This window comes from Orussus abietinus, unplaced genomic scaffold (genome assembly GCF_000612105.2).
Source record: "Orussus abietinus isolate OABI.00-Male unplaced genomic scaffold, Oabi_2.0 scaffold5, whole genome shotgun sequence".
NCBI classification, from domain to species: domain Eukaryota; kingdom Metazoa; phylum Arthropoda; class Insecta; order Hymenoptera; family Orussidae; genus Orussus; species Orussus abietinus.
In genome coordinates this window covers 223,211-1,364,942 of record NW_019394929.1, presented here as the reverse complement: position 1 = coordinate 1,364,942, position 1,141,732 = coordinate 223,211, and the positions used below count along the sequence as shown (strand labels likewise).

At 48.6% G+C, this 1,141,732-nt stretch overlaps 47 protein-coding genes and 4 long non-coding RNA genes across 121 annotated transcripts; 24 read left to right on the top strand and 27 right to left on the bottom strand.

The window, feature by feature from the left end:
* Positions 1 to 68: 68 nt before the first annotated feature.
* On the bottom strand, positions 69 to 2,960 carry LOC105701390 (methionine aminopeptidase 1). The gene is made up of 6 exons (XM_012428109.2): positions 2,766 to 2,960; positions 1,999 to 2,050; positions 1,700 to 1,938; positions 1,403 to 1,625; positions 1,036 to 1,311; positions 69 to 960 (listed from the first exon to the last, which is right to left on the bottom strand). Exons 1-6 carry the CDS (start codon positions 2,874 to 2,876, stop codon positions 728 to 730), a joined length of 1,134 nt encoding a protein of 377 aa, XP_012283532.1. The 5' UTR covers positions 2,877 to 2,960; the 3' UTR covers positions 69 to 727.
* Positions 2,961 to 6,406: 3,446 nt separating this feature from the next.
* On the top strand, positions 6,407 to 40,071 carry LOC105701214 (bone morphogenetic protein 1). Its single transcript, XM_012427766.1, has 15 exons — positions 6,407 to 7,216; positions 24,588 to 24,740; positions 24,870 to 25,053; positions 25,875 to 26,123; positions 33,247 to 33,660; positions 34,088 to 34,266; positions 34,982 to 35,212; positions 35,287 to 35,511; positions 35,787 to 36,254; positions 36,334 to 36,456; positions 36,560 to 36,878; positions 36,967 to 37,258; positions 37,356 to 37,569; positions 37,927 to 38,177; positions 38,271 to 40,071. The coding sequence occupies exons 1-15, from the start codon at positions 6,952 to 6,954 to the stop codon at positions 38,433 to 38,435; spliced, it is 3,732 nt and encodes a 1,243-aa protein (XP_012283189.1). The 5' UTR covers positions 6,407 to 6,951; the 3' UTR covers positions 38,436 to 40,071.
* Positions 40,072 to 40,254: 183 nt separating this feature from the next.
* On the bottom strand, positions 40,255 to 64,715 carry LOC105701215 (protein draper). Of its 4 annotated transcripts, XM_012427767.2 has the most exons (18): positions 64,570 to 64,715; positions 48,991 to 49,296; positions 48,605 to 48,731; positions 48,217 to 48,385; positions 47,865 to 48,111; positions 47,411 to 47,531; positions 47,193 to 47,330; positions 46,940 to 47,119; positions 46,510 to 46,837; positions 46,141 to 46,248; positions 45,498 to 45,662; positions 44,168 to 44,374; positions 43,184 to 43,339; positions 42,680 to 42,856; positions 42,496 to 42,606; positions 42,215 to 42,424; positions 41,961 to 42,140; positions 40,255 to 41,889 (listed from the first exon to the last, which is right to left on the bottom strand). In XM_012427767.2, exons 2-18 carry the CDS (start codon positions 49,110 to 49,112, stop codon positions 41,594 to 41,596), a joined length of 3,042 nt encoding a protein of 1,013 aa, XP_012283190.1. In that variant the 5' UTR covers positions 49,113 to 49,296; positions 64,570 to 64,715; the 3' UTR covers positions 40,255 to 41,593. The 4 variants fall into 4 exon arrangements, with proteins under 4 accessions (XP_012283190.1, XP_012283192.1, XP_023289268.1 ...); XM_012427769.2 differs by lacking the exon at positions 44,168 to 44,374; XM_023433500.1 differs by lacking the exon at positions 64,570 to 64,715 and having other exon boundaries at positions 48,991 to 49,334.
* A 136-nt stretch (positions 64,716 to 64,851) lies between these two features.
* Positions 64,852 to 67,335, top strand: LOC105701217 (cleavage stimulation factor subunit 2). Its single transcript, XM_012427771.2, has 7 exons — positions 64,852 to 65,221; positions 65,308 to 65,386; positions 65,454 to 66,025; positions 66,093 to 66,264; positions 66,444 to 66,541; positions 66,617 to 66,831; positions 67,047 to 67,335. The coding sequence occupies exons 1-7, from the start codon at positions 65,161 to 65,163 to the stop codon at positions 67,164 to 67,166; spliced, it is 1,317 nt and encodes a 438-aa protein (XP_012283194.1). The 5' UTR covers positions 64,852 to 65,160; the 3' UTR covers positions 67,167 to 67,335.
* Positions 67,336 to 67,370: 35 nt separating this feature from the next.
* LOC105701213 (RING finger protein 17) lies at positions 67,371 to 210,243 on the bottom strand. Of its 3 annotated transcripts, none has more exons than XM_012427763.2 (27): positions 209,922 to 210,243; positions 209,211 to 209,483; positions 209,055 to 209,137; positions 208,774 to 208,977; positions 208,613 to 208,693; positions 73,896 to 74,117; positions 73,429 to 73,556; positions 73,203 to 73,348; positions 72,981 to 73,073; positions 72,618 to 72,770; positions 72,251 to 72,530; positions 71,933 to 72,092; positions 71,751 to 71,864; positions 71,563 to 71,665; positions 71,313 to 71,485; positions 70,983 to 71,209; positions 70,267 to 70,885; positions 70,035 to 70,180; positions 69,601 to 69,947; positions 69,354 to 69,529; positions 69,153 to 69,272; positions 68,952 to 69,062; positions 68,291 to 68,869; positions 68,122 to 68,215; positions 67,915 to 68,047; positions 67,594 to 67,753; positions 67,371 to 67,524 (listed from the first exon to the last, which is right to left on the bottom strand). In XM_012427763.2, exons 1-27 carry the CDS (start codon positions 210,028 to 210,030, stop codon positions 67,405 to 67,407), a joined length of 5,154 nt encoding a protein of 1,717 aa, XP_012283186.1. In that variant the 5' UTR covers positions 210,031 to 210,243; the 3' UTR covers positions 67,371 to 67,404. The 3 variants fall into 3 exon arrangements, with proteins under 3 accessions (XP_012283186.1, XP_012283187.1, XP_012283188.1); XM_012427764.2 differs by having other exon boundaries at positions 69,159 to 69,272; XM_012427765.2 differs by lacking the exon at positions 209,922 to 210,243 and adding an exon at positions 209,701 to 209,909.
* On the top strand, positions 75,387 to 120,359 carry LOC105701218. The gene is made up of 3 exons (XM_012427772.2): positions 75,387 to 75,636; positions 113,029 to 113,211; positions 119,300 to 120,359. Exons 1-3 carry the CDS (start codon positions 75,579 to 75,581, stop codon positions 119,644 to 119,646), a joined length of 588 nt encoding a protein of 195 aa, XP_012283195.1. The 5' UTR covers positions 75,387 to 75,578; the 3' UTR covers positions 119,647 to 120,359.
* Positions 210,244 to 210,668: 425 nt separating the features above from the next.
* Positions 210,669 to 216,010, top strand: LOC105701399. Of its 6 annotated transcripts, none has more exons than XR_002762298.1 (4): positions 210,669 to 210,784; positions 211,605 to 213,580; positions 213,674 to 213,807; positions 215,117 to 216,010. It is a non-coding gene; the product is annotated as an uncharacterized LOC105701399 (long non-coding RNA). The 6 variants fall into 6 exon arrangements; XR_001104217.2 differs by lacking the exon at positions 210,669 to 210,784 and adding an exon at positions 211,214 to 211,535; XR_001104218.2 differs by lacking the exon at positions 210,669 to 210,784 and having other exon boundaries at positions 211,214 to 211,766; positions 211,928 to 213,580.
* A 10-nt stretch (positions 216,011 to 216,020) lies between these two features.
* On the top strand, positions 216,021 to 217,764 carry LOC105701400. Of its 2 annotated transcripts, none has more exons than XR_001104221.1 (5): positions 216,021 to 216,269; positions 216,355 to 216,649; positions 217,047 to 217,181; positions 217,335 to 217,443; positions 217,537 to 217,764. It is a non-coding gene; the product is annotated as an uncharacterized LOC105701400 (long non-coding RNA). The 2 variants fall into 2 exon arrangements; XR_001104220.1 differs by having other exon boundaries at positions 217,254 to 217,443.
* A 14,582-nt stretch (positions 217,765 to 232,346) lies between these two features.
* LOC105701219 (sex determination protein fruitless) lies at positions 232,347 to 264,259 on the top strand. Of its 8 annotated transcripts, XM_012427776.2 has the most exons (6): positions 232,351 to 232,785; positions 233,424 to 233,977; positions 235,358 to 235,534; positions 241,079 to 241,199; positions 248,048 to 248,285; positions 253,857 to 254,028. In XM_012427776.2, the coding sequence occupies exons 1-6, from the start codon at positions 232,674 to 232,676 to the stop codon at positions 253,888 to 253,890; spliced, it is 1,236 nt and encodes a 411-aa protein (XP_012283199.1). In that variant the 5' UTR covers positions 232,351 to 232,673; the 3' UTR covers positions 253,891 to 254,028. The 8 variants fall into 8 exon arrangements, with proteins under 8 accessions (XP_012283197.1, XP_012283196.1, XP_012283199.1 ...); XM_012427774.2 differs by lacking the exons at positions 248,048 to 248,285; positions 253,857 to 254,028 and adding an exon at positions 245,071 to 247,997 and having other exon boundaries at positions 232,347 to 232,785; XM_012427773.2 differs by lacking the exons at positions 248,048 to 248,285; positions 253,857 to 254,028 and adding an exon at positions 243,242 to 245,064 and having other exon boundaries at positions 232,347 to 232,785.
* Positions 264,260 to 272,623: 8,364 nt separating this feature from the next.
* On the top strand, positions 272,624 to 275,853 carry LOC105701187 (methylthioribose-1-phosphate isomerase). Its single transcript, XM_012427700.1, has 5 exons — positions 272,624 to 272,792; positions 274,019 to 274,254; positions 274,340 to 274,548; positions 274,717 to 274,925; positions 275,113 to 275,853. Exons 1-5 carry the CDS (start codon positions 272,661 to 272,663, stop codon positions 275,449 to 275,451), a joined length of 1,125 nt encoding a protein of 374 aa, XP_012283123.1. The 5' UTR covers positions 272,624 to 272,660; the 3' UTR covers positions 275,452 to 275,853.
* A 149-nt stretch (positions 275,854 to 276,002) lies between these two features.
* Positions 276,003 to 346,423, top strand: LOC105701186 (tropomodulin). Of its 11 annotated transcripts, XR_001104183.2 has the most exons (11): positions 276,569 to 277,120; positions 312,613 to 312,765; positions 312,939 to 313,106; positions 313,476 to 313,602; positions 313,726 to 313,946; positions 314,035 to 314,189; positions 314,318 to 314,414; positions 314,500 to 314,647; positions 318,202 to 318,286; positions 321,241 to 321,296; positions 326,714 to 329,354. XR_001104183.2 is itself a non-coding variant. In XM_012427696.2 (10 exons), exons 1-9 carry the CDS (start codon positions 276,989 to 276,991, stop codon positions 321,273 to 321,275), a joined length of 1,236 nt encoding a protein of 411 aa, XP_012283119.1. In that variant the 5' UTR covers positions 276,567 to 276,988; the 3' UTR covers positions 321,276 to 321,296; positions 326,714 to 329,354. The 11 variants fall into 11 exon arrangements, 10 of the variants coding, with proteins under 10 accessions (XP_012283113.1, XP_012283115.1, XP_012283116.1 ...); XM_012427696.2 differs by lacking the exon at positions 318,202 to 318,286 and having other exon boundaries at positions 276,567 to 277,120; XM_012427690.2 differs by lacking the exons at positions 318,202 to 318,286; positions 321,241 to 321,296; positions 326,714 to 329,354 and adding an exon at positions 346,100 to 346,423 and having other exon boundaries at positions 276,003 to 277,120.
* LOC105701188 (prosaposin) lies at positions 297,602 to 304,062 on the bottom strand. 2 transcript variants are annotated; one of them, XR_001104184.2, is made up of 5 exons: positions 303,987 to 304,062; positions 303,776 to 303,882; positions 298,134 to 303,678; positions 297,934 to 298,005; positions 297,602 to 297,856 (listed from the first exon to the last, which is right to left on the bottom strand). XR_001104184.2 is itself a non-coding variant. In XM_012427701.1 (3 exons), exons 1-3 carry the CDS (start codon positions 298,209 to 298,211, stop codon positions 297,818 to 297,820), a joined length of 189 nt encoding a protein of 62 aa, XP_012283124.1. In that variant the 5' UTR covers positions 298,212 to 298,265; the 3' UTR covers positions 297,602 to 297,817. The 2 variants fall into 2 exon arrangements, 1 of the variants encoding a protein (XP_012283124.1); XM_012427701.1 differs by lacking the exons at positions 303,776 to 303,882; positions 303,987 to 304,062 and having other exon boundaries at positions 298,134 to 298,265.
* Positions 346,424 to 380,164: 33,741 nt separating the features above from the next.
* Positions 380,165 to 598,771, top strand: LOC105701271 (fasciclin-1). 4 transcript variants are annotated; one of them, XM_012427891.2, is made up of 15 exons: positions 442,314 to 442,373; positions 493,989 to 494,051; positions 515,833 to 515,968; positions 535,577 to 535,776; positions 548,748 to 548,878; positions 550,861 to 550,957; positions 554,292 to 554,469; positions 554,546 to 554,706; positions 568,230 to 568,238; positions 581,897 to 582,139; positions 582,543 to 582,572; positions 584,977 to 585,191; positions 586,918 to 587,080; positions 587,181 to 587,325; positions 592,726 to 598,771. In XM_012427891.2, the coding sequence occupies exons 3-15, from the start codon at positions 515,965 to 515,967 to the stop codon at positions 592,914 to 592,916; spliced, it is 1,767 nt and encodes a 588-aa protein (XP_012283314.1). In that variant the 5' UTR covers positions 442,314 to 442,373; positions 493,989 to 494,051; positions 515,833 to 515,964; the 3' UTR covers positions 592,917 to 598,771. The 4 variants fall into 4 exon arrangements, with proteins under 4 accessions (XP_012283311.1, XP_012283312.1, XP_012283313.1 ...); XM_012427888.2 differs by lacking the exons at positions 442,314 to 442,373; positions 493,989 to 494,051 and adding an exon at positions 380,165 to 380,577; XM_012427889.2 differs by lacking the exons at positions 442,314 to 442,373; positions 493,989 to 494,051; positions 568,230 to 568,238 and adding an exon at positions 380,165 to 380,577.
* Positions 524,979 to 532,967, bottom strand: LOC105701270 (origin recognition complex subunit 3). 2 transcript variants are annotated; one of them, XM_012427885.2, is made up of 14 exons: positions 531,660 to 532,967; positions 530,920 to 531,051; positions 530,713 to 530,830; positions 530,484 to 530,641; positions 530,270 to 530,427; positions 530,084 to 530,192; positions 529,837 to 530,001; positions 529,538 to 529,729; positions 529,302 to 529,418; positions 528,917 to 529,201; positions 528,566 to 528,799; positions 528,207 to 528,326; positions 527,957 to 528,024; positions 524,979 to 527,870 (listed from the first exon to the last, which is right to left on the bottom strand). In XM_012427885.2, the coding sequence occupies exons 1-14, from the start codon at positions 531,912 to 531,914 to the stop codon at positions 527,777 to 527,779; spliced, it is 2,205 nt and encodes a 734-aa protein (XP_012283308.1). In that variant the 5' UTR covers positions 531,915 to 532,967; the 3' UTR covers positions 524,979 to 527,776. The 2 variants fall into 2 exon arrangements, with proteins under 2 accessions (XP_012283308.1, XP_012283310.1); XM_012427887.1 differs by lacking the exon at positions 531,660 to 532,967 and adding an exon at positions 531,476 to 531,608.
* A 477-nt stretch (positions 598,772 to 599,248) lies between the features above and the next one.
* On the top strand, positions 599,249 to 605,444 carry LOC105701395 (PHD finger protein 14). Of its 2 annotated transcripts, none has more exons than XM_012428115.1 (14): positions 599,249 to 599,469; positions 601,125 to 601,289; positions 601,365 to 601,607; positions 601,699 to 601,910; positions 602,030 to 602,184; positions 602,269 to 602,543; positions 602,688 to 603,143; positions 603,206 to 603,494; positions 603,630 to 603,858; positions 603,934 to 604,121; positions 604,200 to 604,338; positions 604,414 to 604,697; positions 604,811 to 604,919; positions 605,235 to 605,444. In XM_012428115.1, exons 1-14 carry the CDS (start codon positions 599,427 to 599,429, stop codon positions 605,253 to 605,255), a joined length of 2,808 nt encoding a protein of 935 aa, XP_012283538.1. In that variant the 5' UTR covers positions 599,249 to 599,426; the 3' UTR covers positions 605,256 to 605,444. The 2 variants fall into 2 exon arrangements, with proteins under 2 accessions (XP_012283538.1, XP_012283539.1); XM_012428116.1 differs by lacking the exon at positions 599,249 to 599,469 and adding an exon at positions 600,641 to 600,816.
* A 106-nt stretch (positions 605,445 to 605,550) lies between these two features.
* LOC105701143 (methionyl-tRNA formyltransferase, mitochondrial) lies at positions 605,551 to 607,478 on the bottom strand. 2 transcript variants are annotated; one of them, XM_012427592.2, is made up of 7 exons: positions 607,374 to 607,476; positions 607,150 to 607,253; positions 606,852 to 607,052; positions 606,591 to 606,713; positions 606,335 to 606,513; positions 606,062 to 606,256; positions 605,552 to 605,954 (listed from the first exon to the last, which is right to left on the bottom strand). In XM_012427592.2, exons 1-7 carry the CDS (start codon positions 607,374 to 607,376, stop codon positions 605,788 to 605,790), a joined length of 972 nt encoding a protein of 323 aa, XP_012283015.1. In that variant the 5' UTR covers positions 607,377 to 607,476; the 3' UTR covers positions 605,552 to 605,787. The 2 variants fall into 2 exon arrangements, with proteins under 2 accessions (XP_012283012.1, XP_012283015.1); XM_012427589.2 differs by having other exon boundaries at positions 605,551 to 605,954; positions 607,150 to 607,478.
* Positions 607,479 to 607,924: 446 nt separating this feature from the next.
* LOC105701111 lies at positions 607,925 to 646,966 on the top strand. Its single transcript, XM_012427554.1, has 6 exons — positions 607,925 to 608,213; positions 641,491 to 641,551; positions 643,568 to 643,639; positions 645,993 to 646,132; positions 646,242 to 646,390; positions 646,895 to 646,966. Exons 1-6 carry the CDS (start codon positions 608,090 to 608,092, stop codon positions 646,964 to 646,966), a joined length of 618 nt encoding a protein of 205 aa, XP_012282977.1. The 5' UTR covers positions 607,925 to 608,089.
* LOC105701380 (lethal(2)neighbour of Tid protein) lies at positions 624,285 to 626,805 on the bottom strand. Of its 3 annotated transcripts, none has more exons than XM_012428088.1 (2): positions 626,452 to 626,805; positions 624,285 to 626,393 (listed from the first exon to the last, which is right to left on the bottom strand). In XM_012428088.1, the coding sequence occupies exon 2, from the start codon at positions 625,927 to 625,929 to the stop codon at positions 624,619 to 624,621; it is 1,311 nt and encodes a 436-aa protein (XP_012283511.1). In that variant the 5' UTR covers positions 625,930 to 626,393; positions 626,452 to 626,805; the 3' UTR covers positions 624,285 to 624,618. The 3 variants fall into 3 exon arrangements, with proteins under 3 accessions (XP_012283511.1, XP_012283509.1, XP_012283510.1); XM_012428086.1 differs by having other exon boundaries at positions 624,285 to 626,373; XM_012428087.1 differs by having other exon boundaries at positions 624,285 to 626,370.
* Positions 646,967 to 647,895: 929 nt separating the features above from the next.
* LOC105701347 (geranylgeranyl pyrophosphate synthase) lies at positions 647,896 to 651,910 on the bottom strand. Of its 2 annotated transcripts, XM_012428022.2 has the most exons (8): positions 651,692 to 651,910; positions 650,273 to 650,427; positions 649,783 to 649,902; positions 649,571 to 649,715; positions 649,389 to 649,509; positions 649,172 to 649,311; positions 648,923 to 649,025; positions 647,896 to 648,836 (listed from the first exon to the last, which is right to left on the bottom strand). In XM_012428022.2, the coding sequence occupies exons 1-8, from the start codon at positions 651,749 to 651,751 to the stop codon at positions 648,574 to 648,576; spliced, it is 1,107 nt and encodes a 368-aa protein (XP_012283445.1). In that variant the 5' UTR covers positions 651,752 to 651,910; the 3' UTR covers positions 647,896 to 648,573. The 2 variants fall into 2 exon arrangements, with proteins under 2 accessions (XP_012283445.1, XP_012283446.1); XM_012428023.1 differs by lacking the exon at positions 649,783 to 649,902 and having other exon boundaries at positions 651,692 to 651,909.
* Positions 651,911 to 652,483: 573 nt separating this feature from the next.
* LOC105701346 (tyrosine kinase receptor Cad96Ca) lies at positions 652,484 to 667,288 on the bottom strand. The gene is made up of 8 exons (XM_012428020.2): positions 665,788 to 667,288; positions 657,207 to 657,463; positions 656,284 to 656,396; positions 655,285 to 655,687; positions 654,801 to 654,980; positions 654,366 to 654,716; positions 653,796 to 654,101; positions 652,484 to 653,652 (listed from the first exon to the last, which is right to left on the bottom strand). Exons 1-8 carry the CDS (start codon positions 665,840 to 665,842, stop codon positions 653,416 to 653,418), a joined length of 1,902 nt encoding a protein of 633 aa, XP_012283443.1. The 5' UTR covers positions 665,843 to 667,288; the 3' UTR covers positions 652,484 to 653,415.
* LOC105701350 lies at positions 654,653 to 655,989 on the top strand. Its single transcript, XR_002762300.1, has 5 exons — positions 654,653 to 654,743; positions 654,909 to 655,057; positions 655,316 to 655,448; positions 655,536 to 655,766; positions 655,844 to 655,989. It is a non-coding gene; the product is annotated as an uncharacterized LOC105701350 (long non-coding RNA).
* LOC105701349 lies at positions 658,108 to 660,409 on the top strand. The gene is made up of 2 exons (XM_012428024.1): positions 658,108 to 659,363; positions 660,300 to 660,409. The coding sequence occupies exons 1-2, from the start codon at positions 659,111 to 659,113 to the stop codon at positions 660,350 to 660,352; spliced, it is 306 nt and encodes a 101-aa protein (XP_012283447.1). The 5' UTR covers positions 658,108 to 659,110; the 3' UTR covers positions 660,353 to 660,409.
* A 1,073-nt stretch (positions 667,289 to 668,361) lies between the features above and the next one.
* Positions 668,362 to 670,495, top strand: LOC105701141. Of its 2 annotated transcripts, none has more exons than XM_012427587.1 (7): positions 668,362 to 668,440; positions 668,642 to 668,925; positions 669,109 to 669,262; positions 669,338 to 669,523; positions 669,622 to 669,790; positions 669,850 to 670,223; positions 670,303 to 670,495. In XM_012427587.1, the coding sequence occupies exons 1-7, from the start codon at positions 668,393 to 668,395 to the stop codon at positions 670,462 to 670,464; spliced, it is 1,377 nt and encodes a 458-aa protein (XP_012283010.1). In that variant the 5' UTR covers positions 668,362 to 668,392; the 3' UTR covers positions 670,465 to 670,495. The 2 variants fall into 2 exon arrangements, with proteins under 2 accessions (XP_012283010.1, XP_012283011.1); XM_012427588.1 differs by having other exon boundaries at positions 668,366 to 668,419.
* Positions 670,496 to 686,713: 16,218 nt separating this feature from the next.
* On the top strand, positions 686,714 to 689,308 carry LOC105701266 (major facilitator superfamily domain-containing protein 10). Its single transcript, XM_012427869.1, has 7 exons — positions 686,714 to 687,665; positions 687,737 to 687,999; positions 688,066 to 688,357; positions 688,443 to 688,663; positions 688,755 to 688,845; positions 688,925 to 689,062; positions 689,185 to 689,308. Exons 1-7 carry the CDS (start codon positions 687,422 to 687,424, stop codon positions 689,283 to 689,285), a joined length of 1,350 nt encoding a protein of 449 aa, XP_012283292.1. The 5' UTR covers positions 686,714 to 687,421; the 3' UTR covers positions 689,286 to 689,308.
* Positions 689,309 to 690,243: 935 nt separating this feature from the next.
* LOC105701263 (signal transducer and activator of transcription 5B) lies at positions 690,244 to 701,702 on the top strand. Of its 5 annotated transcripts, XM_012427865.2 has the most exons (11): positions 690,244 to 690,440; positions 692,634 to 692,787; positions 692,853 to 693,009; positions 693,082 to 693,431; positions 693,563 to 693,706; positions 693,796 to 694,264; positions 694,365 to 695,037; positions 695,136 to 695,291; positions 695,588 to 695,822; positions 697,646 to 697,820; positions 700,560 to 700,676. In XM_012427865.2, exons 2-10 carry the CDS (start codon positions 692,660 to 692,662, stop codon positions 697,818 to 697,820), a joined length of 2,487 nt encoding a protein of 828 aa, XP_012283288.1. In that variant the 5' UTR covers positions 690,244 to 690,440; positions 692,634 to 692,659; the 3' UTR covers positions 700,560 to 700,676. The 5 variants fall into 5 exon arrangements, with proteins under 5 accessions (XP_012283288.1, XP_012283289.1, XP_012283284.1 ...); XM_012427866.2 differs by lacking the exon at positions 697,646 to 697,820 and having other exon boundaries at positions 690,245 to 690,440; positions 700,560 to 701,702; XM_012427861.2 differs by lacking the exon at positions 700,560 to 700,676 and having other exon boundaries at positions 690,245 to 690,440; positions 697,646 to 700,385.
* Positions 701,703 to 701,939: 237 nt separating this feature from the next.
* LOC105701264 (stabilizer of axonemal microtubules 1) lies at positions 701,940 to 704,590 on the bottom strand. The gene is made up of 6 exons (XM_012427867.2): positions 704,348 to 704,590; positions 703,695 to 703,969; positions 703,275 to 703,595; positions 702,877 to 703,126; positions 702,536 to 702,807; positions 701,940 to 702,207 (listed from the first exon to the last, which is right to left on the bottom strand). The coding sequence occupies exons 1-6, from the start codon at positions 704,426 to 704,428 to the stop codon at positions 701,946 to 701,948; spliced, it is 1,461 nt and encodes a 486-aa protein (XP_012283290.1). The 5' UTR covers positions 704,429 to 704,590; the 3' UTR covers positions 701,940 to 701,945.
* A 514-nt stretch (positions 704,591 to 705,104) lies between these two features.
* Positions 705,105 to 708,336, bottom strand: LOC105701265 (phosphatidylinositol 4-kinase type 2-alpha). Its single transcript, XM_012427868.1, has 6 exons — positions 707,578 to 708,336; positions 707,392 to 707,510; positions 706,788 to 707,280; positions 706,332 to 706,597; positions 705,818 to 705,957; positions 705,105 to 705,744 (listed from the first exon to the last, which is right to left on the bottom strand). Exons 1-6 carry the CDS (start codon positions 707,867 to 707,869, stop codon positions 705,651 to 705,653), a joined length of 1,404 nt encoding a protein of 467 aa, XP_012283291.1. The 5' UTR covers positions 707,870 to 708,336; the 3' UTR covers positions 705,105 to 705,650.
* Positions 708,337 to 708,734: 398 nt separating this feature from the next.
* LOC105701355 (poly(U)-binding-splicing factor half pint) lies at positions 708,735 to 717,221 on the bottom strand. Of its 6 annotated transcripts, none has more exons than XM_012428034.2 (12): positions 717,054 to 717,220; positions 716,371 to 716,422; positions 715,857 to 716,037; positions 715,012 to 715,079; positions 713,930 to 713,995; positions 713,459 to 713,619; positions 712,567 to 712,625; positions 711,596 to 711,872; positions 710,426 to 710,912; positions 710,102 to 710,313; positions 709,603 to 710,014; positions 708,735 to 709,487 (listed from the first exon to the last, which is right to left on the bottom strand). In XM_012428034.2, exons 3-12 carry the CDS (start codon positions 715,868 to 715,870, stop codon positions 709,378 to 709,380), a joined length of 1,866 nt encoding a protein of 621 aa, XP_012283457.1. In that variant the 5' UTR covers positions 715,871 to 716,037; positions 716,371 to 716,422; positions 717,054 to 717,220; the 3' UTR covers positions 708,735 to 709,377. The 6 variants fall into 6 exon arrangements, with proteins under 6 accessions (XP_012283457.1, XP_012283460.1, XP_023289262.1 ...); XM_012428037.2 differs by having other exon boundaries at positions 711,659 to 711,872; positions 717,054 to 717,217; XM_023433494.1 differs by having other exon boundaries at positions 713,930 to 714,886; positions 714,956 to 716,037.
* Positions 717,222 to 717,683: 462 nt separating this feature from the next.
* Positions 717,684 to 724,968, top strand: LOC105701286 (polyadenylate-binding protein 2-B). Of its 4 annotated transcripts, none has more exons than XM_012427917.1 (9): positions 717,684 to 717,838; positions 718,030 to 718,080; positions 718,536 to 718,672; positions 719,147 to 719,261; positions 719,481 to 719,548; positions 719,667 to 719,908; positions 720,038 to 720,130; positions 720,583 to 720,653; positions 723,055 to 724,968. In XM_012427917.1, exons 3-8 carry the CDS (start codon positions 718,538 to 718,540, stop codon positions 720,614 to 720,616), a joined length of 687 nt encoding a protein of 228 aa, XP_012283340.1. In that variant the 5' UTR covers positions 717,684 to 717,838; positions 718,030 to 718,080; positions 718,536 to 718,537; the 3' UTR covers positions 720,617 to 720,653; positions 723,055 to 724,968. The 4 variants fall into 4 exon arrangements, with proteins under 4 accessions (XP_012283340.1, XP_012283341.1, XP_023289297.1 ...); XM_012427918.1 differs by having other exon boundaries at positions 721,800 to 724,968; XM_023433529.1 differs by having other exon boundaries at positions 720,583 to 724,968.
* A 920-nt stretch (positions 724,969 to 725,888) lies between these two features.
* Positions 725,889 to 737,178, top strand: LOC105701285. 4 transcript variants are annotated; one of them, XM_012427913.2, is made up of 12 exons: positions 725,889 to 726,438; positions 727,387 to 727,657; positions 729,169 to 730,737; positions 731,916 to 732,418; positions 732,891 to 733,085; positions 733,261 to 733,492; positions 733,644 to 733,751; positions 735,038 to 735,113; positions 735,742 to 735,901; positions 736,039 to 736,265; positions 736,436 to 736,567; positions 736,855 to 736,995. In XM_012427913.2, the coding sequence occupies exons 3-12, from the start codon at positions 729,287 to 729,289 to the stop codon at positions 736,993 to 736,995; spliced, it is 3,225 nt and encodes a 1,074-aa protein (XP_012283336.1). In that variant the 5' UTR covers positions 725,889 to 726,438; positions 727,387 to 727,657; positions 729,169 to 729,286. The 4 variants fall into 4 exon arrangements, with proteins under 4 accessions (XP_012283336.1, XP_012283337.1, XP_023289296.1 ...); XM_012427914.2 differs by having other exon boundaries at positions 725,889 to 727,421; XM_023433528.1 differs by having other exon boundaries at positions 725,889 to 727,657.
* A 642-nt stretch (positions 737,179 to 737,820) lies between these two features.
* On the top strand, positions 737,821 to 743,269 carry LOC105701233 (SH3 domain-containing kinase-binding protein 1). Its single transcript, XM_012427805.2, has 9 exons — positions 737,821 to 737,955; positions 738,320 to 738,513; positions 738,602 to 739,018; positions 739,381 to 739,585; positions 739,662 to 740,017; positions 740,092 to 740,193; positions 740,270 to 740,367; positions 740,463 to 740,646; positions 740,816 to 743,269. Exons 2-9 carry the CDS (start codon positions 738,355 to 738,357, stop codon positions 740,921 to 740,923), a joined length of 1,629 nt encoding a protein of 542 aa, XP_012283228.1. The 5' UTR covers positions 737,821 to 737,955; positions 738,320 to 738,354; the 3' UTR covers positions 740,924 to 743,269.
* LOC105701239 lies at positions 739,440 to 740,822 on the bottom strand. Its single transcript, XR_001104191.2, has 3 exons — positions 740,729 to 740,822; positions 740,367 to 740,636; positions 739,440 to 739,525 (listed from the first exon to the last, which is right to left on the bottom strand). It is a non-coding gene; the product is annotated as an uncharacterized LOC105701239 (long non-coding RNA).
* Positions 743,138 to 744,680, bottom strand: LOC105701235. Of its 2 annotated transcripts, XM_012427808.2 has the most exons (4): positions 744,217 to 744,680; positions 743,978 to 744,124; positions 743,681 to 743,908; positions 743,138 to 743,563 (listed from the first exon to the last, which is right to left on the bottom strand). In XM_012427808.2, the coding sequence occupies exons 1-4, from the start codon at positions 744,461 to 744,463 to the stop codon at positions 743,370 to 743,372; spliced, it is 816 nt and encodes a 271-aa protein (XP_012283231.1). In that variant the 5' UTR covers positions 744,464 to 744,680; the 3' UTR covers positions 743,138 to 743,369. The 2 variants fall into 2 exon arrangements, with proteins under 2 accessions (XP_012283231.1, XP_012283230.1); XM_012427807.2 differs by having other exon boundaries at positions 743,681 to 744,124.
* Positions 744,681 to 744,824: 144 nt separating this feature from the next.
* LOC105701236 (adenylate kinase isoenzyme 1) lies at positions 744,825 to 747,272 on the bottom strand. Of its 2 annotated transcripts, none has more exons than XM_012427809.2 (5): positions 747,139 to 747,272; positions 745,703 to 745,999; positions 745,505 to 745,627; positions 745,218 to 745,403; positions 744,825 to 745,141 (listed from the first exon to the last, which is right to left on the bottom strand). In XM_012427809.2, exons 2-5 carry the CDS (start codon positions 745,886 to 745,888, stop codon positions 745,067 to 745,069), a joined length of 570 nt encoding a protein of 189 aa, XP_012283232.1. In that variant the 5' UTR covers positions 745,889 to 745,999; positions 747,139 to 747,272; the 3' UTR covers positions 744,825 to 745,066. The 2 variants fall into 2 exon arrangements, with proteins under 2 accessions (XP_012283232.1, XP_012283233.1); XM_012427810.2 differs by lacking the exon at positions 747,139 to 747,272 and adding an exon at positions 746,084 to 746,223.
* On the bottom strand, positions 747,142 to 813,814 carry LOC105701232 (protein neuralized). 3 transcript variants are annotated; one of them, XM_012427804.1, is made up of 4 exons: positions 813,723 to 813,814; positions 755,162 to 755,328; positions 753,072 to 753,640; positions 747,142 to 752,942 (listed from the first exon to the last, which is right to left on the bottom strand). In XM_012427804.1, exons 1-4 carry the CDS (start codon positions 813,754 to 813,756, stop codon positions 751,811 to 751,813), a joined length of 1,902 nt encoding a protein of 633 aa, XP_012283227.1. In that variant the 5' UTR covers positions 813,757 to 813,814; the 3' UTR covers positions 747,142 to 751,810. The 3 variants fall into 3 exon arrangements, with proteins under 3 accessions (XP_012283227.1, XP_012283224.1, XP_012283226.1); XM_012427801.1 differs by lacking the exon at positions 813,723 to 813,814 and adding an exon at positions 783,607 to 783,956; XM_012427803.1 differs by lacking the exon at positions 813,723 to 813,814 and adding an exon at positions 783,607 to 783,956 and having other exon boundaries at positions 753,072 to 753,628.
* Positions 813,815 to 813,981: 167 nt separating this feature from the next.
* LOC105701238 lies at positions 813,982 to 816,776 on the top strand. The gene is made up of 6 exons (XM_012427814.2): positions 813,982 to 814,086; positions 814,436 to 814,825; positions 815,221 to 815,554; positions 815,805 to 815,981; positions 816,182 to 816,296; positions 816,367 to 816,776. The coding sequence occupies exons 3-6, from the start codon at positions 815,491 to 815,493 to the stop codon at positions 816,485 to 816,487; spliced, it is 477 nt and encodes a 158-aa protein (XP_012283237.1). The 5' UTR covers positions 813,982 to 814,086; positions 814,436 to 814,825; positions 815,221 to 815,490; the 3' UTR covers positions 816,488 to 816,776.
* An 825-nt stretch (positions 816,777 to 817,601) lies between these two features.
* On the top strand, positions 817,602 to 819,622 carry LOC105701237. Its single transcript, XM_012427813.1, has 2 exons — positions 817,602 to 817,961; positions 819,149 to 819,622. Exons 1-2 carry the CDS (start codon positions 817,617 to 817,619, stop codon positions 819,341 to 819,343), a joined length of 540 nt encoding a protein of 179 aa, XP_012283236.1. The 5' UTR covers positions 817,602 to 817,616; the 3' UTR covers positions 819,344 to 819,622.
* Positions 819,623 to 819,753: 131 nt separating this feature from the next.
* LOC105701234 (suppressor of fused homolog) lies at positions 819,754 to 824,099 on the bottom strand. The gene is made up of 7 exons (XM_012427806.2): positions 823,782 to 824,099; positions 822,628 to 822,720; positions 821,435 to 821,744; positions 821,112 to 821,347; positions 820,807 to 821,028; positions 820,509 to 820,716; positions 819,754 to 820,425 (listed from the first exon to the last, which is right to left on the bottom strand). The coding sequence occupies exons 1-7, from the start codon at positions 823,952 to 823,954 to the stop codon at positions 820,360 to 820,362; spliced, it is 1,308 nt and encodes a 435-aa protein (XP_012283229.1). The 5' UTR covers positions 823,955 to 824,099; the 3' UTR covers positions 819,754 to 820,359.
* A 775-nt stretch (positions 824,100 to 824,874) lies between these two features.
* Positions 824,875 to 827,553, bottom strand: LOC105701405 (abl interactor 2). Of its 2 annotated transcripts, none has more exons than XM_012428128.2 (6): positions 827,466 to 827,553; positions 826,319 to 826,985; positions 825,910 to 826,251; positions 825,533 to 825,790; positions 825,284 to 825,439; positions 824,875 to 825,161 (listed from the first exon to the last, which is right to left on the bottom strand). In XM_012428128.2, exons 2-6 carry the CDS (start codon positions 826,932 to 826,934, stop codon positions 825,079 to 825,081), a joined length of 1,455 nt encoding a protein of 484 aa, XP_012283551.1. In that variant the 5' UTR covers positions 826,935 to 826,985; positions 827,466 to 827,553; the 3' UTR covers positions 824,875 to 825,078. The 2 variants fall into 2 exon arrangements, with proteins under 2 accessions (XP_012283551.1, XP_012283553.1); XM_012428130.2 differs by lacking the exon at positions 827,466 to 827,553 and adding an exon at positions 827,055 to 827,431.
* A 161-nt stretch (positions 827,554 to 827,714) lies between these two features.
* LOC105701394 (ubiquitin thioesterase OTU1) lies at positions 827,715 to 830,137 on the top strand. The gene is made up of 3 exons (XM_012428114.1): positions 827,715 to 828,460; positions 828,549 to 828,865; positions 828,943 to 830,137. The coding sequence occupies exons 1-3, from the start codon at positions 828,067 to 828,069 to the stop codon at positions 829,159 to 829,161; spliced, it is 930 nt and encodes a 309-aa protein (XP_012283537.1). The 5' UTR covers positions 827,715 to 828,066; the 3' UTR covers positions 829,162 to 830,137.
* A 251-nt stretch (positions 830,138 to 830,388) lies between these two features.
* Positions 830,389 to 840,959, top strand: LOC105701328 (protein Lilipod). Its single transcript, XM_012427991.2, has 9 exons — positions 830,389 to 830,708; positions 836,682 to 836,946; positions 837,031 to 837,134; positions 837,236 to 837,362; positions 837,688 to 837,756; positions 837,841 to 837,970; positions 838,072 to 838,423; positions 838,648 to 838,879; positions 839,044 to 840,959. The coding sequence occupies exons 1-9, from the start codon at positions 830,649 to 830,651 to the stop codon at positions 839,280 to 839,282; spliced, it is 1,578 nt and encodes a 525-aa protein (XP_012283414.1). The 5' UTR covers positions 830,389 to 830,648; the 3' UTR covers positions 839,283 to 840,959.
* Positions 840,955 to 841,803, bottom strand: LOC105701329 (yrdC domain-containing protein, mitochondrial). The gene has a single exon (XM_012427992.1). It carries the CDS (start codon positions 841,774 to 841,776, stop codon positions 841,039 to 841,041), a length of 738 nt encoding a protein of 245 aa, XP_012283415.1. The 5' UTR covers positions 841,777 to 841,803; the 3' UTR covers positions 840,955 to 841,038.
* Positions 841,804 to 841,871: 68 nt separating this feature from the next.
* Positions 841,872 to 842,466, bottom strand: LOC105701331 (DNA-directed RNA polymerase III subunit RPC10). The gene is made up of 2 exons (XM_012427993.2): positions 842,375 to 842,466; positions 841,872 to 842,240 (listed from the first exon to the last, which is right to left on the bottom strand). The coding sequence occupies exon 2, from the start codon at positions 842,211 to 842,213 to the stop codon at positions 841,887 to 841,889; it is 327 nt and encodes a 108-aa protein (XP_012283416.1). The 5' UTR covers positions 842,214 to 842,240; positions 842,375 to 842,466; the 3' UTR covers positions 841,872 to 841,886.
* Positions 842,467 to 845,125: 2,659 nt separating this feature from the next.
* LOC105701108 (protein slit) lies at positions 845,126 to 958,132 on the bottom strand. Its single transcript, XM_012427553.2, has 30 exons — positions 957,810 to 958,132; positions 861,972 to 862,043; positions 861,411 to 861,554; positions 857,336 to 857,407; positions 856,517 to 856,588; positions 856,064 to 856,277; positions 855,347 to 855,510; positions 855,118 to 855,189; positions 854,940 to 855,011; positions 854,792 to 854,863; positions 854,084 to 854,227; positions 853,845 to 854,008; positions 852,078 to 852,228; positions 851,865 to 852,011; positions 851,562 to 851,633; positions 851,416 to 851,487; positions 851,142 to 851,305; positions 850,855 to 851,056; positions 850,705 to 850,776; positions 850,547 to 850,618; positions 850,403 to 850,474; positions 850,166 to 850,329; positions 849,768 to 849,987; positions 848,645 to 848,954; positions 848,163 to 848,376; positions 847,393 to 847,854; positions 847,105 to 847,317; positions 846,878 to 847,024; positions 846,662 to 846,801; positions 845,126 to 846,584 (listed from the first exon to the last, which is right to left on the bottom strand). Exons 1-30 carry the CDS (start codon positions 958,130 to 958,132, stop codon positions 846,498 to 846,500), a joined length of 4,566 nt encoding a protein of 1,521 aa, XP_012282976.1. The 3' UTR covers positions 845,126 to 846,497.
* A 13,645-nt stretch (positions 958,133 to 971,777) lies between these two features.
* Positions 971,778 to 984,421, bottom strand: LOC105701267 (protein unc-13 homolog 4B). 6 transcript variants are annotated; one of them, XM_012427872.2, is made up of 18 exons: positions 984,078 to 984,421; positions 981,296 to 981,557; positions 977,717 to 977,881; positions 976,702 to 976,880; positions 976,577 to 976,621; positions 976,338 to 976,497; positions 975,746 to 976,269; positions 975,511 to 975,663; positions 975,280 to 975,417; positions 975,014 to 975,205; positions 974,643 to 974,934; positions 974,179 to 974,543; positions 973,913 to 974,102; positions 973,533 to 973,839; positions 973,048 to 973,131; positions 972,656 to 972,779; positions 972,394 to 972,587; positions 971,778 to 972,329 (listed from the first exon to the last, which is right to left on the bottom strand). In XM_012427872.2, exons 1-18 carry the CDS (start codon positions 984,176 to 984,178, stop codon positions 972,235 to 972,237), a joined length of 3,570 nt encoding a protein of 1,189 aa, XP_012283295.1. In that variant the 5' UTR covers positions 984,179 to 984,421; the 3' UTR covers positions 971,778 to 972,234. The 6 variants fall into 6 exon arrangements, with proteins under 6 accessions (XP_012283295.1, XP_012283293.1, XP_012283296.1 ...); XM_012427870.1 differs by lacking the exon at positions 984,078 to 984,421 and adding an exon at positions 982,556 to 983,614; XM_012427873.1 differs by lacking the exons at positions 981,296 to 981,557; positions 984,078 to 984,421 and adding exons at positions 978,207 to 978,445; positions 980,473 to 980,677.
* Positions 984,422 to 985,144: 723 nt separating this feature from the next.
* On the bottom strand, positions 985,145 to 1,005,436 carry LOC105701269 (nascent polypeptide-associated complex subunit alpha, muscle-specific form). 6 transcript variants are annotated; one of them, XM_012427878.2, is made up of 10 exons: positions 998,016 to 998,377; positions 996,447 to 996,565; positions 993,007 to 995,131; positions 992,694 to 992,731; positions 992,420 to 992,630; positions 991,631 to 991,839; positions 991,382 to 991,570; positions 990,968 to 991,021; positions 990,637 to 990,798; positions 985,145 to 988,754 (listed from the first exon to the last, which is right to left on the bottom strand). In XM_012427878.2, exons 3-10 carry the CDS (start codon positions 995,108 to 995,110, stop codon positions 988,140 to 988,142), a joined length of 3,582 nt encoding a protein of 1,193 aa, XP_012283301.1. In that variant the 5' UTR covers positions 995,111 to 995,131; positions 996,447 to 996,565; positions 998,016 to 998,377; the 3' UTR covers positions 985,145 to 988,139. The 6 variants fall into 6 exon arrangements, with proteins under 6 accessions (XP_012283301.1, XP_012283302.1, XP_012283303.1 ...); XM_012427879.2 differs by having other exon boundaries at positions 991,382 to 991,567; XM_012427882.1 differs by lacking the exon at positions 985,145 to 988,754 and adding an exon at positions 989,229 to 990,205.
* A 652-nt stretch (positions 1,005,437 to 1,006,088) lies between these two features.
* On the bottom strand, positions 1,006,089 to 1,009,497 carry LOC105701387 (myosin light chain alkali). Of its 2 annotated transcripts, XM_012428103.2 has the most exons (6): positions 1,009,355 to 1,009,496; positions 1,009,250 to 1,009,277; positions 1,008,360 to 1,008,668; positions 1,008,165 to 1,008,251; positions 1,007,743 to 1,007,811; positions 1,006,089 to 1,006,862 (listed from the first exon to the last, which is right to left on the bottom strand). In XM_012428103.2, the coding sequence occupies exons 1-5, from the start codon at positions 1,009,355 to 1,009,357 to the stop codon at positions 1,007,786 to 1,007,788; spliced, it is 453 nt and encodes a 150-aa protein (XP_012283526.1). In that variant the 5' UTR covers positions 1,009,358 to 1,009,496; the 3' UTR covers positions 1,006,089 to 1,006,862; positions 1,007,743 to 1,007,785. The 2 variants fall into 2 exon arrangements, with proteins under 2 accessions (XP_012283526.1, XP_012283525.1); XM_012428102.2 differs by lacking the exon at positions 1,007,743 to 1,007,811 and having other exon boundaries at positions 1,009,355 to 1,009,497.
* Positions 1,009,498 to 1,015,876: 6,379 nt separating this feature from the next.
* LOC105701106 (protein unc-80 homolog) lies at positions 1,015,877 to 1,035,118 on the top strand. The gene is given in 51 exon segments (XM_023433515.1): positions 1,015,877 to 1,015,978; positions 1,016,060 to 1,016,108; positions 1,016,958 to 1,016,984; positions 1,017,690 to 1,017,710; positions 1,017,820 to 1,017,965; positions 1,018,063 to 1,018,222; positions 1,018,289 to 1,018,601; positions 1,018,669 to 1,018,805; positions 1,018,897 to 1,018,980; positions 1,019,078 to 1,019,155; positions 1,019,223 to 1,019,371; positions 1,019,430 to 1,019,699; positions 1,019,805 to 1,019,961; positions 1,020,018 to 1,020,242; positions 1,020,319 to 1,020,461; positions 1,021,413 to 1,021,442; positions 1,022,163 to 1,022,292; positions 1,022,376 to 1,022,567; positions 1,022,630 to 1,022,771; positions 1,022,864 to 1,023,280; positions 1,023,325 to 1,023,781; positions 1,023,847 to 1,023,970; positions 1,024,048 to 1,024,228; positions 1,024,311 to 1,024,467; positions 1,024,517 to 1,024,626; positions 1,024,697 to 1,024,887; positions 1,024,964 to 1,025,179; positions 1,025,250 to 1,025,385; positions 1,025,458 to 1,025,728; positions 1,025,784 to 1,026,064; positions 1,026,126 to 1,026,678; positions 1,026,745 to 1,026,934; positions 1,027,004 to 1,027,459; positions 1,027,519 to 1,027,708; positions 1,027,766 to 1,027,941; positions 1,028,011 to 1,028,259; positions 1,028,347 to 1,028,620; positions 1,028,693 to 1,028,997; positions 1,029,063 to 1,029,488; positions 1,029,565 to 1,029,783; positions 1,029,847 to 1,029,992; positions 1,030,078 to 1,030,405; positions 1,030,469 to 1,030,789; positions 1,030,854 to 1,031,115; positions 1,031,175 to 1,031,384; positions 1,031,458 to 1,031,808; positions 1,031,883 to 1,032,215; positions 1,032,298 to 1,032,387; positions 1,033,450 to 1,033,572; positions 1,034,180 to 1,034,356; positions 1,034,495 to 1,035,118. Coding segments are annotated over 51 exon segments (11,037 nt in total). The 5' UTR covers positions 1,015,877 to 1,015,892; the 3' UTR covers positions 1,035,073 to 1,035,118.
* A 99-nt stretch (positions 1,035,119 to 1,035,217) lies between these two features.
* LOC105701376 (carboxypeptidase Q) lies at positions 1,035,218 to 1,037,479 on the bottom strand. Its single transcript, XM_012428077.1, has 6 exons — positions 1,036,887 to 1,037,479; positions 1,036,663 to 1,036,813; positions 1,036,326 to 1,036,575; positions 1,035,957 to 1,036,197; positions 1,035,694 to 1,035,876; positions 1,035,218 to 1,035,614 (listed from the first exon to the last, which is right to left on the bottom strand). The coding sequence occupies exons 1-6, from the start codon at positions 1,037,246 to 1,037,248 to the stop codon at positions 1,035,344 to 1,035,346; spliced, it is 1,458 nt and encodes a 485-aa protein (XP_012283500.1). The 5' UTR covers positions 1,037,249 to 1,037,479; the 3' UTR covers positions 1,035,218 to 1,035,343.
* Positions 1,037,480 to 1,038,248: 769 nt separating this feature from the next.
* Positions 1,038,249 to 1,039,210, bottom strand: LOC105701148 (hypertrehalosaemic prohormone). Its single transcript, XM_012427596.2, has 3 exons — positions 1,039,069 to 1,039,210; positions 1,038,521 to 1,038,725; positions 1,038,249 to 1,038,394 (listed from the first exon to the last, which is right to left on the bottom strand). Coding segments are annotated over exons 1-3 (252 nt in total). The 5' UTR covers positions 1,039,071 to 1,039,210; the 3' UTR covers positions 1,038,249 to 1,038,349.
* An 842-nt stretch (positions 1,039,211 to 1,040,052) lies between these two features.
* LOC105701282 (DE-cadherin) lies at positions 1,040,053 to 1,133,735 on the bottom strand. Its single transcript, XM_012427905.1, has 13 exons — positions 1,133,352 to 1,133,735; positions 1,051,960 to 1,052,033; positions 1,050,586 to 1,050,727; positions 1,050,268 to 1,050,506; positions 1,049,293 to 1,049,481; positions 1,048,735 to 1,049,021; positions 1,048,314 to 1,048,587; positions 1,046,125 to 1,048,234; positions 1,045,805 to 1,046,028; positions 1,045,504 to 1,045,719; positions 1,045,066 to 1,045,405; positions 1,044,827 to 1,044,979; positions 1,040,053 to 1,044,257 (listed from the first exon to the last, which is right to left on the bottom strand). Exons 1-13 carry the CDS (start codon positions 1,133,449 to 1,133,451, stop codon positions 1,044,115 to 1,044,117), a joined length of 4,491 nt encoding a protein of 1,496 aa, XP_012283328.1. The 5' UTR covers positions 1,133,452 to 1,133,735; the 3' UTR covers positions 1,040,053 to 1,044,114.
* Between the last annotated feature and the right edge of the window lie 7,997 nt (positions 1,133,736 to 1,141,732).

Sequence of the window (1,141,732 nt, the reverse complement as noted above, 5' to 3'; positions counted from 1 at the left end):
ATCTACTCGCTCGCATATTTATTTCTCTCTAGAGATAGACTCGGTGATAGAGCGTCCGTATCTCATTGTTACGTTTTTAATTTATTTATTTATTGCCCCGCGTCAAGTCGACGAATGCTCGTCATATATGTACATACGCAACCGAACTGAAGCCTCACAATTGTTTGATCTCGCAATTCTACCCATCGTTCCTGCGAATTGCGAATAAGTATATACAAACGATTGGTGGACAAAGGCCCTGGCGTTTTTTTTCGAATACATACTTTTAATGCGATCGATCGATCCTGCTAAACATATGTATTTTTTGTTTACACTCGCAATAGTTTGAATAATCGTTAAAAGGCCAATTCTACTACATAAACGTTAGACTCGCCGGGATGTGGCACTAAAGCTTGGAGAAAAATGCATAATGATTTAAAAAATTCGCTCTGTAGGACACTAGAAACTGGTAGGCGGAAGGACTTGATACGATAAAAAATGTGTAAGGTATACGTCCTTTCAGGCTTTAGTGCTCGATCGCCCAGTTAAAAATTTAGAAAAAGCTTAAAATGAATCTTAGAATTGCATAGCCGGTTCTAAGACGTGCACCCATCGAGAAGTACGTCATCAAGGGGGAGACGCGTGTATGCAGAGTACGAATGTTTTGCAGAAAATATCACTCGGAGCTCCTGGTATGCTCGATTCTTGTTCATTCTCGACGGAAGCCAAACGGTTGACTCGGATGATACTACAATTTATCCATAAACCATGGCTTCCCGTCATTTGTGAGTCGCTTGGTAAGAATGTCGCACCCCGTTTCCGTGACTAAGAGGGTCTGCTCGAATTGTGCCGACCACTGGCCATCGGCAGTGACCGCGGTCCAATTATCGGGCCACATCTCGTCTTTCCAAGTACCCTGCGATATCATAGGCTCGATGGTGAAGCAGTGTCCTGGTTTCATCACACCCACTGCTTTGTTCTCTGTTGAATGAGGTGATTGATTGTTGAGGCTCCACTTTGTCATTGACAGATATTAATTAATCCAAGGACACTTACTGGCATAATGCGGCACATTCGGAGCAGTGTGGAAGAGACGATGTATTCCGTGGCCGCAATAACTACGCACGACGCTGAATCCATGGGCCTGAGCATGCTTCTGAATGATGTTACCGATTTCTCGATACTTTTCACCTGGACGTACTATGTCAATGGCTTTGGATAAGCATTCGTATGTCACTTCGACTAACTTCTTTATTTCAGGCTTCACATTTCCCACTAAAAAGGTCTCGTTCAGATCCCCATGAAAGCCGTTGTGGTACACCGTAACGTCAACTAGAGCGAACAAGGATGTTGCAGGAAAATATAATGAGTATTACATTTTTTTTCTGATTATATATCGCAAGAATTGAATATTGTATAATACCGTTGCAAATGTCACCGTCCTGTAATGGTCTGGTATCCGGTATCCCATGACAGATCACTTCGTTGACGGATGTGCAACAGCTGGCAGGGAACTGGTAGTAATTCAATGGCGATGGATAACAGTCTCTTTCGATACATGCTTCGTGAACAACTCTGTCTAACTCGGCAGTTGTGACGCCAACGTCACATGCACGTGCTGCTTCATCCAGGACTTCTCTTCCCAGCTAAATGAATTATTCGTGTTAGAAATTGGAGCGGAAAATTGTGGAAATAAATAGGTAGCGGAGGGTGCTCATACTTTGCACGCGACTCGCATTCCTTCAATTTCTTCATCGTCCAATACTTTGATCTGAGCAGATCCTCTGACGGCTTGTTCGCTGAGAGGTATTCCCAATGAGTGCAAGGCATAATCTGGACGGGCAATGGATGCTGGCACCTCTCGGGTAGGGTGTTTCCTAAAAGGACGTAATTTACCGGTGTAGTTGTACGACGACCAGGGATTGTATTCATCCGAAGATTTATTTCCATTCTCGCCCTCTAAAGTGGAAAAGAATTATTTAGCATTTTAATCCTATATATCTTGAATCAATTACTTACTCGCAAGTTGATGAAGTACTTTATGCGTCTTCCAACTCCCTTTAAAGCATTCCTGAAAGCAAGATTAAATTGGCAATATTAATCATTGGCAATTTGCGAGGTTACAGGAAAATCGTTATCACCCGAAAGGTTATCGCTTGGAACTTTGGCAATGTTCTCTCGAAGTAGATTAAACGACTGCTTGTTTACCACCCGATGAAAAACTAGCAATTATCAAGTAAAACGGTGACCAGCTCTCTCCGTGACAGATGCAGTTTGCTATCTGACAAAGACTATTTGCAGCTGTGCTCAAGGATTAAAGTTAAAAAACACGCGAAAAATGATGTGACCCCATTGGTGAATGGAAGCAAGGAATTCGTTCAAAGTCTTCGGCGAGAGCATGTGTGCAGTGTCTGGAAAGCTTCAGGGTGAAAGCGAAGGAGAAAATGTTTCTAATTAAATATCACCTGTCAAGACCTAATAAAGAAATTGAAATAAAGAATTCTCTATGAAACTTAAACAAACATTTCCGAAAAGAAAGTTGCAGAATGACGGGGACGGAAGAAGCGTGACTCGCAAAGTACAGTAAAATGAAGTTTCGCAAACAAGCATGATTACTGCATTTCCTGGATGATTAATGGAAATAATTCGTCCATTATGAATTTTCCGAATTCCTTGAGCGAATGATAATTGACTAGTGCCGAGTAAAGTCACGGTTTTAATGGATTTCCGTGCTAACGGACCTCGGAAGGCGAGGCACCGTCCTAACCTCAAAAGTGCAAACTCACTTGACTGCAGAAATAGGATCCCTGAATACCGATTTTCAGGCAGGTAGGACATTGTAAACTGGCAAACGAGCCGCAACCAGGAGTCTCGCATAAGCCCAAATTCCCGGACATGTTCCCGTAAAAAGCACTTTCGGTACCTCGCAACCCGGGAAATGAAACGGGAGAAGAGATCTAAATTGAGACGACCCTGTACTGCTTTATCCACGCCGATGATTCACTTCCAAGTTCCACCATTCACCGCGAGATGGCGCTGACCGCCAACTTTTAAACTTGACCCTGAATCGCGCCCAGAATTACAAAGAAGCTTCTAATGCCCCTTATTCGCGAAACCCACAATATATCCGAGTTTCAAAACCTTCGATAAGTAAGACTCCTAATTCAAGTAATTTGCAAAAATTGAAAAACCGATTTGCAGCCCCATGATCCGAGTTCACCGAAGATCATCTCAACCGCCGATCGGCATTTCGAACGTCCACATCATTCGTAATCATTTTCCTAGTATGGCCTGACCGATGCGCGATACGAAACCGTTTCTATTTTCAGTGTATCGAATCTGTTTACTCGTGTATAGAAAAATCGGCGTGACAAGAATACTGGGAAATGAGACGCTTCGATTCGATTACGAATAAGGTTTACTTTCCAATCACGTATCGAGTCCATCCACGGCAAACTGGAATGATCTGGTATGTTGAAAAAAGCGTTGCGGTTACAAAAAATGCCATGTTTCTGCATGTTAACACGTAAGCCGAGAACGGCAATTAATAGAAGGCGAGGTAATAATTAACTTAAACCTTTCAAGCCCACAGTTTTCATGGAAATTTGCTCTTAAGATCAAGATGTAAGCTTCAATGAAAGGCGGATAGGTTGTAACGGATAAAGTAGGAAATTCTAAATTAAGGAAAAATTTGTAACGTGCCAATGGCGTCTCCACTTTCTTGTTTAGGAACATCGTCTGCAGCTGCTTTACGTGACCGAGGGAAAAAGGCGAAACTGCTCCATTTCAAGGTTTATTTTCAATGAAAATTCCCCCGCAACCCCATAGAAATTAGTCAGCACCTTTCGGACGCGATTGACTCGCTCGAATGGTTTGCAAGGGTGAGTCGAAGTAAAAACTATTATCAGCTCTCAAGGATATGGTCGAGGGAGAGTCAATTCCATAAAGGGGTTTAGCACTGGGCTAATCAGCTTCATTATTCGGTTCTGCAGGAGAGTGGCGGCGCTGAATGGTTGTTAACGCTGATTAATTGCTCGTACGCAGCTCGCTTAACGAGTTCGAGTTTTTCCTCTCCCGCCACGAAGGACTCTGCCTTCGGTCGCTCTCACTGAGAACGCAGGCACAATTTGTACGCATTAGCAATGGCCTCGAGTTGGTGTTGGATGTGAACAAGCGACTGCTCGTCGAAAGGGTGCGTTTCACGTCGTCGCCCCGTGGAAGTTTCACCCCGTGAAACGCGTAACTGGGAAATTTTAATCAATGTCCGCCTGATGTATGGGGTGTACTCTCTGCGACAATTATTCTACGCCAACGGTACAGTATGGACGATCCAATTACTCCTAATTTGCACGTGCCAGCTCGCGTACGGTGAATCGCACTCTAAAAGAGCTTTCAGACGGATATTTATTTCGGTACATTTTTTCATTCTTTCAGGCGTTGCTTCAAGAAACAAGGACACTCGAGCTGCAGTTAAGGACGATGCGCACTTAAAAATGGAATCATGGGAACTTGGAAACACCGGAATCCTCGCTCGGTCTTGCACCAACGTTAGACCCTCTCCGAACTCGAATCTTTGGACCCTGTAATGGGTGCCACGTTACGGCAACCCCTGGAAAAGCCGTGATTTTAATTAATGTCGCTCACACGAGGACTCGCCCCTGCCTCGGTACAACTCCGAAGGAAATCCCTCGATCGCGCGAAAACTCCCTCCTAATAGGGCGACTTCAGCCCTGTTAATTATTTTGCGTCGAACCGTGATATTCGCGTTATGCAAGGGACTTTGCCTCGACTGAATGTGTAAGGGACACGTGAAACGCAGACTTCGAGGTAGAGACCCTGCAGAGTGATATTTACACTTTGAGCGATATTTATTTATAGATATTTTTAAGGGTTTTTAAACGTTAGTTGTACTCGATAAAGGGCGAGGCAGGCTTTAGTTTAAAATTCTACCCTCTCCCGGCCAATTTGCCGGACGTCGAGGAAAAGAATAATTCATTACAAAGCCCCGACTATGCAAAAAATTCACGTCGCTCCAGCAGTGAGTTTGCATTAACTTATCTCTCGTAAATCATTCCGCGGTTTAGACATCCAGGTAATGGACCTTTAAATCTGGTTAATGGTCTGTGTTACTTCCAGCGCTAACAAATCTTACGTGGCTTTGATATAACGAGAACGGCATTTGGCTCACGCCGGGGCAATATACCGATAGCAGTCCCTTCGAGAAACGTTAGAAATGCACCGCGGTCCGATAACATTCATCCTAAGAAATTATTGAAGTTCATTGATACTCGGTATTCAGTCCCACGCGAGACCCTTCCATCATAAACCGACCTATTCACGTTTCGAGCCGTCTCATTGAGCGAACGCAAAGAGGCCCTTCTTCTTGTTATCGGACACCGTATCCATTTCTAAAAAGCGTACAACGGCACTTTGTGGCGCCCATTTCGCACAATACGAGGCAACACTCCCATCGGACAGTCGAAGATATCGGGCATACGATAGTAATATCGAAGTCGGTAAAGAAATCCCGCGCGAGCATCATCGCGGAACATTTGCCCTGAAAAGTAATTACGGAGATCCGTTATCACCAATGTATATTTAACGTCCACGATTAAGTCGCGTTCACTAGCGAAGAATCAACTGGCAATTAGAACTTGCTACAGCTGCTTTCGGACAGTAATCCTTGATATTGTCCAGGATTTTAAAAGCAGATGTTTACCCGAGAACTTGTACTGTCCTTTGTTAAGAGGGCAAATGTCATCATTAGACGAGCCTTAATCGGACCGAAATCGCATACGTCGAGCATGCGATATTTAAAATCTCCCCCATCTCGTATATACATAAAATGACCCATAACTCTAAGAACTACTCAATGAACGGCCGAAAATTCAATATATCCTTAACATTCAATATAATTGTCCAATTCTGACAGTATCGCTTACCAACTCTACTCAAAGAAGTATGTGAAATAATTATCTCCTGCGATTATATACGATTCAAGCAACGATATGCAAGTCAAAACGTGGGCGGTATATATTTATTTCGGTCAGCTGATTTGTTTTCTCAGTCTGAGACAGAAAACCGCGCCACAGGATCTCCGGAAAACGGTTTTATAATTTGATCTTTAATTAAAAAAAGCTGTCCTAGAGTTTGATTCTTGAAGAAAACGGCCCCAGAATTTTATCCTTTAAAAGAAAGGATACAATTCGTTCGGTATATAAGCCGTTGCGGAGACGTCAACGGGAGGCATCCGCAACGTCCGCAGCAGCGTCCACGGGCCGACTCAAAAGTCCGCCTGAGCCTCGGCTCGCATATCGGCGGCCGATCGCGGAGCATCGGACCGCGGACGCCGGGGCGCAGCTTGCGGCACTCGCTCGGCGCGCCGGCTGGTCTCGGCAGTGTCTCGGGCACCCTCGTGCCGCGCGGAGCTGGCGCGTATCCGGTCCTCGCTGCGCGACGCTCGACCGTGCGCCACCCCTTCGGCGCAGCGCGCGCTTTCGAACCTCGAGCGAAGGGCCCCGCCAGCGAGGCCGCACTCGCCGGCCGAACTTTGCCCGGCGCGGGCGCGACTCCTCCGGCCGCGCGCGCGCTCTGTCCCGGGCCTCCCTCTCGGCGGTCCCCCAGAGGGCGCCGCGAGCACCCGAGGAAATCAGAGCGCGACCGCCGCCGAGTGACCGACGGACTCTCGGCTCGCTAATTGTACTCATTAGCGGTAATTAGGATTAAGTGCGCGCCGTGGGTGCAAGGCAGCGATTCCACGCACGGGCCTGCCTCGAATCGATAGAATTATCGCGCGGCGGAGATATATCAGGCCCGAGGAAAGTGGAACTCTCGCCGCGACAGGGACCCCCCCAGGGCCGGTCGCGTTAGCCCGCGCTCCTGCGGACTCGTGATTGGCCAAGGCCGACTCGCGAGGGCCGCGCGGATTTCGCGAGGGATTCCGAGGGAAGATTTCCCGCCGCGACCGATCGAATGAACTTTGCTCCACTCGGTGGAAGAGGTTATGAGTCAGGGCGAGATCCGGTCCGATTGGCCCATACCTGCGCCGAGATGAGGCTGCTCTCGATCGTCGCGCTGATCTGCCTCGGGTCGGGCTTTGGCCAGGCTCGAGTCATCGGGGATGGACCCTCGCCGAGCCCCAGGAAACACCGGCACAGGTTCACCGTCGAGGAACTGCTCACCAGCACGTTTCCACACGCCATTACCGGGGACCTCGATCTCGATGTCTGTAAAGCTGGTGAGGGATTCTTTTTTTTTTTCACATTTATTGCCGTCGATTTTCATTCGTACCTGTTCGTATTTTTCATTTTACGTTATTATCATATGCCGCATCCGGGGTTTACCACTAGACTGGGGCTTTGAGGGAGATGTATTTTAATAAGTATCGAATTTATCATTTTTTAACGATATGAGATTATAATACAAGTGGGACTCTTGGCTAATGTGGTTGGGCAAGGAAAATAAAAAGAGGCGGTCGAATCAGCTGATAAAAGGACGGAGGCAGTCCTTGGCGATACTCGCGGTAAGTGGAACGTGATTAAAGAACGATCGAGCAAAATCCATGCCGATATTGCTTGGTTTATATTTCCGATGCGGGAGAAATGTGGGGAAAGTGATATTAATTATTAGTGATATTATTGTACATAGGCGGCGGATCGTAGGGGGGGAGGCGCGCGTTATCATGGCTCGTAATGATATGCAAATCTCTGGGATAATGGGGCGAAGTTTTATTGTCAGGTTCGCCGTACCTTCCGCTTTTTGACACGATATCAACGGATAAACCTTTGCCCGGTAGCGTTACACGGCTTATGGAGCTTACCAGTGGTACTGGACGGTACATTGCACCCATTGTTCTCTGTACACGTCGGCGGAAAATACAGATCCACACACCAAACATTCGACGCCGTTGTCTCTTTCGCCGGAACTATCGGAAAAGTCTGAGCTGGATTCCTCGCGATTTTGCCTCCCATCTAAGGCTTATTTTATGTGCACTCTGACATGCACCAACCGCAGCCATTAATCGTAAAGATGTGAGGGGAATTTGCACGCCCGTGTCGCAACGAAGACGACGAAAACAAATATTTCACTCGCCCAATTAAATGGAGTTAATTCACCTGTGGAATTAAATCCCAGATGAATCGGCGTACCCGATAGCCCGGAAAAATTTTCGTCATTCAAACGAATGACTTCATTGTTCCGAGGTTATAATCGCTCGGATTCGCCCTCAATTTGCGCAGTGGAATATTCTCCGGCTGTGGGATGAAATTTCGTCGAAGTACGAAATTTCGTCGAAGTACGAAATTCCGACCGGCTGATTGTAATTATTTATGATTATGGGGACGGGATGAGTTGGACATGGTTCTGCATGGGTCGGGGGAGTATGATAAACTCGACTGGTGAGACAAAAAAATCGACGGGAGAAATTGACGGGAAAAATCCATTATCCTTGAAACTTCAACGAAGTGCCAGAATTTCGACCGCCCGATTGTAATTATTTATGTTTATGGGGATGAGATGGGTTGGACATGCTACTGCATGGGTCGGAGGAGTAAAATGGACTCGATTGGTGAAACGAAAAAATCGGTCCAGAGGGACCGACTCGGATAATCCATTATCCCGGAATAAATCCGAGGGCCGTCTTCTTCAGGGGGCGGAAGGGACCGTTCTGAAAGGAGCGATGCTCTATTCCTTTGCCGTCCCTTTTCCCTGGCGATCCCTTCCGCGATTAAGTAAAATTAAAAGGGACTCGTCCTTAAAGATCTTGAGAGGGGGGAAAAAGACGGAGGGTACTGGCTTTTATCGTGGTCGAGGGATAGACCGATTGCCAGAGGAAAGTACTCGAGATTCGAGGTATATACCTACGTAAGTATAGCACGCTATCCGAAGGCGGAAGCTCGAGTGGAGTCTCAGTCGAATAGTGCAGGAAGGCCGGACTTCCTTAAGTGGGCTTTGTTAGCCGTGACATGTAAAGTCACTCCAAGTCGGCCTTTTGACCCGTTCGAACATATCCGTGACGTATATGTGCCATGTGCGTCCATACCCTGACAGAAAAAACGTATTCCTTAGGTTTACATCGAGGTATTCACGCATTTCCGTATCAGTGACCTTATCCGTCCGTCCGTGTCAGTGTCAGTGCGCCGTCAGTGATCGGTACGGAATCGACGCCTCGATAAAAGTCCTTCTTTTCGGATATTAGACCCCCCCAAAATGTCGTTTTTAATTCCAGATTCGATCATTTTCTAATGGTACTCGACGTGACGGTCTGAAATTACTGGCAATGGTGATAAGGTACAATTTCACGAAGGAGATGGAAATATTGACGGCTTTGGAAAAATCCAATCGTGGTTCGCGAGGTGGGGCGAAGATTCAATCGATAAGTTCAATTAGTATTGTTCCGTTTCAGGGAGAGATCGATTGGCATGCTTATCGGCGGTTATCGACGGGAAGAATGTCGCTGCCGATAACGAGGAAGTGCGGTTGCACTTGTCGGTCGATCGTGATATGGAAAATCCGCGGAAAAGAGATAACAGGTTGGCGTCGTGACCGTTTCCGCGGAATGTTATATCGTCGTCTTCTGGATTTCCGTCGCGGGGATAGAAACGCATCGGCTACGATGAGGAAAGGGGATCCGACTCGCGGGGAGTTCGGGCAATTTAGATCGAGATCAAAAGCCATCGGATAACGTCCCGTGCACACACCACGGTGATGCCGACCGTGATCTCGATTCTTGCTGCAATCCCTCTCGGGCCGCTCCTCGTTCGTTAACCACCGCCGGATGATTCCCCGATGAGGGGTCCTACCCTGAATAACGTCAATGCTAATTGACTGTACCCGTGCCGAGGCACTTGCGACCTCCTAGCCGCGAGGATGTCTCGTGGATGAATTTTTCACCTCGTGAGCTCCTCGTTTAGAAAGGATCTTCTGTCGATTTAATTTTTTTTTCGCCAATTTTGGCGAAATTCATCTGAAATTCCGTCGTGGTTGTCCATGAATCTCTTCGAAATTTTCGGAGCCAAGGATAATGCTAGTGCATATTTATTAATGAATAACATCAATGCTAATTGACTGTACCCGTGCCGGTGCACTTGCAACCCCCTCATTGCGAGGATGCCTCGTGAATGAATTTTTTACCTTGTGAGTTTCCCTGGTTTACCTCACCTCGTTTAAAAGGGACCCTCTTCCGTCGACTTTAATAATAAGAATTCAATTCAATATCAAGTCTTCAATGTCAAATTTAATTAAAAATTCACTCACGACTGTCCACGAGATTCTTTCAAATATCCTGGGCTAAGGGTAATTGCAGATGCACTCTTATTCGATTTTTCTTGATGTCAGCTGTCATTCTATGAAAACTTATTAACGAATTTTTTTTTTTTGTTTAAAGACTCAGGTTAGGGGGTCCTCTCGTCTCCCGAATTTGACACGTATGTACACATACCCCGTTGACAGAATACACGCTTTCAGGACCGTGTTACGGGATACCACCGGAATTAACGTCGTTGAAGTCCTTGTCATCTCGACGAGTTCAAAGGGCCTGCGATACTCCATCATTAGTCTCGGTGGCTTAGAATCCTTACCCGCGGTATAATGCACTTCCTTTGCCGAGGCATTCTCAAAGCGAAGTTTTGCGCCGACATTAAGCGACATCCGCGCCCACTAATTGGCCATTCTAGGGGTGCATTCGGGGGTCTTCATCTTTAAAGTGCGTCCAAAGTGAGTGGAAACCTCTTGTATAAAATGAGGTGTCCAAAGGGGAGAAAAAAAAAAAAAATCGCACGATACGTATCATACTTCCTCATTTTTAATTTATCAATATGACCAACCTTACGATTACCATTACCCACCGTTATCTCGTTATATAATATTATCGTATATCATCTTATATCGTCCCATATCATATATTATCAGGGACCAGAGGATCGTTCCGGATGAATTTCTTCCCTGGACCATTATCCACCGTGATCTCGGGTTATATATTATTAATTATCTTATATCATCTCATATCGTCCTTTATCATCTTGTATTATCAGGGACGAGGTCGGAGGTAACAGGGGGGAGAAAATCGTTCCGGATGAATTTCTTCCCTGGACCATTAGCGTCGATGCCGAGTTCACGACCTGTTCCACGGAACTTCCTCGTTCCCGCAGGAATCCCCGGATCGCTGGGAGGGACTTTTAGCCGCGGTTAACGAGCAAAAAGCACGCGCACCTTGCGTTTACGCCTCTCGCCCCCCCGCAGCTCGTGAAAGGGTTGACCGCTCGGGAGCGCCCGGTCGCGTGCAATGCACCTCCTAGTGCATCCTGCACGCGACCGAGGCACGCCCTGCCTTTCTGGATCCGCGGGAAACTCGCCTTTCCGGATCTCACTTCTGACCGGGAAGATGTCGATCGGAGGAAATGACGTCAGAAGGGAGGGAAGAGGTACCTTTATCTCGAAGCTACCCCTCTGCTATGGCTATCGCTACCGCAGATACGCTGGACTCCGCGGTTGCGATAAATCAGCCTTATCGGCGGAAAGTTATGTCTCGTTTTGAGGAATTTCGAGAATTAGTCGTTACTCATTGCGATACCCAACGGGTCGGACGTGGGATTTCGGTTGGCATCGCCTCCTCGGCATTGATAGCGCCGAGATTAATCCCGAAAAGTCGGGAGATTGCGCCCCCCGGGGTTATTATTCTTCCGCGAAAAGCTCTGCCCTGGGATTGCGACAGCATTGGATAAGGGCAAACGAATTGGCGTAATCTTCCCGGGGAGGGAACTCGTGTACCGCGAGTGGGAAATTGTGGGAATTAAAATTGCGGAAACGCGAACGACGTGAGGCTTCATGCGGGGAGGGGAATTATTGTCGGAGAGGGGTGGACGGTTTATCGGGGCTGTTTAATCAGTTAAGCCGATTACCGGAGACTTTCCTTCGAAAGCTTAATCTTGCTTCGATTCTCGTCCTCGCGACCCTTGATCTAAATTTTGTTATCATTGTCCAAGAGTGACGTGTAATTTTTTGATATATTTGCTTCGCGACATTTCCTTCTAATCCTGCAATTTTGTAGTAAGAATCTCTGTTCAAGGATTCGTTACATGGACGTGCAATTTTTCTTCAGATGTTTTTTTTATCCCCTTCAACTCGGATTTGGTATATTAACGCGGATTTCCAGCGAGTGCAAGATGCTTTTATCCACGCAGCCGCCACTCAAGGGGGGATTGTTCGAGGCGGAGGAAACGAAGTTTACCTCTCTTTGATAAGTTCGCCGGTAAAAGCCGCTCTCGAAGTTTGCTCGGATTGTCTCGGGTGATTCCATAAATGAGTGAGAGGACGGCCGGAAGTGGCGATGGCCGAGGGGGCGAGCCAGACACCCGGAAAACCCTGTCCAGAAAAACGTAGACGAAGCAGTTCCCGTTCATCTTGTTTCGGTTTAACCCAGTTCCGATATTCCCCTTCCGAGTGTGGCATCGGCCAAGCTTCTTACCTAACTAGAATCCTCTCCTTTCGGGGAGGATACGCTTCGCCAATTATGTAAGGTCCCGTGCATACTTGACATCAAAACCCGGAAGAGAGCTTCCGCATTGCATCGACGTGGATGGCGCCTCCACCTGCTCGAATCCTTACGTAATCCCACTGGGAACTGCAGTGCAATTCTGTACCCAGCCTCCTGCATATACATAAATTCAGATTAATTATTACTATCCCCGGGAAGAGAAGGTGTCCCTCGTGTCTCCTGGAGAAAGATCTTTAATCTTTCGACGAAAGGGAAATGAAAACGTGAATCTTGGTAGCGATGGTCGAGGGACTTCAAAATTTCGATAACGCACGGCTGATTGGCCGATGCTGCATCATGCGACGAACTGCACTCGGCGGGGATGCAACGAGTGCACGGGACATCCTCGTCTGCACTTCCGTCCTCTAATCGGCGGCTGTAACTCGCCTCGAGTCCGCGATCTCGTTGAAGGTGTAACCACTAACGAGCGCTCCCTAATTGACGTAACCGAGCCACCTCGTTGATATTCCCGTAGTATTTCGTAACGAGAAATCCGAGCTTTCGCGGGGCCTTTCTCGGATCTCTTCGAGCTTGCGCGGACCCCTCGTTGCACCTCCTTACACCTTCTATTGCGCCCTACCCCGCCGTCCCGCACCTCCTCGCATTTACCCGTGATTACGGAAAAGGTGGTCCCGCACCCTTGCCTTCCTGCGATAATACCATAAACTCTTAACAGACAAAAGAAGAAGAAATTATCACGCAATAATTCGTTAAGGACTCTTAATCCCGAATAATCTAATTATCGGACAATTCGCGAATATCGTACACAGGTGTAAGTAACCTGCTCAAGGGGCCCTCGCAGAGTGGAGGAAAGTATCGAGATGCGCAACACGGTGGAAATTTGGATTTTTTATTATAAAATCGGAATGATAGTCGGGAGCATCGATAGTGATCATTTGAAAAGGGATTTTTTTTGGGGGGTAATTGTACTTATAGTGACTCATTAGTCGCGTTTCCTATACTGGGGTAGGAATTAGTAGCGGCCCCCGGTTTATTCCAAGGCAACCCTTTCTCGAGGGTGTCCCTCCACCCTTTTCCCACCTTCACCATCTCGGCCCTATCTCGTTCCGCCAGGCAGCCCTTCTCGGATTTTCGATTTTGCCTCCACCTCGCGAGGTTGCGAATGACGCGGTATCTCGTTTCGCTCGCGATCCCTCTGGCCTCTCCCTCGCACCCGCCCTGGCCGGCTCGGTCCTCTCTCTCTCCCTCTCTCTAGCTGGCCACCTTTGTAACGAGATACTTCGAGCCTTGACAATAGTAATAGAATGCCGGGAGGCACTCTCGCGCCCTAAGGTCAGCCGCGTTCTCGAAATTCACGCGGAGGGGGCGAGGTCGGATCGGCTTTCCGATCGAAGGGTGCGATTCGACCGGTCGTCCCCGAATGCAGGATTCGGCATTCCTCAGGGTCAGCAGGGGGTCCGTGTCCAGCCCACTGGGACGACGGGCTTCTAGGAGTTCACTTAGCCCGGCATTACTGCGCAAGACCGGCCAATCCCCAGAATTGAGCGCCATCACCTGGAGTCATGATCCCGGGCACGAGGGTGGCTCGAATTACCGCACCTGCTTAATCAATTGCAAGGTTTTCCCACCACGTCCAAGGGTAATTGTTATTAATATAGGAAGGATCGAGGATTTAGCAGAAAATTATACCGCGGGAAATTCGTAGCAACTGGGTTACCTTCAATCCAGAATTTCATTCATTTGATTCGTTTAATTCAAGTTAATTGGAGCGCACCTCGGCAGGGGTATCTCGGTTACTTCCTGTCCGTTACCAGGGGTCACTGTTATACCCCTGTTTATGACACCTGGTGGTAATCCTTCGGCTAACAAGGATAATCCTAATCCCCCTGCAAACTCGCCCTGGCGCTCGCAACTTCCATCCCGACCCGTGTGGTCTCGGAAGATTCCCCCGGGGAAAATGCGTCACCTGGAAAAAGCTTCGAAAAGGTCCCTGGATTAATTGCAGGAGAATTCCGGGAGTATTCCGAAAATTACTCAGTTTCGCCGTAGACCCTGCTAAGTGTCTCCTTAAATCCCATCCGAAGTGGCGCCGCGACCGCGTGTATATCATACATGATATATTCCGGGCTGATGGGCGTATATTAGCCGGCAATTTGTATGCGTGATATACGCGCTCCCACGCAGGTAAGTGTCGCGGGGGGATGAAAATTTCCCCTAATGTCCGCGTAATGTCGGAGCAATGTCGAGGTAATGCCGAAGCGATGTCGAAGGTAACGTCGGCACAATGTCTGATCGGGAAGAGGAGCGAGACGGAGGGCACTCTTCGGGGGGCTTTCGGCCCACCCTGACGTCGGAGGCCCTTAACCCTCCGAGGCTCGCGAGTCTTTATGAATTAAACAGAAATTAAGAGGGTCGGATCTGCCCTCTCGCCGTTCTCTGCGGGTGGCACTCTCGCCGCTGCACTTGGCACCGGTCCAGCGGTTCCCTCCGCATCCTCCGAGCCCGAATAATCGCCCTGGCAAGGCGCGCTTTAATTATTCTATCCCAATTCGCGTCGAACCGCCGATCCGTTCGACAGGGTTCGAGCCCCAATGGACCTGATTTTGTCCCCCCTTCGATATGCGAAAATAAAAAAAAAAAAAAAAATCGGGACATCGGGACGCGCTGGAAAATCCTAACAATGGAATTGTTTACTTGCCTTGAAAGATATACAAGTTAAAATTGGACCGACATGTCATGTTTGGTCATTTTTATTTGCTAATTTAGTGAGCACTTTTGAGTCTGGATTCGTTAGAAAAATCGAGGGTAGGATAATTTTTGGAAATTTCTCCCAGCCTTCCTTTAACGAATGTCAGATTATGGAGCTGAATATTCGAACTGAATTTTATGGTGTTAATTGCATGGTGACTTGGGTCTTGATTCGGTAGATAGAAGCGAATGTCTATTTCTTTCGATATTTGGAATTCTAGGCTTTGACGTTTTAGAAATCTGAAGAGTATGCCGCAAGCCGGAGATGTTGAGCTTTATTCGACTGATTGCTCGGCAAAGCTGTATATATCTGTACAGAAACGTGGTTTCAGGAGAGTTTCCTACCAAGGAGCTTCCAATTTCGAGGCAAAGGTCTGCACAAGAGTAGAAGATTTTAACGACCCGCCGTAAAAATGGAAACTCGCCGACCGAGAGCGATGGTCATCGACGATCACGAGGTTTCCTTTACTTAACGAGGAGTAAATCACTCTTATTGCTTCGTATCGGGTTCCATTCAATTCCCTTCGACAATGGAATCCGCAAACAACGCGCCGCTTGGTAATTCATTTTTAAAACTCGTCATTTTTTATTATTCCTTATAACGGGCGCGCGGGTAACACCGTCGGGAAATTTATGTAACCCTCCGTTGTGCAGGACAATGGGAAAAGTTGCGTTATTCGATATTTCCGAAACGGCCTGTCCGATCCGCGATATATATTTCCATCATCGTAAATACTTCGGAAAGTTCCGCGTAGGGCAACTTTCCACTAGGGGTGCATACATTTACCTAAGCCGAAACTTAGGACAGTTTCTCGGAACAATTATCCGGTATATCGCAGGAAGCTACAATTTCTCAAACGGGAAGTTAAATCGTAATTCCACGTCACTTGGACGAAACTCAAAAGTAACTCATCGTACCGTACATAACCATAGGAGGATCTAGGAAACGTCTCAACTTTCCCCAAAAAGCAATACAAACGTATCCATAACAAACAAATCAATCCTCCCGGACATACCCGAATGAAACTTCCACTCCACGTTTGACGAACTAGAAAAATTCAAGCGCAATAACGTGCTGCATTGTTTCGTTGGAAAAATCAAGGTAGACCTGGAAATGATCGAAATTTGTATATGCGAATTCAGGCACATGGGGGATTTATATAGAGGGTCAGGTAAAGGAACGATAATTCGTATGATGATTATCGGCGGCGATCGAAGTCGAGGAGAGCCAGGGGGTCCTCGATCGCTCTTCAGGGAGGAAACTCGAAGAGGGGCTCGTGCTCTGGCGACGACCTACATATTCTAACCACTGGCTCTCGTGTTGGTCGTCGCAGCCGAGCCGGAAGCGAGGTAAAGAGTCGAGAGAGAACAAAACGGGCCTGCGAGGAAGCGAAACGAAATGAAACGAAACACGAGTCCCTCTCTCTACGGTTCACTGCAGGGTCCCTAGGCTCTCTTGCGGGCGGTTTCCCTGGCTCTCTAACTTCTCTCCCTAACTCTCCGGGGCGGAACAATGGGGCTCGGTATAGTTATGAAAAATGCCCGGACGCGGCCGGACAAGGCCTCGGCCCGTCCTCCGGGTGACAAATCATTTCGATTCTCGGGACGGAAGTCAATTTTTCACCAGACCTGCCTCTCGGCACCTCGACCCTCCATCTAGGGGAGAACCACCTCGACGGGGAGCGAGAGAGCCAATTTGGCGAGGCCGGGTAGCGGCCTCGAATTCGTTTCGCGATGCGGCCCTCGAGTGTATCGCCGGCTCGGAAATTGCAGACGGGACACTGCGGGACGAGGGGAGAGAGTCCTGATAGACGATGTCAATGAAATTCTTCGAGACCGGGCAATCGGTCGATGACGCGTTCCCACCTCCTTGGACCCACTCCGATAACCCTGCAATCAACGCGCAGCCATCGGGCTGGATCATGCGAAGCTCGTTGGATCAGGAAGCAACGAATCCTCCGGGTCAGAGACGCATTTTTTGCCAATTCTGGACACTTTTGGGGGACTTTGAAAGTGCACATGGAACTAGGGAAATTAAGCGGAGAGGAGAGATCCGAGGAGTACCGTCATGCAGTGCCTCTTCAAAAGATGAGTACACGTCATGGAAAAATGAACCTTCCACGCGTAAGATGGATTTTTGCAGAATCGGTGGAGGAGATTCTAAATATCCAAATTGACGAACTGAAAGACGCACCCGAAGAGTCGAGAAGCATGGGAAAATTCCTAGGCAATATCTTCCCCTTAGGATCTGACCCCAAGACTACCCCAACAATTTGCGTCGTCCCCTCGTCCTAGGACCAGCTAGACCGTCCTTCGTAGCAACGAATTGCCGTACCTTTTCAACCCATGGACACGGCTCTAGTCGTGCATGCCAAATTCGATCTATGAAACGAACCGGAGGCGCGACGAATCGGTTAGAAGATGGAGCCCTAAGGAAGGGAAGAGCGGCAGAATCCGATTGAAAACAGCTGAACGTGATGCGGACGCGCTCTCGCTGGATTATTCGGGATCTCCACCTGGAGTTAGGCGAACGATCTCGAGCCACCCTAAAGAGACTGCCTCGAAGAGGGTCCATTCATCTCGGGCCCAGATTCGCTTCCTGAAGGTTCGTTCCAAGGACCTCCACGTACGAGGACCTCTATCCATGTAAACCACGAATATCTGCGACTACCGTCAAACTACAAAAAGAAAAATTCCAAACACCATTAACAATCACGTGAATGTTATCAGTAAGAATATCCGGTACCTATGCTATCGGGACAGGTATTTAAAAATTTAATTCACAAGTCAGCGAGGTAAAGTTTAAAGGATAAAGTAAACGGGGGAACTGATCGGGGTCCTTTATCATGAAATTCTGAATTAAGTCGATGCCCTTATCGCGGTATTTTCTTCCCATTGTCCGCGTTTGTTCGCGGCTAGGTACCCTTCGAATTTCGTCCTCGTTCTTGCGGAAGACCTCGCCGTCGCGGTTCAAACCGGGGAGCAAAAAGTTGCCCTCAGTGGAATAGGCAGGCGTTTAATCCGGCGCAACAGGGACTCTTGCCACGATACGAGAGGCTTCTCTCAATTCGAATCAATACGACACGCACCCCGCAGTCCCACATTACGCGGTACGTCCCTTCGTCGGGAACGACGTGCGAAACTTGTAACGTCGAGCACGACACCCCCTACGACGTGGAGATGGAAAAAAAACCCTGAAGAGCACCCAGAAGTAGAAACCCTGTCTACAGGTTTTCCCCTAAAGTGGGAATTTCATTTTCGAATTACCTGGCCGGAGGCAAATGGCGCCTCCACGTCGCGCTTTGCGTGGTCTTTTGTGTGTCTGCGTGTTATTTATTTATTTTTTTTTTTTCGGCACAAAGGATACGACATAACGCACTTCCTCGCGGCGCCTAAATGGGATATACGGCGGAAATGCAGTTTGCAAGTCCCTTGGGCACTACACCGGCGTTAGCAGCCTCCTAGGGAATTTCACTATAGAGGGAACCGTGCAAATCCTATGGATATCTAGGGGAAGTTATCCCACCGTCAGGGGAATACGGAGACCCGGGATAACTAATCAATTTGCCGTTTGATATGCACCCGTGACTCGTATTCTCAATTAATAAGACCTAGCATTAATCTCGCGTTTACGGAATTTCCGGTTGATGTATTTTCGAGGGATTTTGAGAGTTTCCGAATGTCAGGCCGTCGACCGTTTTCGACTGGTATTTTTATGGACGCATCCATTTGGAGCTCTCGATAGGTTCTGCGCATTCCGGTCTTTACGCACTTCGTGTACAGGATTAAATGGACAGAGCAGGAAGTGGGAGAAAAATCCCGGCCGAAGCTCCAAAGTGGGGAGCTCTTTTGAAAGCTGCTCTGAAAACGCAAGAGCTTTCCAGCTCGGGTCATTGGCTACGTCACATTTACCGACTGCAAACTGGAGATCCCCTTTCCTCCTTTTTAACCAGCTTCCAGTCGATCCAGGATGACGTTCACTCTGGATTTTACTTTTTTCTTCTCCCTCCCTTTGCGGTACCTCATACTGGGTAAATCCCTTTTTTAAGGTGCAAAGAGCCGTAATTGCGGCTACCCGAACGATATCTAGAAGTCCAGTCTAGGAAGCGCGGATTCGATGCAAACTCCTAATTGTTACATCTCGCCGCCAACTTTCGGTGATGAAAAATTTTCATTCCCTTCGCCAAAATTCCAGTTGCAAATTTTTCTTTTCTTCTTTTTTTCCTGAAAATGAACTGTTTAGTTACAGTAGCTCAACGGTTGGATCCAAGAAGTGCAGGTCCGATGCAGATACCTAATTGTTACATTTCTCCGTTCACCTTCCCCGATAAAAATTCCACGACCTCGACAGGTGATACCGCGAAGTGGCGGCGCAGGTCGACGTTACCGGAGAGAAGTTGGAGGGAAAAGGAAGAAAAAGATGTAAAATTTCCGCCCGACGATCCAAGGTGGGGACTTCCTTTCGAGGCAAACCACTCTGGAAATGAAAGAGCTCTTCAGCTCGATCCGGAGATTGGACACGTCCGGCCCTGCCGATTGGCTCTCGTCCACGATCTCGCGGTTATGCGAGAGAATAATTAACGTCGAAGATTGCGCGGAACGAAACGTACTTGCGGAGGTGCATGCACTGCTAGTGCGGTACGTGCGGGGAGACTCCGCCGGCTAATTGGGATATAAGAGAAAAGGGAAAATCGGAAGGCCGCCTTTTTATACTTTCGACTCGAGTCCGGACCCCTACGGACACATGGTCCCTAATGTCCGAGAATTTTAATTAAAAATCCATATGTGTGTAATTAAAACCCGCAGGCCGGTCTTGGCAGGCTCGACGCATATTAATAATCCCAATTTTTTCGAGGATAACCTATAAACATGTCCTGCTCCCGAATTAATTACACAGTGCATGTCGGTGTGTCCCTGACTCAGGATTTATTCCAAATCATCGGATATTCAATTATATTCTTATTGTATATTATGTATCAATGTGTACATGTTTTTATGAGTGCATTCCAGGAGGAGGTCGAATCGCACGTGGTCCCTCTTTTTGTGCAGAGGCCTACGTAGGAACGAATTAATAATTGAAAATTCATTAATATGCATTAAGAGTTAAAGATTAATCAATATATCGGCGCCTCCTTGTCTTCGAGATTCACTCGAAAATTGCCTGCTTCGATTATGTCATTATTGTGTGCTATGTATGTAGATAAACACGTTTTCCTGTGTACATTCCTGCACGCAAGGAAGAGATCAGATCGCACGTGGTCCCTCCACTTTTTCTCGGTCGGATGCTGCAAAGACCCGCGGAGAAGCGGAGAGGATCGGAGAGGGAGAATGCGTCTCGTTATCGGAAACGTGGCAGCTGTCGCTGATAGTGCAGCCGAGAAAAGAAGCCTCGCGAGACTGAACTGCCCTTGACTCGAGATATCGCGATCGAAGTCGATCGACGTTATTAAAAGAGCGGAGGAGGTCCACGTACGATTTCCGATTCCGATCTCGAAGTGCACTTTCGAAGCAGCCCGAATTTAATCTTGATACAGAGGCGAAAGTTCAAAATGTCGAACCACCGATGCACCTCTCGGGAAATTCCAATTAATGAAACGCAGGTTGGTAATTTCGACGACTGATGAACTTGATTTGAACGTAATAGAAAATGCCGCGGGGTTATTAAATGACATATTTACGGACACGGAGAGGAAAGCGCGAATCTCTATGGCGAGCAAATAGACGGGTAAACAGTGGCGTAAATGTCACGATATTGAATTCAATGAGTTGTATGGTGAAAAGTGCAGTGGCTTTGAAATCGATTACGGCATTTGGTGTCCCCTGTATCGAATGTTGAATTAACAACGCAGGACAGAGTGACGCGGTAAAGCCGCGCCGTTCAAAGGGGAGTTTCGTCGGTCCACGAAAGGCCTCGTTATTCAAATCAGGCGCCAGGTAATAAAGTAAATGACAAAACGGTAAAATAGGAAATTTCTAGGGCAGGCAAAAAGGGGAATTAATTCGACCACGCGGGGGAAATGACAATTAGGTAAATTAATACGAGGAACGTCCTCACTTTCGCGTAACTCACGATGGAACTCGATCCTATTGACCGGCAAGTTAATCCATTTTCCAAAAGACTCATATTCCAAGAGACATTCTCGGAAAGGTGGAAGGTGGACTCCACTTGGCAGCCTGAGGTCGAATTACATGACGACTTCTCCGCAACTCTTGTCGATACTCTAAGTAATTAATTTATTCCTAAGTATCGATACTCCCGACGAGTTTATATACATATATATATATTTTTTTGTTATCGTACCATTTTCCCACCTACTCCATAGTTTTTATACAGTTGATCGTTCCATATAAATTCGTGGATAGATATTTCTTTTTCATCGAATTTACACTCGAGATAATCACGGGCTTATATAAAATAATTGACTGAATTCTATGGTGCCTTTAACCACCCTTTTGTAATCACATGCAATTTCCACTCTGGAATGACTAAAATTGCCGAGCTGCGAGCCATTTCCAGGGTTTTATCGAAATTTCTTGCAGCTCCGACAAGGTTCCATCAGCAAGCTTCTTGCACCTTTCGGCATTCTTGCAGCCCTCGATCGAGGGCCAATTCCGTGGGGTGACACTCGGCAGGGGGGTGCCATTATCGGGGCGAAAAATGCACGGCGAAGTCAGGCCGAGAGAAGAAATCGCGTGAGACGCGATCGATCGAGGTCTCACGCGTGGATTCCCTCGAGGAAGCGTCGAAGAGTTTCCCTGCTGAATGGATTTCGAAAAGGGGTGGTTCGGTAGAAAGGGCGGCTAGGGTGGAAGGGTACCATTATGCGGTTTGTTAGGGCGGACCGCGCGCCACATGCATGTGCAACGACATCGGTGTGGCGATATCGATGAGGTATCGGTGTGGTATCGATGTGGCGACATCGGTGTGGTATCGATGTGGCGATATCGGTGTGGTATCGATGAGGCGATATCGAGGCGATGTCGGTGCACCGATACCGGGGATGCACCCTGACACTCCGCTCGTGTGGACACGGGAACACGTGCGAAAGCACACGCGAGCTTTGCGTGGTTTATGCGTCCCACATTTGCGAGCGAGCCGCAGCCAGGTACTATTAATTAACCAAAACAGATTATGGTCAGGGTGGGAGATTGTATACGGATCGTAGTAACGATGCAGGTGCATCGCACTGCAACATGCACCTCGCGGAAGGGCGTGTCGGCCCGCCGATAAATATGCCGAAGCGTGAACGGAAACGACTTTTTCCGGCCCGGGGGACGCGGGTTAATCAGCCGATTGGCCTGGACAAATTGTTGGGTCCAGTTTTGCCCACGGATGGAAAAATCCCGATTTCCCTGGAAAGTCAATCCCGAAACTAGTCCGCGACTTTCCGGCAGAACTTCCGAGGAATGGCTCGCCAAGTTTCCACCCTCGCTAAACTTTCGGGATATTCCTGGTGACTGGGCATGAATATTTTTGCGGATCGAGTAGCATTCGCATCCCGAGGATGCACTCTTCAAGGTACTCCTTATTGCTCCGGTTTGCACATGAAATTTATTTACAAGGAATTCCCAGATTCTCAACGGGGACTTGCATCCGTGGTTATCGTGATGGCTATTAGGAATATTTTTGAGAATTTAATGGAACTCTTCGAGGTACCTTTCTACCGGTCCAGTTTACGTTTATTAATTGATTATTTTTTTTAATTCCTGAATTTTTAACAGACGTTGGTTTGGATTTCTGGTCGTTATGAAGGCGCTGTTTGATAAGCCGTGGTATTAGCGGATTCATTTAGGAATCGTCGCTCTTCCTCGGTTTTCCATTCTTCTCGGGTGAGATCGGTTGTAATCTCTCAGCCTGGTTCGTGCACTTTCAAGAAACGACGTCGTCCCCTCTTTCTCTTTCTCCCGAGTTTCCCTGACTGGCTGAACGAGAGATAGTGGCCTGTTTACATCGGACAGCTATTCGAATATAAACTCCCATGGCCGATAAGGTTCGATGATTTATGGAAGGCTACGATAAGTCGGTGTCGGCTATGCTCCACTGGCGTAACTCCTCGCGAGAGGGCCGAAGAGCTTGCCAGGAAAAGTCGAGCGGAAACCAGATAGAGGGTGGTCCAGGGAAGATGAGATGCTGCGAAGAAAAGGGGTGGAAATCATCCAGCAAAACCGCCGACTTCGAGTAAACCGATCCAAAGTGCAGATTTTTCGTAAGCACTATCTGGAACCGATGCACCGATTCGTCATTCGATATCTTTTTCTCGATTTTTCCCAAACAATCAATCGAATAAAATCGATCGATCGGGAAATTTGAAACTCCCCGATCTCACAACAAAAAAAAAAGAAAAAGACATTGCTATGCCCGCCTTTAACTGGTCCCCCAAAAATAATTCCCTCGCTTCGTCTTCAGGAAATTCCGATATCACTTATCACAATTATTCCGCCACTTGTCGGAAAGAAAAAAAGTTCTCGCGTCACTTGTCAAGGAAATAACGAATCCCTGGAAAGTTGACGTCGTTTTAACGTTAATTTACGCACACCGTGCGTGAAGGGGATAATTATTTCAGAGGCAGTGGGTCGAGGAAAAATGTGGCCTATTTTTCTTTTTTTTTTTTTCACCGCGGAAAGATTTGCATGGAAATTAGAGGGAAATATGCGTCATGTGTCGGAGTCGTAAACTGGACCGTGGGCAAAGTTTGTACTTGAATAATTTCGTCAGGGGAATTCGGCCGGAGGAGGAGGAGCGGTTCTAACTGAATTAGGAGTTAGGTTATCTCTGGGGTTAAACACCGACTGCGAATAGAATTTCTATTAGGGATATGTTTCAAACAATCGCGGCTCGCGTGGTTTAAGTAAATCGGGGAAAATCATACGTTCGAGCTGGTTAAACAGTCCTGCAAATCTCGAATGCGCATCGAATTAAATCCCGCCGGCCAAGCACGCACGTTTCAGCCCTATGTATCCTATCCCCGCATTTTGCATCGCAATCAGCACACGGAATACCGACTTAATTAATTCCGATGCGTTTCTACGATTTTCACGTGAACGTGAGGTCGGTCATTGGATAAAGGCCCGATTAATTCCACTGGTATAAAAAGTGACGAATGTCCCCCGTAAATTCTCACGTGACTCTAAGGCGTTGAAGAAGGGCGATTTGGCGAGATTTATTAACAATGTTAATTAAAATTCAGGTTAATTCAGGTGTTACTTCCGAGCGGTTCGATGCGTCTTCAAAGACGCGAGTGAAATTAATAATTACAGGCAAACGAGGAATTATGATAATCGAAAGATTATGAGGAAACTGAGGAGGAGCGATGGGAGTATTAGGGTGTTCTGGATAAGTTGATGACACGTCGTGTGGATTTTTCAGGGGGATTCCTCGGGGACATCGCCCTGCCCAATATCGAGTACGAGACCGAGTGGCGGCAGCAGAAGTTAAATAAAAGCTACCTGGAAGAGCTGGAGAAGTACAGAGACGAGGTCATCAAAGAAGGACTACAGGTCGAAGAGGAGGGCTTAACCGGTGAGCTTTTTCCCGTAATCACTGAAGTCCTCCCGAAGAAGGGAGAGCGGATCAAGTCGACTCTTCTTGCTCGTCAAGCCCGAGTGGACTCATGGAAGGCCACTAATGGTAATCAATTGTGCCTCTTAGAGATCCTGCAGTTCAAGAACGAGCACTACCTGAACAATGGCCCTCGCAAGGAGGAGTCCTTGGGAGCTTTAGGGAAATCCGAGCCCGTAATCGTGGACCGGAATCAGTACAGCACGGTGGAGGAATCCCACCGGCCGAAACACGACGAACACCCCGAAATCGAGGACCGCGGCTTCGAGTTCAGGTAATCGCACGACCACCCCCTAGAATCTTATTCAAATAAATTGTTTGCTCGAGGCGCCTCCTCCGCGTATTTCAGAAATTTTCATAATCTCGCCAGGGGACGCTTCGGGGACGGTGCAGGATTTTTCATCTCGTCGTCGAGCTTTGAAACTGAAGTGCCGGTAAATTAAGCTCCGAGCGTAAGGGCGCGATGGGTCTCTTGTCAGCCTTATTGAAATTCCTATTCTGAATTCCTATGCCCGGGGGTTTTAATGGATTCCCGAAGCAGGAATTCCCGGAACATTTTCAATAACGTTGCGACTCCTCCCGAAACTCTTGGACGAGTCTTTTAGGCCCCGTGGACACGTGGGTATTATTCCGAAATTCCCATTTTGGAGTACCATGGATCGGATACGAAACGACGCAAATACCGGAGATCTCTGCATATCTTTTTATACACAAGGAACGTTATTCGCGTAATAGAGACATGGCGAAGTCAATTCTTGGAGATATTTTGTATACAGAGCCTGTGGGGCAAAATAAAAAAGATGAGCCAGAGATTTGAGAGGTCTCAAAGGGAAATGTCAGAATCGCCCTAAATCGTAGGAAGAAAAAAAAAAAAGAGTACTTGAAACAACATTGTTTAATTATGTATTATTTTCATTTCTTTGTCTATTTGAACGTTGGCCTGGAAACGTATGAAAATTCTTCATATTAAATATCAAAACTGGACGTTTCTTCTCGTTTTTCATTTCTGCGGCGAAAACACGCACCTGTGTGTCGGGCTTGAGAGCCTGGGAATGGTTTGCCGATAATTCTGAGGGTCTTCCTGGTTATTTTCAGGCTCGAGGCGTCGACCGCGAAGACCGCAAGGACGCGGCACTCCGATCGCCGAAGTGGCCACGGCCGTCGCGAGTCCGCCAATCATGGAGACAAGACGACCACGACTCCCCCAAATGATCCAAGATCCAGAGACGCCGATCATCGCGATCTCCAGACCGAGACCTCGACCGGGGACCCTTCCACCTCCGACCTCCAAACCACCGCGGAAACCAGGTCCAAGCGACGCCACCGGAGCCACCATAAATTAAGGTACTTTAAAGTGGCCCAACTACGCAATTAACGACAATTACCTCTCCACGCGACGCGTCGAGCCTACACACCTTTCATGATGCTCTTCAAGGTCTTCGAGGAAACGCCTGGCCTGAATTCCCCAATTTAGTGAACCCTCCGCTGGCAAGAAAACAAGAAATGTCATTGAACCGAAGAAATACTCGGTTGTCGGAAAAGTTATGACGCGTTTTCGTAACAGATGACACAGAAGAGATGCGTCATGACTTTTCCGATAACCCAATACTTCGTTAATTAAAGGAATAATTATTTCCCTGGAATTAAACTCCAGTAAATTGACGGGAACATTTCTTCGGGATTGTGAAAATTACCTCCAGTTTGAGTGGAGTCATTTTATTCTTCTTAATCGACACGGTATTCCTTTGGTGGAATTCGAGGTAATATCTCTTTGGTTCGATGAGTTATTCTTTTTTTTTTTTTTTCTGTAAGGGTACGTTCGTTTTATATCTTGTTATGCAATATTCTGTGAGCTTTTTCCATTTTTTTTTTTGGTTCGGGGAACTGTCTTTAAACGCCTCTCGGAGGTGAGTCGGAAAGGGGTCGACTTTAGTGGCGGGAATTTCGCAAATTGACCGCCATTTCCCTGACACCGGTCTCCGGGAAACGACGCCCGGGCAGGTCCTCAGGGCGGCATAAATGCATCGCGAAGATATCGCGAATTTGTCATCGAGTTTTTCCCGCTTAACCCAGTTCCTGACGGGTGATTAAATTCACCACGTGACTCGGTGGGCGCGCACCTACTCTGTCCCGTCGTCCTCTCGCACATCCTCTTTGCCAATAACAAAGCCCATCATCGTAAAGCGGGAAATGGGGCCCGATACTGCCGGTCGGAATTCGCGCGCATTTTCAGCCCTCCAACTGCCAATAACCTGTCAGCATCAATACCAAACGCTCGAGGAAGCGCGGTACCAGTCGACGAGCTCTCCGACACTTGCGAACACGGTGACGGTCTGGAAGAGCACGCTCGATTATGGAACTGCGTCCTCGACGGAGCCACTCGCCCGATAGCGACTTGGCTGCTCCTGCATCGATATACGATCGGTGCCACTAACTGGAAGTGGTTACCAGAACTGCGGAAATTTCGGAAACGCGTTTTACTTCACTGAATGTTCCATGAAGCTTCTACACTATTTTTGGAATTATGGAAATTACTCGTTCATCTCCAGAGAAAAAAATGATAAGTTGTATAGTTGCGACTCGGTTGATTTTGCATCGATGTACGATCATGATAAGATCGATACCACTAACTGGAAGTGGTTACCGGAACTGCGGAAATTTCGGAAACGCGTTTTACTTCACTGAATGCGCTATGAAGCTTGGACACTATTTTTGGAATTATGGAAATTGTTCGTCCCCAGAGAAAAGAATTATAAATTGTATAGTTGCAACTCGGTTGATTTTGCATCGATGTACGATTTGATAAAAACAATACCACTGATCGAAACTAATTTCAGCTTAACAAATAATAGTGAAGTCTGAACAAAATTGTAGGATTCAAAGGAAATGATTGAGCATTAATTTTCATGAGAAAAAAAGAAAATTGATAAGCTGTGGGATGAGATTTCATCCCGCGGATGCGGTAGCCGGGAATTTTTGCATTCGTTAATTTGTCATCACCCTGACCCGGTGTATCCATAGGACTATGCAATATGTATTATCCGCGTGCACTCGGGAATTCAATTTCGCCGCAATATTTGCACCTCACGTCGGTGGGTCCATTTTCGGGATCCTATTGATATCACGGTAAATCTCTTCAATTTGCATATATATGAAATATTGAGCTGCGGACATGGGCGATACTATTGACGTCTACTGGACGTCGGTGTCTAGGGTGAACGAACGTGGATTGCTGCGATTTTCCAGGATTTTTCGGACCAGATCGAACTTTCAGACGATCCGTAAAATATGTCCAAAGGGGCCATTAATCTTCTCATCGACGGATTTCCTCGCTCCATAAACGCCATTCATGTCAAAATTGTTTACCATACAATTTCAACCGATTGTCGCCATTAATCCTATCAGTCCCTGCCGCGAAAGGCGAAATATGCACTCGTATTTCTTTCATAAATTCCAAGTCAATTTCATCGTAATAAAAAATCTGGAAAAATGGAAAATAAGTCCTAAACCCAAGGGGAATGTGAAAGATTATGGTTTTTTAGACTCCCTGGGCGAGGTCAAATCTCCAGACAGGACATAAAACGCGTCTCGGTATGGCAGACTTCGGTGCATTGAACTTCATGATCGTCCATGAATCTCGTTGCCCTTTGTGCATTGTTTTCACTTGGAAGAGACATATCAGCAATTTTAATCACGCGTCGCATTTCAGAATAAAAAGGTCGGCGCAGGTTTTAACGCTATCGGGGGGCCCCTTCTTAAAGGATAATTTAATTCTTTACCCTGGAAATTCCGGAAGGACGAGTCGGCTTAATTAGTTTGTTCAGCGATGTCGATGCAGGAATAAAAGAGATCCCGCGTTTGGACTAAACGCGCTCTCTTGGTGGAGGGAAGGCCGCAATAAGTTTCTTGGAAGGGCTTCGCCCTTCAGACCTTCGCACACACCTCCCAACCTCCACGTCGGTTTAAGTGACGTCCTATAAAGTTTCAGGGAAAATAAAAAGACCTCCCTTTTTTGCGATAGGCACGACCGCTATCCCGTTACATCTTATGCCTGTTTAAGAGCGAACCTTTTGTGGCTCGAGTACTTCGCACCCTCGTTTCTGCTGACTTTTCCCGACTTTATCTGGGAGAAATAGCTACACTGACTTTTTTACGTGCTTTCATATCAAATTCCACCACGGCCTCCGGCTCGAGAGCACCGAGCCAATGAAATCCAGGATTTCATCGAAATCACTAAACGCCGGTTACCCATAAACTGAAAGACTCGATACCTCGTAATCTCCCTAATCTAGGAGAAAATCGTAAAACTTTACGTGAAATTAATTGAAATTCTCGAAACCACGCGTTTACGAGCACTACTCTTATTTTTACTTTCAGTCTTTATAGCATCTATTGCTGAAGAAATATATGACTGATGCTTTTTATTGCACGAGAAGTGCTTCTGGAATTTAAATGCTGGGTAAAAATAGAAATGGGAAAGAAGGAGCAGGTTTTGACTCCTCCAGGAGGTCAGATCTCCAGACGAGGCGTGAAACGCGTGTCGGTAAAGAAGGTCCCATTAATCTTCCTGTCATCGTCGACCGATCTCATCGGCCTTTAAGCCCTATTCACTCTGAAAAGGAGCGCTCTCGGGGGCGCGAACCTAACCTCTTTCTATCTATCTATCTCGAGGGAAGTGATTTATCGCGATCGGCCAACCCGTCGCTCCTCGTTCCAGCTCCCTCCCTTTCCCTCCTCTCGGAGGAATCCTCGGGAAAACCGCGTTAGCGATTTTCTTCCCCGTCCTCAAGGAGGTCAGCCCGAGCTCGCGGTTGCATTTTTCCGTTCCGCGGTTTTATCTCGTTCGTCATAAGATGCGCCTCCTCTGAGGATGCTGCAAAGGGACGATGCCGATGCGATACCTTAACAGGCCCTCCTTTTCACTTTTCTCGTAATGGCAAAACACAGACGCGAGGAAACGCACCTCTGAGATACGAGGCCATTTTACACGAGAAGTGTCAGCCGTTCCGACATCGTAACCGGTGCTGACTTCGCGTCCCATAAGAGCACCTTCCTCGGTTATTGAAAAATGATCTACAGGGAATGCAGGACTTCGATTCCCTTAGAAAACCGGAGCCATGGACAGAAAACATCTTTTTATACGACCCGTCGAATTAGAACATTTTGCATCGAACTCGAACACCCGACGTTCCTTCGCGAGATCGAATTGCAACGTTCATTTCTTCAGGAATTGAACAAATGACCGTGAAAAATGTTAAACCTTGAAAATCGTCCATAAACTGTAAATAGTTTTTAGCTGGAATCTCTTTGACGAGGCCGAATCGTTCGTATCGGATTATTTCGGATTAACTCGTAAACGCTCTAACGTTAAATATATAGAGAGATGCTGAAGCAGTCGGCAACAATTTTCCGGGATTTCAGGCAATTTCAGTCAATTGAGGGAATCTGCATCCGGGCTCTCCGATACGCCGAGGGCTCGAATGATATCAGTTCCTCGATATCGGGGCACCGTTCGAAAGTACCGAATTTGGGCGCAGATTTCTAGATGGATGCATTACGGTTCTATCGGTGCAACGCGATTTTTGGGGAATCCATGCAGACGCGTATCGGAAACGAGCGAAGAGTTGTCGAGGGTTGATTCGACTGGTTTGGAATTAATTCGAGGGGCGCAATTAATGTCCGTCAAGGGTAATGAAATAATCAATCCTTTCTAATGCGGTTAAAAAGTCTGATAGAATCGGTCAAATTCACGCCCACGTTTTAAAATTGATAAATTCGGGTTTTATCAGTGCTATGCAATTTTTGCGGAATCCATGCAGACGCGTATCGGAAACGAGGGTGGTCGAGGGTTGATTCGACTGGTTTGGAATTAATTCGAGGGGTGGAACTGACGCCCTTCAAGGGTAATAAAATAATCTAAAAATAATCCATGCTTTCTAGTCAGAAAATCATGAAATGTGAATCGGTAAAATTGAAGCACAAGTCTCTAGATGGATGCATTCGGGTTTTATCAGTGCTACGCAATTTTTTCGTAATCCAAGCAGAGGCGCATCGGAAACGAGGGTGCATTCGACTGGTTTGGGGTTAATTCGAGGGGTGCGAGTCGGGGTGCAACTAACGCCCGTCAAGGGTAATGGAATGATCTATGCGTCTCGACGCCCTATTGAAAATCGAACTTCGGGGTGTCGCATTTGTCGGGCTGCGATCGACGCCCGCGGGCATTTCGGTCATTTGCGAAATATGAATATGAGATTATTCCGCCTTATCGGTGCAACGCGATTTTTCCCGCATATCGGAAACGAGCGAAGGGTAGCCAGGAGTGCATTCGACTGGTACAGGGATGATTCGAGGGGTGCGATTCGGGGTGCAACTAACGCCCGTCAACAATAATGGAATGATCTATGCGTCTCGCCGGCGACCGATTGATAATCGAAATTCGGGCCATCGTGTTTGTCGAACCGCGATCGATTCCTGCGGACTTTATGGTCTTTCGTGAAATATGAACGAGGGATTATTTTTTTTTCTCACCTTTTCGGAGCCGAAACCGCGAGTGCATCCATTTCAACGCTCCAGGGATCGCGGTAACGAGGTTAGAAAGTCGCCGATTTTTCAGAGCCTGCATCGCGACAAGGGGGTGCGGATTTTTCTCTGATAGCGGAACGCTTCACGCCCTATATGCGCCTCATGTATTTATCGAGAGGAGAAACCATGGCCTGACTCGATGGACTTGTCTGGCGAAAGGCTGGAGAAATTAAAAAAAATTACGATTATAAGTCTTCCCAGAACGTAATTACGGTTTTTCCCTGCATACAATTTTTCACGTTTGCGTTCAAATAAAATGGTTCTCCCCCCAAAGTCCACATCAGGTATTATTTTCCAGCGCGGACTTCGCTCCGCATATTTTTTTTTTTAACGATAATGGAGCTTTAGGTATTAATTCCTGTTTTATTGAGATTATTTAATTGAAGATGGAAAAGAAGAGAATTCTAAGGAGAATCAATGATGCATTTAGTTCAGGGATTGTGAACGGATTTACAATGCAATGGAGGTAATAAAAGTGGCCGAGAGGAGATATTTGGGGGAGGAGGAAAACTGCAATAATTCTCTAGAGAACGTAATAATTGTCGCTGTACATTACACGTGATAATACATTCCGTGGGGTTGGTCGCGAGATTCAATTTCATTTTAGATATTCGAAGGTAAGGGAAAAGGATGACGGAGGGTGTTCCCGTAAGGGGTCGAGGAAAGTCCACGGGAATTGGAAAAAGGGATACGCGATGGAGAGGAAGTGAAGGAGAAAAAATTCGTCGCCTCCCGCGATCCTTTAATTAAATGTCGTAAATCGAGATTCGCAAGACCTTCCGCCATTAGGGGGAGAAAGATCATCTCGCAACTGCGGGATCATTTCTGATTTAGAGCTGAAAGCGCTCCTGCGAAACCGAGGAAGAAGGTCCTGGTCGTTTCATTTAATCACAGCTCCGCGCCGACTCGTGACGCACGCATCGCGGAACGCGTGCGGGAATTATTCCGCGAGTAATTATCAAGCGCCAGTGCTGCGGAAACCGCGGCGATAAAGTAATCGAGACGTGACACTCAAGGGACTCGTTGAAGAGAAATTCCCTCGAGGGGAGAGTCTACAAGTGTCGTCGAACCCTTCTCTGCATTTGACTCCTCTCAAGATTTCCACATACGAAAATTCTACTTTTCAAATAATAATTTAAACAATCACTTTCCTAATTTTTTTTCCAATTGTTCCATTCAATTTTTTTCAATCTCTGTTTTTCTTTTTTACAGATGGAGCATTCCTTTACACAGAATTGCAATTTTTCCCTCATGAAAAGGCCGACCCTTAAGCCGCCGTTTCTCTCCCAGCTAATTTCGCGATCTATCCACCTCCGGTCCACTCCTCGACCTTAAGCCCATAAACCTTGAAACGAGGCTCCCGTATCAGGCATTAAATTGATTACCACCGTAATTTCTGAACTTTACTGCGGTTGTTCATACCAGGCCGTTCAAACCCCCCATGTAATGGCCCGAGGTTGATGCGCGCACTTATAAAGGGAATTATGTACAGATAGCACCTGAAGCGTCGTCTTTAAAAGAGAAGAGGCTGAGATTACCATTTCCCATACTTTTCCCCATATAAATCATCCCTGATAAAACATGCCGATCATTTAATATCCGACTTCCGACCCCCGAATAATCCCGTGAATGATATTTCTCACTGGGCGAGGAACTGGAAAAGGTTTATCAGTAATTGTTATCTTTCAGATTCTCATCGAAACGTCAGCGTCGGCTTTATAAAAGAGGAGGCTGACATTTTCCATATTTTTTCATTTACATGTAAAAATTCCTAATAAAATGTCCCGATTATTGTATACCCGACTTTGACTCTCAGATTATCACGGGGTGGGTTTTCGCGTGTTGTGGTGGCCGAAAGGATTTATCAGTAATTTCTCTCTTCCAGATTCTCGTCGAAGCGTCAGCGTCGACGAAGACCGATGCAACGTCGCCGGAAGCCGGCGCAGCGGGCGAGGTCGAAGGAAACGACCTCCTCCTCCGAAGTGATTTCCACCCACGACAGACAGCTCCGGTCGATCGAGTTCTACAACGAGTACAAGCCGAAGTACCAGGTGAAGAGCCGGGGCACTTCAAAGCATTCCTTTGCGAGCAGGACCAGAAGAGCCGCGACGGCTCGCAAGGACAGAGTCTGGGACCACGGAGTGATCCCATACGAGATCGACGGAAACTTCTCCGGGGCTCACAAGGCGCTCTTCAAACAAGCCATGAGGCACTGGGAAAACTTCACGTGTGTGAAGTTCGTCGAAAGAGTGACCAGGGAACACCCGAACTACATCGTCTTCACCGAGAGGCCTTGCGGGTAAGAAACGGCCCAATATCACGGCTAATGGTGACTTATCCCCGAATGACGTCGCCGTTTATCACGTCAACTCAAAGAAGGAAATCGATTTCACTGGTTCCCGAGTGACTAGCCCCAGGATTTCGGTCTCTTAAGAAGGGCAAGACCTCGCCCAAAGATTTGCTCGTCACTAAATCCATACAACTCCGATCGCCAACCCCTGCGTGTTCCCTCGTTTTTGGATTTCTCTCCCAGATCTCACCCCACATTCCCCCCAGCGCTCAATTTGCAATTGTAAATAGCATTGCGCCAGAAATCAAGTCCCCTTCAGGAGGTAAGACCCTGACGGTGACGTGATCATGGCTTGCGACGAGTTTATGGTAGTCCTGGGTACAGTCTCGACACCATGGCGAGTTACAATGGGTATAATATGCGTACAAATTTCCAGGTGCTGCTCCTTCGTCGGTAAAAGGGGGAACGGTCCGCAGGCGATCAGCATCGGGAAGAATTGCGATAAATTCGGGATCGTCGTCCACGAGCTCGGCCACGTGGTAGGATTTTGGCACGAGCACACGCGACCCGATCGGGACCGACACGTTCAGATTGTTCGAGACAACATCATGGCTGGTGAGGGGAGATTTTTCCTAAAATTTTCCACAAGCGTCCTGTCGCGTAGAGACGTCTTGCGAGCGAAACGGCGAGGAGCTTATAAGCCGAGGTCGCCAAGTTCTCGGCAAGACGAGGCGAGTTAAGGTCTCAGACCTCGTCCATCAGAGGCTCGTGTGTTCACAAGTGCGGGGAGATTTATTGGCAGGGGATTCCATCGGATCGCGAGGGTGCAAGATGGATTCCCCGTAAGCCGTAGGGAGTCACGCGAGCGTTTCGCAAGCTCTGCAAGCCCTGCGTTAATTTCGGCAAACAGAGCCCTCCCTTTCCGTCCGCTCGTTTCCGTAACGCCGAGCGATTTTCGGTTAGATTAATGGAGCACTTCAGGGTCCCTCGCATAACGTATCGGACAATTCCTAACACAGCTCGCTCCCCGATATTTGCGCCGGGGATATCAGCTATTAATTAATGACCAGAGCCTGCGTTTGCTCGATCGGTGACTGAGCTTTGGCAAACTGGACCCGTCCTCTCTCTCTCTCTCCGTGTTTAAATTGACAAAGCGGTTTCGCATTCCGGGTCGCCGAACCTCGAAGGCCGGATGGACGAGAATCCGAGCTTGCACACCCGGAAACACTTGCGAATCGGCTTTGATAAGCTCCAGACCACCGTGATATGCGACGGTCGGGGGAAAAGCTTAATGTCACGCTTTACATTACTCCCTATGACTTTTCCACAGGCCAGGAGTACAACTTCAACAAGCTGACCGACGAGGAGGTGAACTCCCTGGGCCTGCCATATGATTACGACTCCATCATGCATTATGCTAAGAATACCTTCTCGAAAGGAACCTATCTCGACACTATTTTGCCGATGGAGAGCGATGGGAAGAAGCGCCCGGAAATCGGACAGAGGATCAAGCTCAGTCCTGGCGACATCGCGCAGACGAATCTCCTCTACAAGTGCAAGAGTAAGCTCGGGATTTCAATTCCAAGGGAGGGTCGCGTCGGCCATAAGTCACCCTGGGACCTTTCTACGTTTCAGAGTGCGGAAGAACTTTCCAAGAAAACAGCGGAAGTTTCGGCTCGCCAACGCATCCGAACACCTCGCCACTGGTCGATGGGGAGCACTGCGAGTGGAGGATAACCGCGACCCATGGGGAACGCATCGTCCTCAACATCACTTCCTTGGACATCTTCAAGAGCGACTACTGCTTCAGCGATTACCTGGAGATCCGCGACGGCTACTGGCAGAAGAGCCCAGTCCTCGGTAAACGTCTACACCTTGGATAGAAACGAGAGAAGGATTTTCGATGGATTTTTCAGACGCCCCTCGAGGTCGCACGAAAGTGCCACTCAACGAGTCAATCGTCTATGACACTATCAATGAAATTTCAATTTTCATATCTGTAGAACAGTTTCATGAAGTAGACCTCTTTGACGTCCCTTTCACATCCCCTTAAGATGTCGCGGAGGCAGGGATGAGTTTTCGGATCGTCTTTAAATGATTGATTGTCGTAATCAGAGAATCGTTTCTTGATCCAGGGCGCTTCTGCGGCAGTGGGAAAATTCATGACCCGGTCGTGTCGACCGGGAGTCGGATGTTGGTGACGTACGTCACCTCGGAGAACAAAAGAAGTTACCGCGGTTTCTCGGCGAATTACGAGGCCGTTTGTGGAGGCGACGTCGTGCTGGACGGCGTCGGTCACTTAGAGTCGCCTAACTACCCCGACGAGTACCAGATTAACAAAGAGTGCGTATGGCGGCTCTCGGTGCCCCAAGATTACCAAGTGGCCCTGAAGTTCCAGTCCTTCGAGATCGAGAACCACGACACCTGCGTCTACGACTACGTGGAGGTGCGCGATGGCCACAGTCCGGAGTCGCCTTTAATCGGAGTGTACTGCGGGTACAAAGCCCCTCCGGACATCCGGTCGACGGGGAACAAGCTTCTAGTGAAGTTCGTCAGCGATGGGTCCGTGCAGAAGGCGGGCTTCTCTGCGACATTCATGAAAGGTGAGGTAACAAACACAAAGCCAAACGAAGAATATCTCCAAGAGTACTTATCAAATCCACATTCGAATCCATCGCGTAGAATTCGACGAGTGTGCCCTGATCGATCATGGCTGCGAGCACGACTGCATCAACACCCTGGGAGGGTACGAATGCTCCTGCAAGATCGGCTTCGAGCTCCACTCCGATGGGAAGCATTGCGAAGGTGAGCTGGATATGCGTTATTACATGCCTTTGTTGTTCCTACTTCGCAATGGATACGGCATATTTCCTTTATATGCCAAGATATTAATTAATACTGGTTCCAGACGCTTGCGGGGGGGTCTACGATCTCAGCAACGGCACCATCACGAGTCCCTCTTTCCCGGAGACCTACCCCATGAACAAGAACTGCGTCTGGGAGATCATCGCCCCACCTCAGTACAGGATCACCCTCAACTTCACGCACTTCGACCTGGAAGGGAACAACGTCTTCCAAGAGGAGTGCGAGTACGACTCCGTGGAGGTGGCTAGCAAACTCGGCGACGACGTCCTCAGGAAGCATGGGATATTCTGCGGTTCCAGGCTTCCGCCGTTGCTCACATCCGAGGGGAACTCTATGCGGATAGCGTTTACCTCCGATAACAGGTAAGTCTCGTCAGGAGTATGCCGAGCGTCTATAGGAGGATCTGCAGGGTCTAATTGATCCAATTAACGAGCCCTCCCGATGTCCCAGCGTCCAGAAGTCAGGATTCGCCGCGGTATTCTTCACCGACATGGACGAGTGCGCCAACAATAACGGCGGGTGTCAACACGAGTGTCACAATACTCTGGGGTCCTACGAGTGCTCCTGCCACAATGGCTTCAAATTGCACGAAAACAGCCACGACTGCACCGAGGGTGGGTGCAAGTTCGAGATCACTGCTCCTCAGGGCACGATCACTTCCCCCAACTACCCGAACGATTATCCTGGGCGCAAGGACTGCGTGTGGCACTTCACCACCACACCTGGCCACCGTATAAAATTGGTAAGATGTGGCGTACACATTAAAAAAAAAAGAAGAAAAAAATAGAAAATATAATCAGTGCAAGTTTAACCTCGGTAATCGATTTCCCACCTCGCAGATGTTCACCGTCTTCGACATCGAGCCTCACCAAGAGTGCACCTACGACTACGTAGCGATTTATGACGGCGATTCGCCCGAAAGTCTCACCTTGGGCACCTTCTGCGGGAACAAACTTCCACATCCTATAAGCGCCACGGGGAACCAAATGTACATGGTCTTCAAGAGTGATAACACTATCCAGAGAAGAGGATTCCAGGCTACACACACTACGGGTGGGTGTGGACCATCGTTCACTTAAGTCTCTATTTAAGGGGATGGGAAAATGGCATCCGAGGAGTCACTCGTTTCTGAAACTTCTCTCCGAACTGGGTGTATCGAACGCCTCCAAACTTCGCAAGGTTCCGCCACCCGTGGAATTTGAATTTTATAAAAAAAAAACTCGCAAGAATATCTGCAGAGAAATTATTAAAAAAATGTATATTCATCGACGCCGCTTTCGCATCACCTTAAGTTCCTTATTAAGCTCATACGCGTAATGTCAACTTCTGGAAACGATTGGATACGTCGAAGCGTCCTAATCTGTAGGAGTCCATCTTATATGTTAAATAATCTGCACGTTTTTTGCTTAGCTTGCGGTGGGCATTTAATCGCCACCGACCGGGTGAAGCATTTGTACTCTCACGCCAAGTTCGGATACTACAATTACGATCACAAGACGGACTGCGACTGGTCGATCGAGGCTCCTATCGGGAAGAACGTCCACCTCTCGTTCCTCTCCTTCCAATTGGAGTACGAGACCGACTGCGGTTACGACTTCGTCGAAGTCTACAGCGGCCTCGACGCGTCCAGTCCAAGTTTCGGGAGATATTGCGGAAACTCGGTGAGAAGTCCCTTATAAATCCTAGATATCCCACACATCACGGTATTAATATCGAAAGAGGAGGAAATAAACATTACATTACTTTGCTTTCAGAACATCACGACGATAATATCGATAAGCGAGGCCCTGCTGATCAGGTTCCGAACGGACGACTCGATAACAAATAAAGGATTCGCGGCAGCCTACGTGGCCATAGACCGCCAGGACAGCGAAGAGATCCTGGAGGGAGGCGAGGAGGAGGAATACGGGAATCTCTGATCGATAATCCCCATCCCGAAGCCGAAATCCGCTCCCACCTCGATTTTTGCTCTTTAATCTCGACCGACATTTAGCTCTCAGCCGTGAGACCGGAACCTCGGCTAGGATAACTCTGGTACGGTGTTTTAGATAACCAGGACTACCCTTGGCCTTCCAGGACTCGCCTGGACCACGGTTTCGAGTCCTCGTCTTCGGAGGAGCCGCCGAAGAGCGAGGTCAGGGGTCAGACGGAGAGACATAGCTATCTGGCTAGATGATAACGAAATACTTAACCGTGAACGTTCGTTAGCGCCTATTGATCTAATCGATCCGATTTTCCTAGGTCCTACGCGTGCCATGTAATTTAGGTAGGACGTAACGTATTATATAATTCGGGCGCGATATCCAGTTTGCTCCTAAGATGAGTCGAGATCGTGGAAGTCGGATGCTGAGGCACGATAAGAGGATGATAAGAGCGATGATGAGTATCCAGTGAAAGGCGCCGGCAGATTATGGAACTGCGAAAATGGGGACTGGTCCGTTTAGCGTCTTAATCTTCATCACTGCCCACGGTCGAGGGCTCCACGTGCTTCGATCATTCCATAAGTCCACGTGGAGATCGATAGATCACGAAGACACGGTCGCGAGCACAGCTGCAACGTCAAAGTTCGATTGGATCGAGATCGATCGCTTAATCATTCTAAAGTCACGTGGGGGGATCGGTAGAAGAACTTGCTCGCTCGTTGCAGTAAGATCTATGTGCGATGGCGATCACAATTGCGATATCAAAAGTCAGACCAGAACCAGATCGTTCGCTCGATTATTCAGGAGGATGACGTGACGATCGGTGGAAACCTCGAGCTCGCTCGTCGCAAGATGATCCATGTGAGATCGCGATCACAATTGCAATGTCAAAGTACCGATCAGAGACGAGCCGCGAGGGTTAATTGTACATAGACAAACTTAGCCGTAGACTTCGACGTCGTAACGTTTTATAAGTAGGCGTAGGGTCGGTACCTCCGACAGTGTTGGAGGGTTCTCTTAATCGTTTCCTTTTTGTACTTTTCTCTCGTCCTGCCAGGAACCGAACGAATTAGAACGATGCGCGAGGGCTTTTCTCTCGTGCTCGAAAAAAAGAAAAAAAAAAAACAATAACCCGATCGCGACCCCAGGTTCATCCAAGTACGTATATCCATTGATGAACCCGCGGGCTCTGGTATTTATTTGACGACGCGGATGAATGTGTAAATACTACTATTACTTTAAGGATAAGCGCGGAAAGCTCACGAACGTATATAACAATGCAGGGGTTGGCAATAAGGAGGAATACGGTCGTTATCGGCGTTCGAGATATTTCAGTATCTCGGGATTAAAAAAAAAAAAAAACATGCCGCGAACACCGCGCTCGAAAGCTGTTACTGCGACCTGTTCTTGAGCCCTTAACATTATTAACAGCGAGCACTTGCATGTAAATGTAGATCGTCCGATTATTACATTACGTATACATATGCGTTTATGCATACATTTGTCCTCTGACATTTATATAATATTAATTATCGAAGCGATGGAAGAAGTCGGGGTAGCGCGGCGAGCAAGGACGCCGCAAGATGGCCGGCTAAATTTTCATCGATTAAATGGCGCAAAAGTTCCGTAAGAATTTCCATAGTGAATGTCTCATTCCTCTATCCTAGTTACGCGCTGATAGTAATTTTTATCATATGCAACGGGGCACTTATTTTTAACGCAAGTGCGAAGGTAAATTCCTGGGAGAGCGATATTTCTAAAGGAGTGATTTTTGTAAGTTCTTTTTTTTTTTTCTTTTTCGCAGAAGAAGTCAACGTTTCCGGCCGAACGCGTTCGCGTAGTAAAAGACAAGTGATTTTATTTCCGTTTGAAAATATAGAATACATGTATTTCTCTTTTCTGGGGTGTACACGATAAACGTAAAACGAGGGACGCAGGTACGTGTTACATGCCATTGCGTCCTTACTTCGTCAAGAGTCGTTTACGATCATTCGTCCTTTATCACAGGCAAAAGTCGCGCGTCTTTGCATTGACGATCTTCGCTTCGGAACACATCCTTTTATCTCTTAAAGCTCCTTGCACAGATTGCACGCCGTCCGAGGCTGAAAATCGGCGGATACTTTTTGATAACGATCGCTTCCCGATCTCCAAAAAGCACCGCCTCCTCTCGTTTTCAAGTGCTCGATTAGAAATGACATGGTTAAGTTTAAATACGTGGAGGATAATTATACGAGATACGTAGAAGAGAACCTGGTAAAGTAAAAAATATGAAGAGTATTGCGACAAGGAAACGAACGTGACTCTCCTCGGCCGTTCCTGCCGAAGACCTTCGCACTAAGCTCGCCGAAATTCTCATTATCGCTATTATTCCTTAATTCTATACAATGATTATTGCTTCGGCATAATCAACGAGTCGACGGTCCGTCTGATACTTTATCATTGGCAAATTTCACGACTCCTGATTGTTTAAAAAAATTAAATCCGGAATCAACATTTTCGCCCGTGACCACGCTAACTCGCGGAAGACCCTCGAGTACATATGTACAAGTATCGAAAAATATTTCAAGACACTAAGAATTTTTTATACTACTTCCAGCTATATATAGAATCCTATGTACAATTCAGGAAGGATCGACGGGAAGAAGTAGAAGATTGACGTGCCTACTCGAAAAATCGATGACCTAGGTCAATCGATGCGTGTAAAAAAAGGATATAACGGAACTGTGCGATGTAAACGGAGGAATTAGTATCGGCAGAATCGTGAAGTCGCCTTCGTTGGGTCACGTTATTCCGTTAAACGACATGGTCTCCCTAGAAACCCTCAAGCGAGAATCCTAATCATAAATAGAGTACAAAAAGTTGCTCTAATCTAGGGAACATCGATGGAACGGATCGACTACCTCGATCAAATCAATCAAACCAATCAAACGTCATTCACGGGACACGAACCAAAGAACGAGTGCTACGTTATTCTCTCTCTCCCTCTGTTTCACTCTCTGGGCGAAACTGAGTTAAGACTTGGAGCTGATCGCCGGCCGGTTCAATTTTCGTCAATTATCAACGTCCATGAACCATCAGCGTGAATTAAACCGTGGATCCCTCTTCGTCCAAGGACCCACGAAACTCTCTTTTACATCACGATTGTACAGCACGGTTTACACCCCGACTTCAGGGTCCTGGTCGCTGGATTTGCTAGGACCTCCACCGTCCTTTGGACCCAGGCCATTCGCCATCCTCTGGTATTGCGGCTTCCAAGCACTCTGGGGACGCGTGTAATCAAGATGATCATACTCCAGGTACGCGTTGTTCTGCTTGATCTCATCGTACAGGTGCTCCGTTTTCTTGGCGTCCGTTTCATCGATACTATGATACATGTTCACGTTGGGATTGCCCGAGTCGGCGTCCTTATTCTTCAGCGAAGCCGTGTGGTCGTACTTCAGGCCGTACGCACCTTGAAGAAGCCAAAACGATCAGCCACACGGTACGACTTTTACGTAAAATATTAATACGCAGAGTAGTTACCTTTGCAACTGTCCTCCTCGTCATCCGTCATGCCGTCAGGTGAGAATTTGGCCCTAACGTTGTTCACGTTTTTCGTGCCGAGATCATTCTTAATCTGGACGTTATTCAGTAGCGCCGTACCGTCATCGGACTTCGAGGTACCTTGATACGAGTACACCGGATTATCAAACTGATTGCGGTCTGGAGAAATACGTGAAATTAGTTGTACAGAGTATGCAAGGTGGGTTGATACGGTTCTTGGAGGTAGACCATACCTGGCGGCGTCACAGGTTCTGCTATGTACTGCACCTGGGCGATCTCCATCTTAAGATTAGCTACTCTCCTCCGGTGGTACATCCAGGCTGTCAGAGTTATGGCTATGACGATTATGGCAGCGAAAACTCCTGCCACCACGCTACCATATCCAGATTCCTCCTCCCTCTCCTGGACATTACGCGAAAACAGCTGTTCGTCACAGTTGGGCCCTGAAGAGAGGAATCGAAATTACCATCATTTACTCATTTCTAGTGCACTCGTTACACCTTTACACTCGTACCTGTGTACCCATGCCTGCAAATGCAGCCCTCGGCGGGGTGACACATGAAGAAGTCGTTCTTGCACTCGCAGGGCACCATGCAATGGTCCCCGTGGTACCCTTCCGGGCAAACTTGAAATGGGAAGAGGTAGGTATAATTTCATTGCCTTCGCCCTAGTTCATCAATTTATGAGAATGAACTTACTCTCCGTACAGTGCGTGCCCGTCCAGCCAGGTGCACAGCGACAATGTCCATCGTTGGGTCTGCACCTCCCACCGTTTTGGCACTTGCAATGTTGAGTGCAGTTCACCCCATAGGTACCATCAGGACATGGGGTTTGGCAGTGCTCGCCCCGCCATCCGGGTAGACATTGACAAATACCTGAAATTAATACCCCTTATCAATCCATCCCGTGCATAAACTTGGTAATGATTTAATTGACGAATCTCCTCCCAGTCCGATGATTAGAACCAATCATATCAAAGTGCAGGAACGAAACCCTGCCGTGCAGAATCTTGATTTGCTGCCTAAGCATTATCATCGTCATGTCACGTCTTAGAAACTCTGGGCAGGCAACGTGATCCTTCCTGATAAAAACTATCCGAGGTTCTCGCGGTGGGGAGAATATATGTAAACGAGACGTCTATTACATGTATAATATATGCGAGAAAAGTCGCGCTTTACCGGGATTACCTATAGTAGCCTTACCGGTAACGTGGTGACACTCGGCTCCGTTTTTGCAGTGACAATGATTAGCGCAATTCGAGCCGTACCGACCGGAAGGGCAGGGATGTTCACAGGTGAGTCCCAGGTATCCAGGTCGGCAGATGTACTTCCCGGTTACGTGGTCGCAGGTAACGTTTCCTGGATGGAATAGTTCACTGGTTTTAATTCCCGTCTCGGTTCTCCAGGTTCCTCGTCCATGTGCAAGCTGGAGCAGCGGAGGTAGAAAGAGATCGCGCAGCGGAGGAGAGATACGTCGCGTTTCCAAGGACGATAACCGGGTGCTCACGTAATTCCCACCGACAATCTCCAAGATCGTCTCTTGGAGTACCTCGCGTAAAATGAGCGCGAGATGGCTGTGGATTCTGCGGTACTTACTGGAACGGCGTCCGGATGATGGGATTCGATGACGAGCGACGTTAGAAGCAACTAATGAGACGTCTACCAGCAACTACTATGTTACGGCATTCCGATAGCAAACGATGTTAATGAGGAAGAAAGCATCCCAAGCTCTAGCGAGCCCCACGTGGACTCCCATCTACTCTGGAGAACATCTTCTATCAAGACGCAGCTGACCCAATACGTCAAAAGTATACATTAAATGGCAATAATCGGTGATCCGACATCGAAGGTGCGCAGATTTAACTGGCAATGAGACATCCCGGAAGTCGAGCAAAATTAAAAAAATTTTTTTTTAACCGAGACTTCACGAGAGAATTGATAAAGAACTGATCTCACAATGGCGGGGATTTTTTAACGCGACTGGATGCGTCTAATAATCATGATACCCGTGGAATCGCTTCTTAATCAATTCTTTCTCTTCTTAAACTCTGTATTGTAAGAAAAAATTCATACCATTTCATTTTGGAATTTGGAACTTAATTTTTTAAAGGACGTTCTCCAAAGCGACGGGACCCACGCGAAGGACCTTCACCGAAATGCAAAATGGCCTTCGGCGGAACTTCTTACCGTGCATCTTCTCCGGGCATTTTTCCTTGCAGTTAACTCCGTACCAGCCTTCTTTACAGGGCTGAGAGCAGTCTGGACCCTCCCAGCCTCTGGAGCACACGCAGCTTCCCGAGGTAGGGTCGCATGAACTATTGTTCATGCAGTTGCACTGAGAGTGGCAGTCATCGCCGTACAGGCCAGCCGGACATTGAGTCTCGCATCGAATCCCTGTTTCATGGTTAAATTCTGAGGTCTAAGCGGAAGCACGCTTAATCGAGTTAACCGGAGTTAATTCAAGCTCGAAATAGTCTCTTCGGCTGGGAGATGGGAAAAGTGTTAGAGACTCGAGTTCGGGTCTAACGATGGCTTGCTGGCATATTTCAGTATACTTTTAAGTAAACAATGGAAGGAACGGCAGCGCCAGAATAAGTTGATGAAATCATTTAATTAGAGATTAGTTAAATTAGGTTTCACCCATCTAACAAGCTGAGGTCGTCGCGGATCGACGACCGGATTTTCGAGTTTCCCATTTAGTCTGGATCCGAAGCGATGAATGGAAAGAAATGTGTCGACGATAACAGGGAAGCCACTACGTACTATGATGAACTAGGCTTTTGATGATAAAGTAATGATTTTCTGGAGAGCTCCCAGGGGGGTGCATCTGTCACCAGCTGCCTCCACTTTGGACCTCCACTTAGACCTTCCAGGGACTTTGGGTAACATTAGCCACCCATAAAAATAGATTCACAGGACTCTTAGTTTAGGAACTTTTAGGAGTCAATATGGAAATAAATCCGGAGTCTGTGGAGTTAGAAATTTAAGGAACGATCGCACCGCAAGCCTTATCCAAAGATCAAGACGAACCTTTGATAATCGAGCTAATGGACCCGCAATCTAAATTACTTGCCGAGGGCTACAAAGATGAGACCTAATCAGCAATCTGAATTATGCGCCGAGGATAATTAGGAAGGATCTTGCGATGAGATAAGGTGCGAAGGTCGGATGGAGGGATTTATGAAACCGTGTTGACGAAGGAGAGGATCTGCAATCTCAATTGTTTGCGAAGGACGGTAAGGAAGGATCTTATGGAACCATGTTGACAAAGGACGGAACCCGCAATCTGAATTATTTGCGAAGGACAGTAAGGAAGGATCTTACGATGAGATTAGACCCTGATATCGAAGGTCGGAAGGAGGGATTTATGAAACTAATTGTAAAGTGCAGCCTTTCAGGGGTTGCATGCGGACTTAAACGGCCAGCTGGGTTAATTCTGCAGCCTAGTCTCCGCATACTACCTCTGAAGCGTTAAGAAAAGGGTGCGGGGGTGATACCAATGGCCGTAAAGACGAACCTCGCCATTCGGGCTTGCAGATGCAGCGTCCAGTAGCCGGGTCGCAGTCGGCGCTGTTTTCCGGATGGCAATCGCAGACCTGCGTACACTCGTGTCCGAAGAATCCCCTTTTGCAACGATCCTGGCAGAACTCCCCGGTGAAACCAGCGGCGCACGTGCATGTGCCTACGCGTCACACAAGTGTTGCATGTCGTGTGCATAGTGCAAGTGCAACCGAGAAATATGGCCCCAGTGCTCGCCGAGCGAGATCGTACGAATGACCGAAGACCAAACTATTCTTCGCGTCGCGTCGCATGATGAGCAAACACTCGAGAAGTCGACGTCGCGATAGGAAGGAGAGAAAAAAAAAGAAAAGAAAAGAGCTCGCGGTAACAAAGAGCAAAGTCTGGACGCGATATCGTCGAATTATTTGACTTCGCGAGGAGTGTTTTGAAAAAGGAAACGAAGGCTCGAGTGTTTTGTAGAGTCTCACCTTACAAAACCTGACGCTTCCCAGAGCGGTATAGGAATTGAAAAGTACGCGTACTCTAAGATAAGGTAGACGGGAATTTCGGTCCAAAGATGTGGGAGTTGGTCCCCTCTACTCGCGAGTTACAATAATTCTCGTTCACCCGGGTGTTCGCGAGTAAGTGTTGCGTCTTACCATTCTGCGGATTGCAGGCGGCGTTGTTGTAACAGTTGCACTTATCTAGGCAGTCCTTTCCGTAAAATTTGTCCGCGCAGGGACGATCGCAGAGGACACCGGTCCATCCTACCAAAACGTCATAGACTCGTGAAGTCGAGGGAATTCTTACTTACCTATGGGAATCCGTCGAACGTGCGCGGTAAGATCGACGTTAAGAACGAGTACAAGACAGAGGAATCTGACACATCAAACGGGATAGATCTAACTACTGTACAGAGAGGAAAGAGAGCTGGTAAATGTGCAAATTCAAACAAACAAATTCTCCGCGGCGAGTCTCTCTTTCTGCTGCCACCGCGTTCTTGCGACTTGCTGGAAATGCCCACTCACCTGCGGTGCAATTGCAGTACCCGTTCTCGGGCGAGCAGGAGGCTCCGTTTTTGCAGGAACACCTCTGGGCGCAGTCTTCGCCGAAGGTATTTTTCGGGCAGAGCTCGTTACAGTCCTCACCTCTGTAACCGGCTGCGCAGATGCAGGTCCCATCAACCGGCGAGCACTGCGCGCTGTTCTTGCAGTTGCACTTGTATTGGCAGCCTTTGCCAAAGAAGTAGTAGGGACAGGTCCTGGCGCAAGTAGTTCCACCCCAACCGGCGTTGCAGATGCATTCTCCGGTCCATGGGTGGCAGAGCTCGGTGTTCTCCTTGTTGCATTCACAAACCTAGTTCGAGAGACTTTGTATAATATTTTCTTCTAGTACAACGATGCAGATGCGTGGTTAGATTACCTTTGCCTGATCTATTTCATCGACCGTTCGACTCACCTGCGTGCAATTCGGTCCCCACAGGCCATCGGGGCACATCCTCTCGTCGCAGTCCTTTCCAGTCCAGCCAGGACTACAATCGCAGGAACCGTCGTGGATCGAACACGTTGCGCCATTCTTGCAGGTGCAGTTGTTCGTGCATCCTACACCGTAAGTCCCCTCCAAGCAAGGCTTCAGACACTGCAGAAGAGGCGAGTATAAACTTTAGGACCTCATCTTACCCAATTTTGGGATAAAAACCTAAAAGTCTCACCGTCTCCCCACGGAAACCAGCTTTGCACTTGCACTGCCCGGTGATGTGGTCGCACATTCCGCCATTATAGCATTCGCATACTTGGGAGCAATTTTTACCCCAAAATCCGGTAGGGCAGCGATTGGCACAGACGGATCCCTGATTAATAATGGAAACTTTAGTTTAGCTAACGAGAACATAAAGACGATAATTTTCTCCAGGTACTTAAACTGTCCTACCATCCATCCGGGAGTACAGAAGCATTGTCCAGTGGTCGGACTGCAGGATCCTCCATTCTGGCACTGACATTCCGACTTGCACTCGTCTCCGTGCTTTCCCGCCGGACACAGGTCGTCGCACCTGCAATCAACAGCGATAACAATGCATAAAGGAGCTGCTAGCACATAACGCGTTACCTTGGCGGCGATACGAGTGTAGGAAAACTACCACATCACCTCTATTTACCCCAGGAAAGCACACGGTCATTACACAATTACGCCACAATTCTGCCAACGAGTTCCACCGGCGACATTTCTTGCTCATAAATATCGAGGTATCCGATGCGATTGGCGTGCCGTAATTATTTTTTTTTTTTTCTATTAACATTGTCGCCGGTAAAGACTACGGCGCTTTTTCATAAACAATGACCCCCTGGGTTGATCTTTCGTACTTATATTTTCATATGCAACTCACAGCGGTCCTGTGTAGCCCGGTGCACAGTGACATTCTCCAGAGATATGATGGCAACTTCCACCATTGCGACAACGGCACTCTTCGAGGCAGTTCTGTCCATACCGATCTGGAGAACACTCCTGGTCGCAGAATTCGCCCATCCAACCCCTGGTGCAGATGCATTTGCCGTCGAAGGGATCGCATCTGGCCCCGTTCCTGCACATGCACTCCCTCTCGCAGTCTCTTCCCCATTTGCCCAGTGGACACTCTAAAAATTTATTAAACTTTTTTATTTATATATATATTATAATCGCAAAGCATCGCAATTGGGGCTGCAAGTGTATTCGATATCTTTGCCAGTTGGAGAACTCACTGATATCGCAAGCAGGTCCACCATATCCAGACTCGCACTTGCACTCGTCAGGCGCAACGCAAGTTCCATGGCGACAATCTTCGGAGCAAACTGGTATACAACGCTCGTTGTCGTTTGTTTTTGTATATCCTTTGCAACATTCTGCCACGAGCCTGCCCTTCTCCACCGCCTGTAACGAACAAGCTCGATAAACCGCGAGGTACACCCTGGAGTAAAGCGTCATGCCTGTTTTCTGACGATGGCGACACCTGAACCAACGCTTTTTCCCGCGGCTCGTTAATTACGCGTCCAACTTATCCACGCAGCCGGAAAAAAAAAAAAAAAAAAAAGAACTCCGAAGACCTAGTTTGCCTCGGCAAGACTTACTAAATCGGCACGAGGGACCAACCTGCGTCTTGTACACGGTCTTGAAGGTGGTCTTGTACTTGGAACACTTCGGTGGGAAATTGAAGCACCAGGTGAACTCTCGCGTGATGTACGGCACTCGCTCGGAGATGTTAACTGTCACCATGTGTCTGGAAATTGCGAATTAATTTCTAATCATTTATGTAACCTCCATAACATACCGTAATTAAATCGGTCTGGAAAATACCAATGTTAAATTCAAGTGATACTTTCAAAGGCACGTGCTGAATGTTCGATGGCAATCGGGAAAAGCAATTAAAAAGGAGTCTTTTATTTATAGTATCATTTTATAATACCATGTCTTGCCTGGTAAAATTAAATTCCCTTTTTTTTTTTTTTCCAGTGTGCAAATTGTCACCGAATTCTTACGTTTCCTTCCGGTTGCAGATGTTAGGTCCTTCCAGATCTGCATCGGTGCCTCTCAAGATCGCCAAGGTTGCAACCACGAGCACCAGCCAAGAGCAGGCAACGTGCCAGACCCTGGAGGCCATCTTGCGTCTTCCAGTCACGCTCGGTACGGCCTCAGCTTGTATACCTCGAAGAAGAGCTCACTTCGACTGCATCTTTGATTCGATTTATTCGAGAAATGGCACTCCTTCGCACTGTTTCCTACCGGCGAAGGTGAAACTGCTTCACCAGGTTCCATGAGCGTCGGCTCTTCTCATCTTCCATTGCCTAGAAAAATAAAACAAGGTGTTTACTAAGTTTCCAATGTTAAAAAGAAGAAAAAAAAAAAAAGAAACTCGACGATACTAATTCAATGTCGATCGGTAAAGCCAAAAGTCCGTCGCGGTGATATCATTTAGTTATTTACACCGTATGCATTTTAATTCGTTTTTCAATTAGGGATGTGTACGTCATTTTGGAAAAATTTCAATTCGACCACGGTGCACCTCGTCGAGGAGGAAAAAAAAAAGAAACTCGACGATAGTAATTCAATGTCGATCGGTAAAGCCAAAACTCCGTCGCGATGATTTTATTTAGTTATTTACACCGTATGCATTTTAATTCGTTTTTCAATTAGGGAAGTGTACGTCATTTTGGAAAAATTCTAATTCGACCACGGTGCGCCACGTCGAGGAGGTTCGTGTCGGGTATGCCGAGCCGACGTAAATGATACGTCAGCAAACGACGACCTGGGGGACCAATAGAGAAGCAAGAAACGCAAATCTCGCCTTATCGCACGGAAGGCACCAACTGGTACCGAGGAGAAGGTGTTGGGTTCCTCGTAAGCGTTCCTCCACTGCGGGAACAAGTTTCCAATTAACATGGCCGAGATGGCGTCAGGGTCCTTTCAAGTTGACTTCGACGGGTTTCGAATGACTGTGGTCGGCAGAAAAGATCGCACTAATTGCGGGACTTTTGACACGGCGGGATATTCTGAGCCGCGCGGAAAAAAGCCAAAGCTCATTCGGCACGATTTAATATTTCCTGGTACTTAGCTTCGGCCTTTCTTGTATTTGCCTATGCAAATTGAGGTACACCATTACTGAGCTTGCTGTTACATCATGACAAGTAACGAGAAAATTCCTCCTAGAAATATGGATCTACGACTGCCCTTTCGATCAGCTGATTCCGAACAGTAGCTGTGTTGTACAAAAATTCGATTAATCAAAATCTGTCATTATCTGCGTTAAGCCTATGGAAAAAAAAAAAAAAAAAAAGAAACTCCCAAAGCAAGAGATCCTGTTAATATCCCTAATTACTGAGAAGGCCGATCTGCGACTGCACTATCAATCAGCTGATTTTGGGTAACGACCGTTTTTACGCGGAAATTACTACAATAGAGGTTGGTCATTCTTCGACTCGTGTAATTGGTAGATTATTAGCATGACCAATCCCATTCGTGACATTTCGTTGTCCGACAAGCTTGTAAAGATCGAACTAGGCCAACAAGTACAGGAACTATTTCGGACGTGCCTTCTCGAGGTGCCACCAAGTCGTTCGATGTGATTTCGAGGCCTCGAAATTCGGCGTAAGAAAATTGTTTAAAAGAGAAAAAAGAAAAAGTATGCCCAGATAGTTTGAGCTGGCGATACCGGAAGTGTCTCGTCGCAGCCTTCGACCGAGCCTCACGATCCATTGATCTGTCAATGAATCACGTGAGCACGTGTGCACCACGCGGGGAGGACTTTACGTTTTTACTCAGACTCGAGTCATGATTCACTCGAGTCATAACCAAACCGGGCATGCAAAGTGATTTTGAAACACGTGACAGGAAGCGTGCCGTTACACATTGCACACTCCGAGGAAAGAAATTGCTCGGCGATTCCCCGAAGTTGACTAGTTCCTCTTAAATACCCTCGTCCAAAACGAATTCTAAAGGAATATCGCACTAAGGAGAAAACAAATTATGTCACGGACTGCCATAACCTGAGGCTGGATGCAGTCGGAAAATCCGTCTCTAAAAGGCGGGATTATTTCGAGATTACGCGAGGTCGCCTAATTTAGCATTAAATCTAAAAGCTATTCCACATATAGAAGCACAAATGTCAATAGAGCCCTCTGTATTTAACGACTCAACGGGAAGTGAGATAAACTTGGGTACTGAAGACTTCGTAATAAAATAGTGCAATGCCATGGACGTCATTCCATGTGTCGATGATTGGTACCGTGTGATCGATATAATCGATGTACTTCCGTACCCTATTACCTTCTAGACCAAACCCATCATCGGTACAACTAGTACTCCGGAATTAGATCATGAAAACAAGGTCAGTGATCCCAATAGATAGGCACACTTATCCGCGTGTACAGAACTCATTACAGCAATGGCATACAGGATCACCGAGTCTTATAATAATACCTACATCAATTGGAGTTAATTATGAAATAATGTAATGTTCATAGGCGAGGTACCCCAGCGAAACGAAAAAAAGCCCTGAACTCACGGAGGATCGTTTCGCATGTTAATACCGTAATACCCCTTACTTCTGTTACTACAGTTGCGCGCCAAGAACATATGCACCATACCATTCCAATTCGCTCCAATTAACGCATTTCGCACTAAAACGCATTTCTAGGAACCCTGCAAACGGTTCTGGAAAATCCCGAAGCGTTATTGAGCCTCACGCAATGCGTGCCAGGGGACAGTTTAATTTTCTCTCCTTTTTTCGATTATACCATGTTTATTTATTTTTTATTTATTACTCTTCAGCTTCTTTTTTTTTTAATGACGCAAATTTACTAGTGCTCTTAAGGTACAGGGTACCTTAAGAGCGTCGTGATGCAGAGAGAGGAGAGAAGTAGAGTTCACGAATAGACGCTATAGGCATCTCGAGAGAATCCCACTCGAGGTTTATTTTGATCGGCTGTTTAGCGATTTGAGAGACGAGTTCTCCTCGGCCAGTTCTTCAGGGCCAGATAGAGAATCCGCAAACGCGAGCACAAGGCCCAGTTGGAAGTGAAGAAAACGAGCGATGTAGGCGGACCTGCTCGATGCCAGTTTTCCGCCATACATCCGAGCCTGTACTCTACTGACGGACTTCTACCCACGCACCGAAGCTTTCAACGAATCACGTACGATCCTCCTCACTGATATACATCCTAGACCCAGAGAATAGTACCATGCACCAGTTTCTCTGAAAAAATATTATCAATCGCTTCCAGAGTAGATTATGGAGAAAAAAGAAACAGTATCTGAGACTTGCCCAGAGAAGGACTCGAAACTGGAAATTTTCCTTCTTCTTGGTTTTTTTAATTAAATGCGTTTTGTTTGGCTAAAATGTTACGAGGAACGTTAAAATGCCTCTTACTGTACGGCTTTTTGTCCATCCTCGGTTTTTTATTCGGCCCCTGGTCCTGGGGTTATTAGAATGCGGAACACAACGGGGGAATGAATGCGGAACCGTAGTCTGCCACTTGAGAATTTCTCGGTAACATGCTGCTCGATTCGAGCTAACGTTCGGTCGGCGAGATGCAAGAGGACGATCTTGGATTTCAGATGAGCGAATCAAAATATGAAAGTGCTTCGGTCGTTGGTATGACGAGAGGACATTACGGTGGTTATTGAAGAGACCCATTTACGGGGGGAAATGGGAAGCCAATTGATTTGAAGTAGCCTCTTGCACGCTCGGGGGCAATGGACGTGTATTGGATTAGAACTCCTAGAGCAGCTGGAAATACTTGAAAGGTTCGCTCCGAAAGATTGACAGGTAAGAATAATTTTCTTCGCCATAATTACGTGACAAAGGATCGGGAAAGGATATCTGGAATATCCTTTACGTGGAGATTAAGGGTTGGCACGGATCATCGCCCAGTTCGTCATCGGCATACTAGTATGCCCACTCACGTGACTATTCAATACTTATTCATTCATGGTACCACTGTTAATTTACGTTCACTAATCCTTGAATAATAGACCCTATTTACGGTCCCTGTTTACCCTGGACTGCAGGCTCTTTTGTAAGTACGGTCATTAAGTGCGAGTTCCCTGAAATTTTCCCAGGAATCGAGGATCGCCGGTGACGAAAATGATTAAAGCTGTTGATAAAACTCGGTGGCCGACAATGAGTCATAATTGTCTATCTCATGGACGTGGACAGGATGAATACTGACAAGAGTACACGTGACAATAGAGAAGCTCCGTATACAGAGTCGCGAGTGTACCGATAAGCTCTCTCCTCCACTTTTTCGTCTCTCTTCCTCCTGTGGAAGATTCATCCTCCCCTCTCCCTCCTTTTTCCTTCTCTCTTCGGTCCTCTTCCATTACTCTCCCCCCTTTGCGCGCAAATTATGCGCACGTCCTCCACTCGCCTCTTCGTTCCTGATCAAGACCAACAATTACACATTCCACAAAGAGGATGGAGGAACACAAGAGAGTGTCATCGAATCATCATCTGATTTCCCTGCCACCATTTTCCTCGCGATTGCATCCACGTTGCTCTTCTCGTTCCCGTATTCCCTGTTTCTTTTATTTCCGCTGCAAGGTATGGCTCCTTTGCGCGGCATTGTTTCCGCCATTTTGCGGACGCGAAGAAGGTATTTTGTGCGGCATTACGTGAAATGGAAACCCGGGTAAGGACAATGGCACGTCTTTGCCGTGGGTTTGGCATTGTGTGGATCTGCATACAGGGCATCGGCTGAACAAGAAGCGCTTCTGAACACCTCGAAGAAGAGGTGCACCCCGAAGAGGCGAACCGGAGTGAAAGGATTCCGCCGAAGAGAATGCAGTTCACGGTACAACGGATTCGCCGCGATTTGGAAATCATTAATTAGACGGCGTAGGATTTTTTTTTAATTTTATTTTATTGCACTTTTCCCTAAGAAGTGTGCATGGAGAAATTGATTGCATCGAAGATCTGAATACGATAGATGTAATTGAACCTGGGATTCATATATTAGGTTGTGGGTATCTGCTGAAAATATTGCAGGCGGTTTTTACAGATTTCACCCTAGGTCTCGGGTTTCGGAACTCTTTACTGGGGTGTGAAAAAGAGTCCTGGGGTTCTTCGTGGACTAGCGTTGCCAGGGGGTGCAAAAACGGGCGAGAGGGTGCGAAAAGGTACCAGAGGGTAGGAGAACGACCCTTCGACTGGCAATCAGTCACCTCGCAGGGAGTTAATTCGTTTACGTAGAAAGACTCACAGGGGCGTACATACGCAAATGACTCACAGGATGTGCGGCTCAAATCGAGACGTAGTCACTCGAACCTCCCAAGTGCAGGATGTGCATTACTGTAACAAGATCGGACCCGACTGGAGACTATCAAATTCTCCCCAGCTGATACGCGATAGACCCAGGAACATTATCAATAGACTGGCTTTATCCTTTTCAAAATATTTGCCTGCCACATACCGCAACAAATAGTCTCCTCGAGTCAAAATCGTCAATAATCAATAAATCAATAATCAGCCGATCAATAAATGGCCCAGAAATTTTTTCAAAATGAATCCAGTGTACCCAAGCGAAAGAAAGATAGATCAACGAGTCTCTTCTGAATTCCCCGAATGACTAAAATTCGACAATGACTAAGAACGTAATTCAGCCCGATCGCGTTTGGGCATTGATCAATGAGAGTTCAAGACTCGGTAGCAGTTTGCACAAGTGTCGCAGCACCAGGCCGACAGTACAGGAGCCTCGTTCTTTCGCCAGGTAAAAATCGGAATAAAAAGCCCGGACTTTCATTACTTCCTTAATGCGTCATCAGCGATTACCTGGAACCACATTAATTATGGTAGCCGATCGGCGTATCGACGAGAAAATTCCGTCCGCGAGGTCTGTAACAATCGGCCTCGAAGGAGACTTTTCCGTAGAAGGGAATATCGGAAGCCTCGGCCATAACTCGCGAAGACGTACCAGATAACCGAGACCGCTACGGTGAGCGCACGATAATTGAAATGCATCGAAATGGGATGCACCCGGAAATGCAGGTGCGCGGTTCTCCACCTATGACCAAGGAAATCCGAAGCGGAATTTATTTCCTGGCTACGCACCGAACATATATCGCCTACTTTCCAGAGATTGTCGAGTTTACAGCTCGTGAGAGCTTCCGACGTTTCCGGCTTGGGAACGGCGCGAAAATAGTACGTGTAATGGGTAATCGTACAAAACGACATGGGAAGCGAGGTCTACTGTCACTTATCAGACCATTAGGTCGAACACTAAAATGAGTCGATTGGGAAAAGCGGCAAAATAAATTTAAAAGTGACGTTAGGTTTAACAGGCATGTGATGGTGACCATTAAGTTGTTATTTACTTCCGGCTAATTCTGTATAAAATTCGTAAATGTATGCTTCTTAAGTCATTTTCCTGTAATATTAATTCCTTGGAATTTTATTTTTGATGAAAAAGTTGGTGTCATCCGATTTCTTTTTCTGTTTTTTTTTTTTTTTTCGTTTGGGTAGATGCACTTCGATGCAACCGTTGGTGCACCGGGGTTTACTCCGGACTGGGAGGAATTCTGCCCCGGAGATGATTGGATTAAATGTGATTTGTCCCGAGAGGTGATGTATATTCCTCAAGTTACCCCAAGATCTGATTACTCCTTGCCATCTTTATCTCTCGTTGCAGTCCCGAGGGTATCAAGTACGAAGGCGAGCAGAATATCACTCGGCCATGACCAAACTGAATTAATGAAACTTCCGGCCAGCCGTGCGTCCAAAATGACACACGATCGTAAAACCTCTGCAGAAATGGTCGCTAAATGGAAAACCGTCTTGAGGCAAACACGCGACACCTACACTGCACCTGCATTAATAATGAATAATTCCTCTTAACAAGCAATCATAATTTGGCGACTGAGTATACATACAACGGAGACGGTAAAAATTAGGTATACACGGAATGAAAAAAGATATACCATAACAAGGAATAAATTTGAATTGACAAATGCCGGACTAAATGCCAAACGGACGTCACTATTTTTCGCACTTTGATATGTAAATATAAAGAAATTAAAAGGCATCGTTTGAAGGCCTCGATGCCAATGGAGTTCAACGTGTCTGGTGACGAGCATGCATTATTAATTTACATCCCAATCGTATTGTTAAATCCACTCCGAATAAAGAGGACGACATGACTCATACGCAGACTACACGTGTCGAATGTTTTACAGCTCGATAAAATACCATTCATACCGTGAGGTGCACATCACTCGAATTACCTGCGCACTGCGGGGAGAATTGTCATTTAATTGCTCATTAGGCATTTTCATATCAGTCATCCGATCAGAAAATTGGCCAATCCTCTGGGAAAGCTCGCTCGACCCGATGGTGATGTAAATTACAAAAAGTGGAATGAAAATAAAAAATATATAAAGACCATTTCCTGCCGCGCGGTGCATTCCATAAAGTGCAACCATTCCCGCGAGAGTGCCTCGCCGGATCCCAAATAATGAACGCTTCTCGTGCTCGTAATTCGAGAAACTCGCGGAGGATTTGACGAGCAATTGGCGCGGCCTGTGCGAATTTTACGTACGGAAATGTCGGACGATTTTACCCGGTAAAACCGAGTTCGCGGGCCGATTGCTTACGTAAGTAATGCACAGAGCACCAAGTCTGTCGGTGAAAGTCGTACTTGGTGCGTGGCGAACGTAAATCCGACTTCGACTTCGGCCGAGACTTACGCAAGGAAAATACCCGTACTCCTACAAGCATCCCAAAAGCAGCGAAAGAAAAAAATAATAATAAAAAACAAATAAAGATAAACGTACTTGGTGTGTGGCGAACGTAAATCCGACTTCGACTTCGGCCGAGACTTACGCAAGGAAAATACCCGTACTCCTACAAACATCCCAAAAGCAGTGAAAAAAAAAATAAAAAAAAAATAAAGATAAACGTGCCAAAAAATGTCGGACATTCAACTCCAGTTGCGTCAATGTTGGAGACCATGAAATGAAAACAATGACAAGACAATGACATGAAGAGGCGAGAAAAAGTGTTCGCGTCTTGCCTAACCGAAAAAGGTAACAGGGCGAATGATGCTTTAATGAAGAAATAATGTTAGAGTATGTTAACCTGAAGATTTCTCGCGGTGGAAAAAAAAAAAAAAAGTGGGTTAAGCGTTCCACTTATCGAGTTATCGCGATCCCAGAGCCCGCGACCCACGGTCGCATTTCAGGATATCTGCGAGGTCGGGATAAAAATTCGGGAAAAAGGGGAGGACGGGGATAATGGACGTCCTCGAATTCGTCGGAAACCCGGAGAGTCGTGCACAAAGCCTTTTCCAGCTTTTACTCCGACTGGGCGTGCAAATTGTAAGGAAGAAACAGAAGGAACGCGAGCGCGCTTTCGAGGGGTGGCCTTTTAAAAGGGAACGAAAAAAAAAAAAAATGGGGGTGAATAATTATCCGTGACCCTCGCAGCGTCATTATTCGGTGACCTCGAGCTTGTACAGCCGAGTCCGCAGCATCCGGCAGTGCGGTATCGATTTCGTCTATTTCGGTGCATATTCCGAGGGCCTGGATCGCGACCCGGAGGACACCTCTTCCGGAGGCGCCGCGATTCGCCAAAGAGGGACGACCTGATTCTCCGGTCTCGAAGAGATATGATGTATGCATATCGGGCTTCCTTTGTCCTCCCTGTCTCCCTGGTGCAGGAGTCCCCCAGTCCGACATAGACGCGACAATGCACAATGTGCATCTTGCATACAATATGCACCGACCAAGGCCGCATCACCCCCCGCGAGGAAATGGAACCACGAAGAGATGCCCACCCATTGTTGGAGCCTAAAGGAGCTTCGTAACATGCCGAACGATTTTCCTCTCGGGTATCTCTCCATCCCATGTATTAATAAAAAAAAAAAAAAAACAAACAAGAACGATAATAAAAAGGAAGGAAGGAAACAATTAATTCGACTTCGAGTGGGGGGCTGCACTCGTGAATGATTTCGAGCGGAGAAGCAACTATGCGCAATATGCAGCTTGCATATGATAAGCACCAAGTGCATATTATATGCAATTACAATTCATTATCCCTGTGGTGGAACCAAGAGGTGCCCACCCATTGTCCAAGCCCGAAACTGTTTCGTAATATGCCATTTCTCCATCCCATGTATTATGAAAGAAAAGGGATTACCATGGAAGAGAGCGAAGGGAAAATTAACCCGGCTTCGAGGGTAGTCGCACTGGGGAATAATTTCGAGCACGACGGTTACACCGCGGCATAAAGCCCCGCCTTGGACAATGCACCGCTAACCCGGTAAATTGTATCAACCCCGAGAACCGCGAGCTACCCTTTTAATTAACACGCCATTAATGAGCGCCCTTCGTAATCTCCCGGTCTCCTTTCAAGGCCCACTCGCATGAGCGGTGCGATTCATGAAGTCTTGCTCTAGCGCCGGTCGCTTCCCTTCCTACGGCGATCAGGCGATTCATTATTTTCCCTTCCTCTCTCTCTCTTAGTCTGAAAGAAAGCGGCAAAATGATAGCCGTTTGCGGTTCTCGAAACGCCACAATGCAACCGCGGCCCTTGTTCTCCTCTTCAGGCCCCGACTGCGCCGAGCGACAATCGACGTCTCGGTACGCCGCAATGGCGTAAGCCGAGTCGTAAAGTGCACGGCTACGAAAATACCTATGCAGGTAGGAAAGCGCGAGTTTGCGTGCTTTCAGATGCAAGGGTGCGTTAACTGCACGCGAGCTGCAGTTTTGCAGCGCGGGGCTGCATGTGACGAGGAGGGGCGAACATCTACCCCTCGCGTGTGAAGTCCTGACAATATCCAATTAAACGTTGAAAAAGCAACGGGATAAAGTGCGTCGATATCCACATTCACACCGAAATACTTGACTCTCTCAATAAAGACGTGAAAAAAAAATATATATATATATGCGTATTGCATACCTTGCACCTGTATGCAACGTTCGCGAATGGCGTGTGTCGCAACCACCCGTGCACACGCATTTTCAGAACTTGAAGCAACGACAGTTTCTCGATGCTTGCTTGGCATATGTACGTCGAGCGGCGTCGCCGAGGAAATTCCTGAACGTGCAGCTCGAAGTGCATCGTATGCACGTCCTTGGGAAACCCGAGTGCACTCCCAAGGCGAATGCGATACTGCTACCGGGAGGATTCATATGTGTCGTGTCGGGCTAAAGCGATGGAAACGTCGAGATTCGAGGAAAATCCGTCACGACACCGAGGTGCGAGCACGCGAGAATAATTACGCGTACTTGCAGGTAATCGATGCAAGCGTGGAAAAAGCTCGTCGCGACATATCGACCCCGAAAGAAGTGTAAAAACGTTTCGTTAAGTTGAGGCTCTTGTGGGAGGATTCTCATGAGATGCATCTCACGACTTCGTTAAGCCCCGACCTAGGACAATATTAGGAAGAGTCTCCCAGGACCGGCGGGAGTGACAAAAGAGTCGATGCACTCCTTCGGACGTCGACACTTTCGGTTTCTCCTCTCCCGGCCCTCCCTTTTAATGAATAGGTACACCTTTCACTCCTTAAGTACACGGCTAAGGTATTTTACTATCACCTTTTGGAATCCACCCGGCGCGTTCCATTGTACGCGTAGGAAAAATGATAAGTGCCGGGGAAACTGATTACATTATTGCAACTATTACCGGCACAACCGGGGGAAACTCGGGAATCACGAAACTCCCGCCGAGCCATGATAGTTTATCGTTAAATCCTGCGGAATTTTCTAATTAATAGTTCCTACCTTGCAATCACAGTTTTCATGACAATTAAAAACAATCAAACGTCAAGAAAGTCAGGTGGGAGGGATTGTTTAGACCGCAGGCTATAGCCACTCTCGAAATATCGAGTTTGTTGGGAAACCGTGAAAGCTCAAATCTCTACGTTCTATCGACCGATTCGAAAGTCACAACCACAGGAATCTTTCCTGGCATCTTTCATAACAATTTGCATTTAATTATGTGGTTTTCCCTGCATGCCTTATCGCTTCGACGGGTCGAAAGGCGAAACCAAAGGCTACCATTGAAATTCTAGAATTTCAATGTGAACCACTTTTTTCGACCACCAACGATTTAATCGTTAATCCAATACATCAAGAAATTAGTAAAGAATATTCGCTAAAATATTTATCCTAATTCCCGGTATTTCTATCATCGTTTCATTACAGCTGTATAACTCTGCTCGCAGTGCGAGCACTCGAAAGCGGTATGTACCAACTAGTAAGTTGATTACGCTTAATTGAAAGCAAACGAACCGTAATACTAGCCTCGATCAGCACTCCGTATCTCCAAATTTGAGCAATATTACCTCCACCACAAACATTAGATATCCGAACGATGTTAACTCGCGGAATGCGACTGCCAATTGAATTGAAACATACGATTCTGACAAGGCTCGGTACATTTCGATATTCTCAAACAGATCATGATAAATGCAATCGCGACGCAGCAGGACGCACAAAGTGGAAACAACATAGAAAAAAGGCACGTCCGTTTGCGGGCGATAAATGTCGATTAATAATCTTAACATTACGGAGAAATAATCAGCACGATATCGGTATCAGGATAAAATCGAGCACGATATCAGGATGAAATTCTATGAGACCGTGGGCGAATATCGAAATCTCTGATCGCATATCGAGTGGTTAAAGGGACGTTGAAAATAAAAGCCTGCATCCGTAGAGAGAGTGTTGGAGTTCCTATCAGAGAAAAAAAGTCCTGATTCCAGCTCGAGAAAAAATTCTCTCAGACCGTAGGCAAATTCAAAAGCCCTCGGTTGTCCACGAGTAATCAAAAGGACGTTCAGAGCGAATGCCAAGGTCCCTATCGGAGAAGAAAAATCAGGATAAACGTTTCATCAAAAATTCCCTCATACCATGAGAAAATTCGAAAATCTCCGGTTGAATGCCTGCGATCAAAAGAGCGTTGAAAGCGAAAGCCCCGGTGTCCCTAGGGCGAGTGCTAGGGTCCCTATTTGTGGTGTTTGTTCCCTCGTACCAGAATGGCAGACCAGCTCCTGTTGTTCGACGTATATGAACGGACCGACACAAGCGAGAGCTCGTAGGCTCATTGAACGAGAGACCGAGTTGAAACCATACGGGCAAGATGGCCTCTCCCCCTCTATTAAATATATTATCCGGCCGTGCGACGTCGCGTGTATTAATTTCCATCCAGTAACTTTTCCACGTGCATCAAAACCCGAGGGGCGAAGCGGACCTTGGAAGCCCGATCGAAAGACCCGACGAAGGGCGGTCTTGCTCTGGAAAAACTTAACTAGCAGTAGACGACGCTCGAATAAGCAAGCTAATCACTTCCCCAGAAGTCCCAGAGGGGAGATGGCCTTAACAATGATTGGACCACGAAGGTACCTATCTCGGACCTCTGATTTGATGATTTTCTGCGGTTATATAAATAATAAGGAAAACCAAAAAAAAAAGTAGAGAGAGAGAGAGAGAGAGAGTTCATTCTTGCGTCTTCCTATTTTATCTTTCTTGTTCATCCCGTACCGTAAGCCCTGACCAACCAATGATCGGCGATAACTTATCGCGTTGGCAAATAGATGCATAGGGTGGCAATAAATGGTCCAGCTCGAACAGCTGATTCGGGGACACCGTGTCAAGTTTCCGCGTTTCCGTGTTTCCAGCCTCTTGTCCTAGATTCCCAGACGAGGGTAACGGCGTGACCGAATAACGGAGTCCGCCTCTTGGGCGGCCTAAAAAGAGAACTCGAGAAAATCGTCCCTTCCCTCGGGATAAGGGGAACACTCGAGATTATCAGCGATGAGTAATACGATATCGGTCGGGCTAGTAAAGTGTGAAAAACGGGGATGAATCACTTCCGGCAGGATTGTCAAGCGTAAAGCCATTAGCCATTGACGTTGCGATCGCGAATCAACGGCCGATCGATTCGACGACGTGTTATCTCGGGTGACATTATCGGCTGCAGGAAGTGGCTTCACGAGCGTCGACCTCGGCCACGAGGATCTCGGGTAGAAGCGCATCGGATACCGCAAAGCGGCTCCTGAGAACAATGCCAGTCTTCCACAAAGGACAAACAATCGCGGAAAAGAAGAGAAAAAAAAAGTGGAGGAACGGGGAAGAGGATGTTTCCCGAACGACCGTGAGTGTCGGGCGAAGCGTAAAATTGTCGCAGGGACCTCGTTACTTTCCCCGTAATGAGGAAGAGAGCGTGGGTGACGATTTCGGAGCAGAAAAGTGCCTACCGTTGATTACTACTCGGAACGGGAAGTAAAGCTTAAATAATTCGAGCGCCACAAGTTCTTACTATTTCACTGCTAACATAGCTTTTATAAATACCAGGAAGACACATAACCGAAAGAAAAAATTCACTACGGGAGGAGAAATAAAATTAATTAATTCAAGCAACGCGTTATTTCCATATCTCCCTGCCTGAGTTAATTCCCATAACTATGAAAGAGGTCGCGCCTAAAAGAAAAATCTCGAAGTTTGTGGCGGTCTCGAAGAATTGATAGATGGAATAAACGCTTCGGGATGCACGGTTTAAAGTGCAGGACGATTCCCCGTCTCTTGGGAAAAAGTTGCAGGACTGCTTCGGCATCCTGGATAATCCGAGCAAGGCGGACCGTCGAGCGGTCGGTGCTTTTTTAGTGTGGATTCAGTTCGGATGCTGGACGTTGCTCCCAGAGCCCCTCGACAGGTTCCACGAGAAAAATGGAACCGGTAACAGTGGAGGGGTTCGCTTCCCTTTCACGGTTTTCCGAGGCAGAAGTCTCGTGCGAGCCTCCAAATCGACCGTGGAACAACTCGATTCAGATAATCGAGCCTCCGCATGCCCCGCAAGAGTGACAACGCTCTCACGTTAGACACGCACACGAGAACGCGCGTGGGCGGTCGCGTGATAACGGCGGAGACGTTTACGTTCCGTTATCTCCGGTACCCCGACAAAGTAAATTCCAATGGCCGAGAAAACCGAAGTACCTTATCTCCGCTCATTTTACATTTCCATAGATATTCCTCGAAATCCAATAAGCTAAATCGATCGCTGAGTAACACAGGCTTCGAGAGCCCCCTAAGTATCCGCCATTACGCCCCGTAATCGTTTAAAGACGAGCCAGCAATTAGAGTGCTACCTTGATAAACATTTTCAATAACATTGTACAGATTCTTCATTAACAATTGTTCCGCGGCCGGGCTCGAGGTCCTTGGAAGAACGCACGAGTACTAATTAACAGATAACTTTAAACTTATTTTATCTGACTCAGCTTGCCCGAAATTTCTCTATCGTACGTAACAAATGAACAATTTGCATAATCTACCGCTGAGGGTGAATTTGGGCCCAGAGTTTGATACTGGTATTAAAATGTGTTTTAAAACGCAATTACACGTATCAAGGCAGTGTCTGGTTAAAAGGTAGATACATGGGCACTTTCGTACAAAGCTCTAGGTTTATATGGAGGGATGATAGAGCAAGCTGTGTCCAGTATTTGGCTCTCAGTAACCGTTCTTATCCCCAGCTCGACACGTTACGGTTATGTCCAAGAGGCCGGGGAGATCTAGATCGCTTCACCGGACCGGGACGGAAACTCCGCGGCTACTTGAAAGTACTGAGGGAACAACACGGCAACGTGAAATGATGTAACGTAGCGTCGTCGCAGAAATTCTCATTCCGTCGCATCGGCTGGGCATAATGACCAGTGGCGGCCACTAAAGTAAAAGCTTCCTGTGAAGAGTCCGTCCCAAGCCGGGTGAATGGCGTTGACCGAACGCGAGTCGGTTGTCCCGTTACCGTTACATTGAGTCCTAAAGCAGCGAATGTAGTACACGCCTGAAGTAAAGAGACCCTGGACTTTTTAAAACGCACCTCACGATGATACTTATTTTTCTACTCACATGAAGGAAAGTGTGTGGACTCAAAAACGAGGAAAAACACCAGAGCTCATTTCACTGCAGGTTTCATTAATTAACCTGCAATGCAAAAACCTTTCGCAATTACTGCCGCCATAATTCAGACCGCGTAACGAGTCTCCGCGTGCAGTTTTATGTACAGTTACGTCACGTGAAGAATTAGGCGGATTTAGGCGCTCAGGATTTCCCTGATTGCACGTTGAAATTTTTGTTACCTAGTCCAGTTATTTTTTTCAATGGAGTGAAGGTTTTTGTTTCTGTGGGAATTAATGTATTTTTTAATGACATGGATAAGGTGCTTCTGTTTATCGTTTTTAAATAGTTCAGGACTTACGTGGAGCGCTTTCACTCTTTCAGGGTATATCGGGGTGATGTGTGCCTAAAGTTTTCCCAAGGTGTAAACAAATAGGTTAAGCTGCTGCAGGTCTAGCCACCGACGAGTATCTGGATATTAACTGAGCATTATGCGGCTGGATTTAATTGAGGTCACGGACGTAATCCGCGACGCCTGTAGAGCAGTAGGTTGGTAACGGAACGATGCGCGAGAAACGCGAGAAAATGCAAGAAGGAACCACTTGTTCCGACGCAGCGGAATGCTCGGTACACAGGGAGCGAGAAACCAGTTTCCGAGGAACTTTCGAAGGACATTACGGAGCAGTGCAGTGAGTGCGCGTATTTAGAGAACAGAGACGCTTCGACGCACTTACCTGACGCTAAGAAGAGACCGAGTTATCCAGGATTATCCATTTACATTGTTTTAGGAATTAACGAAGTACACTCTACAAGCCGAACGAGATGAAGTACGCGGCGTCTCGCACCTTCGACGCTCTCAACGCGGCGTCTCTTCTTGTACTGAACTGTACTGTACAGCACCGTACGCGGTGAAAGCGGTTCAAAGTTGCAGCAGGAGTATAGCGTGCCCACCTGCCGTTCGACTCTGCGCGCCGACGCCATCTGGCGGGACGCGCGGGAAGCGCCGACGATATGGAAGATATTTTAAGGTTATCTGAGGTTACTGAAGGAAAAGAGTTACCTTTGGTTGGAAAATTATCGAGAAGCACGTGCTGTGGGATATTTATCGAAAAGGCAGGAAGAGATGATACCAGAGATGATACTGTACCGATTATGAATTGTATAATAAGAAATGTATGATTTGAGAGTGATGTAGAGGGTAACATAGGGCAGCGCGCAACGGGTGTGCGATCTCTCGTGTAAGTTTTCCCGAGTGGTTTGTGCCGTCAAAATAAGCGGTTCGATATTTAAAAACCGCGTCAAACAAAACAGAAACAGGGCCAAAAATGAGTAATTCAACTATTTCCGATCAATCCCTGATGGACAAATCGATGCGGAGTGTCTTCGGTGAGTAATTTGGTAATTTGTAAAGCGGTTTTCATGTAGAAGGCATATAACCTCAAATCTGTATTCAAAAATTGGTCTATCTTCAGTGGGGAACATCCCTTACGAAGCGACGGAAGAAAACTTGAAGGATATCTTCAGCGAAGTTGGTCCTGTTCTCTCTTTCAAGTAAGATATGTGATATTTTTGTTAGTTTAGTACTTTATCTAACTTTAATTGTCAAATTGTATTGCAGGTTAGTGTTCGATCGTGAGACCGGGAAACCAAAGGGATATGGATTCTGTGAATATAAAGATCAAGAGACGGCACTTAGTGCCATGCGTAACTTGAATGGATATGAAATCGGTGGGCGAACGTTACGCGTTGACAATGCATGCACGGAGAAAAGCAGAATGGAGATGCAAAGCTTATTACAGGGGCAGAATACTGAAAACCCTTATGGCGAAGCGGTACAGGCTGATAAAGCACCAGAAGCGATAAGCAAGGCTGTTGCGTCTTTACCTCCTGAACAAATGTTTGAACTGATGAAACAAATGAAATTATGTGTTCAAAATAATCCCAACGAAGCCCGTCAAATGTTACTCCAAAACCCTCAATTGGCTTATGCATTACTTCAAGCACAAGTGGTAATGAGAATAGTCGATCCTCATACAGCAGTTAACATGCTGCATAAAGCTAATCCTATTCCTGGTGTGATAATGCCTTCTGACAAGCTGACATTGCATTCATCTGCACCAAGAATCGAAGAACCTTGGGCGGTACCTAGACCCGCACCTGTTGCCAATCCTCCTGCACCGATTTTTGCAGGTAATTATTATCTCTTGCCATAATTTATTTGCAATGTTATATATGCATTTTAATTTATTTGCTCTAGGTCAAGACGTTGATCTACGAACTCTGGATAGGCAGATGGATCCACGATTAGCTAGAATGGACCAAGATTTGCGTGCTCCTCCGCAAACCCAACCAGTTTTAGTCAATGCTCCACCTGTTATTCCTCCTATAGTTGATCCACGTGGAACCGCTGCTTTCAGTCTTGGTGACAGGTTAGAATTTGAAATACTTATACTATCGCAGAAATTTTGCTGCTCATAATTCAATACCGTTGACCTGTTTTGTGCAGCACTCTTCCTGGAGAAGGAGTTGAGAGGTGTTATAATTATGATCACAATATTACATTTTATTCATTTTTTATTTTAATATAATTTATATTTTTCTTATGTAGTTTCTGTCGCGATCCAAGGGGCGATAGATTTGGAAGGGAAGGACGAGATCCTCGAGATCCAAGGATGCCTGTTGATCCCAGAATATCCAAAACTAATCGTAAGTCATATATCCTTTTGAAATTCTTAATATATATTTGTTAAAAATTTGAAACTTCAATTCCGATTCTTGTAGCACCTGCACCAGTGTCTGCACCATCTACAACTGTACCTCGACCAGTTGCTGCACCTCCTCCCGTTGTACAGCCTGCTAGTGTAAGTACGGTAAATGCTGTACCTACGGGAGCTTCTGTATCCATTGCTACGTCAAGTAGCACTGCAACATCCAGACTCATGGCTGGCATGTCACCGGCTGGAAATATTCCTAGTGGTGCATCGGACCAAGAAAAGGTATGGCATGATTCATAAACATATTTACTTAACTTTCTTTGTCTTTTTTTTTTTTACAAAAACAAATATATTCGTACAAAGTTCTGTAAGAATAAAAATAGATTATAGATCTATTATATATATGCGCGGTTTATATTGAATTTAACGTTTATAAACAGTAATATCCTGTATCAGCTATAATTTGAGAAGTTGTTCATGTTTACATTCTGTTACAGGCTGCTCTGATTATGCAAGTGTTACAATTATCAGACGAACAAATTGCAATGCTGCCGCCAGAACAGAGACAGAGTATTCTGGTACTGAAGGAGCAGATTGCCAAAAGTACACAACGTTAATATAAGAATTTTAGCGAAAACATGAATAAGAAAATATTCAGTGATAACATAGGTCTTGATCGTCAAAATATAAAAAAAATACTATTTGTTTTATCCTATTCAACTTTAATACTAAACGCAAAATACTTTGATCATGTAACTGTTGTAAAAGTAAATCTTTCGCCCTGCTCACAGTCGCATCATATATTACACTACCTTCGTTTATCTTTATAGTTTCGTTTTATTTAGTATTTAAAATCTATTCCGCTTTGGTCGTTTTCAATTGGAACAGTCCTTCTTCAATCAACGTACCGTAAAGAAGCATCGTACGCTCTTCATCTGCATACAATTCCACATCTAATAAATCATCACAAGATTCCTAGAAAAGTAGAACAATTATTCCAGTTGCACTGGACTGAAATTATAGGAATAACTTTTAATTACTGACCTTAACTTTGGCCTTTACTGGGCCCTTATAAAAAATATCTGTCAACCGTTCCTTCAATTCAGGAGTTACTTGTTGCCCAGGACCTAAAGTAATACACCACAGTCGGCATTTTGCGCACATAACTGGAACTTTTTGCCATTCCTCTTTAAGGACGTGTATCCTGCAACAACAATGTGCACTTAAATATGCTTTCTTACTTTCTTGTTCCTTTTTCCTCGTTAGAACATGTTATTAGAATTTTCTTTGGGATGAAATAAACGGAATATATTTGAGCGCCACGATAAAAATAATACAGGCCTAATGATAAATTATAAAACGTACTCTTCTGGTAAATGGTATTCTTCGTTACCATAATCAACAAATTGCAACTTAATCTGCCCATCTTCTTCGACATTAACCACAATTCCTCGATACCAAGTGTCATCTTGCGTGAATTTCGCACAGCATGGAGTATCTGCCATTTGAAATCGAAATTATAATATAAGAATTCGATACGTAAGATAAAGAAACGCAATACTACGAACTTACTTGGCTCGAAAGTATTTAACAATGGCTGATCGACGGAATTCTTTTGCATGTCGATATGTATTTCTTCGAACTTCTCCACATAGGCCTCGAACATCTGAAATTCGATGAATTCTTCAATAAATTCTTCACTAACTATTCGATGCGAATTATAATTACGTCTCGTGTATACCTTTGAATGTTTGTTCTTCGAAAAGGATCCGAAAAAACCAGTCGGACTGAACACGAAGACTGGATCCAAGTCAAGATTAAAATTATTTGGTATACTCAGTCTTGCGTAAGGATAGGGATAATCGGAGGACTCGTTTTCAAGCGTGGATGTAACGAGTTGTTCCTCCATGCTAATTATATCCACCCAAGACATGTTTTCCATGTCCTTCTCTGTCTGATCGTCGTCCAAATGTTCTGCGCTTGCATCCTTTATGGAACTCGATGCCGCACTGACTATATCATTGTCTACATTGTCGTTTATATTCTCATCTTTACTCTCATCCACCAGAAACAGTTCTTCGTCCAAACTGGGTTCGAGAATTAAATTTTCACCATTCTCGGATTCTTCATCCGCCTTATCGTCTTTCACGAATCCCTCCACAATGACATCCGGGGTGTCCGTTGTAATTGTGTCGGATTCGGTAAGTACAGACGCTTCCGAACTCGAGTTTAAATTTCCTATCCGGACGTCCATGTTAAGCTCATTGAACAGATAACTTATTAAGTCTTGTTTCTTAGGTTGCAGCATCATTACGGAGACCTGATGGATATTAAAAATACAGTCACACTGGAGTACGTCATCTCGATTGAAGAATAACGCAATTAATGCCATCACTACTTACCACGAGATGTTCTGGCTTCCTTTCCAGTACTGTTATTAAACTCTCCTTGTCGACTAACAGTGCATGTATCTTATCCAAATCTTGAGTCAACCATTTATCATCCTCCGTGTTCTGCAAGATAAGTTAGAAACAAAATAAAAGGGCATTGTAACCAACCCAGCGCGTTTCAACTAAGCGACACGTAATTAGGGAAAGAATTACCGGTACCAGGCCGTAGATGACACATTTTGTACATTGTATCGGTAGATGCCCCATTATTACCCGTTTCTTCAAAGTACCAACGGCGCATTCTTCGATATTACCGTAATCCACGAATTGAACCTGCAACAAGGTACGTCTTAATTTACTGGTACCGACTTTTTTTTACCCACTTTGAAAATCGAGATGGTCCAACAGTCCCACCTGAATCATGTCGTTTGGAAGAACTTTTAGGACTTGAGCTCTGTACCACTTCTTGTTGCAGTGATACTGAGCAACGCAGATCTCACCTTCCTTCCAGACTTTGTCGTACGGCTTTATTTTCACGTTCTTATAATGTTCCTCCAGAGCTTCTTCTATCATCTTCAGTACGCTACCGTCTATAAGGTGAGACATTTACTACACGTACTCGGAAGCCGTAATTTAACTCTTGGAATAATTAGGAACATACTTTGCTCTTCGGAATGCAGGTGGAGGACGCAGTTGTGATCTAGATAGGTCGCTACGGCGACAAACCGATCATCCAAGATCGGTGCTGGCGGAATCCACGCAGCCAATTTCGGTGGCAGACTCTCATCTATCAGTGATGCACCTTCTGAATCGCTCAAGGTATCCGACTCCGAAAGGGATTCGCATTTCTTGCCCAATATCGCGAGGTCGTGTATCACATCAGCCATGTTTTCAAATTCCTGCTCCTTCAGGTGCCAATTTTCGGTAGTCTCGCCCTGGATTCGGTCGGCAAGACCCAATTGACGCCTCAGTTCAACGGCGAGCACCTTGTCCGTCTTCTCCATGTAACTGAACGGTTCGACGTATTTAATATTATTGTTTAACATTAGCGTCTAAGATCATATCCGTAGCGACATTTTTTATCAAGATACGTACTCTTTAATAGGTAGAGCGACGCCCGACTCGACGAGCATCCTGTTGACTGAATTGATTTCGATCTTGGTCGGCAGAAGAGGTCCATCTGTCCGGGCTTGTTTCACAAAGAGCTCTACAGGAATCGCATCGGCGTCCTCGGTCTCCGTCTATTCGGGGACATTAATAAGAGACGTTAACCACCCTGAGCACTCCAATTCCGAGGTCCTCGTTAGGGCTAACTTCGTGAACCTACCACTTTGGAGATAAAGAATTTGCAATTCTGATTCTCCTGGATGATGTCGCTCAGTTTTTCGCACGAGTGGGAGGTCCACGTATTCGAGCCTCCGCAGGGTAATATCCCAGCCAGTCTCACCTTGAAGAGGTACATCGGGATGTCGAGGAATTTCTTATGCAGAGGCTCGATGTTCTGCATGGACGTGGTATCGGTAATGCCCATGTCGTAAAAAAATACCACGATCTCCTTGGAAGACTTTATCTCCAGCAACTTGGCTCGACAATAAGCATTGTCCCTGGCGGAGTAAACCGCGTAAGCGGAATCCTTCTTGTACTCGTTTAGGCCGCTCGATTGATACGAATTGTAAAAGTCTTGCATCGCCTCCTTCATGATCTCGATCGATTGTTCGCGCGAGGCATCGGCTACGTAAATGCAATCCGGCGACTCCACTTGAGCAATTTTCACGCACAGTCTGAAGGGGTCTTGATCATCTCGGGATTTGGCTTTCTCGAGCTCGAGCTCGTCGTTACCATCCCAAGACACCATGGGTGTCGATAACGTTTGTAACAGCATTTTCTTCGGGTTCTTCTTCTTCCGGGGCTTTCTAGTTTCTTCCTGAACTACTGCAGTCACAGACCTGAAACATTGCGTTCATTATCCGTATTATATATAGTTATCGAAAAGCATTCAGGATATCATGAGACGGGATAGCACTTCTTTTTTTCTTTTTTTACCTAGACCCTGTACTTCGTGCCAGACCTTTATTGACGAGCATCGCATTAACATTCACGTCTTCCTCGATATAGATCGTGACGTTGTAAGTATCGTCTTTCTTTTCGAAAGGAAATATTTTAATCATGGATCTCTCCAGGCGGGATTTCAAAAATTCGATCGCAGCCGGAGGCCATTTCTCTTCGCTTTGAGATAACGGCCTGACGTCCATTAGGGCAACCTTTATAGCCTATTGATGATTAAATAATCAATAAAAAGAAGAAGAAGAAGAAAAAAAGAATTGTAGGTCGACGGAGAGAGGCCGATAATCAGTAATGAAAAAGATGGCTTGCCTGAGTGGTCATAGTCATGAACTTGTTGTGCAGTTTCCGTATTTCATCGTACTTATATACCTCTTTACGTCCATTATCTACGTAAAAAACCTCCACCATTCTCTCGCCAGGAGTATTGCAGATCTTCGCTCGAACCCACGAACCATCTGTGTCCTTCACGGCACAAGGCATACCTAAATAACATAGAAATTAAAGTATAAATAAAGATCGCTAATTACCACGGGAAAATGTTAACTCAGTCGAAACTCACCGATCTCGGGCATGTGAATTACGCTCTTGTCGTTGACACTTTTGGAGTAATGGGCAGTCATGTCGAGAATGAGCTTTTCAAGGTACTGCGCGTAGATGCCTTTCTTTAAGAGAAGCAGTTTATAATGAAGTAAGAGCGAGGATTTCGCCGTAGTTCTTGCACCGAATAAGAACGTAATTGTAACTTACTTTCTGCACGTATATACATTCCGGGGACTCGATTTCGATACAAAACACCGAACAGAATTTATTGAAGGAAATCTCCTCGCGGAAGAATTTCCGCACTGACTGGGGATTCGTTCTCTAAATGGATCAGCTGATTAATACGGATAGACATTTGGAAAATGTGCTTAATTCGAATATGGACGTACCAGTAGTTTCTGAGATGTGACGAAGCATCCATGTTCGAGGAAGATGAGACTATCGCGAACAGATACAGGGCAATCTCCATCTCTTGTGGGGTTTTTACAGAGATCCACGAAATACGCTTGCCCGATAATTTTTATGATATGCATCGTTACGCAGTCCTCCCTGTAAAAGGGAGACATTTAATCTATGAGACCATGTTCGGTCTATGACTAATAACTGGTAGATTAAATAGTAATAAGAACTGTTGCGTCGCGCGATGCGGTAATGATCGGTCGCGAGCAAAGAAAAAAAAAATAATAGGGGGATCTCGATTTATGTACCCCCTAATCATGTTCCACATGGACTTATTGGCATCCGGCCTCCACTTTCCCGCTTTCGGCACGATGTCATACAAGGAACATTTTATGGCCAAGAACGGCACTGTAGAGAATTGCGATGTGATGTATCGTAGTCTCGTAATAGGGATTTCACTCTCCACAAAACCGAAGTCCACATAAAACACCTCGTAACACTGCTTGCCCTCATCATTGGTGCTTATGGAGTTTATGCGACCACGGTACCACTTCTGATCCTCTAGACGCTGCACGACGAAGAGTTTGTCTGGAGAAAAAGGGAGATCCTTTTTGAAACGAGATCGCTGGCCGGTGTTTTTCTTAATAATTAAAGGACAAATTACGGGACACTCACGCTGAACAACTTCCGCAGGTTCGTTGGTGCTGCTGGATGCATAATTCTCCAGCATTGTCTGCAGATCTTCGCAAGTCTTGACCATGGACATCCTCTGAACGAAAAAGTTCGTCGGGTCGTTGATGTGCGTCACTCTGACACGTTCGGAACTCCCTTTAACGGGAAACGGATTAATTCACACCTCGGCGTACTTCGTATTGTTTTATCTAGTCGAGTCGGGATTTCAGTCTTCAGGGAAATTTCATTAAGAGCTTACAAGTGTCCGGAACAATCGACCGCTTGACAGGACTCCCAGAAGAGAGAACTCGTCGGGTGGATTTGGGTTCATCCTAATTTCCATATCGTTCGTTTGATTAATTTTACCTGCGAATATGTGGCCTCCGCTGCTGTCGGAACGACGTGAAGAGACCGACGGCGTTGGAGAACTTCTCCTTATTGATGAGATCTCCCAAATCCCTTCGACAGAAATAAATCACAGAATTAAGATCAGGCTTACGCGTCCCAAGAGTGACTTCTGGCAGTTTATTGTTTAGAATAAAAATTCTCCCTGGTATTAATGGCAAGCAGGTGCCGTTCATTCCGTACTTGGTATTTCTTCAATCTTCAGGGGCTCTAACTCGTAGTCTTGCGGCAGATGATCTTCGCGAAGGAGGTTAAAGTTGGACAACCTTGGTACTTCGATTTTGCAGTGATTCTCGATACTATCCACAACGCCTTTATCGACGTGAAATCTGGAAAAAAAATTTTTCACATATATTAACGGTTACCAATGAACCTTCGTTGACTTTTTTGCAAGAAGAAAGGTGCCTACACTATTTTCTCGTTTTCGGGAATCGGATCCTGGACAAGGTGACAAGGGATATCCATCAGATCCTCTAAACGCCTGATTACGTCCTTCAAGTTAACTTTGTCTAAACTCTCGTTTGCAGTGGCCGCCATCTGGGAAATGATAACATTATTCTAAATAAATGATCGTGCCCCGATACTCCTTAAGTTCTTGTAACAGATGTATGCCACTAGGGTATCAGAGCACATAGATTACTGGAACAAGAAAAACGGGTTTATATGAAAGAGCAGGTCTACAAATGTCTGTAGAGTTTACGCTAATTTTTCATGACGGCCCTCGTGCGGAGTTTCGTCATCTGTTAAGATCAGATTAACCAGAGATAATTATAAGTTACCAATCCTACAGTAATAGCGAAAAGTTCGCAAGAATTTCCTAAAATTAAGCGAGTCGGTGAATTGATTTTAAATCAATATAGTATCTTTTTTAAATACCCGAAGGCCCGCCAGCAGTTGTTCCTCTTGGATTTTGATCTGTCTTTCTATGTCCTCGAGGTTGCTCTTCAGGTTGGTCCGTTGATCGTATAGCTTATCGATCAGCTGTTTCTCGACATTTTGCAGGACTCCGTGCAGGTAAGTGAAGTGCTGATTGATCGATGCTTCGACGGCTTCGCTGTTTTGCAGCTGCTCGGGGAAGATCATGGTCTTCTTAAGTTTCTGCAACAGAGAAAGAAGTCACTCGATCAGTTACGCTGGTCCGGGTCACGTCTAGAAACTGTTAAATCAGATACAAGAGAATCCTCTCCAAGCCGAGCCAAGAATGGTTCTGCACATCGCGAGGATACATCCTGGTATAACTTTCAATTTCTATAAACCGAGGAAACGTATCGTTAGCACTGACGATACTTTCTCGATATATACCTAGACCTAGAAAAAGCCTCGCCTAGAATGCCAAACTCCGACCAAGCTTCGTCCAAACACACAATTAAGTGACATTTAGTCGATATTTGTAGGATGCGCTTACGTTAGGTGTTGCACATTTAAAGTCCACAGAATGTCGCTAGTACGGTCACAATCGCGTGTACACATCGACATGTTCTAATGGCAAAGGAGTACGATTTCCTAGCGTTTGGAGAATTACGCAACTCGGCATAGCAAAAGTACTTAAGCCATTAGTTCCGCCGATGAGCGTTTATATTTCTCGAAGGCAAGATCCCTAGGGATATAGGTGAGGCCTTCGCCAACGTTATCTAGTGGATTTTTATTTTTGGATTTTCCGACGTCAGGAAAATTCAGAGCCTCCCAAAACCTGAAAAATGCTAAAATGGTCACACTTTCGGAATTTGTTAATTTTTTCCAACATTCCTGGTTTTTGTAAAAAAACAATGGCACAAACGTGTCCATCACAGAAACATTCCAACAAGCCTGTTAATTGTCTTTGTGCATCAATTTGGATTTCAGGTTCCCACAGTCCTAGTGGAAAGGTTTCCTCCCCAAAAAAAGAAAAAAAAATTAATTCCTCCAGATCCCCGTTACCGCCACACCTCCATTGGTACTATCCACCAGTAACAGGTACCATTCTCCGATTGATATTAATACCCCACAATTTACATATTTTCTAGGCACGTCCCTAGCTCCAAAAACCATAGTCAGAGTTCAATGTGTGAAGTACCGAGAGTTCTACAAGGGTGAGGGAATTACGAGAGCGGAGAGTCTCATTACCCGCCTAAACGTGGAACTAAATGACATTTAGCCGGTCCTTGCATCGAGTCTCGGGCGGGATGCACCGAGGCCATAAACTTCGTTTAACAGCGTCTCGATTCTCGGGTGAGAGGTCTTTACTCGAACGAGGACACCTCCCGGTCGCGCGGACGATCCGCCACCATCCAGCGCGACCACGAAGAGAGACGACCGCGACCGGCAGATCGAGGCGCCGTGAACGGAGCCGGCCGATGCTCAGTCTTTCTTGTCGCGACGACCGGTAACCACGCGCTAGGTAGTCCGCGGCCCCGCCGAGCTCCCATTGGTCCGTTCCGTTGGACCGCGGCGCGCGATTGGCCCTTTCCGTTGGACCGCGGCGTCCGATTGGCCGGCGCGATGAAGCCGCCCGCTCTCCTGCACTAGCCAGGCCGCTTCGCCCACCAGGAAGTTCGGGGCCGCTGTTCGACTGCGGGAAAAATGCTGCTCCACTCGGTGCTACTCCTCGCGGGTGTGGAGATACTCCTGCCGTCCGCCGGTGAGTCCTTCTCTGAGATATTGAAAAATGAAAAAAAAAAAAATAAACCCACCCACGGCTTCACCCCGCGACCCGCCGGCGGAGGTTATGTAAACACCGAAGTGGACGGCGACTCTTTCCCCCGCGCCGCGCCGGTAAGTCGGAAATATTGTCTCCTGCCCCGGAGGCACGCACAAGTAATAAATGGGATGGCTCGAGGAATAAACGACGTTCCAATTATGCACGCTGAAAGAGGAGATAAATGAGAACGGCGGTTGACCATTTTTTAACGAGACGACTCTCCGAACTTCGGGGGAAATTAAACCGCCGTTCCCGGTTCCTCGCGATGTCCTGTCGACGTAGAGTGATATATTCTTGAAGTAGACTCGTTATAGCCCTGCACGAAGGGTACCACGTTATTATTGAAACTCGTACGCATTCTTATAGTTGATTGCTACGTACATAAACATCGTGTTTTCGTATTATCACAACTTTCGTTAGGGCGTTATTCTCTTGGTTAAACCACTGGCATTCAGAACGAGATAAAAATAATGGGAATAAGAAATAAAAAGAGTACTGAAATTAATTGCCACTAACCGCGCAAGGGTATCTGGGAATAGTTAAGAACGATCAACGATATTTTCAAATTTCACCTTCAACGTTCTTTTTTCATTTTTATATGGAAGGCTTATGTTTAAGGCAAGTTGAAGCGACGTAGATGTTGCGTAGAAAAAGTCGGCGTGATAGAGGGAAGCGTTCATACGTAGACGTACAAGAACTCGCAGCAAGACTCCTCACGATTCGAATGGTGAGAGTATTCTCTGAGGTAACGTGAAAGACGGGCTTAAAAACGGAATAATTATCGAGTATCAAGTCGAGCGAGGGCCGTGACGGCTTAACTCATCGCCGGTTTTAAAACTCGACGAAGAAGAAATTCGGGGGGGAATTTTTCTCAACTACTTCGACTAGGAATGTCTTTCTCTATGGAATAATTTATGGCGCGTCGGCCTCGCAGTAACAATGTTCCAATGAGCGGCGAGGGAATATGCGAGGTACGACTTCAATGGAGGCTAATAACCTGTAGGTAGGCAGCATCGGCATTTACGAGAGTACTGCTCCTCAAGAGGCGGGGTCGAGGATTAAGAAAAACATTTTTCTACGATAGCTCTTGGCCTCAGTTTCCGCCCTTGGCCACCTTTTCTCGGTGAAATCAGGCCGCGGCCATTATTCATAAGAAAGTTCCCCGAGTAAGTCGAGTATTTATGTCTTACTTCGTGCCCAGGTGTATGAACAATGTATGAACCGATATTTTATTCTCCAGTATCCGGTCCGAAAGTGATTAAGCCGGCGAAAGCGCGGCGGTTAAATTAAAATCATTAACGGTAAGATGAATGGTAACAGCCGAATGAACGCAGAAACGAGAGGACGTGAAAACTCGAGTGCAAGAAAATCTGGAGAAGGGAAAGAAAGGTGGAGGAAAAAGAATCCACTTCCTAATGTACAAATCGAGGTGGCAGAGGGAATTACTCCGTCACTTATGGCAGGACTAATGTCCGGCTTAGGAGATATGAAATATTTCTCCCGGTGACACGTACTAATCTTTGACGTGGCGGGTCCAGGGAAAGAGAGGGGCCTTGCGGGCACGGAGCGCCCATGTAAATAATTAAAATGAACGAGGCCTTACGGGCAAGGAGCGAGCACGGGAATAATGATAGCAATCGAGACGTTAACAACCTGCAGAAACGGCGTGGAGGAACGAAATCGGTCTCGGAAAGGAAAGGTAACGTGGAGAAGAAAGAGGCCCGATTCCACACGTGCGCGTAAGTCCCGGGGAGATATTTTTTCCATGAATCTAAATAATCGTTCTCCCATGTCGAGTCTACGGCAAGAGCGAGCTCTAAGGAACGCAGATGGATTATTGGAAAATAACACCGAGGAAAGAGATGCTGCAGAGACGCCGAAGAGACGCCGAAGAGACCCTGCGAGACGGAACCTGCTGGACAGATCGGCGATTGGAGTCGGTTTCGAGTTCTATGTAAAAGAGAAAGAAAGAAGGGAGAGAGCAGAGATCCAAATCCAGATTCCCAAGAAAATAGATTTCTCGCCCCGCGATTCGTCTCAATCGTACCGTGAGAACCTGCGCTCAGCGCGAGCCATGAAAGTGGAGACGACAAGGACGGATAAAGTCCCGGGAAATGTGTGAAATGTATGATAACCGGCGACACATCCACGGGGATTTTTCCGCCGATTCAGGGGAGCTACTCTATCCGTCGAGCCGACGAAATTCTACCGCAAGAACCGCGATTAGGCAAGCGACCTCGTTACGAGGAAGACTCGCCAAAGGAACTCCCAGGAGGGCAAACCGAGACAACGATATCGCATATCGTCGTTGTTTAGGCTGTAGGATCGTTTGCCCCTCTTTTCGGAGGCTGTATGTAGATTTATGTGAACGTATGAAGCTCCCCGGGGGGTCTGGAACGCGACATGCGTGTATGTCGGTCCTCTACGCGCGTTTATGTGTGTCGGGTGTGTAAGCACACGCAGCCTAGCAAAGCGTGTAACGCTGGAAGGAGGACTCCCGAAAGAGGCAGGGAAAATCGGGAGCACGAGAAAAGAAAGCAACTCGGGGAGAAATCTCGTTCCGGATCGATCCTTGTCGCGCGCCAGGTGATTCCTGGAGGAGGTCCTGTTTGCCTTGCAGGGAGTTTAAAGCCGGGCGAGAACGTCTACTGGGTGCTCGAGTGTCGACCCGAAGAGAGAGCTTCGAGTGCTAGCAGGCGAAGCTGGGGAAATACTCTCGATCCTTTCCCAGGAGGCGCCGAAAATCGGGACACCAAAGAGTCCTTTCGAGGCACTCGCCTAGCCCTTCCCGTTCCATATTTAATATATGTGTGTCATGAACTGTGACAATTTGAACTCACTCGAGTCAAAGAATTATTCTTCCAATTGACTAAATATTTCTTTGGTTCGATGAATTTATTTTTTAGGGGTAGGAAATTTCGTTCTTACGCGAGTCTTTTGGCCCGGGATTTCGCGAGGTTCCTGTTTACGCTGCAGGTCCATATTTAATATATCGGCATTGCGTTTGAATCCGTCGAAATACCCTTTGAGCGATGATAATTATGATTAATCGAAAATTCATCGTAAAAAAATCAAATAAACTGGAAAAACATCCAGCGGGAATATTGGGGAAGAGAGGAGCGTCCGAACTTGAGGGACGTGCCGGAAATAAGGACCGTGCTCTTGAAAGGACGAGGAAGAACAGGAAAGGAACGCAATGGGAGAGGATTCACGGAAGAAATCTCGTTCCCGGGCGATCCTTTTGGCCCACGATTTCACGAAGGTCCTGTTTACGTTGCAAAGAGTCCTGGCCGAGGGCTCGCTCCTGGACGAGCCGCAACGCACGGGACATTCTGGAGCACCCCCGGAAGTGGGTGCTTTGAGTGCGAGCCAGGGTGCAAAGTACACACAGATGTCCCGGGAAACCCCTTGACCCTACTTTATAAAGCACACATTTATAAAGTCGCAGACTAAAGTGGACTTACACGAAGTGGCGGTGAGGGCCACCTAAAGCCGATCAAGCCGAAGCCTTTAAGCCCCCGAGTACAGGCGCATTATTTGTCCCCCCCAAGTCCCGTAAAATCTTCTGAAACTTCGCTCTAAAGAGAAATTTACCCCAGGACCCTTACACACCTGGTATAAAAATCCCGGCCGGATAGATCCGCTCGACCCATTTTCAAATTAGTTCCACACCTCACCCTTAAAACCCCTTAAAATCAATTCAGGAGATAAATTAAGGGTAAGCCGCGCGTCCGGAAAATCCAAATCTTAGAAAAAATTTATATTTTCATCAGCAGGTGTGTGTGGACAAAATAGACACGCGTTGGAATGAAAAATAGGCAAGACGTGGAAAAGGTCCTTTTCGGATCGAGCTTCGCCGGGAATCTTCGATTCGGTTTGCGTAATTGGATGTTACAAATGCTTAGGTCCCCTGGTCCGGACATATGGAGCACCCAAATGTACTTCGCGAAGTGGGTGCTTCGAGCGTTTCGCTCGCGAGGAAATCCTCTTGACCTGGCCAGTCACCGTTTCGAAAAGTCGGTGTCCAGGGTGAACGAGGGGGCCACCCTGGCCGATCGAGCTTAAAGTCCTTCGCTTACTCTCTAAGTACGCCCTTGCTCTTTGCCGTCACGTTAAGTACACCCAAGTTCCTGCCGAGGCTCCTTTGAGAGGGCAAAAGGTCCCGGCTGCAGACGATAATTGACTTTGGAAAAATGAGAGGCAAAAGACGGGAGGGGACGAGGGGGGGAAGACATCTCCAACTCGACGAGTGTTTGTCGTAAGTTCGCCCTCTCGAACTCCCGACTCGCCTTCCGCTCGGTTTCCCCAAGACGGGAACGACACCTTCTCGTCCTGCTCCTTCCTCGAAATGTGGAGGTCCAGCGTGTCCTCGGCCATCGAAGGATGCTCATTAATACCGGGAATATTTCGCTCCTACGGGAATTCCGTGTAGCGTCTCATCTAAACTCTCTTGGAGTAATCATCCGAGTGAACCTATTTTCCTACGACCCCCATTACGCTTCTCTATCAACTATAAGTACGCCAAAAAAGAAAAAACAAAATTAGGCGTTATTAGGTAAATATAAGGGTTCGATCCTTTGAATAAAACCGCGATACTAACATTCCACCTAGAATTACACAGTGATTTCAATTCGTGCGAGTACCTACGTGCACGATTCTCGCTTCACTCGAGCGCTGAGTCGGTACTCCGAAATGCAGTGCAATTAATGATTGAATAAGTATTAATAATTTCGCGTGGAAATTCCTTTCACCGGTGCACCTGGTTAGATATGCATTTATCGGCCGAGGCAAGGTGCTCTCACCTGGTCTCATCCGGAGGTCTCCATCTCGTCCTAAGGACTGCCTTTCCTCTTCCAGTCGGCTTTCTCGACCTCGACGACGCCCTCGGGCCGCGACGTGGGGTGCGCGTCGAGGCGCAAATACCGTACCCGAACCCGAGAGACGTGACGTTTTTGCAAAGAGACGATTTACGGTGATTTACATGGAGAAGAAGAGACCACTTGTTCTACGAGATACTGCGGTGCCGCGGGCTGGGACATTCGTCAGACACAGCCGAATAAAGTGACGCCCTGTCGAAGCGACATGCGCGTTAAATTTCATTTAATTCCATTGTAAATATTTTTCCCCCGTAAAGTGGGCGTCACATCTGCCCCTTGAATTACCGTAGAAGTAGGAAGGTGTCCAGAGGTGGCTATTATATTTCTTTTTATAACAGTCTCCTCGTCACGTCGCCTGGCGTTCGAGTAGGTCCTCCGCCTTTACGCCACACATGGGAGTGACAAACTTGCTGAAAGTATACGTGCCGACTGTGAACAAAGGACTCGGTACAATGGACCGTACCTAGGTGGTGCAACTTTGGAAACGGCCCCGGAGTGATTTCCGCGCCCTGTAAAGGGTACGATTGAGTTTCCATGCCACGTTATCGCGCCCCTTCGTCTTTTCTCCTCTCTCCGCCATCTTTGGCGAGCATCGGGTGGAGAAGCGATCGAAGGCGATTTCCTAATGATCGAAGGCGATCTAACGATCGAAAGGGGATACAATCAGGAGATAGACCAAGATAATGGAGCAACTATTTATACAGGGCAGAAGAGAGATCCTACGCTGTCGCTTTTCCCACGTTCATTCCTTCATTTTTGGAAAGCCGCTGTGAAATTAGCCGTCGCTAAATCCCGATTGTTCCTAAAATCACCCGTGGCGGAGCCAATCGATCGGGCATCGATTTTCCCCGGCAGATGAGCTATGTAAACACCAGATTCTGAATTCCGAAATCGATTCCGCAAGCGTTTTCGCCGTCGACTCGGGAATTAGCGACGAGAGATCGAGTTCGACGACCCCCTCGTGTCCACTTTGCGGTGACAAAATTCGGGTTGACCAACGCCGTTAAATCGGAAGGTGTTAATTTCTCGGAAATTATCCCGAGGGAGTTCTCGATTAGACTTTCCCGAATGACTCGGGGAACGTACCTCCGATGTTTAAAAATCAACGGAGAGCGCACCTGTACCCTGGGTATGTCTCTTTCTCGGTATGGTGCGCACTTTCACTTAATCGTCGGCAAGTGACGACTAGATGACAATACTTGGCGTGGACGAGCCTCGCCGAGCCTTAGTGTCCACCGAAGAAGAAAATTGATCGATAAAAAGTGAAAGAAAATAATTGAAATAGTTTCGGAGAACTCCCGAATATTTGGATGACTTTTCCCCCTCAAGGAAGGATATCCCATTGTTAGAACCCTTTTCGAATAAATCCACGGCGCCTTTTTTTTTCTTTTTTAATAATTCCCCATCCTGCTATTCGACGCGACGATTTTTCACCGGGGAGCGAAAACGTCTAAATCGTAGCTGCGCTCCCGAGAGATTCGCCCCGTTTGTCGACAGACAGGTGCGACATGTACAGACGGCTCAAGGCAGAGCCAGGACCTCTAGAAAGGATCCCTGGGAAAGATCCTGCCGGAGGGGATCTCCAGGAGCCCGGAAAGAGAGATCGCGATCGTCGATACTCGATACTGGATGCTCCAGTCTAGTTTCTCCTCTTTTCCGGCCCGTGACTCTCCCCCTTCCCCTTGGTCCTTTTCCCGCGCCTTCCTCTTCTGTTCTCAATTTATCCGAGACCTTGTTTGTCCTGTAATTCAAGCGGAGGAGCTAAGCAAGGCGCCTTTAACGTCCTCGGGATGGAGCGTTAATTATACCGTGCAAACAGTCAAAGCATCGAACGCAGAACGACGTGTGTACGCGGGCTTAAGGCTGATCGAGAAATCGAGGAAACGTTGTTCCGCGAGGATATACCCGGGATATCCTCGACGAAGCCCCTCGCGAACGAGGATATCGCCGCGAGGATAACGAGCAAGGATGCGGCGTACGCCGACCGACAAGGAATCCCCGATAATTGGGAGATGCGCCGTTTTAGAGTCCCCAGACACGCTTAAAGTCCATTTCGCGCAGGATACAATGCGCCGATAGTCCTGAGAACCACTCGTCCTCGAGGATATCCTGGGAGGCTCTCGCAAAATATTTTCCAAAAAAATCCTGCAAGACCCCCCAAACGCTGGAACATCCTCAAAGGGAGGAATCCCCAACGAGAGTGACGACTCGCGGTTACACCGGAAACGCAACTCCGGGAACACGCCCTCGGACGGATTAATAAACAAAGGATCCGCCCTGAAACAGGAGTTTAACATAATACGCGCGTCGGAATATCTGGTTACGGTGCGTTTGGTGCCCTCCCCATTCGCAAAGTACGTCGCGTGTTTCCCAGGGTCCTCTTTGTGCTTTTGGACTGTCTCTGGCGCTCCGAAAAGATGTCCCCGGAAACAAGCGCTTTTCCGAAATGGAGAAAAAGTCCCGGCGAGAGGATCGAGCGAGGGGCAATTTTCTGAGGGAACTCCGGGGGAGGAAATCTTGGAGAGTCTTGGGGAACCGGATTTTATAAAATTATGAATAAATTTATTATTAATAGTAGAATCCATGGTTTGTCTTAAGGGGGAGGATTCGATCTCTGGGAAGGACTCAATCGGGATCTAGGTGTCGATCACCAACGAGTCCCGGGGCTGCGCTCTGCGGGGGGTCTCGCGGCCGCCGCCCCGTTCGCGGCTCGATATAATCGATAGGGAGTGGAGGCGTCCTTGTCGGGCGCGACCCCGGCCATTATGTTTCCCGCGGGGGAGGAACTTTTCTATTTCTCTGGCAGGCCGTTTAAGCCCGTCTTGCACGCGCCCTCGAGTGGCCGGAGCGTCGACACGAGAAAAGGACTTTGTTAGCCCGGGCCCTCCCTGGCGGACCCCCCGCGAGTCGCACCTACGTTGCCTCGTTTGACTCTCCGGCCGCCTCTCGATAAAGCTTTGAACTCTGAAGAGCGCCGACCGCCTCGCTTTGCCCCGCCAAAGGGGAAATATCGAAACGAAACGCGGCTGCCGAAGTCGCGCCGAATCGCGCCCAGACCCCCCGCGACGGTAATTGAGAATGCCCCCGTTTGTCGGGGGAATTTCGCGAGTCGACTTCGATTTGCCCCCGCGATGCTCGCTCCAAGACGGTTCCATTGTACCTGGTCACCTGAGGGTTGGGCGAAAACCCCGGAAGAAAATCCATTTTCCCCGTGTGAAAGCTAGACCCTCCTGGAATCGACGGCGGGCGTCGAGAGATTGCCGTTCCTAGATTTTGGAGATCAGCTGTTAAAATGTTCGTACGAGCAACTGCCTTTGTAATAAATATTTAATTATGATTTTTTATATCCGATGATTATGAATATAGGTGTGTCTAAAAGAAATGTAGATATCACGAGGTATCTGCCGAGGCTAATCTTCGTCCTCTAAGAAGGCTTGTTCAGTCGCTATTAATTGTTAATGGCGTACGTAGGATCTCAGCTGACAGTAATTATAGCCATATTTTGACCCGAACACGGCACCTTGTTAAGAGACGAAATACCGCCACTCACAGCGAACAAGAAGTCATCTCAAGACTCATGACCGCGCGCTTAATGGGCACGTGTTACCTGGTACTCTTCCTCTGTATGTAAATTCACCTAGCCAAGTACTTGTCAACGACGTGATGAAGTCTTGGCCAGCCTCGATTATTAGTTAATGGCTATTCGGGTAATCGGAATTCCTTGCGATCCCGAATTCTTCTCGATAACTTTCCTCGTCGATGTGGGAATTAAAGTATGGTAATAATTTTTCATAATTTTCATTATCGCGGCCAGTCACGGGTACGTAATGTTCCCGCTGAAATGTCCGTTCCGAAAAATAATCTCACCCACTCGTGTATTTATTCAGCCCATCCGAAGCAGAGTTTTTGCTCGCTGTACAAATCTATACACAAAGGTAAACGCCAGACGATACCGTAATAGAGCCGTGCGCAACCAGGGATAATTGAAGTGCATTCAAGCGAAAAAGCTACAGAGGGGAAAAAGCAAATTTATAAAATAGAATTTAATTGGGAACTGCGAAAAGGCATTGCGCCCATTTCTCGGAATTTTGAGAGTCGTTACGTGACGCCGGATAATTTCGACATCGACGCATCGATCGATCGTAATTATTTCCGATGATCGATTCTTTTAACCATTCAAATTCACCCTTAGAGATATGCGAATCGCGGTGCAAGTAACATCATCCCGAAATTCTCAGTCTTCCCAAAATGAGGCGACATGAGCACGAGTACGCGACAAATCATTAAAGATTTGAAAAACCGAAGTACCAGGCATTAAATTTGGAAAAACTCATTCCGCGGCCCATGGGAGCGTATTTATTCAATAAATGTTACATAGAGAACCCACTCGGTGTACGCGTCCATGTACAAAGGTAAATGCATACAGTACCACACAATAGGATCATGCGCAATCCGGTATAATTGAAGTGCGTTCAGATGAAAAGGCTACGGAGGGGAAAACGCGAATTTATAAATACAAGTTAATTGGTACGAAAAAAAGAAAGAATTGGCAACCGCGAAGAGAGACCGCGATCCCTTTGTCGGAATTTGGCATGAAATGGAGTTAGGATTTCTAAAAAAAGGAATGTCAATTTTGAGATACACAAAGAGCGTCCACTTCAGGAACTCTTCAAGAGCACTTTCGATCCTTTATCCCTCATTCGAAATTTCTGTTCCTTTGTCTAAATATTGAGTTGCAAGAGATCCTGTTAGGAATTAAATTGTCAGCGTTTGAAGGGTTGCAATTTTGAGGCATCTTTTTTAATCGACGGACATTTGTGAAACAGCGCTTCTTCGATCATTGCTTATTACTGGGACTATCGAAGTGACTGTACAGTGAAGGTACCGACTTAATGCTCGGTGCACCATCGTTCGCGCCTCCCCGATTTCTCCTTACCATATTGTCATGTCCGATCTCTCGGGGGTATGGCGCAAACTGGCGAACACCAGTGCGCCGGTACTCGCGTATCGCGTACACACTTCAACTACGTGAAACGTGTTCTCCGGGGCGTAATTATTATTCGAGCGAGTGCGCGCGACGTCTTCGGCACATCGAGGTGCTTTCTCAACAGCTGAGGCCCGCCTTGGAAAACTTCGGCTCCACGTTAGGACCGAGCCCTTTTCCTATAAAGTTCACATTGAACATTGTGAACCTAAGAGCGGCTCAATATTGAGCTGCGAATTAGTGAAATCGAGGAGAAAGTGGCGCGTGAAAAATCATTTATAAAACTGGAGCTGCGTATCATGTTTGAAAATTTTACCACGTGACTGTAAAGGCCCCGACACCCTCCGAATAAAAAATTCTTTTTTTTCTAGAAGATTTAAGAAACGTTTATATAAACATGTAAGAAGGAATGAAATTTCATGCCCGCGTGGGAAAATTTCAAACGATTCGATATATTCAGTGCGGAGATAATTTTCTTGAATGAGGCGCTTTGAACGCCACTTTCGTATCAACAAATACTGAGAAAATTAGTACGCATTTCTTCGAGAGAAAAATCATTAAGTTACGGTAAAGTGGTTTATTAATTAATTGCCCCTCCCTTCGCGTTCGAGGTCTTCAAAATCGTGAACGTCGAGTTCGAGAGAGGGACACTCCTTCATATTTCGAAAGAAGAATCGAAAGCTACGGAAAAAGCTCGGTCATTTATCCGGAGTCACGCCTCGTGAATTCCACCGTTCCTCCTGCCGACATCCGAGTTGAGCCCGATTTCCTCGATAATAAACCTCGACTGTATCGACCGATCGAATCCCGCCGACTCTCGGCGGACTTTTTCGCGAAACTCGAGGTATCGGTTCCCAGAAGAAACCACGCGGCGACGCTTCAAAAAGTTCCACTCTTCGGGGAGGCTTCGAATGCTCACTTTCAAACTTCCTCGTCGAATCCTTGCGAAATCCCCTTTCAAAAAAAAAAAAAAAAAAAGCGAAAGAAAAAAAATTGATTGAAAGGTTTTATCAATATTTTGACGTTTTGAGTGATCGATATTTTGACGTTGGGTCCAACAAATTTTTTTGGATCGCACATAATTTTTTTTGTTTAATCTTAAAATCAAACTTCAGGAACGTCATGCTCTTCTGCGGGCTGAAGTTTCAACTGATTATTCGGTGTACCCAAGTTGGACAAAGGGCTTATCAATATTTTCACACGTTTTGATATGAGTAGAATGGCCCTTTCGTTCCCTTTAATCGACCAAAATCGCGATGGGGGGGTCCAAAAAATCGATCTTCAGGGTCGTCTTCGGGCTCGAGGTCCTTGGCGTCGTTCCAGCGGCGCACCGCTTCTCCAACAACTCGAGGTATCTAGGTCTAGTTATGCGAAGGTATTTCAAAGTGGACGCCTCGCGGTGGCGTGCGAGCCGAGAGGATTGCGAGCGTTCGGTTAAATCGATGACTCATTTGAGAGCGGGCCGCTCTTACTTATTACTCGCTCGTTACTCACCGGGACTCTAGGTACTCGGTCCGGGTACGCGATACCCCGCGACCGGCCTCGTTTCCCGGATAAATCGCGACGATGGTCCCGTTCTCCGTCGACGAGAAATATACGCGAGTCCACTCCGAATCGCTCCCTCTCACGCATGCTAAGTGAGCTTGCGGTCGCCGCGGCCCGCCGAAAGCTCGCGCGCGTGTGACACACACCGCACGAGGAAAGCAGAACCTGCTCTCGGCAGGATTCGGACAGGTTAATTATCGCTCTCACCGTCTTGGCATTGTGGGAGCATATTCTTGCCCGGAATTAATCCCGCTGTTTTCCCGCGACCGTTAAATGCCGTAGAAAAATCGAGGAATGGAGTACAATGAAATAAAAGGAGTCGCGAAACAGAGCATATTAATACCGATAAACAGCGGTATGACTCCTTATTTCTTAATCCCCTAGTAAAAATAAAAATGCCTGCGGCCATTAAACGCCGTCAAAAAATGGCCTCGGTGACCCGAGACCCTGCTATTAATTTCACATGTTCGAAAATTAAAAAAACGCCCCGCGCTTCAAGGTGTATCGATTGACTTCGAAATTCAAGCTCTTGATTCAATATCTCGGCGTTTCAAGAATTTCCGAGGAAATCGAATTTAGCATCCAGGATCTTAAATTGATTTAATCCACCCTGGACTTTTTGATAAGGTCGTGATCATTAGATTCAGGGAATTTCTATCGTCGTCGTTTAATGTCACCGCCAGGATCGTCACCACGGCTCGAGGCAAATAGTCAGGATGGGTCAATTAAAAATATAATAAAAGGACATCTCGCCAGGTTTGCCGAGCCCTCGTGTCCTTGCTCCGGTTTCCCGGGGGAGGTGTACCCGAGGTTCCCATCAAAACCGATCCCTTAAAAAGCCGGGAGGCCGCTTCCTCGGCGTCGCGCGCCTCCCCTAGGATGTCTCGTTAAGGCTACACAATTAAATCCGGAATCGCATTATCCGTCGCGGCGCCGAGCAAACTTTCGCGAGTCGTCGTCGCCGTCGACGGCGGGTCGAGGATCGAGAAATCCGTCGCGACGCGACGAACTTCGGCTTTAAACGAGCCGGCACCGTCGAGCAAGGAGGAAGGTCGGAGGGGTCCTCTAATCTGGGATGGAAGTCGGCGCGATGGTTAATTGCGTTTACTAATCTCCCCGGAAACGATATACTCCGCGTAAATCTGGGTTAGGCGGCGCGGATGCGGAGAACAATGCGCGGGCGAGGCCCGTTTTCTCCCATCGAAAGTTAGTCCTTCCTTCCGGGTGTCGGCAGGAAGAATCGCGACCTGGACCCTCCAGAAGGAGAGGAGAAAGTTCGTCCAGGGGTCCTTGAGGGATCGAGGAGACTTCCAGGTCCTGGGACTCCTCGATGCCCGGTGGAGGTTCTCCGGCATCTCGGTACCTCATCCTCGTACGATCTGGCACTGATCTACCGGAATTAAATTTTTTTTTTCACCCAGCGCCAAATATTCATAACTTTTTATCTTCCATTATTTATTCCCGCACTTTATCCGCAAATGATTTATTACTCTCGCGATGCATTCCGCGCGGGTTCGCGTAAACTTGAAATGGAAAGGTACCCCGCTCTGTACGAGCGTTCCTGGAGATGACCTCCGGAAGATACGATCACGATTAAACCGTGAAAGTCGAGTCGACTAAACGGCAACAAGCCCGAAGTGAACGTACCTCGTGCGGCCTAATGGGGGGAAAGTTAATTATTTTTATTCGTAGGGTAAACAATTCCGAAATTGGCCATTTTCCCGGGGCCGAGTTGTAGGTTTTCCCCCGCGGGGTCGGGTGAAATCGTGTAATTAAAATGGAAAGCGTCCAGTCTAACGAGCCTGGTAGGAACTAACCACGGAAGTAGAGAAACGAGACGTAAATACCGCCCTCCACGCGTTCTTACACCCCATCAGAGGTGCACGTCGATCCGCAAAGGCGGCGACGTATCCAGCAACGCAATATGCATGGGAAATTCCTTATATTCTGAGCGCAGTGCAATACGTACGGTACGTATCGTATGCTTAGCACGACCCGAAGCCACCCCGCCCTATTTGCACGTATTTTTCCTTCGACTTCACCCTCCTCGGAGGACCGTAGTCCCAGATCATAATAAACCGCCCATCCATCCCCGTCTATCGTCATCTCGGTCCCCCTCCACCAAGAGGGGAACGGTGGACTCTCCTCTCTTCTTCCAGCCGAGGTACCTGAAATTGTTCGTACCTGAAATCCCGAGGCTCGGAACGACTCGAGGGGCAAAAAGGAACATCGAGGACGGCGCCTCGAATTATATTACTGAAACGCAACGGCGGATTTAATATCCAGATCCCGGCAGGGAGTCGAAGAAGAGCGGAGGAAATTTCCTTTTTCACCTCGCGCTTCCTCGTCCCCGTCCTCAGCCTCGTCCTCGACGTCTTCGCCATGGCGGTTCTCTCTCTCTCTCGTAGAAGCCGCGTTTTTATTAACTCGAGTGTCGGCACGTCCGCCTTCAAAAATTCTACCTCGTGGTTCGCCTTACCGCTAATTTCGTTGACCCTGCCGGCTCGACTGACTGACAGCGACTGACGCGCTCCGCCGCGGCGAACCCCCTCGACGGGTCGTCAGGTTCGTTCACACCCTGAAGAAGCCCACCGGAGGCAAAATGCCAATGAGATTTCTGAGGTGTTTGCCGCTCGTGACCGCCTACATGTGTGCTAGCTAAGGAGCGACCGAGGTACACGCTTCGGGTACTCGACGGTCTACGTACTCACGTGCGCACTGAGCGGCATCGACAAGCCTCGAGGCTCCTGATGGGACTCTTCTACGATATTTATTATCACGTACTCTTCACGGGGATAAAAGTGCACGCAAATTGCTGCAGGTAAAGGCCAGAAGGTAGGACTTTATGTAGGTACGCATGGGAGGTGCCCTTGGGTTATGATTATCTAATGAATTCATTCCTTGGATAATGGTGGCGGAGGATGAGATACTCTGCAAGATACTGGCCCATGGACATTTTGGAAATTGAACAGAAATTTTGGGCGGGTTTGATTTTTTTTTTTTTGAGACAGAGAAAGGGGTATGAAGGTCCTTATTGCGAATTTTAGATCTGCAAGCAGGAGAGTAGCCCCTTTGAATGATTATGGCGGAGCTTTATCAGGGGACCGATGTCAAAGAGTAAGGAGGCTGTCTGGGACTGTAACCGGCAAACCGGGTTAATATTCCGACTCGTTCCGTACCGTGCAAACAGAGGCAGGAGAGAAAGGAATGGAAGTCCTTTATTTCTCCGTCTTATTCGATTTGTATACAATGGAATGATATTGAAGATTAGACCGGTAGCTCAGGTGCGCCGGTACAGAATTCGGCAAGTAATCCCTTGCGTAACCAGGTCTTTCCGATAGGGAAATAAATCAGCGCGAGTTACGAAATCGAGGCATGCTCGGCCATTAGTGATCCTTTAGACTCGAGGAAAGCCTCGTAGATGCGACGAAAGCTCCTCGTTAAAGAACAAAGTGATATTAAAAGGCGCCCAGATCGCGATTATTGTTTCAACCGACATTAGAGCGCGTCCACACCCAGCGGACATTATGACACATTAGTCCATTCGGAGTGGCTCGAGCTTATCATCCCTTGATAACGATCGCACTACTCACCGGGCTGGCAAATTAAATCCGGTCAATTAAAACTAATTCCCATGCCGATTGCCCGATGGCAAAATTCGGCATTATGAGCCGTCGAATTATAAACGAGCAGGGGAGATTTTAAGCCTCTCTTTACCGATTTTCGAGTCCTAACGATAACCATTCTCCGCTGTAGATCATCGCAAAAATAATTTTCACGCGGGATAGGATTTTGTCGCCGCAATGCATATCTCTTTGAGTAAACCGATGTCTTATTTTCTTAATGTGTTTTCATTTATTCCTGCAATTTCTAGGATTTACGGCCTCTGTGCTAACATTTTCTATGTTCCACTTGGATGGGATGGAAAATATGTCGAACCATGTACGAGGACGACCGGTAGATCGATCGCGTCGATCTATCGAGGCCGATCGTAGATCGTTACGGTAGATTTCCTCATGATCTGCAAGCGTTACGAGCATTACTTGTCAAGTGTAACAGCGCATGTATCTCCCTGGATTCCAATCGAGGCCATGGTTCGGGTGACGACCATGACTCGCTGGTCCCGAGAGAGAGAGATAGTGCGATTTCTTAAGGAGGCCTATCCTAAAAGGGGCCTTTCGCAATCGGGCTTTTTGTCGAGGCCTCGAGCGATTGTCAAATCGCGAAGTATGCAGTTGCGCAACCGGAGACGCACCTTCAGCTGAGCGGAGGATTCGTGACTGAATTGTCAATGTATTATGATAACGAAATCGGTACGTCGTCTCGAGGCCCGAGGAACGTTTTGACACTAGTCCTATTTGTAAGTCATAACAAGGACTTCTGGCCGTAACTCATAACGAGGACTTGACGACGGTGAATAAAATCCCCGACTCCAAAAAATCGAAAAAGAGGTGATTCTAGTTCCCCGTCGTCACCTAAAATGACCGATCTTCCAAGAGATCACTCGTGAAGCGAGACTGCAGATTCCGAAGATCAGGAAAAGGAAAAAGTAATTCCCCATGATTTCTTTTAAGGTTCAACATTTTTTTTTTCGCGAGCAATTGTCATGTAGTGAGTCTGAAAATTCGAGAAATCGAGAACGAAGCAAGCCCCCGTGATTCTTATCTAGGTTTCTTATTTCTCTTTTTTCCTCGCAATTATGACCGAGCTTTTGTCGTTACATGGAAATCGTTACAGTCCTTTGGCACGATAATGGGGTCGTATCGGAAAGGTTGTCGGAGCATCCATCATCCAGGGCACTAATTGGCTCACTGGGCACCGATCGTTCGACTCGGCAATTTCCCGGGCTGGAAATCGAATGCTTTGTGTACTACTTAGAGTGTACAGAGAGCAAGAGCGCAGGAAAATCTCGTCCCGGGGAAGACGAGTTCGACAGCCCATCGGGGAGCTTGCGCGCTCGAGTTTATACCAAAAGGAGCTTTTTACCTAGACGGGAGGGAAAACTCCGGGGCGATGGTGTATGTAACCTGGAATTTCTTCGGGGAGGTTCAAAATCACGACCGGCGGGGGCGGCATCGGCGTGCTCGAGCGTATAAAAAGCTCTTAAGGTGAGCTCCTCCCCGGAAGAAAAGTTCCGAGGAAACGCTCCACCTAGCTCGCGTCTCCGGGAGGGCTGCGGGGAGTTTCACTCGCAATGCGCTCTTCTGATATTCCAGGGGCTCCGGCGATTAACGAGCACGGTATAAAATGCACCCTGGTTCCCCTCAGACCGTCTAGAGTGCCGTCCATCGGGGGCGAAAGGGACTCAAAAAGCAAAAATGTATAAAAAACGCGGAAGGTTCGAATAGGATGCGACGTCTCATATTAAATATTACCCACTATCATCTGACGGATAGAATTAAAACAAAAAATACATACAATTTCCGATCTTGAGGGTGAATTTTATACTTGTAATCGCATTTCCGAGGGAGCCTCGGAAAGGAACGAAGTTCTTCAGGGGCGAAACGGCATATCGCAGAGATAGGATGTTACTCCACATCGTCCGCTAATAAATCGGAAAAATAAAATTCAACGATTTTATCCTCGTGGACAAGCATCCGTCATCTTCAAACTTGAAAATTAAACGAGCGAAGAGGTCTAAGAAACGCGGTGCACCTATCCATTGCAGGTGATTCGTCCAAGAAGGTGTAGATTTTTCAGGGTAAGACGACTCTTCGGGTCCCTCTTCAGGGTCAATTTGCCATCCTGAGGGTGAATTTTTGGCCGGGCGAGCTCGTAGCCGTTCTCCCGAGGAAAGGTACGAGGTTCTCTTCAGGGGTGAAACGTCATATCCTGGAGAAAAAGAGGTCCGAGGTCGACGCAGGACAGCGCGCGGCTCGCTTTCTTCTCGTGCACGGTGCACTCGTCGCGCGGGAAAGGTTTTATTGTATTAACTGAAATTGCAACAGTGCCCGCGGAGGGGGAGGGAGGTTTTAGTAGCTCGCGCAGCAAACGTAGAGGTGTATGTACGTAGGAAGAGCGTACGTCGGGAGGGAGGGAGAGAGAGCCGACGAGAGGGCGCGGCCGAAGGGGGACGAAGAGAGAGAGATAAATGGGTAGATAGGTAAAGCGGAAACGGGACCGAGAGAGAGTTTCCGGAGCTTCGCCGAGCTTTTTCCAGAGACGAGAGTCGGATCAAGGAGGGCGGTACTAAAATCGAAATTGTCGGAGCCGCCGCCGCTTTAGCTTTATAGAGCCCCCCTTCCCTGCCCCCCTCCGCGGGTTACGACCCTGTCGCTCTTTTGCTCCCCGAGTCCGCGGTGACTTTTTTTCCCTCTTTCACCCCCTACCTTTCCGCCTCGGGTTCTTTTTTACATCGCGGCAAACTGGCCGGAAGCATCGGCCCTCGTTAATTGAAACTCGATTCGGGGCTGACCCTGAGGTCGGGGGCTGGAAAGCGCGGAATCGGTGCTTGCAAATATCCCTAGGAACCCAAACTATTTTTTAAGTTGGCTGTGAATGACTTTTTATTCACTTTTTCGATGCACCTTTATTTAGCAACTCGCGTATCGCGTGGAGTTACGAATTTCGGGAATTTTTCGCGGACCTCGATTTTGTACGAGGCTGCTAGTGAAGTTACTATCCTGATGCTCGTTAATTACGGCTCCTGGCCATTTGGCGAATTAATTTGCATACCCGAAAGATGGGAGGGAGGTCGTCCATCGGGCAGGGTGCGAGGACGGCGTCGCGACGCATCTCTCGAGACGGGTCTCTATCGACCGCCTTGACGCGGCCGATTCGATCAAAGATGGACGAGTCGCGACTTTCTAACGACGCGCGTCTCCGGCCGACTTTGAGAGGAAAGGTCAAGTAGACTTCCAAGGGGCCGGAGATTAAAAATCAAAATGTCCATTTTCCCGATCACCCGTCCCGCTCCTGTCGATGCCAGAGAACCGCGAGCGCTTTCCGCGGATTCTCCCCCCCAGCTATGCGGGAAAAACTCCTGTAAGAGGAGCTTCGATTACCCTTTACCACGCTTGCGGTAAAGGAGTCTTGTACCTGGAACGACAGGATAATGACCGTAACGTTTCTTTCTCCTGATATCGATTTTAGGACGGGGAGAAATCGACAGGGAAAAATCGACACACCCTCCGGTTACGGGAGAAACGAGTCCCTTTAGTTGGAAAAGTCATTTCCGCGGCCTCGGGAATGATCTGTATAAAATTTATATTAAATATACCTTGCACCTGGAGGTATTTTTATTAACGACGGGATGCAGCGGCGGCGTGAGAACTGTCACTGGTTTTCAGGGAAGTCGATGGATTTATTATTGGCACGCGGCAGGAAGTAGGCATTTTAAGTAACGAAAGCTTTTATCCATTGCCGGATAAGTAGGAGTCCGGAAAACCGTGCACCATGCAATTAGCGGAGTAGCAATTAATCCGTATTACATTTGCGGGAGTGGTGCGCTCATGACTGGCGTGCCTCGGCATGTAATGACGAGATTGCGGTCAGGACAGCATCGTAAGTTTTACGACAGTAATTGAACTGACCGCTGCCAACACTGGGTCCTGGATCGACAACGAACGTTGTTGCTTTAACGGCAAAACGGATTTAGAGGTCCTGATACGCGAGTGTCTATCATAATCGGACAAAATCACAGCAGAATCGAGACCGTCTAAGCAATGCCCTAATCCCCACGTTAACAAATACCCGCAATAAATGCAGATTTTTATACAGTCCCCAAGATCACGTGCAAGCTCGGGTGGATATTGTCCTCGTGTCGCAAATACCGCAGAGACTATTTTTTTTTTCCCCGGTAGAGAAACGCAGCCCACTTCACCCTTCTCTCCTTGCGGAAAAAACAGCCCCGTGTAATTGCAATGAACACAATTAAAAAGGCATAATGCAAGTGTCGCGCTCTCGAGTTGTCGAAGCTAATCGACCACAGAGCGCGGTTTCTTTGAAATCGAGGTATTCATTTGTCATTGGATTTTGCAACAATTCCGGACTCGCCAGCTGCTTTAGATAGGCGTTATTGCGTATTGTTATCGATGATGATTAAAAGTGCATCGTCGAATATGGCGGATTTTTTTAAGCGCGAGGGAAGATCTCGCCAATTTGCGACGAATGGGATCGAAGGTCCATCGCGATTGCTTTCGACGACCCCTTTAAGCTTTCTCCGTCCTGTCTCTCGATCTTGCAGGAACCGGGCCTCATGAATGAGTCCACACACGGATCTGCGACCACGGTCGCATCTTCGTATCCCTGATAGCGAATGCACAAGATTCAGTAAAGGGGTCAATGTCGCTCGCATTTCCTCTCGCTGTTATTCTCTCTTTGCACCAGAAGGCCTGCCGAAAGCGATACTTCCACAGCGATGAAATGTCCACGTCGAAAAACACTGCCGATTAAATTCTAATAAAAATCCGTCTTTTGTTAACACGTTTTCTTTTCTTTTCTTTTTTTTTACATCGCATCCCAGTGTAAAATACAATATTTCTTAATGCGCGAGCGAGTTTCTAATTTTCGTGACCCCGTTGTTAATTTTCTAAAATTGCGAAATTAAAAAGTTCCAACGTCGAGCGCACGTATTATAAATTCAGGATGCTAAGTGAAATGGCATTAATTTTATGTGGGTGTATTGCTGCTCCTTTTTTGTTTAATTATGCATGCCGTCTTGACCTTCTTTATCTATCGCGATTTTATTAGGACGATCGCAATTACGCATCGCTGCCGTCGAATTTCTTCGTTAATTAACGTTGTCTGCTCGTTGCGATACCAGCGTGCGAGTTTTCAGGTGATGCCTAATTAGAGCTGCTTTGATCGCGCTGGAAATGGATCTAGACCTTACAAGGAGGCATATCTCGTGGAGTCGGCTCATCCGTTTTATTGTTTTCATAACGTGTGTAAACGGTACAGTGAGTTAACCCGCTTTCGCCTCATCTCCATAACGAGGGGGACTCTTTTGCGCCACTTTGCTCGGAGCGATTTTTTGGCTCCTCGGAGTAAGATGCAATTCTCTCGGTACGAGAAGTAACGAGTAGTTTTGGGGATTTTAAGTACGACATTTATCTGTCCCCTTTTATCGAAACCCGTTCAAGTATGTTCTAAATATAAATGTTCCTTTGACGTCTCCTTACCCTAATCGGCAATTTACGTCGTTCAGTCTTCACGTCAACTTGCATTCTTGCATTTTTATTCCGACCTACTTAGAGCGACCCAAGAAAAAGCAGTCGACTAACCGATCCGTAGACAAGATCTCTATAGAGAATTAGACGTCTCGGTATTTTCCAATTCCGCAAACGACTGGAAAAACGAGCGACAGGCTCAAAGAGAAATTTCTTTATCCCGAGTACAGACACGCGATGCGCAAGATCCTTTCCAATAAGGCCATAAATCACGGCACTATTTATTATGTAACATCGAAGTTACATAATAAACATGACTAGCATGTCGTCAAGGAGCACCAAATGAAGCTCCAGTAAGCGTTTCGACGTAGACCATCCTGTGAATATTTATCTATCTTTTTTTTCTTTTTTTTTTTTAACGACGTCCCGTAATGAAAATTGTCGGTTCACCTCGCCGTACCTCCAAACAATTCTAATCAACGACTTTAAAAGTAGCAGTACCTTATTATCCAAATTTCTTTCAGCAGTGATAAAATTCGGGAAATTTGAGAGCCGTTAATCGGCGTCGATAAAACGTCTCGTTGATAGGACGGGCATTAAATCAAACGAGCATAGACATTATGCAGCGGAGATAGGAGCGAATCGCGATATCGTTTATCGGGGTCTCGGGCTTTCACTTTCGTACGCACGGGAGAAGTCGAGCCTTCGTCGCTAAAACCTGGGGAGAGCCGATTATGAGAGCCATAACCGGCTTGGGATATAAGCGGGATCATCGGGGGGATTATCCGGAGGTCGAATTTTCGGGGGCGGGCCAAAGGAGGCAAAAGAGCGAAAAGTTTTAAGGACGGCGCAACAGGTTAAGGCGGCCGTGGAATCGGCGAGCGGGGCTCGGCGAATATTTTCGCGTACGAGAAAGAGTTTGCGGAGGGAACGGGGGGAGGACAGGGGCCGGGAAACAAACGAGGGTGCGACCAGGGAGGGAACCGCTCGAGCGAGGAACGGCTCGCGTTTTCAACCCCTTTCCCGAATGCCGCCGGAATGCAATGGTAATGCCCGCTGGACGGGGCGGAGAGTCGTTTGCTGAATTCCCGGAAAAGGAGGGGAATAAATTATTTCGAGGGGGAGGTTCATCAGGGACCGACTTTGCCTCCTCCGCGGCGCTATACGGCGAAGGGGCGAACTACACGGCTAAGTGGCGCGGTATACGGCGAGGTGGCGCAGTCAACGGCCGACCGCCGAAGGGGTAACACGTCGCTCCTCAAGAAGCGACCCATCCTCGTCGATTTTCACCCCACCTGCGCTCTCCGGGGACGTAAATTAGAATAATTAGCCACGTATACGATGCGATAGAGAATGCGTGAATTTTTAAGATCTACGTACGTTATAAGAATTGTTGTATACCACATGTATGAATTAATAAAGAGCTGTGGAAGGAGGGTAGGATGTGGTGTTCTTGATTTCAATTTAAAAGCGTAGAATGTGAATCCATCATTTCTTGAGTTGGCTGTCGATAGTGCTCGTTTTGGCTGCTTCCTGTTATCGGTTTATCTGACTTTTGTACCCCGTTGATAAGGGGATCGGGGTTTTAATTCTATGCGAGGTTTTCCTATAAACGCGAGCACGCGCGGTTATGAAATTGATTTTTAAAGAATGTACATTCCGGAGGAGCGTGTAATGGCGGGCCATCGATTCCGGGATATCGTGGGATGTTCCAAAAATTGGACGTATCGACGAGACGTCAACCGGGCGAGCCAATGGCCGGCGGGTAAGCTTCTAATATGCAGAGTGCTTCGCACGCAGGAATTGGCCCGGCACTCGCGGCATCCCCCCAATGAACGGAATTAACCGGGATAACGCAATTAACTCTGACAACGCGAGAAAAACAAATGGGAAGTACCAATTTCTCTCGTCCCCTCTCGTCGACGCTACGTCAAAACCGGACATACCGGCGAGTCCTTCCCGATTAATTGAAAAACCAATTAATCACCCACGCCTAATTACAGGATCGCGTTTTAACGGCCGGAATTACAGGCCGGGTCGAGGATCTCACTTTGGGAATCATCGAGCACGCCCAATTGGAGGCGAGACTCGAAAGCGTAGTTTTTAGGGAACATCCGGAAACACGACCGAAAAATCCCCTCCTCTCTGAAAATGACCATTAATTCCCACCTTAATACTCGAAAAGACATGGGCTATTTTTACAATTATTTCACATGAGTAATCGGAAGTGAATATTTATCTCGATTAAATCATCCCCGGATTCCGCCCCCCTCGGGGACGTGATTTAAGCAAATATCCGGCCCGAGGAAGAGACTCGCGCCGCGCCGTATGAACTATGAAACTCAATTGCGGGAGTCGTGCAAACTTATATTTCCCTGTCAGCAGGACCGAGTGCTTTTTTACCACCGGTGGGAGCGCGAACGAGTGATCGGGGGTAAATGATATTTCACGGGGGGCGCGTCAACGCACGAGCTGTCGCGGATCCCTCGACGAGCTCGGTGACAAACGCCGAACGTAGCCATCGTTTTGATTATTGATTCGACGATTGGCAGTCGACGAGTGAATAGACGGCTGTCCGAGACTCGTTGCGGTGTCTCCGAGCCCGACCCTCGGTCTCTCTTTCTCGTCCTGTCCTGGTGTCCATCCCTCCTTCTCCCCCGTTCCATTGACACGAGAGTCAGGGGAAAACGACAAACCGCGTCCGGCGGTCCGTTTCCGCGCACCCTCGCACACCATGGATATGGGATTTCTGGATTTCGCCCACGCCCAACATTTCGGACATGCCGGGGAAAGAGACCGCAACCAACGCTAATCCAAAGTACAGAGTATCGCTTATATGGGGGGAGGGGGTTCTAGTGAATAATTGGAAAGGAGGGAAAGTAGAGGGAGGAGAACAGCGATAAGCCAACTGATAGGGTGACTCCATGACTTTGGATAAAAAATTGGAAATCAGTTTGGGGCGGCCGCCTTGGAAATTAATATTAACGCCAGGCTAATTGCGACTGGATTAATCAAGGTGCACCATTAGGTGCCATGGTGTCGTGTAATTCCGAGCCCAGCTGAGGCTACCTCGCTCAATGGTGACCTGATTGTCAATGCACGCGTAAGTTCGGCTCGGAGTTACAGAACTTGATTACGGATTAAATGGACTCGCGGTGTAACGAAGGATACCTGACTCGGATCGATTTTCAGCCTCCCACTCGATCTTCGAGTTGATTAACCCTTGTGTCGGGATACCTCGCTCCTTTCTACTTCCTGGTGGGTTAGATGGTACTTCTGAAACGAGGCGTCTCCTCGACCGGAGGTCTCGGCTTATCGGATATTGCTTCCAAGATACCACCCAGAAATCTGGACAGGAAAGGTACGAAACACTGGCCCGAAGACTAGGGACTCCGATTCTGCGTTCAAAGTGGACATGACACCTGGAACTGGCAACAAAGTCCAATTAAAGGGGAACAAAGGACCTCTCCAAGAAAAGTACGAGTGGTTACCTCGCGTGTACTTCGCATTGTCTCCTCCCGGCTATTCTCGCAATCAGCTGTTCGGACAAGTCGGTGCGAACCGCGGGGGACAAAACGCATGTGCATCGACGTGCAGCCGCAAGGATTGCAGGATTTGACGCGGAAAAAAGTCGTTTAATTTTGTCGAGTAAACGAAAGGATGGAAGGAATCGCGTTAATCCTTTGTGGAATGGGCCTGGAGATCGTTTTGCAAATTTCGAGCCCGACGAAGGACGTAGAGGGGTAGGAAACAGGACTTTGCAGTCGAAGCACTGTAGGCAGACTGCAAGTGCGGTTCAGGTGCATCCGGGAAAGGGATATCGCGACCCGAGGTCGGGGAAAGTGCGTGAAAGGACACTCGTGAAAGAGAAGTCGTAAAACCCCCGCGAAGAAAAGGAAGCAAAGGAGATCCCGCGGCGAGCCCCATGAATGATACCAATCGGGAACCCTCGCATGTATTATATATCGCATTGTTCCCTTTTGCTTTCTCTTCGATCCGCGGACGGAGCACTGCATCGGCGTAACCTGGGTCTACCTCCTCGACTAGTTGCGTCACGGGATTCGTTTAACGTTAACGCAAGAAATTGGGAAAAAATTCACACTACCAAAATGGTCGCGTGTAGTTGTTAATTATTTGGAGCCGGAAATCAGTCGAATATACCGATTTAGCTGTATCACCTGGATACGTGGAGTGCCACAGTGTTACATTTATCGTGAATTGATAATAAGCCAGATACGGACCCCAGTGGCGAATTTTAACGCCAATCTTGCCGGTCTTTGCCTTCTGCATAAATTATCTCCTCTCGTATTCCCGACTATCGCCGTTTTCTCGTCTAAATTAACGCTCGAATTGACATTTTGCCGCAGACGGTCGGACCGCTGGCAAGGACAACTATCATTTCACTACCATGATCGTAGAACCTTGTCGAGTCAACAGAGAACGGGTTTTGCGAGAAATCGGGAGATCTCTCGTGGAGACTTTTCTTGAACCGGATGGAAGCTGATCTCTGGGATTCGCAAGTACGAGCACTCGCAATTCTGATATACATTTGTAATCAGCTCCTAAAATGTACACGACTTAAAAAAAAATAAAAAAGGATACTTTACAAGAACTGTTTATTCCACCATTAAATAAAAAATTTCACTTCACAAATGGAGCACAATTTATCGCGCACTCATGCATCTGCAATAAACCCTGAATACATCCTTCGGTACAGGTGCGTTTCGCAGGACACATTCGGGAACTAATTCGCAGCGTTATGGCCGCATGTCGGCAGTCTGCCGAGGACTGCCAATGATCGTAATGGATCATCAGTTGGATCTGGGGATTTAGGGCTTTGGTCGTACCTTCGATTAGGTGCAATAATTGTTTACGCGAGATTTTCGTGGACAATACGCTTCCGACTGTTTGCCGAAGAGGACGCGAATCCTTCCTACGTGATCATTGATATGGATATCGATCATCGACCGTCACGAAGCGTATGCGAAGCGCAAACTGCACTTAGATGCACATCCGAGACGCGATAGATTTGGTAATCGGCATAGAATATATAATTGATCTCTTTCAGGTGAGATAACAGGGATGAAATTGAAGCAACACGCAAAGAGGATTTATTTCGCAGCGGGTTCGATACGCTTTCGATGTTTTTTAAGAAAATTAATGCAACGCGTGGTCTCGTTCCGCGCGTCCAAGGGAAGAGTCCATTTGTTTAGTATCATCAGACCGTAGAATCATTTCGAAATGTATCGACATTTTGCAATTTAATTAACCTCTGATAGGAGGCCGGGAGCCGACCTTGGTCGGTCTGGTTGCTTTCCCACGGCGAAACAACGCGATTTTCCGTGCAGTTATTTCCCCAAATATAAACAGCTTGGAAATATCCGATCAATCTGGGGAAAGATATGCTGATCTTTCTCGTGTCGATCTGCCTTCCGTGGGAATTTTTTTTTTCCTCCTCTGTGATTTTATCTTCACTCCTCGCGAGTGTTCGTTTCTCGATTTATTTAGTTAATTAGTTAAGCGATAATTCGCGAAGAAAGTGTAAATGAGTGATGTAAAATAATTTCTCGAATGGATTATAATTTTCTCTCGATGTTCCGTTGCTTAACTCAAATCGAAGAGGGAGTTATTTGGTGAGAAATAAAAGCTGAGGTTGAAGAGTTCTCTCTTGTCACTTTCAATGGCGCCTCTCAAATTTGACATTATTAGGCCCAGGTCTACTTTTAGCCTCGACATCCAAGTTACGCAAGAGCTTTCTCTTACTCGTCCAGATCTCGGTTAAGACAGCCTAGTAAATGAGATCTCGAGTCAACACTCGCGTGCTCATTCAATATCTTAGACGGATAATTGAATTCTTTAACGGAATTGATCCACCGCTTAGGCGAAGCCGGAACGACAATTGTTGAATAAAATATGAATCCCAAGCACGGAACGATCAGCTTCCACGTGTTGTGTTAAAAGGATTCAAATAGGGGAGCAACAGTTTGGCCATAGATATTCATGAAGATAATTTACAATGTAGGAACTCCCCCTTGAAACTGCTGTGCGGCGTTATCGCGAATGGATGTTGCGTTCAATTTCCAAAACAAAAAAAAAATCCCTCGAGTACCTCCCCTGTATGAAAATCCTTAAACCATGAAGTAAAATGATTTACTAAAAAGAAAATAAAATCCCGATAATTCCCTTTCCCACGTAAATTCTGCCCCATTCGCTTAATTTCAATATTAAACATCTGAATGATTTTATAAACAATCCAAAATGAATTTTCTTTCGAGGATTTATAATCACTTCTTTGTAAGATTCGTGGGGCCATATTTTCTTTTACAGAGCGGTCGTAGATGGATTAGCAGGGATTGCATGCCCCTCGTTATTAAACATACAAAATCATGTTACTCACGGTTCAAAAAAGGTCCATTCGCGAAATGTAATAGAAACTGGAGGCAAATCCTCGCAAAGCAGCGGCCGAGCCGCGCCGGGTGAAATAATCATACGTGCGGTGTTCCAGGGAGTCCTCGCATCCGTAGAAATGAACTTGTCGTTATCGAATTCGGTTCTGCCTAGGGGAAACAGAGAGCGAGAGAGAGGGCCGGAGGGGCTAGCCAGGGGGAAAGAGAGAGAGGGAACGAGAGCCAGAGGGAGCGGAACCCGAGCGGGTTTACTCCGGCTTGACGTTCTCGAAATCGCACGTACGTAAACCCGAGAGCGCAATAACGCTTTGCGCGCCCACACGGGCATTAGACTCCCTTTGTTATAAAGGGAAATTAACGGGCGATTAATCGGAAATCGCCACTCGTCGAAATCGTCCGGAACGGCCGGCCGTACGGTCAGGTGAGGCAGCCCCGCGGGGGCCAATGAGCGGCTCTGTTTGCGCTTGCAAATCGATCCGTGGACTCTGTCGTTCCGTCAGTGCCGGCCAATCCTGGACGGAATGAAAAATTCCCCAGGATTTCATCGAGGTCGATCCTATTGAACGTCCTTCGACCAGCGGAAGCGAGATCGCGGCCGAGCGTCCGCGGAATCCGGGCATAGGAACAGCGCGGAGCAGAATTTCCGCCCTCGACCATCGCCGGTGAAATTTTCTAAATAAATCCCTAAAGGAAAAAGAAATGACGAGGGTCCAGTTTCGTAATTTCAGCCAAGTCTTGGAATTAGAAACCGCAGAGGGAATCTGCGGAATCAATTCGATCGATCTCTGCCGGAGAAATCGCATCCCATACTCTTTCGATGGGTTTCCGATACCTACTAATGTCGATCCGACATCGCGACCTCTCGATCTCTCCGCGATCTTATAGACGCGTTTCTCGAATTCCGCGCAGAACCGCGGCGATCATCTTGCAATTTACGGATCGCGGAAACGCGGCGGCCCGGAAGCGGCAGCGGGCCGCCCTAATGAAACGCGCCGCGCGGAGTAATCGCAGGTTGTCGTAACGCCAAGGACCGAGCCCTTCTTCTCCGCTCAGCAATCCGTGGTGGAGGCCACGCGATTAACGCGCGGGAAAAACGCGCGGACACACCCAGCCGCGAGGCGGTCCCTTTGGCGGGCAGCGTTTCAAACGCCGCGCTTCGTCCGCGGAGATGTTTCACAAGACCATGAAACCAGAAGAAGAAAAAGAAAAGAGAGAAAAAATTCCGGATGGTCTTATTTCCTAATTCAACGAAAGATAATATTTTTTCGGGTAAGACGAGGTGAAAGTACAAATCTTCCCGAGTACGTCTCCACCTGGATCGCGGTCTCGTTTCAATTTAAAAACTTGAATTTCCGCGTTAACTCCATCGCGGAACAGTTTATAAGTCATCCGGCGTTTCCGCGAGTCCGCTCGCGGGGAACTTGTTCTTTATTCAATTAATGAGAGGCTGATAAAAAAAAAAAATAGGGACCAAGAGGGTGTAGGAAGTCGAGGTCCTTCCGGATTTCCGGGCGTCTCAATTTTCGGGCCGTTTTCCGGTGGCCGCGTCCAACGGACGCGGAATCGGAGCCGGTTCTCCGGTTCGATTTCGGTAACGCGAGCGACGGCACTCTCGACTGCCGGGGGGCACCTCGCATAATTCCGACGGACGGTATTAGGTCTCATTGTTATCGGGATTCGATCCCTCGGGAGGAAGGACCACGTGCCGCGAAACGGAATTCGGATCCGGCAGAAGGACCCGGCAAGGGGCGCAGGGATCGCGGCGGAAAGGACGGAAGGAAGGAAGAGAGGCCTCAAGGTGGAAATGACATTTGTATGCATTGCAGACCGTATTACACTATACGCCAACTCGATCTACCCTGGGACGGTTCCAGGGGTGGTTCCCACTGTTACCCCATGATTACTGTTTTCCTATGCCACCGAGTTCGCCACCCACCGCCCACCACCCACCATCCCCGCAAGCGACTCCAGTCGGCACCGAACGCCTCTGCCACCCTCTGCCACCCTCCCCGAGGCCGCGGCCGCCCTCCAACCCCCTCTGAGCTTTAGTCCCGATNCGCCCACCACCCACCGCCCGCCGCGACTCCTGGGGGCGAGGCCCGCCCCTAACCTAACCTAACTCCTCGGAAAACAAACCGCTTCCCTACCAATTACACGCGTCCGTTCGCGGAAACGACCGGAACCGAACGGAACCGGCCGAAGTCTCGCCTGACCGCGACCGAACCTGTCGACAATCGCGCCCCCCCTCCCAATGCAACCAGAAGTTGCTACTTCCGCAAGGATTATGCGGTGCGAATTCCAAACTACACTGTGGTTCCCTGCGGCTTCCTCGCGGAATTGCAGGAAACCATGCTTGTCGACGCCCGACCGAGCCGGACTTTTAGTGGGCTACCCTGAGAAGGAAATGCCTCTCGATACACGCTATGTTTAATGTTTTACACCCGGATTAGAAATTACACCTCCCCGGACAGTTTTTCGGTGAGGCCTTTTTACTCGGAATCTCGTGCCGCGATGGAAGTTACGGATCCGTTCCGCAAAGGACGGTGGACCGTTTCAAGAATCCACGATTCTCAGGTCTCTACCCGGTGAATATTCATTTTTTAATAATAAAGTACTTATTACGTGATAACGGGGTCGGTGTTTAGTAAAAGTACGTATTTTTGCTGAGTGTAATTAATATTTAATTACATCCCGTTCAGGGATACTGTCCAAGGTGGGGTTATGTTGAGAGTTTCTCAGGTGACGGCGCTCGCTCCTACGGTATGATTAGTTGGAATGGATTTCTTCGAGCGGTGCATGCGACTCGCGGGATCGGCGACAATGCAGCGAGCGATCGATCGCCGAGGTAATGTAATCGCAATCGAGCTACACGAGAGATAAAGCGTGATCGACAGTCCTACAAAAAAGAATTCCCTGATAGAAGTCACTGGGGCGCAAACGGTAAAAGTGGTCATTTCCAGGACACGGCCATTCCCGATCCAGTCGGAGCTGAACATCGCCGTGCGATTTCCTGGACTTAATCGGACCGTCCAACCATGGAAAAAGACGTATTACGAGGAGCGGATGTTTCCATTCACCATGGTCCGAAATACAAGGAAATTTACGCACGGACCGAGGCCACACCTATGTGTCGCTCGGAGCCATGTTACCGGTCGTCGCCGGCACTCGTTAAGGCGGTTTCTTTTCTTCTCCAGTTGGGCGCTACTTGCGTAATAATATATGCAAACTAGTGCCTGTAATGTGCACTCCACTTTGTAACTCTCGCAGCAATTAAGATCGGCCGTACGCTAATAACTCCCTGGAAGTAAAACTCTGAAACGATGATTTTTTCCTTGGACATCTGACCGAAAGCCGTGGGCTCTTTCCTGGAGAATTAAGACCAAGAAAAAAAGAAGAAAAAAAAAAAAAAGAAAATCGTTCAAGAGTTTAACAACGTCCGAATTAAATTAATTAATTATGCACTCGACTTGGCATCGAGTTTAAAGGGACGGTCCAAACCAGCGTTTCTCGATATGGTAGCAGCCTGAAACAGCGTTTATAAATGAGGATCAGGAGTATCGATTACCGTGCGATCGATAGGATCGCCGATCGCACCTTGTGGATCTTTCGCAACCGGTTGCGCAATTGTTGCAGCGGACTTGTCAATGGCTCGGTACATCCGTCTTCTGGCGAGACTCATTCAGTCGATTCGCCCCTTTTGGGAGAGCTCCCTGTAACTCGGGAAACGATCTCGATGTTAATCGAGGAGAGTAGCCGATCGTTACGAAGATGCCATTTTTTTAATGCTTTGTTGCTCCATGTGCGCGCGTCGAGATAGTTGCCCGGAATGGATGGATAAATTGCGAGGGTACCTCCGCACCTGTAACGATCTTTCGTGGGAGTGGCCGATCTCCAAATGGGACACCTCCGTAGCCGCGAAAAAAAAAGAAAAAAAAAATCCCAGGCCAAGTTACGCGAAGTCGTTCCTTATCAACTTATAATCAATTATTCTCGCAAACGGTGGATCTCGAAACGAGAATTCCGTATGACAGACAACAGCGGCGATCGGCAACGCTTCGCTGCGTTATTCGACCACGCGCTTCGGCGAGATCCCGCGAAATTAGGAAAGTTAGTTTAAAATCGCTTTAGGAAAGTCAATTCCACATTCGCGGCCAAATCATCGGACGCAACAATGGTTATATATCCGGGGCTGCATCGGACACTGGCTGAGGAGCATTATCAGGAAACGAGGGTCGGAAAAACCTTGGAATTTTGGAGGGGCGAAAATCAGGTGTTTCGAAAAACGTTTCCGGCGTGCAAATGAGAAATGCAAGAGTGCACCTCCACCAATTAGTCTCCCCGAAGGCGATTCGCACTCCGATCGCGACAATTCGCGGGGTCTACGTAACCGCCCCCTCCTCTTTGCCGCAAACCCATTAACTTTCCCGCCTTTCCCGGGATTTCTTTCCTCGGTTTTCCACCCACCTTGGCCGCTGTTTGTCCGTCGCGGCGTCATCCGACGCTCCTCCGGAACAATATCCTCGTCAGACCGCAGGACGAATTTCGAATCTCTCCATTCCGCCCGCGGCCTTTGTACGGCGTGTCGGATCTCTCCTAACGGAGATTAACGCTTATTTCCTCATCCATTCCTTCCCTCTCGAATTTCCTCCGCTCATAACGTCCCCGTTTATCCTCCGGAAAATCCGGAAGAAGACTAACCATTACTAGATACGAGGACTAAATTTCTCCCACCTTTCATCTCCATCCAAGGACCCTGAAATTTTAGCAGAAATGTGTGATAAAAAAGGATTTGCGGATAGATTAATCGACAGACGCGGAAATTGGGAGGAATTCTCAGGACTGGAGGCAGGATCTGCTCCTTTCTCCGGATCATGCCTGCGAAAATTGTTGGTACAAGCCTCTCGATGGTCCCGAGGTCCGGCCAGGATAATGGAGACTCGCCGCAGCCTTTTTCTGGGGCGCCGCTGCATTAATGGCCGCTCGGCAAAACTAATCTTTCGATTTAGCCTTTAGCAGATTTCGTTGAATGCCGTTCTTGCTCGGCCCTGCCGTAACCTCGGACCATGTTACGACCGAACACAGTGTTTCGTTTCACTTCCTCCACTTTTTGCCGTCCAAGTTTCCTGGCTCGGCTGGTATGGCGAGCATCCTTCGCGACGTAAATCAATTTATGCCCGAGGTGAATTACACGAAGACCCGAAAATTCAACCGTAGGTTCGTTTAAAGATGTAATGTTTCACCGAGTCACTAAACAGGGTTTATTAATATCTCTCGAGTCGCGACTAGTGATAAGAATCTGGATAGTCCCTTTCCGCCCTCTACTTCGCAGGAGCCCTGGAGAGTCCGTTCGCGATCGCCTTCGGAAATCCTCTGAAAGCCATATACGGGCCCGGGGAATGGCGAATATCGAATCGCGGCTCCGATCGATCCTTTTGTACTCCTTCCTCGAGATCCCGGCTGAGCACTTCCGGTCTAATCTCCAGAGGGACCCCGCCGGCCTCCCCACCGCCCTCCGCCCTTTTTCAAACGGAAACGCGATTCGAGAGAGTCCTCTCGCAGCTCTTTCTTGCACCCCCGGGGTTTCTCTCGAATCGGTAACCTGTTGCGCTCATGCGCGCAAAAATCCACCTACGAACACCGGAAGTAGGGGTGTCTTACGTCTCGTAGCTTACGTCCTGCCGAGTCGCCTTTTCTCTCGGCTTCCGCGACGCATTTTCCCTTCTTTTCCACATCCCGTTTATTCCGCAACAATTCCTTACATAATGAAATTAGAAATTAATTTATCACACGCTGAATATAATTATAAAAGCTATGGGGCAAAAATCGCCGGGGTAAAAATTAAATTCGACCGGAACCCGGCCCTACCGGAAGTACCTCCAGTCCATTTTAACGGGTCAGCTTTCCCTTAAAAATTCACAGGATACTTCCTTACCTCCTTCTTCCACGTCCTAAGTGCTCCCAAATCGGTGACCTGTTGCATCGCCTACGTCCATCCACGTCCGCGGTCGTTCCGCGGCTCGAGAAACGCACCCTGCGAATTCGCCATTTCCTTCTCGACGTCTGCGGCGACCGGCGTCACGTAGCCGTACTTATCAGTCCCCGTTATCACAGGATTTTCCAAATCCTTTCCCTCTAAGATGATCAACCCACTTCCCCATATAAAATTGACAAGGTTTCCTACATTAAATAAATAAAAAAAAATAAAAAGCGATCTAAAATTCCGTCGTTCAGCCAAGAGTCTCCTCACCCCTGAAAATCGATTTATCGACGATATCGATACCGCCATCCCGAATTCGGGTGTACCCGCGGACTCGTGTCGATCGTCAGAAACATATTATTCCATCGCAAACACGGAATATCCTATTTGATATCGGACGCGTGCATAATCGGCGACACGCGTGGATAAATACGAATTAGCAAATCGTATTTATCGGCGCTTTTTGCCTGTTCGTCCGCCCAGGGTGAGGAAGGGAGATAGAGAGGGGCAGTAAGAGAGGACGGGGTAGAGAGATGACGACGCGATACGCGCGTTCCCACGCGGAGGCTCGCGCGTGGCGCTAGCGCTCGCATAATTTTCCCTTTTTCCCGCGCGGCGTCTCTCCCTCTCTCTCTCTCGAGCCAAAAATTTCATGCGAACAGCGTCACCAGCAGCCGTTATTGAGCGTCCTCCCCGGAGATTTGCATGTCGCGAAACGCCCGCTAGCCGAGCTCGCGCTTTCGAGTATCGATCCTCCGCCAGGGAGGCCCCGACGCTCTTTCGCGAGTCCGAGCGCCCTCGACACCCCCCAAGGCTGGGAGGAAATAAATTTCCCTCGTACTCATTAAGGGATGATAATCTCCAAGAATCCTGCCAAACATACCCGAGGTCCCTCTCCATGCAACGATTCGAAAATCGGTCATTTTGAATAGATCCGAATGAATGAAATTTGATGCCTTCAAGGTAAATTCGAAAATTTGGAATTTCTTTCTTTTTTTCTAATTAGCTTCGCCATTTGTTAAATTAATTTCAGGATCCTTGTTAAAAGTGCAGTGGAAAAGTACTGTAGACATTTTTTAGACGGGGCGTGGGTCGTCTGTAATAATTGACTGAAAGGTCGGGCTTCGAGTAATAGGCTTTTCAATGAATTATTACAGGTGAATTATGAGAAGTGGAGAAATATTGTAAAGGACTTTTCGATGTCAATTTTAATGGGGATGGTCATGCGGAGATCGTGGATCGGGATTTATGGTGGTATTTGCTGCAATGACGAATTTGATAACGCGGTATTTAGAGGGGCGTGGGGAAGAATGGTCTCCGGATAGGAAAGAGCACTCTCGCCGGAGCGACGCCGACGCCGACGCCGACGCTCGTCGGGCGCAAATCGGCGATCGAGTCGTCGGGAGCCGCGGGGAAATCGTTGACCGTCTTTGCGACGGAGACTTCCCCTTTCCCGCTGAAAGGAAGACCTTTCAACGGCGACGGCGCAAAGAACGATCTCCGCCTTTGTGCCCAGGTATAACCTCTTTGCGCGGATGAAGCTCCGGGTATATTCTCGCCATGCCGACGAGTTTTCCCATCAAAGGAAACTAATTACGTAGGTACCTGTCTGCTTTACTTCGCAGGAGGTGCAAGACCGACCCGGCCGGCAAGGGAAAGGCGGAATCGGACGCGGTGATTCCGCGCGTCTTTCCCACCGAGGGCGGAAGCGAAGCGCGGGCGCGATAAGAGGATATCAGGGGAAGAACTGGACACCGTGGGCCGCTTGAATCCCCAAGAAAGACTGTATTTTATATTTAAAAATTAAAAAAAAAAAATCACTAAGAACCCGACATGTCTTCGGGACATCTTTCCTAGGGGGTGATAACTCCCGATGAATGCGAGAAGGTCCAGGGGGGTCGCGAAAGAGCAGTCGGAAAAACGGAGGGAAAGTACAGGGCAACGAGCTCACTCGACCGGCTCATGGGCGCAATTAACTCGGCGGGGTAATTTATTGATCTAACGAAGTACGGTGAATTAACATTCTCCGTACGTCGAGGAGTAATTAGGTTACGATTAATTAATTTCGTTCCCTTGACTCCCTTTAAACCCGGGCCATTTGGTCGCGTCCTTGTCGCGGAATAACCGCTCGGCAGTTTGCTTCGCGCGCGTTAAGTGTGACAATAAATTGTCTCTTGCGTCGAGTAATAATAGTTTGACGGTGACGCGAATCACGCGATTGGGCAATCGATCGAGAACGAAGGACGAAGGAAAATCTGTCGGGAAAATTCGCCCTCCGATCCGGCTCCCCGGTGCATTCGATGAAGTTGAAGTGCGATGGGGGTTGAGGAGTTGATTACCCTCTTCGTGAAGGGTCGGTCGCAGGAGGGGAAAAAAAAAAAAAAAGAATTTCCGAGGGAAAGTAGAGGGAGAGAAAGTAATTTTCGTTCGGCTGGTTCGCCATCTCTTCAAAATCTTCATCTCTGACCAGCTGATAATGCGGCTAATTTATTAACACCCTCGAATATAGAAAAAAAAAATCCCCCCTCGCGAGCTCCTTTCCTCAAATTCCTCCCTTCGGTAATTAGAACCGAATTCCATTAAAATGCTAATTTGTTGCCTCGTTAGGATATTTTCAATTCATAAAATAGTCACGGACTAATCGTCTCAGGCAATTTTGCGGCTAATTGGGCAATTAGCTTTATGGGTTCAATTTGAATGTCCATTTTCATAAGTCTCCGCGTTAGCACTTACTAAATTCCTGACCAGCGGATGAGATTCGTCGACATGTTTCGCAATTAACGTGAAAATTATCCCATTAGCTGCTTCGGAAAAGCTAAAAAACTTTGACTTAGCTCCTCGCCGAGAGGAAAGGAAATATGTATAAGACTCGTCCTCGTTTTTCCTAGATTTCGGATCCATTTAAGTCATTCCTGCAAATTAATCCGCTATTATTTCATACCTCGCAAGAATCTCAAAACGACTAGCTTTGCTTTGACAAGACCCTGTTCGTTTTCTTTAGAGAGATAGTTCTAATCAGGCCTGAAGAGAGACCGATTAATCGACCGCCTCCGAACAGAGAGATGTAAAAGGGACTAATTGATCCTCGTTGGCTCTCGGAGGGGTTAAAATCTCACTCCGACGAGTTGAATGGGATTGCAAGGCTTTGAGGATTGTCAAAAGGATTATTATTGCTGGCGAAAAACTGAGAGGGAGAAAGGGGAAATTACAGAGGGGGCAATCGTTCCGCGTAAATCACTCTACGCCCTCAATTTATCAATTTTAATACGCGATCCGAAAACCACGCATACACGATCTGGAAAAATGCACGTTAAATGCTGATTTTTTTTTTTTCTTCCCGTGAACTAGAAAATATTACAAATATTAGGAATATTGAGAAATATTATTGTAAGTCGGGATAAGCTTCGTTACAATGGACACTTCAAAGGACCGATCGATTCGCCGATCGAGGACGAAGGATGGGAAAGGTTCGATTTTGCGTCCCACACCACGAGGGGAAATGATTCACCTCATCGGGTTAGACGGGGTTGAAGGGCACCGAGGGTTGTGGAGGGACTTTTTTTTTTTCTTCCCGAAGGGAGTACCGCGATGACGCAAACTCGTTTCATCGTTGTGCGAGAGGCATTACTTTCAGGCGGCGTGGCAGCAGAACAAGGTGTCGAGGCGAGCGAACCCATTGGACCCTGAAAAGGTTCTCGTTGGTGGTTATATTAAGCGGTCCCTGGCTGGTATTAAGGAAAGGACTCCGCGGAGGGGAAAATTTTTCCCTTCAAAAGGCGTCCAAGAGCCCCTTAGGCGGGGATTTCGGCCGGATGTGAAACTCCACCCCGCTGAATATTTTCCGAACTGGACCCATCGGGCACCTCTTCGAACCATACAATATCAATCTCCGTTTAGTAAATCAACGCTACATGTACAAATGGGAATGAAAAAAACATGGATATTAATAACAGACTCGGCTTTGATATAATTCCAGAAATTAGGGAGGATCGAGATCGATCGTTGATCTTTTTTAGGGGGTAGAATTGTCGCGAGGGATTCGATTATCCGGGTAAAAAGAAGTGCCAATTCGATCGGTTAAATCCGCCATGCACCGGAGGTATCGGAAAGCCAGGTGAACCGGGGCATAAAAGTAACCCACGTGCCGAAATCACATCTCGATCGTCCCCTCGCAGGGAGGGCGCACATCTCGGGAGTTATAAACCCGATTCGCGGGGGGTCAATACGCATCAATCGAGAGTGCCTGGTGCACTCGATGCGCCTCTTCCCGGGCACAATATAAACGGGAAGGGGGCCCTAGTTCGAGGACGCCGGGGGTCCCCGACGTCCTCTCCCGGGAGGCAATCCCTATAAAGGCGGACGTTATTACCTCGAGAGCCGCCCCTTCGGGGTCATCCGGGAGCGACTAAAGCCCGGGATATGATTTTTGCAGAGGGCCTGGACGGCGGCGGCAAAGTGTCGAAGCGGGCGAAGCCTCTGGACCCTGAAGAGGACGATTACTACTACGACGAGGTGGACGAGAGGAACAATCCGACGAACGAGGCTCCCGTCGTGCCCCCGGGATTCCTGAGCCCGTCCGTGAGGGAGTACCTCGATCTCGGTAAATCGATACCCGGTACGTAAACAAGATCATCTCGGCTAAGTTCCCTTTGAGAGACCGGCGCACAGAGGAGAGGTGTGCGGAACCCGAGGAGCCTCTCCTCCTCGGCCGGCGTCTTCTCCCGAGGGAGCGTCGCTCCCTCGCGGCATTCTCCGGCGGCATGCCCTGACTCTTTTGAAATCGAGCGCCGACTCACCCCCAGGCGATATGCGGCTCTCTGCCCGCGAGTCAAATAAGAATTCGAGAACTCGAAAGAATGCCCCCCACGTGCGAGCGACACGCCGCTCCCGATATACACCCTGCAAGAGGATCCCGAGGGATTCCTAGACGCAACGTGACCACCGAGACCCACCTGCCGGCAGCCCGTAAACGATACACCTGGCGGGCACCGAACGCCCCTCTCAAAGGGGATGATAACGCACGAAAGTGATACCGCGCACCCTTTGCACCGGAGCGCGGCCGGTTTTGAGAAAACTTATCTGGATATCTTTTAGATGCATCGAAACGATTGGCATAAATCAGCTTTTTTTCAATATTATTTATGATTAACAATAAATTCGGTGATTTTTTTAAATATTCGTGGCGAAGGTTTTACGCTGGAGACGACGATCGATTTTTCAAAGGGGATGATAACGCGCATCCTTTGCACCAGAGTGGGCCCGGTTTCAAGAGAAATTATTTTGGGAAAATTTCTTTATCTTTTGGATGCGTTGGATAATAACGAAAATGATACTACGGATCTCTTGCAGAAAAGAGGTCTAGTCGGTTCCGGAAATGAACTGTAACGAGATATCTTTTACAGCAAAGCGATTTGAATAATTAATAGGACTCCTCCGATATCGCAATTAGCATTCATAATTGTTAATCATAAATTCGGGAATAATTTATTGCACGGATCGTGACCTTTTTTATTTTAATTTCCATTTGAAACAGCGGAAAATGAGCTTGCAGGATTAGGGGGGCGAGTATGTATATGATTGTAGAGATGGTCGAATAATCATGCCAAAAATGCGGTAGTGCCGAAACGGTGGATAATTAACGCTCGTGGGATTATATGAATAACGCGGGGACGTATTAGTAACGGTATTATTTCTCTGGGCAATGATTTGCATTCCGGGCACGTAATTACTTCGGCGACTGTGTCGCCCCTCTTTATTAAACCGACGACGAAAATTTGCATTTACAAAAGGAATCGCATTAATTGCTTGTTTGCGCGAGGACAATTCATGCGTGGTTATTGCTTCCGTGTTCATCGACGGGATGACTCCCCGGATGTTCATCGTCGTGTCTTTTGTGCACCCTCAGGGTGCAGTGGTACTGTCGAAGTCATATACTTCTTCCGATTAAAAAAATAAATAAATAAATAAATAAATAAAAATAAAAGGTAGAGGTGAATTTCTTATTTATTCCCGAGGATAAGACTCTGTAAGAGCCATTCAAGCGAGTGCCACGGAAAATCTGCAATATTACGCAGCCGGAGGCACAAACGACTCGGATGTAAGAGAAGAGCGAAAAGAAAGATAAAGGGAGATCCAAGAACCGAGATTTCGCCTTCCAGCTGTGAATATCGTTATCAGAAAACCGCCTTATCACAGCGCGAAACGAAGGACATCGCACAGGGCGAAAGAATGTACAATCAATTAAATATCAACCGATAAATATTAATACGCATCTCGCTATAAAGGTATTTCGTATTATTCATATTTTTATACAGTCTGGCCTGTTGGCCACGGCGATACAAATATTATTCCAGTCCATTTAACGCGGTCGGCCATGTTTTAGTACCATAAAGAGCCAGGATTGGAGAGTATTTATTTTTCGCTCCCTTTTCCGATTTTACCTACGCGCTGATTCGATTCAGGACGGTGTGCAAACGCTCGTGCAAACAGTTACTACCGTATACAGATTTAACTCTGTAGGGAGACAAGTGCGCATAGTTGTAGATTTCCGAATTCGTTATGCCTTCCACGTGCACCGCGAACAATTGGACGAGCCTCCTATTACCCGCGGACGATACCAAAATATCCCCTAAAAAGATCAGCCACCGAATTTCACCGACCGACGGAGTACTTTCTCTCAATTTCTAAATTCACCTGTACAAGCCTCATTAAAATCCTCGCCCCGATTGTCATCGTAACTCTTAATAAAAAGACGTATAAAATATTTCCCCCCGTACCGGAAGTTGCGGTTTACCCAGGCAGTAAAAATCCGCAAAGCAGGGTGTCCCGTCGCGGGGTATTTCGTTGCCCCCGATGCAAGGGGTGGTCTTCGAGCCCCGAAGAAGAGGCGAGATCGCAGGACACGCAAGGGGGTTCAAAGCGCCCCCCGTCGGAGGACCTCTCGCGCCATCGCCCCCTTGAGTGGGTTCGGATTCTTCGCCCCCGTCCCCGCCCCTCCAGGGGATGGTCCACGAGGGTGCGTGGTTTCTCGCGCCCTTGGAAATGGGCCGGAAATGGAGTCGACGAAGGAAGAGAATCGAAGAGGGGGCGAGTTAGCCGTCGGGGGGAGGGTGGGACGAGTGCGGCGTCGCCGAGGATGACGAGGACGACGCCGGTGGCGGCGGCGGCGGCGGCGACGAAGGGGATGCATTGAATCAATATGGCAGCGTAAACTTATCTCATTGACTTAACGGTTCTCAATCTCCCTCGAAGGGTCGCGCAGCTCGCGGCACCGGGTATAGGATAATGAAATACCGGGACCCGGATAACCCCTCCACCCCGGGAGCCCAGCCGGGCTCCGGGAGGGCACCCGAGGAGACTCCGGACCGGAGGATCCCTCTCTTCGATCCCACCCGGAACCTCGGCTTCCACCCCTCGCCTCTTGTCTCCCTCTGTCTCGCTCCACCCCGTGTTTCTCTGTATACGTATACATACGTATATCGGCCCGGGGTATATACGTATATCCGCGTATACACGGTTAAACCTAACCTCGTCTACGCGCTCGGCGGCTCGCCGTGGCACTAGCGCTCGTCCGTTCCGTGCGCTCGACTGATTTTATGATGATGGCTCGGCGGAAATGTAAAAGAGAGCTCGGGGCAGTCCCGGCCAGCTCGGTCCGGGCGCGGTCCTTCATTCGCCAAACATGAGGATAGATTTTCATGGGGCGATAGCTCGGACTCGACCCGAGGTCCGGCCAAGTTTCGCCCCCCACCGATACCGCCCGGCCGAGACGGCCGCCGCGGCCGACCGCCGCGACCGCGCCGCGAGGGGATTCCTGATTTGTTTTCCACCCTCGCTCGCCGCGGGCGCTCCGAGGAGACTCCCGGTGGCCGGTGATTGCCCCGAGGTTTGCCGACCGATTTCAGCCGGACCGATCGGAAAACGGGATGACGTCGACCGAGGGACTCCCCGGTCCCGGCTCGATCTCCGGCCCCAACCCTTCGACCCCTTCCCAGCAAAATAACCAAGAGACACTCCCCGCATCCCCCTAAAAAAGGCTTTTCCAAACCCACCCGCGATCAGACCCCTGCCAACACCCACGATAAAATCATCAAAACCATAACCCCCTACAACCCCGAAATCATTCCGAATCCCAATCTCCAACGATTCCACGGAGTAACAACCTAACCTAAATTCGATCCTGCACCCTTGAAATTCAGAAACCACCCTCTGACATATTCGATCATCTAGGTCTCACGGTGAAGTTAACATCCATCATATTTGGAGATAACCGCTGAAACCCGGCAAAGAAACGCGAGGTAGGCCCAGTAGCCAGGAGAAATCCCCAATTAAGCGTCCCCCCGGGCGCGGAAATTCCATTTCCACGCCTTTCCAAATTCGGCGAGATCACGGAACACCCCCATACGGAGACGAGACGCCCGGGAGCATCTCGTCGTCGTCGGGGCCCAGGCACGCATCGTGCCCGGGTGACAAGTTCCGAACTGCGGGGGAGCGCGACAGTGCGGAGGGTGCGGAGGGCACGCGCGTCCGCAGGTGCGCGAGCGTCGGGGGAGAGGGAGGAGGGGGAGCCGGGGGGCTGCGTGGGGGTTCGCACCCCCGCGACGGGAGCCGAGGTGCCGCGGCTGTCGCCCAATGAGATTCGCGCGCGGAGGCATCGCACCGGTGCAAAGTTGTTTAGACAGGCCTCCCCGGTCGGGGGGAGGGGTAGGCGGGGTACAGGGGTGGTTCGCGAGCACCCCGTTATAATTCGCGAGGCGCCCGAGAAGCTGCGATTCCGACGCCGCGCGTCGGCTCGGCTTTGTCTTCGCCGATTCCTCCGAAAGAGCGGATCGGAGAGGGCGCGACGAGAGGAGAGTTGGGGGTGGNGGGCAAGAGGGAGGGGATCGGTCCGCGGGGGGCACGGCGAGGATTTAACGGGACCGGATGATAATAATAAGAGCAATGACGGAGGGGAGGGGGCGATCGGGACAGAAGGGGTGGACAGAGAGGTGTCTATTATTGCTGCGAGTTGTTAAGAGCAGCGCGTACAGGGAGAGGAAAAGGGGGCGACGAGGGGGGGGAACGGGCACTAATTTGCGAAGGAGGTTCGGTCATTTATTTCGCTTTGAAAATCCGCGATCGAAAGGCCTTTTGTCGGGGCTTCCGCGCGCTTTAATTCCGTGAAGAGGTTCCCGAAAGGAAATTTTCGAGGGGCGGCAGGGGGAGGGGAGGGCGCCTCGGCGCGTCCGGGCGGACGGGCATCGCGGGCGGAAAGCGCACCTCAAAGAGGGCGTCCCTTTTCGTTCGCCGATGCCGGGCCTATAGTAACGGCAGGTCGCGCATAATTGATGCGTCTGTGGCCGACGCAAAGCCTGCCTTGGCAAACATCCGAGATGATTAACCCTTTGCGAGGTGAGATGTAATTACCTGTCGACTTATACGAGAGAGCGAGAGAGGGGGGGCCACCCACCCACCCCGTGCTATCTCGAGATAACGCGATCGCTAATTTCAAGTTCCGCGGGAACTTTGACTCCCTCGGCCTGACGCACGCGAGTACAGAGGGAACCTGACGTGGGGGGGCAGGGAACGGGACGCTCCATCAGGATGCAGGTCGCGGGATGCAAGACTTGGAAATCCAGGATATGGGGTAGGAGTCTAGAGACGGAAAATAAGGTCCTTCGGACATTTATTCCCGATTAGGGGCGACGCCCTGAGATGGGGTAAATCTGGGAAACCGACACTTGGATGCACACTATGTCTCTTTGGTTTATCTTCAATGGTTTTCTTTTTTTTTTTAATTTTTATTTGGAAGGTGATTTTTCCCAAGGGAGCGACACTTCCCGGTCTCGATGTTACTCCGTGATGCGCTCTTTGATCTAGATTCATATTAAAAAAAAATATGTGTGTGGAGATGAGAGGAGATGGCGCAGAATTCGTCTGGACCGTCTCGCGGAGGACGCGAAGACGCGGACTGCCCTGGCCTCGAAACCCATATTTCGAGATGAACGAAATGGAATGAATGGAGGAGAGGCGGTAAATCGCGGCATCGGAGATCCGCGAAAAAGAAAAGGAACGGTTCGCGATCGCTATCGCACTAATTCGAGAATCGAAAATGACTTCGCCCTTCGTTTTAAGAGAGCGCGCTTCAAGGCAGCGCCACTCGAGCAGGCGGTGGATCAATTTGCATTCAACCTGACCTCGTGTTAAAAAAGGTCCGGGCATATTTAAGTAAAAACCGAGTTTACCTGAAACGCCTCCCGGGGAGATGCGACAGACCCTGACCTCGAAACACAGATTCTAATTAGGCATGCGGACCATGAAGAAGGCAACCTTCCCATGCCTGAAATCTACATTATCAGTTTCAATGGGTGTGGAGTTTAAACGTCTTATTATTTTTTTTTTCTTTTTCCCCACTTTTGATAATTTAATACCGGTATCAGGGTTGATACCAAATCACGTGGATTTAACCGTGACTTAAATTACGGGATTTAAATCACCCCCGCTTTTCAATTTTATCAGGTGGAGTTTCGCGCCAAGTGCTAACACACGCATGCTATAATCTAGTCCACTTGTCATGTACGTGTACAGAGACTTCCTGGTTTAATAGGTGCGGTCCAACTGGACTCGGGCGCCTCGGAGGTTAGGAATCGAGCCAAGGAATCGACTCTACCGAGGCAGAGTCGATTAAGTTAAGGAAAACCTCTAAAACCGATCCCTCGTTCCAGGTCGACCGGGCACGGACTACCCGGTGCTGGGCAAAGTGCCCTACACGAACTTCTACTGCGACGACCAGCCCTACCCGGGGTTCTTCGCGGACGTGGAGACGCGGTGCCAGGGGTGGCACTACTGCGACATCGACGGTCGCCAGGCCACCTTCTTGTGCCCGAACGGGACGCAATTCAGCCAAGCAGTGTTCGTCTGCGACTGGTGGTTCAACGTTCGCTGCGAGCTCAGTCCGAAGCTCTACGCTATCAACAGTCGGCTCTATCAGCGACCGACGGAGAGCCCGACCAGGCCCCACCGGGTGATCACGAAGGAGTTGCTGGAGAACATCTTCGTGCGGAAGAAATGAGAGCCTCTGGCTCCGCAACCCCCTCCGAGGGCCCCATATCACCCTCGATAGCCCACCTTAACCCCCACGTTGCGACCACCCGTGGTCCTTAATCGCTGATGAGGTCGCGTCCGAAACGAGCGGACCGCCCCGGCCACGTTGACGGCGGAACCACCCCTCGAAAATAAGGAAGAGTTCCCCGGGACTCGAGGAGAACCGTTTCCTTTACGCTGATGCGGACCTACCCCTGCACCTGGGGTACGTGAGCACGCACCTAACCTCAAAACTCTTCTGGACGCCTTTTGCGTGCGGGTAGGATAAAGTACGCGGACCTTCTGCGAGGAATACCATAGGGATCCTGGTCCTTCGATGGACTTCACCATGGGAATCTGACTGGCCACGGGAAACGAGGCGATTTCGGGCGAGATTGAGGTTAGGTCTTGGTGATCTTGCTGATCTTGGCGCTCCGCGGGAATTACTTTACACTTGCGGCCGGGATTTGATTAGCCGACTATATGTAAATGAAGAATGACGTTTAGGTCGAGGGAAATTGTTTATAGGGTATCGATGTAATTATGGAGATGCGATATATCGGCAGTAGGAAGAAAATCTCGACCCTGTGGAGGGAAGATCGTTAGATCACTGCTCGACGATGGATCCTGGGACACGTCTCGTAACCGCCGTACCAAGGTCCGTATTAAGTTAATCGTTAGGCGAATAAAAAAGAAAAGGTATTCCGATGTAGATCCTCTTTGCTTTCCAATCCTTTAAGTTATATACCGATCTCCTTAGGTGTAAGGACTCAGTGCGGCGTGGCGTGAATTAATGCGGATTTATGGAAGGGTACTTTTGTAAAAGCAGAAGAGGAAGTCGAGACGAATGTTTTATGGAAATGTATGGACTGTTTTGATGTATTTTTATGGGGTTCGCAGGGGGTGGGAATTCTTGCTGTATGGAAAGGTGAGTCGCGGGGGGTCCGTTTCGAAAAATGATTGAAAAGGCGCTCGCCAAGTCGGAGGATCGACAAAGGGGACGAAGGGGAGGGACACCGGGAAATGCGCAAGGAATTCTCCTCGACGGAATTCCCGCCCGGTCTATGCGAAAACGTACGCCTCGAGGAGACGATATCGCTCGTCGTTAACGCCGTTCCGTTGCACTCTCATTGCTCTTCGCCTACCGACGACGATGAAGAAGCAACTCGGTAATTCCCACTTCGGAATTTCAGCGATGCTCCATAATATGCGCGGCTCACGTTCGCCGTGTGGATCTTAATAAAGACCTTATTTGATCGATAGAGAATTCAGAGGATCCACCGGGAATCGGTGCGCTCTATAAATTAGACCGAAAACCCCGGAAAATAAATCCTCCCGGCCGGAAGTGCACTTTTCGCCGAGGAAATCGCCCCTCTGAGTGAAATATTCACGAAATCTCGTATATCAGGATTCGACGGTAATTCGAAATGACGCACAGATAAAAAAGGAAAATTAGTTGACTGAAAGGAATACATATATAATTGCAAGAAACAGTGATTTCGCCAAGAAGAAAAATGATACCGTTGATTTAAATTTCCTTCGCTCAATCTGACGTTTCTTTGGACGCACTTGATGGCAGGATTTTCTTATCCAGGATATTTCTTTGAGTGAAGCTTTGTTTTAAATAAATCCTGGATCCTGTGATCTAGTTTGCTCAAAATATGTAATTGTGAAAGATATTCCCTTTCCGGGATTTATGAGAAAAAATTGTTGGAAAGTTATGGGTTGAACGTTACTTACGGGGGTGTAGCGATAAGGGAGGATCTACGGGAAATGTACGTGCAGGATCCTCGAATTTAAGACCGGGTCCTTTGGTCGAAAATGTGGAAACGTTTCGAAACAGCAGCCACCTCGACGCCCGCGGGCTCCACTCAAATTTCCGTCAGCCCTATCGGCCTTGTCAGCGATCTAGACCGACGGAAGAGGGAGCTTTTAAAAAGTTTAATTCCGAGATTAAAAAACTTCTCGAGCGACTATGCGGCAGCTGGCGACTCGTTTTACGTTCTCTCACTCCGGGTCTCGACGCGACTTCCCCTCGGTGGCCTTTTCCGGATTTCTCCGGGTCGAGCTCGTAACCCGGAGAAGAACTGAGAAAAAAATCCTCTCCTTTGACATTTAAACCGTTAAATGAATAACTTCGCTCGGAAGCGAGGTGATCGCCCAGGCACCCGGTGTCCGACAACCCCCACAGCCCGAGAAGCTCCTACCTCCACGAAATATTGGAGCACGAATTATAATATTCGCTCGATAATTCACGTGACCGATCAAAGTCATTTCTTGTCTGGGAGCGGAGATAAAATCACCCCTTCTTGTTCTTAGAAATTGAATCTCGTACCTCATTATGCATCGCCTGAAGTTTAAATCGAGCATCGAATAAAATCATCCCTTTCAGTTCTTAAAAATTGAGCCGCTTGCAAAATTATTATTTATCATTTGAATTTAAACCGAGTATCGAGTAAAATCATCCCTTGTTCTGAAAAATGGAACGGCGCGCAAAATTATTATTCATCGTTTGAATTTAAATCGAGCCTCGAGGAGGCTCGACAAAGGCGTGCTCGGAGATCCCATGGCTCGCGGAGCCATAAACAAAGTCGAAATCCTTTTCTCGTAGGAATTCTTCTAGACCCCCCGCAGCCCAGGAATCCCGCGGGTCCATCACCCGGGGGCACTCGGGATACCCTTCGATTTCAGGCGAAATCCCGAAAAATTCTGCCGGCGAGCTCTCCGGCATCCTCGAGCGCCTCAGGTGCCCATTGCTCGAGACCGACCTGGCCTTATCCGCGGCGTAAACGAAAACGTTTATCCAAAATAGCCATAAATTCTGATCGGTCGAGCGGACCGAGACGAGGGGAGGAGGATGACGAGGTTACCCAAGGGGGTCCGCGGGTGATAGAAGCGCCCGGGCGGAAAGGAGGGCGTAAGAATCCATCAGAAAACCGAGTAATCAGGTGGAGCCCGACTATTCGCAAACGGTACACTTCCGGGGATCCAATTTCGCGGTGAACCGGCGATTTTTCCCCGGTATCCGGCACCGCTGCGGTCATTTTTACCTCCGTCGCCTTATCATTCGCCGAGCAGGAGCAACGATAACGCGCCTAGGGCCGACCACGTGGGTGTCTCGAGTTTTTTTCTTTTCCTCACAAAAGAATCCTCGCGGTCCAGGGTGTAGCGAAAAAGAAACAGCGGATTAAGTAACGCGATTCCCTGGAGGTACCGGCTGATGGGTTATCGAGACTGATAACGACCCCAATATGACTCAGAATGATTAGGAATTATTTTCTCCTGACTTTCTTCAAGTTTTCAGGTCTTTTGGATTAGGACATTTCTTGGTGAGATGGTAGAGTGAAGGGCGTAAAAGAGTGGAACTCTTTTGATGAAGTGATAAGTGGGAAATTGGACGATAAGGAGAGGCCAGGATAGGATATCATCGCGAAAAGCGTTCTACGAGTTCGCGTTCTAGGAGGGACCGGTACTTTCGAATCGCCCTTTTTTAATCACTGCGCCGTACTTTTTCCCTTTTATCATTTGACATATTTTTCAGAACCGCATGGACGACCCCCGCGATGCCGGAGGCGCGGCCGCAATTCCGATTGCGCATCGGGAACCGGAAGGTCCAAGCTTTCTCGATTACACCGAGCCTCGTGGCTAGGCTGGTGATCATTGTTCGTGTTCCAGGAAAGTACGGGGCACAAAAAGCTGCGGTAACGGGGACCTCGGAAACGCAGAAGAACGCCGATAATGCCGGATAAGAGCGGAGACAGCTGCGGTAATCTCTGTAGCGGTGGGAATGCCCGAAGAGGCAGGAAAACAAATTATCAGTCCTGATTTAAAATCCCCACTCCTCTCACTCTATCAAAATACAAAGGCGCGTTTCGGTAAAAAAAAAAAAAAAAAGCGGAAATAGAAAAAAAATCCTCGAAGTAAATCCCCCGGAATCTGAAAATCCTGTCAAAGTCTCGTGCTCCGTTCGTCGCTCGGCATCTTTCCTTTCTTTGGCCTTACTTTCGAAAGGATGCAAGAAAAGCCGTCGCGGCGCCGATCATGGGTCGGAAAATTGAATGCTCTCCAATTCGCCCGGATTTAGAAGACCTCTCCCTCTCATACTATCGAAATACAAACGGCGGATCTTGGTTAAAGATAGCCAAAATAAAAGAAAAGCCCTCGAATGGATCCTCCAGGTCCCGAAGACCGCGTCCTCCGTTCGGCGCCTGCCATCCCGCGTTCGCCAGGATGCAGAGAAGGCGTCGCGGCGCCGATCCCGGGTCGGAAATCGGAAAATCGAATGCTCCCCAATTCGCCGTTTCCCGTGTCGAGGCCGGTCTGTCGTCGACAGGAACGTCGGGGGGGCGAATAAAGCGCGAAACGGAAGGTTCCCGACGCCGGGCGTCGGCATCCGCGAGGCTGGCCTCTCTCTGGAAATCGAAGCTCCGGAAAAGAGCAAGGCATCCCGACGCCCGGCGAATTTAATTGCCGGGTCGGCGAGCGAGTGCTCTCGCCGAGGAAAGGCGTTGCGGCCGTTCCGCAGCGCGGAGCAGGGACGGGGGGAAAGAGATAGTCCAGGAACCCGGTGACGAGGAGTGTCTGCTTTATCGGTCCTCGGCAAAGTTCGAAAGTAATCCGCTTAGTTGGCTGCAAGACCGACAGACAGCGACTCCGGACAGAGTTTGGCCAAGTAGGCTCGCGCTTCCTTACCGATCTTTCGGCGAAGGACCAGGACTTGGAAAGATCCGGAAGACTTGGAAAGATCCGGGAGCCTTCCAAGGATCGGGGACGCTGAAGGCAGCCCCATGTAAACTAGGAGTGAAGACTTAACCTCTCTTAATGGCCGGAGACTTGCTGTATAAAATGAACCCCTAAAAAGTCGACCTTAAGCTTCAAAGATTCATCCGGGACCGATATCGCGTTGCCGGACCCTGCTCTAATCTCTGGAACTAATCAAATGATGATAACCAAGAGAACGAGAGTCATCTCACCCTAGGGAAAAAAATTCATCGAACCGGAAAAATATTTCTTTGAGTGGCACCGACGAAATATAATAATCCTGATATGGTCAAATGACATTTTTCTCTCGGGGTGCCTGCAGAAAAGATCTCCGGATGGGCTTGGAAAGATTCAGGAGCACCAAAATGGCGTGACTAGGTGTTTCAGAAATATCGTCGTGGTATTTACTCTTGCATCGTGACAATTTTTTAGTACACTTTTTTTTTTTTAATCTTTAGGATATTATGTATTTTACTTGGGTGTTTAGTGGAACGTTACATCCGCGCGGGAATTTAACGGCCTATACGGTTAAATCCTGCAAATAGTCCAGACGATTCGGTCGCTGGGGGCCAACTTACATCCTCTTACGGGTCCTCGACGAGTCCGGCGAACTCGAGCCGTGCTACCGCCTCCGATAATCCTCGGCACTGATACGAGGTACGCGTGTGCGATAACGTGCGCGTAATCGCCCCCACGTCCGCGCGTATTCTCGGTTAGCGGATCTCGCGCTGGACCCATCCCATCTGATCTCGACTCGGTGAAAAACGTCATTCCGGGTCCATCGAGGTCCTCCGAAGCAGGATCCAAGGTACAAGAAAAATCCCTCGGGAATTTATATTCGACAATTTAAGCGCGCAAATGCTTACAAACGTCAATACAATAAATCTTGAAAATGTATAACACGTAAAAAAAAATAATAATAATAATACCAACGAAGCGGTACCATGGTAGTAAAATTACGAGTGAGATTTAAAACACTGCAACGACGAGGTGAATCCCGCGTCCACTTTTTTCAGTCACGGCCAATGAATATAGAACCGAATATGTTCCCCGCAAGGGTAGTAAATATTCGCCGCGGAATCGCCGGCGGAAAATATCGGCAAGCCGCCCTTCCGGTTGTTTTACCGGCTTCCTGTCGGAGGGGGCGAACTTTTCGAGAGGCTGCCCATTTCCCGCACCGCCCTGGATATGTCCTCCTCCAGAAGCGAATAACGAATAAAACGAGCGAGTGGCTCGTTCCGGGTATCCGCACATCCGTGCATCCGCATACTCGAGATGAAGAATGAAAAACATCCGAGACCCCCCCTTTCCGCGCCCTCGCGGGAAAACTTCTCGGATTAGTCCGGCGGTATTTTCCGCGACGCGCTCCGATCATCCCCAAACGATATCAGGGAAAGCGAGGGGAAAACGTTCGGGGTGGATCAATTTATCCGGAATTCCGGGCGTGATAAGCGACCGCGGGAGGTTTCTCCCATTTCGATCCCCTTCCCGTGCCCTTCCGAGCCCTTTGGATCCCCTTTCGGGGGCGGCGTTTCCGGGCGTTCGGCGGGCGAACTTTTCGGAATAATCCCGGTATTTTCCGGGGCGCGGCCCTCCCGCGGCAAAGCCCGGCGTGCAGGTACGAGTCGATGCAAAAAGTGTTCATAAACGTGGCTCGGGGGCGCGCGATGCGGCAGACAACGGTTAATCAATGGGGGCTTCAAGCGCACGCCCGCGCCCGGGATCTTTCCTGATGGACAGCAGCCGCGGGCACGGAAAACTAGCGAACAATTTGAACTCTGCCCAGTGGCACCCCCGCGGCCTGCCGGCCGCGCGGCCTCCGACCCCCCGCAAGTTTCGGCTTTGTTTATGCAAACGAAAATAATTCGTTGTGCAACGGATACGAAAATAACCGCGAGCCCGGCGCGGCCGGACGGCGGCCTCTCCCGATGAATCCGATCGAATCAATAGCGGATTCGTATCCGTTGGCGACCGGTTATAATCTGGACCTCTGTGTCCCGGCCACCCCCGCCGCCCACTCGTCACCCTTCCGCCTACACAAGAGACGCATCCTTGACGGACCCGCGAAATCGCGATCGATCCTCCGTCCTTCGACCCTCGACCGCCGGATCGAGACCCTCGCGAGTCCACGCACAGGATTCTCCCAAAGTGGTCCAAAGTACCACCCCGGTCGACTGCGTCCCTCGGATTATCGCGATTACGCCCTGGCTCCGGATAATTTGACGGAATGTTCCACGGGAATGAATTCCGGAGTACGGAGAGTAGTCCGGGGAATATTGGGGGAATTCCAGGTGGGTTGGATATCGCGCGATTCGTTTGGATAGGGACCTTTCGGGTGGGTGGTAAGTTTGTACCTAGGAGCGGAAATCTTGCGGCCTGGATAGTTATTAATGTCGCAGGGAAAACAGGTACTGAATAAAAATAAGGACTGCCAGTAAACGCGGGTAAATTACTGGCGAAATGCTGCGCCGATCGGCTCGACTCAAAGCTGTGAGTCGTACCTTTGCGGGATTGTATTTATGAGGGTAAACAGGGCAAAATGAAACGGAAATTAACGGGCAAATTTGAACGAATCGTCATGAGCCAGCATGGGAAATCCCGTATCAATCTCCGATAACGATGAGTCGTTCAAACATTTGCGCGATGATTTTTATCCACCGATAGTCCGTATAACGGAGTACCTTGTAATGGAAAAGAGAGCCTTAGCAATGGTCCTAATCCTCTAATTTCTTTTTTTCGTTACAAATATACAAATAAACAACGCAATCGCGGCTGGCCAAACATTTAGAGTCTCGTCAAACAACCCGGCAAAATCGACATAAACTCCATCCCAGGTATCGCATTGCTCTCAGGATAATTAATTTCCAGAAATTCGAAAAATAACCCGCCATGCCGCAGAAAATGAAAATATCGTAAAATTGTTTTTAAAAAATATATATATATATACATGGAGGATGAAAAATTTCGCGTGAACGGGCACGCGGAAGCGGCAATTCCGAGTCGATAAAATCGTTGCTCGGTCGGCCTCGGTATTTCGGGTCCAAGAGGAGATTCTGATCGTTAAAAAGCTGTAAAAAGAATTCCGTCCCTCTTCACACTTATTTGCTCATCCTCTGCATTCGTCCTTTCGCATCTTTCGCAACGTGGCCTCGCGACAAAAAAAAAAAGAAAGGAAGAAAAAGAAAAAAGTCAGCGACTCTGCTGGCCATTTTCAATGGGTCGCCGTTTTTTTCCCCTCTCTTTTTTGTTTCGTCCGTCCAGGAAATTTCGCGGCCGATCGCGTATTAATTTTTACCGGATAGCGGCGCTGTTAACCCTGGAGGTATTCCGCGCGGCGGACACGCACGAACATCGGAATTCGACGGGGCGAACACAAAATTTCAAATCGAATCCCCACTTTTCGCCGCCAACTGACCCTCGACGTCCTTGCAAAAACCGGGAGATCAAACGAAAAAGCCCCGCTATTTCTCTAAAATTGAAATCGGCTTAACTGGAATACGTAATCTCACAATCGATTTCCATAGAAAAATGGGACAAAGCCTTTTCATCCTAAGGATCGAACCTGTATATAAATCGTGACGTCCGATGGTAAATTAAAGAAATAAGCGATATGATTAAATCGACGAGCGAAAATGTTCGGCATATCGATTATCGGATCGTCAGGGAAACCTTTTATTGCCGTTGCGATCTCGTTTACTCGCGTTAAATCTTAATAGCCATTTCCCGTGGAAAGTATTAAGTGGCACATAAATCCTCGACTAACTTCTCGTGCGAAGCTCGAGCCTTATAGTTACGCACTTATCGAGTTGAAGCAAGAAAAAAAAGATAGAAGGAAAGGCCGTCTCAGAATTGGCGGAAGGATCGAGTTTCACGTATGACGAATTCCTAGCGAACGATCGGCGGAAACATGCAAATTGCCGTCTAAACTTTTAGTTGAATAATTTACCGCTCTCCCGCGGTCCTCCTACATGCGCGAAAACGTATTAACTGATATTCCTGGCTCGCCGGAAATTGTGTGGATTTCCTGTCGGATCGTTTCGTCGTAGACGGAGGTAAAAAGTACCGGGAGTTTCGCAACGTCCTTTCCGCAGGACTCGTGCGAGCGACCGGGCACCGCACAACGCGGATAATGACGATTCCGAAAACTCACCGATGGTCGAATGGATATTCGAAGGTCGGATTCCAACGATAGCCTTTCCTTACAACCAACGCGATTCATGTCTTACGAAATAGACAAGTAGTCTCACGGGATTAAAATAAATCCTAGGATCCTCCTCAAGGATGCGCCGAATCCTTGACGAGGCAGGACTCTCGGCTACCATAAAAAGTTAACCATGGTCACGAAAAGACATCTTACACCCATCGTTAATATAAAAGGACGTCGGGTAATAAATAATCACGTGAAGGATAAAAATTGCAGGCGAAGGGATAGACCTTGTACCCCGAATTAAATATCTGCACTCTGACATTTGATAAGCGAAAGAAAGGCTTTAAAAAATCTGACAAAATGTTAAGCAGCTTTTTTAAAATGGTTACAAGGATTTGTGACGACATCTCTGACGTTAACAGGATTTTTTAGCATGCCTAATTTTTTCGCAAGTGTTGTAGAAGGCGTCACTTCGGCGGAGACTTCGATGCCTGGGCGACAGGAAGTAAGCCTTGCCAAGCGTTGAAATTCCCACCCAGGCCGCCATTTTCGGGGAAAATCGGGTAAATCGGACCTTTCCTGATCAAGTTTAGATTTCCAGTTCCATTGGAAAGGCGCTTCTGCGGCCTTGGACAAAATGGCGACGACCTTGTGCCGCGAAGAAAACTTGAGGAAGTCGAGGAGAATCCAGTCAAGTGAGGAGAAAGCCGGTCGAGCGAGCCCCGGTAAAGATCGACGTACGAGTCGAGAGAATGGCTCTTTTTTATCAGAATCGTAGACTTATCTCGGTCAACCTGATTTCGAGGTGTTTCCTTCGAGTCCATAGATCGAGAGTCAATCCCCGAAACCGGTCAAGAGACTTACGTGGAGGACGCGTCCCGTGCGTGAACGGACTCGAGATTCACGCGAGAAAAGAAGGTAGTAGGTCGAGACCTACTTTCTCGGATGTTCGTGAAGCTGGCATTGCCACTTTGGCCGGATCCAATAAAATTTCTTGCAAAATTTACAGCTAATTTATTACTAATTTATTGCACAAGATTCGATTCTTCTCTTATTATTAGTTTAGTAAGTATTCATTTATTATTTGTTTAGTAAGTACTACTCTTATTATTAGTTTAGTAAGTATTAATTAGTAAGTACTAATAATAGGGGAAAAAAAAACAACCCCAGAACATGACCTCAGCCAAGTCTAAGTGCCTCCACCGTGAACGCGAGCGTCAAGTTCGCGCGACCCGGCGTCGCGACGCACACCGCAGGCAGGAAAATCCTTGACCACGGGCGTCTCGCGAGCAGACCGCAGCGAACGGTTCGTTTCGAGTTTCCGCAAGCGGCGGTTGCAGCGGAAACCCGGCGGACACGTAAATCAATGATATAAACGCAGGCTAGAGGGAGGGGAGGTGGCGCGGGGGAAGAGTCGGCGCGTACTCGCGCGAGTCGGCTCTTACTCGCTTTACTCGCTTTACTCGCTTTACTCGCAGCCGGCCGAACCGGCGCGGATCCTTTGGCGGAAAGGTCCAGTGGTCCAGAAAGCCGCGGGGGTGGGTCCCGCGGGACGCGACAGGCTCGTCCAGGACTCGCGGGTTCCCGCACCCACGAAGAGCCGAAAACTCGCTCGTCCTCCGGCGTCCCGATGCGATTAAGCCGCCGCGACGCCGGGTATTATTTCGTTACATTGCCCGCGCTACTTCCGGCAAAGGATTGTTTTATCGCAAACTTCCGCGCCGCCGGCCCCGTCTGTAACGTGCCGATACGTAGGCCGGTGCACGCGTCGTCGAGCGTCGAGCCAGCGTCGCGACGACGAGGCGACAGTCGACGATCGGCGAGAGAAAGCGAAGAGCGGAGGACCCAGAGGAAGATGACGATCCGGACTGAGGGGAAAATTAATTCTCCTCGATCATTAAGGAACCTCTTAAATATTTAAATCACTCGAGCATTCCAAACAATACTCGATAACGACGTAGGAAATTTCTTGATTTTCTCCCAAGGTGTTCACGCGTTCATAAAACTCCTGGACAATTTCCCCGGAATAATTCATCGAAAATCCCTTTTTCGCTCTCAGCGGCTGATGCACTTCTGTTAACCGTCGCGCATGGTTTTTTCGGTTCTCAATGAATGATTGCCGGTAAACTAAGCCCCGTGGAAAGAAAAGAAAGTTGTACGTGACTTTTCGACTCCATTTTCCCTGTATATTCCCTGCAGAGGAATAACGTGTAAACCGTGGGATTGTACTCCGTCACGCGTGTATATCTTGGCACAAGACAGTCGCCGGACCGCCCGAGTTTCCGCCCTGGCGTCCCTGGGGATTTCTTCCGAGGGCAGGTCGCCCGACCCGACGACCCGTCGGTTAATGCACATTTGATATTTCACCCTGTAATACTGTTTGCCATAGTCTGGGGGTGTACCTGGGTAAGCCGGGGGGCCGCGTCCACCGGCACGTAGCGCTTTAGCGCGGATCGAACGACTCGGGGCGGGATCGGAGGCAGGAGGCGGAAGGTCGCGCGGCGAGGAGGCGAGCGGTGCGGAAAACGCCAGACGCTCTTTCCGCGGATCAGGTACCGTGTACCGAGGCGCGTACGTGCCGAGCCCGAGGGACGCGTGTCCGATCACCCGGGCCCCGGGGTTTGCGGGAGAGCCGGGAAGAGCCTCTTCTCGCCGCGGAAGAACAAACCGAACGAGGAGAGGGTGCGGCCGAATCGCCTCTCCCGAGGGGGTCGAGATCGGACAGCCTCTCTGGGGAAGAGCGTGGCCAGGAGCGCTCGCGGATCCTCCTCTTCCCGCAAATGGACCTCTGTGAACCTGGACAGGCGCCGCGAGGGACGGCGGCAGGAGCTGACGAGATCTCGAGGAAGGAAAGGATTCTCCATCCCCGATAAATATTCCGCGCCTCCCCGAGCACTTGTCTTTCGTCTCGACCTCGATTTTCAAATCAGATCTGTACACCTCGGAGGATTTTTCAAACCTTAAGAAATAAGAACTCCATAAGGAATTACTCTTCTCCAGGACGATAAAAAGAAGAATGACCTCATTGCCGTAACCCGAGTTCCATTCAAGGCTGCAATATTCATTTCAAGCGACAACAAGTACCTTCGAGGGGGGACAATATTTTTTTGCCTTCAACTCCGACTTCATTCGGTTATTTAGAATGCACGTTTTCCTGGTGGAATTATTCCTGCAATATTTATCAGCGATGCAGTCCTTTGATAAAAATGCGAGTCTTTTTTTTTTATTTCCGTGGAAAAGCGGGAGTACTCGGTCTCAGTAAATTTCGGAAAATGGAACTTTTAGGTTGGGGACCGATATTGGTCGACATCGTGCGAGGTATAACATCTAGGTCCGCATGGCGGAGTAATATGCTTTAAGTACTATTTATATTTGCAGATATTTATATTTATGGAATTTTGAGAAACCGTGCAGTTGACCCTGGCGCCATTGACTCGAAGTAGCAATTCCCTTCCGGATCGGCCGCCCCGCCCTTCCCCTGTCCGGGCGAGTCTCCTCGGAACCCGGGAGCACCGGAGAGGGTCTCGTCACCATTGTCTCATCCTTCGGTCCTGGACCGTAAACTGAACCCGACGAGGCCGTTTGGAACCCCAATAAAACGGAGTAAGCACCCTTACGGTACCCAGCTCCGAGGACGTGCCCGACGGACCTAATTTCCCGGCGTCCTCCGAGCACCCGGCGACGTCGAATCCTTCCGGCAAGGAGGGAATTTATTCCCCGGAAATAAATATCCACCGTCGATTTCTACCCCAAATCTCGGAGTTCCAGTTCCACAGTTTCATAGTTCCCGAGCTTGCGAGAGAAAGTGAACGGGCAGGATCACAGGTGGAAATCCGAGAACCAGGCTCGATATGGAGAGAACAACTACACCCGATACACAGCTGGGCGCCTCCACCCCACATATCGACTTTGCGGTAGAAATTTTCGGGTGCAACGGCGCGATTGGGAAGATAGGGTGAGCCGAAACCGAGATATCGTTCCCCACCCTGGTATATCGGGATATCCTTCGGTGCAATATCGTGGAAGAGGCACCTGGATCCTCTCCCAAGGACCGGCACACCTCGTTCCGGGGTGGCTACCCGTTTATAAGTTGGCCTTTTCCTGTCTCCTGCCGGCGGGAGGTACCTGTCGCTCCTGGGGTGACGGGCGGTTAATTACGGACTCGACTCGGCCAGGTCGCAAACTCCCGGTGGGGTCGTCCCGTTCGGTCCAGACCCGGATGTGCAAGAAGCGACCCTCGAGATTATCGCGCCCCTCCCGCGTCCGCGCATTTGTAAATGAGGTCCTTGTCGAACTCCGCTACCCCAGCCGGACGCCAATCGGGCTAAGAGACCAGAAGAGGCCAATTTGCATGCGCGTCCACCCTGGATAAACGTCCCGGTATGTCCACGTAGAAATTGCGCCGATACAGCCGCGCGCAAATCGCGGTTTCCTCGACACCCTCGTAGGGGTGAATAAAGGCCTTCGGTATCGCGTCGGAAATTTCTACGAAATTTCTACCGGAAGTCGGAAACTTAAGCTGGGTGGAGGGTCTTCGAGTATATTCCCAAGAACGTCCAGCTTCTCGGGAATTGTTTCCAAAATTGCACAAAGTAGCCGCGAAGAAATTGGGATTACTCCTCGGTAGCTCCGTAGGGGTGAATAACGAAGACCTCCGTTTTTCTCGGGGATTTCTTCGAGAATTTGGACCGAAAGTTGAAAACAAACTGTCTAGATGGTCTTCGAGTATATTCTCGGAGCCGTCCGGTTTCTCGAGGACTCCTGTCACCCTGGAGATCCTCTTTCATGGTCCTTTCGAGGACGCTAAAGGATCATGTAACGCCCAGCGAGGGAAAGGGCCAAGCCGTCCGTTTCTTCTGGATAAACCGAACTGCTCCTCCCCCCCTGCTTCCAGTCGACAATGGATTTCTTCTCCACTCCCGTCCCCTGTAAAACCCGAAAATTTAAGGTGTTTTCGCCTTAGTCGACAAGTTACAGCGAGGCCGACCCCTTCAGGGTGGATTTAAACTTGCGTCGCCTGACCTAACCTAACCTCCCGGAAACCACGAGGATCCCCGACATAATCATCGTCTTTCCCAAGAACCGCAAATGATTCGAAATGTTCCTCTCGATATTTCCAACACGAGAGGACATTTTAATAAATTTATTTTACCAGAACAGACATTTAATTTAAAATGGGCTGATGACGGTCGACGCGACTTGCATTCTGGGACGGGAAAAATGAATATGAGGAAAGACACGTCCCGTTTGATAACTTCCATCAAATCTGCCCTTTTTTTTTTTTAGGGAATTGCAAATGATTGAAAATGTGTTTCTTGATATTTCCGGCGCTAGACAATATTTCAATTATTTTATTTCATCGGAATGGGGATTTCAGTTAGAATGGGATGATGACGGTCTTGCATTCTGGGACGGGGAAAATTAATATGAGGAAAGACACGTCCCGCTTGTCGCAGACTTTTGGAAGGTCGGAATATCGATGCACTCCCCGGAGTCCGTCGTCAGTCGCTGGACGATAGCCGTTTACGCATTTGCCGGATAAACAGGGAGTGCGAGCAAACACGGACGCGCGGTGCGTTGCCGCGTCACGAAATCCCACCGCACGCCGTGCATATTTAATCAGCAGGAATTATGGTTGCTCATGGACCAGTTTTGTGGAATAATTCGGTGCCGCGCGCTCCGCGAAGCGAGCACATCGCGACGAGAGAGTACTCGGTTCGCGGGGGGTCCTTGCGCGATCGTTAATTCCGCATCGGAAACGCGTGCACCGCGGAAGACGAGGGCCGACTCGCCCGCGGAAACGTCACGGAGATTTCGAGAATCCTCCTTTTGGCTTTCTCCCTGTTTCCCTCCCGATTCCGCGGGTTATCCGGCATCCCGCTTTCCCTCGTTTGTCTCTAATCGAGAATCGAGGCCCCTTTCCCTCCAGCGCATTTTTCCCCCGACCCCGGCCCCCAGGAATAATTACACCTTCGCGTATACCAGCAGGAAATGCTACGAAGTTTAATATCTCGATGTAAGACCCTTCGGCAAATCGATTAGTCTGGTGGCATCGCCGAATTTCTGGAACGCGAACTAGGACGCCATCACGGAGTGTCCTCGACTCCGAAATGTCGATATCAATTCCCTGATAACCTGATTTTCCCGTTTCCCCGAAATTTCTGGATTTATATCCAGCCATTTTGTGCCAACATACGCGTAAATTCGACGGAGGAATAATGATTTACGGTATGTAGAGGTGTACTTGAGATTAATTTCTCGGGGAATTGTTACGACCGGTCGGAATGAATTGCTTCAGTCGTAATTAATAGAGCGCACCGCATGAACTGAATTCTTGTCCGCCCTCAATGACCAGGCGTAAAACATCTCGTATGAAGAACAAGTGCGAAAGTGGACGTAAAAAAACGTTCGACTGGAATAACTCGAGCTCCTGTCACAGTAAACTGTTACGCGGTGTCGTAACCGCAGCCATTGAGTACGTTACTTCTTGCCCGATTCAAGTGCGCACTCGGTGCTTCCTACAGAGTGCCCGCGGTAACTCCAGGCACCTCAGTACTTACCTACAAGTGATTACATTAATAGGGGTCGTAAGTGCCCTCAGGCACTGGGTCTCTCTCCAAGGTATACCAGAAAATCCGCGATGTCGGCAAAAAAAGGTGGAAAAGTCGTTAACGAGCGTGCATATCCAGGTGATTACGTCGAAGAGTGATAACACAGGCAGTGGTATTTTTTTTCTTCCCGGGGGAATTTTTTCTTCACGCGAGAAAGTACTTCTGCAATTCTGTCCTCCCCCTCTCTGCGTTCTTTTATCCACTTTTTCTCCTCGCCTACCGATCGTTCCGCGGAAGGGAAGCGAGAGGTCGAAGAGAGCTCCTTTCTCTCTCCTCCGATTTCGCGTCGACTTTTTGCGCCTCCACCCGGTCTCCCGCTTTACGAGAGTTGCGCAACGACGGCGGCAAGGAGAGCAGTTTTCCCGCCGTGTAACGGCCGTCATTCCCGGCCGGAGAGAAGAAATCCCCGAGTGGGTGTAACAGGTCCCCGATTCCAGGGGGACCCCCGGGTGCTCCCCCGGGAACTCCACCCGGAGGCGCGAAAACGCTCGCCGTCGCGCCTCGACTAGGAAGAATGCTCTCGGTGCACAATTAACAGCACTTGCCGCGAGAACGCATTCCCTGAACTGCCAATTGCAGCCCGAGACAATGAGTTTTCCACGGAGTGTCCGGGTGCGGCGATTGTCCCTTAGACTGCAGAATTCCGAACTGAAAGCCTCTACGAGGACGTGGAAAAATCCCCGAGGCGTTATTACACCTGCCGAGGGCCTCCATGGACTGCACTTACTCCAAAAACCGACGATGAAAAATAGTATACGCACCTAGAGCGCACTTTTTCTTTTTTTACGCGAATCGGGTCCTTTTTACGTCGAAACGTCGAACGTCGTTCCCATTGAGGGATCGGGTCGGGGGTCTTTCTTTTTGCGGGGCAAAGCGCCGTTTTCGTCTCGAAGAAAGAGGGAACGAAAACGTCTCGCCGGGAAATATTCCAATTTCGGAGCCGCTTTTCCCAGGTCTCGGTCTCGCTCTGTCTGGTTTCGACGAGAGGGTCCCTCTCTCGCTCCCTCGCACCTAATCCCCGGGCCAACATGGCGGCAGCGCGCGACGTCTCGTTAGCCCCTCGATAAAGAGTCGGATGATAGCCGATTTCGAGCAGGCGGATTTCGCTCGAGGAGAGAGCCCACGGGAGAAACGTCCCGCTCGAGGGTGAAAAACGACGAGGTCCCGGAAGGCGAAGGCATCCCCGGCTCGCCCCAGTTTCGCCCCCGCCCGACTTTCCGCTGCAGCTGCAGCTGCGGACGGCATCTCGGCCACTCGATGCACTCCCACCGCGAGGACGCGGCCGAGTGTTTACTATGGAAAAACTTGCAGGATTTGTCCCGGGCTCGTGTAACTCCGAGAGATCCGGCGGAATAAGTGCCTGACAAAATGTCGGGCACGAAATGGCTGCCCTTTAACATCCCTTAATACCGAAAGAATGTCTCTGATAAAATATCGGGCACGATATGGCTGCCCTTTAACATCCCTTAATACCGAAATGTCATGTACCGAAAGAATAAGTGTCTGATAAAATACCGGGGAAAAAAAAGGCCGCTCTTTAAATTCCCTTAATCCCACATAAATGCAACCTTCCGCTGAGAGATAGAGTTCGGTCCGATGCAACGTCCTTTTTCCTTTGTTTTTTTTCCCTATCTCTTTATTTTGTATTAATAAAATCCAAAAGTTTTCCGAATTTTCTTCATTTCCGATACAATGTTAGGCCGGTGCCAGCAACAACGTGGTCGTACCTCATTTAATTTTAGTCCAGGCAAAGCCTTCATTAACCGCGATCATAGGCCGAACTGCAAGGTCCATCAAAGGTGGCGTAGGAGTTTAAAACACGCGTAATATCGGAAACCTCCGCGTTAATTTCCATGAACTATATAGTTTCATGCACAGGAGGATACAACTAACGCTTTTGCGGGTCCTTTAATACAACGCTTCAGCACTCATTAAGCCAGACCATTGTAATTCCCGGAATGCACCAGCAGGATCATGCACGATGCAGGACATACGAGTCGTTGTCGGATTGTTTGAAATTTGTTAATGTGAAATATTTACATTGCTTCAATCATCCTCCCACCATTCTTCCAGTTTACGTTAAACATTCATGCCACGTCCCGGTAAATGGCCGAAAATATTTACCTCGAAGCTGATACCGTTCGCGTTATCGATCCCATTTAAAAAACCTTCAAACGAAACGCGTAGAGTAAACTCAGGAACCGATCGAAAGGTTCAGCTTGCCGTAAAAGAATCCGCTTTCACGTTTTCACCGGGCAAAATGTTGCCGCAACGCGAAACCGACGCGAGACACGCGGATCACCTACGGGGGAAGCGCCCCAAGTTTTATGGAAAAAAAAAAAGAAGAAAAAAAAAGTGAGAGAGAGAATGGAAAGGAATTTAATACGGACATTCGCCTTGCAAATCTGCAGAGGATCCGCGAGTACCCCTGTCATTTTTAAAGGCGTGGTATCGTCTTGAAAAAGAGAAATATAAAATAAAAAGAGGATTAACGGTCGATCGCGAGCGGAGTATCCGCACGCTTGCGAAACTCCTCTTCGGGGGAAGGGAGGGAAAGGTAAAAGTAAAAATTCCTACGTGCTCCTCAGATCGCTGAGCACGATTCAGGAGGCGTTATGTACGTTATGTAGGTATAATACACGAGACTCGAGATGAAGGATCGACGTAACGAGCTCGCGAGTTCGACCGTGGCGTCCGCAATTGGCAAAGCTAAATTCGCGAAGAGGATCGTTTACCGGCCGAGAAGGCGGCCCTTAACCTCGTTGGCTGAATGAAAGGGCCTAATGGAGGGAAAAAGGCGAAGGCAGGAAACGCGAGAACCCGGAGGGTGGCACACTCGGTGTACTTGGTGTACTCGACGTACTCGCTGGGGCGGTTTTGTACGTGAAAATCTAAGAAGAGCGGGTGCCGCCTCGGAGAATGTATTGAATGCGCCAGTGCAAGCGTCGTTAAAATCCCACGTACACACCTGTACACAGAGGCACCTGAAGAGTATTTATCGCGGAATCCTTCGACCGAGCTGAATGCGCCACTTTTCGCGCGGTTCATTTCTCTCCCTCGTCTAATTAGAAATCCCCTCCCCCAGGATTTTTCTGGGGGAACTTCAATTTTGAGGTTAGGTTAGGGTACACGTCACGCGGTCGGCCGATCGAGGCGGAATCGAGAAACGAAAGCGGAGACAATTCCGGGCGCGGAATCCCGATACGAGCCGTTCATCACCCCGCCGTGGCCAGTTTGCCAACGATTATAAGTCCGCCAATTGGAGAAAGGAGGAAGGAAAGTTACTGCTTTAAGCTTGACCCGCGACCTTGCGCGATACCTGGGGAAAAATTGATCCCGCAAAATACCTCGTCATCCGCTCGCGAGTCACGTCAAGTAATCGCCGTTCGACGTTCACATTGTCATGGAAGCGCTGCAACTTGACAGAAGAAAAAAAAATGAAAATTAAATATGCGGCATAATTAAGATATTACATTTCAGAGTGACCTTTCCTCTCTATAAGGATTATCGATATTGGAACGTACGCCTGGATTGCGAAAATCGTATTCAAGGTTGCCTAGAAAAATACATTATGCGCGATTTCAAGGACTCGATAAGGTCCATTGGAGGTCTGGTGAATATCTTCCAGCGATATCTTCGTTCGTCGCTATCCATTCGCAGGTAACCAAAGAGGGTGGAGTCGCGAGGTCGCCTCCTCCGCGGATTATTAATTAATGTCGACGCCGGGCGTCGAGAGCGCAAGGTAGCTCGTCCCGACACACGGGGCCGCGTCCCATTTTGCGAGATTTCCCTCGAAAACTCACCAAGAGGAGCCATCAAAGTGCGTCCTGCGAGCCTCGGTCTGGCGAGCCTGCTCTTGTGTCGCCGGTCCAGCCCGGACTGACGGCCCGCTCCGTACTCGTCCGGCACTCGTTTCAGCAATTAAGGCGCATCCGCAGGCAAAAGCACGGAGCTTCGCCCGCTTTGAGACCGCCGAGACTCGCGAGGAGGCGATCGCGCAACCTCGATGGCCGGATGGCGACAAAAGCACGCTGGAGGAGTTCCAGGGTGCAACCGAATTACAAGGAAACAGAGGATTTCAAATTTGACCGCCACTCGTAGGACGTTTCACCGGTCCCCTTACCTTATCGAGTCCCAAACAAAGCCTACCGGTTATCACCTTGCTGGAGATTTCAAGAAAGATTTAAAAAAATTTATGCCTCTCAGAAATCCAACTTTACTAGGTTTTCTATGAAATTCGAAAGACGTCCTCTTGCACAATTCTGAACAGCGAGGTACTTCGGTGTCTTATCAAGGCCTAGAGTCCATGTCGCAAGTTACCTCGAGATCATGAAACTTTTGCATCTAATTGAAGTCAAGGATTCCTATGATTTATGGTCTTGGAAATTCCTTTTATTAGGGATCCTTATCATTTTGGATGTTATCGAGGTCTACAGGACTTAGATGTAGGGATTCGCGCACGACCGATCGACGCGATCGATCGGATTGCATCGCTTGTTGACACGATCGATCGAATTTCCCATCGCTTGTCGACCCGTCGCGGCAATCTGCGGAAGACCCGCGTGGCCTTCTACTTCTCTGGGAGACCGCCGGAGCGTGCATCGTGCGATGCAACTGCGGAGAGTGGCGCTTATAAGTGCACACATGCGGCATGATGTAACCCGTAACTAGATCCCGGATTTTTTCTGCTCTCCTCTCGTTACCTCGCGAGCACTCGAGCACGCTCGGGAGTTAGACCAGCGTGTAGAGATGCCGGTAGTGAGTAACCGTTTGCAATAACTCGGCTAGAAAGCGTCTTGACAGTTCGCCGTGCGAGGCCTCTTGCGGCCGATTGCGATTAATGGGTATTTCGAAAGACCAACCCCGAGATCGGACGACCCGATGGAATATTCACGATGGTTCGAACACTCGACATAGATTTTAATCCAGCCCGCAACCAATCAATTCCATAATCAACAAGCGATAATTGTGAATTATTGGAAATTGTAGGTAATGAGGATTTAAGAGTGCTCGGTATATTAGGAAATCGTGCCCCGTTAAAATATCAGGCTTAAGGAAAAATGAAGAATGCGTCCGTTTCCTTCCACCTCTTGATCCAAGTAATTAATTAGAATTCCCCGAGGAGCATGGATTACAATTACGTGATACCGCTTGCGCAAGCCTAACAATCTGAAAACACCGTCCAAAAGTGCGATCGCATTTCACTCGCGAGACTTTACGGTCATTACCTAATCTACAAGGCGTGACAGTTTAATCTTGGACTCTGAATAACCTATTAAAGGAAAAGCCTAATATATTCTCTTTTAAGGAAGAGAAAGTAGAGGAGGGTCGAGGCTCGCCTTGGATCCGAGCAATCATATCGTAACTTATGTAGTTTACGACACTATCACGTGCGACAGGGTTCTAGCCAAAAGAAATAAAAAATAAAAAGGAACGCTTAAACGATATTTCACCACTGGCCGAATACCTGTTGCAAAGCAAGCGCACCGGGCAAATATTGAGTACCCGAGGATTTTCGCACAGGTAATTCCCCATCACGGTCCGACAATTTCAATGTTGTCTTCCTCCCTTTTTTCCTTTTATACCAAGGCATTGAAATCCCGCATTAAAACCAGGTTATCCCGTGGTAATCAGAGCAGAGCAGGCGGTATCAAAGGATACAACCATTATTGCTCTCGTTAAGGGCATTCCGATTCAATTCGAGCTTCGGCTCTCCCGAGGTGGTAAGAAGAGGAGGCACCGTTCAAAGTAAAACCACCCCCTGGGGTCCGCGTAGGCTTGCAGTAATCGTTCGGCGCAATTCCGAGGTCTTTACAAGCCGATAAGGACGGATCTTCGAGGCGACCGCGAGGATTCGGGCCGAAAAGAGGTTTCTTCTCAGGTCCGCGAGTCGAAGACGCCTCGTCTCCGCGGTGCGGATCAATTAAACCGCAATTAAAGCGCCGCAGCGGGCGAGGCCCCCGGTCGCGAATTAATTTAAACGAGAGAGACCCTGAGTCCGCTAACGAAGACGTCCTCCAGGGGTTGCGCAAATATTTAGGCGAGCACCTCCCTTCGGCTCGTCGTCGGAGCCATGTTCCACTCGCATTAGGTAATTGCACCGAGGGGATGCGCGAGTCTCGAAGATTGCCTTCGATTCCTGCTCCCGAGGCGCAATTTTTTAAATCGCGCCCACCGAAGAGCCCCGCCAAGAATTGCCGGCAATTCGCCTAAGGGGTGCATTAGGCCGCGTTCGTTTCCAGCGGCTCTCGGAAGCGGGCCTATAAGAGTTCCCCCCAGGTGCCATTTTTATGCACGGCACCACGAGAGACGAATCTCCCTTCCGCGTGGCGGTCTCATGGACGATTCGGACCGCGAACGCGAGATATCGAGTCCGGCTCGTCGATAACCCGCCCAGGGGGTCGGGGGTGGAGGGTATATCTCCGGTCGTCCCGACGGCGACGAGGCTTAATTTTTGCGAACTGCACGTCGAAGTGCATTACGTCCGGGGCCGCGCCAGTGCAATTTCGTGCATCTGCCATTCAGACCTTAATACACTTTCCGCCGCTAAAACGTGTCGGTTGACATTTTATTGGCTCAATTAACGGACGCAAAAATCCGGCCGCGCGCTCTTACCCGTAAGGGATGCATGAGCCGCGGGGTGGGTGTTCGGGGGGAGGGGGTGGCGGGGGCGGGGGCGTGTCCGGAGCGGCCGACCGCGGGATCGATCCTGCAAATTAATATCTCGACTCGCCGGGCAGCGATAAATGCAGTATGTAATTGCGTCCTCGCGTAACTGCGCCCATTTTCTGTCCTTTTATTTTTTTTTTCCCCTCTCTCCCCCGGCCCCGTATTTACATATATATTCAATAAACGCGGGACCAGGGAAAAGATCTGCATTTTTCCGCCCCCACCCCGAGACTGCCGTCGATCATCGCATTACCGTTATTACCCGTCGCCCGCACGTCGCTCGCACCCTAAGAGCTCACGAGTCGACGAGAGGCGTCGCGGGGGGGCCGGGGGCGACCCACCCCCCGGAAATTTCGTTCGGATGGGCCGAGACGTCCCAAGGCTTGACGCGCCCCTCGACGAAAATGCGCGACCCCGACTCGCCGGAAAAAATTTCCCTCCCCCACCTCCCGGGGAGGGGGAAGACGACGCCCCTCGTCAGGGGTGCCTTCGTCGGCCCCGTCGTCTCGTCTCGCTTCTATCTTTTCTTCCGAGACGCCATATCGGAAACTGGACTCCGGCTCGCAACCCCCGAAATCCCCCACTGAGTGCCAGCTAGAGAGATTCTGGGAGAGTAAAGGGTTGAAAGGGGGTTGGGACTGGAAATCGAGCGGTGAGGGGAGGGAAAAAATTTGGAGGAAAATTGATAAGCAGGTGCTTTAGCGCTTTTATGAGTACTGTTGGGGAAATGGCGATAAGAGGGGTTGTGTGGGGGTTTGTTAAGAGGCGCCGAATTCTTTGCGGGGGAACGGACCGACCACTTAATCCTGGGGGTGGAGGGGGAGGACCCCCAATGGAGACAGGGGATGAAAGGGACAAAACGGCGAAAGGTTCGGGCCAAAAGGATGAGGAAAATCCAGGCGAGTCCGGAAGACAGGAAGGGGTGGAAAGGGGCACAGTGGCGCGGGCAAAACAACGGGAAAGTAATCTGTCTGATGATTAGCCCCGGCGATCGGACAATGCGACCCAATTTTTCCCCCGCGAGTCAATTACGAAACCGACGGCCGAGGCGACGCGGACGGGGGACAACGGCAAAAGGAGGAGGGAAGAAAAAGAGGAGCGCGGTCGGGAATAAAAAAGGGGATAAACAAATAAATAAACAAATCCGAGACGAGCCACCGGCCCTCCGCGGTACCGCCCGCCCGGCGTTGCGGAACGACCGTGGGTTCCGCGACGGGTCAAAGGCGAAATCGAATAACGCCCGGACGCCCTATCAAAAAGTCGAATAAAACCGGACGGGTATTACGATCGCATATTTAACGCATAAATAACGGGCGCCGATTTTGCGGGTCCTCCGCGGATAAAGGAGGGACGGTCGGGGGAAGAATCGACGGGAAAAAACCGGCGAGAGGTGGCGAAAATTGTCCCAACTCCCGCGACCCCCCGCGTATTTGGGACCCACCCACCCCACCCACCCCAACCCCTCCTATCGCCACCAATGGTATACCGAGCAAAGCGCCGACGAGTTTTAATTGAATTCGGCGGGGGCTTTTCGTAGGAACTCCGCCAGTTTTCGCGCTGCCGCGCGCGCCGACAGAGAAGTTTCACTCCTGCGACTGTAATGTTTATTGGGGTATCATTATGTCAGGGGGGGGCGACACGGCAGGGAACACCGGTAATTCAACTAAAACCACCCGAGCAACGATGCGTTGAAAATGAGCGAGCTAGAGGGAATGCCGCTTTGGGCATGACTAACGCGCCGCTGTGGTAACTTGAGCTCCGCACGGAAAACCGGGATACGTATCGGCGGCGAAAGTTTACCATGCTAAGTAGCATTATGCGCGACCTGCGCGGCAAAAATTTGAATATGGATGTTGCCAGGCGGTCCCTCCATACAGTCATTGCTTGAGCCGTTTAAATCGGCCGCGTCGAAAATTTGGCGATTTTTTTTCCCAATTTTTAGACACCTGGAAACTTTTTTACGCAGATATTTCAATTTTTTTTTTTTAGACCCTTGAGATATTTCATCGCCGAGTATGTCAACGTATGGAACAACTTAGGGAGTTTTTTTCTGATTTTTCAGATTAATGCGAAGTACTTTCTATGTAAAGTGTCTATGTCATGAACATTTCTCCGCGTTCTAGCGTGGCAGATGGATACATCTATGTGTCTATTAGACTCAGAGTCGTGATAACATTTCTCCACCCCTTAATTCTGCCTGAAGTGGAAATGCGATATCGACACGCGTTAGCCCAAAGCCGAGACAAAGAATTTCCCGTAAGTAAATTCCGCAATATCGTGATATAATATCCAGGTATTACCCAACGTCGTACATGAGGGATCATATCGCGTGTTCCCACGCCACTAGGTACGTCCTTACAATAGCAAAGTTCGCCAAGTGTATTTTCCTCCAGGAATAAAGATCAAGTGTGGTAACTTTTCCAAGGAGACGATACGGAACGCCTCGGTAATTCACCTTAATTAGGGCTAATTACGCATTAAATTTGTTTCACCCAGAGCGTTTACTCGGATCTTTTCGTTGGCGATAGGAGCGATGCGGTTATTAAGGTGCCCTAGGTCTCGGTTTTTCAGGGGAAAGCGTCGAGCCCTCGTGGACATTCTATTGTGCCAGGTCGATAATCGACATTCTACAATACTCCCCGGTAAGCCACTTCAAGTCGGCCCGTAATCGCTCTCGCATTTCACAACCTTCGTCGGCTCTCGTTGCACAATATCGCGACATCGAATGCAAAACGAGTGCCTCCGACGCCGTTCCCTTTATTGGCCAAAGTCGCCTAATGCTCGGTGCATACCCGAGCATTGGGAAATTCGCGCATCGTTAAATTCGTCACTGCCTAGCCGCGTACTCTATGCAATGCAGATCGCGAAAGTAGGTAATGCACGTCCAGTCAACTTTGCTACTTTGTCGTCAATTGTCATCGTCTTGGACCCCGTAGACGCCTTTGAGACCCGATGATCTTATCGATCGTTGCGGCAAGATCGACGCCCGGCGTCCTGCAGGGGGACTTTCTTAACCGATTACCCGTAGACGTCGGTCCGGGCGATTTCCCAATGGCGAAGTGTATCACCTGGCAACACGTTCGCCCAGTAGGCCCGGTTTTGTTAAATCCCGTTCACCGGACGACAACCGAGATCCAGGATGCGGAAACGACGGTGGGTTTCCAGTCGATATTGGTTGACGCAGTAATGTGGCACTAGACAGCTCTTAGCATAAAGGTATACAGGGTGCGACAGAATGCCTGCCTACGTTTCCACGTAGCTTTCTTGAAATCCCAATAAATGTCCTGTTCAATTATTGGAATTAACCTATTCGTGGGATGGTAGAGAGTAAAACCCCTCTTCTCCTTTTTTTACCCTATATTATTAATAAATAAACGCTTTCCTCCGTGTTATTTAATTTCAATATGTCTAACGAGCCATCCAGTGTCTGTGTAATATGTAATGATTACGTATTATCAATAATATGTAATAAAAAAAATCAACAGAGGTTCCGAATTTCGGGGAGACTACAGGTGCATCTCTTGGACGGGATGCAGGGGGTGAGACCGATCGCGGAATAAGACGAAACCCCATTGCGGAGAGTACCCGCGTTTGTGGCAACCCGATCGCACATTAATATCCAACAGTCAGCGCTCCAGTTTCCCGATTATCGCGATGGGAATCCTTCCTGCGCGGCGTCTCGACGGTCTTCCGGCATTAGCGAGCGGAAGACGCGGCGGAAGTCGTTACTCGGCCGAAGAAGAAATTTGCCGACGCGATACCGTCGACGGTGCCGTTTTACCCGGGACTAATCGAACTGTCTCGAAACTTAAGCGGTGCCGCTGCATCCCGCCGCGGCTCGGGGGCGGAAAGATTGAAATTCGGGGGGAGGGCGCGCGATTCAATTAAAATCGGAAATTCAACCGCGGTCGTCGTAAGTGCCGTAGAAATTCGATTCGCCGGGCATGCGGAAAATTTCCGACCGCGGAATCCATCGAGTGATCGAAATCGAAGGGCGGAAGAGAATCCTCGAGTGGTAAAAAAATCCAGCAAACGGTAAAAAAAGTAATGCCTACACCAAAGGGACGGTCCTAGTACCTTATTTTTTTTTTCACGTGAATCAATTCGTACGCGAAAAAAAAAATCCGTATGAACTCGAGCATCGAGTCCCTGGGATTAAGAAAAGGTGCGGGAGCAGCTTAAAAAAAAACAACTATGAACTGAAAAAAAAACCGCTCCTCTTCTCTTCGCTGCTATTTTTTTCAGTCATTCCGGAATCCAAATCACAGGCGTATCGAGTCCGCCGCAAAAGCGCAAGATTTTAATGCATGCACTCGGCTTGACTGCGAGTATCGCTTTGCGGTGCCGGGCGCGCATTACGCCGAATTACACCGAGAGTGGCCCGGGCCATTTTGCCGTTTTACTATTAACTTTGATACGTTTATAAAACGCGCGGGGGTAGCGGCGAGGCCGGGGCGAGAGGGATCCGACGCGACGTCCGGGGCGCAGTTTCCGAATTTCAAATTTAATAGCGCGGCATGCAGCTGCACCTGCGGAGTGCGTCCGGGCGCGGCTCGGGTGGGCAGCGCGCGCGAGAGGAAAGGGTTGAGTGGGAGGAAGTGGGTGGTGGGAGGTAGTGGGTGGGAGGCGGGTGGCGCCCGGGCCGGAGCAGGTACGGCGGGTGGTCGCGACCATAAATACAGGATCTCGTTGATTATATGAAGCCCCGTGTCAAACCCTGTCCCCACTCGCTCTTCCTGTCTCTCTCCCACCCTCGTCCCTCCCGCCCTCTCCGTCTCTCTCTCTCCCTCTTTCGCCCCCACCCTCCGACTGCAGCCCCGCTTTCGACTCACCCTGCTGAAACTCAACCCTCGTCGTGCAGGACGAGCGTCGAGCGTGCTTTCGCTTCCACCCTCTTGCACGTACAGTTTATCGGGTAACCCTTGACAAATCCTGGACTCCGTTGTGCGCCCCGACGACCAGTGCTCGCTTCGCGCGTCCACCCGGACTCCTCTACCCTTCGGATTTCTATTAATCTTTCGCCGGGCACGCTGATTGCGTCGCTTGTCGCGCCGCGAGGCCACAACCAAAACCCCGGCCATTCCTTTGGCCGGAATCAACCGATTATGCCCTAGCGCTCGACGAGGTCGGAAGGGTGCGGAAATGGAATCCATGAAAATTCAAACAAAAAAGAAAAAAAAATCCCCGCTCGAGAACAAGGGATGCACTCCCTCGAGACGTCGCACCGACGAGCCGTCGCGATGGGGCTGCGAAATTTCCTACACTTTTGCCGCGATTTTCCGGAATTTCTTTTTTTTTTTTTCTTTTTTTCTGTCAAACTTTCAACGCCGTCAACTCGACGGGAGATGTAGTGGCAATTTTATCCCACCCCGTCCTGGACGTTTCCGAGGAACGCATTAATCTGACCGACACAAATCATCAGGGTCTAGCTTGCGGGATATCGGCGCGGTCAATGCGCCGTGAAAATAGATAATCTTGGAAGCGGTCCTACCACCTGAATGGAACCACTTCATGCGGTTAAAATTGCATCGAGTCTGCAACACGTAGTCTCGGAGATAAACGCGCGAGGACGCCTCTTGTACCCCGGATTGCGGGGTATTTAAATGTAGGGACGTAACGATCGTCGCGAGTTCGACTGAAATGTATTTCCCATAAGTATCGGGAAGGGTTCATTTCTAATCCCGAAGTTTCCCTTCAAGGGGAAGCTTCCGGGCGGTGAATCATGGCGGCCCTTTTCGCAAGGCTTGGAAGCGAGAATTCCAAATGTTCATGAATCAAGCACCCGAAAAAATGGCCGAGGTAGCCTGGTAACAATATTTCACCGCGACCGCGAGAAAAATACCACCGAACGGTTCCTAACAGCTCGAACTTTTCTCGGGATTCGAATCGTAACTTTGTCCTCATAGAATATTAAAGGTCCTGGCCTCAAAGTTTGCGCGATGCTTCAACCGGTCCTCTGTTCTGAACCCGAACCATTGTAATCGCCGGCATAAATATCTTTTTATTAACCCACTGATCAAGAACCAGGGTCCTCTCCGGCTGCGCCACAACCTCGCTTTCAAGTCTAGAATTAAAAAAAAAAAATCCAAACAAAACTCCCGAGGGACGAATAAATGAATAAAAATCAATATTGATCGACACATTGATCCCTTCACCTTGTCATCCCGAGGCATCGCCTCCTGAGATGCACCACGTCTCATTATGTTCCATGTATTCCCAACTCCACGCCCGGGATAAAATTTCCAATAAATCACGGAGCGATCGATGCATTATTGAAAATCATCTCGGTAGGGTTAGTTCGCTAGAATCGATCGATTCCGCAGCAAAGCGTGCTTATTTTCGTTAGCGCCAGGTGGATTTGGGTCCTACTGTTAAACGTACCGGCGAATCTCGGTCGGATTTTTTTTTTCCTCTTTTTTTTTCCCTCTCTCTTGCTCGAGTCGACACTCGGAAGACAGAGTGTCGCGGTCATCCGGAATATTGATTTTGTTTCGCGGCGGATTTGACGGATCGGCAGTTGAAAGGTCCCCGTCATCCGGTCGACGAGGATGGATCGCGGTTTCAGCGGGCGCGAAAAAGCTCGGCGAATCATATCGGTAATTAGGGCGACGCGTCGTCGAGGTTATCGCACCGGCGTCGCGACGCCGAGTTTCGGCAGGGTTCCCGGGGTCCCTGAGGTTGGCACCGATTGACGCGTCATTTCTCGAGGTGCCACGTCAATTCCGTCAGAGCCCGTCGAGTGGGCGACAGGTCCAAGGGAAGCGCCGAAAAATAATCCGACGCCTGGCGCCGCCGTCGAAATGGGATATCACCCTTCGACGAATGGGCCGCTTTCACCGGGCGAAAGCTCGCGGAAATTGCAAGGGCGAAGGGACCCGGCAATTTTCCCCCGAAAAGTCGCGGGCTTCGAATCGCTTTATAGATTCCTCCCCGTAAATCGGGGGAATTTATGAGAATCGCTGGAAATAGAATCTCTCCCCTTGGGACGGAATTCTCGATTTTTATATTCGAGCGACTTGTCTCTTTGGATTTATTGGGCTACCTCGAAAGGGGTAGGAAAATCCACGGAGATAAAGGCCTACTTGCCGATACGGGAGTTAATAAATCCGGAACGATCATCGAGTTGTCTATTAGAATCCCCCGGTATTGCGTGCCGACCCCGACAATTGCACGGCCGATTAAAGGGACTTGACGAATGGACAAATTCCACGTTTAAACGCGTTACTGCACTCGTTGGGAACCGACGTTCCCGGATGCACCGTGTAAACGGATTAATGTACACGCAATGGATTATTTTCCATGTAACTGCGTGCCCCAAGCGGACTGCATTTACATTAATCGATAATCCCTTTCACCCGGTCTATTTATACAATCTGCCCGCTCGTATTTAACACCCTGCTTATCACAGCCGCTGTCAACTGCGCGTATCACCAGGTACGAACTGAAGATTATCCAGAGTGCGAGTCGAACGTTTCAGATGGGAAAATAATTCCTTCCGGCATTAAAGATGCCATATCGCAATAAATTCCGGCGAAATAAATCACGACTAAGAATAACGATATAAACGGAAAATCGGAACTTTGCCAAATTTCGGTTCTTCTTTTATTGAGATGTCGTTTCTTCCTTTTCCACGATTCCGAGCGTAAGCGAGGTCGACGTCGACGGAGTTCCTGACGGCTCCAACACCGGATCCCATTAACCAGTCATTAAAGAGACGAAAACGATTCGTCCCTCTCGTGCACCGGTCCCGGGATCTTCATAGGGAGTGTTTACAGTGCATAAGCTGACTTGCACCCCCCGATGCACCCTCGACCGGCCGAGAGAGAGATGCGCCCTCCCGCGCCCCTCTTTCGGTGTAAAGTGTGCGATTACACGGAATTGAGAGGGTAGGACGGAAAAGCGGCATGTCGGCAAGCAATTCCGCCCACCGGGGGCGCCGCCACCCCCCGGCACCTCGACGCGCCCCCTGCCCCATCCTCTTCGACGTTCCCCACCCCCACGCCCCGGCGTAACTCCGGTGCACCCCGACGACTCACCTACCCCCCGATAATTTGTTTTATCAGCAAGTAACGCGACACTTACTGCGTCGGGCTTGTTTACACGTAAACTGGCGTCTCTGCCGAGGGGTGGAGGGTGGAGAACTCGCGGAAACTTTCGAGCCACCCATCGACGTCCATTCTCTCTAACATGGTGAGAAAGGGCGCCACGAATTCGGAACGGCGAAGCCCCAACTTTGAGTTCGAATATCGACCTCGGGGTGGACCGGGATGCTGTCCTGGACCCGATGGGACTCGATCTGGACACGCATGATCGATCGCGGAAGTGCCCCGTTTAATTGGACCTCCTGTTAAGTTAGATTAAGTCCACCGGGGTGGGTAAATTCGCCAGGGTCGCCATTTTTAGGGGAAAAGCATGTAACCACCCTGAGAAATAAATTCCAATTAACCGAGAAATATTTCCTCTCGTAGTACCAATATCGAAAATACTTTGATGATCCAAAAAGTGACTGAAACTCGAATAAATAGAACGCGACGTTTCCTCGGAATGACGAGAATTTCTTTGAGTTCATTCGAATAAAATAATAATTCTTTGAATTAATTAAATGCTTCTTTGGTATTGATCAAAGAGATATTTCTTTGGCTTGGTGAATTTTAGTTTCTCAGGGTGGAGGAAATTAGATACATGAATTGTTATGTGTCGGGATGGGTTAGGAGGGCCGGGGGGCAAATATATCCGAATTGCCTGGATTTTTCGGAGTCGGGGATTTAAGAGGGGTGGGCGGAATGGGTGGGCGGATAAAGGTGGGATCAGCGGGACAATCGCTCTTCGCAGTCGAGCTTCCGGCCTCGATTGACCCTTTCGAGGTGCACGAGAGAAATGCAGCCGGTAGTCGAAATATTTTCAGAATGGATAGGGAAATCCCTTGGGGAGGGATGGACCTAGGGGACTAGAAATTGATCCGTTGTCACTTATCATATTTTTAATGCGGTGGAGGGTGTCTTCGTTGATCGGAAAAGGACTTCGGAAATCTCATTGTCGAAGCGTTAGTCACTTTGGGGGATTGAAGCGAGACGGAGGTCGGGCCCGACCAACCACAGGGAAGCCGCATTTAATCAGATGTATTGCCAAGGCTAAATTAAGCGCACTCTGAGTGCGTCTACCAAATTGTCGGGACTTTTCAGAGAACGAGGGATTCGAGAGGGGCTGGCCGGAGAGAGGTGTGGGCTGCTCATCGGGACAATCGCTCTTCGCGCGAGTCGAGCTTTCGGTCTCGATTAACCCTTTCCGGTAGTTGAATACACCTAAAACGGAATGCAGTCCTCGTTTGCAAAGTTCCGCGACCGTCCATTTGTTCGATTGTATTTTTCCCGACCACGACGCATTAAGCTAACGACGTCGAAAAATGGGAGCTGGTATTCCGCGTCGCGGGTGCATTTTCCAAAGTACATTGGAAATCGCGTTACGATTGCGCAATCGCGAGGAATTAATCCTGAAATATTAATTCTGAATTCCTTCGACCCTTAACCGCGGTTAACACCGACCGCGGGTGGAATCGCACATTTTTTCAAATCCGCGAATGCGGGAAACCGTGGCGGATTTGTCGCGCCGATTTCGGGGGGGGAAAAAAAAACAAAAAGTAAGTGCGAAAAGTACCTTTCGGGGAATAAAGCTCGGAATTCCGAAGCACCGAATACGGGGCTGAAAGCGGCAACATCCGTACAATGTTGACTCGCGGAGAGCAGGTTGAAACGCTTGAAAATTAGTCGGAATTAATCGTTTAGAGGGGGAAATAAAAAAACGCGGGTAAATCATCAAAGCAAAAGCCCCGCAAAAGGCTTTACGCGGTTTTTGCACCCACCCTCTCTGTAGAGGCATTCACGAGCGGAGAGCTCTCGATCTTCGCCGACCCTTTTTACTCGCGTCGGGTTAAACAAAATATGACTAACATCCGGCAAAGTCCGGGCGAAACATTCATCCCGCGGAATTGTTTTCTACCCGAAACCCCACCGAACTGACCGAATCGTAAAATATTTGCACCGTCGCGCGGCAAGAGGTAACGCGTATTTTATAACGCGGTTAGCCAAGTCGCGTGGTTTTTTGGGGAAAAAAAAAAATTATTTGGAAAAAGCGGGGCCAGCTGGCCATTTTAAATCGGAGAGAAATCGGGCCGAGACAGCCGCAGGGAGGGACATTTAATCAATCGTAGTGCCAAGGTTAGATTAATCGCCCCTGAGTGGGTATTCCCCAAACTACCAGGACTTGGACCCGAAGGTATCGAGAAAATCACCGAGAGACAATTTCATTTCAAGTGACAAAACCCTCCACTTCGGATTCAGTCCTTCACCCCTGAAGATCTACGCAAAACGGAGCGTGATTAAATTTTGATAACCCAGCGAACGCATTTTTACTCCAGCATTACCATTTCAGGCCGTAGGCACTCAGCTGATCACGTAGTAAAAAATGTAAGAAGCATTCCGCATTGCGCCCCAGGAAATATGTAAATACGAATCTCGAGCCGTGTACGCATATCCAGGATGCAGGAAATAAAAATCCGAAAATCGGGGCGAACAAGTTTACATGTTTTATAGATCTCGTTACGACGAAACGTCACTTGACATTCAGTCACAACCGATCCACCTCGAAGATATTGAGGCAGGTCGAGTATTTAATGAACACCGCGGAAGAATATAAAATGGCCTGGATGATATCAGTCCCCGTAAACGGAAAAGGGTTTAACTAAATTACCACCTTCACTTAGGGGAAGTCAGATCCGACGTCGCGAACTTCCCCAGCTTTTCCGTAAATTACGATGAAATAAATATTAAGCTCGCGGGGGGTCCTGAAAAATGCATAAAGTCCCGGGCTCGATGTGCATTTCTCCGGAGCTAAGGGACGGGGAAAGAAATTCGCCATTGGGAATTTCAGAGCGAAAGACGCTCGTCACTTCGGTCGGCCTCGACGGATACGACGGAGGGTCCGTCGAACGTCGCGACGCCGTCTACGTCGGGGCGAAAACGAAACTATCTCTCGACGTCTCGGCCGTATTGCGGCCGAGGTGACAGATCGTTATTGCGAATCCGCTGTCGGAGTCAATATACATATCCGGAGCGCGGGTCCGTTTCCGCGTCTCTCGGGCCAACTACCTGTGTCTCGGAACCTGTGATTAGAATCGCACTCCCGGCCAGTTTGCGCGCAACCGAAGCCAGGATATATCACGTAACGCCCGGAGTTCCCCGAGTTCCGGCGAGCGGCGAACTCGCGAGGCAAGACCGAGAAACCTAGTCGTGAGAAAGGTCGTGGGCGTGAGCGAGACCAGGACCTGGTTCCGTCCCAGAACCGGAACCGGAACCTTACAAAAAAAATCGAGAGGACAGGATCCGTCTATAGTATCAACGTTGGATAGTCTGTCAACATTAGACGGCCACATTCTTCGATAATAAAATAGGACGCATAATTAAGGTACAATTTTGACGCGGCCTCGTTTGTAAAGAAGGAAGTTTATAAAAAAAATATAATTAATTAGATATGGCCAGGAAGTCGCGACAAGGAGGTCCTGGTTGAATCCTAGGAACAATTTGACAAGGTTTCCCAGGGAGTTCTCCGCAAGGAACTCGAAAAGCGGAGGCAAAGTACAGGGGTTTACCCGAAGAGAGGTTTCGGTTAAACCAGGTAAATCCGGAGCCGACTCGAACCTTAATATCTCGCGGGTGAGGCAGGAAAGGTACGTCTCATTTTTAATATCCCTGGATTAAAAAATGATACAGATTCCGGTCTGCCGGTTCCTCCCCGGGGGGGAGGTCGGTTTTTGTCAAAGTAAATTCCGCCGAGTACGCGCCGGCCCGACAAAGCGGACATCCCTGGCGGTGGCTCGGGCTGTCGGGCGAAAAGGGGCGTCGCAGGACGTCGCGACGGCGATTCGCGCCGTGAAACCGGAGCGACGCGGTCCGCGGTCGAGCGGCGGGAAAAAGGCCGCAGCTGGAAGCGGTCCAAGACGGGACGTCGCGGTTAGGGGGTCTAAAAGAAGGACTTTCTCCCCGTCGCGACCCCGGCCAAGAACTTTCTCCGCCGATGTAACCCTTGACTCCCCTCGTTACGACGTCTCCGCGACTGACGGGAGGCCAGAAGAAGGGGGTCGCCGCGACGCCCGACGTCGGGGAGCAGCCCCCGCGAAAATCGCGGGCGTCGTCGAGCGCCCCCGTCATCGAGAAGAAGGCCGAAGCGACGCGGAAGCTAGGGAAAATTGGAGAGAGACGGAGGGAGGGAGGTAGAGAGAGAACTAGAAAGAAAACCAGAGAGAGAGAGAGAGAGGAGGTTTCCGCTCGGCCGGAGACCGAGGCCGGGCGCGCAAGAGAGGGAATTAGCGCGGGCGAAACGGGGGTGGAAAGGAGAGGGAATTAGCGCGGGAGGACCGAGGGGGCGCCCGCGTGGGTGCGCGTCGGAGGGAGGGAGAAAATAGGAGGGATAACAACGAGATAGAGAGAGAGAGAGAGAGAAAGCAACCCGCGGATGCCGATATTGAAAAACACCGCAGCTTTCGAGAAATCCGCGCAGGCAGCTGCACGGTCGTTTGCAAGAGCCAATCAAACCGTCATTTGTAATCAATTAAAAGCCAATAAACCCAGCGCTGATTGGACGGTAGGCGCGAGCGCCGGGAAAACGGGGACAATAATAGCGGGTTATTAGCGGCGGCGTAGGGTTTATTTTCTATGGGGAAAGAGCGGGGTAGGATCGCGGTTAAGCTCACCGCGGGGGTGGATAAGAGATTTCCTTTGGGCGAGGCCCCTCGACTCGCGGTGCACCGAGCGAGGGAGAAGTCGAGGAGTCGTCCCCGACACCTCGTTCCTACCCTCCATGAGAAAATCTGTCTCCTGCCCCCCTCCCTCACCGCGGGGCATTTTAAACGTCAAATCGCGATACCTCGAAATTAATCGGCAAACCACCCTCGGGGCGCACCGTATCCGCATCCGGGTCGGGTTTCGGAGGTTAGGGGGACCTTCGGACGGCTCGCCCGGGCGTCGCGGCGCCCGGCCCGGGGCCTCGCGCCAGTCCGCCCCGCGGGCGAGGGCGAGCGGCCGCCATTTCGCGGGCGGGTGGTGGGTGGGTGGCGCGCAGCCCCTGGGAGCTCATCGGCGCCACTCCCACCCGAGGCGGTTAAACGCCAAATTCAGAGACTCACCTCCGCGAATTTTACGTCACTCGATATATGCGGCCCGGGCTTATACAGCGGCAAGCCGGTAATTCCGGTGGCGGTGCAAGAGTTTCGCGCGAACCAACCGACCGACCAACCAACGAACCGACCCCTGCCGAACGCAGAGCCGGGGCGAGGGGATGGCGGCGGCCGCGAGTGCGAGCAAGAGGGCGCCACCGGCGCGGAGGGTGGAGCGAGAGAGAGGGAGCGGCGGCGTCGGACGCGGGGACGGAGAGGGACCGCCGTATAACCCGGCGAACGACGGAGGGCGGCGCCGAGTGAGAGAGGGATATCTTAAGAATTTCTAAACGCGGACGTAACTTCCGGCCGTTTCGAAGGAAATTCTAGTTTGATGGGCGCGCCACCCCCGACAGTACGTCCGTATATATATATATATATACCCCTACGTACGTACGTATATACACCCAAATATATGTACACACGCGGGAGGGCGTATCTCCGGTCGGCGAAGAGGACGTCTCCGCGACACCACCCCTTATTCCGAGAGCGGTATTCCTGTCACGACGCACCCGGGAATTATGGGGATACTTTTCGCCCCCACCCCCACTCTCTCACTCTCTCTCTCTCTCTTTCTCACGGGGTGGCTAATTTAACACCGCTTTGACGCCTCGGCCGATATTTCCTCACCGGGGGTTCTTAACCGACAAACGTGCCGACGTTATGGCGCATGGCCATCTTCCGCTCGAGACAATGGAGATCGATGATCGGTAATTGCGGCCGAATAAATCGTTTCATTCCCCTCCCCCACCCCGATACCCCGTTACGCGTGTAACCCGCAAAGGGGCCGATAATCGGAGCGTTCTGAATCGATTACACCGCCGCTGGTGGCCGCACTCGCGATCCAATACTCGCGATTACAGTACACTACGCGGAATCGTTGTCAAGGGTTACCGGATGGTTGTAGACGAACGATCGTCAATATTCGACCGCGGCCTGAAGTGGTGCCCCGATCGATCCCGGCTATGATTAGTGCTCTCGTAGATGACGAGTTTGCTCTCTGACGCTTTTAACGTAATGCCCGCCGGAGGCTCGGACCTCGAACTTATGGAATCCCGCAAGAGATACGCGTCCTTAATTATGGACGAATTTATGCGTAGGGATGTATGGACGATGTCTAAGCTCGAGCTGGAACAGCTGATTCGAGTTCATGGGTGGATCGAGGCGTCTTGTATGGGGCAAGACTCGCCCGCGGCGTCATATCGGTGGGGGTTGTTTAACACGAGGGAGGTGCACTACGTACACGTGGGAGGTAAATCCCTCGTGTCGGGACACTCGTTTCACATTCGAACCCGCGGGGACCCGCGCATATGATATCGGCTCGATATGGAGACCGAGGGATCGCCGAGCAGAGCTGTGCTCGGAAACGAATCCATGTTCGCGCAATGTTAGAATTAATTGCGCCCCTGTCGCAGGCACGACAGGCCACTTGCACATCGCCCGTCAAACAGTCCGGCCGATCCTGACGAAGCCATCCGACGAGGAGGGGACGTGTAAACGGGATCGGGACACGGGGCAATGTTACGTTTCCACCCTGCCGACTATTCTTACCCCCCGAGACCTGCGTCCGGACGCGGATACTGCATATCATTCCAGATGGACCGGTGAAACGTGCCCGAGAAGCCGATACCCCGTACCTAGGAATCCTTCGATTAAAGTTTCTACGGAGGTACTACGCAGAAAACTAAAACATACCTTTGAACTAGAACGACGTTAAGGTGGCGCGACACCCTGGAGACCAGTCGATTCGAACGAGACACTTTCGTCGACGGGCATCCCACTGGCTGAAACGTTATCACGTAACTCTCGTGAAGTCCTAACTGATACCCCGAAACGTCAAAAGTTCGATTAAAAAAAAAAATAAAAAAAACATGTTTGATTCAGCTTGCAGTTTTGGTAGAAAATTAAAACCATGGAAAAGCGTCAGGACGTTGGTTGGGAGTTTAGGAGCCGCGTGGTGAAATTTCAGTCAGGTGGAAACCCTTTGAAAAATGTCTTGGAGGGCTGGTATTGAGGGTTTTACGTATCGTCTTAAGGGCGGCGGGGGTGAAATACGGCAGTTTAAGTATCGGGAGGATCGTCGATTTAGCTCGGTAGGTGCTCGCCGTGGCGTAAAACGGCGTCCGTCGGGTCTCTCTCGTACCGAATATCCTTACAGGACGTCAACCCGCGGTCGAGGGAGGATCGCCTCGTTTAGGCTGGCATCCATGCGTGCGTGCCCACTCCCGATCCGAATGAATCATGATCAAGGAGTCGGAAGAGCCTGCGGTTTACGTGGCCATCCGTAATAACGCGATTGACGTTATTAACGGGCCAAGGGGCGAGTCCCATGCATGCCTTCGAGTATACGCGCTCCCGAAGAGGACTCGCCATCCCCGATGGATAACCTGGGCGCAGACAGGTGTCCGATACCGATCGCTCAGGGCGGGTTTCGAATGTCAATCGCCGCGATGAGGACGGCCAGATCATACGCGACGTAGCGTCCGCCCGGAGAGCCCCTACGATCCTAGACACGGGATCATCGAGAGACACCTTTGACGAGACGCCTCCGATATGTCCTCCGTATCCATACCCAGGAAATCCAGCCGACCACTCGACGGACGTTCCCTTATCGGAAGTAGATCGAGGACGAAAAGCTAAACTTCCGGCACAAAACGCACCGGTTGGCTGGGAAAACACCAGGAACCCCAACTTAGGTCGCGTCCCTCCACCTATGCAGACCTAACTCCTGAAATTCCCGACTAAAACGTTCTATATTTCTTACTCCCTCATACAGATCCTATTTGCTGGTAATTTTCTAACGACGATATACCGACGTCTGTAGGAAAATCGTCGAGTCTCAAGCCCTGTCCCCGCTGCGCAGACCTACGCCGAGAAACTAAAATATTCCCCGAACCAAAGAAATATTTGGTTAATTCTAATGGTAATTGTCTACCTCAAGTAAGGTCAAATAAATTGGCATAATTCCGGAAGGAACGTCGCATTCAATTTATCCGAAATATTCCTTGGATTTTCACAATGTTTCCTAGGTACTGTTCAAAGAATCGTTCCTCGGGTCGGAGGAAACGTTTTCCTCCGGCTTCATAAATTTGGAGCAAGGCGCACGTGCGCACTTTCTATGTCTCTTGTTCCTAGGTACGTATCGTATTTACTGATAACTTTCTACGGGAACGATATATTGGGGTTTCCAGGGATGTCGTTGAATTTTAAGGTAGAGCGTCGAACCTGACGCGGCATCAGGTCCGCAATCAGCGGCGTGGCGAATAAAGGCAATGAACGAGGACGTTAAGGCCGGTCTCATCCTCTGGAAGGATAAGGTCTCGATCGACCGGGCCGATTTCCGTCGCTTGTCCCGGGGAAAGTGGGGGTCGGAGGGGGGTGGCGAAATAAATCCGATAGAGCGGCACCTTCGCGTCCTATTCGCGCGGTGTAATCTCGCTTTTACGAGGCTCGTAACCCGAGCTGTCGGGGACGAAGAGGCCTCGGCGGGCGGGTCGCCGCAATTACGCGTGCACACATGCAGCTGCACTTTGCGAGAGAGGGGCCGAGATGGGCGCCCATCTGCCTATCGATCCCGGCCGGGATCGGCGAGGCGAGGTCCCCAGTCCCGAGGGCGGTCCTCGGAGGGCAGGATCCTCGGGATCGATCGCCGTCCGTTTCCGTTTGCCCCGCCGCCTCGGGGACCGGAAGGAAAAACGAGGCCGCGGCGGCCCCGGGACCAACGAGACCAGGAAGACTCGATTCGATTTCCCCGGTCGGCGGGATGAAGGACGCCCGCCCGGCGACGCGGCGATTAAATTAAAAACGTATACCCCGGCCGGGATTTAAATTTACAAGAGCCGCCCCGAGGAGGCGCCTCTTCGGCGCCTCCGCCGAAGAGGCCGCGGAATACCAATCGCGTTAAACAAACGCGAGACCTCGCTTAGATCGTCGCCCAGACGTCGCGGAATAAACTGATTTCCCCGTTTGTTCCGACGCGAGATTTACATCCGGACTCGCGGTCGCGGCTGGCTTGCCGACCTTTTTGCAGGCTCCGGTTCCGCGGCGGAAACCGCGGGTGCCAATAAGCGCGGCCTGCGGAGAAGAGGTCGTTACGCCGAATGACCGAGACCGAGCGGCGGGATTCTCAGGTTTTTCCGGGATCGACCTCCAAGGATCATCCGGAGCTCTTCCGGGATGATCGTTTATTAAGGAAGCGATTAAAAATATAAAAAAAATAGTATTCATTTAATCGGTTCGATTGACCGTGAATTTTGAATTTCCCTGTCCTAGGTCAGGTTCAGATTCTGGGCACCCTTGGAGGCCCCTTTTCCCTAGACTTTTTCCAGCGGCCTGTCGGGCGATTACCCGACCGGTAAGAGAGTGCGCAGGCTCCGTGATAATTCTTTATAACGGCTAATGGTCGGCCGAGGACGTGTCCAGGGCCAGTGGAAAAACGTTTGAGCGAAACGTGCCGATGAAAACTTAATGCCGCCCCGTAATTGCGCGTCGGCGTTAATGTGACATCAAAGGGAGGCACAAAAGGGCCGAGGGTTTCGGGAGGAAAACCGACTTTTCCACCCGGGTTGCCGCTCCTTCCGCCGGTCCTCGGGCCTCCCCCCGGCCCCCCTGACTTCCCTTTATCGGCTTCCCAGGTCTCGCTTCTGGTCTCACTCCTGGGAAGCAACGATTTGCGCGAGTGAAGGGCCGACGAGCGTGACGACGGGCTCGTGAAGCCAGAAGCGCCGCCGGGTCTCGATCGGTCGCGCTCGTGGCTGATATTCGCCCGGATTTCGCAAAGAGCGTCTCCCCTCCACCACCGTCGAGCGGGAAACGCGAGCGGCGAACGGGAGCAAGTGGGAAAAAAAAAATAAAAAAAATAAAAGGAAAGAAACCGCCGATAAAGCGGCTTAATCGGCCCGCGCGATGCAGCGCGGACGACGACTGCGTGGCCGGTGGAAGTCATTTGATATACTTAATTGCACGAACGCCGAGGGGCATGTGCGTAAGATTTCACGTGATAAATTAGTAGCGATTAGCCGCCGCGTGTACGAGAGTTACGCGCGAGCGAGATTTACGTCTTTACAGGAGAATCCGTGGGAAACGGGAAGAAGGAGGAATGCGGACTCGAGAGGAGATTTCAAAATTGGCGCCGATTTTATTTCCTATTTTTCTCTTTTATTTCTTATCAGGGGGTCATTAATGATAAATCGAGGTTTGGAGAACGAGGAAATCCAGGTATGTGAAACGATCTAGTAGGGATATGGGGAAGGTGAATTTTGGTCCATCGGATGCTGCGAGGAGCCTCCGGCGTCCTGGGGTTTCCCTGAGGTCTCCGGGCGACTTTAGGCCCCGGTCGATTTGCTCGGGGAATATCGATCTCTCGGAACACCGGCGATCGCGGAAGTCCGTTGCCCGAGAGATCGCCTCTCGGAGCTCGAGCTCGTCCTGGTGGAAGCGTCACTATAAATAGAGCTCGTTCTCCAAGCCGCGCCTCGGCTCGCCGCGTCCGGTGGATATATCGAAGGTAAGAGCGCAAAAGTACGGATCGAAAGTGCCGCCAGCGGCCGCACGCTCGTTTTCTACCGGCTATTAAACGAAATCCGCGCGTAGCGAGATATCCACGAGCGATTAAGTCGGGGCGAGGTCCGGGACTTCCTGTACGCTCCGGTAGCCTTCCAGGAATGCATCCTATGGTCACCTTCCTGGTGAATTTCCCTGACCCGCTCCGCGAATCGCTCTCCAGGGACTCGAGGCGAGATCGCCCATCGAGTTTATAAAAGTCAGGGAAAACGAGCACGGAGAGATGCGACATGACCAGACTCTGACGCAGGCGGAAGCGTTCGCCCTAACCACGGATTCGAACCCACCTCGGGATTACGCCCGTGGAAAAAGGCCGGTGTTTTCAGAGGAAACACCCCGCACCGGGCCGAAATGACTGCGTAACTTCCGCCGAGTCTCCACCGGGATTTAAATAAAATCCCCCGTGATTTTTTATTAGACTTGTTCCCTGCTCGAGACAAGGGACCGGTAAGTGCGGCGAGAGGGGATTAGCGTTATCCGTTTAGGTCGAACATTAATCGGTGATTAGATATTCGACACGTTTTGTCCAAATGCTCAACCCTAGGTTTTCATCCCATAGCTGGGGACTGTAAGGAAAGAAAAATTAATATAAACGGAACTACTCTCGGTACGGTACGATTCATTCCATTAAACACCGCGCGTCATCCGAGGTCGCGGCAGGAAAAGAACCGACCACTGGTCGACAATTGGAAAGAACCACGACGGAGCACTTTGGCTCGCATCCGGCGATCCTGGTGACCACTGTCTTGGCCTCGGCCTTTAGCGGAGGACACCCCGGACATCGAGACGGTGCCAAGATCAACTACAATGAGTTTCCGCCGGGGGAAAAGGCGGCTCGGTGGACGCGCCGTCCGACTCGGCGCGTCGCGTCGCCGTTGTCGCGGCGAGCATTGTGAAACCCGCCGAACAAAGGAGGCGAACTCAAGGAACAATGCGGCCAGATATTGCCCGGTCGTTCTTGCGCTCCCAGGGCGGGTGTGGCAACGCACCGATTCACACGGTGGCGACATCGGCCCTAGTCGCGCGAGTACGCGACGTACGCACTGTGCGTGTCGCCGTTTCCCAACTGCGACGAATGACGACCACGACGTGACCACGCGCGTGCCACTTTTCGGACACCAAGCCGGGATTTTTTAACCCGCTCCAAAATCGAGTACCACATTAAGTGTCATCCTGAAAATTGACATAGAATTTAGAAACGATGAAGAGAAAAAGAAGAAAAATTTTTTATCCAAGAAAAAATAGGGTGATGACTGGAAAGCGGCGTCAAGGAGTAGGTAGTATAAGGAACGTGTATCACTATCCTGAAAAGAAAATATCATTGAACCGAAGAAATAATTTTCGTATCCAAAGGAACAATTATTCGAAATTATGGCAATTCATTTGAGACGAATAATTATCCTTGGAATTAACGAAATATTACTTGGTATCATTCTGTCTGGTTCAATGAATATTTTTTCCTCGGGGTAATTATGCGCTATTCAAAATACGTAAATTCCGTACATATTTAAAATCTACATGGCTACACTGCAGGTTTGATACGGTGACTTCAATCGGTATGTAATGCTTGCAAATGCATGGATGTATGGATAAGTGAGTTGAGGTTTCGAATTTTCCGGCATTTTATCGGGAATTTTTTAGCCAGCTTGTAAACCTGATAACCGCGTGTATTAAATGCATCGCGGTTCATGAATATATTATGGTATCCATTTTTCTTTTTTACGGCGCGCGGAAACTCGAGAGAGTTAACGTTAAGAGACATTTGTCGAGGGATCATCCTCGCGTCCGCGATGTCGACGATTGCGTCTCCTCCGTGTCTGGGAAATCGCAGCTCGCGACACGCACCGCGACGTGCGCGCTATGCGAAGCCAAGAGACCTGCGTAAGACCTGCGTAAGACGTGCGTACGTGTTCGAATTACGTTATTGAAGAAGTTTCCCCGAGAGCGGGGGAACATTCCCAAGAAGCGACGTCGGGAGAGGAAATCCGGAAAACCGCTTTTCAGCGACGCGAGATCGCCGATTCCCTCCACCCGAGATAGGGTTCGCTGCTCCTGCATTTTTGCATCGTGTTTATTGCTCGTGTCATAAAGTAAAACGAAATTTAGGGAATTATTTCTCTTTAGGATCCGGAAATTTCTCCCCATGGAAGGTTTAGAGCGTTCGGACGCGAGGCAGACGTCGGGACGCCGGAGCGCAAGAACGCAACGACATAAGGATAAAGGCGAGAAAGGCCGGAGAGAAAAGGAGAAAGGAACGAAAAAAAAAAAAATGGAGAAAATGCCAGCTTTGGCCCGTAACCCCGAAATTCTCTCGGCGAGACGTGCCAACCGGGGTTTCTTGCTCCCTTCCCAGGAACGTTCGCAAACCGAATCGGGAACCGGCGATCGTCGTCGCGATTGTGCGGCGCACTTACGACGCTTCGCTCGGCGCCATTTTCCCGGAGAAACCGAGATCCCCTTTCGTCGATAGGTACGGGATCCCCGAGGAGAGAAATTGAAAGAAACCCTTCCGGAACTGGGAATATCACTCCCGAGGAGGAGGAACGATGTCGGGCCGAAGCACCTGCAGGGGGGTGGCATTGTAAACGTAACAGAGGAACGTCATCACGCGCCGAAGGAGTCACAAAGGAACCGGCGAGGACCGACAAAGAATCGATAAATATCGCGGAAGGTCGCTTATTATTCCGGTACTCTCCCGTGAGAGAATTTTCCCCGCAACTAATTGATGGCCCCTCGAATTTTCCCATAATTAATAGTTAACCCTTCGTTACATGAAACGGGCTAAGCTAAATCCCGGCAGTCGGGACATTGAAACCGCAGATCTGTCGCTAACCAGGTGTCGAACTTGACAGTCGATACGTTGCGATCGCGGTTACGAGGTTTCGTCACCGATCGACGAGATTCCCGTCCTGGCAACGCGAACCCGGAGGGGATTTCTCCTATGCCGGTCGGCCGAGGACCAGTCAGATGTCCGGCTCAGGAGAAACGGCCTTTCGCTTCCTCGGCATAGCCGGAAGATTTCCCTCCGCAAGACTCACGAGCTCGGGCCTCCCGACACGAGAAAATTTCCCCAGGTCGGTCATTGGCTGTCCGACCTCTCGCGCGAAACCTCGACCTTGTCCTTCCGATTCCTTCCCCGAGATGGCTCGCAATAAAAATCCATTTATTCGACCTAACGATCCCTAAAAGCGTGTCCTTAACAAGTGTCAGTACCACTTGTAGGATGATCCGATCATGACGGTACAAATTCATTGGACCCATCGCGAACAAGTCATCGCGTCCACAACCGGTCCCAAGTGACACCGAAAGTGTGGACGATCCAATCAGCTGGACGGAACATATGATGTAGCGGGATCTGGATCTCGATCTGGATCATCCGACCCCTTCCCTTGAGATGGTTCCCTCTAGAGATCGACGTGGTAAAGACCCAGGTATTCCAGCAAGTCTTTCCTGAAAATGCGCCTATTAACCATGATCCGCCATGTTGGCCGAAATTCTCCAAACCCACCTCGAACGAGTCATTACCGTCCTAACAGGTCCCAAACGACACCGAAAGTGTGAACCAAGATCCCATCAGCTCTAAACACTCTATATGACGTAACGGACCTCCTATACGAGTGCGACCTCGACCTCGACCTAGACCTTCCGGTTCCCTGCGCGGCCGATGCGTTCTCCAGCTTCGGCGGAGAACGCCGGCGGCGGTTCCGGAAGGCCCCGGCCGCACGACTTTCTCACGAGTGTGAGTGGGCCTTTCCTGGACGAGCACACTGCAAGCGTGCCCCCTACGAGTGGGTCCGTCCGTTCTTTCCTTTTCTCCCTCCACGTCGATGCAAAGCCAAAGCCAACGCTCCGGTCGTTCCGCTCCGGGTAGTAAGCCAGCGTCTCCCTTCGAAAAGCCTCAGTTTCCGTGTGGACTCCAGTTCGCGAGGTGATTCGGAAGTGCGTGACACAGGTGGCATCGTCATGCGACACTTAGGAATTAAAGTGGCGGTGTACATCGCGCTAGGTGAGTACCGATAAGAAATCCCACATCATCCATAATGATTCATGGGGAGGAGAATAAATTAAAAATATTATTGTTACATTTCAAACATCTCAAAAGATTCAGCCGAAAAAACCTAGATGATCCATGGCACCTCCGGGTGGCACTTGGCCGGGTAATTACGATTCGTTGGTACCAGGGGTTATATTCTGATGGTCGATATCGGCGAGCAGGATTTCGCTTGACCCGTTGAAGAGGTCTGGGGACCGATTCGATGCCCCAACAAGGAACGATTCCGGACACGTCGTTCTTCCCGGACTCGGTGTCAAACCCCGTGAAAAGATGGGCTCGTTGGAGAAACGTCGAGCCCATCTTCGAAGGGGTCGAAGTTCTCTCCCAAGGGAGAGAACCGGGTGGGGAAAGTTCCGCATTGAGATAGGTCGCGATCGGCCGCGCGTTAGGACTCCTCGGACGAGCCAGTCCCCTCGGCTGACGTCGGAGACGACCTCGTCCTCCGCACCTACGACCTAATCTAACCCGTCCGAGCGTGGCCGAGCAGAACACCAAGGGAAATCAACCGACCTCTGCTTTTATTTGCATAAAATGATGGGACCGAGTCGTCACGTTCGACGGTCAGAGGTCTTGGGGGGGTGCCGGATGCCCGCTGCGGACTGTCCACGGGGGTGGTCTCGCCGACGATCCGGTCGACCCCTGACCCCGTCCCCGAAGAAAGATAGACCCACCCCTCCTCTACAATCCAAGATAAACGAGACGAAGAATTCCCGATCGAGCACCGAAATCCTCAAAAATCATAACCGATACACGTCCTTGACTCCCAAGACCGCGGGAGAGATATAAAAAATATTAATTAAACGTGATTAAAAAAAAAGTTGAAATTAATTAAAAATACACTATTAAAATCCATTACTCTTGAATTATCCGACAAAGTACGGGGAAAAATTGAACGCTCGATTATGTGGCTGTGACGAGTGGTGATCCTCTTCGGGGTTCCTTAGGGTCGCGTTAACCCCGAGGATCGGTCTTTCGGGGTGTTAACGCGAAGATAAGCGAGCCGCGGTACTCCCGGCATAATTAATCGCGATTCGCACCCCCCCATTCATCTGTTTTCCCTTCTCGGTTGCGGCTTTGTGCCACTCCACTCGCGCGTGGCCTTCGCCTAGATCGGTCTACGTGTTCAGGCAAAGGTTGCGATCCACCGATCTCCGCAACAGCTGGCTACGCGATCGAGATATCGAGGTCTCGTGACCGCCCCGTATCGAGGCGTTCTACAAATCCAGTGAGACTTGTGCAACGGACAATGCTATACGGCGCAGTCACGAGTCGAAGGATAGGGAAACTTAACGAGAACCCCGGCAAATTCGCACGTCCTCCCGGAGGTCTATGCGCCGAATATCGATTCGCGAGTACAGTGTTTGAGGCACTCCCCGATATCTCGCGTCTCCACGCGACAATCCTCGATCGACCCATTCCGAAACTTTCGCCGGGATAGATAATGACTTCGACAGCTATTAAATAAGTTTAACAATTAAAATTACCCAGCATCACCGAGCGATCCTTCCCAATCATTATCAATTACGCCCGACAGTCCCCGAACGTTCATCATACTTTCTAATAATTCCCTCTCGGTAATTCCCGGCGACGAGGCCTTCCCACGCGAAAAGGCGACGTTAATCCGGGGTTAATGCAGGCTATCAACAGAGATCGTATAGAATTCGGGGAAACCGCCAAAGTTTACCCATACCCATGCGGAACGCGTTGACGCGTCCGCCATATTGAAATTGACGAAAATCCTGCGTCGTGATTCATTTGCGGGAGCTAAATAGACATTCGATAAAAATTCAGAATGGAATCGGGCCACCTGCGGAGTGATCGAATTACTTCGTTACTTCGGATATATCCTTCCGATGGGACGCTTCCTCCCGAACTGATAGTCCTTTTCTGCGGAGCCGATAAGGCGTACAGACGGACCACGAGAGGACAGTGGTCCGGCCGAATCCGGCGGAGAGAGAGCTCGTTCGATTCCGACCACGTCCCACGTCCGAAGCACACCTGCTCTCTCTCCTTCTCTCCGGTCCCCTCTTTCGCTCCCTCCTGGCCCCCTCCGAGGTGGGATCCATCCGCGAGCATACTTCCGTCCCCGCCATCCGTCCTGGACCCGTTCGGCGACCCATCGTCCGCGCCGGTCCACAATTCCCGATGCATGCCCCAGGATCCATCGGCCGTATAGATAGAGTCTACCCCACCTGATCACCATAAAAATTTCTATACACCGGCCCCCCGTCCTCGTAAATTGTATTACCCTGCCGAGTATTCCCGGAAGTGTCGGAGATGCCCCCGAGAAATTCCGCGGAACGACCTAATTCCGAGGGTACCCATCGCCTCCCGAGTACGCTCGTCACCTACCCGGAACCCTCGTCTTCGAGGTGAGGGAACCTGGGGGAGCCGCCCTACCTCGAGGACTCTTCAGGGTGTCTCCGGTCGGCGACGCTCTTCGAGCCGCTCCGGAAAATCCGGACGGATACCGAGCTTCGCGGCTGATCCTCGTTACGTCGAGCTTAAACTGCGCCCCCCCTTCTCCGTGCCATCTTCCGGGATGAAACCTTGTTCCCACGGGATCTAATTCCATTCCGCGGAGATCCGGTTTAACCTTAGAACGCGTTACCCGGGCGGACTCGACGCTCTGAACGCTGCTTTTCGATTTTGCCACCTACCTCATATCTCGAGGCTAAAATCGACATTTTCCCTCCGCTTCGAAACCCGCGTCGGTCCTGTTCCTCCGTTTGCGTCCTACTTTCGACCACGTCCTACTTACTAGGAATTAAGTCCTGCTTCGGGCCTAAGAACAGGAGAAATTGGAATATTCGTCACTCTACGCGTCTAACGTGGGACCGTAATTATAGTAGACGTTGCCTCTTCATCGGATAACCTGTAATCGAATTTAAGGCGCTGGTATATAAAAATCATGAGTAAGGTACACCTCCCTGGAGTAGTTAAAATTTCTTTTCCCTTTCTAATGGACCTACACATTTTTTTCCTTACACTTTCACTAAGGATTAGTGTCGGGGAGTGATCGCGGAGGAGTTCAAACTGTCCTGAGGGAATATTAGGGCAACGGACAAAACCAATAACGCGAAGGAGGTGATAAAGGAAAAGCACGCGGGGGGTCTGCGGCGTCTACCCTCGGCCGCCATATCGCGCCTTAATCGTTTTCCCTTTAAGCTCCTCAACGGGAGAGCCGCCGCGTGTCCTCGAAACGGGAAAATCGGGCCGGTGCTTCGAAAAGTTTAGTGCGACACGTGTCCGGCCAACATTTATCGGAGAGCGGGACGCGCGCGGCCGGCCGGTCCTCTCGGTGTTTTATTTCTACTCGGATTTATTTATTTTTTTTTCCCTTCTTTTTTCTCCTTTTTTTTCCCTATATTTTCGCGCAATGTCGAGGACGCCCTCGACACCGCGCCGGTGATGAAGTAGGAATCGGAACACGTGCGGCACGTTGCCATGCGGAAAACGCGGCTGCACTCGAGAAGAGTCGTCGACGACCGCGACATGCTGGGATAATGCCGAGTGAAGCATCGGGCGCGAGAGAGAGAGAGAGAGAGAGAGAGAGAGAGAGCGGCCATGATAACGCGCGGAGATGATAACGCGTCTCGCGACCGCGTACGCCCCTGCGAATCCGAAAGATGCGGAAGACACGTGCACATCGCGGCCGGAAAAAAGGAAAAGTGGGCAGTCTCCCAACGTCATCGATAAATATGAGAAAAAATCATCCCGCGCTGATAAGAGAGTTCACGAAGATTTTCCACAAACGGGGTATAAGTATGGAATTCTATCTGAAATTCCAGCGTATGGAAAATAGCACCCTTGGCACCCATAAAATTTCTTTTAGATAAACAAAAATGTATAAACGTAATTCTATGGTTATCGGGAGGTTCTTTAGTGCCTCCATGTTAAGGTGGATAAAATGTCGAACGATTCGATACACCCAGTCCGGAGAAGAGGTTTCATGGCGGAGGCCCCTCGGACGCAACTTTCATATCACCTTAACGTCAACGAAATCATTAAACTCGAGGTTTAATCAGTACTGGGCCTAATTTACGATCACCATTAAACAGGATTCATAAAAAGTGTAGTCGATATTACTTGTCTGCGAGGCCATGCTAAGTTGGGAATCGATCCATCGGCGTTCAGAGCAGAAAAGAAACGAATAGCCAGACCTCAGAATTCGAAACAAGGCTCCCGACCGCGGTGGAGACTAAACTAAACCGCTTTACTGTATCCTCGGCAAGAAAATTAAGTGGCGTAAAAAGGCCCCGCGCTAATTCCAGCGATTCCTTAAAGTGAACGCGAACGCACCGCACAGGCCGGTCTTTGCCGTCGTAAATATGGGAAATTATCAGGTTAGCAAGATTCAGGGAGGTTAATAATATTCCCGGGGGGGGGGTGCAAGATCAATCGATCCGCGTACTCGAGCCACGCTCCGGTAATTTAACGACGACGAGGCGAGGCGTGCCCAAAGTTTAATAGTTGCGGTCGAAAAATCGGGGTACCGAAAATTCACGACTTCCTCGATTCCGCGAAAGGCCGTTTCCGCTGTCGTTTTTCCGTCGACCTCGTCGCTCGGGTTCCAGGGAGGGACGAAATCACCCGGGTGATCCGTGAGAAACGTCATATCAGACGGCGTGGGGAGGAGGACCGGAGGCAATTTCCACGTCTTCGGGCAATCCGAAGAAGGGCCGAATATGCCGAGAGGTCGCATAATAATCGAATCGACTGCACCCCCGAAGAGGTGTCCTCGCTTCTGGGGTGGATCCGCGGAATTGGGGCTCGGAGGTTGGTCCGAGTTGATCCGGGCGTCCGCGTTAATCCGACAGTCATTGACAGGTCGGAGATTAAAGTCGAGGGTTAAACTCGCATAAATTAACACCCCCGAGAGCTGGGTATGCATTGATAACGCAATGACGAATGCCAGCCGGAAGATAAAGCCGGCCCGGTGATCGCGGATTTCCGAAGGCAATGAATCAAAAGAGACGACGAGGGGATGAAGAGCCCGACGAGGACAAGACTCGTCGTTTTGACTGACGGAATGAGAACCTAAGACCAGGAGGATCCCGATGTCCCAAAGCCACGTGGAATTCACCTGTCCGGGAGTTAAAAGAAATGTGAAAAATCTGTCCTAAACACCGAGTGCGTTGCTACCTCTCGTCCGAACAACAGGCGACGGAGATGGAAACTTTTCCTTTGCGTTTTAATTTTTCTATATTTTTTTCTCCTTTTTTTATTTTAATAACGCTCGTTCCGAGGCAGCGGAACGGGAAATAGGGAGGAGTGCCCGGGGGTGCGGGAAAAAGCGAAAAACTGAAAATCGGGCATTCCGCCGGGGAGAATTAATCGAGTGATTTGAAGCTTATCGGAGGAGTAGACTAATCTGGAGCCGGGCGCTGCAAAACGCGCCACGAGCTTAAGCTTAATGCGCCGTTCCGAAAAGCCCCTAACCCGTTTAGCCGCAGTGGCCGCTAAATAATTCCCGCGCTTTTTCGAAATCGGGAGGGGCAAAAAATTCATCAACAAGGGGGGGTCGGGCGAAAACCCGGGAAAATCGGCGCGTCGCTACGCTGGAGAGCGCAAGAGACAACAGCCGAGGGGAAAACAACTCAATGGCTCTCATCGAATCCGTCGAGGGAGCGAGCGGCTTAGCGGGTCGCCATTTTCGAAATCCGGCTCGGCTGAATTATTCCCGGGGGTTTTTCGAGGTCGCCGAAAATCGGGATCGTGAGAGCCGGATTAGAAGCTGCCTCGGAATCGGCTGAAACTGGAGTACCGGGAAACTAGATGCGACCAGGAGCAGTAGGAATCAATTCGCAAAAGGCATCCCAACAAATTATGCAGGAGACCCGCCGTCGTAAGTGTGTGTCCTCGATGCAATCATGACCCCCGATAAAAAAAAAAAAAGAAATAGAAAACGTCTCGACGTGCGCACTCGAGTCTATATCAGGTAACTCTCCGGCAAATTGAAAATAAGCCGCAATAAATCCCCGAAGCGAGTACCAGAAATTTCATTCGCACCCTATGCACGGAATTTCAAACGCTCGCGGGTGTACCTACGCACGTGCTTTTTAACGTTTCCCGCTGCTGTTTAAAAATTCCAATTAAAAAAAAAAAAAAAAAATTGAGAGAGAGAGAGAGAAAAATGAACCGCCACGAAATTCACGACGCACCAAGTACGTGCAATCGGAGTCCGATTATAATTCCGTTCCCTGGTAGGGTCCAGAATTTAGGCTGGTTTTTAGCTAAACGATTACGAGGCGGTGGTATTAATTATCGAGGAAGAGGTTACAGGCGGGCTTGCCCGTTGCAGTGATTGCGCGCGTTATGGTAACCGCGAGACTCGGAGGGCCTCTCTCCGCATGCGAGGGGCCGCGAATATATCGCGAGCGGGCGAGAGCGGAGGCACATAAGCGGGATTATGCATTCGGCCGATAATTAACTATGTATGGGGCGGAGCGGGCGGGCGATTAGCGGAGGCGCGGCGGCGGCGGGATTGGATCTAACGGTCGTGTGCGCAACAATGCTTTCGGAATTCCAACTATTTGCGAGGATTAAGCAACCAAGTATTTGGTTGGGAGCAGCCAGCTGGCGGTAGACCGAATTCAAACGGCAAGAGACGCCGCGGGCCGTGGCGGCCGCGCGATGCGGTGCGGTGCGGTGCGTGCGTGTGGTGACGCATGCGCGTGCCCGCCGGCGGGCGTGCGTCGGAAGGCCGATCCCGCACTCGGCGGTGCGTTTACACGCTCGGCTACGGTGTAAATCGCAAGGATACATTTGCACAGCGGTGGAGCAGTTTGACGGCCCGGCGCCGGGTGGAGGCTGCGGATCGGCCGCAATCGACTGCGAAAGCCACGAGGAAACCGAGCGGCGAGCCCGCCGGAATATCGGCCGCTTAATGCACCTCAATTGACCGCCCGAATCAAGGGCACCAACCGGAGAAAGATGCACTTACCGACTCGGCGAGCAATCCCTGGACTTACCTGGAAGGAAGAAGAAAAGTGCGTCAGTACAACGCTCGAGTAGAATATGGAGATGTTATTAGGACATGTCACTTGAGGGGGGATATCGAGAAGCATTCCCTTCACCACTCGCCAGATGAACCCCTGTATTTAGTTAAATAAATTACGAGGTAATGAGCAACGTATGATGCATCGAAGCGCCACGTTGCGGCAATCGGTCGTAAATCATAGATCACTCCGATCGGAATTTAATTCCTCCCAATTCCTAAGAGGCGTTTCAATCTCGCAAATCCTTTCACTGTAAGCGAGGTGTTACAGCGGCCTCCGGAAGCTAATCATCCGGTAGTTTACCGAGATCGGAGGGGTAGGAATAAATTCGACATGAATTACGACACGTTACGCTCAGGTGTGAATGTTTCTCTCGGTTGAAAGTGGTTTTCTTAATGGAGGAGCCGCGGTGAGAGGACGTTTTCCGACGGGGGAGAAATTTCCCAAAATTTTGGACAACTATTTTTGGTACCTTCGACGTGTACGCGTTATTTCATGACGGGTGTATTATCGGGAGGGAATAAAAAATAAATAAATAAATCAGCGCGATCCGGTGGAGTGATTAGGCTAATCGCAAGTGACCGATTTTCGTTCCTCCTTTTGATCCTTCCGCTCTCCTCGGGCTATCGATATCGTCTTTCCTCCTATCCTTTAGCGCGAATCGATCTCTCGAAAGTTCCCCGTAGCCGGGAGTTGGGAAACCGTGTTAACTCGTTTTTCTCGAAGGTCGACCGCCAATTTAGATCGATTACCGCGCGGGCTGTTCCGGTGGTCAACGCGCGAGGGCGATCGGCGTTTTTCCTGTTCCTCATCCTTCGGAGACGTCCCTTTTCCGGACAAACAGGCGACCCCATGGGGACGTAATCGCGTAACCACACAATTAAAAGGCACCCTTAGAACGTACCGAATCCTTCGTCCCGACCCAAGCACGATAAGACCCGTAAAAACGTTCCTTGCACCAAGGAACACGAACAAGGAGTAAAGGATAAATCCGGGAAATTTCTCACAGACAATAAACGACAACGGAAGAAGGATGACATTCATACATGAACATATTAGAAAGTACCCCGGAATAGTACGGTATATTGCGTTAATCCGTCGAATTACGAAGTACCTAGAGCAATTAAACTGATTACAGCGTGCGCGATACGCGTGTAATGAGGCGTTGAGAGCGGTGCTTTTTATTCCGTTGTTCCGTACGATTACGAAACTGCGGGATAGGAGGGGAAAAAAAATAAAAAATAAAAAATAGGAAAAAAGAGTGCCGAGTAACGCGATACACGAACGCGTCGCTGGGACCTAATACGAAAGCCTAAACTCGAGGAGTGATCTTTTTATATCCGGACTCCGAGCTGGAATTCGTCCGCGATTCTTAACGACTACGTTTTTCCCGGTCCCCCAGGAAACGCGGATTTCGTCCGCCTCGTCGGGACAAGCCGGTAGGGGATAAATGCCCGATAAAGTTTGGCGGGTGCCGAGGAGTGATCGACAAACAGCCTAAAAGCGGTCACCAGTCATCGTCGCGAGTGTCAATCGAGATGGCCACGAGTGCGCGACAGTCGCGTCGGTGAGGCGCGGGGATAGTGCTCGAGCCGGATGTGAGGGTGCGTCCGGGGAAAATTAAAATTAAAAATTAAAAAAGTACCGACTCGCCCCAGAGGGGCGAGTCCGAACCAATCCCCGAAAAACAAGAGGCGTCCCCGCGAAAGCGCGGGGTACCGTCCGCGTCGAAAACACGTCCGGCCGGCAATATGCGCGGCCAGGACCGTGCGGAACGGACGGAACGGGCGGTATGACGAACCGGATAGACCCAGGATGAACCTTTTCGGCGGGCACAGCCCGCCCCGTTGGGGGTTTTATTTGCCGAAAGTGACCGAACGCGACCCGCTGGCGGGCTAAGAGCGTTATTAGCGCCGGCATGCGTCGGAAACTTCATACGGCCATTTCAAAAACAGGAAAACCCGCCCCACCTGCGCGGCCACCTCGTTATGAAGATCTCCGAGCGAGTCGCGGCATGTAAAAGAAATAAAAAAATATATATACATGTATTCGCGCATCATGCATATACAATGAACGCGCGCGAACGTGGAAGTGTACATGAATAATAAATATATATATATTAAATATAGAGGAGAGAGTGTACTTTGTGCGGATCGTCCGGAGATCCCGCGGGCTGTAAATTACCTTTCCCGCGTGTACATGTCGCCTCTATCGCCAAGTTTCCGCACACACACTTTCCCGGACACACGCAGAGTGTCGGACCTCGCTCTGCGTGGCTCGCATTTTGGAAATTACGCATGCCTTTTCGTATCGAGTGCACATAAATCGTCCCCGATGCTCCCTGCACATGGGGCGCAACGACTAATTCGACGATTACGTGCCCGCAGGTGTAACCACCAGGGTGCATTAGCAAATTAGGCGAAAATCCCGTAATTACCTTTTCCGCCGTTCCGGGTTTTCTATTTCGAGGGCGAAGAGTCGAAGGGCTGTTCCCAATGCACGTCTCCGTGCATTGGTAAGGGATTATTACATGTATTTCTTTTCGTTGCTTTCACTCCTCTCCAAATGGGAAAAGTTACGGTCACGATAGGTTGTGTCATAGTTATACACTTCCAGCCGGAGTGTTTACCGCTCCGCAAACAGGGCACCGTGGACAGTCATTTTCCTCTCGGCTTCCGGACTGATAGAGTTATCGATGCAACGCGTGTAAAAACGGCGAAAAAAAAAAGGGGGAGAAAAAACACGTTTCAATGGTCGCTTATGAATAAAACATAACAATTGGAGCCGGCCGGCCGGCAGCGTTGCTTCCTACTTTCCAAAGTCCAGCGCCATCCCGATGTTCTTGCTCCGGCGCTTCTGACAATGAGAAAGTATCCGGTCGGTAAGATACGTCCTCCACTTCGGAATGAAATTCTCCGGGAATACGATGATCCGCGATGAGAACCCGACAAACAGGACCACAGGTCGGTATTCCAAGGATATTCGAAAAAAAGTAAGACCAGACTATGTCATCGGAAATGTTTTAAAAATGAAAAGGGGAGCGCAACCTCCCAACGAGTGCAAGGGAGTCCATGCTAAAAGAAAAGAAAAAAAAAAGGTAAAAGGAAACAATTTTCCGGGAAAATGTTTTCCTAGCGAAATCTCCCTAGAAATAAATAGAACCATGGGTTAATTAGTTTCCGCCGGTATATAAAAGTGGAAAGGATATAAAAAGATCCGCGGATCGCCCGGAGCCTTCGCGCTCCCTTTTGCGCGGCCGGCTGTTGCATCGAAATTCGTTTTACAGGGAAATGAAAGAAAAGAAGGTCCGTCCACGGCCGCACGTCCACCCGGAATCCGAAAACGCGGTTTTCGAGAGAACCCGCGGAAACGCGTCCTTTGCTAGCTCGTTATGAGAGTGCCGAGGACGAGCCGGGCCGCGCCGGGAGTAAATAAATGTCGGCGCGCGATTCAATATAAACTCTCATATCCCGCGCAATGTTCAGGAAGGCATAATATTTCGGATGAAGGATATCGCGTGTCATAAAGCCGGAGTCATCGTCGGGCGCGGACGCGGCCGCTGCAACGAGGGGAACGAGAGGAGCGCGGAACCGAGGGGCGGGAGAAGGACGGTGGAACGAATTCATAACTTTGTAGCATCGCGAATTTTACCGCGAATCGTAAAAATGCGATACTACGGGGACGGCGGCGCTGCCAATGGCCAATCACCGCCCGGAACCGGGGCGAGAACTGCACTTCCGGAAACCGACGGGGTCCTAGCCGTCCTGGGAATATTCACGGAGGGTCTTTGCATTTTAGGCGAACGCGGGCCGGCATGGCTTTTCCGCGCTTACCCAGAAAAAAAAAAAAAAATACCTGACTCCAAAATTCTTGACACATACATATCGTTGCCTGAAGCGTACATAATAGCAAGAAACAATTATCTCTTCCTTAAGAAAAATTTTTTTTTCTTAAGGAAGAGACGTAGCAAAGTATCAGGGAAACGTGGAATTTATCCATGAAGAATTGAGATGTAACGTGATAATAATTAATGGTAATTATTAATAACTGTGAATGCTACTTTTTTTGTAGTAACGAGATCGGATAGGATTAGTGTAAAGGACACTTCGCTCAGCGTTTCATGAAATGCTTCTTGGTCGATCGGGGAGGGTCTTGTCGGGCACTAAGTGGTCCGTATAAGGAGCAACGCAAATGGGGAGAAAACGAAATCCCCCTGATTGTTATACCCGGCCCAAAATAAACAGTCCCGTAAAAAGACAAGGCGATGCGCCGCACGTTTATGTATCGTTACGCATTTACGGGCATCGCCGCATTAATCCCCGCGGAACGGCGGGTTAATATTCCTCCGACCACTTCCTTTCTTTCGAATGTCATGAGCCGCCGCTTTAGAGCTTCCATAAAACCACCGCGGCGATTACAGCCGGCCCATGAAAGACTCCTGGGAGTTTATTTGCCGGCCATTATGGCGCATTACAGGGTTAAAAGGAATCCGCGAGGCTCCGGGTAGGTCTCGATACTTCCGAAAAAGAAGTCCCGAGGAATCTTCGGGCTCCCGGCATTCATCCGCGAGGCTTCCCCGCAAACGCTCTCGATGACTTCTCCAGAGACTCCGTGTGAAAGTAGTTCTCGCCCGGACCTTTTGATAAGAAAGTTACGGCGAAAAAAGACACCGCGATCGCGGAAATTACGCGGAAACGGACCGGAGAGAGATCTCACATTTCTCCGATTAATTCTCTATCCATGCGATAACGTATGATTACACGTGGTTACGCCTGATAACTCGAGTCCAGGCAGCCGATATCACCGTCTACTAATAAATCCAGCGAGATATCCAGTCCCCTCAATTCCCCTTAATTCCACCTAGGGATCCACTTTCCTGTAGAAATCTCCCTAGGTTCCCGAAAAGCCTCGAAATGGCGAGTCGGCAAATGGGATTCCAGATCTTCGGGAACGCTCGGCTCGCGTAACGACGTACCGTGGGTACACGCAAGAGCAACAGGTACGGAGCTCCCTAAATTCGCCTGGCCACCCATCCGGAAATCTCTCTCGTTTCGCCAACCTAACGACCCGTGAGCAGGCATGCCAATGTTTTCCGCGATAATCGAGGCGCGGAATCGCGACCAAACTCCGGCACCGGGTGCTCCTCGTCGGCGGCATCCGGCGGTCGAGGCCGATAAGTTCTGAGATATAACATAACCCCAAAGGATCCTCCTTGGAAACGGAAGAGGAAGAAGAGGTCCCTTTCCCGAGCCCAAGATTCCGCGAGCCAGATTATCCGGCCACTCTCTTAGCTTAACCCCTTCGATGTTAAAATCATACAAGAGACCGTTTCTTAACCGAGTCCCCCGCAGTCGTATCAAGGAAATCTTTGGTAACGGGGAAAGAGCGTGTCCGGGTACAATGTAATTTCGAAGGACAATGGGGTCCCGAGGTCGCCCAATGCAATTTCGGGCGCACAAAGAGGCGGCCATGTGTAAATGGATTAGCAAATAGAGAGGGAAATTTCGCGCTCGGTGTCACGGCGTTCCGGAAGACGTCGAAACCCGAAGCGCGTTTCCGGGACAGCAGAGCTTCGGGTCGCGCCGAAGAGGAGAAAAGACCCCCCGCGAGGGCAGAAAACATCTCTCGATCACCGGCTTCAGATCCTGGCCGAGAAAAAAAAATCATCGCCACTGACGGAATCCGACCAGGGATCGGCCCGTTAAAGTGAGAGTTCGCGGCGATTCCGCAGCGGCGGTGACGCAAGTCCGTGTTCGGCCAGGTGGACGGGAGAGCGCGTCGCCGTGAACCTGCTTTCACGTAGCCGCGCAATTACGTTAACATTGGGATCGCAGTACACGCCGATTACGCAAAAGCGGTGCGGCGATGCCTGGGATTTACATCGGAATAATGTTACAAGGACGAAACGCGCGGGCACGCGGAATGGAGGAGGAGGAACGAGATATTAATAAACACGTCGTCATATGCCCATCGCGCCGAATATCGGCGCCACCTCCACCTGGAGGTGTCCAGGAATTTCACGGCTACCGTGACCGTCCACCTGTCAAAACGCCCTCGGTCCATTGTGGAGCATAAACTCCGGGCCCAAAGTAATCACATACAAATCAAATTATCATAAAACAAATAAATTAATACCGAACGACGCCTCCCACCCTGAAGCATGGCTACCTGAGCCCGGAGCGACCTGGACGAGCCAAGCCAGGGGGTGATGTTAATCGCGCATCGGGCAGAGTCGGCAATCATCTAACTGATTTCGGGCAAAAGAGTGTAAGAGAAAAGTGATCACATATAAATAAAATTATCATATAACAAATCAAGTAAAACCGAACGACGCCTCCAACCCTGAAACATGGTCACCTGAGCCTGGAGCGACCTGGACGAGCCAAGCCAGGGGTTGATGTTAATCGCGCATCGGGCAGAGTCGGCAATCATCTAACTGATTTCGGGCAAAAGAGCGACCCCTAATCGAGCCCGGGCGGCGGTCTGTCATTGAGCGGTGGGCAGAGCCGCTGTCATTCGCGGTCAAAGTGTCCCGGCGATAGTCCAATAGACGGATGCCAAACGTTGAGTTTAGTTAATGATCCGTGGACGGGCGGGCGGATGAGGTCGACCCGACGTTGATAGGCCACGCACGATGGGGAAGAGAGTTGGCGAAAGAGAGAGAGAGAGGGGGGGGGCACCGATAAGGGAGGACACGAGGTCAGAGGGAGAGGTCGTCGAAACGGCGAGGACGAGTTTACAAGCGAGGGCTGTAAAGTGGTAACCGCAAACCGGGGGAGGGTGGCGGGGGTTAGCCATCGGGAACAGATTGCAACTCTCCGCCGTCACAACCAAACCCTCCCCCCGGTGCGCAATCCACGGGAAACCCGGGCCAGCCACCCCCTGCCCCCTTCCCGGTCCACCCACCCCCACTCGCCCCCGGCCGCACGCCTGACACCGCCGTCTGTTGCACCCCGACCGCCAAACGACCCTGCTTACCTCCGCCGGTGCAAAATACCTGACAACCCCATTGCCGTTCCCATTAACAGGTGTTGGGGCGCACAATTAACTCGGAATTCCGCGGTGTCTCGTCTCGGCCGATCGTTCCGGTCCCTCCGTTATACCCCCCGCGAGGCGCTCTCTTTTTACCCCAACCACGGAGCCACCCTAACGAGCGTCTTCCCCGGGGAAGCTCCCCGGGGGATCGAAGGTAGGCACCCTCCAAAACCATCAATTCTAGTTTCTCACCCTTATCGCCGAATCGTCGCGTTTCCACTTGGCAGTCCGAGTCTCTCGGTCTCTCGAGCTGGTCCATCTAGGACTATCCGCAGAAGAATCCGGGATCACTCGTCGCTCGAGTGGGCGTCGTTTCCCCCAGATACGAAAGATCCCGACCATCCCTAACTTAGGGGCGGGTTCCCCGTGAAAATATCTCCCGGCACTTGGGTACGGCGATCGATGCCGAGTAATTGCCAATACGGGAGATAACCGCGCATTTCCTTTGGCAAAACGGCCTGGCCAGGAGAATGCTTTGCAGCGGGGAGCATCGCCGAGCGCGTTCAACCAAACGGCCGGTGCATTCCTCTTAATCCATTCCCAGAGGGTTCCGGCTGCCGTGCGGCGAGTGCGAACGCACAGAGGGGCGCGAAGACGCTCAAAGAGGGATGGCCGGCTCGCCAAAGGGGCGACGAGGGCGTTTCAAAGCCGAATCCACACGACCACCGCTTACAGGGGTGCAGCTTCCACCCGAGGGACCTCCACCCCGAGTACCTGACCCACGGTAGGGTTGGAATCACCTCCACTGCATCGGCCCCGATCCGACGCACTCTCCCTCCCCATCGATACTCCATATCATCCCCGGTGAAAAATCAATCGCCGTTGGGTATCCGCCAATATTTACATCCCCAAACCAGGGCCTCTCCACGTGGTCCCAGGGGATCGCCTCCCATAACGGGGTGGACGGAAGGAGGTAAAACGGAGACCTTTGGGTAGGAGGTTGGAGCAGAGGGTATCTTTTTGCGCGAGGGGGGCACTCGGGATCCGGGGTTCCGACCGCGGGTTGGGGGAGGTCGCCCCTCCCGTAGGTGCCCATTCGCGAGCGCCCGACCCCCCCGGGGTCGGGCGCACACAGGTGCTTCGTTCCGGAACGAGCCACCCCCGTAGCGTTCGCCCCCACCGTATATACGAGCCGGAACTCAATCTGGACCGCAGCGGCAATTAAGTTTTACGATCGAGCATCGGGGATCCGTTTTGACATTAAGCGCCCGCCGTAAAGCCGGCGGGAGAAGGCGACCCGTTTTAACGGGTCTGCACCGAGGGGTGGTCGAAGACGCTCCCGGGACGTCGTACGGCGAGGGGCGCGTCGACGAGGGCGAAACGAAACGCCGAAAGGGGGTCGGAAGGGGGTGGAGGGAGATAAAAAGGCCGCGACCAGGGGGCGGGTCGAGGCCGCCGCGCAATTATACATAATGGGGTAGGCAGCTGGCACATAACCCCGGTGTTTACCTGTTGCTCGCTAAATCGCTCGCCGGAAGACTGCGGCTCGAGAGGCCTCGAGATGGAGGAGGTCAAAGCGCGCGCGGGCCGCGATTTGGCGCGGGGGCGACCCACCCTCCGGGGGAGAGGGGCGCGCCCGGGTGGAGGTTTTAATAAGCGCGCCGTCCCGGACGGGGGCAACGGGGCAAAGGACCGGGGCTAGATTATTACTGGGGGGGGGACGGAACGAGTTGAAGGTGGGAATGGCCTGGCAAGAGGGACTCGGAAAGAGACTCGATCGACGCCATTAATAATTCAGGAACGGTGAGGACGGGGGGGGGGGCGCCTCTGTCGTCGCGTCGCTCTCTCCCCTCCGCGATCCCCCTTTTATCCGAGACGGGAGACACGGCGTCCGAAGAAAAGGACGTTAAACGTCGGGGGGGTTGGATGTAAGGAAATCTTCCGTGAAGAGGCTCGCAGCAGCCGGGCTCGGGGGTGGCTTTTGTACACAGGGCGGCGAACGAGTCTCCCTCCCACCCCCCGCCGCCCCCTCTGACTGAAATTAGGAAACGTCCTCAAACGAGCGGATATAAATGTCAATTTCCCGGGACCCGGAGCAGTCGATTTCGTTCGCAAATACGGTGCGTGTCTGAAGGAGACCCCCCGCGAGGAACCTCCCCCTGCGATCCGGACCCACCGACGGCATCGACGATCGGGAAAATAATGCCCGGTTACAGGTGGAAAGTGGAGTGCAGTAGATCCGCAACCCTCCGGGTCGCTTTACAAGTTTGGAACTCGAGTTCGCGACCCACCGGCGGGTAGAAATAAAAGGAGGAAAGGAAGGGAAGCTCCGATAATCGAGGGTGGCCTCCCCAGGCCAGGTGGTCTGGCCGGAAGGAATGCTAAGAGGGGCGGCGCGAGGCGGAAGTCGAGGGAGGGCGCTCGGGGCCGCGGAATAGCGGAAGCTAGGGGCGGAAGCGGAGGCGCCACGCGGTTGGATTACAGTTTAACAGGATTCCCGGGCGGACAAGGACGAGCTCTCTACCTTCTCCCTCGTGCAACCTGTTACACTTAGCCCATATTTCAGCTGCCGAGCCGCCCGCGAGGGCGAGGCTCGCCCCGTCGCGTTATCCGTCGTCGCGGGGGAGAGTCCCGCCGCGGAGACGGGAGCGGAGGATAATCCCTACAAAGGGACCCAGGACCGAGAGGGCTGCGGCCCCGCCGAGCCCCGAAATTAATTGGCGGTCTCGACATCACCCCCCCCAACCCACCCACCCACTTCGTCGCGACCTGGAATTCGATTTTTCACGGACAAGTTCGCCGAACGGCAATACGTCCATTCCGATATGACTCCCCTCCCCCATCCGGGGGGACACGGGGGGCGAGATTAAAGAAGAGCGGAAACGCAGTCCAACGGAGATCGTTATTCGTAGCTGTCGAAGCGATCCAGAACGAGAGATAGGGAGGTGGGCAAGAGAGAGTCGTCTGAGGAAATATCCAAATTAGCAAAACTCCGGCGCGGAAAACGCGACGTTCGACGTCTCGCCGAGTGGGAGGGAAAGGGGGGGCGCGAGAGCAGGGAGGGCAGGAACGGAGGCGTCGGGACGGGGAAAATCAGGCGATGCGAATAATTGAAATTTTCCAGTGCGAGAACTTAACTTTTACCGACTGCGACCAGAGGTGGCAGTCGCAGGAGTCGCGCGGGAGCGGCTTCGCCGGTCGCGCCCGGGTGGGCGGAAAACGCCGCCCTGGCGGAGGGGGAAGAGGGGGCCCCGGGGGGAGGCTCCTTACACTCTGCTACGCAAACATCGCGACGACGTTTCAATACCGTGAGGAAAAGTTCACGAGCGATTTGACGTCGCGGAACGCTCCCGGCACTCCCGATAAGGAGGCCCTCCCCGCCTCGTCCCCGCGAGGGGGTGACGCCCCCCACTCGCCGCCCCCGCGTACCAGGACGCGGGGGAAACTCGCGATCTCTCCAAAGTTCGCCGATCGTCGGGAAGCCAGGGAAATTCGAGGAGTCGGTTCTCTCTCCCTCTCCCCTCGCTTTTTTCCCGGGCTCGCTTTGGCCTCCAGTTTCGACGTACGAGCGTTCTGGAAGAAGCGGAGACGAAAGAGGAGAGAACGAAGGGGGGAGGGAGGGGGAGAGAAACCGCCCGACATCCCCGCGATATCCATCCACCCGCGCGCCTCTCAGGAGGGGAGCGAAGGCCGCGAGGACCACCCCCCGCGAAACGAAAATCCACCCCCCGGAAATCGAGAGAGAGAGACGTTCATCGGCCATTTCAATTTCCCGCTTACCCTTTGCTCTCCCCTCGCCCTCTCCTTCCGACACTTTGGTTGGAGGGAGGAAAAAGAGGAACGAAAAGGCGCCGGGACGCTTTCCCGGCCAACTTTTCCGGGCCCCGACTTCTCGAGCTCGCGAATAAGGAAAGTTCGGGCTTTGTCGAAGTTCTGGGGAACGGTGACGGAGAGACAGCGGAGAAGGGCTTCCAGGGTGCTTCTCCGATCGGGGCAAAAAGCTCGGGGGCGGAGGGGCGCCGCGGGCTGCGAGGGTCCCGTTCGGATCCTGCAGGATATAATCCTTCCCCTCTCTCGGCCGATCGACCTCGGGATCGGACCCCACCCTCGGAATCGCTCGTAATCGACTTATCGGACCCTCGATGACCGCCAACTAATTGCACCTTGAGACTGCCATGTAACGCGGACCGAGCCTCGGCCGACATTAATCTTTGCCGAGACATCGTTATCAGGAAAATCCACGGGAAAAATGGGAAACGCCGTGTTTGACGATTCAGGAGGAAGGCCGACCGCTGGTGAATTAATTACGCCTCCAGGTGCATCTAAAATCGCGCCCGCGACTGCATCCGAGCGACGCAAGGAGGTAACCTCCCTCTCGCACTCTCCGACGACGACCGTTCCCCGGGTCTTCTAAAAATAACGAAGGTTCGAATTCCGAGGGGCCGCTAATTAACGGCATCCGACGAGGCCGGGGCATTATTAATTAATTGGCACCGGTGGAAGTTGGCGTCGGAACTGCAGGTGCCGATTCAACGGGCGACACGGCGTAGTTATGCATTCGGGTATTCGGCGGGGCCTCGCGGCTCTCAAAGTCCGATCGCGAGTTGTCCCGCGATCCGAAACCCAAGGCTTTGTCGGGGAGTTGCGTCCCCGGTTGCAGGATTCGACGACAGTCGAGCCCATAACGCTTCGGCGGGCTCGAAACCGCGAAACGAGGTGCACCTGTCTCGACGGGGAACTGCGTACCCCCCGATGCAGAAGTTCGGCGCGCGAAGGGCCCGATAAAGATCGATTTACCCGCCTCCGTTCCGTATCAGAGCATATGATACGATGCGACACTGATCCGGAACGCGTAAGTCGACCTTAAATTGCGATCGGCACTTCGTTTCGGACACCGTGAGACAACGTAAGTGCCGAGCGGAAGTGCACTTCAGCGACGACGACCTCCAAGATTTCGCCATAACCCCCCAGACCGCGGGCGTATTCAAAAAAGTTAAACCGCCAAAAAAGAAATCCCGTCCTATACCCTGCTAATTTCCCTCTCAGCAAGTACATCCCCCGATTACTGCACTTTGCATGGTAAACCGTTCCTCTGAAACCCCTCGTCGCGGATATAATCATTTTTACCCCCATTTATCGCCGGGCGTTGGATTTGCATACGGCCCCTTCCCGATCCTTCGAAAAAGAAGATAATTTCGCAGCCCCCCCCGTTTGGACCGATCTCGTGACGAGGCCGGAAACGGGAAATCTCGAGGCCCCTTCCTGCCGGCAAGTTTCCCTACGACGGCGCCTCCATTTAAGATGTACCCGAGTACTCCCTCTCCATGGATGGCATTTAAATTCCCGCCGGAACCTACGTACATTAATTCCTCCTGTTTAACAAATCGTAACCCTTCCTCGGTGTCCTCCTCCCGAGATCATCGCGGACTCTCTGTTATTGGGTTGTCAAGAAATATCATCCAAAATATGATTGATCCTCCAGGAAGAGTGGTGGTCGCGGGAAAATGGCACACCCGAGTTTCCAGACGGGGTATTAACGAGTTTTATACGGCTACGCGTAAGAGAGAGAGGCGGTACGTCCTTTTCAGATTTTACGGCCTTTCCGCGCGGCGGCAAATTCTTACGGGCAATTCATAGCGGACGAGGATATCCCGGGGCTAGAGGAAATATAAGCCATGAATTTCAGCAGAGCCTCTGGCCTCCGGGCACGTCGCAGGTGCGCCTCCTGTCCGGGGTCCAAACCGATCGCCAAGCCTTTCTTACTTCTCGGGTCCAACGGCAACCGTTCCACCGGTAGTTAGATCGACAGGAACGAAATTCCCGGCGACAAGAGGCGGGCCCACTAATCGCGTAGCGAATGGAAACCGAATTACGCTCCCCAGCGGGTATAAGCGCGTCTCCGTTATCCAGGAGGCAAACTCTGTAAGCGGGATCCGCGGAGGCACACATTTCTGATATTTACTTCGGGAACTACAGGAGTCAGTTCCGTATTTCCCTCCCAGCGTTCTCTCCTCGCGTCCCTGGTACCGACACATTGACAGGTACTCGTGCATCTACAAACGGCTAAAGTTTGGCAGGTCCCGCGAACGGATACATTCGGCGGTGTCCTGTCAATCCGTTTCCCCGCATGGGTAGCGCGAACCGCGTGCGAGGTAACGACGACAATAGATGAAAAGAGATGGGAGAAGACGTAAAGGCCCTTTCGATGCACCGGTTAAAAAACATATTCCATAGATTCGAGGGAGGTCCTCGTGGTTAAGACGGCTTTTCCGTATACCAAACGTGACGACTGGACACGAGAGACCAGCTCCGGAGACCGCGACGCTGAGAAGTTGGAACAGCGGAAGAAAGGAGAGAGAGGGAGAGGTGTCGTAAAACGAGGAGGATCCCCCTATCTCCGCACCCTGGGATGCAAGGCCAGCCTGGAAGCTGGACATGCACCGACCAGGGTCGTAAATTTTCCCCGGGTCAAACTTTGGGTGCTGATCGCGGACAAATCTCGCGTGTCCGTCCAGGATCAGGGACCCGGCGCCGACGACGTCGCCGTCGCCCCGGGACGCGGTCATATTGAAATATCGCGACTATTTTTCTAGTCGGGTTTTTGTAGATCATCACGGGTCGAAGCATAGTCCTAAACACCGATGACCCTATATGAACGACTCGAACCAGTCGCATGATTGCAATATAAGAGGGAAAAACCGTAACCCTGTCTTCTTCGCAACTACCCCTTAACGAGTCCCGGGGTCCAGAGGGTCGAATTTCCAAAATGGGTCCATCTTCGAGCAAGGACGAAGACCTTAGGACCGGATTGTCGAAACATGAGGTCATGTCAAAAAACCGCGACGATCCTTCCAATAGTTAGCCCCGCCAGGGCTCGATATCAGGGAGTCAACCAGGTCGCGTCTCTCGACCTCGATAAAGGTAAAAAATACCGCAGCCATTTCTTCTTTACAACTACCCCCTTAACGAATCCCGGAGACCAGAAACGTGAAATCCCGTCGAACGTCGAACTCCGAAAGTTGGCCCATTCTCGAGAGGAGGACGAGGTCGGACCTCCGGACCGGCTTCGGAGCTCGGCGTCGCTTAGAAGTTGAAACAGTGGAGGAAAGGCTCGAAGGGGGGATGGGGCGTCGTAAACCGGGGAGCATCTCGCTATCTCCGGGCCCGGGGATGCATGCCCAGCCAGGGGTCGTGAATTCCGGGCAGGTCGAAGGTTGGGTGCGGATCGCGAGCGAATCTCCCGCTCGCCAGGCCAGGGTTCAGGGCTCGGTATCGACGAGTCGAGCAGCGCTCCGCGGCGTCGCGGCGGGCGGCAAGGGACGGTCTCTGGGCGAGGGGGAGGTACTTTCGAGATTTTATAGCTTCTCCGCGAAAATACGTCTACGTTTTACGATTGCGCGCCCCGGATCCCGGCGCGAATTCGTCCTTAATGTCGCCGTAAGTGGAAAGTATCCGCTTACTAACAGGCTCCCGAGGGCGGATGGGGCGGACGCGATAAAACTAATTACGGAGCGGAACTATGCGTGCGGATGCACTCGAAGGGGGTAAACTCGTCCAGGTCGTGCGTGGAACCTAGCCGGAACGAGATGGAACGGGCTCGGAACGGTCCGGGATGAGCCCGGAACCCGAGCCTCGAGCTACGACCTTCCGGCAGCGCACTGGCAGAAGAGGAGAGAAGGGAGAGGCGGCAGTTACAAATTCGTCGGATATTATTAATTAGGTGCGCAATTATGCCGGGAAGAAGTTTCCTACGGGTCACGCCATCCCGTCTCTCTCTCGTTTTCCCCCGCCTCGCCATTTTATACCCCCGGCCCCGTTCCGCCCTGTCGGTCTGCCCCGCGCCTCGCGGAAACGCCGCAACATTCCGGCAGAGCCTGACGAATTAACTCCCAATCTGCCCGTAGGACTCCGGGGAAGAAAGGAGGAGAAGATCCCCAGGGAAGACCCGGGAGCCGCTGCATCTTCCCCGCCTCGCGGCGAACTGCGCCCCGGAAAGAAAGGCTCTAATTAAAAGGGGCCCTCAACGACCGTATCCGCCCTTGGAGACCCAAAGTCTCCTCTTACTTTTTTCTCTCTCCCGTCGTCTTTTCCGCATTTTCCCAGGATTTTCGACACCATCCCGGGGAGCCTGCAATTTCCCGGGACGGCTAAAACGCCCGCGAGATCCGCCCTCCCCGTATTCGGGGGGGTGGATTTTCGAAACGCCCCATCCCGCGGTCCGGTTCCGCCGCGACGCGACCGCGGAACCGGCGTTTCGCGGTGTCCGCGAGATCGCGCGGATAATGACGCGTCCATCCTGCGGAGGGTCGACTTCGACAGGGGGATGAAGACCGTCCTTATCGGGGCGCGATGAGTGCGCTTTACCGCGGAATCGGAAACAGCCCTTGTCGGTACGGGGGGGTAAATAAAACTGTTGCGCGCTCTCGGTGACGACACGCGAGATATATCCCGCAGCCGGGGACAAATAGCCGCGGATTCGCGGATCCGCGACCGAATGCAGCTGCGTTTCGTATTGACCGACGCGCGCGTAGCTCGACGAGGGGCACCGATTTGTGGGGAATAAAAATTGCGCTTGATTCATAAGCGCGGAACGTCCACTCGCGAGGACTGCTCTTCCTCTTCGCGAAGGAATGTTCTGTTTAACAAAAAAAAAAAAAATGTCTTCTATTTTTTTTCCATTGCCTACTTTGCCCGCTTCGAGAGTGCATTATTAGCCAGTTAACAGGTGCTACGCAGCTCATCATTAGCGCGACAGGTGAGAATCGCAGCGGCGTCGTTCAGGTCCAAATACCGAGCGCGGAGGAAAGTTCCGCTCCCGAAAGAGCGCGGAAAAGAAAGTCGGCGCGCGCGCGCCTCCGCCGTTGGCAGATAAATTTTTTCCCGCGCATTTCTCCGCGGGAGTATCCGAGTCATTCCGGAGAGGCATGCGGACGAGACGTGACGTCAAGGCGGGAGGGTAAAATATTCGGGGTTTTACCGGCCCGTTTGAAAAAGCCCATTCCGGAATCCTTTCGCCCGGCGCCGGTTTAAGGCTACTCCGGAGAGCCCGAAGGAACGATGGAAACGGCCGGGACGTCTTTCCCATGAATAATAACCCGTGCCCTATGCATCATACCGGGACGTTAGCTTCCCCCCCGAGGCCCCCAAGGACATAAATTTTGATCGATAAGTGTCTAAAAACCCGGAAAAAGGCGCCTCGACCGGCTGAGCGATCGCCGAACAAACCGCGAGTTGGGATTCGGCCTCGAGGTCGATATGATTCATTACGCGTAAATGATGGAACCCACTCAATCAATTTGCGACTGCCGAAATGCTCCGGATTCCACCGTATAATGCCAATTACCTTAATATTCATTAGTTGAGTAAATCTAATTGAACCTTAACCACTGCACGCGGCCGTGCCGCTTTGTATCCTTCGTTTATCGGAAATACTCGGTCCTAACAAGCGCCATAAAGCCGCGTGCCGTAACGATGGTAATCGCATACCGAGAGAAATTCATCCGTCCTGAAAAACTGGCAAAGACATTACGATAATATATATACATTACATATCGAAAGTTCGGTAACGCGATAACACGGGAAAAGTGGAAAACTACCGGGGAGCAGAATTTCCCGCAGTAAGCGGTTCACCGCACCGACGGTAACCTCCTAACAAGAGAAATTGACATGCTCTGAAAAGCGTGAGCGACTCCGCAAAGACATATTTTGAGTATACATGTGAAAAGTTGGGTACCGAAATTACACGGGGGAAGCGAGGAAACTCGGGTAAAGCAGAATTCTTATCCGGGAGAAGTATCAAACTTGAAACGGCGAATCACTGGAATTCGGGGGAGAGAGAAGCGTACCGATGTCCCTTGTTGCACTTAGGATGCAACGTGCGAGCGGTGCAACTGCACAATAAGAGCGAGAGAGCCTCTCCGAGGGGGGGAATTTCGAGTTCGCTCGAGTTTACCTCGCGAGTTGAATAGGATGGCCCGATAACAAGGGCGATATCATTCTCGGCGAGGCCGTGTAAGGGAGACTGTTAACGCGGTGCAGCGGTACCGAGGGGCTGCAAGCCCGGCGATGCACCTTGCAAAAGGAGCGAACGACCGGCAGGTGCAGCGATACCGGGCCGACTCGTGTCCGTCTCGCGCTGCATAATTGAATGAACCGCGACACGACGGTGGTCCGTGATAATGGAAACGGGGTTAAGGAATGGGCAAGAGCGGCGCGAACGCGACAGGTGCAGCTGTAATGGGAAGAAAAATGGCCGATTCAAGAGGCGCAACATAGGAGCGCCGAAGTGCGGCGAGAACGGTTAGCGGGGAAACATCTATAAAAGAGATACTCACGAGAAAGCCGTTTGGCCTGTAGACAATGTCTATAAGACCGTCGGAAGGATTACCATTTCCTGAAGAGGTGCATACGTCCGAACAAACGGCAGAAATCCTCCCGCAATTCACCGCCGAAGGCCATTATTCGATATCCCTCGTCTTTCCATTCCGAGAAATTATTTAATATTCCCGCGACGTACGAACTTTCCCTCCCGAACAATTCGCCCCGATAACCTCCCGAGGTGCAGCCCACATTTGGCACGTTATCCTCCGATTGCATTAACATTCTTGTAACTCGACCGCTCATAACGCGTTCCTCCATCTGTCCGCTAATAGACAAGTTTAATGAACCACCTGGCACGATTGTTCGGTACTCGCAGTTAGGAGGAATAATTACACCGGAGCATTGTGGAACTTCGGCGTGGTATGAAAAAGCTCGTCTAGACCGATGGAACTTATAATTGCCCTCTATTATTATATGTAACCATTGTGATCGACGGCACGACGCAACCGCGCATTCGCCGACTGGATCCTTCCATTTCGTCGATCCGATTACCCGAAAAACCGCTTATTAATGGAATAAGAAGAGAGAGAGAGAGAAAAAAAAAGACGTCATTACTTATTCCGAGCCATGGAACATCCAAAAACGAGGTAAGCCAACTCTAAAGGAGCCTAGAGGACGGTTCACCCAGTCAGGGATGCACCTTCGAAACTCGAGCGCCAACTTACAATGGCGAGGGGTTAACTTCGGCCAGAAGTGCGCCAACTAGTTTCCCTCGGATGTAGAGGGAGGAGAGAGGTAGAGGCGGAGGACATCGTAGCTCCGTTATTAAGAGGCGTTACGCATTGATTATTAATTGGGAGAGCGACAAGTAGCGGACGTTTTCGGGTAGGGCATGTTGCACGAGACGAGATCCCGAGTCCCGGTATTAGGCTAAGCTGATTAAAACGAGGAACTTGTTCACAGGGGGATAGGTGCCCAAGGGGGGGGTGGGTGCAGAACCAGGGATTCAGAGGGGAGGGTCGGGTAGAATCGATCGACCGATCGATCGATCGCCCCTTGAAACGCACGGAGCACCAACCATCCGGTGCCCCTTTGCTGACCCGGTCAACAATGACCGGAAATTCGCAGTTTCGTTTCCCCGGCGAGAGACAAACGCGAGGTGGAGTACCGGGGGGTGGATTCTGCAAGGGGATGAGTCCGTCTAAAGGGGGCGAGAGGCGAAGGGGTGTTCCGAAGGTAGGGAACCAGGTTCGTCACCCCTGGGGATCCGGGGGGTACGTAAGCAACCCTCGCGATATGGCGCGGCAAATGTACCGTGTCGAGTTCATGGAAATCGAGGTCTTCGAGTGACTAGGAGAGGAGGTAGAGGAAGAGGAGTCTCTCGACCGAGCTTTACGGGTTCGGTTATAGGGAGAACGACCGACAGGGGGACGGAGGAGGCGGCCAGGTATTCGGGGAATTTTTGATAGAGGCGTACCTAGGCGTACCTGCCGGGCGTGGGTACCCGTCTCGACGGAGGGATGGAAAGCCGAAGAATAGAATTATACGGGGAGTAGATGGGAGCAGGCAGTCCCGGCAGGCAAAATGGGGCTGAAAGGAGATTTCCGGTGACGTCGTAAGACCGCGGAATAGAATGTAACAGCTCGGCGGTGGCGGCGCCCCCTCCATCCTCGTCTGGGGGTAAATTTTAGTAAACTCCCCCCGCGACCTCGCGACGATCGATCGAGGGAGGGGGAGAGACACGAGATTTCGAGTGACGTCGTAAGGCTGAAAAATAAAATGTTACAGCCCGCCAGGAGAAGAGCCAGAGGCATTTGCGGCCGCACCTTCGCGAGGAGATTCGGCCCAGGACGGGGGTCCCGCTAAACGGCGACGACGTCCTTTCGATGGATTTTTCCGGTAGCGGGAGCGATCGAGTCAGGACCCCCCGAGGAAGACCTCGTCAACGAGGCCGATCCGAATCACTCCTGTCCCCAGACTTTCCTCCCGACTAGCGTCGCTCCTCGTCGATACTCCGCGTCGCGACTGGCCAAGAAATTCCCCCAAAAAATTCCCAAACGTCGTCTCCTGGATCTCCGTCTCCCCCCAACACCTCGTGTACTTCGTTCATCCCCCAAATGGAAAAGAAAAAAAAAATCCTGAAAAAAAAATAAACCTCGCGATACCCTATTAACCTACCTCATTAATCCTCTAGATCGAAATGAAGAAAACCAAAAAGAAAGAAAAAATAGATACTCCGCTCGTTATAGCTCGCACTTAAAAATCGAGAGCGCCCTGATGTCCTTCGCAAAATGGGGCCGAGAGAGGGAGAGACCTGGAAATACTTTCTAGAGCGAGCGGTCGTGGCGCAAAACGCATTTTGATTCCACTAATGAGGAACGGTTGATGCAGTGTAAGGTAAAAAAAAAAGAAAAAAAAATCCTTGCTTACGCGACGGTCTGAAAAGGAACGATACCTGCCCCGGTGAACTAGAATGCACCCTGCAGCAGGATTATTAACGTCAGGACGTTCTTTAACGGAACGTCGTGACCCGGTATCATCCCCCAGGAGCGCGACGGAAAAATCTGGCGAGTCCTGCCCGAAGGAAGAAAAATATAAAAACGAAAAGAAAAAAGGAGAAAGAAAAACCGCACACGTAGTTCGAGATCTCGGAAGACCCTCGCCGCGTCTCGGCGGGGAAAGTTAAACGACGTCGTTGATGGATTCCCCGACCGGTGGTTAAATCAAAGCGCGCGTCTCCTTGCGAAAAAACCTCATATCGGGGCGCATCCTCCCCGTATCCGAAGGAATCAAAGTCGCCAGGATACCCGGCGACTTTATTTTCCCCTCGTTGAGCGCCGAGGTTCGACATGCGACTCGATAAATCGACGGAATTCTCCTCTCCCGGGAGACCCGGTCGCGGTAGAAACAGCCATTCCGTCAAGTAGAAAGAGAGCGGCCATAACCACCGAAGAAGCCCAGTGTAACTCCTGAATATCGGGTATAAGTATCTCTAATATTGACCGTCTCGTCACGACATTTAACTTTCGTCGCACGTCGACGTTCGTTAAGGCGAAAGGATTCGCGTGCTCCTCCTGTATCCAGGAGAGTCCTGCTAATGTATAAAACGACACGTGATATTTCCATCGGGACCAGGAGGGAGGGTGGCACCGGAGGAAACGTCGAGTGTACAGCGCACGAGGCCGCGAAATTGCGGCTGGCAATTTTGATAAGGGAAAAATAAAAGTGCGGCCACGCTCGAGAGGGAATTTCGAGGCCCGGACAGGGATATCGTCAAACGGCAGGGGCCCCCGTCGATGGATTTTTCCCACTCTTTTCCTGGATTTACTCCGCCGCGATAAAATGAAAGCTCAGGAGCTTTCCCGGGAAACCCTTATACCGGGGTGTACTGTCGTACGAGAGATGAGAGAGCGAGATTGCAGCTTTCCGCCGCGTTTCGGAATGCAATTCGAGCAAATCACGGAATCATATGCCCTCCCTCGGAGGATGGCAAAGGAGAGTCTCGAAAACGTCCCAGGGACCGAGTCGAGCGCAGCGTCCCGTCGAGCGGGATACAAATAAATACCCCCAAACCCGAGATTACCGGCGATCGTCATAAACCGAGCAATTAGCGACGGATAAAAACTTGAACCTTTTCGAATTTCGAGCCGAAGAATTCCGGGGACATGTTTAGGGGAGCGCGGAAAGCGTCGATGCACGATCCCTCCCGATGACCGTCAGAGTCGCCGATCCAGTATTTCCGGACAATTTGGATACTTCCGAGCCATTCGTCGAAACTTACTGCCGGCAGGACACTCGGCCGTGATTGGTTTAAGAGGTGGAACCGTCCTTCCGGAGCGGTGGCGAGAAACGAGCCTGGAGATCAGGGAGGCATCGAGTGCATCGCGTCTGAGTGGACCCGTACCATTTGTCCTTACGCTACGTTGGCTCCGAGTCCGGCCATTCCGCAGGGCCGCGATTCCGCCGTAACCGGGTCTAAAAGTGCCACCTAATTTCGAGAAACCATCTCCCGGCGTTCCCTTCGCGAGATGGGCCTCCTGTGCATACAATTAAGTACGACTGCCGCCCCGGAACGCCTGGAGATTCCGAAAAAAAAAAAGGGAAAAAAAATTCTTAAAAATCATAAATCCTGGAAATCACGAAGGAAAAGAAGAATTGCGATTGTTCGAGCTACTACTTCGAACGCTGGATAGGGAGAGCGGTGCGAAACACTCAGCCTGACGTTTTGTTAACGACGGTAAACATTAATCATTAACAATGGTCCTTAACGCACGATTTTAAAGAAACTTAGCGATTAAGCGGAAGAGAATCGCAGGCTGCACCTGCACCGTCCTATGCAAGGGGGTGCACCTGTCACGGCACACCCGTGTCGGGGGGTGTGTAATTTCACGGGAAGACGCGAAATCCCGTTTCCGCCGAGCGTGAAGGATCCTGCGGGAGGGTCGCACCGCACCGTTCGCTCGCTCCCGCGCATGCGCACACTTATCGCACTTATCGGAGCGGCGAATTTCGCGCGCGCACCGCGAAAGTACCGTCTCGCGTACTTCGCCTCGCGCGTGGAGTACCTCGAGAGGGTGCATATCGGGGGGGTGGAGGGTGTATATGGAAATTATCGGAAGTGTCGCGCGGCTTAAACGGCACTCGCTCCCCTCCCCCTGGGGGGAGGTGGGCGGCAGGGGGCGAGAAAACGGTTCGGAGGTTTCGCTAGATATACGAGATGCTCGCCCGTTAATTACGCCACCTTCCGGCGGACTTTTTATTTCCTCGTTGGCGATCCTCGCGGGTTAAGTGCCGGCTCGAGAGTCAATATTCGACGTTACGCGCGGGTCGGCTCCTCCACCCCGAGACCGGGAAATCGCGTTTCACCCCGGCCGGTACTTCCCGCAAGGGGATGCTTAATCGAGTCGGTCCCTATTGGCTGGTTTCGATGCGACGTTTATCGAAGTCATGAAAATCCCCCCCCCCCTCCCCCGAGTCATGCAGGCAAATGTCACCTGTGCCTGGCAAGGTATGGATATCGCATGATTCCGCGTAAGGTGCACCTACACGCTGGGCGGGTGTACTCGGAATAAACATCCTGAGAGTGAACATCTTCCAGATCATTTGATTAAATTAGGTAGTTTGTCCAAGATGTGTATGTTCATTTTTTTTTTTCTTCCTCTCGTATGCCGCAAGGTACTCCGCTTCCCAGATGGCGATCTCACCTTTCCCGCGGAATTTCACCGCAATCATTCCAGAAGCGGCTTCAAGGCACCTAGTGCATCGGCCGCGGGTTAACGCGCGACTTTCCCCGCGAGCGAGTTATTAATTCGAGGCATGGTCAAAAAGGATCCTTAAAAAACATGACGGTAATCCTTGACGGCGCGAGACGGGATATCTCTCACCTAGGAGCATGATCCAATAAATACGCCTTTCCCCGTGGACCCACTCCCTGCCGTGTAAACTGCAGGGTTACATGTTATCACTTTAGCGCAGCCCGGTGTGACATGGTCAGGAAGTTGTCGCGAACTGGGACAGCGGCGGGAAATTTGCTAAACTGCCGGGCTAAGCGTATTAACCGCATCTCCGCTTTGATCATGCCCCGGACAAAATGAAGCGTCAATAGGTGGAGGTCTCGAATTTCGTCAGAGTCGGTGCGGAGCTGCAACTTCGGTCTCGTAAACATTTGGTAAAACTCCGGTGAGTTACGGTGAGAGTCCTCCCTCTCTGGCCCCCCTCGGAGGAAAAAGTCGCCCTTACAGGGAGAGTCGTCGATAAGGGTGACTCGATTTCCCAGGCGCGCGTTTATAAGGAGACGGTTCCCGACCTCGAGGTGGGAGGAAGGCTCCGCACGTAGGGAAACGGCGGATAAAAATCGCCCTGGAAGGGCGCCAATCCCGGAAGTATCGGCGGCAGTCGGTTTACAGGCGCGGAGGAGAACCCGCGAGCGAAACTTTCGATAGGGCAGAGGGCGAATTCCTCGAGAGGGCCACTAATTGCCATTACCGCCGCCTCCTCGTGGTAATTAGCGCCCACTCCCGTTGGGAGGAGAGAATCACCCGGGAAAGACGTACCGCAGCCCTTGCCTTCCTGGTGCACGAGTCGATGCCAAGATGGCGACCCCTCCCCTGGATCGCGTTGCCAAAAATGTATTGCACCGGCACGAGGTCGTCCCTACGAGGTGTCAAGACCATGGTCTCTTATCATGGTCTTATTGTCCGAACACCATCGACCGAAGCGATGTAAAAGGACGCTATCATGCGACCACCCAAATTCGGGTCTCTATCGTAGAAAATGAAGTACGATGGACACTGGCAAATACTTTTCAACGACCGAATTCGTTCGTTAGCGATCCCACTTGAAATTACTTAATTTCTCCCCGAGTGCGGCTAAATCCGCTGATAAAGAAAAATGTGAGTCGGTGTAAAGGAATGCAAGAAAAAAAAAAAAACAACCAAAGGAACATTAAATTAAACATGGCGAGTGGTCCAAGCGACGCGCGACCGACTCGGCCATTACGCGGAGTTTGCCACGGTCCATTAGCCCCGAACCGATCGATTTGCCGGCGACTTCCGGTTGCGGTAACTAGAAAGCGGAGGAGCCGCGCCGGGCGCATCGCCGCGACCAGCCGCGAGGAAACGAGATCGGCAACGCGTCTCGCGGATCGCGTCCACCGGTTGGCCACTTTTCTCACATCGGAGAAAGCGAGTCACGTTCCTCTGGCCGATGGGTCGCGATTATCATCGAGACTCCCTTCCGACCCTGATAATAAAAAAAAAAGCCTCATACCTCCGCTCGTCCATTACCACGGAGAGCTTTCGACTTTTCGATTTTGTCCCGGATCCGAGCAACCCCCCGCGAACCGATTGGCGAGGAAAAGGGTGCCTCGTCAAAACAAAGGGCACCCCCAAGAACACTAGTGACTCTCATTTTAACTCCAATCTCTGATATTCATAAAAAAGTTCATACCTCCCCTCCCCCGATACGCAATTTAACCACAATCGGGAATAGAACACCCCCTTCGAGTCCAGGACACCTCCACCGAAGATTCCCTCATCCACTTGTCGCGAACAGCATCGACGTCTTCCGAGGGCGAAACAACCCCCGCGAGCCAATTCGTACGAGCGAAAGGGTGCCTCACCGAAGAAAGGGTGGGTGCACCCCCGGGGGCGTCGGCGAGTCGCGGTTCAAAGGGGGTCGGGGCGTCGGTAAATCCGCGAGTTGACGGAGTGCTGAGGGGTAGGGTAGGAGAGGGAGGAAGGCGCGCTGAGGGTGGGTCGCGGGGAGGGTGCGTGGGCGGAAAGCGCGACTTCACGTGGAGTGTCGTTACGTGGCTCGTTTTCTGCTTTTAATTAGATCGCGCGCGAAATGCGACCCGGAAATTCTGCCGCGGAGAGGCCGCCCGCCCCACCGGCTGGTTGCGGGGCTCGTGCGTAAACCGAAAGCCGAGGTGTTAGCGGAAACCCACCCCCGCCCCCATCCCCATTCTCCGAGCGCCGTGTTTCTCTCTCTCCCTCCTTCGCACCGCCCCCGGCCGGGGTCTCTCTCCACCTACGCGCGACCTGCACCGCCCGACGCACCCCCGCAGAGAGAGAGAGAGAGAGGAAGATGGGATAAAGGGAGAGAAAAAGGGAGACCTTTTCCTCGCGCGTTTTTCAAAAGGGTCGATAGACTCCCCCGAGGCGCCCCCGGGTACTCTCTCGACTTCGAGGAGCGAGATGCGAGAGAGGGATGATTCGGTTGTTTACCCCCCATCCCCCCGTCCGGAATCGCACGCATGCGATCCCGAAAAAGTGGAGCAAGCGTTTCGCGAGCGAGTCGCCGGCGTCGCGACGCCGCGCGGGGCGCCGATTGAACCTCTCTTCTCCCCTTCCTCCTTTTTTTCCTTTCCTCTCATTCCGCAGAAACCGCGACGAGCCGACGCGGTTTCCGCGGGGAGCGATTAACGCCGCGCGAACCGCGAGGCCGTTATCACTGGTCCTCGCTTATCATCGGCGCAAGCAACGGGAGGGGTGTCGCGATTCCCACGACCCGACTAATGGCCGCAAAGACAGGGGGGGTGTTATTTCCCACCCCCCCGGAAGTGAACTCCGGGGTTACCGCGTTACCTCGAATCCGTTTACAGCGGAACGAGCCCGCGCGTAACTCCTCGGTGGATTTTACGGAACTAAGCGCGCCGGTTAATCCCGCCTGACGGAGGGGCGAGGAATGCATCGCGGGATCGCCAAGTTTAACAGAAGTCATAAACGAAGTTCCTCGTCGAGGCCGGGGTACATAAAAATGAGCGGCGAACGGGCACTTTTACAGCCACCGGCCGCGGCCCGTCTGCTCTTCCCCGAATGGCTGCCCGGTATATAAATTAGCCGGCGAGCTCTCTCGGCGGCCTAATTTTTCCCGCCCTCGGCGAAAGGGCTTAAACACTTGCACGTTCGGCTCGCCTACCCGACCACCACAGGTAAAACCCACCCAACCAATCGAGGCTCGAACTTAACTCGTTATCGCGCCACCGGGACCATCCTGAGATCCCCTTACCGGGCCACCACGACGGATATGATAACACCGGCGCGCTCCGATTTCCCCATACGTAAATACCTCACAGTAATCCCGAATCGTCCCTGCCACGTCTCGAGTTACGTCGTCCAGCTTCGGTTACCTCCAGCAACAACCAGCGACGGGAAGTCACCGAGGCCATCGGCGAGCAATTGTTAACCGACAAATAATCCCGACCCAGGTGACGCCGGACCTCGGGATAACGCTGCCCTTTGTTCTCGGCGAGCACTATCGGCCCGGCGTCTCCGGGCTAATGTATCGGCCAATTACCATCGAGTTACATTACGTTTACCCCGACGTGCAACTAAGTTAGTGGAGCAGTCCACGGAAATTTGGGGTTCCACGGGAGAGCAGGGCCTCCAGTCGAGAGAGGGTGGCGGCGCCGAGAGACGTGCGCGCGTTACGGGGAACGTGCGTAAAGAAGAGCGACGGAAACGAGGCCCCCGGGGGGGGGAGGGAAGGGGAGACAATTCCGAAAATCAAACAGTGCCGCCCGACTCCATTATTTTCCGAGGAGGGAGTTCGCAGGACCCGGTCGTCACGTACTCCCGCAGGACTTCGGAATTACGTAATCCCGGCGTCGCCGATCGACGGGGCTCGCGCCTTAATATTCCGCCGCCGGGAGAGATCCGGCATGGGGGGGGGACCCCCCGCGAATCGCCGCGCCGCCCTCCCCACGTGCAAGTCACGTAAAACGCGCGAGTTACATACAATTCGCGATAACAAACCCGGGGATTTAAAATTCCTCGGACGTACGCGGCCGCCATGAGACTCCGCGGCCCCGGGGGGTGGAAAAATCGGGGGAGAGGGGGGCGAAGGCGCCGGAAAGAGGGAGCGGGCCAGGGGTGAACGGGGGAGAGACGATTTTCACGTTTCCAGCGCCGCGACGCCGGACAGACCGGCCAGAGAGGCTGGGGGTGCGGATCCGCGACCCCCAAACTTTTCCGAGCGATCCCGATCTGGGTCGACCTTAACCCCCACCCCACCCCGATAATGAAATGAGTTACGTCGCCGGTTGAGAGGCGACCCCGAAAATCGATACCCCCTGGTGGAATCTGGGTCGGGATTGGAACCGCTTTCGGTCGCGAGATCCGCGCACACCGGGACTGGCATTTAGGGGTTGCGAGTCTCGAAGGAAGCGGTCGCGGTTTCCTAATCGGAATCGACCGCGGTCAGGTGCGACCCCGCGAGGCCGAGACCGTGATAAGAGGTTCGGGGTGCACCGTCGATCGAACCTAATGGGCACGAGGGCCGGAAGTCGGACGAAACACTGGCGGTCACGTTTCCGTTGGCCCCGTACGAGCTGAATTTCTCTAGTCCCCCTTGGGGGTCGATAAAGAGAGACGTCGAAAAATCCCGAGGAATTCCGCAGGAGTCCGGACATCGGCGCGAGGGTCGAGGCGATACGCGGAAAACTCGGCGGAATTGAATCCGCACGGATCGCTTAGAAATGAGAAATGGGAAATAATTAGGAAGGCGAGGGAGGGCCCTCGAAAATCGGGGCCAAGCCGGGGGACGCCCTTCGAGCTCGTCCCAATTCCGGGGTTCTGGCCGGGGATTTCTTTCCGAGTCGTAAATATCCGAGTAATTACACGTGCTAATTGCCGCTTTGCACGGCGAGAGTTCAGGGACGCGTACACACGGCCGTTCCCCGCCGTCCGTGTAATTAGACGCGTGGCCCGGCCGGTCGTGCGGTCGGCTGATGTTTGCGGAGACCAGGAAAGCGATCCTCGCGGCTTGGAGCTTTTAATCGCATAATTACGATCCACTTCCGGCGACGGGGCGATACGGCCCGTACAGAAGAATCCAATTAGCCGGCTGCGGGACGACCTTGCCGTCGTCGGCCGGAAGTCCCGTTCAAGTTCTCGAACGGAGGATCGATCGGCCATCGGGAAGCGTCAGGTACCCATCGGGTACTATCAGGTCCCGCGGAATATTATCAGGTATCGGCGCGTACCGTGAAGTATATTATCGGATATTATCAGGCATCCGTCGCGTGCTATCCGGGTATATCGTCGGATATTATCAAGGATCACAGAGTACCAAAGATCACCGAGGACCATCCGGTACCGCGGCTGTGGGAAGCTGGACCCTGGCACCCGAAAACCCCCTCTGACCACCCCCATCAAAACCCCAAACAACCCCATTGTCAGGCCCAGGAGACCCCTTCTCTTCGACACGGGGCGCAAAACTCGGAGACAGTAGAAACGCATCGATCCACGAAGCTGGGCTCTCTCGGTACTCCCGGAAACTCGGCATAACGCGCTGACGATAGAGAGAGGATTTACCCGGTGCCATCGGTGCAACCCAGACCGTGCTAAATAAACCCCTTGCATTTACCCCCTTGGCGTGCACTGAACAGGGACCGGAGAACTGCGGAAATTTTGGGATAACTTTTTCCTACGCGTTCAAAATCCACGGATGCACGCGCTAGACTTCAAGGGACTTCTCGAAGAGCGGGTCCTCGGTAAGCGCAATCAGCTGTCTTCAAAGTCGAGATTCGGGGAGACAAAGGGGAACTTCGCCCCGTGAATATCAGTGAAAAACGAAGTTCGCGGGGACGCGTCGAGCATCGAGAGAAGCGGAACAGAGAGGCGAAATAGTGTCTCCGGTATGTTCGATAAAAAGTATCCACGAAATATTCTATAAATATTTCCTACTAAATTTCGTAAATACTCCCTGGAGGTGGCACCGCGTAAACGCGGCGCCGTCGAACCGTAGGAAAATGCGGCGTTTATTAAGGGGAGCAAACCCTTTAGCCCGAAAATTAGTCATTTTTTAGGAATTTTTTTGATAGTGACAATATAATCCCATCATTTTAAGATTTCGACATATATTTTATTACAACTTTTAAGCGTTTAGAGACATTGCTGTTTTCTTTTTACACAAACAAAATGGCGGCGTCGGTCCTTTTGGATTTTTGTTTAAAGCAATAGCTTTCAGCCACTTGCACCAGCTATCACGCTAGTTCACGGTATGTGGTCCCGGCGCTCTCGACAATATGCAATAACTTCGTAAATATTTAATTTTTCCCTTTTCCCGTACATCCTCAATATATTACACTTTCGAAATATGTAACAAACAAAGAAATCGATTTTTTGAAAATTCGAAAGGGTTTGCTCCCCTTAATCCCGCAGCGAATGGAACGGCGCGGTTACTCCAGTGCGTACAAGGCAAAGAGCCGCAGCCATCGCGATGGACGGGGGATTAAAAAAATTCCGTCAACGTCGAACAGCGAAACGTCACCGGGGAAAAAGCTTCCCCTCGCACCCCTGCATTCACCCTAACGCGAATTCCGGACGGACACAAGCCCCATGTGCGAAGCGTTACTTCCCCCACCGTTTCAAATTTCCCGGGGGGAGAAAAATTGAAACATATCGGCGCTTAACGCGAGGTCCTTCGTCGCGATGCAACGAGGTGTCCGTACCTGCGGGAACCTTAAATCGGAAAAACCGATTCGTCCCAAATGACGAGTCGCAGGTGGAAATTTAACCCGACGAGTGGTTTTCATTGTGCGGCCCATAAAGCGTTATACTTCGAATAGGTCAATATGCGCCGTTGGTCGTTCCTGTCGACGCGGCGCTTTCCCTCGGGAAAATAATTAACGCACATCGATCCACTTAACGCGAGATGGGATAGGCCGAGAATCAGGTGTAACGCGTTTACACCGTTGGGTCTCCACAATCCCGGTGGCCTGGGGTAGGCTTTTACATCCACCGTAAACATCACGTGAAAAACCCCTTACAGACACCTCGCGTTACAGCATAATTAACCCTAGGCACACTAAGAACTGGCCAAACAAATCGTCGAAAACATGACGTCCATGTCCGGCGACGTAGGGTACATCTCGCTATTACGCCCACAGTAACTATTAAGTACACGTGCAAGTTTTCAGGTGACATCAAAGTGGAATAAAGCTATCCCCCGAACTGATTGCGCCGCACCACTTGACATTTTACCACCTAAATATGGAACCCCTGAGGTTCTTCTTGCCCGTGACATTTTTCTTTTTAACTCGTTTATAAACAATGGAATGTTTTTTCATCAAGATGGAATGTCACGAATGTAAGGATCCTTTCTTAGGGTCGCCAAATTCCCGGGGTGAAATGTCGAACAATTCGGTACGTGCTCTCAGGTCGGAGAAAAGTCTGGTAAACGATATCGTTATTTTTGCGTACGATTGCGATAATTGCCCGCTCTTGTCCTTTTCCTGATATGGGCGATCTCGTAATCGGGCCATCGCGTTCTGCCCGATATCTGAATTTCACGAGGCTAACAACGTCCCCCGTGTAACCGCGCTTTCGCGCCATTATGCCGTGTCTTCCCGGGCCGCGCGAAAAAAAAAGAAAGAAAAAAAAAAAAACGCGGCCGGTCTTTCGGCCCGTCGTTCCGCAGAAAGTTCCGGTTATTGCAATTAACATCCCGCCGAGAACGCGCCGTGCCTATTTGCTTTGGCGCGAACGCTCGACGAGCATTGTGCGGCCGTAACGCGGCGTACTTCGAAACGCTCATACAGGCCATTCACATTGTCCGACGCCGTGGTGCTTTCTCCCGTGAAAACAATTAAAACGAATCGATCCACTTAACGCACGAGATGCGATACGACGAATGCCAGCCGCGTAACGCATTTACGCCGCGAGATTTGCCCCGGCACTTTGGCCGTAATGCGCCCCTTCCGCCGTGGCGGCCCGCGTGCGATTTCCGCGCGATCGACACCCCAGGGTCTCTCTCAAAATTTACGGCCGCGTCGAGTCGCAAAACGCCAACCGCGCCTCGTAATTCTTGCGATCTCCCCGCCGAAAACGCCCGTTTCGAGCGACCAAATTCGGCGAATCGCAACGCCTCCCTATCTTTCTCTTTTTTTTTTTTTTTTTTTCTATGACTTAAGCTCCAGGCAGTAGGTTGGATTAACTTGTGCAAGTACTCCGCGGGTCGTACTCACGTACAGGATTTTTTGGAACGGACAGGTCCTTGACAGTAAAAAAAAAAAAAACAAAACAAAATGCAAGACCTCCCGCAACCTCGAAAACGTTAAGATCAGCCGATTTTCAAGATTTTCGGGATCGCAAGAAAAACCGCGGAATAAAGAAGAATCATGCAAGAAGGAAAAAAAAAAAATAAGACAATGCATCGAGGCTTGGTCCTTCGTCCCGACGAGCAGGGCACCCGGGATGGGTCCGAGTTGCATGTCCGGCGCGACAGAGCCCGAAAGGCGCGGAATTTATGTCAACGCGTGGACGCGCGAAACGTCCGGCGCACGTCTCGAGTGAAATTTCCCAATCAAGCCGGGCAGAAATTACCGGCGAGCGGTTAATTTATAGCCGATGGTGTATCGGACCGAAGGGCCGTCCGCGCGGATGAAACGTTAATAGCTCCGGCCGGTGTTATAGGTCGGGTCCTGAGGTCGGAGGCCGGACCGCCCGGCGGACGTATAGACAGGAGGACAATCGAGAGATTCGATTTCCGACCGGTCGAAACCGACCGGGGGATCTCGTTTCGCACGGCGGCGAGTAAAGTAACAAAGCACTTTATCCACGTCACGTGGCGCAAACCGGACGATCGCGGATGCGGAGGAAAAGAACAGCTCGCAAGTCCCGGAATAGAAATGTCGAGCCAGAACCGAAGGCATTTGCATACGCCAGATATATTTAACGCACACGGGCAAGATATAATGGCGGCGCAATAAATCCCCAAACCCACCGACGTATGGATAATCGGTGGAACTTCCACGTCGATAAAAAGAAAGAAAAAAAAAAAGAGATCGATAAAGGTGGGACAAGAGAGGTGGAATTTGTCATTTCAGGGGATCGCAAACCGCGGATTTCCGGATCAACGGGGGAACGGTCAATAGACAAATTGTTTCCAGCGGGTCGTTCTCGCACTCGGCGGGGGTATTATCATAAGGGATTGGGTTCGAAGCTAACACCGCCCGGGCGGACCCGAATCGCACCCGGGTGGCCGACATATCCGTCGAGGTCCCTGCCATTGGAGGGAGAGAGACGCCGCGACGGCCGACCGACGAGTGCGAGAGAGAGGATAGGAGCGACCGCGCGAGAGAGGCGCGACAAGACCGGGGGCAAGGGAGAGAATTCCCTGACTAACTACCCGCCCCCCCACCTATATAGCTCAAGAGTGCCTGCTTAATGGATTCAATTAAAAATTAATTCGATTCGAGTTTCCCTTCGATCTCACTCTCTCGGGGGCGAGAGGACAAGGTCTCGCCGGGAATAAAGAAGATTCCGGGCGAGCCGGGATGGAAAGCACGGTTACCTGTGCAGAAAAGACGGACCCGGGGAGCGTTCGTAAAGTGGAAAGAATATTATAATAATGTCCTAATGAGGATGGGACGCGGAAAATGCCGCGAGGACTCGGCCGGGTAATATCGTAAGCCCGCGGGAACGTAGGGAGGGAGGATCGACGCCGGAATTTCCTCTCTTCCGGAATAGGGTTGAACCTGCCGGAACCTAGGGAGGGCCGATCGAATTAAACGTCGCGAGAAAATCCGGAATACCGAAGAACCCCTACCGGTCCTCATCCCTCCTAGAGACTTCCCCAGAAATCCCCTAGACGAGGGAGACCGCGCCTCCACCGAGTGATTTTTCCCTCGCAACGGGGCCCCGACTCGGGCCGATTAAGCCGAGGCAAACGCGTTCCTCTTCGCACTTGTCAAAACGAGCGCTTCATTTCCCGGGCACTTTTCCGAGGCGCTCGAGGCCGCGGATAAGTGTGCATCGGCCTTAATATTCCCCGGAGATTCTCCGCGGGAGATACTCCGGGTCCAGGGGCGGGCGGGAGGGGACAGAGCGGCGGACGCTCCGGGTTCGGATTTTTCAATCACGTTCCGGACTGACAGGATTAATAAAGCGGAGCGCCGCGTAGTTTCTAGACTCATTTCATGCAGAATCGAATTGGATTTCCCGGGGCTGAGTATATGTAACCGGCATCCCTTTGATGTGCCGGCCGGGGCGCTGGCGCGCGGGCGAGAGCGCGAGCGCGAAGAGGCGGTCGCGGGCACACGGGCCCGCGCACACTTTGTTACAACGCGCTAAATAATCGGTTTATAAAAATTCATAGCGAGTGCAGCGAGGCGGCCGGCTTCATCCCGGGTCCGGGCACACGTTTGCGGTGACGATGTGACGAGCCGACGGACAGATGGGGCGCGGACGGAAAGGGGGTGGCCCGGGGTGGGAGCGAAAGAGGTACCGGGGAAAAGTGGAAAATGGAGGCGCGGGAGGGTGGGGCGTTTTTAGTGGTCGCACCACTCGAACATGCCAGCGCGAATATCCTGCGAGCGCACTCACACCCTCGTCCGGGCCGTCGTCGTCGCAAAGGGTGGACGACTCCCGAATATTTTCCTTTAATTTAATTTTCTCTTGGAAAAGTGCGCATCGCGCGGGGGCCCCGCGAGGCCGGCGAGCGGAAGCGGGTGCGGCCGAGCGAGCGCGGACGCGTCACCGTAAAACTGTGACGGTGTCCGGTGGCTTTTTGAGAGGGTTATTACGGAAATATTTCATTAGTGGCGCGGCGGGGGCATTTTTTTTCTTTTTTTTTCTACTCTTCTTTACTCCCCTTTTAATTCAAAAGCGCCGAGAGATCGCTCGCGATTCCAACATAGGGGGGCGCGAGAGAATCCATCGGGGAGGGTGGAGGGGTTAATCGGAGTTGTATTTGAGAACCGGCCATAACGCAGCCGGAATTCGAGGTGGGCCGCGTAAAAACGACAGGTGGCGGAAAAGGGAACCCCTTGACACCTTCGGAAATGTCGCCCCCCTCGAGGAAGAAATTACCGCCGAGCGAGACGAGATTTTTCGAGGGTACATTTCGCGACCGCCGCTCGCGATCGTTATGATTTCCTTCGAGGTCGCTTGCTCGGAAAGTTTTCCACATCCACGAGCGTTCTTTCTGTCACACCTGGAAAACATAAAGGGGGCCTAGAGGGAAGAGAGAACGTGAAACTAATACCCGAAACGGGTGCTCACACCTTCCATCGCGTTTCCTTCTAATGAACCGATGAAGAATTAAACATTCCCCGGTGTACTGAAAAGTTCCGAGATCTGTTGAAAAATTTCCCAGCTCCTCTCGGCCGGGGGAAATTCCTCGACGTTTCCAGGTTTCCTGGGTTTCTTCTGCGCGGGGGGGGGGGGGGGGAAAGTTTAATGAACCGGCCGTCTCACATTAAACGATTCGCCCCCGAACGCTCGCATAAAACGTGCACCGGGCGGTAAAGCGCACCTTTCGCGTCCTCGTTCTTCCCGAAGAACGGAAATTAACATTAAGGGATTAAAACGGAATATTCTCACTCTCCACCCTGCGCTTAATTCCAAAAGTAACGATATTTAACACGCAGTCTAACGTTTCGTTGCGCCTCCGTTGCAGCCCTGACAACGCTATACGGATCGACGAGGGCCACAGGAAACACCACCCAAGCGGCGTCGGAGGATGAAAAGGAAGCCTCGTCCTTGGTCGGGATGGGCCTCGAGGATTTCAAGGAGAGATACAGAAGACTCATCCCATACATGACGTTCTACGTCGCCAACAACTACGTGAACGGTCAGTCGCCTCAAGGTTTCAGTCTGGTGGTACCCGGAGACGCGCCCTTGCGGAGGCCGCAATACGTCCTCTCGAGGCCCGTCGACTCCAAGAAGAGTCCAAACTACAGGACGGGTTCCCAAAGTCAGGAGGAGAAATTCATCCCCTCGCTGCAGTACAACCCGACGGACCTGGGTACGGACAACGAGTACTTCACGCCGCTCCAGTACGGGGCGAAGCACGGCTACGAAAGTCATCCGGCTCCCCCGTATCGGCCTTTCCATAGACAAAGACCAGTTTACGCCCAGGTGACGACTGCTGGCAGCGTCCCAGAAAGTCAATATTTCACGACGGCCAGACCCCCGAGGCCGTACAACGGCCCAGCCCAGCCAGGAAGGGAGTACTTGCCGCGGAAACAGCCGATTAAAACGGGCGTTAACTATCAGGACTACGCCTCGGAGTACGTGGTCAGGCCCAACGGGAAGCACGCGATAAGCGTGGGAGACTTTAACTATCCGATAGACGACTTCGAGTCTTTCAGGTTCGTGGAGCCCACCAGGGTGCCGCAGCCATTCCGGCGTCCGACACCAGCGAGGCCCCCCCACGTCCTGCCACCTAATCTCAACCACCGGCTAAGCCACATTACGAAAAGCTTCCAGCTGACCAACCAGTTGCCGGAAGTGCTCAGCAAAGATAACATAGACAGCAGCATCAGGACCCTAGTCGAGATCCTCGATATCCTGAACAGCGCCAAGAAGACCGAACTTCCCAGACTACCATCGGCGGCGACGCACCTAAGGGTTCCCCCAAAACCCCCAACTTATGATAACTCGAAGGTGAAGTACGTCACCAGGCCGAAAGTAATAACTGAGACGCGGTACCAAGCGACGCCCACCCCTATCCTGGAGCCCGTTAAACCGATACCGTATAAACCGGGAGATATTAATTTGAGCAATACCAAATTGAACATTCCCCCGCCCACCGACTACGGCTCGGGTGCCCCGAAGGACAACAACGTGCAGTACTACGTACCCCTGGTCCAGGACATCGACGAGGAGATATTCGAACCTGTCAGGAAGCCCGATAAGAACGAGGACCCGACCGAGCATACCTACGAAATCACGGAGGATTTCGCCGATGACATACGCGACGACGAGCGGTTTACTTCACCCCCGACTACGAAAATGCCGGCTCGCAATTACCCGAAGCCCGACGGGGTCACCTCTCACGTACAGAGGATACCGCCAACTTCGCTCAAGTACGGGGCCACGAGAGGGAAGCCACATGTCGATTATCCGGCATACGCCAAGATCCCGGAGACGAAATTCAGTTGCAAGGAACAGAGGTACAAGGGATTCTTCGGAGACACGGATACGAGATGTCAAGTAAGTCGTCCTCGAGAACGCGAGTACTCCCGGATCCAGTCGAGAGAAATCCTCCCACTTACCGCCCGACTTTCGACCCGCCTCAAAATATTATCCTGCTCTGAATTATTTTGCTTCGATATTAATTAGCGTTGTCAAAGTCAGCGAATAAAAAAAAAACAACAACAATTAATAATTACTTCTTTTTCAGGTGTGGCACTATTGCGATCTTAATGGAGGGAAGTCTTCCTTTTTGTGCCCCAACGGCACAATTTTCAATCAAGCTGCCCTGACGTGCGACTGGTGGTTCAACGTCAAGTGCGAATCGACCACCCAACTCTACGTGTTGAACGAGAGACTGTACAAATACATTCTTCCGATAATGCCCAAGTTCCCCGAGGATTTCACCGGACCGGAAGTAGACCGATATTTGGAATTCAAGTTCAAGGAAATGGAGGCGAAATTGAAAGAGAAAAATTTAAAGAAGCAGGAAGAAGAGAAAAGTAAAGAAGAGGAAAACACGTTAGAAAGTGTAAACGACACGGAATAATTTAGGGCAATGTTAGAATTTTTTTAGGGATATCCAATTTTTGGTAAGTCTCGTTGTCGTTACAAGCTGATGATAAGGATCTTTCCCTAACTTGCCTTCAAGACTATTTAATGAGTTAAAACAATTTATGTGCAATCAGAGGATTTGTTGACCGTTTGCATTTGTACAACTTGTGCGGGTATGAAACGGCTGATGATATTCATAAGTATTCTTCTCTCCCCTCTAGTCATATTTGTATTGAATAGATATTTATGTGAGACTGTTTCCAGCCTATCCACTTTGGCGCTATTCGGTACCTTGACAGTTTACTATGAAGCTGGATTAACGGTCAAATTCTCTTTCACAGATATAGTACTTATGGTGAAGGGTAATCGTAGACGATAATAATTGTTTGTATTGTTAACGCAGTGAACGATTCATAACATAACTGTCTTGATGGACATCAGTCCCTTCCGACTGTATTCTAAATATTAAATTATTCATGGTTCAGACACGAGAGTATTCCTGTATATTAACGATGATCTTTTCGATGTACCACGTTTTAGATTGTTATAAAATTGTTCAATAAAAATATTTATTCATTTTTGTACAAAAAAAGCTCTTACCCCCATTCTACTATTATTTAATACCCAGCTTCAATGTATCTATACATTTTATAATTAATAACGTTCCTTACCTTTTGGGTCTGATGAACTCGCTGCAGATTCTCGGCTACCCTGTCGTACACCATGAAGAACTCTGACAGCAATTCATCGTTCTAGAAAAAATAGAATGGAAATATTACATTAACAATAACTGATAATAACATATGACAATTCTGTTTTATAACGAACCAACCTTAACTTTCTGCTGAACCATTTTATGTCCCTGATGACTTTGCAACATACAATGAGAACAACCGGCAATGTCACATTCTTCACAAAGATATTCCAACGCTTCTTTGTTATGTGCAGCGCAATAGCTTATCAAAGTAGTCGACATACTATTTGCTACCTCTGATAAAAATATCTTTCGATGATTTTGTAATGCCCTGCCATGAATCTGCAATGCAAACAATTTGCTCCACAAAATATTGAAACTAATTTAAAACAGTAACGTCACTAAATTATGCTACATACCTTAGAATAACATGCGTTACAGAATAGTACATTGCACTGCTGACATCGCATGGTTGCGGCTATTCCACACTCGGAACAATATCCTTGAACGAAAAGCAATAATTACTATACGAATACATTTAATCAGATCACGACTGAATTAAAAATTGGTTTTACCTTGCTCATTGAACGGTCGAAGCTTAGAGCCACCAGGCAGACAGAATGCTATATCTGGATCGTCTGCATGTGCTGGCCGTGTTTGACTGACATTGATTAATCCAAGTAGGTATATGTTTACCGGTAATTTGATTTTTAGGTCAAAATCCGGTGTCAATTCAGTCTTACACAATGCACAGGATCTACCAGGATTTAACCGTGCACAGCCTTCGCACGCTGCATGTCCACAAGGTAGTAACAACGGCACTTGATTTCCACGCACATTAGTAATATCTATAACAAATAAATCATAGTAATGAAAATACCTTTTCTACAATTACATCCTTTCCTTACATCTATCATAGTTCTGCAATCACAATCGTATAAGTCTATCGGAATCAATAAAGAAAGAAGCATCGAGTGATTCTAACCTCTGTCTCAAATTTACAAGCGTATCTAATCCTTTGTGAAACAAGCCAAAGCTGACCGACGCATCTATTATGATTATCACCTTGAATGTTTTCATTCACCAAAAGAATACGTCCTAACCCTATTGGCATTATTCATAATTTTCCGTACTTCAATCGAGACCAGAGGAATCGTAACCTCTTCGCATGAAGAAAGAGAGTCTTGCAAAGCATTCTTAAACCGCGATTAAAACGTAAAATCCTAAAATCCAGTCGAACAAATATGCCGGCCAAAACGTGCATACACTCGAAACAATGGAATTACCTTTGAGAAAGAACTGACGTTTACAATGAACACAGGAGATGTTTTTCAGCTTCGTATTCGGGAAATAAAACGACGGTGGCCCTTGCCTCTCGAATCGTTGAACGGACATTTTTCCTCTTAATTTAACAACAACGAACTCTATAAAACTACTCGCAAAAATATCGAACAACGCGCTACAAACACGTTCCAGCGTGATCCGAGACGTCTCTGTGGCCGCAACGCCATCTGGACAAGCCGGTTCAAAAAACTAACGGCGACCGCTGATTGGTCGAGCGCCTAGAGGCGCGATTCTCTGCCGTTTGTTTCTCGTTCTCTCGGCATCTACACATACTACGCGCATCTTTTCATACTCGTACCACGAAGAAAATAATATCCCCCAATAAAAGATATCACCTTACCGCCAGAAAATCATGCGATATATTTTGACCATATCACACACAATATGCGACACGTTAAGCCGAAAATATTAATTATTGCCCCAACCTTGACCCATGTGGTACTTCTAAACACGAGTCTAAATAGGCCTCGCCTCGTCATAAATGCGTCTGAAAATACGATTAAATGCAATACAATTGAGTGCAGGCACGGCCGTTTCAAAATAGTAAATACGTAAATGAAATCGAAATTATTCCCACAAAATAAAACGAGCCGCGCTTCATGGACACGTGCTGTCTGCTGCTTTATTTTTCTTCGGCGCGACGACATATATATATAGGATATGAATACGACCATATACCAGGCATGTATACGCATTCGATACACCGGGCCATTGTTACAAAAGCACCGTACGCCATCGAGTATTTCGACTATTCGAAGAGTTATCGTTTCGATATTAATTCACAGCAGCCGACGCCGCTATCGAGGTGATATTCTGTAACGTTCATAATCGTTTATACGACCCCCTATCGATATTTACGGCCCTCCGCGACTTTTCGGTCGTTGTTTGGGAAACACTATGGAATATATTCCCCTGTCCGAGTATTCCTCCTAAACGGGCTACAAATGGCGGAACATTCGATTTACTAAACGAAGGAGGTTTACTTTCGCGCGAGGACGGCCGACCTCCGTAATAAAGGTTACGACGTCGCCCGAACTAGACGGGCGGGGCGACGCCGGGATGGGGGGGAAATTTATCAAAAATATTCCCGGGGAATATGTGCCCTCGTAAAAGCGCCGATTTGGACGTGCGCGTATTGCGCGGCGGACCGCGGAGAGGGTAAACGGCACTCTGATTTGAAAGCTGTCATTTCGTTCGGGAACGGTTATTACTCCATTCTAAGGAACCTTTCGCGAGTGCACCGTCCTCGGGTTCGGGTCTTACGAAAAACCGAGACCGGGGATTACTCTTGTTCGTGTTTCGCCATTTCCTCTCCGACGTCAATCCCAGCACCGAGCGGTATCTCGCCCTCGAGACCGAGGGCACTGCTCCTTTCGGCTCCCTAGGGAATCCTGGATGTTAAACATCCTAAGAAGTCGATCCCATTGCTTCGAACAAAGGAGGGAACTGACGGAAGATTCGGTTTTTCGACCATTACCCATCCCGCCCTTTGGGTGTACCTAATTAACCGTTAATTTACGCCCCTGCACATTATCTACTTCTACACTTCTTTGACCGTATTATCAATGTTAACGATGAATGTAGTCGTAAGTCGCCGTTTTCCAAATCTGAAATTTTAATTCCAGCTCGCGATTGGTTGGGGATAGAATTATCATTTTACTGCCGAAGAATATGACTGATCCCTGCGGTCGGTGAGTCCCATTAAAGCAGTCCCATTTCCATTCACCTGGACGTGGGCAAAATAGTTTCCCATCTAGATGTTTCAATCTGCGGTTTAGCTGAAACTGGTACGGACCAACAATGTGCCAACATTGTGAAATTCAAGTGAACGGACATAACCGTGCTTTAATTCTGAATCTGTATATATATTTCCTGACGATTGCTGTCCGCTTAATCTGGAATACATAAGTCCGCGAGGGTAATTATTTCCTTCTGTTATCGAAATAAGGAATATTCAACCTCATTGGAAAACCTGTTCAATGGGAACGTTAACAAGATTAATAAATAATTTGGAGGATCGAGGGCATCCGTATTATTCGTCGAGCGACTCTTCTTCTTTCCAGGAGGAAATATGAAAATGAAAATTCACACGACCAAGCCTCGACGAAATTTACGTCACATGGAGCTTTACAAGCAACGGAATAAGATAACAAAATCCACGTGTCGTAATTGAACATTCCTTTAAATAGTCTCGTATTATCCAGAGTACGTTCTCCGTTACCTTGACCTTGCGTTATCTGCAGAGGTCCGATCTAACGGAATCACGGTTACATAATTATGACAGTCTGAATTACGATGCAGTTAGTCCCGTTTCATGATTCCTTTCCATGTAAACAAAAAAAAAGAGTTGTGCATAATCATCGCTCTTAATGCAAACACCACTTGCTGACTCTTCGCTTTTTGTATTTAATTTCCTTCGTCCAACAGCGAGTATTAAATTCTCCTGCTTAAAGCACTCCACTGGGCGAAACGTAAACTCGCTGGATTGGTTATTAAATAAAAAAAGATTCTATAATAAGAGGTCCTTCGTTCTCTGGTTATTTATGCTAGAACAAAATGAGCGATGACAACCTGTTCGTGAAATCCTCCCTCTTCGTCTCTCTATAAATCTCCATATCATACGTTTCTCGGCCACCGTTTTATCCTATTTTTTCTGCTTCTCTCTCCCTTTTTACAGATACGTAAAATCGTGCTCTTCGAAGTCTTAGGCCGGCTGCAATTTGCCAGACAAAAAGAGCAAGAAGAAAGGCCACCGGTAGCACCGGTCCTAATCAGTGGCTCCTCGGAAGATGCCTTCGGTATTCAGGCATCTCGCACCAACGTCGCCCGAGGTTATAGCATTATCGATTCTGGAGAAATCCTTCGCAACATCGACGTCCCATCCACGATGTTGGTTAGACCGAACCCTTTGCACCACTTTGTTTCCCGAAGCTCAAGAGAAAGAGTGGCTGGCTACAACGGAAAGCTCCTTTGAGCTAATTATGTGCCGTGGGAGAGCACTGGACCTCTCTAAGGGTCCAAGATAATAGATGTCTCGAAGGGAGCTATTTTGGACCACTTTGGAATTATCTTTTAACAACACAATCTTATCACGTTGCAGGAGATCGGCAAAAACTGAGCAGACACCAGGACCGTATTATCATAGGAAGTTGAATTACAGATCAAAGGATTTTAATCTCCACCATGCCCTGAATGTATATTAACAAACTCCCAAGAAAAATAACATAGTCCCAGGACGCCTTCCGTTCGGCTCTAGACTATGTGGCCAAAGACGTATTTCGGTGACTGGAATTACGTTTTTGCACCCTTCCTAATGGTATGAGACTATTATCTAATTAATGAAACCCATGGAATAAAATAAGGAACTCCAATTTAATGAACGGTATCAGCAATCGCGATGGCTTTTCCTAAGAATCCGTATCCAGGAAGCACCGAGACATTCACTTATCCGATCCAAAGTGTCCTTAGAGACAGCCTCGTGCAGGTTGTCTCGTTTAAATCGACACATAGCGCCTGTCCTAAGTAATATTCTAGATCCGGAAGAAGCATAAAAGAGCGTACTCAAGCATGAAGCTGCACGACGAGGTACTGGCTGTGCAAGGTAGGTGTGGCTGCCGGCACAAGAGTTCCCGAAGAAACGGGAACGTTCTAAAACTTCCAAAATTGCGTTTACTGTAACAGGACTCATTCCCAGGAAGACGGGCGAAGGAACGAGTTAACCTGCCGAAAAGACCCGCCGTCAAGGCAAGGATCTCTTCCAAGACGTCCATACCCGGAAAGCAACCTCCAGGATTAAATATTTCCAACCACATCACCACCTCGAGCCCGGTAACATTTCGCTCCCCTAACAACCTACATGCACCCTGAATATTATAAATCATCGATCGATCAGGTACTCGGGCGATCTCGAAGGACCCGTTCCCAGCGCTGTCCAGGAGTTAACCCGTCCTTGCAGGAGGCGCTGGCAGGCCGTTTCGCCTCGGTATGTAGGATGCGACTTGGGCAAGATTCCGCCTGCGGAAGTGGCGTAAAAGAATGCGCGAAGCGGCTCCGCTCCGCGAGGTAGGCGCGGCCGAGCCCGTTAGGACGCCGGCCGAGCGGACCGGTACCAGTTTCCTCTATCTCTAGTCTCCAGTAGAGACGCTCAGGACGGACCAGACCGTGGCTCGGTCGGTGAGCGGGGCGGGGGCGGCCTCTGGGAGAAGCGAGAGGCAAGGTCTAGGCTCGCCTCCTGTTCAAGGTCGCGAATCCCGGCTCCATCCCCACCTCGATTTCTCTAGCGCCCTTTGCGTCCCCTCGGCCTCTAGCTTCTCCCCGACGTCTCTCTCGGGCGGTGTGCAACATCGATTTACCCATAAAAATGCCCCGCTCTCTCTTTCTCGACTCCATCACTCCTCTATTACTTCCTTGCCCGGGCTCGCGGCGCACCTGCATTCGGAGGTCGGCTCGGCGTCGGAGGCGACGCGGCGCGTCGGCCCGACGATAGTGACAAATCTGGGGATAAGCGCCGCCACTTATATTCGCACTCCCGAGGCGATATCCCGCCTGTTTACACCGGGGCCAAGCGTCGCGTGCCCGCGTTCGAGAGCCCCGGAGCACCGGGCAAGAGCGAGGAAGAGAGAGAGACCGATACGGCCGCCCGGGTGGGAGACGGAGAGCGCCTGCGTCTGACGAGTGGAGGATCGAGAGGGAGCGAGCCGGCGCGAGCCCCGCACCGTCGGAGGGAGAGAGACGGATACAGGGAAGCGCCTGGCCGCGGGTTAAAGGAAAAAAGACGAGACAACCCTCGAGTACGTTTAGCGCGCGAGCTGCGAGGGAGAGGACTGCCGAGGAGCCGGTCGTTTAGCTCGCCCGACGTAAACGCTAAATCCACGCCGCTCCGCCCGGGCGGGCCCGGACTCTCTGCCCACTGCGATACATCGCCCCGCTTTCACCGGTCTATTTGTTCCTTATTCTCGGCGACAGCTTCCCTTTCCCGTTAGTGGACCGTGATTTCGTCTCTAACGGAGCCCCTCGGAGGGGATCTAAGGGATCAGGGACGCTGAACTATGAAACTACTTTTATTTTCCTTCGCTATTTGTATGTACCATTAAACTCGGGGATGATGTCCAGCCACTGAGTATTACATTGGTTTCAGGAGGGATCTCTGAGCGGCGCTAATTAGCCTTCGTGGGATATAGAAGGTCGTTTAATTGACCATCCGTATCCTGATCGCATGGCTGCAGGAGATGGAGGAGGCAAAAGAGAGAAGAGGATAATGAAATAACGACCGCGGTTCCGGAGCTGGGGCAAAAAGCTCGAGGAGAAACAATCGCGGAACTCGCGATGTAAAAATAGCGGATTTCGCGAAAGTAAAAGGTTAGCCGAGGGGAAGGAAGGGAGATCGAGGCAGGCTCGCTCGAAGACTGGGCACCGCGTTATAATCTGAACTGCTGCCGAGAGTCTCCCTGTAATCGCACATAGGCGTATGTACGCGTAGGTATACATACACCTATGTACCATCCTGGCTCGGTTCTAAATTCAATTCCGGTGACCTACATTAGGGGCTACGTGACAGGGTGGAAACTGCCGGGAAATTTCAGACGTGGGTAGTTCGATCGGAAAAGGGACGGGTAAACGCTGGTTTTCCGGCGGGGTTAAGATTGCGGGCTGGTCACTTCGACGTTAAGTAGGACTCGTGAATAATTCCCACCCGACCACGGCCATGGTCGTCCACCCGCCTGCCCGCCACCCCGCCAGAGAAAACTCGGCCTTTTCGGCTTTCACTGGCTCTCGTGAACTATCTCACGTGTTTATTTACGAGTCAAGTTGCTCCTCGGAGTGACGGAAAAACGTTCTTTAATAAAGACCCAGACGATGATACATAAGAAAAATGGCGAAGAAAATCTATCAGACGTAGGGATAGGACCCTTCATCTCGGCCAGGCTGTTTTTAATTCCTAATTAAGATATGTGTCGTAACTGTAGTTACTGAAAGATTTGAAACCTTAGCGGGAAAAATGTCAGATATGTTTATTAGAGGCGATGGAATTACAGGGATTACTAAAAAGGTGGACAGAATAATATCCGACGTAGATCATCCCTGCTTCTTGTCAAGGGGATGCTTGTTTTCTCATCCCGGGGACAACGATTTCATAATCAAGTAGAGGACTATGGTAATGCACGCTGTAATCGATACTATATGCGGCAGCTAATCGTCTGGCAAAACATGATAGTGGAGTCCGAGATTATTGATTTCGGGATTCCGTACCTCTGTGGTATCGGGGGTTATCGCCTGCCCCTTTGATAAAGGTGCGCGTAAATCCTCGTAATTGTCTCTCTTTCATATCGTTATGTATAAACATGTCCAGCACATTTTCCGTCATCTTGCCTCCAGGAAAACTCGACATTCGTCGAAGTCCCCTCGATCCCGACTTGCCTACTTCAAAGGCGAGGAGGAAAGCGAACCGTGCGTAAGAGAGGGACGACTGGTGACGAGAAAACTCGGACACGTTTGCGATCGGCGATCGAGCCACCTAGGCGTCACGGAGGGTGGCGAAGGGGAGGACGAACGGGATTGGGAGAACGCATCTTCCAAAATTGAGCGGGGGCACTCCGCCCCACCCTGGGGTCGGTACTTTGCTGAGCAAGAGCTTTGGAGAGGCGCCAGCCAAGCGGTCGAGCCGAAACCTGTAAGCTTGTTTTCACGATTCTCGCCCTCCTTTCTTCCGGTCGGTACAGCGTTATTCTATACAAGCAGCGGTGGCCACTTCCTTGGAAGTAAAGTGGTCAGTCGGAGCCAGGGCCCCCGCCACCCCCTCGCTGACCTGTCTTCGTCAAAGACCCGTTCTTACAGGGGCGGGAAGAAATCAGGAGCTTTCGCGCCGGAAGAAAAGGCGCCCCGTCGCGACGCTCTCTTCCGCCCCCCTTTTTTTACACGACGGCGGCCAAATTTCCCAACCTTTTTCCCGCCCACCGGGCGGTGCGATGCTCCTAACAAAACGGAAAATCGAATCCGACGCACTCGCGCCCTGTTCGCGTGCTCAAGTTAGGTGCGAAAATCGGTTAACCCTTTTCTTCTACTTCCAGCTTGAGATTGGATCGGTGAACGAGAAGGGCTCAATGGCTACATTGTCTCACGTTACCACGTGTCGAGTAAAGAGATTTAAGGTCCAGAGGATCTAAAAGACGAAAGGAAGTTATACATGTAATGGGAACTAAAAGGTACGTAGACCCTGGATTTTTTATTTCGGCCTCGTTAGAGTTGTAATTAAAAAATAGATTTACACGTTTTAGTCAGGGAACGGGGGTGCAGACCATTAGTAAGTTCTTACGTAAATTCTGCGGTTGAATCGCTGGATGTTCATGTATGCCTAGGTACGTGTCACGTATGCGATTCACATGTTAATGAGGATGGAAAAGGGAATTACAGAACAAGGGCGGTCATTGAAAGAGCTTCTCCAGGTACATCCCCTAAAGAGACTGGGTAATTACTATTCTGTATACCTCTACCAATGATCCATATCGAAAATGATAAAAAAACATTTGATTAACGTAAACCCCGTAACACTCATTCTAGACGCTGTTTCGAGGAAGCAGTCGCGAGTAAATTCTATATCTCTAACTCCTGGGCACAAAAACTCAATTACCAATTGCTTACCCGAAGCGGTCGGACCGACGTCCAGGAGCGTAGCTAACGCAATAACCTCAGGAATACAATCCAGGAGCCCTGACCAGCGCAAGGAAAAAGTTCGGAGAAGTCGGGGTCCGAAGAAACGGTTGCCGTCACGTTTCCGGCATCCGACCGTGCCCCTTCATCCCTCGTGGCACGGCGCCGAGTTCTCGGGCATCTTTTCACAAGCCGGACACCGTTGGAATCTTCGGATGGGAATTCAGTGGGCCCGGAGAATCGGAGCGATATATCGCGGCCGGGTGGGCGCCCCAGCGTGCAGCCCGTGGTGCGGCTAATATCGACAATTCGGCCTCGTTTATCACCACTTGTAGCTCCACCCGTGACCGGCCTCGGCATCCGCCCGGGCGGGCGGGCGGGCGCTCCACGTGGCGGTGCCGTCTCGCCCGCGCCCGACACGTGTGCGCCACCCCTTCGACCCCTTATTTTCAGTCCGCTTGCGCTGCCTCCTCGGAGGTATTCTCGCTCGGTTTGAGCCGGCCCGTAAGGTGGCAGGGTCGTTGGGACGGCGGGTAAGGTATAAGGTAGGCGCGAGTATGGCCACGTAGGTGTAAACCCAAGAATACCGCCCATGTAATCGTGCCCACTTGTTCAAAGATCTGGGTGCGCGGCCATGCGACTGCGCGCGTTTTCTTTGCCCGCGATCCCGACATCCGCCACCCTTTCGACTCGAGATTTTCGCCCGCCGCCCATCGACCCCGTCGGAAAAAACAATCCTCGAAAACGCAACCGAGCTTTAAGCTCGAGCCTCCAATTCGCCGGCACGTGTATACCTTTATGAGGGGCGACGATTCCAAAGGCGCGGGGCGGTAGAGGAAACGTAATCAATTCGACGTCGATATTTTATTCGATTTAGAAACGCGCGGCCCTTTTCATCGACTACCCGGGCCGTAAAAGAACCACCGGGGACATTAAACTCTGAAAAACTCGGGTGCCCGGCGCAGGTACGACTCGGACTTTGAGAGCTACTACGTAAAGGGCTAAGTTAGTTCTTCCCCGCTTCCGCGTCTTGAATTAAGCACCCGACGGCGCGGATTCGCGGAGCTTTTACCCGCACAGCCGGCGGGGGTGGAACCGACACGGCGTCGGTGCGCCGGCGACGGTGGTGTAAGTAATCGAGAGGGATCGAAGGGGAACCGGGAGGAGATAGAGAGGAAATTAACAACTCTGTTCCTTCTTTTTCACGTCAATTTTATTCCAGCCACCCCCGCCGTCACCCGGGCGGATCTCCCGTCGATTTTTGCCTCCCTTGAACCCCGGGTGGACCTTTGGCAAGGTGCACCCACCCAGGAGACGTGGTCGATAGCTTTCTCGCGTTTCCATGCGAACTGCCAGTCCATTTTCTTCGATTTCCCACTTTATCCGCACAAACGCCACCACGCGTACGCGACCGACGCGTGGCGTCTTGCCCGCCGGGGGCGAAAGACCCCGACCCACCACCCCCGATTTCCTTCCACGCCCTTTCACGGGCCGACGACGTCACGCGAATGACCCACTTCCGGCTTTGCTTAGTACTTGCCAAGCAACCGTTCATCCCTTGAGGGAGAAATAGTTTAGGTTTGCAGGGAAGCCTCCTGGGCAGATACCCAGAAATTTCACTCGAAATTTTTACCCCATAGTTTAGGGTTGCCGCTAACCGCGACTCGTCGGCCATTTTGAAGTGACGCCAAATACCTGGAACATAGCGCCCCTTATGAATTTATTGCTAAAGATACTTTTTAGACGAGTAACGTGCTACGCGATTATATATAACCGAGGCATCTTTGCTCTACGTTCGGAGTTATGGGCTCCATGTATATAATTTTATAATACCTGGCTGGCTGCATAATTTGATCTAGAGATTTTATACCGGAAATTGGAATGGCAGGACGGGGATATAAAATACTTCATTTGCACCGAAAACCGAGGTTCGTTCTCGAATGATTCCAGGCTCGTACAAACGCTAGTACAGTGCCAGTAGCGCATGGAAGTGCCCGCTGTACCCAGGAAGTGTAACCAGAGCAAACAGAATTACAGTTAATATCCCTCAATATTTATCTCCGTGTGCCCAGGGCGGTGAGCTTTTTCCGCAGAGACGAACCGAACAATCAGGGACTATTTGCCCGCTGCTTCCGAATTCATTAGTGCGCTTTTTTCGGGCCCGCTTCGCTTCGAAATGGAAGAAAAACAGGAAAGGCAAAGCGTTAAATACCGGTCCTGGCTTTGCAGCAGATAATCGTTGCTACGAGGGCTTCCATGGTGGTTTCCCCCCGTAGGATTTCCATTAATTCGAAAGGCCAAGTGCACGTTCAGATCCGGCCCCCGATTTGCGGATTAGACCCCGTCCTTTGGGGATTGCCGGGAGAAACGGGAAAGGCGCGAGAAAAAAGACACGGGAATACTACTTTAGAAGTTAGGACAACTCGGATTCACCCGTCCGCGTAAATACGTCGCGCACTGTTTTCAGTTTGATGCGACTGACCAAACGGAAACAACACGGCCCGTTTCGATATCGGTTCTCCAGTTATTGATCCCGGTGCCTTGAGTGGTTCCTTTTGCGGTTCCTCCTCTTTTTCCAATCCCTCTTGCGATTCCCGCGTAAACGCTGCGCCGTGCTGGGATCGGATCTCCCTTCTCCCTGATATCTGGGATTTTCCCTATTCCTGAACTTCTCGGGAAGGAAAATTTGAAAAGTGGAGCAGAATGAAAGAGTCCGCCGCGGTCGATTCCGAAGTCCCTGTCGAGGTCACTTTTACAATGCCACCCTTGCGGTTCCACCCTCGGAAAGCAGGGAGAACCTAGGCACGTCGCCTAAGAGTCCACTTTGGTATTATCCGATTTGGTGCACTCTTTCGAGATTCGCCCTGGAAGGAGGGGCGAGAACCCAAGTACCGATCCCGACATATCCCGGGGTGAATCGTCGCCTGGTGGATGGTCTCGTTCGCAGTTTTCTCCCCTGGGAGCCCTGAATTCGGAAGACCGGCCTCTCGACCCGGTCGGCGGTGTTTACGGCCACCGTTTACACCGCGTAAACTGCCCTCCTCGGCTCGTTCGTTCCGCTTCCGGAAAAAGTTCGGCTTTTCCCTGGCTCCGGTCTAGTGTCTCGCGATTAAGCGAGACGCGTCGGGATTAATTTAGTCCCAGTGCGGGGAGAGAAACCTACCCTTCAGCCCGCTTTACAGGGACTTACGGACTGTTAAACTCCCGAGTCTGCTGCTGACGGGTGTAGGTACTTGCCTGCTCGAGAAAGCTTCGCGAAGTTTATTAAAGCTCGACTCCCAAGGCCGAACGAAAGATCTCACCCCGAATATCCGTAGCATTGCAAGCCCTGGTTCGAGCCGAGGAAAAGGCCGCCACGGGCAACTGCTCGCTACTTCCTGTTTCCTATTGCTGGTCACTCGACAGCCCCATTACCTACCACTGCTACCTCGGCGATCGGTTTTCCGATACTTTTAGAAATATCTTCCATATATATATATATATATATTCTATGCAAAAGCGATTATTTGTGGGAGGTAAATGTGTCTTTTAATCGCAGGAACCGGAAGAAGCGATCTGCGTTTCTTGATCTACGCAGTGTCACGCGATCGCGAAGAACGGCACGGAGGAGGAGTGTCCTGGAAAATTCAGGAGTTCAACTTTGCCGCTGGATTCTGTGAGAATAATAAATCTGTTAGGTTCGCGTTGAAACTTCATTCCTTTACAGAAACAAGTACTTCCTTCTTTTCCGAGGAATTGTCTTCTAGGCTGACCCACTTGGCGAGCCGTACTTCCTATTAAGGACGATATGGGCGAATTCCAAACGTGGACTTTCGCATGGATGAGCAACGCAGCGTCGCCCCTCCCGACTTGGGCAGGAAATTATGTAAGTTCCTAGGAGTCTGTCGTAAAATTACAAATATCAATATTCCACGCTTGATGCCGCGTGCGGGAATATTATTATTCCCGAAGATCTTGTTTGCCCAGGAGGAAACTAAGCCGAGCTCGGAGCCTCGTGTTACTCGTCCCTTTTCACGAATTTATTTATTAAGGTCGTTTAATCACTTTTTAAATTTCACGGCATTACCGAGGACGATCGGGTTCAGAGGTTCGAACTTTTGATGAATTTCTGGGAAAGCTTGAAGTCATCGGAACAAGAACGATCCAGGATGGAACCGTTCTTTGGGGTTGTCCTCGCTGAAGCTGACCAGGTGCCCCCAACGAAACTCCGGTAAAATCTGGTGGAGGTTAACCCTTCGAAAATTTCCACCATCCATTTGCGAGGGTTGGTAAGTGCAAGAACATTACCCTCATTCCACAGAATCTGTCCTCACTGGGGAAAGAAGTGATTTACGTAGCGCCATGTTGCAGCCAAAGCTTCATCGAGTACTCCGGCAGGAACTTTACATTTATCTAATTTTTGTTGCTACGATTTCAGTGATGCCGTTATCATCATTTGATTTATAAAGCGAGACTCGGCGTAAACGCGGTTACTCGTATTTTCAGAGTGTCGGGTCGCGACACGCGAGAGGGTAGATTTAAAAAACCCGGATTACAACCTGTCGTACCTCTGAGATATTAAATGTTTACTGGAACCGTCGTTCCCCTCACCGTGACGACGGAAATAATAATTCCGTAGTTAGGAATTATAGGTATGGCAGATTTACAAAATTACGGCTACTCATTCGGACGGGGAGAGAAGACAAGTCGAATTAAAGTAGAAAGCGCCACTCCGACTCTTTACGGGTACAACACTGCGACTGTAACATTTACAGTGACAATATCCCGAAGTTTGTAATTTTTAAACGCCTCTTCGAAAATGCCATTTATGTTTACAATTGTTGCACACGAAGCAGACGAGGATACAAGGACGATCAACTTACAAACGAAATAAGAAGGCGCGGATTCAATAGCGATGTAATAAACAGGGTTGACGCATTCAGCGGCGGAGGGAACGATAGGCAGGATATTGCGGGAAGGCAAAAGAGTCATATTTTATTAGTACATTAATTAATTCATCAGCCGAAAGGGGTTAATAATTAATGCAAACTAAAAGCTGTTAAGCTTTTTATGCATCTCAAGTATTTCCCTCATTAAAGAAAGAGTACCGTACCGGGAGCAAGCCCGCGCTCATTTCTGCAGCAAACCAAAAGATCCCGGAGCCCACCCTCGGGAGGTTTGAACTGATAAAAAGATGAATTACTACATTCACGGACCCCTCTTACGTGATTTCCTCGAAATCTTCCGAGGTCCACCGGAGGACGGAAAAGCACTGGCACCCATAACCGTCCGAGAAACGTCCTACCCTGACAATCGGCACCTTTGACCGTACGCCAGCGGGAAGAAAGGGCGTTTTGTTAACCGATTTTTCGAGCTTTGTAGGAGCCGGTAATTGCCTGCATCATTAAATCCCTCATCCCAGGGCGCCTGATAACGAATCTAGCCGGCCGCCACCCTCGGTCGGACGCCCGTAATACGGAGCGCCGCCCGGGCGAGCTCCGTCAACCGGTTCGCCCCCGCCCGGGCAATGGCCGACCGAAAACCTCGTAAAACCCGGCAGAGTTCCACCCTCTCGAAATTCCCAGTAGCGGGCAGGGGCGCGCAGGGGCCAGCGTCGAGACGCTTCACCGGGGATCCGCGGAATCCGTCCTCGCCGGGAAGAAAACGACTTTACGACGCGCGCCGCGCTCGCCGACAACCCCCGACGGCGGGCCACCCCTACCCGCGCCCGTCCGCGCCCACTCGTCGGCGCTCGCAGCCCGCGACCGCCAGTAAACGTCATTCCCGGCTCCGCCACCCTCGCGATCGTCCTCCTACTCGGCGACGACGCCGCCGGAGGAGCGTCGCCGCCGCCACTGGCGGGCGGCGCGGACGCACCCCTCCGGCGCGGCCGGCGCCGCCAGGTAGCGCGCTCCCGAAACTCGCCCCCGATCGGCGCCGACCGGCGTCCCCAATCGGCACGTGACTCGGTCGCATCGAGGGTCGTCAAGTGCCCCCGAGCACCCTCGAGTGCCCCGGCCTACCCCGTTCCAATTCCGACAGGCTCATCTTCCTCCGCACCTCCCATCCGCCGATTTGTCCCGCCCGGAGATGCCGTTACGAGCTCGTTTGCCGATTTCGATTCCCGGGGAAGAGGGGGTAGGGATCGCACGGAAAGGCACCCGGTTGAATACGCTTGCGGTTCGTTGGAAAGAAATCTGGAGTATCGAGGGGAGAGGGAGCCGATTTTTGGATTAACCGATTTTCAAGACTCTCTGGGGGTCGGTCGAGGGTTCGTAGATCGACCGATCGCGGTCGATCGCCGCCGATCGCGACCGGTTGCCGCCGATTCCGGTCGGTCTCGCCCGGGACCGGGAGAGAAACCGCGCCGCGACCGGCGCCGGAAGTGGAGGGGCGCTCGGCGACTCCGGTCGCCTCGCGGGGACCTTTCAGGGGTGGCCCGCTCCGGCCGGGGTTGGAGCGGGTCGGGGGTGGCGATGCCGATCGTCGAGGCGGTGGAGGTGGTGAACATAAAATCCCTCGCACATGCCTGGTGCATTCATTAGGGGGGATGTGCCCGTGCAGCGTACACGTCCTCCTGCATCCACGCCACCCTCGGTGCCACCCCTCAGTCGCGCTCCGCGATCACCTCCGTACGTACCGGAGCCGCGAGCAGCTCCGAATGCACTCGCCGTCCGACGGCCGCACCGAGACCATCTCGTGATCGAGCACCGCGCTCTCGTTATCGCGTCCGGCCGACACTGTCCGCGAACTACCTTATCCGTTCCCATCCGGTCTTCGCGGTTCCCTTTCACCCTCGATCCTCTCTGTGACCGGTGGACGCGCGCGCCGACGTCGGCGCTTTTTCGAACGCTCCTCGGCCCGCGAATCGGAAGACCCGCGAGTGTCGCGAAACCGCGCGCGTCGCGGCGCGCCCCGCGACCGCGAGCGCCGGTCGCCGCCGGTTTCGCCGGTTTCGCTGCCGGTTTCGCCGCCTCGCCCTCACCAAGAGCGTCCTCCCGCCGAGCCGGCGGAGGACCAGCGACGCGCCCGAAGATAGAAGAGGACCAAAGCATCGAGAAGAGACCCGCTCAAGAAATTCGGGCCTCCGGAGCCGGGGCCCCCGGGATTTCGCGCGTTCATGAATTTTAGCCTACCAGGTAACGACAAGCCCGCCATTATTTTAGGCGCCGATCGAGCGCGATCGCCGCGGACTCCTTTCGCCGCGCCAAGTGACAAGAACTTCCGATCGGAATTTTTCAACCTCCTGGTACCTCGAGAGAGATATTACGTGTCGAACGATTTTCACAGTTCCAATAGTTTTGCCTTGCAAGCGGTTCGACGTGAAAAATCCTTTTCAGAGGACCGGAACTAGAAATCGGACCGTAGCTCCGACCCGGCACCGTTTCCGGTGCTCGTGGACCTCCGATATCGGTATCCCCGTCATTACCTCCAGGTTTCTTAGACCTGGTGGAATCGAAACCGAGTATCGAGTAGTGGATCAAAAGTCTGCCGGGGAACGGTTCTCCCGGAGATCTTTGGGATTTCCTCGTTCCAGGGAATTTTACCTCGCGGCGGTGTCCCTCGTCCCTGCAAAAGTGAGGGCCACTAGAGTGGCCATTTGCTCCAATTACGGAGCACTCCGCTATAAATGTCGCGGGCTCGAAATTGAAACCGATAAAAATAAAGGTGGAAAATAAGCGATCGGCAGGGCGGGGACTGGCCAGGGGTAATAATTCGGGATTCGACGAGGCGACGGTCCGTCATTCGACGTCGGTCCTCGACGGGTCGAGGGGTGGCCATGGCCGTCCTCGCGGGGGGTGGGACGGGCGGGGGCGGGAGATAGCTTTTCCCGGGCTTTTACGAGTCGCGATAGCGAGGACTTCCAGTCGACTCGGCGACGTAAAGGGAATTTAAACCCGGGCGGGCTCGGGCGCGGAAGGGCGGCTTGGGTGGCGGCGCCGCCCGGGGTGGCGCTTTCGGCCACTCTCCGCCCGGGCGCCTCCTCGGCGACTTCGCTTTGCCACGGCGCCCGACGGAGATTTGCCCTCGAATTTATTTGTTCTCGGTGGACTGCGGCGCTGCGTTTCGAAACGTGCCTGGCTCGATACTCGATACCTTGCCGCCGCTTTGTGGACCGTTCCCGCCCAAGCCCGAGACCGAACGACCGAGTAAAGGCTCGTTTTCGGGGAGTTACTCCTACCGTTTGAACCCCCCAAAGACAAAGCGACCCGGGTCCGCCTCCTGTTGCACGAGTGCACGCGAGGAGTGATTGGTCCAGCCCTCGAGCACGGCTAAGATCCACACAGCCCGAATCCAAGGGCCTCGATCGATCGCTGGAGTGGATCGATACACCTTGCTATCGAAAATTTAAAAAAAATCCAAGGGCCTCGATCGATCGCTGGATTGGATCGATACACCTTGCTATTGAAAATAAAAAGAAAATCGATTTCTAATTCGGCAAATTCGGCCCGGAAGGACGCTGTAACAATGGCTGGTCGAGCATGATCCCTGGGGCGACCTGTAATAATCCGCGGCCGGGGTACAAGGGGCGGCTCGAAATTAAATTCGACCTCGAACGTTTTCTCTCCTTTTTCCTGTGTTTTCATCCATCGGATACGAATTTGACACGCATTAGACGCATTGTCATGGTATCGCGTTGGTTGGAGCCCCGAGTAACCAGATCAATTTCGCACTTGGCTTGAAAGTGGATCAATGCCTGATTTTTTTAACCGAGCACGCAGAGTCCACAGGGGCGGGAGGGTCTCGATTTAAAGCGGATGATATCCACTTTAAAACCGCGCGAGGAACGGGAGGCAACATTTGAGTTTTGCGAAATAGAGCGGGAAGTTTGATTAACGGAGGATCGAGGGTTAATCCGAGCCGGGTAAAAATCCAACGGTGGAGAGTGAGAATTCGTTGAGGTAAATCGCCGCAGGTCAGGAGCCTCGTAGAACTGCAAATAGTCGGTGAAATCACCAGGAACGATGGAAATACCTGGAGTCTCCGAGATCCGAATCCCGAAAATCGGGATTAATGTCGTGGAAAGGTCCGAATTTTGGAAAATTAACCTCTCGCTGTTTTCCAATCGCTGAGTCCCTTCGGGAGCATTGGGGACGATTGCAGGCGAAAATCGCAGGTAAATGAGTTATCGCGGAAATAAAATCGGACCCGGTAGCGCGCATCATGGAAGATCGACCTAGAAGATCCAGGGGAGGATATTTGCGAACGGGGCGTCGTAAATCCGCGTCCCGACGCCTTCAAATGCCCCAGAGCGCCTCTAGAAACGAGCGAAGCGCGAAAACCACGGGCTATCGATCGATGACACTCTTTCGAGCCGAGTTGCTCCTGGTTACGTTGCTACTGCCAAGGTCGAGTCGCACGAGTAGTTCCTGTCAGAAGATCGGAAGATCCTCCTCGATCAGACTTATCGGCACGATTCGACCTTTCGAGCCAAGATTCGGTTCGGCAGCCTCGAGATCGATTGCCGGGGACGCCGGGAAATTCTGACTTGCCGGAAATTTCTTTACAACTTCCCCCGGATCGCGCGGGACTAATTTCGACATCTACTTCCTGGCCCAAAGAAGTCCTGGCACGTTCATAAGCAGTCCTTGAAATATCGACATTCCCGGGAAAATCTAAGCCATAAGCGCCAATCTTGCTCCTGGGGATGGAAATTGAATTCCCCCGACCTTGCAGTCGAAGAGCGACAGAGGAGGGATGCGACGAGGAAGTCCAAGGGTTTCAAGCCCGCCAAGAAGCGGGAAAAGAATAATTAGACGTTCGAAAGTTCGCGGTTCACCGCGCCCCGGGATTTCATTACGTGTACCTGGGAGGAATATAGTTTTTTTACGAGTTCATTCCGAATAGCAATACGACCTCGCGAAGACCGCGTCACTTTAACGACCGCGAGGGAAAGTTGGTGAAGTTTGCCATTTCTTTCCTTTTTTTTCTCTCTCTCTTTCCTTCTAAGTTGTTTTGCCCTGGCGCGAAGGGGCAGTTATCCTTGATTCGCTTGTTGCCGTAAAGAAGCTCCCTTCGAAACGCTGCTGATCCGCCGTCGGGAGAACCGCGGAGTAGCCGGATCCAGGATAGAATAGTTGAAGACCCTTTCTCCACGTTTCCGGATGTATTGTCTCGACGAAGGGTGAATCCTACGCTCTGTTTTTCCTTGACATTGCAAAAGTACCTTCGAGCAGCCTGGCCGATTAAATTTCGGAAAACATCCATCCGGCGATGTTTCAGGAAATTTCCCATTTTTCCCTCGGGATTTATATAGCGCTTTGGCGGCCTTTTGAAAATGCCGGCTGGCCGCCACATGAAAGGGACCGTTTCTGAATTTTCGAGAGCGAAACCCTTCCTTGACCGCGATATTTCAGCTCGGGGATCGCCAAGGGATAATGTAAATTTAAATTAGAGCCCATTATTCAGACTCGAGAACGTCTTCCCGAAGTCTGCCATTTTCATATACATCGTCCCTCCCCGATCGATGGTTAAGGGCTGGGAACCTCGGTGGGAGATCAAGATTGCGGAAAAAGATCTTGGCCAAGGTCTTGGCCGCGGAAAGTCATTTTCGATCCGGCGATAAGACCTCGCGTTCTACTAAACTTAATTGGGGCAATTTGCTGCCGATCATGTAATATCTGGCTCTATTTCTGACGCGCTATGGAGATCCTGTAAACTCGCGTTTTGGGATCGTTTCTTCCCGTTTGGCGGGAAATTATTTTTCTCGCGGTTCTTCTTCCTTTCGAAGAAAGTCTTCTCGACGGCGGGCTGGCAGTTATTCGTCCCCGAGATAGCCGAGGAGAAATTAAAAAGGACCTCGACGCTGAGCCACTATATTCGTTCTTGGCTCTGGACGGGTCTCTACATAATTATACACCGACGGCGGTACAAGTGGATTTACTTTGCTTCAGCGCTTATTTTTTCAAGGGAATGCGAACGGCGCTGCCCTGGCCCGGCTACGTAATGGGGAAGTTGAGGGAAATTTTCTGGAAAATTTGCGGACAGCCCGGATCTGATGAACCGGGGCGGCGGAAAGTTTAATGCACATCGCATTCGGAAGTCCGAGCAGGTGGAGCGTTTCGCCCCGTTTCGACGAGCCTTCGGGAAATTTCAAGCATTGTTTCCCCGGGTCGATCGATCGCCCATCGGAGGTTCGATCGGTCCTTCGGCTGATAAATGGGGCCAGCTAAATGGACCCAAAATTAAACCCCCGAATTCGAGGGATCACGGGGAACGGGATGCACCCTGACGGTCCCGACTAATTTTATGACAACATTCGGGGAGTGTAATACATTGCAATATTTATTCACCGTAACAAGTGGCAACTGGAGAATGAGTAATAAACGATGCCGTGTATACCTGGACTCCCCTTGTTGTCCCGGTGATATTTTATTCCCCGTCGAGGAAAATATTCCGCACTCGGGTGAAATTTCTCTTCCAGGTTGGCGTACGGACCAACGAGCCGCGCGAATGAGCTGTTTGGTTGCTTAAATAGTAATCACTTTGAATAAGTGAGATTTCATTTCATGCTGCAAATAGGTATTTGCAGGGCTCGGTTTTTATTTGATAACCGAACCGGCCATTTAATTACGACGCCGTTCAATAAATGATTTCTCCTTTCCGACGAGCGGATCGAACGGATCGTCCTTGCGGGAAAGCCGATCTTGCCGTGCACCGTTGTCCCGCACTTCCGCAATTGGGTAGGAAAAGGTCCCCGACATTTGGTTTTAAAAGCTCCCTCTCGGTACACGCCGAGGAGAGGTGAATAATTTCCTAAAATCGTCCCGAAGAAGGTCCAGGCGTAAAACGACGGAGAGTTCCCAAACTGGAGCATTACGCGGCCCAGGGGGAAATTTACATATTCCCCGTGAAAACCATCCTCGGGACGTAAAATGAAATCCCGCACCGTAGGCACCTTATCGTCCGCGGTCCTCGCAATTTTTCTTCGGAAAACGGTGCAACCGTCCTCCGGGAAGGCCGGCCCCTAATAGATTTCCCAAAACGCAGCTGCAGTCCGGTCGGCCGTCGAGGCAAAGTGCAGTTATCAGCGGCAGAAATCGTCCGGGTAATTACATGTAACGCGGCGTACACCGAGGGTACATACTCGTTGGGGAGTCCTTTGGCTCGGTTTTTCGAGAAATCCATTAAACCCAACGTTATGTCCGCCACTGCCGGGGAAACCTCCCTTTGGGGCCTGCTTTTGACGTCGACCGGTTGACTTTTGCCCAGTTTCCTCCTTCGATCCCATCGACTTGGGCCGGGGGAATTAATTCCGGAAGGCGGCCGCGATTTGCATGGATTACCGTTCATCGGGTGCGGGGAGTTCCGCGTAGCCGCGACTTCCGGCCAGCCGGGGTAATTTACGCGGAGTTTGCCGGGAAATCGGGTCGGGGGCGGTTTCCCTGGTTCCGGGTCGGCCGATCGGCCGCGGAATCGGAGGCTCCCCTTCCGGAACCCTTTCGCGACACGATCGGCCGAAAATTTGGGCCGCATGGGGCGCACCGCGCGTACCATTACTGTTACATTGCACGCGGGTAAGCCTCGGCCTCTGCGCGGAGGGAAAACCTCCGGCGGGAGGGGCGGGAAATACGGATGAAACAATTCCCGGGAATTCTTTTGTTTGCCGTCCGCCCGTGAATTATAACCAGGCACCCCGGTGCATGTTACGGCTGCATTTCCAGCCTCGGAGGGCTCAGCCGCCAGGACCTCTTTATTTATTATTCAAGCGTTTCCGCGGGAAAATCGATCGTCGATCCCCTAATGGGACGCGGTCTCTTGGGTTCACGAGTGTCACCAGCGAAGATATCTCCTCTGCAGGACCGCAGCTTCCGAAGATGCCCTCTCGATTTCGAGGACGAGCCGCGGGGTCCCTTCTGCAATTTGGGGGAACGAGGGGAAATGAATACCGGCGCGCATTCCGCGGGCAGAAAACTATTCACCGCGGAAAATCGACCAAATGTGACGGCGGAAAATGGTGAAAATGTGACGGCGGAAAATAGAGAAAATGTGACGGCGGAAAGTGGGACGCTGGCTGGACCGGCGACGCTCGCGATTAACCGATACGTTGAAGTGGTAAACGATGGTCGATTAGGAGGGGGTTTAGGTGGGAAATGTCGAGCCGGGAAAGTAGGAGGAAAAGGAAAACTCCCGTCGGACGGGGGAGAACCGGGAAATTCGGGAAGCTCCTGCGGGGCAATTGTTTCACCACGTGTAAGGAGATCACGAGCGAAAGTGCACGTTCCTTTTCTCAATGAGGAGAATCATGATATAGGCGGGTGAACTTTAGTCGGGCAGAGATGCTCAAAAGGTTATCCAGTGAAAATAAAATGAAATAAAGGTCCTACGAAGGATGAATAACTGGGTGGGAAGGCAGGTGCAAAAATATCATCCTCGTGGTCTAATCACGAGAAAGGAATATCGACGTGGAGAGGAGAGCCGCCATGAGTATAGTCTTGTGTGGTGAAAAACCATGCGAGAAAATGCTCCGTCGAAACGGAAGGATAATTAAATTATCGTAATAAACCTTGGATGCGCGAAACTGTAGGTCCTGCCGGGTTATTCGGTAACGGTGTGTCGCAGGAATATGAATGTATAATATTTACAGACCGAGTTCTAATATTTGTTCCACTTTTTTTACACCGTAGAATGGTTGAGGGCGCAATTTATCCCGTGACGAATATTGAAAAGGAAAAATCGAAAGTCAGAAAAAAAGTAGACATACTTTTGAGATTATATTTAACAAGGTAGAGACGAGTGAAATGTGCGAAATTGTATAGAACATTGTTCAAATATGCTCTACGATGACACGTACTCGTTGTCGAACATTCTGTATGAAATATTTCTTCGCTAATCGATATATGGATTTATGTTTATCTGTATGTGGGTTAAAAGTAGAACTACCTGGAGAGAGAGAATGAAAATTATTTTGGTTTGTTACATAACCCCAGTTTATATCTATGTGACAACGATCAATAAGTATAATGTTTAGAGTGATTAAAAAAGTCGACACGAATTTATGAACATATGTGGAACATTATGCAACAATACTCTGAAAAATAGTGTGAGGATGACGAGAGAAGGGAAATAAAAAAAAATGCTTGCAATTACTTGTCGGAAGGATGAATATGGAGAAAAAGTGTTTAATTAAGGAAATAAGAGAAATCCGTCCATATTTATCTACCAGAATATTGTCACAGTAAAAATGAGTATTAAAAAAAAAATCTACGATAATGTACAGAAGAACGTTTTTTATCGAATTGACTCTTTTAACTAACATGAATCGAAAATCCAAAAAAACATTGAATCGAGAAAACCCTTGCTGAGAAACCACAATATAATCATGAATTATCTTGATACATTTCTTTAAATATTTCTGTTTACAACGAAAAAATGCAAATCTCATTGAGACCAGAAAAGAGAAAACGTGTGAAAATGAAAAAAAAAAGAACTAAAAGAAAAACAAGCCCCAGTTCACTAAGAATAAACTGTGGAATCGATAAAATCAATACCGACGTCCACGACGCCTTTTAAAAAATTTTTCCACCTGGAGGAACGAATGCATCGGAATAATTTTCAAGTCGAGGAAGAGGTAGAAGGCGGGAAAAACCGAGAAAAAACGAGAATCGAACGGAATCCCTCGGAGGGCGATTCGAGGCGCCCTAACCTCCATCGTCGACGCAGTGCCCGTTTTAACCGTAAACCACGGCACAAATAATGGGTCGCCGTCGTCCAGTGAAAGATATATCCGTGGTGAAAGATTCGAAGAGTTTATTTACGCGCGTCCGCGCGTTCCCCGTCGCAAACGGAGTGAGTTCGAACGTCTCGTTCGCGTGGCCGCGAACGGCGCAGGAGCGTCGAGTACGCTCGAAAGTTAGGTTAGGTCTCCCGCAGCTCGGAGAAGACGGGAGTTTTCGGCTTGGCAGACGCCCGCGTCTTCCCTCGGAGGCTCGGCCACGTCTCGCGAAGAGAAACCTCCGTTTTCGTGGGAAGAAACGACGCCCTGGAAGAGAGGAAAGCGCGGTGGCCGCGCGGCGCGTTCTAGGAGATTTGAATTCGGGCGCCCTTCGCGCCGCGCGCTGCGGCAGATGCACGAAGGTCAAAAGTATTTTAAAAATAAGGCCGTAGGCATTGGCAGATCGGTATGGCAGTGGACGTTAAGGGTCGGGTGGCGTTGTAATGGCAAAAAGTTTGCGAAAGGTGAGTAATCGCTAGTAATATAAACAAACGGGTGGAATTGGCGGCGAGGTAGAGCGCGTCGGGCGTCCCTTCGGTGGGCTCGGTTTGGTTAGAGTGGAGAAACGGTCGGGCGAGTGCGTGGCGTCGGACACGGAGAAATAGTTTTGGCGAGCAGGCTCTCGCGCTAGGAGAGCACGGCCGACAATGGCGCCCAAGCCTCGCGAATATTGACGTAGCCGAAAACATTATCTCGGAATTTCGGGTATCGCCGTATACGTGGGTGGTAGGTACTGCGACGCAATTCGCGCTCTAACCTCGCCGCGATCGCCCGGGCAGCTTATCGTCCTAAAATTCGTCTCGCGGTCGCGCCTTCGCGGCCTTTGGTTATGCGAAAAAATGTTTTTGGCACGCGTAGTAGCGGTCCGTGAACCCTGAAGGGTTTTACAGTTATACTGCAATGTGGCACATTTGCAGAACCGTAGAGGACGGCGCGCGGGGCTAGAGTCGCGCGATAGTTTAACAAGATATATCCAGGTGGTGCGGAGCGTGCGCGAGAACCGCGTGCCGCGAGGATTAGGGTTAGCAAACCTTCGAGCCCAGGGTGGCCCGAGTACTCCAGACTAGGAATAGAGTTTTCTGAGCAACTAGTTTGCTTCCAGGGTTGGGATTGGAGATAGGCAAGATGGACCAACAGTATTGCCTTCGGTGGAACAATCATCCGGCCAACCTGACGGACGTTCTCAGCTCCCTCCTAGCAAGAGAGGCACTCTGCGACGTTACCCTGGCCTGCGTGGGCGAGACCTTCAAAGCGCACCAGACGATACTCTCGGCGTGCAGTCCATACTTTGAGAACATTTTTCTCCAGAATAAGCATCCTCATCCGATCATATTCCTCAAGGATGTCAACGATACCGAGATGAAGGCGCTGCTCCACTTTATGTACAAGGGAGAGGTTAACGTTAGTCAGCATCTACTTCCGATGTTCCTTAAAACGGCAGAGGCGCTACAGATCAGGGGTCTCACCGACAATAGTGTAAATAACAAGACCGAGGAGAAGAGTCCGTCGCCCGAGCCCGAAACGCAAACCGTCGCCAGGCACGCGGAGTCTCCCAACCACCAGCCTCATCGCGAAAAGAGGAAACGACAGCACTCCGGCAGCTACGACATTTCCTTGACCGGACCGCCCAGTGAACGATTCCTGTCAGATTCTCAGGTAAGCCGACTCCTGGAGCAAAGTCGGCAAGTAAACGAGGGACCTTTGTACTTTTTGTCGTCTTCGATTAAGCGAACGTAAAGAAAGACCAAAGCTGGGTAGATTTCTAGTGTATATTTTTGTTAAGCGCTTTTGGCAGCAGTGCCATGGAAACATATGTTTTTTTTGTGTGGTTTTTGGGCAAAAATAGAATATGTGTCATGTATGTAAATATTTTCTGCGCATCTTGGGCCAGACTCCTTTGTGATGTTGCAAAATGGATCCAATGAGCTTGGAATTTTCCATTTCCGTTCTCTCATAAAATATATGAGGAACTGTTTGTACGCAAAGGCTTCAGTATGTCGTATATATCTGATATCTGTTGCATTCCAGATGTAGGATTATACTAAAGGTGTGAATTACTCAAAAGTATTCTTTGAAAATGTGGGTAAACGTTTTTTTTTTTTTTAGAAATGTTAATTAATTCACATGCAAGGCAGTGTATTAAATATGTAGTGGAAAATCCATTTCTTTTCCGAGGTGTTAGTATTTTTATAGAGAAACAGTGCTTAAGGTTTATTGTGTAATTGCATTATTAGAATTCATCATTTTTATTTGTATAATCACTTAGAATGACCATTAACCTACGGTAAATATCTACATTTCTTATCTCGAGTCGTTAAGAGATTGTCCTTCGCTAATGTTTCACTACTGATTGTCCTTTGAACTTTCAAAACTTTCTCTTATTCCTTTTACTTATTCGACCCCATTTTGAAGAGGATTTCAGTCCTTTCGCGTACCTTATTTTGAAAGTTCCCATTCTGTAGGGTAATTCCTTCTACAAAACCATGAATATTGCTAATTTTTTTCTTCTATTTTTTTCTACATCATACTTTTTACGATATGGACGACTACTTTATTTATATATTTAGTCAAAATGGTTTTTATGATGGTGACAATATGTACAAATATTTTACATGTAGATACTATTTACACTCTTGATTATTCAGCTTATCAAATAAGTTCACTTGCAACCTTGGAATTTAGGCCAAAGGCAAGTATCTGCTTTGCAATTCACAGACCAACTGTTCTCGTGCCTTCTGCCGAACAGCTAGCAACTGAATTTATTAAAGGATCGTGAAATAACTTAACCGCTGGGTTCAAGGAAAGTTAATTTATATCATACTAAGGATCTTTTAAGCATATTATTATAAACCTTAAATACACAATGTTTATTGCATAGTGATAATTTATACGATTCTAAAAGTCATTACTGATATCGAAGAATTATGAAAGACGTTAGGGTAATTAACGTTATGTACGAATGCAGTTTCCAATCGTACAAATAATTTTTCTTATGATCGAATGGTATTAATAACTCTAAAATTTATTTTTTTCCAGGCGTCGTCCCAATGTAGTTACAAGTCGAGTCCTCCAGTGATTCCAAAGTTAAATAATGCATTGGGGAGTGACCTTGAAGAAGGCAGTCAACCAATATCTCTTTCATCTCAACCTCAGGCTCCTATAAAACAGGAATTAGACCACCACATGAGTGACTTGCATGACATCTCCCTCCCTGTAAGTAACTTTAATATATTTAGTCCTTGAAATATGCAATGCTTAATTACAGCAAATCTACAGTTAGCATAGAGGATGTAGCAAGTCAAAGGAAGATGTAATTCGATGCATTAGTTTTTTCTTATTCCATCAACTTCGGCAAAACAGGGTATAGCGCAGTATTTTATTTCTTAAATTTATTTATATTTGCTTACTCTGCTACATACATTTGTCAGAGTTAAAATTGCTACTGTAGTCAACCATTAAAATGACATGGAAATGAATTCTAAATTCTAAAGTCATTTAATTTCAACGCTACTTACAGTTTTTGAGTAATCACTGCTATCAGACGTGGCGTATGTACTTTACGTCGTAAACAAATTTTTGCAATTTACTTGCTTTTTTCGTGGAAGCACAGTACAAGTTGTTAATAAACTTTTTAAGGAATTTAACATGCATCTTAACTTTGCTGCATCCTAAGATATTACGAGTTCTGTCGATGATAGAAATTAGTGTCTGAGAATTTAGAAAAATTAAGGATTAGACCTTAAGGAAAATTCAAGGAAAAATAACTGGTTTGACCAGGTTTTCTACATAAACCACATGTCAACGTCGAGTAAACTCGCACACGTACGCGTGTTGCAAATTCTCGGGAGTCTCTATACCGCTAGTGGAATACAAATATTCGCGTTCTCATCGTAGGTTTTCCGAATATAAATAGTGTCGATATCTCACCGTAATTCCCTAGATATTCTCATAAATTGTAAGAAGTTAAGTTAATTAAATTTACAAGTTGTAGGAAGAGACGTAACAAAACGTGCTCACAATAGGCGTTCGAAAACTTTCTCGTTGGGTCTCGGAAGTCATTATTGGTTTACCTCGTAGCATCTCGTAGCTACGATCCGCGTCGTTAGGAACAACAGAGTGTCGAAAAAGGGTGACCGCCGTCAAGAGCTCCTCGATATTTGCATAAGAATCGAACACCCAAGCGCATCCGAAATTACGTACAAATTCTTCGCGAGTACGAAGAAATCGTTTCCGGAAACTATAAGGGGAAAAAAAAAAAAAAGGAAAAGAAAAACGTTCCTGGACGCAGCATTCCGAGCCGGTGTTGCGGTTCAAATCGCGAATCTCTTGCGGTTTGAAATCGCGAAATTGCTGACGTACAACCGGTTTCTCTTGTCAAAGATGCATAGTCCTGCTATTGTGATAACAGCCGCGCACTGTCTTACGACTGCTCGGTCTCGATCGGTGATGTATTATTAAAAAGGAGAGAGAGAGGAAAAAAAAAAAGATACAACGCCACGTTAAGGCGCAGGTCTCTTACGACGCGATCTCGCTAAGTATATAGGTGGTACCTGCATCTCAATTTGCCCGGAGGAAGGGAAGTGCAAGTAGTTTCCGGCATCGCCCCGTTTAATTTCGAGAGCCCCTTTAAAGACGAATCGATATACGAAAGAGAAAGCGAGAAGCGTTTTCGTTCAGTCCCAGTCTAGCGTCCGCAGGCTCGCCCTACGGTGCGGGAAAACGTGCAACCTTCGATACGACTCGCGCCTCTTGCTTGGCATTAACTTCTTAACCTGAAACGCCGGGACTCCGTGATCACCGAGTCGGGCTAGGAACATCAGAAAAAGTAGTAACGCCACCCTGGAGCGAACGTAACGCGGAACGGTGCAAGGCCTCCGGAGCACACGGGTGCCCCGGAGGCGCCGACTTCCGGGGTAAGGGTGTCGCACCTATCTCTCTCTCTCTCTCTCTCGAGTCCATCTCCGGCCAGTCGCGGGCACGTCCCCTCCTCGTATATCCCGGGTGCCCCGGGAACGAGGGGGACGAGCTCGCACCTGGGCGCACTCCCGCGACCCTGGTCTCTCGGTTCAACGATGGGAAGGAAGGGATTCTCCAAGTAGAGACACGAAAGATTGGTCCTCTCCCCCTATACGGCGGGGAAGGCAAAATCGAAGCAATGTGTTGATCTAAACACACGTCCTTTCCTTCTCTGTTGACAGACCAGGGTGGAGTGGGAGGTTCGGAGAGGTGGGAAGAGCGACGAACCTATGGAGGTTCGCGCCGATTGTCCGGACTCGGCTATGCCGCGGGTAGATGATCGCGAGAGCGCCGTCTTGGTTGGAGGGCCTCTAGGTGTCGATACCTCCTCATCGGTCCTGGCCGAGTACCACCTGGCGCGAATGCCCGCCCCCTCCCCGAAACCCCCCTGCCCGGAGTACACGGGAACCGGCGTCGAGCCGACGACGTCTCGCGCCGGGACCGGCGGGCCCTCCGCCAAGAACCCACCCCAGGACGTCGCCGAGTCGAGCAAGGCCGCGAGAGTTAGGGCGTTGCGCCAGGGTATATCGGTGATCCAGTCGACGCTGTGCGGCGCCCTCCAGCGTCCCGCCTCCCAGGCCAGGAAGGCTGGCAGATTCAAGCCCGGATGGCTCGAGGTCTACTCCTGGCTCCGGTACGACCAGACCGCGAACCTGATGTTTTGCAAATACTGCAGGAAGTGGAGCGACGCTATCCCCGAGATCCGCACCTCCTTTGCCGCCGGCAACGGTAACTTTAGACTCGAGATCGTGAATCACCACGATAAGTGCAAGGCGCACAATCTCTGCGTCGCTAAGGAAGCCGAGGCCAAGGAGGCCCGCGCTCGCGCCGGCGAATCCTGCTAATTGCCTCGCGTTTCTTCGGACACGCCGTCGGGCGCGGCAGGTGCGAACGGCCCTTAACCCATTTGCATAGTAAGGAAGTAAGGAAAAGAGGGTCCTTATCACCAAATTTCAGATAGTAACCGGTAAAATTGAGCGTATATATATATATGCTCCGGGGATTGCGACCAGGAACACTGAGCGCGTATATATACGCTAATGATGCAAATGGGTTAAGGGGACACCTTGAGTCGGGAGGGTTCCTTCGAATTCGAGATTTGTCGCTAATCTCCCGGATTTCGGGAGATCCTTGGTTGGGGCTCGCGTAATCGCCAGAGCGTGTATCGCTTGCGGGGGGAGGAGACCTCGACGAGGGGTCGACGATTTTTCATTTACCTCCAGGTGGTTTTTCTTACAATGTCCTCCTAGGGGATATCCTGCAAAAGGGGGCTTCCTTCATCATTCATGGAATTCTCTCAGTCATTAACTTCGGGCTCTGACTTTTGGACGGGATATCGCGTCTTTTCAGATACAACCGTCACCGCGAGAGAAACTTTTAGGGGAGAGAAAGCCTTGGCGACTTTTACGTTTTATTATCGATTATGCGTGGTTTATGTGAAAAGGTAGAAATGGCGGATTCGTTTCTTTTTTTCCTCTTTTTTTTTTTTTTTTCTCGCATTTACTTACCGGGGAATCACTGTGGCCGGTCTGAGATTTTAACGGGAGGGTATCTCGCGAGGACGTTTTACTGGTTTTTTTTTAACTTTTTTTTATTTTTTTTATTTTAAAGGAAACAAAAGATATTGTTTTAATTAATCGGGAATTAACTTCGATCCGATAGGCACCTCGTCTCCGTTAACGTGACGTGCTTTGAATACTCATTTAGCGGGAACCCTTTCTTTCGATAAATATATATGTATGTATATATATATATACTTTTTTTATCGCGGCCAGTGATGAATTGCGTTCTGATTATCGGGCATTGTTTCCGCATCAAACGAACGACACTTCGCGCGGTTGAGAGCTCATGATCGCGTACACGCCCAGACTCCGCTCTGTGCGCGGTGAATAGCTATTGTTCCGAGTTTATATCTGGGAATATGAAAAATATTCCCAGCCAGCAACAACGCAGCAACGACAGGAATAACCGAGCGCTCGGCGAGACCGCTCGGCCACCGGAATACGTAATTCTGGAAACTGTTGTACAGCCGCGGCATCTACTGTCCGTGCGATCTTTTTTTTTTTTCTCGTAATTGTGATCCGCTTGTGCCTTATCGGCAACTCGTCACCCGTATCGAAAGTTCCTGTTATTAAGAGAGGACTAATATATATACTCAACATCCATGTACGTTAAGTGCATAGCTGTATTTTATACGTATATATACATATTCATAGAGTTGTCTCCGTGCGAACTACGTCAGTACTTGTAGTGCCACTCTTAATCGCGTTTACAAGAAATATTTTCAAGCTACCCGACATAGGGATTATCGGTATAAACGTAAATTCGTAATACACGAAGCTGTGAAATTTTTTAGGGATAATATAACGCGTTCGATTAGGGATTTAAAAAAAGGAAGTGGAAGCTGAAGCGCTCCTTTTTTTTTCTTTTTTTTTTCTTTCTTTCTTTCTTTTAATTATACACGGCGTTTGTTAAAAAATGTGTCGTTGACGCGAAAGGTGGTCGTAAATGACGAACGAGTTTGCTAAAGGTCTGCGATGATTTACATATCGTAAATTGACACAACGTAATCAACCACACCGATCGAGCTAACAGATGTTTTAGCTCGATCGAAGGTGGAGAGTCGATTTCTAGAGCGAAGGCCGGAACCTGCTGGCAGAAAAGGAATGCCAATGTAGGAGGCTCCGGGGTGATGTTATAACTGTGACGGATGCTGTTATCTTAGACGAGAAACTGGTTGTTCTTCCGTTTTTCTTTATTTTTTTTTTTTCCTTCTATCCGTTCTTCTCTTCCTCTTATTTTTGTGAATTTTTGTACCAGCGGTATGTGCGACGGTTTCTCTTTTTCGTTATTGGGAAAGAACAAGTCGATACACTTTTACGGCTCGTAGAGAGGCGTGACCCTTGGTGATAAATGAATTGCTCAGAACGTCTTCCAGCAGAGGAGCGGACCGTCTGCCGAGGGCTGTTTATTGTTAAAGATCGAACGAGGAGGGTGACCTGTATAAATAAAGTAGCCCGTAAGAGCGTACGCCGCAGCTTTATTGACATACATACCTATTTTTGTTTAACTTCCATGTAAGTGCGTCATACGGTTATGTAACCTCGCGAGAGATTGGACGTGCCGAATGGGGCCCTGAGGTGTTACCACGTGCGACGTTACCGCGTGGTGGTTTTATCATTGTTAAGGACCGATCTTTGTTTAGCGATAGAGGGAGGAAGTGGAAACGTTAATCACGGTGCGAGGCGCGTTATGAAATGTAGCTTCCACGTCGCCGTATATCAGGAAGTGGCGGTAACACGGCGACCGGCCTATCGATAAGCAGAGCTCCCAAGTCTCTCTCGAATTTTTCCATTTTTCTCTATCTCCCTTTATTTATATATTTATTTTCTTCATTTCCATTTATTTCTCCGAAGTAAAGCAAAACCTCGAGAGCAGTCGATCGTCCGTCATCGTCCAGTAGGAGGTATCTGACGAGATACTCGCGGTAATTCGTCAACGCCCGGTACCTATACCTGGGACGAGTCAGCTCCTATAAGCGACAAATTGCATTCCGTCGCGGTTCGAAGGCTTTTCCGCGTTGGCAAAGTCCGTCGACCAGGCCGTACCTAGGCGATCGCGCGGCTCGGCCGTCGCGATCGTTCCTCGGCGTTCTACCCTGGACAAAGAGAATCGCCGGTCGAGTCTCTCACCGATATATCCATGGAGGTTGATTAACGAGGTGGCGTTTAACGTGTACAGGGACATCCGGTCGGGTTGCTAGGAGAAGGAGGGCCCATGGCAGGGACGCTGAGCGACGGGGCGCCAGGAACGGACTCGTCCGAGCACCACAATCCACACGAAATGCTTGACGGACTCGATGGTAAGACTTCTTACACCGTTATAATCGAGTTTTCATTGCGGCCCGACGTATTTCCCGCTTCGCGGTGCCTCCACCCCGACCCCCTTCCCGCCCCACCGTCCATCCCTCCGAGTGGCTCGTCGAAAGTTTCGGCCGCCCGGTGCCAAGAAAGTGCATCCCCGGTTTGCACCCTCTTAGGAGAGGGCGGGCTCTACGCCCGCCAGACATCCCGGCTGGCCGGAGCCGACGTCTCGACGCTCGGCGTCCCGCGGTCGGACGTGCGCGCCCGAGACGTCCGCGGGACGCGGTTCCGCGGTAACGCGGTCAACGGGAAATGCGTCGGGGCCCGGGCCGAAATCGAGGGAGAGTTGTGCATGCACGTTTGCAACCGAGCCTCGGAGAGAAGAGTATATTACCGGTAGTCGTACCCGGACGAGCATCCCTCCATTTCTTAACTTGCCGAACGCAGCTGCGAGTCCAACTTGGACGGAGACGGAGGAGACACCCCTCTCCCCCTCCCTATACATATATACATATATATATATATATGTGGATATGTATATATATATGTATATGTATATTATATTAAATCTTAGCATTGTGGTGATGGTATCGTGCATTTGCTGCGTCGTTGTGGTAGCGTTAATGTGAACGTGTTTAATGCGTGAGAGCACACCTTAACGGGATTGGTTTGGGACATGGTGTACATAGATATACGAATATCTATATAAATATGTATGTATACATGTATGTATGCGTACCCTGTACGAGTATACATATATTATATATATATTTATTTATCTATTTATTTAGAAGCAAATGGACCATACTCGTTGTGTGCCGAGGACGGTGTGTGGGTTGACGAGTGTGGCTGTTGATTCTGTTGAATTATCGTTGTTACACGTACCTTGAATATGACGGAATTCTAAGAGGAAGCTCGGCCGTGTGCGTATGCGTACCCTGCGTGACGGACACGGGGACGCGCGTGTACGTCTACGCACACCACGACGGGGTTTCTCGGTGCATGCCTGTTGTATACTGTTTTTTCTACCCTCTTACATACACTTATTCGTGTCTGTATATCGCGCACCTAGCGATCTTTCGAACGACCGTCTGTCACATCTTGCGCTGTTAATTTGCTGCATGGTGTTGTTATATATATATGTATATATATGTATATATATGTATATATGTATATATATACACATGCATATATATATTATACACGAAGATATCATTCGACATACGACGCCGACAGTAAGTCACTCGCGATCGGCCGAAAGTCGAGCGACGAGAGCGACGAGCACTCGCGTTTTCCGCGGCGAGACCCGCGTTTCTCTTTTTTCCTTCCGACGAGGTATGCCATTGAGATAAGAACAAAATGGGGAAAAAAGAAAAAAGAAAAGAAAAAAAAAACGAAATGAAAGAAAAGAAATGATAACGATAAATGAAAGTAGCGTGTGAACTGTGTAGAAGAGCCGAAGATGAAACGACGCCGTCGTTTGGCAATTTTCACGATGTTTTGAAAAAGGAAGTAAGCATAATCAGTATTGCTACTAGTTCATCTGTGCCCCCTCCCCCCGTCCCCGATTCTGTAAAACCTCTTGTTAAGCCCTGTAAATTATACTCTCGCTCTCTTTCTCGTTCACCCACGTTGAATTCGTTAGTCCACTCGCTCATTTCTATTTCTTGGTTTCTATTCCAGCCCCCCTCTGCCCCCCCGAATTTATTCTTTTCCGTACTACTTTATACGTCGAGAGGTACATCTAGTTATGCGCTTATACGATATATTTGCTACAGTAGGTAAAAGTGTGGTAATCTCCTGTTTTACTTGAGTATTCCTTTTAGTTACTTTTGAGATTCTTGATTTTATATATATATATATTTTTTGTTGTTTTGTTTATCATCTTCTCTGTCTCGTTTTGATTTTGGCCTCCTTTCGATTCGTCGTACGTGCGTACCTCGTTTCTTGACCTAGACTTATTTTGTAGAGCGTGAATTGTGGTAGAAAACTGTCGCCGCTGGCCTTGCACCAATGATTGAAACGGAATCTTGTATTCCAGGAACGACAGGAACGTACAAAAATGAGAAGGATAGCGCGTATGAGAGTCATAAGTTAGAGCCGCTCCTAGGTTCGGAGAGCTGTAAGCTCTGCGGGAAAAGCGTAGCCAACATAAAAAAGCACATGAAATCCCACTTCCCCGACAAGTATCAGTGCCACATATGCCTGATATCGTTGACCAGGTCCGACAATCTGAAAAGGCATATTAAGCTGAAGCACGGAATACGGGAGGGATCCCTGATCTCGCCGTTCATGCGCCTGGAAGCGAAACACTTCCTGGCCAAGTCGGACTCTAACTCGAGCTACCTCACCTAGTCGTGCCGAGCGATCGTCGGGTGCCGACCTTACGAACGCCGAAAAGGAGGAAAAAGGAGATAACTAACGAATGAGGCACGAAGTACAAGTACAAAAGTACAAGAAGGGAAGGCAGACTATCGAGGCACTCCAAGGCTCTCCTCCGGGACGCACGACGGGATATACTTTTGTCCTCCCCCCCCCGACGTCGCATTTCGTCAGAGCGACGCACTCTTAGCGGCGAGCTAGGGCGCGACTCGCCGTCCTCGTTCCGAAGGGGTCCTGTCGGCGACCCCGGGTCGGACGGGGAAAGTAAAAGATTCGCTTAATTTTATTATATATATACATATATATATACACACACACACCTCTCGAGAGGAGTCGCCGGACGGAGCGGTGCCAGGGCTCGCGCTCCGTCCGTTAAATTATTCTCACGCGATAATCTTAAAGATATACGTCTAACTGTATTTTAAAGGGAAGTCTTGCGTTAAGGTATCCGCCGCTTCTCCCATAGGGAAGGTCCTCTAAGTCACTTGGTTCTCTCCCCCCCCCGTCGTCGGCACTGGGATCCGCGCGCGGTGTCGACGGATCGTCTCCCACTGGTACACCCTGAAACTCGAGTACAAATATGACGGAGAGAGAGGATAAAAGAAAAGAAAAAAAAAGAGAAGAAGAAGAAAAGGAAGTATTTAAGGGGAATGAAATTAGGCGATCGACCGATCACCCGGCCGCGCGAAAATGGCCCATGGAACCTCTCGCGCGATCCGCCCTCCGTGAATATAGCCGGAGACCCCCTGGTGACCTTAGGTCTTCGGGACTCGCCTTGGTAGACGCCACTCGCTCGAATCTAGGGAATTCTCGCGATTCCCGTTTTGCGAACCCCTCGACGTTTCGAGGTTCCATGGCCGCCCCCCGCCCTCTCCCCCCGCGCGGCTTCTACCCCGCCGAGTCCATCCGGCAATCCGTTCCTCCGGGAACGGAGGGGACGGCTGGTGATCCGCAGCCCCCGAAACAGTATTAAGTCATAGGTTGTGAATGACGTCGAAGACTGAATAAGGATTCCTTAGTGCCCGGCAGAGTCCCGAGTTAGAAATAGTCATGAGAAACTAGTCCGTTGCCCGGTATCGTGGGCCGATACGATGAATCAGGTCTTTTAGGCTTTCTTGTGGTGCCTTTTAGTACAAGATACTAATCAGTATGATATATATGATATTTAATACATTATTTATATAACGGTACCTAGATTATGCATGCCTGACCGGATGTACTCCACCGTGGAACGCGTTACCCCGTCGCTCTGTTTCTCTTTCCGTACATATATATATATATATTTTTGTATATGTATATGTATATGTATATGTCTCCCCCTCTCGCTGTTCCCCCTATTCTAGTTTTCGCTACGTTTCGTCCTACCGCTTTTTCCTCGCATCTCCTCCCTTTGTCCTGGGTCCCTCGTCCCTCTCCGCCGTTCCTTTAGCTCCGTCTAACCGCCTATCTCTACGGCCGTTCTTACCTTAGCTTTTCTCTATTTTGCAGATCCGACATTTTTAACTCCTCCGAGCGTTGAATGCGTGCCGATATCCGACATAGAGAAAGTAAACGTCTCAGATTATTTCGAAAGGCTGCCCCACGGTTACACTAGCAAATGCAAAGTCTGCGGGAGAGTCGTGTCGAATTTAAAGAATCACTACTTGACGCACAATCCGGGGAACTTTGTATGCCCGATGTGCGGCTGCCGCAGGACCAGGCTGGACAATCTCAAGGTCCACATTAAACAGAAACACCCCGACATACAGATAGTACACAAGAGTGTCGGGTGCAACCCACAGAACACGGTTTTGAGTTAAGTCGCGACACTCGGCTCCCTGTTTCTCGTTCACCCTTTGCCCCTCTAATTTCTCTCTCGCTTCTCAACCCGACCTTTCTCGATCTCTATCCGAAGCTTTGCCCCGGCTCCCTGTCCTTAAAATGACGACTCGTCGATTTAAACAACGCCTCTTGCCCGGAAATCGTCATCCATTACCTCCCCATCCGATCGCTGACTGATATTTCCTACGGCCACGTGGTGACCAAAGTGGACGAGATTAACGCGGAGGGTGACGTTGTCTTTGGTGTCTTGAGAAAGGCGTCCAAGGGTTCCAGCGATTGGGAACTTGGAGTCCGATGGGTGTCGACGGCGTCGCTCGCGGATCGATCCCGATCTATCTTTCCCTGGAGGTTTGACTCGTCTCGCGAGGCGCTAATTCCGTTTCTCCCCCAAAAGTGCACGTAGCAGCGAGCGCGATTACCCTCTGATAGGGGAAGGGACCGTGGAGGTAGGCTCTTCGGGCTCTCGCGACCTCCTTAATTTCGTTAGGCGTCAGGTATTAGACGCCCTGGGTGCATCGCCGTCCGGCTCTTAGATCTTAATAAGGTGCTTTCACTCCAATTCGCGGGTCCCGGCTGGAATGTCTCGCGGTCTTCTCTCGGCGCCTCTCGAAATCCATCTTTCTCTCTCTCTCTCTATCTTGCATCCCCTCCGCCTTGTCTCGTACTTGGCGCCCGAGATCAGAGATTGCAGGAAGTGCTTCGCGGAGGACGAATAAGATTTTCAAGGGACGCCTCGAGAGCGCCGAGTCGCGTCGCCTTCGAGCGTCGGGGTGTCCCGTGGCGGTAGATTGGAATAGGTTCCTCGAAAAACCGGAGCCGAAGGGTCTCCTCTGATTAATTGGGCCCTTTATCTCCGCCCGGTGGGGTATCTTGTCGGGCGGTTCCGAATCTTCGATCGATGGCGCTCCTCCTCGCTAGTCGCTCGCTGGTTATGCCCGAACGGAACCGGAATGGATCCCGAGATCGACCCGGTCGAGACGGATGGACGAGGGGAGACGGTACAGGGCCCTTTGAAGATAATCTTCTTAGCGACTCGCGCCGTGCCTCGTCCTTGTTACACCGACTTAATTCCCGCGACAAGAAGATCAGAGGTCCCTGCGCTCGCCTCTGGAGGGTGTCTCGCAAATCCGAGACCCGATCGGTCTCTTCCTCCTCCGATTCGCCGTTCCAGCCAGAAATCGAGTCCCTGACGGGACGGAGCCGCTCGATCGATTTCTGGAATTTGTCTTTTGGTAATCTTAGGGAACGGGAACTCTTTCAAGGGCTCCTCGAGGTGGAGGCTCGGCTCGGACGGGGTTCGCGGAGGATCGAGGGATTCGACGACTCGGAGCTGGTGGTTGATCAAAAGGTTCTATAGAAATTCGATTAGAAATTCCCGGATTTCCGGCGAACCGTGGAGACGGTTCCGGGGAACCCGGGGCTGTCTGGGAGTCGCGGACGAATCTTCCATCGTCGTGGGAACACTCCCGGTTGTCCGGTACCATTCGTAAGGGTTTCGCCCTGTCTCGGAAACGCAGGCTCGCAAACGGCCAGGACGGCAACAGCTTCCGGTAGTTCGTACCGGCAAACGAGAAACTCTTGTTCGAGGTGCTCTCTCACCCGACCGCCGTCTAATTCGCGGCCAGAGCTAATGCATTAATACCGGGTATATAAGTGGAGTCGAGGGCGCGAGTTAAGTTGGTAAGCTGTGAGTGCCGAAGGGTGTCGAAGGATTAGTCGGCAACAGTCCCGATCGCTCCCTGTGTGGGTCCCGGGTCCGGTCAGGGTGCGTATCCCGGTCGGAAGCTCCGCTTCCGGTACCGGAAGTCCCGCGGAAGGGGAGGGAGAGGAGGTGTTCCTTGGGGTGGCACTCGGTGAGGCGACGTGATCGATCTCGGACGAACGTTCCACTTCCAGGAGGGATCTTCATTCTACGTCTCGATCTCGGTAGCCTATCCCGTGTTCCACTTCTCGGTCACCCCTCCTCTGTGTTCCCCAACCCGTGACTTCGCGACGGTAGGGGGTGTCAACGAAGACGAGCCTTCCGTTTCTGGCGCCTCTCTCGAGGAACGTGCCTCCCGGAAGGGAAGGATGGGCACCGAGGAGCGGTCGTCGACTCGATCCGTTTTCGATGAATCTTTCTTTTTTTTCTCTCTGTTCTCTTTTCATCCATCCCTTCATCTCCGAACGTGCTCTCTTCTCGGGAAGGCACCTCCGGGTGCACCCTGGTACCTTGTCTTTCGCTTCTAAGACGACAACCGGTGTTCGGATACCCTGACCGTAGATTCCCGGATGATCGTCCGGCCTCCTTGCTCGCCCGATTCCTCCGTAGGTCTGTTGTCTCCGAGATCGGGGTGACCGCGTTATCGGTCAAGTCGAAGACGACTTCCCGGTGCCCGTCTTTCGCGCCGACCCCCTCGTTCACGGAGAGGCACGGCCGAATGACAATTTCTTGTCACATCGTCCCCGAGAGGGCAATTCACGCCTCGCGGGCACGCGGGGAAGCGTCCACGTCTCCGTTTGTTTCTCTCTCTCTTTCTCTCTCTGTCTCTCTTATCCTTCTATCTGGTTTTCTATCTCTCTGTCTTTCCTCGGTCTCTCTCTCTCGCTCTCGCTCTCTCCCTCCCTCTCTCTCTCTCTTTCTCTTTCTCTCTCTCTGTTACAGTGTTGGCCTGTGGTGTCTCACTGAAGAGAGAGGGGGTTGCCCCGCAAGAACGCCCGACCGAGCGGCAGCTGTCCAGCTTGATGCCCCCGCCTTTGCTCATCCCAGACAGAAGGGTGACTCGGGGGCAGACCAGGAGTGCGGCCATTCCGTACAACGTGTTCAGGAGGATCCGTGGCGACGTCTTACGGAGCGCCTGCCTTGTATGTGGCAACATGGTCACTAACCGGGTGCACCACATGTACGTCTGTCACGCCAAGAAAAGCTGTCCGTCCTGCGGAAAGGTCTTCATACGTACCGAGACCCTCAGGGTGCACGTTAGGCGCATGCATCCCCACCTCCAAAGCGCCTCGGCACGCTTCGTAATCCCCGATCTGCCACCCCATCTGACGATTTCCAAAGTCCGACCTCGACCACCTGGGGACCCCTCCGAACCTCCCCTTAAACTTCCCCTTGAACCTCCCTCGGAATCACCCTCCGAACCTCCCCTCGAACCTTCCTTCCAACCGAGTCCTGGCTCTTCGGGACCTCGCGCCCAGGATGCGTTATCGGCCCTGTCGCACCTGGACCAGGTGGGTGGGTAACCTCGATTTCACGATCTCATTCACCGAGTTCCACCCGGAACTTAGCCTTGGCATCCTCTGGTTCGGCCTGGTTCCTGGCCACGTCCTGGACGTGGATTTTCCGTTCAGGTTGAACCGCTTGATGTTCCTTGTGTGCATCCTTGGCGCCAGGTTACCTGTCTCGCGTTACCCGTTGCACTTCCTGCACCTAGGAAAGCGAGAGAGGGTGCTTTTCATTTTCGAGCCCTCCTTTAGACCGTTTCTGTTCTTGCCGGATTCGAATGGCGACGCGTAGAGGGAGGGTCATGGGTAGCTTTGTTGGAAATCCGAAAATCCCGGGGAAATCATGTCGCTCCTTTGTTGGAGGGTGCCCAGTCGGGCACTGTTTCGTGGCGTTGACTTTGGTTTTCTCGAAGTTGACGTTATCGGTCCTGGGAGTGTTCCTTCTTTCGGCGTGCCGCCTTCACGGTACTTATCAGGAGTCGTAGGTTTTTGTCTTTGTCTTCTCTTCTTCGGAGCCTCGGCTTCTTTGGTTAGGGCACTCGAAGGGTTCGATCTTTCGACCAAGGTTCGTCTCGTTTTAAGTAAACTTTAATTTAGGTTCGTACTTATATTATGAATACCTGAGAATATCGAGATGCAGCGTAGATTCGGTCTCGTTAGGTACTAGCTTAACTTCCTCCTCGAAGGTTTACTTGTATATTACTTAACTTATTCCCGTTTTTGTGTTAACTCGTGTACAAATTGTGTGGGTTTTCTTGTCCGCTAGGCAGTAATGGAATTATCGTGCAGTACAGTTCGGATTCGGCTTCTAATCGATCCGTCGATTCGGAGACAAGGAGACGTACCGGATTGCGAATTGCGGATAATTCGGTTCGAGACCTCCCGGTATAAATTTGGGGAAGAGCCATCGGTACTCTAGGCTTAATCTCTAGACGGTAAGTTACTCTTAGGGTGCGTTCTCTAGGTATATACACCCCCCGCAAATTCTAGTCAGCGAGCCGTAGCTGCTATGGTTGTGTACTAGGTTTTAGGTCGGTACGTAAATTAGCTCGTAGTCCGCGAGAACGACAGACGACGTTGCTCTCGTCATCTTTCTTCCTTTATCTGCCGTTCTCGATATATTCCCCTCGAACGATCTCTCGCGACCTGGATCCGATCTCCGGAGTTAGGGCTAAGGCTTAAGACCTTTAAACTCGGTCCATCGCCCTACGCTAACCCGCCACTTTATTTTCCCAATTGTTCGGGACAATGTAGTACCTGCCATTCAGTCGGCGCCGACGGTTCTGCCTTTTGTTTCGGAGCAGCCGTGAGATCGCCGAATCTGAACGTCTCGGACGTATTCGCGAGTTAAGCCGCGCCGAGGATCGTTACTCGAGCCCCGGGATGTGGCTCTTCGAGTTCGCCCTCCGATGCACTTCGCAGGTCTTCGCCGTGGTTCCTCGGAAATTCTCATTTCCGGGGACGCCTCCTGGCCCCGTTAAAATCAGCGAGCGGAACGCGGAGGCGAGTCTCTTTGCCCTAGACTCCGTAGATCCGCGAGAGCTCTTCCCAGCCCGATCTCCGGATGACCCTGGCCCACGTACCTCCGGCCTGTCATCTTTGCCGTGATCGACGGCCCGACATCCAGCACCGGATAAGACCCGGGGTCGATTGACAGCCGGGCCACCCCTGGTTTATCGGCCGGACTCGATTCTTCACCCTCCGGATTTCTCTTCGCCCAGCATCCGGACCTCTCACCGAGATCACGGAGACGTCGACCCATGCCGAGGTCTCGATAGATCGGGCAATCCCGGCGCCGGCTCGCGAACTTCTCTCTTCTTATTCCGAATTCTCTCCTGCACCCTGCACCGCTCTTTTCATCCCCTCGCCCGCTCTACCCAGACGCGTAGGGGCGACGACTCCGACGCCCGTGTATAATCGGTCTTAAGATTAAGAAGCTCCCGACTAGCGAGGGAAGGTTACCTATAGTCGATCGTAATTAAGGTAAACTCTTGTAGCTTGGTAAGCCTTCGATTTTTGCCCCCCCTCCCCCCCCTCCCCCATTTTTTTTCTCCCCGGCTTGATCCGTGAATTGGCACTCTTGCCCCGTCAACGCAACGTGCACGCGTCAATGAACGTAATTTAGAGTGCGTTACCATTATGTAGGCCGTACATGTAGCGAGGCCGAGTTCGCTCCCGGGTGTCCTTTATCTGAGAATTGGACGGACCGAGTAGCCCGTCGAGTCGGCGTCAAGACGCGTCCCTTGTTCCTTGGGGTCCCTCTTCGCGTTCCCGATGGGAACGGGGAAGGGGGCGACGGAAGTAACCCCGAGGGGGGGGGGGAGGTAAATTCGAGGGCGCACCTCGACGGCCTCTTCCGCAGGACTCGACGCCTCCTGCCGGACTTCCGGGCTACTCGGCGTATATTACCACTCCTGCACATTTTAAGCGCAGCGCCATGGGTACAGTACCTATTTTGCAAGGTTACATTTACCATTCCACGTGGTCAATTCCACAATTTTTGTGCTCTTACCTCCCACGGTATTTTAACCATACCACCGCAGTAATCGTAACCAAATTATTATTATTATTAATTTTTTTTCCGTGTATACCAGTCTTAGTTGGATAAGTATTTAATTTCTCCTCCCTTCCATTCCTCGCTTTTCAAGCCGAATCCTTCTTTTTTTTTTTTTTTTTTTAATATACCTTTAGTCGTTAATTCTAGCTAGTAGGTGAACAATAGCGACGTAAATTGTAATATTTTTGTATTTGTCTATTTGTGAAGAAAAAAAAAATAATAATAATAACATATGGATGAAGAACCAATAAATGACGATGACTTTAATTTAACAGGAGTATGTGTTTGCTGGTGGGATCATTTTCACTCTCTAATTCTCTCTCTCTCTCTGTTTCTCTGGCTGTCTTTTCTTTCGTCTTTCTCTCTCCCTCTCTCTCTCTCCTTTACTCCGTGCCTTTAATAGTTTGTGTCTCTCACCGAGGTGGGCAGGCGTGGGTGGTGCACTTGTGATTCGTTTAGGAAGGTGTGACCGCGACGAGGCTCTGTTCTCACCTGTGCTCGACTGGTCCCCTGTCTCTCTCTTTCTCTCCCTCTCTCACCTTTCGTCATTTTTTTTCGAGGAGTTTGGAAATGGCCGCGGATTTCCCGCTCTCGCTCGAGACTCCTCTCTCCTCTCTTCCAAATATCCGTTTCCGGCTCTCGTTATTCTCTCTCTCTCACTCTCGTCTGTCTCGCTCTCACAACTACTCACACGCAACTGACACCTCGCAAGGTTTAACCATAGCTTAACCAAGTAGCGAAAGAACCAGGGCAAGGGTCCTAATTAAAGTTAACAAAAAGGTACTCTTATCGTTCCCAATTTCTGTATATAGACGTACGTACATACACATATATATATATATTTATACATATATATGCACTGTAAATTCTACGATGGGTGCCGCGATAAGTCGCCGTTTAAACGGATCGGATAAACCGATCGCAAAGCTCGACGTTTCTGCCCCGTGTGTTTGCAAGCGTGCTCGAAGTTCGCTTCGCGAGGTCCCTCCTCACCTGTCGTATTTTCTTTTTCTTTTTTTTTTTTTGGCAATATTCGTCCCTCTCTCTCTCTCTCTGGCTCTCTCTCGTTCTCTTTCTCTCTCTCTCTCCCTCTCTCTCGTCCTCTTCCTCCCTCTCTCTCTCTCTCTCTCTCTCTGGAATGGGATTCGCACCGATCGAGCAGGGTCGGCTCGACCTGCGACGAGTCAAGCTCGAGGCCCTCCTGATAACAGGGCCTCACCTGACGGTCGCAGCATCTGGCGGCATCGCGATGCTCTCTTTGAAGAATGTCTCTCTTGGGCTTGCAAAAGCTTTTAAAGCGACCTTAGAGTTTGAAGAAACCTCGGGGTGAGCCCATGTCGAGCCGCTTGACTCGGGATCGCGGTCGAGCTTATCGGCGCCTCTGATAAGGGGTGCTCGATTCGCGCGAATCCGGCATCGCCTCTCTCGGGGTGCTCGCAATGGGTCTCGCGGACTCGCTCAGGATGTGCGTTTATGGGCTGAGGCAGTTGATGGGAACGGGAAATGAGAAATGGGGGACGTGGGGAACGAGCAGGGCCACCGGTCCGCGGTGCAGCGGGGATGGATGCACCTAGGGTACCACGTTTGTGACCGCGATCTTTCACCGGGAGAAATCGGTAGCTTCGCTTAGGGGGTAGGGACGGACGACTCGACGTGTCCTTTCATCTCGGCGAGTCGACGACTCGTCTCCTGGGAGCTCGGTCGTTACGTCGAGGCGCCACTCGCCCCGATCGCGCCGAAGTGCATCCGCGGATGCACGGAGGCGGTTCGACGTGGCTCCGCGGTACCGAGCCTGCAAGTCTTTCCGGTCGACTTTCGACCTGGTCCCGCGAATGGGGGGAAGTTAGAGCGGCTCCAAGGGCACCTGGTGCACCCGATGCACCACCGACGGGGCGATCGGCCGGGTAACTCGGAGCGACTCGCCGATTACTCCCAGGAGTCAGGGACTTCGAGCGGGGCATCTCCATCGCGGGCCCCAAAATACGCGGATAGGGTCCCTAGATACGGAACTACGTGGTGTAGTCGGATCCTCGAGCACGAGACCCTGTACAGTCGCGTAGTGCTCCAGGTACGACCCGGTGAAACCTACCGGCGGCTTCTCGGGAACCGGAAGTCGACGTTCACGATCGGGAATAGAGTGCGTTCCTCGGGACCGAGGAACCTGCTGGCGGGGCGAGGAGCGGGCTGTTCGGCCGCCCCACCCCCTCCCATGCCAGGGTGTACATACGAGAACCAACCCTTCACGACACACACCGCTTACACACAGCCGGGGTGGGCAATCTCGAGGGACCCGCCGTGGCGCGGCCCCAAGTAACCCCCTAACACCCGCGATAACGGTCTCCGGAGGGCGCGCGATGCATGTCGGAGGGACCCCGTGGGCCAGGGGTGGTCGGCGGGTGGAGGGAGGGCCCTCCGAGCGTCCCGAGAGGGGCGACCTCGCGCCGGGGGTGTCGAGGCCGCCCTGGGGCCGCTCGAGGGGCCGGCGGGGGCGCGCGAGTGAGAGCGAGAGCGAGAGCGAGCGAGCGAGAGAGAGAGAGAGAGAGAGAGAGAGAGAGAGAGAGAGAAAGAGAGAGAGAGAAAGAGTAACCCGAGGGGAGTGAAAGTGAGGGAGAGAAAGGGGGTGCGAGGAGCGATCCGCCGGCGGTCGGGAAGAAGCAGTTGAGTGATTTGTCTTGTGTTGATGTTGCAGGTTCAAAAGCCTGGCACATGCGGCTGACCTTTGACCGGGTGCCAGGCGGCTGCAACCTTCACAGGTGCAAGCTCTGCGGCAAGGTCGTGACGCACATCAGGAACCACTACCACGTCCACTTCCCCGGCAAGTTTGAGTGTCCTCTCTGTCGTGCCACGTACACGCGTAGCGACAACCTGCGCACGCACTTTAAATTCAAACACCCCGAGGCAAGAAAGATCGACCTTAACGATATAATGGCCGGCTCGTTGGCGCTCTCCGCGAGCAACGACGCGATGAACACCCTGTCCTAAGGCGGGGGCGCGTCGCGGCCGCGGCGCGTCGCGCGTGTCGGGCCGTCGCGGCGCGGCGCGTCGTGCCCCCACGGGGGGCACCGCCTCCTTCCAGGGAAATCGGTTTCGAACACCAAATCTCTAAACTAGGTTCTTCTACGCTTAAGAGCGCCGCGACACGCGGGGTCCCGCGAGACCGGGCGCACTCCCCGGCGCCCCCGGGCGCCGCGACGCCCGCCCCGGCCGCGAGGAGGGTCAACGACGACATCTACACGGTCACACACCGATATATATATATATATACACCCTCACTCAGAGAATTCAACACACGCCACACGCGACACCACACACAACACAGACACCCACACACACACATATATATATATACATACGTGGGAGCAAACGTGGTGCCAATTCCTCCCGTAGTTGCTGCCGCGTCGGCGGACTTGGCGGCCGGTATGAATATTAATTGTAAAGTTATTAATCGTAATGGGGTGGGGGGTGGGAGGGGGAGGAGAGGAGAACGCCCCGAAAGGCAGTTCCCTCCTCTAAGCAAGCAGGGTGAGTCGCGAATAGTTGTTGAGAGTGTGAGAGGAAGGGTAGCCGAGAAACCGTATATAGGAACAAGGCGAAAGATGTTTCATAGCTCGACGTTCATATTAGGAGAGAGGGCCCGATTCTCACGAACCGTTCTCCGAGGGGGTCAATAGAGCAATACCGTTAATAGATGTGTGTGTATATGTACATGTACATAAGGTGTATGAGGAGCGAACGAGCGACTGACAACGAAATCTCCGAGCGCCCTCGGCGAGGGGGGGGAGAGGGAGGATCGTCGGGATCCCCCCCCCCGCGACTCGAGGTGCGGAGGAATAAAAAATATGGGAGAGAGAGAGTGAGAGAGAGTGAGAGAAAGGGGGGACGAGGCTGGGGAGGGGCCGAGGGGGGCCTGCTACCCCCGACCGACCGCCTCTAATATGAACCTTGACTACAAGCCGTTTACTTGTTGATGAGACCTAATGTCTATAAGTGTAAAACGGAATTTAGGAGACGGGGAGGAAATCGGAGCATGTGCCCGAAGGGCGGGAGGGGGTGGGGAGGGGGATCCGCGAAACGGGGCGACCCCCGCGGATTTCGGGGGTGGGCGGGTGGGTGGGAGGCGTGCAACGATTGTACACACACACCGCGCACCGCTATTTTATACGCGGCTATGCAGCAAACAGTGGAAAAGCGATCTAGACATTCCACGATCGGGACTTAAACGCGTAGGCGAGAGAATAAGGATTTATCGTGTATCGGATGATTTATAGTATACTATATTTTATACTTTATATAATATTCTACATCGCGTTATAATATTCTACATTGGTTGGAGAGTGGTTACGTTGGAAAAGGCAATTTATCCGATAGAGTGGGGTGGTTCGTACACGCGATGTTCACGCGATGTCGTTGCACATATTGAATAATCAACATTGGTTGGGGGTGCAATCCGTTTTTTCTACGTGGAAATTTATGTATCGCATAACGACCTATACATACACTATGTATATATATGCATGTGTACACCCAGAAACGCATATATGTATATACATACATATAGATCTTATATAAATATATATATATATATATTGAGGGAAAAGAACGGAGACGGGACGATGTCGAGGACAGGTAAGAGGAGAGGCGGAACACACGGGCAGACACAGGTATATATATATATATATATACACACGTACGTAGCAGGGTCCGCTAGCTATTCAAAGAGCCAAACCAATTTTCATTGTGATCAATTAATTGATATTAGCGTCGATCTTTCTATACTTTTATTATAACCGGGGGCACTTTGCATAGTTAAGCCTAGAGGCGCGGGGGTACCGCGTCGCGGGGGGAGGGTGTGGGATGGGGGCTAAGGGGGAGGGGATGCGTGCGAATCGCGCTCGCTCGCGCTTTACACGCAGGGTTTACACACGAGAGACACACGCGGTATAACACCCTNTACCGTTTTATGATTTTATATATATGTTATCAACTGTTTGATATATCGAGAGCAATTATGTATAGGCGGCACGCTCGCGCGCGCGTAATGGCAACGCTATTTCATTATTATTTATTGGTCGGCGGATGACAATGGTCGCGTCATGGTGTGTGCACTGTAGGCCTACCCCCCTGACGGATTCGTCGGATTCGGCGCTGCTTCTTTACGTCGCTCCCTCTTTTTCTCCCCCTTTGGTTGGCCCACTAGTCGCGGCCCAAATTTCGTTACCAAATGTCCGCCCCCCCTCCCCCTTTCCACTTTTTTCGCCGCGCTTTCCAACCCTCGTTCACCCCCTTTCGGGCCGGTTCCGCGGGTTCCATCCGCCCCCGTTCTCCGATTTCCGTTCTACATTCGTCGCAAGGGTGGTCCTCGTCGGGTCCTTTTCGCGTCTCTCTCTCTCTCTCTCTCTCTCTTCTCCTCTACTACCTCCACGTTACCTCTGTCCTCCGATTTCTTATACATATTAACGCGAGATACGCGTACCCCGTGTCGCTTGGCTCGGTCTATTCCCCTCTACTTCCTCCACCCCCTGGGGAGTTCCAATTCCTCGACCCCCCATTTTCGTGAATCTTTCACGCCCCCGCACACGTACACGCCGATTCTGGTCTCCGATTCGCTCCACTCTTTGCCGAGAGCCCCGTGTTCTCTCTTTTATTTTTTATTTTTTTTTTGGTCTCGCGGCGCGTCGAAGGGGAGCACGTTTCTTTCTTTTTTTTTTCCCCTACGGTGCATTTCCGCATGTTTGTACACGAGGAGGGGGAGAGGAGAGGGGGGCTGGATTCTTCGGAGAGCAGGCTCCCCGCGGCTTTGGATCCGCGAAAATCTCCGGGAAGGTACCGGCCGCCACCTTGCGGGGCGTCTTCCCGACCGGGAAGGGGATCCGGGGTCTCGTCGATTCCCCCTGGGAAAACGGGGCGCTGCCTTTTTTCCGCGCGGATGCGCCGCGAGCGGCCGTAAGGGTGGCTTCGGGCCTGGGGAACCGGAAATCCGGGGTTGCTCGGCCGATCGGAGTCGACTCGTGGAAAGGTTGCCAGGATTTAGCGGGGCAGGGGGGACGGGGGGCGGAGAAGCGAGAATGATGGACTGACGGGCCGGGCTGACGCGCGGTCGCGGATTTCTCGGGGATTTAAATTCGGCGTACTCTCGGCTTCCTGGTTAGAGGGGTGCGCCAGAGTGCGGCCGCGAGACCGGGCTTGCATCTCGCGGCAAAGTGCAGTCGGGAGGCTGCAGTTGCATCTCGAGGGCTCTGCCTCGGTTGGACCTCCTTCCGACCCGTCTAAGCAGTCTCGCGATTCGCGCCGGTCCTCGGGAGTATACAGAAACTCGGTGGAGTTTCGCGCCAAATACACGTTTCACGTCTTATCGTAGTTTCGTAACGATCGACGAGGGAGCGGTGAATGCATAGATTTAAGGTTATTACTGGTACACATTTTACTAATAAATTTGGAGATTTTTCTACGAGGGGGACCTGTAGTTCGGATTATTCGCGAGGGCGCCCCAGCCCGGCCGGGGTGGGTTTTCGGGGTCGCGAGCGTCGGGGGTTGCAACGGGAACGCGTCGGTTCCGTGGCGCGGAACCGTGCTCCGGTGCCGGTTCCTTCCCTTTTTGTTGCCTTTTTTTTCTACCTCGGGTCAGGATTTTTCCGCAAAGGGTGCACGCGCGTTTTCCGGGCTTTTGGGGGAGGGTCGAGGCAGCGCGTGTAAGGGGGCAAGCGAGCGAGCGAGAACGAGGGGCCGGGTGGCCGGGTGCGAGAGGAGCGAAAGAGAGGGAGAGAGCGAGCCGCGCGCACGTGGGGGAGAGAGAGATAGAGAGAGAGAGACACGCTCGGCACGCGCGTTTCGTTGAATGGAGGAGGAACTCAGCCTGCTCCGGTGACGGTCAGGCTGCCAGGCTGTTACATTGAAGAACCTTTTATGAATTAAAAAAACAGAAATTACTACTACTATTACTACTACTACCTACTACTACTATTACTACTACCACTACTACTACATATAGGTATTTATATATTTACAACTGCGTGGTGTGGAGTGGAACATTGTGATATAATAGATTGGTGCTAACACCTTATTGAAATTGAGATGAATTTAACGAAAGGAAGAAAGAAAGAAAAAAAACATGTGAAATCGTGCAATATTGCGATAGTAACGGAGCGAGGGGGCGTCCCTGGGGGGACGCCGTCGAGCCGCACCGGGTGGGCCGATCGCGCCTGCGCACTGTCGACGTCGACTTAGGTTAGGTTAGATCCGAGCGCGAGTAGGGCACCGACGCCACCGCGAGAGGGCCGGAGTGCAAGAGAGAGAGAGAGAGAGAAAGAGAGAACGAGAGAGAGAGAGAGAGAGAGACCGAGCGACCGAGCGAGTGCGTGCGGAGAAAGAAACCAAGGCTGTGCAAGAGAACATTATGAGTGTAGTTAAATAGGGGTAGGTGTTACCTAGGGGTTAGGCTTAGCTGATATAGGTGGTAAGAGGGGGCACGTTCATCGACGTTTCGTTCCGACGCGCGCGCGAGTCCCGCCGGGGTCCGACCCCTCGCTCCCTGTACATTATTAAACTAAATGAAGTACTACTATTAATATCTCTTTATATTATAATATATATAAATAAGTGTATATATATGTATATACGTATATACATATATATGCATGCACGCATATACGAAGGTACGAATTCTTCGCGGTACGGGCGGAAGGTCGTGGGCTCGTGCGCACGCGCGTACCGGGGACGCGTTCGGTACTTCCGTCTCTTGGGGGGACGTCGTTCGTCACGGGATTTATATATTTTCCCACGGGAGGTAGCGCGTTCTTCTCTTCTACTTCGTCTTCTCCTTCAACTCCCTGCCTCCTCTCCGCGGGCGGGGACGAACCGCGAGCCTCGACGGACGGTCGTCGCGACGCCGAACGGCAACCGCGTCGACGCGTCGACTTCGTCCCCCCCGTGGAATATCTTGGTCCGTTTCGCCCCGCGCGATTTTTCCCGCGTCCGGCGCGTTCTCGCCGTTTTTTCGTCCTGGTTTTTTTCCTCTCCCCTCTCCCTCCCTCTTCGCGAGTCCGTTCTCGCTTCCTTTCGTTGCGTCTCCTTTTAGCGCATCGCTCGGTCCCCACATGCTTTTCGGCCAGTGCAGTTTCTCCCGCTGGATTTGCGGATATATTAATTAAATATATATATTTACACGGACACATGGATACACACCCGTACACACGCAAACACATACACACACGAGAGAATATGGCGGTATTATAATTGTACAGTGTCGGAGCGGTGGCGTTGTCGACGACTATCGCTGCGATATCTCGAAATCGTTTCAATTGCCCGTAATTGTGTACAGGAGGGTGGGAGGGGAGCGGAGGGCGAGGGCCGACGACGGCGGGAGGGACGCGAGGACGCCGACGTCGACGTAGACGTCGACGGCGTCGCCCTCGCCGGGCCCGTCCTCGTCGGCCGCCGACGCTGTGGCGTCGTTAAACTATACATAAATCATTGTGTAACTTCGGCTCGAAACGTACAATAGGCACACACTCTCTTCTGACCAGGCAGTTTAAAAGGAGGAATAAAAAGGAAAGCATCGAGAGAGAGAGAGAGAGAGAGAGAAAGAGAAAGAGAAAGTGAGAGAGGGAAAGAGTGTGGGGGAGGGGAGGAGAAAAATGAAAAAACAAAAACGCTAACGACTAAGGAGGTAACCACAATTTTATTACGAGAAAGAGGAAAGAAATTATTCTTACTACCTTTATTATATTACGATTATTCTTATCCTTATGATTATATTCTAACCTAAAGGCAGAGTCTTTACGATTATTATTGCAGTTGTACGACATTAATTCTAGTGTAGATAATACGGAACGGAGAGAAGATATAAACACAAACCGCGAGAGGAAAGGATAAAAAAAAAATAAGATGAATTAATCACATGTGCATTTAATGTATTTCTTACTAATTTTTTGATTAAACATAATTGTGTGTTAACCGACCGTTTACGCTTCTCTTTTCCAGATCTTCCGCCACTCCGCTATAAAAGAGCGCGCGCCTTTATCGGGGCGCCGATAGCTCTCGCGCCTCGGTATCGGGAATATCGAGCCCTCTTCGCGGGTGGTCCCGGCGTTTTTTTCGGCCCCAATTTATTCTCGCCCGTTTTCCCACTTCCCGTCCGTCCGGTCGTCGCGCCGCGCCGCGCCCTTGGCGCGGATTTCGGATTCCGGGAGGTTTCTAGGCGCCGCGACGCCGGGACGAGGCGTCGCGGCTCGTGAAAGTGCGTGCAGAGTGGTTTTTGAGAGCGAGCCCGGCGGTGCGTCGAGGCCGAGGGTTGCAACAAGTGGCAGCGCGACCTGGCCTGATTCCCGTTCCGGCTCGCATCGATCGCCGAAGTCGCGGGCCGAAAGAAAGGCACGAGGAGCGTCATTCAGCCGGCGGCCGAGGAAGAGGCAGGGAGGAGGAGAGAGGGGCCGAATCTCCCCGAGGGAGAGAGACGGCGCAGCTGCCGGAGGCCTCGCGGCGTCGGGACGCGCCCCGAAGGGTCGCATCCCCGGGGCTGCGGCCCGGAGGGTGTCGCCCCAAAGCGTCACCCGGAGAGAAAGGGAGCTCCTCTCGGGACGGACCCTCCGTCCGTCGACCTTTCCCGAGGGTCCCCACGTGGGGTGCGCTCCCCCTGGCGGGCCCAGAGGGGTCGCGGGAACGGGGCAGCAGGGCTCCCGGAGCCGAAGAGAGGGCGCGAGGGCGTAGCGCTCGGTAGAGTCCCGCGCCAAGACCCACCGTACCTAGATCCGGGTAGTGTTAGGGAGAACGAGTGAGAGCGAGAGCGGGAGAAAATGAGAGAGACCGGGATTCGCACGCGACCAGCGCCACAGTGCTCGTCCGGGCCCATCGATGTGACCCCCTGACCCTTCTCGTTTCTGTTGTTGCAGAGCTGAAAAACTGGCGGATCTCTCAGATTTTCGAGAGAGCCAGTCTCGCGGACGAGCGGAGAAGGTGCTCCTTGTGCGGCAAGGTCGTCACGAACGTCCGCAATCACTATTACGTCCACTTCCCGGGCAAGTACGCCTGCCCGTTCTGCCCGGCCGTCTACACGCGCAGCGACACCTTGCTCACGCACACGAGGACCAAGCACGCGTACGCGCAGTAGCGCGAAGGGGATCGGCGGCCCTGCCATCGGTTGAGATAGGGGGAGCCACCCTACGACGAGCCGGCGTCGCGGCGCTCCAGACATCCCGGACTCGTTTCATGGGCAGACGTCGACCTGGTCGAGAGGGACTCCCGAAATCCCGGCGATTCGCTCCCGATTCGGGAGACTCGTGGCATCCCGCCTATTCCGCCCGCCGGCGCGCCGGGCATCCCCGTGGACGCCAAGAGGCGTCCCGACGCGACTGAGACGCCCTTCGCCGAGGGAGATCCTCCTGGAATCTTTGCATCCTAGACTCGAAGACGCCAGGGGTGCTGTGCGGTTGGTTGCATCCGCGGAAGATCGAATCCGCTCGCGACTGGACCCGCCCCATTCTGCGACCGATGCACCCTAAGTCTCGCCCGTTCTCTCGATATTTCACTCCGGGGAAACGAAAACGTCATCTGGGCGTCCCGACGCGACAGGGACGAGGCGCATAGGAGGAAGTCCTCCGGGAATCTTCGCAACTTAAAATCGGAGACACCGGAGGCACGAGCCATTTTCGCATCTGCGGGACATTGGATCGGATGGACTGGACCCGCCATTGTATCATCGATCATGTTTGATATCTCCGAAGCCCTCTCGCCGGATTTCTCGATATTTAATTGAAAGATAAGGAAGACGCTGAAATTTTGATACACGCCATGGAGAGGAGGTTTGGGCCGCAGGAAATCGAGGAACCGTCGTAACGTCTCGAGGCGGTCGCGGTTTCGCCGATTCGCCGTTTCCAGGGATAACTTTTCCTTCCGGGACCGAAGAGCTGGTCCAGAAACCTCGCCATGGAGCCGCCCCTCCTCTGGCTTGCGCAAATAGAGTTAGGGCCGTCAGCAGGTTTCGAGTTCTGGGAGGGAACGTGTAGCGGCGCATAAAATCGGGAACGCTCGCTTAACGCTGACGCGAACGTACCCTCTCGTTAGCGCAACGCCGTTAATCTTTCCGCCGACCTTCGCGCGGAAGCGAAGGCGCGATAACGCGGTTATCGGCCCGCCGGCGCGCGGGACGGCCGCGCCGGTTCGGCCGGAGCCTCTGGATGGCGCTCGCCCGGACGAAGGAGAAAGAACTACGAAAAGATCCACCCACGGGTCTTCGACGAGGTCTTCGATCGAACTCGAAGAAGAAGAGGGAGAGAAAACACCAAAGACGCGACGACGAAGTCGTATAGTATCTAGAGATTAGTATCCTAGAGCAGTAAGTTTTAATTGGACCCAGGGGAACCCGGGGTTATGGGTCAGAGGGCATCGGGATGCCCCAGGATACTTCCATTGCCCCAGGGCAGCTGCGAGTCCAAGTCTGGTATAGTCTCTTCAGGGTAACCGGCCAAAGTCCCGAGTGGAGGATCTCGATACGGTTCTCCAGGACTTTTCTTCTTTTTTTTTTTCCTTTTCATGGGTAACTAGGAAGATTCCTTTCCACCGACTCGAGGTGGCTCAAATCGATGAGTCCTCACTAGATGTCGATCCCGAGTCCAGGATAACTCGTGGTGGGTGTCACGTGCCAAAGTGTAGAGACCGAAGCGACGCCATGTACGGTTAGAGGGATGTAACGAAGTAATAAATGCCGATGTGAAGGGGTACTCGAAGAGTGGTCTTTCCTGGCGGAGGATTAACCTTGGTCCCCCGTGCCGGTTCTCGCGGATTTTCGCGCGCCGTCCCGGCGCTGCGGCGAGTTTGCGCGCGGATTTTCGGCCGCGCGCCCTCGTTTCCGGAACCCGACTCGTGTGCTAGACGTGTGCAAGAGAGAAAGCTCGTCGCCTCGCAAGAACCGCCGGATCGAGTTTCGCGTTTCCGTATCTTCTCTCGCGTCTCTCTTTCGCTCCTACTCTGTCCTCGTTTTTCCGCCTTTAAGCGCCTTTCGTTTTCATCTGCTTCAGCTACACGTGACTGTAACCGACCACCTTACTCAGCTCGACGATTCTCCTCCCGTTCGGCAAGTCTTTCACCTGGCCACCTTAATCCCGTATCCTCGTTACCTCCTTTTCCGAGGAATGACGCCGTGTCCGCGCACCTGCACGGAGAGAAATCGCCGGGTTTCGCGACGGCCGCCGTGCCGGTTCTGCCGCCTGCCCGGGTCTCCGGAAATATCCACGATCTTAAATAAACGGTCGCCGTTTTTACAGTGCTCTTGCCGAATTTCAGGATTTTTATCCCGGTCCCAAAATTCGTCGAGTCCGATCGGAGTGAGCTTTTTACTCGTACACGTGGCCACGCTCTGTCGATCGGGCTCGATCGGATGCAAAGTGTGGCCGCGTCCACGAGGATCAATCCTTCTCGATCGGAGCCGTTGCGGCGTGGCGGGAACCTCGACGCGCCGTAAACCAAATCTATCTTTCCGTCCGACAGCGGGCGTAGTCGCGGCGGTGGAAACGCGATAGGCGGATTACCGATTAGCGGAAACGCAACGGCCCCGGAAGGTTTCTCTCCTTGCGGATCCCTGTCCCGGGGGTGCGTGTGCAGCTGCGAGAGCGAGAGTGGTGACGATGTGCGAGTGGGTGGCTGTCGGTCGTGTTTGCGACTCGCGGTGCACGCTTTGCGTGGATGGTTCAGGATCGATCGAGCCCCTGACCCCCCCAGGCGAGAAAAGAGTACGAAGGATTTGGGTTTGCAGGTTCGATGTCGTCGGTGCCGGTCGGGCGCTCATATACCCAGATGTTCAGCGTGTCCCCGTGGAGCAAGCCGCTCCAATGGAGGTGCCACGAATGCGGCAAACAGGTGACCAATCGTTGGCACCACTTCCACATCCACAATCCGGAGCGATCGCTGTGTCCCTATTGTCCGGCGAATTACAGCAGAATCGACACGCTGCGCTCGCACATTCGCAACAAACACGGGCCTCTGCTCTTCCTATCGCACGAGGGCGCCTTGTAGGGGAAGGGAAACCTCGTCGACGTCCCGGAGGCCAGCGGACCGAGACCTCGACGAGGCTCCTCGACCATCCCGAGGGAGCGATGCCGCGATCGCCGGCTATGGGACCCCAAGAGGATCGAGTCCTCTTCTCTAGGGAAACCGCACTAGCCGGTCCAGGACCGGTCCCCGACCACCCGATACCACCGACACCCCTCCGACGCCGCCACCCTCTGCTGAACGGATCCAGGCGCGTGCACCTCTCCGCTGGCGTTCCGCGCCTCTTTCGTGCCTCCGAATCTATCCATCACCGGGGTCCACTGCCGATGCCGCGTCCGAATTTCGGGGATTTTAGGCTCGAGCCCATCTTGGACGAATGTGTGTCGGGGTACTTTGTAGACCTAGGAAGTGGACCTCGCATATCTTACGTGGAAAGTCGGTGTAAATGGCTACTGAGCCATGGTTCACGGTGCAACGGACGAAGCCCCGATTTTTATACGGGAGGATGTTGCTGGACGGGTCCGAAAGATATTTCCGGTCTCTTGGAGAACCAACGGACGCAATGGCACGAGGAAGGCGCGGAACGGCGGCGCGAAGTGAACGTCAACTTCAGCGAGGGGGTCCTCTACGCGCACCTGCCGGATCCACCGGTAACTCACGGTTTTAGTCCTAGGGGAACGTGATTTGCCCCGATTATTCTGCGGATAGCCGAAATGCTCGGCGTAGGCTTCCCTCTACTCTGAGATCGGTTAATCGTGCCCGTTACGATGCGAGATATTAACCTTTATTAAACAGAAGATCTCTACCGACAACGAGGGAACTCGTTCGCGTGCAATTTTCACGGTGCATCGAATTAACCTACACCGCTTTCTTCGGGTGCATCCGTAGGGATGAGAAAGGCAGGAAAACTCGGACATGTCGCCGGGAAAAAGGGGGTTAAACTCCGCATCGTAACGGACACACTTAGCCTATGTACTGCACCCTGAATGTGTCACGTAATCTGCACCCTAGGGGCACATCGAGTCCACGTGATAGCTCGCAATTTGCATTTGTATGATATTCACGGAGGTAACGAGAGCAGCCGATAACTCGGGGGAGACCGGCACCCCCGAGTCCGCAATCTTCGTTAGTCCTAAGGTGCAGTATATGGGGTGGATCTTTACCGCCCCGACCTCAAAGGGTTGAGTCGAGATGCGACGAGGAAGAGGGAACAAATCTCAGGCGCTTCGCGGTCTAACGGCGGAGGTGCGACAACGAGGCCGAGAAGTGCATCCACGGTGCACTAGAAGTGCATCGGACGTGCATACCAATTTTATCGACGCTCCACGAGTCGTTTTTTTAAACCCCTCGCGTCCAGTCCAGGGTTCTCGAGTCGGCGTTGTCGCTCGTCGGTCCGATTCCCTTGTTGACAGTATTGCGCGATTGCGTTGCCAATTAATATTGTATATAATACGTGGGAGAGTGAGGGAGAGAATGTGAGGGAGAGAGGGTGCGAGAACGATGATTGGAGTGTTCGTATCGGGAGCGGCCACCTGCGAGCGCCGATCAGCTGATCGCTGCAATCGTCTTCGAAGCGCGGACACTTCGTTCGGAATTAAGTGAACGAGTATTGATCGGCGTTAACCCTTCGTCTGCGTCACTCGTTTCCGCATCGGCTCGAGCTAAAGCTTTCCGTGATTCGAGGCTCGTCCCAGAAATCGACAGTCCGCGGCTCGCCGATATAAATATGGACTTATCTATTTAGGAATGCAACCTGGCTGACACTTCCATCTCGTTGCATCGCGTCTTGTCGCGTCATATTTCCAGATATGTGCCGTCGAGGTGTCCAATCGACGCGGATTTAAAATTTCACCGATGGGAATTGTCGTTTCTGGTTAAATAGCGCGGCTCGATGTCTGCCAATTTTCCGCTCCGCGTATGACGGATGCTGGGGACGATTTTCGCGGAGATTACCGAAGATTCTTCTTTTTTTCGCATTTTTTTTTTTTTTCTCTTCTAAGGTCTGGACATGGTTTGCCTTCGCAGCTGCCGCGCGAAGGCACTTCTTTTCCTGTTTTACGTCCACGGGACGAAGGACTATTTCCAGCGGTGATGTAACGCCCGGTTGGCCGAGAGCAATAATAGTTGCATCTTGTGACACCGCGGTGCAAGCGGCGATGGAAGTGCACGGGACCGTCATTGGCTTTCTAAGAGTTCTAACGCAATAAGGGAAACTATTCATAAAATCATTTCCAAGTTATTATATTTTTTATTGGATTTTTTATCGGTTCGATCGGTGCTTCGTCTTCATCGAGTCCATCCGTGGGTACGATCATTTGCGAGAAATTGCACGAATTGCAAATTTGGATAAAATTCGAGATAGAGAGAGATACGGCGCGGTTTGGGCGGAAAACTCGAGATGCGGTTTCATTTTATACCGTGGGGAAAATTTTGGCAAAAATCATCGACGCAGACGAGACTTCCGGCCTACCCGGCGAGGATCGAGGAGGAGGAGAGGAGCTCTTCGTCCTCGTTGACGATCGCAAAGGCGCTCTTCCGGTCCTCGCAGGATGCCCTCCCTGGGGAAATCTCCTCGCGAGATATTTCTCCGAGTAACCCTAACATTTCTCTTTGGACCAAGTACTCTTTGTGTGATTCGTGACAAGTAGTCCTCGCGCTGGGGGCCCGTGCGACAGAAGGGACGCGGCTCGACTTTAACCACGTAGAGATTAAGACGCGGTTAACGCGGACCTGGGGACGTCGGTCCCTGGACGAAGGTCCAGCCATCGAAGGAGGAACTTCCGGCTCGATCCGACTGGATCGACAAAACGGAAACGGCGGTCCCGATGCGCCAGTGATAAGCAAATGCGAGATCGAGATCAAGGCTACCACGATCTTGGTCTTGATCTTGCACTCTCGAGTCTTGAACTTGGTATTGCAATTATGGTCGAGTCTTGCACTTTTTGCGAGACCAAGGCCGAACCGATTTTGCTTATCACCTCTTAACGATGAGCAAACGCATGGTCGAGGCCACGAGGGTCTTGATCTTGATCTTGATCTTGGACTTGCGTATTCGAGTCCAGGTGCCTTGCACTTTTTGCAAGACTGCCAGGCGAAGACGAATTTGCTCATCGCTTTCGTGCGCGGCCTGCATGGGAACCCTGACCTTCCATTACTTCCTGTCTCGTAAGCTCGGTCGTTTATACTCGTATCGAAGAATAGGAAAGAATGTAAATTGTCGTTCGCACTGAATCATGGAGTCGTTTCGGGACTCATCGACGACGGGATGCGGCAGCCGCACATCGATGCTCCGGATGGACGGATGCGCCGAGGAGGCCCCTGACAGTCGTCGCCGTTTCCTTCGAGGTCGCCGATTTTCGGTCCGGATCGATCGCTCCGGACACGCAACCGTCCTCGAGAGCGAAATTGCGGAGCATCGGAAGCCAAAGGATGACGTGCGGTTTTCGCACACGCGTGTCAGATCGGTTATGTAAATAGTCATTTTCTGGGTACAAGGCGATAACGGTTGTCGCGGCGAAGAAGAACGAAACCTCGTCTCTGGGAATTTCTCATCTCTCCTATTCGACCGATACCCCTCGCAGCCTCCTTATCACGAGGGCTGTGTTTATTCCTACGGGAATATATTTATACAAAAATGCTCCCCGTGATAACGAAGTGGTAGGGAAGCGGACCCTCTATTCGGGATATTCATATAAATTATATTCCACGCGGACACCCACGAAGTATTCGGTTTGGAGAACTCCGAAAAAAGATTCTCGGATGTCTCGTCCGCCCACCGAAAAGGTTACGTGGCCGGTTAATTTTACCGCGTCTCGAAATGTCGATTTAACAAATCCGATCCCCTGGTTATCGATCGAACGCGACCTCACTCGGTTGGGTGGATCAAGGAATTAAACGGGCAGTTGTCATTCATTTGGCGGGGTCTTTAACGGAAGTGGTTTAATATTTATTAATTTTTTCCTCTTCCGGTGGACTTTCGCATTTTTTTGCGGAACTTTCCGCCGACGAGGCTTCTTCGTCGCGAGGGCCGCGACTCCACGATTGGAGGCTCTCGACATCGGTTCTCAGCGCACTTGATGTAATTATAAATATCGATATCAGAATGTCACTCTCGTGTCTCTCGATGGTACTTAAAGGAGCCCGCGAGGCCTCGCCTTCCCGGGCGACATATTGCAGATGTAATCCGACTTAACGCTGTCTCTCGACTCGCATCTCGCGCGCGCGGTTTCCGCGCGCGTCTCGCGGCGATTCCGCGGCTTATCGGCCGGCCAATAAACGCAGATACCGGCTCGAGCGAGCTAGTCGGCGCCGACGCCGCGACGCCCGGTTGCGTAACGAATCTTCGTTTATATGATGTATTTTTGTGAACAGTATTGGGAGTGCCGCTGCTGTACAGTTATTACGATGAATGTACTACCGATGTACCTATAATGTATATAGATATATTTAATTAAAGTCTATGTGAATTTGTGTACGTCCGCCCCGTTCGCGAGGGACGCGGTCGCTGATGGCCAAGACTTAGGGTTAAACGAACGTTGACGAAGCAAGGAAGACCACCCAAATGTAGAGGCTAGGGATGGGATCCGATCGAGCGTTTCTTCCGGATCTTCGAGGAAAATCCTAGTTCTTTGGAAACGCAGAGTCCCAAGGGGTTTGCGTCTCGGACTCGTTAAAAAAAAATTGGACTAGTTTTCGGCCCCGATTTTTTTTCCCTTTTTTTTTTCAAACACTTTTCGGGGGTTAAGTACCTCGATCCGTGATCGATTCCATCCCTATGGAGACTTTCTTATAAGGGTCCAGTTGTAAGATTGCTTTCGCCGCCGGAAATAGTGAATTTTGAGAAATTTGAGGTGGGAACGACTCGGGGTAGATTTCGAACGGATCGCAGACAGATGCTCGCCAGTAGGAATGAAGTATTGTCAATGGCGTATTTGTGTTACGTGTGACTATATTCGTAAATATAAACGGCACACCTGTGGTTTTCCAGTGTTTAAATGATTTATCGATCGCTGCAAAGGATCGATCCGTCGATCGGTTCCCACCGTAGCTCGTAACGTCCTTTCGCCGCAATTTTTGTCCATGACTTTTCAGGCCACGAGGTCGAAGTTATCCGTCGAGATGTGAAATTTCCTATGCGTTGATTCGCTAATTATTTATACCGCTCCGATATGTGGCCGTTAATGACGCAGGTAGGTACGCTCTGAAAATTGGTATCGGGATTAGTTTGTCGTCGGAATACGGCGGCGATAAATTGGCTCCACTCTCATGATTGGACTCTTATTAGAGGGTTTCCACGACGGTAGATCCGCCTTGTTATTTTTCCCGTACAGCCTAATAAACATTGTTCCCATTTTCCTTTCGGTTAGACCGAGCTTAGATAAAAGTTCCGGGAAACTTCCTCGCCTCTCCCCCGCTACCTTAACAGCGTACTTAATTTTCTAACGAAATACCCTGCAGCGTGGTACGTAGAAAATGGCTTCCCCGTTCATTCGTCCGACCTAAGGTGAAGTGAAACACGTCGAGGAACTTGATCAACGTCGATACAGAAGATTTTTCTAAACGCCTACGTTGCCGACGTTCGTTTTTATATTGACAGTTATATCGAATTATATTGGGTATTGTACCAAATAACATACTCTACCTGTCGTTTTCGTACAATAATTGACTGCAGAGGAACCCCCTGCGCCATCTGTGATTTTCAGGTCAATTAAATTTTCACTCCGAGACCTCGTATTCCCATCGTTTTGGCATAGAAGCGCATACAACACTTTTTTTGCCTTCATCCCGTTCAAATGCGAGTTTATCGATTACCAAAGTGTTCTAAATTGTCGTAAAATTGTCCTGACCCTTTCGATTCTCATATCAGAGCCTTCGATAATTGTATATTCATCGAAATATGAGAGCTCGACGCCATTTTGGTTCTGGTCTGGGCTGATTTAAAAAATTGTAAAAAAATCCAAATTTTGAACGTGTCAGGACAATTTTTAGACGATCAGGAGTGATGTGTCAGTTTCGGACAGTTTGGTCGGATACCCTTAAAAAATAGTATTGTATTCGAATCGACTGATTTGAAAGGGGTTTCACTTCACCTTAACGTCTTCACGGTGCATAAACAATGTGCGACAATCACGCCGTAGATGATCCGATTTTCGTTCCTCCTGCATCGCCGAAGCGCTAAGAATTCACATAACCTCCTATATGCGTACGTGGAAGGCGTTGCGTAATCCCCGCAGTGTGGGCAAAAGAAATACGAAGTAATTCGCAGGAGTCGTACATGTGTCTCGCCTTTGAAATTCTAAGTTACTTACCGCCGAATCGCGGCGAAACGTCGGAGTAGCTATTTATCGAGTGTCCTGTACAGTACATACATCACGGGCTCTACGGCGTTTCGAGTTGTTTAAACGATCTTGTCGCGAGCCTCCGTTTCTGCCATTCGCTCGAATCCTTTACGTCTCTGTCGATATGCTGTTAAAATACGCCGCACACCGGTCGCATATCGTTAAATCGATGTTAATAAAAAACGCCACGCTTTACGTAATATAATTTAATTATGCGCGTACACGAATCGACACCTAACTCGACCTAGGATATGAAGGGAAGGATTACTTTGCGAGTCGTCGCCCGAGAGCGGATCCTTCGATTAATTTAAACGTAGATCTCGATGTCGGCTAACGAGGAATTCCCTTGCAAATTGGATTCCCTGGAATGCAGCCGAGCATCGCGCTGACCATTCTTTTTCTCCCGTCGAGGAGTCGTGCGGCGCGCTCGCGAGTAACTCTTCCCTCGGAGAATGTGTGCAAGAGGCAAGTTTAGTTTACGCAATGCATCCGCATGTTTTCAGAAATGTCGATATCAGACCCACCGCGCAGGGAGTCGCAAAAGTTGGCGCGAGCCGCGCTCCTAGTTCAGGGAAATAAATAAATGACTCGCTGATTATTCGTCGTACCCGCGGACGGAGTCTTCGTTCTAATTTTGGAGGACACTTACCAGGAGATTGGGCTCCGATATTTTTTAACACCCGACCTGTAAATAAGCCACCGTCAGGAAGTTAATTAATTAAGCTTAGGTTGAGATGTGAAAATGCGACACCGAGTCAGTGCTTCTTTTAAAGGGAACCCTTAACGAAACTTCATGTCCAGGTGTAACGCAATGAAATAAATGAAAATGGCACGACATCGTAAGACGGAGGTATTCGGCTTTTATTTCAAAGGGTTTCACTGGGGGATCTCCCCGTCGTAGAAATAGAATTTAATACGCCAACAGGTCTTCATCGTGACGGCAGGAAGACTTTCCTCCCACCGTGAGAAATTCTCAAGGAAAAACTGGAACTCCTGCGCGTTGCGCAACTCCTGGAAAAAAAATCCTGCGACGACGCGATGCATGAAACGGCGTCCCGAAATTTGGAGAAAGAAGGACGAACGTCGTTCCTCCTTCTCGTCTCCGAGTATCTGTTAATTAATTTCGATCGTTACGAGCCGAGATAAGGCGCTATCGAGTCCGTGCTCCCGATAGGCAGCCCGGAGAACCTTTCCGTTGCTCTACCTCAAGTTAGCAGCGGCTCGACCAGGCGGCAACGACTTACGTAACGACTCTTGGATGACGATTCAGATACCGGTATCAGTGGAGGAAAACTGATACAAGAATCCTCTCCTTGTGGTACCCAATGACAGCCCGAGTCCTGCCCTCCCCCCTCCGAGTAACCAGCGCGACTCTTCGAGATCTATTCTTTCCATTTAACGCTCCTTGATCCCAGTATCGATCTCCATATACCGCGTGATAAGGACCCGCCATTACTTAACGAGCAATCCCGAAGAGCACTAAAAAATCACACTCAAACGGTTACGCAATTAAGATCTAAAGTCAAAGTTGACTACAAAGTCTATGCGATTATTCAAGGCCTCCTACGGAGAAATAAAATCTCCCATCAATTTAATCATTTTCAGATCGATCATATTACCCTAAGGCTCGTATTTATATCGACCTTACAATTTACTTCTGTACGCGATGTACATGATTATTCGGAGCCTTTCCCGAAGAAATAAATAATCCTCCTCTCAATTTGACGGTATTTTGAGATTGCTGAAAGATATTTTATTCAGGTTTATATATATATATATATATACGTAGATCGTGCAATTTATTTCTGCACGCGATTTATCGCCTCCCACAGACGAAACAGGCTCCTTTGTATTGAAATTCAATCGAATTCCGAGGTATTTGGGATTGGTAAAACATTTTGTTTAGTCGGCTCCCCTGCGCATAGATCGTGTAATTTAGTTCTGCACGTGCAGGCGATTTGGCGGTACCGGAGATGAGGTGGGAGAAAGAAGGCCTGGTAACCGTCCAGCCCCTCTGCCTCAGCCCCCTCGACGGATCGATCATGCCATCTCGCTTGCGAGGCGCCCACGAGCGGAGCCGCCTGGCGGCGCTCTCGCGGGAACCGCGACGAGGGCGCCATTTGTAGGCGGCGGCGAGTCGTGGCAACTTCGACCTAGTCGGCGGATCCTGCGAGATGAGCTTGGAGGCGATCAAATGGCGCAATGGACGGCTCGAGATCCTGGACCAGCGGCTGCTGCCGGCCGTCTCCAAGTACGTCGTCGTGAAGGGGGTGGAGGACGGCTGGAAAGCCATCAACAAGATGCAGGTACGACGACGTCGCGCCCGTGCAACTCGTCCGGCGCGACGGGTTAGGTTAGGTTAGGATAGGCCGGCCCTTGCACCCGGGAGGCCGCACTCTCGGGTCGTTTGACAGTTTATGAGATAAGTACTCAACGGGAGATTCGATTCTCGGGAAAGGGGCCTTCCTAATAAAAAAAGACGACAGTGAATAGTATCCGAGCACGAGCCATGTGCCGGCAGGGCGGCTCGCCATTTTTGAATCTCCTCGACTCTGCGAAAGGCATGCCTGGAATGCGAGGAATGCCGAATCTTTGGACGCCCTACCGGGAGGTATTCGGTAATGATTTTAATTAAATTGTTTGTAAGGCGATGGACCACTTTATGGTCGAGTTTTTAAAACGTTTGTATGGAAAATGGCGTAGTTGTGTCACGTGCTTGAGGGATGGGAAGCTTGATTTTGCCTTACGTTCGGTGATGCGAGATGTAATGCTCGTTATCGTTATTATATGTCGGAAGTAATCGAGCAGGCTTATGAACTCGAGGCTTAATTTATCGCCTGGGTGCTCTGGTATGGAGCTGTCTGATACGGCTCGATAATTCTGTGAAACAGTGGAAGTATTCCAATTTTTTATTGTAATTTTATTAAACCTCGGAATGTCGATAATTTAGAGTGCTTTTTTATTTTTACCTGACCCCTGTGGACGTTTATTTTTAAAATCGGGAACCTTTCATTTGTTAACGCCAGCGTGGGAAAATTCGTGGAATTGAATCAAGGAAAGGTCACCTGGAAATTTGCCTTTTAGTAGTAAAGAAATATTTTATACAAAGTAGGCCTTATTTTTCTCACATACTTCTCGATGAGTAAATTTGATTGTGGTGTCAACTAAGAATTGTCTTTTTCCTTCGTTAGATGCTCGATGTCCAATGAATGCAATTTTAATACAAAACATGAGATGGTTTAAATTTTTCAGGGAGAATCGAAAATTGCAAATCAAGTGTTATTCGTAACGCGTATTTTCCATGGATGACATTTATAGATGTTTGTCACTTTATGCGGCAGTAATTTATTAGTTTTCATTTTTATGCAGGCATTCTTTACTTAGACTGATAGTCCTGTCAACCTTATTGATGCCCATAGATGACGCTGCACTGTGTATTACCTGCATGATGTAATGCATCTCAATGTTTTGCAGATTACTAGATGCTAGAAGTAATAATTTATGGCTTTTTAATACGTTAAATATATTTTAGGTCCGGGGAGCACCAGCGATCGCTATTGTTGGCTGCCTGAGTCTGGTAGCTGAAATCCAAAACGAAGAATTCAACGATAAGAAAACTCTGCGCCAAGAAATAGAGGGAAAACTCAATTATTTGGTGTCTGCCCGACCTACAGCTGTGAATATCAAGATAGCAGCCGAGGAATTGATATCTCTTTCCAATAATCTAAGCGAAGATGAAACTATCCCAACTGTTGAGATGAAAGCAAAGTACCGACCTGCCGAACATATTACTGGTTTTAACAACGTACATATGGTTTTTGTTATATAAAATGTGTTCTCATCCTTTTTTCAGATTTATCAGGGCAATAGAGGCCATGCTTGAGAAAGACATCGCTGACAATAAAATGATCGGTGACTATGGAGCACGAGAAATCTTGAAGAATAGCGCTGGCGATGGCCTTGTCAGGGTACTGACACATTGCAATACGGGTAGCCTTGCAACAGCTGGATATGGTACTGCTCTGGGTGTCATTAGATCTTTGCAGGAGAAGAAAAAGCTTGGTAAGACATTGCTTGTGTCAAATTACATTGTAATCCGACGACTTCGTTCTCTCATGAATACACGAGTTAAGATCTGATATATTTCTACTTTGGCCGCACATTAGTGTATGTATTTTTATAGATTTCATTCCTTTGAAATTGGAATAGGACAACAATTGCTTGTTACAGAGCATGTTTACTGTACGGAGACAAGGCCTTATAACCAAGGAGCACGATTAACCGCGTACGAGCTAGTTCATGACAAAATCCCAGGGACATTAATATGCGATGACATGGTAGCAGCACTAATGAAGTCAAGAACTATCAGCGCCGTCGTCCTTGGTGCAGACAGAGTAGCTGCTAATGGAGACACGGCTAACAAAATTGGAACTTATCAGGTATCGTGTCTATTTTTGAAACACGGTAAACACCGTTAGAGTCAACCGTTCGTGCTCGACTTGAATCGGCAGATAACGTTGAGCGCTTTCATTCCTCTTCATAGCAGATGAAAGTTAGAGGGAACGATTACGATGAGCTTGGAATATAATTACGAATCTCTTAACTTTATCTTACTTTTACCGACAGATTGCGATTGTCGCGAAACACCACGGCGTGCCTTTTTACGTGGCAGCACCACGAACCTCCATCGATTTCAGCATTCCGAGTGGAGACCATATCGTCATCGAAGAGCGACCAGAAAAGGAGATGACGCATATAAACGATCAACGAATAGCTGCATCGGGGATACAATGCTGGAATCCGGCATTCGATGTAACACCTGCTAGCCTTATCACCGGGATAATAACGGAAGTAGGAGTTTACAAGCCGAGTGAACTAATTAAGTTGAACGTCACGGACGGCGTCGACGCTCGTTCGGACCTTACCGACGAATCGACGGAACTTTCTAATTCTATATCTTATTAATATATGCAGGTTAGAGTTAAATCGTCCCTTTCGGGTATCAGTTTGGCCGCTTCCACGTAACGCGGCAAGTACGACATGCTCAAAGTTCGACACCATTGTGATGCATTTAGCGTTTATTAGTGATCGTCATTTTGATACAGTGCCATGAGTCAAAGACTACGTGTACGCGTTGACAACGTCTTGCCATTTGTAGTCAGGACAGTTTACCGAGGGGGGTCACATCGTTCCGTTTAGTCGCAGTCCTTCCTGAGCGATTTTTATTGATACCGAGGAAGCATCGTGTGCCTGTTGTATTACACCTCGCCCCGCAATTTTGTATTATAAGAACTTTCCGATTCGCATGAACCGCGCGCGCGCTTATGTGAATTAACGAAAATATAAATGTGAATGACGTTGCGCCGATCTAACTCGATCATTGGACCCGTCATCTTTCTCGCGACTCGGACTTAACCGAGGGTTAAGACCGACATCCGTGCGCTCTAACCAGCGGCCCGTGACACAGCTAACAGGTGTACCCTCCTGATTCGATAGAGACTTTGGGATTCTTACTCTTCTTGTTGCCTCCAATTTGTCCCCGTCACTTTCGTCCAGTACATTTAACTTTACAAATCTCAGCGGTGCGTGCGCTCATTACGCACACCGGGGAAACGTATCTTAATATTCTGTTGCAAAATCATAGAGTGCGAAGTCGCGAGCCTGGACCGTGGATTTTTACTCGCTTTGCATAGTTGAGACCTCAGAATACCCAAAGTCTACCTCGAACGAAGAAGACTCCGGTCTATCTATCATTAAAACCGATCTTTGCAAATTTCAAGTAACAAACCATCCCCCACTCTATCGACAGAAGTGTACACATTTTTTTTAGAAATTTAACTCTGTACTCGCCAAGCGCTATTGTAACGAACCTATATAGGTATTTCTTTTGATCTCGAGACGCGCGACAATGCGAGCGCCCCATGAATGAACTCGTGACCAGGAAAATCCGGCGAAATCGGCACCAGGCTCGGATCCTGGACCGGACCGAGCTGGTTCATAAAAGCGTCGTAAAAGACTCCCAACAGGCCTCGATGGGACCGTCGACACGTGCCCATCGAGGCGCCCGCTAAGAAAGTCCGCGGTTATTTACACGTGGCCGGGCCATGCGGTTATTAATGGAGGCGAAAAAGCGGCGAGGAGAGTCCGGTCTCGGCAGGATCGACGCGAACGTCGCGAGTTAAGGGAAAACCGCGGTTCTATTTTAGCCGTGAACGCGCACGCCGGGTTTCGGAGGACCCGCGACCGCTCTCCTCCGGTTAGTCCGGCCAGTCTCTTCGTTAAGCGCAGACGATCCCGGAATAGTCGCGGACAGAGAACCCGAGGTTTCAGTCAACGAGTCCGGGGACCGAGGCGCACGCGGTCCCGTCGGAGGAAGAGGAGATACGGTGCCCTGCGAGTTGCGTAACGTGTCCTGCGAGTCCTGGTGGCAAGAAGGAGCGAGGTGGTGTCCGCGAGTGCCGCAAGATTCCGAGGCCCTGGGAGGAAGACCGATCCCTTGAGGATGGAGGTGATGGATACCGTCAGTCCGGTCGCGTCGCCGACCGAGGCCGACGACGCCCCGACCGTCGAGGAGACCTACGAGATGACCACCACCAGGCGCAAGACCATCCGCACCAGCTACAAGATCCAGGAAGTAAGTCACAACTAGAGACTAGACGCTTTAGGGACCAGACGTTAGGAACTAGATTCCTACCTACAAAGTCTGCCCTTTTTTGGGTAGCCGGCTTTGCGACCACTGTGCTTCTCGAAGAGGGTTAAGGTATCGATACCTCTTAAAGAATGAACCCTGTGAGGTGGATTAGTCTCCGAGGACTGGATGTAGAAAGCTGGGGAACTATTTAGCCATGAGTAGTAGATCTTCGGGTACCAAGGGAAAGCTTATTTTATATACCTTCGTCCTTGAATAACGTCCGGCAAGGAACTCCCAAGTCGTCGCGACCTTCTAGCAATGACATGTCATTTTTATTCACCACCTCGGCGCGTCCGTCCCTGCCAACCAATCTGTCAAACCCTGACACTGCCACCTGATCCGCTGCTCTTTTTTAGGCATTCCTTGAAACGACCAGCTCCCTTCTTGGTGCAGAATGAGAGGGCGATTTTCCAAGAGCAGGTGCCGATAAAAAGTCCGGGTGTCAATCACTGTCCTCGCGTCTGGTCTTGCCCAACTTCTTAACCGCCAGGGTGTTATATACCTTTAGGCTTTTTGATAGCTCTTTTAAACAAGTTTCTTTCGGTCGCCCGTTAAAGTGCCATTCTTATTGCGACCGAGGATAACTGACTTGGAGGGGGATGAATTTTTTCCAGCGCATAAATTAGTGGAATCGAAGTAGCTAGGAACCTAATCAGGCCCGATGAGGGAATCGAGGAGTCGATTCCCTGGTTTTACTGACTTTCATGGAAAGTCCGCCCGAAATCGTTTAGTCGCTTACTGCCGCTATCGGGTGTTCCTCTTTATCAAACCGTACCGGACGGCCTGGCTGTTATCATCTTCTTTTTCCTCCTCTATATCCCTAACGTGGGCGACTCCTCCGGGGCTTATAAAGTGCACGCGGTGGTCCGGGAATAGATCTCGAGAGGAATCGGCGGCAGAGCAGGAGGGAAGCAAAGGTGCTCGCCGTTTTCCGCTACGCGGAAAGCTTCCTCCGCGGCGAAAGATCCGCCTGGATGGCCGAGAACGCGGCCGACCGGCGGAAACATCGCGCGCGATTTGCCGGGATTTTACGTCATTGTCAAAGACGCTTTTAGAATTGGCAACGGGGACCGCCATCGGGGAACCGCGGACCTCAGGACGGCACCGACCGGCCGGATGGGAGACGCTCTTTTCCGACGGAGATTTCCGATCGCTCCGTCCGCTTATCCGCGTTATCGTCTTATGTCGGCCCCAGGTATCCCGCAAACTGATGAAGCGTTTCCTTTCACTCGTGGGCCCTAAGAATCGCTCTTTCTTTTTCCGCGACGCGGTTTTTCTTTCTTTTTTTTTTTTTTTCATGACACGCGCGGTCCGCCGCTCGCGTCAGCACCGATCTCTCGGCGATGTCTATGTAAAAATTATATTTATCTGGGAGATTTATGCGCACCCGAAACGTCTACCGGATGATTTCACGAAGAAACGGACCCGACGGTGTCGATTTATACTGATCCGGGAAAACCATACCTTGCACCGGCTGGGGAAAATTGATGGGGATATTAATTCTCGATGTTTGAGAGGGGGCGGCAGGAGGTGGAGGGCTCGGTCGTTTCGTAAATATTTTTGGGAACCGATGAGGAATTATTATCCCGGATCGGCGGCTCTCTCTTGAGAGAGAGAGTGCCTTCTAGCCGTCGATTCGAGTCGAGTACAAAGTCGAACGGATAATTTGGGCGTCTTAAGTGGATGGCGTATCGACCAGCCGAGTAGAGAATGTATTCTCGGCCGCTTTTAATGCGCTTTCGATGGACCGTGTCTTCTCGCCGACGAGGGCCTCTCCTCTCTTCTCCTCTTTCTCTATCTCTATTTCTACGAGCGTATTCTCGAGCGATGACAATTCGGCGAAGCCGCTCCTTCTCGGAGGCCCGAGGAAAGGTTCTCGAAGTTCGGGGTGAAATTCTGCCGCCAGGTCGGCGGGGATCGAAGATCCCGGAATTTATAAAATTAGCGCCGAGGCCGGGCCGACTCGCCCTCGGGAATCACTTCTCCGGATCGCTATCGAACTCCCGAAAAGAGATACAGGTGGAAGATGACGGAGACGGTCGTCGAACTTGCCGAGCTAGGCGATCGGCAAGATCCTCCGCGCCCTTAGGCTCTTTCGCCATTTTCGAACCCCTCGGCGAGACAATGCGCGGACCCCTGCCAAGAGTTCTGCAATATTTTCCGAAACCTCGAACCTCTAGACGGGCGGTCGTGTTTTGATGCTCTAAATTGATTTTTAGCGTCCTCGAGAGAGAGAGAGACCCCTCCACGTGGAATTGGAGATTATGGGAAGTGCCCCAAAAAGCCTCGCCAGCTGTTACATATACCTCTGGCCGAAATTCGAAATTCACCTCGTTACCTCAATCCCCTATTTTATGTACTTAACTTTTTATTCATCCACGGGGTATTTTTTATATAATATATCGCTTCGAGAGCGGCGATCGTGCTCCGATGATCCAGATGTAAATTTAGACTTTTATGTGTAAGGCACGTACATTTCTGGGGATTATTGTTAATTCCGGGTAATTAAAGACGCCGGATATTTCGCCGTTTAGAGGGGAGATTCGCGAAGGCCTGGACCGGTTAAGTATTCCCGGTGTTTACGTTTCGGTGCGTTATTTATACGATTAATGGTCAATCTCGACTTCCGACAGCTTCCTCGCTCCTATTCGACTGCAAGGAAGCCTCGGGTTTCGCGAGTTCCCGAGCCAGGAATCGCTAGAAATACACATCGACGTCTGTTTTGTAATCACATTAGCGCCTCCCCCGGGTATTTTTGTCGTCGGTATTAGAACCTATACCACCGATGCTCGGAGCTTCTTCTTTTCTCGCCCCTTTTCCCTCCATGCCTTTGCTCGACCGAGGGAATCGCCTATGGTCGGCTTCGAGCTCTAATAATTGCCGCGGCTATAAAAGCTCTCTATTCTTCGCCGGCTGCAACAAGAGCAAGACCTGGAAAAGCTCGGAAAAGTTCTATTTAACGCCCCTGGGCGCCTTCCAGACTCCACGTCGTTTCGACGTCGTCTGCGGCTCGTCGTATCCGCTTCGACGAGCCTCGCATTATTGGCATTAACTGTCCAACTTTACAGCCGAAAGTGCCGACCAAAGGAGACCGAACGTCGCGTTCCCATGTTAAAACCCTAGGAGGGGTAATTAACCGAGAAAGTCCCAAAAGGAGCGATCAGAAAGGCCCTCGTTCCAATTTTCATCCCCGTAATGTCAGATATCGGGTACTTGAAAAATTCCACATCGGCACTCTCTATCCACGAAAATTCTAAACATAACAAGACAAAATAAAAGTGGGGAAGTTTGATAAACGTGAGGGCTAAGGTGATGGTCCTGACACCCATGAAATTTGAATTGCTGAAAAATTTGCTTATAGGTATTTTCAATGTTTTTTTTTTTTTTTATTAAAAATGAAATTTCATGGGTTTCAGGATCTTCCTTATAGCCTCCGCATTCGCGTTGTAGGGTTTGAAACGATTCGGTACACTGAGTTCGGAAAAAAAGCTCCATTAACGATCGCCACCTCGGATGCCACTTTCACGTCCCCTTAAGCTTCGGTCACGTGCTTTGGCTCTAAAATTGAGGAAAAAGAAAAAAATTCTAGAAACGATGTCTATCGGTCTGGTTTGGACTGAACCGTCTGCCAGTATTTCTAATCCCCTTTTTAGGACCTGTCGATGCACTCTAGATAAGGCTTGTCGAGGTGCACTTCTTATCGTCACTTTTTCCCCTCTTCGACCACTTGTAGGAGGCTTCCTGGAGAAGCTCGGTTTTCCGGGGCAATGGCGCTCTCCTAGGCGTGAATCAGCGTGGCAAGTTACGGAAATTACGATGATTAATTGGACGTTAGAAGCTCCCGGGGTAATTTACGGGGAAACCGGGCAGTCTGTACGGGTCCGGGTTTACACGAAGCCGGCGAGTCGGTTAATTGAAGTGACAAACGGTACGGAGCTACCTTCTCGGGTGTTCGTCGCTCCTAGACGATTTCCCCACCGCGATATATCGATTTTCATTTCGGCCCCTAAGTGCACCGTCCTGTTCCTTCTTGCATTAGGATCGCGACAGATTTATGGGCGCGACCGGAGAGGCCCTCTTCTTGGCATCGCTCGCCGACCTGACGGCCCTCGCAATCCCCGTTACTGTTCCGGATCGTTTCGGGCTGCGTCGCTCCGTTGCCGTGACGTTATGTCAACGGCGTTATCGCTCGCCTTGGACGTTACCTGACTTCGTCACGAACTCGCTTGAATTTTTTTTGGATACCTTTTTCCACCTTCCTGGGCGCCAGGCGATGAAAGGGGCTCGGGGGTTCACTGGTACGGCAGTAAATCCCGCGGTGGACTTTCATGGACCCGGGTTCAACTCCTCTTGGCGAGGAGGAAAGCTGCTGAAATTGACATTGTTTTACAGCCATGGCCCTCAAAAATGGAACCTTCGTCGTAGGGGGAATTTCTGCCGGTGTATGTCGATCGTTAGTGCGCCCTCGCGTGTATGGAAGTGCGATATGATTTTTTGGGGGAATTTATTTGATATTTTTGAACGCTGGAAAGATGGGTGGCTGGGGCTTTTTCGTAGGATACAGGTTTGAGGATTGATTTGGGTATGGGAGATGTATTTATGGATTTCGAGGGGGGCTTTTCTTGCGCGGGAGGATGTTGGGATGGGGATGTGACTTTTTTGGGATGTGAGGGCGATTGGTTGCATCGTGGGGTATTTTTTCGGGGGAGGATTTCCAAGAGTTCGTGGTCTTCTTGCTTTTGTTTGCCCCGCCGTCATCGTTTACTTTGAGCGTCATTTGATGTCGTGCACTTGCTCGCCTTTCTCGGACGGACTCTTGGCACAGGATGCTACTGCGAAGTCTGAAATCCTTGGTCCAAGTACCAAGGTCCATTGACTACTAGAAATTCGAGTGCATAATGCCAGGCTTCTCTTTCGAAACGTCGACCATTGAGGAGGATGATTTAATGCTTCGCTATACCTGTGTGATCGTACTTTTCCCAAAATTCTCATTGATTCGTAAATCCTCCCTTGGTCTGGCGAGCATCCCTTAATACTACCGAGGACCGTCGGGCAGTTTTTAAAAATTAAAGGGAAAGTCAATACCTATATATTCATCGCATTTGTCTAGAGCTAACCGCCCTCTGTAACTCTTAACGATGGAATACGGTGCAGGGGTCTCTTAATTAGCGGATGCATTGATTTTCCTTCTCGACTTCAAGGTGCATCATTTCGTACCTCGGCGTGTCAGCGTCGGGACGTATTTATGGGCGCGACTGGAGATCTAGAGAATCCTTTTGGCAAGGTCCACAAATCTCCGCCGTGGCAACAATTTCAAACCAAGTTTCGGGCCACATTTCACATCATCCCATTGTCGGGGTAACTTATCCCGAGGTTTATAAAAATTCGGCAAATTTCCCACGTCAACCTATTTTAAAATAATGTACCACTAGATTTTAAAAATTCGACAAATTCCCCGTGTCAACCTATTTTAACAGAATATACCACTAGATTTTAAAAATTCGACAAATTCCCCGCGTCAACCTATTTTAACAGAATATCCCACTAGATTTAAAAAATTCGACAAATTTCCCGTGTCAACCTATTTTAACAGAATATACCACTGGATTTTAAAAATTCGACAAATTTCCCACGTCAACCTATTTTAACAAAATATACCACTAGATTTTAAAAATTCGACAAATTCCCCACGTCAATCTATTTTAACAAAATATACCACTAGATGGATCGGAAGTCATCGATTCGCAGAGTGCGGCTGTCCAAATTCAGGACTGAGCCGTAGTTTTTCCAATAATTTGACGGCAACCTGGAAATCCTGAGGCCGCGACCGGAAGCGAGAAAGACTCTTGCCACGTGGAGCGATTTGGCTGGGATCGGTAGGTAGGTGCGAAATCGCGGAACTCCTTTCCGGACAAGCCGAAATTGGAATTCCTCGCGGAAGGGGTGTGTCCGTTCTGGCGTCGGTGTATTTCGAGAGTGTCGTATTTGGACCAGGTTCGCTGTGGAGTGCTCGAAACCGGTCATCTTCGGGAGGACGAGGATTCACGGCTCTCGCTGTCCGCCTCCTTGGCAACGTCTTTGCCGATTTGAATTACAACGCCGACGTCTCGGCGCTCAACGACGGCGCAACGACAGGCCCAGGAGGGGCGTCCTCTCCCGAGGCTGGCAATATTTTTGGAAATCTTCGAAACCCGATGCAAGAAGCCGGGGCGTACGTGCGAACTCGCCCCGCGTTACCCGGAAGTCGAGGATAGAGAGGTGCTAACGACCGTCGATTTGGTCGGGGAAAAAGAAAGGGAAAGGAACGAGAAATTTGTAGAGAAACAAAAGTCCAATCGGAGATAAATACCAATTTTAGACATTTCATCGAAGTTCGGCATCACCAATGCCTGGAACGCATCTCTAAGACCGGGAATTCGATTCTTGAATTTATCCGAATTTTTTTTTTCTCATTATAAATTTTTCCATTGTCAAACAAACTCGCGTCGTTGATCAACATTTGTAAGTCTCGTACGAAAATGTGAATTTCCCGTGGGAAAGTTGATCGTATGTACCGGGGAATCGGATCCCAGGAATCGAGAGAAGAGTCCCGACGTAGACGCTCAAATTCAAAGGGAAATTTTTATGGGTTTTAGGTGACGGTCTTTGTGCGTAATTAATGTTTAATGAGAAGTTCCCCTGGCGCGTAGGTATGGACGGCGCCGACCAGCGTCGTCGTCCATATTGCTAGATATACATCATACGCTAAATAGAAACGCTAAAGAGGACCATAAGGAATACGGCCATGGCGTAAATAATCCAAAGTGGACGTCGAGAGCCAAGAGAAAACGAGCCTCGGCGAATCGTCCTTTTGGGGTGGGATTTATCGCGAGGTACTACCCGAAGAAAGGAATTATACTTGGAAAAAATTTGTACCAAGTTGTTTCTTCGAGTGTTTCTCTCGAGTATTCGGTTTTATCGCCTCGGCGTTCCGGTTATGGAAGATTGCTCTCGTTGCGACTTTCGGGAGGGAATTCAGCTGACGAATGCCGTGGCGCTCTTCTCTCGAATGTCCCTCCTCGTTTCATCGTGTTTCTGCCGACGGTTGTCCGGCCAATCGTAAACATAACCCAGAAACACGGAGGAAGTAAAACAAACGTTTAACCGAGCCACCGGTCGCCATGTCTCGGCGTTTACGTCGGCCCGTCACTTGGGTTGCGCAACTATCGACGGAGTGAATTAGGGATTGGGATTTAGTTATTTTCGACGAGTGTTCTTTCTTCCCGGCTTTATTGCTCGCATAAGTTTTAAGTAAAGCCCCTACGAACGCCTAGAATAGTCCTAAGGAAAATACCGTAGTCATTTTCCCCCACGTTTCGTGGGGGAGATGGAAACGGTCTCTTACTGAGACCGTCCTCGTCAGAACTTAACCATAGGTACATATATATATTTTTTTAAAGTTGACTTCATTCAATTACGTTGTACAATATTTCCTCCGTGGATTGCAAAAGATTCGGCTAGGATTTTAGGTGCTAAAAATTCTTAAAAAAAAGGATACACTGACAGAAAAGAAAAGATTAGTCGCCCGAATCGTATATAATTGCAAGAAATAATTATTCCGTCGAGAAGAGACATTCTAGGGTTAATTTAAGGGAATTTCCTTTGTTCGCCCTGACATCTCTTCGGACGCATCCGATCGCGGGGTTTCGTTGTCGCAATGCATGTCTCTTTGAGTCGGTCGATTTCTTTCTTTCTCGGGGTAATTACGTGAAATTTCCGCGCGACGTTGCATCGACCCCTTCCGAAAATACACACCTCGGGGACGTAAAGGGGACTTCGAAAAAGGGGTCCCCGAGATTCGGAGAAACCTTTCGAGATGTCAGCCTCGTTCCCGGGGCGTCGCGTCCGACATTTAGGACTGAGCAACCCCGACTCAGACCGAGGAGACGAAATAACGAGCGACTCGGTCCTTGCACGCGTCGTGTCGGGTCGGAACAACGCTCCTTACAAGACGGCTTGCTGCTTCGTTAAACTCGCCGAGGGCTCGCTCAGTGCGCACCCGAACCCGCGAACGCTCCTAATGAGCCTCCTCGCGTTTCCGTTTGCGTTTCTGGTCGATGCCTCCGGCGTCTCAATTAGAGAGGTGACCGTACTCGATGCCGATGCCCCTTACCGGCTTGCAAAAATAGACCAACTCGCTTATTCCGGGAACAATGGGTCCGATCCGACCATTTTTTGGGTCCATTTTCCTACGACCCCGCTATCGAAACGAGCGCCGAGATCAGCTGATCGTCAGCTGACTTTTTCCGGGGGAAGCAGAAAGCTCCTCCTAACAATTGCACATGATCTTTGTACTTAGGTTTAAACCGACTCAAAAGAGGTCTCGTTTTATGAAACTTCAAAAAGTGAGTCGATTCAATTTTTCAAGAATTTCATTGTACAAGCATTTTTAATTTCTCTGAAAAAAATGTAATTTCACGGGGGTCAGGACCTTCCTCATAGTCTCCATGTCCGCGTTCTAAGGGTTGAAACGAAATTTCGTGAACGATTGATCTTTGGGCGCCACTTTTGGGCCTCTTGTGTTTCTTTGCTTGCAGTCATCATTTCGTTGGTAATCAGGGGACCAATCGGAGACTGGTTCCGGTTATTGTCGGGACCAGGGCACGGTACGGAAACGGATCGCCCTGGGCTCGGAAATTAGGTGAAAGAAGGCCGGCAATTCAAGACGCCGGGCGTCGAGGCAAAGCGCCGGTCTTAATGGCGGATGAGCGCCAATATAACGTATAACGAATTACCTACAGCTGTCCGAAATGTCGAAGTGGTCTTGGCTGAACGCGAGTCATTGTCCTTGCATTCTAATTTCGAGACGCAGTTAGGGTAGCCCTAAGAAATCGGTCGGGGGTGCAGACGCGTTCTGGCGACGCCATTTTCGACGCCTTCGGTCACGGTCGAAGATGGTCCCGAAAATGTCAACCCTTTCGATATGGCTGTCTTTCGCCGACATGCTTTCGCTACAGGGATCTTCGAATCCCGAATTAAGCACCGAGGTACTAGGATAATTACAACACTAATCTACGTGTTACTAGGTCTCTATATTTTTATTACGATTTTATTAAGTCTCATCAAATTTAGGGAGTCTTAATGGACGTCATACGATTTTAATGGGGGACTATAATCATCGGTTGTATCTAATGGGTTGGAAATCGCGGGCGAAGGGGGAGAGGGGGTCGATCGGTCTTGGAGGAAGGGAGACGTTCTTAGGATTCTTCGATGGACACCTCGTTGTTGGGACAACTACAAAGAGGTTGTCAGCCTCGGGTCAAGCACGTGTCCAAACATCGGTGTCAGTGCTCCCGTCTCCCGAGCAGAGAGCATCCCGAAATAAAAAGGTCGGCTGTATTTTTAATCTCCGACTATTAACGCCGAACCGAGCTGCTCCTGTGTTCTCGGTCAGTCTTGAGTTTGGGTTAGCCTCCCATTAAGGAAGACATAAAAAAGAAAAAAGGACATTTATTATAAACGTCGGCACTCCGGATTTTAGGGATCTCATGACACCCTACACATCACAGGGAATTATATTGGGTTGGCCCATAACTCCTGCCGTTTGGATATTCAACGTGTCGTATTTTTTTTTTTTTTTTTTTTCAAAGCGAGGATCGGAAAACTGCCTCTAATCGTTTAATTTTACCTATTAATGAATGTTGATTTAGATTCGAAGGAACGACACGAGCATTTGTATTGTTTGTAACTAGGTCGGTTTTGAGTTAGCTTCATATTTATATGTTTTAGCAATTTTTTTTTTTCATTCACAGTGGATGCTTTCACGAGGAGGCCTTATTAGCGTCTGTTCGGTCAATCCGCACTTGTTGTAATGTAATGATTCGGTAACGCGGTACCAGGGTACGTCCACCTAGAGGGAGACTACTTCATCCGAAACTTGCCCGTTTTGTCAGCACTGACAGTTAACTTCGAAGCGGCGTCCGTTAGCTCGGTTCTTCACTTTGGTTATGTACTGGAATTCATTGCCGGTACTAAGATGGTGACGACAGCGCGGTGCATTGCTTCGTCGTGAGTGACAATGCTCCCGAAGAAGCACCGGCAGCACAGCTGGGGGAAAGGCTCAATTTTTGGCAATTGAAATCGACAACGAATGTGCCTTCGTACCGATGGTGTTTCAAGAAACCCGTAAAATAAATCAGATTTTCAATTATTAACTAAGCGAATTTTGCGATACTTATAACGGGGAGGATTTGACGGAAAAAGTATGTGCCATGGTATAATTTAATATCTGAAGAATATTATATTATGATAAGAATATTTAATACTTGAAGAATATTAATAAAATATTAATAAGGTAATTAATATTAATAAAATATCAATAAGAAAATTAATATTAATAAAATATCAATAAGAAAATTAATATTAATAAAATATCAATAAGAAAATTAATATTAATAAAATATCAATAAGAAAATTAATATTAATAAAATATTAATAAGAAAATTAATATTAATAAAATATCAATAAGAAAATTAATATTATAAATTCGTGGAGGGAGTCGAGCCTCGCGGAGAGCTGACTTAGCGCGAAGAAGTCTCGGCGGCGTCCGATTGGGCAACTATCGAAGGTCGATTGGGGAAGGTCTGAGTCGGAAATACACTTTTCTTGGGTAAATAAAAAAGAATCGCACTCGGCGGCCACATCACTGACGCAAAGGGCGGCGCGACGGAGGGGATGCGTAAAAATATCACACAACGCACGGGACGCCTGCGCCCGTGGAAACTTTTCGAAGCTGCAACGTGTCCTTCGTCGGCTCTTCTGCCGATCGAGTGACTCCATTTAACGACTCGTTGTTTGAATAAAAATACCGGAATTATCGTCAAACCCGGCATCGACGTAATTCCCGCGGTAACACCTCGAGACCCTGCCCAGAGTGCTTAATTAAAATGATCCGCCCTCGAATCGACGAAATTAAATAAAATCAATGGAGATTTGAATGCTCATCGGTAGGGGCAATGGCGATTCGCAGTTATCCGATAAGATAATTTCAAAGGACGTGCATTTGCAGAGCCAGACGGTCGCTAGACGACTCCTTTCTCAACCTCGGGACGTGAATGGGGTGCGACCATCGCGGAGCTTTATTCACGCTTTTATCATGATTTTTATTCGACGATAAGCTCGGTGTTCCTGGGGTCGTAAACGAAGTGCCGAGCGACGCCGCAAGCCGTGTAAACGCATCGGCGCCTTAATTAACGCGCATCTCGACGCCGAGCTTTCCTTGGGCTTGAGCTTTCGGCGGATCCGCTCTTTCGACGGGCCATTCGCTTTACTTTGTACCAGATGCCCTGGCCAGTCGTGTCGCGATGTCGCCGCGACGCCTATCGACGTCGTATAAAGTGGCGGTCGTGCTCGAGCAATGTTGCGAAGTGTGACAAGACGGAGCGTCGCGACGCCGCGGTCCTCGGTGGCTCTTGAATGGCCCTCAATTGGGATCGCCTGGAAATGATGGGTCAATTAAACCGTCTCTAATTTCATGGAAAATAATTTTTCCCCTCGCTTGACACCGGAAATTGAGAAATTCCTCGGTTCGTTAAAATTCATACTCGGCGAATCCGGTCCGTGAACTCGATTTGCAGATCCATAGAGTAAACGTCTCCTGGTCGCATCACCTGCAATTAATCGATCAATTAACTGAAACCGTCTCCAAATTAACCGAGATGAATTTTTTGCCTATTTTTCCGCTGGGAATCGAGGACTTCGCATTAACATTCATATTCAATGAATTGAAGACTCCTCCTGTATTTAAGAATTTATAGCGAATCCGGTTCCCAAAATTCGGGATTTCCAGATCTCTTGAGTGAATATCTTCCGAGCGTACCATCGCGGGGAATTAATTCTCCCCTCTGCGGATTCACCGAAATGGACCTTTTGTCTTCTTTCGGATCGTAAGTGGCCGAGTTCCACGATATTTCCGAATTTATGGCGCAGCCTGTTCGCGAGTTTTGGATTTGTGGAGCGGCGACAGACCGGTGGAAACTTTCTCGATTTGGTCCTGCAGCCTGGAACAAATGGGTGCATTAATTGGGCCGGTTGCAATCATTAATCCCGGCGGGTCTCGCGACAAGTTCATTTTGACTTGGCCCAGCAGGCCGGCTCTTAACAGCGAATATACGTGTTACCACGTGGCGCCGAAGATATGCCGAGATACCGCAGAAACGTGAATTTCGGGGACGCTTTCCGGGAATTTCACCGACGCCGCTGTTAACTCACATTAGTCGAGGCTCCTCGCAGCACAATCTAAACCGCGATGTCGCGAAATTGCGAGCTGAGTTATCCCAGCCGAACGTTAAAACGTCCCGGGGAAAGGGGAATTCTTCCGGGAGATTTGCATGATACTTTCGCCATCTTAGCGTCGCAACTACTTACAGGTGCACCTAGCATATGCCTCCTATGTAATGCCTACGTAATAAGTCACCTCGCGGCCCGATAGGATTTGTTGCCGCATTTCGAATGGGCCGAGAATTAAGAAAATCCAATTTCCGCGACGCGACGCGTCGCGGTGTCACGGAGATGTCACAGCGACGCGCGGGGGTTTAAGATGGCCGATTAGCGTCAAATAAAGTTTCGGACTAGGTCGGATAAGAGACGCCTCCGTCCGAGAGGAGCATCGCGGCGCCTCGGTTCTCCTCGTCGCAAGATATCGTCGAGAAGGAAATGCTTTTTTATTTTATCCGGCGCTGGATGGTACAAATGGATTTATTCAAATTAATCCTAATTTTTATGCGGGTGAATAAGTTTTTTTACAGCGGTTCTGGGAGGTGGTTTTTTTTAACGGTGAACATTTACCGCGGGGGAATTAGAATGATTTTAATGATTTTAACATTTAAGGGCTTGATGTCGCGAAACGTGGGGCCGGGTATTTGTATTTCTGGCTTTGTATTTTTATTCCTATACCCCGCAGGAGTCAATCTTATGTGTGCTGGGATAAGTGCGACTCGTAGGTGAGCTCTTGAGAAAATAAATCGGAACCGCGTGCAGGAGGCTTTGAAAATATTGTTCCGAGCTTTTTTGGGTCGCGCGTCAGCGAATTCGCGAAACCGCGAAAGTCGAGACTCGAGGATCGATGGAGAACCGGGAGGACGAAGACGTCGTCTCCTTCGAGCGCTTGCCAAACTACCTCGACGTGAACTCCTCGTAAATTCGCGTGAACTGCGCCGGAAGTCGAGGAGCCGAAAGAAGGCCGATTAAGGTCCGGCCAATGCCGCCCTCGATTGAGACGCACCGGCTTTACGTCGAAGCTTCCTTCCGGAAGCAATAAAGCTCGTGCGTAAGATGCGAAACTCTCGGTACGATTCCAGGGATATATTTATTATTACCAACGCACGCTTTGGAAGATCTTCGTGCGCGAAATTCGCAGGTACGACCTTCAGATTGAGAGGCGGGACTATAACCGTCTTATTCACTACGATGTATATTTATTGGCCATATTGGATGTGGTAGTGGGTCGATAAATTTATCCACGACGTCTCTTTGGGTCGATTGTAAATCCATCGAAATTTCAAAACCCGAAAGTCTGCGTCACTCCGCATCGATCAGATTTCTGGAAATTCCCGAAATTAAAATTGTTTTATTTATTAAATATGCTGTTCATGTTGGCGGTATTTCTGATACAAAAGATCTATCCTGAATTTCGTGAAATCCAAGTCTTTTTTATTATCTTGGTGATTCCCTGTATTAAATAGAAATTTAAAGACATACTTTTTTTTATACATTCATGTAAACTGTAAAACCGAATTGCGGAAGGTAGTCGTCTTCGGTCGGTTTCCTCTTTCGAAAGCTCTTCCCGCCAGTTTTCTGCCGAGATCTGGAGCTTGGCAGCCCCATCTGTCGGGTGCGTGGGAGAGCTCAACTCGGTCGAGCTTTCCTTCTGGCCGAAAGCTCCCAACAGGTGCTGCCAGCTGTAAACAACGGCGAGTCCCGGAATTACGAGGAGGTCTTGCTCGCGCCGTAAGCTCGGTACATGGAGTCTCACCGACGGTAATTAATAGCGGCACTAATGGTCGCACCAAAAGCTCATCTCTTACTCCTGCTAATAACATCGGCGATTGCCAAATTGGCGAGATTCGTATCCCTCGGAGTCCCGCGAGTCGCGTGGAGAATTGGAAAGGAGAAAAGGAGGTGATCACGAGAGATCGTAAGTCTTTCGCGAGACTTTCAAGCCGGCGTTTGAAGTCTCGAAGGGCGCAATAAGTCGGATCGGCCATTACGCTCTCCACCGGCAATTGTTCCGAGATGAAAGCTCGAATCGGTAAGTCAAGCCGACTTATCCCCGCGACGAGTTAAATCCCGGAATGATTGAGATCCGCGATAGGTAAAGGGCGGCTACCGGAACCCAGAAGAGAGGGAACTAGAAGACTAATTCCCCTGCAACTGCGCCGAAGACAAGGAGGAAGATGACGCTCGCTTTGTTCCTTGAAGCGAATAATTCGACCGGGCAGCCGTCGCTCCTCGGGCCCGCCAGGATTGCCGGTCGTGCTATTTACCAGTGGTAAATCTCTTCTCGGAAGAGGACGCTAAATCACCCAGGAGGCCAGGAGTTGAATACCCGTCGCGGTTCGTCGCAGCTGCGACGTCGTCTGGTTCCATGCGGTCGCACCTGCCAACCCACGTCCTCTCCGACGGGGTGGACAAGAAAAGCTCCACCGGGACCGGCCAATGGGAGACGCCCTGCTCCTCCGCATCCCAAAGAAAGAACCTCCCCATTCTGACGTTCTTTACGATGACGACTGACCGGAAACCCCCGTGACTGGTTCCCCTACAAACATGACTGACCGAAGACTCTCCACGTCCGACTTTCTGCACTGCCAACCGGAATTCTAATTTCCAATTGTTCTCCATTTCTTGGATGACCACGATCCCTAATCGACTGAGTACTAAAAATAATATTAGACGTCCTTCCGCATTTTTTTTTTTGCATCATGAATTTTAGAGGAATCCCTTAGCGATCGCGGAAATTTCGCTTCGCTCGTCTTCGGTTCTTTCGAAGCACTTTTTATCACCTCAGAGTTGCCAAGTTCCCCTAATCCCGCGATTACATCGCAAATGTATACATAGTTATTTATAAATTAAGATTCGGACGCACCTTCCGGGGTCTTAAATCGCATTTTAGGAACCGCGAAGAGGACTCTGCAGCATCCTTCTCGAGAGTGATCTTGATCTTCCCCTTGCCTTCTGCGTGCCTCGATCGGAATTCTAATTTCTCCCGTTGAAATGTCGGCGACGATAAAGGAAGCGAAGTAAGCGGGGCACTTTAGGGACGCCGAAGAAAGGGACTTTCCTGGATTTGTATCGGGAAAGTCCCGGAGACTAGTCTGCGCAATTTTCCATGGTTTCGCAACGCGTGACGGGATTTTGTATCCCGGCGTGGGCGGGTCAGATTAATGGCTCGGCGTAAGAGAGCGGAAAGGACAAACTAGAACTTGAAGATGGCCCCGAGCCTCGCTTATCCGCGAACTCTTACATAAACGGAAGGCCCGCCGTGCCAAATATTATTTCTGCGTTCGCAAACAAACGCGCTCGGACCGATGGGAGTGCGCGAGCGCGCAACACTCCGGACACTTGGAGATGTTTAAGTACCCATACACGGGGATGCATGCAGGCACGTATGCAAACGAGGTCGAAATAAATTCGCAAGGTCCGCGGCCACGTAGGTACGCGTGCCTTTTGGATGCGCCGAATTTTCCGCGGGAAAAGCCTCGCGATCTCCTGGCACGAGCGAGGAAGAAAGAGGCAGTACGCGGGGAAGGGAGAATTTTTTCACCACGGATTAATAGCTCTAATTGCAACAATTTATCCTAAGCAAGTTCCTTTGTCCACCGATGTTAGGGAAAATCGAGAATCGGGAATTATTTCCCTCGCGTTAATCTCTACAGCTCTTACTTATCGTTATGTAATCTAACTGGGCTCTGTACAAGCGGACTCGGTACTTTGTCTCCGTGGAGCTTGAATCGAAAGCACTACTGGCAAGTATGAATTACTTGTTTTGACGGTAACGTCGTATCCGCGAGTAGTTCGGATGCAAGGATTCGCAACGTCCGCGGCCAGAGAAACGATATCCATATATTAGTTAAGTAGATGACTATCTTTGCGATATCAACTTGGCAACTTTGATATGTCAGGGGTGGCGGTGACGCTCGACACTTTACGCTAGTTAACGGAGTAATTATACTTGATGGCAGGTGCGGCTAAGGGGAATTATCGTTCGACCATTCGATTCGACCTCTTCCTGTACGATATCGGCGATACGTTCCCCTGTCTCTATTTATAATGGTCGCGAAATGCGAGGCTCGAATTTAGACCCACCCCGACGCCCGGCGTCGGCAATGGGAGGCATCCCAGGCCCGCCATTGATGACGTCGAAAGAATTAATCCTTGGAACCGGCTAATTCGGTGGCCTTTGGCATCCAAAACCCGTGTCACTCCGATGGACCGTTTGTTATCCGATGAGACGTCGCGGACTCGCGAAGACGTTCCTCCTGCTGTCCCTCGCGCCGCGGGCGTCGCGACGCCCCGCGACAAAAGAGCGTCCCGCTCTCGCTGACGCATTGTACTTCTCGCGAAGCGGCTGCGCGAGCCAGATGCTCTTTCATCGGATCGTCACTAATCCCCGGACTATCCTGACGGAAACTCGAAGTCGCTTTACACGTGTCGAGATCCTATCTGCGCGCAATTTTAACCCCTACGTACGTGCAATTCGATGCACATTTGTTAACACTACCGGCGCATTTTTCTTTTTTTTTTTTGGCTGTGGCGGAGTCATCTGAAACCACTCGTCTTGACTGGGTCTGGTAGTTTTCCAGGTTTACATTTCATGTTTCTGGTAATTCAGTGTTATGGGCTCGATCAGCTGACCAAAATGCGATTTTTCTACTTACGTGAATTCAGCCTACTCGCTTGCGACAATTAATTATTCCTTTTTAATTGGATCGCCGTCGCAATTTTTTGGCTCCTATGGCTATGCAATTCGATGTACATTTATTAAGGACTTAGCTTAACGGCTGACTAAAGCGAGATTTTTCTACTTGCATGAATTCATTTCGTTTATATAGAAAATAGCTGTCGGACGCTTTGTTAAGCGTGGTAATTTAACTCGCTATAGATATATGCAGATAAAGTGTGTATAACAATAGAATGAAAATTATAGAATATCATACAGCTTTGTCCAGATAATCGACGTACATTTTTAGAGTTATAAATACCGGATAAATTCGATCTACGAAGAAGAAGTAATAATTCAATGCTTCTCAAGTGGAGCGGGCAGTTATGCTTTTGTTACTCGTTATATGTACACCGGTACTATAATTATTCAATTATCTGCAGCAGTGGCAATGTACCATCTCCACGGAGGAAGTGGCGGGGTACTAATGAGTATTTGGCAACGAGCGCCTGTCGTAAGTTGTTTCTTCAATTACGAATGTATTAAATTGCTCATCTCAGATGCTGACAAGTGTAGGTACACCGTGCGTGGGCGGTGCTCACGGCACATTTTCTCTCTCTCTTTTTTAATACGTTAAACAAACCATCACATCGGATTTTCCTACCGTACGCGAATTAATGTATCTTACAAATCGCGACATGCAGATCGGCATCACGATCCTATAATATATTATAAAATTAATAAATACATCAAATTGTCCCTAATCGCTGTACTTCAATTTCCGGCAGAAGTTAACAAATTTCTGGAAGAAACTGAAATGTCCCTTATAAAATGTGATGTTAAAAAGAGAGATGGGTACATTTATTATATACATATTTTTTTTATTGCGATTGAATATGTTAGGAGTAATCGATAAGAAGGAGAGGGATGATACGTCAAAAGATCCGCGAGACGACCGCTCGATTTGCCCCACGACGTGTAACTCATTCGACTTTCCTGGAGCGGTCCTAATGACGTTTTACTGCTGCCGTTATTATTATTAATAGTATTAATAGTATTAATAGTATGGCTACCCACGGAGAGGCAGTCGTTACGGCGTGCAATAAAATGGCCCCGAGGTTGGCCACGATTCGCGAGGCTGTATTCTCCCGTGACGACGCGCCTCCGATGCCGTGAGTCACGTCAGCACGCGTGCCCACGGGAGTGACGTCTAATGACGACATTTTCCTCCAAGTGAAATAATTAACAAACCGTTATCAACGATCCACCAACATATCAATCTGAAATCTGATCGAAAGCTTGCTGGTCGACGCTGATCCACCAAAGCCAGGGCTGATAAGGAAGCTTTTCATAACAAAGCGATATAGGGGACAACGAACGATTATGAAAAATAATAACAATTGGGCTTTAATAGAATTTGGAAATTATCATTTTGGTGGTTTGTCATTGATATGACGCGACCGATCGGTGATCGATCCGTGTACTCGTTCAATTAGCTAGTACTCTAATCTCATGCCCGGTCTACCGCACAGGTTGTAAAGCTCGGCTCGTGTCGCGCCACTCGGCATCCCCGTCGTGTATCGCCATCCTAATTATATTTGTTTCTCCGTATTTCTGGAATCGTACCGACGGGGCGCCGGTCCGCTTCGGGAGAGACGCGTTTCTCCTCTTCAGTCGCGCGAGGTTCTCCTCGCAAGGCGCACACCGGGACGGAGGAATATCCGGGACACACCCTCAGCCCTCGGGATCGCCCTTGACTCCGAGGACCCATCTAAGGGAAAACGCCGAATTTCTGGCTGCCTGGTACCGCTCCCGATCAGCTGGGGCTATCCTGGCCAGCCGGGACCGATTGACCACCGATCGACGAGTCGACATCTATTCTTGGGAGCTGATCGGCTCGTTTTTCTCGCCGCTGGGAGAGGCGGCCACTGTGCCGGAAACTCGCCGGGGAAGAGTCGACTACGAGTTTGGAGGAAGCTGGAAGCTCGAACGAAGAAGTCCGGATTTTATAGGAATTCTTAAAGAATTCTAGAAGAATTTTTCAACCAATCCCTGGAGGTCCTGGATGTGACGAGGAGGTTCCTCCCACCGTTTTGGCGACTTCGAAGAATTATTTGGATAATTGGACACTCGTGGATGATCCTCGTGAACTAATTCGTCATGTTCTCCGTGGTTGCCGTGTGAGGTCAGGAGACCGGAAGTGCCGGAATTTTTGGGAAAGGGAATTAGAGGAGTTAGGAGAGACTCGAAAGACTGCAATCATGGCGACTACCGAGGTCTTTCAGGACTGGGACTCGCCCCACGAAAATCTTTCCTCGATGGGCTCCAGGAAGACTACCAGGAAGACCACCACCACGACGACGAAGACGACCACGAGGAGGGAGGTAAGGCTGGAGGAAACTTTGACACGTTGTCCATGCGGTGGGTTCATTCCATAAAACCTAAAATTTCGGAAAATGTCAGCGCTGGTCATTGGGATGTTAATTTACCGTCTATTAATAATTAACGCGGTTTGATTGAAAAATCCCTCCACGGATATAGCCTTAATTTATTTCTTAAGCGGGAAGAAATTGTCAAATACGTGATAACGGGCTTAAGTTGCGGTGCAGTTTCTTCCTTGCTACCAGGATGTGGTGTGAAAGAAGATAATATTTATTTAACTATTATAACCCGCGACTGTTGCGACTTCGGCACGTTTTAGTAGTCAGGAAATTGCGCGGGGAGGTTTTAGCGGGAACACGGTGAAACGTTGCTTACAATTGTGCACGTCTACATCCTCGTATGTATATAAACTATTTCCCTACATTCATCTGACGCATTTGGAGTAGTCGCATATTTTATTGCGCTCCTAAGTTGAAGGACGACGTGGATCGCTGAAGATGGGAGCGCTTCGTTCGGTCCACGTTTTAATGTATGCAGATTTCTCCGTTTTTGCCAATACGACGTATGGGGATCTTCCGGCCCAAGATTTCCACCTATGAATAGATAAATGCGTGTACCGTGACAAGAATGCGCGGGCGATTTCTGTAGGATCTTTGCCAAGACCCAAGGTCGCTAATCTGGTCTGAAGCGCGATCACGGACGGGCAATTCGCAGGTTTTCGACGTGACGTTCAGAGAAATCGGCGAGCAGAGGGTGCCCGAAGTGGCCGGTCCCCAAGTTCCTCGGAAGCTGGGCCAGAGATGGACCCGGAGATCCTCGGACCACTGCACAAAAAGCTCCTCATCCAAATGCGCTTTATCGTCTTGGCCGCCGATCCCTCTCGGCGACTCCGTTTCGCGATGACGGAGGATAAATAACAAAGAACACTTGGCAGGGACCGTGGAAAATTTCGATTTTACCGCTACCGAATTAACTTAATTTTTTTTTTTTTTAATTTTAGAGAACGCTTCCTTCTCTTGAGCTAACGTGACAGCTCATGCCGCGGGAGGATCCACGTTCCGAGGAAATTCCTTGGAGCTTGATCTCTCAAATTGTTGTTCCATTGCCCAAGAAACTCGCACTCGAGGTAATGGGAACGACGTTAAGGTCCTTGGTATTTATTTTAATATTTTACATTTTAGAAGAATTTCTCTATTCGTTTGAGGGAAGAATGCCTTCGATGGTTAACCGTTGCTTCGCGGATGAACAACGGATTTTTTTGTCGGATAATGTCGTGATAGAGAATGTCATGGCAGGATCGTATCCAGGAAGCTGATGTCTCTTAATCTTTCTGCCTTTGTAGCCTAATGTAACCAAACATATTTTCTGCAGTACTCGACTTTCTGCAAAAGTAAAAATTTCATATAAACGATGGTGCTTGTTACTCTAAGATGCAGGAACGAAATTAATTATACTGTACGTTGCATTTCACGGCGAACCACCTAGTTTGGCACCAATAGCCTGGTCCGAGGGTGCAGGGATTTCCAATTTTCTAAAATACAGTATTTTGTTTACATGAATTACTTCTTTTCTTTGGATTAGATGCAGATCGTCGTCGACAAACGCTTAAATTAATACATTAATACTACAATTAATTGCAACACTGTTACACTTATTTACCCCTCCCGTAACATCGACTGCAGCAACTATCTGAATGCCAATTACAAGTATAAGAAAACATAGCAGTAGCTCCTTCATTTCTAAACAAAAAATATTGCTAACACTGGTTAAGAACTTACGATAAGCACACTTTAAATATTATCCTTATATACCCAACATACATTCTTATCATTTACGAAGATATCGTGAGCCACCGAAATGTCATTCGATTTTTTTTCTTATCTTTTTAACGCGCACGACTAACATTAGATATTTCACATCCGGCTAACAACTGGGTCTCATTGCATTATTAATTCTTTTTTTTTTTTGTTAAATTAACAATTGTAGGTACTCGACAGTTCCCCAGGGAATTAAATTTAAAATGTACAAATCGTCCTAGCAATGTCCCCATTTCTTATAACATGAGCTTGGAACTTAAAGAGCTCGATAATTCCGGTGCAAGTAATTTCTGCACTATTTCTAGCCTTACGAGACTCCTTTCTCTTAGTCTCTGACTATCTCGGATTCTCATAATTTTCGTAGGGCCTCTGGCATAAGATCACGATCCACGAGAAGATCAACGAACTATCGCCTGGGACCGCGGTAGATAGTAAATTATTCCAGCCTTTTGAGACGCGTGGGTGCCGGAATTATGACATATGCGATGACAGTGACACAAGAGTGTTTGCGTTACCAAGACCGTCTTTGAACCAGGATAGTCCTTGCACCTACGAATCTAGGTATACTTGTTTCCTCGCGCCGCGTTTCAAGTACACCTCACACTCATTATCAGTAGCGACGGTATAATAATTTAAAATTCCTCCCAGAATTTCTCTTTTCCTTCATCGGGGTTTCACGTGGAATAATTTCCATCTGACCGGGCAGAAGCGGTATCATTGCATTTTCGGCAATCATTTCATCGAATTTCCCGACCAGCTTTATCCACCGTTAATGCTCGTTTTCACGTCCTCTATTTCGGATAAGCGGGAGGGAAATGTTTTTCCGCGGGAATTTCGGTATCTCTCGATCCCGGATTGACATAGGGTAAATTTCGCTTTGGCCCGGCTGCCTGACGCATGCTGCACTTTATCACTTGCAACATGAATAAGCAAATCATGCCGCGAGCGGTGCGTACTCGTGATGACACGATCAGTGGAAATGGAATATTCGGCCAGACTTCAAATATCTGCCCGGCTGGGATTTCTCGTTTTTATTTGCGCACCGGCCACGTTGCATTTAGCCTTCTTCGAAATATTCCGGCGATAAACAAAATTTCTTGGCCGTTCCGACATTACACCTTTACCTATGCCTTAAATTTATGTTTCCGTTCTTAGAGATTTAAACCTCCGTAAGCTATATTTCGGGTGCAGCGGACGTGTGCAAAAATCGCCGTTTAATCTAAGGTCACGCATCTCTTAGCCACGTTCTAGCCTAATTGGAAAAAAGCAAGGTTCACTTTTCGGATGGAATCCATCGCCTTTTGAATAATCGATCTCGATTCAGATACGAAAGAAGCCGGACGTCCGGAGTTTCGATTTATGCGATCGAGAAAACGGCCACCCTGTTTTCCAAAAATATCGCGGCGCGCTTCTTCGAGTCGTTCTATCGATTCACCCGAATATTTTTGGCCCTCTAACCTTGGGGTCGGTCTGAATTTTACTGCGTAAAAAATACCCTCGGGATTTCAATTAATAATCATTTCGTGCCCACGGAATCAACCGTGCATACCCTCGTTGAATTTCGAGCCTTCAGTGCCGGGGTAGAGAAATATTAATTTTTTTATCTAACGATACTTTTCCGGAAATCGGTGGGATTTACATGGAAGGATTCCAGAACGTAACAATAGCACTCGCGGTAATACCCGGTCGACGACTTTGGATTGCCTAGAATCCAACGGTTTCGAACATGTTCACGTATCCACGGATCTGGGTTGCACGGTACATAAATAATCTTACGTGTCAATTTGATCTAAGTTTAGAGCGACTTTAAAGCGATACCGATGTGAACGTGCTAGCACGTAAACCTCGGCTACTGGAGCTATCGTTGGTTCTCAATCCCGGAAATCCAATTATTTAAGGGAAGTCGAAATTGTGCGGATTCCGTGCTAACGAAAAAAAAATAAAAAATAAAAAAAACGAAAATATACACCCCACGTGGTTGCGCCCGCTATAAACGTACACGTGGCATTTGAGGTTCTCGATGACAACCGTACAGAGAAAAACGCTAGACATTTTGTTCTTCACCGATATGTCTAAATGTCTCTTAGTGTAGGAAGGTTTTTTTATGCGAATAACAAAATGTTGTGAATTGTTAACAAAGAGGTCGGTCGCGGGAAAAGTGAGTATCGCCAGGACAAAGAGATCCCTGAAATTTTCTCTTTCCTTTTGTGAGGCGAGTCGGCAATTCCGCGAAGCGGGACGACGGAAAGCGACACGCGCGTCTTCCGCTGCGGAACGCGCGCGAAGGCCGCGCGCCGCGAGATGCGGATTTTAAAGGTGCAGCTGCATCCCGCAACTGCGCCGCCTCGAAGTCGCGCTATTAATGGCGCGAATCGAAATACCGCAGGCTGGGTTGACAAAGGTCAGGATGCAGATGTACGTGATCTAAGCACGGAGCTTAATGGAGTTTTTCCGGCGACCCATCCGAGCTTCGGCTGCGCACGAAGACGCTTAACCAGACGGATTAGTTAGGCTAAACTTGCGGGGAAACTCGCGCGGCCGAGAGAACTCTCCAGGATATTAATGAGTCGCGACTGCAGGGATGGGAGTAATTAGTCAGTGCTACCTTATGTTCCCGGCGATGCGTGAGAAATGGGTGGGAAGTGGACGATAAAGGGGAGAGAGCTCGGATGAGAATGTCACGTGGGACTATATTGATAGACTGCAACTGCAACGGTTCGACTAATTGGCCGATGCGGTACATCAGTTGTTTCCGCATCAACGCCGGGAACCCCAACAATGATAAGTTCCCCAGACGTTGAGTTCTTCATTTTTTTCTTCACCCATCTTAGACGCCTCCATTGCCCCTCAGAAATTTAACGAAGCTTCCTATTTCACTCGTGTACTTCTCCCATTTCTCATCGGTTAATTCTTTAAAATTGATATCAAATGTTCACATATTTCCAAATAAACGACAGTTACGATCCACCCGAAACAGTGGAAATGTTTTTAATACACATTTTTAATAGGCGGTATTTTTTCTTTTTTCTTAGGAGCAGGGTGTCTAATCAGTCATTAGAAATTATTGGGTGGCGATCTTTCGGATCTCGTTCATGACGCACTCGGTTAAGCGAGTTTTCTTACTGTTGACACAACTGTTGCACTAACACTCATTTTCTATCCTACAAATATAGCTATACTTAATTTCTACACACGTCCGTGCAACCTGTGCCGACTATTGAAATAGCTACTACCACGTCTAGCGACTATTTCAACGTCTTTCTCGTTAAAAAAAGAAGCTACGAACCCGGTTCTAAATACGGAGCGGACATATCAGATTGGACAATGCCGTCGCATAATGCGAGGAGAAAGAAAAGAGAGTGAAAGTAAGGACTAATAATAGTCGCCGTGACGATGGGTCTAATTAACGGCGCGGAATGCACTTTGCATTTCGACGCATTCCGTCGGTACGTCAGACGATATTGATAGGCCGCAACTGCATCGCGGCGGCCAATTAGTCGCAGACGCACACGAGTGATCGCACGATCGATCTCGATCTGCACCACGGTCCATCGATAGATCGGATCGCCGACAATGCCGGAACGATTTAATCCCGATCTGCCAACTAACGTCTTACACGAATCCTCGTTTGCGCCACTTGCCAAATGGTACTTTACAACTTGATTATTAATAGCTACGAGAAATTCTTTAAAAAAAAGAAAAAGCGACCCGCTGCGAGGATTCTCGATGAAATCAAATGCAATTGGCATTCTGCAGGTGCGCGCTGTTCGATGCACTTCTCGTCGAGCTTTTCACTCTCCGCGCCAATCGCCGATGTCATCCTTGGGAAGAGTCGTGGGCGGGAACCTGATCTAATTCGTAATTTAGCCCTGAAAAGTGGAGCAGCCGCCTCGTAAAGAGACCTCGCGACACATGTGGCCAGTAAAGAGGGTTTTCTCGCCGACTCGAAGTGCATCGCCAAGTGCAGTCGAGGAGCTTTACGGAAAAAGGCCAATTTTGCCGTAAATTCGGATCTCATGCTTCCCTAATTGAGCCTCTTTCTTTATAGATGGCTTCGCGATTATCCGCCCTAAATATCTCCCGATACTTGCACTTTTGTACAGAGTTGTTCATTACATGGAATTAGAAATAGAAGGCGGGTACAATTTTTCACGATCTTAGCAACTAGTCACGGTTGTCGGGCCTCAACCTTTGATGTCCCACGGGGCTAACGCGAAACTAAGAGGCTTAAGATCTAAATGTGCCAAAAACGAGCCGAAGCCTCCCACAAATGATCAACATCTGTCTCGCGGGCATGTATCATCTCCGAAGCAGTTTATAGTGATCCGCCAGAAGGGTGGCTGGATACAATGTAGTAACTGTAAAATATGGTGCCATGAATGCTGCTCGCAACTCATCATACGAAAGGAACTATCCGTGCGGCTTCTGCAAACCGTAGTTATTTAACCTCCCCCGGAACGACTGCAAAATCATGGGAGAAACTTAACTGCCATCCAATTCGTCGCATATATGTCGCGGTGAAAAATATGCCCCGCCTTCTGTCATAAATCGCGTTACATTACAACCCTCGGAATTCTTGACCAGAATCTTAATTCAATTTCGAAAACTTAACATAAGCGCCATTCTCGCGTTACTTCGTGCCACCGTCTATCGCTCTATCCTCACTTTGCCTTCCTAAACATTCTTAATTAATATTCCCGATTAATACCGGATTAAAAAAAACGCAGGAAATCACGAGCGGAATATAATCAAGCGATTTACTATCCTCGAGGCTTACGGTATAAATTAATCGGTCTTGCCTCGCACATCGTACAACACCTGGAAATTGCATTTGATTTCCCGCACGCGCGACGAGGGTGCGTCTTCGTCATCGCGTCAAGGTGCACAGGTAGCGTATACATTACGCCCCAGGCGCACCCGTTGCGTGTATTTCCTGCACATACAGGTAATACAGGTGTGTCGAGACGCGTGCGTTAAGCCGCAAGTAACGTGGACGTGTTCACGTTACGGTATGCCGAACACTCGCTGCGTCCCACGCGTGGGAAACGCAGCGACGACGAACGACCGCATCCGCCATCGCCCCGAAGGACCCGCTGGATGACGTTCATTTCTGATATGGCTCCATTGTGTCCAGAACGAGCGTCGAGCGGCTCATTCCGTGAAATTAACGAAGCCGGCGATAATGGCGAACTCGTGCTCGATTACGCGACCTATGGCCGCGCAAATGTCACGGCCCTGGGAGGCGTTGTTCCCGGGTGTTGCGTTCTTCGACATCGCCTCGTCGAGACAACAATTCCTATCCATCAGCTGATCTCTCAGCGCGCCCAGGTGCAAAAATCTTGTTCTCCACGTCTTTCACGGCTGGTATTGCCGAGGCCCATGGTGCTCTATAAATGAAAAATATGTGAATCGATATTCTAATTTCGATAACGCGACGCTTGACCGTACAAGTATGGTTCTCGGTGTTGGGTTCTTCGGAATTACCTTGCCGAGACAATTCCTATCCGTCAGCTGATCTCTCAGCGCGCCCAGGTGCAAAAATCTTGTTCTCCACGTCTTTCGCGGCTGGTATTGCCGAGGCCCATGGTGCTCTATAAACGAAAAATATGTGAATCGAAACAGGAAATTCTAATTTAGATTACGCGACCCTTGACCGTACAAGTATGGTTCTCGGTGTTGGGTTCTTTGGAATTACCTTGCCGAGACAATTCCTATCCGCCAGCACGCCCAGGTGCAGAAACCTTGTTCTCCACGTCTTTCACGGGTGGCACCGTCGAGACTTCATTTGCATTTTTCCCGTGTAGCTGGCACGGTGCTCTAGAAATGGAAAATACGAGTTACGGAAATGCGAGAATCGAAGCGGATAATTACAGTTTCTATATGTTAAAAATGGCCCCAACTGAGACGCGCATCTTTAATCGGGTGGAGTGGTTGTTGGTACTCGTGTTAATTTGCGAACCCGCTCAAGATACTTTCCTTGCCGAGACCTAGTTATTCAGGGGGAAGTTTTTACTTGTTTTCTCGGAGAGAGACGGGGAAGACAACGGACCAGGGGGTCGAATGGTAGAAGTATAGTCGGGGAGGAGTAGACGAGGCGATAGTGCGAGGTTTGGTTCGATATGCGCCTCCCATGGGAACGGATGGAGGGAATTGGTGCTCGACGGTTCCACCATTCCCACGGAGCTCGACCGGCAGAAGGAAGTGAACTGCCGGTCCGAAAGATTCGTAACTGTTACAAAATGCGGCGAGCGAAGGAAAAAGACTGCACCGGGCACAAAACAAGGCGTTACGAAACGGAAGGATCAATGCTTCGCTATATAATCGAAATGAAAAATAAAGAGCGTTCTTAAGGTCCGAAGGTTTTATGTGATATCGGTCATCCATGGGTTTGGCTCGTTCTGGAGGGATAATATTTAATGTCGATGTGAAGCCATCCTACAAATATGGAGCTGAGCTCGTCGCTCTGAATGTGACATTTCTAGAAGTTCGCCGGGGGCGAGCGTCTTATTCCCCTCTTTTTCTCTTTACAACATCCGAGACCTTGTCAGGGCTTATCTACTAACATCTACGCACTTCACGGAGACGTATGTCTCTCTTTCCTCGAGATTTCTTCGGCTTTCTGGTGAAGCACGTAAGCCTCATTATGCCGCGTCCTAATATGGGAAGTTACCCGGGAAATAAGTTACGCAAATCACTTGAAGAAACTCCTAGAGCCATTCGCACTAAAGAAAATAAAATACCAAAAAATTAGAAGCAAGAATGTCAGTTTCGAAACGAAGTCGCGTCGATGGTTATTTATCCCATCGTTTCATTTTTCAATGTTTAGGGGAGGATTTAACGTAGGCAGCTGATCTCCGAATTACGAAACCGTGAACCCACTCTCTTGGGACCTCTCGTAATTGCGTTTCCTTATAAATTCGTTCTCATCTTGACGACTCATCTAACACTTCGCCTTTCTCTTAACGACGCTTTGTTTTTTTCCTTTTCGGGGCGAAGTGTGAAAGTGGAAAGATGGAGTAACAGGGTTTGTTAAGCCAAATAAGTCTAATCTCCTTGGACTCACGTTACGGGCGGCGAATTGAGCTTTTCTTATTTGTTAAACGGTCTTATATAAAATGGACGGTCAATATTCGGGTACTTTGATAAGAAGTGGTCGACTAGGTCGCTACGTCGGGAATCTAGACGCATCGGCTGTTTATTCGCAAAAATGGCAATTACTCGTTATCAAACCGTTGCTGTCCTTCGATCGGCTGTTGCACCAAAACGGAGTGAAAGTCTGTAGACTGTACTCGAGTGCAGTCTGTATACTTCCCTACCACCGGTCTCACAGTTCCACTACTCCATGACTTTAACTCTCATCGAGTTTCAGCGTAACACTCAGTTGTTTAGTGACGTTCGCTTCGGAAGCTACTCCGCGGACTGTCGTCGCGATTATTAAACAACGTACAGCATTTGCGCCTAATTTCCCCCTCGAACAATAAGATCATTGGCGTGTAAAAGTGACACTTTGACCTCGCCATTTTGGAATTACACTTCGTGGTAAAGTTGCCTCGTAAGTAAACGACTTCTTAGAAATTCTTCATTAAATTATCGTTATAATTAAGTATATATAAATATAAGTAGAAGAATATTTTTTGCGCTTCTGTGGACATTTCTAACTTATCCGAGTTAACTGATATCGTTACACGATTGCACGTTTCTAACGCATGGATATGCCGGAGATCACTGACCTACCATAACGTGTCTTCGTGCATCCGGCGTTGCACGTGCTTGCAGATCTATGTACTAGGTTTGATGCAATTCGATATGCGATTGGTCACATTAAACAGGTATTATCGCCTCGCTCTTTTTCTTTTTGAGAGGAAATTTAGAGATACTTTATCGATTTTTTTATCCTAAAGGTCAGCTGCCGACATGCAATTATCCCCTAATTGATTTCTATTTTGCAATTTATATTTAATGTAGTGTTATCGGATGCAACGTACGAAGTCCTCGTTATCATTCCGTTCGCGTTTCGTTTGAACGTTTATCGATCATTGATCGCTTCGGTTGATCTATGTTGCGACCTACTCTGTGCTCGCATTTCCTGGACTGATCGATGCACTTTCTCGATCGTGAATCTTTCACGCTTTCCACGATCGGGTCGTTCCAGATTGTCACGACTATTTAGTAGCAACCTGACGATTTGTTACGGTGCTCCTGGTTGCTATAAAAGGCCAGTGCGATCAAGAAAATCGTTTCAACATCCGCTTGGGTCGGTCCAGTATCCACGAAGTCGTTTCACATCACCGATAAGGCAAAGCTTACATAAAGTTATGGAGCCGAACAAAGGACTCTTTATCATGACCCACTGATTGTTGAAATGTAATCTCCTCCATGCGTTTAAAATTTCCTAACGAACCAAACCATTGCCGATTTGATATTTTCAAAAGTGCCGGTGAAAGAAAAAAACATGCCACTTTAATTCCGTTTCCATATAAGCTGCGTAATAAAAATAAATAAATGCACAACTAACGGATACCTCAGGCGTGTAAATATCGCCGTTTAAATCCTGCATTCTTTGCATGGGTAATTAATGGCATCAGCTATTTAACTGTTAAGTAACCACGTATCGAACTCGCGTCGTGCCGTCATGTCTACTCGTTTTGCTAATTAGAGAGCTCGCTTAAAGCTTCCCCGACATAAAAGTCGTGGGTGTGATGTGCATACGGCCATGTTGAATTAGCCATTTATCCTTCGAGATTAAATTAAAGTCGACATCATATTACAATATCATCCGGCGTCCCAGGACTCTTTAAACTCGTAGGCGTCTATTTCTTTCCGAGCGTCCGTACCGAAATAGCCGCTTTGTCCTCATCTCTAAATTTCATCGTGTCTTTAAATCTTAAATACGAACGTCCTAGTCTGCTCCGGTTATATAATAAATCGGAGTGTGAGCTCGTAAGCAAGTTACATGTGCATCGCGGTAATCGCTTCATGCGATGGTAGGAATCTACAAATGACAATAATTACACCGTTTACATTGTTTCCCTTTACAACCTTCCTGACGGTATTTACGCCACGCGTAGATGCGTTTAGACGTTTTAGCACCTGATACTAGAAATACCTACGGAATAGCCGTACTTTCTTCCCAACGGCGCATTCGGCGAGCGTTACACCGCAAACCGGGGGAAAAAACGGCAGCGCGGTTTACGAGCGGTTTTGTTCTCGCAAAAACCCGCGTTCCCTTTTCCGCTTGCTCCTAATGACGTCGTTGCTCAAAGAAGACGTGTCGTCGGCGTCAATTCAACGATCCACGAGACCCGTTCGAGAGCAATTTAGCCCATAATTTAAACCTCGTTTAACGCGCACGGGTCGTTGAACGGCAACGCACACCGTGTAACGCGGTTTTGTCCAGAGACCGCAAAGTGGATCGTCGAGAAAATGCGAGATCTCGAGTGTCCCCGTAGCCAGGGTAGTCGGAAGATTGCGTTATTTAGATAACTGACGAGCACGTAGGTAGCTTCCATCAGTCCCGCTCGTGAAATCACAACCCCGACATCCGGACCGTGACTACACTCGCAATTGTTTATAATAACTACCTGCCCGTGACACTTTAAATGCTGGGTGTTGCGATTTAGTGTTCCGAGTTGCATCTTGGTCCCACTCTAGGCTTACATGCTTTTGGTTGCCCGAAAGATGAGGTACCTTCCACCACTGCCAACCCTGGGATGGGTAACAGGAAAACTCCATTAAGCTCTCCTTGAAGAAGCCTCTACAAATTATTTACGATTAATAAAAGTTTCTACTAAATATATAAATATCAGGTTTTACTGTATTCTTACTAATTCTTACCATTGACATTGCGATCGAGATGGAGTCTTTGGATGCAGACATGCACGCACCGTAAGCAAGTATAACAGATTGAGCAAGTACGCTCTCGATTATGGCCGTTGGCCATATGGACTCCGGGAAATGGCTCTTCCACGTCGATAATAACCAGTTAACGACGGTTGAACGGCACCTAGGTCGTCGTACCTTGGTCTGGGTGCGATATGAGTCGTGGTCCACATATCGTCTACTGTTATATCAGTAATAGGCAATTCTCGCGTGCAGCGAACCTATTGTCACGCGAGTGCATAGGGAATCTGGAGGCGTGTTTCCTGCCCCTTGGCCGAGAACATTTCTGTCATAATGACTACAGAGAGATGCGGTATCTGGATCAGAAATGAACGCTTCCTCATTTTTTCATTCCATTTTACCTTTCATAGTTGTATTCACTTGGACTCTCCGAGCTGTGACGGATGGTTTACATATGCAGTTTATTTTTTCCGCCCAAAGGGAACCTCAAATTGACCGGTTCATCCATCCACGCAGTGGGTGTTCCCGTGCATTTAATGTAGAAAGGTATAAAAAGAAAGCTTGCCGCAAATTTTTCACTCCTTCCCTGGGAAAAAGTCCGTCCCAGTAGCGAAGAAGGGGTGAGCTACTTTCCAGAAGTATAAATAGAAAATATTTCCTTACTTCGGCCTTGTTTCAACTTTTGCACTTCTTTCGGCCTTCCAGTTGACTTGGACTCGCCAATTCCACGGAGGGAACTCTAGATTTATCGTCTCGAGGAGCGAGCCTTATTAACGCATAAATTTCAAGGAAACTGAAGGCGCCTCTTGCTGAGCCCTTGACTGAGAAAAACCCGACGATGGCGCAGGAAAGCCGCGACTTTGCCGGAGGGGAAATATCTGCTATTCTTTTACTCCGGGTGGATTTAATCGCCGCACTTATTTAGACTTGACGCGTCTGGAGGGTCCAGACATGGCCGAGACGATTCGTCGTCGCCCAAGGAAACCTGGAAATAGATGCAAAGGAAGTCAAAGGTCGGCGCTAGTACCTCGTTTTTAGCGTTAAAAGACGTCTTTTATCTTTGGCCTTTGGATGCCTAAAAGACGTATCTTAACGCTAAAAGTGAGCCGCGAGTACGAGCCAAAGGGACGGAGAGAGACAGAGAGAGGGAAGACCCGTAGAAATGAATGAGCGCGAAGGTCTAAATATATGCCACCTTTCATACCCCACCGAACAGACTCCTTTATTTTCTCGTTTAGTTGCCGGGACGTTGCCGCCTCCCCGGGGGGAAAGTGCCGTAAAGCCGATTTATCTCAACGAAATGACCCGAAGATTTTAAAACTCACCGTTCCGTTTCCGGGATGCTCTCTTGTGCGGATGAAAACCGCCGTCCACGACTCCGGGCAATCCGCGCGGCCCCTCGCTTAACATCACATACCTGAAACAATGCTCTAACATATACACTCAACATAAATAAACACCTAGCATGCAAATAACAATCGAATACCCTCACATTAACCGAAAATAGAGAGCACGATTGCACTCGTCGCACATTCTTCGCTTTAATGATGTAGTTCCATTTCTTTGGCCTTGGGCGTTATCTTTTAGTAAGTTTTCCTACGTGGAATGTCTCGTTCGATTAAATATTTGCTTGAATTTATTTCTTATCGAGTATTTTATATTTTCAACGCCAAGTCGTGTGGTAGTTACTCATTTCGTTAGGACTCGACGGTTTCGGCGCCATATACGAAGTGGCGCTCCAGGGTAAAGTCGCAGCTGCGCGCGCATCGCCATTAGCGGCCGATTCAAATTCCGGGGAAGGGTTAACGAATTCCCGCCACGATGGCGAACGATGGAAATTGGCTTTCAGGGTTTCTCGCGATCGGCGAGTTTCCGATGCCCGGTCGATTCTTTCGGCCAGGAAAGAAAGTCGGCTCGGACGACTCGTCGGGGAGTCATTATTAATACGGGCCTAGGTCACGGGCGGCGGATCGTCGTTGGTGCCGGCTAGTTAGTTCGCAAGAAGGCCAGTGGCCGCGCTCGTGCTCACTATAAATAATCATGGCGTGGGGATGTCCAAGTATAGCCCGTTGGGAGTGTGCCAGCCTCCGAGGAGGCTTCGGCTATTTCTGCTCCTGTCGCCGTTAGCGCTACAACTCGATGTACTCCAATCAAAACCGCGGTACCGGGACCGGGGTGCCATCTCGCGGACCGCCGCGCTCGGCTCTCTCTCTCTCCCTCTCTCTCGCACGCCCGCTCGCCGCATCGCGCTTTCTCCGTCGCTTTACCTTTAGCGCGTGACCTTGGCGCACGTTGGCAGGTAGAAGGATGGAACTCGGAATTCGCGGTGCTCGACATCGGCCTAAGAGCGCGTGTTTATGCCGGGTCGCTACCTCGATTATTCCCAATGGAAGTCTTAGATGAAAGTTAATGACCGATTCTTATATGAGATTTCCTTGGATTTCCTGCATCCAAGAATGAATATTTTTTTTTATCAAGCTCCGCAACGCATGTCACGATTCCATTGAAGGTGTCAACAGCTTTACTCCCTGTCTGAATAGAAAATGCATTCCATGACGGCGGGAGTAGACAGTTAATATTAGTCGTTTTCGAGAGTGGCTATAAAAACTGAAAGCACCCAGGGGAAAATGTCGGAGATGAGATTCGAAAATAGCAAGGCCACGATGCGTCGATGCAACCTGCTGTCATGTCTTATGCATGTACCCCGCGAAATTGTATGCGCACTGGCATGAAAACATTCTTGGGCTAGAATGTAGGGAATGGAAACCAAGTTTAAATGCATTCTACGTTTAATTTTGGATCGGTAAAAACTTTAATACCATTCTTTCGTGTCTATTTAAGAAAAGAACTCTAACTTAGAGTCAGAAATAAGATGCGCCATTTTGTAGGATTTATTGATAAATACTAACGCGGGATTGCAGTAAATCATGAGAGAGGTTGATACCAAATTCACGTTATACATGTTTGAATATAATTGAATAGTATTGCTTTTTGAAGGTAAACCAAGCGTTTCGCGTTAACACTACTTACTGATTCCTTTAAAATTCCCGCTAGTTTAGCGCCGTGGCGTCGATATGTGCGCGATGTGGATGCGCGTTAGCTTCCTCACGGCCCCGTACGTACCATAGTCGGTCCGTCGTAAGTCACGGGTCATCTAATTAGTAGGTCATTTTTTATTAATCCCCTGTATCTTCCCACGGTTTCATTGGCGGCTCTCGAAAGGCCTTATTTAGCGGCTTAATTGATTGCCCGCTTAAATACCGAGTGAGTTTACTTTAACGTCCCGTTGTTCGGCGTGACTTCTGGTACCCTTCTTGTCAAGTTACCGCGAATAGGTTATGCTCGACAAAGGGCGCTGCCGCAACAGCGGTGTGGTCACCGTCGGTCAGTGAAGTGCGTGTCCATGGAAAGAAGAGGGTGAGGATTTTAATTCCGTTAATTTTTCACCGAGGATTTCCCTCCTGGACGCGCCCGATTCTTTGACGTTTCCGGAGAAGGAGAGAGGACGAATTAACGAGGCTCCGTAAGTCGCGAATATCCATCCTTCTGTCCACGGGAAGTTCTATGCGTCGCCTGTGCGTGGGTTGCCAATTTGGCAGGCTAGTTGTCAATGAAAATCAATGCGAAACTATCCAGGTCAAAGGGCATCGGTCTCATTGGATGTTAGCCGAAATTAACAGGCAGTCCTTCGTTTCACGACCAGTCGAGCACGGTCCATGAAACCAACGACTATTGACAAATCGTTGTCGGACGTGGAAAGTCTCTGTTTAATGGGATTTCGTTCAATGTGGTTCCTACAATTTTGTTCAAGTGTGATTCCAGCTCGTAGACTTCGGATCAATACTGTGGACTTTGAAAGAAAAAAACTGAACGTCGGTGGAATTTGCTGAAATTGAAATTCTCCTCAGTAAATGAGGAAACAATCCTGCGATAATCTTTCGTCTGAGAATTTCTATTTGTGCATCGAAAGTTTTAGTTCTTTTATATCAAGCGCTTCTGTGAAAATTACAGTTTGTAGGCGTGACTTCGTTGCATACATTCGGTCCGATAGTTCTACGCAACGGGAACAATTTTCAATTTTAATGGAATTTGGTGTAGTTTTTTAAAAATTTTGTCGCGCATGCAACTCTATCGCTTAAATTTGTTTGGGGTCAATTACGTATAAATTGATGAAAAGAAATTCAGAATTGAAACAAGCATTAACTAGACCTTGGAAGTTATTAAAACCATTTTAGTCAAGGCCCATGACTCATAGACTAAAGAGTGGCCATAAAAGTGCTGCGCAATCTTAAATTGAGCGTTAATATTGGAAATATCCTAGGGGAATATTTAAGTAAGGCTGAAATAAGAGTTTGTGGCATTACTTTTGTCTTTGGAGAAAGGCAATCCTTCAAGATGTTTAGGGTAGTTTTCTTTATTCGTTACCGATCGCATGCAATGGTAAAATAGTTATTTATTGATTTCTAATTTGTCTTTTCCAGACTTCGGCATCTACAAAAACCACTACCATGACCACGGCAGCAAAGCTATATGGCAAAGATTTAAGTGAATATGACGATGTCGATGTAGATGAATTATTATCCCAGCTGTCTCCAGAGGAGATCAATATATTAGCCAAAGAAGTAGATCCTGATGTAAGTAAAAGTCATTAATTGTATGGTTTTATAAAAAAATTTCTAACAAAAAGGTTGAATGTAATACGTGTAATACATTTTAATCATAATTTTGCTTGCAATCTAACGCAGATGCATAGGTTTTAACACACCGTGCAGGCTGTGCCAATTAAACATTTCTGTTATTCTCTTAGGACAGTTTTATGCCACCGTCGCAACGTTGCAGTTACGAGTGTGACAAGGATCCCACGGGTCCGCTCAACCGCAAAAAACTCATTGAACACATCAACAAACAGGCTCTGGAGACACCTGATATTCCAGAGCTGAAACCATATGTACCAGGTGTCATCCGAGGCAAGAAAGTACGTAACCCATTCTCTTATACGTTAAGATATTTAAAGACGTATTACATTAATATTTGTTATTTATGTAATGTGCATTTTTTAAAAATTACTTCATGTTGAATTTTCTTCAACTATCAAATTTATTGATACAATGTAGGGAATCACAATGAACTATACATACATGTTCCAAAGCTTCTTATTCTTGTATAACACAGTTGAAGGTCTTCTTCCATAATCCCTAAGGTATATGCACTTAGAGGAACTTCTCAGAAAGTGTATTATTAAACGTGAAAAATTTATTTTCTACCTGTTTAAAACATAGATTATTTTATTTAAAAAGTGCACTTGTGTAGGACAAAATTAAATGAAAAATGTTTGTGTTTTTAGTGGATTCCACCACCACAAGAGAATGCAAAAGAAAAAGAAGCAGACGAACAAATTGCTATCGATTTAGGAGAAGAGTATGAACAAGCTTTATCAGCTGCCACTCAAGAAGAGATCATTGACCTTGCTGGTATGTTTATAACACTTGTTTTAACAATTCCAACGACTGAAGTGCAATGTCTGAGTCACTACTTGTGTATAGCTTATACTTATATAAGTGATGAACATTGGGTAATATATTTGTTCTATTTAGCTATCCTGGGTTTCCACTCAATGATGAATCAAGATCAGTATCACGCTTCCCTTTTGAATTCTGGACAACCCGTTGGCCTTGGTTGGGATGGTATCACAAAAGCCAGTCAACCAAAGGTGTATCCAATGGAACCTCCAAATGACACAGATGTTGACGCAACTATTAAACAAGTTCGGGACGATGACAGTTTGTTGGTAGACTTAAATTGGAACAATATAAAAGTAAGCGAAATTATGATTTTCGGAAATGTTGATCTAAATGCAACCCAAAACCGGTTGCTCCTATTTCATAATAATGATCTCATTTTAGAACATTTCGGACGAGAAATTCATTCAGCTGTTCGAAGCGTTAGAAGTTAACACACACCTTGAGTCCTTGAGTTTGACAAATGTAGGACTCACCGACAAGACTGCTCTCCGACTGGCGGATGCCATTGAAAAGAATTCCACCCTCAGAGTACTGAAGTGCGTTTTCTTCATTTTATCTTCCATTTCGTTAATGTTTCATAATTTTATTAACTGCACATAAAAATTTCTGTAATCAAGGTTTTTTTAAACTTGTAGTTCAAATCAGAATTTCTGTTCTGTTTCAGCGTGGAAACAAATTTTATTAGCCCATCTGTGATAGTAAGGCTTATTAAGGCTCTTCTCAAAACAAAATCCATCGAAGAATTCAGATGCTCGAATCAGGTATATTATCCATCTCCACCCTTTCAGTGGTATAAAATATTAACAAATGGCAGAATTGATAACCGTTTTGTTTTCATAAATACAGAGATCGCAAGTCCTGGGTAACAAAATTGAAATGGAAATCACGCAGTTGGTGGAACAAAACCCAACGTTGCTACGGTTGGGTCTTCACCTGGAATTCAATGACGCCCGACATCGTGTCGCTGCGCATTTACAGCGCAACATCGACAGGAGTGAGTATTACATCACGAAAGTAGTTAATTTCTTGAACAAAAATATTGGGCAGAGACGAGAGTACAAAAGTTGGTAGTGATTAAACATAAAATCTTCAATTCTGAGACATCACGTACAGAATATTACCTTCAAGGTATTCTGAGGCAATTCAAAAGATTTTGAAAGTCGTTTGAACGTCCTTTATTTTCATGCGTTAGTATGGAATGTCAAGTAAAGCACCGATTGTCTCCTAGAAGACGACCGTGCCTCGGACAAGGACAATTTAGAGATTGGTAGCACCCATTAATAGAATTTATTTTTGCAGGTTTAAATTTAATGTGGACATTACCGAATCATTTCCGACATACAGTTGCATTTTTCCCGATGGAAGTGTATTGCTTAGACACTGATCCATTGTCTATCCCCTGACCGAGTGACTTGTATATACTTTGACAGACAACCTTTTATTTAATTTATTTTCTTCATAGATATGACAACAGACTAATTGTGCATTTCTCGGACGTATCATTGTTTTCCATGCTGCAGTGTATCGATTGCTTTTACGCCATGTGATTAATTTTTCATCTAGATGGGAGCCAGTGTATGGGATACATCAGAGACTATGCGATCAAATGCTTCTAAGCCCTCATTATTTGCTTCGTAGTCTCACATAGTGCTTTACTACCTACACCACTCATCATTCATCCACTCATCCCGCTATATACACTCATTATTTCTATAGCTAGCAGCGTTGAGGTAATTATGAAACCCTGAAGTGTGCCTGCTCAACCGGGAATGTACATAGCTACAGATATTCCTTAGCAGTTTCTGATCCATGCAAGCGCAATTGCGGTTGCGATAAATGTCTTTTGTTAATCTCCATGGTCCTTTCATCTCTAAACATTAAGACCTCGACCCTTCTGTTACCTTCAGGTCTACGTTGCTAAAAAAATGAGTGTCCTTGCACATCTTTACATTTAAAATTGTTAAGGAATTTTCATTTAATATAGAAATCATGCCAGATAACTTTTTATTAGATCACGAGCGAAACAGAAAGGTTAAGAAAACATTCCTTGACTGCCGCAAACACTCAGATGGATTTACTTTGGATTTTCAGCGAAACACAAGAGCGAGGAATAGGAATTAATTTAATGCGGTATGAGGTTTCTTCAGTTTTCACTTTCCGTTGCTTCTAGAAACGCTTTACTAGGGGACACCAGTCACCTAATTAATTAAGCTCCTACCAAAAACTAGTCACGCAATTACGTTATTTAATCACGTCGAGTAATCGTCGTTTTCCTCTATGTGCTACCAATCACATGTCGTTTAAAGTAACTCAGAAAAGCTTTTCAGTATTTATGTGATTCTCGTCGGTCGTAAAGATCATTTTGTCGATTGGATCCCTTTCGGTAATTCACGTCGGGTCTTAAGACACTCAAAGTACCGTACCCTCGTTACTTACTATCTTACTACCTGATACCCCCAGCTAATTACCTAATTACCTAATTGCATCGCACACAACGTCGCAGTCTCAACCGATGTCTTAACCCCTCCGTAAAGTGCCCACTCACGCACAAGAACCGGTGCAAGCTTTTATCAAATTCCCTCCGCTTATCATTTGCTTTCATTTTTACAAGTCTCACCAGCAGCATTTAGTTCCAAAATCTTGCACTGGACCGACAGCGCTGTAACCCTTTCCTTCACCGCTATCCGTAATACGTTGCAATTAATTCATAATTCGTCCACATTTAAATAGAAGTCAATGCAAGCGTTAATTGTACCACGTTTCTTCTTTCTTTTTTGCAGTGTCAATTTTTATAGGGTCCAAACCCTTGCATTGGATCATTGTCGCCCTGTTACCCCCTTCTGGCAGCATACTCCTCGCATCATAGCCGACCATTATCACGCAGAGCCAATGCAAGCTTTTAAGGAATCACGGCTTCTCCATTTATCATTGCCTTAATTGTAAAGCGAGTCGAGGCACGTGTTTCGCGAGGTTCGGACCGAAAACCTTGCATTGGGTCGTAGAGGTTGCAACCTCAACTTCGCTCGAGGGATGCGCGCTGTTATCGCGTCCATGTGGAGACCCTCTTAACGAGGACTTGTCTAATTTCTTGCTTTCTCTTGGCCAGTCTGTCGTGTGGAGGCCTTGGAACGTGCAAAGATCATAGCGATAGGTGCCGGTGCTGGCACCTTCTCCGTACTTCCCGCGGAAGCTCTAAAAAACCGAGCGTAGCACCCACCCGGTGCAGTGAGTACACCGTTCGTTCGGCACCGTTTACTTGGTCCTGTTCTACTCCGTGGCCTTTAACAAGCCCGTAAGAGGCACGACAGCACGCGATATGATAATAGAACCGATATGATAGACCTGTGGTAACCCGGAATGACACCTTGATTGTCTCGCGATCCCACCAATAATCCGCTCGACGTCGTCTCACCACCTCCGAGTGTTGGTTTGCAAGGCCGTGTCTTTCCCCCAAGCGTGTTTTCCGTTTTCCCGTTGGATGCGCCCTAACAGAATTCGGAAGTTCGTCGATCCTCCGTCTCCCTTTTTTCTCGAAAACCGGGATACGTCGACGGCGATCAACGCGAATGCGCGGAAACGGTATTCTCGATGAACAAAACTCGTCTTCAGGGTGCTGTAAATATCCTAAACGAGGAAGTCGGGCACCGATTGGTTTTTTTTTCTTTCTTTCTTTCTTTCTTTCATCCCCGAGCATGAATTTCTGCCGATGTGGACAAGTTGAAGAGGCCAACCGAGGGTCGGTTTGTCGGGATCTTTCGCGTCGCCGAAGAATCGATCGTCCGGACACCTAATTCGCGACAGGCTGCTAACCACCTCATCACCTTCACATATCCAATACGCACGATTTTATTTTATTTTGCCAGCTCTCTTTGCCATCATATCTTACTGTGCTCTGCATCGTTTGACGACACTGACACTGGGACTTTTGAACCCATAGAAGATGAACCACTACTCCCCGAATGCCCTGAAATTCGACGAGAGGGGTGAACTCGCGGTGTACCTTATCAATGCATATACTCTTAACACTCAACGTGTAGTCTTGGAAAGATGGGAAAAAAAAGAAAAAAAAATAATTGCATCTCAGATTGTCCTCTGCGAGCGTGCCAAATTTAACGTCCTTTGAGTCGACCAGCCAGAAAAATTGGGGCACATCCGCGCCCTGGCGATTGGAAATTCGAATTGTCCAGCGTGATAAGATGATTTGAGAGAGAATGATACGAGGAAACGGGAGTGCTAAGTGTAGAGGATAGAGGGGAGGAAAAATGTCAGATATCTTCGAGCACTCGGTGTGGTTAGGGAAGCACCGTTTCTCGTCTGCCTGGAACGAAGCCAGCCTCGAGACTCTACCTCGTTAAGAAAGCTCGCCCTCCACTTTTAAGGCGACAAAGCCGAGACGAGTCGCGAAAATAGGGCTAGCTTTTTTAACGACTTCCAGCCCACACGCTCCCACCGCGGAATTTTATGATACTCTCTGTCCCTACCCTCCAAGACGAGGGGATTCTTGTCCCGACTTGCGATACTTACGGCTCACTTATTCTTTCCCAACAGTACGGAAAGACCTAACGCTGCGGCTACAGTTCCGATTCTTTAACATGAACCACAGGAAACCCAACTTAATTCAGTAAAAACCAAGGTAGCTAAGCGCCTTAATGCGCGGTACTACTATATCGGACACCGGTGTGGAGAGATCTAACCAGTTGCTGCAGCTACTGCTTATTTAACACCGCATACGATGTAAACGTTTACGCAGGGGTTTACCAAGCTTCGCCGAGAGAGTAATGCCGTTTAAATTGAAAGTAGAGTCCTTTGCAACGAGCCACGGTGTACGGATCAATTTGTTACGCGGTAAAGGGAAGTAATACCCTACGAACGGGAATGGATGACAATTTCTGCAGTCGAGAGTCAGGAGAGAAATGAGTAAAAATTCAATTTCCCTTTTGTAAACGTGCTTTCCTAACTCTTTTGCGTTAAGTGACGATTCGCGATGCATTAAACGGCATTTTATCTTTTTTTGTTATTATTTTTGATTTTTTTTGGGGGGAGGCTAAAGTCATCCGACGGACTCGAGGACGCATTAAAGGAGCCTCGTCTCGAAGGCGTCGGGGAAGTGCATCAAAGTGCTCGTTTTCACATGATTAAGATGCAGTTTTACCGATTAGGACGTACACCTACGTGACGGTCGACATTATAAGCCCTCGATACGCGAGCTTGCAACGGGTCGGCACGTCGGCAACGGGGGCCCGACTCCGGTCCTCCACTTTTCACCGACGATGAAGTCATGACGCGTTAATTTCCACACAAAGCCGAGGCTCGCGTGACGTCGTTGCGACGTTAACGTCAGCCGGAAGCGAGCTTAACGCGCCCCGACGGTGCCCCCCGGGGCGTCGTCGACTCGGCCCGATCGCGCCCGTCGGTAGTTCCCCTCGGTAATGGGAAAAGAAGTCGGGGAAGAGCACTCGGCACTTGTTAAATTAATTGGAAAATATTTTCTATCCATTTTTGGTAACGTCGACGTACCCCGACGATCGCGAGAAATTGACGTCTTCGAGCTCGCTTAATTCGTACAATCGGCGTGTCGAGGGTGAAGTTAAAAAAAAAAATGGTTTATCAATTTTTCGCAACGTCGACGTGTCTTGACAATCGCGAGAAATCGACGTCTTCGGGCTCGTTTAATTCGTACAACCGGCGTGTCGAGGGTGAAGTTAAAAAAAAAAAAATGGTTTATCAAGTTTTCGCAACGTCGACGTGTCTTGACAATCGCGAGAAATCTACGTCATCGGGCTTGTATAATTCCCACAGCCAGGCAGCGTGTCGGGTTTGCGATTGTTCATTTTGTTGCGATGCATCGGTACTAACAATTGCCCTGTATATGCGAAGTGTATTAACCCTCGTTTGTGTTTTTCAGAATGTGAGACTCGTCTGGCGGACGATCGCGGCGAGACGTGGATATTTCCCGACGGGGATGGCCGTGCCGCGATTCCGCACGCGGATCGAGGAATATTCGACGACGTGCGTTTTAATCGTAGTCGGAGCATCGTCGCGGAATAACGCGACATCGTGAATTTACGGGCTCGTCGAACAATTTTCCCCGACTGCTCGGCCCGCGTTAAATATTCAGGAGTCGCCCGATCGGCCGCCACCCCCGCGTTTTCCGGAGCTTTTCGATCGGACCGTCGACGGAACACGCGTGTCCGTTTGTACCGAGGCCGCGAACGCATGTAGAAATTGTCCGACATTCGCGTTTCGCCGTTCCGTCGAATCTCCGATCCTCGCGCGCCTCCGGGTACTCGAATCCCGCGAATTTTCCGCCTCCACCAGGGATTTGAGTTACCCTCCGGAAAAGGGAATTCCACCAGGGCACCTGGAATCGAAGAACAAGTGCCGGGAATTCTCTTCTCCGGCGTGGCTCAACGAATTTCTTGATACTTCCAGCATCCCTTTAACCAACGACAGCCGAGTGATAACCTATCTGTGTCAATGTTTCTCAGAGACTGCCATCGAGAAATCGAGGATCGACCCGGCATACGATCCTGGGAAACGATTCAAATTGCCTGGAAATTCGGGATTTCGTTTGGATCCGCGATTTTTCGATCGGCAGACCCTCGAGTCTCCGGTTGCCGGAATGGAAAGGAGGGAAAAATAGGAAGAGCTCGTTTTCCACGTGTACATGTGCAACTTGCATATCTCCAGGCATGTCTCGAGAGTGTCCGCGCCCTGCCGAAGCGTCTCGTGGGAATTCCGCGCAGTCCTGGGATCATAAATCTGGATCCAGGGCTCGCGATCGGAAATCGGATCCGGGATCCAAGAAGCGCCCCAAAGAAACCGTGGAAAGAAACGAGCCCCGCCCGCGGAATTAATGGCCGGCCGCTTAACGTTACCGCGGAGACAATTAAGTCTGTATCCAGAGCGGGGAAAAAGCGCCGGGAGAAAGAACGCTCCCCCAGATATTTTACGAACGCACCGGTAATTCCTAGCCGGGGGGATTGCAATTTTACGAGGTGGATTACGCTCCGGGATAAACTGCGGCCGCTTTCGGGGCCTCTTTTCCGGGCCTCCGTTCTCCCCTTATTTTCGGCGTCCCTTTGTCTCTCCATTCGTGCCCGGTATTTTCCTTTCTCTCCCCTCCTCCTCCCTTCGTCTCCCTCAAAGAGTTGCTTTTCCCGGCCTTCCTCCGGTTTGTTTGGGACTTTCTTTTTTCTCTCTTTATTTCCTCTTTCAATTCCCTTTTCCCTTTTTATTCCCGAAGGAGAAAGAATTACGTCGGTCGGGCGAAACGCAAATAGTCGCCCGATATGTCAGGCTGGACTGCTCTAATTTTCTCGGTTTGTATCCCTATTTTTTTCCTCGCTTTTTTTTCTCATTTTTTATCGTATACTTTTTCTTCTCTTGCGGCCTTTTGGGGTTGCTTCTGGCTCTCGGGGCTTTAACTCGGCGAGCCGCGCTTTGGCAGGGCCGGCGTCTGTGATCTCGTGTTTGTGGCGTGTGTATTTATTTCCGTCTCTTATCGGCAGCATGTATCGACTGATCGACTCTATCGATGACGTTTGCGAGTGCAGGTGATCACGGTGTTTCGGGTGTTTGTTGCAGTACGGCAGTCCCGGCTCGGGGTGGCGACATCCTAATGCGATATGGCGTTCGCCTAGGTATTATATACATACATATACTATTTATATTTTATTTATACACGCGCTTATTCGTAACATTTTATCCAAACTCGCCGTAGTCGCTTAGACATAGCCGATCGAGTACTCGATGACCACCGCTGTGGGATAATGATCGATAGCTCGATGTAGGATCGACCTCGCGGGACTAACGAGACACGTTCCGTAAATTGCCTAATTTATTAACAGGCCCTTTATCTTATCATTGTCATGGCGCGATTGGTTTCGCTATCAGACGCGAATTTCGACCGGTAGCATTTTTTTTTTTTCTTAATTTGTTTTTCGATAAAGATGATTAACGTGCCACTGTTTGGAATCGATTTTTCTTCTTCTTTTTTCTTTTTTTTTTTCCCCCTCATTGTTTTTCCATCCACCATCCACGAACATCGCTTCTGTTCTACTCGTCCACCCTTGTGTCGAAGTATTGTCCCTCGTATACAGTTTTTTCTCGTCGGCACTAGGTATAAATCGATACCTGCTTGGACGCTTATCTTGTGCTTTGCCGCGAGATTAACAGGTGTCTCGGAAATCTTTATACCCCTTATTAACCGTATTTTGACTCGACTTAGTCTCCGACCTCGAACAGATCTTTCGGTAATTTTTTATTAGCGTTATTTGCATAGGTTGTGATAAGATACTGAAACGATAGAGCTTAGTTTCCCGTAGACGTATATCTAGAATGTAAGAATTAACGTTAGATAGTGTAAGGAAGTAATCCTGAATTTTTGTAATTTAATTTTTTGCCCTTGGTAACTCGCACGACAGTTTATCGTTTGATGTAACGTGCGGAATAATTGCGCATTCATAATTTTTATGCCTAATGTGGACGGTTCGATTCTCTCTGTGAGGCGTGCTGGCGAGTTTTGGGAATGATGAATCTGGGGAAACGGGATTTCTTTTTTAAATGGTGGTGGTATTGAAACGTCCACCATGGTTTCCACGCTGAGTGCAAAATGTCGGCGTCGTGCTCGCGTGCATCCGGTTTCACGAGCCCTCGACGATTCGCAGATTATTTCTGGATACATGGTTCCGAGCACATGCAAGTCGTATCTCGAGGGCCGCGTGTCAATTAATCTGACAACGCGCGTGACCACCTGCTCGACTTTGCGCGACTTGTCACGCCAAGTCGGGCTGCAAGTCGAAGGGCGGTTTAAAGGGACGGGGAAATTTAAAGGGTTGACTGGATATTTTCATTCGCAATCAAGAAGGGTAGATCATTTTTGCGGATCTTGTTTCTACATTGGAAAGTTTAAGAACGTCGAATTTCGAAAAAAAATTCGGGTCGAGCCCACTTGTCAATTAATCTTACGTGGGCGATCATCTGCTCGACTTTTCGCGATTTGTCGAGTTAAGGAAAATTTTGGCCAAGTCGACGGGCGGTCCAAAGGGACGTGGGAATTTAACGAGGCGATTGAACATTTCCATTTGTAGATAGGAAAGGTATTTTACTTCTTGATAAAAATATCCACCGACTTCCCGGCGCGTTCAGAATTTATATTCTGATCGAGCCAATTGATCCGACGAGGCGCGGGACATTTTTCTGGTATCTGTGAAAACTTCGTGCCAGGTTCGATCATAAGGCGAAGGGAGGAGGAAAATTTCGCTCCGGTTAGGGAAAGTCCTATCTTCGAGGGATTCTCATTTCTGTTTGCACTTTTCAGGACGCCAAATTTTGGGGGAGTTCCCCGCCGAATTTGGGGAGCGACGACGAGACCGCGACGGACCCTCCGTCGGCTGCGTCGTCTTCCAGGCGTGCCGGTCTGTTAGCCTAATTGCACGAGATAGTTGATTACCGGAGGGAAATCGTCCGCAGAACGGGGTGGAACGGAGGGACGAAGAGAAATCGCGGAGGAGCGAACGTCTGTTTGTCCGTCGAGTCCGTCCCCTCTTGTCCTCCGCTTTGCAAATGAATCCATTTGTATTCCGCGATGCGGTCGATCCGCCGGGACCCGGGGTCCCCCTTCGTCCCGGGACGCCAGATATCCTTCCCGGGATATCGGATCTTATCCGACTCGGCGGGAACTCCGAGCTTTTCCGCGCTTTCGGGCCAACGCGAGGAAAGTATCGGCCGGGCCGATTTCGCTCGAACGACTTTCCCGAAGAAAGGACCCGCTCGCCTCCCCCGTCGCCGCTTTTCCGCGAATTCTTTCCGATTTTCCGGGGATTCGTCGGGGTTTCTCCCTACCCCAGCCCCAACCCGGACTGGACCCTCCTGATCGTCCTGGGAAATTCTCTCCGCGCGGAGACTTTCCTCCAACTTTTGCCTGATCGATGCACTTCTTCCGAGTCGAGATGCAGAGAAATGCAAGAAAGAAATCCACGGGAATTTGTTGGGGAATCTGGCCGACGTCCAGGGCCTGAGGGTGGAGTCGTAACGGAGTTTAGGATAGACAGGGTTAACGAAATTCCATTTTGTTTCCATTTCTGCTGCGGGCTGTGACGGTTTTCGGTCTCTCCTACGGTATTTACTCTGCCGATAGCCGGTTTCGAAAGACTCGATTTATTTTTCCCCCGTTTCGACGGACGCCATATGCTGCGGGATAACTTCTTGGATGATCTCCAAAATGCAAGGAAAACATATCCCCTGGATTGGACATCCTCCAAGTCTTGGGGAAAGCCGAGCTTTTCCGCGCTTTCGAGCCATGTCGCGTGGAAATGTTTCGAGTCAAATCGATTCCAGAAGTGTTCTCTCGAAGAATGGGAATTAGGATCCTTTGACGTCCTCCGGTCCACGTTTGTCACGTTCCCGTCAAAAGATTTACTTCTCGGTTCACCGGTCCACGAGCGAACGGCCCAAGGCTCGAAGACGCGGAATTTGTTTTCCGCAAGTGCGGCATTTTTTTCGGGGGGGCTCGCGCAAGCCCTGCGATATCGATGTCGAAAATGTGAGAATTATTCGACGAGGCGATCGTCGGGGGGTAAATCATCCCGTCAATTGCCTCGCCTTCGTACTTAAGAAAATCGAGTTCGCCCTCGAGCCGGCAATTTCGTTCCCTCCTTTTTGCGGGTAGGACGAGCCCGCGTAATCGATAACTTCCGTTCGATCTGTCAGCCTCTTTCCGGGCCCCAAATGAAAATGGACGCGAGCTCTTAACGAGGAAATATCTCCCGCTGTGTCGGCGGAACGCCGGGCATTTTTGTTAATTCGAATTTCTGGCCGGATCGGAACGTATATAGATATGTTGCCACGTACCTTTTCGCGATTCAGATCGAACTCTTTGTTCAAGGCTCCCCGGAGGAAAGGGGCAGGCAGACGGAGCTAAGGAAGGTGGATAACCGAGGGGAGAAATAATTGCAAATGCCCCACCGAGGCCGGGGGCGATCGCACATTTCTACGCCCACTTTTTCCCTGGCCGATTGCACCGAGTGCACAAACTCCGCTCTCGGCTGTGTGGGATGCATTGAATCTGAAAGTTGGACAGGACAGAAATGGCCGATTCACTCGTTAATTGAAAATCCCGATCGAGTCGGGCCCGCCACTGCCGGAAACGGCCACCTGACTTTTGTCTTTCCCGCCATTTTTTCGAGACTCCGGACTATGATCCCCAGTTTAACTATCGGCACGTCTGGATAACGTTTGGAAGCCCTGAGAATAATTCCGCCATTCTTCCGGTAATTTCATCCCCGGCAGTCGGTTTGAGATTCTCCATTCACGCGTGGCTCGTTACTTCGATATTTTATTTCCGCCCCGGGGGAAGATCTCCTGGCTGGGGAGAGTGACCATTTCCGGAAGGGGAATTTTTTTGGGAGCGACTCCGATAAAATGTCCCAGTCGTCATTATCGGCGCATAAATCGCGGAACTTGGAGCTCTTCCTCGGCAGCCATTAATTCAGGCTCGATGAGTTATACGAGCGGATCGGATTTATCGGTTCTTCATGACGACTCGATGGGAGATCTCCGCAAATCTCGGACTTTCCGCCAAGTCGAGCCGGAAGGTCTCCGTAAGGCTAAGTCGGCCGCAAAATCGGCACTTCGTGGTCCCTCAAAAGAGGGAACTCCGACCCCGCTGACGATTTTAACGGCGAGCACCCGTCTCTTCCGGAAGTTTGTCTGCATTGTCCCCCGACCCGTTTCGGGGACGTTTACGGGAAATAAAATTTAACCCCATGATGTTAACGGAGCGGATTCGTCGTTACTCGGCCACGAGTCGATCGAGGGTGTCCGAAAAGTCGGCTCTTTTCGGCCATTCTTCTAAGTCAGATATATTATAAGAAATCATTCAAAGAGAGAATCGAACCGAAATATTAACCCCGGCATAAAAGTATTCCAAAGTACCATAAAAGATTCCCATGTTCCCCCTTGTATTTTTCTGTTATTTTCTCTTACACGGTAGGCGATACCACAGCCATTGAAATTAAAAAAAAAAGAAAGGAAAAAAAAATGAAAAGAAATCCCGGGGAACTATGTTAGAGTCGAGCCAAGTCGTCGCTTTTTTTTTTTCCAGCTTTGGAAAGTATAGGTCGTTTCCGATCGCTCTTTGCCAACTATAACTATATTTATAGTACAAAGTGGTTTGTAGAATCGCAGGAGGGACCTCGAGCAGCTGTCGCTTGTCGGATATATATTATTCGCCCCCGATGGAAAATGTTCCTTTTCCGTGACCGAGCCACGTGGACTCGACGCGGGCTTTCGCGGGGAACTTTTCCCTACCCTGGCTTGCCGCGAATAGACGGAGGCCGAACTTCGGTGAAGCAAGTTGCGAAGGCAACTTCGACCGCTCGAACTTCGGGCAGGAACTTCCGCGTTATCTCGATTAGCGGTCGATCGGTCGTCCCGATCAATTGATCGGAGCCCCTCGTTCTCCGACACTGGTCTGCCAGTCCGATACACGGTGTCCAATGTTCGAGTTATCGATCGAGTCCCTTAATCGAGGGCCGAATCGCCGATTAATCGGGCACGATTATCCGAGAGCTCCGTAGAAATTAGCCTCAATGCCGAGCCGGATTTTTCCGAGTCTTCCTCCTGCCTTTCAAGTTCATGGCTGTGGTACGCAGATTAAAACTCCCGACCCCATCCCTAATCGTAGGTCATGGAACGACGCCGAGAATACCCTGATAAGGTGTCGATAAGCGATTCCCTTCGACATTGATTTCCGGCGCATCTGTCGTTTTAATCGAGCATGCAATATCTCCAAGGAAATTTGTTGTTGATATTTATCCGCGGACTCGTGGAGCGGAAATCATCGACTCGTGGAATTTAGGGGTTGGATGCGTTCGGGATTTTTATTATATTTTATTTTATTTAATTTTTTCGTCGCAAGCATGTGGGTAGATAGGTTTTTGTTGAAGGCATATGGTTAAAGTCGGAGGGATCGCTTTCGGCACTCCCTAGCTAGTTAGAAGACTAGAATGGGTCCCTCATCGTGGAGTCCGCTTTTGACGACTGTTACTTTCCGCAGACCGTTTGTGTCGGTCGGGAAGGGCTTCCCGCAACTACACCACCGGCTGGGGCATGAACTGACGACGACCACGACGACGACAGCAGAGTAGAGGAGGGTCTTCGCAGCCGTTCCGCCGCCACGTCGATTGCAAGCACACACCCACACACCCACACACGCAGGCAGAGAAAGCATCCGAGGACCGAGAATCGCAGGGCGGAAGTCGCAGATCCCTCCCGGAAGGGTGTGGTCCTGCCAGCGGAAGCCGCCGAAAGGAGTAGCTTGCCACCGCACGCGAAGCTACCGAACCGCACGCGAAGCTGCAAAACCGCACAGGAGCGCCGCGGAACCGGCAGGAAGTACCAGGACGTCCGAGCTGGATCGGACGCCCTCCTGAAAGCGGAAGAGGAAGAGAGGGTGCAGGGGCGAGGAGAGAGCCGGAAAAACCCGGATAGAAAGTAGAGAGCCAGAGAGAGAGAGGGAAACGGGAGAAAAGGGAACGTGAGCCTCTTCGGAGCCCTTCCGGTCTCCCCGGTTGCGCCGCCTCCGGAAGTCGGCGCGGGCTTCTTCGAGGTCCCCGGAACCGGCCACTTCCGGTCGGTCGCTCTCCTTCCTGGCGACGCCTTTCGTTTTCGTGCGACCGCCTTGGCTGATTTTCCTCGTCGCGAGACTCGGCCCCGAAACCTGGCTCTACCAGCTGATTAATGAACACGATAACGTATCGTCGCTTAGTCGTTAACCGTCCTACCCAGTGATCGCGGAGACGTCCTCCTCGGCGGTCGGCCACTTCCACCACCAGGATCCACCAGGAACCACCGGGTGATCCTGGAAACGCGACGTCGCGGGACCGATCTCGACGCCTCGACGACCGCCGACCGGGACGTTTCCGGCTGGAAGCCCTCCCTGAAGAGGGCCTCTTCGTTTCGTACGGACACCCGAAGACAGCCGGGATGTGCCGTCCCGGACTTTTCGCTCAACGAGACGCGAGGAAACCCCATGGGAATAGAGAGAGGGAAAGTGAGAGCGAGTGTGCGAAAGACCGAGAGAAAGGGAGAGAATGGAGAACGCGAGTGAGAAAGGATCCCTTCGATTCGCCAGCCGATCCCTCCCTGATAAGAGGGGTAGGATCGATTCCCGCGAATGTTCTTCTGTTTTTTTTTTTTTATTCATTTACCATTGGCCTCTCGTCCGTCCCTGACGAAACCCCTGACCACGCCAGACTTTTCCATTCTTCGAACGGACTGGTCGTTAGGGTTGGTCAGGAGTTCGCGTTCCGGCCTGGGCGAGGGGTGGACGCGTCTTTTTATCTCAGAATCGGGAATTCACGTCCGCGTTTGCGGGGCGTGCACCGCGACGACCGACGCGCGTCGAGGTGACCGGCTTACCGGTGGATCATGATGTAATAAATTTAAGTCGACCTATGCACATATACGGATATTAATAATAATGATTAATATATTGCGACCCTTGTCCTAACGTTGCGGCCGAGCGACCGGCCCTTCGGCCTGGCTGCCTCTGTGTCGTTTATTCTCACTAATCTAACGAGTAATTATTCTTATTTAATTAATTACTTTAGCGGTCGGTACGAAAATCAATCTGTACATATTGCGTTAGAATGTGGGCTCGACTCGACTGCGCCTGGGGGAGGTGCGGGAGATGAAGAGAGTGCAAGAGCGACTGAGAGACAGAGCAATTAGAGAGACGTGGGGATGTTTGTATGTGAGACTGTGTGAGACTGTCGAGATCGAACGAAAGGACGTACGTGTGTGAGTTGGATAGGTCGCGGAGAGAGGAAAGAGTGCGGGGGAGGACGACGCGGAAAGAGACGGCGGACGCGCCGACCGACGCGGGCGGACATTTCGGATAATGGGTAGCGCTTTGAAATCCCGAGATATTGCGACGGTGTCGCGAAAACGCTTCTCGCATTGTTCAATCGTACCTAGGCTGCTGGATTTCGCGGGTCCTGTCAGTGTCGTGACCGCCGACGCGATCGCGGTTACATCGCGTACGCGCAATCTACGTAAATGCAAGGAACGCTTTGCCACCGCATTTCGGGGCTGCAGAATTTCCCGACGTCGCGGCGGATTATCGCTAATCGATGGACGTTTTTTGATACGATTCCGTCATTTATCGCTGATTTTTTAGCGCGTATCGGGTCGCCGGTTCTGGGGGACTCGCTGTCGCGCTTTCTGGATATATATATATTTATAGTGTGGATGTATCATCGTTATATGCCCGGAATTATTAATCGAAATGTCCGCGGCGTCGCGACGCTTGCTCCGGTAATGGGTGTCGATGTAGAGGGCATACGGCGTGCTTACTAACCCCGTGGAAATAAATGGGAATGGCGGACTCGGAGACTCTCGCCCGACAGGGTGAGAACGAGATCGGGCGAGGGGAGGACCGCGGTATTAGCACGTAATACGGCCAGAGAGGGAGATGGACCCGAGAAAGGGGAGAAGGAAATGTCGGCGGTTATTCTACTCGTTGTTTTGTTCGCTACCTCCTTGATGTCTTCTTGTATGTATTTGTGTACGCGCAGCCACCTACACTTACTCACACACACGGTGACACCCGACACACTATGCACGCGCACGATCAAAGCCTTGCTAGCCTTTATCTTGTAACACGAGATTTAAATAAAATATCAAAATGCACCCAAGCGAGCCGAGAGCCTTCGTTCGTTAACGTACTTATTAATTGTAACTGGTAATCAAACCTTATAAGTAAGTTAGTAGCGGACGTTAACTTTATTTTCATTGCTACTTGTGCCGTAGGGGTTGAGGGTGGCGGTTTTGGATGGGATTATTTTGGGGCGCGAGCAATCCTTGGTATCTGGTGGTATTGACTTTTGGTTTATTGACTCTTCAGGGGTTTTTCCTCGGGGATATCTTTTGGTTAATAGTTGGTACTCGTGGTAACTGAATTTTCCGCTGGACCTGCGATGAAGGAGGGAGGTGCAGGCCGGATTCCGGGCCCATTGATACGCAAAACGGGCTTGCGGGGTGCTTGCCAACAACAAAACCCTCTAATCCGAGGGATGGTTTACGGGCCGATAGGTCGTCGATTTGCCGAAACCCCCTTCTAGGTGCACCCTGAGTGTTCTCTCGCGGTCTTCATGCAAATTGAAGATCTGGCTCCTTCGACACCGCGAATCCCCTGAATCCCGAGGTCGGAATCTAGAGACCTCCCTTCCGTCATTTTCACTCGAGGTGTGGACATATCGCCGCTCCATGAATATACGTACATGGTTTTTTTAAAAGTACGCGAAAAGAAACCAGCGACGCTTTAAATTCCACGCACGTGGGTACGCATTTGGCGAGAGACTCTACCGAGTTTCCCGCAAAACCGACGGCGACAAACACCGCTTCGGAGTGTCTAAATCCACTATTAACCGTTCCCCGAGTAAATTGAAAGGTAACAGACTGTCCATTAACATCGCCTTCAGGTATGGCATATATGGCGACCGGTCCCTCGTGCATCTATTTACGGGAGGGTCTATTTATTTAAGGCTTAACGTTACATCCAACTGTCAAAGCTTCCAGCTTGGGCGAGAAAAAGTACCGAACGGCGCTTCCATTTTAGCTCCCCTGAACGTTGCTAAACAACCGCATACGAAAATTAATATCCAGAGATTACTCCATCGCTAATCGGAGCCGATTTCCCGGCGAGCGTGAAATTGCCAAAAATACCGGGTAAAAAATCCAATCGCTTATATTTTATCAGGAAATCCTATCGCTTAACCGGCGAAGCTCCCGAGGTTCTTGCGGCGGTTGCATCCTTGTAACCTTTTGTGCATATGACTCTCCATAAGATTGTCAGGTAGCGTCGCACTTACGTCGCAATCGTTCGTTATCAACGGCTGATCGTCTAATGGCGGATTATCCGGTGGGTTCGTTCGAGGCTAAAAGGAGCAGCGTTAAAATAGATTCCAGGACGTGGGTAGATTGGTCCTTTGATCATGCCCGGCTTCCAGTGCCTGTACGTCGTGGCAGCAAAAAGGGGTAATACTCTTATTACTCATTCCATTCTATTCGCTCGGAGCCTCTTCGGTAACGAGACACCTGCAGGCAGGTATACCACCACGGGGTAACATCCCCGATACACTCGTTCGCTTCCTCTTCTGCTCCTGCGGGGGTGCTTGCAACGAATTAGGTAATCTCACTAACGACGCCCCGAACGTCCGTACGGCCGTTGCTCGTCATTACCGAACGGCGTACGTAGAGAGTACCGGGAGTTAATCGTTACGGCGAAACGGACCCGGAGAGTCAATTATTCGACCTCGTCAATCGACGGAGGAGCTTCGCCCCGCAAAGGGAAGATAAAGATAGACTGATAGAGAAAAGAGTGGAGGGAAGAGCGCACATTCCATTACCCCCGTCTGTCTCTTGCAGGACAATTTTATCAAAACGCCCGCCTAGGGGAAAGTGCTCGCCAAATGGAGAACTCGGCCGGAAGCGCGTCGGTCCGAGTGCGCAAAAGTGGCGACTCCGAGGCCGGGTTTTTTACCTCGATTTTGGGGGACAAATAAACCCCCGCCGAAAAATACCCCCGACAAAAATGGGCCAAATGGATATTGGACAGGGAGTATCGGTGCGGCAGGAGGCGCGGCCTTTATTGGAGAGAAATGCCGTTTATGGGAGTGGACTTCCGGGATGCGTTTATTTATATTTACGGCTCGGCTGTGGCGAGTATTTTGAAGAGACTTTTCCTGAATCGGTTCGATGTTGATGTCTTGATGATTTTTATAGGTTATCTTGAGGGTTTTTTCTTGGTGCAAGGAGATATCGGTATTTCAGGAGATTGGTTCGATTTGCTTTGGGGGTCCTTTCGGGGATGGGTTAAATCTTTACTCAAGGACTGCAGGACTCGTATGCGCGGCCAGAAACGACGGGCAGGACTTAATTCGCCCCCGAGTCCTGGCAGTCGTTTATTCCCGGCGAAAATGCATATTTCATGAATCAGGACCCACAAGTGGCCTGCGTTACTTCCGCCGGACGTGCAGACTTTCCCGGATGGGTTTCTCGTTTACGCGCGCTCTTGGGAGTCGCCGAATTAACCGGCCTGATCCCCTTGGAGCTTTCTCTTTTCCTAATTTTCATGAACTCCGCCCGGAATATCCGCAATTCGATGCTCGGCAAGGCAGACTTCATTCCGGGCATCTTCTCAAAGGAGCTTCTGCGATGCTAATTTCGAGGAAGTATGTATCGAGTCTCCCGAGGTATGAGAATAAAAAGTTTCACGTGAAATGATAGTAACGCCTTCCTCGTACTTTTCACCGTATGGGAAAAATCCGAGGAAATGTTGAAAAGAGAAATCCGGGGACGTGGTGCGTCTTTGGACCCTTTTTATAATATCGGTCGATTAATGTTAGTCAAAATGACCTGGTGGTTAATTTCTATCGCAGGTTCTAGGGATGCATTTTCTGGAACGTTTCCCCTAGACGGAACGTCCCACCGGAAGCGCGGCCAATTTCTCTTTTAAAGGCGAGGAACGTACTTTACGCGCGGATTTGGAATTGCCGCGGAGCGACATTTTATTTACTGCCCGGAGATGCACCGCGACGGAACTAGTTTCCTGCAGGAAAAGTTATTTTGCATAAGTTCCGCACCGTAATCGCAGCGAGTTGCTGGGCCAGCAACGCAGCTATCGAGGTAAATACCTTGCAGTGCCCGCGGTGGCGCGAAGCATGTCATAAATTTACATACATGCCCTTATATCTACGTAAAGCCTTCCCGATAATGAACAATCATTAATAATTGCAATAAAAATATCTAAGACGGTTATTCAAAACAGCCCAAGACTATCCCCCCCGGAGCCATTCTCCTCGCTAATTAATACCATTAAAATCGATCACTCGGTCATAATCGATACACCTCCGAATTTAAATTCCCCGCCAGTATCCGGGATTCCCTCTATCCTTGACAACGAATATTCATTGATAATTCTAATAAAAATATCTAAGCGAGGCGGATCATCGAGACACCTAAAGGCACTTTCGCCCGGATCCATTTCCCTCGCTAATTAACACTATTAAAATTGATCACTCAGTCAAGACCAATCGATTGCGCCTCCGAATGTTAGTTCTCCAGGATCCCCTCCGTCCTCGAAGAGGGCCTTCAAAGGAGCTAAATTGCAAGGACTGGCCACGACTGTTTCCACCTTCCTCGTCGAGGTATCGATCCCTGGAGACGACGGACTCCCTTTTCTTGGAGAGCCCTCGACCCTGTCAGGGTGTCGCCTTTGTCATCGCACGCTAATAGAGGAGCGCGAGGAAACTCGACGGAAAGGAAAAACCCGACTCGGAGGTCCCGTCGATTTCGCGGGATCGTTAATAAGCCCAGGATCCGCGCATCCTGCCGCAGGACGAGGCGTTAATCCCGAGCCTCGGCGTAAACTCCGGGCGCGCATTTCCATTTAAAATGACGCCAATAAACGAGCGTCAATGTTGGGTCCCAGTTTTACGCGAGGCAGCGATCTTCCGGCGGAAATGAGGCTGCCACTTCACCGGGCATCTGCATTCGGTACGGCGACGTCGCGTGCTTCCGCGGTTTATTATTATTGCCGCGTTCATGTTCGTCCTTAGCTCGCTTCGAGTCGCTTGATTAAATGCAGAATTGCCTCCGTAAGATCCACTCCTCAACCGAGGCCGTATTCTTGGGGCGAGTTGCGGTCTGGAGTGGCACCGCGACGCCTCGCCCCTGCGACGTTGATGCGTGAACGGAAATAATTCGTACATGATACTTATGCAGGTATATCTACGTACAAGTCCTTGTTAAATCGCTCATTTACATTATTAATTACTTTATTAATGTATTTTCTTAAGAGGAAAATTATAAAAAATGTCGAAACATGAAGGACGCTTGAACGTACATGATGATGGCATACGTGTTTTTGTAGGTACATCTACGTGTGAATCCTCGTTGAACAGTTAATTGACAAGTCGAGAAATATAAAATATGTTTTACCGTGAAGGGAGGCCATTACGCTACAGTTGATATTTTTTATTACAGGGATTCAAGGATGATTGTATTTTGGAGGTGAATGGTGTGAGGAAAGGGGTTGGGGATACGTCGAAGAGCGTATTGAGATTTGTTTTATACGGTGTTTAAGGTATAAGTAGGAAGATTCGATGTAGTCGCACCCACGTGGGGGAATCCACCCCTTCGAGGGCTGTCGGATGCAACGTTTGCGCAAAGTCGCACAAAGGATGTGGGCGGAAACTTAAAAATTGGAAAGAGGAGGCAGGGCACGGCGAAGCGGAAATTAGAGGGTGCTCTCTCGCGGAAAATCGAAGGAGCCGTCACCGTGAAAGCGAGATTGGACCAAGAGATCCCAGTTTCATGGACGTCGGCCGATATTCAAGATATATTTCAAGTTGTTCTAAAGCCGCCGTTCTACGACCCAATAGGAAGTGTCAGACATTTACGGTGAAATTTGCGGCCCGGAGATATCGGGACGGAATGGGACGCTCTCGAATATCAGGAACATCGATCGACCGACCCTGATACCTTATCGAAAATTTTTTAAATATAAATCGACTTCTGAGGAAAAAGAAAACAAATTAAATCCTCGCTTTTCATTCAGTATTGCCAGGCAATAAGGATTACCTGTCCACCTACACCTAGCAGTTAGGAGTAAAACACGTCGAGTTAAATGCGAGCGATTAGTGCGAGGTTACTTGTACTTCCTGCACACGCTGAGGAAGGATGACAATAAACATTCCTGGCGAACTCCACGTCCCCGCGAAGATGCATTAGGGATTATGCTGGAAATTCGAACTTTGCTTACGCGTGGCTCCAGGAATTCCCTTTATTAGGGCGACGGGATATTTCCGGAAGTTTAGGGAACTTAATTGATGAACCGCCCGCTGACAAACAGCTTCTTTATGCCATGTACCTCGGCGGTATGGAAATTAAGCGCGGTCCTCATTTTCCAAATTGGCTCGCGGACGCGTCGCCTCTTCATCGCTCAGCTTCCGTTTTGCGTGAAATAATTGTTTAGGAAATTTCCCGCAACAATGGTACTCGCGATTCGCGGGGAGGAAGGCAAACCGAGTCCGACAGGAGTAAGAGAGTCCCGCGGAAAGTTGTCTAATTTCGAGCGAGTCGAATATGGCGCTTAAGCGGAGGGTAAAAAAGTTTAAGCTCCCCTGCTACAAGACACGAACGGAATTGAAATCGCGTAAAGCTCGGAGTCGTTCTTCGCGTACTTGGGCGTCCCTTCCCTCCACCACTTCCCCCTTCTGGGACGTCGCTCCGCAAAGTTTCTTAAATCTTTCTCGTCGCCCCGGGAGTTACTAAGAATCGAGTCGTTAAAAGAGATCGAGCTCGCCGTTGCGCGAACTTCCGACTCGAATCTTGGGGGAAGGCTCGAAGTTCGATAAAAATTAATGGCCGATCGCCGGGAATATCGGGGCCGGATGAGGTACGCACATACGTCGGGCCTTTCATCCACGTGGCCCCGTAACGAGGCCCGATATTTCTTCCCAGCTTTGCGGCAATTCCCTCGCGTTTCTTATTTCCCGCCGTGTTTTCCTTTCCCCGGGTTCGTTAGGTCGAGCGGGACCCGCGACGCTGATTACACGGCCTAATTATAATTCCTAGAACTCCGGTAATTGGCACCCGGTGATGCGCCTCTGCGACAAGCGCCATTTTGCTTCTGCTCCGCTCCCCTTGCTCGACAAGGTACGCACTGAGAAAAAAGATTAATCGACTGAAATAAATACATATTGTTGACATACATGTTGCCTGAATCATGTACGATCGCAAGAAATGATTATTTCGTTGAGAAGAAAAATCGACGTTGAATTAAACTTATTCTTGTTGATTTAAAGAAATTTTCTTTATTCCATCTGACAGTGCACATTTCTTTGAGTCGACCAACTTGTTCTTTTCTCAGTGGGTTCATTTTTACAAATTCTTGAAAAAAAAAAGAAGAGAGAGAAGGTCGCGAGTTTCTTCAAGAGTGAGAGATCGATTCTTTTATTTTGCTTCATGAGAGCATTTTTTAAAAAATGTCATAAACGGATATGATGAATTTGTAATGTTTTCACCCCCTCTTGGGCATCCGATCGGCATTGCTGCCCTCCATTCGCGCTATAACCGACGGTCACCAGGGTGTCATTCGCTATGCCGTAAAACGCCATAATGGCCGAAAGGTCTCGGCGCGACATCGAACACGCATTTGCATGTCATAATATCTCATGAATTTTCGAAACATCTCGCCCGAAGTTTCTCACGTCCCGCGGTACGTGTTGGAGACGTGGCGGAACTCCCGAGAAAATGTCTTCCACGAGACCCAAAACGTCCCTCTGCGTTGCGTTTTTTGATGCGGATAAATTGCGGAATGAAACGTCGATACGTCTGAGATAAATGATTCTCATGACTGTGGGTGAAAACATCGATTTTGTCGTTAAACTCTGGGATTTCATCGCCCAGCATCCCGGTCCAGACTCGCATGGTTTCGCACAAGAAGATGACGCTCTTCCTCCGTTGAACTTTTTTCCGTGGAAATCTCCTGTTAGGAAAATGTCGGCGATAAATAGGGGGCGCGTCTCTTTCCTTCCCTATTTCCCTTGTCGTTTTGAATTAATCCTCCCAAGGTATGAGATTTGTTGAGCGGGAGATTAGCGGCCGAGCGGTACATGCATAAATGCTGAAATCGCACGCCGGGGGAAAATAGAGAAAACGCATAAATGCATTTGTAATCCAAATGTCGGTTCCGGTGCAGGTGCAGGTGCAGGCGCAACGCACGCCCCGGGAATTCCTGTTCTACGGGAGTCTGGATACCGTAGGTGCATGTGCACAATGCGTGCAGTAATGCCTCGGTGTACTTATCGCGGACATTTGCCACAGAAGAGGAAAGCAGGATAATTGAATGTACCCACCGACTGAGTACCCCGAGCCATTGATATAAAACTCTTTTTAATACTAGGAGTTTTCATTAAAATCGGCAAATACTCCATACGCGCCCAAGGGAAAATAAACATTTCACGTGAATTACAGGAGAATCCAAAGCGGTCGAGATGAGATTCATGGCCGCTCCCCAAAATAATCATAAGACCGACATTACTGCGTACCAAATTCCATAAACATTGAGGCAGCCCAAATATCCCGGAATAAATTCCGCCGAAAACCCTGATTATCCCACTGTTACAATTTTGATGAAAAGCGGAAGCAATTATCTTCCGATATGAGCGCCATTAAAGTTGGATTTTGCGCTGGAATTATTGGGAGAGCGATTTACCAATAGCACGTGGGCATTTAATTTTGCCAGTATTCAGGTTTATCGAAAGGATAGAACTTTAGGAAATCGGATATTTCTTCGGCGTGGAAATATATTTGAAACGTGTCATTAAAGTTTCGACGAGGCGATAACCGTTCAAGTTCAATTGCGATCGTCGAAGCACTTAACCACGTCTTTAGGGACTCATATTAGATAGGATATTTCACGACAACCTCGGCTTTACCTAGCTAGAGGGTGTAATCTCACTCTGTTCGTTTCTCCAGCCAGGTTTCCAGCCCCTGACGGGATAGTTAGGGCTCAACTACCCTTGAAGTAACGCCATGACGTCGAGTGAACACCCTCTATGGTTTAATGCACTTTGTTTAGGACGATGCGCGTCTTACGTCTACCCATTCCGCGGTAACGGCCTGAAAATAATGGCAAAGACGGACGTAATTGAAAGCCCTCGAAGATAAACGGAAAGCCGAAATGTCGGCATTAACGACGGCACCCCTTGATTTTATTTCAGCCCCATAAAGAAGGGTTTCGGGGCCGCCGTTACAAGAGCAAACCTCGCGGCCATTTCCACGCAAATGCAGGCGAAGCCTACCTAATGACACTATCTGTCATCATTTGGACGGCAAAAATGACAATGAAAAAATTAACGATGCTTAATGAGAAAGTCGATAACATGGTTAGGGGTAGTTTTAATAGGGGCGGGTCATCGGCGAAGGCCTTTAACCATTTCAGGTCTTTAACGGGGCTTTATGGCGTTGTTACCTTCTTGAAACACGGAATCTCGGCAAATGATTTACTGGGTCATACGACGACTTTACAGTCGCGTCGCGAAACGAGCGTTAAATATTCGTTAACGGGCCACGAGGAGCGGTGGTTCGATCAAACTTCGAACTTTTACACGCGATTGACGCGCAAGGGTTCTGGACAGGACAAGAAATAAAACGCCCGAAATATACGGTTAAGTCAATCGATCGATTGAAACCGATAGCGCAAAAAGCGGCGAAGTGCGACCAACCGATACCGCGGTTTCATGGAGTTTCATGGAGGTGATTTTCCGTGGTTCATAGCTTTGGGAAAAAAAAAAAAAAAACAAAATCGCTCGTACGCCGGATTTATGGGGACGCTTCGAACTTTTAGAGGCACCTCGCAATCGAACGATAAACACTCGTTAACGACACGTAGATGTGTACCCAGCAAGGGGATCCTGGATTACAAAAAAATTACGAAAAAAAAAAAGAGAAATAACCAGGAATACATTCCCGAACGTGATGCCGTAATGACCACGAGTTGAATTTTTTCTTTCTTTTTTACCGCGATTCTGGACCCGTGAAATATTCCCGAATTTGTTACCGTCATTGTTCCGCGTTGATTTATTTAACCAGCTTTTTGAAAACTCGGAATATTCCTGGAATGATCACCGCAATATTTATCAGCCGATTTCCCTTTTTATACCACCCGGAGCGAGAATGAATTTACGGTAGGCAGAATAAGTTGAACAAAAATGGGAGAAATTTCCATCCGGCCGAGTTTTCTTTTTTTTTCGTTTTTAATGGAGGACGAAATGTGTAAGAATAATGCAATATCGGAGAAAGTAGGAAGGTCGTAGAAAGAAGTTCATATGAATTCCATCGAATTCAGCCAAACCGCTGCGTAAAAAAGTTGGGCTCATGAATCAACTTCGTCCCGAACGAGAAAGCCATTCCCCATTTCTAATGTCACGCTTTTCACTCTTGTAAGAATTTTTTTTACTTAATTTAGAGCTTGGTGGTTTATGCAGAGACTCGAACAGGTGTTCTGTTCCAATGACTCCTGATGATCCTCGGCCCGGTATTAAACAAATTACTTGGACGAACGACGGTGCGTACCTTGTGAAATCTCACAGGTAGGATTTGCTAATTAACAAAGTTATAATTGGTCCGTGGCGGCAACTCGCGCAGGATTATATGGATACGTGTGACCGGCTACTTGTAATCGAAGGGAACACTCCATCACGGGAGTAGTTTTGCAAGGATGTTAACTAGTCGTTGATGTATTCATCGAATGTTGGATCTGCATGACAAAGTCGCAGGGATTACCGAATGTTTCGTCGTTACGTAAACTATAATAATCGTAGATTAAATTTCGGAATAATGCATATGACCATTAGGATTGAATTTGAATTTGAGAATACTACATAGGATCATTAGAACCAATTCGAGAACGCGCCAGGACTCGCGCAATCGCTTTATTATATAATCCCGCAATATTTATATATATATAGAAATGTGAAAATATTTATAAAACCTTTCTCCAACCTACTGAAACATTAATATATGATTATGGAGGCCTTAAGGAAGACCGTGATGGTCAGGAAATTTCATTTTCGAAATGATTTGTTCACTTGTTCTAGATTAGAACCAAGAGCACAGTTTTTGAAAAATGAAATTTCATGAGTTTCAGGACGTTCTTCAGGGTCTCTATAATCACGTGCTGATGTTTCAAATGATTCGGTGCACCCAGTTTGGCGAAAAGAATATTTGAATTAATACTTTGACGTTTTGATAATGAATGACCCTTTCGTATCACCTTAAGTAGTATGTAAGGTGTTACTTGAGAATCTCTGAAACTTTCCTCCTATAGCTCAGGCCATTGACTCGAGTCCCACGTGCAATCGATCAATCCACTAAATAATTCCGAAATGAGATCGAATCCTATTTTAGGGTTGTATCATATTGGCACTCTTCCAATATCGATAGGGGTACAATTCCGACCGAGAGAGCAGTTCCAATCCATTTTGGCTTGACCTAGAATCTCGAGCTCAGCCCCGTAAGTCCGCATGTTCGCCTCCACGTGTACGTCGCGTACGCGCTCGATGTGAATTACCCCCACGTGCGGATTAATTGACGAGGGTGCTGTAACCCGATTCAGGGCTAAGCAAGGCTCAACTCAAAGTATCAACGGACGTGATCTTCCGACTACGACGCACGATCCTCGGATGGCGGTAATTCCAGGCTTTGCGAGTCACTAAGTACTTAGTTTAAAATGCACATACGCGCGTAGGCGTCCATCCAAATAATTGAGAAAATTCTAAAAGTACACCCTTCGGAGATACGAATATCATTCTCGGGATACAAGAACGTCCAAGTGCCTGGAAAAAATGTATTCAAGGAAATCGGCTTACGACAGGTGCATCGGGAAATTATATTGCGAATTTTCCAGATAATGCAGAAGCGCAAGCAGTCGGTGTTCGCGCTGTAATTGAAATTCGGCATTGCGAGGAATCTCGCCCCCTAATTGCAGTCCTCGAGTAACACGAGGCGCACAGGATCCCTCTGTCGCAGTATCTGGCCGAGAAGAGAGGGCATTCGCTCTTGGAGCATCTTCACTCAGGAGGCTGAATGAATTTCTCGGACCAGCGAGTGCGACTCCCAAGTGGCCTCGACTCCTCGTTTACTTTCGGGGGTAACGGGCCAGACAAGTGCCGGATAATTGCGCAGAGTGCATTACAATGGAATTATGCACTCCAGATAATCAACGCCTCTTGGCGGATCGTTCAGACCTTTGTTCGTCCCCGGTCCTTCTCCATCGAAGGCTCCTCCTGATCCAGCAATTCTCACCACTTTCTTTCGTCCACACTTCGGGAGATGAACTCCCCTCGAGTGACACCTCCCCTTCACCTGGACGTTCAGAAAAATTCTCCCGAGTGATGAAAAATTATCCAAATCCCTCATAGAAGGAAATAATTTCTCCTGCTATTCCTGCTTCCAGAGGCAGGGTTTTTCACGGTTTGCGATTTTGACGTGCGATGTCTTCCTCGACGCGGCGTGGTGTTGCGGAAATGCGGGAAATACTTAGGCGAGGTGCTCGGGATGAGAAAACCGGGCTAGGCCTCGCTTTTGTGACGGAGGAGGAATTTTTCCGGACGAGCCGGAAGTTCAGCGGCATTTCCTAGTAAGGGTCGACCTGCACCACGGCTCTCGTAAATGAGGAGGCTAAAGCATTCCTATGACAGTTTCCAGGAGCGAGCCCTCGTGCTTCCGGCAAAGGCTACTTCGTGCACGCGTCTCTTGTGCAAGGAATCCTGGGAGAAGGGAAAGGACTCCCGCGAACCCGAGGACACCTCCGAATTTCCAGAGGAGGAGCGAAATTATCGCGGCATTATCGTTATCCAATTTTTAGAAACCACCGATCTGGGGTGGCTTTTATTATTATATTTTGTGCGTATTTAGTTTTCCAGATTATTGTATCATTATCACTGGCGGTAATAATACGAAAGTGCGATCGTTCGATTGAATGTTTCTTTTTTACATGGTGAAAATCGCACGTAAAATGTATTAACCGCAGTCGACGAAGTCTAGTCGCTTTGAAGGAGGGCGCGATAAAGATTTCACCCTGTCGGGAGCAACTTTATTAAGGAAGGGCACTGCCTTAAATTATTTATCGAAGATGGTCCCGAACAGGATTCGCCACAACTCTTAAGCTCAAAGAGATCGGTCGAACGCGTTTCCACCGGGGCTCCCTTGCCGCCAACTTTCCTCCATAGCCGCGGGTTTCCGGTCCGAACTTCCGGAGTTTACGATTCGCGGCACCGATCCCTCCCGCCCAATCCTGCCGTCTTCCCTTGACTTTTTTCAATTAATTCCAGACCCGACCTACCTCACTTACTTGGCACGAAACTGCTCCTTTCCCCCTGCCTCTCATTTTTCCCCTCGACCTACTCCACTATCGGTAAATTAATTTCGAACCTGCCTCAACGTTAGATTACCCCTATAATTAACTTCTAAAAGTAAAACGGAACTACTAATACCTAAAAACCACAGAATTTCTTCTTATATCCTGTTTCACTCGCTGATAGGTCGAGAATTCGTCTGAGAAAAAAATCTTGAAGATAATTCATACAGTCTTGATCGTTGTAATTATCCCAGTCACGCGTCATGGAATACGCAAGTGGTTATTCCTTGAAGGGTGGCTCATGAATCCAATCGGTCATTTATACGGATGGGAAAAATTCCTCGCAGACTAACGGCAATCGTCTGGGGAGCAACTTTGAGGATCGAAAGTCGAAGGACCGCAGCATCCTCGAGGCATTATCTCGGCGACCAAGGAACTCCCGTCGCGATTATCGGAAAAACGATTTCCCGGTTGACGTTTGATGGCTTTACGAGCGGCACCATTCCCTCACGTGTTGGACGGAATACAATATCGGCCATGAGGACCGCATTATGTCTGCAAACCTCCCAGCTCATCGACCTACGACCTCCTGGCCGGCCATCGGGTCATGCTGCACCTAGGGACACCTATGTACACGCGCGTGCATGCGCCCCACGACTTGCACTTGATGGGAGAAAATTGCGGAGCTTACAAATGTCATTTTGGCTCGACGCCCAGGGCAGATGAAGAAATAATGGAAAAATTGGGGGCGTAATCACGGCCCGTGGCTCCCTTTTTCTGGTTGATAAACCCGGGTTACTCGGACCCCCTGTACAGCCCACCTATACGGACGCATCAAAGTAGACGGTAGAAACGAGGGTATTACGGCCAAATGTATCCTATTCTTTTTTGCGAAAATGAGACCGTCCCGTGATAAGAATTTCCGAACGGGCAGGATATCGTTTCAATTATTCCAGCTCTTCTGGGTAAGTGGTAGTAAGGTAAGTACCGTCAGACGTGTACTCCGTGGTATGGGAGAAACTCGATCGTGCTTAATTCTTGTGTATTTAAATTTTGTTTAATTGAATAGCAATTCAAATCTGATCGTTGCATCGGTAGGCCATTCGACGGCGTGGAGGTGAATAAACAATTACCCCGGAAAGCCCGAGTCGACATAATTAAGGACCGGAGTAAATCCAGTGAATTAATCCGTCCACAATGGTGGTCGCGGTGGCCCAGCTGTTAGCACGGGAGCTACTGAAATAATCATTCCACCCCCTCATTCACTAACAAGGTTAGGAAGGCCGAGGATCTTAACCCGAAAAATTGGAAACAACCCTTTCCCGGAGTACACGCACTCGTAAACGGTTCTTAACCTCACGCACGAGGTTCCTGGGCGCAAAAAGTGTCCTCACCCGATATCAGCAACTTGGAAACAACCTCCCTCGATAAGATTCGAGTGGAGAACTTCGCCGAAGTTTCGACGTATGCGCGGAAAGAGAAAGATTAATCTCATTTATGTTGAAGTAATTTAGAAAAAAAATGGTCCTATCATGAAGCACTCTCGAAAAAATCAGTGCGATACGATAACCAGGTCGAGAGAGCTTTAGTCCGATTCCTTGGAGCACCGATGCTCCCTCGCGTAGTATCATCGTGATGCTTAACTAGAGCATGCTCAACTAACTCTCTAATTAAACTATCCGAAGTGATGCTTAATCAGAGCAGTCCCCTAATTAAACCGTTATATCCGAAGTCTCCGGCTTAACCGTCTGCATTCTCCATTTTTTAGGTGTTGCATTAACCCCCGAGCTCCGAGTACCAAGAATCCTGCCATCCTTGTCTGGTAACCAGGGGAAGTAAGCTCCCTTTCTTTCCCTCCCCTATCAAGGAACCTCTTCATTGTTCCCGAAGGAACGCGGCCTAATTTCCCGCCGACCCGTGGTTCCGTTTTCCGAGGGTTTCCCCTCTCCTTCCCTCCATTTACAGAATCGACCATTTACCCTGTAGTCCGCCTTCGCACGTGCTCGTTATTTCAATTATCGCGTCCGCCTTTGACGAAACGAAAGCTATCAATTTACGGGGCCGCCGACATGGCGCGCCGCGCGTGTATGGGGAGCTTTACGGCCAGGGGGGCTTTGGAGCTTGCGCGACTTGCTTTACGGCGTGACTTAGCCCCAAAGACTTGATTAATCCTTCGCGCCGGCTTCCAGATGGATCTCGCTGATACTTTCGCCACCTCGCAAGCCCAGGATCGAGCCGCGAGGATCCGACGCGAGCCACCCCTGCGAGGGGGATGCTTTTAGTGCAGCCACTTCTTGCACGCCTCGACGCCCATTCCGCGTGGCAGAGTTGCCGCGGATTTACGGTCACGTTCCCGTCCGGCTTTGCTAAACGACGCCGTCCTTTATTACCGGGTCCTGGAAGAGGTCCTGACGAATCCACCGGCCGACCCGCGTCGAGCTTTACTACTGCGAGTCGGCCGAATCGCCAGACGGTAGTAGAAATCGACCATCCTGGTCAGACTCGTCATCTGCGGATTTAAACGCAGATAAATCGAAGAAATCGAACTTAACCTTTAACCTGCGAATTTCGGTGCATATTTCGGGATTTTAAATTAACTCCACCTCGTACATAATTTTCGTATTATTAAATATCTTGTTCATGTCATTTATTGATCGGCAGGGTCTTTGCTCGAATGGAGTTAACGTCAGTTAAGGTGATATGAAAGGGCCAATCCACACATTAAATCAAGAAAATATTCATAAAATTTGTCTCCATGCCGGGTCCACCGAAACACGTGATTATGGAGGCCTTAAGAAAGAACGCTCGTGAAATTTCATTTTTATAAAAAAAAATTTTATTTGGCCTGGACTAGAACCAAGATTACGTTTTCTTTTTTTTTTTTTTGTGAAAAATGAAATTTCGCGAGCATCGCGTTATTCCTTAGAGCTTCCATAATCACGTGTTCTGAAGTTTCAAGTGATTCGGTGCACCCACTTTGGAGATAAGTTTTATAAATATTATGATGTTTTGATATATAGAATGACCCTTTCATGTCACCTTAATACTTGCTTTTTGGGGGGAAGGAAGAACTGCCACAATGTGGAGGTTTTTGGGGGCCTCGTTGTGGTTTAGTAGAGGGGATGGTGACACCGTTTGCGTGATAAGAAATTACCGCGACTACGGGACGATTAGGCGCGATTAAGACGAACGACCTTCTCCGCTGTTTAATCAGTGCCCTGCGTGTTGTTACGTTCTAAGTTACTTCCGCAACGGTGAAGACTACTTCCTCGGTCTGGCACTTCCGGCTCCCGCGTGTTCGGAGGGGCGCTCCGACATCTTCTGCATAAGCACTGTTTGCACTAGGTCACGAGGCAAGTTTCTCAATGGGAATATCGCCAGACCCCACGGTACACCATTTCGAGGAAGAGGATTTCCAATCGACGCCAACCATTAACTGAGGTTGGCGCAAGGATGCTCCACCAAGTCGCGAGGACCTTAGGTGTGATTAATGGTAACTGATCCTGGAATCCTACTTCCAAGGAAGCAATTTCAGTGGTAATAAACGAAGGCAAGGAGAGGGAGACCAAACATTTTTATGAACAAATTAAAACACCGGCGTCACTAATACATAAGAACTGTCGTACCAATCCGCGAGAATTTCCACCGATCGATTGCCCCAGAGCACCTGGTACTTTTCCAGGTGACAATTCCAGGGAAGTCACTCGAACTTGATTGGAAAAGTCGCCATCTTATTAAAGTACCTCCTTGATTTTTCAGAGCTACCAAGTGAAAAGGTACCCGCCATTGAGGTCGCGGCAACATCCTGGCATTAATTCTCCTCCTCAGCATGTCGCTTGGACGAAGGACTAATGGACTGTCGAGGCTTCGGTGCCTCGTCCAAGGAGAGCATTCGCCGGGCGTGTTCCTCGCAACGAGATCGTTAAATCCCCTCGAGGTGGAGGCGCGAGGGTGTAACGACTTCGCGACTTCTGCCCGCGGCTCGGGGTCGCGGCTCGAAATTTCCCCCTTTTTATGTACATTATCCGTACACGAGCCCCCGCTACTTTCTCGGGGCGTAAAGCTCTTCTTTTTGTTGCCGCGGCGCAATCGCTCGCTCCAAGCGACTCCTTTACAATCCGTAATAAAAGGGGACGACTGTCAGCTTTATGTCGCGTAGGTGGAAAACTACCCCAGCTACGGCATCGGGGCCCGCCGTTTTACAGGTCGGTTTCTGGTACCGCTGGAATTACTGCCAGTTCCAAACTGTGCTCACCCGTTAGGGGACCTCGAATCGCGAGATGAGAAGTTAAAGAGGCCCTCGAGTGGACCGTCCGGAGTCGAGCAGACATTTTTACGCTGATGGAGCCGCAAAAGAATCGCGCATCTTCCCGGTGACTGCAAAACCAGGGTGGCAAAATTATGCTCCGGGTAACCGAGCGCGATGATACGATGATCCGAGTCCTGAAAATCCAGGTCCTGAGCCCACGTCTGGAAATTACATCTCGAAATGGTTCTCTTGTTTCTTTCCAGGGTGTTACAGAAATTCAACCGGCGCCCGGGAAACGAAGAAAGAAAACGGCTACGGCGAGCACCTGAAACGCAGGAACCCCTCAAAATGGCTGAAAATTGCAACGCCAGGCTCAGGCCACGTTGCACACTCGGGAAATGGCTAAACGAAATACATCAGTAAAGCGACTCGCCGGTCTGGCAATATTAATTAATCCGGGGGACTTCCGTAACTACTAAACTACCTCAAATACGCATAAGCTGCCGCAACGAGGAGCGAGCATTAACCATCTGTATATTTTCGAAAGGGTTGTTAAATCTACAAACAATGAAATGGCCTGTTTTAGGTTGTCCTCCAATCCGGAAGTTAACTCGAGATTAATTTATCAGAGTCCGTTGATACCTTCGCTCGCGGGAAAATCTCTAAATAAGTTAATGAGATTTCCTTCGAGGGCGTAGGAAATTAGCCATTGAAGTCTCATGTGAACTAAACTGATTGTAAGTGTGTCAAATGCCTCATCGGAGTTCAGCCATCCGTAAGGGCTCCTCGTTGACCTCCCGAAAGTTGAACCACTGACGTCGGCGGGTTAATAGACGGCACTTCACTTATTAGCAGGGTTGCAATTTCTAGGGGGGTAAAGTTTGTTCACCATCTCTGGTCTTCCGCGCTACAAAATCGGTTACCCGATACTCCGGGCATTCCGTTTAAATTCGAGCACTACAGATGTAACTCGTGCAGGTTAAAGTACTGGTATATCTGGAATAGTTAATCCCATATAATAAAATACTATTCCCATGGGAACAAAACTCCGTCCTTTGTACGGTTACTCTACCCTTTCGGACCGTGCAGTTTGCAGAGGAGAATTTTGTTACAATTAATGGTAACAGTGTTGTTAATTTAAAGGGGCTCGTCAAGGTAGTCCGGAACCTTTTTGGACTGGCTCTACCAATCGGAAGCTCCTGTTTCCTCGAAATTTGCATCCGAACAGGCACATAAGACCTTGCGGTCGGTCCCGAAGACAACCCCCTTTATGTCAGATCCTGGAGGGCACCAAGCTGCATTCCCGCAATCTCCTCCAATTAAGTTCGAGCACCCCTGCGGCAAATCGAGGCTGCCTCCGAGCTCATCGCTCTAATAATTATTCGAACAATAGCTTAACCGGCTAATCGAATAATTATTTGAATAATCGATGAAGCCATTGTGCGGATGAAGAGCTCACCGCCATCGGGCGCGCTGCTCCGCCCCGTTCGAAATATTCAACCAGGAAGAATTGCTGATCGTTATTTTAATTTATTTTAATTACGAGAACGGGGTTTCTGCGGTACGTTGTAACGGGGCGATTGTTTATCTTCGGGGAGTGATATAGAAATCAGGTAGGGATAAACAGCGAGCGCGAGGATGGATGAGCGGTTTACGACAGTCGAAGACAAAGGGCGCATGGGAGAGACTCGTTGCCCGGGAATCCATGAACCGTGCAATCAGCAAACTGAGTTAGAGCTCGGTTCGTAATCACAATTAAGCTATCACATTGTTAGACAGCTAGAATTACCGTAAACCAGGGCGGGACTCGCAAAGAGGCAGCTAGGGTGCTGCGAGTCGTCGGCGCGTGGGGGTTGTAAAGGAGGATGATGATTGTAGGGGTGACTGCGATAATGAAACTAGGACTGACTGACACGAGAAATTCTGTAATGCTGTTGGATTCAGGACAATTCCATTGAAATACCAAAAGTCTGTGCCGGAGGAGCCGTTTGCAGGAAATAAGCCTTAAAGAAATTTTTATTTCGTTTAATGGCGGTGACTGGTAATGAGGAATTATTTTAATTAGTCGTTAATACCAATGAATGGAATGAAAATATATGGAGATTTATGTCTCCTACGACCTGAAAATCCGCATGACAGAGAGTGCACTTTTTACTGCGGGTTGCAACGCTGCACTTTCGGGAGGACGCGTAATCACGCGTTTACAGCTGACTTTTGGGGAACGATTTAAAACGATCCCATCCGAATGTCCAAACTGGCGAAAAGGTTGCAACGAGCAATCTGTTTTCCAACAATTTCCCTCGGAAAATATTTAACCCGTCGCGTCCTGGGCACGCGTGTAATGCGTTCGAACGTACTAATGCATCGGTAATTGCATCCGCCGTGCGTGCTGCACGCACCATGTACGTGAGCACGTAACGGAATGTAGTTTCAGTGTCTGCTCTTCTGAAAAGGCTCAGTCCACGTGTTGGTTGCTCATTGGTGGCGGTGGTGTTAAATTAAATTTATTTTCGGCTTTCATTGAAAAACCCGACAAAAAATCCGACGAATAATGTATTACAACGGGGGCTAAAAATCGTTACACGAAAGTGGATGCGGTCTCGGTGCATTTTCTCCTCATTAACTGTAAAAGCTGCTTTAATGCTCGTAGAAAGCGTTCCCGAAATATTAATTAGATTTCAATCAATGCTAACGTTGTACAACAATTTCTTCCTGAATTAGTCCCTGATTGATCCACTGGTGTTTTATTAACTTATTCTCGGGGAAAGTCGCGACGTCGAGGGTGGATGTGATAATCCTGAAATGTTAATTAATGTCCAACTTAACGTCCGACTAATTTCGTGCAGTGGGGCCGGCACAATGTACTTTCTTTTATTTTACTCCGAAACGTACCTCGTTAAAGAATGAAGATTCGTATCTAATGAAAGAAGCTCCGTTAAGGGATGTAGTTGCCGGCCAGAACCTTTGAACTGCTCGCGGGTATGCGCAATATATAAAGTTTTACAATGGAAAGTTGCAGCATAAAACACCGGTGGTGTGGGTATGCAACTTCTCTAATGCGCACTTACCCTTATTTATGCTCTGCGGGGTAAATCACTCGTGCTATTAAAAGGAGCTGAATGGTCTGAAGACGGAGTAGGGCCTTAAGTTTCGTTGTTCCTTAAGTAAAATCCACCCCGAGATTGGACCTGACTAAAATCTCGAAGATTCATCCCCTTTTATTCGTTACAAAAGAATGCACCATACAAAGTAATTAATTAACAACATTAAATTAATTTCGATTAATAATACGTGGGCGAGAAAAATAAATCCGACCATTGGCGATTTTTTAAAGCGCAACGAACAACAAGAAAGAAAGATGTTTACCGGGTGAATATAAGTAGGAAAGTTGTAAATTGTTATATTTAATTACATTCCGACCGAGAATAGAGAGTTACGGGGTATTCGTGACATTTTGCGCCACTTATACCTAAGTAACGCCCGTTTATCTAATTTATTCCCGTTACTCCAAATTACGGCCATTCTCGCACTTCCTCAATTACACGCGTTCATATCGAATTCAATCCAACCATGTTGCATGTGCGCCCCATGGTGCGGTAAAAACCATAAAGATTAGTTATCCTTTACGATTATGGACTGGACATTACCGTTTCCGTTTCTGAATTGATTGTATCGCCCATTGTAAAATTATTCCACGGTTTCCGCGAGTTCCACTTCGTTCTGTCCAGACAATTTTTCTCGTTTCGAGGCACTTCTCCAGTCGAATTTCTTTCTAAATTTTATTTTATGAATTCATAGTCTACGTTATCTATTTGGTTAATGCCTCAGCCAGTCAAGACGAGTACACTTGCGCAATGTAGACCCGTATATTCGGGCGCCCGATTCAACTATAGGTAACCCGATGCGTATGTAGGTTATGCCTTGCTTTGTGCATCAGCGTAGCATGTACCGCGTCGCTCGTGTGTACAGAGGCGAGATTACTCGGGGCAAACAAATACGGCAAAGCAATCTCCGAGATACGCCAAGACCGGAATGGATTTCGTAAATTTTTGCTTCCCTCCGCGGCCTAACCCCTCCGCGTCTGAGTTTAATTTGAAATGTATTATTTTCCCCTGTTTTCCCACTCGAAAGTCTCATTAAAAATCACGGTATCGTAAGCTAAACATTAGTTAGTAACATTAAACACATCCGGTTAAGTTTAAATTTCCCCGCCCGGCGCTTGACCTGGGTTAACCTTAAAGAAACTGCTCCGGTATGAAACGCACCTGCTTTACATATTAACACCTATCTGTGAATGATAGCAGAATTTTGGTAGAAAAAAAAAAAAAATACAGAGAGAAAAAACACGTAACCTGAATTTGACAAAATGTAACATTTTGTTAATTGGGAGATTACGCATACAACGGTCAGCGGACACGAGAATCACGTGACGTCCCTACACGTGCTCGCACTTTTGTCAGCGCGATAAAGAGCAGCTTCCCGTCAATTTCCACTTTTCCGGCAACATTGTGGCTCTTTCGACGGCACCGGCAGGTTGGCATTGCTTCCGTAAGCGGAAAACGTCCCGGACAAAATCACATTTTCCCCGGTGGGACCGGCTTGAGTCAGCAGGAGCGGCGACGGCGTCGCGACGCAAGCGCGGCTCGTCGACGGATAAATTTGACCCGTCCCTGCCAGCGAGTGGGACAAACGATATTTCCGGAGCCGCTCGTGTGTAACTTCCGATTTTTCGAAACTTCCCACCGAGTGTGCATCCCTCGAGCCCGGATTTCGAAGGACCTCTAAGTCCAAAAGACTGCGACCGGAAGCACGGACTGACCGCCGCGTTTTCCGGCAATTCTCAGTCCGGGGATTATTTACAAACGCGGATGTCGTGTCAACAGGAAATGTCAATGGTCCGATTATGAAGGAAAATGACCCTCTAAAGCGGAATTCGGTATTAAATGAATTAAATGCGAGTGACGCGGCGTTCCAGCGAGGACGAGAAGCGACGGTGGAAATTGGCCAACGAGGACTGGGTGGCGGTTTTTCCTTTTTGAAATTGATAAAATGAAACCAATCGTTCTGCCGATGGTATTGCTCGGTGCTGGCCCTTTGTCGCTCGTCCCGGTTGTTCGTATGAAATACTAGCTCTCCGCGAACGATCGGGTAACGCCGCGTTTCAGCGCGCGAAGCGACGAATAAATGAGTTCCCTTCACAAAGGGTCAAGGTTGGAATTACATCGCGTGAAATCGTTCTTTTTTTTTTCCCTCCCCCCTTCCCGAGGAATTCTCATTAATTTTCATTTAAGCGTACCTGCCGGGAATTTCTACAATCCGCAGAGGGATCATTTCGGAGCCCGCCATCGGGGATGACACGTGACACCCGTCACGAATGTACACGACGCGCAGCGTGTACTCCACATATCGAGATGAAATAGGCAAAAAAGGAAGGTGGAATATCGTTTTCTGAAAAAATGAACGCGACTCGAAATTCTTTACGTGCGTAAAAGCGTTCCATTCACGGTTTCTCCCTTTATGGAGTTTCATTTTTGCCAGGGTTCTTGTGGTCAGGTTCTCCGGTTAAATTAGCTTTTTTAGCGCAGGGGCTCGGTCCTATCCCTCGGCTGGGGAGTCGGGCTTCGTGTCACCCCTTAAAAAATTAATAATCTTCCGCAGATGCGCGCGACAGGTGTTCACACTTTGGGGCCTCGCGGGACCGTTCAGAATCGCCAGATTGCCGCGTTCGCGCCGGAAATTCGCCCGGTTTACGGATATCCGGTTATCCACAAGCTCGCGCACCGCCTGGATATTGGGGATATCGGATATTAATTACCGAAGTAATAGCCGCGTAATTGGAGGCCCCCAGGGACGGCGGACCGCGGAGAATGTACACTCCACTCATCACCGGTATTTGCGAGCCGATTCTCTCGAGCTAAGCTTGCGTAAGCTCCGCCTTTTTTTCCCAATCTTGAGCGACTTTTTTCCTCGGCTCTAGAGCTGCAATTACACCGGGATCATTGCACCAGGAAATAGGAATAAAAAGGAAAAAGAATTGCTGCGATATCGATCTGTGATATGGAGAGGTTTAACACTCTGTGTGTATGTAGAGATGTATAAGTAGGCATCTGCAAATGCTTACCTTTCATTCCCTGGATATGACACCGGGTAAAGGAGGGGTAACGGCAAAAACCCGTAATAAGCTAGAGAATTGGAATAATACCTGGAGCCCCCTTGATACGTCGTTTAATAACATTTTCACGAACCGCCGCACCTGAGGAAACGACTCTTAACGAGTCCTGGAACCTCTTTTACGACTCTCAGAACGTACAGAGGGAAGTCGAGTTGTTAATTGAGACCTCTTCCGTTATTTTCTACCCGAATGCCCGCGACGGTGGAAGAAATATACCAAACGCTTCGGCTCTTCCGACGTGCCCGAACGGGAAGCTCGGCATCGACTGAGGTGAAATTCCCCGGTGGAGTGAAATAAAAGAAAAAAGATTAATTACCATTTCCTGAAATAATGTAATTAACAAAAACCGCAGCGTCGCCCTTATAATGTATCTTATTCCTTCCTACCCTTCCCAGCGATCAACCCCGAGTTGCTGGTTTTAATTTTTCCTATTGAAAAAATGATTAAACAATCGCATTCTAAGCCACTTTGCGTCACGCTCGATCATTTTTATCAAATCGAATTAAAATAAATAAATTTATATGTATGTATATAGTATTCATTACTCATCTGCAATTTACTTGAGAGCAGGAAATTCGATTCGACGGAAGTCGAAGTCGCGGAAAGTAGTCGTGATTCGGCCCAAAGGTGCATCGGAAGCAAACCTCGAGTTTTCCTCTCTTTTCCTCCTCCCGTCCACTTCCGCAACATTTTCATCCCACTCGGTGGAGCACAATGGGGCGGCGACCTACAAAGAGCCCCGAAGCGCAGCATCCCTTCCGCGCAGCTGCAGCTGCGAGCAGATGCAGCACGTGCGCTGCAACATGTACCTACATACCGCGGGTGGTAATAACACTTCCCACTCGTTTTTTGTTCCGTGTCGTCCCGTGGGCTACACAGCTTACACGTCGAATTTCGTTCCCCCTTTTCCCTCGCGCGGATGCGAGCATTTACTTCGCCATTTCGTTCCTTCGCCGTTCTTTGTTCTCTTCCGGGCAGCTTCGCCGATCGAAGATGTCTCCCTCCGCTTTTCCGCTGCCACGTGGTTGGACCCTGTGCCGACCATTTTCCTCCATTCCTTTTCCTCCATCATCGCGGATCCGTTTCGTTTCCACGCTTTGCTCCTTACTTGCTCTGAAAATCCACGTGGAGGAGGAACGAAATGAAAGCAGTTCGCACAACGAGGATGGGTTGACGCGTACTGGGATTCCAGAAGTGGAGGGTACTCGCCGGAAGTCTGGGAGAATGGGGACGAAGGAGAGATTCAACCTGATGGACGTTAGGTGTGGGAATATGGCGTTTTACGGGCTGCTAAGTGGCTTCGAGGAAAGGACTTAATGAAGTCAAATGTGGAGTTGGAGAGTGCCTGGTTGTTATTCCAAACACTGGTCCACCGGGGAAACCTGCACGCGAGTAAATATCCTTCGGTGCATGCGCCAAATTTTCTACGCAAGCCCTGAGTTGGGAATTTTCCCGGCTGCCATTGGAAAGAGAGCGGGCAATTCAGGCAGTTCTCCTGAAATTTTAACCTAACTCACCCGAGTAAATACACCTCAGTGTACGAGGTAAATTTTGTATGTGAACCTTTGTTTGCGATTTTCTTTCCCCTCTGCAATTTAAATGAAAGTGGGAAAAATAGAGGTCTCTTAAAAATTGAGCGTAACGCATGCGTAATGCACGCGAGTAAATACATTTCGGTGTACGAAGTATATTTCGTGTGTAAACCTTAGTTAGGATTTTTTTCTTTCAATTTGAAAGAAAGTGCGAAGAGGGCAGTTCTCTTAAAAATTTGGTTTAACGCCCGCGAGTAAGTACATTTCCATGGTTTTCTTTTAAATATTGGATTTAACGCACGCCAGGGGATTCTGGAAGGCCTGATTTATTTTCCTGAAAATCCGGCGAATTGGAATTAGCTAGAGATTACTCGGGTTATCCAGAAGTACTCACCGTTTACGTAAATCGCTTACGTGTAATTGAAGCCGAAGCGCTCCTCCGGTTAGGTCAAAGGGGGGTCGATCGATGTATCAATTTCTCGTGAGGTAGCACCATTCTGTTTTGACACGAGATCCGTAGTTTGGCCTCGGGCATCTCCCTTGTCCTGTTTCTCGGTGAACCCAACGGCGTTTCGGCCATTATAACATTATCCATCAACATCGAGCACGTCTTGCAGAGTGTTGAGCCCCACCTGATAGCCCCAGAGAATCATCGCTGCATCTTCCCCGACTCTAAGGAAAAATTCTTTCGGTCTCTCCCACAAATTCCATTCAATCGAATTATTAGAATAACGCAAACTCGGAAAGGACACGAGAGAAATAAATAATTGAAATGAGGTTTCATAAAGGGTATCACCCTTATAGTCGTCATCTAGTGGTCACTTTCTTCGGCAAGGGGGATTGATCCCGAAAGGGCAAGGATTTTCAGGATTAGCATTTTTTTATGGGGTCTTGGGAATTCCTCAGGACTTCCATCGATACCCGAGTCGTCTTGTGCATCCTTAACCAGGACATTTCCTCCGATGGGACGAGTTCCTTAGATTACAACGTTATGCCTCGCGTGCCTTCTTCGGGGCGGCGTAACCCTCCATTCCGGATCGTGTGCTCGTGGAGGTTAGTTACAGTCTTCTTTCATTCCGGTCGATTCGATTCTCCCATACGAGCCTACGACTGCTACTCACGAATCGGAGGTTTCATTTAAAAGGAAAGACCCCTTTCTAGGATCGAGCGCACGCGATCGCTCGCGACTCGCGAGTTCGCCGTTTTAGCCCAGCATCGTTCTCGAGACTTGTTCTCATCCTTCGACCCGACTGGTATGAATGCCCTCCAAACTTTCAGACTGACTTGGACCTTACAAAAAATCCGGTTACACGAACTGTGACTCCTATACGTGCTCGGAACTTTTCCATCTCGGTTGGCTGTCGCTGCTGGGGATTTCTCGACAACCTTCTTTAAGAACTCGCGAGGACACGAATGCTTTTTCTTCTTCCTGGGGATTAAAGGAGTGGCGTCGTGAAATACAGTCGGATTTATTCTGGAAGTCCGATTATTATTTAATTGATCGCAGCATGTGATCATCGCGGGATGATTCTGACAAAATTGTGTGGTATTGTCCCACCTTTGCGAGATCCCTCGGAAAGGTTCCTTCGAAATGTCGGACGAGGTTTCCGAAATTTTCCATCCCTCCGTCTCGCTTCTGTTCATTGTATACTTCCAGCAGACTGTAAATTTGTATCCCCGCTTCTTGAAGAACCCACGAGGACACGAGTGCTTTTCCCACTTTCCGGGGGAATATGAGAGTGGTACCAGGAGATAGAGTGGAGTTCGTTCCGATTGTCTGACAACAAATGGTCCCAGGACGTAATCATCGAGGGATGATCTCGAAAACGTGTCCTCGTTTTTTGGGACGATTTGCTGGACAGTATGGTACGGGGTTTTCATGGGGCAAGGTTTCCCAATTTTCCCGGTTGCCTCCGTCCTCCGCGAATTTCCATCCGACTTTTCGGCGAATTCGCGCGCGATGGCGGCTTACATTTTGCGAAAACATTTCCCGGGATAAATCACCGCCGGATGAGAGCCACAGAAACGCTCGTTCCGCGATAACTCGCGGCTCGCGTAATTGCTGAAAAATTGCGTGAACATTTTTCTCCTCTCCAAGACGAATTAAACCGCCGCGTCGGTTGCGCGGATCACCGTAGTGTGGGTACTTTAGATACAAGGGAATTACAAGCCAAGAAGTGCAATCGCCTCTTTACGTGCTCCCATTCGTGACCGAGATACCAATCCGTACACAGACGAACTTGTCCCTGACTGTTCGACTCCTGCATCAGTTCGCCGACCCTTTTGCGAAAAGCCTCAACAAGGTCCTATCTGAAAGCACCCAACATTAATCCGCCACACGTAAAATGCCCCTTGTATTCAAAAAGTGAAACATTATTCCTCGGGAGTCCGCTGATGTCGGATAAGTCCTTGCATCTTTATTCCTCGATAAATCACCGCCATTTGCCGAGCCCGAACCTCGGTGCCCGGTGCAATTACTCGCGAATTACCTGCGAAGTAGACGGATGAAAAAGCAAAGAATTCTTGTAGTTACAAATGGAGAAGTAATTCCGCGAGGAAGTTACATGCCGTCCGGTAACTGTTCCCTGTCGGCTTCGGCAGAAGGGTTAATTAATTTTGCGGTTGTACAAATCGCAGCTGTAATTATTTCCTCCTTGGGAATAAGCCCATCGCGTCGCTCGAAGTATGACGGTGTTCTCTAATTATTGCAATTTCGTCGGAATGCATCTTCCCACTTTTTCCAGCAAGTCCGTATCGGCGTTTCGTCGAAAACTTCGACCCCGTTACAGAGGCGAACATCCCATTCGCTTGCACCTCTCGTTTGCGAAAAGCAACGGCAAATCCTGCCGAACGAAAGGCAGGAACTCGCGAGTCGAGCTCGTCTAAAAAGAACCGACCGGTATTGCGGCACTAATTTTCAGCCAGGATAGATCAAAGCGGACGCGGAAACATCAGCTTTGCATCCGAAGTTAATGCCGGTAACTTTGTTATGTGAACCGCGATTGGGGGGTGTCGGGGTTTGTCGGGGATTATTACGAGGCTGCTCAATGCGAGGCGAAAAACCAGGAAGGAGTTCTGCAGGGATTTCGTTCGGATGACCAATAGTGGGCAGAGCATTCCTCGATAAAGTCGCGTTCGTTTGAAAAAGTCCATACAAACCCTCCGCAGACGTTGATTTCATTTTTCCTTCCCACCAAATCGCGTTTCGCGAAGTTGGAGGTAGCGAACTAAAACCGCGGCCCATTCGAATACTCGACATTGAATTTCTTGAACATCCATAAGGTAAATTGGACATTTCATTTCGAGAAGAAATCGAGAACGCTTCTTCTACCGGAAGATAAGGCACGTCATTGCTACGTTCAGGTGTCGTGATAAGTCCTAACCGATTTTAGAGGAGTCCTGGGAGTCCTGCGGGACCAAAATGGCGGCTCGGAACTTTTTATCGCGCAATCCGCAAGTTTAGCCCTGGGAGCCGTAACTCCGTGGTGACCGTATGGCCAATCGCGAACTATAAAATCCGAAGAGTCCTCGTGGAATTTTAAACTCGGCACGTAAGGATCAGGTGGGACACTTCCTGTGCATCGCGTGGAGGAAGAGTCTCCTCCGCGGCAGAAAGCGACTCGAGCTTCCCGCTTTGAACATTTTTAACCCTTCCTCCTCACATACCCCTAAAGTCCAACCTTCGAAATTAAATACACATTATTCCCCACGGTCCATTACCACGACTTTTATATATTAATATTTATATATCCGTGCCACGATTCCCCTCGCAGTTACATCCGATAAATTACCATGCATTTCGTGTCTCATGAAGCGAACGGTAAATATCGAGTACTTCGCAGAGCATGTCGAAGTAAAAGTCGGGCCACGAAATTCCGTTTTCCTCGAGTGTTTTCCTCCATCTTACTCGATTGCGTACAAACAGATCGAGTTAAAGAAAGAAGCAAACAAACGGTCTATATACCGCATCTCCCGAGGGGAAGGCAAACAACGCCAGTGTCACTGAATCGTGTTATTGGGAACAGCAGGTGACTCCAGTCGTTCTCTTCTTCGAGATCGAACCTCGCCTCGAGGATCGTACCTGAAGGAGGTCTAAGTACCGCACCGAATTGTTCGATCCAACGGCGCTCCTTGCGCGATTACTCAGACCGAGTCATATATAGGTCACACGAATCGGAGCCCCAAGGTGCAAGGTTGATCCCAGGTGCTCGAAAAGCCGCGAGATTCGAGACGAGGAGGTTCCCTTTAATGTTGCGAGATCGATGGACAACCCTCGTAATGAGGAGGGGAGGACTCCGCCACCTTTTCAAGGTGTCTACGAAGCGAGACAGGAGACTTCCCCTGCGAGCCCTATCGTCCAATAAGACGGGGAAAGCGTAAATCATTCCGCGAACTTACTCCTCCACATCGAGGTCTATATCTCGCGAAATATCGTGACGTCAACGTTAATAACTCTCTCCATGAATTTCCCGATTCGCCCTTAAGCTTTCCCAAAGAGGCCCTTAACGTTGGGCAGCAGATCGTTAACTCGCCTTCCGATATCATTTTTTAACTATTTATCGTGCACTCCGTGGCCTTACGAGTATTTTGCCTCCTCGTAGATGTCGGCATACCGTAGAAAATTATAAATGTTAATATAAATGTCTTGGAGTGTTTGTTTTTTTAAGTATTTCTTGAAATGGATTGGTAGCAGGAGATGCTTATTGGTATATTTGCTTCGGGAGCTGATTTTAGCTCTCGGATAATGTCTCTTCGCTGGTGGGCTAAATGTGCTAATTGAAAACCTTGTTCTAGTTCTGGGGTGCTTCCACTTGCAGCGGGCCAAAACTGGCAGAAATGCTAAACGGATTCGCCGGTAACCGGCTGACCCAGAAAGGTTCTACCTTTGCATCGATTTCCAGGTTTACGACGTTACTCCACGAACTAAGATAAAGCAGAAGCGAAAAAGTATCTAAAGTATAACATCCCGTTTACAACGTAAGCTTTCTTAAGTGCGACAAGTTTATTATCACAATTCAGGAGCCATATAAATTCAGCCTGGTGATTTCACGTTTCGAAAATCGTCGTGAGAGCGTTATCTCCCCACTTAGTGCAGGGATAACCCCAGAACTATTTTCCAAATCTAGAGAACTCCTGAACACGTATTATGTGGAAACTTTCCGCCTGACTTAAACGATTCGTCCGAGTGAGTCGGCAATAACGGCAGGATAAAATCAAACTGCGACCACATCTTTCAATATATCGAGAATCTATCGATTCACTAGTCACTCGATTCTTGAATCCACAGGGGAATGATGGATTTTCGATATAACTGCTATTCGGAAAGCATTAATCTTCTGGATTGGCTATTTGAGGATATCCAGGGGCGGCTGACCTGACACGGTTTTACTACTGCGCCAGATCGGACTCTGTGTATTTGTTCGCGCACCGATTCGCGTCGAGTTTGATTTATGTGCAATTTCATTTCGCAAATTGTACGAACAGTGAGGTATTAAAACGCGATTTCTTTCCCCGGATACGGCGTCAAATAATTTCGCGTTGATATCAACGGTTCTGGGTGGGTGGGTGGGTGGGTGGGTGGGTGGCCGCGAAGCACGTCCCGTCCTCGGCACGGAGGACTTCGATCGGCCCAGTTCTTGCGGGAAACAAACCGAAGGAGTCGTTCAATCCCAGCGATCCAAGGATCCGCTGTCTCCCACAGTCTCTCGCCCAGTTCCCGGTTATCTCCATCGGGAGTTTCGCGATTCCCGAAATCCTGGCGAGCGGCCAATCCCGACTGTCGGCCGACCCGGCGATCGCTCGCGGCGACGACGTCGAGGAAAAGCGTTTCCTCGACGTTTCGCGACGCCGGGATCGTCGTGGATAAACGGGACACGAAGAGGGAAACAAGGGAGAGATCCGGCTACTTATTGTGCCGACGTTTTCGTCCCGATTACCTAGGGGACACGCAGGGGAAAATGAAGCGATGGGCTCCCACGAGGGAAAAATTCGAAGCACGACCGACCAGTGATTTTCCTTCCTCTTTGCTATTTTCCTTGTTGGCAAAATTAAACAGCTCGTGCGTGTGACCCCCCCCATAAATCCGGTGGTTTACCATTCATGCCGGAAATTGCACGATTATTCCAAGTTAACAGGAAATATTGAGGAACTCCCGGGTGGAGGATGTTGGTATCACTAATTCTAATGGTCAATGGTTCTGGATTCCTAATTACTAATTTTCTTTAGAAACACCGGGTAAGTGTGGGGGTTTCAAATTCAAGAGAGGATATGAATTAGGTGTGGTATTAATACGTTTATTAGGAATTTATTTGTAGGAACTCGAAGATAGTTTTAGTAACATTCAGAGCACCGATTTTACTATGAGTATTACTTTATCATTGCGCACCGTTTTGTCGGCTAATCCCAGCTTCTCTTCCCGCGGATAAAGTGGAAATGAGGAACTTTTTACTGGCCCGCGTCGGTTTTACTCGGCGACGATAATTACGATAATCTCTGCCGAGCGGAGCAAGTACATCCTCGCCGGGAAGAATCGTCTCTCTGGACCATCTGTTCCCGGAATTATTCCCATCTACGGGGTACCTCGACCAACAGTTAATTTCCCCTGGTTTTCTCGGTTTCAGGAACACTGGGGCGACGTCATCAGGGCTTTGCACTCCATTATCGCGGCCGAGATTAAAGTTAATCTCTGATATCCGGCGCACCGATGCATCGGGTCATCCATTCGGAGTATTTCGTATAAGTAATATAAGTAATTCCCCGATAAACATTTCCACCCAAAATCGGTACTTACGAGACACGTTATCATTCGACTTGAACTCAGACTACAGACTTCCCGAAATGAATGAGTTGTAATATTATCGGGTATTTTTATCTCACCTTGAATTATTTTACCTTGAATATACTTTCCATTTGGCGAAAACGCGAATAGAAAATTACTTTTAACGCGTTTATATGTCTGCATGGAAGCGAGCCAAGAGGAGGTGGGGTCCTAGGTCAAGGTGCACCCTGGCGTTCCGGAATCTCGATCACCATGAGGCACGATTGGGGTAGAAATGCCTATTTTCACGTTTTCTCGAATCCTTACATGACGGAGGGTCTCTTTACGAGAGAAATTTGATCGTGACACGATGCCGCAGTGCAGGACCATGTTTCTCCTAGCACCTCTCTTGGGAGTGGGGCACACCGTTTGCCCAAAATGTTCGCCACATTGTGCTTCCGGAATTATGGTCGGTTGGGTAGCACCGTGGCACGATTCCGCGCCAGATTCGCAGTTAAATGGATCGTGGGATCCGCACTGCGGAAATCCGCTCTCGAGGAAATAGTTGGGCCATTTTTTCTCCCCCTCACCCGGGCCGAAGACACTAATCTTTGTCACTAATCCAAACTCAGCCTCCAGCTAAAAACGAGGCAAGAGACCGTCAAAAGGTACTCGCGACGAGTCTTAAAAAAAATTGCTAAAGGGAGAAAGTCCTTTCCACGGGAGTGAAATTTTCCCGAGAGACCCTTAACCGTGCATACAGTGGATACAGGTACGTGTACAGAGGAAGGAGGAGAAAATTGAAAGCAGAAGAGCGCGAGAAGGAGGGCCGCGAAGGAGAGGGGGAGCGGAATTAATACCGGGATTAAAATTTACTTCCATCACCCGTGAGAGTTGATAACCTTTTAATTTAATCACCCCGGCTCAAAGGTTATCGAGTTTCGAAATCCGCCGCGGTGGGGGATATTCTCTGACTTGTGCGGAAGCGGGGCGGAAACGCTGCGGCTTTTAGCCGGCGATCGCGGATCGGAGGATCCGAACGGATCACCCTTGAGATTTAATCATTTCCGAGATACATACCTACCGAGTACCCGTTCGTTGACCGTAGTTTTAGGTACGCGATACGACGTAAGAAATTCACCTGCCGTGGAAAGTCGGTCAGAAGTTTAAGCTTACAAATGTACCGCTTTTTGCGCCGCTTTACGGCACGCTCGTAAAAGTTTTACTGGCAAAAAGTAAGTGCGGCATTAACATATCCGTCCCCGTGCATGCTTTCCCTTACGAAGTCGAGGTGGCTTTTGCACGTTTCAGGTTATTCGCTAATAAGCCCCTCGGGGATACCTCGCTGTTTCTGTTTTCTTCGTCCTTCGCGACTTCGCTTTTTCCATGCGGCCCTCTTTGTCACCGGGCCTTTATCCCTCTGTTCCTTGCCGGAGTCGCTCTGTAAAATGTCCTGCACCTCCAATTCTCGTATTTACGTTTCATCCCCAGCACAGGCAAACACGCGTGGGCGATTGGGAGTGTTTAGGGGCTCACAGGCGTGTCGACACAATGGCGAATTGGCTGCCTCTGGTCCGCTTATCGGATATTCCGTAGGGATGTTGGCTTGCCGGCTGACACGGGACACCTGGAAACAAAACAGGATTAGAGATAGACGGGGGAATTATCGCGTGGAAAATTAGTAAGTGGCTTGGCCGTAATTGCGGAAAACCGACGAGTCCCTTTGGTTTCCACCCTCGTTTGTCGGGCTCCCTCATCGGTCGCTCCCTTCGCGAGAATGTCCTCCCAAAGAACTCATTTTCATCCCCTCGTTCCACGGATGTCGCCTCGTTTTTTCATTACAACTTTTAATATTGAAATTCCGAAGACGATTGCTATTTATTTCAGTAACATGTCCGACGCTCATTTTCGAGGTCTCGCTTCCGTATTCTTCGCCACTTACCATGGAGATTCTTTACCTCCACCACTGACCAACTAGCCTCTCCACTTTTCATGCAAAAACATAATAGATCTCGCCCCCTTTTCCTTCTCTCACCTCTCTCGTTGAAGCTTTACGTCGGATCATTAGTCCGAGTAAGCCCTGATCTACAATTCCTTTTATCCCCTTTATCCCGCACCGAGATCCGCTTCATTCGCAGGCGGCGTTCGCGATGAAATCATGAAAAATTCATTAGCCGTTGCTCCGTGCTCGGACGAGCACGCAGTTCAATTGGAGGCTTGAAAAGGAATAGACGACTTTCGTCCGGGCTTTGTCGAAACTGGAGGAAATAACTTTATTCCACCGACTCTAGGAGGTGTATCGAAATTTTTTCATTCCTCACTTTAAATTCGACCAATTGTCCCAGGAGGTAATAATTACCGCCAGGTCTTGTCGGAAAATGTCCGGCAATATTTCCCTAGAGCGGTGGAACGTTTCGGAAGACGTAACCCGAGTCCGAGGCACAACTGCTGAAGGGATCTTGTGAAAGTTCGTGCCTTCCTGCAGGAAGTCCACCCCCGAAGAAGTCGAAGAAGACGAGTGGGAGCCTCGGTGGCTCTTTAGTTGATATTAAATTATCTGCGGTGGGGGAACTTTCAGATCGGTGTTTCTCTTAACCAACTCGCTTCCTCTGCACGGGGTCGCCGTGAAATATGAAGTTCATTAGTCAAGCTACCTGTCCTTTCTATTCTTACAAGCGACTCTACAAGCCTCCCCGAAACTTTCCCTCCGTTTCCGCGAGAGCAATAAAACATAACTTTCCCCCAGATAACAACACTGCCGTCTCTTCGAGCACCAGGTGGTTCCTGGATTCCTGAAACCGAGAACGAGGACCGAGTCAAGAAGAGGGGTAACATCAAACCTCAAATAAACGACAAAAGAGCTCTCAGTGAGCCAAAATCGAGAATCCCTCAATTCTTCTCACCACGAAATTAAATGAAAAAGAGGCGAATGAATTAAGCCAAGCAATTAGAATTACGTCTGTATGCTAGACTTTTATGAACATCGGCGCTGATCATCATGGACCAATTTCCATTAATTTCCAGGAGGTAGAGAGAATTACAACATTCGGTCATTTTTAGCGACTAAGCAGCCAGAAGTAAAGGTGGAAACTCCGGAATCAGATTCGCGGTTGATTGGATGTCAAGGGTAGTTTAATTATCGACAGATCGCAGGGCCAACGAGGAGCCGATTCGCGGATCGATAGGTGGAGGTATCGATACGACGTCGGGAGCCCGGCTCGGAAAAGCGCGAACGGAGTCGTCGGACGTGAACGGAATCGAGAAAATTTCTTTCCCTGGCACACGGCAAGCCTCCCTTCCGCCGAGCTGGATATCAACCCCGTAATTCAATCAATAATGAACTTTCTCGAAGGCGCCCAAAGCCCGCAAGCCCCGGATTCGTTCGCGTGCTCGTTGCCCAATTGCATTTATTTCTATTTCCCCCATTGTTCGTAGGAATAACGTAATAGACCTCCCGAGTACGACGATTCGTCGACGCAGGTGAAGAGTAATTATCGATCGGATCATTTTTACCGCCAAAGAGATAAATATTGCACATTAAATAAGTAGAGGGTGAGAAAAATTGGTGCATGGAAACGGCGCACTTTGGGGGCGCATTTAAACTAGGGTAAATTGCAGGAGTTGAGGGAGTCCTGGAAGTCCCATTACACAGGGAGAAGGGAAGTCGAGAGGAGCTCGATCGCTTTGGGATAATCCCGATAATCGGCGGAATGTTAACGAGGCGGAAAGTAGTTGGAAAAATAATAAAGAATAATAAGGCCCGCTTCCAGAGCTCGAGGAACGATTTTGGTGCATGGAGATCGAAACGTCGAGTACCGGCGAAAGGATCGGCGGAGGAAATAAATTACCGTAAATGGTTGCACAATATCGAGGAATAATCATCCCCTTTCCACCCGTGAAACGAGTCTCTCCCCCGGGATAAATTCATCCAGTACTTATCTTGGCCAGGAAATTAATTATTAACATTTAGATATCCTCTCGCGTGGCGGACGGAGTCCATTTGTCTGACGGTCAATCTACATACAAATATTATTAAAAAATAGATATGATTTTTTTTCAACGATCACTTGCAAGCGGTGATAACAAACGCTGGCCCTCTGGATATGTACTACGCGAAGGGTTGGTATTTTTAAAGCGCGCCCTTAATTCACTCCCACGATAATGTTATCACCAGGATGTGGGGTCCACTCTCGCGTCCACTTTTTCGCGACACGCACGATCCGCGGGATGTGCACTGCACGCGAGGGCGAACCTGATTTCGCTATGTATGTACATAAAGCTGTACATGGCCGCTCGTATGCTCACGTGCGGCCACGCACGCGATGCCGCGAACCATCTGACGGAAAAACGGTAAGAATTAACTGCGGCAACTTCGCCTCCACGGGAGATATCCGAGAAGATTTATCTCTACTTAAGGTTGATTAGTGCTTCCGGCCCGGTAATTCATTGCTCCGTTTTCCGCGGATATCCGCCCTGACATCCTCATCGAAGTCCCCAACAATGGGGATCGCAATAGCGCAGTTTCAGTTTTATCCCCCACGGGATAAGAACCAACAGATAAGAAATTTCGCCCCAAGTCTCCGAGTGAAGATACGGGGAAGATAGGCAGAAAATCGAGATTTTTTTATCAGGAATATTTCCATACCTCGCGGGCGGAAAAAGAGGTCCAAAGTGTCTCGGAAACTCCTGAAGTCCCCTGACGGTCGAATATTTGGAAGTCCATTATCTTGTAAATCGAATCGAGCTTGAAAAGTTTAACTCGATTAATTCCTGCAGGGCGGTATTCTTTATCGTACTTTTATGGGGGTAATTTATTTATCGGGGAGGGCGCCGATCAGGATGCGGTATCGGCCAAACGGATTCCCGCGGGAACCAGGAAGAGTGAAACTTTCGCCCCACAAGGATGCCGAGGGAGTCCTGGATTCGCGAGGACTTCGGTCTGAATTATTGATAGGGCCCGTGCCGCAGGAGCATGGAGATATGGTAATGTCCTTCTTTTGCCCCAGTTTCCTCCTGCTGGGGGTGTCCTACTTTCCGGAAGTCCTTGCAAGAATTGGTCGTGAACCTTGCGGGGCACTTTGTCTCGGATCAATTCTTTCTTCGCGCGGCCTTAAGGACGGCCGTTTAAAATTTCTCCGGGAATTCCTCCCAAGGTGGAAATCCTCCCCCAGGACCAGGCAAGGATTCTCGCCGAAAATTCCTCGCGAGACTATTTTTTAGCCCTGCCATGACGGCCGTCAAAAGCGACCACGTCGACGAAAATGCACCTTATTTCCTTTCCGGGGAAGGAATTCGATTAAGGCCTTAATAAGAAGTTTTAAAACGCGCCGGCAGATCCATTATCCGAGATTGTCTCGTCCTTGCTTTAGGAGCGACAATTTTCACCTCGACTCTAGCTCGGGAAAAGTGACTTCCAACTTAGGCGTAACTGCGTTAAAAAATTAAACGACATCCCGGAAGCGCAGGAAAATATTTCACGATAGTCCTGAGAATTGAATTCCACCGATCTCTTGAGATCGACCCATGCCCATCAACGAGACAAAAATCGTATAAATAAATATCTTAAAAATCCCGAAAGTACCGCCTCCGTGAATCCTTCCATATCAAGGATTTTTCCTGAGATCAATTTTCTTTTTTTCTTTTTAAACTGCATCGCTAATATTCCTCGTAGACGTCCTCCAAGCTTCGAAGGGGAGTTCCGATTTCGAAGTTTCCCTCTCAGCCTGGCTCGTCCGATATCCGGATCGGCAGCCCTTCGGGAAACGATAAAGCTAAAGAGGAAAAGGATTTCTCCGGATATCCGGTGAAAGAATACGCGGCCCGGGGCGCCCGGGCGGATTCAATAATTTCATCAGGTGCAAGCGCCGCGAAAACAATGGCGCGCAGCTGGTGGATTTCCTCGAGAGCCGGTCCTGGGAAAGAACCCGGTGAGGCCAGAAATTGCAACGTTTGCTCCAGACCGTTACGGGAAATTGCCATGATTGTTGGCAGGGTGGAACGAGGGGATCCAAAATGAGGTACGAGCGCGTTACTTGGCCTCGATTTCCAGGAGGGCGAGCCGCGACCCCGCGGAAACTTACGAGAAAGCGCCGCCGGGTTCCCTTACGAAAGGTGGGAAGGACCGGGAAAAAGGGTCGCGAAAGGTGGAAAACTGCAGAGGTACCAAGAAGGGATCTAAACGAACCCTAACCATTCGCTCCATTTCCCGGAAGAAATCTCAAAGAGCCTCGAAATTCTTCCATTTGTCTCTCCGAGGCTGATCTTTGTATAAACATCTGACTACAAATAAATAACGCAACGTAACGTATGTAATCCCTTAATATGGGAATTTTTCCACTCCCTACGAAAGGTGAAAGAAGTGGGAAGAAGGGTGGCAAAATTCCGAAAATTCCGGAAAATGCCTTTAAAGGACCCTAATAGGACTGTCGACCATTTCTTCCATTTTTTGAAGGAAACCTCGGAGGGCCTCAAAATTCTCCCCTATCGCGAGAGGTCGGATTTCGTGAGGATACCACGTAGATATAAATAAATAACGTGTAATCCCTAGGAAACTTCGGAACAGCCAGGAAAAACGGTCGCGAGGAGCAAAAACTGCGGAGAGAGCGAAACGGACTCTAAACGGAGCCCCGACCATTGGCTCCATTTTCCGGAGGAAATCTCTAAGAGCCTCGAAATTTTCCCATGTCGCGGAAGGTCGGTCCGCGTGTGAACATCTCGTGGATATAAATAAATAACGCGTAATCCCTTAATGCGAGGCTTTTCCTGGCCGCGACCCGGTTTCGTCCGGAGATTCCCCTCGTCTCTCTTCATCTCCTTGAATTTCCTCGTTTCCGCTCACACCTCTCTTGGTTCCTTAAACGATCGGTCGCAGCTCCCCGAGAAAGCGGCGCCAGCGATGCGATTAAGAGGGAAGGATTAAAAAGTCGAGTGAAAATCCCTCGACCTCGAAGTTGCTCTTACACGTCGAAGAGGACACCGCATTAAAATCCGAATCAGCTGCAACGTAAATACCCAACAACCCACGTTAACCTCATCAATTAACAAATAGCACCCGCTACCTAGAAATTAAAAATAAATAAAAACCGGGAAAATATTCATCAACTTTGCAAACAAAAATCCATATTAAGGTAAAACACCTCCGGAGAGCCTTTTCACCACGCAGAGAAAATTTCTATGAGAAATTGAGAAAGGAGATAAACGGAGAATCAATGAAGAGGACGAAGAGAGCGATCATAAGTGGAAATGGTCGAGTTCTGGGCAGACTGGAAGTCGTCCCCTTGGGAATCGGAATTATCGAGCAGAATGCCATTAAAAATTACCTCTTAATCTCGATATCTCCGATTCGTCCCTGCGAGGCAGGAGGAATTTTTTTGTCGCGATCTGTCAGAACGCACCGCGGCATGCATAAATAATTCTCACGGATATCCCTTGGCCGTTAATTCGACGCCGACGAATTATTGATAGTACGGATCGGCCACGAGATTAATTAATTACCCCGCGGACCGATGTTTGATTATTTAATTTCCGGGCCTATCGGCGCGTCGAGATTCGGCATTGTCCGTGAAATGTCCCTGAAATGGGTAAATTTTCAACCCCCATTACGAGGGACGAAATCGACGCAGAATTTCCACGTGGAACGTCGACGAGCCTCCACCTTGCACCTGCGGCATCAACATTCACAACGTCTGCGACTTCCGCGACCCTTCTCGCACCTCTAGCGATTTCCGCCATTCCCCGGATATGCCGCATTGTGCATCAAAGCCGAAGTGCAGCCGCGCCGCAATGGGCAAAACCCGTATAGAGTGCATTATCGGGTGCATTACCATACATTGCACCGGCGTTTGTTAGCTCCGGCGTTATCGAGGGGGTTTAAGGCTCGGTTCGCGTCTTCTTGAATACCCTTCCGAAACGGCATTCACTGATATGCTCTCCTGATAAAATAAGCCATCGAGTAAAGTGCACTCGATGCGCGTCGTTCCGTGATATTAAACGATGATAAAATTGAGAAGAAAAAATGCCCTTACGAGGCAGACTCGGATTTTTCGTGGCTTCGGTCATAAGGGAGGGTCGTCAATTGACTCTGTGAATTAGGCTATAATTGCAATCGAGCGATAATTATATATATATATAATAATAATAAAAGTCGGGGTGCAGACTCCGGTGCAAGGTAATGCCGTGAAGTTGTGTATCGATCAAATGGATGCCTTTGTTTTTGGAACAAGGGCGGAATGGATTAGCACAAAAATGGGCTGATTATGTATAAGATGGGGAGGAACGTAGGGGTTAGGCGAGGAGCGGATAATCCTGGTGGGACAATGGGCGATACGAATCGCAGTCGGTGCACGCGAAGCGTTGCAAATGGTAATGGCAGGCACGAGGTACCTGAAGATCAGTGTAATCAGATCCCACGGTCTGATACTCGGCTGGAAGTGGGATCTTCCTCGTTGTCCTGCACCAGCCATTTCGGAGCGGCTCTAAGAAGCGACTTGAAATGCATGTGGCGTCATTCGGGAGATTCCACCGTGGAAAATAAGCATTCCCAGCATCCCTTCGAGATCTTCTCCTGGTCGGCGACCACCGGCTAAGAAAATAACTTTTCAAGAGACAATGCCAGAGACGTTATGTAAGAGTGGCGTTAAGAGTTGAGCCACGAATCTACAAGAACTTGACTGGAACTCCCGAACTCAGCCGAAGATAATCCCAGAAATGCGAAACGTGCCGTGAATAATTTTTTATAATCTACCAGTAATATGTTCATGCCGCGCGTGATCAGCGATTAAGAAAACAATGCCATAAAAGTCCGAAATTATTTTTTTTACGAGTCATTTCGACGTCCCCCCGATTCTCGCGTCGCGCTCCGGATCGTAATTAACGAAATGATTTTTCTCTTTCCCCGGCGCTTAAATTATGATTCGGCATAACGGTAAACCACGTTTCCACCTCGGTTTGCAAATTCAATGATTCATTGATTTCGGTTTGAGCGAGCCGCAGACCACGATGACGATTTAATTTAAACATGCCGCGAAACCGAATCGCAGGACTCGTAGGCTCGGCCAAAGGGAAAAAAACGTTTGGGCAAATTGGATATTCCGCGTAAATCAGGTTTAAGGTAAACATTATGGAGAATAATCAACGAGGTGAAATAAAAGAATCCGAGTATCAGACCGCGCCGAGAAACGGATCGGTCATAACAACTCATCCAGGTTTTCCTTTTGACTGACAATGAGGATTCATTTCCCTTGATTGAAAATTGTTAAGAAAAAAGATCTCAAAGGAATCGCGACTCGATTATTACTTTTGAGAGGAGAGGAAAGCCCAGGGTGGCGAGAAGTTATCGGCGAAGCCTCTTATCATCACTCTTAGACCTTAAAGCCCGGTTACCGGTAAAACTCGCGGCCGTCCTTCCTCTTTCGCTTTACGAGGATCCCTTACTCGCGACGTCGGCGAAATTAAAGGCTTAAAGTTACGCGACACTTGGTTAGCCCTCTGTTGTATTTGCATCGTCAACGACGTCGTCCGTAGCTCGGTCCTTACAGCTCGAGAGCGTCGTCCGACAAATTTTACAACCAGCTCGCAGACGAGCAGCGTCGTCGTCGCGACACCGAGTAGCTACACCCCGGAGGAACTTTCCCTCGGCGTCAGGACTTTCCCCAGATTCCTGGAAGTATGTTAATATAAGATTTCGACGTCGGGGACGAGGTTCCCGGGACTTCCTCGGGACGCGAAATTCCCCTCAAATAGAAAAAAGTTCCCTCGAGTAAACTGAAAAGATATGATGGCTCGAAGTAGAGTACAAAATATTTTAATATCTATTTAACGTGCCCCTTGACACCTCCCTTCGGCATATTTTTCACTTTCCCTTATTTCCCTCCCCGAGGATCGAATTAAACCAGGCCCTATCAAATTCGGGAAAATGGGTGATTTTTCGGAATTTTAATTCGTCTCCAAAGTCTGGTTTCTTCGCGATGCTCGTGGGGAATTATGAAGGAGAGTCGGTAGAAATGAAGGAAAGGGATCGAAGGAGGGTCACGACACTTATATTAATTTTTTTTTCAGAACGTTCTGGGGTAACGCAGTGGGCGATCGCGAGACTGCTCGACTCGGGGTGGCCACGGAGTCATTAAAGTTTCAGCATCGGCTTCCGTTCCTCGGCCGTCTTCCGGTCTTCCCTTCGACTCTTTTTACCTTCTAATTCGCTCGGGGAAGGTATGGCAATCTGACAGGGACGTAACTGCGTTCCCAAGTTCCCGCGAATCGGGAAATAACAGTGTTAATAACGGCTGCAACGGGAGCCAGGGGCTGGAAAGTTACGGGATAAATAAAAGTTATAACAGGCTCTAAACGATTCAAATGAATCCCAGGTGGCACGGACGTATACGTAGTTAGGGGTGAAACAGGGCGTGCGTGTCGAAGGGAAACCTCGCGAGAGATCGAGCCTGCCCTGTAAAAAGAAACTAGAATAAAATAGAGGGGATAAATAAATTGAGACAAATGAAGGAAAAATGAATTTGGTCGTTTACGCGTGCCCGACATCGGGATCGAGATGAAATTCAATTCCTGTCAAGCCCGATTGACACGAAGGGACGAGACATACAAAGGGACGAATCCGAGCCTCCATAAATACGTTCGATTAACCAGGAAATGAATATTGCGATCCCGAGGAACACTCTTAATCGGGAATTAGCGGGGCAAATGTAATTGGGAATATTAAACGGCATGGTTACATCAATATCCATTAATACGCGGCGCGAGGGGAACACTGACACGCAGAATCCTCGCAGAGGCGAAATTCATAACGAAGCGAGGAGGCGAAAAACGCACAAAGAAAGAAATATTAATAACGTTCAATAGCGTAACATTCCTCCGGCTTGATTTTTGAATTCGCGATAAAGGCGAAAGAAAAATCCATCGGGGAGGTAAAAACGAAGGAGAACGGACGGCCCCGGAGTCCTCGGTTGAATCCATATCCAAAGCCCTTCCCGAGGAGCCGCTCCAAAAAGCGAACCATTTTTCTTTTCTTCGGGGAACCTGAAGACTTCTTCCTCTCGGTCACCCTTCTCCTGCAGAGAGAGAACAGAAGAAGGTGGGAAATAGAAGAAGAGCAAACACGTGGGGGCAGAGGTGCGCGGCGCCTCTTGGAAACGCGGCCGTTGAAAAGGACCTCGTGGACGAACCAGAGGACAATATTAGTCCTCGAACAATTTGATTACGTGAAAACAATGCGACAAAGGTGAGTGCCTGGGATGGCACGAAGGCTGCAAACGTGGACCTCTACAGGAGACCGTCGATTTTGAAATTTCTCTCAAGGTAAAACGTGGAAAGACTTCGGAAAAGACATTCTACCAGAGCGCCATTTCTCCTTTTAATTATCTAATAATCATTTTAATGGTAATTATTAAAGAAAATTTCAATGTGGGGATTTTTCGAGCTCCTTTTAATAATTAGAGACGGGACGCGAAGAAAGACTTGAAATGCTCGTATCGATTTCTCGCCTGCAGTGATTTTAATTCTTAAAAAGTGTGGACCTCGTGGAATTCTTTTTGCGCATTACTCGCGAAAGCGACGGAGCGTCCCCTTCGGTTTCCATTTCGCTGGCGTAATTCGACTAAGTGGCCGCTCGATTGACCGCAAGCTCGAAAGCTCGAGCCCACCGGAACCGTAATGGACTCTCAGGAGCGACCGCGGTCCTCCATGGTTCGCCAAAAGTCGAGCCGTCGACGAGTCGGAGCTGCGGCTCTTCGAGGAACCGGAAGCTCTCGTGGCGACGAGCTTCTGTGTCTGACACGCGATTCCCTCGGCGGTTATACGAGAATACCTTCCCAGAGCTTGCGGCTTTCCTACGACTGATGCGAACGAGTTGGGACGTCTGCGCGTGTCCTCGAGTATCCGCGGACGGAGCTTGCAGATTCTCTGAACAAACCAGACCGACAAATCGCCCCAGATAATCATAAATATCTGTCCAATGTTATGAAAAAATATTCACACTTCGTGAAATTATTTATTTTTCATTTAACTTCGTTAAACGTCCATCGGCAAAAATAAAGGTAGCGAAAGGATCGCCCCGCATAATCATGCATACGTGTAACGTTATCAGGAATTATCCATAAAATAAAAAAAAGACATGCACTTCATGAAATTAATTATCTGTTTTTTTTTCTGATACAGTGAACGTAAATTCGTAAAATCGTCCGAGTGCCAGCAAAAAATCCGATACCGCCCGCCGCAGTCAATCAGTTCTGAGTCAACAAACATACCTGTGGAGCTTTTGGAATAATCGCGGAATAATGGGCATCGATAGCTCTCTCGTATCTACCTGGATCGAGCTTTCATTGCGTGCGCACCAGGGAATTTTCCGCATTATCGCACCCATTATTGGTTTTTAATTTTCCAACAGAAATGCTGGCCAGGTTGCACAAAGATCAGCGAGTTGTAATGTGCTTGCACATTGCTGCGCCTGCAAGCACAGAATTTTCCCGGCGATCTGCACGAATCGACGGATCCGTGACTACGGTGGATTCGATTTCGACCAGTAAACCCGATACACAAATGGAGTAATTCCGGCATTCTCTCGATACATCCGGATTCCCTGTTCTCGACAATCTCCCCGATAAGCTCGTATCAATTTCTTCCTACGATGATTGAGGTTTCTTCGCGCCTCCCACGTTTCGCGGATCCCTGATGCCCGAATTCCACCCCGAGGAAGCTGGCATTCAAATCTGGGTTGAAAATCCGATAAAAAGAAATATTTTGACAGCCGTTTTTCGGAGTCCCATTCGCGATTCGGCAGTCCGTTCGGACAAAGCCGATTATCCCGGTTGTGAGCCACTTGCAAACCTTTGTAAGCCGTTTTCTGCGATCCATTTTTGTGGGCTAATTCCACCAATCAATGGAATCCTTTTACGACGCCTTTTATTTCGGCACTTTGCGTGAAAAAAAAAAAACTGTTATCACGTGCTGCAGTTACTGAAAATCTGATAGAACTGGAGCCCTAAATTAAATCAGTTCCTTTTGCTGAATTATCCACTAAGGTGAAATTGTGTAATAACTCGATTTGAATCTCTTACTGCCTTCAGTGATAAATCATACGGGCTGTGGTTTATTGGTAATTCTAAATAATTATCCCGCAAAATAGGGTGCACCTTATCGAAGGAAAATGTCTACGTAAACTCGAACTATTATCCGCTCGACAACTCGATATCAAAGCGACAGTTCGCAAATGAAATGCCTAAAAGGCCATTTCACATTTACAGCTAGAGGTGTATTAATTCGATTTCAGAATCCCATCACGAGCGATTACCTGTGACCTCTCAACAAATCGAGTCGAGGATTTTCAAACGCCCCGCGACATGCTCCCATCAAAGGGCAAGAAATCGAATTAACGTTTAATCACTCCGCAAATCATAAAATATCGACTAAAAAGAGAGCCCGCTAAATCGCCGCCATTCCCGAAAGATCACATGAAATCCCCCGGCAACAAGACCATGAACAATTAATACATCTAGAGCCGTAATAAAGAAATTAATATTTGATATGACCCGGTAACGAAGTACCGATTTTTGCTAAAAAAAAAAAAAAACACCATCGAGATACCCGTTCCACGTATTCCAGATATCGGTGAGAGACAACGCGAATCAATCCGATTTGCGACGTGTAACCAGCGGTGCGGTTTAAAGTATCTCAAAAAAGGGGTGGAGGTTCGATAAGCGGTTTTCCATTTTATTTTTTCCAGGCCCGTTACCGCCCTATCCTCCGGTGGGTGATAACGTCGTAATCAGGGCACGGGACGCGCTTTCTATAACCAAAGCTCGCAAGCTCGGCCGTGCACGGTGTGAACCAGCCCAAACACTCCTTACGCAGGGGCGCCGCGATTCGCTCGCGATTGTGATAACACCCCGTTGGGAAACTGCGGGCGTCGTTGGAGAAATTCACTTGGGTAGTTTGCCTTGGCATAACGAGCCGCCCAGAAACCCTCATCCTAGCTCCTATCGGGGTGTAATCTGCGTACGTACGCAGCTACGCACGTAGCCGTCTACCTATCCACTCGTATGCCGCGATTGTGCGCAGCTGCACCTGCAGTATCCATTGCGGCAGGAAGACTTCCGAGGTACGCACCGCGTAACAGGCCAGCGTTAAAATATACAGTGGAGGTTAAACGCCGACTAAGAGTAATGCGGATTTCGGGATGGCGAGGGTTACCTAAGAAGATTCAGGGAATAATGAGCTGCAGCGCGGTGCAGCGCGTGCCGGTATATAATGGCTGCAGCGCGTTGCACCGCCCTGCGTCATTAAGTAAACACCTTCGTTCGGATGGTGCAAGGTAGCATGCATTCTATAAATAAAGGGAGAATCTAGAGGGTCCCAAAGGTGCACCCAGCGCAGAGCCATTACGTAAGCCCTCGTGAAATTTATTAACGTTGAAGGAGGACTAGCAGAAGGCACACGTTACATCCCTTCGTAACGCGAAATCCCCTTTTCCTTTTTTTCCGCGTTCTTTAATTAAAAACGGGAAACGAGCCGTCGTATTTATTCCGGACTCTTAAGCGTTCAGGAGGTCGCCACTTGAAGCCTTAATTATTAGAGAAAGTTGCCCGCGAGGCTGTCGCCGGGGAGTAATGAATCGGAAATGATTAAATCGGATTTCTTTCGAGTTCCTTCCCTTGCAGGACCCTAAAAGTCTTCGACAACTCCCTGGGTCCTTGTGCGAGGAGATATTGCCCTGTGCTGTAATTATTAATATTTATAGCAGATGAGTTATGGGCAGATATCGGTCCACCTGGGAGGTAGTTAAACCTGCACTCCGGTCTCGGATGCAGATGCACTTTTAGGTACTTACTTCGATCATTTTAACACCCCTTTGTGCCCTTTTTCTGTTTATCCATTTTTCCATTTTCGCGGGTTGACAAGATGCAATCCGGCTCCCTCCGTGCAGGTCTTACATTCTGTATACTGCACTTCGCCTTGCAGTAATCTTCGAATTCCGGCTTTTTTCCTTGGTCGATTCGGCAATTCCGAAGACGCATTAATATTAACAACTCGCGGTTTACCCGGGCTCATCCCGGATACGGTTCTTGACGTCCTTTCGTATCGGGGATGCCGTCGAACTTTGACAACTGCAGCTTGTCGCGGCATGCGGCGCGATGCACTCCCAGAGGCAGTGATTCGAGTGATAGGAGTCATGCGAGCTCGTTTTTATCACCGCATTAATAATCCGTCCGAGAGTCGAACGGGTGGAGTGCTACTTGCACCCCCGATATTCAATTAACTAGAGCGATAAATCGACTGGCGTCCACCATCGTTTCGCCTCGCAGATGCTGCACAATGCGCTGTAAAATGTTTCAATTTACGCGACGCCACTTTACTACGCGACATATTTCTTCTGCTCGAGGTAATACTTAATTCCGAGGTAATTCGAGCGGCTTGGAAAAAAAAAGAAAAAAAAAGAAAAACGAAAATGGAGCTTTGACATTGATAAGCACACTGGCTGGAAAATATCGAAAAAGGGTGGAGTAAAGGATGTGGGTTTTCTTTTTAACTGTGGAAATCGAGATTTTGTCGATATTTGCCGTCCATTGGTCCTTTTTATGAGACTAATCGGCAATAAGACTCGAGTGGGGACTGAAAAGGGCGAGGAAAGGGACAGATCGGGTTATCTATGGACACGAATGGCAGTGCCGGACTACGTGATTAAACATTCGAGGGTTTCGCGAAACCTGGTATATCATCAGCACCGAGTCCGGTGCTGAAGAGGCGGAAAAAAGTTAAAAGGAATCTTTCGGCGAGATCGCTCGAGTTGCGCTTTAATGAACCACGTCCGGAGTCACAGGGCACAGTTACGTCTGTTATTTCCGCTGAAAGCTCGACAGTGAGTCGAGCTTTGATTCCAGCCTGACCGTTTAATAAACGAATCGGTTGACGGCGCAGCCTCCAACAAGCCATGAAATGTGAAAATAAAATCGAGGTATTAATTACGTTGCGGAGTTCCGCCTCGCTCGCGATTGATGACCATCACTTTGAGGACGAGCGAGGTGCACAAAGATGCACGACCGGCCGACCGGGCTGGCCCAAGTTTAGCTTTTCATTCCTGCTGGTAAAACCTTCCTTTATCCTCGTAATAACCTGGCCCGTGTTCGACAAAGGCGAGGCTTACTGGGATTAAGGACTTAGCCCACGTCTGTAACGGGTAATTAAATTTTTCAAGTTAACACTGCCCGACTCGCTAAAACCCTGACAACTCACTTAACATGGGAATTAAGCCAAAGAAGGATCGTAATTCTAATAAATTGTAGAAAATTCGTCTAGATACAGGTAGGCTTAATTAAAAATTTAAGTAATGTATGAAACAACCTTTATTTCTCGATCCGTTCCCTCGATACATTTCGAGTACGAACAAAACGTTCATCGACCTGAGTTCGTTACACCGAGTGACGTGAAAATATATCTATTTGATATAGATTTCTTACCCCTGTCGAAAGGATTAATTTTCTCGGGAATAAATTTTCAATTAGGAGAATTTTTTTCAGAGCTTCCAGTATTCGATGTCGAGGTCCCCGGAGTGATGTTAAATATTGAGCTTTTAGGTCCGAATTCAATGGTCTCGAAGAGCAAAGGGTTATCTTCGGGCGCGAAACTCTGAGAGATGTCCCTGGGACAGTTCATGACTATTTCGGGGCAGCAGCACCCACGTACCGAGGTTATTGTTCGCTTTTATACGCATCTCCGCCATCTTTACGATCTGCACCGCCGGTCCTTAATTACCATTGTTTTATCACTCCACACGGTTCCAATTGGGCCGTGCAGGGCCGAACTTTATGCGGTTATAACCCCCGCAAACGGCTACGGCCGAGCCCCGTTTGGGAGCTTTTCAAACGAGTGAGAGGGCAAAAATTGGTCGCTTTCCAACGAGTTCGGCATCCAATAGAAATCCCGGGTACCGGCTTATTGTAACGCGCAATGCCAACAGATTTTATCAGCCGGCATTAACGAGCCGCGTCATTTATTAAATCCAATTCGGATCTGTTACCATCAAACGACTAAATCAGATGAAATTGATTGGAAATGAGAAAGCCAATTTGGCCAGTACGACCCACCGATGTAGATCACCCGCCATGAATATCGACGAAAAGTCAAAATGACATCACGATAGCGCTCGACATTGAGTTACTCACGGTATCGACAACTTAATTTTTCATTAAAAACCCTGCCGTTCCTTCTACACAAAAATTGGATCCAGCATTCCCTGGAGGTACAGTGGTGAACATGTATGCCATCCCTGCAGATATGGTATCGGACGAGCATAATGGGAAGACATCCATGTCCACCACTGTACATAGACCTACGCATCAGAATTTCCCCGAGTTCCCAAATCGGCCTTCGGGCTCAAATTCGAGCAGGTAAATTAACAGGATATCCTGTAATTTGTTACCTTCATTCAATTAATTAGCGATTTAGCGGGAAATAATGCGACTCTCGGATATCGGAAATTCGCAGGGATTGACCGAAATCAATACTGTAAAACGCGTCCTGTTAAAAGCATTCGATTGTCGTACAACTCTTAACATGTGAAAAGCCCTGTCGTGTTTCCAAAATCCCAGCTGGCAATTATAAATGATGTAACGGTTATCATTTTCAATTATTCAGTAAATCCCTATTAGCCTCTGGGAGAATATTTCATTTTCAGTCTTTAATAGATATTAAAATGATTATTATAGGATCTGGGCAATGATCGTTCGTCCATTTGTGTGATTCGGAGAGGGAAAAGTGAAGACCAAATTAGCGTCGCGATTATTTTCAGGTCTGCGAAATTTTCCAAGGATTTTCTCGATGTCGTAAAATATATTTTGGTATATAAACGTATAGGTACGTTTAGTCCAAAACTCTAGCGGATTACTTACTTAAGCAGTCCTAAATTGGTCTAGTTGCGGAGGTCAAACAAGCTCATCCTCGACTACGTAATTACTAGAGGATGAGAAACTTCCAGCGAGCTTAGACGAGAGATTCGATCGGCCAGAGTTTCGAAATTTCCTCCTTGACTTCGTCGGATCAAGATTTCATAAATTAAACAAACGTACACGCACGCTTCTACACTCCTCGACTTTAATACTCCAAAATGATCAGATATGGCGAATACTTTTTTTTTAATTCCTCCAAATTTTAAATTATCATAAATCCACCGATATTGCACCGTCTCGTCGTTATTTCGTCTTTGAGTCTCACTTGAGAATATTTCAAAAAAATTATCGTTTAATATTTTCGATTTAGAGTTCAGAAGAGTGCCGATTCTCGTTGATGAAGAATGCCGATTAAAATCGAGAATGCAAAATTGACTTCCCTTAATGGAAGATTCAAGCGAAAGTGCAGCTAGAGCATCAGTGGCTTCGATAAAGGGAGGGATTGTAAAGCCGGAATTAATTAATGGCAATCAGTGAGAGTACTTAACCTCGCGTTTACGATCCTCGCCGGTAGAATCCTAAACCGAGGCGATCTTTATTACGAAGTACTGCAGCAATTTTGTATGGGAATATTTTTCAATCGAGCCCGAAAACGTGCACACGCATAACTGCATGCGTAAAATGCTTAAGGTGATATGAAAGTGCGATACACACGTACGAAAAATTCAAAATAATGATAAAACGTTTCCCCAGACTGGGTGCACCGAATTATTCAGTCACGTGTTAAAGTTTCAGATAATTCGGTGCACCCAGTTTGGAGAAAAGTTTTATAAATATGTCGCCTTCCCGGTACGTATATATCACACTTTCATATCACCTTAAGCCCACCTAAAACAAGAAATAAAAAAAAAAGAGACCATTTTCCCACCGGAATTTCGCGCGTAACAATGGAGCCGTGAATCTGGAATATTTTACCAAAACTGTGAATCATAAAAATCGCCGAAAAACATGATCTCCGTGGAATACGTAACAACTGCATTTACAACGAGTAACAAACAAAATGTCAGTCTTTTCATTAACTTTCAAAAAAATTTCCTCGGGCTCCTTTGTAAGTAAAAGCGATCGGTTTTAACCACCATACACTACGTCCATCAAATCTGGACAGGAACGGATTGAAAAATGCTTGTTAGGCGTGGCAAACAAATCCCGACAGAGAAACCGCATTGATTCTGATCCGTTTCCCTTGTCAGGTGGAGGTTTACAATTTTGAACAATGCGGAGGAAACGAAACGAAGCGAGGTGAAGATGTAGGGCTGAAAATACCACCACTGTGAGATTTTCATTTCCCTCTATTTAATTTCCTTCTCATTAAATATATTCAAATCTTTTTTTTTAATTAGTCGTCCGCAGGATTATTCGTATGCGTCATTTCAGTTCAGACAACAAAAAGAGGTAACATAAACAAGTAACGGTAATATCATCCGATAAGCTCTTAGCACCATGTAGAACGGGGAAGTGATCAGGAAGTCACAGAAAACCATAATTGAAGAAACGAGCTCACGGTTCGTCGTTACACGACGCACATCACAGCGAGGCCGCGAGAATTCGAGTGGCAAATCAGGGTCGCATCACGGAGCGCGAGCTTTCCGCGGCGGGGGAGACGCGCGGACACCCCGCGACGCTCGGCGTCCGCTCGCAAAGTAAGCACGGGGCGCCCGGCCACGTTGCCGCGCGTCGGCGGCAGCCGTGACGTCACGGATGCGGGTCGGGGCGCGTGACGTCACCACGTGGTCTCGGCGCGCGAGGCGGAGCGAGAGAGGGGGGGAGATACGGGCCGCGGCGCGCGAGAGAGGGGGCGCTAAGGCCCGAGGCGCGCGCGAGCGAGAGGGTGGAGCGTGCGGCGCGAGGGGTGGGGCGGCGGCGCGCGGGGTGGGGAGTCGCGGGTCCGCGCGCGGAGGGGGCACAGTTCCGCGCCATCCTCCGTGTCGTTAACACGTCACCCGCAGAGGAGCGCGCGTCCGATCCGAATCGGTCAGCAGGCGAGACCGGGTCACTGGCTACCGCCGCGGCTCTCCTTCGCTGTCTCCTCTCCCCGCGCTTCCCCCCCGGGTCCCGCCGCTCCTGCCGATCGCTTTCGCCGATCCGAGCCGATCGCTCACGAAGACTTCCGAACAAGCGACGGCCGACGCCGCCGCGCATCTGTGCGTTCAGTGAATTCTGTGGATCTGTGACTTCGCGGGCGAGCTCCCGCGACAGCGCCGCCGGATCCCTCGCGACGCCCAACATGTGCTCCGCCTCGGTCGCCCTCTTCGCCGTCCTCGCCGTCCTCTTCGCCTCGACCGACGCCACCACCGTCGAGGGCCGCATCCGGGAGGACAGCGACTTGTCTCAGGTACCGTAACCGACCTCCTACTTCTCGAACATACATACACGTTTAAACGATCCCTTTCTCTTTCCCTAAATTTTTCCAAGTCTTTCTTGGGGCATCGTTATCACGGGGGGGATTTAGAAATATTTCGAGCACTCTAGAATTTTCCACCGTCTTCGAGGAACGGTTCAAGGTTGCGTTCGTATTTTTAACGGTTCTAGGATTCAATATGGCCGTTATTGTTGCGCGGTAACTGACTCCTGGAGGATTCCACGGCTGCGGTGTTTTGCGAGTTGGCGCTATTTTTACCGGAAACGGGTATTCATTATTTTTATCCGGCGCGCCGAGTTCGCTCGCCGCTCCCGGTAATTTGAATAACGAACGAAAGTGAACGCTCGTGAAAGGGGAAGAGGCTTTACGACACGCATAGGCGCCTCTTACGCAGCAGGTGCGTTCCCCTAACCTGCCGCCGCTATCCGCGCATCCTATCGCCTTTCGAACTGTATCGGTTATTGTTCAATTTTGCAAAAATTCACCCATGTATACCAATCCCCCTCCACCCTCTGAAAATCTACGATCATCTTCAGTTTTCTTTTCTCCTGCGGGGAAATGTCAGGATTTCGCGCCGTGCCATTTAAACCGTTTTTTAATAATTTTCTTTTTTATTCGATATTTTAGGAAAAATTGAGGGAATTTTATGTAGAAGGGAAGTGCACTGTTTTGGGGGAATTTGCTTGTGAAAATTTCGTTGGTCCCCATTTTTAGGCTGGTACCGATCGTCGTCGCGTGCCGGGCTACTGCAGTTGGATGGCATTATCAAAACGGCGATTCCGATTGGTAGCGTCGATAGAGCGGAGCATGTTCATTCGATCCGCATGGCGAGTTAACAGGAGCTCTCTTCGGGGCATCGCGACCTCGGACATTCCGTAGCTGGCCTCGACCTGTCGAGGCACCATTCTTGGATAAACTCGAGCAGATTCCACAACTGGATACAAAGGACATAGATAGAGGGCGCCCTCGAAACGGGATCGGCGGAACATCGTTAACTTCCAACTCAAGGTCGAATCTCATAACAAAACCTGGGTTAACCATCGCCACATTTTTTTTTATCACTTCACTGTCCATTCATTCAAAACCCGTGGTTACAAAATCCGAGGGTAATACTACGAGATTTTTTTAATGCAATTAATGTTTAGGCGACCAGAAACGAAAAAGAGCACGGGTGGAAGAATGATAAAAGAAAGGAAAAACTCGGTTCAGGGTTGGATGGACCCGAAGAAGGCACGGAGGTTATCAGGGATCAGTCGAGGTTTAAGCAACTTTCTCTCGATAATATCATAATGTTGTTTGATACCTGAGTATCGCGAACCGAGATCGAGGTAGCGCGTTCGAGTTGTGGGTTCTGCAATTTTTTTTTTTTTTTTTCAAGCCTTGATTGCGACCGGCATCCCTGGGGGCGTAGTCAGCCGAGATAATTGATAAGGTTGGGAAGTTGCATTTTTAATTTTTCTTTTTTTTTTTTTTCGAGTTTATCGCGGGTCGCTGTGTACCCTAGGGCGAGATCGGTCGCGTAAATCTGCGATCGCGTAAGGTTTAACCCCCGGGGTTCGTTGCGGAAAACGCGCGGCGGTCTTTTGAATTCGACCGGAAGTGCGGGGCCATCGAACAACCGGAAGCGCGGTTTGTCGCGGCCGATCGGGGGGGAAAGCGGGGTCGCGAATCGCGATTCGCTCTTTCACGAGCGGCCGACGCGGTGTGTCGATATATATTGAGGCGGGGACAGATACGCGTGTAAAGGGGCGGCAACGACCCCCCGCGAAAACCCCGACACGCGTCGCTACCTGTAAATTATAATCGGGCCCCACTGTGTTCGGAGCGGTGAATCACTCGCGGATCCGCCGCCGCGTTTTGCCGCAGGAGTCCGGCGCGATGGTTGTTATTTTTCGGCTTTTTATGGGGAGGCTCGATCGCGATCGATCCTTCGATCGGATCGAACGGCTTCGCGAGGCACCTTGTCGGGAGGGGATTTTTCCCGTAGGAGGAGGCAGGAAGAGAGGGAAGTACAGGAGGAGAGGAAGAGAGTGGGTTTGCAACTTGTTGCTGTGACAAAAATCCCGCCCCCCCCCCTTACTTGCGGGGGGTCGCCGGGGGAAGACGCGCACGGTAGATCGATTTCGCAGGTGAGGGGTTCCTCTCCTTAGCGAGGGAACTCCTCGCGGGATTTTTTTTTTATCCAGGTGAAAACGACTTGTAAAGCGATTTTCTTCTCGTTATCGGCCGCGATCGTAAACCCGGGGGATACGATTCGACTTTGTGCACGAGGCCTGGTGCGGAAACTGTCTCTCTCCCTCTTTGATCCCCCACCCCCCACCCACCGTTTATACCCCTTTTGTGAAACAACACTGACCGATGAAGTCAAAGGGCGCTGTTAAAATTCAAATGCACGTTTTATGCGACTGTGGAATCCAATGAATTTTCGATGGCTCGTCCTGGTGGAGTGAAAGGGGGAATTTACTGCCGCGTCCTTTGTTTTCTGCGGTTTAAGAAGAAAAAAAAAATAATAATTGCCCCGGGGTGGGGGGGCAATTCATGCTCCGGGTTATGGGGGGTCGTATATGGACATTCGGAATTTATTTCCCTTGATTTTCGACGAATGTCCCATTCTCGGATCGTTCGCCAATCGACGAAAGGGGTTCAGGGTGTGAGGATATCCTTTTGTTTTATATATAAAAAAGATAAATAAAAGAGAAAATATTTAGCGCACGTGCAAGGTGCAAGGTGCGCCTTAGGAGGTATCCACTCGAGGTCTTACCCGTGAGGGGAAATACTCCCTGGAAATCGTGGAGGCTCCACGCGCGGATTTTCCTGGCTTTTCTGCACATGTGGATGCGCGTATGTGGAGCAATCGTGCATGAATCAATTGAACCCGATGATTCGTAAACGACGGGAATGCAGGAGTACGTAAGCGATGCGTCAAGCGAGCGTGACACGAGAGAACGATGTGACGAGTCTCCTAGTTTATTTGTTTTTCCCTTTTCGAGATCTTTTTTTCTTCTTTTTTTTTCTCTCCCTCTCTCTCTCTTCACTTCCTCGCTTCCTGTTATCATTGGCTTCGTCATTCCTCGCGGAAAACGCGCATTTATTATCTCCGTCTCTTCCTGCGCGGCGGCAAAAATACATCTCGTCCGACGTCTCTTCTCGCGTCGCGTTGAAATTTCGAAGAAAATCTTGAAGAATCTGATTAATCTTGTGGTGTCTCCAATTTCTATTTGTAAGGTGATAACGGATCGACTCCCCGAGGCTTCGGATGTTCAATCCTCGATTTTACGCAGCCTTTATGGATACTGGGATCGGAAATGGATACACGTCGCACGAGTCCCTCGTCTTGCGGCGGGAATTATTGGATTAAATCGACTAGATTATATATTAATTTTTTTTTTTTATTTTATACAAATCTATATACCTGCGTGCGATTTAAAAAAAAAAGAAAGCATCAGAGACGAATTCGAAGCGTCTGGAACTGTCGAGCCTCACTTCTGCGCTGTAGAATTATTCCTATTTTGTTTCTTATTTTATACACATCTATATACCTGCGTGCGATTTAAAAAAAAAAGAAAGCATCAGAGACGAATTCGAAGCGTCTGGAACTGTCGAGCCTCACTTCTCATCTGTCGGTTCGTCATTCGACAGAGGATGCTGCGCCGGCACCGGCTCGGAGTAGTCGCGAGAGGGTTAAGGAACCTGCGAACTTGTTACTCTCTTCTGTTCCCCCGTCCTGTTCCCCCTTCTAGCGCTCTCTTCCCTCATTCTCTCCCGCGTCTCGACCGGATATTTTTAACGAGCGGTTCGTGCCGAGACAAAACAATGTGCGTCCCGTTGCGTATACGCTCCCACACCGCGCACAATGATTCCTCGGATGCGCCGGCGCGGACACCTTGCACTTCTTACCGTCCCCCCACCAATGACTAATTACCCCCGATCCTGAATTAATAACCGACGGACTATTCAAATTTGTCCTCTTTTTTTTTTTCCGCCTCCCCCATAGACGGCGATATATCACGCCCCGGGTACGTACCTCGGGGCGCTCGCTTATATCCACCTACGCCGTGCATTCGTGCAGGGTGCATTAATTGCAAGGTTGCATCGGGCAAGGTCCAGCCAATCGGCCGTAGGTATCGTTTGGTCGGACGGGGCGCCTCGTTAATGCAGTTTGCGAACACGATCCCGGCCAAATTGTCCTCCCTGATTGCCTGCAGTTTCGCCCTTTCGCGCGCCCGATGGGCCGAGCTCGCGTCTCCGCGATGGACGCATCGCGCGGAAATTCGCCGCTCCTCCGAGTTTCCTGGGAAAGTCAAATTTATCCTCCCACTTGTTTCTTCCTTTTATTTTATTTTATTTTATTTTTTTGGGGTGCGTACTCGCTGTAGGGAAAATGGGAATATTATCGCGGAGGGAACGAGCGTCGAACGTCACGCGAGATCCCGAGGCCGAATCGCGATTCGCGAAATCGGATCCTCGATACCGCGGCTACGGTTCAATCGGATCCAGTTCACCGTTCGTGTTTAGCTGCTAAAAACAAATTCGATACGGAACCCCTGATCGACCTTCCTTACCTTGGCTCCTTTACGAGGGATACCCGCCTGCCTCGGTTGCGGTTATTCCGCGCGTGAGAACCGGCTCACTTTCCGCCGACCGAGGACTTATCGCCGCTGTCGGGGGATCCATGATTACGCCAGGAGTCGTTACACCGTATGGAGGAAAAGAAAAGGATCGGGAATGGGAAAATGACACGCGGCGAGGTGTCGCAATTGTAGGCTAGGTAATGGTCGGTAGCTGGAACATAAATATGGAAAAGTGCGTGTGTATATGTATATATATATTTTTTTTTTCGTGCAAGGGTGTTTTTATCACATTGCTGCTTTTTGTCCGAGTTTATTTAAAGAGCGGGTACACCGTTTCTCCGCGTTGATTTTCCGAAACGCTCGCAAGTTTTCCTGTCCTTTGCACGCAACTACGGAGGACGCGCGTCGGGAATCGACACGCATTTTAATTAAGCAGGATTGAATGGTTTAAGGTGTGCTCGAGCCATTCAATCGCACATCGTGCAGACCCCATTGGACGGTGGAATTGACCCATTAACCCCTCCGGTTTTATGTAACCTACGATCGGGCGTTTGTTTCCCGGTATAACGAATTTCGGTTCTCTTTGCATTCACCTACTCTTTTATTTTTTCCGCTTCACGAGCTGCCCGCGAATTGTTTTCCCGGGATGGAACGAGGTACTGCACGTGGGTTTGGGCGATTCTTGACAGAGGCAGGAATATCACTGGTACCGATTTTTTGGCCGCCTTACGTAGAGAAGAACTACATCTCGCGACTGCAAGGATAGGCCCGAGGCCCACTGCTCCAATTCCCGGCACGAGCTTCTCTCGTCCTCGGGAATCCTGGCTGGAGTATCCTTTCGAGGCCGTTTAAGGACGAACCGGTTGTCCCACGTCGTTACGACCTGCTCCTTCCCTCTGTCGCTCTTCGTCGAGGACTTAAACTGACCAACTTACGTCGTGAGGATCAGTCGTTATCTCGGCGGAAATAATTTTCTTCTTCTTCTTCTTCTTTTTTTTTTTTCCCGGAAAATTTTAATACCTATCGGATATATTTTTTTATTTCGGATGAGAAGGCGAGAGAAAGAGAAACGGGAGAGAGGAAGAATAATAATGGCGATCCATGGGTTCGTCCATTCTTGGGAGGGTGTCTCCAAGATGGGATGGCATCCGGAAGGATTCCCATGGGGGTGTAGGATCCTGAAGGAGGCAAAGGACGACGTGCTCCTCAATGGGGCTCCCCCGATTTCCAGGCGACCCTTCTCTAGGTGTCTCGGTCGCCGTCGATTTCTGGGGAAGGAGGAATATCGGGAAGCGGAAATGCGGACTCACGATCGCGTCTTTTCGTCGACGTTGTCTAGAGGGGGGGGGGGGGGGGGCGACGATTTTATGGCACGCCATGTTTCACGAATCACGGCGTCATTTCCCTCTTGTCTACGACATACTGTGCCCCGATTCCCCGATATGTATATACTGTCCGCCCCTCTCGCGCCTCTTTGTTTCCTCCCGCTTTGCCCGCGTTCTGGCTCTTTTTCTCTCTCTTCTCTGCTCCTTTATTTTCTGCCGGGGATTTTTTTTTCCCCTCTCCCGTTCTCCCTTCGTCGCCACCGGCGGTGGCGTCCCTTGGGCGCGTCCCGTTTATTGGATCACTCCAAATCGCGTCGCCTCCGGATCGGGGCACCTTTAACGAGTGTCGGCTCGAGTCTCTTCTCAGGAGTCCTCCTTTTCCCCTCCATCGGGCAACGTCAAAGCATCGGCCTCGCGCCCTGCTTCATCGATATTCCCGGCAATCCCGATAGAAATCGACTTCCGTCCCGAATATCGCCCTTCGAAGGTCCCGAGGTCTTCGCGCTCCACGATACAGATACTCGTGTTCTCGCTTCACACGATCGAGCAATCCAGGAGGATGTGTTCAGGGTGGAGGGAGGAGGCCCCGTAGAATATAAAAATTGGAGATTAAACGTCATCGAGATAATATTTCAATTGTCTCGAGAACCTGGATCAGACCATTCTGTACGAGTTGTTTGCATCGTACGCAGTTTCAAACTCATTGAAATCCGTGTTAAGTTCCAAATTTGGGGGAGAGTCTTTTCTTCACCCTTTTCCCATAAGGTCATTATCGGGCCTGATAACTCCTCGAGCGATTAGAGGCTTGACTTCGTACCTTTGTCACGTTTAGGGTTTTTTTTCTATTTTTTTTTTTTTTTTTCATGTCCCTGTCTCAAGGGACGAGGGGCGCCGGTAATTGGCGCGACAATTGCGCGAGGTCAGGTACGTCGCGGCCCTTGATAACAGCGGTATACTCGCGGTACCCGCGAATTATGCACGCGGAATCGAGCCGGCGGGATAAAGTTACGTATTCTATTCAGATAGGGCTCCCGTCCGGGTGCGCCGGATACGCGGATACATGTGCGGAGGGCCGAAGGCGCGTTACAACGTGGACCGACGTAAATTATGAGCGAAGCCCCCCGCGATATGCGTCGCCTCTCGCTCTCTCTCTCTCTCTCCCTCTGTCGCTTTGGACGGGCCGACAATGCCGGGACACAATGGGCCTACGAACTTCCGGGACACCGGGTACACGAGGCCCCGGGAAACCCACGGGAACCCCGTGAATTATTCGCCGGGGGTAATGCCGTCGATGATGCGCCCCTTAGGAGGATCGACGGCGGCCTATTAAATATTTTAAGGTTAGGAGAGGCCGACCGCGGATCTCTCGGCCGCCCCCTTCGGCGAGGCCGATCTTCTAAATCCAAGGGAGTTTTTACGCCCTCGCAACATTTCACCCTGACCCCTGATTCCCATACATCCCAGGAAAATCCGTCCTGTCTAGGCTATCCTAATTTTCCTAATTATTATATATTTTTTTTTAATTTCTAAACGGCAGCACTTTACGTCTCTGACATTCAACCGCATCGTCGTGAATAGATGCGTAGCGACAAGTAAGACGCTTATGTATTTTTTATTTTTATTTTTATTTTTTTTGATAATTATTGTTCATATTCATCGTTGAGATGGATCGAGGGAATTGTTTTGCACTCCGCAGTTTGGATTCTCGGTCCTAATTGTATATTTCGGGTACGTATGGTAACGGGCATTCGTTGGGTATGTCGAGGTACCCTTGTCCCGCAAAATTCGGACAACGGCTCCGTGCCTAATTGTCTCGAGAGAGAGCTTGACGACGAGGCTCGATATTTTGACGGAGGGCCGTGGCTCTCCTAGTTAGGTACGTCGTACAGTTTGGGATAGTTAGAAGGGACCTTGCGAAAAGTTGGCGGCAGTTCCGGCTGGTCGGCGACCATGGCAAATTTCCGAGGCGGGGGCCAATACCCGTCGCCCCGTGGACAGGAAGTTCGAAACCTCTGGTTTAGAATATTATTATATTATTATATTACTTGAGTCGAATAATTATTCTTTGAATTAAAAAATATATTTCACTGGTTAAATGACATTTTTTTTCTTATTAATTTACGCATTGAGTATATTCGGCATGTTAGGAGCACGCGGGTAGTTAGAAACTTACCTCCTGTAATTAGGGGGTGCACTCAACCCTCCTTTAACACGGTTAATTCCGCGTTGTATCGGAACCGCGTTGTTATCAAAGTGCCATGTTGTATTGAAGCCGAGTTTAGCGGAACTTGGAAATATGCGTTTCGATGAAAACGGCGCGATGGAAAAAGATTCGCATTGTTTCAGGTTTCTCTAAGTTTGTTAATTAGGACTGGGTAGAAATCGCGGTTATAAAAATGTCGCGTCGACGGAGGGATATTGAAATTTCTGCATCAAGTAGCGATATCGTGTTTGTACAGTGGGCTATAGGTGGGCTGACGTGTATGCCTTTATTGTAAATAATTAATATCAATAATAGGCGTATTAATTTCCCGGTTTCACGTGATCGTCGACCTCCGGAAAAAGTGTCAATATCGCAGTGAATGACGGCGATGATTGCGCCGACTGTGCACGGTGTCAGTGTGCCACGAGGTGTTAGTGAGGATGAGCCATGATTGCCTGCTCAATTACCACTCAATGTCGCCCTCTCCTTGCATCTCGATGACGTCGGTGCGCGTCTCTTTGCTTATGTACTCCCTGGTCGAATCGAAGCAGGCCAGAATTTTTCTCGCCTTGTATATCTCTTCTCGGTACCGTCAAATTTTATTTTTTTTTCTTTTTTTTTCTTCCGATACCTTGAAATGATTGGTCGGGTATTTTTTTTTTTTATAGAAGGTCGTGGAAATTAAAAATTGAAAGTATCGCGGGGACTCGTGAATTTGTCTACAATTGTCCTCTGCGTGTAGGGCTCATCCTCCTCTCTTTTACATCATCCCAATTATTCATGTAAGGGTAATAAAATTCCTCGTCCACCTGATAGCTGGAAATTTTGGGGACAGGTATTTTTGGGAAGGTCGTGGGAATTGAGAATTGAGAATATCGCGGGGAAAGTATAAAATTGGGGGGACTGCGAATTATTGTAGGTACTTTTGGCTGGGCGGGTTTTAGACGGTGGTCTCGGAGTCTTGGACACTTCCAAGAGCACCCGGTACATCGAGTTAACACCCGAGGCGCGACAATGCGACCGGAGATACGCTGGGGTGGGATGTACGTGGGATGGGGAGTAATGATTCCTAAATGATTTAGTCTAGACCAAAGTGTGTCACGATAGCCATACTCTGCAGCGACAAAGAGAGCGTACTCGCGTGCGAGGGCAATCTTCGACAAACCTGAGAATTTTTCCCGAATTAAAGGACAATGGAAATGAAAGTCTCCCCTTTCCGGGAGAATCGCCCTGAAAAATAGGAGATGCCATTGTAGAGATCAACATCTCTTTCACGCAATGACAATTACACGGTGTAATCACTTATTCGGAGAAACTAGTAATTTTTTAAACGACCGTGGAACGCGAAAGATCATCGACTGGTCGTTTCTCGACGATTAGGAAAAAGAAAATGGTCGGTCTTTTTGCCCCCCTCGGTACGAGCAGTCGTGACAATGTCCTCGGGCGCGTTAAAAGACGACAATTGCGACCGGGCAGGGTGTTATTATTTCGCAGAGACCGGGGCACTTAGCCGGGTCATTACATGACCGACGTCGCTCGTTTTCGCTCGTTTGCGGTCATTCTCGGTGAGCGAGATTGATTCCGGGTTAGCCAATTGCAGAGCCAGAGGGGCGGTTTGCGCGACCCCCGCGATTTGCGCCAGATTTCTCCAAAGGGCCGAGAAAGGGAGGGAGAAGGAAGAAAGGGGAAGAAAAGTGGAGTCGCCCCCCCGACGTTGAAATGAATTATCGCCGGGCATTTTTCCACCCCTCCTGGATCGTTGTCACGCGACCCGGAGACACAATGGAGCCCAAGGGTTGATAGATTCGCCGCGGTTTTTCCGCGCGCGGGTGCCGCACGCACCGCGTCTTACCGAGGGGGATCTGATTTATATGCTAATTGAAAAATCCTACCCGGGTGGGTGATGTCCCGGTGAACGATCGGCCCCAAATTGCTGCCGGGGGTGCGGGGGATTCTTCGACGCCTCGTGACACCCCCCTTGGATACACGGGGATTTAATTCCTCCCGAGGAAAAGTCTCCGAAATCCTGGATTTGAATAAATGTCCCGTATTGGCAAGGGTTATTAGACTCGATGTCGAGGTACGCGTTCCGCCCTCGGTGCCCCGAGGGGGCCAGGGGGTGACAACCACCCCCACGAGTCAAGGCGAGCACACGTGATTACTCGATTATTAAGTAAAGCCCGATTTCCAGGGCGATACCGGCTACCCGGCGGCATGTTAAGTCCGTAATCAATGCGGCTTATAATCCGCGGTTACATCGGCGCGACCAACCCCCTGGGGCCCGGCCTCGCTCGGGTTTGCACCCCACGTACACGCCTACGTACATCGGTGGTCGCTCTGTAAACTTCCCTTACGGGTGGCGCGCCTAAACCGCGCTCTATTCGACACGGCTACCCCTCAGTCGGGTAATCCTCGCCGGTGTAAACACACCCTCGGTGCCCGGAAATGGCTACCCCTAGGAGTCTCCCCTCTCTCGCACGGTACGGATAATCGCGGCGACGAGATCGAGTCTCTTCGCCGAGGCAAGCCGAATCTAACCTCCTTAGGGGCTGAGATCCAGAATGGGAATTTACAGTTGTTAAATTCATAAGTTTTATTTTTTATAAGGGGGGCCACCGTCATCGCAGCGAGGTAATCCTGATAACGCTATCAGGACCTCCGAGCGCTCCGCAAAGTAACCCTCTTAGGCGTATTAAAGCGTGCCCGGGTCACGTACCGCGCAATTTTAAAGGGGTGACAACAGATTGGAAGGGTTTAACGGGGATGTTATCACCGGCGCCACTTTTAACCTTCCGGATATAGGAAGAGGGAGGGAAAAACTCGCAATAAGAAAAACTAGGGACAGAGGAGGAATTGAAAATCCCTAGATTTTACGTTCAAAGTGGGGACGAAACTGCGATACCTCTTATCGGCACCCCGGGGCAATTCACTGGGGTGCAATATCTCTCCCTACCCTTGATGAAAAAAAATAAGAATCTAATAAAGATTGTCAAAATTGCTCATCACGGTGCTCTCACTCCTCGAGAAGGAGGCGTGTGATGGGTGATTTCGGGAAGCGATTAGAAAGGAAAACCTGCGAACACGCTCTAAGCGGGGTAGTTCTTATCGGATAACACGGGGATCGGCGCGGAAGCTCAAACCCTGGGGGATCGATATCTCGCATGCGAGGACATGGCCGATCGGAAATCCGGGGATCGAGGTCCCGGAAACCCGAAGGACCGGCCGCTTTCCGAGTTCGGGGGGGAAATTCGTTTCGCCTTCGGGAGTTGGCAACTCCCGGGGAGGAAACCGGGGCAAGTTGCGGCCGCGTCCTTATGGCGCGTCTCCGGGGCGCGAGTCGGGTTTGCGGTCGGATCGTGCCGGGCCTTCGGATGTGTCTCGAGAGGAGGAGATTCCAGGAGATGGCCTTCCCGGGCACTCGGGAACCGCGATCGACTCCTGGCCCTTCCCGGAGGAGCGAGGATCCCGGCGGCGGGGTCGCTCGTTAAAGAGGCCCCGTCGTTACGGACAGTTGGAAACGTCCCTTAAACGTTAAATACCGGGTGGTTACCCATCTACGTGCCAAGGCTGCCATAGGAGGGGAGACGCACCCCGCGGAGGGGATGAAGGGACGAAGCGGCGCCGGAGACGCCGGGCAATGCCCACGTGGAGCCATCGGAGGGTGGAATAACTGCTCGAAGTTAATGAAACAGCTTTATGGGTCTGGAGTCTGGACAGAATTCTCTAAAGACATGCCTCGAGTGCTGGACTCTCGACGTGGGATGGACTCGGTCGTTAATACGGACGGGAGGGGTGGGACGTTTTTCAGGAGGACCCTTGGTGCACGGGGGTTAAGGTATTTAATTATCTGATGAATCGGCTTCATTCGCTCGCTCCTTTCCCTTTTTTTTTTTCCCTTAGCCTTTATCTATTATTCGGAAGCTGGGCCCTAGGTGTGGAGGTCATCGGTTGTCGGTTTATCATTAGTCCTGGTGGAGACGCCAAGGAAATGGATAATCTCAGATTATATCTAAGGCGGGGGATTAATGATAACGGAGGAGGAAGCTGCAACCACCTCGTGTGGAATTTTTTCACGATCATCTAGATGCCTTATATCCAAATCGGGAAATTAATATATCTCGTTGGGTGTAAATTATATTTGAACCGCGAAATTATTATCTGACGGGGATGCTGCAGCTCTCTCGAATTCATCTTCCCAGGTTCTTCGAGAACTCACGAGACACCTGTTCGCCTCTGTCCCCTCGTGGTGGCGTAATCGTCCAGGGATGAGGAGGAGCATACCCAGTTCGGGTATCGCAGAGGCCTCGGCGTCCAGGAAACGAGTAATGAGTTCCTTTCTCCTATTCGGGGCATCTCGGGGAGAGGAAAAGGTGGCACGTCAGGTGCACAGTCGCCGGAGTCAGGTGGACCGCTCTCAGGTGCACAAGAGCTCTCGTCCCCTCTTCTCTTTAGCGGCGCCTTCTACCCCTCCCTCCTTCTCGCCTATCTGTGGGGAGAATCGTCTGCTACAAAAGAGGACAGGCCACCTTCCTCGGCGTGGCCTTCCCTCGTGGACGTCTGCCAGCTGATTCCAGATAGGATAGAAATTGAATACTTGACGCTGCCGACTGGCACCGGGGTCTTCCGAGGGGCCAGAGGGGGCCACGCGAGTACCAGCCACCCCCTGTTCGCGGGTTACCCGATGAATGGACCTTTATACCCCACGGTTGCCGGATAAATAATCCAAAATAACCCCCGCGTGTACCTTGTATCCAGAAAATCAGTACACCGAGTGTGGGGCAATTTTCATCTACGGGGGTAAGCGTGGCACTATGCTATTCTCTCCTGATTTATTTTTTATCTCGGAAAAAGACGTTCAATGGGTGAATTTAATTTCTTGGCAAAGGGAGGAGGATTCTTCCCCGAATTTCTAATTCATGCCCCTGGGTCGGGGGATGGATACATCCAAGAAAATTCCTGATGTTTAATGACGAGGGTTGCCTCCAGATTCTTGCGGATGTTTTTCCAGGATTACGTTGAGCTCTTTTTTACCTTTACTGCAAAATGGACCGAGTAGAATTTCGTCTAGATTCTGAGTCTAGGAGGCGACGCAGGCTCGATCGACCATCCTCGCCTGTGGGGGTGGCGTCACTTAATTATCGGACAGGCCTCCTCGAGGGCGCAATCGAGCCCCTCCGATCGGCGGCGATCTTTCGAGGGCCAATGGCGACTTATCGATTCTCGGCCACTTGGCCGACCCGGGTCGAGAAGAAGCTCCCCGGTCGGGGCTCGACCTGACCCCCGATTATTTCGATCTGGTCAATCCTGACCTCCTCCCGGCCCTTCCGGACCCCGAAGACCAAGGGTCGACCGGGATGGATACCGATCGAATTGATCGACCTCTTCCGATTAACGAATTTCCCTCTCGTTTCCCTTTTTCTTTTTTTTTTCTTTCCCCGGCCGTTCCCTCGAGGAACAATTTGCGCTCATTGATCCCGGAAGTGGGCTCCGCAATTGAGGAGAAGAGCGATAATTGAGGGGGAAGTGCCTAGCCTTGCGGAGAGAAACCAAGTGGGCAATTTACGGCGTGCATCTCGGAGCCTTGAAGAGAGTCTACATAGGAAATGGACTTATTTTGGGTAATTGGGATTTAGGGTAGCCTCGCTACGGCGCTTCATTGTCAGAGGATATGCCATGAAGTATATCGCCTTTCCTCGGGGTGGGTACATTGCTCGATCGATGACATATCCAGGAGTCGATGTCGATGAGACGCTGAGGCCAATAGAAGTGGCTCTCTTGAGGGAGTCGGTACCTACATGATACCTAAGTACGTGTCGCAAGTAGGTAGGCCCCATTTTGGTGGGGCGACATTAATGAGTGCTCTGAAAATGGCAATTAGTTGTTACGCGTCTTCGTGTATCTCTTCTTGGTGGTCTGATTTCGGCATCTCCGGACGGGACAATTTTCGCCGCGAAATTCCCGGCTCATCGGAGGTGTACTTTTCGTTTTGGAGTTCCGTGTCCGACGTTGATGGACATATTGACGATGTGCCAATATTGGCGAACGCCGCTCTAACGAGTTGGCCCTCGGAACACACCCGCGCCTCTGCAGGACTTGGGCCACTTGATTCCGTATTTATTATCGCACCGTCGTCCCGGGGAACTGGCGTAAACATCATAATGCAGCTCGGCCCGCTGCAAGCCACGTGTCGGGCAAACAAAACCTCCTCTCGTTACCGACACATGCGACGTGTATGGACGATCGCGGAATACGAAGCTCGGCGGGACGGATCGCGACGTGACGACGACCCCGAAGAGCGCACTTCGAGGGTCCCCGACGGAGCCCGTGATTTCGGGAGATATCTCTAATGAATTTACTTCCCTGACCCCCGACCCTGGGAGTCCCAGCAAACACGGGGGAAAAATTGGGAAATACGGGGAAAATAAATGAGGAAACACCCCGAGGCGTACAGGCAAAGGGTCTCACGTATAGACCCTCCGGAGTTCGACTTCCAGGTGAAGAATATGTCTAGTGACCATTAGATTTTTTTTTTTTTTTTTAATTCATACGGCATCTTTTGCTCTTCTGGGTGTTCAGGGCCAGCGGGGATAAATATGCACGGCGGGAAAACATTTTTCCAGGGGGAGACTTTAAGGTTTTTGGTACAGAGTACCCTTATTGGTTATTAAAGGGTTGTTGTTGCCTCACATCTGGGTATTTATGTAACGTAAAAATTCGGCCAGTTTTTCCGGTAATCCCTCTCGACGGGGCAACTTTGGCAGTTCGCGGGAATCCACCGGCTTCCGGATGGCAGCCGAAAACAGGCCGGATATGACGCGATGCATCACGAAAGCTAGTTACAAGCCGGCAAGCCTCCGGATTTCGCAACGCCGGGGAAACGGAGTCGCGTTGATTCAGGCTCTCTCTCCTCTCCGGCCCGATTTTCGGGCGACGTGTCTTCCCCTCTCTCTCTCTCTAACCCGTAAAGAAAACAATACCACTCGTGACGGCGGCACCCGGCCATTTTGGAAGCCCGTTACGGTAATTCGGATGTCTGTTTGCATTCACTTCGTGTCTCGGGTGGCCCCGTCGTCGCCGTGGCTCCGAACTTCTGCCCTTGTTTCGCCCAATTCGAGCCTCCGAGGGGATGGAACTAAGGGCGCGAGAAAACCGGCTAATCCGGGATATTCGCTCCAGCGAGTCGAAGAAGTCGGCGAAGAAGGGAGGGTCCTCTGTCCTTGAAATTTCACGGTGAGAAATTTCAGGATCGTCGAGCCGCGCTTCCGGCTTGTTTCCGGCCGGCGGGCGGACGTTTCGATATTTTCGGGAATTAGGAATTAATCGCATCGATCGATTGATATATGCCCAAAGTGCCCATTGGACCGCAAAAATTAACCGGAAGCAATCTTTTAGACTGATTCAATGTACGGACGATGAAGCAGTGCCATTGAAATTTCGAAATTGGTTTGTACGTTTATGAACATTGCGCGATGATTCCATTCCGCGGGGAAGATTTGTGATTTTAGAAAGTCCCCTGAACAGTTGATGTTAAATTTACATTTTTCGGGATATTCGAGGTTTTTGTGCGAATGTATTTGGCGCGGAACTCTGCCGGATTTTGGGGTACACCCGGAGTGTCCCTTTGGGGTCGAAGGATCTCGCGGTGCAATGCGATTTATTAATTGCAGACGCCGTGGTTGCGCGTTTTCATCAGTTCCGGCGTGATTCCCAGTGCCAGGAGAGTGCACCTCGAATCGGAACTAGGGATTCCTTTTGGGTCAAAAGGACTATTTGATTACCCGGGGTGGAGGCGTCGCCCGGAATTAAACCGGGATTTCCTTTCGCGAGGTGCGCGCGCGCGCCAGGAAACGTGTCCTCCTCCTAAATCAGCGAATTTCGATGATGCGGAAGCGCTCCGACGTGTTCCCCATTTTGTCGGTAATTTCAGCGTGGATTCCGAGACGCGGAAGTCCTGGGGGATCCCGGTTGATCCTTTTCCGGGGAGGGACGTCAGCTTGGGATGTGTTTCCCAGGAACTCGGACGTATCCCACCGCCTCTTTCTCCCGTGTCCTCCTTTTCCTTGTTTCCCTATTTTTTCCTCTTTTCCGCGACGGTTACGGCGAGGATCCCGCGACGGGTGGAGGCGGTTTCGCAAATCCATTTTGATCCTCTCTTCCGGTTTTCCGGGCGCGGACCAGTCGCGGATTTTTCGCCGCTTCCCCCCACGTTTCCCCGTTCTCCGTCCCCAGTTCCGCGGAGCCCTTCGACCGCTGTTCCATTTCCGCGTGTCCTGGACGGATCTTGGACAGGTCCTCGACTAGTCCTTGCCTCGGGCACGTCGGGATGTCCCGGGTCGCGTAAATCGTGGGCGATCCTTCTCCGCGAATCCGGCATCCCTCCGTGCCTTTTCCTCCGCCTCCACCCGGAACTGGCAAAAAGGACCAACGGGGAGGACCCGGAAAAGGGAGCAACCATTCGCCGGGGAAAAATCCCATTATCCTCGGTCCTGGGGGCCGACGTTTCGAAGCCACCGCGGAAATATAACGCGGGAAAATTGCTACGCGTTATTCCCTGTGCGCGAGCTACGGGGGCCGGAATTATTACGTGAAGGATGAGTAATTGCTGGGAAGAATGTCGAGATGAAAATCTACATGGGGATGCTGCGTCGCTGGAGGATCCTCCTTTCGGGGCCGCGATCGCCTCATTTCAACTCACCCTTCGGTGGGTTCGGATTAATTCTTCTTTTTAAAGCGGTTTCCGTCATCTCTAAATTCCGAAACTGGTCGATAAATGAACCACCTCGTCCACTTTTTATCACGAATGTCAGCAACCCCTAATCCAGGTTTATTTTTCTCTTTTCAGGTAAGTTGCCACAGTGGAGGCTGATTGACTGATCCAAGGGTGCTTATTGTCTCGTATATATTTTTATATTCGAGCGTACGAGGTATGTTCCTTTATGGGAAAATTGGAATAAGGGTAAGGAAGGTGCCGGAGGGGCTGATCGATTTATTTGAGGTTGGAGGAAATGTCGGGCGCAGTTTTGGTTGGGAGCGACCCCCTATTCCTTCCTCGCCCTTTTCGAATGTTTCCACGTATGTGCCCAATAATGGACCCCTGGGTTTCCGGTACGACTTTACCCCTTTGAAATTTCACGCCCCGCAGATTCTTTGCTATTCATTCCGCGGCACGGGGCGCGCGATTCCTCCGCCACGTCGAGCGGAACCGTGAAATTGATTCCGCTTGTCCATTATGAACCAGGCCTAGATGCAAATCCTACCCAGATATGCAAACGAGAGACCTCGACCTCGACAATGTGGTTCCTAGAGAGAGATGGAGAGCTTCCTTGGGCCTCTGCGAAGGAAATATGACCCTCCATCTTGCACCACCCACTGTTTTGTCGATACCAGAAGTGGGACGCCTTTCGGCTGCTTTCCGGAAAGAAAAAAGGGAGGTCGAGGAACAAATGCGAGGCAAAATGTCCTCGTATATGATCACACACGTCTCTCGTACAGAACCGCATGCGGTGTTAAGAAAAATCTCGTAAATTCATAAAACGTGAAATAAATTTATAATGCCCTCCCGGACGCATTCAGTGCACCCGCCTTTTAACTTTACACCCTGGTTTGCATAAATTTACCCATGTGAAAATTTCTATAAAAAATCGATGCTTATTCATGAACGCGCGTCGGGTAGAGTATGTTGCTTGTTGGATGGCCGAGATCATGCTGAGGATTAATTGAAGGTCAAGTTTCGCTTTTTTTTTTTTTCGAGTATTTTGCGAGGTCTTAACAGGGTTTCGATGATGTACGAGGTGGAGCATTGTCGGATTTCTTTTTGTATCTTTTTGTCGGGGGTTGAAAAGCGACCTCCATCAAAGAAGGGCGTGCTGTCGGAGGAGGGTGAGTCTTCATCTCTGAGGGGAGATATTCCATTAGACCACGTGGCTAGGTAACTCCACTTGCCTCCAGGTTCTACCTAGAAGAGATGCGTCCTCGTATCGCTTGGGGGTTTTCATCCCCCTCGACCTTGGCGTCTTCCCCTCGCACGGTTTTAACAGGTTAAACGTCCCTCGCACTTTTCCGGGAGGCGCATTAGTCCTTCGCTAAATAATATATCACGCAATTTCGGAGTCCTTGGGTGGCGACTAAGTGATCCCTTTTAGAGTCTTCACGGATGATGTGCCAAAATCGCACGGAGGGCTCGTCGAGCCCCTTACAAAAGCTATGAAAAAAAAAGAAAAAAAAAAGAATAAGTACAATGATCCGAGGTACTCTTCAGAAAATGGTTATAACTTTTGAAGTGTGCAATTACGAGGTCCTGGCGTATTTGGGCGCAAGGATGCTTACAGCCTGGTTTATTAGTGATGGCACAACAGATGGGCCACCGGCACTGACCTCTTAATGAATTAGGGGTGGCACGGTATCGGGTAGTTTGTCCGGAACGACTGTTGGTCCTGCACCTGGGCCAAGTCGGTATTACCATCTAGTAATTCCGCCGAAGTAATGCCAACTTGCTAATTCCAGTTGGGTACGTCTCGTCGTCGGGGCGACCCTTCGGCCTCGTCCTTTTCTTTCCCCTTCGGCCACTTCTTCGGCTCCTCTGTCGAGAGTGGCTGCCTCAGGAAAATCGCGCGTCCTCGGCATCCCCTCGAGGTCCTCGTTTCCTGAATTAAGGATGTCAAGGGTGTCGACCTATCCGAGTTCCCGCGATTACCTAGCCCCTTCTCCTTGGCCAGCTCTTGACCTGAGGCCACCTCTCGCGAAAAATGCCAGCTTGACCTCAACCTCGTGAAGTTTGTTACCCGCGGTCGTTTTTCCCGCGACTTACGAGGGAGCCCCGAGGTCGCCGATTTCTCTCGGACCAACCCTCTCTGACACGGTTAGCCATTTCCCCGAGACTTTAACGCGTTTCACCCTTCTTGGACTACCCGGGCAAGTTTTTAATTCCAAAAACGAGGGAGAGGTGATTTCCGCCCCCCTTATTTTTCCTTTCGGTGGACGATTAAATGGAGACGCGCGTATTATATTAGGGGTATATTGAAAGACAGGGTAGGGGAGGGGTGAGTAAATTACGTTTATATTAAAAAATTCACCTCCACCGATCTGTGAAAATGAGGACGAGGAATGAGTTTTTATCTCGGAGTAATACCGTATATTCCCCGGGTCTTTTTTTTCCGAGAGGAAATTGAGGGGTGGAAATGAAAAAAAAAAGTCGTATCCGGGGGGTGGGTCTGATCCTGGGGAGGCTTCGGGTCTCGCCTCGTTAGACTGTCGCAGATGCACCGGGAACCGTCGAAACCGGTAATGCCCGAACCAATAACCCGGGGAAACCCAACCTCCAAGCTCTCTCCAATAGTTTGCGTTTCCCCCGTCGGATCGCCCCCAACCCCCTTTCCGACCCTCCTCCCTGGGGCGCCCCACCCCCAGGAGTCCGCGTCCCTCTCGTCACGGTTAGCCATAATTTCGATTATATCGAGGACCCTCGCTCTATCTGGTCCTATCCGGAAAATTGAAACGTAACCACCGAGGGCCCTCGAGGGTGCATCGCTTTCTTACGGGTGGGGGGTGATACCGCACGTACACCGGGGTGCATAAATACGGCAACGTGCGCGTACAAGGTGGGCGGGCCTGGAGGTGTCTCGTCGGGGACAAGTACACGGGAAGAGAGCCGTCGTAAACGCGGGAATAATGGGGTAACTGCCCCCTCTGAACCCCACGGCGACGGGGATTTAAATATCACCGAAGACCAGGGGGGTGACTCCCCCTCGAGGCGCCCGAAAAAGTGCTCCGGACTTCTCTTCCCGGTGTCACCTCTCTCGAGTCTCGATATCTCTTATCGAATCCGTGCCTCCTCGCATGACGTATCAACCTGCGCGAACCATCCCGCAGGTAATAACCCCCGCGCCGCACAATTCCCACCCCCGTGTCCCACGGGCCGTAAAGGGGAATTATTTCTCGTCCCACATCCTGAGATAAAAGCCCGGGAATCTGGAATTCGGTTTACGTTCCCCCCTAAGACCGCCTCTCTCTCTCTCTCGCCGTCCCGTAAATCTTTCCCTATCTCGGCCCCTCGGGGCCCGCCACGCTCGGTCTTCGGGTCCTCCCCTCTCGCTCGCTCTCGCGGCGCTCCCCTATCCTCCGTCTTCGTCTCGTCGCAGCCACGTGGTCCGCGGTGCCGCGCCTAGAATTTCGGTGCGCGAGATTTCATTACGGATGCCGCGACACTCGGCATATCGCCCCTTCCCCCCACGGGAATATAATATGGACCGTTCCTTAATATCGCGTCCCCTTTAATCCCTGAGCTCGGTGCCAACCTGGTCTCCCCCCTCCCGTCCCCCTGGAAACGCAATACCCTCTCGAGCGCGACACCATGTGACACCGGAACGACGAGGAAATATTGCGGTTGACTTGGCCCGTCCACCGTAAGGCCCATCGAAAGGCCACACGAGGTGGTTTTTCGTTTTTTCTCTCGTTTTTTTTCCTCCCCCCTTTCCTGCCTTCCTCCCGTAATTCCGTATCGCGTTACGCCCTTGAATCGCGATTCTTGGACCACACCGAATCGAGAGCGGATACAGGGGTGCGACGAGTACCTATTTCCGGGGCGAGTAATTAACGCGATATTTTCTTCCCCTGGATCCTTTTGCCTCTCACCTTGGTTACTGTCCCGAAATGACAAGGGCTCTCCTCCTCGCACCCGGGAACGCTGAAACCGGCTCAAGGCCACTCGCCATCGATTTCCGAGTACTTGGTGGGCTCCTACCCGCTTACGTCACCGCCACCCTCCGAGCCCACCCTTCGCGAATTAAGTGACCTCGCTCTCGGCACTGCGCCATTTTTCTCTTTTTTCTTTTTTCTCCTCCGCTTCGACCACGGAGGGTGCGCACGTGACGCAATTGGGACAAGGCCCCGGTGACACCGGGGGATAAGGCGGGACTATTTAACCCTAATTTCGCCATGTGGGGTAACTGCGGGTCGCGACGGTCCAGGGGGATGAAGGGAGGATCTCGTCCACGGGAAAGCCAGGAATCGAGGGGGAGTTTTGTCCCCCCTCTTTCGAGGATTTGACTTCATCGACGTGGGGACGGTTATCTCCCGGATGGTCTTTCCATGAGATCATTTAATTTATCACTTTTTATTTAATCTCGATAAGCCGAAGCGGTGGTAAATTTTCTAGGGATTCCTCGATTCAATTTTGACCTTTTACGTCGATTTTCATAGAGTCCGTTTCCCTAGTCCTATTCCATTAGCATCCCTCGTGCATCTGCCCTGCAGGGGGCAGGGTCCCTCGGTCTACACCTTATCACTGGCCTTAGGTCGGGTTTATCACCGGCCCCGGACCCATAACTCCGACCGATCCCCTGGAAAGTCGCGTCCGAAACGGCGGCGGCGTCGCGACGCCTCTCGCCCATTTGTCTTCGGGGTCGTTCGGCGTCGGGATCATACGCAATATGTCGGCGGGCCGGGTCCTCGGAGGGAAGGAGAGGGCCAAACCACGGAGGACGAACTACACCCTTGGCATAACCGATGGGCAGGTCCTGTCGATGAATCACGTACTTTCATCCCTTTTAGCGAAATCCTTTCCCATGGTCGAAGGGGGTGGGACTACGTCCACCCTCGCGACGCGTTTTCGCAGTTTTCCCTCTCTGTGTACTCGACCATTCCGTAAACTCTGCAATTTCGGTGCGCGTGTGCACTTTACGTTAGAGGGGGTGGAGGTCGGGGGGGTAAAATCGCAGGACTCCCTCCGCGACCAAGTTCTGCCTTGAAAACGAACACAATTATGGGGAAATTTCCGGGGAAACAGTTTCCTGTTGATTTTCACCCCGCCTCGATCCGTTCGTGTTATTCTTCAGGGAAACCGCGGGGGTTGTAGTTCAACTTCCGTGGGGTGTATATCAAACTGGTCTGCACTTATGCAAACGCAGGATTTGTTTCGGAGTTGCGGAACGCAGGGGCTGGACTGGAATATTTTCGGCAACTTCCCTGCCTTTCGGATAATTGTTATCGAGCCAGGGGTTAGGATGGGAACCGGACTCCCGTGGCAGACGCTGTGTGCAGTTTAATTGAAACTGACCCAAGGTAGAATTATGCACCGGAATTATGCAGTTTGCAAAACTTTATACGTACACGTATTTCTACGGCGGCGCTTAATCCGATCCGAGTGGTTTTATTGAATTTTACAGGGAGATGATTCGGATTAATTAGACGGCGGGTTAATTAAACGCCGATCGCGGAGGACGGTGCTCTTTTCGGGTTCCCGGTTGTAACTGGGACCTGCCAACTTTTCCGAAGAATTTTCCACCCCCGGTCGCATCGGGAACAACGCGGGTCCGCTGCAATTGACAGCTCCGCTCTCGGATTTCGTTCCGACGTCGTTAACGCTCCTGACGTATTCACGCATGCCGACACTGTTCCGCCCATTGTTTTTCCTTTTTTGTTTCGAGGCGGATTTTTTTTTGTTTTTTTTTTCCCCCCATTCTTTTCCGCGAGATGCGACGTCTCGGCCGCTTCGACGTTCCGCCGTGCGACACGCGCGCGCCTGTCAACCGCAGCATCCGTAACCCGGTGTCGAGTTCTCCCCGTGATCCAACCCCTTCACCGAAGGAGGAAAATAATCCCCCCAGTAAGCGGATTTATAATATTAAAAATTAAGAATTAGTGTCAATGAACCTCGTAAGCACAATGGCGCTGAGAACAGCTCACCGAACGTCGCTGTTCCATCGTCGACTCGATAACGCGATAGCGGGAATGGGGTAGAAAATTGTACTGTAAATTATTGCATCGTTCATACGTGCAATAAAAATTATAGGAAATGCCGGGCTAATTGTTGATAGCGAATTAATGGCGAATATATTTATAACAGTCGTAGGGTTTACTCGAAGACGTGCACTCCAAGACATCGAGGGGGCTCGAAATTAAGAGCCGTCCGGTGCCTCGAACAGCCCCTTCTTAGCGCCCCCAAGTCGGGGGATGTCACCGGAGAATCGGATATATTGCCGGCCCTGCCCCAATATACCTATCCCCGTGTCGAGAGCAATGAGCCGTGCCGTCATAAATATTTTATTGCGGCCATTTTCCGGACGCGGGACGCGCGGAGGCCGCTCGGTCGGTCCGGAATTCGGGGCGTATACGTCACCCCCGACGCGAGACGTGCCCCTAAGGGCGCCGTCGTCGATGCGTCTTCATCCCTCACACGTCGGGCGACGTCTAATTCGTATCGACGCCATCCGCGGGAATAACCGAGTGCCCGATGCCACAGAAAAAGAGAGCCCGAGGAACGCCCTCCAGGGGTGGTTTCGCCTCCCCGGGGTGGTTTCACCTCCCAGGGGTGGTTTCGCCCCCAAGGCGGTTCGCCCCTCCGGGCTCGGAGACACATGGTCCTTCGAACGTCCGTCAGCTGCAGCTGAAACCGCCGCGAAATTTCCATTCACCCCTTCTCGTGAGCCACCCTCCTTCCTCGATCTCTTCTCCTACATTTTTTATATTTTGTCCCGAGACCATCCCTTCGAGGGGAAATCCTCGGCGCATCCCCGCCTGATGTTCCCCTGGACCTAGGAAACCCATTCTGGTTGGGAATTAAAATTATCTATTTTTATTTAGGGGTACTTTCATACCGAACCCTTGAGTCTTCGCTTGTTATTAGTTGGATCCTTTTGGAGTTTCATTTTCTATACATTTTCACAGTTTGGGGGAGTTGTTTTAAGGTTCAGGCATCGGGGGTGGTTATACGACCGCGTTTAGTATCGAAGTTGAGGGATTTCGCGTAAACGTCGAGCCATTGTCCCATCCATCCCCTTAACCACCCACCCCCCGACAATGGTGTTTTCCTCGAGCGTCTTCCGCGTCACTCGATACCCACCCTTCGCGGGGCGCGTTTGAGCGCAGCCACCATTGCGCCTCGGAACTTCCGACGTCGATCAACAGCGGGGATTATCTGCTCGAAGACACCCCTTTGCACGCCTCTCAGCGCCGGGTACCTCGATGATACCAACATTTCTCCCCCGGGACCCTTCCACCCCGTGGAAACGTCTCGCTTGCAACCTGCACAATCGATTTCGAACCACCCCCTTGACAGCTTCTCGCCTCTCCTCGAATCCAAGGTGAAGACTGAGAGGGGCCGTTAATCGCTCCCCACCTTCACCCCCTGACCGCCATTTTCGGCAGAATTTTTAAAAAGCCCTGGGATCCTCCCGGGAATGAATAGAAATATTTTCCCAATTTTCTTATACGTTGTACAGGGGGTGTGATATTTTTGATGAGGTCGTTTCATCTTTTATCTTCGATCTCGACGTCCCGGGTCGAGTGTTATAGATATTTTAGGAGGAGACGTGCTCTTTTATCTATTTTAGCAGGATTTGAATTTTTCGGTGGGGGGGTGGACGATGGCCTGGGGGAAACACTGATACGCGCTATCGGTCGGGGTCAGAGAATCGTCTTCCTCCTTCATCCGGAAGAGTAATTTAGCCTGATGGATCGATCTCACGGTGGCCACTCATGGCTCGCGTGATTCTCGTGCTTCCGTGTTTGTCTTTCCCCGAGGATAGATGAATTTCGCTCCGGAGGGCGTTTCCAGGGTGGCGGAGGGGGAGGTCGCGAGTTGTTCCCGAGGATGGCCGGCCGTTGTCGGAATCGATTGTTATAAATATCTTGGGGCTCGATGGGGCTGATTGCGATCGGCGAAGTGACGGTATTCTGTCGGGTACATATATACGCATTGTATATATGTACATACGTATACAGGGCGATCCAGTAACTCCGGCTTTTTCTCACCCCCGCCCTCGTGGTTCTCGAAAAATGATACTCAAATTACAATTGTTTCCCATTTTTTGTCACGGCTCCAAGATAAACACTTTAATGAAAATCCCTCGATGAGCTCGACCTCGTCTGTGGGATTTTTTATAGGGGTTGAATTTCGTTAGGAGGAAAAATAGGGGGTGGGTTCTGAGTGGGTATCTCGTTAGGGCGCTTCTGATGAGCGAAACGAGGAGCCCTTGTAACCGTAAAATCCTCGTCTGAAACACTTTTCGATATCCGGTCGGGGTTATCGGATCAGGCCATGTATCGATAGACACGAGGCGTCGAGAATCGATTTCACCCCTTTCGTGTCAGGATCATCGCGACGTACAAAGCCGCGGTCCGGCCGCTCCCCGGAAACGCGCTGTCATCGGCATCCACCCCCGCCCGGGAAGCGAGAAACAATTTTCCCTCGACATTATTATTATTATTCTTTTTTTTTAATTCCCTTTTTTTCTCCCTCCGTCCCGTCGGTCCAATTCCAACGCTGTCCTCGCCCCCGGGAATCGGGACTTGGCCGGGTTTTGTCACCGACTCCCTGGATTATTATTATGTCCATGAGCTGTCAATCACATCCGGCGGATGGGGTATATCGCCACGTCCCCGGGCCGCGCCCCATCGACGCCATTTTTATCGGTCGATTGCCCGCTATCGGTACCATATCTAACCCTCCGTATCGGTGGTTACGGCACCCCCGAAAATAAAAACCAGGAATACCTTCGCTCGTCACCCTTCTGCTTTTCTTCCTGAAGGAGGCCACCCCGCAGAACGACCTCTCGACGTTCCCTACGGATTTCCCTCTTTTTCAACCCCCCTAGATTTTCAAAAATTGGGATTTATTCTCCTAATATGTTGGATCGTTCCGGATGTTCGGGGGTAAATTTCACTTGCAGGGAATTTTCTTGGGGGTTTGCGTGTTTAAATTAGTGTAGGCGGTCAACAGTGCCGGAGGGTATGTTAGTGGTTAATTTATTTACATATGTATATATTTTTTTTTTGTAGTTTGTTTCATCGCAAGAAATTAATTTTTTGAAAATTTATTACTTCCTCCGCGAACTTAAGGATCCCGGTAGTTTAGTTAATTATGGTTAAGTAGAGGGTCTGAGAAAAAAAGTCGGAGAACGGGGGAGGTTCCGTAAAATGGAATCACTGTCGTTTCGCCGCATCCTTTGATAGCGCCTGATAGGGGATGATATCGGGGCACTGGCGTGGGGTACGTCCGTCCTGTCCGATGGAAACGGGCGTTTTAATGGAAATTGTTGTCGCTTTCTCGCGCTTCTTGGATCCGCCGACAAAGCAGTTTTAATTATCCCATTAACCGGTGAAAAGGGACGGCGCGAGGGGGGTAAAAGGCCGGCGAGGGTTTGCGTAAGACGACGGCGCGCCCGAGGAAGGGTCGGAGATTTTTGCCCCCGACGAAGGGCCCTTTCGTCGAAAAAAGGATATTCATTTACGGTAACGAGCAGAGGCGAAAGTTATAATCGCGGTAACTACTGTAGACGGTAATTATACCTCGGGAATTCTCCGAGTCAATTACGCGTCCTCGATCGCGATCCTGCGGCCGTATTGCGGGGCGTCAAGGGAGAATTCGAGGGTGGAGACGAAAGGGTCGTTTTACCTTCGTGCAAAAATTCGGATTCGGCCCTTTCCGGCCGCGATAACGAGTCGGCCGATAGGCGGGGTTAGACTAATTATACCCCGCGTTGCAGGGGTTTGATCATCCCTTCGGCAAGGTGCCACCCCTACGGGGTTCTTTTTACGCCGGAACGAGAGTTCTCCGACCCCGCGTCATTTAATCAACATTGTTCAGAAATTATTTCCCTCTTTACTATTCTCAATTTTTTGTCTCAATGTCGAGCGACTAATTAAGCCTGTAAAAAAAAATATATATACGCGTAATGTGGCAATTTTCGGATTTCTTTGCATTGCCATTTCTTTTCAAAGTGCATTCAAGGGGTGGGGAGTACTCCAGGGGAAGGGGCGAGACGGTGACCAATGGGGTAAGATCGAGGGTGAATTTCGTCGGGATGCGTCCCGACGCCTTGGACGAGCCCTTGGAGGTCGGAATTGGGGGTTGATGCGAATATACCGGTCTTCCCCTGTATCCACCCCCTGGGTGCATCCAACCCCCTCGGTGCAGGTAATCGACGGTGCATCGCGTCGTCCTCGTCGCTCGGTGGTGCGCATTCGCCCGTCGGAATTGGTCGCACTTACATTAGTGCCCCGTGGGCGAGGCCACGTCGACCGACGTTATCACGACCCCTGATATCGGATTTACGGGACGCCGGCAGCTCTTTGGCCGCAGGATGCACCCGGGCGTGACCGGATGCAGATTCGATTCTCCCCGAGGCCGAGACGATAGGGCGGGAAATCGGTCCGCCCGTTAAGTTATTTGACGTTGGGCGGGAGAGTGCCTTCAAGGGTGCCCCAATAAGGGATGATAGATACCTCGGAAGAGTCGTTATCAGAGAAACAAAAAATCCAAGCTCGGATCATTGCAGATGATTGTAAGAAATTTCGTGAATAAAGGGCGAAGTTACAATTTTCGTCGATTTTTCGATTATCTGTTATCTATTAGATTAGTGCTAACCCGATGCGGAGCACTCCGTTTCATTACCCTGGGGTAAGAATGATTAGAACGTTCGGTATTGCTAGGTTTTCCACCGCACGTCGCCAGGGACGCCTGGATGTGCACGAGTGCGCTCTTTGCTCTCGAATTCAGGATGATCTCCGACGTGCACTTTTCGAATTCTTTGCGATGCACCCGGACTCGTTTGCACGCACGAGGGCGAATTACACGACGGCTCTGGACGGGATCGTCGAAATCCCCTGGTGGGACCTCCCGGAAATTCCTTCTGGAACGGCCGGCTGGCCGCGTTCCAGGACGCGATACATGTACACGCGTACTTGCGAGTAGGTGCACTTGCGCGTGTACCTGCGAGTCGGTGTACGTGCACGCGCACCTACGAATTGGTGCATATGCCCGCGCACGTACAAATTGGTGCATGTACCCGCGCACATACGCGATTGGTGCATGTGCACACACACCTATGAATTGGTGCACGTGCACGCATATCTATGAATTGGTGCACGTGCACGCATACCTACACTAGGGATTCGGGGATGCGCTGCGCGCGGGCCGGCGTTAAAGGCGGCCGCGAGGCGGCCGCGAGCTCAGTGCCCGCCGGACCGTTGGACCGGACACTTGGGCGGAGGTTTCGCGCCTCCGGTCTCTCGGCCCGGCAGAATTGCGCGGGCGAAAAATAAACGCGTACCTTGATCAATTTTGCATCCCCCTGCGCACGTGCCCGCCCCCCTGCGGCGGTAATTGCGAGCCCCGGCCCGGCGGATTGCTCGCTCAAAATGGAGATTTATGCCTTGCATACTTGCCAAACTCACTATATACCCGCTGTACGCCACTATACTTTGCAGGACCCGGGGAAAATTTTCGTCTTCCTGTAAATTAATCGGGCAGGTTCCCAGACACCGGAAATGCAACCGGGGGTATTCCTGATTTTTTTTTTTCTCAGTCTTTTATATTTTCTCCTTTACATGGGAGATGACGCTGCCCTATATTTATGCGAATATTCCCTCTCCGCCAACGAGAGCCGCGACCATTTCTCACAGCCACCCCCGCACGATGCAGCCGCATCTCGAGTCATTTTGTTCGGCAATTTGTCGTGCGTTCATGAACTTTCTCAGCAGCTGAACGTACGGCCTCGTTTATTAGAGCGGAGGATAACAGCGGGGGCCGATTTTGGCCTGCGTCATGATCCTTGCATTTCACTGTTTTTCATTTTTTTTTTTTTTTCCCTAGAACACCTTATTGTCGCCATTGGATTTTATATCGAGAAATATTCGATTCCATCCCTAACCTGTTAAGGACTCACCCCGGGAATAAGGACTCCCCCTGGGAAAAAGAAGTTAACCGAGCCGTCACGGTCGAATCAACGAAACTCGCCAAGTTCAACAGAACTTCCCCGAACGCGAGAGAGAACTCGGCCTGACCCAAATAAGAACCGGAAGTTAGCTCGGCAAATTAAATGGTATCCCTCCCGTCTCGTATTTCTCGCCTCGCCCCTTTCCATCCCCTCCCAAGGTCCCCCTTAGCGAGAACAGTGCCCTCAATTTGGAAAATTTCTCAAACAACTTTTCCACAATTTGGCAACGATTACGCGAGCATTGGGGGTAAACGCCACGGCAAGGTGATAAGATGTCCCTTCGCTTGTCTACACCCCCGGGAAAAATAATCTGGTCCATTTGACATATAACCCCTTAATCGAGTGCATTAGCTTCGATCCGGAAAACCTTTCGGTCGAGCGAACCGAATTTAAGCTCACTCTGGACCGAACTCTTTTTGCTCCGGTCAACTAAAATGTATTAAATCGTTTCGTTAATTATAGAAAATATATTCTAGTCGATAAGCCCGAATTAAGTAGATATATATATATATCGAATTAACTTTAATATTTGGGGTGATCTACCGCAATACCCGAAAATGATGAACCGAGGGATTTAATCGTGTCGATGTTTTGAGGGGTCGACGGAAGAATCATATTTCACGGTTGAGCCAATTTTATCGATTTATACAAATATTGTTCCATGTTTACCTTCGAGGTATTTCCAGAGTATATTAATTTCCGTGTCTCGGAGACTCAATTCCGCCCGTCTTCGGGTCTGCCGATATCCCGGCGCGATTTCGTCGTTAAGCTGTCCTCGGTCCCCGTCATCGATACCCGAGGGGATTCGATGTCAATCGATCTCGCCCGGCGACATACTTACCGCGGGGACAATATTTCACTCCGCGTCACGTCGACGCGTCTCCTCCGTCGAGGGTGCGCATCGGGCCGCAAGAAGTTTCCCGGCTAGTTCGATGACGATTTATTAAATCCTATCGGGCGGATATTGGGAGAACTGGGTGGCGAGGGCGGTTAAAATATTAAGTACCTGATCGAGGGGTAAACGAGGGCCCGAAGGGGTGGTGGGGCGTCGCGGCGCCAAATGACAAAGTGTCATCCGACCGGTCGAAATTGAATCCGCCCGGGCGGGAATTAGCGGAGAGGTCGCCGCGGATCCCGCGCATCGGGACCGCGGATTATGCGCGCCGATGATGCGATTGCGGCGCGGGACGGGGGCGAGCGGAATCGACGCAGCTTTAAACCGCCCGGCCGGATATAACGTTCCGGCCACCCCCGAGGATATAAGCGGGCGGCGGGCGGCGGGCGTTCCGCGACCGACAATCGGCTCGGGGGGATCGCATTAAATTTCCCGAAAATTTCACCCCCTAGTCGTTTCTCCGGCCGGGCGGGACTTTTTCCGCCCGCCGGGGGCCGCGGCATCGGTTCGATTCGCCGATCGCGATCGCGCGGAATCCGCGGCCCCCACCCCCCAGGGTGGCGTCGACACGAAAAGCTACACGGTCTTTCTCTGGGGGGGCGGGGGGCGAATTCGAGCGAGCAACCCTTAACGCTCTTTTGAGCCGAGTCGAGCGCGAAGCCATCCCAGCCGTGAAAGCGGCCCGGCGCCGAATGCGGCGACGCTTTTAAAAGCGTTTCCAGATTTCCGCGAGGGGACCCGCCGTGGCGGGGCTCCCGATATTCCCGGAATCCCGGAATTCCGGCGACCCCGCCCCGCGCAACCGGCGGGGTTCTCACGAATCCGCGGAATTCACCGCCCGGCCGGAAGTCGGCCCGGCGTCATCCCCGGATCGCGCTTGTCCGCTCGCCCGCCTCGTTTCGCCCGCCCTCCGGATGGATCGGCCCTGCGGCCGATCCGCACCGTCCGGGCCGCGACACCGGGGTGCTCGACCAAGCGGCAACCCTTTGAATCCGATCGACAGGGTAGATGCCGTGGGTCTCGCTCCTGGTTGCACGATGGATTTCTTCATTTTTGGAGATCACGAGGAAAGGGTTTTTCCTTCGATGATTTTTTTTTTCCTTTTTCATTCTTAATTACCCTAGGGACATCCCTTGAGAGCGGAGGCACAGTGGCGGGTTTATTAATCAAGTTACCGAGCGGCAACCCTTTGCATCTAATCTCGATGCTTCGACAAGGTGGATAATTTGCATCTTGCTAATGAGTGGTACGAATGCACGTGAAATCTCTCGATTCTCGTCCCCGAAGTAAGGGAAAAATGTTTTTAATTACGTTCCTGATATCCCCTGGGAACTTAATTACGGAGGGGTCTATGAGGTTCCTTATCAACGTCTCCTTGCGGCATTTCAACCACTGTTTCGTCCCTTTACTTTGTCCGCGAGGTGGGGATCCCCACTTACCCGTGTCCCCTGGCTCGGAGTACAGGTTATCATTTGCATAATTATCTATACGGGGGGAACGCGACGTTAAAGCTCGACTGCGTCAACTATCCGCGTTGCGTGCTCCGTCGAGTCCGCTTAGACCACGCATTGACGATTCGATGTTAAACGCGATAGGGAGCGATAACATAAGCGAGGACTCGGTAGTGAACCGCAAGCTCTAATTCGGTGTAAGTATTTCCTAAGACCAGGTAAGTGGCGGATTAATTCCGCTCTTCGCTCCTTAGGACATCCGCGTTGCGGTTTTCCTTCCTCCTTTTTACCCTAACGTGCGAATCCTTCCTCCTTTCCCTCGCGCGTCTGCCTTTGGCGCTTTCCAACCCCTTCTGACAGGCCACCCCCTCGTCCCTCTTTCCGCTCATCCCTTCTTTCCACCCACCCCTCGCGAGTCGCGGCATTCGCGCCCACCTGGGAAAATAGGGGGCTGGGCGAAATGACAAATTGTCGGGGATTACTTTACCAGGTGATAAACCCCCTCCCCATAATCGGCCCCCCTTTTCCGCCAACCACCTACGAGATTTCGAATTATTTGGGCGGCCGCGGTTTCGCCCTCTCTCTCGCTAACGTGGACCGAGCACCCTTGTCGAGCCGCGTTTCGCTCTTTCTCTCTCTCCCCGATTCTCCCTCCATCTCCCACCTGACAAATACCTTCGGATCCGCGGGGGTGCCACCCCCGGCCGCTTTCGATCCCCGTAATTGCGGGACGCGCTGCGCCGAGACGCCCCGCGGGTCCTCCGCAAGGTGCGCGCCGACGATTTACCACGGGCTAGCGGAAAACGTCGGGGCGAGCTTGCGGGGCCATTTTTCATCCCCCGTCGTTCGCATCCCTTCCGTCGATCGAGCCGATCTCTCCGCTCGCTAGCCGTCTGTCCGCGGATCTTGACCGCTACGGAAAAATAGCTCGAACGATGAACAGAGATCCCTCAACCTGTATTTTTTTTATTTAATATTCACTCCCCTTGCTCAACGAAATTTATTAACACCTACACATATACTCAGCCCACTCGAGAATTTATTTCATATCGAAAAATGCAAGGAATTTCGCCCCGAAATGGAAATGTCCCCTCAGAGGGGACAAAGGGTTAATTTTAGGTAGATATAGGGTGTGTAGTAATTTTACATTCTTCACGTACACTATGCGGGATTTTCTAGGTCTCTTTCTAGATATTAAAAATTATTAGAATTTTTCAAATCGTGCACTTGAGAAATTCCATTCTTCCTATTGATTTCCACGTATCTTTTTTATTCTTTCCCGGATTATGTGTCGCGTTTTTTTTATTTTTTTTTTTTTTAGGATTACTTTACATAGACCGTATGGCTAGATCGACGTCTGAGGGATATACGTCGAGCCGAGGGCGGGATCTCAGAAATTCTTTATGCTAAAATTCCTTCCGGCCCGTTTCCTCGCTCCGGAGCGTTTTGTCTCCCCGGCGGGGGCGAGTTTGCCGAGAACGAGCGTTTTCACTTCTTCGGATTCGGCTTAGAGAGACGATCGATTCGTCGAGAGTCTCGATGGCCCGACGCCGACGCCTCTCCCAGAGGGGGGCGACATTATGCAGGCGTCGCCGTATCGCGAGGCTGTTTGCTCCGAGATATCCGCGTCCTCTCTCGCTCTCCTCGAGTTACCCGCGGCGACGGCGACGGGGTTAGAGCGTTTCCGTTTGCATAATGTTCACTTCCGGTCGCGACCCTCGCATCCCCGAGTCCGCGAGGACTGCGGGGTGCCGGTATTTCCGGGGGATATTCCGCCACGCGGAATCCGCGCAATCAAGATCGGCTCGGACGACCCGACATAGCGCGGAACGCACGCGGAAGCGTACAGGAGGTCCGTGTTTCCGGTTCCTCTCGTCGCAGGGGGAGGAACAGGGGAATTGGTCAAGGGTCGTGGGTTCTCAGGGCTTTTTACCTTCCCCAAGAAAATCGTGAAAAGCTCTAATCGGCGTTATTATTCCGTCGTAATCGTCGGCTTTGCTCTCTGACAATTTGTCGAATTCCATGGTCGTGATAAGGGAGATATGAAAAATTGGTTGACGTTCAGTCCCATCGCGAGAAAGGGAAATTAATGATTTGTTACGGTGTAGTTCCGAGGTTGGGAATAAGAATAAAAATCTGACAAAATATAATTTGATGGGTTGGGGTGAAAGAGAAAAATTAAAAAAATAATACCCCGAGGTCGGGCATTATTGTCAAGAAATAAATGAACGATGGTAAGTTCGGCCTCTCCGCTCATGATACATTCTCTGAACTCTTTGAGGAACTTCCGGAGGAAGGTCGACGGCTTTCGGACGATTCCGGAGAATCGTCGAGTCCGTAAGTCGGTCGCCCTCGTCGAAGTGTCGCCGCTTCGCGCTGAAATCGGAGAAACGCGGCGACAGTGGCCTGTCCCCTCGTTTTCAAGAGCACCGAGACACGGGAAGTGAAACTTTATCATTGCGTGACAGTCCCCCTGAAGAAATCCCCGAGAAGCCGTAACAAAGACCTTCGGGGGAATTAACCGAGTACACGGAAACCATAAGCCCGCAGAAATTAAATTCCGAGACGGTCACCTGTCGCCTTGTACCCTGGGGGACATGAACGCCTCCCATGCATACAGCGTCGCTGACATAAGAAAAAGAAAAAGAAAAAACATTTAATCGCGTCGATCACTGTACACATTTTTTTGTCGACCCGAATTTCCGCAATTTTTAGAGCCAGTTAGTCTCGCGAACAACCCAAAATTGAATCATTTTCTAGCCTCGAGTTCAGGGCCGATTTTCTCGCGGCAGGAAAACCTTCCCCTGGTTGAAGGATCGTTACAGGGGATGATGAAAAATGGGGAATCCTCGAAGGAGGCGCCAAGGCCGATAACGGGGAAAATCGCGGTTCTCTCGCGAGGCTCGTCGAAGGACCTTAAACAGGAGGGACGTTCTGAAAAATGGTCCCTTTGACAAATCGTTTGATGCTTCATGAAAAATGGCCGCGGCTCCTTATCCGGGGAGGAGGGAGGGGGTCCTTGGCCGGCGATTTCTCATTAGATTATCCCAGGAGGTCCTCATGGGAGCATCCTTGCGAGGACGTCCCGCTTAACCCGTGCCATTAAGCGGGGTCCTTGTGTACCGGGCACGAAGGGCAGCCTTTTCCTTCTTTGGCCTCCTCTCTCTCTTATGGATCTCTTTCTTATTTTCTGCCTGCACAAGGGAGCGAGGCTTTTCGTGGGACTTCGCCTTTGCCTCCCTCGGTTTACTCGGGGTCCTCGCTCCCTCGGGAACCGGGGCATGGAAGGCTCCCTCCCGGTCCTGGAGAACCGTTCCCCGTTCGAGAGGAACTCATATCGAAATCCCCAATACCACGTCAAGTGCAAAAAACGATGAAATAATATTCGAAATACATATCGACGATCTCTTTATGCACGGTTTCTTATCGCTCAGGGTGATAAAGGACTCCGGGCATGGAGCAGGGTTACGTGTCACGAAGAATTTAGGTTTCCCTCGGTGTTTTTTTATTCCCCCGAAGGAAAGGGCTAAACGTCGATTTTGAGACGAATTTTGACATTTTTGGACAGCTCCGCCGGAGGGAATTCACGGGGAACGTATGAAATTGCAGTCGAAAATTCGGGGAACAGCGTGCATTCCCTAGGGCTGTGCACATCCCGGGAGTATTTGTCTTTATGGAGTGCGTCGGTATTTCGGGGGGAAATTTTAACACCCAGACTTGGGCTTAACTACCGAGGGCACTTACGGGCTCGGAGCGACGCGTTATTATTTCGGCGCGAACTTCCTGCCCCCAGGAGCCCAGAGATGGGCCTCGATACCGTAGACTGCCTCGAATTTCCGTAATTAAAATTCATTTCCCACCGCGCGACGCAGTAACGACGTTATCGCCCGATAAGACCATCGTCGATCAAGGGAAAGCTCGCCCTGTAACGATACCCACGCCCCTCTTACAAGTACTCCCCCGTTACGTTTAAGCGCCTCCCGCCACCGTTATCAAATAAAAAAATTCGTGAAATCCACAGTTAAAAAGAAAAAGAACCATGAAATTACAGATTCATTAGCGGAAATCATTATCTAGAAATTCATCAAGCGGGGATTTGTAAATTCAGCGAGTTGCCATTCTCGCGACGCGTTGCCCGATCACAGGTGCGGATCAACATCAAATCTTTTTGTTAATGACCTAAATAATCTCTTCCCATCATCGTTTTCAAATGAAGAAAAAATCATAAAAATCCGCAATTAAACCAAAGAAAACGATGAAATGACAAATTCATCAAGCGGGGATTTGTAAATTCAGCAAGTCGCAATTGTCGCGGCGCGTCGCTCGGTCGCAAGTGCGAATCAACGTAATCTTATTGTTAATGACCTAAATAATCTCTTCCCATCATCGTTTTCAAATGAAGAAAAAATCATAAAAATCCGCAATTAAACCAAAGAAAACGATGAAATGACAAATTCATCAAGCGGGGATTTGTAAAATCAGCAAGTCGTAATTGTCGCGGCGCGTCGCTCGGTCGCAAGTGCGGATCAACGTAATCTTAGTGGCGCAAGGTGCGTCGGGAAAGGAGATAATAAAAAAAAAGAAATAGAAGAGCAGTTCCTTACTAAGTTTCCCATAGCCGGGTCATGCCTCGCGACGGGAGCGAAGGTGCGAAGTAACGACGTATCCACAAATCATCGAGACAATGGCCGGGCGCGAGCGAAACAATGGCGGCGGTCTTATTCGGGCGATGCGGCATCACAGGACGGGGAGGTGTTAAACCAGCCGACGATTCTTTCGCGGGAACAACGGTGTCGGCGTTTAGCGGCTGGAACCTACCGGGTCATGCCTCGGCCAGGTGATAAATTAAGGTACCCATCCTGTCTCCTTGGTGTCTTCCTCCGGCGGGGCTCTCCCTCTTTCTCCCTCTCTCTCGCGTCTCCCGTCGCGGCGATCCTGTGTACCCGTTCCCTGGGGACGGCGCCATGTGTTACGGGGGATGATATATGGCCGGCAAGTTGCCCCGTGAAATATCTCCGCGAACGGCCGAACAAGGCGCCCTACGAAGTCCTCGTAATTAACGCCTCCAAGAGGAGGCCCGCCTTCCTACGGGAACCGCGACCCTTCCGTTCCCCTCTACACCCTCGGAAAATCCACCCGAAAACTCGAAAAATTCCCGAAACGCGCCTCCGATCTCCAGATCCCTTGTTCGGGCTCGCGCGACGCTCGTGTACTTCACTACTAGAGAGGTTTCTTCCTCCTCTCCCGTATGAATATTGATACTAGCTTATGACTATTAAAGGCTTCTCCGGTTATTTTTAAGAACAATTCCTTCCGGCGCCAATATTTCCTCCATTTTTTTTTTTTTTTTGGTAATCCTTGTCCAGGTAACTTTGCGTCGAATTTTCACCGCGAGATTATGAGATTGAATTTTATCAACGTTTCATTTTTTAAGGGAACTTTGTCAGGTTCTATCATCATAGGATAGGAGGCTATTTTTTGTCTTTTAATATTAAACCATAATTACAAGTCGAAGAGGCATCAGCTGTTAGAAAGTTGTCTCGCGGCTCTCTACGATTTCGTTTCGGCTTTTTTATTTATTCTTCGGTCCTTTGATAGTCTCTCGTCAATTTTTCTCGGATTGTCGTTTCCATGGAATATGATCGAAGTAATTAATAAGAGGGGGATGAAAAATTTTTATTTTCGGGCTTAAGGGTCTTGAAGGGGTGACTGCGTTTTTCCGTGCCGGCGGGAAGGAGCGGTCATTTTCGATATTTCTCGACAATACCAGGAGCCACATCGCCGTCAGTAATTACGTTCTATGGACCGTTTTCCCGTCTAACCGATCCACGTCGCGTCGGCTTGACGTCCGATCAAATTATAGGTACAGCAACAACGGTCCTGCAATTTGTACTTCCGCATTGGCCGGCGCATCGGGGGTCGCGTGCAGACCTCGACATTTCGATACCATTTTTTATCCAGCCCCGGTCGTTACCGCGGGCTCTCGCGTTTCCCGTTTATTTCTACCTTTTCCTCGCTTTCGCGGACATTCCGGCCAGCTCGCGCGATCCGCCCCAGGAAAACATCATTATGCCGCAAATCCGCACATTACCCCGTGGAAATAGATACCTCGTCGCGGCTAAATTCCCACTTCGACGTCGTCCCAACGTAAACTCGAAGCGATATCGCTGCGAGATTAAATATGGCCCCAACGTGGAACTATAATTGCCCGGACGCGGATCGACTCCAAGTGGCGTTTATTTGGGCGGAATTTTGCCACCCCCGTTTCGAGCGGATCTTTCCGCCGTATTTCAAGGCTCGCTCTTCCTCCGTCTCGCGTCTATTCCGCGGTAACGTGTTACCGGAGATGTATATTTTCATCCGCCGTTGGGAAATAAACGGCCGAGGCGCGGACGGATCCGCCCGGAATGGCGGCGAAATTTTGGAAGGGAAGTCCTAAGGAGGACCGGCAGAAGTGCACGGACACAATCCGAGAGGAAGATCAACTTTCTTCGAGGCGATGGGATGAAAAATCTGCCGAGTGGTTCTCTTGTTAATTGAATTTTCTGACCGGCCGGGGGACCTTAAGGGCTCCTCCGTAACCGGGCGGGCGATCCTCCGGATATCTCGGTTTCGTTGGCGAAATAACGAGCCCGGTCGTAGGTGGGTCCCGAAGTTGACGGCGAACCCGGGGAAATGAATATTCACGGTCTTCCGACGACGACGCCGACCTCCGGACGCATGGGTAAGCGGCTCCGAACTTCCGGACGGAAAAGGGAAAAAAAGAGTTTTTCCCGCCCGCCCTGGAGGCGAGGTCTCCGATTTTCCTTTCGAAGCTTTGCGATATTGCCAGCGGTGATTACGAGGTGCATACGACTAATCGATCGATACGTTAAGGATTTCAAGTTCAGATTGATAGTAAGGCCCAACAATTTGGAGATTTAAAATATGTATTAATATCCGCAACCCTGAAAATTCGTACAATGTATTAATAGGCAATATTGCAAAATATTGCCAATTCTTTTAATTTCGATTTTTAAGGTCTAGGCAGTACTCGGAACTTTTCTAATGGGATGTGTTTTTTCTATCCGCACGTTCACTAGATTATCCCGTGTCCTATATTCGTCGAATCCAAAAACCCGCTTACGAGCGGAAATAACGCGGAACGCGCGCGACTCCAAACAAGGCCGCTCGGCGAAAATTAATTTCCACCGACAAAGCGGACCTCCGGCTGCGCCGAATTAATCGCGTTTCAGGATATCGAGAGCTTCATAACGGGGCTAAATTTATTGAGGGGCCATCGCAGCCATCTTCGAATGTCGAATGTTTAAAGAACACCGAGCGTTTCCGTCCCGAATCTCTTCGTCTTCGCTCGGACTTAACCTTCGATCCTCTCGCGACGTCTTCCAGGTTTTTCTCCCCGGCTGTAATTCAATTTCCTTTGTTCTTCCTCATTTTCGCGTCGTCCCCGGGACAATTCTCCTCACTTCCAGGTCCTCGGGACGTTTCTATCCCCCGGGAGACCGTCCTCACCCCTTCTCTCCACCTTGGCTCCTTTTTCTCAGGGTTCCTCGGCGGTCCTTCTCTCTCATTATTTTCCCAAAGATCGCAAACGAACCCGGCTGGTGGCCGAGCCCTTTCCATTAAATTTTAATTTAATTTCTAGCCCCGGAACTCCGGCCGGTGTTTGTCGAAACGCCGGGACCTCTCTCTGCCCACTCGTTTACCCATTGTCTCCTCTCCATCCCCGTTCCCTTTATGCAGATGCTTTCCTATTTTCCGGCGCGTTTCGCTTCTCCCGGCTCACTTTTCCTCCCCTCGATCGTCCCCACCAAGGGGAAAGAATTATTTCGTCGATTTTTGTTTCTTTAAACGAAATCTCTAACGTCACGGCAACTTGTGACGCTCGTTGGAGACCGGGGCGAAACGAAGAGTGAAACACTTGTTTCATTCCGTTTCTTCCGCAGTTAATTACCATTTATATCCACCTTTGGGTGTCAGTATCGAGACGATTTGCTTAAACGTTTCCGATAGTATTAGTGCGACATTCTCGCTGTTAACAATCGATATTTACAGTGGAATGGAAATGAAAGAATTCACTTCTGTGCTGGTCACGCGCCCATTTTTTATTGACTCCGTGAATGCTCCGTTTCATCTCCTCTGGTTTAATTTCATCCCTCGATCAGTCCCGATTTTCCGCCCCTAATTTTCACACCCCCTGTCCCCGTTAATCCCGCAACCTTGGGGTGCAGATCGAGCCGCGAAATCTGCGACCGGAATCAAAAGCGGATTTGATCCGATTCGGGTCTTGCTCCTTTTTCCAACCGCGGCTTCAATTGCGCGTCCCTCTTTTGCCTCCCTTCCACGTCCTTCGGGCTTTTTCCAGCCTCTCTCTCCCTTCGTTTCGATGAATCACCCCACGGTCCACCCCCACCTGAAAATGCCCGTTTAGAAAAGGCATCCACGCAGCCCCCCAAATGAAAGGCCGGCTAATTAAATCAAACATTTTTCCCCGGCCTCGTTTGGCCCTTCGCAAAAATCCCTACGTGACCGGTACCACCTGCGCGAATTTTCCGAGATGAAATGGCGACGTTGGGGTACTTCAATTAGCGGGGCAAAAATATAGGGAGCGATTATCCAGTCGATATCATTTCCTACCGAGGGTCTCGGTCGAGGGCGGGCGATCTTGCACCTGGGTCTGGGAAATCGGGGAAATCTGAATTTCCGCCAAACACCTCGCTGGAGGGGGACCATCTTGGTGGAGGTGGGAAGGGCATCCAATTCCGGATTAACGTTCCGGCAAACGTTTCAATGCTCGTGGCACGTATTCGCGGGAGCGCAGGACGATCGCTCGTAAACTGCAGGAGGCCGCTGGAGAACCTGCGATCGTCCGTCTGTTCCCCGTTTCCCTTTCCCGGACCCTCGTCTTCCTCTTCCTCTTCGAGATCCTCTTCGGGTTCCTCCTCAGGTTTCTACCCTGCTGCTGGAGGCCCCTCGCAACGCGTTCAACAAGGTTTCGCTCCGCGAGGTCTTCCCCTTCTCTGTCTTCATCTCCTTCGCCTTCGTTTTCTCACCTTTCTGGGTATATAGCTTCCTTGCTCCCGTTCAACTTCGACGGTCTCTCTGCATTCTCGGTTCACCCGACTTCCGACCACCGGCTAATAGCCTCTTAATCGCCACTGATTAAGCATTCGGGCGCGAAGATTCCGCGTCAGAGATAATCCGATGATGGAGCTTGGGAGCTATGCGCTGAGAACCGCATTTCCCGTTCGCCGGAACTGTTTAATCGCGAAACAGAGCTCGGGATGGACCGAGAAATTTAGGTTAATCCCCTGTAAATTGAATACATTATCGAGATTGTTCGTGAAGATGTGATAAGAAAAATGAATACCCGCTCCGTCGTTTTCTGGGACTGTTTCCCCGCGAAACGAGGCTGGGAATGAACCCAGACGTTGGATCAAATTTTTAATATAATAATCAGATTACCGTCGAAATTAATTTCTTAACACGGTAATTCGTAATCTATTACGCACAAGGATGTATGACAGTCTATGACACGTGGCAATAAATCGACTTAACCATATTCGAGGAAAGTTTTCATTACGTCGGATTACCTGGGATGCAGAGAGGTGCAATCCATTGCACTTGTTCGGTCTGATTGCTCGACTTGAATCGCTTTGTGCACCATCGTATGCGCTCCGACGATATGATTTCCCCTTCTGCCTTTGATAAGCTTATCGCCGTCGCCTTTGGCGCGTATGTTTGCACGTACGTGAAAAAGAGGAATCGCAAATCGTCCCAAAGGGGGAGGAAGGACGAGCTCCGATCGGAGCCTCTTTATTCCGGGGATGATTGAAGCGCGGATTGAAATTACGGTACTGTAATGGTTACAGAGTCTCGGCATTCCGATTTTCTTTCCACCCTCCTTCCATATCGAGTCGCAATCTCTGGTTATCGCGATCCCTGCTCCGGGGCTCCATCCGCGGTCCATCGATCGCGTAATTGCGCACCGAGATTCCCCCATCGGTAATCCCTCAATTACGTCCCTTCGAGGAGGGAAAAAAGGGAGCCACTCGTAAAAACCCTCCGAGGGAACTCGATGAGCTTGTTCGCCACGCCGATTGCGCCCCGCCGTGATTTTCATTCCGTCAGTTAACGCTTCTCTATTTGCCGTCCTTCCGGAGCGGCGCAAAAGGCACTTTTGCAAGGATTTCATTCTCTCCCTTTCCCCCCCTCGATGCACGTAATTGTTAGAAAACGACGCTCGAACCTTCCTCGCGTCCCCCTTCCCAAGGTTCGTCGGGAGACAATAGAGGAGCGGGGTGGAAATTTCAAAAGAATTCTCAAAACATGGATTAACCTCGTTCAGCCATTTTCCACGAGTTAACCCGACTCCTGAAATCACGTCCCTCCCCCTTCTGGGCCTCCACTCGGAAAATGAACTCCCATGGTTGTCGGAATTGAGGAAAATTCATTTTCCTTTTTTCTGTTCCTTTTCTCTTTTCTCTTTTTTTTTTTAAGAACCATCGGGCGAAATTCAAGAACTTCCGACGCGAGGAATCGCGACATCTCTCTGACGTCTCTTGCACAAAGTTGCGGCGCGCCTCTTACGCGGGATGGCGGATACCGCTGTTAATTAATATCAAATTTACCGGGGCCCGAGAAATATTCGGCCAGCCCTTAGGCGAGTACTTTGAAGTCTCGACGCGGAAAACTTGAGGCGTCTCCGGGGTGAGGGGTTTCCGCTAAGTCGAAACGCGATAACCCGAACGCGACGAGAGCTGGGCTGAATGTTCGTTAAAACTTTGTCCGGAATATCGTAATTGCTCGCGGGGGGTTGGGGGGGTGTCTCGATGTGCCACGGTCGGACAGGTGTAGGTACACTGGGGCGAGGGGGAGGCGGTGGGTGGGAATTATCCACTGTACGGACGCACGTGGCGAACGCACGGGTAACGAGGGCAAGTTGGGAAAACCGAAGCTTTCCGTTCGCGACTCCGCATTGTGGACGCGCCTTCGTCGTCGGGTTAAACTCGCGGAAATCGCCTCCACCCGGGCGGAAAAGCGCGTTCTCGAACTCGCCACCTCGAGGCGAGATGACTGACCTACGACCTCAGTGGGGAGCCGTCACGTGCAATTCGGAGCTGAAAATGGAAATTGTAACGCCAAGTGACATTCCGGGTTAGGTTGTTCTGAAAGTTACTGCGGTTTTTGCCGTAGACACTTTTCTTTGCTCAAATAGGAATTAACATTTAGTGCAGAATTATTAGTAACTTCAAATCGATATTTAACGCGGAGGTACAAAAAAGGGTGACATTATTTTTAAATGAATTGGAAATAAATCTTGTACACCAGAAGGGAATCATTTTCTGGACAAGCTGATATGACTTCTTCGAAGATAGGTTTAATTTAACTTGTGGGTAAATAAATTCCAGAAAAATGATCCCTGGGGTGGAGATTTGTGTGTTTCAAGTGCAAGGAAATGGAGGGTTGGGACCCGGCGTCTTTCGGATGTTATGGGATTTTTCCGGAGGTTTTCCGATTTAGCGATGACGGTCACCTCAGTCGTTGATAATGGGGGACCAGGTGTGGTACATGCAGGGTGCTCTTTCAGAGCTGCATTACTAGCTGATGAGGTAATTTTTCCCGCGTGCATCCAGGTGGTCACGCCGAGGGTAAACGATTGTTCATCCATTATCAATGCTATGTAAACGAAATGCCGGCGCGGTGCACTTATCCGATTGGCTAATTTTTTTTACACGTCCTCGTTCGCCGGTATTTTCATCATCGGTTTCGTCACGCCTTCCTTCGCTTCGTGCATGAAATCCGCCCCGAATTACTCTCACTTACCCCCGTAATGCTCTGCCCCACTTCCCCTTCCCACGACTTCCATATGAGGGAAAGTGTCTCTCGGAAAACGCCGACTGGATATTCAGCCGCGTTCACTTTCGCCCTATTCAAATCCGTGCAATTAGCCCCCCAAATTGGTCGCTTCTAATTTTAACCCTGCACCCCCAGATATCTCTGCTTATCAGGGAGTAAGAATACCGATTAAATCCGATTATTAAAGCCCCTCTCTACCCGGCAGACATCTAAAATCCGTACGGGTTATCAATAATTCGGCACAATTTGGCACCATAATCCAGAGCCTGCATGGCCACGATTTTCACATACTCGGTTAAAGGTAATTGCCCCAGTTTACCCGGATTGGGGAGGGAGGCCAGCGCGAGAAGTTAATTTCTTTCCTTTCCCTCGATTAGTCCTTTTGACCGGCACCCCTTAAAGCGGGGGTAATTCCGGTCTAATGCTTCCATCGCGAATCTCGGGAAGCGGCCGACCCCCCGGGATCGTTTAAGCTCGCCCAGACCGGGAGACTTTCCTCGGCGTTAAAGTTTGGAGTCCCAAATTAAAGCGAGCTTTCCCTGAAATCGTAATATCGGGCCGGTCTTCGGCCAGCCCCGAAGGACGTTTATCAAGTCTGGGCGAACGAAATTGCGAGAGCGCTGGGAGAGATTATTCCCGGCGAGCTTTCCGAGGATTACTCGGTGCCCGAGTTCGGGGAGGCGAATCACGCCGCGAATTCGGCAGGGGCGGAAGTCGGTAATCTGGGGGGCGCCGACGGGTGCATTCGAAACAGGGGGCGTGTCGAAAAGGGACTCGAATGCACCGCAATTGCGTGCCGGCTCGTGAGGGGGGTGCGTGTTGCACCCCTCTCGGACTCGGCTCGTCCCCCTCGGCAGCCTTATAAAAATGCCCACCCCATAGACCACTTTCCTCCCCCGATTTCCGGAAGGAGGTTGCCTCCTCGTTGCGGCTGATCTAAATATTTCAAACGCGTCCGCGACGGATGCGGTCGCCGGAAACTCGAGCGCTTCCGTTTCCGCCGCAAGTGGAGCGTAGACGGTGCACGAGGTGCATCCCCCTAAATTCGAGACTCGATCGAGGGAGCCATTAGAAGCGGCACGGGGAACGCCCGACCCCCAGGAAGTACCCAACACCCCCCTGGACGCGAGTCTCAGGGCGGGGGAAATTATGCCGCACTGGAGATTTATCTACCGTGTAAATAGAATATCAACCCCTCATTACCTGGTACTTGTTCCTTCGGGGCAGGTCGACGCTTCGAAATTCTTAATATTTGAAAATGTTATTATTGTCATTGCCGGAAAATAAAATGCCCTGCCCCGAGAAATGCAACGCCGGCATTGTCTGTCTCGCTGCCTAATGCTTTTAGCATGTTAACGGAGAATTCTATACCCCTTCGCGGGGCACATCCAACCAGAGGTCGTCATTCTCGATATCCCATTGCTCCGCAAATGAGCGGGCGGGTGCAATGAAATGTATGGGGAAAAAGGTCGAGGCCGGGGTCGCGCGCATGCAGCACGGAGAGTGCATCCGACCTGGTCGGCGGTTCGCGCGGTAATGAGCGTCGCGACTAGCGCGCGCACCTATTACTGCTCGGTTGAGGCAGGTTATGTGCACTTTGGGATAGGTCAGGTGTACCTTGGGATAGCCTCGTATTTATACTTAATAAATATTCGGCAATATATATTTCCATTAAACCTGAACAAAAGTAAGACATGTTTTCTTCTTGCAAACTGTTTATTTTTCACGCATGTATTTCTGAGCGGGTTGTACTCGACGCTAGCAAGTCAGGCATTTGCGATAATCTTAATGGCGTGAGCGCAACTATTGATTTCACTTGAACTCATTGTAAGTTGTATTTTATTTTTATTTGGAAGGATTTTTTTTTTTAACGAAATATGTGAAGGCATGTAGGTGGAGTCTTAAAGGTGGTTATCGTGTCGTACTCAGTTTCGCAGCCGAAATGTCTTGGCTTTACTCCCTGGCACGTGGCTCCGTTTCCCGTTATCATACATGCTTATTTGATAGCGAGCAAGAGATAGTGGTTATTTCACGTTTAGTCTCTTGCGGGATCTCGGCATGACTTTCGCTGAAAAGGCTCTTCTTCCTTCCATCAAATCCGACTTGATTTTTTTGGGGGACGAACGTCTGGCGCGCGTCTGAAAACAGTCCGGCAAGTTTGTAACATCGCTGCCCGGAGTAGTTTTGCGAATTGTTCAGCGTGGCAGAGTTTAAACTTAACTTACTGCCATTGGATATATTCTTTGGCTCAGTTCGCTGGCACGGAGCTGGGAAAGCTGCATTTCCTCCGGCGCGATAACTCAATGTAACGTTTTATTTCGCAGGAACTCGCCGGAGGTTTTTGAATCCCCGGCGGAGTCGGAAAATCGGAGCTGAGCGTCGACCAGCTCTTACAATTTCCGGGGAAAATCGGACGAAGAGAGTCGAGGGTTGAAAACCCGCAGGGGGAAATAACCGCGGCTGATGAGAGCGAAGGTGGCAATGCTCTCTTCATCAATACCGACGATGAGGTCGAAATTACGTCCTTCGATACTTTCTATCGGTTTTTCCACCCTAGGTGCTCGATATAATAGGATAAAAATCCTCCTGTCTCTTTCAATTTTTACAAGGCACTTCGTGAAACGGTCTTCGGGCCGGATTTCTGAATCTCGACCGAAGGAATTGCATTTTCAAAATGCAATCGCATCGTACTCCACCTGGGGAAGTTGGAACGGATTTTTGAGGTCCCATTGAAGTTGGAACGATCGTCGCAAAGTGCGGAACGCTTTCCATGATTTTCCGGGAAAGTGGTCGGTAAAAGTCGGAGCTGATTACACATAAGGGCAGGCAATCATCGTCGGGGGAAATGGAAGTGGAACGTTAAGAGCGACATACACCCCCGTATAAGGGCGACATTACCTCCCTTGTATTTCTTGCTTCCCGGATGGTGTAACGTCGAAGTTGAAAATAAGCAGTTTCCGAGAGGGAAGGAACTCCTCGTAACAAGAGGCATTTTTCACATTTTCACGACCGATTTGTATACGACGGAAGAAAGAAAGCAAAGCCTATAGTAAAGCAACGGTAACCCTTCCCACGAAAAAAAAAAGAAAACTCATGGAAAATCATAGACGTACCGAAGATTCATTAATTTCCAATAGCGTTTAATCTTAGCTTTTTAATTGTATAGAAGTTTACAAATCACCTTCTGGAGGACTTGGACTCAAATTACGGGGTTTTCATGTCAGCTTTTTTTCGAAGGGTGCTAAAAAGCTTTCCTCCCTCGCGGACCGGATTTTATCTCGAAACGGTGGTATAACATTTTGAGTCCCCATCAGCCCGGGTAAATCGCCACGGAACGTCGAGCTTTTCCCCGGGATTTAGGAAAGAAAAAATATAGGAAGCTGTCGTAAAAGTAGTCAAAGCCGAAGATGCACCCAGAAGCGGACAGTCGGCGCGAGGCGGAAATGGAAGTGGTGATGCTCTGGCCGTCGTTAAGAGCGACCCATGGTCGCGCTTAAAGTCGAGCTTTTTGACGTGCTTTTGGCTCCATGACGCAGCTTCCCTCGTCGCCGGGCTGGACGCGTCTGTTTTTACGCGTCGCCCTCCACCTCGTATTCCCGAGTACCCCCGACGTGCGACCACCTTTTCCGTCCAGCTGCTCCTTTTTTCTCGAAACTCGAGCGCCCTCTGTTAATGGACGCGGTAACAAGCGTAATGAACGTGCAAGCTTAATGAGCGAGAGACTGACTAATAGCACGAGCGATACGCAAGCGCACTCGCGGATTGAGCTTTCGCTCGTCAGGACTCGTCCCTGATATGACGGACTCCATTAGGCGGTTTGCGGTTCAATTTCTTAACGCAATTTTCATTCATTTCGTTTCACCCTCCCCCCACGTGGTGAAATTTATTTTATTTTATTATTTATTAATTTTCACATTTTTTCTTCCAGATTCTTACTCCCCTCGGTACTAGGGGTATAAAATTGCGATATTAGATTTAATTCAACGTAAAATTGCCCTGATACGGTAAATATACAATGTTACAGGTGTTTATGCATTTCCTAGGGTGTAAGTTGTCCATTTTGTTTTTTTTTTATGTCCAACTTCGGTTATGAGGTGTGTAAAAATGCGTGTAAATTTCCATGGATTTTTATCAGTGCGACAGAACGTAGGTAATAAATCCACTGTAATTTCTTTTCGGCGAATGGACTTAGCACAGAAAAGGTTAAGATGAGAAAAAACATGGGGTTGTACTGGTGCAGAGAGACGGAAAACGTACTGCATCCGAGGAGGGTCCATATCCATTTTGCCGCGCCCACTCGAGATGAATTCGTCGATCGCGCGATGGCATCGCTACGACTTTAACGGGGCCATAACCGCGAGGATCGAGTTTCGATCCTAAATCGACTCTTCATTGGCAAACGTGGTCGGAATTTGCGAAGCATGCCGGGCTTTTCCGAGTGCTCTTACGTTATACGTCCTGGCGTGTTTTATTGCAGTCTTACGAGGAACCGAATCATTCGGAGGTTCAGTGGTGCCGGCCACCCTTGTAAATATTTACAAGTTACCGGAGGGTGGGACGCGAGTCAGGCTCGGTGGGGGCAAAAAAATGGCAGTTTTCGAGTTAACAACGGGTGCCCTGCCTCCTGGAATCGCGAAACATGAATTTAAGGGGAGTTTAAAGGGCGCATAAAAATTCATCCCACCGAAGCACGGCCGGACTCGTCCTCATTGCTCGGAATAAATAACGCGGGACGTTCAATTCCGCTTTATTGCCGGCGAGTCGGCTTCCGAGTTTTGCTGGAATTGTAATTTCCTCGGTCTTGCGTTTCTACCCCTTCGACCGTATACCCCTTTGGACACCCCCGCCATTTTTACTCCTACTGGAAATAAACGCAGAAATCCACAGGGGCGAGGAAACCGAGATTAATAGGGCCAGTCGGCAGGGGATGATTCTCAGGTAAATTCAGGTGCGAGGGGGAATTATTTCCCCGGATTTACGGCCATGTGCACCTGGTTAATTTACCGTCATAGCCGCGAGAATTATTTATTTACGAGATCGAGCCTCGTCTCACCCCCCACGGCCAAGTGATCTCTCGGCGACCGCTTTCGGGGGTAGTTTCACCCCGCTTCTTGATAGTTCCATCGATATCGAAGCCTGCTAACTCGATTCATTAGCCCGTATAGCCTTAAATTAAGGGTGTATCAATTTCCAGGAGTTCCCATCGATTTTTCAAGGGGGCGAGGGAAAGCCACCCTTGATGCAGAGCTTTCCGAGTCTTGGTAGGAGATTCTCCTTCGGAAAAACTGCATCTGAATATTGCTCGTCTACTATTTACGTCTTACGGAATCTTCAGTCGTTTATCATTAACTTTTCCCACCTACCCCTCCCCCCTTGTAATAACTAAAAAGTGTAATTTTTCATAAACTCCCGCCAAAGCTCAGGGAATTAATTTCGAATAATTTACGAGGTATTCTTGGCAGTGCGTTTAGTCTGCATCCGATCTACGCGATATTTATTATACATCGTAAAAGAATTCTACGCGCGTTTCCACGCGTGGAATTCCCTGTATTTCATTTCGAGTAATCGGGACCCGTTTAATTCCATTTGCGTCTGAAATTTACGTCCCTGCCGTCGCCTCGGAAGTATCATCGCTATCAGGATCCACTAAATCTATTCATTGCTACCCTTAAATCACGGTTAGTATCAATTTGCCGAGGCGTTCATTGATTTCCCCTCGGAGAAAACCTCCTCGTTTCCTTTAAAGGGAGAGATCCCGCAAATTCTGGACTTTCCCCTACTGCATGGTTATCGGGCACGTATTCAATTGGCCATGATCCCCAAATATCGATTAAAATCGCACATGCGATACGTAGCGGTCGATTGTAATTAGAAGATAATAATAAAACGGTCCAGATTTTCGATATATAGATAATGAGTCGGAATATATGATAATATATATTAATAGGACCGACTACCTCCTTTAAGCGTGGGAAAAATATTGACAAAGTATTTCAGATTTTCGATGTATAGATAATGATAACGGGTCGCGGATGTCGGACTGTATCATAATATTTATTAATAGAACCGATTACCTCCCTTAAGCCAGGGGTGTATCAATTCCCCCGAGTTTCCATCGATCTTTTTCCAGGAGAAGAGCCTCCCCCTGGGCGCAAGCAGTTATCCCATGAGCCCTAGTAGGCGATTCGCTCGTAGGGCGGCTCCACCGGAATATTACCCCCTTGCTTGCGAGGGAGGTTAAAGGTGCTTTCAGGCAGAAAATGGAATTGTCGGCCTTCCACCCCCCGCGGTACTCGAGCGTTCGCGCCTCGACATCCCCGTAGCCTTCGCGACAACCCTCGCCCTCCCCCGAGGTCTTTTCCTCCCTTATCCGGGGGTGGATCTCCCTCTGTCTTTGCCCCTCTCTCTCGAGTTTCTGGCACGGGGTTCGCAGAGTTATGGAAATTCCCGTGTCCCCCGGTTTTCAGTTCTTACACCGCGTTTTTGGTCTTCTTTCGAAATTACCCCCCACCCCCGGAGGGGTGGAAAATCATCCCTCGGCGAAACCCGCCGCGGCGTTTCTCCCGTGCTTTCTTCCCCGTGGAAACACTCGCGGGCTCTATAAAGCTCTTCCGGTTAGGCCATGGCTGTCTGCGCCACTGACATCCACCCCCGATCCGCAACCCCTTTTCGCGGATCCGCGCCCCTTGCGCTCGGTCCCGTCTTCCCCGACGCGTCCCACCGCAGACCTACCCCCAAAAGTGCACTCACGTCTACTTAGAGGAACGAACTTGTCGCCTGTCGGCCAACCAAGTGGGCTTCCGATGGCCCCCGACCGCAATGGGGCTTCTGATCGAGTGAACACCCCCCGAGAAAACCTGCCCGGAATTTCAGAAACCCTAGGACTCGGGTCCACGTGGGAAATCCCAGCTTCGATTGGACCTCGCTCGAGGATCTCGAGCCTTGATCAGAAAATACGTATATACCTCTGTATTACAAAGTAGCACGGGGCACACGGCTCACCCGGCGTTATCCTTATCGAAGATGGGGTCGAAAAGTCCTGTACCATTTTTTTCTAGGGTGCACTCATCTAACGGTAATAATTAATTGAAAAGTACCTAACCGGGCGCGTCGATTGGCGGAACGCGAATCGACGAGCTTGACAACATTGGGTTGTTTCTTTAGGATAACTTGATTTTTTTATGCCAGGGCGCGGGAATTAATGCCGTCTTCTTCGGGCTCTTCGGGATGAGAGAGAATGTCGTGGCTCCTTGGGGTGCGGAAGAAACTCGTAAAGGACCGGCTACACCTCGTGCGTGAGCACGTACGTTTTACGGGCCTACGCAGCTGCATCGGTGTCGTGATCTTTACTGTTTAGCGTACGCCCCCGCGCGCTCCATGGCACGCACCGTCCCAGATTATGGAAAGTTGGTTTACGGTAGGTGAACCTCGAGTGCGCACGACATACGGCCGGAACAACCCCCATTGCACCGCGCGTTAAGTTCCCTTCGGTGCCACGGAGACATTTTCTAATTAATTTACAACAAACCGCCCCGCGACCTGGTAACGCGCCAACCTCCGCCGTAAATCAGGACCCACTTCAAGGTCCGCGACCCCTTCAAGTCCGCCGCCATTAAACCCCGTGAAGTGCGATTCCAACCACCAGGATTCCCTTTCCTCGCAGGAGGCACGAAGTAGAAGTGCGCGCAGATATTTAGTCAAATTTCGTATCGAAGAGCCAGGCGGTAAATTAAATTGACAATGCATCCTCACGGTGGTTCCTTCTCGACACGGAGGTTTTGTTTAATTTGAAATTTAATTTATTAAACGTGAGATTACCTCCGAAGGAAATTCGTTGGAAAGAAAATTATCCACCGCGAACTTATGGGACAACCGAATCCTTTTTCCGGAGATTTTCACAGGGAATTTTCCGAATTCCCGCCGGTGAATCCATATCGCCGTCGATGCTTCCGCGTTTTCCGCGGGCTTACCGCGACGTTTACAGATGTTCTCTCGGAAAGGGTCCCACGGGACGTCCGCGGGACGTCTAAGGAACGTTTTTGCGGGACAGCCGGAGGACGGAGAGGGTGGGCACGCGGAGCGCTGCCAACCCTGCGGATTTTTCCGCGTGTCTCCGTCGCATCGGGGATCCTCCGGTTTTTGCGGACGTCGACGGTCCGGAGTGGTCGACTGGCCGAGGGAATGTCGGGGGTGACGGCGACCTCCTCATATCCGGGGTTCATCGACAAGTCCGTCGACGAAATGGGAGGACTCCGTCCAGGGGGTGAATCCGGGGAGAGTCGGCAATTCCGCGGACTTCACCGCGGAAATCGCAACCCCTCGATGTCGGGGAAGTGGCCACCCCGGGATTTCGCTCCCTCGAGGCTGGGGTTGAAGATCGAGGCCTGAATCGCCATCTTGCCCCATACATCCCTTCCTTCTTGCAAAATGTCGAGAGCGAATCGAAAAGCTTTCCTTTTTCATAATTTCGAACGGGATAATGCTGTCAATAAAATTTCACTTTTACACGTACACGAAGTGTATGAAGTGGGGAATCTGGAAATAAGGGTGGGGGAAGCGATCACGCGAAGGGAGTTACTGGAAGTGCAAGAAGGGCTGACAAATGAGGAGTCTCGCGAAGTGGCGGTGATAAAGTTTTATGCTCACCCTTAAGAAGGGGTGCGTTTACGCCCCAGTACTTTTGCGAAATCGGAGAAGAAGGGACGAGAAAAAAAGAAATATCGGAAGGGGGTGTACGGCTGAGAAAGTGTTACGAAAAAGGGCGAGATAGGGAAGGAAGCTTCTTTCCGGATTTAATAAAGAAGGGTGGAAATAATAGAGGGAACGAACACGTGAATTACCCCGTGGCTCTCGCATATGCATTTTTGGGAAATACAGTCCAAAGGAGAGGGATATTTATGAAACGCATTTCCCTCGCATCTCTCATACGCGTCTATCTTCCCCTGAGATGTGCCACCCCTTCCGGCGGCGGAGTTTTTTCGAGGGATGGTTGCCAGAACGCGCACACGCGTCGCTCGTTCTTAAAGGGTTAATTTAAATCCGGTTAAAAGAAGTGCAGTAATTCAGAGGTAGGGTGTGCTCGGCGTGCGGGGGTGTTATCTTTGAATTATGCATTGCAAATCTCCGCGTTATTTTAATTAGCTTTGAAAGCCCTTGGCATGCCGGCGCAGCGCGTCTCAATGTAACTTACATGGGCGCTCATTAACACCTATTAGTAATTCACCATATCATTGCGAAAGTCCTTTTACCGAGCATAAATCAGACTCGGAAGGGTGTATCTCAACCCCCCAGGAATAGCCTCAGAGATATCAGTTTAACATGCGGTGACAGCCTTTAGATCATCGCGTGACGTATCCGAGTTTAACCTGCAATGATAATTACCAGGTACATTCATAAGGTATGTCAGAATTACGCACGGTTACCCATCGCATCCTCCTTCCTATGGAATAAAAATCACAATATTCTTCTTCGGTTGATAGTCGAGAATGAAACGTCAGTCGAAACCGCCTTTAAATGATCAATTAGAACCTCTTGCATTACTTTCCCTCCACTTAGATTTTCATCCCCGACGCGTCGACGCGCCGCGCTCCGTGTGCCACTCGACGCGCTCGGTTCCGCTAATCGAAGCGCCTGATAATCACTTTTCAATTAATTATTGCAGGCGAACCGTGCATCGTAGAAAAAAATTCTAGAGGGATTTTCCATTCCGTTTTCAACGAGGATAGCGATGCGAGATCCGTAAGCGCCAATTGTGGTGCACCTTGAATATATGTTGTTTATGTAGAGATGCTCTCCTGGACAGATGATCCGCCCTATGGACGTCCTCCGGAACAGCCATCTCGGCATCAAACGTAATCCCTGTAGGGGCCGTCGATAAGGTCACGGAGGGTCGGTCGATGATGGGCGGGACCAAGGGGAGCCCATTCCGGAGGGGTGCAGAAACCCCCTACGGAAGGGCGGCACCTCGACCTCTCGGGGGCCGAGGCACGGGGGTCGTCGCTAATGGAATAGAAAACTCAGAACCGCCCTTGGTCCGCCATGGAATATGGACGACGCGGCGAGGGGTGCATTCCCATGGTCACCCTCCACTCCGGACTTGGGAAAATCGAACCTCGTCCGATTGCACGCGATCTCGCCCTCTTCCGGGCTCCAGGCCCCATTTAATTGGACAGTCTCGCAGGCCATTGTCTGGTTAACCACCGAATTGACGTTATTGCGATTAACGTCCAACATGCGGCCTCCGGGTACGTCCGGGCTCCAAATAATTGAAAATGCACCCGGGTTACTCCGATCCCAGCTGCACCGAGGCCTCCTCGCGTAACTGCACCTCGAGTGATAATTCGAGCGATAATTTTTCTCCAATTCACCGAGAAATTATTCATATTAAAATGCATTCCAATCAGCGTCGATTCGCGTTCAATTTCCCCCGAACAACCCCGAGTGACCGAAAATGACGTGCAACTGAAAATTAATTAACACCGAATATTTCTTCCGGTAGTTGGAATCCATTATCGTGGTTTATTTAATATTTATATGTGCTTTTAAATTTCTACTGGGGTCCATCTCGGAGTTTCCGCGATTCAGATTCAGGGGATGGTTCCTGGGAACAGTTTATCCCACCCTGTAATTCCGGGACGAGCGAACCAGGGACTGTCTAGGGTGGTTTCCGGGGCACGAATTTGCGAAATGACCGACTAGGGGTCCTTGCCGCCCTGCGTTTGCAACCCTTAACTCGTCATCTTCGCGTGGCCGACTTCGACCCTCCATGCGATTGTACCCCCTCGCACCGTGATAAGAAGACCGTGCATTTTACATGTGCGTTTGCATTCGCAAATTCTACGTGTACTCGGAGCTGGCTCGAACCCACTCCCGACATAAACTGGCGAGGGCAAACACCCCCCCCCCGATAGAGGGTGTCCCACACATCCGTGGAAAACGAACCTCGACACCCTTGGAAGTGCTCGGGCGTTCAAACGACCAGGAACTCGATTCCCTTTTTCCGGACTTCCGGGTAAACTTGAGGCTCCATCCCGGGGCCACGTACCCTCGAACTTGGAGAACGGGCTCTATTATTGATTATCGTCTATTATTGACACCCACTCGCCTGCTAGGCGCTCCAAATAGATTTTTCTCCCCCTTTTCAAGAGCTTTCCTTCTCTGAAAGAATTATCACGAAAAGATGTGTCATCTTCAGCGTTACCAATCTTAGGTAGAAAATCATTTGCAGGGAAGTCTTTCCCGCAATGTAGGTAGTGCTAACCTCCTTACGATTACCTGTACCTTAAGTTCCTCTGGACTTGCACTCCATTTTCCGTCTTTGTTATGCCTCTAAAGTTTCATTCTATCCCGAGATATGATTTTATTCCAAAGTCTCGGTTTATTCCGAGGTTGCAAACAAACCTTGCCGTACCTTCAAAGTCTGCCGTAAAGGTGCACACACCTAGACCGGTAACTAGATTCCCTATTCCCTTCGGCTCGCCCTCCGTGTGCACAGGGGGTGCACGCGGAGGGGCTCGTGCGCCCTCTATCGCTCAATTATTATCGCCGACCCCGTGCTGCAAATCCTTCATGTAAATCGCCCTAGCCTCGGGCTAGGCCTGCGTGTAAACCGCTCGTTTTGCACCAGAAGCCGGCGTTGTTCGCCGATCTACGTGTAAACGCGCCGTTTACCGGTCCGGGGGTAGAGCGTCACCCCCCGACTTTAGTACGTAACTTGTCCCTTAACTTATCCCTTAACTTTACCGCCCGTTTCGCCGTGGTCTCCGATAGTCCTAACCTCTCGCGGAAAACTCAGCTCGACGAGACTGCAATCCCGCATTACGATATGGGATTAACGTTAACGATAACGTTAATTCCATATCGCGTGGTCGGTGCTCCGAGAGTCAGAAACACGAAAGATTTCCGCGACGGGATTTTTTTACGGGGTCTCACCCCGACGATGGTCGCTTTTAAAGGCTCGAATTTAAGGGAGGACGAGATAACGTCGTTTCCCCTTGGGGACTTAATCAAAAGTTTTTAAATACCGCTCGAGTATTTTAGCTTTATTCCTCGGTACATTTCTCGACTTTGCGATTTTTATCAGGGAAGCTTTTAACGTGATTTATGCTATCTTCGAAGGGGACGTTGAGCAGAGGTGGAGATTTCTAATGGTGGATTTTCTGAGATGGCTTAGAGTCATTGGAGGTCGATACTTAAATTGATTATTAAATTATTCCGGCATGGCGGGCCTGCTTCCATGGGAGTAAACAGTCCCGGTTAATTACCCCCCGGTAATTGAAGTAATTTTCGTCGAATTGGTTCCATCGATAATTCACGACACTCGTTTACTCGACGCGGCGCGGCGCTCATTTATATTCACGCGTGTCCTACATCTCTGAGCGGGCGATGTGCCGTACCAGTTTTCCGTTTCTTCGTCAGATCGTAACTTCCGGAACGGTAGTCTTGTAACGTGATATTAAAATAACGGAGGGTTTTATGAAAATAAAATAGAAAATTAGAGGGCGTCGGAAGTGGCGCCGTACGAGCGACACCCTACAGGTATCACCTCCCCCTCTTTCAGCTCGCCCATTTCCCTGTGCAGCCTTTTCCACCGGATACGAAGTCCAGATTAAAAGAGCTTTCGTGCCATACCTTATCGGCCCCACTTCGTGGCTAATTCTTCTTGCCTTTGAGCCGCTCCGGCTCTTCGTTTCAGCCCTTTTTTGGCCGCTTTCTTACCCCTTTTAATTTATCGCCGGTGCACCGACACATGCGAGGACCTTTCAGTAGCCTGCAATCGCGTTCCCCGGGTCCTGATACATTTATAATATTTATAGAAATTTTTGATAACGCCCCTGAGGCGGCCTATCGCCTCGGAAACAATGGGCGTCCTCAAGATTTCCTGGGAAATAAATTTCCCCGGGAAAACGAGCGACACACCGTTTGCCCCATGCCAGGCTTCCCGCCACGTGATGGCAAAAATCGATGCCGTAATGGAATAATCTTGAAGCCATCGAAGCTTTCTGTCCGCCATCGAACCCTGAAGCAACCCCTAAAGGCTTCTTCGAGTTCGTGACGCACGGTAGTCGTCGTAACCCTTTATACACCCTCGCACCCTTTCGTCGCCTCCATGTCCACTCCTCGAGTTTCACCCCCTGAAAAGTTCATCGCCACGTACAAGTCCTCTGATCGCTGAAAAAATTCACCTGTCCTCCCCCGACCTACCCCAACGAGCACCATTGACGCTGGGAGTCGCGGAAAAATCTCGCGGACTTTGGGGAACTTTAATAACCACCTTGAAAATTGTCCCTCAGACGTTTTCATTGAAGTTTCCGTATCTGGAAAGTTCCTCGCGATCGGGGAGAAATGTTAACTTCGGAACCGCCGGTGAAACAGGGTGTGCTTTTTATTCCTTGATTTGTTCTTAATTTAGGAATTTTTTTTTTTCGGATGTCGCGAAGTTTAAGTAGTTTGTTCTTTTTAATCTGGCAGTGGACAAAGGGGAAGAAAGCACAATTCTCGAATTTATTCCGAACTGATGAAAAGCACTTTGCAGGGGTCGGTAGGGTCTCAGATTCCTCGGATAGGGGGTGGAAAGGAGAAATTAGTTACCGGTTGAAATCGAGGGAAAACTTAGCAGCTTCTGAGAAGTGATTTTTCTGTCGAGCTTCTTGAAAATTATCCTTATTGGTCCGCGTTCTCTCTCCCTCTTGTGCCAACTCCCTTTCTTCGAAGCTACCCCTCGCTTCCTTATGAATCTCACCCCCGAGCTGGGGAGATCCGCGGAACTTTCGCAAAATTAACTCCACTCAATTAAGTCCCCGTTCTCTGCCCGAATCGAACTTCGGTCTCGTTCAGACCCTCTAGACGATTCCAGGAGGGCGAAAGCTCCTTAAGCTCCCGAGACCCTTGATCCTAGAAGTTGTCCAGTTCACTACACGTCTCAGTCAGTCGGGGCTAAAATTGAGTGCATCTTTACCCTTTTATGAGGATGACATCCTCCGCCTCCACAAGAAGAAATAGACTCTAAGTTATAATACGCTTAAGATACTCTCGTACCTTCTGAACTATTCCAGAAGGGCGGAAGCTCCTTAAGCTCTACGAGACCCTTTGATCCTAGGTATTGTCCAATTCACCTGACGTCACGGTCAGTCTTGGGAAATATCGAGTGCATTTTTACCTTTTTATAGGGTTGACATCTTTTTACCAGACACACTTTACTCTCAAAATTATATTCAAACTTTTGGCTAAGAAGTGGATTTCATGGGGTTATAATAATTACGCTAAAAGTGCCCCTGCACCCTCTCTAATTCACCCCCTCGCTAGTAAATCCTGACAACGAGAGCACATACCGCTAATGAGTATCGTGATGACGCCAGGTCAACTCGATCATCGATCCGTAATGAACACTCCGGTGGTTACCCGCGGCGGCCAAAACTCCCCCCACAATAGAACACCCCCTACCGTGCTAAAATATTAAACCCGAATTACGCGAAATTGTCAAACTTTTCTGCCGGCAAGTGCCATCCGTCATCCTCGACAGGAATTCGATACGTGCGATCGACCCTCTTCGTTTCCCACTAATTTCTCGCTTTCCCCTAACTCTAGCTTCTCCCCATATCTATATTTTCCCCTTTTACACATTTCTCTAATTTTTGCTTTTTCCTCATTATCCTGTAATTTTTGCATTTCCTCGTTTTCTTGTAATTATTTCCCTAGCGATTTCAAGCCGCCCTTAACTCGCTTAAAGCTCTCGCCCTAAATAGGGGATTTAAAAGTTTCACCCTAAACGCGGCCGTCTCGGGGGTGGGATTTGAATTTCCTCTATATTCGAGTGGAGGGTGCGTCGCCGGACTCGGTCAGTTTCCGGGAAACTTTCGGGAGATTTCCCGCGATGTTGCGCGTGCGCCGGCCATAAATCGGGTATTATTTCACGGTGCCCTCGTCCGGCTTGGACTCGGAAATGCGCTTCCCTGCTAACTTGCCGCACAACCAACCCCTTTTCCGCCACCCCCTGGCGAATCGGGTCGAAACGAGGCAAACCACCGACGGGCGTCGCGACGCGATGATCACGCGTCGATCCGATTCCACGCACACGCTTGTTCGCGCGACTCACCCCCTGCTGGTTAAATCCACCCCTAGGGAGGGTGGAAAGGCACCCTCTACATTACCGCAACATCGAATGGATCCCGTCTGCCCGCGGAATTACACTAAACTATTGAACTTCTTGACAAAGGCTTCGACCGGCTCGGCGCCATTTACGCGGGGGTGGTTCGACGCTGTTTATTCATCTGCACCCCCAATACAAATTGAATATTAAACAAATTAATAATACCTTTTGGGATCAACGGTGGATCACGGGCATTCGGTTTAATAAGTACAATTGAGGTTATGTGTTCAGGTGATGTGTGGCACTGGGGGGTTAATAATGTTCCAAGGGTTATTTCAGCGAATAGAAAATTCCGCGCAATGTTGGGGTGCGGCAGCGTGCGGAAATCGGCGGGATTTGGGAAAATCGAGTTCCTGGGCGCATTCAAATCGCCGTGGATTCGCGAGAAAGTTACCCGACTTGAATGTAACTCTTGATTCTTATTGGGCCGAGGTCTAGGGGTTGGTACGGGACGCCAAAGAGCACCAATTCCGAAGTTTTTGATTCGAGAGGTCCCGAGCTAGAAGTGGCACGAAAGGGGTGGGTTGGCACCGAGCTACCCCAAATAAGAACGCTATCGGGTCGTCGCGATTGGATGTAACGAAGGGGTGAGTCCGTCTTCGGGTTTCAACAGTTTCCTTCATTACCACCCCCGCGAACTTTCCACCCCCATGACCGATAAGACGCGACTCCTGACTCTCTTCAGCCCCCACCGATCTTCCGTCAACCCCTAAGAGATTCAACGAGGTCTCGCGTTATTTTCGCCATTCCACCGGTAATTCCACCCCTAGAGCTCCGACTAATTGCATGATTTTCCGTCGATTCACCACTTTCGAGCCCGACGTTGGTCTTCGGTAAATTCATCCCCTACCAGAAGGCTCCTTGAGTTGATAAATCCGCGCGAGAGATGTCGGATAAACCAAACGGAATTGTAATTAGTTTCACCCCCAAGTCGAGATCCGGGGGAGTTCCCCAGGGTGGGTTTTACTCCCAGGACCGAAACTAACGATTTGACCCGAATAAACCGCATCTACCATTCGTCCGCCAGGTGTAAGCTCCTCGGCGCCCCGCAGGGGTGAGAAATAATCCCGGGGGTGGAACGGCGCGGCGCGGCTCGTTGTTAAATTTTCCGCCCCGACGAGGGGTTATTATCATAAATGCTTTATTCAGAAATGTCGCACTTAGCGGGACGCGCACGCACGTATGTGCCCGCGACTCTCCGCCACCCCTGTGGGACGAAATTGGGAAATTCATAAGGGGTGCACCCGGCGCGAGGGCGGAAAAATTACGAGCACTCGCTCGGACCTATTCTTCTGGGGCGGTTTTTGGAAAAAAGTCACGTTTCCTGGAGACACCCCCGGAAGGACACTCGACCTAATCGCCACCGAGGAGGGAATTCGTATTCGATGGGGATCGCTCAGGTCCGACTCACCTTGGCGGGGATCCCGGCTTTTGATTGCGCGACCAGGGGGTAAACCACCCCCTTGTCGCAGTGCCGTGCCCTAACGCCCTGGCGCACCACTTTTCGGATAATGTCGCCGACGCCGCATTCGACGTGTCGTCTGCTTGGTATGCCGAGCGACGCTGACGGGGGATGAAAAGGAAGGGTGAAGAACGTGGCGGGCGGCAGAATGCACCCCTTCTTGCGCCCCTTCTTCCTTCCTGGGCGAGACGGGGAGAAAAAGCACGACTCCGGTGATCCGTTCCGACGAGCACCCCCTAGACACACCCGACACCGCTAAGTACCTACCCCCCACGACCCGAGCCGAGGGGTGCACCCGGAGGACTCCGCTTTCACGCGGAAACCCACCACCTTATTTAATTAGTGCGTACATTAAGAGTGCATTCAATAGAATTTACCTTCAAATTGGATTTACTAATGAGACGTCAACATTTAATGAATTCCTGATTTTAATTTTGGATTTAGAAAGCACCCCTGTCAAAAAATTTCGAGTATCGAGGGTGAATTCATTAGAGCCTGTTTTTAAAATGCAGTTACAATTATTTGAAAATAATTTATTTTTTATTGTTTATTTAAACGCTATGCAGAGTACCCTCTGATTTGGAAATCGCTTGTTCTTGAATCCCGATCCGTCACGCGGAACTTTTTTTTGTTTTAAGATTTCTGCAAGTTTAGGGGCAGTTCGATTCGGAATACATACGGAAACTTCCGGCGCCTTATGCGGGGACTTCCGGAGAGCGAGTTTCCGGCGAGAGCACACAGCTTCCGGAAGAATTCTTGGCCGATGACATTTTTCATCCGGGTCATATCTTTCGCATCAGCTGTTTGCGCGGGGATGCACGTGCGGACATTTTCCCGCCGCGATTTTCCACGCGCGGAAAATACTAGCCCCTCGGAACTTTAACACCCCCTCCGAAGTAGTTTCGAAGTTTTCTCGAGTTCCAACCCCGGAGATTCCTCGCCGGAGATAATTTCCCGGGAAAAATAGGGATATCTTCGGCGTGGGATGAGACCCATGGATAAATAAAAAAATAAGGTGCAAATCATCGTCAGATAATTATCCGACGGCATAATATTTTTCTTCCGGGGGTTCGGAAAATCCTGAAGAAAAATGGGATTCGTGCTCTTGGCAAATCTCGTTATCGGGAAAAGGGCGTCTTGGAGATATAGCGACGGGGCAATGTCTCTTCGACGAGGTTTGAGGGAGATTGCGTGATCCCTGATTTTATTTATTGCTTGTCGAATTAATCCATTCCGTCGGTGGCGGGTGATAACGAGGTCGAGACGAAGGGGATGCGTAGAGATTCTTACGCCTCGCACGCACGTCATCGGGGCATAAAGATCCTGACCACTGACCCCGAGGAAACCTAAGTCGTCCGTTATGGATCTCTCTCGGCGCGTGAGAAAATATTTTTTCTTCGTTAACCGAAGGCGTTACCGTCGCGATCGATTTACGGCTCTCTTTGGTTTACGGGTCCCGGTCTGTATTTTTATTTCCTCCGGGATAATTTGAAATAATCCCGCGTGTTTCTCTGACGCCTCTGGACCGGGTATAAAGAGAGCCCCATCGATGAAAACGAAATAACGACTAATAAATAAGCATTAAACTCCCTTGCATCTCACAATTATACTCGCGGGATCGAATAATATTTATCACCCGGCTCCATAAAGAAGGATCTCTGTCATAAATTAATATTACGATCCCTTGTATGTCCCTTGAAACTAAAGTCCAGGGGGAGAAGGGCCTGAATCTTGATCAGTGTGGTGGGGGATATTTTTCTCACCGAGTTTCCACCGATTTGAGAGACTCTCTTGCGTCGATAAGAATGGTAGAGATTAAAAGCGACCTATTTCGCGTCCGTTTAACGGCGGTGCATCATCACGGGGTTCAAGCTCGGCGGGGTCGCGGAGGTGAGAAACTTCGGCTAATCCAATTTTTTTTCCTCACAAATTTTACGAGACGTGGCCGGCATTTTAAAGCAGCCCCCGGAACCTTCCCGTGCCGGTCCGGTGCAACCAGGTCGCACTCCCCTCTAACCGCTCCTCTTTTCTGTGTTGCAGGTACGTGATTGCACCGTAAAGTTCATCCGAGAGCTGGGTACACGAAAAGAGTTTACGGGCTTCCCCTTGGTCATGTCTTTCCCACTTTGGCCCGAAGAGCTGTGAGTACAAGGGGTGGCGTAACTTAGGGAGGGCATTAAGGGTTGTTCGACCGACCTAAAGAGGAATTCCAAAAACAACGCTCGATCGTTGCAACAATCCACCGCGCCCCTACATTCTGCTTAAAACCATTTTGTAAATTTTTCTAAAAATTTCAATATTTCTATTATTTCATTTATATATTTTTTTTTTTTTCATCATGTTTTGTACATGTGACAGGTGTAACTACTTTCGCGCCTGAATGCGAGATTCTTGGGGGATGCAGGATCAGTCTAGGGGGATTTCGGAGATTCGAGGGGGTAAGTCTTGGGGTCTGAGACGACGAAATGGTAATTCATTGCGTTAGGGGGGTTACTTAGGGGAGCTGGGGTGGGAGAGCGTGCAGGGGAGAAATTCCTTTGGATCGAAAATTGCGTTTTGCACTCAATCTCCTCCGAGCTCGAGCCCGAGGAAAGAGACGTGCGGTTTATTTTCCCGGCGCAACACCGGAAGCGATTTGCTCTTTTCCCCCCTTTCTCCTTTCCTCCCGCGATTCCTCTATTTTTATCTCTCTCGCCGGGGGTAGCTACAAAGGTGAAGGGCGGCTCGCGAAGAAGGGGTTTTGACGAGGGAGGAAACGGGGATGGCTGGTTCGGGTCAGGGGGTGAATCGTGGGAATAACGAATTGACACGTCGATGGTGACAGAGGGCGTGGCGAACAAATCGACCCTTTTCGATGTCCTCGCACCCCTTTCGTGACGCCATCGGAAAACGGAGCAACATTTCGAGCCGTCCACCCCCTCGCCCTGTGTTCCGCAAATGATGCCCTGGATTGCGAGAGAGGGAAAGTACTTCTCAAAATGTCGAATCGCGTTCCCGAAATCTTGCCTGCCTCCCCCTACATTAATTCATTATTCATTTCCCGAGGCGAGAAACCGATTACAGCCTGACGAGCGATTGCGTCCCAGATTCGCTGTAATCAGCGATATTTACAAGAAATAAATTCCCACGTTGAGCTTAAAATATTTTAATTGGTAATGGTTATTATTATTTTTTATTTAATATCTCAACATATGTAGCGTTTTTAAAGTCGCAATTCCTTTGCGAAAGAAATTCTTTTTTATTTCTAGTCCCGGGTATTTATGGCAGTTTCTTTGCCCCTCCTTTTTTGGGGATTTCTCCTTTTTTTTTTCCGCTGCCTCTTTTGACTCTCGCTTTCCCTCCATCTCTATCGCGCTATGTTTCCGGTAGAGTGCTCGCTCGCACGAACGTTCCGTATGGATTGCGGAGACAATTGCGACTTCCTCCGCACTCAGCGGCGTTACATCCGTAACGAGTCGGCCGTTTATATCGCCCGTTAAATCGCTTTAACTCGAGTCGATGTAGCCCACTGTTATCGCGAAGTCGAGCGACGAGCAAACGTTGACATTATAACAACGTTATCGCTACCAACAAGGACCCTTTTTCCCCTAACAATTACATTACCTTTTTAATCATCCAAATACATAAAAATCATAAAATATGACGGTAAAGATAAACGGGAGAATTTTTTTGTAATTTTTTTTTGGGGGAGTCTGATAAGAGAATTCCAAAATTCCCGAACGATCGTAAAGACTGAAGTCGAAGTTTTAATCACGGCCGTGTAAACGATGGCAGGACCATAGAAGCTGTCATGGGCTGCCGATTGTGTCGATTGTGTTGGGAAAAAAAAATAAAAAATAAAAGGGGGGAAGAAACAGTCCCGCCCCTCGAATGGCGCTCCCTCGGGCGACCCCTGGAGCGCCTCTAGCCGGATGCGACAATAATCGCCGTTTACTTTCTCATCGACTGCGAACAGTTTGGAGTGTCCGCGAACAGTTTGGGACCCCTCGAAGCGCACCTGCCGGTCATTGTGGATTCGGCATTCGAGACCCTCGAAATTTTCGAAAACGCGTCTGCTCCGAAACGCGCAGCCCACGCACCGCAGCTGCCGCTCGATGCGAGTCTGCACCTCGTTGAAATTCCTGGACTTGCCACACACTGCGTGTACACATGCAATATGTGCAATATGGTATATGGCATTTGGAAATAAATGCTTAGTCTTTGCCCGAGTACCGACGCTCAATGAATCGGGATTAAACGTGCCCTAAATGTTTGGAAAAATTTCATACCAATATTTGGACCACTCTCGAGAACCGAATTTTTTGCTGTAATGTACCATTACCTCGATTTCAATAAGATCCACCATAAGGGTGTTATCCAGCGAAACGCGTATCTTAATTTTTTAATCCACGCGACCCAGAATTTCATGTTCCTCTCAAATCGTCGGTTATTGTCTGATGAAAATCCGCCAGAAAAATTCCATGATCTTGGAAATTAGAAATTTTGTAATACAAAATTACCTCGATTCTGACATGAATCACTGTGATGCCATTATTCCCATTGAATGTTTAATCTATGCGACCCAGAGTTTACTAATCCAAAATTCATTTTGAGGTGACCGATGAAAATCCGCCGGGAAAATTTCACGGTCGGGTGTGCGTATATGCAAAGTAGCGTCGTGTATGTATTCTCGGTACGCTAGGTACGCCCATCCATTGAGAAACCTGCATTAGCCAAAGTGAAGCACCTCGGTAGGTGCACGGAGGAAACAGGGCCTTCGGGCCCTTCGAGTATCGATATATCGGCCGGCCGCATATTTATCCTATTTTCGTCGGGTGGCCGCGATATGTCGATACCGTGGTACGGCACTTTGTGGTAGTAAAGAAGGAAAATGGGGGGAAAAAAAGGAGGAAACCCCGTATCAGGCCGCGCGCGGACCTGGCCAATACCTTCTTTTGTGTGGAGAATTCCGCCGCATAGGGAACAACCATGATCATATACGGAAGCATATGGGTAGCTTAGTGTAGGAACGTCCGTGTGGGTTTACGTGGCAATATATGAGTGGGTTTGTGTGGCACACATGGAGACGTATGAGTGGGCTCGTGTGGCCAGGCCGTGCATTGATAATGCGCGAACACGTGGATATGCGCTATTCAGCCGCGGTTTTCGTACGCAACCTGCACCGAGATTCCCCGATGCATTTTTCGAAGGGGATGAAAGATGGCTCCCGGATTGAAGCCGGGTTTCGGATGGAATCGATCGGCGCCCTTTTAGCTCCAAAATCAATGGTTCGATTCCCCGGAGTTATGGCGATTTTATCTGCCCATCGAAAGCACTCTTCGGTATCACTTGGATAATTTCCCTTCTTCGGATCGGATTTGAATTCGGAATCTGGGGCCTGGGTTGGACGTCAATTTTCACCTGGACGTGAAAATCCGCCAACTGAAACGCAGTCTAATCGGAGCTTTTGCGAACGGCACGTACTCTTCACCGATGCATTTTTAGGGCGATGCAGGCACGGGAGCCGGGGCTTGGACCGAAGCCAATGCACATGCATTTCGGATTGGGTCGATATGGTCCTCCTTTCTTCCGAAAGGCAATAGTCGCTTATTCTATCGTCTTTTATTCGCTATGGCGACTGATCGTCAGGATGGCCCATATGTCATTGAATTTTGGATATGAGGAGGCCAGGTACCCCAACTCCAATTTAATATATATTTAATGTAGATTATATGCAATATGTACTGTATGTATAGTGTACGTGCGACTACTGAGATGCATCTCGAGGTCACGACGGTTACGGATGCATCTTTGTTATCGGTGCAGGAGCCTAAAGAGCCGCCTAAGGCCCAATTTCGAGCTAGCCGACGTTGCGGGGGGCTTGGAGGGACTTTGCTCATCTTAATTTTATTATGTTAAGGTTGCACCGGGAATTATTCCCGGCGGGGTGTGCGCGGCACAAATTACGGGAAATGCCGGGAGAAAAGTCTCCCCTTGCCCTGGGGGCGGTGGAATTGAAATTAAATTTCGGACCCGTCAAATAAACTCGGATCGCCCCCAATTTCGTCCGGCGAATTAACGACAATGCGATTCTTCTTTTGAGAGTCCCGCTTAATGAAAACTGGCCCTGCCGCCTCCGCGAAGGCAAATGGAATTTTCCTCGCTGCATCGAGTCGGGACCTCGCAAGGGAGGCATGCATTCCGGGGCATCGCCTCCTCTCTCTTCCTCGCGAGAGGACTCGGCATGCTCTCTCTTTCTCCCTCTCGCGCCTTGCACTTCGCTACGGCCGCTGCGGTTCTCCGGAGAGCCGATTGTCCCTCGCCTCGGTGCATTTGCATTTGTCTTCATTACTGACGCCCGATCGCGCCTATTTCGCCCTTCGGGATGCATTTTCCCACCTTCCCGGTTACGTTTGCCTTCATCGAGGTGTTGGCTCGCGGAGAGAAATTTGGAAAAATTTGAGACCTAAGATAGAAGGATGGAGAACGCTTTCTATTCAATTCTTTTTTCTATTTTGGGGGGATGAGATACACCCAGCGGTTTTCTTCCAAAGTTCGAGTGATGCATTTCCTCATATCAAATTCATGACTTTATAGACTCAGGGAGAGCTGCACGACTCTGTATATATTATGTGTAAACATACTGCCAAATTTAGGAAATAGTATTATTACTCTTTAAACGGATCCTTCTATCGAACGTCCGTGTATGTCTCCTGGAAACGACCCGGGGAAAATTTCCGCGGTATTTCCTCTTGACGAAGTTTGCGACCCGAGGCTTAAAGTCGCCTTTATGCCCAAACTACCGGCGTGCTTGGCGAGCACGAAAAAATTCTCACGGTCAATGGCGGAGCGACTCGACATACTTCGTCGCCGTGGGCGGGAAGGTCTGGGCGCTCTTTCCCTACTTTTTCTTTTTTTCCTTCCCTCCCGTTTCCCCGGTGAAAAGAGAGCCTTGCTCGCGGTGCACTTGACGCGATGTGCCAGGGTCGGACTTAAAGTCGAGCTGCAGTTCCGGAGGCACCTAGAGCCGAAGTCGCGCCATTAGGGCGAGGGTAAGTTCCCCGGAAGTCGCGGCCCTAGGCCTCACTCGACTCTACCCCTGTAATTCCCCCCTTGTCCACGGGGGACACTTCTTCCCTTATTCTCTTTCGCCGTTTTGCCCTTCCTCCCTTCCGCCTTGCTTCCTTCGAGCCTAAGCCCTGCCGCGCCTCTGAAGTGTCCTCGTAAAAAGTTACGCAGCGAGGTACAAGGGCCAGGACTGCACCAAAACGTGCATCCGGGGACCTGGCACGATGGCGACGTTTCCGTTCGAAGTCTCCCGGCATTTCCCCCTGGAAGTTTGGACTTCGTTCCATCGAGGTTACCTCGGAAACCTTCTTGATGAAACTTCACGAAACGGAGCTGGAGAAATTCCCGATGAAAGATATACTGGGGATCCAGGTAACTTAGAAATATTTCTAACGTGGGGTATGAGCTTAGGAATTATTTATTTACCAGTCATTGATGGAGCTGAAAATGCTATCTGGTGTTCGCGTTGCCTAACTTCAATTTTCTCCTTGGAAGCATTTATGGGGTTGAGGGAATCCGGCGTAATTTGTTATCAGGGGATGTTGATTTGGAGATGAGGGCCGGTTTATCGGTGCTACGAAATCGATGTCCTTCTTTCCGTATCGTTAATGAGATCGGTCCCAAGTTTTCCGTCGTCCGGCGGGCACTTCTTTCTTCCTCCTTCGGCGGCTTTTATTATTCCCCCGACCCCGACGTCCGGTGTGCCGAAGTGTCCTCGTAAAAACTTAGGTCGCGCGACTGCGCCGACGCAACCAAGGCGTATACCCCTAGGTACAAGCTAATAAAAGCATTCCTATTATTTTTATACGACCCTACTCTCCTGACGGGAGTTAAAAATTATGCCGCGTCCCTCGGACGCTTCGTCCTGTGGAGCGTCCTGGTCCCAGGGCTCGTCGCTCTTCGGAAACCCATAACTTCCTCGGTTCGTTCCGTACGTGCTTGCCGTGCAATTGAATTTCATTTCTATCTCCCCGAGAGGGGAGGAAAAAGCGGAGTAGGGCAGATGAAAAGGAGAAGAGTCGCTCCTGGAAAGAAAGGCCATCCACTTCTTCCTTACTCCGATCCCCGTATCTCTCCTTTCTGCCGTGTTGCTCTTTCGCTTTGAACCGCGATACGGCCTTTGAGACGAAAACGCTCATCAAGGGATGCATCCGAGTCCGCGACGAAGGGGTAATTCTCGCATTATCTCGAATTTCGGAATGAAGACTAGGAGAAGGTTCCAAAAATTGTTCCCAAGGAGTCGATCGACGTTCGGTGTTGCGGCAATATTCTTATTTATTTTTTTCTTGCAGAGGGGCAGGATGCAATTTCAAAGTGGAAACTTTTTCGACGTCCTTGGGAGTATTGCCATCTCGATAATTGGCCGATCGAGCTCCTTTTAGGGCCTGCAAGTCACGGAAACACCTCGGTCGTGCATCCTGAAACTGATAGCCGTCGTGTCGGCTCGTAGGGATATCGGAAGGGCTTAAAGTCGCGCATAAATCTGCCAAGGAGCTCCTCGCCTCGTAAAGGAGCCCCTCCACCTCGAGGTTCGTAGCCTTAAACTGGCATCCTATTCAAAGTCCTTCGCAACGTCAGTCCTCACAATGCGGTGCATCCGATGAATGCACATTGACGCGGCCTTCGAGAGATGCACCTCGCCTCCGCCCGATGAAAAGTCCTCGATCTAATGCGTCACGGAATTCATTTCGAACCCTCTTACAGAAAATCGAGGTACACGCCAACTCCACCAAACGTATGGAATAAAAACACAAACCATCCCCCGTGGAATGTGGAATTTTTGCCAACACTTCTTCATCAATGTGAATTTAATTAGAGAATATTTCGATATCGGCCATTAGTCGTAAATCAAACCGTTTTAAAGGAAATCGACGCATAAAACTAAAATATAAATCTCTTGCGTTGAGGGTCGAATTTTTCAAGCATTTCTCGGGAATGGGAATTTTTGCCAATATTCGATATTCGCGTTGCATGGTAAATCTGGGAAAATTGGACCGGCTTAACCTTAATAGTTAATGTTTAACCGGCAGTTAAAATGAAAGTCGAGTTTGGTAAATAGCGAATTTCTTTTCCGTATTTCTTAGGAATTGCAATTTTCTGAGAACATTCGATATCCGCGTTGCATGGTAAATCTGGGGAAAGGACGAGGACTTGGCACCCCGTTAACGTTTCGCCGGCAGTCCTTCCTGGGGAAATATTTCTCGAAATTTATCGGAAATGAGTCGCAACCCCTCGGGGGGCGGGGGCACCGTTGACTAGCAGCGATTACTGGCGGCGCGTAATTAAACGGCGTGTTGCTCATAGCACGGAGTACAAGAAACTATTTAGCCCGGCGCACCCCATGCCAGGATACGTGGTCGGCATACCCGGCGCCTATTAATATGCTCCGCATAACGCGGCGACGCTGTAAACTCGCCAACAAAGAAAATTGAATGAGGCTCGCGCACACTCCGTGCCATCGTAACCCCCTTTTCCTCTCCGCCCTTATTTCTCTTTCTTGCCCCCTCCGTACCACGCGCGCGAAAATCCTTTTCCCCTTGACGTCTCTTAGCTTTACCGGCTTATTACGCGCGTACGCCGAGAAAACGACGTGTGAGAAAGACCGACGTCGGGTACAAAAGTAATCTCCCTTGTTTGACCATTTTTAATGCAGAATAAAGTTCCCGCTAATCCCAGCAAACGCGAACACGGGAGTAGAATGTAAACGTATGATAAAGAGGGGATATACTTCATTTATAAAATCAGCGGAGACAGACGTAGGGTTAAAGTGCATAAATAAATGCAAATAGACATAAGAGAAATCCGTGATATTTCATTTATGAAATAAAAGAGACAGGTACGGTCTTAAAGTGCATGGGCCTCCCGTGTAGACCTAAGTAGGTATCAAAAATCCTATCACGATCCCCCGATCGTTTAAGACGGCGACACGTATTTATTGATTAATGATCGTCATCGGATTGCAAATTGAGCTCCTCGTCGCAGCGCGTCATACCAAACGCGGTGCATCGGAAGAATGTCAATGTTCCAGGGAGTGATCGAAATGCATCTCACCACCTGCCTATACCTCGTGCATACTTTCCCATGAATCCACTTACCTCTCGGCCCCCACTATTTAATAGTTACCAAACCACCAGTTGGCGAGAATCTCTCGACAATTGTTCCTAACTACCGGCCTCGAGTTTAAGGGTCGCTCATCGAGGACCCCCGCCCTCGAACTTCGAACTTCGCTCCTTTTTTTATCCCCTCGAGCTTACGCGCGTATTCCGCAATCCGGAATCGCGGAACGGAATAAACGGCGCTCTCGTCTCGGTGCGGCATACAGCCGCGTACGTTTTAACAGTTGGTTTAACGTATGGCAGAATAGACACAGAGGAGGACGAGATACCTTATGCCGACATGGCGCAGAGTCCAGCGCAAACCGTGTTGCGCGGAAATTCACTGAGCGCAAGAGAGGCTGCACAGTGCTCGAAAGCTTTGCCCGCCTCGCCAAAGCTAGCTTCGAATTCTAGCAATATATATATACGTACATATACCAAGGTACATAGGTATATAGGAGTAGATATGTACCCATGCACCGCAAGGCCTTCCCTCTCCGGCTCTGCCCACCCACCTCCACCCCTTGCGTCTCTCCACTTGGCATCTTTTTATCCTTTTACCTTTCCATCATTGTATCTCTCTGACCTTCCCTACTTTCGCCTCACCCTTGTTGGAACCCCGCAACGGATGCAACCCCTGCATCGGCCGACTCCTTGTTTATCCTGGCGATGGCCGCGGTGCATCTGCATTCATGGAGTGCCGGAACTGTTTGCCCAGGAGCCGCCAAGTTGCACCCCACGGATCCTTCTTTTTCCTGGGATCATCGCGTTTCGGGAACCTCCCCTTTCGAGGGCATATACGTGTACATACGTGTATATACATACACCTGCATATGCGTATTTATTTATTCGCCCCCTCCCGCGGGACGTGCGCCGAATTTCCAAGGACCCTTCCGGACTTATTGGGCAATCATTATTGGAGGCTCGTCGGGAACATCCTGGAAGATGTTCCCCAAGATGGTGTGCAGGACTGGCGGAGATCCTTTGATTTTCGCCGATCGATCGGTGATTCATCATCTCGTTTAATTCATGCCGGGGGCTCAATCGAGGCGCGGATGCATGAACTATTAATTAGTCATGCAGATCCACGATTTAGATTCAAGGGAAATGACTCCTTAATGGCGTTTCTGGTCTACGAGGTGATTCAAGGATTCGAGTCCTTTTCCCGAACGAGTCGTCCTTCTCGCTTCTCGAGCTCGCCGGTAACTCGGATTGTTAGTGGACGAGGATGTGCAAATGTTTGAATAATTGCCGCGTACCTGGATAATTTAATTACCGCGAATTAGGTATCCATCGCCTGGCCGTATTTCGGCAGTATTTGCGGAGTTTACCCTGCAGGATGCCCGTTCCAGAATTGAGAATTATTCGGAAGCTTCCAATTTACTCCGCGGAATTAAGGACGAATATGAGCTCCGTGATTCATATCCGCGAATCCTTCGAAGGGAGATTCTATATTTTTAGGGGGGATTTCAATATTTCCAAGGAATTTCGATAATGAGTTCGGCGCTTTCGTAACGTGCGCACTTAATGGGCTTTATTCGCGAATTATTGATGGATCGGAAGTATCCGATATCCAAATATATCGATGCAACTCGTGACATGACCACTCGCGAGGATGAAATATCGAGGACCTATCGATAATTCATGGACCGGCACGGTTTAACTTCGGCGTATTATAATTAAGCGTAATCGGATTAATTGTGTCCGTAGTAACGTAATACTTATTATCCTTTATTATTGGATCAAAAGTTAATTAAACAAAATCGACTGACACTGCCTGACTGACTGTGAGAGAAGTGATATTTCTTATCACGCAAAGCCGAATTATTCCGATTAAGTGCACTATTCAATTTTATTGGATTTTAATTTCTTCGATAAATTCTAATTTCCGCCACGGTGAAAAGCAGAGTGGAGTACGTTTTATAATTTTGCAGAAGCGATGCGAGCTCTCGTCGCGAATCGCTAATTAGTTCGTAAATTACGCGAAGGGACTGCAGTTGGAATTGAAGTCTTTCTCCGACGTCGGTATTATGAAAACCGCACAATGTAGCCCGTGATTCACGAAGGAATCGGTTGCATCCCACCCTCGGTCGTCGGTATTCATCATGAAGGCAATCATTGAATACAAATGCGCCCGTCCCTGTCGTGCAGATAGTGATGAATTATAAAGCGGGAAACCAGGCCTTCGAGGGGGTAATCGATCGAACAATTCCAGGAGAAATTCCGGCGCAATCTCCGAGACTTAAGGTCTCTGCCCAGTAATTGCACCCCACTGCATCTCGCCGCACCTCTGCATCTTCATTCCCTTCGAAGTATCCCTTTTTTCGATCCGCTCACCTCCCTTAACTTTAACGTCCCCTGCAATTCCTTCGCCGTATTCTATTTTCCCTCCTTGTTATTCCCCTGCATTGCGAACCAGGTAAACGTGCCACTTACCATTCGTATGCACGCGAGTTGCATTACTCCGCGCGAGGTTCCCCGATGAGCTTACTAAATTGAAACATGTTGTAAAAAATCTAAGAATCGTTACAAAAAAAAAAAAAGAAGAACTAGAGTGCGATTAATTCCTCGAGTTTTACATATACAAATTTCAGAGATCCACGCGTGGCTTTTAAATCAAGGAGGCCGATCTCTCGAGAGCTACGTCTTTCTGTTCGAAGCAAAGTGCACCGGTAAAAGTGCACATATTTTCGTTCGTTTTTCCTTCGGACTCTTCATTTCGCCATAAGTGATTCGAGGAGACTTTCCCATCGATTCTGCCGAAATTGCCCCGCGCTGACAGGCGCAGCTTCCCTTTTTGTCACCGGCAGAAACGAGGGTTACAGGGGGCAACAACGAACGAACGTTCGCGTCACTCGGTGGAACGCCACGTTAATGGCCGATAAACGCACTAAAATTGCTTCTCAATCCGAGTGGCGATAAATTTCCCATTAATAGCTGGCCGCTCGCGCATTCGCAGGGGGACCTCGCGAAGGTGACGGCTGGAAAAGAGCGCAATAAATGGCCGTGACGGGAAATCTCACCTTCTAGAGGGAGGAAAATAACGCCTGCGGGACCCTAAGCTCGGTTTATTTTCGGGAGAGAGAAAGAAAATGGGAAAAAGAAGGGAGGAGTCCTCGCGGGCGCTGAACGTCGACGGAACGTCGACCGAACGTCGATCTGACGGCGGGGGGCTTGAGTGCCCCTTTGGAAAATCTTTCTCCCTTGTTCGCGAAAAGACGCGCCCCGGGTGTTCGACCCTCCCTGAATTTGCTTTCCATGTCCCGGATTATATGGGGCGCGTGGTTTGGAAAGACGTGCGACAACCCCGTTCAACGACGGCTTTTTTTGGGGAGGCCCGGGGATGCTCCATAAGAGCTTACCGACGGAATCAATTTTTTTTCCTGTCTCCATAACGCAGCCGAAACGTTTGACCACGGCCAAACATCATTTTGATATTCCGTTAAAATGAGTGGAAGAAATTTCCTTAACAAAATTCACGCGACAACCCTTTATACCGAGGGCTTTTTCAAGGAAGGAACCTTTAATGGCTCATCGCGAAAGCTTACTCGGAATAATTTATTTTCCATTCTAACTACAGAGCTAGGACGTTATGTGCCGACAAATATCCTGCATTTCTCTGGGTTATTTTTTTTTATATTAATCATATTCAATTTATTCGCAATTAAACCAGGTTTCTCTCGACAGGCAGGCGGAGGGAATTTATTTTATACCGTGTCGTCGCACTAATTTCCCAGAATAGAGGCGGAAACCGCGACGTCGATAGCCTCGCGTGATAAAACGCCAGTTTCGAATCCCCTTAAGGTCGCCATTGCCAATGAACTGCCCCACTGAAAGCGAATCCGTAACGACCACCGCAAGTGCACCCTATGCTCTCGGTGACTGCCGGTAATCGTAAGGGGTTCAACGAGAGTAATAGTTGCGAACGGTTAGCCAACAATAGGTTGCTATTCCACCCAGGTATGGACGATATCATTCGCCGTGTCTGTCTTTCAAGGCCATCATTGTCAATGAACCATGCCATTCAATGCCACTCCATGCCTACTCACGTGAGCGCTCTTATGCCTCGGAAGTTCCGGTGACCGCATGCGGTTCCGTCCCTCGCTCGCCGCGATCCGCTTCCTATTCTGATCAACCTGGAACAATTAAATGATAATTATTCCCTTGAAATTTTCCAGCAACAATTCTCATAAATCTTTCAAAAACGCATACGTTCCCTCAATAGGAATAATTCCATCGATTATCGGACACGCTAAACTTACGTCGACTTGAAATTCCTGAAGTTTCAATTAACAAGAAACATCCAAGAATTTATTATCTGTAATATTTATTATCACACCACGTTTCTAGTTATTCTATTTCCGATGCTTTTTCCTGCCTCCTGAGTACCATCCCTAACAGCTCGGCCCGGTGCATTCGAATGTCATCAGAAAAGATTTCGCGAAAGTCCCTAGGGTGCCGTTCTCCCGGATTAATTCCTATTGAAAAGTCGTCGAAACGGCGCGACAGGATCGAATGAGAGAATCAATGGGACGACTTCGACGGCCCATTGATCGCCCACCTCTAAAGACCGCGGTACAAAAGAGTACCGAAATCACGGACTGATCTATGTGCAGTTCGCACAGAGTTGGGGCAGACCCTGTCCACAAGGGCTGAGGGGACAAAGGGGACCCTTCGTGGGGTGCAACAAAAATTACACGGTTATCTCAATTTCACTTAATCCACTGGCATGGTCTTCCCTCTCGGGATGGCACCCCTGTTTCGCCTATTTTTCTGCAGCTTTTTAAGCTGCCTCCACCCTGGCGGTGTCCTTTCCGTGCTCTGCTCTCTATGGACCTACCAGAAATCTATCGGGACGTCTACCAGATGTTCCGAACTCGAAAGAGACACCGTGACTAAAGACATTACTCGCCCGAAGTGCATCTGCCGTTGACTTGTGGTGGCCAAAGACGATAAATCCTCTTACTAGATTAAAAAAACGGATAATACAAAAAAATTTATCACATTAAACGGGGGACTTGATGTGCAGAAATTTATGTACTTACGGATATGCCTCGTTGTAAAGTTCATAAAAAAAGAGCTCGATGTGTCGCAAGGATGTCCGGATACTTAATAGCGATGCATTCGTGATTTGCGCGTACTATTAATTTCGATTATTTTTGCTTCCATTTTTTTCCGGTATTTTCGGTAGGAGATATATTTCACGAGTTTTCCATCGACTCGTTTGGGAAATACCGGAGAAAATTTGAAAAGCATATTTCCTGAGGGGAGGCTGGAAACCCGTATTTGTAAGAATCGGGGAGAATTACCGCGGGGGTGGGATTCAATGGAGAAGCCAGGTGACCGGAACAAAGTTCGTTTCTATAATCCAATCAGTTGCGGTGAAAGGGGGTTGGTTTGTGCTCTTTTAAATGTCACCCTGTCAAATCGAGATCGGGGATGTCGGCCTGAGGGTCGAGCCCACGAATACGCGCCTCCTGGTGCGCGAGAAAATAGTTTCGGTTTCAGAGCCGGAATTTACCTTGCCGAAAGTACGGTCGTTGTTAGGACCCCTAAATTTTGCGGGAATCTCTGTCGAAATTCGATTTGCCCTCCGCTGTTGCAAGTAGAATTCCATTAAAGAACATTCCGCGAGTGAATTCTGAGATGGAGGCGGAAGCTTAGCTATCTGTCTCATTACCATCTCTGGCTCACATATTCAGCTGTGTATGGAATAGACACGACTACTTACTAGTCAGCTCTTCTGCTTTCCATATGCAAATCGTTTGCTTATTTCGTTTGCCTCTCGCCTGGGTAATTAGCATCTCAATGTCGGACCAGTTACCGACTTTTACTCAAAGGTGTGAGGTGCGACTGCGGGGGCGAAAATGAGTCTGAAATTGCGATATTATTATTAAAGGAAACATTACCATTTTATATAGATATATATCTCCATTAGCACTAAATTAATCCTGCATTTTTTTTATTCGGGTATCTCAACGAAATATTCCTGACAAGTGGTGGTAGATCATTATTTTGTGCCGATATATTAAAATATATTCACTTTAATAATTATTCCCGAATTAATGGTAAATAGTCGAGGTTACTTCCGGCAGATCTTCGAGAAAATCAATCGATTGTCATACATTAACGAGGAGCGGGGCTCGTCATAAATCGGACTTGTCAAAGCTTTTCTTTAGTACGTGACGCAATTCATGGAGGAAATCAAATTAAAAAAGGAAGGAAATAGGGAAAATAGGGGACGAGATGCATGCGTAGGGGGGCTTGCAATAACGCGAGGAAAGTAGAAGCATTTTGAAGGATCGTAAAAAATTCCGCGTAATTATATGAGGTAGTCAAGGCTGTAACGCTCCCGCAACGAGCATTAAATTGTTGGCACTTTATAACTATTACGCCACACCACTGGCCCATTTTACTCTCATCACAGGGTTCATTACATAAATTTGCATTTTCCTCGTGCGTGTAATACCAGCGAGTTCGCACCGGGATGCATCAAGGCGGACGGAATGTATTTTAAATTAACTTATAATAACCGCACTCCCGCTGGAAGAAGAGTAAATAAATTCCTTGTCTCGTGCGGTAACACGTCCTGCTCCACGTGGGCCTCCTAGCCGTAATAAATTCAAGTAGCAATTACTCCAAAATTATTCCCGCCCTCGAAGAAATCCACCCCCATAGTAATTTCCATTGAATTCGCGCCGATCGATCGCAATCCATCGAGGGGTTAACGTCATATCTCGGGAACCGATTGCTGTTCCGATTGCTTTGGGTTGATAAATCTAGAGATTCTCTCTTTAAAGGCGCTGCAAACCGAGGAGGTACTTCCGATGTTCAGCGATTTCCAATCGATCGCTGAATTGGTCCAACGGGTGGGATGAAAAGGATGGTTCTTTCTGCGGGTCTTATGGGTTCCTTCTATACGGACGAAAATCCTCGATCTTTCCTAGTCGTCGCAGGAGTGCGGACCCGGTTTGTGGCCCGATAATTGTTAACTCAAAGGACACAAAAGGCCCGGGTCCTAGCGCCTCTTCTGCGTCGTCCGAACGAGCAGCGCTATCAAGGGTGCAGCAGATAAAGAGCGGACGAGAGGCGACCGTCGACGTCGTCGGGCTCAAAGCCCAAACGTTTTGTCTGGTTCTGACAATTTCCGCAGCCATGGTGGTACCCCTGCCCGTCAAATGTACATTAGGACCCCCGTCGAGATATCCTTTCTACGTCTACCAGAATGGCCGCATCGATTGACCTCCCCGAAAATGCGGAAATTGTGAATCCCAGGAGGAACGGCTCCGACGACGAATAAGCTTGGTATTAATTATATTCAATTTATATCAATTATATTTCCATGGAATCTTGTAGAGATATGAAGATTGAAGGCCTGGTTATATCCGGTCGCTGATTACTTTTTATATACAATAATTAGTGTATTAGGGTAGAAAATGTCTATTGCGCTTCTGGGTGATCTTGGCAATGTTCAGACTCCGGGTCGAGTCGAAATGAAATTGAAGACTGGAATAGCCGGGAAGAATGGGGACCGATTCGGAGATGGTGTGACGATATTTCAGATAGATAAATCCAAACTTTCATATCCAGAATCCCTCGACAGGGGGGAGAATGAGAGAGAGAGAGAGAGGGGCCACCCTTAAATTTCCTTAATGTCGCCGACGTATATTATTCCCGAGGGATGATCGTTGCGGGGGTTGGGGAAATCCCTGCTCATGGCAAATCCTACGAATGGCGCATATCCGTGGAAATTTCCCGCGGTTCCTTTCCTGACGAGTATACAAATTTGGCTGATGACGGCCCGTCCAGTTAAAGGCGATGCTAAAACTTCGGAATCCATTTACCTTTAATTCCATCCCGCGGTAACTCGGCTCTAGGGGCCTCATTCTGATTAGCGGAAACGCTGATAATCTTTAGTAGTTAAGCAATTTTATTAACTTTTCCGACGGAGTTTGAATGTTGATTTTCATTAGCCGTGGGGTAATGCTGCCCTGTAACGTGGGTGCAACACCTTTGAACAATTTCCCTCTTCTGAAATTTTTTCCGCAAGCGTTTCCGCGTCGGATGCCTTCCTTGAAGCCACCTCTAAACCTGGAATATTAATGTAACGGAAAATAACTTATTAATTAATTATACTAATGGAGGTCTGTCGACCTTTCCGTTTCTTCTTCGCTTCTCAACAATTCGTACCGTTATTGGGTTAAAAAAATAGTAATATCAGGGCATACTGTCGGTAAGAGTACTTTGACATCCATATCGAGAATTCCTGAACAGCCCACCCCACTTGTGAGGATAAGCCACATGCATCGGTTACCCCGTTTACACGGGGAGGATGGGGTCCTATCGGGCCTCCTCCACCGAGTGGGCTATCAGGGTGTCCCCAAACGCGCAAGATAGCCGCGATCCAGTGTATCCGTCATGATCGTGCCATTGCATCGCGGCTCAAACGGTATTAGGCCTTCCGACAGCTTGTGGGATTTATTGCACCATATCTCTTATCTGAGGCTGCACTGTGCAGCTGCAATTTCTGTTTCTGTCCCAAAAATTGGACTTCCACGACCAAGAAGCAAAGTAAGCACCTCTACGTCTCCTCGCAATCGAAAGATCAAAGGGAATCATTGGATCTCACTCTTTTGTTCCCCACTTTCCGATGGATCCGCCCTTCTAGGATCCAACGGAAAGGGCCGCGGCAAGGACCTTTCGCCGTCCGTCATCGTCTAGGCGTCGGGCAATTTCGCTCGAAGCGGCGTACACAGCGACGCGGAAAGCCGATATCGGCGAGAAAGAGCTGAATTTATGGGGCTCTTATGCGCGTCCGCACGTATGCACTCCGCGACACAATGGCGTCGACCCTGGTGGAAGGCCCGGGTCGGTGAATCAGTGCCCGTGACTCAGACGTATGCCGCCCATGGCGTATCCTTTATCGCGAGTTTAACGTGATTGAACGAATTAAGTCCGTCCTCCCGGCCCCTCGTCTCCGGAGTCATGGTTATACCGAGCCCAGAGCCCCGTGTGTACGTGCCTTTATTAAGTTCCGGCCGATATCGGCTTCGTGCCGACGACCCGATATCGAGGACCTCCTACGTGATTGGATATCCTACGTCCGACCTGCTATGGGTTGCTCGTCAAAATTTCCAAAACGGCCTGGAGATATTCCATTTTTGCGATACGCGCTTCCAGATAGTAGGCACTAAACGGTGGGAAAGGCGTAAAGAGAAATTAAGGACGCGCGATTGGACATCCGACGTCCGACCTGCTATGGGTTGCTCGTCATAATTTCCAAAACGGCCTGGAGATATTCCATTTTTGCGATACGCGCTTTCGTTAGAAAATATAGATTTTTACTTATTTACACATTTTTCCTATAACTTAGGCAACTACCCAATATATTCTGGGGGTACAGAGAAATCACGCAGGATTCGACGACGGCATTTCATTTCGCATCTCTCGTCCGCGGTGTGCGATCGTCAAGAGTCACGTACAGGACAAGTGCGTTGCATGTGCTACGTGCGGTCGTTGTTTTCGATGCATATGGATCTCCCCGAGGTTTGGCGGGATTTTAAACGAAGTGTTTTACATGGCGGATTTAAAAACATGTAATTTATATGCGATTTTAACTGCCTGCTTTGGGAACATCGTGAGAAACGTTCTACCAGGAAGCACTATTATAAAATACAACTAATCGCCTTATTCCATATTTTTGACCATATCAACCAAACGTAAACATATTCCGTATCAAAGACGCTTTGGCCTCGAAGCTTTCCCACATCAAGACAGCAATACCTTTCCATAAACGCCCCTAACAAAATTCTCGAAATCCTCGACCTCGTGGATCATCTCTCCGAGATTAAGCGGGATTAAAACGTGAAATTTGAGTGAATATCTTGAATGCAATATCTTTAAATTTCTTTCCAAAGATCGCAGAAAAAGAAAAGGGAATTACGTTTCGACGCGACAAAACTTCCAAGAATTTGGTGGACCAAGTTCAAGAAAAACTAGAATTAATTGAGGTGAGTCCTCGGATCCTTTGGTATCACCATAAAGGAGCTCTCCTCTGGCTTTCCGATCTCCGGTATCGGGCCATCGATTCCCTTCCATGAACTCCCCAACCCCGTAATAAAATCCTGGAAAGCCGAGAACTCCTGGATTTTCTCCCAGTGATTAAACGCGCCCCTATGCTCGGCTCCCTGGTTCTCTTATCGGTTCCTCGGCCCGGATCAGCCGGGAGTTCTATCAATCACGGGTTCGCGTAATAGGGAATAAATAGCCGGGAGCTCGATGCGGGATCCAGACAAATGACGGCGTCGGACGGCGTGGTGAATGGACCTCCCATCGTAGGCGTCGACGACGTCGTCGTCGGCGTCGGCGTCGGCTCGCGAGACGGGGGCAGGGACGCCGGGAAGAGGGATGAGCCGCGAACAAACGGGCTCCGGCGGTATCGTCGGAGAAGGATGGAAACATGGGAGGAGAGGCAGAGGAAGAGAGAAGGAGAGCTTAGGAAGGCGCTAACGAGCCACTTACGTCGTTCGAGGCGACCAGCCCGTGCCTCGAGGCTCGTCGCGATAATCGTTATTGTGAGGAGGAGAATACACCACGCCCGTAGGCGTGGGGACACTCGGTCTGGTGACACTGACAAATGGCTCGGGATAAATCAGAAAGGTAGAAGGCGAGTAGTCTGTCTCGCGTGCGACCTCTCCAGAGGGCCCGGGAAGCTGGAAAAATGGAAACGCCGCGGAAACCGCCGAGGACTCCCCCAGGGGCCGCAAGGACCCTCTCCGGTTTTCCGGAACTAGCTCCAGTTCTTTGCCCCCGAAAGTCAGGGACACGGTCTTAGCTACTTGTTGGCCGCTCCTCGAGGCTCTGGATTTCTGGGGCTGAGCACGTCGGACGTGAACTGCGATGAATGGGGCACGTCTATTGAAGTTCCTGAGGTTTCCTGGACCTGAGAGCGTTTTGGAGCTGTTTGGGGCGGCTTTGATGCGAAGAGCCTGCAGGGCTCGCAGGGTCGCTCCACCCGGGAGGGTAATTCTATCGGGAGTGAGATTAAAAAGTTGCGATATTATCCCCTCCGGAGAATCTGGAGATATTGACGAAGAGACGGTTAGAGGTTCCCCGTTGTTCCGTAGGTGTGGACAATCTCCCTGTATTTCGGATGCATCCGGACGTTCTTCTCTACGGGGACGATTTTCCAGGACTTTTTCAGCCTTCCGTGTCACTCTTAAAATTGATGCTTGCATAATTACGAGCACCTCCAGATTTTTGCGGCACGAAAGCCCCGCGCAATTTTCAGGGAGGTCTATACCTACCCTCGCAAAAAAATTCATTTCCCTCCCCGAGCGGGTGTCAGACATTAAGTGCAGTATGTATACTTTGCCCGGTCGTTAAGCCGAGGTCTGCATAAATTCCGCGCCGGAATTTGCGGAGCCTCGTCGATACAACCCTCCCAGGTTTTTGCATGATCTCACGGGTCGAAGCGACGGGGGTTACGTCCCTCTAAAAAAATCATGCATGTCGTCGCGTCGCCTCGAAGAAACCTTCTCGTAATCGCCTTTTCCACCCCTCGAGGACGCGGGCAAAAATGCCCATTCAATCCTTTACTCCACTTCAGTGATAAGACTCCGCGCGTGCGTTTCTTCCGCCGGTAAATTCGAGTCTTGCGGAAATTCCGCGTGCGGGTTACGACGACGGAATACGGCGACACCGGAAGACTCCTGCCATGTGGTTAGCGCATAAAACCGGTGGTGCGGGAGAGGAGCAATATTTAAGTGCGACAGCCATAACCCTAGAGGCCCACGAGGGCCGATTCCCATAGAAAAGACTACCCCTTCGCCTTTTCCAACCCCTTAAGGGATACGTTACGCGGCCGGGAATGCGGAGTTACGGTTTTGTGGGCTAAAATCAACTTTCGAGCATGCGCGTCCATGGACTCGTCCCGGCCAACATCCACCCCTAAAGGCCGCGAAGGGGTGCGTCGTAACGCCCCGTACTAAACGCGCGATAAAAGACGCATTAGGCCTTCCAGGTTCTTAGCCCTCGCTAGGGTGGATCCGAGGACGGGGTATCATGGAACAGATATGGGATTACCACAGCTCGAAGTCGTCTTCGGCTTGGTTCGCTCTTAAAGGGGAGCTCGCCCGAAGAAAAGCACTCATCTTACGTATTCTCTTTTTCTTGCCACTTGTTCTTATACAGACTCTGAAGCCCAAGAGGCCGTACTCCGGCACTCATTTTTGACAATTATGAACCTCCTTTTCAGACCGACTCCTCGTTATTTTGAGAAGACGTGATTACTTCCCACTTGACTTCCTTCGAATGTCCAAGAAAAATTCTGCGAGTTTCTGTCATTAATTTTTTGTACTTTCAATATGGAAGGACCTTCGCGGAAAATGTAGATAGAGTGATGAGATGACGACTGGAATCTGTATAGCGAAAGTAATCTGCCTTCTTATCGTGAAGTTTTTAATAAATAATGTATATCCAGTGCTTCCTTTTTCGCGTAATGATTTACACGGCGTACGTCTATATTTTTGTGGGTGAAAGCAAACTGCTCGCTCAAAGCGAAGTCGATGTACAATTTCGTACAATAGCTGCTCTCCGGGTTACTTTTACAAGGCTTTGTCCCGGCATGAGAGAGTTCCATCTATCTCTTTTGTATCGACTGTCAATAGGGTCGGGAGGAGAATTCTGGTAGGACCTCCAGGGGAGGACTCGAATTCTTTTTGGTCTGGCGACAATGGCCCGGACTCTTCCTACCTGACATCCTCGAGAAAGGACACCAAACGTCGAGAAGACGCGTGTGAATTTTCGGCCTCGACTTCCACAATAGTACTACTCGGTGGTACATGTTATCAATATTTCCTTAGACTTTAACTATCGTTAGCCCACCAATCGAATTATTTAATGTCATCTCCAAACTGTTGAAATTAGGAATAAAATCCATTTGCCACGTGTTACAACTAGCCTATTAATATTCTCTCTTATCATTTTTATGCGAGACCAGACGCGTCTTTCTGAAAATTGAACGGGTCCAATTGCTTCTCTTTGTGCCGGAAGTGAACGTCGCGCGGATGTTCGGGAATCGTAATGAAACCAGGAGCAAGAAACCAGACAATGGCCGTCCTGGATATCCGCTGGCGAGACGTCCGCGTTTTGCGGAAATCGCTGGACCTCGGCCTTCCGGTTTCGCACCTTTTTCACTTGGCCTGGTAAAAAGCTGCAGCTTAGACGAAGCTTCCGCGATCGGTCGAAGGTTTGACCGATCCTCGCCGAGAATGGGAAGACGTGTGGACTTTTTTGCGGTCCCTTAGATGAGGGCGATGGGATTCTGAAAGAATGGCGCCGATTTGGAAGCCTCCGTAGATAGGAAAGCTCCGATGGTACGGCAAAACGTTAGAGAGTCTGGAAAAAGACGTCATCAGCCTGGCGGATTCTCCTCGTGGAATAAAAGACATCCTGATTCTCTTCCCCTTCTAAATGCATCACTTCGGATGCATGATTCCATTTATGGCCGCTGCTCCACCCTTTCTGCATCCACATTGTCCTTGAAATTTCAGAAATGTAATCACCAACAATTATATAAAAAAGACATTTCCCGCTCCTCAAACCTTTGTATGGATACCTTGTTTTTAACGCCGTATAGTTTTTATAGGGAAAATTAATAACAATCGTCTCGAGATCGTTTTCTAGTTCTCGGCGGTAAACAAGTGCCTATGTACACCGAGGTTGCGGGTTAAATTGATCTGTTCCGGGGCACATTTTTCTTCCCCTGAAAAGGCTCTTCCGTCAGGATAACGAATTGAAGAAACACTTCTGGTGCATCGCATCCTGCGCGCTTTCTCTTCCTCTCTCCTGACTTATTCCGCCAAGATATCATCTTCTAACATCCGCGCGCTATTCTCCTCTACGTGAGGCGCCTGCTAACCCGACATTGTTCTGATTTTATATCCCTCCAGAACGCGGTAAGCTGCACCGACTCTGACCTGCATGAACAATATCGATTCCCCAATAAAAGCGCGGCCCTCGATTGTGCAAGAGGCACTCCGGTGCATCTCTTGAAGAGTAATCAAATTCCCCCACGAAACTGTCCCAAGTGCGCAGCCGGTGCGCACTCGACGGAATATGTGAATTACCTGCATCCGGCGGACATATTCCGCGTCCCATGTAAACGAAACGCGCCTAGAAAAAAAATCTCATTAAGAAATTAAGCAACGAATCGGCCTCTCATCTCCCCCCATAGAAAGTACCCGACATTGCGCGGCTTATTTCAACAGAAATTCATGTACTACAATCGCAATCCGTTAATTTCCGCCTTATTCTCTCTTTCCAGGTGAGTTCCCATGACGTTGGCCAAGTCGAGTCCAGGACCTCTAAAATCCGTGTAATTCGTAACAGTGTACGAAGTAAGGTACCAAGAATTTGCATATCTCGTGAGATTTGCGGACCGAGGGCACTCGTCCCTAACTAAAAGTTCCGTCGACCACTTCGGTCCGTCATTGCGAACTAATTCGAGGTCGAGGGCGACGGGGAGGGTTGCAACGAGGTGACACCCCCTGTCGGAGGGTGACTCGGGAGATTCAATTTATCGACTCGCAGAGCTGCCTCGCGTCGCCTCGTTAATCCATAATCGCGCAAAACCCCAAAGAAGAGGTGCAGGCGTCTAGACGCGCCATAAATCGAGGGGGAAAAAAAGGGATGATCCACGGAGTCGCGCAAACTCGGCCGCAACCCTCTCGCGACGTCGACGGCGTCGCGGCGACTCGGACGCCCCCCTGGAGGCCCCTTTTAGGGTGGGTGCTCCAAGAGCGCAATTGTTACTTTCGATTTGCATCACAGAAGAGTAAACAGGGCTAACGAGATTCCCGAGGGGTGCTGGTTAACCGAAAGGGTGTTGCCCAAACACGCGGCTTTCGCCCTCGGACAAAAAGCGCCCTTCGCATTTTCCACGAGGTGTCGGGGATTAAATTTGATCGCCACGCTGATCCGAGCAAGCTACCCCGATCGCCGACCGATGCAACGCCGGCTGCATCGGAGGGTGCACAAGGGGTTGGGCTCGAACAGCCCCTAAATATGACACTGGTTTTTTACGCTGATGCGGGAATAATGTAGGGAAATTTTCAACACCTGCGGCTGAAGGAAGCGGAGCCTAGGAAAAATTTCAACCCCCTCTTAACCCTTCACTTTTTAGCTGCCTCGATAAGTACTCGGTGCTGCGCATTTTTCCTCGATTTTTTGTCTGTCTTGCCAGGTTAAATAATTAAGGTATTTTTTTTTTCTCGCGTTGAGATGAGAGAGATTGAGAGATCGTATTCTGTGGATGCGAATTTCTGGATGAAGAGCTCACGTGGGTTTTCTACGAGGGAGGAAAGAAAGGACGGCGTTGTTAAATTAAATTCGGAAGAATTTTCCGCGGTCAACTATGAGTATTCCTCCGAAATTAGATGCACCTCTGAAATGGGCTTGTCCTAAATCGCAAGAACAATTTGACGCGTTAATCCACTGCTCCTTGTACCAGTTGAAAGTACCGCATCCGGAGCGATTACTAGAGTGTCAAGTAGTTTACTAATCTCCCGTGTACACTCTGCACCTCACTTAAGTCAAATAGCACAATGCTCTTGCAAGTGGAAACCATTGCAACTCGCAATTGTCGCCGCTCTATTACACGTGTCGTATTTGCACAAACAAGTAATTACGCCTTTACAAGGTGCGCCTGAAATATTCATACGCGGTTTATGTCAGGCGTCTGCCTAGAGATTTTTCGAAAATTTCAAAATATTCCTCTCCCCGATAACGATTATGGATACGCGGGGTAAAACACGGGACCCCTTTGTTGTTCCTCTGAATATTCATTATCCTTATCGAGGCATCGGTAAATCGGATATATCGCTTTGAAAGAATAATGTACAAGAGGCTCCGAATAAATTTAAATTTCTGCCGTGCAAAGAAAGTAGCGGACGGATAATGTAATGATTAAATTTAAGTTTTCCCCTCGATTAAATATTCATGGAAACGGTTCCCAACGGGTTCTCGCAAGATTTTAAAGAAGCTCTCCGAAAGATCCACACGCCTAACAAAAGTGTGAAGCAAACAATCAAGGCGCCATCGATGTGCTTTGGCAGTAAGGTACACTGTTGAATATAAATTACTTCGATGGGCCTCGATAAATTTGTGTACTTTTAGGCGGTTCGCCCTCTTAGAATATATTCTCACCCACAAAGTTCTTCAGATCTCCGCATCGAAGCAAAGAGACAATTTTTGCCAAAACACGCACAGAACCAAAAGTGAAATAATCAACTCGATAGAAATGTCGAAAAAAAATTCAAACGCGTGGATGGAGACAATTCTTCCATAAGGTTCCTCCGAGAATTAAATTCCCGTAAAGAAGAATCCGTCCTAAGTGAATCTATAAATTTGCACCTTGTTGGATGTTCGCGTTTACGAGCTCGCACTTTTCTTGCCGGATTACATGCGAAGGGCCGTTAAGATCGTTACGGTGGAACAAGAAATTCCGGCTATATTCGCCTGGCGGCGGCCAGATTCCACATCTAAAAGAAAGGATCCCACAGGAGGAAGCGAACTCCGTAAATTTGTAAAAAAAAAAAAAAGAAAAAACTCGTTCTCATTTCGGCGCGACTTCTTCCCTTCGAGCTGGCCGCGGGCGGAAGTTACCGCCGAGCGTAAAATCACTCGCAAAACGATTCGAAACGAGTCGAAGACCGCCTCTAGAAGGAGTAGAAAATTGCCGGTCATTTCGCACTCGGCAGAGGCGCCTACAGAGCTCCCTTTCCTTTTCTTCCTTTTCCCTCTCTGCCGACTGTGCCCTCTGCGGAAGTCGAGCCAACCGATCGGGGAGTGTCCGACTGAACGTTGGGCCATTTACGCAACGACCGCGCCGGGAAACCTCGTAAATAAAGCTCTGCGTTTCTCTGGAAGAGCTAATTGCTCCAGAGGAAAGAATGCAGTCTTTTGTGTCCGCCATTGGTCCGAAAAATGTACGATCCAGTTCTAGTTTGGGAGCCAATGTGAAATTTATCCACGGGAAGTCTGAAGAAAAAAGAAAAAGAGTGATATTACCAGGATGGCTATTTTGGTCATGCACTAAATTGTTAATGGCTATTCTTAAAGTCAACCTCGTGTTAAATTCGGTACTGTAATGTATATGTCTTTGCGAGGCTATCAGCTGCCTTACAAATGTAAAATCCCAGTCGCGACTAAAACAAACTCCGTGTTTCCATGCAAGTAGTCGACGATTACTTTCATGAGATATACTCGGGCCAGTCTGGCGAGCATTTACGATACGAGCTTAATTAGCGGTAGTCGTTTAAAAGCCTTAACACGAGGTCGCAAGAGGGAGACCGACCTTCGTCGTTAGATCCAATTCAAGTGATTACGCACGATGAGAAGTCGCCTTGTGGAGGCCTCTCTTCGAGCCCGTCGACCTTACCGAGGCGGTTACAATCCCTTTAGTTTAAGATACTTTCTAGAAAAAAAAACGGCCACAGGTACGGGAAACTGTCGGTGCAACTGCAGCGAAGACGTACGGCATATACGCACGTTCGCTTCTCTGAAGTATGCACCTACCCTGGCTCTACAACTTCTACTTCGAGCGTTTCCACCGTAAATTTCGAGAGATTTCGAGGTCCTGGTCGTTAATGAAGGCAAGTTGCAATAACCATTGCTCCTGGTTGATAATGAATGAACGTAAAGGGAGAGACCCAGAAACACCCGGAAGTCGAAGTCGAGAGCTCGCGACGGTTATTAAAACGCAAACAGCTTGCAAAGAAATGATGAATATCGGTTTCCGGGATGGGAGTGGATGCCTTCGCAGATGGCCCAACAGCGGGTCAGCGTTGGATCCCATTGAAAAGGCGCCTTTTTCCTTTTACTCCTTCTCCTCGCAATTATTCCTCGTCCTTGTCGAGAATGCGCGCTCATTAAAGTGTCCTTTTTTCCTGGTGCAGATATATTCGCTCTCCATGTGAATCCTCCCATCGGATACAAGCCCACAATGTCTCCGTTGTGCCGATAACACGGATATTGGCCTCTGCTAGCAAACACTGATAGCAAGTTCTTGCCCTTGGGGTTGCATTTGTCTATTTGTTGCATTGTCTGGATAGCCAGATGAAATTCGGCTGCAATTGCACGCCAACTTACCCCTTTCGCTCCGAAAAGTCTGGATACCCTCCCTCGAAAAACGGAGATTGCATTCCGAAGAATGTACTATTTAATAATACACTCTGTAACGAGGTTCAATAGCATAAGTACATCCGTATGGCAACAAGTTAACAATTGAAAATTATTTAAAAGGAAGTTTTGTACATACATTTGGGAAGATAGGAAATTTAACGTGATGTTAATGTTAGGGAGTCAATCCAAGTTTTCTTTTTACGGTTGTTTCTAGTTTCATTGGTCATGTTGTAGCTGATTAGGCTCCAATAATTGGAGTAGGTTTCCTTGTAAGTACTCGACGTTACAAATACACGATGGTGCAAGTGGTTTACCTGGTGCTCAGGGATACCGATGTAAAACGGGGGGTTGTAAACGAGTTACGGAATGCCTGCATTTGTTCCACTCCAGAAATACGTGCAAGTCGTTGGATATTGGAAAACGACGTAGTCGCCTGTTTGTTCTCCTGTTATTTTCCCCAGTTTTACTGCTTTTCGTGGTATCCGCGCTCGACCTATTTTGCCGGCTCTTTTCCCCGCAGTAAGAATGGCTCCGCGACGTTGATTGAATTGACGTGGACGTTTCCCCTAACCTATGAAAAGAATTCCCCGGAACAATTAGGAGCACTACTCAGTTCGATAGAAAAATATCAGACCAGAGGATAAATCCATTGCGCGTTTCTAGAAAACCGATGAAAGTTACTAGGAGCCCCCTAGAAAACCATAAATTAATCCCAGGACGATAATTCCCGTTGAATCGAGCTTTCCACATTACTCAAATTAAGTATGCTAATATATTCTGCAATTCCCTATTAAGTTTCATTTATTACAATTTTTACAGCAGTACTGGTCCCCGTTTCGATACCAATAGTAATGGAAAATATGAGGGAACTAAAACTCATCCACTCTATTATTTACGACCTCGATTAAACGTGACCTAACCGCATTATGACTTCTCCGAAACTTACGCATTTAATCATCTCTGGAGCATTCTCTTCGACACCTCGTTTATAAGACTAACCGGGACACTTCGAAGCCGAGAAAAGCAATCTTGAATCCTCCTCCTCCATCGGCTCGTCGTCGAGACAGTAATTTCCGGCCATCAGGCGGCGGCGTCACGGTTTCACATTTTCAAACCGTAACGGGTTTGGCGGGCCCGCCGCGCGCGCCATCTCTCGGCGGCGCCGCGAAGCTGCGCGCGCAGCCAGGGCGCGAAGCAAAACGACGCGGTACAAAACGCTGCCTGACGCCGCTCGGGTGGACGCCGTAATTAATATCCAAGCGTCGGTTCCCGGCCTCTCCCGTGTTCCCCGGGCCGCATCCACCACCCTCCGAGTAAGTCCGCGTTGCGGAAAGCGCTTTTCCGCTCGCCTTTTTACTTTCCTTCTAGCCCGCGATAAATTTGCATTCTCCAGCGGAGTTGGTCCGTTAAATATTACCGGTCACGTGTCCGGCTGCGCGATGGCACTCCTACATAATCGCAGAAAGGCACTGCCGACGGAATGGCCTAAAAATGTTAAATCTCATCGGAAGATGGAAAAAGTTTAGCCGTTCACTGAGGTAAGGCAATTAGTTTACACCGTTGATTACGTACGCGTATTAAAGGCGATGGATTTATTAAACCATCGGCGTAAACGATCGTGTATCGTCTCGGTATGCCAGGCTCGAGAAGTGCGAATCGTCCCACCTTGGTAGAACATTGTTTACATGGAGAGTTTAATAAATCCACGGCTTTAGTACGCGTACTAAATAATCGGCGTATGTCAGCCATTTTTTCAGGATGTATGTGAGCTTCTTAAACTATATTTAGGTTCAGGGAGGATTACGTGATTTCCTCTGAATTCGAGCAGGGGAACCCAATATGTAGAATAATGTCGGAGAGGACTGCGAAGTGTAATAATTGATTACGGATTTTACTACGCAAGTGCTCCTGAATTAATACAGTCCCGCCGTTATCAGTTTTCGCGAGTTCGAGGGTGAAACTCGAACCCCGAAACTCGACGCTCCCAGGGACGAGCATCGATGATACCACGACTAAACCCGACCGATAAATTTGTAAGCCGGGTATTGTACTCCCGTAGTTGAGGTCTACGTCTGAACTACAAAGGTGCATTCAGATGCAAAGTTTGGGAGACGAGATGCGAGACGCATCTCTACACGGGAGGCACAATGGCGACGCATAAGGGATTAAGATTGGCGAGAGGTCCACGATGATGCGCCCTGCATCTTTTTCAGGGAACTTCACCTCACACTTCAGGGTAAGCTCCTAGAAAGAAATGTGGCATATCTAAAAGAAATATATAATCACATTAAGCATCGGCAATTAAACCACAGAAGTATCATACGGTTTTCCATGCGATTCTCTTATCGCTACGCGAGACAAAGCATGCAATTTTTAATGGCTCACCACATACCGAAACATCGTTAACAGGTCACCGAGAAGCCTCATCTATTAGCAGCGCCAGCTTTGGGATTGCGTGTCGAAAATTATGCGGAAACCGGTGACAAGCTGCGCGTGCCGAGAGCTCTCGGCAATGCTCAAGCCCCAAGAGGCCCCGACAACAATCGACATCGTGCACGAAGTAAATGCAGCTCCGAAGTATCCGACGCATCCCCGAGTAACGAAGCACCACTCTCGAGAGCCCGACTTAACGTGGTCCCGGCCCTCGTGTTTCTCTTTGTCCGTGACTTGACATTCTCGACATTCGATATCCGGGAGCCGCCCCGGAGTATGCGCCCGCCAGTCACTTCCGGTTCGAGGGTTCGCTATCCGGAAACCGGGTGCATCGATTCCCCGAGCCGCTCCCCTAGACCCCTTCGGCTCTCAAATATTGTGATTCGGCGCACACCAGGGCCTTTTTTGTCTCTCCACCGTGGACCCATTACCCTTTGGGCACTCCGCGTTCCGGAACGTGAATAAGCGCCCGTCTTCGTCGCCGCTGCCCTTGATCTTCCTCCCCTGCGGCTCCGACCCCTTATGGGGCCCCTAAAGCCTTCCGGCCGAGTGGGCCTCGCCGGTGAAAACCTCGTGAAAACCGAACCACTTCATCGAACCCTTTATCCGACGCCATATGGGTCGTTTGTCAACCGCGTGTCGCCCTAATCATCGTCATCATTCACCGCGACCGCACACCGCGGTGAACCCTGCCCCGCTCCTGCTCCGTACACAACCACGTTATATTTACTCCATCATTATGCTAATGCACCTGGGGAGGAAATCTCCGAGGGTTGTCGGCCGGTTGCCCGATCCCTCGACCCGATCTGGTTTCCACTGGGATTACGAGAACGTGTAATTCATGCGATAGGAACCCTTTACATAGATCTCGCGGTGGATACCGGATCTCCGGGGACCTCGGTTGACAAGCAAAAACCGGTACCGCGGATAAACTTTTCATGGCGATCCTAGATTTCAGCTGGAGCTCCATGTACCTCTTCCTCCATGTTCTCCGAATGTTGGACCTCCAAAAATCCAACCCCCTCATCAAGTTGATACTCATGGTGTGATGAGTTAAACCTTGACCGGGGCTAATAGAAATATGTACCGTAACAGTTGCTGGAAAGATGTAATGATTTCCCTTGTGTATTTTTCAATCTCCATTTGGAAATCCATGTCCTCCGTGGTCCCTCTAAATTCGCCGAGCCACCTTGAGATAAATCCCCGGTTGATCCAGTAATTTATATCGCGGGAAATGACACGTTCAATTTTCTGATCGCATTACTATAATCACAGTACTCGAGTTACTTCTAGGTTCGCCTTTTGAGCCGTAAGGGCTAGCGCTACCCCCTATTTCCTGTGTCCCTAGGGGAGGAGTAATTGTCTTCGACAAATGCGCAGAGCGTCGTTAAATTGAGTACATGGTAGAGCTGGTATGACCAGGAAGATGAGACGTCGACAGCTAGATATTTAATTTTCAAGATAATCTGAGACGGAATGTAATCGGAATCATTCTGGTGGGGTAGGATCCATTTTATCTGCATTGTGCGGTTTAACCGGCTCGTCAAGGCGCTTTTAACCGGGCGTTAAACCTCCAATTCGCATCGGAAAACAATTAGACCGCAAGTGCGACAAGAATTGCGCGTCGCGTCCGACTTCGAGTACCTCGAGGAGAACAAATGGCGATGCAATTATGAATTCCCTCTTCCCTGGGGCGCATTACCGGATACTTGGGTCGATTTAGCCCGACCGAATTGTACCTCTGTACCATCCAGTTAACTCCGCTCCCTTCGTTTCCGGTGGAGGCTGGCCGAACGGCTAATTAGCACGAGGAATTTCCATTGGAGCAGTGATCCACCTTGGCCTGGCAAATTAGACCGTCTTCGCGGAGCAATAGCGCCCAGGACGATATGATTCTCTTTGACGAGAGACACCGTCTCTACTTCCTCGTTCTTTCTCGGTTTCTTTCGTCTCATTGTCCAAGCCCTGCCCGTCTCCTTCGGCAAACTGCTCCGTAAAACGGAAGCCGCTCCTTCCCTGCGATTCCTACGAAATTTGTAATCAGGCCCTCCCGTCGAGGAGTTTGTTCATTCGAGGAGAGAACATCCGAAAGAAGAGCCCGACGTGGCGGGAATCCATTTGCATTGTCATTCCATTAGCGGAGTACCGCAGTTGTCTGTTTATATGCCGCCAGCCAAATTTATGGACGATTCCGATTACGCCCTCGTGAGGGACTTATCAATCATTTCAAGGGACTCGTGCGAAACAATTTTTTAAGGACTTTTTCTAGTCTCAGGTAGCGGAAATAAAAAATTTCATAATTTTTTTCCTCACTCTTCTTGGCGTTTCCTCAAGTTTCTATTTTTCTATCGTGGACAGTCGGTCGAATTTCAAAACTGGGGGGTATTGGTTATCCGCCCAATCAATGATTTCAAGGACCCCTTGCAATTTTATGGGATATTTTATTTCATGATTTCCATTTTTTTTTTTTTTTTTTCTTTGTCTTGATCCAAATTGATCGAGCGGATCAAAGGCTCCGCGAAGCAACCTTGATAGAGGGGCATGGGAATTTTTTGAAAAGAGTCCACGTGCGTTATGGAGCTAAAGTAGCTATCCTGATACAGACAATCTCGCTGGAAGCGATTCTCATTCATTTCCCACTTTTTAATCTCAATGCCCTCGCACCCTTTACCGCGTGTCGTCCCTTCTTCGGCTCCCTTTGCGAACGAGTCGTGTTTCACTTCTGTTTATAGACGCCATGGACGACTGGCTGGCTCGCCCAGCGTTATTAAAACTCGACATTGCCTCCGATAATAATAAGGGCGGGGAATTTTCCCCGTAAGTCTCCTTCCAAGTCGAACGGGAAGAACTCCAGATCGGCTTTCGCGGTCTTCTAGTTCTCATCAGCGATAGCTACTCCATTGTCAAGACCCTATCGCATGTCCAAACTTCGGGGCAGTCCCTAAAATGAGTTTCCCGATTCCAGTTCACCGGATATCTTTACCGCTGACATTGTCGCTAACTATCCTTATTTACCGCTAGACAAGTGCTCGCCAAATAAGTAAGTTCTGCATAGAACTTTCGGCTGTGGTCGATCGAGAGTCTGGAATTCTCTGAAGAGGCGATACGTGTTACTTTTCCGAAGACGAAGAAATATACCCGATGTCATGGTTTTACCTGCGTCGCCTTAAAACGACTGCTTGGGGACATGTCAAAGTAACAACTATTGACTAGGTGACGTGGCTCACATATTTCTTGTATAAGAAAAATAAAGTATTAGGTCTACGTTCGCTTAGAATTCGTAAATTCGTGATGCAGGGCGACAGCTCCGTCGAGACTCTGAATTTACCATTAAACCACGAGGTCGATGTTACGAGCAATGGCAGTCGAGATTAAATCGCACCCCCCAAATTGCGAGATATTATATTTCTAGATATACATATTTCTTGAATAAGAAAAATAAAATGTTAGGTCTACGTTCGCTTAGAATTCGTAAAATCGTGATGCAGGGCGACAGCTCCGTCGAGACTCTGAATTTACCATTAAACCACGAGGTCGATGTTACGAGCAATGGCAGTCGAGATTAAATCGCACCCCCCAAATTGCGAGATATTATATTTCTAGATATACATATTTCTTAAATAAGAAAAGTAAAATATTAGGTCTACGTTCGCTTAGAATTCGTAAAATCGTGATGCAGGCCGACAGCTCCGTCGAGACTCTGAATTTACCATTAAACCACGAGGTCGATGTTACGAGCAATGGCAGTCGAGATTAAATCGCACCCCCAAATTGCGAGATATCCCGACGAGATTCGACGAAATTCGTAAGAAGAAGGGGCTCCGGAATTTATCCTGGATCTGGCGTGGGGGGCGACGTTTGGTCCCCCCTCGCCAGTCTATGGATCTCATCCTCTGGTCCTTCCAAAGGGTCGTAGAGATCCTGATAATCCTGGCTACTATATTCCTTGGTAACCCGCTTGGCACGGTATCTCGGCGCCACACAAACCCGGTTCACGGCGAGGAGGAATTCCCTTTCGCGTCCTGGCCCAAGCGGCGTCCCGACGCCGAAAGGAAAGCTTAAGGGGCTCGGGCGATTCTCCCTTTAAGGCGGAGATTCCGCCAGGATTCCGCCTCCGGTATCTCGCCCCTGGTCCGCGGATAAATTCGGTCCGAGGGAAGCCAGCGAGCGGCTCTCCCTTGTCGTTCCTCGTAATTCCTCGAAAATCGCCTCATGCTTTTTAGGCGTTACCCGTGAAACGAGCTTTAAAGCACGTTACCTCCACAACGAGGTGACGAACCGCTGGATTATCCAGATAATTTTGCACATTTTCACGAGTCCTTTATTATTAATGAGAATCGATACGAGATTTAAGAAGCTGGAGGAATAACCAAACTCGTTGATATTTATCAAATTAATTCCTGATCGCAGAGAGGGATAGTAATTATTTTATGGTTTTCATATTTTCCGGTTTAATGGTCGGTAAATAAATATTAGCTCAAAGGGGCTGAATTAAATGGCATTCCTTGGCAATCCACGCAAGGCGGTTTCCCACTATTCCGAGTCCAGTGCACCGCAATGCGAGGTTCCTTTGTGTGTCGGGATGCACTTCTCGGCCGAAAGGGCGGTTTAAGAGGCTCCTGTAATTCCGACTTTAAAGCGGAGATTTCGCCCAGCATTCATCTCTGATATCTCGTCCTTTTCTGGGTAACGAATAAATGTGGGTCGGGAAATAACGAAAACGAGTCTTCCTCGGCACCCTCGTAATTCCCGAGGCTTGAAGCACCGCCGAGAATTTTCTCGCCGTTTTTAACGGTGCCGCGAGAACGCGCGGAAATATTAAATCCCGCGAAAAACAGAATGCAGCGGAACATATAACTAGGAAAACTGCATACGCGTCTCGTACGTGGAGTGCGGATAAAAAGTGGAGAAATAATTGTATTCGTTGCGCCGTAGATTTAATTCCCGACCGTGAATCCTTCTTTAACCGGTATCTCCGGTCGAAGGCGCGTTATTAATTATTATTTCCAGTTTTATCGAGACCTCGGTCCATTTAATCGGTAACGAAGAAGCCATTGGGCCGATAAGAGGACTTTACCTCCAATTTCCATCAATCCTCTGCGCTGCCGATTGTTTTCTCCCTCTGGATGGAGGATTAAAGGAGGAACCCTTTATCCGACAGCTTTACCGGGAATTTCTTCTCCTTTCTTTCTGGACAAAGAAACCGAGGTGCCGCGCTGTGAATCGAGCTTAACCCTGAAGAGACTCCACCCTGGAGTCGAGCAGCGGACCCTAACGGCATCCATCAACAAGATGTATGGTCTTCCGGAGAGAGATCAGCCCTGGTCGAGATTCGTGATGTGTACGAAATGCTAACACCGCACAGCCGCTTGGCCGGCCAATCCGCAGCGGAGAAAACGGGAAACCTCAAACTACTTTCGGAAACGTCGGCGGCAGTCCGCAAAAAAGGAACCGCTAACGAGCCGGCATTTCTGCGGAATTGTTTCCTCGGCGCCGTCATCGTTTCGCCGGGAAAAACGCCCCATAATACGGGGATTATCCCCAATCGACGAAAGGGGTGCTCTCTCGAAGATGTCTTCGCTTTTTTAGCCCAGGGAGAAAATGGAAGATACATCGATCCGTCGACCAATTACACGGAGAGCAAACCATAGCTCTTGGTTTTTACGGCTACGCCCGTGACGGTTCCCGAAGATGATCGAAGTCTGGACAAGAAAATGAGAGATAGATTTTTCAAAGGTGTTTTCAACACTTGATATTCAACTCGGTTAGTTTTTATGGCTGCGCCCGTGACGATTCCTGAAGATGATCGAAGTCTGGGCTAGAAAATGAAAGATAGATTTTTCAAAGGTGTTTTCAATATTTGATATTCAACTCGAGTATGCCTCCAATGTGCCGGAGGTGTTAATACGTGAGACTTAGGAGTCGTTTTCAACACTTGGTAATAATAATGTTCAGAATGCACCGAAGGGGTTAATACGGGCTTCATTAGAGGCACATCCCCTAAAGAGACTCTAGACTCCAAAAGGTAGACGCGTGAGTGGGACGTCGTTGGACAGCATGGCGATTTTTCAGCGACACCTCTTTCCGAGGCAGGATGCTTCGTAATATGGTCTCTCTATGCGAGATATTTATGCTCCAATGGCGGATGTCGTATCTAACGCGAGCCATAAGGAAGATGTACTCATATTTATAGTCCACTCTCAGACAGTCCGGAAGAGAAAAGCGAACGTTGGTGGCATCTCTTCCGGTTCCCCGACGTGGTATCGCCCTGAAGAGATTCTCTCGACCTGTGAGAGCCACTTTAAGCATCCCATTATCATTCCAGCCAATAGTAGGGAACTCCATTTCGCGGTGATACCGCTTAAACGGGGATAGATCTCGCATAGACTGGTGGAAAGCGGCGGAAGATTCGGAAAATTCGATTCGGTCGAGGAACCGCATTTTTCTCGTCACCCTCGAGTCCAATCTCGTGACGTCACTGTTTATCTTCGGATTAAGTCCATTCTTAATTCAGCTTTCGTCGGCGTTGCGGTCCTCGCTGTCTAGTTTACGGTCAATTAGTGTGGATCGCCTTGAGCCGTCAGGGTCAAGACCTCTTAAAGTACGAATCAGCCGAGCTAATTGTCTCATCCTGCGGACCTACGAAGTGACTCAGACCCTGACCATGGGGACATCACGGGTCATGGGTCACGGATTCCTCGGCAGAAAATTCCTTCGAACGAGACACCCGTGAAGAACTTCGGGCGGACTTCCCATTTCGCTAATGGCCGCACGTTGCATGAACTCCTCTTTTGCTAAGAGATACTGCAGATACTGCACTCTAATCGATCTCTTAACGAGTTCCGAAGAGAAGTCTCGCTGTCGATAGTCCATGCAGCACATCTGCAGCATAAATTTTCGAAGCGCCAAAAAGAACTGATCCGATCAAAATGTCCTGATCGATCATTGTCGAGCTACATGATTTTGATAAATTCTGCAATTTTATGAAATTCTGCTTTGTCGAGTTTAATACGTATTAGGCAATCCTGCATGTCGCCATGCAGCACATCTGCAGCATAAATTTTCGAAGCGGCAAAAAGAACTGATCCGATCAAAATGTCCTGATCGATCATTGTCGAGTTACATAATTTTGATAAATTCTGCAATTTTATGAAATTCTGCTTTATCGAGTTTAAAATGTATTAGACAATCCTGCTGTCTTATGTTTCTATAACAACGAATGCAGCTGTATCGAACGGTGACCGTTTTCATTTAAATCTTATCACCCGATTAGTCTCATTTTCTGGTCTAAGTACCTTTTGAGGGTAAACTCCGGCCTCGACATATTTATAATCTATATCCCGACGCGAACATTTGATGGATTAATGTAGCGAACCTTGTTAACGTGCCAATTTTGGGGACTTTTGAAAACAGGAAGCGGTGCGTCACCGATAACGGATTCATGGTTACGAAAGCTGCGAACTGTGAGCTCGTTTAAATTAGAATAATTAATTTAACGTCTATCGATGCACATTTATCACCGCAGACCCGAATGGCGCAATGAACGGTGCGGTTATTTCGATGGCCGAAAAATTTGCCGCGCTTCTACCGCTCGGAATAAACGCTTCGCTTAAATTCGATTAATCTCAGCTAAGGCTCGCTCTTTTCGGCACTTTAGCTCGATGCAAATTACCGATGCGATATTTATTAGATGTTATGCAGGCGAATCACGCAAGGGCCAATTTATGCAGCTCGATTTGCAATGCGCGGCCGCGCGATTAAAGCATTCTCCACTTCGTCCGACCATTACAACATCTTTACTACTTACGCTCCGCACGTTCCTAATGGCCTGCCATTCCTGCATCCGATATTCGGATTCAATTCGTTCAATTGGGGGTCCACATTTACGTAAATGTCTAAATTAAGTTTCCCAAACACGTGCGACGAAAATGAAAGAATGTTCACCGTGAATATCGAACTAATTAAAAAGATAGGAAATGGCTTGCACAAATTCATCGACATGAGCTTAATCACGGCACTATCTGGTGCATGAAATTGATGTGTTCATTTTTTATTTAATTTTACCCGATCACTAGAGAAAGAATTTTTCGATCTGGGATAAGGGTCCGTGGGAAAAATGCTTCGGTTCTTTCGGCTGACCATTTATATATTTTACTACTTTCTCTATCGGCTACACTCGACGTTCCGGGTTCCTTAAATTATCAGAAATCGGGGGTCGGTTCATTTTCCCAAACGGAATTCGATAACACATGTCGAATAATTCAATGGGATTTTTCGATTTCCAGAAATGACCATGTGTTCACAGTTGTCAGATACACGTATTACATTCTGCTGTGGCTAAAATATTTTCGCGATGATATTGAACACGTTTTGGATTTTTCATTCGTTATTTTAGGCTCTTTTATCACGTTTCATTAGAATCTGGGGACGGCATAGAGCGCGTCAACGATATTTTCGGAGATATTTGAGAGCTGGGCGTGGGAGTTTCAAGTCATTTTGCAACGTTTTCGGGCTCGTGTCTATAAATAAAAGCGTTCGCTCATTTTTCCTTCGCCTCCTGAGAGCACTCCGTAGAAAATAAGGGGAGGACCAAGACGCGCAGTTAATCGGAGCGAACGAGGCTCCGTCTATGAATAAATTTAACGAGTACCATCCGAGGACATCGACCGACAGCGTTTTAGGCGTCCTGGAGATCATCCATCCCCCGATTGAGAAGGACACCCCCAAGTGCTCCGTTTTATCCCGGTGATTGATTTCCGATCGATTCCGAGGGAGACTTCTGGTAATCGAGTAAACGATACGAAACCGCTCCGGAGGGGACATTAAGAAATATCGCGGAATGTACATCGACAAGAGTATCGATTATCGAAGCCCTTGGAAAAAGATCTCGTTTCGACGACCGCCGAGAACCGTAAATAGATTTGTTAATATCTTGGATAAATATCCTCGGTAAAAATAGTACTTACAAAAAACCACCTCATTAAAGGGATGACATCAATTATTTATCGATTCTACGCGAAGGACACATCACGGTTACGTAAAGTACCACCTCGAGTAGAGACCAAGGGGTCTTATTAGAAATGAAAACTCTCAGCCCTTACGAAAACGCGTTTACAGCACGAAATACAGGGGCAATGAATTCCGAGTAGATTGAACTTCCTTTCCTAAACTCTTGTCGTATACAGGCTCATGTGTCGGGGAATCTATCGAAAGCCGGACTCGCCGAGAATCAAGTGGCGAATATATCAGGTATAGGCGATAGGGAGGAAAATGCGTTGGCAGAGATCATGAAATTTTATAACCACCCCCGTAAATATCCTATGAAAGATCCTTCGCAGCTTCGTATCCAAGCGTTGTCCTCCTCCGTCCATCCCTCAACGGGTTGTAAAGAGACCTTAAGGGCTCGACGGAGTGGACATCGTAAAAATCTCCAAGGATATACTAGCACCTGCATCCTCGTCGAAGACTTCCTGCACCTCCAAGCTAAAGAACGTCGCCTTCTCAATCTCCTGGCAACCCCCCGCAGTGATTTAGCTCGAGGGAAAAATAATACAGAATTTTTTTTGCCGGGGAAAAATATCGCTTCGTGATAAAAAAAATCGACAAATGACGAGGAGTGATTTAACTCGAGGGAAAAATAATGTACAATTATTTTTTCCCCGGGAAAAGAATCCCTTCGTGATCAAGAAAATCGACAAGTGACGAGCAAGTATCCTGCCACGCCTGCAATGTGCTTATCGTTAGTGTATTATTTCTCAGGATTATCGATCATATCAAATCATAATTCCGGGGTCTTTTTTACAAGGGGAATTTTTTTCATGGTTCATCTCTCGGTAAGACGAAAACCGCGTCTTAATGAAGACACCTCGGCGGGGCGCTTTAAGGAAATAGTCCATTGTCGATTAATTGCTCGTTAGTGGCCGGAATTAATTACGCAAACCGTAACGTGTTACTGCAGTTTCTGAGTTGCCCCTGAACGTTACGCAACTCATAAGTCGTAAACATTCTACGTAACAGGAATGCCAATTAGACGGCTTAAATGTATCCCCCGGGATGACGTTATGTCGTTAAAGCTCGGGTGTAGATAGAACGTAATATTAATTACGTTAGTGGGATTATGGTGGGCGGAACGTGCACGGTAACGGTTGTAACACTTTGAAAGAAAAGCGGAAATCTGTCGCTTAACATAAATAAAACATTTATTTCATTTGCGATTAATCTCTGTCCCACCTCAAAAATGTCCACACACTTGTTTTCGAAAAAATTATATCACACGCATGGACGAAAGAAAAATCAAACTGCGGTTGTATGTCGAAAAATGTAGCGTTTGCAATGTGTCGTCCCATTTTTTTGGATCTCACTGCTGCAACGTCCTCCGTGTATTAATTGTCTTAAAAAATCGGGACGTTTTGTCAATGCTCCGCCGACCTGGAAAGTCTGAAGTTTAATAAAGCGGGCCGGTTAAAAAATTCCTCCAAGGTCCTCGAGTGCATGCTAAGTACGGTAATGCACAAACTGCGAGAAACGCTGCCGTTCATTCCGCGGAAATAACGTTTCATTTGGCCGGGTAAGTGGATCCAGTTGGCCCTTCCTTCGCTGGGAGTGTTTCAGAAATATATATTCGGAAAAATTAGCCCGATCCGCGTCACAGCTCGGACATAACTTGAACCAGCGCAATTTTCTTCTCGCTCTTTGTAACAATGTTTCCCGAGAATTAATAAGTTCCGCGTGACCGTCGTGTTTGAATAAGGTAACGCGGCCCCTCATTGGCCAGGAAGGTAACTAAGTAACACCCAAGAGAGGGGCCGGAGGAAAAGAAAGCACTTCGGGAGGCAAGTAGAGAGAGGAGGAGAAAGAAACGTTGATGGAGGGGGAAGAAAAGCGAGGATCCCCGGAAAGCCGGCCGGGAAGGCGGCTCGGTTAAGCCCCAACTCGGGAAACTTGTTACAAGTTTTTCCATCGAATGACGTGCGGATAGCGCCTTCCGCAAAATGGCTCTCTTAAGTTGCGCCTCAGAAGAGAGGTGACGAGATCCGCGGGTCGCGATCGCGGATCCGCGACTATTCGGTGAACAACCCTCGACACCCTTGTAGCTGAGAGTTACGAGGAGGAAGGTAAGGTGGGTGGAAACGGGTGGAAACGGGTGGAAACGGGTACAAGAGAACGAAGAAGGATGGAAATGCCTGGAGTGGGTGGTGGGTGGCGTCCGACTGTACTCAATGAGATTCACTTTACTCAAACGGCAATTACCGTCCAATGAACAGACCTCATCTTCCTCCTCCTTAAAAGATATTTCCATTTCAATTCCCAGCAATCGCGAAAAAATCTTTGGGGAACCCGAAAAATCATATTTCATCCCCCATCGATATCTGGACAACGTGTCATGTCCCAGCTGTAATTTGCATCCATTTGATTCCCCCGGGGGAGGCGGCACCCGAAGTAAATCCGGGGGCAAAAAACAACACGGGTAATTTCGGCTTACACGGGGTGCACCGTATGCACACGAGGTACGACGCGGTCGGGTAATTGCGGTTTTCGAACCGCACCCAACAATGGATTCTCCGTTCGCGCAAGCCCCGAGTACTGTCGCGGGTCGAGCCGAGCTGAGCCGCGATCGCGCACAATTCCAGAGGGTAGTTCGCATTATGGCCCAGTTAGACGACTGTATTCCGGCATAATGGACAGTAGTTACCGTCAAGATTCGCCAAGGCGAATCGCCGCGACCAGATTCTCCCATTTCCGCCATGGCGGCCGCTTATTCCTGTTAGTTGGTCGCACAGAGAAACGTACTTATCGGTATTAACTATTATTCCGGTCTCGCTGGCCGTACGTCCTGACTGAAATACTCGACCGCACTTCGATTCCATCACCGCTGTTATTATTCCACTATTGACAGACCTGACATTTCGGACAGACGTAGCGTTGACTCTTGTCCAACGAAAGTCATCCGCTAATTGCGTTTCACTCGATATCTGAGAATCCTAAATTAACCGCGACACGTTAAATACATAAAGAATTAAATTCACGGATAATTGTATTCCTAGAAATCGATGCTTTGCGGTTCACGCGGATATTTCCGCCGTTCCTACTTCTCCTGCAGTTCCATTGCACTCCAACTGTTAAGGGCTAAAGTCTGAGGTACAAGGGCGCATACCACGGTAACGTAACCCCAGTATTTAGAGCGAGCTCAGGAAATTTTCGCGTAATCCTCCTAAGGTAAATCCCACCAATACCATTACCACCATCTGCCTTTCTAGATCACGGGATTACATGTAAACGTGACCGTTTCGCAACTTGGGCGAACTGCTCGAGTTTCCGCGGTGCGATCGCGGCTCGGGCCTGGAACTTTGCGAGAACCTCGTTAAGGTCTTGATGCACCGATTCCCACGGAGACAGATTTTCGACCGACATGAATTATTATATATGGGATAAATGGGAATGACGATAAAAGAAAAGCAAGGAAGACAATCTGAAAATTTTGGGAAATTCACGCCGATGGGGAATTTTAATTGGGGTGGTAAATCATTCCACGTCCGTACCTGTTTACCTTCCGTAAAACGTGCCCAATTAGCATTTACCCCGTACTCTCGGAAAGTACAGGTAATTGGAATGGAAATCCAGAGATCTAGGTCAGTCCTCGAGTTCCTTGGGATAGCGCGACTCCTGGAAAATCTTACCTGTACAATCTCGAGGTCCTTGTTAAAATTCACCCTTTTCTCCGTTTCTCGGATTCGCGAGATCTAAAAACTTCCCCCTGTAAGTTCCCGGGAAATTCCGCTCGAAATGAGACAGGGATACCGCGATCCTCTCTGATAATTCCACGTGAATATTTTTACATATCGAATGTCGCGGAATATTATTAAAAGGAAGGGTTACGCATGGAGAGGGAAACGATATTGTATAAAATCTAAAGCGATATCGGCTCCGTGATTTGGAGAAATTCAGGAGTGCGGAAATATTGAAGGAGGGCGGGAAATATTGAAGGAAAATCCTGCGCGGGGAATCGGGCACTGAATTATAAACTACCCTGCACATTCGTTCCTCTTTACCCTCGATAAGCGCGATCGTGACATTCTCTCCAGAGGGAATGGAGGAGGAATCTCCTGGAAGGGTGGATCGAAAGTGGTGCGAGGCTAGATTTCCTCAGGTTCAAACGATTTCAAGGAAATCCTATCAGGACGATTCCAGGATTCGAGCTGAATTTCACCCTCTCCATCCGTTCCCGAGTCGTTCGGGAACTCCTACTTGTAAATGCCCATAAAGTTCATCCAGAAATCGCGAAGGCCCCTTCTAATTCCGATGTAATATACGGAGTGGTCCATTCGCGTTTACCAACCCACCTACATCCGAAAAGTAGCTTAAGAAGGATTCGGATAAAACCGTCGCATCACATTGAAATTTTCGTACCGATGAATCATTCAATCGTCGCGTCTAAAAATGACAGACTTTCTTCTGTCATGAAATCCCCTTTAATAATTCTCTCCTTCGTTAACCCCTTCACTAATATCCAAGTATATCGGAGTCGTTTTAGGTCCAGACCGAAATCCCAGTAAATTATCAAGGGACTTTGAAAGGACTAACATTCACTTTAAAAATATCAAATTCATCGAATTTTCAATTTCTCCATTTTTTTTGTAAGAAATTCGGAGCAAGGAGAAATACACATTTCTCGTTTAATAATAACCTCAGTGAATAAACATCGTATGTTACGTGGTGTACTTTCCCCTTTGAATACGGAGCCCTTTCGACATATGGGTGAAATTCATCAAACCGTGCAGGCGATATTGGACCAAACGTCGGGCGCTTTTAGCCGCAACAGGAGTTAGGTGACATAGGTATAGGGAAATTCTGATAATTCTTGAGATTTTCGGATTTCTCGGTCTTTTATCTCTCTGCCAGGGCCACGTGAGGTTCTTCCCGAGGGGAAAGGTCAGTGGCACAGGGCTCTCCTGAAAATGTAGGTCGGCCGTGGTGCAAGGTTGCAACCCCTCGGAATCGACCGACCTCTGGAAGTCCCTAGGAGGGCGATGCCAGGATGGTAACCTGGTCCGATGTTCACCCTTCCTGGCCCCATTTCGTATCCGCAGCGTTTAGGAGCTCCCATTTGGAGAGTGCCGAGCAATTCGGCCAGAAATGAGGCAGATGCCCCACGATGGCACACCCTTTTAATTCCGGGGCGATATCTGCCCGATATACGACAATGGCCCAGGAGCAAGGGTCGGTCTCCAGTCTGGCCTGGTACGTGAAGTAGGTTAGTGTGATTGTGACGTCACTCTGCGGCAACCTAGTTACGTTCACACCAACTATAGTCGGCACTGCGGTAAAATACAACGACCCTGGCGACTCCACCCCTTCCGTGAATATCGGCTGCTCCGTATCCGCAAAGGGACTTCCATCTTGGAGGTGACTTCGCCTTCGGGATTTTTAATATCATCTTTTTTTCCTTACTGCCTTGGATATGAAATTCAATTAATGGGAGTTCCACGTTCAATTATGTTCTTTTTTTTTCTAACCATCTTTATGTGTACGTTGTTTTTAATTACATTTATAATACGAGGACCCTGATGACGCCTTCACTACCTACTGATATCGGACACCTCCATCTCGAAAGTGACGTTACCTTCAAAATAATTAATCTGATATTTTATTAATACCTAATTATATTTTGAAATTCGATCAACGTGAATTCCTAATTAAATCACATTTTCTCCGATGATGGTGGTACGTGCGCAACTGTTGAAGAAGTATTCTTGGTTTAGAATCTCCGTTTTACATGCTGAAGAGGGATGAGTAAGCGTCTGCTTTCGGCTTAGAAGTTGGGGATCATTTTCAAAGGTACTCGCTTATCGAAGCTGCGTCGATTTCAATTTGTTTCCCCAGCAATTTCGATGTCCCAGGCGACTTCGACGGAAATGTACATACCGGGAATACTCCCAGAAGATCCGGGGAAGTTCTTGAAGTCTTCCGCTTCCGAGGCAACTGGTCACGGATTTCTGCAACCACTTTGATCTTATCCCTCTGCTGGTTTTCGGCCAGGAAAATAGACGAGTCGATATTGATAATGCAAGCTATTTCGCGGTTATCTCTGCAGTTCCTCGATGCCACGGCAGGAACTAGAACGATGGATCGAGGCCGTTCTCTCGACGATAGTTCGACCTAATTCAGCTGGAAACGATATGGCTATCGACATGTAGAAAAAAAGGTGGAGGAGCAATGTGGAACGCCAGGTCGACATGTTCGATTCGGAGCGATAGGGTTATCACTACTTTCCAGGCGAGGTGCCAAAATGGTCACGACCGATATCTTGGCCCAATGAAAGTTCAAATGATTCGGTTGAACATATTGTATTAATTATTTATTAAATGACGAAAATTCCATTCAAATTCAACGATCGATCGTTTTATTACAGAAAACACCGGAAATTTATTCATTTCTAGAAATAGCGCGAACCTCGTTCTCGGCTCTCAGCGCGAGATAATTAGCTTCCTGGGAATTGAATTATTTTTCACGTATCATTACTTATTAACGTCGATCAGGAGCAATCAATGGTTTCGCCATCGATGAACTAAAGAGATGTTCTTTAATATCGCGGTCTAATTCGGTCCGAAAATCCTCGAATTAATTCAGCGTCATAATTCCTGCTGCAATGGGGTCAATTAATTTTAATGTAACTTGTCAACTAATTTCCTGGCCATTTCGATGCTTAACCGTTTTACTGAAGATGGACTAATTAACGGAGTGTCGTGGCAGGGGGCCAGAACGGCCCTCTTCAGTTGACAAAGCGTTCTGATTCACCTTGATTTAATAGGATTACCCTGCTGTTGCGGAAAGCAAATTGCGGAACAATGTCGAACTGTAGGTCGATCCAGTTAGATCTGGTCCAGGTTATCATCGTATCACGCAGAAGAGGTGGTCAGGAATGTTTCGTGTCAACCGAAAGGACGATAATAGCTCTTCCGGGCAGACTAAACGTCTGGTCCATTTAATTAAGCTAAACGTCTGTAATAATTTGCGAGCTAAATTAACTTACATATGCATATTTTACAATTAAATGTCCGATCCCGGAATCGGAAACATCTCATTAACGAGTTCGATCTTCAGGATTATTTCCGGACAATTATTTGGATAAACCGAATCTCCTTGAATATCGCGATAATCCACACATCGAGGCACCTTATCCTAGACACCGACATACACGCCGAGCTCTACAAGCCTCCCAAGTAATTGCTGCTCGCATCCGACCTGACTCCACCCTGAAATTACCTTCAGGATTGCCAGGACCTTCTTCAACGGCAAAGCCAAAGGCAGCTTTGTTGCGTACCACCCTTGCGCGATCTCAGCTGTATCCGTCACCTCGATGTTCAAAATGCGTACCATCGTTGAACCGCAAGAACAAAGAACCCGAATAACACCCTCCACCCCCTCTTCCCAAGTTCTCAAAATCGTACTAAAAATTATCCATTGCACCTTTCATGAATTTCATATTTCCCGCAAGGGACCTTCAATCTGCACCGACCAAATCTAAATTAAGATGCATCTTATTAAAGGGTACCTAAATGGAAATTATAGGAAAATTTCCTCGAGAAGACATTGAGCGGTTTAAAATGTTGTATTCGTTTCCGTTGTTTTAAGATTGGGGATTAAAATCAGGTGCTACCAAATATGTGATAATAGTAGACGGCTTTCCCTGTCGGACCATCGGATTTCCGAGAGGCCCGAAATCTGGAGTACTTTCCTCCATGAAATCCTAAGAGAGTCACGATGTTTGTATTGGAGCAGCGGTTTCCGGAGATTCCATTACGATAGTGGTCCACTCGGTTCCCCAGGATCCTCCCTAGTCCTCGCATCCTTCGCGTACTTCGGCATGCAAGTACTTCGAGTCCTTCCCTGGCGTACTTTCCTCCGCTCGAACGGAGTCGCCATCATCGTCGAAGGTAACGCAAAGTTACGAAAGTAGTTATCGAGTATATCGTTGGCTCCTCTCGGTGCCTTTGGGGCGAGGGGGCCGAAAGGGGAGGATAAGAGAGCCCAAAGAATGGGAGGGCAGATGAAACTTCCTCACCCTCCTGGAGAACGTAATGTCTGTTATGGTAATGAGCACAGACATGGGATGAGTCCATACACCCCGTGTACGGCAAAGGAAAACTCCTATAAGTATTTCTAACGTCATTTAAAATATTTAACGAGTATATGTAGCATATAATATCCTGATATATATATATATACACATAATTTTCAAGCGAAACGGTCTGCGCGGAACGTAGCCAATTAGTTCCTGCAGCCTCTGTCATTTCCATTACAGGGTTAATTAACTCCTGAATTAATTTCACCATTTTATTCCGGGGGAAATTAAATGCCATTACACGAAGTGCGTCGCACTCGGCGCGAGTGCCGGATACGGCCTAGAAGGGTATATAAAACAGTCAGATGATTAGATGGTCCCTCAAAATTTTGGATTATTTCTTATCAACGATATCTGTCGTACTGATGAATATGTGCTCAGTTGAAGAAATGCCTGGCTGGGTAATAATTGTTATTAGGCCGACATGTATGCCTTCTTTGCGAATGCGGTGCGAGGGTAAGAAGAGAATTCATGATCTAAGTGTGTACCTAGACCTGCGTTTCATGCAGTCCAGGTCTGGAGGACATGCAGAGCCAGAAAGCCGGAATTCGATCCGAGTTGGACCTGCAATTTCGGGTGCTTAATGGGCAGCTGCAGACCGGAAGTAGCAATCAGTACGGTTTCAATATGTCTACTTTATTCCGGTGCAACGGTGGCTCTCCCGCGTTTCCTGCGTCGCGAACAATGTCGGCATTTGGCCCTTTTCCAGCCAGCCGCCACTGGATCTCTAGAACAAGAAACTTTTTACGTCGCCGACTCGAACAGCACTTAACTCTTTCTCTCCTTCTCCCTCGTCGTCTCCGTCTCCCCTTCCCCTCCCTCCTTGATGCACCGTAATGCACAATGGAAATTCATACGGCCGAGGACGAGGGGAAGAGGGATAAGCGGGTGGAAATAAGGGGGAGAAGCTTTTCGTCACGCGTGGGGCGACGCTCTCTTTCTCGCTACTTTAACCAAAAAAGCTGGGAATTAAAGTTCAACTCCCGAACATCTACCCATAGCTTTTGTTCTTCGCCTTGGAAATGAATCGCGGGAGTTCAAGGAATTAATTTCCCCCTCTGTGTTTACAATAAAAATGTAGAACCGATAAACATGACTTTAATGACGGTGAAGAATGGGATGTTAAAATTTAATTTCGTTACTTCAGAAAATTGGTCGCCGTTTGTTCGAGGGTCCTTTGGGGGAGTGACGGTGATTATTCATCCATGACGCCCGCTGTTGGACCTATATGGGAATTAATGTCTTTAATTATGGGGAGGTTAGTTTCTTTCCCTGGGGTTGTAGGGAAGATGATACTTTTCGATGAACGTTGGTTTAATGACGTGGAGGTATTTCGGTCAGGTCTCTTCCTCAAGTTGGACGGATTTCAGCCACGAGGTTCGCCGGCCCGGTATGCCCAGATGTCCGGGAGGCATCCTTGGGAAGTGGATCCAGGAATTCTCGAAGGATCCGACGCCTCGGATTCCTGGAGAGCCTGCCGCGGCGGGTGTGCTCCATTACCGAAAGGACCGATCTCCTCGGGTAATTATGCCCTCGAAGTGCCAATCAATGAGATCCAAGACCCACCTCGAAGGTGGATTCCGGAGCGAGTACCTTCAGAAATCGGGTCTTGGCCGATTCTCGCCTCTAACGAGTTTCGACCCATCCGTCAGCCAATTCTGACCTCGATTTAATCCTTGTCACGATACCAAATCGTTTCTCCTAACTTGGGCTTTGAAAATTGACAAGTTAGCCTGAAATTTGAGAAAATGCTTGAGTACCAAAAAGCTGAAGAGGACCCTGAAGAGGCCATTTTCAGCAGAGATCGATCGACCCCGGATCATCGGACCCTTGGAAGTCTTAAGTGGCAATGATAACCCTTGAAGAACCACATTTCCCGAGGAATTCGGAGCTTCTGCGACCACGTCCATGTCGAGGAGAATTCCGGGATCAGAAAGGCGGTGGACCAAGGTACCTCGTAAGTGGTCTCGATGTGGTCCAGGCTCGATCGAGTTCGAAGTCCCTCGGAACCGTCCTGGATTGCGTTCTCCAATGGGTCGAGATGGGCGAGTAGGAGATGGTCCGAGATGGTCCGAGGAAGGAAAGGAAGAGGAGAGAACCATGGGTCCAGACCGCGAGAATCGGGTTCCAGTACTCGGAAGCGGACGATTCGTAATTTCCCCCGAGGGGTGAAGAGCCAAGGGGGTATGTGCAGGGGTAGTTTGCGGTGTGGACGGTGCCACTAATCTCTCCAGGTTGCGGCCGGAAACGAGGGGCGAAACGCCAAGAAGTTCCCGTAGACAGCCTTTTCTTGCTTTTCCTGACTTCCAACCCCCGAGCGTGGTCCAGCTCCCTCAACTTGATTCTTCTCCGACCCCCTTGAGGCCGCGGAAAGGAGTCTTCTTATAACGAGAACTTCCCCCGTAATTAAGACATACCGGAGGAGTGTCCGTTTATTCGTCGCGAGGAATTTTCCCGGAAATTCCTCATTAATTCATAACTAAAAATTGCCACGTGGAGTTGAGCAAATTTGAGCGGCGTTAATTTCGAGTCCTGGAATGCATTTTCCCCCGGCCATAACTTAGGAGTCCACCTGATGTAATTATAAGTCCACCTGGAGATATGTACTCTGCCAATTGCCGAGATAATGTAACTATACAATGAGTAAGAAAAATCCTATGCCTGGACTATTTTATTTTATTTTTTTTTTTTTACCAATTACCGTACTCAAGCTGCAAATTTCGCGACCACTCGAAGGTACATCGCGGATGCTGCGCTATTTTATACAGCAACGCAGCTGAATTTCTCCTGCAATTGTCCGTCAGATTTATCAGCAACGAAGTGGACTCTCTACCACGCATTTGAAGATAAGGAGCGAATGTGCTCTTTCGTAAATCAGATTTTTTCCCCCGGATCGAATCTAGTCGCTGGTATTAATGCCCGGAACACTTGAGATAAGAGCTACATTGGGTAATCCTGGAAGAGTTCTTCATTCGGAAAAACCGAGAGAGGAAGGGCGGAGTGGTTAATCCCGGTGCTTGGAAGTAATAGTGTGGGACAGAGTGTATTGCGATTCTCGCCCTAAGTGCCTAGAAATGGATAACGCCGGTCGGGGTGCGGAATAAATCAGGCCGCTTGCGTCTTCCCGCTAGAGAGGGCTGGGATCCAAACCAGGATGAAAGCCATCCAGCTGGGAAACGAAGAAAAGGGGAGCCGAGGGTGCCTTATTTATGGCAGATTTAGAAAATTGGAAAAACTTTCGATACCGCCGCCTGGTGGACCCATCGACGTTACTCATCGACGAGACTCGACCTTATCACGAGACATCCGCTTGGGCCAACCTCGGGTAAAATTGAATTCTCTCTCGATACGTCCTTGAATAAAAAAAGAACAAAGCATACCCGAAAAGATTTTTCCTCGGAGGGAAATATTTTACGGGCCTCCGCGGTCTCTCGCGGTCTCTCAGGGCCACCACTAGCACCCCTCGATGAGGCGGGCCGCGACGCCTCTTTAGACGTTCTATTTGTCATTTCTGTATGCTACACATTAAACGCTGGTAATCACAGCAGTCTATCCATGCTACGATTTTTAGCGAATTATATAAGGATAAAATGTGAATTTTCTAAATTTTTATCTGTATGTTTAGAATAAAACGTTTGACAATTTGAAAAGTTAAGGGAATCACCGCGCATGTCTCGTCTTTTCTCCGCCGTTTCTCCGGCCGTTGAAGAGCTCGATATTAATTACCTCTGGAAACCCCATGGACGGTCATGCACTTCTTATTTATCGCCGCCATAAATTATCGGCAAGGAATAAAGCTGCCGAGTTTCTGGCTGTGTTTTCCAGCGGCCCGTTTATCCATCAACCCCTGGAGCGCCCCGTGGATCGTGAAGCGCCCTCTCTTTTTCCGCCCTTACGATCCTCGCAATCAAGAATTATCCCATGATGGTGCAGTCATGGGGCGATCGTAATTTGCACCCCGGAAAACGGCCGTCCTCGCCGATGGAAGAGTCCCGTAAGAATAGCGCCGTTACAACCCCTCGCGGAGGATTCATCCACCCTTAACGAATCCCAGTCGTTCGAATTTATGGCGCGTTTTCGCATCCGAGTGGTCCCGGTCGTCACGGGTACTGATATCGGCAGAGCCTCCTGATAAAGCGAATGAAGTCATCAGAGTAAATTATACTTATTCAGGGAGGGCTTTCGCATATCCTCTTATTAAGATTTTTATAGACCCACCCAAAATTCAACTTAAATTATGTCCTCCAAGTATAAAAATCTGAAAATTCTCCATCCCCTCATAAAGCGAATGAAGTCATCAGAGTAAACTAGGCTTATATGTCAGGAAGGGGTTTCGATTATCCTTTTGTCAGGATTTTTACTCTTGGAATATAAGAATTCTTCTAAAAATTCCTCATTAACCACCCCTCCGTCATCTCACCCCATGTTGCCCGCCGCGTGACTAACGCACCCCCGGAATTTCTTTTCCGGGCAAGAAATCATCGTTGCGAGACGATCGGACAAAGTGCTCGCATCGGGGGGTGGAATTTAATATTTCGAGGCCGCGATGCGCAAATACGTCTTATTGTCACGTAGCTGAAACGCCGGTCTTGAGGGGACCCCTGAGTTACGAGGCATCCCTCGCTGTAAATCAATGCGTTGACACGGGAAACGTCTCCGTCTCTTTGGGAGGATTGACGGCCTGACGAATCCGAGCCGACGAGGGCGAGGGTGCCTGAAATGCACCCAAAAATTATGACTCACCCCGCGAATCGTACACACTCGAGGAGCCCGAATGGGCCGGCTCGATTCGGGGTGAAAACGCACCAGCGAATCGGGGTAGATTGTCCGGAAGAACGCCGCGAAACGAGAGCGCGGAAGGACCGCCGGTAATTTAATTTGGGGTGGAACGCGCTCGGAATAATCGTCACGGGGCGTAATGCCGAAAGTGCTTCCCAACCCCCTTTCGAAAGTCCACCCTCGCGGAAAAAGATGGCAGATTTTCCCTTGTAAACTACACGAACTATTTTAAAAAAATTCATGCATGGCCGCCATGCTCATTCGAAGCGAAACTTCTGCCTTGAGAGTAGAAAAAGAAACAGCATTGTGATTAAACGGATGCAAGATTAAGATTTCGGTAATTACAAGGAATTGTTTAAGATATGTTATAATACACTTTCGAATTTGTCAAATCCTTGAAACTTGTACAAAGCTGTAATTTCATTTTGTTTCTCTGCTAGAACTGCTCGCAGGGGTGGTTTTTATAAAAGTTAATAATCATATTGTTTTATACTACGCATCAGGGCTTTAAGAACCACAATCTTTGGGATTCGTTTGAAGCGTGGGTCGGTTTTCCCGGTTTTCATCCCCTCTGAAGACATTTGGAAAATCCCGACGCAGAGGGAAGAAAGGATCGTTTGGAAGGATAAGAAAGAGAGCGACGCCGAGTAAAGCAGGTGTCTCCACTCTTCCAGGATTACTCATCGCCCCGGTTGGCGATAGGGGAGGAATTCTAATTCTCTCGCTCCTGCCTCCCTCTAAGTACATTAAACCATCTCTCTCCCCTCGCCGCTGCTCGTTAACTTGATAGCGACTAATTTTGGGTGAGTGATTCGAATCTTGCGTTCGCTTCTCTCGCACCCTCTCGTCGGTCCCGAGTGAATGCGCCTCCCTTAATGTCCTTACCCTTCCTAGTAATTACGCCCCTTACTCACTTGTTTGTACTAAACAATCGCTCGAGTTAACCGAGACACCCTCTCTTTTCCGTCTCACTTTCGCGAGTACTTCGGAGCTCCACCTCGTGTCTACAATTTTTATAAATCACACTTATGTACCTTAAATTTCTCTCAGATCTATGTAATATAAATATTAACGCCCTACTTTTATTTTTGTTGCAGGTGAGTGACTATGGGTAGAAATTCCATCAAGCACCCAGGAACCCCTGCCCAGGATACTCAAAGGTTCGATTAATTATCAATTATTGAGCAATCTCTTTTTTAACCCCTTTGATATCATAGATGTCATATCTTACAATCAGAGACGTTTCCTCGGGAGGGAAAAATTCTTTGCAACCCTTTAATTTAGAGATAGTGAAGTTCAAGGTGCATCGAGATGTCTTGGACCGCAATTAAAATTGAAAGGGGGAAATTAATTGAATGCCTGCGTCTTCGCCGAATTCATTGGTGTCTTCATCAGCGTCGTCCCTGTCGCCTCTCTGGTTTTCTTTGGCGTTCGTCAAGCAAGGGCAAAAAGCTTCGCCTCGCCGCAGTAAAACCGACTCCACAGGTGGGCAGCTTAAATTGGACCGAGTCCCCGAGAAGATCGGGAAGGGTGAGAGAGAAGGAGAGAGCCCGAGGAGACGAAAGAGAGACGGACACGCCATCTGGCGCGGCCATTGAATTCGAAAGGTGATGAAAAGAGGGCAAGGCGTGCCAAGGGAGGGAAACGCCGAGAAAAAGGGAGGAAAAACGAGGAAAGCCCACAATAAATGCTGCCGCCTTTCCCGCCAATGGGAATCACTCCACTCGCCGTTGTCCTGGCCGGCAGGATAAACAGGAGAAAAAGGAGCAAGAGGGACTTAATGCGATAAACCCGGAACTCCTCGTTTCTCTCACTTAGACTGCATTTATTGGACCGTTCAGGGTGTATTTGAAAGTACGACCTGCAATTCGAGGTACCCTCTCATACCCGAAGAATTCCGAATTTCCGAACCAATGGAAAAGAAATGCAAACCACGTTATAAAAATTAAAATTAAAATGGCCAAATCATATTTTTTAATATATCTCCGGGTTGATGTGAGCGATGTCGATGAGCAGGAATTTATCGGTAGAAGCGAGATATATATATATTTTTTTTTCTTTTTTTCACGCGAACTTTATTAATGGGAATCGCGGTTCCATTTCAGGCGCCCTTAAACGAGTTTCCGGGAAGGGTGCGTCGCGGCGGCCAGGGGCGTTATTAAAAATTAATCGCTCGCCTCATCGAATATTCATTGGAGCACCCTTAATCGCCGCGGAATCACCCCTGGAGAGTTTAGGGCTCGAATCTGTAAATAACGCGTCTCGGTTCTCGCACCCCAGAGCACCTACCGGCCTCTCGTTGTCTGTCCACCCCCTTGTGATTAGGGACCGTGATTCAGCTACGCGGACTCCACCGGAAGGAATTATTTTTCCACTGTAATTCGGACCGGACGAAACGCGATACTCCTGTAATCGCATTGCGATCGTTGGTCAGCTCCGAGAAAAATTATAGGGTTGCGGGTTCGTTAAGAGGGTCGAGGGGGTGCAGCGCTGGGACTGCGTACACCTCTATCGCGACATGTAGGAACATCCATTACGCTTTGCCGCTCCTTTTTCCCTCTTTTTATTAGCCCGACCCCGCGGGATAACAAACATTATTTTCGGGAAACTCCCCCAGAATGCGCCATAAAGAGGAAATCGACTCGACTTTGTGCCAAATTCTCATTTCCGCCACATTTACTGCCACCGTTTTCCCCAAGTTCGACGTAACCAATACCATCACCGTAGATATCAATTATTAATTACTCGGAGGACGGGAATTAACAAAGGAGTATTTTTCACGCTAATTTGTGGGACTTTGCTGCAGAGCTTTCGCATTAATGTTTCAAGAGTGAGTACTCCTTTTTTTTCGGAATTATTGCAGCTTCCTTTTTTTTTTTTCATGAGAATTCCGGCTACGAAATTCTAGGACAGGAGCGACGAGTCAATGTTTAAATAGTACCTGCCGGCGACGAGCGACGGGGGACGAAATTAACAATTTTGCCAATTAACCGTTAACCGGGGATTACGGCTCGACGCAGGACCGTCGGTTTACAATGCGTCGACGAAAGCCGGCCTTTATTATTCGTCGGCCTTCCGCAACGAGAGAGTTGTGTGTATACGGCATAAGGGCGGTGGCGCAACCGGTCGTGCATACGGGGTGTTACGTGCGCCCTGTTGTTTCACCGCAAATATATTTGACCCTGTTAAACATCGGTGTACCGGCGACAGCTACGTTAATTTCCGAGCGATTTAACGCCGTCGCCAGTCTAGCCGACGACGAATCGCCCCTTTCCTCGCCGAGGAAAGAAAAGAGTACCCAGGGTCTAAGAGAGCCATTTATTTTTCTTCACCCCTGGTTCCATTTTCAACCCCAGCAAATATCTAATTAAACATGATTAAAAATATTTTCCTTACTAATCTTGAATATTTCAAATAAATTCAGGCAGATCCCGTTGTACTTTTACAAGAAATTTCGACAGCGTTACATGAAAGAAGAGTGTATAAAATTGATAAAGCCCAGTGGGACAGGTGTAATCTGCACGGCAGGTGCGTTGAATCCGGTCGATCTTGTACATTTAAAGAGAAAATCGGAGAAAAATCGAGGAGGGGATGTAAAGTGCTCAATTTTTCCCCGCCACCCCCTCGGCGATACAATTTCAGGGGAAGTGTAAGCAAGTACCGAGAGGCAAGTTTTCTAAATTTCTCTCGGCTGGGGATATCGAGTGATCAAATAATGACGGGAAGCCTGCAACTTCCGGACTCTCGAGGATTTTTCCCTCCCCTTCCGGCTTCCCAGGGGGTTCGAGCTTGATTTCCTCCGTCGCCGTCGAGGCACTATCACGTCGTATATGGATCCCGCACGTACGTGCCGGAGGCTTCCAAGAGTCGTAAGGTCAAGTAAAACCGCGGCTGCAACTATCTCACCCCCGACCCCTCTCGGAGATGTACCCTCCACCTGCCCCTGCGGTGATAACGTTACCCTCGGCGGGCATTCCGGCGCGAAGAAGTCGCAACAAATGGTTCGTCCCTCTCGGCCTGCGCGAATTTCCCCCGACTCACCCCTAGTTACCTCCACCCCTTCGAAGTTGCGAGACAGGGTGGGAGGAAGTAGCTTATCGCCGAAGGAACTGAAAACTCCACCGCAATATCCACATCCGGGGATTACGCCGCCCGATAACTTCGTGCAGCCTCCACCCTGGACCGGAGTTGTGATTCCACGTGTTATCAGGACGTCGGACATTTATGGACGAGAGATTCGAAAGCGTTATCGGGTGGCACCCTCTGAGCTCTTCCGAAGATATATTACGACCATTGCAACGTGAAATTAATGGGCCGCCATTTGTTATATTTATTATTTATCACTTTATCAATACCTTTCCTCGTTGAAATCAACTGATGACAATTCCGGCAATTTCTATCGATCTTTCGGAATTACTTTAATTAATCTCTGGTCGGATATGTTGATTTGATCATTTCTGCACATCGTGTACCTGTTATTTCGTCTTCTCGACGTGTTATCGTAATGTAGGTTATCTTCTTACCACTCGGCAGTCTTGCGATAATTGAGCCACTCCTTCTCACGTGATCCGTTCAAATATTGGAAAGTAATATTGGAATATCAAAGGAGGAATGAAACTGTTGGCATTCTCTCTCCCTCTCACACTTTTTCTCCCTTCGTCTATGTAAATGGCTTTGTGCTTTCGGTCCCCGGCCCCTCCCAGACCGCGGCTTTAATTTTCCGTGGCGTCCCTCCTGGTCGGCGTTTTCTGAACGATTGCCGGGAATGCTTGGAGCCGGAAATGGATACCAGGGATACCGTCCGCGGCGGGTTTCCGCGAAATTAAAGTGGCCGAATTATTTGAGGATCCACCAGGTATGGTGGGAATCCTTCCCAAGGATCCTGGAGAACGAAGGGGTCGAAAACAACCACCGTCGGGAATTTTGGAGTACGTCTTTCTACGTCTTTGTCCTGCTTTTTTCGCCCCTGCTTTCCCTGCAGCTCATCAGGCTCATCCTTTCAAGTTGGTCAATCGGACGAGGGGTTGGGATTTTTTTCAGGGGGAATACAGGGGTTTGAAGTGATTTTCGAGGGGGTCCATGACGTTTCCAGCCCGTTTCCGGGCTGCCCTGTCCCCGATGAATTTTTTTCCCACCTGCAATCTCTTTAGCCCGACGAGAAAATACTTCATGACCCATACTTAAATCGCCATTAATGAGTTTCATTCCTCCTTCATTATTTATTTTTATTTACTTAATCTGCTTATACGTTTCCGGTGTACCTAAATGGTCTGAGCCGAACCGAGATTGGAAGCTCCGGCGATCCTATTGCGCAGACGCGGTCCATCTCCAGCATCCGGCGATCCGAATCGGTCGAGATGTCTCCTTCCGTAAATTCGGCCAGCGAAATATCGCAGCCGGATATCTGGTTTATGCGATTCCCCGAAATGCCCCGAGAGCCGAGCATATTCGAAAATGTTTATCCTGCAAACAGGAAGGGACCATGGGGAGAGACGACGACTACTCTCGAGACTTTCGACGGATCGTCTCCTCAGAGATATCTCATGAAAAATCCGCGACCCTCCGTGGGTTGACACTGGCGGGCCAAAGGATCGCCGATAAATCTCGCGAAATTCCACCCTGGAAAGACCCACCCCAAATTGCCTTTCGAAATGCACCCTCCGCTCTCATCTTTGAATGGCCAGTACTTCGGAAAAGCGGGATTCTTTATTCTCCCCATAAGAAAAGGTCAGGTCTCATCTGAAAAATTGCAATCAGCAGTGCAAAAGTCAAAGGAAAATAATCTGGAGAAGCACATTTATTAATTTTTTTATTAGGTCCCCGCTTACGAGTCTTGCCTCTAGATTTAGATATACCACCATTTCGGCGGCACTGTAATGTAGGAAATTCCTAATATGTACCCGAGTAAATGAATGCACGCTGTGCCAGACGCCGTGTAGGATTCCTGAGCATCCGCCATACCTGACGGAATGCATTATCAGGTACGTCACACGACGCTACAACTAAATCAGCGCCGTCGTGGCTCACTGGCAATGCCTTCTGGCACATCGTCTGCATCCTGTGTTTTAGCTGTTAGTCGCTCCGACGCCGACGGGCCCGTGATAACGGGTGATAGTCATGGAGGGAACGACGTTCGTCATACCAGACTCTGATAGGAGGAACCCCTGACGGAATTAACCGTCTGACAATGGAGCAACAGGGAGTAACGCCAACCGTGGCGACAACGTCGTCGTTACACCTCGATTGATCGCCGGACGATTAAACATTTCGTAGGTCCTAATCGGCTTATACGGCCGTCGTCAACTCGTAATTGCACCAGCCCCATAAACGGCGCCTCCATGTTGAAATGCCTGACACACACTTCGGGGTGCGAATGTCGAAAGGCCTTTACGGTTCCGATAAATCAGGAAGGGTTGATGGCGCCGGTTACATTGAAAATTTCACCGTGATCCTGATTAAATTTGGAGAAACCAGGAAATCCCATGACGGATGGGCATGACGTCTGATGACGTTTTCGACGGCTGTTCCAACCTCGACTCGGTGAAAATTCAGGGGAGTGGTTTCTGGATTATAGAACTGACGTAAGGGTGATAAAGGGGTGACAGGATGTATGTTAGAACGATGACGTGAATACCCGACATTGAATTTCTGTTTTGGGGTTAAAATGCATTTCTTGGGGATTTTATGGTGCTCGATGTTGATGCTGGCGAGGGTGCCCCGAGCTCCGATTTCTCATGGCACGTGAACCAATATCTGTAGGCAGACTTCAAAGTGCGACACAACAAAGCTCAGTCGAGATGTAGACGAAGGGAGATTTCACAGTCGATGAGTTCGACTTATGAAACGGGGTGGCTGCAAATCCTTTCCATGATCCATATTTGACGCTTCAAAGGCAAAGTTCCTCGCGACATCTATGAATCCTCTTGTAAAATAATTGACAATAATTTACGCGGATCGTTACTCGCGTTGTCGTGAGAAAGATGAGGTCTTCGGGGTCGGTGTTCAAAATTTCATGTTTTCCATAGATTTATTCAATTTCGTACGGGAAATTAATTATAATAAAAAATCTCCCTCCTCACATAGGAAAGTTTCACACCCTTTTTTCCCCAGTTCACTAAAAATTTTCCTATGTCAGACCTCTCGGATACCATTTTCTCATAATCTTAAGAGAGAAGCTGGTGAAAGAGAAGAGGTCCATCACGTCCATCCAGGAAATCGAAACCCAATCCTCCTGGCCGAAAAGCCATCTTCAGGACCCTCCCTAGGGTGAATCTCTCGAATCTTGGAAACGTCCGGGCACATGCCTATCGACAGGACGAGAGTACGAAGAGGAGTGACGAGGACGAAGGAGAACCTGGGAGGTAAGGAGGCCAAAAAGGATGGTCGAAGCTCGAAGAGCGAGGGCAGAGCTTTCGAAGTCGCGTGGGATGCTTTCTGGATCCGGGGGAACGAGACAGCCTGTTTATCTCGGGTTTCAAAGGAGGCCCTGCTGAGAGAAAGGGAGAGAGAAAGGGGTAAGGGGGCGAAAGAGGCGGAAAAGAGGGAAAAGGAGACTCGCGTGCTGCCCCGTATAGGGAGCAGCCTGCCTACAGGAGTGTCGGGGACGAGAATCAAGCAACATTGGAAAAACGCGTAGGGGCCTTTGAAACGGCTGCCTCTGGAAAGAACAATCGTGGCTAAAGTACGTCGCCAAGGGGCACTCCGAGCCGCACGACAAAGCCACCATTGCAAATGAATGCCCACTGAATGCAAGGCACCAATCTCTGTTTCGTGCTTTACGCCCACCGCCAGGACGGGTGTCCTTAAAAGTCCTCCTCCGTTACCTTCCGTTACCTCTCGTTACCTCTCGTTACCTCCGTTACCTCCGTTACCTCCTCCCCTGTCCTCCCTACCTGTGCATTTATCCTGCCTCCCCATATCCAGTCTATGGGGCCACCCTCGACGCACGCACCCCCTTGAAGAGCATCGATCGGGATCCGATTTCGTCTACGCACGAAAAGCACCCCTTAGAGCTCCTTCTTCTTCCCCATAGTCCTGCTCTCTTCTCGCTTTTCTTCCCGGTAATTCGACGCTTTGAAGTTTCGCCTTGCCAAGCCATGTCTCCTCCTTTCGGAACTTGGAGACCCGCCACCCCTTGGTCATCGATATCGCGTCCGTCCTATCTCCAGGTTGAAGAGATGTAGAGGGTTCAAGGGGTTAAAAATGGGGCTGAAATTTATTACCTTTTTTTCCCTAGTTTGCTTATCCCTCTGAAAGGTAATAAGTGTCTTTAATTTCTTAATCCAAGGCAGCTTGATTTTTATCCGGCACTTAGAAATGAGTATCTATGAATTTGCAAGCTGCGGAAGAGGCGATATGTCCAGGCAATGGATATTAATGAATAAATTTCCGATGAATTACTGTTCTGCGGGTGGCAAGGAAATTAATTATCGATGCCCCTGAACCAATTTCTGTTTTTCGAGTACTGGGGTCGATTGCGACTAGTCATCTCGTGTTCATAAAATTTGGGGGCATTAATTGGATTTCAATTATGACCGGTTAAATTGACGAGGGGCTTGCTGAACCAGCTTTATCTTGGCGGGGCAACTTCTCCGATGACGGTGCACCGAGTGCATCTGCAGCGGGGGCGGAAGTTCGAAACGAAATGCAACTAATTCGGTACGGGAACCGGATGCCCGAGGCCTCGGCATGATCCATTTACTGTATTAGTCATGGCAGCAGTATGGTGGGCCTATGGCGATTCAGGACTAAACGACAACTGTCAAAAGCAATATCGTTCCAGGGCATTGTGCAGCTGACTTTCCCTCCAGCAATGTTATAAACTGTAAATAAAAAAAAAACGTAATAACTCAATATTTCATGAGTGGTTGTCAAACATTTTCTGCAATTTGTTGGAATATTAATATAAAATATAAAGGACCCCACTACAGACAATAACGCTGCTGGTAAAAATTAGTCGATTCGATTCATTCGATCGACTTCAGCATCCTAAAAGAACGACAAGAGTGTTTTATCTTCCTGGATTTCCATCATTAAGATAAAAGAATATTTTCTATTAAATTCGCGAGGTAACGTAGGATGGAAATTAATTCTTTATTTGCTCACTGATATGCTAACTATTCATTCCACTTTAAAAAGGTGAACTGAACTAGTGTACAATTGATAAAAAGAAATAAAATAAAATAAAATAAAATAAAAATTCCCATTCACGTATCGGTTTTTCGAGCGCTTTCCGGGCAACCTGAGGAACGCGTAATATTTTCAAACGTATTTCATTCCACCGCGCCCAGTTTTTTTCTCGTTAAATATTCGTGAGAGCATGCACGAATGTACGGGACCATATAAATTTCATTCGGGATTCAACTATTCAGCGGAGCTGGGGACGTTTTTAAAACGGAAAACGGGTGTTGCATAATTTCGAGAGGCTTTACCGCTGCCGGCGCAGGAATAACGATTAAACGGCTTGTTATTTCCTTTTGTAACTCTTTCGCTGCCTCGACGATTATTTTCGAGTAAATCACGCGAGATGCGTAATCGTAATCGATTTTATTCAGGCATATCCGAATCTTTGTCTTCTAGGACTTTAAATCCCTCCAAATTAACTCGGCACCGTACCGAGCAGAGTGCCACTGCCCGAGAATTCATTAACACACCGAACGGCCTTGATTATGACGTTAATTGGTCATCAATATTCGATAGCTACCATTAGGATAGTGGTTGCATCCGTAACTGCACCAGCCCCGATAATGCCATCGACATTCCTTTAAACAACGACGCTGCAATCCGCACGTTGTGCCCCATGGTCGAGATTCGTAGCCGCGAATTTCAAAATGCTTGTTTCGCATACTTCACTCTTCCCCGGAATAACTCGAGAACATTTTCCCTCTTTCCTCGAAGTGCAACTATTTATACCGCAATTTTATGAACGTACCAAGGTATTTCGTCGTTTAATCATAAAAGGCGGCAGCGAGGTGGCGATTCCGAAATGTTAATTAATTAAGAACGCAAGATTTACCGGAGAATTGTCAGGAATTTCCTCGGGTTAATTATTCCTGACTAAAATATTGTCGAGGCTGAATAATTATCTTCTTAACGGAGTGTTACATCCCCGCAAGAAATTAATTTCCTTTGGTGGAATTAAAATATTCCGTAAAATATTCCGGTAATAGGGAAGCGTTTCCTAAAATTGACGCCGGCGAATAAATTGTTTTTCTCCGTGTCCTTTCAATTTTTCTTAACTTTTAAATTTTACTTCATTTCAAGGGGGTACAGTAGCTCTCGAGATGCAACTAATTCGATATGGGAACCGGATGCCCGAGGCCTCGCCGTAATCCATTTACCGTATTAGTCATGGCAGAAGTATGGCGACCCATGACGATTTAGGACTAAACGACAACTGTCAAGAAGAAAATCGACCTAGGGCATCGTGCAGCTGTCTTTCTCTTTGCCACAGCACACACATGTCACTCTCTTAGTCCATTTATTTTCTTTGCTTACGTACTTAAAACCACCCACACATCAAATATACAAAAAGCCGTCCCCAACAGCTGATCGACCTCGACGAAGATCATACCCAGAAAATCATAATTAATAAATAGAATAATAGAATAGGCACTCTTATACAGTAGTTTTAACCAAGGAAGATGACTAAACTCGTTGAAAACGGTATTATAAAAATACTAGCTACATTTAGGAGACATGACATTTATTATTCCATGATTAACGATCTCGTCCTTTAGGGGCGACCAACCCTTTAAATGGCGCTCGGGAATTATTAATGCAGGGTGATTTTTTTCTTAATTTCCCGCCTCGCTTTGAAGTCCCGATCATTTATCACCGTTCGAAGGCCCCTCGATATAATTGTTTTATTGAACCCGCGGAGCTCCCCTTAATAATCTAGCTCAATAATACTCTGTCATATCTGTTTACTCTTGTTCCTCTCGCCGCCCTTGTTCTCGGACGTTAACAAATGATCCAGCTATCTGCCTATCTATCTTTCTGTACATCTCCTCTACTTTCCACCCCCTTCCCGAGGATAATGTTCCCATTGAATGCGAACTCGTGGTAGAACGTCCGCCGGTATAAATTATAATCAGATAGCAGCCCTCGGCACGGCGGCGGCACTCTTTTTGCAATTATTCCCCTAATTTCATTTAAATTGCACACCACCGGCGAAACTACCCTTGCCATCGTGGCCGTCGCTATATCCACCCTTTTCGGCAACCACCGGCGAAGAGAAGCTCGATGCTATTCAACCTCGATGAGATGCTTCCCTCGTTTACCTTTCCTATCCACGTACCCACCAGCTCTAGATTCAAAGACCCAATTTTCGTCGTTATCAGAACCCTGGTGAGTCTCGATGAGAAATTTTACAGCTCGCGTAAACCCTTTAACGCCGCCAAATCCGAATCCGCCGCGTCTCCGTATCTCGAATATTGTATTTGAAGATAATATTTTTCACGTATGTAACTAAACTGCTTATAACGTATAGCATCGTACTAAGAGACGTTTACTATTTATCTACTCGCCTTGGAAATTGAATTCTTTGCTGATGATAGAAGTATCACTTTAATAAATTCCACCGTTTTTTCAGAATATTTCTTCTCGTTGTAATCAGAGACACGGGTTTTATCGAGCCTCGATGTGATTAGGGTAAAATGAAATTTGTTGCAGGGAAAGGAGAGGGTTTTTTTTTCTTCGACGATTTCGAAGCCCCTCGTCCTATTTTTCTCTCGTGTAGGCCCTGGGGAATCCACTTTCCGAAAATCGAAGAACTGCCGAAGTGTGCGCAAGTGTGGCGGGGTATCGACTCCCCTCCCGTCGACGTCGTCGATCTTGAAGACGTCGACGGCGTCGCGAAAAGGATCGCAGCATCCGTGGACCCGGCGGGCCCGGAAGAGACCGACATTTTACAGATAATTCACAATACCCGACGAATCTCGAGCATCTTGATACCAGCCAGAAGTGGTCTTCGGAATGGCCCTTTTAGAATTCAGAACGTTCCCCTCGATGCCTCCAGGAGGCTCTTCGGCAGGGATGCGCCCTTTGCAGCATCCCTTCCCAAGGGCTGAAATATTAGACATCTGAGTAAAAGTCCTCCTTAGGCGTGCATGCCAAACATCATTATCAAAATTTAAAATCCCAGAAAATAAGATCATTCATTAACATCAGCGTAAAATAAAACTGAAGTAGACGAAAGGACGTACAAAATTGAAACAATCCTTTCGCACCGATAATTCATTTTACCCGCGGTAGCTGATGTTCTCCAAAATGGGGAATCTCTTAGCACTCAGTTTCTTTCGTTCTTTTGTTTTTTTATTTTATTCAATGTAGAAGCTACTCTGCGGTATCATTGCTTGGTTCCCTTGATACGCCTTTTTGGCTGGAATGGCTACCATAGAGAAAAACAAGGAACCGCTTCGCTTGCACTCGAGGACTAAAAGGGTCCAACCATATTTCTCCTCGAATGCATACATACACCAACGCGATTGCGCCAGAGACTTGTACTCGGATTTGCAGAAGTGTTCGTAAAAGTATAGAGCTATTTCATAAACGTGGAATAGTTCGCAGCCGAGACGTCACTTCGGAACTCGAAGAAATCTGGTTTTACGAGAGCGAATTTTTACGGGGTACGGTATTTCTCCAGTTCCGCCGAGAGTTCGGTTCGCGACTCCTCTGTTTTCCTTATTCCCCCGAGAACACGACATGTAAACAGTTAAGGAAAAAAGGGAAACAAGAGAGATGGAAAAAGGAATACCTCCGACCGAAGGCTGGAGGATTGGTTCGGCTTGAATTATGCATCTGCGGGTGCTTGCCCGCCTCTTCCCATTAAAATAGAAATCTCTCGGTAATTCGTTGTTTCAATGAAGCTTCTCTTACTTCTTCTTTTTTTTTTTTCGGCGATTCGTCTTCCCCTTTATTCGCAGGAGTCAAATTGGCTTAGCATTCCGCGTTTCCCGGAGGAAACGAGGTGGAAGCCCTCGGAGGTGAGGCCGCGACGCTTCCGGCGAAGACCACGAAGGTGGCCTAAGGGTGAAACCTCTAACGAGGGTGTAATTCGGTTTATCGAGGAGCCATTGCTTCGTCGGTGGTTCCATTAAGTAGACTTCGACCTCCGTACCGACATTACCGATTGTTTTCCCAGGAGGATCGATTAATGTGGGAAATTCTTCTCTCCTTTCTCCTCATATTCCTCCGCCCTGATGGGCCTCCCAAGTCTTGCTCGGAAATGGATAAGAGAGGCTAAATATGGAAACTAAGACTTTAAACAATTTTCCAGCGTTCAATTCCAGACTTTAAACAAATTTTCTGTTTGTTCTTGATTTTTCTTTATCAATTGCCACGCAAGGTCTAAAAGTTAAGGTGTCATTTATCTCCCGCTTTATTTATACTCTTTCGACTGGTTCACGCTCAAATGATATAAGTTCGAAAATATATATCTTAGACAGTAATAATTTACATATAATTAAAGTAACCTGTCGTTTAAGGACTAGTATCACGAACTAGATTTGTTGGGTCGATGAAACCGTCTTTTCGTTAAAATAGCTGGCAGCCTAAATTTGTATTGATTAAACAACTAAATGCCTGCTCCAGTTCCAGTAGTTCAGCAGTTAGCTCCATAATTCCCGAAGTCCATATTCCTCCGACTGTAATTCCGCAAACCTGTAGTACGTGTGCAAAGATCATTACGCGAATGGCCTAATTTGCCCGGAATACTAGAAACCATGTGCAATTTATTAACCGGCGTCGTTGATATGTGGATCCGGGTGTTATCATTGTACGAGTTCGCTCGGTCAATTGTTTAGATAATTGATTATCTCGCCCAATTTAACATATTTCGGGCAGTTTAACGCGTTTTGCGTAATACGCGTTATCTACATTGCAAATCATCGATTTGTTATCCCCATTTCGGGGACACGAGTTGCAATTATATTACCGTATCACCCAGAAGCGATTGCTTATCACCCGCCGAATGCGCAATATTTCCTAATTGAAGATGGCAGGAAAGAAAATATAAAAAAATTTATTCAAGCTAAAATCTCTCAGTAATCTGGCGAAAATCCGATCTACTCCTTTGGATGTCTAACGAGCTTCGACATCGCTCTAGGTTGACGGAAGTCGAGGCGTAGGCGACACCGGAAGTGGCTGCTTATGCGAAATATTAAAAGATCGTCGGCTCCCATTCATCTCTCGCTTTACGAGGCTAATGGGGGTGCCCATCTCCAATTTCCATTGGGATCATGTCATGGCTCCAGCTTTCCTCATGGAGGCTGCGTTTTGTATGTTAATGCGAGGTGCGCTTGACGGCTTTGAAAACGAATTCAAATTTCGCGGTCTCGCCGCGTAGGGTATACACCAGAAGGAACCACCTCTGTAAAAAAAATCTGTATAAAATAAGGTATTAAAAAATAATCGCGAGGGTGGTTTCAAACGGAAGAAAAGACCCAGTCAAAAGGAAAATCTTACCCTTTAATTATATAATTTACGTTCGTTTGTTTAATTTTCCTGAACGCACAAGGAGGTAACGAGCCACGATCAGTAAACCTAAACGATCAGTTTCGACGTCAGCGTTTGGATTAATTTCCATCGGCGTCCAGAGAAGTCCTGCCCCAGGATTCCGGGGTGAAAAATTCTCGATCGATCCGTCATCCCTGCCAAAAAAGTGAAACGAAAACCCAGCACCCCCATAGCCCAGACCATTCGTCAAACGTCCGAGCGCGGCTCGCGGCGCTAATTCGGCATTTCACTTTCAAACCAGAGAATCCCTCGTTACAGTTCCTTTATCGCGCAAAGCGCCCCGGCGCCGAGCGAATTAATAAAACATGCCGGGGGCGGGATTTAAATAAATGAATTAAACATGCCAGTGACATTAAGCGGAATTAAGTTGGCGCATCGAGGCGAGGGAGGCGCCTTATCAGGGAGGGGCGCGATACGAAGAGTTCCTCAGGGGGTCTCTTGGGCCCGAAGGAGCCACCTCGTCTGGAGACATGGACCAAGGGAATGACCGCTAACATCGTTATCCCGAAGGAGATCCTGGGGACGTCCCGGGAAGGCCGCTTCTCGCCTCCCACCACCCCCTCGTGTCTCATCCTGGGGGACGCCCTGGACAAGGGACCAAGAGGAGCCGCGAAAGCCACCCTGAAGACGCTTACGATTTCCCCCGACCTCGTAAACCGCGTCCGGGACTCGCCGCGAGATAATCTAATGGTTGGTCCATGGGGGAGAAGTGCCCTGGGCTCTTCTTCCACCGGCCCCGTTATGCCGCCTCCGGATGCTGGAATTGCTGGACATCTCCGGGATTCTCGAGGTACCCGACCGAGCTGAGGTTGCCTTTAAGCAGTCTTACGACCTGGTCCCTTAGTGTCCCTTGGTCGCACCTCGGTCGCTCTTGAGGATACCTTAAAGACTACACGAAACCGGGAATTAAGCGGGAATTAATATCAACTTCGGATATCAGAAAATTACGGTTGCTGGTATTGCTAGACATTTCCGGAATTCTCGCGGTGCACAACCAAGCTGAAGTTGCCTTTAAGCAGTCTTACGACCTGGTCCCTTAGTGCCCCTTGGTTGCACCTCGGGGCTCTTGGCGATACTCTCGAAACTACAAGATATACTTGACATTAAGCGGGAATTAATATCTTCGGCGAGCATCAGAAAATCCCGGAAGGCATTCGTCCGGGTTTTCAAGGAATCCAATAAAGACACCTCGTAAATCAACTCGGCGTTGTTCCTGAATTTCCTAGTTTCCCTCGGCGCTCCTCCGTAACTTTGATCGAGAGTGGGGCTCCTCGCGGAACGTCATTCGTCTTCCATCTGCTTTTGAACCAATTAAAACTTCCGCGAGTCTGATTTATTGAACGACTCCAATTGCGAGCCACTTCTAGTCGGGAAAACGCGACGCTCGAGTCGCAAAGTCGCATCCGACTTGACGCGATCTCGCAGCTTCAGGGTCTTCTTCGAGTTCTCGCCGAGCTACCTTTACCTGTTAGAAACTTGCCCAGTTACTACTCCCTCGAACGCGTTTTTCGATCGACTGCACCTGTATAAAATTTATCTACGAACCTTATCCGCGTGAATACCTGAGAAAAAATCTGTCATGCTGAATTGCTGTCCAATGGACCAGATTTGCGTTTCTTAATTTTTTTCAAGTACCCTATGATAAGATTAAGGAAAAAATAGGTCCCACTCGGGTTTTGAAGTCAGAACATGCATGTTGAGTATATGTGAGGTCATCTGAATATGTGTCATCGAGAGTGTCAATCCTGGCCTCTCCTTTTCTCGGGACTGGGTGGACGGTAAATGGTACCGTCGATCCATCGACTGGGTTTGCCTGTAAGTCAAAACTGGGTCGACCGATTTACCGTCCTAGTGTTGGTACGGCTGCATTGTTTCCCCCAACTGGGGGAATCGTCGTTACTGCAATTACCGACGGCTCTACCCTGGGTCGGGTCGACGTTCGCCGACAGCGCGGAAATGTCGGAACGACGGCGACCGACGTCATCCTCCTGGCGGACCTATTTGTCCGTGATTATCGACATTCATAATTAATATTAACGGAGAGAAATCCGTATTTCGAATGAGGAGATAATTGTTTACAACTTGTAGAAATGTACTTTTTCATCAGTTCGTCCATATTTATCCTAAGTGCCTTCATTTCTTCATCCGTGGCACTTAATCTGCATTTCGCATCAAGGATTAGGACCTCGAATTTCCATTATTTTTCTTCCGTTTACGCTGCTAAACCCGATCGGCTGTTTAATGCCGAGTTTCTCCGAGAAAGTCCTTCTTAGAGGTAGGTCGGCTCCTTCGGAAATCATGAGAAATGATTTTTCACGGACATCGAGGAAGCATTTCCTGAAATTGAGTCCGGCGAGAAGATTGCTGGAGGAGGAGAGGAGGAAAGGAGCCCCGAGGGAAAATCTAAAAGTCTTTGCCCTCACATCCTGTGGACGCTTCATAGTATGTTTGGAGGAATCCTTGAGAGTATCTCAAATTTCCATATCTGACTCGTTCAGTCACTCAACTAAATCAACAAGGACCATCCATCCATCTCCGCCCCTTCGTTCCTTCCCATTCTATCCCACTTTCCACACACTGATCCATTACCGGTAAAGGACGAGGCTTCCCGCGCGACTCCGTGATCCTTCGAATCCTTGATTTATTGCACGGGACAGATAAGAGAACAGCTCCCGCAGGAAGATACCGTGATCAGCATCCTGTCACATTCTGATTTTTCCCGCAGCCCGGGTCTCTGACTTTCATCAATTTCATTTTACTCCTAATGATTTTCCCCAAAGTATGTCCTGTTTAAATGACACCGTATCTAACTCGAGGACTTGAGAATCCCCCCCATGAATTCGAGATCCTTGATCATGTTCCATGAGCTTGAAATTCGGTATATCCTGCCTTTTAAACGCACCCTTTACCCACGTAACACGTTTAAATTGCAATAAAGGATGCCGACATAAATATTAACATAGTACGCGCAGTGCTGTTGGTGTTTCTCTTCCCATGTTTACCCCGTGCGAAATTAATTTCTGCGAGGTCATTAATTGCCCCCGGATTGTCCATTTAATTTTTTAATTCCCACGAGAAACGCAGTAGCTGAGGTGTGTATTAAAAAAGCCTTCGGTTTATCGGCGAACCGTAGAAAATAAACATATTTTCTTTTCTTGGATCCCAGTGGAGAGTAAAATTGCAAAATTGTTCAAGGGGTGTGGGCGAAATCTTCGGTTTCCTTTTCCCTCCACGTTTATTCCCAGTTATCCATTTCTTTACCCTCCGCGCGGACCTTGTCTCCGTTTCTTTTCCCATAAAAATTTGTAGGACATAAAAGTAACATTAGTTGATTTATATCGAGGCGTGGTATCTCCCATTCTCTCCATCTCATCCTTCCCATCGTGGGGGTGGAAAAAGCGGGGAAACCGCTCGAGTAGGGAATACAGTCGGTTGGAAAAGTCGGACATTTCGCGGTTGGAAGTCACATTTACAGGGCAGGGAACTGGACCGAAATAAAAACAGCGAAAAGTTAGCCGGATAGAGATTATGGCAGATTCCTGCACAACGGGCCGAGGTCCACCCTGCAACAACCATGGCGGGCTATCAACTCTGATTTGCATCACCGCGAGTGTTCGTTTCGAGGAAAAAAATGAGCACATCGCAGGGGTTGAAAATATCTCCACTCGGATTTACCGAGTCGCAGTTTCCTAATCAAGATGTATAGGGACGAGTGAAATATCCCGCGATTCATCCCGTACAGAGTAACATTTATTTATCACTGTAAGGAAAATCCAAACACGACTCTTGAGATGTCCATTACCGAACACGTCGAGCGCTTCGCTAGAAGAACCCAATTTACTCTGATAATTTAATTCTTATTAATTTAAGGGAACCTTATCTGCCGATAATTAACATTATCTACAAGCCAGACGACTTTCCTAGGAAGTAGAAAAATTCAGGAGGCCGAAATGGGGGTTTCTCCATTTTTTCCCCCGTTTTTCCCTCGAAGCCCCAGAGTTCCTTCAAGTACGCAGAATTAGCCAGTCAGCCGTAAAGAGGACTTGCGGATGCATTAAAAAATTCTTCTCGCACCCCCAACCCCAGTATCACATTGTGTCCTGAACAAAACAGCGACTTTATATCTTGCGGCAGCTTTCCGCGATTTCGATCCACCTCGACATGTCGTTCGAAGACTCACCCGTTAATCAAAGTTAATTAATTAAGCCATAAGAAGGGCCTGCAAAGGTGCATTAAAAAAGTCACTTTGCATCCCTAGGAAAATGGTGGGTTTTATTCCGCGTCCAAAAAACCGTCGACGTTACGTCGTGCAGCGGTTTCTCCGCAATTCGTCGGAGTTCGGTGCCGGCGACGTGTCGTTTACGGCGAGGGCGTCGCGACGCCTACGAGCCGTCGATGTGCCGCGTTAGCGTACTCGGCGATGGAGCACTCCATTGTCAATTGGGCTCGTACGTTTATAACATTTCCGAGGAAAGGATATCCCGCGAAGTAGAGGCGTCGCCTTTCCATACGCGAGTCGGACGCCGGCGTCCCGGAAGGACGCAGGGCGTTGATCCGCCATCGGATAGGCGTGTCACGTCGAGCCTGTCGGAAATGTCGGAAGGGTATATCGGGAATATTTACCAGAAATGTGTCACCCAAGAGGAGCGGCCCCCGCCTTTGCACGAACTGGACCCGAGGGATGCTGGTGCATCTCTTACCTCCCATCGCGTTTTCGGGAAACTCTGGCTCTCGGAGCCTCGAAGCCACCTTGCATCGGGAAATAAATCGAGACGCCCTGCTCATAAAAAATAATTTACATTTAGAAATTACCTTAATTACGGGCACTTATCCCGCGGATGAGAAATTTAGACCGACGGATTTTTTTTATTTCCCTCGCCACAGAAAAACAGCATTTCCGTGGGTGGAAAAATGAGATAACTTACCACGTGGACAAGAAATCTTGAGTGACGATTTTCCTTCTTTTGCCATTACTAGCCATGGAAAGAGGCTGAGCTTGGATATAAGAGAGAGGATGAGAACTTATCCCGTGGGAAAAAACATTGAACGATTAATTTTTTTTCCTTTATCCATAATGGCCATTCAGAGAGGATGGGCGTGTATGGCGATTTTTTCTTTTTTCGCTCGTGTCTTTTTGGGCCTGCGGGGACGTTCAGTGACGCGGGATATCCTGGAATATCCTGGATAAATGACGTGGAAATTGGGAAAAATATATACTTTATGCGGCATGGACGCGGAAATTATAATTAGAAATAAGGATTCCCTGAATATGGAGAGATGGACTCGCTTCTGCACCCATGATTTGCATGGCACTCTGATGTCGAGTTGATCGAAATAGATATTTAGCGCATGCAGACGACTCCATGTAAACCCCTTGTGAATTTAACGCGGGATTATATTGCAGTAATTACACCCTCGAAATTGCGCGGTCGCGATGTGTAACATTTAGGGGCGCTTTACAAACGTTTTCGAGTGATCCAATTCGCAAACGGAGCACACCTGTCAGAAGAACAATCTACCGCAATTCGTCTCTAAGCGATCCCTATTACAAGCTCGGTTGTAATAGTTGACGTTCAATTAATTAATTGGATCACGGGGAAACGCGTGCTGTGACAGAAAGAGCAATGGGAAATTCTAGGCCACCTCGATTTCCCCATTGCCCGGCTGTATAAAGAATAGCGCCTTCCGATTTTCCCGTAACTTTTTCCCATTCTTAATTTTATGTCACGGTGTAAGGATCGGTGTTCGAGGCTGTTGTAAACGGCTGAAATTCCAGAGGCATTTAATTTACCCCCTGTGATTTATTGCAACCCCGCGGAGGCCATAATTTCCGGTTTATGCCACGTTAATTATGCCCTTGGAGATAAACTTACAAAAAATCCGCAAAAGCCGTCTACGAGAAAAAGAGAATGCGAGGGAGAGACAGGCCTTATTGAATAGTTCCCCGCGAGGAACATTTATTAAACAAATTACATGGGAAAATTGAAATGAAGATAATTGTCATAGATTAATGGAATTATGATCCTGAGAATTATTTTACGAATTAGGCGTTCAACGTTACTCCGGGTACCTCGGCATCGAAGGGAGAAGATGTACTTGCTTTCAATTACTTTATTAATAACCACGAGATTTTTTATCGAATTGTTGGTACGCGTTTGCAGCTCTCTTAGGGCGAAAATTTGGCTGATGGGGAATGATCGGTTCAAAGTATCCGAAATCGATAAGAGTCTCGAATTTCGAAAAAGTTAGTCCATTGTTCTCGGAGTTCTCGCTCTTCTTCTCGCCCGCTCCCGGTCTAGGGAAGGGTTCATTGTTCTTTGCCTCCTTTTCCTTCCGTCTCGTCGAACTTGGCATTAATTGCCCGGAGTCACGGCAAGTCTCCATTAGACAGTGCACGACTAAACGCCGGAGGGAAGTGGACGACAAAGCTCTCGACGAGGAGCTCTAGAGAACACGGCTTCCATTATTTTGCGGATCACCCACCTGCGGGCCATCGCACCCCTCGACTGCGACATTCTCATATCGAAACTCCTGAACGGGGTGCAATGTCAACAATTTCTGACTCCGACATTGAATAGTCGCCCTGAGAAGAAGCCAACGATAAGGCGTCGCAGAATCTTCAAATATGAATTTTTATTAATTTAAAATATAAGGATAAGATAATAATAATTTTCTTTTTTTTTTTTATTTAAGACGAGGAGTTCGAGGAAACACGACTTTCATTATTTTCGCGGATTCTCATATGGCGACATTCTCATATCGAAACTCCTCAACAGGATGCAACGTCAACAATTTCTGACTGATAAAAAAGCGAACGGTGAAACGTCACAGAATCTTCAAATATTAACTTTTCAATACGATATGATGAAGATATAAAGACGAGATTTTTCCTCGATTTAAAACGTATTTTATTGGGTACATCAGATGAAATCGTAGGATTTTCTTGACCCTCCCGCCATTTTACGCAGGGACCCATTTTAAGGGAGAAAGGAATCCAAGATCCCAGGATTTAATATACGACTTTTTTATACAATTCTCGTTTAATTCGGGATTTGTCATGACGAGCGAAGCCATCGTAGCTATCGGAATTGCGGCCCAGAATTTGATACGCTTTGAGCGGTGGTCCATTGTTCTCCACCACATAGGGGACGTGCGGCGATTCCGCCAGGACGATTCGTCTTCCCTTGACGGGGGTCCTGAATATTTCTGCCAGCGAATAGTGTCACGATCCACCTCCGTTCTTTTCTGGACATGTTCCCTGGATTCCCTCCTTCGTCTCCGTCCTGTGTCTGGATGCTGCACCTGATGCACTCCGTATTGCATCGCCGGCCGCTTTTTCAATTTCTTTTTTTTTTTTTCCAATTCCGATTCAATCGAGTGGGCGCTCATGACCCACCCGAAGGGGTTTCCGAGGTGCCCATTAATGCCGGGTATTTTTCCCGAGTACTTTTTCCGGCCATCAGCCGGTAGGTGGCGTTGTCATTTTCATGGGTGCGCTCGTTATACGCATTACGCTTCCCGGCGGCGCGGCTTTGTATCCGCAGATAGGTAACTACGCTCGTAAACTCGTTGTTTTGAAAATCACTGCCGGATTTCCCAGGAATATCGGCAGCTCGTGCTTTCAGAGCTTTACGAGCTCCTCCGGCACGTTCGCGTTCATTCCCTCGTCCATTTGGCACCTTCTCCCTCTCTTTCTCGCCGGCCTGGAAGCGAGGGCGTCGCCGAGATCCGACTGCGACCCCTCATAAACGTTTCATTGTCTCTTGCCGATGGCATCTAGGATTCCCATGGGCCGTGGAGGCCGGCCAGGTCGACGTGGAACCTCCCCGTTATCGGAAAAAAATTCCATCAACGGCGGAATTCGAAAAAAAAAAAAAAGAAAAAGAAAAGAAAATCGCGGGCCTTTGAAAGGCCGCCTTCTCACCCTCTTTATTGCGCCCTGCGATGCGAATTTCAGATGCACCGTCCTTCGGTGAAGGGTCGACGCAAATTACCGTCGAAAATGTCGATTCGGAGGGGATCTCGAGCTTCCACGGAAAATCGAGGGATTTTTTTTCCTTACTTTCACCCCAATTTTCCGGATTCCCTCGAACCGTCGTCCTTTCCCCTCCTACGACTAATTACTGCCGGATAATTCACCAGGTCTTCCCCGGCTTTCCTTCAACCGCCGCTCCGCAAAGCGGCCTACCGACATTTTCCCCGGAATCCCGCAAAAACCGTCCTTTAAACCCGCAACTCAGTTTTCCCGGTTTTCCGGCGCTTCGCGAGCTTTTACAAGCCCGCCGCTCCGGAATTAGTGGCTTTTGCCCGTGAAAAATCCAGCCATCCGGCCCGACGCGGAAACGTCGCGTGGTTGGGGATATGTTTTACCTCGGACTTCTTCTCCCTCTTTCTTACCCCGTTTCCCTTTTTTTCCTGTTACAGTTCTACCAACTGCTGGAGGCTAGTCATGTCGCGAACACGTCCCTCAACTACAGACAGGTCACCATCTTCGCGCCGACGAATCTCGCCTTCCAGAAGTACAACCGAAGCACCGATGACATCGTCTTGTACCACATGAGTAAGTACCACTTGACATCCTACAAGAACAATTGAAATACCATTATTCTCAAAATTACCATCTCTACGTGACAAGGAATTCCCAGATTGAGCGATTTAAAGAAGAAAATCCGGGAGATGGGAACGTTAATTCGTTGAATTTCTAGACATTTTTTAATGTCACACCTTTTAAATATTTTACAGGATCGAGAAATAATTTCTTGGGGGGGCAATTGTCGAATACGAAAATATTCCTGCTTTTCTCTTGAGGAGTATTTTATTGGCCGGAGTACGGGGAGGGTGGTGACTAAAGAAGCGGTATTTCGTTTATTTCAGTATCGGGCGAAGGGATTAAACTGGACCTAGAATACTTGGGGCCCAAGGCAGCATTGCATGCAGTATGCGAGAATTATGGAGCAATAACGGTAGCCTGCAGAGCACGTTACGCATACATACTCGGTGCTGTAACAAGCCATAAATGGCGGCGCAAAAATGCCATACATTCCGGGCGGTTTTGTTTCCTCGACAGAGCCAGTCATTCCTCCGTTGATTTTCGGATTTTGGCGAGACCTCCTCGGGTTCACGATCGGCGCGTTCTGCGATTTCAATTACAGAATTGATCGCCGGACAGCCATCAATCCTCCGGCAGCTTTCCACCTCTGATTGTTCCGGGATACCCTATCCCGGTCCGCTCCACCAAAGGGGAATTTAATCGCAGGAAATTCATCCCCTTTTCTCTTTATTCCTCTCACTAAACCGCTAAAGCGATTTCGTGTGGCTTGCCCGATTCTCGGCCATCGATCCGATCGAAGCCGGAAGATCGATAGCCGATCGACGATCCTCTCGAGTAAGTGTAATTGAAGTCCGCGAAGTGGGACCTCCGAAAAAAAAAAACGCATCGTTTCATAAAAGCAAAAGGCAATAATAATTTAAAAAAAAATCACACGAGAAGGAACGTTAAACATATATATATGATAAGTGCTGGGGACAATTACCGAGGAATTATTTCACTTCGGAAATATTATCCGAGAGAGAATTTCAGAGCTGATCAGGACCAATATCCTGGCAAATCCATTTCCTTCCAATTGGACGAACTCATCGGCTTTATTTATATATTCACTATTACCGGCTCTTCGAGGGGATCGGAAGTGAACGAACGTTCGTTAGATCTTATTCATATTTAATCGAAAGGGAATTGCAGCCCCAGGGCAAAATGGGGAGCGCCCTTAAACTGGGCGTCGAATGCTGCCTTCTAGGTGTGCAAATTATCCACTCTTAATTATTCTCTTGTGCCTCCTGACGGATGATGGGCTTTACCGGGGGAGGAATCGAGTGGGTTTTCGGTGCCTATCAATGCCTATCAACTATGATCAATGAAGCCCTTCCTTATGTCCGAAGCCACCCTTCCAATAATTTCTTCCCCGGGGTGCAACGCTTGCACGTCAGCCCTCGCGAAACGTAAAAGCTGTAATTACCCAATTCTTGCAGCTCGACTCGAGGCCTTACACGTAAGGAAAGGCAACTTTGGGAAAATCACGGAACTCCATTTACAAAGTTTCAAAGTTACGTCTTGTCGTGCTCGATTCAGGTCGCAGGGTTAATGCACTGACTTTAAATGCAGGTATACATGCCAGAGCAATTATTCTGAAATTTTCTTTGAGTAGCTCTCTGGAGTTAAATCGATTTTGACGGGATGTTAAATAATCGCTGGTATTTAAATCTTGCAAAGTTAATATCTTCGGGGCATTCTCCATGCATTTTCCGTCACGTCTGCTAAGTTCTTCTCTTGGGTGGAAAGTTATCGGCCTCCTATGACCTGCGACTAAATTATACTTAAGTCTACGGTCGCGAGCATTGTTCGCTTATTATCCAAGGCGGAGAAGCCACTTCTGGCGTCTCTGGAGTCAGAATCCCCGACTTTGTCGAAAAGTGGCAGAACAGACGTGACAGAGGGCCTGCACGGAACTTCGAGCTCTACCGGACTCTCAGGTAACTTAACTACTTTGCTCCCGGTGTGTAACTTAAGTTTCAGGCACCTCGGCCGTCTTTGAGTTTGCGGCCGGACCGCTACGAGAAGGAAGTATCTCGGTGAGGCAAATTCTACATCCGCGTTCGAGACTTAGGTCAGGAAACTCCGTTTGTCTTCCCACCGACAGTGAGATTTACAATGTCCCGGAGAACGCCATGTCGGATTCGAAAACGCTTCAAAAGCGAAGGGTACCTTCAAACATTCGGCCTCCACATCGACTCGCCATTCGTTAACACCTTCCTCAAATACCGCAAAAACTGCTTCCAATTTCGAGATTTTGCTCCGAAAGTAAAGATGCACCTCCTGAAAATATTCCTTGAGCTAAGTACTGCCTACGGAAATTAAAGCATAATTTTCACCGAATTAAAAACACATTGTCGAATTTATGGCGTTTCTTATTGAACGGGGTGAGGGTAGGAACGGAGTATAAATAATCGAGACTCACCTAAATTCGTTCCATTTCATACATCGTGAATGAGTACCGGAACGATGCTGGACACAATTGGACATTTCAATCTTCGACGTGTCATACGGACGTCACTACAAGTGTGACAAATCTCCGGGCGAAGCATGAAAGTAAAAGCAGAATCGGTCAGTCAAATTCGGGAGGACAATATGCGACGTTTAAACCAATGATCCGTGATGGCCATTATTACGTTTTGCGTGCTCGAATTAATGTCCATATCGAATTTCCGGTCGATTTGGGCTCAAAATATTGCGATTGTACGTACATCAAAGACTTAACGAGCGGAGTCGAGATTCATCTTGCACAGCTCGGATAAATGTCCCGAAAATATTAATACGCTTGGTGATACTATCTTCCCGTAGGAAGTTACCGAAATGAAATGTCACTATCAAGGTGAGATGGTCCCGCGGAATGGTTTTCGAGAATCTAATCCAAGTCCGAAGTTCTTGGCGATACTCGGAGCACTTCGTTCGCCTTCCGCGGACCTCCGCAATTTTGTATATTACCCGGGAAACTTTCACAATTAGTCTAGAAAGTTTCATAATTTTGCAGTTTAAGCGGCTTGTTTTGCGGCGGCGAAGTGTTGCCGCAGTGGCCGGTTTAATTTATCATTTCACCCCTTTTCCAACCGGAAACCACCGGTTCTTCGCGACCGGCGAAATTGCTTCTCGAGGAGTGTTTGCCTTTTGCGACTTTTCGACACCTTCGGAATCCTCCTACCTGAAAAGTATTAAAAACGGAAGAAATCCCCCCAGCAAACACCTCGTCGACAAACCTTAGCCGGAAAATCACTAACAGAGCCGACAATTTAATTCGGATCGTTACACAAGATAGAGATGAATTCGAGGCAGTTCTATTTATTGCTCTAACTTCGTTCCAGAAGTACTAAATCCCAATCAGTCCTCCAAGTTATTGAATAATTCGGTCTCAAGGTGGCGACTGAGTTCCTACCTCGGTTTCTATCAATTCAAGTCCCGCGGTTGGATTTCCGTGTCTTGTTATCATGTACAATAAATTACCGTAAATTCTTAAAAAAAAAAATAAAAAAAACGGATAACTCGCTGCAGTTCCCTGTATTCTATATTTATTTTATAAATTTCTCCAGCAACCTGAGTTCATTTTTCGGATTGCTGGACGAAGGAGCTCCGGGCAGGACCTCCGTAAATTTCGGTCGCCGGTTCGCCGTCGAAATTTCTCTACCAAGTTTCGCGTCGTCCTGCCGAAATGGAATTTTACGAGGACGAAGCAAGGACCATTTCTCCGTGCAGGTCGACGAGAGAACTTCCCGGGGAACTTGCAGTACACGTTACCCCGCCGGCCATTATAACTTTTTCGCTATTTCTATTCTGGTCGGCATCGATATTCCGCAGCCATGGCCGGCTCGCATATTCCCACGTGCGTATTTTACTGGCGTCACGTGTGGCCCATAATCGAAGGGTTATAGTGTCAATTCCGAGGCCGTCGGCTTTGCGAATCGGCCCGATTATTCCCGCGTGCTCCACAGAGGGAAAAGTGCCGCGGCGTAAAGGGAATTCCTAGGGAGGGCTTTATGAGGGCAATTTGTTGCAATTTTATCCCCGCGGTAAGTCGCCCCTCTCGCGTTTCCTCGTGCCGGGAAATTTAATATCAAATGTGACACAAGTATGACACGTTTATTGCCGCGGCAATTGGGAGATGAAAACTACCCCGTTAAAAAAGAAAGAAAAGGTATGACAATTCTGCCCCAAAAGTTATAAAACGAAGTTGCACAATTATACATTTAATTAAACATTTACCCCACGCGTATAGAAATTCACATTTAAAGGCTGCGGATTTTAGGCTCTCCTGCAATCCTCGGTAATGCAAGAATTTAGTAGATCCTTGAAATTGCACGGAGTCGCCTGAATTTATCAGCTTTCATTTAAAGGAATTACGGAAGGGGTTGAAAAGATTTTTATCCAGGAGCGAAACGTTGGATACCGAGTACCGATCCCCTGGGAATTCCTGTCGACGTCATATCGGGACTTCCTTCCAGGAGCGCGCGTTGCATTACTCGCAACTCCTTGGCCGTCAAGCGCGAGATTTATCGAGCAATCTCGAGGAGCATGTATGGTCCCGACCTATCTTAAGGAAATCCTCGGCACGCGATACAGCCCGGCGGACGTATCCTGGAGACCAGGAGAGGGTTATCTGCACGGGGCGACCGGGATGCTGGGCTCGGATGGAGAGGGCCGATTACCTCCTCGATCGAGTCAATCGGGGCCGATTCTCTCCTCGTAAGGTGGGTCCCTCTGCAATCCTCTTCGAGTCCTGGCTCCGTTTCCATTTGGCTCGGCCGATATCTCTAGGCGTCCGTCTCGCTATCCCGAGGGAGCCGAAATTTCCAGGACCCCCGCGACCGGCCGGCATTTCCCGCGGGATGGTCCTGGCTCCTCTGCAGCCTCTCTTTCGATCCTGGAGCTCTTCAGTCACCTCCCGATATCTCGGCCCGACCGGAGCCTTCCTGTATCCCCCGACGTGTAAATCAATCTCCAGCAGTGGCGCATCGATCTCGTCTTCCCGCCCTGAGCTCCTTTTCTCTCCCGAGCGAGTCCTTCCTCGAGATCCTCCGAGAAGAAATTTCGAGGGACGACCTGGAAGAGCTCGGCCCTATTAACAAAAAATCGGGATTTATAACAATTTCTTGAAAACTCCGTTCAAACACGGTGCACCGATAAATTTAGCACTCCTGGACAATTCCAGAAAATTATGAATTCAATTTTGAGATTTATAATAAATATATGGTGACTCGCTTCTAAAGTGTCTTTCGAATTTCCTACGACTTTTCCCTCGAACTTTTTCAACATTCTTTTTTCGACAAAGTGCTCTTATCTCCCGAGAGGATTCCCAGACTCCGGGGGTAGTTTCGACGCGTAATTTTGTCGTTTGTCCTTCCCCCTTGTCATCTCCTATCTGCGTATGGGACTTTTAAACTTGCCCCGAGTTTAAATTAGCCCTCGGGATACGATCATCCCTGATCTGTCGGTGTCGCCGAACATGGGATGACGCTATTGAGGGAAATTTGTTTACACGGGAGCAGGCGTCCCTCGGGAATCCGAAGGGAGGACGATCGTTTCCCATTTCGTGGACGAGCGAGACACCCTAACCGATCTCGAGAGGGAACCTTCTATGGGGGACCATTCCATGCCCATGGAGCGTCCAATTTCCCATCTCGTTCGGGAACGATGCCTCCAAGGTCCGCGACTCGCTTTGGGCTTGCTACTAAAAATGTTAAAATATTGATGGACCGATCCACCGACAATTTACATCGCCGGTTGCAAAAGAACGTCTTCGATACGAGGCATCTCTCTTATCTCGAATGAAGCGCCCATTCAAATCCTTAAAATTTGCAAACGGTCTAGACGTAACTGCATTTCATGAAAGTCTTGCGATGCAATGCCGAAGGAGTCATCGTTAATATCCATCGAGTCCTGGCAACGTACTCGAGGCTCTCGAATTGCAAGGGTTTTGTTAATGTTTACACCAGGCTCTCTGGCCAGTGGAGATGAAAGATCATCAAAGGCATTTCCCGATGTACAAACGACAATTTGCTCTAATAACCGCTAATCCTCCGCCGCTTTGAAGACTAAAATTCTACCCGGGTTAACCGGCGATACGACAGTGTTGGGAGTATTATCCTCTTGTACAATTATGCTGTCATCTGCGATAGTTTATTTATGGGGGAACTGTTTACACGTAGTCGAATGTCCAGAAACAACTGACGGTCCACGTGCATGTTATTGGAAAATGCCTATAGCTCGCTGATAAAGTATGGACTAATTGATATGCGCTTTACTAGAAGAGGCCTGATGTGCTTTTTACAAGTTTACATCTTTTAAGTTCAAATTGACCGCTGTCTAGGAATGATCGGTATTGCCGTGTACGTGCTTCCTGATTTTTTCCTCTTCAGTTCGATGTCTGGGATGGACAGTTTAATTATGTGGTTTCGGTCTTCAACTATAGGAGACACGAATTGGGACTTCCTCGGGATTGGAGAGACGTTTCCGTCTCGGTCCTACGGCTTAGGTTTCCTTCCCGATGTGTCCACGGTATCCCGGATAGAGTCAATTCTCTTGTAGATCAGGGATTCTATCCCCCTGAACCCGATTCGCCAGGTTTGGAGACGTGTGACCCGGCCATTTTCCCTCGCGACCTCCTTGCCCAGCTCGTACCTCCTCTTGGAGGAGACCTAAAGGAGCCAAAGGTTGGAAGGTTAACTCTCCGAGTGTCACGGAAAATTTTCTTCAAGAATGGGGCCAGTAAAGTGGATCCACATTCAGGATTAATTTTATTAAATTTTTTCCAGGGTAGTTCCCCTATTTTCCGACACGTGTAACGCTTTGAAGTACTTCACCAGAAGGTCCTTAGTCGAGATGCACGAGGGTCAAAGCCAGCAAGGTTGACCAAGGACCCTGAAGAGGCCATCCATTTGGCCATAAACGACCACCTTTCCCAACTTCCTGCACCCCCACGTTGATCCGCACCCCTGTGAGACCCCGGACCGAAATTCTCTCCGTATTGACCGCCACCAAAAAGGCGCCCCTCTTCCGGGATTTTCGCCTAGAGAGAAGGGTTGAACGATTGCTTTTTGCGGCGCCTATGTACACCCCCGAGTTATAGGAGAAAATGTCACGTCTCATCCCTATCTCTCCCCTCGCATGCCTGACCGTCTATACACGTTGTCTTCGAAAAGCCGCTGGTCTTTTCGGCATTTTCCGCACCCCCTTTCAGGGCTGGACCACATCCAAACCACCCTTCTGGTGAATAGTCGAGACGTTGAAGAGCCTCACTTTGAGATAGCTACATCATTTACGCGAGGCTTTAATAATTTTCTCCAATTCCAACTGGACCATGAAGGCACCCCTCTCCTGGAACATCCGCCCCACGGCGGTTGAATTATTGCTCCTCGTATCCTTTACATACAAACGTGGACAAACGCAAAGGGACGTGACCAATGAGCCCCCGAGCTAATTAACTTCGCACCTAGAAACGCGTTGAAGTCTTTCAGGGGTGCCTTTTGAGCTGATCTCACCTATTGTCAGAAAACAAGGTGAACAAGAAGGCTGATAGGACCCTCTCGACCGAAATATTCGCCCCCGGATGGTGGAATTATTTATCATGCCCTAAAAAAAAAAAGTTCCTCGTACCAAAGAAGGATTTCTTTGAATAGTTCTCAAAAAATATATCTTGTTAATTGAAAGAGTAATTATTCTCACGTATTTTCGGAGGTAAAATCAGAAAATGAAATGGCGAAGGAAGTCGACAGGTTGTGCAACGATAGACGGAATCCCTGCTATGGGGTTGCACCTCGGGTAGCATCACGACCGCAACCCTTGCCTTCCTACCCCATTGTGTGGTCATGCGCGGGCTGCACAGAGCGTTGCTCATGATATTATCTCGTGAAGAAGACTGCTTCATCATGCAGAAATTGGTCAAATTGGGGAAGGATCAAAGACGCGGAGTTAACTGGGCACACCAAGAGAGGCATTTAGGAGGGCATAAGCAACCGGCGGTCCTAACTTCATGCACCCCTTCGACGATCCCCTCAAAAGCTCCTTTGAGTGTTGCATCTCGTGCTGCCTGTATTCAAAGCAGCAACCAAGTTCTGCAAACACTTGGGACCAGTATCCGGGTTGAAATCGAAGAGTGAAACTATTATCGGTTCCGAGTTGTCCCTCCGGTATCGTGGAACTCCTTCCCTTCCGATATTTCCTCTGACGCAGCCAGCACCGATATTACACCTAGAAAAAAAATAGAAAAGAAGTGCATCGAACCAAAGAAATATCTCGTTAATTCAAAGAGTATAATTACTTGACTCGGACAAACTGAAGTAACGTTGCGTCCAATGCATTCAAGTTTCAGTGAAATCGTTAATTCTTGAATTAAGAAAGCATCTACAGGTATCTGGTCTGGAATTTTCCCAGGAAATGTTACATCGATGATCTTCGTCCCGTGATCGAAGTTGAGGTTCTTCCGGTCTGATCATCCCCTCGAAGCGCACCTCCCTTCCTGGGTATCCGCCCATGGGGCAGTTGAATTATGGGTTCTCGTGCTGCCTGCATACGATACCAGGGGCAACCTGCACAGGAAAAGTGACGTACACGCAAGGGGTGTTACGGGGGTGTATTCGCGAGAGGCCAGCCGCAGCTGTTCATTCGTTTATCCTAGAACATAGCGTAGCCCTGGCGCTCTATCTCGCCTATCGTTCACCCAAGGAAGCCTCGTAGGAAAACGATAGGTACCCCCGCGAAGATAGCTAGCGATATTAATAGGCAGCGCCGAATTAATGGCGAAACTGGATAAGGCAATAACCCCCTTATAATTGACTTTGAATCATGGGGGTGGTTGTTATCGACCACAGGACTTGGAATTAAGGGCCGTGGTAGATTATCCCTGAAAATTGATCGAGATATGCACAGGGCATGTCGGAGAAAATTGTCACGGTTCTATCGCCGATAGGCTTCACAAGTTGAATCTCTCTTTTTTTTTTTTCTTTCCTTCTATATATTTCCTTTCAACAATTCATACGTTCACTTAGCACGGCGAGTGCAAGTGTTGCAAATTGATTTCACAAGGACTCCATTTTCTGATAACCAAGGTACACCGTGTGCAATCTGAGTTCGATGCAGTAGGAATACGCATACGCAATTCGATATCACTTTCCACGGTTTCGCACAATTCTAAGGGAAATATATCCTATCAGCCTTGCTTCCTATCGTTCTCGGGAGATCGTCGTATTATCGAAGTAGAATCTTTCCTGCGTTTGGCCGAACGAATTCCACGGGTCCGTTCGCTTCTAGATAGAATCGTTGATAGCAGCGATATGGCTGGATTGACGCACGCAAATAGACCATGAAAAAGTAATTTTCTTCCTTGGGAAGAAAATGCGGCCCCTTTGACGTGAATAACGACATTCAACATTCGATCACATTCTCGCCTCGTTCAAGAGGGTAACAATTGTACACACTTAATCGGGGTATTTTCGTTTTCGTATTTTCTTGACACGTCTAAGAGGGCGACGAAGTCGCGAAACCGACTCTATGCAAATTAGAGGGAGTTCGGATTCCGCTTTTACAAAGAATTCCGCGTACGGCCGGATTTCCCCGCAGTCGATGAAAATGCTCGCAATTTGCGGAACGCCAGCACCCGGAGTTCCGCATCTGGCCCCGAAATTCAGGATATGCATCCGGACGGCAATTACCAATTATAATTGCAGCCGAGCTGCAGTCGGCTGGGTTAATTGATAAACAGTTGCAATAACGAGTCCTCGTCGATCGAACGAATGAACGAGCTCTCGTCGCTCCTCGCGCTCCGATGACTCGGCTGCTTTGCGCATTACGACCCGTTGCCGCTCTTTAATTTGCTTTTCGAAAATCCCGCCGGGACGCCGATGGCCCAGCAATCTGCGGTTGCAACGCGCGAATCGATCGGTGATTTTCGAAAGGACCTAATTTTCTTTCCCCCCGATTGTTGAGCCGAACGAATAAGCCATTAAAAATAAACGAATCCTTTCGAAAATCACCGATCGACTCGCGCGGTTGCAACCGCACGAATGAACCATTAAAAATAAATTAATAACAGTAGGACGCAACTCCTATAATTTTCTAAACGCAAGACAATGACGGTGATTTTCTTAAATCTATTTTACAAAGGCTTGAGAAATTCTATATATCTATATAAAAAAAAAAAAGAACAGAAACATTTTCAGGTCTACGTTGCGCCATGCTCATCGCGATACGCCGTGAGATTAATATCGCATTTAATTCAAAGTGCAGCTTAGATTTTATCGCGCAATTATTATCAATTTGAGGTGAAAATGATGAAAAATTCAATCCCGGAATATGGCCGGGAATTAATTTTACGAGGATTTTTACTCAGGATTAATGCATCCGGCTAATCGATTGGTCGGCTCTTTGTGGCTCGATTATTCCCCCTGCAGTGCGCGTTACCGCCGTTTAATTAGTTTTTCGAGAATCCCGGCCGGATAGCAATCACCGAGATGTCTGTAAACGTGACAGACAAGCGGACGGTTAATTTTTGCGAACGTCCGTTTTTCCGCAGAATTCATTAACGGGCCGGATGAATACGTTTCCGCGTCTAGATCAATGAGCGCGATCCTAGCGAGTAACGTGTATTATTTATTAAACGCTCGCCCAGTAACTCCTAACAAACAGGAACAAAGTTGGCGATTCAGCATCGTAAATAAGGGAACTCGTTACGCAACGTTATTGTTTGCCGTTTATCAGTGCGTAGGAACATTTACCGAACTAACGAACGGTGTCTATAAAATGGTTTCCCATACAAATTGTCCAGATAACGTGTCAATTATTTCTAACGCGTGTAACGTAATACATGGCATGTTCTCCTCAATCGATAAAATAATTCCCGGGATGATCGGTAGCAAGATAGACAGGAAAGGCAACTCTGCAGCGAAACGAGAAATAATTTCCCGGCGAATGCAATTACCGAAGGGCCCCCCCTCGTCCTGGACGAACGCGTCGGAATCCCAGGAACACTTTTGCGAATTGCACGGGCACAGGTTTCCCCGAGGAAGACGAACGTAAACCCTGGCGGAATTCGTGGGTGTAAAGACAATATGGCGGCGCCCTAGGAGCCGAAGAGGTCGGGACTCGATATTGGAAAGCGATACCAATCGCTTCCAGTCCGAGCTGATAAAATTACCGCCTCGACGCGTTTCGATGGATACTTTAGTTTCATGAGAACGTAGAACTCGGGATTCTTAGAGCGAGGTACACGAATTCCTACCGCACCGATTATGGGATTATTAAGCAGGTGCAAGCGCCCAACGCAATGGCGATAACGATGGCCATATCACGCATCGAAATGGAGAGACCCTGGGTTTATTTCGAAGCACGTAAGCCCGCGATTCCGCTCCTCTTTCCCTCTTAAATCCTCCTCCTCCGGATGTACCGGAGAAAGGGAGAGGAAATTAGAGATGGCGAAAAGGAGAGCGTAACCGAATAGCGCGAGGTACAATTTACGAAGCTCGAGATACACCCGAGGGATGCTGCGACCTCCGCGTGTAATCTCCCGTCCACGGGGCGGCGTAAACCGGGAGAACGTATTTCTATAAAATTGTAAAGAGCGCCGATGTCGCCGGTCATTCGTTCCTTCGCGAGTGTGTAACTGAATCGCAGAAAGCGATTTACGGAGCTCCGGAGAAAAACATCCGCCGAACGACGCTCGTATTTTCGTTCTAGCGCATCTGTGGCGTTGACGCGGTTTAACACGGAGAGGAAGCCCGTGTAAAAATAGATTGTTTATTATAAAAGTATAAGAAAACGGGAAGGGGCTTCTTAAGTAAGTCGCTTGACGTGGTCCGTCTTCTTCCGAGACGACTTGATGAATCCCAGGAACTGCAGCTCGGCGACAGCTCGGGTGAATCGGGCTCTTGGTAGGATTAAGGATGCAATCCTTGCTCGGAAAGAAACCAAGGGTCACTTGAATGCTCCTGGGCATAGAACGTAAAAGGATACTGCATCTTCGGGTCCACCTCTCGTTGTTCCTCGACGACCTCGTTAGGATTCACGATGGTCAGGAAGGCCTGCGACAGGAAGATCCGGATTATCCGATCCGAATTACATCCGATCTAACATGCGAAGTACATATGGCTCGAATAGTCATGGGAATTGCGACTGACGATGACTGGAATCGCCAAGCTTCGATTTTGCATGCATATCATCGCTGGTACCGTGGCCAGTACCGAGGCGCGTATTGCTTTATTACCTGCAGCCAGTCGTACATATTGATCAGCTTCCCCGATTCCAAATGCAGCTTATAAATTATGCTGAGGTCCGGTAGGCTGGTCAGGATGGACTCGTCGTTGTCCAATTTACAGCAGTTGCACTGAAACGCATATTCTTCGATGAAATTAGCTCGGCCCGAAAGTAGGGCCAACGTGAACACGACATGCGCGCGCTTATGGCGGAAAGTTAACGCGGAAACCAATAGCAATTTGTCTCCTGGCGCCGGCCTCGTCACTTCGGCCGGTTTTCATCAGTGATCTAATGGATTGGTCCGTCGCGATGCCGATGGAAGTCGGCATGGTTCGCCAATTTTCAATCTCCGTTGGTGACTGGACCCACCTCTAGGTACATCCTGGGATCGTTTAGAGCCGTGTGTATCGCGGCACGTAAGGAACCTCGTATGTGATGCTTCGCCGTGTTCCCATCCCCGAAACAGAAGATCTCGTGTCCTGGCATCTGGTTGGGATTCATCAGGCGTTTCGAAAAAATCTGCGTGTCCAGGAACTCGATCAGGTCCATCTGCGCCTGCTTGTACGGCGAGCGCGAGTGCCTCTGAGACATCCGCAGCAACTTCTACAATATAAATGCAACTTAAACGTGATACCAAACTACAATAGTTGGGGCTTGAACCTCTGGCAGTATAAATTAAAGGTGATTTGTCGGACTAGAATGGGTCGGATGGCGAAGGACCTCTTTTAACTGAAGACGACTCAGCTTCTGCTCGACGCTGACCGTCTCGCTCGAGTCCGCTGCGATCTCCAAGCTCGCATCGCGTACAATGGCCACGTGCTTCTTCAAATTTGAGGCAAGATCCGATGGGAACTTCTCTTGGGAGTTCTCCACGATAACGAGAACCTCATCGAGTTTCGAGAGCATCTCCTCTTTCGAGAGAAAACCCAACAACTGCAGAGATTCCTTGTACTCCTGAGACTCGGTCAAATTGCCACTGACCGCTTTGGCGTATACCTCGCGGAGCTGGAAATTGATTTTGCAATTGCAATCCACCCCTTTCTTCCCCCTGCTTTTATATCTCGCCGACGGGTCTACGGAGAAATTGAAGAAAAATCCGATCCACCTGTTTACCCAACGGAGCATTCGGCAATGTCGAAGTCAGACCATGAAGAATCTTCAGGGTCGTAAGAAACTCGCTCATGTGAACTTGAAATTGATCCAACAAAGCGTAAAGATGTTCCTGTGAAACGGCTTGCGTTACTAAGCAGGTTATTTTTAGGACATTAACTCTGTTTTACGTAATTATTCTTTTACAACAGTTTAGTACAACTTCAGATGAATTACTCAAATCAGCGTTACCTTAAATTCTTTGTCGCTCGAGTTACTCAGGCTCTTGTCCTTCGAATTTTTCATATACTTTTCTATGGACGGTAATCGCTTAACTTCTTCTAATTCTTCCTTGTTAAGGGCATCGATCCTCTTTTTCATGTCCTTTCTTTTACAGCACAGTGCGTTGACGTTGTTGTCGTAAAAGTGTTGCATCATGCACAACTAAAAATTTCCAAGGAACTTTTAATAAGTACGCTCGATCAATTCAGCGAATGATTGCCAATTGAAGCTACATAACAACCAATCGTGTTCGATTCGTGCACGCCCACCTTGTAGCCTTGGAGGAAACCGTCGACGGAAAAGTCGTAAAATAAAAATATATCCGTGAGTAATTGAAAGGCTCGTCCTGTTAACTTAAATGGAGTTGCCGAAGAGAGTACCGTGCCTTCCAGCACATCCGAAAGGCTTTTCATTTGTGTCTGGGTGTGAAATACCTGTACGAAAGTTCACACGTGTTTTATTACTCCGACTAAACAATCGCACCGATTGTGAGTAAATATATAATTATCTGTGCACCTGTACTCTTAACTTGGAAGTCACGTCATAAGGTAGAGTTCTATGAACAGCGTGTAATGTCGTGGCAACGCCAAAGATTAATACAAATTTAATACTTTTGGTATAGGAACTAAAATACAGAAGTCACAATAAAAATCTAGATAAATTGATTAATACAAATGATGTACTTTTCAATTGACGTTATACCTCAAGGCTAAGATGAAATCTCGCAACACGGTTGCAGAAAAGCTCTCAAAATCAGGAATAATGATCACTAAAGGAGCATTCGGATCGTCTTGCTCTTCGTGCCATGCTCTTAAAGCACGCAGCGTGCACTGACTTTTTCGCACCATTGTGTCTTCGTCCTAAAATACATTTTTCTGTACATGATGTTTGGATAATTATTTAAGGCAAAATTTACCTCCCGATGACTATTAATTAATTGATAAACCGCCTCTTCTGTCATGCTTTTAACATTGCCGGAATCTCTTGACCAAACCCTTGCTATGTATGGTGTTATCGTTTCAAGTTCAGAAGATACTTTATCGAAAAGTACTTTATGGTCAGGTAAATTTACTCCTGTAAATAGTTGACAAAGTGTGTAATATATGTAAACCTATGACAGATTTTAGAGTGTAAAAGCTGTGTACCTGTTAACAATATTGCAGTAGGAATATCGTAAGAATATATTTCGGCGCGATAATCTGCATCTTTAACGTAGGACTTGAGATCGTATAATATATGTTTGAACATGTTAGAATTAATCCTCTGTAAATGTGAATTTTTCCAATTATATTTTAAATCTTATTCATCATGCACGAATCAGTATAATGTAATACACAAAAAATGACTAATACCTCTACAGCATCATTTATATGTGACCATGTCTGTTTATACGCAATATACCAAGGTTCATCAGAAAATGCATATTGAATCGCGTGCTTCTTTTGTCTTCCGATCTTACGACTACCTTTGTGAGCGAAAACTCCCTAAAAATGTAATACAAATCCTTCATCAGTTGCTGTATATTATTTATTTCCCATTTAAGAAATCGCGGGTGAACATTACATGTCTTACTTACGATACATATATCACCGTTTAATGAACATAAAATGACAGAAACATACTACCACTGAATTATCTTAAAATCAAAGTTTACAATAAATTTTAAATGAGCAAAAACATAATGATCCATCGCAAATAATTAAACAATGAAGTCGTAACTAAATCGATACCGTTAGATCAAGTGCACGTGTACAAAATATCAACGGCAGATTTAAATATTAATGTATTAGAAATAATCCTTTATGTACAATCCTCGCAAGGAGAGCAAGAATATAGCTGCATGTACTTAATTACACCTTGTTAAATTTATTTACATATGTAGACTCTGAACAGGACTGTCCAGCAAACCTGAAATCAATATTCACGCCGGCTCGTTGATAACGGTGTAGGGTTCATAATTCACGGAAGCGTCAGTACATCATCGCATTACCGGACTAGCCGGCATAAACACGCATGCCATCCGCCGGTTCACCTCTTTTACATTTTGAGGTTATGTTTGGGAAGCAACAGGTTGAAACGTCGCATTGCCTACCTTCGACGCGGCGACATTATCCATTTTCTCACGGTAACCGGCGGTCCCGGCAAGGAGTTCCAAGAAACACGGAGTACGGTTAAAGAAAACAAACGTCACGGTTAACAGAACAGAAAAAATACGGGAAACGGTCGCTGCCTCGCAACTGTTACTTCTCGCGCCATTTGGCGCGATTTGGCGCTTCGCTGCGCAGTGCATACTACGCAGACGGGTCTCGAAATATCCCCACAGATGGCACCACCAACCGGCGACCATGACGCGGCAAAGCCGAAGGACGATTTAAAATGGTTTTAAAATATGCTCAAGTTTATATTTCATCCTAAAAAGAAGTATTAACAGCCATGTAAGTGAACATACGATATGGAATGAATACTAATTCAGTAATTAAAGTAAAGTCGACTCGACGTTCGAGCCTATTTAAAGTGAATCTCGCATCACTCGAACGGTCAGTGGACATAACCTCTGAAACCGTCACCGACCGATAAGGTAATTAATTATTCATCCCACGTTTTCCTGTTTTCGATGAATTGTCAACTTTCTAGTTTATCCTGGAATCTCGTCCAGGCTTAGGAAACTAGTTTTTTTAGTTAAGTGAGACTGATATTCTATAAACGCTCGTCAATATGTTCGAAAATCCGGGATGCGAAGGATAACTCTTCAGGCGAGGTGGGATAACTAGTGATTAATAATTCCTCTCGCGTCTTAGACTCAGTTAGCGGTTCGGCGGACGGATTTCGGAATCTGGTCCAGAGATCGCGGGCAGCAGACGTCATCTGAATCGTAAATTCGCCGAGTCAATTCGCAACAAGCGGACAATTTGGAGCCCAACCGAGAGGGAGCTGGCCAAGAAATGGGCAGAGGTGTTGGTGCACTCCACGGAAGACAGGATGGACGGATTCGCCATTGGAGGGGAACCGAGAAGGGCCGGCTGGAAATCGGCTGACGTGTTTCCCACCGAGGAACCACTTCGGTCTGTCTCGAAGTTCCGAGCGGAACTCGTAATTGATTTAAAGAGGCGTCCAAACAAGATGCTGCCGCAGTCGACGCGGTCTTCTCATGAGGGAACCAACCTAGTCATTCGCGCATAGGTAACTTCTGGGCTCCAACACCGTGACGAGCGTCTCGTTCGCGCCCGACATCGCCGCCACCTTCCTCGCCTTCCTACTCGTATTACCACGGAATTATCACTCGACGGATCAGACGAACGATGGGACCCGCGACGTCTCCCGTTCGAACTGATAATAGAAATTTAATGGATGCATTGTTAATCGCGTAATTGCGTCGCGCTAACGCTGAAACCCGGCCTCGACGTTGCCCGAAGAGACGCGAAACTATAACGCGATCTTCTCTTGTTAGCGAACCTATATTACCGTGCTAAGTAAGAGATATTGCGCGAGATGAGCGCGGCGCAAACAAAACTGGGAGCCGTATCACTCAAGCGTCTCTTGTTTAGGCAGATTTATGAGGCGAATTTGTTAGATGAGTATCACTCCAGGTTTCTTCAGTCCGGGTACGTCTTAAGGAAACGGATATTTCTTGCCACATGGCGCAGAAATCCCTTAAACGAGTCGCATTCAGACTTAGCTTATTTCGTTAAAGACGCCCGGAAGCTGTGAAAAGTCCCATGTCGAAAGTAACGACTTTTGGGAATTTCAAGTGATATCAAATCGGCATTGATATCTCCACTCGAGGGTCATAAATGGTGCGCAGTGTCGACACTTGCACCGCTTTTTTTTTTTGTTTTCACGGTGAAGTGCGCCGGCATAATGGCACTCAGCGATCCGTGTGACGTGTTTTTCCTCCCTCTGAATTTGATTTTGCAGAATATGGACCGGGCGAATTCGAGCTTTGTGCAGAAGTAATTTTTTCTAGATTAACCGGCGCCCCCGAGGCAAAGGGAAGTCAATTTGAATTGATCGAAACTCTAATTCGCTCCCTCTTTGTAGGCACTTCCTCGATCGCCCTTACACCGCCGATCATTGTCCGAGACGAGCCGAGAAGGGTGGACGAGAGATAGGGTCGCAGGGGATGGCCTTAAAGCGGGTGTTAGAGCAGCCATTTATTATTAATGAATTCTGTACAGATAATCGTAAGCCGGTTCACTGAACATTCTTTGACGCCTCGCTTCGTTCAAAGTGGCCCTGAACCTCCTGCTCGTCTCCCCTTTCTCTCCCTCGTCCTCCCTCGCCGTGTCGTCGCAACAATGTCACCGAATAATCTGTCACCTTTCGAATAATTAATTTCATACACGCTAGAAATACCAAGGAGAAAATGATAGCCAAGATTTTTTAAGTAATTTATACGATACCCGGCATTTTAAAAACGTAATGGCTCCTTTTCATCCCTTATAATTTTAACCATATGCACGAGCTGTCACTTTTCGATTTATTAATTTCATGTACGCAATAATTGCCAGGGGGGAAATGGGGCTAGGATTTCGAGGGAATTTTAAACTGCTCAAATAGTGGAAATGTAACGATATCTCATTTTCTCTCTTTCCCTCCCTTTCTCTCTCATTTAGCCGGCCTTGCTTTTCTTTTAGTCTTGAGCACCGTTGCCGAGCTCTCAAAGCTCCCTGCATCCCTTTCCGGGGCGGCCGCCTAGTCTGTCGGCAGCGGAATACCCGCAGGCCACGTATTGTCTGATCTAATTGGTTTTGATAGAACGGAATTAACCGGAATGGCAGTCAAAGGAGATTCGCGGGGGAGGCATCGAGGATCTCTCAAGGACCGCGTATCGCGATTCCGCTTTTTACCTCGCGAACCCCTCGGGAGAAGGACGAATCCGTCCATCAGGAGCAGCAATTTACCTCTGGATCCCGAGGTCTTTGCGTCTCCGCGAGTTAGTACCGATAGAAACGAGGGAATCCTATTGAGAACTTTCGATATCCGTCCTCGAAGAGGTGGCGAACTCCCATTTTTATCCGTCGTCCTTGCACGACCCTGAAGAAAGGACCTCGGCAAAGAAAATGGCAAAAGTCTAAGGAATCTGATATGAGCCCAAAGGACACCCACCCTTCTGGCTAGACTCAAACGTTACATGAATTACCCCCAATTTAAAGATTACGATCGACCAAGGCCAGGAATAAATCGCTCTGCATTTTTAACCGAGCGGAATGGAGCGATTTAACGGCGGGTTAAAATTAAAGTTAGAAATTCATCGGAGGGGACAATGTCGTGCCAATTTAACATTCCACTCCGAAATTACTCCCCTGCTGGGTGACAGGCAGCTTTTAATTAAACGCCTCGGTTTGCCGGAGAAAATAAAGAATTTACGAGTGTATTGACCCCCGGAAAATGGGCCGTAAAACAGTTTAGTCCGCGATTATAGGTATCATTTAGGTATCTTTAAGCTAATCCATCGTGTAAATTTCGTAGGAATTAACTGCACGCGTCCCAATAATTGTCTCACTCCTTATCGCGTGGAGGGAAAGGGTTAACCAGAATTTTTATCGCGTCTCGCTGGTTCCCTTTGCAGGGGTTGGTCGAATCCAAGAACGGCGAGGGTGGTTTACGAGACGGGATCCGATTTCGCGAGTTTGTAATGAGCACCCTTACCGCGCCGTTTCGATCCCCTCGGACTTCCTCCCAGGGGAGGTGCGGAACACTCCCCTGGCCCTGCTCGCCCGAAGAACCACCCACGGGATTACGATGTTCCGACTCGTAACAAGATAATAAAGTGACGAGCTTTGTAGCTTCGCGAAAGTTTCTCTCTCGCCCGACGCCCCCGCTTACTTTCTTCTCGGCTCCTCCACCTCTTCTTACCCGAGTCGCTTTACAACCCGGGAATAAAATTCGCGGAATTTTCTCTGTAGAAAGGAGGGCACCCAGGGAGGGAGGGGGAGGATCGGCGGAGGACGGGGGTGGAAAATCAAGAAATGAGAAAAGCAATGTACTAAGGTATCTCTCTGTTTACAGCGAATCTCGCCTTGACGACGGACCAGCTGGGCGATTCGGTGTCTTCGGAGCTGGAGGGCAATCCACCCCTTTGGATCACGAAAAAACGCGGACCCTACGGCGAGGAGGAGGTCTACATCAACAACGCCAAGATCCTGAACTCGAGGAGCAACTTCAAGTCCAGCATCAGACTCCCTGGCAGCAAGGACACCAAAGACCAGGTCAGTCTTTTGCGACTTTATTCGAGGAGATAACCGATGTCAAATATTTTTCTCTTTGAGGTGGTTAGGCTCCGTTTACACGGTCCACTCCCCTGGCAAGATATTTTTGTACTCGTTGCCCGAGAAAGCCCTGTCCTTTGATCACCCAGAACTCTCTGCTCTCTTCCGACAGCGCATTAAACCTACCTTTTCTCTGCTGCACGTACAGGTAAAATAAACAGTAATTTAATCTCGCGTTGCGTTGGTTGCCTGCCGTGACTCTGGATTCCGCGAAAACGCCATTTCTCGACCTAGTGGCGCATACTTACGGTCTTTTCCCCCGTCACCGTTGCCATCGCCGTGCTCGTCGCAAGTGGTAATTCCATTTGCATCTTCATTTATAATTCTTGCTGCTCTTAATCCCACTTAATCCCACCTTAACAATTTTCAGACTGGCTGCTCAGGAAGAAAACCTCTATAATCGTTGAAAAACATTTTTAGTTTATTACGCTTCTGCTGCTTGAGTGGTACACCCTTGGTGGGTTTGTACGGGATGCGTATGTAATTATGCGGAAATTAATGATTACCTAGGGGTAGATGGCGAGACCAGTGGCATGGCACTTCGGAATAAGGGGGAATAAGGAGGAAGTGTCGACCAGCCTCCCCGTGAATTCGCATTGTTCCACCTAATCTGACGTAGGAGCACGCCTTCGAACGCCGTCCGATTCCTCCTTTACAATGTCCCGTTCGAAGGAGTCGCTTTTACAGGGCTGCCAAGCTCGTGGCGAACCCCTAACGAGCTTTTAATGAGCTTTGCTGGCTCCCCTTAGTGCCCGGACCATTAGCCCAATGGATAATACCGGTAACCTCAATTATGCCCGACGAACGAAAGCGGCCGTCTTATCGCGCCTTTTCGAAAGAATTTCGGAACCTCGGAAAGGAATTATTCACGGTGGGCTAACGTCGAATTCCTCTCCGGCCATCCCCAAGGAATATTTTCACCTGAAACAAGAATGCTTCACGGACTTCCTGTCTCGAGCTGTACAGCTTTCAAACTCTCGGAACCTCTTATGTCGTGCATGGAAATAGGAATAAGCGCAATCCTCGGAAATAGATTTTCTCACATCCGATTTGAAGATAAGGCTAATAAACTTGAAAGCATTATAACGTTAGATTAGTTGTCTTGTGGTTTTTGAACAAATCCTTGAATTATCCATCGATTATGGAATTCCACTTCTTCGTTATATCACTTGAACGTAATTACGTTGGCCGCCATCTTCCATTTCTACGGATTTTCCCAGTCTTTCGGCTTCTTAAAGATCTGCATCTTTTTACGTCCGTCTTCGAACTTGCCGGGCGCTGAAAAGAGCTCAGAAGAATCTGAAACTTTAGTTCGTTGTATTTCCATGGTATCAGGGAATCGTTTCTCTTTCAGGAAGAACAAAAACCCGAACTCGTTTCCAAGTAGAGGGAACAAAGAGCCGTAACCTTTGTGCCCACTTAATTTAAATATCCACGTGGAAAGAGCACTTTCGCAAAAGGTACTTCCAGACACGAAAAGTCCTCCTCAAAATGTATATTGCATTTCTCAATGCCTTTCATTGCATATATTTATTGCACATATTTTACACTCATGTCAACGCGCATTAATATCCCAACTCCCGATGGAAGAAGACATTTAACATAGGATCGTAATAGTGACCTTTTTTATTATATCTTCGTAAGTCTCTTAATGTTTCGCTTAATTATCCTCCCTCCTGTAATCTCAGGCCATAAGTCTATTATCCTTTCGTACCTCTTCTAAAACTTGCATATTCTCACGAGGGTCCTGAATTTCCCCTGTCGAAGGAGTCTGAAACTTTAATTCCGCCATGAACTTGGACGTACTCGAAGCAACGTTCTCCTTTTTGGAAGCAATAGACGCACGGATCTTTTGCAATATTTTTTATTTTTTATTTTTTTTTTTAACTACCCCTCATTAGCCGAGAAACTCTTCGACGAATCTTTACCTTCCAAGTCGAATTGACGTTCAAGCTTCGACTAGATGGAATTTCTTCGGGATTATTGCATGCCGACGGAAACCGTTGGGAAAAGTAGCCCGAGGGAATACCGAACACGTAGTGCACGAGCGTATAATGAGATGAAAACCTCTTCGTCTTCGAGATTAAAAAACGTCTTCGCCGGAGGTCATCTCGGCGAACACCGAGTCCGAGGTTTTATTTTTTCCTCGCCTCGACGTAAGATTACAGGAGAATATTGAGACCTTTCCAATTTTCTAGCCCGAGAGGGAAACCATCCTCTTCCTCCGTTGTCTGGAAAAATAATTTATTCAACGTTAATTAAATTTAACTCTTTATTAAATCAATCCCCTGGCGGGGTTATTTCGGGTTAAGGAGTTCGGGACTGACTTTCTACCGACAACTTACCGGCAACTTAGTTTCTCACCAGTCTTCCGGGTTAGTTCACGGAATTGTCGGGAACTTTGACACGTTTACACCGGCGAATTCAGTTGTTTAGAACCAGTGCCGGTGTTAATATTTACACTGGGGAACTTTGCTTGCCGAGGATAAACGCGCTAATCTAGGGAAGAAAAAGAAACGAGTTTCCTGGAAATAAACCGGAAAAGGCTTCTTTAATTGATCTTGGTTTTCTACATGTATGTCGGATGGGTGAGCTTTTTATCCGGATTAAAAATGCCGATTTTGGTGGTGACATTCTCTTGGAGAGGTCGGACATTCTATTAGAATCACTTTTCTGGAAATTCCTTTACGGTGTCACCTCGAGGTATTTTTAAACAACTCTCTAGGGCCCTTTTAAATAGAATTCTTGGAGCGAATCTCAAATGGCTGCTGAAATCCAGTGTCGCAGCGGGGGTCGACAAGCTCGAGAGAGGTGATGTTAAAAGTTGGCGACATCTTTGTAAAATCTCTCGTATGCCTCTCGTCCACAGAAATTTCAATGCGAGAAGTTTGCTTTGACGAGCTTACGGCCTCAGTTGTGTACAAAGCTCTGGCATACTAGATACTTTCACGTAATAACGACCTCCGTTGTTGTATTTCGTATGCTCGCAAGTGCACATTCCATTGCTATAACAATTCAAAGTCGAGTAATGCCGGGTAGCGTGGAAAACGGACGGAAAAAGTGAGAAGTAACATTTCAAAGCGTTTAAAACTATTAAATAGTGTAAATAAAACTCATAAGGGAAGTAGAAAAATGTCATGGCGGTTTAGACCGCGTTCGTGTTTTGCAATCACGTTTTCGAAGTATCCGAATATTTTCCCTCGCAACTCGTTCGTCTCGTTTTTTTCTTTAAAGATTATTATTATAATAAATCGCAAAGAAGATTAAGCAGCATATATCGGTGCCGAGATCGGCTCGTAAAGGCCAAGAAACTCGTACGTCTCTGCGGATTTCGTTCTCCTTCCTCAGGGTATGCCTCAGCAAATACGACTTCACCGCCGTAATACGTCGCGTACGTTTGTATCAGACGATCGATAATAATTTCATCCCGAGCCGCACGGGGGATGGCGACATTTATTTAACGTCAGGAACGCCCTTGTCAGGAATAACGAACCTCTTTGCTTGTTTAGTTCGCCAGCAGACCTAAGAGAAATCAAGAACTGTAAACGCCGGAAATAACGCTCGTATTTCCAACAAACAGCGAGAAGTAATTCCGATAATTTGTTATTTCTCAAGAGTAACAGTTTTACAGCTAACTGGAAAAATCGCTTGACTAGACGCTTTTAACCGCGACTTAAAAATTTGTCTACTGTACATAAAAAGTGAATTTTTGTTTGATTCGATTTTGCAGATATCTCTGTAAATGTCTGTATAGTTTCAAATCTTTTTAACAACCGAGATAGTGACGTTTGAAAGGAATGGAAATTTCTTCGAGGTAATTTGAGAGTATTGAAGGCATTTACGGGGAATGAAGGTTTCTGGATATTTTTTTAGGATAAGAAAATTGGGTCGCAGTTTAGGTCAAAGGACTCTACTTGGACGCGCTCGGCAAATGAAGGAACGAAAAAGGGAAAAGAATTGGCAAAGGGGTGCGATAGAGGGAGGACCGCACCCTGCATCCCTCTGCACGATTCAATGAATCTCGGAGTGACCTTAAAGGGGATGATCCTCGGTCGATTCACCCTATCGGTTATTCCACATCGATTCCTTCATATTTGCGGAATTTGTACAGAGCGCCTTTGTATCCTGATTTCCGTAAACAAAAAAAAAAGAGAGGACAAGAAAAAAGTTAATTCCGTTCTTACAGACCCTCGAAAGGATCGTCGCTAAAACTTTTCAATTTTGCTTCTCGCTTTCAACTCCTCCTTTTACCTGCAAAGTTTCCATAAAAAAGTTCGCACCAACTTTCTTTCCAAAAAATGAACCGCAAAAGTACTGGCTCTGGAAAGTCAAAATGTCTCAATTCGAAACCTCAATTTTTCCTCCGCGACCTCATTATACTCGCGGAATTTATTTTCCATGGGTCCGAGTCGTTCCCACGTAATATTTACTCTGCAAAGATACTCCCGGGAAACTCGGGAAATTTTAAATCGCGGTTTAGAATGAATTAAAGTTAAGGTACACAGTTAAATCGTGCTAACCTTCGGGCGCTTTCGACGTTTTTCTGTAAAGCTTTGTGCTGCCCACGGCTCTTCTGAAAGACCCTTTTCGCAGGGAATCTAAGAAATTCAAGTAAAGGTTCGTACCGAGATTTTTAATTTACGAGTAAAAGCCATTTCACGCCAGCCTCCGCATACCTAAGGAATTTTTTATGGAGTCTACTCTGCACCGTTCTTCTGGAAAAATATGCCTCCACAAATTCTCCGGAAGTGAAACAAAAAATACAAGTGCGGTTACACATTGGCTGTATAAAAGAAACGCTACTATTTTTCGCTACTTTGTAATAAAAAAAAATTCCTCGCGAGGTCTTTTATGCCATTGACTTCCAAAATGATTCGTAATTACGAATAAAGTTGAAGATTTAATCTTTTTTCTAGAGAAGAAATCAAAGAGGGGACTAAATAATATTTTTCAAGACCTGATATCGTGACGAGCAACGTGCTTGTTATCGTTAGCTGCTCTTTCCGATAGTTTAGCAATAGTTTCGGGAGGAATTTTCCAATGTAAAATATTGCCATCGAACGAACCTCCGAAGATACTCGAGGGAGATCCCGAGGGGACACACTGGTATTTAAAAAGGAAGTTTTCGCCGGGAAATTAGCATAGTTTAATGTAGTAGTCAGCAGGGGTTGCAGGGGCGAACTTCGGCCTGGATTTCTGGGTCACCGACGTAGAAAAGCGTCCCGACGCTTTCGACGCTCCGGGTGTCCCAGTGAATTGCAAATTCTGCCCTTAATGGAAATTAACAACGACCTTCTTTCGGCAAACTGCCGAGAGGGAAGTCAACCGGGGAGGGAAGAAGAGGAGAGAAAGGCCGAGCAGGGAGAAACGTCAGCACAGCGGCGCCATGGCGTCGCGACGCCACACCCAGTCGAGACGCTGCCCGCGAACTTGCAATCCGGAGTTAAGCCACCCTTTAAGGGGATCCCGTGAAATTGAATCGCCCCTCTACGCATCTAATCAATTTCACAGAGGTGTGCCGTCAATAACGAAATTCGGCTCGCTCGAAAATTCGAGGAAAATGAAGAAAATTCGGGGAAATTCTTGAACAACCATTTGCGCACCCAAAATGTTTATCCTCGGTTTGGCCGACGGGCATCGGTCTACAAATTGCAATTTTTAACTCTGGACCGTGCTCGCGTATATTTCATAAATAATATTTAATTTGGCACTGCCTGGAGCGGATAAATCAGCAATTTTTGGGAAAGTAGGGTAATGAGAATTATCAAGGGGGTGAAAATTTTATTTCAACCAGCTTTTGCGACTGGATGAGGACTCGCGTGTATAACATTAGGTTGCATCAAAGGACTCTTAGTAAAAGATTAACGATTAATGGGAAAGTGCATAAATGAAGGGAGAGTCTCTTCCCAGATCTCGTGCACAACTCTCTCCCTTTCTCTTTACTACCCGTGTTATGAATAAAGACAGCCAATACCGCCTGCATAATAATGACTGCTTTTATTACCCGATATGACTGCGCCAGAGCTATTGTAGATTATTGCCCTGCGCGATAACGTCGACGTTACACCGTTCTTTTGTCCTCTAAATGGCTACTTTGACCCGTTAATCCTTTGAGCTGAATATACGAACGTGCATTTACGTTTTACGTCGGTTTACGTCCTGCGGAAAATTCACTGCTTAAAGGGTTAATTGGCTCGATGCGTTGCTACGTCTGACCGCGGCAAGACCGTACCTACTTTGCAAGTAAAAAAAGTCACAGATAAACGGCTCCCACATGAAACGATCCTGCACAAATGATTCCGCTTTTCCCTCTTCTCCTCACGTGATACAAGTTTTAGCCACGTGAAAGGAATGGCAAATTTCCTGGACTTAAAATTTAATGCATTTTAATTAAATTACGTATTTTTAGAACTTCTCTTCGGAGCTTTTCCACGTTAGGAAGATTTGCACCGAGAGCTTCTGCTTCCTGGAATAATTCTGCATGGTCGGTTACCCTCTTTTCCGTATTCTTTTCCATTTTAACATTTAATTTTTCCCACGTCTTCCATCGAACTACTCGCTTCGAATCGATTTTCCTACGGAACAGTCTTCTTCTAGATATGTACGTGATGTTTTTCATGGAAGGCAAATGTTGGCAAGCCTACGTCGTATCCTCGAGTACTCAACTTGACGGTACTCCGCTAATTATTCGTAGACACGCCCGACAGTTTTCCCGCACTCTCGAGAAAAGTCCGACGTGATAAATCCAAGAGGATTCTCCAGGATTCAAGATTAATGTCTGGTAACGTCCGCGAAAAGAAAAAGGGAAAAAAGGGCCGTTCTTCCCGGAGACTGTTCGCCATTTTTTATAATCTTTTGAGATTCTATAAAAAGTGGCACGACGATTCGAGTGCCCGTTTGTCGGTATTCCTGGCCAGGCCAAGAAATGTCGAGTTACCTTCGCTTCGCTAAATGTCGGACGCTATTTTTCTGCATGGTTGAAATTTCCCTCACGGTTAGAACGAGACTAGTCGATGTCGTGCATGTATGCGCGATGTTTTTTCCCAGGAAGCAAATATTGACGGGCGTACGTCATTCCCCGTGTACTCGGTTTGACGGTACTCGGTCAATTATCCTCGGACACACCCGACAGCGAAGCGATTCCTGTTTTCCGGAAAGCCGTAAAACCTCGACGGAATTTTTCCCCGAGATAAGTTCGAGAGGTTGCTCTCACCGCGGAAGATTAATGTCGCCTCGGTACGTAAATGAAAAAATCCCCGTTTACCTCGAAGACGACTTGCCATTTCGTGAAATACTCGCGTTATGACTCCTTTGTGAGGTTTCCTCCCTCCCCACGCCTTGTTCTTTCCCAACCCCGTTTTAATCTCTGGCGAAAGCCCCTTCGTCGGTCCAGTTATTCGGTTATCAAACTATTCTCATATCCGCGATTATACGTATCGAGACATCTTCCCCTCGAGCACTCTTCATCACTCCTCCATCGCTGGTGAAATTCCAAATAAAACTCCGGTTATTAATCCGGCAGTTTGACGGGAATAATCGAATAACGAGAAATTTCATTTCCTTCATTTACCTGGTAAATGGGTCTACGAAGGATGATGAATTATCCCCTGGTTATTGATATTTCTTTTAATAAATTATGTATTCCCCTTGGACGGCAGGTTTCAGAGTGAAGAATGAGAGATAAAGGTTGGAATAAAACGCGGGTGAGTTAGGATAGAAACGCTATTTTTTTTTTTTTATTGTAATGAACTAGGAATTTTCCTTGAACTGCGCCTTTCGGCACGACGAATGAGAGGGAAGGGTTCAAATGAAAGATGCATAGTTAGGGTGGAAAAGCTAGTTGATTTAATTTCCTTTTTCGCGTAAGTCGGTTAATAATTAAATCCGTGTACACGAGGGACGGGGGATTTTCCAATAAGTGCAGTAAAGTAGGGAATCTAAATAGCTCGTGGCAACCACCGAAACGATCTGTCTCCTTCACGTCTCTCCGGCGAGAAACGAATTTCCTTTCGCCTTTCCTGGGAAGAATCTCCGAACCATCTGGCCCGCTTTCAGGCTGAAAGATACGATGGATGTGTGCACAGAGAGAGGTGTTTCTCATTCGCTCGCCGACCACGCTCCATTCGGCGCGATTCCCCACGTCCATCCTTGGCAGATTGTTTGCCCATTCGTCTCACGAACCCGTGGCTGGGTTTCGCGCCGGAGCCGTAGCTCGCCGACATTTTAATAAAGGACGAATCCTTGGCAGGTGCTCGCTTATTTGCACGGAAAATGGCCGATAGGTCAAGGAGGAGCACGTCGCCGCCGAGTGAATTCCCATGTTGGGCCCGAGTCCCGACAAGGTCGACGATCCCTCAGGATTCTCCTGAATATCACGGGATATCAAGGAGAGCGGTAGACCTACCTCGACAACGATCTCTTCTTTTTCCAGGTCCCTTGTCAACCCTCTCGACTGCGTGTCCTCGACGGATCTTGCATTAACGTTTATCCCATCCCCGAAATCTCGCTCTTGGAGCTTACACGACCTGCCCTAACGTTGAGTTTCCTCGGGACCTACACGACCTGCTCTAACATCACGGCTCCATAAACCCATACAATCCATTCCCTGTGTTAATAACGACGCGCGATTGTTAATATTTCTTTTTATCTCTTTGGAAAATGGCTGGTGAAGGAAAGCTCGACAACGAGGAGGATATTTCCATGTGCAGGAAAGTCCCGCCGTAAGGATCGCGCAGGAATTGACGTTCTTCCTCTCCTTCTCGGCTGGCATGTCCGTCCTCTTAGGCGGAGGTTTCCTCTTCTCGGAGGTTTCCTCTCGGTGTGGCATTTATCTCTTTGCCGAAATGTCGCGGCTCCCGGGGCTTCGATGACCTTCTCTAACGGCGTTCCGGGTATCCGCTTCCTCGTCGCCGTCTGTCGTCCAGGAATCTGCAATTTAGCGATGCGTCGAGCTTAGCTCGGCCCTCGCGATATTTTCGATATTTTGCGCGATCCTTGCCAATCAATAATAATGAGCAAATGCAAAAACAAGGTAATTTTGGCCTCGACCTTGATCTTGCTTCATCTCACGTCAGTTTATTCGCCCGATTTTTTTTCCCTAGATGAAAAAGTGAAATTCTCAGGCTAAAAGCTCGACAAGGTATAATACATCGATATTCGACGTATGACTTTTATCTCGCGAGTATTCTCACGTGAGGTATCTCACGTGTTCACCTCCTGAAAGAAAATCGCGGAAGATCTCCTCCCTTTTGGAGCTTTTTTACTCGAGTCACAAAATCGACCCCCTGGATCTCGATCTTGCACTCTTTTCTCATTTCTGCAGACGGGAACTAACCGGCGGAAGTAATCGAACGAGTTAAGGCCGCGATCTATGAAGTTAAATTAATTTAAGTCAACCTTAGAAGGGCGCGGAGAAAGTTGCGAGGATTTCCAGCGGTCGCAGTCCATGCAATTCCGGAAAACGAGGTAACTTCTCGACGGCGTCGACTCTTCAGGGTCGGCGACGCCGACGCCCGGAGGAGCGGCCACAGGGACAACGACGACGCCTTAACCCAGACGTTATGCTTCAATTAAAGTTAATCGCGGCTTTGTCGTACGAGGGAGCTCCGGTTCGGATGAAAGGGACGTAACCCGCCGCGACTTCGAGGCCCTTATAGGGCCACTTAAACTCGGGCTCTCGACGGCTCGAGACGGAGGAAATTGTACTTTGCATTTACGCGGTCCGCGGGACCGATGTAATTGTCTGTGGAGGCGAAAGTTAACGAAGAAGCAGTCCTCGAGCCACTTCGAGAAGCTCCCGGCGTGACTTCCTGGGGGAAAGAACTACCGTCAAAACTTTCGAGGACGCCCCAGCGATGATTTCTCCGCGACAGTCACTTTTCCCCATAAAGGACATCACCCCCGAAATTCGCGTCATTGATACCTTGTCTCGTTAATTTCTAAATTGAAAATAAGTACCGATGAAGAGGTCTAGCTGGAGAGAATTAACATTAGGAGCAAGACCACTTTGGGGATCTCCGGGTTGTCAGTTTTTAATAAGATCACCGGTTTAGTCCTTGGGGATAACAAGCCTCGTGTAATCCGGCACAAACGCTGGTTCTTTGTATTACGGACTAATTGAAAAATACCGGGAGCCTGTTATTCCACGGCGAAAGGGCCGCTCTTTGGTCCTGTCCCGGGGCTCTCTTCTGGGTCTTTTCGCGTCTAATTTCTTCTCCTCGCATCCTTCTTGTCCCCGAGTAGCTCGCGGGCAAAGCGGGGCATCGGGAAGCAAGAGTTGCCCCATCTTCGACGTTTGAATCTTGAATAAAGAGGAGCGAACGCTTCCAGGGCGTCCTTGGGGAGGATCCGACGGTGGGAGGGAGGCGGTGAGAGGTCCTGGAGGTGCCGGGTGTTCCGGAGGACGAGGTCTATCCTGAGGGCGGGACCAAGACCTCTAGTACATAACACAGTCTTTATTCAAACGACCCTCCTGGACCTGGCACGACGACTCCCCGCTGACCTGTTCATAACGTGGAAATGTCCAGGAAGTTCCAGGAGTGAGAAGAGTCCTTGCGACCCCCTGGCAACCTTCTAGCAACCTATTTGCAATCTACCCGCCACCTCGATCCTGGCAGAGATTATCTCTCGACAGGAAGTTAGATACCATGTCACGACGATGATCCTGGTTTACTGATCCTGAAGAGATTCAGAGGACGTCAACGGGGTGTCAGGTCCCATGGAACGACTTCAAGGTCTCTTCTTCCGGAACCTACCCCGCATTCCAAATTGAAGCTCCTCCTGTCCCGTTTTACGTGATCCCAGAGGGAAGGCTGCTGCACCTGTCCGACCTGGAGCGTAAAATTAAGTATTCCGCTCTCGGAAAGGGAGACATTCAATCTTTCCTATGGATAACTCGTTTACCGGTGCTCTTCTTCCTTCGGGGTTCGAACATTACCTTCTTCGTCGGCCCCGTCTCGTGCATCGTAAAACTCCAGATCCAACATTGGAACCGTGACCCTTTACAAAAGATTCTAATTGTAAGTCTAGGGGCAAATCATTATTTTTAACAAGTTTTCTTTGAAATTAAGCTTACGCTTAAATAAAACCACCAGGAAGCTGGGAAAAAATGATCAATCCCGGAGGATCCTATTATTGATGAACTCTTGGTTAGTTTCGTTGCGAAAGAAAAATTGTTCAATCGTTAGAAATTTGTTCCCAAAGTTAAGGAGCAACTTTACATGTTTCTCTTAATGAAAGAAATATAGAATGCCGCGCGTGTGTAGATTTAATGTCGTTATAAGGGTCGGGCGATTTTGGAAGGGAGCACACATGATGAAGATGCTGCAGACGTGGGAACCATCCTGGAAGCGGCACGAGGAAGAGCTTACCGTTTATCCCGAGTTGACGGAGTATTTTACTCGGAAAGGGGAAGAAGGAGGAATGCACAAAGGAACGAGAAAAGGGCTATTGGCCCGTCCAAAGGATCTCTCCCTGCGACCCCCAGCTAGTCAGTCCATGCCAAGGTCCGTCCTGGTCTCCCTGGTCTTCTCCGTCCTCTTCTTCCAGGTCTTCTTCAAGATCTTCCCAGCCTTCCGGTCTTTGCGGCCTTCCCAACGACCCTCCACCCTTCCCCGTGGTTCGGATAAATGGAACACACCCTCCACCCTTCGCAGCCTCCGCCCTGGAGAGCGAGGAAATCCTTGCGAGATAAAAGAGTCGCGACGATCACAGAGGACCGGATAAATAGTGGAGGACATTTTAGTCACCGTCTGGATGGTAAATGGCGGCAAGGGACGACGAGATGCTCGATACCCTCCCCTTCTGTTTGTCCCCCTCTTCCTCCGACGTCTACCGAATGGCTGCCGTCCCTCTTGCTGGGGTAAATAAAGCACATTCGAGCAAGACGAGAAATTCTATGGGAAAGTAGCTTTCTAACGGCTCGAATGAAAGTTAGACAAAATTGGAGGAGCACTTTCTGCCGACTATGTCGTGGCTGGAGATATATATATACATTTTTAGAGACGTTTCCCGCGCATATTTTATTTCGGGAAATTGGGTAAATAGCAATATGTTCTCTGGCTTGCGATATTGCGCCGATAAAACGCGTTATTACTCGCTCCTCCGTTTTCTGAGCTTCTTCATTAAGACTTTCTGACTCTTGGGGAGGTTCATAGTATTCGGGCTGTTTCGTATTCGGTGAGTCTAATAACCCGGGGAAGGTATACATATCCCGGTTGATCATTTTTATTTAAGGAGCAAGTTTCGACTCCCCTCGAAGTCTGCAGTTAGTTGTCATATTTTTGTCTTACTGTCCCCTTTCGCGGACTGGACTCGAAGAAATCCTCGCTCCAGCCATAAAACGGTCTACTGCTTCCCTTTCCTCGAGATCTCTTCCGAACATTTTTATACGCCTCTTATTGCATGTCGTTTATTAGACCGAAACTACAGAGATGGGAATTACTATCTCCTGGACTTTATTATTCTTCTGAATTATTCATTATGAATATTACACTATGGTACAAATTGCGACTCTGGTGGTTATTGGTCAGCGTGGATATCATTTTGAAGTTCGTGCTTTGGGTGGAGGACCTGCTTTCTTCGAGTTTTCCCTTTTATCAGATGAAACTGGAAGAGATTGGAGAGACCCTGGTTATATTTTCTGGGATAGAGGAAATTTTGCCAGGATGAGGGTGGATTGAAGGATAATTTCCCTGCCAAATTTCAAATCCCGATTTTAATCGAAATTGACGTCCATTGAAAGACACCTGACGCCCAAGTCAGAAATACCTGATCGAGTCTCGTTTGGCAGCGATCTTAAATTTGTATTAATTTGCTAAATTGCATTCTCGGTCTGAAATGAATTTTAATTTCTTCCCGTGTCCTCGATCTTGAATTCGTGATCATTTGGTATTTTTCTTTTTTCATTTCAGGTCTTGCACACGATATCGGAAGTGTTGGAGCCGCTGGTTTCGACGTCTACCGACGCACCTCTCTACAAGCCTAACGCCTTTCAGTTCCTGAACCAGAGTGAGAACTTCAACATGGATAACCACCGAATCAGGTGAGGCTAACGAGTTCCTGGGATAACGTCGAAGGTCTAAAACCCTCGGCTGATAATTCGAAGGAACTTCGAGTGGGATTATTGGTTCCACCCTACTTTTTAAGCTCCAGGGCGAATCCATAAAGCGGGGCAAGAAACCGCAAGAAATCCTGACTCTTATCCGTCCTTCCTCGCGGTAGTCCAGGAGTCCTCGAAGTAGAAAGTTTAGAGTCCGAAGAGGACTTAAAGATTCCTCGAAGATTCATACGCCAGAAAATAAGCTTTCCACGGAGTTATTGCCGATTCGAGATGTACAAACTTCCTTTGGCGAGTAATCGGCTTCGATACACCGTGAAGTGGGTGGAGGGCATGGTAAAACGCAAGGAAGGACGACACTCCAGTGCTTTCCTGTAACGAGCCATTCAAAGAGAAGTCCTTGCTGATATTCTTGAAGTATTAATCCTAAAAGCACGCAATACTAAGTTACACATATATCAGCTCTTCGTCCTCTTTTCATCTTTCCTAGATATTGGTCGTAATCGAAATTCTTTTTAACCAACCGATTCTTCTGGAAAATTGATATCGAGGCTTAACCTTCGGTCGATTTTCCTGCTTTTCCTCCTCTCAAGGGTGCTCGTCAAATCAGGAATCTCTGGACATATGCGTCAACGTCGGTCAGGACGACACCCTGAAGATGGTTTAACGGGGCTCGTCCTTTCTGGGTTTTACGAGACTGCGTAAACGCGACTCGAAGGACGTATTGCCTCGAGGTCGTCCCTGTACCTCTCGGTGGAAATCGCCTTTAAGTGAATTCGAACTCGAACTCGGCCGTGCGACAATGTAACTTTTCTCGACGTCCCTTCTCGGCAACTTTAGCACCTACTTCCTCCCTCGCCTGCCCTCTTCCTTCATCTCACCCTGCTCGGCCCCTTCCTCGTCACTTTCTTCGGCAGTTAAAGGTACGACCCCAAGACGACTGCTAACCGAGGAAATAAAACTCAAGTGAATTAGCCAGCCTCCCGGCGTCATCTCAGACCCACCAACATCTGGACCACCCTTCATTCGTTCGGCATCTCTCACCTGCTAGCACCTCGGGAAGTGGCGATGTGTAATTCACAGGTGCGGCTGGTTCGAGAGTTATTACACCAGGGACCCGTCCTCGGGAATTTAAGGACCCTCGTCTTCGGGGACCTCTTCACTCCACTAATCCTGAAACGTATCATCCGTTTACTCTTGCTCCGGAGAAATCGATTCGCATTTTTTTTTTGAGTAACTCAAAGCGCTGATAAAAAAACTGGGAAAATTGGCGCACAGCTTAATCCCGGGATAAGAATGGCAAATTATCCTCTGGCGAGGGCTGTGAATTTTCTCTCGGCTTGAAAAACTTACGCAGAAAATAGGTACGCAGTTTTCCACAACGAACGCGATTTGCCCCACCCCTGACAATTTCCGTCTGAATTATGTGTCAGCCCTATCGCTGTAAATAATGCGAAGGGCGCCCTCGCATGGGCCCTTCACCCCCGAAGAGCGAGGTTTCCTCACGCCCTGCTAAATTTATACCACGTTGGAGTTTCTCACGGGACTGCCAGCGCGAGTCTCGGGAAAAAAGCTGCTGGTTACTGGGAGAGAAAATCATTTCCGACCCTGACCCGCGATATTGAATGGCCGGCAGACTTTCATTATCGAAAACGGTGACTTTCTTTCTTGGGCCCTCTCCACTGGGGAAGTTGAGAGATATTGAGAGACACTACCAAAACGATAACCCCCATAATGACATGTCTCAAAAAACTTATTATCGCGTATTATACATCCCATACTAATTTCCTTCGCTGGGAAATCATCGAATTTAAATGCATTATTCCAATAGAGGCATTATATTTTGAGGTACCACAGAAGCGGTTAGGTATTCCTACTTCCAGATTTTTTATTCAGCCAACACGAGTGACTTATGCACCATGCTAATTTTACGATGCACATTGTTAATCTACCCATTATGATTTCAGAAATTTCCGGCAACGCGTCTTCAACACGAAGAAGGAGAACGTCTTCAAGGGCGAGGGACGTTACACTTTCCTCATCCCTGTCGACGAGGGTTTTAAGGTAAGCCTCTTAGGCGCCTTCTCTCATGAGCGATGGCTTCCCTCCCAACGTTTTTAATCAAGAATATGGGAACGATGCCGTGCGTCTGCGAGTCGTCCCCGATTTACGCCTCCACCCCAGGTTCCTGTTTCCTTTCTACGAGGAATACCTCGAGCGAGTCCTGGGCCTCTTCTCGGTACTTCCAGGACCAACGACGTCGATGTCTCAATGTCCCGGATAGAGCACCTCATCCCTCGAAGACCTTGATGAAGAGGCTCTCCAGGTCGTCCTGTCGGATCCTGCGTGATCTCGATCCTCCTGGCGGCTAATGAATTCCTAGGATCCCCGATAAAGTATCGCAAATCGATCGACGTCGAGTCCTGGAGAAACAAAAGGAGCGGTTCCATCCGTCGAAAGTTAGCTATTTCGGTCATTTTTAATTCCCCTTTTGCCAGCTACGTATTCATCACCGGTAGCTCCAGGTCCAATATCCGCAAGGACGCGCCTTTTCCGGATGATTCGTCGCCGGCTTCAGGACCCCTGGCACAAAAATCCGAGGAATCCGGACTACGGCGAGACAGGCGAAGCCGATTACGGGAACCGCGTCCCAAAGACGACGTTCCTCGACGTCTCTCCTCGTTTCGGGGCCGAGAATCCTGGACGCCGCTCCTCGCCATCCGCGGAATCCGCGCAAAGTCGGCCGTCAACGTCCCTCGGACCATTATAGGAGTTCCCAGGACGTTCCTACCTACGCGCCCCTTCGTCTTCGAGCTATTTCTCAAGTCGACGAGACGCGTCCTGAGACCCTTCGGTCCCTGTCTCCATCTTGTTACCTCAACGCCGGTTCTCGAGCCCGTCCCGTCCGAGCCCCATCAGCTGGCAAAGACAGACCTCGTTAGGGAACCTGCTTCGGAACGTCACTAATGTGCTATCAAATAAGATCTAAGTTAAACCATTTCAATTCATTTCGGCCCCTTAGAAATAAGGGATGATCCGGAGTCGATGGTTACCCTCGTGGTTCTCTTCAGGGTGTCTCTGAGGATATGCGTGACAATCCCTGATAACTGTATCCCATTGCGATCGGAGCCCTCCACGCAAAAATTCCTCTCGTTTCATGGCTGGTCTAGGAGGAAGTGGGAAGACCCCACGCGAAGCTTCTTGAAACGTTAAGCTCCTGAAACTTTAAACGCGTTTAATATTTCAAGGGTTTCACGAGCGACGGCTGCAGCTCGTCGCTGCACATAATTCAGGCGGTTCTTCCGCGTTTGAACCGTGCTTATGCGTATAGATTCCGCACGCCGACCCCCGCGTTGTTCCAGGATTCGGTGTCTGGTAGTCCTCGTTGTAATCCTGCCCATTTCCCAGTCTTCGGGGTGTAACTTTAGATGCCTGAAGAGACGCGAGCTGCATCGGGTTAAACACAGCGGAGACGTCGGAGTGTCTGCGGATTTTCCCGGAAATTCAACTCCTCTCCTTTCCCCATTTTCTATCATTTTTTTTTTTTTTTTTAAATAAATTACTTGACGCCATTTCTTTAATTTCACTCGACGATTTGCATCAGTCGATTGCAACAGACTTCGTGGTTATCCAGATTTATTCCTTATTGTTAGTGTAAACTCGACTAAGCCGGTCAAACGATTGTTAATTGATTAATCTCATAATTTATTAAGCATTGAAAATGTTTTTTTTTTCGTCTCGTCGCTTAATATTCAGGTAACGTTTTACCACGGATATGAATTTCCTAATTTCACCCCGAGGACGTGTCTGCACTTTGGAGGGACGAATTTTCTCACATCCTGCATGAACTCCACCCTTCACTTAGCTTCATCCCCGTCAAAGTGACATTATCCCACAATGTGCCCGTGTCATGAGCTCCCGAGATGTACTCAAAACACGCTTCTGTAAAGGAGCCTCTGAAAGGGCCTCGCCCTTTATGGGGACGTCAAACCATCTACGAATCCCCCATTCACTGCACATGCACGCAATTACCCCCACCCTCCCGTTGGAAACTCCTGGAATATAAAGAGGGATGCATTAAACAATCTGCATAAATTTCTCCCCACCAGTAAAATAATAATCCCACGCCCTTAACCATCAAAAAATAAATAAATACCTCCAAACCATTTCCAAGGACCGCGGGAGCACCCCCTGCCAGCCAAGAATATCCCCATAAAAATTGCGGAATTTATAAACTTCATTAATAACTTCCTAACTCTAATTGTTTCCCCTTTGGGGAGATATTCTATCTTATCGCCTGGTCAGGATTCCCCTTTAGCAGATATAACGCGAGCTTTAGAATCGCGACAGAAATCCAGGGGAATTTTCCACCCTCCATATGTCCCCATATCTCCACCCCATCCGAGCAGCTCTGTCCGAAAACGCGTGCATCCCCCGTGGTCAAAGGACCAGGGTGCAAAGGAGTGCGTGAAAGGACCTCATCCCCTGTGGAGGATCTCTCTCATGGTCAAGGTGCTCGCACGCACGTTCGCCCTGGTGTCCAGGGGTAAGTTGCGTTATAAGCGAGGGCCAGAGGGTGGAAACCACCCTCTTTGGCCGGACATTCTTCACGGTGGAGCGACTTTATCCGTGCAGCTGGAGCTAGATGCATAATCAGTCCTGTCGGTCGAGGGTTTCGGGGGTGGCTTTGCTCGGCTCGTTGGCTCGTTGTGACGTAGAGCACCCTTTTTCGTTATTGGCGTCTGCGAGGCTGTTGCACCCTCTATCCCGCCCTGACATCCTGGAGGTCCTGGACGCGGGGGCGGATGAGAGACGGAAACGGCGTGTAATTAATGAGCACTGTCTTGTCGGTAAGCTAATTAAATATTTGCCCCCGACGCGCCTCGGGCTACGCCGAAGAGTCTATTACACCCCTGTGGCCCTAGCCCCTCTCTGGGGTGCCTCTAATTGTAAGCCAGCGAGAACCTATCGGCTCCTCCGCGAATGAACTCCCGCCATTCCGAACTGTGCGCCAGAGAACATGGACACCTTTGGATACCTCGCTAATTGAATTAAAATGTAGCCTAAACAGTGGAAAGGGGTGAATCGGGGTGGAGGGAGACTTAGTATCTCTGGAATTATCGCCACCGGGGACGTGATATCTTGCAAGGAGATGTCGAACGAGAGCTGTATGTTTACCAGTATGAGCGAACTTCTCGAAAGACATTGACATTTTTAGAAATAAAAAAAAAACACTTCATAGTCGCTCGATGAAATCGGTATTACGAGATGTCTCGTCGAAAATGTTAAAAAGACCTGTTTGGGGCGCATGATAGTCTTAAGTGCCGGGAGGGTTAACGATTGTGGTTTACTATCATCGACGATAGGTGAATTAAATGGATCGATTTTTTTATTACAGCCTACGCCGCGGCCGCGGAAGGTCGACGCTAAGGTGATCGATGGCCACGTTATCCCGAATCATGTGCTCTTCACCGCACCGACCCCCAATGAGACCCCATTCGAGACCCTGGCCTTCTCGGACAATCTCAAAGTCACCATCAGCTTCTCCACCGAGCACGACGGCAAGGAGACGAGGAGTACGTTCTTCGGATCTCGAAGGACTTGCTAGATTTCCTTTCAAATTATTTCTTACCGATTTATCTCGAATTTCAGCTTACGTCAAATCGAACACCCTGCTTGGCGACAACGACCACGCGACGGGGGTTGTTCTCGCGGAAATTGTCAAGGCCAACATCCCCGTACGCAATGGCGTCGTGCACCTCATTCAACGACCCCTCATGATCGTAGACAGCACCGTCGTGGATTTCCTAAAGGTCAGTGTACATCTTCAGGGTGGATTGACGGAATGATCTCGAAACCTAGTCACCAGGAGATCGTTAGGCGATTATCATCGGGTCGGATATAAACCCGATGACTTCTCGTTCGCCAATCATCGAAAGTAAGACTTCTCCAATTTTAACGAAAGATGGTTGAAAAATGACAATTTAAAAAATGTTCCGCTCAAACGAGGTCCATTCCACTCGGATTCTTTCTGGGTGGTCAAAATGTCATTGGGAAAGGGTCAGCAAATCAGCTCCCTCGTTCTTGATTTAAATTCGAAAAATGGTACCAGGTATACCTAGGTTCAGCTAATGTCGTCATTTTTTATTTTCTAATGAAAATCTAAAAATATGAAAAAAATGTATTTGTTGAATAGGAGCTGGGTGTTCATACTTCGACGCAGGGTATCATGAAAAGCGACCTCCTATGTTCTGCAAAGTCCGGCCTCGACCAAGGAATAAAGCTATTGCCAGAGACATTCCTGCGCGACTTCGTTTGAAACCTGCGAAAGCTTTTAGACTCGACGGGGTCAGGGGATGATGCCGAGAACTCGAGAGCCTTTCTGGCGGTCTCTTTCTCTCTCTCTCCCCAGGCCTGTCTTTTATCGATGTCGCTTTGACGAAAGTGCGAATACTGGCCGAGAACGGAAAGTCGAGCTGGTCTGCACCGTTCTGCCGAGTTAATGGAGCACTCGTTCCTTGTGCTTCTCTGCAGCTTCGAGCCGCCACGTCCGACCTGCTTCCTCTTCGGGTCTTTATGCGAACACCCACGAAGAGCGCCTTTTTTTTCAAAAGCCACGGATATTTACATTCAAGGGTCTAATAATTATAATCGTGAGGGGCCCAGTTTCTCTCTTTGCGGCTCTTAAGGGACTCCCAACTCGGAGATTCGCGGTTAATACATGTACCCTATAAAAAAGTACCCCAAACGTACTTCACAATGTAGGATATCACTATACTATCGCTCTTTATATATGTTCATAACGAATACTATCTTCGGCAACATCAGGCGTCTCTTCGGCATTATCTTTAAGATGTTATCAGGGATCCTCTCGTTCTCACTCTGCACTGAATTATTTACACATTGTGATTGGGGGGTATCGCTTTTGCTTTGATTTTTCTTAGAATGTGATTAATTAAGGTTATATTTATGGATGTTGGAAATGGTCGGACGCGGTAATTTCCATTTATCGTTCAATTTCCCATCGCAGGATGCCCTATCATTCGTCATGCCCCGAATTACGAGTACCGGTGACAGGTGACAAGTTTTCCTCGCGAGCCGGAATTTCGAAGGACGAAATGAAAATTCATGGAGCTCCACGGGTAACCTTACGGCCCTATCGCGCGTGTTCAGGCACCGAGATGTAATGATTTTAATCTTCCACGGAGCTCGGCTTCATCGCCGACCCTCGAAGATCCAGGATAACTCGTTTAGTTAACCGTAATGTCTCTCCTTAACCTTTATTCTTCGCGCCGTTACGTCGTCGCTCCTTTACTCTCCCTGCTTCTCGAATTTAAAGCCAAAGCTGATCGTGCAAAACCCCCGCGCTGAAAAATCCTTAATCCGTCCACCTGAACGCAATTAACAGATCCCACTAAACAACAAAATCCCTCTTCACTTGAAATTCCCTGCCAAGGAATTCTAAAAACGCAAACCTCCATTTTATCGATTTCCTCCACTAAGGAAAAAACTTTTAATCCAAAGAATAATTATTTGACTGAAACGTTTCTTCGGAATCGCGACAATTAATTCGGGTTTATTCGAGTTAAACCTCATTGAATGAATAAAATATTCCCTTGGCTCAATGAATTTTTTAAACGGGGTAACGTCTTTAACTCGAACCGAAAATTCAATTCTACGTTCTGCTGGAAGCGCGTTTTTTTCTTTATATATTTTAGTCGGGTACCGGAAGGAGGGTAATTCATCTCCTAATTGATGATCTCACTTTGGAGTGACGGAGGAAAGAACGATTCGCGCGGCAAATCGGCGTTCTCGAATTAATCCCACTCCCAATGCTAATTCGGGCCTCCGAGCGATAGGTGCCGTTCCGTCCGACAAATTCATCGATATTCCGGCAATATCGATAAATCCCTCGTCAAGGCGTGTCCGATATCATCGGGCTCGCGTACGATCCCGCGTACATCGATTTAGCCAGATCCTCCGTGTGGAGTACACGTATTGCGGATATTTATAGGACACTCAGGATACGACCAAGATGTCCTTTGCCCAACGGGCCGTATTTCACGGAATATTACGCGATCCCAGGCCCTCCATCCGAGGCGCCAACTACCATTTCCTATCCAACTCGTAAATCGGATTAGACAAAGTTCCCACGATGCTCGTTCGCAGTTATTTGGTCGCATCGGCAGCCAGCTAGATGCGACTCATTTCCCTGAGCGTCACTATACAACTATTACCTCCAGACTTAACGATTACATCGAGGATTATCGCGATAACCACGGAACTTCCGGTCGAAAAGGCCCTCGAGGAACCCAAACTTTCGGGGATCGGGTTAAATCGAGCAAGCCATTTTCGATCGATCTAATTTCCGTACCCGGTATTCACTTAATAGATTGTGCAGAAATTAAACCAGTCGTTGAGTCCTCGTGAGAAACATCCCCTTATGCCGATGGGGTGCTGATTTCTGGGGAATATTAAATACGGTTTCATCAACTATGGCGGAAATTTGGAGGAAAGCCGTATTCTTTTGGGGAATTATTACCGGGCGATTTGATCTTCTAAATTGATTTAACGTGGTTGCACGGGGTGCAATTTGTTCGTTAGGAGGTGAAATTCTTGAAATTCTGGAGAGGGAATTTCTTCGCCCGATTGCGTTGGAATTCAATTCGGAGATTGTGTAGGATTTAAAAATGGGAAAGAGATAAGTATGTAGTCTCTCTCATTGGACCTGGATTGTTGATTTCTACGAATATTACGTGCAGCCTGATTAGTTGGAAATATTTTTTGGAAAATTGTGCTCTTGAATTAACGTGAGGCAATTTAAAGGAGAATATGAGAAGGAGTGGCCACGAAAGTTCGGATTTGTTCGTCAGGTTGGATTTCTTGAAATTCTTCCGGTCGACGGAGTCGATAACTGTGATAATGCCATCCCCTCGAAGAGCCCCGGAAGTTTCGCAGGCCGGGTTAAGTCGAGCAGGAAATTTTCAATCGCTTACACCCTTCTTGATCAGTTCGGCCGTTTCAATCTCGGGGATTCACTTACCGAGTACCTCGTACTTCGTTGTCGATGCTTTACTATCGAACTTTTACGATCGTACTCGCAGGCTGCCGACATCCGTTGAGGCGAAAGGATTCTGCAAGGTATATCCTTGCTCGTTAGGACTTCGGACTCCCTCCTGGATTTCTTCGATCGTGATTCGCACCTCTTCCCATTTTCGCCATACCTTTGAAAATCCTTTAAATCGCACATAAAGTGGAAAGGATAAAAAATGCCGAGCAAAAAATAAAGCCGAAAGAGACGACGGGGTAGAAGAAGATGAATTCTTCTAAATGATTTATTAACAGCTTCGAAATTATGTCGGCGTTAAAAATCTCTAAATTAGGTAATTTTATTTTCTGAGGAGTTACCTTCGGTTTAAAACTTGTCTATTGGGAGTCTTTGAAATGCTCTTTTTTTACGTGGCATATTTATTTGATTTCAGTGATCTATATGGAGTCCCTGAGTTTTAAAATGATCTCGCCGCGCTTGATTTCATCCTCGCGATCACCTTTTGCCTCCGTCTCGTTGCCTTCAAGTCCGTGGGGAAATTCGACTCTCACCGAGCCGACCTTCCCGATTAATCGATAAACCGATTAATCGTTCACGCCTGTACCCCTGATTACACCTCGCTCCCCGATCTTCCGGGATCTCAATCGGGGAGCGCTTCTTGCACTTCCATCCAAGACGTTTATCGCTTTTCGCCAATTAATCCGTTTACTTGGCAAACACATCAATTCTCACTTACTCCGTATTTGCACTCCTCTGCTGACCAGAAACTCCCGTAAATCTCAGTCCGGATTCGTTATCGTGGAGATTCTCGCCTGGCTTCATGAAAAATAATCCCATACTTCGCTCCTCAGTCTCCACAATTTCTCATGATGGACCAGAAGTGCATATAAAAGAATTGGGAGCACCTTGAGTACTCTTAAATGCACCGCATTTAAAGAGCCATTTCTATGCACGCGTCGTCCATCGAAAGAAGAATAATAAAATATCCGACATAACTCTACGAGAGTGCAATTTCGTTTTTTGATACATATATAATATTTCAGATCATTTTTTAACGCTCTCAAGTGCACCGCATTGAAAGGGCGATTTTAGAGAACGCAGGGTTTATTAAAAATAGGTAATAAAACTAAAATCAGGAATAATTAAAAAATAGATTTAAACAGATTCTGAGATTGGGCTCCAGAATTTTTTTGACCGATTCAGATTCCGAGATTATCGGAAGACCCCCAGGTCCGGTACAAGTCCATCGATTAATCGACTTGTCGATTAATCACCCCGACAGGGCCGGTTTCAGGGCTCTTCCGTTTCCTTAATCGGGCGGCACTTCTTGCACTTCCGGCGGACGTCGGAGGCATTTATCGTCCACATGAAATGTGCCCTCCACCGACTAATCCGTTTACACGTAAAACACACGGGACCCCGTTCGCCTGTATTTATGCCGGGGGCGAAAGCTCGCCCCCCGCGAACTTTAGCCCCGACTATTCGCCGGTGGAAACTTTCCTGGACTAATTCGCGCGTCTCTTTCCTCACTTTGCTCCCACTTTCCCGACTCGTGTCGCCTGGAATGAAATATACTGATTACCAGAAATATCTGAAGTATCCTCGAGTGGGCCTGGAGGGGAGAAAGACGGTCGGGCCAACTTCGTTTCGGGAGCAAATAAGTAAACCTTTGCAGTTTGAAGGAAGCACTTTTCGAGTGTGTCGGAGCGGAATTTCGTTTGAATGCTGCGGAGCTTTCGTCGAGGCTGGAGAAGATTGACGTGGCGATGTTACTTGGCTTTCAGCTCGTCAAACACAAGATGATCAGGCAAGGGTTGCCGACTTCTCGAAGAGAAGCTAAAGTGGTATTGGATGAGGTTAGAGGGTGTCTTAATTTTTTATTATTTTTTTTTCTTTAAACTCAGTAAGGATTAATTGAAATCCTGAGAGGTACGTCGAACGAGGAGGTGATTTGCTGACCCCAGAAATAATGATTACGCGAAGATGAGACATCAAGAAAGAATTCGGTGAAAAGTGTCGTGTCTGTGTGTACATCTCATAAAATGAGAAATAATTATCCTGAAGTGTTTTGACATTTTCAGGAATATTTTGGAGTTTTTTGTCTTTTTCTGTTAGTGTTGGAGATATTGGCGAACGAGGGAGTCATGTCAATGTCGATCCTGGAGGAAAGTGATCGGCTGTAGCTGTAATATCTCATGTCCAGGCCATTCATATTCGACTATCGATCACAGCGTCACGATCGATGATCTCAACACACCCGTACCCATGATTTACCCACACATGTCAAAAATTGTCGTTTGAAGAATCGCTATCAAAAGTCGCAGGGTCGCGACGATCTACGGCACTACTCGGCTATTGTGTCTGCACCGACCCGTAATGCGTGTCGGATCGAGGGCACCGATCGGATCGATTCGAGAGATCGATTACTGTCGGAAAGGAGGGAATTATTCCGCAGTAGCGAATTATAGAAAACCGAGATCCCTCGAGCTTGGATACAAGAAACTAATCGAGTTCCGCGTGAAATCCAATCACCTGCTCGGAGGATTTCTCCTTTGACAATCTTACCCTTCGTCGCTCGTCCTTTGACATTCCACCAGCGACATCGAGCTGTTCAATATTTCCCAAACGTACCTACGAACTCATATCCATACATTTCTTGAGGATAAATTATGAAAAACAAAATGAGAAACATCAAATAGTAAGGTCAGAAAAGCATGTACTCCATTGCTCAGCCGAAAAAGTAGCATTACATGGCAGGTATAAATTTGATCGAATACCTTCCAAATGATGTGCAAAATTATCTCCAGGTGTTCCACTATATCCGAAATGAGCCTCTAGCTTTTCGATTAGCTTTGATCAGCCTACCGTAAATACAGGTCTGCGTACAGAGCAGCGCTCAATTTCATCGATACCTATTACAAAATGCGCGTCATATGGAGCGCATATGTGCAGAGAGGGACAAAATTCGGAAAAGGGGGAAAATGGTGGTAGAATTTTTCCGATTTTGAGCGGTCGTCTCCGTCTCGGCCGATTTCGATCCCTCGATCCGAGACGGGTTTTCCGTGTGTGTATGTCTCTCTGTGTATCCGTATGGAACGCTCTTTCGTCAGGGATGGTCGTAGTTCCCGAACTAGTTACCGTGGAATTGCACTTTGCGAAGCTTTGCCAACTACTTCGCGAGTACCTGCTCGAGGTGGCTCTTGGACGGAACTACCGCCATTCCTGTCCGTACTAATCTCTTAATTACAGGTGTGAGCGCGCCTCCGTCTCTCTCGCGCCACCGTGGCCAAGTCGGTGGAACACGAGAGAGCCGAGGAAAAAAAGTGGAAAAATGTACGGAATGCGGGAAAATGTGTGATGAAAGGGAGGAAAATTTCGAGAGGAGCATTCGGTGTGTGTAGGAGGGCGCAATCCGTGTTCTGCCGTGACACTGCACCGCCTTCTTGCGTCTCTTCACCGCAGATCTCTGCCTCTGCCCGCAAATTCCCTCCTCTTTTAGAGTTCTCTCGTCACCCCACTCGTCTGCGCTCTTTTCTGTTTCGCTAGACGTCTCGCTCGAGCTCGCATACATCGGTCTACATACTCTTCTTCGATACACGGAAAGTCTCAGACCTGCGGTCAATGCGAAATAAGAGGTCTCGAAATCTTCTCCCGGTCGTGTCATCAAAACCAGAGGATCCGTTAAGACGCGTGAAAATTTAATTTTGACGTTTTTTAACAGAACAAGGAATATCCAGGAGTGGATAGGTTTTTCAACCTTCAAGGGAGTTTTTTGAATTATTGTTACAATAATGCTTGAGATGGATAACTCGTAGAATCGTCGTCGAGCGGATTTCTATTGTATTTAATGTCACCTATTTTTATTTTAATTAATTAAAATTATTAAGTACCCTTTGGAAAGGATATACGACCGAGCTTGAGAAGACATGATTTCGAGACCCGAATTTTACCGGAGTCGCGATTTGCAAAAATGGCTTGGAGTTTGAAAGTCACTGCTGATTGAAATGTTCGGTCACGTGCCTTTAAGGAGAAACGGTCAAATTGATGGGATTTTTATTAAGCCTTGGTACATCACTGGATACATTTTCAGGAATGACATTCAATGATGACGACTGGTCAATCATTTATCCTGCGTCAAAATGGAAAGTTTCGAGGAAAATGAAATGCGAAAGCGACTGGAAAAAAAAAAGTACCATGGAGCTCGCCAATCGTTTCCACGCGATGCCAAACGGTGTCATCGTTATTAACGGCTGCAAACACGGATGACGAACCCACCCTTGTCATGTCGAATTAACGTCAGTCCATGCGAACACGGGCACTTCTTTTCTGTTAATAATGCGAAATCGATGAAAGACGTGTCAGGCCGATATTTCGCTGGATTACACGAGGGCACATAAACTCGCACACGGACACACGGGACACGAGAACAAGACCCTACGTGAAATGGACCAACATCCATACACGCAGACGAAAATGGGTCACAAGTACCCGACATCTTTGCAAAAGTACACATGAAATGAACTGACATCCTCCGAAAAAGAATACACACGAAATGGAGCAGTTTCTCTGCAAGAAATATACTCGAGGTAGCCCAACACCCTCACAAGGAATACAAAACAACCAGAGTATGTACAAAAAATACAGAAAAAGTGTACAACACCTCTACAAGAAATACATAGTCATGAACTCGTAGCAGCCATCGAAAATTCCCTGCTAGTTGGTACAATATCCCTAGTAGTGCCCAATGGCTACTTTCCCCTATCTTTGGAGTCACGGTAGGTCTTCCGCTATCACCATGAGAGGAAACGATACCATGAAATATATATATATTATCCCTCTCGTATGGTATTGACACGATAAGATGTATGCTCAGGAGAGTTCGTCACGAGAGTCGACCTGCGATTAAATCTGTACGTGCACCTGTACACCCGTACCTGAACTCGTGTACTTTGGTCCTCGGTACCAAAGTGACGACCTCGTCATTACGGGGATTTAATGCGACCTGGGGCTTGAACTACCGTCGTAAACCGATGTCATTTTTAAGGGGGTCCTTAAAGGCCCGATGATCCTTCCCTCCCGTAAAAATGTAACACCTGAGTTATGGGGGACTACCGTCGCGGGTACTTTTTTGCGAGATTAATTTGATTACAGTGGTAAATGGCCATGCGAAAATATCAAAGTGCAAGAGTAAAGTGTATTAAGTGAAGAGTGTTTTTTTTTTCTTTTTTCTTTTTTCTTTTTTCCAATGGTGAAATGAATTTTCGAGCCTCGTGGGAAAAATCGAAATTCGGCTTCCGGAATTATGGGAATGCTTGCGATCGGGACTCGTTGCATTTACGAGCACGTGATGCTGCATTTAAGGGAGATGAAATATGACTCCGTGCTTCGATAAATAAAGCCCTGGGTAAATGGCAATAAATGCGGAGTTACGAGCGTTTTCCGTATATTTGTGCACAGTCGTGGCCATTTTGTAATGGAAGCGCCGAGAAGAGTATTTATTGTAGAATTGTTAATCGCGTTCTCGCGGTGCACTTGTCACGTGCCCATGTGGTACCGGCAATTAATATAAGGCGATATTATCACAGAAATTCTCCGCGATGCGACATGGTAATCCATTACCACGTGCCATAAATTCCTTGAAAGTAATAATTAAACTTCGATACCACGAATCACCAGGAGCGTCAGACCATATTAAAAATATTGAAATTCCCTTATTGTTTAATACATCTCTTTAGAATCAATCGATTCCTGCCTGCCGTGAAAATTCTATAAATAAGTTACAGTAATTATACAGCCGTCTGCAGGAAGTACAATGACTATTCATATTCAGTTGTCCAGCAGTTACGAAGAGCCCGGAGCGGTTTCCGCAGCTTTCGCTTCCTGCGAAAAATGCTCGCGAGAAAAGGGGAAAGTTCTCCAGCCCCTTCACCTAGGACTAGGTGAATCGAGGGAAAGTCGTCGGGAAATTCGAGAGGGAGGGGCATTAATTGGAAATTATGCGAGGCAATTGAAGTTTCGCGGGGTGGCTTTGCCATCCGCGTTTTCTCCGCGCTTCCGGGGAACTCGATCAGGCGGATCTCCGGGGGAGGGAAAAAGCGGAAACTCCGAAAGGGGGAGAAAATTTTCCGCGGTCGGAATAATCGAATCGATGGGCGAAGGAACGTGCGGAATCCGTCGCCGAATGCAAACGCGCGGCCTCGAACGGAAGCGACGGGGAAAGTTTTCGGGAAAAAACGAGGGGAGACAAAAAAAAGAGCGGAAAAGGGGGAACGTTCGATCGTACACGAGCCGCGTCGGGATCGCCGACGAATTTGGAAACTCATTGAAAACTCGAACCCCCTGCGGAATTACTGCGTGGCTGCGCTCGGCTTCGCCGTGAGTAGCCGCGGGTTCGCCGGATTGAAACTTGCGCGAATTACAGTCCTACGGATTACATCGTATTTTTACGGGGGCGTTAATGCCCGGCGAAACTATCTAGGAAAATAGGCGACGATAAAAATAATCCCCCGGGACCGCTTCCGGCGTAAAATCATTACGCACGCGCGGTTATACGAGTACTTGTTCGCCGTCTGGCATCGTTTGTACGATATAATTCCAGGTTCGCCATATCCTAGCCGGACTTGTACACATCGACTGATTCTGAAATAGCGTAGCACATTTCAGAGCTGAAAACTAAACCGGCGGAAACGCCATAGTAAACAAGGATCCGCAAACTCTTCGCGTCCGGCGCCGCCCCGAATTTCATCGCGCTCCCTATAATGTCCTATATTTAAACTGAACTCCGAAACCTATCGTAAATATACGAAAACAAATTCATCGATGTACCGATGATCTGCTAAATAACCCCGATTACTTAATCGCAAGTACCCCTGCGTTTGCATTTCCTCAGATCGGCGGTTGAAGACGTAAATCGAAAAAGTCAATAATTAAAATCCTGCAGATTTGTTCTCCCAAATGGTGATACGCCAGTAAAGATACATTTGTAGCACTAAATCCAAGTAATTGGGGCGAGATTGCACTGTAGCGAAGGGTTAATCTAGCGGTTAATTAATTTGTTCTGGGAAAGCGTCACCGAGTAAATCGACATCCATTCTCCAAGATCTTGCAGATTTGTTCCTCCAAATAGTAATCAGCAAATAAAAATACATTTGTAGCATAAAATCCCAGTAATCGATGCTCGATTGCATTTTAGCGAAGGGTTAATCCAGCGGTTAATTAATTTGTTCTGGGAAAGCCTCACGGGGTAAAGCGACGCCGCGTCCGTTCTCCAAGATGGCGGCGGCCGCGGAGCTCGAAGACTTCTCGGTCCCTTTCCGCGGCCGAAAATGGAAATAGCACTCGATTTTCACGCCGGTTCACGCCCCCACAATAATTCGCCGCGTTTGAAAGCGGTTGTGCGTTCGGTGGGTCCTGTTTTGCCTCGATGCGACGTACCGGAAGAAGCCGTAATGAAACCGCGCGCGGCGTCGGGGGGTGGAATCTTCCGGGGCGAATTAACGCCTCGGGCCACGGACTCCACGGATTCGAGAAGGCATCCTGATTTCCCTCGGAGCACGCGGAGATTAATATTTCTCTGTGCACGGTGGGTCAAAAGAGGGGCCCGAATAATAGGGGAGGATTCGCGATCGCGCATGATCACGGAAGTCGCATTTCCTCTCAACAATAACGATCTTTAAAAATAATTCATTCTATCGGAAAGTTCAGCCAGTTAGGATAAAATGCCGCGACGTAAAATTCCTGTAATTTATTCATGGAATATTGTCGGAGCACCAAGTTCACGGGCGCCGATCTCCCTATCAACAATGATAACCTCCGATTTAACCGTACTTTTAATTCAACAATCACGTTAAATAAAATGAATAGGTGCAAGATAAATGGGTCATCGAGTTTTATATCGGAAATTTTCTTGGGTATTATTTATGAAGGATTAAAGTGTTAGAGATCCTCGGATAGGCAGCGTGGATTAAATCGGATCCATCGATCGAGAGAAGATCCGCTTTTATCGGACGGTCGGCGAATCGACTCTGGCCGATTGACGGGTTCTTTAATTAAATCGTCGCGATTCGGGGCCGCGGCGGCGATCGATTCGGCTATAATCTCGACCCGGCTCAAAGCCCGAAATTTCGGCTTTAATTAGTGTTTGATCGAGGATCTAATTAAAATCAATAACAGCTCTGATTGGTAACCCGCATCCCTCTAACCTGTCGTTCGCTAATCCGATCGTTACTAATGCAGGATTAGCGACGCCTGCGACTCGCGATGCACTCGCGCGTACTCGCGGGTACTCGCGATGTACTCGCGCGTACTTGCGATGCACTCGTGCACACTCGCGCGAGCGAGTCGCGCACGTAAGTGCCGCGCTCGGTTAATTAGTCGGCGGAATGCAAGCTCGATGCGGACGGGCTGTCGGCCCGTTTGTAATTTGCACACGCGGCCATGAGCAACAATAAGCGAGTTTATAAATATTCACGAGCGAGCGCGTCGCGCCGGCTGCTCGCCGCCGCGGATTAATCGAGGAAATAAACGCTGCGGAATCCGCGCGATTAATGCCCGATTTGGGAGCGAGGAGATCGCCCGCCGTCGATAAGCGATCGGCTAATATTTTCGCCCGGGCTAATTTATTTATTGCTCGCCCGGGTGGGATTAAGTTAACGAGCGGGTGTTAACGCCTATATGAGGCGAACCGAACTTTTATGGCGATTCGAAATTGGCTGTGTCTATGGAAGTTGCAGGGTTTTTAATATTTAATTACAAATCGTTGGTGTTTTGTGCTAATTTAATCATCTGGCCGTAAGCAATAATTTTATGATTGAAATAATTGCGTTTATACGAACTGATGATGAATGAAAGGCATTTTTCATGATCGTTTCTCCTAAGTAAATAATTATAACGGATATAAATTGTTCCTTTTTGAGTTATGTCGTGATTTTATTAATGCAAATGTAGTCGATTGTCGAGGGAAAATATGTTCCCATTTTTTTTTTCGATTTTATGCTCACGTTCTAAGTGCATTTTCATTCGATCAAAGGATTAGTAATCGAAGAGATTTTTTTTCCTGGCTACGTGCAGTGGTTTGATGCATGTAAAAAAGGAGAATGGAAAAATTGTATTTGCATCCTGTGTCATTCGGAAAGAAATTGTCATACCCGGAGCCATATTTCGCAAAAGGGAATTCGTAACTAGGCTTTGATAAACCCAGGTATGGTGAAGAAATCTGAGAGCTTTCCAGGTTTTGCAAAAAGCCTTTTACCCTGGGATTGAGTGCAGCAATTGCACTTGGATTGCTCACAAGGAATGCATTATCGAGCATACAGGACGACCAGGTTACCGACTCTCGAGACGAAATCTCCCTTATCACCGCATCCCCGTAGTTATACTGGAAGGACCCCCCCTTAGACTTTGGGATTTGACATATTAAGAAGCAAGTTCTCTTTTCGACTTTTCGCAAGCTCATCCCCTCGCAGCCAACAGAGGACACCGACATGTCGCCCCCAGAACTGCGCACACCCCATTAACCCGAACATCCCCAAAGAACACACGTGACTCCACCACCAGATAACGAAATTGCATCCCCGGAGTCGTGATAAGCCTGATGAGCATTATCAACAGGCGACGATGCCGGGGGGGAGATTCGAGAAAAGCGATTTTAGAAAATGAGCAAATAGCTCCCAGGCACACTTTTCGTTGCAGACTCCGAAACAATGCACTTTGCAAATTGAAGGGCCAAATTCGTCGATACTTAATAATACCCTCCCTGCCGTATATGCGCATTACCGCATATTAACGGGTTACTGCACCAGCCGAAATTTGCATCCGGACATTTTGCCCCCCTCAGTCGCTACGTACAAATTGAACGTCACTTTAAATACACACGTGCATTAAATATAGAATAACGAGACGGATCTGCATACGTCAGTTCAGAGTCTGCAACGCGTACTACTTAATGATAAGACCATTTGAAAAATGCCGGCCGATACTGGTTGCAGTAAAAAGGTCCTGGTTGTCTACATTTTTACACGTGTCGGTGCAACAATGTATCAGCCGTGCATCCTGGTCGGTCCTTTTGCGTTGCTTTCCCCTATTTAGCGGGTCGCGGGTTTCCAAGATGTCCTTTTCGACGCTATCGCGGGGAAACAAGTGCAATGGACACGACAAGGGCGCAAACCCCGACGCAGCATCACATATTCCACCGAGCGAGCAATCTACCTAATACAAATTACTGTTTCTTCTGTTTTCTGTTCGCTTCTTATGTTACGGACAACCCCTGGTTTCTGGTTTCTCGTGCAGTCCTTCAAGGTAATTCGCCGGCGCGCGGCCTATTTTCTCTAATCTACCTCACTTTCTCTCTCTCTCTCTTTCTCCGGCCCCATCTCTCTATCTCTCTCTCACTCTCGCCGAAGCATCTCATCCGCCTCCATCTCCGTTTTTCATCCGACGTCGCCGAGCTCTCCCGCTCTCCTCACTATCGCCCTCTCCTTTCTCTCTTCGAGAACTGCTTCTCGATTCGAGGACGATCTAGAAAAGATTCATACTTATGCTTCCTACTTTCGCATTCGTTCGTTCAATTCACTTACGGAGTAATTAATATCTAATTAAAATTTGGTGCCCTCTGTAAAAAAAAAAAAAGAAAAAAATCAATGATGAGATGCATCGAGACGTGTGTTTCCAATTTTGTACACGTGGTCAGTAATAACAGTAATAATCAAATTGAGCTTGAAATTTGGATTGAAAGGATGTTACGTATTGTAATCAATTTTTTTTTTATTTTAATAGTAAAACAATGCCAGGATATTTTCACGTTTTGGAGCATATGCGATGATAGTTATTGTTTGTGTTGGTATATTCCGTTGAAAAGATTTGAAAGGACGAATGTGAACAAATTGGCTCATTAATTATTACAGATTTAAAGGCGATTCGATGTACCGTTTATACGATGTTACAGGTTTAACAGTCGGATATTAAATTGCCACGTACTCAGCTTTGTGAATATGGTATAAGCATTTGCATGTTTACATATTTATTGTAGCATATTCACACCTAGTGTACAGCTTTGTGGTGAAGGAGTGACTGTTAACAATTAATACCAGACGAATGTTGAATCGAGTAGACGTTTTACTCTGTAGATACGTTTGAATAATTGAATCGAAAAGGAGCATTTCGTCGTCGTCTCTATGTCCTCCCTGACCGATGAAGACGAGTCTTGGCAGAATCTTTGAGCTTTGTTGACATTTGACACGCGAGAGAAAAGGAGAAGGAGAACGCAAGGGGGAGAGAGGGAGACAGAGGGAGAATCGCGCTCGTTGTGCTTGTCGCTCTGTCATCGTGCATTTTGTAGTCAGTGTATTTGTGCTTCCTGTGCTCGTCCTCTTTCTTCGACGCGACCACGCGCCATTTTCGGCGGCCATCTTTCGATCGGTGACATCAACGCGTTACTTAATCCGAAAGAAGTCCTCCGAATTTCGACAACCCTTCCCGCGTCACGTCTAAAACGAATTGAAATATATTTCGGCAACTGTCATCCTACTAATCGTACCGGAAATAAAGTACAGCGAACCTTATCCTTTTTCGGTAATCATCGACAGTGTCATTCTTAATACATTTTGTTTGATGAAATTGTCAGCTCTGAGAAGCAGGAATTTTACCCTTTTTTCACATGCCTGGAAAAAGCGTTTTTACGCATTGTCAGGATTGCTGCCTAGTTAGGACGGGAATCTTTATTGTAATGTCCAAAATGGCGGAAAATCAGACGCGATGAGGAACGTCGGCGAGGTCGCTGAAGAATTCTCACAGCTTTACACGTAGAACTCACGTTAGATATGCATGCTAGCAATCGGCGCCGTGCACCGTATTGCACTTTCCGGCTCGTTGCACCGTTGCATGGTCGTCGTCCACGTGTAAAAGCTAGGAATCGAGCAGGGAAATGAATTCCGGGTATCAGGAGGGATTTTCGTACCGAATTCCGCGGGTTCGCGCGCCGTTCGGGCCGGAAAACTCCAGCCTGCTTCGGCGACGAACTCGAGCGAGATATATTCGAGATATCGAAAAGCAAATACCCAATATACCTAAAACTCTACCCGGTAATATCGCAATTCGTATCCTCCGAACAGAGAATAAAGGACGCTTTGATCCTACGCCGTCCCTCGACGAGGGGAAAAAAAAATTAATCAAATATTCATCATTACGATATACTTGAAGAAAAAACAATGGAAACTTTTTACGGGTCATTCTTGGAAATAATCTGCGAAGCGTCCTTTTTTTCATAGGTATATATGTGCCATTATTAGGAAACATATTTTATTGGAAGGAAAAAAAGGAAATCTTTCCCTGCATTTCATTGAGTCTGTCCAGTTGTGTCCTCGATAAGATTAAACGTGTTACAGTTTGAAGTCTGATGTAGATAATGGTACTGATTCGAAAATTACTTTCCTAATTATTATTGGCAACGCCTTCTGTAACTTTAAATTGTATTTAAGGTCTTAGGGACCAAATGAGCCGCGAAAAGGAGGGCCATTTCAGACCTTGTCGAAAATGTTCCCCGAGAAGGCTCGAGCGAGTCTCCGGTCTTCGTGGTCTCGCCATGAAGGTGGAAACGAGCCCGAACGAGGATCATAAATTTCATCTTCACCCCGGGGACTGTATTTCAGCGGGGTGAGAATCGCGACATTATTTTTTCACTCTCTCGCCCCGCCTTCCCTAGGACTGCGGCGATATATTGCGACGTTTACGATTAACAGTCAACTTGGGGAAAATCCGACATTGGTCAATTTGTCAGTCCTGCGTCGTGATAACTCTGGTCTTTACCGGTAAAAAAAAAAGTGAGGAAAAAAATAAGTGACGTCGGAGGACCATCCCCTATTTTCGGAGCAAGGCGATTTCAGCGAGTACAAAGTGAAAGTACGATAAACATTTTTTTTTTATTATTCCATCCGGACGCGGAGGAATATTTCAGATTTTTATTTAGTTACACGGCAAGGAGTGGGATCTCAAGAATTTCACGAAGCATCCTCTCACGGTTGAAAATTGTTATTTCGAGTCAAGCTAGCCGCGCCTGGTATTCCGGAAATAATCACCCCTCGTGGCGGAATTGCTGGTGGAAACGTGAAGGGCGGGGTAAAAAAAAAAGAAAAAATAGGAAAAATAGACAGGACCAGGGCACGCACGAAAGTTCATCCGCGAGTCCCGCGGCGTGCGAGCTCGTTCTGGAATAAACTTCCTAAAAAACACTAGGCTCAGCGGCGTGGCCGGGAACGTAAATATTTCGCCGTTTTAACTGGGCGTATGGAGCCTGCAATTAACATTCAGTAGAAAAGTGCCATCCCACCGTTTGTCCTCGGCCGGTGAATTAGCGCCCGCCTCCGATAAACAAAGCTCTAATGGAAACCCGGCGAAAAGCGAAGCAGAATTATTTCCAAAATTCACGTCCCATTAATTATATGCGCCGCTCAAACCTCGTTTTCGAATCCCTCAGAGTTGAAAAATAGTGCCTTCAAATCATCACGACGGAAATTCGACGTGAACTGCCCCAGAATTTCCCCCCAGCTGATAATATCTAAATAAATAATTCCCCCATATCTCCCCCCACATCCCAAATTCTTGAGAATTTTTCTCCTAGACCAAATCCCAAGAAAAAGGGTATACAGGAATTTTTTTCAAAATAAATCAAGAATTAATCAACCCTCTTTGGCGATATCGTGGCCCGAAAGTGTGGGTAGGACGATCGATCAAATTGCGGGGGAGAAAAAAATGAATGGCGAAAAAGACCAATTTCGAGATTTCCTCCCAATTTGGCGAGGCAGGGTCCCCGACCCAGGGGGACGTCAGGAGGAATTATGAAAACCGAGGAGTTATGAATTTGTAACCGGATGGCTCGTTAGCGGGAGTGCCGCGTAGGTGAATCCGCGAGCCGGGGGTGGGGGGTTGGGGTATCGTTAAATGCAAATCGTTTTCATAAAATTCAGACGATAAAGGGCTGGCGGGGGTCGCGGGTACATACGCGCACACGATGGCGTGTAAAACCGTTTTACGTCACGACGTCGGGGGCGAAAAGAGCTTTATTGGCTGGCGGACGGGCACAGGGGTGGCGGGGCAAGGCTTTGCGAGGGTGGCTTAAAAGCCGAGGAAAAATCTCATTTCGAGCCAGTCGGTCAACGCTCGTGTAAATCGTTAACCGGCTGCCTTTCGCGCTTCCCGGGGAAAAACGATCGATTTCCACCGCCGCCACTTTGCGAGTGCACACCCGAGAGCGGCCGAACTCGATTCCGAATTATTTACCAATTTAACCCCCCTCCCCCGATCCTTTATTTCCCTTGATTTCCCGTGTTATCGCGAGCGGAGGATCGGGTCTGGAAACGAGAGAAAAAAGGGGGAAAACGAAAAGCAAATTCCTAACCGGAGCGCAGTCGGTTGGTAATTTATTTACCGGTTTGAGAAATAAACATACCCCGCCCCTTTTTTTTATAAACTATTCGACCAGAGGCTGGATTAAATATCCAGATATTTTCCGGGATTTTCGGAGTTGGTTTTTAGGGATCCATTTATGTGGAGTTCGATTTCGGGCAATACTTGCTGACGAGGGGATTTTCATGCCTGGAGAAATGCTCGATCCTGGTTACGCGAGCTTGCCTTTCGGGAATACGGGTAATACGATTTGCGTAATGATGTGTCCGCAGTTCAAGTGCGTCTTGCAAACCTTGATCCAATTCCGCGCCTTCGGTATTTATTCGGAATTCCGCGGAATCTCGTTATCGTCGTCGCGGGAGGAGTGTACGTACTCTTGCAAGCTATCGAAACTGCAATCGGTTTAGAGAAATGCAGGGAAAATCGCGTAAGGTTTTATTTTATTTACCTGCTTCTGGTTACGCGATAATGTTAACTGGATTTCTCGTTAATTTTGGGAGGTTTACTCGGGGCGGGAAAAATTTGCGTTCAAAGGGAAGCGAGCTTCGACGCCGTGGGGAAACGTATCGAACTTATCGATCTTCCGCTTATAGAGCCTCCCGTAATCTCCTTTGTAACTGCGCTTCCGGAAACTCAGAAATTGATATCACGAAGCTCTCGCGAGAAGGGTTTCCGCCGAGCTTTGCGGGAGCTCGGCGTTGATAGGTTACAGGAACTTAGATGTAACCTTCGACGGAAGTTGATTCGATACCCTTCCGGTACATGTCAGAGTCCTAAAACGTCGTAAAGGCGAACACCACTGGCAATGTCATCCTTAAAATTGGTAAAAAATCAAGCTCTATCGTTCGAAATTCCCCTAAATTTTCCGAGATTAGCATTCTGTCATAATTACTCAATTTTAATGCAACTATGTCTACACCGTTTATCAAAAATATCGACGCTAGGAAGAATTCAGGCCGCAAGAAAATTATTGCACGACTTCCGATGGGCAAAAATATATTTCAGGGGAAAAAAAAAAGAATGAAAGCGGAAATATGGTCCCTTATCAAATCTCGTTTGACCGAATGCAATTTTCCCAGTCAACAAATGGCCGCCGGTCCAGATATTCGCGAGGAAAGTTCCAGCCCGTTCTTTGCATTAAGCTCGGAGAACAAGGAGAAACTAAGAAGTCCGAAAGTTCGCCCGATAAAAAGTCAGTTTCAGACCCCCCGAGGCATTTATAGGATGAGCTAGGATTTCGAGCCGAATCAGATAAAATTGGCCATAAATTTTGGCCTCCCATGAAATCCCGCCAGTGCGTGAAATTGTGCATAATGGCACATTAAAAAAAAAAATGCACCTCAAAGACAAATATTTAAACATCCCTCTTTACAATGTTCCATGACCATACTTTCTACACGACTGGGGGGAAAAAAAAAATCCAGGAATATCGAGAAATTTTGGGCTAAATTATATTATTTATCATTTTTCCTTCTCTCGATATGAGTTTTGAGAATTAGTCTGGAATATTCTTTGGCCTCGGCTGACAATATGAATTTTGAATACGTAGTCCTCGACAGACGCCATCGTTGGGGCGATACGAGCGCGAAGTCGCGATATTAGCCGTAAAAAAGGAAAGTAGGAAGGACGACCCTTAACATGCCTCACATATCGATTCGTAACGCCGGTATATTCGGTTAAACGGTAAAGAGTAACGGCGAGCGCGCGTGCAAGCTTTACGAGGGAATTAAACCGGGGCTTTAAAAGCGACTGCCATCGTAAGACCCGGAAAATTGATGTACAATTTAATACGCGTGTAAATCTCCCTACGATGCACCGGCAAATTCCAGCATCCTTTGGATGTCCTTTATTAAGCGGGCCGCTCGGTTTTATTATCCATATCCGTCGAATATTAATAAGCCCTTGCCAAGGAGAGTAGCCGAATTAGCAGTGCGTAGTTATCCGCTTGATAAGCCACGGCGTAAAGTTTAGAAGATTTAGATAAGAAATTTGAAAGGAAAATCTTAAATCAAGGTAGAGGTTCCCTGCCAGCGCATTGTATGACGTTTCCACATCAACGATTAATTCCGTGCCCTGAGATAAAGAATTCATTCAACCAAAGAAATATATTTCTAATTCGAAGAATAATTATTTCCCTCTAGTAAGTAGTCAAGATCGCGAAGAAACGTCGTATCCTATTTATTCGACTTTATTCGAGTGAAATAATTATTCTCTGAATTTACAAATTATATCTTTGGCACTGTTCAAAGAAATATTTCTCTGGTCCCATGACGTCTTTTGTCAGTGTACGTGCGACTCGGTGAGAAGAATTTCCGGAAAGTGTACACGTGGGAAAAAAATATCTATTTGGACGGATATAATTTTTCTTCATTCAGTCCATAGTATACGATTGTTAAATGGACGCCAAATACTTGGGGAGAAAATTCATTGATGGTCTAAAATATTATGAAAGATCGTATACCAAGTACGAAAATAATTTCACGTCTGACCAAATATCCAATTCATTGGTTTAATTTCTATATATTTTCCAAAATTTCGATTCGATACATCTCCTGACATTAAACAAATCGGCCGATTTGTTCTCTGCGTGCAATTAGGTAAACGAGGGAATTTAGAGCTCGGTGCTCGAACTGTCAAACTCTTGATCACTCGATAAACGCCATTTGCTTGTCGGTCGAGAAGGCGCGTACATTTTCCACGGTGGAGGGAAATACGGAAAAGAGGATCCGGCTCGGAGCATGCTTCGAGGAAAGCCGAGGCCTTCTGAGAATGCACTTTTCCGAATTACGGGGAAGCTATAGTGAACCTCTAGTCCACTGCACGTTGCACCGCTAGGCTCCCTTAGTCCATTGAATGTGGCATGCTGACGTGACGGGAGCACCGGACACGATTCTTGGCGAGCCTACACGATTCTCTCATTAGATCTTAGCGACGTGACCATATCACGAGTCGTCACCGTCGAGTCACGAGAGTCGTCGATTGCATTCGATCACGGACGCTGTGTTATGCCATTCATGCGAGAACATCTCATTTCGCCCATGAGATACTTACTTCGTCAATAGATCTTTCACTCGACAGCGTCGAATCCGGACGAAGCGAACCCCAAATTCCCGAAGTACAACAATGAAGACGTGATCTTAAAATACCTAGGAAGACCTAAATTTAATTTATATCACTTTTAAGACAAAGCGCTCGGCCCAAAAATATAAAATTTCTTGAAAATTTCCACAGCCGAGGGGATATCGATTTCAGTACGCTCTCTATAATTACCTGTGTACTCTTTATTATTTCCCGAGGAGGAGAAAATATGTAGATTTAATGTTACTGTACTCAGAAATCGGGACTTTACGCCTTTCACTTAAAAAATGATTTACTTGAAAAGGTGCGGTTATTTGACTGGTAAAAGTCGGCTTCGAGGGATCGTTTCTTCTTGCACTTGTACTTGTACTTGTTTCGGGGTTGGTTTCGTCCGGACTTGCAGGGGCAGGGGAACATGATCGATGCAGTTGTAATTTCGGCTTTCGGAAAAAAATTGAAAACGAGTACAGGTAAATGGGGTCGAAATAGGTCTCTCTGCGAGAATCCTATTCCGGATGTTAAGCTCCAAAATCCGCGATACCCGGGCAATGTCGCGATATATTTTCCCGGGCTAGTAAATTGCTGTAATTTCCCGGTCTGGATAAGCCTTTCCGTTTTCTGGGCTCGACTTGCCGGATTTTGGGCTCGTTTTAAGGCCTACCGGAAATTACGAGTCGCATCTTCGAGGGCGTCGATTTTGTTACAGAAACGGCACATCTCACGGAAATCGGTAAATCGGACTCGGACGGCTGGGGTTACTGCATAATTGATCATGTTCTCCATAACCCGTTTATGGAAAGTAACGTTATTAAGATTGTTTACAGGATCTTCCCAAAGCATTCGGGACGGTAATATAAAGAAATTCCATTTCCTAAGGGAAACGGAAATAGCTGATAGGCACCCCATAGGGTGTCCGTAAAGATGGTTCTTGCAATGACTTTGGGTCTCCAGCACAAGGGGAAAATCATAAATTCTCTGAAAAAAGTACCCGATCAGCTGCTCCAAATTTCAGGAAGAGAAATAGTCAGGACTTATCGACAGAATTTCCGTATCGCAAATTATTATCGTACAAAGAGATAAAAATTCCTCGATGACAATTATATTATTTTCACGTGGAGTGTTTATTTTCTTTATTTTCTTTATTTTTAATACTCCCGATAAGCTTATTTTTATATTTCTCCCTTACCTAATTATTCAATTAACCCCCGATAGACTATACTTTTTATCTCTTTTCGAGCGATGCAAGTAACTTGTGCATCATGCCCCTTCAGACAACAATTATAAACTCAAACTGTAGAAGTCGTTGGATATTACTTTTTTCCGAAGCGAAAATAATGAATAGAAATGATAAATTATGGGGAGCCTAGGTCGGGTGATGGACAACGGACAGCCGTCGATATTCCTGAATATTTCTGCGGTAGCGAGTGCATCGAGTGGGCATTTAAATTGCTTTAAATATTTTCCGAAATGTCGGATAAACGGGCCTCCCCGAATCGTGCAATATGGCGCACGGACGTTCGGTCGTCCGGCGCGAAAGAACGAAAATAATTATTCCCTCTTTATACCGGGGACCCCGGCGCGCCGTTTGGCGAAATTCATCGAAATTTCCTATTATTCGAAATTATCCGTGATATTTTAGCGGGGTTTCTCGCGGCGGCGCTCGCCATCGAATAAAAACTCGACGTAATTAATTGGGAACCGCATGACGCGCTTTATAGGTTATGGCGGCGGACGGGGAAATCGCGCTCCTGCGTCGATTCTTTTTGGCCCGTGAGATTGACTTGCAATATTGCAACAAAAAGAAAAATTACGCTTCCCAACTTTTACAGCCCCATAAAAAATTTATACGAGCCCACCAGAAATCTAATACTCGTTTATATACGTACACCAGTGTTGTACGTGAACCGCGAATTAATACTTCAGACGTGATGACAGTGAACCGAAGCTACGGAGTCATTAATCTCTCGTTTATTCGACAATAACACCCAACGATGATCTAAAAGTATCATACCAAATTTTAGAACCCGCGCACAGGGTCCCAAGAATTTTTATACCTTTCAGAAAGCCGGCTTAATCTTTTTATTTTTGAAGTTCGTTAATTGCTCTATTATAATTACCTTCTATTATTCTGTGGAAAATTAAGCCCGACATTTTGAGCTAATTGTTTATTTATGAATTTCCGCGAATTCGACTCACTTAAGGCAAAGTGCAAATTAAATGAGAAGAGTTAGAAATGTGGACGTTAATAATTGAATTCACCTTCTTTAAATAGTAATTATGGACAGTTAAGTTTGAAAATGATTACACCATATCTTGGAATAAATTGCGGTAGTACTTGAACGCGTACTGCGATTTACAGAATATTACACCTTTATTCAATTAACTCTTGAACATAATTAATTTCAGCACTGAGATGAATTATTAAATCTTGCCTCTTACTGGTCGTCGTTAACGAAAACGTGTTTCTCATTTCATCGAAATTCACCTCCTTCTATTATCATGATCTCGATAAGCGCATCATCCGCCATTACTGTATGATCTGTCCGACACTTCTGAGAGTCCTATACTTAAATGATCGATTTATTCTCAATTAGCAGGACTCAATCACCGTACACTGGTACGTACTTTTATGGACTTCGATGGGTTACACAACTACTTACCTTTCTCTCTCCTTTACTTCTGGTGTCCATGTATGAGTAACAATGTTATTGTCCGAATCGACGATAAGACATCCATTTAAGCGCAAATCGGCGTTTAATCGATTTCGGAAATGGCGGTCCTGGACGACACTGGTGTACGCCCTAATTGTAGGACTCGATTCCGCCTACAATTCACGTCCTTTTTAATTGTATATATGTACTTATATATATATAATCGACAACGGAGAAAAAATAATTCCGCAGTTCGGTCGCAACGAGGGCGAAATTTTCCGGGAATTGAATTAAATAAGCCCACCCTCTCCGGCACTCTTCTCTGTACATTAAAACGAGGTGTCGATTTTTCTAACTGTGTACATGTCTTTACTATATACCTTTATTGACTCAATGATGTTATTCTGTGGTGCTTTGCATGTCTCTATTGGACTCTGCATGTCGTATAGGGCATCGTAAGTACTTATAACGAACTCATCAGAGACTCCGAACACACGACACTCAGACTCTCTCGATCGCGATCGAGATCGATGCGGATCGATCTCAACAGCTGATTGCTTCGAGCCGTATTCGTGCAGACTTCGGATCCTCTTCCAATCCCACGGATCACTTACAATAAACCAAAGAAGACCTTAAAAAAGAAATGAGAAAAATCAAAGTTGCCAAAATCTCTCCGAAACTCATCCCTGGAATTATTTTACTGAAAATTCTTTACCGGGATTATGGAGTGGCCATGAAACGCGACTTGGGATTTCATGGATTAACTCTTCCGTAGATGAAACTTTTAACCGTTGAAAAATGTTAATTTGTTTTATTGGCTGGTGGAAAACGTAGAGGTGAAAGACGGTCCGATGCTTACGAATACGAGGCGAAAGTTAATCGACGACATATCAGAAACGGGACGCAGGATTTCCGGGGAAACCAATTTGATCCTCGCCTCGTTTCCGTCGCAACGTGGGCTAAGTCTAAATTACTTCCGGGCACAGGTCGGGAAATAAAGAAAGGAAGGCTCCGGTTCGTCGAAATAGAGTCCTGGCCACGGCCAGGAGTCTTCGTTCCGAAGTCGCATGGCTGTCGGGAGGACTCCGGGCGAGGACCTCGCCCGGCGTCTGACCTCTTCCAAAGCCGATCCTTCCCCGACACCTCGGGTGTCTTTCCGATTTAATTCTCGAGCAAAGATGAAGAGCGTCGAATGGGCCCCCGAGACCAGGGAATCGAAGTGATTCCATTCGCCGCGCTCCAATATCCGGGACTCCGGGAAAATGGCAGTCAAAGGCGTCCCAAAATGGCGCGAAAAGGGAATTTAAAAATTCATATCTCAATAAAGATATATACATATACGACGGAATATCTCGCGAACAGATGGTATTTCTTGGGGCTGTTTCGTCTTTCTATTTATTTTTTTCGGATTTTTTAATACCGTGTATTATTCATTATGGAGGTTCTTTACGTCGATCTCCTGCTCGCGGTGGTCCATTTCAGCTGTCTTCGGGTACCTCGTCGTCCTGAGGGTCAAAGTATACTACTCGATGTTTTAGTTTCTGTCACAGTACTAGGAATTAGTGGTAGTGGTAATATCTTTACATAGATTTCGTAAATATATGTGTGTTAACGTACGAGGCACTTCTGTCGGCGCGACACGGCGCAAGGGACATCGATACACCTCTTAAATGTCGCGTGCATACTTTATCACGCCTGCCTTCTCGCACGGCCATTCGTTGTACTTCGTGCGATCTTGTAGAGGAGTGGGTTGCAGCCATACTCGGGGGCTTCTAGTTTACAGAAATTGATCGTTCCTCCCCGTTAAAGAATCACTTCCTGCGCGTTAACATTCTCCGTGACAAACTGCCCCGCAATGTACGGCGTATTGCCTTACATTGTGATAGGGCTTGTCATACCGATAACAAGTGGCGCTGCACCCGAAGAAAATACAGGACGGTCCCAACAACGATACTAAAATTGATCAAAAGGCATTTTATACGAAATTATGGCGAGGCATATCATACGTGTACATATAAAAATATGAAATAATGATCGGAGGAGAGACGTTCGTTATCACAAAGGCGCTTATCAAAGCGATGGTACGTAATATTTGAAAATCGCCCCGACAGAAGATAGCCTCGTACAAGAATTCATCCTTTAAATAAAACCCAATATAATAATAGGCCATAAAAATAGCTGGTCCCCCTTGGTTCTCTCCCCCTCTTTATCCGTCCTTCTGCCTCGAGTTCTCCAAGTTCTCCGTTTTCCCGATTACGCCTACCAGCGTCGGTTTCATCCTACCCCTTTCGCCCCGTCCTCTTTTCGCGGGTTTCCTCCTCCTGGCCACCGATTAATCTTCCGCTCTCTCACTTCCTGGCTTCCTGTTCCCGCGTTGCCCTCGAACTGCGGTAAAGATTAACGAGAGTCCTCCTCCCAAGGGAAGGAAGAGGAACGAGGGAAAGAGGGCGATAGACCGCGAGGAAAATCGAAGTCCAAGATACGACGAGAGAAAATCTTCGATAATTTTCTCCTTTCTTGGTGTCTATCTCGGAACGTTTCTCTCGTTAATCTAGATCGCGGTAAAGCCTAATCAATAGAGGGGAATTACCAATTAAAGGAAATCTTGACAGAAATCCCACTCCAAATTTTTCCTCAAAATAATTTCCCATTACTCGATCGAGCCCATGCCTCCGAGACGCTCGTCGATCGTCCCTACATATGGACATATTTCTGCATTATTAATTCTCGAAGCTAATTTTATTATCAAGTTTGGCCGAGAAATAAGATATTTCCTATTTTGCTTGTCTGTCAGCTATGCAGATAAATTTTATCGTGTAAGAGGTGCATCGAAACTCGTATCTATCGATGCACCTGCTTTCGGGCTCGCTAAATAAACGATGCCAATCGCCGGAACGTGGCTAAGCTATTTACGTCGGATTGTGCGATTTATTTTGCTGAATTAATAACCTGTTTACGTGGTTCCCGTTAAGTCCGTGATTATCGAGCGAATTTCCCTCAAAAATGAGTGTCGATTATTCTTGGTGTCAGTGTTTTTATCCCATATCTGTATGCCTCAATATCTTTCCTGCCTGTCTCAGTGTCTTCTTCCCTTAAATTCTGATTATGCAAAATTTGATAATTGTTGTGTACGTACAAATTATCTGGGTTTCGGGCCTGGAACGACGAGCGTCTCTGTTGGGACTATGCATATGTGTGCTTACGTTTCTTATCGCCCTTTTCCCTGGTTTTCAATTCCTAAAAAAAGATAAAAGGTAAAAGGGTCGCATGAACATGGTACGGGGAATTTCGTAAAAGTAACCAGTTCTGCATATATATACATATATAAATATGTACATATATATACACATATTGGATTTTCCAGCGCCTCTATTTTGCCTTTTTTCAGATTTATCTCTGTGTGCTCCAAATTTGTATACAAACCCAGCAATGCCTGAAAGGGCCCCTAACCTTCCTTTGGCTCCGCATTTTCCATTTTTCAATGTTTTCCCCTCTCTTTTGATTACCTCCCATTTTCGAAAAAAAAAAAAAAGGGAAAAAGAATGAAACGTCCTTTATGCTCCGTTTTTAAGAGCCTCGTAGGATTCGTAGCCATAAAGGAAATCCCAGGAGCCTGACCATCCTTTCCGTTTCTCCATCTTCCACTTCTCCTTCCTTCCTTTTTCCTCGATCTTTCGTTCTGGCCTCGGTGTCTCTTCGCGTTTTATTTCCTGTTCTCTCTTCGTTCGTCTCATCTGGTTACTTTAATTGTCACTGTTTTTTGAGATCCTAGTAGTTGTCTGTACGATCGAAGGATCTGGTGATGATGAAGGAACTTTCGTCCTGTAGGAAAAGGAGGATGGTCCTGTGTACAAGTTCTACAAGGCGGTCCTCGACCATGCCGAAGACTTCATGAACACCCTGACGAAGCTGCCCCAGGTGACTCTTTTCGCCCCCAACAACGCGGCCTGGGACGAGGCGAAAATCAGTCACGTGCTCCAGGACAAGGAGAGGCTGATGAACATCCTGAAGCTTCACTATGTCCAGGAGACCCTTCCCTTGGAGAAGATCCTCAACAGGGGTGTTAATCAAGTGAGTAGATTACCTGTTAAAGAACAAAAATCACCTGATCGAATAGCCCTGCTAGACTCACCTGGATAACCGAAATATATAAATTAATAAGGCATACCCGTACCACGTGCATATGCAAGCTGTCCTTTGGTATGAAAAATTCTTCCCCTTTTCAAGCACCTTCGATACACTTTACCAGACGTCCTCGCTAAGAGTAATGTACAGCTAGCACTAGATCGTACATACCTGTAAAACATATCAACCAATTCTTCTGAAATACTTTTGCCCCAGAAAAAGAAGTCTCGTAATTTATTTTACATTTCTGTCGTCGCAGGAAAAACCACATAATTTTCTAATCAACTCTCGATATCCAAGCAAGACTCTAAATCACTCGTTATTTCTCTTTTCTTTCTATTCTTTCAAGAATCCTACCCTGGGAAGCAGCCTTTTCGAGGTGATTAACAAATGCAATTGTCGCTTATTTCAAATTATCAATGTTATCAACCCGGAAATTCCGCAAAAAACGAACGTCCTCAGCTTCTATTGTTTCTCTTGCAATATAGTAATAATTGGTTTGTATGGCTTATTGCAGTGCCTTTGACTTGATTAATTTCGCATCCCCTTCTAAATTATGCAAAAGTATGACCTAAAGGTGGTGCATGATCCCGGCAGGTTTTTCGCGTAGAATCTCCTCGTAAAAAGATTTCTCTGAAATTCACGGGCATTCGAAGCCGAAAGACTCCTTCGAGGCTTCTCCGTCGAATGATTTCATGGTAAATTAACAGGCTCGACGGGGCAAGTACGCGCAGCCACTTGTGACAGTAATTAATCGCTCGTACGGTATGTCTGAAACACGCGTTTCGTGTATGGTTAGACACGCACGCGAAATTACTCGCGGCGTACATCTAACGAGTCGTTTAAGCCGTCAGAAGAATTCCTTCGCGGAAGAATAAGAATTAAAAAATAAAACATGACACTATCCACAACTAAAGTCATCTACGATATTCTTATGCTATCTGAAGAACACAAAATAGAATTAATTGAAAATCTTTGAACATCGCAATGGCACTATTTAATATTAAAAATTAGATTAAAGAAGGATACTCAATAAAAAAAAAACACTTAGATGTCGAAAATAACATTTGCGATATCACAGAATTTCAAAAGCGCGCTCGGAATTCCTTTACTCCCGATTAGAACATTTTGGGCTTTGTTTGCAATAATTAATATCCCACCTCCTTCTCTTCGTACGACAAAAGTCAATATTATCCTAGATAGGTGCATTGACTCGGCGAAATGCATGCACGTAATGCTTGCGAACCGCTCGTAACGCTTGGCAATTAGCAAATCGGCATTAGCGCACCTGTCGGGCTTTTATGATAATCCATGCCGTTAATTAATTTATGCAACTGCTACAAAGTGCAGTTTCACAATAGGTGGACCGAGCGAAGTAGCAAGATTTTTATTTTTCCATTCATTTTTATCCCCGTTTTGGCCTTTTTCGTGGTAACTAGAAATTTTAATAACCAATGATTCTTTTTATTTGCACCGAAGAGCTAAATTCTCTTAGGACAGAATTTAAAGCAATGACATAAAGGTGAAATTAAATGATAATTTGTTGGATTAATCTTGGAACCTTGAAAAGTAATGTACTCGGTCGATGGAGCGATTTCGGCGATATTTTCGGACCTTGCACAGCTACTTTTTTAAAGAGCCTCGGCGCAATCTCGACAAGACCCGATGCACCAAAACTTGATTTAATCATTCCTCGATTCATCGGCGTACATTATTGAGGTAGGCACGCGAGGTAATCAAAGCCAGAATTCCATATCGACGCAATTGCATCAGGGCAACGGAGTCGTGGTTATTGAAATCGCAATTAGTAATATCAGAGATTTCGCGAAATTACGGCGATAGTACTGCGATTATTCTTGCCGCAATGGCGCGGAAAATTGCCAATTCGGTCGATCAGATTTACCAAAAATGTCTAACCAGATGTTAACATTAATAGACATTTCAATCGGTATCCAGAACGTGGAAGAACATCGTCATAAAGGCTACAAAACGTGTTTCTATTTTTTCTTTTTTTTTTTCTTCTCATAAGTACTTGTATTCTTTGAGAAATTAAAAGTGAGAGGCTTGATAAATAATTCCCTCATCTGGGTAAAAAAATTAAAAAAAAAAATTAAAAAAGATTGTCAAAAAGCGGGAGAATTCGCGAAAGCACTTGTGAGAAAGACCATAATACATGGGATGAGAGGAAATTAGAGGGAGACCGAAATGGACGTTATTGAATGGCCAAGTCAAGAGCGCAGTACTCTCTGCACTCTCTCCATACTCTCTCGTTCCGTCATAAGAGTAACCGGAAGCGACTGAGTGCATGGCGAGTAATTCACGAGGATCACTCAATGAGATCTGCGCTTGGAAAAGCGGAGCCCATCGCGCTGGACCATACGCAATTTGCACGCGTTTGCACGTGAAAAAACCCGGCCAGTACTCCAGCAAGTGCATGTCAAAGAAAGCGAGGAAAAATGTTAAATATTCCAGCATTGGTCCCTGCATTTCGCCGGAATAGAAAAAAAAAAAAGAAAAGAAAATTGGTACCTACTCGCTTCTAATAAAAATACCAATCGGTCACCTAGACTTAAAAAATATCTCGCCCGGCTGCCGGACGACCCTTGCGCAATTATTACCTTACTCTCCTTATTTCCGCCAATTTATCCTGCTTACCCGTTACTCGCTTTTCGCGTGTGCTGGTTCCTTTTCTGTAGATTCTGTAGATGCTTACGAGCCCGATGAAATTATGGTAATTTTTGCGCCAATATTTTGGGCTTGGTCTAACTGATTTGCTTTTGCAGGTGCCAACCGCTGCCGAGAAGAAGAGTCTGTACTTTAACGTGGTGCAAGGACCTACCGGGAACCAGACATTAACCGTGGAGGGTGGAGGAGTAAACGCGACGGTCGTCACCCCCAACATCGCGGCGACGAATGGAGTCATCCACATCATCGACAGGGTCTTTGGAGTGCCCTACATCACCGTCCTGGACAAGCTCAGGACAGACCCTTCCCTGAAGTGAGTGCACCTCGGGTACTCCCTGCACTTGTCCTTACGACTCGTCCCTGAACATTTGTAAAAAGGACCCTTATATTAAAAGCGTTCATAAGCGATGGTCGCCAAAATGGGAAGCATTTCTCGGCAAAGGATAACGCCCAGAGGCAGCGGTGGCTCTCTTCAGGATTTCTCTGAAACGGCGCGACATGCTCTCGTTCCAATTACCGTGGAAGTGCACTCGCGCGGGCGCAAAAACTATAACCAGGTCTTACCGGAAATTGCTCGGTCCTTCTGACCCCGCCTCGGAGCTCGCACTCTGCAGAAGCCCAGGACCTATTAACTCCGTTCCGCGTACGCCTTGATATTGTCCTGTTCAGTTTTACCGGCTGTCCTTAAACCCGACCGGAAAAAAAGGAGAGCACCTGATTGCTCCCATTATCCGGCAGAAATTTCCGTAACTTCCCCAGGAAATCCGCGCTACGTCTGCAGGCTCCCTTTAGACCTCCACTTGCTCGACAAACATCCCCCTAAAAATTCAATATTTCTTACAAAGTTCATGATCTTATAATTCGCCGAGAAATCCGAGTGTCGCTACCTTCTCGTTACCTAAATCCATCTTATCCATATCGTGAAGGTAATTATACCAAACTCGTAGAAGGCTCGAACCAGCAGACCCTCTAGGGTATTCTCAAACATTCCTGAAGATTAAACAATCTGATATTAAATTTTTTTTTTCCATCCTCAGAGGTCACGATTCCCATGAACTGGTGGGATAATTGCGCGGTAAGGATAGATCATTTTCCAAGTGACTTCTCCAGGAAGTCGAATCTTTGGGGCAATGGCCGAGCAGGACTTCCGACGTCCGAAATGCGATTGGATAATGATCAAATCATGTAATTGGGGGAAGTCTGATCGAATGGTTGTGCCCGGGCTGGAGTTTCATTAGGAAGGCTTGCCTAATGCAAACGGTAACGGGGACACGTCGATGTATCGGCGGAGGCGGTGGGCAATGTCGGGGGTAATGGTATATATCCGTAGCGGCAGATGATCGTTACCAAGTAAGTTATCTAGGAGAAGTATCTATCTGGCGAGCTATCGGAAGGTAATACGTTACTGCCGCGGACACGGCGTCGGGGGATGAACGCGGAAACGCGGCGTTAGGCGTTAGCTTTAATGCCATTAGCCACCCCCGACTCTCTCCGGCCTTTAATACGATACCCACGGTATCGTTACTCGATGCGCCGGATGGATGGTGACGTCGGTGTTCCATCACGCCGTCCTACGCGTCTGCATCGTCGCCTGCATCGACGGTGATCTGCTGCACCGAGCTTTTTAAACACCGAGTTTGACGGTGCCAAATATCCAGTGGGAAATATTCCAAATTGTCCCTCTTACTCAGGATCTTGAACAGATTTTATTAATTGGTCGTGAAAGATTTTCTTTGATTATAAATAGGAATACATCGATGTATGGTGATGTTCCATCACGTCGTCCTACGCGTCTGCATCGTCGTTGGTCCGTCACCCCGATCAGCTGTTTCGTCCCTAGCCACCTAATTTATAGACGTCAAAATGTGAGAAGAAATTATTCCTAAATGCCCTCCTGATCTTATGTTTTATTTTTATTTTTTTTTCCAATGGTCCAAATTAAATTCTCAGACCGAAAACGCGATTTAATCCATCGCTGCTAGATCTTCTCGAACCCTCGTTAGACTCGATCTAATAAGAAACGTCCTTACCTGTTGCAGCTCCACGTACTACCTGGGCACGCTAGAGGGATTCAACGCCCAGCTGAACGACACGACGAAGCGGTTCACCTATTTCGCTCCCAGGAACTACGCGTGGGAAGCGGCCAAGATCAGCTACCCATCGACCTACAAGAAAATATTCATGCCCGAGTACAGATACCAGGTGAGTTCGAGCGTTCGTAGGAGCATTAATGAAATAATTTCCACCCGCCTCGTCAGGAACTCCTTTTCGCTAATCGGAGATCACGAATCGTTCTTTCCAGTCGAAGCAGATCCTGGAGCGTCACCTTGTCGTAGCCGACCAGGCGTACAAGATGTCGCAGCTGAAGGCGATGAGCCACAACGGATCCGTAGCCCTGACGTCCGTCAGGGACAACCTGAAGCTGCGAGTCAGAGAACTGGACGACAGTGAGTACCACCAGGACTCTTCGCTCCCGGTCGCTCGTCGCCGATCGATCGATCGAGTCGCGGCTCCCACGTGGTCGATCCGCGACGAGCGCCGTCGCGAGATTCGATCAGGACTAATCGATCTGTTTCTCTCTTTGCCTCTGTCTAATCACCCACCTCCCGCGTCCATTATCTCATTGCGCCCTAATCTCGCCCAGACGACAAGATCGACGAAAACGCGATCGTTCCGACCTCCGCTGGTGAGTTTGCGACCTCTCTCTTTTCTCTCTCTCTCTCTCTCCCTTTCTGTCTCGTTTATGCTCTCGTATGTGCCTCTCCCGCGCTTCCATGTGTCTTAACGCTGAGCGGGCGACAGGTGCTTTGCACCTTACGCGAGCACCACGATTCACACCGACGTTTTGCGCACCCGCCATCACCGCCGCTGCCACCGAGTGACACCTAATGCACGCCAGAAGCATAAACTAGAAGCCTTCGCTGTCAATTAGCCGCAGCCTCCGTGCCGACGAGGCGTGCACTCGCTGAAGACGCGTGTACCCACCTATGTGTCCTATGTGTTCATCGGTATGTACCCGAGTGTAAATTCACGGGTGTGTACCCATGTACAGGTTCGTGTGTGAGTATCCATGTACGGGTTCACGGGTGTGGACTCATGTACGGGTTCATGGATGTGCATCCACGTGTGCGTTTACGGATACTCGTGTCAGTGGCTTGGGTGTCTGCATATATGTCGGGTATGTACCCATGCGTTTGCTCCACTGTGCGTCCATGGGTACATACCCATAGGGAGAGTAATTGGGCGCCTTGCTCCACTTTACCTCCGCGCCTTAACGTCGGCCCTCGGGAACGCCTCTTCGCGACCTGGGGAAGGTGCGTCGATTCTGGATCATCTTGGAGTAAGTTTCAAGAATCCCTACCTGGCGGGAGAACGCAGGAAGGTGGCTCGATCCGGGTCCACCTTGAAATAAATTTTCAAGAATTCCTCCCTGCCGTCGAACCTCCCACTCTTCGAAAAGGACATCCAGGTCTCTAAGATGGACTCTCAAGGACCTCCACCCCAGAATCCCGGAAGTTGAATTACCAGATGGACGGCAATCAATGATTTGCCCAGGCCGAAAGAAACCCTAAAAAGTAAACAGGGCTTCGAGAATAGCTCCCTCCCTCTGGAGTCGCTCGGGGCGAGGACTCCCTCCAGGAGGTCTTTCTCCAAAGGCCGCGAACGTCTTTGTCTCCTCGGGTTCGATCATTGGCAACAAACAACGCCAATTAAGGGCGGAACTAATTTATCCCCTCGCGAGCAGCGCCGATGAGACGCTTCCTCCTGACTTCCGGTCTGTCGCTCGCTTTTGTCTTGCGCCGCGTTAAATTGCGAGAGCTCGCTCGCTCCCGGGAATGCAAATATTTTCTTTCTCCGGGCCGATCCGCCCCCGACGTCGCGGCGCTATTCCAGCCGTTCAATCGAGGGGTGGGTTCGATCGATTTCCGAAGCGTATCGGCGCGCGGCGCCGGACGATCGCCCGGAATCGAGGGGGGCGGCTTTCGATAAATCAGTTGTCGGATGTTACTCGAAAGAGCTGCCTTCGCTAAATGACCATAAACCGCGAGTTTATGCGAGATCGTAAATTTCGGGGTTTTTATGCCTCGCCCCCCCGCGTCGTCCCCCCGATCGATCGCCGCTTTTCGGCACCGCCCGTCGACGTGGAATCACGCGCCAATGGCTAAAAATCGATCCTCTGCTTCTGTATCGAGCCCCGGTTTCGGGAAAGAGGACGGATATATTTCTTCCCCTCTTTTATCAGGACGCGTTACCCCTTCTCTCTGCTTAGATCACGGTTCACCAATCGGTGGAGGCGCTCCTAAGTCGATCGATTCTCTTTTGACGCCGGCTATGTGACACGGCGTCACGAGGCGCTACTCAAAAATTGGTCTAGCACGATCACGCACTTATTTCAAACATGTAGAGGAATTAAAGATGCATGGTACTAATTTTACCTCTTTTTTGCCGTACTTCATAGTCGTACGAGTACAATGGATTAGTCATTTTTGGAGCCGCTTATCGACACGCAATTACGCGCCGATGGCTGGAAATCGATCCTCTGCTCCTGTATCGAGCTCAAGTTTCGGGAAAGAAGGTGGAAATATTTTTTCCCCTCTTTTATCGGAACGTGTTATACCTATCCTCTCTTATTAGATCGACCCCTTTTCGGCACCGCCTGGACAACGTTTCGCCACGTGGTGGAGGCGCTCCTAAGTCGATCCTAAGGGCAATATCCTGCAGGATCTTCGAGGAAAGGTTTAGGAAAAGGGTCTGAAAATAGGTTTTCCTGGATTTCGCCGTCGTGTGCGATCGTGTCGGTTTCCTGTCGACCGATTGACCTCCTTTTGACGCCACCTATGTGACACGGTGTCACGTGGCGGTGGGTATCTACTTCTCACTAGATCCGAAAGGATCGTAAGCCCCGACTTTCCTCGAAAAGGTACTCGTATTTTCCTGCCTTTTACCTTGCCGGGCAATCATATCGGTTTCGATCGATCGACCTCCTTTTAACACCGCCGTTGTAACGTGATGACACGTGACGCTACTCCGAAATTACTCCAGCAGGATTGTAGAACGGTTTCACACATGGAAACCAAAGATGTCAGGTATAGATATTAATATCGTATAAAGAAATCAAAGGTATATCATTCTAATTTTGTCTGTCCTTTGCTGAGCTCCTTAATTCCATAAAGAGTCCACCTATCCTCCGCTTTTCGGCGCCCTTTAGCGTATAGATATCTCGCAAAGCTCCTCCGAAATCGATCCTATGGGATCGTATTAATGATACCCCGAAGTTTCTCCAACAGGATCATAATACCGTTCCAGAAATGGAAACCAGAGATATATTGATATCATCGATAAGATATATGATACTAACTTTACCTGTTCCCTGTTGAGCTTCATTATTCTATAAATTGTTCATTGGTCCTTCGCTTTTCGGGGCCGTTCGCCGTATAGATATCTCGGAAAGCACTTCGAGATCGATCCTCCGGGATCATAATGCCCACAGCCTCCGGGAAAGGAACAGGGACGTCTAAAGCTCCGGAGGACACGCGAGAATTCCCGCAATCCGTGCCACAAAGCAGGGAATTCTGGCCATTCGCGGCGGTCCCCGCAATCGGCGAGGCATTACTGTTTTCCGAGCTTTTCCCGGCTGAACAGCCCCCGCCATATATACGCGTCGCGGACGATTTATTATGCACCTTTCGACCGCCATTTAAATGCAAATTCCTTGATTACCCCTGGCGCTAATTGCTACGTGCTCCGTTCCGTGCGAGGCGCCTCTAAAAGCACCTTCGCTAGCGCTTCAGAAAGCTCGCCTCGTCAATGGACAATCATGGGCTAATTTCGAAAGTCGAAAAATCTCGCCGATTTGCGACCCCCACGGTTTATCGGACGATTCGGCGTCGATATATCCCTCCACTTTTTCCCCTAAAATCGAGCCATTGCGAGGGGAAATGTTTCGCGATACGAGAGCCACTCCGAGGGCACCGGCTAACGACCTCGGGAAAGTTTAACAAAGCGCCGATAAATATTCAAAAGGCGTGTCCCACGCTATTCTCGCTTTCTGCTCGGGCTTAGAGGTCGAGGTTCGGTTTTTTACCCCCTCTGCAGTTATTCTCCCTCGTCATCCACACTCACCCCCTTCGGATATCGCTTTTTCCTCCAATTTCTCCCCCCCTTTTTTTTTCCAATTATTATTTGGAATTTTTCTCTCCCCGATTAGAATTTGTTGAGTGCGCAGCGAGGCCGGAAATAATTCCCGCACTTTCCAGTCGAGCTTAGACGTGAGCTTAGAGGACATGCGTTCTCCGTATTTCCTCTGTTTCATTATTCATTTATTTCTCTGGTTACCTATGTCCGTCTTTGCTTCTCTCTTGCGACTCATCCTGCGGGGTTCTTATATTTCATGCTCGCACCGTGTGCGGGGATTCAAAATTGCCGGATTTCCTTTGCTGCATCCTCTTCACGAGAAAGCCATCTGTACAGTGTTTGCCGGGGAAGCATTGTTTGGCCGCCGTGGAGGAGCATCGAATTTTCCGTCTGTGCTTATTGCCTCCGTACATTCTGGCTCCGAGAACTTTTATCCGACTCTGGGCCTAAAACGTTGAAGGAAAAGTCTCTTTGTTAAGGCACGCGTCATGCATAAGCGCGGCTTGCGAATGAAGCTTGGATATCGAATTTATTTTTTTAGTCATCTTAAGGTGTTACGAAAGTATCGTATACATATACCAAAAAATCAAAGTATCTATAAAACTCTTCCCCAAACTGGGCGCACCGAATAATTCAAAACTTTAACACGTGATTACGAAGGTCCTGATGAAGGTCTTGAAAGTGCCGAAACTTTTATCAATATTTTGTCGTTTTGATATAAAGAATGACCCTTTTGTAAAACCTTAAATGTCTGAAAATTTGGTACTCTTGGCCAAGGAACCGTGGATACGTGTCATATGCTTTTTTTCCTCGTATATTTCGCCAACGACGATCGATGCAAATCTCCATTTTTGGCCATTTTGGGAGACAGCTTCGCCATTATTTTGTGCCTGGAACGCTCAATCTGCTCGACATCGTCTGCTTCGCAAAATAGGCCTGTCGACATTCTTCGAAATTGTGCACACAGATCACAGAGTTAGACGTGACGTTTATTTAACTGCACGCAGACGAAAATAGTGCGAGCCGCTAATTGCATCGGGTTTGCAGTATTTTTTTGCGAGGAGAAATTCTACCTCAGAGATGTTACGCTTGTACATTAACGCAATAATTGCAGTGACTGAGCGACTTCTCGAGGTATCTCGAAATGTTAGGGTGAAGTTGTTGGATCTATTTACCATTTTCTTTTTTCTTAAGAAAGCCAGAAATTGGAGCTTAATTAGAAAACTACTTCTTTTTCGAGTTTCCTTTCCGCGGAAGTTTCGGTGCGTCCGCCTCACGTATTTATCTCGAAAATGAACTGAAAATGCAAATAATTCTTTCAAAGATCGAGGTTTAAATGTTGGTAATCACAGTAATTAACGGGTAGAGGTATTAGCAATGCACAAGGATCCTTGATAATCCTGAAGTTAATTCACCCTCCGAGTACTCGAGGCTCGAAGTCAATTTTAACATTGGAGTTCGGAATAATCAGCCTTGAATTTTGCTTAATAATTAACGAGCCTGAGGAATTAAAATTACATTAGACATATAGCTCTCTGGAAAGTATATGAATTTTGTCTAAAATATTTTTCTGTAATTATTAAAATGGGACAGGTATCCGAGACGATCGAGGTGTTCGTCGTCGATCGAACTAGGCATAACCTATACCTACACTTTTATTTAATTTTTTTAGTTAATAACCATGTGCTAATTACATTTCCTTTTCGTTCCAGGTTATTACGTGGAGTGGCGAGAAATCAGGATCCGAGTTTCCCGGTCCGACGTGGAGTGCACCAACGGCATAATCCACGTAATCGACACCGTCTTCATGACGGATAGCGACGTCCGAGTTCCAGGTGGCGCGACCGTCGCGACGCTAGCGCCGCACCTCCTCATGATTCTAATAGCCAAATGGCTCTTGTAAACTAACCAGGGAATTTAGGTTATATCTAGGATATCTTGAGGCTGTCCGATCGACGTCGCGGCGACACAGGGCGAGGATGTTTGTCCGAAATGCTTCGCTTTCGCATCCACAAGCAACGAGGGACCCGATGGCCCTTTGCAGAGGATGCTCGGAACTAAATCGACGAGGCTATCGCCCTCTGCGGAGAGACGGAGAACTATTCGACCTGGAAACCGACCTTCGCACGCGAAGGACCTTCGAACCAGATCAAAGGAACTCACGATGCAGGATTTCGCCACCCAGGGAACGGCACCGACTGATCAAAACGCCGACTGAGCAAAAAGCGGCAGAATCGAAGACGTGGGATAGAGGTTCCTCCCTGGGAAACGATTTTTTTCATTTTCTACCGAGGTGTTCCTACGCAAAGATGGACTCGCCGGACTACGTGTGGTTTTTCGGGCTTCGCCTGGAAACACGTTCCCCGTTTCGTCGATCTCCACACATCCTATCTCTTATGCTCGCCAGCGAATGCCGTGAAAAATCTGCTAGATGGAATATATAGGAAGAAAATGGTAGAGGATAATCGAACGACCGAAGATTCAAGGAATGCGCGACAAGCTGGCGGGCATTTTCCGAGTGGAAGGATCCATGGAGATGCAAGGAAGGGAATTCGCGTGCGGATAAGGACGAAACGAGATGCGGACACGCTCGTACGATCGCTCGGCCTCAAGCGAGGATAGCCTATTATTTATTGATGATTTTACGGGTTAGACGTTAATCGTACCAAATAATAAGTAACCGGAGGACGACCGAACGAATCTGTGGGAACTCTCGACGGTGCGAGGGGCAATGGCGGACACTCTCTACGGAGTACTACTTAAGTTCTCGAGGGGGAAGCGAAGGAGTATGGAAATGTAATAAGGATCGAGGAGAGCGTCTCCGAATTCGATCGTGCTAAGTGGCGACACACATCATTGCGTGCGACATTTTTACAACCATGATGTATCGCGGTTTTAATTTCTGCGCGCCTTCTTCGGCCTCGTCGCGGAAATCTGACTTCAACGCGCATCCATGGAAGAAGGGAAAATCAGGAAATTGTTCGAAACTAGTCCGAGATAGGTCGAATTAGGCGCGTTTCTTTCGTTCGACGTACCGTCTACTTACTACTGAGAATACTGCCAGACTATATCGTTCTCGCGTCACGCGAAAGAAACTTTGTACAATTAGGTGAAGGCGAAACTCTTGGCGGCTCTAGCCCTTCGGACAGTCCTCGGACTTGCCGACGATTTAACTCGTTTAACTCTGGGCTATCTTTACGGTCATCTTTGGATCATCCGCATGCATGGTTACTCCGAATAAACCAACTCGTTAGAATCCTGTTGTCCATTCAGGTGCGTCATCTGGTTGACACAAAAACATGGAGGCTGTATAAGAAATCGAAAATGAAATTTAATTCTCATTATATAGGAACTTACAATTAATCACGTTATTATAACGTATTGCATTACATTTTTATAACAAGGGTAATAGCTTGACGATGCAAATGTCTATAACTTTGTTCTTCGAACAACCTATATATAACGGTAAAACAATTGGACTTTTCAAAATTGTTAATGACGTCTTATTATTACTCGCTCCAGATATAAATGTTAGACAACAATGACGTTAACCCTACTGCTATAATGAAGAGAACAGACGGATTCATTCCACTCAATTTACTTTCCTAATGATAACGTTGTTATATAGCCTCCGTTTTTGCATTGGGTAGATACTTGTTCAGCATTGTTGCGAAACGCAGGTTTTGGATAAGTCTGACAAGGAAAGATGTCAAACTTAAGTTGAAAAGGATATCGAGTTTTTGATGTTAGGAAGAGCGTATCCAGATAAGCATCGCGATATACAGTTTTTCTGCAGAAAATCATTTTTAAGAGGTGAAACATACCCCTAGAAATTAAGAGAAAAATAATGCGTTGCTTATTTAGGTATAATCTACCTATTGTCAAAGTTTCAATGTCTTTTTTAATGGAGTTTATAAGTTTTTCCTCGTAAGGCTGATTCGGAGAGGTTTAGGATATAGAAGGTAGGACGGGGTCGGAAATAAAGCATCCGGATATAATGTAGGAAAGCTCGACCAAGGATAATTTTAAATGAATAATGTGACACGCGCCTGCAAGGATCTTCTCGAGGCGTGATAGAATTAACGTTAAGTGCGCTTTTGTGGCGCTCTCGGCGGCGATTCTCAAAGAGGACGTCGCCGAGGTGTTGAATGGTCATTTAAATGAGATATTAATAAAGATACGCCGAAATTGGAGGGTCGAAAAATCGGAGATTCGGGATGCGAGCTTTGGTTGGAGCGACGAAAGGAAGTGGGAAGGGAAACAATCGATCTACAGTGCGTTCACACACGTAGCCGTCATTTTCACGAAAGCTAATAATCAATATTACATGTTGATATCAGTCTATACATATAATATGTGATATACAGAGATATATTGAAGCGGAAGAAAGTACGAGTGGGGAACGCGACACGATCGGAACCAGGGGAACAGGGAAACGAAAGAGGTGAAAGAGAGAGAGTACTATCAAATAATTAACTTACTTGTTGTTGGGATGAATAATTATTAATTAATTATATACATAAACTCTAATTAACGCTGTTTGTTCGTTAGGTGAATGAAATAGTGAAACTCTATCTCTCTGTATAGATGTGTCTTAATGTTCAGCTTCTCACAAGTGAAATCGTACTCGATATGTGAGGTAGCGATGGGTACGAGCCAGACTCGAAAAAACAAGTTTCAGGATGTCTGGCCCGACCTCGTCGCAAACCACTCTTATTACATATACATACTTGCAACTATTGCGCGAAAGCTGCGTAACTCGTACCGATAGTGTAATCTAACTTTTTTTTTCTTCTTTTAATTTAGAACTAACGAAACGTATCTTACGATTTGAGATTCAAAAGTGGATTTTTCAGTTCCATTTTTTTACTCCAGCTGTGTTCGCTATAAAATTCCTCTTTTTAACTTCGCTACTTGGAGCGCAAGTTTACAATTCGGCTACATTTAAGAAGGTTAATAATTTCTGTTTTTAATCTTCTTAATATGCATTTCTTTGGCATATTATAAATCAATCTTATTAATGCAAACAAATCTCCGCTCGTTGTGAAGTATGGATTTTTTTTTTTTCAGAGTAGCGATAGCTGCCAATTACGAGTCAGTCAGCTTTGATAATGTTGCTTTTCGTCGGCATTGTCGGAAGTTCATCGAAATAATTGCACGATTGAGTAAAAGCTACGCAGCTTTGCCAAAGTACTTGCGAAAATGGTGTGCAAATTCGAGCTCACCCGGGGCTGGGCTTAAATGAAAAAATACTCGACCCACTCGCAGTTTCACTAGCGCACTCGTACAATTGCACTTGCAATTACTAATTTTCGCGACAACCCTCGCCCCCAACTCGCCCCTTTGCTGTACACCTCTGCCCAGCCATGTACGTAACAGTGCCGCCGAATTTTTCCCGGTGTTTTTCCAGAGAGTTAGGCTTTGCATGTGCCGGTAGGTCGATTTTCTAAAACTCTCGCGAGTTAAAAGGAGAGAAAAGAAAATAAACGAAAATAATTTTAGCACCCGACCGTCCCAACATTCTATGAGTGCGTCTGAAGAAAGGAAAGAAGAAAAAAACGAATAAGAATAAAATCCACCGCGTACGAGCGTATGCGCTTTTGCCGCTACTTTCCGAGACTTTTATAGGAAAAACAGAAGGAAACGAAAAAAAAAAACTGGGAACGGCGCGCCGAGATCGATCGTGAATTTGTCAGCGATTTGTTCTGGACGAGCAATTTTCTCCTCCTTTCATCGTCCTCGGTTTTGTACGCTCGCCCCGCGCAATTGTCATTATTTGTACATTTTGTAGATACAAACCGTACCGCTTGCGACGGGCAGAAGTATGATAAATAAAGTAATTAAATGCTAGGTGATTATAAACGGTACTCGACGTCTGGTGGAGGCTAATCAAGTCAAAATCGATCGAATTATCGACGTTTCTACGGCGCTTATCGTTGCGATTGACCGGCACGCCATGTCGACCCTTTCCGTTTAATTAATTCGACCGTCTCCGAAAAGCAGCAGCTGGTCCAGGAAATTAGCAAACGCGTTAGAAAGTATGCATCCACCGTTCGATCGACCGCTAAGCCAAGCAAATAAATGATATACCAAAAAAAAAAAGAAAGAAGAATGGATTAATAATAAAGAAATCGCAGTCGCGCTCTTGGGTACACGAAAGGACGTCATACGGATTACTACGATATGTCGCTAACGTCTAGGGTTTTATTACTGCAGTATTCGAGTGATTTATTTGTAATGCGTGTAATAACAATTAATTCTTAGGCTACGAAGCTATTTAACGATAAAACCACCGCACAATCGAGGGCAGGGTTCCTTAAGACTCGCCATGATTTTATTACGTAGAACGACAATGAGGAACGATGCTCTCGATTGTATGTAACATGTCTTTGCTAAAGTTGGTCAAAATTCAGTTGAATTACGGCAAATCATTCTTATCGAGCGATAGCGCTGATTTTTTTAAGCGATTTTGGGGGGCGAAGTCGGCGCTGCTGCTCGGTCGGATTTTCACGGAGTATTTTTTTTTTCCTCTTTTTCGGAGGTTTTTCTTAAGCATGATTTCCGCGACGAACGGAATACTGCGATTACGTTATCTTTGAAATCCGAGCTAGGTGTGAATGAAAATGATATTGACTTTATTAACGTTAATTCAAGTTACTACGGAGCAGTTAACTGGTAAGGATCATTCGCGGACACTCGATGGAAATGATAAACATTGAATATCCTGCGAGGATTCGTTCGGCCATTTTTTGCCCGACGACGGGATTTAATTTCTAATCCTCTTTCCATTTCTCGCAATTGTCCGGTCATTTCCAAACGAGTGTTCGACATTTCTCATAACGCCGAGGGTGTTCATACAGGCGGCGAGGTGCATCATTTTCTGTTTGAATCCATTGAACATCGCTTAGAGATATTGTAAGTGAAATTTAAAAGAAAAGGTAAACTGTGTAGATAAGCCCGGTAAACTCCACTGCTAAAACCATCAAGTAAATCACTATCGTGTAAGGTTAATGATAAATATTCGACGTAATTCGTTTTTAAATTCCGGACGAAGGTAACGACTAAGCGATTTGATATTTTAAGAGTTGGATACACACTGAATTCATTGACATTTATTAGCGGAGTATTAAGGATTATTTATTAGCAGAATATACATAAATATATATATAAATGAATATATATATATATGAATGAATATATATATGATTATACATACTGTAGTAGGGATATCAAATTTACGTACCACAGAGCTATTTGTATAAAAGGCATTTATTTCGGATTGTGACACCGACGCTGTCCTATATTTAATTCCGGTTGCAGCCGATAACGTTAGGTACATATATTTTAGATAATTAACCATCAAAGTTCTAGTTTCGATTAGAGATTAGCCGCATAGAGTCGTACCTTTAAGGTTTAGTTTAGATTACGTTTGCACGAATGCTTTCACGAGGAGACTTCCGTCAGTTTCGAGCGCTCCATTCATTAACGCTTTTGCGCGTTCAGATCCATGTCCGATTGTCAAGCGAAATAATTTCCCGGTTTCCAAGGCGAGTGCTCGCGAATCGGTTGGTTACCAAAATTCATGTTAACGCCAACGTTACGGGGACAGAGAGCAAAACTTCCAGTTAATAGTGATTTCGCCGCGGAGCGTTGCTGCGAAATGGTCGACATGTTCCTCTCGCTTTTCCACGCCCTTGTAAACTTCGATGCTTTCTCTGTATGATTTTACGAAGAATAAAGAACACCTACGACGAATTCCAAACATCGAGGAATTGCTTCTTTACATGTTTTCCGAACTCACCGTAACGCAGACAAAATCCGACTCCGGTTAAAAGAAGATCTATTTTCAAAATTGAAAATTGTGAGATACCACTTTTTTGTTTACCTTGAGAATCTTTGAAATTAACAGCTATTGATGTGTCCGATGAGATCCATAATCAGCTGACGTGTCCAAACATATTCCTGAATTTTTTCTGGACTGGGGTATTATTGAACACAAATCTGCGAATTGCATTAAAGTCACTCTCATAATGTAAACATGTGCATAAAGCTCAGAATTGTTCAGGAAGGTGTAGGGAGCTATATGAAAACTAATGATAAACGTTGAAACAACGAAAAACATCGGAAAGTATCGAACGTAGATTTGAGGAACTTGAAAGAAATGAAGTTTGAACTTGGCGCGGAAGGGTCGGCGTTGATTCAAGATGGCGGCTGTATACGTGCGTCGAGCAGAAACGCGGCGGCGTCAGAAGAAAAGTGTGCATTGGTTAAGAAAGAACCCCGTGGAAATTAAGGACAACGAGGTAGAATCCAACCGCGGGAGATGTGCAGTAAATAAAACCGACTTCTCGCGAGATTATTCCGAGGTGCTCTTTAATTCAGATGTGGTAAAAGGACTCGTGGCAAAGCAGGAATGTCTCAAGAAGAGGACGTCGGATTTTTGTATAAAACTATGAGTGAGTATCCTTCGCGAGGACCATTCAGTTTCACTGCGGAAAATTAACCACGCGGATCGAGCTGTTTATTTTATCCCGATACAATTTTTTTTTTCTTTCTATTCGAAATATTTTCACATCCTGTGGCCATTACCGTGGATGCATCAGGCTGCTATCTTCCCTGCATTCCATCAAATATATCTAAATCAGGTTCCATTTCCTGACTCGCAGTTGGACTCTTTTCATCTGAAATACCTTGGAAATCAATTTTACATATTTTCAGCGTTAATAAATGACCAGTAATCACTTTAAAATGAAGTATCATCGTGAATTTGATATTCATGTCGTGTACAGTAGCAAATTATAGGCCCACGCGTTAGCCAATGTGAATGAGTTCAATCGGTCTCTAGGAAGTGGGAGTTCCACTTCTGTTTATATTGACAAATTGACAGCACTTGTTATATGTGTTATTTATCACTTTCACTTTGAACGAGATCAGATTAAGAGTGCAAATAAATTAGCTAATCGTTTTTCATCAGTTCTAATAAAAATTAAATAAATAATCCTGGAACAGAGTTCCACTTTTTCGAGTCCCACTAAACGGTATCCGTCCTGATTACTCATCAGCTCGTAGGACTATTCGTGCAAAACCGAATAGATACTTCGACGCCGACAATTATCTAGCCATTAATGAAGTTATCTTTGTTTTTACGAGTACACTTGTAACTTGGAGACATTTATCAAAACAAGAATTTCATATTATTTCCAACTGTTCCCGATGCGTCACTCTTCGCGCATAATCTCGCTAAATGGTTTTTACTTTTTTTTTTTCAAATAGAGAATAAATGGAATATAATGACAGACACAGATAATGCTCGAAATGGTACAATGTTCTCAAAAGATCATAATGAAAAATCAATGCACACTGTACATTGTCTGACGCATTCGGCGTACGTGTATCTATTGTTACTCTTTCTTTATTCTTTTTTTAATTGCTTTTACATAACGGCATATGAAACTTTTATGGAAATCAATGTTGAATTAAATGAATATGTATAACGGTAACGCAATTGCGGGATTTAACTCAGCATGTTACCACACATGAATTCTCAGCTGTGTTGACAGCGCAATAGCTCTCACGTGTGGACGCTTGCAAGCCGGCAACGGTGCCATATGTGAGTGTCAAAGCTAGGCAAAGCGTTTGACGGGCATTAATTTTGAGCGGTGGGAGAAGTCAGGAAATCTAGGGGTAGTTCCGTGTGTCAGATTCGTAATGGTGGAAGGACGCTACCGCGAATACTCGTAAAGTACACTCTCCGAGCATTTCCTGAATTTTATTTCTCGCAAATACTGCAATGAGTGGTTCATGTAAGTAACCCTTTGGACTTTCTAACCTAAAATGTTACCTGGTAAGATTGATTATAACCTCCCTATGGTATACATAGCTCGGTTTAGTTGTGTATATAATTGATTTATACAAATTTCAACAATGCCTCTCGATAGGATTTATTTAGGCTAAGTGAAAAGAGATTAATTTATGTCATCGTTTTACTTCCGTTATTATTGGACTACCATGTAAGATTTTCAAATGTTATACCGAGGCATTATCGGCAGTGTAGTTTAATTGTCTAGATTGACGAATAAAATGTTAAGATTGTCTTTTCTTTGAATAACAGTCGAACGTGATCCTAAAAAGAGGAGAGTGAAGCCTGTTGAATCTGCGCAACAATCGTTATTAGATTTTGACCTGGGTGAGAGCTCGGATGATAGCGACTTTCGGATCGAAGACCACTGTGAAGAATCGGACGATGATTCTGTAGATTCAAACGATGTTGGAAAGGGTAAACAAGTGTTTCTTTATTCCTATGGCCATGAGTCGAGATCGGTTGTTCTTAATAGAGATTTTATTTTTACAGACGAGGAAGATGAATCTAACGAATCGGATGACTCTTTGGATGATCCATTACTCAGGGGAAAGGATAATTCCGGGGCGACTATAGGCGATGTAATCGAACAAGCTCGTCAGCAAGCTGCAAGAGGCGGGTCTCTTGATGATAAGCTTATGAAAATGCTCATCTGTTGCGGTTGTTTGGGCGACCGAAGTGATGATATCAATGAAATTGTAGAATGCGATGGATGTGGGGTCACTGTACACGAAGGTAAATATCCTGGCATGCTACTACATGTATAATGAAACGACAACACGGTGGTTTATCTATAATTCTCAAAACAATATTAAATTCCTTACAGGCTGCTATGGAGTGTCCGATGTTGAAAGTTTTTCAAGCACTGACTCCCTGTGTCAATCCGCACCATGGTTCTGTGAAGCCTGTAGTGCAGGCATCGAAGATCCATCGTGTGAACTCTGTCCCAATAAAGGTGGAATATTTAAAGAGACTGACGTTGGGAAATGGGTTCATTTGGTGTGTGCTCTATATGTTCCAGGAGTTGCGTTTGGAGAGGTTATTTGACATTTTTGTCCTCTACTTTGCGGTTTATTCATAATAGGAGCTTCATCATTTAGAAAAATACATTTTTAATATTTCATAAGGATTGACTTTATTCTTACATTTCATTAAAGGTGGATCGACTGGCCAGTGTCACGCTGTTCGAAATGGCATATAGTAAATGGGGAGCTAAGACTTGTTCTCTATGCGAAGATGCACGGTATGCTCGTACTGGAGTATGTATCGAATGTGATGCTGGAATGTGCCATACATATTTTCACGTTACTTGGTGAGAATGTAAAAATATATAAAACCATGGAACCTTTCTGAGATGTAAATATAATCTTAAATTGTATCATGACTTTTTCAACAGTGCCCAGAGGGAAGGTCTCTTGTCAGAAGCACATAGCGAGGAAGTGGACCAAGCCGATCCATTTTATGCACATTGCAAGTTACATTCAGACAAGACTTTAGTACGTCGACGTAGACGCAATTGGCTGGCTTTACAGCTACGTGCCCAGTATCGTCAACAATTGCTGAAGCAACCTGACCACTTAGACACAGAAGAGCAACGCAGGATTCAACGAAAACTTGCAAAGCATCGACATAAATACTTGGCTCATAAGGCATCGAGACCACCTCCTTGGGGTATGTAACTCAGAAAAGGCTTTAATTTCAAAAAATAAATGTCATACTGTATTGATAAATACACAGTAATTAAGGCATTTTAAATCATAATAATTGTGATAGAATTGTAATATGAATGGTTTGTTTTCATATATCTTTATGCAGTCCCAACTCAGAAGATGCCTCGCCTATTGACAACCTCAGCCTCCGCTTGTCGACAATTAGCAAAAAAGGCTGAACTAATGGGAGTTGACACTGCCGCTTTAGAAGCACAAGAAGCACAACTAGTCGCATTGGTCGATGTACGAAAAAAGTGGCATATTCCTCCTGCATTTAGTGTGGAATTCATCGGTTACTACTTGGACCGCAACCTCCGAGTGATATCGATGAAGCGGAAGCTTCAAGAACTCCTAGATGTTAATTCACAACTACTTAATGAGCAACAGAGACTTGATAGAAAATACGACGAAGTAATGAAAGACAACGAGGAACAAATTCGAATTAACGTGACATTGAAGGAAAAAATTGAGATGTATCATCAGGTACTTAGAGCCGCAGGCTACGTGAAGCCTCTACCGCTGGTAACGGATATTGCCAAACCAAGGATACCGCCAACCCTTGGTAAGTGTTACTAAATGTTCATTAGGAAATTCTTTTTTTAATTAAATATTAATTATGAACAGGTACGGGGCTAGGGGTACCCACAGCAGCAGCTTTAAAAATGGGAGTAGGTTTCCCATTGCCGGTAGGAAAAGGTGGCGAAGGAGTACGCGAAGGTAGAGTCTTGAGCAGCCAAGCTCAAGATCAAAATCATAAAGGGGAACTTGCCCTGAGACATCAGTGTGGTATCTGTCGGAGATCTACCAATCAACATCTTCTTGCAAAGTGCGATACCTGCCACTTGCATTATCATCTCTCTTGTCTCAGTCCACCCCTTTCGCGGATGCCTAAAAAGACAAAACTCATGGGCTGGTAAGTGGGCATCAGTTTCATATGGTACAAATGAAGATTTTTTAATTTTCTTGTAATGTACCGAGAATTTTTAATATTAAATGTTAACACATTGTTAACCAGGCATATTTCGACACGTGAAAATTTATTGTGCAGGCAATGCTCCGAATGTGATAAGGAATCCTCTGGTTCAGAAGTGGAGCACGTTGATACGTCTGCACCGCGTAGACTGAGACACTGTAAGGATGATTCAAATCTAACTTCAACCCCACCTCAAGAAATGCAAGCTCCCACTGCCCTCAACACTCCAACGACGTCAAAGAATTCCATTGAAATCAATGACGTATCTCATATTGTAACTGCCGATACACCAACTACACCGAAGGTGACTAATAAATTAATTAATTTCAAAATAATTAATTTATCTGGATATACTTTTATATTTCTTTCGTATCCTCAGTTGACGATAAAGCCTTTGGGACCACTGCCACCAGTGCAGGAGTCGGTGCTTACTGGAGGAACCACCATAATTACTCAAACTATGAATAATTTGCCCATTGTTCCAAGAGAAGGCTCTCCAGAGTATATGGTAGCTTCAGTCGATGGCACGGAATCTGTTTCGCAGAGAAGTGGAAAGAAAAGGAGAAGGTACGTAACTTATTATTTGAAGTATAGGACAAGCAGGAAAAGAATATATTAACATGTACTAAAAATATTCCATATCAGGGAGAAGCACAAGAGATACACTCCCGATCCGATAACAGGTGTTAAACAGAGAAAGAGGAAACATAAAAGAAAGAGCCTCGATGTTGAAAACCCCGAAGGGCAGTGCCAGCCTGAAATTCATCGGAGAATAACTATTAAGGTACACTCCTCTAATTAATTCTACTAATCTTATACAAGAAATAGTGAAATCAATTTTTTTTTTGTTATGCTTAAGATAAAGCCAATTCCCCGACCGGAAGGAGAAGTTGCTTCGGAATCAAGCCCACAGATGTTTGTGGCAACTTCGACGAGTACGGAAATGACACCGCCTCCGCCCAAACTCGCGTCGCCACCTCTTCCTCCTCCACCAGTTAACACGCCAAGCACGCCGATTAATGCACCAGGCAGTAGCAACAATAGTAGACTGTCGTCAGGAAATGGAAAAAAGGGAAAGGAAGCTGATCTGTTAACGCAGTGTAGTGTCTGTGATACTCCTGGGACGAATCAGAACCTTGTTAGGTCAGTGTAACATTTGTAGAATACATATTTGAGACGCATGCATTTTACAAAGGAGATTGAACAAATATATGTAACTATTCGGTTTATATGAAAACATGAATTTCCTTGTGCAGATGCGATGAATGCAAGAAGTGCTACCATTTTACTTGCCTGGACCCCCCTGTAAAAAAGACTCCCAAAAGGAGAGGTTACTCTTGGCACTGCGCGGACTGCGATCCTAGTGTAAGTCTGTAATAATTTAATAACTGCAATTACTGGCATTACTCTGGTACTTTCATATTTAAAAATAAGGAGGCAATGTAAAGAACTAGAACTAACCCATTAAAATCCAACGACCTCTACAACTGTCTTTCTCTGGAAAATTTAGAATTTTGTTAACGACTAATTTTTTTTTAGTCCTTTATTTACATCAAATGGAAAACCTTATTTCAATTATCTCCCTTTTTTACTTATGAAGTTAGTAAATGCTATTTGATTAATAGCACTGGTTCAAGGTGTTGTCTAATATCCGTATTTTAAACATTTCTTTCTTTTCAGGCCTCCGAAACTGAGAATTAATTTCATCATTTTTAAATCTGGAATGGCAGCACTACATTTAATATAAGTAAGGCATTGAGTGTCTCGCATATTTCTTTGTAAAAAGTAACTGAAGGATGTTTCCCTTTTGTTGAGAACGTGTATACAAAAAATTAGTGTTGTAAATTCACTTTTTTTATTAAGTGACATAATAAATTTAATTCAAACAGATGCGTTGATTGAAAGTAAAATTAATTGCCTTTAGTGCTTACTGTATGGTGCATAGATTGACAAGTTAATGTGATTGTTCAGATTTTGCATTATTAAAGATCTGCACCCAACGTGTGGGTAATACCGTAAACGGAAAGAAATAGTAGAATCCTATTACAATAATTCACCTATTTTTTTCTGTTCTCGCCTTTATTATATTTCCATATTTTATTACTACAAGATTCTATATACAAATGTGTAAATATTCACATTACTTATGAATCGATAGAACATTCATTTACTTAAATTGTTCTAAGATTCATTGAACGTCCTCTTCAGTTATTGCACATAGATTATGTTATTGTTAAAGGAAACACAAAGTGTGTTTAGTTTTAGAAAGGAATCCATTATTAAAGTCACAAGCAGTCATGGGTGGTCGGCCTGGAAGAACCAATTTCTTCACAGCGATCCAGCTGTCATCGCGACATCGAACGAATAATGCTCGACTCATTTTGTCATAGATGAACAGACCTATAACAAAACAATTATGAACAATAATACCTAAACAAAATTTATATACTTTTTCATCCTTTCATTTTTTATTACTACTGCTAAACTGGATTAATATAAATAATAACCTGGCGTGTTTTGCAATAATTTCGCTTTTTCTGGCACATCCATAACAATTTTAATATCTATGAGTTTCACAGTCTTGTTTTCGAACTTTGTTTTAAGTACATACAGTCCTGTCAACGCCCTTTGCAAGTCATACACATTTTTTGCTGTCATGGTACTCCAGTTAATTAGTGCTATTTTTGATGATACTTTAGGAGCTAGTGTGATTTGAACATGATACAAATAATTAAATCCATTGTATTACGATAGCCAAATGATATTGGAACAATATTCACCATATTTTACAGACGCTTTAGATTGAGACTTGCAATTGTTCAAAATTTCTGGCAAATTTTCTGTTACTTTTATTAAAAGGTCTCCTCCTAGATTTGCCAGTCTGTTATATAACTCTGGCATTTTCTCATCTGGCAAAATATCTACTTTCTCTTGTAATATTATCTCCCCAATGTCAAATCTAGAATGATAATAAAAGATTAATTTACATATAATGAAAAAAAAAACGTTTAAAATTCAACAATTTGGGTAATGTACTTGTGTGGTTTTATGTTCATTATTGTTATTCCTGTTACCGTATCTCCGTTCATCAAGGCATAAATTATTGGAGCAGCACCTCTCCATCGCGGTAACAAACTTGCATGGATATTTATCATACCCCTGTGAAATTATTAATGCACAATGGATGAAAAATATATTGATGCAACGGAAGATACTAATTACATGAAACACTTTTCATGGTAAGGAATTCAAAACATGGCCATTGTTTTATTCCATGTAAAGCTTTAATCAACTTACAGTGGAAATGATTGTATGACATGTGCAGGGATTAAATGGCCAAATGATACAACTATTCCGATATGAAAGTCTGCTAAGTCAATATCAAGAGGCCAGTGATGCATTACGATACCCTCTTGCCTTGTGTACCGAGAGACTGCATTATCTCTACCTTTGGAAACTGTAACGACTTCTAAGCGACATAACAATCTCTTCAATTTACTGAAAAAGAAAACCCAGTCAGATTGAAACAAAAGCTCCATTTAAATAAACCGGAAAATAAACTTCCTCGAAAACTGAGGTTACGTTAATAACTCACAATTCAAGATGCAGCCTTTGCAAGCTTTGCACAGCGAATTCATCAGTCCCAAAAAACAAAACACTCCAAGGACCTTTTTGTGGAACACTATGAGTGTGTCTTAACTGGGAAACAGGGATTATTGGTTCATTTATAAATGTACGTACGAATAATGTCCCTTTTCGGATTTTCTCGAATACCGATTTACAGTAGAAGATTCTGTGCTTAAAAATAGCAGTAATTACCATCTCTAAAATACAAACATTTATACAAATGATGTTTATTTTAATTCAAGACTTAACAAGTTAATACATTTTATCCGTATACAACAGCAACGAGCCGCTTTGAGCAGAAAGACATTTGGGGTTTACAGATATGAGTTGGGCCGCAACCGTCATCTGCCGCATGGTATTACCATCACGAGTACGTGAGCCGCCAACAGCGACTGGTAGATGGCACCGCCATCGCGAGCCCCTACCAGAAATTCGTTGCGCCGCCCTTGGGGGCAAGAACCGGTGAAAGCTAACGTACGAAACCAGAGGGCAGCACAGGATGCGATCGCGCGACCCTACCGGTGAACAATCTCCCAACTCATCTCTGGAGAAAGTAGCTTGCAATGAAAACTGGCGCGCGGTTCAAATTTCTCGCCGAGCGCATGCGCAGGATTTCCGGGAAAGCGCGAAAGCTTGCAATCGTGCTTGAGATCAGTCGCATGCGACGTAGCACCGCGTGCGCATGCATCGAGTGACATGTCCTTGCTTTATTCCCTTCGGTTGTAACTGCGTCCGATTGTAATCCCATTTTTCTTTACTAACATGATGTAATTAACGTTAATGTTTTGCGGATAAACATTAAGTAATAAAACGCAGATGCCGATTACGTGATCAGTGAAGTTAAGAGGGACTTTTCGACTTAGAATCTAAAGAGTAAAAAAAAAAGTGCACATTTCAAGTTGAATATAATGGCGACCCGCGTTAAGGATTTCGGCATGACGTCAGATCCTGGCAACATTTCCAACTACTCCAGGACACCTGAAGTCCACTTGACAGCGTTGACAAGAGCTCTGGGCGTATGCACTGCAATTGGTGAGTCATCTAACTTTTTGTTACATTACGTATTACATGATTACCCAACGACTTTACGCCAGAAAGATGAATTATCAGCATGGGGCTTTTAATCGTTTCTGTGAAGAGATGCGCGACACCACGAAGCCCTTCCGAACAATATCTGCGGAATATTAACATGTATAAATATGTAAATAATTAAAATGTACAGTGTTAATGTCACTACTACGCCGACCGAAGAATCTTATAATTCGGGTAAGTTAACATTTCCCTCCCGATAATGTGTTAATGATTTAATTAGCATCGATGCCGGAACTTAGGAATGTGATATTAAAAACCTTCCCTAGACGGAAAGTTGCATGTTGAAGTATTGTTCAAAGATTTAAATAAATATTGTAATACACCGCGCAATGGGAAGAACTCCCTGGAATACGATTTGCATTGCAAACGGATACATGATACTACGGGGGAGCGGTAAAACGGAAACTGTCTGGAAAATTTAGGGACGAAGTTTTGTTTCCAATTGCATTTGAACTTGGAGACGATCCCGATCGCCCTCTATACGTGTCCCGATGCATCCGTACTTGGCGAGGGTAAGTTGGAAACATTCCCCACGTTACCCCATAGTCATGAAACCCTCCCAAGTTTGGACGTTTCCTCCCCTACAACCATGCCAAGTGAGTAATAAAATTCTATACCGTGGCGAACCCACGCTTAACGATTCAGCGAATTATTTCTCATAGATTTCAATTTTTAACTGATATTTATTTTCATTATTCGGGAGTCTAGGTTTACCCACGACACGGAATATATATAATGGCCAATCTTTCACGGATGGATTTTTAATGGTTTCCCCTGGCTTGGCCAGAATATCTGTTGGAGCCCTCGACCACGATCTTAACCTTGGCAGCCTTGAGTATCAATCTCCAATTAGAACCTACCCTCGATGAGAGGAGTATTTCATCTAATGAGCACGTAAAAGAGAAAAATGGAAAAACCCTGCCCGAGTTTTATAAGAGAGCTCGTCGGCATGCGTCCGCGTGTTGGACGTACTCGAGCGACGCTAAGACGACGCTAAGACGACGCCGAGGCGACGCGAATTGTTCGAGCCAGTGGAGTTTGAAGATTAGTCGAAGTTGTCGAGGGCGCGACGCCCTGGAGGGCTCGCCTCGAGATTACCGTCGCGGCGTCGAGGAATTCGGGGCGGTTCCGCGAGGATTTCCGTCTCGACGCCGGAAACTGGGTCGACGTCAAGGGGAGCCGCGTTTGCGTGGCCGAGGGTCCTGCTTTTATCACAGGACACGTCCCGGGGAAGGCGTCGCTACGTCGCTGAGATGCCGTCGTCCCCTGACGTCAACCACCCTCGACGCGTCTGGGTGCGCGACGCCCGGAACGTTAATTATCCGTGACGCACGTTCCATCGGGACGAACGGCTCTTCCGCGGGTTGAAAACGTCATTAACGGCGTCGTCGCGCCGTTAATTGTGGACCGATTGGAATGGCCCTATCGACAGCGTCGATGCCGTCGACAATGCAGGACCCTTGGAGCGTCCCGAGGCATGTAAGCTCCCCTAGGTGGGTATTCACTCGAATTTCATTTTTGTAGGAGTGGAAAGTGATTCCTTGGATGGAAATGACACGATCTTGGAGGTCCCTTCGCCCTTAAGGAAGATATGCAAGAGGGGACCACAGGCGTTCGAGGAATTGGGGTGCAATGAGAGGTTACATCGATCGAAATAGGACCAGGTTGCCATCAACAGTGATCCGATTACCCATTCTGGGCACCGAGCCCTCGAAGGGACCGATTTACCTGGGCGTGTACGATCTGCAGGACTCCGTTCTCCAATAGGACCTGAGATTAAGGGCAGAGGATCCTTAAGGTCGTGCGATGCACCGATTGCGACCAAAAACGACGAGGGTCTGCTGGTCCCACGGTCCCGAAATCTCGACACGTATAGCTTTAAGGCGTTGGCATGTGTTTCGTGGTCACGTTGGAAATGTTTCCTTGACTATGGGCGACCTCGGTTCTACCTTCGTCCTTGGCCAAGGTCCGGAAGGAGCCACCGCAGGCGTCCAAGGAATTGGGGCGCGAGGATTGCGGCGGGATCGAAATGCGGCCAAGTCGCTGCCGAGGGTAGTCTAATTACCCGGCGTTGCTCTATGATAATTGGAATAATAACCTGACCACGACCGCCCCAATTGCTGTACGCAACGCATAGGTCCGAGGATGACCGGACCAGACCTTCGACGGGCACTCGAAGAAATTATTCCGCGACGCTGCAGTAACTTTCTCCGCGTAAATTAAGCTCGATGGTCCCACAAATCCCGGCATTCAGAGCTTGGCTATCATCCAACGTGCACCGTAGACGCCGTAGATCATCGTCGCGTGTTCTGGCACCCTGAACCTGAGGAACTCGCGACGGCGATCAGCGTCGATGCCCCTTATCAAGTCATAATCAGGAGCGGATTAATGCGCCCCCCGAGCTATCTTTTCTATTCGTCCAATTTTTTTCTTTCCCTCCACCGGCGCCGGCCAGCGTCGGCCGGCGTATACAAGCGGCGTCAATTTAGCCGAAATAAAATCCCCCGGGGAAAATCGAGTTCCCCGGGTAACGCAATTGGCCGGCTCGATGGATCCCTTTGGCCGTTCCGCGCGTCGCGACGCCTCCGCGACGCCTCCGTCGGCTGAGAGCGCACTTTGTCATCGCGATTCATTGTGCCCCGCGACGGACTCCTAGGGAAATTTCCATAATACTAGCCGCGCAACGAGCCCCTGGTGGATTCCCCCGCTAGGAAACCCGCTCACGATTCTCATTAAAAAGTTCCCGCGGCCGGGCGATATTCGCGGCTCTTCCAAAACGGCCCCGAAGGCCTCTCATCGAAGGCCGAACTTCCGGCGTCGATGCGACGCCGACGCCTCGCCTCACATTTTATACGAGCACGCCCTCTAGTACTAAATAACATTCCCCGAAGTTAAATAACCCCGAGGGAGGTTTTACATCGCGGAAAAACCCCCGAGAAAAATCGGGAGACCGAGTTTCCGAAGTTAGGAGAACTGTGTCCTTCGGGAAGTTAAGGGGAGGGGGAGAAAAATCGAAAGAGGAAAATCTAACTCGAGGGGAAGTTTATTTCGATCGGCTCCGTAAATGCGCGTATGAGAACTTCCTCTTTCTCCCTTTTGCAGGGATCTTTCAGTCGCGAACTGTATGCGTTTTGGGATCCGTACGAGATCCCTAGAGAAATATTACTAGAAAAAATAAAAAAAAAAATACCACGAGGCGCTTTTTAATTTCTTCGTCCTGGATACATTATCTCGGTATCTGTTTAAGCTGAGAGATCGGAAAGGAAACCGTCTCTGAGATTTATGCTCGCAGAGATTCGTTTCATAATGTAGGACATTTGGCCACGCTATTGCGGTCATGTCCGCGACTTCAAAGATTTCTACATGGCATCGACAGTGCCTTCCTTTCCGTCAAAGGGTGTAATCTGTCCTGGAAATATCTCTCCTTTGGACTAGGACTGCTATAAGCCGTCCCACTTCGTGGACAACATTCTCAAATTTAATATCCCGTTTGAGGAATTTTTTTAATACATTAAATATCTGCCGGTAAGGGACAAACAAACGGGCAATTTCGTTCGATCGTGTAAATCATGGCGGGAGGAGGTTTCGAGAGGGAAATTGTGAGCTTCGAAACGTCATTTCGACCTTCCTCGAATGGGCGACACATCGATGTCCAATAAAATATCCTCGCTTTTCACGATTTGCATTCTTTCGGGCGGATCATAAACGTGAAAACGACTTTACCGTCGAATCTAAATCTATAAAGTACAGGGAGAGATGCATAGAGAGGATGGATACAGCTATCTCGTTGGCTGAGTGACGCTCATCGGGGGAGAAAAAAAATGGGGGACATGTGCGTATATATGGATGTAGGGTGATACTTTTACGGTAAAAGGCCGGAAGGTTTTAGATAAAAGGTGCACACAGAGGGTGTGATAATACAGGGCCATTGAATATATAGGAAAAAAATAAAAGAAGAAGAAGAAGTTGAATCCCGAACTAACTTTGCTTCGCGCCTGTTGATTGAACGGAATACCTCGTTTAAGCTGCGATCCTCGACGCTGAAAACTCTGCAAGACACATAAATACTGAAAAAACCTGGAAATTTGCGCATTCCACGGAGACATTGCGGTGCAAGTACTCGAGGAAAAATTCTGTTGGACGAGTCGGTCACTGTATTAATTACTGTATCGAAAGAGGGAATTCCCGTGTAATGTCGCCCTCCATTAACCGCCGTGGTCGCGGATCAATTCCTCTTCGCGGGTAATGGAATGTACAAAAAAAAAAAACCTTACGTGAAGTACGCACCGAAAAAGTGACGGAAGAATTCCATTCGCACGTAAACGACGTGTCGACGTGTACAGTGTCGCTGGTGTACGTGGGTACCTACATGGCGCGTATCTACAGGCGGTTATGCACATACGTATGCACGAGCATCAATAAAGCAAACTGATTTACGAGCGACGTCCTCGTAAGCTCAGGGGTGGAAAAGCGCCGAAGCTTTATCACGCCCGGCGACCGCCCACGTCGGTACCGGAGGACGTAATTAACGACCGTGCCTCGATTTTTGCAATAGCCAAATCGCCACGTCGACAAGTCAGGCCGACAATAATGGCAGAGAAATTATGAGGGTAGAGAAAAAAAAATCGGAAACCTCGAAATCCTCGAAAATTCCATTTTTCTCGCCCTTATGAGAGCGAGCAGAAAATACGCGGCGCGGTGACACGAGTGGTCTTCGATTTATTCGGTGTGTTTGGATAACGAGAAATGTTTCTTACATATGCGACGTGATAAATAATACGTCACCCGATAATAGAACTGAGTGATTCTTACTTTTCTTGAATTAAAATTCAGTTAATCCGGCGACCGCGCACGTCGGTACCGGAGGACATAATCACACACAGACAGAGAAATTACGAGGGTGGGGGAAAAAAATGGGAAACCTCGAAATCCTCAAAAATTCCATTTTTTTTCCGCCCTTATGAGAACGAGCGGGAAAAAATGTGGACTCGAGTGGTATTCGGTTTATCCGGTGCTTTTGAGAGATGAAAGATTTAGTTATATATATATATACATATCACGTGGCATGCTATACAATAGAGTGCTGGGAAATAATTGTCACTCGGGTCATGGGGAGATTCAGTGAAAACTGCTTCGAATTCCACGAAAGCGCCCACGAGGATAGGAAAGAAAAATCCCGGTTGATCCCTTGATTTATCCGACCACGTGGCGTCCGAAAGCAGTGGGCCGATGCAGGGAATCCGTCTTCCTCGAGGTAATGGGACATCCGGACCATCTTAATCAGATCATAAATATTTCCAGGTATATCTGGATTTTTGTTCTTCTTCCCTCCGCCAAAAGTCATCCATCAAGGCGCATCGAGGATAAGGATAAGCCCGAGAGCCTAAAACCCTCCCTTAAGAAAGACGTGATTAATCGACCTTGCCAAATGGAAAAGGAGACCCAGCGAGACGAGAACAATGGCCCGTCATTTTTGGACACGCGATACGAGGTTCGATTTCCCATATGCGTTCGCACACATCGCGTAGTCGGGTTTTATCGATACCGGGAGACGACTCGATTGCTCTTCCCGACCGCGAAGGATGGGAGACGGGAAATATTGAGAGGATGACGTCAAGATGTCGGCTTGTTTGACGAAAAGAGACAGAGCTGAAAGGAAGGTTGCGTAAGTGTTCTAATTTCGCTTTCCTACGTCTTTTCTTCCCCTGGGGAATTTCTTTCTTCCCAGTTTCCAGCCGCGAGGTCCTAGAATTGGACAGAAGTAATTAGACCGGCGTGTACTTCTATTGCCTTGGATGGCCACGGATAGTCGATCCCGAAATAGGCGGATAAAAAATAAAGCATAAGCCGAATCCGGCGCAGAACTCGCCCGAAGGAGAGGTCAACGTCGATATTGCGATGGGACATCGATATTACGGTCACGCGTTTGCCAACTGACTTATGTATCGTACACCTACGTACACGTGGATCTCACGAGGGGGTCTCGGTGCATTATCGATATCAGCGCACTCTGCACGCCGTAGAAGGGAGAGGAAAAGGGGTGGTGAATTAGGAATCCACGAAGGAAAATTGGAAAAGTGCCTGTCGCGCCGCATTCCCCTTTGTCACCTTGTACGCGTGTGTATGTACGTTATGTATGTACATGCATACATGCACGTGGCGCACGTCGGTTTAAAGAGCAAGCGACGTTAGCCTTTATCACTTAAATGGGTTTCCTTCTCGGACGCGTTCCTGGCGGAAAATCATTTTCTTTTATTTGGAATAACTTCCAGAGTGGAAATGGGAGGTTTTCAAACTGGGCGCCGGTACCGTAACTATGGCCTCCATTTTAGACATACACCGTACGCGAACATTACGAGGGAACATTAACAGTCGTACCTTCGTCCTCTCGTTAATTAAAATAATCCTCTCCGCGATACATTTTCCTAATTATATTTCATAACTAGCGGGATGCGGTATTTACGCACCCGTCAAAAGGCACGAGATTACCCTCGTTCTGAAAAATTCATCGTGTCTAAATTGACTATTACGTAATGGAGATGAAATGTCCTTTTTCAGTCAGTGCGACGTGGAATTCAACTTACACCTGTTTAAGCTCCTTCACGAATCCATATACAAAACCACCATATATTTTTAATATCATTACATTGTGACCTTCGTCGAAGTGTGCGGAATTTCACTTATAATATTAATTTCTGCGCTCTTGAATTAGACCAGGTCGAGCGGAGTACTTTAATTGTTGTTCCGGTTGGTCGATAATTCAAGAAGACATTATAGCTTTGAGGTAATTCGACCTTTTAGGATTTCTTTGTTTTAGTTCCTTTAATTGTGAGTGCGGCCAGCGAATTCTCGATTTACCATCGACTTAAGGGGAAAGGTCTTTCCAACGTGGTAATGCCACGACCGCCTATACCAATAAACTTCCAAGTGCCAATAAAATCGCGCAATTGCTCGGGATTGCTCGGGCGTGCTTAAAGCTTCAATAAATGGTTCTAACTCTCGTGTGCGTATCGTGGTAGATGATAGGATTTTTATGCACTAATAAGATACCTCCACTCGCGCGATTACCTATTAAATCGTCGTTCTCCGCTCGTTAAGAGGACTCTGAATCGCTCAAAACTCCGCAAAAAAATGGTAAAAGTACTTATCACGGATCACCGAAAGCATTTCGAAATTGTATTAGAGAAGGAACAGTGAGATTTTCTCGTAGAGGTTTAAGGGAATTAATACGTCTAGCAATTAATTGTGGGTGATTATTCGCCGGCGTACATTTTGTACCATTGCGCCGTCGAGTTAAATGAGGACATTCGGATTAGTACTGTAGAGGATGCAGTTACTTCGCGAAGTAACTGATGGAACTATCACGGTTTAGCATCCCCGAATGCCGAAACGCAGGTGCACTATTACTAGCATTCGCAATTCAATAGCCGTTGCACTTAACCGTATCAGCATTTACCATTACTGCGATTAGATCCTAAGGTCCTAAATCCGTCATGTGCAAGAATCTCGGTATAAAAATAAATACCAAACTAAAAGGCCAAGATGGCGAACCGTAAATATTCCTCGGCTCGTGTCTTTTTTTCAATAACAAAATGAAATTTTTAAACCCATTAAACCGGCGTATTATATTCGTTTATTTTTACTGCGTTATACCATTTTCCTCGCATTTATTAATACGAATACATAGAACTGTTGGATAAACTCGGGGGTAGGAATTTCCAGGATTCGAGCTCCGAGGAGCCGAAATGCTCCCAATTAAAACGATTTTGTCGCGGCGAGAGTTTCATCGCCCAGTGCAAGAGATTCTGCATAGAGGTAGAACTAGCAATTACGAGATCGACGATAATTCATCTAGGCTGCGATCCCCGAGGCATTTGTCATTCCTATCACGGTACATATAAATCGCGCCGATTTATCTGTACTCGACGCAGGTACATTTGTCAAGAATTACGGCTTTGCTAGACCTCGTTCTGGACAATAGCGAAATGCGCTTTCCGAAGGATACGCTCTGGTTCCCCTTTTCCGAAAATATATTCTCAATTTTCCCGAGGAGTCACGGACCTCAGAAAATACGCATCGGTTAATAGATATTGATTCGGCAAGACCGCTTATCAATTTCGATCGGCTACGATATAGATATATATTTTGTACATTTCATTGTTTATGTCTCACCGAAACTGGAGGCACGTGAGAAACTCCAGCAAGAAAGTCTTACCCCGAGGGTTCTTAACCTCAGAATTGAACGTAATCGTGTACCGTATCGTCGCGACATATCAATACCCTAACTCGGATTTTCCCTTATTTTTTTATAACTTTACACCTCCGCTATCGATTGTATCCCCGCGTATCCGGAAAACTTGTGTTGAAATTCGGCGGAAGAGCTCGACGCGGTATACAGAGCAGCGTTTCCACGAACTGCCTGAATTTTCCATTTACACAAGTACAACGGATATTGAAAAGTCATCAAAGCCCAAATGCCCAAACGGAATGCCCGCTGCGCATATTGTACAAATAATACGTTAAATTTACCATACGAGTGAAATGCAATTCCCGGTTACGGTACTCCGTGAACAGAAAAGGATGACAAAGGTCTGACCTATCCCAACGCGGTGGCGGTGAAACGTTATCAGAAATTCTTTCCCTGGAGATATTTCCCCGAGAGATATTATCATCATCGCATTAAATTCGATATCCTAAATCTATACGCAATATTATTGCGATACCGTTCATTAATCTCGATGTAGCTTTATTTGTACGCGGTGTCGAGGAACGAGGGGCGTCGGAGAATATAAGAAAGGTCAGTTACAAGAAACGGCCATCGCGTTCATTCCAGATATGTCCATGTCATGTATTTACAGTGTCTATCATCCTGTCCATCCGACTGAAGGGGAGGAGACTCGCTCCGTACAACCCTTCGCCTTGTTAGCACTGTACAACGAGCACTTGTTCGGCTCGACTGACAATGCAGACGGCTCTCGCAATAAAGGGCAACGTATACCATCTACGGAAACAGCGTTTGATCATATGGGCCCTGAAAGTATCACTCATACCCGGTGGAGAAAAATATTTCTCAAAAGAGAGTGCCATTTCGACATCAACTAAACCATCAAATCCATCGTCTCCCTTTCGACCGCTAACATGAAATGCCATTGAAATTAAATATTAAATTTCTCCCACTTCATTTATGCCGCGGTAAGGACGTTATATTATATGTTTCTACGAATGGGAATACACGATTACGTAATGATGTTTATTATTATGTTAATTATTTCATTCTGCTTGTACTCGTCAGATTTGTCAAAGGGAGGCCTCTTGATCCGTACCTTCCCGATTGATCGATCTCAAAGAAATAATTCCAAGCCTCTCAATTACATGGCAATTACAGCTTTCCTTTTGCGGAATCTCGTCGGCTACTTTAATAGATTCTAGATCTTGTGTTTGCAATGTCTATGGTCTTGTCCGCCGAAGAGGAACGAGACTCACTGGCTTGTTTGCCCTGCACGACAAGCACCTGTTCGACTCGAATGACAATGCAGCTGGCTGCAGTGGGAGGAAAGGGGTGGAGGATTGGTACAGGGAAAGGGGTGCGGGAGGATGAAGTGGGTGTGAGTGGCTGCGGTAAAAGGTAGAGAAGGATGGTGCACCCGGTTACCTTCGCCTTGCGTTGCCTGTCCGACGTTGCTCCACGTTGCCTATCCGAAGTTGCTCCACGTTGCTCGTCCGAAGTTCTTCGACGTTGCTCCATATCGGTTCCCCTCGTTCATCGTTGCTTCGTGTTAACCCATGTTGCCTCATTCCGTTTCATGCTATTCGACGTTGTTCCGTCCCAAGATCCCGAACTACTGACTCTTCCGCGACATGACCTGCCGACCAAATTGGGACAATCCCATCGGTCACTTAACAGGTCGTCTTCCCGCACCTCTTCAACCATCAAACGAGCCACTAAACAAGAATAAAATAATAAAGTTCAATTGACCTTGACCGAGTGGCACCGCTTATTCTTACCGCCTTTTGAAATGACCCAAGTGAATCCTCGTACCTCGGGCTGCCGTGAGACACACGCGTTATCTCATATCGACTATCCTTCGTTACCTCATATCGTTGCTCTCACGTTGCTTAACGTTGCCGCCCCTAAGTTCAAGCGCAACGAGTTCCAGGAATTCTTTGTCGATTCCCGCGATGCATCCTCTACTTACGATATCGGTCCGGCAACTTCCCCAGACGATCGGGGGATTCGCATAGCGCGAAGGCTGTCGGGAATCCGAAAGCTAATGAATTTCTCCCCCGGAACTTCCGTGAATTCCGGAAATTACTCGACGGAGCCGAGGCGAAGGTGGCATCGCGCGATTATCTCCGCGCCTAGGGGATCGACGGGGGAAGAGGAGCAAGGAAGCCTGGAGGATCCGTTAATGCACTTCGAAAGCTCGAGGTTTCCTTGCTCACCCGATCGGCGCCAGAGGGTGATCGCCGCGTATCCCGAGGGACTCGCCGACTGCAAAGGGATGGAAGGGGACTCGAAATGTTTTTTCATTAGGCCAAGCCACGGCGCGCTCAGCTGCATTCAGTGATATTTATCGATCTATTTCTAGATCCTCGAACGATCCCCTGAAGCTTACCACGAAAGGAGGAGCTCCTTAACGACCCGGCTTGAGCTTCCCTTAGAACGTCTCGATATCTCTCATCCGTCATTTGATCAAATTTTCTACAAGTTGTCTTTAATAACGAAGTATCATAATTACTTCTTTATTAAATTCATCGAGGTTGACTTCGTAAGTAACGCCCTGTTCCCCGTTAACTCTTCAATCCTCCTCGTTCCTTTCATGTGGAAAATATGAACCGGAGGATTAATTTTATATCTCTTAATTTAATGCTACACCAAGGGATGGAGGAGTCTCAAAATGTTTTTTTTTCTTTTTCTTTTTTTCTTAGGCCAAGCCGTGACGCGCTCTGCTGCTTCGATGATATTTATGGATCTATTTATGGATCCTCGAAAGATCCCCCGAGGCTACACTTGCCAGGAAAGGGGGAGCTGAAACATTATACAAATTGTCATTAACAATGAAGCATGAAATTTAGGAACAAAGTCTTGTATATACAGAAGCGCGCAGTACTGATTCAAATGAAATAAATTGTCATAAATCCCCAGAAATGTTGCACCGGGTTTATTCGAGGGAAATGAATATTCGTTGAATTTACAAAATATTTCCCCAGCACCATTTAAAGGAACAATTCTTCGGCCCGATGAGATGTCTTTTCCCGGGGTGCAAGTTGTCCCGAAAATGATTCCAGGAGTCGACGTATGACGGTAAAAGTTCCAATCGATAATCTCGCAAATCTCCCGGATGGACTCCCCTTCGGAAGATCATCCAGCCTGTCGGTCGTAATTTCGTCGTCGAGAGAAGGCGCCGACGCGTCGCGTCGCGGCCTCGCAAGAGGGGAAGAAAACTCGGCGGGGCCGCAAATGGGTCGCAGGGTGCGCCGTGGGTAAACAGAAAATTCTATTTCGTCGAAAAACCGCCTCGTTGGCGCGACCCCGAAGGGTCTTCCCTTTCTCGGGAGCGGAAGTGCCGGGCCGGCACGTTTGCGCCGCGGAAATGCTTTCGGACAACCCGCCGGAGAACAAACATCTCGACGTCTCGCGAGGCGTCAAAGAAGAGCCGGGCTCGTTTATCAAGGCACCGCGACCACCTCGGCTCGGTAAACACGTTCCTGTAAAGCACGTGTCGCGAAATGTCCCCCGACGAATGGGGAATCCGTGACCAAGAGGAGAGAACCCGCCTCCTGTACCTTATCGCGAAACATGGCCCCCTAAAAAAAGCGAGATTTTTAAAATACCTGCAAATATTTATCCGTAAACACCGGGTACACGGCGATCCCGTAACAGAAAAAGGCGACACCTCATCGTAAAGAAGGGTTTTAAGGAAGGTCGCCGTACAGTGGAGTCGCCATTTTTGGGGTGTAAAGTAAGCGCGACTCCTTTCCGGTTATTTCATAAAACGGGGCATTACAATGCTAACATTAACGCTCTTATTGCAACTTGAAGTGACATCAATGGCGCCGACGTCGAATTGACGATCGGTTCGATCGATCCGTTTCTTAATCTTATCTTAATGAAGTCTCCCAGTCCATGAATTTCCCTTCCCACGGACATCCGTTCCTAGCTATTCGCTATCGCATCGAAGACCGCTCTTGTAGTCCCGATAAGGGGTATTAAATTTACCGCCCCTTCCTTCGATTTCTCTCCGCAGCGTCCTTTCTTGCGAGATGCTTATTTACCCGATGGTTAATAAATAAGAGAGTCGAGGTACACCAAATGACTTCCCTCCATGCCAGGAATATTCGTGGTACCCACCCACGTGGTACTGGTACCCACTATCTGGTATGAAAATGCATTAAAGCTTACAGAAAAAAAAAAAAAAAATAATTCTAATCTAGAATTAGAGAAAAAAATTCTCTTACGGGAAATAATACCACGAGGTATATCGCGGGGATTTCTTTTGCCTCGCGATTTCCCGGGGCAGGAGAGTAACGAGACCGTCCCCTTGAAATACTTATCGAGGCTCGCGAGTGGGTGCTCCGGAGCTCCATTCGGCTCGTTCATTTCCTCATTGGTCGTTGTTCGCGAACGGTCGGCATTTGGGGAGCTTCGCAAGCTCTTCGGCATTGTTTCCCCCGCGATTGACGAATCGCGCCGAGCTTTTTACGGGCTCGCATAAAGAGAGAGTTTATGCCCGTTGCCGAGGTGGAGGCGCGTTTCCGGCGAAGAGACGAAGAAGCACTCGGGAATTTACGTCACTTCGTGTAAAAGCCGCGGCTTTGGCCCGCGTTTCCTCTGCCCTGTTTATTCGGTTGCTCCGGGTTGCTCGGTTGCTCGGTTGCTCATTTCCCCGGGATCTTTCGGTCCATCTCGCCCCTCGAAAACGACGTCTTAGTGGACGCGAGCGTCGCGCTTGATTCCGCCGCCCCCCGGTTCTTTTTTCTCTCTCTTCTTTCTTCCCGGCCTTTTTCTCCTCTCCGACGTCTCTTCCTCCGCCTCCGTTTCATTCCGCATGCCGGGAATTTATCCGCCGGACGTCCATTCCAGCGAAAACCTGGAAGAGACGGTACGCGGGGGGCGGATTTAACGAGTTAGATACGTGATTTGCATACGTAGCGATGCGATTGTTATTACAAATTTCATATTCTTCGGTAATTAGATAAAAAATCGGCGCGTAACCGACAGGTACTTTGGAAGGGAAACTTATCAATTAAAGACGGTATTCCTTCAAGAAGTGCTCTTACGCGATGGTACTACTTGGTTCGTGCTTTATGTTTGTCACTTTTATGTCATTTTGAGGGTGAATATAATTGTCTCAAAATTAACGCATTATTAATGTGAATAGTAATTATTTGTCAAGAAGGAAAAAGAAGCAAGTCCTCGTTCTCATAGGAAATTTTACTTGAAGAGTGTAACTGCATACGGCTCTTGTCATAATATTCGATGGAACAGTATGTAAGAATGGTTTTCTTATTAACGCGATAGCTTGTCGATGACATGGATGAATATCTCCCCCAAGCCTCGTATTTCAGGTGATCGAATGACACTGCCACAAAATTGTCACCCTAATTGGAAGCGCCTCCCTCGACGTCGAGTATCGAGAAGCCTCCCGGAGGCTTCGAATTACCCTGAAAGGACTTCTACGAACTCTTGCAGATTCCCATTGATTTCCGTTTAACTCGGGCTGAATGGCGCCTCGTTCTTGATTCAATAGAGTAAAGATCGGGTCTCCTACATCTCCGAACAAATGCAGAAAATATACGATCACACGGGAATATTTATAATTATTCCTACGGCCGATACTTATCGGCAAGAATTAAAATTCCCTAATAACAATATGCGACGTAAACTTCAATCTAATTAACGCCGCGTTAATGAGCCCATTAACCGGGAATTCCGCTGAAAGCGAGAAAAAAAAAAAAAAATCTGCGATTCATCCCTCCGTTTACACGCCGGAATTTTTTCCCTCCCTTTTCACGGCAAACATCGAGGAAATACATCAGGTCGATATAGAATATCGACTGTTAAGAGTGCTCGAAGTGCTCCTTTACGAGCGGCAAACTGAATTTCCCCAACGAAATCATCGGGATTCTCAAAGGTGCCGAGGAATTCCCAACGTGTAGCCCGTCTCCCTCAAGATGGGGTTCGAATTTACATAGCTGCAAAATAGGGAACGAAAGCGAGAAATTCTACGGAATTCCACCTGGGCACAAGGAAACTGTTTCGCCGGTTTGACCACCCTCAAGTGGCATAAAAAGGGAGGAAGACCACTTTCATTAATCTCGCTTTATTTACTTAAGGGCTCTGCAAGCGCCCTCCTATTTATTCCTCTTTATTTACTTAAAGCCGAGAATGAGCACTTTTATTTATCTCTCCCTCTCCATTTACTTAAAGGCAAGAAAGAGCGCATTTATTTCCCGCGTCTTACCCCATATATATATATTTTTTCTTTTTTTTTCCCCTCTCACTTTTTCCCGTAGTCGCGGCATTATTTCAAGCCCCTTGCCTGGTAATGCCGGCGAAAGGGATTTAACAAAGGTCGCGCAAATACGCAAATCCAAATCTTCCCGTTCGGCTTGCGTGCAAAGAGCGATCGTTAGCCCGTCCGCTGATGTGGATGCAATTAACGGATATCGGGCCGAGTAAAAGGGTAAAAGAGAGGGGTCGAAAACAGTAAGTGCGTCGAGTCTCACCGATTGAACCAATTAACCCTTTCGTTACGGAATTGTCCGCCGACATGGTACCTCTGTGTGCGAAACAATTGAGCCATGAGTACATACATCACTGCAGGGCAATGCCTGCTATTTTATTACGCATCGAAACTATCGGTATCCTACCTCCAGTAATTTCCAACTAATGAATAACAAATACTCATGATGGTGCGACGAAATCTTAAATATTCTCCGTTAATATCTCTACGTTTGGAAAATCACGATACGAGGCCCTGGATATAAAGAGAAAACTAATAAATTCATGAAAATCTTGGAAGTTTCATTCGGACATGTTGCACTGGATTCAAAATGCACTCTTAGAAATGTTTACTGCGCATATTAATTTTACATGCCGGATAACGCCTGCTTACTATTTTTTTTTCTTTTTTTTTTGCGCAATTGTGGCAACGTTATATCTATGAGAGGCTGCACTTGTAGAGGTGTATCTTTGACACGAGAAGTCAGGAAATTGAACAATTCGTTGCACTATCTTGTTACATTGAAGGAAAGAAATATTGCCGCGATATCCCGTCGTTCCAAACATGCCGATCGACTCTTTGAAATCGAATCCACGAGTGCATCATTTTTCTCCTTGCGGGTCGTTATACAGGTTCTCATATTCTGCGCACCAAATAAGGATATTTCTCGGATGCTCTCCCATTTCTATCTTTCAAGGAAAATTTCCGAGCTCGCCTTTTCCCGGGCCGGAGAAACGACTGATTGGCTTTAGTTCCATCGGGATACGGATTCGAAAATAATCCTAAATAATTCGATATTAAAGCTCGACGCGCTTTCGATCACTATTTCGTCTCCCCTGCTTCGGGGGATTTAAATTCCGGAATATTCGCTCGAACGCTCCCAATTTTACGCATATTCGGACAATTTGTATAAAGAGCGACCCTACATTCGGACGCGACTCGAAAATGGGGTGCTCGAGGTACACTTTGGGAGAAATATTTGACAAAAGGGACCATTGCCGTGCCGAGGATTAATATCGCTTTTATTTGACACAGCAACAGTCTATAATCAATTGTAATATAACTTTGAATTCTCTAAAACGTTAATTCCATTTCTGTTTACTCCATCGTTACTCTGCGCGCATGAGTACTTATTTACATATGCATTATATAATTGTTACTTATTACGTAGATACTAAAATTGTATATTGAACAGTCGTATAAGGGATATCGCATACATCTCTTGCAAAAAATAGACGAGCGCGATTTTCCACATTTTCAATACAGTCACACTTCATTCCGGATATAATGCAGTTATTAAAGTATTTATTCGCATATTACATTTTTTACGAGCTAAATCAAACTAGAGTATGACTATTTATTTATATACAATAATCTTATACTAATAGCTAACGCTCCGTCAATTATTTGTTTTTGATTACAGAAATTTCTTTTTGCAAAAGTCACCATAAAAACGATACATGATATTGTAACGTTGCCTAAAAATATATTTTTAACAAGTCATTTCACCATCACTAGATAATGTATATTCAAATGTAAATTATTTACAAATTTAACGCTTTTAATGATGACCATATTAGTGCTTCTTAATGAAAGGTCATCGAGTTAAACGATGCCTTTTATTTAACTTTTGTACTGGTTACATTGTATCTATACAAACCATACAATATCATTATATGGCAAAAGTGCAATCCAGCACTGCTAAAAACAGTACTTGGATAGACATTCCAACATAGTTCTATAATGCCTAAAAGAATAATTTTAATGGCAGTACTGTAATGCGTGCACCATGTAAGATATGGTAATGTATGATAATACCATACATAAAATTGATAATGTAGTGATCGACTATACACCATGCCAATGAAATTTGCAGTAAATAACGGTAAAATGAACAATTGCGATACAGTGGACATATCGACAGCCTCATGTTTTCGTAATTGCCTAGTAACGTCTTTCTCAATGCACTTTAATTTTGCATAAGATTTCAGGTACGTTATCCAATGGGATGCAAAATAGGCCAAAGTAAGAAGGTGTAAAATTAATAAAGAAATGTGAAAATACGGATGGAGAAATACTGCTTCTGGTAAAAATCTCCAATTTACCGTCCACTTGAATTCGAACACACGACCAAAATTGAATGCGTACTTTATATAGGCTATTGGATTTGTGATGAGGAAAGGTAAAGCTAGTATTATCTGTACAGTCGCACAAACAGAAAGGTGAATTATGGTATCTCGTAGGCCTAAAACCATTAAGTATGCTACGAGCAGTGCAGGGGAAAATAATAGAATATTCATTTTCACTGAAACTGCTAAACTGTACAAAATGCTTCCTAAGTACCAACGGTTGTCCAAGAAAGCATTTACAGCTGCAAAAAATAATACCATCGCTATGGGATCATTGAACAGTCGTAACACAAATATGGAATGAATTCTATATGAGGAGCAGCACATTAGAATCAAAATAAATGGTGGAACTTTCAAAGTTTTGGCATATATTCGAAAGACCAGTATTAACAGAATTGCATATACAATGGCAAAGAAGTACTGTGCGATTCTTATGTTCATTCCAAATATTGTTAAATAGTATAACATGGAGAATATATAAACAAATCCAGCAGGATATACCAATGGTCCCGTGTCACCTTTCAATTTTGAATAGTCTAAAGTTCCATTTAACACTCCCTCAACTTCCTGCATATAAGCCCTCCAATCGATTTCTGTATATCGCACCTTTTCAATAATTATAAAATTTATAACTAATTCCATTACGACTAGTAAACACGCAATTACAGGTACGTTCTTAGCATCCATCAATAAAGACATGATTTTGCTCCACTTACAATTACTTTTTATCCAATTTCTAATCATCTTCTTGTACGGCTTAAAAGAGAAACCATTATTTCGATTCTTTGCCTGCGGTGCCATTTTTAAAATCTTCGCCTACTTTTTATTTACCGTATTTGAATAAACTAATTTCTTTCCTTTCCTTACCAGACTGTATTTTAATCGCTTAAACCCCAGACAAACATTATCCCTCTACGTGATCTAATTTACCCAGTTCCGATAATCCAAATTTAGACCAGCTAGGACATTACCGCATTTTGCAAAAGTGGACCATGCAATTGGCACCAACCGAGATAGAGATTGCACAGTTCGTCAAGAAATGCTTCATCCCCAAACCATGATTACAAGCACGACTTAACAAAATCAATACAATCGATCCGTAGTATTAACATTTAAACTTATCGCTTAACGTTCTATCCCTCCCATTTAGCATAATTTCAATTTATACATTTTCCATATGCGAAGCCTCCACTGCGTTTATCATTCAGGTTTTTTTTCACACACTGCAAGTGCGATCCACATCTGCTACAAAATTGAATTACTGTCTATTTATCTTCGTCAACTTAAAATTCGTTCATAGTCACTCGTGATAACCTTACTCACATAAACGTACACCAAGTAACAGCGAACTTCCGTGCGTGAACTATTTCTTGACTTTCCGATATTCTGGATTTAGACCGGCAGGTCGATATCAGTTTTTACGAGAGCAAACCATGCGGCGTTATCAGCACTCGTGAGTGCACAAGTTCTGTGCTTTATAATTTATCATTTCACTCCGTGACGACTGCTAGAGAATACTTTAACCAACTGGATTACTACTTCGCAACAAACTTTGATGAATTTTAATGGAGGAACTGGCTCTTCGACTTCGAAAATCCAGAGCGACACTCTCTGCGAAGAGAGGTTAGGATGAAGTGGGAATACGGCGCCGCGTGTTTGCAGGAAATTCGTCACGATATTCAGCGCCATCTGGTGTCTCGTTCCATGAACTACTTTTCCCGTCCGCTTCCGAGCGGGCATTTTTAAATCGGATTAAAAATTACCATATTACTGGAATATTAACAAATCGAACTTGACCATTTCAGCGCGATCCCGAGCCAGTTTTTATGAAAATAAATAATCAGAGTCAAAGTCGAAAGCGATATCGACTTTCTTCCTCTTTAGTCTATTTTCTTATCATGAAGTACCTGGATTTGTCGAGAAAAGAAATTGCAGGAGGTTCAGCTTTTTAGGAAAAATGTGGATAGTTGTTACATTTAGTTGCATGCATGTAGGGAGAAGCATTACAGTTTTAAAAATCAAAGATTTAATGAACACCTGGGTACATTAATTTTGTATGTATGCGATTTATCCACTCTTATACTCGCATGGAAGTTTTCAAGCATCAAAGTGCAGGATCTAAATAAACTGCACTACCTCCCTGAGAATAATTAAATGCTTCAATTAGAACCCGATGTACTCTGATTCCACCGATGTATTTTCCTGGCCATTCATCATTTTGATAGTGATTCGAGGATCCATCACTCAATGACCGTCGGTGCTCGAAATGTCCCCGGAAGTCAGCTGCATATACATCATCGCCGATACATTACGTGCATTACCGAAGACGAGTACTACATGGATATGTCTGACGGCACTCGGCCATCTAAAAGCAAGTACATGTATATGATCGTAACCAGGCGAAGTGCGGTTTCGAAGTGAAACCGCGACAGGAGACATCAAAGGCCGACGGCGAAGTATTCCAAAGATGAGTGGAAGACGCTTTACCGGAAAAGAGGAAGAGTGGCCAAAAAGAGTTTCCACTCGGAAAATGAGTACGAGATCCATCTAGGAAAAGGCAACGGAAAGGACAAAGCGAGCGAAAGCGAAATCCAAATTTTTTTTCACCCCTGTGTAAATAATAGTATTACCTACATATTATCACCGCAGTAATAATTCAATAAAATGAATTAAAAAGGAATAGTAAGATTGATATATAATTTCTGGATTCTTCATTAACGATATCTAATCACTGGACATCGTGTCAGAAATGTTCAGTTTTACCGACCTGTAACATTCGAAATTCCTCCGGAATTTCAATGGCCCTCTCGCTGCGCATTTGCTCCAACTTTCTTCCAATTTTTTATTTAACTTTCACGAAATTACGGGGACTATCGGGAGGAAAAGTCGGGGATAGGTTGCGTTTACTAGTTTTTCGTCGCCTATCGAACCCGCCTCGGAAGAGTTCACGCGAATTCCCGCCGGTTCTCCCGAGTTTTCCCGAATTTCCCAGGGCCCGTTAAGCCCGGGCTTGATTTCGGCGATTCCCCTGGTTTCCGAAGCGCAGAGGGCCATTCAATTTTCGGATGAGTTGGATTCTCGAGCTTCCGTAGAATTTCCCCAGCTTTCACCTGAATCCCTTCTGCGTGGGTCTTTCCCTTAGCCAAGGCATTACCAGCCCTCCCAATCTATCACCGTTCGATTTAGATGTTCGATTCGGCCCAGGGTTGATGTTTCCCATCCAGTTAGGAACGGCTTTAGGTCCATTCAAATGGAAAGCGATTAATCGCTTTTGCCTCGTCAAACTTTTACTCGCACCCGGACGTCGATGTCCACCGATCGGCCTTTTTTTTATTCGAACGGTCTCTCGGTTCCTGATTAAATGACGAATTTACGTGAGAAATTTCTTCTTTCTAATCCTCCCCCTTTCCCCCACGCCATTGAACAATCTTTTATGCGCCACCATTCATAATAATTCGATACATATAATTTAATTGTGGTTGATAAGTTCACGGAGACCTCAAAATAAGCAAAGGAGCCTTTTTGACAGACCAATCATGGCATGTTTCCGAAAAGTAACTATAATTGTTAAACAAGTTAGAGAAAAAAAAAAACAAAGCTGAGTGCGGAGTAAATTGAAAAAAATTAAATAAAGAGAATGTGTAAATAGTGACACTTTTCGACTTTTCATTCCAGTTATTGCACGACTTTAAGGTGCTAGGTACTTTTTAATTTAAAAAGCATAATTCATTTGTCGCGATACTTGTGAACAAACTATTGTTATCAGGCATATCTTGTCTACTTTAAGCTACGACGCGATCGTTCCTCTTTGCTCGTAGAATCAAAAATTCATGAGGTAAATACCGCCACCGTATCGCATTATGGTCGATGGCCGAGCAATAATTTTCATATGACGTGTCCACCCTCTTCCAATAAATTCATAGTATTATTCGCGTACCGAGGTAGGAAATTACTGGAATAACAGGTTGCGCCCCATTGTTCGCCACCGTAATGCTTTATCGTTATCGCGATTAACACCGAGCTAGAATTACTATTATTTCGGCGATGTAATTATTCCAAGTGGTTAGGTCGACAAGTGGAATAAAACTTCCAGCACGACGTAACCGATTAATGAACAATCAATACTGCCGATTTAAAGAGCCGAGGAATTCCTCATTTTCCCCAATTTCAATCATTAAATACTCTACGATGCCCCATCACTGCAGTTTAGTTGCATCGTTGGAGAGTATTTCATTTATGCGAGAAAAATGAAAATCGGGAAACCACTCCTCGTGCAGCCATAATCAATCAACTAATTAATTACCGTGCGTCTGATTAGGAAATACCCAATGCTTCGCTTTGGCACTGATAGTCTCTCGAGATCGATTCACTTCATCCCCCCCTCCCCCCCACGTTGCATTTCCGCCTATCACGTCGATTATTGAACCCTAATGGAAATCAAGAGTCTAAATCCAGATACAGCTAAAATTTCAGACGAGCATGAAAATTACAGAAACAGTAAAATAAATAAGCAAAAAAGTTACTGTCATTGCTTTGAAGATTTTCCGACATTTTCCGGCTAGTTGAATCTTTTTATAAAAATTCCCAATGTGTTAGTCAATTTTCGTATGTAATTTTTTAAACGTTCTTTTTTTTCTTCTTTCTATTGCACTTACTTATACGGCTGCTTTTTGCATTTTTATTTCGCACTTTCCATGCAGTACGTGTAGCCTGGTTGTACGAGGGGAATGAATTCAATGAAAACGGATTATATTAGGTGTCCTTTTTGCGGCGGTCGTTCCCTGGAAATTTGATTCACGAGCCGTCACGTAACTTCCTCTCTCGGCTTCCTTTCGGTGTTTCCGTAAGAGTCCTTAATTGTAATTTACCTACACGCAGCGGAAACTGTCGGCTCTCTCGTTCGTCATTTTACTCGGCAAAGTTCCTTCACGACCGCGTTGGCTTTCTAAAGAAGCAGATCTAATTTTGGGATATCAGAATTTGTTCTTCCAAGTACTGTTTGGTGACTTACGAAATAACGCCAAATAACGAGTCGCACGTCCTGAGGACCTTTTATTTCAGCATTAATATACAACATTGCCATACTTTAAGTCACCGTGACATTACTTGAGACATTTTCTCTGAGTTTCAGCCAGTACACGTTTTCCGAATTTATAGTGGTCTTTTTTAACTATGCAGTTTCGAGTCGCTCCGTTTTTGTTGGGGAGATACTTTTTCGGGGCGTTTCAGCGCCGGACTTCCGAGAGAAGAAAAATCCCGGGAGAGGGGAAATTCTCGAAGAAGAAAAGTCTGGACCGAGTCAAGGAGGCAGAACAGCAGTCGAGAAGACGTCTGTCTGGAAGAAGCTCCTTCCAGCCCCGAGGAGAAGCTCCTTCCTTCGGAGGCCTGATGGACGACCCTCCGTCTCGCGAGGAGCTTTCGCCGGAAACCGATTACTTCGGACGTTAAGCGGCCGGTAACCAGCTTCCATTTCTTATTTGTTCCCCGGTTTTCATGGCCCAGTCAGTTTTCCCTCCCTTCGTCGGGCCTCTACCGCGATTTTCCCGTGACGTTTCTCGTTGGACCACCCGGCACGAATCCAATCGCCTCTCTCGTCCCGACCCGGGGAAACTCCCGCGGAACCCACCAGGGAGGAGAGTACAATCTGGACGAAAATCCCATTTCCGGGGAGACGTCGCGGCGACTTTCCGAGGCGTCGAGGACCCTTCGATTCCGATCCGCCCTCTCGCCACCCCGTGGGGTGCATGCAGATCATCTTGAGAAATCCCTGATTTTCAAAGACGAGCTTTTACTCCGAAATGAGATAGAAGTCCTCGTTGCGGATTTTTGAGAAATTGAGGCAGATACGTAAATGCAGATTTTCAGGAGTACGAGATAATAACTCGATACTATAAGTACTAGGGGATGCACCTGCCAGATTAGATGTTCGTGATATAAGCGATGTACTTTTTAGAATTTCATAATTCTTTAATACAAAAATTTAATACAAAAAAGGAATTCCTAGAGTGTCGAAGACCCATCATGGGTGCATGCAGACCACCTTGGAAAATCCTTGATTTTCAAAGACGAGCTTTTACTCCGAAATGAGATAGAGGCCCTTGTTACGGATGTTTACAAACCTGCGGTGATGTAGCTACTAATTCTCACGTGGCGCACCTACTAAAATAAATGACGTAGCGTGTGAGACACATTTAAGAGAATTTCATAAAATTTACTTAGTATCGTCTCTCTGACAATAGTAGGAACGAAAGTCAGCCTTTTAACGGCAACAAATTGCAGCCGATAAGAGACGCCGTTCCTCCGTAGATTCGATCGGAAAGTGTATGACAGGTTCGAGAAACGAGATCTGGTCGACACTCCGTAAAGATTTTCCACCTTATCTGAAACACGCGTTTCTTCCAGGGATCCCCAAGGATAGAGAACGGGAAAGTTCCATTTTCATGGAATCCGTCGCTCGAATTTCCTCCAACTCCGGCTATAGAGATTTTCCTCGCGTCGTTTAACGCGAAGAAACGAGAGAATTACTTTGGGGAAATTGTCCACCGTGCTTGAAACTACCGACACACCTTTAAGTCCCACCCTGAAAGGGAAACGTAACTTCTACTTTTCCCTGCTGGGAAATTGGATGTACCTAATTTAGAGAGCTGCGTTACCTACGCGATTACGTACCTCGCCCTTAAACTTAAACGGCCGGGTAGTGAACGAAAGTAACGACGTTTTCCCTGAAAAACCCCTACTTTGAGAAATTATTAACCAGCTGGCTAATCCCAGAATTTGGAACGCTTTCAAGAGCATTTAAACTACTGCAAACTGTCTAAACAAATAACCAAAGTAACATAGAAAATTGCACACAAATTTACATGAAAAAGTTGCGCTTAAACGGAACAAGCACGAGCCGTAGAATTTCTTAATTGGAAAGCATGAAAGTTGGATTATTTTCTCTGAGTCTCGAATTTCGAGGATTTATATTAAATCTACCATTTTATTTTATTTAATCTTTTTTTTTCCGTAAGTGAACAGGGAAAAGTTTATTTCAAATTGAAATCAGAGAACGTCTTCAAGCTCGTGGACCAAGAATGCAGCTTCGTTCAATCTGCGTACAAATGACAAAAAAATCTCTTAATTTTTTTAGGCAGGAAAAATGTTTTTCAAGGCGGAAGATCGTAGGGGAGGCTCTAGATAAAGGAGGTATTTCCAGTAAAGGATTACTTGAAAGTGCATATTGCAAGGTCTTATCCCCACGGGACGATCTCCAGGAGGGATGCAAACGTTTACGAGCCCCTCGTTCTCGAGTGGATTAAAACCCCTAAGCCCTGTGCTCATGACAGGACGAGACGACGAACTTTGGAGGATGCACGTGAACGTAATTCACGCGACGAGAATGGATTATGCACGAGAGTTTGTGCACTCGTGATTGCCCGACAATTTCTTGGGAGAAAATCGATGGACGAGGAGTGTACCCGAGGATGATCCATTGCATTAGACCCTCTGTACATTCTTGGTACCCAGGGCGCTTTCTCAGACCGCGAGAATTTTGAAAAAACGCTCAAAATTCCCCAAAACTGAAATCCACGAAATTAAACTAAAATCGCAAATTCGACATGGCGATTTAACCCAGCACTTCGTAATCGTGTGGGCGAGTCTCGGTTTACAAATTCCTTTGTAATGATTTTTTTTCAATATTTTTATACAACGTGAAATTTAACCAGTGTTGGGACCTTCGTTACGCCCTTCATATTCATGTGTTAAAATTTCGCGCAATTCGGTGCACCCAGTTTGGAGGAAAGTTGCATAAACGCTTCAGTCCTCAGCTGCCGCTTTGAAATCCCCTTAAAAGCACCCACGAGTTCTATCATCGTTCTACTATACCGTGTCTAAATGAAACCTCCGATACATGTTTCACTCCACTATAATTTTTTTGTTTAAGTCTCGTAAATGAACCCAGGCAAGCGGATCCGTATCACGTGCGCGTTCGCCGCAAATTGGTGGAACCCCCCGCGAAGTCTCTCGGTGTATCAGCCGCAAGCTCGGAAGCTGGGCGGAAAAGTTCTTGCCGGAACGAGTCGAAAAGGCTTTTGTATGCCGAGGCACCGCCAGAGGAGACTTTTCCTCGGCCGACACGTGTCTTTTCGATCTAGCCTAGAGAAACGGGGGTGGAAAGAGTGTCATCCCTCGGGAAGCCGTCTCATCCATGATAAGCACGGCGATATCGCGGGTGGAGTCGCGAACTCGCGGATTTTCCGCCACACTTAGGACGCCTCGAAACCGGCCCACACTTTCGCCAGTTTCTCAGGTTTTCCTTTTCCTCCCCACTGTGGGAGACACACTTGCTCCGTGTTGAGAGGCTGTGCCAAGAGGAGGCTAATTGAATTGCAGCGCGGCTCAGGGCCGTGGGGCTTTGCGCTAATTGAAACCACGCCGCCAATGAAGGGAACGCTTCTCCTCCGCGTTATCCATCACCCCCTGCCGCGTTATCACCCCTTTCCGTGCCTCTAACTTCCGGTATCTCATGGGGCCTCCTTTGCTCCCTATCCTTTTACCTTCCGACCCATTCACGAGTTCACTGCTCCTTTATTTCAAGTTCCCCTGCGATGCTGATATAAATATGACCCTAGAAATAAAATTGAAAAAAATATAATGCATTAAACGTCCGTCTGTTAGCTGTTATCCCTGGAGTTAATGACATCCCTCGTTCGAGAGTAAATTTAAAACCCAAGATTATATCATTGGAAAAAATTGTGTATATTAATGATTTGTTGGCTGACTCATGGATTTGGGAATGGTCCTTATACGAGGATGAATTTTAAAGCTGGGCGGATATTTTTGAAAAAAAAAGTTGAAGAAACTAGTAGTGACGAAAGATGAGAGATATGAAATTTATTAAGTGTTTGGTGGATGTTATTAGGAGAATTGTTCGGATTTTTCGGATTTAGGGTTGTATTTTAAATGTGGAAGTACATCATTGAAGGATGAAGTCCTTATTGAGCAAACTTTTTTCCCGATGGTGAGACCGTGCGTTTCCCATAGATTTTCCTTGGCTTTCCTTTTCCCCAGTTTTCGAACCTTACCCTCGATTCGTACTCGAAAGTGGGGAAGTTCTTGGCCCCCTTTTTCACCCTTCTTCTCCAAGTCCCGGGAACAAGGAAACGTTCCTAAGGTGGAACAAAACTTCGAGACTTCGAGGATGTGCTTTCCTCGACGGGGAAAGAGGAAACACGAAACAGGGAAAAAGGGACAAAAAACGTGTCCTGATAACCGGTCGCCCCAGATCTCGCGGCACTTTCAAGTCGAGTCCCAATTTTTCGGGAAATCCCCAAAATTGGGTATTCAAAATCCTACGAGGCCTCGCTGGAATTGATATGCACAGAAAAACAAAGACAAACTCCCCTCCTTACTCCCTATAAAATAAAAATGAACACTGACTATGTCGCACTATTTTTTCCTATTCTTTTCATTCTACATTCTGCTGAGGTTCATTGTGATGATCACATTTTTAGTGACATAGTTTTATACAACATTGGTCGATAAAATTATTGAGAATAAGGGCTTCTTCTAAAACGATTTCTTTGCCGGTTTCAGCCTGGTAGGACTCGCTTTTACGTCGCAGGAATACAAGTGGCTCGTTTTATTCCTAGCTAGCTTTGGTAGCAGTCAAGGATATGCTCGAAAGTCAAACACGACGTGCGATTTTATAGTTTGCAACCTTGCAGAAACTTCCTTCGTATACCGTTCGAGGCGGAAACGGGAAGGCTACATTTCGATTGTAACTTTTCCAGTTTCGAAACGGCGCGACTCTCTGCTCTGGATGTTGTCGCCCGTGTCGTTTTCTGTTTGTTATCTCGCAATTTACAGTTTGCATTCGCTCGTCCTTTCCCTCCTTTTCTCGAACTTAGCGGTGATATCTGTCACCCGACCCAGCTGCACTCTTTTACGTCGTAATTTCTTCCGGGAGATATTAACTGCCCTGGTTTTGCCGCAATCCGAGAGAAACCTTGAAAAATAACAATGCCACAATTCTGACAAATCGAATGAACGACCGAGATTGAATTTTCAATTCTTACTCATTTTTGCCCATCAGGTTCCAGGTCATTTCCATTTTTCATATTAAAATGTGTTCGAGATACGACACGAGGCATTATAAACAAAGTGAGATATTAAAAGGTGTATAAAATAAAACCTGAAGTCCCAATACAGGGATTAAATTTCCAGGATGAACAGTCGCTCTTAATATCGGTACAATTAGACTTCTAAAAATATTTCTACCGCTAATTACTCGCCAGCGGCATTGTTCACGCCAGGAGCTGTATTTTCGTATGCGACCTCGAAATAAACAATGGGCAAACCCGATAGGAGAAGTTCAGTTTGTCGAGAAAACAGGCCACGTGGAAAAAGCGATATTCACTCGGTTTGTATCGCAAATAAAAAGGACAACCTTGCATGTCAAAAAGAGAAGGAAAGGGATGAAAAGGAAGAAACAAATACTTCGTCCTCGTTCCCCTGAAATCTCGAGCTCATTCATTTCACGAGCGTCCAGCGGGCATTTTCTTGCCGTATTTTCACCCTGACGAACGCAACGGCCAGAACGCGCAGTTTTGCTCGTTAGCCGGAATTTCGGGTGATTGGAAAGCAGCGCGTTGTGCGGAAGAAATTATGTGCACCCCGCGCGTGCCACCGGTGCGCGACACCGGTATCGGAAACGAGGGAGTTTTAATTAAAACGCTTCGTCTTCGGCTTCGAAAATTTCTGACTAACCTGTCTACTTAATTATCCACAGTCCTTTTCTCCCTGGGACATCTTGGATCCACTTTGAGCCTATAGAGCGATCTCAAAAACCTGAATTAATAAGGCTACCACGCGTTCACCACATCCCTTGTGGTGGATGATCGGAAAGCAATCAATGGGTTGTAATTAAAACGCTTCGTTTCCAGGCTTTGAAAACTCCTAATTGATCTCACTAATTGTTATCTTTTTCCCTTGAAACTATTTTGGATCCACTTTGCCCCGAAAAGAAAAAAAACGATCTTGAATTGTCGAAATATTGGTTACCGGGATTTTACTGGCGTGGATAATTGAGAGGCACTTGATAGGTTGCAATTAAAACGTATCCAAGCTTTGAAAATGCACAAATGATCCGCCTAATTGTCGGCGTTTTTTCCTCAGACTTTATTTATCTACAAACCGAGGATAAATTACTCAAATAATGATCGCTTTTACTGACTGGGGTGGATAATTGAAAAGCAGCCCCTTGGGCGAAGATTAAACGACACTCACTCGATAAACTATTAAGGGATAAATTAGCTGTACCGAAAACGCTTAGTCTATGAATTATAAAAATTCCTGATTTGCCCACGTAATGATCAGTCTTCTCCTGGAGATATCGACATTGTCCTATAATGCAGGTATTAAAAACCGAAATAATGGTATAACGCGTGCACGAACTCGGATGGACGATCGAAAAGCCGCCCCGTGGGCGGAGAAAATGACACGTACTTCGCTTGTTCCACTATTGGGAACCAGACGGACTTTAATTAAAACGCATCGTTTTTTAACCACGACACCAGATCCTGGGATCCGCATCCTGGATCAGTAGGGACACATTGATCCATGTGCAAATCGGGAGGGATGCTATCGGATCGTCATTTTAGAGCTGTTGATCCCTCACCAAGCAGATTTTCGAATTATGTACTTCACGTCCAGTCTAAATGACGACCCCAAAAAATAGTCCAAGTGTTTCGTGTTATCGGGCGATACCACTAGAAGCAAATTTAAATGCATTATCATTTGGAATGAAATCGCTATCGGCACCATTGAACGAATGGCAGTTGCCCTATCATCTCACAATTCCCTAGAGTATGATTTCCCGATTTTCCCGAGGGATTCCATCGATTTTATGTCGGCCCTCATCTGGCCAGTCGACGGATTCAAGGAGGAACAGATCAACCGTGTCACAAGACTGGTTTAATTAACACGTCTGGTTTTAACACCATAGAGATGGGGTGGAGGTGATAATACAGCGAGGAGGGATAATCATCGATGACAAGTGAATAGCTTTCATGAGCGATTATATCAGCGTCTATAGGTGTTAATATTACGAGAAAAGCCTTTTTAAGGAACACTATTCACACCAATGATGTCGTATCATCCAAATTTATAATGAATTTAATATACAAGTTCCACGATTTTTCAAGCTGGTTTAAAGACTCCCCTACAGAGTGTCATAAAATCCGAAACTAGTCCATGAATTTCCAAACATTGCACACTAATTTAAGCTGCCATATCGAATTTCTATTTGATACAAATAACCCGTAAGAAATAAGATAAGCTCTCGACCAGACCAGGAACAGACATTTTGGTATCGATATTTCTACCGGACGCGTTAATATCAGGTGGAAGGTCCCGAGGGGCATTAATCGCATTTACATCCCGGAGGAAACATGTATATCCAATCTGTTCGTAAGAATTCCATTATCATCTCATGAATAATAAAAAGAAAAATACTGGCGGGAGAGCCCCCTTCTTCGTGGCGATTTTATTCGTAAATGAAATCCTTTAGGACCTCGTTAAAATAAAATAAAAATCCGACAACGAGATCTGCCTTCTTTCCATTTTCAGGTCTTTTCCAGCCAGACCTCGGGCTCCAGGAAATTCGCCATTTTCCCGTTGTCGGATGGTAAATCGCGTCCTACATGCGTTACATCCCCGCATTGTCGCGACACCCCCTGGCAGCGCGATATATATATTATTCGAGCAACAAAACCGTGAAACTTTAATAAAACGAGAGATAGCGAGAATCCCGGAATCCTAGCGGCGCGATATGGGCGCAAAACGCGGCCGGGCGATTCGCGTATCACCGCTCCGGATATTTCCTGACGAGGGGGCGAAACTCCCCCGCCGGTCGTTCCCTATGCCCTCCATTGTCCCTCCCCGACAAACTTGACCCTTTGTTTCGACAAGTTTCCAAGGATAACGCGCGCATTATGTCGCAAGTTACGCACCCCGAGCAAGGGGGACGGGCCGGGATGTTATCACAGGGTGGAAACGTGTAATCAGTTAATATAGGTGCTCCCCTATCGGGACCGCCCCATTTGAGGATGCTTCCCCAAATTGCCCGATCGAAGTCCTGCTTGTAATTGTAATAATTACCACCTCCCCCGTGTAAGTACTCCCCCGTGCGGAGGGCTTTAAATCAAGATGGCGTCGCAGTAGAGGACCGTAATTCCTAATTAAATATCAACAAAGCGCTCGTTTTTATTTAATCAAGGTATAGTTTTCCAGGGACTAGATCGAGAATCGGTGATTGTCATAATTGCCGCCCACTGTGAAAATACTCCCTCAATTCTGGGGGTAGTAAAGTGAAACTAAAGATAGCAACATGCGGAGGGATATGACTCCGAATTGAATGTTGAAAAAAGGTGGGTTGTAATTGAATCGAAGTATCTTTTTCCAGGGGTTTCCCCCCCAAATTGCTCGGTCTATTTCTGTAATTGTGGAATTACTGCCCCTTGAATGAATACTTGTTCGGTACTGGGGATTTTTAAATAAGGTTAAATCATAATAGCGAGTTGCGGAGGAACGCAAGTCAAGATTAGAGGTTTATGAAGTGGTCGATATATTTGGGGGGTTGGCTTCGAGAGGGTGACAATATCAAGGGATCAGGTTTGGCATCAAGGGTGTGTAAATTATCGGGGAAATAAATGAATAAGATTTTAGGGGGCGTTTTTTTTTTCTGGCGGTAAATGAATTCCGATCGGAATTCGTGGGCGGAATATCGAATGCCGTTTCTTCTGAAGGACCTTCCGAGGGATGGAAGATCTCTGGTAGTAGGGCACACAATCCTGCGACCTGCGAAGAGGAGTTCAGGTGCTCGACGTGCAACGCAAGCACAACTGTCTCTTGGAAGCCTGGATTTGCAGTTGATGCGGCAATCTGCAGGGCTTGTTGGCGATAAAAGCCAACAATTCCCTCCCCTAAGTGGGACACGATTTCCTTACAAACGGCTTCGTTTGCGAGCCTCGGTGATCTTTCGCCTTGCACCCCGCTTTAGTATCGTCGCGTCGTCTATTTCTGTTACGGCGGAAAGAAATGAAACTTCCGAATCCTCGGGAAATTTCGTAGGAAATTTACGGTATATTGCATTTCCTCTCCGGATGAATTCTTTGAACTACCTACGGTCTAATAAATAAATCCCTCAACAATTTAAATAATTCCTCAATTTTTCACCGCGTCTCAAGGCCTAACCTTGCCTTGGGAAAATTTAGAAATCCTGGAGATTGAATATGAAAAGGCGCTGAAAATCCAATAGCTTGAGAAAGTTTGAATTTTTATCTTCGAAGCAGAATGCCTCTTAAATGTAATTAATCTGAATTAATGTGGTTCGGTTCTACATGGTCTTTCTTGAAGAGTCCTAAAGACACGCATACGAGGGATCCTCGCATAGGACCCTCTTCATAGAAGATCCTCTTGAACTCTAAAGAGGAGCCCAGGTGTTCGAAGTGCGACGTAAGCACAATTGTCCCTTGAAAGCTCGGATTTACAGTGGACGTTGCAAACTGCAGGGGTCGTCGGTGATAAAAGCCAAGAGTCTCATCCCTCGTTGATGTTCGACGATTTCCTTACAAACTGCTGAGTTCGCGACCATCGGCGTTCTTCCGCGTTTCGTTCCTCTTTGCGGTGTTCTGCGCCGAAAATCTACATTTCCTCCTAATGAGAAAAGTCACACATATGTATACTGCACCGTGAAAAAAAAAAACAAAAAAAAAACCAGTAATAAATTCATGATTCATGTACTGGAAGTTTCATTAACATGCGGTGCACCAAATTTATGCTGCATCCGTAGAGGATGCATGTACCTGCGTTTTTATTTCACAAGTTAATTCATCAAACTTCCGATAAGGTATAATATTCACACCTTATTAATTTCCAAAGATTTCGTGACGACTTTTAATCATGACGTAAAATGTTCAATATTAATACAGCTTTGTGCACATCAATTCTATGAAGTTGCCAAACATTTTCCCCTGAAATAATTAATCTGAAATAAAAATCAAAAAATCATAAGGGCAGTTCTTAACGGTTGCATAAAAAAGGGTAAAGGTAAAAACGGACCCCTTGCAAGGGGTTGCCGTTATTTATTCCGCATCGTTCCGCACCGTTTCGACATCGATCGGCCCCCAACGCAATAAGGTTCGCGAGGAATTCCGGAGACAAAGGGAACGCGGAACCCCGGCGATTCCGACATTTCTGAAATTTTCCATGGGACCGCTCGCAAGGGAACCGGAAGGAACTCTTGGCCTCCACGTCCGTCGGAATTCTGCGAGCCAGATCGGCTAATTAATGCGACGACATACCTGACATCCCGGCGCATCCCCGGGATCGTATGTTCCTGGGACGCGGGTAACCGCCTCCATATTTATGTGACGTAACGACATATCCCGGGGAAATCTCTATTAATTTTGGGAGGCCATTTCTTCCCTCCGGCAACGCATCGAAAATGCCGCAAGAAAGAAATATACTCGGACGAACTTTTGCTTTTCAATGACACTCATAATTCCGTAGACAATTATGCGCCATTAAAAAAGATAACACATTTTAATCATTAGGAAAAAACATGGCAAGCATTCAGACTCCATTACCGGGGAATTGCAATTCTTAAGGAGAAGGTCCGATTAACCTATTATCGCATTTATGTCTACTTATGATGGATTGTATTTTCTCCCTCTGTTTTTGTCATTCCTTTGGATAAGTTAATTCTTTACTTAACGGGTAGACAGGGTGTTCAAGCTCGTAACTTTTGGGTATTAAGTTTTAAGGACATTCCTGATTCAGGAGCTGAATCGGGGGCACCTGCAGGATATCCTCCTGGAATGGGTGATTCCTCGGCAGTGACATAAAATGCATTTATCGGGTTATCACCGGCGGTTCATCCTCCCGACAGGGGTCCTATCCTGGCCGGGCATTTAATCCTTGAGAAAGGACTTCCGGACTTCCGGCCGAGACGGCGTTTTCGCGAGGGCCTCGCGGCCAAAGCTCGGAGGAAAATGGGGACTCTGGGAAACCGTTTAACGTGAATGCACTATTTCCATTTCCATTGTGTCGGTTCGAGGGTCCGGATAACTTTTAGCCAGCCCTCTCGAGACGAAGTATCGTCGAAAAGCCCGCGAAAATCTCGCGAAAAGCCGCAAAAAGCCACCCCCTCGCTTGCTAACTGCCCGATAAGTTCCCCGGCAAATTGGACCCCCCAGGGAGCTCGAATTCCCGAAAAGAAGAGAGCGTTATCGCGGACCCGTAATCGGGAATTATTTACCTCGCGAGATTTCCCTATCACTCCCATTGATCGCTGTCGAATTTGATTTTCTGTTGCAGTCGTTTGCGGAGTCGGTGCTGACGTGGCGTACCGCGGACACGTAATGGGTGTTTACGTCACGTGAGGATAATTCAACATGCGTATGACCGTAATTCAATTCACGCACTACATCGAGATACAGATAAAAGAAGCCCTTCCTCGGACACGAGTTCGATGGGCGGGCAAAAGCTCCTCTTCGAGATTATTTTACATTTCATTTCCTGGTTACACTTAGTACACAGCTTTAGAGCCGAATTAATTGGATTTACCTGAATTCTAATCCCGAAATTTGCATAATAAAAATGTACACTAGGTGAATAGAGTCTGCATCGTCGTCGAATACATCGTGATCAAATCTCGAGTCGAACTTCGGATGTTTATTCATTTGAAGTCGTTGAAAGTAATGATAAAATTCCGGGAAATTTTCTCTGTCCATTCTCGGAAGAAAAATATTTGTTTAGGGAGTGGTCCGACCTTCCAGGGTTTGTGTATAATCATTTCGAGCCTGCCGCCTGGCTTTTCGGGAAGTTTACGACGGCGGTGACGTTTAATGCGAGACGCAAGGTGTCGATATCGGTTTTACGGCTCCAACTCGGCTTCTCACCCAAGACGTAGACCGTATAGAGTTCCCCAAGTTCTCTCTCGTTCCCGCATACCATCCTCATGGATGAGGAAACTTGCGGGGAATTATGCCCGCGGTTTCACTATTTTCGCAAGTGCGAAGCCGGCATGTTCGCACGTGCCTGCCTCTAAATTCTAGGGGCCATATTCATGCGCATCCAAAAACATGAACGCATAAATGCGCCCAAGTGTTGGGGCAAACATTTACATGCACCGAGGAATACCGACGAGCGAGGCGGCGGCTTCTCTTCGAATGTTTAACCCGGCCCCGGAATTATTTAAATAAATGGAAAATTATTTACCCCTGAATATTCGATAACCATTTACGACGCCAATTACGGGCCAGGTAACTCTCGGGATAATTCCCTAAATAAAAGATTTATTTTTACCCCGTGCGGTGGGTTACCTCGCCTTCTCGCAAAACGCTCCGCAAATATGGCCGCCACTTTTCGATATTAATTCCGCGGGCTGTCGTCAAACACCGACACAAGCGGCTCCTCCGCTTGTCCACGGGACATCAAATGTAACGACACACCCCCGCATGCGCACCTGTCAAATGTCACGTTTAACCGAGAACATATTCAGAAGGAGAATCCGCAATAATTTCCGCATTTATCCGCAGCCTGTCGTTTCATCCCCGTGAAAAATCCCGCAGAATTCCACGCTCACTTCTGCCTGTACCATTACAACGCACAATTTATCTCTGCACGTGCACCTTCCGCAGAAATTAATTTCTAATTAATGTGTAAAACATTTTCTCCATTTAGCCTAGACTAGAACAAAAATCACTTTTTCTTATTTTTTTTTTTTTTTCTGAGAAATGAAATTTCACGAGCATCGCGTTTTTCCTTAGGATCACCATAATCGCATGTTAATGTTTCAAATGATTCGGTGCACTCAGTTTGGAGAAAAGTTTTATCAATATTTTTACGAACAACCCTTTCGTATCACCTGAATAATTTGATTTTCAGCAGCGAAAGATTGAATGGAAAAATTCGTGCGCCGAAGAGAGGGAAAATAGAGTAATGTTAAATCCCTTAACGGCGAGGGATATAAATTTGTCAGGGTGTTCCGTCAATTAGCAGGGCCCCGTTGACCACACGGGTGGATCGATCGGAACACAATTTCCAATTAGTTAAAACGGACTTTAGCCGGCCCCGACGAAATTGTCCCTTTAATCGGGGAGCTTTTTTTTTTCCGCCGGCGCAATCCGATTGGCCAGAGTCAATTTCCGTCGGCTTGGCAGAGGCCGGCAATTGCGGCGCGACAGAAATTAGCTTCCCTCCAGCATTAAGGCGAGATCGAATTACGAGCAGTCGACTACCCTGGCACTTCTGGGTCTCGGGTTTGCCAGGATTCGCCGAACTCTGCAGGCCGCAGGACGAGGCCAGGAAGAGGAAGAGGGACCTCGACCTTCTCCTTTTCCCCTCTCCTCCTCTCCCCGTCATAACCAGAGTTTCTTCGACTTCTTTTCAGGGCGTCCTCTGCGGTGATTCTCTTCCTGGAGGTAACTTGGGCAGTCACCCTCTTCGTCCAGGTCTGCGTAAGGTACGTCGAAACTTGGCTCCTCTTACCCTCTTATGAACAAAGTGTAATTATCCCCCTCTAAAAAGAATTAATATACCGCACTGAGAAGAAGAATGACTAAAAAGGATTCCTTTTCTTTCAGGGAAATTATTTCTTCGAATGGAGTTAAAGAAATGAGACCTGGTTTCGATTTCTTACTTTGTTATTTTAAGTTCTTCGACGACATTTAAAGAAATAGTTCCCTTGAGAGAGAACATTTTTTTCCTCGGTGCTGCGAATGAATGCGGCAGTTAAACAGAAATCGGTTTCGTAATTAGTTGAAAAGAAATTAATTAAAGTGTAAATAATTCCTCGGTAGGAAATTAATTTCTTAGTGGGAATGCGGTGATTAGTTCTTACTTATGGATGCCTGGGTTCTTACGTTATGTGCGCAGAATGTTGTCATGTGACGACAAGTCGGAGTATGTAGTAACTTGATAAGGGAAACCCGGCACCATTTGCGAAGGTCAGGGCAGGACCCTTCAAACTTTGCCCACGTCCTTATTACTCCAATTTCCTGACACGTGGGAATTACGGGGAAGCCGGGCAATGCCCGAAGGAGCGTCTCCCCTAAAGCTTCCGAAAAGCTCGACACTTGGACGAGAACTCGAAAGTTTAATCGTCGTCCACTTGAACCTTGCTCGATCCCTTCCAAATCGAACTTGCTCCTTTTCGGACGGAAAGGAGAACAAAGGACGACCGGTAAGTGGTCAGACGAAGGACTATCCTGCGACTCCACCATTTCTCGCTCCTCGTTTCCTCGGCCTTTGCTCTTCGCCTCTTCGGCCTTTACTTCAGCTTTTATTTCAGCCTTTACTTCGGCCCGAGGTCCTCGAAACGATCCGACTCTTGCAATGAACATTACCAGGGGACCTGGAACAAATTTAAAACTTCTATTCCTCTTCCTATAAACCAGATTTTCCTCGCCATCCCGAGGCGTCATCCTCTTAAGGGCGAGGAGGTATTCACTCAGGAGATCATGGATTTTAAAGCTCAAAATCCTGTAAAAATCAACTCATCTTCAGGGCGAGGGGCTATTCACTCAGGAAATCATGGATATTTAACGCTCGAACTCATCTGGAAATCGTTAGAAACCACCGAAATTACAATTGTAAAACCGAGCGTCACTTGTTACCGAATCGCATTATTGTCTATCATACAAAATCAACGGCAATCGGTTCTTAAAGAAGGAAATCATTTCCCCTGATTTCCGAGTGAAGAGTCCCTCGCAACATCCTCTTCAAGGTGCGAGGCGATTTTCCAGGGTATCTAAATTTTCAAAAATGCATGGCTCCTCCCTTTCGAGCCATCCTGAAACTTCCTGGTCCTCTCTTTTACAAAGGATGAAACTTTTTACCGAATCGCATTGTTGTCTATCATACAAAATCAACGGCAATCGGTTCTTAAAGAAGGAAATCATTTCCCCTGATTTCCGAGTGAAGAGTCCCTCGCGACATCCTCTTCAAGGTGCGAGGCGATTTTCCAGGGTATCTAAATTTTCAAAAATTCATGGCTCCTCCCTTTCGAGCCATCCTGAAACTTCCTGGTCCTCTCTTTTACAAAGGATGAAACTTTTTACCGAATCGCATTGTTGTCTATCATACAAAATCAACGGCAATCGGTTCTTAAAGAAGGAAATCATTTCCCCTGATTTCCGAGTGAAGAGTCCCTCGCGACATCCTCTTCAAGGTGCGAGGCGATTTTCCAGGGTATCTAAATTTTCAAAAATTCATGGCTCCTCCCTTTCGAGCCATCCTGAAACTTCCTGGTCCTCTCTTTTACAAAGGATGAAACTTTTTACCGAATCGCATTGTTGTCTATCATACAAAATCAACGGCAATCGGTTCTTAAAGAAGGAAATCGTTTTCCCTGATTTCCGAGTGAATAGTCCCTCGCGACATCCTCTTCAAGGTGCGAGGCGAATTTCCAGAGTATCTAAATTTTCAAAAATTCATGGCTCCTCCCTTTCGAGCCATCCTGAAACTTCCTGGTCCTCTCTTTTACAAAGGATGAAACTTTTTACCGAATCGCATTGTTGTCTATCATACAAAATCAACGGCAATCGGTTCTTAAAGAAGAAAATCGTTTTCCCTGATTTCCGAGTGAAGAGTCCCTCGCGACATCCTCTTCAAGGTGCGAGGCGATTTTCCAGGGTATCTAAATTTTCAAAAATTCATGGCTCCCCCCTATCGAGCCATCTTGAAACATTCTGGTCCTCGCTTTTCTACAGGATGAAAAGTTCTCGTTTAATTTCTTTTTAGTCCTTGGTATCGAAACTTGGGGAACGGCTCTTCGGGGCCGCCCAAAAAGCTGCAGTGAGTTGGCTTTGTTTCAGGAACGACGACTCTCTTTGTTGGCGCTGCTGGTCGAGCGTACTTGTCGTAACGAGAGGCTGGCGACGGGCGTTGTTTTATCTGCCCCTGTCATGCATTTTGGCATGGAAATCTCACAGATTGTGGTTATCCTTCGTGGCCGGTAAGAGTTACGCCCGTAAAAAAATCCATACATGCGGCGAACGTGCAGGTGGCTCGTTCGCGACCGTTTCAACGAGCAAGGATGCAGATGTGACTTTTTCTCGTTGCAGCCGGAATGCTGGTGGTTTTGTCCTTGCTGCACATTGGAATTAATGCTCTTGGACGTAGGGGATGTCACCAGCCAGGAGGAGTGGATTCGGTCGTCGACAGTTTATTGAACACGAGGCCGGAAACCTACGACCGCTTCGAAGAGGTCCTGGTAAGAATGATCCTTTTTACGTTAATTCATTCAACGAGTCGATTAAGTAACGGAATAAATTTATTACTCGTTCTTTATGTATCGCCAACTGAATTTGATTTCCCTCTTCACTCTTAGATATATGATTTGCATGACGGACCAAAAAGTCCAACCGCGAAGATATCATCAGCGGTGAAAACGATGAACTGCATATTGAATACTTTAGTAGCTGTTCGTTATCCGGCCGCAAACGTAATCGAGAGCATGCAAGTGAATATTTCAGCGGATCTAAATTTAAATTGCTCAAACCTCTGCGAGTCACCGAATTAATCGTGGCTCGTGAGCATTTGCAAATCATAGATTAATAAACATCATGCAGTATACATTAGGTCGTCCGGAACGTTGTCGCGGTGTTCGCTGCTTAAGATAGTACACGATTCGACGGTACAAAAAGACGGTTTAATTTATAATATTCATGACTTATAAATCGAGGGGTCGCTTTTATAATTAATTTTTCCTCCTCAGGTGACGGAAGTCCTTGATGACGGCGTGTCGGGTCCAGCTGGACGATTGCCTGACAGCGATGGAGAAATTTGACACGAACGTCAGCCCTCCTGGGCCAGTGAGACGGACGAAGACAGCGAAACGGAGCAGAGGACCTGCCAAATCGCGACCGTGTCCTAGTCCTTGGACCTCGGGCAGGATCTTACGTCCTGCATCTACCCGACTCGGTTAATGTACACGGGTCCTTCACAAGATTAGGGTCATACCCGAGCAGCATGACGAGCACCGAGGACGCCAAAGCGTCTTACTCGTGATTTCACGCACGAGTCGATCGATCAGCTGATCGTCCCCTAAGGCGCAGTTTTTTGATAAGTGCGTTTGCCAAGACGGCGCGCATCAAAGGATCCTCGGTAAATCCTGGACAAAGGATCCTGCTCGTCCGAGCAGGCGGACCTTACAAAGTGTCAAGAGTGACCGAGAGATTCGGCTCCGGAAATTCATTTGTATAAATTGAAGCTAATGTGGGGGAGATATTTTGGAAACGATGCCGATGGAAAAAAATTGTACGGGTTTCGGGATCGTACTTAGCGGGTACCCCGCGCAAAAAATGTTCCGCACTTCGCGTCGGTGGACATTTAGATTTCCGCCGATCCCGTGAATTGTCATGAATTATTTCGTACGTTGTAATTAATTATGGATAATATTCGTGGAGGTGTCTCGCGGATTAGGGTGGTCGATGTAAATTGTCGGAAATATTAGTGCACGTTAGATGGAGAGGATGTCCCGAGTAAAGGAACTCCGGATATTTAGGAAGATGTCTACGTTTTTCTATCAGGGAATCTGTGTTAAAGGAGAAATGGCTTAGGAGATTGAACTTGCTGATATAGGGTGTAAGAAAGCAATTCTTAGCCAGTCCTTGGTCGTGCAGAAATCGACTATGAAGAAATATTGTGCCAAACTCGAGAGAAATGATAGTTTTGCCGCAAGAGGAAGGTATCTTATATTATTAACTAAGGAGGCAATTTTATACGTAATGGTGTCTATTAATACTCTTAATTACAGATACATACATATAATACAAGTCACCTATCAAAGTTGTATTACGACAAATAGCTATTAAGTTATCGTACTTTTGTTGTACGCACATTATGGTTAATAATAAAATTACGAGAAAGCCGAATGTCCTGCGGCTCAGCAATAAGCCTATCAAAAGTACCGTTGATATCAGCGATAGCGAGAAACAAAATACATGCCGTAAAAATTATCCAGAATACTCGATCACACCGTCTCATGACAACGTATGAACACCGTTTCGCTGTTTTTTTGCAGTCTTCTCGTAAGATCAAAACGCTAATACAATAATCTGGAATATTAACTCCACCTGACCAATGAAGTACCACGAAGTACAACAGTTTGACACATCGCGTAAGTATGTACGGAAGGTGGAAAACGCTGAACCAATTTGACTCCAATCGATAGAAATTCAAACCTTCACCTATTTTAAGTTCTACCTGCACTCTAAAGTGCGGCAACAACGCTTATGCGAATGTCAATGACAGGACAATTATCACAATAAATACCGTGTCAAATACAGCCTGTTAGACCATAGTTACAGTTTTGAGGATACGAACCGTGCGCAATGCACTATAGTATAATTTAGATATAAGGTCCTTGAGCAAATAATCTAACTAATCGAAGTATTAATCCATTCGTTCATGTCTACACGACGGCAGAGGTCGAGACGAGGGCTGTGTCTCGATATCCTTGGTTTTCTTCCACGCCAGAAGCTCATCCAAGACGTCCATCAATAATGGATTGCCTCCAAGTCTTTCCACCTCGTCTCTCGCCTTTTTATCCAGCTCCTTCAACACTTTCCTGGTGTAGGAAAAGGAGCCGAACTTCTCCAAGAGGTTTACGCAGTACCCCTTCACGTCAACGTCTTTCGTTCGTTGCCTCAGAATGTCTTCGGTTAAAAGCCTCAAGTAAAGGAAAAAGTAGACTTAAAAAATAGAAAATCGAAATAACGTCACATTCACATTCAAAGGATACTCATAATTTGCCTGTCCTCTGGATGGCTCCAAATCGCGTGAATAATAGGAAAGCTGAATTTCCCTTCCGAGAGGTCTTCGCAGTAACTCTTATGCTCCGAGTACTATTATAATGAAAAAATCATGTTAAGGTCGCGGTGCTCTTTTACTCCGGCCAAATGCACTTGAATGTTTGTGCCTTTCGACGGAAAATTCAAGAATTCCGATCAATGACATTTTACGAAACACGTCTAAAACCGAATTACATTACCTCCTGCAAAGAGAGATTGCAGTAGTCGTCCCGAATTTGGAAGTACAGTCCTAAGATTCCTGCCAACTGTGAGAAATCCTCTTTGCAGTCGGAGAACAGTTGCATCAGTCGGACTGCCAGGTTGAATAGTCCACCAGTCTCTGAAGTTATTAATAAGTTAAACATGACATAAGAAAATATGGTAGTTCCGATGAAGGGACAGGAAAAAGAAACTGACTTCTGGTGGTCATTTGCCTGTACTCCGACTCAGATGGGCAGATATAGTTGTCTCTCCAATAGATCTCCATACCCTGCCCTCTGTGAAGCTCCAGCAATTGTTCCGTGTACACTTGAGTCGCCTGTATAAAGGCAGAGACGCGCTCGATACTTCTCGTCACGATTTTCTATAAAAATACCGACCTCCGGATGATTTAGAGATATGACTCTCTCGAGTGAAATAAACAGAACGTAGTTGGCTGCATTAATGGTGCTGGCGACCCCGTAGATCGAATGCGCCACGGGTATTCCTCTTCGAAGTATGGAATTGTCCTGAATATCGTCGACACTGTAGAAAAGTAAGACAAGTTTAGCGGATTGCCCTTGAGTACAAGAGACACGTGAAAATACTATACATAGCCTGCTTGACATTCGGTGGGGCGTCGAACTCGTTAAGAAACTCGACTTTGATAAACTGATTACACGACTGACACCCCGCAATAAAATACGGCATTTTCTCGACCGCCTTCCATTCTCTACAAACATAAGGTAATTTAGAGAAACAAGACTGTGTTTCATCGAAACTAATGACCGCGAACGTCGAAGTAGCTAAATTTAAATTAAATTGAAAAATCCATATTTGTAGTAGTCGTTGCGATAAGCAACCGTGGTCACTATCAAAGAATGGATTGCTATTTTAAATTCCAAACGTGAGCCGTCCGAGTGTCTCTTAATTTCCCGAAGACACCAAATTACTCCAAAACAACACAGTAGAGACTTGTACAAAATTCAAGGACTTGTCAGAGAAGTGTTTTGATTGTAATTCACAGAAATATTCTATCGAGTATCCTTAAAGCGTTTCCTTAAGTTTCGTCGGAATTCAAGAATTGAAAAGTAAATACCCACAGCAAGCTAGAATTGTGGAGCATCTGGGTTATATCGCCGACCGCGTGGAGCTTATCGTCAGGTATTTTTAGCCAATAATTGAAAGCATGTGCCAATTTCGTGCGGATCTGCTTTCCTGGAACCTGCAGGATGTAGGTGAAGGGCTGGAGCAGGATCTGAAATGGCAAAAGCGTTAAATTAAAAAACAATCGTTTACAGCTTACATTTACCGACGCTATGATTCCCCCGAGTTTTTTCTAAGGTCATACAAAACTTAAAAAGCCTCACGCCTATACATCTAAACCCAAGAGGTAATTCAATAACTTACGCAATGTTTATTTATCATATTTCATAAAACATAAAGCGGCAACCACTCGATCGCATAACATGCCGTAGGTCGTAGGCACATTTCCATATTTTATGCATACAGAAAATAATTGATAATACCGGGAAAAAACAAGTGAAATAAAATTAATTTGCCAATTATTTTGGTCGCTCATGTAAAACCTCATTTCGCGGTTATTAATCCCAGTAATCGAAACCGCAAATTCAGAAAAAAAAAAGTCTAGTCCGCAGAAAGGAATTTCATGCGTGAAATTGGTTGCAGTTAAATTGATAAAAAAAAATTGCTTCGTGCACATTAATGTGCAGAGTCGTCAGAAATATTTTCAATGCCAAGTGAAGCCACTCGCGGTTTTCGACGAGCAATTTTTAAAAAGAAATCAAGGAAAAGTAGCGCTCAGCTTATCATACACATAAATGCGTAAATAGCAAACTTGAGAAATGTGAATATAAGTAATAATGTGTATAAGTTGAATCGCCTTTAAATGACGCAATTTTTTTTCACCACGTGGACAATCTCGCCAAATTCTCGAGATGATTAAGTCACGTTCAATTGATAACATACAATAAATTGCCCCGTGCAGGCGAAGCGTTAAAATCTAAAGAAAACTCAACCTCTGATAGAATGATTAAAACTTTTTTTCTCCTCGACCAGCCAGTAATAAGACTCCATTTTTAAAAACCTCAAGCATAGATTATACGAAACTTCTCATAACAGAAAAATCCATTATTGGTAATTAACAGATAAACACATATAGGCGAGATTGGTATCTATTGATTACGCCATTTAATCAGTGTTAATTGTTACAGATCGATATTTCTCGATCTGAAGGACCATCGAGATAAGATCCATCTATCGCTCCGCTTTGACATCGCATGTGCGGTAAATACATACATGTCTGCATACACAGCGAGTCGATCAGCACGAGCCGTTTGACAGGTAGTCAACCTAACCTCCAAAGTGACTAAAACGAGTTGCGATAAGGCTACTCCGTGGACATATCAGGGAGGTAAAAATATATTCGATGAATTTTAACGAATCGGATAAGTTTTGGCGGTTTCTGCAGTCGGTGGTTAAAATATCCTAACCTAACTAACCTCGTCTTGCTCCTTGTCTCCGCTCTTCGAGTAGGGCACGCCGTTCTTCACCGAGTCCATAACTCGTCCTCTGACGGACAACTCGGTACTGTCAGTTAAAATGTACTCAGTGGCAGTGTCATAAGACGACTACCTATAAAACTAGACTATTCGAGGACCTTATATGCAGAAAGTCAAAACCTCCACTCCACACATGCACGACGCGGTCGGCCATCGATCGCGCCATGCGTCGTCTGCCCCGGGAAGTTTCGCGCGGAATCCTGCAGATGGCGCGTCGAGCGAAGGGCGCGCGAATTTGAATTTTCACTTTCATCCATCAGATGTAAGAACTTATAATATATGCTCGAAATGCACGCATGAGATGAAACAATTTGTTCTAAGTCAAGTTTTCGCTGCAATTCGGCTAGATATACATAAGAACTAAACTGAGATTTTATTCTGTTTTAATACACGGCTTGAAGTGACAATTTCAGTTATTGCTAAACACTCCGTTGCGAAACCCCGCATGGCTGAACATTCCTATCGAAGGTAAATAAACACTGAAGATAATAGTCGGTGAGAGATCTCAGAACTCGAGTCAGGTATTTACCGAGTTATACCACGTAATCGAGATGATTTATTTACAGATCCGCAGCTGCACCTTAAAAAGTTACATGAGAGTAGCGAGACGCATGAAAAATGACCATTATACACCTGCAACATTGCGTGGAGACAATGAATTGATATGTAGGTTCCCAGGAATTTTCAATCGAGGACGAACACGTCCCACATCAAGCGCAGAGAAGCAAAACGTAGAACGTAACGCTATTTATTGCAGCAATCATAATTACATAATAACTTAATATCGAAACTGACATAATACAATATATACATCTCATGTGGAGCGTGAGTAAGTCTAGGAGATTATAATTGTCTTTGTTCATAGCTTACCCCGATTTTAATGGAGGTACGAATTTTTTAGCTTAAGATCTCGATCCAGTTCTAAAGCGACGCATCGATACTTTGTCATCTGGAAAACATGCTCGTTAAATATTCTCATCATGTTACTGCGCTTATGAAGGTTACTTCGAAAGTCTTTGACTAGTCCGCAAACTTATCATTTCTCACGTGACAAAGTCAACGCGAAGACGTGACCTGTCGTGAAGGTATCGATCATACTGGACGGTTTCGATGAAAAGGATCATACCGATCCACGGACAGAGATTACGATTAATATTAATCCTGAAAAGTATCACCGCAAAATTACACGAACGTGAATTGGAAGCTTCCTCAAATGCGAAATGTACAAAAGTCTTTCACCCGTCTTCTCTCCATACACGTGCATGTTTTATGTACATAAGGGATTACATTGGGATTACATTATCGATTCAAATTGCCTGCAACCAGCAAGTGAATTTGATCTCTCTTATTCTCTATCTCTGACAATCTCAATGCAACAATGACGATAAAAGATGGACCGAACGTAGAGAGTTCCTTAAACAAATTTTGCTCCTTTTTGTTGGTTCAGTCTAAACATATGATATTCCAAGGTTTAATATGCCTCAAAATTCGCGCTACCGTTTGCAGCATGGAACTGCATATGGGAATATGGAAAATTCCAGAGTTAAAGTAGGAATAACAAAACTTGTTCAGGGAACTTTTCAAAATCCGGCCACGGCGATAGCAGTAGATGTAGATCGCTCAGTTTCAGGTACTGTCCTATTCCGAGAGTCTCTCAACGAATTTCACAACTTTTCACCGCTGAGGTTGAGGACGTTGTAGTACGAGTGATCTGGAAACCTGTCCAGTTCGATGTAATCAGTCTCGTCCATAAGAAGTGCCTCCGACAGACTGACCAATTCTGCAAAGGAAGGTCTGCTTGCTGGATCTTGGTCCCAACAATAGTACATGATGTTGTAAAGTTCCCTTTTACAATGCTCAGGCCTGTCGAGCCGATAGCCGTCTTTGATCCTTCTCATCACCTAAAAACATTACACCGTGGCGTTTCAAAATAATATCCCCGCTTCTTTTCAAGCACTTCTTTTCGCAGGGAAATTAATGAATCCGGGCGAGATAGGAAAGTTGGATTGAAAAAGGAAAAAATGAAGAGACTGTGATTTATTACCTCGGCTGCAGCTAGGCCAGGATAAGGCGTCGAGCCAAGGGTGACAATTTCCCACGTGAGAATCCCGAAGCTCCAGATATCAGACTTCACGGAGAAAATATTGTCATATAAGCTCTCCGGAGCCATCCACCTGATCGGCAGACGACCTTCGGATTTCCTTTCGTAAATCTGATTGGCCGCCACGTCCCTGGCGAAGCCAAAGTCTGCGACTTTGCACACTCTATTCTCGTCTATGAGAATATTCCGAGCTGCGAGATCTCTGTGGATGATGCCCTTCGATGCGAGAAACTCCATGCCTTTAGCAACCTGTTTCAGAAGGCAACGGTATCAAGATTCAGTAACTTAATCCTTGGTCATTTGAATCGCTTAAAGGACACTTCGCCGAAGTCTGGATAAACTTTCCACCGGTAAGATACTGCCAGCCAATTCGATCAAAAACCCTCTCCTTTAAAAAAATGCTCTCTCCAAATTTCAGTGAGGTGTCTCTGATGAATATTTCAGATGACGAAGTCTCTATGCATATTTTACATCGTTTAGAGGTACTTATCTCACATTTGGCCAGAATCTCACCTGGTACACAAAGCTGGTCAGGGTTCGAGAGTTCAGTCCAGGCCCACCACGGTTCCTTTCTTCTCTGGAAGCTCTCAGGAAGCTCTGCAGTTTTCCACCGCTGACGTACTCGAGAATGACGAAGATGGGCTCGCGTTCGCTGCAACAGCCCAACAACCTGACGACGTTAGGATGTGGTTCCAAGGTTTTCAGTACTCGAAGTTCCTGAGCCAAGTCGACTCTCTCCCTCTCCGTAGCGTTTTCCTTCAAGGTCTTGATCGCCACTATGGTTGGCCCTGGTCGGCCATCGATGTCCATAGCTTCGCACTTCCATACTTGGCCGAAGCAGCCCTCCCCCAGAATATTGAAGACCTAAAGACAGACCCGTGAAAAATATTGGTGAGCGACCCTCGGCAGTCAGTTACCTTAATTTATTCGCACGTTACAATCGCAAACCTTGAGTCTGTGTCTGGGGTACTCCCACTTGTCCTCGCTCGACTTGTTCTGGACACTGGCCTCATTTTCCTTCTCCCAACCGCTGTACCGGTTGGCATGACCTTTCAGGTTTCGGCTTCTTTTCAACACCAGAGACGGATCGTCGGACAAGTTCGAAACGCTTACGGAAACCTGCTCCTTCTGCCGTCAAAAGTAAAAAGTCGGAATTAATATGCGCCGATGCAACGACCTTCGGATTTTACTGCAGTCAATTGGAGGTGCGCAGGAAGAAACGATACCTTGCCCTGCAACGCATAACCGCATGCATATAATCTGCATCGTGCTAGTCCAGCAAACTGACAAAAAGTTTATTAGACCAGTAAGATATAAAGATTATATTTAGAGCGTAAGCGATTGGTGGCAAAATTTAAGCTCGCTCGTTGGCTTCCTGCGGAAAATTTCCTTTTGACTAAGACCACCTCGAAGTGATTTTCTATGTATTCACCGTATGCTCCTTGGTTTTCCGGTGTCCGCAGAATTTATTTCGGAGAGACCACACACCCATGGCCGAGCCTAGGACCAGAGCACACACGGCAGCTACAGGAACCAATATCATGGCGACATCCTGAGACGGAGGTGCCGTAGGAGCCACTTTGGAACTGAGTGGAGGTCCCCCGATTTCGTTATCCGCGGTTTCCTCGGGGTTTACTTCCGTAGAAGTTGCCGAGTTAAGATCTCCCTCTTTGTCTCTTTCAGGTTGAAGCTTCGTGGTCTTCTGTCTCGAGTCAGAAGGGGAAGACGGAGGCGGTTCCGGAGCAGGTGGACGTGGATAACTCTGCAGATTCGGGAGACCCAGAAGAGGTGGACGAATGCGACCTCCGGACCCATGCTGGTTCGGAAACGGCGACCTGGGGAAAAACATATCTATATTGACCACGTAGGGTACTCTCTATGCGACATGGGGAACCATCTTTCGCGTCAAACTGGGTATGAATCATGAATTATGAACGGGAGCGATTCGCCGTGGCTGACAACCCACCCGACCTAAGAATTTACAATTCCAGTCTATATACAAAAATGATTCGATGTTCACTCCCTGACGATCCCGAGAAGGACTCAATTATAAAGGCACAATCTACTCAACCAAGGATGAAACATTGGTTCCTATGCAAAATGACGTTACGAGAGTACACCGAGCGCACCCAGGATCCGCAATGTCATTGCAACGACGTTGATAAATGATAGCCCCCTGATGGGCGCAATGCAATTTGGAGCCAATTGTAAGTACAATCTTGAAACGATATGTCTGCAGAGTGCAACTAATCGGGAACTTTGCGGGGTTCCTGCGATGTGCATTGTTCCGGTGAACGGTGCTCGGTGTTTTCCCAGATGGAGGGAAGGGTTCCTCGTCGTTGGGACTTAATTGTTCGAAGAGGAGACCCAGAAGCCGGAGACCCATCCAAGGTGTCGGCGTTACTTCTGGGTGGATGCGGGGAAAAAGTACCTGGTGTGGCCTCCATTGGGACGAGAGGTGTTCTTGATGTTGACGTACACCTCGTTCTTCGCCGTGAGTTGACCGTCGGAGACGGTCACGTAGAGGAACAGGTTCTGCCCTCCCTGGAAACAAGCGGCAAGAACCCTCAGGGTTAATGGTAAGTCGGCCTGAACGACCGGTCGCATTACGTGTATGTTTCAGAAACAACGGAGAACGCTTCATTTCCGAAGGGAGCCATTTTGCTGGACCCGACTCGTTGCCCGATTTCCGGGGAACAAGAATGCCAGTAAATTCACTGCCTTCCGGAAAATGATCAGTTCAGGTAGAAACACGAACTTCCATATTTCTCAGGCTACGCAGTAAATATGAAGTACCATTTAATTCGCCCATACATTCATACATGCCTACAAACCTCCCAACCGGCATGTTTTTTTATTAAGTACTTCATATGGCGAAGTAAATGCTACGTGCTTTCCTGTACACGACTTTGCAATACGACCTGACTTTCATACATTATATAAGTTCCGATATTGATAACAGAGGGTGATATTAACTTCCTAGACGGAACAGAATTCGTTATGCAACCTGACTTTCATACATAAATGCATTGAACCGTTTCACTCTTGTTCCTTCTATAAAATATCTTCCATATTTTATTAACGTTTTCCTGATTTACCGGTTTAATGTTACATAATTATATTCTGGTATAATCGATGATGTCCATTTAACTAGGTGGGTTTGAAATTCGGTGGGTAATTACTTATTTCCGCTTTGGGAGGGTTATTCCTCCATTATCTTAAGCGGTCATTCCCGCGTACGTTCACCCGACCGTCATCATGACGAGAATATATTTTTACTCCATTATACGAGTGAGTCACTTCGGTCTGCTCGGACCTAACGATTTTGCGGAGAACGATCGAGCGGTTACCTACCCTTCCTTTTAAGGACTCGTTAAGGAAAACCGTGCCCGTCCTGTTGTCTATGTAGAAGGGCAATGGCGGCTGCGTCTGCGGGATGTTGGCTCCGTTGTAGCTATGGATCAAGGGCTCCAATCCATAAGTCAATTCATCCTGTTCGTTGTCTTCTGCTCTAACTCTGGTGACGATGCTACCAACCGGTTCGGATTCCGGAAGCACCCAATTTCGTTCTAACCACATCACCGGTGGGGTGTTATCACTGAACTGGGCATCTGCAAAGACGGATTGGTCTTAGAACGAATACTTATGATGAGACCAGCATGATAATGATCGAATCGTTACGAATAATCTGCACATTTTAATATTCATTTTTAGGATCGAATCGAGCGGATTATTAAGTTCCGGCTATCAAGCTATTGAAATAAAACCCTGGAGGAGATTTTCATACATCGTTGCATTCATGAAGAGGCACGTTGCAGTCATCGATCTTTCCCGATGATCAATGAGGGGCTCGATTCGGTACGTAAGCGCACGGTTCTTCGCTCGAGTTTTAATTATCCGGTAATTTGCAGGCAATAATTAGAGAGAGAGTCGTGCTCAGAGACGTCGGCGGTCCGAGAGATATCAGCCTTGATATGCATCTTCCTGGATTTCGAGATCAGATCGTCAAGTAGAGTGTGACCCGAAGCCGGCTTCGGGTTTAACCTTCGTTCAGCTGATCGCCGGTGGGACCAGGTATACCTTGAGGAAGCGTTTCGACCAAGAGCCTTTATTAAGCCATTAACGAGGAGATGCACGAGCGAGGATGGAATTACCGTGGAAAATATTTACGAGCGACGACCACTTGGCCGCAAACTCGATAGGAAAAAAGGGAACGAGTTCTCGAGAGACCTTGCAGATCATATCGAGCGATCGATGAATCGGGTGAACCTCTTCTTAACGACGGACTTCCTAAGCCCGTAACAAAGGAAACGGTATCCTGGTTCGTAGACTCGTTACGTGAAAGTCGGGAAAATCTGCTCGTTAATTAACGAATTTATGCCATTCATCGTCTGGTGAAATTTCGCAATCTCGACAGGATCAAGTGCGCCGAACGAAACGCGCGAAATATCAGAGGCGGAGTTTGAAGAAAATGCGAAAGTTAATTTTCTGGGACTGCAAGGAAGAAGGCTGATGTTAACTCGCCGCCACGGCTCGTTGCTGAAAATCATTGCGAATTAGAGTGCGAAACCGAGTACACCAGGTAACACCGTAACGAGGAAATTCGTAACGTTCCTGCCGGTTGTTGTGTGATTTTTTTTAAATTGATACATAGGACGTAAGCCCGTTAACACTAGGAAAATAGTTAGCTAGTCAGGAACGCCGAAGAATTGGAAAGCAGTATTTTAATTCCAGGAATCTTCCGGCATGACTGCAGCCGCACGATTCCTGGACAGTACACAAACGGATCGACCGATGCTTGGAAGAGAAGTTCGCAATCTAAGCTTCCGAAAGACGTAGAAACGAGGAACTAGGCTCTTTCGAATGCAACGAGACTCGCGGGCTCGCACAACTGGGCTAATTAATCTGTCCTGCATTTATATCGTTATTATTGCAATTAGCGAAAAAGAAAATGTTTACGAGCGGCGAATGCACCTCCCAAGAGGCATTCAGACAGTCGACATATGTCTGAACGTTTCATGGCTCCCGAGCATTTCTGCGCAACCGATTTTACGACTATTTAAGTAAATCCCATTTCATCAAGCGGATCCATTTCAGAGAAATTTCTCTCCGTCGAGACGCTCGAGTGGCGCTCGTTCCTTTCCATCCGAGGAAGCACGTGAACTCTGCCAAATGATCTGGCAACGGAAGTGACATTTCGGAAGTGGGGGCCGAATTTTGGATTTCAAGATATCGTAAGGGCATGGAACCATGTTCTAATGCCATGGCTCGCTGACAACAGCCAAGAAGAATTGGAGTGTGAAGCTGGAGAACGGGATGGCCAGCGTTACGAAGGGGAATTCATGACTTTCTCGAGCTCGCGAAAACCTGCAAATGCCCTCGCCGACTGGAAATCTTCCGGACCATCGCCTGGAGCATTCGATAAATTTCGTGGGGAGGAGAGAAAGTTGGCGACATTTTTTGAATACGCCTCTGCGACACGAGGACAATCACGAGAGTGCGTGGCCTTACGTAGGTGCAAAATTCCCATCGACTCTTAAACTCTCCTGCAATAACAAGCGCCTCTTCCGAATTTATTTCCCTCGAGTTCAGATATTGGATAGCCTGAAATGAACTTTCTTACTTTCCCCCCTCACGGAGTGGAATTAATAACTTCGGCGAAACTCCCAGAAAATGCGCTGATAACATTTTTATTCGTTCATGAGACGTGTACCGGAAGTCTTATTCGGGTACGATACCGTACATTATTAATACACTCGTAGATATGTTTAACATACATGCAGTTTAATTTTGTAAGCTGGTTTAAAAAATCTGAGATATAGTAATAAAATTCGAAACTCGTTCGTACATTTACAAATGGGCTGATTTAAATCGTCAAAATTTTATATAACTTCTTGTATATGAATTGTAGGAGATTTAGAAACATTTTTAACAGTCAGACGTTCACTGAGATATCTATTAGTCAACCACGTGTACAAGCAGTTTGGATGCTGAGGAGGGTCCTCAAGGACTTCTCTGAAATTTTGAATATTCAAGTGATTACTTTGACGCGTTCGATGACAAGACGTCGCGTTTTTAAGTACTTGCGTATTCGAGGAAATCGGTGGATGTCCAAAATAAGAGATTCGGTCATTTCAGCTTCGTTTTTAGGAGAATTCTCATCTGCTGGGGAACGTTAGATTATTTATTTTAAGACGCATCGTCGAGTGAGATTTGGTTAACTCGTTTTAATTTATTCTCTGGAATCCATCGATCAGCTGATTAAGCATTTTGTCGTGCGCGCAATTTGAGTGGTGGTCGTAACTTCCTTTCTAAGCTCGGCATGAAAATCTCGTTGACTTCAATTCTCGAAGGTCGAAGTAGAATGTATCTAGAAAGACGTCGCGCAAGTAACGAGCCGAGAATTTATGCGATTCGAAAGTTATAACCACATTTAACAATTTCCAGATTTTCTCGGTCGCGTGGAAGATGAAGAGAGCCGAAGTGCCGGGTTTGCATGAGAAAACTCATCAGTGGCTTCTGGAAGGTCGTTTAACCACCGGTCAATTTAGCAGGACGTTTTACAAGTATCTAACTTTCGAGATAAATGAAGGACAGACGAAGACATTAGTCGGAGAGGCGTCGAAGCCCACTTTTCGTCACGGAAATCTATGAAAGAATTTTATCAGAGTCTGACAAATATTTTAAAAATATCTTTTTTACACAAATTAAAACATTGATAGCTCGGCGTACCTTGCGATAGGAGCCGACAGTATTAAAAAATTTACATCTTCCCTATTTTATAATTTACAGATATCCCCTGCTGTGAATCCCGTTCAGCGAATTGGCCACAAAAAAAGGGCGAAGGCCGGTTAAATATTGCAATTGATGGGTTGTCCGGTTTTGCATGTGAAAACCCATGTTACCAACGATTTTACAAAGAACCTTGCGATGCTCCGAGGGAACACTGTTCCAGCATGGAGAAAGTGGGACGATGAAAGTGCGACCAAACGACCGAGCGCTGTCTCGCGACTGCTTGCTCACGAACGATGGCTCTTTCCCCGTCGCCATGCAAATGCACGATATTCAAAGAAAAGGGGACATTGCGGATGGAATCAAGAAATAAAATCGCCAGAACCACTTCCTGAGATAAAGCCTTCTATTACAGATATTTCCAATAAAATAACGTAAACAGAAAGATACATAAGTGAAGTGTATTATATTTTGTGTTTCAATGGGAGATATACATATTATATATGTTTAGAATAAGAATAGTTTGACGTGATCAAAAATTAAAATAAAAATTGGAGGAATTTGTTAAATAAATATCGTGAAGTTCAAAAACGTTTGGACATGGAGGTCAATTTGAAGAACACCTCGAAATTTAAAAACAATTAGTATAGACCTTTGTTAGCTATGTTAACGGGAGAATGTAAAATCAACATATATGTGACAAAACATTGGGAAAGAATTCTTTCGGGGTCTCTTACCCAGGAGATATTCGACTTCGTCACCCGAGCTAACGTTTATCGTCAGATTTGCATTTCTTTTACGAGTCCCCAGAAAATGGTCACTTATTATTCAATAGACGTCGCAAGACTGTATAGACGCTTCTGACATAATTTGCAAAGCGGCAACTAACTCTGTTCACCATTCTGCGTGGGAAATATTTCGCATCATTTTCTTCTGATTTGTGTCCATTTAAATATCATGTCGTAAATGTTTATTAAGGAATAGTGACTGAAATCGTGAAATTAGTGCCCAAACCTGTATCGGTAAATTTGGATAATTATCAATCAACGGTGTAGGAATTAAATTTCTTCGGGGATATAAAAATTCTTCCTACTTAGAATGCGTACCAGAACTTATCCTCGAGGCTAACTTTCTCCTGTATACTCGTAGTTTGACAATTTATCCCCGATATTTGGCCGTTGGACTTCCTTATTAAAATGTGTGTGTATCTTTTAATGAGACATCTCCGATTTGCAAGGGGATAATTCGCCGATTCATGTCGCTCATTGCTCGAGGCGTCAGCGTGCAACATTGCAAGATGACCTGACCAAATTTAGAAGCACTTTCAAATCCTGGTTGCACAACGAAGAAAGTCCACGGCAGGTTCAACGAACGCTCGCCGTTTGGAAATCACGGCCTCGAGTAGGAAAAGTTCGTCCTTACGAAGTTACCCGGTGAAGAAATTAAAATACACCGTCGGTTTTCCCGATCGCGATCGAAGCCTTCCATATTGAGACACCACGAGCCTGTTCAAGTGTCTCAACACAATTTCCTCGAGCCTCATTTCGACATGGCATACAGAATGTGAGCAGAGTCGTGATGCCTCCAAATGATGCACCATTAAAAAAAAACCCAAAAAATGAAATTTTACAACATTCTTTACAAATTCCATTCCATGGTATACCTATTTTGTAGCGTTTTACTTATACATTTTCTATAAACATATGTTAAGCCTCCGGTACATAAGTACATTAATTTCCCCACAGAATTTTCTAAACTTACTACAGGATGCTCTAGGATAATAAATTTATTTAGAGATTCATACCAAATTCAAGACATGGGACTTATAATTCTGCAATGACCAAAGTGTACGATGTACGAATTTTATGGATTTCATAATACCGAGAGCGCAGGAATTTTATGAATATTTTTAATAGGGTGCTGCAGACCGCCGAATAATGATTTAATTATTTTCCAGACAGTAATGTTACTTCGGGGAGTCGACTGGATAAATGATATCTATGAAGAATGATTAATTATTAATAATTGTGGGAAGGGGAACGCCTATCCCGGATTCTTTTCTGCCTTTGTTGGGCGAGGGCCATCTTCAAAGATGAGAGGAGTCTGGTGCCTACCAAAGTCCACCTTTAAAAAAGAAAACACGGCCGAGCAAGGAACCACCGAAAAACTCGTCGTGTCAAGGCCGTGACGTCATTGAAAAACCGTCCAAATGATTTCCGGGAACGTGTTCGACTCGGTTCACTACCATGGAGCGATTCGAAGTCGACTTTTCGTCTTGGCTTAGGCTCGGCCAGACGAACCTCAGAACCGGCTACTTTCACTCGGTGGTCGGTGAAGGTTCTTAAATATTCTCGCCCGTAAAGTCGCCCCTCTCTTTGGTATCCCGTTCTCGTTTGATTTTATTTTTCCCGGAATCGAGACGGATTTCCCTTTCCTCTTTTCATTCAGCTGCGCCGCCCGGCTGACGAAAGCACTCCATCAACCTCGAGAAAGAATTTAACGAAAGAAATATATCGTTACTCCGTAGAATAATCATTTGACACGAATGAACAATAATAAATGGTAATAATTCGAAAGAAACGTTGCATCGAATTTATTAGGGTCAGGTAATAACTCTTTGACTTAATAAAATATTTCTTCAATTCAGTGAGATTTCGCCGACAAAGACTGATACCAGAATGAAGATTAAATAAAATCAGACCTCCTTCTCTAAATATTCCGCGTTTTATTCGAAATCGTAGATCCCCTGGGAGAAATTTTCTCGAGGCATGTCACGCGAGAAGAGTGAGAGGTTCGGTGAAACGATTGTGACATTATTGCTATCATAAATGCCAAGCGATATAAGGTGAGGAAATGATTAAATCGCCCCTCCGAAAGACACGTTTCCTGCTCTTCGAGACATTTCTCGTGAAATTACAGCCTGTGTCATTCATTACAGGGAATCCTGCCAACCGTGAAAGCAAGAACCAAGGACCTTCCTTTCCTGATCCCACTCGAGACTTGATCGGCACATCAAAGAGAATCGCCGCGATCGAAGATCTGCTCGTAATATTTAAGCATCCTGCGTGGAAGAAAAAGACCTTCGATGCCTGGAGCCATAACGAAGAGGATGAAGGAAACAGCTTAGATTAGATTTTCCTTCTGCTTTCCTTTATTTCGCCTTTTTATCTATACTTTCAGAGCCGAGGCAGTAACTCTTCCTAATCCTATTAGTTGTTAAAAGCCGACGTGTGCTACTTCGAGGACGCACCGTGCAGTCGGTCTTGCGACATCGCATCCTAGAATCGTTAAGTTCGAGCTCTATCCTCTTTAGATGGACGTTGTAGGATAACAGAGGTCCTGTCTAGGAAAGTACGCGGGAATACGACGCCGACAAGGGTTGCTATCTCGAAGGACTCTGCAATAAGTGGAATATTTTCTCCCGGATGTCTTCTGGCATTCCCGACTGCCTGGTAAACATGTCCGATGTTGGTTAATGCGCATATGAGCCAATCGCTGATAAGAAACCCCTTCTAACTTTTCTGTACATGTTTCTACATTTATTGCATTTTCAGTACACAAAGATACCCTGAAATTACACATTACAATGACGATTTAAATTATACTTGTGAATTTATGAACAAATTAGGAATTTTACCCCAATTTATCGGACATTCTTTTACATGGCACATTGAGCACATCTACAATTGTTTCATTATAAACTTGATACGCCATATCTAGATGACACCTACAATACATGTCACGTGAATTGATTACATTAGTTTTTATAATGTAACTATCATAGACGTTTAGTGGCTTTCATGAATATTTAAGTCTACGAAATGGGGGATTTTTTATTATTAAGAAGTATTAGGGCACGTTCAATCATAGCATCAAATATACATAATTGTTAAGTGCACTCGAGTTACTTAGTTCTAAGTTGGAGAGTTAGGCTTACCAAAAGAAAAAAAAAGAATTAAAAGAAAAAAGCGGCAGCTTTTACCAGCGAAACGGGTTACAGGTACTTCCTATTAGCTGCAGTTACTTGAGAAACTAGCAAAGTCTATCTACAGTGTCATTTATACGTATCTGCAGCCATGAGGCAGCAAATCTAGCAAAATAGATTAAAATCACAATCCGAAATACGAATTTAGTAATATTTCCGCGACTTGAGGCTTCGAATAAAATCCTCAAAATATCATCTAAGGAGTTTTCCAAATTTATTTGATACGGACTTCGCGCGAATACGAATTTAGCAATATTTCTTTCAAGATTTCAGGCCATACTCTCCGGATGCAATCTTCAAAAGGTTACCGAAGATAATTTATGCAACATTAACTGCAGTCGGAGACGCCCTGGGACTCAAAGGCCATGAACTTATTCGAGGTTATCACGAAAGTCGGCTCCCTAGAAGATAGGCATCGTTTTTTGTTAAGTGTCTGGTGACCCGGTTATACGTACAACTCCTGAGCGTTAATTCCCATCGCGTTTCCGATCCCGATTCTTCTCGTCTGCCTCTTCCTCTCCCCTTAATCAGCCCTGACGTTAAACATGGTCGTGAGGATGTAACCGGTAATCGTTACGGGCTGCCTGAAATATGCATTCCGGGAACGAATTTACCGCGACAATGAGATTAGGTACTATGCTCGCGTTAAAAGATTTCCCCTGCTCGGGGAGCAGGATGAGGTTGTCAGGTGAAACAGCAAAAAATGCCTTACCGTTAGCGTTTCGTGGTACCGTGCTAATTTGGCGATACGTTACACGTAATTAGAAGCATTGTTAGATTTACCGACAATAGCGGCACCGTACGGATACATCAAGTTACGCTCGATGAGACGACACGTTTGCAGAAAATCCCAACAATTAACCATATACAAGAATTATGTTACTTTAATTTCGAATATACCCATGATATCGGCCATCACGGGAATATTATCGAATAATGAATTGCTTCCTACAGAAAAAATATAGCTATTAATTCGTACGTAAAGGGTGACCCTTTCTCTTATAACTCTCAAATAGCGTGGTTGATGTTAAAACATTAATTGCTTCTCGTGAAAAAGCGCAGTTAATAATTTTCGTGTAAACGGTGGCGCTTTCTATTACAGCATTGAACTCACCGGGAATAACGTAGTTAACCTTTGATAATTAATTATTTCTTGTAAAAAAGCGCAGTTAATTTTTTTATAAAGGGTGACGTTGTCTATGGCAGCATTGAACTCACCAAAGCCTCTGAGGAGACACGCCGTCGTCGCTAACACGATCCACACGGGCAACATCGCGCTGCATCGACCAACGTTTATCCTTGGTAAACTTCCCCCAGACTCTAACAATCCACCCAACAGGCCTCGGTAGTCGATCTGGATTTAATTCGCGCCCTGGTTCATCCTTTGGCAGAACTACAATAGACTATCCCCGTGGAGAACTCTTCACCGGGACGCCTGGAACTTCCGATTCGATGGCTTCCCCAGGAAGAGGAAGCGGTCAAAGGGGCACCCCAAATTTCAGGATCTCCGGAAGTGGAACTGTTCTTTTTAGAATTTCATGGCGAGTTTCGAGCACCGTAGAACGGATTCCATCGCCATTCCATGCGCGTACGCACTTCGCCCTCGTGCCACTTCACCTGACTTTACTCGTGTTTTATGCACGTCGACACGATTCCGCGATCGGCGCACTTTCGAAGCTCGAAAATTCCACTCCTCGATCCCTGCCCTCGAAAATCACCGTACGATGCACCTCTCCCGAACATTTGCATCTATTCTGGATTCCTGCGTCCGAATCCTTCGACTCACTTCGCCCGCACAAACTTGAAGAGAACTACAGCTGCGAGAAGACGCGAACTTCCTTAGCCTATATTTTTAACTGTATCACCAATTTGCAATTGTGAATCTGTAGTGATTGCTTCTGGATTCATTTATCTTCCTCGAGCTTTAAATTTGAAAATATTAACAGCGTTCAGATTTCTAGGTTTACACGACTCGTCGGAACTGTTTATACTCAGCTCTGGAATTCAAGTACGGGGGATTTTCTTCGCGTCACGATGTTTGAAAAAAAAGATGGCTCCCACAGATACATCAGCCAACGATTGTCCATCTGATTTGGTCATTAATGATAACTCCTTTAATTAAAACCCTTGTTTTTATTATTCTTCCCCACAGACGTCGCCAGACACGATGGATATTTCCCAGACCGATGGACGATCCAGCTGCAAATCACTCTCCCGAATGGTTCTACGCCCGAGCAATATATTGCCAAAGTATTATCAACTTCCGCTCAACATCCGTGTCTTCAAATAAAAACTCCCCTCGCTCTTTTTCGCCAGAGTCAGGTTTTCCAAAAATACCGCCGAATCCTGGATTCAAATTTGTACTGCTCCCCAAATTCGGCGAAACTCCTTTCACTCTAAAATTCTAGTTGCGCGCTCAATGTCAATTTCCTCGGCGTATCATAATTCCGGTTAAATCACATTAAACAACGAAGTATCGGGATTAATTGTATCCTTGTTCACAGGTTCGTTGAAGTCGTAAATAAAAAACGAGACAAGTGCAGTCAGCCGTAGATCTTGCCGCCCGCGACCTGTCCTGGTCTAGCCCGCGCATTGAAGTCTCCGATGGCAGACATGTCTTCAACGTCGCTGAGGACTCCTCGGGCTCGAGGTCGACGGCGATCCTGGCGAGCCTCTCCTTCGGGACGCGATAATATTTCCGGAGCACGTCGCACCTGTACGGGCGCGTCGACGATTGTCGACGGTCTGACACGGTCTGACAGCGGCTAACTTTTCCGCCATGACAGCAATGGCCGCTCCGACCTCGGAGAACGTTCACTTTCCGTTGATACCGCGTTCGCCGGGGTAAAGCCGCGTCGCCATTGGTCGACGCGGATCCAGCGTCGAGATCAAAACCTAAAAAAGTTCCACCACATGAATACGCAGCAAATAAACATAATATGGATACTGCGGTACAGTAAATGCGCAATCGGTTACTTTATGCCTGCCTTTGTTACCTTTTTTAAGAAACACGATATGTATTATACATGAGTTAAGATCCGCCATTTATAAAAGCAGAAGACACCGCGAGTCCGCCGGGTATTTCATTGACTCTTCGTACCGGTACATTCCACGCACAGGTATATTAATAAGCTCTGTAGTCAATGAACTCTGACGCAATCTATGATTTCCGAGTAATACATCAAGTCTTGACTTCAGGGACGTCACGGTAAACGTTAGATAATTTATGCAGTTCGTTGATGAATCTTCGCGGGATAGAGGCTGCCCTTCGATTGTAATTCCTTGCGATTTATGGTGTCGATTAAATATCCATTCTGGGATGATTAGTGGCCCAACGGTAAAACAGTCGCAGCTCTGTAGAGGGTTTGAGTTTACAAATGTTTAATCGATATTAAATACTGTCGATAAGGGTGGGGTAAGCAGGTAAAAGAGAAAGGTGGAGGAGAAATGCCGTGATGCTAGAGTGGTGGCGCCATCTTGTAGCTCGAGGGCTTACCATTCGGCGTCTTCCCTTCAAACCTATTCGGAAATGATTTACCATACGCAACCAGCAATTCTCTCAGTCGATATCATCGCTCTGTTATACAACAATGGACGGTAAGGAATCAATTATCTCCGCCAATGACGGCGACTGGTAGAGGGCACCGCCATCGCGAGTGCGCGAGCCCCTACCAGAAATTCGTTGCGCCGTCCTTGGGGGCAAAAAACGGTGAAAGCTAACATACAAAACCAGAGGGCAGCACAGAATGCGATCGTGCGACCCTGCCCGTAAACAATCTCCCAACTCATCTCTGAACATGGGACATTGTTTTGCTTCTCCGCAATGGGCCATAGAAGATTAAAAATTTCGGTAATAATCATTAAACTAAAAGTTGAGTATCTGTCGATATCTACATGTCCGAGGCATCGCTAGATCCTAAGCGTGCATATACAACTTTTTATAACATCCTATACGCAGTCCCGATATATTATAACAATTTAAAACATAGAAATTGAAAGTCTGCCCAAGAAATCGTTCACCACTTATTGTTAATAGCGCATTATACTAATCATCTTTATATTCTTTGAGAAGATGGGAACTCCTGTAGTCGCGCCAGAAGCTGGGGACGCTTCAGCGAGTATGTTGCCGTCGAGGAAGAGGCATCCTGAAGTTTTGAACATGAAAAACCATGACATGTATTATCAAAGGATCTCGTCTCCTCGCTGTCCATTGATAAACCTTTCGAACGGTGCTTCGGTCAGCATCCTTAATGAGACCCTCTACAATGATGTGACCTTGATCGAGAACGGCGTCCTCGAGAAGTTGAGCAATCCTGCAAGTGTGTCAGGGGACAGCTATGGATTTCCTTATTACAGGTTCGCCCCATAAAAACCCACTTTCTTCCTCGTGGACCACTTTTGTATTATAAATCATCGCAAAGTTAGAGATGCATCGAAGCATGAGGGCATTGGTGCATCGCGAAGCATCCGAGGATCGATGCATTAAGTCCCATAAAGAGACATTTCAGGGCCGGTTAACGAATGACCTTATAATTGCAGGAGCGATAGGAGGAACAGGCAATGTCAGGATGCAGTCCTAGTGAAAGACGTCGGAGTATCTTGCACTATTCTGCAACCAGAGAATGAAAGTCTTTCGGGTTCACATGTCAAGGGAAAGATGAGTGTGGAGGCTTACCTGTCGAACGACTTTGAGGTGACTTACAGTTCTTTTTTTGTACTTCTTTAAAAGGATGGACGTATATGTACAACTTTGTTCATTATTCTGCAGAGGAACAAAAACTCTGGGACGGCAAAAAGTCCGAAACGGGAAAGCTTAGAGGGATATCTGCTGAACCAGTTGAAGATGGAGTACAGTGACTTGTCCGCCATTACCAGGAAAATCAGCGCGTACACCAAGGATATCTTACAGAGTTTGTCGTCCAGTAGCAAGAGGAAAATCTCAGCCGAGAGTACAGTAAGATTAGCAGAATTTTGTTATGATAACTTGATTCATACTTTTTTTCGTTAATTGTTTATTTACTGTTATTCGTTAAGCCATTAGTTTTGTGACAGGATAGTTCGAAGGAACCGGTGGCGGAGCAATATACCGATGAGTCGGGAAATCCTTGCCTAAAATTAAGATTGAAGGATTCAGCCTGCACACCGACGAGAAAAACTGTTTCCGATAATCTTTCTACGACTCCATCCTCACGGTGCCACCAATTAAAGAAACCTGCCTCGAGTAAATTACTTTTACGAATAAATATTGTTATGTATAAGTAACCGTTTTGGTATGTTTAGAGGGAATTCTTGAAGCTGTAGACGACCCGACACATCAGACACCAGTTCAGCAAGAAAAAGAAGCGGAACAAATTTTTCCGAAGAATTCTGCACAATTAGATGTCGAGTCTTCGATCTGCAGCAGTTCGTCGATTTACAATTATTTAATGATGGGGAAGAAACGATCTTCAATGAAAAAACGGAGACAATCGGCCCCGAATTGCCTCAATCTTAAAGAAAAGTCAAGTGAACGTCATCCTAAAAAACATAGTCTTGATTATGTCAACGACCGTGAGGCCTTTCGAGTAAACGACCTGACATACTCCAAAACCGTCCATTCTGCAAACAAGAATTTCCAAGCTATTCCAGACTTTCAAGCAGAATACTTATACGTGGTTAGTATTCCTTAAAAGCCTCGGATTAAATATTAACAAGTGTTTCTTCTCCAACCTATTAATTCCGTTTATCTCGAAGGAGCAAAAAAAGAACGTGTACCGAAACGGAAAAGAGCATCATCAAAGAAGGCAAAATGAAGACAAGTTACATTACTTCACGGAAATTTCAAGGAAATGCTCTCCCGCAAGTTTTCATACCGTTAACATCCGAATTGTAAGACACAAACACAAGGATCAGTAAACTGTCCTGTCACAATAAATATATAAAATTATCAGACGCTCCTTTGCGAAACTTCCGTTACTTTAAAAGAAGCCGCCAGTCTCCAGCGACTTGGTCGGTAACTTCTGCTGATCAGGAACGCGAACTGTTATAAATAATAAAGTAATGCGAGATTTACACACTCGATTGGTAACTAAAATGATACCAGGAGTCCCGGAAACATGAAACCCCACTCGTTATCACTCGTCCTCGAAGATGGCGCCACCACTCCAGCGTAGAAAACTCCCCTAATGCGGGGTACGAAATGATGCGCAATTGGGAGAGCAACCCCAATGTCCTTGGATTCTCACTTCTGCTCCCCTTTTGCCACACAAAGGAGGCAGCCCAATATGAATCACAAGGGTTTTACCGGTAACGCTTCGTTTCATGGCCGCTTCTTGAAATTCGATACGCCCGAACATACTAGGCATATTCTTCAGCGCCCCTAATCACTAATCCAACTAGCTCCACGTTTCAAATTTCCCTCTCTTACTGAACAGAAACAAATCTCTGAAACAATTTTACCGGCATTAAGAAATACACAGAACTGTAGATCGTTGTTTTGTTTATAAAATTTAAAGATACCTGCCTCTTAACATCGATATTAGGCCTACGTTGCTGCATTCAATGGGGATATTAGTGTCCCGTTGATTTTTGAAAAATGAGTACCTAACGACCGTAAATTATATGTCCTGTCCGTTTTCAGGAAAACAAGAGGAGAAATCGGCAGCTGGCAAACTGGAATTTGCGGTCTCTTCGGGCCGAATCTAGTTTGGGCCAAGGTGGCTCATGTTTTCGAAACGTTGTGATTATAATAATAGCATAACATTACACCAGTCGAGACAGATCGATGCGTCCTTTGCAGGGTGCAGGCATCGATGTCTCCGAGTCAAAGGGAACCTCTTCCGATTTTTCCTGCCCCGAAACGGAGGAAATCTTCCCCACGAATTTTCCCTGCTCTCCGGGGAATGACACGCAGACCTTCGCAAGAGACCCAACTCATGGCATAGAGAAGAAATATGCAAAGCCAGATGTAAATCGGTATCCCCTACTGCATCTGATTGACCAGCGATCTCATTGATATGCGTCACTTTAAGATAAGCCCATGCTACGCGCACCGAGCATATAACCGTTCCTGATTTCACTACGGCATGCTGTGTGCCTAAAAGCGTACCTTTTCTTGCATTTAGAGAGAACGCCATCTTCCAATTAACAACATAGTATAATTAGACACTACCGAGAAGAAAAATATGAAAACAGGAAAAATTGTACCTCATGCATAGCATGATCGCTAAGAACCGAAAACCACTTCATCCGTGCATAGGTATCTCAAAGAGCAGTCCACCTTCCTGTTTACGTAAATTGTATCATGCTCCACTTTACGTATTCCGATGCGAGTCAAGTGTCCGATAGTCGAGAGCACTTGGCGCGTTGGTCGTAAAGGAAGGAAGTCTCAGTTTTGGTATGCTAAGGAAAAAATCGTGAAACGGTATCATCGGATCGAAAGACCGATCCCGCTACACCTCTTCGAGGTGCATACCTTAGTTTTCGAATCTTACCGGATGAACGCTTACCGCATCCAAGAGTTCCGGAACAAAGAGGAAGACCGCGATAAAGGGATTCCTCGGGGGCTTCACCCCCTGGAGGGAGGTGCAAACTTCTTTCTTCCAGGAGCGGTCGTTTCCCACGTGGGTACATATCTAGAGTAGGGCGAGAAACCGCGCAAGTGGGGTTAATAAAGCGATGCCCGCGGGAAAAGGGCGACCAGAAAATATGTAAATGTCGACATACCTGAGTCTCGGGATCTCCCTCGCCGACACATCCGGATTGTCCCTGGTTTTCGAGAGCAGTTTTTCTGAGGGCCGCCGAATGGCCGGCCGAGCAGCTGGGTAGAGTAAGATAGGGATTCGTTTCTTTCAGCGAATTTATTGTTTAGCATATGAATGGGCCGCGTATGCACGGTGAACCCTTTGGCATATTATAAAGAATTGAATAAAGTTTATAAGGAAGCCAAAACCAGTCCGCGGAGGGCATGCATATACGTATACCTATGTACATTTACGCATGTATACCCACGTACATACGCGAGAGCGCTCGCCGGAGAAGCCAGGTGTTTTATTCCGAACCGTGGGACTCTTTAAGGGGATGCTCGCGCGAGTCACACGCGCGCACCCCGAGTGCACGCACGTGCGCCCGCGGCCACGCACACGCCTCCCCCGGATGAATGGAAAACTGGATTTATACTCCCAGGGGAGGGGACCTACTACTTTTATTGTGTTTCCCCGGCGGATCGAACGTAACGCGCTACTCTTTTCTGATCAGGTCCCGTTTTCCTAGCGCCCGACCAAGGCGAATTAAAACCGGCGCGCACAATGCCGTAGGGGACAAAGAGTATACTCTATCTAAAATCCATTTTTCCCTCCACGGCGTACCGGTCCTTACCGCCCGGGAAACCAGAACCGAGGCTGCGGCGACGCCGCGAGGCCCGCGACAAAGGGGGCCTCCTCCTCGCGCGATATACGCCTTCCCCTTCAACGGTCTCCCGGAGCGGTTGAAGCCGATACACCCGAGGTCTCACGCATTATTTAGCGCGTACGTTACCGAATCACCTGGAGGAATCCACCGGATCCTTGGTCCCCGGAGGCGGTGCGGCGACGGAGCGGGCCAAGTGCGCCGCGGCTTCTCCCACGGCCACCTGGGACGAGACAAAGCGCCCACTGGACCGAGCGAGATTCGATAAGCGACGCCATTTGCCGAGCGGCCCGACCGGGGAAGAGATTGTTATTTAATTTTTACCGTCAGCTGCACCCCTCGCTTGTTTATTTTTCGCACTTCCCCCGCTACCTAGTGCCGGTTTCGCGCACAGGAAACAGCTGGAAACGCCGCGCGACGCCCATTGGCTGACCTTCGTCACGTGACCAACATGGCGCCCGAAACCGGGTCACGTGATTCGAATCACTCAACCGGGCCGCTTTTCCTCCTGCCACGGCCAGCTGTTTGCCACGCAATAACCGATATCCCGTAACGTACGGCGTAATCTACGCAGTCTTTACCTTCCTTTTTTTCCTCTCTTTCTTTCTCCAAAACGAGTCTTTCCGGACCCCCGACAATCGGAGCGGGGCATTTCGCTTCCCTCGATTATGCCATCCGACGCGGCGCTGAAAGATGCGCCAGGGAGAAATTTGTCACTTGAAATGAAAAAGGGTAATTTAAAGGTGCCGAGGGGCGAGCTATGGTTAAGTAAGATCGAGAGGAAGAATTTTAAGCGAGTTCTTCAGGGCAGTTATTCCTGATTGACCCGTTTTTTTTTCCTGAAATTGACCGTGAAATATAAAAATAGGGCTCGCTCGTTTCGGCAAGATGGCGGCCGGCGTCCAATATATGAGCGGGAGACAAATGAGCCCGTCGTTCTTTCTTCCCCATCCAATTATTTACTTAAGATGACTACGCGCGTAATGATTAATCTGGGCAATCCGCTTTGTACAGATTTAACCGACACGTGGATGACGCGTCGATTAAATTGAATTAATGAACGATAACTCAATTTAACTGCAGATTACAAATCCCTGGCGGCTTATCTCTCGTGCGAACACTTTTGTGCATCAATAAACGGAGTTATTACTTCCTCCCGTGTTTAATTACTTTTCATGCGTCCGTTTATGATCGATACTTCCCTTCCATCGAAAAACTAGCGGCATAAATTCGTACGAGATGGAAACACGTTACCCTTACGCGTTCAAACATTTTTCTTCCACTCGTGCGTTCACCTCCAGATGTTGCCCAACATTACACGAATGTTTTCCACGACCCTTTAAATGGGCATCTAAGTTGCCTTTATTTTTAGCCGCGTCCAGGCCTGGAAAAGCAACACTCGGAATGAACGCAGGAGAGATTAACGCCTAAACGCACGTGGCGATCTACCAGGACACGTTTCCGAATTTCTTTTTAAATTTTTTATTTTTTTCCCGAGCGTACTCCTAGGTCGGATTCATTCTTCGGGCAATGCAGAACATATTGGTGCTTTCCAGGTATCACGACATAGATTGGAATTCTGCCTAGCACCGTTAGATTCGAATTTCAGCATGCTTATGAGAAAATGCGGTCCGGCGACTCGGAAAGCCCCTGCTCGGCCACACGCTACTCTCGAGTGCGTCTTCTCTGTTTTCAAGGAACTCGAATTTCAAAGAAAAAAAGAAAAAGGAACAAAGGCGCCGCTGCCCCGTAAACGAGGAATTTCTTGGCTTAAACTCGGTTGGGACTCCGTGACTCAATTTCTCTCGCGACGAACGTTCGGCGTCCAAATACATCTTGCGAACGTTCAGTGAATTTCGATACCACGAGTCAAAAGTAAGTGCTTTAATTTGTATCGTTTCTAAATATCGAGAGCAGCCCTGAAAAAGCTTAACGATGAAGATATGAAGCACTTACCAAAAATCTGCAGAAGGGGGACTGTGCTTTCCATAAGCCGGAAATCCAAGATGGCGGACAGTCCTTGTGGAACATGGGTACCCTCTATAATCGAAACATTTTGCAAGAACAAAGTCCATTTATATCTTGTTTATGTAAGAATCGAGGCCTTTACAGTCAGCCCGATACCTGATATTCTGTCCGAAGAAAAAAAAATGAAGGACAAGGTATACACGAGTACGGACAAAACGGACCTTAAAGTAGCGGGTCTGGCCAACACCGAGGCTCAATCGGAGCCGAAAATCCCGGACTTCGGTCCCCTTTATCACGGTCCAGCAGCCACGTAAACTTCGTACATCTGCGGAATTAATAGGTTTCGAGAAACGAGCGCACGAGGCCTAGGTATACGACTTAGGGCCGTAGAAAAGGAGTCCCGAGGCGGGGTCTTCAGAGGTTTTTCGGGGGCCTCCTCGGCCCCCAAATACGAGGCACCGCGCAGGTGGACGAAGAACGGCTCCCAGAAGACTTTCGAGCGAGTCAAGCAGGCCGGGACGAGTGCAATTTGGTGGACCATCACAAATAGTGCCCACATCCCCGCCTGCCGGACCCCCGAGATCAGCTTCCACCTGGCTAGCTTCCGGTCGAGGCGGCGGTCGCTCCTTCGTCCCACGGGTCCAGGCTTCGAAGCCGAAGAGGTTCCTTCGGGCCCGACACCTCGGAAAGGTAGACTGCAATGCATTCCGATAGGCCGGGACAAGTGCAATATTGGGAAAACCTGTGCACGAAACATTGTCACCGATCTCGACCTACCTTCCATGCAAGCTTTGCCGAGAGATGTTGAAAAAATGTCCAAGAGACGTCCACGGGACGTTAAAAAAAACCCTAGGACGTACAAGCGACGCTCAAAAGACATCCAAGTGACGCTCGGAATACGCTGAAACAAAACGCGGAAAAATCCTCGCTAGGACGCGAAACGGTGTTAACAGAACTCGAGGCTGTCGACCGCGATGCATTCCGATGGGCCGGACGAGGGCAACGTCGAGAAGTCGACGGGAAGTTATGTCACCGATCTCGACCTACCTTCCACCAGGCCTCTCGTCGGCCGAGAGAAGGCCCGAAAAATCGCGACGCGCAGGGCCCTCGGGAGCGCGAGATGCGCGGCTGCGCACATACACGTAACACGTGCAAAAGTGCCCTTCGCTTAACGGCTCTCCGACCTGGCCTTGGCGGTCAGTCTCCAAATCGAAGAGCTCGTCTACGTCCCGCCGAGGATCGCCGCCCACCTCGGGGCCCACGGGATATCTCGCCTCCGAAGGGCCAACGCGCGGTCCCGTTTCCGCGAATCGCTCTAGCCGGCCTTACTACGAATCGGCTAGGTACACGGCTACACGGAAATAACCGCAGCGAGGAGGACCTAGGGACACTTAACTCGCGTCACATCGCGAATCGCGTTACGTCCCTTTGTCGACATCAAAGAAATATACAGAAATTCCCCCTTAATCCCTAGAATCCACAATAAATTCCCGACATTTCAACGCACTCGATTTTACGATCCAACTGCGAGCTTCCTCGAATCAAAAGGGAATCACCCAGGGCTATTACAGAGAATTCAAAAGCTTTTCCCACTTCCGAAATAGACTGAATTACCCCGTCCTTACCGAAGTCCATCCCAGGGTCATCAAGGAATCTCGCACTCGGTCCGAATTAACGCGCATTACTTAACCATTACGGTGTACTAACTCCCGGGTAACCAGGTAGAGCCTCGCGCCAAGTACAATTCTACGCTTTGCCGAGGACCCGGGGTCCTGTTCGCGGTTGCTCTCCTTCTTACCCTACTGTCTATTACAGAAGCAGAAGAACCCGCCGTATCGGGATCCTGCGGCAGTACCGAAGTCGTCCTCCACCCTGAGGGTCCTGGTGTGCCAAACTTTGGAATCGCTGTCCAGGAGTCCGCTTCTCCTGGAGGGATCGTCGTCCCTCGTCGAGCTCGTACCACTTTATCACAGCACTGAACGTATCTCTTAGCACTCGGAGAGTCCTCGGTCCCGGTCGGTTTTGGAAGGGACTGAGCCGACCACGGGAGAGCGAGACGGCCGGGACGGGTCGGGGAGAGAGAGAGCCGAGAAGATGGTTCGCGCAGGGCGTTCTCGAGCAAACTGCTGCCCATGACCAGGTGTCCCGCCTCTTTATTCCTTTTGGGCCCCAAGTGCACGAAGGCCCCTGGCTATATAGGTGCCCGTACCCCGTGCCCCGTGTCCCATGGTGGGGACTTATTCTTATTTAACGGCAACAACGGACCCAAAGCCTCCCTCTTTCCTCCCTTTCCTCGTTTTCTCGGCTTCTCTTTGTCGTCGGCCGCCAAGCCGAGCCGAGCCGAGTCGAGCCGAGTGGCGGCGCGTGGAGCCCGCCAAAAATTGTATCAGCTGTCCTGGATTTCGTCCTCCTTTCAGCTACTGTCCTGCCTGTATATATGGCCGGTTGGACCTGCAAAAAATACGGCCACCTTTACCTGGGACGTGATAATTACCGGGACATGTTTTGCAGAGCCACTATCGCCCTTCGTCAACGAGGAGAGGATAAGAAAACCGCAGGATTCGGGGAGATACGCGATTCCGGATTTCGAGAGGAAATTACGCCCCTAGGAAAACTATGTATATATACAGTCCGCGCATATTTCTAAATACAAGGACCTTCGTGTACCTCCGTTCGTACATCAAATAAGTCCTCTGCCAGGAACGGGCGAATTCCATATTTTAACAAATTCCCTGCTTTTTGATGCTTTACAACGGATATTGGATGCGAGCTACCAACGAGGAAAAATTAATTAAACCGGAAATGTAATAGCTCTTCGTTCAAACTGGAAATTCCCGGAAAAGCCCCGACGATACGAAACACGGGAATGGTTCATTTCGTTATCTATATCCTCCGTGTGGTTCATTTTGGAATGGAAATTATGGGAGGAATTTCCGACTCGTAGTTATTACGGGAGGGGTGCTATTTGGACTGTTAAGTAGTAAGGAAAAAAATCGAACGGTGTGGCTCTATGCCCTTAGATGCAAGACCTCGGCTGTGAATTTAATTGCAGACCGTTATGGCAATGACAAAAAAAAACGTCCGCTCGACCGTGCCTCCTTTGTGCTCCTCCTTTTGTATCTTAAGATTTGTGGACTGCGGGAAAATGGCCGAATTAATGGCTTGATTTACGAGGCAGTTGCCTCTTGAAGGGTACGTATATACATATATATCCAAGGATAAATACGAGGATGCATTTTTGTATCGCGGTTGTGACAAGGAACTCGAACCACCACGGGGAGGGGATTTCGGAAGTGCAGAACGAAAACTTAACGACGCGAGTAACGGTCTTCTCCCCCCAAATTCGAAAATAATGCCGCGCGATTGCGACTCTTACACCTCTTTGCGGGTCGCCATTGTGTTTTGGAAGTTCATCATTAATTCGGCAGCTGCTAGAGGGGCAGCCCCCCGAAGATTAATTTTAAATACCACTCTCCATATTCACGGAGATTTTAAGTATCGCGTAAATCACCCTAAATCGCCCTTTCTTATTTTTTTTATTTTTTATTCCTTCAGAATAGCAGATTTCTATCCGCGTAATTGCATCGTGACTTCCAGGGCAGGTTGCAAACATTTTTTTTTTTCCGAATTGCATTACCCAGTTATACAGCATTTTTAAGAGCTGCACTAATAAGTGCAATTAACGGACGAAGTCATGCCGATTCTTTATGTCTTAATTATCCCCGGAATTTTTATTAAAGAACCCTTTTGAAAAATCTGTGAATATCTTCTAAGTCAATCGCCTGAGACTCTTTCTTCTTTTTTTTGACAATGTCCAGGTACAAAGGAAAGTCGACACGCTATACCTTGTCATTTTTCCAGGCATTTAGGGTCGACTTTGGACGTTTGGAACCGCGAATTTATTTTTCGACGACACATCGGAGAGAGGCGGTGCGATCGATATTAACGCTTATAGCGACTTTGTCGAACAATGTTACGATGTCAGCTTTGTTTGAAAGGGCGGCCAAGATCGAATAGCCTGGTGGGAAAATGCGTGCTTGTGCACGCAGAGGGGTCAACCTTGTTGAATGAGAGTGCCGAGGCCATGAAAAAAAAAAAAAAACATAACAAAAAAGAAAGACCGTCGCGTTTCCAGGAGTGTTTCATGCATATCGAAGACCCAGGAAAATCCGAGCAGAGCGTGGCAAAGAACAAACGACCGGGACAACAAAGAGCGTGTAGCAGCCACTCGAAAAAGCGCCCTATATCTCCCCGAAGACAAGGACCTTTATCCGATCAAGCCGTGAAGGACCAAAGACCTTTTCGCTCGGAAATAAATTCTGAACGGGAGGGAAAAGCGTTTTTCCTCCGAACGCGTCGCCTTGTCCTCGCGAAATCGCGACGCGTCCAAAAGGTTCAATCGAAAGCTTCTTTTACAAATTTTAATAACGGCAAAACCGACCTATATTCTCCCCGAAGACAAGGACCAAACACCTTTTCGCTCGGAGATAAATCCTCAAGATGGGGAAACGCGTTTTCCCTACGCAACGTACCGACTTGCCCTCGAAAAGGCACGGCGCGTCCAAAAGGTTCGATCGAAAGCGTCTCCTATAAACTATAATAATAGTAAAAGCGACCTATATCTCCCCGAAGACAAGGTCCTTTATTCTACCAGGCCGTTAAGGTTCAAGGACCTTTTTGGAAAGGGACAAATCCGAAGGGCGGCCCTCAACGTGTCATCGTACCCTGCGACACATGCAATGCACCCCAAATGGCACGTGTGATGTTAACATTTCCCCATTGTTCGTGGTGTTTCTTCAAAAACTGTAAACCGTGAAAAGTATATGAGCACACTTGTGACCTAATCCTGCGATAATCACGAAAGCTTATGCATTCTGTACATCCTATGCATAGGTATTGTCTAGCACTGTTTACTCTCTACTCCCATTTTCCACGTATAATACAGCAATGGCCAGGGTGATTTCTGCGTAGAGGATCTCATCCCCATAGTTCACTACGAGTGTAAACACGAGGACAGACATTTATCCTAAAATCGGCGTGGCTCCCCACGTGTCAATAATATATTGCAGGCCTAAAGCTGTTAGGGCGTAACTCCTGGACTTGTATGCAGCTATCCTGCCCTTCAAATTTAAAGTGACATGTCCCACGTGGCAACATTAATTGGTACAATATTGCTAAACTATAATTCCAAACATCTAAATACTGCGAATATCCAAATCCATTTCGATTTATTCGTAGAAATCATCGTAATATACAAAAGCAATATGTATTCAATATTGCAGACGTATCAGAATAAAAAAGTTTCTAACCATATTTATCCTATATTATATCAATAAATTGAACATAATATTTGCAGGGACGCCAAACATTATGATAAATCAACTTAATAACTGATAATATTGAACCAATATTTGTTGCTACAGGGAGGGGGGCGTTTTCGGAAATTTCGGCAGTCTGGAATGAATTCGTTCTTCTGGTGGCTGTTAAAAAAAATATATATATATATATGGTTGAAAGTATGTTGCATGGGAAACGGATTAAAAGCTAACGGTTCTCAATTGAATGTTTAGGAGGACAATGCTCTGCCCAAAAGAGCCTCGGGAGGCAATCTTGGTTCGGCTACTAGGACGGATAGGAAAGAAGGACAATAATCTCATCCTCTTGAAAACGATTTCTAAACGTATATTGAAAGCGGCCAACCTCCCATTCGAAGATGCAGTCCCCTGTGGCTTATAACTAGGGCGAACGCAAGGACGTGCATTTATCGAAAACCCGTGGCTTCTTTGTGTTGGCCTAGGCGTGCATATGGAGCCACAAGCGACCTGGAAAACCGTACGGGAAACCGAAGAAAGAAATCAAACGTTCAATAATAATCACATAACGATTATCCTTATTCCATTTAAGATTCTATTCAGTCGCACCCTCCTTGCAAGTAAAGGGTCCAAGTGGAGCCAGGAACCGTATATAATATTAAGGAAAATCAAGAGACGTAAGTAAACGTGGAAATACCTAAACACCACCAAGGATCAATCGTTCCGAAGTAAACAAATCTGGATCCAAAACCATAACACATCCGAGTGACATACCTAAACCGAGTGAAATACCTAAACACCACCAAGGATCAATCGTTCCGGAGTAAACAAATCTGGATCCAAACCATGAACGCATCCTCTGTCGATAAATGATCCTAGAAGAAGAAACCAGGGCTAAATTCGCTAGACGAGAAACCGGGGGACTCTTAAATAATACTTCATCACCTCCATCTCGGGCCGCAAGGAGACCGATAATCCCGCCGTTGGAAAAGTCCGGCTTGTCGAAAAAGACCTCCCTCTGGAGTGGCGGGTCCCCGAGGATTTCCAACGGGGGCAGAGGCGAACCTCGGCCGTGGGTTTCTCGAAAAGTCGGTCCTTTGTGCCGGGCACACCCGCGCGGAGGAGCAGCCCGTGGAATCGAATGGGAAATCGAAAAAAGGGGGTGACTGAGAACCACTTGTAGGAGGACAGCTGCGTTCAGAGCGCATCTGCTGTCGGTTGCGCGGGCACGCGCTTATACTTATGCTTATGCCTGCGCTTATTCCTCCGGATCCGCGAGGTCCCTCTCGCTCCTTCTTTCTCTCGGTCCCAGGGTCCCTCGTCCTCCTCGGAGCGCACCTTCTCCCTCGGGGTCTCGGTATCCCTTGTTCGAGTTTTCGCCAGGGGTGGCGGCGGGCCGTCTTCCCTTTAAAATCACCCTTACCGAGCCGACTGGTTGGCTGGTGTTTACGGCGCGCGGCCGCTCGCCCTCTGGTTCTCTCCTTCTCTTTCCGCCGCGTCCACCGCGGTGCGTCCCTCGGCGCGTCCGCTCCCTCTCGTTCCCTGCCGTAGGTAGAGGCCCACGAGCGAGAGACTTTGTACCGGGCCGAGCAGCCGGTCCTGGCACCGTCGAAAATTCCCTTTGTCCCATTGTCCGCGGGATTATTTCCTATCCCTGCGAGGTAGTCCTGCGGATTCCGAGAAACGTCCAAATTTCCTTTCGCCCAGCGGCCGAGGTTCGTTGTCCCCGCGGTTATCGGCGCCCTGAGCTCTCTTTCTCTCCTCTTATATTCCGGTCTGAGTCTACTCTTACCCTGGTCTCTTGTTCCCCTCTTGGTCTTGGTCCTTCGCCTTTCCCTTTGCCCTCTGTCTGTCTCTCTCTCTCTTCTTTTCTCGACGGGCCTCCGTCCTCGACTTCCGTCATCCAGTCTCTCCCTTTCTTCGCGATTCGAACGGGACCGGCTGGAAGGACGCGCCTCCTCCTGCATTTGCATATTTGCCCGCTCCTAGGGCGCCAATGTACTTCTCCAAACCCCCAGGACCTTTCTCCTTCCGAGAGTACCTTTCTTCGAGCACCTGGAGCGAGCTCGAACGGGCGAGGCGCTCTCTCGCAACCTGACGCTCTCTTTCTCTCTCTCTCTCTCCCCCTCTCTTTGCCGCTTCCTCTCCCTCTGTTTCTCTCGGCCGAATTGGATCGCCCTTTCGGAAGTTCCTGCGAGCACAAAAGCGGCAAAACGAATGAAATCTCGTTCCGTCTGCCTGGGATTGCGTTAAAAACACCGGCTTCCTCTCGACGAGGTGCCGAAGAATAACAGGGAACTTTATAAATGATCCTTTGTGCGACATTTACACCAATTTTCGCTCAACTGGCGGAGATGACTCATACCGCGTAGGGGTAGTCAATTTTCCTGATGGAGGGGTCGACAAAGGAACGACGTTTGCGCGGGGCCGATGTTACATGGAACTGACAAAGAGCGGAATACCACCTCAAATATCCTAAGGATAAATATTTTATAGACGTAGCTTGACGTACTAAAATACCTAATTGAATTCCACGTTGGAAAGCAAATACACCTTTACGTGCATTCTTTATCGAGTCTCGAAGTGCCCCATCCTACTTCCTGAGTAGACCTAAAATTGGCAATAATTTAAATAAATAATAAATGTGCCAGGAGAACGTTCCGAGGAAAGATTGCGTACCTTTTCCCGATGCCACGTCGCGTTCCTTTGTGTAATCCTAGCCTGTCCGTGATCGATATTCCCGTCCCCGATGACGCGAAAACCCAGCCGTCCTGAACTTCCGTCATGCAGTTTCCCTTTTCTCGTCTCCGGCACTCCTCTTCGTCAGAATTCGAACCGGCTCTAAAGACGCGCCTCCTCGTGCATTTGCATATTTACACGCTTCCAGGGCGCCAATGTACTTTTCTAAATCCCAGGGCCTTCCCTTCCTCGACCACCTTTCTTCGAGCACCTGGAGGCAGCCCAGGCAACCTGACGCGCGTCTTCGTCTTCGCTCCTCTCTTTCGCACCTTCCTCTCCTCACCGTCGATCCCCTTGCTTATTTAATTCTTCCGTTACATTGTTATTCCGTATTATTAAACAGGGACTCTTAAACTTCCCAGAGAAGTAACCGAGTAATGATCTCTCACTCTCAGGTCTCAATGTATGCATAAAGAGTCACGTATAATAACGTTGCATCGCGTTGCTCCGTTTTTCACACGTAATGGGGGAAAAAGTCCCTATCTAAACATACTACGGGCAGATAAGAATCTATCGTTTTGACAAGGCACACGAAACTTCGGATACGCTTCTCTTGTCACTGATACCTCGACTCAACGGAAACAAGAATCCTTGCCTTCCATTATTTGTACACTGGTTTTCTTCGTTCTTCCGTCTCTCTTAAAATTAGTGCCGATGCGAACAGGCCGTAAAGACGTGCCTTTTTATTTACATATTTACATGTCTACATACTCACAGCCACCAGATATACTTCCCAAGCTCTTCGGATTTTCCTGCTCCTTCCGGCCTCTTCGAGCACCTGGGGAATGTGCGTCTCCGCAACCTGATGCTCCCTCCAGTGGATGGAATAAAAAACTCGGAAGTCCTTCACTCGTTTACTTTGGAAATATCGGATTTCCTTCACTTTTCCTTCAATCCTCGCCTCGTCGCGATCTGGCGACTAGAAACACCCAGCTCTTTGTTTACACCCCGTGGCGGTCTAATGTATAATACTTGGCTCGTAACTCTACCTACTCCCTTGATCTGCAGGACGAATTTTTCGAGATCCTACGCTTGCGAACGCGGCTAACCAAGTGCAATCTCATGCCACGTGCCTTGCGATTATATTGGGGGAATCAAATGCGTTTCGGCGTTACTCCTGATCGATATTCCGGTCTCCGATGTGCAAGCGCAGTTAAGCCTCGTAAGCCTGAAGACGCACTATTCCCACATTTAGCTTTGCAGCTTTGCATCTGGAAAAAAAAAGAATAACAAATATTAGCACATATAAGTAACAATTGTTTTGCGCCATTTAAAAAAATGGCCCGATCATTCGTATCCCCTAATGTTTATGGGTGCCTTAAAATTTAAGCGAATTAAATGAATGTAATGGAAGTATACACCGAGAAATAAAAAAAGAAAAATTGGCGGACTGAAGGAAATACGCATTGCGATGACAATATCGTGCGATCAAATGAGTCCACGGGAATGTCAGATCGAGTTAACGACAGTATCTTAAATCAACATAAATTTTTCCTCTCAACAAAATCGTTGTTTCTTGCAATTACATATGGTCTAGAGAATAATATATGTTGATATTATATATTTTTTTTTCGGGCAAGTGATTTTTTTTTTCTTAGTATTTGCGTGGTAATGGAGTTATTTTCTTGGGCCTTTAAAATCGTCATTCGAAGACGTAAAATCCTGCAGTGTACACAATGAAGGTGGAACTTCGGAGTCAACTGTACACTGTACAGGCTCTGCACCATAGGGCCCAGATGGCAAGCGTTGGGCCGGTTGGTTAAATTTTAAACGCGATATATCGCCGATGGGCCTTGTACCACCTGCTCTACACGTAGGGCCCAACTATCCCTCCGAATATTTCGATTTCATAGGCAAACAAACCGTTTATTCGAGTACCGATGACGCACCCCATGCGCAATTCCTTACAGAACCTTTGCGACTGTACACAAAGGGAAATTAAATATTACCAGTACAGTAATTCCTGCACCATTTTAACGGCAGTTTCGTATAAGCACTTTCATGCCCAGCGAGGCAATTAACGATACAATCGCAAAGGTAGAAAATTTACAAAATTCAGGACGTAAGTACGTCAATAACAATGTATAACAAACGTATGCAACAATGACATCGGTCGTACAATACATTCCGCAGTATTTTCTTATAATCGTGAACGTTCGATAAGTAGCAGGGTAATTTTTTAAAGTTGGCAATATAAATGCGTGCGTTATATCTAATGCGGTATTATTACGCAAGGGTAGATTAACACTACCGACTCGATTACCTCGACCGTACAAACATACAAATCGTTTCTACAAGTGCCGATGACGTACCTCGAGCACAAATCATTATATAACCTTCATTGTACAACGCATTTAATGAAACCGTTATTACTACCCGTATTTTCCGCAGAGTACAGTCTCCGAACTTCGCGGCACGCGTATAGATTACATGAAACATTTCAAAACGAATGCCTCTATGGAACGATATTTTCCACGGACAGTTCGCTGAAATTCAACGAGCAGTTAATAAAATATTCATCTTGCATTGCGCTTGAAACGTAATACATATTGATCAATATTATACATATATTTCCCCGTGTGAAAACAAGTACGAAGGTACAAGCAGGGTCGCAGTAATCAGCCTGGTAACATAGCCAGGTGTTGCTTGTACAGTACCGAAAACGTTCACTTCTTCCACGAGTGCAGTACCTCCGTTCTTTGTTTACGACGGTTGCATTTATCGAACGTTCACCCGTTTATAAGATTCTACATTACAGATGGATTTACAAGTTTGCTGTGGCATATTTAAGCACAACGACATCCGGCAAACGAATTTCTAACATTTCGTGGCGTTTTATCACGCATGAGTACTCTCAAACCAGCGCAATTTAATAGCAAATAATCGACTGCGATTCTTAACCGATTTCCGAGAAGAGATTCGCTTATCTCGCCGATCAGCCCTACATTTTGTTTCGGTTGTAGTCCAATTTCTACCTATAAGTGCCCATGCAATATCTGATATTCCTCCAGCAGGAAACATCTGTTCAGCAACGGACTTATCCTTGTATTTCTCACGTTTCCTGCGAAACATACAACCTGTAATTATCGTCTCTTCCTGTGCATCGTCGAAATTTAAATACGACGTTGTTTTACAATACTACCGGGAAATTCGAGTGGTGATAAGAAAATAGTCGGTTTAAAATTATTCGGCTTTACCAGGCTCGCTCCAGCCGACGCTACAGTTCGGGACGGGTTTGAAAACATCTTTGTTCATCGAGGAAGTGGGTCTGCGCGTTTGCGGAGCTGCGCTTGTGTGCGCGCGGGTTACAACGCTACATGTCGTGCGCCACCGGAAGTCGGGAACATACATAATGCTCGTGGGTGCGCCTGCTTGAGCTATTTTTCGCTTCACTGGCAAATAAAAACAATAATGAGGCATAACCCGGCGTGGCCACCTTCAAAATTGTCGAACTCGTCGAGAGTACCTCATCTGGATATACGACGTCGGTTTTTTCGAAAGACTCGCGTCTTCGTCGCATTCGAAAATTCAAACGCCTCGTCGCGTCAACCGCCGCTCTGTCGGTAACGTTCTTCGAGCGCAGCGGATGTGCTATGGACTTCTCGAGGCTGCCGCCAGGTAGCGACACGATCTGGAATTAATCGTTAATGCAGAGAACGCGCTCTGCTCTGCTGACTTCGGGATCGACTGACCTGTCGATAATGTCGCGAGAGCCGATGACAAACACCACAATGCAGGAATATAGGTTAAGCCTTTCACTGTTGATTTCAAAAACCGATTTCCTTTCTCGGGTCTCGTCATGCGAGGGATCCTTACTCCGGTTAGAAAGTTCATCACTTTTAGGACGCTGACCGCGTCACGTGTCACCTCGGAGATTCACCGAGTTCGCGAGTTAACGTGACAGATTATCAGAACTAAGTAGGATCCACTTCATAGCACTGACCGTTTCGATTGTTGTCGGCTAACCGGCATTATTTGTGCTCGACTGTATTTTGTGAAAGAAGATATATCATTGTTGAAAATTGTAAACTTCGGAGTGGTATATATATATTTACATTGCTTGTACGATTGAAAAATTACATCCACAAAGATGTATGCATTGTAATGATAAGAATGAAACTCCTGGTGAGAACAGCATGAAAATTGTAATATAAGTAAATTTATATCCTGGACAAATGGATTTTAAAATCCAGCCATGCGTGCAATAGAAGCACTAAATCGCTGACAAGTGTTCGTTTATATGTGACTGAAACGATTATAACAAATGTGGGTTAACGTATGAGAGCTCGAAGATTATTCGCTTTTCTTTGATCAGTATCAATATTTTTGACTGTCCTTCTACAGTATTATGATACCACTAACTTGAAGACTGTCAAGATCCAATGCTTGCATTTATTCAATAAATTGAAAGGTATTTTTTCGAACGACTGTGATAAAGTATCATCATCATGGAATTGAAGAGCGAAAAAGTTGAACATGGAGAGAATCCAAAAACAGTTCGAGTTGTATTTTTTTCATTATTACTAGATCTACTAGCATTTACCATGATTTTACCACTACTACCAGCAATTTTGGATCATTATAAACAATTAGATGATAAGAGAGGACTATACTCTTTAATTCTTGAACAAATCCAACGTGTACAACTTTACCTCAATGCTCCTGACAGAGTAAATTCAGTTTTATTTGGAGGTAAGTTCGTTAGATTATGGGTATTCAAAATTAATTTATAAATAATTTCAGAATTTAATTATATTTTATAGGTTGCCTTGGCTCACTATATTCCTTCATGCAATTTTTGGGATCACCAATTATAGGAGCCCTGTCCGATGTTTACGGAAGACGACCAGTTATGTTGCTATGCTTAATAGGCATTACAAGCTCTTATGTTCTGTGGGCTCTCTCTCATAATTTTCTTATATTTGTCTTGGCAAGATTCATCGGTGGCCTTAGCAAAGGCAATATTAACTTATCCATGGCTATCATCAGTGATGTCACGTCTTCAAAGACAAGAGGACGAGCTATGGTAGAAATTGTTGTATTGCTTTAATTATACAATCTTGAGCCAAAAATAATCAGTTTCAATTTTCAGGCTCTAGTAGGTATAGCTTTCTCAATTGCGTTTGTTGTGGGTCCAATGATCGGGGCATTATTCGCATGGAACTCAAGCAAATCCCGAGAAGGCTATTGGTTTGCAATCCCAGCTTCCTTTGCTCTTTTACTTTCTATTATCGATCTTCTTTACATCGCCTATAATTTAGAAGAAAGTTTACCACTCAAGTATCGAGCTAAATCTCTTGCCAGTGGAATTCAGGATGCTATTGCTTACATAAATCCCATGGATTTGTTTCAATTTAACGGCGTTTCTGGCTTAACAAGTCATGGTAGTGTATTTTATTATTGAACAATAATTAACTATTAAAGTAAAAGTATTAAATTAATTCATTGTTCAAATAATTCTCATTTCAGAATTACACAGTTTGAGAGTCCTGGGACGATGTTACTTTCTGTACTTATTTATCTACAGTGGACTAGAATTTACATTAACGTTCCTGACCCATCACTTTTTCGGGTTTACTAGCATGCAACAAGGCTGGATGTTTCTTGGAATTGGATTAACAATGGCCATATTACAGGGCAGTTGGGTGCGAAGAATACCGTCGCATAAAACCAAAACTGTGGCAGAATTGGTAACATACTCTATAAATTTATCATTCATGGTTTCCTAATATAATTAATAAATAATTCGCATAGTAAGACTGAAAGATATGGGCATTTTAGGGACTCTGGTTAATTATTCCAGCATTCATTTGTGTAGGGTTAGCAAAGGACAAATTAATGCTCTATCTCGGTGTCTTCCTCTTTGCAGTTTGTAAGTAAAATTACGAAATATTACAAAATTCTAAATCTGCATAAAGAATTCTCACTCGATAAAGTTTAATCTATTTCAGCAACAGCTATGGTCGTAACTTGCATGATGACCCTAGTTACACATACTGGGCCAGAAAATCAAAAAGGAATAATAACTGGTATTTTCCGTTCTCTGGGTGCCTTAGCTCGTGCTTGCGGACCTATCGTTACTTCCATAGGTTCGTATTTCTTTCATTCGAACCATCATTAACATTCTTACAAGACAAACGAATTAAAAAATTGCATAATGATTTTTAAAGCTACCATAAATTTTCATTAGTAAGAATTTCTCTTATTTTAGCCTTTTGGAGCATCGGCAGTACCATTACGTACTTAATCGGTGCAGCCGCCCTTGTTATTCCTCCTTTGATACTTCGAAGTATACATTTTACGCAAACTTAAATGCCATCAAAGACGATGTCGGTCTCCTAAAACTTAACATACTTACTAAGTATATTTTCAGAGAAAAATATTTATGTTTATATAAAGCAACATACAAATGCGAAGCATTATACATTTTTTATACATGTCTCATATTATATAAAAAGTACGTTTGAACACGTCTCGTGTAAAGTATATTTGAAGACGCATCGTTCAATGTCCACGGTTGTCCCCTTGCTATCCTATTCCCTCCATCAATTAAGACTTCTGTCTTGCAGTGTCCCACGTCGTTTATCGATCGGAAACCCTTTCAGCGTTTCAAAATAGAGAACACAGGGTGCTCCTTATTCAACAATTTAACCTGCCGTCGATATAGATAAGCCAAGAAATCAATTACGCCACTTTCGTAACCGTGTGCGCTGTACATATAGTCTCGGTCACCGAGGGCGAATGCCGAAGAAAGAGAACGATACAACATCGGGGATGCATCGTTATACCAACATGGAATAAAAAGTCGCCTATCTCAAGGCTTCCGTTATCACCAGATAAGGGACTCATCGTAATCGCCGATAAGCGATTATCGGGTGCGAAATCTGCACGTACGTTGATCCTGTACCCGCAGGTTCGGCAATGTTCGGCAGAACCGGCTCGACGCGAGAAATCCCGAAGCGTTCCCTTACCTTACGATTCGAGATACCAGTCTATCTCTCTCGCCCTCGTTCTTACCTATCGCACGACAGAGACCCTCGAACACAAGATAACCTATCAGCTCCTCGACGGTTCGCCTCCCCCACCCGGCGGACCGGGCCGACCATCGAGCCGTTGCTTCTCGTTCCCGCTTCCACCGGTCGCCACGGGTGAGAATGACCGCAGGTTCGCCAGGACGCACGCGCAGAACCCAGCTCGGTCACGTGACCGTCCCCCGCCGCTGCGCTGCGGCCATTTACGGAATCAAATTCTCGGAAACCCGCGTTCGCGGCGCTCCGTTGTCCGGGCCGTGTCCATGCCAGAGGAGAGAGGGACATAGTCGACCGAGACGGGAGAGCCGCGCGCCGCGAGCGGACTCGCGTTTGCAGGACCGATTATCGCCCACAGCGGTCGCTCGGTCGCACGGTCGTCCGATCGCTCGATCGAACTCGTCTTCGGGGCGCCTTCGACTCGCCTTCGGAGCCCCAGGTAAGGATCGACGTTGTCATTTTCTCTAATGCCTTGGTATACGTACCTCCGCTCGTTCCTCCTCTCCTCGGCACCGTCGATCCTCGCTTCACCCCTTCGATCCTCCGCATCCCGCGCCCCCTCCGTTCACCAGCGGATTATCGGGGCAGCACGTCACCGTCGGCTCTTCGCGGCGTCCTACGGAAAGCCGCTTGCTTCGCGCGAATGGACTTTCCGATGGATCCGCCGCGATCCACGCGTGAGTTTCTTCACTCGCTTTGATAATCAGGCAAGGTGCCGCGCGGTTAAGTCGCCGACTTTGGGGAATCGGTGAGGTGAGTCGAACCGCGCGAACCTGCGATTCCTACGACCTTGTCGATTCCCCTGGGACAGGGTCGCGGAATCGCCGCGATCCACGCGAACCTCGAAATTACGATCGATTCTCTGCTGGTCGAACTCACGCGGCTTTCTTCCCCTCTTGTCGGTTGGCGCGATATAGTCGCGAGGGATTCTGGCATTTTCTTCGTTCCCGTCCCGCTGCCTCGACTTTTTCGACGTCTCCCGCGAATCCATCGCGCACCTCGCTTTCCGGTGGATTGGTCTTATCTCCCTGGCGTCCGCCATAGACTAGGCAGCGAATACGGCGTCGAGGGAAGATCGCGAACCGCACTTGCCGATGTCGGCGGCGGCTCCCGTCACCCTTCGCATTCTTCGCGGACCCTTCAATTCCGAAGAACAATACGTTCCGATGGATTTAGCACCGTCCTTACAACAGTCGCGACTCGGGGTTCAACGCCGCCTTTCCGCGAATCCGTAGCTCGGACTGTTGCTAAATCCTTAGGCCGTTCGAGGTCCTTGAAAAATATCACATCCTTGAAGAATCTCTCATTAGCCCGAGATATTTAATATCTCGTGTTTCATTTATTTCATTTTAATTCCAAACATCGCGTCCCAAGGCGCCAACGGGCTGTCGTAACGAGATGTTCACCCGATCTGCTTTTATCCATTGTTTTTAAAGTCAGTTCTGACGCCAGTTGAGGAAACAGGAGTTACAGAAATAAACTCTGGCTATTAAAGCGCGACTCTTTTGAATGTCGCGCGTTATGTATGTGCAGAGGTATTGGGGATTACCGGGGTATGTAATGCACTAGGTATCGTTTGGAAAGTGAAGTCGGTTCACGTGATCGATTTTTGGCGCCTCCCAAGAACTCAGGCTTGAAGGGATTCTTTCCGCCGAGTCCAGCCCGTCCCGCGCAACTTTACAGCGTTGAACTATATAGGAACCGAAAGGAGAGTCGTCATTGGCTAAGCGGAAAGACTTGTCTCGCGAATGGAAAGTAGACGGATAGACGGAGAATGAGAGAGACCGCTTTATCGGGCAGTCTGTCTCTCCGCGAGGCACGTAGCGTGTCATGTTACGCTATGTCCCTCGCGGAATAAGTTTGGTTAAGTCGCCCACAGGCGCCAACGGAATGAACGGACAAGAACGGATAGCCCGATGAGACCCTCTTTCTCGCGCCGCTGATTTATCCATCTCGATGTCTTTCTTTTTGCGATTCAGCGTTCAGTGCTTCGCAAGCATCGATACGAAAGTCCGAGGCGAGCGGGATTGCTGCGCACGGAGATCGCGAAAAGTCTTAAAATTAGACGGCAGGCGTCGATTTGAAATTTTTCGAATATCTTGAATACCGCGTGTCTTCTCCTGCTATACAGTAGGTACGTAATGCACGTTTTGCAGTGACGGGATTCACAAATTTCCCGGTGAATAATGATCGTCGCACCTGCGTTGCCTTCGGATTCTTCCAGAAAGCGTTATCGGGATTTGAAGGTTAACGGAGGCGGAAAGAACTCGGGCAGCGAAGTCTGTTTGGGTATCGCACGTTGAGAGGTTATGGGCTGCACCTGTTACTCTGCTTACTTTGTCGGATGGTTTATTTGTCTTCCTCCACTGGGAATTTCGTGACATGTGGCGTTAGATTAAGTGATTTTTTAATATTATATGGGTTTACTTGGCGGATTGCAGGTTGTTTGGTGGAAAGAGAGCGTGAATCGTGTCGTTCAGTTAAATGCTTGCTTGATTAATTACCGTTTACTTAAATTATGCTTTAAAGAGATTTATGGTAATGAATATGGTTTTGTCATCGATGGCGAGTATACATACTTGGCATTTGTTATTAATGGTTTGGTAGTAATTGTGTTTCAACTTTTTTGTAGGACCAATACTCTGAAACCGATTCACGATGACACTATGGGCAAAGGCGCAGCAGTTGCCACAGGATGCGTTACAACAAGTGCGCTCTGTTTATGGGGAGCACTTTCCTATCGAAGTCCGGCACTTTTTGTCCTCTTGGATTGAAGAAAAGATGTGGTAAGTATTGACTGCGAGTTGAATAACATGAGAAAGTAGGAAGACTAATTTTGTATGTCTTATAGGACCGATATTGAACCAGACAATCCACAATATGAACAATACATAGCAAATTTAGTCGGATCACTTATTCAGGAATTAGAATCGAAGGCTGCCTCCTTGAACACGGAAGATCTATTTTTAACGAAATTGAAGCTGATGGAAGCTGCTAAGATGTTTCGCGTAAATATATTTACTAGGATCAATTATTTTACTTGTGCTTTCAATTTTTAATTTTAATTTTCCTGTTTACAGCAAAGATATAGTCAAAATCCAGGGACCTTATTTCGAATAATTAGGCATTGTCTTGGTACAGAAATGAAATTAGTAGCACAAGTGGAAAATATCAGTGGTACGCTTATGAGTATGGCTGGTGGTAGAGTTGGACTTATGGTTGGAGATGCAGTAGCAGAAATCGCACAGCAGGTGGAAGCATTACGACGAAGAACGCAAGAAACTGGTGAAGACCTTCGTAAAATGGAACAAGAACAGGAGGCATTCACTATAACCTATCACGAATGCACCAAATTAAATGCACATCTTCAACACCTTGCCACGCAACCACAAAGTCAACAAAGTTTAGATTTGGAAAAAAAAATTCGAAGGTATGAATGCCCTGTTGCCTCGACAAACACTTCGATGCTTTCATCCTAAGGGAATTTCCTAGATCATATAATTATTTATCTATCTGTAAAAGAAATTCTCTAATAGATTAGTAATTAGTATAAAATTGCAGGCAGAAAGAACTTCAAGAACAATTACTAAATCAAAAGGTGGCTAGTTTAATGCAATTACGTTTAACATTGGCTGACAAATTGAAAGACACTATCACGAGGCTAAATAATTTACAATCCAGAGTTCTTGATGACGAACTTATCAGGTATAACGAATGACAATTTTAATTCATCATATATTTAGGTAATTAATTAGGATTTACGTATTAAAAATATTTGTTATGCACTCTTTCAGATGGAAGCGCGATCAACAGTTGGCTGGCAATGGTGCTCCGTTTAATAGTAACTTAGATTCTATTCAAGAATGGTGTGAAAGTCTGGCTGAATTGATTTGGCTAAATCGGCAGCAAATTAAAGAAGTTGAACGCTTAAAACTAAAACTTGCCCTCGATCCACCTGGGGTGCAAGACATTTTACCAACTTTGAATTCTCAAATAACACAGCTCCTTAGTTCGTTAGTTACTAGTACCTTCATCATCGAAAAACAACCACCCCAGGTAATGAAGACCAATACTCGCTTTACCAGCACCGTTCGTTTGTTGGTTGGCAGTAAATTAAATGTGTACATGACACCGCCACAAGTTAACGTTAGCATAATCAGCGAGGCTCAAGCAAATGGCCTTCTTAAAAGTGACAAAATGGCAAAGAGCGGCGAAGCAAGTGGCGAGATCCTTAACAATACAGGAACGATGGAGTATCACCAAGTACGTACATGAAAGAAAAAAAAAAAAAAAACAGTAAATCGTTTATTTGACTAAAACGCAATTTATAAAAATACGTCTGTGCGTGTCTTTTTGATTTTAGGCTACTCGGCAGTTATCCGTTAGTTTCCGTAATATGCAACTGAAGAAAATAAAACGAGCAGAAAAGAAGGGAACGGAGTCGGTAATGGATGAGAAGTTTTCACTTTTCTTCCAGTCACAGTTTAGCGTTGGTGGTGGTGAGCTGGTGTTCCAAGTTTGGACTTTGAGTTTACCGGTAGTGGTAATTGTCCACGGGAATCAAGAACCTCACGCTTGGGCCACTGTAACGTGGGACAATGCTTTTGCTGAACCTGGTAGAGTGCCCTTCGCAGTGCCTGACAAAGTTCCTTGGGGTCAAGTAGCGGAGGCGTTAAACGTTAAATTCAGATCAGCAACGGGTCGATCGTTAACGGAAGACAACCTACGCTTTCTTGCGGAAAAAGCCTTTCGCGGTGGAAATACTGCAGGGCAAGACTACGCTGGGTTGCTGTTAAGTTGGGCACAATTCTGCAAGGAGCCTTTGCCAGAAAGAAATTTCACGTTTTGGGAATGGTTTTATGCTGTGATGAAACTGACGAGAGAGCACTTGAGGGGTCCCTGGATCGACGGTTATATTCTGGGCTTTATTAGGAAAAAACAAGCCGAAGAGATGCTTGCAAATTGTGCATCCGGAACCTTTTTAATGCGATTCTCAGATTCTGAACTTGGTGGCGTGACTATCGCGTGGGTTGGAGGTGAGACCTTATTTCATAATGTTCTCGTGAATCCATCTGCATTTTACCTCCACTGTAGTTATATCTACTCAATGTCAATTTTGACGTTAACTTTGCAGAACAAACGGAGGTCTTCATGTTACAACCGTTCACGAGTAAGGATTTTACAATTCGAAGTCTGGCTGACCGAGTATCCGATTTGCAGCACTTATTGTATCTTTACCCTGACCTGTCGAAAGATCAAGCTTTTTCCAAATATTATACACCTTTCTCAGGTACGTGCACTTTCTACATTTATTGTCGCTCCACTTTTCTAGAATTTCATGCGATGTCCCATCAATCGATCTTCTATCAACTTTATTCATTTTCTTGTACACTCGTATTATTAATTATCAACACTTTAGCGTGCTTTATTTGTATGTTTTAACACACGTAGAATGTCGAAACACTCCAATAAAATGTAACATTGCTCGTCAGGTACTCGTACATTGCATGGTCACGCGGGAAAATTCCACTGTCCCTCATTTTTATATTCGTATGGTAATTTATTTTATAAATATCTTGTTTACAGAAAGCCAACCGACGACGAACAATGGGTACGTGAAACCTGTCCTGGTAACTCATGTACCAGGGTGGGGTGGTCCAGGAGGCGGAGGCCAGACACCATCGCACTCGTCAGTCGTTGGCGTCGGAGGTAGTCGTCAGGGTGGTCCTGGAGGAAGTTATCCGGCTACTCCATCAACAATGTTTCAGGCACATAGTCCTGACCCGTCCGTAACACGCGATACTCCCTCCGTGGCTTCCAGGTCAGTTCCCTGGATCTAGCGCATCGATCAATTAAAACTTGCATGTCGAACGGAATACAGGAAGATGCGCAAAGTTCGATCATTTGATACGATCCTTGAGTACGTGCCGTTACTACGCGTACGCCACGTCTAATCGTCGATCGCGGCAATTCGTTATATTATTTTTATATATTATGTTGACCTTCGATAATAAATATTTAAACTAGAATGAACGGATCTTTCTTTTTGTTTTTTCTTGCATTTATAAATATCGGATGTTGTAATACTATTAAGGTTAGGCGAATGTAAAAAGGTACGTGGTCGACTTGTTTCCGTTCAATGGAGGATAAGGTTCGAGCGTGTTATTAATTTATGAAATCACAGATAACGTCGTGTCGTTTAATGAATTATTTTGCGCATCTTCGGTACTGTGTCCGTGCAGCAACTGTATCAGTATTCTACTTCTTTTCGTACTTGTAATCTTGATAGCGTTTATCTTATTACTCATTGGCGATACATTTTGTGATCGCATTTTTTACGAGCCTTTTTACGCCGGTTTCTAGATTTTTCTATAACGATGCCAGGCATCAATTTCTACGATTCTTGTACTTTATTTTCATAATTATTTTCAATACCGACTAAAGTTAACGTTAAATGGTAGTGTAAAGTGTGTTGGGTGTCACGTGGCGAATAAATGTTAACGACGTGGCGAAAAAGTAGAGCATCTAAGCAGACTGGAACTGTTATAGTGACTCGCTGTTAAATTTTGTATCTATATATTATATATTGTCTGCATTACATATGTGTATATGTATGTATGTATATATATACACACACACATATTATAGAATGTACATCCAGCAGGCTTTTCGACGCCGTTAGGTCAATAAGAGGTATTAAGTTAAGGCTTTCAGAGTCCCACCTGGAAAGGAGGACGTACGTTCTCTCTAAATTGAAATCCATTTATTGTATCGTTACTTTGGTCTGACTTTGGTAAGAATTAGACCCGCGAGATAAGTCGTCTGGTTTAAAACTAACGATTTTTTTTTATATACATATATATATATACATAATTCGATCAAATCGACTCATCCATGACTTAATTATTTCAAGATCTTTCACGCATTAAGTGGCCCATCTGCCAGTACGATTCGTAATAGCGTGTCGCGTAAAAATGAGAAGATAGGGAAAACGAGAGGGTATGTCAATACGAGGAAAGAGAGAGAGAGAAAGAGAAAGGCGCAAAGGCCCGGAGCAAGCCGGTACAACCACAGTACAATGCTAAAATTCATAACCAACGTAAAGTCTCGTTAACAAACGCAACTCCAATCACTACTCGTTAGAGACTAACTGGCAATCGAGTAGAGGACAATGTATATCTTGAAACGAAATAAGAAGTAAGAGTATTCCATCGGGAGGTAAATCTAACGACCACAAGGGAAGTACCGTAGGCTCGGGAGAGGACGAGGTCGAGGAGTGACCCTCTAACTCGAGGGTCTGCGAGAAATCATTGCGAGACGCAAATGACGCCTCTGACCTTCCCTTGTGAGCGCGGGTCGAGGGCTGAGTGACCGATCGTCGTTGGACCGGGTGGTTTTTGGTGGTTGCTTGTACCCTTTTGCCGTGTTGTACCGGCTGTCCGGCCACTCGGTCACGCGTGGTCGCGGGATAGATAGTCTCTTGCATATCGCGAGATTCGCGAGAGAGACGGCCAATCTCGAGGTGGTCGGACCTAGAGGAGGTAGAGGGAGGCCGAGGGGCCTCGGCTCAGCTTTGGTCGCGCGTCTTGTGTCACCTTAATCGAGGGTTGCCAGTGATTGGGGTTGTGTTTTGCTTTGTGGTAGCTACGCTCCGGGTCTTGGCCAGTCGGGGGTCGGCCGACCTAGCTCGGACTTGGACTACGTCGAGTTGATGGCCCACGGCGAGCTACCGTCGATCGACGAAAATCTCAACCTGGACCAGCTCAATGGCTTCGGGTTTTCGGAGTTCATGCAGACGTACAACACCAAGCCGCAATAGGTACGTCGAGGGGAGGCCGGAGGACCCGACGGTACCCCGACGGTTCTTCTAGATTTACTTTCGATCTCTGTCGATTCAACGAGGGCGCGCTCCGAGGCGCCTCCACTCGCGCCCCCTGTGGCCGAGGATGCGACTCGGATGGACGATGGACCCGAGGTATGCCGAGGTATAACCAGACACGACCAGTAGGACAAGGGCGAGGTGCCGCCAGGATGTTCAACCGGGAGGCCGCGTTCTTAAGCTAGGATAGGCAATTGATAAGTGCAATATGGTTCGGGCGACCTCGCGCTGCAGGAGAGGAACGCGCGCGCCCCCCTGCGGGCGATCAGCTGATTTTTCGCGTTCTCGTCGCCGTCGAGGGAGGTCTTGCCAAAGACTTCTAGCTTTTTTATTACGACTCCTTGGACCTCGGGGCGTCCCTTTCGAGCGGCAGCTTGCGAGATCACCCTTCGAGCCGTGGTTTCGCTTCGGGCACAAAGTCTTTTCCCGAGGACTGATACTTAAAACTGCCATCGTGTACGCGTCGTGTACGTATGATCGATCATCCGGTCGTCCGCCCTGCGTCGAATCTATCGCGTTGGCCAGGATGTTATCGCCGTTTCCGCTGCTGAAGGTGATACGAAAGACACTTTTAAAATTTATCCATAAAAAGTGAAATTTCATAAGTGCCAGGGTTATCCGTATGGCTTCCCTATTTACATAGTAAAATGCCGGATGCCACTTTCGCATTCCCTTAAGGTTTGACGCTTCGTTTTCAAATATAGTTCTGGACGAACCAACGACGACGGGGACTTAAAAATGTTAATCTATGATTTAAAGCAGAATTATCGGGATGAAAATGTAGGATGAAATCCATGATTTAAAACGGTATGTGACATAGGTATAACGGGAAGACAACTTTATTTAAAAACGAAGCGTCAAATCTTAATTAGCAGAAATCGCAATAACTTTCTGGAGAACCTAATTGTATAACATTGACGATCCAATCCGGACCGTAGCGACTCCTGTCGATTTTTCCGAGGCCCCGAATTGTCTGAGGGAAAACGACTAGCGATGCGACGAGTCGAATACTTTATCAACTCGAGTCGATACCTCGATAAAAGAAGGAAGAAATTTAATTCACCCCGGTGAGTTAAATTTGACACGAGTTGACGAGTAATGGCCCGTTCCGCCAACGTCGATTAAATCATTGATCGTCTAGCCGCGTGTTAACGTAAACGAACGTCTCTTTGTAACCGAGGATTAATGTTTTAACCGAGGTTAATGGAACCCGGCCTGAAGGAGTAAGGAACGACTCGGGTAAACGAACAAAGCGCCGTCGACGTCTCGATACAAATAGGTTTCTCCTTCGCACTCGTAACTCACGTTCACTTCGATAATTCGTGACACCCTAGAAATGACTCGAGTTAGACGATATCGAATCATTCGACTCGTCCCATTAACAAGAGACGGCGACTCGCGGCTGATAATGGCGAAACACGCGAATATCTTCTTCACGCTTCCCATCGAGACGTAGACTCGTGATTCTGGACGCAAGACCGCTACTTAATTCAAGACGGATGACGAGGGGGGGCATTTAATTTACGGTCTCGCTGAAAAAGTATCTGTACGCAGTGTCTTCGTATATCTATCATGTAAACCCACTTTGTAATCACGCACTTCGGGTACTCGCTTGATAACGATCTTCCAGTTTGGCGGGGAACTGGTCGCCAAAGGGCCGTCGATGTCCTCAATGTAGCTCTTTTTACCCCTAGGCTCTGTTACTCGACGCTTTACTTCGCCAAATTCTACCAGTTAGGCTTCTCTCCGGAGCGCTGATATCGTGGGCGCCGCGACGCGCAGATAAGACATTCGGTCGAATCAGGGCAATCGGTTGGTTGGTTCAATCCTAGGATATGGTTATATCGTAGATATTCGGTAGACGTGACAAAGCCAATTCATTGATATAACTTTAGCTTGCGTCAATTATCGCGGTAGGTCAGGCCAACTGGTTCAAGCAATCCGGGACATTTAATCGAATTAATTCGGTCTATTCGCCGGAATGTGTTTCCGAAACTTTTGCGGAACCACTCAGCCGGTACGTTTTAGTCCGTCGAGGATAACGAAATCTGGCCAGACTAAACGATTGCTGTATTCGGTTCACCCAAGAGATACTGTTTCTGGAATTAAAAGGGATGCAGCCGAACGGTCTCGTTTAACGAACGAAGTTTCCCTTTCTGCGTGAACTGCGAGGAGATACACGGGCTCTCTGGAGAGACGTTAAATCGACAATAGAGATCTACTCCCGGTCAAAGCGCGGAATCGCTCGAATCTATCCCGGAATCGCGGCTCTATGCGTTTAGGATGACTCGAAATTGAGAAATTTCAATGCGATTGGGGAGAGCGTTCGGTGCACTCCGGGGCTGATCAACTTGCAAGACGGTCGCGCACTATACGAGTACAATACGACAACGAGGTGTTCCAAGATCTAAAATACGTGCCTTACAACATTTACCTGGAGAAGAATAATAAAGAAGAAAGTGAAAATTAGGAAGAGGAAAAAAAAATATTTAAAAAAAAATAAAGGAAATGATTAGTACGCGTCGCAACGAGACGTCTCGCACACTCGCCGTAGCTTAATTGTGATATTTTAGAGCGCTTCTAACTCTCTGCGAACGGACAAGGACTTCTTATATCTTATTCTCCTTCTCGATCGTTTTGTTTTTGTTTCACTTTTTTTTTTCTCCCTATGTTTTCTAGATTTTTCTTTCCCTTTACTCTCGGCTCTCTCGGTGGAGACGCTTCGCTTCGATCCGGCGCAAGATATCCATGCACGTCGAGCTCTCGATCGTTGGCTCGACTGGCTGCCTACAATTGTCCACGCGCTAAAAGAAACGACGAGGATACGCGCGTAAGGAGGGAACGTTAGTGCAAATGTTATTTGATTTCCTTTTAAGAGGCGTAGTTATTAAGGATTAATGATTTATGTAAGTCGGTGCGCACGCGGGGATAGTCCGACCCCTCCCGGCAGCTTAGCCCGCTGCGAGAGTAATCAATTGTAAAATCCGTCGTTTGCCCCGAACATGCGAAACGCCGCCGTAAATCCGTTTGCGGAATCTACGTGCCGCAACGTCCGGTCGACAGACGGGGGAGGGGGCACTCGTCGTTGTCCTTTTATATTTATCATCGTCGGGCGATATGACACGAGCTGCGTTCTCACCGGCGACGGGTAGTACGTTAATATTGTCTATTGATCTTTATATAAAAAAAAAAAAAGTTAGAGTTTATTTTATTATGACGGAAATTTTACCGCCTTTTATGGATAGATACGTAATTCTAACTGCGTTCTATATATATAAATAAATATATATGTATACATATATATACAGTGATCGCTATATAAACGTTTTGTGAGAGCGGCGCGCGTCGAGCGTGTAGCGTGATCCAATAAATTTTAATGTTTATCCGCCTTTGTTGAACAGCCCCTGTTAATGTTATTCGGCGCGTTGGATGGATAGTTTGGTAATTTTATGAGGATTAGGGAGTACAAGAGCGAGAGAGGGAGAGGAAGAGAAGAAAGTAACCGCGAGGATCTGTCTCTTTGGTTCTTTTAATTTATTGTGTATGTACAACTATATCGCGCGGATCGTCAATTGCTGATTGGTTACCACTTATGCTTAGTGAAACGAAATCTCCGACGACCGATCGGAGGATCTTTCTTTATTTTTTATTTTTAGCTTTTCTTTTTCTTTTTCTTTTTCGATGCGGTTTAAGTGACGTTTGTAATGTCTACTGTGGATTGTCGTTGCAATTAGCTCTGTCGCCGTCGCAGCTGTATTGTATATCGATTGGAAATAAACCTGGCTTGGTGTACAATTATCGCCGCCGATGCCCGCCCAGGGAGATGCGATGTTTGTATATGCATTTACTGGACGTGTACAAATTGTACCTTGTATCCGCCGATGTCGATATTTGAACTCGGAGCGAGAGCTCGGGCGTACAACGAAATATTACCGAATAAATCATCCTGGTGGACAATGTATTAGAAAGAGAATACCTGTATTTCGTAATGATTTAAGGAAAAGTACTTAGTAAATGCGGTCAGTATTTGAGCCTGTAAAGCATGCTAATTGGCTCTCTCGTGTTTTAGCGCGGACACGTTCCCACGAGCGCGGGTGGACGTTCGAGATCTTCCGCGGGACAAGGACACTCCATCGGTTCGCAGTCCTCTTCCACGTAATATCCTGGCAAAGGATAACTCATGTGATAAATCGTATCCCCGGCCATGCGGTCTTTCGGCGGCTCGTATCTCTGCTTTTGAGCCCAGGGTAGGAAGTCTTTTGGTATCCGTGACCATGGCTGATACGACAGTTTGTTGACGGTCTCCGTTTCGATCTTCTCCTCGGGCCTAACGAGAAGAATTAAATTTCATTGAATTACCTGATATTCAGTTACACAAGTCAGAGAAGAGGTACTCATAGGACTACTCGTTTTATCTTAAAACCTGGAGACTTGTATCGGTGCCTCGCGTTTAGCGTTAAAGGATCTTTTTTAGACGTTTATCGTTAAAGGATTATTTTAGACGCTTATAGGCTGAAGGTAATATACGGTTTTTGACGGTAAAGGTGAGGCACGAGTACTGATGGACAATTTCACGGTCATGATGTCGGAACATGAAAGCCGATTGATCTCTTCAGGGTCTCGCGGTTGCTGCCTAGGATTTGTTTATTCATCACCTGCAATATTTTGCAGGTGGCTTGAAACTCTGCACAGCCTCCACTGGACCTGGATCCATGTATGACAGGAGTGTCGTCGTTTTGTCCTCGAGAGGCTGACTCGAAATTCTGATGTTATTGCTGGGAACTTTTAGTTCGGGCCGGGGGACCATTTTTGGAACGTAATCGTAGCGAGTGGTCGTCGTGCTTTGCATGGGACCGTCTCCCATCATGTTCCTTCTGCCAGGGATTATTGGCAGCCTTCTCTCGATTGCAACCGGTTGATAGCTTAACTGAAATCATGGCGAGATAGGATAAGCACCTTTCATCAATCGAGAAATTTCCATTGATATATGGTATACCTTGTTCGTAGTGTCTCCTGACATTTTCTGCTCGGACAGAGTAATGTTTCCGCAAGGTACGATCGGTACAACGCTTTCGGCGTTACATGGCATGTAACTCTCTTTGTAAATGGTCTTGCCGGAGAATTCGCTGTTGCAGGGAAATAATGGCGTTGCACTGGGGACGATCATCTTCTCTCTCGTCGGGGCTTCGGACTTCAGGTAGCTCTTCGTGTACGTCGTTTGGTCATCCATTGCCGTGTTGGGAGGTCTGCGAGGAAACGCTAAAGTCATCTCTACTACGAGTGATAAACCGATCTTACGGTTATAAAATAATTGAAAAAATTGCCCACGCGATCTCAAAGTTACATTTTAATATTTTATACATATATATGTATGCCATGTTTCGATGTATATACCTATAAGGGGCTTTCTCAAACCAGGGGTATCTTTCTCTCTTGTCGACTTTAAATGGCTGATAGCTCAATTTTTGCGTAGTATCCTTTGCATAGGGCTGCGCCGGTGGTTGATATTTCAATACCGGCTTGAAACTAATTGTAGGCTCTAATGGTCCTGGGTCCATAAAGGAGAGACCCATCGTCGTCCTGCCGTCCAAAGGACCCGTGCTCGATCGGATGTTCCCACAAGGGACGACCGTCTCTGCCCTCGGGACATTTTTTGGGACATAATCGTGGCGATTCGTCGTCACCGATTGCATGGGTCCATTGCCACCTGCCGACCTGAAAATCGCGTCAAGGATTCATTTCTTAAACGACTTCCCTTTGCTTGGAAATTAAACGTTTACATTTTTCTTTCTTTTTTTTATCTTTTTCGCAAACCTTCGACGCGGTAAGATCGGCTTTGTCCTGACGAAGTCCCAGATCGGTTTGTAACTTAAATTGGTGGTAGTGTCGCCGGCGAATTTTTCTTCCGACCTATCCAAATTCGGTTTCGGCCTGAAGGGATGTGCCCGTGCGTATCGAGAGGCGTTATCGACATTTAAATATGACAAGTCATAAGTCGTTTTCGCGTCCAAGGGACTAGCTGGGGGACAGTACTTCCTCTCCGGTGCAAACGATTGTACCCGGGATGGCTGTATGTATCTTCTGGTGCACTGTACCGGATTTTTTTTTTTAATTCATTTATTGTAGTCACTGCCTCGAAGACATTGATAATCCTAATGACTATACGTTGTGTACATAATATAAAAAATAATATACGTCGACGTACTTAGTCCATCCATAAGGTATATCTTGTTATATTTTAAAAGCGAACCCTACGCCTGGTTTTACTCTAAAACAAACACTTTAACGGAGCGTCAAAATAACCAATGATTGAGTATGTCAATTTACATGGGCATTTTTATCAGTGTGGAAGGAATGATATACTGGCTTGTCTAATATATGAAATGTGTAATACTTCTACGGGGCATTTTTTGTATTTGCAGTTAATGCATGTCAGAAATGAAATGCTGGGGTTTGAGGAATATTACTTTGGTGGTGCAGGGACACGTGGTTGGCCTGATCGGTGCAACGCGTACTCTCTTCTGCGGTTGCACTTCCACAACCTCCATTATGACTTGTCGGAGTTAAATGGATCTGGTAGCTTTTAAGTGCACAGCAGGATGCACCGTTCGCTGTGACCATTCGCAATATTTTTTATTTCATACGCGTCAATATATGAGGTATAAAAATGTTAAAATAATAAAATCCCCCGGACGACGTCAAAGGCGCGACAGTGACGTTTGCGAGGTCCGAGGAAAAAAAATTCTGAAACTCGAGGAGCATTGTTCCGAGCTGGTTTACGAGACGGGGGGAAAATGAATGATGATTTTCCAGGCTGTGTACGATTGACTTATTTTTTACTTGCATACTCGAATGACCGTACCATGCGTCATGGTCTCGCAAATACACTTTCCTTATTTGACATAAATCAAGCCATCGGTGATACGTGCTGTTCGTAACGGAAACGCGCGAGATCAATCCTATGAACTTTTTTCTCAAGATTACCTCGCTCTACTTCGAGACGTAAACGATCATCACTGAGGTCTATCTAGATTTGTACTCAAACCTTGATCACAAAATTTAGTTTACGATCGAGCTCCTTTAATTACGCCTCATGAATATCATTCCCTAAGCTCTGAGTGATACGTGTATGTATTTCTCCTGGATCAAATTCGTACAGTATTCGGAAATTGCTTCGATTCTTAATTTCGTATGTACCTGAGTATTAAGTACATTAAGAGCGAGTGGTTTTAACGTGTTATATTTACTGTATACAATATAATAATATGAATAATATTTATATCCCAATTAAAATGATACTTCTTAAATATAGCGTTGACTAATATAAACACGATTGATACGCGAGTCGTCGTTTTCCAAATCTGGCTGTCTTCGAGAAAGGTAAACTGCTTCCCTCCAGTAATATGTAAATGGAATGCTTCCGCGATCATGCACGTGTTTTCTTTTCTTTCTTCCTTCCTTTAATAATACCTTTAAACTCATGCAATTAATACTTTCTAACATGGGATGACAAGTGCAATCTTATCGGTTAATCGAAATTATTTCAGAATTTACATTAAATTATGACTGCCGGATTTGGAAGACGACGATCCTGCCGCCCTGAAGGGATGACGGTATAGAAAAGAACTAACGGGGAAGGAGTTTAGTACAAGACAGGAAGTAAGAAACAGAGTATCCGGTAATCGGTAGAACGGGCGGGGCGCGGATCTACGATTCGTGATGTAGTTCCATCGTTGACTGTTAGCGTTCTTCCGCTTCGTGTCTGGCCATTTAACACCAGGAAAAGAAAGGACTTTTATTTTGGAAGCGCTGAGTGAATGTGTCGGAAAAGGAAAAGAGTTTTGGCGTTCCGTTCCCTTTCGCCCTGTAACATAATAAACATGTAGGATACATGTCTAAATCTAAGCATGATGAAAGCGTGAACGAAAGTTACATACTTCTCGACTATAACAGCAGGCATTTGAACAAGTTGTACAGGACTTTTGGAATCTTTCAATGCTTGTTGAAGGTTCAAGATTTGGCCTCTCATTACGCTCATCTGTTTATCGAAATGATGCCGGTCGAATCCCTTGTCTTGCTGTAAAAATAGATTAACAAATGTTAGTAAAACCTTCGTATGCAGACGAGAAATGTGCAGGCACTTTATAACTTGTATTAAGACGGAATATGAACTTCTTTATATTACTGGCTCGTCGTAAGAATGTGCTAACGCGGAAAAAATTTTGCTAGCGGGCACATTTCCTGAGTTTAACACGTAGCTTGTCTCAGCAATTTATATAATCTAAATTGGCACGAACAAATCACTCAACGATGAATTCAACGTTCAGATAGGAAGAAAGTATTGATATAAAATGCAGTTATGAACAATGTGCAAAAAACTGCAATTCTGCAAGTATCCAGATATTTCCACGGAGCGAATAGTCCAGTCGACAAATGTACAATATGTCTTACTTTAAACAATTGATACAGATCGTCGCAAAGATCTTGGACAAAGTTTTGATCCGAGAGTTGCGGCAGGACTAGCTCTCGAGTCGCTTCGCTAAACGGTTGCTTCGCTTGACTAAGCCATGCCCAGTGATAAGGATACGCACGCCAGGAGTCAGGATGCTTGAATGGAAATGCCAAACCGTTATCTATCGCCGCAATTTTTACCTCACCAGCATCAGATCCACTTTTTCCTACGCCGCCCTCGTACTTAATCAACCAATTATCATTACCTGTAAAGAAATTTCAATACAGTTGGCTGCACATAATTCTTGGATAAATGCAAACTCAGTCACTGAGACTGTTCCCAGGGGCATTAAAAAATAATTCAGCTTTAAATAAAACTGTGAACACTGTTAACAGTGGCAGATTTGTTACTGAATGGAATAAATTAATTGTACTAGATCTTAGATGGTGAATTACCTCGATCAGTATTTCTGATAATATAATCCAGTATAACAAGACGTTCAAATTGAAGTTGAAATTGCCGTGCTAAACGTGGGGGCAACGGTTCACTTTCCCATCTCCTTAACCAATAATCTGCGTCCTTGTAGCCATCGACAAATACTTGAAAAGAGCCAACTTTTGGAGGTAAACCAATGCGGTTAAAATGAGAGCCGACTATAGGGAACTGATCCATAATGGCCTGTTTCATACGAGTCTTCTGCCGATCGATGCGTGGGTAATTGAAAGTTTTGCTAACCAGCTTTACTACTCTTGTATTCGGTACAACACCAAGGCCAAGTTTGCGATCGACCAAGCTTGCGCCAGCTTCACTAAGGTACCCTTGGTTTGGAATTAAACAACTTCTTCCAAAACAACATGGACAGCAGAGTTTATGCATCCATTTGGTCCACTTTGGGTTTAACCGACCATAAGGTTCTTCATCTTTCGGTTTAAAGACACCTATGATTTTCTGCAGAGAAAGCATTACGATAAAATCTAGTTTATAACGTAATGAAAACTTTGTAATAAATGATTCCCTACAACAAATAAACTAAATGCATCGTTAGTTTGTTGCACTTACCCCCTCTGGATTCTTTACAAAGTAGCTACCACTGGAACCTTGGTAAATTCTCTCGGGGAATATTCCATTATCTATCGCCGTTTCAGCTTGCCATACCAGTTCAAAAAACTGAGGATCATCTGCAAGGAACGGATAAGCATGTTTATATCGTTTAGGCGTTAGTAAAGGTGCAAGTTAGGAACGTACCAGGGAAACGGTTCAAAGTAACATCTAACTCCAGTCTACCGAGGAGAGGCTGGCTCTCCCGGTCAGCTCCGGGGGAATCAATGGTTATCGTTTGCTCGTTACTTGTATTTGGAACAAACTGAACGTCCGGCAACGCTTCCAGTGGTTGATCCGTAGTAGGTAAATGGGAATTATTCGTCACAGACAGATCCACCAGAGCATCGGTTTCCACCAGGGTGGTAGGGTTCGTACTATTCTGGCTATGGTACTCTCGATAAGGCACGTGCAGTTGCCGTTGTTCCGAGTCGCTCATTACAGCCGAATCTTCTGATCGGCAGCTTTGAGCCACTCGAGATTGATGTTGGAAAATCTAACAAGGGACACCCTGTCTGATTTGTCACATTCCTAAAACACCTGTCAATGACGCACGCGATCTGTTTTGCGCTCCACAAGTTCCTTCAACATCGGATATTCAGGTATCATTCCTGCGCCATTGGATCCGCCTCCTTGAGAGTCTCCGATTTCCTGTTACGGGCTGAACTTATCATTTAATACGTGTCTTTAAAGAAACTTCTTTTCCGAATAAACCGATTAACCAAAATTCCAACCCGTCATCCTAGCAGACGATGCCAGCTGATTGGGTGGCGGCCATTTTGTTTCACAGAATGCGTTATTAACGCGCCATTATTCAAAACCATACCCTGTGAAGCCAGCTGTTTTTTTTAAATAAAATAGTTATATTTGAGAAACATTAAATATATCATAAAATAATTAAACTTAACAAGACCGTTGCCACACGTTTTCCTCGGCACACTAATCAATACTGAAAAGGCGTCAGATCGAAAGCCATTCAACGTAGACATAACTACTTCGTTTGATACAAGCAGTCATCTCTGCCGTGAGCAATCTCCCAACTCATCTCTGCTTTCATTGGTCGTTCAATTTGATGCTGAAATTAAATTGTTTCGATTACTGTGATAATTCTGTGATAGTTCCACATGTCCGATTGACCAATCGCCGAGTTAGTGGTCTCAGATTATGAGACGTTTCCTGCTCGTGGGAATAAAAAACCGGTTTCGACATCGCATAACAGCAACGAAATAAAAATAGACGCGTCTAGTTTAGAACGTCAATTCGTAACACGCGTAATGGGAAGAAAAAAAAAAACTCGTCAGCGGTTCATTTATGTAAAACAATTTATTAATGTCTTGTTATTATTATACATGTACACATGGACACACCATATTCATGTATGACGAATCGCATATCTCTTTCGTAAACGTAATTTCGTCGCTACATTAGCCCAAAGTCTGTGTATACGTTCTACTTCCGTACCGGCAGTCGATGTCTTTGGCATTATGCCAATACGATTACCAACATCTGAATATTTCCTAAGCCAATCTAGGTCGTCATTATTTGAATTGGAATCAGTACTGCAGTTACACTTATACAAAGTATTAAACGTTTAGCGGCTTGTATTGATTCAGTACGTTCCCGCTGGCGAACTAAAGTAGTCCGACGCATTCGGAAACAATGTTTTGATCTGCTCGTAGCTGTCGCGGAAATACCGAATTCCGACTAATTAATTTCGACCTCAACGTGTCTGTGTGTAGAGCCCTGCGAGAATTTACGATAGCTTGTAAATTATACTACTATTCTGAGTCCGGTCTTAACAGTAACGTAGGTACCGCGGACTGAAAATTCGCATCATAAGTTTCCGAATATTGTTCAGACGTGCACTATTTATAGACAACAATAAGGATCCTTCCCCGAGGGAAATCTCATATTTTAATTCGGAGCTGACCGACGGAAGTGGTGGAGTCAACCGGAGAAATCGCTGTTGTCAAATAGGGCTTGATCGTACAATTCACCCTTCACTAATCGACCACCGAAGTAACGACCATTGAGCGAGTCTCTTGCTCGTTCCGCCTCTGAAAAGAAATCACCCACATTTGTTATCAACTACCGAAATGATTCACGCGATCACGCTTATCGGTGACACGGCTAGAATTCCTCATACAAGTCTACAAAACGCCCTGTACTCACCGCTCATCTGTGAAAATTCAACAAATATCTTTACAATGACTTCGGCATCTTCGTCATCCTCGGACTGTCGCTCGTTGTAGATGATAACGCGCTCAACGACGCCGAATTTTGAGCATTCGTCCTGAATCTCTTCCTGCAGGCTTTCGTCTACATCCTCCGGCGCGACCATATTCCGAAGAATCACAACGCGCGATTCGACCTTGCGCATTAATTTCTGCATAACGAGATGACGCGCGCTCTGTCCTTTGATCGACATGTTTTCTTGTTGCTGCAACGTTTGCGGCTCAGTCTCCTCCAGGAGTTTTTTCTGTAATTCTTCCTGTTGCTTCTGGTGCGCCGCTTGTTCCTGCGCTCGCCTCATGATATCGGTGTTGGCGGCGGCAGTGGCGGTGGTTACAGGAACGACAGGAACCTACAAAACATACACATATTTTTCTCTTTCCTCCCTACCTCCTCCTTCCCAAATGCATTCTCACATAGTATTAATTAATCGACTCACGATTGGCGCACCGACTACAGTGGGTGCTACAATAGCAGGGGGTGGTATAACGACCGGTTGACCTGGAATCGGCTGAATAATAGCTGGTGGTCTAGTTAAGGTCTGAGGAATAGCGATACCAGGCGGAGGTATCACCGGAGAAATAGTAGCTACAGCTGGGGGTGCCATTATCGTTGCTGGGGTAATAGTTGGTCGTACAATTCCGGGCAAGGCTGGAAGTTACATGACATCTATTAGGCAACCATTTTATAATACATTTAACTGACAGCATTCATGTCCCGTTGTGAAGCTTCAGAGAATATTTGCGATGTACAAGAGCCTTACCCTGATTCAAGATGGGCGGCGCGGTCGCTCCGAGTTTGGTCAATCCCAACGCAACGGCGTTACTTGCCACTGCATCCATTGCTTGAATTTTGGCAGTAGCAGCGGCAGCAGCAACAGCCGCAGCCGTGGGCATCATGCTAGTCCCACTGGGCGGTCCCATGAGAGCGTTAGGTGGAGTGATCGCTCTGCCAACTCTTAAATACTGTCCACCCAAGTCAAACAAATTCATAGACGTAATTGCTTCTAAAGCGGATTGCATGGTCTCGTACTCGATGAAACCGTATCCTTTGTGTCGGTGGGGCGAGCTACCCTGTGCCAGTTTGCAATACGTAATAGGCCCAAAAGCTTCGAAAACGGACTTAATGTCGTCCTCCGTTAAGTCTTGATGTATGGAGGCGATGTAAATGCGATTATAATGCTTACTTTCCTCGGTGATCTCATCAATGACCGACTGAGCTTGCGGCATATTAGATGGCCGTCCCACCACCTGGAAAGGCACGGAAACGTTGAGACTCCGTAGCGAAGTCGTTAACAGAGGAATTGCAACAACAGAAAGGGAATTAAACTCGTCTAAGACAAATGGAATAATAATGGTAAGAATCGATCGGTTAAGGTGTTACAGTGTCTTAGTATCCGAAAGGTAGGCACATCGTCGAACGGTCTCATCGGCGTATACCGTTGCCACTCTGCAAGAATATCTGTGGGAAGACACAGAAATGATTCCCAGTGATATTAAATTGATCAACAAATATGTAGAATTACGTTTCCAGGTATTAGTACTTGCAATTAGCCGGATAGAAGTTCATTCTCGACGTGTAATGGAAATATTAATCAATGACAACGCTCTCGTCAATGAGTGAGACGGATATGCAATACATTATCGGAGGAAGATAACGCGATTTGTAGAGTTTGAAAATAATATGTACAACTTAGACTAGATATTACTGTTTTCCGATGCGAATTTATAATGAATATCCAGTCCGGCTGCTGTAAGACAAACGGTGTCATAATATTTGCAAGGAATTGTTAAATTGACATTGCAAACGAGCGGTGCTCATGCGATTGGCGATATTGTCTTACGACAGGGGACTGTCTTAGACGAAGTTCTACGTTAGAGCCAGACTACAGTATAATCAAGTATTTTGAGAAACTAAATAAAAATTTGCCGACCTCCGGCGAGCTGATAGGATTGCGCGGGAACGGGAAATTCGTTATATAGGTACGCCCCGCTACCTTGATGTTGCGTCCACCAATCATGACGCCATTCATCTGTTCGAGGGCAAGTTGTGCAGCCTCCGGTATCTCGTACTCGACGAACGCAAAGCCTTTATGCTTCTGCGTAACGGGATCCCAGGACATGTTGATCGATTTGATAGGTCCAAAAGGCAAAAAGGCCTGTCTTATCGTGTCCTCTTTTAACTCGAAGCTGATACTGCCCACGTATACCCTGTCGCATGAGAAACCATTATGAGATACATCCCATTCAGGAATTTGAGCGAAAACATATCATTAGGACATTCCGATGGTTTCCTTGTTTGTTGCTCGTAATTACAGGATATATTAAATATTATAATCTTGTCAGTAATTCGCTGATTCGACCAAGTTACCCAACTACCTTAACATTCATCCGAGGTGCACTATTCCTCATGAAATAGCGTTCATTGAAATACTAACAACAAACAGGAATCACTAAATACTCAGAACTTTAGATGACGCTATTATTAATTATTCAAATTCTGGTCAATCAATCACATACACTACGATACAGTCATAAACAGACTATCTCATCGATTGTAATAAATGCATTGAAAAATACATTTCACATTTGTGCCTTGATTAACCAAAATTGCATGCAAAAAAAAGTTTGTAGCTGTAGCGAAGGTATAAATCTTGAGTATCGGTCCAACAGTGTTTAGGGAAATATGTTCACTTCTGGAGAAGCATTGAGAATCTTTGTTTCATAAACACCTTCGCTTGAGCTGATGGAGATATTGGATCTAAAAATAGAATATGGTGAAAAGTATATGTATAGTTATTGCATATAAGTAGTTAAGGTGGATGGATGACGCAGGCAGCTTGGATGTCACTTGGAGAGGCGTCAGGAATGATTTTGGGAGGTCTAAAGCTAAGAACAAACAAACCTGCACATGAGGGCCAAAGCCTGCTGTCGCTGCACCTGATTCCGTTGACTAGCCATTTGCTGTAACACAAAGTATCATAGGCCTTCCATTGGTATCCCTATCCCTTTGATATAACATGTACATCTTGTCCTTACATTAAATGACCTCCGAGCTCTTTAATCGAAAAGCACTGATCAGGGTCGAAAAGTCAATGTACGTAACAAAAGCAAGTGCAAACCAAATTGACGCAATGCAATCACAATGACAGAAATATACCAAAACGGTACGGAGTCGAGCTCAGAAGTGTAACTTCTTATCGCATACAAATTGTCTGTAGACTCATTCTTTAAAGCTTGTCCTCCTCGCACTGGTACAGCTCTGCTCCCGCCGACTATATCTCAAACACTTTGACCTTTCTATACAGTAAATCAACTCAAGGAAACGTTTAGAAAAATCCAATATGTTATGAGAATGCGAATGGGTTTCTTTTTTTGATTTGATTGACACTGACCTGCACATTAGTAATAAAACTTGCTGCCGCAGGACCAACTTATTCTTCTGCGGGGAGAGAAAATCAGCCGATCAAAGATTGGTTCTTTCTTTTTACGAAGTATATGCAGATAATTGGCAGAGAGCTAGATGCCGTACACCATGTTTTGGAAATGTCATATGTATTTTAACACTTTGAATGACTCGATATGATCAGTAACTTTGAACCAAAGTAAGAATCTAAGAAATGTGCCTTGCTGATTTCGCTTCTAACATATAGTGCATTTCTAAACATGTCTATCGCATTGAGAATTTACTTGACTTTTCGATACGATTTGTTTGAAAGCTTTAGAAGTGCACAATACGTAAGAGAAATCACATGTTTTAGGCGAGCAAAGATTATTAGTCTTAAGATCTGGGCTACCTGCTGTTGGTGGGCCAATGTTTGCTTCATTAGAACCATTTTTATACTTTGTTCCATAGCATATTTCTTGGCTCTGTTAACTGTGTCCTGTTGCTCCGATGATATTTTTGGCAGTCCGGCACCCAGGATCCCAGGCAATGTCAAATACTTAGCACCCGGACCTGGAAGGAAATGGAAAGCGTTTTTTAAAAAAATGCCCATTTAAGTAAGAAAATTAAATTTAAAAAGGGAAAACATCAGATCTTATCAGCTAAAAGTCCACGGGATTGGAATCGATCTCGCTAATTATTAGCAAAACAGACTCAACAATCGTCATGCATTATTGGTGTACATCACATGTAAAGCTACTAATAATAAATTCAAAATATAAGAGGTATTAATTATTGTTAACTAAAAGTTAGTCACGAATTTAAAACGTCTTTTAATTCTCAAATGGTAATAGAGAATTTAGAATATAGTCTTATTGCATACCTGCGATAACTTGCCCCGTCTGATTGAGGTCATATATGGGACCTGGCAAGAAGTCCGTTGCACTCCCTATAAAGAAATAGTGAATTAGAGATATTTAATTATAAGCAAGTACCTTTTGTACTTCCACCGCCACGCTATATGACGGGTTCATTTGCGTCAAGTCATATTTCTCTTTCCTGTGGTTTTTTACTGACGGTAGAAGTATTACTAAGATCCAATGCAAACATTTAATATTCAAGTTTACATAAATTTTATTGTTAGTTAATTTTTCTGTAAGAGGTAGTTTGTTAAACAAACTTGAAAACAGGTCATGTTGTTTATATCGATATTCTGCTGGTTTAATTTTTGAACAGCAATATTCATTTATGCGTTATATATTCAATATATTATAACTGGATCGTGCAAAAGTTCAAGTTGATGGAAACAGAATAGCGATAGACAATAATCATCAAAGGACTCTCAATTACGCTGAGTTGTTCGAAAGCCAGGAAAAATTCTCGAATTTCATTCGGTTGACTAACGGCAAATATTGCCGACATTTTTTATACATATATGAGTATATGTACTAAAGGTGGGTGGAAAAGTTTAAGTGCAAAAAAAGCAATGACGTGGATGCAGCGTCTCCCTGTGCTGGACCTTCCGCCTGTAAGTTTAAAGAAATTAAAACAATCAAAGTACTCGCGATTTAGTAGTAGAGTGTAATATCAGAATGAATGTACACAGATAGGACAAACGATAATTAATAATCGTTCGCTTGCCATCAAAGATGATATACCGTTATTAACGAAAATTAGTTAGTGGGTTAATTTCGTGGTATTTCTTAAATAGAGCCAGAATTTAAATCTTTAATATTTGCTCTAACGTAGTTCCTGTCCAGACATACAACCGACGCGATCTAAAGATTTCATATAATCAAAAGATTTCGTTCGATCGTGACCAATTTGGTACTGCTAGTCTCTGAAACAGAAATCAGAACACGTTGTAACGTATCGTTAAGATTTCTCTTGAATCTCTATTTTCTTTTACTTTTGGAGCTTTGTGAATTATGACCGTTATCTTTGCTCATTCGATTAATGGCTAACCGTGTTTGGGGCTGAGCAACGAAGGTCGCGCGCACAAATTATCCGAGAGACTGATGCGACGCAGAAATCTGTAAGCACAAAGCAAAGGAGAATACTCTCAGTGCATTTCCTGCGCCATTTTCTTAGTTCTTGCCTTCTCCAACCTAAACACGTAGCTAATCCCTATACCCTTTCATGGAGCAATGGCGATTGTGAGCATTATCGTTACATTCTTGGTTTTACGAGAGTGCTTCTTATGTCCAGCAGATGTTTGAGGCTTACCTGCTCCAAATTGGATTTAGGCCAAATGACAAATTATAAAAAAATAAAAACATTGTGACACTGTACATCGCCACTGCCAGGTCTAAGTACAAGTCTCTTTGAAATCCATTTACTGATAATATGCAATATTTACCCTGATCATTAGTTAATAAGCACAGATCTGCAAAGTAAATTTATTGAGATTCTGTAACACGTAGCACTACCAAGCGACGATTGCTGCAGTGATTACGCAATACAACTGTGCATTTAAATATATGCTACTCGAGTTTGATGATAACAAAAGTGTTTTATATCTAAACATATTTGACACGGAAAGAGAGCGACGTTGAATTTCCCTTTGATTCCTGTAAATTAATAATTTAGATCCACGTGTAATAATGCTGTAAAAAATGCAATCTGTACAACTATTGTAGATCCTGTCAAACTGTGCGATCGTAAAGGGTCAGAGGGATATAAAAATACCTATTCCAGCATGCAGGCACTGCCTGATGATTTCTTCAAAATGTACTCCTTACTTCGCAGATATTACTTTATCAAGAGACTCATAGTTAGGATTGAAAAGTGAGCTACCCTATAATGCTAACCTATCTAGAATCATTGCGAGTACTTGGTACTCGACATTAGATGCTGTGTCAGTAGGAGTTTGAGAAACTCAGATTTGTTCTGTTCAACGAATGTAGAGTTCTCTTTCTTTGTTTGGCGCACGCTCATGATCACAGCTCAGTCGAAGGCCACAGATTCTGTACTGTCTCTCCGCTGTAACATCTCAGAACAGAAGGACAACCATACATTAGTTTGATTCAAGGCCATTGGTCGCCTACTACCCTAACATACCAAAATTTTACTCCAAAACCTCAACTAGTCAGGAACCATAATTACAAGTGCACGCTATAGTAATTAGCATCGTCATAAATGCTAGCTCCTAACTGTCCTATCTAAGCTGCGAGCTATTTATCTTCTTGATTTCCTTCATTAGGATAAAACATTACTTTCCCTGGCGTTCCTGCCATTTCCTGTGTTTTTCACCAGTACACGTTAAAGCGTACAATCTCTTATAGAATAAGGGAGTAGCGTTACTTGTCTGCATTAGCAATGTACCTTCAACTCGTGGCTTCTTGTTTGGTGGTTCCATGTTTTGCGATACCGGTGCCTATAAATTAAAACGTCAAAGTTAAAAGTAATATTTTATAACAAATTTTATTTGTAGTATAAGAAACGAATAGATACTTTTAATCTAGTACAAGCTACTGTAAATTTTATCATAACAACCAAATTAGGTATCATAGATTTGCTGATTTTTAGGAAATAAAACCAATGTCAATGAACTTTAAAAATTAAGATGTAATCTATTTCTCGGTAATGCAAACGAACGGATGATAGATTATACTAACACACAGTAGATAAGAATATATCAGACATGCTAACATCAGAATATCAATTTAAGTAAGAAAGCTTACGCTCGTTACAAAGTATAATGTTTAATATTGCAAATAAGTAATAAAATAATATTGATAGATGAAAAAATCAATACCACCACAAGGAATTTTGAAGCAATGAATGAAAAAGTTTCAGATGGACTCCCTGATAATAATCTCTTTGCAGAATAGTATTCCCACGATCACAGAATTACACATTAAACGGTCATTCGCAAGAATTAAGGATTATTGGTAGCGTTGCAAAAACATGTAGTGATCGCCATGACGGAAACCCAAGCTACCGCCCTGCTTCAAGAGAAACTCGACTCATACGTATCTTTTAATGTACGAGCAAGGTATACTTACCATGGCCATTGTACCATTCATCGTCCCACCGAAATTCAGTGGATCGGATCAGCAAACTAATTGTATCAAACCAACTAATGTCACTAAAGTCCACGAGCGACTTACACCTGCTTCAACGCAATAACTAATACTTTGACCTGAGAGGTACTGGCGGAGTCGTCTTTGCGGAAGTTACGTAGTGATGTGCCTAGTTCCTTCGCAGGTATCCGAACCAATCGTTAAGCCGATATTTCATTAGCGCTACAGTGGTAAGCCCCGGAACGACGAAGCGCGAATAAGAGGTTATGATTGGCTGCAGAGAACTTACGGCGGAAGTTCCTCCATTCCTCTGTTTCTCTGCAGGCGATCATAACCTCTTATTTGCGCTTCGTCACTTGTCGCTGTACCGCTAATGCACGCTAATGAAATATCAGCCTGTTACGGTAGCGCTAATGAAATATCTGGAAATATCGACTTCACGCGTCGTGGATGGATAACCAATCAAAACTGTGGCGGAAATGACGCACGCCTAAGCGCGCGACCCTGCCCGTGAGCAATCTTCCAACTCATCTCTGGATCTAACGGAAAGAACGCGATGCAATTCGGAGTTGCGCAGGAGAATGAAAAGATATACCGGACATTGGCATACCTTCTCTCTTTTGACCATGGGCTGCGTTCACTGTTGGAGTATTCATCGATTGTGTAGTTGCTAGTTCCTGGCATTGCTGTAAAGTTTAAAGTTTGTAAGCGTTAAATTGTAGACAAATTGAAGAACAAAATCCCCGAAAGTATCGAGGCAATAACACGTACGTATTTTTGGTAGTTTTGAGAGTGTCGGATCATACTATGAAATCGTAAGCACTGCTGTATTTTAGTTAATAGCAAGACACCCCCGGCTACGATTTCTTCCGGTAAATGAGTTGTTACGCCAAACTTTCCATGACTAAATTTACTCATAATTTACGTTTTTTTTTTAAATGAATTTCATTATTTGTAGGATTACAGTTCCTTGCTTGTAAACACAAAGTACTGCAGGAGGTCTTTCCCGGTTAGTTCATCAATTATCTTATTGTTATTATTATTATAACTTCTAAGCATATCGATACTACTACATAAATTTCCTCAATTCCGGCGATATTATTTTTCTATTTAATGTTTGTCATATATTATCAAACATTCTATATATACGATTGATATTAGTAGAAACGCAAACTTTAATTTTCTTGCCTTTAGTCCTACCGTTATTTTATTCTACATACATTCTGATATCTCGCTCACCTTTATCTTTTCACAACTGAACTTTTGTATGAAAAGTATGGGTGGAGAAATTAAAAATAAGAAGTTCGTAATAGTTTTTCAAACAGTATCGTACATGTTTAAAAAAAATTGATATTTTTCATAAGTGATGCAGTTATTTGATACAATTAGGAATAAAGTAATGCGAATCTATTATATATGTTGCATGGTTGTTAAGTGTATATTGAATATGAATTTGTATTCCAGAAATGTCCGAGACCGATTTATTGTCAACTGACCAAATCGATGGTTTTGATGGACTCGAAAATGGGCAGGACGGTGATTCAATAGCACAGTGCGATGGTGTAAAGCGTGAATTTAGTGAAGCCAATACTGACGACCCAGTATGTTGATTTAATTTTCTTTTTATATGAAGCCAGGTAGTCATTCTTAATTGGTTCTTGTTAAAATTTCTCTGTGGACAATTACAATTTTTTATTTAATTGTCCATTAGTTATAATTAGATTTAATGGATGTTAAATATAATAATGAAAGATAGGTTTCGTAGAATTTGCAGAAACGTAAGTCCTTAAAAATTATTTGATAAAAAATCTACTTCAGGTTTTGATATTCAAAGAAAACCACAAAATTTGTAATTAATGACCGTCTTAATAACTATTATAAATTAACAGTCATAAAGATTATACATAGTTTTATAAATTATAATTCTAAGTGTCATTTTTCTATCATTTCTGTAAAAAACTGTTTTACATAAGTACTTATTCTTATTCGTGTATTACTACTGCTACTATTAATTATTGCTATTATTGGATATATAGCTGAAATGGATCACACTTTTAAGTTAAATATAAATACAGGAATTGGAGGCCATTAAAGCACGCGTTAGAGAGATGGAAGAAGAAGCTGAAAAATTGAAACAGCTGCAGTCCGAAGTGGATAAACAAATGAATATGGGCAGTCCTCCCGGTATAAGTAAGTACTTTCATCATTCAATAGTACAAATGTTGGTAAAATGTAATCATTTTTTTTATTATTACAGTTTATTTGAGATAGGTAAAGAAAATTTAAATGAAACGTACAACAAAATTTAGATGGAAACCTTAACTTTGTGTATTAATTGCTTAAAATATTAACTATTATTTTTCTTTAATAAACGTAAGTTAATTAAGAAATGAATTATTTTGATTACAGCTAGCCCACTAAATATGTCTATGGAAGACAAAATGGAAGTGGACAACAGATCAATCTATGTTGGAAATGTAAGTAATTTCGTGATATAAAATTCTGATTACTACATTGTGCTCAGTACTTGTACTGTTTTTCAAATTGCATAAAACGAATGAATTTTAATACTATTTAATGATTTATTATATTAAGGTTGATTATGGAGCAACAGCAGAAGAACTGGAGCAACATTTCCATGGGTGTGGAAGTGTCAACCGAGTAACGATTTTATGCAATAAATTTGACGGACATCCCAAAGGGTTCGCCTACATTGAATTTGCGGATCGAGACTCTGTCCAAACAGCGATGGCCATGGATGAGTCTATGTTTAGAGGACGTCAGATTAAAGTAATGCCTAAACGAACAAACAGACCAGGGATGTCGATGACTAACAGGTATTTAGAATTATGAAAGCCATTCCCTGCATACAAATGTGAATGCACTGATAAAACAACATTGATTCAACCCATTACATTCCTGTTTTTATTCGCTTATAAATTTACATAAAACTTTTGATTTTTCAGGGGTCCAAGAGGAGCACGTAGTTATCGAGGAATGGCCCGTGGAATTGGACGCGGTAGTGCCTATTTTGGATACAGACCAGCCAGACGACCTCGGTAATATATTTAATCGTTATACGTTCATCGTTAACACCTTAATGTAGTATTAGAGATATAATAATTAGAATATGGCAAAATGAATATAGAACAATTTTGGTTCAGTCATTTCCAAACTTATTTATTGATCCTGTACTTGCCGTAATTATTCTCTTAAATTAACTCTTGTGTAATTATTCAGCTGCTCTTAAATACTTAAGTGGTGTTAAATAATCCAATTGTAGGTATTTTAATAATTACGTCATTAAATATGTATATAAATGTATGTCTACAGTTTTGAATATGGCCTGTCAAACGTCATATTCGTTTCTTCAATCGTTTGTAGTTTTTTGATAATCTTATTTTATGCTGTAATTTTATTTTTCTTCAGCATTATTTCTAAAGTAAAAAGTCCATTAAATACAAACATACTACAGTTAAATAATTGTAACAAAGTACAAATACTGTTACAGGAGTTACCGACGTGGTTATTACATGCCATACTGACGGCCCTAGATAATCACCTCATCATTTTGGTTTAAGGGTAAGTTGAATTACACATGTATAATAATTAAAATTTTATTTAATACCATAAATGAAAATAGTTAACGGAGTAAGTAAATGTTCTTTTTTCTTGATTGTTATATTTTTTTGAAGTTGAAGGTAGACAATAAAACGATGCAACGCATGCCCGCGTAAATAGTAAAAATGATAACATTTGATTATAAAGAATTTGATGTGCCATTGTTTATCTTCTAGTTTTATCTCCTGGCACAAAAGAAAAATGTGCTACTCAAAAACTTTAACATTTTGTGGTTTTTAATTAAACCCACATGTTCCATCATATCACACAGAGAATCACGTGATAACAGTATTTCAAATATCGTGAAAGAGTACGGTTTTACCAATTAATTTTACCAAATTGATGTTTCTTTACTGTATTTGGTAACTGTTGTACAAAATGTCTAAAACTGATATGAAAATGTATATATCATTATAAAATAGGATGGTTAAAATATTACATTGTTTAAACAGAACGTTTTCTTTGTGCCCTTATAAAAAATGATTATTAAATGTGGATATATATATTTTTTAAATATCCGTACAATGTGGTACATTAATTATCAAGTATTGTAAAGAACGTCAATTTCGTAAATATTTCAATAAACTACTATATCGCATCTCCATCAATGTGTTCTAGAGTTAAAAATTTAATAACAAATATAGATACTGGTTCGTACTTTCTTCGATTGATCTCTTTACATTGCATTTGTAGAACTGTGGGTTATGCTGTATAGAATAACTGAACTGTATCATGCATTAAAATTATTAATTTTTCGACAGATTTATGAACAAAACAATTATATACGCGTTTCAGTGTTCATGTTGACGTACCTGTATCTGGAGATACAAGGTGCACATGACTTGTGTAAACGCTCTACAGGTCAAATGTTTATATATTATAACATTCAGACACACTTAGTGACCATTCATGTCATTTTTTCTTCTCGGAAACTTACAGTATTTCTAATGCCTGGCGATGACCACTGTATTATTATTGCAATATTATGGCCACTGTAAAAAGCTACGCTTTTTTGCATGGATAACTCTTAAGTGATTAATGTTTGCACTCAGTTGTGGTAAAAGTATTAACTTGTTTTAATTTCTTCAAATATTTTACGTGTTGTAGAGTGGCGGAAACCAATGTATGAGCAGCATAGTTGTATTGACTATAAGAGATTAATTTTTAAGTATTTTTTCATACCTGAGTCTATTTATTACATATCTATATGTATGTCTACAGTTAGTGCGAGTTTCCATTTGAAATTTTCATGAATTGACGTTTTACTCGAGTGCACTGTTGGTAACAATTATTAAGTATCCTCAGTGGTACTCGTTCAAAACTTTACAGACAATCAATTAGAATGGAAACTATGACTGATTATAGCTGTACTGTTGAAAAAATACCTGAACAAATTATTCATAGTTTTGATAATAAAATACAGTGCTACTGGTGTTGCTCGACTGACTAGTTAACAAGGGCAATAATGTTGTCCAATTTCACAATTTTTTAAATCAGATTTTTAGAATTCACCGTTAAACGTAATATTAATGAAAACAATATTTATGAACACGAATTTTTCGACCCTCCAGGTGTACATAGCTCTTTAACAAAACTACGATATGGTGGTAATGTATTTGGCTGCAAAATTATTTCTTAGCCTATACATTACCTTTGTTGGTATGTTGAAAGGCTATCTACCAATATTGATGATACAATAGCTTCAACGGTATAATAATTTGTCTTTCTTTCTAAGACGAATTCCATATCGTATACATATGTATTTTTTTTTTTACCAAAGAGAATAAAACAAATGTACCGATAGTTGTCCATTAAAGTTTATATTGTTATTTATTTTTGAAACGTTGACTAAAAGGCAATGTGTTTTAGTCTAGTCTTCTGCTTAAATGGGCAAGTACAGGTATATTTACATTAATCTTCATAATCAAATAATAACACAAACTTACGTACAAACAATGTCCTGGGTCAAGAGAATGCAAATGACTATTTAAGTGACACTCATTTAAACATTTTTTTACAGAATACTATTAATTGCTGAATTACGTTTAAATGTAATGACACATTTTATCTATAATTGCTTGGATCTCTCAAAATGCAGACAATTTGAATAAGCTGACTTTTATCTATTGCAACTGACCTTATATTGTTTTCACTAACTTATTGATACTTATACGAATACCTAATCCATCTGATCAAAGGCTTAACATTATAATCTAACTCCGTTTTTCAACCAGAATTATCCCTAGCTTGTGCACTTTGAGAGGTCCGTTTTATTGAAATACGTTTTTGTATAGTAATTGCGTTGTTTTTGTGTATATAATGTGCAATGATATTTATGGTAATTCTTATGATATGTCCACAGAAAAAATCACGAGGGGAAAAAAGAGAAAGAAAAAGCCTCATGTCAAAAGAAAAAAAAAGATTGGACAAGATGGGCACATTTGACATTTTGAATAATGCATAATAAAACAACTTCAAAGTATTAATAAGCGACTATTCACTATTGTAGTTCAATTAATTTGTTATGTATTTGGTTTCTTACTCCAGTGGATTTAAGTGGTATGTTCATTCGAGTGTAGAGTTACATATTCAATTCTTACGTTTCTCGTGTTTTTTGAATTACTTCGGATAGTAAAACTTTCACTCGTGGAAAATATTTAAGAGGGCTGAGAGTACCATTATTTAACTTTATTTAAAGTTACTATTCTAAATGCAATCTCTCTCTTCCTCAAGGAACATACTAATTTTTCCATGGTATTGCCAGGATAATATAAAATACAGAATACCTGGGTATCACGGAAATAACTTGAATTGTTGTAAATACACTGAAAGTATGCATATTACTTAGCTTCTCCAATTTGACTAAGTTGACTTCTTTTTTTTTTTTTACAAATGTGGCCGTTTAAAATAAGTAACTCGATTATTACTCAATTAGTTTGCGGTCAATTATTGGGAGAATTTTCTTTCATTTATCTAGTAGGTAATTAGGACTTTATATGAAATAGACTTGAGATTAGTATGCAAAACTGAATGCGTATTATTATCCATTACTATAACACAAAATGATGTACGGGTAAATAATTGCAGAACTCGCGAAATTTGCTCACTCGTGAATGTAATGTTCCTGCACTTTGCACTTATTTTCTGACTGTATTGCGAATTATAACCGAAATTGATTGGCATAGCAACATAATTCATGTTTTACAAATTTTGAGGCTTACTTAAAGATTTATGGTATGTCCCATTGAAAAAATATAAAAAAGGCATTTGGTGCCAAATGAGAATTGTTATAGTAATATTTACAGTAATATATCTTTACTCGAGTTCTTTCCTACCATATTTATGAATGTCAATATAGAAGATAAATGCTGTATAAAAAATAATTAATGGGGATATGTAATCATTCTACATGTTATACTGCACCATTGAAATACTATCAGGTAATGTGGGAAATTAGAAAGTTTAATTATTTAAACATTTCAGAAATGAGCGGTCCTGTTATTTCTTACTTTAAACGTTGAATGTGTGACCCTAGAATTGAAAAGTTGCTTCATTGAATTTCGTGAAAAGTAGACTTATGTTGTTATGTCAATTGGCCACCATTTATTTGAGTTATGTGCTCATGGTTCATAACTGTAATCGTAATATATTATGAAAGGCTGTGGTTAACTTGAATTCAAGGAAAGTCGAGATAGTTAAAAAGAAAGCAAAAATATTTTCATGAATATCGAAATTTTCTCAAGCGACCAGACTCTATACTCACGTCTTATCAAATAATTCTTCTTAAATCTGAACAATGTCTCTTTAAAAATCGATTTGATTAATTGTTAATACCTATGTTCATTATTTAAATATGCAGTAAAAGTGTTATATGTTGAGGAGGATTTTACATTATTTTAATGTAATCTACTTATTTCATAATTATTTAGATGCCAAGAGATTCTCGAATCTACGTGTTTTATTAATGTTCATTATTCCATATTTGAAGCAAATGTTGATTCATAGTGAAATGTAGATACATCTTTGCAGAACTAATCCAGATGTATAAAAAAATGCATTTTAATTATAAAGAGTAGGTTAACCACATCCTTTCATAGCATGACATATGGTGAAGATACACCTAGGAGGCAAGAAAATCTTAATGCGTAAGTTCGATAGTCCTCGAACATTTCAATTGAACTATAGAAACTTAACGTACCCAATCAACTGCAGCGTTATTTTTCTAAGTCATTTGTACAAAAGTAAAGTTAAAGAAAAATACAACCATTCGATGCGATGTAGATTAGGAGAACCTGTCCAAGAATCTAATAAACCGAAGTACTTTGAGGTATCGCAGGCTCTGAAAATCTTATAAAAATGAGTTCGGGTGGTATCTCACCATTAACCTTTTATATAGGTTTAACATTACATATAAAAAGTGGAGAATGATCTACAAATGATCCTTAGTTACTAGCAATTGTAACGTGCGTCGTAACAAAATTTAAATCAGGGCTTGTCTCCTCGCTTGAATAATATGCATTATTTATTAATAAATGGATCGAGGGTTTTATTTTCGTTAAAAAAATATATATATATCTTTCTAGTTGCACTTACGAATTATTTGAACTACAATGTGAATATTTAGATATATATCACGTAAGTATAAAATGTTGCAAATATCATGCGTGTATATGGTAAATGAAAGTTACCGATTACGGTCTGGAGTAACTTTCAGTTTTGTAATAAGAGCGACGTAAATTCAGATTCTTATTTTAATATGTGGCTTTCATTTATTTAATTGATACTTGCTACACATACTTATCGATATCAGAAACACGTTGCCGAGTTATTAATAACTGTAGAAAGCACTTTTGACCCGATAACAAAACCGAAAACTTTGATTTCATGCTGTTACCCGTTTGATGTTAATGTCAATCGGAATTACTGTACGTTACATCCATATCGCTGAGTGTTTTTCAGGTGTGGAGCTGCATCGGTATCATCTCAATGAAATTACATAATGCAAACGATTTTTACGTGTGACTAAAAAGTAGGAATGAAACAAGTAAAAATATGTGAATTATTAAGAATAACTGTAAAATATACAGGAAGTAATAAAGATTCTCTTGATCCAACTGGACATGGGTTATTCAAAAAGAATTAGATTCGTCAATACATTTCTCTTTACAGTGGGTTAAAATTAATCCCCTTTGCTACTCGAAGTCATTCGAAAAGAGTAACTTTTTAAATTTGCAATAACGGAGATTTCATTCATCCGACGGCGTCGTACGACGGAGCGAACGAGGTTTCGATTGGCTGTAGGGAACGCACGGCGGAAGTGCCCCTCTATTTTCCTATGTCGTCCAAGAGAAAGTAAGAAAATTGGAGAATTCTTCGATCGTGAACACGAGCCTTTATCCGTCAACCACGATCGATCTTTTGAAATGACGTGTGCTTAGATGAGAGTGACGGCGCTGCGATCGATGCCAGAAAGCGGGGAGCGTGAACCATCTGCCTAACCGCTGCACCCACGGTAGAACGGCCCGGGCATCCCCTCCCATCTCGGTTCCCATCTGCGCGTTTCTGCACTCAACGACCGCTCGCGGCTCGGTGGAACGGGCCCGGGAAGCCGTCGGATTGGCTGGGGTGGCGCGAAGGCCACATCCGGTAGCTGCGCCGCAGTATTGGTCGGTTTCGTTTGGTTGTGTCAGCAGAAACGAAGTGGCTCGATTTCGCGTCTATATTATTGATAGACAGGCCCGTCGCGGTGAGTGCGCGATCGTCGAGATTCGGCCGCGAGCGTGACAGAGGCGAGAGCGTCGCGTCGCACCTCCCTTTTCCACCACCCCCGGCGCTCCTTTCGGCCGTCCCGGCTCTCCAGATCCCTCGCGTTCCCGGTCCTTGGCCGCGTCGTCGCGCATCGGGTGTGACGATCGCTCGGCTCGAGTCACTCGAGCACTCCGAGACGCGAGGTACGGTCCGCCGCGCGTCGTGTCGCGCCGCGCCGCGTTCTCGGCGTGTGTCCTGCCTCCCAACTCGCGTTCCTCGGCAGCAGCGCGCGCGCGCCGCCCGCGCCGCCCGCTTTGTTGTCCCTTCGGCGATCGCCCATCGATTGCGCGAGCCAGCCTCCCTTCCGCTTCCCGGCGAGCCGTGAGGAAGAGGACAGAACTTCGCGAGGACACTTATTGCGCGAACGGCTCCGCCATTGTACGTTAACCGCATTCGTGGCTCTCCGCCGCGCGACCCGAAGCCGCTCTTTGCCGCGTCGCCGCTCGATCTTTCTCGTCTTTCTCGTCGTCGCCGCTTGCCCGTCTCGCTCCCGCGCCCCTCCGCCGCGCTCTTGATTTTCTCCCTTTATTTATACATCCGCGCGAGTATTGGCACGTTTCGACGCACCGATTCCTCGCGGTTTCTCCCTCTCTCTCTCCCGCTCTCCGCCACCGACTTCGTCCGTCTCTCTCGCTCCCGCTTTCTGCTCCTAGCTTCGCACGTTTCCTCCCGCAATAACCTCGGGGCGTGAAGCTCGCGGATTTCCCGGCTCGTCGCGACGGCTCCTGGAAACGACGGAGAAGGCTGGAGGGTCTTTAGACGTCCGATATTTCTTCTCCCTCGACGCTCCCTGGCAATTCCACTCCATACCTGTAACTGCACCCTAAATCATCCCATGCGAGGTTGCTCACCTGGTGCACGCGGTAAACATCGACGTTCGGTGCAGCGGATGTTTGCAGCCAGTGGACCCTTACGTGCCAGGTGGGAAAGGTGTCCGCACCAGAACGTTATGCAATAGAGCGAGATGCAGTCGACCGAGTAGAAGAAGCTCCACGACGAGAATGCCGTGGGACGTCTTTCTCTCCTGGGTCTACGTCGGTCCTCTTAATCTGTCCTGCTCGTAATGATGATATCGGCTATGACAGTAGTCGGACGATATGCCACGCTCGATGCCACTTCCCACGACTTGGTCGTATAGGAAAGAGTCGTGTTGTTTGGTAATGAAACTCTTTTGGGCTTATATCAGTCCTTTTTAACCCCTCTAACCATGATGTCACGGATTAGGATAGTTGCGATATCTAGAGTAATCTGCTTCATCCGATACCGCTTTGCACGACTCGATCGTATAGGAGCCGAATCGCTTGACGATGCGACACTATAGTTATTTCTAGACTGTTCTTCCTCCATCGTCGTCGATTGTCATGCGTTAAAGTACATCTACTTCCTGGTTTAATGATTTAACGATCAAAGGGAGTCGCTTTGGTATATCTTTCTTGTCCAAACGTGTAATCGTATATTTGTACCCACTTGTACTTTTTCTCTAACTAATTTTGCATGCAGCTTTTATCGTCATCATTTCTATGCATGATTTACCTAGCTGGCGGTAATTGGAAAGAATGGCAACATTAAGATTCTTCATCCTTAAACATTTTCTGGCCGATGTTCTGAACTTTTATTATTTTTCATCTTACCTGTTCACGAAGGATTATTCTCTTTAAAAGTGTGGTAAATATTAATGTTTAGTATCGTTCACACCATAGTCAGTGGATTAACGTGCCAGAGAAAAAGGGCGGTATCGGAGCATTATACAATAGCAACATGCAATTGATCGGGTAAAACAGGAGCCACGGCATGTCTTTCCCTTTTGGGTTTACGTTAGCATTTTTGGTTTCATCCATCATCAGTGTTGAGATTGGCTGTAACTAATTCATGTATTGGATTCCACCTGCCTTGCACGATCTCTGTATTCTTTTCAACATTACTCGGTCGATTGGTGAGCTCTTATAGATATGCATTCGGTTACTTCATTTATTGTCTGTGTTGACTGACATAAATATAGTTTGTCATATTAAAAATTATTCTATAACACTTGATCCTATAGAGACTAGTTGCATCCTTCTAAAACTAACCATTCATTGTACGGTCGTCTATCATACCATTTCTGTTAATAACATAACTAACAATAACACTATAAGAATAGTTATAATACAATAATACGAACTAGATATAAACTTGCACGACTCAGTCGTATAGGAACGAGTCTGGTTGATTGGTAAAGAAATTACTGATTGACCACGATCGTATGTATTCTACCATAAATATACATCATACTTCGATATGAATTTTTATAGAGGATCATACGAAACTACCTTCACAGCCTTTGTTACCTCGCCAATTTGTAGATGCCGTGTCTCGATGAAATAACAAAGTCCAACTAGAAAGAGCTCGAAAATGTACAGAGGAAGTGAAGAGATACATTGTGAACTTTAACCATATTTTCTTTCATACTTTTGCTTTGTCTTGTTCCTATTGCTGCCACGGCGGATGATTACCTCCTCGTTTCAACGTAAGACTGTTGGCTGTGACTTCGGTATCTCATTGTTATTACTTAAACCTGGCGATACGGTCGAAGCGAAACCGTCGACGTCCTCTTTGCTCCTCGTCGTAACGTAGTGTAAGAGCGTACTCGGGGTTACCGACGTCCATTAACGCATTTCCTTTATCTCAGGTTGAGCCGTGGCACCCGGAGGGATCACCGAATCGTCCGGGAGAGGCCGAGAAGAGGATAAGCGCGCCGAGCTAGGTCGCTGCAAAGGACATCGGAGGAGCGCCGCGGTAATGGATGAATGGGACTGAGCGGCGCCCGCTCGGAGTACGGGTGCGGGAGCGAGTGCCGACGAGGGTGGGAGGATCTGGATGTCGAGGCGGCGGCAGTAATGGCCCCTGCTCTGACGGACGGTGGTCCTCAGCAACCCGAGAATCCGTTAGCCCCTCTGCCGGCCGGTGGGTTCCTGACGAGCGAGCAGGCCGCGGAGGTCTGCCAGAAGCGGGAGGTCCTCGCCCAGTTCGTCGTCTCCGCGAGCGTGCAGCCCTCGAAGATCGACGAGCAGTGCCTGAGCGGCGTCTCGAGGGAGCTCATCAGGGATGTCATTAACTCGAAATACAGCAGCGACCTCGACAGCCTATCAGCGTTCGCGAGCGGGCTCGACCTGATCACCAGGTCGTCGCGTTCGCTCGTCCGCCGGGTCGGCGAGGAGCAACCAACCGAGCAGGCCCGCCCGGCGAGCTCGGAAGCCAAGGCGACGAGTACTATGATGAGCGACCCATCTATGGGCGACCGAAGGCCGGACGACGAGATGGGTTTCCTGAAGTCAAGCGTGGAGGTGTCCGCGACGGAGGCGGAGAAGGGCGCGCCCGCGGAGCAGTCGACCTCGGGCTGCGCGGACAAGCCCTGCTGCCCTTACGACGGCTACATGGGCCAGGTGGAGGACCTCCTACAGGTTTTCCGCTCGCTGGAGGTCGCGGGAAACGCGGAAAGCGTGGCTGGGACTGGCAGCGAGGTCGTCCAGGGCCCCGCGGACGGCGTCGAGATGTTCCCCATCCCCGAGGGCTTCTCCTCGTTCGAGAAGGACCTTCTTAATGACGTTGACGTCGACGTGATGAGCCTCTGCAACGTCAACGTGAACGTGAACGACGCCGAGGGGGTCGAGCGCAGGTCCGAGGGCCTTAAGACCCAGCAGGACCTCGTCACCAGGAAGCAGTTCGAGAGCGAGAGGCGGTGCGCCTTCCTCCTCAGGAGGCTGCGGAAGCTCCAGGCGAAGCTCCTCGGATGCCACGTCGCCGAGGAGAACACCGGCGTCCTCGAGCTGGCTCATCGGGGCATCAAGAAGTACCTCTTTCAGGAGCTACCCGGCGGCGGCTCCAAGTCGGCCGCCTCCAGGGGCTTCCCCGAGGTCGGGGCCGGCCTCGGCTCCTTCCTTCAGAAGATCGAGAAGACCTGCGCCGTCAGGAGCAACACCGTCAACCGGCAGCGCGGGTGCTGCCGGTACTTCGGCGGCGGATCCCGGGACAATTTCTCCAATCCGTCGACCGGCAATGCCGGTCGTCACCTCGCCTTCGGCATGCCGCGGGTCAAGGTCCAGAGGGACGAGGTCGAGGGTGCCGCGGGACCTCTCGAGACTCAACTCCGCGTGGTCGAGGCGAGCTTGGACTCCGACTGCACCGCCTCGAGCAGCGGCGGCGAGAGTTGCGACGAGATGCAGACCTTCGGTAACTCTCATCAACAATATTTGCCCATGTAAGTTACTCGGAGTACTACCGATCCTCGTACACCTTCTCACGCGTGTCTTTTTGTGTACAGGGTGTTACGGAATCCGGGGCTACGATGTTTACACATGGACGTAGGATGTATGGACCCCGAGCGCCCGATCACTCCACCGTCGTTCTTGCGATCGCGATTAAATCAAGAGAGGGCGAACAAGAGACGATCCTTTTTCTCTTTCTCTTTTGCTGTCCGATAGCCTGTCGCCATATTGCGCTACGCAACTGTTTTGCAAATCAATGGGAAAGAGAGAAAGCGTCCCTTGTTTCCTGTCTCGATCTTTCTGCCGTCACGGTCGAATCGGCATTCGGGGTCCGTACATCCTACGTCCATGCGTTTAGTTATTACTGTCCTTGGTGAAAATGGAGAGAAGAGTACACTATTTCGTTTTACCGCGGTGCAGTTTCCTGGTATTTCCTGAAATTCATCGAAGAATAGTCAACCAGGCGCGGGGATTGCCGGAACGCGAATTAGAGTTGGGTCTTTAAGTTCATGGATGTGGGATGTTACGGACTCGGGACAGCGATTTGTCCGAGAAAGTAGCCATGGCGAGAGACTGAAAACAAACGACGCTCTCTTTTCCTCTCCTTCCTCCTGATTTTGCGTAAAACAGCTGCGCGGCGCGATATGCCGACAAGCTATCTACCGACAAGAGAGAAAGAAGGAAAGGGAGAAAGCATCGTCCCTTGTCCGCCCTCTTTTATTCTCGCCACAGCCACAAGGATAAAAAAGGAGCGATCAAGTGTTTGGGATTCACATGTCCTACATCCATGCTTATGAACAGCAAATCGGTGATTTGCGTTCTGATCGACGGGCCCGGTTGGCCATTTTTCAATGAATTATTATAGACAAACCATGCACCGAGGGAAAAAAACAAATAGTACATGATCTCTCGACTTCATATTCAACAAGAATGGCGATGTGTAAACCGAGACCGCGAATTCCGTCACACCCTGCATCTTTTAAACACACTATTCCGGATGTTCATATAGTTTAGACAAACGAGTTGTCAATCCTAGGATATTATTCGCATATTCACCTTCTCCGAGACACTCGGATAATTGAATTTATTTTATTGTCTGGCTTTTCATTTGAACTTAATCCGTAATATGTTTTTGTTAACAATAATTGAGAGCCTCGGGGTCTTTCCGTAGATCCAAACGAGCTGGGTGGCGATACGCTCAGGATCGAGCGGGAATAGCTTCTCGGTGGACGTGGTTGCAAGCTCAGATATCCGACTTGGAGTACAGAATTCGGCAACACAATGACCTGCAGCGCCAAATTAGAGCGACCAAGGGTCTCGTTATCCTGGACAACGCTGAGACCGTCAACGGGTACAGCGGCGTTCTGCCTGGTTCTACGGGACGTTGCAACGCGACCGAGGGCGAACTGCCAGCCAGTAGGACAAGACCGTTCGTTTGGAGTATTTATCGAAAGAGGAAGCTACTGCAGATCGACAGACTCCACGAAGTTTCTAAACGCGCCGCCAAAGCCTCTTCGGTGAGGTGCAACTGCGACAGCGTATTACCTCCTTGTGCTCTGTGTACCGGAAGGCAAGATCCCATTCAGCCTCTGGAACCCGTCGAGCAGATATCCGTAAACGATAGGATGGCCCTGGTTGATCCTGGATTTCATCCAGTCCTGTCGTTTCCAGACGGTAAATGTCTCTCTTGTTCCATTCGCTGTCTAAGTCTCTAGGCTTATCCGGGAACTACGATTCTTGTACGCCTTTTGCATAGACTGAGAAGATAGAGTCTGTTCCTTAGTTTACGTTGAAAGTAGCGGAAAGGGTATCTTAGAATATCGAACTAAGTCAATTAGTTCATCATTTGTCCGGTGCATCTTTCCGTTATATATCTCTTATGCATGAATATGTAAAAATGTCTAAAATTGACTGCGGCGAGATTTAGTATCGTCCTCTTCTGCCAGCTCTGCTGTTGAGGTCACTTTTTGCGGATTAGAGTGCCGCCCGGATCGCTGAAGTCTGAAAATTACCGAAACCGAGCTTGCATCTTTATTGATTTCTATAAATTTCTTGCATTTTACTTAACCGTCCTGGTGGTAGTACGTTTAGTGAAATTAGTGCACAGCTATTGAATGTATTACATGATGTTTATTTGTCTTCTTAGAAACCGTACACGGGACGCATTTAGAGTCTATCATGAAGTCGGTCGAGTGGCAACAAAAAATGTTGCGAGGAAATCTCCGAACGACACGTTTCAAGGATAAGGAAAGTAACGAAAGGAGAAATAAAAAGCTGCTCGAGCATAGAGCGAAGTTTAGCGGTCGACTGAAGAAGTCATCTTCGGCCATCCTTACTGCGAGTAAGTGTCCGTTCGCTAATACTATTTGCCAGATGGATCCTGTGGGATGTTTATTGCTCGTTAAGAAATTGTATATTTTCTAAACGAAGAAATCACAAAATGCATTCCTAGCTCTCTGTTTGGGGTTCCGTTTCGGTAGAGAATAGTCGTTACTTTATCACGCATACATTTTCAGGAATTAAGAGAAAGATGTTGAAAGGAAAGAGACGCAGACTAGCGCACGAAAGGAATATCCATGGACTGAATAAGAAGAAAATAGCGAAAGTGCCACCTCCGGATGATTATGACGATGCTAGTGTGCAATCAGGATCGAGCAAGAATTCGTCACCTGTGCCTTCACCCTTGCAACAAGTTCCCGCATCAACGGAGAAGCTTCTCCCTAAGGACCGAAGTTCCAATGTCCATGGGTAAGCGAATATATACCCTCCACGTTCATTTGAAAGGCTAAGTTACCAAAGCCAGTTTTCTGTACTGTTTTAAAACCAGAATTGCCCGGTAATGTCCTTTTATTTAATTGTAATTCGTAATTTCTGTTTCTCATGAACGTTATATTTTCAGGCGATTAAGGCAAAATTCTTACGACATTGACAATATCGTCATACCGTACAGCATAGCTGCTTCTACACGGCTAGAGAAACTACAGTACAAGGAAATCTTAACTCCGAAGTAAGTGACGACCTCATTGCATATTCGCCGTTACACGATCATGTACTTAAAGCTCAAAAATTGCGTTCCAAGCCGGGTGAATCGATTTTGATTATGCATAAACAGAGAGCAGGTGATTATCTTTAAACGTGAGTCACGGCTTTGACGATTACGCGATGAGTGAGAAATTTATCGACACTTTTTGGAGCCTCTCGTGAAATATGACCCGTGGGCAATTATCTCATATCAAGCTCAATCGTAGAGTCTTATTCGACGTAACTGGTCGTCTTTTGGTTAGTTTGATAGGATTATGATTTGACAGGATATAAAGAAATATCAGTTGGTATTTCCTTCGTCCCCTCCGAGTAAATGCGAGTGACCGGGTAAAAGTAGGGGCACCTGAAATTTCATCCGCTGCAATTTCAGATGGGTAAAATTAATACCTGTACCACCAGCGTTAGGGGGAAGTGGCTCTGTTGAGCCAAACAACCTGTTTAATCCTCCGTCGTTCTCCTTTGTTTTTTTTTTTTCACTCGTACAAATTCTTGCTCTCTATTCTTGCGTACAGTTTTCAGCTATATTATCGATCGGCCACTCCGTGACTTTCAGCGTTACTCATGTGCCACGTTATTTATTTCTTCATTTCTTGGCCAGACCTGCTCCATTAAGGGCTTTAATGTGCCATCGTAATTTTCAAAAAGTAAAATTATCCGAGAACTGCAACAGAGGGTACAGTCATTTCGAAGTAATATTATTAAAGTATTATCCGCGTATTACGAAGCCGATTACCTAGAGCGGAAGACCTAGATGGAGATAACTACGCACAGAGGAAAAGTTACCGCAGAGAGTGTCTGGTCTTCCGAACACGGAAAATTAGAAATTCGAACAGTTCTTAATAGGACGGTACTCTGTAAACAATTGTTGAAAATCATCTTGCTGATATAGTAACACCGCAGGTGTTACAAATTCAGCAAAACCATCATGAATGGACGATAGAAACAATTACCAGGCCTCCTAGTTTGTTAATACCTAAATTTGCCACCTTACTGTTGTATATGTTTGGCTGTAAAATGATGTTTGGCAATTGTTTTGCCGTCCTGTTTGCGAGGGCGTCCAACCCAGTTTATTTACTCGGTAGGAAAACATTACCATTCTTCCTTACAGCTACATACTTTTTTATTTCACGTATCAAGGATACAAGATTAGAATACTACAATCGTTTATACATGATCTATTTGATTAATACTTTATCAACGGTATTTTCAATCCTTGTATCTAACATATACCACGATTGATTGTTAATCTAGGTGGAGAGTCTACGAAGAAAACGCGAAGACAGACATTAAAAATGGCATTATGCAGAAGCCTAATCAAAATAGCGACGTGAGTGCCTGTTAATTGTTTTTTTACTCAGTACTTATTTGTAGATTGAGAGGTAAAGTTTAAGGGCTGATTCCGACGGTTCGTTTTGGATTTTCATCTCATTAGACGTAATGGTTTAAAATGTATTTCTATTAAATACAGATTCCTAATTTAGAGGTACTCGGAGGAATTGGCTCTAATTGTGTATTACGTAGTGTAACGAATGTGATCCGTTCTTACATGCTTGTATGTATAAATCAGATGCTATGAATGTGGTACGCAATTTAGATAAGCACTAGTTGCTTTCACAGCTAAGCATAATATATTTTTTTTCGCTCATTTGGTAAATGAATTACTCAACGCTTACGGAACTCTGATGCTGATTATCATACCTGATCATATCGGACAGTCATATAGAATACTTTTCTGTTTGCTATCCCTGTGTCTGCAGTGGTACCCTGGAAATTGTCTCGTTAATTTAAGAATGTAGTTTCTACACGCTTTTAATTTCAACGTCTTTCGGTAAGACCAAGATTACAGAACCTCGTTAACGCGCAATGTCGTCGTTGATATAATATCTTAGATAGTTTTGTTTATCCCTGGGTACAATGCGAATATTTAATATGCAATTCATGTTGGACTGTGCCAGATCGAAGATGTATCAGATGAAATGGTGGCGCTGAGGCACGAGCGAAGTGAACGCGAGGAAAATAAACGCTTCATGACTTACGTAAATATGCCACATCAGACTCGTATTCGCCATCATCGTCGTACTGACAGCAGAGCGGACAGTGGAGCGAACACTCCAGGTACCTTTACCATCATTTATTATACAATTAGTATTAACGTTATAGACGCATCATTTAGTCAACTGTATAATTACTCTATCCTGATGACAAACCGCGCGTTATAACGTGTCGATGTTAAAAGCTATACTGTGCTTTAGATCCTTTATCTCCTAACGCAAGTGACTATGGCTGCGATGTACCATCGCCGATAAATTCACCGCCAGCGACACCTGCTATGATGCACGATTTAGAAAATCGGACTCAGCAAATGCTGGATACGCATCGCCCACTTTCTTTCCATAACGCGATGCGTCGCCAATCCATATCATCGCTTAGGCTAGCCAGGGACGACACCACGGCATCTTTCACCGAAGAAGATAACGAGGTAATTAGTTATGATCTTGCTTTTTCGGACCGATCAACTAGACTGATAAGAAGGGTGATTCGCGCGATTATATAACGTCCACATATCTTTCTGAGTAATCTGTAGCAATCGCGTAATCGCAATTATGTAGGGTACGTAGAATTTGTTATGACGTATTGATTTAATTTCAGGTCTTGCCCTATGAGCCGAGAGTTTTTCCATTATCCGAGGAGGTGTATGATAAAATGCTAGAGGCTATGCCGGATGGCCATTGGCAGGCTTCGTCGGTATCGTTATGCTCGAGAGAAGATAAAGGAGATGAGGTAGCTATTTGTTCTTTTGTATCTAATATTTATACGTTCGTAATGTGAGATACAAGATGTGTGAAGTGCGTAATGATGATAAAACTTATATAATGGTGGCAAGAGAACATTTTTCACTGGTTTAATGTATCGATGCAGTACTGGATGTATCTAGGACAAGAATGCAATATTGAACGTGTAGAAATGGGCTTCTGATACGTATTGACATCTTCTGCGTGTTCTTAAATATTAATATTACTTGTTAGACCTACGTTGTATCATGTTCATTGACGTTCCCTATTCTTCAGGAATGTGGATTAGATACTCCAGAATCGGATTCGACGGAATCGGCTTGCTGCGATGTAGAGGGTGAGGACCCTAACGATCCCGAATGGACGGTAGCGGATGATAGCGAAAAGGAAAGAATACGTCCTACAGCTAAAAGATAGAAAAATTATCTTGACTATGGTTTGTTAACGCCGTTGATACTACATGAAGAAGCTACCTGTCAATTGTTATATATATTTACCGGTAATGTGACACGCACCTTAAGTTAATGGTATTACAATCCTGTAAAGTGTATCATAAATATAAATTTTATAACTTCATTTTGATTAAATTAATGAAAGCCATATTTATGTCTTACGTGTAATTTTGTTAAACGTTCAATGACGTCAGATGGATGGATTTGATTACATTAAATTGAAGTCGGCGGAAAACATCTTTTTCTCGACAGTACATACGTATTTTCCCGAAACTTCAGACACGATCGCGTTACGATCCCACGTTTCGTTCTATTTTTACGTTTTGCTGTACACTGCCATTCATTGATAGTTTCCTTGCAGATCTACTCAGACGAGTTGGGAAAATGTTTCCTAGGAAACATTCATTATTTTTTTATTAATTTCCGTAGCTTATAAAAATTGTGTATAAAGTATAACTCTCGAGCCCCCATGTGTAGTTTTGCCTATATCATTTGCGGATAAAATAAATAAGGTAAGTGTAGGGTAAATTCAAAGAGGGCGCCACGAGTGTTCTTTCCTTACCATCAAAACCGAGCAGTGTCGGTAAGCGCAGTTAAGCCATTACCATCGCGAGTGCGCGAATCCCTATCAGAAATTCGTTGCGCCGCCCGTGGGGGCAAAAAACGGTGATAGCTAACGTACGAAACCAGAGGGCAGCACAGGATGCGATCACACGATCCTGCCCGTGAGCAATCTCCCAACTCATCTCTGTGCGCGTCTCCAATCTGCTGTGACTCATGGAGAGCACCTTTGAATTTCAATATCCAAAGTCGATTCAAGATGGCGACAGTGACACATTCATGGGGCTGTCAAATTGGCTTCGGATCCGCCTAAATTTCAACTTTTTACAACTCTTTTCATAAACACATCACTATTATGAGATCTGTAAGTTTGTATTATCTGCCCATGAGTGCATTCACTCTACGGACAAGCGTAGTACTTGATTTAGCACATTGTCCTATTTTCTGTGTATGTCACTATCTGATTAGGCTATCTTTTTAATTAGAACGTGCAATATCTAGGATGATCCGCGTAAATACGATGAAAGCGGAATTCTTTCGACGTTAGAATTAGATTCTCGTAAATGCATGTAGGTATTAATCGGTGAAAGTGTATTTGACCATCCTCTGGATCGGTTTTAATCCACACTGTGTTCATAGCTGACCTATTCAATCCTAGAGTAGTGTCATGTTATATAGGTCTCGATGTCACTGATAAGACAGAAGGATTAATATATGTATGTTTTTAGACATAGATAATAGGTCCAATCCAGGCCTAGAAAAAATGGAAGCACGAGTAGAATACAATTATGTGGCACAAGAGCCAGACGAGCTGACTCTGAAGAAAGGAGATATCATTAAGGAAATAAAAGTAATGTTCGGAGGATGGTGGGAGGGTACCTTGAGGGATAAACGAGGCATGTTTCCCGACAACTTTGTCAAGGTGTGTTTTCAGTGACATTGCTACGACAATTATGAATTTAGTAATCTGGAAAGCTAGAATAGATCTAAAGTAGTTTTTAATGCTCTAGGTATTGGAACCGTCATCTCCGGGTGGAGGTGGAGAAGGGAACTCGAGTTTAGAAACCGAAGATGTCACCCTACGTAATGGGGCATCAGCTGCAGATAGGGGAAAGAAATGGTGCAAAGTTTTATTCAATTACGAGCCTTGCAATGAAGATGAACTAACGCTCATACCTCAAGACATGATAGAATTCTTAGGCGAAGTAGAAGAAGGATGGTGGAAAGGCAGGCTCAGAGGACGCATTGGTGTCTTTCCATCTAATTTTGTCTCATCTCCTGCTTTCGAAGAACCGGAAGCAGTTAAGGAGAGAGACAAGAAAGAACTCTGTCGAGTTATATTCCCTTATGAATCCGTCAACAAAGATGAACTGACCCTTGTGGAAGGTGATATAATTACTCTCCTTTCCAGAGATGCACCTGATAAGGTATATGAAATCTTCTGTAATAATACTTCCATAATGTAAAGGATTAATTATTTGGTGTGACTGAAGTTAAAGTAGAAATTATGCAACTGTCCGTTAGCCCTTTGTGGAACGGATATTTTTATCTGAATGTGTGAGCTATTCTCAGCTGGGCTCAAACTTAAATTTGCTCATGTAGCTGTGATTGTGTATGTGTGTTTCACGTTTCCGTCAGTCCAAAACCACCATTTGGGTTAGAAGGTTCCTATCGATTGGTAGCAGTTTATTGATTTAAATCTTTTCTTCTCTACAAAATTGTATTAACTACCATAGTGTATATATTCTACAAATATTTCTAATCTTCCTTTAATTTATAATTCACAAAGGGCTGGTGGAAAGGAGAGTTGCGAGGCCAAATAGGATTGTTTCCGGATAATTTTGTTGAAGTAATCGGTGTAAAGGGTGATCAACATCACAGTCAGGAACAAAGTCAAGCCACTTCAAAATCCAGTACGAAACCTTCACATGGTACTAAAAAAAGTGAAAAGGCACATATAAGGAAAAGTTTAAATTCCCGAAATATTCATACAGGTAAGTAATGTCGCTTTCGCTCTGATTTAGTGATAAGAAATTTCAAATTATTCAAAATATTTTTTGAATTCCACAGAAAGTTCTAAAAAATCATCGTTATCCTCGTCCGTGTCCTCGTCGTCGACACTGATCGGCATTGTAGGAGGAAGCGGTGATAAGAAGATATCCGGCAATCATTCACTGATGTCGAGCTTAAAGCGAATTGTTGGCGAAGAAGGGAGTAACAACGATAATGGAGCCACTACTACAGGTTTGGATGAAGAGTTGGATGGAGTAGAACGAGGGGAAGGAACACCACTTTCGCATTTAACAGCTTCTCGAGCGAAAGCTCCACGTCGACGTCTACCCTCAACGCAGCACCTTCGCCAAACTAGCATTTCCGCTGCTCCTCTTCCACCCAATAGTAGTGCCGCAAATGTTACGACTACTACGGTAACAATTCCAACTATTCGGTAATATTCACGATTACTCGTACCTAGTTTGCTCAATTATTATTTCAATTTTAGGAGGATAGCCTAGCAAATGGAAATATTGAGGCTACTTCTGAACAGTTGCGCGACAAGGATACAGAGGGTCCTACGGGAAGGGTAAAGCGATTCTCGCCGTGGGTAAGCATTTTTTTTTTATATTCTATCATTTGTTCTTAAATTCCCCTCTCTACATTTTTAATAAAATCTTGCATAGGTGGAGGAGTTAAGAATGAGTCAGATGGAGAGAATGAAGGTTAGCTCGGTCGATAGGGTCGACAAGGTGGAAGTCAAGAAAGAAAAAGGCTACTCACGGTAAGTGTAACTTGAATTTACATTAAATATTCACCATCCTCAAGAGACCAACATCTTAAGTCTCGCGTTAAAAACAATTAAATTATATTCGACAGATTAATGACATCCAGTACTGCAGAGAGTGCAATAAAGCCTGATCCAGATGCTGAAGATACCACTCCGAAAGAAAAGGATAAAAATCAGAGAATTGAGTCTTCAAGCCTCCCCGAACCACCTACATGTCCAGGAACGGCCACTGCGTACGTTCCATATATCCTTTACAGTCAACTCTTGGAAAGGGTAAGTGTTAACAGATAATGTAATTGTCATGTAATGTCAATATTGACGCAAAAGTGTCTTGCACATAAACAACTGAACAAACCATGTGGGCACCGTGGACTTTTGATTGCTTAGTGTGATTTTCTTTCGGTATGAAATAGTTGTTAATTTATAGTCCGCTTTATGGCAGGTCACCATGTTGGAGGAGAAACAGATAATTCTGCAACGAACGGTCAATCAGCTCTCCGAACAGCTGGTTCCCCTCCTGGGTAATGTCTCGACCAACAACAAAGCATAAATAATTTCTACCGCATTAAAAATTCGCCGTGCATTCCCTCCCTCGGGTAACCGACGCTGCTCTGCTAATTCTCTGTCACTACTTCTAACAATTAACTATTATAACTATCACTATTATTTTACATTCGTTGTTATTACGTATTTATTAGTGCTGGTGGCAGCGGTTATTGTTTGCCTTACCATTGCGATTACAGTATTCTTCCGGTCCTTAGCTGAAAGCACAACATTCCACGCGACGTTTTACGCGGCCTCCCTTCAATTTTTTGATATTCGCATTTTACCGCTCTTTTTAACGATCTCACCGCTACGACTGCCATGCGTCTTGTTTGCGTCGTCGCGCTTTGTATTGCGACACATCTCGGTAATCACGTCCAGCAAGATTTCTTTCTAATATCTTAGCGATACGAACAGCAGGAATAAAAAATTCCGCAGCTCTTCGGTTCACTTCGGTTAATGATTGAGCGACATATTGCCAACGGATTACGTGGTATGAGTTAAAATACATAATAATAGAGTTCACTTGATCGCAAGTGGATGGTTTTTTTGTTGTGTAATGTCTGGCTCAATTTTTGGCTCAGCATGGTACAGAGTACTAATTCTGTCATTGCACAGGTGCTTTCTATTTTATTAAATGTTCAACATTCACGCGAGCACCGGACACCCTAGAATTTTTGTTAAGTACTTAAAATGCTTGCTCGATGTCGGTGGATACACGTGATTTTCGTTTCCACCAAATCGCTGCCTCATAACGATAAAGAAAAGATGGTGAATATACGATAAGTTTAACAAGTAATCCGACTGTGCCAATATCGTAACTCACACGGTTTATTCTGTATCAGTGATGCGTTCGATCCGGTGATTAGACTAAGATGACGATTCGGTCAAACTGTGTCAGCCCGTTGAAAAGGAAAATGTAAAGGAACACAGAGGATTTGAGATATTCGCGATTAGACGAGCAACAGAATCCATCGCGCCGTAATCGTTCAAGTAAGATGTAATTAGAGCAGGGTACCTGTTAGGAGTTCGATACATGATTTGCTTGAAAATTAAACCTGCACTTTGTTTGACGTTAATTGAAAGGAAACAATTATATTCTACGAATAGGATGATTATTAACGTGAATATTTGTTAATAATGACCTCAGGACAAAGTACAAACCTAATTTTAAAACACATTTGGCATGAAACTATTTTAAGTACCCAGCTCTGAATATAACAGGACATAATGCAGCTTCAACGTGGTTATAATGGTGCTAATCAGTGGTAGACGATATAATTAGACGTAACAAAAAAGAAATGGCAGTGTACGAGTAGAACCCTTCATTAATCAATGTAATATTTGTGAGTTGTGAGAAGCTAGGTTGTCGAAGGCACGTCGCCTCTCAATATCGACCGATCCTCTATGTCGCTTTATATCTAAACGAAAATCAATCGTTTTGTACTTTTATATTGTGCAACAATATTGTAAAATTGAATTAGGCCGTTTAAACTCGTGCCAGCGAAAACTGGCGGAGCTGCTCCTCGGAGGATGCGCTCTTGATTAATATTATTATTTATTGTGTCCTAAAGTGGGCGTAGATTCCACCTAATGTTGTCCTCGATAACGAAGGCCATTTCTTCTAACGGATGGCGACGTATTTAAGCTGGAGTTTCGTTGCTTAAAATAATTTTAAGCTATTTACATTCCGTCGATTTTCATATTTGTTGTAGTCCAAGAAATACCTAGCTGTACGACTGGATGCAATGGGTCGTAACGATTTGTCTACCACGCAGACAAGAGATTTTAGCATGTCCAAGAGTTGTCGAGTTTCCTCGAATATTATCCACCTAGGTACAATTTGCAAGTAAGACGCGAATCCGCGACGACGGGTCTCGGCTAACAACTGGCAAATCAAACCGTATATCCCGTTTCGTTGGTTGGAATGCAGTCTGCCGCTTTTCTTTCCGTTAGATCATTCCTATTCACAAGAGTCCTGCTAAGAGTGTTAACTGGATGTGGGTGCAGCTTAGACGCTACAATGTTAGCATAAATACATCGTGAGGCACGAGTGCTACCAACAATGTGGTCGAAGGGAAGCGCCTCGACCTTATCGTGGTTAATCCTAAGCCTCTAGAACGTAAGACGATAGTTACTAAATGATGTTAACAAAGAGTCGAAAGAGAAGGGCAGACGAAGGGGACTCGCTGAGAAACGTTATAGAATTTATGTACATACATAGAGGACAGAATGAGAGTTATATTTTTCTTTCCTCTTGTTTTCGCGCCAAACACGTCACACGGAGTCGTGCCAGATTATTCGTATTTGTATGTAAATATTTAACTGAAGTAAATCTTTCTCTACGTACTTACTGACGGGACTTGTAATTCGGTGTACGTTATCCCAGTTATTCATATGTCCATTGTAATCCTAATGGGGTGAAGTTGCTGAAGCATAATAGCAATTTTCTTCTATGACGATACTTTGGACCGACGTTGTTGCATGGGAAATATTTCACATATGTAAGACGTTGATAAGTCACAAGGTAAGACCTTCCAGTACACCATTGATAAATCTTCCGGCTGTACCAATCCGACACATCCTCGAGAATGAGTAGGCTCTCTAGGTCCCCAAGCACGATAATTGAAACAATCCAGTGGCTCATCTGTTTGCAATATTTTTCTTTTGTTAGGAATTATAAATTACTTTGGTTTCTTCCCTTTAAAGTGTAGAACAAATTGTATTTTTGTTATACTTTGATTCACAGGAATTAATTACTCACTGAATTCGTTAGTCCATATTCTTTCCTTATCTCGATTACTGAGCCCTACGAAGAAAGTCAGGGACTCCGATATGAGTTTCGCTAGACCTTCGGTTCGTTCTTCGCTGACAACGTGTGCGAGACTTCCATTTAATTTTTGGCAAGATTCACGAGCCTTGGTGTAATTTTTTTTATTCATGGATAATAGGAAAATCCCCACTTTTGGTATGCATTGTACTTGTCCAATCGCTGTAAATGTATTAGAGTAAATTAAATCTATTTTGTAAATGTTATCGATAAGTTTTAACTGATACTTACATATCATAAGATCACCACGATACATGCTGTAGTATTTGAACCGAGTGTCATTCGTAATGGTTGTAAAATTATTTAACTCGGGGCATTCAAATAGGATGCAATTTTCATTGTCTAGACCTTCCCTTTTATGATGCTGTGAACTGTTTCCTGTTATGAATAAAACAATTTTTATTTTACTTGATCTTGAATTAAACACTATTTATCGTGATGATACTTTAAGTATAATGTTCTCGACTCACCATGACTCGATATGTTGTTACTAAAATTAAAAGCCAATGCCTTCTTTGAAACTGCAAATTTTATACAATCTGCCAAGTCGGGAACTTGCTTCCTCGACAAGACAGTCTGAGTTGAACGAATCCCTGTTTTCAACAGCTTATACCTTGGAGATTCTTGCTGACTGATTTGACAACAACGATCACTTGAGAGAGACAAGTATGTTGGAACTCCACATAATATTACGAAGCACATAATCATGTAAATCATTTCTGAGAAGATGTCTGGTACGTGTATGCAATGCACAATGATGAACTCGTGACATGAGCAAGTTAACGGAACATTATAATTGCTTGATTTCAATGATTACTAAAATGCAGGATATGTCTGTCTTCCGGAAGGTCATCTAGGAAGACTGAATTTGAGCGACTGAAATGAGGATGTTGAATGATTGTGAACCAGTATGCGTGAATTAATAAAAAACAACCAATCCGGTGGTTCACAATTTTTGTGGATTTAATAACCAGGAGACTGTAAAACATTTCATTGATGTGCAAAATTCCATATATGTGTGTAAGGATATCATCGAAACATGAATGATTAGAGTGCCACCAAAGTAGATTACATTTGATTCATTAACAGGTCTTGTATTTTTCATGTAGAATTCTCACATTGTACAAGCGTAAATCATTTTTAATGAAATAGTAATATTGTGGTCTTTCTTCAACAGATATGTCGAATGACTTGATCTTGTGCCACAGAACTTTGTGCTTCTAAAATTCTAGTATGCAATTGCATTAAGGTAATAGCGTAGCGCATATTTGCTATTGACCTATCAAAGGTCAGTAAGTGTCATTTAAAATTAATCATTCATTACGATTTTACAAGAGTATCCAGTACTTTTGTAACTTCATTGAATATATCATCAATTGCCCCTTCAGCGTTAATCTGAAAGACAATAATTTGCATTGTGGTGCATTTGAATTAAATAAAAAATAAATATTGTTAATAATATAGTACTTACTCTAACGACTTTATCTTTGTAATGCTCAACGATCTCATTATTTTTTGAGTTAAAAATCTCAATTCTTTTTTTGATCGTTTCCTCGTTGTCATCAGCCCTTTGCGAGACTGCAGCTCGACCCAGAAGTCTCGTTTTCATCGTTTCATTTCCAACATCAAAGAAAAGAATAAGATCGACCGGGCATACCTTGCAATAAGAATTTGTATGAAATTATGGATACTGGTAACTTGCACAGCAGTACAGTGCCATAAAGACAACTTAACTGCCTGTTACATGATCTTACTTACATCCTTTTCAAATTTTATACCCTGTTCCAACTCTCTCGGATATCCATCGATAAGAAATCCAGTTACCGAACCTCCTTCTTTAGCCTTCGTCATTTTCTCCTTTATCAGTTCTAATACTACTTCCTGAGAAGAAAGATCATTTTCATTCAAAATAATTTATTCTTCAAAGTGAAAAGAGCAAAAGTAACTATCTCTTACAGTGGGAACAAACAAGCCTTTGGACATTAGTTCCTGCAGGTTTGCACCTCTCGGACTGTTACTGGCGACTTCGTCTCGTAGAAGATCGCCACTGCTTAGATGTAGAAGTCCATATTTTTTTATGATGCGATCGCATTGAGTTCCTTTACCACATCCCGGACCACCGATCACCCAAATTGTTTTCATCTTTCTCGTTTCTTGATCTCTGCTACACAAGCTATTTCCAAACTCTATTGTTTCAAGACACTGTTTATGCCTTTCGCTATCTTCTTTCAAATTTTCCTCTTCTTCTTTATCCTACAAAAAGTTCAGTTAAAACACGTGAATTATAAGTTAAAACTGACATATTAATGGAAGAAATTATTCATAGCTTATCCATACGTGTCGGATTGTCAATAACAGCTAAAGAATCACAGAGGAAGTAATGAAACACTTGACTGCCCACGAATAAGACTGTGACTGACTATACATACTTTACCGGAGGTCAGGGCGAAATAGATTCCACGTTTCAACATACGCGTACAAGTGCGCATGGCACGTTTGTACATACCTTTTATCTTTCGAGTATATACCGGTACATATGTCAATGCCAGCCTTTGTAATCTTGCCATTATACCCCTCTATTTTCTGTTAGTTATAGATATCTGAGCTAAAACGACTCGTGTTTAGGAATCAATGCCTTGGCAGTATAGACCTCTTCTACCGATATAACTTCGTACACCTGTTCTCTTTCATAAATGTACAGTTTTCGTTCGAAACAAGAACGAACACTCTTCGTTTCTTAAATACTTCATATATTAGTCACACACCGCAATACGATTTTACATTCAGATAAAACATTTTCACAGAACGTTTCGTGTGTAATGAAAGAATTTTCATAAAAGCCTTGCCGCCATCTTAATTGATTTTAGCGCCACTTTGGTTACTTTCGATTTGTCCCGACAGATGTCGCGAGTATCGTCTCGCGGGCGGATTGTTTTCAAACTTCACGCGTCCTTCAACTGCACACCTCAGGTAACGTTCCAATCTTTCGTTTCTCGGAATGATTTCACAATTTGAGAATCAAGAAAACTACCCCCCTCCCTCTATATATTTAACAAAGGTTACGTTAACATAAACATTTGAGTGAAGAAATCATTTCAGATAAATAAACTTTACTACGTCCCAGTCTACGGCCTTACGTAACTTCGGTAAGAAGCTGACAGACGCGACGAATTTTGAAATTCATGGACTTCGAGTATCTTACCACCCAGCGGAGGGTTTTTCGATTAATTTTCAACAGTTGATGGACTTAACTTCCTCTGGTAATAGGATTTAGTCAAACGGTGAGTTACATGTATGTACTATTAGCGGTTTGGAGAAAGTGGACATATTAAGAATGACAAAAAATAATGATAACGATAGAAGTAACAATGCCAGCAAAGAGCGTGTCTTACTTGCGTCAAAAGGGCTTCTTCATCGAGGGCCTCCGGCGAGAGGAATCCCGTCAGAAGTAGACTTAGAATTATTATTAAGAAGAGGATCCAACAGAAGCGGTGCAGTTTCCTCGGAAAGGTCAGTCGATCCGGGGAGGGACGTCCGCAGGCGCGGGAGAATCACGAGACTGAAGCAAAATAGTCCGGAGCCCTACTCCCACCAGGTAATATAGTTACGAGATTGCCTAGTGTAAATAACACCCTTTCTCGTAGCCACGGCAACCGACGTTTAAAAATAAGCGTCACCCGTGGGAATCTCGGCAGAGTGCCGAAAGTCCCGCAAGGAGGTCGCCCTTCCTCGCTTCGGATTCTGTCAAGGTCATTGTTTCGTCTACACGAGACTGGACATCGCCGACACTGAAAATGCTAAACTTGGTGAACGGCTAAACGTATCGCGTAAATATAGGCGGGGACTATTTTGACGGTTGATCGTATATTTTTAGGAACCGAAGAAGAATATATTTGGAGTCGTGCCGAATCTTCGACGGGGTTCGAGGAGACAGCTTTTAATGGAGATACGGATCGTCGATGAGATCAGAAGCGACTTCTGATGTCTAAGGACGAAGGACTGCAGGGGATTTCGATAAAGCCATCCGACCGTCTGATAGATATAATATTTTATTGTGCCCGGCAGCACGGGGCTGCGCGTATTTATATTACATATGTATAAACTTCATCGGCGTCTTTACATTAAGTTTCGGAGGAAAGTGAGAAAAAAAAAAACGAACTCTTACCGACACATCGACCACAGAGACGTGACAATATTCACAACTGTTTATCGCAACGAATAGCATACGCAAACGGGATATCGAGTGATAGAAAAAGCGCGAGTTCCTGTATCTGTCCCTTGCACTGACATTGACACGTCAAGTTTATACGATGAAGGGTGGAAACCGCGCGGTTCACCCGAAAGGACGTAGACGGTAAAACTGAAGGGTCCCTCGTGCCATCGAACGAGTACCAAGCGTTGGATTGCTCGCACTTATGCGAACCGCGTTATTACACATAATAACAGAGAACATGCCGAATCGAACATACGTCACGAGATGCGGAAATGAAAAAAAAAAAAAAAGAAGAAGAAATAAGGTCAGGCGGCAACGACAACGCTCTCCGTCAACGACGACGGCGTAGAAATAACGAGGCTACCCTAGGTCGTCAACGTTACCTGGTATAATTGTCCGTCTAATGTCAATGACTCTCTTACCCTTACAGTTACTTTATCAGCGAATTTTTGGGAACATTTCTCTCCTGCGACACACCTCGCGCATTATCGCGCGTATATATATATATATATATTTATATTTATATTTATATATACCCTAAGAAACATAATCCGCGAATCACCCTCTGCCTCCTCCGTTCAACGCTTAATAGAATAATAGTATAATAATAATTAATAGTACTTAGAATAATAATTACATCTCCTATTAGATCTTGCGAGCGCGCGCGCAGTCGGCCCTGATATCGGCGGGGAAGGCGCGCGCTGATAATTTTCTTCACTTTGTATCTATAAAATTTTTCTCTCCTTCTCTCTCTCTCTCTCTCTCTCTCTCTCTCTCTCTCTCTCTCTCTCGTTTACACGTTAAACCTTACTTCTTTCTTCTTTTTGGATTGGCAGATACGGGTAGACTGCCGCACGCTGGACTAGAGATTTCACTACTGCTTTATTGCGTGTTTTCTTTTGGGCGCGACCATTCGTCTTCTTGCCTTCCTTCGCGCGGAAAGATGGAGAGAGGAAACGAGAAGGTACGAGGACCGCGACACCTTTGACAGCTCCGAATGATTCGTCAAATGTCAACAGTGCTCATACGAATTTAAGACCGACCGCGTGCTCGTCGGTGGGGGGGGAATTTCTTCGAGTTTCGTCGAATTTCGACGAGTCGAAAATCTCGCGGCTCGATCGCTCCCTCTCTCTTCCTCGGGAAGATCTTTCTACCATGTAGGAAAGTTTAGAGGAAGAGCCGTCAACAAAATTCTAGAGCGATCTCGCACCAGCTGGCGGTCGTTTCCTCTCTACACATTTCCCTTGCCATTCAACCGTACACGCAGAAAACTCTTCCGCGACAGACTTATCAAGGAAAATCGGAATCGAGCCGGGACAATCGCGAGCAAGTCGCGCACGTCGTCCTCCCCGTATAGAAGATAAATGTTTCACGACAAAGCGCCGACTATTACGGACCGCGGTCACGTTACATCGATACCTCGTATAGTGACTTTAGTCATTAAAAAAATCAATCCTCTATAGCTTACAGTCGATTTGCCTCAAATAAATATATGTATTCAACAATGCGTAATAACAACATCTCCTATTAGTACTTTGTATGATATATATCGGCGGCCCACGGTGTTAATATCTGGCGCTGTGATCTTCCACGCGGAATCATTTGCGGGTAATAAAGTCAATCGTGATATAAAATACACGCTCCGGTATTTCTACACGCTTCCACGTTAGTTTAGGATGTGATTGAGCCATTTGTATAAAAAAAAGAGAAAAAAAGAAACAATAAAGAATCGGCGAAATTAAAACATTCAGGAGGAATCACACCGCCGGTCGACGTGGGCTCGCAGTAGACCTCACACGGCGCAGTTGAAACGGCGTTATCAATAAACGCCTCTTCAACTCCGCACCTCCCGCTCTGTACAATCGACGTAACAAATTGACAGCGTATTGACAATATATTTCCAGTGTACTATGTCATGGCGCTCGGTCGTGAAACCCTTCTTCCCGTGTGATTATCTCACAAGATGCAAAAAATTAAGGCCCTGACAGGTAGACGCCGATGCGCCGAATGCACCCGGTGCACCCTGGTGCGACAATGTTCATTACCGGGATTCCGTTAATCAGGGTGCACCGAGATATACGATTTGTCCGATTTTCCCGGCTCGACGGAGTGTACGAAAATAATGTTCGCCTAGTCTGGTTCTGCCAGGGCGCAGGGATCGATCTGTCCGGACCGAGGCTCGAAGAAGCCGAATCTCCGCAAAGGGTTGATAAGGGCTTAGAAATTGATAAGCCTCGATCCTGGGAAGTGGAAGTCTTGCCTCTAGTTCTTCCGATCAGATTTATCCCTCTCCCTCCCACCGTCTGCATCAGAAATTGCTCGCGAGCTCTCCATGCCTCGTCCGTGCATCGAAGTCACCGCACGAACGTCGTCCTCTGGTAGGATAATATCCCGACGAGATTCAATATTCCGCTCGGGGAGTCATACACGTTTTTCTTCCTCCGCGGTGTCTCGAGTAGTAAAAAAGTACACGGCTAATCTAACGTATCAAAAAGCATCGGGCTTTAACGGGGCGTCCGGACGAAAAGGCGTCGCGAACGTCGCGTCGGTTCGTTGAAAGTGGGTGCTGTTCTTTGGTAGTTACTCGGGGAACGGGCTGATCGTCAAGAACAATATATATATATAGAAAAAAAAAAGAAAAGGAGGAATAAAAATAAAAATAGAGAACACTGGAGAACGTACGACCCTCTAACTAATCTGTACTTAAGAAGAGGCACGCTCGAAGTCAAACTAAACGCCACATAGGTATGAGAAAGAAAGCCCGCGCTGGATAATTACAGGACATTAAATAATCATGCTGCCGTACAATCAAGAATCCTCCTAATCGCGCTAATAAGTAACGATAATAATAGGGATAAAAATATAATAAACATAGCGATAATCGTAGCCACGGATGGTGGACACTAGTAACCGTAAAAATAAGGGGTAATAATAGCAGTAAGAATAGTAGCACGAGTAGCGATAAAGGTAGCGGTAATAATTATGGTTAAAAAAAAAAAAAGGAAAAATAATAAGAGACCTAAAAATTCAATCTCTATCTCTCTTTCTCCCTCTCCGAGGCGGACCGACCTCTCTGGCGAGGTCGATCGAGAAGGTGGATCGTCACCCCCTGCAACAAGGACCTCTGTACCCTTCGCACTTTCTGCTTTTTTTTTTTCTCCGTTTACGTTATTTTCAGCCTTCGTCGCATCGGCACGACGGCAGTGTTACGCTTTGGAAGCACGTTGGCGGCACGTCAGTCCCCCCAATTCGACAAACTTCCTCGACGTCCTCCGGGAACGTCGTCCCGAATCTCCCCAGCCCGAGGACCAAGAACACCCCCGTGCGATGAACCGTGACAAGATCACCGGCAACGACGCCGGATCAACCCGAAAGTCCCCAGGTCCAGGGTCGGTTCGCGGGAGACCCTGGACCCGTCAGCCTCTCCTCCGCCCAGTCGTCATTAAACCGCATAAGAAACTATGTACTATCACGCGAGCATCCGTGGAAATGCCGAGCACCAGGAACGTTGGAAGTCGTGCAGAGACTCGACGAGTGACCCTCCAAGGCCAACATGGGGGTCCCTCGGAGCCGCATCCTGGACGAAAGCGTCTAGGAGGGATCCCGCCCCAAGAGGACCACCGGGTACCGGGGCAGGAGAGGCGGGGGTTCGCTCCAGGAGGTGCCTCTCGAAATACTTCCGCAGTCCTAGGCGGACCTTGACCAAGGCTGCCGGTCTCGTCGCAGCACCCGGGTCCCGGTCGTCGGCAGCTGGTGGACCTCTGGGGAGTGGTCGTCGACGGGACGCCCAAGAATGCTTGATACCGGCGCGCTCAGCCCCCGGCGTACGGGGGCCGGTACCGCAGACCGGTTCACGATCTGTAAATGCGGATAACGTCCCTGATGGTCGCCCTGCAGAGCGGGCAGTGGCCGCCTCCCTTGCCCCGCCACTGCTGGATGGCGCAAGGATAGCACATACACATGTGCCCGCACATGTAGAGGACACTGTTGATGTTCCTCTCGTAGCAGATGGAGCACTCGCTGGGCTGTCCGGGGGTAGGTTGAAGACCCTCGCTCCACTGTTGCAGGTGAGACGAGGCCTGGGAAGTGAGGGTGCCGTCGAGGGTCTGGTAAGACACGGGGTCTACGTAGGTGGAGGACCCCGTGCTGGTCATGGTGCCGGTCAAGGGCGAGGACTGCCTGGAGGACCCTGGATGCGGTATGGGAGCCATGGGTGGAGGCGGTAGCGGAGGCAGGTGAACCGGAGGCGGCGGGGGCGGCAGGTGAGCAGGTGGAGGGTTCCTGTGGGAAGCCGCGGCCGCCGTGGCGTATATGGGCTGCGGCGTCGGTGGCGGCGGCGCCGGGTAGCTACCCTGAGGAGGCAGGTTCACGACCAGCACCGTTCCTCCGCCGACCGGCTTAACCTGGAGCACGTCCGAGAATCTGGAGAGCTCGGTGGCGGCGTTGCTGTGATTCGAATGTTGGTTCGCAGAGGGAATGGGCTGTTGCTGCGGCTGTTGTTGCTGCTGCTGCCTAGGAGGGGACGTCGGCCTGCTGGCCAGCATTCTGACGCGCTGCGTGCTCCCGTAGACGTCGACGAACGCCCACAGCTGGAGGCTCTGGTCCACGTGCATGACTACGTTCGGTGGCCCGCCGTTCTTGCTCATCTGCACCTCGCCGTAGTGGGTCACCGTGAAGGCGATCTCGTCCCCGGGTTCCGGACACGAGGCCACGTCCTTCGAGACGACCCAATACTCGGACCGGTCCAGCAGGAGGTCGCTGTCGTCGGGAAGATCTTCGGCGGTAAGCCTGGCGGGGTCGCAGGATGTCAGGCCCAGAGCGAGGGCTCCGACGTACAAGGGCTCCGTCGCCAGGATCTGCACCACGAGGCGCTCGCCCAGAAGAAGGGGTCTGCTGGTGAACGCGTACCCATGGCAGAATTCCGTGTCGCTGCGAGTAGCCACGCACTGCTGGTTGCTGAAGCGGATGTTCCTGCCCCGGGTCCTAGAACGAGGAAGCAGGTGATTAGAGACTCATTATCTATGAAGATGACCTCGGTAATTATGCGGTACCCTGAAGTTGTTGATATATTACCATATATCGCTATATATTCATATATATTAATATACTTACGGGTGGAAGGGTAGCGGCGCGAAGAGCACCCCTGAAGGTTGAAACCTCAGACCTGGCAGGTCGACGTCGGGTTCGTGATGGATGGACATGCTCTGCATGGACGGAACGACGATCCTCTCGACGTCTCGGCCAGCGTTGCTGGCGTCGTCCATCGCCGAGTGCCTGCTGTGCTGGGCATTGTCCTCGTTGCTGTGCTCGGCGCTCCTGCGGATGTTGTTGAAGTGCTGCCGGTTGGGGTCGACGAGCTCGATGGCGGTCGTGTTCCCGTAGACGTCGATGATCGTCCAGAGGGGCCCCTTGGTCTCGACCCCGCTGAAGAAGACTCCCTTCTCCTCGCCATTGACCCCGAAGTGGACGTCGCCGGCCGAGGTCACGTAGTAGAAGAGGACGGTGTCGCGCTCGGCGAACCTCTCGGCCAGGGCCTTCGCCCAGTAGCCGGGCTTGTTGGTAAGGTCGGGGCAGGCGTACTTCGGCAGGCCGTTTCGCAGGTTTATCGGGTCGTTGCTGGTGAACCCGAATCGGATCACCCCGCTCCAGTTGTCGGAGATCTCCAGGAACTTTACGCACACCTGGAAGAAAGGGATTAATTAAACCCAGGTACAACCTAGTATATCCCGATCATAATTAATAATTAATAATACTTTAATCATCGCTTAATCGTATTTTTCATTTTTTAACCAGACGTCGCGACATCCCCGCTAATATGCGTAACGAGATCGGCAAATTAAGGGAATTCGGACATTTCGCGGTGCGTTAACGAGCCCCACGCCCTGCCTTCGAACGTGGGCCCCATTGGTGAGAACAATCCAGGCGATTTAAACGGAGATGATTTTTATTAAGCCACCGGCCAGACGTGTTAATTAGAATTTTTATGCCTAAGCGAGGTGTATGGAATCCGTCCCACGACTTCTCGAAATCGGAACGGCACCTAGACTCGACCTTTGCGGCGACATCTCTGTCGAAAGCTCTCTTAGTCGTAGGAGGATGCCGCGCGGCCTTTTCGCCCACGTCGATCTCCCGATCGTGGAAGAGCGAATTTCCTCGGTTAAACGCCGTCCAGGACCGGCTAGAATCTCGATTCTAGCGTGCCGCAGAATGACCGACATCGCCCACTTATTCTGCCGATTACTCTTCTACGTGTGTACGCTCGGGGCCGGTGGAACGTCCTAAGAAACACTCCAACCAGGGGATACCAAGAGCACCAACGATTGACACCTCGATCGAAAATGGGGAATTTTTTTGATTCCTCCAAGAAGCCGAAATATAGCAATTCCATCCCAAGTCAAACATCGAGACTGGGATTTTATACACGAATCGATTTTTTTACACACATTCTTCAAGGTTTTCGAGCGTCCCCAATAGTTCCCGTGAGTGTAGCGGCGAAGAGCGACCATTTTCCCGATTAAGATGTATAAACTGTGATTTGAGAGATCAAGTCACGTGAATCAAGCCGACCCTGTGTCCATCCAAACAAGGCTGAAGACGTTGTGTAAGGGCAACGATCGTCATCCACATGGGGCGACGCTAAATCGGCGACCCACGCGACCACGTGGGCTCTTCAGGGTCGTTCGGAAATCGGCAATAATCCCTCGATTAGGTATCTCGAGACCATTCAAACTCCGACAAAAGGTCGACGCGGATGAATGATAACACGGCGCCAGGAATAAATCCACGTTCAGTCGGGATTATTGATAACGCGTTCTCGATTTTTCCCGGGGCTTTAATAAGGCGCTATCAGCGGTGCATTAAATCCCGAGACGGGGGATGATTATTTATCGCCAAGTGCGTCCCACCGATCGCATCGAGTCGCGGTTCATTAAGACGGTAGTAATTAAGGGGGGACTGCTCGTTGGAACATTAGTTTTCCGGTACGACTTGATCGGGAGCTCCGATAGCGAGGCAACAGGTATTTGCATGCGACCAAGAATGCCGTCCTCGAAATTTAATAACGCGAATTTATGCACGGAACTGCCCCAGCTACGCCGAGAGGCCCTCGTTAACGTCCATTGTCCGGAAAGTGCAATCAAGCAAAACCGGAATTAACGTCGACAAGTGGCCCCTCGACAATAGGTAAAACGTCTTCCTCTCACCTTCTCGCCGACTCGGACGGGCCTTGCGCTGAAGGTGACACCCTTGCAGAAGCTCTCGTGTCTCCTGGCGATGGTGCCACCTTGGAGGAGGCGGATATTATCCCCATGTACCTGGTGGAAGGTCAGGGGCGGCAGATTGTTGGTCCCTGCGCTGGAGGATCTGGGTGCTGTAAGAGGATAAAGAATAATTCCGTTAATTCCGTTAAAAATATTTTTCACGAGGTTTTATATATATATTTTTTTACACGTCTTCCAGGGAAGAGAGGGAGAGGATGAGACACGTCTCGAGGTATTTGGACGAAGGAAGGTGCCAGGAGCCGGATGGAAATATGGGAAAATCCATAAACAGGGGCGCGGGTCATTTCGTATGCAAAGTACCTCCGAGGGCACGCCGAGATCTCCCTCCGTGGTATTTCATAACGTGGAATCGCGCGAAATTGCAAATACTTCGGCGGATCGGAATGGCCGACAGGGGAGCACCAAGGACGGATATATGCCGATCGCAGTCTACACCTATTCGGCTCTAATGGAGGACGGCATAACTCGGGGAGCACAGAAGCAAGAGTGGAGGCGCCTCCGTAAGACCGAGTCGTGAGAACGGGGCCGGCAAAGTTATGGGATTTTCGGCCCGACCTGGAGGTACGATCGCTGATAGCGTTTCTCGACACCTCCTGGTTCGAGGGAAATCGTAAGTCCCTAGGTGATAAACCGGTCCTCGGGACGTATCGGCGAGGGAGGATCGAAATGTTATTGGCTATCGGCCCGTTCGGTAATTAAGTTTCCTTTTTACTCTCCAAGTTGAAACGAAACCCGGCGAATATCGATGCGGTCCGAACGTTAACCGATACCGGATTGAATCGATGCAACGCATCGGGGATTCCGATCGGGCCTTCGGTGATTAATCCTTCATGTTTGTCCTGTTCCTGGGGAGCGCAAATAACACACGGTTTCGATTAAACCGGCGATCAAAACCGGTAACGGAAGCCGCCGATATAGGAGACCCTACCGGAGAGCCGACACCGGAAGTCTCACGATTTCAGATCGACAGGACGCGCCGTACGGGTCGCGGTATCTCGATGCCTCCGATCTACCTATGGATAATTGATATTTCATTAAACGATTTTCTTTCCTCCCCCCAGGAGACGCGTTTCCGTCGAGCCCGCGACCGAAGAGAGGAAAGGGCTACGAGAAAAAGATTGGATCGACGTCGACCGAACCGCGGATCCTTCAAATTTCTTCCTCTATATTAACTTTAACATTTAACATCAGACATCGAAAACCCAAGGAACGGTTTTTAACGCGTGGCGACGAGCAATATCCGTCCTGTTGCACGTTTTGCACATGTTGGACCCCTCAGTCTTTTCTGTTTTTTTTTTTTTTTCTGGAGATAGTGCAAGACCGAGATCGATTTTTTGCTTATCACCGATTGCGCGCGACTTTCGAGATTTATCGACCGATCGGATCGCGAGCTTGGATCGGCGCCTTGTCGGATCGAAAGACGGACCCTCACTGCGCGTTCCGATACACGCGAGGCGAGGCCCGGATCGTTGGATACGTACCGACACCGGAAACCGCACGTCCCGGCGCCGGAAGTCCGCAGTCGCTCCACATATAAGGCTGCCGGTCGCGGCGCTTCGATGTGGCAGCCGAGTCGCAAAAGACGCCCCGAAACCGCGGGAACAATGGCCCCTTTTTTTTAAAAAAAAAACGAGAAGCGAAACTCGCTTCCGACTCCCTGAGCTCCTCCGCCGGTCGTTTCGAGGTTAAGTTACAAGCGAAAGCGTCCCCTAATTTTTTGTTTCCCGATTTTTTTCTTTTCCTCCCATCTTTGCCGGCCGATCAATCGATATCGTAAGATTGAAAAAATATACCCGTTACATTAGAACATTAAATGGATTTAAAGATACATGATTTAGAAACCCCTACATTTCCTCCCATTTTCTCCGCTCGATCCACGCGGTGAAAAATCGATGGAACTTCAAAGACACTTTTTACACAGCTGATTGAAATCTCACGTGAAAAAGCGTGAAATGAGAAGATTAGGAATTAGGCAAATGTATAAATATACGTGACATTGCGCATTCACCGAACTAGTGCATTTTTAATTTAATTCAATGTCATATTACGATTGTCATTAGGATGGATGACGAATGTGATGTCACAGAGATAGTTTCATTTTACTGCCATTTACTTGGGCGCCGAACTATTGATACTTTGTGCCAATGTAAATTTACATGGGCGTTTTTATCTAGGTGGACAGGGCAAATCGACATTCCCCTTCGAAGGAAACTAAAAGAGGAAAAGGGAGAAATCCACCGGTCGATTCTCACGCTCTCGTTAAGCGGCGCGTTAGGAACCAGTTTAACGGCGCGAACCTATCGACGCGATTAGAATTTTCCCAGTAACTCGGGGAACGAGTGGGCGGCGGTTAAGTTTTTCCTTTTCCGACTTTTTCCTGCTTGCTGTCTCCATTTTATCTCGGCGAGCGGAGCCGGGTTTCGCGAGCCTCTCGAAGGAGCCGACGAGGCGATAAAAAGGAGAGACAAGGAGGCGGACTCCGGAGGTGAAGAAGAGTCGTTTGGGTTGTGACCCTGACACGCATGACAGCCCTTGAGGCCTCCTCATTATCCGACAACAATTTCCGACCGATAACACGTTTCGCGAGCACCTAACAGGAGTTTCTTCCTCCCCACGGCCTATAAACATAAGCCAAGAAATAAATTAATAATTAAGAAATATCGTAAAAATCATTCCCAAGGCCTCGAAAGAATCGGAATTTCCCTCAAATTTATCTAGGTTTTTCTTTCGAAGCATAGATCGGTCTCCTTCTCGCCGAGATTTGCATGCAAGTGGAGAGTGCGTTTTTTGAAGAAAAAAAAAAAAAAATAAGTTACAGCGAGTCTCGATACGCGGACACTCGACCGAACGCATTCCGCGCGGTCCACGGTCGGCCGAGTTCTCGGTGTCGATTACGCCGATCGATCTATCGATCGGGCCGCGATCTTACCCTGCAGCTCGGCCGTCATCGGACCTCCTCCATAGCGGACTCGTTGTCTAGGCCGATCTCTATTGCGCAAGCCGTCTTACGCGACAACTATTCGCGCACGGCGCCATCACGGCAAAAGCCGCGCGCGGCAAGAAGAGGATTGCGGCACGGAGGTAAGAAGGACATATCTACGTGCGTCTGGCTCTCCCTGCGGCACAAGAAGAACCACGGACCCGAGTAAATCCCAAGAATCGAGATTAACCAGCATCTATGGTACCCTTAAACCCATTGAACCCCGAAAAATAGCGAATTTCCTGAGGAATCTCTACGATACATCTACACCGAGAAAAGAAAAAATGACAATTAATGAATAATTATCCCAAAACGTGAGAATTGATCGGGGATTTAAATTAATACCTGTACCCCCCAGGACTACCTACACTACGCTACTAAAAGTATGAGTATGAACATTTGAAAGGGAAATCTTAGTGGTTAATTTACCCCATCTGGTATGGAGTAACGTCGCTAGTCGTCGATCTAATGAGATGCAACGAGATGCCGCAAAGTGGAGGCGCTCGAGCCGACTCGAGAATTTGTCTCAGAAAATTACCGGGCAATGTCTTATCACGCCAACGATGTCCGGTGGGCCGATTAAACAAATAGAGGGATGTAGGTCCGGCGTGTCCCGTGTGTAAATCGATCCGGCGAGGATCCACGCAGTAATTGATTGATAATTTCTAAAGGCGCGTGTACCTGCGTCAGGGGAGGACTAATTACGAGCAAAGTACCCGAACCAACAGGTTACTCTATTTATGAGATTGCGGGAATTCTCTCGAGCGGAGTGGCCGGACTCGACATTGCCGATCGCGGATCAAGAGAGAAGGAGGGGGCATCTAACGGCGACGTTAGTTGGGGGTCGTTAGAGGGGGTCGTTATAAGGGATCGTTATGAGGGGTCATTAGAGGGGATCGATCGCGCGAATTAGCCCAAGTCGGGTAAAATATGCATCGCGGGAAGGGAGGAGGAATCGGGTCTGCCAAAGTGGCGATACGACTTTGCCATCCTCCGTTCCTCTCCGAGTCACGGTTGGCAAAACCGCGACTTGCAGCCGGCAAGAACGACTCCACCGAGTGCAACGGTACGTCACGAGATTCCCACGGGTTTGTTGTCGGGAGCACCAGAGGTGGAGGCAGGGGGATTCCGGTAAACAAATTTCATCGAGGTCGGCCATTCGAGGCGGGGACTGCTCGTCTACTTTCCATGAACGCAACATAGATTAATATAAATATTAATATAATTTATCAACATTTACACACCATCGATTGGATTAATTTAAATATCATACGTATCAATGCATGAATTTAAATATCTGGCTCAAATGTACGACATCGCTGTGTAGCGTCTCATATCGGATATATCGTAGGATATGATATCGAGATTGTTGAAACATCTTGCAACGTGATATAATATTTATATGCGATCGGTGTAATGATCACGGGCCGATGGAAACCAAGAGGGTCATACGTTGAAATTATTTCCGATGGGAGATAAAAAAGGAAACCCCCCTTTTTTTCCGGCAAGCTGGCCGTATCGTCATTTCATTATCCAATCGCTTTCCCTCAGTCTCATTTTCAAGGGGATTTTAGGCTGGCGCAAAAAGAGAGAAAAAAAAAAGAGAGACAAAGACCAGCCTCGCACGTTTCGTAACGACCGGGTTTCTTTGGAGCGCTCGTTTCAGGGTAAATAGAAATGCCTCCTCGCGATACGGTTGGAAATCTCGAACGGTGAAAAAAGAAACGGATTAAGGGGGGGAAAAAACAATCTAATGATGATATCGCGTACGCTGGCTGTATCATTTGCCGACTCGGTGACGAGGAGGCCCCGGAGAGGTGGGTACCTCAATTTCGATGATAAACGCCGAGCCGGAATGCCTCGATCAATCGAAAGTATCGAGAACGAGCCGCTGATCGATCTCGTCGATTGCCGGAGGATCGATCGTTGCGAATCTGCTCTCTCCTATAAAACGAGGCAACCGAGCGTTTGTTCCTCTTAAGAAGACCCCATAAAAATGCTTAATTAATTATTAACCCGCAATTGTCTAAATTTAATAATTTAATACTGATTATCTTTGCGACAAGGAGTTGCCAGGGAGAGAAAAACGGGATAATCTCCCTCCCCTTAAAAAGTCCCCTAAGGAATCCTCACAAAAGAGCCATTATTTATTAATTATTAATTCCCAATCTTTTGGTTAATTTTCCCTGTTTAATTTTTCTTTCCTTCGCAACGAGGAGTTGCTAGGATGAGAAGATCATTCCTCGGAAAGGATCGCACGAAACGACGAGGTGCCTCCGCAACGCTCGATCGCAAACGGAGCGCTTTTTGCGGGAGCAATTATCGCCCCCGAGCACGAGAGCATGAAATCCCGGAGTAGCGAAGAGCACGGACGTCGACGGCCTTTCGACCAGAGGAAGAGGAAGGAGGTACCTCCGGATAGGAGGCTGCGAAAGGTCGGGATCATTTTTTCCACTCCCCTGTGACCCGCCAAGAAAGCCGCCAAACTCCAAGGCGAGTCGAATCGCAATTAACTCCATGCCGAAAAGGACATTGCCCTAATCTCGGAGTATCTAATAAGAAATTTATCACTCGTCCAAACGATGAGCGACGAGACCCCTCAATTTGTGAGAAATCTCTTTATTCCACCCTGGGCGGCGACGAGTTGCGCCGTTGCGTTACATCGCGTTACATTGCATTATGTTGCATTATGTGGCATTACGTTCCATCGCGCTAACTGCTTCGTGGGAAGCAAGCGACACGGTTAACACGGAAGTAATCCAGCGAGTTGATTTACACGGTGGCCGTCCTGGACGAGTCTCGAGGACGACTTATGGGGAGCTCTTGGGGCTTCCGTTAGGGTCGTCCTCGAGGGCACTCGTAATTTCGAGTCGGTTTCGGGGTAGAGGCGGTCCTCGTGGGAATGTTTACACCCCGAGAGTCCGCGTAGCCTATAAAAGACCGTGTTAGAAATAATTAAAACGCCGCTTTCCCTTTTTTTAAGGCTAGGTGGGAGTCCCGGGACGGGGGTCACCTCGCGGCGCCTTTTGTACCGCGGTGCACCGGGTACACGGGGTACACCGGGAAGGAGGGACCGCAATAGCCCTCTTGGAGGTCTGGTTGAAGGTTGACGTGGCTCCGGAGATCTGTCTTGAAATAATTCAGATGCCCCCTGATAACGAGAAGCAACAGGCCTCGGGTGAGTGCGCCATGAAATGCCACGAGGAGGCCCTCGCCTCTCGAAGGGAAAGGGACGTCGTTACAAGACCGCTCTTTGTGGTGCCATTAGGTTATACGCTGCCAGAGGGAACGAAATGTCATTGTCTCGGGATTAGCCGTGAAGTTTTCATTGATTTCCGAGCGTATAGCCCCTGGGGTATCTGAGTACCCTACCGGAGTGCATGATTAGAGTGCGGCATCAGAGCGCCAGTACTCGAGTGCAGGATTCGAGTCCAGGACTCGAACCCATCATATCCAGCTCCAGGAACCCGAGATGGACACCCGAGTACAGTTACATCGCGGAAGTCGCGGTAATTTTCCGAGTTCGGGGGGTTATTTCTAGGAGGAGCCTCGTTCCCACGGCCGCCGCCGTGATCTTTGCTGCGCTACATAGTCCCGGCCTAGGAGAGGCCCCTCTCTCTCGGTCCTCTTTCTCGCTCCGCGATTACCACTCCATTTCCCTCCTCCGGGTCCTCCCTCTCTCTCGCGCCCCCACTCGGGCCCTCGTCGCCTCTCGCTCGCTCCCGCGGGAGAGTCGGGACCTCTGCGCGGGTGTTATGCAACGCGTGCACTCCGCGCCCTGGCGTCTTCTGGCAGGATCTCGTTCAGCGACAGGGATTGCCAATAATTCGGGTAGTAATTCGATCAAAAATACAAAATCTGGAAGCCATACGGATTAACGATAATTCTCACTCAGCGCGCCCACTACACTAAAAGCCCATCCACTGCTGTTCAAATATGTTTCTCGTTCAATGAGAATTTTTTTTTCAGGGCATGAGGTGCATCGCTGGGAATAAATTTAGAGGGTGCACGATATCAGGTACCGTAGAAGCCCTCACGGATATGGTATAGTCAAGTCCAGGTGATAGTTGGGTCGGGTCGTGTACACGTACATATATGTATTAGCCTCGATGCACGTTACACCTCGGGTCGTCATTGTTGAGAACGTGAACCTAGTCATAATAGAAGTCGTGTTGCGCAGGTCGGGTTCCTCGAATAAGTACAAGGACGAGCTTCCCGTGATAACCACGGGGCATAAATTCTGCGTTAATTACAGCGTTAATTACGTGTCGTAGAGTACTATGGGACTTCTTTTATTTTCGCCGTATTTTTTCCCGTGAATTCACGTGAAATTGAATTATTGCTCATCGGCCGGAGATAAGGACAAGGCGTATGAGTAAGCGCGAGATAAGGTGGTTGCCGAGATATCGACACGTGTTATCCGCACATCCGCCACCCGAGACAAGGCCAAGGGAGGTGAAAACGAGCATTGTCGAGTAATGACTAAGAACTTAAAATTGTCGGGACTCAGGGGGAAAGGACTGATGAGGATGCCATTTTCCCCGGAGCCGTCGAATTACGTAGTCCTGTCGGTCCTGCAAACGCGTCACTCGGGAGGATATTAATAGTCCTCTCGGCCCTGCTCGCTGATCCAGGGGATATTTTAAATCCCCCTCATAACCGACCCCCGCTGCGTTTCTCTATTCTCGTCCTCGGCTTCCTCGGGGTTGGTAAAGACCGGGCTTTGGGCTCTAACCGTATTTCTACAAAAATTGAACCGCATCTCGCTCCGCAAATATTTCCAATTCAGTCAGTAATCTCCCTTTCTCCGATATTCCCTCCTCCCTTTTAAGCGAAATTCCCTGCGCCGACGTTATAAATTCACGTATTGAAAAAGAAAAATTTTAATACAAACCGAAACTTGAAACGCAGTACACGCGAGATCGCACGTTACGAAATGGACCTCCACCCAGAAAGTGAAACGCTTTATTTCTTTTTCCCCCTTGCCGTTAATTATTATTTCTACGATCTATATTCATCGAGGCGATCGAACGTTTTTGTTCGTTGTCTTGGCGAGTTGTCTTAAATTTTTATACCGAGTCAACCCCTGCTCTCGAAGGACTCCGTGAAAGGTCCCCGAGCGACAAGTGCATATTCCCAGTGCGGTGCTTTTTCCGCGGCAACTTAGCCCACGCAAGCACGAACAATCGGATTAACGAAGGGTCGACGGGGATTTTAATCCCCGGTAGGCCAAGCTTCGCGGGGGGGATCGTCTCCACTGGGAAATGCATCTGTCGGTTCGCACGTTAGGAGAGCCGCCCCCGCCTGCGGGGGTGGACCGACAACGAGGGACCAGCTCCCTGAACATGGGGTAATACCGCTGCGACAGTTTCGACATGTTTATGGGGTGCCTTTGAGGCGACCAGGGCTCGACACCGATCGCAGATCGGATCAATAGCTTATTCCGTCGAATTAATCGCCATATTCGTGGGGCGCCATTGCGGTGGTATAAACACCCCCGGGGGTCGATTTAACCCTTTTACTTCGAGTTTAAAAATCGCAATAATTTAGGATCACATTTAGAGATATTTAGAGATATTTAGAAATATTAATAAACATCGTTCTAAGATAGGAGAAGCGTTAGGATTGGCGATAAGGGACGATAAGACGTCGCCGACGTAAGCCACGTAGATGCGTATCGATTTTCCGAATTTTATATCGCAGAGATAAGCACTTCTCGCTGAGAGAAGGCCCGATTAAAGGTGTCCCTCGATCCAAAGTACCGGCAAGGGAAACGCCTAACTTTCAAAGGAAGCTGCAATCAAGTCGCTCCAATTGTCGGCTGTTAAGCAGGAGAAGATGTTAATCTTCGAGAGGCGCTACGGAGGGTGGTTAAAACTCGATCGTTTGAGGGACCGCAATTACGGTGTGCGTCACCGTAATAACGCGACCGGAATTGCGGTATACCTCGTAACGACTCCATTATGGGACTGGCAGTTATCACGGCCATTATCAGCGCGAAGGAGGTATATATTTGCGTTATAATAAATCACGGCGAGAAGTACACCGATTCCCTTTGGCACGGATTCTCGTTTCTTCCCTTTCTGCCATTATATTTGGATAATTACTCGGCAATTAAATTCAATAAACCGCGCGATCGATCGATTTTCGATCAAAGTGCAGCGCCCTAGAGACAGTTAACTCGGAGCCAATATGGCGGCGCGCTAATGGAATTCCATTTCCGGGTGGAGTGCGTGTCCCGCACGCGAAAAACGTACTTTCGTGGAGCTCCTTCGTGACCATTGACATGGAAATCGGACAAATCGTTCCGTCGAGGGGGCTGGGCAGCAATCCTGAGCCGCCCGGAGGCGAAGGAACGGAAGCGAGAATTTTTCGAGGTTATGGCTGATGGGTTTATGGGCGACGAGGGGCGGCGTCCTTAAGGAACTCCGAACTGCCCACTTCAACGAATTGTATACAAAGAAAGAGACATCTGCACTCGTTACCGAGAAATAGGACTTCATCAAATATATATATATATGACGACAGGAGAGCGCCCTTTGGAAGAAATGCTCGCTAGGTTAGCGAATAAAATTGTAGCGATGTAATTATACGTTCATTGTACGTGTATGTATATATATTTTGTTTATACACTCTCGTTATTAAAATTCGAGTACTCACCGACAACGTTTCCAGACAATCTGAGTCGAGCAACCCTCGTGGCCCTGCCGACCGTGAGCGGCCTTCTTGGTCGTTGGCACGAGAGCGACATCCCGAGAGTGACGCCAGCACACGTCTCGAATACTTTATAAGCGGTAATTGGGCGTCTTAGAGAGGAAAGAGAGAGGAGTGGCCAGTGACAAAGAGGCCCCGCGATATGCCTCGGCCCGGCGAAACGCGTTGCGCAACGGCCTCGCGCACTCTGCGGGAGGAGACGAAGAGACGCCGCCGAGCCGTTCACTTCCGGCGACCCCCGGAGGGGTCGACGCCGAGAAATCCGAGAAGAAGCTTCCAACCCGCGCCCAGTTACGCGTGCTTCTCGATAAGAATCGAAAAAAACCGCATAAAGCCCTCCGAAACCGCGAAATCGAGGCCTTCCTCTCCCAGAATTACCAAAACTCGACGAGGGTGGTTTCGGCGAGTGAATCCAAGATGGCGGCGGTACCGGAAGCGCGCGCCATGGCGGGGACGCGCACTCGAGAGTCAAATTTCGAGGCGCGAAAATTGAGGGATATTATAACGGACTGTGGGGGCAAGAAAAAAAGAAAACAAAAATGATTTCCAGATTATGAACGTAGAAGGGGACGCGGATGGTTCCGACGGGGATGGAGAAAAGCCGACTTGAGACGCGCCCGAGGTTGCGCGGCGTCCTCCCAGGTGGCGCCAGACGCGCCGGAAAGGCGGAGCGGAACCGGAAGCGCACACGGGGACGCGGAACGGAGTCGGCTCGGCGGTTAGACCGGAGGAACGGAATCGCGCGGAGTCTTTCGCGGAGTCTCTCGGACGGCGCGGGATTCTCTCACGGACATCCGAGGAAAAGGCGGGCAGCGTGAGCCACGCCACTATAACGACTGGCGTTGCAGAACCAAACTCCCCAGCTGCTGGTCGGGGCCCCGGCCCCGACACGGGTGCGTCCCTGTGTGCGACGGCGGCGCGTCGGTGTGCGCGCCGGCACGATATCCTGCGTGTCGTAGAGGCGCTAGTCCCTTTTCCGATAGCGCTGCCGAGCGGGCCGCCAATCGCGCGCCGCGTCTTCCGTTAGAGCCGGGGCCCTCGCCGAATTTCGTTAGCGGCCTCGAACGCGGCGATCGGACTTCCCGGATTCCTTTGTCAGTTCTTTGTCCGTCAACAGGAATCCCGGGGTTCCGGGAACCCGGCTTTACCAGGTAACGCTCGGATTTTCCAATTTCTTTGTCCGCCTACGAAAATCGGAGACGGGTACGAGAAATTCGGATTCTCCGAAATTACCCCCTCCCCCCCGGCCCCCTTCTATGACGTCACGCGTAGGGTGCGATAAATAAAATGCGAGTGAAAAAAAAAAAGAAGAAGAAAGAAAAATATAGAAAAATGGAAACGTCATTTTTAATGGGTATCGAACTCGAGTATTTGTACAAGATGTTAAATATTGGTATCCTCTGGGAAGAGAGTCGATGACTCGCGTTTCCCTCGTCCAGGTTAGAATGGACGTGTTTTTCCTTTCAAGGATTTTATGTAATCGCGAATGTTCTCCAGATCGGGTTTTTCAAGCGTGACTGGGGATCGTTCGGAGATTCGAGGAGTGATAATTGAAGGGTCCCATCTCCGGTCGGGCTGATAACGGGAATCCGGGAATCTGAATTTCCCGGAGCGAGGTGGCCTATCGCGCAGCGGACTCCGCGCAGGCGGGCGAATCGAAAGTCCGATTCCGCGAACGGGAGAGCGCACTACCGCGAATCGGCCGCGAACACGAGTGTTGAGATCGCCCCAAGGCCACCAAGCTATCCCAGGGCACCGGGTCCCCCCAGGGACCCGCGGCTCCCGACTAGGAAGAATCCCCCCCCCCCCCGACCGCCGGGGTACGGATTGCCGACGCAACTTCGGGCCGATGGACCCGCGGCCAGATTCGAGTCGTCTAATCGTACACTCGGTGCGACAGAGCTCGTACGATTTATCCATCGCTATCCTCGTTAAAAATGGAGCCGAAAAGTCCGGTACATGTTTTTTCCTCCATCGCGTACTTTCCCTTGTAATAATTAATTCAGGATTAACAAACCAGCCGCGTCGCGCTCGGTGCGACACCCCCCGACTCGCGCTGCATCGATCGACGCTCCTAGGGTGTTACTCGTCAATTAATGATTACAATCATCGGGAGGCAACTTGCGCACCTTTGGAAAAATATTAAAGGAGTCGAGAAGACTCCTTTGTACGGTAGTACCTGGTAGGGAGACGTTCGTACGCGCCAGTGCCCCCTTAGGCTTCTTCGCAACCCCTCGAGAAAGCATCGCCTCGGAGCGGCCTTTATCGAACAGGCGCGACTTGTGCCCTTCCGACTCTGGACTTCTCGTCTCCAGGCTGGGGTTCGTTTAGGGCGACAGTAGTACCAACTTGGACCACTCGGCAGCAGTCTCGGTCGAGCAGCTGCCGCGAGCCGAAGCAAGGGGATGCAACCGCGCAACGGTTGTGTACCACCTGGCCCCGGCGAGCCTTTGCACCGGGCCCAGTGGCGTACCACTGTCCCGGGGAATCGCCAACAAAGGGTCTTCCCGAAATTCCGCCACCCTCCGAGCCCTGCCCCCGGATGCGCCGCCAATGCCCGCCACGGCGGAGTCCACCCCGCGAGGTCGTACATGAACTTGAAATGCCGATAATACGCGTAATCCCGAAATAATTCCTACGATTGATTTCCGACTCACTTCCGCAAGATCTACTTATCTAAACACATGAGATCAGGAAATTCGAAGCGAAACATAGCCCATGAAATCGTGAAATATGAAATCGCGTCGATTACAAAAAAAAAAGGAAAAGAAAAGAAAATTGAAAGATCGATTTCGTGCCGATTAAATGCAACAGGTGGAATTATTTGTTTTGGACCTCCTTATCTCGAGCGATGCCACGAGGTACAATGAAAGTCGTCACGATGTGCGCTTGATAATTGAATTCGAATATATTTGAAAGCCCCGACGCGACAGCGCGTTAAATTACACGAAATTGCCTTAGGAACGCACTTACGCAACGGCGTCAGAAATGGAACCAAGGCTTCTCTCGTTCCCCAGACTTCATTTGCCGTTTCTTATTTCCCGAAGAGCCCATTTAACGTCGCTCTTTGGGAAGGACGTTCAGTTAACAGCGGCGTGATTAACCGTGGAATTATTTCTTTTGATTGGCAGGTCGTAAGGTACAATCGGCCGATATAGTCGGACTCCTGGAACGACCCCTTGAAATGGAAACTGGCCGTGTGAAAATCGTTAAGCCTTATCATCGGAATGGGCTGGATCAGTCGTCGAGTCGAAATGGTTTACGTCTTAGTCGTCGTGAATGTCGATGACCTAACGCAGCCCCACGTGCACTTACAAGGAAACATTCCCATGTGTCCGCCCTCGATCTTATTGATTTTCATATATGTTGAAGAACACAAAAATCTNCTCTCAGATTTTTGTGTTCTTCAACATATATGAAAATCAATAAGATCGGGGGCGGACACTTGGGAATGTTTCCTTGTTAGTCGAGACCTAGGACACGTCATCCACGAGGCTGAGCTGGTACTTCATGACTGGTACCCATGACTCAAAAAAGGGCGGGGGGCGTAATTTTATTTAGAAAAATGTTTACAGAGGGGCCAAATAAAAAGTCAAGAGGGAGAGAATAAAATGTCGATCGACAAGACGCGGGGCAGCGGCTCGATGTTGAATTAAGGACACATCTGCTTGCACTTCCAGGAGCAGAGGGAAGGAGGCGAAGGGGGCGAGGACAGAGCAGAAGGCTGCACTTCTTTGGCCATAATGGCATGTGAAATTGTCCGGCTTCGAGGTGCAACGTGTACGAGGAGATAAGGGGGGATGGAGGTACGAAGGGAAAAAAAAAGAGAATTGCAATTAATTAAAATTAATTAGAATTCATTTGAACCAGGCTGAGCTGCACTCGTGCTGGAGACGATACGTGGGAACGAGTTTAGCACGTCCTTTAATCCGGACAACTGGAAAACTCCGACTGCGGTAAATACTTTTAATGTCGCTGCATCGATTCGTAGGATGCCGATGTCTCGCAGCGAGAAGCCATTACGGTTTAAGCTTAAGACATTAAGGCGGACCAGTTGGCCATCCCTACGGATGGATGCGCGTTTCCTTAACGTAATGGTCGGCAATATGCAATCCTTTGCAACCGGCCCATTCTTGCGTTTTACAGCCTATCATTGTGTGCCGGGCATAAAACGCACCGCGTAAACGGAGTTTGAGCATGATTCCGCGTCGCGACTCTGAATTAGCTCTCGGCTAGGCGGCCATTTTTTTTTCCTTTTCTCTTTCTTTTTTCTAACTACCGTGGAAGTGAATAGAAACCTGAAAAAAGAGTATGATTCCCCGATCGGATGGAAACTGCCTATCGTCCCGGGGGATTTGCAACGAAGCATCTAACTCTCCCGTGCATACTGAAATTGTCCAATAAGTGCATTGCCCATAACTGCGGGATAAATTGCAGGAGAGAAAATGGATGGCTCGGTCGCGAAAGGAGGAGGAGGTGTCCTTCGTCCGAGCTCCGACGGCGAGAATCGCGAGGAATTGGGTGATCAATACTCGCAGCCGAAATTTCCCAGGGTAACGGGGAAACTGGCAAAGCCTCGCCTCTCCGTTCCACCGATGCGTTTCCCCGGGGCTAATATGATATTCCGAATAAATTACGCGTGCGATCGATCCGGCCGTCCTTTCAGCCCCCACGATCGCGACATTAGGCTCGGTCGTTCGATCACCCGAGGTCGCGTATCGCGATGGGGTTGTCATTGTCAAAGAATTGCGAGAAAATTGCATAATCCCCACTGGCAGCCCGAAATATCCCGTACGACATACGGGATAAATTATGCATCCAATGGCTCATTTAGAATTTCCAAGCCCCCTCGATCTGGAGTATTCACAAAATCGACTCTGTCGTTCGGCGAAAAATCTCGCGAGTTATCGTTCCCCCCAAAGATGCGAAAAATTCCCACGATCAATACTCGCAGTCGAAATTTCCCAATGAAATTGGGAAAATGCCAAAACCTCGCATTTCCTCCGGTCGATACAATCTTCGGAGTGAATTCAGCATGCGATCGATATTTTCCTATTTTTCTTTCCCCCCCTTCGATCTGGAGGATTCGAAAATTCGGCGAAATTCCAATTATCATTTTAATCCGAGGCTTTTAGCGACAACCCCATCGCGAGTTCGCACCCTTGTATGGGTCGGGGGAATTGAACCCCATCGAGCGGCGTAAGGGCGGTGGCGAGCTCCGCAGTGCGGCCGTTCTATAGAATTTCCATGGATTCCGGCCCGGGCTTGCCCCCCCCCCGCCCATGGGGGTTGACATTGCGATAGAAGCTGTATCGATCCCAGCCGACACCAGACTGGCTGTTGTCAGGGGGTTGATAACGATATGCAGGGTGGGTGCGGTGCACCTGTACCCGGGTGCATATACAGTTTTCGGCCACGCCGGTCCAGGGCCCAAACTCCCCATGGATCGCGATCGCCGAGTGCTCGAAGATGCACCCCGCTACCCTTGCGAGTGCACTTCCGGGGTTGCAGGAGCGGAGGGCCCTCGGCAACTTCCGGTGCTCTCGGTCTATCTCCCGCGAGGCCTCCTCGTCGCTCTAGTTACCGGGGAAGGGACGCGTGTACGAGTGCACTCGCGAGTGGGTGCAAGTGGGCCGAAAGTGTGTCGATACGGGGATGCGTTTTCTCTGCCTTACCGACCGAGCGCCATTTGGCTCTAATTAAAACGCGCTTCCGAGTCCTCTTTTAAGGAGCATTGTCTCGGCGTCCGCTTCCAGGCGGTTCTAATTAGGGACCCCTTGTTTCTCTTATTAATATATATATATTTTTCTTCATCATAATTTTCAACATTTTAATCATTCCAAAAGATTTTCTAAAAATCCTTCAACCGATCCACTAGAACGCTGGTAGATATTTTTTCTTTCTAATTTTCAATGATTCTTCAATCACTTTTCTATTCATTTCCTTTAACCCAGCCAGGACTCTCGAGCAGCCGATACGAGCCGAGGGCAACGAGGTGCAGGGTTCAAACGAAAGTTTGCATGTGAATGCCTAATTAATGCACGGCTAGGAAACTACCCGATCCTGTCCCGATTTCTCGAATTTATTCCCGATGCCCTCCCGGCCGTCGATATACCAGGGCGTGGATTTTCGTCGCCGGCGAAGCGGGAGGGCCGGGATCGCATATTCATCGGGGCCATTTACATGTGAATTCTCACGGGTTTCCATGGGGTTTCGGGAGGATTTTTTTCGGAGCCTTTGGACCGGGGGAGAGGCCGGAAGGAACCGGGGCGAGGAAACACCGGATCCCCTGGCAGGATGCGAGAGGGTCCTGTGGTAGGAAGTTCCCCCCATTCTTTTTTCTCATTTTTTTCCCCTCCTTTTTTCGAAGCCAATAACGCCACCAGGCGCGCCGCCTGCCATGTCGCTCGTGAAACCAAGATTGCACATTTTTCAGGTGCAACCGAAGCTGCACTTGCCGCAAGTGCGATGCTTCGTTCCTAGGGCAAGGCGACCGAAATATAATCGGAGGACAAAGGAAAGGGTATGACCAAGGTGAAACCAAATTTGTTTTTCAGATGCAATTGAAGCTGCACTTGCCGCAAGTGCGATGCTTCGGGTCGGCGAAGTTGCGGCTTGCTTCGGTAATTTTCTCCCCTCGTTCCTAGGGCAAGGCGACCGAAATATAATCGGAGGACAAAGGAAAGGGTACGACCAAGGGACTGTCGGCTTCGGTATAAGATCAACGCGACAAGACCGACGTCCCTTGCCTTCCTCGGACTTATTGCTCTCATTATCCCGGTGAGTGTCCGAGAACTTTCCCAGTTTACGCGGGGTCAATGGTTCACAGTGGTTCTCCTCTCCCCGATAAAAGCCCTCCACGATTCGTGTCGCCCCTCGAGGCAGAAGTTCCATCTCGATCTGCGAAATGCACTGCGAGTGAAAAATAATGAACGAAAAAAACTACGTAAAAATTAATAAAATCACAAACGTCCATTTCAATACACCGTATTCGAGTTCCGCAAGTCCGTGAATGAATCCGACAAAATTTCATAATTTATCCTTTGCAGATAACCACACCACGTATTAATTATTCGCGTGTACTTCTCGCCACTATTCCGCTAGTTTCAATTCAATCTGTGATTATATCTAGGAAAAATTCAGGGAAGAAAAGAAAATTTCTCTGAGCATTTCTGGCACTGCTATACGAAACGGAGATATATCGGAGGATTAAGAAGACGAATCGCGGGTAAATGGGTTAGAAAAAATCGGAGGACACTTCAGGTGAGACTATCAGTCCGCGGTTATCGGTCGGCTCGGCTAAACCACCCCTTCGTTCACCGCTGCGCGTTAATCACTGAGGTCTAGGTAAATGCGATTACCTTGCAGCCGATATGACCCCGAGGTGCATGGGCGAGTTCTTCCCGGGAAAGTCTCCTTTTTCTTCTTACCAATGGACCGTGGCAATTTCATCGGGGCTGAATAATCCCGGGATTACAAAGGGAAGTCTCGAGCTCGAGCGAGCACCATCGGGAGGACGTAAAATTCGCGAAAATCAGGAAATTTCTCGTACATTACCGGAGTAATCTCGATGATACGAGAGATCCACCCGAGAAAGGAGAATCCTGAACTTTTCGCGATAACCCGAAAAGGGTGTGTTATCCAGGGTAGTAAAGCGGAGCACATCAGCCCGGAAATCTGGGACACGACTTAATCCCCGGGATGCATCGACCGGGGTCGTCGTTTGCTGGAATCCGCGGAGGATTTCGTCGTTTACACCGTGATTACATCGGCCGACTCCCGGGGGTGTTCGGGTCGACTTCGGGAAGGTAGTTAACTGCTAACTGGAGAAACTTCCCCGGGTCCCTGGGGGATAAATCCACCGTCAGAAACGCCCTGACGAGATATTCAAGTCCCCCAAGAAGACTCACCGTCCGCGCAGCAATCATCCCCCCAAACTCTCGTTAAATCTTCGCCAAACTCGCTAAAAATTCTCCCCCCACTTCTGGGCGCATCATGCCCCTAAGTAATGAATAAATCCTCCCAAAGGGTACCAACATATCGATAATTCCTCCCAGGGGGCGGAATAATCGTCCGAGAGCCACTGATCGCGCAGTCACGTCGACATGTCGCATTGACCCTTGACTCATCTCGCAATTAAATCATCTCCTCGAGCCATTAATTCGTCCACTTGCTCAATGAGCCGGACAGCGGCGCCGTGGCGGAAATTGTGCGTAGGTCGCGGGTCTTTACATGAAAGGTGGGCGAAAGGGACGGGCTTAATCGGCGCGAATAAAAAAAAAATAAAAAAAATCCATAGTCGCGGAGGAAGGGAAAGAAGTGATACATGCCCCGAGCAAGGGAGATGGGAACGGATAGAGGTGAATAAAAAGAGAAAAAAAAAGAATAAGTCGGAAGTCAAAGGCCGAGGCGGGCGTTCCTCTTAGATGTATTCCCCCCCGTGCCTCTTTAATATTCAATCACTCCTGGGAAAGGAGGGGTCGACTCGTAGGTACTCTTAGCTACCTCGAAACGATATTCTTTACGACCGGGCATTTTTAGCGGGCCTCTTTACGAGCCATCCGAGGGCCTGGATGCACTCGCAATCGAGTCAAATTGAGAGATTAATGGGATTGTTTGGCCGGGCCCTATCTCGGGGCGGCCGCCGTGATATCGCGTTTATTACGCTCGGATTACACCCTTAGGGGTGGTATTATGGGGAAATTGCGCGATGCCGGCCGACGATCGCGCCGGCAAAATCGAGTCTAGGTACCCTCGGTGCAGGAGATACCTCCTGGACGTCACAAAAAGGCCCCCCGATTGGCTCCGATGGACCGAGGAAAATGTCCCATAACTGGCCCCGAGCATCCTGGACTCTACGCCGAGGACTCGATCCAACGACATGTTTATTTTACCGCTTAATTATATGCTTCACCGTTTTTTTTTTTTTTCCCTAGGGAGGAATTAGTTCCTACGAGCCCCTCTAAGGGTGCCTCAGGATCGGTCAGTCCTGTTCGAATATGAGTTTTCGCATCCGAAAGTATACTTTGGAGAAGAAAATTCCCTCTTAGTGGTTCAGATAGAGAAAGAAGGATGCCACACGTGTGTTCAACGAGCAGCCGTAATCGTTAATCACCATCGAGTTGGAATTACACGGGGCAGTAATTCCGGGGCTATAAAGGGGTCGCGGCAAAGGGAATACTAGGTTTTTTTTTTTTCTCCAAGCAGCCCTCTAATTCGCGGCGAAGCGCCTCGACGAGCCTCGGCAACATTTGTTCCATTAAAGTCTAGAGGCGGCAACGAGCTCCCAGGAGTAATATAGGATCGGGGTGCAGGGTGGCCGCGCCATTTCCCCCTTAAAAAGTCAGGAAGGGAGGCGCAACTCCCTCTCAAGGGTGTACATGAGTCACTTGGAGGAAACCTTGCACTCGTAAATAAAAAAAAAAAAAAAATAAAGGAAATTCATTTCGATAAGAATTAATCTCGAAATAGGATACTTCAAGAATGACGTTTCAAATGAGTCACCCGTAAAGGGTGAGAAAGATGAGATGTCCGAAAAATCACAATCCCTTTGAGGAGGGACCGACGTTCTGCGAGACGGTCGAAAATCCGCGACGTGGGGGCTAAAAATAGCGATAAGCAGGGAAGGTTTGAAAATCGCGACAAACACGGAAGGGGATGAAGGGGGAGAGCAAAACCAGCCCCGGCGTCCCCGGTGTCTCAACATTTGTTCCATTAAAACCCCGATGACCGCCGCGAGTGCTCTTGCGGGTAATACAACGTCCGAGGGGGTTTGCTCTCGAAACGAAACGAAACGACCCCCCTGAACGGGGGGGAAACACAGGGGAAAAAAAGGAAAAACCACAACCGAGGGTTGTCGACCTCGATTCTCGCTCCACTGCTTGGCAGATCGATTTTACCATTTTTCCCGGCAATTCGGCGAGATATTTCCGGGCGGACCTTTCATATCACTCCCCCGCCCCGATTTCCCGATATCCACCACTTAATTCATCCCCTCGTATCGCTTTTTCGTCGCTATCTATGGTACCTCCCCCCCTTTGATCCTCGCCGCGCGTTGTCGCTCCGATAAGATGGGTATTCGAAAAAAAAGAAAAAAAAAGAAAAAAAAGAAAGAAAGAGAAAAATGTGGAAAAATTGACAAGGCAATCCCTCTCACAGGGAGTGTCTTCGATTGTCGACAGATGCATCGAGCAGCGGTGCGTCGACATGCACCGAGATAAGACGAGTTCCATGGAGTTGCTAACTCGAAAAAATTCACAAAGGGGACGCTGAAATGGCGGAACGAGAGTCCTTTCGAGTTTCCTCCTCTCTAGATCCTTCCATTTTCTTTTTATTTCCCCCTTTCCATTTTATCCAACACCGAGTATCGACTCGCGCGAGTGCAGCTCGCGAGTGCGCACTTGCGCCGGGCTCGAGTCGCGTTGTATGCACCTCGGGCGGCACTTCCGGTGCATCCGGCGGAAAGTACGCACGTGCTCGTAGTTGGGGTGTGCACCGACCTTGTTTCCTGAACACACGCACTCGAAACAGTAAAAGGCAGGTAATTCCTCCGACGGTGCGTCCCGTTTCGCGGGGAAATTAAAAAAGAACCCGTACCCGCGAGTGCATAATAAATAAAATATGGCCGACTAAGAGAAGAAGAAAAAAAAATACAAAACGGTCCTTAAACATTTCCGTGGATCGCATGAATCCTTTCCCGGAGCCTTAAGTCACGTGGCGGAATCCCCCTGAAGTAAAGATAAAAAATAAAGAAATAAAAAAAATCATAACGAGAGAGAAGGAAAAATTCCTAAACATTCACGAGAGCCAACTTTTCGGGTCCTTCTTCGACCGAAAACTCGTCCGCTGGCACGAACGATTTACGAGGCTCTTTACGATTTTCGAGACTCAATTTCCGGAACATGCGTAATCATTTTGCAGTGGGCGTAATCGGCGTAATGGCGTTCTTTTTGGCCGAGACCTCGCGAGGACCCGCGAGGGAGACAATGGGCCGGATCGAAGGGCAAGATTGTGCGGACTCGATAAGTGGGGGAGTTAATTCCGAGGTGAAAGAGAGGTAACGAGGAATGATCCCACGATCGGGACGACAATGACTATGTGGGGAAGGAGTCGCCGTAGAACCGGGTCGAGCTCTTTCGGAAGTCGGGCCCTCCGGCTCACCTCGGCCATTCACAGACCGGTGAACTCCGCCACGTTCCGCTGCTCTTCTCTCTCTAACTACCCCCCGTCTCCGTCCAGGGCTCTCTTCCGATGCGATCGGCTTCCGTGCGAGGCTCGAGCTCGCTTCCGCTCGCCGAAACAATGGCCGCGTCCCGAGGGCGCCCTCGACGGGATTCGAAGATCGGAGTCGCGGCTCCGGTCAAGACGCGGAGGATTCCGTAAGAGATGAAGACAAGATGTAGAAAGACTGATGAAAGAAAGAAAAAAAAAGATCCGTGACAAAAATCCCTGTATTCGTCCTCTCAAGAAAGAATCCCGTCCTGGACCCCAGAGTAAAAGTCAGAAATGATTTTCAATCGAATTTGCATCACCGCACAGCGTTTAAAGGGACCCTCCCCGACATACGGGCGAAATTCCCGAGCCCGGTCAAGGGATAGTGGCCCAAACGAGCAGGCACGTCCAAGTCTCCCTTGGGGGTCAACTCCGGACACGTGGTCATATAGTCCGTCCTTTTCCCTCTCTCCACACTTTTCATCAACACAGTTTTTCCGTACTCCACATTGATATTACTCGCTCGTGACACTCAAGCTCCTCTGGAAGGTGTTTTCTAATAAATTAGATATTTTCACCGGTGAGGAGATTCAGGTGGTGCTCCCACGTGACCTGAAGTAACTTCAGTCACGGATAGAGAGAGAGGAAAAAGATGAAAAAGAGAAAACTAGAAAAAGTGCATCGAAGATCGATCTTCCCTCGCGCAATGTTTTGGCGGGAGGCTCCCGATATATCCCGTCCGAGGTTCCTCCTCGATTGAACGGCGTTACAGCTGATAGGCAATACGGAACACCTCGAAACCGGTTCCCGCGGAACGGCTTGTGTGGGAACAAAGACAGGTTATTCTTGGTATGACGTCACACACAACATGGAGCGCCGGGCCAGTCCAGTCTCCGAGAGGCGGGTGGATGCGCGCGCGGCCGCCGACCGCTACGGGGAGGGAGAGAGACAGCCGTAACGCGTGGCCCGCGGGAGCGACAAAGAGGGCGACAGGGCGCGCGCGTGAGGACGGTCAGTGATTGCCGATGAGAAAGGAGGAATGCACGCCCGGGTAAAACGGTGCCCTACACGAGAGAGCTCGGCCCGGGACCCTTCGGACGGTGCCCAAGTTACCGAGTTCATCCACTAGAGCCCGCCTCCGTACGATACCACGATTCCTAAGAGAAAGAGGGAGAGAGAAAGAGGAGCTCTCCCTCGTGAAAACGGATCACCGATCGAGACCGATCGCTCCTTATCCCCTGTAATCTAAAAAAAAACCGTCCAATCTACGGCGAAAAAAAACCATGATAATTAATTTCCGTACCTCTTCTATTATTATCCAGATGGTACCTGCCTAACAAAACAAAACAAAAGAAAAAAGTGAAACTTCTTACGTCACAGTAGGGCAAGTTTCGCGACTCGATAGATTGAAATGAAAAGTGAAACACTCATTATCTTCATCTTCTTTTTTCTTTTTTTCCTTCTCAATGGCATGCAATTCAATTTCCCGGAAGGGGGGGGGGGGGGGCGATTGAATTCGAGTCTTTCGCCATCAAAAGACCAGACGGGATCCTCCTTTTGCGAGGAAGTATTACTGCGCCGTCCATCGTGGGAACCGATCGCGGTCGGCGCGATTTATACCGTCGTTATCATTCGCTTCGATTCCCGCTCGGTAGAACATTTCCTGTGACGAAGTACCATACCGTAAAGTGTATTTCCAGAGCACTGTCGCGATCGAGTTAGCGACATATTTATGGGATATTACCGGACGGCGCGCCGCGTTTACCCGATTTCTCTCCTTATTTCTTTTTTTTTTCCTTTCCTTTCCCGAGGTGCCTCCATATAATTTATAATAATTCCGGAATAATACGCGATGATCCGCGTTAATTCCCGGTAATATAAGCACCTGTCTGGGAACGAGTACCAGAAACCCGGTGGACGGAATCGCGAATCGAGGGCAACTCCCACGATCCCCCTGGAATAGTGCCGACTCGGAATGCCGACAAATCGTATTCAAAAAGCCCGCCATTTCGCCCTGCCGAGGAGATACATCCTCTCTTCGGGAGTTTCGAATTCCTCCGAGCGGATACGAGCGGTCGTTCCGGCCAGTGCTTTCCGCGCCGTGGGAACGCGAGGAAAATGGACCGAGTGGAATCCCTTCTTCCGTTTTTAATTTTTTTTTCTCTCTTTCTTTTTTTCGCCTTCCCCCGGGCCTTTTTATCAGCGCAACGGGGACAGCTCGTTCTGTCCCGATTGCCAGAGATCGCTGGGAGGATAAATCCGCGTCGCGACGCCTCGAGTCCCCCCCCCCTCTCTCTCTCTCTCTGTCTTTCCATTTTCCATTGAGGAAAGTCGGGAGTTCTCGCGAATTCGCGAGGAGGCTCTTTACCTTCCAATGGTCCAGCTGAGAATCTCTGAGCGAGTGAATCACCTCCGTAGAAGGAGCAAAAAGGACTCGCCAAGAGCCCCGGGGTCCTGGGGCTCCCCGGAGGTCCTGCAACCTCGCGAAACCAGAATCCCCCGTTCCTGTCCTTAACTAATTACCCCGGAATCGAAGCTCGATCGCGGATCGATCAGGCGCGACCTCCTAAGTAGGAATAAAATGAAGAGAAAAGAAAAACAAAAATTATTGTGATCTCATTGTAATATTGCAATACGACGTAAACTCGGTACTCGAGTGTGTTAAAGCCCTCTCCGAATTTCACGGGATTATTAACGCGACTGTGGATCATTAATCGATTTGTTCGGGGATTCATGATGTATATCGGTTCACTTAACTCGTCGAGTGTATTCACTTTACCGTCAATTTCGGCTTAAGTGGAAATGGAGGAAATTCGTGGATATCTTTCACGGAGGAGGTACAGACGGAGAGGGAAGCGATATCGCGCCTCGTGTCTCGCGACAAGTATTGACAAGGAAAAGAGCGAAAAAGAGCTTATTGGGCGTTTCCCTCCCACCTTGCATTATCGCCCGTCGTTTTCCACTCTCCTCGAGGGGGGAAACTAGACGGAGCCCTTCTTTTCCGCAGCTCTCGGCCCTCGAGCTGGTCTTTATTACTTCCGACACGAAGTTCCTCCGAGGGGTCTCTCTATCCTGAAGGGTCGTCGAATGGAAGAGGTCCTGACAGGGACGGAGGCCTCGGGATTTATAGAATTCGAGGGGAGAAAACCCCCAACGCGATTCTCTGATCCGCGGAAGAAGATGCCCCGGGGAGTGATAAAACACCGAATAAAAAGGAGGAATCGATATAACTTTCCTTCAACGGCGGGGAATCCCCGAAATAGCTATCCCCGCCGTCGCTCTCATCTCTCGAGACACCGTGAATCAGAAATCTTCCCGGAATAGCTGATCCCTCTCGTTAAAGGCGAAAAGAAATTAAAAGGATCATCCTCGTGAGTAAGCCCAGACGGAACTTGCGTCAGGAATTCATAGATAATCTCGCAACTCGATCGGGCATTTCCCATTGACTCAAGAGGAATACAGATTACCTACGAACGCCAAAAAAAGAAACGGTCGCAATAGTATCAACGATTCTCCTGCCGAAAAATTGCAAAAAATTATCAAACGAGTCTACAACAACCTCCCAAGAATAAAATCTCCCCTCGATCGCAAACGACCGACGTACAGTCTGTTATTCCAGGGATAAAAAAATTATCGCAATAAATAACACGAACAATTCCCACATTGTCATTTTTGTCATTCTCATTACTCGTACCTTGAGAATATTTTCGGGATGAAACATCGTTTCCGCGGATTTCTCACAATTTTCTCGAGGTAATGTTTTTTCTTTTCTTTTTTTTTTCTCCGAGCGCAGATGATTTTCTACTTGCAGGAAAGAGAGATAAAGAGAAAAGGGAGAACCACTGGCCCCAGGTGCGGGGCCAGGTACGAGACGTCGAAAAATTTACCGGCGACGGATCCGTCAGCTGTTCCTCCCCCGGTTCGTCCAGGTCGGGGCGAGGGCACCGGATCCGGTCGTTCCCGCGGGAGGAAAAACGAGGAACCAACCGGGAGGGGTGGCTCGTTTCAGGACGCCGAGGAGGAACAGCTGGGAGTACGGAATAATGGGGGACTTTTCGGGTCTCTGGACCGGCCATGGAAAGTCGGCCGACGAGGCGTGCTCCGTCGAAGAATGAGCCATGCTCGCCATGCTCCCAGAGACCCTGGGAAAGCGATTTTAGGAAAGGAAAAGCGGGGACCCTCCTCCGGGGCTCGTAAATCGCCATTACGCACACCTTCGTGGGTACCTTAACGCGCTTTCAGGCACCTCCGAGCGCCTTCACGAGGGATGCGTTCCGCGCATCCTCCTCATTCGCGTCGCAAAGCGGATTAAATCCGCCGCCGGTTTCCGCACGCGATGGCAAGGGCCTCGCGGGGCCGGGGATAAAAAAAATGCCGATTACAGACTGCAAAATGTGCATCAAGCAGGACTCCCACAGACCCTTTGAAAGGAGACATTCCCAGGAGAAGAATAAATCGCGGATAAATAAAACCGCCGGTAAAGCACGGTTCGTCGGCAGCCCTGAACCACGATGGACGATCATGGTTTATCAATTTGAAAATGAAATGGGAAAAGGAAGAAAAAAAAAAGATATTGCGTAGATCGTACATAGTCTTCCGGTGCGCGATGGCGGCGGGCGGCAAGTGGCAAAAGGGGGCAAAAGGGGGTAAAGATGGGAAGAAGTGCGGATTAAAGCGAAACGCCGCGTGCGAGTCTCTCGCTTCGCGCCGAGATTCCCACGAGAAGGGGGATCGGTCGAGCTCTCCCGCAAAGTGCTCCAGAAAAGGGGTTAGAGCCTTCTTAGCGTTGGTCCAGGCAGCCTCCCGGCAAGGAATACCCCGTACAGTTCTGTAAGCTCCGAAAAATCAGGCCCGACTTTTCCTCCCCTAAAGTGTCATACGAAAAAAAGGGGGAAAAAAAAAGAAACCTCATTCCTAATCAAACAATGCCATCGGATGCAGTGTTCCCCAAGATGGCTCGATAAGGCGGAGTATCTCCCCACGTCTAGATCAGCAGGCGATCAATCGGGCTTCCCGTTGCTCCCCGGGGACCCGGGGAAGAAAAATCGCCGGGAAAAAAAACTAGCACACGGCGAGTCGGCCCCGCGAAGTAGGAGGAGAAGGACCAGGAAGGAGGCGAGGAGAGAGAGAGAGGGAGAGAGAGGAAAGTCGCGACAAAAGGGGGCCGAGAGAGGAGTGTTCTACTTTGCAGTGGTGCGCGGTGCACAATGGCCGCCCCGGTGGAGGGAGACGAAGAGAGAGACGACGCGACGGGCGAGCCGCGAGAGCGACGAGGAGGGACGACGGCGCGAGGGGAGAGAAAAAAGTAAGAGAAAACGAAAAAGGAGGGGAGGAAAAAAAAAGGTCGCGACTGACGCGCGCTGTCGCTGCCATCTGATGAGAAAACCGTGAAAACCGGGAAAGCTTGGCAAACCAGGGATATATCTAGGGGAAAGAAGGGGTGAATGAAGGAAAACCAGGGCCACCTCCACCCACCCTCAGGGCTAAATCACCCGTTGAATCGAAACTCGGTCAACGGGCACGCCGATCCAGCTTAGAACTTAGCTTTTCATGCTTCGCCCGGCCTACTGCAACTGCACTCCGTGTATGCAACCCCCTCGACCCCCTCCCCTTGCCGGAAAACGAACTGAATTGCAATCGGTGGAGATCGCCGGACCGCGGGTCATCCCACCTGGAATCGAGATGGAACGACCTGGTCCTGGTGATAATGGAAGATTTGTCTACAAAAGACTAGAAAAAATAAAAATTAAAGATCCCCCCATTTTTTCGCCGCGACGCCCCGAGTCCGATGCACCGGACGGCGGGGGCGGAAGGAGGGACGCGTTAATCGGGACAATTGCGGGCAATTACCCGAGATCCGGAGTAATTCCTCGGGACATTTGCCCGCCGCGAGGCGTACCCTCCCCCCCCCGCGAGTCGGCCGCCGAGGTTCGAGTGCACCCGAGGAGACTCCCGAGGAGGATATTTATAGAGACGGTGCGCCCTTAATGCATCTACGGAGAGTACACTCGCAGTGTCGAGCACGATCAAGGAATACCCGATAAATCGATGGCAGCTTACTCGAGGGGCTCAAGGGGGATTCGTGGATTTAGAACCGAGAACTCGCAAAAATCGAGCCACTCGCCGTGCGCTGCACAACTGCATCCCCATGTGCCCCAGTCTTATGCAATATCAAGACCAAGCCCTCTATCGTAATACGTAATAATAAATGAGGGTCCTGAAATTATGAAAATGCCCATTTTCCCCAAGACTGAATTTCGCTCGCCACCAGTTCCCTACCCAGTAGGACAAATTAGGGGAAAAAAATTCCCACAGGTGAACACCCCCTCTCTCGTAGTTCTTATTGCACCCTGGTGCAGCGACTCATTCGACGGGAGCAATATAGGTCGCCCTTGTTCGCGACGTGCTCGCCCCGGGTTCGATTAGACCATACACGCGCGCGCGCGAGGGAGACTCATTGTTCACACGTCAGCGACACGCGACACGCGAGAGCGTGATAGGAGGTGGGTGGGTGGGTGGGAGGTAGGGAGAGAAGGGTAGGAGGTGACGAGGAAGAGGGGAAGGCCCGAAGGAGGCCGAGCGGGCGGAGAAGAGGGAGGTCTTCGATTTTCCGGGGCGGAAGTGCCGCTTCCGCGGCGGAAGCGATAGTTCCTTAATGGGGCAGGGGGGAGGAGCGGAATATCCGCTGCGGGGCCGCAAAAGTTCGACAAAATGGGACACGGATAAAGGAGACCCGCGAGTCGTCTACAAATAATTGATAAACAGCGAGGGAATTGAAGTGAAGAATTAAAACCAGAATCCCGGAACTTACGGGGTCACGAGGTATTCCCCATTCCTGGAAATGTATGGTTACCGGGAATATTGTATATGCTTCTATCAATTCATATTTACGAGCGATTAGCGTCGGATCTTGGCCTCCTAGACGTAGATTCACAGGGGACTCGTTGTGCTCCCGCTCCCAGATGGTAAATCGGAGAAAAACAGACACCGGGCCCATGTGTAATTGTTATCGAGGGCAAACGCACAATTAGCGATCGGTAAAGGAACATTGACTATGGAGAGCGAGGAAATTCCCCTCCACTGCGATTTTCCGAGAAGGGAATCTCGCGGCCTCAGTTCCCTCTTAAATAGACGCGGTCGTGACATGATCGATGCGCCAATGCGATCGATCCACACATATTCAGTGCACAATAAAAAATGCATGCTTCGATACGATACTTCAAGGAGCAACACTTTCATCTAAACGTTCCATTTACATACGAACTCGTATGCATATATCACGTCAGATTTATATACCCATTCGCGGTTGTTTACTCGTGGGGGTCAAATTATTTGCTGCAATATGAAATTACGTGCGATGTAAGGGGGGGATTGCCATATCCGGTAGACCTACGGGGTCGATAGGAAGCAAAGCTATCCGGATTATGGGGGTAAACGAGTCGGTAGGGAGTGGCTCTCTCACCTAGTCCCATCTTGCGCTTGAGCTTCTTGAGCACCTTCATCTTGCTCCTGAGGGAGGAGAGGATGTTGGTGTCCCCAGGCTCCTGCTGGGCCTCTACGGGGCTCTTGGAGTGCCGGTGATGGTGATGGTGGTGATAGTGATGGTGGTGCGGGTGGTGATGGTGGTGGGCGGGCACGCTGGCGCTCGCGTTGGCTACGTGGGTGCAGCAGTGACAGGGGTGGCTCTTGCTGCCGGCACCTTTGACCGCGCACTCTCCGGACACCCCCATAAATGTGGCCGGTTTGATCTGCCTGAGGTAGCAAGTCGAGGCTCCGCTCGGTCGTGACCTAACCTCGAAACGGAGTCCCCGCGAGAGGTCGGCGGGCCTCCTGGCCGCGTCGGTCACCGGCGAGACCGCGACTCGACTCACTGTCCCGGACACTTCGCCCTCCCGGTGCGGCACACTCTCTCTCCGGCGGTCGAGTGCGACGCGTCGCGACCAGTCGGGGTGAGTCCACCTATTCGAGTGACGCCGGCGGAGTGCGCACGTGTGCGCCGGACCACGTGGTGGACGCGCGCCCTCTCTCTCTCTCTCGGCTCTTTAGTGGAGCGCCGCGCGGTCCATCGCGGGAGGGAGGGGGGGTCGAGGTCGATAAAGCAGGGACCAACCCTCCGTTATCAGCGCGACGTCGGGCCGCGTGTTCGCTGCGACTCCCCCCGGGCGTTCCGCTAGAGCCAGTGCTCGCTCCTCGGGCGCTCGATGACGACTGACGGCTCGGCGAGCGTGCACCGAGGGTATGACCAGGCCGCGCGCGAGCCGCCGACCAATCCCCGCTCGCGCTGCCCCCCCACTCCTGCCCGCCGCCGGGCGCCGCAAGTGCGAGAGAGAGGCCCCGCTCGGCGCAACGGGAGGGAGAGGGACGCCCGACGACACCTGGTGGACAGCTGCCCTTACCTGGACGCACCGGGCTACCCCGTGGTGGTGGCGGCCGCGACTCCGCTTAGGTTAGGACATACGGGCTCTAATGGACGGGCTAATCGAACCCTCCGACATTTTTACTAGTCGGCCCTTCTCTCAATATCGCTCATCTTTTTTTACTCCTCATCTCCGGCGCTCTTTCCCGTCGCGCGGGGTAGACGAACCTTGGGAGCCGCACATTAAAATTCGGGAGGGACGTCGAATTTTGAAAAATACCCTGCAGAATGTATTTCAGATTCCTTTTTCCTGGCATGGAAAGGTGGGGAATTTTATCCAAGCTTTTTCTTTCCTTTTTTTTTTTTGGTGGATAATTATAACGCTTGGGGATCTTTGGAACTAGAATTCAAATTTCTTGGGTTATAGGGTCGAGGTAAGGAATTTCAACACGGGGACCATTGCGGGGTTGCAAGGTAAAGTTCCCGGAGCCTCCGTTATCGCGGAATGCGAGGACGGGGTCCTTTGCAAACGATCGCCAGGATTAGGATGTTATTAAAGGAAACGTGACGCAGAGCGGTACCGAGAGATGTACGGATATAACCCGGGAGTGTCCGGGGAAAACGACGGTTCCTCGGAAGGGGATCTTTTCGAGGTCTGGAATGCCTCCGTCCTGAGTCAGGACTCGTGGCTGCCGAAGGCATTGCACAAAGAGTGCACTGTAATTCACCGCACGTACCTGCGTATGTGCACTTTGCGCACGTGCGTCTCGATTATGCAAGTCTGGAAGACGGCGGGTATAACGCTACCAGTGCCGTGCGAACACCCGCGAACCCTGCACAATGGCTGGGACATCCGGATTTACCGCCGAGTTTTCCCACCCGAGAACCTGAAGAAGACCGCAAGTCGATCCGAGGAAGTCAAACTCGAGTCGCGAAACTAGCTCTTCGAGAAGGAACTTTCGGCCGACTTTCGAGACGCCTCGCTCTTCATGTAGATCTTCCCCGCTTTGCAAGGAAACCCCTTCGTTAACCTCTGCTGTGATTCATTTAGCATCCTCTCTCCCTCAGCAGGAATACACTTAAACCCAAGAATTTAAATACGTGTATTAATTTCTTTCCTAATAAATGTACCATTTTTTTTTCTCCCAAAGAAGAGCACGACGCTCTCGGCTTGACGACTGAGAATCTTCTCTTTGGAGAATTTTCGTTCCGTTGTGCAAGGACCTCGAGCACGTCGGAGGAAGATCGAGTTTCCATGGGATTCGACTCGTCTCAATCGTCCCATGGGATTCGAATCAGAATGCATGACGTTGGTAAGAAGCAGGGAAAAGCGCACAGCGTAAAGTCTCTCCAAGTGACGTCAGTGAGCTTCCCTTTCCCTGACAATTTATATATAAACCAGGTCGACATTTTCCACGGCATGGTGTTCTAAATAAAAAAAAAAGGACGGGGTAATTTTTAATAACCCGGAGTTGTGCTTAATTCTTAAGGTACCTTTTTGAAGTCTAGCGTTTGAGAAACGTTATTTTAGGAAGAGTCACACGACCCACAGGTATGGAGGCACCCTTATAATTTTCTGAACCATTAGAGATGGGGTTATTCAAAAGGAAAAAATTTGTCATTCCGAGATTCCTAGTCGAGGTTTGGAAAATTCTGGCGTAGGAAATGCGGGTCACCCGATTTCTTCCCTCCGACCCAGAGTTGTATCGTTTATTCCACGATTTATTAAAATATACGAGGTGTGTGGGTGCGAGGGAACGAAAGTTCAGGAGCGCGCATAAATCAACGCGGGGCCGAAAACTCGATGATAAAAAGCACCACCGAGCTCTCGTCCCCGAAGGGCCGTCCTCGCCGAGAGACGCGAGGAAAAAAGAAATTAGATCTCAGCCAGAGTGTATCCCGTATCCGCAGAAAACCGCAATGCGGTCCTCAGGGAACGTCTCAGCCTGATTCACTCGGGGAGAAATTAAATTTGCGCCCCGAGGAAGGCGGAAAGTCATTCGCGAATCTCGTTCCCTAAAAATCCGAAAGAATCAAATCCGCCAAAAATCCCGGTGTTCATCAGATTAGAGAATAATTTTATCACAGTAGCGTGTGATGAAGTATTGCAATTTATTGTTTACCTTAAAGGAGGAATCGGAGGAATTAACCCAGGATTTTTATTCTTCGATGTATCACCCCTTGGTGCAAAAAAAAAAATTAGTCCTGGCTCAACTACCTTCCCATGTGCACCGTGCACCTATTACACATCTCATACCGATCTCCCTTCAACCCCTCATGCAACCACATGTAGGGGTTGCCCACGTTTCGGCAGTAAGGTGCACTCTAACCGCGGTAATATTCGTTCCACATTATGCACTCTAATAGGCTGACTTGTTGATTCCCTGACGGGTGCCAGTAGTCGACACACGTGACGTCGAAACGACGGATCGATTGGACGTCGACGTGATTCCTGTTTTCGCTCCCGTCCTATCATGATCTCCTGCCTCGAATGACAAAAGACCTCCACCCCAAGGGGAGCATCCAAATCCGAGCATATGTTATCCTAACAGGCCAGAAATTATCCCCCCCGCAGAATTATCACACACCTACCTCCCAATTAGAAGATAAATACTAAAATATCTGAAAACTATTCATTTATCCATAAAAATAGTGAAGAAAAAAAAAATCATACATTTTTTTAACTACTGTTTGATTTTTTTTCTCTCATTATTCGACGCGTAGGAGGAGTTCCCTAGGGTGGAGGAGCAGGAGAGACGATATCTCGAGGCTCTGGGAATTTCTACGTCCCACCTAGGTGGAGATTCATCTCGCGCGATTGTTCCTGGATGGTGCACCCCGTTGACCGCTCGATGCACCTCTCCGTGAATTTCGCGACACCCCCGCGAGGTGCCCTTCCTGGGGAGGAAAACCTGAAGAGGAGAATGAGCGAGCCAGGAATTAATTCTTTTCCATGGACCTTGAGTTTCCGACTCGCGCAAGGCCGGAGAATTAAGAAGGGGCGAAATTAAGAGGGTGAATTATTTCAGTTACGAGAGTGAATTATTTCTCGTTAGAGTAATAAGGGAGCTGCGAGTCAAATCTAGAGGTCTAGACACGAGGGGTGGGAGTACGAGGAGGCAAGGTAAATACCGAAGATTTCGAAAATACTGTAAATCTGTGATAATACAATTCTTCAATAAACAATTATTTTCTCGTCGATGAAGATTCTCCCCAAGGCCGAAGTGCGTTTTCTCTACAATTTTAATATTTATAGGAAATGATTATAAATTAAAAGATGGACAAAATGACAAGGATCAAAGAGCCGATCGGTTGAGTGGACGGAGTTGTTAAATCCTCCAGGATACGAGGTTCGCCAGGAGACAGGTGAGAGGGGTGACCGGCCGTGAATCGAGCTCCGGCTTCCACCTCGAGGAAACGGATACACGGCTGGCTTGGCTGCGCCGACGTTCCTTCGGCTTTACCTAGAGGACACGTAGTTACCACCCACGTATGACGGTGACTTAATCGCGGCGGACTGCTCGAGGATTCCCGAGGACAGTTCCTATTCAGAGACGCCAGAGCAGATACATAACCTACCAAAAAAAAAAACAAATTAAGCGAACCTAATTTTTCACTAAATTTTCGCACTTGAAATTATCCGAATAATTCATTTTCCAAGAATTATCAAGGAACAAATAACCGACTTATAAAAATTCAGATCACGAGAAGCCATCCCCAGGGGTGTAGATTAAACACCAGAGAAGACGATGAAGAGGCTCGGTAGAGTTCCGCGTCAAATATATGTAACAAAACACATATGACTCCTCATGGTCATTAAATGTACTACTACCGATGGGGTAAAAAATATTTCCCTAGAGTCCTGTAATCGAAACAGCGTCAGGTTCGAGCAGCTCCGCGAGATGGTAATTTTTAAATGTTTGTCACGAGTGTCGCGTCGATAAATCGAGTTCCCTCCTCGTAGGGTGGATCGAAGCGATTCCGGCATCCATTCTCGGCGCTTTGACCGCGGAATCCCTTCATCGTCATCCGATTAAGTGGCGCGAAGGTTCGTCAACCCTGCCGCGGGTGTTGCGGGAGTGAACCGCGGCCGGGGAGGTTATCGAGTTATCCGGCGACTCGTCTCTTTGTCCGGAATCGCGGCCCTCCGATAGGCTCGCCGCAGATGGGCAGGGGTCTCGCCTGCACGGAGGCACCCGGCGAGGCCGCAGTCACCGCGTGCACGTAGTATAATGTGGAATAGCGGAAGTAAGGCGGATGGCAGGAAGTCGAAGAGACTGGCGCGTGCGCGCGAGTGGAGGCACCAACCCCTGAGCGCGCACACAGTGCCCAGAAAACGTGGAACCCTGCCCATTTTGGATGTGTATTGTCGGCTCGAGTTACGCCCGAGGAGGGCAGAGCTGCCCCCCGAGGGGCTCTCAACCCACCAGACCCGACCTACACCTCGCCACCTCCAACCTTCCCGATAAAACGCCCTTAATCGACCCAAGCTCCCAAGAACCAGTAAAATCGGATATTCCAAAATTTCACTCAGGCTTTCTTCCCCTCAACCGCAAATGAATTAAATGAATTAAATGAATTAATACAGTTCCTGGATGATAATCTCGATACTGCAATTTTTAAAATGGATCTTTTCCTCGTTTTTATGAACCTGCCCGTGCACCTCCGAGAGGAATAATTAAAACCTTAAAGCGCTTTTAATCATCCTAAGTCACCAGGGAATTAGGCAAAATGTGAGAGGGAAGTTTGAAAAACCTCGGGGTCTCGCCGCCAACCGAAAATGAATTAATATAGTATTCTGCTGGTGCTCCGGTTTTTATTGGTAATTTTTGGTAATTTTCTGGGAACTTTTATAAAGTGTCGGAGGGAGCCGCCCGATGAGTCTTTTCTCGCGAGGGAGAGCCCCTGGCATGGAAGCACCCTTTGCAATCCAGTTCAGATCCTCCGCCCTCTTCCCGGAGAGGGCGAGCGCACATCTGACAGAGGCATTGACCGAAAATACAATCTTTTACCCCCGTTCTGCCCCCAGACAGACAGCCGGGTCGGCGCAGGGGGTGACCGTGGTCTTCGGTTTAGCAGACTTTTTTCCTCCCTCTTTAATTAGGTGAGTCGAGTAAAAGATGAGGTTGCTCGACTCTGCCCGTGGACCCGGACGGTATCAGCTGATCTCAAGGATCCCCCACGATAACTCTGACACGTCGTATCAGGGCGTTACCGATGGCATTTAAATTGAATAATTGCAGTACTCGCGCGTACCGGGTGGCGGGGGCGTCGGCGAGGATTACCTCGGGCTCGTTTAATTTGAATTCTAAGCGTGCATATAAATTCCAGGGTGCGTGTGTCGGCACGATAAACGCTCTACTCGTAGATAAAGGTGTTGCTCCGCCGAGGAAGCGGAGATACGCTCGGCAACCTCGTGCGGAATTGACTCCTCCGTCGATGCAACAATGCACCACTCGAACCGTCGACTGAATTCGACTTCGCACGTTCCCTTTAAAAAATCATTTTTTTTTTTTTTTTTTTTTCATGGAAATCTCCACCCCTGAGGATAGGTACACATGGAGGAAACCATGTATTGGTACCTTGAAGCAATTTATATATTTTCTTTTTTATGGATCGAACCTGCGGGTGACAGGAATTTTTAAACAGTGTCAGAATATCGAGATGAATATGTATTTTATACATATTTTCTACACGCTTCGACTTCTTTCTCGCGAACTTTCCTGCCGATCCTCCTGCTCGAAACCGAGCTAAAAGAGCATGACCCCATTGCACCGTAATCTTTCAATTACCACTCAATTTGTTCTTACGCGTGTGAAGAGACACGCACTCTACGCACTTGCGATCGTACACGTGTGAATGTAGTCTTGCTGGACCATTGGCCGATTAGCGGGACTTAGAAGCGAGATAGGTGGAGGAATATTCCCCTCTTCTATGAGTCCTAGACTTATAAATAAATAATCTCGAGGAAGCGTTCCAATAAAAAAAAAGCTCTCATAGTTCCTTCACCGCGGTATGTAAATAATTCCCAAAAAGCGAAGATTGACGCGAGTCACGCCGAGCACTCCGGGCACCCTTTCTCGCCGAAAATTGCTCCGCTTTTGAGAATTTCGGTTCTAAAAAAAAATGTATATAGAGAGGGAGAGAGAATAAAAAAAGACGTTGAGAGAAAGACCCTCCCACGTTTCCATCTGCGTTCCCCTCGCTGACGGGCACGCGCCTCGGGGGAAGTTTCCGCGTTGGTTTTCCGGATTTGGGGCGAGTAATGTAAATAGAAACACGTCGGGGCAGATGTTCCCGAGGGTTGACGGCGAAGTGCACGCGAGCTGGCTACAGAGTTACTCGAGTCGCTTTTGCTTCCCGTTTTTTCCTTTTTCGCCTACTTTCGCGACTTGACCCGCTCCCCTCTCGAGATTCGCAAGATCCGACGACGCGCCGAAACGCGCTCACGGGATCGCGTTTAGTCATTTTATTTCCTGCCCTCTTGTCGAAAACGAGGCCGCCCAAGTCTGGAGAAAATTCCAGGACCCTCGACCTGGTTCCCGAAAATTTTCTTCAATTTTTCACATTCAATCTCCGCCTCGACAAAAATTCACTCTCCCGCTGCTCGGAATTTCACCTCGGAAACCTCGATTCTCGTTCCCCGGATTTTTAAGTAGTCGTTGGAAGGAGGTAATGTCTTTTTTGTGGGCAAGACAGGTCAGTTACACCAGAGATTATCCCCATCTCCGCGAAACTGGGGTCGCGAGTGCATTTCCTCTGCCGCTGCATAGGGTGCAGCTGCATAGGGGCGTCGTCTTCGGAGCCAAGGAACTCCTCAGCTGTCACTATTTCGCGTTAACAGTGCGAAATCACACTTACTAAAGGTAGGAGAAGTCACCTGTCCGGAGTTACGTGCAAAACAGCTCGTAATACCTGCATTACGTGCGAGATGCAAGTTGCATCTCCGGGGATGCGGGCTCTGCCTTACCGACCCCTCTTGGTTGCATCGATCCCAAAAGGCGATCCTAGAAATCGGAATGGATCGATTGGTCAGAGACAAGGGGTAATTACCTCCGAAAATAATGAATTCTCCTCGCGATGCGCTCGACCGAGCTGAAAAGTGCAAGTCTGTTGCAGTTACTAGCAGCCAGTCGCAGTTATGCTCGCCGTTACTTGGGAACGCGCGTATACCGTGCATTGTGCATCGAGGAGTGCACATGCATAATGTTCTTTTTCTATGCGGATTTTTGTTATCGGCTTCTTCAGTTCCCGAGAAGGCCAACAATGGCGGAGTATTATTAGGGCAAGACCCTGGAAAGAGTGACGAACCGTTTCGCTTCGTCAGAAGAGCAGTTCCTCGGAAACTTCAGCTGTGCCACCTTGAGGGAGGGAGATTATTAATTTACCTGGAAAATTAACAATAATGGACGGCGACCGAGTAATCGAGTACCCAGGGAAACAGGGCTGAATATTTCCGCCCTGCAATTCTTTTATCACGGTGTTATCCGGAGTTTCGGAATTTCCAGCTCGAAAATTCCCGGCCTCGAGGTACTCGAGGGGTATGTACCGTATGACCTCGAGTACGCGAATATTTATAGCGTTTACTCGCGGCGGTGCGGCTGAAAGAGGTGGCATAAATTATTAGACGGCAAAAGAGCGAGCCGAGACGGCGGTTAAGGGATCATCACGCGTAATCAGTTTTTAGGTGGCGACAAAGACGGCCATTATCTTGTTATTCAAATAAATTGTTATTCAACAGGGCCGGCCGCCGAGAATAGTGCTCGAGAGCGACAAGGAATTCTACGGGGAACAATTACGGGAAGTAATAAAAGGAGTACCCAAAGTACTCCCCCGTAAATGAAATAGAAATATATGAACAAGTACATCATAAATCAAGCCCACCCCCGGCTATTACATACATAGAAATATTCCTTATCCCCTTCTTTCAGCAATTTCCAGGAGTACATCCAATCGGGTGTTCCTTAGAGGCAAGGATAACCAGCTAGACGGAATTCCGCATACGCGGAATAAATTTCCGCCGAGCAGGTCGTGCTCGCGCGTCTTGCACCAGGGGATGCACACGGTCTGCGGTCGAGTTGCATCCGATGCACGTGCAATGGATAACTCCGTCGAGGGCGGTAACGCGAATTTCTGGGATCCTCCTCTTTATCCCCGGGGACGGAAATAGTGCGGAAACGAAGCGCCGCGGAAGTTTCATTAAAGTTCGTCGACCTGGTTGCTCCTTGGAAGGAAACTTCTCGGCCGAGGTGAGATCTCCGGATTTTCCCATGGCTTCGAGATCCGACGGAACGGACTCTTGTCAACGTCGAGAAATTTCGAAAAATCGGCAGGCCTCGTGAAAGATATTTTTTCTTTTTTTTAAAACCCTTGACACGATCCCGAGTGTAAAGTCGCGGTTAAACTCGAGCGATAAGGACATCCTGCCGACTAGGCCGCGGCGTTAATTTTCATGATTCCTTCCACGCTCTTTGAGACTTCAGAGAGGCGGAAACATGGCCGGCGTGAAGAGAGGAGATAGCAGATAAGGCGCAGCATCATTTCGGGTTGCCAACCCGGGGAGCAGATGCTCGTCCTGCCGAGAGACGCACGACAGACCGGGGAGCATAAAGATCGGAAAGGCCTACCGATGGGACAGGTGCTCCCACGGGAACTCTCCTGGTCACTCGGCAACGAGATCCCGACTCGTCGAGTGCATCGTATGATCTGGCCTCGGTACACCACTATATCACGAGTAATTATAAGCCACTCCAACAGTTCCGTCACTTACCGGCAACCTTTACGCTAAGTAATGCATTAGCGTGGTAAAAGTAATTTTTGTTACAACATTCTGTAAAAACTATCAACAGCAACTTTGAACGCAACCTTAAGAAAAAATAATAATAATTGCAAATTCGAAGGAATTTCTATCCTTTAACCTGAACAGCTCCGCGAAAAAAAATTTATTGAGCCAAAGGAATATTTCTTTGAGTAGGGCAGATAAGTCATTCCGTTGGTGTATAGTATTTTTTAGTTAACCTAAAAATGCAAGTACTGGGGAGCCTAATTATCTCAGAATGTTAGTTAAGGGTTGAACAGGTTGCCAGAAGACGGCGGAACTCTTGGAGAGACCCGATTTTTCGAAACTTTCCCTGGCGGGATTTCATTTTGAATTTCCAGACGTCATTTTCAGGCCGAGGAAAACCACCGCAAGACGTAACGCTTTACTCGCGGTGCGTAACTTCATTCAGGAAGTGTACCTCGGACTTCGCGAACCGCGCAGGAGGGAATCGCTCGTTTTTCCTCTCGCCTCTGAGAACGACTCGGCGTGGAACTAATTCGTCTCGATTTCCATTCAGTGAATAAACCACGGCGTAATAAGGCGCGATTCTTAACGGGCGCCAATTAAACTAATTAATCCTCCGACATATCCCCTCTAATTATATCTAAAACTTTATTAGGACTTCAGGGCATCCGTCTTCGTCTTCCGACGTCCTTCCCCCCGACGAGCTTTCCGCTCCTTGGAGTCACTTAGGCCCATTTTTCTTGCCCAGTTTTTTGCAAATCCTTCGGAGATTAATTAACTCCCAGAGGGAGAAAAAGTGTACCCACTCGGCGACCAGGACGTTCATTTCCCGCCACCCTTTCGTCCCCAGGAGCATCAATGGACACGTCAATCCTTCATAGCTCGACTTCGAATTTCGGATCTTTTGGATCCGCTCCAACCCTTAAAATCCAGCCCTTTAAAATAAATCATTGTCTCGCTTGTATGCGAGACCTTTGCACGCCTCGTCTTTCAGCACCTTTCAGAGCCGTCCGCTTTAATCATCACTTAATACTTTATCAGGACTTGAAAGCTCCCACGCCGGCTCTCTTTCCCCTCGTCCTTGGAATTCCATTAATTAAAATCCCGCTCTTTGAAATCACTTACAATTACCCTCTCGACGCGCCCCTGGGGTGTTCTCCCGTTTCGCGTTTCGCGGACCTGCAATAACTACTCCCGACAACGTGTAAATGTTTACGGAAGAAATTGCAAGCGCCATTCCAGAAGTCGCGCTTTCAAACGCCCGACGCCGTTTGACGTCACGCGGTTTAGTTGTTTATTTTAAATACACATCGTTTATTTATTTGAGCGGAGTTTAGGTGTGGCGCCGCGTTCGACTTGGCTTTGTAACTTTTTCGGGACCTGCGAGTCCCGCGGGGCTTTTCGTCGGGATTCAATGGTCCAAGACTCTCCTCCCATTGATCCAGCAAGGAGCGAAGGAGCCTTCGGGATTTCTCGATCTTGGCGCGTGTACCTTGGGATATTGCGGTCGTGTTCCGGATGGGCACAAAGGGAATCCTGAACAGCCCGCTCCCGGGGAAGTAATGCTTCCCTAAATGGCTTCGAATGACGGAAACTTCTTTGCGGAGAGTCCTTTCATAGTCGGCCCCGAATGCGCCGTCTCAAAAGACATAGGGTCCTCGTGAATTGCCCAACTTCTCCCGAAATCAGTTTCCCGGAAGGTTTCCCAATGTGACCCAGCCGAGACCAATGACTCCGAGGTCTCCTCTAAATGGTTTCAAACGACGGGAACCTTCAGGACCCCCGATGATCCTTTCCCCTTTCTCTTTCGTAGACGACCACGGCAGGAAAAAGATCGTCCGCGACGAAGGAAATTTAATTTGCAAGTGGTCGTCAGAAAAGACGAGTCCTTGGGGAGGACCTCTCGTTTTCAGGATGCGGCCAGAGATGTTTAAAAATTCGGGACGGTTTAAATCTCTCCCCCAGCTGAGCGAGGATCCTGGGAAGGATGCTGCCTGGAGATCAGCTGAGCCTCGACCTGTTCCGCAATTTTAAATCCTCGGCAGGTAAGGACCTCCAAAATGCAACCATTACAAAGACCAGCTGAGTCTTTTCAAAATTCCGGGACTTTCCGAACCGGCCCTGTGGGAGTTTCCGTTGGGCATCCTTGCACCAGCTCTCGTCCTGCAGACGCAACTTTGCCTGCACCTGCGCCTTAAATTTTCTGACCGGAAACTTCGAGCAACATGTCCCGGTCGAAAAAAAAAAGAAACAGTCCAAACCCTCGCGAAACACCCTAACAATATTTCCTGAATTTATTCAAAGCGCCGTAAAAAAAAATATAAACGTCTTGCACCTCAACTTGAAGAAATAAAAAAAAAATCTTGGATGCAATCCACGGTCGCCAAGTAATTTTCCTCCGGCGTACAAAGAGTAGTAAGTGATGTCGCTCGGGTCATTCATAAAGAACGGAGCCATTCATGTCGAGGGCGTCAGCTACAATCTCGCAAATTAAACAACGCGTCAATTTCCCGGAATGTCATGTCAGGGAGATATTGCAAAATTGATAACAGCGAGGCCTCTGGTTAAGTAAGGCCCGATACCGAGTCCGACAGAGCCGAAATGAATTTTTCTCCTTCGTTTCCCCGCTAATGGGTTTTCCAATCTCCCCATCTGATAGCGCGTTATCGGGTTCATCTCCGTGCTGGTTATCTGCCACAGAGAGGCCCTTTGTTCCGGCTCGCGGAAATTGTCAGCCGGCGATAGCCTCGTTAGGATACGGATTTTCGGAAGGCTTTTCTTCCCTCCCCGATTCATCGGACGGCTTTTCCGCGAGGTCTTTCGCGGCTTCGCGGAAAATACGAAAATAGAGTAAGCGCTTTTAAACCCGGCCGCGATTTCACGCGGCGTTCGGTTCAATTACCTCACCGGAGGATTTAGTCGAACAAGTTCGAAACAATGTCGGGGTAAAGCCTTTTCACCTGCTCGGACACCGAGAGGACCGCCGACGACAGCTCGGGAAGGGATATCAAATTTAAGAAGTATGAACGACGATTATTGATAATTAATTAATGAACCGGTTACGTCGGCCCGACATTTTGGACTCGGAGAGGGAGAGAGTAGGCTCTTTCCTCCTCTCTTTTTCTCTCTTTCTCTCGGGGCGGTGCGACAAAGGAATGGAAAACGTGGACGGCAGGTGCTCGCGCGTGCCGCCGACCAATCAGAAGCCAGTCTCCCGTGCACGAGGGCATTTATCGTTTCACGAGGTTCACGAACGATCGGGAGGGATGGGAGGCGGAATGGATGCGGATGTGAGCGTAAAGGTGGCACGTCTCGAGGATCACGTATGTGTGCAGGCAGACGTGGAACCGGATGTATAAATGTAGATGAGGAGGTCGAGGAAGAGGCAGACGCGGAGGAGCTGGAAACGGAGCGCACCTTGCGGCCAACCTCATTGATAAAATTCCACGAACCAACGGACAGAATTTCTGGACCTTTTAATCGATCGACCGGGTACCAAACATCCCTGCAAATACTTACTACAAATATACAGAGGATTAATATTGACAACAGAATATCATGGGAATCGAGAGTAAAGTTCGGCATCGCTCTTACCGTCACATTTTATTCTCCATTGGTTATTCCTTCGATTACTTATTTTTTACTCGTATTATCGATTGGTCGTTTACTTTTGGTTCGGTGAAAAAAAAAAAAGATTAAGACGAGGCTTCTTCAGTATTATGGATTTACCCGTAAAGTGGAAGTGGTGGTTATTGGAGTAAATTCTGCCGAAGTTTGCCGGCGAATTCGTAAATGGGCACTTGGATATGGCCGGGAGACGCGTAAAAAGTAAATTAATAGCATCGCCGACACCTTGGAGGCCACCTGATGCGCCCGACGAGATCGATCGATTAATTGTTTCAGCGTAATTGCCCGCTGGACGTCCCTTAAGACTTTCTCCGGTCGGTCGGGTGGGACCTCCGGGAATTTTACTGCTTTTTCTGGGAGACGCTGTTAAAAGCGATCCGATCTTTATCCGCGGCTATCGCCGGCCCGTGCTTAACATCTGCTCCTTCGTAACCGGCATGACTTCGCGCCCAATGTGGAGCGTGGAATAAAATACTTATTCTTGACTTATGGTACACGGGCAAAATTGACCAGGGCTTGAAAAAGAGCGCCGGCGAAAAACGTGCGAAAATCATCGCGATGAATTCCCAAGTCAATAACGAAGCGAGCCGTTGATCAGCTTATCAGACCGAAACGTTTCTCCTGAGGGATTAGAATTACGTCGTGAATCATCCCCGGAAATGTAATAGAGGAATTAATCCCCGCGGGGGTAAAGGGTCTTCGAGATCCTTTTTTCTCCCTTCCTGGTCCTTTGCTCCCGGGGTGCGTGATTTTCCCCGAAATCCGAAATTTATCCCCTCTCACCTCTGGTACGGGAATTACCGGCACCGGTTGCAGATCTCAAATGAGCTTCACGTCGGCCTTTAAAGTTAGCGCAAGGGACGTCGCGTGCGCCAAATAACGAGAAAGTTGCTGGCTGGCTGGACCACGAGTATGGAGCAGCTTGTCGAATGCAGCTGCACCTGGGTGCAACAGCAGGGAACCTAATTAAACGCGTTCTCTATCGCGTGGAGAAGGTGCAACCCCCGTCTTTGCTCCCCAAGCATTATCGGAACCACTGATCGAATTAAAACCGATCGATCATTCCAAATCACCCGAATTGCATCGTATGATGACCTAAGATCGGTGTGATTTTTTTTTTTTCCCCCGAGGAAGAAATCTCTTGCCCACGTCTCAAGTCGCGTTGACATTTTCCGTATCGCCTCGACTCGAGTCACGTCGCGGAAATTGCCGACGAAATTGAAAGAAGACGCATGCACGCCGCACACGTGGCCGGCACACCGAGTGCGTGTCCAATGAAGTTCATTATCTGAGGGCCCTTCCATGAATACCGGGACGGGTCAGTTGAATCATTTGTTGTTTATCTGCACGAGCCAGTTGCATCGCCGATAAAAAATTCCAGCCACGTGCAGCGTTACTCCGGGGTCCGTAAAGACGACATTAGGGTCGCAAATGAGGGAAGTCCGGAATTACCGAACCAGGATGAGAGATGCAACGAGAAGTCGAGGTGGAGGTGCAGAGGTAAAAGTGCAAGACCAAGTGCATTCGCTCGTCGAGTTTGGAGAGGGCTAAACTAGGGTCGCGAGTGACAAAAGTCGTGGATTAATGAGTGCGGATGAAATTCGATGAGAATTCTCGAAATGGAGGAGAGGGGGCGAAGAGAGGGACAAACATCTGGCCCCGACGAGTCCCAAATCGGGCCCAGTCTCCTCCTCGATGCATCGGGATCCCGAAGGGGCCCGATTATTTGAATAATGCCGAAGGTTCGAGGGTGTCCCCTCTTCATTCGGGGACACTGCGAAACGTCCCCTTTCCGGCGCTCCCCGCCATCCAGGTGAGGTTCCGGTCGAGGGGCCTTAGGTCCCAATCCGGGCCCGATTGCGCAACAATGCGCAACGACGTACAACAATCCTGCACAATGGAAGGACGAATCGCGATAGGTCGAAATAGCGGTCCGAAACAATTCGGCATTACCTGTGCACCTGGCCAGGGGGGGAAAGGAGCACCCCCTGAGAACCTGGAAATTCGCAGGTTGGATTTTCCCCGAGGAAGGACCTCCGCATAAAAAATACCTCGTATCTACACAACCTACGATATAATCCCCTTTCCCTGTAGTACCCCGATTTAAGGGCTAGAAAATCTGTTTACAGATATTTTCCAAATTTGTTGCAGAAAAATGAAATTTTATGGGTGACAGGACTTTTCTATCTTCCTCCTTATAGCCTCCATATTCACGTTGTGAAAGTTTATATTATTAGTGCACTCCCAATTCGGAGAAAAGTTTCGAATGACCTCTCAGATGCCATTTTGATATCGCCTTAATGCTGGGGCGGACAAAACCGGAAGAGGGGTGGCGTCGATATCGAGGCTGCAAGAGACACCCGGAAGTGGGGGAAGACCGACGTCCAAAAGGGGCAACTGTCCCTCAGGACCCCCTAGAAAGTCGAAACCGAGACAAACTCGAGGAAGCTGGCGGTTAGGGCCCGAAAGGGTTCGGTTTCCCGGGTGACACCCGCGCGTGTCGATTGTCCGAAATCGTCCAGAGCAAGAGGTATCTGTAAATCCAGGTGCGCCGTCCGATTTTCCAGGACCTCAATGGATCCCGAATTGCACTCGCCATTTCTCGGGGATGCAGCTGCGCGATCCTGGACCGGGGTAAACGATTGTATACGACCGTACGTTCCGAACAAGCCGCGGCTGAATTAACGTCCGTTAAGAGCTGCCACGATTACGGCGCTAAAAACCGACAAAATGCCCCGGAAAATTCAGAACTCGTTCCAATCCATTCGAAAATGTCAGCCAGAGAGCGATGGACGCAGACTTCGATATTAATTCCCCCGGGTCTAAAGCCAACGGGAGAAAAAGAAAATGTGGTCGTGAGATCGTTGACTCAGTCTCCACTCCACGAGGACGATTAATCCCGATCCTGGCTCGGTTTCACGAGGACCCTCCCAGCTGTACAGGACCTCCCCAACGACTCGGGGTAACTCGAGCCCCTCGGAAGAGTTCGACGCGTGGCAGGAAATCGGCCTTTTCCAGGGCGCGGAAATTCGATAAGGCAACGGCCGCTTCTGCATTAAGGACATCAAGAATACCGACCCGGTCGATCACTTCCTTCCTTAACTCAAATAGGTCCTCATAACTTCCAAATTAATGTCGCATCCGATTTATTCCAGTTAATTAATTATTCGTCGAATTAACAAAATATTTCATCGATACCATTCAAAGGAATATTTCTTTGGTTGAATGGATTTTTCTTTTTCTGGGTGTAGATTCCTCCTGGAGGGCGGTGGAGTAATTAACCCCCTTTTCTTCTCTCTAGGGTGGATTTTTTAGGCCGGCGGTCGGCACTAACGAAGCCGCAGAGGGTGGCAGGGGGTAAAGCGCAACTTCGCAGGCGGAGGGTCCTCGTCCGGAGGATGCTTAATTTAAGGAGCATCCAGGGGTGGTGGGGGACACGCACGCCACCCTGGGGGAGGACCGACCGCTTCTAGACGGGTGCGCGTATAAGGGCACGATATCCTGCGGGAGATTAGGACGGGGTTGTTGCCAGCCGGAGGTGCTCCTCGCAGTCAGCGAATGTCAGCTGCCTCCTGCGGCTCTCTCGGGAGAGAGCTCGAGGCGCAAGCCAGACGCCATTGTGCGATCGACAATACCAAACCGAACCGCTCACAACATATCCCATTCATTTTACCCACCCACTTTGCATTACCGACGCGCACCCCGAGAACCCGGAGGGTGCGGCCGGAGGACCGGGGACACCGGTTCCGCTCGCGAAATTCTCGCGAGAGGTCCTTCCAAGACCTCCTCCAGGATACCCTGTAAAAATTGGATCTTCCAGCGAGTCACGGTTTTCCCTCTCGCGAGAACTAACAAGAGGAATAATTCCAACCCTTCCAGGACCACCAAGAAAAAAAAGTCCATTGATCCGTAGAAACATTTCTTTGAATAGAATCAGAGACATATTTTTTATTCCAAAGGATAATTGCCACGAATAAGTTGCCGCGATCCCGAAGAAACGTCGCACCCCATTTATTCGATTTTGGGTCAGAAATATTTATCTGGCTCGATGAAACCTTTTATTCATTTTCCATATGAAGAATCGGAATCTCATTTCAGGAAGCGGGATTTTACCGTCCCTTGAGGGATAATTCGTGAGAAAATTCGCGAATGTCCTACGAGCCAGTCGGATGTGAAAAAGTTCACATCTCGCTAGAGTCGACGCGACGGAGAGTTTTTTTTTTTCTTTGCCCTTTTTCAAGAATTACGAAAATATATATAGGATCGCGATATCCGCGACACCCGGCGAGATTCCTCCCGAGAGGATCCCGATAGGCTCCGCTCGAGGGTCTCCCGAAGGCGCCATTCTTCGACTTTCGAGACATTGTCCCCGAGAAGAATGCGTCGTCGACACGCGTGACATCGGCGGAAGGCCCCAACAGGACAGGTTGCTCGTCTTGTACCTCCGTTAAAGCGGCCACCTGACTTTCGGCCGAAGACATTCTTCGAGGATCCCCTCTGTCGTGCCATCCGCCATTGTTCGAGGAGCCGACCCACGTGCCCAAAAGATCCCGGGCCCGAATCGAAGTAAGGCCAGACATTTCCTCGATCATCCTGTATCACAATTATCCAAAGAAATCACAACGCGTTTTCCATGATTCTCTAAAGGGGCTCCAAAATTAATCGACATTTTCATCGCCCTTCCGATCGACGACCAATAATCCTGCCCAGTATTATTGACATTTTCACGGCTGATCATTGGTATCATTTTCCAAAAAGATTCACGACACGTTTTCCATGATTTTTAAAGTACTTCCGGAATCCCTTGAAATTTGTATCGCGTCACAGCAATTCCGTCAAATTGTCCCCATCGACAATCAAAGCCAGGTCCTTTCCACGACATTATCGAGGATTTCATTTCTGACCATTGGCATAATTTCCCATTAAATTCACGACACGTTTTCCCGAATTTCCCATAGAGTTCCGAAAGTTCCCCGAAATTTCCATCGGTTCCCGGCACGGTGGCCGATAATTCCGCCAACTCGGGAGTATCGGCGATCAACGCCAGGCCCTTCCCACGACATTATCTTGGTTCGCCACGCTGACCATTGGCCAGCGACAATGCGGATCGTTAGGGTCGATTGTCGGGGGATTGTTTACGATTTCCCGAACAAATGGCGAGCACTCGGCCGGGATATCACGGCCAGTGGACGGATCGTCCATCGTCGTCCGTCAGCCGACGGGTGGAAAAAAGCCCTCGCGATCGGCCCGATATATATCGATACCCGATATCAAACGAGACGGAACGGCGCTCTGTCATCTTCAATTTCCACGCGCCCTCCTTCAGCCCCCCGTTTTATGGACGAATCGCGAGCCATGGTCCATCCCTACCGAGGATTAAGGCGGTCGCGGGCAAAAATACGAGAGTCCCGTAAAAAAGCGAAACAACGTCCGAGCGACATATGGGGTGACGGTATATTCCACGTTATCTCTTTTTTATCAGGAGCAGACTTGGCTCTCGAGAAAAAGTCCAGATCCCCGTCGAACCAATGATAAACCATCTCCGATAATCCCGCTAAAGCCCTTATCAACCCCCTGACAAGAAACAAATAAATTAAAAACATCCAAAATTCCCCCCAATTTTCCCCAGCCTCCCAGACGAGTGATCCCTCGAAAGAAAGTCATGTTTAAAAAATGTACAGAAATTTCCTCGTTTTCTTCGCCGCCTCCCCGTACTACCTCGAGTACTTCCTAAGGTGAAGTAGGCACTTGGCCGATAATGGCGGAAATTTGCATAAAGGGCGAATAAACGTAGCATCCTATTATTTAGTCGGGTAAAAAGAGGGCTCGAGGGAGGGACCGATAAAAAGAGAGGAACCGTTCGAGGCAGCGTTTAGCCCGGCGCATTACGGTTCAACGCTCGGCTTCCCCGTCGCGCCTCTTCCTTTTTCTCCTCTCGTCATCTTTAAGAGTCTTCCTCTACACCCCGTATATACTTATCCCCGCCGCGAGGCAGGCCGGCCACGCGCCACCGTGCGCCATTGTCTTCCCACCTATGCCGCCCTCTCTCTCGCGCCCGTCCGTTCCGCCATCTGTCGCGCCTCCTCCCACTCACGGCGCGTTCACTTGGTAACAGCGTTATCCTCCCCTCTGGTTCTCCTCGTTCTACTCCCGCCCCGGATACAGAGAGCTCCCCGACAGGCCGCGAAATAATTCCGCTCGTCTTTTAACCCGCTCTAAAATTAGCCAGTAATAATTGCGAGTGGCGTGATAACGACCAATGACGATGGAATTAAGGTGATAAGAAAGGGTCATTTTGTATACATAAAACGTACAAATATTGAAACCTTTCTCCAAACTGGGGGCGAATCATATGACTCCAGCACGTGATTATTAAAGTCCTAACGAAAAATGTGAAGATTTCATTTTTAAAAGAAAAATTCTAATATTTTGACGTTTTGTACATATAGAGTGTCCCTTTCATGTCACCATAAAAAGACCAATAATGATCGAAATAATTTGTAACTAGGAGGGGGTACGTAGGAGTCGCGTGACCGATGGAGCGTAACCACCGTAATTGCAGGTAATGACTGAGAAAATCGACGCATATCGAGATCGGGAATATAGTGCTTGGAAAATGGCTCCAGGGGGAGAAAGTCGGGGATCGAGGATCCGATTGTACGAGAGTGATAACGGTCGCCGATAAGGCCGCGCACGCCTTAATTCGAGGGTATTATTCGAGGGATAAAATTTCCCTATTTTTCATATTTTCAATAAAATATTTCAAGTTCCAGAGGGGATGCACAACTCGTGCTCGGTTCGCTTGCTTCTCTTCGAGCCGGGAATGCCGAACTGCGGGGAGGAATCCGCGGCAAATTAGCGGTGGAAAGTCCGTCGTGGTCGAAACGCGTAACGAGATGTATAAAAGAGCGCAGTATGCAAATAAGGGGGAGCTCCCCGGCAATTCGCATCGAGGGCCTTCTCTCGGTATTCCTTCGATCGATCCGGAGGAAGGACGCCCGGATTCCCCTGGTTACTTGGAGGACCAAAGGTTTACCGAATTACGAGTGAAAACAAAGAACAAAAAAAAAAATAAAAAAGAGGATGATAAATAAATAAATAAAAAGAAGTTCGAGAACTAGAGAGTTTCCGCGGAAACCGAGATGCCCCGGGGACGCCTCCTCTTGTCGCTGCCTTTTTAAGGGGATCGTCTCGAGGGTCCTAGGGTGGACCAAGGGGGGTATTCATGCACCTCGGAGGCATCTTCTCGGGGATGAGCATCCGGAGTACAATCGATTCTCCCATAGACGAGACCCAGGGAAGACCAGGTTCCACCTTAGAAAAAAGAATTCTCGACAAATGAACCCTCAAGAGTAAACCCAGGAGTCGGGTCGAACGGAACCGTTCACCCCTCGCATCCATTTCCTTTTCCTGGGCGAATGAGAAATAAAAAAAGAAATATTAATGGCAGTATCGGAATCGACCTCAGAAGCAGAAACGATTAAGGTCCGCCTCTTCGAGGCGGAGGTAATTAATATGGTCTCCCGGTAGGACTACCGGGCTCTAAGGCCGAGCATTGATCGAGCAGGGGCGTATAATCGATTCCCCGGGTGGAATCGATCGGCGATCCGGCCAGAGGGTGGCCGGTCATCTTGCTCGCGCCGATCGGGCGAGAAGACAATTTCTCGGCGGCCTCCGCCGCTGCCGGACGCACATCTGCCCGTGCGGCGGCAGGTGGCGAGACGGGGCCGTTTCGCGCGCCCGCCTCTATCTGCCTCTCTCTCGCGCGGCCGCGCTCCCGCCTCGCGCCGTCTCCCTCGCACTCGCGGTGCCGCGGCGCGCTCCCTTCTCCCGGGGCCTCTCTCGGCGCGCCTACGCCTCGGAGGCTCGCCACGCGACTGCGACGCCGGGCGCGTGTCGACTACCCCGGTGGGGCGGTTTAACGCTCCTTAAGGGGTTTTATGCCCACGGCCGAAGGAAAAGCGAACGATATCTGGGAATTTTTCTAAGGACGGCAATGTAATACATCAAATCATTGGCAAATATGACCGATTAGGCTTTTAACACCTTACTCACCTAATAATAGATTTTGCGATACCATATACCCCCAACTCATCCGGTAAATAACATATCTAGTGCAATTTCAGAAATTGTCAACGACGACTTTTGTCCGACATTGCTTGTGATTTATCAGGGTCCTCAACCCCTCGCCAGGATGCCGCCTAAGTGTTTTTCTTTATCAAATCCAGGCGGTACGTAACCCCTTAAGCCGCGTTTACGCCGCGTAGTCTGCGGGCGAAGTTTTAATTAATCCAGCAACGAGGCGGCACGGTGTAACTCCCGGTACCTTCGACGTAGCCGGGGCAGATACTCGGGAAATAATATTTAATAATTCCCCCTGCTTAGGGGAGGCTCCCCCGGGGGCGGTTACGAGAGGCGACGTTTTAATTAATCCTCCACCGAGGAGGGGGACATTGTCCTCGACGAACTTCCGGCGACAAAAAGGAGCGCAACCGTGTCGGGTTGTATTTGGGAAATAATAATGTTTAATCGGGAGCCTTTACGGGGGTCCATCCACGGTGGAGGAGGGGGCGAGTTAACGAATCCCTTCCTCGTAATTTTCCATCGGCGGTGGTAAACCGCGTAACTAATAACTGGTCGGCATCTCTCCGATGTCGATGCGAGGCCGGATCGATCGAGCCGGACAGCTCGGTCCAAAACCGCGTGCGATTCGCCGAGAGCCCGGCGTTGCGTTGGGTAATCGCATCCTAGGGAGGTAGAATGATAAAATGTACATTAAACGCGATTACCTCGGCCAAGGGCAGGCGGTATAAAAGTTTCCTCAGGAGGGGTCAGGGGTATATCATCGATCCGCGGCAGCCGGCCGGGGCTGCGTAAAATTTGGTAGAAACGCACCGTTCGGCCGACACTTGGCGATCCGCCCCATTCATTCGAACCCCTTTTCGGATATTCGCATTGAGGGCTTTTTTGCGTACCGAGCGGCTGGCTCGCGCCACCAATGGGCTCCCTCTCTCTCTCTCTCACTCTCCGGACCTTATTTATTCCTTCCACGCGAAGAATACTTATTATTTCCCGGTGAATGCGAAATTCAAGGCGAAAAGGGCCGATGCACCCTCGAGGACAATGTACCCCCGGCTTGCCACCGGGCTCGCCCGCCATTCGCCGCAGCCCTTTGCCATTATTTTGGAACGCACCCCAGCCCGTGTAAGACGCACCACCACCTACGTCCCCGCAATCGCCTCGCCTGGGCCAATTTTCTGGCGGATTTTCCGCCACGGTTAAATTCCCCCTTACCACACATGCCTAAAAAAAAAGAAACAAAGGGGCCTCCTGAGTTTTTCTCGATTTTTTTCAACCCTCGAGTCCGTCTAGTGCGTTCGATTTCGATCGGGTGGACGCGCCGGGGAGGTTGCATTTTTATACCGCCTTATCGGTGACAAGCGAGATTGTAAATCGCGGTTAAAGCTGATCGGGTAAATCGACGGTTGATGGCTCGATGTAAAACGCGGAGTTCTTCCGGATCTACCGGGTGAAAATCTGTTGAATTTCAAGGGACGCGACCGGACCTCCCAAACCTTACTTCGCGGGGGGTAGTTGTTACAAGGACGACGAAAAATGGGGAATCTATCGGTACCCCCCAGGTGTAAATTTTTTAGAATGCAAGAGAACGTTTATATATTACCTTTAACATGTATGAAACCTATAATCTTCGCGGGGGGTCGTCACAAGGACCGCAGAATGCGCTTTGGTCCGAAACTCGGGGTGGCTCTCGGAGAAGAGGTCCGATCGAGCGTACAACTTGCGGACAAAGTCCCTAACGAGTCATCAGGCCGAAGGGGTTTAATTTCTGCGACGGCTCCGACGAGTGTTTCGTTTCCCAGCGGTGTTGTCCCGGTAATCGCGTCTCGTCCGGAGACAAGAATGAGTCGCGACATCTCGGACGAGCGAGGGTGGACGAAAGGGGAAGGAAGAAAAAAAAATCGCAAAATCGGGGAGAGCAAGAGAGGGAGAGAAGGAGCCCTTGGTCGGCCTGAAAACCCCCTGCACATTTGCCCGCTTGTCCCGGCCACCCTCTACCCCGTTAACCCCCTTAACCGCACTTTTTTCTCACAACAGTGTCGCTCGTTTTTTTTCCCCGCAATTTTCCATGAGTCGGATACTTAGGGTTTATTACGTCCCCGTGGCAGATACAGGAGCATAACTCAAACTAAAAACCGCGGAGGGGACATAAACCTGGTGGAAAAGAAAAAGCAGGAAAAAAAAACAAACAAATTCCCATTAAACCAGGGGAGCACCTTGGTCGGACACAAAGCTCCCGCAGTGACATTTGTTCCTGCACCCTTTTACCATCGCGCACCTTCGGCTCGGTGCGCCTTTTTCTTCCCTATGCCGGATTTTTTCCTTGCCCCCTGTGAGTTAAGCACTCGAGTTGAAAGCAGGTGAAGGGACGGAATAAATTTCGCGAAAAAAAAAACTCAGGGAGGAAATATATATATAAAAAAAAAAACAAAACACGCCAAAACATCAAGAGTGCAAAACAGAGTGGATTCGAAATTTTTCAGGGCCACGTCCGGGGCGGTTGGTCGATACGCCCGGCGCGCAATTTCCGAAAGTGATATTTCCCAAACTGAGGCTCAACAAAAATGGGGTAAATTTCGAGGGCACTTTATTCGGCTATCCCCGAGTGACCAGCGGTCCATTTATCGCATAACGCATTTCATTATCGAATTTCCTGGCCGGACGAGCATTCGTCCGGTGCAACCCTTTGCGAGGGGTGCGCGCCGGCCGCGGAAAGGGCATAAAACCCGCGGAGAAAAAGCTCCTCATGGCGAGCGGTTGACGAAAAAAAAAAAAAGACGTAAAAAAAGAAATCCCGGTAAAGCCCAGCCGAGCAGAGGAGCCCTGCGGTGACATTTGTCCCGTGCATCCCCCTCGCGCCGTTAATGCATCCCTTTCCGCGAGGGCGCGGTCGTTTCATCCCCCGGTGGCCCTCTCAAGGGCTCGTCCACCCCATCGGATGCCCGGCAGCGGTCTCCGTAATTGCGAGGAGGTACCCACCACCTAAAGGTGCACCCCTAACGAGGGAAAGGTCTCATAATGATCGGCCCGCGCCGGATTTTTGCATAAGCTCGCGAAAAGGGCGCGAGCCCTCCACCCCCCGCGAAGAACCGCGGGGCGGAATCGCAACGTTAATTACGCGGCCATGGTCGGCAGAATAATTAATTGTGAGCAGGAACAAAGCGGAATTTGCGAGCGATCCAGCCCCCCAGAGGACACTTTTCGAAAGGGCTGGAAGTATCGGTTTCGATGCCCGCCCTTGTATCCGTCTGCGCCACTCGAGGATGCCATTGAAAAAGCGAGGAAAATCCCTCCTCTGATCCTCCGGCCCCACCGGGATTTGCATATCAATGCGCCCTCGATGCCGCTATCAATCGAATCGCGACAACCCGGGACAATGGCGAGCCCCTTCGAGAATTGTTTCCCACGTCCGGAAATCCCCGAAATCTAGCGATTACCAGGAGGAATTATTTCCTATCAGCGATTTACAAATTTTATTACAAATCGCCACTACAGCTTCCTTTGCTAATTATTCAGAGAGAAACATCGTATTTCTGTATATTAACATTTTATGGCCATGCCGTTGATATACCGGCGTAGATCCCCTATTCGATAGATAAAGGGTTAAATGCAGGGCGATATCAAATCTATACCCGAAGGTACCAGGAATAGATATTTCACCGATCGAAGTCGATCGGTTTCGATCGGCTCGGATCGGTCGCGAATGCCTGGCTCGGTGTCTCATAAGGTGTCGAGCTCGGCTCGGTTTTAACTTCGAGTCGAATGGGTTAAGAGTGGCACGAGAGGAACCTTTTCCGATTGACGTCACCGTCGGGCCTCTTTTTTACCCTTTTTCTCGCTAGTGGGTTAAGAATACGGCGTCGCGGGGTAACTTTAGGCCCTCGTGTTGCAACGCGTCGCACCGGGAATAGCATTCGCTTAGCCGGGGCTGAATTAACTTCGAGACTGCACTCGAAAGTCGAAACTGGACCTTTGGCCGCGAGATGGTCCGTGATTAGCCGAGAAGGTACATATACCTTCGAGATAAACCAGGGATATGAAAACTCACCCCCTCCCATATATCTACGAATCTCAGCATCAGGTGCAACGTGGGTAGAGGTACTGGTCAACGTCCTCCCACTTTTCATTCGGCAGAGGATCTACAAGGTTATAAATATTGAGTTCTAAGCCTTGAAATTAATAATCGAGGATTACTCCGGTAAACAAGTGCGAGTAAATGTCGACTTTTTTTTTTTTAAGGAGGGATGAAGGGTCTCCTCGAGTGGGAAACGCATCCCGTCAGGAAAGGGTTAATTTCAGGGGCAATTCTAGGAGCGTGATCGAAGGCACTCGCAGCCTTCGAAAATTTATATACCGCCACCGAAATAGAGCCCACGTGCGCCGAAGTGTGCGTACTCATGTGGGTACATGCCGAGTAGTTCGAGTACATACACGACACTTATGTATTTCCGTGTTCGGGCACTTCGGGGCACCGTCCTCTCCGCGTTCCGGCATTCTAGGCACTCGCCTCCTCCGACAAACGGTCTTTATTAGTCCGCATACTTTCAGTCAGTCCCGTACCAAGGGGCGTCGTAAATTATCCTGCAGGACGCCCTAAGAGTCTCTATAATTACAAATAAAAATGAATAATGAATATTCAAATGCGTTAGGAGGCGCCGTTTATATCGCCAAAACTGAGGTATAAGTCCAGGGCGAAATAAATATGCACGCCTCCGTGAGCCGAGCGAAAGTTTGCATGAGCCGATTGTTACGAATGGACACGTAGGTATGTTACGTCCTTAATGACGAGGAAGCGGATTTAAGGAGACACGATGAGTGACTTTCTATCCGCTGAGGACTTTGCTGAGGAGGGGAGGTGCCCTGCGAAGTGTCCTCTGGAAAGAACTCGGCGACAAAGGGCCCAAGGTAGCAGGCAACCTCGGTCGAGAAAGGTTGTACACTTTCCTGGGTAGGTAAGGATTGCACAATGCGACGTCCACGGTGCAGAGAAATGCCCGATGGGAGGAGCCCTTTAAATCGCGGTCCTGGAACCTGGGATGCACCGTCAACCTACCGCGGCCAAAGTTGCACAAAAGTGCCCAAGTCTCGTCTCCAGGACCATTGTGCAACCCAGGGTGAAGGAAGATCAGCTGGGGTCCGATCGTGGGAGGACCTTCCAGGATCTACGGAGGCACCGATGGAAGGTGGACCAAGGATCCCCTTGGAACCATGGAAAGAGAACCTCGCACGTGCACATCCCCTCTGGATCACTCTCTGCGACATGACGTCTGTACCAAAGATTGTAACAATGAAATAAAATAAAAAATGTCGTGAATTTTCCTAAATTTGTAATCATCTGAAATATATCCTCCAGCCTAGTAGATCAGAATCGATGAAGTACCAAACTCCATTTGAGAGCTCCTGGAAGGTGGACCAAGGATCCTCTTGGAACCATGGAAAGCGAACCTCGCACGTGCACATCCTCTCTGGACCGCTCTCTGAGACATGACGTCTGTACCAAAGATTGTAACAATAAATAAAAAAAAAATATGTGAATTTTCCTAAATTTGTAATCATCTAAAATATATCCTCCAGCCTAGTAGATCAGAATCGATGAAGTGCCAAACTCGATTTGAGAGCTCCTAGTATTTTCGAGGGTCTCGTGCGTCACGAGACCGAGCGTTGCGACGTCGGTTGACCGACTTTTATTTCCTTCGACGTCTCTTGCTCGTTTTCGGGTCTTCCAATGGCGGCACGTCGAGCACTGGCGCCGCACGTTCTGGTATAAATATATATATGAGAATTGGGTCGGTGCCCTGTCCTCTTGGTCGGCACTGTCTGCGCCTTCTCGGCGTCTATCGCGGTACCTCGATTCACGGAAGTCCTCCGGGATATATCGTCGAATCTGAGATATCCGAGGCACAAAAAGGCTATTTCTGGGCTGCGTTGCATCGCGGAATTCGCTCGGCACGGAGAGGCGTTGACGGAAATATTTCCGTCAACGCCGTCCACCGTCCTGGACACTTTGGCTCCAGCTTGGAAAAGAGGGTCCTATTCTTAGTCCCTCTTCTGAATCGACTTCCGAGAGATGCACTCGCATTCGGGTCGGCGGTCGAAACAACACGTCAGATATATATACATATACAATAAATAAAATAAGAAAACCACTAGCACCATTATACCGAGTCTCACCAGCAGCCTTCCCTCTTTGCCTCACGACCATCAGTTTGTATACAATAAATTCCAATTTCTTTCCCCTAACACGTGCATATCTTTCATAAATAAACAAAGCTTTCCGGAACTCGGTGATAAACCGAGTGCTCGAAAGCGAGCTTGTGGCGCTTATCGAGCTAATTTCCCATTCCAGATCCGAAAAACCGAAAGAATTCCACCGTCAACCAGTCGCCATATAAATGGCCAATTAATCTCTCCTAATCACCGCAAGTATATGTACAAAAATAAACAAGAAATACGCATGAAAGCTAATAAATATCCCACGACGCCCCCGTCTTATCGGTACCATTGACTTGGGATTAATTACCCTTAGGAATTCTCGGTGTCATTTTTCAAGATGCATGAATTCCCTCGGGTTTCAAAGTTTCCGCTTAGATGCGTGGGTGGAAAAGGACCGTCGACTTTCCCGAGGTCTTCCAGGTGCCACGTGGTTCCCGGTTGCGAGGGTCAGTGCCAAATGTTAAAATGTGGGAGGATGGCCAGTCGAGGTGTCGGAAAGTCTGAATTTTTCCGAGGTCCTGTAGCGTGATTCCCAACAATTATCCGTAGACGAGCGTGTCGGAGTGAGTATTTGTGGAAACGTGCAATCGCTGCCGACGGGGGCTAAGAAGAACTTGGGCGTGCTGTGTCTGCCATATGACAATAACATCTGTGGCCCACGGTACTCCACCAACACCGTCTCGCCCTTCGCCGTGAAGAGACGGGCCATCTTGCAGGCCTCGAATCTAACTTTACGAAACGGAACGAGAGGAGGGGTGTTCACAAAATTGCCACCCCGATTAGAGCTTTGCCAACGAAGGGTCTACAGGATATTCCACAAAGCCGGCTCGACGCATCGACATGGAGCGCACTTTTGCGAGACAAAGAGAGGAAGACCCTTCGAGGTCTTCTCTCGACTATAAAACTAGAAATCGAAGGATAGAAGTCTGGTTTACGATTCTCAGGGGCACATTGAGAACCCCTGAGGAAAGGCAAGAATCCACGTCAACAGATGTGGAGGCGTCGATTCCCGATGTCTAATACCTTTCCTTTTTCCTGTCCTCGGAGATGCATAGACCATAAAGGTAAACGCACCAGGTAAGGTCGCAAATCTCTTCGTGGGTTTGCACAAGTGTCCGGCACATGCGACTGCGTCTCTATTTTTTCCCCGGCCCCCGTGACTAAGGATACACCTTGGGCACAAATGTTTCCAAAATCTGGCGAGCACACCTTAGGTCCTTCCGACTCTCCAGATGTATTTGCTCGAGTGTTAAACGAGCGCACCATTTGCCGTGAAAAATAACCACTAGGTGTGGTAAGTACGTGTTGATGGGAATTAAAGTGATAATAAATATACGTGTGGGACGGTCGATCAATAAATACGTCTACAAAGCGATTTGCGATCCTCCCTCTTGTAATTTGCCAAATGAAAATATCGAACACGTGTAACGTGGATTCCATTCAGGGTTGAGATTTCTGCCGCCCTGGCCAGATGTCGCGCCCGTACGCGCGGTCATTCATGTGAGTTATCTGCCCCTCGGTAATGCAGGAAACGGCAATTACCCCACCAAGCTTGCCGCGGCCTTGATAACGGATATACCGAGGATGCACTCTTATCGTATTTATTTATAGCTCGTTGCATCTCGCCGCGAAGGCGAGCACTTTTCTCGAATATCGTAACAAACCGAATATCGTAACGAGTTGAGACCCGCGTAGCCTCTCTCGAGTGTGGGGTATAAAAATGCTAAAGAATTATTTGTACCAAACAAATAAACGCTTGTACAGGGTTTAACGTCAGGTTGCGGTAAAAAGGGATTTCGAATTCCCTTCCGAGATCACGGGAGTCCCCGAGATCGAAGAACGTGTGGCCTACCTAACCTCAAAAGTCGAGCATCTGTATAGCCGCTCTGCAGAGGTTTGCAGTGCCCGGCAGGCCGATATATAACCAACGAGCGCAAAAAGAGCCGCTATCGGTCGGCGAAGCCGCTATATTGACAGATGTCAATGATGCTTACAGGCCTTGACCGAGAGGAAATAAAATCCAGGAAAAGAAGTATCAATCCGGGTAAAAATCTCGATCTTCATCGCCGCACGCGTGACTCCGACTACGTAAAGCCGCGCCGAGGGGATTTTTATCCGGCGAGGGGACGAAGTCGAGAGCCGAGTTCGAAGGACCGCTGGATAAATAAATATTGCTGCAAATGTTAAACAATTATGAAGCCCCGGCACTAGGGAGGGAACCACGAGGGTCGACCAGGAGGAGTAAGAACGACATTCCGGTGTCACCGCGAAATCGAGAGTCGCCTCGCCACCGAGGAATGTGCGGCCGACCTAACCTCAAAACCCGTTCGACTTGTCGCCGCTTGCGGAGGTTAAGGTGACCCTGGGGCTCACCGAGTGGTCGGATATGCCGAAATATCCGCAAAAAGGCGGAAATAATCGGCCAGGCTCAATTTCGAGGTGCCGCTTCGTTGTCACATGTCAACAACGACGTGCAGGCCTCGAAAAAAAGTGCGGAAAAATTCATCTCGGTACTCACCGTTGTGACAGTGTTGGCTCGAGGACTGGCCCATCGTCGGAGGTGGTAACGACTGCCACGGAGAGGACACCCTACGCTCGCGGATTTCGCGGTAAAAAGGCCGTGCATGGGTCCGCAAAAAAGCGAGACATTTTAACTAAATATCACATTATCCCCGCAGTGGCTGCGACAGAGATGGACGGCCGCTGCCGAAGAGGTGATTGGCCCGGCCCTGACTGCGCATGCGCGAGCCGCGGGAATTCAAACGTCGATTCGATTCACCGGCGTGAGCCCACCGACTAATTATAAGTTTCGTTGCCGATAACTCCGTTAATAATTAACGCCGCTATATTCGATCTATCTCTGGAGTATATACTAGAGGGAGGTACGTAAATATGAGTCAAGTTTTATATCGGATGCGAAGTAAACGAAGTAAACGAAGCCGCCGTATCCGAGATAACTATAATAACGGTTCTTTTCCTTGGCGGTACTTTCCAACTGCACGCGGCTACGCACGGAATACGGAACGTTTCGAAAAGCTCCCCTAGAAGCGACCAGACATGTTTCTGGAATCGTTTAACACGTCCGTTTTGTAAACGTTACGGTTGACGTAACCGCATCGAATACCGTGTTTACTCCTATTATCTCGGTAACACTTATGCGACTCGTTTCTTCCCGAGTTCCTACATCTCCGTATCAATGGAACGATTGTTAATTGCATTATTATTTTTCAGGCGCAGAGCGAATTGTCAATTCAGCCGCGACTCCTGTGATACGTTGCGGAGGATGCCGTGAGGTATCTCGAAAATGTCAGAAGCTGACTCGTGACCTTTCTTCAGATTCAGTGACGAAATTAATTTAATGATCTAATGGGGCTGTTTACGCCGATACAAGCTACGCTGTAGAGTCAGCTGTTACTACAGTCAGCGTCCTTTCGCTTGCCTTAATGAACTTGTCAATTTTGACCGACGATAGAACGATTTGTTAGCGGAAAATTCATTCGATCCAATGTCAAAAGTCGAATATCTCAAGTGCTGTAATTTCAAACTAGTCAGTAGTCGGTCCTAGGACTACGTCTATCTTGCCGTGCATGTACGCATGTTGCATCGGAACGTGACTAGCAGGTAGCTAAACTCCTCGAATTAAGTCATAAACCACATTATCATTAGAGGATTGCCCTTATCTCGAGGAATTACCGCGGACCCTGTCCTAAGTTTTACGTCATCGCGAAATTGTAAAAGCGCCGCGACTGGTATGTTGCTTTCGCGGTACATGCTGTATTTCACGACATAGTAGACTGCGATCACGCGATTCTAGAAGCAACATGTACCGGGTGTCTCTTCGAGATCCGAAAAGCCCGAAGAGCTCGTCGTGACGCCCTGACGCGGCATAAAATGTACGAATGAATTGTATGAATTTTTTGCGACCTCGTACCTTGCTTTACGGAGCTAATAATTGTACTCTTAATTTAACTTTGTAATCTTTTCTGAGGAGCCTCAGATGGGTATAACGATTGTAGGAATTTCCCGGCACCGTAGGCAGTCTCCTTGGTTACGCGAGGGCACAACAGGCGTCGCGACGCCGTTCTCCAGCCGCGGAAACGGCGGATAGACCGCGTTTAGTTTCCGAAGTAGCTATCGAATAAACAGCTCCCTCGTTACCGAGCTCGGTGCGTTTAATCGTAAAGGACGATGAGACCCGGAAACGAGGAGGCGTCCTCGAAATCGCGATCACTCGAGCGCGCCGCTAAAGGAGACTCCTTCCAGCTCGTTTGTCAAATCGGAGCACGATGAAGAACCACTTAGGGCTGGTCGCAAGGTTCTGCCTCCTCTTCGTCGCGATCCTCCACGGAGGTGTGTAAACCTTTCGATTGGGTGACCCCCTCTACCTGAACGCTTCCTGGAAGTCATACACAGTTAAATTACAAAGTATACGTAGATACTCCGATTGCCCGCTTCCGTAAAAACTAGTTTCCTGCCGTAATTACCGTGCGAACGATCTTGCTTTAACAGTTCCGATGAAGCTTAACTCGGTACAGTAAATGTGAAGTAATGCCGACTAAGCGAATCTGCCATGATTTTCACAAGAGTTTCCCGGTTTCAGGAGAAGCTATAGACTGCTTCAAGTGCGTTTCCTTCGGAGGCAATAACAAACCTTGCGACGACCCGTTTCACAATAATGGGAGCTTCGACTTCCTGGAGTCACCCTGTTTAGGGGGTCGTAAAGGCCGTGATGGCCTTTTCCCTGCAACTGCTTGCATCAAGCTAGCTGGAACTTATGGTATCCGCTTTGACGCTTCCGTCTCTTGAGAAAGCCGCTATTTCCTTATCCTTCCTGTCGACCTTAAGACGCATACAACCGCACGCACTCCAAATAAAATCCGCCTCTGCGCTACCCTCGATATAAGAAATCGGATTATTAATTAACGAATCGCACGTACGTACTTTTGATAATTCCATGAAGAATTCTGGATGTTTCAGTGGATTCTGGAGTATCTTTCACGGTGAGAAGCTGCGCTCTGGATAGTGGAACTCTGACGACCGATTCCGAGATTACCAGGATGTCTCATTGCGGTCATTTCTATTTGGACAATGAGTGAGTCTGAAAATTTCGAAGTGTATCTTTAGATGAATTTTATTCTTAACAAAATTTTTTTTTTTTTCAGGTACGCGGAGGGTTGCGTTCAGTCCTGCAACGATGCGGACGCTTGCAACGCATCGAGGCGTGAAACGATTTCCATGTTTCTTTTAATTCCCCCAATATTTTTAGGGTGCCTGTTAGTGTGACGACGAAGTGAGATTACGATTATTAAAAGGAAGTCAGGAGTGTCCGCGTTCAGTTGTACAACATGCTGGATTACCATATCCAGGGCCTTAGCCATCGCTTGCTTTCACGAGCTTCTAAGCAGAAGCTCATTTCGAAACTGCCTTTTTTAACAGTAACCGCTGACTATTTACCAGTCGCGTATCTTTCCTCCAATAACTCCTGATATTGTGCAATCCAAGTCCGTGTGATAAAGGAGATTACGTTGTAGAGTCTATGACTCCTCTGATCGTTGAATAAAGCTTAAGAATTAACATATTCATGGATTTACGTTAAGCAGTCCGGGTCGAGAGGTCGATGACTCGAAACAACGTCTAAACGGTCTTTTGACAATGCACATATTCGCGTCCCTTTATAATACGGTACTTCAGTTCATCGAAATTTCCAAATTACCCCGATGTAAATTCGAGCCACTCACTTATATCCCAAATCGCGGTAAATATCCCGGAAGTGGAGGATATTAATTTAAATACCCACCGGGGGTGATGCGTCCAATGGAAAACAATGGCATCGGACGAGGAAGCGGAGTTACAGGAAATCGACCCTCTGGAGCTCGAAGTGCTAGAACTTGATAACTCGCCCATTATCGCGAAAAGCTTATCGAAGTTCGCATCGCTTCCGTATGATTGCGTGCTCCGATCCTGTCGTTTCATCTGGAACGAGTGCCTCTCGATCCTGGCCAATGGCTCCAATTGCGACGAGCTAGGAACCCTCTACGTCGGGATCGTCACGGCCATCCTCTGGCTGGGAGTTTTCAAAATATACAGCGACTGGTTTTCCGAGGTAGAATTCTATAAAAAAAAATTACAACGAATGTACTAAGTACGTTGGGTTTAGAAAAAAAAAAATAATCAGGATAAATCCTCAGTCTAGGGATTGTTATTTAAATCTGTATAATCGGTTAACTCGGACTCCACCGTCGAGTAGATCGACTCTCGCGTTTCGCTCGTCGCTCATCGACTGTCCCCGATTTGGTTCCGTCTTCTGTCAGTCCGCACCTCTCCAACATCGGACACATCCGATGAGGCATTACCCGCTTAAAATTACTGTGATCGCGGAAAACCGCGGGTCTTCAGGAAAGACCTCGACAGTATGCGAGGCCGCATGACGAACGTATTCGAGCAGTTCATTGAGTTCATCTACGGCGTGTTATGTTGGCTCTGGGAGACCCTGGAGCTGCTTGTCGAAATAATGCTGGACTTCGTCGCGAGGATCGTCGAACTGTTCATAGCGGTGTTGCACCTAATTTTCCAGGTGATATGCTTCTTCAGGGACCTCCTCATAGAGGCGATGCAGACGTTCGCTCACGTCTTCCAAGGAATCGTCAACGTCGTCGGTGGAATCACCTGCGACGACGTCGAGGACTTCGCCACGGCTTGCATCGTCGTCCTCCTCTGGGTCGGAGCAGCCAATATCGTCCTCAACATGATTAACAAGGTAACCCGCCTTGTTTCTCTTCCCTGAATCGCAAATAAAGACGATGGCTCATTAGTACAAGCATATCGTTACCCATTACACGAAGATAAAGCTTAATCGGGCAGTTTAGTGATATGCGGTCATCCGAGGAATACAGAATCCTTAACGGCCGAGCTTCTTCGACGCTTCCACTTAGGATTGCATTATATTAATGCAAGTAGGACCGTTCCACATGGCGACTCGACATTAGAGATTTCATTTAGAAATGTCCACCTCGGTCACCGGAATTCTCCATTTCTAGATGACCAAGCAATTGCGTTCGGATTCGGTACGACCATCGCAACCGGCCCTCCAGGGTACATTGCCAGGAATCTTTCAAAGTAAACCGCGGGTCAGGCTGCCTTATCGCGGTTATCGATAATTCGTCCACCTCGTTAATCAAAATTGTTAAGTGTAACTCTGTGCCGGGGCATCCTCTCTGTGCGAATAAAGTCGCGACGTAGTACGCTGTCGGTGGATTTTACAATTATTTTCACGGCAATCGCGCACGGTCGGATACTTAAGGGATATCAGGCCTTTGTACGTAAGTGTAACAGGCGCCTTCACTTTTTGTAAACCGGGTATATACTGATTTTTAGCGACCTCGTACCACGAGAGAGGGTGGAACCCTTAAGCGTTCTTACGCACGTCTCGCGCGAATCTGAAGACGTTGCTCCACTTCGAACCGAAGACGATGGTGCAAAAACCAGGTAACTTGCTTGACAATAAGACTATTCAGCTTCGTTCCACCATATTATGGGGGAGATCGACGGTACACTTAGCGAAGTAGCAGTTTTACGTCCTCCTGCGTTATTCCCTGGCGAAGATTCTTTAAGCTCGAGCTTTCACCCTTGGACAGGGAATAACGCGGTAGATAATGAAAATCTGCTCTAGGTTCGTGCACGTTCGTATTTTCCCTTCCTCCCTGGTGTTTCGTTCCTCGTAGCGTTATCTGGTTTTTGACCCGCACCTTTTCCTTCGCGGTTTCATGAAGCAAAAGGTTCACAATTAAGTCGTAGAACGTGGGGCATTAATACATTCCGTCCATTCGTGTGCATCCACGAATGGCAGTTTTTCGCAGGCCTTGCAATTAATATTATCGAATTAAGCTCTTCCTCGCAAGTCCACAGGATCAATGATTTGACGTATTGGTCCTAACGATTCCCCAGAAACCAGGATCGGAACCGTTCAACTTCTTTAAGCTACGTATGGCTGGGAATCGCGGCAACGAGGTGCCGATTAATAAATGCTGCGCCGGTGAGGTACTTCCAAGGAGGGCGAAAACGAAGTCGAGGAAACGCAGCAGCAAACGGCGCACTACCATGCCTTCGTATATGATCTCGGACGAGGAACCTATCGACTAAAGAAAGAAAATTAAAGCACAACCAGTGAGTAATCGCAGGAAATGAATTTGATAAGCATAGCTGCACATTAGATTTACAAATATATTCTTCCCGATGTCCGTGAACGCGACTTTCTCAAGAAGTGACACATCGATTGAAGATAGTACAAGCCTCGACGTGCGAAACGTCGAGTTTGACGTCACGAGCTTTGTGGTAACATTTACAACACCCGAGACGTCTTTGTATATTTGTATTAAATGTATTTCCTGTACATTTCAATCCAGTGTCATTTACTCGGTTTCCTCGTGATGCGAGATTTAGGAATCAGGTTAATGTGTGGGGAATATTTAGATGCTTGCCCGCGTTTACCGCAATATTTATCTTTTATAAACAATTTGTAGAGCGTCGGGGGAGATACAAATATTACAATCTTTAAGTTATACCGTATTATTTACACGTTATTAAATACAAGCGACCGCGTCGCCTTGAGATGCAAGCAAAGGTCGGTAAAGGACGTACAGGAGAGCCGAGCAAATTCAATACGTAACAGTATTCCAGCTACTTAACATATCACATTAAACTAAAGGATGTAAATTCCGAACGCTTACGATATTCAGCTTAAATGTATAAATTATTCCTAATAAAAAATAATTATATTAAGCGATTGCCGAGTAAATTGAAAATAAATTAAATCTTACTATATGGACGTTGTATACGATGCCGTTCAATACATGCGATACTCTCAAATTAGTCAGAAGAGCTGGGCTGTGGTAAGTTTTTAACCAGGTAAGAAAATAATATGACTTTTTAACACCGTGCCAGTGGTATCGATCACTGTCCAGATCCTAATCGAAGGGATTGGCCCCAAGACAAGTTACAATTATTTCACAATAAAAAATATACAAAATAATAAATGTTACCGTAAAATATACGTGGCTCATTCTGGAACGAACCTCTTCAATTGGAAACCATTTCGATTACTGTACATATTGTCACTTGTTGCAAAATCGTTTCTATGGCAAACGTTAATCTCGCACTTAATCGTTTACGATTGTAATAGCCAGCTTGTGGTCCGACCAGGAAAATGTTTTTGGTAATTGAATCTGTAAAAGAAGACGGCATTAAGCAACTTGATACACAATCATTCATCCCTGTACATATCTTGACAAGGGGTGACTAAACTTACATGATTAGGCATGCTCAAGACCTGAAATTCTTGAGCCATTCTTTCCGTCAGATCCTCAGGTAGCAGGACTTGCAACCAGGGGCCTTGAATCACGTAAGGCCTTTCTTTGGATACCAGCGTGCCGGTAACAGTCGGTGCAACTATCGTCACTGCCGAGTGCGACAAGATCGATTTGAAGGTAAAGTGTCGTCCATGCATAACTCGACCCCTAAGAGAGTAGCAAATATACCCAAAGGATAAAAGAACTCCTTCAAGATCCGATGAACGTAAAACTTTGGGCAATTTAAATATCGCTCACTTAATTGCAAGAGGTAAGAGACTTCCGGCTTCAAGGTTGAAGGTCAAGTGAAGTCCCGGCAGAGTTCTGACGCCGTTCTCATCCGTGAAACTTGTCTCTTGCTCGCAAGGCGACAACCTCTCGGTCTTGATCAGCGGCTTCACATCGCCATCCTCATCATCGGAGTCGTTTTTCTTTTCTCTGTACTTCTCTGTGCTCTTGTCAGTGGTCATCTGCACCCACCTTCAAATAAAAATTCAGCTCAGTACTTTTTAAGCCCCCTAGAGCTTTTTTACTTAAGTGGAACAAAAAAAATAATAACTGACCAACACTTCGCAGAGACGCCGCTCAAATTGGATCCTTCCCTCTCAATGCCGCATTGTATTTTCTCGGCAACGGATGGATCCTCCTCCATGACGGAATGAATTCTCCTGGTATCCGTTACCAGCCATGGGCCGCATCCCCTGGAGGTCTTCAATAAATTGACAACACCCAATCCGTTCCAGTGCTGAGCCGCCTGCAGCTCTTCCGAGGTAACGCCGATGATCTGAACGAAGGATACCTGTGGAAGCGTCAACGCATATTCATTAAACACTCGCTACCAAAATTATGGGAGATTCAAGAGTAACGTTCCTGAGGACAAGCGTACCTCTCCGTGGGGGGTAGACACAGAACTGGGCAGCTGGGGATCCCTGCCCATAAGTATTTGCGTAATGCGACCGCTCCCGTTGTCGAGGGGCGCGTGCCAGGACACGTGGTCGCCAGGAAGTAACATATTGCCCGAATTAAAGACATATTTCGCCAATTGCTGCATCACATTGGCCGGCCACGTTGGGGGAGTCCTTTCCCCTCGTTCTCTGACCAGCCTGAACGTCAGCTCGAATCCAAAGCCACTCGGACGACCAGGACCGCTTTTCGGATGCAGCCTTCCGTCCCCGTGGAGGTCCGACAAGCCCAAACTAGACATAAATTGCAATCCCGTTAGAACGCTATTTTTTTTTTAATAACAGGCAAACCTGGATAAGAACTTCTCAAGGAAACGTCTTAAAAAAGACACCCCGCAGCGGTCCGCAGGGATGGGCCCAGTTGGGCGGGATAAAGGAAGTGCAGGCAGAAGAGACTTTCTGAATGGGAAGGTATATTTAGAGCAGACAGCAAAGGGGAAGTCCCGCGTGCCTATTTCCGCTGGGGCATCCTGAGCTTTAAACAGTTTTATCCCCTCGCCCTCTGTCACTCCCTATATATAGAAGAAACTACTATAGCAGCTGCCCGACAACGAAGTCGAAGGTACGGAACGTGCTGTTAAAAAAAAAAAGGCGAAAAAAAGAGAGGAAGAGGGACGAAAAAAGAAAACGTAGACACCCTTTGATGGCATGCGACTCGATGCACGGATTTTAATGAGGACGCTGCGAAGGAAAACATCCGGCCCTTCTCGACTTCCTCTCTGCGCCTTCTACGTCGTTCAAAGTCGCTGGATTTACCCGTAAACGGTGAACGATTTACAGCACACGAATCGAAGCTCGTCCACGTGCCAGACGAGGACGTCTTTCATAAACCGATTCACGGATTTGTAGTTTCAAAGTAAGGGTAGCCACGTGTGCGTGGGGACCTTACTAGGCCTCCGAAATGCCCCCGAAAGACCAGGGTGTCTGGTGACACTGACAAATGCTTGACTTCCTGTTTTTTTCTTCACCCTGTCTTTAGACGGTTCCCCTTTGCTGTCGAAAGAAGGGCGCCTTTTCGGAAGAAGGACGTTCATCGTAAATCCGGGAAAGTGAACACCATGGGCGCCGTGGAAAGGGTAATTTCTTTTTTCTTTTTCATTTTTCCAGGACACCTCACCTAACGTAGTGCCAATGTGAAGGTACACCCAGCTCGGGACATCCAGGATTCTCGTACATGCTTATGTAGTCTAAAGGATCTGGACCACCCAACCTGTAAGAGGAAAGAAGACTCGAATTACTCCTTTTTTGCATACCCTGAGTCTCGGTGCAAAACCGAGGGTTGCTAAATATAAAGTGCTATTTGCTGTGGAATGCTTCGCGTTCCTTGGGGGTCGAGTGCTGATCGTATTTCTCAAATATTGTTCTTTTCAGCAGCCTCGAAATTGAATTTGAATTTCAGAGGGTCGAAATTGAATCTGAGTATCAGCGGCACCTTTTTAAGACTCCCGTTTTTTCAAGGGCTCTTCATGAAGCTCGTTGAGTCTCCTCTACTCGAGAATACCAGACACATTGCAAGCACTGTGCGTCATAAACGCTTTTTAGAGAGACGTAATTTATCTTTCCAATTAAAGTAACCTCGAGTAACATGAAAAAAGTCCCCAAGGTTTCCCACACGAAACAAGGGAGAACAAGAGGAACGTCTTATGTCAACGATGTGATAACATGTATGGAAGTAAGCATACATGAACATTTGTCAAGAAACAAATTATATGCATTTTCTCGTAACCCTGATTATATTATTGAAAATTTTGATTACAAGGTCAAGAAGTTCCCACGATCGGCATGTGCGAACTCATGAAAGATGAATTGTTCCAATAACAAAGGAACACGTGAAGCACAACCAGGGTATTAAAATTGGCAAAAACCGTAAGTGTTTATGGAGTACTTGTGAGAGGATATAAACAAAGGCCAGCTCACAGTAATCTCGATTCCAAGTATATCATCCTAAATTAGTTGACAATTACTAAACTTACATGGCAATTGAAAAATGCTTCCACATAGAACACACTTGACTCCGATCTCGTTTAACATATTCACAGAAAACCCGATATATGTATTAATCGAGAATAAACAACGAATAATAATAGTCGAATTAATGAAAAGATCAGGTACAGAAATCGCCAAATGTCTCGACAGAGCCCTCGTCAAGTATTTACACATCTGTGGCCCTGTTTTTAAATAATAAAGATATTAAAAATAAAGGCGTTGCCACATCTATTATAGCTTCACTTAGCTGTGTTAAGTCGATAAACAAAATTGTACAACTCTCACCAGTATTTGACAATAGCCGTGACAGTGAGTGGGTTCCCCTGGTCAGGATAAATCTCCTTGCAGAGTCCATGTAAAGCATCTAATCCCAAGGCTCTCGGAGAAGGAGCCTGACTTGGATGGCCAGGAGGGAAGCTCCTCGCGAATTCCTCCCGCTCTCGCATGTTGGCGTACATAAACTCCGGCTTTGAGACGCGAGAGGACCTGGATCTTCTCCGAAGTACTTCGTGTGGTTGGCTCGCTGCGACATGCGAAAGCCCATTCACGGGCTGTCTCGTTCTCGCCCCTGACCGTCACGAACTACTGCGAACTACGACGGGTCCGAAAGCACTCGAGCGATCGCGCCGGAGCATAGATCTATGAAGAAAGAGATGGAGAGAATCTCCTAGTGGGTGAAACTCAAGACGTAAGGGGAAGGAATGAGTGGCGGCCATCTTGGATTTCTAGCGTTTTCGCCTCCGTCTTAAACAGACATAAAAGCAGTTTAAAGCACATTCACGTTGACATTCGTGATTTCCATGCCCTTATAAATAATATCCAACACGATTTCACAATTTTCATACCCTTTGGCACGCGCTTTATTAAACTTCAAAAAAGGCGCCGTACGTAGGTACCCTTTGGCAGGTGTTTACGAGACGAGATTGCGTGTGTGTACAACCGTAAGATGTGTGTTTTGTGTGGCTTCAGAAGATGCAGAATGCATTTTTTGTAATGTATCGTTATTGCTTCTGAATTTAATAAACGAAGATACGATGCATTTATGGGAATTGATTCACTGCTGGCGAGTTGCTCGAGAAGCGAAGCCATCGTCTCGCCGGTCGGCGTTGAAGTGGGGGAAAGTTTAGGAGACCTTCTGTAGTTCACCCGCATCATAGTCTCTCTCACGCACTCACTGGGAAGATCATGAGAAAGAGATGGAGTGGTCTCTTTGAGCAGCACTTGGGAGTAACGTGCGGTACAGGAGAGAAATCTCGCTCGTTCTCCCAACAGCGCCCAACCCTGCCTGAACAGATCTCGTTCAAAGGTGACTTTATTGCTAGTGATTTTTTTCTTGATTTCCACGACTTTGCATTTAATTGATTAACAATGCCTTATAGTCGTTGTCTGGTCGTATTATTTATTTCTATTATAAATCGAAAACATGTACGAGACACTATTACAAATGTTTATAAAACGTTGCTAAAATTAAAAATACTGCATTATTGAGCTGGTTCTCATGCTCGGCACAGCATTATATAGATTGTATGAAAGAAATGTGTTGTACAGCAAGCCTAGCACCCTCCGTTCTTCTTTCCATCTATTATTCCATCGAGTCTTTGGAACATACAGTTGTCCTTCGTGCCAATGAATACATGTCTCCTTGTATTACACCTAAACTTTTTACTAGAGACAAAATATATATCTGTGTACATATACACGTATGTATACATATATGTATATATATATCAAACTGCTTCAATCATGAAAATGTTTTTAAATTAAAATTTCATGGAGGAACTACACACATGGTTCGACATAATTTCCAGGGAACAAACCCGTGATTCCATCCATCACTCCTTCCCACCATCCATCGTCATTCTTCTTGAGGACATATATCACTGAACTCTCGGAAAAACTCAGCTCATCTTCCTTGTCCGCATAATAGTCATAGATTGCCACCACTAGATTAAACACATTGAAAAACATTAATACCGGGGTACAAAATATAGAAGAATTTAATTATATGGAAAAAAAATGATGTCATTGAATTGTACCTTTCTCGATATAATTTTTAGGTACCCATCCAGGTAAATCTTCTTCATCTGGTACAATAGGCATAATAGCACCACTCGATTGAGAAGGTCGTCCAAACTGTGGATGCTCTTCTTGCTCTGGTGGAGGTGGTGGAGGCAGTGGAGGGCTGTTTGCTCCACTGCTGCGACTAATCTGATGTGACAACCGATGTGGCAAAGTATGGTGACCACTATATTCTGTCATATCGCTACCAATGCCCACTAATGGTGACGGGGGAGCTGAAAGTTAAATTTGGAAGTAAATGTTTATTCAATAAAGTAGTTACGATGTAATCAGTATTTTCATAAATAAGTCACCCGAAGAAATATACGACCGATCATATTTTAAATGTACTTACGAGGCATACTGTTGTGGGGTTCTTGAATATAACCTTGAGCTCCAGTGATACTGGGAGGTGCAGGTGGAGGTGTCTGAGGATGAGTTTGCAGTGGATGAACCGTTCCTATTTGTGGAGGTGGAGGAGATGTGTGCTGGGTTGTAGTATTTACATGTGTAACGTGGGCAGTGTTGTGAGATGTATGTGAAGTAGTATGCACGTGAAGAGGTAAAGTGCTATATCCTGGACCACGCTCACGTCTTGGATGGCCTAAAGGATAATTTGGAGCATAATGACTCGGAACTTGAGGTGGAGCAACAGCCGGTGGAGTTCTGTACTCTCGGGAGCCTTTACTTAATGTCCCTGTGAAAGACCAATAAATTTATAAACTGCACTCTGTTCGCAGAATATCGAAGATGAATTAGTTTACCAGTTCTAACTGTCTGGGGTGGAGTCGGAGGTTTGGTAGTAGGAGCAGGTCCTGCCATGGCAGCTCCCAAACCAGAACCAGTCGACGCTCCTCCTAAACTCTGTACACTGCCTTGACTACCACCTCGTTGCTTGCTCCTCGGAGTGCCACTGCTCCGTACACCATGACCAATTTCATCCAAAACTGTGTAATCAATACTTTTTCTGACATACTTTATTGGTTTTTCAGGATTAGCTGGAGCAATGATTTTATATTGACGTGTTGTCATTTTGTTAGCAGTAAGCACTCCGATTTCTCTCCTAGCAACTTTTTCTTTATGAATCATAACGGTTTGGGCTATATGATTCATTTGACTTTCCATTTCGGCTAATTGGGAGGTTTGCAGATCAAGCAACTGCAGAAAATTGTATGCTAGAGTGTTGATTTGATATGCAACACTAGCTAAAGACTGGGTTGTATAATTTTTTGTTTCTTCCAATGCAATTCGTTTGTTTTCTGCTTGAAAATAATTGGCTTCACAATATTCCGCAACTCGTTCCAGATTTGTATGGCTATCGGCTAAGTTACTCCTTCCCTCTGGAATCTCCTGACGGAGAAGAGTCGCCAACTCTGCCATATCTAAACGGGTGTTTACTTTGGAAGCTGAGTGCCACGAAGTGAATTTATCCTAGAAAAACCACATATCGATAATTAAATAGCATTCATCAGATCACTACACCTTAAGCAAAGGAAATACCTCTACGCATATACTAATGTAGCAGCAGTTGTGATAATTCAATAATATCGAATAGTGTGGACTTCCTGTCTCAGTACTTTACAATCATACGAAATCATTACAATGTTTCGTGCAAATTTATTTTTCAACCGAGACAAGTCTGTATCTAATGTACACAATTAAACCGTCTGTTTTGTTTAAAAATAGACGGAGAAATCAGCAAAAATCAAAACAGAGTAAGCAAGGAGTGGTATCCGACACAGAATTCAAGATGGACGCCAAAGGGGGTCTAAATTAAAGGGAAGACTGTAGGATGTAAAAATCAGTATTGAGAGATTTGCTAGTGCTCTCCAGATCGTTTCTAATGACTATTATACCATGCTTGATTCACTACCATTATAAATGGTTTAACGAAATAAAAAAAAATCTTACCGCACGATAAACTTGCCCCTGCGGCACTCTTGGACACCCACGACATCGATAACCGCTATTAGATTTTTATGTGTTTGTAACCTATAAAATGAAATGTATACAGTGGCGTAACCAATAGGTGAGAGGACTGCGTGCTTACGGGGAGCGCCATATTCCTGAATATACTTCCAATAATTTCCGACAGGTGAAGTCTCGAAAAAGTCGGTGCGGTCGTCCATCTTGCGGATTATGTAGTCAATGATAGTTTTGAAGCTGCAAGCTCACATTACCGATTTGTGGAGCTCTAGGGTTGATGGACCTGACCAGGCCCAACTAAGTATTGATGTGTAGTTGGAGACAGATGGATTGTTGCTGAATTTTCCTGCGTTCTCGTGGCGTGGAGTCGATGTCGAAATCCAGGGGAGACTTCGTTAACCTCGGAGATATCTCGCCAGTACAACGACCGGTAACGATCGAAGAACTCGACTTCTAAAATTGTATAATCACCTTCCTTCGTCGATTATGATCAACTTTGTGCGAGTACCCAGGAGTTCGTGGAGTAATTTAAACAGCTGATCGTTGGACAATAGTTAAACCGTCGGTTGTAGATCCTGGTTGAGCGATGGCTGGGTTTGTGCTCAAGTTTAAAACAAAGTTGGGAGTGAAAGTTGTTCACGAATTGACTCCCCATGATAAAGTTCCTGCCTTAAAGGCAAAGCTTTCCGAGCTTACTGGGATACCTGCCGAAGCTCTCCAGATACTGGCAGGTTTTCCTCCGAAAGAACTTGATCTCAATCGGGGAGATGCTACTCTAGAGGAAAGCGGCATCGTATCGGGAGACACCTTGATTATCGAGGAGAAACCCGTTCAAAATGGGGAGCAAACATCTGAAAATATCGGACGATCACATATCATGGACACAGAGGATATCTCGAACAGTCCGGGCGTGCTCATGAAGAAAGTTGTTCCTGCAGATAATTCGTGCCTCTTTACCAGCGTAGGTTATGTGTTAAATGGTAATGTATCGAATTGTTTTTATTAAGAGCAATTGTTTTTAAGAATCAATTTGTAAAAGCTTTGTACTAGTTTAGATTATTGTTTCAGGGAAAGTCGATCCTTCATGTGCAAGTTATATGCGGGAAATCATTGCTAATGCAGTAGTGATGGACCAAGAAGAATACTCTGAGGCCATCTTAGGTCGCCCTAATACAGAATACTGCGAATGGATTCGGAAGTCGGATTCATGGGGAGGTGCCATCGAATTATCAATATTGTCGCGATTCTATGGGCTTGAAATTGCTGTAGTCGATTGTATGAATGCAATTATAAACAGATTTGGAGAGGATCAACATTATGCTCAACGTGTTTTTCTTATATTCGATGGTATTCATTATGATCCGCTTTACCTTGAGCCACTTGAGGTAAGTGTAAAGATTTATTTATTTGTTCCTTATAATAATTAAGGAAACTGACTTTTATGTTTTACCTTTTTTTCTAGGGTGATAGCATACAGACGATATTTTCAGCAGAGGATAAAAAGCTATTACTCCAAGCAGCACAATTAGCAAGAGAAGCGAATTCTTGTCGCCAATACACAAATGTTGATAAATTTACGTTGAAATGTATGATATGCAATGCTTTAATTAGTGGGCAAGTAGAGGCGCAGGAACATGCCAAATTTACTGGCCATATGAACTTTGGAGAAGTAGCTGCCTAGCGTCCTACTGGATTTATCAACTACCAAACAAGACTAATTTCGGTCAGTGAATAGTTCCACTCCTGTCAAAAGTTTAAATATAAACTAGTACGTTTTGTAGTCATTTGGTATTCAAATGATACTCTAATTGTTTGCTCAATTTATTTTTTTTTTTTAACAGAAACAGTAGATACCGTTAGGCCCTAGAATCAATTTAGTAGTTACTACATTACTTATAACGAGGGCACCGAAAATGTAAACATTTTTTGTTTACTCTTTATCCCAATTCTGTATATTATAAATTATATATAATTAAATTTAGGAACTGAATCAATTGTTAAATATTAGTTAAATTAGTTTCTTTGTAACGTTCTTTTACATCACGTTCTACCATCTTGCATCGGCGTTAGCTAATTTTACCGACTCCTGCGAGTATGTAGCACAACTTATCAAGCTCAAGTTTGTTACTTTCCTTCGCCCAGAAAACAAGGTTCTTATTTATCGGTTAAAAATAGACCGCTTGCCCGACACTTTACCCGAATAGCCGAGGAAAACCAGTATATCAACAGGACGAACATTCGTTCCACCAAAAGCGAGTAGCTTTATATTTCAACGGAGTGCAGAGTTCGATAACATAATATATTAATGACGAAATAAAGTTAATCACCATTGGTGGGATTGAGTGTTACTAGTCCATGATGCGATATCCTCGAAGAAAGTTGAAAAAAACAAAAACAATAACATCAATCTGCGTGCGTAAAGACGTGATCAACGAATGTGCGATTAAATGTTAACGTCGCTGCTACTACTACACGTACTGAGTTCGCTCGCGAAAAGAAATATCTATCTAAGATTTACCGAAGAGTCCACGGTTGTGGGTTCACGTTTCCATCGACGTTGCGCAGATCTATATTTATACAATCGTGTAGTATGTTTTTTAAAGATCTCCGTTGTAACAATCGCGTACAATGATTCGAAATAAATCGTATTTACTTTACGTAAGTAATTCCGTCGCTTACGAGTATCCTGTAAGTCACTTTCAAAAAAACACATAAAAATAGTTTGTCGTTAGGTTATCTACCATTATCTTCCATTATCTCCTATTATGCTTTAATATATAAGAGTAGCCTCTATCGCTAAGGTTGGGGTCGGTAAGTAGGTGGCCTTTCTCCTGAGAGATGGCGCTGGCGACCCTCGCGGAACCAACGGCCAAGTTCAGGGAGTTCAGTGTCTCGTCAGCCGCGACGGGGGATTGATCGTTCGGTCGCGCGTCTCCGCGTAAACACGCTCGCGGTACATTGTTCGGTGAGCATCGCTCTTCTCTCGCTCCGCGGATCGCCGGAATACTCTCGTAATAATATCGGAGTTTAGCGCGCTCGTTTTGGAGCGCCTCCAAGGAGCTCAGGTCGGGCATGGTTTTTGGCGCCGGGGAGCCACCGATGTAAAATGTCGTTACACCCCGCGGCCTTCCACTCGCCTAGGAGGAGTTCGCCGACAAACAGGTGAAGATGGAAGATGAGGCGGATATCAGGGAACAGTTATTTCACAACACCGTCCGGGAGAACATCGTAAGGATCGATTCTCGCCTAAGGCGTATTTTAAGGCCGGGGCGCCGCGCCGGACGACCCGCTCCTGGCTCGTCGCCACGGCCGCCACGTATTTCCCTGGTTACGGCTAGACTGTAGAGATCCTCGCCTCGTTTTTCTTTTTTTTTTTATCCGGAGACCCCGAATTTTTTTAAATTCCTCGTAACAAACCATACCTGCCATATACGCCAAAGGTACGTTCCGTTCCATCGCGTAGCCTCCACATTTGGGTAAGACAACTCTTTAATAAATTTAATAATCAGTCATTAATGCGACGTTTTAACTCCCATAAACTATGCGGAGAATGCGGCGCTCCGATGTGCCAGGAATTATGAAGCAGCGAGGAGTAAGCGGTTCGATCCGCTTCGGTTGGGACGTCAATAGGCAGATCGTGGATGTTAACAGTACTTTGCGGATTCGTCGACTTGGAAGACTCTTTTAAATCCGGGTTAACGGTGCTCCGAAATACGCGACCTTCATGTCGTCCTGAAAATGCCTCCGGTTTTTCCTGGTGCGTGTATGTAAGGATTTTGGTATATATATTTATATATAACGTTTTAACTGGGATGTATGTAGGTTATGCGGAGTTGGGTGAAACGTGCACGTGTTTACATGGTGGACTTGTACGTCGTATCCACGTGGATCCGCTTCCTCGAGTTTTATGACGAGCAGAGAGGGCTCGACGTAAGTGGCTCGGCCTTGGCCGGCCCGGAAAATCTAATCTTCGTTTCGAAATGTCCGGAGCCCATTTAAAATGCGGCAGGAAGAGGGGGAGAGGAAAAAGGACGGATCGCAACCTGGTTCTCGCCTCGTCGGAAAGGCCTCTCTCGCTGGAGGAACGCAGCGAAAACATCGCACGGTTTTTCCGGTGGAGGTCTTGGATCGAGCCATCCAGGCAGAACCGGAAAGGCTGCTCTACCCTCTGCGGAATCCGCAAGAGGGAACAGAGCGGAAATACTTGGCTTCCATTTCGAAGTCGAGGCCCCGGAATTTCGTCGAGGGAGAACGGGATCACTTGGAGATGGATGTTGACTCCGGGATGTGCGAAAGTGCCAGTCGATGATGTCGACGAGGAGGATCGCTGGTCGACGTCATCGAGAGATGTCGAGCACTCGTCCCGATCCATCTCGACGAGAGTCAAGATTCTAGGCACGTTGAAATTGACGTCTAGCGCAACGTCCAGAGATATCGAGATAATTTGGGAAAGGCTATTGACTCCTGGCGTCACGAGAATAGAATTAGACGTCGACGAAGAGGACGGGATCGTTATTCCAATCGAAGAGACGAGACTCTGTGGACCTTGAAATCGACGTAGTAGAGCGCAACGACCAGATTAGCCAATGATTTTGATGCTCCTTGTTATAGACAAGAGGCCGAGCGCATCGACGACCGCGAGGTAGATAAACCTGAAAAGGTTATCGACACCTGCCGTCACAAGAATAGCAATCAAGATTTACGAAGAGGACCCTCGAATTAATTTATGTCGCCGACTTGTTTCGCGACGACTCACCGTGGACGATCCCTCGCGGCTACCGGGCTCCGATCGCAGCCTCCGCGTGCGGATGAAATCCGCACGCGACTCACGTTTTACCCGCTCCGCGGCATTCCTGGCAGGGTATAATTATTTCGAACTCAACGGGCGTTTATCGCGGCTTTCTCGTTACTTTCGCGGCGAGTCAACGGCCCGAGTCTTCCGCCCGCAGTCCGCCCCTAATGTCAAGGATCCTCGGCGGAATTCCGCAGCGTCCTGTTACCGTCTCGGAGGGTGCTCCCGAGAAACGAGGAACTCGAACCGCCCTCGGGAACAGGGTCAAGGCGACTCGCGATTTTCGCTGATACGGCGGATTTTTCGCGCGATTCTTTTCAACGCAGGGCCAAGCGGTTCGCGACTTTTTCCAAGAACGTTCGGTAAATCGGCTGAATAAATTCGTATATTGCTGGTTTGGCCCACCACGGGGAAAAAATAATCGGCCGGTAGTTCTAGGGTCAAGGGGATGCGAAAGTGGGATCCCGAGTCGTCCGAAAATTGTCGGAAATATTTATACGGAAGTTTGGGAAAGAATTGAAATTTCATGAGTTTTAGGACCTTCCTTACAGGCTCCCTATTCACGTTGTGAAGTTTCAAACTATTCGGTAAATCGAGGTGGGAGAAAAGTTTTATAAACAAAACCTCTTCGATGCCACTTATACATCTACTTAACGCGACGACCTCTTTTATGCGTTTTCTGGAAGACGGTCTTCACTCTTAACATCGGCGCTCCTTTCTATCTTATTATATTAATTATCTATCATATTATAAATTATCTTATTATATAAAACTATCTTATTATAAAGTAATAACTTTCCCTTACGGGAGAATTTTTTTGTCGGCGAGCCTCGAGTCGCGGATGTCCGCGTTAATGCGACGACCCCTTTTATGCATCTTCTGCGAGACGGTATTCATTTTTAACGTCGGCGCTCCTTCACGGTGTCGAGAGATCGGCGTTACGGCGAATTGTGGGTCGTAGACTCGGGCCAAGGCTGCATACATGAATTATTTAGCACCCGATCGGTGCCACAGAAGGCTGAGAGAAGCTTAGCCAACGGGACCCGGTTGCGCCGCGGATAAGGTTAACCGATAACGTTAATAATAGGAACGAGAGGGGCCTTACGAGCGGGAAGGAACTCTTGGCCTTTTGCTTTGACAGGGTCGAGGTGACCGCTCCTCTTAACGCGGCGCCTTATTAATAGTACCGGTGAAACTAACTCGACACAGGGAAAGAGGACGATGCTCTTGGCGGAATTTCTTCCTAGACTTTGATCGGCGCGTTCGTCCCTCCGAGCACCGGTGAATGACAACGGATGGCAGTAAATGCCGGGGGGACGCGAGTTGACGTAGAAATACGCTGACGTGTCGGGTCGGTGTCGTAACGTGACGGTATGACGACGTTTTTCGTCGCGATTCCGTTTATCCTAAGTGACGCTTCGCGACACGTGCGGCTAGCCGAGCTCTATGTAATTAATTGTACACATTATATTCATTATATTAATTGTATGGGAATTGGTGTGCCCAATACTGACACGATACTTGGCCCGGTATGTTCCTACCTTTAAGGTGATACGAAAACGTCACTATATATATACAAGCGTGAAAATATTGATAAAGCTTTTCTCCAAACTGGGTGCACCGAGTTATCGGGAACTTTAACACGTGATTGTGGAGGCTCTAAGGAAGAACGCGGTGCTCCTGAAATTTCATTTTTCGAAAGAAAAAAAAAAAGAAAAGTATTTGGTTCTTGTCGAAGATCAATAGAATTTTATTTTCGAGAAATTAAATTTCACGAGCATCGCGTACTTCATTTGGGTTTCAAATCCACATTTTCTATGGTGTATATATATAGCATAGCCATAGCACACCGTGCACGTAGGTGCAAATCTTCCTAAATTCGTATCTAAGAATTCGTACATTTTCATATCCATTCCGATAGGGTACTGATTACATGCAAGGGGTGTAGATATGTCTATTGATTTTGTTGCCTTCGAGCACGTGGTCGATTCTTCAATCCAGAAGACGCACTCGCTCGTAAATCTCCCCCCGAGGGGAGTACACACTCGCGCTCGATTTACTCGCGTTTTTTCACGTGGCTATCCGCGAGTAGCGCGGAATTCCATTCATTGCTCCTGTTTAGATAAGCGTAATCGGTCGGATGGCCCGTGAAAAATCCACTCGAGGAGTGTCGGATCGTTTCGTCGTACGCGACGCCTCGAAGAGAGGGAAAAAGAAAAAAGGCAGCGATCGCTCTCGTAATCGAGTCGCAACCTCGTTTGACATCTCGAACGCGATCCCCTTATCCTTATCGAGCACGTACGAGCTCGAGCTATTAGAGCGAGTAGTAACGGGGTCGAGTACTCGTTTCGATCCTTCGCGTGGTCGCTTATTTTCCGACTAATTACCGCCTTACACGGTGTCTTTACACGAGGTGGAGAAGGCGCCCCAGTTGCCGGGTACTTCGATCCATTCTCGGTTAAATAAACTTAAGCCGACAATAAGGTGACACCCCAGAGAGATCAATTATTAATACAGCTTTGTTTCCTACTCGAGTACCCCAAATTCCATGAAATCTTCCCTACATGATTATGGAGGCCCTAATAAGGTTTTCGACATCCCTGAAAATGTCATATTTTACAAAGAACGTTTACGGATAAATTTGGAGAAATTAAATTCCATGGGTGTTCAAGACCTTTTTTAAATCGAGTGCATCCAGTTTGGAGATGGGTTTCGTTAACGAGACCTTTAAATGTACCAGTTTCGTGTAGCCTTAATTTTAGATAAGATATTCATAAGGAACGTCACGATCCAATTGTTTCTTTTATTTTAAGAGTGTTAGCCAGGGAGGAAGAAAGACGCCTGTTGACATTAAATTTCGCATGTAAGACGATTCCGTTACCAAGAACGAAGGCGCCCAGGCGAAATCGTTTCGGGGCTGCTCCGGGGCCAAAATAGAATCCCCGTATCGGGTTTGCCCGCGATAACCTGGCACGCTTAGTCGGCCCTTTATTTCCTCTCGCCAGGGGTGTAGCGTGTCGAGTAGCGTTAGAACATTAGGCGGGGTTATCGATTTATGGACAACGGAGAGGCTTTCTCGTATGCTGCAACGAGTCGGCCTTGCGTGGCGAGTCGACGGTCAAGTCGTTCGACCAATCGATACTTGCAGTCAAGGCTAACACCTCCGACGAATTTATCCGACAATCCGCTTAGGCTCCAGACTTTGTTTAAATCCGCGGACGGTGTTTCCATCGGAGCACTCACATGTCGATGACGCGCGAGAGCCACGTGACAACGCGATTACGCAGATAAGGAAGCCAAAGCTAAGCGTCAATACTCGTTGCGGGGTGTCAATAATGTTTCGATGTACGGTTTACGGATACATTGCGAGATTGTGATAAGGCGAAACGACCCTCGATAAGGGCTATTAGTACGGGATCGGGGCGGTCGGCCGTGATTGCGCCCCTTATCAATCTATGTTCAAAATGTCTGGCCATTGTTCGACCACGTGGTCTATTAGTCGACGTATTTTGACGTTTCTTGTCGCTAATAGCTCAGGCGGGGGTGATTAATACACTTTCTGACGTTGTCAGTGATGTTTCGGTACATGGTTTATGGATACATTACGAGATTGTCATTGATAAGGTGAAACCGACCCTCGATAATGGGTGTAAGCACGCGATCGGTCGTTATTACGTCCCTTATCGATTAGTAAAATGCCTGGCTATTGTTCGACCACGTGGTATACGAGCCGATGTCTCTTGACATTTCTTGTCGCTAATAGCTCAGGCGAGGAGGATTAATATACTACCTGGCTGTCTATTTTCGAAGGCAGTGCCTCGATTACATCGCACTAGCTGGCCGAGAGCGCCGATAAAAGCCAGGAATAACCGGGAGAGTAGGTGCGAATTACTGCGCCGTTTTTTAGGGGGTGCGGGGTCGACTTTTTATTCCGAGCACCGGGGTAGAATTCATTTTTTAAACGGTAGAAGGAAAGAAATGGACGTCTTGAATTTGAGGAGCCACGGTCCGGGACTCTTCTCTGTATGCAGATCGCGTCGTGGACTAGATACCTGCGTCAAAGCTCTGCAAAGGTGCAACGGTGCAGCGGTGCAACATTGCAGAGGCATGTCTTACGTGGCGGTCCTCCAAGAATTCCTTAGGCGAAGTCGATGGCGGATTTTTGCGACAATGCCGAGACGACTGGCGGCGTTGATTTTACAAACCAGCTCGTACCACGCGCCAATTAATTAAATGCGCTCCATGATCGTCTGGAGGTTCTCTGTACGCGACTTAGAGCTAATTTAAACTTAAATTAGTAAGTACTCGTGACACCGAGTGAACGACTTGCGATTTTGTAGAATATGCAGAATTTGTATGTCTTGACGGAGGTTTAACTTTTTTCTTTATTTTTTTCCCCTTTCCTTCAGATATTTCTCCTGCTGTTCCTCCTGCTCTACATCTCGAGCTACGGCCTTATCGCTAGGTTTCGTCGAAGGGACCGCGAGGACTATTTCTCCGTGGACGAGGACGAGGCGACGGTATACAGGATCAGCCTATGGCTCTGTACGGTCGCCCTGGCCGTGTCCGTGGGGGCCACCCTCCTCTTGCCGGTCTCCATCGCCAGCAACGAGGTGCTCATCCTCTACCCCAACAGCTATTACGTCAAATGGCTCAACAGCTCCTTGATACAAGGTAAAGGTTACCCATATCCTATAACAAATACGCACGTGTTAACGAAATAATGCCCGTGACGAAATTTATTGTTTCACTTTCTAGGTCTCTGGAACCACGTGTTCCTCTTCTCGAACCTGTCGCTGTTCGTGTTCCTACCGTTCGCCTATCTCTTCACGGAATCCGAGGGATTCGTCGGCTACAGGAAGGTAATGAGGAGCGCACCTGGAATTAAAATTGATCGAATTGATGATTATTAACGTGTTTTCTTCTTTTTTTTTTCTTTTTTTTTCCCTTTCTATCGTTCCAGGGTGTCATGGCCAGGGTTTACGAGACAGTGACGGTCTTGTGCTTGCTGGGAGCTCTGGTTTTGGGCATAACTTACGTGCTCTCCGCACTGATAGACTATCACAAGTCGAGCCTACACACGTTGCTCAGTGAGTGCGCCCGAAGGGTACAAATTGGCGCTATTAAACCAGTCCTACTTTATTAGCATTTTTATATTTTTTTTTATTTCCACGCATGGTCTCGAACGCGCAATTCCGGCGTTACGGACGGTAATTACGCACCGACCGTAAAGAACGATTGCCCGGAGTCAAGTTACGTAATGATACCTCTAATCAAGGCTGAGCCACCCGTGACGCCGGTGAAAAATGAGATTTTACATCTTCCACGGATGCGTGTCGCGTTACCGTTTAGGCGGAGTTTCCTTGTTTTTCCAAATATTCGGTTTCAAGACACCTGATCTATTTTCCCTTGCAGATCTATGGAGTTATTACCTACCCTTTTTGTACTCTTGCGTCTCCTTCGTGGGAGTCGTCATGCTGTTGTGTAAGTAAACCCTCTCGAGGGGATCCTCCCTTTGCATGGTTTTTCCCTCCACCATTGATGTTCTGACACGATTCGATTTTATAGTGTGCACTCCAGTGGGGTTCGTCCGACTTTTCGGCGTGGTCGGGTCGTTCCTCGTGAAGCCTCAGTTCCTAAAAAATTTGGACGAAGAGTTCTTTGCCTATAGACTAGAAGAAGATTGCATTAGAAGAAGGTGAGGCCGCCACGTAAGGCGAGGCGTTGGCCACGCACGCGCTTTTCATTTAGCATTTAATTATACCTTGTCCACATAATCGGATTCCGACTTTCCTTCAGGCTGCAACACGCGAAGACAACCGGTAAATCTTACGTGTCTCCGGCGCCCATGTCTCTCCCATCCTGTGGGACGGTTCTCGACGACGAGGACGAGTTGCCGAATTCCAGCCCGGGATTGATGTGTCTTAAAAATGGAGCCCTGCAGCGCGGCCTGGCGCAGAGGTTGGAAGATGTCCAGCAGAGGAGGAAACTTTTGGACGAGCAGAGGAGGACGTGGTGGGTACGCAGGACCCTGCTGTATCCCCTGGCGATGTTGGCGCTGCTGGTCCTCTCCGCGGCTACGGCTCTGCTCGCGGTGCAGAATACTTTGGAGCTCTTGATAGGGATTAAAGCGTTGCCACTGAGTACAAGGGTACGTGCAGGAGGAAACCCGATGCCTAAGGACCGATTGCATCAACGCTCGAGTTAAAATCCTTAATCAAGGATTACTTAACGCCCGATTAGAGTCAGTGCGATATTAATTGCCCTAATTGATGATTAATCATAGTGAAGAAATTTCCCCCAGTCGCGGTTGGTGCAATCGGTTTCTGAGTAAGGTCGACGGGCGCTGACGGTTGTTGTTTTCTTTTTCTTTAGCAATTCACGCTGGGGATCAGCTCACTCTCCAAGCTGGGGCCTATCGGAGCCACCGTGGAGGTCGCGGTCATTCTGTACCTGGCGGCCACCAGTGCGATCGGACTTTACACGCTTCCTGGTGTCAGGAGGGTCCGACCAAGACGTCATTCGACTCCTTTGACCCATTTAATCGCCAACTGCGCTCTGCTTCTGGTACTGAGCTCCGCGCTGCCGTTGCTGTCGCGCATCCTAGGTATGGACAAGGGAACTCCAAAGTGCTAGCGCGCGTCCCGAGCTTATAATAACTTGGAAAATTGGCGGAAACTCTCGGGGTGGATTAATTCTCGCCTTGCGAAATCTTAGCTTAAGCGTGCATCCAAGAGGCGCAGGTGTAACCGATTGGGCTTTTCCTTTCAGGTATGACAAATTTCGACCTGCTGGGAGACTTTGGACGCATCGAGTGGCTCGGTAATTTTAAACTGGTCTTATTCTATAATCTAACATTCGCCACTGCGGCGATCGCGTGTTTGGCCACCAAGTTCACGGCGACCGTCCGCAAGGAGATCTTCGCCAGGTTACGTAGCAGTCTAATAGGGATATTCAAACGCGAGGAGAAAAAAGGTACGTCGGGCATGTTCCCGGCGAAAGAAGAATAGACTGATTTAGCGTATAAGTCATTAACGTCTACCGAGGGAGAAGACGCGAAAACGGGGCGCGGTCTCGTCGCTTCAACGAGAGCTTATGTATATCCGGTCTTGCAACAAGTTGCACAGACACGTTGCGGAAATGTCACCTCTTCGGAATCGGAAGGGGCTACATTTCTCGTGAAACCGTGATATAGTGATAAACTCGATACTTTGCATCCTTTTCGATTAGATGAGAAGCCTAACGGGAATTTCAATTAAGACAGAAATTTACGGAGGATGTAAAGGAGGAACACCGTCGGTTGTCGAGTCGGAACAACGACCCTTGTCGTCGACTAGTAATGCTTATTAGATAATAGATATTTTAATAATTATTTATACGATTTAACTGTTACGAAGGCAACGCAGTATTGTGATAAGGATGCCACTGTCGGCTCGTTGCAAGCGTGAATTGCTTCACTTTGGTACGTTCTGTGCTCATGTGCTTTGCGACAGTAGTCTTGAACATTACGGATCCAGACTTTGTATTATCGAGCACCTTGTTGTGCTTTCTTTTACACGCATACCGAGATATTCATCGCAAAATTGTAGCATTTTTTCTAGTATTGCCACGAGTGACGTCAGTACGCCCATTGGGCTGAGTAATTGCAGCCAAGGAAAACGCATTCGTTTCGTTGCGGTTTTGCTGTATCTTGGACATTTGTATGACGTAGAAAGGAAGGTGACGGTTGTTATGCTTTCTTCGAGGTACTTTTACCAGGAGATGGCAACTGTTTCGGCGACTAAATTGTTTTAACGTAGACATCTTGGTAGGCACTGCAAGTTCCGTTTGGCCAAGCTCTTTTAACAGATAACTGGATGAATCGACATAACGAAAGGTTTTTGCAGAAATTCTTGTTACACTACTTTAACTAAACGAAACACGGTGCATTTTCAATGCAGAATCGACTGTATATTGTACATATTTTATTAAGAGATCAGAAGTCAGACGACTGCCAAAAGTAATAAGCGAATGTAAACGAAAAGTCGTAATTTCGATATTAGTATTCGATCGTTCGGTCTTCTGACTTCTGGATGCTTTAATTATCAATTTAAGCATTACACGAATAAGATTTTGTAGGTATTTTGCAACAATGTTATGTGATACGCATCTCGTCAGAAAGACAATACTAGCGTGTGCACTGGCACGAATATACTCATTGATATACATATTATTAAATATTAAATATCCAATGGTGTCGAGACAGGACGCCATTATAGTACTTTATTGTTATGAATTACAATCTTCTATCGCGAATGTATTATCGTTTAGTGAGGTTCTTGTAATCGTCGCAACGTCTAATTCGTTTATCGTGATGTCAGAATTCAGTGTTCTCATTTATAGTGGCGACACAAAATATAACATTTATAAGTACAATCGGTGCGACGAGTAAGTCAAATATTACAATTGATTTCCACGGAATTTACATGTTTGAATTTGAATCAAGTACGAAATATATTGTGGCTATGTAACTGGTACCACGGGATTCTTTATTTCGCAGTATATGCACGAAAATGATTATATTCATATTCACTTCCCGTCTATGGACAGTTCATACATACATATAATGTATACACATGTTATATATATTATATATGTATATATGTACCCAATTGTGCTCCACCTGTAATAAATCGCCAATCATACGACTGCTATGTTTTATTTCAAAATCAACACATGATCGAGTAGTTACAATGGTTTGGATAATTATAAATGTATTACAATCAGTTATTCTACTTGCGTCAACCCAGATCTTTTTAAAGTCATTATAACATATCCTGCCGCAATACCACTACGTATTACTTTAAATTTTCCAGGCTCGCTGAGATCCACTACTGTTGACCCAACTCGTTTTTTCTCGTTCGTCATCTTTTTATTTGGTTGCAAATAAAATATACCTCCAAGTTGTGGCCACAAATTAGCAAACTCTTCTGCACTTAGCGAGCTTGGTTTGTTACTTTCATTGGCACTAGTGAGTGCTAACGGTTCATCGAGTATCTTGGAAACATGCCTCAAAAATTTATCATTTGGCACTCTAATGCCTACTTTGTCCGTACCTGGATTTAGAAGTGGATTTAAGTTTTCGGTACGTTTTAAAACTATAGTCACTGGTCCGGGAAGAAGAGTTTCTAACAGTTTAGGAGGTAAGTTCTCAACAAGTCCCCATTTTTTAATATCTGTTATGCTGCTTACGCAAATGGCTAATGGTTTTGCGGTGTCTCTCTTTTTGATTTCATAAATTTTGTTGACCGTATCATTATCCTGTGCAAGGCCAACGAGTCCATATATCGTGTCAGTAGGTGCAGCTATAATTTGTTTTTCCCGCAGGAGATTTACCGCTATAGCTATGCTTCTTATACCTCCACAGAACCAGTGCTTCTTTTCCGGGCCTAATATTGCGACCTCTTCTTTGACGGCAGTTAAGAGGGATTTTATAGGACCCTGATACTTTGGATTTCCAACCATATTTGCTACGTAATATTTTCTAATTTCTTTATATAAATAAGAAAGGAATTGTGTGCTTAATTATAAATATCTTTACAATACTTTGTACAAAACTCACACCTGTGAGCTTATTATTCTCTCCAGTTGTGAGAACACTGAGGATTGCAGCACTTGTAGAATGTAGTCATCGGTTCATCGGCAGATCTCGTTTGAATCTGCATGAAGTACGCTCGAGGATGCGAGCACTTGGGACAGCGTTCATCGGTTGAATCTACATTTTCCCATGCAGCACTCCCTCCAAGTACATCGTCCACCTCTTTCAACTTAGGATATGTACGACTGCTCACACGCCGAGCTATGTTGACAATATATGGACAGGTATTGCATGAAAATCGCAGGCAGGTCGAACCTTGTTCTACTCGTAAGACGTTTCCGCAAGTCGGACAGAAGAGGAGCATACTTTTTGTAAGCAGTATTCCAATAACCTTAAACCAAAAGCGACTTCGTGAAACTCTAACAATTTTATTTCTTAACATCGGTAACTTATACTACGGTGCCGTTAGGATATATATTAACTGCTAATCCATAGAATTGCACATCCAAAATGATTATTCTTTACCTAATGTTCATGACTTTGAAGGACCTCAAAAATCTAACATAACCCTTCTTGCCACACGTGTACAAGCGGAAATTTCTGACGACATTCCGACAGGTTCTTACATCACGAATTATTTTTCAATGTAGAGGTGATATCGCTTTTTCAGTAATAGGCCCTAATATTACGAAGTAGTTCCAGACAAGCGCTGCCATCACCGCGTACAAGCGCCACTGTGAGCGTTAACTGAATTTCTTATTCGTGTTGGTAAGCGTAGGTAAGCCACCACCGTCAACTGCCGCATGGTATTACCATCACGAGTACGTGAGCCGCCAACGGCGACTGGTAGATGGTACCGCCATCGCGAGTGCGCGAGCTCCTATCAGAAATTCGTTGCGCCGCCCTTGGGGGCAAAAAACGGTGAAAGCTAACGTACGAAACCAGAGGGCAGCACATGATGCGATCGCACGATCCTGCCCGTAAGCAATCTCCCAACTCATCTCTGGTGGAAGTCAGAATCGTACATCTTGCATGTCACATGGAGCTGCGACATCTCGTGCCCAATCACCACAGCTGCGGTCACTTAAAAGCAGGAAATCCAATTCGTAGATAACGCACCGTAATAGAAACTAAGTATTCTGGGGTGTTACTCCTACCCAACAAGGAGGGCACCGACTAGGTTTAAACTTTACATACATTTATTTAATAGCATTCATATTTCGAGGATTTGTTACATTATATAAACATAGACATTTCGTTTTCCACGCTAACTCCTATTTTAATACCTACGTGTATTGATATAATAGAACTATAGTATACCTAAGCATGCAGTATTCCATTGTTATTTGGTAAATCGTGCGTCGTGTTAAACACGTCTCTCTCAGCCCTACGTCTTGCGTCGATGTCCCTTTTTTTCGCCTAACACGTACACTTACATTTTACAGACATACAGGCGCATCCTCCCATTCGCTCTTGCCGATTCACTCACTGACATTGTGGGCGCACTTCCTAGGATGGTAAAACGTTTTAAACATAGGCTCTATTACCCTCAAAGACGCGATATAAGCCGCCATATGCCGTCGAGACTTTAGAGTATCCTTCTGCGCATCTTGGGAAGAGGACGCGTCGACCTACGAGATTTCTATGCGTCTCTGTAATTCAAGCATTGCATAAAATTCAATTCTATCACGGGAAAGCTCGCTCTGACTTTAAACCAACCCTTTTCAGATTTCCGCATTCGAAGGAGCCGAATAAAGGAGGCTGAGCATGCCGCCGTATACACGATGCAACCGTACAAGGCATGTGATGAATAATCCTCGAAGAAAACGGATAAAAAATGGAATCCGGGTCAAGAGAGCCCCGGCAGGTTTTTCGTGAATTTTCTGAACAGAAGGCCGACCGTTTGTGCGAATTTTCGAGGGATTTCCTTAAAGCTGGAACGTCGACGCTTCCTGTTTCCAAAGGCGCGCGCGCACCCACTCGATTATTGTCCACAAAGATGGCCCTGTCGCACTTAAATTCTAGCTAAATACCTCCTAGCCATCGCGTGTCAACTATTCGTCAATGGTCTCCGCTTCTTTATTTCTTTCTTTAATCCTTTTCTATGTGCGGTTTACGAGTACGTAGGTACCGTTGGTCAGAATTCGGGGTTCCGGTTTCGCGGTGGCCAAGCTTTTCGTCGCGGGATGAGCGGAAAAAATCTACCGGTAAGATAGAACAATATGGATAAGGATACTAATAATTGGGAATCCTTTACAGGACAATGTACAGCTTAAGAAGGATGACCGAGACATTTGGAATTGAGTTCCCTGTTAACGGAAGAAATTGATGCGATGACGGGGTCTGCTCAAATTTCGACGAAAAGGCTGACCGGTGGAACCCGTGAGCTTCGAGACAGAAAAACGGGACACGGGAAACTTACCTGACTATTAATACTATGAAACGATACATCGTGTAACTTATGTCGTTATGGTACACCTCGGACCTACTATCTAATCCGGATAAGAGCGAGAATATTGAGTCGTAGGCGTGCACCGTCGACGGGAAATCGCAAATACACGTCGCATCGTCGTCGCGTTCCCCGATTTGCTTTCGACTTTTCGTCATCGGTACCTTTCGAGCTCTCGGGGCGAAAGGAGGAGAGATTCGTACGAAACTGGGTGTATAACACATCGGACCTCCTATTGTATTCCCTCTAAAAAACGACATTTCATTTAACGCGACTCGTCAAGTTAATGCGACCGTTTAGAATAAATGCGTTAAATGAAATGGCATTATTTATTGTAAGGGTACACACAGTGGAAGGTCCGAGCAGAGGCGAGCGAGTTGACGATCGAAGTTGACGATTAAAGTCGACGATCAATGTTGACGACCGAAGTCAACGAGCAAAGTCGACGAGCGAATATCGGCGAACGAGGCATCGACGTAAGGACAGACCGAGCTTCCCGCAAGCTTCAACGTCTCTCGATGGCCCAAATAAATAGACGTTAAATATTGGCAGTGAATAATATAAAATAGAGCCGCGAAACCGAACGAGCCAAGCGGCAAGCCGCGAGATTGGAATAACTTATGCCTTAAAATAATTACAATTAGGTCGCAATGAACGATCGCCTATAGGTAAGATATACGTTGATCCCGTCGAGCGATCAGCCTCACTCGGATTCGTTAGGATACATATAGGCCCATTTTGGCGGTCCATAATTCTTGGAATATATGGAACGTCGATTTTCCAGTCGAAAAAGCCGAACCTCTACAAACGATCGTCGAAGGGTAGCTTCCGATACTCTTATCGAAAGCTCCCTTCGAATAGGCCTTAGGAGAAACTTTTCAAGATCTCTCGCTCGGCGGCGTGACATCGGAAAAAAATGGCGCGCGGTACGCAGATACGCGTGCGATTTATTTTCCTGCCTGCCATAAAAAATTCGATAAAAAGTGCCGGACTCGAAGGATAAAAATCATGATAGAAACGACGGTTAATAAAGGGTGATCCGTGAGCCCGTAGTCATTTAACGAGCTTCCAAACGGCCGTTTTGCAAGGTTTTCGAACGTCGCTCCGGTAGTCGAAGTTCCTTTTAAATCTAATGCCCGCCGCCACGTGGCGCGGAGATCGGGGATGATGTCCGGCGAATCAAGAAAGTCGGCTGCTGGTCGAGAAAAAAAAATTCAGCGTACAATTCTTAGAGGAACGCGCAAGAAACGCGTCGGCGATTTCCGCAGCCCTCTCGCTCGTTTTTCATGCTTCCAGGGCGCCGCCGTGCCTCCGGAGATGGAGATACAGCCGAGCGATCGAGTGCATCCTCGAGGTCCCTCCGCAAGAAGCGTCAGAGGGCACTTCACTTATCGCTAACCGAGACTACATAGGCTCATTGGAAACATTAAGAAGAACGTGGCGTCGACACTGCGGCGAGATAAAATCCCAGAAGCTCCGCAGCCTTGGACCCGCGCAGGGGGAGTTGCAATCGAAGCCCAGGAGTCGATAAAAAAAATCTCCAAGACCTGGATGCACTCGGCCGGTTGCATCAGGAAGTACTTGCCACCTCGCTCGATGGGCAAGAATAAATATTTGTCGTCTAACCAGTCTAGAGCATCCAGGGTACCCAGAGTAAATTCGGCTCCTCCTTCGAGTGCACCTCGTCGAACAGAAGTTTTCGTCTACAGGAACGTTTTCCCCGGGAGAGTGAGCGGGTGAAACGCGAAAGGCATTTCTTCATCATCTCACGGATAATCGAGCACGATTCATGTGTGATTTTTTAGCGCAAATCGGTCGCATGCGTGCGCACCGTCCGCCCGCAATGAGTCCATTACTCTTGCGTAGGGTCATGTACAGTTGCTGGCGCGCACGTATGGCCATCTTCCAATAGTTTATACCTAATATGTATATATATATATATAATATGTCTGTATATATATATAATATTTTTAATAATACATATCACACTGAGCCGGCTGCGTGTGTCCATCTAGCTGAGCACGCACTGCCCCTAGCACTGGCGCGCAGACGCGGAGCCACTGTAGAGTTCACAATTTTCCGAGGATTCCGGGAGAAACGTGCCGTTTTTCCCGGGACCTCGGAATTCCAGGGCGTTTTGGATCTTGTCCCACTTCGATCCACCGCGTCTCCGTGCTCGCGAGGGATGCGTGTCGTCCTCTAGTAGCACTTGCGCGTGCACGTGCACTTCCGCACCAAGTCCACGTCCTTCGTGTACCGGGTCCCGTTGTTGCAGATCAGGCGTACCTAGAGTTGATCGACGTTAATACGGTAATGGTAATAATAAACCAGGTTAAAACAGGAACCCAGGAATTAGCGCTCACCTTACGTCGCTTAGTTTTCCGCGGCAAACAACAAGAGCTACCGCAGCTGCCCCAACACTTGGCCAACTTGACCGGTCGTCGACTTCGGCACCCATTTTCGCTGTAGTACGCCCTGGTGTGCTCCTTCCGGCATGTGGGAGCTGGGAAAGGGGATGAAGAGAAGGTGAAGAGGAGTTTGATGGGTTAAGAGAAGAAATCGATAACTCGAAGACGCACCTTTATCGCAGTTGCGACCTTGCCATCCCGTTTGGCACTTGCAGGTGTAGCCGCCGAAAGGCTGGGGAACGCATTGGGAGCCTTTGTGGCACTCGTGACCGGCGCAGGGATCGACGAGTCCCGAGGCTGGGACCGGCATCGGCATGTCTGGAAGAAATGTCCAGAACATTTAGAAAGGAAGTTCCGACCTCGAAGAGCACCTAGGACCTCCTTTCAAGGCGATATACCGATGCGCTCGCGAGCAGGCTCCTGCGGCATGGCTTCTTCGTTAGTTCCGCCGACTTTGCTCGGTTCCGCGATCCCTTCGGCCTCGACGACGTCCCTGCCGGCTTCATCGGCTTCTTCGTCCCCGGTGGAGCACCCGGGCGTCACTCGATGCATTTTGGCGGCATTGCCGAAGTCGACGAGCTTGTGGTTGATCCACATCTCGGAGATGCACCCTGAAGAAGGTTAAATTTATACGTTTCTGGATTTTGGAAGGATTTCCCGCGACTGCGTCCGGATATTTAGGTTACCTTGGAAGCTCGTCACGTTCCTCAGGTGGAACTCGGCGAAGGCGACGCCGGCGACCGCCGGGGCGACGCCGCCGACGTACATCGGGGTCGTCAGTTTCAGATATTCCCTGGGACCCTCGTTGATGATGCTTCTGGCGAGGCCGCGGTCCACTCTCATCGTGAAGTTCTTCTTGATGGCCAGCAGCTCGGCTATGTGCGACTTGCCGTCCGAGACCATCTCGTAGCTGTACATCGTCGAGGTGGGGTAATTACCCACGTCGTAGGATACCCTGATGCGCCCATTGAAGAGCTCTACGGCGATGTGCTCGCCGTTCTGCCCGTCGTAGAAGAGGACACCGTTCTCGTGGGTCGTCACGAAGACGATGGTAACGTTGGCCTCGGGCCTGGTGCGGAGCGGCTCCAGCTCGACCAGCGAGCTGTTATCCACGAAGCTCAGACTCGTCAGGTACTCGCATCGTTTGCCTGGAGGGAAATTTACATTACAATCCCACGTACCTCTATCCAGCTACACGGTACACCCTGAGAAAAACCATATTTTCCTTCAAAGGGAATTATTTCTCCGAATGGAGTTAAAGAAGCTGTAGCATAAAATGAAAAAAATACAGTCTTGGCTACAAGAATGCCGATTGTTTAGCCGACGCACTGCCTCGATGGCATGTTGCATATCTTAATTTTAATAAACTAAGGAAATAGTTTTCTCCGAAATTTTCGGCTGGAGAGGTTTTTTTCTCAATGTATGTAGAAAGTGACGCCGTGAAGAGGGTTCTCACCAGTGTAGCCAGAATGGCACTGACAAAGGTAGTCCGCGGCGGAGGAGGGCGAAGGTTGGAAGCAAACTCCATGTTGGCAGTCGTGGTGGGCACACGGACTGGTCTGAGGATAGAGCATGGCTGTCGAAGGCGCAGCCTCGCAGTATCTCCCGGTGTACTCCGCCGCGCACTTACACTCGTAGTCGTTTATGCCGTCGATGCAAGTAGCACCGTTCTGCAAGTAGAAGGGCAAGGTCAGAGAAAAAAAATGATCGCCCGCACTAAGGGTAAATTTGGTCGAATCAGAGAAACATGCATTGCGACAACGAAATTATTTGAGATCAACAACAATCAGTTTGAATCAACGTCGAGCTTTCTTCGCGACGAAACAGGTGTTTCTTGTAATTGTGTACGTGTTCAGGCAATAGTGTATGTATTTTTTAGTGAGTTAATATTTTTTTTAGGATGGTTCTAGAGGACAGCTCCAGGTTACGGGTACCTACCTGGCACAGATGATCACCGCAGTCATCCAGGTTGGTGGAACAGTTGAGCCCGGCGAACCCGACCGGGCACTCGCAGCTGTAGTGGGTCCGGTGGTCGACGCAACGGCCTCCGTTCTCGCAGGGGTCGTGTCCTTTTGTGCAGAAAGGTATTTTCTCCTGGCAGTATTCTCCCATGAATCCCGGGGCGCAGTCGCAGCGGTAGGCCTGAACGAGGTCGACGCAGCTCGCGTTGTTGGCGCACTTGTTGTTCGCGCAGTCGTCCACGTTGCTTTCGCATCGGAGGCCCTCGTAACCGGGAGTGCAGTCGCAGCTGTACTCGCACACCGACTGAACGTCAATCGAGACACGAGGCCCGGAGCCGGACCGCGGATGGCCCGCCAAGTGTCCTCGACATTTGGGGACCACCCCGGAGTTCGCCTCAACGCGTCGACTACTACCCGGTGCCGGGTTCGGGGCCCCCCGGAAAGAGCCACGAGCGCTTACAAATGCTACTTACATCGAGGGGTTGTTCCCTCAGGAAATTATGGATTTTAATGCCCGAAATCACGTGGAAGTCATAAAAATCGCAAGCAAATATTACCGAAGCTTGCTATCGAATCACGCTATCATATGAAATCAAAGGCAATCGGTTCTCGACGAAGGAAATCGTTTTCACAAATTCCCAAGTGAAGAGCTCCTCGACTTCCACCTCGGCAATGGTCGTCGTGATTACAGGTGGATTACGGTAAAGACCCTCGACTCCGGCACCGGCACTACTCTAGCAGGCGATCGCGAGGCTACTCGCTCTATGTCTACGTCTACACCTAACTACGTAGCCCGTGTGTGCGCCGTCCAACTTGGGGGAAAAAGAGGAGAAAAGCAAAGTATCCTACTTCCGAACTCTAAAGTTTAATAGCTACAGCTTTAAGGGGCGACCTTCGGGCGCTACAAATGCCCAGGTTGGGGATACAAAGTGAGGATCAGCCCGGTATCTAGCCAGAAGAGCTGATTACAGGTCGCAAACGATCGTTACCCCCGGGGCAAGACCTAGATCCTAGGAAGTCAGCACTTTTGACCAGGGGCTGTTTTTTGTGATTGTCACCTGCGCACACACGGGACCAAGCGCCTCGAACCTGGATCCTACCTGAATCTGCCTTCTTCCAGTACTTTACAAGATCCGGAGTTCCGGCAAGGATTTCCATAGCACGCGTCAATTTTATGCTGACACCGGTCCCCGTGATATCCCGGTGCGCACTTACAACGGAACTGCCGGTCTGGTAGGGTTTCACAGAATCCCCCGTTCTGGCACGGTGCGGTGTAGCACACGTCGCACTTTGCCAGGACCTCGGCAGGCTGCTGTTTGGCTGCACGTAAGAAAGGTCTACGATTAATGAGCAATTTTAGTACCGTTCGAGAGGCCGGGGCCAAAACGACCGAACAAAACAGACTGGGCGCGTGTCAATCGCAAACTGAGGCCCCTCTCCCAAGCCGCGACCGACCGATGCCCCTGGCGACGCTTCCGGAGGCGCTTCTGGTGCTTACTTTTACACTGGAAAGCGGATACCGGGGTGGTGAGCAAGAGTTTATCCCTCATGGCAGGAGGTTCCATGCACCTGGCGATGCCAGGCTCGACGTAGTCTTTCTTGACCCATTCGGCGAGCCAGCGCATGCTGCAGTCGCAGTAGAGAGGATTAGAGCCCAGGGCGCTGCAAGAAGAGACCGATTAGACCCCGAAGACCTCTTTTTATTATATCGCCAAGTTTTACCCCCGTCACTTACAGATGAGTGATGGACTCTAGATCGTCGAAGGCTCCTTCTGGGATCACCGATATATCATTGCCGTGAAGGGAGCTGAAACGTTAGCGGCGATTAAGGGACATTCGTTAACGGATAACCCCCTGTGGGAGCTCTTCGGGTACTCACATGATCCGCAGGGATTTCAGCCCGGCCAGGGCGTTGCGCTGCACGCATTGCAGCTTGTTGTAGCTAATTATCCTGAGGAGAAACAGGGATGGATTAATTAATGGCCCACGGTGGGAATTTACCCAGGAGGTCGGATTACTTGTATGACCTGCACTTACAGTTGAGACAGGTTGGTGAGGTTCCTGAAGGTGTCGTTGGACAGCATGGCGATCAGGTTGTTGCTCAAATCTCTGGAAAGGATGGATGATGTAGAACTTCCTGATTTTTCGAATCCAGGGGTAGGTCGAGGAGCTCTTCCTTGTACTTACAGTCTAGACAGAATCCGTAGGTGGTTGAGTCTCTCCGGTTGAATCGTTCGGATGTCGTTCACGTCCAGGTAGAGCTCCGTCGTTTCCGGCGGTATCCCGCGAGGTATTTCCGTCAGGGAGGACCTGGAGCATCGCACCACGGAACCGGCGCAGTTGCACTGAGGAGGGCAGTAATCGTCGCCGAGGCAACCCACGCTGTCACCTGAAAAAGGCAGTTTCCAGGGTGGAGGAAGATCTTAAAACGACTCTGCACCTAGTGGCGCGTTTTTACGAGATGATCTGCTCACTGTTGCACTTGAACTCGTGTTGTGGGATATCTTTGACGACGGCATCCTTCAGTCTTGGGGGGTCGTGACAGCGCCCTGTGACACCGGGGATGTCGCGCCTCGTCAGCCATTCGGCGAACCAGGCCAAGTGACAGTTACACGATAGGGGATTCCCCTGCATGTTGCTGAAAGCGCGACGCCCATTAGGATGGGTCAAAGGGGATCACCCCTGAAGATGAGATCTAGGGATCCGAGGGATCGACCAGACGGAGGAATTTTAAGGTTCCGCACTTACATGGTCCGCAGGTGATCCAGGCCGTCGAAGGCTCCCGGCATTACGCAGGTGATGACGTTGCCGTGTAGGTTCCTGGAAAGGGGGATAAAAAACGGCCGCATTAGAGATATCGGCTCCCAAGGGAGGGGTTCCAGGGTCTCACTTACAAGGTCTTCAGGTTCGTCAGGCCGGTGAACATCTTGTTGTGCACCTCCCTCAGCTTGTTTTCCGACAGGAGCCTGCAAGCAAGACGGAGTCATTCCCTCGACTCGGATCTCGGCGAGGAGCTCCACCTCTTAGGAGGTAGAAAGCGCGATCGGGCGATAGTCCCGGATATCGGGGACGATCTCGAAAGTTAGCTCTAATTAGAAGACGCGGCGGAGCAAGAAGTCGCGAGTCAGGCCCGAGAGTTCGGGGATAATGGTGTCCCTTTTAACGGGGCTGGGGGACGCCTCCCTCCCATTACTCACAAGTCGGTGAGCTTGCGAGCTCCCTGAAAGGCGGACGCCTCGATGCGCGAGATCTTGTTCCTCCTGAAGTCCAAGTGCTGCAGCTCCGGCAGCTTCTCGAAGAGGCCGTCGGCTTTGATCTTATCCAGCTCGTTGTTCCCCAGCAACCTAAGCAGGCAACCCATTAGTCGGGACTACACGTTTCCGGCGCCTCTTCCTATGGGGCCAACTTACAGGGTCGAAGTGTAGATCGGCAGGTCCCGAGGGATCGACGTCAGCTTCTTGTTCGAGCAGTCCACCGTGGCCCCGTTGCAGGTGCACGGAGAGGGACACTCTCCTGGCAGGATGCACTCCCCGGCCCTCTTCGTCAGCAGCTCCTCGTCACCTGTGGATGGCCAATCTCGGATACGGACGAGTACGACATTTCTGCCTGATCTATGACTCGAGGCGACCAAACCACGGGACCTCCCACGATTTTCCTCCATTTATCGACCCCTCTTAGACGTGAGTGTCGGCGATACCCGCCATCAAAGAAATCCCCACGAAATGAGAACGGCGAGTTTTCAAGTGAAAGCGATCCCAGTGCATAGAACAATTTTTGTAAACGATTTCTCTGTACACGATTTCAGTCCCTTGTCTATGTAATCAGCCGCTGCAATTCTGGCCAGATTAAAATCGGTGTCTCGATTAATTTTATCTCCGTAACTGACTGTCTCGACATTGCAATTGGAATTAATCCAAATGTATAGATACCTTTCGCGGATAAAGGGTCGGTCACTTCTAACGATTCCCTTAAGTTTAATTTACGAGTTTCGCATCCCTCGCGATCCGAATTTTTTATCTCCCCACGAGGGTATTTCTCCGGCGTTTCTTCTCGTGCATCGGGCCGAGGATTTCTACGGGATGGTGGAATCTTTACTAAAACCGATCCTCTCTCCGAGCTGTAATTACAGGAATCGATGCATCGCCGTCCCGCCCAACGGCGCGCGTGGGACGCTCGTCAACGCGCGATTAAATGCGCCCCGAGTTATCGGAGAGGTTCGCGTTTGTACGAGCGATCGCGAGCCTCGATCTTTTCCCATCCTGGATGGAGGGCAGAGGAGACGCCGAGGACGCATCGCAGGACGATATTCCCGACACGGAACCTCCGATGCCCGTAAAAAGGCGACCTTTCGTACAGTTTCTCCTACGCGTCTGCATGCCTCGCGAGGGGCACGTTACGTGCGAGGGATTAGACAGATGAGAAGAGCGAGACAAGCGCGGGTTCATCCCAAGACCCGACGTCTCGTTTATCACGAGCCAAATGGAAGTGGGAAATAAACGCCGGCTTCGAAGTTTTACCGATGTACAGGCCGATACAGACCGATGGAGACCGATGTGCCGGGATTTTTGCGGCGCATTTAAACCCCGGCATTTTGATTTCCGTCGTGCACCCCGAGAAGAAATATTCCTTGACTTGACGCGAATTAAACATTCATATTTACTACATTTTTACACACCTCATAACCGAAGTTTCACGTAGTAAAGCGTAGTTATGAATTAAAGCGTGTATATCTACCGTGTTAGGGTGGTTTGACTTGAATTAAATGTAACGTTAGAATTTTCTTTAATTCAATTTATACGCTGTATGTGATATAATGGAGTTTATCTCCGATTTATCGTGGCATCGAAATAAAAAAAAAAATATGACCGGGTATGTGAATTTACGTGGGCATTTTTATCAGTGATAGAAACATGCATCGCGACGACAAAATGTCGCATTGAGTAAAGAATAATTCGTTTAAATCAATATCAATTTCTCTCATCGACGAGATTGTTGATTGTTGTAATTGTACGAGTCGGGAAATTATGTATATGTGGAGAATGTTTGTTTTGGTTAACTAATTTTTTATCTCGGTGCTGTTACGATTTCCCACGGAGGCGGTGACGACCCCACAAGTACCGACCTTAAGACCATCCTGGCAAAGTAAGAAGAGGAACCGGAAATCGAAGCGTGCTTACCCTTACATTTGAACTTGTCGTCCCGCATCGCGTCGATCTTCCTCTTCAGGGTCCTCCGGGGTGCATCGCAACGTGCACCGGAAGTTTCTATCGGATGCTTGTGGAGATACGCGCTCAGCCATCGAAGATTGCAGTCGCAGATGAAAGGGTTCTTGGCGAGGTGTCTGAAAGCAGAAGTCGGCAATGATAATTTTTTTTTCTATCCTTATGATCTTCATGGGCGACGCAATGGTACCGACAGGGTCTCTATGCTGCGCAGGTTGGCGAAAGTCCCATTTGCGAGAGACTTGATGTTGTTGTCGTAGAGAGAGAGGAGACGAAGGCTGGTCAGGTCCCTGAAGAGGTCCGTGCGGATGCAGGAGATCTCGTTAGCGTTAAGCAACCTGGAACGAAGTGAAATGTTTACTTCCGTAGTGGACACCTCGGTAATTGTTCCTCCTCTTATCGGCATCGCGTCTCAGCTCTTCCTTTTCCATCCAACTATTATTTATATTCATTTTTCTCTCAGAGAATTATCGACACGTAAAGTGGAGGAAACATGAAAAAAGAGTAATTCTGCCGCAAAGAACCAGTACCGAATAGAGGGCACTTTTTGAAAGAATTGGTATAATTAATATTTCTAGTGCTTTTCGACGTATGGGCGAAATTCATCGAACCGTACAGGCGATAGTGGACCGAATGTCGGATGCTCTTATACACCTTTAATATCTTGTAATTCTCTTTTTGGATCCTCGCAATAGCTGAATTTTTTCAGGCTCTAGGTCCCGTTCGAGGTCGAGGTCATTCCTAGGTGCGAGACAGGTGTCGGCACGATATCTCGGGTACCCTTCAAGTACTTGGAGTACGATCCGTGACGGACAACGATCGTCTCGCGGTCTCTCGCGGTCTCTCGGAGCGAAGGTCGCCACGCTCGGATGATGCCTACCGAGCGCGAGATTACTACTCACAGCAATTGCAAGTTGGTCAGTCCCTGTAACAGTCCACCTGGCAGCTCGGCTATTTTGTTCCCGTAGAGGACCCTGTGGAAAGGAGTGCTCGAGTTAAAAGGGCGAAAAAAGTCGAGATTTCGGAAACGTTTCGTCACCCTATACGTACAGCGACTCGAGGGACTTCAGTCCGTGGAAAGCGTCGGCCGCGACTTTCTTGATCTTGTTGTTGCTCAGGTCTCTGAAACGGCGGATAACCGAGAAGGGGAGAAGTAAGTACGACTCGTGGCTTGGTATCGGAGAGCAACTGGTGAGGAAAAGTTTAAAAAGTTGAAAAAGTTCCTTACATTCTCCGCAACTTCCTGTAAGGCGAGAACGCGTTCGGCGGGATCTCCGTGATGGCGTTCTGCTCCAGCCGGCTGAAAAATCGGGGAGGAAATGACAAAATCCTTTCCGCAAACCGGGAAAATCCTTCCCCACGGGGAGCATTTCCCCGGACTGTGTCACTTATAAAACGCGATATCGAGAGAATTATTTTCCAGCGCCAAGACCTCGAATAAGCTCGACCAGACTCACAGCTCGGTGGTGTCCTCGGGAAGATGGGTCGGGACTTTCGTCAAGGACTTCTCCCTGCAGTCCACGATGCCGTCCACGCATCTGCAAGGATGAGGACACTGCGGCTCCGCGCTGCATTCCGATCCAGCTCGTTCGGCAAGACCCGAGCACTTGAACTCGTGTTCCTAGGAAATGACAGCATTCAAGATCACTTCCGATACCGACGAAGCCCGACCCGGACATACCACCTCTATCCCCACCTGACGAAAGTAACTTTTTCTCGAATTTACATCAGGATATTCATCCGCGTCTATTTCAGAGTCCCCATGAAATTTCAATTTTTTTTAAAATAAGTTCTCATACCCTTTCAAATCTTTCATGCTAAATTTCACGCGTGTCAGGACCTTCCGTACAGTCTCCATATTCACGTAATAAAATTTGAAGAGAAATGAAAGTTTCATGAATAGTTGTTCCCTCGGATGCCACTTTTGCATCCCCTTAACGTGTCCCGAATTTCTGTCGGCGCTGTCGGGAGACGGCAAAAAGACAATTGGCGCGGAGGTACCGGGAAACTCCGGGAAAGTAGGAGAGACGTGTGTGCCTTGAAAATACAGAAAGTGTCGCAAAAGGAGCGTTTGGCCCATCCGTTTGTCCTCGAGCACGCGCTTCTCCGCTCCCCGTTAGCTCGAGAGGTCGTCGTACGAGGAAAGTAGGTTTTCCGTTCATCTCCTCACGTACTTGTAGGTCTGCGAGATTCTGGCCCTTGAGGTGCGCAGGAGAGGAGCACTTCGTGTGTTGGCCGAGTCTTGGGAAGCTCCTCAGGTGCCTGGACAGCCAGGACAGGTGACAGTCGCAGGCCAGCGAGTTTTCTGCCAGTCTCAGGGTGCGTAATCGCGTTAGCCCGGACAGCATCTCCTTCCCCAGGCTCGTCAGCTTGTTATCGTTCAAAGTGCTGCAACACGGCGAGGATCGAACCTCGATTTACCAGGACGTTCCGATCTACCGCAAACCGCACAGGATTCGTCCTGGGTCCCGCTCCAGAGGGATTAACCGTGGCAGCGATTAAAACGAAACGAATGGACCGACTGTCCGATGTTTCCGGTGAATACCTCGTCGACGTGGGGAACGTTTCATCCCCATCGATTTCGTCTCTTTCCGGCGGTATTTTCGGTCAAACTAATGGATACTTACAGGATCTCGAGGTCCTTCAGCTCCCGAATAGACGCCTCGTCCACGCAGGTCAGCACGTTGTTGTCCAGTAACCTGTGGAGGCGTTCAAGTCGGGTTACTTTCGATCCGAATGAAAATGAATTTTCCGCACAAAAATAAAAATTCATAAATTTCGAATTATTGAACGTTATAGTCCAATGAAATCAAACACGTCGAAAGAAATGTCAGATTGAGCAAACAAAGTTCGTTTAAACCAACGACCCCAATTTTTCATCTCAAGAAAATAATTATATACGATTCGACGACAATGTATATATATATTTGTTTCAGCGAACTAATTTTTTTTCTCCTTGCAAATACTTGGGAATAAATTAGCTAACGAAATTGCTCGATCGAATGGGCGATGTATCGTCGTCCAGGAAAGAATAACTCTACAGCGGGTATAACTTGTGCCGCCCCAGTTTCTTGAATTTTCGGTGGGGCAAAAACGTTTTCGCAAAAAAGCATCGCTGGCCCAATTCCCCTCGTTTATAATTACCGAGGCGAGTGGACTATTTTATTGACCCCGTGAATACTATTTCTGGGTATTTTACTCGGGTTCTTTCCCCTACGTAACCGAGCAACACCCTCGGAGGTGGTGGCTACGAATCGCGTCCCCAGCGATCGATCATCCTCGTAGGAGTCGACCAAGATTTCGGGACTTAGGATCCCGGTTGCGTTTCCAGGACCCCGGTACACGTCCATAAATCTCTCCGGGGCGGTTTCTCGGCTTCTCGGGGTAGGAAACCCCCGAGCACCGGGTCGGCATAACCGAGCTGATTACGTTACATCCGTACTTACAGGTGTTTCAGCGAGGAGACCCCTCGGAGCGTCTTGGGTCCGATCATGGCGATCTGGTTGTGGCTCAAATCCCTGAAAGCAGAGGGAAGCCTTTCATCCAATTGACCGGAGCTTCCGGAAGCCAGGTCGGGGCTGTCGCGGCGAAGAACCCCTAACCAGGCAAAGTTCACGGGAAAAGACGGCTGCGCCTCGGAAGTGGACCGCGCTTCGCGGGGGGTCGCGACTGTCGCGACTTTCGCGCCCCTAGCGACGTAGAAATGCTGAGAAACGCGGAGGAACGACCAGTCGCGAGCTCGTTCCACATTTTCTCGGCTCAATAATTCATGGTATCGAGTGGCAGAGCTGTCGCTTATCGCCGCGCCGAGCCGGGCATTACGAAGGGTGGGTACGTGCCGGGAGGGCACGCGAATCGGGAAATAATTCATGCCCGTTCCTGGAAAGTTTAGGGGAGGCCGATGCAGATGGGCCACGGTGTTTTCCGCGGTATTCCGCCCGCCTGAATGGCCGCTGCATGCCGCTGCATGCCGCTGCACCATGGTGCACCGAGGTGCACCTCGGCGCTCCTCGCGCTACCCAGGCGCAGTGCGCCTTTATAACGGCGCAGCCGCGAGCTCGTCCTTCTCGGCATCAAAGGGGATCCCATTACTCTCTCCGGAGGAAGATTCGAAAGGCTGCTTGCCAAGTCTGACCGGCTACGAGCTAACCGGACACGAGGCCCGTTGGACACCGTCCATTGACCGTACTTACTCTTCCGGGCTAAGTAAGAGCGCGGCTTAAGGCCGTCGCACATCGAACGCGACGTCAACCGATGACGTCGAAGGTGTCGCACGTCGGAGAGAATTTATAAAACTTGCATACGGACCTTCTGTCCCTTACTCGGGATCCTGATACGCGTATTGTAGTTTTTTAATCACCCCGTGCGCAGGAATTCTTATCCAGATTACATGGATTAATCTTGTTCAGATAGGAACAAAGTACGACAAATTATTTCGGTTAACTTTTCACGGAGAATATTTTTATGTGCGTTGGTGGAGTGGTGGTGGTTTTTTAATATACCCTTCACGTGGGTCTTCGAATCCTGAAGACGAGTTCAAGCGCGCAACGCGGCTTTTCGGTGTGGACGCACCTTTACTCTTCAGGGCCGAGGCAATATCCGCTATCCAATTACGGAAACGCCCGAATCATTCTCAAAGAGTCCAATTGGATTCCCATTACTCCTGCACAATGGACGGCGTTTCTTTTAACGAGATACTCATTGATTTCGGTAGCCGCTCTCGGACGTTCCTTCGCCTCTCCATCTATCTAGCCCGAAAATAGTGCCAGTCTTCCTGCCAGGATCATCGGGCCCCGGAATGCTTCCAGTCGCCGTCCTTCCACCCACGGGATGATGGATGGACTCCGTCCACGGGAGGATCGTTTGGTCTCGCCAGTGTTGGTATTTGTCGCGACCCATTTCTTAAGAGAAACGAGGGTATAACTCCTGGCACGAATAAAACGATTCCAGATTTAGAGCATCCAATTTTGGGGAATCACGATTTACGAGCGAGTCCACTTTTGGTCCGTCCACTCTGGTAAGCTTTTATCATCCTGTCCATGAGACGAGTTCCAACGATTCCAGATTTCTGGAGCTCCTTGGGATACTTTGCACCCTGGGGACGGTTCCGGCTTCCGGTACCATTTCGACCTTCTGGTCTCGACCTAATGGAACTCCGCGCTTCCGAGTTGATTCTACTCTCGCAGGACCACTGGCTTCCAATTTCGGAAACATCCGAATCGTTGTCGAAGAGGCCAACTGCATTTCCATTACCGGGAGACAATGGATGGCGTGTTTCCTGACGAGACGTCATTGTTTTGGCGAGCCTCTGGGGTCTCGCATGTCCTGGGGAACCAGGAACCGGCGAACCCTTAAACAGCGGAACTACTTATCGGTTCCTAACCACCTTGGACCAGGTCCTAGAAAGTTTCGAGTTGCCATTCCAGCCGCCCATCCATCCACTTGGTAAATGACGGATGGAGGCCATCCATGGAAGGGCCGTTCGATCTCCCCAGAGTAAACATGCTCGCGACCCATTATTTAAACAGGAAAACCTAGAAAACAATTCCCAGGTGAACCAAATGGATTTCGAATTTAAAGACCACCCAATCTCGAAGAATCAGGATCTACGAGCTGGGGAAAGAGCGGGTCCACTTTAGGTGGTCCGACCATGGTAAGATTTTATCTCTTCACGAAATGAGTTCGAACATTCCCAGATTTGGAGTTTCCTGGACCACCTTGAACCCTGGGGACGTGTCCGACTTCCACCTCCACCTTCTGTGTTCCGGATTTTACTTCGATGGGATCAGGGATCCCTAGCTTCGGAAACGTCCAAAAGACCAACTGGACCTCCATTTCCACCCAGGGAGAAAAAGAAAAATTCATCTAACCAAAGAGATATTCAGTCAATTCGAAGATTAATAATTTCGCTCAAATAAATGTGGCATTCAATTTATTCCAAATAATCATTCCTGGAATTAATGAAATATTTCTTTGGTTCAATGGGAAATATATCACAATGCAGAAGACAATTACGCGTTTATTGTTTTGGCGAGCCTCTGGGGTCTCGCATGCCCTGGGGAACCGGGAACCGGCGGACCCTTAAACAGCGGAACTACTTATCGACTCGTAACCACCTTGGACCAGGTCCTGGAAAGTTTCGAGTTGCCATTCCAGCCGTCCATCCATCCACTTGGTGCATGATGGATGGAGGTCGACTTCTCGAGGGCGCCTCGTGCCGCTTCCAGACGGGAGCCGTCCGAGGATCGCGATAACTCTCGAGTGTCGCTCCTATCCGAAGGCACGCGTTCCGCGCTATTTTTACCGCCCCCGCTAAACCGCAAATCGATTTCCATCCACGTCGAGTTTTGCGGCGCCGGGCCGGCTGCAAAAACGCGGACGTTTTCGGCATCTCGTAATTCATCCGGCCAGACATCCGCTGGAACAGTTACGAACTGTCGATCGCCCCTCGTTCGGATAGCGATTACATGCCCCAGCAGTAATTCGGCATGATTTGCGGCAAATAATCGAAGCCGTGGAAAATTCAAGGAAGAAAATGCACGGTCGAGTCGCGGCCTTATTAGTACGAATAATAGAAAATTCCGCTCGGCCGGTGATTCTCGCGATTCCGGTAAATTATCTCCGGGGAAACGCATTTCCACCCCGGGGGAAGTCAGGCGGCGGAAAATGAAACGCCATCGCACTTGCAGTCGGGCTCTACTTTAATCGGCATTATGAAGTTTAATTTGCAATGTAATCCGGTTAATGGCAAGTAACGAGATTGCGCCGCGGTAATTGTATAATATACGACGAGAAATAAAATGCCCGGATTGCGATGAAATTGGCCTGATTATTCCGCAGCGGTGACGCGGGGAGGCGTCATCGCGGGATGTCGCGGAATATAAATGCCGGAAAGTCATCGCGAACGCGGCAGGGAGCGCGGTTCCGACGCGGCGTTTCAAAAATTCCGCGAGGGCGTAAAATTGAAATTCCGAGTGCCGATGAAATTCCGCGGTTTCCGCCCTACGCGGCACCCGCGGCGATTAAACGCGGAAGAGATCGCGGAAGGCATTTCTCCCCCCTGCAAACGGCGACGGTTCGATTTACGCATTAAACGTTGTAAAATTCTCCGCATTTGCGAGAAGTTTTTTTATCCGCGAGATAGAGTCCGGCCAATCGAGGAGCGGCGGGCATTCCGTCCCGAAAACGCTCCTATTCTCGCGTAATTTCCCGAGTGCGCTCCGCTTTAACGGCGGCGGAAATTTAATGTGGGATTATGCGTGGCCGCTTCTTTGGAATTCCGTTTCCGGCCGGTTTTCGCGGTGGTTATTCGGCCAGAGGGAGAATTTTTCGCGGAGGAGCCGGAACGTCCCCACGTAGAGGCCGCGGAACGCGTGCGGATTAAACCCCGCTTTTTCGTCGGTTTCCTCCGCGGAGTCCTTTTTCGGGACCTTCCAGGGTGCCTCAAAGGAGACATTTTCCGCGGTAATTACGCCGAATACTCTAAATACTCTACATCCTCTAGATACTCCATATACTCACAGTCGCTTGAGATTCATCATGTTGCTGAAGAGCAAGTCGGGCAGATAGCGAATCTGGTTATTGTTGAGCCGCAGCTTTTCCACGCCGACCAGGTCCTGGAAGGCGCCCCTCTCGATCGTATGGATCTGGTTGTTGGACAATTGTCTGCGGGAATAATTCGCAAATAGTCGTGGTGGCCGGTCGATTCGAGAGAAAGGGAAAGGCATCGATCGTGGGACTCGAGCGGTGTTTCTTAATCAAGCCAGGACCGTAGAAATGTCTCTTAGTCGCGGACAAGTGATCGAGCGGCTTCGAATATGTATTAGCCAGACAAATTGTCCCGGCTAGAGAGGATAATTCCCCAGGAGAGAAGATATCCGTGGGAATAAATCGCTCGACCTGGAGGCACGCCAAGGATACGCTCTAGATTGGCACCCATCGCAATCCGGAGACCTTCGATGAAATCCCGACAAACTTGATAATCCCCGTTGATGGTTCTCTCAGAAAAATTCCCACGGGTCGACGTTTCCTCCGGACGAAGGGAAAAGGGTGTAGAAAAGGACGTGACGGTTAAACACTTACAGGACGTGAAGAGTGGCCATGTCTTCGAAGTCGGTCTTGAAGATGACCGAGATGTTGTTGCCCTGGAGGTCCCTGAAAGCAGAGAGAGAGCAAAGATTCAGCACTCGGTAATTCTCGTGTTTTATCCAATCGACTCGTTCTCTAAGTTCCCCTCTATGGCGGTTTCCGCCTCTCGGGGCCGCAGGACGAATGTTCCCGGTCACAATACGTGTGTTACATAACACTCGGCTAGAGCGGTCTCGCACTGTAACGGGAACTGCAATTATTGTTCCGCCAAGTGTTCGCATCGTATCACTTATTCCCGCAACGGTGCATTGTGTCGGAATAAAGGCGCGGAAATTCAATGCAAACGATACACGTACACACTAGGTGACCGTTGAGCTATCAACGGTAAACCAGAGTCTATGAATTTAATAAGCAAGTCCTTAGCGGATTATTTCCAGGAGTCTATGGAGACGCGGCCAACAATCCCAAACTAATGTAATTCACGTTTCATCCATATTACATACATATAAATATACATTCACAAGAAACCTTGATTTTACGCGTTCATTTTTCTACGCGTTTACCCCTAGTCGAGATGAAAGGGGTGCTTTAACGTTATTTCAACGTATAGGACAGGATTGCGAACGTCTATTTTACGTATGGACTACTTTCAAACGACGTTCATGTAACTGAAAAGTTGGTTTAATAAACGTAGAATGGATGTTACATCGACGTTGAACATGAAAGTGGAAGGGATATTGGAGCGGGTGAAGACGGTTTGTGAAGCGTACTTCACGGTCAAACGTTTTAGCGACATTTCTCAAGGAATACGTAAGTTCGGTTCTTTTGGGAGGTATCGATGATTAATTTGTTCCCCGATGCGGCCACTTTTACGCGGTTTCCTCGTCGCGGCCGTTCCGGGAGCTCGTGTCGCTAGTCAAGGAGCGAAGTCGGGAGACCTCGTTACGCGGAAGTATAAATTTACTTTCGACGAAAGATAGAACTCGGCGGAAGCCGTTCGCTGTCAAACACAGTCCGCGCCAGCGACGACGGCTTCCACCGGCCACGAGAACTTATTAAACTGGTTCTCCCCGTCCTGGTCCCTCCGCTCTTTCCTTCGCCTCTTTTTTTTATCCCCTTTCTCGGCGAGTTCCGAATCGAGCGAGAGCCTCTGGAGAGCCTATCAACGCTGTCACTCGCAACTCGTTATCGCGTCCCGCGGGAACTCGCGAGATTTTAAAGATCGACCTCGCGGTCACTGGCATCGAGAGTTTTTCCCCAACCACATCTTGAATCGACCTGATTTTTCCGATTTTCAAAGGAACCTCATCTGGTTTCTTCCTAACCTTATTATCCTATCCATAAATGAGGCGGTTAAAATTTTCTTTCGTCCTTATACCGATTTATATAACCTCATTTTCCTATTTTTGTAGACATTTCTTGAAATTCTCGTCCCACAGAGCTTCAACGGTTTGGGAATTTTTCCTTCCCTCTGAACGTTCATGAGAAATATTTTCAACTTCGCTCTAGTTAATACTGAGATAACGTTATTCGCATATTTTAGAAGGCCGTGAGTTGAAAATTAATTTAAGCGAGTTTATTTGATTTCAGAGCGACCTAACCTGGTTCTCCTATTTTCAAAGAAATTCCTTGAAATTTTTTTATCCACCGAGCTCGGAGGGTGACGACTGTTGGTTTGGGAATTTTTGTCCTCTTTGGGGCAAAACGCGGAAAGTCGGGCGTCGATCCGGGAACGTCTCCCGTCGATCAACAGCGCGTGTCACTGGCAGCGTTATCACAGCTGCGATAACACCGCGACCCTCGTCCACCCCTTCGGCTCGGCTATTTCCATCCCCTTTCGCCTCAAAGTGCCGAGCCGGGGGTCGAGATCGAGCCTCTCCCCGGTCTATCGACGATTCGTGAAATTCCGACCCATCGCGGCGTTATCGCCGGTAGACAGGATCCAGATAAAGCGCCTTATCAGTTGTTAACCTGCGACAACGTTGCGAAAACCGCTCGTACTTCTGACTCACCCTTTTATCCCTGTACCCCCTCCAAGCATGAAATCCCGTTCGGCGAGCACATAGCGATCCTGCAATCGTTATCACCCGATAGACCGTATCGTTATCAGTGCTAAAAATGGTAAAAAATTGTGAAAATCAAAGAAACAAGGCGAAAAATCGAAAATTTCTTGCGAAAGGGTGTTTCAAGGGTTTCGAAAGTCTCAAGTTGCGCAAATGATCTAGGGGGAAGAGTCGCAGTCGTCGGCGGCGTCGGCGTCGCGACGGATTTGCCTTTCCACGAAGACTCCTCGCGGTCCACCCGTCTTCTTCGGGACGGTCAATTAAAATAACTCCCCATCTTCCACGAAGGGGTTAACGTTAATTACCCGAGCCACCGACGTGGTCGGGCAAGACGAGTGACGGCGTCGACGCACCCGGTGGCCCCTTGTCACTCAAAGACACTAAATCTCCGCTGACCGTCGAGGAAATTCCCAGGGAAATTTTTCTCCTCGAAGCCGAGTCGTTTCCGTGGACCAATGCGACCTGGAAAGCTCATCTCCCACCCGAGCGCATTTCCTCGGAGTTCGATATTACTCTCGGCACTCTTGAGAGAGTAAATACCGCCGAGTCGCCATTCGTGCGTTTACTCGCGATTGTTGTTACAGTTACCGCAGCTTCTCCGAGAGTAATTAGTCCGGTAAGTTGCAGTATGCGCATTTACCCGCGATTGTCGGTGCAGATACCTGGCGACTGGTAAGGACGACAAGTGTCGATAAATTCCGGGCGTCCCGACGTTTCCACCAACGACCTCGTAAAACCCCAGGAAGAGGATAAATCGCCGTGACAAAATTAAACAATTGTTCTCTAACGGGAAGAAATTCACGTGAGGAAATGAATTAATCAATTTGTCTCGCGTTGAAACGAAAAAGATGGATCTTTAATGAGATGAGATACATGGAAATTGCACCCCGGTTTATCCTCTACCCTAGGTGAGACAGATGAGGTGTTAAAGTCAATAAACGTCATCTAATGATAACAGAATTTCCAGGTTGATCTTGGATAGCGTCACATCTCCATCGCACGTTACAAAGCTCTGTCGGACCGGCCTCGGCACGTGTCGTAGCCGATACGTGTCGGGCCGTGACGTATAGCGTGAATTCCCTCGAATTCCCGAATGCCGTACCTCTAGGCCAAAATTTCCGTCCAATTTGGAAACGACCCCGAGCGGGGAAGTCGATCAAAGTTTCCGCAGGCACTCGGCCGCTTCCGTGCTCGCGATTCCGCGTTAAAGCCGCGCGGGTTTTCGCGCCTCCACGAGTGGGACTCACTTGAAAAAAGGTGGGGGGGATTAAAAAATAAAAAAGGGGAAAAACGGGGCCAACTTTCCCCTCCCCTAAGTCCTTACTGGAAATCTTCACGGAACGTTTAGCCGTTTCCGGCAACGCGGGGATTTACGGCGGGGTCTAATTTTTCCCCGGTTTTTTATCTGCGATCGGAGTCGTTTCGCGGAAGGGGCGGTTTTTCCGAAATTACACGCGCCGCGGTAACTCGGGCCAATTAAGGTGGGCACCGCCGGAATGGCGCATGCCTCGGTCGGATTTTACGAGGGGCCGCGAATCGCCGATAGGACGGTCGCGCGTACTCGCGCGAGTACGTGCGAGTGCTGGCGATCGATATCGCCGGCCCGGGGTACGAACCGCGCGATATTAACGACCGACGAGTACGAGTACCGCACTTGCTTTACCGGAGCCGCGCTTTACCGGTTTACTCGTTGTCGTTAGCTACCGCCGGCCCCCGCCGCTCCTAGTTGTAGGTTCGCTTTGTCAGGCTGCACGAATCGGCATAATGATCTTCTCGTACTCATGCCGGAGGAATGGCCGCTTTCCAAGTGCCTCGCCGAATGGAGGAAGGTGGGCGAAAAGTAGGCCTCGATTAAGAATATACCGCGCCAAACCTATATACATGGCAAATGTTACAGGAACCAAAGAAGAAAAGGGTCGCCGAGTACTCGGTCCGCGATTTGTCCAACATGGCGCCGAGTAAAGCGCAATTTTTACCTCGAGGAGTTAATGAATTTCAGTAATAATTCCCAACGAGGGTAACTAGTCTCGAAACGAGACACTTAGCGCCGCAACCGACCGTGAGAAAGGTATTTTTACCGAGTATTTTCGAGTTGCTCGGTAATAACTAATTTTTTATTAGAACGTGAAGTGAGTACCCCTAAGGTAGTTCATGGCGCGTGACTTGTAGGGGGGTTATAATATGTGTACGTTTTTTTTTTTCGGGGGTTTTACGGTACTTATCCGGAATGTCCGAATCGTCAATGTCGAGTACACGGTAGAGTACTCACCCGTGTACACCATTATCACATTAGGTACGCCTCGTCCGGGGAAAAATCGGCGCGTAAATATCCGCCTACGTTGGGCCCGTTAAACGAATAATGGCGTATAAATAGCGTATCGAGCGGGCATTTAGCCGCGCAATCTACGCTTCGGGCGTTTATGGTAAACGTTTAATATCCTTTATTTATACCACTTGGTGCTTATTGGGTCCGGCCACATACCAGGCGAATCGGAATATACAGGCCGCGGTTCGACGGGTCGCGTATCGTTAAGGAGCTGCCTTCTTGTCGTCGATACCGCGGCCTGTTGAATTACCAGTTTTTCAGGGGCGTACCTGAGCTCATGTTCGGAGGCTTTAACAGGGTAGAAAGGTAGGTACAAGGTGGCCGACGATTTATCGCGACTACCGAGGAGAAAAACTTTCGGGAGCGCCATTAACCAATGAGCGAGCAGGGAGTTCCTTCCCTGCGAAGAAAAAAAAAAAAAACGAAGAAATAAGATCCACGGGATATTTCTCCACTATTTACAGCTGATGAGCCGATAAAGTACTTTGGGCAATTTTTCAAGTAATTGTCAAGGACGAAGGCATAGACGATTCACCATCCTAATCGAAAAACCAATGACTGTGTAGGGAGTTTCTTCCCCCATCGAGAAAAAATCCATGGAGTGGATTTCTAATTACAGGTCGCGAGTAAAACAAACACAAGATATCTAGAATAATTGTAAAAATAATTATTCTAGGATTTTTATGGTAAAAAGAAGGTATAAGGTGGTCGAAAAGCGATGGTTAGGACCATCTCTTCGACGAGGGTGGAGGCGCCAGTTCCGACCACGAGGCCCGTTAATTGCTTCGCGGGGGTCCACGTTAGAGAAATTACAGTCGCTTTGTAATCGCTTGCGATTCGCGCGCGGAGGGATGCGGAGCCTTGCCGATAATTTACGAGAGAAAGAGAGCCGAGAGGGGAAGTCCTCACCACTCTCGTCCACTCGCAGCCGCTTCCGTTATTATACATCCACGTAGGTACGCGCGTACCTGCGTAATTTCGCCCAGGGTTACGAGGAGGTCGCCGCAATTATTTTCGCAATCCACCCGCGCGTCGTTTTTTACGAGTACACCCTTAACGAGTGCGCGTCGCTTTACACGCGCCGCCGGCGGCCGGGCAAAGCGCAATTGGCAAGATTCCGCAAGCGAAAGGGGTGACGAGCGGCCGCTCGTTCGGCGCGATTACGCCGGCTCTTTTGTCGCGAGCATCCTTTCCGTCTTTCTGTTGGGTAGGAATTTTCGAGAAGTTCGGAATTTCAAAGTGAAAGGAGAGAGAATTTCCCTCGTACTAGCGACTACGGACGAATTGAACGCGCGTTTGCGAGCTGAAAACATGTTTCAAAGCCCCTGCGGGATATTCGTGAAGATTTAAGATGGCGGCGCGGAGGACGCGAGCGGCCGCCATATTGGAAACCTGCACCTCGCAAGAGTCCTCGCTCGAGTCGGCGCAACACGGATTTCGTCGTTCCTGGTGTCGTCCCCGAGTGCCCGGGTAACGGAGAAGGTCCCCTTCCTTCTTCGGTTGGCCGTCGGGAGAAAATTGAAAAGATTAATTCCCCCCTATCGGGTATCTCCCGTGCAGACGCGGCCCGAAGAAAGATGGCGGCCGTCTCCTCGGACGAGTCGCGTCGAGGACGAGATACGTTTGAAAGTTGCCGAGCGATAGCCGCACCGGGAGAGGCGGCGGTAATGGGAAAACGTCGGGGAATCCATCCTCGGCCGGCGTCGCGCGCCTCCCCTTCCGGCGTCGCGACGCGTGAAGGGAAAATTGAAAAGATAGACGACGAGGTCGCCGCCGCGTCGTCGATCGCGCGGCGCTCGATCGCGATACGGGGGCGAGATCGCGGCCAGGAATCGGTACGTTGCCCCGGCCAGGAACGGCCGGCGTAATCCGCGATCCAACCTCGACAACCCTCGGGGGCGGACGATGTAATTACGCCCGGAAAGCGGCATTTTCTCCCGGCTTTATCGCGCCCGCCCGGGAGCCGCGCGCCCCGGGGCTCGACCCTTCGCGAACGATCGGCGCCGATATCGCGACATCGTCCAACAAAACCAAAAAGGGGATAAAAAAAGGACCGCAAAAAAGGCCAAGCCGAGCACCAAAAGCGAACGCCATTTTCGCTTCAATCTCGCTCCCCTCCCCTGCATATTTAAGAATCCGTCAATCATGGAGGTTCTCTTTCATGTCGTTAAACGGACTGTCGCCATATTGCGTCGCGCGACACAGGCTATTCCAGGTAAAAAAATTTTTAAAAAAGTATGTAAAGCAGGACAACCTCCTTTCTCTCTCTCTCTTTCTCTTTTTTTTTATTTCCGTCGCTTTTATGGGGGGATCAATGTGTGGGGTTTGTGTATCCCATGTCTACGTAGGAAGCGTGCCAAGTTGGAGGCACGCGGCCATGTGGAGAACGACGTCCCGGAGGCGTCGATAAATACGCCGAGCCTTTCGATTAACCGGCCCCGAATCGGCGGGTATTTATCGCTAGACGTTTCCGCTGCGGTACTCTTAATTGCCAGACGTCGTTACGGCCAGCCGGCCTCGGCCGGTAATAACCGATCGCTCTCTCGGAAACTTATCCCGCCGTAAAAGCACCCCTTTCACCGGGGACGCCCCCGAATAGCGTCGTCCTTAACGAGACGAGGTAATCTTAAAACCCGGATACGCGTAAAAGCCTCCTCGGCTTCGAAAAAGATGTCCCTCCGTTATCTCCTCTCTCCTAAAACACGTGTTTTGAGCCACGTGTCCCTTAAAACGTCTAAACACACCTGGGTCCCTTTACACGGTGAACGCATACAGTGTCAAGAAAGGATCCGTTAAAATTAACGAGAAAGACGCTCTCCCAAGAGAGGATTTTCCTGCGACCAAAGGGACATAGTTTTCATTCAAGGAATTTTACCCCAAATAAAATTTTCGCAACCGTCCGAAAACGTCGACAAGATCGTGGAATTTATTCGACCTACATGAGTTAAATAATTATTTCCCTGAATTTCCAAAACGTTTCCTCGGTATTATTCCAAGAAATGTTTCTCTGTTCCGATGAACATATTTCTTAAGTACAGGTACCCGTGTTTTTGTAAAATTCAAAGGGAACGGAAACGGCAATACCGATTATTCAGCACACCCAAGTAGCGGCGGTATTTCGCGTAAACACGTAATTACGCGTAATTGGGCGTTAAGGGTGAAACAACCCTTCTTTTCCTTTTTGAGTAGCGTCGGTCGAGGACGACCTCCCGACGAGGACGACTTTTCGTCGGCGCGACGCACGTGCGAAAACGCAGCGGAGCGTGGTCTCTCTTTCCTCGGCAGTGAGTGGCTTTTAAATATATACCCTGGTCCGTCCCTCCAGAGGGGCCAGAAAGGAGGAAGAGAGAAATATATAGAGAGAGAGGGCGATGCGTCGCAGAGGCGTCGGCCCGTTACGACGTTATGTCACGTTAATAACGTCCGGTCGTCGTTCGGCCCCCCTTGATCTCGTATCCGCGGAATGCCCGTCGGGATATTCGCCTTTGAGCCTTTCAGATGGTAACGAAGCGAGCTTCATTTCGGAGCGAAGCGTGCCGCAAGACGGTATCGGCCGGATTCCGGGGAGAGTATTAATATTTAACGCCCCTTGATGCGTCGTTACCGAAATACCTGGGGTGACTCTCTTTGAGGTTTGCGCAAAATTAGGGGGATTTATCAGCCGGGGGAAGGAGGGCCGGAGAGCCATCCGAGAGCGCGACGGGATAAAAAGGCGGCCCGGTCGGGCAACAATACTCGCCCCCGTGAGAAAGGATTTACGAAGTGGCGGCGGCCGTTTAACGAGGCGTTCTCTCCGGTGCGTCGGGATAAACCGGGGCTCGAGGATCATTCGCGGCGTGAAAGCGATTCGCCCTAGGCGCGGCTCGATTTCTCCGCGATCGCGAGAGCTAGTCACGGCGTCGGGTTCTATCGCAGGTGCGAATGTATCGCGCGTTCCCGTTCGGAGGCGGAGGGCCCGCCGCGTTTCTCATCGAGCGGAGGGCCCGCCACGTTTCTCATCGAGCGGAGGGCCCACGTGCGCGAAACGAAGCGCGGCGCGGGCGTATTTATAAACGACGCCCGTCGACCGCTCGGGAAATTACGAGGGGCGAAGAACGTGAAATCGAGAAGGAACGATCCCAGGGCGTAACGAGACGCGGGAGTTTCGAGCGGCCCGCATTCCGGGCGCCGCCCTCGGCGGTCGCGCGCCGACTGAGCCCGAGACTCGTACGCGCGCCGCCAGGGGCGCCGCGACTTCCGGAAACAACATGGCCGCCGCTTCAGACGCCACCTCGCCACTTCTTACCCCTTCAAATCGCCCTTAGGCCACCGATAAACTCTGGAAAATTTGCAGAAGTGTTCTAAGGGAGTGAGTTTCATGAGAGACGAAGGTATTGCGGAGTATTACCGGCGAGAACTCGATGTAACGGGGAGTTTTCTTCGCGTCACCGTTGGAAGTGATCCGCGCGGCAGAGGTGCGCCGGACGGGAGCTCGAGATCCGACAGGCGAGGCTTTCGAATTGGCGATGAGGTCCTCCTTTTGCCCTCGTTGTCGGGCAAACAATCGGATTACGTGATCGCGTTACGGCGATCGAGATTAGCTCCTGGAGCCGCGTCATCTTCGTGCCGGCACGCGGCGACCGGGGGATAGGACGAGGGCGATAAGGACATCCGAGCGCCGGAAGCTCGCGAAATGCCTCCGGAGGAATTCGGCGATAAGGCGGAATTTATTGGGAAATTTTCGATCGCGTTTGCAAATCTTGCCCTATATTTCGGTTTCCATATTTTTTCGGTATCTTTCTCTATCTTACCCTATCTTTCCCTACCCCTCTTTAGCTTTCCCCATCTCTCTCCCTCTATCTCTCTCTATCCATCTCTATCCTGATAGTAATACCTGGGGAGTGACTTCGGTTTCCATTAGAAGCGTCTCGGATCACGGCGGTCGGAGGAGCCGTGACTTCAGCCGCCGTCGCGGATCGGCCTCGCTCCCGGTGCATTCGGATGCGTTTCCGCGCAGCCGCGAGGCCTTAACACGTGCGGCGGTAACGAGCGACGCCGTCGCGGATCGGAGCGGGCCGCGTCGGCGCGGCCACGCGCGATTTACGCGCGACTTAAGCGCGCGCGTACACGCTCGTTCGTTCGCGCCCGTGCGTGCGCTCGCACGCGCGTATCGCGGCACCCCGGCCCGCCAGGCGTCGGCCGCGCATATTCCGGACGTAACGAGCGCCCGGCACGACAGGCCCGTCAAACGGGGGCAACTTCTCAAAGTCGCTCGTCACGCTCGGCCAAGGAATACGTAATCCAGGCCGCGTCGCGACGTGCCGGGACGCGCATCCCCCAGGCGCGCTCGGAGAGCAATTTAGGCGCCGCGATGCTTTCGATCCAGACGTCCACCGATAAGGAAATAACGTCTTCCCGAATTAAAAACAAAAACACTTTTTTCCTAGATTTAATTGGACACGGTATTTGATTTTTACTACTATCACCGTGACCACTTTCAAGATTTTGAAGATTTTCTTTCTATAGCTTAGGCTTCCGGTAGTGGGTTAGATAAATTCCTGCAAGTAAACCGCGGGGTGTACTCGTGTTCAGAATTTTTTCGAACCGATAGGAGTGGTCCTTGATAGTGAAAAAAAATTCAAGACCTCAGAAGGGATATGCTTAATTACCCGAGGACAAATTTAAGAAGGCGTTCTCGTAAGACTTTTAATACGCCATGGACATGTTTGAATCGGTTTTTACTCGGATCGTTAAGGGGGCCAGAAATCCCCCAGATGGCGGATCCTCGGGGCCTGCTAACCGTGTCGGTTTACCCGCTTCGCGGTTTCTCCGCAATTTCCCAGACGACATGGAATTGTCGGAAATTTCGATGCATGTTGGCGCATTATCTCGGTCGGGGGATTATCTCGCGACCTGGGAAAGAGCGTTTCGATGGAAATCCGAGATCTCGCGGGGACTTTCGTGCCGAAGAGGGACACGCGACTCGGCCGGTCGTGCATCCCTCGGGCGAGCATTCGAAGGGTCAATTTAGGTGCTCGGGAGCCCATTACTCGCGCGTTAGCTCTCCATTATGGAGGCTAAGATCTCTCCATAGTTGGAGGAGGCCCTGGGGGCCTCGAAGAAGACTCCTTAAAATCTGGACCGCGACCCTCCAAGAAATTCAGGCAAAGGCCGCTTCCCAATTCCTCTTAACCCCCTTCCTCTTTACCGATATTCACTTTCGACTTTCAGATTTCCCCCCGGATTGGGGTGCTGGAGAGGTCGCTGGCGTCCTAGGAGATAAGAATTGGGAGGATGCGCAGACCCGACCTGGAAGAGTGGCTTCTGGAGCCGCTTACGCATTCCCTTTGAGGCACGTCCTACTCTGCTTCGTCGTGGCGAACCGTTCCCGATAGGAGCACCTTCCCGAGAGGTTCCGAACCCGCTCGGAACGTGCAGAAGGTTCCCCGAAGACCGGCCACGAGGAGGACTGCAGGAAGGACTCGCACTTTTTGCAAGACCGATTTCGCTCATCGCTGGTATCGACTCCAGGTCTCGGGGCTAATGGAATGAGTTCTGCGAGATACCACGAAGGTGGATTAGAGTTTTCAAGGAAGTCCTCCAGGGGATGGTCACTCCTCCCCTTTTTTTTTCTTCTTTTACCTAGAGGACCTTCTTGATCGCGGGCTTTCCCGAGAGCTCCCCCAGGTCGTCGCGGGTCTTTGCGTGTAAAATCGTTGTAATTGAACCGGAGGGCTTCTGGGAGTCTTCCTTTTCTTGCCGATCTTCCCGGCGCCGTAAGACGACGGAGAGCCTTTGATCTCGCCAGACCCCCGGAGTCGCTATCGACTTCCGAGTTCTACGGCTAATGGAACGAACTCTCTGCCAGGTACCAGCCAGGAGGATTAGAGTTCTCGGAAAAGACGAGAGCAGTGCTCCTCGCCATGAACTTCCGGCTCTCTCGGTGCCCGGGATTAGGCGCGGTTTATCGAGGGGTCCAGAGTAAGGATGCTGCTCCGAGCGGACCGTAGCTAAACGAGATGAAATATACTCCCCGCGTGTAAAATTAATGTCGTCGTGGAAGAAAGCCCTTACATTTTTTCATTTTTTATTTCTTTTTCATCTCTTGGGGTTTACGAAATCATTGGGCCCCGATCGTGGCTTTTATCCGCCGCGCCGGCGCAGTTCCGACCCCGACAGCTGGGTCGTGGTGGATGAACCATAATTCCATTTTACGCCCTCCACTGTCACGCGTAGGACAGAGGAAGGTAAGAGTAAGTGCGAAAGCAGGTATAAAAGTTACGAGCGAGTTCCACGCTCTACTGTCATTGTCAGTTTGGTACTTTGTACTTGGATTAGACTTCGTACAGGGCGCTTCCGGAAGAGTGACCGTAACTCCAAGAACCCCTGCGAACTTATACAAAGATTGTGTATATAAAACTTATAGTTACCGCAATTCTCCCACTTTAACGAGCCTCGTTTAAGGAGAGGTCTTTAAACGCGTTGACATCGCGGACTTATCGATGATTTCCCCGATTAATGGAAAACCATCGAGAAGTAGTGGTTCATTATCGCGAGATATCGGGTTGGCTTGCGGTCCACCGGAAATCCCGACTTTCCCCTGGAGCCGAGTCCCTATTGGAGTTCTAGAGTTTCCTGTGGGGACGCCAGGTTGGGAAACGCCGTATAACGAATGTGGATAAAGGAGATTAGACGGTTGAACGGTTCTCCGCTCGAAAGGCATAACCGAGGTTTATTAACGACCCTCTCCTTTTCTCTCGTTCCCGACAACGGGCGCGCGGATATATCCCCTCCGCCTCTTCTCGGTCGTTTCATCGTGCCCTCTCTCTCGCTCCCCCGGGGCGCTCTATACGTCGGTCTCGCTCGCACTCGCACGACTCGCCGGGACCGCCGCCAAAGGTGGAGAGCGAGATCTCGTTACGCTTCGAGGTAGCGTTTTGGAAAAGGGGGACCGAAGGAACGCGACGCAACCCCCGGTGGCCACTGGGCCAAGAATTATGAATCTTAATCCATCTACAGGGTGGTTAGAAACTTTTGGCCCGACAGTTACCGTCGAAAATCAGGCGGCCAGCCATTTTACCGATTTATGGGCAGTAATCGTTCGAGGGCCATTTCTTAACGAAGGGGCAAGCCCGAGGCGCAAGAAACGATCGGTCTGGAACTCGCAAATCGACTTCAGGTACCGAACCACACGGAGCACGTCCGGTTTGCGTTTAAACCCCAGAAGAAAGACTATGGAATTTTTTTCAGGGGTAATTAGGTAAAGGTGTGGCGCATGGAAGTAACGCCATGTATCGTTCACCGCTCGAGTAGTGATTTACACCGACGTGGAGGATTTTCTTTTCACGCCGGTCGCAGGTGCGAAATGTTCGGGGTGAATCCAGGGAATTTTGGAAATTACGATCCATCGATAACGAGCAAGGGACGCGTCGGAAATTCTGCCACGCTTTTCCTTTTTTACCGGATATTAGGTAAAGGTGCGTCGCGTGGAAGTAACGCCACGTATTGTTCACCGCTCGAGTTCCTTTTTTCGAATTTTCTTTTCACTTTGGTCGCAGGTGCTAAATGTTCGGGGTGAATTCAGGGAATTTTGGAAATTGCGATCCATCGAGAACGACCAACGGACGTCCCGGAAGTCCTTTCTCGCTTTCCAGCGAGCGCGCGCTCACGCTCGGACGCTTCTCTACCCGCTCGATAATTCCTCGGAGACGGCCCCTCTCGTTATGATATCCGCGTCCCTTTCGATCCGAGAGAGTGGTCCCCGATTTAATCGCTCGCGCGAGCAAGTTCCGTCGAATCGCTTCCGCTTTCGGTCGGGCCGAACGGGCTCGTCCGCTCGATTTCCCCCGGAGTTTCCAATGCGATTATCCGAGAGTCGGAACGCCCTCGTCGAGTCACGTCGCCGACCCCGTGTCCAGGATCGGGAACCCTGCCACCGACGGTGTCGGGGCACTTTTCAACTTTTATTACCCTGCCTACGTCGCGATTAGTCGATCGGACGAGCCGCGTCGCGGTGGAAATTGCGGAAAAGTTGAAAGAATAAGATCCGAGAACAAGATTCGGACCCCTTTAACAATTAGCGCCCTGAATTCCCGCGATCGCGACGAGAGTAACGAGGTAAAAAAATTAATTGCAGGGCGAGCACTTGACGCGTCGCGACGCCGGCCAGCCGAGAGGATCCCACGGTTGAGGGATGCCTTCTCAACATTTATCAACCTACCTATGTTGCGATTAGTCGATCGGACGAGCCGAGGAATGAAAATTACGATTATTAAAAAAAAGAAAAAAAAATGGAAAAAAATTCGGGAACAAGATTTAGAGCCCCTTAACAAGTGCGCCCTGAATTCCAGTGATTACGGCATGAGGACGAAGGGTAAAGGCACCCCTCCCTGTTTTATTTTATTTTTTTTTTTAATGTGGACCGAATCTTCTATCGAAACGGACGCGGTCGCAGTGCGAGCACCTGCCGCGCCGCGGCGCGCCGCGACGCCGGCCAGCCGAGGGGGATCGCGCGGCCGAGCGAGGCCGAAGGATAGCCCGTCTAACCGGTACTGCCTTTTAAAATTCCCAAGTATGCACTTGGTGCAGCCGAGATATACGGGGTGTGCCGAAATCAAGAGTCGACGCTCCAACTTCCCCCGCCGCGCCCGCAGGGGAGGTGGAACCGTGCGAAAGTGGAGGCATACGCTGATCCACTCCCTGGTAGGAAGAAAATTCAGCGAAAATAGCACAAAGGGTGCAAAATGAGACGTCACGTCGATTTGAGGAATTTCAGCGACAATGGAATCTAATTCAAGATCTGGTACATCTAGATACGATTCTAGCCTCGAACTAATGGAAAAATAAATCATTTTCTTTTCTAGGAGTAAGACTCCTTCTCGCCTTTGCAGCTTACACGAAACGCTTGAAATGATGTATTGGTCTATTTCCAAGGATAAAAAAAATTGATATCTGGATAAAGGGGGCGAAAGGTAAGACGCGTACTCGATAGATGCTGAGGAGTTCGGTTCGGAGGTCGTAACGAGAAAGTATAATTTTTTTCAAGGAGGGTAGGTCCACCTCGTCCTCTTGCAGTCTCTACGTGGAACGGTCGGAGGTGTATCTTGATATATTTTTAAGGATAAGGAAAAAGTCGATATCTGGCTAAGGTATGTTCTCGACAGATGCGAAGGATTCCAGGTCCGAGGTCGTAATGGGAAAATATAATTTCTTTGTTCATAGGAGTACCTCCAAGTCGGGGGAAATAAACAGTCGTTTCCCACGAGAGGACTTCTCGCGCGGGTCCTCCTCGTCCTCCTTGTCCCGGTTGCCGCTTCGACGCGGAACAATCGTCGTCGATCCATTGTCGCGGTCGAGTCGAGAGCGGGCACCGGGGGGCCGCAAATGGAGCGCCCGTAATCGAGGTGGAAATTACCGAGCGGACAAGCAGCGCCCGGGAAACCGGGACGAGACATTTTTACTTCCGAGGGTGAATTGCTCGCAGGCCGTTAATAGAGTCGCGTCGAGGGTTATTTATTCCCATTTAAGTTTTAAATGAAATTGTAGGCGACCGCGGGAAAACGAGGTCCCGGGCGAGTTTTCGAGCCGGTCCAGGAGGGACCCGGCGACCGGCGGAGAATCCGCGCTGCAACCCCCCCACAGGACGGATTTTAATTACAAATCCGTGGAAGTCGTCGGAGGGAATTTCCCCGCGACTCGAGGAAACCCTGGATACTCTTCTCCTACGGAAGGGGGAAATCCGCGAATCCCGACGCCGGTTTATATACGTGCTCCAGGACCGTCGTCGCGACGCACCGACCACGCGGAGTTCCCTCACCCCGGTGTGAGTACGTACACGTAAGTGCGGCAAATTGCTAGGGAGACGTGCTCGGCGTGGCAATACCCCCAGCTGAGGGCCAAAGTAAACCCGGGATATCGCGGCCGCAAAGGACGCCTTTCCGCGATCCCGATGCGGGACGCGAGGAAGACGTCGCGGGATACCCGCGACTCCTACTGGCAGCGTCTTCGCAAATAAACCCTTAATCCGCGTTTCGAGATCCCCGGCCAGAATCCGGCCTCGGAATAACTCGGAATTAACCGGAGTATCTTTTTCCTGCATAATTAAGCACCCCTCCTCTCGAGCCTGGGAAATAACCACCCCCCTGAAGGAAGTTATCCCGCGGATGAATGTTTCCTAGGTGGGAGATAAATTGGTCAAATCTACTCTTCAACGAGGAGCTTTATTTTCGGAGGGCGCTTTTAGCCCGAAATGTTGACCCAGGTTAAAGGCCGCCGCTCGTGGTGGAAGCTCAACCACCGGGAAGACACTATCAAGATAATTCATTTGTTGCCTTGATAACGGCTTTCGTTATTTGCCGGTGCTTCTTTTATTTCGCCGCCTCTCGTGAAGTTTCACCCCCGCAGGGCGCGTGATGTTTTATGAATTTCCAGGTGACATGGGAGAAATCGCGGATCGCTGGGTGCGTTATTCGGAGGGTAATTAAAAAATTGGCGGAATTCTTTCTGACGAACGACTCGGCGTTATTCGGCATCCATCCGCTGCAACGTCGGATCGCGGATGCGGTACTCGGTGCATCGGTCTCGGTACTCGATACTCGGTACACCGTCGATGCGTCACCCGAGGCAAAGCCTTCGGGGCAATTATTCCCCGGCAAGTCGAGAAGAATGACACAAACCTCGTTACATTTACAAAGACTCGGTGGATAAATATGAATGGAGGTGATTTATTGGGCCGACGCGGTGTCGCGGCATAAGTGCACTCGACTGCAATGCACCCGGGGGATGAATAAAAGATAGAAGGGATTTCAATTAAACAAATTTAGTGGCAGAGCAGGAGGAACGCACAATTCCTCGTTGGGAGGTCTTGCCTGGTTTTTCATGCATTATCCGTGGGAAGCCGTCGCCGGTGGAGCTTTCGTCGCGATGAGAGTTGCCGGCACTTTCTTTTCTCTTTTTTCTCCCAAGGCTGTTTCGAAAGTGCACTCGAGACGACCATTAATGACGGGCTTCCAATCAAGACGCTACTGTTTTCCAGTTGACGTCATAAGAAGATGCCGAGGAGGGACCGGCGAGATGCTCGCACCGTCCGTTCATCTTCTCGTTTAAGCAAGTGGTACTTAACCGCACCGTCGACCGCGGTGCCGACGTTTTTCCGCGTCTAATAATGGCAATTGGCCGGGTCCATTATTTTCTTGTAAATAAATAAGCATGTAATTGCGGCCCCGCCCCCTCGCCGGGCCGTAAGGGAATAAACGCAGGGATAATTCCAACGCACCCACGTGGGTGCGTGGAACGTGCGTTTAGCGGATTGATTTATGAAATCCGGGACGGGGCGAGGATCGATCGCCGATGCTTTCCAAGATGGCGGATTTTCGATACGGCCCCGATGACGCTCGCCAGGATCTTCCTCTGTAACGGCGAGTAATCCGACGCAGCTTGGCGCATTTTGCGCGAATGCCCGTCGTAAACGGCGAGCTCTCGCTCGGATGTACTTATGCAAATGCGAGTGCGGGAACAGCGAGTACCGGACTCGTCCGAGCGGGTCCATCTCGCAGAGCGCAGCTTCCGAGACGCGAGAGGGGCGAGATGGCGTGGGGGGCAGGGGGGACGGATAAAGGGTTCGCAGGCCAGAGAGATGGGATTCAATCGAATCTTTCTTACGAACTCCGATCCACCGTGGAATGTGTTTGAACAGCTTGAAACCGAGCGCAAACACCGGCTCGAGTTTTTCACCCGGCCATTCATACATCCCGAGTGTCTTCTCCGGAGCCGTCCGGACGGGCGCATTATCTGACGGGGATTGGGTTACGGTGAATCGAGATTTATTTACGCGGATCATAACGCGAAACCGGGGCCCGCCCGATTATTTGCACTCTTGCCGGGATCGATTCCCGGAAATTCCCGGAGATCGATTATGCATCTACCTCCTCTTTCGTCGCCATTCGCGACCCGTTGAATAATTATTAGAAACATTACTACAGGGTTTATCGTCATGTTACATTAAATCCGAATATACTTTCAAACTTGACAACGTGAATGTGGAACCTATGAAGAAGGTCCTGACACCCAGACCATTTTTTATAAACAATCAAATTTCATGAGTTTCAGGACATACGTTTAGGCTCTTTATATTCACATTGTTAAGTTTGAAAGGATTCGATACACCCAGTTCGGAGTAAAGTTTCACGATGCCACTTTTGCATCCCCTTAAAGGCACATTTCGAATTCCCCGCCGAACGGGATACAACGGCGCTCCTTATGTCCCATATTTCTTATTTCTTCCTCCATCCCCGCCCTGGGAGGTCGACTGAAACATTGGCGAGGCAATAATTGCGCCGCCGATAGAGGCAGTCGAGGTAAAACAATCCTCGGTCGTTCCTTCTCGAGGGCGACTCGCGACTGCTCGCGACTGCTCGCGAGACGAAATTCCCGTCTCGAGTTTTGGAGAGGCCGACTGGAAGTTCGGCCCGCCCTCGAGCGCCGGGCGCCGCGGCGCCCTTCAGAGTTCCGGCGCATTCGTCGATTGTTCTCCACGCAATTATAACTTCGGCCCGAGACTCCGGGGATATAATTATTAATCGTCGGCCGGTCGGGTCGGGGTCCCGCGGCTGCGAAGATCGAGTGCGCGGCCCCTCCGCCGCGGAACGCCCGCCCGGGTGCATATTGCGGATGCACCGCGTACACCTCGGAAATTGTATTTGCTCTGCCGCGGGATTGGCGACCCCCTCGAAATTGCCACTACGTTGTCGAGTGCCTCTCCCCGAATATCGAGCCGTGCTCCGTGTCAGCCCCGAGAGCTCGAGGGTGGAACCCGGGATATGAATTAATGCAGGCAATCGGAAGAGTCGGATCGATTAGAACGGATCATACGCTCCGCCGTGACAAGCTCGTTACGCAACCCGTGTCGCACGACCCGCCACGTATGTCGCCACGGCGCGGACCCGATTACGTGGCGGTTACGTCTTCGGAGACGTTGAACCGCGTCGACCTGATTTTTCACGCACGACCGATGATCGATAATCCGCACAGGAATTTTTACAGTATTTTTTCGCATCATGCCTCGTCTTACATTGCATATTGAATCGTCTACCTCATTTTTCGAAGTACTCCTCCACATTGAATATCTAAAGGTTATTTCTATGTAATTTTTCGTATCATTTTTTAATTTCGGGGTATCTCCAATTCCGTGCCATGGGATCCCGGATGCACCTAGGAGGATCCCCTCGGAAGAGGAATTACTCCCCCGGGACAATCGGCTGATACAGTTCGCAGTAATCAGGGGTACGATAACGCGCGGCTCGCGAAGGAGGTACCCGAGGTCGCCCTTTGTTCCTGGAGGTCAGAGTGAAATATTCCCATAAAGGGCCCCTACATTCTGGATTCGGCCCCATTCTTCCCCGTTGCATCGGGAATTGCACCTCGGCCGCTCGCCGGGTGCATCCGGAATGCATGGCTCCACCCGGGCAGATTTCTACCGCGAACGTGTTAGTTCTCGCGAATGATTAGTTCCCACTGTTCCCGGCAGGCGATTGTTCCGGATCTCGCATCTTGTATGCATAACGCGAAGAGGAAGGAGATGGGGGGGTGGGGGGGCTAAGGTTGCACCCCGGAAGACCGACCGGGGGCGTGGGGCACGAGGCGTGGAGCATCGATCACGACGTCGGGGGGGCATCGCGCGAAATATTGGCACGATAATCGGGAGGGATCCGAGAAGCCCAAGGGGTGGAGTGCCCCCTTGGAGTGCCCCAGCGCCCCCGAATTCCCCGGAACGCCCCAGCTGCCGCCGGATGAGGGGCGCCCCCCAGGGCCTCCATCTGCCTCGAGTCGCGGGCACCCCCCAACTCCATGGGATTCTCTATGGGATGGACGTGGTGAATCATCCCCCGCCCCCTTCCACTCACCCTGTATTCCGACACTCTCGATATACAATTCCGACACTTTGACCCGCACGTGCGGAGCGCTTCCACCCCCTTTCCGGCGAGGAACCCGCGTACCCCCGGTTACCAAAAACAGGGGCAAGGAGTCTCGGAGCGGATCGATTCCCCCTTAATCTTTTAGCCGGTTCATCGGCTGAAAACCCCCCACGGAATGGGGTGGCAGCTGGGAATCCAGCATAAACTGTATTTTTTAAAACCCTCCTCCTTGCCAAGGAATTTCGCGATAGTCTTGGGTCTATACCAGTCCTTTCAATTACCCGGATTTTTCGAAATTCCGCGTGAGAGACGATCAGACTCGCTGATTACAAATTTTTCCAAAATCATTCTAAGGCTTAAAAAAAAATATTCGAGCCCGTCCCTGCAATTCCAGGGAAAAATAGAGAGCACTGGTCGGAATTAGATCAGCCAGTCGGGTTTAGATCCAAGCCACCGGAAGCTTTATTTTTTATTAACATCGATTAGAAACAGATTTTAGATTAGATCGGTGTCCCAAAATTTGTCTATCCTAGTCATACCTCAGGTTGTCTTGGGGCATGTTTTGGGGTGCGTGGCCGAAAACGACTTCAGCTCGAAGGGTCTCGTTGAGGGATGGAAAATATTTTCAAACGCGGAGGGAAAAGTGCATTCGGTCGAGATTCGAGCTCCAGATGCCGATATCCATCCGTGGCCCGGATTGCCCTCGGGGGTGTTCTGCTCGCCACCGGATAGACGGTGAATCATCCCTCTCTCTCTCTCCCTCTTTCTCGCCCTACGAAGGGTGTATTCCGACACTGGCAATGCAATTCCGACACTTTGACGCGCACGTGCGCGACGCTCCGTGCCTCTCTTCCATTTCTCTCTGGGAAACATTGCCGGTTATACGCGTCGATCCGCGTCCCCACCCCCCGGGGGGTGGGCCTCGAAATAGATCGATTCCCGTCTCTAAAGGGTCGAATTTCCTCGGCGTCGTCTCGAGCATGTCCCCCTTTCTCTCTCGCACTCCATGCCAAGGGTGCTCCGAAATATCCTCGCCCCTCGACCAACAAAAGGGACCTTTACTTCCCCAGTCACCCAGATTTTCGCGGACTCGCGGAAGAACAAGGGCGAGTGCTCAATTAAATTCCCTCGCTGGACCGAGTCGGGTCTCGGCGCGATTATGGCATTTTTTTTAGCAATTTTTTTCCCCCCCGACTCAAAGCCCTGTAACCCGATTTTTGGGGGTGTTTACCCCGAATTAAGGGGGTTTATGCAAATCGGGGGACCTTTGGCCGATTTCCCTGGGCCGAAATTCCCGGATCATTTTATCGAGCTGGTCGTGCGAGCTAGATGGCATCGATCGTTTTGGTACCGGTAAAGTAATAAAAGCGAGGGGTAAAGGTTTGATTAAAAACACGGTGCATGCGATGCACCGGAGAGTGAACGAGGATGTTTGAGCTATGCGCGGGAGTGCAAATAATTCGAGGCTTCGCCAGGGGGAGGGAGGAGGGGACATTGATCGAGGGCAGCCGAAGGAGCTCTCCATCAATCCGGCGTTGTTGTTTGACCTACGACTCGACTCAAAATGGAGGCCGGCCCGGCGATAAAATTTATCCGACCTACGGACGAATTTATCCGCCGAGCCGGAACCGCGCATTAATCGAATCCTCCGTAGCTGCCGCTAATGCCTCTGGGTTACGACCGTTCATTTTTTCTCTGGTTCCTTCCATTTGGTGCCTCCGATGTTCGCCAGTTCGTTCCCGTTCCTACGCCTGGGGAGTCGGGATTTATTCCGGAAAGGTGGAGGGCCGACTTCGCGGGGAGCGAAAGGGAAGTGGAGGCCCTCGAGGGGTTATCGATAAGACTTAGAATCCGGGGGAAAAACTCGAAATTGAATCCTGACTCTGTCGTTACCTGAACATCATTCTTTTTTTAATACTCTAAGGAGACTGGTATACTTTATAGGTAGATGGATTCCAGCGAGACAGGGAATCGATAAGCGTCACCTGGATAAGATTGCTCTATTTTCTAAACATTCTATAGAGAACCATTATGGAGGGAGATCAATTGAAACCAGAAATCGATGGGCACGATCAATCGGAATTACCTTTATCACGATGAACGATAACCCTTTGTTTTCAAATACTGTACATGGAGATTCTATCGGAGATGGATCAAGCTCGATCGGGGATCTATGGGCACGATCAATTGGAATTACCTTTATCGCGATCAACGATTATCCTTTGTTTTTTAAATACCGTATATAGACTCTATTGGAGGCGGATCGAGCGAGATCGGGAATCGATGGGCGCGATCGGCGCGATCAGGTGGAGGGCCCCCTGCAGGCCCCGAGGGTGGACGTCCCCCGGGATGCTCGGGTGCAATTAGTATGGTAATGCAACGAGGTCGACGATCGGGCGAGCGCGTAAACGCGGCGGCTCGTCGCGGACCCGCCTACGCCCTTGGCGTCGGCCAGTTTGCCTTTGAAATCACTTAAACCGATTAAACGCGCAACACGGGACGGTGCCGGTCCCGGGACCGTTTCCCGAAGCGAGCCGTGCTAAGCTCCATAGGCCGCGATTAATTTCGCGTTCCCGATGGTCCCCCGAGGGCCGAGCCCTTTTGACTTCCGGCTCACGACCGGGGAACTCCTTCCCATAATCCCGCCGATACGGAAGACGGTCCCCGAGCAATTGGCGCCGTCGAATTATCCGAATTACCATTCGGCCCGGATTAATCCGAGTGCCCTCCCCGACATCCGCGACCTCCTCGGACCCTCTGAACCCCTCTACGATATTCGACCTAGTCCGATTCCCGGGGATCTTATCTCCGTTTTCTGGCGATCCAGGGATAACACGTGATAACACGCGACGACGTATAAGTACATTCCACCCGGTATGCCGATAATAATCGGAAAATTGGCGGAACCGTCAATCCCATCCGCGATTGTACAACGGTGTTTGCAGATGACACATCACGGGGGCAATTACGGCCGCGACAATATTTCCCCTACCCGTTTTGGGGGTGGATTCGAAGTCCGCGCCCTCGATTTTACGTGACCCGAAGGGCGGGCGATTCGACTCGTTAAAGAGTTTCCCCGGGATTACAGCGAGTTAATGCAGGGTCGTGATGCACCCTGCGCGTGTCCCGGCATGACGCATCCAGCGTGGGGCGCCTCCACCCCCGGGGTTCCGCATGGGGTGTCTTCACCCCCGGAGTCCCGTGGCGGGACGCCGGAGCCTCCGGAATATCTCGACTCCCCCGGAATATCTCGACACCCCCCGGATTCCCGCGTTACATTATACCCGTCGACCGTTCGGGAACCATTTTCCGCCACCTTATTCTCGCGCGGCCCCCTCTGCGTTTTCGAAGGGTCACCGACGAGGGGACCGAGGTCCAGGCCTCGAGAAACCGAGACATACGTCGCGAGATTAAAAGGGGGCTTCGACTCCCTTGAGGGGGCCCCCTTGCTCTTCGGGGGATTTCGATAATCCTGAGACCCCCCCCCCCCCCGACGGGGGGATGCGTTCCCTCGCCCGTTAAAAATTAATACGGCAGCCGTTCTTAACGGCTACGATATATTCCAGGGCTCGCTCGCCAATTTCGGACCACGGAGAGTTTTTCTTTATTTTCTGTATGACACTGGTGAGATTAAGGAAAAAAAAAATTCTCGTCATATCGTCGAAGAAATATAAGGGTGGGAATATATACATATATACATGGGGAGGAATATTTAATGCGATCGAGGAAATTAAGGAGGCTTTTTTCGCCGCCTTTTCGGGTACCCCTGATTTCGTGAGGGGGTCGAGGAGCTCTGCCATACGTCGGTAGATTAAAAGGGGGTGCCTCGTCAGGAGCTCCCGAGGGATTCCGCTAATCTCGAGGCTCGATCCGCGAGGAAATCCGCGTCTCCCTCGTGACTCGCCCTAATCTCCATTTTCTCGCCCCGCCGATAACGGAGCACTCCCCTGTATAATCACCTAGTCCACGGGACAATAAATTGTTAAGAAAAGATCTCGATTCTTATTCCCCTATTATCGAGCGAGGAATTAAAACTCCTTCCCGAGGGATATGAATTTTTTCGCCCTCCCCGTTTCCCTTCCCGATATCAGGGCGCTCGAATTATGATGACGTAGGTCACCCTAAAGTATCAAGAAAGAAATATCGATTCTTGTTCCCCTACTTTTGAGCGAAAACATTTTTTTTTTCTCCCCATTTTCCCTGCGTTATAACAGGGTGCTCGACTTATGATCACCTAGTCTAGGGTACCCTAAAGTACGAAGAAAAAAAAAAGAATCTCCATTCTTCTCCGATTTTTCTGCGGACAATTAAAAAGCCCCGGCCCCTGCGGCCTCCGGGACCGGAGCCGCTTTCTCACGCGCACCGGTCTTCCCGTGGGACCGCTCGGGTCCCGAATCCCGGTGCGCGCGCGCGCGTGAATCATCCCGGAAATTATCCGCCTCGACCATCGTGAAAATTGTAGGCTCCGGACGCGTACACGGAGTATATACTAGGAGGGACTCGGGAGAGAGAAAGAGGCCAGAGCGCGGCCGGAGAGAGACCGGGCGCCGCCATTGTGGCGACGCAAGCGTCCTCTGTGCCGGCGAACCGGCTCGTATTCATGTATTCATTGAATAATTGTGGGATGCGTATCTCCTCGTAAGCGCGAGGTGTCGCACCAGCCAGAAGTCGGGAGTCGACACGCCCCGGCGATGGCGGGAAATTACGAGTTTAATTCCGCCACTATGAAGAGAAACCCCGAAGGGAAAGCACCCTGGGAGCGTCTCGAAGATGACCTAGGAACACCCCGAGGGGGTTCCGGAAGCGTCCGGAGAACCCCACCAGGGGATCTGCTGCAACGACAATTGCCGCAGGTCTTGCGTTGCAAATAGTTTCCTCCACCGGATTGCAGGCGCCAAGGTGCATCGCCGATCTCGGAGTCACCTGGGCTCATCCGAATAAAAATCCTCTCCTAGATATCTCGATAACAATCGGTAATGCCATATGATATGGGAAAGATGAGCAAACGATCGGCACATTCCCGAGGAAATTCCACTTGTCGCGCGGCGCCGCTAAAACGCGGGGTGGCCGCACGCGGTATGGTCGCGGCCGGGCCGGCCGCGCCGCGTTAATTTCGGCACGTCGCCTCGTTAACATATAGACGAGTATTTATCGAGGGTTATCAGATTTCGGTCGAGATGGATGATCACGGACGCCGGGCCACGTGTCCGAAAAGCTACGTCCACGTGCACCCTGAAACGGTTTCGAGGTTCTATTCGCCCCATAGAGCGAATAGAATTCACTCGATCGAGTATGTCCGTCCCATGGAGCGATTCTTATCAGAGGGGTTAGTTTAAACCCTGTAGATATTTAATTAAACAACGGATACAATGAAATCGATGGAGATAGAGGGAGAGAGAACTCATGGAAATCATGGATCTTAACGATCGGAATAACTGAATATCGTTCGAAATCACCGATCACGATTTTAAGGCCGATCGTTCTTACCGAATTGCATTGTTTGTCAGGTGAAATTAATGGCAATTCTCCCGGGGATGTTAAGAAATTCGAGGAATTAATGTTTGAGGTACTCGGCCAATTTTGTTAAGACGCCACCTCAAGTCGCCGATTTATGGAGCCGGCTCCTCGGGGCAATTTTTCCGCGACTCTCGTTACCGCCTTTGTCGAGCTAACCGCATACATCTCCCCTAAACGCAGCCCCGTATCACTTTTCCGCCGTTCCCCGTTTATTTTCCGGGCGCCCTGTCGCGTCGCGTATCGTCTCGCGTCCCGGCGGCCGCCTCGTAACCCGAGACCGCGGCATAAAACGGCGGGTTCGCGGGAAAGCGGCTCCGAGTCCCCCGAAGAAACGCCGTAAAAATTCATTACCTCGTTTATAAGAAAAGTGGAGCGGTAAACGGCCCCCTACGTTGCGCGGACGCCCCACAAGGGAGGCCGCGGATTCGGTGAATATTGCATAAATGTGTCGTACGCGAGCGAGGTTACGTGGAATTTATAAATGGCTAACAATTGCTCGGTTACCCCCGAAAATCCGTCCCTCTCCTAATTTCATTGTCCTTTAAAAATTTGTCGTGCCAAAAGAAAGAAAAAAAAAAAAAAGAATTTCTGTGAATACCACCCAAGAAATATTTTTATATTCAAAGAACGATTACTTGACTGTTATTCCATGATGTATATATATATGGTACATTAAGCGGATTTTAAGTAAATTTTTTACGTGGGCTTTTGATGGCAAAGATAATTTAGGACCCCTAATTCGGGTGTTTTTTATTTAGAGTCTTAAATCAGAGGGTCGTAATTATTCATCGATAGAATAATTGGGGAATTTGATGCGCCTATTTAGAGATTCGAGAAACGGGTCTCATCATTTCGGAGGCGTCGTCACCGAGCGCGACACGTCTCTCGGTCGCGGATCGGGGGAAGCGTCGGTTGGATAAGGCGACGCCAAAGCGGCGCCCTGGGGCATCTCTGGATGCGCTCGATGCAGTAGCCGGTTAACCCGCCGCTCGTAAATTATCCTGCATTTACCCGCGCATATCGACGTACGATCGAAGCTGTTAAGAGTGCACTCGAGGGGGAAGCCCTCCATCGAGAGGGGGTCCTGGATCCGAGGACGTCGCGACGTCGATTTAGTCTTTGACGAGAATGGAGTCGACCATCGAGAGAGAGAGCGGGATCGAGATTCTGGTAGAAACAGAGGCTAGGGAATTTTTGGTGACTTATAGAATTATTCTGGTGATTTTTCCGACTTTTCCTGGATTAATCTGAGGACCGATAAGAGGCACATTGGCGCAGGTACTGTACCGAGAAATCGTCCCGCTGCAGCGATGCACCGGGGTGCACGCGGCGCCGTAATCGAGTAACCGGGCCAATCTTCCATCCGATTCCCGGCACACAAACGGGAAGAGGGAAAAGAATAAATAAATGACCGGCCGCTCCATCCGCGTGCAATGGGACGAGATAAAAGATTAACCCCTGCCGGCCAGATCCCCGGCCTGCTCGTCTCTATTTTCTTTTCCACGAGTCCCGGGCTCGCAACAATGCGCATCCTCCGCGTACTTATTCCCCACACCTTGTGCAGTAAATACCAGGGGGGTGCGGACAAAGGGGGAAGGAGAGACCAGCGCACCCCCGTTTCGTTTTATCTCCGGCAAAGCTCTCGTCGAACTGCCGCTCTCTGGTCTCGATCCACGCGTCGAGTTAATCCGCGAGCTCGTTACGGAAGGAGATTCACTTTTGTTGCGCCGGTCTTTGGGGTGCTTCCTATTTCGAGGGGGGTTTATTAGGGCGATACGATCGAGAGTCCTGCGGCGTCTCGTGTACGTCCCTGAGTGGAGGCCGCCCCTCGCGATCGGGACAAGCCTTACGGGAAGTTCGGGCCCCGTTCAGGGAAAGTTCCACCGAGTGGGTTAATCGCGGCCCGGCAAGGGAGGGGCTCCAAGGAACCCCGGGGGCGGTGCTCTTACTCGCGGAACAAGGCGCCCGCGTGGCCGGCCACGAATCCATTAGCCGGGCTTGCTTTCGGCCCTCGTTCCAGTTTCCCCGCCGCCCGATTCCCCCTGGCGGACAAAGTGGAACCGTCTCGGAGGCGCGCCTCCGGCGCGAGGCCGAGTTGGCCGACCGCGACTCGACGGAGCCCCCGATCGATCGATCTAACGCTACTAAGAGGGACTTTAGGCGTTTGCTTACGTTAATCGATAAAACGAAACCTTATTAAAATTTATAACAATTAAAGCATCTCTTTTTTTATTACTAGGATTTTTTTAATGAGATATATATTAGGATTAACTTCGTCCGTAACACTCTGATCAATAGCTCCTGTGCAACGACAATTCTACCGGTTTACACATTGTCCTCCTTTCTTTTAGGAGGAGAAAATCGACTTTGTTTAGTTTGAGAATTAATTTAGTATTTTTTAAATTGACGGCATGTGAAATTGAAAAGTAGGACGTGTTTCGAGTTAAAGTGGATACGTATCAATTTTAGCTGTATACCGTCTAAACGTCGCGGAAAGAAGACGGTAAAATCCGCGACTTCGCGTCTAGCAACCCAATACCTGTCACTCGAAACTTCCAGGGGCACGCTTTCGTCACGGAACTTTCTCACGGATCCGCTATTCGGTAACCGGATTCCGAGCCGACTAATTAAATCTCGGAGCCGCGGCCCGGCAAGAATTAATATTAATTATGAGCGTGGCCAAGGGACGGAGGTAAACCCAGGTCGTAAATATTTATTCTACGCTGGCGTTTACGCAGCCCCTGGTGATGCGGCCGAGTGTCGTCCCGACTTTCCTAAACCGAGAAAAAAAAAAAAAAAATGTATCGAACCAAAGAAATATTCCTGTGGTTCGATACATTTTCACAGAGGTTCAAGGAAATCCATTTTCAAGGTGGGTGTCCGAAATTATAATTTTATGGGTAATTTTCGAAAATTCTTGATACCGGCCATGAATGGAATCTCGAATAGTATCTCTTCGATGCAGCCGAGGGCCGTCCCGATTTTTCTGGATTTTCTAAATTCTTCATAATTTCACGAATGATTTTCCAACATTTTTCCCGTCCACTTTGAAGCTTGGCCGCGGATTCTGGGGGGATCTAGGGATCTCGCGAGCTCGTGGACGAATTTCTAGGAGGGGTGCCGGGTTGTTCCTCGACCGGCCATGAATGGGGTGCAATCTCGGGCAGGATCTCCTCGACGGGCGGCGAGCGAGCAGTCGGCGAGCGCCGTTTGCTTGCTCGTTCTCTTTCTCTCTCTCTCTCTCCTGGTGCGAGCTACCGTTTGAGATCCCTATCTTTTACATGCACACCCGATGCCCCTCGCCGCCGTTTTATGCCCGACTTTCGGACGAGGGAGCTTTGACTTTATCTCGATTCGAGACCCACCAACGGCCGCAGCCTCCTCTTCCGGTCTTCGGCGAACCGCGCTTTTGACTTCGCTTCTAGGCCGCGACCCGTTTAGCCGTGGAGAGAGAGAGAGAGGGACGAAAAAAGGAGAAAGGAAGTCCACGCTAATAACGCAGCTCTTTATCCTCCTAACAGGAATTTTTTCCGATTTTCCCTCGGGACTCGCCGCGACGCGTCCCTCTCGGTGAACTCGATAATTAGCAAGTGCGCGGGCGGAAAAGTGGGCGGGCGAAAATGAGCAGCGCGAAAAGTCCAAACGAGGTGGCCGCCACCCCCGAGGGTGCCTTGTTAAATTTTCCGCGCGAGATGCTTATTTTTTCCTCCCCCGCGCGGCCGGCGCGGCCGAGAGTGGACAAATTGGCAATTTAATTATAAATTAAGAGAGCCAGCCCTCGACTCGCGCGACTCGTCCGCCTCGTAACGGGCTAATTTATTGGCGCATCCCTCGACGAGGAGTGGTTTTTCGTATACGAGATATATATCGCGATAACGCCGATAACGGCGCGTTATCGGGCCCATGTCGCGACGCGCGACTGCAATTAGCGGGGCGCGACTCGTCCGCGCTTTTTCCCGCGGCGGGTCTGCCGCACTCGCGCTAATTTCGACGCTCGTCGGCGCCGACGTCCGTTGACACGTTCCCATTAACGAGCCTGACGGATGATCGGGCCCGTTGCGCCCGTTAATATATCGGCATTCCCTCGAGCTGTAATAGTATAGCAGGGCGAAATCCACCTAGTCGGAATTCCGCGATCTCCCGGACTACCCCTCGAATCCCGGCAATTTCCCAATTTTCCCGCTCCCCGAGACCTCCGCGTCGTTTTACCCGCCCAGGGTGCAACGAGTATCTCGACGCATCCCCGATGACAATGTCGAGATTAGGGATGCAAGGTCTAAGGGTGCACGTCGGGGGTGCCGGGGAAACGATCACCCGTCATCTTCAGCCCTCGTCTCCCGGACGTCCCGAGGGAGCGAGAGGAGGCGCTTGATGGAGAATATCCTCGGTTTATCCGTGAAAGAGAGTCGTGATAATCGAGGGTCGCTTATCACGGGTAACGTCGACCCTCCTGGATCGGTTCGTAAGTTCGCGCCGTTTAGAGATCCTCCGAATATACAGGGCATTATTTCTATCTTCACGAGAGCAAGAGCGATTCGAAGGGTTTATGATTAATATTATTAAATTTTACCTGTTGATAAGAGCGCTGCTAGCCACATTGCCCCCTCTTTCTCGTGAATACCCTCGACCTACACGTTCCACTCTCACGCACGGTTCGCGAGTGACTGACCTTCCCCTCTCGCGTATTCAAGAAGGTAGGCGTAATTTCCTCCGAGAGGTTCGGGCACCGTCCCCTCTCCAGACATTTAAACCCCAAATCCAGGGCATACAAAGAGGACCCCCGATATTCCCGTCATCGGGAACCCATCGGAGATTAATTGCCATCGATCGAAGTCAGGTTCTCAGAGCTTCCAGAGTCCCGTCCAGGAGGGATCCTGGGATGCTTCCTGGGCGTCTCTTTTCTCGTTTGGACCTCTTCTCGGCGATCTACGGGAGTCGTCCGTCATCCGGATCGGCCATCCGTCATGCGGCCGGACTGCGGAGATGATCGCGCGGCTATATCGGGACGGATTATACTATATCTCGTCGTGAGCTCGTTCGAGAGAAATGCAAACGATGCCCAGCCCCACCGATTTAACCGCCCCCGGGTCAAGGGGTCGGAGGCGGGGGCGGGGGGGCACCGACTCTCGTCTACGCTTGGTTAACGCATTTACGAAGCGGCCGAACGAACAATGAATACACGAGAGCCTGGCTCGCTCCCTCGACGGTTCAATTAATTTATCACCTCTTTCCTCCCTCCTCCTCCGGGAACTAAAGGGGGCGACCTGGTCCTCCGACGCCGGGACCTCTTACGAGGAATCCGAAAAATTTTCCCCGCGTGCCTTTGGGCCCCACTCGGGCCCTTCGCTTTTTCTGATCCCCTCCTTCTCGCAATTAATAAGGGTGCCGGGAATTTATACGAGGGCTAAAATTCCTCTCCTATTAAAAATCGACGTCATTTATTATTGTATAAAGCAGGAAGAAGAGTTGTCGAATTTTTCCAAGGGTCCATGCTAAGTAAAAAAAATGAAATACGTTATTTTATGTTTAATAGTCATTCTTATTATATCTGTTTTTGTATGTTGGTATAAAGTCACTTTGAGTGAATGTTTAAGGGTTAATTATATCCTCGGTTAATTATCGACGTTTGGGGTGAAATTGTTGAATGTATCTAATTTTCGGAAATTTTGGAGCTGCGTGTTGGGGCCATCCTTTTCAGGTGGTTGTTGGGTATGGAATTTATTGTTTATTCCCTAGCGAACTGGGGGAATCGGTAGCCAGGGGTGCAAACTGCAGGTCGGAGAGTTTCTTCACCAGACGCAGCCCTCCGTGAATACGTAAAGGCTGTTTTCCCGGAGGTGACCGCGTCGTTCGTTTCCCGGGGTTCCTGGGGTTCCCGGGGCTCCCGGAGGATCCGAATCCCCGGACGATCGTCGCGATCGAGCGATCCTTCACCTTCGATCCCACGGCCCATAAATCTCCGAGTCGAGCGCCCGCCACGGCGATAAATCATAATTAGAGCTGCGCCTGTGGGATTCCTCGATTTTCCGCCGATTAGTTACTCGCGCGGTTACTCGTCTTGGGGACGGATCCTTGGACAGGGGCATCTGTCCTGGGGGTGGCAGGGGGAGAAACAAGGAGCAGGGGGAAGAGAGTCCTCGATCTCCTTGGAATTCGACGGGCAGAGACCTCTCCTTTCCCCTGATATCCAATTCCCATCACGGCGCGTCTGCGAGAAGATCGGAGTTTCCTGGAATCGACCGCCTAGCGACGTCCGACATAATTACTGGAATTATTTGCACCGACCGACTTCCAATGATAATGTCGACGGTCGAGTCTTGTCTCGGTACTTTCGAGACGCGGTTCGCGAGATACTTGCAAATGGTTTGGCGTTTCCCTTGGACCTTTTGCGTACCCATGAAATTCACCGACTAGGTCGGGGGTAGGTCGTGTATCAGAGGGGTGTGTTACGTCAATATTAGCCGTGCCACTCGGGCGCGCCGTTTCCACCCGATGGTCTACATATGGACAAGTGCTGAACTGATTGAATTAACGCTCGTTTCACGGTGCAAGGATTTATTTTATTATTATTTCGATTTTTCGAGCGAGACTTCTCGGGGCACGGTAGTACTCGCGGTAGTACGCTCGTTAAATAAAAAGGGCCCGAGTTTTACAGTTGATTATTATTTCCGTTCACCTTTATATGTCAGTAATCGGAAAATTTCTGTAAACGTTATTCTGCGATATTCTATTAATCAATCTCGCGGTTAATTATTGACATTTCATGTGACATGTAAGGGTCGGATTGTTCCTTATTTAAATTCCTCCATCACCGTGGATGGAGGTGCGATTTAGGGGCGGAATTTTCGAAAGATCCGGAAAATCTCTGCCGTAGGGAACGATCCTGGGCGATAAGGGGGTTACCCCCGACGCGTCTCCGGAGAGTCACGTCCGCGCGGAGTGATAACGCACCGCGGCGGGCGTAATCGAATCGCGATCCCTCGAGCGTGCGCGGAGCGCTCTCCGCCGCGGACTATCCGCCCCGCGTCCGCATCCGAGGATCCAATCAAGGCGGTATTCAACGCGCTTGTTACACCCGCCCCCGCCCCATCCGGGATCCGGACCGGCGACGAGGACGTAAGTGCGTTATCGACGCTGCGAGTAACCCGCGCACAGCTCGCCGGAGGAAGATCGCATTGGACCGCGGACTGCGGATTTCGCAGTCCGCCATTCGCGACGCGGGTTCCCTCGAACGGTGATTCGATTCCGCGTCCTTACGTCGAGCGGAGAGCTCGCGTGATCCCGAAGTTCTCCCTGATAACGCGACGGGGTGCCTCGTCTAATCAGTGCAAAGTTCACGGAGGACCGCGGAATAAATTTCATTTTCTACCTGTAACCTGAATTTTGGAGTTGAATCCTTGCCGGGAGTTAAGGCCACCCTTAAAGTGACAAGAAAGTGACGTTGAAAGAATTGCGTTCCTGAGTTTTCTCGAGGGGTACCGAGTACCTTGAGAATTCCCCACCTGGATGTAAAAGCTCTAAAGAATGTAGCGATTTGATGAAATTTAAGTTTTTTTAAAATTTTGTCAAAACTGGAATCTCATGGGAGTCAGGACCTTCTATAAGGCCTCCATTTTCGCGTGGTGAATTTTTAAACGACAAAAGTGGTACGCCTGGTCTGGAGAAAAGTTTCGTCAAAAGTACCGACCCCGCCACTTTCATGTCACCTTAAGGACCCCTCCACCGTGCATGCAAACTTATATGCATTAAGTTTCCGGATTACCCCCCGCAGACGGGGGGGGGGTGGCGAAGTGCGAACCGTCGCACCACTTCCGGGCTTGATTACGGAGCCTGATAAGACCCGGTTGGCGCCATTCCCGCGGCGGAGCACGTTGTCGCCGCTCCCAGGAACTTGTAATCGCGGGTGGGGGGCGACATCGCGGTTAATCCGCAGCCGATGTAGCGGATTTTTCGCGTTCCGCCGGGGAGATCGACGCGAAGTCTCTCGTGCTCGAAAATGGCGGAGTCGAGGCGTTCCTTAACGAGCGAGAAATTTCCCTCCGTGTTCCAAGAGCCCTACGTTGCATCTCGAGTTTCACCCTGAAGAGGGACCTCGCGTGACCGCGATGATCGATGCGAGCTGCGGCTAAATAATTCAGCGATTTCCGCAGAACGCCCGCCGGGCCCTTTCCCCATTTCCCTTTCCACTTCCCCATTTCCTCGCGATCAGCTGGAGTCGAGACGAGACGGACTCCTCTAATTAGGACGGAAAAGGAGAAGGAAAAAGGAGGAGCACCAACGCACGCTGCCGAACCGGAAACGGCCTTTCCAAGTTTCCTTCTCGGCGACGTCTCTTAATTATCGGACTCGGAGACAAAATCGAGAAGGAAAAGCCGAGGCGCGTTTGCGAGCACGCGGAAATTTCCTTTTTTTCCCTCCTTTGACTTCTAATTAACGAGGGAAGCAAAGATTGAGCAGTGGAGCTGAGATGGCCGCATAACGAGGATTTCGCAACGATTTCCGATCGGTAATTTGCGATCGAACTTTTTCTACAGTGTCCACAAGTTGATTGATTTTGCACCGGTTTATCGGAACGATTTATCGCTGCAGCGACCTTAAACGGAGAATTCGTCGCGGGCGGTCGATCCTCCTCGATCGATCCGCGGCCCTTCCGCCGCGGAGACGGTACTTTTATTCGGGCATTATCGACAAACGATAAAATCGCGTTGGAAGCCCTCGGCCTATAAATTCCGGAGCGCTTCCGCGCGACAAACCGCCCGGGGAATAAATCACTTTCAGCCGGTGCCGGCGTCGCGGGGTTTCCCCTGTTGCGTTGTACCCGCGGCCGCGACGCGGTTACGACGCGGCAAGGATACGCGACGCACGGATGGAGGAATTTAATTGCGTGCCCCCGATATACCGGGGCTGTTCATACATAGTCAAACGACGCCGGTAAAATTTCAGGTCGGAATTGCGCTCGATTTCCGCAATTCGAGACTCGCCTCGAGGATTTTCCTCGCGAATCTGTCCTTTCCTCCCCGCTTCCTCATTTTTAATATCCTGGATATTTATGGCCGGGCGGAAAATATCGCGCCGCGGCGCGGTTAATTTTGGAAATCGGGAGGAAAAGGGGAAAAGGGCGCAGGAAAAAGGAGGATATGCCGTTGGCTCGTCGGCGCGAAACTGCTGGTCGTGTCAGCTGTCCCCTTTCCCTGGAAATAGTGGAAATTTGTCGCGCGCCCGGCGGAATACCATTTGAATGCGTTTCGTCCGTCTCGGAACGGCCGGACGTCGGGTCGGCCAGGTCGAGGTGAACTGTCACCTGCAAGGTGCGAGCACCGATCGGCAATTACCGAGCAAGTATCGGTCCGTTCGCCGATCGCGACGTCGGATCGCCAACAGGTTGTCTGCGGGGGGTCTGACGGTCGCGAACTATCGCGACTATCTTAAGGACCTTGCCTCTTCTTCGATGAGAAATGAAAAAAAAAAAAAATTCTCCACTGGACAAACTGGTCAAGGAACATCATCATCTCCTTGATATCATCCCTACCACTTGTACATCGAGATACGAAATTTTTTCTCCGGTTAATATTGACCTATGCAACGATTTCAATGATTCATATCAGAATGATAACATCCCTTTGCATACCCCGAGAAAAAAGATTAATTGATCGAAAAATATATTTCCCTAATTCAAAGAATTATTCCAATAAATTGAAGGCAACGTTCCTTTGGAATTACGACCATTTATTTCGGGCTTAATAATTATTCTTTGATTCAATGACATTTTTTCCTTAGGGTAGGTTAGTCAAGATGAAGGGTATTTCGTGTATGTTTTGTACCTAGGCTCGAGGCCAGGCTAGGCGAGATTTTCTCTCAAGTTAATATCGATAGAGGCACAAAGTCGGAGCCGCATCACGGAACGGCGGTCGCGATTACGGCGGAATTCCGCGTCCGTCGCCGGTCTCCCGCGAATTAGCTTCCGCGCGGTGACCCCGAAGGGAGCGGTCTCGCCCGGAAGGACGGCGGCCCTACGGATTCGTTCCCTTTTCGCCCTTCGTTCCCTCCGCGTCCGGTTTCCGCTCCACCGTCCGCGTCCCTTTGATCGCTCGACCCCGCGCGGCTCGTCGTCGCGTCGCGTCGCAAAGCTCGAACGTCATCGTTACTCGCTTCTGGAGTTCCCTTCCGTCTAGCTTATCTTTAAATTTTGAAAAACCCCGAAAGAGCCCATTTCCCAAAGATCCATAGTAAACCTGACTCAGAGATTCATTAGAAAACCATGACACGGGCAAAATAATAATTGGTTCAATGACTAAAATTGTCCTCAAATTATCAGGACTATCAATTAAATATTTCGCTATGATAACATTGACTGTTTCCTTTTGGCTGACATTAAATATTGCGGCAGGTCACCAAAAATATTCATTTAGTACATACATCCGAAGTTTCTATATGTTCCCTAGAATGTCTTCTAAAATTAACAAAACGATTTACTTAACCCATTATTTGACGAGCAAGTCCAATGCAGTCAATCGAGCAGTCGATCGATTGGTCGGTCTACTTCCTTTTCTACGAGATGCGAGGATCATCCGGAAGCTGGAGACGGAGAAAAAGGATCGTCAAGAGAAATATGGAAAGTAGGAGCGAAGAGAGTCCTTCGTCCAGTCTTTCGAAAGACAGACCCGAAGGATAGTTTCGACGGTCCAATTTGTGCAGACAAAATGGCGGCCTCTTGCCTAGAGGAAGGGGAACGGTAATCTAATTAAAGTGCCGATGGCCAGAGTCGGCGGGGCGTCCGTATCACGCGCGATTGTCCGATTTGCATGGGAAGCAACGCGCGCCCTGCCGAAGCCCGTCATTATTAACGCTCCGACGTAGGGAGCCTGCGCGGAATACGAGCGGCCGTTCCGCCTCGGTCGCGGCGTCGCCAGCGGTTCTTCGCCCCCCGGAACCCCTAAACATATCGCCGCATCGATATTCCCGATCGATCGGCCGGCAATCCCTGGGCGGTTCTCCTGGATTTCCGGAAATTCGGCGCCCGATGGATTTTCCCTCCCCTTTGCAAACCGCGGGGGCGGCGGTTAACGAGGCGGAGAAAACGTCCCGGACGATCCCTAGGGAGGCAATTACGCCGAGCTAAGAACCACTGGCAGGGGCCGTCGTATGCGGAGACTCGCTCCAGGACTGCAGCTATGCGGACCACCTATGCGTCACCTCGCGGAGGGCTGCGGGGAAAACGCGTCCCCAGGGAGCGGAATGACTCGATGCGTGTTACATGTATTCCAGGGAAGAGGGAACGTGGTCGCTAAGGTCCCGGAAAGGGTCTCTCCCTCGGGACCTCGTACCCAGGACCTCCATAAACATTGCGGAAAGAATCCGCCCACGCTCCGACTGAATTTTTTCTTCCTCTCGGTACCGAGATTTTCAGCAGGAGCAATTACGCGTGGAATTAATTAGCGAGCTTCGTGACAACCGGGGGTCGCCGGGGTTCGCGGGTCTCGCGGAAAGGGGGAATTTCGCAAAACGTCGCGGAAAAGTCGGGCGACAGGTAGATTGCGGACATCCTGCGCGTTAATGGTAGCTCCTGGTCCGGTGGCCGTCCCGGGGGACGTCGACTGGACGTCCCGGCCGTCCCCCAGGACCGAGTCGATCGGCTCGATCGATCACCTGGCTAATTAAAGGGGCCTCGGGAGTCGGCGAGTTGTCCTCGTCAGGATGCACCTGCGTTCGGCCTTCCGCGTGTGCGGCCGCGTGCGGATGTACCTGCACAGACGGAGGTGCCTTCTACCGGCCAGCCACTTCGAGAGTCACGTAGAAGGCAGTTTCCCGCTGCGGCGATGACGGCTTGAAATATACGCGACGACGTGCCCGTAGATCGTCTCCCCGAAGACACGATATCCAAACAGAAAAACCCGCCGTCGAGCCGCGTTTCCATTTTTCCATTTTCCTTTTTTCCCCTAATCATCCCTCCAAAAAGAACCCACCTCCGACAACCTTGATATCAAAAATACCAGGATGTCGTTTTTCGAAGGTGCGGCACTTCCGCAACTCCTCCGGTCGAATCCTCGTTTTCGGATGTCTTGCGAAGCGATCTTGAGAAATCGGTCATTTCCTTAGACTGTTTCGCGCCTAGAGGAACTTCATGGATATTAGAAACATTACCAGGATCTCTGGAAGAAGATGCCCTTTTTAATTTTTTTTTCCCTCCAATAATTGCATTAAAAAATTCTCGACTTTGCGCCAGAATGGGGGGATAAAAAACGAATCGTGGGAAGGTCCGGGGGGGACAAGAGACGTTCTTCCGTTAAATTCTCGTCTCCGAGGCGGGAGGTCCGCCATCTCCGAAGGTCGTTTCGCGCCTAGAAGACATCATGGATATTAAAATTATTACGGCGACCCTTTTCCGCCTCCGGAAGAAGAAGTCTCCCTCTTGGCGAGGGAGCGTCTCCCCTTTGCTGGCGAAATGGCGAGTGCGAGGGCTCTCTCTCCGCGATGTACAATCGGCGAAAACGCGTCCCGCCGCTTTCTCCGGCTGCGGGAGATAATCCCGAGGATTATTCGTCCAGGGCCTCGTAAATTCCCGGACCGAGTCCGTGACTCAGCCGGTCCCTTCGAGTCCCTTGAGAGAGGAAAGGGCGCTCGGGGAAAACTCATTTGGATGCGGCCGAACGAGAAGGGACGCGCAGGAACGCCGGCCGAGCCCGCAAGGGAGATCGAGACCTTCTCCCAGAAATGTCCTCCGCAAACAAGGACAATTCCTGTCCAGGAAATCAGGTGCAATCCCTGACAAATCGGCGCCATCCCCTCGAATTCCAAGAAATTAAATCGATCCCACCCGTACGTTCTACGACCATATCTTCCGAAATTTCCAATTTCCAGTCATCGTTTTAAGGCGATCTAAAAGCGGCGCGAAAAGGCCTCGTTTATGAAACTTTTCTCTGAGTGTACCGAATCGCTACAAACTTGACAATGTGAATATAGAAACTATAAGGAAGGTCTTGACACCCAATAAATTTCAATTTTTTTTTCTTAATTTCTTTATAGATGTTTTCAAAGTTTTGGATAAAAAATGAAATTTCATCAGTTTCAGGACCTACCCTAAGGCCTCCATATTCACGCTGTAAAGTTTGAAACGATTCGGTACATCCGCTTCGTAGAAAAGTTTCATGAACGATTAACCTTTCGGATGGCACTTTCGCATCACCTTAATAGCGGTTCTCGTTGCTCGATAACCAGTAATTAAACAATGTGTCGAAAATATGCACAAGGACCATTCCTGCCCAGGAAATCAGGTGCAATCCCCCGGAATGAAAAAAAAAAAAATCAAATCGACCCCACCCGTACTTATGTGTTTACATGTCCCGAAAATTCCAATTTCCGAACATCGTTTTAATAGCGGTCCTCGTTGCTCGATAACCAGTATTTAAACAACGACTCGAAAATATACACAACCGTCGACCGCCAATCGCGACTCCTCGCCGGGAAAAATGCCAGTCTAATTGGCAATTTAAACGGCTCTCGATATGCCAGCCAATTCAATTATTTGGCGTTTTAATTGCGCCGCTATTTATTCGAGACCCAGTGGATAAATAATGAAATAAAAATACGGCCAACTATCGACTGCTGGAGGGAAAATGTATCGTTTCGGGCGACGTTTCAGGGGCTATAATTAAATGAAAATTCGATGGGTTTTCGGGGCCGTGGTGGGTGCGTCCATCTACGATTGCGCGTTTTAATTGCGCCCAGGGTTTACCCCGAAGATATTCGTCAACATTCGGCATTTTTTCATTTGGCGGAATATTCGACAGAATGTCGAAATTGCGGAGGAGGGATGGAAAAAAATTCATGGGAGGAACAGGACGGCAAATGGTCGCACAAGTGCGTCATAAGGGGAGTCGTAAGAGGGGAGAACGTTTGCGGGGGGTCGAAAGACGCAAATCGAGCGACTTCGAAGGTCCGTTCGGGAAATTAAGTGCATCCCTCCATCGACGAGTTTTCCCCCGAAAGCTTTGACCCTCCGATCTCTCGAGGGGCGGGGGAAATTGGATGCAAAACGCTTCGCTGCATATTGCGGACCGTCACCTAAATCCTCAAACTTCTGGGGAATTTCTGGGGGAATCGAATCGGCGGGCCCGGAATATCTCCTTACCCCGGCGGATAAACGTTTATTCCGAAACCCGATGATAAAGTAAATCGCTTCCCGTCCGAAGTGCATTTACAAGCCCTCGCGTAATCGTCCCGTCGAGGAGAGATTCGCTCGCCGATGGTACGCCTTTTATTTTTATTAATAATCCCCGAGTCCGATTTTCATCCTGGAATTAAATCGCTCCCCTTCCGACGATCCGCAGTCGCGTCGCGTCCCGTGGAAACGTTCGTTTCTTATTAAGCTCGTCTCGGTAAATATGCCGGACAGCCGGTCGGGCAAATCGTTTAAATGAAAATCGCCGTCCTTTCAATTCCATTCCTCGTCGCGCACGGCCGAAATGAAATTACGAGGCGCAACGTTAACGCGTACGCGGCGATAAATCAATGGTTATCGGCCGCCACCGAACCCGTCGGAAAAAGACGTAAACGATGCTTTCCGTCCGCTCCAAAGCCACTATAATCCCGGATACCGTGACCCACCCCAACCGCTGGAGGCGCTCCGATTACATCGGCCGATTACCGCTTTATGTACAGCCGAGGTACCTCCGAAGCCCCCTTCGATTTTTGCAGACCCGAAGACGAGCCCGGCAAGCAATGCCGAGGAAATTATGAATTCCCGTAATTATAGGGAAAATTATGAATAATATTCAAATAGAATTTCGAGTCATGGACGCCGCAAGTCGGAAATCTGTGGATTTTCGTCGGGGTTACGAGTTACTCCCTTCTTATTTCCCATTTTAGATTGAAAAACGATTCATATCGGCCGAAACTTAATTTTCTTTTCCTCTTCAATTTTTTTCAATTTTAGAAACGAGCCTGCCGAGCGATGACGGCGGAATTATGAATTTCCTGTAATTATGAATAATTTATAAATGGAATTTCGAGTCACGACCGTCACTATTCGAAAATCTATGGATTCTCGTCGCGGTCACCGATTACCCCCTTTACCTTCCATTTCGGATCCACTCCATTTTCCACTCGTGGGGTGGAAAAATGTATGCAGATCCGTCCTCTCTTTCCTGGCCGATTTACTCGCCGGGTTCCACCCTCGGGGGCGGAATCATCGAATCCACCCCCAAGAGGTGCCTCCCGGCGTAAAACATCCGCGCCATCTCCGGCGGCTCGTAAAAACCGCCCCGAAAATCCGGAGGACCTCGCAGTTCTCGGGGTGCCTTTACGACCCCCGAGCGAGTAGGGGTAGTGCCGAATTGAAAATCAACCGGCGGCGCCTTTTCCGTACAAATCACCTGGGGTGTTTCGTCGCGGTCCCGGGAAAGGCGGTAAACCACCCTGGGGGGTTTACACCCCGCATTTGGCGCTTGATTCTCGCGATTTTCACGATTTTCGCGATCGCTCTACGAAGAGGTCTGGTATAACAACCCCTGCGACCCGGGAGCGTTTCGACGGACATTAAGGGGGTGGTTTCTCCTCGCACCCCGGTTCCTGTATTCTAAAAGGAGTCTCAAATCGTTCGCCACTATCCAGGAACAGGGGACCTAAGACGGGGTGGTTTCTCTCCGCAAAAAGTCCACTTTGTCCCTCGATAGAGGTTCGCCCTGGGGGTGAAGTGGCGAAGGGTTAACTCCCGGTCGTAGAAAAAAGGACCGAACATCCACCGTGCATTCCCGGGATATTTATTAGGTGCGCCGAGCCGTGGGTGAAAAAGCGGTCTCGCTTTACGGGCAAGTTTCCGGGGACGTCCTTTAAAATGCACCCCATTCGCCGTCGTTCGACGCTCTTCGGCGCCCCTCGGCCTCCGTTTCATCCCCCGTCCCAGCCTACTCGCGAAGGGGTGGTCGGGATAATTCTGTTTTAGTTTCGCATTACATCGGAGCTCGTGGATGGAACCGGCATTACGTACATCGTCCCTCCCTTCGGGCGCGCTCCCTCCCGGGCCGGGAACTTGGCCCCTCCTGACCACCCCTCGCACCCCCCTTCAACCGGGAGGGAACGAATTCGAATTTGACTAATGCAATCGCGAATGCTAAGAAGCCACTCCGAAGAGCCATTGTGCGAGGTTGTCTCTCCACTTTGCGGTTTTCCGCCCCCCCTCCGTTTTGTCACTTCGGCGCCGCCAGAAAGGGGAGTGCTCCACTCGGACGGGGTGACAATTTTCACGGTATCGGCGGTTTCCCGGGGGGTTTTATTCGCCCTTTCCAAGCTTTAGCGGATTCCGCGAGCTCCCCCCTCCGTGCGGAAATTAGGCGACGGCTTCAAAAGCGGCCGCGGTGCGTTTCTCTACTCTCGGTCTCCGGACACCCCCCGCGCGGGATTTCGGCCGCGTTTCCCCGGCGATCGAGTTACGGACCCCGAGTACGCTTCATCGAATTCCCCTGGATATTCCGCGGCGGCCTGCGTGCGTCGGGGGCGGAATCGCCGCAGGGGGGTGCAGCTCTCCCGGTGCAACGCTATCGTCTCGCCGAAGGGTGCGCCCGCTTCGCCGAAGGCGGGACTATCGGCTTTCAACGATATCACCGATATCGATACCTCGGGACACCCCTGTCCCGCGAGACGGATTCTCACCCCTACGTAAATCTATAAATACATATACATAGATATAAGCGTGCCACACATATAATAATTTCCTTATTTTTAGGATTAATTTTTAAGTCACGATCCACCCTAAAGACGAAATTCAGATACATATATCGGGCCATCCCACGCTGATAATAACCAACGATTAAGTATGTAAATTTACACGAGCATTTTTATCAGTGCAGGAGTTTGTGGATTTAAAATCCGTCGTTTTTATCTTTTTTCCTTGTTTCAATCGTTCGCGCGGAAAGGGAAGAAACTCGGCTCGGAAAATGGAGCATTTCGAAGGAGACTGAAAGTTGCGTTATTTGGGGAGGAGTCTCGAGTTTCTGGGTTCTGCGAGTTCGATTCTTTCCTCGAAGCCAGGATGACCGAGTCCACCCTCCTATTTGCATTCCGAGGGAATTCAATTTCCCGGGAACAAAGCCTGGGTCGAAGTGGATTCCCGATGGAATCGGCCTCCTCGAAGAAGGCCTCCACCCACGGTCCGAGCTGACGCCGGATAATTAGTCGTGAAAAGGAACGAAGGAGGACCCATCGAAGGCTAACTATCGACTAATTTATCGACGATACCGCGCCGATGGCCTTCGGAGAACCATCGACGCCGCGTCGATGAGTTATAGCGCGGCGCCAGCTGTACCTCTAATGAAAAAGGTCTCTATTACGACGGGGGGTCTGCATAAAGGCAGAAAAGGAAGGAAAGAAAAAACCTCAAGAAATGCCCCGTGACGTTTGGGTAATGATATCCCGTCCGGTGATGTTTTATAAGTGAATCTTTACACGGCACGGCACTCGTGTAAGTTCATAAATCCCAATCGAGACTCGATTTGGCAGATGTGTTTGCATTTTTTTCCCAATTAATTCCTATTTACTTTGATAATTCATTTTAATATATCGGCACGATGTAAACGTTCTCGATAGTATTAATTTATTTCAACTCGTTTAAGAAGTTCTGAGATAGAAATAATGTGTATGTATTTTTCTTTTTTTTTTTTTTCGCAAATTTTGTGGAATTTTCGGCAATGGCGATTTCACGGAACGAGGGCTCTTCTCGCGGTTTCCCTCCCTTCTCCCTTTTCCCTCGTAAAATGCGGATTTATCGGGTTCCCGCGGCGCAGTAGAGGCGGCTAACTTCGGGAGAAAGTTTGTTCTTTAAGAATTTCTTCGGGGAGTAAACCACCCCCGGGTTCGCCATTCCGGGCGGAATTCCCGGTTTATTTCGAGACTCGCGAGAAATCCGACTGCCCGAAAGCGGTTCGAACTGGCCGAAACCCCCGCCACGCGGTTTTCGGAGTGGCACTTAAATCGCACCTTTGTAAATGCAGGAAAAATTAATTAATTTACTAATTTAGGAATTTATGAACTTCTTCAACTCGCCGGCGCCTTCCCCGGGACCTCTTCCGCGGGAGGGAGAAAAAACACGGTAATACCTCGCGGAGGTAATTCGAGCGTCATTCAATTAGAGAAATAAACACTGCACCAGACTCTCCTGTACTCGACTCGAGTCCCGTCGAATCTAATAAAGTCTAGGTGAATTTGCCAAGTGCAGTTGATTCAGTCCCGACGGTTGGCTCGAGTGTTTCGTTGGTGGGCGTTGAAGGGTCGCGCGAAACTTTTTGGCAGGCTCATGAAACCATCCGGGGCAATCCAAAGAGACCCTACGTGTTCCCAAGGAACTCGAAGAAGAGGACGTGGAAGAGGAACTGAAGTACGACGACATGGATGAGGAACTCAAGAACGACGACATGGAAGAGGAACTCACAACGTCGAGGTCGAAGATGATTCTCGTGAAAAGCGGCGCCTTTTCGTTCGCATCCGGATCCGAAAAAACCGGATATATATCCCGGAAGAGCCGGTTGATTCTCGACGCCTCCGTTCGACTCGGAGTAAATGCGAGATGAATAAGTTAGAGACATCCAGGGAGGAAACGCGCGCGTCCCGGGAAGCGCCCTTCCGGGAGAGGGTTCCCCCGGGACTCGGAGGAAATCGAGCGACCCGTCCGTCTTCCGGAGCCGCGTTTCGCCGCATCAGCTCGACTCGGCCAAAACTTCCGGAAAGAGGGATTTCCTCCGAAATCCGGTCCCGAGGAATGGGTCTCGATTGCAGTTCGAACTTCGAGATCCGCGAGAGAAAAAATCGACCCTCCTCGAATGCCCTCGAATTCCGGAAAAGAGCTCGATTTTACAAGAATTCCGCGAAAGCGAACTTCCTCAGGAAATATGCGTTCCGCCATCTCTTATCCCCTTTACTAATCACAGTTCCTCAATAGAGGATCGTTAATTCGTTCCAAAATATTGCTTACCCTCCAATAATTGGAATTTTTTTTTTATCTAAGCGCGTATCGCATAATCGAGGGACTCGTTTCTTCTTCACGAGAACAATGAGCGAAACACCTTGAAAGAGAAAACGTGCTCCAGATTTTCGCGAGTGCGTCCATGGTCAGGGGTAAGTGTCGGATTGCGGCAAATAAACCTCCCCCTCTCCTCCCAACAGGGGGTGAAGGTTACAAGCCGGTAAAAGCGCGTGTAAAAATTACGAGGACGTTTCGTCCCTGTAAAGCTTACAGTCAGACCTCTCGGTACTTCCCTACTTCGGTTCGATGTACCCTTCACAGTTTCGCGGGAGTAATCACCCCTTGAAGAAGTACTACGCGCCTTACCCCACGGACCCCACGTGTTTCAATTCCCTCGTACATAATCCCCGAAATCGTCCCAAGACGAGAGAGAACCGATAAAATCCCCTTCTAAATAATATTCCGGATAACCTATGGAATACAAAATACCCCGGGATAAAATAAAAAGGTATCGTTAAATTGTGGAGTCCCTGAAAAATTGATACTTAGAGGGCTCGAAGGGGAGCGGCTTTTACGGGCTCGGCACGCGAAAAGCACTCGAAAGGCGCGCTCGAGGAGGACGGAAAGACGTCCCAGGAGAAGGAGACGTTTATCGAGCGGGGCTGGAATTTATGCCGGGGAAATTTCGATCGCGAGGTGGAGGGCCCTAAGCAGTCGAGGCACGTAGAGCGGTCTCGGGCCGATCGGCGAGGTGCTCGATGTCGTCGTAAATTAAGGAGCGCCCGATACACGGTCGCCGACGTCGCCGGGAACGAGCTCGCCCTTTTTGGAACGCGGACGGGCCGCGAGCCGTTGCCGAAGGGAGGCCTAATTGCATTAATCGTCGCCTCTCGCCCCACCGGCCGTTTGTTCGCGTCGCTCCTCGTTACGGACTACGGAGAGAGGTCGGAACGTCGTTAACCCGAGATATCCCGCGCGTTCCAGACGCGGGATCGACCGATCGGTTCCCCGGTTTCGGGGCAAGCCAAGAAAAAAAAAATGGTAACGCGCGGTTAAACGCGTGAAAACATATGACGAATTAATTTTGATGAATATCTTTATGGATATGTGGGAAAAAAATTGTAAACCATGGTTAAGTGCGCGATACGTCGTTAACCCGAGATATCTCGCGCGTTCCAGACGCGGGATCGACCGTTCCCCGGTTTCGGGGCAAGCCAAGAAAAAAAAAAAAATGGTAACGCATGGTTAAACGCGTGAAAACATGCGACTTTTTCCATTCTAAATTATGCTCGAGCACTTCAGGTGAGATAATCGCTTCTAGTCCGAATTTTTGGTCAATCCACAAGTGTCAAGATCAAGTCCACCCTTCGACTCTCCGCGGTCGTCTCCAGGGCGCGCGTGCCGGACGCGGAGCGAGTCGACGCTTCCGGCGGCCGGCGGCCTGGGAACGGAACCGGCTTAATTCGATTCGTGTTAATTGACGGCTTCTAACGAGGCCCGACCGAGATAGCCGCATTGCAGCTCGGAGTCGCAATTTGCGAGCGCGCCTGCACTCGAGGGACCCGGATGCCGAGCGGCCGGAATGAATAAACGAAACCGGGACCACTCGACGGCATGATTTTCCATCCGAGTTCTCGACGGGCCGAAGAGGTCTTTTATCGCGGGAATAAGTCTCCGCAAGGCCGCGGCGGGGGATCGATGCGGCCGCGTTGGAGGCCCTCGACACCGATCGCGGCTCCGATCGCGGTTTCGTTCGGCGAAACGCTTCCAGTCGGCCTCTCCAGGGCGACAAGGGGGCGATACGATATTCGACGTATCCGAGAAGAGATGCATCGGAGAATTGATGCATCCAGGAAGCGACGCGTCCACTCAAGTAGAGATAGACATCGGCATATCCCTTTCTCCGCACCGCTCGAGAGGGTATAAAATTCCGTGACGTCAGATCTCGAGTCGATGGGTCGAAGAGGGGTGAAAAAGTTCGTTCCTCTTCTTCGTCCTCGGCTGTAAGACGTCGGTATCATCGCAGGGGTCGCAAGGAAAGAGGGTCGAATCGAACTCGCCCCTTTGTGCCCCGAATGTGCAAACCACCCCGACGAACGACCCCCGCGAGCTCGCGACGACCCGGAACTGCTATTGGGGTGTATTTGCTGGGGAAACAACCACCAACGGCCCCGTCGCTTAATATTTCCGAGCCTGGAGGAACGAGCGGAGAGCCAAAGCGCGTTCTTCCTCCTCTTGCCCCTCGTTTCGGACGGGTCGATAAGGACGCGGGACGCACCCTGCGGAAATTTGCGAGCCCGCAAATTAGACGCGGAAAGTGGCCCAGTTCCTGGCGAAGGCGCGTTCCGCGGCCGAGGTTTCTTCTGGATATCCAGGATTTAATCAGGACCTCGGGTCGAGGGAAGATTCGGGAAGACCTCCGACTTCCTTCCCGGGGAAGAGTCGAAACTTTCCAGCCTCCGGGTCCATCCGAGCGAGGTCGATCGTCACCGGGAATTAATATCCGCGGATGTGCCGATTACATCCCCGTTAACTACCGCGGGCGGAGGCAGATTATCTCATCAGCGATTCAGCCATTATCAAGCGTAATTTCCCGGGATGATTAATGTTTCTCGGGAAATTGCCCTCTTGTCTCGCCCTGGATTCGGAAAATCTGGGACCGAGGTTCCAGATGGCTCGAGATTTACCCCTGCCACCCCCCTTCCTTTAAACGTTCGAGTCACTGACCTACGACCCCGGGGCTATATATAACTATTTTCCTGATAACCAGTGATAAGCGCCAGATCAACCCTTTCAATAATTCCGATTTTCCTATATCAAAGTATACACAAAAAGATCCAAACTATAAATAAAAAGCGGTACTTTGTCGGGGGTGGTGCTACATTTAAATCCCTCTAGGAGTGCAGGGTGCACCAGGGTGCCGGAAGGAGGAGGCAGAGCGGAGCAGGGGCGTCCTTGCACCTGCGTATCGCGATTGGGGTACACCTGGGGTCCCGGGGGGTAGTTACCCCCTTGTAGCCGCCACTCGCGAGTATAAATCCCGGGAAATTAATTAGGGAAGGTGAGAGGGAGAAGCGGTACGAAGTGGGTGCAGTGCCCCCTACCCCCGGCTCGGCCAGAGGGTACATAATATCCCTTATTAGAAGACGAAGGCGAGGGTGGGTTGGCGGGGGTGGTTTACTTGGCAAGTCAAACATCCTACAGCTTTCAATATCCTGCCCTTCGGGGCCCGCGAATACGGCCCGGCTTCCCAGGGTGGAGGAGTCGTCCAGGGGTGGCTAGGGGGAGGATTCCTGACCACGCCGAATGCGGCCAGCCGGGGTTATGCAAAGTATCCCTCGTAATCGCTCGACCGAGGTTTACCCTCCGGGTTGTCTCTGCCAGAGAGGGATGCTGCCTGGACCGAGAGAGAGGCTCGCGACACTCGCGCAACCGGAAGAGGGGGACAGATGGGAAGGGGGGCCCTTCGTATCGAGAGTTCGATTTACCCCGATCAAACAACCCCTGTTGGTTTCAGACGTTTCTCGTACGCTTGGAGACGTGGAACCTCCCCTCGATGGAAATCGATCAAAAATACTTGACGCGATGAGAGACGGAGGGGATGTCTCTTCGGATAAATTCGGAAAGATTGAGGGAAATCGAGGAAAATTCAGGAAATTTCGGGAAGCAGAAATTAGGGCGCGTTTAAGTAGAACCGAGGAGCCTTATCGACTTATCGGCGGATTATCTCCGACTTGGAGGAGCTCGATCAAAGGGCGGCGGGTCCACTCGGGGAAAAGACTTTTCTTCCTTTTCCGTTCGACTACTTTTTTCTCGGCTGAAGAAGCCGTGGATGGGGCGACTCTGCCCCCTCGGAAGAGGGTCTCTCCCGGAGCGGGGAATTCGATTTGTCGCGGAAAGGCGTCGCGACGTCCCGGGAGACGCGGACCGACGTGGAAAGGCCGGACCCGCCCCCGAGTTCCGCAGCTCGGCCCAGGCCTGCGGGGGCGATTCGCCCCCGGGATCGAAGTCGAAATCGCATCTTCGGGTCTCGGAGGTGCCTCGGTCTCCGTAACTCTTGGCTTCGAGATGAGATCCTATTCCACGGATCTGAAGGCCTTCGGAGTCGATCGGAGAATTATCAAAAAATGTGGACCTCAAGGGGAGGTGGTCCCCTTCGCATTAAATTTCATATTTAATGGAGGCGCAGAAATGAGGGGAAAATACAGTGCAGGGGAAACTCCCCCCCATTGTGACCATTTCAAGATCCTCTTACACAGATTGGGAGGTTCCGAGAGTTGATCAGAAAATTATCAAAAAATGTGGATTTGTATGGAAGGTGGTCCCCCACATATTAAATTTCATATTTAATGGCGGCGCAGAAATGAGGGGAAAATTCGGCGCAGGGGGGAACCACTCCGTATCGTGATCACCTCCTTCATCGATATCGCGATTACCTAAGCAACCCCATTGGCCGATAAATCGCGGGACAATATCGAAGTTACCGGCCTTTAGGTGGCCATCTCGGCTCGCTCGAAGCGGCACTTAGTCCAACGATCTAGACAATATGGAGCGTAATCGCGGCGTATCTCGTTACCCCGGCCGCCATCTTGCGAGTCGTTACCCCTAAACGACGCGTTATCCATGAGCTAACTTTTGAGGTTGGACTCGCCATTTCCGCGGATATTCCGGCACCTTATCCGTATTCGAGGCCGATCGAAGCATAAGTACGTATCTGGGGCATCGCCCAGGGATTCCGGAAGGGCCGAGGGATAAAAACGCGACGGAAATCCGCCTTTGATCAAAGCGCCGTGCCCGCGCAGCATCCGAGCCCGGACCATTCGTTACCGGCCACTTTTCCCCGTCGCTTTCTCGTTTCTCACATTGCTCCCGTTGGCCGGCCTCCTTTTTCCGCGAAAAATCCGCCCCGGAATCCGCGAAAATCTCCACGCTAACAATGGACCTCGTGCGGCGCCTCTCGGGGTCCTCTGCGACGCTCGGTATTTCATTTTCTCAGATTTTTTCCTCCGACCTCCCACCGAGGAAATTTCCCAGCAATTCCTCCCTTATTTTCTCGAGTTCCCTTATCGAACGCAGGGACCCTTCTATCTGGCCCTTTGATAGGGCACGCGACGTGATTACTCCTGACCAGCTTTGGCCACTCAAAGGGTTAAACGCTTCGATTCTTTGAAGCCGTTGCGATCGCTACTCGTACATTTGATAAGATCCCCCGGGACGATCAGGACCAAATTACGTAATCTCGGCCGGGAATTGAGTCGTCGGTACGAGACGGACGGCAGCGGGTTCAAAGAGGAATGGCGGCCCTTCTTGCGCGGAATGGAAATCCGCTGGACTGGATCCGCGGTTACTCCTCGGACCCTCACCTGTGTCTATCTCCACCCTGTCTATTCCCCATAGAACGAGTACATTCTCTGTAAATCCTCCGTTTTTTAATAAAAAATTGTATCCATTCTCCGTATTGAATTTAAGTATATCTATATACTTAACTCTACTCTTACTCTAATTAAGTAGAACCCTTCTTTCCTACCCTGAGAAAAAAAAAGAAGTCGGTATATGCATTGCTACAAGAAAATTCGTTCAAATCAGCGATACGATTTTCCATCTCAACGAAATAATAGTCTCTCGCGATTATAGATGATTCAGGCGAGAATATATGTATGTTCCAGTCAACTACTCTTTTTCCTCGGGGGAACGAAGGGTACATTAATTGTCATCTCTATTCTATCGTGATGGGGACATGCAGGGTCCTAGTTTATCCAAGGAAAGATACATTCGTTGTCCTACGGAGGAGGGGGTACATACATTGTCCAATGACTTCATGTACCCGGGACGTAGAGCAGGACCCCGCGGTACCTTGTACAGCGATTCAACCAGGGCCATTGAAACTCTCACCGTTACACGAACACGGAGTACCCTAGCTCTCGGGGACGAATTATATAATCTCTCAGGAGGAATCAAGTCGTCGCGAACAAACGGCCATAACTCGGGCGACGTCGAGGGTCCTCTTCTTGCGCGTCGACGCCGAAGAAGGGCGTCCTCTTCGAGGGCGGCCGTCTCTCGAATTTGATCGACGAGCCTCCCGAGGGATTTTTCTGCTGCTAAGATCGCCCCAGGAGGGGGAGAAGAGGGGCCTGAATTTATTCTCGAGGAACTACGAGGCCGTCGTTCCAATTTGGCCCCGGTTGAACGCAGCTAACGGGCCCGCGAGGCCCGATACCATCTCTCTCTCCTAATGTATTCCGTCGTCCGGGTCTCCTCTTTCCCTCTTCCCCTGGTTCCCCGGTTGCGGGAGCGTCTCGAATCCCGCAGCGGCCTCCGGTTCTTCGCTCTCGAGGCTCGGTCTCCTCGAGGACTTCTCGAGGCGTCTCGAGGTGGCCGGGATCGTTAAATGGCAACAGGTCCGCGGATCTCCCGCAGCATCCGAGGAGCCATTTTCCCCCGGAGACCCCGGAAGTACGTCTCCGTCCACTTCATTCATCCCTGGTTCATTCATCCCGCAATGCCTCCGGCCGATAACCGCGAATAACGCATTCGGACGTGGCGAGACGGATTCTTTGGATGGTCTTTACAAATACTTATAATTAACGCGGAACCCTGGGCATACTAATTAAATAATTCTCGAGACTCCTTCTCTCCTCCGGGGTTTCCGCTCCTCTCCTTCGCCTCGGAGGCTGGAGCACCGCGGTGCCGCGTCGAGACCTCCTCGAGGTCTTTCCATGGGTCCTCCGAGGTGCCCCGAGAGAACTCGATAAATGGCCCCGAATATCCCCTCGTCGATATTATCGAGTCAGGTAACGTCCCGGTGATAATTCCCGCCACCTTGTTCCGTCATCTCGCGAGGAGATTAGAACACTGCCGAGAAACGTCGTCACGGATATCCTGCAAGTCCGCCATATTTAATTCCCCCGAGACTCGCTCTGATCTCGAAATCTAGGGTGGCTCCTTTCTCGGAGGATACGCATTCCTCGAGATTAAGTAAATCCTCTCGTCGGTGCGGAAAATCCTTTATCCTTTATCCGCACCTTCCGCCGTCTCGCGGGTCAATCCTGAATTAAAGGAGCTCGAGTTGGCCCCGAGCAAACGCCTCGCTCTGCCGTTTATACACCGTTAATTGCCGCTAAGAAGGGACTTCTTTACGAAATCAACGCCGAGGATTGCGTTAAACCTCCGGCCGCATGCGGCCGTCGTTCGCGGGAGCGTAAAACATCGCGTAACGTATGCGCGCCGCGGTGGGTCCGCCGAAAATTCCTCGATCCGTTTCGACGATAAGCCGAGGCGGGACGGAGATCTTCCTCGAGATGGGACCGCCTCGATGAAGGTTCCCCAGAAATTCTCCGAGTACCTCCGAGCCCCTTCTAAGGGAATTCATTAACTCTCCGGGTTTCCCTGGAACCGCGATACCGGTTAATAAAGACCCTGAAAAGTGGATCCTTGGCGTATAGAAACCCGGTCGCGTCTCGCGCCAACTCGGGCGCACTTGGCGCGGCACTCTTCCCCCTCGACTCTCCAGATACCTCCATACCGGTAATTAACGACGATAAAAATGAATTCCCCTAAAACAACATCGAAGTAAAGAATAACCCTGGCAGAGAAAAAAGATCACTGAACCAAAGGAATATTTTATCGATCCCACTGACTGAAATAAATTTTCATTATTCCGAGTAAATGTCGCATCCAATATACTCCAGTTTATTCCAGGGAAATAATCTTGAAATGAGCAAAATATACCTTTGGCTCAATATTTTTTTTTTCCTCAGGGCACCTGGATCTCCATACCTAAACATCGATAAGGATAAATAACGGCGAGAAAATATTAAAATAAGAAACACTAGTGACCGACGTCCTCGGCGTTCTCCAAAGTATCCACTCGAAGTGTCCACTATCCGTTACCACGTGTACCTAGACACTTCCCGGGCCGAAATCTCGGGAGAAAGTCCCCCGGTGTTAAGTTTCGAATTTGACACCCTCTCGAATTTCGGCGGGACCTTTCGAAGGAACCTTACGGAGATTTGGGCGTTCCATAGCTGTCTGTTGGACGTGGTCGTGTGTTTGGACAGGCCGGTTCTCCGATTGTTGCTTTAGGCCTCGTTCTCACGGCACGGGCCCGCGAGCGCAAATCGTGGGCCTCGAGAGGTTGAGGTCGAGGTCTAGGTCGGGGCCGATATGGAGGTCGAGGTCGAGGTCGGGATTTTTTTACGGCTCGTCCACGTTCCTTCGCCTCGTCGGGCTGGTTGATCGTCGAGAGGTCCGATCGGGCGTCGGTTGGATTGAGTTACATCAGGAAGAGGAGGCTCGGGACGAAGAGAGGAACCGAAGACCTCGAAGAGCGCTCTTCTTGGGTGTCTCTTCCGGGGCGCGTCCGACAGCTCGGGGAATCCTCCCGGAAGGACTGCCAGGACAAGAGACAGCCGAGGCAAAACTTCCCACCCTGGCGGTATTGTTTCTGGGTCAACCAGGAACGATTAAAGGAAAACTGTCGATTCGGATGAGATATCTAATGGACTTTTAAGAGGTGGACCCGTCGAGAGGTTCGAACTTCTCGACGCGGGACGAGAAGCCTTCGGGAGAGTCGGGAATTCCGAAAGAAACGAGACGGGGCGAGATCGGGGAAGAATGGGAGAGAAGAAGGGCCGAGGGTAGTTCTCGGTCTGCCAGGGAGATGGATTGAGATCGATGATCTAGGATCCCTAAAAATAGGCGGGGGAGGGGGAGACATTCGAACCTTCTCGATTTTTACTAAACACTACTCCCTTCTTATGTAATACCTATACTAAATCGTATCCCTTCCCAGGTACCGATGATTTCGCAATTCCTCGATCCTAGCCTAGAAAGGCAAGGTCGATAAGCCAGGCCCTTTGATAAGGCGTTGATCGATCCATGACAGCAGGCCAATCAAAAAGGAGGACCTTCGAGTCTTGTCATTTTTTTACGAAACCCTTCGCCCTTCTTATTTAATATTCATATTCGGTCTTATTTCTTCCTCGGGGCCCAATGATCTCGTTATTTCGCGAATTTGATAAGCCGTCTCCCGGAATCGTTGCGTCCGATCGATAGTCGCAAATGGGACGCAATGGGGCACAAGTAGGGCATAAATAGGGCGCGATAGGGCAGATAGGGCGAGCCGAGCCGTTATCGAGAGACGACTCGGGTTACGGTCTCCCTTACGAGGCGGCTCGCCGATAACGGCGACTCCACCTCGGGATCGTCTCCAGGACGAGATCTACACGATCCGGGCATCGCGAATCGCGCGAGCCGTCTCGCGACGAGCGGGCGTCGGTACAGTTGCTCTAATTACTCGCAATTACCGCCTCCTAATTAACAACCGCAACGCAATCTTCTCCCGCGCCAGTCGAGCTGACCGGATATACGGACTCGGTAATTGCCGCGAACTCTCTCTCTCTCTCTTTCTCTTTCTTTCTTTTCACTTTCCAAAGCCAGGTCCGACTTCAGAAGTCGATTAATTAATCTCGTTACTAATCGCGTACTAGCTTAACGAGGGCCCCAAGCTCGCGAGGAACGATCTCGCGTCGATCTCTATCTCTGTTCTTATCATTGTCGCAGTGACGCGAAAACCGAACGCGGAACTCGACGAGCATCGAACTTCTGTCTCCGTCTTTATTTTAATCCCAGGTGAAAGGTAAAAATCGGAGGTACAATAGAAAAGAAATTTATCAAATCAAAAAATAATTTAGTTAAGACAGAGAATGTCTCAAATGAACTGCTATAATTCCGAAGAAACTAGTGCATCCTATTAATTTGAGTTCAATGAATTTTTTTATCTCAGAGTAGAAAGGTGGACGTCGAATGTCCAACGTGAACGTAGGTACGTCAAGTATCGATCAAGAGTCGTTACGTCGTTGCGTCGAGGGTCGTTACGTCGTTGCATCGAGGATCGTTACGTCGTTGCTTCGCCAAGGGTACTTGCACCCGGTGAATCGCATCGGATGTACCGGTCCAGGTGGAGATCTAGACGGGATGCTGGGCGCGCGACGAGAGACGCGTTTACGGCCGACCTCTTCCGCAGCGATTCCGCGTGGGAGTCGGGGGCCGGTTTGCGGAACGGGATAACGTCTCGCAAGGAGCTCGCGGTAATAAGTATAAGGCAATTACCGTGACGCATTGTGGCCTCGCCGGTCTCGGCCGGTCGATCGAGACGAGGCTATTAATTATCCGAGATTGGCTCGAGCCAATGAACGCGAGCGCCCTTATTGCTTCCCGAGACCGGGGGTGGAGGGGTGGAGGAACTCCCGTAAATTCGAAGGGATCTCTCCGACGTCCCGACGGAAGTCACGTCGCTCCCGGGACACCCGATCGACGCCGGCTCGCCTTTCGGATTCCAACCTCGCCCGGGGGTGGAGGCGCGGTAGGTGGCCTTATCACGGCAAACCTCTGACCGCGACTCGCAATGCACCCTTATCGATCTTGATTTCGCCCGAGGGATGTTTCCATTGTCTGGCTTTGTCTCGAGTTTACGGGATCCCTGGAAATTTAGAGGATTATGGCGAAGCCTGTGGGAGAAAGTGGACATGCCGAAGCATATTCGCTTTTTTTAACGCTATCTGAGTAAGGGTATTTTTTCCAACCCTTAAAAAGAAGAAGTCACGTCGACATGACTTTCGAATTCCACCCTCGCTCTAGAGTGGAGGCGCGATAGGTAGTCTTATCACGGCGAGCGTCTGACCGCGACTCGCGATGCACCCTTATCGATCTTGATTTCGCCAGAGGGATGTTTCCATTGTCTGGCTTCGTCTCGCTTTTCCGGGATCCTTGGAAATTTAGAGGGTTACGGGGAAGTCCTGTGGGAGTAAGTGGACATGCCGAAGCATATTCGCTTTTTCAACGCTATTTGAGTAAGGGTTTTTTTTTCCAACCCTTAAAAAGAAGAAGTCACGTCGACATGAATTTCGAATTCCACCCTCGCCCCAGGGTGGAGGCGCGATAGGTGGTCTTATCACGGCGAGCGTCTGACCACGACTCGCGATGCTCCCTTATCGATCTTGATTTCGCTCGAGGGATGTTTCCATAGTCTATTATCGTTTCGTTTCCCCGATACCGCAGGAATTTCAGACAATCACGGGGGACTCTTCGAAATTCACGGAGTTATGGAGCAATTTACCCCAGGAAGTGGACGCGTTGAAGCATACGCTTTTAGAACACTGTTTGAGAAGGGTGGCGTTTTTTCAGGATTTTTCTCAACCCCCAAGAAAAAGAAATCGCGTCTCTCAATAGACGCCAGATCGACGTCGACTTCACTTTCGGATTCCACCCTCGCCCCAGGGTGGAGGTCCGATAGGTGGCCTTATCACGGCAAACCTCTGACCACGTCTTGCGATGCACCCTTATCGATCTCGTATCCTCCCCCGAGGCATGTCTCCATTGTCTACTATCCGGGGCCCACGAAAATTCAGACGATTATGGAGAAGGCTGCGCTCGGAGATTTCATCCCCGTCATCGAGAGTCGATTCTCGAGGTTTCCGCCTCGTCCCTCCATTTTCCGAATCGAAGGAACGCATATTCTAGGCCCCTCGAGAGCTCGCCTGTCGGATGCAGGTCGCTTTCAGGATTTTTCATCCTTTTTTTATCGGTCGGTTCCACCCCCCGCGAGGTACCTCGACACAGTCCGCGAGAGGTAGCGTTCGACGAGGGGGTGGAGAGCTTTTTCGCGGCCCAGATCCGCGGGAAATAAATCCCGATCGGAGGCCGGAGAGTGCATCATCCGGGAGCGCGGAAAACGTAGCGGCACTTAATGTCTCGCCGCGGAGAGGCGTTTTAGAACGAGCGTTCGTAACGGCGCCTAAACGGGCCGTCGAGGCGCCTCGAAGCGTCCCCGTTACATCGGGACTTTAAAAGTTCCCCCGTTAACGTCGCCGTAGCGAGCGACGTCGATACGAGGTGGAGGCGCCCCCTTTATTTCCATCCCTTGGATGGAGTCCGAACTTCGAACCTGCGGCCCGTCCGCCGCGGAAAGCTTTTCCCACTTTCCGGTGGGAGTAACGAGTAATTTCGATCGTTAATTCACGCCTGACGGAGAGTCGACGGAACCCCCCGCGAGTGTCGTCAACGGATGGCCATCGGCAGTCGATTTCGACGCGCCGCGACCGATACGCGGAATCCGTCCGCGCCGGAAATAAAGAACGGGCCCGTTAACGGGCGGAATTACTTCGTCGGCGGAGGAAATTGAAAATCGAAAACGCGGAGATCCGCCGAACGTACCGGAACTCTCCGCCGCGTTTCCGGTGGACGGCGAGCGGGCCGCCGTAAATAACGCGCGGTCCCACCACAGCCGCGGAAACGGACGGTGAACCGCGACTCAATCGATTCTGCGATTCGATCGCGGGGGAAAAAAACACGTCACATCGACCGCGGAACGGATTCCAGTCGCCGGAAGAGGCGGCGACCCGACCTTTCCGCGGGTCGTTCCGCCGCTGCGGAGGAAACGACCGACGAGACGCGCCGGAGAGACGACGGGGCGGACCCTTAACGCGACGACGACGTCCTAACGGCCGTTCCGCGCGATTACTCGAAATAGCGACGGCCGCTAAAAGATTCACGCGCGCCGACCACCCCTGCGACGCGTTCCGCATGCGGAAATTCTCGCCGTAAATCGACTCCCCGCGGGCCTAACGAGGAGCCTCGTAAAGGAGTAAGTGCGCAGAAATTATCCTCACGGTTAAATCGCGATAACAATAATCCCAGGAAATACTCTTCGTTTTCATATCACAAGTTGATAAGAAAATTGACCACGTGATCTAGATTCTGTTTCGCTGAAACACTTCTTTTTACGAAGCCTTCCTCCGAGTAACAGATGTACCCGGTTATCTATCTCCTTATCGCGGACAAAGCCCGGAGATGCGGCCTTTCCGCCGCGGTCTCTCCGCCGGTCCGTCAACGGGTCGAGTTTCCGTATTCCCCGCGCGAGCTGCACGTGACGGGCGACGATTTGTCTCGCGCGATGGGGGGCGTCGAGGAAAAACGGCCGCGAGACGCCTTGCGTCGCGGCAGGTGCCGCGCGGCAATACCGACACGGACGTGACGCGCCGCGACGCGCCGCGACGCACCTAGTGGCCCGTATTAAATTTAATACACCCCTCGGAAGTAATTACCCCTCAATTTATGGAGAGGGACGTGCGTTCAATTTGAACGGGCTTCTTGACGAGAGTTCCGCGTCAGCGCGGCATGGCGTCTCGACGCGCCCTCGAAAGGCGTCGCTCTCGGCGAAATTCCCGTCGAGGCGACGACTTTTCCGCTCCTTTCTGGATAAAAGCTCTCGAGACGAGTTTAAAGTGCGAGAAATGAATTTTTTTCCCGTCGTTTCCAAAGACCCCCTGTTTTCGGAAACCGAGTATCGAACGGCCGTCCGCGGGGGGAATTCCGCGGGGTGAATCCCGCGAGGGTACATCCTGCGGGGTGAATCCTGCGGGGTGTATTACGAAGAAATGAATTTCTTCCGGTCGTTTTGAAAAATCCCTTGTTTTCAGAAATCGCGTATCGAACGGCGCCATCCGTGGGGGGATTCCGCGGGGTGAATCCTGCGGGGTGGATTCCGCGGGATGAATCCCGCGAGGGTACATCCTGCGGGGTGCATTACGCGCGGTCCGACGCGGGGCATTGAAATCGCGGGGACATGACAGATGCGATCGGACGAAACGCGCCGTCGCTCCGCTAACGGACGGGGATGGACGGGTCCGGACGGATGCGAGAGCGGGCGCGGATACGCCCGGGAAACCGTCATACCGCGTGATTACGACGTCCCAACTCGATCATTGTGCCGCGACCCCCGCCGTCCGGCATTGTCGCCATTGTCGCGCCGGTCGCCATTGTCGCGCGCCGCGGCGCCGCCGTCGCGGCGCGCGGTCCCACGCGTGGCCCACGCGCCGCCCGCGGGACCCGTCCGGTCGCGCGACGGGACGCCAAGGAGCTCCAGGGATCTCCTCCTCTTCCCGAGGGAAGAGGGCAACGCTCGCCACGAGGTACCTGGAGAGAGCGAATACTGACCGCTCCCAAGGTGACCATGCCCCTAATCGATCTAACTCTAAAATTGATAACACGGGACTCTTATCAATTCAGAGATCGGTACGAAGACCCGACTCCAGGTCCCCCTTTCCAGAAATTTCAAAAACGTCCCAGAGTGAATGCCGTTCTCCTATTTCTCCGAGAAAAAAATATAACTTGACCGAAACAAACATATATCGTTGCCCTGAATCATATACAATTGCAAGAAACAATTATTATAACAATTGAGAAGAAAAATGACATCGTCGAATTGAATTTTGTACATTCCCCCTGACATTTCTTTGGACGTATTTGATAGCAGGATTTTGTTGTATGCATATTTCTTTGAGTAAACCATTTTTTTTTCTCAGGGTGCAGGAGAGAACAAAGGAAGTCGTCGAAAATTGCATCCACGATACGGAACCACTCTCTTATCTCTTATCAGTGCTCTGTATATCGTATGACAAAGAGTCTGGATTCTCCTTTTCTTTGATATTTCCGAAAGAATTTCGAGTTTTGCTGTTATCGTGTATGAAAGGAGGGAACGAGGGATGTCGCGTTATCACCGATAACCCTGGGTTCTGCGGGGAAATTGGGGCTGTTTTTTACCGCAAGGCCCCCGGGTCGCGTGGGGCGAGCTGACCGTAGGAGGCGGGGGGCCATGGGAGGCCATGGGGGGCCATGGGGGGCGACCCGTGCGCGCGTCTCATCTGCATGGAAACAAGCTCCCCGGGACAATGGGCTCGGGGCTCTCTCCCGTCCATTCCGCTCGGGACGCACCGCAAACACGCTGCGGCCGCGCTCCCCGGCCCGCTGACCCTTCCTCGACCCCGGCCCGGCCGCGTTATCCTTTGTGAGATCGCGGCCGATCCGCGCGGACGCGCCGATCGGCAGCGGAGAGGATCCGGAACGTTCTCGCCGAGGAGTATAAAAATTTACCTCGAAATAAGGACGGATAACGAAATGTGCACTTCCTTATCACGCGTTATCAGAAATTTCGGGGTATCGAAAACCCATAGGAGAGTTCCTCATACGAGGACGCCGATTGGGAAGTCGATTATTCCTCCAGCGACCAGCGGAGCCCGTTCCGCAGGAGCGGCCAAGTTTCTGCGGAAGTTTCCGCGCGCGGGCAGCGGGGACGGGGGAGTTGGGTATTAGTTTCGGGGGTTGTTCTCGGACGATGCGGACCCGTTCCCCCCGGTATCTTTTATGCATCATCGGCGGTTCCGCCCCCTACGCGGATGTCTTTATTCCTATATCTTGGATCCAATATTATGCTAATCGGCGGAATCCGCGCGGAAGGGCCGCGGCGCCGAAACCGCGGCCAAGACCCCCGGGCCGAATTTCGGAGTGGACGCGACGCTTTTAATCATCGCCGAGGAAATGGCGGGGAAATGGCTCGGAAAATCGGGGAGGCGACCGAAGGGGAACGCGACGCGGTTCCGCCCCTTCCGGCGCGGTTTCCGCGCGGAGGGGACGCGCTGCGACGAGGGCGGATCGAGTTCGATGACTCGTGTCGAATCTATCGTGTATAAACACCGACATTCGCGTTAAAAATTGTGGTTAAATCTTCAAACGGAAATAAATTAAAGAGTAAAGGGGTGCCAGGGAAGGGGTTAACGTTCGATTATTGTGCGGCGATTTTGAAGACGCATTGTGTATATAAGGAAAAAAGAAAAAAAAGGAAAACGTTTCCGTAGAAACTGTAACAGAGTAATTTTCGTACGACTCGAGATCGTCCTCCGTAGAAATACTATAAAAATCGAGAGATACGAGGAAAGGGGTTATCGTTCGATTATTGTACGGCGATTCCGAAGTCGCATCGAGCGCATCCACTCGTCCGGAAACGCCACCCCTGGGGTCGATCCGATCCCTCCCCTCGTGTTGGGAGGAATTGCAGAAGAAACCACCCTAATACGGGGCGCGAACGGGGGGTCTCCTCGAAAACAAATTCATATTTCAGAGCGAGACGACGCGCCCTCGCCGGAGGAAGCCGGAGACGCGGCGCGGAGATAAAAGTGAAATACGCGGCTCCGCGCGGCTTCGAAACGCGGAAGTCGGCCGAGAGAAGGAGAGAGAAAGCTCGCCGATAAAGCGCGATTCGCCGATTCGCGGGAGGGCCGACCGCATAAAAATTCCGCCCCGCGGCTGCGTCGTCGCCGGTCGACGAACGGCGATTCCGCTCCTTCTCGCCTCGTCCTACAGGGCGTTCGTCTCCCTCCCTCCCACATAAGAGCTTGTTTCACCTTCCTCTAAAAGTCCACCTCGCGAGTGAATTTTTCCAACTCTCGTTCCATATCATTCCCCCTTATCACCCGTATACGCCTAGTTCTTGAATTGTCCTGCCCCCGATTTGCCTCGAGGGGTGGACGCGCCATTACCTCCTTTTCTTCCCACCGAGGATTTTTACAATTATCCCCGGAGTCCGTAGAAGTCGCGCCCGGGGTGAATGGCCGCGGCGACGGGGTCGGGGGCGCTGATAAGTGATAATGCCCGCGGCGTAAAATCGACGCCATTCAAGGAGCGGCCGATAGGTCGACGCGTCGCGGGTATATATTAGTTTTAATTAAAAATCTCCCGGCATCGTTGTCAGGGAGGCGTCGGTAATGCCCTCCCTCCGGGAGGGCCGCCCCGAGGAGGGAGCGAATGGGAAAGTTTGCTTTTCAATTAAAAATCTCCCACTTGGCCGTCACCCCGTCTGACGGCCGCAGGCGGAGACGGACGCGACCGGCCGCGCAATGCGCGACCACCGTCGACGCGACTCCGTATCTCCCATAAAAGCGCAGAATTCCGTCCCTGACAGGCCGGCGACTCTCTTCCGTTCTCTATTTCCATTTCGAAGATTCCCTCAGCCTCCCTGGACCCACCTTGATCGGCATCCCAGACCCCTCACCCCCTATCATCTCAAACAGGACTTACCTGAAACAAAGGAAACAAAAAAAGACACGATTAAAAAACACCGCTTAACCAAACCTGACATCTCGTACACCTTAAGAGAAATCACGAAGCTCTCTCGCGCGTCAGGTGTCCCGACAATAAAAATCAATTCCCCCTTCCCTCCTTGATTAATTTCTCATCCCGACGCGCCGCGCTCTGTCTGTCACCCACCGCGCTCCCATGCAGCCTCCACCCGAAGACGAGCGCCTTTCGCCGTACTTTCTCGGGCCCCCTCTTTATCGGCAATCTTCATGCCCCGCTAATTGGGTTTCAATTTTCGAAACGACCCCTACCCCACCCCTCCAGGACCCATACTTCAGGACAAGGCGCCAAAATTGGTGGGTATCCCCATGGCAAATTTATACACCGTGGAGAGGCCGGTAGACCGCGTCCGCCTCGAGCCACCGCTCGTTACTCGCGTCGCGATGCACCGCGTCGGGTCGAATATTTATCGCGTCGTGTTCCAGGAGGCGGAGGAGGGAGGGGGGTGGTGCGGGGGAGGCGTCGAATCGTCTTTCTCTGGGGGAAGAGGAGTCCCGAGAAGAGGGGTCCCGTAACACCTCGAGCCTGGGAGCGTGGAGTCCCGGAGTCTCTCCGACGAACGAACCAAAGAGAGGGAACAGAAGGGGAGGGGGGGGGGGCATCTCAGAGCACGAACCCCCTTTGCAATTTAAGTTCGTGTTTTACCTCGTCGTTACCCGCGACGGTTGCCTCTTCGTCGGGCCTCGATTCCAAAATAGTTGCGCCATGAAACGAATGCACGACGAGACGAGATATCTCGTCTCGAGGGTGAAGGGGTGAAGACGAGGGGGACGGGGGGGGGGGCACTAAGCATTTTGCAATTTAAATCCATGTCCCCCTTCGTTCTTACGAACGTCGGTTATCTCCTCGTCGCGGTTTAATCCTTATCTAGGTACGCGCTTAAGGGTCTTTATCGAGGGGGAGGGTGGGAGGGAGGAATTGTCACCGTAATCATATAAATTCGCGCGGCGATTTTTCGAGATGCGTCGAGATGCGCCCCCCCCCCTCATCGTCTGGGCGTTTACCTCGGCCCGATGAAAAAGTGGGATAAAACACGGGGAGTGCTGCGGCCCTGGAATTCGATTGCGCGTTATTCCTTCTGCTTCTTTTTTTTTTTCTGTTTTCGGTTAAAATTCGTTTTTGTTTTATTCCGGCCTTTTTCAAATACCACGCTTTTGCCAGCCTCGAGAGCGAGTCCGCGGTCCAAAGCCCCCGAGTGCGGCGTCCACCGATAGAGCAGTAGGGGGAGAGAGGGAGGGCAGGCAGAGGATTTCCAACGGTGGAAACAATATACGGACCCAACCCTTTCTATGGCTCCCCTATTTCATTTTTACCGAGCGTAAGGCATAATTGCCGCACGAGCGGTTACGTACGAGTGTCCGAGCTGCTACGAGAGCGAGGACTCGAACCCCTCGGGTATCGGGATATGGATTCGTCCTGCGAGTAGCTGGGTGCGATTCGAGTAGTTCGAGTATTTCTAGTATTTCGAGTATTTCGAGTACCTAGAGTACTTGCGCAGGGGGGGTAGAGCGAGGAGAGACGGCGAAGGGTTGATGGATACTCGAGACGTGCGAGTACTCGTTTGAAAGTATTCGAGGATTACTCGAGTATCGCCTGAGCACTGATGGGATACTACTCGGATCCTCGGGCCCTCTTATCGGCGGCACGTCGCCATTTCGTCAGATATCAAACGATGCCTCGCACTTACGACTCGCGACAGCGACACATGCTCGTTCTCACCCTTATCGGTGGAAGCACTCGCCGGCATTCCCGGGGAGCACCCTCCGCAGGCCGATATTACTCCGATATAATATTCACGAGCTCCACGTCCGAGGTGGCTAACCTAACCTACCCCCGGTCCCGGAAACCCCAACCGACAGGGGCCTCCACCCTCGCAGCGCGCGAGGCCCCCCGAATCCGCCCCGCGAAGGGAACCCCCGGTTACTCCACCCCGGAGAAAGAATCTCACCCCCTCCCGTGTTTCTGAATCTTTCAAAAGCCTCCGCAGCTTTTCGGGAAATTTTCGGGAACCCTCCGGAAATAAAAATTCAGACAGCTCCGTCACTGGTGACGCTTATAGCCCGGCGTGTACCTCCCGCCTTTATTTTTAGTCCCTTTCTCCTTTTTCCCATTTAAGTGGAGATGGGTCACGGTACAAGACGGAGGGATGGTTTTCCCTCTTTTTTCCTCGTCTTAGGTACATCCTGGTATATAGGTGAAGGAGAGAGCGACGCCGTCTGGACACCGCGCGGGTGGTCGCCTCTTCGTGGGGGCGGGTTTTGTTCTTCGGCTTTGGAATTTAAATTTCAGGAATAACTCGGGGACGACTCTCGTTCCCGGGACAAATGCACGGACTTTTGTTCCTCCCCCAGGAAGAGGGGTGGAGCAGGGATTTTTCGAAAGGGAGAGGAAAAATCCGGTCCCCGTAGTAGTCGTAAAAAACAAATACAAGGAAAAAATTTTTAAAACCGGGGGACAAAAGACCTCGATTTCGGTTTCACCTCGAGTACCTGCCGTATTTTCCAGCCGCATTTCGAGCTCGCCGCCGCGTTTCCCTAAATTTCCGCCAATCCAATCAATTCCCTCCGCAAATAAAAGTCCGAGTCGAGGCCCTCCACTCTGGCGGATCCATATCTATCGCAATAAACGAGATCAATTCGCAATCAAGCCGGGTAAAGGAAGGGAAAAAAATTTGTACGGGGCGGGGGAGAGAGAATTCCTAAACGAATCGAGCGCCAACAATTGCACAACTGTACGCGCCTTTTGATCCCGAAATTTGCATTTTCGCGGCGGAAAATGCGCCGCCGCGAGACGCGCGGCCGGCACGCGCGAGACACCGCGACGATTAATCTTAAAAGCGGGATAAAGAGTGCGACAAAGGGTTAAGCGGTACATTGTTTCTCGGGTAATTCGACCTGGGCACGTTCAATGCAGCCTCGTTGCAGCGGTGCGCCGAGGGAACGCGTCTCTCTCGCGAGAGAGAGGGACGCGCGCCACGCGTGCCCGCGCGCCGCTCAGCCTCTCTATCTGCGTCGCAGTCGCACCCGTGCGCGGCGCGCCTGGCCAGACAAGGACGCCGCTACGAGTCCCGCGGCGAGCCCCGGTGTTGGCGCGAAACAACGCGGCCCAAGTAAATCAATTCGGCCGGGGAAAATTAACCGCGGATAGGAATCTAATGGGTCACCCCGCGAGTACACCCTGACCCCGTTCAATCGAGGTCGCGAGATAAATCCAGAGCTCGTCGAGGTGCATTACCTGGAGTGCATCTTTCATTGCACCTCTCGGCCAATGGACGCGAGAGGGGGAGGAATTAATCCCCAAAGGGGCGAAAACCACCGAATCTAATTTCGGGGGCCTCTCTGAGGTGACGTCGATATCGCTCGGCGTCGCGACGTCGCTCGGTATCCCCGGAGCGGGAATTCGATCGCGGTGATTCACCGGGTGCGAGGGTGCGCCGCGAGAGGGACCCGGACAGGAGGAGGGAGACAAAGAGGAACGGGAGGAGGGGACACCCACGCACGCGGACGAGGCCCTCGCGTTCCGATGCGGCGATTCGCCGCGACTCGTTCTCTCCTCTTGCTCCCTTCTTACTCGGCTTTAACGATCCCTCCGTACAAGCCGGGGAGGCACGACACGGTCTTGAGTAATGATTTCGGCACGGAGGTTTCGCGATTCAAATGATCCCACCAGTTCCTACTTGGCGCGAGACTCTACCGAGATCGACACCTGGGATATCCTCATACAATATCATACCGAGACTTGGCTAAATCCACGGAAAATCCCTTCGCCAATTAATTTCTTTCCGAATTTTTCCGTGACATTGGTCGTTAATTTCCGAGATTTTACACGCATAGATAAATATTCATTTATATAAATTTCATTCGGAAATTTTCCTTACATTTTAACCAAGTCCTTGATACCTTGGTACCATGATAAGGAAATAAAAAATCCTAATATATATATGTATGTATGTATAAAATCCCGTCTCGTGGAAAATGTCGCGGCCCAGAAGGAGATGTTACTCTTGGGATGACCAGGTGTGATGGAGGAGGGGGAACGGGTTAAGGATCATTTTTTAGTGACTTAAGGTAGACACTTTGAGCGACCGAAATGCAACCCTCGGAGAGGTGTCGAGAGGGGATCAGGAGATGCGGTCGCGGCGGAGCTCCCGCTGGAAAACGAGCCGTCGCTCTTGCTTAATAGATTCCGCGGCGGGTGCATCGCGCCAACAGGGAACGGTATTGTATTTCGAGCGGGTGCAACGAGAAAGAGGGATGAGAGGGAGCGAGAGACACCGTGGGCCCTGCTTTAACGCGCGGCCAGGGGCTGATGGATGGTCCACGGTCCTCGAGCACGGTTTCGTCGCTACCCGGGAATTATTTCGTCGGCGCGGAAATTGTCCCGTCTTGAGCGCGGAATTATCTCGTCGCGAGAATTAACTCCGACATTATTTTATCACCAGGTCCAAGAAGGATCATACCGCGAAGCCGATTCGACAAGACTTGGTCCATTTTCATAGGAATTCCCAGCTAAAGCGCTTTAAATTCGACCATTATTGATAAGAGAGATATTTTTAGAGGGTTTTAAAAAATGTAAGAAAAATTGATAAACGGATTTCGCGGCCGAGTCGAGGATGCGCGAAATCGATACAAGACTGCGGGTCCATTTTTTTTTTTTCGCGCAGTCAACCAAAGCGCTTTAAATCGGATAATTACCAATAATCGCACTTATCGATAAGAGGGAGATTTTCAGATTTGAAAAAATGTGAGAAAATTGAAAAAGTCATTTCGCGCTGAGAATCAGCGAAATCGATCCAACAAGATTCGAGACATCTCCTCGCGAGTTCAGCCAACGCGTTATAAAAAAAAAGTCCGGTAATCGGAAATATTAGCGCTTATCGATAAGAGGGGAATTTCGCGGGAATTGTAAAAAAGATGCGAGAAATATTGAAGGAGTGATTTCGCGCCAAGTGGAGGATTCTTGAGGAGGAGGGATTGGTTTTGAAAGTTCTCCGTTGCCCACGAAGAGGCGGGATTCCTCTCGAGGAATCGAGAGAGAGTCTGAGAGAGAAGAGGGTTCGAGCGAACGGAAAGAGAGAGGGAGAGAGAGAGAAACGAGTCGTGGCACGAAGAGGGTCTCGAAGCGCCGTTAACGTTGACGGTAACGAGACTCCGTTAAGACGTTTATTATGACAGGCTCGGAGGCAGAGGCTAACTCCTTAAAGTCGGCAGCAGGAATTAAAGAAAAAGAAAAAAAAAAAGAAAAAGAGGAAGAGAAGAAAATAGAAAGGATCCCGAGTCGACCCCCACCTGCGGTTACCTTTCGAGGTTCTCCGGGGCCAGTCGAAAATCCGACTTTCGCCCGGACGGAATTTCGCCGGGCCAATTACGGAGGGAATCCGCGACTTGAAACCCGATTAACACGCGCGCGGATCCCGCGGAATTCGGGATTTCCCCCCGCACACAACCGTGCGTTAAAGCCAACGGCGGCCCGTGAAAATTAAACGGTCAGTATATAAAATAAGGAAGGAAAAAAGTAAAGGGGGCGGAATAACGGAGGGCCGCCCCAATTCCGCGAGTCGAGCTCAGCCCGTCTCTCTCTTGCGCGATTCGCTTTAATAAAATATTAATATTCATCCGGCCGAGGGCGGATTTACGGGCGTAATACCCATTCCCGCGCGGAATGCAGATCCCACTCTAGGCGGCGTTTAGAAATGGGAGGGAAAAAATGGAGGAAAGAAAAAGGAGGATGAAAAAAAAAAAATGGAAAGGAGCCGCGAGAGAGAAAGATCTCAGGAACTTGTCCTTCGGGTCCTCGCGGGCCGCGAGATCGCGGACGTAACGATTTCATGCAAATGCGCGCCGCGGCGTGCGTTAAGGGAATGAAATTTACATTTAACATTTCCACGGGTAGAGCGACCGCGTGTGTATATACACCGGGGCGCCCGTTAAACGGCTAAACGGGAGCGGAACGGCGGCGCGCACGCGCCGGCCCGCGAGGTCTTTTCCCGCGCGATTAGCATAATTCCCGCGGCCCGGAGGAAAGGCGGACGCCGAGGCGTCGCGACGCGCCGACACGGAAACCCGGGGCGCATAACGCGGTCCTCGCGTGCGGCCATTACGCCGCGGGTCGCGACGAAGGGGCTTTCGCGGAAAGGCCCTTCCCGTCCCGCGGGCGCATCGATTCGACGCCGGGCGTCGCGACGAGTGCCCACGCGGCCGGACCGCATCGATTTCTCGCCAGGACGAGTCTCAACGTCGCCGGGAAATTAAGCGCGGAATTCTTCCCCGCGGACTCTTATCGGACTCCGTCAGGACGCGGAAGGCGCGCTCGCCGTTTAACGCGCAGCGTTTAATTCCGCCCGGAAGTCGGACGTGCGGAAATTCGGGTAAATTCGGATATTCGCGGGGAACTTTGACCCGCAAGTTCCGGGGTATCGGGGAGTTCTCCGCGTGACGGGTCTGACGGAAACGGAGGTGTCTGAAATTATTCATCCGTGTCGGAAATAGTTCCGCGGGTGTCTAAAGTCGGCGGAGGCGCGGGGCGGGTGCGGGGAGTACAAGGACGGGGGTATTGGGGCGAAGGGCGGGAGGAAAGGGGCTCTATGGGTGGCTGGGGGGTACTTAAGGGGGTGGCTAGGGGGTGGATCACCCTCGCGGTCCGAGTCTTGGCCACATCAGAGGCGAAATGGGATTCCGGCTCGCAGCACCCTATCAAGCCCTGCCGAGCCCTTTTCCCGATTAGGGTGGCCTCTAATCGATTTCGGAGCATCGGTTAAGTGTCCGCCGCAAAGGCGGAGGGGATTCGTTATCGGCCGATAACGCCCTCCGATCTCGACCTCCGAGCCGTTAATTGTTAATCGGGAGCATGCTTCGCTCAACTTATCGACTAGTCGGGGCTGTTAAGGGCGCCGGGATATGCGAACTTTCCGAACTGATAACAGAGGCATCGATCGATATTACCGATGAATAATTTCGCGGTATCTCGTATCTGCAGGAATGCCGTTTGTCTTCTTTTACCGAGAACGACCGTGCGTCATCGAACAAACGGACCCTAAGCTCTCTGTGTCAATTCCTGTTATCAGCCCCGGCAGGACTTATCACTAATAGCGGGACCTCCTCTTAGGCATGCGCATTCTAGACCATCGATTTGTGTCTATTCCTTCGATCTTATTGATTTTATCGATTTCCTCAACTATATCACGGCAGTGAATTGTATCATCCGATTATCAATTGATTATCAGCTGATTATCATGCAATTCAATCGGAGCATCGTCCCCCTCGAGTGGGCGCGTGGCGGGACTCGACGACAGGTGATACGAATGGAAAAGGAGGGAGAAATAAAAGAAAGAAAACGGAATGGTAGCGACCGCGAGGCGTGCGGTAGCCGTCGCTAAACCGCACCTCTTAACGCTGCGGTCGCCGAGAAAGAGGAACGGCGGAAGCCGCGAGGAAACGAGGAAAGGATGCTGGATGCCGGACCAGGTCGTGCGAGAAGGAGAGGGAAAAAGGATCAAAACTCCCTGGCGAGTCGCTTTAACCCGCGAGCGGAGCCGAGCACGAGTCCCGAGGCGTCGCGACGCGAATTCCTCGTAACCGGCGTCGTATCTCGAGGCATTTCGTCGTGCCGAGGCTTATCAATGCGATACCGCGTTACACGTCTACGTGCACATACAAGCGTCGACCTCACGAATTCCCTGCCGGAGTTTGTCGATAATCGAGCCCAGCTTATCAGGGCGACATTAATAAAAGGGAAGAAAAAAGGGGAAACAAAATCGGCAAAATGTATAGAATTCTAAAATAAACAAAAAAAAAATAAAAATTGAAAAAGGAGAATTTCGCAGAGAGAAGCTGATTGGATTTCGACGGAGGCACGTCAGGAATGCGTTAGGGGAGCACGTGGCACAAGTGGTCGAGGCGTGTGGGGTAAATCGATTCTTTTTTCCGCTCTTTGTGACCCCGCGACGAGAACGTCGGGATCGAGGAGGCGGTCGACGCGATTCCGCACCGCGCCATCCGCAGCGGGGAAGGCGGGCCGCACCCACGAGTTCGCGGACCGCCGCGCTATACTTAGAAAGTGCGTCTCCGAGCATTTGGCCCCGCTCCCGAGGCTCGTAAAAATATGGCCCGTCAAAACACGAGCATAACTCCCGCGCACGCGCCTTTGAGCGCAAAAATACCCCCGCGGTAAGCCGGCGTCGACCGCGCGTCGGGACGCCCCGACTCGAGTGACCGTAGGTCGCGTTTATCCTCGATTTTTTGAAAATCCGGAATTAAATTGATAATAGTCTAAAATTCATAATCTTATCAGGGGAATATCGAGCCTGTCAAAATATGGCGCGAAGTTAATTCCTGCGCATGCGCCTTTGAGGGCGAAGATACTCCTGCGGAAAGTCGGTGTTTTCATTTAAATCTCGCGAAAGCATTTTGATAACAGTGGCGATAACAGCGAGCTCGCGATCGGTTGGGAGGACAACTTCCCGCCCTTATCAATGCCCCAGCTCCTACTCGCCACGCGACTACTCCACCCTACGCATTGTCTTATCACCCGGGGCGCTAATGGAGATTAATGTCTGGAACCTGGTGAACCACCTCGGGGTGTCGGACAGCTACCCCGATAATTAGGGGCGAGTGATAACGACAGGGAATTTGTACCTTTTAATCAGCGCGGCGTGATAGGGCTTATCACTCTCCAGGAGAGCGCGGGACCATTTCTCGATTACAGCGGAATGACCGGATGGATCCGTTTCTCCGGGTTGAAAAATTTCCGCAACGGCCTTTCCGTTCTTCCCTTCGATACTCGATGTCGTGTCCGATAATCGAGGGGGGGGGGGGAGAGGGGATTGATAATTCGCGGGTTGCGAATCTTGCGGCGATCGGCGGCGAGGGAGAGGGCCGATTCCCACGGCGGCGTCGGCGTCGCGGTGCGCCGTAATCGCGTTTGCCTGTAATTCTAAGCCTCGCGAAGCCCCGGAGAGGCGTCTGTAGGCGCCGCGACGCCGGGGTCGGCCCTCGGTGTTCTCCCCGCAGCTCGGCGCGGCAATATCGCGCTGCGAGCTCTGCAAATTCCTCCCCGGATTCCGCGGGAAAAAGAGCCGAGGGAAACGATATCGCGGTAGAAAGAGGAGGGCACACATTTTAGGGGGATTAAAAAAGAAAAAAAAATAGAAAAATCGGCGAATTCGCTCTTCGCGCCCGGCGAATATTAATTCCGCGCGGAAAAGCCTACGAGATCGAGTTCCGATGCGAGCGGTTCGGTTTTAACCCGAGAGAAGGATAATCGGAGGACGAAACAGAGAAGCATTTTAGGGAGATTAAAAGAGATCGAGTGACGTACTCTTTCGAGGATTCCGCGATAATTTCCGCGAGAACGCTTCCGCTCCTCCGAGGCCGCGAACTATCGCGAGTTTCCCCATTATCGCCGAGCCCGAAGATTGCGTTTTCCGTCGCGCCGTTAAACGGTGGCTCTCCCTCTCTTTAATTTTTTATGAAAAGTGGTTTTTTCCGCGGCGAGTAATCAAGACGTCGGGGGTGGCGGGGGACGCGACGCCGGCGGCCTCCCTCTTTCGGCGGTCCAATTTATTTCCGTTAGTTATTACGCGACGCGGCCGAAACGCTGGCCGGTAAACAAATTCGCGCACCGATAGGCACCCATGGCGGCGCTCTCGGCCCACGGTCAGATAAAGCCGGAAATCCATTAATTGGAAAGGACCCGCCCGCCCCCCCGACCGCGGGACGTTTATCATCCACTCGCCGAAATGCCGGGTCATTTGTTATTTACATATAATTCGCACTCGGCCCGCGTTATTCGCTCCGACGAGTCGAGTTGCAATTAACGCTCGAATCGATTATTTCGCGCGGCGCGACGCTCGCCGACTCTTCCTTTCCGCGCGGCGATTCTCCATTCGCGGTTCGGAAAAATCGACGAAAAAGTCCACCCGGAGAAAAAACATTTTTTTAAATAATAATAATTCTCCGAGCGGTACCAAAGAAAAATGTTATTATTCGAGGAATAATTATTTCACTGGAATAAACTCGAATAGCCACAATTCCGGCGAAACGTTGTATCCGATTCATTCGAGTTTGAGTAGAATCTAAATATTCCTTGAATTGACAAAATATTCCACGAGCACTAATCAACGAAAAATTCGACTCAATGGAATTAATTTCCCTCGGTGCATGAAAATCCGAGAAAGTTCCGGGAAACTCCTGAAAAAAGTTCCAAAGCCCGCGCGAAGACCGAGTGAGTTCCCCTCGGGGGTCTCTTTCACTTTTCGGAAAGAGGCCGAAAAGAGAAACTCTCCTCCGTGGCGGAGCGCAAAAAGAGTCCGGTCGAGATAGGAGATTAGAGTTAATCCCGGCGCGGAAGAGCCGGGATTCGAATCGTCGAACCGCACCACGGAGAGTCTCACTCGGGTCCCTCACCGAGGTGCAATTTCCTCCTTAATCGGGAACCTCGACCTCCTTCCGAGTCGGCCGGTCTCTCTTTCTCCCTCTTTCGAAGGCTACTCCGCGACGGGTCAAGTCGGATCGGATCGGATCGCGTCGAAGCCGTCGACTCGAGGTGCTCAGCGTGCTGCGGCGCGTTTCACTGGGAGTTAGCGCGCTGCGGAGTGGTTGGACACATTTCGCTGTGACTTAGTGTGCTGCGGGGTGGTTGGGCGCATTTCGCTGCGACTTAGCGCGTTTCGCTGCGATTTGGCGCGTTTCGCAGTGACTTGGCGCGTTCCGCTGCGATTTAGCGCGTTCCGCAGCGACTTAGCACGTTCCGCAGCGACTTAGCACGTTCCGCAGCGACTTAGCACGTTCCGCAGCGACTTAGCGCATTTCGCAGCGACTTAGCGCATTTCGCTGCGACTTAGCGCATTTCGCTGCGACTTGGCGCGCTCCTCAGCGACTCAGCGCGCTGCACCGTGCCAACCCGCGTCACACGGCAGCGCAGCACCGACTGCACCTCGATCTCGGGATCGTGAGGTTGCGATAACGGGGCCTCGCTCGTTTCACGGGCAATCGCGGGCGAGCCTTGGCCGTGGCACCCCAGGTACCCCAGGATGGCGGAACGGAGCGATAAGGACGGAGCGGGAGGGATAATTAAAAAAGGAGATAAGAGAGGGAGGGGGGGAAAGCCGAGTGCGTGCCAAGGTAGTTTTAGGGTTTTTTGCGCCCAGGTGAGAATTCAGGTAATGTGGGGCGCGCTCTACTTAAGGTCTTATCAGCGCACTGCGCCCGGCCATTAGCGAGGCCCGGAAAAGCGAGGCCGGGGGCGAAAAAGGGAGATGGACGGATAGGGGGACAGGACGAGGGCATCCTCCGCGAAATTTACGATCCTATCGTTCGGACGTCAACCCGAGCGCGAGTCTCGCGTCCCGGTTCTTATCGCGACTCGAAATCATCCCGTGGGCGAGCTCGCGTAATTCTCGGCCTGGATATGGGACTCATCTCCGGCCGGGATTAACGTCCTGGACAGATAACGGGCAGATCGGGCGAAATTAGCGTCCGAGTCCTCGCGGCGTCGAAATCCCCGGTGAGCGTCGCCGCGTCGCTGCGTCGCTGCGTCGCGTCGTCGCGTCGCGACTCAAAGGGTCCCGCGAAAAGACGCTCGCGAGTCCCTTTGCTCTTCTCGGGTCGTCCCACCCTCGAGTTCTCTTTCCCCCTTTTCTACGTCTTTTTTTTTTCTTCCTCGAGTCTCTTATCGCGTCGCGTCTCCCTCTCCGCAGAGTCCTCGCTATATCTCCCTCGGTCGATCTCTCTTCCCCTTTCCCGCGATTCCGGTGGACGAGAGCACCCCCGGTCGCGCGCCACCCCTTGGAAATATTACCGCGCAAGGACTTACTCGAAACGGAAAATAAAGGAATATAAATGGAGGGGGCGGCGCCGCAGGAAATCCTCGGGGAAAAAAAAAAAAGAAATTCTAGCCGCCCGGAAAGCCGGGGACTTTAATAAAAACCGCATTACACGCCTCGGCAGGTCTTCGCCCTTTCGACTTCGAGTTTTCGCCTCTTCGACCGCGCTCCTTCGTGTCCCGAATGCGACGCTTATTACGTATGCACGTAACGTGCGTTACGTTACAGTTTAATATAGGACCTCTTAGGTGCTATTTCACGATGTCGCGATTTCACAGTTTCACGATTTCCCCCGTCTCGAAGACGCACCCCATGGCATCGAAAATTCCGAGGCGATCTCGACGACGTAGAATTCACGGGGCCAAATTTCGGGACACCCCTTCGACCCCTTTATAGGGCCTAATTCCGCCCTGGGCGAAATTCAACGCCATAAAGGCGCGCCCCGTAAACGCGAGTCCATCGCCCGGAAGAATCTCCTTTCTGGAGTCGGGTGCACGTGGGGGTTTGGGGTGGCCAGGGTGTATCGCACGGTGCCCAAGGTATATCCACTATACCCAGGGTGTGCACGTTACCCAGGGTATATGTACAGTGCCCAGGGTGTGCCCGGTGCGTTCAAAGGGCGCTCCTCGCAGGAGGGCCCCTGAATCTTTCAGCACCTTTCTCTCTCCCAGGGGTGCGAGCACCTGCGCGCTCGCCCCAGGTCCGAGCGGCTCCCTCTACGGGTTCTCTCTTGACACCAGCCCCGAGGATATTAAATAAAGAGTCCCCTCGTCTCGAGGGAAGCCCCTGGGGTAGGACTCCCCTCGGTCGATCCATTTCGGAGGCGAACGAGCTCCTTCGGATGTGTCGGCCGAGCATTGTGCCCACGTCGGCGCCCGATCTCCCTCTCTGACCCTTATTAAGCAAACCGCGCAACGTCCGGGAGCTCCGACCCTCCGCTTTGTCTATTTCCTCGGGCCTCTTTATGTCACTTTTTTTACCTGAATTTATTACGAATTATTGTCGCCCGGCCGGTCAGAGGGCCGAGGAATATCGAAATCTCGGCAATATCCAACAAAGGAGATCCTCCCGAGACCGTTCCCTCGTCCCAAATATTCCCTCAATATTTATATTCGCATGTCGCTCCGCTCTCCGGAGAGTACCCGGGGTACGGTCCCCCCCAGTCGTTCATTTCGGGGCCCGGGTCGCGACCCGGGGCCGCTAATGGACCGTGGCTCCGGGCGTAAGAGCGAGCTAACGCGCCCGGGCGGACAGGTGCCGGGAACGCGGCGAGTTCGCTTTTCTCGGCGAGAGCGTGCCTTTGCGCGCGTCAAGGACCGCGCCATCGGTAATTGGCCCGGGTAGTGCCTTTTACGTAGGCAAATCGTGTTAATAAATCGTGCCCCGCAACGCAATTACAACGAGGGCCGCTCGGAGGGGTGGGGGTGGGGGTGGGGGGGGAGGGTTTAATTCACTTACCAGGAGCCGGGCAATTACCTTCGCGCATCCGCGGAGACAACGATCGCCGGAGAGGAGAGCCTTTTCGCCCCTAAAAGGCTCGATCGCCCCTGATTAGTATTTATAGGCCTTATCGACAATTTCGCGGGATTTTCCGGGCCCATCTCTCTTATCACCTAAGTGCAACGTTCGGGAGGATATCCGCGATCGGGATTTTCAGAGTGAATTTAAAAGTCGAACTGGCGGAGTTCCTCAGTCGGTCGTGGCATTGATAAGGGGTGCAACCGATACCACGAGGAGTCGTCTTATCGAGATCGCGTTAATCGGCGCAATTGAAGATCAATCTCCCTTATCAGTCGAGTGTAAATTCTGTGGAACCAGGTGACGCAGGGTTCCACAAATCGGCTGAGGTGTTGAAAAGGGTTGCAACCTATGGGGTCGTCTTATCGAACCGATGATAATCGATCGCGAAGAAACCGCCCCGTCTCCCCAGGCTCCGGTTTTTCTCTCCCAGTCGGTGCGGAGGGAAGAGGCGGAGAGAAGGGGCGGCCCAACGGCGGAAGACTCGTCGGAGGGTTGGCAAGACGCCCCGGGAAACGACGCTGGGGTGGCCTATTGTGCGAAGTTAATAAAGAAATATACAAGGTGACCAACCCCGGCATTTAATATCAATTTGCCGCGCGCCGCCCCTCGCGGCCGTCTCCAGGGTGGCGGTGGAAGGGCGAGGGGTGGGTTTACGGAGGCCGTGTACGGGAGTAATACGGCGGTCGTGGCGGAAGGGTGACTCGCAGTCTCCCGTAGGGTGGAAAAGGGCGACGAGGAGGGGGTGGAGGGGCAAGGGATGGGGGCCCAGAGTCGGGAAATAAAGGAGACCAAGCCGAGAGACGACGACCTGGGGGTTGGGGTGGGGCCGGCAGTTTGGGGCTGTGCGGAATTTCGGGGTACATTCCGGGGAAGGGGGAAAGAAAGACGCCGCGGAATTCTTCGCGGCCGCGCTGGAGGGTCGCACCCTCGGACGAGATCGTCCAGGGGGTGGAAGCCTACGAGAAATGGCTCGATCGGACCTTCCGGGGGTCGCTCCGTTTGCATGGACGGACCCACCCCCCTGACCCCCCGGGAAAGTGCGCATTTTAACCCCCCTGACTCTCAGTTCGCTCGATTTCCCGCACCCCCCGCCGTCCGGCCGCGAGGGGACGCTTTTTCCGAGCCGAAGATGTGGACGACGGCGGAAAGTACCTACGTGAAAAAAATCGTCATGCCATAAATTACCATTATTTCCTGCAGTTTAAATACCCTTTTATTTTTATTTTTTTATCAGCCTGGGAGAGGGAAAACCACCTCATCGCTTGGAAGAAATTCGATACAACCATGGAGGGTGAAATATGTATTTCTGATTGATATCGTTAAGTTCCATTTAGACAAAGGATTTCTTTTAAGATGAAAGAACTCTGTATGGGAGATTTTAATATTTCGAGAAAGTGAGACTTTATGGGGCTGACGCTGTATGGAGGTGCATTCGTCTTTCCGGCGCGAACCAACCCCCGTCGCGGGATCGATCGCGACCTTTGGCGACGCGACAGAGCCCTGTTCACCCTCGACGACTCGTCGTGCGTCTTTACGACCCAAGTTCACTCTTTACGACTCGCCGAGCGACTCCTGGGGCAGGACACGCGTCGTTGCTATCCCGGGTGTTACCCTCGCAGGATGAAAAGGTAACCCGGGATGCACCCTCCGTATCCTACCGGCCGCTTCCATTCCGCCCGACTTTTCCGCAACTCCGAGCGCCTTGATATCGAGTTCCACTGTCCGAGATATACTTTTTCCCCCTTTTCTTTCCCGCCCGATGCAAATGGCCCGGTGGATAACTTTTTCCTCGTTGCTTTCTTCCCGGATCGTCCCGCTCGGGGCGTATCGCATTTCTCACGGAAGCGTTCTTACGGCCCGGTGGCCGCAACCTCTAAAGAGAAAAATCGCGAGGCTCCGTTGATCGATCGCCGGACGGCGACGTCCCGCGTCCCCCGGACGCCGCGACGGACGGCGCCGATTCGTTTCGCGCGTCCTTCGTCGCAAAAACCGCAGGAAACGCGACCGCCATCGGTCGCGCCGCGACGATTTCGATCCCGTCACTTCCGCCGAAGAGCGACGGGAGAAGACAATGGGATCGGCGAGGAATTTCGAATAAAAAATGAATATCTTAGAAAGAGTGACAAATAGTACACATCGTAGGATTTTAATATAAACAGATTATCACTTCTAAGACGTTGCTTTACCTAGGTACTATTTCCTCGATTTTAAAAAAATAAAAAGAGGAAGAAAATGATAACTAAATCCGAATTACATCAAGAAACAAAAATTCATTCATTCTCAAGTAAAATGTTATATAATTCCGAAGAAATGTTGCGTCCAATTTACTCCAATTTGAACCGAATAATTATTTTTTAATGTTTAGTGAATTAATGAATTTTTTGGGGGGTACTATCTTTTATCCACTTCACGGAATGTTTCCCTGGAAAATGTGAATTTTCATTTCGTGGCGGGGTGAAGCGTAGCCTTGGGCACTGATTAAAATTATCGTAGCGAGGATAAGGAGTCTGGAAATAAAAAAATGAGATGCAGTGAAACTTAAGTCGCGCCTCGGGAGCCGGCTGATCGCGATCGATCGGTCGACCGATAATCGGGACCGATCGGTACCGATCGACGCCGCCGGCCGATGATCGCTTCCGATCGGCTCCGGCCGCGCGGAAGCGCGTCGACGCCCGCGACCGAGGCGATGCCACGCGACCTTAATTGGTCGCGACTTCGCGACCGCCCCGAAGGAACCGGATCGCGACTGGCGATGGCGTGTCGCGTGATTTGCGCCGACTTTTATTGCCTCGACGATCCGGCGCGGCGATTGCCGTCTACGCGCCCTGGCCGAGATCGATGCGGCACGCGCGACGTACACGCGCGACATACGCTGGCGACACGCGACCGGGTTCGACCGAGCGACCCCTTGCTGCCTCGGGTGCAATAAAAGATCCCGCGGAATGCGCGACATCGATATCGCGACGCGGGGACCGACATCGACCGCGACACCTCGACATCGGATCTCGAAAACCGCCACGACTCTGAGAAGCCACGTGCTAAGGCGTAAGGGCGAAATTCCCGTACCCGTGCGCGCTAAAATGCGTCAAATGGAAGCCACCTGTAAATGGGAGTTCGTGGCCCGAAAGTGTGAAAAATTAAGAGGCGGTCCGGATCGACGGAAAATTTGATGCCGGGAGTCTGAGAGTCACGAAGGAGAGGATTTTTCTAATTTAGATAAATATAGATGTTAATGATACCTCGGAGATAATTCGGAAAGGGAGGGACCTGTCAAACGGCGCGCCGTTTTGCGGGTGGGTATCGACGTCTACTATTTTTGATTTAGTCCTCCCAGGTGGAAGGAGGCTTCCCGGTGGGCGGAAATATTTTTAGCGATGCTGCACTTACCCCTGCGGGGACAGGAAAGGCCCGTTGAATGGGTTTCAATGGAGGAGTCGACGCGAGTTCCGGAGGCCAGGGAACGCGAGCGCGGGTAAGCCCTTCCATCGAAACCCATTCAGCGATTCTTTACACCCCTGCGCGGGAAATCACGGCACGGATGCGCCGCTGATTCGGAAGGGTTCGTACAAAGCCTCCCCGGCGACGAGATTCGCCTCCCGGGTTGAAATAACTCCCGAGTTCCGGGGAAATAATTCTCCCGCGAGGCGGCGAGAATACATCTTCACGACTTAGGGCGCGCCGATAAGACCACGCGCCGCTAGAGAACACCTACCCTAACCTCCATTTCTAGTTAAACTTACGAAACGGTATGTATATCCAGAGGAATCCTTTTTTAAGACCTCTTATTACGGTCCTTTTATATGGACAGGAGGGACGAACGTCCGCGTCGTAATCCCGATTCTCCCTCCAGATATCCTCGGAGGATATCCCGGCAAAGGAGAGAACGCGGCTAATTGGCGACAAGATGGCGGCGGCTCGGCCGAGGGGTGGAAGGAGCCCGCGGAAATTAAAAATGTAAATCCGCGCGATTGGAATCCGCCGCCGGAAGGGAAAGCCCCCTCTACCACTCCCTGTCTTCGGGATCCTCCTCTGTCCTTCGACTTTTATTATAATCGCCTCGATTAAACGAGCTTCCTTTCATCGTCCTCGGGCCTCTCGCTGATGCGCTCCTTCCGAGACTGAATTTAAGGCGCTCCTCCACCTCGAAGCGTCGGGACGCTCAAAGAGACGCCGCCCTCGCCGTGCGAATCGACTCGCATAATCGAACGATCGATCGACGTGCTCTGAAAAGAGGGCTCGGGAGATTCCATGAATAGATCCTCCACTTCCTCCGAAAGGACCTCCGGGATAGGAAAAAGTCCTCCCCTACCTCCCAGTTTATCCGAAATAATAATTCCGCCATAATCGACGCGTCCCCCAAATTGGTCTTTTTCCAACATTCTATAATTACTAGATAACTGAATTTTGGTATCATTTCCAAAGACTTCCGATTTCGAGATCACCGATCCTACCTATAGATCGACTATTGTATACATCCGCGTTATTCCGTAACCTTAAATTTTTAATAAGCAGTCAATCGGCATAATGAATTTTATTTGTCGTGCTTCATCAAAGTAATTAATTTCGAGAAGGTGAGGTTTCACTTTAATGGCGCCTAAGTGCATTTTACTCTTTCTTTTTGTGAGATTTTCCGGGAGGATCCCGAAGAGATACTCGTGCTCGAATTTAATTAACCGCGGGATTGGCGCGGAGATGACGAATTTCTTTTATCTTCCCCCTTTCCTGCCTCTCCCGAGGTGGAAGTACTTTCAGGGGGCATCGGACGAAGCGAGGGATCGCTTGTACGAGAGACAATTTCGGTCGGAAGAGGATCCCGAGGAGACACCCAGCGGAAGGTCGTAAACCGGTGCTTCCTCCTCGTAATGGAGAACGGACTCTCGGGCGACTTCGGGGGAATTTCCGGGAGAAAATCCCGAGCCTGCGATCGCAGCCTCTGGTCCGTATCCTTCCCACGGGATATTTATATACACACTCGACGGGCTCCTTTGAGCGTTTTCTCCGCAACGCTCCCCTGGACCCACTTTTTACCGCAAGTACGCCCAAGTAAGATGCGCCATAAATAGCTCGTCCGTTCTCGTTATCGTTTTGGAAGCGCCCTATCGGGATGAGGGAAACTTGTTTAGTCTTTCGCAGGTCCAAAACGCAGGACCAAGGGGAGCACGCAATTCCCGAGGGAGAGGGATCCTGCCTTTGTGCCAGGAAGAACGCATCTCCCGGTTAAACGAGGCGTTCCTGGACGCGTTTACTCCGGCCAAATTGTGCCGGCCTTTTCCAGGATAATCGTTTCAGAGGCTCCGAAAATTCCCCGAAGGACTCCGCAGGCTGAAAGAGGTCGCCGAGAGAGGTCTCCCAGTCCTCCGGGTCGACCTCCCGAAACTTGCCCGATGCCGAGGTCCCCGGATTCTAATAAAGCGGAGTAGGCGAATTTGCTCTTCGGAATTCCCGAAATCCCGGTCCACGTGCGCCTTTCCCCGGAAACGGCGCTCCCTTTTCCGGATAATAGTCCCGGGGGACTCTTCGGGTTCCCTCGGGTACCGCGAGTTAATCGGGAGCTCTCTTCGAGGTTTCTCTACGAGGGAGTTTTTCTCCTTTTTTTCTCGAATCTCGGAGGTTGACCTCTTCGAGAGGTCCCGCTCGGTGTTCCCTTGGGAACCCGTTCCCGGCTAAATCGTGGAGCGATGCCCTCTCGCGAATTCCCGAGGGCGCGTTTTCCCTTGGAGCGAGTCGCCCTCTCGACGATCGCCCCCTCCACCTCTACCGGGCACATCGAGCGGCCTTCTCGGGAAACCTGCGGGAAACAATTGTCCTCATCCTGGATCCCCTTACGGGTCCTCAAAATTCCCGCTCCGCGGCTTAATCGGGGCTCCTCGAGCCTCCCTTTTCGCGATAAGGAGCAGCGTTCTCCCTGGGGAGCTCTCGAAAAGTGCCTAATGCGCCGGAACGGGCTGTTCTCGTCGAGTACTTGTTCGCGTTTCGAGATCGAGACCGAAATCCAAGACCGAGATCGAGAAGATCGAGACCGAAAAATCGAGGAGACGGACCCCTAAAGATAGAGATCGAAAAAAAAAAATGAGATCAAACAGACCAAGATCAAAAAGATCGAGACCAACGAGACCCAGATTGAAAGACAGAGACCGAAAAAATCGAGACCGAAAGACCAAGATCGACCAAGCCTCTGGATTCCTTCCAACTCTGCCTCGTCGTTCCAGCTTCTTATCCTCCCTCTTCTTCCCATTCGATACTTCTCTCCTTCGCTCTCCTCTCTCCACAACTCCTCGATTCCTCGTCTCTGCCGGTCGCCGCGTTAAATCCACTCGCATAAATTTCCGGATTAGGCGCATACATTATCGAGGGAAACGGACGGTCTGCGTTCCTCTATATCTTCTCGTTCCTTTTAACTCCTCCTTTCGTCTCACCTCGGAGCCGGTCTCGCGATTTCCCGGCGCGATTCCGCGTCCGAAGTCCCTCGGGAGTCTCCCGGCCGTCCGCGTCTCTTTACGAGAGGGAAGACCCGCGGTGGCGATAACGCGCCACCTGTTACGTCGACGCGCGTTTTATCGGGAACCACCCGGGACCCGTTGAACCGCCCCCTCGCGGCCGTTCCGCGCCGAAAACGGGGCGCGGACACGGCTGGAGATTTGCATCCCCCGCGAACCCCTTCCCCGTAAAAAGTGCCATCCCAGTTCTTCTTCCTTCCGGAGTCATTCAACAGGGCCGACCCTTCGACATCATCTTAATAATCGAAATTAAAAAACTGCGGTCGAGGAGTCGATCACGAGAATTCACATTAATCAAACACAAATTACAAAAATCATAAAGAGAAATACAATGTACCCAGACCCAAGAGTATCCAACACGTAGAACTTACTCAAGAAGAGTAACAATGCCAAACCTCCGTCAGAAATTGCAATTTAGAAGAAAGTAGAAAATTTGAAATCGGTAGATATTTAATAATCCCCGTTGGAGAAATTCCGCCGTCGTCACTTTCTACCCGTTCAATCCGTCAATTCCATTGTTCTTTCTCACGTGCAATCAATGGCAATCGGTTCTCAAAGGAGGACATTGTTTACCCCGATTTCCAAGTGAACAGCTCCAGGCGAGCGGTGCTCGGGGTGGTCAAAGGGTTGTCGCGTTTCCACCGCCCACCCCCTGCGCCCTGAATTCGCGACCTCGCGAATCGTCCCTTTAAACTCCGAGCCGCAACAAACGCGTTCCGGCCGACTGGTCGGCGGTTCCCTTTCCGGGTTTTCCGCCCGTCCACAACAGGTGGGCCCGGCTGTTCCTTCTCGACCCCCCGCGACGCCCGATCGGAGCGCCGGGCGAAAAGGACGGAAAAAACGGCGACAGGTCGCGTAGAGCCGCGACGCGACGAGGGGAAGGGTCGGGATCGTTTCCATAGCGGCGTTTACGAGCCGCGGCGGAGGAGCTGCGGTCGTTAGGCCGCGGAGGAAAGGCTTTTCCAGGGTTCGCCGCGTTTTCCTCTAACGAAGTGCCCTCCGGCTTTGAGCGCCCCGCGACAGCGGAGGGGGGCGCGGAACGCGTGCGGCCGCGTGCGATTGCGTGCCGTTGGGACGCGCGAAAGGCGCGGCGGAGTGCGGCCGTAACGAGGCGTCCAATTATCGACTCGCGGCGACGGAAACGCATCGCAACCGCCGCTGGGAACGGCGGTAATAGCGGCGCCGGCAAGGGCCTCCTCCTTTCGCACCAGGTGAGGCTACCCGGGTAGAAATCCGCGGCGGAGGATTCGCCCCTCTCCGCGGAGCGTCCAAAGTCACTCGATGAAGATTTTGCTTTTCCTTTGGCACTAATAAGATTTTTTTAACTATTTCCCTCCATCTATCCGAACAAAACCGGATCGATTAGTCCCCTCGCTTTGAGGGCCGCGTCGAGATGTCTTCGCCCCAGCATCCCTGGGCACAGGGTGCTCTCGACGCGCGCGGATGTACGTACGTTCCGCACACGAGTCTCCGGAATGGTGGTCCCCACTTTGGGGCACCCTGGAGGACTAGAAGAGCCGTTTGCCCGCGAAATAAGCCCTGGCCGAGGGGCGAGGGCTGCGCCGTCAAAAGGATCATCCCCGTGGTTAATACCGATCCGCTGCACGGATGCGCGACCCCCCCATCTCGACAGGAGCTACCAGGGTGGAGGGGAAGAGATCACCTGCGATCCTCGAAAGAGAAAGCAAAAATAATAAACCACGCAAGAAAGAAAATACGGTTGGGTCAAGGTGAAATCTTTTAACTTTCCCTTCCGCTTAGAATTCATTCTTAATAATTCAGTTATTGGCGCACGTGTCACGGCGCATAAATATGAAGGTCCTTTATTATAAAATATGGATAAATGAATCTTTAACTTTTCGATGCATCTCTCGATTCCCATGTGTACGCTCCCGCGGTACAAGGGTTGTATTAAAAGACAGAAAGGGCAGAGCTCCCCCCTGAAATTCTCATCCGCGGGGTGGCGGAGCGTTTTTTTCGCGCCTTCGCAATTTTCGTCGTTTCCGCCACTCCCTGGGCACATCGCCACCCTTTCCGCCGCGGATCTCCCGGAGGATCCGAGAAGCGTCTCGAGGTTATTTGTTCGACGGAGATCTTAAGACGGCCGGGGATGGCGCCTCCCCTACGGTGCTCGTGTCATAACCCATCCGTTCCGCCCAGCCGCTCAAAGGCGGCGCGTCTAGCCGCGTCGAGACGCATTCAGCTCGACGTCTCGCAGTTGCGGAGGAAAATCCCACCCGGAGACGCGTCGTTAATAAACGGTGCCAATTACCGGAAAATACCCCGTGATCGCGATTAAGAACGTTGCCCAACCCATTAGAGCAAGTAGAAAAAAAGCCGCATCCCGGAATTTCTTCCGCAAGGGATGTCCTACACGACGCGTCGTCGCGTTTCATCAGCCGCGATCGCGGAATAAAAAGAATCGAGAGCATGGGGAGATCCTCGAAATCGGAGCGCCGCTCCCATAGGAACGTCGCGGCGTCAGGCGTCCCGAGGCGGGCGAGACGCCTCCCATTCGACGCGGCGCGTAATTCCGCCGACTTTACGCAGCAGTGTCGGCGCGTTGACATCGCAGCCCTAAACTTCGCATTATACAGCCGCGGATCTGCATAATACAAGTGGCGCCGCGGTTAATTTCGGATCTGCAATTCGTCGCTTCACCATTCGCCGCCTCCCTGCCCCCGGTGTCGCGACGCACCCCCGAGATTAGATTTTTATTTTCTCCACGTTTTGGCCCCCATGGAAAAATTTATTATCCCCCATATCGCGCGCTTATCACGGTCTCGGAGAGGTCTAGAGGGAGCTTCCGTCGACGAGGTCTCCGAGTCGTCCCGGAAGAGGGAGAGATGAGGACCAGGGGGTGGAGGTCGGCAGGAGGACAAGGAAAGAGGAGCAGGGGGGGCACAAAGGCGAGGGGAGAGAAAGTGCTCGGGCGTCTCACCAGAGGAAAGCTCCGGAATTCAACGCGAGTCTCGAGGAGTAATTAATAGCTGGAACAGAGAGAGAGAGAGAGAGAGTTTGATTACCTTCGCCTCCCCCCCGGTGGCCCCTCGTCGCCTTTTCGGCCACCCCCGGGTTTCTCCGAATTTCCGAGAAATTCCGCAGACGTCTCCCCGAAGTTATCCCGAGGGGATCGCCCCTCGAACTTCTTCATCTCCAGAGGGTCTCACTTTTCCAGCCGGTATCGCCGATAGTGGATCGAACAAAACGGCGATGATAAGTTATAACAAGACCTTATCAGCCAAGATAACATCTGGGCGGTAGAAGGGGGAGGCTGGGCCACCCTTTCACGGCGAGTCCAGCCGAATTATTGCTGCGGTCCCGTAGACTCCCCCTTATCATTCGTTATCATCATCTTCTACGGCGAGTGAGCGACAATCGCGGAAAGAGGGGGGGGCGCCCCGCAACGACCCCGCGCGGGGCGCAACGAGCCGCATAAACTCCCCTAATGACGGGTTCTCGGCGGCCTCTCGTAAAAGCTGAATTTACGCCCCCGCCGTACATCGTGATCGCATACGAGCGGAGAGAGGGAGAGGGAGGGGGATGCTTTATTTACGCGGCGTGCGTGCGCTCTCCTTCCCACCCCGCCCTTCGTTCCGAGAGAGGTGCCTAGGAAGAGCGAAGAGGGAAATGGGGGTGGGGGAGTTTCATGGGGAAAATAAAGAACGCGTCGACGATGACGAGAGTGACGAGAGTGACATCGATATCTGGACGAGAGGACGCTCCTTCGTGGGACGCGTGAGAATTTGCCGGTTCTCGAGGGCCCTTTTCTTATATGTGGCGGATGGGGGTCGATAGGAGCCGGATGGGGGTTATGGGGGGCCGGAAGGCGGTCCGCATGCGGGGCCTCTCCAGGAGGGCCCTTGAGTCCGATTCTTTTTGCGGGGGGAGGTGCGGCACCTACGGGACCGCTGCACTTCTGGACCCCCTCGAGAGGCGAAATCCCGCGAACGACGGAGAGAGATAGATCTCGGCTCTGGGGGAGAGACGGAGAGGGGAGGAGCGGCGGCCTTTTCGTCGTCAATTTGCCTCTTCCTGCCGTCGGTCGCCGCGATCGGTCGGAGCGGCGCCTTTCGTGAGTGAACGAATCAGACGGGGAGGAAGGAAGGAGAGCGAGGAGGAAGGTGGAAGGGGTTAAAACCTCCAGACGCGTCTTCCGTCTCGGGAGATCTCGCGAGCGGCGCCCGCGCCAAGAGGGCACTTTTCGGGGGTGCACCGAAAATTCGGCGCCGGATTTAATTAAACCGTGACGCACTCGGGGAAGCTTCCTTTCCTCGGGCGGAATCGCGGACAAACGAAGTCTACCGTCGAGGAAACGGCGCGGAAATTTGCCGACTCGTGGATAAATAAATTCTAGAGGTAACGCCGGCGTCGCGATGCGGTGCGGTGTCCGAAATCTCGCTTCCTCTCGATTACGTGTCTCCCCTCTCTCTCTTCCGAGGCACGCGTGGGATCGCTTTTTATATGCCGAATTAAGAATTCAAGGGGGCGGGGGGCATCCGAGAGGGACGCCTAGGGACGCAGTCGATAATGGCCGACCGCTGCGAGGAGCGGCCCCCGCCGGCTCCCAAATGAGCATTCCTTCCCGTAATTGAACCACTCCGAGACGGGACTCTAGCAGGGGAGACGACGCCGTCGTCGGGGCGCCGGGGGACGCCGACGTCTCGCCCCAGGAGGAGGGCGTTCCCGGAAGTCCGGAAGACGGCGTCGATGAGGTCGGCAAAAGTTTCGGCCTCGATAAGAAAATTGAATTCGGAGGACTTCTCGCTCCCTCCTCCCTCTCCTCCACCGTCTGCGACGACGGAGTCCGTCGAGACGTCCGACGGCATGGCGAGTGACGACGACACCCGCGACGACAAGACGACGCGCGGCCTTCTTCCTCCGAGACGGAAACCTCGAAACGAGGTCCCCCTCTTATTCCCCCCGCTACGCCGGGACGCTAGACCGACGCGCGCCCGAGCCGTTATCGCAGACGTCGCGCGACCGTCGCGGCGCTAACGAGCCGAGCCGCGGCAAGACGACGCGCCGCGGCGTCTCGCCGGGGCGAGGGTGCGCGCGAGCGTAACGACGTCGTTAACGGCGTCCCGTAATTCCAAGACGGAGCGGAAACGCGGCGGCGCAATCCGCGGCCGCGCGACGCCCGTCCCGGGCCGCGAAACGGTTTTAAGAGCCGATTCCGCGACTCGGTCGCGCAATTCGGCATCTCTTTGCCGCGCCTCCTCAAAGGAGTCCCTCTCTCCGTTGCTCACTTCAAACGCGCCCGAATTACTTATTAGTTATTGCCCCTCGTGGGTGCGAGGGCGTTTCCTGGACCCGTCTTCGCCCGATCTCTGCGACTCGCTGAGCTCGAAGCGGCACGTTACTCGCAGCGATCAAGCGGCGTTACTCGAGTGGCGTTATTTCAAGCGACGTTATTCGAGCAGCGTTATTTGTAGCGATGTCACTTGAACGGCGTTATTCGAGCGATCTCCCTCGAGCGGCGTTACTTGAGCGGCGTTACTCAAACGGTGTTATTCCAAGCGATGTTGTTCGAGCAGCGTTATTTCAACGGCGTTATTCCAAACGATGTTATTTAAGCAGCGTTATTCGACGGTTTTCGAGCAGCGTTGTTCGTAGCGATGTTGTTCGAGCAGCGTTATTTCAACGGCGTTATTCCTAACGATGTTATTTAAGCAGCGTTATTCGACGGTTTTCGAGCAGCGTTGTTCGTAGCGATGTCGTTCGAGCAGCGTTATTTCAACGGCGTTATTCCAAACGATGTTATTTAAGCAGCGTTATTCGACGGTTTTCGAGCAGCGTTGTTCGTAGCGATGTCGCTGAAACGACGATACTCGAGCAGCTTTACTCGAATCGGCGTTACTCGAGGGACGCAGCCTCGATCCGCTCACCGCGGTGCGTCGCATCTCTTCTGGAGTCTCTCGTCGGCACGCGGCGAGCTCTCCCGTCCAACGACGCGCATCCGGTGCGGAGGTCCTTGAGAGAGAACAACCGCTCGACGGGAAGCGGCATCGATTAGGATCGCGACCGGAGGCTAGATAACAGATCGCGCACATCTTGGGCATACCCCTCCGCTCCAAGCGTGGATTTCTCTCGCTCGGTAAATCCTGAAAAGACCTCCGCGCATCCCCCGCCACCCCGGACAGCCTTTCAAAAAGTCGCGGACGTATTAAGTAACCCGAAAGTCAAGTCGCTCTCACACTTAATTTCGTAACGCTGCCGGCCGGCCGACCGAGATGATTTATCTTGGCCCGATTCGGGCCGGGCGATCTCGAGACCGCTTGACCAGAAAACCTCGGTGCACGGTATGAATAATTCATAGGAATGTCAAAGTCGAAGGGCGGGCTCTTACGTGGCCCACGCAGACGGAAGCGTCACCCGGGAAAAGTCTCCGACCTAGAGGTACACCTCGCCGGAAATCCCTCCCCAGCCTCCGTGGACCCCAAAAAGTCACTCGACCTCTCCGAAAAGATAATTAAAAAAAAAATAATCGACCCCACAACGTCCACCCTTAATTACGCTCCCGCCTCACGTGCCCCGTAACTCCTCGTCCCCCTTTTTTTTCTCCTCGGAACAAACTGATTGTAAAAAAATCTCACGCGCGTCTCCGCCGTGAAACCCGCAACGCGATAAAGGGTCCGCGTACCCGGCCGATCGTAAAGGATAAACATGCCAACGAGGACCGTACCGCCCAAGAGGTGCGTTTTTCTCCCCGCCTTCCGGAATAGGTGTACGCATGAACGGTGCATCCTAATCCATCATTGCCAACGGATTATCGAATAGTTATACTAATAATTTATATAATAAAGAAAAAGAAGACCCGATTTTTGGAAACATCCCAATGTGGTTTCCCCTCTTAACGACGGATCGAGCTTCGAGACGAGCGGCCCGTTAACGGCGCCAGAAACTCGAGTACTCGATTCGCGTCGAGTCTGGATGGATTTTCGTGTTACGCCAGATTTTCTCCATTTTCTCTCTTCGATCATACGTGAGTTCGAGCTCGAGTCGAGTTCGAGTAGGGTCGGGTTCGGCGGTGATATCGAGAAACCCGCCCGATAAGGGAACCGCGCGAACACGATCGCCTTCCAGGATGACGGTACTGCAGCGGAATGTGGGGCAAGGGCGGAAGGGGGAGGGAAAGGGGGGCTCTTTGTGATAACAATCGAAGGAAATCATCGGCTGTCGAAGGGGCCTCGGACTTTTCGCAAGGCGAGAGGAGATAACGACCTTTTCCCCTCCCCTTCTCCCTTTAACGAGAAAACTGCATTTCACGGGCGGAATGACCGTGATGGGTCGTCGTCGATTAGGTCCCGATTTCTCGGAGCGATCGGACCGAATTCTAGCTCTCGATAACCTCGATGAAAAGTCCCGCCGACAAGGAGATCGCCGATTAACGGGCGCGGAATGTGGGCCGCGACTCTAAACGTACGTGCCCGTCCGTTATTATCGGGAAAACGGGGCGGATCGGCCGTCAAAGGGAATCCGGACAACGCGGTTCAAACGAGTGATGGGAGGTAAACGAGTTCTCCCCCGTTTCTTTTTTTTTTTCCTATTTTTTCTTTTAACGCGGAATCTCGACGGCAAGTAGCGGCCGGTAACGGACGTGGAAACGGCAACGGCCGCAGCGATTGCGCTAGTCAACGAACGACCGGAGTAATTCTCGTTAATTAACCCGACCTCATCGAATCTGACCCTATGTGACGCGCGTTCCTCTTTTTTTCTCTTCTTTCTTTTTCTTCTCGGGATATTACAATAAAAACGACTCCCTCCCCATTGTTCAGTCCTTCGCCTCCCCATTGGATTTCGGCGCAGGTGGAAACAAGCCAATTACGAGCGTTCACCTGTTGTGCAAGGTTTGAAAAATATATTAAAAAAAAAAAGAAGGGAAAAAGGGAGACCTTTTCCCAATTTATTCCACCTGGCAGGGAAAATCCGTAGCCAAGGGCCCCTCCAAAGTACTTGGCCGAGTGTCTTCTAGGCGCGTGCCGCGGTGCGGCGAAAACGGCGCTCGTTACACGGCCAATTAACGCGACAAATTGCCCGGCGAGAGGAACAAACGTTTGCGGGGCTAATCGTTCTTCGCGACTCGCGCCTCTCTCTCTCTCTCGGGGGGAACCGAGTCGTAGATATTCCGTATCACCCGAGCGCCGTTAAACGGCTCCCGTTATAACGGGGAGGGACTCGAGTCGTTTCGCTGCGACCTCGCCGAGTAGAGGCCGCTGCAAGCTAACATCAAATCACCCACTCGACATGTGACAGCTCGCAATTACGCAGTTTTACCCTGCAACGTTAAGGTGTTACGAAAGGGTTAGACTACCAAATAATAAAAAAATATATATATATACATCGAAACGTCAAAATATTTATAAAACAATTTTCCAAACAGGGTACATCGAATCATTTGAAACTTCACCGCGTGATCGCGGAGGTCCTAAGGAACGTCTTGAAAAGCTCTTGAAAACACCAATTATGAAAAAGAATATTTTCATTTATCTCAGACTAGAACCAAGTACACACATGTATATATATATATTTTTTTTTACAAAATTTCATGAGTTTCAGGGTGTCCCTTAGGGTATCTATAATCACGTGAAGTCTCAAATGATTCGATGAGTTCAGCTTGAAAGAAAAGTTATGTATATATTTTGACGTTTCGGTATATATACATAGAATGATCCTTTCATAACGCCTTAAAGTCGCGGTTCCCAAGGATCAAGCCATCGCAAATTTCTTTTAACGGTGCATGTGACAATCGACGTAGATGATGCGCTCAGTGGACTCCACGCGTCTGGCTCGGCGTTAAACGTCCGTTATCCAGCCAATAATCCGGGAGGAACCACATCCCGGGGGGTTCCTTATCGGCGTTATCGACGTGCTCCGGGAGCAGGCGAGGATATTGTTTCCCGGGCCGGCCAGGAATCAATTCGGGGAACGTGCGCCGCGACGCGACGCGACGCGTCTCGGGGTCGGGTCGCGGGTCGCGCACGCTCGCCGTCCCGTTTAACGGCCCGAAGCGAGCACGACCCGGCCGGGAATCGAGAGGTCGGCCCCCCGCGACTTAACGGCCGGTCCGGAATCGACCTTACGCAACGCGGATGCGTTTTATATCCTCCCCCTTATTCCCACCCTCGACTCCATTTCTTTCCTGACGATAACGACGCTACTGGTTCGGTTAGCCCCGACTAAAGTGAAGAGTCTCTCCATCAGGAAATTTTCCGCAACTCCTCGAAACGCACGCAATATATATATAATCCTCAAGATACTCAAAAAGGCGCGTGACAGAAAAAAAATAAATAAATAAAAGAAAGGAAAAGAAATCCCATCAGAGTCTCCGTCGGCTTTTTCGGAGTACTAAGGGTGAGATTCTTCACATGTAAAGAAAAAAAAACAACACAGGCTGTGCGCTTAATTGTAACCAAATTCCAGTGTTTAGAGAATGTCTCGTGGTTTTTGAATTTAGGGTGAATGTTAAGGAGAGATTTAGAATTTCCGACGTGGAGGGTGCGGACGAGACGAGGACCTCCCCGGGCACGCGTCTCGTGGGGAGAAGGAACATGGGATGGAAACGCGGGGGAAAGGGGAGAAGGAGGTGGGGCGCAAGACAGGGAAAAAGGAAGAACTAATATAAATGTTAATGCTCCGGGGTAGCTCGGAGTCAAAAGCTCGAGGAGGTCGGTCGCGCCGACGCCGGCGACGCCGGAGACGCGTCCGGGCCTTGGCGGGAAAGGAACCTACGGGGGCAGGGGGCCAGGGGGGTCTCGAGAAGCCCAGGGAAATGCATGGAAATGGTATTCGGCGGCCATTCATTTTTTTTTTTTTCGAGAGAGAGAAAGAGAGGGGGGACGTCTCTCGCGCGACCGACCGCCCAAGGAACAAAGGGGGAAGCTGCTTTATGTAAGCTCCTGGCGCGAGCTTGTAACCCGCCGACGATAAATTCCGAGTCGCGTTTCCCCAGCGAGTCTCGAGGACCGACGTCGTCCCCCGAGGTCGAGGACAAGGTCTCGAAGAGGTCCGACACGAGATCCGGCCTGTGCATCCTTAACGTCCATCCTTATCGGTCCGGCTAAGGGCTCTTATCAAGGCCACCTCGAGTTCCCTCGGTCGAATACACCTGCATAAGAGATGTCCCCGGTGAAAAGTTCTCCATTCATGATGAAAATGCCGTCGGAATAGGGTCGATATATTGTTCGTTTTTTTTTTTCTACGGTGCTTCGTTCACCTGCAGTGATTAATGGAAAAATAAACAAACCCCAGAAAGTGCATGGGAAAGTACAACAAAGGACTCTTTGCACCTCGCTTCCAACGTGGATGAGGATGCGGAAGTCGTGGGCATTCTGGTCCACCGTGCGCCATAAATACCCTCTGTGAGTTTAAGAATAATCCTCATAATAATTATGAATTAATAATTCAGTGCGTGCTCCTTCCCCTTCTTCGGAGCCAGGATTAAGACCGACGTTTAAGCCACCCCTCGGACCCTGTATCCTGAAAGGAAACCCGACCGATGTCGTCGAACTGTCCCCCCACGTTTCACCCCCCTGACGACCGGGATAATGCCATGCGGACGCGCGAGTGATAGGCATTGTCAGGACGACGTTTCGTTGAATGGACCCTGGGTGCGAAACGACATTCGTTGCTTTCCGTTGCCGAAGCTGGAGGGAGAAAAGAGGAGGAGAAACGATCCAGGGGAATCCACCCTGGATGATATTTCTGCTCCGATATTTTCCCGCTATTGCCGCGATCGCGCCCGATGCGACTTTGGGGGATGCAATTGCAGGGAGAGTCGCGAACGAGTCACGGGTGGAGAGAGAGAATCGGCGGGAATCTAGAAATAAATGAAATACAAGGAATAAATGAAATGTATGAAAGAAAATAGGCAAGGAATAAAAGACGCGGCCAAAACGTGGCCCTTTTGGGGAACGTGACGCGACATAAGCCAGGGGGTCGGGCCGGTCATCGGGAGGAAGGTTCGATCCCACGGGAAAACACCAAGAAGAGATGCCCGATCACGTATCGGGACGCTGGGCGGGCCCGGGCGCTCCTAAATCCTGCAGGACCTACCTGGGGAAATTCATTTCCCCGGCAGAGGGGTCGGGGCCCAACATCTGTCCGCGCTCGTGCCTTCGTTTCGGCCGGGATTTTTCATTTGGTCCTGATTTCGCGATCGCCACCCCAACGGGAACCGGGACGTCCGGGGGTGGACAGGACCTCTGGATCAAGGGGCAGCCATGGGATAGGTCGGGAGGTTGTCCGAGGACCTGGGAGAGTTAATTGCGTCGGGCCGGGACCTCCTCGCCGTAAAGATCGGACGAGACAAAGGATCGACTCCGGGCGACTCCTTTTCCTGGAGGTCCTGGAGGTCCTGGCAAAGGGACCAGACCACGCCCCCGGGTCCCGATTCCCGGCGCCGAGGAGCGCGATTTATCGCGGCTCGATTAAATAAATCACCGGCCGGAGTCCCGGATAAAAACCTAATACGACGAGTTCTACGAATCGGACCTTCGGTTCTGCAGGACGAGGACCTCGAAGGCCGCCCATCATGTTGGAAGGACCTTCGGCACCCGACACGCGGCGAACGCCCGCCAAGGTGCGTCGAGGCGCGAGAAGGGGTGAAGGGTTCCTTCGTTTTCGAGAAAATCCCGGCGACAGGACAAAAAGAGAGAGAGAGGGGAGGGTCGCGGAGTCAGGACCCACTCTCCGGGATGGCCTTTCCTCCGGGTCCCGCGGGATTCGCGAAAAAGTCACGCGCATCCCCTTTTCGAGCCCACCGGGGACCGGGGGGTGGGAGAACGGAACGGCATTTCCGGCCATCCGTCTTCTCGCCCTACTCCTTTTCGAGGACCTCCCAACGGGCGCCTCCACCCCCGAGTCCTTACGTCTCCATAAAGGCGCTCCAAGTACTCTCGTTTCCTCCCATTTTCTCGACACCGCGACCGGGCCGATTTTCATCGGCGCGGGATTTTCTATCGACTGCGATCTCGGGCTTTCCCCAGCCTTGAAACCGAACAACGGCCTCGAGTTTCCCTATTTTTCCGATTTTCCAGATCTTCGTCGACGGGCGATCTCTCTCGAGTTTCGTCCTATCCGCAACCTTGCCACCGAACAACGCTTCCCTTTCATTATATTAATTTTACCGATTTTTAGCCTTGCTACCAAACAACGCTTCCCATTAATTTTCTCCATTTTCCCGATTTTCATCAGCGGGCGATTTCTCTCGATTTTCAGCTTCGATTTCGGGTTTTCCCCAACCTTGCTACCGAACAGCGCTTTCCTTTTATTTTCTCCATTTTTCCGATTTTCATCAGCGCGCGATTTCTCTCGACTTTCGGCTTCGATTTCGACACGCCTCTCTTTCCCTCTTTCCCCTTTCTCCATGAAGCTGGAGAGAGAAAGAGAAAGATAGGGGGATCGAACCGGCGATAGGCACTCTCGGCATGGCCGCTCTCGACTGCCTCGCGAGTGGAGTGGCACTTCTCTGGCGCCCTCTCTCTCCCTCCCGCGCTAATCCCGCTATCGGCGTCTCTCTCGATCCCTCCCCGCGTCGCGGTGCGCGTTACGTCGCGGCGTCGCGTTACGTTTCGTGGAAGCCTACCCGGGAACTTTACTTGGGAAAACATCCTATCGGACCCTTTCTCAAACACTCGGTCAGGAAGCTGTTTAGCTTGCCGAGTGCTGTTTGCGTAGCTTAATCGAAAAATCATATGTAAGCGGGGTGGCCAGTTCGTTCCGGCCCGATGAGCGTTTTTGGGTCGTTTCAGGGATTTCCTGCCGTCTCTTATCGGAGCACTCCGGGACAAGAGATACGTATCCGGATGCTGCGGAGTGGCTGAGCCCGTTACAAGATATTTCAGGACGTTTTAGGACCTCTCAAGATGTCGCAGGATGTCTCGGGTCATTCCAGACGTCTGAAGACGTTTCATCTTAAAATCTCTTAAACGGTCTCATGACGTCCGAGAGTGTCGGAAAATGTCTGGAAAATCTTTGAGAATGTCGCGAAACGTCTGAAAACGTTTCGGAACGACTCCGAGACGTCTCATGGCATCTCGCGATGTATCAAGGCCTCTCACGACGTATCAGGACGTCTTACAACGTATCAGGGCGCGGCGAGATCGAACCTCCGCGAGCTAATAGGACACGCGCGAGTCCCTGTAAAAGGATCTCGCGGCGAAACGGGGGCGAGCAAAGTCGTAAAGGAGGAACGGCACGACTTTGAGATAAATTGGCCCCCGTCGCGGTGTCTCCGCCGTTGCGGGACAAAACATCGTAAACCGGGGACTTAAGTGCGGCGTCGAGCCACGGTATGGAATCCCTGCCGCATAGGGCGACGGCGGATTTCTCGAGTGTAAAACGCGATTAGCCGTGCCGGTCGATACGCCTTATCGTTCGAAAGCTCTAATGGGAAGCTTAGTGGGAATAAAAACCGGCGAAACAAGAATCGGGCCTCTTGGCGGGCCGCGGAAGGTACGGCGCGTGGGTTGACTTGCGTACAGAAAGGACGATCGTGAAATCGATCGAGCCTCATCGGTCGAGGTCGATCGAGGGACTTAATCCATCGTCGTAATCGCGAAAAAGAAAGATGAAAAAAAAAAAAGAAATAAATGATAACCTTCAAATTTACCCTGGAAATATCCTCCGGCCCATTTTCCAACTAGCGCCCCTCCACTATAGCGACACCCTTTGATCTTCGAGGTCCACCCCCCTGGTTGTAACGATTCATGCGATTAACGATTAACGACCACCGGAACCGGACCGGCGGAAATTTCAATTGAAATCGATCGGATTACAGCTCGTTAATGACAACGAGGAGACCAATTGGCGCCCGTCGCGCGGCCGGGCGGATCCTCGATGGTGCGCTCGCGAGAGTCTGCTAAAAATGTGGAAAATGTGGGGGAAAAACGTACGAAAAAGAGCTCTCGAAAATCTCGGGAAAAATCACGGGGAAAAAGTCTCAAACCGCCGCCAGTCCTTCGGCGGTAAAACCCTACGCGAGGCTCCTCCGCTTATTTCCATAATTCATCGTCCTCCCATCCGTAGTAAATTTTCGACGATCTCGCCGGTAATTTATTCGCCCGAAGTCTCGCCGGTACCAGACGTAAAAAGGTAAGGAGAGGGGGGCGCGGAAAAAATTGCGGGAGTGCCGCCGCATCGGGGGAAACCCTTGAGGAGGTCTAAAGAACCGCGAAAAACCGGGAGGAAAGCGTCGGAAAGCTTCGCGGGGCGAGGGGACGGCGCGGTATGCAAATCCCGCGAAACGCGATACTTTCCGCTCGGCGGTGCGTGCGGAACCGCGAGGGGAGCCGGCCTCTCGTTTGGGCTCGGCCTAAATATTCATAATCTTCGCTTAATAAGCCATTAAGTATTAATAACGGAGGTCCTGGCCCGCCGCCCACGTCGTGGCCGCGTCGATCGGCCCGGTCGGATTTACACGCGTTCAAACGGCCGCACGCGGACAACGGCGCGGCCATTACGGAAAGTAATCCCCCTTCCGACATGTATCTCGTTTCCCTTGGATAATGTATTTACCCCAATACGCGTTGCATTTTGCATGCAACGAGATGCATACAAGAGTCGCGGCGAAGATCCTCGTCCCCGTAAAATTCCGCATTCCAAGAATTATGGGTTAATTATTCAGGGTTAAAAAAATGGAGGTGAATTTTATTCGGGGGTCTTAAGAAGGCACGACCGATTCTAAGGAGAGTGATTAACGTTACGAGAAGGCGCGCGACAAGTAATTACGAACGGGTAAAAAAAAGAAATTCGACTCGAGCGGCCTTTACCGGAAACGAGCCAACGATCGAATCGACGTCACCGATTGGCAGAAATTCCAAATTAAATCGAGCCCGACCCGCTCGGTCGGGTCAAACTGAATTCTGCTTGAATTAAATACACCTCGGCGAGTCGGGCGAAGTTCAATTGGCCCAATTAAATTGGACTGCGTCGACGCGATGAAATTCCATTTTTCGCGAGCTCGGCCGGGATTCGGGACGTTTTTCGGTAGCCCCGGGGATTGCATTAACTTTCGTCATTATCATAGCATGGAAGGATCGGTCTCGAGGTGTTTGAGCGTCTCATCGTCGAAATTCTTAAATATAGGCCTGTCTACACCTCCGAGGTGCGAGTGGTCCGTAAAAAGGACTGTAAACGGCCTGGACCACTACGACCAATTAAAATTAGATAAAGCAAGATGAAACGTAACAAAATGAGCTAAAACTTAAAAAATGAAATAAAACTCGATAAAATTAGATAAAGCTAGATATAATTTGATAAAACAGGACTCACAGTTTCTCGGCGAGCAGGAGAGCAGCAAGGTCTCCGGGCACCTGGGTGAGTCCCCGCTGGGCGCAGTCGAGTTCGTGTCCGTTGCAGGTGCAGGCCCAGGGGCACCTAGCGCCGTCGAGGTCTTTCAGGGAGCCGGCGAATCCGGGGGCGTCGCCGAGTCCGTGTACCCCATGGGCGCCATGGGCCCCGTGGGCGCCGTGGGTCCCATGGGAGGCGCCGCCCAGCACCGAGAGGACGAGCAGGAGTCCCCAAGCGCAGACGACGTAGCCGCAGCTGACGCCGAGCACCCGGAGGGAGAGCATCGGCGCCCAAGTGAGAGTCATGGCGCGGGGGGTGCCGAGGTCTTTCGCGTGGGCGTCGTCGAGGCGGGCGAAGAGGGCGTCGCGAGGTCGCTTGGGCCGGATCGGGTCGTCCGGAGGGTTCACCGAGGGCGCGGCGTCGCCGTCGCCGTCGCCGTCGCCGAGGCGGGCATGGGCACCCGGGAGCGGGGGACCTCCCGGCGGCGCGGGGGCCCCGCTCGCGGCGCGGCCGGGCCCGGGGAGGGCCCCGAAAGTTGGCGCGCGCCTCCTGGTGGGCGGCTCGGCGACTACCGCCTCATACGGCGGGGGCGCCTCCGGGGGTCCGAGGGGCGCGGGCCGGCCCGCCGTCGAAGGTGATGCGGAGAGACTGCGGCCGCGGGCCCCTAGCGGTGCCGTCGGCCGCCGGTCATCCCGCTGGTCGCCTGCCGCCGAACCCAGAGGTCTTATTTTGACGGGAGTGCGGGGCCTGACGCGGCCCCGAGTCCCCGACCGGGGACTCGATGGGGCTCTGCGCGCTGCTCGACGGGCCCTGGTGGAGGGGGCACTCGGGCCTAGCGCGACGTCAGCGCCCTGCGAGATGGAGTCCGACTGGGCCCTCTTGGGTCGAACCGGGCTTGTACTCCTCTTGGGCCGAGAAGGGCCCGCTGCACCGCGTCGAGTCGGGGCCCTTGTACTCTTCTTGGGCCAAGTCGGGCCCGTTCCACCTCCCGTGGGTCGGGGCCGGGTCGTTACTCCGGCGTCCTCGCCGGGTGCGGCCTCGCTGCTACGAGGGCACTCCTCCAGGGCCGACGCATGACCTGCAACGGAACGATCGGAGTCAGCTGGAGTCGAACACCGGCGCCCTGGTAGGCGTCGGGACGCGTTTCCGTCTCCTCCAAGGAGACCGGAATTCCATAATACTCGAGCAGACGCCGTGAAAATTACGCAGGTTTTTTTTTTTTTTTTAATGTCAGGGTTAATAGCTTCCAATAAATTACAGAAAATTTGGGCATGTTTCTCCTCGAGGTGGTAATCCGAAGGAGTGGTTCGGGAATTCGTGCAGGGATCCCTAGATGACGTCGACGCCGCCTAGACGGCGAATGCAAATCGCGGACCCCTGAGCAAGCAACGCGAGCTTCCCTGCCGTGAGTTATCTCCATCCCGGCGCGGCTTCGTGATTTCGCATGAGTCGCAATTTGCCCCAACCTCGAACCTTATACGCGGCGGACATTTTTATGACGCTTTCATCCCGCGGAAAACTCGTAAAAAGACCGGGCCAAGTTTCGGGGAGTTGTCGCGAGTCACGTTCCCCCCATACGCGGTGGACTCGATCGAGAGGAGGGATTCGCGCCTCCCACGTTCCAACTTTCTCCCGTTTCCACCTCCACTCCCATTACCGATCCGGGAGCTATCATCGAGGCCGTCCATCGGCGATCTGGAGTTTGAGTTCCTCCACCCACGCCCCAGAAATACCATCGTCGAGACCTTCCATATACGCCCGGGATCCCGAAACTCGTCCATGACCCCCAAATTCCCCTCTAAATCAGCTCCCAGGAGTTTATCCTCGGAAACATCATCCTGGAGGCCAGGAAATCCGCAGAATATTCGCGATGTACCTCGACCCGCCGAGGCGTTCCGGCTTATAAGAAGCCGCCCCGCGATATTGGCAGCCCCAGAAATATATGTTTCCACGGCACAATCAAATCCCGAATGCATTCCGCGCACGGACGAGGAGGAGACTCCTAAGCATATTGGAATCTCCGCACTGTGCACGTCCTGGGAGCGTCCCACTTTGCCCCGGTATCCTGGGACCCTGGCAGGATCCAGCGGCCCCAATTTAGAATCCTGCGTCGTAAAGAAGGGATTTCGAAGGTGCCATTAATGGCCGATACGTTTCCCTCCTACGCCTCCAACGTTGATCCACCTCCCGCGATTTGCATCCCACCCATTGTTGCAATCAACGCTCGTACCACCTCGAAAGGACCATTTCTCAAATTCGTTACTAAACAAAACTTCCTAAAAAAGTAACACATTGATCCACCTCCCGCGATTTGCATCCCACTCATTGTTGCAATCAACGCTCGTACCACCTCGAAAGGACCATTTCTCAAATTCGTTACTAAACAAAACTTCCTAAAAAAGTAACTTTCAGATTATTGCACGAGTAACCATCAGCGTCGTCTCCAGAGAAACCAAAGGTAGAGTGCCCGAAAACAGGGGGGCCCTTTGTTCCTTCAGTCGGCAGGTGTTCGGAGAGGTTTACGGGTCTCGATTCAGCCAAACCCAGGATCGATATCTGGATCTTGAGTCGCGGGGGGGTCGGAAAAGCGAGCACCCATCGCTCGCGAGGACCCTCGAGGCCGTAGTCGCGAGTTTCGAGCGGACGCCACGGCGGCGGCGCTTCTCTCTATGACGTCGCGACGTAGAGGTTAAGGTGGCGTCGCGCCGTCGAGGAGGGCGGTAGGCGTCGGGCCCGCAACCACCCCACGTCCTCGTGGGTGCTCGGCATTAATTAACGAGGTTAGTGCACATTAATTCGGGCCGAAGTAGCGGGCCGATGGCCGGAATCGCTGCGCTGAAACGCTCTCGGGCCCGTCCCCCTCTGGCGGGGTCCGCGACAAAGGGCCGGCCCGAGGGGTGGAAAGTGCACCTCGAGAAATCGCCGCTGGAAGATGGGGCGGATATTCCAGCTAAGTGCCGCACACGGGAGCCGTATCGAGGGGGAGATCGATCGCGTAGCAGCGGCCTCTCCGCGGCACGGCGCGCGCGGTCCGCGGTCGGGACCTCGTTAGAGGTGCCGTTTCAAAAGGCGCGTTTTAAAAAGGCCACTTCCAGAGGTCGCATCTCGGGATACTTGTTGATACGTCGCATCGTCGTGCCGTGGTTCCATCGTAGCATTGCCTCGTAGCGTTGCTTCCTCGCGTTTCATAGCCACGCCGCCTCTTTTTCGGGCGTTGCATCGTTGCGTTTCATCGTCGCGGTTCCTCTTTCTCGGACGTCGCGTCGTCGCCTTGCATAGTTGCGTTGCACCGTTGCGCCTTCTCATTCTCGAGCGTTGCATCGTCGCGTTTCATCGTCGCGGCTCCTCTTTCTCGGGCTCTTGCATCGTCGCGTTTCATCGTAGCGGTTCCTCCACCTCGAGGGTTGCGTCGTAGCGTTTCATCGTCGCGCCTCCTCTTTCTCGGGCTCTCGCATCGTCGCGTTTCATCGTAGCGCTTCCTCCATCTCGAGGGTTGCTTCGTAGCGTTTCATCGTCGCGCCTCCTCTTTCTCGGGCTCTTGCACCGTCGAGCGAATACAGGGCAGGGAATTCTGCGATAGTGGAGGCCGCTGGTCGGCGTTCCCTCGAAGCTCTCTCGTTTCTCCTCGGATGCTCGTGCCTCCCCGCGTCCGGTTCCCGTCACGTTCCGCAGCATCGAGCGCCGCATCGGGCGCCGCATCGGTAGATGGGAGGCGCAGATCCGTAGGGCTCCGTCCGCTGCGGAGGAGGTCCCCGGAAGCTGTAGGCCCGCCACGGCGGGACTGCATTCAGGCACGCCACGTTGGTCCGGGCCTCTGCCCGGCTACTTTGTGCCGTATTTTCCAGCCGGTGCCGCAAGACCGCCCGACCGTTCCGGCAATACGGGATGCCTGAGAACAGGGCACAACTCTAGCGGAAATTGAACCGCTGGTGCAGCAGCGCGTGCCCCGCTCCCTCCGTATATTTGCAGGGTATTCCGACCTCGGTAGCCAAACTTCCGACCATCCCAGAATTTTTGCCCCATCTCCGTTGGCTAGACAATCCCTTCCTGCATGGAATCCGGAGGCAGGACGCATTCCCCGCTGGAGTCCTACGTCCGAGCTCTCCGGATTACGCGGAATCGGATTTTTTCCGCCGAGATATGGATGGCTGGGTGCATTCTTCTCCGCGTTCCTCCTCCATTCTCCTCCGCTGTCGGAGAACATCCCTTCCGCGTCCTCCGGAAGACGACTTCGAGATCTTCTCTTATGCCTTGCAACTACGACAGCGCACGGGTAATCCGCCAAGAACCAGCCATTAAAGTTAAACAAATATTTATACAACAGCCCGAACATTCGGCAACTGGATTTTCAAATTATCAGAATACGTTCAATAATACCTCGCAACGATAACCATCCACGAGAAATCCGTTCCAGAATTATTTCGGACAGCTTCGGCGGCATTCTCCCAGAAGAGCGAGGTACCAAAATGGCGGCGACTCAGGCCCTCGCCCCTTAGAAAAAGGGGCTTGACGAGCCCGTCGACCGCACGACATGAAATATAGATATTTCCGGAAGAAATGGAACGAGATACCCGCGAGCTTAGAAACGTTTCCTCGAATACAGTCCTTTCGAACGACACCCTTTCCCTAAGGAGGGCGCGCAAGAGAAATTCGCGATTGCACGCGAATTTCTCAATGCTTTTCTGGATCGAGTCCGACCAAATCTCGAAAAGAGTCGATCGAAGATCGAAGCTTATCGCGTGTATCGCTGGTGGATCCCCAAAGACCACGATATATACATATAGCTACACAAGAGGCGCGACGCAGCGCAGTGTCCACGTTACCCTCGAAAGCCGGATAAACCCCGGTCGGTGCATCTCGGATTTCTCTCCGGCGCTTCGTTTGGGGGCAGTTGGGGGAGGAGAAGGACGGAGACTCTCGGATATTAGGTTTCCCAGTGCGGTTTTCAACCACCCACTCGATCGACCGATCGGCCGACTTCACCCCAGGGAAATCACACGGGATACGAGGGGGACCCTCCCCCGCCGCCCTCGAGCCTCCCCCTCTACCTTTCGAGCGCGTTTAAGACTCGACCTGAAGCCTCTCTCTCTCTCTATCACATTTTGGGGGTGTTTAAGACTCGCCCCGGCGCCTCTTTCTCTCTCTATCCCACATTGGGGGCGTTCACGACTCACCCCCTATCTCTCTATCACCTTTCGAGCGCGTTCAAGAGTCTCGGAGTATCTGGAAGGAGCCCGCGAGGAGAGCATCTCGGCCTCCGTCTTCATCCGACAGCGATTTCCGCCTCCCCTCCTCCCCGGGGGGTGCGACGGCGACGACGAGCCTAAATGCGAGCCCTCGTTAACGGCGTGGAAGGGAGAATCGATTTATCGAGCGCCTCGGCCGGGATTCTCGGGGCGAGTCGCGATCGGTCCGTCACACCCCCGCAAGTGGGTGCTCGTTATCGCTCCCCGACCGGAGACTCGAGCACGGATCGAGAAAATGGCGGCATTCTCCTCGAGTTCCCCCTCGAATTGCCCCCTTGTTGGGACTCGACTCGCTGGCCGATTATTAGAAAATAAAAGACCTCGAGATACGAGTTAGTTCGCAACGAGGGAAAAAGGAGGTTCTAGGCCGGCCGATTCGCGTTGACGGGGGAAATTTCAAATTTCGCGAAATACAATAGATACGATAAATTTGACATTCTGCCGATAAGTAAGAGAGGCTCCGTCAGCCTTGTCAGACAGGGAATTTTCACGGTGGACCCGGGAATATATGGGGTGCCATTCGGAAGGCCCTGACAGAAATACCAGTATAAACAGTGATAAACCGTAACGGGGATAAAAGAAATGGCCGTCCCATCTCGCAGCTCCTCCCTTTCAAAGCGCGCGAACATGCCCCCCCACCGTGATTTAAGAAGTTTCGCCAGTAAAAACCACCCCCATAAGCTGCCCAAAAACTGTAGGGAGCGAGGCCGTCTCGACCGGCGTCGACGTCGGCGTCGGTCCCGTTCCCGGCGCCACCCCTACGTCGGATCCGTCCACGGACTATTAAATCCTCCGTAGGGTAAAAACTAGTTCCGAATTCTATTTGTCTTTCCTCCCCTTCTTCCACGTACGTAGGCGAAGGATCGCCGTCCTTCCAGTTCCGGGGACGAGGGAGAAGGACGGAACGCTAATCGGGCCGGCGAGTCCCCTTCCGATTGTTTTTCCCTCCGTTCTTTTCCTTCAGGATTTCTTACTTCCTTCCGAATCCATTTCCAGGGGATTCCGCGGGGGGTGCAAGGGGGAGAATTCGCGAAGAATTCCTGCGACGACGGGAAAGGGAGAGGGAGCTTAGGAGTTTTCTTTCCATCGAGGACTCTGCCAGTCGGGAGGGAAAGGGGCAAGTCGGAGGGAAAAGGGGGAGGAAAGACGTAGGGACGGGCGCAAGAAGTCGAGTCGCGTTTTTCCCTGACTTTTAATAAAGTCATCCACCTGTGACGGGCTAATGGTAAATCTATAATGGCCTCGTGCACCTCTGCCTCCCGTGGCCGGGTCTCGTGTTTCCACCTTTTTCCCCCGATTTCTTCCGCTTCCTCCTTCACCCCCGTCTGCTCCTCCTCCTTTCGGGTCGGCCGGCGTGCGCGTCTCCTCTGTCTCCTCCTTCTTCTCCCTCCGTAGTTTTTGTCTCCTCTACTCGTCTTAGTCCCCCGTTGAATGCGACGAGCCTCGGTCCTCTCTCTTTGAGCCGACCGAGGGGAACACGCGAGACCGCGGTCCTCCCTTTTAACCGCTTAATGTATAATATAATTAACCCGTGCTTACGCGTGCGCGAGCCGGTTTAAAAGTTCCTCCTTATATACCTTTTAGCGATTGCCTCCTAAGTAGAGGCGCGCCAAAGAGAAGGGACGTCTTCGGCACGAGTCCTCTCGGGACAGGATTTCACCTCCGTGCCGAGATATGGGCGTGTCGTTGTCCCCTTCCAAGTGATTATAGATACTGGAAATAGTGAAAAGCCACGAGAGCCAAAAATCAGGAAGGGCTCGGCGAAGGATCTTCCGAGGAGCTTAAAATTTACAGGAAAAAAAATAATATTATATTTTAGAAATTTTAGATATGAAATAAAATCCGAGAGAAATCAGGGTAAACTCGGAGAGAGTTAATCGATCGAATTGAAGATCCACGTGAGATATCGCGCGAATTTAAAAATCGGGAAGGACCAGGCGATGGATTTTCTAAGGAACCGAAAATTCCTCTGATAAAAACATCATGTCAGAAATACGGAGAGTCTCAGCAGGGTCTAATCGACGAGTCGAAAATCCCCAGGAAGGATGATGAGATATAAAAAAATCGAGAAGAACTAGGCAATGGACTTTTCGGAGGAGTCGAAAATTCCGGGAATAAAAACGGCACGTCAGGAAGCAGGAGACACTCGGGAAGGGCTAACCGACGATTCGAAAGCCCAGAGAAGTCACGAAGACCGGAAGTCCGGAAGGACTCGGCAAAGGAAAGAGGAGCACCCTCGTCCTTTGACATGGAAGCACCGCGATAATCGAGGAGCAACCGACCCGACAACTGGGGCGACCCGAGCAGAGAAGCGAAACGTCAAACAACGAGGCCACCCCAGTGGAATCGTGCCTAGGTTCTACGATACACCGAATTCCGTCAGGTAACGAAAGTTTCCGCCACGGCCACGAAACGAACGAAACGGAGCCCGACGGCGTTTTAACCGCCACGGGGAACGGCACTCTCGGCTTTCGGGATCGAATCCGGAAGTCGGGGCTCAAAGAGGCATTCGCCACCAAGAATCGTACCATGTGCCGGGTATTTAGCACCTTCTCGATGTATGCAGATATTCCATGCACATATGCACGTAGTGGTGCGACCAAATACGAGCTGTCGATACGGCTCGATCAAATGAAATCCCAGAGGGGGAGAGTAATGCACCCTCGCCGAGGAGCGATGCAAGGCTTGGATGTATGCAACGTCGCGAGTTCACCCACGGTTTGCGGGGGATTAAATTCGTCCATGGTCTGGAGTCCTCATATTTTTCCACGGACCCTGATGAATCGGTTCGTCCTCGGATCGACTGAATTTCCCATGGGGAGGTAACGCCTTCTCCCCGAGAATCCGTGCACATTTTTGGGAGTCGCGATCTAGGGTTGCGCATGGGCCATGAGTCCCGATTTTTATCCTTGGACGCTGATACCGAAATATCCTGGTATAAAATAAGTAATTACCTTCGGGGATGAATTTCCTCGCCCGTGTACATTTTTACACGACCACCCAGGCTTGTGCATGCGTTGTGAATTTCGCCGTTTCTTCATAAACCCTGATACCGAAAAATCCCCGGGTCGAATGAGATACCCGAGGAAAGGATAATGCACCCTCATGGAGTACCCGTTAAAATTGTCGACACGACCCAGGTTTGCGCACGAATTTCCAAGTACTCCGATTAGTTCCCGCGGACACCGAGTTTACCCTCGGCTGCGGAAAAACCTCGTTTGTTTGCGATTACCGACGCGGCCCGTTTGTCGAAGGCTGGCCAGGAGCCAGCTCCGGCGACGATCTGTGGTGCCGGGGATTTGTCCAGGGTGTAACGACCAGAAGCATGGCGAGGGTGCAATTTTGCGACGCGCAATTTTCCCCGCGGGTTTACGGCGGCTCAAATTCGCCCTCGGCCGGTATACATCCCCGATTTGCGCGGAGCGTGGTTTGCGTACGGTTTCGCGACGGCGTCGAATCAACTCCAACGGTCGCGGCGGACGGACAGGTGGACGTGCGTGCGTTCCGCGTCGGCAATCGATATTCGGCGGCAGGGGCAAGCCGAAATCGTAATGCCCCAAACCTATCCGCTCGATTTCCCACCTGGCCGAATCCGAATTATTCTCACCGGTTCTATTCCTCGGAAGCGGTGAACAAAAAAAAAAAGAAAACAAAAGGGAATAACAGCCCCTCCCAAATTCGTTCGTTCGTTAAAAACCCATGTTGTACCTACACGCGTCCACAATAAAAACACATACATACATAAAAACCTCCCAATGCTCCCAAAAATCGTCGGGGGGTTTCTCGACAAGTTGCTTATATATTTTTTCTCCCCCTCCCCCCTTCTTTTTTAATTGTTTTTTTTTTCATACATACGATATCCTGGAATCAACACTTACTTAGGAGCGGAAAGCTCGCGGAAGGCCGCGTCCGCAGGGTCTGTGGTCGGCAAGGAGGCGTCCGACGGTCGGCGATCTTCCTCGCGACGGCCTTGTGCCCGCGAGCGGTCTTTCCCCTTTTTTAGTCGGAGAGAAAGGGGAAAGAGACGGAGAGAGGTCGGACAGGTTTCCGGGCGCAGCGGAGGGTTCTCGCTCGCCTCTACTCCCCGGGCCCTGCGACGGCCGTGAAATCCAACTCGAGGGAAGAGGGGCACCGGCGCTCGACACACTGGACGCGCGACTCCACGCGAGGACGCGACCGCAACCGCTCGGCTCGAGGTCTCGCGCTCAACTGGTCTCCGGCGGGCGTCCGCGGCGCAGCGCCGAGGGCGACCCGCGGCTCCGCCAATCGCGTGCGAGACTGCGCGGCGGCTAGGCCTTACGGCGGCGCGCGTCGCGGGGGATCGAGAGGAGCGCAGTCCTACACGAGTCCTTTATCATGGAAATACCCGAGTCCCTCCGTCAAGGGAGACCGACTCTCCCTAAGGAATTCCGAGACATCCCATTGAGGGCGGAAAGACTGCAAATTCCCGTTTCCACCAAAAATTGACATCGGTATGAGAATGGATATCAATTTGAGAACCGATACCTTTGATTTCATATGATCAACAATGTGATTTGATAACGAGTTAGAGAGGAGCGCAGTCCTACATGAGTCTTTTATCATGGAAATACCCGAGTCCCTCCGTTAAGGGAATCCAGGACCTCTCCCTAAGGAATTCCGAGACCTCCCATTGAGAGCGAAAAGACTGCGAATTCCAGTTTCCATAAAAAATTGACATCGATGTGAGAATGGATATCAATTTGAGAACCGATACCTTTGATTTCATATGATCAACAATGTGATTCGGCAACGATTTCGAGCTTTAAATTGTGACGATGCTGACTTTCAACAATGTCCAGGTAATTTCGAGCATTAAAATCCATGATTTCCCGAGTGAATAATATAGTCCAACTCGAGTACAGGACTACATACGGTAGCTTGGCATCAATTTTTAATAACGCGATGAAAATTCGAAGATCGTGTTTTTCGTTATACGCAGGTGATACTAAGTGGTAATGCCGAATGAAAGATGACAAAGGCATTCCAATTGAATTATCCAGTTCCGTACCGTATTTTAATTTTCAGATCTGAGAAAGGGAGGTCACTAAAAATCAGACTCTTGAATAAGAGACACAATTGAGACGTTACGGCAACCGTGGAGAGGAATCTGACTGCGTAGGTACACGGGTCCTTTATCATGGAAATGCAGGAGTCAGAGTCGAGATTCTCTCGGTTCAAGGAACCCTCTCGTCTCCATTCGCCTCTTCGCGCGGTTTCGGGAAATCGGGGAAAGGTGGGCTCGCCTCGTTCTTTGGAAAATCCCTAATAAAAAATGTGCAACCTCCCCTCCGAGCCCTAGGCGACGCTATTCACGGTCGGGGTAATTATTCTAGGAGTTATTTAAAGCGTCCAAAAGGACGCGAGATCCCGAGGGCACCTTAGAGGGATAATAAAATCCGAGATCCTTGTCGAGGGAGGAAGGGAGAGAGAGAAATGAGCGAGCGTTCTGAAGGCTTAATGGCGGTCGCGGTGGCGGAAACGCGCATCGCGGGGGATCATGAAGCGGAGTTGCGCGAGTCCTTTATCATGGAAATGCTGGAGTCGTCCTTCGCCGAGGTTTCCTCTCCAGGGTCGTTCTTCCTGCGGAACCGGCGCTCCGAAATCAGGAAAGGTCGGAAAAAAGGACCCGACTCGTCGAGGCCGCTCGATGCGCGTCCACCCCGTACCGCGTCTCGTAAAATATTCGAAATCCTGCGGGGAGAGGATTGGAAAAAATTAGAGGATTTTCCCAACTTTCCCCGCCCCAGGGAACGCGGTCCCCTGTCCACGCGCCCGCGTTGCGGAAAACGGAACGAGGGCCGCGGAATTCAGTGACCGGCGGATCTGTCGAGGACTTTCCTATTAGATTCGAAACGGCCGGTGAACTTTTTAATATATTCGGCGTTAAAAACTCGGTTGGAACTCCCTAAACTAGTTAGGAGAAGTCGGGCCCCGACTTCCGGGAGTTCTCAGGGAGAGCTGAGTGGATTCTTATCGTTCGGTCTGAGAGAGCGTCGAGCAAATCGTGGCCACCGCGTCGACGTCGTCCTCTGCAGCCTCCGCGGGGGGAGGAGATAATCCTCTCCACTCTGGAGGAAATACCGAGGGGATTATCGTTTCTGGAGCAGCCGAAATTCCGCCTTCGGTAACCAGATATTCCGAGTCCGAGGAAAGGATCCTCTTAAGATGGGTCCGAGCGCGGACGCGGCCCGTCCGGAGGATAAGCCGCTCCGGAATCCGCGCTCTTCTCCCTACTCGATACGGCCGGATACCTGACGCAAGCCTCGGGAAAAATCTCGGGCCGATTAGGACCTCGAGCAATCACCCTAAAATGCGCCATTACCGCCGGTCGTATATCAAGCGCGGCGTTATTCTTTATCGCCGGGCAACACTCACGAAATAAGCTGCGCCCCATTTTCCAGAACTCCTCGGCTGAAACGTGTACGATGTCGATATATTACATGTCAGTGTATATATATATATATATATTAATAATATATATATTCCTATATATTACCAAGAATTAAGTCGACATTTTAAGCCGGATACCGCGCGAGGTCGGACTCACAAAACTGTCATGGCGGCGCTGACGCCGCGCGCGTCGCGCCGGAAGATGCCCCGAATGGCGTCCTTGAACGTTCCCTTTCCTCGTTTCGATGGCCGCATTACGTCTCGCGACATACGGGGCATAAATGGCTCTCATCCCGTGACTTTGACCGCCGTCACGCGCCGAGGGGCCGTGCTCTTTCGGGGGTAAAAGGTTGGTCGGACGGCGCGATTCGCGAGGGACGTGACCGGAGGCCGGTCGACGCTCTTACGGCGTTGTGCGCGGCGGGACGCCATTCGACGCCATTCGATGCGTCCGTTCGCAGACACGGGCCTCCTGGGCCCGAGGACGGCGCTATAAATCGGCATTAAATCGGACTTACGATCGTGCCTGCGCACTCGATCCGGGGCTCAGGGTCCGCGCGCGTGCGCGCGCACCAGCGGGCCGGCGGCCATCTTGGATTCCCCCGGGCCTTTCTGCGCGTCCTTTCGAACGCGCACGTAGCGCATCTACCAACGCAGCTTCTCCGCCCGGAGACGGGAACTTCCTCGCCGTGGGATTAAATTCGAGCAGGAAACGCCGGTGATTACCGGTAGGTCCTTTCGTTAGTTTAAAGCGGCGAGAAGTGACGCTTCCTCCGCGACTGGTAAATCCAAGATGGCGCCGGTTTTACGGGCGCAGATGGGACGAAAAAAAACGGACACGGAGATTCGCCGAGAAATTATCCAGGCAAGCACCGGCGGCGATTAATGGCCTATAATTCGAGGCTCGCACGTGGTGACCGGACTTTTCCTTCGCCCCTGTCCCCCTCCCCCGTCAATTTTCATGAAAACTCACGGGGGGGCTTTCATTTAAAATCCTATCGAACCTACATTGGAGAGGCGAACGCCCGTTGTTCGCGATATTGCGCCGCGCCGGTGCGTTTTCAATCGTAGAGTACAAAAGCGTCATCGCCAGTCATTTACACGATGCCATATTATCGATCGGCGGTCCCAGTAATTACGTATTGTTACTACGATCGCCGCATCCCGAGCGACGTTCCGATTTTTATTGTCCCTTTGTGAGTCACCGTGCGCGATCGGTAAAACCGATACGAATCATGCGAGCTGTGGGTGGAAGGGACCTCCTCCTTCCCTCGGCCAGGTGTCTCGAAACGAAGAGACGCCCACGCTTCGCGAATTTGGGAAACGAGTAAGTGTCGAACGTCACCCTCCAGCCTTACTTAGGTTGATATATACGAAAAATTGTGGAAAAGTACTTGGATGCCGAAATAAGAGTGCTTGTGGGTGTATATGGTGGGGTTCCATGTAGGAATGGGATGTGGACTTCGGAACGGAACGAGGTTCACGGAACGGCGTGAGTGAAAATAAAAGGGTTATTTTAATGACGACGTACCTATTGAAGCGGATAGTGCTATTTATTTGTCGGCGTTTCCTGCTGCTGCCGTTATCCCATTCTTCCGCTGTTCCGTTCTCTAAACGCTTCGGATCGCACGAAGGTTCCGAAGTCGTCTTCACATGCGATATTGGCGACGCTGGCGCGGAGAGTCTAGCACCATCTGGCAGCGAGCAGCAGAACTGTCAAGGCGTTACCGGCGTGTCGGTTACTGGTGTACGATTTGCAGTGACTATAATTACCAGAGATGAGTTGGGAGATTGCTCACGGGCAAGAACGTGTGGTCGTATCCTGTGCTGCCCTCTGGTTTCGTACGTTAGCTTTCACCGTTTTTTGCCCCCAAGGGCGGCGCAACGAATTTCTGATAGGAGCTTGCGCACTCGCGATGGCGGTACCATCTACCAGTCGCTGTTGGCGGCTCACGTACTCGTGATGGTAATACCATGCGGCAGTTGACGGTGGTGGCTTACCTACGCTTACCGACACTGCTCGCTTTTGATGGTAAGGGAAGAACACTCGTGACGCTCCATTTGACTTTATAAACCAGAGGGCAGCACAGGATGCGATCGAACGATCCTGCCCGTAAGCAATCGCCCTTCACTTACCTTATTTATTTTATTCGCAATAAAAAAAACTCGGTAGTTTGGACCAAATGCATTAATACAAGCGCCTAGACAGCGTAGCAATGGTTCATTCTGTTCTATGAACAGCATCGACTTACAAGTAGCGTTGAAACAGGTTGTGCTATAAGAATTCACAGAATTTTTTCTTAAAATGTTTTATTTTATTCTCGGGACTTGTATAAATAGTATAATCGAGAGGTATTTACAATGCGTATACGTAAGAAAATCTTCACGTTAAGAAATTACTTCAATTTCGAAACGCGTATGATAAGAGAGTATTGCCTTTGGTCAAGGTAATGCGTAAGCGTCATGTACAATCGTTTAAAAAAGGCGATTAAAAATTTAAATCGAGGATAATGGTTCGATATCATCAAAATTTTTATCTGTAATTAAAATGCGGATTTTTTATGGGGCAGCCTTACTCCTTTAAGGGGAAGACTTTTGCCATCGGCTTAACATAGTTTATTCTAAAAGCTGTGGACGCATCTCGCGTCCCACTATTTCATTTTGTAGGTACGTATAAAAAAATAATCGTAAGTGATCGACATCATGGACGAAGGAAACCTTCATGGAGGTACATATTATCGGCAGCGCAATTATCTCGAATTGGCTTTGCTATTGAGTTTCGATACAAAGTCCACAGCCTGATTGTCTCCTTTTCTGTGTTCCAGAGCTCGAATGGCATCCGAACCTGATGGAGAAATTAATGGAAATAAATATTCGAACAGTGGACGACTAGTCGCAAAATAACTCACTCCTATTCATTGGACGAGACAGGATAAGATGAACCTGCTCAATGGACTCGATGCCTTCTTCGTGATTGGAAACAGGGATCTCTTCGAATGACATGAACGCTTCCGCTATGAATCTGGTTTTCAAGAAGTCTTTGTCCTTCACCTCGAACGACAATATGGCGTCCTCCGTTTCTCTCTGCTCCGTGGTCAGAGGACTGGAAGGTAAAGGTCACGCTTTCGAAAATTTCTTTAAGAAATTTATGTGGGATAAAGTTACACTCACATGTTGAACGTTTCATCGAATAGGGGGAAGAGGGTCTCCTTCTGCACGTGGGTCTTGATGGCCTTGGTCTGAGGGAACTTCTCTTCAGGAAGTATCCGCACCTTCACGTAGGGATCGCATTTTCCTGTAACGATAGCGGCGTAATTTAAACTCAGCTTCCGCTTTGGACCACGATGGGAGTTGTGGAGACCCAGTGCGAAACGCTGCATGCACGATGGCGAAATTAACCCTTTCGCTGATCGGACTACTCTAGGCGAGATGCGACTTTTGGGTTACGAGTTTCCGGGCCCATGCAGCCCCGCTAGGCTAAATTTACTTTGAACAGGCAATAACAACGCGACATGGGTGCAGCGATGAGGTGCAACGTAACGGTTTGCGCATCTGCTACGTACTTGTCGTCCCCTCTCTTGTCAGTCTTTGTTTAGACTTCGAGTGCAGTTTGCGCTCAAGAGTCGACAGCTTGCCTATAAAAGCGCCTACAAAATCGAAAAAGAGACAAACATACAGTTTCCCAAAGCAGAAGATCCACACAGTGGTTCGCGTATCTCTACCGCCAGCCTCGGTGGCTCCATAGCTTTTATATTTTTCAGTTTTCATCCCCTTGCCGACTGGATCAACACACCGAACGCCCAAAAGACCGAACGTCCACAGCCCCGGCTTGTCAAAACACAGGCCGACCATTTGGAACATTGATCCCTCGCTGGAAAACAAAAAAGAAAACACCCGAAAAACCGACAGACACCCCTTTGGAAATTGCGGAACGTCCGAACGAATCGCTCATCGTACCCCACACTTTGCCTGGATTTATCTTCGACTTTCCCAGACCGATTTTCCCAACTGCCAGGATTTGGCCCCCGCCAGGCACTTCCAGACTTACCATTACTGTCCATCGCACGGAGGTTCCTGGCGTTGAGGATCTGGACGTTGAGGGAGTTGTCCAGGAACCTCGCCTTGACAGTGAGTTGCCCAAAACTGGAGTCCTCCAGGTTCTTCTGCTCCTCTAATCGTTCCTTATTGTACCGATGGATCAGTTCCGCAGTCTCTAATCCATGAAGTTTCAGCAGCCGCTCGATCTTCTCCAGCACTTGGACGTTCGCCGTCTCGTCAGCTCCCAGGTTGAAGAACCGAATGAGCGTGTGCAGGGTGCGGTGCAGGTTGGAGTAAAATGATGGAGGCCTCCTTTTCTGCACATAAGCCGAGGTTGCTCCTGAGCACCCAGTCGTGAATTCATCCCCTTGATCGAGAAATCTCACCAACCTCCAAATTGTCATGGACCAGCTGGTAGAGCGTCGCCGACATGATCTCCCAAGTGACCATCAGGATGCGCTCAAAGTTGTCCTCGTTGAGGTTGTCATGCAAGGTGGACAGATTCGAGTCTAGGTACTGAAGCAACCGGTCCATCGCGTTGCTCGTCGTGTCTATCAACTCGGCCCCCTCGATGAGGTACCTTTCAACAAGCACCACAAAATCAAGGTCAACGATTCGCTGAAAAGTCTGGACCCGGTCGAGGTACGAGTCCTCACCTCCTCATAGCCGGTGCCATTTTGCTGGCCACCTCCTCCAACAGTTCCACAATCCTGTTCTTGACGGTATCGGTGGCGCAATCGATGATGAGCTGCAAAGTCTGCTGACACCTCTCCGCTTCTTGCTGGGTCTTGTCCTCGCAGAGGGTGTCGACGATGTCCTGGAAGCCCAAGTCGTTTGCCAAGGGTCCGATGGACGTCCTTATATAATCGATGTTGTTGATGGCGTAGCACCAAGCATTGGACACCTGGAACTTTTTCTCGTACACGCTACCATTGTTCTCCGCCTCCTGCTCCAAGGTCGTCGTCTTTTCCGCCTTTATCGCCATCTTGTCTGCATACGCCATGGAGCACTTGCAGATGTCCTGTTGGAAATCGTTCATGCGTTTCACGAGGTCATCAGGGTTCCGCGTAGAGAATAATGAATATTAAATCCTGGTCGTACTAGATTGTGAAAGACTCACGTCAATGATCTTGGCGATGAAGGTGTAGGACCCTTCCACGTCCGGCCAGGCCAGCTGGGTCCAGAAGACCTTAATCTGGTAGAAGATCGTCAGGGTATCGACGGCACTCGAGCTGTACCTCACACTGGAGTCAACGGGCTGCAAAGTGTCGAAGTCGACGGCTCTGTCGATTCGCTTGAGTGCCTTGTAAACGGCTATGTCGAGCCAATGAGCAACTCCAGCTCTGAACCACTCGTGGTAGTTGTGGATCTTCGTCGAGTCGAGGCCAGCGGCCCACATATGTTGACCCAGCCTGTTATCAATGGTCTCACAATTTAGTCACAAAGGTTGACATCCTAGGTATGTTACGGATATCAAGAACGTCTCCTTACATCGCGTATCTTTGGAGAGTGAGGTAGAGTTCAAACAGGGTGGTGCCCAAGGAAAGTTCGGCATCTTCTTCACTGTCTATCTCGATGCGCTTCACCCTGGCACAAACGTCCTCAACGACGATGGCACACATGTCGCTGATTCTTTTCTCATACATCAGGTACAGGGTCCTCGCGTAAGGGAAATTGATCTTCCTGAAATTCGACGCAACTTGTATATATAGGAGGAAGCCTGACCTCTCGGATACCCTGACGACCAGGTAACTCACTTCAGGAACAGCTTGTCATAGAATTCCATCGCTCGTTGCAGGTCCGCCCTGATGAGCTGAATGACTTTGATCTGGGTCTTCAACGCCTGCTCGTCTGAGCCGTCCTCTGGCAAGTTGTTGTGGATGATATGGTCGTACCTATCGAAACCGTGTAGGAAAAAAAATTAACGTACATTCCGGGAAGTCTTCAAGAATCATGGAATGCGAATCAGGAGGCGAAGCAAGTTGTACCATTCCACTCCGCCTTGGACGACGGTAGCCTCTAATGCCTGGAAAACGTCCAGCCTCGACTCTTCAGGGTCCTCCGGCAACCAGGTGTACATCTTCGAGGGGAACAGGTCGACGTCTTCTGGGACTTTTACCGAAGACACGGATGACAGGATCCTATAATGGTTTGAATAATTTCAAGATGCCCAAAGAGAAGCCGATTGATCCATCTAATTAATTCCCAGATGAAAGGACGCACCCCAGGATCGCAGCCAGCTGATTCGTCACGTTCCTGTCTCCAAGGGCCAGCCTCCTGATCTTCCGCAGACAGTTCAAGCACGAGTAGAGCAGCTTTTTCGACGCCTCCCAGTAGAGCCTGGTCTCGTCCTTGGAGTAGAGCCCGTTCTCCAGAGGCCTGACCGTCTCCAGGGCCAGCTCCTCGAAGAGCGTGAAACTCAAGGGATGCTCCTGGTGCACGTTGGAGAATTCAATCCACCTGGCTAAAGAGACATTCCTCGTCGGAATCCCACGCTGGGCGACGTGTCGAAGGATTAGCGCCTCGGCGGGACCTGACCAACGACCGTTCCAGCAATATTTCTCGATCTTGCTTGACTCCAGCTCGTGCAGCAGCAATATCCTCAGCAAGTGTCTGTGCTCCTGGACGGCGACCTGGGCATTGTGCTCGGCGCTGAAGGCCAACCTTACGCGAACGACACCTCGACGCTTGGATTTGTTCTTCTTCTCCAAGGGATACCACGTCGTGTGTCCTGCTACTGGGATGTCCTGCCAGGAAGCGTAAAATGTAGAAACATCGGCATCACTGGGAACGTCTATTAACCGAAGTAGAGTACCTTCAGGGCTATCCGGGCTCGACCTATGAACTCGTTATCATGGCTTCCCGTGGTGGCTGTCACGGCTATCTCTTTCGCGAGCTTCACCAAACCGCGGACACCTTTTACATCCTTCACTTTGTTGATCTTCTCTGGGACCGTCTCTGCGGCGTCGAAGTCCCTGAATAGTACGCATAATTTATAACAATTACTTATAAATCGCGTGTACAGTTTACAAGTACTTTGCTTGTCATGCTTACCAGACTTCGAGAGTGAGAGTGTCGTTCTCAGGGTCTTCCAGTGGCCTGAGAGTTGAACAGAAGTTCGACGTATAATTTTTACCATGTGTAAAATATAGAAGGTGGAAAATAATTCCGATACTCACAGTTCAAAGTGCTCTTCCCAGACTGGACTGAGCGTCGACGTTTTTACGGCAGTGTTGTAGCGTCTAGTTGGTGAAGACTCGAGGTAGAGGGCGCAGAATGGATCGCTTTTACCATTCGCGTCTTTGGATACGAGCTCTTTGGCTTCTATCACCTCCACGCCGAGGTGCAACTCCGGTGCCTGCATATCGAGACCGTCAAACGCGTTTAGAGAGTATCGAATGTCCAGCGATAAGGCGAGCGCATGATTAAAAATATTGGAGATCAGCTCCGACTTAACCTTTAGTCGTCGTTAGTCCGATCGGTTAGATTGGAACTAATTTGCGAGCTAAAGCGACTCGTTGAGGAAGGTTTAGTAACTATCTAGGCGTAGGTTTCCGCTCTTCGTCGACGTTCAGGACGACGCATGCAATCGCGCATCGTAGACAATGGAACGTGGGAACTTTTTTGCCTAATATGCCCATTCGTTAATGAAACAATGACCGCTCGGTGACGGATATGCAAAAGTCGGGTGCTAACGAAAGAGTCCGCGAGGAGCGAGTCGAAAGGCGAGAAAGAGCTTCGAGGAAATCCGGGAAAATAGGTGAAGGCGACCCTGGAACAATCGCGAGTCTGTATCCCTGGAGAGGAACGAAACGTTGCCTAGTACAGCAACAATGTTGCACAGAGAGGGAATACAGTTCAAACGTTGCTCGAAAGCCGGGAGAAAATCGCGAAGGAAAGTGTTGGCCATTGTTTAGAGTCCTCGCTTTACGACCTGGATAATCAGAGCTGCACTTTGCCCCGACGGACGCAATCTGCGATTTGAGAGTAAAGAGATTCTGCGAACACTTTTTCCCTTTCATGACCGAGATATCAAACAGTAAGTGATCTCAGTGGGGCAAAAAGTCCGCTTCCACGTGTACCATATGCGTTGATAACGACGACGTCACTGGATGCAGTTTCAGAATGCATGTAGATGTAGAAGATGCAAGGGTCATGCCGAAAGGGTTAATCCTGAGTTAAATTCCGACTCACCTCCATGGCGCGGGCTTCCTCCAGGGCTTGAGCTTGCGTTTCGTCGTCGATCTTGAAAGCTCGCTGCAAATAATCTAGAAGTGCCTCCTCGCCGCACTCGTTGGAGACGTCATATCCGATCTGATGCTGCGTCAGGTAGACGAGAGAGGAGTACAGCTTCTCGATCTGCAGGCAAAGGGTCCATTGAATGCGCTAAGTCAATCGCCATATCACACAAACATATCACTATACCGTTCCAGGTACTCTCTTTAACGAGGACTAAATTCCCCGGCACTTGGCATGGCACCCGGATTAATCAGAAAATTAAAATACCAGGAAGGAGAGGTCCTAGAGAGCTAATCGTCCCCACACTCTCCGAGGTAGAGTTTTAGTTATCAAACCCAATCGTGTTTATCGATGTCACGTTCATCCCTGATGAATCTTTGCATCTATTTCTAGGTCCACCAGAGGTTGAACTCGAGTAGATTCGGAGAACTCGGCTCCGACTCACCGTCATGCCCCGAAGAAGGGCGTCGGTTCTCCTGTCGAGCTCGGCTTTGGAGACACCCCTGAAGACGTTCCTCTTCGGGTACCAGGTGTCCCTACCCAGTGCCCCGTGCACCACCATGGCTTTATATCTTGGTTACTGGCGGATTCCCCAAGTATCTCGGAATTTCCTCGCCACTTTCCTCGTCGCGTTACTCAACGGGCTGGAGATACCCGTTCGCGGCCATCTCGCTTCTTCGCTCTCTGTCGACACGAAACGCGCGGTCGGGATCACCATTGCCGGCGCATGGAAACGATTTCTTGGCTGGTCTCGGGTGCAACATTGACTGCTGTCTTAATCGCGTCGTTTCGCCGTTTGCGCTTTGGCCGCGCTTTCGACGAAGCCGGCCCGCGCCGGGCAAAGCGCCAGACTGACGCGGCTCGAGTTGCTTTGACAGCGATGAACTTGCTCGATGGCCGCGACCCTCCCTATCGATAATTCATGGACGCGGCGTGTAGCTAATCGGCCACCGAGAGGCTCGTTAAATCGCGGAAAACCCGCGCTAAATGGGCCACCTGACGAAAACGCAACGAGAAGATGAGATCTGCGAGTCGGAGCGGCGAGTCCTTTGCAAAATATATACAAGACTGGTGAAAATTAATTCATGAAGAGGATTAAGTAACTCAAGGCACTTGATGAAATGGAGTCAAATCGCAGGGATCAAATTCAACGATTGAATGTTTTGCGGGGACTCCACGAGTCCTTTTCAAAGGATATACATGACTGGTGAAGATTAATCCATGAAGAGGTGTAGGTAACACCTGATGGAATGGAGTCAAATCGCAGGAATCAAATTCAACGATTGAATGTCTTGCGGGGAATTGACGAGTCCTTTTCAAAGGATATACATGACTCGTGAAGACTAGTTCACGAAGAGGACCAAGTAACTCGAGGCACCCGACGGAATGAAGTAAAATCACGGAAATGAATTAAGCGAATCCACAGGATGACTCCAGTCGAGTCGACGAGCTAACGAGGCCGCGACCCGACAGCCCAAGGATTTTCCTCGAAAACGATACGCCTCGGGTATCTCGGGTGGGTCCGAACGTCCCGCCACCTCCTGCTCGAAATAGTTGGTCGACTGCCATCTCAGAGAAATTTTTCGGAACTCGTGTCGGCATAGCTTTTAACGCGCCGGTAGCGTCTAGGAGGATAGTTTCTCTCTCTTTGCCCTAGTCCTAGCCGTGGTCTACACGAGCGGCCAAAGCAACCATTATGTAATAATAATCCGCAGTTATCGGCGCGAAAATAGCGCCTATCGACGCGCATGATGTCTTAAAATACATTCGGTCAAAAAGGGGTCGCGTCGATTCTTCTCTGGGCGTTTTCGATAAGGGGTCCTCATATTGCGGGAAGCCCGGGACGAGATCCCCGATAAACCTTGTCGGCGAATTAGCGAATCAAACTCCGGGAATTTACGGAAATGATGAGAGGACAACATTTTTCGAGGAAAGTCGCGACTCCTTTCCTCATGGGATAGGGCGATAGCGGAGCAGTCTCGTTATCAGCGCGGAAATCCGGACGTTCGTTGGCGCGTGCCAGCTGTCCCATGCATTATCTGACGAGGTCCTCTGCACTCCATCGACTATAATCGTCATGTCGAGTCAACGGCAGATGGCCTGCAGCCGATCAGCTGATCGGAATTCTATCGTGACCGGCAATAGAGGGGTCGATCGATCGGTCGCGACGCGAACTGGGTCGCATCCCGTTTGAAACAGTCCACGATGCGCAAGTGCGATTGCGTACGTTTCGCGCAATTGCGCTCAATGAAAGCCGACACGCCGACAATTAGCTTATTGACCGTCGCCTTTCGTTACGGGTGGGGTTGTCCCGGTGCTCTCGGACTCGACCATCCTCGGGACGGGACTCTCGGTTCCACTATGTTGGACAAATTCCCTAGATTGGAAAACCCCTTAAAAAGTGGAGTATCGACCTCCATCCTAAGAACTGGACTCTCGGTTTCACTATGCGCAAAAAATTCCCTGGGCTCGAAAATCCCTTAAAAAGTCGAATTTCGATCTCGCGGACAAACCGAGGCCACTGGCGAGCACCGATACAGGGCTTTGCCAGATTCTAGGCAGATCAGTGTCGCGCGTTGCCGGAACGAGGCGACCCACATTTCGGGTGAACCAGATCCCCGGTCCGATTGGCCGCGTCACGGACTCCTCGCCAAGGAGGCTTCCTTCCTCTGTTTGAATTTTTTTTTTCCTCACGAAATTGTGGCGCTTACGAGGAGGTTCGCGGAAAGTGGAACTCGCCGAAATCCGGGACCACTGAGGCGCGATGCCGCGAGCCGGGTGACGGTTGCGTCGCGGGTCGCTGGAGGGTCGCTGGGGGTCTCCAAAAATCCGATCGGTCGCGATCGATCCGCTTACGAGACTGTTTAACGACGACTCGAAACGGGAACGAGTAGAGACGGCGTCTTGACGGAGGCGAGCTCCATACTGCCAGGAATAGACGGTCCGACGAACGTCATTCGCGCTTCGCGAGAGCACGCGTGTACGAGCGGAAGAGCGCACACGCGGGCGATTCGACTTTCGGATTGAGTTTAAGTGGCCGACCGATCCGGAAAGTGGTGGTTTCGCGGGGAGGCCCAGGAGGAGCTTCTCCACGAGGAAAAATCGCAAGGGCACGGTGCAAAAATAAGAGGTCCAATTCCAGACTCAGGCGATAAGTCACGCTTGACTTCGATCGTCATTCCGTTTCCTCGTGGGAATACTTAACGGGAGCTATTTCCGCTCGGATCTCTCCCACGCGATTTTCTCGTCGATTTTCCGCCGATGGATCCTGAACAGACCACCTCTTCATCGGGAGCGATCGAGCGAGGGCACGCTAGGTATTTTCTCCTTCCTGGCACTTAACGATCAGCTGATCGCTTTTTCGATTTGCACCACGTGCGAGGATTTGTACTCCGACTGCAAGGGAGAGGACTTGGAAATTTTAGTTAAGAGTGTTAAGTTTTTATCAGGGCTCGGGCATTCCTGCAGGGGAATTTAGGACTCCAAATTTCTCCAAGGATCAGGATTTATAAATTCTTGCGGGAGGAAACTTACGTTCCAGCCTACGGACTCGGCCAGAGTGTCGAGGATGAGTTCCGCCTCATCTCTGTCGCTGTCGGTCTCCAAAATGGCTTCGGTCGGGTCCTCAGGATCCTCGCTGCTTCCTACACTGGACCTCTGCTCATCCTCCACCTTCTCCTCCTCCTTTGAGTCGGTTTTCCGAGGAAGTGGTCCTTCGGCCTCCTCCTGGACGCGGACTCGCTCGGCCAGCAGAGTGCCCAGCTTCTCGAAGAAGCCTCCATCGGACTCCTGGATCCTGAAGGAGCAAAGGATCCATTAGTCTCAAAGGCGAGATCTCAAGAGCCGGCCTCACTCGCTAAACTAATTTCATTCGATTCGATTAGAGGTAACTTCATTTAATTCGCTTCGCTTTATCCGAGGCTCTTCTCGGGGTCAATTAAGCAGCTCTCGGAATTGGGGACCAAAGAGACCCCCTCGACTTTTTATCTCATGCGCTTTGATAATGCATTTTGTAACGCAGTATTGTCTTCGACTAACGGAGAGACAACTTTCCCAGAGTACTTTTCACCTCGGCGCATGTGCCAAGCGTTAATAACACGGGATCCAGCTGGACCGTCCTTGCCTTTTGATTACACCACTCGACAATTATTTTTATTAGCACAGTTCCGTTAATACCGTGTCTCCCTAGCGGAACGCTTTTTATCCCGAACAGTTCCAAGTAAGGAATGCATCGTGCTAATTAGTAACGGGGAATAATAATTGATCGGTATTAAGAGCTACTTCTGTCTCCAAGGGGAGATCGAATCTACTGCCATGTCCTGTATTTTCGCCATTGCTCCAGAAGCTGTTTCACCTCACCGTCACCAAAACAAATAATTGCATCTGAATTAACATTCCGACGAGTACTGGCGAGCACGTCATATCTCCAGATGTATTACTAATCATCGCGAGATAAGCATTTCACCAGTCGCGCTGAAAACTCGGGGAAAAAAATCGAGAGTCTTCAATATTTCGTAAAATAATTCCGTAATTCGGTCGAGTTCATTCTAAGACATTCCCGGAGCGAGCTTTTCCTTTTCCCGGCAACTTCCGGTGCGCTTCGCCCACTGCATAGGAAGTTGTGCGCGACGGATATCTAATGGCCTTCCTCGAATTTCAAATTGGAGCGTGGTTAAAAGTTTCATAAAATAATTCCGTAAATCAGGATTAAGACCTCTCATCGAGTCCTTCATTTTCAGATATCATCCCCGGAGACGAGTTATTCCTTTACCGGCAACTTCCGATGGACTTCACCTGCTGCGTAGGAAGTTGTGCGCGGCGAACTTCCAATATCCACTCGCCACGGTCACTTCTCTGTCTTCCGGCTTTTGCGCCATCCTGGCGGCGGCGATCAGCAGGTAAGGATGCTTCCTGTCGAGTCCTGGACGACACCTGTCGCCAGGATCGATTCTCGCATCTCTTCCCAGCCCGCGTCGAGACCAGGGATCCATCATGTGGCTTCGTTGACACTTATTTGCCGACTTCGCCCGTGTTTTCTCCCGGCTCTCCTTTCTCGTCACGAGGAAGGATATCACACTGCGACAAGGATGGCGCCTGCGCGAGCCGACCGATCGCCTCTCCTTTTTCGTCCCGAGGTCGACTCGACGATCGCAGCGCTGCTCGCGTGACTCGAGAAACCGCGGATGGGATTTCTGGAGGTGAAAACAAAACGCGAACTCGACTTGACGTCACTCTCCGGAAACCCCAGGATCGATTTTCCGGGTCCTGTTTCTTGAAAGTCGATCAGCCGAGGGGAATCCGTCAACGGGACTCAATTAATATTTTTCAAGGACCTAAAGAGGTACAAAGGATTACATTGCCCGAGATAGACACTAAGGATAACATCACGATGGATGTTTCAGAAAGGATCCCCTTATGGGTCCAATTTGACAGCTTCTGGTCCTAAAAACAGTATCCACCAATTGGACATCGATAAGGATTCCAACGTGGAATCCTTATCGATCGATTAAGACATTAGAAATAAACGTCAAGTTTTCTCGCGTCTTATCAATCAAGTCAAGTAGAATCCGAGCTTCGTTTCACTGGTTTCGTCAAATTTCAGGTTAACACAGAATCCGCCGGGCGGCGTTACGTCATGACCACGTGGTCCCCACGTGGTTACCGGCGCACATGTGCCGGTAGCTCGATACGTACGTACATTAAATAGCCAATACCAATTCCCGTTTTCTCTCGCACATCGAACGTTCTACCGTTCTACTGGATTTTCTACAATCATCGGCTCGTAATTCGCTCCAGGCATAGCGGGCCGTTATCATATCGGAAACAAACGGCGCGAGACGACACGTGGAAATGTATTCCCGGCGTTCCTCGTTTACATCAAGAGTCATCAGCCCCTTATCTTATATTCTCGTCGAGGTAATTCATTCCCCTTTGCCTGTCGAATACTCGAAGAGCCTGCACCGAGTCATTGCGCCGCCATCCCAGCCCTCCAACGAGTCAGCTGATCTCAGAGACTCATCGGATCGCCGCGCACCTGTAGACACCTGAAATATCCACCTCGGGCGAAGTCACGTCAAAGTTCCGCGCTCCTTTTCAGCCTGCGAGATGCAAATGCGATGACGCCGCGGCCCGTCACGCGCGGAATTACTCGTCGGCCGGCACTTGAAGCGTGACTTATAAATAGCCGGTGCTCGGTACACCGCGGTACGCGATCAAGACGTAAGGAGGCCCCTCCTCCCCTCCTCCCACCTCTCGTCGCTCTACCTCGGGAAAAAAGTCAGAAAAAAAATCGCAAAAAAAATCCCACCTCCATTACCTTATCTCGTGCTCCGATTTCTCCTGACCTTCCTTTTCTTTCTGCTGCTTCTCTTCTACTATTCTCTGGTAGAAGCCCTTCCACATCTCCTCCTCGTCCATCTCGCTGGGGCCACACCTGGCACCTCCTCGATCAGCTCACCTGCGCCTGCGCGCGCGGTGACAACACGTGGTTTCCTTTATCAGCCGCGAACCGATTAGTTCCACGGTTCGAATTTAGATGGGCCGTGGAACGAGGTGGGGAACGAAATCAGAAACGAGATGAGGAACGAGATGTCAGACTCGCCACGCCGTTGTTGGTCGTCGTTGACTGTTCTTGTCGGCGGTTCTGTAGGCGCGGCAAGGCCGGTCTCTCTCGCTCTCCTCCTTCATGGGTAATGTCTTCTTCGCCAGAGGGCGGCACTTTCGCACTTCTGAAGCACAGGTGAATGGAGAGGAAACTACTGAACCGACTTTACTCATCGGTGACGTATTTGGGAATTTTCGAGACTTTATTTTCATCTCTTTAGGGAACGCGCTACGTCATTCCCTATTAATCCCAATGTTTATCTCTGGGACGGATCTGGACCCTTCCGAAAGTGTACATCTTGCACTTTTAGTTATTACTCTAATATATCGATTATGTATGAAACCTGTGACCTATCTCAACCTTTTTCAAATTTCACTCGATTCTCTTCGGAAGCCACTCTAGGGACTCTTTACAGGGGAAACCATTTTTTTTTGGATTTCATTGATTTTATTGTAGGATTTATAATCAATTCTTCCGCACTTACCGTATCAAAGCTCGAATGCGATTAATTCGGATTTTATTCTCTTTATTAGATTTTTCTTACTCGTCTTTCTCAAGTTGTGGTATCTCCACCATCTGCCGATTTGCATAAAGGTGAAACGCATTGTACGCTTCGCGTATCTCCTCGAAATTCGGTCGAGTTCGTCGAATGTTAAGATTGCCTTGAGTTCTTTTTTTTTCCCTTTTCTTTTCTTACCTCGTTGTCTCTTTTCAATGCCTTCTTCTTGTTCATTTTCGAGGGATAAGGTTTTAGGTAAAATCAGGCAACTCCCGGTGACTTAAAATAATTTATGATTGCTAAAATGTATTTCATAAAGTCTGTCTTAACCAAGTTGTTGGCATAAGTGCTAACGACGTTCCTGAAATTACGCATATCGTATAATTTCTATTTTTCCTTAATAAATCTAATAATCCGCTCCAGGTAAATATTCCACCAAATAATGAAATATTAAATTCTGGTCACGTGCACGAGCCTAACTGATTTGCTTTCACACGAGAAAGAAAAATGCGGACTGTATTCCTCTGGTGCAACATTAATTAAACGATTGCACGAATGCAACATTTTAGCGGCTTTTGCTTTTTTATAGCACGCTCGCAAATATGGTCGAAAATGGACGGTTCTCTAAGCCGCTACAATTAGGCGATTATTCGGTGATTGGCTCAGACCGTCCGGACGAACCTTGAAAATTGCCCTAATCGACCTCGAACCTGACAGGGTCTGTCGAAATTAAGGTCTACCGAAACCTAAATTACATGTTCTTTTCATTTTACGCCACTCTAAATACATTATATCAACGATTTATCCTCGAAAAAAGCACGACACGGTGTCTCTGAACCGACGAACTCGAAGGAAGAAGAGGACAAAGGAGAACGAAAGGGAAGCACTCGAAGTCGGTAACGACACATAAAAGGAACGCTAAATAGCACCGTATAAGGAAACAACTCGCACTACCCCTCACACATGGGAATTACCGCCTTGGAAAGTAATTACCACCCTCGTAAAACCTCAATTCCACGATTTCCCAATTTTCTCCCAGTTCCTTAACGCCGCGAAAATTCCCTACAAATTTCGGCGAAAGAAATTCACGGTGCCACTAACCTCAAGGATTTAACGTTATCCTCACTTATTTCCTCTCCTAGGAGAGGAAGAAAGGAAGAGATGAAAAATTTTCTGGAAAATCTCCCTGAAGAACTTTCCACCGTCTTGCGTATCTAACAGTCTATCTAGCGCACTTCTTCCTCGTCCCCGGGGAAATTAGTGATAAAACCCTCCGGCTGGATTAATTATCTTCCTTAATGTTTACGTTATCAAGTTGCAGGTCCTTGCCCTCTTCGAGTAGAAGGAGAAAGGAAGGAAGGAAAGAGGGACCCGACAATAAGCACGAGAGGATGCGTTCGGGTCTGATGCGGCGAGGTGGGCAGGCACGTACCGATGTAACGTACACTGTCGGCCACGATGGTTTCCCTCCGTATCTCCTCCACCCTGGACATCGTACACCCACAGGAAAGGTAATCATGTCCGCCAGTGTACACGCGAGTGTCCGGTTGCAGGTACGCTCACGTGAGTACACTCGCGCGAGTACGCTCGTCCGGTCTACCGTAAAGACAACGAGCGGTTGAGTCACGCGTGCGCGTTTCCGTGACGACCCGACCCCTGGGGTTTTATTTTCCACGAGCGTTTCCAAGGGCCGCAAAACTGTTCGATCAAGCCGTCGCCTCGTCGACGAGGAGCTACACTTGAGTCACCTGGCAAAACGTCGACGAATGTCGCGAAATTCCATTTAACGCTACGCACCGCTAGTACAATCATCGCCACCCCCGGCGATACCACATTCCAAGGTGTACACAATTATTACGGAATTATTCCCATTGATCCAAGAGTCGAGTCCCTCCATTCCGAGCGAATCGTTATTTCTCCCATTTTTGGTGGGATTTTCTCGAGGCTCGAAATAGGAATTTCCGGGGCTTTCGATCCCGACTTACCTGGGGCCTCTCGGGTGCACCTTGTTGCGGAGACTCTTCATGATCTCTCGCTTCAGCTTCGCGAACCAGACTGCGCAGTCCGGTCCGGGGGTCTTTCGATCGGGAAATCGAAGGCACGTGCACCTGGTTGCACTTCCGAGGGCGTCCGCGGGTTCCTGGCACCGATGCACCTCCGGCATCGCGCCCTCCCCCGCGCCCCCTTTTCCGAGGAAATCTCGGAAACGACACGTGATTGCACGCAAATGCCCCAGAATAGCACCGAACTCCTGGTTTCGATCGGTCGACCATGCAGACCGAACTCGGACGGACCTCTTTCACCTTCGACTGGTCGAAATGCGGAAAGGGATGATATGGAGAATAAATAGATATACGAAATTCGAGTAACCGGCGAGCAGCGCACTCACTATCGGTGTTATCGGTTCGACGGAAGAGACCGAACTGAGTACTCGAGTCGAGTCAGAGTCCCGGTGGGTCAATGGACTCTTGAATCAGGGTAGGGAGGCCCCTTCAAGGTTTAGACGTAATTGCTTTCCGCTTTTCGTAGGCACCTCCATTTTTCACGTAACTCGACGTTAAGTAAATACGACAGAGCGCGACTTGCGATTCCAACGAAGATTTACATCCACGTTCAATTACCCGTTAATCGAGTCGCGGATTACATTACATCTTCTTCCCGGTATTTCGACCATTCGTGCAGATTATCGCGGACCCAACTAAGCATTGATAATTTCAACTGACCAGGAAGAGCTCCTTTCGCGGGTAATCCCATCGAGCCAGGACGAGGAGATCGATATAAACCCAGTTGAGGCTCGCGCAATGTCGGACGACGTTAAGCAACGTGACTGACACTAAAAGCGTTCCGCGAACGAGTTTTTCATCCCTTTCCGTCGATCGATATAAACTCACTCAACGCACCATAAAACGCGCCTATCTCTCACCGGACGGATTATTACGGCATTGATTAATCGAGCCCTATGGCGGCGCTTTACCTCGCGAGGTTATCGACATCACGGACTCCCCGTTCCTTTTTTCTTTAAACATTTTAAAGACTTTCGAGAATTGTCAGGCATTCGGATCGTAATCGGTTTCTGATAGTGAACGGAAAATGACGCGAGATGGCGCGGCGATCCGCCATGTTCAATTCAGATTGCTCTAAATTATGTAAAAAATAAAGGAGTTGAGAGGCCGGGATGTCGATAACGTCTAAGGTTGAAAAGCCCCAAGACCTTTATTTCTAGTAGTTCTAGTGAATTCATCCCCAAAATGTCCGAGTTTTGGAATTTTTACGGTTTATGGCGGAACCGCGGCGCTTCCTAGGCCGGCAGCTCGCGTTGCGAGCGTTGAAGTCTCCACCAATTTCGGTAGGACGATTCTGGGCTCCTGTCGGTCCTCGGATGTGGAATCTGTTTTCAGGGCCGTCTTCGGGGGTGTTTTTGAGGGCGACCTAGGAGACTTAACCGAGGTTTTAGACGGGGCTGGGGGTGACAATTCCGGGAGTCGAAGTTCCTTCGAGGATGGCGCCTCGGTTATCGCTTCAGAGGGCGTCGGTCGTCTCTCCATGTCTGGCGTCTTCGGGGGCGATTTCGATGGCGTCGTCACCGGGGTCTTCTTCTTGGTCTTCGGAACGTCTTCCTTCCTCGCAGAACTGGAGCCCTGTCGTTCGTTCTTCGGAGAAGGCGTCGTTGGTACCACTGGTGCTGCTGGAACCGGCTCTGGAGATTTTGCAGCCTCGGGGGCGGTCTTCGAGGTGTCGAGACTCGACGGGGTTGCCACTCGTCGAGGTCGAGGTTGGTTCCTGGTGGGGGTGGTAGGTGGAGGGCGAGGATGAGGCCTGGTTCTGGATTTATGCTCCGGCTCTTCGGGAGGCTGCCGACCTTGAGGTTCCTCCGGGCTGGAGATCTCCGCCTGGGGAGGAGATTCGGGTCAGGTGGAAATCGAACTTCTTCAGGTACCAGGAAAGGGGATGTGAAACGGAAGAAGGAATAAAAATCCCTTCTCCGATTTCAGGTACTGCTAATCTTCCGCTGATGTTCTACCTGGCTCGGAGGCTCGGATACCAAGATGGCGGACAAGCGGTCGCATCCTCGAATCTTCGCTCTTCGGCCTTGGACATGTCCTGGACGCGCACTACCTAAATACGTACAGTGCGTAGACATACGTGCGAGTGCACGGTGAGAAAGATAGAAGAATGCGCGCGTGATGACCTCCCGACCTCGGGGGTTTGCGTGGCGAAAAAGAAGCGGAGGTATCCTCGCGTCACGGAGTCTGCCTCGAGTGCTTCTCAGGTGAGGGTGCTCCTATTTATTACCGCAGGTACGCAGGTGACACCGGACGGGGACGGGCGGGACTCGGTCGGGTGCAAGAAACTCGACGAGCGGGAACTTAAAAAGAAAAATATTATTGTAGTGACTTCTCTAATCGAGCGATACATCGGGCGGTCGTTACACAATTGCATCCGTACGAAGTGGTAACTGGAGAGAGAGAGGGGGGAACAAGTCGTTAATGATTAGTCTTCAACGCCGTGGTGGGCGACGCGGCGATACATCTCCAGCGAAGTAGGTGTAACGTAGAGTCTGATCTCTATGACGTGCGACGTGGCTAGAGGATCGTTCTTGGCGCTCGCACTCTGCTCTCCGCTCCCGGCCCTTCCATCCGTCTCGATGGGCCGCTCTCTGGGAACTCGTCCGACTCGTACCGGAAGAAGAGAACAACCATCGCGAGCGTTCTCCACCTTCCAATCCCATGGTACCAGAAGAGAAAAATCATCGTGGGCGTTCTCCACCTTCCAATCCCATGGTACCAGAAATAATCGACCATCGCGAGCGTTCTCCACTTTCCAATCCCCTGGTACCAGAAGAGGATCACTCTCCATCTTCCACATCGGTCCAGAGATGACTCGGTACTCCGGTACCCTTCGCCGCGCCGATCGACTAACGGCCGTTAGCCGGGAATTCTAAGCGTCCACTATCAGCCTAACGATGACGTCGACGAGGGCGGTCACTCTCTGGTCGGCTACCGTGTGCGATTAGCGCGGATAAGCTGCAGGTGGGTCGTTAACGCGCGCGAATTAGTACTCGGTGGAGAGGCTGGTGTCGCGATGTCTCGTCTTGGTACCGATTCTCCCTCGAGCAGGCGTCGGTGGCGTCGGTTTCGGTGGTGGCGATGGCGGCGCAGGATGCCGGGCGCTCCGGGTTCTTAGGGTGCTACCGCTCCGGGGAGCGCGAGCGCAAACGCAAACGCAAACGCGGCGTGATTCCGAGGTGCGGTTCGTCGACTTAGCACTCCTGGTTGAGGTTCTCGTCCGAGGTGGGCAGGCCGTTCTTGCCGACGCTCGTCATGCCGGGCGGCACCGGGCTCTGCGACACACAAAGCGTCACCACAAGCTCCGACCTCGGGGGTGGAGGCTCGACAGAGTTGGCCACGAAGATGAACAATTTTTAAAGAACCCAAAGATCACCTGGGAATACCACGCGACGCCAGGTGATAGCGGAATCTCGGTTGGTCTCGAATGTAACGTCACCTGGGTACCTGGTACCAAGACAATGAGGAGTACCGGTACTCCATCAATTTTAATTTAACTCGGGTTTAACTCAGGTTTAACTCCGGTTTAACTTAGGACCGCTAGGTAGGCTGTTCTTGAGATTTGCTGTTTAACTACCGATCGTTTATCACCAATCAAATGGAAAGCGTCATCGATCAGTGCCCATCTCTGTCGGCGACCCGTGCAGGGCGAGTGCTGGAAGCGAAAGCCGAAGACGAGCAAGGTGAGAATTATTAAAAGGCTCACCTGGGAGCCGCTGCCACTCAGACTCTCCACGTTGGAGCCTGTCTGACGGAGATAGTCCCTGTCATTGAAGATCTTCTTATCGCCGCCTCCTGGCTTGTGCTTCACGTTGTCCAGGGAGCCGATCTTGCTCTCCGCCTTGATGTCGATCTTCTGCGTCTCGATCTGGCGAGAATATACGAGGATCGTGAGATCAGCGCCCGGGGCAGAGCCGACTCCAAGGAGAAAGATTTAGATTTCTAGATTATTGGGAAAATTTTTCTCCATGACGCTCCTCGATAGGGGACAGAGATAGATAGATGCGACGATAGGAGGCGAGGACTACGATACTCACGGCACTTACGTCGGCGGTCGACTCCTGGGGCGTCTTGGGCGGTGACGATGCCGACTAAACACAGAGAAACGATAACAAAGAGTTAAAGGTGACATTCCATGCGAGCGAGAGGTTAGTCCGCCATTTTCGAGCCGCCGTGGGACGCCATTTTGGGCCCTCCAGGTTGGTCCTCCACGGTTTGGGGATCACCGATGATCTGGATGCTGATTCGTGATACGGTTATCTCTACCCTAGCACTAATGTTAAGGCACGACACCGGATGACAACTTTGCCGACATTCCGCATGCTGGGACTCCCATGGCTGAGAATCGACACTTTATCAAACGATATTTATCAATGACAATGATTAAGTGGCATGCTGGACGATAATGAGACTCAAGGCAAGGATTGAGGGAGTCCTCTTAGAGTTCTCACCTTGATGCTGCCACCACCTGGAACGTGCTTCGCATTCTCTTTGGAGCCCACCTTTGGCTTGGCCTTGTCTTTGAAGTCTAGCTTGACCGTCTCGATTTTTTTATCCCCACCTCCCGGCTTGTAGGTCGCGTTGTCCAGGGAGCCGACCTTGGGCTTGGCGTTCCACTGCAGCTTCACTTGGGTAATCTGCTGATGATGACACGAAGATGAGGATTTTAGATCTCGGGGGATTCGGGACAGGGTACCGACCTTCTTGTCTCCACCACTCGGGGTGTACTTCTCGTTCTTCGCCGCGATCTTTGGCTGCGCCTTGCTGAAGTCGAGCTTCCTGTTCTCTATCTTGACTTTTCCACCTCCAGGCTTGTAGCTCGCGTTGTCCAGGGAGCCGATCTTGGACCTGACGGTCTTCAGGTTAGGCGAGGGCGCCGCACCCACCTGAACCTTGTTCATCGGGACTTCTGAAAATTAAAGGAGGCGCGAAAAAAAAAGGAAATTCCCTGATAAGTCCAGGATGCGATTCCACCTTGATCTTGAAGACCAAAGATGGTGAATGAAAACACATAATGCCAATCAGGCGTATTTTTAGTAATTTTTAAATTTTATATCAAGGACCAAGGACTCAATTCAGAAGAAAGTGCCATTTCACCAAAGAAATATTTCTTTGAACGGTACCAAAGAAATATTTTGTTCATTCAAAGAATAATAATCTGACTGCGACATTTCTTTGAAATTATGACTGAGTTCATTTCGGCGTTCGAGCGGTGTGTATTTCAAAAGTGCATTTTTTTAAATTAGCCATGGTCTATAATTTTTTTTGGGTGACTGTATAAACGTTAATAAATATATTGTAAAATTTCCAAGGTGGGGTATTTTCATGGCTCGTCAGAAAAAAATTCACAAAGAAAGCGAAAGAATACAGCCGTCACATTTCTTTCTATTTATTCTATTTTTATCTCAGTGTAGACACTGAAAGCGTGTGGCGTGCACTTTAGATTTTTCAAATTAGCAATCTTCGAGGTACTCGCCCCCGTGGCTTACTTTTCTTCTCGGAAGCGGTCGCAGGAGTCGTCGGGGTCGCCGGGCTCGTCGCGGCGTCCGGCGTCCTCGGCAGCGACTTGGACTTGCTGGGCGACTTGGTGGGCGACTTCGTGGGCGACCCCAAGTTCGTAGCCGGCCTCTTCTCCGAGTCTCCCGGAATCCCTGCCGGCTTTTTCGTCGGCGACCCGGCGACGCCGTTCGTCGTCGATCCCTGCCGACCGAAGGTATCGCCGATAAGGTGCATAGATTTCTTCAAGTTCGCCGTCCTACTCACCCTAGTGCCCTTCGTCGAGTCCACGCCGTTCTCCGTCTCTGAAAAAAGCGAAACAGGAAAAGTGAATACGATCCCTCGACAAATCGATAGCTTCAACAAAACAGGTGCAACGACTGCAGTCAAACAATACCATAAAAAAATCGATCATTCGACTTAAACTCCCCCGAAATTACAGAAAAGTGCACAAAACTAGAAAGAATCTAATTAGAAGTCGAGTATCTTCTAATCGTATCGTAACTTCGAAAAAAATTAGGGACCGATTTCCGGCGAGAAATTAAGTGCTTAAATCTGGAGTTCGGATGCTGTTATGGACCTGTTTCGGTGGCGTCAGCCTGGGGAGATGTCATTTCTTGTTCCTCCATTTTGGGAGGTATCTGTACAGATTCGGAGTCGTTATTAACGGGTTCAGGTTTTTCTTCGGGTTTTTTAACCGCCGTCGTTGTTACGGCTGCCATGTTTGTCACAGCCTTGGGTTCCGGAGATTTCTTCTCGTCGGAAGTGATTACAGGTCCAGGGTCTCCTCGAGATGGCGGGGGCGTCGGCGTCGTTCTTGGCGTCGGTTTGGACGACGAAGGGGACGGCGAAGATGTCAGGGACCTCCTCTGCCCATTGTCGAAGCCTTGGATGGACTCTTTGTCTTGGGACGGCTCGGGAGGCAACGGCTTGCTGAGTTCAGTGGCGGCCATTTTGGCCCCGGAAGGCGGACGAGAAGTCGGAGGAATTTCGGGGGTCGCCATTTTGGTACCAGATGGAGAAGTCGGATGGGATGCTGTTGGAGGAGTTTCAGGGGTCGCCAGTCTGATACCGGATGGGGAATTTCCCTTTGATGGGGCCGGTGAAGCTTCGAGTTTCGCCATTTTTGTACCGGAGGGCGAAGGCGGGTGCGAAACTGCTGGTGGAGGTTCAGGGGTCGCCAAATTGGAACCTGACGGTGAAACCGGATGCGAAACTGCCGTCGGGCCTTCAGGAGTGGCCATTCTACTGACCGATGGAGAAGGTCGCTTCGAAGCTGTCGGCGATGGTTCTGGCTTCGCCATTTTGGTACCAGAAGGCGAAGCCGGATGAGAAGCGCCAGGTGGAGGTTCAGGGGACGCCATATTGGTACCAGACGGTGAAACTGGATGCGATACCGTTGACGCCATATTGGTACCAGGCGGAGAAACGGGATGCGAAACTGCTGACGGACCTTCAGGGGTGGCTATTCTGGAAACCGACGGAGAAGGTCGCTTCGAAGCTGTCGGTGATGCTTCGGGCTTCGCCATTTTGGTACCAGAGGGTGAAACCGGAAGAGCCGCCGCAGGTGGAGGTTCAGGGGACGCCATTTTCGTGCCCGATGGTGAAACCGGATGCGGTGTGACAGGAACTTCAGGAGTGGTCACTTTGGCAGCCGAAGGCGAAGGTGGATGAGGGGAAACTGTCAGAACTTCAGGGGTGGCCATTTTGGGCCCTGGGGAGGCTCGCTGAGCCGAAGGTGGCCGAGTTTCCGGAGTCGCCGGCAAGCTGGCTTCCGGTTTCCCGGACTTCCGGTCATCCGGCGTGCGAGGAGTCTCCCGTCCAGACTGACTACGAGAAGGACCATCCGGCGTGGTTCTAGGATTCTTTACCTCTCCACCTCCGTTTTCGTTGACGTGATCCTGGGGGGTCTCTACTTTCGACCTCGATGGAACTGCCACCTGGACGTCGGAGGAGTCCGACCTTCGATGGTTAGACACCGAAGAAGGTGGTCGAGACTGACCTTGCACACCCTGCGTGTCCATCTTAGCATTCGAGGACGGAGGACGCTGTTGAACGATCTCCTTATCATCGTCAAACACGACGTCGTTATCGTCATCCTCGTCTTCGCCGTTCTCCAATTGCGCCTCTCCCTTGCTGCGACCAGTAGAGGCCCTTTCAGACTTGGAGGTCGCACTTTTAGAAGGTTCACCGACCGGCGACCTGGCGACCTCGTCCCGGTCACCTGTTGGGCCCTTCTCCAAATGTTGGTCAATCCGGGGACTAGCACCATCTTCAAGGCTCTTATTTTTGGGAGTCGCAGGGTCCGCTGAGACTGGCGACGGGGAAGTCGGATTGGAAGTCTGTCTCTCGGAAGACGCTTGCGGAATCCGCATCCCGGGGTGCTGTGCCTGCGTCGGTGAGGGTGCGGTCGGTGGCGCCGGCGAGGGTGGCGGCGTAGTTCTTCGAGGTGGCTCGTTCCCCGAAAGTTGGGGGGTTTTAGGTCGCACCATACGGCCAGGACTAGTTGCTCCCGGAGATCCTGGAGGTCCTGGAGGTCCCGCGGGACCGGGGGGTCCCAGGAACGGGCCTCGTCCTTCCGGTCGCGGACCTCCAGGGTGCGCGATCGGTGTTGGTGGTCGCTGACCTCCGACCGGGGGCCCTCTCGATGGCGGCCTCGACTGCGAGCTAGGGGACAGCGACATTGCGCGCTGCGTGTGCGACACCTGCGGCACATTATCGCCAAATCCTGTTACACGGTATAAAAGATCCTGGATTCCTGTACCACGGTATAAGGTGCAGACCCTAAAAGCCGGGGACGCGAGTTCGCGGTTGGTGGTCGTTCCTAAAAATCTGGGAAGGTGCACGATGGGAATAGACACCTTCTGGGTGTACAAATATCTGAGCTCTCCTCCCAACACTCTTCAGGAAGCTCTAAATTCTTAAGCATCCCTATGACCATGGAAAGGCTTGAACCGCGTATCAAAAAGTTCCTAAAAATTCCTAGGACCATGGAAAGGCTCAAACCGCATATTCCCCAAACTCTCAAATATCCCCATGACGATGAAGACTAGACTCGCGTAACCCCCGATTCTCCCCCCCCCCCCCATGACTACTACGAGGTCAAACCGCGTAAACGCGTTACCCAGGTGCACCATGCAGAGGTGCAGGCCCCTCGGTGACGTCGGCGACGTCCCTCGAGGAGATCTTGTGGTGCCTGCCACCGTCCTGGTGGTTCTGGTCGCGGAATCGATACCGGCGAGGCGCGATAACGTCTGGGAGCCTGGCGCATGTATAGAGGCGTATCGACGTATTCCGAATCGACGTGCTCGAATTGGCGTGACTCGGGTGCTTCCTTCGAAATGTTAACCTTCGCGATGAGCGCTCCTTCCGGCCCGATCGATCGGGGGTTTCCGGCGAGGCCGGACGCGGAGGTTTCCGTTTGGGTTTACCGTCGAGATGTCGGCCAGACCCGCGAAAGGATCAACGAGGACCGTCCCTAGGACCTCCACGTGGAACCAAGTTGCCGATCGGTGGCACTTTCGGGTACCCTTGGGAACCCCCGCGAACCTTTCTATATCGCATCTCTAAGCGGGGTAGCTCGTTAACCTGTTGCACGCCAGAAGACGTTTACAACCCTTCCCTCTCCCGCAGGGCAGGAACTTTCCCAGGTCGACCAGGGAGGGACGAACCGAAAAGCCAAGGTCGCGTAAACCTCTACGAGGTGTTCTCCAATTTCCAGGATTTTTTGCGATTTTCGGGCCGACGAAAGGGGTGATGTTATCGGGGGTTATCGCGGGATTTTTCGCACGCACGAAAGGGGTGAGACGGTCGCAACATCGAGCTCGGACTTTGCGCTTGAGCCTCGCAAAATTGATTATCTCGCATTTGGACGGACTTTAAATATACCAGGGTGACCTGTCTGGCTTATATTCGTTCGATAAGGCTTTATGCAAAGGAGCCAGGGTGAATGTAACGACGTGCGTGCCTCGGTGGTTGGAGCGTTGCCCCGCTTTTAACCTCCAGACGCTTTTTACTTACGATTATTCCCGGTATACCTTTCCCGACCTCTGACCCTCCGAAAGCTCTCGAGGACTTCGCCGAAGAAGCCGAGGCTTCGCGAGGTGTCGCCTTTCCCCCTCTTATCGATTCTCCTCCCTCTGAGACATACGAGAGAGATTAGAGACTCGACCCTTCGCAGTCTAAAAGTAGAATTAGATCTCAAGGTCGAGGTACCTCGTAGTAATAAGAAAAGGAGTCCGAAGGTAATTCGTGATACCCGACTCTGCATTGACGGAACGATTCTTCTATTTTTTTTTCTGACATATGACATTGTAAATATTGCGTTGTGATATCCATTCAATGATAAAAATGCCCACGTAAATTTACATACTCAATGATTTGTTATTCTAACGCCACAATAAATTGCAGTAATATTAAATTCAGTATCTATATTAAAGAGAATTATTAATGGCATGTTTAATTCAAGTGGACATCCACTAATACATTAAACATACAATGTTACGTATACTTATGTATTTTTTAATTCGTAATTTTTCGAATTTACGTTCAATGTGAGACTTCCCTTGGGTGTGTAAGGATGTATGTAAATTTCTATCGATTGTTATCAGTAGGGCCCATATTCAATGGCTCTAAAAATTCATCCCTTAGGTTCTGGAAGTGAATTATCGTTCGATCTGTGTACCGACTTAGAGAGACCGATTTCTCGACAAGGGGTTGATAAAGACGTTCATGCATGTCGCACGAATGTGCACCAGCGTGTGCCTCGGTACCGACCCATCGACCGGCCAGGATGCGCCAGAAACCAAGGGCCGATCGATCAAAGGTCTTTTTTCGAACCTCCCCAATTAAGCCGCAACCCTTCGCCGGGTTTCACCTTAAGAAAGTAAAGAAATCCGAATTTTTTCTTTTTTTTTTTTCAGTACTTTTAAAGTGAATAAAAGTAAGGGGCAAGCGACGTAATCGGGGCAAGAATTTGGGATTCGTGAGTCGAAGGACTCGGAGATTTGAGGAGGTTCACGTGGCACACCCTTTACTCATGAATACACCCCTTGTGGGGGTGGAAATGTAGAACGAGCTTCGATCGTTCACGACACGCGAGACGCACATCCACGCGCACGCGACACGCGTGCCGACACCCTTTACTACCCCAATGACAGAACTATAATTTAGTATCCCCGTGCACCGTAAAAATGGGTCGTCGAAATTCCGAGGGTTTTCGGCGCCCCGAAGAACGAACACGTGCGAAGACCTCCTGAAACGTGTCATCCACCTCCAATTTACGTTCCAAGATGTAACCCTCAAAAATAAAAGAAAATAAATAACCATCACCGTGTAAACACAAGGGACGTATAATTTGACACCCGAGATAGGACTTCAACCCACTCTCTGGAGGTTATTAACAATTCACCGCCATTTACCGAGTTTCCGTCAACTTCGAGCCTGACAGTAGACACTTCCAGGCACGACTTTTTCTTATCACACGAGGTGTGGAATTCTTTTTCGTTTTTAGTTTGATAGGGAAGTTCAGGGAGTTTTGGTTCTATTTCTGTCCGGTTATGGGTGATATCCTGGGGGAGAACCACTTACCTGGAAGAGAACACTCCCTTGTCGGGTCCGACTCCTTTCGCGAGCACGAGTCTAGTGATCGCGTGCGAGTGCGGTGTGTACACTATATCGCGTACTCGTGTAAACCTCGGTGAAGCTCGGCATTGTTCGGAATCGTTCGGCTTTGTTCGACTGTACAGGCAGAGGGCGCCGTAAGGAGGTAGTGGGTGGCGGTGGGTGGCGATATGTGGCAGTGGGTGGCGATGGGCGGCCGTAGGTGGTAGTGGGTGGTAATCCGCACCAGTGCGCGCGAAATAGCCAAGTAGGTGACACGCTCAGGGGGGTATAATTAAAAATTACAGAAACTAAAGCCACCCCCTTAGGTTTGGCGCGCAAAGAGGAAATTATCCGAGCACATTGCGCGGCCTCGCGTGCCTCGCATTTGTTGCAATCACGGAAGCAATCATCGCGGATTTAATTGGGAACTCCGCTCTTGCTTTTGCGATAAGAATAGTCCCTGCGGAGGTTGATACCTTCCCTATGCACCTTCCCAAAATCCGCCATGCATCCTCGGATACCCTAAATCGACGTATGTCGACGACATTTCCTGGTGGACGGTGCAACTTTTTTCGTTGCAGGTGCAACGATGCATCTGCACATACCCACTCGACTCTTTCCCTGGGATATCGTGGGTCGTGCCGCATTTATATTCCTTCAAGATGCAGATCGAGATCTTGAGAATTTATTCAAAGTACTCCCACGGTGTCTCGATAGTCGAAACGTCCCACGCTGTCAAAAAAATCCCTGCCTTTCCCAGCCGGAAAATGTTTATCCATGTGTATCCTGCGTTTAATGACTCCTTTCCTTGTTTAATGACTCTTTTCCTTGTTTAATGACTCCTCGACACGATGCCCGATGTCAAGCAGACCGGTGATACTTCCACAGAGGTTTCCATATCAAAGCGAGTGCCTCGATAGTCACGCTCCACCGTTCCCCGACTTCCCCTCTATGGGGTGGAGACAAAACACCTTGGTAGGGAAAAAAAGCCAGAAAGTTCCGCAGTAATGGGTATTAAATATGCCTCGCGGTACGATGGCCAAAGGCGCTTTTTTAATTCCGCCGTAAACGCCGCTTTTCAGGAGGGCTAGGAATTAAAATGGCTTCCCGACGAGCGGCGTTCTTACAGTGCATTCAGCCGAAGCGACGGCGATATAAAAAGACCGTATCTCCTGATCTCCTATATCGATTCGGCCTTATAAGAGCGCTTCTGCGAATTAATCGGTATTCCGTCTCAGTTAGGCCTTTTTATATCAAATGCTCAATTTAATACCGACGCCTTTCCAGTGGCGATAATTAGGCTCCGGAAATAAGTGACTCAGTACTCGAACACCGAAACGCGATAACGAGTGCATCCTTTCCCTGCAACTCTTAAAATAATTATATCAGTATTTAATATTCAATAAAGATTTCCGTTTTACGATTTCATCGTCAGTCTCCTCTCCTCGGGTATTTAATTCCATTTTATTGATACTAATACTCTAGCAGGCTTAATGGCGTTAATGGTAATTGCATTTTTCCTGTCAGTGAAAAGTAGAAAAAGTGCACTCGTCCTCTGGCAGAGAAGCGTGGCGCCCTCGAGCAGGAATAGCTAAAACGATCCCCGCTTTTTAGGACCTAAACCTAGGGAATCATTTCCTGATAATACCCTACGACGGTGGGTATGCAGTATAGAACACTGATACCCTGTGATAAGCACCTACATTACCACCAGAGTAATGGCGCCACCGACGAGGCGATCCTGTCGCCACCTGCTGTTCGAAGCGACTAATGTCGCATTAAAATACATGAAACAACCGTTTAAAAATACTCCGATAAAATTCTGCAATACTATTCATGTAAAAAATGATGAAGAAAAAGTCTTCAATTAAGAAAATGGAAGGAAAAGGCTGCAACTCTGGCCTGAATAGGAAATAACAGACGCCCTTGATGGACGAGTTTAAATCACCCCAGGAAATAATTCTTTAGATGAGAAATTGTGTATAAATAACCCTTCATTTAGGTGGAATTCTTCGATAAAGTTATGTAAAAAATTATGGACAAAAAAAAAGTGCAGGAAGGAAAAATGAAGCGCAGGGGCGGCAACCCTGGCCCGAAAAGGAAATAAGAGACGGCCCTGCCGAGGGGAAGATTAAATGAACACCCCAACGAAGGTAAAACGCGGCAAGTTCGAGTCGGGGGTGCGGAGGGACGCGGAGGGTCCGCCTAATCCGTCCCGGCCAGGAAGCCCCGCGAAGTTCCGCCTTTGCGGACGGGACGGGTCGAGCTCCCTTTCTTTCTCTTCGAGCAAAATCGATTCCGACTCCTCTCGCCGATCCCACGGGTGGTCGGCTCCCATTTTCCCATCCTTCCCTTGATGGACGAGCCAGACGCGCGGAATGCAGACTCGCCGAAAATTCATACCGTCTAGCGTCGTATTTCGCGCGGCGTTGGCGGGCGGCCATCTTGTTTCCACGGCTGCCGAAGAGGAAAGAACTCTAAATCGCAATAAAATCGACAGAACGAAGTACCCTCGAGATGCATCGTCGTGTACATTTTGCAAATATCTTGGAGGCGTACGTTGGTATAAACGAGGTCGCGATAAAGAGATCCCAGGAGGGGAGGGGAATTTAGATTAGACTTTTTACTTCGGATCAGCTCCGTGTCGGAGACGTCCGCGTGCAGCTCGAGGACTTGTCAGCAAATCTGCAACACTTTACGGCGTTAATGGCCACCGGTCGGCAATGTCAGCAGAAGTGGAGGACCCTCGAGAAAAGCTTCGCCAAACAATGCACGCCGTTAAACGCGCAGGAGGCACGAAGACGTAAAGTCAGCGATCTCGATATCGGCCCGGAAATGGGATTCGCGAGAGAACACGAACAGGTGGCGTAAGGTGCTCTTCGGGGTACGTGGTAATCTTCTCGATTTCAGGGTGTACATTAACTCGGGTATACACGATGCGTGAGAGTCTGGGCAAACGACCTAATGCCACTTCAATATACGAGGTCTGGTTCAACATAGCAGCTCGTGTCGAAGGATGGACGATGGCTGGCAGAAAGCCAGCTTCCGAGGGCGAATGAATATGACGCAGTCGATGCACTCGGCCAATGGTCCTCAACCCCGGACAATAATCTCTATCGGCGTTCTATTATTGCTCCGATCTATAAATCCGGGCCAGAGGTAACTTCTATAGGGAGGAATTTACAGCGGAACGCCTCGGTGGTGTTACCATCATGCAAAAGAGACTAGGTGTGCTCTCAATAATTGTATTCTTCACTCTGTACCGTCCACGCCGCCATATTGCAACATGGCAGCGGTACACAAGTACCATGACGAATTAATTGTACCCTCGAAACTGAAGAACTCCAGATCGTTTCGGAAATTTATATAAATTATTTCACGACTTTCCCTTATGAAAAGTTCCCTGGAATTTCTCAAATTATTTCACGAATTTCCCCCGTTAAGAGACACGCGACATTCCCTGAAGTCCCTCAAATGATTTCCCTCGTGAAGAGGCGCCTGGTATTTCCTGGAGTTTCTCCGATTATTTCACGAATTTCCTTCATTATAAAGACACGTGGTATTTCCTGGAGTTTCTTAAACCATTTCACGAGTTTCCCCCCATGAAAAGACCCCTGGTATTTCCTTGAGTTTCTTGCTCGTTCCCGGATAGGAGATACCATCCTTGCGTCGGGTAAAGACCCCGAATAGGCGCGGCCGACGCGGCGTCGTGCTCGAGAAGAAGGCCGCCTCTTTCTCGGCCGGCTCGAGAGAAGCGCCCGCGATCGCGATCGCAACGTTAACGAGGCAATTTTGGGCGCGAGTGGTCGATTCGGGCCATTAGGCAGACCAATAGGCCGATGAGGCAAGCGATGAACGACGCCTTGTCCATCTCGCGAGTCCACAAGGAGCGGCGCGATAAAGCGAGCCCGAGACCGCGACAGGGTGCGCCCCTTCCGACAGATCGATCGGACAACGCACCCTGAAGAGGCCAGATATACCCAGAACCTCCAGATTACGTAATAACGTGATAATATTAATAGGCAGCCATATCAACAAATCTACCCTGCGAAGCGAAGGCACTCCTGGACATTGCGCGTCGCGTACCTGAAGAGGAAGGCGACGCCCCTCCGCATCGTGAGACCGCGCAGAAAACAATGTCCCAGGTGGGAATGAACAATAAGAATGCACAAAGGGAAAAGCAGGAAGTTCTCTACGCGGGTGACCTTCTTCTTAAAAATACCCAGTCGATAAACCTTGCCGCCGATAGCTCATGAAAAAATTCAGACATCAGACATTGTGCCAATCCACCCACGACGTGGGTAACCGTGATCGATAGCGACCCGAAGAAGGGCACGGTTTTTCCCGATGTCGTCAGGGCCAATTAGAGGAGTTAAACGACGCGAAGAGACGTGGGCAGGAACGACGAGAACTCCCCTCCGAGGAAGCCGGAACCGACGAGTTCCTTCGGAACTTGAAGAACCCGAAGAAGCGATTTGGAGTCAGGATCAAACTCCGATCAAACTCTGGTTTTTGGCACTTCCACCCTGAACCACTTGTTGCTCGCCCTTGAATCACTTCAAGGATCGATTTCGGAATGACTTGAATTAGGAGAGATTCATTAAGTTCCAGAATGAACACGATCTCGATAAACTTCAGGTGAACTTCTTCTCCGACTTGGAATTTTTTATATGAAAAATGTGTCCCTGAAGAACCGCCTGAGATGAAACCTTGACACGAATCCTAGATCGCGCCGAATTGAGGGGTTGTTAGATTTTCATAAAAATCGCCTTTGAATTGGGTTTCCCTATCTCGATCATTAAAGAGCTCTCGCGAAGTTCGAGGTCGAATACCTCTGGAAATCGAGTCGGAGGTTCGAGGTGTCTCGAGTCGAGACTTCGAGCCCGGCGGAGCGAGGGATGCTGCGTCGCGGTATCGATCAGAGCCGGGTCCGTTGCTCTCGCGCATCCCTCGCGCGCCTCTCTCGCCCTCTCTGCGTCTCTCTCTAGCCCGCCGCGCGCGGCATCGCTCGGTCTCGCTCGCTCTCGCGTCGAGTCGAGCCCTCACCATCGGGGAGCGCACCCTTCCCGAGCGATCTCCTCCTAGTCGAGGGGCTCAGCCCTTACAAAAATCCTCCCCTCTTCTCGTACCCAGCCCCGCCACAAAGGAGAGACGATCTCGCCGCAGCGATTTTCTTCCATAAGATGAACACGTACCATGATCGGCGTGTAATGCCTCATTTCCATGCGACGTGGAACGTCTCGGAGACAGGTGATTCCGCGAGTATGGAAATAAGGCATAATCCATCGCCACTAACCCTTTCCCGGATCCCAAACTGAGGCGATAGGGCCGATCGGTATCCCAGCGGGTAATTCCGTCCGGCGATCGTGCCGCGGGGATTTTCCGCCATAAGATGAACGCGCTCCGTAATCAGCGAGTAATCAAACCCTTTCCCGGTCCCCATATCGAGCCGATGGGGCCGATTAGTCGCGGCCGATCGGTGTCACCAGAGACTAATTCTGTCCGGCGATCTCGCCGAATCGAAGAATCGCTGAAACGCCGACTCGCTTTTGGCTCGTGACATCATCGACGCGCCTCCTCGGTCCGGGGACAGGGGCTCAGCTCGCTGCTCTCCGTCCGTAACTCGTCGCTCGTAACTCTTGACTCGTAACCCGCGACTAGTCTGGGCGTATCTCGTCGACGTCCTCGGCTATTTTAGCGCTGACTTAACCTGCTCCAGTCAGCTGATCAGGTATACTCAGGTGAAGGCGAACCTCGTCCAGGGACGGTAGCGCTGCCAGCCGGCGGTTCGCGGGGGGTCGTCTGCCTTATCATACACGATAACGCCGACACTCGCCGACACTCGCCGACAGCGACGAAGTACAAGAGTCAGAGTATTTCCTTCCTGACGAGGTAGCTCTCTTTGCAAGCACCTTACCAACGAGTAGACATCATTTAAGAAAAGGACCAGGACCTCGACTGATAGCGAAGTCTACTTTTATAGCGTTACCGATAAATGTAGGATTATCATACCCCGTTATTGATGGAAAATCGTGAAAGTTGGTTCGATAGGAACTATTTCCCTGAAAATTCACCTCGGAGCTAACTTCGTGGGGGGTCGTTAAACCGCGGAATTCCCATGGCTTAAGGACGGCGGGATCGAAATCTGCGATTGATAAGAAATTATCAGGATAACTCGACTCTTCCGAAGTGGTTTTAATTAAAGTAGGATCTTTATAACGAGATACCTTGGTGGAAAGTCTTGGGAGTTCGGACGGTAGGAGCCATTTTTTTATTTCTCTCGAGAATCCAATCGCGTCGATTCCGCCCGTCTAGGACGAGGTTCGCGGGGGGTCGGCGAACCCGCGGAGCGTCCGTCGCGACGCCGAGGGGCAGAAAAGATTCCCTATTTTCCGAAGTCCGGTGTACACGGGAAGAGTCCGGAGTTTGGTCGATACCAAGGAGGCAGGAAGTGGTGTATCCCTTTCGTATCGCGGTTACCGAGGGGTCCTTCGAGCCTTCCCATGGAATCCTCCCTCCGTCCTCTCTCCGTCTCCCCGTAAAACTGTCTCAGCTGTAGAATTCGATTAAAAAATCTCTTGACTTACAAATTTTCTCTCAAAACCCACACAAGGAGTCTCCTCAAACTCGTGTTTTACTCCTTCCAGCCGATGGCGCTCTCGATATCTAGGGGTCTTGGAGGATCCTAGGGGATCTCAGGAGATTCTAGGCCCTGAAGGAGCTCGTCTCTCATTCAGTCCTCTCTCTTCCGATCAGACTCGCCACCGGCTTGCTGCGTAACTCGTCGAACGAGGCCGGCGCGCTTAACGAGGTGGACCTTGATCCCCTACGTCCGCGGGACTGCGCGAATTCATTCGCGCGCCCGCGGTAAATGCCAAGCTCGTCCCCGATACGAGACTGCCCCTAATCCGGCCGACCGGACGGCCACCGGCTGAGAAAATCGGACGCCGAGGTCGCCCACGCGTCCCGCCTCCCGAGTGCGTCGCGACGTCTCCTCGACTACCTTCCCCTCTCTGGGGAATCCACTTCAGGTGGAGAAATAACATTCCTCGTGTCCAAAAAGCCATCCCACTTCATGACAATCCCCTTTTAACCTGAATTTTCCCTTCCCCTGTTTTTATTTTCAGTTTTTTAGTTTTTCATTTTTCATTTGCTCCTTTTTGTACGATTTTGAAGGATCACTTCCGACAGACTCACCTGGCCGTCTTGATGTCGTCACGGAAACGGCGTTGGGTATCCTCGAGGGCGCCACGGCCTCCCCGGTCGGGCAGGGCTTCGCCTGGACCTCCGCCATCCTCCCGCGCTGGTGAGCGTCCTCGTCGGCGTCGTCGCCGTCGTCGCCGTCGACGCAGCGAGATGCGGAGGCGCGCGATGCACGATGCGAGGTGGTAGGCGCCGAGATGTGGGCCGAGGTGCGACGCGCGCGCACTCGACCCCCACTCCGCGGCCTCCGCGGCCGAGAGTGGCCGAGCGCTGCCGAGTGCACCCGAAGCGCATCGGCCGCGACCCCTCGTGAGATCGCGCGGAACTGAGGGCAGACTCGGGGTGGAAAGACGCGTGATAAGGAAATTTATGCGGAATTTATGAGGAATTTAGGAAAAATTTATGCGGATTTTAAGACGGTATTTATATTGTCTGGTTTCTTTTTTTCTTTTGATTTTCAGGTTCCAAGTAGATATGACAAGTTAACACGGGTTTTAGATCATTGAATTAGAGTAATGGAGGTTAGGGATTAAACAGAAATTTAGGAGCACTGACCTTGGACTACATTTTATATTATTTAATATTTTAATATCTAATAACTTCCGGGGTTCGATTTAGTTTTAATTCTCCATCACTGCTCATTGTTCTGGTTTTGCCGTTCCATGAATTCCCGGGCAAGTTTCTAAAGGTTTAAGATTCTTTTCTTTTTGGTGAACCGCGTCGGGTGTTAATTAAAAAAAGAAAAAACTAATGTATTCCCCGCATTGATGAATATTTCTTACGCAGTTATCTCCGAGGAGACTCGTCCCCGAATTTGCGGAGGAGGAGGATCAGGAGGAATTGACGAAGTGCAGCGACTTTTGGCACTAACCGAGGACGGAAGTGCAGTTTATTAATTAGCAATGGTATGCAAAATAACAGAGTGTTCCATTAGGTGCGAAACGGCGCCTTGGGCAAGATGAGATTTCGAGGGGGTTCCCGGGGGTGCGAAACACGAGGGGCGACGAGACGAGTGTCGCTCACGTCCAGGAGATGCACAGACTCCAGGATGGATCCAGATTTCAAGTCCTTCCGTTGCTTTAAATACTCATCAAGATCCTGCTCTAGTACTCCTTAGCTACCGTCTTAAGATCGCATCCCGAATCGCGGATGAATAAATAAATACGAAGTACCCGAAGAGCAGATCCTGCCGAGTCAGCTGAGAGGTCAGAAATCGATGCATGATGAGTTATCATTTATTGAGCGGACAGCTGGCGATAAGGGGTCCTTTCCGCCGCCCCACCCTGTGACATTCCCATGGACGCGAGTGGCCAAATCGTTCGAATCCCGGACCTGGGGGCGAGACGGATGACGATGAAGAAGATGCCGTGCCGGCGAACCTCGGTCCCCGAATCGGCTTTCTGGATATTTTCACCACCTCCGAATTCGGGGGTCGTTTCGCTCAGCTGGGAGGAAAATACTGGGAGTAAGGGGGCGCACGATCCCCGAAGTTCTGGGCCCGAAGAGGTCCTCGAAGAGGGTGGTCCACGTTCGCCACGGGACCAGGGCCGAGCGCAGTTCTTCGGCTGCTTGTCCGCTGCGCTTAATCGTCGCCCGCTGCCGCTTTGTCGCACATTCTTTTAAGGAACGCTGCGAACAGGAGAAATATCCGAGTCAAAACACGAAGACGACCCTGAGGAGTCTTAAGAAAACGTACACAGAAAGGCGCACTTTCGGCCGCTCTTAGAAGGTTCTTTGATCACTCCAAAAGAAATGCATCATCTAACCGAAGAAATATTTCAATAAACAGAACGAAAGAAATAAATGACTAATCCAAAGGCTAATTATTTAACGTGAATTAATATAATACATTGAATGCTACGTTTCTCCGGAACGATGACAATTCATTTGAGCTCATACGAGCCAAGTTATTAATTGAACCTAGGAAATATTTCTTCGGCACCACTCAAAGAATTCTTTTCAGCAGCTCGAGGGAAATAGCGTTATAAATAGCACTTTTGTATGCGTGACGCATTTGCGGCACTATTTCTCTCAGGGTGGACGACAGGACCTCGAAGAGCGGCCTCCAGGGTGCAGAGTAGTCATGCACCCTTTTCCCCTTTCCGGCATCTTGGTTCTTTTCCCCTCTTCGGGAAACCGAAGTGGCGGCGCCCGAGGGGACGCCATAGCGGATCCAAGATGGCGGAAAGGGTCTGCAAGAAATCCGAAGAAATTAGATAGTAAGCGCCGACGAGACGTCAGTTTGCCTCGGTGTCTGCCGGGGAGCGAGTAGCGTGTTATCGACGTTGTTCGGTGTCTCTGTCTGCTGCGTCCCTCGGAGTAGAGCTGTCGGAAAGTGGATGAAAGCTTGCCGGACGAGTGCGCGCAAAGACGCGGATCACAAGAGGCGAGGCAGGGAAGCGAGAGCGAAAGAGCAGAAAAATAAACAGAGAGAGAGAGAGAGATACATAGAAAGACGGAGAGAAAGACAGAGACAAGCAGGCGAGGAATTGCTACGGGGTCTACTTACGGGGTGGAGATTCTTATTATTTTTAAATCGCCGACCACCAAGTCTAGGACATCAGCTTCTGGACGAATGCTGCAAACGACAAAGGGGACGGTCAACCGTGGGATTGTACGGGGTACTGGTTCATGGTCCACGTGGTCATCTTGCCCTATGGGGTCGCGGTCTCGCGATCTCGCTAAAGGGACCAATCGGGGCTTTTTGGGTGGAGGACCTTAAACTCGGGGTCCATACTCTTGGGGGCCAAATCTACGTGTGATCCGATAGATCTATGCAATAGGTGCATTCGGGGCCAAATCTACGTACGATCCGATCGATCGATGCAATGGGTGCATTCGGGGCAGGCGGTAAAATCTTTACAATCGTTCAATCTCTACGGGGTGACGGGGTCGAGGGGGTTTATGGGGTCCCCGCGAGAGACTACTCACGGGCGTAGGGGATGAATCCGTCGTCGTCTTCTGGGTCCATGCACTCGCTCAGGACGATCTCGACCTCCTTGTCGGTCAGTCGTTCGCCTGGAAGTCGAGGTTGATTAGGAACCACGTGGCTTTGGTGTTTTTGGAGTACTCTTTAGAGTACCCTTCGGTGTTTTTGGAGCACTCTTTAGAGTGAAGGGTAATTACCGAGAGACAGCAGCATGTGGGAGAGCTCGGCCGCCAACATGGTCCCGTTTTCGGCCTTGTCGTAGAGCTTGAGACACTCCAGGAAGTCCTCGTAGCAACCCTGGTCCTTGTCCTTCTTGACCTGGCTGTAGATCGGCAGAAACTCCTCCAAGGTCAGGGTCTTCTCGCCCCTCTTCTTGGTACCACCCAGCTTCTCGATGGTTGCGTTGGTCGGGTTCAGGTTCAGGGCGCGCAACACGTCGCCCAGGTCGAAGGCGTCGATGTTGTTGGTCCCGGTGGTGTCGTAGATGGAGAAGGCGAACTCCGCCTCTGCACCAGAAAGGGAAGCTTAGCCCTCGAGGTCGAAGACGAGAGGCTAGAGTTCTCCGGCTATCTTTAGGCCGCGAGTCTCGTCTCGTCGGCTCGTCCGACGCTCGGGTTACGACGCGTCGCGACGCCGACGCGGCCCATATAAGAGCCGACTATTTTCGAACCTCCGATCGAATCGCGGACCCGGATGTTTCGGACTTACGCAACGACGGACTATTTCTGTACCAACAACCGACAAAGACCCCACGATCCACTCCTACGGTAATTTCCCACACCCCAAATTTCTCTATTATTATTAAACCTCCCAAGAAACTAAAATTCTCTTTAAGACCTTCTTCACAATTCCCGGGTTCGCCTCGCACTTCCGGAAGTCTTGAAAGAAAAGAAATTAAACCGAATGCACGGAAACCCCCTCAGGTGCCGATGCCCAAGAGACGATTACACGATCTTCTTCGCCGATTTTTAGGTATTGAACTAAAGAAATGGATTATCGGCTCGTTATCGAACCGGAAGTGCCGTTTCTTTGAGGTTTGCCGGGATGAAGTGGAAAATGGCGGACCAGGAAAGACGTCGTTACTCACTCTCGATGTCCCTGGGGTTGAGATCAGCCTGCGGGGAAAATTGAGCGTTATCGATGTGGATAATTATGGGGGGGACTCGGGAGGCTTTTTGGATGTAGTACTCACCATGGATGCGACAGGCGGAGGACGGTTTCCCTGATAAAGTTCCTGGACCGAGCGTGAACGAGGAGTGCGCTCTCGAGGCCCCGAGTCCGGTCATTTTATCGGCACAGATGGCGCCTCGATCGGCGGATATTCGAGACTCGTACCGTTTCGTTCACCAGAGCACCCTCGTGCCTCCACCAGCGTCATGGGCGAAGGACGAAAAAAGCTCCGAGAGAGAGACGGCAACGCCGCTTTCCAAAAACAGCCCGACGTGCTCGCTAAGCGATAAACCTTCCTCTTCTTCGCCTGGGATCGGAGCTTTCGGCTTCGTCGACCAAGGTTGTTCCGGTTTTTGCTTCGCGATTTCTTTTTTCTTCGCAATTTCTTTTTTCTTCGCGAATCATAAATTCCTGAGGTCTCAGGACCTCGGGAATAAATTCATCACGAGGTGGCTGCATTTATCGATCGTTTCGAATTTTTGCCGATTTCTTCCCCCGATCATAACTCCACGTGGTCTCAGGATTTCAGAAATAAATTCGACACTTCAAGGCCGCTGCTTCTATTTTCGACTTTTCCGCCGATTTTTCCTGCGACTCCCCTATTTCGCCCCAAGCTCCGAAAGGTCCTAGAATCTCCGAGATAAGTGCGCTGGTTTAAGATCGCCATTTTCCACCTCGCATTTTTTGTGATTCCCGAGTCTTCAGCATCCATGTTCATTTTCTATTGTTTAATCGTGACGCTGACGGAACGCCGAACGCAACATTTTCCACACTCTGGAGCCGAGACTCTTTCTCTTTCCCTTTTTCTCTAGCGTGGAGAACGGCGGCGTCGAGGTCGCATCCTTCGGCGTCGAAGTCGGTGGCAATGGCGAAGAAACGGGCGTCGATGTCTCCAGCGGCGTCGCAGGCGTCGAAGAGGGCCTTTTCTTCAGAGAATGTTGGCTGGAGGCAGTCGAGGTCGGCGAGGAAAGCTGCACCTCCACCAGGGATCCTTCGTCGTCCTCTTTCCGAGACCTCGTCTCTTCTTCGTCTTCGTTGTTGTCTTCTTCAGGATCCTCGTCTTCCTGGGTCTCCTCTTCGTCGCGACAACTCTCAGCCGCCTCGATGATCCTGACGAGTTCCTCTTCGTTCTCCTCCCAGGCCGCGATTTCGAAATGTCTGACTCTACCTAAATCCTCTTCGCTAAATTCCGAGATCTCCACAGGAGTTGTCGAGGTCTCCAGGTCTCCAGGGTCCTCGAATTTGTCCTCAGGGAGAAGCGCAGGGTCCTGGATCCTGCCTGGAGGTAGAAGCCCAGGTCCCTCAGGTACCGGTTCAGGTGGGTCTTCTTCGGTAACCTTGACGAGGTCTTCCGGAGGTTCGACGACTGGCGACCCTGAAGAGGGTAGGACCACTTCAGGAACGAACCTTTCGTCGACGTCGCCCTGACCCACGTCCTCGGAGCCGACGTTGAAGGCGGCCAACGCTTCTTTCAGTTGTCTCTCCAGACCGGAGACCTTCCTGACGAAGGTGGAGTCGCCGATCGGAGGCCAAGCTGGACAAGGAGGGGAATTTCTTTCATCCGGACTTGGTCTTGGACCTGAAGTCGGACTTGAACTTGAAACGGCAAAGTCGAGTGGAAAAGAAACGGCACCATCAACCTCTCCACGAGTGCTCATCGGATCCAGATTTAATCTCCTAGCCTTAGTTAGCGAATCTCCTTGAACTTTCTCTGTAAAAAATATTTTTCCCTCGAAACAAATTTTTGTAATATCCGGAAACTATTCATAATTATCCAAAATCCCAGAAATTGATCAGACCTGCGCCGGTTTCCGGATCTGGACTCGATTCCAACGAATCGAGAGCCTTCGCCGTGACGCCATTCACCAAATTCCTGGCAAAGGACTCGACGGTCTCAAATTTCCGATTTTCCGAAATTTCCGGGACGTCAGGAACCTCTGCAGCTTCTGCTTTACCTTTGTACCCATCCTCTGTCGACGGAAATTCATGACAACATTTTTCGAAGTCGCCCATTACCGAGATAAAAATTCAAAAAATGGCCTCGAATTTCGAAAAGCTTCGCCAGACCTGCAAAGACCGTCCTCGGGGGCTGCACTCCGGTTTGTGGTTGGGACATGTCTCGGACCGAGTCGGAAATTCAAAGTCCTCTCAATCTGCGAATCTTCAGAGGTGCTGAAGAAAGGCGACGAACATTGCGCAAACGGCGCCGGCCGGCGGCGGCCGACATATTTCCGCGACTTTTCCGCAATGATTCCGGCCGGAGTCAAGCATCCGGAATATTCCTCGACCCCTCGACGCAGCCTCGAAAAATCTGGGAACAAATTCGGAGCTAAGTTCAAGTTTCAGGGAATATCGAGCTCGATCTCAGCGCGCTTTGCGGGGGGTCGTCGTGGGGGCGAGGCGGCTCGCTTCCACCCTGTCGTGCATTAACCTAATTCCTTTGGGCCGGTAAATTCCCGTCGGTGATCCAAGAAAACCATGAACCATCAGCCATTGTTGGTTCTGGGCCGGGAGATGGATGGGGCCGGAAACGCCTATAAAAATGAGGTCGGCGACAGCGTGCAGTTGTTGCTGGAGGTGGAGGTAACGGAGAGTCTTTGCTCGGCGATGTCGAGGGACCCGATGATGCCGGAAGTGGGACCAGAAGGACCAGGAGGAACCATGGGACCAAGAGGACCTGGAGGAAAAACGCCAGGAAAAAGAGATAAATCCGGTCTCGTCGAGGTGACCATCGTGAGACCAGCACCTCTGGCCACCTGCCTGGTCCCCAAACCCACCAGACCGTCGCACCAGGTGCAAGACACCAAGACAACCGAGGATCCCCGAGAGAATCGAGAGACGAGAAGCAAAGGGGTCGGCCATGAAGAGCAAGCGAGTCTCGGACGACTTCCATGCATCGAGCTGGGAGCCCTGAAGAAGATCCTGCGGAACGCCGGCCGCGAGTCCAGCTCCTCCAGGATGTACGAAGAGGCGGTTTTGAGGCTGAAGAGCCTCATCGGGGAGTGGGCCATGGACGAGAGCAGACTCGACGACCTCCTCGAGAGCTCCAACTCGCTCACCAAGTGTCGACATTGTGGAGTCATCAGCAGGAGAAGAGTCAAGGCTTCCGGGTCGCAGATCTCGAGAAGGGAGCGGAAAGGACCTCGAGATGAGAGAAGTCATCGAGAAAGGACTCAAAGATGCTCTTCAAGGTCGCAGAAAATTTCCAACGAGTCCAGTCGACGACGCCCGATAGCTACATCGAGGTCCATCAACGAACCTCCGCAGGTTGACTTGACCAAGGAACCGTCTTTGGTGCCGAGGTCGACCTCAGGGACGAAGCTAGCACCGGAAGTCGAGGATGTGGAGGCTCATCAGGGTCGAGAGGAGACGAAAGAGGAGAACTCCACTATGAATGCATTAAAGCAGCATGCTAGCTCAAGGAATACCCTGAATGCTCACGGCATCCCGTGTCCCCAAAACCCCCAGAATCCCCAGAATCCCCCAAATCCCCAGAATCTCTCGAAACGAGAAACTGAAAACACGGATGGGATCAAAATGGAGGTCGCGAAGGCGACCTCGTCGCTTCCTCGAGACGATGCTTCGAAAAAGCGACATTCCCTGTATCGAAGGGACCGAGAATGCGAGTCTTCAGGAATTCCTTCAGACCTGGTGGAGACGGTGAAGTACTTAGCGAGTGGTCGACTCGACCCTGCTCCAACTGAGCGCAAAAAGATGGACCTTCCTCCTCCTTGGGAAGAAATCGGAGTACTAAAGAGACGCCCAGATCTCGAAAAACCTCGTCAAAGCTTCACTCTTCACGGTAGTCGCGACGATGACCCAAGAGGTCGCTCTGGGTTTTGGTTGTACGAAGATCAAAGGGTCAGGAACATGACCGAGGAACCGAGAAGCCAGGCCCCGAGTCAGGGTCGAGCTCGAGGTTCAGGGCAGGAGTCTATTAGAAATTGTGCTAAAAATCAAGGTAAGAATAATAAATTAATATATCCATATCGAATGTATTCTAGAAACCTCCTGGCGTATTCTGGCGAGTCGTTTTATATTATTCCTAAATTATTTATAATTAAAAAATCAGCAATTCTGAATGCGGTCGGATCGGAGGACCCCACGACCCATCCTGCGGGACCATTGAACGAAAGCGACACGACGGCCTTCAGCTCGTCCTCGGCGGAGAACATGATCCGTGAATGGATGGTTCCTGTTGATAAAAATTCCAGGGAACCGGCACAGGTCCCGGAACGCGAAGGAACGGTTCCAGTCCTCGCTGGAACGCAGACTACCGGAGAGATCGTCAGGAACATCAGGGAGAGGATCGCAGAGGCGATCGACCGGTACGCTGGATGTTCCACCATATCCGAAGATCAGCTGTACGTCCATGAAGAGGATCCTGATGATGGAGGGAAATTGGAGAATATTAAAGAAAGGGGCACAAGTAGCGAAGGGAAATCCGTGTCCGAATCACCGTCCTTGCCACCGATTCCTCCATCGAGGCGCGGTGGTCGAGCGAATCGGTCTCTGGAGGTTGTTGAAGAGGCGATCAGAGCCGTTTGGACAGGAAAAGTGGCACCGACGCCGAAGAAGACCTCGAAGGACTCGAGACAGGGGGAGCGATCCTTGGCCAGGCAGCAGTACGTCGTGATAAGCGCCCCGACGACCAGCGTCGAATCCAGGGAGGAGTCCCTGAAGATGACCTACAGGTACTGCTGATCCGAGTTCAAGGGAGGTCTGGTTTTCTCAAACATAATAGTTGACTCCGTTTTCCAGAAACCCAGCTCCAGCGGTGTCCTCCAGCAGCTGTGGAGGGGACAACGCTTCCAGGTCACTTCCCGGTGCCCAGTTCGAGAGGTCAGCCGAGAAGTTGCAGAGATTGGTGACCTACGACGACGTCTCTTCAGGGGATGCCTCGAGCCTCGGCGAGAACGGAGTCGAGGCGAGGAAAATCGGGACTTCTAATTCTCCCGTTTTGCCGATTTATCGCAAGATCCTGGAGAGCAACGAGGACATGGACTGGGAGACCTTCCAGCAGCTCGTGGTGGCTCTTCATCCTAGCCAGAAGGAGCTTTGGCGCGACATCTGCAGAGCTGTGGGGAACGAAGCTAGAAGAGTAGCTGGGGAGTCCGGGGCCACGACCGAGGTCTGCATCGAGATCAACCCCATCCCCTGTGGAAGCAAACGGGGGAAGGTTCGGGCCAGAGGCGACGAGATTTCCTTCGAGATGGACATGACCCTGAAGGACGTGGAAAGCTTCCTGGACAAGAAGCTCCGCGACGCTGACGGCGAGAAGCCGGAATCTCTCTAATATCTACAACCAGCGATTGGCAGACAAGAGGAACATCTCGGAACCAGTCCATCAACATCTCTACGGTTAAAGAAACCCACGTCCTTAAGATCCACGAGATGAAGAGGGCTCCATCTCCGCGCCACCTCCTGACTCGGAAATCTCGGATTTTCCTCTACAACCTCCCTGTATAGGTGGGTCGGTAGGTCATGGAGATGATCCAGATGCAGATTCCGTACCTTTGGCGACTCTTCTAACCATCGGTGGACGTCTTCAAGGGACTGAAAGAACGTCCTTAACGTTCCACCTACGAGTCGAAGAGGGCTTTCCGCACCTCTTCCGGGGTGGATGGAATTTCTCCTTCTACAGCCTCCCGGTGTAGCTGGGTCGGTAGGTCGTCGGGTTGACGGGGTGGTCCAGAGGCAGATTCCTGGGCTGATCGATGGACGACGGCGCGTTGGATTGCCCCGAGTCGCGCGCGCAATCGTCTCCTCTCGTGGGCTGCGCGAGCGCGAGGCGAGGGTGGAGGCGCCTCCTCTTCTCAGTCCAGGCCAGGCCAAGCCTCGGTCCTCCTCGCTCGATGCCTCCGCCCTTGTCACCATCCCCGTATCGGTCGCAAAAGGGGTGCCACGTGTCGCTCCCTCGAGGAGCAGTCCATTTACGCCAGATTACGTAAACGCCGATTTTCCGGCGAACCGTCGACGTCTAACGCTGCGGCGCAGAAGAGTCCTGTCGGAAGAAGTTGTTTCAAACAGGATCATCCGAATCGATTGACGGATCCTTCCCCGTTGATGACCCTGGGCGGTTCAACGCCTCGAGGGCTGAATCGATAACTCGATCGAGGATCTTCCTGGCTTCGTGGTCTGGAATTCTTGAAACGATAACGAATCGCTCGTCGTCCTCAAATGTCCATCGCATTGTCAACACAATGGACTAGGTGGCTCCCCAGGGTCTCGTAAGTTTCTTCAAAGGTCTTCCGTGGACGTCGACTCCTCGCTCTTCGGGGTATCCGACGTAGTCGTCGCTTTTTATCCTGGACAAATTCAAGCTGCCATTCCCAAATGAGAGTCGCAAGAGTGCGCACCACGTGGCAGGCGATCCATTGAAGATCCTGCGTGGACCTTTTTATGCGGAGTGCCCTTTGAACTACGCATTTCTCCTAGAAAGTGTATTAGGTGTATTTTAGGAACGGTGAGTGAGAAATGAAAAGTAAAATAACCGGGGGGAATTTTTGTGTATTTTTGGGACTTTCTTTTTTCTCAGGTACCCTAGGTCTGACTGCAACATGGACAGACGTCGGTCTTACGATGGAACCCCTCAGGATCAGGCCTTGCCCATTCCCGTCCAGATATTCCTCTGGCGACAGATTAGGTGAGACGCAAATTAGGAGTCACGAGAATCTTTATCTTAATTTTCTAACCATTTTTTAACTATCTTTTCCTCTCTTTCCAGCCCCTTCATCCGGGCGAAACTCGGCAAACTACACGAGGCGTCATGCATGGTAAGACCCACTCTCGGCCTTATTTTCGAAGATGGCTCAAATAAGGAGAGAGCACCTCTCACGAGTGTAATTTTGAGAAAGAGAGACAAGAGTTTACTACGCGTTTCACTCAACATAAAGACAAAATAATACACTGAGTTCCATCAACCGAGCACTGTTTCAATGAACTCGCGGTGCCATTGCACGGTCGACGCACCGAATGTCAAAATCCATCGATAAAAGTAACAATTAAACAATTAAATGCACGCTTCCGAGCAAACGCCGCGGCGAAGGATGGAGGAGAAAGCCATCGAAGCTGGTGCATTTCACCTGCTCGCTTTAGATATTGCCTTTCTTTGGCTGGCTCTAGATCTGAGAGCAGCACGGAGTAACCGCACGGGCATTGTAAATTGCTCCCCAGATTTGTACATACTCTTCAAACAAAAAAAGAAAACCGCCGGCAAAGCCCCTTCGAGAGCAAGCCAAACATTACGCAAAATCAAATCTCGAATTTACCTCCTAATTATTTATCTTTTCCTTTAATCTAACTCGCTCGCTCCTTTTCATTGTAAATGAAATTATTCCCCGAATTCGTACATATATTTGAAAAAGGATGGCGATGAAGCCCTAAAAGAAATGCCGGATTTTTTTAAGCAGAGAAAATAATCATATTTGCAGTTATGTCGCGGTCATCGCGGTGTACATATCTTTTTTTTTTTCAATGTCTTTCTTTTTACCTTTATGTAAAAATCTCCCGGGGGTGGTCGCGTACATGTCGATTGCCCGACTTGGACGCGACTTGCCCGACTTACACTAACGGAAGAAAAAAAAAACATTATTTGCGCGGCCGCCTCTACGTGTCACCTGCAGTTCTGCCAACATGCGCCCGGCCATCATGTAAGTCGGCTACCCTGCTCGTCGCACGCTTGCCCCCGTTTGCGAGCAATTACTGTAAATCACTGTAAAGACCTATCGAACGATATCCGGTGGTTCCCCGCGAATCGCAGCTTCGCTTATTGATTTCTACGCGCTTCCCCCCTCGCCGGGTATCGATGCTCCTTTCGGGTATAAGACGCACGTTTCACCGCAATCCGTTTCCACCCCTTGCCAGTATTTCATCCTTAATGTATGAATAAATTGGTCCATAGATGCTGTACCATCGAATGCCTCCTTGACTAGCGATAAAAATTGCGTACTCTACAAAAATAGGAAAAATGTGTCTAGAGTAAATGGTAATTGATATCAGCTGTCATGCATGCTGTAGTTTCGCCGGCAGCTTGCAGCCACCATTTTGATAACGCATTACCTTTAAACTTTCTTCTTAATACTTTTCTTAACACATCTCCCCATGTAGAAGTAAGCATCCCCTCCTCTCAGTACTCGTAACAGCGATTTTGAATATCACTGGGTAACTTCCAGTAAGACATTAATAAATATTCACTGTAAATATTCGCTGGTACGGTCCCTGTCAGGTCGAAGTTACCATTCTCCTGGGAATGGAGTACCCTCTTATTTTTTTTTTTAACATTCAGCCTTAACAAATTTAAACATCTCGTTTAACAAAATTATCATGTCATGCAACTCCGGAAATCTCGGATTCAGGAGATGAAGGAAGCCTGCAAGGTGAGTCAAGTTGCCGTCGAGAACTGAATATTTTTTTTCTTTTTTTTTTTTTCTTAGGCAAATCCAAAGTTTATCTCTCCAAAACTGAGCGAATGTTTTTCGTTGACAGTCGTTCGAGAAAGTGTTGGTCCAGAATCTGCATTTCGGACTTTCTCCTCCACTGACGGATGCCTTAAATAATGTATCCCGGTGGCGACTTATCCAAGCGGCTCTTCCACACGTTCTTCATGGTGCGGCGAACCTCCTCAACAACAGGTGGCATTTTTTTAGCGCTTTGATTAAGCGCACCAGGAAGACGAAGATGAACTTCAAGAGCCAGGGAAATAATCGAGAAATAATTTCGGTTCCGAAGGAAGGACCTTCAGAGCCTCGGAGCGGTGGAGACGAAACTCCTCTACACTCTGCATTGGATCATCCTGGATGCTGCAGAAGAGTGCGCCGATGCAGATGCCGAAGCTGGAATTTATCGCACGAATCCTTTTTACTATCTTTTCTCGATACCCACGGTGACGGTAAGACATTTAAGATGTTCCGATAATTTCCTCTGATAATGAATTATCAATTAAATTTCCTTACAGCTCTTCGTCTACCTGTTCGCGCCCCTTTGCAACCACCTTAAGGATTCCGACTTCACCACCAATTTTCGCCTCGAAAATGGCCTTAAGATATGGTCTGCGATGTGGGAATGTCGTCACCCAGACGCGCCATGTTTCACCGCTTATTGCCGACCAAAGCCGCAGACTTTTTGGTCCAGATCGATAAAATCAACGAGGCAGCCTCCACCGCCACCTCCACCTCCGCCACCTCCGCCACCATATCACCATCATCACCATCACAGGCAGCAACAACAGCAACAGCGTCACCATTTTGACTCCATTTACGCGGGGGCTGGTAAATGGAACAACGAAGTAAAAGATGATCTTTAAAGATATTAATATCAATTTAATATTTAATCTAGGCGCGTCAAATGACGATTACCCGGACACGGAGAGTCCTCCCAGCCAGACAGCTAGTGTATGCTTCTCTGAACAAGGAATGCCCTCTTATCAGCAACCCCCGTCAGCCCCATCGTCCATAAAATCGGCGGATGAAGAGGTCCTCGATCTACAAACATTTTTTCTCCATTAATCTTAAAATTAATCCAGGTTATTTAAACCAGGGTCGATGGGAATTTCTCTTCTTCCAGAACAACTGGGTGTCGTCGCCGAAGGACACGGCCTTCCCGGAAACGATTCCTGAAGAGAGTTCCAGTACCGAGGACGAGCACGTGGTAAGATTTCTTGATAATTCAATGAAACGATGAAATAATTCAACGGTGGAGGTATTTTTTTTCTGTGGATAGGAACCATTGTTTTCTGATTTTTCAGATGATCTTCCGGTTACCCTCGCTGAGCGAGTCCGACAGAGGCGTCGATGGCGTGCGAGAAGTGTCCACGATATTCGCAGTAAGTCCCGTGAAGGACCTTTTGGAAGGATCTTGAGGTCACTGAATTCGGTTGGAAACCTTTCTAGGGGGAGGCGCGTATTTTTCACGTGGCAATGAGTCAATCCTCGACGAGCTCCTTGAGGTCCACCTTGACGATTGAAAGGATCACCGCCGTTTCCGGTACCGATACGTATCGCCAGCTCCAGGGAAAGTCGACGACTTCACAGAGACTCGGGTACAGATTTCACCTGGAAAATAAATTATATTGGATATATTTTGTAATAAATTCTCAGGTATTCAAAAGAAAGAGATGACAGGGACGAAAGCACCGAGAGAGACGCGACGTCGGGGGGCTCTGGACCACGTCAAGCCGGAAGTTCTCCAGGATCGGGAGCCGCCATTGCTGGTACCACCGGAACCAGCGGTCCTGCGGAAACCGGTCGTACCATAAGAACAGATGTCTATGCGGCGACCTTTCTAGACGTGGCCGTCCTCAGGTGCCTCTTCGTGTCTCAGTGGCAGGAGGAGGGCGTCTTCTGGGCGCTCCAGTATCTCTATCACCGGTGGGTCTCCTTTATTCTATAATAAATAATACAAAATTTCTAATCCTCACCTTGAAGAATTTCTGGCATACCTTGAATTCTGATAGTGACGACTTCATTTAACAGGCTATGCGAAATCAACGAGGACAGCTCCGTGCAAAGGATGCCCCGAAGAAGGAGCAATTCTCTGCCCATTCCCAAGATCGAAGTCTCCATATATCACAGCCCTGAAAGCAAAAAGAAACACGAGGCCAAGGAGTTGGAAGTCCCAGGGCCTAGAGACGTGGCCCCATCGACTGGTATGAAGTCCAATGTTTAACGAAGAGCCTGACAAGGGAGAAAAAGTTCGTAAACTCGATATTCAAAATGTGCCCAGATTCCTCGTTTGGTTCCTGCAAGTCCCAGGACACCGATACCGTTCATACCAGAAGAGCAAGTGAGAAGGCGAAGAAGCGCATGAAAATGGCCGATTTGAAGGCCTTTGTGGAGACCAAGCTGCTCTCCAAGTCCGAGAAGACTCTGGAGAACATCGGCCATGAGGAGTCTAAGGGCTTCTTCGACCAGGTTGGTACCCGATGGTATAAAAGAAATTCATATTTTATATTAGGTACCGAGATTTTCATTTTTCATTTCGTCGCAGGACTGTCATAGGAGTCTCGACACAGGTGACGACCACCTGACGAGGCCTACTTCGCCCTGTTCCAAAACCTTCGAAGCCAGGGACGTCGACCTGATGAAGCATCCTACCAACCTCATCAAAGGGAAGAGCATGCCCAGTTTAAGGTAAGTTATGTACTCGTTTATACGAGAAATAGTAGAAAAACCATTTTCATCGTAGATCCAGGTCTAGATCTTTGACGAGAATCGAGTTAATTATCAATTTCACCGTAAATCTTGATACTTTCCTAAGTCATACAGGGGGTGAAGAACTTCTTCCGGAGATCACCTCCATTAAGGCAGTCGTACCGTATGACGGCTGTATTTTTTCGCTTTTTTTGTCAATTTCTTCTAACGAACCATGACAATACCCCATCTTGGAATTTTCACTATATATTTATTAACATTGATACAGTCACTCAGAATTTTTTCAAGTAAAAGTATTGATTGGAATCGACTTTACAGCGTTCGAAAAATACACACGTGAAAAATAAATAGGGTGACGGCTGACACGATGACATACTGACATGAAAAAATGAAAAATATGACAGATATCACAATTATCCTAGTTCGAGCAGGAACTATAAGTGTAACGAATATCTTTCTTTCGAATCTTAAACGTCGAGAAGTTCTTCACCTCTGAATGTGTTAAATGTTTAAATGGAATACGCCATTACGGAGTTTCGAGGTGTGGGATACTTGCACGTATTTAACTACGGTATTTCATAATTCTGGTAGACGTAGGAATGTAATTATCCGCTAGTACCGAGATATACATATACAGTAGAATTTCTGAGGCTCGGTAGAGACTCCTAGAATTGGAAAGAAAATTCTTGCAATTTTCATCTCCTCGAAAAAAAAAAAGGAAAAAAGGAGGTAAAGAAAAAAATTTGGAAAATTAATTCAAAGCCCTACCGAGTACTCGGCTAGTTAGCACTGACAAAGTGCGTAATGATTAGCGAAGAGAACAAAATATATGTCCGATCTTTTCGTAATTTCTTTCTCTATATATGTGTCTCTTTCTCCCTCTCTCTCTCTATCTCTCGTTCGACCTTTCGCCCCGAAACTCGTGCTCAGCTGCTTGATTAACGAGCTGACCGCGGGAGGGTAAGTCATCAACGACTGCGAAAACATTTATTTCCTTCCTTTCTGCAATTTGCATACGCTTATTGTCAGCTGTACGGCTTACCAAGGACGATACCGGGAAGTTCCCTCAAAATCGGCAGACCGACGACCGACTGCGACCCCTCTTTTCTTTCGATCGGAAACTCGCTTTTCGATTTTTCCTTTGACGCGAATGCGAGGAATGGCCTGACTTCATTTATTTACCATGGACCTTAGTGTTATTTTTCATTTTCTCAATTATCTGGGCTCAGTTAACTATTTTAAATTATTTCTCGACCAAGGAACCATTCCCACATGCTTCATTAATTCTTTTGCACAGTCACTTGCATAAAAAAAAAATAGAAGAAAATAACAATCCCCAGTTTTATCACGATCTCGACAATTATTTTTCACGAAATCTCTCTTGTTGCCAGGTCTCACCTGAGACCAACTTTAAGATTTTAGATTTCCTTTGCTATGGCGAACGCAGGCAGAAGTTGCTTACAAGCATGAGGTAGAATGAGATACACTAATCGAGTAATCAGGCGTTATCAAGAGGAAGTAGAGGGTAGACAATTAGAAGCGATAGAATGCCCGACTTTGGAGAGATTTCATGGCATGGGTATATCTTTCGTCCTTTCTCTCAATCACGATTGCCAGCTTCGATTTCCTTAGAAATCGCCCACGATAGATCGCAATGGATCATTCGATGTGTACTCGCAGATATATTGGAGATACTCGAGTAGAAAGGAAGCAGGGTCGTTTCTACAGTCAGTCCTGCACAGCGCCAAATCCCATAATTACTGTCACGGAACACACCCCGACACCTTCCCCGGACTACATGAAGAAGCAGGTAAAGTGGAAAAAAAAAAGAAACAGTGTACTTTTCATTACCTCTAATATTAATTCACGGATTAATTTCATTTTTGTCAATAGCCTTCGATTGACAGTCAGCTGGATGCTGTCAGTATACAGGGGATGCGTATAGGGTGCGAAAGGAAAGCCAGCTTGACGAGATCGCAAACCGACTCCAACATCACGTATACTGGAGAAGAAGTTCCTGAAGCACCAGGGTCCAGTTGTTACATCACGAAGGAAGGAGACCTGGACCGCCGGGTTGTTCTGAAGGTGCTTGGTCCTGGATAAAAACAGCCTGCAATAAATATAAAATTAATTTTATCAATTAACAGGCCGTCCACGCGGTAGCCTTGAGGGATGCATCGAGCTGCACCCTTCGCGTTTGCGAGACCATCCTCAACCTGGTGGAACTACTCATGGAAATGGGAGTGCTCGATCGCAGCACTCGGGAAGAGATGTCCAACGGTAACGTGGGTGAGTGATTGAGATATAAAAAAAAGAAAGAAATATTCTAGGAGGGTTTTACAACTCTGTGAAATATTTTCCGGGGGTGAAAAAAATTCCAGGTTCGGGAGGTGGGGCCGACGCCAAGAAGAGGGATTCTCCCTTGAACGAGCTGGACCGAGAAGAGAGAAGTTCGCAACCTCAACCTCCACCAGTTCCGCCACCTCCACCACCTTTGCCACCGCCTCCACCTCCGCCCCCACCTTCTTCACCCCTTGCCAAGACGACGCCCCACAACATGCTCGTCAACTGCACCATCAGGGTCCTGAAGCACCTGGGATGTCCTCATGGGTGTGGAGACAGTATTCGAGGACCCCCCGCAGACTTTGTACGGTCTCAGGGCCAGACGATCCTCGGCAAGCTGCATCGCGCGAATCCTCGACAGTTCTCCAAGTTCTTCAGGGCAATGGTCAGGGACCAGCCCGTCGTGGAGATCCTGGACTTCTTCCACGCCTACGTGGGATTCTGCATGGACCCGAGTACGTCGTTCGGCGCAACCTTGAAGGAGGATCGAGATTTCAAGGCGACTAAATTTCAGGCCAGAAGAAGGGCTCGAACAAGTCTCCGGACGTGGCCTCGCAGGGTGGATATGCCACGAATTTTGGAGCTGGCCTGGCGATGTCGGGATCCTTAGGTGCGGCGACGACTCCAGGTGCAGCAAACGCGATGAATACCAACACCAACACTTCCAACTCCGGAATCGTGAGTTTCGGAGGTGGGAACAACGCAGCGAGGGGTATCGAGGGCCATATCATGAGCTGCGTCTTCAAGGTCCTGGTGACGATGTTCGTCAAGACCCTGAAGGAGCTCAAGGCTCAGGAGAACATGGCGCTTTATTGCGACTTGAGACAGTTCATGACCTACGTCAAAGAGGCACATGGAGGGGTTTTTCGTCGGGTAGCTCTGAGTGGAATCCTCGATGCTGCTGATCGACCGAACAGGCGATGCAACAGCGACGTCAAGACCACTCGGGTCATCAGGTAGAGATTCCCAGTTTCAGGTTCAATTAATTCGCCTTAAAATTCATATTACTTTTCATTTTCAGACACATTCATCAGTCGGATCTGGAGGAGAATGCCGATTTAGGAGGAGAATCCTGCTACGCGGTGGACGACCGTGGCACGAGGAAGTTCCTCTTCAAGAAGCGGAGCACCTCTTCAACCTGCGCCGTAAGTTCGGTTTTGAGCGTTAAAGATGCCGTAATTTTTTATTTAATTTCTAAATGATATTATAATTTTTTTTAAAGAGTCTCTTGGAGACGGAGCTGAGCGAGGAGAACGCGAAAGTCAGCCAGAGTCCTCTGGGGAACCTCAGGAAAAAGCACCACGTCCTGACGCCGAGGCAGAGCGAGAGGAATTTAGGAATCAGCGATCCTTCTCAGAGCCTTGGGAAATCCAAGAAGACCAGGTTCCCGATCGGCGGAATTGGTAAGCGAGGTTGCGGAGACACCCCCTGAAAACGAGCGGAAGATGACGAAGATGAAGATGAAAAGGTTCCTTTTGGTTGTAGTAAACTGGTTCAGGAAAGAATACGGACGTACGGATTCGACTGACAGTCACGAGAGCAGTGAATCTCCCACCGAAAGTAGCTTCGTTCGTCAAACCAGCTTCCAACGAGGTCACAATCGTGGTACCTCCCGAACAGGACGAGGGTAAGCAGCCAAGAGGTTCTTTCAAGCACTCCTCCAAAGACCACTGCCAACATTATCCTTACAGGGTAGGTCAAACCCTGCAGAGGGCGAAACGCAGGGTGGAGGATCAGCTGAACAAGATCGGATTTGGCAAGGGCAAGAAGAAGGAGAGCTCGGAGGAAGCGCCAGGCAGTTGTGAGCCAGTCAATAGTCAGTTCTATCGAGTCAACTAGCTCCTGTTTTTAATACCGTCCTTGAATTCCAGACTTCAGCAGAAGGAACTCCATGGAGTTCGGCGAAGCATTCAGGGAGTCGGAATTCGTCGTCCTGAAAGAAAGGCGACTGGTCCCCCAAACGGCGATTTACGACGGCATGATGAGGTTCTCCTTCCTGTTGGAGACCTGTCAGCCGGGATCGGTGCCGGATCACCACCTGATGGCGGCCATTCTGGACCTGGTGAAGAGTCACGATTTTATTAATTAAGATCCTGGAAGGTCCTACCTGGCTAATCTGGATTTTTTTGCTGATTTAGCCTCACGCCCCGGTGGTAGCTCGTGCTTGTCTCATCCTGGAGTGTGCGCACCTTGTCCATCGCTGCAACAAGGGCCAGTGGCCAGCCTGGATGAAGCTCAACTTACCCATGTTCCGACCGTCGGTGTCAACAAACAACAGGAACGCTCCCACTGGTCTCAGGAGGACGCACGTCCTGCAGCGCGCGGCTGGGAAGCTGTTCTACCAGTGGGCAGAGGTTGGCGATCCTTCGGATTAATTCTATAATTTATTAAAAAGTCTGGTTGGAGATCAATTTGACAATCCAGGCGATCGGCGGAAGACTGGAGGAACTCCTAGCAGTCGACAAGCGGAACGTCGAGCAGGTCGTGGCCATGATGTCGGACGATACCAAGCAACGGGATTTTATCGTCGAAGACGAAGAGGAGGACTTCCTGGACGAAGGTGGAGAAAATTTCCAATTGTTCCTTTAATTCGTTGTTGGAGATATTGACGTTTACCCATGATTTTTCACAGCGAGCATCAACGCTTACGGGTCCCCATGCCCTACGGCTCTAAGGCTGATCGCCTGCGTCCTGCTCCTGGAAATCACGGCCTTCCTTCGCGAGACCTACAGGACCTTGCCCAAGTCCTGCAGACTTTCTACGAAGGAGCGACCTCCACCCTGGGAGAGGATGTACAGTCGCGAGGCGAACAGACGTTGGAGCATGGCCCTGTCCTCCATGGGTCATTCGCAAACCTCGGCACAGAGTCTCCAATCCATCGCCGGGGATCGAGAAACTGGTAAATCTCCCAAACCCTTCCTCTCTTTGATCCTTGGGCTTGATGCTTAATTTCTGTCCAGAGCGCAAAATCAGCTTCGTCCTGCACGAGCCGGACAACGAGTCGGAGGGCAGCAGCAAGTCCACCGTCACCATCCAGGGCGAGGAGAATCAGGCTTCGAATAACGAACGAGAGAGGAACAAACGGGTCCAAGCTCCTTCGGGAAGACCTTTCCTCCTGCGTCGAGGAACCGCGACGGGCAGTGCCGTCACGACGGGATCCTTCAAACGTAGGAGCCTCAAACTGAGACGCAACACGAAGGAGGGCAAGGACGTGGAGTGCGAACCCTGTACGTGTTCCAGTATCTAACCTCCATCTATTTATGATTGTAATCCTAATCCTTTTCTGCCCGATCCTCGTAGACATCGTCAGAAGAGCGGATTCCATCCAGTCGAAGCGGAAGGTGAGCTCCTTGTCGGACAGAAGCGACACTTCGGAGCCAGGTTTGGGTCTTGGAGTCGGCGTTGGTGTTGGAATCGGAATTGGAGTTGGTGGTGGTGTCGGGGCTGGAGAGGTCAGCGGTGGCGAAGAGTCTCCGGGGATTCTGAGCGACGATCAGCCTCCGGAGAGTCCCAGTGATAGCAACGACACCGACGAGACCAACAAGAACTTCCCCTGGATGAGGGTCCTGGTTCAGATATCCAGCTCCTTCAATTTCTACTGCTCCCACCAGAATTTCTGTCACCCCTTCTGTCACCGAAGGCAGATGAGAGCTGGCAGTCGGCTTGTCAAGTCTGTAAGGAAAATATACGGTGAGGAGTTTGGCATCCTGGACGGCGCCAGCACCTTCGATTTTGACACTGATAAAAAAGAGGACGGCAAGAAGGAGAAGAGGAACACTCGCAAGGTCTCCGAACAAACCAGTGCCCAGACTTCGCCTGTTCGCAGGAAGGATAGCGTTGGGAGGAAGTACAAGTAAGTGCGTTTCACCTCAGCTGAAATTGTTGGTATGCCGTGGCCTCATGGATTATTTTACTCCAGGATCGAGAAGAACTCGGATGGGTCTCAGTCGGGCAGGATGACCGGGTTCCAGAGGGACTCTACAAGGGATCTTGCCGACCAGGACTCAGAGCGCGCCAAGGACCCCTCGAGGAGAGCTCTAAAAGACGATGGCAGCGATGACGATTCCAACAAGGAACCGCCGGCGATCCTAAAATATATAAGGACCCAGGTAAGGTGCTCGCGTTTTTATCCATTACTTCAGGATCCTCTGCAGGGTCTGATGAGGAGAATGATGCAGGTGAAGGAAGCCTTCCACGCACCCCTGGCGACTTTGGTGAAGGGAGCCGCTATCATGTCGGAGGACCTCTTTGTGGACGTTCTTCCGGTAGCTTGGGAGCTACTTTTGGAGTCCAACCAGGAAGTGGCCGCTTCGGCAGCTTCGTTGTTCATCGTTGCAGCCGTGCGAGCACCCAATCAAGCCAGTGACCTGATGCATCGAGGTCTTCGTAATTCGAGTGCTTCGGTCCGCATCAACGCGATACTGCGATTCCAAGTACTCTGGAAGCTGAGGTACCAAGTCTGGCCACGCATGGAAGAGACTGCTCACCTGACCTTCAAGGTGCCTCCACCAGGCATCGAGTTCACCCTACCTTCACCCAAGATCGGCATCGAGTCGCTCCCCGTGGTCGACCCACCTTGGATGCCTCAAATGAAAACCAAAGTAGAGGAGGTCACCATCAACCAGGAGCGTCATGTAAGTTTGATGTTTGACTCTTTACCATTCGCAGTACTCTTGATCCTATTCAATTCCAGAGGTCCTTGGTCACGGCCACGAAAACCAGGAAAAAACAGCAGACCGAACTGATCAAGAGGGCTCTTCAGGCGCAAGACGACAAGAAGAGGGAGGAACGTGAGAACTTCCTGATCACCACGATCCCCATCACTGTTCAGGCTGCTTACGAACCCAGTCCTGTGGGGGATGACCATGATGAAGGCATGTGGAGTACATCTAAAGACATCGAGTACAAAGAGCCTCTATTAACTGAAAAATTCATTACAGGCAATGCTGACGAGGATGCTGCGGAGATCGCTCCAAGAAGTACCTCTCACCATGGTCAGTCCGCGTTGTCTCTATTCCCCTCGTCCCTCTGTTCCGCAATAGTCCAGATAATTAGTCTACTGGACGATGCAGCAGTTTCTGATGATGGAAACGCCGTTTACGAGGTTGCTTATCAGGTAGAGGTGGCACCAGGATTCTGATATCTTCGTTTGAAAATTAAGGTTAATCCTGGAATCATTCTTCAGGTGATCTGGAACTGCTTGGTGGAAGACAGCGCACTGTTCCTGCGGTACGTCTTGGAACGTCTCACGAGAGAGAAGCAGGAGTTGATGTTCAAGATCCTGAGACACCTGATCAGATTCGTGCCGAAGTTGCCGCAGCAAGCTGCCTTTGCCCTGTACAATTATATAATCGGTTATGTCATGTTTTACGTGCGCTCACCGCATGAAGAGGGTCAGAAGCTCATCGGGACAGCGCTTTCGATTTTGTGGATGGTAAATAAGCACGCACCACGTTGATAAAAGTTCTCGATAAATTCCCGCAATTAATAATCAATGGTCTTCGATGGAACGTTTATTCAGGTGGTGCACAGCGTCCACGGGATTATGTTCAAAGACCTGAAGCAAATCCTGCGGAAGGAGCAGTGCGACGCCTCGATCCTCCTGACAGCCAATGTTCCATCAGCGAAGAAGATCATCGTCCATGGTCCTCAGGATCCCGACGCCGGTGGAATCCCCTCTCAATTTCCCGTGCAAGAAGACACGCAGTTTTGCCAGATTCTCCGGGAATCCTTGGACTTCTTCGGGATAGACGAGGCTCGCCACAAGGAGTACTTCCTGGTCGACTACAAGACCCGTGAGCCTCGATCGTTCCGACAGTCGGCATTCCTTGGCTCCACGTGAACCCTGACGTTTCCTCCTCTTACAGACCAGATACACAATCCCTCGTCCTACGTCAGAGACTACTACTTCTTCAAGAGGTCCCAATACCCGCAACTAGAGCTGGTGCACATGAAGCCTGAAGAGGCGTTCGACGCCCTGCAAAGACAGGAGTTGGTGCACAAATTCGTGGAGATCGGAAAGGTGATGCTCACCTGGGCGATCTTGAAGAACGTTGACATGGTGGTTCAGAGGGTCGTCTTTCTGCACGAGGAGCTGATGAAGCTGCCCTCCTTCCCAAGGAAAGCACTAGAGGCTGATCTAGACCTCTACAAGGGCGGAGAGATCGGCAGGGTAGATCGATACATTTTTCATACCGTATTTTTTCGTGCTCACGATTAAATCTCCTGGCTCTTCAGGAACTCCTGGGCTTGGACGTGATGCACAAGTTCATGTGGGTCCGGCTGATCGCGAGGATGTTCGAAGCGATGGCGGGGAACTTCGCCTACTCAGGGGACATCCACCTCTTCCTGAATGTCCTGAACGGTGCCGTGATCCTTCACAGCGAGGACTCCTGCATCCTCAGGTACGTCGTGGCCACCTACATCAACGCGGCCCACAACTTCAAGAACATCTTCTCCACCAACGGGTACTTATTAATCGTGCCGACCCTGCTGCAACTCTACTCTAACCATCGGACCAACAAACTGGTAACCACCACGGTGGAGTACGCGGTGAAGCAGTTCTACCTGATGAACAGGAAGCCCTTCATCCTCCAGATGTTCGGAAGTGTGTCCACAATTTTAGACACGGATGAAACGAGCACCCACGGAGAAGCGCACAAGGTGAGCACATGGAAAACCGCATTAAAATTTAGTGCCAGCGAATTTCATTGCCGATTCCACCTTCCTCACCTGTTAGGTACCCTCGAGGTGTCTCTTCGACCTCCTGCTGAGTCTGGAAACGCCATCGCCGGATCCCCTGAACATCGGCGAGCTTGTGAAAGAGCAGAAGCCGCTGAAGGCCATCGACTTCTGCTACCACGACGAAAATGAGATGGTGACGGTTCTTGACTGCATTTCGCTCTGTGTGATGGTCATAGCCTATGCAGCCGATTCCGTGAGGGGTCAACAAATGTTGGTGAGTGTGGCAGAACTCGCACCAGAGTACACGTAGATGCTGAAGGAGGATTTTCTTCTGTAGACCATCCTCGAGGCCATACTCCCTTGCTACGTGCAGCAGATTCAGTCCCCCGCCTACAACAAGGAGGGCAAAACGGAGAAGGAGATTATCAACCAGCTGGCGATTGCGGTGAAGACTCTGGTCAACAATTCCGAAGCGTTGACGAAGTCAGTGAAGCAGTCCTGAAGAGTACCTTAGTAATGACGACTCTTAAGAATCTATTTACATGAATTATGGGAATCCTTGCGGTAGGTACTACAATGGGCCACAAAAGTCCAGTCCTGAGCACAAGGGGTCCAGCCAGAGGAACTACGGAAAGGGTCCTTACTCTCCTGGCTTCGACTTCGATGACGAAGCGCACGCGACTAAGTACATGGAGCACACCAAGAGCAGGATCCTCTACGACCGCGACAACGAGGACGCCGAGAGCTGCCACAAAAACGAATTCCGCAGGCCCAGGGACACCTTGCTGAACATGGTGGGAGAGTTCGTGGCACGCTGTTCGGTTCGCCTAGCCGAGCTCAACAAGAAGTCGTCAGACGGCAAGACGATCGAGCTCCTGGACTCCAAATGCCACGTGGTAGGTCCATCGCAAGACGACCTGCGATTAAGAAGACGGTTTTCAACGTGGTTCTGATTCCAGCGTCTAGCGGACGTGGCTCACAGCTTGCTGAAGATCTCTCCTTACGATCCGGAAACGATGGGCTGCCGGGGTCTGCGGAGGTACATGAACGACGTGCTTCCCTCCACGGAGTGGTCCAACGACGACATGAGACCTGCGCTGACCATCATTCTGAGGAGGTTGGACAAGACGTTCAGCAAGATCTACAAGAAGGCCTCGATTAGACGGAACACCGACTGGGAGGCGGCCAGCGACTTGCTGAAAGGCGTGTACGAGACCCTGTCGAAGTACCCTTACATAGCGCATTTTCAACACCTGAAGACCCTGCTCAGCACCTGCCAGGTGAGTGGTTGGGCAACAAGGCGAAAACTTGGGTGGGCCCATGATGAGTTGATTTTTGGAACAGGCTCTCATTGTTGGGGACACCACGGGCTTAGTAGAGGTGACTTCCGCGGCCTCTGCTGCTCTGATGAGCCAGATACCTCCCAGACATTTCTGCTCCACTGTGCTGAGGCTGATTGCGCTTCATGCGATATCTCTGGGAGAAGGATACTCTCTGGAAAATATCTGCGGAGGGCAGTCCATGTTCGCCACGCAGACCAGGACAGAGAATACGTTGCTCAATCTGCTGATCCCGTTGTTCCTGCGTGTCGGCACTGGGAGGAAAGGTTGGAACTTAAGGCTTCATGGTTGACTCTTCATGGTGTAACGGGTTCCCTGGTTCCAGATGTCCCCAAGTTGAGGCAGTCGGACATTAGCTTTGCGCTGACCACCGTTCTCAATACCCTCTGGCCACCTACCACCAAGTGTGCGCCCATCACGGCCCAGAACCTGAAGACCACCGCTGATGTGAGAACTGGTAGCTTGACGTTTACTGCGAGGGACACCAAGGTCCCCACCAAGATCTCCCTCACGCTCTACCAAGTGGCGTTTCTGGGTGGGTTAAGAGCTGGAACTAACTTACCTAGTCCATTTCTTCCACCTCCTTTTACCAAATTCCTTCGTTTCAGCCCTCAAGATCATGACCATCTGCTTCGAGTCCGAGCTGAAAACCGAGTGGCCACGGATCCTGCGCACCATGCGTCTTCTAAACAAGCGCAACGAGGCATCCGTCCATCTATGGAACTTCATCGAGTTCTCGGTGATCCATCGCACAGCTCTCTACATCCAGATGCTGCCGTTCATCGTGCACAAGATCGGCCAGCCGCCGATATCCGAGCACGAGAGAAACATGCAGGGCTCCATCCGGAGGAAGATCAACGGCGAGGCGATGCCCGTGCCGAAATCCCGAGGCACCTTGCTGACGGACCTCCTCAGGGAGCTAAGGGACCTGAAGAAGGAGATCGAGGATCGGAAATTCGGTCGGTGGAGCAGCACCCAGGAACTGATTCGTCCCACGATATCACGATTACCTTATTTATTTCTCTTCCCGCAGATGAGCTGCAACCAGAGCCGAAGAGGAGCCTGGTCGACATGCACCCAACGGCACCAAACGCTGCGCAAAACGCGAGCGACATTCCTCACGGACAGCGCACTCAGAGACCATCCTTGATCGACCTCCTCACCGGAGACCTAGGCTCCCGGACCCACGTGAATCGTACACCTGCCGAAACTCCATCGATCCATTCCACGACAACGCCGGCGCATCCTGGGACTCAGCCTGCTGCATCAGCTTCGGTCCAGCATCTAGCTCAGCAATCTGGGAAGCCTTCGGCCACGAATGATGCCCACGGGAGCCATCCCAGCCACGGCAGTCACACCGCAAGGGGTGCGTCCTGGAAAATGATTGACAGACTCGATACATTATTTATAAAAATTACATCTCTTTATCACACGCCTCTGGATTCCAGGCTCCGTGTCGAGCGGAGCCTCGTCCACTCTGAGAGGGAGTTCCGAGTTCTGCCAAGGAGAGTCGACATACGAGCAGCCTGGACCGACAGGTAAGTATTCACCTGTTGCGAGCGCTCGCGGAGCTCGCCGCGCTTCAACCACCAGGATTCCAGTTGACGCGAACCGCGGAATTCCCTCGAATTTTCGGGAAGTTTGGAGATCGCGGAGTTCCCTGAAATCGGCGCCAATCGGCCGGCCCAAGAGCGGTGTCCCATAGACGGCGCGAATCGCGAGCACCGACGAGTCTCGCCCTCGAAGACGCTCGGCGTCCTTGCAAAATGATATTACCAGACGCCGCCATCGCCTTACGCTTACATGTTACAAGAGCCGTTCTTGCGCGCGACGAAGAGGCAAACGCGCCCTGGATAGCAGTTGCAAAAGTGGGTCCTAAACGCACCTCGGTGATTAGAAGAAGCCTCGAAGAGGGCGCGTTGGCCTCTTCGTTTATTTCCGTGCGATCGACGCATTGATCATTACGTTGCTTCCATTGCTAGCTAGGGAAAGGAGGTAAGCCGATCGAATCTACACGATTCCTTTGCTATCACGATACATCCCCTGCGTGTCTGCATCTTTCGCTTCTCCGATGTCCCACGTTTCAATGATCGACCCCCCCGATGTTCGTAGCCCTGTACCTAGCCCCGTGCAGTACCTCCCCCATCTGTCTTTCTGTCTCCCCTTTCTGCCCTTGTCTTCCAGTTTAAGGATTTAGAAAGTGAAGTTACTTTCCCGCTAATCGAACACCGGTAATCGGATTGACAACCTCGTCCCTGGTGCGCTGCCAGACTTGTCGGGCTTCGGCCTATCTGCAATGGTACAAAATTCAAATTACACTTGCTCCGCTCCGAGAACTCGACGTTTACAGTGACGGACTGAATACCACGTATTCGGGTCGAGTTATTTGCCCATTGGGTTCGCGAAGTACATGTTCCGAGGAGCCGAGTAGACCAGTTTTCGAAAAAAAAAAAAAAAAAAGCAACGCGAGAAAATTAGGCGACGTCGAAGAGTCGCGACCCTGACCTCGCCAACGGACCTACACCGCCGACTGGTCTGTCCGATTGTGTGCGATGATCGTCTTTCCCCTCACGCTAGACGTTCGATGTGGCATGTTTCAGATAGATCGCAACCATCGTCTTCTACCGACGAACGTAACAATGTTAAGCCTCGTCCTAAATTACCTCAACAAAAGACGTTCAAACTGCGCTTTGTATCTTCCGTAGAGTATAGAAACTCGTCAGGTAAATCCCAAGGTCCCTGTACTGGTACGACTAGTGATGGTACTGTAGCAGCACCCTTGGAAGTAATTCCGCGAACCCGAGTGACCCCGTTGCACCCCCGGGATGTTCCATCGAGGGTGATGCCCGTCGCTCCGGGTCCAGGCGATGATCCATATCGTGAGGATCCTTATCAGGATATCAGTCGTCGCCCGGGATCGAGCGACGTGCGAGCCCTTGCTTCTCTCGTGACTCTTCGGCCTGCTCCCTTTTCTCCTGATTTTTATTCTGTCTCTTGCTCAGCATCTCTTTCCGCTCCATGGTGGCTAGTCGCCGGTAACCTTGAAAATTAATGGGGAATTAATTAAAGATGCATGTTATGGAATATCGAGACAGACCGGCGACTCGTTACCCTGCTTTACGCCCGCTTGCATAAAACGATTGCGCGTGTACAGGCATCAGTGGATACGGTCTCACCGACGAATCGTCCGAGTCGAAACGAAGGGTAGTTTAGCAGCGCCTAGAGCCCCCGCAGACGGCAGCATGAGTAGAGACGTAGACCAGCGAACGAATCTTTCCTCTGGGTAGCGGCATTCACGAGTACACACGCTCTCGCTCTCGCCTTCCCCAGGGGAAACCTCGACGAGCCAGCTCAGCATGAACAGCCCCGTCGAGGACAGTTCCGGAGAGACTCGGTTCGACAGGCCTCGATTACAACGCTCCATGGGACAAAGCAAGAAGACGTTCCGCCTGCGAAAGAGTCGGCGGACGCACGTCGAGGTATTCCTCCAGATCGTTACAAGATCTTGTACCCGAAGAGCTACCGAGCCAAGTCAGGACGCGCGACTCTAATTCGTTCCTCTTATAAAGTCTCAGGCATCGCAGGGAAACCCGGGCAAAGCGGAGACTCGCGAGAGTCAACTAGCCACACGAGTTGCGCCAGTAGCTGCCTCGACGATGACCTCGGGAACAATGGGGCCGGCAACAGCGGTGACAGAGCCCTCCGTCTTCAGCATCCCCTCGGACTCGTCTTCCATACGTTCAAGACGCAGTCTCTCGATTCGCCAGACTCCCGACGAGAGGACCAACGATAACGATCAACAGCGCCAGCATTCGGCTGCTCAACACCACTACCACCGGTACCACCATCATCATCATCATCTGCACCCTCAGTCGGACGTGTCCTGGGACGAGGACACGTCGAGCACTTCGGGGTACCGTGAGTCCTACAGCTTGCAGCTGGTATCCCTGGAAAGCGGCGCGAGGAACGTGCAAGCGCCGCCTCTCGCATCGCCGGATTTTAACGATATACCCTCGACCAGCAGCACCACGACCACCAATTACATGGGGTTCGATGGTAGCTCGCCTGACAGCTCCATAAACGGGAACGGGGCGACTGGCCCAATCAATGATGCCGTTGGTGCAGGCGAGAAGACCGCTCTTCTGACCCCAAGCCAAAGGGCTTCCTCGCAACATTCTCTGCTGATGGTGTTCCAGGCGCAGGATGAAGACACGTTGATTTAAACCGAAGCTCCGAGCATGGTCTTGTTAATGGTACTTGCTGGATACCAGGGTAACACGCGTAATGTCGCTTTGACGCTTTCACCACGGTAGAAGTGCCCAAAGGGAAGGGTTCGGTTAGCAAAGGATTCTGTCGAGAGGCGAAATGTAGATTCGGTAAATAGATATTTATATGTGAGAGTATAAAAAGGACTTTGTTGATAAACCGTACGATCCGTATTTAAATAGAATATACTCCACTGGAACGAAGCTTATGTCGATGATGGAGATTAATTCAGGGTTCCGGTAATTCGTTTGTGTGATGTGGAAGATCTACGCTTATGTCGGCCAAGACGTATGAAACCGCAGCGAAAAGGGCTGTTGCGAGATCCAGAGATGTGGGGTCTTCGACCAACATCGTATCCGCGTTCGTGTGATGGAACCAAAAGTACTTGTCATTTTTATTCCAAAGCGAGCCACCTGGGACGCCAGAATCGACCCAATCGCTGATGTCGGGCCCTGCGTTTGGGCTGCGAAGCTGCGTCGCATTCAGCGCACTTAGTAATCTGAGGAGATTAAAGAAAAATAAATGTAAAGGAATTTTTTTCTTAAAGAATTGTCGGCGGTTATTAAAACGATTCTTACCCCATCACTTGCTCCAGAATGCACTTGACCTTTTCCGTTCCCGTAAATTCGAGTCCGATAGGAGTGAAAGTGCCTATATCTGACTCCATGACGAACTGGAGATCTCGCACTTCAGCTTTGTGTGCCTCAATGTACTGACGAGCTCCGACGGTTCCCATTTCTTCGGCAGTCCACAGTATCGCCCTGCATCGTGAAGGTAACGAGTTAACAAATTAACAGTCTTTGGTCTCGAAAAGAATGTTTTTGTGGTCGAAAAGTTCCACCTTATTGTTCTTTTGGCTCGTAAATTAAGGAGGCGAAGAAGAACCACAGATGCCCAAGAAGCAAATGCACCTCCTCCGTCGTCCATTGCACCCTGACCAACGTCCCAGCTATCGATGTGTCCCGAGACGACTACTACCTTGTTTGGTTGTGCGGATCCTTTGATCTCAGCTACTACGTTACGAGACTGTGTAACTGGTAAGGTCCTAGCTTGCATCTTTAAATTCACCACAATGCGTTTGCCTAAAAATACAAATATTTGATATGAATATGAATTTATCATGCTGTCACATGACTATGTCGATTATAAAATTTGTGAATCTCCACACGTGTTAAATAGAAGTTATTAAAGGTGTTATAAATATACCTACCGCGCTGGAACATTCTGTGCAATAGTGTAGCATCTTCAATAGTAATGCAAGCAGCAGGTATTTTAGTAACATTGGCCTCGTAGGACATCATACCAGTGTGTGGCGTGTACAGAGAAAACGGAGTCACCGATCTGATCAAAACTGCTACCGCACCAAGTTTCGCAGCCTCCGAAGCTCCTCGACTTCGATACTCAACAGTTTCTGAATATGATACAAATTTTTCATTGTAGATAACAATTTTTCCTGGTATCTGTTGCATTAAAAAATGATACCTTGTTAGGTTCTTTTTTTGTTTGGAGCACGCCAATATTTTACTGTATTGCTAAGTTTCTATTACCTCATTTTTCAATTTTTTCAGATCATCGAAACTATTCACCACAACGGCTTCGGCGGTGATACCTTTCTTTGGTGTTCCGACGCTATATCCCAAGCCTAGCATTGCTAAATTTATTTTTCGGGGTTTCAGAACAGTAGCAGATTCCTGACCTCTGAAAGAAATATCGTATCGAGTCCATGTGCTTTAAAAAAAGTATATTAACAGTACAGAAATAATTCCCATACCTAACCCAATGAGGTACCTTGACAGTTTCTCCATGGACATTTTCTAGATTATAATTCTTCGAACGATTTAACATGTAATCTATCGAAACCTCGAGAGTTCGAGAGCCTGTGAATCTAGGACCAAAAGTGTCAACAAACAGTGCAAGTTCTTTCCATGTTTTGCCCTTAAACTTGCCAGCAATTGTCGCGTTTATTATTTTATTAACAATCGGAGAATAACTCTGTATTTCTTTGATCAGTTGACGAGGTAGATTACATTCACAATCGACATGGCCATTATACACATTAATAAAAAAGCCAACATATATAAGAAATATTATAAACGGAAACTGAATGATGCAAAACTTTAATTTGAACTTCATTTCCACCTTTACACCGACCAAACAACTGCGTACTTAATTCCAGGAAGTATTCCGCCAGGTTTTATTTACTGACAGGTCACAATGCTGCTTATCTTCGTTTTTCTACACGTTTATAGTTCCTACAGCCTTCATATTGTCAATCATATTTCAAGTTTTTTATTGCATCATAAAACGGTATTTTTTATAATTTGTATTTTCTATCAAAGATGAGTTGGGAGATTGCTCACGGGCAGGATCGTGCGATCGCATCCTGTGCTGCCCTCTGATTTCGTACGTTAGCTTTCACCGTTTTTTGCCCCCAAGGTCGGCGCAACGAATTTCTGATAGGAGCTCGCGCACTCGCGATGGCGGTACCATCTACCAGTCACCGTTGGCGGCTCACGTACTCGTGATGGTAATACCATGCAGCAGTTGACGGTGGTAGCTTACCTACGCTTACCGACACTGCTCGCTTTTGATGGTATGGGAAGAATACTCGCGTGGCGCCCTCTTTGACTTTACCCTTCACTTACGTTATTTATCTTCACATTTCTCATCATTAGGAAGCATTCTTTCCGAAAATTAATAATCTTTTTAGGTATTACTCGTCGGAAATGTCGTTTCCTTTGTATAATATACAATTGATTCACTTTCTTTTCGATACCAATTTTAATATTGACACTGAGATTGGCGCACTCGTATTGATACTTTCTAATCTCGACTTCTCTTTTACTTTAACACATAACTCAATTTTCTTCCGATAACAGTTTAACATTTTAACACTTTCAGCTTGATGTACTTATAACTCGATACTTTACACGTATTTATAATTATAATAATATGTAGTTTACTTTCGACACACTTCGGGTGCTCGCCAAATAAAATGTTGTTTTCAAATGGAGTATTTAAAGCGTTTTGGAGCGTTTGATAGATTTTCGAAGGTGATGAAACATTTTATGCAGAAGATAACGTCCTTGGTATATAAAATCTCTTGGGTCCAAGAAATACATACAACGTTACGGAATTTTAATCGGGCTACATCCAAGGTTTATTCAGACAATACACTGTTCTTACACCGTTGCTTAATAATTTCTTGCACCGAGGATCGTGGAGTATGGCTGTTCATTTAGTCAATTTCTGACAGTCAACAATCTTTTGTGCTTCGGCCTGGAAAAGAAATCGAACGTTCATGTGTTAACATTGGGTGAGAATGAAAATCAATGAAATGATACTTTTTTCCCCTTTTAAGGGAGGTTTTTCATTAGCCAGAATATTCGACCACCTGTTGCGTACCTGTATTAAATTATACAAGCCGAGCAACTGGTCCAGCGTTGGTCTACCTTGCGAGGAACACGGAGAATTGCCGCCTCTCGTCGACAAGATTTGACTTCTTTTTCCCCATCCGGTGGAAAAATTGAGCTGAGCCTCCACGTTAGTCACCAAAATCAAACATACAAGCAATACCACTGCGAGCAGACCAGACGGGATTTTGCGGCACCTAAGACACACATTCGCAACATTAGAACTTGATATAAAAAATGGAATAACAAAATCAAAGCGATGGAACCACGTCTCAACAAAACGTCATCAGAAATTCCCGCCGCGCCGAATTGACTCTCCGAAATATCCAACGTTCCTTTTTTTTTTTTTAATTATTTTCGGCTTTGCTTTGCGAAGAAAGTCGACGACAACTTTGTTTAGACGCACCACTCAATGTCTTGCTTCTTCGGGAAAAGCGTAAAAAATGTTTGTTATATTTTAGTTTAGAAGTACTAAACGAAACTTTAAAGCTGTCGGAACACTTCCTAATGGAGGCTTAATAAGACCTGGCGTTAACTCACATGTTGATAGCAAGTGATAACAACGCGTATCTGACGTTAGTCTCGCAAACTAGTGCCGGGATAAGAAAAGAGCAAGACCGGATTGCGATTGAACGGCTAGTCTGGTTCGTGAGGCGTTTTATACTTGAGAAGACATTTCCACCCCTTTCGTCCCTACTTGGGGTATCGCGCAAGTAGATACGGCAGAGTAAGGGAAGACTTCCTTGCAGGCTGGAAGGGTGGGATGGTCAGCTGAAGTATACATTTTGTCTAGAAAAAAAAAATATATATATCGGACAGATATGAACGAAAACCGATATCTTATTCGAGAGCCTTAGGGGCATATGAAGTACTAGCTCTATGAATGATCAGAGGTCAAGGCCCATAACGTAATTCATTAATAATATAAAACACTGAAAAGCGAGAAATGAGAGCGTAGGACATCTTGAATGAATGTCGCCTGTTTGCGCACTGAAAGTAAACTCAATATAAAAATGGAAGAATAAGGGCCCTCCATGGTATCTTGCATCCTTCAGATCGTTTCCAATCATATCTTGACGTCTATTGGGTCATATCTGGATCCAAGGTATATATTTATCTTTACCTGCAGCCAACATAATTGATAATTACACGAAGGGGTGTGTCAAAGAATTTATGTAAATCTCATCCGTGGGCGGTTTCTCGTCTGGCACTTACGCAATTATTCTACACATTACCTGTTATAATTGGATGGTCGGACGTGCGTGTGTGCGTGTCAGAGGCTTCTTCCTAATTTGCTGACCATGATAGCGCAGCGGGACAGAAACCTGATAAATCGGAGGGTAATCAATGGAATACCATTTGTATTTCCGCTGTTACGCATGGAGGCTTCGCTTCATTCATCCTTAGACACGTCGTGTCTTCGCCAGAAGGTCCTCGTCGAGATGTCGAGCTTGTAACGTAGCATTTATCCGATCTTATCAATTATTCGGTATCCTGTAAGAGATAGCAAAAGTCAGTTGAATCTCATGTTTATCATTATTTATTCCTGCAAAGGGAGTGTTACACATGACTTAGCTGTGCTAAGGATACGCTCTCGCGAAACCACGGATTTATCACTCGTTTCGATGGCTCGTTTCTACACACGCGGGTACAAGTATGTCGATGTGTAATAACGCACGCCCGCACGCAATCATTCATGCATTCGCCCTTATTAATGTTCCTTTGCGCTTCTCCCCCAAAACGCAAGAAGCTGCACTTCGTCCAGACCCGGAAAGACAAGTCCGTCGTTGTCCTAGAACATGAAACCCAAAGTCTCAAGACCAAGCAGCGACATCTCATCCTCGCGAACTCTCAGGACGTAACGTAGCTAAAACGGATCCGGAGACCTGGATCATCATCGTGTCCGTATATTTATCACTTCGAGGGCAGTGAACAAATTGAACGACACTCGGCAGTATACGCCAGAACGGCGTAGAAAAGTGTAAGACGAGGCATCCTGTATTTCGTTTCCTTTCTTTTTTTTTTTTGTTCAACTTTTCTATTTTTTTCCGGGATCCTCATATTACACCGTCTCGTCTTGGACAGTCTTCCCCTGAACGGAGAAGCACTGGAATGTGCGAGTTCCGGTGGTTCGAAAGTCCAATAACACCAAGAATCGGAAACCCAAATTGTCATCGAGAATCAGATACGTCCGAAGTTTTCGAAAATTCAGACACCCTCGGAGGAAAGAGAATAGCATGGATTTCCAGGAGAAATTCCAATCGTACTACGCGATGCAGCGCGGGCACGATGCAACTAGCGATGCAATTTAAATTTGGAGGACTTAGATTTTTTTTTTTTCTTATTTCGACGTACGATTTTATTTATATTTTAAAATGTACTGCCTCGCTATTCACTTTCCTTCGCAAGGACGCCTTAATCGCAGAAATCGCGAGGATATCGGTTGAGTAACCCGTGTTCTCCGTGACTTTGAGGGGAGAAATTATAAAATATTTTTATACGCTTGAATAGTCGACGATCGATTCGAGATGGGTTACCCACCGATTCCGCGTTTCTCGGTCTGGTAAAAAAAAAAATTCGTTATTCTAAATCATACGAGGTGCGTTCGTGTTGTCAGAGCTGAGCCAGATTTGTCTTTCGCGGCGCTTTTAATGGGCTGCACTTGCATCGGGACAAAATGCCGCAGAAATGAGCCTGAACTATGCGTTTGATTTTCGGAATTTTTCTATATTTGTACAATGCAAGTGCAGATTAAAGGCAATTATACGCGACTCTGACTGCACGTACGTGAACTCGTATCCCTCGCGAAACGCTCAAGTTAGGTACTCAAATTCAGCAGTGAATTTGTCACGAGTCGCAACGTTTATTTCCCTCTCGTCGAAAGTAACGTCTTTACTTCGACCTAAGTATTTATTTGATACAACTCATTGAGCGACAAAAAATCGCGGAACAAATGTTACGAGCTAAATTGAATTAGGCGATGGTATGTCGAGAGTGTGGCGGAAGTTTAGCGCAATAATTTCATATATGAGTGGAGGCTGACGTTAATGGTACTTCGAATAGCATCAAAGAAAGTGCACTTGAAGGGCTCGGAAGAAACAATCAAACATCTCCGCCTCCGGATGAAAGCCAGATAACTGTTTGTCGTTCTACGAACCGTTTAATTTTCTTTGGTACCGACGAAAAGAGATCACTTCGATCGAACCTCGAGTGCGAAACAAATAACTTAGAAGTCAATTCACGATCAATACCTACAGTAAATTCAAGTACAAGATCCAGTTTCACGCAAGTACGACGTCTTACTTAGGCCAGTAAATAGGGATTATCCGAAGAGCGTTTAGCCGCGCTTACGTAGAAACACGTAATAGATTGTAATCGCCCCGACTGGAATCCATAAGCCGCAAGAAAATGTTAAATTTAATCATCGAGGATCAGCTGGTAGCCGTCCATCCAGCTGAGGCAGGACAGAACAAATTCCGCTATATCAAATAACTAAATAATAATGCACGAGTTGTAAATGAACATTGCAGCATCAAGTTAGATTAGTATTGCAGATGTACCCATAATGTCGTGACGAGTTAATGTTCTGAATAACCGGAGTATACTGCTGGATACCATTAAATCCCAGGGAGTAATTTTTACACTTAGCGGGAAATGAAAACAAAGTCATCGTCGGTGCAGCGGGGTTTGATATGTCCAGCTTCAACTGTAGATTATTAATTGTCCATGCGATATATCGCTATCTAGCTAGCGGATCGTCCTACTGATACAGAGTAACCCCTCGCGAAACCGCTGTTTAACGCAGCCCCATTAATTTTGAGATCACACGCTTTCGCCTAATCGCCTCGCACTTAAATCTCGAGATCGCATGCATAGGTGCCTCGCATCACTTCGAGATGCATCCGAGGCCCACCTCCTCTCACGTTTCGGTGCTCCCGTATAATCGGGTCATACATATTCGAGCTATAAGCTCTCATTTAGCTGCGCTGATTTACAATGGCCAAAATAAATCCCGAAACGTCAGAGGTGTCCAATAAATTCATTAGCGGAGACACCTCGACGCGAGTCGCTCGTTCACGATACATATCTACACATATATAACGTCACTGTTTCAATGTACAAAAAGCTTAGAAATTAGAGTGAATATATATATATATTCATTTATATACGCCTATGAACGCCTATATGATATACTATACCGCTTAAATATGAAATGAAACGATGATGAAACAGCAGCCGCGAAAAATCGCGGCCCATCGGAGAGGGATACATTCGAGTAGGATTAAAATGAATTCGGATCGACAAAATGTGTCTCGTGGGCATCCGAAACTCATTTGCCGATCCCTTACGCGTAATACTGTGCCGATCCATGGATCGTGGATCAAGGAATTTCATAAGTAAGGCGCGCTATGGCACTTGACCTCGAACGCTTCATCGGGGTACCGATTCTCGAATCGTGTGCTATCTAACGCAAAAATGAACATTACCATCGTTATCGATTTTATGGTTCCGGAAGGTCGACTTGACCTAACGATTCATTTTTGCATGAGAAAGTCAACCCTAAATGGCGGTTCGAAAATCAGACCCGGAAGCGCTCGGTTCTTCAGGGTATATCCCGGGTATACTCGAATGCACCTCGGCGAAGGTACAAATTAACGTATAGAAATTGAATGTAAACGATCGTCAAACCCCAGAGAATGTACGCATAGTTGTGTATGCTCCTCCCGAGATGGTATTTATATGTTAATATTCCATACTCTATGTACATAGCGAACGATCGTCCTCGTGTGCCTACATTTCGCGACAAAATAATGTACATACGTGGACGTGCGCACGCAAGTATTACGTTTGTCTAATACAATGGCCTAGACGATGTTACACTCTACAATCGGTAATTCATTTACCACATCGCTCGCATTACCGTTCGCTCTCTCTCTCTCTCTCGTTCACGCTTTCATCCGATTAATAAAATATCATATAAATTAAATGTCACGTTCAACTGCTGCGCCGTGTAAACGCCTCTCTTACAACGTGGCTTTTAAGATCATGTCGCCGATTCCTCGTCGTTCGGTGTTATATCTATATTTTGTATAATATAATATATATATATTTATCTTCATATATATATTTATTTATGCATAAAAAAGCCTGGGACCTCGTAACGCAGGCGAATGCCAGGCTCGAGGGAAGTCGTCTCGCCTGCCGCCGTGGCGAGGGCAACGAAGACTGACGAATCTAATTAATCGCTTAATTAATCGTAAATCTAACGTTACTCTCGTTGCCTGTGCGCTATTCGATGAGGATCCACTTTCATGAAAGGCTCTCACGTTCGGTTTGAACGAGGCATCCAAATGCTCAAGGTAGTCTTCGAGGCCGGCGAGTCTCTAAAGTCAGTCAGCGTTTCGTAAAAGTTGAAAGCCCTAAGCTCACCTCCCCTTAAGTACAAATACGGCGAAGTCTTAGGCTCGCGCACTTCCTTGACATCGACACATAAACGAGTGCTCTCGTGCAGAGGGAGTATCCAGGGGATGATTCGATAATCGGGAATACATTCGTCTTCGCTCTTTAGGCGAGTCCCTGAAAAGCTCAACACCAGCTTTCGCTCTCGCGTTCACCTACGCCGTCACTTTCCTCGTCACTGGGATCCTCTCCGTACATGTCGGCTAATTTCCGGAACCTCGGCCCGAAGTTAGACAGATAATTGAAATTTAAATCACCGTCGTCTGTACCTGTGGAAATAACAGAGCAAGCGACCATGTAGTACTCTCCAAGCGACTCCGATTTAACTTATATCTATTTCCAAAGTATTTTCTGCCGTTGACTCGCTCCGCGATATTGAGTCATTATTTATCGTGCCGTTTGATTCGGTGCTAACGAGGGCGAAATGCCCCCGTGCTCCTTTTTTCTCGGCTCGGATGCCCCGAGGTGCAAAACAGCGCATGCGAATAAATTGAATTTTACGGAACGGCAATCACAAACAAAGGTGACACTGCCAACGAAGTGCTCTATAAAACATGACGCATGCGGTATTAATGTGGTCCGTATACATCGGATATTCATTACTGTACAAATGTACAGCAAACGTCTGCTTTATCTGGATCGGTGTTGCGACGCGGAGCGCACATTCATTTAAACTTTCCGCCAAATGTTCCGGTTACTTCTCGCGTTGGTACCCGAACCGATGTTTCGCTTCGCTTGTCGTTTATTAATTAAAAACTAGTAAACTAGTGAAATGTGTCTTTGTTTCGACCGAGTTTGAGGGTATGGAGCACTGGGAATAATGCATATATGTACTTACAGGATGCTAAGGACGACAAGGAGCCATCCGAATTGCCTTCGCCCTCGTATGCGTAATGCCTGACGTCGTCGAAAGGATTCGTGTCAGGATCTTTGTCACAGCTTTCTTTTTTACCGTCCAGGAATCCGCAGATATCCGGGACTTCGTCGGGAGCTGTGGAAATGAATGATAGTTTTTATCATTCAAAGGTCAAGCGTAAGCTACAAGATCATTATACACGTATAAAACGTGGAATTTACCTCTTCCCTGAAGACCAACTGGAGCTATTTTTGATTCTATCGGCGGCGCATCGTATATCGACCTTAAAACGTTAAGGTCATAGCCAGTGTCAACTTCGCCACCGCCTTCATCTTCATAGTTGATAATATTTTCCCTAATGTCGTCCATATCCTTAAAGAGGTCGTCGGTCTTTCTTCTATGAACAACCACTGCCAGTAAAAGTATAAGCAGAATGGCTATGCATACTAAAATGGCTACCAAAAAGTTTGTGTCAATTCCGAATGATACCGCCACTGCCATCCCATGGTCACACCCTGGATCGGCGTTTCTGGATAGAACTGGCATTCCCAAGTTGTACGTCTAAAAAGAAAATTTATATAATAAATATTTCCAATATAAATATTATTTGGAATTCCACTTATTCCATAAAAATGCTCATTGACGATAGCGATCCCTACGTTTCCATTGATGGTCATGTTGCGGATGCATCCAACGAATCCTTTGTCCGATGGTCTGTGATTCCATCCTAATTTCGAAGCTAAGTGTGCCAAGTTAGACAAGGTACCCCCTACTTGTAGAGGACTGTTCACGTTCAGGAACTCGTTCGATCCTTGCGGAGCAGTCAGGCTCATGCAAGCCGATATACCACAGTTGTCCACTTTCATTTCAATGGTCTGCCAACGAAACGTATTATTAATTCATATAAACCTCCCAGTTTATCAAAGACAAACGGAATTTAATTTATCCCCGACCACTTACGGTTTTCGTCCAATAAACGTCTACTCTGTGGCTCTTGCCGTCGGTTAATTTAATTTGTTTCTGATCCAGCTTTACGGTACCAGTGCCATAATCGACGTAGAGAACCGCGTAGCCATTTTGGATTTCCAGAGACATAAAATCTTGAATACCGAGTTTAGGACTGTAATTCATCGGTCCAAAGTAAAAGACCAATCCGTGATCCACCTGGGGCGTTAGTTCCAAACCTTGAAAAATCCGAGAAAAATATTGAAGCAACTGGTTGGATGATTATATGGGGACTGATTTTAATTTTACTTCTACAGGAATTTAAGAATCCTCACCTAAGTGTGAGTCGTCGCAGGCTTGTCCAGGTGGAGGCATAATGGCCCATCCATCTCCTCGGAACCCGATGCCCAACAACTCGCACCTTGGGCCTTCCAGATTCGGAGGACATTCACACCTGTCTGCCGAAGGTGTTCCCCCGTTCAAGCACACGATAGGGTCGGCAACGTGACAAATGCATTGAGGATCAACGACTGCCCGGACTCCAACAAAGGAGCTGGTGTTGGTGTAAACCGGATAAGGCACCGAGCTGGCGTTCAGGATGCTGCGACAGGAATTGTTGCAATGGAGCTTCTCAAAGAGACACTCGTCGATGTTGATCAGAAGCATTTCGGCCTTCATTTCGTGCTCGATCTCCTTCGATTTCTGAGCAACGATGGTGTTCAGCTTCTCAGGGGCGTAGTAAGGTGAACCATGAGCCGAGAATCTCACATCCAGCAGGGATTTATTATTGTAGTGCGGGGAGTGAAGGACGGTGAAGACATCCACGTTCTCCAGGGAGGTGTTCAGGATGGACGCCAGCCGTTCCTGAAGAGCGTCCTTCTTGCTGACGCCGTCTGGATCCGGAGCCACGAATTCCTCAGCCGTGATACCGAAGAACCGAATGGATCCCGACTTCATGACCGCTTCTTCGGGTATCTCCTTGACGGTGACGTTGACGTATGCATTGACTTTGTGGAAGGGCACCAATGGGCTCTCCTCTCGGACGACGAATTTCAAGCTGAAGGTGTCGTTGGAAGTCCCAGAGAGCAAGGTGATCATGCCCGTTCTGGAATCCAGGTAAAAGCCGTCGTGATTCGCATGTGGGGCCCACTCGAAAGACTTGTCAGGTAGATCCCAGTCATCCGGGTCGTTCACGTATACTCTTCCGATTTCCGTGTTGGGCGCTTGGCCTTTGTAATTGTACACGAAGATCGAGCTCGATCCGTCCTCCATGGCGTTGTCGTTTCTGTCGCCGATAATGACGGTCAGGGTGGAGGTTCCGGTCATAGGGGGAATTCCGCTGTCCGTTATCGCTATGGGGATCTCATAGCTCTTCCGCTCTTCTCGGTCGAACACCACTTGAGCGTGCAGACGAGTGCCATTGATGGAGAAATATGTCAAGATCTCGATGTCCGCGGACTCGACGATGGCGAACTTGAAGGGAGGGCCGTTTTTTGTGGAGTCGTAGTCCCGTGCTTTGAGCTCCGTTATGTTTCCCGGGGGCTCGTTCTCGTACCAAACAACGGGATGGGGCATGTCCAGGAATGGAGCGTTGTCATTTATGTCGATAAGAGTGATGTTGACCATCACCAGCTCTCGAAGAGCGGTGGGCGAGCCGTCCTCGTCGCGAGCCATCACGATTACGGTCCAGATCGGATAACCATTCGGCGGATCTCGATCCAAGGGCTTTTTCAGAGTCATACATCCGGTTTTATCGATTTCTATCAGCGGCTGCTGATCGTCCTTGACTATGAAGTAGGCGATGTGCTGGTCCACCGAGCGATTCTTAATATCCGGGTCGTACGCAACCACTGTGGTGATGCAGCCATCGACCAGCTCCTCTTCTAGTATGGTAGGATTGGTATCAAAATCCTCGAACACCGGAGGATTGTCGTTCACGTCTTCTATGAAAATCTTCACTCCTGCCGTGTCCTCGTAAAGCCCGTCGAAGGCTCTTACGGTCAGATTGTATTCGGTGATTTCCTCGTAGTCCAACGGCTTGTTCACGCGGATCTTTCCCGTGGTTCCCTCGATGTAGAAACTGTTATTGGTGTTTCCGGAGATAATGCTATACGTGACCGGACTCGCGGTATCCGAATCCTTCGCCTCGACCTCGGTTACGAGGGCGTTTATGTTGGCGTTCTCCAATATTGAGTTCGCGGTGTACTGCTTCTGGGTGAAGTGAGGCGCGTTGTCGTTCTTGTCGGCGATCGCTATTCGGAAGACTTGTTCTCCTTTGTTGTGTTCTCCACTCTTGAAAAGAGCGCTCGGCGAGTTGTCGGTCGCTATCACCTTGACGTTGTAGGTGTCTTTGGTCTCCCGATCGAATTTCACCTTGGTCGTTATATTCCCCGTGTACTTGTCGATGGCGAAGAACTCCTTGTTGTCGAAGAGCTCATAAGTGACCTGCGGAGAGACGTTGGGATTGAAATAATGGATTCATAACATACAGGGGACTTAGACGGTATCGATTTAAATGGTTTACCTGGTTGTGCTCAGGTGTGCCATCGGCATCGATCGCCAGAACTTGCATAACCGGAGCTCCTGGCTCTTCGTTCTCCAAAACACTACCTTCCTTCATTTCTCGAAACACGGGGATGTTGTCGTTCACGTCCAACACTTGGATGTTGATGGTAGTCTCCGCGGCCAGCTGATGTGCATTCTGGACGCGAACATTGAAACTGTATTCCGTGTTGCTCTCGTAATCGAGATGATGCGAAAGCTTAATGTCCGCCTCTGTGTTCCTCGTGGTCTCCAGCCTGAAATGTATTCATATATTCTTTTATTCCCCTTCTTGGTCGTTAATTTATTTAACGTCTAATTTTTCCGACCACCCACTTCGGAACTACGAAAGTTAATGCGAGGCTTGCAACAATAGGGGGGGACTCGCTCAAACGATGCTCTACCTAAACGTATTTTTCTTGTTAGTCTGCTCCGTTCTCCCAATAACGAGGTCAAAGATCAATTCCGGGTGTTCTGGGCTATTGGAAACAGCTTTCAAGTGAACAATGCTCGCGTCGAAGTCGCTGAAATTTTCTTGCAGCCTGATTGGCTCCTCTATTCTTGGCAGGAAGGACGGCGCTTTCTTGTTCGACTCCACGACTCGGATGTCGAGGTCGATCACACTCGATTTTGGAATCTCTCCACGATCTCTGGCGATGGCGGTCATGCTGAACTTGTAATCCGGGCTCCTCTGAAAGACACAAAATTTATATAAAACAACCCTCCATTCTATAAAAATTAAATCAGCCCTCTATAATCCGACATCCTTCATGTGGAAATAATTTATAACCGATAAACAAATTATCTTCTTGGTTACAGAGAAGTAGTACAACAATGAAGAGGTCCATCAAGTTCTGTCGGAAAGATCAAGACGTGACAAATAAATTTCAAAGTTTCTTAGCGTTCTAGGTTATCGTAGTTTAACATTGTCTCCTTTTTGGACAGGAATAGGAGCCACGTACGTCTATGGTCTTGTTGAGGAAAATGACTCCCGTTTTCTCGTCGATCCAAAAGTAGACCCCATCTTCCGGTCGTTTAGGCGAAAGGCTGTATATCACGACGGAATTGTTCCCATCGTCGATGTCTGTCGCCGAGACTCTCATGACCTCTCTTCCTGGTGGCAGATCCTGAGGTACGGACTCCGTGTACGCCTGTTGAAAGATAAATTAACAATCGCGTTAAACAATCGCTCCTCGTCCTACGTATCGAACAAACATGCTGCTCGGAGGTAGCTTCGTGCACGAGGTGCATCGTTCCTCTAAAATAACGCATGCCACGGTGCATACACTTAAGAATCTCGTGTCCACAATTTTCCTAACTACAATTGATCGCCAACAAGTAATCTGCATCGTTATCTCGAGTAAAGAAAAATTTACCGACCGCGAGAACAGCATGCCACAGATGTGGGAGTTCACCCCTTAATAACGTTATCAATCTTCACCGCTTAACGATAACGCGTTTCCTTTAGAAATTGTCAAGTGAATCGCTATATAAGATACATTACGAAAAGGCATGCGCTACTCAACATCCCTGGTTGAGAAAAGCATCGGAAAGAGGAAGCCTGGAGATACGATTTCTCTCTTTCAACGATACCAAAGATCAAAGGAAGGAAGAAGGACAAAAGTCTACCCATAATGCGAGCACCGCCAGAGTTTGCGCATAACGTGTACATTAACATTCGCTCGGCATTGAATTCACACGGAAAAATCGAGACCAACCTTCGACGAGTATCCCGGACCGCCCTAAGATGGGAAAATCGAAGCAGAAAAGTGTTAATGACGTACTCTGCAAGTTCGCCATAATGGCGGATTGCGAGTCTATAAATGCGTCTCTTCGTGTTAGTAAATTAAGAGGTTCGTGCAATGGCGTTGCAGCATGTCATATGCTTAGCCATTAACGTTTCATTTGATTTTCCTCGTTCTAGGGAAATACATTACCACTTTGTCGAAGACCGGCGCGCTGTCATTGACGTCCTCGATGGTGACTTTGAAGGTACAGACGTCATGTAACTGCGGCCTGCCATTGTCGGTTGCCAAGACTGTCAAGTAAGCTTCCTTCTCTCTCGCAGGCTCGTCCCTGTCAAGAATCTGAGTCGTCCTGATTTCCCCGGTCCTGTTGTTAATTTCGAATTTGAGTTTCTCTCCAGGCGCCGTGACGAAGCTGTACGTGATGGTTCCTGAAAAGGGGTTCAATGTCATTCCTGAATTTGCATTCGGGATTTTTATCAGAAAGGGGGTTTAAACGTTATTACTTACCTCCTTCTTTCGGCGGGTCGTCATCTTTTGCGTACACTTGAGTGACGAGGGTATTCGGCTCCTCCTCTTCCTTAACCGTTGGTGCGTAATTCGAGCAATTCGAGAAGACCGGCTTGCGATTGTGGTTCAGGCCTTGCTGGTACTGAAAGCAGACAAAACGTCCGATTTATTTAGATTCTGAAAACGACGTTAATTATTCGCAGCCGATCCAAATCGTGCGTGGCGTCGATTGATACGCGGAGGAGAGCGCAACAATGGCCTCCATTGATTCGCGCTATCGCGAGACCGTAAGAGACTTTCGGCCCCGTGTAATTCACTCGGCATTCCTCCCTTAGATTGATCAAACGTCGACAGTTAGAGAGATGCATCTTTCTCCGGGCATGGTGAAACCCGATCGAGGGAAACGTATCGATAATTGACTGATCCGCGAGCTCGGATAGGCTATCGGCCGGCACTCCGGATAATGCAATTACGACGGAACTGGATGTAACGAGAAAACGTCACCATCGATCTTCCTTCGGAGAACCTAGACGAGCGTCTCCGCGCCACTTTCTCGAATTGTTCTTCCCCTTTTTCTCTTTTTACCCCCTTCTGTGTACATTAGAGCGAGAGGGCTCGAGCGAAAAACAGGGAGGCCAGGAAAATTAGAGCGCGTCCACCGAGAAACGCGCTTAATCGTCTAAACTGAATAACCATATATTCCCCGGGTCTTAAAAAATACTTAAAATACAAACGAAGTGGTAAATTAAAATATAAAACTCCCTAAAATAAATACTAAGTGACAGTGATAAGGGTGTGCGCATATCACAATATTATTATGCTTCACCGAATAGGCATCTGAAATTGTTAATATTCTTTACTGTGTGGATTCTGTATCTCGATCCTCAAGTTTTAATTCATTAATAGCGGGTTAATAGGAGATATTTATTCTATCGGTACAAGGACTGATTTCAATTCTTATGTGACCGTGAATGCATTTAGGGGGTCCTGAAAGATGCTGTCGGGAAGCCATGAATTATCGAGAAGGCGGAGAAAATCGGGGAAAATTCCGGGTAGGTCGGGAAAACCCTCCGAGTGTCTGGAGAGACGGGATCGAGGAATGCGCGTGGAATGCGGGGGAAACGCTCCGGGTTTAGCCCGCGAGCCTGACACTAAGGGCGAATCCCGGAAAATTATTTAATGCCCTCCGAAGATCGCGCACCCTCGTTCCGAAGTAAAACATTACCGCAGCGAAATGCCGGTTTACACTTCGCCCAGGTAAATATTTAAACCCTCCGAGGAACTTTGGGCGTTTCCATTATCAGGGGCCCGGAAAACCGCGACCTGCCCCAGTGCTATTCAACGACGATCAATAAGAAATCGGCATGCACTTACCACGGGCTCCTCGTTGTTGTAGAATTGCGTTTTCGCGTCCAAATGCCTCGAGTGCCTCAGCCTGGTCGCGTCACCTGGAAATAAAGAAAGAAACTCCATTAAAAATGAAGAGAAACCTCAAAAACATGGGAAATAAAATTCGCCTTCGAGGGTACCGCCCGAGTGCACTTTCGGTCTGAATGAACGAGTTTTACCGGACCGCGAAATTTTTTATCACTCCCACAGGAGAGCGAATCAATTTGCCGAAATGGCACTGGTAAAAAATCAAAACCGAACAATGTGCGATTTACTCTATAGGTGCATATCGCACCGCTGTGTAATATCTAGTCTGTGATATAATCGTGGGGATAATGTACTATATTATAATGGAAAAATTTCCCGCGCGCCTTCATTATTGCTAACGAGTGCACCGCTCGAAGTCGAGTTATCCAAAAACATATGAGCATGTACTATGTACTCGGTAAATTCGTCAGCATTACTCGAGGTTACGTAGAAATGCAGGAATGGCCAAGGATAATCGGTCGCATTTGGGATATGCCTTTACCGTGGTTTCCGCTAACAAGGGACTGCAGTCCGCGGCAAATAATGAATTTTAAACAAGGTCGGGGAAGGAACGAGTGTCCCCGATCCTTTCCTTGTTCGCATTATCGCCTCGAACGTCGTAACCGTTAAGTGACTTAATAAATTACGGTAACTCGATAGTTCATAACTGAACCGTCGTAAGCCCCGGTGCTCGGAGCCCTCCTAAAACAACATCGTAACAGCACTTAATTCCTGCATAAATTTCCGGCCATTATGATGTTGTTTCGCGGAAACTGGCATTTACAACTTTTCGACTAAGAATATCGTGGTGTTACCATGATTTATTCATCGAGGCGCCCGGAAGATACCGGGCTTTTACTCGCCGATAAAAAAGACGTCGTCTGGGGTCATCCCGAGGATCTGATAATTTATTAACAGGGAGGGAAAATGATCTCCTCGAGGTAATCATTTGTCAAGGTCCCTCAATCGTAAGCAGCACTTGGGCGCCGTTGGGTCGGGGCAATTTTGAGCATTTTCGGAAAACCGCGGGTAAAAGTCCCCACCGAGCGGAAAAGCTCAAAGTGCTTAATTAGCGAGCCCGGGGCAAACGATCAATTTCGAGGCGAATTTCGGAATTTACTTTGGCGACCCTTTTTACGAGGGAAATCAAAGGAGGCGATAGAGGGCCACTTAAAATCCGAGAGCAAGGCCGCCGCTTTTCGTGAGGTAGGGCAGTTACCTTCGACCTCGTGCTTTAGGACTGTCCCTCGCTTTTCCTTTTTCACCTCGGCCTCAAGAAAGCACTGCGCCACGGGAATCGCATCTAAATCGAAGTATCAGCCCCAACGTTCGTACAGGTGCAACATTTCGGAAATAAGGGAAGAGGAAAAGAGGGAAAAAGGGCCAAGGAGCTCTCGGGTATTCCTTGGCTCTCCTTCACGAAATTCCTACCGAAAAGATCCCCACTCTTTTGCAGATATAATCCGAGAAAAGTGGGATGCTTTCAGGATTCCCAGCCGAGAGCGATCCCGGGAACTGTATTTACTGTATTTACCGTTGGCTATATATCGGCGCGTATATCCTATAAAGGTATATATAGGTTACCCCGGCAGCGAGTCGTGGAACGTTTCCGCCAGAAGAGCGATTTCTCCGCCTTGGAATGCAAATTTCGAGCCCAGAAAAAGGGCATCGGCCGATAACTGCGTTATCCGACTTTCTAAACCATCCACCCCCGAGTGAAAATGTTAACCCCACCTTAAACCTGCTCAACATAAATAAATAAATTCCTCCATCCTACATTTAACATAGATTAATGCTTACTCCTATCCAACAAGTAGAAGAAATAGAAGAATAAAAGTGAAATATATTAAAATGTCGTTGATAAATATGTACCATGTATAATTGCAAGAAACAAATATATGTTCTTGAGAAGAGAAATTGACGTGCTTGATTTAAACGAATTTAATTTATTCTGACATTTCTTTGAGTCAGCCAACCTCTTCTTTTTTTAAAGGTGTAATACGAGCCACTCTGTATTATCTGAAACCCCATTTAAGGTGTATTATTAGAGCCTTTAGCTGGAATAAAAATTTCAACTCGAATTGTCTTTATTTATACGTGCATCGATCGCGCCCTCTAGCGATCGATTGTGCCCGATTAAGGGCCGGGGAAACCGAGGGCAAAAAGACGGGAAAATGTCGAGGAAGGAAAAGAATCGCGTCCTGTTAACGATTCATCGATGGAATGACGCGAGCTCGCGCCCATCCATATGGATGAGCTCCTCTCTCACGGTGGAGGCGCTATCGTTTATTCGCGCGAACGCGCTTTTACTCTGGCGGCAACGACAATGGCAGCGCGTGCGACATGACTTCTGTCAATAGTCAATGGCCCCTGTAGATCGAGGCATGCACGTCGCGACATACGCGTACTCGCGAGGCCGAAGAGTACGCGAGTACGCGTACCGCAAACCCCGACCAATGTACCCGACGATATTTCAATGGCCACTTTGCGGCCTCGCCAAAACGACGTCCTGCCATATGGATTATCGGCCGATTTAAATCAGCTAAATGTTCCCAGAAAAGTGCGAAAAATCCCTGAGATACCTTGCAGTTCGAGAGATAACGCAAAAATGGAGCAGAGGACAAAAAAATTGTATCGCCAATTTTAGATAACCTTCCAGTCGATAAAGCATTCGATACAGATTTATTTTTGATTCGGTTGTTTGCTACAAAGAAAAAATAAATGTTCATTGAAGCTGAGAAATATTATATTAATTCGGGTGAAAAAAATTATTTTAATCAAATTCCGTGAAATTAGGAAAATTCGATCAAGTATTTTCCTGCGTGTAGGGTAGACAACTGGATATTGGAAATAATTGGGTTCAATGTGGGCGCCATTGAGGTGATTAGGAGATGATTAAATTTAGCGTTATCAGGGTATCAGTGTACGAGGTGGAGATAATTAAGTTTAGTGGGTGTTATCACCGAGACGGGATGATTCCGGGGTAGTGGCGATTATTCATCGTTAAACGTTAATTCCGGTAGTTTTTCGTGAAATCCGTGACCTGTTTCGCGAAAAGGGAACTCGAAAGGTCGTAATTAATTGAATTTGATTTAATTAAAATTTGTTCCTGGCAAATTTTAAAGTTCCCGGGGAGTATGTACGCGATCTGGAGCACAGGTATATCTACGGGGATGCATGTAGGTAACGTATGTACGGGCTTGCGTGTACATAGGTATGTGCCAGGTACACTTGCGATTAATGTACTTCAATGGCCACTTTGCGACCGGGCAAAGTAGAGGCCCGGTACGCAAGTTATCGATCATTCGGTTTGCGAGTCGACGTCGGGTATCGGAGAAAACACGACGGCCTCTCCTTGTAACTTTTCACACCGCGACATTACCTCTGATTTATGTCAAAATCACAGGCTGATAAAACGCGGACGTTCGATACGACGAATTACCATCGAAACGGGTGCTTCGACTGCGCCCTTGGTATGAGTGCATGACACGATTTTGTTTCCACGTTCCATAAAAATGGAGAGGAAGGAAAAACAACATGGCTTCTAAATTCGATACATAAAATTACTACAATACATAAAGTCCCACGGATAATTCGACGTTCGCTTATCGAGGCCGGAAGCAGAGCTAGGCATTACATTTCTAGCTGAGCGTTATAATTCTAAAGCTTTTCAAGAATTCCTCGGGACATGACGTTACCGACACCTCCATTTCCGGTATTTCGGGAAGGCGGAACAAGGAACCTCCTGAAACTTTCAGACGTGTATATCTGACCGATATCTTAACTCCTCGGTATTTTCGGCAGGAGTTGGCGGAAGAGCTCTGAGAAGCCCGTGTCTAAGACAGGGAAATGATATTTCAAGCCGGAAAGTAATTGGCCATTATATCAGAAACGAGATTCCGGAAATCAGCCGTGCCCCGAGTCGAACCTTCTCACCTGAATCGTGAATTAGGCTTCAGGCCTAACTTCTATAAATTGGAATACTTGAAGAGTCGTACCGAGATCCCTGTCGGCGAATTGAAATGATAAAAATAATCAGAGGATTTAAATGTTCACCTGAGATCGATAATTCCTCCCCGGCCCTCTCCCTAAAATCCAAAGGTTGACTCTGAAAGTGGGGAATTTATTCCGGAGGAATTATTTATTACTTCCAGAATGAACAGCAACGAAAAAAAAAGATGCCCTGCAATTATTTCAGCCTTTCCTGGTACTCTACTTAATTTTCTCAGAGAATTAAAATCTGCCGAGCACATTTGTGTGGCTTCGAGGAGGGAGTCGGGTGGGCAGTCCTCGAGGAGGAGACCCGGGAATTATCGGACCTTTCGGGGCCGGAACTCCGACACGTCGAAGAAGTTACGGAAGAGACGTGACCGCCTCTCCGCGCGAATTCCCCGGAAGAGTCGCCGGAAACTTTGACGTTTACATCGAGGGGGGGGCCGAGGCTCACGGAAATTTTCCATTTCCCCTGTACCGTTTTATCGGCAACTCGGGCGGGACGAGCTGAGAGGAAAGTTCTACTCGGGCACTCCTCGCGAATATTCTCCCCCGTACGTGGCCGTGTAGGTGAGCAACAGGGATCGATCAACGTGTCCCAGAATCGAGGGTCGTGTCCGACTTGATGTATGATTTCGTATCGAGTCCAGGACGGAAGTTGCCCGAAGAAATCGGGCCGTCCGATCGGCTTTCCTCGCGGAATGCGTGAAATTTCAGGAATGCCCGGGAAATCGGGAGAGCGCGGTTCGATTAAACCCATTATCGGTGGAAACCCCGTCTTTGGGGCGATAAGCCACGTCCAAAATTTCCATCCTGCCCGTTGACAGGTGGCTTCAAGAGAGACGCATCGATCCCACCTGTACAACGAGGCACGATGGACTGGACAGAGGAACCTGCCAATAACTATCGATGCATAACGAACTTAAAGTGGCGTGCCTTATAAATATCAGTCGATACGTGGATTTTGGGTCAATGAAGCCGCCCTGAATTTTCCAAGGCTTTGTAAATGCAGCCGGAAATGCGGGGGCGGTTCGCTCGAAATGATGTGCAGCGAATCGAGCACTGTTCGTTAAATCTTGACATCATGGCCCTTTTGGTTAGTCGGCTCTGAAAGCCGCCATCTTCCTCGGCACGAGCCGACTCAACGACCCGTGAATTTATTCATCCTTTTTTATATTTATTTGTTTATCATCGCCCTGCAAAATTCTACGCAAAATGCCCTCCTAATAAATTTTACCGAGATATTAATAATTTCCGTTTAATTCAATTTTCCATCCTCTTGCTGATTGGTATTTCACGTTTATTTATCGGTATTCCATAGCCTTGTAAAATGCGATGCGGAATTCATTCTCTGTACATTTTGCCGAGGAAATTGAGGATTTTTTGGGGGATATTTGTTAATTAGCAATGCGCATGAGAGGCACCGGAATGCGACGTTTGTGGGCAGATTCGAGACCGGGGAAGTCAGAGTCTTCTTCTTGTGCAGAAGTTGATGCAAGAGACTTCGCTAAGATGTACTCAAAGCCCTAAGTGCGAATATCAGGCTCAAGTTCCCCTTGCATCGCACATAAGAGGCTTTTCGAGTGTAGTTATCGAACGATTAGTGTACAGGCGATGAGCAAACGTCTAGGTTGCACTAGGTCAGCTAATGCACTCGCGCGTGCGGCCGAGATGCAACTCCCTATGCAGCTTCAGAAATATCCTCGCGCTTTGCTAGCGCCGACTTATATTATCGTATTTTTCGTAAAAAAATTCATTCCTCGTGCCTGCAGGAAAATACAACGAAGAAAACAAAGACTCGGTATCGCCATTTCTCGGTGCAATCGAGACGTCACCGTGCAATCGCGCCGAAGTGCATAAGAAAAAGGGAACATCGATTGCGCGTATTTCCACCTTTTTTTTTTTTTTTTTTTCCCAGTCGGCGAAGTGTAACGCGAAGGTGAAAAGGGATACCCGAGGCAATTTCAAAAGCCGTACCTTTTGCATTTCACGGTAAATGCATTGCTTATCGATGTACCGCAAAGTGCATGCAGCGTGCGGAAGCAAAATGCACCGAGTGACAATAACAGTGATATTCAAAGAATATCGAGGTCACGGCCTTAAGTTCGCGTTTCCAATTTTGCGGAAGAGTCAGGCGGCAAAGCGGCAATAAATTTATCAGGGAATACACGACGACGGGGAAATGAAAAATAAAAACGACACGATTAAATCGTAAACGGCCCGACTTTGGGAAGGGTGATGGAATTAAAAATAAAAAATAAACATCGGGCACGATTAAACCGTAACCGACGCGATTGCGAAGGCACAGGTCGATGCACAAAATTGCGGTTTTACGCAAACCAAACGAAATAAAAATAAATCCGAGGAAGGAGGGCCGCATAGCTGCATCGGATGCAGCCAATGCATTCGCTTAACGACGCTGGAAATATAAGTCCGGATGTAATTTCCAAAGCACACCGAAGACCGTGTACACTTTTTGAAAAATATATGCCCAACGTACAATTACAAGCCGAGGGTGAAGGATGGAATTGTTGAAAGGCTAAATTTTTAGAATATTAATGGAGGAAACATTCAGGGAAACTCGAACGGTTGTTCGACTCATCCGACGACGTTACGGGGCCACTTTTCGCGGAATTTCCGCACTAAAAAAAAAAAATATGAAAATGGGAAAACGCATAGTACTAATAAAATCCACATCGGCATTCATCCCGGTATAAAAGGGCAGGAAGACGACCGAGACAATTTCAAAAGCCACGGCGAGTGCACTTCAAAGAAAAAGCCCCTCATCGAGCGGAGTGCACTCGCGAGAGTAATAGTCATCTTGAAGCGAAAAAATAAAAAGAAAAAACGTCCGGCGGTATATCTGTTAGCTTCGCACCTCGAGGGTCGTCACGACCATAAAGAAGAGAAGAAAAGCCAAAGAGACAACGTAGAGTCGAATTGGGATTTTTAAATCGTCCTGTCATGGCCTCGCGTGAAACGGCGAAAACTGCGCTCGAGAAACAAAAAAAAAATCTCGATTTTTCTGAATAATATACAGGGTCTCTTTGCAAAGACAAGGATGTGAAAAATGAATAAAGACAAAGGGTAATATTTCGGGGATTAATCCCAAGGGGGCTTTGAATCGCCAATTAGCCTCCCCGTCGCGAAACCCCATAATTCCTGGATATTTAGCTAATCGTTCGACATTCGACATTTTTATCACCCCGCCGGCGCTGCCCGTGTCGGGATAAATTTTCATCGCGCCACTCGCCCGTGAAATTCGACAGGGCGACTGGATTTCCCGAAAAGTGAAAAATAGGATGAAGGCTCACCGACCAAAAACGGAGAGGGAGAAGAAAAAAATTGGACAACGCGATCGGGCCGATTGCTAACGCGACCACTGTGCGTCGACGGTTTTACCCAATGAACGGGAAAACGGGAGAAAAATCGGCCGAAAGAAAAAATACGGCACAACGCCGTATCTCCCCATACGCGACATGCATATGCATGCAGGCGATGCACCCGCGATCCGAAATGGCGGCTGCATGAACGAGAAACGAGAGCGATGAATCGAGTTGTCAAAGTTATCGGGGCTCGTGGTTTATTGAATATACCCGGGAGCCGGAAATTCGAATTTCAGAAGACCGATCCAGAGATCGGCGAAAAGAAATCCAGAGAAGATGACCAGGAGATCCAGAAGAACATTTGAAAAAATCGAGGGAGACTATTCAAATGAAATGAGATGCATAACAATTCACTCCAAATTGCGAGTTCAACCACGTAATTTCCCAGCACTGTTAAAAGTCCCAAGCAAGACCGCTTATAATGTCGTCAACCTCGTCGATAATTCGTTCTCACATAAACGCTTTTTTCTTTTCCTTTCTAAATCTCAATGCTGGCTTAAATACATATTTATGCGTATTTTTTTCTCGGTAAGCACGCGATATCGCGTTCCGACTAGGCAGCTCAAAGGGACTATTATATATGAATGACAGCGACAGGCGAACGAGCGACAGCGAGAAGCCGATAAGGCTGATTCTAGTGATTTTCCAAAAGTAACTAGAATGCACCAGTCGCCAGCCAATTAGTGCACAGCGGCAGCACGAGACTGCTCGATCGATGCATCGATGAATTAGACGGCCTATTTTTCCGCGGTTTATCGAGGCGACATTTTTTCCATACCGTTTCCATCCTGTAACGACCTCAAATAAATGCATTCGACAATTCTAATAAGCCTTTACCCCGTCCCATAAATCGGCGCATCCCTTTCTCTGGGTGCTTCGGTGGGCCGATGGGGATAATAAAAATGCTATGCACGTACGAGGGAGAGAGAAAGAGGAGAGGAAGGGTCGACGGAAATACATGAGCATATAGATAGGGAATCTGACAGATAGAAACCGAGAGGGGACGAGAGGGTGCGCGGACGAGTGCGAGTTATCGGAAAATATCATCTCGCTGTTATCATCAGGGGGGTAGGGGGATCGGATAAGGACCGCGTAGTGGATAGGAATTTTCGCATTTTTCACGATAGGCCCCCCCCGGAATCACCCCCGGGAAGCAATATTTCCTGAGCGCGAGGAGCGACATAAATTCCGCGAGCTCGCCGGAAAAAGCCCAAGACGTCGGATTTATCGGAGGGCGGAAAGTTACGAGCGGCGGCCATTTTATCGTATTAACGTTTCCTTAATACTCTGCCGAACCGCGGGCTAAAAATCCACTTGGCCCTCTTTCCACACTTCATTCTGCCCCGAATCGCGCGTTTCCGCGAGCGACCCCTCGATAAATCTCTCTCCTCTCTCCTTTTCTCCTCCCTCTCGTTTTCCCCGCTGATTAGAAATTCGCCGAGGGACTAGTCCGATCAGCTGTTCGTCGGCCTCGTCAAATTCAGCTCGCGCAACCACGCGGACGGCTATTTTGATTTATAGGGGGTAAAAGTTGCGGCGCGCGTGCAGTATGCAACGCGTAGATGGGAGCACAGGTGCATTTTAGAGTGCATCGCCAGTGCATTCCGTGGGCGGCGGGGGATAAAAATAATAAGCGGGAAATAAAAGGCACGTGTGTACGGGGAAATAAAATCGTCCTGGGAAGCAACAGGCGAGTGGGGGGCAACTGGTCATCAGGGGCATTTAATTAAGGCCCCACCGGTGCTCCCTGCATTTTCGGATGCACCCCTGCTTTTCGACTAAATTTCCAGAAATTTAACGCGATCCACGTTTCGGGTGGCTCTGACAGCTGCAGTTGCACGCGTGTAACCGGATTTCACGGAAAAGAGACTCGGCAATTAGAAGGGCAAACGCATCAACGCGGATCCTCTGTGGGGATTTTGAGCATTCTGTCGGGGGAAAAATGGAACGGAAGCTTTTTCGGAAATTCCGGAACAAATTTTCCTCCGATGCACCTCGAACACAGACAGGTGTACACGCGATATCCGAACCAGGATTGATCGGAAACGGGATAGACGATGTTTGTCGGGGCGTTTCCTCGAACTTCGTGTGTAATTTTGGTAGAAATAAAAAAGGGCAGGGGGGGAGCGAAATCGCCGAACCACCGGGGAGAATTAATTTTAATTTCCGATGGATCTCCCGTACTCCTCCAGACCTTCGCTGAAAATTACTCGAGAGGGTTTTAATGGATCAATTTGAACCGCAATGGAAATACCGGGTAACTGCGGTTTATCGGCGAACATACTCAGCCGCTTTGTCCGAGTAATTAATTTTAATGACCATTAAATTTAAATCCCATCGTAAATCGTCTTCGGTCATTTGTCTGCCATTGGAACGATCGTTTTCAGGGCGTGAAATGGAGTCGGATGTGCGCGCCCGAATGTACAGAGAAAATCATTCCTGTACCTGTTGCTCGGTGAATTTATATTTCTTTCCCTTTTTATGGAGCCCGCCTTGAAAACAGAAGGTCTCAAATTAGTCCCCGGGATCCGGGCCGAGTTTCGCGAACGACTTTTCGAGCACGAGCCTCGAGTGGCCGCGCGGAAAGTCAAAAGGCCGTAAACGCGAAAATAAGGAGAGTCGAAGAAAGGGAGGATCCACCCCTTAGCCGAGGGGCGCGAAAAACGCCCTTAGGGGTGCCCTCGAATTTCCGTCCGGCTCGTTGGAGCGTATTAAAAAGACTCAACTTCAATCACCACCGGGAGATATAGCCCAGGTCTTACGACGAACAGCCCCAAGTTTCTTCGCCATTGCCGACGCGGCACTTTATCGTTAATAGACGAGAGATACGACGCGGAATCGAAGCGTGCGATAACGGCGCGGTCACGGCGCATTTGCTTATTCACAACCACGTATAGTCAAGCATTCCAATAAACGGCTTGAACCTCCCCCTTTCAAGAATATATACCCTATAATAATAAAAAAACAATTTCCTTTAACGAAAATCTGTCTGCATGCCCTGAAAAAAAATCTTCACAGACTCAAACAATTATTTCTACATTTGAAGGAATTTCCCTCAAACTTGAATTGGACGCAATATTTATCCGGAATTATGACAATGTGAGTTCACTTCGGTAATTCTTTGAATTAATTAATTTCTTTGGTTCAATCATTTCCTTTTTTTTTTTTTTTCCTCGGGGAAGGACGACGCCTAATCGCGGCGGAACTCGATTTAACTTCATAGATTCCAAATCGGTCCGATTTCTCGCCTTGAGCGACCGTTTCCAAAACCCCTGGCGAGACCGATTAAATATGGCGGGGTAAGGATCGATTTTCATCAATTCGCGAAACGTTCCTATCGCACGACATGGCCGGGCTCGATGGCCTATTTTGCGGGGCCCCTCGCGGGCAACTTCGAAGCCTACTTCGGCGGGTGCTTCGCGGGCCGATTAACGCCCGAAACGATTCATGAAAGAGCGCCGTTAAAGGGCGCCGCGGCGCTTTATCTGGATAGCCCATACCGGCATCGAGGTCGCTAGACGTGTGCGTGCGTGGGACCCCGGGTTCACGAGTGCGCGCGTAAGTGCACGCGTCACGTGGGGCACGGGTCACGTGGGACGGAGTGCGCGCGCAGCCGAAGGCGAGGGAGCGCGGCGCATCTAGGTAGGTGTAGATTATAGGTCGCCGGCGAATATAAGTACGTACGTAGGCAGCTCGGTATCCTATACGTACATAAATACGGCACATATACAGATACGCCCCTAACTGCGACTCCCTCTTCGCGGTACATTATGCGCCATAAATGCATCCCGTATCGGTAATCGAAGCTAAACCTGGCCCTCGCCCACGTGACCTCCGCCATTTCTGCGCGTTTGCCCTGCCGACGGACCCGCGGGCTACCTAAGTCGATTACGAGGGAACCTCGACGTGTTTCTCCTCGTGGGGCCGCGGGAAATCGGGCCGTTTTGCTCGATACCTTTTAGCAGACTCGAATTTCAGGTCCCCGTGCCGAGGAAGAGGGAAGGGGAGTTCCTGTGAGCGGGGAAAAGCGCGAGGCGAGGCGCGCGGACGGCGGCCATCTTGGATCGCCGCGGAGCCCCGACGCCGGTAGGACGAGGGACTTCCACCGAAGTGCTGGGAAATTAATAGTCCACGCATACGGATGGCTGGCGAGACCGCACATAGTTGGCTGCGGGAGACAGACTGTTAGTACGACTGTGGTTAACGAGCTGGATACGTATAAATGTACTCTGTACCTGTTTCTTGTATCTTAAGTAGGCGGGTTAAGGTTGCGCAGGGGTCGGAGATCTCGCGCGAAGGTTTCAGGCCTCTATATTTCGGATTTTTCAACGAAGAGGAATTCCTCGGGGGATGTGTAGAGGTTAAAAGGTCCCTCGTTGCTGGGCTTCGATTACACCTAGACTGGTACCGGACTGCGACTTATTCATAAGCAAGTGCCGAACGCGAGTGGCCCTCTGCGGCCGGCAGGGTTGCGCCTGGGATTCGGCCTAAGCCACGAACTCGTTAAACGTTTACGAGCGAGTAAGGCCGGCCGCGGTGGAATTCGAGGGTGTAACTCGAATCTGGTCGGCCCACCACGTAGAGCTTTATTATGATCCACGCGAACCGCCGAGAGAGAGCTGGACTAACTCATTTATGACCCGGGACGTGTAACATTGCTGGTGAGCGACACAAACCCGCCCCAATTGCCGCCGGCCAGTGCAGATTCTCCATTCGGCCTTCTACGCTTCTTCGAGGGTCGACAATGAAAATAAAAAAATGACCCCTTAACCGAAACATAAAATATTATCCGACAGTTGCGGATGTCGACGAAAATTCGGAAAAAATTAACTGGCCTTTGTCGGCAGTACTGGGCTTACACCCTTAATTGATTTTTTTTTATATACAATTTTTTAACGAGATTTCGAGTACAAATGCATTTCCCTGCGGTCTTAAGGAGGGCCCTCGGTATGCACGGCGCATCGTTAGTTGCCGAGTTGAAATCTAAGCTCTCTTTCTCTGTTCAAACATTAAAATTCGAAACGGAGATACTTCTTCCGTGGCTGCGGTCACGTCTGTTATAAGCGGCTTTCCGTCTTTCGGGATCTGCCTCTTCGGTCCTTCCCTGAACAGACCGCGGACTTTGTCGTCGCATTTATTTCTTTTTAGTGCCTTCTGCGACATGCAATACGAAAATAAAGACTTTCGAAGAGGTACTTTTCAGGTGTAGTCACTCCGATATCGCAATCGACACCGTTCGATCCCTGTATCCACGCGATAGATATCCATGGATATCCTATCAAGAGTCGGTGACACGTAACAACGGCGTTAACGGCTCAACAAAGGGAATTTTCTATAACTTAGTGAAAAATCCAAAACTGATCCGGTTGGTACCGAGGCAGCTTCGAGGGTGAATATCGCAAAGAAAGGGGGTACACACGTTGAATGGATATTTTTTAGTTCCCATGTTGGGCGGGGTACCCGCGAGTTATCGTTATCACGACCATCCAAGCGCACCTGGTAGAGAGATAGGAAAGGGACAGATACAGAGAGGAGAGCTCGTCGGCTCGAACGAGCTCAGGCCGTATGAATGTGGATCGTTAAATATAGCTGGGCCATCGACAAAGGGCTTTCATTTACAGCCAGAATCAGCCGGACACAAAGGCGGTTAATAAAATATCGAGAGAGTGCGACATATCTACATTCGGCCCGACGTCGACTCGAGTCTTGTATCGACTCGACTCGCCAGGGCGATAATTGTTAATTTCCGAAAGACCCCTTCCATTTCAAGAGCCAACTCAAAGAGAACCTCGGCGCGGCCAATTGTTTGAATTCCGTCAATTAATTTCCGGAAAAAAAGTCATCCGTCGGCGTGAAGTCGATCTAATTGAACGCCCTGGAAAGTATAAATCCAGGAAGAATGTTTAATGTCGTCCGCTGCTCGGTCCAGGGTGACAAAACCCGTTCAGCTTGATTACGGGAACTCATTTCGTCGCGATGTAACGTCCAGGGCGGACGTGAAATCCAGTTTACCAGAAATCCAGTTGATTCGCTCGAACGCGGCGTTATTCTTCATTTTCGTAGCTTCCGCAATCCCCGAACTCGGGCCGCGTGGAAATTTATCGCGGGTGTATTTTTTAATTGAAAAAAATTCATTTCCAGGCGGAAACATTTACCGGCCGACACGGATGTCCATCCAGGTTCGACCGAGCGAGTTCGCCCGCGAAAGAGCGGATATCGGAGCAATCTGTGGAATCTACGTCGAGCCACGTGGTCGAGAGAGAAGTTAACTCTTTTATAGTTTCATAAATATTTTTCATTCTCTTAGAAATCTGTCGCGATCGCAGAAATATCTAAATAAGTGCAGCCGATGGCTCCAAGAAAGGCCGAACACCAGGAATAAAATCAGAAGATCTACGGTATTTACGGCGCAGATCTTCAAAATTCAGCCCGCAATGGCCAGATTGAAGCAGCTCCAAAAGACGCCCTTCGTGGGAAATATCCCCCAAGGGGATTTTTTTAATTAAAACGCCAAAGGAGTTCTCCCGCCTCCGGACGCTGAATGGAAGAAGCGAAAGAGAGCAAAAGTCCGGACTCGGTCCGGCCACGTGGCTGATGGAGTACGACAAGACGCGCCCGAATTAATTACAGGGACTCGTTAGCCACTTTCCTAACGACAGCCCCCTTTGCCGAAGCCAGGCTGGGCCGGACTTTAGCCGGTAACCAAAAGCTCCCCAAAGTCTCGGCCCTCGACGTCCCGGTAACATCTTATCGACGTCCGGAAGAGGCTTTAAGGGTGTTACTCGTAGGATGTTCTCAGCAGCCGGCGCTTATAAATAGGGGGCCATGCACGGAGCTCGATGATAGGCCTTGTTAAAATTAGCCGAAGGGTCCTTACCCCAAGAGCGAGGCATCGGCCAGGGGACCCTCTTTTTACTTTCGAACCTCGCCTGGAATTATGCCACCGTTGGAATTATTTACGCCCCCGAGACGCGATTCATCATTTACGTGTACCCTGGACTGCGGCATTATTATACGAGTCCAATTATACAATTTCGTCCCCCGAATGGCAACTAATGGACACGCCTTAAGGTGGAAAGGGTCATTTTCTATATATACATCGAAACGTCGTAACATTTATAAAACTGTTCGTCGAGTTGAATTCATCAAATCATTTGAAATGTATGTATAGAATGACCCTATCATAACACGAGTTCCTCGGATATAAATATCAGGGCGTAAAGACATGTTGAAATAATTTATCCCCGAGTGCACTTTTGTCATTTTTTAGCCAACGTGTAGGGTCAGGGAGGTTGTTAATGGTCCCATGTGGGATATCGGAATTAGGGAGGGAGATTGGAATTATACGAGTATGGTGTGATCGCGATGGGAACTTCCGGTCGGTCTGAAACGACCGGAACCCACGAGGGAGGCCTTAGCGATGCGGCGATACGATATCATTACTGGAATATGCGTCAGGGAACGAAATCGGATACGGCGAATCTTAACTTTCAATTAGTGCAAGCTTAGCGCAATTTAGGGCGGGGCCGGAATTAGTCAGCAGCGCGCTCAGCACAATATTCCGCGAATCGCGAAGCCTCGCAAGAAGCGGAGAAAACCGGAGGCGAATGCCTCGAAAGGTCGGGTACGAGATGTCGCAAATTAATTAAGGACTTTTGGAATATAATCGAGTGTCGAGCGTACACAGGCACGAGTCGTTCCTCACGGACAACTTTGACGTTTCGCCTCGACAAGCAAAGTCTCCCAGCGACTTCAGGGCGCCCTTCTCGAGGCGGCCAACTTTTTAGCGGGACCGATTGAACAAACGTTGAATGATTTATCTCACGTTAATCCGACATCTCCTGGATTCTTCCCTCAAAAAGCCGGATTTCAGCGGATCCTTGGCACTCCGCCGCGCATTTAAATGTCCTTATTAAACGAAGATGCGAGCGAACCTCGTCTGGCTGTAAGAGGAGCAAAAACTGTGCGATGAACTCGACAGGTCTACTTAAAAAGCATGAACGATCGGCGAAAAAATGCACTCGAACCGTATAACTGGCGATCCACTTTTGCGGGACGTCACCGAGGGGTTAACGCCAGGATCTGCCGTTAATTCGACGTCGAGTATAGGTAGAACGACGCCCGACGTCGAGAGGGATGAAGATCTGGTCGGAGAAATTTTCTCATATTTTTATCTCCTCTCCTTCTTCTTCTTTTTTTTTTTTTGGATGAAAATCCCGAACCGGGGATTTTTCAGCTTACTCCGGGGAATCTCTGGGGAATTTCCCCAGGACTTGGACGGTGCAAGAAAATCGAGAGTTCCGGAAACGACGAACTTCGAGCGAAACGCTACTAATTGAAGACCGGAGATGGAATTCCGGGAATTCGATCGATCCGAGGGCGCAAACAGATCTGTGAAGGGGGATCTGTTTTTGGAAGCAAGAAATGCGGAGGAAATTAAGAAGAAATTCGGAGGGAATCGAAGGACGAGGGATTCGGTCTTATTTTTTGCCGGGATCTTCCACCATCCCTGTACCCCTTCTGCGAAGAGTCAATGAGATGCCGCAAACCGAGGGATGTTTGCAAATATGGACTCGGCTTCCCGGGCTCTCCGACATGACCTGGGTAAACGTTCTAATTGGCAATACACACAAAAGGGAATTAGAAAAACAGACGAGAGCTGCGGACTCGCCGCAAGGCGGGTCGATCGTCCGCCGCGGATGTGCGCAAATAATTCCAACCCGAGTCCAGTTTCGAGGGAAACGGAAGGAAGAGGATCAACCACGGTGAAAGTTTTAAAGGCTTGCCCACTAAGAAATTTAGAAAAGGAAATGGAAAAGAAAACCACGCTCAAAGACGAGGGTTTAACCCATTAAGCAGGTACAGTTTGCAGGGGAAGCATTAAAAATCAGAATAAAACGGCGCAACTACGTTATAAACCTTGAAATATATTTTTCCTTTGATTTCACGTGCCTTTAAAACACATGGGTCCTTCTTGTTCAACATTTGAGGACATATTTCAATTATTAGAGTCAAGGGGATGATCTCCGAGGATTTCGCGAAAACGAACTTGGATGTTTGACGTAGATTATACTTTATAAGTTCACCGACGTGAGCAGGTTGGCATTTCAATTGGGAGCTCCAATGGAAGGGAATTAAGAAAATAATCGAAGGGAAAGTAGAAACCAGAGGGTTGGATTCGTCGACTGGAAGTGTGCACAAACGATCCCGGGAAATCCACTTTTGTGGAAAATCAAGGGAAAGGGGAAAGGGGGATCGTCGTTAATTCAGCGTCGATTCGTCGGATAGCGCGGCGGCTTGTCGGGAATCGATGGCTTAATTTTTCCTCCGCCAACCTTTTCCCCGGGAAATCAACGAGGCGATCGTCCCCGAAGGCGGGACGCAAAATGGGAAATTCACTTTGCGTTACCTCGGATTCCAGGATTCGCTTAGGCGAGTGCGCGTGTTCCTTCGTTAGCTCCGCTTATTCGGCTCTGCCTTTCTGCCCGACTTCTCCATACCTTCCACCTTCCGCCCAGGTTTTCCCGATAACGCGTGGAAAGCCCTCGGAAAAAGAGAATCAAATCTGGAAGAGCATTTAAGCCAGCGCGGTTGACCGGAGTATAACGAAAAAGCTGGGAAATCGAGTCGATAATCGAAGCGCCCATCAAAGGAAAATTTGGAGCCCTCCGTATCACCGACCAGAGCAGGAAAAAAAAATCAATCGATGGACTGGATCGATAAAATCCTCCCTTTTTAATATATCCCAGATAAAGGGGGCTCCAATTTTCCGCGAGGTCTCCTCGCATAATTTTCCTGAAATTTCGAAAGGGACCCTGTCCTTTGTCCTCAAGAAAGGACGTCTCTCAGGAGAAATCTTGAGAATAACGTCTGGACCTGACACGGACCAATTGCCGTCTAAGGTCTGAAAGTCGAGTCCAAAATGTCTGTCTCGTGCTAAGGCGACGTTTCCGCTCGGTTTTAGCACCGAGTGGAACGAACGAGCCTGGCTAAGGTTGACAACGACAAGGTGTTGTCATTGACACGATTTAAAATACGATAAGGCGTCCTCGATTGCGATTATCGATCTCTACTCTCTTATGTCAAAAATCTATGGATTGTAAATTAGAGATATAGTTTAGGGAAATGCTCCGTAATAATTTTAAGACAACGGAATATTCCCTCCACTCGCTCGACTGCCCCTCAATGTCTCGTTCCTTTCTTCGCAAGTAAGTGGAGCGAATCCAGATTAATTCTCCCGAAGACGCGTCCTCGATTCTTATTGTGTTTTCTCTTGGGCGAAATTCATGGCATTCGTGGATTCCAAGCCAGCCAAGAGTGATCATTCAAACATATATAAACTCGGACGGTATTTCAATTTCATGGCTTCAATTCGACGCATCGTTTCGCTTCAACCCTTTACCGAAATTCTGATAACATATCAGATACCCAGGAAAATTCATCCCTTTCCATCAGACCCGATAAACATCGATATTTCCGAGGTCCTTTTCTCTTACGACTCTAAATTTCTCATTCGTATAAATTATTGATCAATTATGGCTTAACTTTCAGCATATTAAAGTCGAATTCCTCGACCTGAAAAAGCCCGGAAATGGGTTTAAAAGTACACGGGAAGGAAAAAATTGGGGTCGTATGTCCGGAAAAAAAAAACTATTTCTGGTTACCTGATATTTCCGGGGAAGAAATTTCCCGTGCGCTCCGTTTTCCTCGGAGCTCTCTCCCTTCCCCTCCGGAAGAGAGCAGCCACCCGGGACGATGAAATACAGGACCATCTGCGATTTCGGAGACCCCGAATGCACTTTCTCACCCGGGCCTTAATTAAGGGCCCGGCGCGAGGGTCGTTAAGGCGCTCCGCAGGGTCGGGAAAGGTTTCGGGAGAATTCCCGAAACGCGTGCGGAAAATCCTCCCTCGATATGGCCGTATTTCTTCCGTTAACACCCCCACACGGCCCTCGACCCTCGAACACGTAAAAGCACGCCGCGTGACGATATATTTCTCGTGGGGACGTAGGGAATTGCAGTGATGTGTCCAGGAAACGCCTACGCCCTTTCGCGTATTCTTGACGCGAGAACGAGCTGTTATTTATCAGAGCCTCCTATCAAGATTTATATTCCAGGTCCGCCAATAAATCGGACAATTACCAGGCCTGCTCGATATCCTCGCGATAGTCTTCTAATAAAAATCCCCCTTCGTGCGGAATTCAATTAACGACTATCTGCATCAATTTCGGGGTGCAAGATATGTCATAAAATAATAATTGAATAATTTAATATCTCAATTAGCGACTATCTACGTTCATTCCGGTGTACAAGATGTGCGGCAAGATAATAGCTGAAAGATTTTTCTATAGAAGTATTGTCAAGCTGCACGTGTATGACTTTTCAGTGAAATTGGCGTCCATAGTTACCGAATAAAGGGAGAGGAAAATTACCCAGAAAATCCCCGAAAACGTATGTGGAGGGCCCCTTTCACATGTGCCCCTTCGTGCCAGCTCATTAACTCACGCCATAGGATAATAACTTCTGCATGGGGTGGTAAGAATGGTGTTAATTCGAGGCGGGAACGCCTCCTCCTCGCCCCATATCGTTTCCGTGAAAACAAACCATCGTTACCGACCCCCGTAAGCACTTGCTCCGCATCGATCTTCGCTTTTCGTCGCGCCTTTTTTTATACTTGTCATCTTTGACCTACTATCGAGAGAAAATGTCAAGACTAGTAGGGTCCGAGCCACAAAATATACAATATAATATAGCGCATGGAACGATTAGAAATTATTTTAGTGTAAATAATATTTTGCATTCGAATTCGGTTTTTATTCGGTTTTGTGTGGCGTTTCGGATCAAACTGTTCTGAAAAAAATCGTTCCCGGCTATTTTCCCAATTAATCCAGGAAATGATATTTACAGCATGACGTCATTGGTCCCTCCACCCTCGAGACGCGTGGAGAGATTAGAAATTACGAGGCGCAGGAAATGAAGGAGGGTCGCGACCTCCGACCTCCCCGTGTTCCTTCGGGGCCAGAGACGAGACAGACACCCCCGGCAGGACACGCGACAGCATAGAGGATCATTTATTTACTCGAATGATCACTCGGAGCAGAGGGTTACGCCGCCTACCCCATACGCCCATGGGGGGGTGGTTCCACCCCGGGGAGTCACGCGGGTCTCCCCGGAAAATTCGAAGGGTGGTTTCCTGAACTGGCCGACACGTCATGGATTTCCTGCCGACGCGTGGAATCATTTATTTGCCCGAGGGGCCTTAAACTCGCCCGATTAAGGACAGATTACAGAAGACAGAGGATTCGCGATTAAATTTTATAATCCTTATCACCTGAATCAATTTAATCGTTAATTTAATTAGGAATTTATTCATTCATTATTCTGTTCGGTCAACATTTTTCAACATTTTCATAAAGCCGTCAGGAGCATCTTATGAATGTTGAGAAACAGTTGTTAACAGCTGCCTTCATTTCGGTCACGATACATCTGTATCGTGACGGTGTTCTCGAAATAAGCGGCGCGAGCTCTTCCATGTTTTCTCGTTGACTATTTAATGCTCGCGGAATGAACTGCAATATTTAAAGAGACTTAACGCGAAGGGACCAGGAGATGATGGAATTTTAATGCATTTCCACTCGCTCCCACCTTACTTTATGGCCCACTAAATACACGGATTTAAGCGCGACTTATTTCACGCTTTCACGTTTAACAAAAAGCTTCCTATTAAGCCGACATTTTTCATTTAAGATGAGTGTAGCAGGTAGATTAATATCAGCTCTAAACATTACATATTCTAAATCCCTCGGGTGCAAGTGCATTTAATTATAACGCGATTTAATAAGCGCGAGAAGCATTCTCGCGGTCAAATTGCGATCATAGAGAAATCATCCAAATTTAGCCGCCATATTTTATTATGAAAAATAAAGTTCATAGATCAACGTCGTCCCTAAACTTCGCGTACTCGAAATTCTTGCCACGCAAGTGCATTTAATTGTAACGCGATTTAGTAAGCGCGAGAAGCACTTTCGCGGCCAAATTGCGGAGTCCTCCATTTTGTGCGGAACGGCGGAAAGCATGTGGAAATCTGCCAGGCGGAAGATTCCCTCGGTTGCCTCGGCACACCGCGAGTGAGTTCTAAAAATCCGAGTGATTTTTACGAGCCATTTCCCGCCGACGAAAGGCTCGCTCGAAATTGTCCGAGGAAGCCGCGAGTCGCGAGACGCGTGAAATTCCGAGGGCGGTTTCCGGAGAAGCTCGAGAACGGTTTCTAAAGGGGCGATGCGTCGCGACGCCCCGTGACGCATCGCCCTCCTTGCATGCCATTTGTCACGTCGGATTCAGGAGATGTGCATCGGGACGTAAACTTTCCCCGATCGTTTGGCAGTTAGGTCTCGAGCACGTCTGTCGGTTCCGATGAGCATCCGTCAAGCGGATGCAAAAGTACACTTCCTCCAGCTCGACCCGTGGGATGCACTTTCGATAAGGGATTGCAAGAGAAATGTGACAAGTGTCACCCTCCTCGGCCGAGCCGGTTCATATTTAATACAGAGTCGAACAACCTCCACCATATCGCGTAAATGATTCAAGGGTCCCTCGACGGGAGAACGTTGGTTGATAGGGATGCATTTTTCTACCCCGAAAAAAAAAAAATAAAATTGTCCTTCCCATTCCAAAAATTTTTCCGGCCAGTCGAAATAATTCAAGGGTCCTCCCCATAACAGGAATTGATAGATCTGGGGCGGACAAATTTTTTTTGTGCAGAAACGCACCCTTCAAAAAATGTTTCACGCACATCGGGGGGAGGGTACCTATATCGGGGTGAATTTGATATACAGAAGGGAACGATCGGAAAATTAAAGTGCATGACGTGGGAGCCTACTGATCACGGGTATGAGTTCGCCAGATTACGTGGCTGACATAACGAAGTATTGTTCGACCAAATTAATCCGATTTGATAACGAATTCGCAAGTAGGGGATTATTCGAGAGCAATCCGATCTGATCGAGATGCCCTCTTACACGTTAATTCGATTCAAGTTATTCGATAAACAGATTACGAGTGCGAGTACTCGGGGATTCCACTTCTTGTAAAGAGGGGAGGCCGTTCCTTCCTTGTTTATCAATCCCACTAGGGGAGAGCCCCAGTAAAACTGCCGAAACTCATTTGACAGATTACAGCCCGGGGATAGGATTGCATCGTTACAATGGACATCAATTTCAAAATGACTCGACGCGCCGGAAGAAAATGCAAGTCTCGCCGGACACTGGATCGGTCTAATGTTTAAATTATTTCGAGGGAACAATTTATTCACCCTCTCGGCAGAATAGAGCTGTAAAGTTCCCTTACCCCCCCCGTGCAGTTAAAACCGCCATGGAGTCCGGCACTTACCTCGGGAAAAATTACCCCGGCTTTTAAGCGCCATATTTTCTAATAATAATCCTTATTAATCCGCCCCCGCGCATACATTCCGCGATATCGCGACTCGAATCGACACACGCAATTGTACTTTGTCAACAGGCGTTTCTCTTAACTTCTCGCGTATACGCAACCGTGAAATGTAAATTCGCGGGGTAACGAGGTAAGAATTTGCATGTTACGTGTAATAAAAAGGGACAAAAAGGAAGAATAATGGATAACTCGGAGATCGAGGGGATCGGGAAATAAACGAGTTCGTCCTTTACGAGTCAACGAAATCGAATGGGCTGGAGTTCCATCGATGCCATAATTTTGGGGATTTAATTGCATCGCGAGATGCTCCAAAGAGTCTCTTGACAATGGCATGACGCGTAATCGTATCCCCCCATTGCAGCCGGCAGTTCAATTTTGCTCTCTTTCAAACCGGCGACCTCAAAACACGTCCCGATTTCCTTCCACCTGCAGGTTCGTTTAAAATTTGAATAAGTTCATTGATTTCGTGAATTTCTCATATTGCCCGGCCGGGCGCGATTGTTCGCCATTAATAGGTGCCCGGCGCCTCCGCGGCGTAATCAATGGACATTGAATAGGGAATAATAAAATCTTTACAAAGTCCCGAGCATAATCTGCGCCCGAATTTAAGTGCACTAATTGTAGCCCGCGCGAGATACGTAATTACACGAGATTATTGATAACAAAGGGCGCCTTTTCGCCGTTTCCCCGGAATTGGGAGCACTCGGCGAGTTCGCCAGGGCCGGTAATAAAGTCCGACACGGCAGTAATAAAAGTGATAGCATTGAGGCGGAAATACAATAATTTCTCAGATAACACCGTCGAGCGTACGAGCGGAGAAACTGCAACTCCTCTCTTTTTCATTAAGTAAATTCCGTAATAACCCGCGGGCTGGAAATGCTAGCCGACGTATTGCACGCACCCTGCATCCCTTATCCCCCGAGAAAGCCTCCCCGTAAAACAGTGCAGACAGCTCGGAAATAAAATTAGGAAGCACTTTTCCAACCCCCCGAATCGAGGGGACTCGACATAAAAAAATGAAGAATTCTCGCCTGGCCAAATATATGCAGCGAATCGCGCACCCCGTCATTTGTCGGAAAATTTCTAATTAATCACCTCATGCATCTTTCCCAGCATCCGGGGTTGCATTAGCGAGAAGGGGCGGCACTTAGTCCCGCGTTTTTCCGGAATTTAAGCGAGGTCTCCTTTAAGGGAGTTTCCGTAACGCCGGAGTGCAGGGAAACTTCCGCCACCGTATTGTGTCCGTGAGAACGGTTCTCCCAGAGGAAAACTTCGGGAATATCCTCCCGCTTTGGTACATGGAAATGAGCCGGGAGGTGAGAGATACCATTTTTGCGCATCGACGAATTCCTATTCCTCGCTTCGACTCGAGTATCTGCGAGCGAGTACGCGGCTGATAAGGTCGCATCGCATTAGCTTTTTTACAGAGGAGGGAGGATCATCTTTAAGGGGTGCATGCACCTCAGGCCAACTTTTTATCGACGAGCCCGTCAATAAATAAAACGCGTCCAGGTGAAATTAAAATTTGCTCCAATCTCTAGAAAATCGACCTGGATAAATAATACAGAGAAAAAAAATTAATTATGCCCGAAAGGCATTCCGTGAGAGAATAATTCGGAACGATTAAAATTACCCAATATTACCTAATAATTCTCATTAACTCAGGAATTTCACGAAATTTCGTCTCTTAGTCCCGCGTCGAATTTTGTCGCGGATATTCGGTTTTTTTTTTTTTAATTTTGACCATTTATTTTCGTGATTACTTTCCATGATTGGACTTAATTCCAGAAGGGGTGATCCGAGGAGAAAAGGATTTGCCCAGGAAGACGAAGTTTCGCGGATGCGATCGTTGCACGGATACTCCCCCGAAATCGGAAGGATCGTTACGGGAGCAACGGACAGGAGTTGGCGGGTATACAGGGGAATGATTACCCCTCGGCATTACGGGCAGCAATAAGGAGCTCAGACCTCTTATCCTGGTTCCAATAACGAGATGGAAACCAAATCCAGAGGGGAAATGGTCCGGCGCATCGGGGCCCATGGTGCTCCCATTAATCGCTATGGACCCGGGAACGCTGGAGTCGGATTGTGAGAAAAATATGAAACGTTTATTCGACCGTTCGTTAAGATAGCGAAGAGGCCACGAGGTATCAGCGTCGATTCGCGTTCTTGAAGAGGGGAAAACGTCCCAACTTCTCCGGAGAGGCCGAGGATCGATACGTCGAACTCGAGGGCGGAATGCTCGAGTCGAGAAAAACCAACTGGAAGGCTCTCCTTCGAGGTCGATCTGCATACTTTTGCACGCTTTTGCCCGCGTTTGCACGCTTTTGCACGCTTTTGCACCCTTCCATAGAGGGGAGGGCCCGGCGACAAGAATGGCGCGTCCACGCGCGATCCATCAACCTGGCAGGCTCGCGAAGGAGGAGAAAAGGGGAAGGAAAAAAACCGAGGAACGAGGAAAGCGGCTTACGAGAAATCCCGAATAAAAGCTGTTCTCTCGGGAGATCGACTTTTATACATTAGCGATGCATACGAGGTTACCGGAGCGAACGCCCCATCGATTGAGCTCAGATATCACGCATCGCTGATAACACGGATAGGGACGCGTCTCTGCAGAGCTGCCTGGAAATATATACCGAATTCATACGAGGAATTAACGCAAAATTAATTCCTATTCGCGGATGGGAAGTGTGGTAAAGATAAAACCGTGGAAATGGTACATAGAAATGATAAATTCATTGTTTTCCCTCTAATCCGTAACCACGTAACAAAAGATATCTGTCCGATCGATGCACCCACGTGGGAACTTTTTTCCTCCTTTTCCGTTCAACCTAGATGCGCTCACTTAACAACATGGCAACCCATTAATTGCCATCTCGTGCGGCACGAAGCATCATAACGCGATGTTGGCGAACCGCGGGAAAGAAAGGGGAATAAAAATGTATCCACCGAGGCAATGAGGAGTACTCTAAAATTCATTCGCGTCAATCCCCTCCGCCGCCCTCGCGGCTCAGTACCAAGAAGGGTCACTCGAAAATGGGCAGTCGATGTGAAATTTTGAAAGCCTTGACAAAAGCCGAGTACGTCGGCGCACCAACGATTGCTCGGGCAGGGAACAAAGCGCGGCGTCCGGAAATGAACAAGAGAAAAAGGAGAGGAAAAAATTCAGCTCGAGCAACAGAAGCCATTTTCCCTAGTAATTCGATTTAAAAAAACCAGACGCGAAACCCTCACTCCCTTCCCGATTACCTAACCAAGCCCAATGCACTTATCATCGCCTTATCGATCCCACTGAAAAAGAAACAATTCACCTCGGCTTTTCAGCTCCAAAGTTGCAACTTAGCTTCCCCGAAAATTCCATGGACAACGTTTGCTAATTAATCAATCCGCACCGTGTAGCCCAAGAGAGCATACGGAACGGAGGCGGCGTAACGAGTGCACATGCAGGAAAGCGCCGACAAAGTAGAGCCCTGCCGGCCGATACGGCTTGTAATTAACCCAGGAAGGGACGTGCCGATAGGTGGAAGTACCCCCGGGACGTGTGGGGGGCAAAAGGCGCCAGTCTCGGGGGTGTTTCGCCCCTGCGGGAGAAAGCCCGCGACGAGTGTGGGGGTGCAGGAAAGCGTCGGCAAAATAGAGCCCTGCCGGCCTGTAATCACCCCCGAAGCCCGTCCGGCAGAGCTGCCCTGTCATTGGCCGCCTTTTGCGGCGCCGGACTCGCGGCCGGACTCGCGGGTGATAACGCGATAACGCGATATCTCGCCCCCCCTCCTTGCGTCGCGAAAGTACTCCCGCTAATGGCGGATCAAATGAATAACCGGCAAACAAAAGGGAATTCGCGATGGCGGCGCCACTTTGGAGGGTACACGCGCTGAATCAGCCGCTGGGGGTATTAGGGATGCGCGACCCCCCAGGGGCTGGGGGGCGTTTTCGCCCCCCAAGAAGGGGCGCTTTTCACCTCGCCGTCCTCGATACGCGCACTCCCTCGCTTTTGTGCGTTCACTGGAAGCAATTACTGCGGATGCAAATGCAATTCCTTTTTCCTTCGTTTTTCCTTGCTTTCCGGTCCCCCTCCCGACATCGCGGTTCCCGGGTTTTCCGGAAAATGGGGGAAGGCGAAAATGTTATTCCATGGGTCACGCGACAACAGATAGGCACCGGATATCGCGACCCTCATTGTTGGGGCTGTAATTGCGGTTTTTCCGGGACGTTTCTTCGGCACTCGAGTTCCGGAGATTCGGTCCCGGATTGCCCACCCCCGCGCATACTCGGGATCTGCACTTTGCCTGCATATGAAGGGAATTCTATTTCCCTTCGGCAGGGGAAAGGATGGGATATTGCACTTTAAATTTCAGATCTAAGTCCCGCCTTTCCGCCGGTGCTTGGCATAAGTCGATAACCGCGATAGCCTGGGCGATACGTGTCGGCCTGGCTGTATCTAGTTATCCCGTATCACTGGTTATCAATGACTCGGATCGATGTCGATTCCACGCTAAGAGTTCGATCATTCCCTCACACTGCTACATAAATATACCCCCAAACTTACCCTAGTTTTTTTCCCTTTTTTTAGGGGCAGTCCTCAAATTCTTTTTTCAGGATTTTTCCAAAAATTCCCCAGGCACGAATAATCCATTTTCAGAGCCGCATCTTCGTGGGGCATAACGGACCCTAACTCGCGGGCAATTACTTCCCGTAATGACACACCCGTGGCGAAGGTTGCATCGTGGCGGTGCAGTTTAATTGCAGTTGACCAACAAGGTCTCGCGCGGACGAATTTCAGAGATCATTCCCCGGCTAGACGGGAAACTTTGTCGTAACTCGGAGGGACCGAGAAAGAGTCGTTCCGGTGTCGACGGCCAGTCGAGGGAAGGGCGACCCACCCTGGGCGGCCTTCTCGTCCTTACCTCCCCGTGCCCGGCAGTAATCGAGGGAAATGGGCAATAGTCGAGACCGCGGCTCGATAAACGCACACGTATGCCGGGGCATACATCGCCTACAGGAGTCCCCGTGACAGAGTCATAACCCGGAACCATACGAGCCGGTGGAACGAGCGCCGAGTGAATGGGTTCTCGCGAGTGGTACGTACCCTCGTGATTCCGACCTTTTACAGCCCTTATCGTATAAATATTGCCGGCCACAGGGTGGATTACTCCCGGGAAGTCGCCACCCTCGACCTCGCGTGCCGCCGAAATAATTCGAAACAATTCATTGGATTTATGAATGGAAAACCCAAGGTCTCACACCATAAGCTTGTACCTTGTCACCTAGCTTTCCTCCCAGATTTCATAATTACCCTTAAAGTTTCTGCATAATATGTAGAATAACGGGGAATGACGGTCTCAAGCCCACGATAACCCGTGCACGGACGTTATCGCTAATCCGGGGTTTGGGACGTCGCGGGGTATAAATAGCGCGCGCCACGCGGGGAGGCTCACTTCCGCGCCAACCGCGGAGGGGCTCGGTCGCGCGTGCAGGGGCACGCGGATCCTTGCGACTCCTGGGGTAAGGGAGCGGAGGAGTTATGCGGGCGGAGACGTACAAATGGTCGGCGTCCCGTTGCCTTCACCGGAGTAAGCACGGTTAGGTGTAGGTAGGTATCGCATTCTCCTCTCAAGACGCACCCCGGGGGTAACTAAGACCGAGTGAGGCGCCAGAGGGAGCCCATGTCCCCGGGGTACAACGTAAAAGAGAGAAACATCGAGGGAAGCGAAAAATAGAAAGGAAAAAAAAGGTGCAAAGAGTTCGCGGGACACCCGAGAGGCGGCGTCACCGGCGCGTTAATGCGCGGACGGAAAAGCGAGGCGCGACCCTTTGAGGGTCCTGATGAGACTCGACGCGAAAAGCGCTAATGTCAGGCCGCCAGGATGCGTCGCGGGGGTGGTCCACCCCTCGGCCCCGCAGAGAATCCCCCTGTCCCCCGGAAACGCCCTCGATCCCCCCGTGGCGCGATTTCGTTTCCGTGTTTGCACGCCCCGCAGACCCCGGCCAGGGAGAGGCGTCGGCAAAGTAGAACTCTGTCGGTCATACAAGGGCTTGTAATTACTGCGCCCCGGGGTGAGCGAGAGGAAACTCCCGGGGGAGGGGAAAGGGAGAAATTCCCCGAGTACTCGATGGACCCTTCTCGGTTTGGTTCTCTTACCCCTCGATCGGCATTATTTTTTTCCCTCCAAGAAGGAAATTGCATGGACTCGTATGGGCCCTCTTTGTCCAAGTGAAAGACGCGCTCGGGATGCGCGGCGGCGGTTTCAATGGGCCGCATGCGGGGAGGAAATACGGGACTTCGCGAGCGGAAGAAAGAAATCCGCGCCCCCTTTAATCGCACCTGCGGGCGGGATAAAGGAAACGTCGAGGAGTGAGAAAGGGGAAGCGATAAGGAGCTCCAAAATGGACCGAGCTAGGTTAAATCGGATCATCGCGATGATTTTAATTACACGTATGTATACGAGTTACTTAAACCTCCCGTTAAATCTTCTATTAAATCTTGATTCAATTTTCTAGGCGAAGGAGTTACCACGCGCTTCCGTCCGAATTATTGGATCGAAGGGAACGTTTTAATTCGATCGGCCCCCCGCAATTCGTTCAAGGGCCCCTGAGGATCTCACGGCGTTGCCGGAGCAACCGAGAGGAGATACAGAGGCTGCGGAAAAGGCGGAAAAAGAGAGCGGAGAGCAAGCCGCGCGCGTTTAATCGCACGTACCGGCACAAAAGAGGAACTGCCGAGAGGGCGCGGGGTGAAGTAAAGGGGAAGGAAGGATCCCTTATTTCCTGACAAGGGTCCTGGGGAGCACGGAGCGGTCGCGGGGAGTGGGAAGGAGTCAATTGAAATTGATACGATTCAGGGGAACTCGAATCGACGTACCTCGCGGAGAGGCGATCGACGGGCCGAGAAATCGCTCCAGAAATCGCCATTTTCCTTTCCCATCGTCTTGTCTACTTGATCTACGGCGATATGAACCTTCCGATCGCGCATAACGACCGGAATGAAAATCACGTAACTCACGTAACAATACCCATAAGCATGGTATAAAAATATTAGCCAATCAAGTCCCAGAAAATGCAATATGGCGCCCTATGTCGGAAACTTGACTTTTCATCTTTTTTTACTATCACCATCGCGCTGTTAACGCGACTTATCTAAGATCGGCTTTAATGCTGTGAAATACGACGTTATTGAGAAAATCGGAGCTGCAGGGAGAGGATGAATTTTTTTAAACACTTTAACAATGTTTCTCTCGAGGTAAGGAGCGAAGCGGTTGGACAGAGGGATGTTTTTATTTTTCTCGATAAGGTTCGATGATCTCGCGAGCATCTGCACGGGCACGGCTCGGGAATGTCATGCAACTTGACACGTTCGAGTACATTGCGCACGTAATTCGCGTAGAGGAAGCCGACCCATTCATGAACCGCCATAACGGAAGTTAACGAAGGAGATTCGCGGGGGGCACACGTGGAATCGGTCTGCGTGCACTCGTAACACGGATGACCGGTCATGCAGGTAATGCCGCCGATTAGTGTGCCGTTTCTCTCTCTATCTCCCCACCTCCCTATGCCATGCGTTTACGTTACCGCGATGCGTGGCTCGTAATTGCCCCCGCAAACCGCGAAATTACCTCAAAATTCCGGAGCCAGCATTGCGAGTGGGTACTCTTTGGACTTCCCGCACTATTTTGCAAGATTCCGATCCATGGATCGAGTTAATCCGTAAATGACACGCCACCCCTTGCACTGCCTTCAAGAATCAGAGCCATACATAAACCCACTACTCGCAATACTCAAACTTTTGTTCTCACCCCCTACTCCCTACAGAGGGATTAAATTTCACGAAATTTTTGGAATTCTAGGGTACCCCGATGTTCCCCCAGGAGTAACCCCAGATCGCTCCCCAGGGGGCGAGTTAAAGCGAGCGTACCCCTGAAATTCCCGTTTTCTAATACAAGCCGGGTCGTTCCCACCCCCCCGAGTTTTGGACCGTTCCTAGTGCACCTAATCTCCCCCGTGGCTAATATTTAATATCGCCGGGGGTCGCGTGTCCGAGCAAGGGGAACCACCCTCGAAATCCAAGGGGGGCGCCCCCGCCATTTGCCGGGCACACACGGCGCGTACACATCCGGGGGGCTGCTGTATCGGCAAACCGACGACTGCGGATCCCATGGGAGGAAATAAAGGAGGGTTTTTCATCGGCGACCCCGCCGAAGGCGTCTTTCATCCCGCGTCCGAGTGGAACCAGGAATTAGGCCGGTCCTCCACTCGGGTCACAATGCAAGGGGACATCCCTCGGCCGGAAGGGGAATAAAGAGAGCTCGGATTATTATTTCGACATGCAGCCTCCATGTTGGTTCTGCCGCGGAACGGCCGGAATGTCGGATTCCAGGGAGGAAGGGACACCCCCGCGTTTATCCGGAAGTTCTACCAGGGTGGTAGACATGTATGTGTGTCGAAAGTTAGGCCATAGTGTCCCAGTTATGCGGCTTATTGTTATGGCTGGTGCCGCGTGCACAGATCTCCCTTAATGCGGCGATATTTCACGGCCGATATCGTATTGCTCCTCCTCCTCCTCCCCCCCCCCCCTGTAATTCGGAAAACTTGGGCCCCGCTCGCTGCACCAGAGATATTGCACTTCCGGGGGTGCATCCGCCATCTCTCGAGAGTGATCGCTCGGTTACGTTTCTTATCGTCCCCGTTTTATGGAGCGGCCCGTTGGGAAGATTTGTTTACACCCGGCGCCGTCCGCCATGGTTTTAGGACGGGTCGAGAAGAAGAGTAAGTGCCGGGGGGCGGGCCGCGAATTCGGGAGAATCGGGGAAATCCGGGAAATTCGGGAAAATAGGGAGTGAGATTGCGGGCCGGAAAAATCGGGGGAAACTCGGCAAGTTGCGAGTTCAAGTGGCGGGATTCGGTAACAAGGGAGGGGCGAACGGACGGCGAGCCTCCGAGGGTGGAATTTCGAGCGTTCCTTCGAGGAGTTCCTTTCGGGGTGGTGGTTCTTTTTTTTTTTTAATTTTCTTTCATTGCTTTTTTATTTCCCCGACGAACCTAAATGCCCAGCTGACCGAGCCCTGTGGGGGGTTATCAGGGGGACGTGAAACACCGAAACTCGCTGTATTACTTTACGCCAGGTTTTCCGGAAGACTTTGGGGGATGCTCCTCGTCCAAGGGCTCGATAAATCCTCGAGGGATGCCGATGATCTCGCTCCTTCGTCTTTGACGTAAGAGACAACCCGCCTGCAGCAATTATCTATGCAATCTGCTGGGGTAATCAGTTACAGACACGTTGCGTAAACGGGTCGGGATTGCTCGACCTCGGCTACAATATCCAGCTCCCCAGGAAATGGACCTGGCAGGCCGGAAGTCGGCCTCGGCGGGTATTAAAGAGCGGGAAAAAAGCCGGCAGGAACGCCTTGAAAAATTAAGGCCGACCAGCGAGGCAATCCGCGATCAAGAATTAAAAACGCGAGGAACAACATCCGAGGCGAGTTCATCCCGCGGAGATTTAAACGGACTTAAGTAGTTTTACATCCCGCCTGTAAGCCGCTTAATTAAGCCCGAGGAAGATATCGGCGCAAAAAGCCACCCCAACCGAGAAAGAGATATCTGCCCGCGAAAGTGCAAATTTGAGAAAAAAAAAAGAACCCGGGGGGTGCTTTCACCCCCGACAAGATCGCAACAGTTGTTCCGTCACTTGCCTCTTGCGTTTACACGCGACCAGGGTTGCGTTTACCGCAGCCCCGGTGGCATTTCACCCCCTTGGAGGAAGCAACCCCTTTTCTGCTCGTCCTAGCCAGAAGGAGCTCGTAAATCCCCATAAAAAGCACCCTCGCGCGAGATGATTAGATATGTATTCAAACGGATTCGACGTTGACGGGAAGGGGTGCGCACCCCTGGAGGCGGCATGTCGGAAATTGCGTTTCCACGATGCACTTGAGCGTCCCTCCGTAAGGGAGTGCTCCCTTAGGGGTAGAGAAAATCGAGATAAATAAATATGCATATCCGCGAGTGTGAGCGGGGGCGACGAAGGGTTGAAGGGGGGCGAGAGCACGGTATGCAAATGAAATCAATTTGAACCGCGGGGAGCCCGAGGTTGGACGGACGTCGGAGGTGGTTGGCCAGCGGGGGGTGGGTTTCGGGAATGGCGTGATTTAATATCGTAAAACAGGCTGTAACACCCCGCAGAATGCCCCCGTATATACGCGTGGGTGTGTGGCACCCCCCGATGCCCACCGTTGCGCTGAATGCGCAACCCCTAGGAGGATACTCGCGCGGCGTGGGGACTCCTGATAAGGGTAGGCCACGCACGCGTGTCCGACACACGCTGCTGCTGAAAACATCCCCTCTGCCGGGGGGGTGTGGCTCGCCTGACTCCACATGCCCGAAAGTGCAGCCACAATGCCGGACTTGGGTGCCCCGAGGGTTCGGAAGGGTTCCCATATACTGCATGGCGCGATGGAGAATGGGGTAGGCAGGGGTGGGCTGCAGGAGAAGGGTGCTGCTAAGGGATGCTGCGAAACGGTGCAGGACAAGGATGCCGTGAAGGGAGGCAGGAGAGGGATACATCTAAGGGATACCGCTAAAGGAAAACAATGATTTTAAGGGATGCAGCGAATAGCTGCTCGCAAGGGATGCTTCTAAGAGATGCTTCGAATGGATTGAAATGAATTCCAGCCCACTAAACACCCCCAACTTCTCGGATTCTCGAGGACCACTTAAGGGCGGCCGGAATATCCAGCACCCCGGTTTCACCCCATTTCCTCCAAGGGTGAAACGAAACCAGTGGGTAACCGGGTGCGTGAGCCTCGTCGGTCGATATCTCGCCGTCAATTTCATTTCGATCGACGCGGGGGTCGCGCCACCCCCGGGTCGCGTGCACGCCGGGGGGGGCGTCGGGGGTGGTGGGCCCCCCGAGAATCGGGAGACGCGGCGCATCGGGAAAGGCACGAAGGGGGTTGTGGGAAAATAGTGGCTGTTAAGCCGGCGCTCCGACAATTGCGCCGCAATCCAGGAGGAACAACCCCGTGTTACCGGGGCTCGCAACACGCGATCATCCCCCGCGTTTCCGTATACACGTACACGCGTATACAGCCGAGTATAATAAGAAGCGAGGGGTGCGCCGGTAATTAAAACGTGCATCGAAAGCTCGCGATAGAAGGCTCCCTATATTCCGGTAGGCCGTATAATTCGACCTAACGTAAAGGGGGTTAAGACCCCCCATCCCCCAAACCGCACATAACACCGCCGTTAAGTCTCCCTGCGGTCGCGGCGTAACGATTCCACCCCCGATTCTTCCAGTTTCCTTTCCACCCCTTTCAATTTAGGTTTCTGCCCCGCCATTGTACCCACGAGTCATTGAGCTCACCTCGCGATTATTGCGATTATTCCGATTATTGCGATAATCTTTCAGTCGCCAAGTGGAGCGCACCGTACACGCTTCTAATCCTCCCACAGGTTGCACGGACCTTCCGCTTTTTGTGTAACTCGATCATTTTTTACTTAACTCTTGGCAACGATATCATCCAGTTTCTCTCCCGATAACCTGATACTTAAAAGTGCTTATCGCGAGTGCAATTTTTACCACGCGACCCGCCTTGCGAATTGCGCTCGATTTTTCGGGAAATTCGTTATATGCCGATACACTCCGGAATAAATTTAATTTCATCGTTAACGACCGACCAGAAAATCGGGAACAATTTGTCCAGCACTTGCGAGGGATGTAAACCACTCGGGAATATTTCCACCGCACCTGTAATGGCGCACGTGAATTTTTGTTTTCCTGCGAAATCTCGAAGGGCTGGAATTTTTATAAATAGGCAAGTGACGTCAGTCGTTTAATTCGAGGATAAGCCACGTTTGAGGTCGATCAACGAGAGCTTAACGTCCCGTGGAGAGATGACGTAAAGACGTTCACGCGATGGGCGTACCGAGGTACATGCCGAGTACTTGGTATGCGTACCGAGCGTCGAGGACAAACCAGGCCACAATTCGTCATCAGCAGGGGAACGCGCTTATCCGCGAGTGCGTTCGCGATCGAGGGCAAAAATCACGTATCCGGTGTACGAATGTGGACCCGCGGCAAACACCAATCGAGCACTCGCACAAGAAGGGCGGACGTACTCTATTTTTATTTTTTATTTTTTTTTTCATCCACTCAGTCGATACTCTTATCGAGCGGTCTTGTTAGCGAGGGGCGTTAGGCGGCCTGACCGAAAAAGCAAAAATCGAGGTTCCGCTTTTTCCCCGAGTCGTTCGGTCTCGTTTGAATGGACCACTTTCCTCCCCCCCGGCCAGGGGTAAGGGGAGGGCAAAAAAAAAGCCGCGTCGTTATTTCGGAAATTTCCTCAAATCGGCTTTCTCGCATTTTCTCGCGGAGAAGAACTTCGGTCGACGTGCTCGGGAAAGGGCGTCTTCGGCGAGGCAGTTTTCCGCATCATGGAAATCGGAGATATCTTGGCAATACCCACCTTCGAGGCTCCTCGCATCGTCCTCGGTTCACGGAGATCTATATTTCATATCCCGGCGCACTTTTCGGGGATTTCTTGCTGAGAATCTCGCGGTGTCGAGTGAAAGACAGGTTCCACCGACGGGACGTTTCGACGGAGTCGATTCTTGGGACATGGCAATGATTTCCGACTCTAAATGTCTGATCGACGAACACTTGCCCGTGTGAATTTTTTTTTTTTTTTAAGATCCTTATTCACAGAAAAAAACATTTTATTCTCATACCTGACACCGAAGGGGTATCTTCAAGTAGATGAAATTTATTTATAGCGTTTTTGTAATTTTCTTGGAGGGCCCTTATTCGTGGAGAATTTTTTTCCTTTTGCGTATCCGACTCGATGGGTACCTCAGAGCAGGTGAAATTTATTTATAACGTTTTTTCGTCACAGAAGAGGAGAGTTCTCTATTTCGAGGGGATGGAACGTTAGAGCCAGTCCCGAGTTGCGGGGTCGTTTCCACCAGGTGTCCATGCTAGACTCTGAAGAGTGCCTACACGACTTCGGTGTCCTTTCCAGAGATCTTCGTGACTGCCGGTCCTTTCGGGTCCCCATCTCGCGGTTCTCGAGCGAGGAGCCGCGCCGTTAACGCCGTAATTGAATCGCCGATAATTCCGAAGGCGGAAGCTCGTTCGGCCGTGCTTCCCGGCGTTTCGCGTTTCCTTATTGGGCCGCTCGAAAAACGTTTCCAACTCGCCGGGGCGGAAAGCTCGCCTCCCTCATTGGTCCCGTTTACCCTAATTCCACATTTGCGAGATAATCATCCCTCCCAGTCTACGGAGAGTTACCTCGGTACCGTGGTAAACGGCAGGCACTAGATGCACGCAATCCCACGTGGTCCTAAACCGAGTTCGACGTGACTTCAAGACCATACGTACATCGCGTGTTCCATTGTAACTTCCGAATTATCACAAAAAATAATTTATCTTAATAACGCCTCCCTCATTGATCCCATTTAACATGACTTCCCAGCCATGGATACCTTATCCCCCCTGCCGCGATTTCCGAATTTCGTCGGCGAAAGCATTATTTTCCTCCGACCCGACGTCATCAATCGAAACGCGTCATCGGAAGAAAAAGGGACGCGCGAAATCCGAATCAGCGCGAACCGTACCGGTAATTATGCCGCGGACAATGCGCGATTATATTATTCCATTAATCTGTGGCGAATGGGCCGCATCTGGAGCAAGTAATCGTAACTTCGGCTCGTCTGAATTTCCCGGCTGGGAAGGGAAAATTAAATCCAGCTCGCACATGGAGCTTCGCCCCAGTGGGTTAACAGCACTTGACGTTTTTTCCACGTCGATCATTAATGAATTATCGAGCCGAAGTGGTCCAGCATCTCGTTAGTCGCCCTCGAAGGATGCTCGTCGTTGTCAAAATTTATCAAATTCCCCCGTCAGAGGGGGGAGGGGAAAAAAAAGCCAAAGGCTCTCATCGGTTTGGCGGGGACGCAGCGGAATTTCCCCCGCGAGCGATCCGCTTTCAAAGCCACCAAGACCTGCGGTTCGGTTCCGCGGGGCTTTTAATTCCGGCCGACAGGAATCGAGGGAAAAGTCGCGATCAAAAGGAGTCCGGACGACTGACGGTTTCCGCATTAGATTTTCTGGGGTCCCTAGGAAACAATGCGGCGACATCCCATCCGCATCCAAATTGAAAGGAGATCTCAAGAGCCGCGCCATAACGCGGTTGCGTTTCCCCCGTGGCGAATTTTCCGTTCCTCGATTTTCCTCAGTTTCTCGATTTCTTCAATTCCTTCGATATCCCCAACAATTTTCGCCCTCGATTCTACCGCGGCGCATACGCACGTGCACGCACGCAATCTCGATTCCGGCCGCAATTCCTCCGGTCCCGCGCACGTGCGGAACCGCCGCGGCGGAAAATCCGCCTCTCACGATAGGTGTTCGAACGTGCCGATACCGATACCGAGACATACGCCCGAGAACGAAATTTCCCTAATGCCGATATACGTATCGACATCGAGGCCCAAAACGTCAGCCTCGTTACGTCAATTAACGCAGGGCTGTGATTACCGGAAGTGAAGTTGCCCCAGTTAATTCCAAAGTTCGAGCCTCGATTTCCCGGCGCCTGCTCGCGCGAGATTATATCCCGTCGAGTTATCGCCGCGCAACGTTATCGCATCGAGAACTTCCATCTACGCCATTAAATAAAAAATAAAAAAAGAACGATAACGTAATTTTCTAACATGTCATCTAAACATCTAACACGAAATTCACAATTTTGTACACAACTGCGCAAATTACTTTTCCCACCCACATCCCAAAATTACGAAACCGTGTCATAAAATAATCAATTAAAACAAAAAAATCTCTAACAAATGTATACTACTCATTGTTATGACCCCAAATAGATAATTCCACTACAACCATGCGTATTAAAAGTGTACAAATTGTATGACCATTTTTAACAGGGCGTCCAGGTGCATCGCTCGAGAAATTCGCTAATTAGAAGACTCGCCTCTAAGAGTCTAGATCAAACTTGCGATCGACATCCCCGAGGAGTCTCTTCGCGAAACTTCTTCAGCAAAGGGAGGTCCTCCCCATCGAAAAGTGTTCCCCGGATCGAGAGCGAGACAAAGAAGTCCAACCCCCCAGGAATGACCGGGTGACCGTAACCCCCGAGTCCCCCCGTAGATTAAGAGCGAGAATAGGGAGGAGAGAGGGAGAGAGGGGCCATCTCTCCCGAAGACCCCGCAGGAGTTTCGCGGGGATCGGCGGTTTCGAGTCCCTCCTGGCTATTACAGGGTGGCGGGGTGGGAAAAGGTTGATGGGAAATCGAGGGACGCGGTGGAATTTCCCCTAGGAGGCTCCTGTTAGGATCGGGCCAGGTCACGTGACCACCAGGACACGAATCCCGTTCCCATGCGCACCCTCCGCCCGCCGCCGCCCGACTGCGAGCGCCGCGACCGGCCGGGGTCTTATTAACGTCCCGGGCTTCCGATTGGCTCTCCGCGAGACCGACGCCGGGTCACGTGACCGCCCTCACACCCCGGCTCGCCTTAAACGCGGCCGTGGAAACGGCCCCTCTCCCTCTCTTGGCCGTCGATCCCCGCAGGACTCACCGCTAAAAGCCCCCATTAAAGCCGCCGCGTATACGTAAACGCCCGTTATAGGCAGAGGCGTCCTGGCTCCTCAAGAGGACGTCTAAGACCGGCCAACATGGAATGAAAACTGAACGCGCAAAAATCGATGCATCGAGAAAAAAGATTAGTTGACCGAAACAAATATGCATCACATAAGTAGTGTTGCCTAAATCATATGTTACAAGAAACAATAATTCTATCGAGAAGAAAAATTGATGTTGATTTAAACTAATCTTCTTCACTCAATATGACATATTTTTGCGTTTGATCGCGGGATACTATTGTGTCCGATCTAAATTCGCGACGACTTAATGAGTGACTCGAGCTTCCTTCCGGTAATGTATGCGATGTAGGTCGCCCAGTCTTACGTACATGCTGCATGTTTGAACTTATTTGAGAGTGAGTTTTAAAAGGGAGTAGAGACTAGACGTTAAGTCAATAAAAAGAGAGAAGTGTGGCCTAGAAATCATCTCACGAGATGTGCGAGGCGGTTGCGCACGTGGTGCGTGAGGTGGGTCAGGGTGGGGACGGGGTAGAGGGGAGGATGTATAAAAGCGCGCGGCGAGGGCCGGGAGCTCATTTCGCTCACAGCCGGCGGAGAGGTTGGGTCGTTCTACATTGCCACGGCGTGACGGTCCCGACGGAGAATGTTATATACAATCCTTATATACATTTAATTCATCTCGACACAATAACAGAGTACCGTCCGGTCCGTTGTTTTCCCTTTAAACCTATTACCGAGTACTTCCGCAAACTTCAAGGGTGGACTCGAATCCGAAAGAGCAGCTCTCTCGGCCCGCCTTTTTTGGGCCCCTTAGCTGATGTATTAAACATACTGCACCCGAGGTACCCCTTTCTTGCTCTACAGGCGAAAATCACAGTAGCCAGTTTGGATGACCATTTCGAGCCGAGTTTGAAGAGCCCCTGAGACAATAAGCGTCGAAAAGACGAACACCCTGAAAATCCGACGACACGCCAAGCGATATACTCTCGTCTATCCTGCCTCGCCAGTTTCCCATATCCACGCATTAATTTTTCATAAATTGAAAAAAAAACGACCTCCGGGAATTTTTCCCGAGGAGCCGCTCACTTGAAAATCCGTGAAAAGGATTTCCGACTTTCAGGACCGCCTTTGATTTCAAATGATAAGCAATAAAGCGATTGGATGTATGGCCTTAAAATTGTGACAATGTTTCGGTGAGTTCCGACAATTTTTAGTCATTTCTGCTTGCGATTTCCAGGTGACTTCGAGCCTATTTTAAAATCCGTGATTTCTTGAGCGACTCATTTTTCCGAATATTCTCCTTCGTGGGGTAAATATGGTCCTGGTCTGCTGATAAAATCCACGGTTCCCGTAAATATTTCACGGTTTATCCACTGGCCGAGTTCCCGAGGGAGCCGTGGAACGGCGGCGGCATCCAGGATCTATGGGAGCACTCGTCACCCTTTGACTTATTTCCCGTGTCTCTTTTCCAGGGCGTCTCTTCTTTCGGGGCGACTGGCGCGCCGTCCCGCGCAAACTACTACCCGAGCACGACCCGACTCTCGGTAATTGACACCCTGGCTCGTTTACGCGACACGGGCCCCGTCAACGGGGAACGACGATACCGTCTTTCAGGGCTGCGAGACGAGCGGTCACACCTGCCGCTGTATACTGCAACTTGTAATATACGTGCTGCACATTGCACCGGGTAAAACACGCCCCCCTTGCACCCGGGTGCATCGGTGTAGGGCATTTTACACCGACATTCGAGTATTTCTGAACTCATCTCGCAGCTGATAAGGGCCACTCGAGTTACTTCCACCTTTTAATTAATAAAACAAGGCGCTGAAACTAGGCAGCAATGTATAAGTTCATCTATCATGGAAAAAGGCCCTTCATGTAAACAAAACGCTTTTTCATAAACATACACCGTTCATATTCCACTTGGTATCTCAGCATGGACCGTAATTTGAGTAACTGAACATTTGAGCGAGGGTTCAGTTAGGAACAATTGATAATATTCGGTAATTCCTTTTATCTCAGAGGTCTCACCTGCAGTCGTATGTATGGAACGCGTTGATTTCTCCAGGTTTAATTAATGGAAGTGTTTAAAAACGGTGGAATTCAATTTCTTTTAGGGAAGTCGAGGGGGTGGAAAAATCGACTCGGGTGGAGGCTTCGAGGTAGTAGCCGGGGAAATAAGTTACACACGGGGAGGAGCTGCCAAGACCTCGCAGAAAGTTACCGCAAATCGCGGGGGCGCTGAAGACACAGCATGAAGGTTTAAACAGCCATCCCATGGAGAGGAGCTACGAGTTATTCCTCGTAATGTCAATCAAGCGCAGATACGCCCGTCGAAACTTCCGATGTTTCCATTCCGACCTCCTCCGGGAACTTCGGGGCACCAACTTATAGGAATTCGAAACCTATCCCGGTGTATAGTGTCAACGAGACCGACGACGCGAGGCAGCGTTAGGGGTAACTTATCGATCTGTATTGGCAGCGTGAACTCGGGTCGTCTAAGACCACCCCTTTGTTAGCCTCTGTCACCAACACCTCCAGAGTGAGGGAGACCGAGGGGGCTCGAGTATGTAAAATATGGCGGCTCCGTCATCCCCTTTGACGTCCTCGTTATCTCTCGGCGACGTTGAAAAAATGTTTTAAAAAAGATCCATGAAAAGTATGGAAAATAATACACCAGCTAAATCCATCCCGTGAGAATCCCGAGGACTTTTCCGACGGGGTGAAAAGAATTTTTTTCTATTTCAAATCTATGGAAAGTATCGAAAATAGTGCGCCAGAGAAATCCATCCCATAAGAGTCCCAGGTGCTGGGCTGGGAGAAGATCAAGGGTAGATTTGTAAGTGTGGACTTTTTAATAGAGGGTGTTCGATATCGACAAGGGGAATTTAGTGGAGTAACGCGAGGGGGTATCGCTCCTTTGTCGAGAGGGTGTGTCTGTAATCTGGCCCGGATAGTTTATGAGCCTCCTCGTTGGAAGCCACCAGTAATTAGACGGAAATGCCAATTACCTGGATTGCGCGATATTCGTTCATATACACATACATGTGCTATCAGGATGGAAACTCATAATTATGTACGGGGGTTGTCGGTACTTTATCGGGGATAATTTCAGAACGGAAGTTTCCTGACACCTGTGCGATCGCGACTGGTCGACGTGAAAATTCCTCGGATTTTTTTCTTCAGATCGCTTCTCCACAGAATGATCACTGATAAGAGGGCTCCGTTCTAACTCCTTGAGACCCTACCGGCGGTTACGCAAGACGGGAAAACAGGGGGGAAAAGGAAGCCCATAAAACTTGGTGGCATAAATTCCCACGAGAACGCGAAATGGAAATGTGGACACGTTTACCGACGCGTAAGCCCCTCCTCGAAATTGAACAGAAACTGAGAACAATAGAAACGTCCACCCACCATAGCAAATCCCTTGAACCCCCCCCGCCGATAAAAAATCGCCAATTCCCCCATTGACTAAATTTCGGTAGAAATTTTCGCCTTCACCTATAGGTGAAAATCCCATTCCTTCCATTCGAAAAATATTAAAACATCCAGCCGATGAAATTCCCAATTAATTAAATATTACTTCCACTCGCGATTACCACAATGGGAGACAAAATTCGGCGGGGTAATATCGAAAGGAAGAATTCGACCGATTTTTATCATGGTAATAATTCCATGGTATATCGACGTCATGGGTTTTAATATTATTCATTTTTTCGAGGGAGGGGTGATTTTGAAAATCGTAGAAAGGCGCGAATTAGTCGATGCGCCTTCTCTTCCCAGTCGTCCTGGCCGGCCCTTGGCTCGCTCCTCGGACCTTCCACAACTTTTCTTTGTCCGTTCCTTCCCTTCTCCCTCTCGTTCTCTCTCCGGTCCAGGAGGCTCTCTCCGTCTCTCTCTCCCTCCGCTCTCGCCGGTTCTGAGTTCGTCGCACTCGCGTCATCCCGTTTCTCCCTCTCCCTCTCTCCGCCGCACTCGGAGTCCCTAGGAGCGAATGAAAGGTGGAGCGAGAGAGACGGAGAGAGGTAGAAAGAGACGAACGGCGAAGGAGAGAGGGAAGGGGAGAGGGGGATGCTTCGAGTACTATGCGAGCCAACGAGTACTACTGTGCGCCGATGACTCATAGGCCGGGAATCCACTTTGTTCTATTGGCTTCTCCTCTCTCTCTCTCCCTCTCCCCACGTTCTCCGTCCCTCCGCATCCAGTAATCCACACCGTCGACGAGTGTGCCCGATCAAAGGTGCGTTCACACCGAGCCCGCTAAATCACGGCCGACCCCTTAACGACCGACAATTTGTGCGGCGGAGGGAAAAAGAGAAGAGTCAACGAAGGGAGAGGAAGAGAGAGAAAGTGTGTGCTTTCAATTGGAATCACCCGCGTCGATCGTCCCACTTTTTAGGATTTCCCGGCCGACTAGCTCGACCTGACCTTTCCCTCCCTTAACTCATTTTTCGATAAGACCGCTCGTTTCCGTAAATCCTAAGATAACGTCCGAGTTCCCTTTTCGATTAACTCGAAATATCCCAAAAGGCGTCCTAACGATCTTGAGATTAACGGGCGGGAGGACGTCCTTTCGGTTCGCCTCGAGTGTCCCGGAAAATGTCTCGAGGTGGGGAGGGGTAGGATTACCGGGTCACAGGAGGGGGCGGCAGGGCACATTCTCTGCCCCATCCCGGGCCCGGTTCCGGGATGATTCGGAAAACTGACTGGTGCCACGCGAGGAATCCCGGGAAGACCAAAGGGCTCTCGGGAAAGCGGGACGCGCGGCGGGTGACCTGGCATTCCAGGTATTCGACCTACGAGAGGGATCCACGTGACCTCTCGTCGTAGTAACTCTTTTTTGTGAATGAAAGGTACGCGCGGACCCGCATGAATGAGAGAGACGGTCATGCGGGCGGCTCATGAGAGAGTGAAGGATGGCAATGCGGGTGGCTCGCGAGAGGGAGAAGGATGGCAATACGGGTGGCTCGCGAGAGGGAGAAGGATGGCGATGCGGGCGACTCGAGATGCGGGCGCCTCGAGATGCGGGCGAGAAGGACAGCCACACGAGCGGCTCGCGAGAGCGAGAGAGACGGCGACCCGAGAGACCCGCGGAGGATAGATCCCTGCATGGAGTATAAAGAGAGACAAGAAAGGAGAATCAGAGGCCGAGGACCGGCGAAAAAAAGAGAGGCCGCGTTTTACGAGCGAGGACGCCGCATGGAAGGGTTCGAGTAGAAATGACAGCCGAGCCGAATGTTACGCCCGTGACCCTCATAAAATAACCGAAGGTATGTATACTTAGGCACCTCGGTTCCGAGTGTGCCGCGTCTTCCTTTGTCCCATCCCTGGATGCCAGGCAAGGCCGGGTGACTTTCTCCGGCCCTCTCTCGCCTCGGAGGAGGAGAGACCCGCTTTACGGGCCGATTTATGCGCGAGTCTCTCTTCCTCCTCTAAATCAAGCCGATTCTCCAACCCCCCCTCTCCGGGGCCGCGGGAAAAATTGCATTACCGGGACCCGCGATATGGACGGTAAGGACGACAAAGACGACGGAACGCATTTCGCGGGATGCGAAATGCCGCCGAGTGCCTCGTTAACCCGTGATTGGCCCGGGGCGAGAATCGCCGTGAAATTGAATGAAAATTTATAGGGAACGGCCGCGATCCTCGCCACCTCCATAACTCGGTATAACTCGACGCGGCGACAGCGGAGAAATTAGGAGGAGAGGAAATAGCCGACTAAGACCCGATATCTCTTATCAGGGACGGTACGAATCGACTCTGCGGAATTTTATTCCGAGGGCCGCGACTTCCATGACGAGGATCGAACGACCCGATACTGGGAGGGGGGAGGGAAGCCCGAGAATTCATTGAACGTTCCGTACCCCCCTTCCTCCCCCTCGTCACCGACACCTGGGCGAACCGATGATCGCCGGTGCATCCACTGCGTGTTGCAGGGGTGGCATCGCGTGATCATTTTCACCGCATGCACGAACCATTGCCGGGACACACGATAAGGTGTCGCGATCGGCTCTGGAAACAAAGAAACGACCCAGGTATTCGCGGGCAAGTGCGATTTACGAGCGCATCCTGACGCCGGTCCCCTGACGCCCTGGCGTGAAGCGTAAAAAGATGTTCTTTCGCGTTATAGGGCTTCGATGAGCCGAGTGCACCGATAATTCACCACGCGATACGGGAAATCATCGCTCTTATTGATGAAAAACCGAGAATTCGAATGTACAGGACGGGATGTCTCGCGAAATCTCGCCACATGCCATTACTCGAATAATTGTTCCGATCGTCGCGTAGGAACGCGTAGAAAAAATTTCTTGGTCGCCTTTGTCGTAGCATAACTTATACCAGCAATTTATGCCGCTGATAAGAAAGCATAGAGTGAAAATGTGGAGTTTCGGTGTTTTTCCGAATTGGGGAAGGAAGGTCCCATGAAGTTACCATTTTTTTTTTTCTTTTTTTTTCGTATAAGAATTCTTAAAATTGTTTGTCGGAATGTTAAAATGAAAAATGGATTTTCACGGGTGACGGGACCCAGGGCATCCACGTTCACGGGGTGAAATTTCATTTCGAAGGTGTTTAGTAAACGACCGATCATTTGGAAGCCACTTTCATGTACCCTAATCTAAAAAATATAAATCGTAATAAGAAGTATCGTTAAGTACCCGTTGAAATTGAAAATATAAGAAACACTCTGGACTTATCAGCTGGTATGTGTGTGTGTCTGTGTGTATAGATCGTGATGTGGAAAAAAATATATAATTCGCACCTTAATCAAAGGACGCCGTCGCGGGGGGTGGCACCTCTCGGTTGAAAAGTCCCCCGCCATCATGGCGGCCATTCACTGGACTTGTCGACCGGTAATGCGGTCATTCGCTAATGCGCTTACCCAACACTCACGTATGAATGCACGCGTGTATGTACGCATGCATATCCATACATCTAACGCGATTTAAGGGGAGAAAGGGTGCGACGCAATATAATCGGGCGCCCAGGGCAGGGCGAGTGACCCAATTATCGGGCTCATGTCGAGGGGTCAAAAGGGAGCGAAGTTAAGGCGACGTTAAATTACACGGCAAGCATCTCCCGGATATTTTTCCCGGGCGTTTTTCCCGCCGCTCCGCCGCCCTTTCCAAGACCAAAGAGGAACCGCCCAAACTGGAGCGTCGTCGAGACCCTCGGCAAAACGATCCGAATCAATCAGCGGTCCGGATTAACCCGATGATTCGATTAACGGTCGAAATTGTGCCCGGGCAGGAAGTACGTCTGCATTTGTCGGATCCAGTCTCATTACTAAATCCCCGTTATAGCCGCCGAGGGATCGCGACCAGTTGATTTGATTCGTGCCAGGCCTGGCGTAAAACGCGACAATTCGTTGAGCCCCGGTACCTCTCATTAGGAAAACCTCTCGCGTAGGTAACGTCGAGCGACCACGATAGAGGGAGGAAAGAGGAGAGAGAGAGACCCGATGTCCCAGGAGAAGTCGAGGGGGCCGGGAATCTCGCGCGATAATTCTCCCATCGCGGGGCGGCCATTGTGGGACGCCGGCAGGGAATTCCCCGGGAAGAGCAACCAGGACGAGCCTCGAACGAAGAACGGGATCGTCAAGTTCCCGAGGATACGGTCTCTCTCCTTGTGGGTTTCCTTTTTCCCCCTCCCTCCTCCGTTTTTTCTCCCATCAGAAATTGGATTTCCGCGATATATCACCCACCGCAATCTCGGGCTCGGCTTAAAGCGGAGGGGACTCGGCCAGTCGCTTCTCATTTTTCATTTCCAAAATGGATACTTATACGAATACCCTTTCCCTTTAATTGCATTAAGTCGCAGCCCTCGTACGACCCCCTGGTCGGAATTTAAACCGAGGAATTAGAAGAATATCGATACCCTGAAATTTAACCGCGATTCGATCGAGTGGCATCCACGACTTTAGGTTGCAGCAACGAGGTCGTTGCAACGCACCTTGTTCGCGCTTCGCTTCCTCTTTTTTTTTTTTTTCGCCGTTTCCCACCAGTTTCAGGGCGCAACGTAATTACGCTGAAACGTTCCGCCCCCTCATCGGCAAGATGTCCGTGGACGAGCGTGTCCCCGAAGTCGACGTCGGGGATAATACCCCACGCGATATAATTCCCCTGCACGCGCCATTGGCGGGGCCGAGGGGCACCGAGTGCACCCTTCCGCGGTGCATCCCGGCAGGTGCAGTCCCACGTATGAGCCGAGCCCCTGGGCGCCCCTGCAAACGGGCACGACCCTGGCGTGCAGCGACGTCGAAGGACGTCGTTTCGCCTCGTAATTGCCGAGCTATGCACCTCGGTCTTGCCGTCCCCGTTTCCAAGTGGCTTCGCGCGCTGCGTATCGGCCCCTCTCCCCCCCGGACGAGCCAGTGGGTATTACCTATCATCCAGAGTCGCCGTTTAACGGAGCATCTTCCGGCCCCCGTTGGACCCCTCCAGGCGATCGACCAAGAACTATGAAGTATGCATTTCCATTTCCCCAAGTGCCCAGAGTGGTACAGTCCCTCGGATAGAGGCCTGCTTGGACAAAATTATAATGCACCTGAGGGTTGTATGTATAAACCTCACGAGACGGTGGCAGGTGAGACCTCACATCTCACTTCTTTCGATGTTCGAAAATGAAACTCTATTTCTTCGATCAATCGTCATTTAAAACGAAGGGTGTAACAACAATTATCTAATGACTCTCTATAATTTAGAAATTTCATTGCTCCGATTTCTTTCACGTGACTAGGATAAGGATGCACTTCTCGAGATGCTGATAACGGGGATGCGTCCTGGAAGATCCGTGAAAATTGATTTGGGTGCCCCGAATAACCATCGACCACGCTTTCGCGTCCCGGGGTGGCACGCCGTGGGCGATCCGCCACCCCCGTCCGCCGCCCACCACCCACCACCCACCGCCCAACCCGTTCTCCACGTGCTCTACACTCGGCGATCCAATCGATTTCTCAAACCGACTCGAGCCCTCTATTTTTAGCGGTTTCTCCTCGTCATCGACCTCCTCCTTTCGTATGTACGCGACGGACGTACGTACGTACGTTGCCGCGACGCTGATCACGTCCCATTTGCAACTACGACGTCGGGAGAGGAGGAGGTGTACGGACGTGCATATGCATTTTTGACACGTACGCAAACCTCGCCGGAACCCAGACACCGGGTGCTGTCTTTATCGAGGGGATACCCCCGACGACGGATTTAGAATCTATCGACTGCAGGATCCACGGCGTCGCGACGCAGGGCCCGCGTAAAGATAGACCCGTCGGATCGATTTTTGCATCCATTAGCACGAATCGCCGGCGTCGCTCCTGCGGGGGGCATTTTGCGAGATGATTAATAGCAACCTGCCGTGAAAATGTTAACGAGTCTCGCTTGCAGGTATTCCTGGACGTTCCGGCCTGAAATCACAGTCGCCACGCTATCGAAGTTGTCACTTAGAAACCTTGATTGGAGAAATAATTCCTGGCTTGACAGTCCTGGAGGCAAGGGCTATTCTGAGGTCCATATCCGGATGGGAGTATTTTAGAAAATAAGAATTGGTGTGGTAGGTTTTTTCTTATTTTTTTTTTCTTATTTTAAAATTTTAATTCGTAATTTCTGGTTTACGTAGTGCATGCGGTGTGCCCTTTGTTGAGTCGCGGCTGAGAATGGAATTGTTGGAGCATGTTTCCTGTACCTACCTTGCCCATATCACGTACCCGTATTGTACTTGGCCGAATGAAATTAGTTTTTGGCAGAATTTCTCTCCCTATCTCCACTTTGCGAGCTCTAGTTTTTTATCTCTAGGGAGATTTGAGAATTAGTCGCGCGATAACGCTCTCTCAGAGGAAGGTCCTCGGAAAGGGAACTCCACCTCGAGTGCAGCACGCCCTAATGCGATTCCCCGACTAATTCGTACAATCATAAGTGATTTGAATAAACGATTCGACGCAAGTGGCCGGTCAATTACGTAATTCGTGTCGTTTATTAGCCGAGTCGTGTCGTTCAACTCGACGGTGCCCTCCTAATCGGGCCAATCGCGAGATGCGATCCCATAGCCTAATTCGGGTTTGCTTTCTTCTCACGGGGAAAGACAGAGGAGAGAGAGAGAGGAGCGATCCATCTTCTCACTCGGGATCGGATTTTCTCCCACGAGGATGAGAGTATCAGAAGAAAGGAATCCCGAGATAACCTCAAAAAATGCCTCTCTAAAATCGACTTAAAACGCGCACCTCCACCTGCAGGTGCATTTTCTATCGGGAGGATGCACTCGTCTGAAATAAAAATTACAAAAGAAAAAAAAAAGAAAAAAAACCTAAAAAGCGAAAAGTACTCCCAGGACGAGTGAGATTTAGGGAATCAATCTCTCGGTTTTCGGGCGATGGGTCAATCGTTCGATCTATCGAGCCGCGTGATCTTCCGCTTCCGGTTCCGCGGCGCGTCGTTTGGGCGCGCCGGGGATTCGCGGTCGAGCGATCGGCCGGAATCGGAGGGGCGATCGTTAAAAGTGTAAATATTTAAATGGCCAGGGTCGTCCGGTCGTGAGGGTCGAAGCTTTGTTCTCGCGGGACTGCTTGAAATTCCCGTCGCAGGGCCGGCCCGTGTAATGCTGCACTGCGGAGGGGTACTGCGGGGGAGGAATTAGCCGCCGTTCGCAATCACTTCCTTTCCGGTACCGGAGGAGATCCCGGAAACGTCGCCCACGTGGGACAATATACAAGGTAGCCCTCCCACACACCTATCGATTTAAAGAAACGAACAGAACCTCGATGCCCCCCATTTCGGCGAATTCGACTCGTTCTTTAAATTCCACATTTTTTTGTTTAAATTGAAATTTCTCGCCCATATTAAGTTTGCACAATGAGAAACGATGGGTGACGATAAGTGAAACACTCATAAACGGCAGCGACGAATTGGGTTATTTTTAGATATTAGTAAAGCAAAGACAAATTGAAATGAATATATATATCCTCCTCCGACATGCAGATTTCAATTCCAGGGTGGAGGTTACGCACAGATTTCCTTATTTTTACGCTTTTTTCTTTGTCTAGGGAGGATGAGAGGAGATTCCCGCGGACCATCGCGCTCCCTTTAAAGGGAGCAAAGGTGATGCCCACCCCCCGGATGGGGGAGGCGACCGATCGATCCCTCCCCCCACGCGCGAGCCGCGACTTTCCGCGCCAACACTTTCGCGAAATTAGATTAGGGGAATTCAATTAGAACTCCAAGAATTCCAGCGGACGGCATTTGCACGGGTGCCCTCTCTCTCCCTCTCCGTCTCTCCCGCTGTCGAGCCATCTCCGTGTCCTCTCCCGCGACATGCCTCCGAGGGAGAGTCGAAAAACAATCGGGGTAAGAGGGACAGGGGGTTATAACATCGATATATATCGCGCATATATATACCCGACATATACACCCACTCATCCACGTACACATAGAGCAACAGTATGACGATCGGCAAATAATTTCCTCCCTCAAAGTCCCGCCCTCGGAAAATTGTCCGATCGTTTGAGGGGGTCGCGACGCGTCATGTCGCTCGCTCTCCCAGTCACCCGCATCGCTCCGTCTCTCTCCCTCTCCCGGCCTCGCGACCACCCCGTCTCTCTTCCTTCTCCCTCCCGCGCGACTCAGCATCCGGCCGTCTCTCTCCCTCGCCCTTCAAACCCCCGAGTGATCCCCGGGAGATTAATCGAGTTACCTCACAATTTACAGTGGTCGACCCCCGTTTTGTCCCACCCACCGCCACCCCCGTCGCACCCCTCGTTGCTGTCGGATAGCTGCTCGGCTACTTACGTTAATGAGTTAGTAGTTAGCTTAGCCGCCACCCCCTTTCGCCCCCTCCCTCCCTCTTAGGGCGCACACCTTACACGTCGCGTACACACGCCGTCTTATACGAGCATCGCAGTGTACACCAATCTCCATTACTTTACCTCATTACCCCTCCCCCCAGTCCCCCCTGCGGACCTGTCCCGCGTACGGGGGTCTACCTCAGGAAATCGCCTAGAAACCGAGCGGTGCCACTTAAAGGCCCAGATACACCTGCGATGGTACATCGCGGGGAGTCGCCTCGAGAAATGACCGAATTACTCGCCCGACTAACGGCCCCCGGAATTAATGGCGACGGTTTCCTCTCCCCCATGGACTTGGGATGAAATCTTAAGGGGACACCTTCTGCAATGTTAATGACGCGGCTGCTGGACCGCGACACCCTTTCCGCCTGCGGAGAACTAAGTTTGTAACCGCATTCTAAAATTGACCCGTGTCAGGTGCACCGGCTTGTCCACGTGGGAATCTATGTGTATGTCGGAAATCAATGTCAAGATATGTAATCTAGGAGATATATGTCAATGTGTAGTGAGTATGTATAACGAATGATATGAGAGATTTTAGAAATATTAATATTTTCATGTGAGGGAACGAGATGGGGGAAACGTACTTCCAGATTATAGAGGAATAACTTGAATTCCTCCTCCAGGACCCTTTTTATATTTTTAAGGGGTGTTCCGGGGTACCTCCACATTCCCCAGAGGTACACGGCGGGGCTGGAATTTGTCTTGAGAATTTTCCCTCCTTTTTCCGATTTTTTAATCTTGCTTTAATGAGCGCGGAGTGGGCAAAAGTGTTTCTTCGTGCAATGGGAAGAGGGAGGGAATTTTTTCCCGGCCTGAGAAGGGGTTAGGATGATGTGGCAAGGGGTTGTAATTAGCTATTGAGCGCCGCAACTCCAGGAGGAGGGTTAAAGGACTCGATCGAGGACTTTCCCCGAAGCCTTGACATGTCACGAGTGCCGAGGTGGAAATTAACGCCTGGCAGATAGTCGAGTCTTCTCGAATGCTCTGCTTCTGGGTTTAAGCGTCGCGGATTTCGTTTAAACGTAACTAGAGCGTTAACCCGACGGAGGAGTCGCGCCGACGCGGATAATGAACAAGTGAAACTTATCGGGCCAAGTATGCGGCGCCTTGCGAATTTCCAGGGTCTTAAAGCACGCGAACGCGGAGACGCGGAAGAAGAATTCAGAATCGTAACGAGGAAATTTTACTTCCTTCAATAAACGTAAACACTTAACGGACCAGCCAAATTTTTATTGTCAGGATGAAAAAATAAGCGACCACTTCCACCGAGTCAACACAAATTCTATTTATGCAACGTTCATTTCCGGCGACAACAAATTGTATATCGCTCACTTGTTCGAGGAGGGGGGACAATATTAATTTGGTCGTTGGTCTGAATTCAATTGCCAATTGATTAGAATTTTCTTCTAAAGAATTTCTCCTCCAATGGTCGCATCTACGTGAATCACGAAAGTGAAGATCTCTTATTCCTTTTTTTGCAGTACCTATCTCGTAGGTGGAGAAAAAAAAATGGAAGGAGAAACGAAAAGTCGCAAGAAGCGAAAGTGGAGGGGCTCGGCGAACGCGACAGCGCCGGGCGAACAAGTACGAGGCGAGGAAAAATGTCGAAAAGGAGAAACGGCGATTAACCCCCGCACTCCCCCGTTCATCGACTTCCGACAAAGGGGGGCCGACCGTGTAATCGATTCGCCGATTAATCGGTAAGGGCGGCCGCACGCGAGGGTGCATCGAAACGACAACCGGACCTCGAGAAAGCGCGATACGCCTTATCGATCAGCCGATAAGTCGATTAATCCACCAAGCCGAGTCTACTCGATACCAGCCCGCGGTCGGTGCAATTAACGGCGGTGCGCTCGCGAGTGCACCGCTCGATTAACCCCGACCGACGTAACGCGACGTTAACGCGCGGTTAAAGTCGGCCGTGGAATTCCGGGGAAAGGGAGAAAAGGGACGGGAAAAAAGAAGTAAAATAAAGATAAAGGAGACGGGAAAAAATCCGCGAGCCTCCCTTCCGCGCGCAGGGTCCCCCGCCGCTGCGGGAGCTGCAGCGGACGAGGCCGCTGCACTCCGAGGGCGGCGAGAAGGCGTCCCCCGGCAAACGGAATGCACCGGGACTTTGGGTTTATTAACTGGATTTAACGAGTGCCCTCTCCCCGCGCCCGTCCGGCTAATTTCGGCCCACTTGGCCGCAATTAGACCCCCTGATTAATTGCCGCGGAACAATGTAAACAGGCGTTTTCCTTGCGGCCCGCCCGCCGTCGTAAGAAAACGCGAGGAGGCACGGCTTAAGACGGCCTCCACATTACTTTCTACGTAATTCTCGATAGCTGTACGCATTAAAGACTTAACCGAGAGCTATACCATTGCGAATGACCTGCAAAGTAATAATATTGCGGCCAAATCGCGTCGGGGAAAAATCGCCAAGTGGAAAGCCGTCTTAGGCTTCGTCCACGACGCGGTCGAGGCGTGTTCGCGAGGTTGTAGGAAGCAAGTCGGGCTTTTTTATCGACAGCCAATTGGCCGTGACGGAAGGCGATGAGGTGTCGCCTTTACTCTCGTTGCAGGGGACCGCTCGGATAATGAGAGGATAGCGGAAGGATGATTGGCTTGCCTCGGGACACGATCCCACGTTTTTACGAGCCGGTCGGAGAAGACGGGATTAAATATCGCGGCGATTAATTATGGATCTTGATACGATTAAGTGATCTTTTTACAAGTGGCTCGGCTCGGGTTGCCCGATATTCGGGGCGATTGTTCCCCCTCGCGGAACCGAGATACGAGAGTTTCGGCCCGGGTTATCGGGTACACAACTTGTCGGGTTATCGCGGGGGTATCAACGACAGGCATCGCGACGTTATTAATTCGGCCAGCCACGGGTGTTGGGTGTTGAGGTAGGTCGCGAGTTGAGGTAGGTCATACGTTGGCATATAGTACACGTTGAGGTAGGTCACGCGTTGACATATAGTACACGTTGAGGCAGGTCACGCATTGAGTCGGATCGCAAAATCCCCCATTCATAAAAGTCCAAAACGCGCGCTCACATAATCCCCACGAAAAAAAAAAAAAAAGAAAGAAAGAAAAAATACAAATCCCTCCCACCACCCCTAAAATATGAAAATACATTTCACTCTCTCATTTCGGCGCCGACAAAGGAACGCCCGAGTTATCGCGCCTCCTGGACGGCTCGCGATCATTGAGCTCAATTGTTCCCGCGAACCTGTCGTCTCGGCGCAGCTGCAGCTGCAGCGGACGATTACGTATCCACGCGATGGCGAGGTCCAAAGGCTCCGGCCCTTTTGTTCATCCTAGGTCATCGTCGATGCCGGATGGGTCCGAGCAGGGCGACAAAACGTGGTATCTATCGGCGCGGTAGCGTCCTGAGCGTTATCGGTGCCTCTCCGAGTACCAGACCGATCATCGATTCCTCGTTCACCGCCGCCTATCAATTTTTCCCAATTTTCCTCAATTCTTATCCATTCCTCCCAATCCTTCCTGATTCGCGGTCTATCCGAAACCGCGTGGAGTCGTTATCACCCGCCCTTGATAACGCAGCATTAATGGAGTTTCGGGGAGTCGAAGGTACCTCGGGCCCCCGAGTGCCGAACCTTATCAGCCGGGTCGGCACCTTATCGGAGGAGCCTGTCGGCGAATCGCGGCCAAGTTCTCGAATTTCCAGCCGGGCCGAGCGAAAGGGAGAGAAAGGGCGAGAGAAAGAGAGAGATCTCCGGCCAACGCGCACCGCTGAGCAGCGAACGAGTCAAGTCGGTCCACTCGGCTAGAAACGCCTCGAGTCGCCCCTCGGAGAGCTTTCTCACGGATGCAATGACCCCTTCTCGTTCCCCATTTGCAGGGTCCGCCGGGTACGTCTTCCCCGGCGGGGCGGAGAACGAGCCGGCAATTAAGCGTAAATCCCTCCATTGCTGGCGGACTCTGTCCGCCCCCCGTCGCCTCCACCCCCGCGCCGGAACAATGTGCAGGTGAATTCTGGAGAATTCCGATACTTTCTTAACCTCGTTACGGTTCGACCCTGGGAAAGGCCTTTTCCCCCGAAAGATCTCAGGGGTGGCTTCGGACCGGAAGTGGGGGCTAGGGGGTGGAGGTCGAATGGAAGGGGCCAGGGACGGGAGGTACAAGAGTCGATAGCGCTAATCATTTCGGGCCTCGGCACCGGGGGTGGAACCAGGGGCGAGAAAAATCCTATTTTAACGAAGATAGATAGAAAAATTGGCTCTAGAATACGGTACTTAGGGTGCAATATTGAAACGATACCTATCCATGGTACCTACCCAAGGAGGGGGCAATCGATTCCGCTCGATATTGCCCTCTGAATTATTAAACCGCCCAGCCGCCGCGGAAAGTGTCGTAATTTCGGGCACTTAGGGGTGGCTGCCGGAAGTAAGTTATCGTCGTTATCGGGGCAGGCTCTGTTGGGAAAAGTGTCGGTGGGAAAAATTGTCAAGTAGGCTCGAAAGATCTTAAGAAGCGATTTATCGAGTATTAGTGATAATTAAGGGAGCGATCGCTCGAGCGGGGGGGATTTTAAATCACCTGATAGGGCGACTTGGCGACTGAACATTTTTCTGAACGTAACAAAATTGTGAAAAAACATGCGAAACTCGAGGTACGCGAAATGTCGAAAAATCTCGTCAAAGATCGCATATCGGCCAGTTGACGTATGGGGACGAAGGTTTTGCAACCCCTTCCCATAACACCGTGCATTAATCTGCCGACATCGACCGCGTTCGTGTCGGCGAAACAAAGGTCCCCGGGCCGCGTATAAGTGAATAATAAACATGTCAGGCATTTAGAAGAATTTTATGGAAAATGATAGCGGTGCTAAAAAAGTCCAATGTAAACACCGCGCGGCCGGGCCGACGCGGCGAGGAGGGGAAATGTGGGAAACGTGTAGCGCTATAAGGACAGCCGGGCGACATGCACGAAAACAAGGAGAAAGAAAGGAAGAAAGAGAGAGGCAGGCAGGCATAAATGAACCGGGAGCGATTGCACCGAAGATACGGTGAAAAATGTTAATTATTCCCTACCATTCCTCTGAGAGGTGGACAAAAAAAAAGGACGAAACAACCCCTCGAGGTTGGGATAAACGCGTATCTTTAAACGAGTCCTGGGGGAGCAACGAATCGTGGAGTGCACCCCCAAATGTACGATTTTCGATATTAAATAAAAGGGAAAGATTATTACAAAATTAATTCCCTGTCAAATCTAGCCGTGATCTCGTGTTATGTATGACTTGCCGGGATTTCTTGGGGAAATAATGGAAATGGAGAGAAGAAAAAATGAGTAACGCCGGGAAACCTCGAAAGGATATCGCCGTCTTCTCCTCGCATTCCTGCCGTCGAGACGTCGACGCCTCCGCGAGGTATCCCCCGAAACGATTCGCAATATCCCCGAGAGCAAGAAACAGTCACGTAAACGCAACGTGACCGCGGAACGAGGAGCCGCATCTCTTCCGCAACGTACCCGCACACGTCTCTCGGCGGGTCGCGAGATCGCCGAGGTACGTATCTGGGGATGGCACGGACGGACCTCGGCCCAGGTACGCCACGTGTACTCGGTACACGTAACGACGTAACGACGTAACAACGTAAGCTCGTAACGACGTAAGGACGCGGAAACGCGAACGGGCGGAAAGCCCGTAAAAAAGGGCCCGGACAAGGCTGGAGGTTTCCATTAGAGGATACGGCGATTCGGGAAAAGTAGAGGGGAAGGGGAAAAATTGAAATGTGTACAGAGAAAGGAGTAAACGGTAAAGAGTAAAGGGTAAACCGGGAAAAATGTAAAGAGAAAGAGAGAAAAAAGTATAAGCCTAAGGACGAGGATAAGGGACGCGGCGGGGTGAAGGGGAAGGGAAAAAATTGAAATGTGTACAGAGGAAGGAGTAAAGGGTAAAGAGTAGAGAACGAAATGTGGAAAATGTAAAGAGGAGGAAATTGAAAAATGTTAAAAATGCAAGGACCAAGGAGAAAGGAAATACGAAATTAAGCCAGGGGAGATACAGGTGGAATGTTAAAAGTAAGGAGTGAAGAGGAGAAAAATGAAACATCGCACACGGGGAGGGATAGCACGCTTCGGGAATTATTTTCCGGTATTTCGTGATACGCGATAATTTGCGACACGCGCTTTCGCGCCGAGTACCCGAGCCACTGATACCGGAGTAATTGGAAAGCCTTTTTAAAGGGCTAAGTGCGCGCGGCATTACTCGCGTCCACGTCCGTGCACCTTCGCGGCCCTAGACACGGGACTCATTACTCGCCATCTCCGGAGGCTTTGGCCCTCAATTATTCAGCGTAATCGAGTTAATGTACCCGATGTGCGAGCGGTCGCGAGAAAAGAGAGCGAGCCCCCCCCTTCCCGTGCGTGTACATTCTCGCACATTCCCCGCTAAGTGCGATGGGTGCACCATACCTCTCGTGGTAATTGCTCCTCGTCGAGTTACGCGAGTAATCCTGAATTTTTCCCATCCAAGGAAGACTCCGATAAGGGCTAATCCGACTTCCGATACGGCGTCTACTTCGCAAGGTGGAATGATTTAAGGTAACCCATGCTGACCTACTAAGCGATGAGGTAAGACTCAAATATGACTTGCCATTGATCGGCAGACAACATTAGCATGCATAATTGGCTCGGCCGACTTCGGAGATCTGATTAAATCGGCGCTTTTGACCCAGTCTCGATAAGTCGAGGTTTCGGGACGAGGATGAACCGACAACCCCGACACGAATGTCGCTTCATGGACTCTCCCTCGTTTAAGGGATCGATAAAAATTCATTAAAAAAATTTAATTGATCTTTAAATCGGCGCCTTTTTTGCCCAATCTCGATAAGTCGAGGTTTCGAGCAGAGGATGGTGGACGTCGGGACGCGACTCTCCCTTGCCCAGGGGATCGATAAAAATTCATAAAAAAAATCCTAATCCAACTGATTTTCAGAATCCTAATTTCCATAAGTTCCACTCCGATGGGTGCCAGAAATATCATCAGGGGGCGGACGCGTATCTCTCCAGGTGATCCAGTCGATTACTCGATTACCTCCTAATCCCCTAAAATATGGAAAAAATCCTATTTCCCATCCCCGACCCTCCGCACTCGGCGGATACAAATTGTAATGGAAAAGAGTAATTTTCCGAATATTCATGTCCCCCTGTCTTAGGGGGGACTCCTCCCATAGATAACCCGGTAGCTCTCCCCGTAATCCACTCCCCGATCGGCGCAATTGCTTGTTAACCCCCTCCCCTGGAGACCACAACCCCATGATCCACCCCTCGGCTCCCTCGAAGTCATTATACCGACGCAATCATTTTCGAAGTCCTCACTTTCGCACCTCCCTCGAACCCTTGGCCCCCTTATCTCTCTCTTAACAATTTACTTAGTCGTGATCCAATTAATAGTTGATCCCTCGGAACACAATAAAACCGCGTTTCGTCCCCGGACCCCCTCTTTCCCCTTCTTCCGGTGTACTCGGTATTCCGGGACTCTCCGATTCCCTCGGGAGAGTCGGGTCACGTCCGGACCGACCCCTTGCGATTCGGCAAACCTGGAGAAATATCCCCTGCCAAAAGATGCGGACGAGGAGCCGCCCTGATAAGACGTCCGCGATACGTCAACTGAACCGGCGCGCGCCAGGAGAGATAAGATATCGATCGGTAATCGATCGAACCGCTCTTTAAACGCGGACATGCCCATCTTCCGATTCGTGCATACCCTCGCATACATTTTCCTGCGAATCCGGGAAAATAAAAGGACAGGGAAATTTAAAGTCTCCCGGAATACGGGAAAGTCGACGTTGCGGAGAAAGTGACCGTGATAAGGGATATCGCTCTCCGATCGCGGATCGATGCGTCCCCCGGGAGTCCCGGCCAACGGGTGGTCTTCTTCGGGACCCTCCAGGGGGGGAACTCCTACAAGGATCCCTTCTAGTGGCGACATTGGTGACACTAGAGGAAAGAATGCGGTGACGTCAACCGAACGCAGGCACGCCGTACCTGAGTCAGCGCCAACGGTTCCGCGAAGAGTGCGTTAAGTCGCGGCGCCTTATCGCCGGTTACTCGGTTTACTATGGACGGAAGTGCTCGAGGTGGTTTTGAAATCAGACAATGAACTAAAAAAAAAAATTCCTACGCAATCGCCGAAAATGGGTAGATGACACGCAAAGAAAACAAAAAAAGAAAAAAAATGTAGGAGGTGAAATTAGTGAGACGAACGGGGTCCAACTGTTCGCTTCTATGGTTCACGATCAAGAGCCGTTCCTGTTCACTGTTCATAGGAACAGTCTTGGCCTAGCCGTATCGAAGTTGCTTAGGCAATGATCACGTTTTCTAAACAATCCTCACGTCTTCTCGCCCGTGATCCACGGCCATCCATGGACCTCCGATCACTTTGCCTTTGTCCCTTTGTAAATATTTCCTCCAAAGGTAAATGAAAATTAATTTAGTATGTGGAATTGTACATTTCTTGCAGAGAAAAAATACATATATATTAAAATATGTTGATATGAGAAATATTGAAATTTGTAATGAGCCACGTAAACGTTTCTCGCGGTATGAAGTGGTTATCGGAACCCATCCGTGGACCGATCGGGCGGTGAGCTGATAGAGACACGTGGCCGTTTCGCCTTATCACCCGACCCCGATCTCACCTGTGTACACTCGACGCGAAAGGATAGTCGAGGGATCGATGAGCGTTCGCGATCGCGCATAAGTCTCTCATTTCGAAGATCTCCCCTCTGAATGGATGCGTGGGCACGTAAATACACGTCCTCGGGCGTCGGATAAGCCGTCGCTAATTTGCAAACGATCTAATCGATTAGAGCTCTCGGCAGGCGCCGAGACAAACTCGTCAGATAAAGGGCTGCCCGGATTACTTCAGCTTATCAGCCGAACTGCCTCTGATATGGAGTTCTTCCTACTCCCTATCTCCAAAAAAACAAAATCGCCGCGAAACGATACAAAAAAAAAAGAGTAAACCAAATCATTTCAACGATTTTAGACACCCCGCAGAATTACATCAATTTTTTTTTCTTTCTTTTTCCAGGTGCTTCCGGGAGAAAAATTAAGAAAACACTTACTTGAAGGTTACACAAGTCATCGGAATAATTGGAAGGATTTCAGACACGACGCCGAATTTTATGAATTTCTTTACTTTTCTTTTTCTGCGCACTTCCTGGAGAACGGAGAAAAATCGATCGACCTCGAGGAGCAGTTCCGCTTCCAGGAAGAGTCTACAGGTTGAGATCGGCTTGCATCGGCGAAGTCGGCCCCCCATCCTGGTGCTCTGAGTCATGCAACTCGATCCTTCTCGGCCGAGTCGCTTCCTATCGGCACGATTTCAAGCCGGAGCCTTCCAACGCGGTGACTAAACGGCGTTCTCTTCAGAGTGGTGCACTCGTACTCGTACATTGTTAAAGAGCGAAAGAAAGAAAGAAAGAAATTAAAAAATAAAGTAAACTCGCCGACCCCCCAGCCGCGGAAAGCACGATTTCCGGTCCAATTTCGGGGATCCGAGTGCACTTCCTCCACGAGGAAGGAGTGAGTGGGGCAAGGGAGGGTGGGGAGGCAACGCACGCGTGTTCGCGTGCAAGGTCGCCGTAGCAGGTGTAATGGCAATTTTCGAGCTTCGCAATTTCACAATTTTGCAATCCTGCTATAACCTCCCGACCGGCGGATCATTATGGCGCCAGGGCGCGAAGTGCATACACCGACTTGCACCGGCCGGGGGTGCAGTGCTCCTCTTTAAAGCGCGAGCCCTTTTCCATGCCGGCGCCCCCGAAACAAACTTTTCCACCGCAAAGCCGCAGTAATTCTAACGGCAAGATTGTACACGTCGTGTACAGAGGAAAAGTTCTCGCGTACGCCGCTCACTTCGGCCCGCGGATATCCTCGCGCTGTAAATTTACACCCTCCCTGCACTTCCGGAGGCTCCATACGGGATTAATCCCGGGACATTTGCACGGTACTACCCACGGGATACGTAAACAAATTAATTCAAGTAACTGGGAAAATTCTAAACCCGTGAAAAAAAAAAATAGGGAAAATCTTGAAAATGGTGATTTCAGATATAGGCGAAGGTAATCAATGAAAAGTGCAGCATCTCCGGAAGGGGACCGGTCGAGGCCCCTTGCGAGGTCCCCTGCAGGGATGCACCGGTGCAATGGCGCTCTAAGAGGGTAGATGTACGTATATCCTTATTTACACCTGGACGTGGGTGCACGGGGGCGCTCATTTATCAGGCATCGGGAGCAAATCACTTAGGTTCGCGCCAATCCGGGCCGTTAATCCAGCCCGTTTGATATCCGTGGAAAAAAGGTGATGCACCCGGTCGCTCCTCAGGGCGGGGCGCGCACAATGCAATCCGAGGCAACGAGTGCACCGGTGCACCCCTCTAAGCGCCCGGCGCACAACACAAGGGGGGAGCATTAAATTTCCTTTGATGTGTCGGCGAGATGCAATTTGGCATTCGGCACTGACGTTTAACGGGGCGGGGCACGAGGCGGTGTGCACTCGTATAACTGCGAGTCTACGATATTTCTCCATCCCCATGGCGCGATACGTGCGATTTTTACGGAAGCCGCGAGTGATATTTCCCTTTGCTAGCAAGAGAGAGACGAAGACTCGTAGAGAAGGAGAAAGAGACCGCGGTATAAAAACGGGGCAAAATCCCGACCAAGGGGAGGAATTCGCCGGGGAAAAAAAAGGAAAGGAAAACAGAAAAATCCCAAAGCAAGGTACCCGAGGAATGGAATTTAAAACGAAATGGAAACGTCACCCTCTCCGTCCCCGCGACAGTAATTGCGGATGCAAACTTCGAAGTTCCCATCGAGTTATAATGAACCCTTTCACGGGGTAGAAAAGGGTGTTTAGAAAAGAAGGTGGATGGTTCTAAGAGGTGCAACCTTCGAATTCGCGAATGGATCTCGTTCTTTTTTCGAAATGAGGATTTTTTTAAATCCCCTAGAAAAGAGCCGCCAGTTTTAATTACACTGGATACGCGTAAGTCGAGCGTGGAATAAAAAAGGAGAGAAAGAAAACGACGGAAGGGGCGATCGGCGTCGCGACGTCGCGCTCGTTACAAGTTGACGTTACGAAGGGCGACACGCCCACCGGTCGAGGGTGCTCCAGGAAACGGAGCAAAGGGGGGTAATTAACGTCATTAAGCGACTCCAAGGCTGGGGGGGTAGGCGCCCCCCGCTCCTGACATTCGCGGTCGGATCGCCCCCGAGCGCTGGCTCGCATCTTGCGGAGGTTCCTTTTTTTCTTCCCCCCCCCCTTTTCCGCACCCTCGCCAGGAATAACCAGCTCCGACGAGTCCGGAAGAAAGTCGACTTCCGGTAGGAGCTTCGTCGAGACGCGGATCTCTCTCCTCCCATTCCGCCCCCGCGACCTAACCTAACCTCAAGGCGGAGAACTGACCCGCGCAATCCGGTGCACCTTGCGCCTAACCTCAAACTTCTGATTCGCAAAAGTGGCATGTGAAGGATCAACCGTTTGCGAAACTTTCCCTCAAACCGACAGTTCCTAATAATGTTCGACGTCCCCACATGTCAATCTCGTCGAAACGGTCGTCGCGGCGCGTCCACGTCGCCGGCGTTAAAAGAACCCGCGCCTACCTCCAGTAGAAAATAATTCCCGGCGTACCGTTAGTTAAGAGTGCAGTCCACGTCCGCGTTCTAAACACGTGGGACGTGCCATCGCGCAAGGTGTGGGACACGTTTGGATGCACAGGGGAGACCTTACGAAAGGGGTAGAAAAAAAAAAGGGGGAACGAGAGGGGACTTGTGTCAGGAACCCTCGTTGACGATCCTCAAAAAACCCCGAGGCCACAAAAAATAATGAATATAATAAATATAATAAATCCAAAGAAATACAATAAACACAATAAGCGCAATAAATCCAAAAAGTTCAAAATCAAAGGAAGGGCCGAAACCTCCCCGCTTTTTGATCTCCTTCCCGAAAATCCACTTCGGTGGTTCATATTCAACCCCCCGTACCAGGATCAACAAAGTAGTCGGAGAGTAGTGGAAACGTCCGTATAAAGGATAAACTATTTAATATCCCTCTATTATTACCCGCGAGACTCAAGCGATACGAGGGGGCGAAAGCTCGTGCCAGCCCCCTCCCTCTTCCCCCATCCTAAGAGCTTCGACCGGAAGCGCGATAAACGTCGGTGCCCCCCGGAGCCCCGCCCCGGTGGGGCCCCCAAAGTTTTCCAAAGACGGCGACCAAGATTTTTACTGCTCGTCGGGGAAGCATTTAGAGCCGGAAGGGAGGCGCGAGAGTACAGCTTTACGCAATTCGCGCCCGAGAAAAGCTCCGCTCTCGCCTTTACAGCCGATAAACGGCGCCGGAGTCAAGTAAGCCGAAGTTACAGGGCGAAGGGCTGAGAGGGGGGGGAGGTAGAGCGGGGAGGGGAACCGTTTCGCGCATTCGTCAAGCTCGCAATTGGTCGTAGGGTGGAAACGAGCCCCGAGTACGAGGGGTTGAAATTCCGAATTCCTGAAAATCCCGCCGCGCGTCACGCGATTTTTCCATTTAATCGTTCCTGTTTAATCGACCCCCCCCCTCCCCCTTCCCTGAAAATATCCCGATAATCCGCCGCAAATTCGTTTTGTTCCCCCGGGGGGGGGCAGGAAGGGGTCCCCGTTCATCCCGATAACGTTGGATGAAAAATGTGCAAAAAAAGGGAGGAAAAAAAAATTAACCAAGAATATCGGACAAGCCTCATTACGAATTCTCGAAAGATCATCGAGTAATTCGGGGCTCGATCGATCCGGATTCCGCGTGCGGCCGCAATAACGCCGAGTGGCGAACAAGGTGTTGAACTTAAGATGATGAATTCCACCGAGCCGACGAGAGGGAAGGCTTTATGAAGTGTCCACACCTGGTGCCCCCCACCCTAAGTAACTGGAGTAATCGTGAAACTGCGAAACTTAACGCCCCGGACGGAGGACGAGTACCGAGACACCTCGGGTGTACGCGTACTTGTACGTACCGTCCTCCACGTTCGGTGCGGAACACGCAGAATACTGCGTATGCCCGGCAATAATCGAGAGAAATCGAGTCAGGTAAACGGTATTTGTTATTTTTTTTATTCGTATTTACGAAGGGAGATCCGACGTCGGAAGTCGATAATGTCGATCGATTCGGTCGCCCCCCCCCCCCTTTTTTTTTCAGAACCTCTCGTTCCTTCCCTCCCTCTTTTCTCCCTTTTGTACAACATCAACGCTCTTTCTGTGTCACGCCCGGCGGCCTCGGATTAAAGGGACGGGGAACACGCGACAAATCACGGGGTGTAGAGCAAAGGGGGCTGTCGTGTGTACAGGGTAGGCGCATCTGCGACGGGGGGGATGCTACCCCCTCCGGTCTGCCTACATAAATCCTAATGTACCGTAGCGCTCGTAGTCCGACTTATTCAATGAAACTCCGGGGCTTGCTCTCGTGTCTAACCTTCGCGGTGAGAAAAGCGGGGAAAAAAATCGAGAACTTTAAAAAAAAAAAAAATATGACGGAACATTATTTTGAAATTACGACGATTTATTTTTGAATCTAATAATTATTCCTCGAATTGGTGGGATATTTTCTCGGTACTATTCATTCGGAATACTTCTTTGGCTCAATGAATTCTTTTTCTCAGGGTTAAAGGGGGATCAAGGGGAGATATATCGCGTTCCCGCATATCCGCGCCCGAAGAAAAAGCCCCGCTGAAATATCTCGCGTATCTCGCGCTTTTCATATCCCGCGAGCGCGTGTCTTATGAATTTCGCGGAGGCGCAGCGTGCGAGACGTTTCATGTACCCGGGGGTACATATATATCGGCGATCCCGGGGATAAACATGGCAGGGCATGCACACGCGTGCGACTGTATATGCGACCGTGGCGCTTGTGCACTCTCTCTCTCATCTGCGTCCACGGTGCGTACGCCGTGATTGCAGTCACGGAGCGCCGAGTCGGGCCCGGCGCGTACGCACGCATCGGGAGCACGACGCGTGACGCATGGGCGCCGTCGAGACGCCGGTGCGTGCTCGAGTGGATCACCACTAACCGAACGAATCCGCGAGATGCGATCAATGATCATTCCCGGATAAAACGACTGACATACCAAATTAGTGAATTTTAATAAATCTCGTCGATCAACGCTTATTGGTAGGCAGTTAAAAAATATTCCACGGCGCTTTCTCTAAACGGACTTACCCTTTACAGAAAAAGCACATTTCACTGAACCAAGGAAATATATTTTTAACTCAAAGAATTCGTAACGAAGAAAAAAAAAGAAATGTCTTTGGTACTATTCAAAGGAATATATATATTTTTTTTTTCCCAGTGTATCATTCGTATTTAGGTTTTTCTTTCTTTCGTTACCAAAACTGAGGGTGATATGGTCAGTATAGAGGCCTCTAATAATATTTTCGGTTCTCCACCGTGCCTCGTCGGCGGATCGAAATATCGACATTCGGGCTGCGGACTGCGGTGTCGACAATAAGATTAGCGATTCGCGATTCCCGCCGCGACATACGGCGGGGAGTTCTTCAACGCGGCGCATCTGTCATCCGGCCTGACGTGCCGGCAGCTGATCGCGCTCTAGAAACCCGGGGCTTATGTCGGCAGACCTGGATCCACCGGGCCTTTAAAGGGGCTCCGCGCAACCAGGAGAGTCCGTATTGCGCATTTGACGTTTACGCGCGGCCTATTAGGGCGCCTGCACGCGCAACGTGCGGTACGCTCGCGGAGATCGCAACAGTGGCATTTCTGTATACGCGACCGGCTTAGAGAGCCATCTCGCCTAACCGTCCGCGTAAAGCGCGGATACGAGTAATCACGCACACGCGCGATCCACGTAAGACACGCACGCACGCACACGGTGGACCTAACTTACCCTACCTCGCGGCGTAGCGCGCGCGAGGTGCACACATGCGCGCGCACTCGGGTGGGTCACGTGGTTCAGGCGGCGAGCGCGCTCACCGGCGCGCCTCGAGGCCGCGCAGACGCGGGCCGACCGCGGAGCCGGCCACCTCGAGGGGGGGAACGCGCGCCACGCCGGTTCGTATTCCGGTTGCGCCTCGCACGGGAGCCTATATGCGCCGGGGAGAGGACCGGACCCGACGAGAGAGTTTACGGTGCTCTTGCTCCTTTCGGTCGGGCCGACCTCCATTGTTCTCCCCCGCCCCTTACCGGAGCGACATAACGCGAGCAAGCCGACGTGTCGGCGCGATTGTTACGATTGTTACGATTGTTACGATAGCGGCGGTGCGGGCCACCGCGGGAAAATCGAGCACGTGATCCGCTTTCCCCCTCTGGAACCTCTTTGAAATTTCAGGACACGTAGGAATTTCAAGGGTGACGTAAAGGAGGGTGGAAACGCGGACCGCCCCCCAACGAAGGACGCTTTTACGACCGGCTCTTATCACGGACTCTTGCGGCCCAGATATGGAATCTCTTAGGAAATAGAATATATTTACGCCAAATGGATGGATGATGTAATCGATTCCTTGCGTTTTCGAATCTTAAGTGACGGTTAAAAGAGAGGGGAGTACTGGGACTTGCCTCGAGGTATTGCGGGGTGAAAATAGCGCCGACGGCCGATCGGATGTCGCGACGTCGATAATGGCTCGGAGGTGTTTGTCGATGCGTCGACTCGAAGGGAAAGGCTAATGTAAAATACGCGAAATAAAGAGAGGGGGTCCGTTTGCATGGTAATTTCTCTCGTCGCGTGTCCGACAGGACGCGGATGCGTGACCGACCTTCAGAGATTTAAAAAGAAAAAGAAAGGCGGGGGTTTCTTGCGACCAGTACACATCCCTCGCAATTAGGCGCACACGCACCTCGGGACAAACTCCAGATCGGAAACAAAAACCTTACAAATGTTCCTTAAAAAGTCGCGTGACGGCCCCTTTCCGCCTGGCCGATCGACTTCCAAAGAAAGTTACGAGCCCTCGGGCAACCCTTTCGGTTGCCACCTCTAATTACGAGCGGAACCAGAGACCGTCACGTCAGGAAAAACTGGGACAGTCTTTCGGAAAATGGAAAATAATCAAATGGACCCAGCTTCTACCTCGACAGCGTAAAGTGTCGTTAAAATCTTTTTTACATGACTATCTCTGTCGTGGGCCGTCAGATAATAAAAAAAAAAGAAAAAAAATTAAAGGCGATCCCACTTTCAGTCTCTAGAGCATATGGAGCATCCCTTTTTCAAACTGTCAGGAGTTTGTCCAGAAAAAAAAAATAATAATAATAAAATTAAAAAAACCCTCAATCCGAGTCACACCAAGTGACACGTGAAATTTTTTCCCCTCTTCGCAGGAGCATCCCTTTCCCGAGCCGTCAGGTGTTTAAGGAGCGGCGCGCGTGATTGCGCACGCGGCACGCCGAGGCCGTTCCCAGGGGATTCCGCGTGTTCGGCGCATCTCGAGTTTCCCGGGCGATACACGTCGGCTCGAGTGCCGATACTCGTTCCCGAGTGAAAGACAAGTGCAACGGCGAGAGGGAAATCATAGGCAGAGGGAGAGCAAGGGGGTGTCCCGCAAGGCATTCGCTGCACCCCGGATCGAGTGGAGGGATTTTCCCGGGATCATTTCGAGCCCTTTCCCGCGCCTCGAGGAGCGAGGAACCCTCAAGGACTCCGAGGGGGTGCGCCTTCCTCTCCCTCCTTCTTTCCCTTCCGCAAAGGGGAAGGGAAAACAAACGAACGGGAGATATACCGACGCACTTTACGACACGGAAGAAATATTTCAAGCCACTCCTCGGGGGGGGGGCGGAATAATGATAAATCGCGAGATACTCGCCGACCGACGGTTTCGTCGCTAATGGGCATTTTCGCCCCTCTTTATTTCCCATACCATTAATAATCGCGACTTCGCGACGTGATCCTAACCTGCGGACAGGTGAGCGGGATCGAGAATACCGTCCTTTTCAATATATTACGGGCATAACCGCAATCGTAATCTGAGAATAGACGAGTGGAAATAACAAATCATGCCCTAGGGCTCTCGATTTGTCCCGCCCTGAGAATGACACTCCACTCGATCAAGGAAATATTTCGTTGATTCAAGGAACAATTATTTCGCGATTTTTTTTTTTTTCATTTTTTTTTTCCATTCGAAATTTCACGACTTTATCGCTGCGCCGAGAAATTAACCACGCGACTGGAAACGGAAAGAGGACACCTTGACTCCCCGATTATTTTTTTTTTTTTTTTCCCCAACGGGGTCAAGAGCGACATCGACGACGCGGAACGGGCATCGAGCTTTGCTCTCGATTCTCGACCGACCGGCGAATGGAAATCGCGACAAAGGGAGATCACGGCTGATCTATACTAGCCGAGGCCGCGAAATCGATCGAAAAGGACCCCCCTTCGATAGATCTCCAAACACCTCCGACCCCCTCCGAGATTAAACATCCTCGAGTTATGTCCACGGAATCGCGCGAAACTCGGCCCGTCGATTCGCCGGCCGGCAAAACGTCCGACGTCGGCGTTTTCGACATCTCGGTTTACCTCGACGTTCGTACACGAAATTCGCTTTCGCCACCTCGGCCCGTTTCCCCCTGACCGCTGATCGATCGTTTATACCGATTGCTCAAACGTCCACCCAACATAACATACCACCCCCCGCATGATAGAAATGCATTGTATAAAAGATGAAAAATAAAAGGAAGAAAAAAAAAAAGAAAAGCAGAACGTCGCATTTCAGCGCGACCTTAATCCGTTCCTCGGCTCGCCCTGGGTCTCCCAGCCCGGTCGCTCGTGTACATCGATTGCAGAAATTTCCACGTACCCTCCCCTCTGTAAGAGGATTTTTGGCTTGTATAAAAATTCTTCGCGTAACAAAGGAAAAAAAAAAAAGGCAAGGGACAAACGGCCCGTTTCGACGCGACCTTAATCCGTCGTTTCGACCGCAGCCTCGCCGAGGGGTAGTTCCGTATCGTTGCAAACATTTTTTTACAGATTTCAATATTGCTCCCCCCGTAAGAGGATTTCGGCACGAAGCGTGTATTAAAATTTGAAAGGTGAAAAACCAACAGATTTCGCCCCGACCTGAATTCGGGATTTCGGGGCTCGACCTCTTGAACCTCCCCCTGACCCACCGCACGCGACAGGAAAGGGTTAAAATGGCCAACCTTCGGGGTCAGCCAGGCCGAGAACATCGGTCATACCATCGGGAATGCATATTGCATTTCACTCTTGGTGCAGCCGGATGCAAAATGGGCCGGGGGGCAAGGGGGCGAGCGCAATTTCGCATTACGGCCGACCGAGACGCGATTTCGGTAAACAGGCTTCGCCGTTTACAGGGGGGAAGGAGATTTGCGCGTTTCTTCCGGAGGGCCCCCGCAAAAAGGAGGTCCAATTGCACGTATATACATGCACACGTAACTTTCGATCTCTCCTGCACAAAGCCGCATTGTCCTCCCCCCCCCCCCCTCGCTCCTTCTCGTCCACTCGGGCGGGCGGACAACAAAAATTAGACTTCCCTCGAGAAGTGAGCGCACAAAGAGTGGCCCTCTTTGTCATAAATCTCATAAATCTCGTGTACCTACACAAGGGATGCAAGGGTGTACGAGTCACAGGTGACACTCGTACACCGTATATCACGTGGTGCGATGGGTACCCCCCCTCCAACCGGAGGATTTTCTTCCATAAGGTAGTATCTCTCTTGTCGCAATTCCTCGCGATGAAATAAACTCCTCGGGGCATTTAATTAGACCCATCGTTAAATATTCTATTTAAATTAAAATCCCGACACACCCCTTAAGTAGCCACGTCATACTTAAATCCAGCAAATGGACGGTGTAATCCGCTAAAGTGTCCGCTCGCGTCGAGTAATAAACCCGTGGGGCGATTAGAACGCGACTTTTTCCCCTTCGGGTGAGTTTTTTCCCGCGCGGAATTCCGGACGCCCGAGAGCCTTTTTTCTCCGCGCGGAATTCCGTTCGAGGCGTTTAATCGCCACCTTCCCCAGCATCGAATCGCCCTTGAATCTCCGCAAAATTTCTACACTAACAAGAAAAAAAAAAAAATAAATTCATTCAATCGAAGAAATAAATTCAAATAAATTGGACGCAACGTTTCCTCGCAATTATGTCGATGTATCGGAATTTATTTGAGTAAAATAAAAAAAAAATTATTCTTCAAATTAACAAAATGTTTCATTGATTCGATGCATTTTCTTTTTCCTGGGTGTACTCCACGTCGACGCTCATTTTGAATTAACGGCGCGTAATCGGTTAAGATTCGAGTCGTATCGAGCTGTAAACCCGTAGGGCGATTAAAATTCAATTTGACACCCTTGGGGATCTTTTCTCTCCCCCGCCCAAAAATTCCGGACATCCGAGTCGTCCAACCGCCGCGTTTCCGAGAACCAGCTGTCGTCCCAAAATCGCGGGAAATTCAAACCCCACATAGACGCTTTCTTTCGAGCTAACGGCGCATAATCCGTTAAAGTGTCGACTCGTGTCGAGTATAAACCTCGAGGCGAAGCGATTAGAGAGTGCGACCGAGAGTCCATTTTTTTTTTCCTTTCTCCCTCCCGCCGTGAGAATCCTCCCTCGCTCTCGCTCCACGATCGTAAATCACTCAACGAGGGGATATGAACGGGCAGAGGGTGGCGGGGAAAAAAAGGGAAAAACACAGTTAAGCCACTTCACTTCTGGAAAGGAGAGAAGCGCACTCCTCCTCCGGCGTTCCTGCTTTTCGATTTTGAAGCACCCCCTCCCTCCTTCAGGGTGGGGGGAACGCGTCAAGAGAAAAAGAAGAAGAGGAGAAGGGCTCGACAGCGCTACGAGGAGCGGCATATAAATACGAGCTAATAAGGAGGGCACGAGACGGCTCCGATAATTATGCGAGGGGTAAAAAAAGAAAAATGGATACAAATCAAACGGGAGAGTCACTTCCCCCGTCCCCTTTTTCCGGCAAATCGGGAGAGGGGACTAGCGTTTTAATCGCGAGATCGCGCCGCGCTAAACGCTCTCTGCAATTAATTCAGCATCCCCGACTGGGTCGAGTCGCGATCGCGATTGAATCCTTGGGAGGCATTGAATTTATTTAGGGGGCGAGCGAAAGCCCGGCATTCACAAGACTCGCGCTCTCGAGTTATCGGCAATTCCGGAAGTTCCCTTTCGAGGGCGTGCACGCGCGGAAAAATATCCACCCCCCTTTGGGTGGAGATTCAATGGAATTCTTGTTGGTGCAAGCGTGGAATACGGTCGTTATATAGACGGCCACGTATAATACGTGATTATAACTCGGGGAAATTCTTTGGCCGACGGTGTTTCGGTCAATTACGTCAAAAGTATCGACCCTACGTTAAGATGAGATTCAAGCGATTCGGTCGATTTTATCGAAATCTTCGGCGCACCGATTGTTCCGAGATCGATGAACTTTTCGAAGATCAACGAGTTCGGCCAGGTGAATGAAAAAAAAAAAAAATCGAGGTGGTCGCGGGAAATTTTTCTTACAGGGGGAACGAGATGCGGCCGATCGGACGATTTTCTACTACGAGGGGAAAATTCATCTCCTCGTTCCGCTCGAAGGACGCGACGGGAAAATTGCGCGCGATAACGTCCGCGAGGGCCGACGCGAGGCGGCCCTAATGCCGCGAAACGCCGGGAAAAGACAGGCTTCGGATATATTTCCCGAGGGTACGCCGGGGGGGGTGGGAATATCGCACGCCCAGTAATCAGCCCCGTTTAATGACACGTCCAGTCGCGGCCGGCAAATGGGCGAGCCAGGTGCACCCCTGCACTCCCCCCCGAAAACTCGCGACTCTCGTGACACGGTCCGTTCCGCGACCCGAATTACGGAGGGAATTACCAACAGGCGTTAAGGGATAACAACCCTGTGAGAAAAACCCCCCTTACCTGCCTACGAGCGGAACATTCCCGGAAACGCCGAAAAGAGAATAGAAAAGAAAAATACAAAGAGGTAATAATTTTTCAAGGAATTTCCTCAACGTAACGCGGAGGAAATAATTTTAAAATAAATCCCCGATGTGAGGCGTCTTGGGGGAAAAAAAAAAAGAAAGACGATTAGGAGGAAATAATTGGAGAGAAATCTCTCCTAGATAATGAGGAAATAATTTGATAAGCTTCCTCGAGGCGAGGAAAATTTGACGAGGAGGAGGTAACTCGCTAAAGTTCTTCGATGCGACGGTGAGGACTCTTAGAAAAAGAAAAAGAAAAAAACAAGAAAAAAAAATCACGACGAGGGGTAATAATCTGAGAAAATTCCCTAATACGGGTGAGACTTGCGAACAATGCGAAAGGGTTAACGAGGCCCCTTCCACGCGTATGCTCGCGCCTCTTCCCCGGAGTTTACGCGGGTGATAACGCAATCGCGGGCAACCGAGATTGCCGTGGATATGCTCGGGGAAGCCTAATGCGAGATATTACAGTCGGCGCCGTCTCGACGTGCCCGCGGAAATAAGGGAAGGGAGACCTCTCTGCCTCTCTCCCGAGGGTGCATCCATTGAACCGCGTACTCGTATCTTTATCGTCGGGACGTTATCCCGAAGGCCCGTTCGGAATTACTCGAACGGAACGCGCCTCTCGGCTTAAGGCTAACGCAACGATATCGCGTCGTAACGGTTCATCGCGGCACCGCGGAGACGCTTTTCCGCACGCGATCCCCTTACGTCACGACGCCGACGTCGTCGTCGTCTCAGCTTGCATAATGCACCCGCGACGGGGGGTGGCCGAGAGGGGATCGATCCCCAGCATCGCGTCGCGACTCACCTAGATGACCTCGCGACCCGATCCTCTTTGCCCTCCTGGAGACCGATACCGATATCTCCCCGACATCGCGTGATAACGCGACCAGGTCCTGGATAATCTGCACTTTATAATCTACATCACATAAAATTTCGACCTAGACCTATTAATGATTGTGATTCTGGGATTCCTTATAATTCTGGTTCTGAATTTTTTACGTTTTTTTTTTCTTTTTTTTTGCCTAGTGATCGATTATAGCGACTCACCTCCGCCCCTGGAGACTGATATCGCGTGATAACGAAAATGATTAAAAAAAAAAAAAGGAAAAATTACGTGGAAAACTTCGAACCGGGACATTTTCGTGTTTGGATGAGAGTGTATTTGATGAAGAATTAAACTCAGAGGGAATTCCTAAATTTCGATCACGAAATGGTCCAGGTGGAAATTTTACCTGGTGTAGATTAGAAGCGGCAGAAAATCCGGGATCTCGGTTCACGCCGGGCATTTTGCCGTGTATATTTTATTGCTCGGCGAAATACGGATACTGTGGCTGCCTCTCTCTCTCGTCGTCCATTGTCTACTCCAGGGTGAATTTTCGAAAAGGACAGATCTGGATTTAAGGTCACCGCGTTCCTAATCATTTATTTCGCAGGATGCAAAAGTGATATCGCCGCTGCTCCGCGAGACTCGTCGACGTGAAGAAAGACGACGGAAGCAGAGAGTCGACCACGATATGAAAAATGAAAAATACTCCCCTCCCCCCAAAATGCAAACTAATATATAAAGACCGCATAAGCGCGAATCGAGACTGCAAAGTTATAGGCGCGAGATCGTTCCGCGAGGAAGGATATCGCGAAAAGTCGATATTAGCTTTATTTACGGTGAAGTCCCGACAAAGCTCGCCGTGCTCGCAGACGGCGATAAATTTACCCCCGAGGCGTGGATGGGAGGTTTGCCAGCAAATCAAACGAAAAATTTCAGTCAAACGCCGAAAAACTGGCCCTCCTCCCTCCCGGCGATTTCGGCCCGTTAAACGAGACGCGAAAATTCGTTTCGTCGAAAGCAACTCGCGGAAATGATTGATAAGAACAAAGAGGAAAATCCAGAGACCACGTAAATAAATATATCGCTCGATCGTCGATTCAGTTCCTGAAATTCTCGAGAACCGAGTGAAGGAAACGAAGGCAGTCGCTCTCCCGACGTCGGGGATTAATCCTTAATCATTACCGGTTATTAATATCCCTCCTGGAAATATGTATATGCCGGGGTTGACATTTCAGGACCTCGCCGGGGCTAGGGGGGGGGGAGGGGAATAGCCCGTCAATTTTCGCGCTAAACTCGCCAAACTCGCCGTGAGGTTGCTCCGAAAATGACGGCACTCTATAATTCACCGGAAAATTTCAGGGTAGGGGGCAGAGATCGATCGCGGAGGGCTTTGGCGATCACCGGGGGAGGAAAATCAGGGAGGGGTGATATTTTTTTTCATTTTTTTTTTTCGCGCTCCCCCAAAACGCGACCTCAACATAATCCGGGGAAAATTCCGCAGGGGTTGAACCGAGTGAATCCGAAAAAATGTAGATACAAGCCGACCCTCCCCCTCCTGTTAAGATTTCAAAAGCCTCAATCCTCGACATTTCATAATCCACGGACCGCCGACACAAAAGGCTGCGAAAGACATTCTCCCTTCCTGGCGGGTTAAATGTTCCGGGTTTTCCCTCGATTTCCCATTTTCCTCGAATCTCGGCCGTCTTCGCCCCTTTTCTTCCCCTCATAATCCCGCGTCGCGGGACAAACGCGTCCGGAATCGCGGGGGCAATTAGATGAGCACTCCTCTCTCCCTCTCTCTCTCTCTCTGTCCAAGTATTTCCTGGATTCCGCGCGCGGAAAACGCTCCGAGGATCCGAAAGGATGGGATAATTAGCGCATATGCCGCGGCAAAACTCGCGCCTTGAAATTTAACGAGGTTCGCCATCGGCGACACGAAACCGACAATGCCGGATTTTCACCTGGCCCATACGAGTAACCTGCAATTAACGGCCTCATCTCGAAAAGCACCGTGTCCAATTTGACTAACCCCCCTCCTTTAATATTTTTTTTTTTCCTTTTCGCGAACTCGATAAACTATGGCGCAACTAATGATACCTACGCGTATAAAGAAACAAAACATCGGAAAATCGACAAAGTTTCTACTGCGTTAACAATAAAATATAATATCATCATATGGAAAGTAATGCGATACTTTGACCACAATATTTTTTTTTTTTTTTTCCCCGTTAACAAGCCCTGAAATTGAATTCCCTGAAACGCGTGTCGGCAGTCTCATCCGAACACGATTGTACAACATTCATAATTATGCCGTTGGCATACGTCAATCCGACGAGTCGGTTAAACAAAAAAGTAACAGAGGGCGAATATAAATTGTACGGAGTTAACCGATATTTTCAACAGCGAGTACGTATATGCCTGCATGTATTTTGGCCGTGCAGAAGGCACGATGAAAAACCTACCGAGCGATTATTCTGCGAGCGAAGGGAATTTTAATTAGGGCCGAGTTAATGGGAATTATCATCCACATATCGGTGTAATGCCAGGAGGTATCTCTGGGAAAGAAGGGGAAAAAAAATAAATAAATAATAAGTGGCTGAGCGAGGACGGCGAATCGGAGCGGCGCGTCTTCAAAGTCACCGCACTGTAAAGTCGAGCCGCATTACACGTCGCAGTATGAATCACGCCAGCTCCCTCCCGTTTTCTTGCCGGGGCTTTTTTTATTTCCCCCAAGTTGAGCTTACACATTCTCCGTCTTGACTTACTCCCCCGTAAAGCACGAGCCCCGGACCGGCGTACGCAAGCCAAATGGGCCAAAGTTAAACAGGACTAAAGCGGAGTAATAAAGATTCGATTACGCTCGATCGTGCGTACAGAGGAACGAATACCCGGAACAATGTCCCGAGATCGGCGTCGTAAATTAAAAAAAAAAAAAAAAAATCGTGCATCCAGGGTGTTCAAACGATCGCATTTTTATATACTTACTAATCGATCGAAATTTTTCGGAACGCCGTCTGTGAGTTATTTTTATTTATTTTCTATTTGTCTTTTTTTTTTATTTTTTACAGTAACGAGCATGACCAGGATTCTCACCGCTCTTTGTTTTCCACAGATGGGCGCACGATTCCCCTTCTTTTCCTATAGAAAGCTCGGAATAGCTGGAATATCGGGCCGAGCAAATCGAAGCCGTGCCAAATTGCGCGGTGATAAAGGCTCGATTGCACCTAGCGCACGATAACGAGTATTCCCCTAATTCCTCTTCCTCCGGGGCTCTCTTTTCCCTCTTTTTCCCCCCTCGCCACCCCTTTCATGGAACATCCCTTTACCGGATCCGCCGCGAATCCAAGTTAAATAAAGTTAAATAAACAGCGACCCGATAAAGAGCACTCGATTACGCTTAATCGGACGGTGAATATTAAAGCGATCGGCCGAGCCGGCCGCCGAAATTATTCGCTGTTTGTCCATCGATCGGTCGAGCCGATCGATCCGGGATTAATATTGAATGTCGGCGTCGCCCAGATTCGCGACTCGGAGAGCTATACGACTAAATTCTACAGGAGTGAAATTTCTTTCTCGATTCCGAAGTCAAAGAAAGTCCAAAATGACGCAGGACTCACGATCCACCTAGGAGAAGCTATTTAATTAAAATTGAACGGCAATTTTGATTCGCGCGATAAGGACTACCCATTGGTTCGACCAGAAGGAATAATTCAATTAATACCCAACGGCGGTCTTGATTAGCGCGATAGAGAGATTACACGCGGGGCCCGGTTGAATTCTATGGGGCCCAAATCCTTCTCGCGTTTCCGGTGTGACAGGGGGGCCCGGGGTGACGCAGGACTCGCGTCCAAGCCGGAGGGAATAAATTCAAACTGTCGCGCCCGGCGCAATACACAGAGGATATCTTTGTGTCCCGCGACGCCACAAAGATGGACTGTCCCGGGTTAGGTGAAAGCTCTGGGCCGTTATTTATCGTGGACACGTCGTCCGGCGAGACGAGAACCCTCGAAGAATTGAGAAACTCGAAGGAGAACGTGTCTCCATCCGGCTGAAATTCCCGAAATACGAGGAAGACCATCCACAGCCTCGCGATCAGCTGTTTCGCCACGACGACCAATTCGGCAAATCTCGGTCGATTTTGCCGATTCAGTTAATTCCACCAATCTCGCCACTTTCACGCGGTAAAAAAAAAATGACGTCAACGCAAAAGCAGTACTCCCCGATATAAAATATAATCCTAAGTAACCTCCTTTCCCGAGAGTACTCGATTCACACAGGAGTACCAGCAAAAGTTCGAGCGATCAGCTGACTCGTCGAGATACCAAAATTACGCCGCAATTTTGCGCCGTAAGAAAAATGAATTCCAAAAGGCAACGTCGCAACCGGTCGCCAATTTGAAGGCAAAAATCCCGCAAAGACAGTATTCTCCGATTTAAAAGGAAATCCTAAGGAGACTCCTTCCAGGGGTTTGTACGGGGAGTGCTCAATTAGGTGCTCGCCTTTGACGGGGTCCCGGCTGCTAATACGAGGCGAGCCAGGTGAATTCTTCGCAATCTCTTGAGAAAAACGAGAAGGGGAGGGGTGAGAGGGACGAGGAGGACACATAAGAAACGTCGAAGCCGTGCCGCTAACAACGGACGTGGTGCTCGTTACTCCGCTAATTTGGGAAGGCTTGGGGGGAGGATATTTCCGAGAGCGGTTTTTTCTAATTGAAAAGAATATTTTTTAAAGGGGTCCCCCTCCCGGTGCATCGTCTTCTCAAAGGGAATCCCTTCCTTTGAGGAGCTTCCAGTCGGCATTATTTCGTCAACCCGGCTACAAATACCTAGAAAAGGAGGGCACGCGTAAGAAATCTCGCCGAGCAGTGACGGACAACGACCGATGACGTCACTCGAGTCATTCTCAGAGTCGAAATATTGGGAATGCCGGACGTCCTCTCGGTCACCTCCTGGAACGGTCTTTGTCATTTCCCCGTGAAATTCCGACGACATTAATCCTCCCGGGAGTGAAAGTCCCCCTTCGAAACGATTCCAGAGAAATTACGTGTATTAAATATAAATATACATATATCCCAATATCTCAACTGAAGAACAACGAATAATTCGTGGTACCCGATAATTCTCTTCAATTTTAAACTTTCACTTCCAACTCGCGTGACGGCTACGCCGATTTCCTTTTTTTTCTCCCTACTTTTTGGTCTATTTAATGGCGCCCGGACTATCGGGCCTTTGCGATTTTCGAGGGTAACGAGAGCGACGGGGTGCGCGTGCGTGCGCTTTACATGCAAATTTCGAATCAACCGCCCCCCCGTCGAGGAAACGCGGTCGCCGATAGCCGTGTGTCGATAATAAATCCGGGGACGAGCCGGGAAGGGTATTAAAACGGGATTAGCGCGGGGCGAAAGGAGGGCGCTCGCTCGGGAGACTAAAAACTTTACCCCGGGCACACGTAACCGGCCGTCAAATTCGATGAGCGTGTATGCAAACCTTGGGGGGGGGGGGGACGAAAAAACGAAAACAAAAAGAAATGTAAAAAAAGGAACAAACCACGATGAAAATTCGAACGATGGAAATTGATTTTAAAACGGCTTTCCGCTAGCCAGGCGTCGAATTTGCTGGCCGGTTACCGGTGCCCCCTTATTTTTTGGCAGCTTCCGCTCGACACCTAGACTTAAAAAAAAAAAAGCAAAAAACCTTCATCGAGCCAAAGAAATATTCCTTGGAATAGTACCGAATTAAATTATTTTGTAAATGCTATAAAATCCGATTTACTTATATGTGGGAGAAATGTGGGTGGGAGAACGGTACCGCACGTGCGGCCCTGCGGCCGTTCCGCGTCCCAGCCGGAGTCCGAGCCCAACGGGGTCGTTAAAGCTAACCTCAAAAAAAAATTAGGCCTAACCAGAAGAATTCCATATTTTCTCGTGGAGGGTGGGCCTGAACATATTTTTTTTTTCTTTTTTTTTTCAAAGGCCATAAACATGGGCCGTTATTTCGTAATCACGGACACGGTGGGGGGCGCCAGTTTTGATAATTTCCAACGGCGATGCCGAGTTCCTTTGTCTCTGGGCCCTCCGGAATCGCGTTATCCTCCCTCTCGCCATTTGTTTTCCCCGTTGAGCGTGTCCTTCCTCACAAATCAAATCTCGCGTCGCACACACCGCGACCCGACATGTCGGGGGGAGGGGGCAAAATCGAATCCCCATCTCCGCGGGCGGGGCACGTGCCGCCTGTATTAATCCAAATCGATCTCAATCTCTCCGCCGGCCCGAAAATCGAGGGCGAAATTGAAATCACCCCTACGCCACCTCCTTACACGTACGATAGGAATAATAATCACCTCGAGAGAAAATTCGCACTTTCCGGGCTATCCTTTGAGGAGTCCCACGGTCGGATCACGTATGGCCGATTTTCCGGGCAATTTGGACGGCGTCCCACATTTCCCACCTCCTTGGATCTATCCGTGTACCTTCCCCGGGATAAAAATAACCCCGGACAAAAGTTCCGATTTTATGAACATCCCTCAATTGATACGTTTGGGGGATTTTTACTGGAAATTCGTAATTCCTCCTATTTGTTAATCCACCTCTTCTCGTCTACCACCGCATCTTCCGTGAATAATGACCTTACGATGATACGTGGCTAATGATCTCCGTTAAAAAAAAAAAAAACGAAAAAAAAATCCCGGTGTTCTAAACAGAAGCCCCGGGGTCGCGGAGTGTCTATGTGCCGGTGATTTTCCGGGCAATCTGGGAGCTCCTCTCCTTTTTCCTCCTCTACGGGAAATTATCCCCGAGGTACTGCTAGTCCGGAACCTCGGATCGTGATCGGTCGCGATCCTCGCCCCGGGAAAAGGTAAGCCGCGAGTTTCCGGGACAAAAGGCGTCGTTTTCCGCTCGTTAGGGACGCGCCGTAACGCATCGGGATCGCGGCGGCGCATTCTGGCCCCCCCCCGTGGAAAGACCGCGTATCCGTGAAAATCGCCTGCATCGCGAGTTTACAATTACGCCGCATCCTCTCCTCCACCCACCCACCCACCCCCCCTTCGGTAAGCGGAGAGCAAGGGATGGCCGGGACGACGCCATGTTGCGGAGGCTCGTAAAGTTGAGCTCTACGAGGCTCCCCGAGGAAAAGTAAGAGCGACCCTAAGCCGGGTCTCAAAGAAACGAGGCGACGCGATGCCTCTTTAACGGGCGAGTCTCGACTACGGAACCCGAGTTATCCCCTAGTCGAGTGCGCCCCCTCTGGTGTCCCGGTACCCCTTTTCGATGCGCCCCCCCGTAAAGAGCAATTACGCCGGCATGAAATTTAATCAAACTTCTGCCCCGGGGGTTTTCAACTGTTCCCTACTATTTTTCCCCGATTTCCTCCGACTTCTTAAGAAATGTATCACCCCAGAGCCGTTGAATTCATATACCAAACTGAAACGTTAAACAGTTCCCAAGAGCTGACTCGGTGTCGAAAAAAAAACAAAAAAACAAAAAGGGGCCCCGTATCCCGGAGTTCCACAATTCACGAAACCTCCGCGCCTGCGCGAGAGGAGCGATCCCCTTCCACCTCGACTCGGGCCCTTCCAAGATGTCCGCCGGGCCCGACCCCGGAGACCTAACCTCGCTTCTCGGCGAACCACGGGCCCTCTCCCTCCCCACCTGGCGCGACCTCCGGGTTAAGCGACCTCGGCCGCGGTCAACAATAGGGATAGGTGACCGCTGGAGAGAAAAATTCAGAAAAATCGTGAAAAAAATATTTAAAAAAAACAGGAAAAAATATACCAGCCCTCGACCCGATTTTTCCCGTGTTTCCTGACGCGTTCAATTAACGCGGTGAAAACCGCCATGAAAGGTCTCTCCCAAACGCGACGCCCGATTAACGATTAATTCCCGGCGTCCGCGCGGCTGGTCGCGTAGTTTGTTTAAAAAAAAAAAAAAAAGAAGGATTAAAAAGGGACCGTATAGAGGCCGCTAATCGCTTCGAAATTATTCACGGATTACGGACAATACGAGGGTTAGGGCCCCGTCGCTTCGACCAGCACCTCTCTTAGCTCTAGGAGATCGTTAAACCCGGCCGACCTGAGATATCCGCATCGACGTGTTTAAAGTCACGCCGAGTCAAAAACCGGGCGTGTTTACGGGCGTCCACGTAAACGCAATTGTCGCGGCAGGCGGGCTTTACGTAAATCCCTGAAATAGGAATCGCGAGATCCCGGCTGAACGTGTCCTAAGACCGCTCAAGGACGGTTTTACAATTCACCCTCTCTTCGATTCCCACGGCAAGTCCGTAAACTTGGCTAACCGTCCTTGTAACCGCCGCGTCCGCCATGACGGTCCCCGGCCCCCCTTCTGTCCCACGCCGCCATTAATTCAAATCCACCAGACCAAAGGCGTAACGCGACCGATGCACCTTCGCAAAACCCTTCTTTTCGGATATTTCCCCGTAAAGTCGTGAAAAACAGTGAAACCCCTAGGCTCAGATTATCGAGTAGGCTATCCCTTCGCCATTTTTCTTTCTGCACTGGAAGAAAAGATTAGTTGACTGAAACAAATATATATTGCTAGCATATATTTTTAAACATATATATATATATATATATGTGTGTGTGTGTGTGTGTGTGTGTATCGTTACCTGAATCATATATACAATTGCAAGGGACAATGGTTTCGTCGCGAAGAAAAATTACATCGTTAATTTATACGAATTTTTCTTTACTCCTCCTGACATCCCTTTGGCCGTATTTGATCGCGGGATTTTCTCGCAGCAGTGCACATTTCTCTGAGTCAACCAACTTTACTCTTCTCAGTGCATAATTATCCCTGCCTCGCTCGTGACGTCACTCTGAGCTTCGCCTTCAAAAAACCGAAACTTTAAATAATCCAATACCGAACTCCACTATACACACTTACCGTATACTCTCAGAAGATGGATCTCCTTCCCTCGAAAATATTGGCTCGGATAATTTTTTTTTAGAAACTGAGGAAACTGCATATATATAGTACATGTCTGAAGTATGCCTCACGGTTGGCGCTTTCTTCGAACTATGAGTCACCCTAATCGCGAGCTCTTTTTTCATCTTCGATTGCGCAGAACCTCTTTCCGTTTCACGTCACGGGCTCTCCGTCATCTTGGAGATCATTAAATTATTAAAGAATAACTCCTTAAACCATTAAATTATAATATTCACACATGTGGACATCATCGAGAACATTCGATATTTTTGCCAGGGAAGAATTGTTAGATCATAATTTTTGCGAAAGCAAACGCACCTGACGGCTAGCGTAGGAGAGAAACAAAAAAAAATAGGAAAAAAGAAGCGGAGAGCAGACAATGCCTTTCTCCGGTGCGCGTAAGGCCCCGTTGGGTACGCCTGCATAAGATTATAGTACGCTCGGCGTACTCGGCGCACCGTGCGCTCCCACGTTTCTTAAGAAAAATGGAAACGGAATTTTTCTTTCCAGCCCACGCAAGAAATTCTAATTCCTTTTTTTTTTCCTTTTCCGGTAACCGATACCGAACGTGCCCAAAAATCGAGCTAACCGGAAATCGAGCGCGCAAGGGCCCGCGTAATTTATCACGTATTTCCCTTCGCAAGCGCCGGTTACGATTCGAAAACGCGAGATGAGTCAGAGGGTGGTCAGCCGTCGAGATTTCCGAGGCTCAACGGCCGCCATGTTTTTCCGCCTAATCGGGCCGCCAGGTAAGGCCCGCGCACAAAGAGCTCCACGGCCACGCATAGGCATATCCCGGCATACCTGAGCTCTGAATAAACACCGAAACGTCCAAAATATACCTCGACTTCGAACAAAGGGAGCGAAAATGTGGCCACCTTTTTTGTCCCTCGGAGCGGTCCGAGTGCGCGGAGTAAAATGCAACCCGCGTGTTCGCGCAAACGAGGGGGCCACCAATCGTCCCAGCCCGCTCTCATCGGGGAGAACTTTGCAAAATTTAATCAAACTTGATATTCCGGGTCGAGCCGACCCCGCGTCCAGCCAGCCGGCACGCGGGGACAAGAAAGAGGAGTCGGTCCTTTCCCGTTCGCAATTTCGAGGGGCGATAAATCGGAGTCCAGAGCATCTAGGTCTACGGGACTCCGAGTGTCGGTAATCTCCACCATGGCGGGGGGGAATATCCACTCGAATCTCGAAAACGAGGCTCGTAGGCAAGCCAGGGACCGTCGAAAATTCCCAGACAGGCGATTTCCCGGCGGCCGATGCGCCGCCATCTTTGATTTCGAGGGCTACTCGCCGAGGCAGGTAAGGCCCCCGCGCATGCGCCGAGCCTCGCTCGACAGCCCCGGCGGCCGATGCGGGTCTCTCCCACGCGCATCTACCTGCGCGCAGCTACGGTCGCCTTACCGAGAGTTGCGGCGAGCAGGAGCAAGGTTACGACGAGGTGAAGCTGCCTCGCCCCGGCGGGTCCTTGCCGGGGCCCGGTCGCGCCTGCCACGGGACGCATCCTCTTCCAGGGTGGCCTTTAATGCCCACTTTCCCCGATACACTTTCGAAACAACTTCCCTAACCTAGGTTGCACCACTGCGAGGCGCGCGAACCGTTACTGGCCGGCGCCGAGCAACATCCCTGGGATCGCCTCGCGTGCTGACTTGCCTCGTCTCGATCGACTTCTCGCCACGCACTCATCCACGATCGATCGGCCGTGACGCGAAATCGGGATCGACCGCCGCCGACCTGTCGCCGTGCTCCCAGCTCTGCCGCCAACGCGCGCGCGGACCATCCACTTACTTCTGCTGGACGCGCTTACCCGACTGAACTCGCGGGACGCCGTGCGTTCGCTTCGCCCTGCCTACTTGCCTGCCGTGGCGCCCCCTCTCTCTCGCACGCCCCGCCGCCGCCGCGCGCCCTCTCGCTCGCTCCCACTCGCGCCGTCACGGTGTACAAACAGTCGCTCCCCACCGCTCGGCCGAACTACTTGTTGATCGCCCAGGGACGAACGAGCGACCCGGCGCCACGCGCTTACCCTCCAGCGCCGCCCTTCGAGTGGATTACGTAAATATTTTCACTTTTCACTCACCATGCCCGATAGATATTCTCAAACGTTCCCGAGATACTCCGCCAACTACCTAACGTAACAAATAACCGCGAAGATATTTCTCGCAGGCGCGGGAATATTTATGGGCGAGCAAGAAATATTTGGGGGAGCATAATTATAAGTAAATTCGGTGAAATTCGATTTTTTATCGAAAAATATGAGGGTAGTTGCCAGTGCGATTTAATCACCTCTTAACCTGCAGACGCAGAAATATTTATCAGGCAATAAGAAATAAAATTAGAAGAAAAAAAAATACACGGGGCACGAATCCAATGATCGGCACTCATTTGAAAAATGTCATTTAAATATTTTCGGTAAATCTAGGTAATTTGGAAATAAAATCAACGGAGAGATTTTCTTTTTAATGTGGGGTATTTCTCTGTGAATACGATACTGGCCTTCAAATGTGTTTCAATAAGTCTCTTCGGGGGAGTGGAACATACCGCGAGTTTTGTTGGCATTGGCAGAACGTATCGGGAAGGGTTGGTCGGCCAAATTCGCCGGGACGATCCTGGGATTTAAAGGGATCCAAGGATTGCCCGAATAATCCCGAGGGCGTGAGAGGGCAAGAATTGTCATAAATCATCCAAGTTCTCAACACAACCACGGAATCGACCGTATACACCGCCTGGTGTATTAATAGTACACGTCCGAATATAATGTAGGAATACTTCTTGCACGCACATTCGAGAGACGGGCTTTAAAAGAGTCTAGAGGAGTTTAACAGCGATTGTATTGTCGTAAACGCGTAATAAACTTGTAAACCTATTTAACAGGGCAGACACGTAGAGACTGGCATTCGGGCTGGAATTTTTATTTCGTCGGTCCGGTCGAGCTCGGTTTAATTGAGCTCGGTGCTCTTATAAATCAGAGCTATTAATGTCGAAGGGACGGCACGTCGTAAGGCTCGTTTCACATGACAGCGAGGCACATGCCCACGAAAGAAATGATTAATTAATCTCGATTTAAGGACCTCGACGCATGTCTCGTGTCTTGGCCAGATTTGACGTCTCGATGTGTCGCGGCTCGAATTATTCATTCTTGGAATTAACGACGCCTTTTAGGATATTTGTTATTCATGCACTAGCGGCCCATTTCGGCGATCAATGGCATGTCCAAATTCGACAAAGAGGAAAATCCCACCTTGTTCCCTGCCAAGATCCAAATCGGATTACACTTGCTTGTGAACGGAGTGATTACCAATCAGGAGGATTTGACTCGAACCCGATGTTCTCCGCGCACAGTGATTGGTAATGATCAATGCGTTCGTCCCTGCAATTTGCATATTCCCACTTGTCGCGCCGACCTCGGAACCGCCGAAATTTATGGTATAATGCAGATCCTGACCGCTCGGTTATCCTCAGAATAGTGAAACCTGCTTTCGGGATTGCTCGAAAATCTGCAGAGAAAAAATAGGAAAATTCATACTGCGGTTAGTTACCGTTAATTGTTTCTAAGAATTTTTTACCTGCAGGTTGTTTAATGGAAGTGCCAGAGTAATACGAGTTCTTTCGCCTCTCTGGTTGTCTGATCGCTGTAACAGCCGACATCCGTTCTCTTCTTGCGGAAATCGTCTCGTGGAACCGCCACGTCATTTGCGACACTTTCAGCGACCGTCTTTTTATGAATCATGTCGCATCGATTCGACCCTCTCGCATATATGGGAGTATGGTTCGCAGTCGCAACTGGCCAACTTCCAAGCAATTTAACAAATTGCGCGGATCTCTATTTATTAATACGTTTCCGGATCTGGGAGATAAATTTCCGGACGATTCTCTCTCTCTCTCGTGGGAGTACGCAAAAATCGGACGGCGAGTGCCATAAATTTCTGGCCGGTTTTTTATGCCCTTTTTTCTTTTTTAAGGACGACCCTAATATGCTTGTTTTTCTTCCTCGCTCGCTCCTCGTCGCCATGTCGCGGAGGAATAATTCCCCCGGATTATTCCTCGTTTTTCCCCTTTTTTTTTCCACGTTTTGCCGGGTCTCCAGCCATGTTCTACGTTCGTGTCCGAGTTACGGCGTTGAAGTATAATTGACCGCTCCGTAATTAATTTCTATACCGCGAAACGCCGACACTGCCGGAGCCGCGTGTAATTGCATCTCGCGTGAAAATAATGTTTCCGAAACGAATCGGCGAACCCGATATGCCGGGACGTCGAACTCTGTTAACTTCTTCGGTGAAGTTCACCCCTTGGTAAGCGAAACTCGATATCGCCGACAAGCGAGATAACAATGTCGGTACACGGTGTAATTAGAAGTTGGCAGAAGTGGGGAAAAATTATATCTCTTGGGGGAAAAATAGAAAATATAGAAGAGGTGTCGTATGTCATTTTGGATTATGGTAGTCAAACGTGCTCTTGTATCCCAAAGCTTATCAGAGCTCGTCGCGATGCATCCCGAGGGAATCATAATTTTCATTTCTGAATTTTACTTCTGGTATTTCGAAAACGTTGCATTCAGATTCTCGCCTTCGCCTGGGTCATTGGATATCGGAGTTCCGTCGTTATCTGAGTAGGCCGACACTTTAAGAAATACGGTGATCGCTCGCTGAGCTTGGCGCCTCCGATGTTTGTGACGGACACATCTCCCTCCTCGTATCGCGCAACTTTCCAGGCGAGCACAAAGACGCGTCTTACGTATACAACGTGTCCAATCGAACTCCGAACCATTCAATTATCGCGGCTTTCTGGGTGCATTTTTCCGGCAGCTCGGACGCCAGGCAGGCGCCTGCACCGAAACTTCGAAGAGGAGGATTTACTCCGTTTTCCGAAGTACATAAGAAAGAACGAATCCGACCGAGCGAGGGGAAACATCGCGTCGAGGAGAAGAAAACGTTGTACGAGACAATATCGAGATCCCGACCAAGACGAAGACCCAAAATGAAGAACCGCGATGCCCAACGATCCCTTGTACCGAGAAACACCAACGAAAAATCCCCCCCAAGATTTAATTCCAATTTTTTCATGCGCTCAGATCGCGTTACACGGATTTGGAAATATCAAGCAAAAAGAGGGAAAAATAAAATCAATCGAGTTCGCAGCCCCGTGCGAAATCCCGTAGCCGCCGTAGCGGCGCGATGAAAATACCGTAGGCATAAATAGGAACGATATACAGGCTGGCATAAATATTCAGAAAAATCCTTGCGAACCGTCCGAACCGATCATACGTTTCGGCGAAGCGGGTAAAAATAACGTGTCATCGAGCCTCGTAAAACATCCGCGGGGTCGCCGCGGGAGCACGCGGCAAGTTTCTAGGTGAATTTCGTGGGACGTAATGTCCCGTAAAACGAGCTGGACGAATTTCAGTTCTAATGCACTTCGCTGGGTTTTCGACCGAAAATTACGGGCGGAAGCGGCCGGACCTATTTTGATTTGCATATGGGACCGCAATGTACCGCCGCGCAGCAGCTGCGCTATTTGCCGCCGCATTCACGGCTGCGTGTGGAGTATCAAATGTATTCGCCTGGGATTGCTCTCGAGCCGTGCTCTCGTGATATGTGCCCTGCTTGTGTCCCAAAATCAGTTATACCGGGTCGCAGTGAAGTAACGAGCGTAATTGCCGGCCAGGGACAAAAATCGAGGACGCCCCCGATTTTCCTGGACTTTCTGCACATTCGATAACGCTCCCTCTTCTGGGATACGAATCTCCCCGCTACTTGGGGGTCGTCTCGGATTTCCGCCACTTTGAAAACTACACACCCCCTCGAAAACGGTAATTCTCTCTAGAGCGTCTCACCGAAGTTTGCATAATTGTTCGCACCAACGCCGGAGCGCTATTTCCTCACTATCGTCCTGGTCCCGTCGTGTCACTCCTTTAAATGGATTTATGGGGAAATCATGGCATATGGGATCGTCTTGAGTGGTCCATCGGTGGTCTGAAATGAGTCATTGATTAGCCTCGGCGTAATTCAAGGGTTACTTTGGAGTCACTTAGGGCAACCTCGTAAAGGATAGACCGTCTCACATTTCCGGCGTTTTGAGAACTACCCGCCGCCCTGAAAAGTTGTAATCCTCTCCCGAGCATCTTAACAAAGTTTGCGTAATTATTCGCACCTTAAATCGAAATTTGCGCTAATCACTTTCGTGGCGGTTTCATCGGGTTGCTGCATTCTCCGGATTTGTGGGAAAGTCATGGCATATGGGATCGGCTTAAGTACTCCATCGATAATCCTGAAATGCATAAACCATCGATTGTCGTAATTCAGGCGTTACTTTGGAGTCTCGCAATCGTCGGCGCACCTAGGGGACTAAAATCGAGGGGCTTGGTCTCGTTAAATTCGAGACGAGCCAGAAAAAAAGAGTCCATCAATGTCGCCGCGGTAATGGCGGCCGACTCGCGTACAGAAACTTTCCGCCGTGGATTATGATTTATGAATCGAGCAGCGCCGGTAATATCTGCTTGTCCGGCATGTCAAACAAATTCCCCTCGGGGGTTTCCATTTATTATTCCGTGTTTCGCTTCCACAGGGGCCAGGCTCGTGTACAGACAATACCTAGAGACAGAGGAGAGTCGGAGGAGACTGCTCTCGTTTGGGGAGCCAACCCCCGGTTCGATTCTCCCTCCGTAATAGTGCGCTTATGGTTTCGGGGAAACGATGACTCCGCCACGTAATAAATTTCCCCGCTTCCGGTGTATTTGTCGGAGGTTTTCCGGAGGCTGTGACCCGGCCGAATGTGCCGCGTGAACTCCGGCATTAAATCTTGGCCCGCTCGATCGGGAAGAAACGGCCCAATAAAGATCGCGACGAGAATTCCCTGGCGACTCCGCCAGGTCGGGAGAAATTCTTTCAAGGACAATTACCCGATTGCCGCGTTTTCCTCCGCTCTTTAAATCCCAATCGATTTGCCCTAAAAAGAATATTAAAAGTGGACGTTCTCCTTCCCCCTCAAATTCCACCATCGACCTATTCCGATCGTCAGGACGACTCTGTGCCATCAAAGAGCCGACTCCATTTTTTCCCTCGGGCGGGGTTTTACTCCTTTTAAAGTACCAGCTGGAATTCTACGAAATGCCTTTCCTGACCGATTTTAGGACGATGAAAGCATTATTAATTCGGAAGCGTTTGGACGCGAAGTCGGCGGTCGGGCGAAAGAAATTGGATTGGACGTCCGCTTCTTGAACAGGAAGAAAGAACGGGATACATTTGTCCTCGTTTCCCTGAGAATATTCCGCGCCCGGGAAACTCATTTCTCGTTTGGCACTAGAGCGACGTTTAGTTAGAGTTATCTCGAATAGAATAAATTGCACTTAGCGGTCGAAGCTTGAAATTAATGTGTCCATTTGAAAGAAGACGTCCCATGCCAGTTGGGCATTTTTCTCAGATGTGGAGCTGTTGCATCTTCCGGATGCATCTTCATCCCCCTGGATGGAAACTGGAAATACAAACGAGCGATTATTCTCATATGTACAAAAAAATACGGAAATTGTCATTAATATCTATTTTACTTTCTTTGATTAATTTTCGGTGCCTTGTTTATGATCCCTCCTGGCGTTCGCCTTGCTTGATCGAATAAAGGGAGGAAATCATACCGAGGACCATTAAGGAAAAACCTTTTCCTGGTTCTGACACCGGAAACACTCTGTAGAGTGATTCGACGTGGCAATATACCGTTAATGTTATCGCGGCTAGATTAATCGGTTTAGCGCAAATATTGTACGCGTTACACGCACGCGAGAGCCGTTGCGTCCCAATATGGCCTCCACCCTCGAATCGCTCGAGGGAACGCCAAAATGGAAACCATGTTACATTCGATTTCTCGTGGGGCCGGAGCAGAGCATTATATTATACATTAATACCTCACATTCGTAAAGTTCGACGCTAACGTCTTCCGGCGGTGCCTTAAAAGTCTATAAAAAAACCTCGCGATCTAAGAGTAATTCACGATTCGTTTGTTTTATTATTAACGAGCGACGACACGCGAGTCTTGCACGGACTTTATGAATGAATTTCCCCACGCGAGATCTTGCGATTATTTACGTGGACGGAAATATTCACTCCTCGATGGTCCACTCTGGAAAAGTTGGATTTAATCGGGCGATGATTACCTGAAAAAAAAAAGAAAAAAAAATTGAAAGGAATACCGTACGGTTGAGTTTACAGGAAAGACGATGGGCATGGCAATTTCAATTGTGCGTACCTTGTAGAGGCTAAAAATGATACGTACTTTGTATTGCGACATGTAAAATGTAAGAATGTAAAATTGATTACCTGATGATTACCCGAAAAAAAAAATTGAAAGGAATACTGTACGGTTGAATTTACAGGAGAGGTGATGGGCATGGCAATTTCGCTTGTGCGTACCTTGTAGAGACTAAAAATGATACGTACTTTGTATCGCGATATGTAAAATGTAAGAATGTAAAATTGCGAACCGGGAACAGCTGCAGCTCTCGCACGTGTCAAGTTTCATCTCACGGACGTCTCGCCAAAATCAAGGTAGCTCGACGGTTTTATAAAATATTCAGGCGATATTCCAGGATATATTTACGAGCGACTAGCGCATTTCACGCACGTGCGTGCGTGACCGGCACGCGTGATGTATGCTTAAGGAATTTCGTAGAATATCAGGTGCTGCCCGGTTTTCCGAGCTGGCAATGCTACATGGTAATAATATAATTATAATATTTCGTTTAACCGTAAGAAAAGAGGCGTCGGAATTATTATCAATCGCGTTTAAGTAGTGCCCGGTAAATTAATTAGCCGGATGAAAGCGTGGCCGGGCATCGAGTGGCCAATTTGAATTTTGATCGACATCGAATACGGGCGTAATTTTAAATGGAACCATGAATATTGGGCCGGCTTATTGAAATTTACTGCTCTGAAAATTATTTGCACACGAGGTTATGGCACTGTTTACCCCATGACACGTTCGCGCAAATGCTTCGCGTAATTTTAACGGGGAACATTTAGGCGGGAATAAAAATCAATAGCGGTTCATTAGTTGTAATTACCCCGTTGTTAAAAATGGCGTTAGAGCGTGACTAAGGAACATTTAGGGCTCTATTGGGAATCCTACATACGCAGATACAGACAAACCTTCGAGCTTCACTTTAACTTACAGTGGCGGAACTGAATCATCGATTGTTCCGTAATTAGTTTAACCCCTATTGAGTGTTGCACGGAACATCTACATGCAACTACGGCAAGATACACCTCGCGAGTCTAGCATGCATTACGAATTGCGAATAACCCGACATTTACAACCGCAGGGACCTCTCCAGTGATTCCTCGAACATTATCACATTACTCGAGATAGGTACCAACCTAAGGCACGATACCTTATCTGTTAAAAATATTCGTACAACACGTACACTTTTGGTACATAAGGTCCTAATAAAATAAAAAATTTCACGTCTCAAAAGTGAATCGTCATAAATTTATGATAAACTTCAAAATAAATTTGCAACCTCGTATCATCTACTAGAAGTCTGAAATTTTATTAGAGAAATGAGTACACTTATGTATTGAATTTATAACGTATATTGGGAATGTTATAAAATTAATATGCCACGTCTGGATAAAACTTCCAAGAAAGGTTTTATACAATTTTAATGTTATTTATTTTTTTTCTTTTAATAGGGTACGATTGGAATTTCGACAGATTTTAAGAGAAATCATTTTCAGGACGTTTCTCACGGCAGACGTCGTTTCCAAAAGTCTCGGCTCGTTAACGATAAATCAGATGTGAGT

Coding starts and splice junctions, on each gene's coding strand:
- LOC105701266 (XM_012427869.1), top strand. CDS start 687,422: ATGGAATTGAAGAGCGAAAAAGTTGAACATGGAGAGAATCCAAAAACA. Junction 688,000..688,065: donor AGACAAGAGGACGAGCTATG/GTAGAAATTGTT, acceptor TTCAATTTTCAG/GCTCTAGTAGGTATAGCTTT. Junction 689,063..689,184: donor ACCTATCGTTACTTCCATAG/GTTCGTATTTCT, acceptor CTCTTATTTTAG/CCTTTTGGAGCATCGGCAGT.
- LOC105701148 (XM_012427596.2), bottom strand. Junction 1,038,395..1,038,520: donor GCTTGTATAATTTAATACAG/GTACGCAACAGG, acceptor TTTCTTTTCCAG/GCCGAAGCACAAAAGATTGT.
- LOC105701213 (XM_012427763.2), bottom strand. CDS start 210,030: ATGTCCGTTCAACGATTCGAGAGGCAAGGGCCACCGTCGTTTTATTTC. Junction 70,886..70,982: donor GCACGAAGTACAGGGTCTAG/GTAAAAAAAGAA, acceptor GCAATGTTTCAG/GTCTGTGACTGCAGTAGTTC. Junction 67,754..67,914: donor GAATACCATTTACCAGAAGA/GTACGTTTTATA, acceptor TTGTTGTTGCAG/GATACACGTCCTTAAAGAGG.
- LOC105701346 (XM_012428020.2), bottom strand. CDS start 665,842: ATGTTGCCCGTGTGGATCGTGTTAGCGACGACGGCGTGTCTCCTCAGA. Junction 657,464..665,787: donor GTGTCTCCTCAGAGGCTTTG/GTGAGTTCAATG, acceptor CCGTCTTTGCAG/ATGCCCAGTTCAGTGATAAC. Junction 654,981..655,284: donor GGAAAACCAAGGAGCATACG/GTGAATACATAG, acceptor TTTTGACGGCAG/AAGGAGCAGGTTTCCGTAAG.
- LOC105701237 (XM_012427813.1), top strand. CDS start 817,617: ATGCGAGGCCGCATGACGAACGTATTCGAGCAGTTCATTGAGTTCATC. Junction 817,962..819,148: donor TCCTCAACATGATTAACAAG/GTAACCCGCCTT, acceptor ACGATTCCCCAG/AAACCAGGATCGGAACCGTT.
- LOC105701395 (XM_012428115.1), top strand. CDS start 599,427: ATGTCTCAAGAAGAGGACGTCGGATTTTTGTATAAAACTATGA. Junction 602,185..602,268: donor ACATATTTTCACGTTACTTG/GTGAGAATGTAA, acceptor CTTTTTCAACAG/TGCCCAGAGGGAAGGTCTCT. Junction 604,122..604,199: donor AGTGGAAAGAAAAGGAGAAG/GTACGTAACTTA, acceptor ATTCCATATCAG/GGAGAAGCACAAGAGATACA.
- LOC105701214 (XM_012427766.1), top strand. CDS start 6,952: ATGAACTTTGCTCCACTCGGTGGAAGAGGTTATGAGTCAGGGCGAGAT. Junction 25,054..25,874: donor GACCGCGGCTTCGAGTTCAG/GTAATCGCACGA, acceptor GGTTATTTTCAG/GCTCGAGGCGTCGACCGCGA. Junction 36,457..36,559: donor CGATGGGAAGCATTGCGAAG/GTGAGCTGGATA, acceptor TACTGGTTCCAG/ACGCTTGCGGGGGGGTCTAC.
- LOC105701286 (XM_012427919.2), top strand. CDS start 718,538: ATGTCCGAGACCGATTTATTGTCAACTGACCAAATCGATGGTTTTGAT. Junction 718,673..719,146: donor AAGCCAATACTGACGACCCA/GTATGTTGATTT, acceptor ATATAAATACAG/GAATTGGAGGCCATTAAAGC. Junction 720,131..720,582: donor AGACCAGCCAGACGACCTCG/GTAATATATTTA, acceptor ATACTGTTACAG/GAGTTACCGACGTGGTTATT.
- LOC105701215 (XM_012427767.2), bottom strand. CDS start 49,112: ATGGCCTCCAGGGTCTGGCACGTTGCCTGCTCTTGGCTGGTGCTCGTG. Junction 47,532..47,864: donor CCGGGCTACACAGGACCGCT/GTGAGTTGCATA, acceptor TGTTGATTGCAG/GTGCGACGACCTGTGTCCGG. Junction 47,120..47,192: donor CTGGTTTCCGTGGGGAGACG/GTGAGACTTTTA, acceptor CCTCTTCTGCAG/TGTCTGAAGCCTTGCTTGGA.
- LOC105701405 (XM_012428128.2), bottom strand. CDS start 826,934: ATGGCAGAGTTGGCGACTCTTCTCCGTCAGGAGATTCCAGAGGGAAGG. Junction 826,252..826,318: donor ACCCCAGACAGTTAGAACTG/GTAAACTAATTC, acceptor GGTCTTTCACAG/GGACATTAAGTAAAGGCTCC. Junction 825,162..825,283: donor TGGAAATTATGTCGAACCAT/GTGTGTAGTTCC, acceptor TTTTGTCTCTAG/TAAAAAGTTTAGGTGTAATA.
- LOC105701285 (XM_012427915.1), top strand. CDS start 729,287: ATGGGACTGAGCGGCGCCCGCTCGGAGTACGGGTGCGGGAGCGAGTGC. Junction 735,902..736,038: donor CAGTGGAGCGAACACTCCAG/GTACCTTTACCA, acceptor ACTGTGCTTTAG/ATCCTTTATCTCCTAACGCA. Junction 736,568..736,854: donor GAGAAGATAAAGGAGATGAG/GTAGCTATTTGT, acceptor CCTATTCTTCAG/GAATGTGGATTAGATACTCC.
- LOC105701329 (XM_012427992.1), bottom strand. CDS start 841,776: ATGGTTGGAAATCCAAAGTATCAGGGTCCTATAAAATCCCTCTTAACT.
- LOC105701236 (XM_012427809.2), bottom strand. CDS start 745,888: ATGAAAACAATTTGGGTGATCGGTGGTCCGGGATGTGGTAAAGGAACT. Junction 745,628..745,702: donor AAGGCTTGTTTGTTCCCACT/GTAAGAGATAGT, acceptor CTTTCTTCTCAG/GAAGTAGTATTAGAACTGAT. Junction 745,142..745,217: donor ACAAAGATAAAGTCGTTAGA/GTAAGTACTATA, acceptor ATTGTCTTTCAG/ATTAACGCTGAAGGGGCAAT.
- LOC105701347 (XM_012428022.2), bottom strand. CDS start 651,751: ATGGACTCGGTGAAGAACGGCGTGCCCTACTCGAAGAGCGGAGACAAG. Junction 649,510..649,570: donor TATCTCTAAATCATCCGGAG/GTCGGTATTTTT, acceptor GCCTTTATACAG/GCGACTCAAGTGTACACGGA. Junction 649,312..649,388: donor CAGGCAAATGACCACCAGAA/GTCAGTTTCTTT, acceptor TAATAACTTCAG/AGACTGGTGGACTATTCAAC.
- LOC105701355 (XM_012428034.2), bottom strand. Junction 713,996..715,011: donor GTTGCTCAGCCCCAAACACG/GTTAGCCATTAA, acceptor ATTTCTTTATAG/GGAGTGCAACGGACTTCTTG. Junction 710,015..710,101: donor CTGTAGTCGGTGCGCCAATC/GTGAGTCGATTA, acceptor TATGTTTTGTAG/GTTCCTGTCGTTCCTGTAAC.
- LOC105701111 (XM_012427554.1), top strand. CDS start 608,090: ATGGCGACCCGCGTTAAGGATTTCGGCATGACGTCAGATCCTGGCAAC. Junction 641,552..643,567: donor GTAATGGGTGTTTACGTCAC/GTGAGGATAATT, acceptor ACTTCTTTTCAG/GGCGTCCTCTGCGGTGATTC. Junction 646,133..646,241: donor GTGGTTATCCTTCGTGGCCG/GTAAGAGTTACG, acceptor TTCTCGTTGCAG/CCGGAATGCTGGTGGTTTTG.
- LOC105701187 (XM_012427700.1), top strand. CDS start 272,661: ATGAGCTTGGAGGCGATCAAATGGCGCAATGGACGGCTCGAGATCCTG. Junction 274,549..274,716: donor GCAGGAGAAGAAAAAGCTTG/GTAAGACATTGC, acceptor TGCTTGTTACAG/AGCATGTTTACTGTACGGAG. Junction 274,926..275,112: donor ACAAAATTGGAACTTATCAG/GTATCGTGTCTA, acceptor TTTTACCGACAG/ATTGCGATTGTCGCGAAACA.
- LOC105701376 (XM_012428077.1), bottom strand. CDS start 1,037,248: ATGAAGTTCAAATTAAAGTTTTGCATCATTCAGTTTCCGTTTATAATA. Junction 1,036,576..1,036,662: donor TGAAAAAATTGAAAAATGAG/GTAATAGAAACT, acceptor TTAATGCAACAG/ATACCAGGAAAAATTGTTAT. Junction 1,035,877..1,035,956: donor CGAGCCAAAAGAACAATAAG/GTGGAACTTTTC, acceptor TTCACGATGCAG/GGCGATACTGTGGACTGCCG.
- LOC105701238 (XM_012427814.2), top strand. CDS start 815,491: ATGAAGAACCACTTAGGGCTGGTCGCAAGGTTCTGCCTCCTCTTCGTC. Junction 815,982..816,181: donor CAAGCTAGCTGGAACTTATG/GTATCCGCTTTG, acceptor TGGATGTTTCAG/TGGATTCTGGAGTATCTTTC. Junction 816,297..816,366: donor CATTTCTATTTGGACAATGA/GTGAGTCTGAAA, acceptor TTTTTTTTTCAG/GTACGCGGAGGGTTGCGTTC.
- LOC105701390 (XM_012428109.2), bottom strand. CDS start 2,876: ATGTCCGGGAATTTGGGCTTATGCGAGACTCCTGGTTGCGGCTCGTTT. Junction 2,051..2,765: donor GATCCTATTTCTGCAGTCAA/GTGAGTTTGCAC, acceptor TCTTGCTTTCAG/GAATGCTTTAAAGGGAGTTG. Junction 1,939..1,998: donor AGTACTTCATCAACTTGCGA/GTAAGTAATTGA, acceptor TTTCCACTTTAG/AGGGCGAGAATGGAAATAAA.
- LOC105701143 (XM_012427589.2), bottom strand. CDS start 607,376: ATGGTAATTACTGCTATTTTTAAGCACAGAATCTTCTACTGTAAATCG. Junction 606,514..606,590: donor ATGAACATAAAACCACACAA/GTACATTACCCA, acceptor TTATCATTCTAG/ATTTGACATTGGGGAGATAA. Junction 606,257..606,334: donor TAAAGCGTCTGTAAAATATG/GTGAATATTGTT, acceptor AAATCACACTAG/CTCCTAAAGTATCATCAAAA.
- LOC105701235 (XM_012427807.2), bottom strand. CDS start 744,463: ATGATTTACATGATTATGTGCTTCGTAATATTATGTGGAGTTCCAACA. Junction 744,125..744,216: donor TAACAACATATCGAGTCATG/GTGAGTCGAGAA, acceptor TATTCATAACAG/GAAACAGTTCACAGCATCAT. Junction 743,564..743,680: donor AATATGGACTAACGAATTCA/GTGAGTAATTAA, acceptor TATTGCAAACAG/ATGAGCCACTGGATTGTTTC.
- LOC105701217 (XM_012427771.2), top strand. CDS start 65,161: ATGAGTAATTCAACTATTTCCGATCAATCCCTGATGGACAAATCGATG. Junction 65,387..65,453: donor GGTCCTGTTCTCTCTTTCAA/GTAAGATATGTG, acceptor ATTGTATTGCAG/GTTAGTGTTCGATCGTGAGA. Junction 66,265..66,443: donor GCTTTCAGTCTTGGTGACAG/GTTAGAATTTGA, acceptor TTTCTTATGTAG/TTTCTGTCGCGATCCAAGGG.
- LOC105701328 (XM_012427991.2), top strand. CDS start 830,649: ATGGAAGATGAGGCGGATATCAGGGAACAGTTATTTCACAACACCGTC. Junction 837,135..837,235: donor GATTCGTCGGCTACAGGAAG/GTAATGAGGAGC, acceptor CTATCGTTCCAG/GGTGTCATGGCCAGGGTTTA. Junction 837,363..837,687: donor GAGCCTACACACGTTGCTCA/GTGAGTGCGCCC, acceptor TTTCCCTTGCAG/ATCTATGGAGTTATTACCTA.
- LOC105701394 (XM_012428114.1), top strand. CDS start 828,067: ATGGCTGGGTTTGTGCTCAAGTTTAAAACAAAGTTGGGAGTGAAAGTT. Junction 828,461..828,548: donor CGTAGGTTATGTGTTAAATG/GTAATGTATCGA, acceptor TTATTGTTTCAG/GGAAAGTCGATCCTTCATGT. Junction 828,866..828,942: donor TTTACCTTGAGCCACTTGAG/GTAAGTGTAAAG, acceptor CTTTTTTTCTAG/GGTGATAGCATACAGACGAT.
- LOC105701265 (XM_012427868.1), bottom strand. CDS start 707,869: ATGAGCGACTCGGAACAACGGCAACTGCACGTGCCTTATCGAGAGTAC. Junction 707,511..707,577: donor TACTTTGAACCGTTTCCCTG/GTACGTTCCTAA, acceptor CGTTCCTTGCAG/ATGATCCTCAGTTTTTTGAA. Junction 705,745..705,817: donor CCTGCTGTTATAGTCGAGAA/GTATGTAACTTT, acceptor ATTATGTTACAG/GGCGAAAGGGAACGGAACGC.
- LOC105701270 (XM_012427885.2), bottom strand. CDS start 531,914: ATGGTCGCCGGTTGGTGGTGCCATCTGTGGGGATATTTCGAGACCCGT. Junction 530,642..530,712: donor TACTGCAATATTGTTAACAG/GTACACAGCTTT, acceptor AACTATTTACAG/GAGTAAATTTACCTGACCAT. Junction 528,025..528,206: donor ATATGTACGACTGGCTGCAG/GTAATAAAGCAA, acceptor TTCCTGTCGCAG/GCCTTCCTGACCATCGTGAA.
- LOC105701349 (XM_012428024.1), top strand. CDS start 659,111: ATGCCATGGCTCGCTGACAACAGCCAAGAAGAATTGGAGTGTGAAGCT. Junction 659,364..660,299: donor ACGAGAGTGCGTGGCCTTAC/GTAGGTGCAAAA, acceptor AACAATTTCCAG/ATTTTCTCGGTCGCGTGGAA.
- LOC105701141 (XM_012427587.1), top strand. CDS start 668,393: ATGGGCCATAGAAGATTAAAAATTTCGGTAATAATCATTAAACTAAAA. Junction 668,441..668,641: donor TAATAATCATTAAACTAAAA/GTTGAGTATCTG, acceptor TTCTTTGAGAAG/ATGGGAACTCCTGTAGTCGC. Junction 669,791..669,849: donor ATTAAAGAAACCTGCCTCGA/GTAAATTACTTT, acceptor TGGTATGTTTAG/AGGGAATTCTTGAAGCTGTA.
- LOC105701267 (XM_012427870.1), bottom strand. CDS start 982,755: ATGATGGATCCCTGGTCTCGACGCGGGCTGGGAAGAGATGCGAGAATC. Junction 975,664..975,745: donor CAGCTGGCTGCGATCCTGGG/GTGCGTCCTTTC, acceptor AAACCATTATAG/GATCCTGTCATCCGTGTCTT. Junction 975,206..975,279: donor TATGACAAGCTGTTCCTGAA/GTGAGTTACCTG, acceptor GTCGAATTTCAG/GAAGATCAATTTCCCTTACG.
- LOC105701380 (XM_012428088.1), bottom strand. CDS start 625,929: ATGGCACCGCAGGCAAAGAATCGAAATAATGGTTTCTCTTTTAAGCCG.
- LOC105701263 (XM_012427865.2), top strand. CDS start 692,660: ATGACACTATGGGCAAAGGCGCAGCAGTTGCCACAGGATGCGTTACAA. Junction 695,292..695,587: donor ATATTATACACCTTTCTCAG/GTACGTGCACTT, acceptor TCTTGTTTACAG/AAAGCCAACCGACGACGAAC. Junction 695,823..697,645: donor ACTCCCTCCGTGGCTTCCAG/GTCAGTTCCCTG, acceptor GCTTTGTGGTAG/CTACGCTCCGGGTCTTGGCC.
- LOC105701218 (XM_012427772.2), top strand. CDS start 75,579: ATGCTGCTCCACTCGGTGCTACTCCTCGCGGGTGTGGAGATACTCCTG. Junction 75,637..113,028: donor GATACTCCTGCCGTCCGCCG/GTGAGTCCTTCT, acceptor TGATTTTTGCAG/AGGGCCTGGACGGCGGCGGC. Junction 113,212..119,299: donor TCTCGGTAAATCGATACCCG/GTACGTAAACAA, acceptor CCCTCGTTCCAG/GTCGACCGGGCACGGACTAC.
- LOC105701387 (XM_012428102.2), bottom strand. Junction 1,008,252..1,008,359: donor CCACATGCTGCTGTCTCTCG/GTAATTACCCTT, acceptor CTCGACTTCCAG/GCGAACGACTGACCGACAAG. Junction 1,006,863..1,008,164: donor CGGATTCATCCCCTACGCCC/GTGAGTAGTCTC, acceptor TCCTGTTCGCAG/CGTTCCTTAAAAGAATGTGC.
- LOC105701234 (XM_012427806.2), bottom strand. CDS start 823,954: ATGTACGCCAACATGCGAGAGCGGGAGGAATTCGCGAGGAGCTTCCCT. Junction 822,721..823,781: donor ACGGCTATTGTCAAATACTG/GTGAGAGTTGTA, acceptor TTCCTCTTACAG/GTTGGGTGGTCCAGATCCTT. Junction 820,717..820,806: donor CTCTTACCTCTTGCAATTAA/GTGAGCGATATT, acceptor CTACTCTCTTAG/GGGTCGAGTTATGCATGGAC.
- LOC105701264 (XM_012427867.2), bottom strand. CDS start 704,428: ATGGAGGTTGTGGAAGTGCAACCGCAGAAGAGAGTACGCGTTGCACCG. Junction 703,127..703,274: donor TTTGAGAAAGCCCCTTATAG/GTATATACATCG, acceptor GTTTCCTCGCAG/ACCTCCCAACACGGCAATGG. Junction 702,808..702,876: donor CAGGAGACACTACGAACAAG/GTATACCATATA, acceptor CCATGATTTCAG/TTAAGCTATCAACCGGTTGC.
- LOC105701233 (XM_012427805.2), top strand. CDS start 738,355: ATGGAAGCACGAGTAGAATACAATTATGTGGCACAAGAGCCAGACGAG. Junction 739,586..739,661: donor TTCCCGAAATATTCATACAG/GTAAGTAATGTC, acceptor TGAATTCCACAG/AAAGTTCTAAAAAATCATCG. Junction 740,368..740,462: donor AAAGAAAAAGGCTACTCACG/GTAAGTGTAACT, acceptor TATATTCGACAG/ATTAATGACATCCAGTACTG.
- LOC105701331 (XM_012427993.2), bottom strand. CDS start 842,213: ATGCTCCTCTTCTGTCCGACTTGCGGAAACGTCTTACGAGTAGAACAA.
- LOC105701219 (XM_012427773.2), top strand. CDS start 232,674: ATGCACGAAGGTCAAAAGTATTTTAAAAATAAGGCCGTAGGCATTGGC. Junction 232,786..233,423: donor TGGCAAAAAGTTTGCGAAAG/GTGAGTAATCGC, acceptor GTTTGCTTCCAG/GGTTGGGATTGGAGATAGGC. Junction 233,978..235,357: donor GATTCCTGTCAGATTCTCAG/GTAAGCCGACTC, acceptor ATTTTTTTCCAG/GCGTCGTCCCAATGTAGTTA.
- LOC105701232 (XM_012427801.1), bottom strand. CDS start 783,874: ATGGGGGTGTCCGGAGAGTGCGCGGTCAAAGGTGCCGGCAGCAAGAGC. Junction 755,329..783,606: donor CAAGCGCAAGATGGGACTAG/GTGAGAGAGCCA, acceptor ATCCTCTTACAG/CACCCAGATCCTCCAGCGCA. Junction 753,641..755,161: donor CCGTCCGAGTCGGCGAGAAG/GTGAGAGGAAGA, acceptor CCTTTCTTCCAG/GTGTGCGTAAAGTTCCTGGA.
- LOC105701188 (XM_012427701.1), bottom strand. CDS start 298,211: ATGAAGGAGCTACTGCTATGTTTTCTTATACTTGTAATTGGCATTCAG. Junction 298,006..298,133: donor CAGTCGATGTTACGGGAGGG/GTAAATAAGTGT, acceptor ACTGTATTTTAG/AAAATTGGAAATCCCTGCAC. Junction 297,857..297,933: donor GGTTCGCCGTGAAATGCAAC/GTACAGTATAAT, acceptor TTACTTTTGCAG/AAAGTCGAGTACTGCAGAAA.
- LOC105701282 (XM_012427905.1), bottom strand. CDS start 1,133,451: ATGCGTCCCGTGGCAGGCGCGACCGGGCCCCGGCAAGGACCCGCCGGG. Junction 1,049,022..1,049,292: donor TCCTCAACAAGACCATAGAC/GTACGTGGCTCC, acceptor TGTGTCTTTCAG/AGGAGCCCGGATTACAAGTT. Junction 1,045,406..1,045,503: donor ACATGACCATCAATGGAAAC/GTAGGGATCGCT, acceptor TTTTCTTTTTAG/ACGTACAACTTGGGAATGCC.
- LOC105701271 (XM_012427888.2), top strand. CDS start 380,470: ATGTGCTCCGCCTCGGTCGCCCTCTTCGCCGTCCTCGCCGTCCTCTTC. Junction 548,879..550,860: donor ATGGATAACCACCGAATCAG/GTGAGGCTAACG, acceptor TTATGATTTCAG/AAATTTCCGGCAACGCGTCT. Junction 550,958..554,291: donor CTGTCGACGAGGGTTTTAAG/GTAAGCCTCTTA, acceptor TTTTTATTACAG/CCTACGCCGCGGCCGCGGAA.
- LOC105701186 (XM_012427690.2), top strand. CDS start 276,989: ATGGAGGTGATGGATACCGTCAGTCCGGTCGCGTCGCCGACCGAGGCC. Junction 313,947..314,034: donor TAAATTGGAACAATATAAAA/GTAAGCGAAATT, acceptor ATCTCATTTTAG/AACATTTCGGACGAGAAATT. Junction 314,190..314,317: donor TCCACCCTCAGAGTACTGAA/GTGCGTTTTCTT, acceptor GTTCTGTTTCAG/CGTGGAAACAAATTTTATTA.
- LOC105701108 (XM_012427553.2), bottom strand. CDS start 958,132: ATGACTCTCACTTGGGCGCCGATGCTCTCCCTCCGGGTGCTCGGCGTC. Junction 854,009..854,083: donor CTGCGCAGCATAGAGACCCT/GTCGGTACCATT, acceptor TTCTGCTTTCAG/ACACCTCGCCAAGAACCCTT. Junction 848,955..849,767: donor CTGGAAGAAGGCAGATTCAG/GTAGGATCCAGG, acceptor GTGCGAGTACAG/CTGCGACTGCACTCCCGGTT.
- LOC105701269 (XM_012427878.2), bottom strand. CDS start 995,110: ATGTCGCTGTCCCCTAGCTCGCAGTCGAGGCCGCCATCGAGAGGGCCC. Junction 991,571..991,630: donor CGAGTGGTGGAGACAAGAAG/GTCGGTACCCTG, acceptor TGTCATCATCAG/CAGATTACCCAAGTGAAGCT. Junction 990,799..990,967: donor CGACCGCCGACGTAAGTGCC/GTGAGTATCGTA, acceptor TATTCTCGCCAG/ATCGAGACGCAGAAGATCGA.